Genomic DNA, 972,036 nt, shown 5'->3' on the forward strand with positions numbered 1-972,036 from the left:
AGATTCGATCTCACCTCTTAAGAGTCAAGTATGAGGTTGAAGAGTTTTGAGGTTCAGTCACATATGCTCATCCATTCTGATTTTGCATCACCTGCAAATCTGACTCAGTGTCTCTGCTGTTCTCATCCAAGTCACAGATGAAACCATTGAAGAGAAGACAGCCAAGAAGTGGGTCCCCTGGCGATCTACTAGGCATGCCTTCACCCTGAGAAGTACTTATCTAGGAACCTACCTAGCAGCTCTGGTGGGAATTTACATGGCATCAGGTCTTTCTCAAGGACCAACCGACAGTGCAGCAGCTGATGCAAAGGCTGGGACCTCGGGATGGGACTCCAGGCCTACACTCTGTGTCTGTTCTGAGTGGTTGATACCCAGGGGCTGTCAGTTGTGGAGTACTTCTAAGATCATGCTTGCATCCATGTACCCACTACTAAGACAAAACAGTTGTTAGTGGTTAGTCATATTTGTCTCAAAGATTTTTGGTTGGTTTGTTGGTTGGTTTTTTAGAGGAAATAGGATGTCTCAAACACAATTCAAGGCCCATTCTCATCCCCTTCCCACCTCCAAAAGGAAGAGTACGTCATTCCTTTGCATTTTGTACTTTTATGTATTTTTTAAGATTTTATTTATTTATTTGAGAGAAAGCATGATACAGCAAGAGCAGAGTGTAGGGGCAGAAGGAGAGGGAGAAGCAGCTCCCCACTGAGCAAGGAGCCCAACATGGGGCTCGATCCCAGGACCTCGAGATCATGACCTGAGCCAAAAGCAGATGCTTAACCTACCAAGCCCCCACCGCCGTGCCTCTACATTTTGTACTTTCAGCATATATATTTGCATAAGTAACACTGCATGTCTGTATCTTCCCAGGACTCATCAATACTGTTTTTGAACTATATCCATATCCATACATAGAGATTTAATTGGTTCATTTTAACTCTTTCATAATCTCACCTTAAAAATATATATATCCCTTGTTGAAAGGGAATTGCTGTGTCATAGGGTGTGAGCATCTTCAAATATATGTTCCTGGACTGCTTTACAAGTACCAGTTAGTTCCAATGTCTATTCCTGCCAGCACTAGAGTTCCTTTCTTCCCCCATTCTCACCAACATTTGAAATTGTCAGATCTCCTAACAGCTGCCAAAAGTTTGGATTATGAAATAGTTCCTCAATCTTTTAATTTGTATTCTCCTGGATATCAGTGACACGGGGCATCTTCTCACAAGTGTGTTGGTTGTTTGGAGTTTCTTCTTCTAGGAGCCATGTTGTAACTGTGCTAAGCCAGCCTCCAAGATGGCACCGATAATCTCTGCCGAGTGTCCACACCCTTGTGTGGTCTCCTCCCAAACTGTGCCCAGGGCTGGTCTGTGAGATTAATGGAGTATGGCAAAAGCATTGTTATGTCACTTTTAAGATTAAGTTGTAAAAGACACTGCAGTTTCTATCTTAGTTACTCTCTTTCCCTTGGATCACTCCATCTGGGAGAAGCCAACTGCCATGCTGTGAGGATCCCTTTGGGGAGGCCCACATGGCAAGGAACTGAGGTCTCCATGAAAGCAGCTACATGAATGAATTTGGAAGTGAGTACAATATGGATGACTCCAGCCTCGGAGACATCTTGCCTTCTAGAACTACCCAGCTGAGAGACCCCTGAATTCCTGACTTTCTGTAAGACAATAAGCCTTCGTTGTTTTAAAACTACCATTTGGGGGTAAATTTATGTAGCAACAAATAACTAAAACAACATTCTGGGGACTTTTTTATATTGGATTGTTTTTCTTCTTTCTTACTCATCTGTAGAAATTATTTTAAATATTCTAAACACTAATCTTTTGTTAGTTATATGGGCACAAATGTCTTCTCCCAATCTTGACTCATCTTTTTGCCTTATGGTGCTTTTTGATAACAAAGGTTTAACATTTAATATCATCGAATTTAGCAGGGTTTTTTTTTTTTCCCGTTCTAGTTTATGCTCTTCATATTTGATGTTGAAAATCTTTCACTACTGGGATGCCTGGGTGGCTCAGTGTTTGTGTGTCTGCCTTTGGCTCAGGGTGTGATCCCAGGGTCCTGGGATTGAGTCTCACATCAGGCTCCCTGCAGAGAGCCTGCTTCGCCCTCTGCCTATGTCTCTGCCTCTCTCTCTATGTCTCTCATGAATAAATAAATAAAATCTTTTTAAAAAGATAGAAAATCCTTCATTACCTCTATGATAAAAAAAAAAAGATAGTCTTCCACATTTTGCTTTAAATGCTTTAAAGAATTTTTAGATCTTTAATCAGTCTGGAAATAGTTTCAGTCTGGAAATAGTTGTTGAACTGAATTGACCAAACCCACTCTTAACACTTTTCTTCCTTTCTTTTACCAATAATCCCTCTTGGTAGATCAGCACCCAAACCTGTTTGTCTTGAGAACCCCATGCTCACATAAGTGTTAGCACAAAGCAGAGCTAATCATTACTGACCTCCACTTTCCCAGCGTCTCCTGCAGCAAGACTGAACACATCACCTGGGATCTGCCAAACAGACATATCTTCTTGGACTTTTTAAATTTTAATTTTTTAAAGTAATTTCTACACCCAACATGGGGCTCAATTTCACAAACCTGAACTCAAGAGTTGCATGCTCTTATGGACTGAGCCAGCCAGGTGCCCTTCCTCCCTTCCTCTTGGGCTTTGAATGCAAAAGAATCATCAGTGATAATGGACCATGCTTTTCTTTTCTTTTCTTTTCTTTTCTTTTCTTTTCTTTTCTTTTCTTTTCTTTTCTTTTCTTTTCTTTCTTTTCTTTTCTTTTCTTTCTTTTCTTTTCTTTTTTTTTCTTTTTTTTTTTTTTTTTTTACTTTTTAAAACCAGAACGTTTATTTTGACTAGTCGTTGAAATCCTTAAGATGAACTGGATGCTGCAACAGCTGCCCTCTTGGGCTTGGGTGTCGTTCCTTCACGGAATCCATGCCTGAATCTGTGGTATACAATTTTTAGGTGCCTCATTCGACCAGTCCCAGTGGTATTCCGTCTTTTAGCCTTGGCACTCCAGTTATACTTTCTCTTCCACTTGGCAGGGTAGCCACACTTGCTGCAGGTGGACTTCTGAAGGTGGTAGGCCTTAGAGCCACAGTGGCGGCACAACGTGTGCATCATATTGCGACGCTTTCCGAACGATGACATCCCCTTCATCATCTTGTTTCCGCAGCAGACCCCAAAGAGCTGGACCATGCTTTTCAACCTTACTTTCAGTTTTTCTCTGCACACACATCTATATTTGAGATCATACTGTATATACATTTTGTAATGCTCTTTTTTTCATTCCAACAATGTAAGTAATATTTCCCCCATCAAGAGGATTGCACAATATGATTTGCACAAGGACAGGGCATTCCAGCATATGATGTGCTGTTCACATTCAACAAAGCCCTGCTATTTGACACGTAGGTTGATTCAAGTTCACTATTATAAACAACGCTACCAACTTCTGATTCAAAATGGCACGTGGTGAGCAAGTTCTACTACAGCTTCTCCAAATTCCCAAAAACTCATTCATCCAACAAATTTTTCTTGAGTGTCTACCGTGGGCCATACACCATTCTAGTTGGTAAGAATAAAGAAATGAACAAAATGGACAAATACTTCTACTTTTGTTAACCTTGCATTCCAGTATGGTGAACAGTAATAATGCTGCATGTCAATAATATACACAAAAATATGCTACACTAACAAAATACCAATAATGATGGCAGCTACCATTTATTAAATGTTTGCCATCTGCCAGACATTATGCCAGGTCCTTTGTACAGTTAATCCACAGACACTATTATCAGTGCATATTTTTCAGAGAAGGCCACTGGCATTTTACCTTTCTCCTGCCCTATCGCTAATGCAGGCAGACTTGGGGCTGAATCAGTGGAATCTGACTTCTTCCCAAAGCTATGACGGGAGCAAGAGGAAAGTGCCGCCTCGTAGAACTGTGCAGTCCCAAGTGAGAGCCTGTTTTCATCAAGGAAGTGAACCAGGACCTGTGCTTCCAAAGCCTTGCTTCAGCTGTAGACTGGGAAGGACATGGGATCCTGCCCCGATGAGAAAACAGGCAATTTGCCTTCTACTCATTGACAAACATCAGGTCATACTTTGTTCAAGAGCAAATTAAGAGATCAAACAAACAAACAAACAACCAAGCAGAAACAGACCTATAAGCACAGGGAACAAATTGGTAGTTGTCAGAGAGTGTGGGGGGATTGGGAAGCCCAGTCTTCCAGTCATGCAATGAATAAGTAACAAGGATAAAAGATACAACATCAGGGATATAGTCAATGAGACTGTAATAGCATCATGTGGTGACAGGTGGTAGCTTGTGAACATGGCGTAACATATACACTTGTTGAATCACTGTGTTGTATAACTGAAACTCACGCAGCATTGTGTGTCAACAATGCTGCAATTAAAAAAAAAAGAAGAAGAAGGGACACCTGCGTGGCTCAGTGGTTGAGCATCTTCCTTTGGCTCAGGTTGTGATCCCGGGGTCCTGGGATTGAGTCTGGCATCAGGCTCCCCGCAGGGCGCCTGCCTCTCCCTCTGCCTGTGTCTCTGCCTCTCTCTCTCTCTCTCTCTGTCATGAATAAATAAAAACTTTAAAAGAAAAGAAAAGCAATTGGGGCCTATGAAAAAAAGAGAGAAGAAAAAAAAGCAGATGTGAGATTGTAGACTTATAGGAAGAATAAACTACTGGGAGCCATCTGTTGCCAGATCAATGGAGGATTGTGGGCAAACTTTTTCTGCAGCCACCATCGGGTACAAGAAGATGTAGCCTTCAGGAAATATAAAATCATAAGAAGAAAAATAGATGCAAAGGCAACAGACCAAGATAAATAAAAGTAGCACTAAAAAAAAAAAGTAGCACTAAACTGATGATAAAGGGGGCACCTGGGTGGGTCAGTGGTTTAAGTGTCTGCCTTCAGATCAGGTCATGATTTCAGAGTCCTGGGATGGAGCCCTGCATTGGGATCCCTGCCCAACAGGGAGTCTGCTTCTCCCTCTCTCTTTGTCTGTTCATGCTTTCCCTCTTTCTTTCTTTTTCTCTCTCTCTTTCTCTCTCAAATAAATAAATAAACAAACAAACAAAATCTTAAAAAAAAAACCACAATGTTAAAGGAAGAGTGCAAGGAAATCATAAAAAAAAGCAGGGGTGCCTTGGTGGCTCAGTCGGTTAAGAGACACTCGATTTTTCAACTCAAGTCATGATCTCAGGGTCCTGAGATTGAGCCCAGTGTTGGGCTCCACCCTCAGTGGGGAGTCTGGTTGAGGATTCTCTCTCTCTCCCTCTGTCCCTCTCCCCTGCTTGTGTGCATGTGCGTGCACTCTCTCTTTCCAAAATAAATAAATAAACCTTTTTAAAAATATAAATAAATAAATAAATAAATAAAATCCTGGTGTCCAAATTAGGAGTGTCTGGCTGGCTTAGTCAGTAGAGCATGAGATTCTTGATCTTGGGGTTGTGAGTTCAAGCCCTACATTGGGGATAGAGATCGTCTAAAAATAAAGTCTTAAAAATAAAATAAAATAAAATTCTGATGTCCATATTAGACATTGTACTAGTTACATCAGAATGTCTTGGGGATACAAACCACATATCAATAGTTCTTAAATTCTCACGTGACTGTAATGTGCAGCCAAGTTTGGGCATGACGGCTCTAGAGACATCCTTGCCTATGTGCACTGGATGACATCTACTAGAATGTTCACTGCAGTGTTGTTTGTAATTGCAAGAATTCAGGAATTTCTCAGTGTCCAGGGACAGAATTGATACGATGTGGTGCATTCACACAATGAAATATTAAGGCACAGTAGAAACTAATTGCAGCCACATACGTCAACAAAGATGAATGTCACGGAGACATAATTTTAAGAAGGAAGCAGAAAAAATTCAGAGAAGAACATATGCAACTTGACTGCATTTACATAAGGGAAAAATTGCATTAACTAGACAATGAATTGTATACAGATTCATATATTTGTTGCAAGATTATGATAAACACAAACATCAGAACAGTGGTTACCAGTGGTGGGGTGGGAGGTCAGGGAGGAGGAAGCCTCGAAGAGACTGCTTATTGTTTGATTTCTTAACCTGATGATGGCAGTTTGTATAACTTATAAATATGTTAAAAATGTTATATAATTAAAAGTGTTATAAATATTACTCCATCTGCTTAATCTCATTAAATATTTTCATAGAATTTTTAAATTATAAAAGGTGAGTATTCATGTGTAGGGACCAATTTGAAAAATTCTTTCAGACTTCAGAGGAAAAGAACAAAGAAACCAGAAAGTGATAAAAAAAAAATCGTAGCCATAGAGGGCACTGAAAGGCCATAATTATACCTTTTTTGATTATAATGCAAAGAAAGTAGAAACTTTAAAAAAAATCTCACCACTCAAAAAGTTAATTTAAGTAAATTTAGATGAGCATAAAAACTTCTGGAACCAGAAACCACTAAATATTTCCTAAATCTGGGAGTGCCCGGGTGGCTCAGTTGGTTGGGTGTTTCAACTCAGGTCATGATCTCAGGGTCCTGGGATCGAGCCCTGCGTTGGGCTCCCTGTTAAGCGGGGATCTACTTCTTCTCCCTCTGCCTCCTCCCCCTGCTCATGTTCTGTCTCTCTCTCTCAAATAAATAAATATTTTTTAAAAAAGGAAATATTTCTAAGTCTGAAATGCAAACAAATGTTAAACAACATTAAAAATATTCGGTAAATAGGGACACCTGGGTGGCTCAGTGGGTTAAGCATCTGCCTTCAGCTCAGGGCATGATCCCAGAGTCCTGGGATCAAGCCCTGTGTTGGGCTCTCTGCTCCCTTGCCTCTCCCTCTCCATCTGCCCCTCCATCTGCCTCTTGCCCCGACCCATGTTCTTGCTTGCTTTCTCTCACTCAAATAAATACATAAATAAAATCTTTTTTTTTTTTAAAGATTATCAGGTAAATATATTGGGTTAAACTGATTGAAGCTAACTCCTTGCTCATGGACTTGAATATCTCCTTAAGTAAATTCTTAGAAGTAGAATCATTGACACATATTAAAAATAATAATAATAATAATGGTGGGCAGCCCTGGTGGCTCAGCGGTTTAGTGCCGCCTTCAGCCCAGGGACTGATTCTGGAGACCCGGGATCGAGTCCCACGCCAGGCACCCCACAGGGAGCCTGCTTCTCCCTCTGCCTGTGTCTCTGCCTCTCTCTCTCTCTGTCATGAATAAATGAATAAAATCTTAAAAAAAAATAAAATAAAATGGTTGTTAAAAAGCATGAACCATCAGGGAAGATTCTGTAAACATCCATATAGAAAATTCTGTAAAACCATAATGTTAGAGCTTGCTTCAAAATGGTGAACTAAGAGATGACTTTTTTCTGCTTTTTTACTTTGTGTTTTCCTTTTCTGCACTTAATACATGTTACTTGCATAATAATAAGACGTAATTTTATAGGGTGTATAAGGTAGTTGTAACAAAGAGCATTCCTGGGTCTTTCCTGGAAAAGCTCTTGCCTGGTAAAAACAACCTGCTTGATACTGAGAGGTTAAGTTAAAAGACAGCTTGATGCCTAGCTAGATCCTCACAATCAGTAGACCTCATCATGGCAGCCAGCCTCTATCGACCCCCAGCATCTCTGCCTCCTGGGGTTCTCACCCTTAGGTCCCCCCCCACCAATGCTGTATGAAGATTGGTCTGACACTAACAGAATATGGAAGGAGATACTGTATGTCACTTCTGAGATTAAGTTATAAAAGACAGTTTCATAATGCAGCAAGAAATTAAAGCCTCTGGTCCACGGGCTTGTGATTGTGCCATATTAGGAGTGGCACCTCTGGCCCCACTCAAGCCTTCAGATGAAGCAACTCCAGCTGACATCCTAATTGAAACCATGTGAGACACCTTGAGCCAGAACCACCCGGTTAGACCACACTTGGGTTCCAGACCCTCAGAACCTATGTGAGATAGTAATCATTTTTTCTAAGTGTATTTATTTAAGTAAACTCTGCACTCAATGGGAGGCTCAAACTCAGGACCCTGAGATCAAGAGTCCAATGCTCTTCTGCCTGAATTAGCCAGGTGCCCCCAAATTTGTTGTTTTAAGCTGCTAAGTTTGGGGATAATTTGATCCATAGCAACAGATACCTAATATACCCTTTTAAACTGGGTCAGTAGCTCCAAGTACCAGGAAGAGAGAAGAGAAGCAGTGAGTGGACAAAAGAGAATGAAGTATGTCTTTGAGAAGGAGCAGAATTCTTTATGAAGTAATTATATCTTCAACTATTGCCCCTACCTCATGCAATATGGGGACTCTTGATCTGTGTTCTCAAATTGGTGGACTCCAAGGGAGGAACCCATGAGATAGAAGAGAGAATCTGGAATGGGAGCATGTAATCCCTTTTTTTTCTTGAGGTTATTAACTAGCAGTTGGCAACTCACCGGTGTATGCAGCTGTGGGGTAGCACACCTGGACACACAGAAGATGGTGCCTCATCCCTGGCATTTCATACAAGAAAACCCATACTGGAAGGTCCCACCATGCTGGGTAAAGGTGGGCTGACCTGGGAATCAGCCCAGCTGACCAAGGAGGAAATCTCCTGCTGAGAGGTGGAGTGGCCAAGCATCTGAAAGCTTGACTACCTGCCTTTAAAGGTCCACCCAGCCTAGGACGTTGGATAGACACACTGTCAGGGTCACTGCCTCTATAGAGGATGGCATCACAGCTGAGTACTACCTGGGATCTCCACTAGTGCACAGCTACCACCGGACACTGAGGGATCCATCAAACAGAGAAGCCCAGCCTGGCAGAGAAAGGAGAGATCCTCCTTCACTTTCCACAAGGGGACCCTTGAAGCAGACACGAGGGACTGCAAGGACAAAGGGAAGGGGCCCCACTGGACAAAGCTGTCCTCTACTTCTCAAGCCCAGAGCAGGGGCTCTGAACTGGACTATCATAGAAAATACCAACCTGAATATGCCAGAATGTGTTCTCGAAATGAAACTATTTTAAACTGGAAGTAGCTGGACATAGCTGATATTTATAAGACTGGGCTAACTTCAGTTTTTCCACTGCTGAGCATGAATAGGGTTTTTCTTTTCTTTCTTTCTTTCTTTCTTTCTTTCTTTCTTTCTTTCTTTCTTTCTTTCTTTCTTTCTTTCCTTCCTTCCTTCCTTCCTTCCTTCCTTCCTTCCTTCTTTCTTTCTTTCTTTCTTTCTTTCTTTCTTTCTTTCAGAAAAGGAAGTTAGTTTAAAAATAAAGCAAACCTCTTGTTGGCATAAGGCTAAGTGGAGATTGTTCAATTAAAGCTGTTAAATGAGCAGTGAGACCTGAGGCATGTATCCGACTGCCTCTCGAATATTAAGTCAGTCAAGTTCCCCATGTAGGCATGCTGCCCTCTTCCAAGACCTTCCACGATTATAAATGCAGATTTTAAAAAAATTGTTTAGTGTCTCTTGCCTCTTGTAAGTACCATTCATTTCTTCTTTGTCTCTAGACCAGCTGTCCAATGGAACTTTCCTTAATGGTGGAAATGTCCTGTCCGCCCTATCCAATATGGCGGCCACCAACCACACATGGCCACTGAACACTGGAAAAGTGGCTGGTGCCAACTGAGGGACTGACTTTCAAACTATATTTTAAATAATTTAAATGCAAGCAGCCACATGTGGTTAGTGCTACCACATTGGACAGCGAGGCACGAGATGGAGTCAGATGTATTTCTTTCTACTGAACTTTTGGAAATCTGGTTTCCTCCATTTGGGGTACATCTTTGTTAGTTCACTGTCTCGCACTTGATTCAAGCTTTCCACACCACCCACCAATTCTTCCTGATGTGTCCTCAGAACCAAATCAAGGAGAACATTTACAGTAATGTTCACATGGGGAAAATTTGAGCACAGACTGAATTCCGATAATATTAAGAAATTACTTAGGTCATTTCAAAGAGGGAATTTGGGGGGCTGAAGCCAAGAGCTCTTAACACTGTGACCAAATATTGAAATTCTCTATAGGATGTAATGGTCACTCAATAGTGCTGTGGTTTCCTGAGGAGATATGAGATAAAAAAGAAAAAGAAAAAGAAAGAGAGAAATTACTAAACTTGCATACTGGAGTCTTTACAGATAAAATAAAGTGCTGTCTGCAATTTGCTTTAGATAATGGAGTAGGGAGCGGACAGAGGAAACAAGATTGCTTGCTAATTGTTGAAGCCGTGTGATGGGTTCTTGAGCTTGCCTTGGATTAGTCTCTCTATTCTACATGTGTGTACTTTTTTTAATTAAAAAAAAATTAAGATTGGGGGTTGGAGTAACTAGGTGATAGGCATTAAGGAGGGCACTTGATGTAACGAGCACTGGGTGTTATAAGCAACTGATCAATCACTGAATCTACCCCTGAAACTAGTAACACACTGTATGTTAACTAACTTGAATTTAAATAATTTTTTTAATTAAGAGTTTTAAACAAAATAGGAAAAATCTTGTCTTATGAAATCAAGTAGAAGGGGAAAAAGAGGGGCGCCTAGCTGGCTCAGTCAGTGGAACATATGACTCTTGATCTCAGGAACATGAGTTTGGGCCCCAAGTTGGCTGTGGAGCCTACTAAAAAACAAACTAACAAACCAAAAAACTATTTTAAAAAAAGAAGAAGAAGAAAAAGCAAACCACAAGGGGTATTCTGGGAGTGCTCAATTGGTTAAGCATCTGCCCAGTGTCCTGGGATCGAGTCCCACATCGGGCTCCCTACTTGGTGAGGAGGCTGCTTCTTCCTCTCCCTCTGCCCTCCCCCTGCTCATGCTCCCTCTCTCGCTCTCTGTCTCTCTCTCAAATAAAGAAATAAAATCTTTTTTTAAAAAGCCATAAAATGATAAACATACAATAAAATAAGGAATTTACATAAATGGAAGGAAATGCATAATATAATGTAGTGGTTAGGAGCCAGATGGCTGAGTTCAAATCCTGGCTAGAATACCAACCTGGTTTCGGGAATTTATTTGAGCTTTGCTCAACCTCTGTTGCCTTATCTGTGGAATGAGGCTCAGGCTGGAATGTACTTCTTAAAATTGTGGTGGAGATTAAAAGAGTCTATTTACAAAGTATTTGGCCAGCATCTGGCAGACAAGTCCCATCACTTGTATCTGGGAAATTGATGTATGAATGGCTGCTGTTGTACCCACCACCTTATCAAATTTTCAACAAAAGGGATGTCTTCCTTTCATATTCAAGGAGGAAAATGAAAAAATTAAAAAAATTTAAGAGAACAGGGGCATCTGGGTGGCGCAGTTGGTTAAGCGCCTGCCTTCGGGTCAGGTCATAATCTCAGGGTCCTGGGATCAAGGCCCACGTTGGGATCCCTGCTCAGTGGGGAGTCTGCTTCTCCCTCTGCCTCTGCCCCTCCCCCTCTTATGCATGCTCTCTCTCAAAAAAATAAATAAAATTTATTTTTTAAAGATTTAAAAGAATAGTTCCTTCCAACTCCTCTGTTCTGAGAAACTGTTAGCAAAGTAAGTTGATAATTTATCAGATGTTCTAAGCTTTAGCAAAAGAATTCCAGCTTATGTCTGGGTGAGTGGAATTCCCCGTGAAAACCGTGTTTTGTGACCTTTGTGATATGTGTTAGGAAAGCATCCTCTGTAAGCTTCCTCTGGCCCGGGGGTGGGTGGGTGGGTGTGGAGTGGGGGTCTTGTGTCTGTGGTTCTCCTTGTCAGCCCTGACCCCAAAATGCTCCAACTGATGGACATATCTTCTTTGCAGGAGATGATACACACTTTTCTCTTTCTATCAGGCTTGCATCTTTTTTAAAAAAAATATTTTATTTATTTTAGGAGAGAGACAGCATGTAAGGGAGGGGCAGAGGGACAGGGAGAGAGAAAATCTCAAGTGGACTCCACACTTGGAGCCCATTGTAGGGCTTGATCCCATGACCCTGAGATCATGAACTGAACTGAAACCCAGAATCGGACATTCAACCAACTGCACCACCCAGACACCCTAGGTTTGGGTCTTTTAAGCAACATACACCCTTCCACTGGCACAGCTTTGTTATGAATCGCCTCCAAGTGACAGTAATGCTTATGATATTATATTTTGCTTCTTTCAGGAACATGAAAATCTTGCCTTATCCATTCTCTAAACCCTTTGCATTGGGAGATAGGGATATAAGGCCATAAAGTCCAGCCTTTTCTATTTTTGCCCAAGAATAATGACACTGTCTTTATCACCTTCTTTTGGACCGTTTTACAAAGGCTGTCTTCCACTTTCTCTTCAACCATCAGTGGTAGTAAGTCAACCGAAACTACACTAAACCAGAGGGGGAGAGGGGAATATTGACATGCATAATTGAAAAGTCCAAGGGTAGGGTTAGCTTCAGGTATGGCTAACTCTAGCTACTGTGATGTTTTCAGGAGTTTCTCTCTCTCAGTCATCAGGCTCACCTTTCTGCTATGTGCAGCTTCATTCTTGGTCTCATTAAACAAGGTGGCATTCAGCAGCTCGAAACAGATAATTGACCATCTTAGCTGCTTGACTAGAGAAAGAAAGCGTACCTCCTTCCCAATTATTTAAGCAAATTGCCAGCAACAACTCTCATTGGTCCAGATAGTGTCATGTGGCTACCTCTGAAACAGTCGTTGAGATTTTGGTAGACATTTTTTTGGTGCCAAAGGATGAGATCGACCCTCTTTGGCCACATAGACTATGAGTTGAGGATGGATGGTCTCTCCCCAAAGATAAAGAAGCTTCTTGAAGGAAGATGGCAAATGGATGCTAAGCAGACAGAAACAACAGCTGTCCAATCTGTGTCCCATAGCAATCTTTTCTTCAGTGCCCTCTGATAGCATTGAGAAATCTCCTACCAAGCACATTCTTCCCTAACTTTGTGGCACCCTGTCCTTTGCCAGTAGCTTCATATTCCACTGTGTTGGCCTCTTGCCAGGAAAAGAAAATTCTCTTCAACACCATCAACATCGCCAGCTATTCACTCCCAATATCCCTTCCTCTCTCTTCCAAAGTCACAGGCATCCACTGAATGAAAGATGGAACACCAAGATACCTGGGTGGCTCAGAGGTTGAGTGTCTGCCTTTGGCCCAGGTCATGGTCCTGGGGTCCTGGGATCGAGTCCTGCATCAGGCCCTCTGCAGGGAGCCTGCTTCTCCCTCTGCCTGTGTCTCTGCCTCTTTCTGGATCTCTCATTAATAAGTGGATGAAATTTTTAAAAAGAAGAGAAGAGAAAAAGAAAGGAAAGATGAAACACTATTTGTATCCCCAACCCTTCAGAGTCCGTCTCAGAGCTGTAAAACTTCCAGAGACATAGTTCAGACTTCTTTTAACCACACCATTTATCTACACATGGATCAGAAGAAGCAGGTAATGGCTGGAGATCTTGTGTAAATATCCCATCACACCCTCTATTTGCGCTCCAGAAACACATGTCCCTCCAGCGTGCCGCACTTGGTCTCAGTAGGGAATATCTCCTTATTCTAAGAATACACAAGTGTCTGCCCCCTCCACCCAGCCATGCCTGCTTCTCTCAATATGCTGGCATGATGCTGAGGACATGCCACATATTCAATGATGTATACCCTGCTTCCATTCTTGCCCTACCCAACTGTTGTCAAAACACCCAAAACGAGAGGTGCCTGAGTGGCTCAGTTGGTTTAGGATCTGACTCTTGGCTTCAGTTCAGGTCATGATCTCAGGGTGGTAAGATCAAGCCCTGCATCGAGCTCTATGATCAGCAGGGAGTCTGCTGGAGATTCTTTCCCTTTGCCACCTCCTCACACGCACACTCTTTCTTAAATAAATAAATAAATCTTAAAAAACAAAAACCAACGCACCAAAGAAACAAAAAAACCTCACTAAGTTAAAGATGGAATCAGGAAAGAGGCACGGGAACTTTACTCGTATTTTTCAAGCTAGGTGGTAGGGTATGTAAGTGCTTATTGTATTCCTGGCTAGTCTTCTGAAATATTTCATAAGTTAAATAAACTTTAAAATTTGCAGGGTGCGAGTCAAGCTGACACACCAAAAAGCTAATCCCGTCACGTCACTCCCCGCTTGGCTCCCCAAAGCCCACAAGATGACAATAGCTCCTTACCTGGCACACGAATTCCTTTCTTATTAAAGCTTGAATGTTTGTGTCCCCACCCCCTCAAAAAAATTTTTATGTTGAACTCTGATGAGAATTGTTTTTTTTAAAGTTTTATTTATTTATTTATTTTATTTATTAATGAGAAACAGAGAGAGAGGCAGAGACACAGGCAGAGGGAGAAGCAGGCTCCCCACAGGGAGTCCAATGTGGGGCTCAATCCCAGGACCCCAGGATCAGGCCTTGAGCTGAAGGCAGATGCTCAACCACTGAGCCACCCAGTCATTCCACTCTGATCAGAGTTAAATTAGGTCATACAAGTGGATCCTGTGTGATGGCATTAGTGTCCCTATGAGAAGAGGAAGGGAACCTAAGCTCTCTTCTCCTGCCGTGCAAGGACACAGTGAGAAGGTAGCTTTGATTATAGCATCCCACCCCCACCCCACTGCCAGCCATAGCTTCAGATATCTTGAACCACCCCTAGTTCCCTGAATGGGCCATATTTTCTCTCAACTGGATGTTTCAGAGTCTCTTCTCTCCTTTTCCTCACATCGCTAACTCCTGTTTCCTCATTGCATTTAGTAGAGTAGACTAATGAAGAGGCCCCAGAATACAGCAGATTAAAATATATACATTTCTTTTTGCTAGAGTAGTAAGTTCTGAGATGAGCTGTACAGGTGAGTGGACCACTCAGCTCCTCATGGTCATTCAGGGACCCAGGTTCCTTCCAGTCATTGCTCACCCTGCCTCCAGACCCTCAGAGTCCCCCTGCATGATTGAAGCTGGGTCACTTCCTCATGCAGATTCCACCTGCAGGAAGAAGGCACACAGGGATGCTTTGTGGTCCAGACCTAGAAGTGGTCCAGGTCATCTCCATGCATTCTATTGGTGATAACTAGTCATGTGATCACAACAAACTGCTGGGGATGCTGGGGAATGTAGTTTCTACTTGAGCAGCCATGCGTCTGCCTATAGTTCTCCCATAATGGAAGAAGGAATTTTGACAAGCGATGGAGTTCAGACTTGGATTCCTGATGACACTTCTCTGCCTCGACCTCCCTGTCTAAGTCAGATGTCCCTCTTGCAAACACTTCGTGCATTACCTAGATGTTTCAGTAGCTGCTCACCTTACCTTCACTGGTCTGTCTCCCCACCTTCCCTACTAGATTGTGTGCAGGTTCTGTGAGGCTCTGTAAGCTCAATGACCTGCACTTTCTTCTGCATTTTGGATACTTTTTGAGTAAAATTATGGAGGGCCCAGGACAAAACACAAACGTAGAGCCTCTGGTTCAAAAGCAACTAAGAATTTTCAGATGATAGAAGAACCTTAAACCAAGCGTGGCGTCCTTTTTTGATGCAGATCCCTGCTCACTTGCACAAGTCATGTGCCCATGATGCCAGCCCTGAAAGTATGAGCCAGTAAATTAATTGCATTGAACAGCCTGCATCATCCTCCACGAGAGAAGCCACTTATCTGCTGTGTGATTGCGGGCGGTGGGTGGAGATGAGTCAAATCATGCTTGTGAATTTCTGGGAATTCCATCTTTGTTGTCCCCACAGGCTAAACTTAATAGTGACCATGTCCATGGTGAGGGCATTACCCCACGTTCCATTGCCTTGACCTTTGGAGGGTGGGGACACAGCTGCTACTGGGCTGCCAGTGCCCCAACAACCAAGATGTAGAACATCCTGCCTTTCCCTCACCTGCGAGGTCTCCTTCAGTGTGTCACCACTGCAGAAGCAGTCATCGTGACAATTTACTACCAGCCTCAGACATCCCTTGGGTTGCTGGGGAGACTCTAGAGTCATTGCCAAGCAGTTCTCCAGCATCTGCCCAAATCCCTCCAGTGACAGAGAACTTCCTGCCTCCCCAGGCGCAGCTCCGTCTGTTTCTGACAGCTCTGTGGATGGAGATCTTCCTAGAGTTGAGCCCAAATCTCCTTCCTCGTGACTCCCACCCCCCCCCACCCCACTGGCTCAGAGCCACACAGGAATTATAATGTTTCCGCCGTGCCCTTCAGGTGCCTGGAGGGTTCTGATGTTAACTTGAAGGCAGAGGTTGCCAATGAGCAGCACAGAGATGGAATAAAAACACAAATGTATTGTGTTTGTTCTTTTTTTTTTTCTTTTTTATTTTTTTGGTTGGTTGCCAATGCTGAAAAATCTGGAAAGGGTTCATACAAAATGTAGAACTGAAACCTCTAAAACTTGAAAGCTCTGGTAATACAGGGCTCATCATCCTACAATCCTACTTGCACTAAAAGATACTATAAGACTAGATATGGGGTGAGTAGTTCTGCTCTCTGTCACAGCCTGCTGCTTTGGCTACTTGATAACCATGCATGGACACTGAACTAAGGGTCAGAGCCCTTATTTTGAAAGTATGTTAATGTGCTCCTCCTCCACCATAGGAATAACCAAGGAGTTATAAACCCAAGTATTTAAATCGGTTCCAGGAAAAGTTATTTGAAGAAGTATGATTCCTTTTTTTTTTTCTTTTTTCTTTTCTTTTTTTCCTCCCTGCTCATAATGCAGAGGTGTTGGCTGGTGTTCCAGCAACTATCTTGTGATAGTGAGGCAATCCTGAGGATGGGGGCCACATATAAGAATGTTGAAAGCAACAAATAGCAAGACGCTGGTTCATTAATGATGATAGAATGGCCACATCAGCTGTATCTACCTCCAAACTTCCTTTACCTAAAATAAATAATTAAAAGCACAAAACATATCTTATAGAAGCCACTCTTAAGTAGTTGTTCTTAGCGAGTACAGGCCATTCCTATCTGGTATATAAGGTTTTTTTTTCAGTCATTGCCTTTACTTAAATTAAGCTTTCATTATGGGAAACTCTCAACACACACAAACATAAGTGGACTAATATCCACATGCAAAAGAATCAACGGAGACCTCCTACCTCACAACATACCCTAAAATTAACTCAAAATAGATCATACACCTGCATACACAAGCTAAAACTACAAAAACCCTTAGAAGAAACCTTAAGAGTAAATCTTCACGAAACTGGCTTAGGCAATGATTTCTTAGATGTCACACACAAAAGAAGCATAAGCCACAGAAGAAAAAATAAATGAGATTTCATCAACATTTAAAATATCAGTCCTTCAAACAACACTCCAGAGAGTGAAAAGGCAACCCGCAAAAAGGGGGGTAAATATTTGCAAATCATTTTCCTGATAAGGGCCTTGGACCCAGAATATAGAAAGAAGTGTCACAACTCAATTAAAAATATCTTTAAAACCCCCATTTAAAAATGTACAAAGGACTCGAATAGACATCTCCCCCAAAGAAGATAGAGAAATGGCCAATGAGCACATGAAAAGATGCTCAACATCATTAGCCATCAGGGAAATGCAAATCCCAACCACAATAAGATACCACTTCACACCCACTAGGATGGCTAGGATCAGAAATAACAAGAGTTGGCAAGGATGTGGAGAAGTTGGAACCCTTGTGCATCGCTGGTGGGAATGTAAAATGGCGCAGCTGCTGTGGAAACCAGTTTGGCAGGTCCTCAAAAAGCTATACATAGAATTACCATATGATCCAGCAATTCCACTCCTAGGTAATATATCCAAAAGCATTGAAAGCAGGGACTCAAACAGAGAACTTCTCCACCAGTGTTCATGGCAGCTCTGTTCAGAGATCGGGATCAGAAAGGTAAAAACAACCCAAGTGTCCATCAACGGATGAATGGACAAACAAAATGTGACCTAGCAGTACAATGGAATGTCATTCAACAATAAGAATGACTCACTGATATCAACCCCAACGTGGATGAACTCAGCAAACATTATGCAAAGTGAAAGAAGCCAGTCACGAAAGATCACATGCTGTATAATTCCCTTTATGTGAAATGTCCAGAATAGGCAAATCTGTGTGGACAGAACAGATATTACTGGCTGCTGGGGATTGGCCAGAGCAGAGAAAGGAGGTGACTGCTTTCGGGGACAGGTTTTCTTTGGGGATTTAAAAGCAGTCTAAATTTGGATGGTGGTGGTGGTCACTCAACTCTGTCAATAGACTAAGATGCATTGGACTGTATACTTTAAATGGGTGAATTGGATGATATGTAAATGATATCTAAATAAATCAGCTTTTAGGGGCGGCTGGCTGGCTCAGTAGGTAACACATGCAACTCTGGATCTGGGGGTTGTGAATTCGAGACCCACATTGGGTGTAGAGATTACTTAAAAAATAAAACTTTTAAAAAAATCTGTTTTTAAAAAAATAGACTGTTTTTTAAAAACCCTCTCATTTATCTGCTCTAATTTCGACCATTATTAACTTGAGGTCAGTTTCTTTTCATCTATACTCCCATGTGCTCTCCCCTCCTCATATTATTTTGAAGCAGATCCCAGGCACCATTTTTTTTTAAACATTTTACTTATTTATTCCTAAGAGACACACAGGGAGAGGCAGAGACACAGGCAGAGAGAGAAGCAGGCTCCCTGCGGGGAACCTGATGTGGGACTCCATCCCAGGACTTCAGGATCATGCCCTGAGCTGAAGGCAGATGCTCAACCACTGAGGGGACTCAGGTGTCCCCTCCAGGCACCTTTAATACAGAATTTAAAATAGAATTCGTGGTGCGGCAGTCGACAGCCTGGTCCTGGCTGTGAGACACCCACACTGGGTTCTCCAGCCTCCTTGGACATGTTGTGGCATGATACCTTGGAGTAAATCTCTCTCTGCTTAAATTTTTCCCTAAGAACCTCAACTATTGTGTTCACAGCTGACATGGACCTTTAGTGACAAGACTTCTGATGGAGCTGTGGATATCTGAAAAGCAGTGTTAGAGACTCTCCCATCCTTAATGATGGAAACCCAGAACCTTCCTGGAGGCCGTATATAAATTTAAACCTGTTCCAGATGAAGATGGATTATAGGAGGAGGCATGCCTTCCCAGGGGAGACATCCCCCCACCCCCGCAATGGTAATAAGCCAATAAGGTTGACCATAGCTCTCTACTATCTTGGATTCTGACTCTGATTCCCTAAGGAGAAATGCTTCCTTTCCCAAAAGTTCCTGGGTGGAAACACCATTCCCCTGCCCTGGGGAGTTGGCTCTTGTCATATCTTCTACAACCTGGACCCTCCCACCAGCTCCTCCGTGTACTAGGAGTATACTTGGTAGACTCTGGTTAACTTCTCCACTCAACCAGGTTCCTCATATAAAATAGGATCCGTGGTCTTTACAGAGTCTTGAGCTCAGATCCCCCAAGGGCTTGTGTTCAATTCCTCATTCTGACTCCTGTTCACTGCATGACAGTTAGCAGCATACTTGACCTTTCTGAATCTCTGTGGCTTCATCTGTGAAATGGGTAATAATTCCTGTTATTCCTGTGATAATTCCTATCATGTAGATTCACTTATGTGGGGTGAGAGGTAGCTACCTTTGTAAGGCACCTGCCCCAATGCCTGGCCTGGAATAGCCATGGGACAACTGCCTGCCACCCTTTATTAGTAAATGTGAAATGTAAATTAGTAATCTTCTCAATCAGAGAAGCTTAGGCTTTTAAAATTGGTGTTGTTTTGATTTTAAGGAATGGACTCATTTCCCTTTCTTTCTTCTTCTTCTTCTTCTTCTTCTCCTTCTTCTCCTTCTCCTTCTTCTCCTTCTTCTCCTTCTTCTCCTTCTTCTTCTTCTTCTTCTTCTTCTTCTTCTTCTTCTTCTTCTTCTTCTTCTTCTTCTTCTTCTTCTTCTTCTTCTTCTTTTTTTAAGATTTTATTTGTTTATTCATGAGAGACACAGAGAGAGGCAGAGACACAGGCAAAGGGAGAAGCAGGCTCCCTGTGGGGAGCTTGATGCGGGACTTGATCCCAGGACCTCAGGATCACGACCTAAGCCAAAGGCAGATGCTCAACCGCTGTGCCCCCCAGGTGCCCTTCATTTCCCTTTCTAAATGTATTACTTTTATATAATAATAACAATAATAAATATTTATTGTTTGCTCTTTAGCAGACACTATATAGGGAACAGAGGGCTTCTAGCATCTCATCTTCTCAGCCTTACTGTGGGTTAAGTATCATTTTAGAGAAGAGAAAACTCAGGTTTGAGGTCAATATACTTACCTGAGGTCCCCCAACTGACAAATGGCTGGGCTGGGATGCTAAGCCCACCTGCCTGGTTCCAGAACCTTTCCTGTGCTGCTTCTCCATCTGCTCTGAGCTCAGCCGCTAAACTGCCCCCTTCAAGGGCCCTTCCAAAAGAGTGTCCCTGCTCCCCCTCTTCAAGCTGTGGACTCACCAGGGGCTAGGCACAATCTTTATCAGGAAGATAGGCTTCCTGGCTCAGGGGGACATTACGAAGCTGTAAAATTGTCCCACTGTCCTGATTTATCTCTGCAGCCTGGGCTGCTTGAGCACAGAGGCTTTCAGGGTTCTGGGGCATCCTTCCTTACTTGATGCCACACCTTGCTGCATTCTGGCTCCCATGGCTGCCTGATTCTGCAGCCCCCTCCTGCGATGCCTTGATGACAGGTCCCCAGGCGCTGGCCAGATGGTCCAGCATCCACCCTCCCTCGACCACCCACGTCCTGACCTGTCTGTTCCCTGATTTTAGCTTGACCACTGCAGGAGGCTGTTCTGTTCCCAAAGATCCTGCCTTCCAGTGCCCGCCTAGGTTGTCCTACGGAAGACAGTGCTGCAAAGGTGATGGGAGGTCATTCCTGAGAGTAGGTCACGAAAGGCTGCAACTTCTCTCCTGCTCACATAGTAACTCTCCCTTCCTCCCTCCTGCCCTTTGTCTCTCCCTGTCCCTCTCTGAGGAAGCAAGCTCCCCTGCTGCAAGCAGCCCCGTGGAAAGGTCCGTGAAACAAGGGACCACATGGCGGGGGGCCTCCCAATAGCAACCACCCAGAAACTGAGGTCCTTGGCCCAACAGCCTATAAAGAACGGACTCCTGCCAGGGATCAGTGATGAGCTTGGAAACCATCCTTCCCCACCTGAGGCTCAGATGGCTTCAGCCCTGGCCATCGTCATGGTTGAAGCCTGTCGGAGGCTCTGAGCCCCCACCGGGATTCCTCACCCGCAGAACCTGAAAGATAATGTATGTCTTGAGTGGCTAAGTTTCAGAGTAATCGTCATGGAGCAACAGGTGCCTGATACAGCCACGACCTTGTGTGCACCTTCATCTGCGCTGAAGCTGCCGTCCCCAGGTGAGACGGCTGTCCTCCCAGGAAAGATTTAGTGGCCTTGCTGATAGGGGCTTTAGCTCGCAGCCAGGGACCATTGTACTGCTGGTCAGCGGCAGATGGGCTTGTTCTCTCAGGAAGCACATTCTCAACCGGGGCGATTTTCCGAGGAAGCCAGAATTGGCTCCTGGAAGGTGGAAGACTCCCCCCTTTTTATGTCTAAAGTGCAGATGTATGTTCAATATGTAAAGATATACACAATGTTGGGCACCTGGGTAGCTCAGGGGTTGGGCATCTGTCTGCCTTCAGCTCAGGGCATGACACAGGGGTCCCAGGATCGAGTCCCAGATGGGGCTCCCCGCAAGGAGCCTGCTTCTCCCTCTGCCTGTGTCTCTGCCTCTGTGTGTCTCTCATGAATAAATAAATAAAATATTTTTAAAAGAGATATATAATGTCTGTGATATTAATATTTCATGGGTGGAGGAGGGGCAGTAATGGGAAAAGGCTAAAAAAACCCCTGATTTTGGATAACAGCTCGGGCTGCCTCGTGAGGGAGGGGCAGGATGGAGAAGCATTTAGAAACCAGGACGGGAGATTAGGGAGGACCCAGAAGCCCAGAAGTTGGGGTCCTGCCCTTCCTTGTTGGAGGAGGTGTTCTTGGCACCTGCACGTCCTCTGTTGGGGAACTTAGAGCTCTGTTTTTAGGTTCCTTTTTCCATAGAGGGCACGGACTGAGCAGGCACAGTGCCTGGCACATGACAGGCAGTCAAAGGAAAGCCATTATCTGCAGGTGTGCCAGGGGGTTGCTTGTCTTCTCCAGATTGTTTTGGGAAAGAGCTTCTGCTTCCTGGCCGGGGGTCATGTGAGTCAGATCCCATGTTACACCCAGAAGCTTCAATCACCCTGCTCCTTGCACCAGGCTAGATTCTCTCCCTGGGGCCCCAGGGGCTCCAGGGCTTGTTGTCCCACTGTGAGTTGGTCTCGGCTTCAGGTAAAAGGATGAGTGATTAGCAAGATGTCAGAGGTGAGCTGAGCATCCCCTTAGGTTCTAATGTGGGGTCTCAGTCTCCTCCAACACTAAGAACGATGGCTGGCACACAGTAGGTGCCCAATAGATGCGACTTTCATCAAGTAACAGGTTCCATTACCATGGGTATTGAGCCCATGACTTCCCATCACCTTTGCAGTGCTCTCTTCCTTAGGACAACCTGGACGGGCACCAGGAGGCAGGATCTTTGGGAACCGCTTTGGAAACGGCCTCCTGCAGTGGTCAAGCTAAAATCAGAGAACAGACAGGTCAGACCGTGGGTGGTCGAGGGAGGGTGGATGCTGGACCATCAGGCCAGCGCCTGGGGACCTGTCATCATGGGAATGCCACAGACCAAGAGATCCAGTTCATCTCTTACCCCCAAAGTCTCCCTTTTCCCTTGAGTCGTTTCTCATGTTGGCTTCCAGGAATACTGGATATATCTTTCCCCAGGCCACCTCCCAGCAAGAGATGCCATGGCCCAGATCTGGCCAACGAGATATAAAAGGAAATCTGTGAGAGGTGTCTGAGAAATGTTTCCTTCTTGGTAAGAGAGATGTTTGAAAAGATTCCCTCATTTGGTGCTCTGGTGTAAAGATGAGGTGCCTGGAGCTGGAGCAGCCACGTTGCCACCATGAGGGAAGAGCCACATGGACTGCAGAGACTGGGACTCCAGTACCTTGATATTAGTGATCACTGACACACTGGTCCTATCCTGAAACCTGTCTACCTCTTGCCTTCTCATTAACTAAATAACTCAATTCTTTTCATTTTAAAGTGACTATAGGTCTCTATGCTACTTACAACCAAAAGTATCATAAGTGTCTTAAAAGTAGCTTGAGTAACATCATAAACAAAAGAATCCTTATGGGGCCTCCTAGCTGGCTAAGTCAGTAGAGCATGAGGTTTTTTGTCTCGGGGTCCTGAGTTCAAGCTTCAGGTTTGGTGCAGAGCTTACTTACAAACAGAAACAAAGGAAGAAAGAATTCCTTTTTTATTTTTTAAGATTTTATGTATTTATTTATAAGAGACACAGAGGCAGAGACACAGGCAGAAGGAGAAGCAGGCTCCCTGTGGGGAGCCTGACGCGGGACTCGATCCCAGGACCCCGGGATCATGCCCTGAGCTGAAAGCAGATGCCTAACTGCTGAGCCACCCAGATGTCCCGGAAGAAAGAATTCTTGCAAAATAACAAATTCCTATTTCAAAGGTGAAGAAGCTGGAAGAAATGTGGTAGGAGTTTTGAGGATTCATTCCCTATTTTATTTTTAAAGACTTTATTTATTTATGCATGAGAGAGAGAGAGAGGCAGAGACACAGGCAGAGGGAGAATCAGGCTCCATGCAGGGAGCCTGACGTGGGGCTCGATCCCAGGATGCCCTGGACCACACCCTGGGCTGAAGGTGGCACTAAACCGCTGAGCCATTGGGGCTGCCTTCATTACCTATTTTAATCCTCATAAAAACTCTGTGGGGCAGGTTTTAGCTCTACTTTCAGAATTTATTTTATTTTATTTTATTTTATTTTATTTTATTTTATTTTATTTTATTTTATTTTATTTTATTTTATTTTATTTATTTTAGAGAGAGTGCACCAGCAGGGGGGAGGAGCAGAGGGAGAAGGAGAAGCCGACACCCCACTGAGCAGGGTGCCGACATGGGGCTCGATCCCAGGACCCCAGGATCATGACCTGAGCCCAAGGCAGACACTTAACCAACTGAGCCCCCCAGGCGCCCCACTATTTTCAGACTTCTTTGCAAGTTTAGAAGGTTAAAGGACATTTTCCACACAATTAAATGGGGGAGGTGGGACTTGAACCCAGGTCTCTCAAATCTAGATACGGCTTTCTTCCCGATGTCCTTCAGTGCCACTGCTCCGGCACCAGGATCTTCCTGGACACATCTGACGATGTCGAGTCAGTAAAAATGCGGTCACCCTAATTCAGGTCATGTCAACCTGAGCATAATTACGCTCATCGCTTAGAAAGTGTGTTTACGAACAAAATACTAGCCCCGATGAAAAAGTGGCGACAGCTGGATGAAATTCACAGTCCTGAGACCCGCGTGCCAACCTATATTTCTGTCTGCAGGCTCTTGGAGAATTTATATTCCCGATCCACACTTCAATTGGTAATTGCCCGGCATCTGTTCTTTTTAAGTCTTTATTATTTTTTATTCTCGCCCAGATGTTGAGTGGAGCGGCCGCGGTTGCGGGATTGCAGCGAGAGGTCCAGCTGCTGGATTTGGGAAGGGTCCACGTTTTGTTTCTTTTCAGCTCTTCAGCTTGAATTTATGATGAGGTTTTGATGAATGGTACCCTTCTCCCAGCCCGGCTCTCTTTGCATGTGTCTGTGTCTGCAATATCTTTGGTCTAATTATGCGGATGCATCTCTTGGTTGAAAATTTATGTGATGCCTCTTGCCAGGAACCAGGAGCCAGGACCAGGGATTTGTGGTCTAAGCAGCCTTGACTCTACTCTCTGTGGTATATCCAAAGTGAAGTTGGGGAGCCCAGGAAGCTTGGTAATTTAGGGCTCCAGCAGGTTGAGAGTTTGGGCAAGTGTCAGCCCTGCAGTGAATTGCAGACACACCATGGGAATCAAGGATTTGCCGGGGGGGCGGGGGGGGGAGGCGGGAGGGGATGCCAATCAGAATTAGGGACAGAGAAAGGAGGTAGGGATAGGACAGACGGGACAGGGAAGATGGGGTGGATGGGTGGGTATTTAGTATGTTCACCTAGATAGGACCTTATCTGCTGGTACCATCCAATAAACTTGGTTAATTCACTCATTTCTTGGCTTTCCAGGTAGATTTTAAGTTCCTTCAAGTCATGAGCTAGTCTAGTGAGCTCTTGCTGTGTAACAAACCACCCCAGGATTCACATTATCACTCAGTTTCTGGTACCCAGGAGTTGAAGAACGACCCAGCTGGGCAGGTCTGGCCTGGGGTCTTGTGCAGCTGCAATAAAACAGTGACTGGTGGGGCCCCTGGCTGGCTCAGTGAGTGGAGCTGGTAACTCTTGATCTCAGGGTTGTGACTTCAAGCCCCACATGGGGTGTAGAGATGATTGAAAAATAAAACCTTAAGAAAAAAAATACACAAAAATACAAAACAGTAATGGAACACTGAGGGCTGAGGGTCTCTCCACCAAGGGGGCTTTGGCCTTCCTCAGAACACAGGGGGCTCAGGGCAGGTGCACCTCTCATCTCTGAAAACAGGCGAAGCGACTTCTCCAGAGTGAGGGGGCCGGTGTTACCGTTCGTTATGACCTTTCTGCCGTCCTTCATGGGTCAGAAGAACGGGTACAAAAACACGCCTGGTTTCAAGAGAAGGGGCAGCAGACCACTTCCCGATGAAAGGAGCGTCAGGGCTGTGTTGTCACGAGAGCTCCGGGTGAGAGAGGTTCAGGCGGCCACGCTGGAACAGGTGCCTACACAATGCCAGCCTGTTTTGTTTCTGTTTCTTGACTACTTTTTTAAGATTGTGTTTATTTATTTGAGAAAGATGAGAGAGAGAGAGAGAAAGTGCGCGCAGAGGGAGAGGCAGAGGGAGAAGCAGGCTCTTCGCTGAGCAGGAAGCCAGATGCAGGGCTGGATCCCAGGACCCTGAGATCGCGACCTGAGCCAAAACCGAGAGTCAGACAGTGCCTGTCACTGAGCTGCTGTTGGCACAAGTGTTCAGGGGATGTCGACTGCTCGGCACAATCCGATGCTACCCACGCCAGGCTCTGGGTAAGGCACAGGACACCATAGTGGCGCCCCTGCCTGCCTCGTGGGTCCTACCATCTACTCAAAAGGACCCAGCAGTGATGGAGTAATCGGAGAGACCCAGTGGGCTGAGCTGTAGGAGCGGAAGCAAACCGTGGGGTTAGGATGGGAGTATGTAGCCGGGCGGAGGGTCGTCGGCGTGGAGGGGTGTGTGGGGCCCGCGGGGGCTACCCTGGGGCCTCTGCTTGAGGAGCCTGTGCCAGGGGGAGGCACTAAGAAAGGGAGGGAGGCTTGGGAGGAGGTGGATGGAGGGCTCCTTGACGTGCCTCGTGAGGATGTCACCGTCTTGCTGTCCTGCGAGAGCATGTCATTCAGGGGGATGGGGCAGAGGGTTGACCCAGAAAGTAGAAGCCACTGGAGGGAGTTAAGGGACCGATTATTAGAGACAAATGGAAGTGTGTGTGTGGGGGGGAAGGCCAGGAGGTCGCTCTAGGAAATGAGCCAGTGTGGGGGTCTTGCCCTGGTTCCCAGCAGCCTCAATCCCACTGTGGGTGAGCTCTGGAAGGTACCTCGGGAGTGAAGGGTGTTGCTGCGGGTGAGCCCAGGCTCTGGGCTCAGCCTATCCCAGAACTACACTTGCAAGGGATTCACGGACGTGATGGGCCAGGTGGGTGCCCCCTTGTTGGGGGCTCCCATATGTGGGACCACACATGGCCAGGGCCGGCTCTGGGAGCCACGAGGGAGACTCCTAAGGTGCATAATTTTTTTTTTTAGATTTTATTTATTTATTCATGAGAGACCCAGAGAGAGAGGCAGAGACACAGGCAGAGGGGGAAGCAGGCTCCATGAGGGGAGCCCGATGCGGGGCTCGATCCCAGGACCCCGGGATCACACCCTGAGCTGAAGGCAGATGCTCAATCACTGAGTCCCCCCAGGTGCCCCCAGAATTTAAGGAAGCACCCCCAAGCCGCATGACCATAAGAGTGATGCCTCTTGAAAGCTTGTGCCTCGAACCCCCAGCCCTGTGTCACATAGATGTGCCAACTGCCTCCTGATCGAGGGAGGCACCCCCAGTGAAGTTCTCAGAGCCATGTCTGAGCTGAGAAAGAGCTAGCCAGGAGGAGGGAAGATGTCAGCTAAGAGAATAAAGGGAATAGTATGTAGAAAACCCCAGAGAAAGAGAGAGAGAGAGGGAGCCTGGCTCATTAGCAGGACTGAGTGATGGGTAACTGATCCTCAGTCCCCGGGGCCCCGGCATGGGCTTGTGCCTCCTAAATGTGGGCTCTGCAGAGCTGGTATTCTTTAGGGTCCTGCTCAGGGACCTCCTGGGAGTTGCAGGAACATGAGCTGCCCACAAAGATTTGGGGGCAGGGAGGGTTTAACTCCTCCATGGAAAAGTTGAGGGAAATTCATCAGCTCACACTTATAGCTTGATGGAACTGCAACCAGGAATCCTCTTCCCTAGGTGGGAGCAGAGATCAGGAGACGTGGAGGAGGGAAGATGCTTTTGTACATCCTTGCGGGATGGGGGTGGGGGTTCATTCTCTGTGCTACAAACCACCCCCAGTCTCCTGGGCTAACGCCAGCCTGGTCCGATCCACCTCCTGCATGGATTATAACAGCCTCCTGCTTCGGCCTCCAGCCCTATGGTCTACACAGCAGCCAGAATGCTAGGCAAACTTAAACAGGTCTGGCTTTGTATTTACTGTGAGTAAAATCTCATGTCCCTAAAGTGCCCTGTGAGCCCTGCATGGTCTGACCTCCCCTGTCCGTCCCCTCCGACCCAACAATGCATCATAACTGTACCAGGCAGCTCTTTCTCCCCACGCACACTACCTCCAAAGCTCCATGAAGTCAGGGATTTGGGCTTTTAAAAAATATATATTTATTTGACACAAAGAGAGAGAGAGCACGTGCATGCAAGCAGGGGGAGGGGCAGAGGGAGAAGCAGGCTCCCCCCTGGGCAGGGAGCACCACCTGGGATCATGATCTGAGCCAAAGGCAGACGCTCCACCAACTGAGCCACCCAGGCACCCCTTGGCTTATTTTGCAAACAGCTCTGACCAGGGCAGAAGCACAAATTTTCCAAGAGAAATTCCGTATCTGGATTTTGAATGCCAATCTGAGTTTAAGGACTGGCACGGAATAACGTTTCACCTTTCATGTGCCACTGGCCACTGGAGCCATGCGTCTCTACTTCATGGTCTCTGACCTCATAAGAGAAGCAGTGGCCAGGTTTGGGAAGCGGGTTTAGAGAGGACAAGGCCTTGATGCAGGTGGTGTGGACCTGAGTGGGGGCCTTCCAAGCCCCCACCTGGGCCCCTGACCATGTCCTTGGCAACAGCTGCTGGAGAGAGCGAACGGCTTCTTCCCTTCCCATCATACCTGGTTGGTGGTCACACCTGGGCAGGAAACATACTGATGATGCCAAAGGGGAGAACACCTTGTGTGACAAGCAGAGTGGTCCAGGGGACCAGGCTCTCTGCAGATTCCTCCTAGAAATTCTCTCAAGCCCCTCTGGTCACTAGCATTTTTCTGACTTCTCTGGTTGGATTCCTGATTCTCAAATCAAAGGTGCCCAGATACACCTGGACAGTGGCCACCAGCAAAAGCCAGGCAGCAAGGACAAGGGCGACATGGAGGACGGAAATTCCCAAGTTGGAATTACAACCCGGGGCTCCCGTGCACGTACTGAGAGGGGCTTGGTTATCTGTTCCATGAATCACTACCAGGGTAGCTGCCCTGTGTCCTTCGGTCATAATCACCTTCACCTCCCCAGGGAGGTGCTATAGCCATTTTTGTGATGAGGACCAGACAGCAGAGGAGTGACAAAGCCAAGGCTATGGAGCTGTGAGTGATGGGATTTGATGATTCAAAATCAAGGCTGATGCCAGAGCCCATGTTCCATCCACCCCACAGCTCCGCCCTTAGGGAAGGTGTCAGTGAATCACAAACGGATCAGACTTTGTAGGCCTGGAAGGGACACTTACAGTCACTGAGTCCTCACCCCACTGGACTTGAGAGCCTTTTTTTTCTTCAATATTCCAAGACAGAAGAGAAGTTAATTTTATTGACCTGTTGCTTATGACAGACATCATGGTCAGTGTACGGAACATCTATGAAAATTTTGAGGCAGATGCTATAGGCTGCTTGTATGTAGCTTATGGGAAGATTGATCACCATCGATCATAGGAATTGTAGATTATGTTCATCTTAAGCTTCTTTTTTCTCGATTTAATTTCTTGAGAACCTTTTTCCTTGATTTTCACTGTTTCAAGGAAACTGAAAGTTCCAGGGAATGAAACCAGCAAGGTGTCCCTCACCTCTCTGACCAGCTCTGATTGGCACTTGGTCTCTGTAACCTGTGACCCCAGCCTCTGCACCACCTCATCGCCTTCCCAAGAGAAGGTCCACTCTGGGTTTGACTGAAGTTCTCCACTCTTCTTTTATACAAAAGGCATCTTTTAGGGGCACCTGGGTGGTTCAGTCTGTTGAGCGTCTGCCTTCGGCTCAGGGTGTGACACCAGAGCCGTGGGATCAAGTCCCACATCAGGCTCCTTGCATGGAGCCTGCTTCTGTCTCTGCCTCTATCTCTCTGTGTGTCTCCATGAATAAATAAATAAAATCTTTTTAAAAATTTAAATTTAAATTTAAAAAGGCATCTTTTATATAAAAGGACCCCATCTAGGCAGAAGACATAGCTCTGGGATTTGAACCCAGCTCACTAGGAAGCAACAGTCAAGCATGAAAACGATGGGGATTTGTTGCATGGATCTAAGCTGGCATCTCCTTCCCTGCTGACCCCCCAGAAGAGCAGCACCCAAGAAAGGTTTGGTCAGGCCACACCTTAAGGGGCGCTTTGACCTAGCTTCCTGCTGAGGCTCTAAGGGTTTTTAGCTTCAAGAAAGAGCTAGCTGACCGCTCTTCTGGCTTCCTCTTCCTGCCAGCTGCAGACCTCTGTGCCTCTCCCCGAGAGCCTTCTGGCTCCTTTGGTCTGCTCTTGTCTGCTTGGCCAAAGGAGACATCACTTGCTGGTGCCACTGGAGCCAGAGCAATCATAGCCCAGTGCAGATGCGTGGGTGGGAGGTGGGCACGGAGGTGGGGAGCAGGGGGGAGCTGATCAAAGCTGCTGGGGATATAGTCCCTCTTCTCCACCCCCCACCCCCACCCCCGTTGGTGCACTTGAATTTGCTGAATTACTTGAGCTCAGCTGATAAACCCCCCGCAGAGGGCTCCCGGGAGAAAGCGCCTGCTGTGAATGCACTAATCAGATTGAGTGAGAAGTTGCGAAGGCACCTTGGCCTGAAGTGTGATAATCCCGTTTCCAATTTACCGATTATGCAATAAGAAAACGTCTTTGGTAATTTCATAAGGAAAGCACAGGAGCCTGCTTACAGACCTCGCGCGTCCTCGCGAAATCGTGAATAATAGTGGCTCCCCGCAATAAATGGAAGCAGTTGAGGAGAAAGAAAAAAAAATCAAGAATAATTACTTTGTTTATTAACATGCGGTGATTAACATTTCAAAAGCAATTTAAATTAAAACAGCACCAATCTGAGATGGGGCCGAGGTGGGGATCTGTCTGGAGGAAGGCAACGCTCCTTTGAACCTGGGCTTCGTGTTTTGTGTCTCCGGGTTTCGTGTCTTCTAAGGGGGCCTATCACCAGTTTACACGCCAGAGGGTCAACCGGCATCCACGAGCCCCAGGTGAGAACGCGTGGGTCTGGGGTCACACCTGCAAGTATGTCTTTCCAAAGGCCTGGAGAAAATTGTCTCCCCGCCTCCCACCACCACCCGGTTTCCGACTTCTCCAGTGTGTCTTTGGTGAGGAGGAGAAGCAGGGAGCAGAGGGCAAAATCCATTCCACAACAGGGGTTGGTGTATCAGGTGTATGAGTTATGCCAGCCTAAGTCTGATCTAACCTGTTCTGTGTTTTTCAGACTTCCCGTGCCCACCGTGATAGACTGTCCCCCCGAAACAACCACATCCTAACCATCCCTGGTACTTATAAATATGTTACCTGGTTTGGCCAAAAACAAACAAACAAAAAATTGCAAATGTGATGCAACGAAGGATTTTTTCTTCCTTTTTTTTTTTTTTTTTAAGATTTTATTTATTCATGAGAGACACAAGCAGAGGGAGAAGCAGGCTCCGTGCAGGGAGCCCGATGCTGGACTCGATCCAGGCACCCCAGGATCAGGACCTGAGCCGAAGGCAGGTGCTCAACCACTGAGCCACCCGGTCATCCCAACATTTTTCTTCAAATCAATTCTGAGCTAACCGAGCTAGTTGCCTTCACCTGGTGCCAGCAACGATATTCATGAAAATCATGTTTGATTCCAACAAAATATTCACCCCTGTAAGACGCTCATCCCTGCATCCTCTATGACTGCTTAATGGGGGCCGCCAGACCACCAGCGGGAGTGACCCCCACTTTTGCGAAAACACTGACCCAGCCCTGCACAGCTCAAGAAGCACCCATCGTGCAGCTGGGCTTTCAGAACTGCTTTGCTAAGTTCAAATTTCACTTGAAGACGATCAGAAAAAAATAAAAATAAAAAAAAAATTTAAAAAAAAGGAAAGAATCAGCCCCTTTAAAAATAGAAGCCATTTCTCCTGCAATGTTTCACAGAGCCAGATTTTAAAATGCAGAATTTAGCAGAATCTGAAATCATCTCGGTAGAGTTACTGACAGATAGCTAAGGACCCTTAAAGGGGAAGGAGGGAGCCATGGCGTGTGCTAGTGGGGAGCTGGGGCTGGCGGCAGGATCCAGCTAACAGCCTGAACTGGGATTGGTGTGGTCTGCGTTTCTCTCTCTCTGCCTCGGGACCCAGGGCCATGTAGGTAAAGTGGGGTTTGCTGTCCACGGGAGGGTGAAAGGATTGTTGAGGCTCTCAGAGATGGGGAGGTGGTCCAATTGAGAAGTCCCCCTCCCGGAGAAGAAGATGCCAATTATTAACCAGTTTCCCCTGCCTCAAGCAGAGGAATGGGCAAAGCAGAGCTTTGCGAAATGGGCAGAGCTGGGGAGACTTCCAGCTCCAAGAGGGGAGTCGGGCTCGTTCTGCTTAAGCCCGGGAGTCGATACAGTCAAAAGCAATGGGTACTGGCAGTTAGACTCTAAGAGTCCTAAGAGTCTGCCGGTCCTGGATCTGTGCTTCTTTACCCCCTGTTTGTTTAAACACTGTTTTGTTGCAAGGCATTGTGCACGTGGGCAGCGCTTCGAGCACATCTCATGGACCCCCCCCCCCCCCCCATAAATGAATAGACTCTTTCTTTTAGGATATACGTTGTTTCGGCTGTTGAAAAAAATAATCTGAAAACAAAATTCTACTTTTTTTTTTTTTTTTTTTTTTAATTCTGAAAGATCTAGAGCCTGGATCACCAGCCTTTGATCTGACGGTGGCTGAGCCCAGCCTGGGGAAAAGCAAGCCTCTGACCTCACCCAGGTCAGTGGCCAAACAGACCCCCTTTATCTCTGTGCTCAGCACTGATGTGATCGGCAGCATCACCCCAAGGCCCCAGGAGGACCCCTCTCCCAGCCGTCTGTGGAATGCTGGCCCTGGGGCTGGTGGAATGTTGGGATTTTGACCTGCCTGGTGTCATCTTCCTTTTTCTGGCTCCAGTACCCAGGACTTCTCTTTGGTAAAGATTTGTTCAGTATTGTCGCATGGCGCTGAGCCAGCACCCTGAGTTTCCAGGGGTGGCCGCGCATCACAGATGAAGCCAGTCAGCATATCCCACCTCTTTGGTCGCCATGAACATCCAAGGGAGGGGTCAGAGAGAGAGTCAGCAACTTTTATTTCTTTTTCTTTCACGATTTTATTTACTTATTCATGAGAAACAGAGAGAGGCAGAGACATAGGCAGAGGGAGAAGCAGGCTCCCTGTGGGGAGCCCGATGCAGGACTCGATCCCAGGACCCCCGGGTCAAGTCCTGCGCCAAAGGCAGATGCTCAACCACTGGGCCACCCAGGTGCCCCTCTCCCCCACCCCTTTTTTTTTAAGTTGGATTTTCTTCACCTACATTTACAAGTATTCTGATAACTAAGGCCGAGGCACAAGCTGCCCTTTGGAGGAACGGGTTGTGGACTTCTCCCAGAGAGGCGTCTTACAAGGTGGCTGTGTCTGCTCAGGCTGCAGCGTGGCCAGACCCCCGAGTTCAGCCTGGATCGCAGTCGGCACTTGCCCCGTCTGCTGGGTTTCCTCGAGTAGGGTTAATCCGCACAACCACGCGAGGCAGTCCCATGACTCAGAAAGGGCTTCCTCCTTGTAGCCGGCCTCCCACACGGCCACCAGGGACCCTCACCTCCTGGCATTCACACCCTTTTAAAAATCCCTGCTGGCCCTGCGTGCGGGGCTGACCGTGTAACCACGAGGATGCTGCAGATGGGCGATGAATACCTTTCGAAGTGCGGTCACTAAGATACGGCAGCTCTGTCTTGCTGCCTCATGGGCCGCTCCCTTGGTGGGGGTGGGGGTGGGGACCAGCTGCCAGGTCGGGGTGGGCGGGGGAGGCACCCAAGCAGCCCTTCGGAGAGTATCACGTGTTGAAGAGCCGAGGCGACCAGCCGAACAGCCTCCAAGGGGCTCCCCACCCTAGAAGCGGGTCCTCCAGCCCGAGTCCAGACTTCAGGCGAATCGGGTCCTGCTGGCACTTTGCCTACAACCTCACCAAAGACCCCAAGCCAGGAGTGCCCTGGTGCACCTGCTCCTGAAGGCCTGACCTACGACTGACAGAAACCGCAAGACGATGGCTCATGTTGTTTTCAGCCGTCGAGGTTTACCACCATTGGTTTCCACGACGATGGGTAGAACTAATGCTCTCTGGTTCCTCAGTCTTCTCTCCACCCCCTGCACCCCCAGAACCCCCACGCCGCTCCTTCCATTTCTTCTTCCTGACTACCTTCCTGCTTTCTCCATCAGGGGCCCCACCCCTGCTCCTCACAGCCCCCATCTCACCCTCTTTCTTCATCTGCTGTGTTCTCCCCAAGAACCACCCTTTGGCACTGTCCCCACACTTCCTCTCCCATCTCCTGGCCTTGGGCTGTCCTCCCCGACCTGGAGAAATACCCCTATCCCTTCATATGTCCCCAACCTCCTTCCTCTTGACAAACATCATGACAATCACAGTTGAGATAATAAGGAGATTTGTGTATCCCTGTAGATCGGGACATTTTGGGCTTTGTTCTGAGCCTGTTGCTCTTCAGCCCATCTCCCCAAAGCACAGATCAGGGCAAAATCGCCCACATCCCCCTGCCGTGGAGAAGTCCAGGCAGCCTGGAAAGCCCTGTGCATGCTGATTTTTTCACAGGGCTTTTGCAGCAGCAGATGGGGGCTGGGGAGCACTATATGGCACGATCGTCATGGCAACACACTCCCTGGTGGGTCCCCGGCTACACTCCCAGGCTGGGGAAGCCACTCCCAAGTGTGTGTCTCCCATGGAAGGGGGCATCAGAAGACAAGGCCGCCCGAGGAAAGACAGGGGAGCTGAGGCAGCTGGGCTTCGCAGGTGTCCCACCTCCAGCCAGGTGGGCGAAGCCAGGGAGCCCAGCCTCTGGGAATGCCGTGAGCTGGACCCAGGACGCCCCCAGAGCCACCTGCCCTCCCTGCGCTTATGCCCTCCTGAGGCAGTCAGTTTGGGGCTACAGGTGACTCCTGCCGTTGCAAACGAAGGTCAGCAAACTCTATCATGGTTCACTGTGTCCGTGGTATCCAAACTGGAGATCTTTGAAAGAAGCTCTCAGGCCCCCTGGGTGGCTCAGCAGTCGAGCATCTCCCTTCAGCTCAGGTCGTGATCCCAGGGTCCTGAGATCGAGTCCCACATCGGGCTCCCTGCAGGGAGCCTGCTTCTCCCTCTGCCTGTGTCTCTGCCTCTTTCTGGGTCTCTCATGAATAAATAAATAAAATCTTAAAAAATAAAAAATAAAAGAAGCTGTCACCTGGCTCCTTCCAGGCTGCCCCCGGTGTCCTCTCATTTAATGGGTACGGAGTACAACCCAGCCATCAGGATGTTTTTAAACTTCCAGGCGATTCTAAGGTGTAGCCAAGGGTGGGAAGCTCTGTACTACACCAACGGTCTGCCAGGTGTGTGCGTAGAGAACTGCCTGGAACTCCTCAGCCCAAATCTCCTGAGTCTGTCCGAAGCCTCTGAACTTGGCACAAGCACCCGGTGACCCTGGCGAGCCATGAATCCAGCAAAACGTAATGCAAAGCTTTTCACCTGCATGGTCTGTAAGGGATGCGGGAGGCTTGGGGTGAAGTGATCTCCATACACCTTGCTTTACCTCTTCAGGTGGGTCTGGATGGGGGCCGGGGGCAGGGGAGGGGAGATGCCACATTGACTCTATGGAGTTAAAACTGGTATTTGTAGCGACCAAAAAAACCTGATCTGGCATCTTTGTGTGGCTCAGCCTGATACCAGCTTACTGGGAGACAGTTGGCTCTGGGCTCAGATACTTTTTACTTTCTGGGGAGTCTTTTTGGAGTGATTCTTCAGGACCTCTATCCCGCCATGGTCACGCTGTCTGTGGGCACTTCCTCCTGCTGTCAGGATGCCTCGTTCTATAGACTGTAACCTGAAACGCTAGATTAAGAAAGCTTGTTTGCTAGAATTATTTGAAGACCATGAGGAGGCTCTACTGAGATTTTTTTCCCCAAGATTTTATTTATTCATGAGAGACAGAGAGAGAGGCAGAGACACAGGCAGAGGGAGAAGCAGGCTCCTTGCGGGGAGCCCGATGTGGGACTCGATCCCAGGACCCCGGGATCACACCCTGAGCAGAAGGCAGATGCTCAACCCCTAAGCCACCCAGATGCCCAGTTTTTTTAAGGTTCTGAAGGACTTTCCTAAGAGTCAGGCACACCCAGTGGGTGCAGGTGCATATGCTTCCTGTTTGATTAATGAAAACGTCAAGTCCATAAAAAAGTAGGGAAAATAGAATAATGGAGCCCCATCGTTGAAGTAGCTCCACTGTGACCGTTAACAATATCGACTGCATTTCTGGCCTCTTGTTCAAAATCCCTTTTTGCCTCATTCTCCTTGAATTCTGGATTCCTGGGGGACCTGGGTGTCGGGCTCTGAGAGGGCAGAGCTCTCTCCACCACTACCGTCAACCTGGAATAACCAGAGACCACCCCGGGCCCTGCTCTTTTGTCTTCTACTGGCCAGTCCAGGCGTTTGCCGGCAGGGGCAGCTTTGAAGGGCAGTTTGCTGGAAGTTTCTCGTGAAGCACGTTCTGTCAGGCTTCCAGGCTGCCTCAGGCGTCGGCGAGGACTACTTCAGGCCTCTCAGGCAATGACCTCCAGGTGACCGTGGGAAGGGCTTAGGAAAACCTCCTTGGCTTCACCGGGAGATCCTGCTGGGATCCTGTTTCCTCACTGAGGCTGTTCTGGAAGGCTCTGGCAGGAATTTGTACCAGTCTAGAGAATAAATAAGCATTACTCCCACCTCCTTATGATACCAGGCCTGGACCTTTCCACGGACCACCCTCTGGCTTCTGGCTGCACCTCTACCACGTTGGGAGAGTGGACCTTTGAGCAGGAACATTCCCCAGATGGCGTCCTGCGACCGCTCCTTCCCACGGTCTCATGAAACAGGTATCATCACTGCCTCTGCTCTGCAGACGAGAAGATTCTACAGCTGGAAGTTTCGGGAGGTGAAGCCACTTGTCCTAGGCGTGTCATTAGTAAGCAAAAATTTGGGGCTTGGACGAGCCTAATAATGGGAGCCTTCATTAATAAACTGAGAGCTAATTATAGTCCTCGAAGAGACTGTTCCTTTTCTGTTGTGATTAATTCCGAATTTATTTTTAGTCCTCAGAAGAATAGAGATGCGCGCGGTGGGGCTTTGTTCCGAGAAAGAAACGTGCTACTCCTGACAGGCCTCCTTGGCCAGCAGCTCGTGTGCGGTTTTTGCAAAGCTTAAGAATCTCCAGGGATTGGGGTCAGCTGGAGCTCCTTTGAAGGAACACTCTAGAACTACTTTCACACTTTGTTAAGAGAGGGGCACCACTTATGGATGAAAACCCCAGCTTCAGCCACCCTGTCGGGGAAAGAAATTAGGGGTCGGTGTGGGTTGCCTTTGGGGTAAGAAACACAGCCTGGGATACTCATCAAAAGGCGTCCAAGCTTCAGATATGTTAATAGTAGCCATGAAGTTGGAGGTGGGTCTTGGCCCTGCAGATTTTCTCTTTTATATGGCTTTGCCTATCTCTGCTGGGCTCCTCGGTGCATAATTTGTAATCACTTACTCCCAAAGGGCTGTCTCATTTCATACATCCCCGCTGCCTCCAGGGGCGGGACGGAATGGGGCAGAAAGTTCTTTTGCCATCCAACTGCCAAGACCAGTGAAAAGATGGATTTCTGTTTCTGAATGTGATTTCTGGGTCCCATATACAACGTCCTTAATTTCTTCTCTCTTTCTCTTTCCTTCCCACCAGGCTTCCTTTTGCAAATGAGATCCCTCCCAGCTTTCTGGGGGAAGCAAGGCTGGGGCTCCCAGTGCCTGTGAGGGGGGTGGGGGGCCTGCCTGGGAGAGAGGTGGGTCTGCTTGTCTCTCCCCCCGACCCTTTCCAGCCCTGTTATCTATGTATGTGCTCTGCCTCCCACATTGAGCCTGCCCCTGCCCCTGCTTCTGCTCCCTGTCATCCATTCAAATGCCCGGATACCTTTCTTACTCCTTACAACTGTAAACCTTTCTTATTTCTAAATGACGTTCTTCTTCCTTTTTTTTTTTTAAATTAATGAATTTATTTGAGATAGGCAGAGAGATCACAAGTAGGGGGAAGCAGATTCCCCACTGGGGCTCGACCCCATGACCCTGGGATCACGACCTGAGCTGAAGGCAGACACCCAACAGCCTGAGCTACCCAGGGACTCCCACCTTGGTTTTTAAGGACCCCATTAGCATGGTGTTTCACAAAGTACAGGCTTGAGGACTCCCGCAGGATAATCTGGGAGTTTGTTAAAAACACGGCTTCCTGGGTCCCCTCCCTGACCCACCAAGTAAGAATCTCTGGGGGAGAGGCTCAGGCATAGCCACTGTGTTTTAACAGTGTCCTCGAGTGATTCTTAAACATGCCATCAAAAACCAAATTCTGCATACTGAATTAAACAAAGCAGAAAGATGAGTTTAGTGCTCAGGGCTACAGGAGCAATGAGTTCAGAGTTGCTCACAGACTAAAGGGTTTTTAGGGGTAAATGCACAAGTTTTTAGTTTTAGATTTTATTTTATTTTATTTTATTTTATTTTATTTTATTTTATTTATTTTTCAATCTGATTGGTCAGCTGGTGGTCTTCTTTCTTATTTGGATAAAGGTAGCAGAATCAGGGGAGTGAGGAAATCCAGAGATGGCCTGAGCAGACTTGGCATTTGAGGACTGGCTGGTGTTCTAGAAGAGCCGTAAAATCCTGTAAGACCAGGTTAAGTTCCCCTTTACGTGCCTGCATTGGCCATTTCCATTTTGTCCCTGACAGAAGTGACTCCGTTTTAGTTTGGCTTTACAATACTTAAGTTTCGCAATCTTTGGCTGGACCCGTCTCAGATTCCAGATGGGAGAACTGGGGAGATGATGAACAATCCCACAGGCCCAGCGCCAGGCTTCTCCCAGACTCCAGGAGGAGAACTGCGCCCAGTTATTTTCTCCAAAGCCATGATTCCAAAAAAGTTTATTTCCAGTACCCCGAATTTCTCTTCCAGCCCACTATCTTCTCGAAGCTGATTCTCAAGATCCCTGATTCCCAAGAAGCACACAAAACCTCCATTGTGGTACAGGAATATAATATATAAGAACCTCTGCTTGCAGATAATACAGATTTTAATGTAATTCTTTTTTTTTAATGTAATTCTTTTAACATTTCAATTCTGTGTATTATGCATATCCATTGAGCGGTGCATGTATTTATAAATAATAGAAATACAGATGTTTGGGAGTTTTACTGATGGAGCTGTACCATCAAAGAAGTTTGGAAAACATCACTCTAGAATCTAGATTCTTTGAGGTCAGGGACTATAACATTTTATTATTTATTTTATAATATGATATTTTCTTTTCTTGAAAACATTTTTTTTTTTTTTTTTTTTTAAAGTAAGTTCTGCTCCCAGCATGGAGCGGCTCGAATTCAGGATCCTGAGATCAAGAGTCGCATGCTCTACCGACTGAGCAGGCCAGGCGCCCCTTAGGGACCCACTCTACTCTTGATGGACTTTGGGCTGTTTTCAGCTTTGGGCTAATAAGCATACTGCTGTCATGCACATCGCATACATTGTTTATGTTGTTCACTCACATATGAACACATCTCAGTTGGGCAAATACCTACAAGGGGTATGGATGAGTCACAGAGGATGCTATGAGTCAGCTTTGCTGAATATCACATTTTCCAAAGGGCTCCAGCCAGCAGTGTAGGAGAGCTCTGGGAGCACTGTGTCCTTATCAGTATGGAGCATTTTCTCTCTTGTTTTTATATTTACCATCCATTTTGTAAATTTCAGTTTTATTTATAAATATACTTATTATATTTTTTTGTTTTTGTATTTCCATGGGTGCATACTGCTACCTCCTTATGATTTTGATTTCATTTTCTAAAGACTACCGAGGTTGAGTGCCTTTGGATGTGTTGTTATTGGCTGTTTGGGTATCTTTTTTGGGAAATGCCTGTCCAAGTCTTTTGCCTTTTTTTCTGAGGAGTCACCCATATATATATTTTTTTGTTTAAAGATTTTATCCATTTATTCATGAGACACACAGAGAGAGAGAGAGAGAGAGGGAGAGAGAGGCAGAGACATAGAGGGAGAAGCAGGCTCCATGCAGGGAACCTGATACGGAACTCGATTTCAGGACCCCAGGATCACGACCTGAGCCCAAGGCAGGCGCTCAACCATTGAGCCACCAGGTGTCCTGAGGAGTCACCCATATTTTTCCTACTGACGTATAGGAATTCCCTAGTTATTCTGCCATGTTTGTCTCGTTAGCCCCAAGCCTGAAACTTAGCCATTTTGGTTGGTCTTTCAGGCTGCTGTTGAATGAACTGGCACGGAAAGGGAGTCCCCAAAGAATGAATGAGGCCCTTGTATATCCTTGTTTACATTTTGGTTTCTGTAACGGCTTTATTGAGGTATAATTTACATACCCAAACTTTTCCTTGTTTTAAGTATACAATCCAATGATTTCCTGAGTTGCACAATCCCAACCACAATCAAATTTTAGAGCATTGTCATCATCCCAAAAAGAAACCTCATGACCATCTACTTTTTCCCCCTATTCCTGCTCTCAGCCCCAGGCAACTGCTAATCTTAATTTACTGTCTCTTATAGATTTGCCTTTTCTGGAATTTTCTTAGAAATGTAATCATACAAATATGTAGCCTTTTTTTTTTTAAGTTTGTTTGTTTGTTTGTTTATTTATTTATTTATTGATTGATTGATTGTAATCTCTACACCCAATGTGGGGTTCAAACTCATGACCCTAAGATCCAGAGCTGCATGCTCTTCTGACTGAGCCAGCCAGGCCACCCACAATTTGTATCTGGCTTCTTTCACTCTGTATAGCGTCTTTGTGGTCTTTCTACATTGTAGCCTGTGTCAGGTGTGTCAGTGGTCCAGTACTTTCTTGGCTGAGTGAATATTTCACTGTATGAGTATACCTCGTCTCATCTATCTATCCATCAGCTGGTGGATAGTTGCATTAATTCTACTTTTGGGATTTCAAAATAGTGCTGCACCGCAAGTTTTTGTGTGGCCTTTTGTTTTCATTTCTCTTAAGTAGATACCCAGGAGAGAATTGCTGGGTCATATGGCAAATCCATGTTTAACTTTTTATGAAACCGAAACCCTGAGATTTCTCTGCCATCCATAGGCTGATGATGGAAAGGCACAGAAGATTGTCTTGGAGAGAAAAGACATCCCCGCCAGCCCGTAGTTATCAAATAAATGCATGGTGTCGAGAGAAAGCTAAGAGAGAGAGAGAGAGACGAAAGCCTGCTTTGAGGAGTTTATAGTCTAATCCAGATGTTCTAACACATGTGTTTATGGAGTAACTCGGCAATATGGAAAATCTGAAAATGAGCAGGGGTTCAGACCCGCTCATATTGCAAAACGAATTCAGGAAGTGCCAAATGCCTACTTTGTGCAGGATTTGACGTTAGCCCTTAAGAACGAAAAACAAACATGTACTCCCTCCCCTGAGTTACTAAGAGACTACTTAGTAAAATAGGTTTCACTTAGTAAAACCCAAGTGAAATAAGACTTGGGTTCAAAGAAGTTAAATAATTAAAGATTCAAATAAAAGTTCAAGATAGTGATAAAAGATCAGGGGAGGAAGAAGGCAAGGGAGGGAGGGTTGGATGGAGACACTCATCTTTCCTTCAAGATCTTATGAGGAAACAGTAACCCCGGGTGTGTTTCTTTACATTTTTGGCATCCCAAAGATGACATAAGTTCCTGCTTATTATGGCCTTAGAAATCTTAGTTCGAAAACAAGTGTTAGATAATAAACAGCCAGGACCATCAGACTAGATTAATAATAATTGCTAATGCCAGGTATTACTCTACATGGCTTAATTTTTACTTATTTAATCCTCCTAATCACGAAAATAGAGGTGCTACTATCATCTTCTAATGATGGAGAAAATGAAGCTCAGAGAGGTTGAGTCAATTGCCCAAGGGCACACAGCTGGTAAGTGGCGAAACTGGGGTTTGAAGATAGGGAGGCCAGAGCCTACACTGAGCCACGGAACTACATTTAACCATCTTGAGGGCCATGTTCCAGCTACTGGATTCAGACACCAATCACAGATGGGGAAACAGACCTGAGGGTGTTGGGGTGTTAGGTGTTGTCCAAGTTACTTCATCAGTAAGAGATCAGGGACAGGAGTTCTGCTGACTGCCAGGCCAGGCAAATCTATCCAGACTCACCTTGGGTATCAACCAGAGAGCCCTATCCTAAGATGCTGTCTGTGGCTGGGGCATTAGGATACACACATCCCCGACTCGGGCAGAGTAGACAAGAGGAAGCAGCCCTGATCCGAGCTCTACGCCTGGTTCTGCTGCGCTAGGCAAGTCCTACCTTCTGAGCTTCTTTTCTCTACCTGTGGATTAGAGACAGTAACCAAAGTCGCTCATAGAAGTACAGGAACACAGAGGAAGAACTGAAAAACCACCAGCCGTTACCAATTTTGGCGCTGCAGAACCGTCTGGGGCAGGCCACTTGGGGCTGGGGCATTTGGGATGCCCTGCAGGCTGAGATTTCTGAGTCCACACTGGATCTCCAGGTTGCTCACACGCACCATGGAAGATTTGGGAGTTGCAAGAAGGCTCCGGTCTGGCCTTCCAACCTTAGCTGGGCCTTATCATCAGATATGAAACCTGAGGTCGGTCTGTTAACAGTCACATATGCCCCGCCTTCCCCTCGGAGGAATTTGAGGCCTTTGTAACCGATCAGGTCACTTACTTTTTCCAGACCGTTCCCTACATCAAATTTTGCAGCTCTGCTTTCAGGGATGCCCCGTGGTGACTGCGGTGCAGTCTGTTTCCCCGTGTTTCTAGCCAAGCAAGGGTTTGCGCATTTGCAATCGATGGACTGTTATAAGCAACGTGCATTTGTCAGCTTGCCCGTGGCCAGAGGCCAGGCTGAGGCGGCTCAAGGCAAAATGGTTGAAATGCAGACCACAGGGCTCAATGTGGATTTTCCAAAACTGGGGTGGGCCTGGGCACGAGCATCTGAGAAAGTCACTCAGGTGAATCTAATGTGCAGCCAGGACTGAGAAGCACTGAAAGATAAGCAAGATCTTAAGGCCCAGCGGGATGGTTTTGGAAGAGGGTATCTAGACAAATATGGGAGATGAGGCCAGGGGAGATACTGCAGAGTCTGAAGGGCACAGGCTGAGAGGTCTGCACTTGACTTAACAGGCAACAGGGAGCCAAGGAAGATTACTGAGCAGGATCCAAGGGGAGGCAATTTGAAGCTTGCAGAGAGATTAAAGGGTCCAGTTATTTACAGCTTAGGAAATAGACTTCAAGTTTTCCTTTAGAGTAAGCTAATGAAGAAGTCCACTTTCTTTTACTTCTCAACCCTCGGTTCAAGGTCCGGTTCAAGGTCGTTTCTTCGGCATCCACGTCCTCTGGGCCCTGGAGAGCGGGCCGTGCCCAGACGATCTTTGTAGGTACCTGGCTCATTGCATGGAAGGGGGCGGCCTCCCCAGGTTTGTCGATTGAGTAGGTGAGCGTCGACCTCCAGCCTGGCCCGCCTGGATTGCAGGAGGGCGGGTACCCCCGGGCCGGCCTCCCCTCTGCAGGCACAGCGCTGGGGGCTGCTCCTCGCACCTCTCCCCCTTCCTCCCTCTGTCCTCACCGACCTGGCTTCCAATCCCGCCGGGTCCAGCTCGTCGCCTCCCCGCTCGGTGCCTCCAGCGCGGCACCTGGGCGCCAGCCTTCCAACCTGCCTTCCCCCAGGGCTCGGTTTCCCGTGAGCCACGTTCAGCCCCGGGCACAACCCCGACATCGGCGGCCACAGACCCGTGCCCTCGCGGGCGCCCCGAAGAGCAGGCGCCCTTCCGCGCCGGCCGCCACCGGCCACCAGCCCCGCCGAGCCGGCGCGGGAGGGCGTCGCGGGTCCCGGCGCCAGGGGCGGCCTGGGCAGGCGGCGGTGCGAGCGCGGAGACCCCTCCCCGGCGACCTGCCCTCGGCGAGGGAGCGCCCGGCCTCCGCGGGCGTGGCCGCCCTGGCCCAGCCCCCGGCCCGCCCCTCGCCTCCGCGCGAGCCCCGCTCGGCCAGCCCGGCGCCCGCCCCCTCCGCGCCGCGCCCGGCCGCCCCCTCGCCGCCGAGCCGGGCCCCGGGCCCCCGCGATGCTCGGGATCCCGCCTCCCCCGGCAGCCGCGCCTTTCCGCGCGCCCGGGCGGCCCCGGCCCCCGCCGGCCCTCGCGGCCGCAGCCCGCGCCCCGCGTCCCCGGGAAGTTGTCTCCGGAGCCCGCGGCGCCTGGGTCTCCTCCCCCTGAGCCCCGCCCCCCCGCCCGGAGCTGGGGCCGCGAGCTGCCCGGCCCGGGGGCGTCGCCGCCTGCTCCGCCCGCTCCGCGAGGCTCCGCTGCCCTGCGCGCCGCGCGCGTCCCCCGCCGGGCCGGGGACCCCCGCGCACCCCCGAGACGGCGCGCGCCCAGAGCGCGGGAGCCCGGAGCGCCGGGCGCCTGGGACCCCGCGGAGCCGCTGCCCAGCCCGCGGGGCTCGGCCGGGATGCAGGCTGCGCTGTGAGCCCGGGCGCCAAGGCCATGTCCGGCGCCCGCTGCCGGACCCTGTACCCCTTCTCCGGGGAGCGGCACGGCCAGGGGCTGCGCTTCGCCGCGGGCGAGCTGATCACGCTGCTGCAGGTCCCGGACGGCGGCTGGTGGGAAGGCGAGAAGGAGGACGGGCTCCGCGGCTGGTTCCCGGCGAGCTACGTGCAGTTGCTGGAGGTACGGGGCGAGGGCCGGGCCGGGCCGGGGTGGGGCGGGGCGGGGCGGGGGCGGGGGGCGCGGAAGCCGGGGGCTGCGGTGCCGCGCGCCCGCGTACCTGTTGCCCGCGCCGGGGATGCCCGGGGATTCGCCCCCGCCCAGGGGCCGCGGGGCGGGGGGGGTGGGCAGCGGCTGGCGCCCGACCCCGGGCCGCGCGGGGATCGCCCCCGGAGCGCCCCCCGCGCCGGGCCTCCCGAGCACGGCGCGGCCGGCCGGAGGAGGGAGAACTTGTTGCCTGTGAGAGTTCGGGAGCGGGCGCTGGCGGGGGCCGGCCGAGGGCCGCGGAGTCGGGATCCGGAGAGTGGCATGGCCCGGGCCCCCGGTGCCGCCCGCGGACGGTCGCGCTGCTCGGGGTCGGGCTGCCCGGCCGCCCGGGGCCGCTCACTTGCGGGCCCCCAGCCCGGCTGGCCCCCAGCCCGAGCCGCGCGCCCGACCCAGCGGCGCCCAGCGCCCCTGCCCTGGTCCGGAGCCTGAGAGTGGCCTGTGCCTGGGGTTCTGGCCCGCGCCCAGGGCTGCACAGGACCTGCTGAGCCAAGTCGGCGGGCTGTTTATTGTCTGGGTGACAGTTGGGAGGCCTCTCTGTTGTCCTCTAATCGCTGAGCTCATGGTCACAGCCAGAGTGGGGTCCCAAGCTTTTTAAGTCCTTTGGTGGGGGCGGGGGAGGGGTGGGGGGGAGGAGTGACCTTATAGCACATACCCTTTCCTAAAAAGCAACCGACCCCCAGGATTGTTGTCCAGACTTCAAAGGCGGGGTGGGGGGGGGGGTTACCCACCACTGTGTAGATATGTATCAACCCCTCTGCCCAAACACCTCCCAAATCACCGAGGCCGGGTGTTTATAATTTGACCCCTGACCTACTTCCCCAAGAACAAAGTAGCAAGTTTTGAAAGAAACCGCTGGGTGCGACTCAAAAAAGGGAAAGGAAAGAAAGGATGGACGGATGGGGCAAAATGATTGCGGGTGAGTTTGCTGAGACACGTCCTGTGGAAATATTGCCAGACCGAGAGCCTGGCCCCGTAGAGGTACATGATGTCTCTTTTGGGTCGAGAGGAGAAGGAGAAAATCCCCCTCTAAGTGGATAAGTAGCATTCGAGCAAAACTGAGGCTAAAAGAGATTTCATGGCCGAGTGGAGGAGTAGGTTGGGGAACCCCCGTGGTTCTCTGTTTTGAGGAACCTGTGTGCGTAAGGCAGGCTCAGGTGTGTCTCTGAGCTTTTTGGGTTCCTTCCCCAGGATTCAGATGTGAAGCAAGCAAGTGCATGGCTTCCTACGAGGACCTGCAGCCTCCTTGTGTCTGGCTAGAAGCCTTGGGAGAGACCCCTGTTGTAGAATTCCTCTGGTGGCCACACTTTTCCAGGAAATGCAGCTGTGGAAATTTGGCCCTTGGAGGTCTGTCCGGTGGGGAGCATCCCTGGCTGGGCGCAGCCAGCTGTTTTGGGGGGGGGGGGGCGGCGAGACTGGTGGGTTGGTAGGCTGTGCTGACGAGAGCGGGCCAGGCTCTGCTTTTTTCCTCTGGGGAAGGGAGGGTGAACCAGACCCAGGAGACAAACAGATTGACCAGCTGGGACAGTGTTGGGTGTGTCAGTCACGTCCCATGGCGTGTGCAAGCTTAGGAAATCTCTGGTGCGTAAGGGGCTGTCATATCAACTCCCAGCGGGTGACACGCACCAGAAGTGCCCATCTGTGGGAGCAACACCGCCGAGAAGGGCTTCGGTTTCTTGAGCACCTACTGGGTGCCGGTTCCCCTGCCCACTCAGTGCAGGGGGAAGCACTGAGCCCATTCACAGGCAGGCACTGGAGCTGAAGGCAGTTGCCCCAGGGTTAGTAATAATGCTTGCACGTTGGCTCAGGGGCTCAGACAGCTGAATGTTACCCTCTCCACCTGTGTCTGTTCTAAACGAGGCATGCCGACAGCATCCCTGCGGGGAGGCTGAGGACTGGGGCTAAAATGAGGGCAGTGGCTCCTTCCCGCCTGGAGCATCTCTCCTGCTAAGCCGGCAGTTTGGTTTCACAGGGAGGCTGCTGGCCTTCCCACAGGTGGAGGCAGGGATGGGCCTGGGCCCTGGGACTTTTCAGGGTCAAGGCAGGTGGCAGTTCCCAGAGGAAGGATTGGAGACGAGGCCCTCTGTATCTGGAAACCTCATCTGTGAGCCAGCTGGATCTCAAGGCCGAGGGATGGAGGACATGTGGGTAGAGCCCCTTGGGATGGGGTGAGTCCCCAAAGACAGCCTTGGTTAGGGGACAGTGCACAACGCCCAGGGGAGTTGCTGGAGGTGGACTGGCCAGTGTGTGATACACACTGAGTCTGGAGAAGCCACGGCCAGGTGTTCATCCAAGTTGGAAGTTGGTGCAGAAGCCAGGAGGCTGGCTCATGAGAAGCTAGCCAGCTTCCAGGAGAAGCTCATGGGATGTCCACCAGGGGGTGCCTGGCCCGGAGCCCGCTGGGGGCATGCAGATCAAGGCCAGGGGAGATTCTGGGGAGACCAAATGGGTGGCACCGCCTCCTGGGGGAGGCATCAGATGGCAAGGCCACAGCTGGGAGCAGGGGACCTTTGGGTCTATGGTAAAAAGAGTCCTACTGAGAAGCCCCATCCTGGTGGAAGGGTACTTCCGGTTGAGGGCAAACACATGCAAAATGGTCACTCCCCAAGGATTCCTTTCTTGTTCATATGGAGAAAGGAGGACTGAGAGGCCCTGGCTTTGCAAGAAGCATGCCCCGTGGAGGGGAGCTGGGAGCTAACTCTGACAGAGCTGCAAGATCTGCCCTGGAGGTCAGCCAGCCCTGGGGGAGCGGAGATTCTGGTCCTGGTTCCCCCAGGGGGAATCTCTTAGGTCAGGCCACCAACGAAATGGTACAAGGGCCCAGCACTTCCTTGGCTTCTAGAAAGCAGCTTCCAGGAATTCATCAGCCTAAGTGGAAAAGTGGGGGCTGAGAAGGCCCTGGAGGGACATGGGGACAAGGACTGGCCACCAGGATCCTCTTAAGGGGGGTGGTGGAGCTTCCCAGAGGAAGAGAAAGAGCACTGGGAGGAGGGAACCCAATGGCTGGAGGGCCAGGAACCTTGGATAGAGAAAAGAAATTTAGGACCTGGAAGATAATGGAAGGCATCCTCAGAAACCCCCAGAGCTTTGGGGAAATAATATTGTGGGTAAATAAGGGAATGCAAACACAAACAGAGCTTTCCTTGGTTTAGGGGCTGCTCTTGGAAGCCACCATCTGGTTGAGGCGTGTAGCCCTCAGAGGTGCAGCAATTACCCTGTTTGCCAGCAGAACTAGATGACTGCAGGGATTACCCTTGAACTCCTGTTTCCTCTCCACCTGCTGGTCTCCCACTTTGGGTTCCTGTGACATGCTGCTGGAGCTTTCAAGGTGTGGCTGTGCAAGAGACGAGGAGCTAGGGAGCTGGGCTGGGCTGTGGATAGTTGAGGAATGAGGGTTTATCTATTGCTGTGTAAACAGGCCACCCCAAGACTTCATGCCCCGAAACACCCATTTGCTGTTACCTTACGCCGTGCTGTGAGTCGACAGGGCTCAGCTGGGTGGTTCTTCTGTTGGTCTGTGTTGGTGTCCATCATGCATCCAGGACTGGGGTCCCAGAGGCAAAGCTGGCCTGAGACTCCAGGATGGTGCCTGCACCCCCATATCTGTTGCCTTGGTGTTCTTCCAAGGGGGCCCTTCTTTCCACATGGTGTCTTATCCTCCGTGGCCCTTGCACATGACCTTTCTCTTTAGCAGGGAGTTGGAGTCTTTCCACGGTGGCTGCCTTCCAAGAATACAAAATGCAAATTGCCAGGCCCTCTTCAGGCTTGGGCTCAGAGCTGACATGTCCCTTCTGACCTGTTTTATTGGGAAAGTGAGTCCCAGGACCAGTCGGGATTCTTGTGTGGGAAGGAGGTGAGTACAGGTGTAGGTACAGGTGCATCGAGGGCCATTTTGGAGATTGGTATCCCCAGAAAGGTACAGAGAACACGTGCGGGGCAGTGATGCCTTAGAGAGGAAGAAGTGCCGGCCCACACTAATGAAAGAGAGAGAGAGAGAGAGAGAGAGAGAGAGAGAGAGCGCGCCCCTGGAGCGGGGTAAAGTGCAGGAGGCTTGGCTGTTGTGTTAGAAAATTCTCCATGGCCATCCTCAGAGATTCTCTCTCTCTCTCCACACACTCCCCCCCCCCCCCCCGTTTTTTTTGTTTTTTTGTTTTTGTTTTGTTTTGGTTTTTTTTGATGCCAGGGCTTTCTTTATAAAGGCCACCCAATAAATGTTGCAGCTGAATTTGAAACCCGATTTTCCTGTCCCTAAAGCATGGGTCTATCCGCTGGGCCATTGGCATGCCAGTGCAGCCTTTTTAGGTTGGGGCTCTTTGGTGCTGGCCATTAATAGACACGGTGTATCTGAGCTGCCTGACATCCAGTAGATGCTTGCCACGTTCCGCAAATTGATTTTAATACAGGGCCTTTCTTTCTGTAATGGGAGACTTACCCAAAGTGGGTTTGTGATCCCCAGTCCCTCACAGCCAGATTTTTAAAGGCAGTTATCAGCTCTGTTCACAAAGCCCTTAGTAAGTAGGGCTGGTGTCTCTCTGAGGATGTGACGGGGACGGAAGAGACCAACAGGCTTTCTGCCATTGTCACTGAGTCATTTCTGCTCTTTGATTTGGGGGCTGCGGCCTGCATTCGCGGCTCGTGCTGTTTGAAAAATCCACCTTCAGGTCACCCCTCTGTCTGCCTCTGCTCCCTCTAGGCTGCTGCACGCAGCTCTGGTCAAGTGGCCACCCCACAGGACTTCAAAGCGGTGGGCAGGGCTTACGGATTCTATGGATTCAGGGCATCTTCACAAAAGTTCCCTTAGCAACAAGTCGGCAGGAATCCCTGACATCTGTTCACTGCCACGTCAGTCCCTGCTGCCCGTTACCACCTAGAAACATGAATGAGAGGCTCACCTTCTCGTGTACTCTTTACAGTCTGGGAAAAAAAAAAAGCCATCTTCCATTTGATGGTCTGATGGACCTCGTCAGCGAGCCTGGGTGCTGATCCCCACCCTCCTGGAGAAAGAAAATGTTCGGTAAACTGGGGAAGCCTTGTATTCCTGGGAGGCGTTAGGATTTCTGTGCGGCCGCTCCAGGGAACATCATTCTCCCACTTGGCTGCCTGATTACTCACTGCGGCCAGGCAACCCATGATAGGCTTTCTAACCGTCTATCAGGGCTGATCACGCTCGTCCGTGATTGCAACATTCGTAGATTCCTCTCCCCTCTGCTCATGGTGAGACTTCTGGGGTGGTGTTTCCACCTGCGGAGAGAAGTGGACGTGTGGCATCCGAGCACATGGTGATGGGGCATGGGAGAGGAGTGGTAAGCGCAACAGGTGTACAAATTTGTGAGAGAGGTTTTGTGGATTCCTGAGGACTCGCTGCCTCCTCCCTGCATGTTTAGTATCTCCCCTGTTCTACTGTCTGATAAAGATTTGTTTTAGTAGGGTAACCTTCCTGGTTGATTGTATTTATTTCACTTCCTGAGCTGGTATCCAGAGGCAGTCCCCAGGTACTCCCAACTCCTATGCCCAGACTAAACTCATAAATCTCTCTGACCTCTTCGCCACCTGCTATCTGCACCCGCCAAACCACCATTTCTCTGTCCTCCACCTTGGCTCCCACTGTCCCCCTCTTACTGTCCCCTCTCCTGCTAGCAAGCCTTGTCTGCCACCACCCTCCCTCGGATATCTCTCAGCGACTTCTCCTCCTTCACTTGCAATGCCATACTTTTTTCAGTAAAGGGCTAGGAAACAGATTAGGTTTTGTGAGCCCAGAGGCAAAGTGGAGCTGTGGCTGCATCACTGGGATTCTTAGAGCGCCAGAGGGAGTGAGAAGCCAAGAAAGTGCCCCATATGGTCTCTGTCACAGCTATTCATCCCACCGTTGGGAGTGGGAAGCTGCCGTAGATGCTCCGAGAGCCAATGGGTGTGGTGGAGTTCCAATAAAACTTTATTTATAGATACTGAGACTTGACTTACAGTTTTCATGGGCCAGGTGGTATTATTCCTTTGCTTTGTTTTCAGCCATTTAACAATGTCAAAGGCATTCTTAGCGTATGGGCTGTATGTAGTTTTCAGAGTTCAAAAGTTGATCACTCATTCATTCAACAAACCCCAAATGTCTAGGATGGGCTATGAGCTCTTTTGTAAGTTCTCAAGGGGAAGTAGTGACAGGCACAGAGAAGAAGCTTATGCCCTGCTAGGGAGATGGTATCCTAGAAAAAAAAGGAGATAGTTTTTAAGTACTGTGGGGCCAGTAAAACAGGGTACTGTGGTGGAGTGGGGTGTGGGGTGCAGGAGAGGGTTTGGTGAGACTGTCAGGGAAGCTTCTCTAAGGAGGCAATACCTGAGCAGAGGTCTGAGTGATGCAGAGCCATGTGAGTATCAGAGGAGAAGTGATTCGAGGCAGAGGACACCACGAATGCAAATAATCCTAAAGAGGAGTGTATGTGTGATATATTTGCAAAAACCAGAATATTCTAGAATGGTTAGAAAGCAATACAGATAATCCTAATGAGGAGTGTATGTGTGATATATTTGCAAGAACCAGAATATTCTAGAATGGCTAGAAGGCAGTGAGCAGGGGCAAGAGAGGTGGGGATGTGACAAGGAGAGAGGGCAGAGTATTTGGATATTTGTTGCTGTGGCTCCCCACTCCGGGAATATATATACATAAAACTTATTCATTTATTTATTCATGAAAGACAGAGAGAGAGAGACAGACACACAGAAAGAGAGAGAGAGAGAGGCAGAGACACAGGCAGAGGGAGAAGCAGGCTCCACGCAGGGAGCCCGATGTGGGACTCGGTCCCGGGACTCCAGGATCATGCCCTGGGCCAAAGGCAGGCGCTAAACCGCTGAGCCCCCCCAGGGATCCCCTCTACCCAAGATTTTTAAAAATAGAACACATTTGACATCTGACACTGCGTAAAGTTTAGGTGTTCAACATGCTAATCTGATTCACTTCTGTAGTGTAACACGATTGCCGTTGTTGCCCTGCGTTGCGGCATGTTACATAATTAGCGTTTCTCTCTGGTGCGTGGTGGCTACTTTTCCAAAGTGGGACAGAAAGTTCGATTGCAGGGCAGGGCGTGCTCTGATTTGGTTTGGGAAGCGCATCTGGGCTGAGGAGGGTAGGCAGGGAAGCATGGTGGTGGCAGGAGTTGGTGAGAAGTGGGCAGGTGTGGAGCCTCTTGTGTGGGTCGAGTCACAAGCACCTACTGCATCCTCCTCATCTGTGACTCGTCTGTCCACTCTGCCACTGGAGACCTCCTCCTTGAAATACAAGGCAGAAGCAGATACAAACAGGAAGATATTAGTATCCTGAATGCACAGTGTGCTTTTTATCAATTATTAAAACAAAAATAGAGGAATATGTCCGAGAACACCGGTAGACGCTTGATAAGAAAAGAGAGACAAAGTTGTCACTAGACAAAATCTCACTAGAAATCAACGAATGGCAAGTTTTTATTTTTAATTGTTTTTTTTTAATGTTTTTTTTTTTTAAAGTTTTCTATTTATTGAAGCAGTCTCCATACCCCAACATGGGGCTTGAACTCATGACCTCGAGATGAAGAGTCACGTGGGCTTCGACTGAGCCAGCCAGGTGCCCGCAAAGAGTGGCACGTTTTTAGAAAGATACTTGCTTTAATGAAAACTGTCAAAATTGAAGAAGAACGAGCGTTGGCAGGGGTGTAGGAGAATCGTCATACGCGCCCTGGAGGGTAATTTGGCAATACGCTCTAAAAGCCTGCACAGTGTACCTGCCCTCTGATCCAGCAATTCCATTTCTAGAAATTTGGGCCCAGGAAGCATCTGATAGGCAAGCTGTGGGCGTCGGGAAGCCCACTGCAGCACTGTTTCTAATACTCAAGTGTAAATTGGCTGCAACCTGTCTAACCAGGAGGAACTGGTTAAAATAATGCTCCCGTGTGCTTAGCACAAGGTCAGGCAGGCAGAAGGCAATGAGTACAGTGACGCTGAATTAAGCAAACAAACAAACAAACAAACAAGAATTTGGTCAACGATGCTAAATGTTTCACGGAGTTAGCATATTTCAGATCTTGCCTTGTGACAAGGCAAAAAGAGATGGTGTGTCCAGAAATGAATTGCTTTTTAAAAGCAGGGACTGTCTGTACCGTGCCATTCTCTAAGTACCCTTGAGTGGAGACAACAGGTTGAAGGAATCCTTGCTGGCCCACGGCCACGTTCTTTTAAATATCCTCAGTTACAGCAAATCTTTGTCTTTCTAGGGAGGAGGGGTGATTTAGTGTTTTTTTTTTTTTTTTTTTTTAATTTAAACAGTCAAAATTCACGTGGGAGCCAAGTTCTGGTATATCTGTACGTGTGACTGTCTATCACCTTGTCGCGGGAAGGATTTAAAGCAGCATACCAAAAAGCATGCGGCACAATAAGACAGAAGCATAAATACCCAAGGAAATCTGGAAAGGAGAAAAGAAGGTGATTGGCTGGAGTGAAGGCTGAAGAGCGAAAGGGGTGATTGAATTTAAGTGATGCTCTTCGGAGGTTTCAGAGCAGTCCTCCCCACGGGTAATGATGTTGTCCGTGGGGAGTAACAGAAGTGTTCTGAGAATGCTGGCATCGCGGGCTGTGTGCTGTATCAGTCAGGAGGGATTAGGATATGCTGCTGTAACAAACAGCGCCCTCCAGGGCTCGGTGAGTAAAACAGCCTAGGTCTGCTGCTTCCTCAGCCTGCAAGTCTGTTCGCAAGTTGATTTGAGGCCACAGGACCGTCCAGGAAGGACCCGGGATGAAGGAGCCACCGCCGTCTGGCATCTTGCTGGTGACCATGCCAAACGGCATGTAGTCCTTAAAGCTTCTGCCCAGAAGTGACATGTGATACTTGTGCTCACATTTCATTGACCAAAACACACCTGTCATGGTACAAAGCGGTCCTACTATGTGCTCAGAAGGAGAAAAAGAGCAAGCTGAATGTATGTGGATGGCTCTGTTGACCTCCCTTTGGGGAACCACTGCTCTCATTTAGGGGATGCCCCAGTTGTGTGTGGTCTCAGGTGAGTATTGTATTTTATGGCCACACCTTCAGCCGTGCTTCTCTGACTGAATGCAGTGCTTCTAGAGCAAGGTTCTCAAAATGCATTCCCTGGGTCTTGTTGGTTGCAGATTCGGGCTCTGTGGGCCTAGGATGGGGCCCAAGCTACTGCACGTCTGACAAGCTCCAGCTGCCACAAGGTCTTCAGCCAGAGTGCAGACCTTATCAGGTTCCCCCTAGCTCCCCAGAGCCGGAATGAACTCTTAGCATTCTTGCAAAGCTGCTCTGCCCTTCCCTAAGCTATCCCGGCGTCCAGCACTCTGCTGGGCACAGGAATGGATAATATCCCCATGCTTTTTGAACAAATGCGATCATTTCCTGACCCCACACTTCCTATGATTTTTTTTTCCTTTGTGTCACAACTTCTGGTTCACCCGAGACCAAACATTTATATTTGAGCTCCTGCTATGTGTCAGCTCTCCACGGGGTCAGTGAGCTACAACCAAGACAGGGAGCTGAGAGTAGCAGCTCTGCTATCAGGGAGTGCTTAGGGATATACTGTCCCCTCCAGGGTGACTCTGGCAGGTGACCTAAGAGATTAGATTTTCATACTGATTCTGTTGGAACGAGAGCCCTTCTGGTGTTTAGCATGCAATTTTTTTTTTAATTTTATTTATTTATTCGTGAGAGACGCAGAGACAGAGGCAGAGACACAGGCAGAGGGAGAAGCAGGCTCCCTGAGGGGAGCCCGATGTGGGACTCGATCCCAGGACCCCGGGATCACGACCTGGGCCGAAGGCAGCCGCTCAACTGCTGAGCCACCCAGACGCCCCCAGCATCCATTGTTCTGTCTCATGTGCACTAATCCCTCCTCCCTTCTCAGTTGCTTGTCACATGCACAGAGAACTCTGGGATTAGTCAACAAAAACCTAATTAGGTTGTAAAAACTCTTTAGAGATGATATTTTAAAAATTCTGTAGAAACGAGTCCTTACTCTAATTGAATCATGACAGAGGATCCTTATTTTAGTAAAGGGGCTCACGGAAAAGTGTCACTGAGCCATTTGGTTTTGATTCGTAATATAATTCAGAAATAGAAATAGGAAGTTTGAGTCTACTGTTCTCATCAGGAGTTTTTTTTTTTTTTTTTTTGGATAAATCGCGGCAAGCCTTTCTTGTGCTCCGAGTGAAAAATAAAACCAAGCTGAGTTGTTGATCACCCAGGACATACTCAACACAGAATCTCATCTGATACTCAAGTCTAATATTTTCATTTATTTATTTATTTTTTATTAAAGACTTTATTTAGTTATCTTTCTAAGCTAAACGCTAGAAGGGCTCTCGTTCCAACAGAATAAGTGTGAAACTCCAATCTCTTAGGTCACCTGCCAGAGTCACCCTGGAGGGGACAGTATATCCCTAAGGACTCCCCGAAAGCAGAGCTGCTACCCTCAGCTCCCTGTCTTGGTTGTAGTTCACTGAGCTCCTTGGAGAGCTGACACTCAGCATGGGGCTAGAACTCACAGCCCCAAAGAGTTGCACACTCTACTGACTGAGCCGGACAGGTGTCCTCTAAAATGTTTGCATTATAGAGGAGCTTCTGAGCACTGGGGGCTTGTCTTCTGGTTTCAGCACATGCTTGGAACCCACCTGTACAATGTCCCGTTACCATAGGGCAGGAAGAACAGCACTTCTTACACGTTCATGTGCATACAAAGCACATGGGGACTTGGTAAAATTCTGATTTGTTTTCTTTTTCTTTTTTTCTTTTTAAAAAAGATTTTATATATTTATTCATGAGAGACACAGGGACAGAGGCAGAGACACAGGCAGAAGGAGAAGCTGGCTCCCTGCAGGGAGCCCAATGCGGGACTCGATCCCAGGACCCCAGGATCACGCCCTGAGCCAGAGGCAGATGCTCAACCACTGAGCCACCAAGGTGCCTCCAAAATTCTGATTTCTGATTCAGTAGGTCTGGGCTAGGGCCTCAAATTCTAGCATTTTCTAACTAGCTCACAAGTGATGATGGCATTGTTGGTGTTGTGGGACGTAATTTGAGAAGCAAAGCATTTTAAAAAGAATTTCTTTAATTTTATTTATTTGGGGGGGACAGGCATGAGTGTGGGGGGAGGGGTACAGGGAGAGGGAGAAGCAGATCCCACTGAGCAGGGAGCCTGTCATGGGGCTTGATACAAGGACCCTGAGATCCTGACCTGAACTGAAGGTGCTCCGAGTAGCAAAGCATTTGAATCACCTAAGAATTTTTAAGTTTGCCTATAGGTCATAATTGGATCCTGGAATTTGGATTTTGTTTACTTTGTAAAAGAAATTGTAGGGGATTATATGAGGCTACATAGGGGAATAGAAGGAACACAGGCTTTGGAATGAGATCGCTCTTTGAGTCTATTCATTCATTTATCCATTCATGAGAGACACAGAGAGACAGAGACATAACCAAAAAGAGAAGCAGGCTCCATGCAGGGAGCCCAATGCGGGACTCGATCCCAGGACCCCGGGGTCACGTCCTGAGCCAAAGGCAGATGCTCAACCACTGAGCCACCCAGGCGCCCCATCTTTGAGTGTATTTAATTTGAGGACAGAAAGGGAGGTGGGGAGAAGGTAGGATGGAGGGGGTGGTAGCTGGTGTTCCTGCTTGCCCAGAGGGGTCCCTTGGTAATAGGGTGGGGGTGGCGCTCAGGATCGCTTTGCTGGGGCCTTTGCCGAGACCAGGGTCCAGAGCTGGCCTTGGAGGAAGAAAGGCTGGGGAGTACAGTGGTGAGCCCCGGGGGGTGGCAGTGTACCCTCAGGGCAGGGAGAGAGCCAGGACGGTCCTGCCAGCTAGCATCAGAGTTCGGAAAACCATCCAGCGGGGGTGTGTGGCCTCCCTATCTTAAAGCAGTTTAGCAGTTCCCAGGGGGTGCTGGAGGCCTGGTGCCGTTTGGTTTGTGGGCCAGAAGGTGAGCCCTGCGGTTTGGCTGCACAGACCATGTTCAGGGGCTGGCCAGGAGCGCGTGCCCCCCATGCAGGCCCTGAAGAATGCTGGGCCAGAGTGTGGCAGCCTCGGGTTCAAGTCCTGACCCAGCCCTTGCTGCCTGTGAGTCCCTGGGCAAGCTGCAGGATCTTCAGTTTTATGGGGCTCCCGTGAGGGGCAGGAGAGCCCGAGGAAGCAGTGGCACTTTGTATACACTCTGTAAATGGAGTTTACACCCCAGGAGCCCTGGGCATCATGCCAGGTTGAATGCTGCCTGTTAACTGGGGCTTCGGCTGGGGCCCTACTGGGGTGGGTGGGTGAGGGGGAGAAGGCTTTTCCCCTGGGCCCCTCAGAGTTCTCACTGCCAGACTGTCTGGTTGCAATACTGTGGTCACGGCCTGTGGCCCATGGGCACACATCGCCCTGGCATCTTATTAAATGCAGATTCGGTTTCAGAAGGTCTAGGGTGGACCTTGAGACTCTGCATTAGGAACAGGCTCCCAGGTAGTGCTGCGGTTGTCTTGGGCACACACTTTTAGTAGCATGTCTGCCAAGCACTTTTTTTTGGGGGGGGTGTCCAGGGGTATGAGGATACAAACCCCACCCGTTTAAGTAGGGAAATCTGCAAACCACCTGGTGATGGTTGCTGGTGCTCAGGCTGGGCTAAATGGTCTTCACTGCTTCTGACCTGGGTCTGATGGGTCTCCGGATATCTGGACACTCCCTGAAGAGGCCCTTCTTGTAATGAGCTAAGGCCTTTGGTTGGGGGAGGCCAAATGGACATGCATCAGGATGGAAGCATTTCTGTTCATCTTTGCCTGGTCCTGGAGCAAAGGGCAGGTTAGTTTCAAAGGGCTGGTGGAAATGCTCTTTTTTCTTTTTTTGATGTTTAAAATTTATTTATTTAAGGTGCACTTGGGTGGATCAGAGGTTGAGCATCTGCCTTCAGCTCAGGTTGTGATCCTGAGGTCCTGGGATCGAGTCCCACATCGGGCTCTCCACAGGGAGCCCTTTGCCTCTGTCTGTATCTCTCATGAATAAATAAATAAACTTAATTTTTTAAATTTATTTAATTTATTTACAACTTTAATAAACTTATTCCACACGGCATGGAACCACTTAGTTCTGGGGTGCAACCTTGTGTCCTCTTTTTTGAGTCCTTTCATGTGCCAACTGTTCTCCCTTGAGTCACCTTCCTCCCCACCCTCTCTTGTACTTCACTCCCTCCTCTTTCTGCATTAGTTTATTTTGTTTTTAAAAGATTCTTATTTTTAAGTCATCTCTACCCACCCCCAACCTGAGGCTCAAACTCCCAACTCCAAGGTCAAGAGTCTCGTGGTCTTCCAGCGGAGCCAGCCGGGTACTCCTCTTTCTGTGTTTCCATCTCTATTGAATTATAATTCATATACTCTGGAAATGTGTAATTCAGTGATTTTTTAAAAAAAGATTTTACTTATTTATTTGAGAGAGAGGAGAGAGAGAGAGACAGAGGGACAAGCAGACTCCCTGCTGAGCTGGGATCCTGACGTGGGACTCGATCCCAGGACCCTGAGACCATGACCTGAGCTGAAAGCAGGCTCTTCACCGACTGAGACACCCAGGTGCCCCTCAGTGATTTGTTTTCTCTTTTAGCATATTCATAGCATGGTGCAACCATTACCATGATCAATTTTGGGTCATTTCCTTTTTTTTTTTTTTTTTTTTTTCATTTCCTTTTTTTTTAAGATTATTTGTTCATGAGAGACACACAGAGAGAGGCAGAGGGAGAAGCAGGTTCCCAGCGGGGAGCCCGATGTGGGACTCGATCCCAGGACCCCGGGATCACGACCTGATGCTCAACCACTGAGCTACCCAGGTGCCCCAGTTTCGGGTCATTTCATCACTGTCATTACCCATCAGCAGTCACTCCCCATCTCTCCCAACACTCTGCTCTCAGTAGTCGTTAGTCTACCTTCTGTCTTAGACATTTGCCAGTTCTGGACAGATGATACAAATGGAATCCTATAACTTAGGGCCTTGTGTGTCTGGCTTCTTTCACTGAGCCTGATATTTTCACGTGGATCAGGACTTCATTCCTTTTCATGACTGAATAATGTTCCACTGCAATGGATGAACCATATTTTATTTACATTCATCTATTGATGGACATTTGGGCTATTTCTCCTGTGTTGCTCTTATGAATATTACTCCCATGAATGTATGCGTGTAGGCTTTTGGATGGATTGGGGCACCTGGTTGGCTTACTTGGTAGAGCATATGACTCTTGATCTTGCGGTTGTGAGCTTGAGCCCCACGTTGCAGGAAGAGATTCCTTAAAAATAAAAATCTTTTTTTTTCTTAAAGATTTTATTTATTTATCCATGAAAGATACACAGAGAGAGGCAGAGACACAGGCAGAGGGAGAAGCAGGCTCCCTGCGGGGAGCCCGATGTGGGACTCGATCCCAGGACCCCGGGGTCACTCCCTGAGCCAAAGGCAGACGCTCGACCACTGAGCCACACAGGTGCCCCAAAAATGAAAATCTTAAAAAAAATACAAAGGATCATGGTTCAGTCATTTCCACTAATGAAGACACTGGGTTTGCTACCCATGATAGGTGTTTGGCTTCACGCAGAGGAAAAAAATAATACAAGAGTTTGGAGAGTGACATTCTTACAGAATCTCTGTTCTTCACCCACGCATCTCACGCCTGTGGAGCGTGGCTAACAAGACACTGGGGAAGAGCCTGTGCACGACTCCAGAGCGTGTGCACAGCGGCTCCACGGCGGGAGCAAATAACTCCTCGAGTACGTGAACTGGGATTGTCACCTTGTATATAAAGGGCAACAAATCTTTATTATTTCCTGCTGGAGCGAGAAAACAGGTGTGGAGGAAATGAACCTCCAGGCTGATTTGATTCCTGGGGCCCTCCCAGAATCCCAGATTTGGAGCACTCTCAGCTTGGGGTGTGTCGGGATGCAATCAGGTGTCAATGGTATGACAGAGCTGAGCAGATCAGGGTTGGGGCGTGTTGATGATCTGACCATAGGCCTCAGTTTCCCTGTCTTTGAAATGGGGATAATAAGACCCTCATCAGAGCGCCGTTGCCAGTTAGAACTGTCTCCTTCGGCATAAATGCCCCGGCGACAGCGTGGTGTCAAGACTCTGTCTGTCTCTGCTGGTGGCTGCTGTTGTCTCATTTCCCATCATCATTCAGAGGACTGGCCATTAGTATTGGCTTTTTCTTAGCAAAGGAAACCCTCTTGGTCACCATTCCTGCTGGTCACCTTGTCTTTCTGGCCTTTGGCCACTGTCATCTTAATCCATTTTATTAAAATAATTTTTTTAAAGATTTTCTATTTATTCGTTTCAGAGAGCTAGAGCATGAGTAGTGGGAAAGGAAAGGAGAGGGAGCTGGGAGCCCGATGTGGGGCTCAGTCCCAGAACCCCGAGATCATGACCTGAGCCAAAGGCAGACGCTCAACCATCTGAAACACCCAGGTGCCCCTAAATTTTTTTAAGATTTATTTATTTATTTGAGAAAGGAAGAGAGAGCGCGAGCAGGGGGCAGAGGGAGAAGCAGAAGCAGATTCTGCTGAGCAGGGAGCCCAATGTGGGGCTCAATCCCAAGACCCTGAGATCATGACCTGAGCTGAAGGCAGACGCCTCACCAACTGAGCCACATGGGCACCTCTCACTCATTTTATTATCTTAGGTCCTCCAAATCCCTTTATTGCCAGGCTTAGCATCACCGAGCGAGCGTGTGCTTTCCCGAGGAGGATGCATCCTTGTAGGGATGGATCTTCAGCTTTGTCATGGTGTGTTTAGATTACGAACCTAAACAGAAATTCTTGTTTTGAGATGTCTTCTAAGTCTCCTTCCAGGAGGACCCTCCCTCCCTAGGTATGATACATCCTCCTGGGTGTGACCGAGATTGGAATTTTACCTACAGGTCAGTAATTAAGGAGAATCTTATCCTAGAGCACGTGGCAGATAAACCAGCCTGCAGACACAGAGGATCGCATTCTCTCTCCAGAGACAGGCCCCTGACCGGGCAGGTTGCTTCTCAGAGTGAGGGTGACGGTCCACCTCTGGATATTTTAAAGTTGATGTGTTTTGTCACATGACAGAGGGGACAGTGATTGCCTCCTTGGGCTTGCCACCTGCAATGTTTGGGCACCATGGTGGGCTCTTTGAAGGGGTGGTCCATTCGGGAGGCTTTGTGCTCATCCTTTTTCTCCAGGAAACAGAGGAAAAGTCTTCCCTCTGGGCTCCCTCAGCCCACCCAGGGGAGAGGGCAGCGTCTTCGTGTGTCTGACTCCCTGCTTTGGAAAGAGGAGGCAGGGGCGCCTGGGTGGCCCAGTCGATTCAAGCGTCTGCCTTTTGGCTTGGGTCATGATCCTAATGTCCTAGGATCGAGTCCCCACATCGGGCTCCCTGCTCAGGCGAGCCTGCTTCTCCCTCTGCCCCTCACCCTGCTTGTGCTCTCTCTCTTTCTCTCAAATAAATAAAATATTGAAAAAAATTAAAAGAGGAAGCAATCTTTGGTTTTTAGAACCCACTCCCCCCAAAAAAGAAAAATTAGGGGTGTCCGCTTGCCACTGTGGCCAGATGATAAATGGGTGCTGATTGGGAGTCTGGGATCAGAGAGGCTCGGTGAGCCGGGGTTTGTGGGTGCTCAGACGAGGCTCGGAGACCTGATCTGGGTGTGCCCTCAAGGAACCCTGTGTGTGTGTGTGGGGGGGCAGTGGCAGCAGAAATCCTGATGAGGTTTAGAGCTGCCGATGGACTTCCTTAGCCTCGCCCAGGAGAGAGTAGCCAGGGTAAAAATACAGGCAGGCTGCTCCCTCATTCCGGGTGTATTTGGTAGAGGTGGGGACGGGGGAGCCCAGCTCAAGGGGAGATGTTTAATTTGGGGCTTGGCCAGAGCATTGCCAGGCACTCCTGGGGGCCTCCAGAGGCTGCTGTGGCCTGAGTCCTATGCCCTTTGCCCCTGACTAGGACCAAGGCCCCCCAAGACAGCTATGCTCGAGCGTGGATGGGAGGCAGGGCTTGTCTGAAAGTTTGTTTCCCAGACTGGTATTCCCTGGTCCAGGGCTGCTCTTCTTGTCACGCAGCCCCTCAGTGGACTCCATCATTCCCCTTTCCTCTTTGGGTGACTCCTCCAGGAAGGCCTCAGGGCTCTGCAGCACTCTTTGGAAAAGCTCAGTATTTTGTGTTGCTCTAGGGGGTGATAAACTCAAGTACAGGTCTGGTAGGATTCCCAGTGGCTCACTGGAGGCTGGTTGGGGGGCTTCCTTCTTCTAGGTGGCTGGCCCGCTTTATTATTAGTCGTGGGGGAAATGATCTTTCTGCGAAGCGGGAGAAGGTGTAAATTATGCTTCACTGCAGATCGTCAAGATTTTATATATATTCAGCTACAGCTGCAAGTCTGGCAAACGAGGACCAACGTGAGATGCGGGGAGGCTGGGGAGGGCTGTGGTGTAGACGCACGGTGGGAGTGATCGATACAGAGTCACCTGTCTTTGGGTTTCTCCTAGTTTCTGGGGGAGGGCGTGGGGGACGTGGTTCTGGGAGGGGTGGGGTATACCCCAGGTGAGAAGGTCAGAGGGAAGCGGTCTGAAGGTGATACACCGCCCCCTGGGAGGGGGCAAGTTTTCAGTGAATCCGATCCTTATAAATGCTTCTGAGCCAGGAAACCCCAGGCATAGGGCTAGTGTTTCCTTGCCCGCATGATCATCTGTGGTGTCCTCGGAAGCCTGAGCACAGCACAACCCCCTCTGTTGGTCCTCCTGTTGCCCCGAGTGCCAAGCACCCCCACCCCTGACATGGGGACACACGCAGGTCTGCACACACTGCCCCTGACCTCCCTCCCTGGCTTCTTCGCTTGCTCCCCTGGCACGCACCCACACCACTGCACCTGCACCCTTGCAGAGCTGCTGCCTCTGGCCGGAGTCCCTTTGCTCTCAGGCCAGCCTGGGGCCTGAGCATCTTCATCCAGACCCAGGCCAGGTTGGTCATTCTTCCTCTGGCTTCTGTAGGACACCCCCTCAACTCCCCTCTCCACCCAAGAGTGAAGGATGAACGATGACTGGATGTTCCATGAACTGGTCTTCTCTCTGCTGCCCCATCCTGCTTCACAGCGGGGCTGCCACAGGGGCAGCGAGGTATAGCCGAGGGGTCCTTGGACAGCCGCTAGGAGCCCTGGAGTCTCATTGGAGGACCTCCTACCCCACACACCTCTAGGCTCTTGACCTTGCAAAATTCATCTAGAATCTCTGACCAGCTTCTTGATGGGTTCCTATGAGTGCTGATGCCCATCCTGCTGGCTCTCAGGTTGCCTAGAAGCATTCTCAAGGTGACCGTGGATGTGGACGTGGTTTGAAATTCCAGGGTGAGCAGGTAACGATGTATGGCCTATTCAGAGAGTCTGTGCAGGAAGCGAGCAGCTGCCCACAGACCCCACTGTCCCCACCCTCTCTGGTGGTCTCGACTCACCTGCTCAGCCCTCTGCTGGGTGGTGTTCATCCCCCACTCTGCCCCCAAATTCATACTCTGAGCCCTAACCCCCGGCACCCCAGGAGGTGACTAATTGTGGAGCTAGAGTCCTGAAAGAGGTGGTCATTGGGTTGCAGTGAGGTCCTGTGGGTGTCATCAGAAGAGGAGATCAGGATGCAGACATACAGACAGAGGGAAGACTGCATGAAGGCACAGGGTCGGGGGGAAGGCAGCCGTCTGCAGGCCCAGGAGAGAGCCCTCAGGAGGAACCAGCCCTGCCGGCCCCAGCATCGACCACTTCTGACCTCAGAACCCGGAGACCATAGATTTCTCTATAGTTTATGCCTCTGATCCTGTGCACTTGGCTCTGGCATCCTGATCTGAGCCCTGCAGGACCCTTAGGCCCTGGATTTGGGTGGGAGACTTCTTTATGTAGTTCAGTGTAGGATCACAGCCTTGTGTACACGGGGGCACTGGCTTGTCCGGTTTTCCTCCTTTGCATACGTCCCTAGTGAGCCTGCAGTGTGTTCCATGAGCATGTGTCTTCTTTGTCAGCTCGTGAGCCCTGAGAGTGGAGCTGTGTGTCCTGTTGGTTCACCCCACGGTGTCCCCACATAAAGGCCCATCTCAGCTTCAGGATGTGCCTTCTGGAAGAATTCAGTCTGTAACAGTGGCCCAAAGTTAAGTTCTTTACTCTGGGCCTCCAACCAGAATTTTTAATTAAAATAGCTGGTTTTCTGCATGCAGGTCTCTGCTTGGTGCTCATGCCACGTGGGGACGAGCGGGTGTTCCTACAGACCCATGTCCCATGTCGTCTCTAACCTCCGCTCGGCTGCCAGATGTGATTAACATGCGTTAAGATCAGAGAAGAAAGCTTCATTTCTTAGTTTCTGTTTCCACTTGGCAGACTGAGCCATGGATTATGTTAATCTGCCCACGGGGTGTACCAGCCGATGAAGCTGACCTTCGTTGCTAGAGTCGGGAGGGTTAGCTCGGAGAGGCCGGGGGTTTGGTCTCTCCAGGGTCCCTCACACCGGTGACAGGAGCTGGCTCGGGGCTGGGGGCACTCAGTCCTATTTGGGGGAGTGAATGTTTCCATTGTTATAAAGGACATATGAGTAAATGCAGAGCGTTTTCCTGGTGGGATCAGTTGTTTTTTTTTTTTATTTTTATAGGGATGGCAGCCCTTGAGGAAGGCATCCCCGTAGCCATTCCGTCCCTCCTTTATCGATCAGCCCCCCACTGGTCTGACATGCACAGAGGGTCCCCGATTTGGGGAAACTCTTTTTTTTTTTTTGGCATAAGACTCTTTGGCGCTTTCCTATTTCTCTACCTCTGTATCCAGTTTTCTTCTTCATCTTCTTCTCTGTCCCCTCCCTTCAGAAAATTGGTGGTAAAACTCCTATCACAGAACCTAGTGGGGCGACACCCTCAAGCATACACCCCAGTGATGTTTGGGACAGTCACGATGTGGTGGGATCTGGTTACAGGGCAGTTTCACACCCCCTGCACCCCAAGAAGGACACCACAGACCTATGCAGGGGTCACACCCCATTCCACTCTCTGGCCCCCCCCAGCCCCCGCCAGACCCTGATCTGTTCTCTGGGTCTGTGGAGTGGACTTTTCCAGGCATCTCAGGTCAAGTGGAACCACGCACTATGTGGTCTGGTTTTGTTCTCCTGGCACGATGTCTTCCTGTTCTGTGCATGCTGCAGGGTGCATCCAGGCCTCACACCTTCTGGTAGCTGAGGCCCGTCGTGTTGTAGGCATACAGCACGTCTGCTCATGCCGCCATCAGCCAGTGCACGTCGCGTTGCTGCCACATTTTGGCTCTTCCACCGCATTCTTTCTGCTTCTCTAACTCTGACGCTAAATGCAGAGTCTAGTCATGTGTGTCTGTCATGAATAAATAAATAAAATCTTAAAAAAAAAAAAAGAAAGCCTTCGAAAATCAAGGAGGCAGATTCTCAGTCCAGTTCTCTCAGCACATGTGTGATTTTCATCCAGCCTTAGTTTGTTCATTTGTAAAATGGGCATAAAAGTCTCTGCCCTCCTGACTCAACCCTGCAGGCTGCTGTACACAGCCCTGGAACGTGAGCGTGAGTTCTCCATGAGCTGGAAAGGCAGAGTCAGAGGGTGGTTTTTCACCTTCTTCATTTTCCCTTTGATTTTTTTCCCCTCACTTTCTCCTCTGCTTCCCTTTTCCCCCTCTGTTCCTGCATGGATGTGTTTAAATCCCCTTTCACCGGCTTCTGCTGGCCTGTCCCTTCAGCTGGCCTGGGGGATGTGGTGGGTGGCATCCCGTAGGGCTCCGTGCTGCGCGAAGGGGGGGAAGAGTGTGGGCATCTTCTGCGTCTGGCTCAGCTTTAGAGACTTTTTTTTTTCTAAAGATTTTATTTATTTTAGAGACACAGAGAGGCAGAGACACAGGTAGAGGGAGAAGCAGGCTCCCTGCGGGGAGCCCGATGTGGGGCTCGATCCCAGGAACCCGGGATCACGACCTGAGCTGAAGGCAGATGCTCAATCCCTGAGCCACCCAGACGCCCCTGGCTTTAGAGACTTCGTTTGCACACAGCTTGCGGCCTTTCGCAGTCCAGGAAGTTGCCAGATCGATGGATACTTGGGCAGATATTAGAATCTGCATAAACAGCCCCAAGGGACACTTGGAAGAAAGTGGCAGATGGAGGCGTGTGCTTTTCTTGGTGTGTTGCCTCGTAAATGCTGAATTGGTGGTCTGGTCCGTGTCATCCCAGCTGAGGTCGAAACTTCTGGAAGGCAAGAACACTCACTGGCTATCTTGTTTCTTCCACTGGTGTATGCTTGCTCGCGGCGCCCTTCAGAGAGCTCCAGCCCTAAGTGATAGCGAGTGCATGAGATCACAGCTCGGTTTGCTTCGTCCACTAGCGGTTCCAGGGGACTTACAGGTAAGATTTCTCACTTACCTTCTCAACAGCCCGGCCAGGTGGATTCCGCTTCTCAAAGACACACGCTGAAGGCTCAGAGAGGGTGAGGAGGAGCTTGCTTAGGATGCACAGCCAGCCAGGGTTTGCAGCCCAGCTCTCCGCTTGGAAGAGTGCTTTTGCACCGCCTCCGCCCCTCCCTCGCAGGGGTTTCACAGCAGATAAAAACCATGTGGCGGCACTTACTTGGGAAGATGGGAAACGAATCCTTGTGCGGTTGGACCGCGTTCCTTACGGAGATTTTTGTCTTAGAGTTTTCAAGTCCAGGAGAAGTTGTGTAGCGGTTGCAGGTGGCCTTCAGCGATGACTCAATCGGTACGGATTCCTCTCTTCGCAACCGACTTCAGAGACGCTTTAAGGAAAACCGATTTCCTGCTAAATTGGCGTGTTCCTCATTTGCTACCAGAGGGTCTGATTTAAGGAACTCTTGTCATTTGTGGCGACAGGAGCAGGGCCAGCTCAGAACGCTGCTGCAGCTTGGGATCGGATGCTGAGTTCACTGCTGGAGCTCAGCGTTGGATGGAGTCGCTGAAAAGTCTGGCTCCTACGGGGTCTGGCGGGAGGGGTGGGGGTGTCAGAGGGAGCGAGCCCAGGGAAAGCTTGCCCGGAGGAAATTCGGTCAAGATGTTCAGTTTTATTTTTTTAATTTTTAAAAAAGATTTTATTTATTTATTTGAGAGAAAGAGAGAGAGAGAGTGAGTGCACAAGCAGGGGGAGCTGCAGAAGGAGAGGGAGAAGCAGGCTCCCCAATGAGCTGGGAGCCCGATGCAGGACTCGATCCCAGGACCCCGCGATCATGACCTGCGCCGAAGGCAGATGCTTCACCAACGGAGTCCCCCAGGTGTCCCAGAATGTTCAGTTGGAACACCTCTGGTTTTTTTCCACATTAGAAGAGGAAAAGACTCTGACCTAAGTTTTAGGGTTTTCTGCGAATAGGGACATGGCCAGATTCTAGATTCTCTGGAGACAAAAACAGGTGCCTGGCAGTTCAGAGGGGCTTTTGCGCTTGGTTGGGCCCTCAGCAAATCGCTGAGTTCCAGAAACCTAGGACACGGGTGGTATTTGCTAGCTCAGCCCCAGATAGTGCCCGTGAGCCTTTGAGTTGTTCAGGGCCTGTGCGTTGGAGGGGGTGGGACAGGGATGTGGCTTTTTTAAGCTTAGAGACTTCTCTGAGGTGAGAGAATTGCTGGATACATAAGACCGAAGGTTAAAAGGACCCCTTCCCCATTGGCTCGTTAACAAGATGAGGAGTTAATTCCCTGAAAGAAAGCTGACCCCGCTATGGCATGCACCCTGAGAAGCCAGAGATACAGTAGTGAATAGAGTTCACATGCTAGTTGAAGGCTACAGACACTAAACAAGACTACGAAAGCTGTGGGGTGATTAATTTTAAATGGGACAAAACAAATTTTTTTTTTTTTAATGGGACAGTCAGGGGAGGACATTTGAGCAAAGCCCGGGAAGATAGGTGAGAACATGTATGTGTGGATCTCTGGGACGAGAGCATTCCAGCAAAAAAGTAGAAGGCAGAGCAAGTGCAAAGGCCCTCCCTGTAGCCTGGGCAAACCTGGGGTCCACGAATAGTAGTGAGGTCAGTGTGGCTGGGGGAACATGAGTGTGTGTAAGTGTGGGGGGGGGGGTGGGAGGGGCCCAGGGCAGGAGGACATTAGAGACCTTCAGGAGGACCTGACTTTTACTCCATATACCAGGAGAGTCATTGGAGGGGCCATTGAACAGAGGATTGATGTGACCTGACTCAGCACTGACAAGGATCTGTGTGGGGGTTTGTGGGGGGTGCCTGGGTGGGCCAGTTGGTGGAGCATCTGACTCTTGATCTCAGCTCGGGTCTTGATCTCAGGGTTATGAGTTCAAGCCCCACGGATTTTGGGGGATGCAGGCAGAGCCGGGAGCAGGGATTGAAAGAGGGTGAGGGATGAGTGCACAGTAATACAAATGAGGGATGACGGTGAGTTGGTCAGATGATGGTGGCAGTAGACATTGATGTGGTTGATGCAGTTGGGTTTTGGATGCATTGTGAAGGTAAAAGCAATGGGATCTGGGGATGGATTGGATGTGTACAGCTTGAGAGAGAACTTGAAAATTCCAAGGGTGTTGGCTTAAGGAACTAGAAAGAAGGAGCTGGTATTAAATGGAAAAGTGAGGGGTGCCTGGGTGGCTCCGTCCGTGAAGCTTCTGCCTTCAGCTCAGGTCATGTTCCTGGGGTCCTGGGATCGAGCCCCACATCCAGCTTCCTGCTCAGCAAGGAGTTGCCTGGTCCCTCTCTCTCTACTCTGCCTCCCTGCTTGTGTTCTCTCACTCACTCTCTCTCTGTCTCAAATAAAGTCTTAAAGAAATACCAAAAAAAAAAAAAAAAAATGGGGAAGGGAGGACCGGAAGGCATGGGTTTTGGGAAAAATATCAAGAATTTATTTTGGCATGCAAAGTTTGAGATTCTTCTATCTACTCCAGTGATGATACTGAGTAGGTATTTGGAAAGGTGAGGCCTGAGTCCAGGGGAGTGGGCAGCAGGTGTCACTCTGAAGTCATCATGGTGACTTGGTGTTGGTCTTTGGGCTGCCATATTGGATGAGACAACCTTGGGTGTGGGGTGGGCAGAGAAGAGAAGAGGGCCAGGGGTGGGGCCCAGAGGTGCTCCAAAGGGGGCGAGGGAAAAACCAGCTGCAGTGGAGAAGGTCGAGCCAAGAGGTGGGAGGGGAAACCAGGAGACCAGAACATTCTCACTGGGTGCTGAGAAGGTGGCTCACAGTCACTGGGACATGGGGGCTCTGGGGACTTAGCCATCACTACAGGGCACCAGGGACGCCCCCAACAATAGCCGGGGGTAAGGTTTGCAGCCTCATGGGGATTACAGAATTTTTTTCCTGCTGTCGGCATCCTTTCAAATACAGATGCAAACATATCCACGTGGCCCGAGTCCATGTTTGCATTTCTGCATAATCCCACCCAGGCCTCGCTGACTGTCCTGTCCACAGATAGTTTGGGGGTGAGGGTGGGGGGATAGACTGTCTGACTGTGTCATGTGGTGCTTGGGCGGGGGTGGGGAGAGAATCTTTTAAATGATTAGCTTTTAATCACATAAATAACATGTGAATTAAAACAATACATCTGCCATGGGGAGGAGTCAGTTCTTGGAAGCGATGTCCCAGCGCTGACCAGGGATTGCTGGTGGCCCTCCGGAGGGTCACAGTACACAAACGGATCAGTGATTTATCTGTGGTATTAAAATTTCACGGTGGTCAGGGAGTGATGAGGAGAGACGAGTCTTCAGAGGCTTCTTGGAGAGCGTTGTCCTGGTAAAAAAGAAAAAAAAAAGGTTGAGAAGCCAGAATTCGATTAACCCGTTGCCCGCCTCCCAAGCGCCTGGTGAAAGTAGATCCTAATGATTTGTGGGTTTAGTTCTTCATTGAAATACATAGCAAGAATGTATTTTTTAAAAAAGATTTATTTATCTTAAAGAGAGAGGGAGAGAGTGAGCAAGAGCCGGAGGAGGAGCAGAGGGAGAGAGAGAAGCAGACTCTCTGCTGAGTGAGGAGCCCAACACGGAGCTCGATCCCAGGACCCCGGATCTTGACCTGAGCTGAAATCAAGAGTCAGATGCTTAACTGACTTAGCCACCCAGATGCCCAAAGAATGTTTTATTTTATTTTAGTTTTTTAAGATTTTTATTTTTATACACGAGAAAGTGATTTTTTTTTAAAGAAAATGATGGCCTGTTCTGCTTAGTGAGTGAACCCAACGTGAGAATTGAACCCCCAACCCTGAGATCAAGAGTCAGTCTGCCGACTGAGCCAGCCAGTCGCCCCCCGAGAGAGTGCTATCATTTAATTTCTTCTCGCCACCCCTCTCACTAACCTATCTTGAAAATAATTTCTTGTTAGTGCGTGCAAGTCAGTGGTTATTCGTAAAAGCCCTATGACCTTCTGCGGTACGGATGCGGCATAGTTTATTTTGTATTTTGTATTGATGGGTGGAGGGTTTCTGAGGTTTTCTCTTTCTCCCCCCCCCCATGTCCCCCTCCTTTGCTGCAGTTAAAGTTGCTGCTGTAGCAGGTGTGTGTGTGTGTGTGTGTGTGTGTGTGTGTGTGTGTGTGATTATTTCCCAGAGGGTCAGGGTGGGAGGGGGTCCTCTGGGTGATGGGGCCAACAGTCCTCTGAAAGGGCTGCAGTCTTAGAAATGGGAAGTGGGTAGGGGGACAGCTGGGTGCTCAGCTCACTTCAAGCTCTGTGACAGGCCCTGGGGCACCTTGTGTCCTTAATCTTTCTGACAGCCATAGAAAACAGGACTGTTTTTCATGCTGTGCTCTAACTATGCAGAAATCAGAGTTTTAAGAGTGCTAAGATGACTTGAGTAAGTGGAGGAGGGAGGATGCGGAGCCGGGGGGTGAGGGGATTCTGTCCACAGTGCCCAGGGTGGCAGGCGCGAATACCATGGGTGGTGGTGGGAGTCCTTCTGGATTGACCGAACCCCAGGGCGGCTGCCGGATGATGCTCACGGTGGGCCAGCCTCTGGCTTTATCAATAGGCCGCTCTTCTTTCATTCAGTGAAGAGTTCCTTGGTTTTCAAATATTAGAGTGCATGAGGTTGTTGTATCATCTTAGGCTTTCACTCACTAAGCAGAATAGGCCATCATTTTCTTTAAAAAAAAAATCACTTTCTCGTGTATTAAGTAAAAAAGCAAGCTGCAGAGTGTGCACGGTAAAATTTCGAATTTGTGTAAAAACAGACGCGCATGTGCGTGCACATGTAAAGGAAGATCTACAGGAACACGCGCCGGAATGCTGATGGTAGTTCTTGCTGAGTGAAGGGATTGTGGGAATGTATTGTGGCTTTTGTGGTTTTTCTCCAGTTACCCCCTCCCACCCCCCATCCTTGGTTTCCTTCAGATGATATATATATGGATATTGTTATTGGAGAAATGAAAGACCCTGGAAAAGAGAAGTCAATAAATATTTCATTCAAAAGTAAAAGGAAGCGCTGGAATTATTCACAGTAGCCGAGGTATGGACACAACATAAGTGCCCATCAGTGGATAAAGAAGTTGTGCCTTGTGTGTATTAAACGTATGGAAATGTATACTTTTTCTGTGTATGTAAATATATAAATGCATAATGTATAGCATATATGTTACAAATGTGTATATTTATGTCATACTTATATAAGCAATGGAATATTATTCAGCTATGAGAAAAGGAAATTTTGCAATACACGGATGATTTTTTTCTTTTTTAAGATTTTATTTATGGGGCACCTGGGTGGCTCAGTGGTTGAGCATCTGCCTTTGGCCTGGGTCATGATCCTGGGGTCCTGGGATCAAGTCCCGCATCGGGCTCCTGCAGGGAGCCTGCTTCTCCCTCTGCCTATGTCTCTACCTCTCTCTCTGTGTGTCTTTCATGAGTAAATGAATAAAATATTGAAAATAAAATAAAATAAAATATCCTTTTAGCTTTGTGCTAGTCTTTGTATTCCTTTCTAAAGTATTTTTTTTATACTTAGACATTATTTCTTTAAACATTGTCTTAGGTTTTCCTTTCTAAGACATTTTTACTGGGCAAATAACATAGGCTCTTCCCTTAGAACAAGCTGTGGATTCATCGAAAAACACAGATTGATTGGTGTGGCTCTGTTTTCCACCACTGTACACCTCCCCACGAAAGCATCGCAACACATGGTCGGCAATATAAAGAATGAGAATTAAAAAAAAAAGACCCCGCAGAGCAAACTGGGACTTTTGCAATTCCTTGAGTTCCCCCCGCCCTTCTTTCTCCTTAAAAAAATCAGAAGATAGGAGCTCTCCAGAGCACTTGTCAAGAGTAAGCGTGATGGGGACCCCAGGACTCTCGAAGGATTAATGAAGTAGCAGCCAGAAGCGGTTCACACCATTCATAAAATATGCAACTTTCTAGTAGAGACAGAGGGGGGGATTCATGTGATTTTCCCCCCCTCCTCTGAGACAAGTCCACCAGCCTTCCCAACACAAGGCTGTGTGATTCTAACCCTGCGCAGCTCCTGCTTGCTCAGGCCTGGCTGCCAGAGTGGGGATGGGCCTAAGCCAAGTCACTGCTCTCATTGGCACCTCCGGGGTGGGGGGGACCCACATGTGCCCAAGGGTGTTAGCACCCCCCCGAGCGAGGGCCCCTGGAAGGATTCTGCTCGGATGCTGGGAGGGCGTGTCAGGAGGCCAGAGCCACCGTGGAGCACTTGGCTGCAGTGTGGGAATGTGAGGCCGTGGGAAGCTCGAGGTCAGAGTCTGCGGCCTCCCTTCCCTGTGACCCTTCCCGGTGACAGGGTGACCTTCTGTTGAAAGGCAGAAGGCAGGGGATGAGGAAGAAACCTGCTGTCGTCGGTGTCTTTTGTTTGTTGTCTCCTATTCTCCCTGTTTGGGTAAAAATCTCTCAATTTTTCTATGGAGGACTGAAGGTGTGGTGGATTCATAGACAGTGAACTGTTGGGTTGGGGCTGGTGCCACCCCTGAACTCCTACACACATGACCCAGGCTTGGCTGACTCTCCCCGCCCGGCCATTGTGACCCAGGAACAGACATGTGACTGCAGCTGTTCTCCCTCCCTGGGACCTTTTGCTGTACATTAGAGAAAGACATGCTCCTGACATTGTTAAACTAGTAGGATTATAAACCTGGAGCTGCCATGAGCGCTTTTGCTGATACTGGGGCAGCATCTGAGAATGAAGGTAGCATGAAAGAAAGCAGAACTGAGATAACAGAGGTGCCTGGGTGGCTCAGCAGTTGAGCATCTGCCTTTGGCTCAGGGCGGGATCCCGGAGTCCCAGGATTGAGTCCTACCTCGGGTTCCCCACAAGGAGCCTGCTTCTCCCTCTGCCTGTGTCTCTGCCTCTCTGTGTGTCTCTCATGACTAAATAAATAAACCTTTTTTTCAAAAGAGAGAATCTTAAGCAGACTCCACGGCCAGCGTGGAGCCTGACGTGGGGCTCGATCCCACGACCCTGAGCTTATGACCTGAGCCGAAATCAAGAGTCAGATGCTTACCGGACTGACCTCCCCAGGCGCCCCTCACCCTGTGATTTTAGTCTGCGTCTCTCTGGTGCCTAATGATGCTGAGCACCGTGTCATGCTCATGGGCCGTTTGGATTTCCCGTTTTGTAACCTGTTTCAGGATGACTTTGAAGATTTGGGGATTTGGGGGACGGGGGCGGGGGGCGGGATGAGGGAACGGGTCCAGTCGATTGGTGGGAGGGCCCAGCAGTGTATACCTGTGACAATATTATTCCAAGGTGCCTGCCTCTAATTGAGGGTGTTTTCACAACCTCCCCCCAGCAAGGAAGTGCTGATGTATTTAAAAACTCATCCCCAAACTGCATAGAGTGAGTGCACACTTTTTGAAGGCTGTCACTTGAAGCCTTATCTTTTCATCATTTCCAGTTATATAACTTTCTTTCCAACGTGTGTCAATCTGGCAGGAGGACTCAGAATCACGAGCCGATTTCTAAGGAGATTTGCCCAGCAGGCTGCCAGAGGAAGTGTGGTTCAGAGCTCTCCGCGTTCACATCAGACTTGTCCTCTTCTTGCTGCTGGAGCAAGGGTGGATGTTCTCAGGGCCGGTGACAGAAACGGATCTTTTAAAAATGACTTCCCTGCTCAGCTGCCAGGTTGGAAGGGCTTGAACTTGGGGTCTCGAGGCCCCGTCCCTGGCCCTGCTGGAGGTCCAGCGCTGCAGGTTTGCCGACAGTGAGGATTTCCTCCTCCTGCTCCCCAAGGCCCAGTCTGTCCAGTCCTGTGACCAGGCACATGTGGCCTTGTCACGAAGAATCGGCTCCGGGGGAGGTTGGAGGGTGGAGGTGAATGGGGACGAGATCACCCACGGCTTCATGGAGCTTTCTGTTTCTTATCAGTTGTCATTCGGTGAAGGAGCTACTGGTTAGGGGGAGGCGGCCCTCAGGCCTGTCCCAGGCCTGCCAGAGAGCCTGTCTTGAGTGGCTGTTGTGTCTGATTTCTGTCGTTGGAGGGTGTATCTGTCCATGAGAGTCCACAGGGGGGACAGTTGTGGAGGTAGTGGGGGATTGATTGATCAATTGATTTTTATTTTTTTTTTTTGAAGATTTCATTTATTTATTCATGAGAGACATACAGAGAGAGAAGCAGAGACACAGGAAGAGGGAGAAGCAGGCTCCCTGTGGGGAGCCCGATGTGGGACTCAATCCCAGGACCCCAGGATCACACCCTGAGCCAAAAGCAGATGCTCAACCACAGAGCCAGCCAGATGCCCCACAGCCATAGCTTTAAAATAATGCTCAGCACACTGGAACCAGGCAATCCTTGTTACCTATTAATATGATCGTTATTTAAAAAAATACCCATTGCTCGGGGGCCCCCATTGAACCAGCATGCCCTGGAGGTTGGGCGTAGACGTGAGCGAAAGCTCACTGGGTGTTTCTAGGGTGTCGTGAGAGTGGGGAACCACTGCTATATGGCTTCACCTTTAGGCTCTCTGACACTGGAAAGGACTTAGTTGAGCAGTTTTGGGGCGGGAGTGAGAGGCAGAGAAGACTGGTACCACCAGGGAAGAGAAAATGGGATGGAAGCCATGATCCAAATTGATCCTTGAGATAGCTGTGGGAAACCAGCCAAGGAGACTGGCTTGAGTTTGCTTCTAATTGGAGGCTGGCCATTTGTCACAGAGACAGCTATTTGAAACTTACCATTTACACATTAGTATGAATAAGTTTATTAGGACCTGTGCAGTCTCAATAGGGCTGAGTGGGACGGGAGCCTGAGAACATGGGTATCGGGATGAAGGGTGTTGGGGAAGGGAGGTGGAGGGGGAACAAGGCTTTATTTATATTTCAATGTTTTGTTTCTTTTTTAAAAAAGATTTTATTTATTCCTGAGAGACACAGAGAGAGGCAGAGACATAGGCAGAGGGAGAAGCAGGCTCCCTGTGGGGAGCCCGATGCAGGACTCGATCCCAGGACCCTGGGATCACGACTTGAGCCGAAGGCAGATGCTCAGCCATGGAGCCACCCAGATGCCCCTTGTTTCTCTTCTTGAGGAGTCCGTGGGGAGTAGAGGAGCCGCATGATAATGGAACTTACTTCATAGCATTGTTGAAAGAATTAAAAGAGTTAATACATGTACATAAATTAGAACAGTGGTCTGTGGGCTTTCTCTGTCTTGTTCACAAAACATTATGTAGTACTAATTTATTGTAAACATTTTTTGGGGGGCGCCTGGGTGGCTCAGCGGTTAAGCATCTGTCTTCAGCTCAGGGCATGACCCCCGGGTCCTGGGATCGAGTCCCCCCACACACACACACCTCCCTAAGGGGAGCCTGCTTCTTCCTCTGCCTGTGTCTCTGCCTCTCTCTCTGTGTCTCTCATGAATGAATGAATGAATGAATGAATGAATGAATAAATAAATAAAATCTTTAAAAATGTTTATTTCATGTAGGCATGTAAGTTCTCTGCCCAACATGGGGCATGAACTCACGGCCTGGAGATCTAGAGTCCTGTGCTTATGGACTGAGCCAGCCACACCCTCTGGGTTTTCTTTCCTAATCCCCCCCCCACCCACCCACCCCACCAACCCTGCTGACTTCTTGTGGGAACCTCCTGTATCCTGGCTCGGCTTGTCTGGTCCTCCTCTTTCTGATCCTGCAAGGCCTGCCTCCGAGAAGTCTGACCAGCCATCCTCCAGTGATGCAGGCATCTAAGATGCACCTGTCAGATACAACCCTCCCTTGGCAGTTGTTAAGTGTATGTGCTGAGACTGAGGTCCTTGAAGGCAGAGACCAATTCTCTCTTTTGGGATCCCCCCACAGTTTTTAACATGGTCCCTTGTGCCCCGGGCAGTGAAGTCTAAAGCATCAAGATATGGGGAATGTACCCTGGTCACATCTTGGCTGTGGGATCTCCAATGAGTCACTCCGTCTTGGGTGGGCCTTCCTCTGTCTCGTCTAAAATTAAGCTGGTAATATTGGGAGCTGAGAGGGTTAAGAGATAAGTGTATATGGAATCAATTCTTCACTTGGAAGTGATATTATAGAGACTGAGGGTACTGTTATTAATCCTCCCATGTTCCACCAGAATGCCTCAGCCAGGGCTGAGCACATAATAATGAGAGACCATCCCTGCCTTCCGGGAGGGAAATGGTTTTTCCCCTTCCAGGGCCAGGACTTTTCAGTTGCAAGTGGCAGAAATCCAATCCACAAATTTCAGCCAAAATAAAGAGGGGAGGGGAGGTTAATTTATGAGCTCCTATTAGTGGGTGGAGTTCAGGCATGACTGGCTCCAGGGACTCACATAATGTCAACGGGGCACCATCTCTCACCGCTAACTGGCTATCCTCTGCAAGTGGACTCTCCCCAGTTACAAGACAAGACAAGTAGTAACATCCTCTCAGCTTAGCGATCTCCCTTGGGGAGAGGGGTCTCCCCCCTCCAAATAAGAGGATATCTTAATAGGCAGATCAAGACAAAAGCTACAGCAGTTCACTCTAGAAAACCATCAGTTGCCCCCCAAGAAACCCCATGCCCGTTAATAGTCATCCCCATTCTCCCTCCCTTACTGCCAAGGAGCACGGAGCTACTACTGCCCATCCCTATGGATTTTACCTATTCTGGGCATTTTGTAAAAATGGAGTCACTTGCGATGTGGCCTTTTGGTCTTTGCTTCTTTCACATAGCTTGGTGTTTCCAAGCCTCATCCACGTGAGAGCATCTGTGAGTAGTACTTCCTTCATTCCTTCTCATGGCTGAATAATATTTTTTTGTGTGGCTAGAACACATCGGAGGTACCACTCATCAGCTGATGGCCATTTGGGTTGTTTTCATTTTGGGCTGTTAGGAGTAACACTGCTACGGATGTTTGTGTAGGGGTTTTTGTGTGGACACGCTTTCGTTTCTCGGTGAGATTACAGGGTCCCGTGGAGACTCTGTGCTTCACGCTCTGATGAACTACCAAACTGTTCTAGCTCTTTAACCCATAATTCTTCTTTTTTTTCTTCCAAGATTTATTTATTAATTTGAGAGATCATGCAAGCAGGGGGCAGTGGGGCAGAGGGAGAGAATCTCAAGCAGACTCCCCGCTGAGCGTGGAGCCCAACACAGGGCGGGGGGAGCCTCGATTCCAAGTCCCTGAGATCATGACCTGAGCCGACATCAAGAGTCAAATCACTTAACCGGCTGAGCCACCTGGTGTCCCCAATCTGTAATTCTTAAATATCATTTATGGGAGCTGCAAGGCTATACCAATGTCTTCATTCTTTGGCTGCCGTATCCTCAAATGCTACCAGATGGGTTATGGTGCGCCCTTAGACATGACCCTCTTCTCTCAAAGCTCACATGCCATGCACAACCTTCTGGCACAGGACGTTGGCTTGTGGGTCTGTCCAGGGTACCCGATGGATGCACTGTCCTGGGGGGGACCCCTGCCCCCCTCCACCACAGTGATGCTTGACCCGCAATAAAGCATCATCTGAGAGAGAGGGGTGAAGAGTCCAGGGTAATTGAAACCAGCAAAGCCACCCCTGCCCCGACACCAAAGTGCAGTCAAGAAATTACAAGAGACAAACCCCGAATGATTCTTTTTTTTTTTTTTTTCTCCGAATGATTCTGACTCTCTTTCCCAAGCTCCGGCGTCAGAAATGCCCGTTTTGGCTTAATACGGTTTCATGAGCTCTGGGGCGTATCAGGTGTTCTCACCTGTGATGAGTGACCGGTCCTCACGGCACCTCTGTGAGCTTGCGTGAGCCGTTGGTCCTTCTACCATCTTGCTTTTATGACTGAGGACACGGGAGCCTTGGCATTTGGGATTTGCTCTAGGTTAGGAAGTGACCGTTAGCTCCGGACAGATTGAGCATTCAGATCTCTTAGCTCTGTACTGTTCTGCTATGAGCTCTTGGCAGTATTCATACTTATTTAAAAATCTAGATAAAGCTACTCTGATTTTTTTTTTTTTTTTAAAGAATCACAGAGAGTTTGAGCTTGGCTTTGGGTCGCTTTGATAAAATCACAGTTGGATGTTTGGCACGAGGGAGAGGAACGGCCATGTGGACTCCCCTTCCCCCAACCCACCCCGATCCCATCCCCTGTGCACAAACACAGTTATCCAATATATTTTCAGAAATCTGGTATGCTATATTTATGCAAATGAGGTTTCCTATCCTGCCTGGCTGGTCCTAGAGTCTCACTTTGAGCCCGAAGAGGATATATGAGGATGTTCCCGTTACTTTAAATAGCTCATAAATTCCAAACTGGTAGGTAGTCTCAGTGGTGGGATCGAAAACCATTTACAGAAACTTCTGGGATGTTTCCTTCAGCCTGTTTGAAAAACCAACTTATTTGGGGTGCTCAGAGAGTTTTTGCAAATTCAGGGAAGCCGCTGTGTATTTATACTTCACTGGGATTAAACACATGGACACATACATCTCTACTCCACAAAAACAATAAAATAAACCCAAACCTCGGTGTTGCGGCTTTGCCTGGAAGTATGAAAACCACTATTTATTCATGAGCCAAAATCCAGACGCATCCACTCAGTGGATCTTGTGCAAGTCTGATGAACAAAATACTTTAAAATGTTTCCAAGTGAGTTGGGTAGGTATGGATAAGTATTTTGCCATTAACACATTACAAAAAAGAAGAAGAAGAAACTGGATGTCTTAAGATTGGATGAGGGCTTTTTGGCTTCCTCCATGCTCATGGAAAGTCTTCACTTAATAGGTGGATCTCAATTTAGCACGCCCAGAGGAGCATGGATTCTGGAAGAGCGTGTCCTAAAATAATGAAATTTTATTGTCTTGCTGCAGGAAAACGAGTGTTTTTTTAGCTGTTGCCCCTTGACGGTGATGTACGCAGCCTGTTCTAAACCGAGGTGGTCAGTTTCCACCCACAGTGCACTGAAGCTGAGCAGGCCTCGGGCACCCAGAGGGCCTGGGAATCTGCATTTCTGGCGAGTTCCCAGTGACGCTGCCGGTTTGTGATCCCCTCTGAGTAGCGAGGCTTTGAAGAATTCACTCCTTGTCTCTCTCTCTCTCTTTTAAAGATTTTATTTATTTATTCACGAGAGACAGAGAGAGAGGCAGAGACACAGGCAGAGGGAGAAGCAGGCTCCCTGCGGGGAGCCCAATGTGGGACTCTATCCCAGGACCCTGGGATCACACCCTGAGCCAAAGGCAGATGCTCAACCGCTGAGCCACTGAGGTGTCCCCATCCAGAAGATGTTCTTAATGAAGGGTCCAGACTCCACCAGCCCTGTCCTTCCATTTCGTATCCATGTTCTTTCCATTTAACACTTGTTTGGGTCGCAAATATCTTATAAACCAGCGTTTGTCAGGCTTGGTTCCCAGTGAGTGTCAGATGTGCTGTTTTGCTGGAACCGAGCAGGGGCAGGTTTGTAAGTGGACTTCCTGAGTTTGGAGGGGCCCCAGATGCCAGTGCTCTCTTGGCGCCCTCGTGGATGCTGTTCCTCAATCTGTCCTCTGTGGTTACTGCATCCCTGAGGTCCCTCCTCTGTAGGTTCCAGGCTTCTGTGATGAATGCCTTACTGGTTCAAAGGGCCTGGGGCTCACACTCTGGACCCTTCCTTGGACCAGCAGGGGCAAGTTCTCATCATTGAGATGGGATGGTTCTTGCTCCTACAGAGACAGAATCATGTGCCTCTCCCCTTTGCTAAGCCCCAGGGCTTTGCTTCTGGATTGACACCCCTTTGAAGGAGAGGAGATGGTCCTCATTTCTGGGGGGCTCAGAAGGCATAGCTGGAAACCCTTGGCCGTTTCAGGCGCTGCCTCTGGCTGTTCATCCTGACCCAGCCCCTCCATCTGCTCAGCAAAGGTGTGGTGGCGGCATCCCTGGAAGGAACAGAGGAACTATGGGTGCCCTGCTTCCCCAAGCCGGGCTCAGGCCACCAATTGGGCTGACATGCTGGTAGGAACGGGTCTGGGGGCCGTGGGCTCTGCTTAAACCTCAGTGCTGACAGCACCAGGCCCCGGGTGAGCCTTCAGCATTAGGTTCTTTGAAACGTCTGCTGTCTCCTCCCTTAACTAACATTTTTTTAAATTATTTTTTTTAAAGATTTTATGTATTTATTTGAGAAAGAGGGGGAGAGAGAGAGAGCAAGAGAAGGAGGGAGAAAGAATGCATGCCCAAGCAGGGGGAGCTGCAGAGGCAGAGGGAGAAGCAGACTCCCCGATGAGCAGGGAGCCTGCTGCGGGACTCGATCCCAGAACCTCGGGATCATGACCTGACGGTTCACAAACTGAGCCCCCCCAGGAACCCCTTAACTAACGTTCTTCACGAAGGATGTTACCTACCACCTGAGCTGCCGCGGGCAGCTTTCACTCAGACTAACCTGAGCAGGACTTGCTCCCGAGGATTACGGGGGTGTTCTTCTTTGCACACCTCCCTCCCAGGACTTCTCAGATGTCCAGAGATCCTTTCTCCCCGCCAGGTGCCCATCTGAGCATTCCTTACCGGGTCCTGTCCTTGTCTCCCTGGCAGGCAACCCAGACACCAGCGTGTTTGCAGCCCTGAGTCGAGCGAGCCTCAGTGCCAGCGATGGGCTATGGGTTTCCTCTTTGGTCTTCCACACTCTGCCTGGGGTGGGGGAGAGGGGGGGACTGGCCTTTCTCGAACCATACTCACCCGGCCATACTCCTTTGCAGGAACTGCCTTTTGCCTTTCTAGAAAATGCTCATGACCTCTGGTTCCAGGCGGCTTCTGTTGTGTGCTTTTTCCCCTTCCTTACCCAGTTGGTTGTATCCTTTAAGGGGTTTGGTTTCCAGAGGGTTCTGTTCAGGATGCAGGCAAGGAGCTATCCATCTGGCCCCTTGTGTCTGTCACTCTTCTCACTTAAAGAAAGACTGTATTTTTTTTCTTAGAAATTTAACATCCAGGGGTGCCTGGGTGGCTCAGCGGTTGAGCCTTTGGCTCAGGGTGTGATCCTGGGGTCCTGGGATCAAGTCTCGCATTGGGCTCCCTGCAGGGAGCCTGCTTCTCCCTCTGCCTGTGTCTCTGCCTCTCTCTGTGTCTCTCATGAATAAACAAATACAATGTTAAAAAAAATTGAACATCCATGGTTAATCATTTACATATTCATTTCTAGGTCCCCCCCTTTTTTCTTATCTGGTATTAGGGGTTCTGTAGAGACGAGCTGGATGCTTTAGAGGGATTTCACAACTTTGCACGGAATTCACTCTGGTCTCATAGACCCGGGGGCTCAGAAGTGCATCCTGAGGCCCGTCATGCTGTGATCAGTCATCCCCCACCCCCCAGGGCTGGTTTCCTGGGCCCGGCACTGCCCCTAAGAGGCCGAGGTCCATCTGTCTTCCTGGGCACTTGTTGTCAGGCTCCTGGGCAGCTGGGTCAGGACGTACCCCTGGCTCTGTTGTAGGGACGGTGAGAAGTGCAGGTGGGCACAGCAGCAGATGCCTCAGCTTCGAGGTGGATGCCAAAACAGGACCAGTCACCAGTGTCCCCCGTCCCCTGGGGTCATTGAATCCCCTGGGCCAGGTCAGGGTGGGTATGGGTTGGCTCCACCTGAGCCCCTGCTCTGTGGACTCCTTTCCCCTCCTGACTCATCAGCTTGATCTGTGACCCTGTGTCCCTGGAGCCCGGCAGACACACTGTCCTTGTTTGCCACGGCCACCAGAACAAAGGAGCCCGGGGGCGGGGGCGGGTTTCATCAACATCTTAATTTCCTGTGTCCCTTCTGGAGGTTGGAAGTTCAAGGTCAGAGTGTCAACAGGGTTGATTTCTTCGGAGGCTTCTCTCCTTGGCCTGTGACAGTGGCCGCCTTCCCCCTGTGTCTTCCTCTCTGTACCTGGTTGAGGATCCTAGCCAGCCTCCTCTTCTCATGAGGACACTAGTCATATTGAATTAGAGGCCGCTCTAATGACTTTATTTTTATTTAATCACCTCTTTACTATTTATTTATTTGAGATAGGGCAAGAGAGTCAGGGAGCAGGTGGGTAGGTGGTGGAGGGGAGGGGCAGAGGGAGTGAGAGAGAATCTCAAGCAGACTCCGTGCAGAGCGTGGAGCCCAACACGGGGCTCGATCCCACAACCCTGAGATCACGACCTGAGTGGAAACCAAGAGTCAAATGTTCAACCCGGCTGAGCCACCCAGGTGCCCTGACTTCACCTTTTTAGAGCCTGCCTGCAAATACGGTCACATCCTGAGGTGCTCGGGGTTGGGACTTCATCTTTTATTTATTTATTAGAAAGAGAGAGGGAGGGAGAGAGAACAAGCAGAGGGAGCAGCAGAGGGAGAGGGAGAAGCAGGCTCCCAGGGGATGCTCCACCACGGAGCCACCCAGGTGCCCCTCTTTGGAGAGTTATTAACGGGCGTCAGGGGTCCCACTTTGCTCCTGGATGGACGCTAAGAAATCTCAGACTTCCACACTCCTTGACACTATCCAGGAGCATAATATCTCCACATAATTAAGTCTCACTTTTATGTCCTCAATAAATGGCTTCTCGTGTATTCCCTGCGTCACGTTCATTCCCAGGAAATTGATCTTCCTTCTCATGGTTGCGAATAAAATTTAATTATGTTTTAAAATTGGTTATTGATGATCTGTGGTTCCAGAAGGATGTTCATAAATAGTCATGTTCTGTCTTTGATGGGAATTCCCTGAGGGTTTCCTCATATCTCTGATACTGGTTGTTGGTCTTAGATAGCACGCGTATTTTCTGTTTAACATCTTAATATCCCTTTTATGTGTGTTTTTCTGTGTCCTTCTGGGGAGTGCAAGACGAAGCTGGTCCTAATACCAAGGAGAGGTGTTTTTGAAGCTACAAATAGATGTGGGATGGTAGCAAAGGATGCATTGCCAGCATCTCTCAAGACAATCATGGATGGTTTCATTTAAAAATAATACAATTATAGGGGCACCTGAGTTTCTCAGGGGTCTGCCTTTGGCTCATGTCATGATCCCAGGGTCCTGGGATCGAGTCCACATTGGGGTCCCCGCAGGGAGCCTGCTTCTCCCGCTGCCTGTGTCTCTGCCTCTCTCTGTGTCTCTCATGAATAAATAAATAAAATTTAGAAAAAAAGATAATACGATTACCAATATTACTTTTTCCAGCAAGACCGAATGTCCATATCCGAGGCAGCTGAGTAGAAAGAGCAGAGGATGGAGTGTCTGGAAACATGGACTCTAGCGCTAGTTTGAGTTTTAATTACGAATTTGACCTTGGGTGAGGGAGTATGTTTCATTTTCCCCCTTCACAACATCCCACATCCATGTCCCCTTATCTGTAAAATGGGTATAGTTATGTGTTCCTTTCCTACCAGTGAGTTGGAAGGATAACGATGAATCCGTAGTCCTTCTGCACGTTTATTTAAATGCTTTCCCATCTGTAGATGAACGATGAACAAAGTGTAAACTGAGCGGATATCATGATCCTGTGCACCACCATCAACCCACAGTTCATTTTTCATTCACTCCTTTGTCCAACAAATATTTGTTGGGCAACCGTGGCGTGCCAGGAATTGTTCCAGACACTGGGAATACAGCAGTAGACAAAGTAGCCTGATTCCCCCCTCCCAGTGGAGCTTATGTTCCAACAAGCAGATAAACACTGGCAAGATCAATAAAACAAGGAGGTGCAGGATGGTGCATGACGCAGCGTCCGGGGAGGTTTACTTTAAGTGGGTTGGTCGGAGAAGACCTCGCTGAGGTGATGTTTGAGCAGAAGAAGGAATGAGCCGGATGGAGGTCGGGGGGAAGACTGTGCTGTGCAGAGGGACAGCAAGTGCAAAGGCCCTGAGGTACGACAGCAATGCCCACACAGCTTGAGTTGGGCAGGCAGACAGGGAAAGGGAAAGAGTTTCAGGTCCAAGAGGTCGAGGAGGGTGAGGTCACATAGGACCTTGTGGCCTAGAACAAGGAGTCTGTCTCCCTTTTGGGGGTATGAAGAGAAGCCATGGGGGAGCACGCCTCGGTTTCCCATCCTAAATCGATTGCTCTGGCTGCCTGCAGAGAGTGGATAGGAAGCCAGGGATGGGTGGAGGCAGGTCAACCCGAAGGGATGGAGACCCAGCCCCGGACTGCAGCCCCAGATGCAGTGGGAAGCTTTGGGTTTGGGGTCCAGCTTGAGGACGGTGCTGGCGGGGTTCACAGAGGAGTTGCATGTCTCATCGAGATACAGCTGCTTGGCTCTTCCTGTGAGCCGAGGATGTGTCCGGGGCAGTGTGTGGCCTCCGTTGTGCTGAGTCGAGAAAAACCGGGGACCCCCAGTGCGTCTCCAGGCCTCTGGCTGGGTTTGGGTGTTGGCTGGAGACAGTCTGCCCTGGGGCCTGGCTGTGACAGCTGCCCGCAGGCTCCTCCCCGTTCCCCGAGGGTCACCGAGCCCCGCACCGCCCTCTTTGGAGTTGGCCTTGGTCACGGAATACTTGGCCACGGGTGACATCATGATTCATTAATAAAAGCCAGACAACATTTGGGAGGCATTTGCTGGGATCCAGGGCATCCCGTCCTCACGCAGACGGCCCTGTGTGTCCCTATGAGGCTGGACCCACCCACGCGCTCCAAGGGGGGCCACGTTGTGAATTTATACCCTTTGTGCTCTCAACTCAGCCCGAGTCTGCACTGGGAAAAGTCTCTTCCCTCCCTCTGTGGGGCTTCAGGGCTTCGGGCCTTCCCCACTGTTTTCTGTGCCTCGTGTCCCCTTTGATCTAATGCTGGAAATTTATTTCCATCGCAAGCTTAGGCATCCAGCTCTGGCGGTGCAAACCCTCCACCGGGGACTGGCGGTGGAGGGGGTTGGGGGAGAAGGAGAGACCCCCCCATCACCGTGCTTCCCCCTACCTCCCTTCCATGCCCCAGTTTTGTTTTTTTTTTAAGATTTTATTTATTTATTCATAGACCCACAGAGAGAGAGGCAGAGACACAGGCAGGGGGAGAAGCAGGCTCCATGCAGGGAGCCCCATGCAGGACTCGATCCCGGGTCTCCAGGATCACACCCCAGGCTGCAGGCGGCGCCAAACCGCTGCGCCACCAGGGCTGCCCCCATGCCCCAGTTCTGAGGCCTGCCTGTCCCTGGGCACAGAGCGCAGGGGGGGTCGCGGGGCTCTGGGTGCAAAGGATGGAAAAAGATTGTGTCCTCCGCGTGGAGACAGGGAAGGCACACACAGGAAAATACTCACAGACCAGATAGGGAACATGAACAAATGTGAGCCAGCAGGGCCTGCCCTTTTTTAACTGGGGAGAAATCTGTCTGGCCAGCTCAGTCCCCAGGGGCGCCTCCCCTCTGGGGAGCCAGTCTGAGCAACGGCAGAGGTGTAAGGTCGGAGCCATCTGGAAGGTCCATTTCAGGGAGAAGAGAGAAAGGACTGATCTTGAGGATGTATGTCTGAGGATCTGTCTGTCTTTTGGAGGAGGAGGCCTGTGGGGGAGACAGGCCCACGCCCTAGGGGTGTAAGGGGCATTGAGGCCCTCGGGAGAAAAGGAGGGAGGAGGCCTTTTGTGGCCACTGCCTGTAATTCGGACCCAAAGAGAGAATGAATGAGACTTTCAAGGTATGCCTGGTTGGCTCAGTGGTTGAGTGTCTGCTTTTGGCTCAGGGCATGATCCTGGGGTCCTGGGATTGTGTCCCACATCGGGCTCCCCACAGGGAGCCTGCTTCTCCCTCCACCTTTTTTTAAAAAAAAAGGGCTTCTAAGTTTTGCTACCAGTTGTGAGTGAAGCCATCTCCCCCGCCCTTTTAAAGAGACTTTAAAGATCACATCCCCTTTGGGGCACCTGGCTGGCTCTGTTGATGGAGCGCACGGCTCTTGATCTCAGGGTTGTGAGTTCAAGCCACGCGTTGGGTTGTAGAAATGACTTAAAAATAGAAAACCTTGAAAAAAAAAAATCAAATCGCCTTTAAATCATTTTTGCTTGCCTGAGTGACGTACTTTTGAGTGTGATGATGGCAGACGGAGACCGAGCCGCGGCTGCGTGGACAGCCCCTGATGACCAGTGTGTGTGTCTACATGTGTATGCATGTGTGCAGGATGGACTGGGGTGGAAGGCCACGGATTGGGTAGCTGGGTTATATAGTAACTATGGTTAACCTGAGGGTCTGAGTCCTCTGTGTCCTTGCCGACACTTGGTAGTATCTGTCTTTCTGATTGTGTTTTCATTGTGGTTTTGGTTTGCATTTTTCTGAAGACTAATGATATATATATATATATTTAAGATTTCATTTATTTATTCATGAGACACACACAGAGAGGCAGAGACACAGGCAGAGGGAGAAGCAGGCTCCCTGTGGGTAGCCCAATGCGGGACTCTATCCCAGGACCCCAGGATCACGCCCTGAGCCAAAGGCAGATATTCAACCACGGAGCCACCCAGGCACCCCTGAAGGCTGATGATATTGAACATCTTTTCAAGTGCTTACTGGCTTTCTGTGTCTTGGGAGAAAGGTCTTGTCAGAACCTGTGCCTGGGGATCCCTGGGTGGCGCAGCGGTTTGGCGCCTGCCTTTGGCCCAGGGCGCGATCCTGGAGACCCGGGATCGAATCCCACATCGGGCTCCCTGTGCATGGAGCCTGCTTCTCCCTCTGCCTGTGTCTCTGCCTCTCTCTCTCTCTGTGACTATCATAAATAAATTAAAAAAAAAAAAAAAGAACCTGTGCCTGTTTTTCTATAACCGACTTAAATTACCAATGTCGTTTCATTACAGGTTGTAAATGTTCTTTACATATTCCAGATAAGAGTCCCTTATCAGATACATACACGATTTGCAGAAATTTCCTTCTGTCCTCTCTAGGTTGTCTTTTCACTGCCTTTACGGTTTTCTTTGACACACAGACGTTTTTAATGTGGATAATGTCGACTTTATGTGATTTTTTTTTCCTTTTTCTTTGCGTGGCTTTCGTCATTCTACATGAGAAACTGGCCAAATCGAGGTCATGAAGGTTTATACCTGTTCTCTTCTAAGAGTTTTAGAGTTTGGGCTCTTAACATTTAGAATGTAGATCTGCCTTGAGTTGATTTTTGCAAATGGTGTGAGAAAGGGGTCCAGCTTCATCTTCTCGCAAGTGGCTATCGTGTCCTAGCATCCCGTTGTTGAAAAGGCCATCCTTCCCCCATGTTGTGGTCTTGGCACTCTTGTCATCAGGGCTTCTTTTAACTATGTGATTTATTTAAGTCTCTGGGTGGGGAAGCATCTACTGACCCACAGCAAGAAAAATTAAATCAGTGAAGGATCATTTACATTTAAAAAAAAAAAATTAAAAAAAAAATTGCTTTGGGAGCACCTGGGTGGCTCAGTCAGTTGAATATCTGCCTTCAGCTCAGGTCATGATCTTGGGGTCTCGGGATCGAGCCCCTGCATCAGGCTCCCCTCTCTCCCTTTGCCCCTTCCTCCACTTGTGCACGTGCTCTCTCTCTCTCTCTCAAATAAATAAAATCTTTAAAAAATGCTTTTGTTTGGACTTCTACACAAGATTTCAATGAAAACTCACTGAAAATGAAAATCGGCAAGATGTAATGTGGCTACATAGATAGAAGTAAGGAAATTTGGAGTTTTATTAATCTGGCCCCGTTGGTGGTGGGGTGGTGGGGGAAGCTCGGGAGGCACTTGGCCTGGAATTAGATGGTGTGTGCAACCAGAGCTGATTGCATCAAGTGTGGGAGCCCAGGCTGTGGGTCTGGGAGCATGGGGATCCCCATGTCCTGCCCCAGCTCACACTCCCCCGATGCCTCCCTAGGGGTACGAGGTCAGCACCAGGACAGCTGGGCACAGGGTACAGCCGGCTGTGGGACCTGGTTCCAGTTTTTCCTTGGCCTTGAATCAGGAGGGGGGGATGAGGGAATTATTTCTTCTAGAAGCTTTCACCGCAGAATGGAATCCTGGAGTGCCGAGGCCTCTGCCTCCCACGCATGGGTTGGGCGGGGGAGCTGCCCGGGACCGTGGGTGTGGGCAGAGAGGATGCACGCACCGCCTCCCATGTGACTCAGGGCCCCAGCACTGGGCAAGGTTGTGTGCTGGGGTCCCCAGGCCTGGCTCAGCTCTTGGAAACCGGACCCGCATCCACTGCGAATGTTTTGAACACCCGAGAGCAGAGCATTAACAGAGTCCCCGATGTTCGGAACCCTAATGCAGTATTGGCGTGTGCTCCGTCCAGAATGTTCCTGCCCCCAGACGCGGTCCTGCAGTTGGCACAGATCTGTATGGTTCTCGTGTTTAATCAACGTCATGGGGGAGAGATTTGGGGGGCGGTGGTGGTTGTTCCAGGATGTGCTTGGAGCTTCCTGCCCTGGGCCGCTCAGCGCAGCTTGGCACCTGCCCGGTCTTGGGGGACTTTGTGGGGATGGAGACGGCAGCCCTCTTCTTGGAGGGGAGTCCGATCAGGAGGTTTGGGTTACTGCTTTTCAAAATCAAGTTCTCCGGTTGTAACCTCCAGCCCCGAGTGCACAGTTGAGATGCTTTCTGGGAAGCTGGATAGGGCTGTTGATGCCAAGGGTTCTGGAACCAGGGGAAAAGTGAGCATTGCCTTGCAGTACTGCAGATCTGGGCTCTTCTAGACCCTGGAACCAGCTAGCAAAGGCCCCGGGCCGGCCACCCCCAGCCGGCCACCCCCAGCTGGCCTGCCTTCACACCGCAGACCGTGCAACAGAGGGAGGGCCCTGCGGTGACCCCCGGAGTCTCCCTGGTGTTAGCTGGAGCTGGGTCTCAGGAGGGGCCTGTGGGGGCTCTGCTGCCTCTTCCCTCGGGCTCCCCGGGTCACTGTTTATTACTTCATTTCAGCCTTCAGAGTGAGGCCGACACCCACAATCCTGAGATGCCTGATCATCTCATAGGATAGTGACAGGTTCAGATGTCAGGGGCCAGGTAGGCCCTGAGATCCCAGGAATCAAGTGCCGTCAGAAACAGTGTCACCCAGCTGTAGGGAACGCAGACCCAGCTGCAAATCCACAATCTCCCCGTCTTCTAATGTTGGTATTGATTCAAATCGAAAATAGCAGCAGACAGCACAGTGCGCTGCCCAGAACCTACCCACAGCCTCCTTGTAACCCTCTCTCTGCATAGTTAGGTCCTAGGGACAGGTGGTGACTCACCCAGGGTCGCCGATCCGATAAGCAGCGTGCACTCACACCCAGGTTTCTGGACTCCCGGGCTCTGGTGGCCGGTCAACCTTACCAGTACCTCGGGGCACCTGGGTGGCTCAGCAGTTGAGCAGCTGCCTTCCGCTCAGGGCAGGACCCCAGGGTCCTGGGATCGAGTCCCACATTGGGGGAGCAGTAGGGAGCCTGCTTCTCCTTCTGCCTGTCTCTGCCTCTCTCTCTGTGTGTGTCTCATGAATAAATAAACAAAATCTTTAAAAAAAAAAAAAAAACCGTACCAGTACCCACCAGTCAAGCAAACAGGGTCCCAGTGAGGTTAAGGAAGATCATTCAGCTCAGTAAGGGGCAGAGCTGGGATTTGAACCCAGAACTGGCCTGCTCTGTCCCTCCTGCTGTCACTGGGATGAGAATTGGCGTCTGCTTGGTTATGGAGCGTGTTTTCTCCCCACAGCTCCGCACTGGGATTGGCTCCTCCTAACCCTCGAAACAGAGCTGTTGCGTGACCAGTGAGCAGCTTCCCCGAATCCTGTGGACTTGTGGGGGAGCAGGAGGAGATCCTGGGAGCACACGCGTGTGTGTACGGGTGGCTTCTGCACCTCTTGCTCATACCCATCCATCGTTCCCGGGTTTCCTCCCGAGAGCTCAGAGAAGTTCCCTAGAAAGAGGAGTTGGAGCAGATGCTTTTCTGTGTCTGAGAAGCAGCCCCCCGCCCTCTTAGCTAGAAAGGCCCACTTAACCCGTGCCCTCCCTCAGTTACCACTGAATTGGTGTCTCCAGGCTCAGCCCCGACGGGGGGGGGGGGTCCCCTGCGGATTCGGGGGGCGCTCTGGGCAGGGCGAGCCAGGACCACAGCCAGGCAGCACCCTCGGTGGGCAGGAGCCGAGGAGCTCCCAGAACACACCTTGTCCGGCTCCCCAAGGCTTCATCACGAGAGTCTGCTGGAGGGTCCTATGTGCCCACGGTGGGACAGGGTCGGGGGGACGGGGCAGGTAGGGCTCATAAATCAGGCGCAGGGGCTTCTCAAAGATTCACTAACTAAATATTTTCCAGATGTTTTCATAGTCCTTTAGGGCTGATCTAGATGAGGGCTAAACAAGACTCAGCCCTAACTTCTCCAGGGGCTCCCACCCTCTACAACCCCTGGACCCTTCGCACCCTGGCCTCATTCCTAGCACCACCCCGACCCCAGCCCCCTCGCCCTCCCCCTCCTCCTTTCATCCTCCTGGGAAAGAGGATGGCCTCTTCTCCTTTTTAGCCCTGTTACACTTGTAATATTCTTTACTCTGAATATCTTTCTACGTTAGCCCACGAATCTAAAGCGTCATTTTTGGTGTTTGCTATCAGTTCATTGTTCGGATGAACTGTTTATTATTTATAATCTCCTAACGATGGACATTGAGGTTACTTCCTTCTTTTTTTTTTTTTTTTTTTTGGCTATTAAAATCCCTGGTGCTGCATCCCCGTGATGACATCTCCTTGCTCTGAGATGGATTTGCTCTTTGGAATGGTTACACCAATTCACAGCCCTTGCGATGACTCATGCCCCATTTGTTGGCCAAGGCTGAGATTGGCAGGCCTACGGAGAGCTTTTATTTTATTAATTTATTTATATTTATTTATTTCCCCTCTTCCGCCAAACTTTTTTTTTTTTAAGAGAAAAATGTAAAAAGAGAACTGGTAGCTACAGATTCTCCCTCTGACCTTATGGATCACTGTGCCTGTGCTGTTTTTCTCCATGCCTTGCTCCTGCCTGTCCTTCTACGCTCCTGTGAGCACGGAAGTGTGCTGCTCTAATGGAAGGAGTGTGCTGGATGGGAGGCCCCTGCGCCAACCCTGGCTCTGTTACCCAGTGACCTAAGGAAAAGCTCTTGCCTTCCTGGTGCATCTGTTTTTTCATCTTTGCAATGGGAATAATCACACTTGTGGCACATGCTTGGTGCGTGGTGGGGGGACGGGTAAATATTTATTTTCAGACCTCTCCCAGTGATGCGAGCTTCCGTAACTTCTCTTCTGCCCCCTGACCTCCAGCACTTCTCTGTCACCCCCCCACTCATGGCTTAATCCACCATGAAGTGCTTTCATGCTTGCAGACTCAAGGGATGCATGATTTGGATCTTTGGGTGCATGGTGGTGACCCAGGCTCTTGTGGGGGTAGTTCCTCTGCCCTGAGACTTCTAGAGGTGTTGGATGAATGAATGTGGGGATCGCATGGGCCCCCTGGGGTTCTTTTCTGCCAAATTCAAGGGAGCACTTGGTGGGGTATAGCGAGTACAGATGGCACTGCGGGAGGAGGTGGAGGGCCTACCTGCCACAGGGCCTTGTGCCCACCTGCGCGTGTATGTAGGTGTACATAGCGTATCTGGGCTCCCTCCTTTGGGATTTGGGAAGGGGCTGTGGCATGGAAGCTGCATTTCCCCAGGACCCCAACCTGTGGGTCTCCCCTAGGAGCTGGGTGTGCAGCCCGAGTCCTGGGTGTGAGTGAGGGCCCGTCTGTGCAGGGCTGCCCAGTTTCTCGTCTGCCGCCCGCCTGGCCTCTCCCTGTTGGAAGCTGTGCAAGGTCCCGCCACGAGGGGCTGGTCGGAGCCGGAGCCATGTGGGGAGCCCTCTGGGGCACAGTGACGGCTCTGTTTCCTCCTCCGCCTCACCAGGGGCCCCCATTCACTGCAAGGAGAGTCACGCATTCCCCCTTGAGATAAGAATAGAGCCCGACTGTGCCCCAGGACAGAGTCCAGCTTCTTCTGCCGACCCTCCGAGGCCTGGCAAGGGCCCCCAGATGGTACTGGCATGAGTGGGCCCTGGCCGCCTGCCCCGCCAGCCCCTTGTGCATTGTGCGGCGGGGACACTGGGTGCAGTGTGCATGCGTGCCCGCCCGGCCCCCCCACCCAGAGACCACTGTCTCCAGGCTGTGCTCAGGATGGAGGGGTTTGGCTTCCAGTCAGCTGCCCCTGGGCTCTACGGTGCCCCTTCCCTTCTGGGGCCTCAGACTCCACCCTCCCGGTCCTGATACCTCCCCTGCGCGGCCACTCCTGTTTCTTCCTGGAAGCGAGAGCTGGAGCCCTGGCTGGAGGGTGGGGAGGAACCTGGCTGGGTGTTGAAGGCCGCATTCTGGCAACGCAGCTGCCTCCTCCTGCAGCCCCAAGGTGCAGGAGACAGGAGCCAAGGGCCACTGATTGTGTGTGATGAATGGGGTGCTGGCGGCCTCCCCCCCCCGCCAGCCCTGCCCCTGTGTCGCAGTCTCACGTCACTCCCAACAGCGGGACTGGACCAGGCTCTCTTAACAGGGCACAGGGGCGAGGGGTGCTCCTGAGCTCTCCTTGTGATCAGGTCGGATGATCCTTAGTGTAGTTGCCAGCCTTCAGATTCTCAGGGTGGGGCTTCTCAAACTGTGGTCCCCGGACCAACCACTTGAGCCACAGCATCACCTGGGAGCTTGCTGGAGATGCCCATCCTCAGGCCCCACCCTGGGCCCGGAAATCTGCATTGACACGTTCTCTAGGGGGTTCTGGTGCCCGCCCCAGGTGCTCTGGGGTTAACTGTTTGCAAACAGATTTCAGCACTTTGCCGGGTAGGTTGGGTGACTCAGATGAGCACTGAGGGCTGTGACATCCTGGTGGGCACACGTTCCATCCAAAGGCATTCGGATAAAGGGATCTAAAAATATTTGAACGTGGAGTCTCCCATTCTAAGAAAAAAACAAAAAACAAAAAGAAAAACAAAAACCCTGGATGCCTGGGTGGCTCAGCGGTTGAGCATCTGCCCTTGGCTTAGGGCATGACCCCAGGGTCCTGGGATGGAGTACCACATCGAGCCTGCTTCTCCCTCTGCCTGTGTCTCTGCCTCTCATGAATAAATAAATAAAACCTTAAAAAACAACAACAACAAAAAACTTCAGTCTTAACATTTTCACACCTTCCAATTGTTTCTCCTCCAACTGTATGAGGTCACGTTTTGGGTTCGCGGATGAAAACACTGAACGGTGTGTCCCTGAGCAACTTGGTGCAGTGGAGGTGTGAGTGGAAGCCAGGGTTTTCCACTGACCCACCGAGGAGTCAACCATGAGGCCAGTGGGATGAGGTGCCCCTTCAGGTGGCTCCTGGCCTGGCCTGACAAAACAAGAGAGTTGCTGCTGAGTATTTGGATAGGGCCATGCACATAAGATGTGAATGTTTTGGGGCAAACGCTGCCGTATCTGGGTCTCTGTCCCAACCTGCGGGTTCCTGAAAGTCGTGGCCTTGGGGCACCAGCCACTCTTCCAGGAAGAAAGTGCTAGAAGTGCAAGTCTCCCCCCCGGGACAGGGCAGGGTGAGTAGAAACCGTGGCTGACTGTTTTTTCTGAGGCTTTCAGGGTTTCCGAGGCAAGGTCCCCTGGGTGGGTGCAGGAGAACGATATCACCTCTGTTTGCAAGCGAGAAAGCATAGTCTCTGGGGGGGTTCTGGTCGCACCTCCTCCCACCCTTGTGTCAGGCCCACCCACTCACACCTCCCCAGTCCTCCTCAGGAGACCCAGTCTCGGTGGCTTCCGAGACTCGGTTTGAAGCAGTGGGGTCGAGAAGCATGAGACAGAGGTTGGTGAGGGGCAGGTAGGTAGGCAGTCTCCTGAGTACCTGATGAGATCCGAGGATCTCTGCACCTGGCTCAGCCAGGCTGAGATGGCCAGTCTCTTGGCCAGTGAGCGCACCTGTGGCCTCTCAGTGGGTAGGGCGTTTTCAAACGGATCTGTTGATTCAGAAATATGTACTAACAATACACAGCATTTTAAATTAAACTTAATTTTTTAAAGATTGTATTTATTTATTCATGAAAGACACACACAGAGAGAGGCAGAGACACAGGAGAGGGAGAAACAGGCTACCTGTGGGGAACCCGATGCAGGACTCGATCCCAGAACCCTGGGATCATGCCCTGAGACGAAGGCAGATGCTTAACTGCTGAACCACCCAGGTGCCCCTTATGTTTTTGGGATCTTCTGCTGGCCATCTGGGGATTCACTTCTGGTCCAGCTGGGCCACGTAGGGGGAGACTCAGTCGTGGGACAGGAAGGAAAAGTAGTACTGTTCCAACTTTTCAAGTCCTGACAATTCTGGAGCTGGGACTGGGCCTGGGGGTGGAGAGAGAGACCAGAAGCGTTTAGGGCAGGGCAGAGGGTGGTGGACGGTGGCTGGCCCAGCTCCTGGTGGCTGTCTCTTCCACTGCAGCCCGGGGCCAGCACCAGGCCAGCTGGCTCACAGCTGGAGGCATAGTGGGAGGCGACTGGAGGGTCCACAGGCCGAGACTGTGTCAGTGATGTGTGCCCATCATCAGCCTGGACCTTCCTCCAAACGGGAAAAGCCCTGGTGCTCAGCCCACCTGCATTCCCCCCCGTGGGTAGCATGGCGGGTAAGAATGTTCCATGTGTTGTGCTCGGAGGCATGAGGACTCCCAGTGTGACATCCCCTCCTGCCCCGCTGTGGCCCCGAGAGTGAGCACAGCCCGGTGAGAGTGGTCACCCCAGCTAATGGAGATGCCCGGGTCAGAGTTGCTGGGAGCCTGCAGGAAACCCTCCTCAGCCCCGGGGTGGGTGGGCACCGCCCCTGGAGCTGTTGCATCTGAGGCGAACAGCGGCCAACTGAGCTGGGAAGGCTCTGAAACCAGTAGAAGCTTTGGACCTGCAGCTGGGGCAGCTGCAGGGACATTCTGTGGGTGGTTTCCAGAGTTGTGGTTTCTGATGCTGAGAAGAGCACAGTTTTAACCAACCCGGGTCAGGGGGTGTCAGGGTGGTGGTGGCGGAAGGAGGTGGGAAGTGAGAGCAAAGAAGCGGACTGGGGGCATGGAGCCAGAGTGGGACGCTCTCAGGAGGGTCCCCCCATCCAGCTCTGTGTTCCGTGGCAAGGGACAGGCCTGCAGAAATCCCACGAGACGAGCTTCTGCTCCTTCGCACCCTTCTAGAATTAGCTGTCTTAGCGTCTCCCGCCAGGATGAAGTGCAAGCGTTGTGGGAGCAGTGTGCCTGGGCCAGGCCTGTGGTGAGCAGAAGAGCTACAAAAATCTTCAACCATGAGCATCTTATTTTTTTTAAAAAAAGATTTTATTGATTCATTCATGAGAGACCCAGAGAGAGGCAGAGACACAGGCAGAGGGAGAAGCAGGCTCCCTGCAGGGAGCCCAATGCGGGACTCGATCCCAGGACCCCGGGGTCACGACCTGAGCCAAAGGCAGATGCTCAACCACGGAGCCACCCAGGCGCCCCCCTCAACGTGAACATCTGCACTGTTAAGAATTGCCACCCACCTTGCAGTCAACTACAGACTCCCGCTCCCCATACCTCATTCTATTTTTCTCTTTGTCACCTTTTCATTTTCTTTATCGTATCCTTATCTGTTGTTATGCTCTGTGCACCCCCTGCTCCCCGATATTGGAATGAACACTCAGTGAAGGCAGAGGCGTTTTTTTTTTCCTCCCCCTTCTTTTGTGTCCATGGATGTGCCCCCAAGCACATCCAGAAACAGTGCCTGGCCCTTGGGAGGTGCCCTAAGCATCTGTCAAATGAATGAATGGGTGGCAGTGCTTGGAAAGCACTTGGCTTGTGCCAGTCATCCCTGGGAGCGCGCTTGGGGTACACACGGCCATGTTGCTGGTGTCCAGTGGGGAAGACCCACGTCCCCTGGAAGGGGCCCACACCATCTGGTTGCCTGGCCTGGGCCCTGCCTCTACCTCAGGACGGATGGGCGCCTCCTGGAGGAGGACCACGCCACGGGCTCCCAGGTGCCAGGTCCCTCCTGAACCCCGCTGCGGGCAGCCCTGGCGGCGAGGACTCCCAGGGGCTGGACCTGGTAGTGAGTGAGCAGCTCAGGATTTTGGAGCCTGTTGGGACCGCATTCCTAAATTCCCTCCTCCCGCCCCCTCCCTGCCCTACAACTCCCTTCCCGCCCCCAGGCCTGGTTGAGCAATTGAGGGCTAAGGCGAAATCTCTGTTTACTCAGCCTCTGTCATCATGCCTTGCAAGGATTGCTGCCCAGCTTGCAAAGCTCCACACCCTGGGTGCTTCCCATCCCTTCTGGGGTGGGGGGGTGGTGGTGTCAAGTCGAGACCCAGATTCCCCGCCTCCCTGGAGGAAGCCTCAGCTCTGGATCAGCAAGCTGCTTCCAGGCCCTGCTCACAGGTTTGCTCTTGGCATCCTGTCTCCCTCACCCGCTCTGCACCTCCAGGCATCACACCCACACCGGTCCTTCCCCCCAGGTCCCCCATACCCTTCCTGTAAACTCCAGGCCTGTCCTTCCAGCTGCTTGGGTCACAACCCACAAAGGCTTCGACTCCTTTTTTCCCTCCCCCTTGCCCTATGCACTTTGCCAGTTAAGCATGCTGGCTCCTCCTTCCAAATTGACTTTTAGAAAATGGAGCCACTTCTTGCCATCCCCCGCTCTTGCCATCATCTTGGTGTGCGGAGCCCCCATCTCTGTGCCCCTGGACTCATGGCGTCACTACCTGGCTGCTTTGCCAGGCCCCGGTCTGCTGTTCTTACCCAACAAGTCTGATTGTGTCCCACATCTCGAGACGTGGCGATGGGTCCTCTCACGGTGGTTGGCAGGGCACTCTGGGACCTCAGCGTCCCCCCCACCCCGCTCATCTCTGCTCTGTAGACCAGCCTTCATGGTGACCCTGCACACATCCCAGGCATGCTTCCTTGCGAGGCCCTGGGGAGCCCCCATGGGTCCCCAAAGATGTTCATCTGGGAGCCTAGGACGGGTACCTGCACAGCTGTCTGGTTTTGCATGTGCGCTGGAATCAAGGCTGTCGGAATGGGGAAGGGGTCCTGGCCTAACCGGGCGGCCCCAGCGTGATAATACGGGTCCTTAGAAGAGGCAGGCGGGATGGCCAGGTCGGGAGAAGATGTGACAACAGAAGCAGGGGGTTGAGTGATGCTAGGAGGGGCCACGCGCCTGGGGACGTGCCTCTGGAAGCTGAGCCAGATGAGGGAGCCCTTCTCTCCGGGATCCCTAGAAGGGACCAGCCCCACTGACATCTTGGCCTCAGACCACCGAAGCTCCTTCAGGCTTGTGACCCCCTAAGGGGTGAGGCCATACATCTGTGCTGGCTTGAGCCCCTCGGTTTGTGATCATTTGGTGCTGCAGCCCCTTCCCCAAAAGTAGTCCACAGGTTCCTTGCAAAATCATCTCACGCTGCTCTTCCCACTTCTATTTCCTGTTCTCCTTCCTTTTCTCCATCACTTACCATCTTCCAGCAAAACTGGGCCTCCTGCCTGTGGGCTGGGCTTGCTGTGGCTTGGGCCTCCACCCTCAGGAGAACGCAGGTCCTGCTGGGACATGGACCTACGTTTTGTGACGGTTGTGTCCCAGCTCCTAAGACCATGTCTGGTGGGTGAGGGGCACTCAGAAAGTACCTGTCGGATGGATGGGTGAATGAGAATGGATTCTGGTCCCTGCCTGGAATCCCCTCTGCTTCTACCCTGTCCTGTCTGCCACTCTATCTGATGAGGCCCATTCTCGGGTGCCCTCCTCATGAGGCCTCTCCCCAATCAGGGCTTTCTGTTGGTTGCTCTTCCCCCCCCCCCCCAAAATTTAGTTATTTATTTCAGAGAGAGAACAAGTGAACAGTGGGGAGGGACAGAATCTCAAGCTGATTCTATGCTGAGTGTGGAGCCTGATGTGAGGCTCAATCCCACAACCCCGAGATCATGACCTGAGCCCAAACGAAGAGTCGGATGCTTAACTGACTGAGCCACTCAGGCACCTCCTCTGTGTGTTGCTCTTCCTGAGTGCCCAGGGACTGTGCGTGGCCTGGCCGTTGGCCATGCTCTCTGGGGCAGGCTGTGGGGCAGCCGGACTCACCAGGGCATTCCTTTGGTCTGATGTGTTTCTTACAGGGGAGCATTGTCCAAATCTGAAGGCTCCATTGATCCCCAACCCTCACCTCTCCTTTCAGCAGAGCAAAATGGAGATGCTATGAGGGTTGGTCTTGCCCAAGCCAAAGGGGTCCAGCTAGGCTCATGTCCAGAACCTCCCAGGCTCAGACATCCCACTGATTCCATGCAGCAGCTGAATCACCTGTTTGGGGGCTTCCGTCATCACTGCCACCCCTGGAACACCAGTGCCTCGCACGCAGTTGGCACTCTGAACTTGCAGAGCTGGTGAATGGGGCAGGGTCCTAAAAGAAGTTGGAAGGTTGCTCCCCAGGGACCAGGGACCCACAGAGACCAGGGATGGGGGACACTGAGGGGTTTGGCTTGTGCACAGCAGCCTGCCTGAAGGATGGCGTGTTTGGAAGAAGGAAAGGAAGAAAAGATAAGAAACAGGAAGTAGTAAGGATGGCTGAGCAGGTGGGGCACAGACTGGGTGCCCCCAGTGGGCGCTTCAGGCTGCAGGGGCCCCCAGGGAGTATGATGCGTGGTCAGGAGGAGCATGGAAGGCCAGGGGAGGCCTGTACGCTGGGCCGAGGGTTGCTTCCCCAGGAAGCAGCTGCAGGCGTTCGGGGGTGACCAGTTGGCCGTTTGGAAGGCTCCTTCCCGCTGCCTTCTCTGGGGAGGACACATTTTGAAACACTTCCTGAGCTGGGAGGGGGGTGTGATGATTGGTCCCCCTCCCCCTCAGCCTGCTGATGAAGTGTGCTGAGTTAGAAATCTGCAGCTGTGTTTTTGTACCTCTCCCCCCACACCCCTCCTACCCCGCCCTGGACACCCGCCCCATCCCGCTGGGGGCTCCCCTCCCTCCCTTCCTCCGTCCCTCCTGCCTGCTCCCTTCCCGGTCCTCCCCCTGCCGGCTGGTGACTCACTCCTGCTCTTGTGCAACAGCTCGGGCTCCTGCTCTCCTCTTCCTTCCTCCAGTGCCACGAGCTCCCCTTCTGATTTATGTCTTTTCATTTGGGTTAATGCTTTCCACATTTCGGTCTGCAGATGAGTGCGTGGCTCATGGCTGCAACCACCAAAGCCCCAAGCACCCAGCTTGGGTCTGGCACCGTAGAGGACAGGCAGGCGGCCGGACAGAGGGACAGCAGGCAGCCGGCTGCCTCCAAGCTGGCCAGCCTCCCTGCCTCCACAGGGGAGGCAGAGAGAGGAGCACAGCCTCCACCCCAGGACACATTTCGTGCCTGTTTTCCCCGTGGAGGGCATGCATCTTGGGGTGCTGTGACGACGTAATTGCCCTGAGCCTGGTGATTTAACACTGAAGAAGCCACAGCGTTCGGAAGTGAGAGGCCCCAGTCGTAGGGTGTGGAAAAAAACGTTATCTTTGTGGTTTTAAAAGCCATCGCACAGCACTCTGTGTGTGTGAGTGTGTGTGAGTGTGTGTGTGTGGTTTCTTCTTCTTTTTAGAACAATAATATTACCTTTGTTGCTATGGTGTTGTTGTGGGGGTGGCTAATTGGACCCAGACCCGATGCAGGCTGGTGTGTGGTGTCCATAGTGATTATCAGATGGCAGCCACTCGATTTGTTTTATTTTCTTCCCTAGATTGAGGAGGGGCTGGCAAGGGGATAATTGAGCACTGGCTGGGGGCACTCGGCCCCATCGGGGTCCCTAGGATGCTGGTTGGAAATGGGACCCCAAAGCCCAGATGTAGGCGAGGGGCGGAGGGGAGGGTGGGGAGAGGCCATCCCTGGTCATTTCCAAAGCTGGAGCCCAGCCCAGCGAGGGCCCAGAGTTGGGACATTCCTCCTTGGAGGTGCTGGTCCACGGCAAGAGGGATGCACAGAGCCGGGAGAGGAAACAGGTGCCTGTGGCCAGATCTCTCCTGGCAGGTGCTGTGGTCCCACTGAGGCTGTAGCATCAATACAGAAGGCTGGGTTCGGGTGCATTTTCAGCTTTCTGTGGTGTATACATCCCAAAGGCCTCTCTTGATTTGTCAATTTGATGCTCATCGAATAGGTAATACATAGGTCCGGCCTGCTGCAGAATCGAAAGTAGGAACTTGGCCTCCTTCTCACACCTGACCTCTACCCGTCCATTCCCTGCCCCAGGGGCAGGTGCATTACTGGCTTCCTACGGGGCCTTCCAGAAACCCTGCATGCATTTACAGGCCTGCGCCAGCCGGGATTCATTCCCTCATGCACGCACTACTCTGCACCTCACTGCTGCCGCTGCTGCCACCACGGTTTTTAAAACCCATAACCCTGTATCTTGGGGTTTGGTCAAGAGAAACGATTCTCGTTCTCTTTCATGCCTTCCTGAACTCGGTTCACCGATGGCCATGTAGATTGCTTCTAGTCTTTACCTGTTACCTTCACCTGCTGTGGAGAACCTGGGCTGTGCATCATGCTGCACGCGGGTGAGTGACTCTGAAGGATGAATTCCTGAGGTTGAAAGGCTGGAGCAAAGAGGATAAGAATCTGCCATTTAAAAAAAAATTATTTTAGAGAGGAGTAAATCTTTCCACTTGATGGAAAGTGCCAGATTGCCTCCAAGGGGGCAGCTCCGGCTTACTGTCCCCCCTCTCCCCCCATCAGCAATGTCCAGGAGCGCCCATGTCCCCACAGCCTTCCCAGGACTGGGTATTTCCAAATTTTAAAGATTTTTTTTAAATTTAAGATTTTATGTATTTATTCATGAGAGACACACAGAGAGAGGCAGAGACACAGGCGGGGGAGGGGGGAGGGAAGCAGGCTCCCTGCAGGGAACCCAGTGTGGGATTCGATTCCAGGACCCCAGGATCGTGACCTGAGGCAAAGGCAGAGGCAGATGCTCAACCACTGAGCCACCCAGGCGCCCTTAATTTTAAAGATTTCTGTGCAGAGGGATTTTGTGTCTTTGCCTTCAGCTGACGTCTACTCACTGTCCCCAAATTGTCGCTCTGGGGGGCATGTGCATGGAGGGGGTCCTCCAGCCTCCCGAGGGCCACAGGGAGAGACCCTGCACGCCCTGCAGACCCTTCTGAGCTGTGGTCTGGCGCCTCTGGGGGCAGGCGGTGGTTTTACATGCTCTCCGGCCTCAAGGGAGGCCTCCCTTCCACATCTGCATTTTCCGCTCTTGCTGGCATTGCAAGAATGCATTTCGGAGCTGCCCTCCTCGTCTTACCATGCTTCTTCCTCTCTCAGCTCCACCGCCCCTCACCCACCTCACCCCTGCATGAAGCCATTGCCTTAACCCTGCTACTTCCTACTTTCCCAAAAATTGCCGGGTGGATGTGGCTGGACAAAAATCCCTAGACACTGACTTCCGGCTGTGCATCCTAAGTCATGTGCTCAAGAGTGAAATCCAAGGTAGAATGGGGTATGCTGGCTGCATTTTCCTCCCTCTGGGTTTTTCTAGGCAGGGGCCTGGAGGTGGAGCCGGAGCCAGGCAGGCTCCAGCACACTGCAGTAGAACTTTCTACAGTGACAGAGATGCTCTGTGTTTGTGCCACCCAGGACGGTAGCCACTGACCTGCAGCCCTTGAGTTAGGGCAAGTGCGCCTGGAGACCTGGGTCTTCACTTTTACTTTTAAGTAGTTATATTGAAATAGTTCTGTGGGGCACCCAGGAGGCTTAGTCGGTGAAGCATATGCCTTTGGCTCAGGTCATGACCTCAGGGTCCTGGGATTGAGTCCTGCAGAGGGCTCCCCAATTAGTGGAGTGTCTGCTTCTCCTTCTCCCTCTGCCTCCTTCCCCTGCTCATGTTCTGTCTCTGTCTCTCTCAAATAAATAAAATCTTTTTTTTTTTTTTAAAGGGAAACTCATGAGCCTGGGACATTGAGAACTTTACCTTGTAGTTTTGTGAAGAGTAGGTGTGTTCGTTCCCAATTGCTGCTGTAACGAATTGCCACACACTTCGTAGCTGAAACCACACATTCATTCTCTCATAGTTCTGAAGGCCCAAGATTGATATATTTGAGAGAGAGAGAGGCAGGGAGGGATGGAGGAGGAGGGAGAGAGAGAATTTCAAGCAGACTTTGAGCTAAATCGACGCAGAGCTTGATCTCATGACCCTGAGATCATGACCTGGGCCGAAATCAAGAGCTGAATGCTTAACCATCTACGCCACCCAGGTGCCCCCTGAAATGAGTCTTCTATTTAAGCCAAAATTAAGGTGTCAGGGGCTGGCTCCTTCTGGGGGCTCTGGGGGGCAGGTGCATCTGTGTCTTTCCTTTGCCGTGTTTGAGAGACTCTTTCCATGGCTCACGGCTGTACATCCTATTGCCTCTCCTCCCCAACTCTGACCTCACATGGCATTTTCCCTCTCTGTTCTTCCTGTATCCCTCAGAGAAGGACCCTTGTGATTATATTTGGGGCCCACCTGGACAATTCAGTATCACCTCCCCATCTCTCCTTGACTTCATCACACCCGCCGAATCCCTTTTGTCATAGGAGATTCCCACTTCTGGGTTCCCAGGATCAGGCTGCACCTGTCTTGGGGGGGCCAACATCGATCTGTCATAGGGGGTATCTTTCAAGACTCGAGAGAGCAAGTTTGTGTGAGAGAGGGCTATGACCTGAGTCAGTCACCTCCCAGACATTCTGAACTGGCGGGCGAGGGCCGAGCTTGGGCCAACCGTGTTGTAGGGCTGACATTCTAAAGCCATGGATCTTGAATTTGGTGGGTCCCTCCGAGTCATGTAGGAGACATGAGTAAGGGGCAGAGGTCCAAACCCTGTCCCTGCAACCAGTCTGGCCCTGTGTGTTCTTCGAGAACCTTCCAGGTGTCTCTGACTGTCAGCAGAGGCTGAAAACCATCGCCCTTAGGAGTAATCCCACAGATTACCTGTGTGCATGCCTATGGGAGGTGGAACCTCTTGTTTTCTGTAAGTAGCCCGAGCAAGGCCGCGTGCAGACAAGTGTAGGAGAAGGCCAGGGAGGGGCTGCTGTCTTGCTGCACCTGTGCCATACCTGGAAGGTGAGAGAAGGTGTGGCTTCCAGAAGCAGAGAGGGAGGCCTTCCCAACAGCACTGAGGTAGGAGCAAGCAGGCCACTTCTGGGAACTCGGGGGCCACTTGGGGCCAGAAGGGGCAGGGAGGGGGAATTAGCTTGGCAAGGGGAATACTTACCAGGTGAGCCTGCTGGTGTTTGCAGGGTTGATGGGAGGGCGGAGGCCTAGGTGGCGGCGGGAAAGATACAGAAGCGGTGATGGGGGGAGATTCAAGAGGACGTGTGAGTATGACGTCGGTCTAACAGTCAATTTGTGACATGTAAGCAGAGTGTGTCGGGCACAGCAGAGTGTGATATGGTGATGAGCAGGACTCTCGAGGGCCCTGGTGTCCTGAGTACACTTGGATAAATACACTGGCCAGTGCTAAAGGCGCTGGAGAGTTCAATCGGTTCAAGTGATCAGAAACCACTAACTAGTAGCTTCTTTAGCTCACGAGTGTGCCTGGAGGGCTTCTCTGAGGAGGTGATGTTTAAGCTGCTGTCTAGGCCAACCATCGGAAGAGCTAGGGGAAGGGCGGGGGGGATAGCCAGGGCCAGGGCCGCAAGGGAAGGGCTGAACCGCCCCATCCAAGTAGCAGCTAGAACTGCAGGGTCCGCAGAGCTTTCCGCAGGGATGGGAACACCGTATCTACACGACCATTTGGCTGCCAGCCAGCCGCGTGTGATAATCGAGCCCTTTGAAACACGGTGAGTAAGACTTGGGAATGGAATTTTACCATTTAGTTTAGTTTTAGCTGATTTAAATTTAGCTCTCAATAGCCACACGAAGCTGGTGCCTCCTGCCTTTGAACTCAAGGTCCGTGTGGCTGGAGAGAGAGAGTGGAGTGAACGAGGTAAGGTGAGGCAGAGAGAAGGTGGACTTATTTTTTATTTTTATTTTTTAATGTTTATTTATTTAACATTTTTTAAAACTTAAATTCAGTTTGCCAACATGTAGTCTAACACCCAGTGCTCATCCCATCAAGTGCCCTCCTCTGTGCCATCCCCTCTGCCCACCTACCCTTCCGAAACCTTTTGTTTGATTCCAGAGCTAAGAGGCTCTCATGGGACCTAATTTTTCCCACTCAGTTTCCCCTCCTTTCCCTTATAATCCCTTTCATTATTTCTCATATTCCATGGATGAATGAAACCATATGATGATTGTCCTTCTCCGATTGACTTACTCCACTCAGCGTAATACCCTCCAGTTCCATCCACGTCGAAGTACATGGTGGGTATCCGTCCTTTCTGACGGCTGAGTACTATTCCATTGTATCTATAGACCACATCTTCTTTATCCATTCATCTGCCGAAGGACACCGTGGATCCTTCCACAGTTGGGCTGTTGTGGACATTGCTGCTATTAACATTGGGGTGCAGGTGTCCCGGTGTTTCACTGCATCTGTATCTTTGGGGTTGGTGGGAATGCAAACTGGTGCAGCCACTCTGTACAACAATGTGGAGGTTCCTCAAGAAGTTAAAAATAGAGTTACCCTATGACTCAGCAATTGCACTACTGGGGATTTACCCCAGAGAAGGTAGACTGTATTGCTTCGTGAATTAGGCTCAGTGGTCTGGATTTCTGTCTTCTAACATAGTGCAAAGTCTTTGGATGGTTTTACCTAAAGGGTGACATAATGTGATTAATGTTTTATAAGTTTATCTGGCTGCCTCGTTGAGAGCGAATCATAGAGGGTCAGGGTGGAACAGGAGACCAGTTATGTCCCTGTAATGATAGTGGGAGCCCTGCTGGTGCCTGGGGAACAGGGTGGCAGCCTTGGAGAAGAACCACAGTTGGCTTCCAGATGGCTTTTGGAAGGTAGTTCCCACAGGAGTGGACAGGGAGGGGATGGGAAAGATGGGAGAATTAAAATTTTTTTTAATCTTACAGATTTTATATTTATTATTTGAGAGAGAGAGAGAGAGAGAGATGGAGAGAGAGAGACCGAGCAGTGGAGGAGGGATAAGCAGACTCCCTGCTGAGCTGGACCCTGAGATCATGACCTGAGCCGAAGGCAGATGCTCAACCAACTGAGCCACCCAGGCATCCCCAAGATGGGAGAATTCGATGATCCTAGATTTGGGGCTTAAGCAGCAGCATGGTTCATGGTACCATTTGCTAAAAGGAGGCCTGGATAACAGGTATTATTTTGGTTTGCTTTGTTTTTGGAAGTGAGGAATTGGATTCTTTTGGGGAGTTTGTTGGAGATTTCTCCTGAGGATCCCCGTAGAGGCAAGTAGCCAGGCGGGCATGGGGAAAGGTCAAGGCTAGAGAGAAGAGTTTAGGATCGGCAGGGAGTCGAGGGTGTGTAATGCTCTGGGAGGCCACTAAGGGCCACTAAGTGCTGTCAGGCCACTAAGGGGAGTGAGCATATGGAGCAGAGAGGGAAGGGCAGAAAGTTGCTGCCTCATCTATGACTGAGCATAGGAGGCAGATCCAGAAAGACGACTGGAGAAATGTGAGATAACATGGAAGCCAATAGAAGTCATGGTTTCCAGAAGGAGGAAATGTGATATGCTGCTGATTGGCCCAAGACTCCAGAAGGATCCAAAGTAAGCAGCATGGCAGTCATGGATGGCATTGGCACAGCGGGCTCCATGGAGCGAGTAGGAGAGCGTAGGAGCTAACATTACGTGCTGATAGGTAGAAAGCAGGTAGTTTGCCTTTGATAGAAGGAGGGCCTTAAGTCACCGTGATGGGAGGGAAGACTGTGAACGTGGACGCTGATGTGGGGAGGATGGAATCTGGGTCATGGGCTGATGAGGAGTTACGCTCAGATTGCTCCTGTCTTTCTAAGCAATGTGTAAGGCAAGCTCATTATCCGAGAAAGGGTTCAAACAGTTGTTTTGAAGATTGAAAATAGTCCACGGGGTAACTACAGCAGGACTGCTACATGGCTTGATCTGTGCTTCTCAAACGTGAATGCACAAATGGATCACCCAGGGATGTGTGGCGATGCGGATTCTGATTTCTGATGAGCTCCCAAGTCGTATTGATGCTCCTGTCCTTGGAGCCCACTCTGAGTATAAAGACCCCACAGCGCTAATGTGGCCGAGAGATGCCTAAATTATTAGCCCACAGAGCTTATACTTAGGACAGAGTAGTAAGAGTTGAGTCCCTGTTTGAGGTTTGTGGCCATCCATTTAAAGCAGATCTTCCCAAAGTCAGAATTATCTGGAGAACTTTAAAAAACAAAACAAAACAACACAACAGGGCCTGAGTATTTTGATTTTGATTGTGCCTCCGAATTCAGTGATATAGCGTTGATTCCCAGGGTGCCCTAATTTTTAAAAGCTCCCCTTGGTGGTTCTAATGTTTATCTGGGCTGGAGAAACACTGATCTAAAATAGCAGGTCAAGAGGATGACCATGGGAGTAGGTGGCTGTGGTGAGGTGGAGACAGGGATGCCTCTAGAATGTGTGGGCTCCCCTCTGTATAAACCATTTGAGTCACCCCAAGTCAGCATGCCAAGACTATTCTAATCTTTCATAGTCCTGCAAATGAAACACCACTTCAGCCAGCAAGAGCAACGTAATCACCAGGCACACTTTCTGGAATCTTTATAGGATCCTGGGAATCCTCCCTCCGGGCATCTGGTCTACCTTATGTATGGGGGTTCATGGGTTGGGGGATCCATTTCGGTCTGGGGAGGGAGTTGCTCAGATGGTCCTGCCAGACCCTACTGTCCTAGGCCCCTCAGACAATTTAAGAAAAGGCAGTCAACCCTTGAGCCATGCAACCCGGTCAAGAGCAAGGCTGGTTGAGAAACTGAGAGTCCCAACTTGTATGATGAATTGTCTCATCCAGTTGCCCAAAGCGAAGACAAGAATCACGATAGAAGCCAGGGACTAAAGCATCTCTTCATGTGGCAAGGAACTAACACCTCCGCAGCCAGCAAGGGCCTGAGGTCTGCTAACAGCCACGTGATCAGACTTGGAAGCAAATTCTCTGCCATTTGAGCCTTGAGATGACTGCAGGCCCTGTGGGCACCTTGATTGTGGTCTCGTGAGAAGCCCCGAGTAAGGCTCAGGGTTTGGGCAAACTGTACCCAGTTCTCTGACCCATAGACACCGAGATGATGAATGTTTGTTGTTGAAGCCATTAATTATTGGACGATTTTGGTATGCAGCCATAGATAACTAACAGAAGGGGCCAAGGCCGAGTTTCCAGAAGGCTCCATCTCTTGGGTTTTCTTTTCCTCTCTTGCTGGCTCCATTTTCTACCTTAGCAACCTCCTCAAAAGGCTTCTATCTACACTCTTGGTGGTTCTTAAAAGGAATAGAAATAATAAAGAAAAGGAAAGTAGCTCAGTGAGTGGGCAGCTTTCCAATGGAACATGGGGTGGCATGGTGGGGGGGGGGGGTCAGCCCCATCCCCGCCTTGTGGACTGAGAAAGGAACAGGCGGGACCCAGAGGAAAGCCAGAGTCGGTTACTTTCAGAGGGAAGAGAAGTGAAATCTCTCCAAAATGATCACTGGCGGGACGTGGAAGTAAGGGGATATTTGGGGTGAGCCTGGGTGGGATCAGGCCTTCAGAACTCTCAACAAGGAGGTAAAAAGATGGATCTTAGCTCTGCCTTTTTTCTCTTCCTTGAAAAAGCCGCAGACATGCAGCTCTCTTTGAAATGCACGTTTGCATTTTAAAAATACACATTGGCATTGCATGGGATCAGTCTTCCCGCTCTGTCGGGCAGGCCCGATGACACTCAGGTGTCAGGGGACCCAGCAGGCGTGCATGGCCACCGGTGCCCGCGTTTCTGGTGGCAGCTCTGCAGGGGCGCGCGGGATCTGCTCAGCGATGGCGTCCTGGCTCTGCAGTGAGCTGGTCTGGCAGGTGTGCTGTTTGAAAACAGGGGTGTGGCGGAGGGAGGGCCGGATGGCGCGTCCCTAGCTCCTGCTGCATTTCCCATGACTCAGACGGGGATGCTGGAAGGGCCTCGCACACTTACTTCACAAGCGTGGGGGAGACGCCCAGAGAAGGTTGTGGGAGCGCTGTGTGGACAGGTGCATATGTGGAACCTGTCTCCCTCCCTCCTCCACGAGCTCTGTGGCCACAGCTCTGTCCCTCAGCTCACCTTTTCTGGGTCATTTATACTCAGGAGGAGGGGAATGCCTGGCATAGGGGATGCATGATGTTCCCCAAGCCCTGAGCTGAGCTCCACACCTCCTCCAATGCCACCGCATGCTCTTCCTCTGCTCGCTCGGGCCCTGGAGCCACAAGGCCTGGTCCCCTTTAGGCAAACACACGCTTCCTTTCTACTGGGTGCCTGGGCCACCCAATCACCCTGTCCTCCTGTTACGTCCATTCTGTGCAGTGAGTTCGGGAACGTCTGTGCAAAAAAGTCACCCCAGGGCAGCCTGGAAGAGGGGTAGGGGCAAAGGATGGCCCTACCTGCCTGGGGTGGATGGCAAGTTGTGGTTTTAGCATCAGCTGAGGGAGCCCCTCCTGTTTTCCTGGCCAGGCTGAGGGGTGGGGGCGAGATCCCCATGCATCTCTCCCCTCCAGGTCACTTCTTCGAGCAGCTCTGGCTGTCCAGCCACCAGAAGAGCTGCCCAGGGGGAGGAGGGGGTTGCAGCATGAGCATCCTGACAGGAGATGGGGACACCCCAGTGTGTCACAGGCAGAAGAAAATGGGTTCCAACACACTTTTAAAAAAAAATATTTTATTTATTCACGAGAGTCAGAGAGAGAGATACAGGCAGAGGGGAAGCAGGCCCTCCCTGCGGGGAGCCTGATGCAGGACTTGATCCCAGGACCCTGGGATCATGCCCTGAGCCGAAGGCAGACGCCCAACCACTGAGCCACCCAGGTGCCCCTCAATCACATTTTTACCCACCTTCCTTCCTGACCTGGGTAAGGGCTGATGTTGCCAGATGTGGGCCCGCCATGCCCACCTGCAGGTCAACCAAAGGCATGGAGCCCAAGTGCGTTCTTACGGTTCTGAAGTCATGGATCTATAAAATCTTTGAAAAAAAATCAGAGCAGCCTGGAAGAGAGCCCACAGAGCTCCCCGAGGTCCTCGCTATAAAGAGAGGTGTAGGGTTTCCCAGAGGCCAGGAAGGGAAGGCCAACTCAGGCCCAGGGATTAGCATAGGCAAAGGCACAGAGGTTCCCAAGGGGCACTCGGGAATCAGATGAGGGAACCTGCTTTTAGTAGTGTTTTGTTTTGGTTTGGTTTAGAAACTGTTTGGTCTAGCCTGGCTGGCAGAGGGACAGCCGGAGGAAGTGGTTTGGGAACGGAATTTGGTTTTGGACATGTTGCATTTGAGACGTTAGTGGCCTGTGTCTTTGAGGACAAATGTGGTTTATCACATGAATTGGGACCCAGGACAGGACTGGGAAGTGATCCACAAGGATGCGGATGAGGGACTACCAGAGGCTGATCTTGGAATCACTGGCTTCGTTTGGTGCTTTGCGGCCCACAGACCAGGGGCCATGTTCTCCTCGGTGTCGTGGCTGCGGTGTGGACCTCCTTGTAAACCCTGGAAAAGAGAAAGGCCACGAAGAGTGGTCCTGCCTTTGCAGGCAGGTGTGATGAGCCCACATGCCCATCACTTTGTGGGTTAAGGATGTGTTCCCCGTTCTGCGGAGGCAGAGATTAGAGCGATGCAACCACAAGCCAATGGATGCCTGTAGCCACCAGGGCATCTGGAAGACAGGCAGGGAACAATGATCCCCTAGAACCTACAGAGTGAGCGCAGCCCGAGCCCGGCTTTTACCATGACTTTGACTCCGTGAAACTAATTTCTGACTTCTGGCTTGCAGAATCATAAGAGGGGGGGAAAAAGAGTTCGTGGGTTGAAGCTGCCAGGATTGTGGTTTATTTGTTACAGCAGCTGAAGGAGACTCATACACAAGCATTTGTCAAAGGCAGCCTGCCGACACCTGCATGCCCCGATACCCCTTGGGAAGAGGGTTTCCCTGGTCAAAGAACTTTGAACTTTGAACAAATGAACATTCGTTCATTCTTTCAACACAGTTCTGTTGATCACACGTTGCGTGTCTGGTTCTAGGTGCTGGGTATTTATAACAAAGTCCCTGCCCTGGCTGCTTAGATTCTCTCCTGGGGGAAACGGACTGTAGAATAATTAGATGATGTGATATTGGGCTAGTGAGGTACTGTTTTCCACTCACAGAGCAGAGGGCAGCAGGAAGTGCTATTTTATTTTATTTTATTTTATTTTATTTTATTTTATTATTTTAAAAATATTTTATTTATTTGAGAAAGAGAGAGAGAGCATAAACAGAGGGGAAGGGCAAAAGGGAGAAACATCCTCCCCACTGATCAGGGAGCCTGATGGGAGACTTGATCCCAAGACCCTGTGATCATGACCTGAGCCGAAGGCAGATGCTTCACCTACCCTAAAATAGCCCCCCAGGTGCCCCGGGAGGTGCTATTTTAGATGGAGTTGACAGATAGGGTCTGTGGTCAGGAATATTTAAACAAACCCAAATAAATTGAAGACACAAGCCTGTGGGTATGTGAGGAATGAATGTTCCGGGAGGAGGGAAAGGCAATGCATGTGAGCCAAGGAGTGGACCTGCGCTTGGCCTCTCCTCGATGTCTGGAATAGAGGGAGGGAGAGATGGGGAGGCGGTTCAGACCACCGAGGATGGTTGGCTTTTCCTCTGCAAAGGATGGAGATCCACGGGAAAGATTTGAAGCAGGATGTGATTTTTTTTTTTTTTTAACTCAAGATGAACTTCACCTAACATAAAATTAGCCATTTTAAAGCGGGTAATTCACTAGTGTTTAGCACATTTGCGATATTGTACAACCACCACCTCTGTCTAGTTCCGAAACATTTTCATCGCCCCCCCCCCCCCCCCCCGCCGGAGACCTTGTGCCCATGAAACAGCCTCTGCCCACCCCCTGGCAGCCACCAATCTGCTCTCGGCCTCTGTGGAGTTTCTGTTGGGACGTGATTGTTGAGAATCACTCTGGCTGCCGGATGGGGAAGAATGGGAGGTGGTGGCCGCAGTGGAGACCAGGAGAGCAGGGGGTGCTTGCCGCTCCAGGTGAGAGGCCGTCGGCCTGCGCTGTGGCCCAAAGTGGAAGAGAGATGGCAGATGGGGTTCGGATTCAGGATGCATTCCGTCGTTGCATTGAGGCCTCGGAGAAGACTTGGTTTCATCCCTGTTTGACAGTGGAGACACTTTTTTTTTCAAGGAATGTTCCAGAATACACGACGACGATGATGATGATGATGATGATGATGATGATGATGATGCAGTGGGAAAAATCCTGGGTTGGAACGCTGGACAACTGAGTTCTGAGGTCCTCACCTCCTACTTCTGAGCTCAGGCCACACTCCCTTCACCTCCGGATGCTCCACATCCTCATCCAATTACTGGGGATGTAATTAGCTTCAAGAATCTACCATACAGCGACCTTGTGCCTGCGGATAAATCGCTGTCATTTGTGAAGATGCTCCTGCTTCTGGGGGAAGAGGGCATCCTCTTCGTGTCAGCCCACCTGGATTTCTTCCCACCTGCCAGACTCCGAAAGCCAGGAGAGGAGGCTGTGTCTAGGACTAGCATCACCTCGATGGGAGGTGGGCTTAGTCGTTAGGCAAACTGAGTTTGCACAAAGTTAGCTGCCTCAAGAGAGTTGGGTGTTGGAAGCCTGCATCATTGCCCTCCGCCCAGACTTCCTGGGACCGTTCCGAGAGACGGTTCTCCATTACGAAGTGACCATGCTCGTGTCTCTGTCAGAGGTGTGTTGCAGATCTGTTCTTTTTCTTTCTTTATTATTATTTTTTGTTTTGTTTTAAAGATTTTATTTATTTATTCATGAGAGACACAGAGAGAGGCAGAGACACAGGCAGAGGGAGAGGCAGGCTCCCTACGGGGAGCCCGATGCAGGACTCGGTCCCAGGACCCTGGGATCACACCCTGAGCCGAAGAAAGACACTCTACTTTGAGCCCCCCCCAGGCATCCCCAGAGATCTGTTCTTAATAATCCTGAACTTTGTGAGAGATGGACTTTGGTGTGTGAATGGGAGCAAACTCAAGGTTATCCCCATCATCACACGCTCCTCCAGGCATCCCACGCTCGAGTGTGTGTTCCTCTTTTTTTTCCCATGCTTCAAACTTAAAAGCCTTTGTTTTCATCTTAAGGGAAAAGTGCTAACATGCACGGGGTTGAAAACAAAATCGATCAGACGCCCCAGGGCTGAGCGCGCAGGGCAGCCCTCGGGAGGACACTCATTCCCCACTCCTTCTCCCTTTCCAGCCTCCTTGTGTTTTGGGTTCTCCTGGCAGTCACCGCCAGAATGTTAAGCCAGATGCTTCGAGGTCATTGCAAGGTGTGTGCACTTTGACACTATGTACTGGTTCCCTGCCGTGGGAGATGGGGAGCTACTGGGCATCCGCCTGACCTCCCCTGCTTACCTCTCTCCCCAGATGCCACAGGGGCTTCTTATTCCAGCTGCTTCTCGGGCACCAGGGTGGGGGAGACGATCGTTGCACACTGATGCCCAGGGATCTCTTCTTAAGGCCTTGGTTGAGACTGGGACTTAAAATTATTAGCCCTATGAAGCTCATGGTCTTTTTTTTTTTAATTGTATTTATTTATTAGTGAGAGACTGAGAGAGCGAGCGAGCGAGCACACAAGCAGGGGGAGCAGCAGAGGGAGAGGGAGCAGACTCCCCGCCGAACAGGGAGCCCCCTGCAGGGCTTGACCCCAGGACCCTGGGATCATAATCTGAGCCGAAGGCAGATGCTTCACCCACTGAGCCCCCCAGGAGTCCCCTCTTAGGTTAGTATTTAGCAGAACTGGGATTTGATCTGGAGTCTGTGTGGTTACAAAACTCTGCCTCTAATTCTCTCTTGTTAGGCCCCGGGGCCACCTCCCTGGGTCATGACCTGATGCTTCACCGACTGAGCCACCCCGTCGTCCCGAAGCTCATGGTCTTTAAAGACATTTTCCCCCCCTTATTCTCTTTCCATGAACCCACAGGAGCGCTTTCTTCTGGTTGTTCAGGCAGGAACGGTTGTACCTCCCCTGAGCTGGTGGCTCCTTTTAAGGACACCGAGGACGCTTGAGCCAAACGCATCCCCCTCCTTGCACTGGCCTCAAAGCTCTGCACCAAATTTGGGGCCCACCTCGTGTGTGGGAGATTCGACCACAGAGGCCCCTGACTTCTCCCAGACTTCATCTTTTTTTTTTTTTAAGATTTATCTCTTTATCTCTTTTTTTCCTTTTATTGAAATACAGTTGACATACACTGTGACAGCAGTTTCGAGTGTACAGTAGCGATTCGACAGGTCCATACATCGAATCCTTCCCCGCCCCCGCCTTCAGCCCCCCACCAGCCCCGGGTCAGCGCTGTTTGAACACATCGACTCTATTCCCCATGCTGTCCCTTTCCGCCTCGGGACGTGTTCCCTCTGGAACTGCAGGCTGGACCACCCAATCCCCTTCAGCCTACTTTCCCCGCCGTTTTCACCTTCCTGAGGGCCACTCTGGGTGTCCGATCTGGGGTGATGGAGCACGGGGACTGCGGCCGATTCCTCTCTAGTCCTGATGGTCCCGGAGAAGCTTCACCGTGTGCTCCCTGCATGCTGCCAGCCTTTCCCTGCTCCGGCACAGCACCTGCCGAACTTGGGGTCCCTTCTCTGGGTTTGGTGGCTCGCTGTATCTCCCCCTGCACCACCACCTGGCCTCCCCGCTGCCAACACAGGAAGCAGCCTCTGCATGAGGGGGATGGCATGGCCACTTGGCCTGTGTCCCTGAGGATCATTGATCTCTGGTGGTGACCCTGGTGTGTGAGGCATCACCCCGAGGCCATTCCAGATCACAGGCTGAACTTGGAACACGGTGCTCTGCCAACGAGAGCCACGTGGAGCCTCCCCCATGCTGGACCTGTGTGCACCGCACAGGAGACATCACCTGAGGTGGGGATGCTCCGGCCCCTTTACCTGAAGCCCTTGGGGCCTTTACTCAGACCCCTGGGCCATTAGAGCCAGGAGGGGTGGTTGCCAGCAGCCAGGCTGCTCGGGCCCCCGTGCCACCGGCTTCCCTCCCTCGGGCAGCAGCCTGTCCCCCCAGGACCCCCACTAGGCACAGCTGCACCGGCTTACTCATTTAGCCACATTTTTTTTTTTTTTTGGAGGAGGGCAAGTGTTGTACCCCCTTTTAGCTACTGGAATCATACTGGTGAGATTGACTTTCATGGTGAGATGAGGAAGGGATGCTCTGGCTGGGGCACTGGCAGCCCTGCTGCTGGGCTGGGGCCGGGGTGGGGGGGCTCCTCTCCTCCTGGCCCCCAGGCATGTCAGGGTTTTACCCTTCCCTCCTCTTCCTTCTCTTGATTACCACCCTTATAGACTGACATGGTTCTTTATTTTCAGTTACTTTCTTGCTAGAGGTTTCTTAGGGACCTGTGGGCTTCAGGGCCGAGCAGCAGGCAGGACCTTGGGATTCAGCACAGCTTCCATTTCTTTTTTTTTTTTTTTATAATAAGTTTATTTTTTATTGGTGTTCAATTTGCCAACATACAGAATAACACCCAGTGCTCATCCCGTCAAGTGCCCCCCTCAGTGCCCGTCACCCATTCACCCCCACCCCCCGCCCTCCTCCCCTTCCACCACCCCTAGTTCGTTTCCCAGAGTTAGGAGTCTTTATGTTCTGTCTCCCTTTCTGATATTTCCCACACAGTTCTTCTCCCTTCCCTTCTATTCCCTTTCACTATTTTTTATGTTCTCCAAATGAATGAGAACGTATAATGTTTGTTCTTTTCCGACTGACTTACTTCACTCAGCATAATACCCTCCAGTTCCATCCACATTGAAGCAAATGGTGGGTATTTGTCGTTTCTAATGGCTGAGGAATATTCCATTGTATACATAGACCACATCTTCTTTATCCATTCATCTTTCGATGGACACCGAGGCTCCTTCCACAGTTTGGCTATTGTGGACATTGCTGCTAGAAACATCAGGGTGCAGGTGTCCCGGCGTTTCACTGCATCTGTATCCTTGGGTTAAATCCCCAGCAGTGCAATTGCTGGGTCGTAGGGCAGGTCTATTTTTAACTCTTTGAGGAACCTCCACACTGTTTTCCAGAGTGGCTGCACCAGTTCACATTCCCACCAACAGTGCAGGAGGGTTCCCCTTTCTCCACATCCTCTCCAACATTTGTGGTTTCCTGCCTTGTTAATTTTCCCCATTCTCACTGGTGTGAGGTGGTATCTCACTGTGGTTTTGATTTGTATTTCCCTGATGGCAAGTGACACGGAGCATTTTCTCATGTACATGTTCGCCATGTCTGTGTCTTCCTCTGTGAGATTTCTCTTCGTGTCTTTTGCCCAGTTCATGATTGGATTGTTTGTTTCTTTGGTGTTGAGTTTAATAAGTTTCCATTTCTCTACGGTGATAGGATTACAAGGTGAAACCTCTCCTGGGGACCCCCTCATGGGCTTTGTTTCCGTGGCAGACTGTCTGCATCCTGAGACCTTAAGCCTTGTTAAATCCATCTTCGAGATATATAAATATATAAATATATATATATATGTATATATATATATATCTTTTTTTAAAATTATTCATTTGGGAGAAAGTGAGGGAAGGGGCAGAGGGAGAGGGAGAAGCAGCCTCCCCACTGAGCACACTGAGCAGGGAGCCTGACTTGGGGCTGGATCCCAGGGCCCTGAGATTATGACCTGAGCCAAAGGCTTAACCGATTGAGCCACCCCGGTGCCCCAAGTCCATCTTCTTTATAATGATGGCTTCCAAAACATTTGAGGAAGCTCTTCAGAAAGCCCCCTCACCCCCTCCCATCCATTTGTCTGCCCTCCCTCCCTCCCTTCCTTCCTTCCTTCCTTCCTTCCTTCCTTCCTTCCTTCCTTCCTTCCACACGATTCATCAAAGCTTTATTGAATTTCTTCAGTGTGCAAGGCATGTCTGCTGGGGCTGTGGGCAGTTTAGGTGCCGAGCTGGGGCCGCCGGCAGTGTAGGTGCCCAGCTGTGACTGTAGGCAGTGTAGACACCTGGCACAGACATTGGCCCATCTGCATCCCAGGAGCTCACAAGCTCACTGTCCAGCTAGGACAGACACGCCACGTCCCCGCATAAACCGAGGTGGTGGTAGTGATGAGTGCCCCTGAAGAAGCATCTGGGTCCAGTTCCTTGTCAGCACTCCCGTCTCCGGGCCTCTGGATGCTCCTTCTCTCTCTCTTTTAAGATTTTCTTTATTCATTCATGAAAGACAGAGAGATAGAGGCAGAGACACAGGCAGAGGGAGAAGTAGGCTCCCTGCGGGGAGCCCGATGTGGGACTTGATCCCAGGATCCTGGGGTCACGCCCTGAGCAGACATTTTACCACTGATCAACCCAGGCATCCCGGACGCTCCTTCTCTAATGGGTTTTCCCTTTGGGCTTTCCCCACGCGCAGCCGAACTTCGTGACTTACTCTTGAGAAACTACGTGGGAACCACGGCTTTTCTGTTTGTTTAAAGGGGGAAAAAAAAGCCCGTTTCACATAACCACTGGGTTTTATGGACTCTTAGTGGTGCCCCTGGAGGTCCTCTGCTGAATTGGTGGACTTATCCGGGAGCTCAGGAGCCACTCGTGGAGTTGCAGGGTGGCGTGCTGGGCCCTGCAGCATCTAGGCCCGCTCCTCCTGCTGGGATCTGCTGGGCATCTGCGTTGTGCTCCCTACTGCCCCGTCACCTTGGCTGTCGTGCAGTCCCCGAGCTAGCCACCGTGCACTGCTTGGAACAAGTGGCTGTGCGGCCTCTTCCAAGGGCTCCTTCTCACCCAACTCTTCCTGGGAGGGTGCCTGGTCCACACTGCAGGATCTCCCAGGGTTATTTCTCCCCCATGCTGCCCTTCCAGGATCTATTAACAAGCTTTGGTCTGAAATCAGCCAATTCTTATTGATTTCGATGGCGTAGGCATCTCCAGTGCCTCCCTCTTTGTGTCCCATTTAATTCCCTGTCCTTGCCTTCTGCTTAGGCTCTGTGACCATCCTCTCCGTCTGTGTAGACAGCCCGGGACAAACCCAGGTAGGTCCCTTTCAATGCCCTGGTAGCAGGGACCGTGCCAGGTATTACAAACTCTGCGCAAGAGCAAAGCAGACCTGATCGCTGCTGTGGGAGCCTCAGAGGGACGCCCGGAGACCCTGTTTATCTCCCAGATCCGATCGGTGCCAGAGTGCGCACATTCTAGGCTGATTAGCTAATGACTTTGGACTGGGCAGGTGCAGTGCCAAAAATGTGACTCACGCGGCCGCAGGTATGGACGGCAGCAAGCATGCTCCGTCGCCATGGGAACGCAAGCATGTATTCATGTCAGAGCAGAAAAGAATTCACTTGCCCTCCTTGGGGATGTGGGTATTTCCCACACCGTACCCTGGGCACATCTGCCCTCCCCGAGGCCGCAGTGTGGCCCTCGCCCCCACCCCCCTCCATCCGGCATCGCTCCCTCCTGTTGGGCATCCTGTAGATGCAGCCACCCTCCATCCAGCCACATGTCCAAGGCCTCAGCTGAAGGCCCAGTGACCTAGTCCTACAGGAGGAGAAGCAGAAGGTCTGAAGGCTTTCTTGAGGCATGGCCGTGCGACAAGGTGACAGGGGCCGGGCTTCGTGGTTGCTCAGATCTGACTCAGGTTTTCTGCTGTCACTCAGGAGCCCTGTGGCCTCATGGGTACATCGGGACAGTGCACACTTTGCAGAAGGATGAGGTGAAAGCATGTCAAAGTGCTTGGCCTGTCACTCAGTGAGTCATGACTCTCTTCCATTCTGCGCCCTGACAGTCCAGGGGGCTTGGGATGGAGGCTGACACACTCAGGGACGGTTGTCCAGAAGGCACAGCTCTCCCGGCTGTGGATCATAATGTTGCTCCAAAAATCTGATCTCCTCCGATGTAGTGACTGCCATTTGTACAACAGTTGCTGTTTTAACATCGTCGAATCATTTTGTTTACATTAACTGGTTTAATGTGTATAATATCCCGTGAAATATGGTGTCCACCTTGCACCGGTTGGTTGTACCAGTTGCACCTTGCACGGGGGTCTTTGGTCACAAACACCAGAAACTGACTCTGGCTGATGTAAGCAAAGTGGAATTTATTGCACAGAAGCTCACAGAATGGGCGGGAGGCTGGGGAAAGCCGAAAACGGACAGAAACCGAGGTGCTCAGGTGTGTGAGGCCGGGAGGCAGAGTTAACAGGGGTGATCTTAACAGCAAAGGCCCTGGGGTCAGGTTTGCTTGGCTGTGACGGATGAAGTCCAGCCATCTCCCAGCATGTCAAGCCAAGAGCATCTGGAGGCGACTGTGGGTCACACACAGCTTTGTCCTGTGAAGGATCCCTTTGGTTTTTTGGTGGCATAGCTGGCACTGGGCTCAATGGTCCTGCAGAGAAACTGCCCGGTGGGGGAGAGCAAGTTCCCTAAACCGAATGGGGCGCTGTCGAGACGGGTAGAGGATGCTGGGCAGCTTTAGCAACAAACGTCTGTTGCAACGATCTTGGACAAAGCTCACTTTGGGCTTCTTTCCTGAAGATGAGAGATTTGAGCCATGTGACCTCCGTGGAACCTCGCTTTGTGGCATCTTTCTTTTTTAAAGATTGATTTATTTTTATTAAAAAAAATTTTTTTTAAAGATTTTATTTACTTATTCATGAGACACAGAGAGATATGCAGAGAGAGACACAGGCAGAGGGAGAAGCCGGCTCCCTGCAGGGAACCCGATGCGGAACTCGATCCCAGGATCCTGGGGTCATGACCTGAGCGGAATGCAGATGCTGAACCGCTGAGCCACCCAGGTGCCCCATTTAAAAAAATTTTTTTTAAAGATTTTATTTATTTATTTGAGAGAGAGAGAGAGAGAGAGAGAGAGAGCACGTGCACAAGCAGGGGGAGCTGCAGGCAGAGGGAGAGGGAGAAGCAGACTCCCTGCTGAGCAGGGAGCCCCACGTAGGGCTCAGACACTTAACCAACTGAGCCACCCAGGTGCCCATTATTTATTTTTGGAGAGAGAGAGAAAGAGAGCGCGCATGCTCAAGAGGGAGGCAGAGGGAGAGAGAATCTGAAGCCGGCTCCATCCTGAGTGCAGAGTCCTACACAAGGCTCGATCTCACAATCCTAGGACCAAGATCGGAGTCGAAATCAAGAGTTGAACACTTACCCGACTGCAGTCCCCAGGTGCTCTGACCCTGTGGTTCTAACAGGATTGCTGGGATGACTGTTGGCATCTCCTTCAACAGGGAGGAAAATATGAATGAGCATAATTAGACTTCTTAGTCTCCACTGTCCTCTTGAAATTTCCTGCTCCCTAGTATGTGTAATTAATAACTGATGTTTTCTAAAATCCACTTTTTAATAAAATGTGTCCACAGAAAATTACAGAGGTTGTAACAAATGTATTGGTATTGGCTGTGTATATTTTTATTTAATTATTTTTAAGTAGGCTTGGTACCCAACATGGGGCTTGAACCCATGACCCTGAGATCAGGAATCATCAGGAATCGTGTGCTCTACTGACAGAACCAGGTGCCCCCGTGTGTGTGTGTGTGTGTGTGTGTGTGTGTGTATATTTTTTTTTTTTGGGGGGGGGATTTGTTTAGGGACACTTGAGTGGCTCAGTGGTTGAGTGTTTGCCTTCAGCTCAGGGTCTGGAGCTCCCTGCAGGAGCCTGCTTCTCCCTCTGCCTGTGTCTCTGCCTCTCTCTTTCTCTGAGTCTCTCATAAATAAATGAATAAAATCTTTTTAAAAAATAAAGATTCACTTATTTACTTGAGAGAGAGAGAGAGACGGCCCCCCCGTACCCACATCTTTTAAAATCAACTTCCCTGAGCTATGATTTGCTGTAAAGTGAAATTCATTCATTTGATGTGTGCAGGTCAATGACTTGACAAATGTAACCGCCACTATCATCAAAGCACAGGACATGTTTCCAGAATGTTCTCTTCTGCCATTTATTGTCAGTTTCTCTCCTGTTCCTCCCTCATCTCCTCAGATCACCTCTGATTTCTATTCTATAGATCGGTTTGTGCCGTTGGAGGATTTCCTACGAGTAGACCATGCATAATGTGCTCTGGAAGCTGGCTTCTTTTGCATCGGAGGTTTCCCCTGTTGTTGCATCAATGGTTTGTTCCTTCTGGTTGCCTAGTAGAATTCCATTAGTCGAATACACCATAATTCACTTCTCCATTTGTCAGGTGATGGGCATTTGGGGGTACTTCCAGCGGTTAGCTATTACAGATAATTCTGCCGTGAACATTTGTGTAACGAGTCTTTCGGACAGTTTCCATCCCTCCTGCGTGAATACCTGGGCGTGAAGTTGCTGGATCATATGGTGAGCGTGTGTGTGAGTTTATAAGATGTGCTGAAACGATTACTTCCATGTATTGTGCTTTTTAGGTCTTGTTGGAGAAAACTTTTTATATGCTGAGGTCCTAAGGTGGTCTAAACTGTTTCCTACAAGTTTTAAAGTTTTGTGTTTGATGTTCAGATCTTTGATCCATCCGTAATTTCTTTCTCCTGTTTGCTCTATAGGGGCCCATTTGCACTCACGATGCTGCCGTCAAGAGGCACCTACACTATATGGACTGAGCCAGCCAGGTGCCCCTAACTATTACTTCTTATCTCCTCTCCTCCCCAACTTCCTGTCTGCTCCCCACTTCCCAATATGATACATTGCTTATTGAAAATTTTTTTTAAGATTTTATTTATTGATTCACGAGAGACACAGAGGCAGAGACACAAGCAGGTTCCCTGCGGGGAGCCCGATGTGGGACTCGATCCCAGGACCCCAGGATCACAACCTGAGCTGAAGGCAGCTGCTCAACCACTGAGCCACCCAGGCATCCCTTACTCCTAATTTTTTTTTAAGAATTTATTTATTTATTAATGAGAGACACAGAGGGAGAAGCAGGCTCCATGCAGGAAGCCCGATGTGGGACTAGATCCTGGGTCTCCAGTATCACACCCTGGGCCGAAGGCAGATGCTTAACCACTGAGCCACCCAGGTGTCCCCCTTACTCCTGACTTTAAAGGAAAAGCTTCCAGTGTGTTCCATTAAACACAAGGTATATTCTAATTTTGGATATTTACTATTTGTCAGGCAGAAAAGTCCCTTTTGTAGCCCTCATGGGTGAGGAGTTTTAATGGTCAGATGCTTTTTTCACATCTAGATTGTCACTTTTTTTTCTTATAATTTTTTAATGTGGTGAATTTAGCGAATGAGTTTTCTGGTGTTTTAATATGCTGCCTTTCTCAGGATTTAGTCAAGTTTATTTAGGATTTTACACTTATGCCCTGTGAGGTTAGGAGGCAGGCTTTTAATTCGTACACTGTTTTTCTTTGAAGGTCAGTATGCGGTGGTATAAAAGGAACTGAGTGTTTATCTCTCTCAGTGTTTTTCTGGAAGAGACTGGATAAGACAAATGTTGTCTTTTCTTTCAAAGATTGAGAAAACTTGTCAGTAGAACCACATAGACCTGCTGTAGCTTAAGTTAGTTTTAGACCACTGGATCAATTCCTTTGAAGGTTATAGATCTACAGGGTTTCTATTTCCTCTTGCGTCAATTTGGAATTTGTAATTTTTTTTGGAAAAGGATCAATTAGTGGGAGATAGCAAATGACCAGTCAGCTCTAAGACTTGTGGGAAAATAGCATCTTATAGCGATTCATGCTACCAACACCTGGAAGGTGGTAGGGGGAAGATCAAAGTGAATGCTTCCCAGGGTTTTGTATTATTCAGGAGGAAGAAAGAGCTATTGATTGTCTTTATGCTTGGAGTTGAGAGTATATGTTAAAAATGTCAGTGTAAACACCTAAGTCACCTAAGTAGCATAAGTAGACTATAAATGGCCAAGTTTGTAGGGGTAGGGGGGAGAATGAAGAGAATGCAATCAACCCGATAGGAAGCAAGATAAGAGGAAGCAGAAAAATCAAAGAGAAAGCGTGGTAAAGAGAAAGCATGTCCGATTATGATTTTTAGTTTTTTTTCCCTTAGCGGTGCACATGCAGGTCACTCTGCACTGTGACTGTCTTCTCTCTCTCTCTCTCTCTCTCTCTCTCTCTTTCTGTCTCAGCAGACTCTTCCCAGGACCAGCCTGGGTCACTTAATCTGCTTGTTCTCAGCGCCTGATATACAGTAGGTGTCCAGTAAATGTTTGGATGAGCATGATCAAGAAAGAAATACATAAACACGTGGACAAATATGCCTTGCAGGTAGAGCTATCCTAGCAGTTTCTGTGGCTCCAGGGAGACTTTTTTCTTTTTTTTAAAGATTTTTTATTTATTCACGAGAGACACAGAGAGAGAAGCAGAGACACAGGCAGAGCCCAATGTGGGACTCGATCCCAGGACCCCGGGGTCACGCCCTGAGCTGAAGGCAGATGCTCAACCACTGAGCCACCAGGCGTCCCATCCAGGGAGACATTTAATCTGCACTTGCCTGGGTTGATCTGTGAGTTAGGGACTGAGGAAGGAGCTGCGGCCTTGGATATGATGTGGGGGAGGGGGAGGAAAGTCAGTGTGAGATGCCTAGATTGTAACCAGCAGTGAATTCCTGGGCTGTGTAGCTATTAGGTGCTTGGTCCATAGGAGGGTGGCCTGCAGGCTGCAAATGAGTGCTTCTCAAGCAGCAACACACTCACCATTCACCGGGGTGCTGGCTAACCCAGCAGTTTCTGATGCGGGAGTTCTGGGGAGGGGCCGAGACTCTGCATTTCTGACAAGCTCCAGGGACTATCCTTTATGGAGCAAGGCTTCTGGCTGTGTCACCTACACCGAGGCTTTCCCTGGATGCTTGGGGACCGCACAGTGGCCCACTGCCAGGAGAATAGGCTCAAATGGAAACCGTTCTCACTTCTGGGGCTGTCAGCAGTGAACGAGAACATTCCAAGGCTGTGCTGGCCAAGAGAGGGGCATCCCTTAGCCCCAGACCGTGGGTTTGTGACTCCAGCCGTGTGCGGGGCCCAGGGCCCCAGGGCGGCATGGGTTTGCCCAGCTGCCTGCCTGGTAAGCTCACTCTTCCTCATTTTCCCGTTTCTCAGGCTTAGCCACATGGCTTGTTTGGACACGTTGTATCTTGGGAAGCTCTCCTCTTTGTGATTCACATGTCACTTGTCACTGTTCTCCAGCACCAGTGCTCTTAATCTGTGCAATCAAAATCCCATTTCCCTGCCTGGTTCCTGGGAGGCTGCTCCTCACTGTCACTGTCGTCCCTGAGGTCCTCCTGTTGGTGTGCTGCCCCCCGGGCCAGACAGGCAGGCTTGCTCCCGACTCCCAGAATCCTGGCATAGGCACTGGCTGGTGACTATGATGTCCTAACACCCACTTTTTTCTTCCTTTTTAGTCTCACTCTTTTTAGAGAAGTGGCACGAAACCAGCGGGCAGTGGCCCAGATTGCTGGTCAGCCACTAATGCACTGAATCCGGGGCCAGACAGACCACAGGTGCCAGCCCCGGCATTAGGTGCGCCCCCTCCCCCCCCGCCCATTGCTGTCCCTGTCACATCTTGGAAAGGTGCAGACAGCCGGTCCGCTACCTTTGTATCAACTCCGGTACATTGGAGTCGGGGAGGCTTGTGGACAGAAGGATCTTCTTATGCGTAAGTGATGGAACCTGGGGATTTGATGAGTGGGGTCTGGCTCCAGGGCTTTACAGAAAGCATATTTATAAGCCAGAGGAAGCTCTGACACGGCAGGACAGTGGGAAACTGAAATGCCTTTAGGGCTGTCCCGAGACCCTGGGCCGGGCCTGGACCTGGACATAGGGGAGCCCCATCCTTGGGCAGAGGTGATGCAGCCAGAAGGGATGCGGCTCATCACCCCGGCCTGGGTGCTGTGAAGTGGGCTTTCTGTGGTTAAAGCAGCTGGTGGAAGGGGTTCTGCATGCCAACTTTGGCTGATGGGGCCCCAGCCTTCCCTTTCGTGTGCAACTTGGCTGGACAAGCTGTTGGAGCACGCAGTGTCTGTGCCAGGCAGGTGGGTAGCAGTGCTGAGTGAGGCACGTGGGGACACCAGAGCAGTGTCCCCAGATGGCACGTGTGTTTAGCTGTATAGTGGAATCACCTAGCAAGCTTGAAAGACGGCCATCTCCAGGTCTCTCCCTCAGAGATCTGTTAAATGGGTTCAGGGATCTCCAGGAATCAGGGCGATTGTAAAGCTTCCAGATAATTCTCACGGGCAGCCAGGATGGCGGAGAAGGCGGCCACAGTTCTCTTGATCCTATCAGGTGCAACTTCAGTACGTACAGCCTTCTAGATTTTTCAGGACACGGATGAAATCTTAAATCTTTTCATGAGAAATTTCCTGGGTGTCATATGTAGGCTCCTGGTCTCTGACACATACTGGGCTGGGATCCACCTGTCTGTGTGTTGACTGTGACACATGGCCGAGTATGTGCACCTGCCTTCACTGGTTTTCTATTCGTGTTCTTGGCCCTACTCTGTAAGAATAATGCTGCTGCATGCAGACAGACCGTGGCGATTCTGGCCCTGTTCCTTGGTGCCCTCTGGCCTCCTGCCCGGGAACATCCCACCAATGGCCTCCGAGGGGGACCCTCTGACCTACTGGGTGACTCCCCAGAGCCTGCGGTTGGGCTGGACCTCAGGGTGGCAGAGAGTTGGGTAGATATGGGGAAGTGAGAATCCAGAATATAGTCCCCATTTTAGAGAAATGGCACGTCCCAGACTTTTGTGTATTCTTCCTCCATTTCCCAGATTATGATCTGCCTGTGAGGGAGCCTGTGCCCCTCTCTCCCCGGCAGCCTCTTGATTTGGGGATCAGGCCAGAGGGATGGGCTCTTCACTTGTTCTCTCTCTCTCTCTCTGGGGTCTGGCCAGAAGCCTGGCCAGCTGGGTGCAGCCCGTGAAGGCAGGAACTGGGAACGAAGAAGGAGCAAGGAGCCAGGCTGGGAGCAGAAGGGCAGCTGATCCAGGCTGGCGGGTGGGAGTGTGACTCTTGGGGAGGATGCGCCTGTGGTCTTTATGTCCTAGTTACTTGGTTTTTCCTAACAGACCTCAATGAATATGTGACTGTCTAAAAACCTGCCTCTGAGAAGGCCCGGGGCATCTTGTCTACCACCGAAGGGACCGCCTTGGGTGGCGCAAGGGTCATGGGAAGGTTTGGGCTTTGGGGAATCCCGTGTTACTGCACCGCTTCATGATCCAGGTGTGCAGACCACAGTGGAAGCTTCAGAATCCGGTGTTGCTGCCCCGTGTTGTGCATGTGGCCTGACATGGCACTTCCACGTGGCAGGCTCGGGTTGTGGTCAGAGTGGGGGACAGGGGAGGACTTTCTCCCTGCTGTTCCATTCTTTTTGTGGTGGCTTATGGCCAGGTCCACCTGACACGTTTGGCTTGTGGCTGTCCCACTGTGACCCCTGCTCCCCTGGTCAGACTCCCTCCTCTTCTGTGTGTAATAAAATCTCCCTTGGCCTCAATCTTCTAAGGACATTTGGGATTGCATTTAGGGCCCACTTGGATAATCCAGGATCATCACCTCCTTGTTTTAGAATCCTTAGTTACCTCTGCAAAGACCTCCTTCTTCCAAATAACATAACATTCACTGCTGGCTGTGGTTCCTGAGCTAGACAGGAGGCCTTGGGAACCCACATGGTTTCTAGGACACCAGAATGCCAGGGCATGCAATTGAGGGTCTGCTTGTGCCCTGGCCTCTGCCACAAGAATCCCAAGTGTGACAATAAGACTTACAGCCCCACAGGTCACAAAGAAGCTGACCTAGGAGGTCCCAGAAGGTGGAGATTGAGTGAGAAGGCTGAGAAGTTGTAGCAGCCACCGCTGCCACTGCTGGCCCCTGGTATTTGAAAAATCCCATTATCTGAGCATCTTTGAACTTGGGCTGGCATTTACATGACTAATTTGGATCTGGTGAAAGCCGTATTTGAGAAATGAAAAGGGAAGTGGGGACCAGCACCCCCGCTACAATGGGGCCCGCTTTGGCAATGTCTTGGGAGGGAGGTGACTCACTGGGGTCTGAGCAACAAAGGGGCTGCTGTGGCTACAGGAAAAAAATAAAAAGCCCTTCCTCTGCCCTTGGCTGCCCCTTGGAAGTTTGAGCCCCAGGCTGGGTGCCCTGAAGGAGGCGTTTGGCCCATCCTGGTGCTGCCATTTACGAGCTATAAATGTGGGTACACATCTGGGGCACGCTGCCGACTGTTTGAACCTCAGTACCCTCCCCTGTAAAATGGGTGTAATTATAGAACCAGCCTCATGGGGTGGAGTGAAGAATGAATGGGTGCAGCCTTGTAAACCGGAGAGGACAGTCAGGCCCATGCTAGGTGTCACGTAAGTGCTTCCTGCTATGGTTGCAGTGATCTAGGAACAGAGATGTTACAGGTCACCTGTTCCCCTTGTTGGCATGCATGTACATCCGGGTTTAGAGCAGGGCCTTATCATCCTCCCTGCCCTGGATTCAAGCTCCCTGTGGACAAGGCCCTCTGTCTCCCCTGCTTCTAGATGGTTGTGTGGCTCATTGTAAACGTGCAGCGGCATTTGCCTGAAGGATGATTGAGCAAATCCATGGGCTCTGCAGATGACTTCTTGACGCAGGTGGTCCCAGGCCCCAGAGGAGCTCAGACATCGTGTCAGGGCTTCCTGAGAGAGCATTGCTTCTCTGCTTTGGAGCAGAGATGTGGCTTTGGCAGAGAATGCTGAGTGGTTGCAATAGAGGAGTTGGAGAAACACTTGGCTGTGTCAGACAGAGAGGGTAGGCTAGCTGGGGCTTGCCTGGGGGACAGGAAACAGGGACGCATGTGGGTACACACAGAATCACGCCAGATGCCACCACGCCTCTGCTCATCATTTTGATGGAGGTGGGAGGGAATAGGGAGTCCTTTTGTCAGAATTAGAAGAAGTGGTGGAGGAAGGCCCTGCCTACCTGTCCCTGCAGGTCCCCAGGAAACCACTCCAGAGTCACCCTCCGCTGCCCCTTCTTGATGCCTTCTGGGAAACCCAGCCAGCAGGTGGGACCTCAAGGAGATGTGCAGGTTGCCCTTGCTTGAGGACCAACCTCCAGGGAGGTGGGGGGGCAACCCCTTGCAGTCTGCAGGGCTGGGCAGGGCCTCCTAAGCACCCCTCCCCTTTCCCAGGCCACCCGGCTACTGTTGTCCTCACCCTGAGAGTACAGGAAAGCCCGGGGAACCTGCAGGAGCCTAGAAGTCAGGAGGGCATTTGTTGTGGGGCCTGAGATCTCTGAGGTCTTCAGGAATTCTCGTCAGCTAGTGGTGGGTCAGCTCCCTCCGGGGGGAGGGAGGAAGGGGGGGATGGGGATGTGAGGGGCGCTGGCTTGCTAGTCCAGCAATTCTCAAGACCAGGAAGCAACCCAACAGAAAGCAGAATTAGCCATGTTATTTGAAGTTGTGCACGTAAAGGAGTTTATTAATTTTTTTTATCGAGTTACAACCAATGTACAGTATTACGTTGAAGGCTTACAGCTTAGCACTCTGATATTTTTATACGTTACAAAATGATCACCGCAATAGATGTAGCCACCATCTGTCATCATGCAAAGTTATTACAATATTAGTGACTTTATTCCCTGAGCCATACTTTATATCCCTGTGACTTATTTATTTTATAACTGGAAGTTTGTACCTCATAATCCCCTTCGCATAAAGAGATTCAAATGATCTATATCCACTGCATTTATGCACCTTCTAGAAGCAAGATGCATGTTAGGTATCTTTAAAGTCTGTGTATATTTTCTGTGTATCAGATGAGAAGCGTTTGAGGATGTTTTTGGGTTAGAGAATCCAGTATCTAACAGGACGGTAAAAAAAAAAAAAAATTCTCCTTAATTGTGGGTCACAGCCTCTTTCTGATCCCCAAATAACCTATGGTTGAACTTTCTGTGGGACTTGGGTTAGGGTCACTGGGACCAACTAAGGCCCAGTCACCGTTAGACCGTACCATGGTTTCTCACCCTAGGCACGATTGGCATTGGGGCCCAGGTCGCTCTTTGTTGTGGGCGCGTGGTCTTTTGTGTCATAAGTCTTTAGTGGCATCCTCTCTCTCTGCTTATCAGATGCAGGCAGCTCCCTGTGGTTGGCATAATATTGACTCGTCCCCAACCACCCTCAACATCCCCATACACACACATCCAGGATGTCCATGTCTTAATCCCTGCAACCCGTGAGTTATAGGGCAAGAGGAACTTGAGGTTGTGGATCAGACGACTGCAGGATGGGGAAATTATCCTGCATTACCTATGCAGGCCCAGTATAATCAGAGGGGTCCTTACAAGTGGCAGAGGGAGATGGTAGAGAGAGCATCAGAGACACGGCCGTGCGGAGAAGGCTGGACACACCATTGCTGGCTTTGAAGACATAGAAAGTGGGGCCAGCAGCCGAGGAGTGCAAGCCGCCTCTAGAAGCTGACAAAGACAAGGGAGCAGATTCTTTCCTAGAGCCTCCCCAAGGAACACAGCTCTGCCACCATCTTGGTTTGAGCCCAGTGAGTCCCATTTCTGAGCCAATGAACTCTAAGATAATAAATCCATGTTGTGTTAAGCCACCAAATGTGTGGTTACTCATTACAGTGGCAGTAGGGAATTGACACACTGCCCTGCTCTCCCACCCCTATTGTGGCAACCAGGAAATGTCTCTGGACATTTCAGAAGCACTGGGTCTAGGGAGCCCCACATTGTTTCCCCAGAAAACCATAGGTGGGGGTGGGGTGGGGGAGGATTTCTGTGTTCTGCAATGAGAATGAGGCTGGGAGTGTGGATGCCCGGCAGGGCTGGTTCTGGGAGGAACCAGTGGTATAAAATGGAGTGGGTGCCACAACCGCTCCCCCAACTCCCCCCAGAGGCTCCTGGAGCTGTCACACTATCATTAACGGCACAGCGTTCCTGTGCTTGTGCATATTTGGACAGAACTAGAAGCTGAGCTATCTTCCAACTGCACCATAAAAGAGAATATAAAAACTCAATAAAACACTGAAATGTCAGCCGAGGTAGCATTGCTAGCAGAGGCCTTGGCTGGGAGGGACAGCACGCTGGGTGCCCTTGGCAGTTTGTGGAAGTCGTGGGCGGGAAGGAGAGGCCCGGGAGCCCAACCCATGCTAGGGGCCACCAAGCCTGAGCCCTGGGCCAAACACACAGCCCCCTGGACCCAACCTCAATGCTGTGATGCTGTTTATTTTGCTGAATATGACATTCATGTGGTTCTGACTTCTTCTCTGTGATCTGTCATCTCCGTATGCTTTTGGAGCCATAAACCAAGCAAAGCGGCTTTGAAGTCATTGTTCTGGGGTACGTAGGAAGTATGCTTTGCCAGGGTTCTTTGGGGGCAACCACAAGGTGCCCTTTGACTTGAGAAGTGCTCCAGGAACTGAGTGTGAAGTGGACTGGCGAGGTCCATTCTGGTCCTGGCCCAGGAGCTGGGATGGACCAGAACGGAGGAGTGGGTATGCACAGCCACGGGCCCTCCCTGGTCCTCAGTTTGTGGCAACCACTCTTCCTCCCAGGTGTCCTGATGCAGCAACAGATGGTTCTGTGTTACCTCCTGCTTGCTGCTTCAGGTGCTCAGACGGAGCTCTGGCCCTTGCCTCCTCCTTGGGGGTAGGCCAGAAAACAGAAATCAGAAAAGAAATTTTAAAAAAGAAGTATGAGTCCAGAAACATGTGTGATATGGAGGAAGACATTGTCTGTTTCCATGGCATTTTGACATGGAAGGGACATGGGCCAGACCATTCCCTGATGGGCTGGCCTCGCTGGATCAAACCATATACAGAGGCTGGTGGTTCCCAAATTTCAATGTGCAGTAGAGTCACTCCCCAGGAGGGCTTGTTAAAACAGACTGCAGGACCCGCCTGCAGAGTTCCCGATTCAGAAGGGCTAGGCTGAGACCCAAGGGTTTGTCCCTTCTAACAAATTCCCAGGTGATACTGATGCAACTAGCAGGCCCAAGGTTGAGAACTTTTGGTCTAGGACAAGAAGAGGGTCTTTGCAATGAAAACTGGTACTGATAACGAACAGTTCTCAGGACTCTACAGTGGGTGCACTGGGACCCCATGGTTGATCTGAACACTACGAGGAGACTATGCCATCCACTGTGTGATTTTTTTCCCCTACAAGGTGAAAAATTGCCTTTTTTCAATTGTCATGCAGTAAAATGGATTTTTTTGAGTGTACAATTCTACACATGTATAAATTGATGTAACCACACCCTCCACCAGGATATAGAATAATTCCATCACCCCAGGAGCCTCCCTCTTGCTCTCTCTCTGCTCTCACTACCATCCCCACCCCCCACAAGTCATCCATACCTGTTTCTTTGTCTTTTTGAGCACATCACGTAAATAGGATTGTACAGTATGTAATCTTCTGAGACTGGCTTCTCCACAGCCACGTGTGAGATGCTCCAAGTCACTACATTCATCGTTGGTTCCTTTGTGTTGGGAGTCGGGGCCCACCATATGGATGTATGGTGGCCTGTTCTTTATTGCCTGTCGTTGGTCTTTGGGTTGCTTCCAGTTTGGGGTGACTATGAATAAAGCTACTATGCACATTCACATTCATGCATGAGATTTTGTGTGGACATGTCTCCCTTCCTCTTGGGTACATACCAAGGAGAGGGATGACTGGCTTGTATGGTGTGTATGTTAACCTTATAGGAAACCACCACACTGCTCTCCAGCGGGGTTGCACCATTTTGCATTCCCAGCAGTGTCTGGGACTTCCAGCCACTCCGCATCCTTGCTGCCACTTGGGGGTTGTCATTTTTTTAAATTCCATTCGTTCTAGATCAGGCCTGGTTTTAAAATGTCTGGATGAATCTCAGAAAGGCTCAGATTTGTCCAAGGTCCCCAGCCTCTTGGTGGCTCCTTGGCTCCAGGCCTTTTACCTTGAAGGCTGTGAACATTCTGGGTGGTAGTGTACGGGAAGCCAGAGCTTCTGAGTGTGACTGGAGTTCCCACAACATCCAGGGCATATGTATGGGAGAGTAAGGCCTATGACCAGAGACTAGGGAATCCAGAAGAACGCAGAAAAAAGAGATTACCCAGAAGGAAAGAGGTACATCCTAGCATCACAGAGGTGGAAGGCACTAGGCTACTTCTCCGTCCCTATGCTCCTCCACCCCTGTCTTATTTTTAGGCTGAGGCTCAGAGAGATGAAACAGCTGGCCAGATGGGCTCACTGTGTCTCTTGACTCTACACCTGTGGCAGAAGCCACCTTTGTTTCAGGGCCACCAGCAGCTTCCCCTTGATGCTGGAAGAGTAGAGCTTTTGCAAATTGATGTACCTGGTCAGGATCATCATACTCCCTTGGTGCCCTGGCCTCGGGTCTGCTCCCGGCAGGAGTTGGCATTAGGAAGGGGGCTTTGGAGGGGCGGTCATGGTCACAGCTGAACCAGAGCCAGTGACTTAATGGGAGGGAGGGAGGTTCAACTGAAGGGAAGGTCCTTTCTCCAGAGTCCATCCCGCCCACCCTCGAGGGGACCGGGCGCAGCTTCCCTGGAAGGCTGTGGACATGCTTTCCCGATTGCAGAATACTTCTCTTTCGTTTTGAATATCATTTGTTTGGTTGCCACGGCAACGCCGAGTCTCTATTTTAATGCTAACCTGCGTGGCTGCAACTTTCTATATATAAATGCTGCTTTGCACAGTGAATTAGCTGATGCCACGGGAAGCAGTGGATGTGGAGACGGTGGCAGCAAATGACCAGTGTGTCAGCTTTGCAAGAGGAGGGACTGCAGCGGGGCTGAGGTGAGTGGGAGCCCTGGGGCAGGTGCTCGAAGCTCATTGGAGCCCAGGGACAGCCAGGTGGCCCCGCCAGGCCTGGTGCAGGGAAGCCTGCCCTGGAGAACCTCTGTGGGCAGGTGCTGGGCTCTGCTCTGGAGGAACCCAGGCTGATTCTTGTCTGCCCTCCTCCTTCCTTCACCGAGTCTGGGTCTCATGGTGGGAGGTACCCCGAGGCTTGAGAGAGCGCAAGCCACTTGGGCGGGGGTGGTATCTGCGGTGCACTTGGTGGAAAGCGAGTTCTTCTTGTTGTCTTCAACTTACCTTGGTTCTCTGTTCAGGATCTCCACCTCTTCTGTTTTGCTTTTTTCTTAATTCCTGAGTGTGGCGAGGCCTTCCTGGGGCCAAATGGGTCCTGCCAAGTGGTGCCAGTAGAGTCCTTGGGAGAAGCCTGGAAGGGGCTTTGAGAGTCAGCAGGGTCAGCCTACTGGGGGAAGCCCAGAGAGGTGCTGCGACCTGCCAGATGTCACACAGAGGGTCAGAGACAGAGTGGGACAGCAGTCAGGTCCACAGGGATCTTCCGACGGGGGTGAGGGGGCACATTCTGTTGTGGAGTCGGGACGGCCGTGGGTGTACACTCCAGAGCTACAGGGGCTGCAGAGCGGGAAGCACAAGCTGGGGGGGTGGGTATGTAACAAACACAAGATTATGTAACAGCATCTGAAGCCTCTTAAGGCTTCTGGAAAGTACATGCAGGTGGGAGTCTAGGAAACTGGGATTGGTGTGGAGTCAGACACTTCCTGTGTGACAGTTGTGTTAGCTTCTCTCGACTTCCCTGCCTGAGCACCGGGTGTACAGATTCTCCTTGCAGCCCTGTTGTGGTGAGTCCATGTTGCGGCAAGTGTGAACCTGCCAGGGACCTTGATCAGGCCCTGATGAGGGGGTGATGCGTCCGAGCACAGAGCAGTTCGGAAACTACACGGCTCCGTCCCCCCCATGGTAGGGATGGGGTGCTGCCAGGAGCAGAGGAGTTCTCCGAAGATGGGGATTGAAGCAAAACGCGGTACAATTTTATCATATTAGAAAGTCTCGCTTGGGCTGCTGCTTCTTTGACATTAAGCATTCGACAGATATTTTAAGTGCATTGGATCCAGAGGCTGGGACCCTCTTCTTGAAAAGAGAAGATCTGAGGGCGCCTGGGTGGCTGGTGGAGCGTCTCCCTTCGGCTCAGGTCGTGATCCCGGGGTCCTGGGATCGAGTTCCGCATCGGGCTTCCTGCTCACTGGGGAGTCTGCTTCTCCTTCTGCCTCTGCCCCTACTCATGTTCTCTCTCTCGCTCTCTCTCAAATAAATAAATAACCAACCAATCAATCAATCTTTTAAAAAGAGAGAGAGAGAGAGAGAAGACTGAGGATGCTAAGTGCCCGGGAGGGGCACACTCTCCTGGGAGGCTGGGAGAACTGGGAGCATTTCTCTCTGCCTGGGTGGGTCTCGAAAAGTGAAGCGAAGGAATCTTTTAGAGGAATTTCTGATGGAGAGGCAGGTAAAGGAAGGGGTCCCTAATGAAAGGAGCTCCCGACCTGGTAGAGCAGCGTGTCGGGATGTATGAGTCGCGAGCCGCACGCTGCATGTGATCAGCGTTAAGCAGCACAGGAAGCCGGATGGCAGGGTGTTGGAGGGCATCGCACGCGGTAGGGCGTGCGCCGCTGCGCGGAACTTGGGCTTCGTGTGTCTGTTGGGTTGTGAAGGGGAATGGGCTCTGCACTGCGGGGTGAGACTTGGAGAAACAGAGTTGGGAAACTGCCTGGCCTTGGGTGGTGCCTGAATGAGCCCGAATTTTCTCCTGCAGATACATGGCCGTGGATCTCCTTCCCAGGGAAAAGCCGGCAGGAGAGAGGAAGGCTTCTGAGCGAGAGCCCCACGCGAGCATCATTTTGAGACGCGGATGTGGTGTCGTGTGCAGCGCAGATGGGGCGGCAGGGCAGTGGGGGAGTGTGAGGTGTGGGAGTGGGTTGGTGGCGGCCGTCCTCCCCGGGCTCCGAGGTCCGGAGGACAGCTTCCTGTGGGTGGACTGAGAAGGACATTGTGATCCTTGCAGCAGTTGCCCCGATCACCCTGCATTCGTCCCAGAGGCTCCAGAGCCCCGCAGCTCTGTGTCGTGCACTCCTCCCACCAGGATGGGTCCAGTCTGCCTTCCCACCAGGCACTCACTGGGGTGCAAGGGTGCTGGCTTCCAGCTACTTGGTCGTGCTGCTCCAAGGCAATCTCTCTGCTCACAGGGGCAACAGTGTCATCTTGCCTTTGGACGTGTGGATGCACATCTGTCCTTCCCGAGGCTGCTGGGCCTGGCTCCCTCAGCAGATTCCCCAATCTCAAAGCTGCTGCTGTTTTTTTTTTTTTATAAGATTTTATTTATTTATTCATGAGAGACAGAGAGAGGCAGAGACACAGGCAGAGACACAGGCAGACGGAGAAGCAGGCTTCATGCGGGGACCTTGAGGTCATGCCCTGAGCCCAAGGCAGATGCTCAACCACAGGGCCACCCAGGTGCCCCCCAATCTCTAACCTTCTATCAGGCTGCTCAGTGCATGGCTTTGCCTTTGACGCCATCTCTGCCCCGCTTCCTGCTGGTGGTGCATGCCTCACTCCTTAGGCCATTTTGCTTCCTTATGCACCTGCTCCCCTTCCAAACCTTCTGATCAGCTGATGGGGTGCCACTTTCCCATAAACAGAGCAGGACGGCCTTTCAGAGGCACTCGTGCCCCAGAAATCTTGTCTCGTGCTTCCCTTCCAAGGAAAGTGAGACCCAGGCGGGGGCGCATAGCTCTGGGGTGAGAGGAAGTCAGCCACACATTTGCGGCTCTTAGGATCCCTGGACGCGGGTGCCCAGCTGCAGCCGGCAGGCAGTGTTGGTGGTAAGAGGTCTCCGCCAAGGGATGGTTAGCGTGGGGTGGGAGCAACTAATTCATGCTCTTAGTCTAGGATGGTGGTATTTGATTCTTTAAAAGCCAGGGAGCCCTCTCTCCAAACAAGTGCTTCTGCAGATACCCAGCAATTTTGCAAGGAGCTGCACGCCAGTGGCCAATGGGCAGAATGAAGTTCGGGACCGTGGGAGGTTTTGTGGTTGTTTTGTTTTGTTTTCGCCCGTGGTTTCATTTTAAAGCCACTGGGTTGGTTTGCCAACATCTAAAAAATCATCAGATTACACATTGAAGATTAAGATTCCTGGTGTCTCATGCAAAAAAAAAAAAAAAAAATGAGCAGCTTTGATGACCCCCATCCTCGGCGCCCTGCAAGAGTGTCAATGTGCTGGTCATAAGGGGTAGGTTTTCCAGAGTGCCACAATTCTCACCCATCTCTGCTGTTCACCAGCACAAGACCAGTGATGGGATAGTGACCATCATTTGTTTTTTTAAAGACTTATTTATTTTAGAGAGAGGACAAGAGGAGGGGGAGGGGCGGAGGGAGAAAGAGAGAATCCCAAGCAGACTCCCTGCCAATTGCTGAGCCCCATGTGGGACTCGATCTCAGCGACCCCAAGATCGTGACCTGAGCCAAAATCAAGAGTCGGCCGCTCAACCAACTGAGCCACCCAGGTTGCCCGTCATTCTTTTTTTTTATTTTTTCAAATTGAGGTGAAATTGCTACATAACATTTGTTAAGTGTGGAGTGTAGGTACAACGTTCTATTTCAGCGTCCGTCTGTGCTCAGAGAGATCACCCTCAAAAGTCTAGTTAACATCCATCACCGAACAACTGACGCCTCTACCCATTTTGTCCACCCCCAGCCCCCTTTCCTTCTGGTAAACATCGGTGGGTTTTCTGTATCTGTGACTGCACGTATGAGGCAAATCATATAGTATTTATCTTTCTGCATCTGACTTGCTCCACTGAGCATAACGCCCTCCAGATCTATCCACTAGTTCTGCTCTGATCTTTATTATTTCTTTCCTTCTGCTAACTTTAGGCTTCGTCTATGCTTCTTTTTCTCGTTCCCTTAGGACATAAAATTAGATGGAGATTGTTCTTGTTTATCAGGCCAGTCTGTATTGCTATGAAGTTGCCTCTTAGAACTGCTTTTGCCACATCCTATGGATTTCGTTCTGTTGTGATTCTGTTTTTAATGGTCTTTAGGTATTATTTGATTTCTTCTTTATTTCTCTGATGAGCCCTTGGTTGTGCAGTGGCATGTTGTTTCATCTCCCCACGTTTGTGGTTTTTCCAGTTTTCTCCTTGTAAATTGATTGTTAGTTTCATACCATTGTGGTAGGGCAGGATGCTTGATTGGATTTCTGTGGTCTTCAATTTTTTTGAGACTCGTTTTGTGGCCTGATATTTGATCTATACTGGAATATGTTCCATTTGCTGTATCCTGGACTATGTCCCATGTGCACTTGAGAAGAGGGTGTGGTATGTTCTGTTGCCCTTGGATGGAATGTTCTGTGTGTCTGAGGCTCAGAGTGTGGATAGAGTGCCTGCGCTCGGTACTGTCCTGTTGCATCCTTTTAAGACCAAGAGGTGAGGAGAGACAGGGATCCCTAGCTGAAGAAAAGGAGTTGAGGGTTTCACCCCACATGATTCCTGGCATGGTTCCATGCATGCTTCAAGGGCTAGAGTTGTTTCCTTTTGTGGGATCTCAGCAAATCCTAATCCCTTTTTATCCAGCCACATGCTCTTCAGCACTTCTATCTGTGGGTCCCATTGGTGTAACAGTGATGAATAAGCCCCAGTGCCTTTGACTGTCATAGAAAGAAAGATAATAATCACTGGGATCTCTTCTTATGGGAGAAGTGGTGTGTGACCCTAGCAGACAACGGATTGAGTGATGTCGAGAGAGATCAGGCTGGCTGCTCAAGTGCATCAGAGGTAACCAGGCATTTGTGGGCTGGGAGTCCTTGGGGGAAAATAATATACCAGTTCATTTTTTTAAAAGATTTTATTTATTTATTTATTTATTTATTTATTTATTTATTTATTTATTTATTCATTCATTCATTCATTCATTCATTCATTCATGAGAGACACACAGAGAGAGGCAGAGACACAGGAAGAGGGAGAAGCAGGCTCCATGCAGGGAGCCCGATGCAGGGCTTGATCCCAGGACCCCAAAGTCATGACCTGAGCCGAAGGCAGACGCTCAACCACTGGGCCACCCAGTCATCCCAATATACCAGTTCTTTAAAAAGTATGGGTAAGAGCCAACCACGTGTGTACATTCCACATTGAGCATTGGTCGCTCAGACTGCTTTTGTCATGGATGATTACCTCTGGCCTCTGTCCATGTTCTCTCTGGCTAAAAAACTTGAATTACGTTGGTGGACAAATTAGGCAACTGGGACAGTGAGTCTTTTCTGAACGTATTTACTTGGAGCGCCGTAGGCCCATGAGGGGCCTGGTGACCCTTCCCCAAGCCTTGTCTGGTTCCTTTGTGATTTGGGGGCCCCTGACAGTATTTTAGCATGTAAGTAGGCTCCACACCCTTCATGGAGCCCAGTGTGGGGCCTGAACTCATGATCCTGAGATCAAGACCCAAGACCTGAGGTGAGATCAAGAGTTGGACACTTTACCCACTGAACCACCCAAGCACCCCTGCCTCTACCTTTTTGTCTCCTGCTCTTCCTGTATCCTCCCATCGGTGGCCAGGTGACCCCAGGGAGATAAGACACCCACCTTCTAGGGGGGACTGGCAGGTCCTACTCAGACCCTGGGGGGATCGCCATCCATTCCTCATGGTGTGAATATTGGGTATGTTTTCTGTGTCCGGGGACACATTTGAGTAGAACACCGTTCTTGATCTTGGGGAGTGAGGACCACTCACCGTAGCTGTGCAAACTAGAGCAGCCTTGGAGGAAGGAGAGGACCAGCGCACCTGGGAGGGAAGGTATGGCTAGGGCCTGGGGCTACATCTCCCAGAGGACAGCAAGAGGTGAGGTACTAGGCCCACCAGACAAAGCAAGGCAGGTCCCCATCGCAGCTGGAGCTTTGAATGCAGACTGGCCTTGCCTGCTTGCACGGAAGGCTGCTCTCAGATTGTGGTTCTCAGTCAACATCTTTCACCCTGGCTGCTGGTCAGGGCTCATTTCCGTGGAGATGTTTATCTTGGTTCTTTCCTCCCCTCCTCTGGCACCTCTCCCTTCAGTTAGCAAACGAGGCCTCCCACTGGCCATCAGCCACCATGTGAAGTTGATAGGGGCTTGGCTGCCCGTGGCCTCACTCGAACTTCTCCCTGGAATATTTGCCCTCGGATAGAGGATTCTCAGTCACTGGGTGTGTTGGGAGTGGCCTGCAGTGAGGGGGAAATTGCATCGTTCTTGGAGACAGGACACCAGGTTCAAATGGGTTGTGTCCTCTGTGTTGTAAAACCTTGGGGAAGACCTCCACTTATTCGATTGTGGAAGGAAATTAAGATACTTCTCTACAGTGGGCACCTGGCGGGGGCGGGGGGGCGGTGGTGCTCAGTGGTTGAGCATCTGCTTTTGGCTGAGGGCGTGATCCTGGGGTCCTGGGATCGAGTCCCACATTGGGCTCCCCACAGGGAGGCTTCTTCTCCAGACTCTGTCTCTCTCATGAATAAATAAATAAAATCTTAAAAAAACAAAAACAAAGAATATTTCCCTACAGCGTTCTTGTGAGGGTCAACTAGGCTACAAGATGCATGAGTGGCCAGCTTTCAGAGGCCCCAGCAGACATGGCGTGTGTGGGGGTCCATGGATTTGACTGTCCCCTTCTGATGGTCCTCTAAATCCTAAACTTGTCCGCTGAGCCTAGTAATTCCGTTTCCCATGCCATTCCTCTTGCTCCTTTGATGAGCTTAGTTGTGTACAGACGGTAGAGGTGCCAGCCTGCACACATTAGCCTGGGCTGTTGGGAAAAACCCAGTCGGTGCCATGGGAGTGACTCAGCGCTGTGATCTCGGCTGTTGACTTTCCCCAAGGGTTGCTCAGTGATGGGAACATATGGGGCAAAGCTAGCATTTCTGGAGTTGCAACGGTGGTTTGGACCTTCAGGTCTTTGCAAGAATTCTGGGAAGGCGATGGTGCCATTTCCATTTGTATGTGCAGGAAAGAGAAAAGATGAGTTTCAAAGAGGTGAACTGACTTGCCTGAGATTATGTGGCTGGTAGGCTGTGGAAGGCGTCCTTAAACTTCCTCAATGCCTGGCTGGAGGTTAGAAGCTGGGTTTGGGGACAAGCCAGTGGATGCCTGTGGCTGGTCTCTGGGGTTGCGTCTGCTGTTTGTCCTCGCCCACACCTCCAACCCGTCCATGCACACCTTGTTTTGGGAATTTCTGTTGCAGAGTGGCAGTTGTGGTTTCTGGAAGTTTCTGGAATCTTCCAGACCCCCTCATTGGAATGGGGCTTTGCATTTCAATGAGTGGAAAAAGAGGCAGAAGAAGATTTGCCAAAGGGAAAATCAAGTGTGTTTGTTCACTCCCCTTGTGTGCACAGATGTTTCCTCCCTCCCTACACAGGGGGCTCCCTGGCTACAAACAGATGGGAAATGGGTCATGGTTGACCAGGGAGCTGGACTAATTGGAGGTCGGCTTGCACAGAGCAGTGTTAGGGTCAGCCTGGGAGTTGTGCTAGGTGGGGCTTTGGCTCTTGCCATGTTGTGTGACCAGAATTAGTCCTTAGCCATGCCAGCAGCATTAGAACCAAGATTTAAGGCAGCCAGAGAACAAGAAGGAGGCCAGAGAGCAAGAAGGAGGGCACTTTGTGCTGGACTAGGGGAGACTTGGCATCTGTCTCTGGGTTCAGTTTCTTAATCTGTAAAATGGCAGCATGGGATCAGATGATCTCTGGGGTTCCTTCCTTCTCTAATTTTTGTGTCAGCCTTGCACTGGACCAGAAAGTTCTTTACCATTGCCCATTTTGTCTTTTTTTTTTTTTTAAGATTTTATTTAAAATATTTTTTAAACATTTTATTTAAAATCTCCAAAGAGGGAAACCATACCACAGCTCCAGAGAGATGTCACCATGTGATGACGTGGGCTCCTCTCACCCATTTTATTTTTTATTTTTTAAAGATTTTATTTATTTATTCATGAGAGACACACAGAGAGGCAGAGACACAGGCAGAGGGAGAAGCAAGCTCCCTGCGGGGAGCCGGATATGGGACTTGATCCCAGGACACCGGGATCACGCCTAGTCAAAGGCAGATGCTCAACCGCTGAACCACCCAGATGCCCCTGCCCATTTTGTCTTAATTCATTTTCTTAAAAATAAAATCCCCCCAAGTATCCTTACCCTTTGAAGGATAGTACAACAAACCCTAATCTGATAAACTTCATTTTAGGGGATGGCACCTGAGAAAGGATAGATCAAGGGCAATTTTATTAGCAAATATTCTCTAAATATTTTAAATAGCGCTGTATTCCTATGTTAGTTCATGATGGAATAAAGTAAGATTTTTTTAATGCATCAAAACTGGGGTGCCTGGGTGGCTTAAACATCAGTTAAGTCTGTTAACTTAAGTTTAACTAAGTCAGTTAAACATCTGACTCTTGACTTCGGCTCCGGTGATGATTTTGGAGTTGTGAGATCGAGCCTTGCATTGAGGTCCACTCAAGCACAGAGCCTGCTTGAGATCCCCTCTCTCCCTCTCTTTCTGTCTCCACCCCAAAGCATTACAATTAATATGTTCATTATAGAAAATGGAGAAATACAGAAAAGCAGAAATAAGTAAAAGATATTTAGCGTTCTTTTCATCCGCCCCCCCCCCTTTATTTGCTGTATATATATTTGTCTACATAACTGGGATCATATGGTATATTTTAGAATTGAATATTGCTGATCTGGGGGGAAGGCAGTATTTTCTTGATTGTAAAAATAACTTTATAAACACATTTAAAAAAATGAAGAAAGATTTTGACTTGTAAAATTACAAATAAATAAGCATTTTAAATGTGATAAAACGAATACAATTAAGACAGTTGGAGGAATCCCAGAATACAAAGATAACGTGCGTTCACATTTTCCTGGGTTCCCTCAGTGCTCGCTTGGCAGGGATGGGAAGGGAGGGGTATGGGGTGTGTCATTTTCTACCTTTGACATCATGCTGCATACACTGGTTCTTTTCAATTTTTTTTTTTTAAGGATTTTGTTTATTTATTTGAGAGAGAGCATGAACGGGGGGACAGAGGGAGAAGCAGGCTCCCTGATGAGCAGGGAGCCTGATGTAGGGCTCGATCCCAGGACCCCAGGATCATGACCTGAGCTGAAGGCAGAGGCTTCACCTGCTGAGCCACCCAGGCACTCCTATACTCTGGTTCTTAAAGCAGGAGCAAGTCTTAGAAGGTGATAGAACTGGGGGTTTTGCTGATAGAAAGCATTGGCCCCTGAGTGGCTGATTTGATTGGTCTTTCTGATCTGGGCAGGAGGGGAGGCTTGCTTCATTCAGTGTGAGTTTTGAATATGCACAAGGCCATGCTTCCAGCTCCTTGGCAAGCAGAGTGGCCACGGTGGTGCCCTACACGGCGCAGTGTTGCTGGGGTGGACGAGTGACAGAGGCTTTGTCTGGTGCTGCTCCCAGTGCAAGGTCCCCAAACCTCCAGGAGCAACACCAGTACCAGCACGTGCTTGGGCACAAAAGCTGTGACTGGAGGCCTTGATGTCCTAGCCTTGATCGACGTTGCAGGAGGAAGGAGGAACACACACCCTGATTCCAGGCTGGGCACGAAGCAGAGGGGGAAGGCCGAGGGAAACTCTGGTCACTGGGCATTACCTGCAGGCCAGACAGTCTGTTGGCTGGATTTCTGAGCTGGGGAGTCTGTACTGAGTAAGAAATGCCTCATGGATGCATTGATGTGGCCCTCTTCTGGGTCATCGTCCTCATGGTGATTCCTGCCCCGGTGCCTGGAGCGTACAGGGGTGGCTTCTTCACCTGCCTGCAAGCTTAGAGCACCTTCTCTGCCTTTCACGTCAAACGTGAATACAGCTTGGCTGCACGTGTACATCTTGAATCTCAGACGTTTGGAACAAAATCTCGTATCTGCAGCTCAGTGTGGCCCACCCTCCAGGAAATGCTTGTTGAGCTCCCACAGTGATGACCGAACAAGACGATGACCACACCCCACGAAGCTTTGACTTGAGTGGGATATGTCTTCTGGCACTTTCTAGCACTTTCAGGCGGCTGATGCCAGCCCCTGGGCAAGTCCCTGCCTTTTGGAGCTTGGATTCCCATGGGAAGTGCCCATGGTAGGAGCAGAAGAAAAGTCTGAGGAGAAAACAGGTTTCCCAGCAGTCTTTCTTTTTGCCTCTTTGTGATTTTTAAAACTCTCTTTCGTTATTTTTGCAATCTTTTTTTTTAACATTTTATTTTATTTTGGAGAGAAGGGGGAGAGAGAGTGAGAGTGCATGCGCATGTGAGCGGGGGGAGAGGCAGACAGAGAGGGAGAGTTTAGTCTCCTCCACTGAGCAGGGACCCCAACGTGGGGCTTGATACCAGGACCCCAGGATCATGACCTGAGCCCAAGGCAGATGCTTAATGGTCTGAGCCACCTAGGTGCCCCCCCTTTTTCCTTTTTTTAATGATTTTATTTATGCAGTTGATTATTGATTTTCATCTACTTGGTCCAGTCTTTTCTAATAGAACCCTCCTTAAACCTTCCATGCATCACTTTTTTCATGTCCTTGCTTTTTTTTTTTTTTTTTTAAAGTTTGCAGTTTGGGGAGATCCTCTGACACGCAGCCTTACATTTTGTTATTTTATTAGTTTTTTTTTTTAATCTTTATTTATCCCCAACCATGAATGTGGATTTAAGTGGGCAATTTTCATACAATCCTCACCTATTCTGTTTGTTTTTTCATTGTGTCATCTTTCTTGTTTTGGCCTTTTTCCATTAATGATTTTCTGTTCCTCTTTCAAAGAGGACTTCTTGCTTTCTAACAGTTCCTGACATTGTCTTCTGAATCGCTTTCAGAGGGGGCGTCCTCCCTTGCGCCGTTAGGATGACGCTCCATCACCCTTCCCTCCCATTCTCGGGTCTCTCATTCCTCCTTGTCCACCAAGGCGGTGTCAGTGTAGACGTTGCACAGGCTGCCAGATGCATTATGCGTCATTGGCCTTGGCGCCGTGTGCATGCAGAGGAAGGTTGAATCCTCCATCATACCTTACCTGCTTACCTGTGGGTTCAGTGATGCACACACTTCATAGCCCACTTCTGGTTTTAAAACAGGCTGCCCCCCACCCCATGTGCTGCTGTTTTGCTACCTGCCTCCCCGATGTCCCCAGTTGGCGGAGCGCGAGAGGTCACATCCCCGCGTGCTGTCCCCGGGCCATGTGCACCATCAGAGTGCTTACCACCCCTCCCAAGTCCTCCACCCACCTGCACTCCCTGCTCACCTGTTTTCTGGATGTCTCTGGACCTGGAATGGACGATGAGGGAGGAGGATCAGTTCTCGGGGCAGTGTCTGTGTCCTGGCGGCTGACCGCTCAGTGCCCAGGTGCATGCGGGTCTGCATCTCAAATTAGAGACCCAGACACAGAAACGTGTGACAGGCTGTTCCTCTTCCCGCAACTGGTCTCTGTTTTGTATGATTGTCACCATTCGCTCCACTGGCGTCACGGTTTCTCGAGTGTTTATTTTTGCCCAGATTCTGACTGTCCACCGTTGTTTTTTTTGAAGCTTATGTAAGTTTTATTTTTGATTCCTATTGTTTTGTTTTCCTCTCATTGCCTTTTTTTTTTTAAGAGCAATACCATTTTAAGAACATGTGATTTTTTTTTTTTTTTTGGAGATTTTATTTATTGAGTTGAGAGAGAGAAAGGGAGACAGCAGGAGCAGGAGGGGAGGTGGCAAAGGGAGAGGGAGAAGCAGATTCCCTGCTTGAGCAGGGAGCCGGGTGTGGGGCTCGATCCCAGGACCCTGAGATCACGACCTGAGCTGAAGGCAGACGCTTCATCAACTGAGCCACCCAGGGGTCCCTCATTGCCTATTTATTTTATTTTTATTTTTATTTTTAAAGATTTTATTTATTTATTCTGGAGAGACACAGAGAGACAGGCAGAGACATAGGCAGAGGGAGAAGCTCCCTGTGGGGAGCCCGATGCAGGACTCAGTCCCAGGACCCCAGGATCATGCCCTGAGCCAAAGGCAGATGCTCAACCACTGAGCCACCCAGGCACCCTTCATTGCCTATTTTACTTTATTTTTTAAATTTTTTTATTTTTTTTCATTGCCTATTTTAATAGGAAGTTGACAGAGGTGTCCGCAGGGCTGTCAGATGGCCCTCACCCTGGGAAAGCCTCTGCTTTTTCCCTTGACTGCCTTCCTGGGTCTCCCAGTGACGACTTGGGCCACACACTGGGGACCTTGCTCCTCCTGTTGCAGGTATGTGCTCAGTGGAGAATTCGAGCTTGGTTTTCTAGGTTTCAGAAAAGAACCTCCCTAGACCATTTCACTGCTGCTCTATGGTAATTCTGCACTTAGCTTGCAACTGTGTTTCTTCAAGGGGGCCGCTTTTACCACTTAGGCTATGGAAGATAATCATAGACCATGTTGTGATGACAGTTTTTTTTTTTTTTTCATTTAAATTCAGTTAGCCAACATAAAGGACATACTTGGTTTCAGATGGAGCGTGCAACGATTTATCGGTTGCGGACAACACCCCAGTGCTCATCACGTCACGTGCCCTCTTTATTGCCTGTCGCCCAGCAACCCCACCCCTGCACCCACCTCCCCGTGATGACAGGTTTTAAGTTATGTTTATTTAAGTGAGGAACAGGGTAAATAACCAATCACATCAGATTCACGTTTCACAGATGCTACTGCTTGGGGTCAGGCTACATCCAAGCTCATTATAAGACAGTTAAAAAAAATTTCTGGGTAAATAATAGGGCAGCTGACGCATGGCGACAGCATACTTGGGACAAGGGAACGTGAATGGCTGGAGTTTGGGAGGCATTGAGCTGAGGCATCTCTCGGATGCTGAGCCTGTTAAAGTGGGTGCTGTTTCTGATGTGTCCACTTGCTCTTGGGCATCTTTTATGGACGGGGACACGTGGAAACTTTGGAGGTGCCTCGGACCCATCCATGCTGAGGGTAAGAAGCTAACTGCCAAGCCCCTTGTAGGAACCATCCATAGGCCCAGTGGGCCTGGGCCGGCCACTGTTTACTCACAGCCCTGTCCTCTCTTCACCTGCTTCTAGCATCTATCTCAGTCTCTCCCCTCCTGTCTCTGCAGATCCCCAGGCTCACCAGCTCCTCTCTCGTATGCTCAGGACCAGATTTCACGCCCACCTCACTCCCCGGCTCTTCTTTCTGGGATTGGCAGGGGCGAGCATCCACCACCCCCACCCCCACCCCCACCCTGCTCTTCATCAGTGGGCGTCCTCGTTTGCTTTCTGGGACTCATTCCCAGAACTCAATCCATCTCTTGCCCATCCTGGAGCGAGCCCCCGAGTGTGAGGCACGGGGCTGCATTGAGGAGAAGGATGGAGACCTGGTTCTTGCTTTTGAGGGTCTTGGTGAGGGGGCCCAAGGTGGAGAGGGACCCAAGACATGCTTTGGGAGGAAGGGAAGGAGGGAAGGAGGGAGCAATTGGGCCCAAGAGGTGTCAGGGGGAAGTCTTTGTGCTGCTAAGTGAGACATGTCCCAGGGCTCAGCAATCCATTCTTTCTTCATAAACTGAGTCCAGGGGCACCTGGGTGGCTCAGGGGTTGAGTGTCTGCCTTCAGCTCAGGGCGTGATCCTGGGGTCCCAGGATCGAGTCCCACATGGTGCTCCCTGCAGGGAGCCTGCTTCTCCCTCTGCCTGTGTCCCTGCCTCTCTCTCTGTGTCTCCTGAAGGATTGCAACCCCATCTCCAAGCAGATAGGCCAGCTCCAGTGTCAAGGGCCACACGCAACCTGTCTGCCTACGATCACAGCTCTTGGAGCTGGAGTGGACAGGCTGTGAGCTCTACTGTGTATCCCCACACTGGCTTCCACCATGGTTGGATCTCCCCCAGGTACTGGTTCCAGTTCCCTCGTCCCGTTCAGAATTGACTTTTACTTCCTCCCTCTTTGCCCACATCTGTTCAACCACCAAGGCTTATTCTGCTTCTCAATTGTCATCCCTCTGTTCTGGGAAGGGTCCTTTTCATCTCTGTCGTCGGGCCAATGCCGAGTCTTCTGAGAAGCCTTCTCTGTCCACCCCAGCCCAGCACCGTCGCGCCCTTCTCTGGATCCTGAAAGCTCTCATTGTCTGCTCGCTCACTGCTTAGCACTTAGGAGAGACTCCCTTGCAGAGTTATTTCTGCTTTATCACTTGTGTGTGTGTCTCTGCCTTATCTTCCAAACTGCAGAAGCCAAGTCCCCCTAGGTTACAATTGCCTGTGTCTTCCACAGCATTTGGGAAGCAGTTGCTAATTACCATGAGTTGCTTGGTTGATCCCATAGCCGGGGGGCTGCCTCTAAGGGGGCTGGTGACTGTCTTCAAGACTCTGCACCCCAGAGACTGAACGGTCTGGTGAATAATTTTTCCCTTCACGACTGTGAAGCATTTAGAAAAAGTGAGTCATCGCCATACCCTGTCTTACTTATTAATTATCATTGTAAGACAACAAACACGATTCGTGCTACAGAGGATGGGAGCCCACAGTGAACGTGGCCTATTTTGGTTGATGGTTTGTTTTTGTTTTTTTTTTAATATTTTATTTATTTATTCATGAGAGACACAGAGAGAGGTGCAGAGACACAGGCAGAGGGAGAGGCAGGCTCCCTGCAGGGACCCCAGTTGATCCCAGGATCACAGGATCACACCCTGAGCCGAAGGCAGATGCTCAACCGCTGAGCCACCCAGACGTCTCTGGTTGATGGTTTTCAACTCAGTTGAGCCAAGGAATAACAACAGAAAGGTTGGCTGCATCAAATTCCATGAAACTTGGAGAAAATGGAGCTCAGTGGAAATGATCGGTGGTCCTTTTGGTGTTCAGATCACGGGCTTCCTACCATCTCTCATTTGTCCGCATAGGAACCTATCTATTTGCAGACCTCAGAAAGAGGAGAAGAAAATGTGCTTTTTGCAGTCAACTCAAATGGTAGGAGATTATCAATACAGCAAACCTCAGGAGACATCTGGTTTGAGAGACAACCCCAAACCAGAAACCCATGAGAATGTCTTCATGAGTATTATACACCTCGAGATTCTTAGGTTTGGTTGAATCCTAAAGAATAAAACATTTGCAGGCCTCTGGTTTGTTCTGCTTAGCTCAGGTCAGAGCGGATTAGCGTCCCTTCATAAAGGCTCAGAAAGGTCTCTTGCCATTGGCTGGAGGCTACCCTGGGAACCGTGATGACAATCTCCATGTGTAGGACTGCATTATTTTCTGTGATTGTATCTATTCTGTGTGTGTGATGCAATGTCAGAGTGGTGTCAAGGCCAAATGGCCTTAAAACTGTCCCCTCTTGGCTGCTATAAAACTGGAAAGTTATAGGCTTTGAGAGCTTCCAATGGTTATTTTAATTCTACGAAGTTTGAAGGACTCAAGAGGAAGGTCTTGGCTGTATGGCTGCAGATGGAGTTTTGCTTTTACCTTATTGTGCTCTCATGGCCTTGCACAGCTGGACTCCATCCCTAACTATGCCTTCTGTCTCCTTCTATGCCCTCAAATCCTGATGGAAGTGATCCTCATACCCATCCACACTGCTTTCTCTCTGGATCTTTCCTCCTGTGGCTGCGTGGCCTCCTGCCCACCCTTCCTGATCTATCTCAAGAGCTTCTGTTTCCTCCTCTGTTAACTGGAGATAATACTAGAACCTCTGCGTTGGTTTGTTGGATGCATTACATGATACAAGGCCCAGAGCAAGAGCTCAAGAGAGCTCTGTGTCATTCCTGCAGAGAATCAGAGCTTGACAAGCGGAGAGGAGAAGCAGAGCCCCTGGAGCAGCTCACCCCAGGCTTTGAGAAGAAAGAGGAGAGCTCTGCCTCTGGGGGTGGAAGGAAAAAGACCAGAAAGGGGGGAGTCCAGGGGGAGGCATGTTGCCATTGGCCCTCTGAGTGTGTGCACCCCCAGCAGAGAAGCCCGTGGTTGACATTGGGATGCTGGCTGTGCTGCCTCAGTTTCCCCAAGGTTGAACACCAAATGGACCACCTTGTCTGGCATCTGGTGAAGTTTCTCTCTGGGTGCGGGCTTCACCTTCCCTGGGGGTTCTGTCCCTGTGTATCTCATGATGCGGCTTATGTCCCACTGGTTGGGGGCCCTTGATCTAAACTATCTCTGTGGGTCCCAGACTTTGTGTGTGTGTGTGTGTGTGTGTGTGTGTGTGAAAATAGACATAACCTAAAATTACCATTTTAACCATTTTTAAGTGTATGGTTCTGCAGCATCAAGTGCATTCACAATGTTATGTGACCATCACCATACGCCTCCAGTACTTTGTCATCTTGCTAACAGACACTGTCTCCGTTAAACACTAACTCCCTGGCACCCCCCTCCTGCCCTGCCCAGGCTCCTTCTTGTCCTTGGCAATCACCATTCTATTTTTTTGTCTCTCAGAATTTAACTATTGTATTCTAGGCCCCTCATAAAGTAGGACCCTATAGTATCTGCCTTTTCGTGACCAGGTTATTTTGCTTTGCCTAATGTCTTTAGGGTCATCCACACTGTAGCCTGGGTCGGAGTTTCTTTTCTAAGGTTGAATACCATGCTATTGTATACATATACCACATTTTGTTTGGCTGTTCGTCCATGAATGGACACACTCGGGCATTGTTTCCATTCTGTGGTCATTATGAATAATGCTGTAGTACCCGGGGGTGAACAGATACCTGGGTCCCTACTTTCAGTTCTCTTGGATGTATCCCTAGAAGTAGAATTGCTGGATCATATGGTAATTCTGTGTTGAACTTTTTAAGGAACCGCCATATTGTTTTCCATAGCGTCTACACCATTTTACATTCCCACCAGCAAGGGTTCCACTTTTCCCACATCCTCGCCAGTGTTTGCTCTTTCCTGACCTTCCTGTTTTTGTTTGTTTGGTGTGGCCATCCTAATGGGTGTGAGGTGGTACCTCATTTGGGTTTTAATATGTTTCCCTAGTGATGAGTGATATGGAGCACCTTTCCATGTGCCTGTTGGCCATTTGTGTTTCTTCTTTGGAGAAATGCCCCTTGCCCATTTTTGTTTTTAAGAATTTTTTCTTTCTTTTAGAGAGAGAGAGAGAGATAGTGTGTGTGTGAGAGAGAACACACAGGAGGTAGGAGCAAAGGGAGAGGGGAGAGAGAATCCCAAGTAGACTCCACACCCAGCATGAAGCCCAGGGCGGGGCTTGATCCTGCGACCCTGGCATCATGACTGGAACTGAAACCAAGAGTTGGATGCTTAACCGACTGAGCCACCCAGGCTTCCCATCTTTGCCCATTTTTTAATTGGGTTGTTTGTTTTTTGTTTTTATCCAGTCTAAACTTTCCTTGTGTATTCAGGGAAATTTCAACTCCTCTCTCAGCCACTGCTGATCATAACAAAAACAACTGGCTTTTACTGGGTACATTGGTCCCCTTCACTCTATGCTCACTGTTTATGTAAATCTCCCTCCTCAATCCTGCCTGCAACCTTTTGTGAAAGACCCTGCAGTCATCTCCCTTTTGTACTTGAAGAAATCCAAAGTTTCAAGGTCCCGCCCGGGCCCGGGCTATCACAGCTAATAGGTAGTGATCTGACAAGGGCCCAGCGCCATCTGACTCTGTCCCTAGGCCATATTCTGATTTCATAGCCCTGACCCCAGGAGCTGGCACTGAAACCTCTTCATAAATACACAGTTCATCCATACGTGTGAAAAAATGATATTTTATAGGAAACCATCCAGATCTTGGGATGCATGGTCGCTTGGGGAAAACCATATTTATGTCAATAGGAAGACTCGTTTCCTAAAATCACGAAGGTTTACATTTAAAGGAAATGTAGAAATGGGTGAATTTTAAGTGCTAAACCTTCAGCTGCTCCAAAAAGCTGTCTGAGTGGAAGGATTTGATATATTCACGGAGGATCCAAGTCTTTTGCCTGAACGTGTGTAGCTGGTGGATGCCATAATGTGCTTGGGGTCCATATTCACTTGCAGCTAACAGCTTTGTGATCCTAAAAGCCCTCTTCCTCTGAGATGCATGGTGTCGCCCCTCTGGTCACCCACTGTCCAGGTTTGGAGGCAAGGCAAGGGCAGAATGAAGGCAGGGGACCTTCGTCTTTCCCCTTTGGGGGCACCAGCCTTTCAACCCTGGACAGGTCTGACACAATGGTTCTTTGGGGGGAGCATTCCCCATTCGTTTTATGTTGGTTTCAATCTGGTCTTGGGTTCACGCAGCTGGGGCTGGGGCCGAGGCCAGAGCCGTGACTTAGGGTTGGGAAGAAGTTGGCGGAACATTCCCCAGCAGGGCTTGGGCAGGCCCAGGGAGTCCCGCCTAAAATATAGTGGACAAAGGAGCTCTTGTCCACGGGCCTGGGGGTGGGAGGCATCTGGTCAGCGACACAAGCTTGGCCATTGTATGTCGTGACCTCGGCCAGCTTTTTTTTAGCTGAGAAAGGGGAAAGAGAGAGAGAGAGAAACAGAGTGAAAACAACAACAAAGAAGCCTCCAGAAACTTTGTAACTGGAAAGTCAGAATGCACCGTTGATTTCATCATAGGACCTTGAGCAGATTTGGAAGGAGCTGTGCAATGTTGTGGGTTCTTTGTGAAAGAAGAGCTCTGCGCAAAGCCACGCCAACGCCCCCTGGGATGTCCTGAGTCCTGACCCTGGCACAGCCGCTTGTGTCAGCCCCATTTCCCGTGGAGGGTGCCATGGAGAGGAAGCTGGCAGGGGCCTGGCCCTGGGTCTGGGGACTTCACACGGGACTCAGGACACTCCTCTGAGTTAGCAGCCACCCCTCTTCCCCCACAAGGAAGACTAACTCTTCTTGGATGGTAAGAATCAGTTTGACTCGCCCTCAGAGGTGCCGAGCTCTTCCTGCGTGTTTCTGAAACAACTGTGACGTTTTATTTTAATTTAATTTAATTTAATTTAATTTAATTTAATTTAATTTAATTTAATTTTATTTTATTTTATTTTATTTTATTTTTTATTTTTTTACTTATTTTTTTAGCTGTGACATTTTAGAAAGCAGTTCTGAGGACCTCTGAGATGGGCAGCTGGAGCCTAGAAGTGCTGGGGGCCCAGTGTGCTCGGGGGCACCTGTTAGGGGCCCAAGGCCTGAGTAGGGAAGGGGAGGCAGAAACGTGGCCGTGGTGCATGCGAGATGGGGAAGGCAAGGAGAACAAGATGTCCAAAGGGCTGTTTGTGCAGGGAGACGGAGTCACCACCTCCCTCCCCACCCCGGTTACCTGGGCAGCTGTTCGGTTGAGGCGTGTGACCGTGTCGTGGCATGGATTATGGGGATTGGCGTCCACATCAGGCCTCCTTCCCTCCGCCCAGATCTGTCCTCCCACCCACCATCTCCCCATGGCCCAGCTCCAGCTGGGACCCTCTCTGGGAGAGGGGGAAGCCTGTTGGGTGACACAGCTCCTCGGGGAGGCGATCGAGTGTCTGCCCAGGCACCCTGGTGTCTGTGCTGTGGTTCCATGCTGCCCTGGGTACTTCTGTCTGGCTTGGTGGTGGCAGCGGTCGCCACAGTAATGGGCATTGGTGCTCTCCTGAGACCTAAGAGTGGGATACCCTAATTTTGCCAACCTTACTGCCTCTGGAAGTTAGACATCCCCTCCTTTCTTGGAGAGAGGGACCTCACATCAACCAAGACTCTAGCCAGCACTCTGTGTAGGCTCTGGGGAGCCGGCAGGGTGGTGTCCAGTTTGTATGGGGAGGCCAGATCGGTGTTTGCACATAGCCTTTTTCTAGGACGCTGCCTCTCACGGGCTGGGCCGGACAGCAGCTCTCATTTCAGCGTGGCTTCTGATGGAGACCTCAACCTGTGCCGGGGAGAGGGAGATGGTGCTCATCATCCGGGGGCACCTGGAAAGTCCACAGCAGGGCCTGTCAAGGGGTAAAGCACACATGAATTGCCCAGAGACCTTTAAACTACCGAGCCTGGTGCTAGGGTGGGACCTGGGACTCTGCATTTCTAGCCCGCTCCCAGAGGACAGCCCTGCTGCTGGTGCAGGGGCTGCACTTTGGGAATGATCGTCACATTCCGATGGAATGCTGGGCATGCTGGGGGTCCCAGGGGGTCTGGCCTTGGCTCTGGGCCACGGCCGGGAGGTCCACGGACAAGATGGACCCCAAGGGGCGTCCAGGGAGCTTGCATGTGTGGTGAGCAGCTTACCTGCTAGCAGGTGCAGAACAAGTCTGTGTGGGGGGCGCCTGGGGGGCTCAGTCGGTTAAGCATCTGCCTGCAGCTCAGATCATAATCCCAGGGTCCTGAGATCGAGCCCTGAGTTGGGCTCCCTGCTCAGCTGGGAGCCTCCTTCTCTCTCTTTCTGCACCTCCCACTGCTCTCTCTCTCTCTCTCTCAAATAAAAAAATAAAAATCTTTAAAAAAAAGAAAAAAAAAAGACCAAGCCTGTGTTGGGTACAGGGTGGATTCCAGCTTCAGACACGAGGAAGCCCGGGATGCCAGGGCCAGAATCTGGTTGCCGGGTACGCAGAGCTTGACTGCGTGTGGCTCTAGAAATGAAAGGGAAGGGACCCCACATAGGCCCCATCAGGCCAGAAGAACTTACCAGAACTCACCGTGGTGCGAGGAGGAGGCCCAGAGCGCTGAGATCGTGAGGCCCGATCCCCATTGTTGGGGGTGGGGGCCGATCCCCGTGCCAGGGACACTCTGCTGCCCCCGGACGTGTGTCTACACTTGAATGAGACTTTTCACCCCTCTTGCAAAATGGCACGTCTTTAAAGCAAGTGTCCTCGAGACCGACCTCCAGAATCGTTGAGTGTGAGAACAGAAAGGAAGAGAAAGCCGAGGAAAACCCTTGGAGACCATCTGGTGCGACTTCTGAATTTTCGAGATAAGGAAGTGGAGGCGTCCCCGCGGGGATGGAGGGGTCGCTCAAGATTTGGCAGCGGGCTCTCCATCCCGCCTTCTGCGCGCGGTGCCCCGGAGCAGTGGTGGGTCCTGGCTCTCAACTGTGATGTCACCTGCTGTCCCCCGCTGTCTGGTTTTATATGCACCAGTCGCGCGGCTTCAAAAACTGTTGGCGGCCTTAGGCTGGTTGGAACCTCGCCCCTCGCTGACTCGTGGAAGCGGTTCCAGACTCGCTTCGCCTTCATCTCTCTCTAGTGCCCATGGTTCAGAAGCAATTAGGACGCGCTGGGAGCCGGCTCTCGGAGCCAGAAGTCTTTGATTGGAGTCACTTGGAGCACGGGCCACGGTGCCACGCAGTAACCCGGATGAGGACAGTTGCTGCCCTTAGAGTTTTGGGGCGCCCGTGGGGCCACCAAGCTGGCCACTCGTGCTCCCGAGCATCCGTGGGCAGCAGCCACGTCACCTGCCCTTAGAACTCCTTTCTGAGCAGGATGCTTTGCAGGAGATTCCAAGCATGTGACTACCTGAGCCAGCGACTTGCGATTCCTTTCCTTTCTGCTCTTCTGAATTTGCAAGATCCATTCTGGATGGAACAGCATGTTTGGTAAATTTAGGTATGGGGTTTCCTTCAGGGGCTTGAGAAGGTGCCAGAAACCATGGCATGAGGCATTCTGGGATTTCCTCTTCTCTCCCCCTCCTGTGGTCCCTGCTCCTCCCAGTACCAAGTGTTGGCAAGATTCTCTTATTTCCCGGCTTTCTCCTCTGCAAAGGGAGATTTGAGCAGGAATCCTGTGGGGGGGGCCTCACCCTACCAGAAGCTGCCCACAGAGATCCTCAATGTGTCCTTCAGGAGCACCTCCTAGGGCAGGATACTCGACACCATTACCCACACAAACTCATGTAGAAAATCCAGGGTGCATTTTGAGATCCTAACCACCCCTGCCCACCTCCTTCTTCTGACACCTAGGGACAACGCAGCCCCAAAGGGGCCCAGCCAGTGGCAGGGGGAAGGAGAAGTTAAGTGTTCAGCCTTCCTCATATGGGTGTGAGGTAATGCTCACAGCTTAGTGTCCTGGTTTGGGCATACTTTTTTTCTTTTTAAGATTTTATGTATTTATTCCTGAGAGACATACAAAGAGAGGCAGAGACACCGGCAGAGGGAGAAGCAGGCTCCATGCAGGGGACCCGTTGCAGGACTCGATCCCAGGACCCCGGGATCACGACCTGAGCCCAAGGCAGACGCTCAACCACTGAGCCACCTGGGCGCCCCATGGACATACGTCTTAATGATTGCCAATTTTTGTTACACTGCTTCCCTTTACTGGTGTCTCATCATACCCTTCCCACCAGATCCAAGCCGGGTTTGGCTGAGTAAATTTTCACTCTCTGGACCAAAAAAATTGGGGGGAGTTGTGCCGGTGGGGGTGGGAGGGAGGTAATGCGATGCGAACGTTTCTTTTTCTTGCTAGGAGGTCTCCGTCATCTTGTGTTTGTGTGGCCGCTGCTTTTGCAAAGTGACACTGGTCATTCAGATGCCTTGAAATTTCCCTTGGGGTGGTTTTGGGCCTTGTTACGAAACACGTTCCTCATGTCATGGAAGCCTGGCGTGGGAGGGCTGGCAGCCCCTGGTTTTAGCGATGAGGGGCCAGAGAGGCCCAGGGAGGCCCCAGGACCCGCTGCCTGGGAACACAGTGTCCGTGCGCCTCGGCCCTGTGTGCTTTCTGCCGATGCTTTTGGGGTCCCCAGGCTGGAGGTAGGATGTCAGAATGGCCCACGCTATTTTTATCTGCCAGAGAAAGGGTAGGAGGAAGGGAGCCAACATTCCTCGAAGTCGAGAGTTTGAATAAAATGTCTCTGTTAATCACGAGCTGATGGTGAGCAGACTCATTCAAGTTTTCCTGCTCAGAGGCCAGAAGCAGAACAGGCTGCCGGGAGCAGCACACTGCCTTGCCCTTTAGGACTCTAAAACATCAGGGCCAGACAGATCCTAAAAATGGGACCCAGGTTACAGGTTTTCTCTGGGGTTTCCCACACCCCTCTAGGCTCCAAGATAGGGTAGCAGTACAGCTTCCCATCTTTTTTTTTTTTTTTTAAGATTTTATTTATTCATGAGAGACACACAGAGAAGCAGAGACACAGGCAGAAGGAGAAGCAGGCTCCCTGTGGGGAGCCCCATGCAAGACTCAATCCCAGGACCCCAGGGTCACGACCCAAGCCGAAGGCAGATGCTCAATAGCTGAGCCACCCAGGCGCCCCTGGAGTGTCCCATCTTATTCCTAGAGGTGGTCTCCCTATTTGTGGAGTGCCTGTGGGAACCCCCTTCCCCATGTGGACCCCGAACATGACCATGAGGCCCTTGGGCACCTGCTGTCAACCTCGAGAAGAGGCAGGAGTTTTGCAGTTGTGCTGTTTGGTCAATGCGGAGATTCTCCCAAGAGATGATGAAGAGTGGGCATGTCTCAGGTCCCAATCATGCCATGCGGTGTTGCTGGGCAGGTGCCACCAGCAAGAGCATGAGCCATCTCAGATGGGGGAGGTCTGATGACATCCACAGAGCTCCTTGTTTCGTGCATTGTCTCCTTCGGAGCCCTATTAACTGGCCACTCTGTCGTCTATCCGGGTGGCAGGTGCATCGGTAATAGAAGCGTCTTTATTCAGTGTCAGTGAAGGAAGGGCTCTTGTGGGAACGTCCTAAGGCCTGGGTGGAAGTCACTTCCTATGGGATGGATTCCTTCTTGCTGTCCGTGGCTTGACCCACGGACACTTCAAGGCTGTGAAATAGCTTCTGACATGCGGAGGGGTGGGGTGGGGGATGGGGTGGCGCGTCCAGCTCATCCTTGCACTTGGCAGCATTGTTTGCGAAATCGTTCGTCCGGTCCTTGCCCCACCGGAGACCCCGTGTTTTCCAGCTTAGCAGTATTTTCCTGTGAGAGCTCACTTCCTGTAGCCTTTGCAGAGACTGCATTGTAATTGTGTTCATCAAAATTCCTGGGTAACCAGATCACTCCATTCCTTTTTAGGATCGGAGAATAGAGTTTACTATTCTGCGACCCTCTGCCCGCCCAGTCCTGAAAGACAGGCCCTGGGAGTCAATGGCCCTCAGGGAGGTGCTGGGGGCTTAGGGATGGACACTCAGGGTGGACGGGACCCTTGCTCACTGAGTCCCTGCAGAGCGTTCCCGGTGGTTTGGGTGCCAGGCACTTGGCTGGCAGCTCAGTGGGTGCCAGGAGGAAGCTCCATGCACTGATGCCCGCCTGTCACGGCAGGTACCAGGGGCTGCCAGGTGTAAGGCTTCCTCTGGCAGCTTTATGGGTAGAGGACAGTGATGGGGCCGGGGGCTGGGAGAGTGGGGGATGGTAGCTGATCCAGGCAAGGGTGAGTGTGGCTGGTGCTCAATGGGGGCTGGAGCTGGGGGGACCCTGAGTAAATCACCCTCTGGGGACTTGTCTGTATGATCCAAGAGGGCTTGTTGCAGGGGCAGAAGTCTGGCGTGAGCAAGGGACAGATTCTAGCCATGGGGACGTGGATTATTGCTGCAGGCATGACCCTGTCCAGCCATCACTCTGATCCGGAGGCCTGAGGACGCGTGAGTTGTGCTGGGTTTGGAAGAGACCTGGGGACATGTGCATTTAAGTGATTAAAGCCCAATTTAGAAAGTTCCTTTAAAGGACTCAAGGAAGCCCTGCCAAAGGTGACTGATCGATCTTTCTTTCCTTCCTTCCTTCCTTCCTTCCTTCCTTCCTTCCTTCCTTCCTTCCTTCCTTCTTTCTTCTTTCTTTCTTTCCTTCCTTCCTTCCTTCCTTCCTTCCTTCCTTCCTTCCTTCCTTCCTTCCTTTCTTTCTTTCTTTCTTTCTTTCTTTCTTTCTTTCTTTCTTTCTTTTTCTTTCTTTTTCTTTCTTTCTTTCTTTCTTTCTTTCTTTCTTTCTTTCTTTCTTTCTTTCTCTTTCTTTCTTTCTTTCTTTCTTTCTTTCTTTCTTTCTTTCTCTCTCTCTCTCTCTTTCTTTCTTTCTTTCTTTCTTTCTTTCTTTCTTTCTTTCTTTCTTTCTTTCTAGAAGATTTTATTTATTTTTAATCATGAGAGACACAGAGAGAGAGGCAGAGACACAGGCAGAGGGAGAAGCAGGCTTCCTGCAGGGAGCCCGATGTGGAACTCCATCCCAGGACCAGGTCACGCCCTGAGCCCAACGCAGACGCTCAACCACTGAGCCATCCAGCGGTGCCCCTCCACCAAAGGTGATTTCTAATAAGAGCCACTTGAGTAGACACATGAAGAAGAGTTCTGGCAAAACCGCTGATGAGTCGGTCCCATTTAGTGAGAAATCTTGCACACGGAGGAGTAGAAGGAAGAAAGGCATCTTGCCTGGCTCTGCTCTGGCTTCTTGTTGGTGAAAGCTGGAGGTGAGCCTTATGTGCTTGACCCCCTTTACATGCAGGGGTCCAACTACAGTGACTCAGGGAACACAGAGATGCTCAGACTTGGGCAGGGACATAGCCACATGGTCCTCTTTCTATGCTGAGCGTGGCATTGGCCTTTGGAATGCTTTGAGGTGACCCAGGTGAGGACTTGAGGGAAGCCCTGGATCCCTGTTGAGTTTTCCCACAGCCCGCAACGTGCTCTGGTCCCACCCGGTCCCCTTTAATGGATCCCAGAGCTCAGGACTTCCTGTGGAAGCCGATTGCCCATGGGGCCACCAAAAGGTGGCCTGAGATCAGACTCACAGCACCCAGATCCCAGAAAGATCTGTGGCCCCCAAAGTCTGTTCCCTCCTGTCACATCCCCTCTGGCTGGAAGCCTGTCGTTTCCCCCCAGGAAAGCTGTCAGAGCGGATCCTAGATGCCAGAGGATGGGGAGCTGACTGGCCAGGTATCTGTTGACCTCGCCATCAGGACCTAGAGGAGGAAGGGATGGATGTCCCCTTGTTGGTGTAGGAAGAGGGGCATTCTGATTTCATTTCTCTAGGTGCCCGCACTTGACTTTCCCCACCTCTTGGCCTTTTCTAGTATTATCTGGAATTTGTAATCCAAGCTCTTTCGTTGTTTTATACCATATATGGAGACCAGCGACACCTACACATAGTCTGTAACTTGATCGATGATGATGATGATGATGATGATGATGATCTGCAAGTTTTTAAAGCTGCTTCCAGTGCTCAGCCCTGGGCCTTTCTAAGGTAGAAAGGTCCGAAATTAAGAAAGAATTTAAGGGAATTCTTCACCTTTCTTTGTCATAATCTCTCAGGCAGCTGTGATATACCTTCTGAGGACTTTTGAGGAGGACACACAGGTCCCCGGACCACTGTCTGTGGACCAGTATTCCCTGAACCACTGTCCATAGAGGAATGAGTCTCCATGCAGGACAGCTCAGCCACCTCCTGGGAGGGTCTCAGCATTTCCCAGGTGACAATCCAGTGGTATCTTTTAAAATGCAGTCACGGAGAAGCCTGAGACCAGCTTTTTATTTATCTGTGCTCCTTTACTGGGGACACCCTTCTCCCACATAAACCCTGATAGGACTTTTTGTTTATCTCTGCCGTGTAAATACATGGTCCACGGCGTGCCTGCCACGGGGCTTGCATTTTGCTTGCAGCACTGTGGGACCCGCCACGCTGCACATACATATCTTCTTTTAGCTGAGCAAAGTTTTCTCTTTTCTTTTTTTTCTTCTTCCCCTCCTATCAACCATGGTTTATTGTTTCATTTTTCTTCTTCAGGAGCTCCTAGCATCTGTATCTTGGCTTGTTCTTTTGTCCCCCTGTTTTTTTCTTTTTCTTTTTCTTTTTCTTTCCTTCCTTTTTTTTTTTTTTTTTTTTATTGTGCATTTCCTTTGCATTCCATGAAAAAATTCTTAAATTGGCTTGGTACATAAGGAATGCTTTTTCCCCCCTTTCCACAAGACTAATTCCACATTCTAGTGCATGTCGCTACCTCATAAATTTCCCTACAATTTTGTTAATTTCCTGTCCCCTTTTATAGCATTTGTTTCCTTTTTCCAGTCCACTTGCCCTTGTTTTGCATTCGTTTGTCCTCTCCTGATGAATTTTTTTTTTTTTTTTTTTTTTGCACTTGTATCAGATGCTCTATCCCCCTTCCTTCTATTGAAGTTGCTAAACACTTTTCCTGGGATTTTCCATCTGGATACCAGATGAAGTCATGATTTGAAGTTTGTGCCTCCCCGGAGGCTTCTGGATACTGTTCCTCGATTTATTTTCTGCAGTGAAAGACACTATATTATCTCGTCCTACCCCACCTCCCTGTGTTCGACGTTGAATAGTCCATTCATTCGGATCCATTAGGAGCTGGGATTTGTTACAGGTGGGGCACACACGTTGCTTGGACTACCATTCTATTTGTTTGGTGAAAGCCTCAGATCTGTTTGGAGCCAGTTCCTACTATGATTCCAAGTTTCCATTGATTCATTCATCCCTCCATCCCTGCATCCAGTGTTCTGGGCACTGTGCTGAGACTAACGCTAGGGACAGCATGGCCATGGCCATGTCTTCCTGAATCTTACAGCCTATTTCTCTGTTGTCTGGTCTCTTCTTCTCTTCCTCCCTCCAACCAGGTCTCCAGGTCCCAAATCTCTCACCCTTAGAAGAACATGAAGACATTGCCAGGGTCCATCCCCCCACCCCTACACCAGAAAACTACTCGTGAGGACTTCACTTTCCAGGGTGCACTGGGCCATCACCAGGGCACCTTGCTTCCTCCTCTCCTCTTCTCTGTGAGTCACTCCCAGACTGCACAGAAAGGCTGCCAGAGCTGGAGAGAACAGTACTTGCTCATTTAGGAGAGGAAAGGCACCCTACATTCTTATAGGTGCAGATCCTGAAGCTGGCAGCATCACTGGGAGAGCTGGGGCCCTGCTCCATGCTCTATGTCTGACCCTTGGCCAGGGGAGAGATGATCTTTCCTTCGGGAGCTGTTCCCAGCTTTGTGTAAGGGTGTCTCCACCCTGAACAGGTGTCCAGCAGAAAGATTTGGCATGGATGTGACTCTCCAGTCCTCGGGCCAGCTGGAGCTTGGTCGTCTTTGGGGGCTCGCTTGCAGCCCCTGTCACTGCTGCTAATTGGCCAACCCCCACTGAGTGACAGTGAGGCTTGGGTCTTGGATTGCTCAAGGTGCACCAGTACCAAAGAGGTTCCTGGCGGGGGGTGGCGATGGCTCCCAAGCATACCTGGCCCTAGCCTGGCTGCTTTAGGGGGGGTCCTGGCTGGCTGTGCCTTTCAGAAGAGAGAACTTGCTGGAAGAGTTCTTTGTGGAGGAGCCTTCAAGCAGTGCCAATCACGGCACCCAGCTCATTAGCAGTCATTGCCATGGCAACGGGTCTGCCAGAAAGTGGCTCGTTAGGCTGACAACTTCAGAGATGTTATATATAGATTGGGGTGTGGGGGGAGTGGGGGTGTGGGGCCCTGTGGATATGCCTTTCTCTGGAGCTCCTATTGCTTCTGGGCTTGGGGTGTGAGAAGACATAGAATGGGGGGACGGTGAAAACTGTTCAGGCTGCTAAAGTGACGACCGCCAGGTACCATCTCAAGTAACATCTGCTCGCATCTGGAGAAGGTAAGAGTCAGGTGCTCCCAGAAGCCTCCTAAGGGGAAAGGAGTCCCAGGCTGAACTTGATGGGGGGGGGGGGCAGCGGGGTGGAGGCTGTCAGGGAGGGGGGCGCTGAAGGTGGGGGCTGGCACTGTCTGGAGGCTGCAGAGCCCAGATCCAATCTCTCTTAAAAGAAGTCTTCTCTGAAGGGTGTGGGGATAGCAGACCTTTCTTGCATAGGTACCCACGGAGCTAAGCCCTGTCTTTTTGTAAATCGTGCTTATTAAAATTTCACGCTCCCAGCGTTGCTTTCAGAAGTGGGATTTCTCTCAAGTGCTTTCTCTGAAGCTGCACACCAGCCAGTCTTCTGAGTTCAGTGGGCACGAGGCTCACCCAGAATGCATGTTGAGAGGCAGCCTCCGAGGCTCCAGGTTGACCTGGTGTTTTGATCAGGGCCCTGGAACCTGCCCTTTTAGCGCACGTCCCCAGGTGACCGACGGGGTGCTCCAGGAACCACCCTTTGAGAAACACTGCTGTAAAGGAGGGTCAGGGGGTGGGGAGTTTGTTTTCAATCTCTGGGTGACTTTCCTTTGCTTGCCTGTTGTTTTTCTTCTTCCCCGGGGAGGACCAGTAGCCCATCCTTAAGAGGAAAATTTCTTTGGCTGTGCTGTTTTAAGTCAGGAGACAAGGAAGTTAGCCTGCAGCCGGGAACGTGACTGCTCGGGTGTGGGTGGTGGTATTTCTGCTCCTCTCCGGGGAAGGCATATGCTCTTTTGGAGTCTGTGAGACAGGCAGGAGCAGGCCTGAGTTGTCACCCTCCTTGGTGGTAACTGGGATGTCAGGTGGTCCGGGGAAAGAAGTGGAGCTGCCCCTGGCTAGCCGGGCAGCAGGGAGGCCTCCCTGTAGGTAACCAGATGGAAGTCTCTAGGGCCAAGGTTTGGTTTGATCATTTGTTTAGTTGTGCAGTGTTGGTCGAGTTATTAAATTCTCTCAAGTCTCAGATTCCTTATTTCGAGGTGGGAAAGTGGCAGATTTAAACTGTAAAAACTAGAGATGAGTGTGTAGAGCACCCAGCCCAGTCCTTGGAGCACTATAAACGTTCGGTGCACAATAAAAGTCATTATCGATGGACTCAAGTGGGATCTGAGCTCGTATGTTTCTTGATTACCAGCTAGATGAGGGCTCTGAGTCATCTAGAAGCCTGCTGATACTTTATAGGAAACAGGGTGAGGGTGTATGTGCACCACGGACTCCCTTTGGGGGGGGGTCATGCAGGAGATCCACAGTTTTCTTCAGATTCTCAGAGCATGGGTCTCCGTAAACAGTTGAACAGGTTGTTGACTGAACAAGGGGACCCACGGGGAGACTGAGATCCAGCCTTGCACTCAGGGCGAGGGCCCATCTGGAGAAAGAGCATTTTATGATTCCCACAAAGCCATGATATGCATCAGGTTGAGATTTTATGAGTTGGAGGAAATGGCCGTCAGCCTCCACACTTTCTCCCACCCCCTCCCATCTTGTTCATTGTAGTTAGGACCCCAGTCTCTGGGCCTGTGTCCCCTCAGCACCTAGTTCCCATTCCCAGGGCAAACTGCTGATGGAATGGAAGGGGAGAAGTCACAGGACTAGGGAAGGAAGGCTAGGGGCCGCTCTCCCAGGAGGCCCATCCCTCCATGGCCGTGAGCCATGAGGTCATGTGGGTGCATTGGGCCTTTCAGATGAGGGCCTGCAGGTGGGGACTCCAGCTTTGCTCCCTCCATAGCTTAAAAACTAAACTAAAACATTTTTTTTTTTATTTTTAATTACGAGACACACCTTACATAAAATTTATCCTGAGTGGTATTTATACATCCATAGTACTCTGCAACTGTCACCACTGTCTCCTTCCAGGACATTCGAATCACTCCAAAGAGGAAATCCTGTGTCCACCCTCCCCTCCCACCCCAGCCCCTGGCAACCACTAATCTCTTTTGTTTCCGTGGATTTCTCTATTCTGGGTGTTTCTTTCTTTCTTTTTTTTTTTTTTTTTTTCATTTAAGATTTTATTTATTTGTGAGAGACATTGAGAGATTGAGAGAGAACAAGAGAGCAAGCATGAGCAGGGGGAGTGGTAGAGCGCAGAGGGAGAAGCAGACTCCCCACTGAGCAGGGAGCCCAACGCAGGACTCGATCCCAGGACCCCGAGATCATGACCTGAGCTGAAGGCAGATGCCTAAGCCACTAAGCCCCCCAGATACCCCTATTCTGGGCATTTTATGTAAACGGAGTCATGTGGTATGTGGCCTTTTGTGTCTCTGGCTTATGGCACTAAGCATGGCTCCAGGGTTCATCCACACTGTGGCATGTAGCAGTACTTCATTCTGCTTCTTGGTCCCGATGCACCCCTTTCCATTGACTCGCTCATCAGATGATGGACCTTGAGGTCCTGCCCGCCTTTTGGCCATCGTGGATGACACTGCTTGTGATTGTGGATTTACAGGTCTCTTGGGTGCATACCCACTTGTTTGCACGTCTTTGTAGTCCTGATGGTCCCCCCTCCGGGAGGGGGGGGGGTCTTCTTTCTGGGAGAGACCAAAGGCAGGGGGACTGTGGCAGCCTTGGGGGCTGGAGGGCAGAGCAGAGTCAGGAGCCGTGGTCATGCTGGAGGGGGATGTGGGGTAGCCTTTGCTGCATTGGCCAAACTGGTAAGTAGGCCCAGCTGGCCCTGGTGCCCTCCTCCCTTCCTCTTCCAGTACCACTTGGCCTTCCCGGCTCCCGCACCGGCACCTTCCATAGGGTTTGGTCACAGAGGGTCCAGCATTTCCTGGGTGGGCAAGACCTCAGGGCGGGCAGTCATGGTACCTCCTTGGTCATCGGAGTCCACCGGTGGATGCCAGGGCTTTATCTGACCCCACAGAGTTACATGAACCCCCTAGAGTCATTCTCAAGAGAAGGGCACTGTGCAGACATGGAGACAGGACAGGTGTCATTCCTGCTGTTTCACAGGTGGGGTATGAAGGGTCCAAAATCCACTCCACTTGCTCACCCAGCCCCGCTTAGGAGCAGTCTCCTGGCCACCCACCTGGCCTTCTCAGCAGGTCACATTGGCCACCTCTTAACACATTGGTCTCCCCAGCAGGTGGGTGCTTGCTGCTGCGTGTCTAGTGTCGTCTTGGAAACAGAGGTCTGGGGAGAAGTGACTATTTCTGGTGACATTTCAGATGTTACAGGTGCCGGCTGAGGTCTGGGCCCCTGAACTTCACCTCTCAGGGGGCAGGGGCTGTGCGAAGCCTGGTCTGGCTGGGCACTTGAACACACCTCCTCCTGCTGGGACCCCCTCTGTCACAGAGCTTTCTGGGTAATGGGCGCTTTCCTGGGTGCCTTCCACAACAGGGCTCCTGTGTAGACGTGTAGAGAAACGCAGCTGGCTGAGTCATTTCCTCATCATGTGGCTGCTTGGGGGCTGAGTCAGGATTGTGGCCCAGGCCTGAGCTGCTTCCACTGTGCATCTGGGTCCCTCTCTCCTCTGTCCCCTATTTCTGGCCATGTCACCCTCTGGCCCTTGCTTTTTTTTTTTTTTTTTTTTTAAGATTTTATTTATTTACTCATGAGAGACACAGAGAGAGAAGCAGAGACACAGGCAGAGGAAGAAGCAGGCTCCCTGAAGGGAGCCCAGTGTGGGACTCAGTCCCAGGACCCCAGGATCATGACCTGAGCCGAAGGCAGATGCTCAACCACTGAGCCTCCCAGGCACCCCCCTCTGGCCCTTGTATAATATATACCCTTTAACAATTTCCCGTCCCTCCCCGCCCCCCCCGCCCGCAGGCTGAGCAGAGAAGCACCAGCATGGTCTTCCCACCCCAGATGCTCTAAGACCCCAGACTCCAGCTGAAGCAGCCTGGCTTCATACCCTGTGGTTCTAGAATTTTTCTCTCTTAGGTTAAGCCTCCTAACCTCCCTATTTATTGCTCTGTGACCCCCAGCCCCACGCAGCCAAGGTGCATACCTCCTGCCTGTGGGGTATTTATCCACACGCACACTTCCCTCATTGTGAGACTCTTTCTGGTGTGTGTGTTTCGACCACCTTCCAATCCAGAAGAGGCCAGAGTAGGTGTCTGGAGGCCCAGGTGGACGTGCTCAGGTGTGTTTGGAGTCAGTGGACATGCTCTGTTGGTGAGAAGACCTCCTGGCTGACGTCTGGTGCCCAGTAGTTCAAAGACGGCCTTCCATGCCAAACCAGAAAGGCTCTGTGGGTGAACAGCCGTTAACCACGGTGGCTCCAGGGAGGCTGTGGCCACTCAGGGTCCCAGGAGCATCTAGGATGGACCTGATCCCTGCTGAGGGCGTGCAGGGCGCCAAGGAGCAGAAGTTCCTGGTTTTGCAGCCTTCAGACAATACGAGAGCAGGACAGGCAGGAGCTGTGCATCTCTCCTGCTTGCTTTTAATTCCTTAGCTGGCTTTCCTAAGTAGCCACCATCAGAGACCAGAACTGCCTCGGAGGGATGCCGAGGACATTTCAGTGCTGATGAGGTTTTTTTTTTTTTTTTTTTTTTTTTTTTAAGAAAAGATTTTATTTATTTATTCATGTGAGACAGAGAGAGAGAGAGAGAGAGGCAGAGACACAGGCAGAGGGAGAAGCAGGCTCCCTGTTGGGAGCCCGATGCGGGGCTCCGTCCCAGGGCCCTGGGATCACGTCTTAGGCCAAAGGCAGATGCTCAACCACTGAGCCCCCCGGGCATCCCAGTTGCTGATTAGTTTTAATACCTCCGCACAGAGCCCTGCTTTGCGGAGAAATTCACAGCCCCTCTCCTTGTGTGGTTAAATCCACTTGCTATCTTCGGAAGGCACAGCCACTGTGTGGGCTAATTTGGACCCTCTTTCCTTATTTTTAAATGTTCTTTAGCTCACCACTTATTTTTGTTGTTTGAGGGAAATTTAGATGCAAGGGATAACGTAATCGGGAGAGGAGAAAAGTGGCCCTTAATCCCACTGCCAGAAGTCTCCTCTCTTGTAACTCTGAGGGTTACACCTGCTTCCTCCCTGTTAGAGGATCAAGCCGTTCGTGAGGGCACACGGAGGGAGCTGTGGTTTGGCCTGTGGGTCCCAGTTGTGCCCAGATCCCCCGAGGGGGCAATTTGGACACTGGACCAGATAAGCCCAGCCTAGTTCTTGGTCCGTTCTCAGCGTTGTTATAGGACGCTTTACATCTTGCTCTGCTGAGACGTGCATTAATTCCTTCTGGTAGGTTCGCGCAGCAGGCTGTACTTGGTGGTCCTGGAGGTTCAGGCTTTGGATCCCATGGGAAGGGGGGTGCACAGCGTATCAGGGCCCTGCCGCCTGCAGAGCCGTCCGGAGAGAGCTTGTCCAGGGGACCCCTGGGAGAGAGTCCAGCTCTACTAACTGGCTGTCACCTCCCTTTGTCCTTTATGACAAGCTGTCCCTTCTGCACTGGCTCTGAAGCATCAAGAGCTCCTCTCACCTCATGCTTGGGCAAGCCCCCGGATCACACATGTGTGGCCTGTGACCGCCCTCAGGGAGGCCAGTGGGCCACCTCCCACCCCTCCCAGCATCAGCTCTTCCAGGGTGACTTCAGTCGCCTGTGACTTGGTTGGTCAAAAACTGGCTGAAAACCAGTTGTACAAATGCCCGACCTGTGTGACCTCTCTTTTCCTCTTCCACAGAAGCCTGGAATGGTTCCCCCTCCGCCGGGAGAGGAAAGCCAGATCGTCATCCTTCCACCTGGGTGGCAGAGCTACTTGTCTCCCCAGGGCCGGCGTTACTATGTCAACACGACCACCAATGGTGAGTCCCGCTCTGGGGAGCATCGTGCACCTGCTTCCCCTGGATTTCTGTCTCCCTTTTGCATCTCCCAGTGGTTAACACCATTTCTTCGGAAACCTGCCTAAAGAGGCTGCGGCAGACGATGGGTTTCTCCACGGTGCCAGGTGGTGGGGGCCTGCGCCAGATGGAGAAGGCCGCCCTTGGGGGTCGGGGGTCAACCCTGGAAACTCGGGCATCTCTGTTGAGCCCCACCTCATGCTCTGGGGATGCTTTCCAACCTGGGATCTCAGAAGGTTCTCTGGTCAACCGCTGGTTGATGTCATGTTAACCAGGTTCAGCTACTGCATGATTATTTTGAAACATGGCATGTCCTGATGAGGCGAGGGATTTCCCTGATTTCACCGCAGCATCCCGTACTCTCACCGGTTGGTATTTCCTGGAATGTTCTCTGGGAAATGCTGGGGCTAGTTATGCATTATGTATTCTACTAGGTAACATGGGTCCCAAGTGCCTTTCTGAGTGGAGTTAAAACCACAGCTCCTTGTGCCCAGTGATTGTGGGCTTCCAGAACCTTCGCGAGTGGCTCCAGGACCTCAGCATGCGGGCTCGCTGCAGAGTGGGCTGCAAGAAGGCTGGAGAAAGTTTATAGGAGGAGGAGTGGCAGGTTCTCCAACAAGGCAGTCTTGGGCAGGACAGAGCAAATGCAGCTCAGGGCTCTCTGTCTGTTGACCTCTGGGCCTCTCTGAAGGATGGAAACACAGAAGGTTCGATTTGGGGCGGTGGGGGGGGGAACGGGGAATAGCAGATGTGTGTGCCAAGGCAGGATGTGAGATATAATCCATAGCCACATGTTGGCTCAGGCTTCGCCCTTCATTTCTCTTGTGTGCACCCCACCTGCCTTAACGGTCACCTCTTCCTACCCAGTGGGGCCATTAGTATGACTGCTGGTGACAGGCCTGTGCTCAGAGGTGTCCTGGTAACCAGAAAGCCAGCTGCTCTTTAGAGGGAGCAGCAGAGAAGGCAGCTGGCACCTGCTACTCGGGGGCCGGGAACTGGGGTGGGGGGCCTGGTTTGTTCACGTCCCCTGGCAACCAGCCTTCCGTGGGTGTCAGGGGCATGTCCCAGCTGAAGACGTAGTTGGAGTTTCTAGGAAAAGGGAAGTAGAACTATTTCTGACCATTCTAATCTTAAACTTCCTCAAAACAAACACGAGTCGCTTTGCACTGTTACTGGACTTTGAAGTTTCAGAGAAAAGTGTGTGTGCACAGCTCCCATCTGTGAAATGCAGAAATTGGACCATATGATCCTGAGATCAGCAAGGCTCTGGGCCCATTCTCATCCTGAATTAGCCACTCTGTTGCAGAGAGGCTGCAGGTGGGTGAGTGGTGGAAGAGGCTTTCTAAAATCTGCAGTTTTGTTCATCTTTTTTTCTTTTAATTAATTTTTTTAAACATTTTATTTATTTATTCATGAGAGACACAGAGAGAGAGGCAGAGACACAGGCAGAGGGAGAAGCAGGCTCCCTGCAGGGAGCCCAGTACAGGACTCCATCCCAAGACCCTGGGATCACGACCTGAGCCGAAGGCAGACACTCAACCAGAGCCACCCAGGTGCCCCATCTTCTTCTTCTTTTTTTTTTTTTTCTTTTTAATTAGAAAGTAGTATATCCTTGGTAAAAACAAACAAACAAACAAACTCAATAGTTACAAAAAGAAACACCAAGTAAAAATCCCCGCTTCCATTCCCTAAAGCTATTTATCATGCATATCCTCCCAGATATTCATAGTCTCTCGCCTTCTAGGCATATGCATGATTATTCTTTTTAATAAGTTGGAAAAACAACCCGTGTTCTAGAAATTGCTTGAACAACGTATTGTGTACCTGCTAGCCTAACTCATGTTGTGTCACGGCCATGAAATAGTCTGTTGCAAAATTCAACTCTTCCCTCTTCGTTCAGGGGATATTAAAGCCCCGTTTTATATCAACAGACATTATCTGGCAGCTGTTTTTTCTGAGGTCCAGACTCTAGCAGGTGCCTGGGGGCAGGGTCTGGGGATATAGCGATCCCAAGAGGCTCTAGGCCAAGGGCCAGGTAGTACGCTTTTTTTGTCCTTGAAGCTCCCGTGATGTCTGTCAACTGCTTCTCAGCTGTGTCTTTGTTGTGTGAAAGCAGTCGTAGACATACGGAAACCCACGAGTACGGCTGTGTTCTAATAAAACTTTATTTGTGGACACTGGAATGTGAATTTCTTCTTAAAAAAAAAATATTTATGTGAGAAAGAGAGAGAGTACGAGCAAAAGCAAGGGGAGTGAGCAGAGGGAGAGGGAGAAGCAGACTCTCCGCTGAGCAGGGAGCCCAATGCAGGGCTCAGTCCCAGGGCCCTGAGATCATGACCTGAGCCAAAGCATCATGAGATGCTTAACCGACTGAGCCCCCCAGGTGCCCCAGGAATGTGAACTTCAAATAACTTTCTTCTCCTTTCGATTCTTTTTCAAGCATGTAGGAGGATCTTAGTTCAGGAGTTTACAGACTGCGTGGTAAGGCAGGTGGGCCCCCGAGCTCATGACTCCTGCCTGGACTCTCCGTTATCCCCGGTAGGACTGGCCCTCCCTACCCTTCCCCACCTTCCCGATGGGCTCGCCGTCATCCCGGCTCCTTGGTCTTGCCTGCCACTTTTATTTACTAACTGTGTGATGCATCCTCATCCTTTGGATTGATTGACTTACTCGTTCAACAAACAAACACTTACCGGGCTCACCGGAGTCCCAGGCAGATTGTTGGATGCTGGTGATAATACTAAAAAGAAGCTCTTGAAAGAGCTTATCTTCTTAACAATGGAAGCAGATTTTAAAGGAATATGTATTTGATTATTCTCGTGAACAGGGCTGTGAAGGAGAAATCCAGGGTGTTTTAAGAGTGTGTCGCAGGGATGCCTTGGGGGCTCAGTGGGTGAGCGGCTGCCTTTGGCTCAGGGCGTGACCCCGGGGTCCTGGGATCAAGTCCCACCTCGGGCTCCCCGCAGGGAGCCTGCTTCTCCCTCTGCTTATGTCTCTGCTTCTCTGTGTTTCTCGTGAATAAATAAATAAAATCTTAAAAAAAAAAAAAATCTGTTCCAAGAGACCCTGAGAGATCAAGAGGAGGCTTCCTGGAGGAGGAGACGCCCTGCCCCTAAGATGGAAATGCCTTTCTGAAGGCAAAGCCATAGTCAAGCTGGGAGGGACCCTGCAGGCTCCAAACAGCATATTTAAGGACTTTATTCCTTCGCCTAAGGGAATGGGAAGCCCAGCTGTCTTTCTGACTTTCCTCTGGACGGCTTCCTTAGACCAGGTTTGTTTGGCTGCCGGGCTGCTTCTTATAGTTTTGGCTCTGACCCCCTTTCTGCAGGGAAATAACCCATCAGAGCAGCTGCTTGCTCTCCTCATCTCTGTGACCCCCCGACCTCTGGGGGCACATGAGTCTGCATCTCCTCCTGGCCAGGCCAGCCACATCCACCTTCCTATTCCAGCCCTGGGGCCTCTTCTGCCCTGCGACTCGGGCCGAGGCCTTGCACCCTGCTCCAGCCACTGCGCACCATTCCTCCCATCATCTTGTCCCATTCTCCCCTTCTTCCAGATACTTCTCGTGTCCCCAGCCCCTTTGCAGAATATGACTTGGGTACCGTGAATGTGCTGTCCCCGTGTCTACACCACCTACACATGTAATGAACTTAAAGCCCAGTTCACATCTGTAGTCCCTTGCTCTGGCTCACCTGCTTATTTTCAAATCCATTTAGGATTTTATGGACGGGGACTGTCTCAGGGGCTGGCCACCGAGCCGGGCTGTAGAGATGCAGAGTCAAACGCGGGGCGGCCTCCGCCTTGGCACACTGCAGCCCTGGTTGGAGTCAGAGGAACCCGGGGGCTAAGAAGCGTTGCAGGTGTTGGTGTGGATATCTGGAGGCCTCGACACAGGGATGCCATGTGCTGACGTGTGCGGCATGAGCAGGGAGCAAAATGGTGAGGAGGAGTGATGACCCCACGAGGTCCTTTGAGCTGAGACTGTGCCCTCTGGCAATAGGAAGAACCAGAGCAGCCGTGTGGCATGATCAGGATACTTTGGCAAGATCACTTTTGCAGCGGAGTGAAAGATTTAGGGATGGTCAGCACGGGCCGGGCAGACTAAATGAGAGGAGAAGTAATAGGGTCAGCTCTGCATCCCCTGCCGTGGCTGGGGAGGAAGACGTGGAATCCATCAGACAGGATGTGGCAGCAGAGAGATGAGTGCTCGGGTCCCTCTGACATGCACCGAGAGCCGGGGACACAAGGGAGAAAGAGTTCGGAAGAAAGAGAACGAATCCAGGTTGTACGCAGGGTTCCTTGGGAGATATTTGGGGAGAGGTGGCTAGCCTGTGTTCGCGGACAAATGGGTCTGTGACTCGGGGTGGGGGGTGCAGCTGGATTGGGGACTCTGAGAATCTGGGGAGCCCTGTGGGTGCCTGGCTTGGCACACACAGAGCAGAATGGATTGCACTTGACCATTGTGCAGTGGCCAACAGGTACAATGACAGATAGCATCCCACAATTTTCATTTCATCCACAGGGACAACAAAGCCCCATGCAGGTCACCCAGGGCGAACTTGTAGGAGAGAGCCCTACAGGAAAACCCTAAAAGGAGGGGCGGAGGGACTTTGAAATAATTGTCTGAGATAAGACGAATGCAAGAGAAATAAGGCAATACCATGATAGGCAGAGGAGGAAAGATTAGGAAGGGACCTTCAGAGATAGACTGAAATACCGAGCAGATTTATTGTGGATATTTTAAATTATTGGGGGAAGCACAGATTCTTTAATGAATAGGGTTGGGCCTGATGGCTAACACGAAGTTTCAGTGAGTAAGTTCATGCAATAGGACTGTTGTTTTCAAATAAACTCAGCAAAGCCATCAAAGGAGGCTTTAAGAGACTTTGGGAAGTCCCCAGCTCCTCTTATCTCCCCATGATTATCTCTCTCTAGGGCGTCTTGTCATGCAAGGTGGGCCTGAGCTTGGGGCCGCAGGAACCCCGAGGGTTCTGGTGTCAGGACATGGCTTGTTGCTCTGCTGTCTCGAAAAGTGCTCCGTTCCAAAAAAGTTGACTCTTGCCAAAAATGGGGTTGTGTTTAGTTTCTGGATCTTGAGCTATTACTAATAGCCTATCCTTTTGGGGGGGACCTTAGGTAGTGTTAAGGGGGACCTCTTAATTCTAAGGATCCCGAAATTGGGTCCTTTTTTTTAAAAAAAAAAAAAAAGATTTTATTTATTTGAGAAAGAGAACACAAGCAGGGGGAGTGGCAGAGGAAGAGGGAGAAGCAGGCTCCCCGCTGAGCAGGGAGCCCGATGTGAGGCTCGATCCCAGGACCCCGAGATCATGACCTGAGCTGAAGGCAGATACTTAACCTACTGAGCCATCCAGACACCCCTAAGTTCGGAGGGCCTCTTATTTGCACAACAGGCCATTGTGTTTCAAGGAGCATACTGTTTTATTCCATTAATAACTGGAAAGCCAGATACTGTGATCACTTAGCCGTGATACTGTCATAGGTGTGCAGGTCTTCTTTTTTGGAGACATGCTGACTCCTTAGATGCTGTTCAGGATGCATTTTACCGTTTGGACATTGAAGGAGTATTTCAATTAAGTAACAAAGGCCAAGATTAGTTCTGTGGAATGTATGAGTCAGTATTTTATCTCTTATGTCTTAATCTTTGCCCACTTTTGATCCGATAGCCTCCTTTACTTATGCTTTTCATTTCTAAAGGGAGAAGATCACTTGAGGGGGATATCTTATGCTGTGTTTCTCTAGAAAGCAGAGCCTGAGGCAAGGGTTACACATGGACACTTTATTTTAGGCTGTCTGAGCCCAGAGAAGTGAGAGTGAGTGAGAGAGGGAAGGTGTCATGTGATGCTGGCTAGCGTTGACAGTGAACCACAGAGGGGTCCAACAGGTCTTTTCAGGTCCCATCTAGCAGGTATGTTCACTTCTCTGGCAGGGTTGCAGAGAAGAGCCTTGCCTTTGAGTAGTCCATGGGAGAACAGAGGGGTTTGATCTACTACTTAACCTCCCTCTCATCACCTATTTCCCATTGGCCAAGCTTCTCCCCCTTGGAGAGCTACTCCCCCCACAACTTTGGGTCGTATCATCGGTCCCCCAGAAAGCCTAACTCCAGCTCCACAGAGCGATGCTTCATCCGAGCCGTACGTGGATGGGCAGTGGAGCATGATTGAGGTATCAGTCAAAATAGAAGGAGGCAGTTGACGGAAATGTGAGGAGCCCAACATCTGTGTCCCAGGGCAGAGACTCCTATAGCGCCCAGTGACTTTGATGCCACAGTCACCCTAGGGAGAACCTTCCAAGTCATCCCACGCAGGGGTTGGCAAACTAGGACCATTGGGCCAAATTCAGCTTGCAGCCTATTTTTGTAAATAAAGTTGTACTGAACACAGCCATGCTCTTCTGTTTGCCTGTCGTCTGAGGCTGCTTTTGCACGATGGTGGAGGAGTTGAGTAGAGACACAGTGTGGTCACAAAGCCAGAAAGATTTACCATCTGGCCCTTGAAAGAAAAAGTTTGATGATCTCTGGCCTAACAAATTGAACCCCATTCATTTTACACACGAGCCGCTGGTGTGGGACGGGAAGTTGATCAAAGTTACATGGCCACTCATAGGCCAAGCTGTGCCTGGATCCCATCTTTCCATGCTTACTTTCCCCCCATTGCCTCTGTATTCAGAAGGATGGACGTAGAGGATGGTGACTTAATTTGCAATAAGGATAACCAAATTCACGAATGAGCAGGACAAAACAATCTGAAATGACATTTTTAAGAGAAAACGCCGAGAAACGCCAGTATCTTCTTGGAGCTTCAACTAAAACCCAGGGGAACTGGGAGTTGTTTCCAAGTTCTGATGACACATCCATACGTAGAAATGTTTTATCATGTTTGTGAGCGAAGCTTGGAGAAATATGCTAGGGTTTGAGCTCTTGGATTTGTTTGCCGAATAGCCAGTACTTCTCTTGATTTCTTGTTTTAATTTTTCTTTAAATGAGTCTATTCCTCCTTAAACTTTATTACACCAGGAGCTAATGTGAGTTTCTGGACAAGTTTTCCAGTAGAACACTTGGAAAAACAGTCTTTTGAGTTTTTCTTTGTTGCAAATAATTGGATACTTCTCTATCTTCCCAGATAGAACAGCCCTAATAATTCCCTGTTGATAAAGGTTGCCCCGAGAAACTTTTACATTCAAAAACATCTATCTGTTTTCTTTGGTCCATCTGTGTTAAGCAAATGGGAGACGAGAAAGTTGCTTTTGTTTGGCACAATTGGTTGATTGAGGTAGCTCTGTGTGTGTGTTTATATGTGTTTTTTATTTTGGCTTAATAATTTTTTTATTTAATGGACTCTAGTGCAAAGCTGTTAGACCCTCAAGCTTACAATTAATCTGCCTTTGTGTGGTTTTGTTGTTTCTGTTTGTTTGTTTGGTTTGTTTTGTTTTGTAATCCAGAGAATCCATTTTTAATTTGTAGCGTTAAGGTAACACGTTAAGTAACGTTAAGGTAACACGTTAAGTGCACAACACTTACCTCATATCTCAGCTGTTTTCAAGACCAGTAATCTCTTGGAATTTTGGCAAATGCCCAGTAGGTTAGAGAGTCATGCACACTGCCAGTGTGTGGAAGACTCATAAAAATGAAAAGACAAAGGAGACAAAGGATTTTATTGTTTGCTGTATTCTAGGAAGTTGAGTTACTCTGAAAAAGGCTTGCCTGTGGGTCAGCACTGTAAGAACTGTCCTTGTTGGCTGTTTGGTGGGGTCACTGGAGAGCAGCTAATTGTTCAGATGTGAAAATGAAAGAAAAAGGAACGTGTGGGGTATGGCCCAGCAAGTCCATTCCTATATACATACCCAAGAGAATTTAAAACACGTGTGCCTATGAGAACATACACACGAATGTTCATAGTGGCCGGAAACAACCCAAATGCCCATCGCACGATGAGCAGATAAACAAAATGCGCTGTATCCCTAAAGTGGGAGATTATTCAGGCATAAATAGGAATGAAGTACAAGAGGCCACAACATGGATGAACCTTGAAAACATCATGCTGGGGATCCCTGGGTGGCGCAGCAGTTTGGCGCCTGCCTTTGGCCCAGGGCGCGATCCTGGAGACCCAGGATCAAATCCCACGTCGGGCTCCTGGTGCATGGAGCCTGCTTCTCCCTCTGCCTGCGTCTCTGCCTCTCTTTCTCTCCTCTCTGTGCATTCTCATAAATAAATAAATAAAATCTTTAAAAAAAAAAAAAAAGAAAAAGAAAACATCATGCTGATAAGTGCAAGAAGCCAGACCCCAGAAAACCATTAACTGGATGGTTCCACTTACATGACATACCCCAAATAAGCACAACCAGAGGCACCGAAAGTAGATTCATGGTTTCCAGGAACGAGGAGAGGGGAGACTGGGAGTGACCCTTCATGGGGACAGGGTTTCATTTTGAGATGATGAAAGTGTTCTAAAATTAGGTAGTTTGTAGTATTTGCGCAATTCTGTGAATATATTAAAAACCACTTATTGTGTGCTTTTTAGAGAGAATTTTATGGTATGTAAATTACATCCCAGTAAAGACAGGCACATGATGCCTTGGTTGGGGACTCCTTTTGCCTGAATCCCAAATTTTGGTGGGCATTAGAAGCACTTAAGGAGGTTGTTAAAAATGTCACAAATGTGCTGAATCAGAATTTTTATTTAGAAAGAGTAAGAAGGTCTGCTTTATTTAAAAAAAATTTTTTTTAAAGATGTTATTTATTTGAGAGAGAGGGAGAGAGAGAAAAGAGAAAGAGAGAGACAATCTGAAGCAGACTCCTCACTTGAGCACAGAGCCCAACTTGGGGCTTGATCCCATTACTGCAAGATCATGCCTTGAGCCAAAACCAAGAGTCGTATGCTCAACCGACTGAAGCCCCCATGAGCCTCCCAGTCTGCTTTATACTTTTAAGTGTTTTCTAATAGTTATCACTATTTTTGACTTGCAAGGAGACAATAAGGTTGATGAAGGCGTGGTCAGCAGATCAAATATAATGAGGTTGAAGAGCACATTTAAATCCAGTTTCCTTTTACAGAGATACAGTGAAAAAATAGTTTTTTTTTCAAGCAAGTAAACACGTATTATGGCCTCAAGGGTAAAGGTGGTATCACCGTAAAGTCTCATAGTTAAGGTTAGGAGCTCAAGGAGAAACTCTTTACAGACAAATCTGTCCATTTTACAGTGACAGGATAGAAATTGAATATAAAACTGTGGAGAAGGACACTTCAGCCAGGCTAACATTTATATTCTTCAGTATTGTCAAGGTAACTGGTTTGTGGATATTTTCTTGTCTTTATTCTGATCCATCTAACAGGATGTCATAGCAGATCTTTTAATTTCAAAGCTTTGGAGTCAAATGCTCAATTTTTTTCTTAAAATCTCAGCATTTTTGCCTTTTTATTTTTTTAAGATTTTATTTATTTATTTGCCAGGGAGAGAGAGAGAGAAAGAGCGTGAGCACACAAACAGAGGGGAGGGGCAGCCTACCCACTGAGCAGGGAGCCCGATGTGGGGCTCGATCCTGGGACCTTGGGATCATGACCTGAGCCAAAGGCAGACGCTTAACTGACTGAGCACCCACCCCCAGGTGCCCCAGCATTTTTGCCATTTGAAAACACCTATGGGCTCTCGTTTCAACTTTGCTCCCAGGTATGGTTCAATCAGAGCATTTGGGACTTACATTTTTCTTTTTTCCGTTATAGCACTTAGACGTCTAGACCGAATGAACACCACCTTTGTGTTCGGGGAACTTAGAGTCTAGTGAAACAGTTCAGACCTTTTATGCGGCAGGAAGTCGTAAGGTTTCTACTTTCATATTGCTCTTCTCTGGAGGTTTTTAGATTGGGGATTCCAAGGTTGCCTTGGCTTTGGTTAGGAAGTGGGTGCCAGTGTAGAGTTACTGTCCTGCCCCCATGCCCTATGACCTAGCAGGCTTTGGTGGCTAATCCATCCATATCAAGTTAACCCAGGTGTACCAGGTGGTGGGACCTCAGCCAGTCAATAGCTTGACTAATATTCTTTAATTAGGGGCTGAAAAAGGTACAAGATGGCTGTGAGTTGTGTACCCATAAGGAATGATGTTTGCTTGGCTTGAACTCTTTAAAATAGAGTACTGAAGGGCACGTGGGTGGCTCAGTGGTTGAGCATCTGCCTTCAGCTCTGATCATGATTCTGGGGTCTTGGGATCAAGTCCTGCATCAGGCGCCCCATAGGGAGCCTGCTTCTCCCTCTACCTGTGTCTCTGCCTCTCTCTGTGTGTCTCTCAGAGATAAATAAAATCTTTTAAAAAAATAATAAAATAGAGTTCCGATCCACCATGACTGAATTTCTAGGGCAGCGGCATTATAGTGCTGCTGTATGTGGTGGTAAGAGACACATGGCCAGGGCAGGGTCAGGACCTCCAGAACCTGCTGGGCTGTCTTGAAGCGATGCAGGTATAGTGAAGGTCCCATGCTGGATTGTCTTGAGACCAGAGACCTTCCAGAGAAGCACTTTATTCCACGTACACAGTGCTTTATTTAAAAAGTTCAGTGACTTGCCAACATTGAAAACTGGGAAGTTTTTTTCATGAACATCCTGTTACTTGTCTTCTCTCAAAGCATCATGAGCCATGGCCATGTTGAACCCATCTTCCTGCCTGAATAGGGTGGAGCTGAGAAGGTGGCCACCGCCCCAGGTTTTTCTTACACTCAGCTTCGTGTGCGCATCTCACGCATCCAGTTCCTGTGGGTGTTGCATTTGACCTATGTTCAGACAGAGCCTCATGGTTTTGCACCAAGTACTGGGGAAGAGAGGTGGCATGAGATACCAAGTTGGGAGGATATTTTATAAATGCTCTTGGGAATCAGAGATTAAGAAAGGGAACCAGGTATGAGAATCAAGGATCCAGGGAGGAACGCCTGGCTGGTGTACCGTCATGAAGCACCTGTTTGAGCGAGGACCTACCAGCTCATCTCATGCTCTGCCTTGTTCCTGGAGGTTTTCTGTGTACCTGACTATCAGCACAGGAAGCATGGCCTTTCTGTGGGTTGCTGTGAGGCCTGTGTGGGTGTCAAGGGGCCGTGGGAGCCTGCGGCTTCAAACAGGAAGTTGGGTCCACCAGGATGGGCAGTGGCAACCGGGTGGCTTTTGAAAGGGTTGGGGCTCATGGAGTCCACCCATAGGACCCCTAGCAAAGATCAGTATCTGCAGGATGCATCGTGATCAGCAAGGGGGCAGTGCTGGCATGAATTGATTATCAAGCAACAAGTGTTTGTTAAATGCCTTGTCTCTGCTCAGCTCTTATTATCCACTTGGATGGCTTCTCGCAGGGGTGGTGTGGGCGATCACAATGCAATGGTTGCCTTTGCAAAGGCGAGATGCTCCCTGAAGTGGGGAGGAGCCTGTTCAAGGGGACTGTCCTTGTGAGTTGGAGTCACTTTCCTTTCCTGCTGGCATAGACCTCTAAGAGTCTGCGAAACCCAGAGTCGCAACGCCAAATGCCCATTACCCACCAGTGTTGGGGAACACGCCTCCGGATGGGAAGCTGGCGTGGTTTCCCGATGATCAGATCTTTATTATCGGAGGAAGATCTTGGGAGTGGGGTAACAGCTTTTCTTGTTATTTCAGTCCCAGTCGGATTCCAGAGTAGGCCGTGCTCATCCAAGAGGCGTGGGAGAACAGGGGGAGAAGTTAGTCATGCAAGACACATGTGTTTACTGCACGCCGCTCCCTGGGAGCAGCGTGCTGGGCTGTGCACAGGGCACCGCGACCCCACGCTGGAAGCATCTCGGCCTCGGACAGACCATCCGCTGGACTTCTCACCAGGCAGCCCCTGCTGGAGAATGAATCTCCTGCCGTCTTGACAGCTGTAGTTAATGCCTGTCTGCACCTCCAAAGAGGCCATCAGCCCCAGAAGAACTCGCTCCTACAGTGGGCGAGCGTGGAAACATCTTGTGGTCTGGAACCAGGATGCGCTCTGGGAACAACGAGCTGGAGGAGGTCCTGCCCCTCATCCCCACCCCGCACCCAGGCGGTAACCCTTAAGTGGCCATCTTGGGGACCTAGTGTAGGGGTTTCCAGGGACTGGGGGCAGTTGGCTTTGAGGAGGTCAGAGCAAAAGCAGGTTTTTTTGGACCTAGAGACACGCACACAAGGGAAGATGATGTGAAGATCCAAGGAGGATACCCAGCTCTGAGCCAAGGAAGGGCCGAGGTGACAGTCTGTACGACAGACTCTCTGTCGCGACCCTCAGAAGGCCCCCACCCCCGCCAACACCTGGATCTCACACTTCTGGCCACCAGAACTGGGACACAACACAATTCTGTTGTGTAAGTGGCCTTGGTGGTGGTGGTGTTTTGTAGGGGCAGCCCCAGAACACCAGCATGCTTCCCAGGCCCCCGCATAAAGGGCCACCAGGGGTCTCTTTGGGCGCTGTCAAGTCGCATGAGAGGTGTCGTGTCCTCCCCTGGGGGCTGTGGAGAGGATGCAGCCTGTCACCTCCTTTGTCCACACCTGGCCTGAGGGTACAGTAGCACCAGCACCAGAAAGGTGGCCTGCTTTCCTGTTGCACTGCCAGCCTGTTGGTGAATGCAGGGCGTGGGCCCAGGCTTAAAATAGCTGCCTGGGCCCCAGACTTCTGGTAGTTCCAAGAGAAGGAAGTGCAGAAAAGCCTTTTATGTAAGCTGTAGGAGAGAGACCCAGAAAGCGATTGATTCCCAGATGCTTTAGATTCTTCTCGTACATGTCCTTGTGTGTGGACACGAGAAGACTGGGCTGGCAGGCACGTCCACAGCTCTCTGCCCCTTCTTGGCCCGGGGGATGCCCTGTCTTGATTCCCCGTCTCTGTAAAAGCAGGGGTGAGGCTGGTGTCTTTCAGGCTCTGTATTTCCCCTGGGGGACAGACTCCAGTGGCCACGCAGGTGGCCCAGCTCCCTGCCACCACCTCCCGCAGTCGCCGATTCCTGCTGGGTGGGATGCCCTGTGGCCCCAGTGGCACAGCTTTGGCTGCAGGGGCGAGGGCACAGAGGTGTTGATCGGTGGTGGATGTTTCCCAGTCATGGATCCGGGAGGACTTCTGTTCCCCCTTTTGACCTTTCTGCGAATTTTCCAGCACTGCACCCCCTCGCCCCCCAGGACCTGCATTACTTTTATAAGTAGGATAAAAATAATTGCTCTACTCATTTCCCAGATCCCAGCCCGCCCTCCTGGGTTCCTCTGCCTCTGCTTTCTCAGATGCCTGTCCTCCCTGGTCCTCTCCCTCTTCCTGCTGGAGTCCTCTGGGTGGGATCTTTGGGCGCTGCTAAACTTTGGGGTTGCCTCCAGAGCTGGAGTGAACAGACTGGAGCCTGAGAGCACCCTGGGCTCATTTATGTTTGGTGAGGAGCACCCAGGGGTGCCCAACTATGTGCTCTCCACTGTGAAAGAAGAGGATGCCGGGCTGGGAGTCAAGGAGGGACTCCTGCCTCTTTCTCTCTCCTCCCTCCTCCCCAGCCATCATCCCTGTCCCCAGATAAAGACTTCAGTGGCTTTGTGCTGCTGTATAGAAACAGGTTACTTGTTGATGGGGGACAGAGGGCCTCTACAGGAGCAGGTGCCCAGCACACAGCAGGGATAGAGCCTTGGGAAGCAGAACAGAACGGGCCAGGGAGCACCCAGTGCTTTGGACACCAGGTCCCCACCCAGCTGGCTCAGCTCTTCCCTAGAGAGACTGCATCCCCATGAATTCCCGTGAATTCCCATGACCAGGTGTGCAAATACAAAGCCTTCTTGGCTGGTGGACTTTAGAGATGGAGAGGAGGCCTGCATGGTGGTGGTCCTGCTGGATTTCTTCTCTGCTCTCAAAGCATGGGCCCTGTGAGGGGTGCGGGGGGGCATTTTTCTTTTTCTGGATCTCTCGGGGCCACATTGACTGTTGGCTGTAGTTTTTAACAGCGCCACCTGTTTGGGAGAAGTACTTCAAATCGTGGGTGTGTTTTTAAGTCAGGAGTGATTTGTGGGTTGTTTTGATGGGTGTCCCTTTGGTAAAAAAATCTTGCTTATTTTATTTTTATTTCTATTTTTATTTTTATTTCTATTTTTATTTTTATTTTTATTTTTTAATGGCCTTCCCTCCTTCCTTGGCACCCCCCAGGCCTGTGCTTCTCCAAGTGGAGTTCCTTGGACCAGCGGCATCAGCGCCACCTGGGGACTTGTTAGAAATGCAGTTTCTCACCCCCACCCCCACCCCCAAGACCTTTGAAATCAGGGGCTCTGGGAGTGAGTGGGGTCCTGTGGTCTGTGGTTTCACCAGCCTGCCAGGTGATGGAGAAGGACTTTGAGCCTACCTTGAAGACTACCCCTGTTGGTGGCATTCCAGAATTTTCCTTAGTGGACGAGGCTGGCAGGCCTTTTAGCAGAGAGTTTTTTTCCAACCTGCTCATTTTGTTTCTCAAAGAATCTTATTTCATATCACCTTGAAAATGCTACCAATTTCTTCCTCACTTTGTATATTCCTCTGTCCTGATGCCCCCCACCTTTTAAAGATTTTATTTATTTACACATGAGAGGCAGAGACACAGGCAGAGGGAGAAGCAGGCTCCCTGCAGGGAGCCCGATGCAAGACTCGATCCCAGGACCCCGGGGTCACACCCTAAGCAGAAGGCAGATGCTCAACCACTGAGCCCCCCAGGTGCACCCTCAATGCCCTTTCTTGAAGAGCTTATTTTGTCTAAAATTTCTGTCCATGTTTTGGAGTATTGGTTCCTCCCCGCTTTGTGATTCGGGGGCTAGATGGTCTTCTTGGGAATCCAGCAGGCTTGGAGAGTGCCTTGGTGGCCGCACCTCTCAGAGAAAGGACGGCTTATTTCTATTCCCCAAAATAGCCATGGCTCTTTCCAAAGGTTTCCTCTGCCTTGTGAAAAGCAACACTCTCTCCACGATTTCGAGCATTATTTATAAACGTAAAGTCACACCTTTTACTGGAAAGGCTTCTAAATCTGGATTAGCCATGCAGCGTGGTTGAAGTTCACAAATGCCAATTTTCTCAGAAAACAGATCCTAAAGGTGGCATGTGAGTGAAAGATACCCCATAGCGGGAAGAGAAGCTTCGGAATGGTTGAGGGGTGTGATTTTTCTTTTTTTCCCATGGAGAGATTATGGAAGTCCTCCTTGGGGCGTATTAAGAAGCCACTGTTCAGCACAGTCCTAGAAAAATATTCCAAATGTGGTCACAGAAGAATATTCCAGATAATAATGGCCTTAGGGCTGGCGTGGGCTGTTTATAGGGCAATGAAGTTTGGTGGATGTCTGTGGGCAAGAGGATATTTATTTATTTATTTATTTATTCATGAGCAACACAGAGAGAGAGGCAGAGACACAGGCAGAGGGAGAAGCAGGCTCCCTGCGGGGAGTCCAATGCAAGACTCGATCCCAGAACCCTGGGATCATACCCTGAGCCAAAGGCAAACAGACGCTCAACCGCTGAGCCACCCAGGTGTGCCAGGGAGGGTCTTCTTATAGGAACAGGGGCCCACTCAGACTAGCTTGTAGGGGGAAAAGAAGGGACATCTATTAGAAGCACATAGGCCATCTCCTAGAAGCCTCTGCTAAAGAACTGGAAATTGAGAGCTGAGCTGTAGGTTCTGTCTCTGGGACCTCACGATGTCTCAGGCTCACCGGGTTCTCTGGGTTTGCAACATACCTATTTTTCTCTGCATTCTTGCTTTTTTTCTTTTAGTAGCCAGTTAGCAGAAACTGGCCGCTGAGGGTTGAAGATGACCTCCCAAGACCTGTTCTGAGTCACGCCTGTTGGAACAAGGAGTAGTGGCCAAGTAGGCATTCCCAGATATGGGTCTGCCTAGAAAGGCCCTGGCATTTGGGTCTTGATTATGGGTAACATGTAGTTCTGTTTTGTTTTGTTTTGTTTTTATGATGTAGAGGCACCTGGGTGGCTCTGTGGTTGAGCATCCACCTTTGGCTCAGGTCATGATCCCGGAGTCCCCAGGGGTCGAGTCCTGCATTGGGCTTCCTGCAGGGAGCCTGCTTCTCCCTCTGCCTGTGTCTCTGCCTCTCTCTGTGTGTCTCTCAGGAATAAATAAAATATTTTTTAAAAATGATGTTTTAGGATTCTGATTGTGATTTTTATAGAAAGCCCAGTTGATCTGTAGCTTTTTCGCTTCCTCACTTTGGGGACCACACTCAAGAAGCAAGGCCTTTGCCAGCAAAAGAGGGGACTGTATTCTTCTAGGACTCTCATGGACTGTGTATCCCCCCTTAACATTTTTAAGCCAGATAAAACTTAATTTCAGAAAATGGTTGAGAAATAGATGGACTTTAATTTTTTTCAGATCGCTGGCCTTGTGCTCTACCAGCATTTATTGACTGGCTCAGCCTTTCACAGTTGCCCTGCAAAGCACCGCTGGACCATATGCTAACCTAGTCTGTTTGGGTCTGTTTCTTGTTTTTTTGTTTTTATTTTTCCGTCTTTGAATGTATTCCTACACTAACATGACACAGTGTCACCTCTCTTTCATGGAAAATTATCATGTACTTGGTAAAGCATTCAGATGGGATGCTATAAAAATATGGCCCTTTTTGATTTGATTTTGTTTTAATTATTTTAGAGATACAATAGTTTGAGTGAGAGGAGAGGGAGAGGGAGAAAATCTCAAGCAGACTCCCCACTGAGCGCAAAGCCCGACGTGGGGCTTGATCCCACGACCCACGAGATTGTGACCTGAGCTGCCAAAATCAAGAGTTAGTTGCTTAACCAACTGAGCCACCCAGGCGCCCCACTTTGGCTTGATTTTTAAAAATTAACCAGCATCAAATGTTTCTTGTGTGTTCTGCTAGCGATTTTCTGTGCACATACATTTCTTTTTTTTTTTTTAAAGATTTTATTTATTCATTCATGAGAGACAGAGAGAGGGACAGAGACACAGGCAGAGGGAGAAGCAGGCTCCCTGCGGGGAACCCGATGTGGGACTTGATCCCAGGACTCCGGGATCATGCCCTGAGCCCAAGGCAGATGCTCAACCACTGAGTCACCCAGGTGTTCCTGTGCACATACATTTCTAGGATGTATCTGAGCACCTTTTGTACACTGGTCACTTAGTGGTGTGTGTCAGACACGCCCTGCACATCTGCACACTCAGATCCGCCCCATTCCCAGGGAACAGCTGCGTGGAATGCCATCCTCCCAACACAGCATTGTGTCCCCTGGGCATTGACAGCGTTTCCCTGGAGATTTTCACCATTTAACAAAAGATGCCCCCAAACACATCGCCATGCTCATTACATCATTGCACACCCGCAATTGTTGTTAGGTCGAAGGATCTGTGTGTTTGGGATTTTGATCACTGTCTCCACGCTGTGTTTTTTCAAGACATTCCCAACCTGTTTTTCCAGATCCTCGCTAATGAGGGGTTATCAGCCTGATATACGTCCAGTGAGTAGGAAAATAGCATCTTGTTATCTTAATTTGGGTTCTTCCGACTCTTGAGAGAGAACGAGCATCTTTTCCTCTTGGTTATTTGCAGTTGTTTTTCTTTAAATCATCCATATATGTTCTTTGCCTTTTGGATTGGATTGCTTGCATAATTCATGCTGTGTGAAGGGGTTTGGTGCTCTGTTCTCCATGGTCTTATCTACACACACGTGCACACACATACACACACACACACACACACGCTCATTTTTAAAAACCAGCCTTTGGCTGTATACCCAAACTCCATTCTCACAATTGCCTTGACCTGAGTCAGCATTCACTCATCAAATACCCAACTGCTTACTCTACGCGGTACCCAGGAGACAGGGATACATTTATGTGACACAGTCGCTGCCCTCACATCTGGTGGGCGGGCTGGACTTGAAAACAGGTGCTGGGGCTGAGGAAGGGGGTAGGTGATTCCCCCGACCCAGGCTGTCTACCGCCTAAGGGCAGGACAAAGTTGTGGGCTCCTGGAGCTCCTCCCCAGGTTCGGCACTTGTTCATACTTAGTGCTCCCCATGTCCAAACCAGTTGGCCCACACCTGCCTTCCAGCCTGCTGCCAGCACTGTCCACGTCAAGCAACTGGGCTTCCCCCACCCCCCACCCACTAGAACCTTCTACTGGTGCCCTTTCCCTCTTGGCTTCCTTCACAGCAGTGCTTTGTCCTCTCTGTGGTCCCCTGTTCTAGGAAAGACTCTAAAAACTCAGTCATGCTAAAGGGTTTGTGGCAATCTATGCTAGATTAGATTATTCTAAAACTAAAATAGTCAACAAAGCCTCATGTCAAAGCCAAGGCTCTCTGGGGACAGATGTTGGGAGTCTGATAGCGTTAGAAGGTTGGGGTAAGGATGATGAGCGTTTAGGAAGTTTCCTAACATGATCCTACGTTGCTGCCATGCATCTTGCTTTGTACTTTGCCTGACCCTAACCCCCTCGGATTCTGTGTCTTTAGGTATCTTCTAGTCTGTGGCTGGTTCCTGGGATGGTTTACTGGGGTCTCTACCAGTTTTTACCCCCATCTGGTTTATCACTGAGACTCCGTGTTAACAATGCTGATTTCTGGGTTCTGCCTGAGACCTACTGAACCAGAATTTTCAGGTCCTGGGTCCGGGAATCTGTATTTTTACCAAGTGGTCCCAGTGATCCTGATGAATAACCCAGTTTGGGAAATGAGATTGGAACTTTGCCATGTACCTGTGCTTACATCCCGGATCCCGACGGTCCAGGCTTTGGTTTGGATAAGGTCTCTTTCTTGGGATCCACCTACTTCTCCACCATAAGATGAGGGTCATAATATCCACGAACTGGCAGTTGGCCACTGCCACCTGATGGCTCATGACAAGACGCTTATTCCTAAATTGCAGTTAACGCTCACTACCCCTCAACCCAAGTTCAGGGATTTCTGGTGTGTTTGCCTGAGACTGTACTCTGTAAGGAGATTGGTATACCAGGGTTCCTAAAGGGTCTGAAAGACAGGCTGAGAGTTCCAGGCACCCCACTCCCCATGTCCCCACTAGAATTCTTCTGGCCATGGCTGGTCCTATTCTTCTAGGCCCTCTTTGTAGGCTGGAGGCAGCCACTGGTTGAGGCCAATGTCAGAGGGCCAGGGCACTAAAGGGGCCACCTCTTTATCCCATTGGTATCACCAGCCTCTCTACCATCTGTGAACCGGGCTTAAGGACCCTGCCCCACCTGGATCACAGGCTTGCCAGAAGGAGCCTTGGAGCTGCTGGGAAGTGGTAGGCCACCAACAGTGATGTTTCTCTGAATGTCAACTGAAGGACATTCCTACTGCTCAGAAAGGCTAAAGAAGGCATTCTCGGACCCTCTTCCCCCTAGCGCCAAAGAGGTGCCCTTCCTCCCCTTCCCTTTGGGGAATGTGTTCTAAGGAATGGACCTGGCATTTGAACATCTGTCTGTGTGACACCAGTGCCTGAGCTTCTAGGCACATAACAGCAGCTCTGGGCCAAGAGGTGTTTTAAGGACCAGGAGCAGGTGTGCAATCCATATCTTTCCCTTTCTTGAACAGCAGAGTCCTGGTATCACCCCTTCTTCAGAGCATGAGGACTCTTAATACCCAGAGGGGGCAGTTCTAGGGGCCATCAGGGTTATGTGTGTGCTGCTTGTGACTCTTGGACCCTGGGAATTGGGGACCATTAGCTAGCACCTCCCTTCTTCTCCCACTCCTGCAGGCTTGACCCCTGCCATGCATTTCTGGCTGGAGCTCAGGACGCAGACTATGGGGTCCTGTGGCTATGGTGAGGTCTTACCATGCTGCCTGGCCTGGGCTCAAGAGCCCTCCCGCTGGTAGGTCAGACCCAGGCAAGCCTACAGCACATAGTTCTTCTGCTGACAGGCCCATGGATGGCCCTTTGCAAAAAGCCTTTGTGTGTTTCTGTTTGCTGAGACGCCACTGCTGTATCCCTGCCACCAAGGATCCGAGCTGTGTGAACAGGGTTGGAGTAGTAATGGAGGACCCCATGGGAGACAGATCAGGATTAAGCTTCCCAGGTGAGAATCTCTTCCTGGGTGTCACATGATGGTTCAGGAATTCTCTCTATGCCCACGAGGTTCTGAAACCAACATGGAGGGGTCTGGTCCTAGAGCTGAGGGCAGGGGGCAGGGGTCATCATCACCTGGGCACCCCCTTCCTTGACCCTTCCTGAGTGAGACATCCCTGGGGCCCACTAGTGTCCCATTTCTTGGTGGTGGTAGCGGTGGTGGCAGTGCTATCCTCACATGGATGGACCCTGCCATACTCATCCATGCTCCCCAGCTCCTGCTGTTCCTTCTGGAGGGAGTTATGGAAGGGCCCCAGCTCATCTCCATCTCTGAAAAGCTGGATGGGTGGATGGGGAGAGTCGGCATTCACAGATGACGCATCCAGGGCACCAGACATGCTGAGGGGCATGTGGTGGCTGAGTCCAGGAAGCCTGCTCAGAGGCACGGCCAGACACAGTGGTCACCATTGGATTGTGCCACTTCTCTGTTTAAAGCCCTGCAGTGGCTACCCCACATTGCTGGACCCCACCCTCAGGGTGCCCATTTCTGGAGGTCTATAGCTGGGGCCTGAGGCTTTGCATTTCTAGTGATGCTAATGCTACTGGTCCAAGACCCCACTCTGAGGGCCAGTGTCCTGCATAATCCAGTCTCACCCTGTTACCTCTGACTTCTTCTGCTCCCCACCTACATCCCCACTCTTGAGCCACACCATCTTCCTTGTAGCTGTTTGAAGATGACAGACCTGTGCCTGCCCTAAAGCCTATTGACATTTTGTTCCTCAACCTCCAATTCTGTGTCATCAGATATGTGCATGGCTCGCTCCTTTTCTTCGGCCAGCTTCTGAGACAGCCCCCAACCTGCCCACCACTTGGCACTAGTTTGTTGGGCACCCCAACACTTGGCACTCCTCTGCTTCCCTCCCATGTTCTATCAGTCCTGGGCTGTGAGGTCTGGCAGTGGTGATGGAGAGTTACTTCTAACTCTCCATGAGTGATAAAAGAGCATCGAGGCTTTTCCCTGCCTTTCCGCCCACACACTTTGGGGGAAGTTAGTGCCATAATGTGAGCAGCCCCCACAGCAAGGAACTTTGGCCCTTGCCAGCATCCATGTGAGTGAGGCATCTTGAAAGTGGCTCCTCCAGCCCCACTCAAGCCTTCAGATGATGCAGCCCCAGCTAAGACCCTGTCTGTAACGTCATGGGAGAGCCTGAGCCAGAACCACCCCCATGAAGCCCCTCCTGGCTTCCTGACCCTCTGGAGCTGTGTGACATCATAAAATGCTTATTGATTCAAGCTGCTGAGTTCGAAGTGGTTTCGGATGATACTTAGTACTTAGATACCTAATACTTTCCAAACTTGACTCAACTGTGCCTGTCTGGGGGAGGCCTTCTGTGGCTACCCTTCTAAAATTACATCACTTTCTAATATTATTTTTTACCCCTCTTCCCTACTTGATTCTTCAGTGTGTTCTACTGTCTAACCTGATATGCTTTACTTGGTTACCTTCCTCCTGGCATGATTCTCTCCCTCCACTTACATCAGGAGATTTTAAATTTTCATTCGTGGAAAATTCTGCATGTTGATATTTCAAAAATGGAAGGAATAGCATCGTGACTGCTAGAACGTAAGCTGAGGGGTTGGGGGGAGAGTGTTTGAACCCATTCTATTTCCCGTAGTATCCACAGGGCGCAGGACACTGCCAGGCGCAGAGTAGGCTTTCAAGTATAGTACTGTTATATTCCATAATAGAACTTATTACGTTATATCAAATATTTACCAAGTCATAAATATGTCTAGTATCTCTATGAAATTCATGAAACAACAATATTGATTTTGAGGGTGATTCTCAAACACTAGTGGTGTATAGACTCTAACAGCACTGTTTTGCTGCAACTCCCAGAGTCTTAGCACAGAGCTCAGAGATGTTGGTGTCACTTGCACGTTGGGAGGTCCTTGCTGGTGGATTGAGCTGCAGGTCTGCTACTTCTCACCAAGACCTCAGCTTCTTCCTTTGGAAAATGGAAATCAGGTTGCCCGGGTGGCTAAGTCTGTTGGACGTCTGCCTTCTGCTCAAGTCGTGATCCTGGGATCGAACCCTACATCGGGCTCCCTGCTTAGTGGGGAGTCAGCTTCTCTCTCTCCCTCTGCCTCTCCACCTGCTCATGCCCTGTCTCTTAGATAAATAAATAAAATCTTAAGGAAAAAAAAAGAAAAGAAAAAGGGAAATCATAGTGCCCATTTTGTAGTAATTTGGGGGTCGTTGAAGGAGGTGCCCAGCATGGAGGGGCTTGGGCTAGACCAGGCATGAATGGTGTTCAGAGAGTACTAGTTCATTTCCTGTGGAGGGTCTATGGTCCTCCTGTCGTCAGAGAACCCTAACTGCTGTGATCGCAAAGCCAAGGACAGAGGAAATTCTGGGATACAGGAGGGAACCAGAGCCTCTGCTGCAGAGTCCCAAAGGGAGGGATGAGTAGGACCCTCCAGATGCTGATGGGGGCTCTGGGATGTGCTGCAGCTTGCCTTCATGGAGGCCGACCTGACTGCAGATTCTGTATCCAGGTTGGGAGGAGGTGTCCTCTGATTCTCCTGGGACCTGCCTTCCTGGTTGGAGTGTAGGACATGGCCAAGAAGAGCAGGGCAGCCCCCGGGGGAACAGGTGTGGGGGTGGGGGGAGCAGGGTGGGAATAGCTTCTAGCTTCCAGTTCTGAAGAGGCAGGGGCTGCAGAAGGGAGCAGCAGGGCTACCATCGGGCTAGGAAAACCTTGAGAACAGCCCCCCAGACCCTCCTGGTGAGGAGATGTGGGGAGGGCAGGGGGCGCCGAGCAAAAGGAAGCCACAGTTGGGACCACCACCAAACAAGAGGAAGAGCCAGGAGGAGCAGTGGGGAGGAGAGAGATTTAAAAGTATGAATTTTTTTTTAGAAGGTAAAGAGGAGGGGATCTCAGGAATCCCAGAACCCAGCCAGGACCCACAAGGGCCCAGTTCCCTCTGAACTGGAACCAGTGGTTGTTCACCTGGAAGCCACCACACAGCTAAGGATTGGCCCGGCCCAGTCAAGCACTTGAGTCCATTGAGGGCCAGATGGGGACTAGGGGGTGAGGGGTGGGGGGTCTGGGCAGGACAGGACAGGACAAGGTTGACATATGCCCAAGGCATTTACCAGAACTGATGGCCTAGATCCAGGGGGGTCCTCATGGCCTTCCCCCCGGAAGCCGCTATTTCCAATGCATGCAGGATGCAGTCTTAACCAGGGAAATGAAGTTCAGACATAACTGTGCAAAGTTAATAACTGCTGCCTCACTGCCTGTTTCACTATTAGCATTATCATTGCCATTATTATTTTAAGGAGGGGTCGTCTGTGCTTTGAATCCCAGATTTATGTCTCTGTCCTCCTTTCAACTACACTTCGATTTTTTAAAAAGATTTTATGTATTTATTCATGAGAGACAGAGAGAGAGAAAGAGAGGCAGAGACACGGGCAGAGGGAGAAGCAGGCTCCCTGCCGGGAAACCGACATGGGACTCGATCCCAGGACCCCAGGATTGCGACCTGAGCAGAAGGCAGACACTCAACCCCTGAGCCACCCAGGTGCCCCCAGAAGTTTTATTCCACGTGGCTGTCATTGGCAACCACTGATGGGGAAATTAAACTCTCTGGCCTGTGGCATTGATGGTCCAGTTTGATCCACAGGCAGGCGATTTGTGTGTGTCTGTGGCTTTTCTGGTGTCACTGGAGGTCCGAATCGAGTTAGGGTTGCCATTGGGGAAAAAAAAGGTGTTTTTCATGGATTGAGTTGCATGGGCGGGCAGTGTTGCCAAGAACACATCTCGCTTCTTCCACTCTGACCTTGCTGTGCCCCTTCAGCCTTTGGGGGCCTGCCTGACAACACCTCTGGCCCTGGCAGTCTGGGTGTTTCTGGAACCACCTAAAACCCCAGGGAGAGAACCCAGGGTAAGTCAGGCCCCAAACCTTCTGCTTCAGTTTGGCCCTGGCTTGTTCAGGGAGCCTGGCGTGTTGTAAATAGATTAGGGGACCTTTTATTGAAAAAGGCCTAGAAATGGCTTCCTCCCTGTGGGTGGTATGGTCATCTGGGGTGATGTTTCCTGCTGCTGGTGAGGTCACTCAGCCACAGTCCCCGTGGCTCTCTCCAGACATCCGCCCGGCCTGGCCTGGCCACTTTCCTGCCTCAGGCTTGCAGTAGCTTTGTGTTTTGGGTTTGGCCAGAGTTGGCCAAGATGAGGAGGGAGGCTGAGCTGAATCCTTCACCATTTTTTTTTAAGATTTTATTTATTCATGACAGACACAGAGAGGCAGAGACATAGGCAGAGGGAGAAGCAGGCTCCCAGTATGGGACTCGATCCCAGGACCCCGGGATCACGACCTGAGCCAAAGGCAGATGCTCAACTGCTGAGCTGCCCAGGTGCCCCCTTCAGGCGGTTCCATTGCCCTGATGAAGTTGAGGCCAAAATATGTGGTTCTTGCAGGAAGAGGGAACTCCAGCTTCTGGGGGCGGGGCTTGTAAGGGACCCAGACCAGCAAGTGCAGCAGAAGGGGCCTTCTGGGGAGTGGGGTTCTGACTGCAACCCGCATCCCCTTGTGATTTCAGATCCTCCTCCTGCAGACTCTGAGCACAGGATGCCACTGTGGCTCCTCTTCTCTGTCATCAGGATTCCCGGGGTGGGGCGGGGGGGACCCACAGGGGCAGCCCCACCCTGCTCTTCGCTCTCAGCTGGCTCTCATTAGTTGCCCCACATCCCACAGATGCAGCAGCTTCAGTGGGAAGGTTGCTTGGGGCCCAGCCCAGGTCACTGTTGCCATGCTGTGAGTCACCTCTCCCTGCCGCCCTCCTGTCTTGCTCCGTTTGCTGCCAGGAGTCACCGTGGTGGTCCTTTCTCAGTCCACATGAGTCTTGCTTTTGCCCATAAGATTCCATTTTGTCTTGGCCACAACCCCCCTTCAGTATAAGAAGAACTGGTGCTCCTGCATAGACCCTGCGTAGAGGCCGCCCAGCTGACCTTGGAGCACAGCCTTGCAGGTGCGTGCCGCCCCGCTCCCAGCCGGCTTCCACAAGCTCCCACGGGGCAGAAGGGGCTGCTGGGGCTTCTCTGAAATCAGGCATCAGCCACCAGAAGGGTGGGGCAACAGCAAAAAGTGGGCATCTCCCTGGGAACCGTGCCCATGGGGGAGAACGGGGCTGTTTGTCCCTGGAGACAGGAAGGGTGCATCACATGGGAACCTACATGTGCTGTCATGGTGTCTGTCCTTCCATTTGCCCATCTGTCCAGGCACCCAGCAAGGCAGGGGGGAGCCTGCCACAGACCTGGCTCTCAAGGACGTGGGATAGGGGTCAAGGTCAAAGTGTGTGCTGAGAAGTGGGACAAAGGGTTGATTCCCTGGGAGGAGCTAGTGGGGTGCGAGTGTGTGTGCTGGGGGCTCCTGGGTCTAGTTTTCAGGCAAATCTGGGGCAGATTATGTGCAGGAGGTCCAGGCGGGGGTGTGCTCCAGGGAGCAGCCCCCGGGAGGGAAGCAAAGCAGTACCAGGTACAGTCACAAGGTCTGTCAGCCCCTGCCGGCTCTGAGCTGGGTGGCCACGCGGGATTATTTGACTTGAGGCAAGGGGATTGATTGGTGGGCTTTTTAACCCCCCACATTGACCAGCCATTGGATGTGCAGCGCCCCCCACCCCTCACCCCAGGCGTAGCCTCTGCAGCTGGAGACATCTGGGGGATGCACTACAGCGTTCACTCTGGAGAGTTTGGGCATTTGACAGCAGGGGAGAAATGCAGTCTGGGGAGGCTGCCTGGTGGAAGAGACATTTGGTAAGATTCGGCCCTCCGGGGGTGGTAGTGGGGTAAGGCGTGTTGCAAGACCAGCAAATGTGCTGAAGTGAAGTGAATGCTGGACAGACAGATAGGGACGCCCTACTGCCGGGGCTCTGAGGTTTGGACTTTATTCTGTGTGCTATGTGGGGGACGAGCCAGCAAAGGATTGTCCTTGTGTGTGACCTGTAGCAAGAGCAGGGCTCTGGGGTGAGGCCCTCCCGGCCCCTCCTAACACGGGAAGCCACTGAGCCTGATTTTCTGGTCACTCCTCAGCTGTCCCCTCCACGGTCACATCTCCCTTCTGCTCCTGTCACTCACCCTCTGCTCTGAAGTCTCTCCTTTAAGACACGAAGGGACCAATATCTCCACCCCGCCCACTTCCTCCTCCTGGAGCCATAAACACCTTGAACCCAAACAGTAGGTTTAAGATTTTAAGACCACTGACCAAAGCTGGAGGGCAGGAGTGTTGGGACCCGAAAGACCAACTAGCCCAACCATTTCATTTCAGATGGAGAATCAGAGGACCAGAGAGGCCATGTGAGCTGCCCAGGGCCACACAGCCCATTACAGGCAGCACTGAGGCAGGAATCCAGTTCCCTTGAATCCAAATTGAAGAGAAGCTATTGAAAAGTGTTGCTTATTTTTGTTTTTAGCATCTCAGACCACTGAGATTTTACTAACAATTTTTTATTAGTCCATTATATGGACATAGTATCATTTAACTAAAAATATACCGAATGTGGGCATTTGGCACCAACACAGTGGTTGCCGTGAGTGGATACCCTTACCGATCACCTTTTACAGAGGAGGAAACCAAGGAACCTGGAGCATGGTTAGCCTGGCCTGAGGTTCCAGGGGTCGGAGGAGGCAGAGGCGGGATTGCAACCCAGGTGGTCTGGACGCAGAACCGGCGCTATTCGTAGATGCTAAGCAGGGTGCTCTTCGTGGGTTGGGAAAAATAAAAGAGTCGATCAGTGAAAAGAAGGGATAGTATGATTTTTGTTTGATTTTAAGGTGTGTGTACACAGCTCGAGAATAAATCACTGGAGATACTAAAACGTTGACACTGAGGACCTCTGAGCTGGTGGGACCATGTGGGCTACTCTTTTCTTTTCTTTCTTTCTTCCTTCTGTTGATTTTATTTATTTATTTGAGAGAACGTGAATGAACAAGGGCAGAGTGAGAAGCAGACTCCCCGCTGAGCAGGGAGTCCGATGCGGGACTCTATCCCAGGACCCCGGGATCATGACCTGAGCCGAAGGCAGACGCTTCACCCACTGAGCCACCCGGGTGTCCCGGTGCTACTCTTTCCTTTGTGTTTTTCTACACTGTCGAGTTGTATAGCATGAGAAAGGATCGTCTTCATCGCTAGATAACTTGATGAGAGGTCTGTGCTCACAGTGGCCCTGTGCCTAACGTCGCATTCAAGGAGGCGAGCACCTGTTGCAACGTTAGCTTTACTTCCTGACTGGCCCCTGTAGCTGGGCATCCGGGGAGGGACAGGTGGCCAGTCTCACGCAGCGGTTATAATTCAGACAAGATGTGGGCCTTTAGAGCCGAGAAGGACTTGAGAAATCACCTGCATTTTGCAGAAGATTCCCCCCTCCTTTGTCTCTGTATTAAACCACCCCACCCCCTCCCAGGCCAGGGCTCCTTCCTCTGGCTCAGGGGTTTCGGGCAACACTGGGCACTTGGAAGAAATGCCCTGTTGGCAGGTGGGCGTCAGGGGCACGAGACAGAAGTGGAGATTTGTGAGTTGGCACCTTTGGGGGATTGTTGGGGGTGCAATGGGGACTGTTCCCAAAGATCCCTGCTGGGAGGTCACCTCTCCTGCTCCTTCATGGGAGAAGGGTCCCCAGTGAAGAGAAACTGTGCATCATAGGAAATGCAGAGGGGCAATAATGTGGGAGCAGAAAGCCCACTCCTGCTTCCCGGGGTTGTGCAAGAAGGTGGCCAGCCCACGGCCCTGCTCCATGACCCTCTGAGGTTTGGCCCCTGTGAGAGTCTCAAAGTGATTGTGTGTTTCTTTCTTTGACCAGAGACCACCTGGGAACGTCCCAGCAGTTCTCCTGGGATTCCAGCCAGCCCTGGCCCTCACAGGAGCTCTCTGCCTCCAACAGGTACAGTCCACTCACTGCTTTGGGGGCAGCTGGGAGGGGCCCCATACCCACCTCCGCTGGAAAGGCCAAGACTCTGGGTTCTGGGGGTCTGGAACCTGGCTGAAGATCTTACTGGCCAAACCCAGGGAGTGATATGGAGGGCTGGGAGGCTGGGCTCTCCCTGGTAATGTCACTAGCAGCCTGGTGGCTCACCCTCACTCCCTCTCAGGTGCTTAAGGAGAGGAACTAGCCAGGTGACACAGTGAGGCATCAGGGTTGTACCCTGTCTGCTGGTGTGGATACCCCAAGCGGGAGCAGCACTGCTCTGCACAGCTCCTAAATGCATCAAGGAGAAAAGTTAAAGGAGGCAGATTTGTATGGGGCAACTTTCAAATAGAATGTTCTAGAAAGCACTTGGGATTCCTCGTTAGGGTGTGAGTTCTCTGTCTGCAAAGGCAATCAAGTGGAGGTGGTCGAGAGAGACATTCCTATCATAGGTGGGGTTTTTTTTCCAAGTTCCTAAGAGGCAGGTGGATTTTTAGAGCCCTTACCCATCAGCCCAGGTTTGCAGTAATGTGCTGTTTCGCTGCCCTGGCCAGCTGTGGCTCTCCCACACTGGACTATATGCTCTCTGAGGATGGGGATTGCACCTCCCCTTTTCTTCCTTGGAACCTTCAGCCCCCAGACACGAGCTGGCTTCTGTATTGAGGGAGCTCACCAATGCCTCCATCATCACGGGGTGGGGAGTGTGAGGAGGGTAGGGGTGAGAAGAGGAGGGGAGAGGCAGCAGCTTCCATTGAGGGGGGTGAGGGCCTGTACAGCCTTCACAGAGCTGACATAACCCATCACAGGGGACCAAGGGAAGAGCTAAAATAACGACGGAAGAGTGGCTGTGTGAACGCATGAACGAAGGTGTACAGGCAGGTGTAGAAAATATGAGCAGGACTTTGAACCCTCGCATCAGAGGAAGGGTCTTGGGTGCAGGGCTGCACCCCTGCCTTGCAGCCCTGAGGTCTTCAGACACTCTTTACCCCTGATACGTTAGGAACTCTACAGTTTATTGTATGATGCATATAAGATAAAGCATATGACCAAAGTGTGTTATTTGAGGAAATGAGAATTGTCACAGCAGAGGAGTTCAAGAAACAAAATGGTAGGAAACTGCAGCTCTGGAGACTCAGCCAAGGCACGAGAGAGGGGGTGAGTGGGTGTTCTAGGCTTTTAAAATGTTTTTATTGACATTATTTATATATATACATATATTTATGTATGCTGTCAATTTGTATGTATGTAAAATGTAAATAAACCTCTAAATATATAAATACATATTTATATATTTTATGTATAAATAGATATACAAATATATAAACAAGTAAGCATATATATATACTTGTTTATATATATACAGATATATATATATATATATTATTTATTTTCTTTTCTTAAAAGATTTTATTTATTTATTTATGAGAGACACAGAGAGAGGCAGAGACACAGGCAGCGGGAGAAGCAGGATCCATGCAGGGAGCCTGATGCGGGACTCGATCCTAACGCCCCAGGATCAAACCCTGAGCTGAAAGCAGATGCTCAACCACTGAGCCATCCAGGAGTCCCTATTTTATTTCAATTATTTTATTTATTTAAATTTTTTAATTAAAAAAAAAAAAGAATCCAAACAGAGAAAACCCTCTTGTGAGAGAGGGAAATGAGACATTTGCTCCTGATTCCCTAGGGACAGGGTGAGCCCCCCCCCCCCCCCCCCCCCCCCCGCCCCGCCACACACACACCTCATCGCAAGAGCTAGTCACCAGAACCAGCCCATTCGGCCTTCCTACCTGTTGTAGGACGAGGACAGGCAGTTCCGGGCACACTGCCTTCTGTATTGGGTCGTCTGGTGTTTCTGTTTTTGTTCTGACAATAGAAATGCCAGTGGGAATAAAGGGAGGTGTGGCCCTCCAGGCTGGCTCCTGGCCAGCCAGACACTAGGAAGGAAACCCGGCTCCCGGCTGTGTTTCCTGGCCACAGTGGTTGGTCCCCGGAGCAGGACAGGACTAGGCTCAGGTATGAACTGCCACCTGCCACATCTGCGGGGCTGCTGGGACCGGTGGAGCCGGTGGAGCTGGTGGGGGAGCTTGCCCTTTGAGTCAGGGGGGTCACCTCTTCGAAGCCTGTGGCCCCCAGCACCAGGCTGTCCCCTCTGTGCTGTGTGGGGGCCATCCCCCAGAAAGAGGGCTGGAAGGAGCTGGCTCAGGGGCCAGCATGACAGGCACCTGCCCTCGCCTGAGCTGCACAGCCCAGAGGCCTGTCGGCTGAGCACTGACCTGGGTGCTGGAGTGGGACTGGGGTGCTGAGAAAGGCAGGGAGGTGGGCGCAGACCACCATCATCAGACCCGATGATGACAGTTGTCAAGAGGGCCGAGGCGCTAGACAGAGTGTGTGGTCACCTCCGCCCCCAGCCTCAGGGGGCTGGGGCACCTGTGCCCAGGTGGGTGGAATGCTAGGTCTGTCAAGTTCTCTACCAAGAAAAGGCTTTGTCATCCCATGCAGTTGGACGATCAACACACTCTTCTGTGCGTTGGGGATTCAGCGGGCACCCCAGCATCATGAAGGCCTGAAGTGAAGACCCCGTTAGATGTGCTGCCTTGTGCTCTTTGTTTTGTGGGCAACATCTGGGCCCCCTAGTGCCGTGGGTCTTAACCCTGGGGCTGGTTTGGCCTGCCAGCAGGCATTGGCAGTGTCTGGAGACGTCTTTGGTTGTCATCTTCTGGGGGGGGGGGGCGCAAACGCCACTGCATAGTGCCCAGGGCAGCACAGCCCCCCAACAAGGGTTGTCCCACCTCTCACATCTGGTATTGACAGAGTTGAGGGGCCCTGTCCCAGGGTGACTCAGAACCTCGGTACTGTTCAGGGGTGAGAGACCTCGGCCCATCGAAGTGACAAGCAGCAGCAAGGGACACGTGGGGGGCTCAGTGGTTGAGTGTCTGCCTTTGGCTCAGGGCGTGATCCCGGGGTCCTGGGATCGAGTTCCTCATCGGCCTCCCCGCAGGGAGCCTGCTTCTCCCTCTGCCTGTCTCTTCCTCTCTGTGTGTGTCTCGTGAATAAATAAATAAAATGTTCAAAAAAAAAAAAAAAAGAAAGAGAAGCAGCAGCAAAATCTACAGAAGCCTCGTTCGCTGGCTCTGAGGCCCCTTTTGTGGGCACAGTGGATACGTACCCCTCAATCACAGAGAGCCCTATTTTCTTCCCTCATGGTACTTAAAGTCCAGCTGCCTCTCATGGTTGTGGCATCTTCGATTTCAGAATGACAGCTTAGAGCGGGGCCTCGGGGTGTCACATCTCACCAGGCCTCGCAGTGCCCATGTGTCACAGCACGAGGCCATGGCTCACCTCCCACCCACCCCTCCGTAGATCACGATTCTTTTTTTTTTTAATTGACGTTCGATTTGCCAACATAGAATATAACACCCAGTGCTCATCCCGTCAAGTGGATCACGATTCTTGATTCCTCTCTCTATCCCGGGGCTCAGACACCCGTCCTCTCTGTGTCCACGCTCTGGGGTGGATGGGAGGAAACCTGTTTTGGCATCTTCTTTTCTACTTTTGAATGAAACCTCTTCTGTAGAGGATAAAACAGCAGCCATGTAGGCATTTCTCCCTACGGGGCGCGTGAGAATTTTGTCTAGATAGTCACTCATCCAGTTGTACAGGCACCTGTCAGGAGATTGAAATTTTTTTTAAAAGATTTTATTTATTTATTCATGAGAGACACACAGAGAGAGGCAGAGACACAGGAAGAGGGAGAAGCAGGCTCCCTGCGGGGAGCCTGATACGGGACTCGATCCCAGGACCCCGGGATCACGACCTGAGCTGAAGGCAGGCGCTTACCCGCTGAGCCACCCAGGGGTACTTTCAGGTGGTTCTATTGCCCTGGTAAGTTTGGGGCCGAGCCCCTATGGTTGTGCTCGTGCTCCTGCGAAAGCAGCAGTAGTAGAATATGCCAGATGCTGTTCTCAGTGCTGGGGGTCACACCACAGACCATCCACACCTGTGTGATCCCTGCTCCCAGGAACCCACGTTCTAGCAGATGACTGGGGCAGGCGAGCCAATGTGCAATATGTCAGATGATCCTTGTTTGCTCTCATGAAAAGAATTGCAATAGGACAGTGGGACAGAATGGGGCTGGGGAGTCAGGGATGGCCCCACAGAGGAGATAATGACTATGTGTGGGGGGTGGTAGTGAGGTGTTCTGGGCCAGGGGACAGTGAGTGCAAAGGCTCTGGGGCAGAAGTGACCCTGGCATGTTCAAGAACACAGAGCAAGCCAGTGTGGCTGGAGGGTGGGGGGTGGCAAGGCGGAGAGGGGTAGGTGATGAGGGGAGAGCGGTCAGCAGGATCAGACCCTGCCGAGCCCCCAAAGCTACAGGAAGGCGGTGGGATGTCATTCTGAGCGAAGTGGGAAGTGCGGTAGAGATGTTTTGTCTTAGTGAGACACTGCCTTCGTGAGGCAGCCAGGCAGCACTCGGCTGTGTCAGGATTGCTCTCCGTTAGCAGTGGTGGCAATTGGGGTGCTTACCTGCACGGGAAGGGGCTGGCGGTGAGGGCAGCGTGGGAACCTCAGCCTCGTTCATTGACTGCAGATACCGCGTATGGTCATTTCTTTTCTTTTCTTTTTTTTTTTTTTAAGCTTTTATTTATTTATTCATGAGACACACACAGAGAGAGGCAGAGACACAGGCAGAGGGAGAAGCAGGCTCCTGGATACAGGACTCGATCCCAGGACCCTGGGGTCACGCCCTGAGCAGAATGCAGATGCTGAACCACTGAGCCCCCCCCAGACACCCCCCCCCCCCACCGCCCTGGTCTGGTTATTTCTGAAGGAGGACATGGAAAAACAGGTCCTGGAGAATATTAGTGGAAACCCCAAATTAACCCAGCTAGAGCAAGCTTAGGCCGCCTCCCCTTCATGAGGTCCAAGGTCAGTTTTACTCTTGAGTCGTAGCTTCTGGAGAGGATTCAGCAGCCACCTGTGGACGGGGCCTGGTTCTTTGTTGATGCAGGTTGTTCAAGGGCTGGAAGCATAGCCCGGCCGGGTTAGCAGCTGGGGAGCAAGATCCGGGAACACACCAGTGCCCCTCACAATTGGGATTCCACTCTTCCAATGCCAGGTGCCTCTTAGAGGGTCAGCACTGGACTGAGGGCTTTTCCTTCACCGCCTCCCTGAAGACGGCGGCATCCAGAGCCGTGTTTATCCTCCAGCTTTTCCTAAAGACGTTTTTCATGCCAGGTTTTTGGGGTGAGGCCCGCAGAAGCAGTAAAGTCTAAACCAAATGGAAGAGCAGAAGCTGTATTCCGTAATGGCTGCAAATATGAAAAATGATCCCGGGGGCTGGTTTAATAGGCAGCGCGGACGCGATGATTTATGGACAGAGTGAAAAACAAGGTTCTGGGAGTCTCATGGATGCGTCACTGTGTAGAATGAAGGACACTGCAGAGCAGCATGGCCCAGTAGAACTTTCTAGCATAACAGAAAAGTGCTGTATCTACACCGTCCACCGTGGTAGCCTGAGGCACATGGCTGATGGACACTCGAAGTATGTCCAGGACAATTCCAGAGGAACTTAACTTAATTTCGCTTTATTTAATAATTTTTTAAAAATGTTTGGAATGACTTCAGGTTCACAGAGAAATCACGAAGCCAATACAGAGAATTCTTATATATCCTGTACTCAGTTCCCCCTATGGTTCATATCCTAGATACCTGGGGTGCGCTTGCCAAAAGTAAGAAACTAATGTTAACTAATTTTCTGCAGATGTCACCAGTTTATCTTTCTTTTCTTTTCTTTTTTAAGATTTTATTTATTCATTCATGAGAGACACAGAGAGAGAGGCAGAGACACAGGCAGAGGGAGAAGCAGGCTCCCTGCAGGGATCCCATGATCCCAGGACCTCGGGATCATGACCTGAGCAGAAGGCAGATGTTCAACTGCTAAGCCACCCAGGTGCCCCCAGTTTTTCCACTAATGTCCTCTTCCTGTTCTGGGATCCAGTCCTTCATACCACACAGCATGTATATTTTATTTAAATGTGATTGGTTAGAACTTGAATAGCTCCCTATGACGAGTGGCTATCCTGTCAGCCAGGGCAGGTGTGGAGAGTGAATTCCTTTCTGAGCTTCAGCCCCTGGAATGTGCACTGAGCTTTTGTTGGTGTGTTTCTTTCTTTCTTTTTTTTTTTTTTAAGATTTTATTTATTCATGAGAGACACAGAGACATAGGCAGAGGGAGAAGCAGGCTCCCCTCATGGAGCCCGATGTGGGACTCGATCCCTGAAATCCAAGATAACGCCCTGAGCCGAAAGCAGAGCTTAACCGCTGAGCCATCCGGGCGTCTCTGTTGGCGTGTTTCTTAAAGGAGGAAATCCATCTTGTACTGAGTCGCCCCGCTGCTGACAGGATGGGAGTGGTCAGGAAACCCTGGTTCAGATTCTGGCTTTGGCTGGCCTGGGGGCTTGAGCCGATGGAGGGATCATCCTTGGGTGCAGGTCCTGCTTCCAACAGCCCCTGGGAAGCCAGGTCTCGGAGGACTGAGTGAGGTCCCTTGAAGATCAGGGAGGGTCTGCCTTTGAGCACGTGGAGCCAGCCAGGAGGAGTGCATGTCAACAGCCGCTTCCCCTGTGCAGAGGGCTCCGGGAAGGGGGCTCCCCTTCACCCACACCCTCTCTAGATTGGGAATCCCTCACCACCATCCGCCCCCTACACAGTTACAAGCAGGACCCTCCATCTACTGCAGAACTAGCAGGTCACCAGGCCCAGAGCAGCTTCCATGGTCCTCAGCTAGGTCTCACCATTGACACCAGGACGTCAGCCATGACACCGCCTTCTGGAAGGGGCCTTGAGTATTCCTTTCCTGGTTCTTGTCAGCTCAGGCCCCAGAGGACCTCACCAAAACCTGTGTAACCTTTGACCCCGGGAGGATAGGTCACAGGCTTTCAACCATTTACAGCCACCTGGGCAGATGTGTTGTGGGTTCTGTTTTGGGGGATACAGTTTCTATTTTAGATAGTCAGGGAAGCCCGTGAAGACCAGGTGGCCAGACAGATGTTTCCAGACCAGAGGATTATAATGTGAAACTGCCCCCCCCCCCGCCACCCCACTAAACAGAACTGGGGAGATGCAACCTTCCCCCACCACATGGTGAGTGGCAACAGCGTGAGGCAGGGATTGTGCCCAGACTGCCTTCAGGGGGTGCTGAGCACAATACTCACCCTGGTGTTTGCTTTGGTTTGCCTGACTTCAAAACCCACCTTCTTACAGCCACCACGGTTCCCAAAGCAGGTTCCACAGTACTCTTGCTTTGCTGCCCTAAATGGCTTGTGTGTCCACTAAGTGTGGGAGTACCACACGCTGTTGCCTTGTTTGAGGTTCACAGAGCACGTCAGCAGCCAGGAATACTCAGTTTATCATGCTTCGCTGATGTTGGGTTTTCTGCAAATGGAAAGTTTGTGGCAAGTCTGTCAGCACCATTTTTTTCCCAACAGCATTTGTGTCACATTTTGGTAATACTCTTGATATTTCAAACTTTTTCGTTATGTCTATTATGGCGACAAGCTTTGTGATCCGTGATCTTTGATGTTACTGTTGCAATTGTGTTGGAGCAACCACAAGCCTGTAGGAGTGAACTTCACCGATAAATCTGTGTGTTCTGATGGCTCCACCGACCGGCCATCCCCCCATCTCTCCCTTTCCTAGGCCTCCCTCTTCCCTGAGCCCCAACAATAGTGAAATTAGGCCATTTAATAACCCTCCAGTGGCCTGTAAGTTCAAGGGAAAGGAAGAGTTGCATATCTCTTACTGTAAATGACAAGCTAGAAGTGATCACGCTCTGTGAGGAAAGCATGTTGAAAGCCAAGATCGGCCGAAAGCTTGGCCTCTTGTGCCAAAGCAAAGTTAGCCAAGTTGGGAATGCAGAGGAAAAGTTCTCGAAGGAAATTAGACTGCTACTCCAGTGACCACACAAATGATAAGAAAGAGAAGCAGCCTTCTTGCAGATGTGCAGTGTCAGTGGTCTGGATAGACCAAACGAGCCCCAACATTCCCTTAGGACGAAAGCCTAATCCAGAGCAAGACCCTAATGTTCATCCATTCTGTGAAGGCCGGGAGAGGTGGTGACCTCAAAGTGCAAGGGCAAGGAGCAAGTGCTCCAGAAGAGGGAGCTAAGGTAAAGAATGAAGGTGGCTACGCTCAGCAGCAGATCCTCAGTGTAGATGAAACAGCCTTCTGTTGGAAGAAGATGCCATCTAGAACTTCCACAGCTGGAGAGGAGAAGTCAACGCTAGGCGCTTGTGCAGCAGGTGACCTCAAGTTGAAGCCAGTGGTCGTTTGCCATTCTGAGACTCCTGGGGCCCTTCAGAATGAGGCTGAATCTACTCTGTGCACTGTCCACAAAGCCTGCGTGACGGCACCCCTGTGTACAACCTAGGTTACTGAATATTTTAAGCCCGCTGTTGAGACCCATGGCTCAGAAAAAAAGGATTCTCTGCAAAATATGACTTCTCATTGACAGTGGACTGGGTCTTCCAAGAGCTCTGATGGAGGTGGGCAATGAGGTGGTGTTGCTTCCATGCCTTCTAACGCCACGGTCATTCTGCAGCCCACGGGTCAAGGAGTCACTTCAACTTCCAGGCGTATTATTTGAGAAATCTATTTCGTGAGGCTCTAGCTGCCAAAGATAATGATTCCTCTGATGACTCTGGGCAAAGTGAATTGAAAACCTCTGGAAAGGATTCTCCCTTCTAGATGCCATTAAGAGGATCCATGAGAAGAGGTCAAAATATCAACATGACCAGGAGTTTGGAGGAAGTCAGTTCCAACCCTCACAGATGACTCTGAGGGGCTCAAGAGTCCAGTGGGGAAGTCGTTGCAGATGTGATGGAAACAGCAGGAGACCTAGAATCAGAAGTGGAGCCAGGAGATGGGATTGAATCACTACCATCTCATGATATACCTTTCAGTGGATGAGGGGTGGCTTCTTATAGATGAGCAAAAAACTGTGGTTTCTTGAGATGGACTCTGCTCCTGGTGAAGATGGTTGAAATGACAACAAAGGATTGAGAATATTCCATGGACTTAGTTGATAAAGCAGCAGCAGGGTTTGAGAGGATGGACTCTCGTTTTGCAAGAAGTTCTCCTGTGGGTCAAATGCTATCAAACAGCATCATGTGCTGCAGAGAAATCGTTCATGAAAGGAAGTCTATCAATGCCCCAAACTTCATTGTCTGATTTTAAGAAATTGCCACTGTCGCCCCCGCCTTCAGCAGCCACCACCCTGAGCACTCAGCAGCCATCAACACTGAGGCAAGACCCTCCACCAGCAAAGATGAGGAGGACTCGCTGAAAGCTCAGATGATGGTTAATGGTTGGTTGGTTTTTAACAGTAAAGCATTTTTAAATTAAGCACGTACATTGCTTTTTTTTTAGACATAATGTTATTGCACATTTTATAGAGTGTGATGTAAACATAACTTTTACATGCACCAAGAAGTCAAAACATTCATTCGACTCTCCTTATTGTGACGTTCGCTTATTTGTTGTGCTCTGGCGCCCAACCTGCAGTATCTCTGAGGTGCGCCTGTATCTAAAAAGGCCTCCTCCTGTAATAAAGCAGTTTAATTCTGAATAATAATGGGGGCACTTGTCCCAAAGTCTTTGGAGCATAAGACTCTACCCTCTGCCTTTACTGCTTCGGACTTAGAACAAACATCCTGCTGAACTGGTGCTGGGTGTCACATGCCCGGGGAAACTCTGCATTCCGCCGCGATGAATGTGGGAATAGGGTGGTGGTGGTGGGAGGGGTGTTGCAGGAACGAGGCCTTGGGGCTCCTGGGTTTCTTCAGCTTGAGGAAAGAAGTTACATGTTTATTCCAGAAATAATGGGAGATTGGGCCAGACCTGAAGGAGGCAGAAAGGGGGGCTGTCTCCAGGGATGATTTTCTTGTTTGAAAGAGTAAGTCTCCTCTTTGGGGTCCTTTAGGGAACAGAAATGTGGACAGTGGGGCGTGGAAGACAGAGCTTTCTCTTTTGGGGACTGCAGCAGGAAGGGAAACAGAGCTCCTGGGAGCATGAATTCTGGGCAACAGATGTTGCTGGCTCTTCTCTGTTGCTTGGCTTCTCTCGACAACTCTTGCTTTGCTCCTTCTTTTCCATTTTTATCCACTTCCTCTCCCCCAGCCCCCCAAAGACCTCCTCCTTTTTCCTTTCTCCTCAAATGCCCGTCCCCTCCTCTCATTTACGCAGCTCTCAAGCCCTCTCTCTTTCCAACTACCCACAAACAGGAATGAAATGTGTGCATCTGTGTGTTTATATTTGTGTTGGAAATTATGAAAGTTACTACCTAAGAGCTTTCCGTTCCCTTTTTCTTATCTTAAAAACAGCTGAATTTGGCATTTTACTTTTTTTTTTTTTTTGGTATCCCCAGACTGAATTATGTTCCTTATGGTTATGAGCAATCCTTGACCAGTTTTATTTTAACCTCACTTCCCCCCATCCCCTGGGGGCTGGAGGCATCAAAAGCACCCACTTCTGGCCTCACTTGTGTTGCATCTAACCCCTGGTAAGCTGAGAGCCTAGAGGACTGGAAATAATCAGAGCCCCCTGTGGGTGAGCCGTAAGTGTTCAGATCTCCACTGATCACTCTTCTGAGCGTGCCTGGGACTGGTAGCATGAAACGCAGCAAGACCAGGGCAGTGGAGAGCTGCTGGGTGGGGAGAAGTGGTTGGATGGGAAGTTATTTTTCTCTCCCAGTAATTGTTTTGACACCGAAAGTAATTAGCCAGCAGCTGACAGCTCAGAACTGAAGTGAGAACAAGAGGGTGGATTAGGGGCAAAATGCCCCTGCGTTCGGCAGTTCCTGGCCGCCGTTCGTGTGGCGAGAGGGGTGCGTGGGGGATGCAGGAAGCAGAAGACAGACAACCATGTACTGAGGGTGTACTTTGGGGTGCTGTGAGGGGAGCAGGTAGGGGTCGGGAGGAGCTGGGGACAGCCTTGATGTGCAGGGACCCAGTACCATCAAGGGTGTAGTGACTGGTTCCAAGTGAAGACCTGCTCAGGTAAGAATTGACCAATTTCGTGTTTGTGGTCACAGAGGTTCAGTTCTTCTGTTGCCTTCAGTGGATTTTTGGATCAGGGCAACACTGGCTTTGTCTAACCAGCTGGGAAATTTGCCACGTTTCCAAACTCTCGGTGCAGTTTGTATCTAGGTACTTCTTTGTTAGGTGTTAGAACGAATTTGCCCATAAAACCATCTGGGTCCGGGGCCTTTTGGAGGGAGGTCAGTCCTCAAAGGTTTTATTCATCTCGGTGTTTCTCTCGTGTCCTTTGGAACCATTTTTTTGATCATTTGATTCTAGTGGAGGGTTACGTATTTTATTAGCCTGTAGTTTTAAATCATATGCCCTTGCATTAAAAAAAAAAAAAAAACCTCTTAACGAGATCTGCTTATGTTTTCTTTCTAATTCCGTGGTCTGAGCATTCGTGCGTGAGCTCAGCCTCAAATTAGATGGGCTGACCTGCTTTTTTATTGTGATTCCTCCCCGCTACAGCCACCCCCACGCAGAGAGAAATTGCCTGAGCTGCGAATGTCATCCTGTTTCCTAACCCATTCATTTCTGGTGCCATATTTATACCCCCTTCTCATGTTTTCCTTCGGTTTACCTTATTGGCTTTTAAAAGTTTCTCTAAATTCTTAATTTGAAGGTTTAGTCCTTGTATTTGTATTCCCTTGGTTTCAGTAATTGAGTAATGAAGGCTGTGGATTTTTCCTCCAAATATAATTCAAGCCTTATCCCATCCGTTTTGATATGTTCCTCATGATTCTCATGATTATTTTCTAAATGTTGTATAATTACAGTTTTGATTTTGACCTGAGAATAGGAGAGCATTTTCTGAAATTTCCAAATGTTTGGGAGTTGGAGGGATGGGGACCTTGTGTATTTGTTCTTTCATTATTAATATCTGCTTTTATTGCTTTCTGGTCGAAGAATGTGGCCTGTGTTAGTTATGCCTTTTGCGACTTACCAACACTTTCTTTGTGGTTTCAATATGCCCAGGCTTTTTTTTTTTTTTTTCTTTAAATGTTCCGTGGCTTGTTGGCCAAAGATGTTATCTTTGTTCGTAGCACATGATGTTAAATATCTAGTTCATTCAGCTTTTAAGTGAAATTACTGAGATATTCATATCCTCACTTTTGTCTGCTTACTCAGTCATCTACTAAAAGCTGGCTGCTAAGGTTTTCTCCCAATTCTCCAGACGTAGGTTTTATCCATTTCCGTGCTACACTGTTTGATAAATGACACTTCTTGAATGTTACACCTTCATTGGGTCTTGTATTTATCATCGTCTAGTGCCCTTGCTGGCAGAGCTTATACCAATGTGAGTAGCTTCTCCTCAATCCTCTCAACGTCCTCTGATGCTCTTGGAATCCCGACCCTGGCTCCCCTCGAGCTGGAGAACTTGTGGACGGTAGTCGCAGTGTTGAATCAGCTGCCAAGGGGCCTGAGTGCAGACCCGGCTTGTGACTCGCCATGCGGGCTAATCTCTTGTGTCTTGTCGCTTCCCCAAGCCGCTGCACTGGGAGGCCAGCTCCGTGCCCAGCTTTCTAGTGCCTTCCTGTATCTCTGCCCACCCTTCCTCCAGAGTATCAAGCCGGCCTTGCATGTCAGGGAGAAACCCAGCTGCCCACTGGGGTCTGCAGGGTGGTCTGTGTTTCTGCTCGCAGGGGGGCCCTCGATTTTTCACTGCAAATGTTGGAGATTGGGGGACATCCCCCAGCATGAGGACGGTCCTGCATGGGGTGGTCTTCATCAGCCCATTGCTTGCCTTTGGCAGATCAGTAGACATTAGTGACTTTTCGGCCAACCTCTCCCCCTGTTTCTGGCCACCCCGCGGGGCCCTCTCAACAAGAACCATGCACTGGACTCAGTTTATGTACCTCCCCTGGTTGGACCTGCACAGTGCATATGTTGTGGCAATGCCGCCAAGCCTGGGGTATGTAGGAGGCATGCTTCCCTGATGTCTGGGGATCATGCAGGCTTGGGGTTTGAGGCGACTGGATTCAGGAGCAGAAAGCAGTGACCTTCCCTCCCTCCACTGGCCCCTTTCCCCTTCTCAAGAATTACTTAATGAGTCTAAACATCCTTGAGCAAGTACTGCCCCATTTGATTTTCATGCTAACAGAGCCCGCGTAGAATTATCCCCATTTCTCAGATCAGGAAGCTGAGGCTCACCAAGGAGAACTGCTCTCTAAGCTCATGTAGCCATGCCTGCAAGAGAGCAGTGTCCCCTCTGGGAACTGAGATGGCACAGGTCCCGATGTGTACTTACTTGTGACATCAGGAGCACACAGGGGTGTCGATGGGACCTGTGAATCCATCCTCATTGATGGAAATATGCCAAGGAAACTGGCAAATGCTACACACCAGGGCTCCCTGCTTAGAGAGTGAGGTTGATCCGCACCCCTTGGGAGCATGAGTGAGTGTCACAGGGCTAGAATATTACAGCCTTGAATTTTTTCTTTTTTTTTTTTTTAACTTTAGGAAAACCAAGACTCAAAAGAGATGGTCTGCAATGCCCTTCCCCACCCCAGCTATTAATTGGCAAAGCCAAATTTCAGAGAAACCAGTAAACCCAGTGCTCTTTTCTTATATGCTGTGAGGATGAGGGTGGAGGCGGTTCCTCTGGGGAGCTGCAGGCAGGTAGAGGCGGTCCTGCCTGACTCTGGAGAGAGCCTGGACCCTGGATCAGCACCAGTGGCCACAGCTGATGTGACATCTTCAGTGATGGCTGTTGGACTGTAGTGACCCCCACCCCTCCTCTTAAGCACGTCCCTCTCTGGTTCAGAAAGAAACGTGGTCCCCCTGAGAGATCTGCAGTTGGGAGCTGGGGATCAGAGAGATGCTTGGAGCCCATTTCCAGCTCCACAAGCACTGGTCAGATCCCAAGGGATGGTCCTGGCTGTGCAAGACCTCTCAGAGGCTGGCAGGCAGTGACATGGCACAAGGGGCTGCGGTTACAGGCAGTTGGCGTCGCCCGTGTGTGGCCGGCGTGGCATCTGAGCATTGTTTCTCTCCCACAGTGAATGGATACCACGTGGCAGGGACCCCAGCGCACCCTCCCGAGACTGCCCACATGAGTGTCCGAAAATCCACTGGTGATTCCCAGGTAAGGGGTCGTGTTACGGGAGGTAGGGGTAACCAGTCTAGCAGGCCCAGGGAGGTGTCATCAAGAGGGCACAGAGCGGGGGTCTGGGTGACCACAGCCTGGTTCTGCCCCCGGTACAGAGTGGCTGGTATATCTGGGTCGTTCCCATGTACCATGATTGGGGGAGAGTGGGCAGTTGTGGTTTGTTGGTTTTCTCTAGAAAACTGGAGGGTCGTTGCAGTGGGGCAATGGCGGTGGACTGTCCCTATCGTTAGGGCGGCAGGTTCCATCCTGCCACTTGGATTCCCAATATGTAGAATCTAGGTGTCTGGCACTTTAAGAATACGGATGGGGCCGGATCACATCACCTTCCTTCTTCTATGCTCTCTCTTTCCCCGCCCCTAGACTTCACCCAGAAGGGGATTTTGTAAAATGCTATCTTACTTTAATAATCTAGCACAGAGCCCACAATGACAAGATGAGAGGAAATGGGAGAATGGTGTAAGAGTTCCATCCTGCTTTCCCATTCATCCTACCCGTTGACATCTGTACAGATATGGGTACCTTTCCCGAGCAACAGGTGAGACCGCTGAGTCTCAGGCCATTGCAGCAACCCGTGCAGGTTGACACGAATATGTGATTGGAATGGACCTTGATGCCACACCTCATGGCCTTTCAAGTTGTGTTATGCTGTGTCTAAGGAAGTGAGGGTTGGCTTATTTATTCTATCCATAAAGTCTATCCAGAAGATGTTCTTTTTTCTTTTAAGATTTTATTTATTCATGAGAGAACAGAGAGAGAGGCAGAGACATAAGCAGAGGGATAAGCAGGCTTCCTGTGGAGAGCCCAGTGAAGAATTGATCCCAGGACCCTGGGATCATGCCCTGGGCCAAAGGCAGACACTCAACCGCTGAGCCCCCCCAGGTGTGCCCATCCAGAAGATGTTCTTAATGAAGACTCCAGACTCCACCATCCCTTTCCAGGCCTCAGGGTGGTGATGGTGATGGTGAAGGTGATACTGTGGCTGGTATTCAGGATGACAGTAGCTGCTTGTCACCCATGCTGGCGGGTCCTGTGTGCCAGCCATTCAAAGAAAGGCCTCGTGATCCATTCCTTTAGCCTGCTAAAAATGTGACACTTAGCTTTAATGCAGGCAAGAGTCTTACTTTTTGGAAACTTTATTATGTTGTCTTGGGAAGCTGAGCATCAGGCTTACGGTCAGTTCAGCAGGTGCTGGGGAAGAGAATTTAGACGTCTGTGTGGGTCAAGACTTCTTACATTCTGATGGACTCACTCATCACCCAGGCCTCTTGTTAAAAATGTAGGTTCTGATTCAGGAGTTTTAGGGAGGACTCTGAGGTTCTGTTTCCAACCAGGCCCCCAGGGGATGCTGATCATGCTGGTCCGAGGACCATTGTCTTGAGCAGGGGGCGGTCTGGGCCTGGTAGATAATGCACAGTGGGGTGTGTGTGTGTGTGTGTGTGTGTCCCCATCCGTGTCCCCTTCACTCTCCTGCTCGTGGCACACATCACACACACCCCTGGCACTGTGTGTTCTCTGCCAAGCCCCCAACAGCCATTCCAGCACAACCTCCATCAATCTATTTGGAATGAAGCAGGTTTACCTCCTGGCTACAGATTGTTTTCTGAAGACATCAGTCTAAGTTCTGGTGTGTTGTAACATAACTGAAAGAGCCGGTGCTACCCTGGGTATCGTCTAGAAGATTGAAAACATCCTCCCCACTGCCCCATCATTTATCCTTCTTTCCCTAATAGAGCATGACTCCCTCCGCCCCCCAAATACTGCTAAGTTGTTACTGAACCGTTTTGTTTTTTAATGTATATTGAGAGAACCTTCTCGGAAGCTGCTTTGACCCAGGGATATCCCCTCTAGCATCTGTTCTTGGAATACATTCAGAGATTCTGATCAGTGTGGGAAGCGTTCCCTCAAGCGTTATTTCTGGCTCTGCAGCATGGGACCGAGCCTTAACTGTCCAGCCACAGGGGATAGGCACAGTGGATGTTGGCACTGAATCACCACCCAGCCTGTTCTGTTATACAGACTCGAGAAATACCATTTCTGAAGAAAACTTAATGATTTAGGTAGAGGCTGAGCAGCACACACCCTCCATGCCCAGCCGGTCTTACCTGGTAGGAAGAAATCCACATGTTCATGAAGACAAACGACTGGAAGAAAAATTAATCAGAACAGTTGATGGTAGTTCTCTCTGCATCTAAGACTGATTCTTAGTCGGGAACATTTGTTTGGAAATGTTTTGGTTGTCACAGCTGGGGAGGGGGGTACCACTGGCTGGTCTCTAGTGTGTAGGGCTCTACTATGACTAGTTGGCCTACAATGCACTGGACAGCCCCCCCACACACACACACACCCAACAAAGAATTATCCAGTCTGGAAATACAGTGGTGTTGGGGTTGAGAAACCTTCGTCTAAAGTACTTTTTATTTTCCTTGTACTTTGTAGTATCTTTTACATTTCCCAAAATGAACGCATTTGACTAACAGAAGGCAGGTACAATGAGCGTTATGGGAAGCAGGGTACTTGGGGATGCCGCGTTAAGCGGCAGGTGGAATTGAGTGTACTCGCTTGGGATGAGAACGTGGAGGGTTGACGTGTCATCGAAGTAACCAAAATAATGCAGCACGTGCACAGAGAGTCAATAAGCAGTTGTTCACCAGTCCCAGAACCAGAAGGTAGCGTGTTATTTTATTTTTTTTAGGCCGTGGAGGGATTCGTGAAGCTGTGGAGCTGGCTCTTCGCAGTGGTGCTTGGGGCCAGTCCTAGGAAAAGGATGAGAAATTTGGGTGTTTACAGAGAGTGCTGCCAACAAATGATCCCCCAAGTATAGACCGCGCTCTTCAGCATGCATAGTATTTGCTCACACCGTCCCAAGCTGCTGGTTATAAGATAACAATCACAACATAGTGATACCTGAAGAATAACGGAAGACTGAGTGCATGAGCAAATGAACACAGGGGTGTTCGAGATACAGGGTTGGGGGTGGGTCAGCAGGTTGCCCAGGGTTTGCTCAAAGGCCTGTGAGCTGTCCCCCACCCCCACAACTCCACCCCCCACCCCCACCCCGGCCCCCTGTCCTGGGCAGGACTGATGGCTCTTCCAGGGACCCTACCTGCACTTCCCAGCTCTGGGAGACCAGATGGCTGGGCACAGGTGGTGGTGATGTAGTGCCACCCAGTGGATGTTTCTGGCCTGCAGCCCTGGGGTGGGCTGCCCGAATACTGGATAAAAGGGGCCCACCTAGGGGCACCTGGGTGGTTCAGCGGTTGAGCATCTGCCTTCTGCTCAAGGCATGATCCCAAGGTTCTGGAATCGAGTCCCACATCAGGCTCCCCACAGGGAGCCTGCTTCTCCCTCTGCCTGTGTCTCTGCCTATATCTCTGTGAAAATATATCTCTCATGAAAAAATAAATAAAATCTTAAAAAAAAGAATAAAACAAATAAAAGGGGCCCACCTGACCAGGGGGCGCTGGTATGTCAGAGGCTGAGTTTTGCTGGCCTTCATGTTCTGGCCTGTCCCACGTGGCAGGGCCTGGGGTGGGAACAGGGAAGGGACCTGGACACCAGAGTCCAGCCCCTTTTGTGACCAACCTTACAGTGGGTCTGGCTTCCTAGAAATGTCCCCCAGGAGCACGGGGGTAAAACCAATGGGTCGGAAACTCAGGGTCCCATCGGAGACAAGAGCTGGGAGTAGAGGTGAGATGCCGAGACTCATCCACCTAACAGGGCTCCCCTCTCAGTCCAGCGACACATGTTCCATCGAGCATCTTCTTCTTAGCCAGGCACTGGGTCACAGGCAGATAGAGCCCCTGCTCTAGTGGAGGCTGGTGGCTGGTGCCAGAGAAGACACGAGATAAGTGAAAATTTCCTGTCCACAGCAGTAAGCGCTAGAGGAGGCATGTGCTCTGGGCACCTGACCAGGTGGCCTTTGGGGGGTGGTGGTGGAGGTGCCAGTGCCGGGGCTCTAGAAGAAGAGATAGTGAACTAAGACTGGACAGATGAGTGAGGGCTTAGCGTGGTGCAGGGGGGTGGTGGGGAACAGCCTTCCAGTGGAGGGAAGAGCACGTGTGGACGCCCAGAGGAGGGGGAAGCAGAGCCGTGTTTTCAGAGAACCTGCGGGGGCCAAGTGGGACTGGGATTTACTGAACCCACAGGTGCAGGGAGGGCGGGGGGTGAGGGGCTGGAGGGGTCTGCACAGGCCTTTTGTGAGGTGCTTGGGTCTCTTCCACCAGAACAGGGGGGTCATTGAGAGGTTTCATTCTGCATCCCGCCTTCCGAGGATTCACGGGGTCTGAAGACGGGGTCAGGAAGGGTTGCCCAGCCAGGGCCCGTGGGTTAGTGCAGTCCACCCGGCACCGTTTTGTGTGTTATCACCCCCATGGGTCCTCACCTTGCAGTGACAGCAGAGTGGCCCAGGCGAGAGTAGGAGACCAGGCTGGGCAGGGACTTTTAAAAAAGGATGGTGCGGGGCGCCTGGGGGTGCTCAGTCGGTTGAGTATCTTCTTTTGGCTCGGGTCATGATCCCAGGGTCCTGGGTTCAAGACCCACATCAGGCTCCCTGCTCCAATGGGCAACCTGCTTGACCCACCCCCAACTCTGTATCTCAAACACCCCTGTGTTCATTTGCTCATTCACACATTCTTCAGTTATCCTTTTCTCTCTGCCCCTCCACCCACATGTGTTTGCTCTCTCTTTCTCTTTAATAAATAAATAAATAGTTTTTAAAAAGATGTTTTTCATTTATTCATGAGAGATGCAGAGAGAGAGGCAGAGACACAGGCAGAGGGAGAAGCAGGCTCCCTCTGGGGAGCCCGATGCCAAACTTGACCCCAGGACCCCTGGATCACACCCTGGGCCAAAGGCAGACGCTCAACCACTAGGCCACCCAGGCGTCCCAATAAAATATTTTTTAAAAATTAAAAAAGAAACAAGGAGAAAACTTTCCAGAATCATAAACAAAGGACATTAAAAAAAATTTTTTTTATTCTGCACCTTGGCAAACATTTAGAAACACAGAAGGCTTGCTGTAGTAAAGTACTATGGACTCGTCCTCTAACTGCAATGATTATGCAGCCAATCTTCATTTATAGCTCCATTGCCTACCTCTCCTGTCCCCCCATCCCAGGATTATTTGAAAGCAAAGTTCCGACACACTGTTTTTACTGGAAATGCTCCGGAGTGTGTATCTCCATGGAGAGGGGACATGACCACAGTAGGATTAGCCCGTGTGAGAAGATGTTAATTTTTTATGATCATTTAATATACGTAATTCCTCGTCAAACTCCCCCTTTGTCTCCCCAGCCCAGGGTACGTTCCAGTTTCCCACGTGGATGTATTATTGGCTAGATCTCTTTAAAGTTTCCCTCTCTCTGGGCTTTATTGAGATGCAGTTCACACAGCCTACAATCCATCCACTTAAAATGCACAGTGCAACGGTCACAGTTATGCCACCACCATCGTAATCGTTTTTAGAGCATTTTCATTGCCCCGGGAAGAATCCCCGGAAGCCTTTGGCACCCACTGACCTATTTTTTTTCTTTTTGTCTCCATCGATTTGCCTCTTCTGGACGGTTCATATAAGTGGAATCGCAGCGCGTGTGGTCTTTTCTGTCTGGCTCTTTGCCCTTAGGACATGTTCCGACGTCAGTGGATGTTGCAGATGTAGTAGCACCATGTTCCTTTTTTATGGCCACATAGTATTCCATTGAAGGGATAGACCATTTCATCTCATTTATGGCTTTTACTTCTTTTAATCTAGACCGTATTCACCACATGTTTTTATGTTCTTTTGTCTTGCCCCACAGAGGCTCTTTTTGAGACAAGTCCAGGCCAGGTGTAGAATGACCCGCATGCTTAATCCAGTTGTTTTTTTATGCTTAGACTCGGGCTAACAGTTCTGGCAAGGACTTCTACCACCTGGGGCCTCCTGGGATAGCACCCTACCAGCGATACAAACCGGGGGTTTGAGCTCCAGGTTAATGCGAAGACCCCTTTGCAAGGGTGCATTTTTTTCCCTTTCTAATTAGCCAGTAATCTGGAGGGTGATAGGGTGAGACCATGGGCATATCCTATTCCTTCACAGGCTTTTCACCTCAATGCTTTGAGCATCCTTGGTGACTGTGGCCGGATCCATTTTGACTTTGGGCTTTGCAAATGGTGATGTTGTGATTCTCTATCCATTTTTATGGGCCTTCTTCCAGAAAGGAATGCTGCCCCCCTCTCCCTCCCTGCCCTTTGAAGTTACTCATTTGTAGTCATTATTCATAATCATGCTCCCATTGTCCCAATCCCAAATTTGGCTTGTTGGAACTTCTATCTGCAGGCGCTTGGGTCCGTTGGTGAGATTGCATTGTTCTTTGCATGGTTTCTAACCTCCTAGAATAATAAGATGTTCCAGATGGACCTGGCTTCTGAAATGAGCCATTTCTCCCAGGATCCTGGTTCCTTTGAGTCTGAAATAATATTTAGAAACCAACATCTAGCTAGTAGGTATTCTCCCCGTGATGGAGGTGTTGTTCCCTCTAAGCCCTTCTGTGGAATGCTGCAGGGATGTGTGTGTGTGTGTGTGTGTGTGTGTGTGTGTGTGTGGTGTGTGTGTGTGTGTGTGTGTGTGTGTGTGTAGTGGTCAGCCCAGGCTAAGGCTGTACTACCTGGAGAGCAGAGAGTGGGAAGGTGCCAACACCCACACATAGGATGCCCCCCATCCATGCCATTACTTGCACTCCTGTCCTGACCCAAGTTACGGGGATGAGGGCAACCTCTGTATCCAGCTTCATTCCATAGAACCTTGGACACAATGGCCCCCAAATCAGTGTTTGTGGATGATGGAGATCTTTCTCCATCCCTGCAAAGATACCCAAAAAGCAGGAGGTCGTCCCCAGCCTCCATGTGAGAAGCCAGAAGAATAGAGAGAAAAGAGAAAAGAGCCTGCGGCTCTGACTTCCTCACTTTACCACACCAGAGGCTTCCCTTCTGCACCCCCCTCCCTGGCGTGCGTTTGCTTGGCCAGTGCCCATACAGAGGAACCCGCAGGAGAGCCCTACACCTGCCACAGGGTAGCGGCACTGGAGCTCCTGCCTGTGGCCTCTGTCTTCCTGTCAGGTGGCCCAATTTTGGTGAATGCCCTGGGGTGTGAATGATAGCACAGGAGGGTCCAGGGTTAGCAAGGTGGATGCGTTGATGCTTTGAAAATGTCCATCGAAGCTGTGGTTGGCCACAAGCTTGAGGCAGCCCCAGAGCCTTCCTGGGCTACTAGAGTGGCTGCCAGAAGTAGGGAAGCCTTGATGAATGACAGATCATAGATCAGTGAGTCCCCAAGGGAGGCCCCCAAACTCTGCTTCAGAGACACTGCCCCCTCACCCCCAAGAGCTGCTGGGTCAGGTGGGACCCAATTTGGGGCCACTTCTTGTTCATTCTGATGCACTCCAAAGTTTGAAGACCACTGATAGCAAACAGTGAACGTGAGAGAAGTCGCATGACTTGGCACAGTGACAAAGTTACTGAGTTTCTTTATAAAAAAAAATTATTTATTTATTCATGAGAGACAGAGAGAGAGGCAGAGACACAGGCAGAGGGAGAAGCAGGCTCCCTGTGGGGAGCTCGATGCAGGACTTGATCCCAGGACCTCGAGATGATCCTTAAGCTGAAGGTAGACACTCAACCCCTGAGCCACCCAGGTGCCCCTAGTGAATTTATGTTTCTTGTCTAGGACGTAGATGATGTGCACAGTCCCTTTTAGCTCGCTAGCCTGAGGGTATCGGCTTCCATTAACTGACTTTCCTTACTGGCCCAGGTAGGTCTGGATGCGAGTAAGAGGATGAACATGGGCTGCAAGCATGGGCTCCATCAAGCTCTCTGTTTTGTGTGCTGAGCAGATGGCATCCTGAGGCCAGGCTGACCCACGAGCCCAGATGCTCATCCTGCCAGTGGTCCGAGTGATGCCGGCCCAGGATGGGCATTGCTGGGTCCCTGAGGCTGGCTGGAGAAGCCTCCCTGACAACCATGTCCTTAGGTTCCACTAGGGCAAGAAGGCTGTGGGTCCCAGGTCATCCATATAATGCCCCCTCTCCCAGGGCCTTGGGGTGAGCCCGCTTTCCCGCTCATTGAATGGCTCAGGACAGGAGTGGACATTGCACATCCTGCTCAGAGACCCTCTTGAGTCACTAACATAACTGCTAATAATGGGGCAACGACCTCCTCAGCATTGATCCTCCTCCCCTTTAGGATCATAGACTCCTGTGATCTGGTCTTTTGAGATGTGGTCTTTTCAGCTGGTAATCCTTAATGTAATCCATCTCAGAACCATGCTGGGACTGGGGCAAGGCTGCTGAGGACCTGTGGGATCCAAGGTATTTGGGACAGTGGCTTATGCGCTGGCAGCAGGAAGACATAAAAAAGGCAATGCAAAGGCTGAATGAATAAAAGCAGAGAGGCGGCTCTGCTGAGAAATCCCTCCTGCCTCCCGGGGTCGGGGCAGTGGCACGTCACAGAGGGGGCCAGGCACCCCCGTTGCACGTTGCACGGATTGAGGGTTTGATGTGTTGGACCCAGGGGATTCAGGATACAAGTCGTTTTCGGAGTCCTTGGTGCCAGGAGGTGGCGGCCTGCTTTTAACTCTCTGCTCCCCGGCGGCTTCTGCAGGTTCAGACAGCAGGCAGCACTCGGAAGGCTTACCAGCAGAGGGCAGCTGAGGGGTTAAGTCCCCAAATCAGGGGCTGCGAGAAGAGGAGGGAGACCTGGCTTGGAGTGGTTCCCTCAGAGCCTGGGCTGGAGGCTGCGAGCCCGCCCGGCCCCCCCCCCAGGAAGCAGCGTGGGGTCTGGGCCGCTCCTGCCTGCCCTCTTCCTGAATATGGTGACTTAAGGGTTAATGGGAGCTCCAGCGTCCCCCGAACTTCCCAGCACGCGGCTTGCAGGGAGCCCGAATAGAAAACCCGAGATGTCCAGTATGGAGAACAGCCTCGATGATGTCTCTTGCCTCTCTCCCCAGAACCTGGGATCCTCATCGCCAGGCAAAAAGCAGAGCAAGGAAAATACCATCACGGTAAGCGATGGACTTCCGCTGGCGCTCACAGGTGGGGCGGGTGAGCGGGGCTTTCTGCCTGCTGGGCGGTTGCCATGGCAATGTGGACCCAGTGCAAGCCCAGCCTAGAATCTGGGAAGTTCCGAAGCTTGGATGGAGCCGAGATTCCCCTTGCCTTCCCCCCCATCCCCATCCCAGCCTAACCCCCCATCCCCATCCCTATCCCCAACCTCACCGCTTCCCCACCCCCACCCCATCCCCATCCCCACCCTCACCCCATCCCCATCCCTCACCCTTATCCCCATCCCCATGCCACCCTCACTCCATCCCCACCCGCACCTCATCCTCAACCCCACCCTCACCCTATCCCCATCCCATCCTCACCCCATCCTCACTCCCATCCTCATCCCCACCCTCACCCCATCCTCATCCCCACTCTCACACTCATCCTCACCCCATCCCCACCCCTATCCCTCACCCCCATCCCTATCCCTCACCCCCATCCCTATCTCACCCCATCCTCAGCCCCATCCTCACCCCCATCCTCGACCCCACTCTCATCCCCATCCCACCCTTACCCCATCCCCATCCCTCACCCTCATCCCCATCCCCATGCCACCCTCACTCCATCCCCATCCCCACCCGCACCCCATCCCCACCCCCACCCCCATCCTCACCCTCATCCCCATCCCCATCCCTATCCCTCACCCCCATCCCCATCCCACTCTCACCCCAACCTCATCTCCACCCTCACCCCCATCCTCATCCCCACCCTCACACCCATCCTCACCCCCATCCCCATCCCTATCCCTCACCCCCATCCCCATCCCACTCTCACCCCAACCTCATCTCCACCCTCACCCCCATCGTCATCCCCACCCTCACCCCCATCCCCTCCCTCACCCCCATCCCCATCCCACCCTCACCCCATCCTCATCCCCACCCTCACCCCCATCCCCATCTCTCACCCCCACCCCCATCCCCAACCCCCCTCGCCCCACCTTCATCTCCACCCCCACCCCCACCCCAGGCCTTCTGTTGATTTCACCTTTCACTTTTTCCCTCCCGGTGGGTGACTGGGTGCAGGTGCAGGCGTAGTAGGAAAGATGCAGAAGCCCTCCTCCCCGGGGGAGGCACATGTGCCCGGGCGGGGCGGAGGGGGTAGCCTGTGCTCTGCACACCAGCTACGATGTGACATGTAAATTACAGCCACGGCGGGTTGCTTTGCGGGCAGGGTGACTTCTGGAAGATGTCAAAGTTAAAAACAAGAGGAAAAGAACTCTGAGAGTTCTGGAGGGGTGCAGGCAGCTCCTGCTTGGGGTGGCCAGACCGCCTCCTGGGGTTCTTCTAGAAGCCCACCAAGCCCCCACAGGCAAGCCCAGGAGGACTCCCCAACACACACACACACACACACACACACACACACACACCAGGCCCGTGTCGGGGAAAGGGGACAAATGCCTTGTCCCGCTGCTCAGTCCGCCAGCTAAGGGCTTGGAGACATGAGATGTGGGGTCCTAGGTGTGCTGCTTTGACTCGAGCGCAGGGAGCCCAGAGTGGGGACCTGCTCCCTCAGGCTCCAGCACAGGCAGGTCTGAGCCATTCTGACCATCCACACGAAAATGAGGCCCAGAACGGGTATGCCACCCTGGCTCGTGCAGGCTGAATATCCTGCTCTGGATGAAAGATAGGGTTGGGTTCACGGTGACATCGGCAACCGTAATTGCTGCCACTTTGGTGTGCATTTACTATGCGCTGGTAGTGTTCGAGCGGCTCATGGAGCTCTCTGCTCGCTGTGTGAGGTGGAGGTGACAGGACCACTGTCGTATGGTGGCCGTGAAGCCAGAGGGTCTGTTACAGCACCTGCTAGCTGTACAGCAGCCCCATTGTGTCTCAGTGTGCACACCTGTACAACGGGGAGAGATGGCAGGTGTCTGTGCCCCGGGGATGGGGTGAGGACTAAATGCTTCTGTATGCCCAAAGCACTCAGAACAGGAGCCGGGCATGTAGTAAGTGTTCGGGGCGCACTGGTCTTCTTGACCCTGTTTACAGATGACAGAACTGAGGCAGGCAGCCGTACCTCGCCCGGCTGGGATGCATCAGGACTCAGAGCCTGTGTGCCCCACGCCCTTGGAGTTGCCTGTGGAAGAGAGTGGGGCCTGGGTCAGGGGCAGCTGATGGGCAGGGCGTGGGCCATGTTATCCTCACTTTCAGAGCGCCAGGGAATGCCCCAGAGCAAAGCAGAACCCCCCCCCCCCCACCAAGTGTCCTCCAGCGGAGGGAGGGGGAGGGAGGGGGGAGGGGGGTGGTATGGTGGTATGTTAGAATAGTAGGAGAAAAGTGGAAAGGACAGATGCAAAGTGGAAGCGCTTTCCTGGCAGGGATGTTCTGGGGGCCCCAAGGTAGGGACCTGAGTCACCGGCCATGCCTTGGCTTTGAGCCAGAGCGTCAAGGCGCTTGGTCAGAGCCGCCTCTCCAGCGCACCTTGCTCATTGTCTGTCCTGGCCTCGTGTCTCCCCTCCTCCTTCCCACTGACCTAAATCGGAGCTGCTCAGAGCTGGCCTGCAAAGTGTTGCTGGCAGCCCAAGCCTCTGGGACATTTGCTTAAAATGCCAGTTCCTCGATGGGTTCCTAGACCTATGACACTTGGTTGATCTGGGGCTCAGCAGGGATATTTGTGTTGCAACCACCACCCCCAGGGGTTGTAAATACACACTTATGCCTCCTCTGGGAGTTTTTGCCAGAGGAAGTGACCAGCCAGAGGGCTCGGAGCAAGCAGAGCCCCGGGACTGGACTGGAGCTGGGCCTGCTGCCTGCCCTCCCAGGTGGCCCCACGCACGTCCGGGCCGAGATGGGTGAAGGCCTGCGTGCTGCTCTTCTCTGTCCACAAAGCGCTCGCTGCCCCCTGTCCCGTTCGCAGTCCTCCCTCTGGGCTCTGATCCTCCAGGGTTCTGTGGTTTCCCAGAAAGGAGACCCGCCGGGCCACTGGATGGGGAGGTGGGGGAGATGCCCAGCTCCCAGGGCACAGGCTGACCTCTGCTGGCGAGTGGGGCCCGGGTGAGCAATCTCCCACCCTATCGGATCCTGCAGAGTGGACAGGGCGTTTGCAGGCATTCGCTCAGACGCTCGCTGGGCAGTAAAGAGCAGCGCATCCAGGTCCCGGGCTGTGTGTGGACAGGGCCGAGGAACCAGGATGGAGCTTGATCCTGACAGGCCAGCTTCCGCTCCTGCTGCTGGTGGCCTGGAGCAAGCTCTGGGCAGAGCCAGCCACGGGGTGGGTTGCTTGATTAGGAGTGACAGGCCCTCGTGGCAGCTCACAGCCCTTGGCACAAACAGGACATGTGAGAAATCTAGAGGATTCCAGAGAAGCTGACAACAACGCTGCATAGCCTGGAGGGAGGAATCTGGGGACCCTGTGGTCCTCAGCCTGTGCTTCTTGATGTGGCCCATCATACGCCCTGGAACCTCGGTGGGAGCTGGTGGGCTGCAGGTGAGCCCTTGGGGTCGTTTCTTTTCCACTTCCATAGACCCCGGCTCTGACTTCTCTTCCACCCCCTCCCAGATCTGCCTCTCTCCAGAAGCAAATTCAGAGCCAGGTGCCAGCGAAGCGGATGATGCTCTCGGGGACTCCCTACATCAGGCGCACTTGTGTCTAGCACCTGTCATGCCGTGGCCAGCAGCCTTAATTGGTGGCTGCAGCCCCCTTAGAATGCTCCGAGGGTTTCTAGTGGGGTGGGACAGTGGTGCTTGTGATCCCAGCTGCCCCTGTGCAGAGCCTCAGCCACGCAGTGGCCGTCGGGGAGGCGGGGTGGTGGTGATTCCCCTCGTTTATCCGAGGGCTGGAGAAACCAGTTGATGTCAGCGTGAAGATGTCACAGGTCGGGGGCACTGACTTCGGGAGGATCGAGGGTGGGGGTGGCCCCCAGAACTTCTCCCAGACGGTACTCATTGAGAGGCATGCCCCCTGTCCTGCTCCCTGTCAAGTGCCTCTTCCCACCTGAGCCTGCCACCCCTCCCCCCGCCCCGCCTTGGGTGGGGGTGTGGAAGGTAGTGTGACCAAAGTGAAAAGCGGGGTTGCCTGGCTTCCGACACTGACTCCAACCAGGAAGCACGAGCCGTGTGACCTTGCATAACCGACTGAACCTGTCGGTGCCTTAGTTTGTTCCTCTGTAGAATGGGGGTAATAACAGCACCTGCCTGACGTAAAGCAGTTAGAGCCATGGCTGGCACATTATTGGCTCTGATTAGAGCAGATGGTGGTTCCTTAGCCTGTCCACTGTGTTTGCCGGGAGGAAGATGCCATCAAGGCTTTGGCTGTGCCCAGGAGGCCTCGGAGGAGAACAGGCTCCATCCCAGAGATGTTGTGAATCTGGAAAACGTCCCCCAGGAGGGCACAGAGAGCCACACATGAAGGTTTCCATGAGGAAAGGCTTCTCTACTTGCTCTTTGTTTAGGTTGGATTCTCTTATTTGGGGGCGCAAAGGGAGAGGTCCGGCAGATGTAGGATGTTTACCAGCATCCCTGGCCTCTACCCACTAGGGGGGCCTGTAGCAGCGCCTCCTTCCTCCCATCGCCCCCCCCCCCCCCCCCCCCCCGTTTTGTAACAACCACCAATGTCCCCAGGTGGGGGCAGGGTAGTTAGAGAGCAAAGTCGCCCCTGGTTGGTTCACTTCACAATCTCCCTGCAAGATCTCCCGTGCTCTTCTGCCGATCCTGTTGCTCTGAGCCACCGTCGCGATCCCCAGGTCCCTGGGGAGGATCCCTGGTGGCCGAGGTCTGGGTTCTCCCTTCTGAGAACTCACCCCACCAGCAGCCCAGTGAGGTCAGTCTCCTGCTGGATGCTTCCAGGGCTCCCACGCCCACAGGGCTCCCCTCTGGCCTCAGTTTTAAGTCCTCCCTGACTCTGCCTCCCAGCCACACAGAGCAGTGATCCCCAGACTATGGGTGCGGCCTCGGACCCTGGATCCTTTGCGAACCTGTGACCCTCTGTATCTCTCACTCCCTCTCTGCCTAACCCTAACCCTCTTATTAGCTAAATTTCTCTCTCTCTCTCAGATTCCTTCTCCCAACCCCCAGCCATTCCTGCAGTCCCAGCACCCATGCTAACCCTAGTGGTGATTTATCCCAAAGTAGGGCAATCGCTTATGTACCGATTTGCCTTCCTTGTGAGGCTTTAAACTGTTGAGAACAGGGACACCTGGGTGGCTCAGTGGTTGAGCATCTGCCTTCGGCTCAGGGCGTGATCCCGGGATCCTGGGATGGAGTCCCACATCGGGCTCCCCGCAGGGAGCCTGCTTCTCCCTCTGCCTGTGTCTCTGCCTCTCTCTGTGTGTCTCTCATGAATAAATAAATAAAATCTTAAAAAAAAAATAAAACCGTTGAGGACAGAGACCCATTCCATCCATCACTGGCCTTCAGTTATTGCACTAAGGGACACTTGTGGAGCACCCCTCAGGGTTCTGTGCTTGCCAGGTAATAGGGAGACAGCAGAGAAAGGGTCTCCTTCCCATCATGGAGCAGACTCTCTGGCTGATTAAACAGTCATGAGAAGCATAATTACAAATGCATGTGTGCAGAGGGCTGGAAAGATCTAGCATCTCGAGGGGCACATGCAACAGACGTTTGCATGGGAAGTGGACAGGCCAGCGTTCCACTGAACAGCCGTGTGGTTGATGGCTTGAGCTCTGCTGTCAGCCCAGCCCCGATTCAGATTCTTAACTTGTGGGATTTTCAGTTTCTTCCTGTAAAATGAGGCCCGTGTAACGCAGCCCATGGGGGTTGCTGGGATGATGACATGGCAATGTGTGTGGGTCGCCTGAGTGAAGGCCTCCTAGGGATTCCCAGTGGTTATTGCTGCCTCCCCCGGGGAGCTTGTGGGGTGCAGTTCTTGTTGGCACCTACCAAGGGATGCGGGGCTCTGAGGAGCATTGGGGACATCCCTGTGCGACGGGTGGGAGCATCCATCCCCAAACCAGAGTTGGTAGAGGCGGGGACAAGCACCCTGGCGCCTTTGGCCAGTCCATCCAAGGACCCGTATCCTCACAAAGCAGTAGAAGCGATGGCAGGGATGAGCCCTCCTTGTCCCCCGTCCCCCAGCCCAGCCAGATCATCCCCTTCTGTGGTTATTACAGGGCCATTTGTGGGACCTCTTGCCTTCAACCCCCACCAGAATGCTCTAGAAGATCTCTGTGTTCACCCAGTTCTGCGATCCTTAATGCCCAATATAACGCCGTCATTCGTTTGTCGCTAGATTTGGTTGAAATGTTCACAGACCACATTATCACACAAAATAAGGATGCCCCTGTGATCGCTGTTACTTGTTGAAACAAGAATAGCTGGCACGTGACATCAGGAATATGCGACGCTTGGGAATCCGGCCCTTGTGTCCATGATTCTCTCTGCAGGAGATCCAGGCGGCAGTGAGCCATCCGAGCCCCCCGGGGCTGGGGGGAGACGCCCCTAGTGTGTCAGCCTGAAAAGAGGGTTTGGGGGGACAGTTGCCTGATGGTGGGCATCGGGAGGCTGGGCCTCCCCCACTGCAGACTCCCTCAGGCGCCAGGAGGAGGCGATTCCACATCCCCAGGGTTTTCTGGATCCTTCCTGCTCCTGGTCTTCCCCTCCAGAAGGGGAATCCCAGCCCTTCCTTCCAGGATGGGTGTGTATCCCGGAGGAGAGGGCTCCTGTCCTTGGCTGGGACGTCTCCCACACCGTCCTGACCTCCTGGGACTGCAGGTGAGACCCGGGGCTCTGGCAGCCAGAGCGGAATGTATGTGCTACATGCACATCCAGCGTCCCATGTTGTGTCACCTGACGACACGCTGAACTCCTCCTGCCGGCTTGATAGCAATTGGCAGGAGCTGAGAGCAAGATCTGCTCTTGGACAAATCTCCACAGACCGCGCCCCTCCCCAGAGTGGGGGCTGGGCACCCCCACCCAAACCACAGCTTCTGTGCACGAGGCACCTCGTTCATGCACACGGCTGCCTAGCATTGCAGTTTATGCGGCCTCTGTCCAGAACCCCAGGGTTTTCCATGCGGTTCCTGCTTGAACATCACAGGGTTCCCACTTCGGCGGGTGCTGGCTCCGGGGTGAGGCTTGCAGACAGCAGGGCCCAGGTCTCGCCTCCCCGAATCTCCGTGGCTCCCATGCTGAACACAAATGAACGGGCTTCCCCAGGAGCGGATCCCAGGCTTGAAGCAACCCCAACAGAAGCGGGGGCCAGAGCGCTTCCACCGGGTGGGGAAAGCCAGGGCACCACGGACGTGCCTGGGCAGGGTCGTCTGAGACAGGCCCCAGGAACATCTTCACTGTCCTGTCCTGGGGGGCCCGGCCCCAAGCACACATCCTAGCATCATCACCTTCCACTCTCTTTGTCCGTAGAATACATATGGTGCATAAAACGCACAAGGTAAACTCTCGACCTGACCCCTCGGCCACATAGTTCCTTTTTCAGGAAGCAGGCGATGTTATCGGCTTCCAGAAGTATTCCGTACATAAATGACCAGATGTGTATATGTTTTCTCCTCCCCGCTCTGTCTCTTGCTCAATCTCTGTCTTCCTGCACAAATAGTAGTATTTTGTAAATACTATTCTACATCCTGGTTTTTTTCTTCCCCACTTGATAATACGACCTGGCGCGCCTTCCACATCAACATGTAAGAACTTTCTCCCGACGTTTTCAGCTGCCTATGCAAATCTCATAGATGCCTCTCTGCCCATTGCTGTTTAACCACTCCCCTGCTCGTGGACGCAGATCCATCCATAGGGCATGCTCTCCGTAGTGGTCACTGGGTTGGAGGCTCAGGCCATGTGTTTTTTGATAGATCCTGTTATGCTGCCCTGCAGAGAGTTGGGACCGGTTGCACCCCCCTGGGATGGGCATGAGTGCTGCTGCCCCTCATTGGAAACGCGGGCCCCTGGAGCATCCCGAGACTGCAGTCAGTGCATGTTCTGCCAAACTGGTGTAAAGGGAGACCTCTGTAATGCCGTGTGCCAGGCACAGAGCCTTCCCAGCTGCTCCCAACCTTCTAGGCAAGTCATTTTCTTTCTTGTTCTGTGCTCTGCAGATAAACTGCGTGACATTCCCTCACCCAGACACGATGCCGGAGCAGCAGCTGCTGAAACCAACCGAGTGGAGCTATTGTGACTATTTCTGGGTAAGTGTGCCTCAGTTTCCTCCACCCCCTACTTCTCCGAGGATCAGGAGTAGAGGACACCCAGAAGGTGCATGAAGGGTCTCAAGCTCAAAAGAGGATCCTCTTCTGTTGAAACCTGGTGGTAGATTGAGCATCCAGGGCAGACGTTTGAGACCCTCTTAGAGTTCAGATAGTTTCATAAATCTCAGCGGATCCATGGGATTTTCATTCAGGGCAGCACGGCAACCCCGGATGGAATGCAGATGAGCTGAGGGTCACTACTTTGCTGCTTGGTAGGAGCAATAGGCTGGAGCCAACTTCAGTGGGGGAATCTGGCCACCCCACTTGCTCTGTCACACTTGAAGGTGACCTTGGACAAAAGCTTTACCTTTTGGGGCTTCCCTGCTTCTATCAGGCAGGAGGAAGTTGGGAGCCAGGATCTGTGGAGAGCTCTGCCTTTACTCACTGTGGTTCCAGAACTTTTGCATTCTGTTCAATGAGTGCAGAGCTTCACTTTTGCAAGATAAAAAAGAGTTCTGGAGACAGATGGTGGGTGACGGTTGTGCATCCCTGTGAATGCGCTTGATGCCGCTGAGCTGCATCCTTAAAAGTGGTTAAGATCGGGGGGTGCCTGGGGGGCCCAGTCGGTTAGGTATCCTGACTCTTGATCTCCACTCAGGGCTTAATCTCAGGGTCATGAGTTCAAGTCCCAGGCTCCAGGCCGGGGGTGGAGCCTTCTTTAAAAAAAAAAAAAAAGGTTAACCTGGTAAATTTTATCTTACGTGTATTTTCCCACAACAAAATCAGTTATCTGTTGACAAGTGCACAGCCCGCCTGCTCAGAAGCTCTAGGAATAGCCCTTGGCCTCCGCCTGTAAGGCCAGCAGTGACTTTCAAAGTGAAATCACCTCACTCTGGATTCCTATAGTGCTGATGGTTGCTCATCCTTGGGAACATATGAAAAAAACACTGAATTGTGTGCTTTAGGGTTAAAAAAAAAAAAAAAACACTTAAGCAGAGACCCTGAGGAGCAGTGAACACACAGAATAAAAACTGTTTGTTTCGCCACCATGCAGGATGGCATCGCTACCCGTTTCTAGTTTGCAAGCCAAGCACCAGACAGACATACTTTTGTTCTGTTGACAAGTCACTTGTGCTCTCAAAGATACCCAGTGACTCCCAGTGGCCCAGCCGTGTATCTCCCAGACCTTGGGGTGGGGGTGGGGGGGTTGGGATCTGGAGAGGGGCAGCAGACGTCATAGAGAGGGTTCTGTGGGGTGGCAGAGGTCAGAGTGTAGGGGATTCAGGGGGCCCCATGAGCATGCTAGGTCTCCTTCTGTTTGCAGTAGGAAGATGTTGAAATATGATGTGATGAGGTTTAGAAGCATCGTGCGAGGAAGACTGGGAGTGGCTGGTGGAGGAGTCAACAGCACGTACAGAAGCTCACGGTGGAGCCAGAGATTGGGGGCGACGGGAAGTGGCTGGTTATAGATGTCAGCTCGGAAGAGGGGTGTGCAAAGTGGAGCATTCAGGGGAGACTGGCTGGAGCCCTGGGAATGCAAACCCCAGGAGCTTCAGGACAGTGCATGTGGGGTTCATGTGGAGGCATCAGGGGCCCTGCCACTGGTCAGCATCCAAGGGAGCGCCATTTGTGCAGTCCTGTCCTCATTCAGGCTCTGCTGCAATCTGCTCCTTACTAGGGCTTTATTTTTCCTGACCACCACTTTTTCCTCTAACAGAAACCTCCCCACTGACACAGCCATCAAAGTCCACCATTTCTGGTTGCTTTTCCCGAGTGTGGACACATCACTCTCCATCCCATGTGGGAGGCAGATTGAGGCAAGGATTTGGGGGGGGCGGTTCTTTGGCTTTTATCAAGGTGTAGCATTCACACAGTGAAGCATGTGGATCTTAAAAATACTCGGAGAATGGGACTTCTGGGTGGCTCAGTGGTTGAGCGTCTGCCTTTGGCTCAGGGCATGATTCCAGGGTCCGGGGATCGAGTTCCACATCAGGCTCCCCACAGGGAGCCTGCTTCTCCCTCTGCCTCTGTCTCTGCCTCTCTGTGTGTCTCTCATGAATAAATAAATTTAAAATCTTAAAAAAAAAAAAAAACTCAGAGAAGCTTTTCAGTGGCCAGAGCAGCCCTACCATGCCATGGAGTGTCCCACATGGTAGTGATCTCTCTGTCACGAGAGGTATTAGCAGTGTGGCCCAGAGGGCTTTGTGTCAGGATGGCTGAGGAAAGGGGATCCCATGTCAGAAAGGAGTTTTTGTGAGGGGTGTCCATAAGGTTTTAAATGCTCAACGATGGGAAGTGGGATTCTCTCCAGACCCCTTTCCAAATTTCCCTTCTCCTAAAACATCTGCTCTGGAAGTAGTCTTAGAGACATAAGATACAACCCAGGCCTACTGCAAAGAGGGGGGATGGACACAGCTTGGGATTGGAAAGGCCTGGCCACATCACCCCGTGGCTAAGCTGAGACAAGGGGTCCAAGGACCGATGTACCTGTCTGGTATCAAAGGATGCATTTTTAACTCCTTTCTTTAAGCACCAAAGCATCTGAGTCTGGATTCCTGGTGGGGAAAGGCTGTAATGGGGGAGGACACAGCTTCAGGTGTGGTACCTGCCAGGCCCAAGAAGTCTCTAAGAGCTATGTGGGCAGACCCCGGGATGAATGTCCTGCAGGGGAGGCTGAGCCTAGGGGTTGCTGGGTAGGAGGCAGGAAAGAGGTATTCAGGTCCCCTTGAAGAAATGCAAGCAAAATGAAAGAAGACATTTAATTTTGACATTTTAAGAGTATTTGCTTGTAAAATGAATCTAGTACTGAACTCTCATTTCACTGACTTGACCATCTTCCTTGAGTCCTGACTTGGTTGAAAGTTGACTAACATCAGATACCACTTAACGAGCATTTAGGATCCGGCAAGCGCTGTGCCAAGCCATTTCCAGGGGTCACTTACCCTGGAATGACCATAGGAGGTGGGCACCAGCATCTCCCCAACACCGAGTTTCACAGAAGCAGCTCAGACTTGGACCCAGGGGAGAGCTTGCCTGAGGCCTCCCAGGAGAGAGACACGAACTGGGACCGTGGGCACAGCACCCCTCTTGGGCTGAGGTCAGCTTGCCAGGGGGCGGGGGGGTCCCTTCGGGGGCTGCCTTCCCCACACTCCGTTCCCTGCAGCCCTGGACACCACCGTCACCTAACCTCCCGTGCCTCTGTGTCCTTTCTAGGCTGATAAGAAGGATCCTCAAGGCAATGGCACTGTAGCTGGGTTCGAGCTGCTGCTTCAGAAGCAACTGAAAGGCAAGCAGATGCAGAAGGAAATGTCAGAGTTCATCCGGGAGAGGTGAGGCCTGGGCCCCCTCCCAGCTCCCGGGGCCATGGGCAGCGCCACCTTGTCCTCTGGGCCCGAGGCCCTTGAGCGACTGGGATGAGCACTGGCAACTCGGCACCCTGCCCAGTTAGCCCCAAGGGGAGCATGAGACCTGAGGCACCCCAAGATTTGTCTTGGGACAAATCTAACCTGCAGATGTGTTGCTTTGGCCTGTGTAATATGTTTGAAGTTTGAGCTAACTTTTCTTTTTTTTTAATTGGTAGATCTTACATTAAAAGCTGGCTGCCTGGCATATCTTGAAAAGGCAAAAAGTCTGGCAGGAATGGTTTGCCCAACAATGGACCAGAGCCAGGTGGCAGCCACCCCAGAGAGGCAGCATTTTGCCACAGTCCCCACCACTCCCTGCTGTCTCCCGCCGTAGACCCCTGGGCTCCTTTACATTGGAAGCACTGGTCCTGTCATAACAAAAAGGAGGAGTGTTACCTTGTAATTCATCTTTGAACTAAAACTGTGTCCCGGGCCTGGGTGTAAAGAACGTGCCACCCCCACCTCCCCCACCCCACCCCCATCCCTGCCATCCTTGCCTTCAGGGAGCTCAGTGAGATGCAAGAGTCAGGTGAGGTCATTGTGACAAGTGCAAGGATTATAATAGTGATTTTGCTGAGGGATGGTCTGTCTGAACATAAGCGAGGAAACAATAAATTCAGCCTGATGGAAACAGGAAAAAGTAAAAGGAGAGTCTTAAGTTCCTTCTCCACCTCCCACCTTTCAGTTCCTCCGAGGTCTGAGACCCTGTAAGGCACACACACCTGCACACATGTATGCACCCCCCCACACACGTGTGCATTACACACACAACTTTCCATTCTGGAGTTTCCAGGGTGCGCTGGAAATATTTACAATAAAAGGCAATATATTTAACATTTTTTTAAATAACAATTTTAGTAATTTTTTGGAGTTTCAAAGCACCTCTTTGGCTTAGGAGGCCTGTTTTCCATTTGTAGAAGCAAATCTTTATTTTACGACCCTCTAAGCTGGTACGGGGTGGAGAGGATACATCGCTGAGGTGCAAGCAAACAGTAGCACAAAACAGGTGACCAGGTAAACGGCCGTGAAGCCAAAGTTTGAATACACCTGCGGTCTTATATGTTCCTAAAAATGTCATGTTAGCAGATAAATAGAATCTGACCTTGGAGAACACTCTGGTCTTCTGTGAGGAGTGCAGATGTCTCCCGGGAGGCCTTTCCCAGCCGGGAGAGGTGAGGGCAGGGGCACACAGGTGGAGCCTGCTGGGCCCGGCATAGGGCAGCCAGGCCTGGTGCCTGGTGTATGCAGTTGGCAGTGAGGAGTCTTGGGGAGTGTGAAGCTAGGAGTGCTTAGACCTGCTTTTGAGGGAGATGTGTTGACCTCTGGATGCTGCACCCTGGTCGCCCATCACCCTGGAGAGGGCAGTGCAATGGCAAGGAAGTAACGAAACAGGAAAGAGACTCCAGTGGGACCCAGATGCCATCCAGAGGTGACAGTGGGAGCAGAGCCATGAATGAAGAAATACAATTGTGGGTCTCTCAGACCAAAGCAGAAAATAATTCTTACTCAGAATGATGCCAGGGGGCTTGGTTAGGCCACCCATCGCCATCACCACACCTGGGGCCATCAGCTTCAGAGCTGCTCAGAGCAAGGCTGCAGCCCCCGGAGGGTCTCTGAGGCCTTCCTGTTTGCCGAGGGAAAGGCTGGGGGCTTCTGCATGGTGGCTCTGGACATCACAGCACGGTCCCTCATCCCCGCAAGGCCCAGGGCACCGCTCAGGTGCTGAGCATCGCCAGGGACAACACTCTCACGTGATGTACCAGTTAATCCAGAACACTCCCCAGAGAGTTGCCTTGAAAGTGTGTCAAGGGCTCGCCTGCTGGAAGCAAAATCCAAGGCAACCTCCCTCGCTCGGGGAACGGAGGCAGCCGCAGCTCTGGGCACTGCCCAGTTTCCATGGAAATACGTGTGGCCTGCAGGCCTGATGGTCGGGAGATGCTGAGGGCTGGGGGACTGTAGGGGGAGGTGATGTTCCTGCTTTGTGGGGGCCGTCCCCGCTTTGGAGGATCTACCCCCAGGGTGCAGGGGCCAGAAGGGAGGCTGCCCTGCATGTCCCTGTGGTCCATCACAGGTTATGTTCATTCATTGGAGGGCCTCCCACCTGTCCAGCCCTGGGCTAGGAGTGATGCGAATAAGAGCGCCTCTTCACAGCCCAGAAGACACATGGGGTCACCCCATTTTACAGATAAGGAGACAGAGATTCACACAAGCTCGTTTACTCAACAAGGATTTTTCTAAGCACCTGCCGTGTGTTGGGTGGATGGACGAGAACCTTGAACTCTCAGAGCCTGTGGTCTAGAGGGTTCCTTTACACCGTCAGTAGGCAGCAGGGCTGTGGGTCAGACCTATGATATGATCTCGTGCCGCTGAGCTGACATGTTGGGTTTTCTCCCATTTGCAGGATAAAGATAGAAGAGGAATACGCAAAAAACTTGGCTAAGCTCTCTCAGAATTCATTGGCTGCTCAGGAGGAAGGGTGAGTGGGGAGAACGGTGACGGGAATGGGAAGGAACAGCAGACAGGATGGGGGACTTCCTTGTCCCTGATCCCTAATCGGTGCCATTGTCCCACGTGACTGGGGAAGTCTGCATAGGCCTGGCTCCAGGTGGGCCCTCATGATTGCAGGTATGTGCGTCCATGCTCAAGGTGGGCACTTCCCCATTATCTTCTGTCTGGTGACCAAGGGCCTCCCACCAGATCCTGGTGTATGTCAGCAGCCCCTCTACCTCATGCCCTGGTCGCTGCACACCATCCCCCAGACTCTCACCCCAGCTCCCGTCTCTCTGAGAGCAGGCTGGTAAGACCCTGGGTGGGAGAGGATTCTGTACCCGGGCCCTCATTTAGAATTCTCTCCCGAAAGCCAGGCTCCCCTGCCTCTCCAGCTGTAGGGGTCCAGACCTCCTTGGGTTCAGGACCTGGGCTGGCGGAGGATCAGCCCCACCCTCCCAACCCCAGAGGGGTCCCTAGCAGTGGAAAACTAGTTTCCTCTGCTTATATCTCTCTCTTTGTTTTTTAAAGATTCATTTATTTACTCACAAAAGACCCAGAGAGAGGCCAAGACACAGGCAGAGGGAGAAGCAGATTCCCTTTGGGGAGTCCGATGCAGGACTCGATCCCAGGACCCTGGGATCATGCCCTGAGCTGAAGACAGATGCTCAACCACTGAGCCACCCAAGTGTCCCTTTCTGCTCATTTCTTAACATAAAACACTTGCAGCCCGCTGGTGGGAATGTAAAATGGTGCCGCCACCATGGAAAACAGTTTGGCAGGGCCTCAGTATGCTAAATAGGATTACCGTATGACCCAGAAATTCCGCTCGTAGGTTTATACCCAGAAGAATTGAAAATAGGTACTCAGACAAATACCCGTATGCATGTGTTCATAACAACACCATCCAAGATAGCCAAAACATGCAAACAACCCAAATGGCCATCGGGGGATAGATGGACCAACAAGTTTTATATCCGTCCATGCTGGATCGTAGGGATATGCGATGGAATATTATTTAGCCATGAGAAAGGTATTTCAGGTCCTGATCCAGGCTACTACGTGGATGAACCTCAAAAACATTATCCTAAGTTAAAGAAGAAAAGGTTGCATGTTATAGGATTCCATTTTTATAAAATGTCCAGAATAGGAGAAACCCACAAAGACGGAACAAAGATAGGTGGTTGCTGGGTTGCCAGGGGAGCATGGAATGGAAAGAAACAGCTTCATGGGTTCGGGGTTTCCTTTTGGGGTGTGTATAGTCATCTGCTTGGGCAGCTATGATAGAGTACCACCGACCGGGCGGATTCAATGACACAGATGTCCCTTATCATGGTTCTGGAGGCTGGAAGGCCCAAGATCATGAGGCTGGAAGGGCTGGTGTCTGGCAAGAGCTCTCCTCTTGAGTTACAAGTGGCCACCATCTCCCTACGGGCTTCCCTTGGTGTGGAGAGAGCATGGGCTCTCTGGAGTCTCTTCTTATAGGGACCTGAATCCTATTAGATTGGGGCCCCACCACTTTTGACCTCATATGACCTTATTACTTCCTTAGAGGCTCCATCTCCAAATAACAGCCACCCTGGGAGGAGGTGGAGTGGGGGAGGCTTAGGGTTGCAACCTGAGTCCGGTAGAGACCCACACACTCAGTCCCTAATTGGGGGGGGGGGGGACGCACGGGTTTTAGAACAAGATAGAAGCAGTGGTTACACAATATGGTGAATGTGCCGAACACCATGGGATTGTTCTCTTTAAATTAATTTCATGGAACGTGAGTTCTGCAGACTCAGGAGGTGGGAGCTGGAAGGTTCCCCCCGCCTCCGCCGAGGCCTTCGCCTCATTGCTGCCTCCCTCTGTGTTGGAACCTCTCTTGCGAGGGGAAGTAAGGACGGAGGACGTCCTGTCGTGGGTGGTTATGGTCGTCAGAGGGCTGCGATGCTAAGTCCAAATCCGCCTGCGTGGCCTGAAGCCTCCAGGGGACGGGCTGTGCCAACCCAACGTGGCTTTGATTCAGGCCTCTCTGCGTGGGCAGGCCGTGTGGCCAAGTGGCGGCCGCTCTGTGGTTTCTCACTGGTGCGGTGGGCCACAGGGTGGTCCCTGCAGGGCCAGGGGCTCCTCCACAGAAATGAGCTCACCCCCGTGGCCCCCTTCTGCCCCCACCCCTGGGACACTGGACCCAAGACGGGAGCAGGAAGGAGGCGTCAGTGGGTGGGGGAGTCGCCCCTCCGCCTGGCAAGGAGGCTTTCCTGCATATCTCCGTGCCCTGCAAGCGCAGGGCTGTTCTGGAGTCTTCCGGCTTCCACCTCCTCGGCCTGGGCTGCTGCCAGGGACACTCCATCCTGCCAACATGCTCAGCATATGCTCCCAGCTGCACGAGCCAGGCCTGCACCACCGTGCCGTGCACACACGCACTGACACACACGGGCCACCCAGTACACGATTGCTCACGGGCCTCGGCGCCGTGCACCTGCAACGCGGGCGTGAATGTGCATCCCATCGTGGCTGCCCAGGCACACATTCCTCCCGGCGACAGGCGGGGGCTTTGGGGAGGGAGTGGGGGGGCGGTGAACACACGGGAAATGGGATTTGGGTCTTTGCGGGTTGGTAATTGTGACAGTAACACGCATTTTGACTCGGCCTGCCTGAGACCGTATGTTGGAATGGAAACACATCTCAGGTTTTCTTTCTTTCATTAACCTCTCCACAGATGAAAAAAAATCTGTCTTCAAGGGAGAGAATTTCTAAATTGCTTTTTTTTTTCCCCCTAAACTGGGAGGTGGCTCTGGAGGGGCCTGGAATTCTGGAGTGGGGAAGTAGGGGGGTGGACGGGGGAGTGTGCTGCTTGCCCAGAGAGGCCCATCCGAGGGTTGCAGTGGCAGCCGCCCCCCTGTGAATGCCCAGCCTGGAGGCAGTGGGTGGGGGGCCGAGGACCTCATCCCGCGTGGGACCCGGCTGCTTCCTTCCTTCCCAGAGCAGCACCCAGATGCCCTTCTCAGGCCGCCAAAGCCCTGGGCCAGTTCCACGTGCTGACCGTAGGCGCCCAGGCTCAGCAGCGCCCAGGGCCTTTCTGGCTGCCGGGCTCTGTAGGTTCACGGGGAGCTCAGCCTGGATTCCAGCTCCCACTCCGCCCGGCTCTCACTTTAGATCTGTGATCCTCTTGAGATAATCTGCATGTTAGGGCATCAGGCCAGGATTCGAGATTTTTTTTTTACCTCCCCTACCACCACCCCGTGGATATGCAGTCGTCTCTGACCCTTGGTCGAAAAGACCGTGCTCTGTCCCCACCCCACCCCCAGGTGCTTGGCACCTGTTACTGGTCGCTTGCCTGTTACCTGCGTGCCTGTGTCTGCACCTGGCATTCTGTTCTTGTATCCATGTGACCGCCACGACTGCTCCCACCCCCTCCACCTTCCCCCCATCCCCGGGCCCCCTGACCATCTGCCAAATCAAGGGAGAGCCCAGGCCACCCAGAGTTGCCCCAGCACCGCTTCCGGGAGCTCAGTCCCCTTCCGAACAAGACAGATGCCAACAGCTTGGAGTGCCCCGTGGCTCCCTCCGGCTCTTCCCTGATGGACTGTGCTCCCCAGCCAGGATCGCCCCGGGGGACCTTTCTGTGCTGCCGGACCCCTAGATAAAATGGGTCAGCCATTTCCCGTGAGCCAGCCTCGCAGCCAGACGGCCCTGGACTGTGACCAGAGGGACTCGTTGTGTTCTGTTGGACGAGTCTCACTGCCGGTGGCCTTGCTTGAAGCCCAGGAGCCGCGCGACCTGCTGCTTTTTGACTCAGCTGTGCCACTTCGCTGGATGTTTTACGGATTTTCTGGGGAGGGAGTTGGGGGTGGAGGGTGATGGTGGCTTTTTTGATGAGATGAAGTCATCTGAACAGTCAGCCTGGGTTTACGGGCTGCGTGGGGAGGTCTCGAGCAAGGACTGCATGCGTGTTGCTTGAAGCCCAGCGAGGCTCGAGGGTTCCAGGTGGTGGAGGGTGTGGGGACCACTCGTGAAGACCCTGGGGACCTCAGGAGAAGATTGCTTTTATTTTTGAAACCTCTCCTTTGGGCGGCAAGTGATTAGCTCACGGTACTCTGCCCTTCTGGGTGGGGAAGGTGTGGGCCACACCGGGTGGGACTCTACAGCCCAGAATCAGGACTGGGGGAGCCTGTGGGATCATCTGTGAATGGGGATCGAGAGCCTTCCCTGCTGCGTGGGCATCTGTGAGCAGTCCCTCCGCCCAGGGGTCCATCTCCCCCCCTCCACCACCACCATCACCTTGGAAGTCTGGCCACTGGAGGCTTGCCCGCAGGCAGGGCTGTGTGGCACCTTCCGTTTGAGAAGGGCTTCTCCCCAAAGAGGTGGCTTTCCTTCTTCCTTGAGAGGCCAGCAGGCCTTCACACTGCGCTCCCATGAACCAGGGTGGGCGCCGGGAAGGCATGGGCAGGTGCCTGCTGTGCCCCTGCACCCCACCTCCTTCTCCCATCTCCCCCGGTTCTCTGAGTTTCTGGATGTTTCCCCAGGTGCTGCTGCCTGCCCCCTTTGGTCCTGAGATCCTCAGCTCGGTTTGGGATGGTCCCCCTCCCCCGCTGAACCCACGTGGAGAATCAGCCATCCCCCCAGGAGGGGCCGAGATCTCTGAGGGCAGTGCCGCTGCCTGGGTCTGACCTTCTCTCTCCTGTTACAGCTCCCTGGGAGAAGCGTGGGCCCAGGTGAAGAAGAGCCTTGCAGACGAGGCGGAAGTTCATCTCAAGTTCTCTGCCAAGGTGAGCCGGCCCTGCGGCCTCTCTGAGCTGGTCACATGCAGCCGTGTGCTGCTGAAGGGCTCGCAGGGATCTCCCCAGTGCGTCCCGCCGGCCCCTTCCGTGGTCCGCGGTGTGGATTCCCAGTGCGGGGCAGAGAGACAGCAAAACAGTGGCATCAGGGGCCATGTGTGTCCCTCAGGAACTCAGAAAATAGTCAAAGCTTTATAAGTACTGGTGTTTATAAGTATTTATTCCCTTTGTGCATTTTTTAAAGATTTTATTTATTTATTCATGAGAGACACACACACACAGAGACAGAGAGGGGCAGAGACACAGGCAGAGGGAGAAGCAGGCTCCCTGTGGGGAGCCCGATGTGGGACTCGGTCCCAGGACCCTGGGATCACACCCTGAACCGAAGGCAGATGTTTAACCACTGAGCCACCCAGGTGCCCCCACTCCTGTCTTTATAAGCCTACTTTCTCTCAGGATCTTTCTGTTCCCAGGTGACCCTCTTCTTCCCCACTCCCTGGCTCACATCTCCAGATTCCATCTCAGGCTCTCACCTACTCTTCAGGGGGAAAAAAATAAACCCAGAGTCTAAGGGAAATAATTCACACTAAAGTGTGCATGACTGATGGGGCTGCCCACTAGCATGACTGCGTTTTAAAGGAAGAGAGATCCTTGAGAGTAGCGCCATTCTTGGTGGCCTTTGTCCCGTGGGGTCTGCACCCTTCCCACTGTCACCAAATTGGAGGGTACATTGCCTCCTTTACTACCATGTGGAGGTAACACCTCCCAGAGGCGTCTGCTCCTCCCTGAGTTCCACACTCAGCACCCATGGTTCCATCTGTTCTCCGGAGGCATTGCCCTTTGGGGCTTTGGGATGTGCGCCATCAGAGGGCAGGAATCGGGCTTCGTATGTGTCTCACCACCCTACCCCGTGACGGTCCCCCTTGCATGCAGAGGGCAGAATGAGTGGCTCAAGTGATGGGGACCCACAAAAGGGCTTTATAAAGATCTGGGGTGGGAGGAAGAAACAATGCCGCTAGCAGCCCCACCCCCGGCTTTGGAAGGATATTAGCACCCCGAAGTCAGGTTGACGCCAGCCGTGAGTGAGACTTCTGGGCTCGCAACAGCACCCTTAACCCAGCCACTGAGCACCTCGCAGGAAATCTGCCAGTCGAGTGTGGGTGAGGGGGCTCCGTGAAGCATCCTTTTTCTGCCTCGGCCTCCCTTCTCGCGTCCTGGCCTCCACGGAGGCAGAAGCCTCCGCTGATGGGGGAGATGGGGGAGGGAGGCTGCCAGTGTGAGGTGGAGCTGGATCTATAAGTTCTGAAAGGTCACCTGCTGGGTCCCCGGGAACCCTGCTGGCACCCGCTCCTCATCACCGAGACCCTCCAGTCTTGATTATTTATATAGTGCCCAACAGGTGACAAAATTTTCTCCAAATACACACATTTATCTCTACGTCTTTTTACCCTCACCGCCGCCACCACCTCTGCCTTCACCAGCATCGGTACTTCGAGCCACCAGCCACGTCTGGTTTTCCCACACCCACTGAGTTCTCTGACACCAGCCGGGTGTCCTACAATTCAGCTCAATGCTGGTGCTACCTGCCTAGAGAAGCATCTGATCCCATGGGCAAAGGGCACTGTCCCACAAGACTGTCCCCCTTGTTGCTTCCAAGTCTGGCCACACATGTGTCTGACATAGCGACAAATCGGGACTTCCCACGACACCTTCCTCACATTTGATGCTTTGCTGAATGGCTCACAGAACTCGGGGAAACGTGTACTTAGGTTTCCCGGTTTATCACAGATTAAAGGATGTCGTGAAGGATACGGATGAACAGCCAGATGAAGAGGTCCATAGGGCGAGGTCCAGAAGAGTCCTGAGCACGGGAGCTTCCGTCCCCATGGCATTGTGGTGTCCCACCTGCCCGGCAGGTGAATGAGGTCACTAACCCAAAAGTTCTCCAAACGCTATAATTGATGGATTTTTATAGAATTTTCATCACATAGGCGTGATGGCTTATGAACTCCATCTCTGCCCCTCTCTCCTTCCCTCCCCAGGGGATGGAGGAGAGGCTGAAAGTTTCAAGCTTCTAATCATGGTTTGGGCTTTCTGGTGACCAGCCCCCATCCTGAAGCTCCCCAGGAGACCACCGAGGTCACATCATTAGGAAGATGCTCCTGTCTCCCATGAAATGCCAAGGGGTTTAGGTAGGGGTTCTGTGTCTGGGACCAGGGTCAAAGACCAAATATTAGCACCAGAGATGCTCCTAGCACCCCTATCATTTGGGGGGTTACAAAGCTTTTGGGAGTTCTAGCCGGGAGCTGGGGACCAAGGCCAAAATACACATTTGTTGAATCAAGGCATCCCAGTGTGCAAGCATTCTAGAAGGTTCCGTGAAGGGACTAACTCCTTTCCCTTGGGTTTTAACAAGCACCCTGGCAGTCAGCATCTGCATTTCACACATGCTCCTGAGGAAGCAGAGGACAGGACTGAGGGAATTGGCAGCTTGCCCTCCGGACCTTCTCTCTGGGCAGACCAGTGGCATTTAAAAATGCACAGAGCCCTGTTCTAAGGGACACTCTGTCCTCTCTCAGGGGTGGCCAGGGGGGTGCAGGCCTCCCCCTCCAAGCACTCGGGATGTTTTCAGCCAGGTGTTGTCAAGGTAGGGCTGACTTCACCATGCAGCTGATGGAAGATCTGTGACGAATGTTCACAAAAACCGGATTTTTCTATGGGAGCTTCTCCTGCCTTCAGCCTATGAGTGTTGGTGGCCCTCCGAGGCGACCAGGGTAGCAGCCCAATGGCTGGATGATGATTCCTCAAAAGCAAAGGGGCTCCCAGGATTTATGCATCTGCCGTGAATAATAGGGCTCCCTATGGCCGAAACCCATTTTAGCATCTGCTCCACAGGGCTTGTTGAAATTCACTCTGAATGTTCTGTGTCAGGGGTAAGAGCACTTTAAGAAATGCAATTTCAGCTATGGCAATCTTTCAGGCTTTGCAATCTCCTGGCTCGAGCCACCATCCCTAGCAACAGGCTCCTGAAGAAGTAAGATTGCTGTATGCAAAGGAGGATCTACCTGGCTTCAGCTGAGGAAGAGAAAATAGAAAAATTCTTTCTGACAGAAGAAAAAAATCCAATCATGCAAGAGAGGCCATGCATTCAGACAGAAGATTTTAGGGGGACAGTGGGAGTCCAGAGACGTGAGTTTTATATCCGTGCTCTTCCTGACAAGCTTTGTGACCTGGAGCGAGTCCTAGCAACTCTGGGCTTCCTTTTTTTTTTTTTTTTTTTAATGTGTGAAATGAAGAGCTTGGACCAGATCAGTGACTTGAAGCTTATTTGATTGGTACCCCCAGGTAATAAGTTTTGCATGGGCAGCCAGAGCACACAGGTGTCCAGATCCAGATAGCCACGCACAGGTGCTCACACACATGCATAGCTAAGACAAATGTTCCACAGAGCTACACTACTTCTACCTAAAATGTACTCTGGTGTTCTCTCTCTCCTTTCTTTCTCCCTTTCTTTCTCTCTTTCTTTCTTTCTTTCTTTCTTTCTTTCTTTCTTTCTTTCTTTCTTTCTTTCTTTCTTTTCTTTCTTTCTTCCTTTCTTCCTTTCTTTCTTTCTTAAGATTTTATTTATTTTCATGAGAGAGAGAGAAGCAGAGACATAGGCAAAGGGAGAAGTCTCAAGATGCATGACTCAATTCCAGGACTCTGGGATCATGACCTGAGCCAAACACAGATATTCAAACACTGAGCTACCCAGGTGTCCCTGGTGTTCTCTATTTCTCATCAAAAAGCTAGTGCTGACCTAACTGACACAACTGATTTCACAGCTCTTAGGCCAGCTCAGGAGGTCACAAGGACAAGCATCCAGGAAGGCCTCTGTCCCTGGGCAAAGATGCTCAAGCATTAGAACAAGTATAAGAGGACACCCAGCCAGCGTTCTCAAAGAAAAAAAATTAGTCTTTTATTTTATTTTTAAGATTTTATTTATTCATTCGACAGAGAGAAAGAGAGAACACACACGCACAAGCAGGGAGAGGGGCAGAGGGAGAAGCAGGCTCTCTGCGGGGAGCCCAGTATGGGTCTCGATCCCAGCACCCCGGGATCATGACCTGAGCCAAAGGTAGATGCCTAACGAACAGCCACCCAGGTACCCCAAAATGAGTCTTTTAAAAGCATTTAAAACATAGAACTATGAATCTCCATCTATGGGATTGCATGCCTGTGACAGCTAGTAGCGTTTTGTTTCCAGAAAGCCATTTGGAATCTGGGAGGCACATTTTGGTGTATTGGGCCCTTTTGTAAGTCACAGAACCGGGGGCTGGGGCCTAGGAATCCTGAAAATCCTGAATGTTGAAAAGACCCTCTGGACAGTAAACTCCTGGGCACGTGGACGTCTGGAAATCAGCCCACTTCCTAGGCCCTTGGAAAGAGACCCCGGGGTTACTGAATCGACAGGCTGAGTTTACCCTCCTAAATCCCCGACCAGAAGCAGGTCCCCCCAGCAGCTAAGCTATGCTTCTCCTCCACCAACACCTGATGTAGTGGGAAAGGGCCTGCGTGTTCTGGGCCGCTCTCAAGGGTGTAGCATCTTTCGGACTGCCACCAGGTGGGGGTGTTTTCCTATGCAAGTCCGCTTCTAGGGGCTTGGAAAAGTTGGAGGCATTTACAGCTGACATCAGGGAGAGAGGGGTGTTTGGGTGTTGTTTCCTTTTTTTTTTTTTTTTTTTTTTTCCATGTATGAAATGAAGAGCTTGGACCAGATCAGTGACTTGAAACTTATTTGACTGGGATAAGTCAAATAATAAGTAATAAGTTTTGCATGGGCAGCCGGGGCACATAGGTGTCCACATCCAGATAGCCACGCACAGGTGCTCACACGCATGCAGAGCTAAGACCAATGTTCGAGAGGCTCTGGGAGGCTGAGTTGGGGGGCTTTGGGAGGCTGAATCGGAGTGCTCCAGGAGGCCTGTGCTCTGTTAGCCTTTGACAATCATCCGACAACCAAGGCATCGACTTGTCTCCCAGGCATTGGGCACTGAGGATTTTGTCACTCTCCCTAGTAGTAAAGGGGCTCCCACCCCGCACCAGCTCTGACCAGACATTCTGGACACAGTGGGGCAAAGCCAGCTGGGCCTCTGCCCTCTGGGACCCCCCCCACACACACACACACCTGTATTTGATACAGAACTACAAACACCGAAGTCCTGAGGTCTCCAGAGAAAAAGATAATGTAGCAAGAGACCGGTAAGGAGGAAGAGAGAGAAGTCGCAGAATCCCTGTTGGGAGGTCATGTTCGAATGTTCGGCTGTGCTTCCCGAAGGCACTTCGGGGACTGGCTGAGGGACCCTGGAAGGCTGGTCGGGGGGGCCATAGGAGGCGGAGTCGAGGGTGCTCCGGGAGGCTGGGCTGGGGGCTCCAGGAGGCTGAGTCAAGGGGCTCTGAGAGGCAGAGTTGGGGGCCTCGGGAGGCTGAATCAGAGCGCTCAGGAGGCTGAGTGTGAGGGCCCAAGTCAGCTGGGCTCTGGGCTGCCCACCTGGCTCTGACCACAGCAGGGCCACGTTGATCTGTAAAAGCTCTCCTTCAAAAGAGGGTGGAGTAGGGGAAAAAAGAAGAAGCATAAATGGGAAGGAAAAAGCTTGAAAAAACCCCACACCTCTCTGGCTCTCCAGAGTAGAGGCTGGCTCCCTCAGGGCAGGAGGGGAGGTGCACCTGTCTCCAAGCAGACCAGAGAGGGGAGCCTCCTGGGCTGGTCACCCAGACCAGCAGCTAGGATCTTCTCCCGGCCCTGGGCAGTGCCCACCATGGCTTCCTCGAGCTGTGACCCGTGTCCAGACCATCCTTGTAATCTGGGGCACCCGGCATGTGGCAGATGTTCAGCAAATAGAACTGACCTGAGCTCACCTCACTAAAAGGCAGTCGCTGTGCTAAGTACTTGGGGACACAGAGGCGGTGGCTTGGTTTCCAAACCCCAGTTTGGAAAGTAAAGCAAAGTAAGCTGAGGACCTGAGCAAAGTCCTACAAGCAGTGGTGAGAGCCTAGGGGAAGCAGGAGGCAGCCGATGAAGGGCTCGGAAAGCCTTGGACGCTAAGATGTGAATCCTGGGGCCTGGCCAGCTTAAAGTGACCCCCTGACTGAGACCTATTGGGTGGCCCCTTGTGTCTGCCTTCCTATTAGCTGGGCCAGGCTCTGTCCCCGACCCCACCCTCACCTGTAGAGTGGGGGAGAGTGCCCCCCCACCTCATCTTGCACCTGACGTCCCCAGGTCCTGAGCGTGTCCCCCACCCCCCACTTTCCTCGACAGCTGCACAGCGAGGTAGAGAAGCCCTTAATGAATTTCCGAGAGAACTTTAAGAAGGACATGAAGAAGTGTGACCACCACATCGCTGACCTCCGCAAGCAGCTCGCCAGCCGCTATGCCGCGGTGGAGAAGGTGAGGGACCTGGGAGGCCAGCAGGCTGGGTGACGGCAGGGTCCGTGACCCACAGCAGAGGCATATGTCCCCGGGTGGTGGGATTGGGGTGGCGGTAGGAGGAACAGCAGCCCCCAGCCCACACCTGAGGATCCCCCACTCCACCCCTGGGACCCTCGGGTCACTGCCAAAGGACCAGTGAGAGACCAAGTGGGGCTCCCCAGGCACAGGAAACGAGGTACCCCACGCTTTTGTGAGATGCTCAGCCGGCACATGTGCTGGTCCACACGGGCCCTTTATCTGGGCCTCTCTGGGCAGATTTCCTCCTGATGATTTGGTTCCCCTGGCAGAGGCCTGGAGGTTTGACCTTGCTGGGAGCTGCTAACCCCAGTGCCTTGGGAAGGGGCGCAGGACCAGGGGCGCATCCTGCCGTGGGCACCCTAAACCCTGCCAACTGTGGCCACCCCAGGGCCCATCTGGACCCAGAGTGGGGTGGCTGGTGCTGCTATCCGCTGAGCACCTGCTGGGGAGACAACGATCCATAAACACAGAGAAGTCAGGACCCCTACCCAGCAACAGGGAGGCTGGGCTGCATAACCCGAGGGGCCCTCCTGGCATGGAGTCCTCTGAGCAGCCTCCCCATGTCATTGGACCCCAGGCCCGTAAGGCTCTCACGGAGCGGCAGAGAGACCTAGAGATGAAGACCCAGCAGCTGGAAATCAAGCTGAGCAACAAGACGGAGGAAGACATCAAGAAGGCACGGAGGAAGTCCACACAGGCTGGTGAGTGCGGCCACCGGGCCCCCTACCTCTCTGGTCCTCGCCGGGGCCTACGAGGTACAGAAAGGGCATGGCTGAGGGACACCTGGGTGGCTCAGGAGTTGAGCATCTGTCTTCTCAGGGCCTGACCCCGGTGTCCTGGGATCAAGTCCCGCATCAGGCTCCCCACAGGGAGCCTGCTTCTCTCTCTGCCTGTGTCTCTGCCTCTCTCTGTGTGTCTCATAAGTAAATGAAAAAAAAAAAAAAAAAAAGGCAGGACCATGGAGGGGGTCATGACGCTGTGTCCAGGCCCTCCTGGGAGATGAGGGGGCCACCCTGGACCTCAGACCAGGAGGTAGACAAAATCCTCCATGTGTCCGGAACTCAGGGCTCCTGTCCCTGCGAGGATCCTCCCAGGGCTTCCTTATGGCGAGTGGAGAGACCCCCTGCCCCACCACGGATGCCCACATTTTGTTCGGTGAAAGAACCAGATTTCAGATTCTCACAGATTCCCCCCGTCACACCCTTGAGTCAGTTTCTACTTCAACCTCGTGGTTAAAAACTTGTGGATGCACAAGAAAGGGGGAGAAAGGCCAATTAGAACCAGGTTAAAAAAAAAATAGTCACTATATGTTCAGGAAGTCCAAGTTGAGTGGCACGCAGGTGGCAATGCGATGGCTTTCTGGGATTAAAGCGTGCGCTGTGATTAGGGTTTGGGTCCAGTGTCCTTCTCACCCGAATTTCTGGTGAACCTAAGACAGTTAACGCGTTACAGAACGAAGCCCACCGTCTGGATGTGATCATACAGTGGTGTAGAGGTAGTCGATCACAAAGCAGTGTGACAGAAACACAACATTTGATTGAAAGATCCTGTAATGCATAGTGATAACCAGATCCAGAAATAGAAGGCATAATATACTTATCCCGGGGGATTGGGAAGGCACACCCAGGACGGGAAGAGGCTGTTTCAATTAGCTCAATTTATTAAATTATTTTAACAATACAATTTTATCGCTGCCTGTTAAAAAAAATGTGACCAGCACCTAAGAATATAAAAATCCAATTCACTAAATAGACGCACCACCAACACTTCCTAGTGTTTGAACTTTTTAAAATGTTTCTTGATATTTATTTATTTATTTTTTGATAATTAAATTTATACACAGTAGGTCATTTTCCGTTCCATGTCCTGAACTCACTTTTTAAAATTTTTTAAAAATATTTTATTTATTTACTGGGGAGAGAGAGCAAGAGAGTGAGAGAGCAGGGGCAGAGGGAGAGGGAGAAGCAGGCTCCCTGCTGAGCAGGGAGTCCGATGTGGGACTTGATCCCAGGACCCTGGGATCATGACCTGAGCCGAAGGCAGACACTTCATCGACTAAGCCACCCAGGCACCCGAATTTGAGCATTTTAAAAAAAGACTTCTGTATGTCACTTGTGATTTTTTTTTTTTTTTTTTTTTTTTTCTGTGAACGGATGAACTCCTGTCCTCTCCCCTATTTCTTTTCAGGTGGCTGGTCTTGTTCTGACAGATTGATTGACAAGGATTAATTATATGTCAGGAAAATTAACCTTCCGTGGTTTGACTTGCAAATATTTTTCCTAGGTTGCCATTTAGCATTTAATTTTGTTCTTTATATTTCACTTGCTCACTTGCTCGCTTGTTTTCTTCTTGAATTTTTTTGCAGAACAGTCTTTTTCCCTTATAAGGTCTGGATTTTGTGACTCCCTTAGAAAGACCTTTCCTTCCTCAATATGTATTTTTTAAATCACTTTTTTCCTTTAGCCTCAGGTGTAAAAAATAAACACGTAAATACTTGACCCACCAGGAGATTATTTGAACCCACAGCACTGCTTTGTGCCCTGTTCCTTCGAGTTCCATTGTTTTGTGTATTCATTTACGTCGTATCCTAGATATTTTGCTTCACATTCATTTCTCTTGGAATAGCCAAATATCTAGAACCCATTTCTCGCACATTCTGGACAATCTTGCTACTTGCTCTTTCTAGTCAATTGCAGCCGAATTCAGAAGAACGTTCCATTTTCGTGCTGGGAAGGCTCTGCTACATTTGTTCTTCTGGTCTTGCTGTTTGTGTTTTGGCTGGTTGTGTGGCCATCAGATAATACAGACTTATCCCTACAGTTTGGAATTATCTTATGATGGAAGCGACTGGTCCTTGCCCTTGGTTCTAACTGAAAAATTCTTCCTTTCCAAAACCCCTTTCTGTGTGCCTCGTGCCTGGCCCCATACCCCAGAGCCTCTTGTCGAACCCTCCAGTCCTCCTGCAGCTACCCGATTTCCTGATGTCGCACAAGATCCCAAAGCATGGTCTCAAGATCGGGATCGACAAAGAGGGCTTTTTTGGGAGTTTGAGTATCATATGTTTGTAGGGTGACTTGCTGACCCCCCTCGTTGGTCAGGTGCTGTCAGGCTCCTGGTGGGAATGTGTTGGCTGTGAAGTACACACTTTCTTCTCTCCAGATCAGTCCTTCTTGGGATCAGGGACCCATTACTGAGGATGGGTCAAGAGCTCTTGGTTGTGTTCTGTTACTCGGGCTCATCTCTTGGCAACAGTGTAGTTCAGTGGAAGGTGGTGCTGAGCTGGGCCCTGGGCTACGTGGACGGGAGTCTCCCCAACTTCTTTCACTTCCATTTCAGAATACACATGAGCCAGGGGATGTTAGAGGACATTGACTCCGCTGGAATTACTAGATTGAGAGTGAATCTGCTAGTTTGGGATTGGTTCTTGAGTTTTTCGCATCTCGAACAAAGGCTGTGATTCCTTCCTGTCTCTGGAACCCAGTGATGATCAGAAAACCACATTGAGACGGAGCCGTGTGCCCAAGTGATGCCTCTCTAGCTGCAATGTGCACGGGGTTCCCCTGAGGATCTTGGGAAAATACAGTTTCCGATTCAGTAGGTCTTTGGTGTGCCCTGGGATCTGCGTTTCTGGCAAGTTCCCAGGGCATACTGAGGCTGCAGGGCCAGGCATTGCGTTCTGGGCAATAAAGTTCTGGGTGCTGATATGTTTAGTAATGCTTGCAACTGTCCTACGGCTTATTTTCCTTCTAATTACAAAATATTTCGAATGTACCTGCCTTTCCAGAAAATAACCTCCCAAGCATCAAGATTGAAGAGTTAGGTCTGTTTCACCTGTCTCTTTTAAGAAATAAAATGCTGTGGGAGGAGCTTATTTCTTCCCACCCATCCTCTCTTTCCAAAGTGACCACCGTCCCAGAATTGGTGTGTAGCATGCCGGTGCATATCTTCGTACTATTACTGTACAGGAGTGAGCCACAGACTATCAGGCACATTATTTTGTGTTTCAGAATTATATTCTGGTGCATGTACACACACACACACACACACACACACAATTTGCAGACTTCTCTTCTTTCACTCTTAGCTACTTCCAGGTTGCTTGTGACACATGTTTAACCAAGAAGGACTCTCCAGTGTCAAATGAGAAGCCGTCTTTAGAGAGGGAAGCATCTCTTGGGTTCGTGGTAGGATTGGGGGGGGTCCTAGGAGCATACACACACACACACACACACATACTGGAAACCCTCATCCTGAGTTCTTAGTATCTGGGGTCAAGCTCGTGATGCAGGGTTGCCCCTTCATTTGCTCTGCTTCCCATCTCTCCACATTCCAGTGGCTTCCATGACCCAGGGAAAGGAGAGGGCATGGGGCACAGATGGAGGAGGGAAGCCATGGTGAGGACAGGACAGAGTGTGATGGTGGCTGATGGTCTTTTCCAGGAGATGACCTCATGCGCTGTGTGGACCTCTACAACCAAGCCCAGTCCAAATGGTTTGAAGAGATGGTGACCACCACATTGGTGAGTGAGCAGAGAAGCTTGCCCATTCAGGGAGTGGTGCTTGGGAGTCCCAGGGGGATGCTGGTGGGCATGCGGATGATGGTGGAATGGAGGTGGCCATAGAGGTGGTCATTAGATCCTCTCCACTGCCTCAGAGCCAAGACCTCGACTCTGGGCCAGTCTATGTGAATTCAGATCCTGCACTCCCTAGCTGCATGAACACAGGCAAGGGTTGGGTCTTACCGTACCCTCCTTGGCTGTTCCCTAAGGGGTCAGGCTCTCACCCAGGGATGCCCTCAACCAAATGTACAGTGGTGCCTTTAGGAAAGACAGCCAAGATTCAGGAAGAGTGACCCTCCCCACCCCAGGAAGGGTTGCCCGTCCCAGATAAGGGGGTGCATACAGAGTGAGGTTGGGGTAGCTGTTTGGGAGGATTGAGAGGGGAGGCCTCTGACTAAGGGGTACAGGGAATAGGCATCAGACCCCTATTTTTGCCTTATTTTTTTTTTAAGATTTGTTTGTTTTAGAGAGAAACAGAGCACAGTAGGGAGGGGCAGAAGGAGAGGGAGAGAGAGAATCTCAAGCAGACTCCCCACTGAGCATGGAGCCTGACACGGGGCTTGATCCCACGACCCTCAGATCATGATCTGACCTGATACCAGGAGTCAGACGCTCAACCGACTGAGCCACCCAGGCACCCCCTGAGTATCTCTTATGAGGAGACGGCATCTCCTCCTCAGCACCCATTGGGGTGGATGGTGAAGTGTGGTTGGCACTGGGGCCGTTGGGTTGGATGAGAAAGGAGGCCTGGCACCAGGTATCTCCTGCATTGTCCCACTGCCCAAAGCTACCGTCGTCCATCCGGCACAGGACAGACTAACGCTCTGCATGCCAGGTGTCAGCCCACCAGAGCAGATTAGAAGCCTCCCCCAGGGACAGTGACCTAGTCTTCCTCCCGGTTAATCTCCTAATTAAGCCCCCCTGCTTTACCCTCCTTCCCGGTTAATCACCTAGGCAGTGACCTAGTTGTGCGCAGAATAGTAGTCTGATCCCCTAAATTCCAAAGATGCAGAACTATCTAGAAACCAAAGGACAAACCCTTCCTCTTCCATTTGACAACGGCCGTCCGACTCCCAGCCCCCCTGCCTCCCCTGGCCTGGTCTGTCTTCTGCACGTCAGCATTGGATGGCCAGAGGAGAGGAGGCTGCTCGGCAGAGGCCCAGGGCCAAGGCCCCAAGAGATTGAGGCACAGAATCTCTGCATGTGACCCATTTGTCCACCCCACGGGAACCAAGGCTGGGGCTCCCTGGTGCAGACTCAGGAGGCTGGTTCGAACCCCGTTCCTCCCACAATGCCCTGTGCTCTGGACAAGTGAGGTTACAGATAAGGCCTCTCTCTTAAAATTACTGTGGACAGTTAAGTAACGCCGTGAAGCTCCCAGCACTCACCCCACCGTGCGGCCGGGCAGGGCGGGATTCGGGTCGCAGCAGCTGCTGTCACCGCCTCCGCCTCCCCCCTCAGCGCTGCGCGAGTTCAGCCCCAGCTCCAAGCAGGCGCACGGAGACTGGGGTTCCGTGTTCAGAGTGGGCTGGTCCCCGAGGTGAGGGCGGGCGCTCAGGGCTGTCTGGCCTCCTCCTGGGCAGGAGCTGGAGCGGCTGGAGGTGGAGAGGGTGGAGATGATCCGGCAGCACCTGTGCCAGTACACCCAGCTGCGGCACGAGACGGACATGTTCAACCAAAGCGTGAGTCCCCCGCCCCGGGCTGAGGCCACGAGGACCCCCCCACCCCCACCCCCACCCCAGAGAGGAGCCGGGGCCGAGGGGAGCTCCCTGGTGCAGGCGCGGCCGGCTGAGGAGCGCCTCCAAATGAATCTGTCCTGAAGGTGGCCGGTGGCACCTGGGCCTGGGGGCCACCTCTTGGGATGGGCTCACGGACTGGCCTGGACACGCGCGAGTCTATCCCACGTACGCGAGGTAGAGACCCGCCCGAGACAGACGCAGGCGGCATAGAGATGGCATGCGTGGCAGAGAGGCGCCCGAGGTAGAGGCGCTAGGTAGAGACTGACGTCAGCTGTCAGCCCGAGGAGAAAGAAGGTCATGACAGTTAAAATAGCTGAAGACCTTATCACCTCCCCTGGCAAATTTTTTACCAAAGAAATAAATACATAATCCAGAAATATTCAAATTCTCTAACACTCAAATTCCATTGGCTCTGTTCTTGGGTGGTAAAGGTGGGGACAGATGCAGGAGGAGGAGGAGGAGGCCCTGGACCCGGAGCCGAGTGCCACGCTGCCCCGTCATGCAGGCCTGCAGGCTGGAGGGCAGAGTGCCCGGAGGGTGTCACAGAGTGGGGGCAAGAGCCCAGGCTCCCCACTCTTGCAGCCCTGCGCCGGGCTGAACCTCCCAGGCACCTCCCTTGGAGCCCCACAGCCCCTCTAGAGAGGCTGCCGGGACAGGCCAGAAGGCGTGAGCAGCAGGGCTCGAAGGTGTTTTCCCTGGCACACCTGCCACCTCTGACTATGTCCCCTTCTCCGTCCCTTGCAGACAGTCGAGCCTGTGGACCAACTGCTTCGAAAAGTGGACCCAGCCAAAGACAGGGAGCTGTGGGTCAGAGAGCACAAGACAGGCAACATCCGCCCTGTGGACATGGAGATTTAGGCTGGCACACACAGCCCCGGGGGTCCTGCTGCAGAGAGGGGCCTGGGGTCCCACGGAGAGGCGGTGGCAGTGCGCACTGTGGGGCCCGCTGCCGAGCGCAGCCGCCCTCCCACCCACTGTCCTGGTCCCGGGCCACTGAGCTGGTGATTCCAGAAGGGCGGCCCTGCCAGGAGCTGCCCGCATTCCCAGGCCAAGAAGACGGATCCACAGCCCTGCCCCGTCTCCGAGGCCGTCGCCCCCACCCCGACTCCTGTGTTCTGCTTCCTGCTCCCAGGACAGACTGAGGCTGGAACTGGGTGTGGTCCCTGCTGAGCACCCTAGGGGTCACCTCCCCACCCAGAGCCAGCTGTGTCACACACTTGTGCCCCTGGAAGCCCCAAGGCCTGTCTTCTAGCTGCCCCCCTGGTGTCCCAGGCTTTGGAGGGTCATGGCAGAAAGGTCCCTGTCTTCAACCAAGTATCAGGATCAGAATCATGGATAGAAGGCACCGTTCAGCTCCCCAGCCCACACCCAGAATTCTTTGCAGCCCACCCTCTTTATTTTCTTCCCCTTATGTTCTGAGAGCCCAAATCTGGGCTCTTCTTTGCCACTTTCCATCATCTGGGAGTCTTGGGAATAAGGCCTGGCTCCTCTCTTGGCCCAGACCGACCCTGCCTGGAGAGGTCAGGATGGAACTACCTCATTCACATCAGCCCCAACCAAGTCAGAGTGTTGAGTCACGTTTCCTATTAGGTCAGGCATCTTCTGTAAAGTCTCCGGGCTGGAAACCCCAATCCACCCAACCCTCAACTGCTTCCTCAGGGAAGCTCCCTCCTGCCACCCCTGCCCCCTCCCGGGCTCTTCTCAGGGCCCTGTGTCAGCGCCCTGTGGAAGGCGGGTTGGGGTTTGTCCCTCCCCAGATGTGGCTTGCTTTCCCTGGTGGGCACCAAACAGGCATGGCATATTCTCACGGCCACAGTGGGTTGTCACCCTACAGGCAGTGTCCTGCCACCTTGGTCTCAGCTCCTCCTGCACGTTCCAAAGCCCTGCACAGAGCCCTGCTTGATGTTAATATCATCTTCCCCCCTACCCCCATCTCCCAGATCCCCACAAAATCCTGTGACTTGGGAAGCTTTCAGCACGCCGTTGGGTCCTCACTCATCACTCTCTCCCTTTATAGAAACACAGCAAACACATTCTCCATCACATCTAAGCACCATGAGGGGACCAGAAGAAGAAATGTCCCTCCCCCCGCTCCGCCCCTTCACCACCACCCCAGAGGTGGTCACGTAGCCAGCAAAGGGCAGATTCTAGCCCAGAACCCACTCCCTGAGAACCCATCCTTCTTAACTCCTCTTTCCCTTTGATTACTTGGATGTGCAGGGTCCATATACCCCCTACTAGGGCAGGATCCTAAGAGCATGACTCCCGGGGTCCTTTGGTCTTCATGCTGGGAATTGTTGCCTCACTCATCTTGAGTCCTTGGGCACCTCTTTCATTGAGTCAGAATTATGTCCTCACAGTTTAGAGTACAAAGATGCTGAATATCCTAGAGTGAGCCAAACTGTCCCCTGTCCTACTAAAACACCCTAACCAAAAAAGGTCCACGTGAAGGCCTTTGCCGACACGAAAGCCATGAGGGTGGATCTGTCCCCGGCAGGGAGGACCACTCCTTCCAGATCTGGGGCTGGGCTGTGACACCAGCTACCAATCTTAGGATATTATTTTTTGTTTTCTCTAGGAAAAATGGGTGCTAGTAGTAATTGCCTTGTGGCTTACTGAACTCATTTGTGGGTGATTTTCAAATGTTCAAAGCCAATAGCCTTGTTACTAACAGATATTTTGAGTGTGATATGGCTCATGGGTTTTGTTTTCTCCCTCCCATCTGAGGATTCCTGAGTCTTCTGGTCCTCCCTGGGAGACAGAGGGGGGCTCCCCAGCCCATTTTCTGAAGGTACTCCCCACCCCCACCCCACTGTCCTTAATTTGGTCTCATTAGCCTTCACAAATTTCATTTCTTTTTTTTTTTTTTCCTGTGCTCCTTCATTCACTTCTCATTGGGGTTAGTGACTGAAGCAAACCGAAACAGTGTCCACACTCCCAAACGGGGGGGTTTGTTTCTCTTCCCTTTGTGAAGACCAGTCAATTCCTAGATTAGCAGATGGGTACGTAAGAACCTTGGCTGAGCCAAGGTCCCTTCTTGGAAACACAAGCCATAAACTTCAAAGGACATCAAAGACTTTGGCTTGTTGAAGTGATTTTACTTCCAGCCATGAGTGGCCTCGACAGGGAGAGTCGAAACAGGATTCTGCAGACCCACTGGTGATTATGGAGGTAGTTTGGAAAGCACTTTACAGGTGTTAAGTTGGGGGCATCGATCAGTATATTCCCCAAATCCCACCCTGCCAGGACCTACTGCCTTGTTTTTCCAGATTTCTGGAGGTCATTGGACCTATGCTATTGGGGTTTATTGACATACAGTGACACCCACCCTTTGGAAGGATACGGTTCTGTGAATTTTGACAGACCTCGTCTTAACGACCAGCCACCAAAACCACAAGATTTCTATCACTCCCAAAAATTCCCTCTGACTCCTTTATAGCCGGTCTACACCTGCTTCCCTTCCTGCACCCTGGCAACCACTGATGGATTATCTGACCCTGCCGTTTGCCCTTTCTAGAATGCTGTACAAAAGGAGTCCCCGATGCAGCCCTCGAGTCTGGCTGCTTTCCCTTGGCTTCATGCTTTGGGGTCACACACATCGTGTGTGTGTCACTAGCTTGTTCCTTCGTCTCGCAGAACCGCACTATGTTGCATGCGTCCTCGCTTGGGGAAATGCTCTGTTGGGCCTGGAGGCTCCTGGCCCAAGGGTCTTCAGCTTGTTTGCACGGCTTCTTCCTCCGCCTCCCAAGGCGCCTCCAAATGCCAGCTGTGCCCACGGTAGCCCTTGGAGCTCACACTTGGCCTTAGTGGCTCATTTCAGGGTTTTGTGCAGAAAGGGGCCAGGGGTTGGGGAGGGGTGCCTCCCACTTAAGCTACAGCCTGAGGTTTGCACCTCAGCTGGTAAGCCCACGCAGTCCTGGGGGCCCTCCCTTTGGCTCACAAAGCCTCCAGCTTCTACTGAGCATTGGGTATGGGAGGTGAATGGACAAATGGCCGGTAAAAATGCAGGGGGCAACCTTGGGCTGGCCGTGACCTTCCCCTGGATGTCTGTTGCCTTGGCTGCAGGCTGCAGGTGTGCGTTCTGGTCTCCCCAGCCTCCTCCAGCTACTGCACTCCCTCCGCCTCCCCTTCTCGCTCCAGTTCTGTATCCCACACCATCATGCTTGACCTGAGCCCCATCTGTGTGATTGTGCATGGTAGTGTCTGAAATCCTCACGAGAGGGATACCCTGGGACTTCTCTTGTGTGCAGACCCAAATGGAGCCGAAATGAAGAGTTTCCTGAGCTGTTGAGAATGAGGTAGTTCCTCCTCGGGCCCAGAAGGGAGCACTCATAAGTCATCACCTTGGGGGTCTCATCCCCTGATCTTTGATCTCGTGTCCTGAGGTCTGTGTCCAAGGAGCCAGGACAAGCATGAAGACAGAGCCTCTTCCCGTGAGCTTCCTGATACTGCTGGAGCCTTGCTCCGCTGGTGGTCACACAGAGCCTGTGCCTGCTGCCCTTGGGTGGTGGCAGGTGGTGACAGAGATAGGACCCAACCCAGCTAACACCGGGCTAGCTATGGGCATGACCCCCAAGGTGATGACTCCGCCAAGCCATGTCCCGATTGTGCCCTGCTTGCTGAGAGGTGAGCCCTTGGAGGCAACCAGGCACCCCTCTACCCCCTACCCCACCAAGCAAATGGAAGATATTCCTGGATCCAGGCCAGGGAAGGTGTGAGCCATGGAGCCCAAGTCCGCCGGGGTCCCATGCTTCTTGGACACTTCTGGGTTGAGTTTTGGCAGGTAGGGCTTGCAGGATCGGCAAGCGAAAGACACAGGTGAAAAGAACCCTTTAGAGGCCGGGGTGTGGCCAGGTCAGGAACCTTTGTTGCAGGGTCCCTCCGAGGGAGCTGGGTTGTGATGACCTTTGGATCTCTCCCTGTGTGCTGTTCAGGGGACGCTGACCCCTTGTGTTTGAGGGACGTCCCTAAAAGGATTGCAGTGAGAGTGCAAAGGATCTGGGCACATGGGTGTGGTCGTGGAGACGGTGTGACACGGGGGCGGAGAGGGAAGGGATACGGTGCCAGGGCAAGAGCACTGGACCGGCCCCGCCCTGCTGCCTCGTTGGTCCTATAACCCGCAGTGAAGTCGCGTTCCCTCCCGGGACCTCCGTGCTCCCTCATCTGTCAAGCAGGGACGTGTCCTTCCCGGCATCACACACAGCCGACTGGCTCCTGGGAGCTGTGGCCTCCGGCAGCCGTGCGGACCCGGGAGCAGACACTCAGAGGGACACCGGCTGTCCGCGGTGGTGACGGGGTCCCAAATTGGCATCGCTTCCCTCCCCTGAGGAGGGAGATTCGGGGGCGGGACCGGGGCATTGGGGGGCAGCCCTTTCACCGACCAGCACATCAGCAAACCCTAGGACAGTGGGATTTTCTAACAAAATAAACTTGCTTATTTGGTCTGTTTTCTGTAACTTTTGCTAAATACTTTATACATTTTTAATGTTAAAAAGCTGTGTCTCCTGCCAGCATTTCTCATCCCGGTATGACTGTGTTTACTTCACATTGTATACCCTTCCACCCTCTGGCTGCCTAGATCAGTAAATAAAATTGATGTACTATAATTTATAAGTAACACTGTTGAAACTCTGATCCCTATGGAGGCTGTAACCCCCCCCGAATTTCTCCCTCCCCGACCACCCCCCCGACCCCTGCCACCCCCTAATAGCATTTGTGTGTATTAATGCTAAAAAATTAAACGTTTAAAGGGTTTACATTTTGAAGCCGTTTGCTATATATAATTGTTCTACATTATTATAAAGCGTTTTCAGGAAGTGAAAGGCTCTCTCATTCCCCCCCAACCCCGGCCCACCCCCGCCTCGCTCTGGCTCTGTGTGTACACTTGAGATGCTTAGATTCATCCCATGTAAAATAAACTGTCCAGAGACACTGGGTCCTGCTGGGTGACCCTCCTTCCTGGAGGGCTGTCACACTCTCCTTTGTATAAATGGTCTCAGCGATCCCTCTAGGCTCCCAGGGTTGGTGATAATCTTACGCCTCATGTTTTAGCAGAGGGCACCTGGGCGCGGATCCGCCCCTCAGATGGGTACCATGCTGCTGGACCCACAGCCCCCTCCCGGCCCCCTCCCCTGGGGACTTCTATCCCTGTGGACAGAAAGGGCTCCTGGCTATTGTTTCTTTGCTCATCCATCATCCGAGCATGCAGCCATTATTGACCACCTGCTAGATGCCAGACACCCCTTCACGTCAATAAGTGAAATGGATAAAGAGCCCGGCCCTCCTGGATGTGGCTTTCTAGCAGAGGGAGAAGCAAAAACAGTTCACAGAGTAACTAATCCAGCACGAGTGTGGAAGGCGTTCCGTGTTAGGGAGAAAGGACAGGGCAGGATACGAGGATTGGTAGTTTCAGGGATGACTCTGGGTAAGTTGTAATATTAAACAGGGCAGTTGGGGCAGCCTTATTGGGAAGGTGACATTTGGTCAAAGGCCAGGAGACCCCAGGCTGGGGGGGTGGGGTGGGGGGAGCCCAGCAGGTTGCTGGGAGAATATTCTAGGCAGGAGATGGCCTGGTTATAGGTGGTGAGAGTGGAAGAGGGACACCTGGGTTGGGGATGCTGTGGCTGGAGTAGACGGACGGTGGGCGGGGGCAGCTTCTGCAGGGCCTTATGAGCCCCTGAAGGACTCTGACTTTCACGCTGGGGCGGGGAGCGGCGGAGAGGGGTCCAAGCCAAGGAGCGTGCGGCCTGACTTCACGGCTGTAGGACAGGCTGTAGGAATGTTGGAGACCAGGATGGAAGCAAGGAGGCAAGGAAGCTGGCCCGGGAGGGGCAGGGGGCCTGCAGGAGGTGGTCACAGTGGAAGTTGGGGGGAGCAGTCAGGATCTGGATGAGCTTTGAAGGCAGTGCCTACACGGTTCTTGACAGATGGGGTGGGGTGTGCCAGAGGGGCGCCGAGGATGACTCCAAGGACTTCAGTCCAAGCCACCAAAAGGGTGGACTGCCATGTGCTACAACAAGAGGGCCAGGGGAGAAATGTTCCTTCCCATCCTCTGCCACCCACCCACCCCCTCTATAACCCGTTTCCCGGCCCAGTGCAGACTGGTGTGTGGGCTCTGGTTCCAGGCCAAGGGAAGAATGGTCAGCCCGTCCTTTGTACCAGAGCAGAAGAAGGTAGGGGAGCGGGGGTGAGTGCTGGGGGCCGCCCCCTCCCCCGCCCCCGAGCTCCAGGCTTGGGGGTGCCACAGGGCCAGCCTCTACGAAGAGATCGCTTCTTTCAAGGAGGGGGGAGACACAAACTGAGGTCCTCTGGTTGGAGGGCAGTCCTTTGGGGTTCGAGCAGAGTTTATGGCCACAACTCAGACTTAACAAATCCGTTCACAATACATCATCTCCAACAACTTGTTTGCCTAAGGAGCATAAGCATAAACTCTCCCTCTGATAGAAGATGTTTATGCAGGTTTTCAAACAAACCCCCAGGTCATGACTCCTCTCCTGGAAGCATCAACACAGCTGCCTGTGGTCCCATCCCAAGGCTGGGCCCCTCCTGGGCACAACCTGAGGAATGTGGGCCAGAGGTACCAGGCTGCTTCCCACCTGGGTCCAGTCCTTCATTCTTGCCCTCAGCCAGGGCGCAAGGGCCTCCAGGACTCTGGCTGCTTTCTGCATTAAGCCAGGGCCCTGTCTCCTTGCCCACTGGCTCTTCACCTACAGGGATGGAGCTTCTTGCCCGCTGGCTCAGGCCTCCTTGAGAAAGGAGTTGTTGTAAGGTGATGCAAAGACCCCAAATGGAGAGCCTGGCCGAACAGGGCTTTCCTTCTGGCTTTGCTGCTTAGCAGCCCTGTGACCCAGGCAGGCTCCATTTCTTCCCTGTAATATCCTCTTCCTCTCATCTGCAGGCTTGGTATGGACAAGAGTGGCACCAGAATGCACTTAAAAAAAAAACAAAAAAGAATATTTATTTATTTATTTATTTATTTATTTATTTATTTTATTTACTTATTTGAGAGAGTGCATAGTGGAGTAAGGGCACAGGGAGAGAATCTCCAGCAGACCCCACATTGATCCCAGAACCTGATGTAGGGTTCGATCCCACGACCCTGAGATCATGACCTGAGCCAAAACCAAGACCTGGATGTTTAACCTACTGAGCCACCCAGGTGCCCTGCCAGGAGGCACTTCTAATCACCTCCCACACCTGATTCTGAGACAAAGGGCAAAGCCTCTGACCCCACTTTCGTGGGCTGGGGTAGATGGGTTGGTTGGTTGGTTGGTTGGTTGGTTGGTTGGTTGGTTTCTGAGTGTGGTGACTGATTTATTTCCAACTGCTCTTGAGAACAAACACTTTGCTACAGGATAGTGAAAGTCTTGGGAAAAAAAAAAGATCTTCTATTAAGAAATGATATGCTTTCACAAACTAATAAGAAAAAATAATAAGTACACACACACACACACACACACACACATGCACACACTCCTAACATTTAGGCCTCCTGAGAAATACTCTGGAACCATTAGGGGTCAGCACTGAAAAATCCAGAAACAATGGGCCATAATCCCATATGAACACATGCAAATGGCTTTGAACATGGGCAAACCCTTCCATGGGTGGCGCAGGCCTCACCACTCGGCACTGTCTCTGATTCACCCGTGTTGCTCACTCCCTCCACCTTCTGGCCCTCCAAGCAGTTTGTATCCTTGTTGTAGATGAGTAACAAAAACTAACATATTGTGTGTGCCTGGCTCTCTTCTAAGTGTTTTGTACATATTAGCTCATTTTAGCCTCAAAATAACAATGAGGCAGACACTATTATTATGCCCATTCACTCGGAATATTCACAGGGGCCCCAAGCTGCCAGGCACCATTCTGGTGATGGAGAGGCGGCTGGGAACAAAACAGACAGAACCCCTGCCTCCGACGGAGCTTCCATTCTGGTGCGGGGACACACAGCACATAGAGTGATTAAAAGTGAGTCGGAAGGGGTACTTATGAGGAAGAGACATAAAGTGGGGCTTGGGGGCACGGTGTGGTGTTGTAAACAGAGTGATCCATCCAGGCCTTGCTGAGGAGGTGACATTTGAGGAAAGCCATAAAGGAGGTGAAGGACTAGGAGACCATTCTAGGCAGAGAGAGGTTAAGAAACATGCCTAAGGGGATCCCTGGGTGGCGCAGCGGTTTGGCGCCTGCCTTTGGCCCAGGGCGGGATCCTGGAGACCCGGGATCGAATCCCACGTCGGGCTCCCGGTGCATGGAGCCTGCTTCTCCCTCTGCCTATGTCTCTGCCTCTCTCTCTCTCTCTCTCTGTATGACTATCATAAATAAATTAAAAAAAAAAAAATTAAAAAAAAAAAAAAAAAAAAAAGAAACATGCCTAGGGTCACACAGCCAGGAAATCACAAAGCCAGGATTTGAACTTCGGGCTGGCTCTGGAGCCTGGCTTTTTTTTTTTTTTTTTTTAAATTCAATTTGCCAGCATACAGTATAACAGCCAGTGCTCATCACATCACGTGCCCTCCTTAATGCCTGTCACCCAGGTACCCCCTCTCCCCACCCCTCCCCTTCTGCAACCCTCAGTTTGTTCCAAGAGCCTGCCTTTTCACGACTGCAGCATAGAGCTCAATGCAAGATGCCATGCCTGCCCCTGGCACCCTCAGAGTTTGGGGGAAAGAGAGGTCATGAGCACGGTGACTCCTGGAGAGCTGAAGTCAGGGAGGACCAGGGAGAGGCAAGGAGCAGCAGGAGAGACCAAGGCTTTGGCTCTGAAGCTTCTGACCTCCTGTCCTGTCCTCCCCGAAGGCCAAGATGGATTGGCGACCTGCTGTCAGCTCTTTCTTTTAATCTGGAGGTGGGGGGGTAGTTCTTGGAGCCTACCCCCTCCCCCGTCCTGGCCCCTCCTCCCTCCAAGTACTGGGATGAACCAGCCACAAATCCTCTAATCCACCAGCACCTCCGGGTCGGTCTCCAGCTGCAGAAGACCACATCACTCGCCACCCACCCAGCCAGCCCAGCCAGCCAGCGCTGCCCGGCCGGGCCCAGGCGGCCTCACCCATGGGGAACAGCAAGAGCGGAGCCCTCTCCAAGGAGATCCTGGAGGAGCTGCAGCTGAACACCAAGTTCACAGAGGAGGAGCTGTGCAGCTGGTACCAGTCCTTCCTGAAGGAGTGCCCCAGTGGCCGCATCACCAAGCAGGAGTTTCAGAGCATCTACTCCAAGTTCTTCCCTGAGGCCGACCCCAAGGCCTATGCCCAGCATGTGTTCCGCAGCTTCGACGCCAACAGCGACGGCACCCTGGACTTCAAAGAGTATGTCATCGCCTTGCACATGACCTCGGCCGGCAAGACCAACCAGAAGCTTGAGTGGGCCTTCTCGCTCTACGACGTGGACGGCAACGGGGCCATCAGCAAGAGCGAAGTGCTAGAGATCGTCATGGTCAGTCTCGGCCTCCCCCGCACAGCGGAACTGGGCTCCCCCGGGGTCCTGGGTCCAGGGGGTTCGGGGGGTCGGGTGGGGGCGGTGTCCACAATCTAGGGTCCTGCTGCTGCCGCTGCTGCTCAAGGGGACGGGGCTGACCGTATGGAGTGGGGATCCAGGCTGCGGGGGGTCAGGGGCTCCAAGTGTGCGAGGAGGGGTCTCCAGTACGTGGGTCACTTCCCCACAGCTTCTCTTCCTCCTAAAGAAGAATCTGGGTATTTTGTGTTAATTAAATTTTGTTTCCTTCCTTCCCTCTATTCTTTCCTTCCTTTCTTCCTTCCTTCCTTCCTTCCTTCCTTCCTTCCTTCCTTCCTTCCTTCCATCTTCATTAAACCATCTTGCAAACCTTCAACAGTACCTATCCAGATTCTTCCACAGTTAGCTTTAAGCACATAACGTGTTTCAAATACAGAGTAGGGGATCCCTGGGTGGCTCAGCAGTTTAGCATCTGCCTTTGGCCCAGGGTGTGATCCTGGAGACCCGGGATCAAATCCCACATCAGGCTCCCTGCATGGAGCCTGCTTCTCCCTCTGCCTGTGTCTCTGCCTCTCTCTCTCTGTGTCTCTCATGAATGAATAAATAAAATCTTAAAAAAAAAAAAAAAAGAAAGAAAGAAAGAAAAAAATACAGAGTAGAAGGAGGCCAGCTTTGGGGGTCATGAACATTTGGGGGTTCCTGTCCTCTTAGTCTTTAGAGCCAGGGGCAGGCCACATCACCCCCGGGGGCCTCCACTTTCTCACCTGCTGCCCTGTGTTCTGGACTGAGCCTCTGCAGGAGCCTTGCTGGCCAGCACTTCCAAAACACACTCTCCCCCTGCCCCACACTGGCCTGGCATCCTATCGTTTGTTGCGAAGATCACAGGGATCTTAAGAATACTTTTATTTAATAGGTAAGTAATTTGTAAACCCTAGAAATATATGCAGGAGACAATTGAAATTGCCTTTAATTCTATCATCTGGAGGGAGCTACTGTCAATGTATTAACGTATACAATCCCAGCCCTTTAAAAAAAAAAGATTTTATTTATTTATTCATGAGAGACACAGAGAGAGAAGCAGAGACACAGGCAGAGGGAGAAGAAGGCTCCCTGCGGGGAATGGTGTGGGACTCAATCCCAGGACTCCGGTGTCATGCCCTGAACCGAAGGCAAACACTCAACCCCTGAGCCACCCAGGCATCCTACCATCCTAGTCCTTTATCTGTATATATATATTTAAAAATAATTTTAGAACTATGATATATAAGACGTTTTTCTCAGTTATTATTTTGTTACAATTTCCCTATCAAGAAATGGTTTCTTCAAAACCATTTTGAATGGCTGCTTAGAGTTCTGTCTTATGGGACACCTGGGTGGCTCAGCAGTTGAGCATCTGCCTTCGGCTCAGGTTGTGACCCCGGGGTCCTGGGATCAAGTCCTGCATCTGGGTTCCCCAAAGGGAGCCTGCTTCTCCCTCTGTCTGTGTCTCTGCCTCTGTCTCGTGTCTCTCATGAATAAATAAATAAAACCTAAAGAAAAAAAGAATTCCATCTTATGGAAAGGCCATAAAATTACCTAACCAGCCCTGTACTTTTGGACAATTAAGATGTTTCTATTTTTTTTTCTTATGATGGCATCTGTATTCCCCTTCACTTGGCATCTCTTCCTGGCATCTACTAATCCCCCAGCCCATTTCATTGCGTTATTCCCCTAATTCTGTTCCTGGTAAAAAGGAGAAGAATGTCTTTTGCAGTTTATCTCATTTTTTGGTGCATTTGTAATCCTGCTTGTGTTTGCATGGTTCTCCCCCTGATTAGGAGAAATCATAAACCAAGCAGCCAAGCAGGCAGCCTCTGGGCAGCAGACCTGACTTAGGCCTCACGTTAAGGGTGGGGAAGTCCCTGGAATCCGGGCACTACCCACAGAGCGAGCTCCCTTGGCTTGGCTGGTGGCCTGATGCAGGGAGCATGACCACCAACAGGACGTCAGGCCCAGCGGTGGCCTACAAGTTGGTGCTCCTTGAGGAAAAGGAAGAGGAAGGGAAAGAGGGAGAGGTAAGGGTAGTATCCACAGTATCCACGGCTGAGGCAGTGCAAGCTGGTGCAGGGCTGCTCAGTTCATTAGATCACGTGGTCGCTGCCCCGGGAGTCCAAAGTTGCAGGTTCTAATCCCAGTTACACCACTAACTAGCTATGTGGCCTTGGAAAAACCTCGGGGCCCAGGGTAAGGACTGGATAGCTCTTTCTCCGAGGTCCTGACAGGCTGTCCTTGGAGTTAGAAACTGGGCGAGGCAGGCAGGCACTTTCAGAGTTTAGCTGTGGGGCCGGTACATGGTTCCCCAGGCTCAGGACTGAGATGGAACCCGGCACCCACAGTTGGGTTGCTGGGCACCCCCGGGCTCTGAATGCTGCTGGCCGAGGCTGCTGCCCAGAGCTGCTGAGTTTGCTCCTCTTGCTATAGCATGTTGGTGCTGAAACTTCCCAGACCTGCTCGCCCTCCCTCCAGGCTAATGTCACAGGCAACACTGCCCCTGCCCGAGTGTGTGCAAGGTGCCCCCAACTCCACCCAACACGCTTGCCTGCACCCCTAGTCTGCCCCAACGCTCAGCGCATGGGCTGGAATGGGCTCAGGAGCCACTCAGGTGTCCACTCTGGCCTGGCTGGGCTGGACTTAACGAGCTGATGGGATCCTATAACCTGGAGCTGGCAGGGCACATTGAGACCACCTTGTCCCTCTCTGTTCTCCAGCCCCTTGGATGCTCTCCAAGTGATAGAGTGCAAGGATGAAGGTTCTAGAACCAAACTGCCTGGTTAGAATCTCCGTTTCTTCATCTGTAAAATGGGGCCAATGAAACCCACCTCATAAGGCCATTGTGGAGGTTACGTGTACAAGGGCATGTTACGCGTTCCATGAACATTAGCCGTTGTCACCATAAGCCAACCCAACTGGGCAACCAAGGTACCACAGGGACCCCAAAGAAGCCATTTGAGGTGGCTGCTGTGGGATTATCAGAAAGCTTTTTGTTTTTTTTTTTTTTTTAAGATTTTATTCATTTATTCATGAGACAGAGAGGCAGAGGCAGAAGGAGAAGCAGGCTCCCTGAGGGGAGCCCGATGAGGAATTTGATCTCAGGACCCCGGGATCATGATCTGAGCTGAAGGCAGATGCTTCACTGACTGAGCCACCCAGGCACCCAAGCTTTTTGTTTCTTATCTCATTTTCATTTTTTTTAAATAAAATGAAAGTATTGTTTCTACAGGGTCAGGAAATTCCATAGGTGTAGAGAAGGGGCAAAATAAGTGAAAGCCTTCTTTACCCCTTCACTCCGTTCCCTGTCCCTTCTGAGGATCTAAAAAATACAGATTCCCCAACTCTGCTCCCCTGGGCAGGCTGGGGCCTGGGAATCTGTATTTTCACCTCTGCTTGGGGGGATATCTGGCCCTGGGCATGGGGGTGGGGGAGGGTAACCTCTGCTTCTCCTTCTGATGGGAACTTCCTCTTTATGTGCTGCAGGCTATTTTCAAAATGATCAGTCCTGAGGATGTGAAGCAACTTCCAGAGGATGAGAACACCCCAGAGAAACGAGCAGAGAAGATCTGGGGATTCTTTGGAAAGAAAGATGATGGTGAATTCCTTCCCCCTTAAAAGCGTCTGGTTTTAGAGTCATGGGCTGTTTCCTGGAGGCCCCAGTGAGATTGGTCTTCCTAGGGCCAAGGGGATCCCTCCTCACGGCATGCACTGCAGGGCTATCTGAGTCCCTGGGGGAGAGGGGACCCCTCATCTTGGCATGCACTGCAGGGATCTCTGCATCCCTGGGGGTGCAGGGGGACAGTAAGCAGACCAGCCCAGCTCCGCTGTCCCCCTGGAGCAGATGCTGCTGGTGGGGACTGGTGCCACATCCCCCTTGCCCCTTGACTCCATCACCGCCGAGCTCCCTGGGGCAGGGGGAAGGTCTGGATTCTGGAAGGCCAGGGAAGGAAAGGCACCTTAGAGCAGCGTTAGCGCCGGGGGAAGAATGGCTAAGTCAGAACAGCAGCTCCTTAGCCAAGGGCGTACCCACTGCGGGGTTACGGGCTCTGCAAACCACTTTCTGTTTCAGCGGAAGTGCTCACCTAGACGCCTGGGTGTACCTTACTTGGTTCCTAAAATGCTTTCTGCACAGTGAGGACAGGGCAAAGCTTCAGCTCGGCCTGTGTCTGAAGGGGCGTCGAGTCCCAAGTCAGCAGGATCTCAGTTTACCTGCTTTTACGCTGGGGAGTTAATTTGGGTTCCGACAGATGGAATTAGATTTAGATTGGGTTGGAAGCGATTTATTGAGAACTGGCCTTCGAGGGAAAGGAGGGGCTGGAGGAGCCTGGGGAGGCCCAGACTGCAGGGCAGCGGGGCCCCGAGTAGAGAGCCCAGGGCCGCTGAAGACTTGAGGCCGCAGCCCTGCTTTTGAAGGTTTTGGCAAAGCCAGGGGAGCCCCCGGGGGCCCCTTCTTCCACAGGCCAGCCTGCCTCGGTCCCTCCAATGCCCCTGCTCAGTCTTTGGCCACGAGCAGCCCTTGGAGAGGTGGGGTCTCCCTGAAAACAGGGAGGCATTCCAGAACAGGGCAGCTGGTCTGCAGGTGCGTGATGCTCAGGCCAACGCAGGCAGCACTGCAGAGGGGCGGCGTGGGCACGGCTGCAAGCTGGGCGGGGAGCCCCCCGACATGTGGGGACCTGGCAAGTGGCTGCCCGTTCTTGTGGCTTGCAGCTGGTTGCTGCCACCTGGGGACCCGCAGCCCCGCGGGGCCTCCTCAGCTGATTCTCTAAGAGAGAAGCCGGCACTGGAGATTTTGAGAACCTGAAGGGCCTCACTTGGTGACATATGGCCCACGCACCTCTGCGCAGCCAGTGTGGGCTCCTTCTGTGGTCTCCGGGACAGGCCTCGGCAGGTCAGGAGGAGGGGCAGGTGCAGGGGGCCCCGGTGCCACCAATCTGCAGTCCAGGAAGAAGCCTGAGGAGCAAGAAGGTCATTGCCAAGGGCCTGGATCCAGGGGAAAGCAGGCGAGGTACCTGGGCGAGCATTCAAAGCAGTTGATCGTTCCCAGTGCCAGTCCTGTGCCCCACTGACTTCGCAGTGAGCACCTCCTTCAACTCTGCTGCGTGGGTGTAGTGGTCCCAGCCTCGATGTCTCCTCCCCTTCCGGAACCTGCTCCCCCCTTCCTCCTCCTCCTTCTTCGCACCATGTGGCCCCTCCCCCACTGACCCCATCTGGGAGGACCAGACATCTCTCAGGTCTGCCAGGTGCTATGTCCCCCTGTTGTACTTGCTACCCTGAAAACCAACCCAGGTGAATGCCACAGTCACGGGAGGTGGTGGTGTTTGGAGGCCGAGATTTTCAGATGACCCCCTCCGGAAACAGCACCTCACTCCACAATCAGGTTCTTGACCGTGGCAGTTTCAAGCTCTACCTGAGGCCGATAAGGCAGCTGAGACTTTAAAGCCCAAATTTCACTACCCGGACCTGTGCAAGGACAAGGACCCCATTCTGGATCCTCACCCGGGAGGGATTAAGGGTGTCAGAGAGGCGCAGAGCGCAGGCCACTGGAAATCCAGTTGGTTCAGCTAAGCTTGTTGAGCTCGGTGCAGGCAGTGTGAGCATCACCATCTGCAGAGAGAAGCACCTGTCTCTTTCTGGAGTTATTTAGACGTGGGAGTGTCTCCGCATCAGACCAAGAGTTTCCTAGAACAGGGACTCTGTCTCATTCCTTTCTGAGCCACCCCCTTGCAGTGGCCTCAGCCCCAAGCACAGTGGCTTCAGCACAGAGGAGCTGTCAGCCCCCTGCTGGGAGGGAGGCAGAGAGACCTCACTAGGGGCCAGGCTCTCCTGGGCTGGTCCTCTCATTAACCCTTTGCTGCTGGTTTGAGGGGAGGTCCGGGGATCCTGGGAAGGAGCTGGGTATCTGGGGGTGATGGGTTGTACCCTCAGGGGCACAGAAATTCAGTGTTTTCGTAACAGATACCTCCGCACGGGGCATGCTGGCCAGCACCAGCCTTGCTGTGACTTGGGACAGCCGAATCTGACTGCAGCCTTTCTTCTCCTCCCATGCACAGATAAACTTACAGAGGAGGAGTTCATCGAGGGGACCCTGGCTAATAAGGAAATTCTGAGACTGATCCAATTTGAGCCTCGAAAAGTGAAGGAAAAATTAAAAGAAAAGAAACCCTGATGTTGACTGCTTGGCCCTCCCCGCCCCCCGCCCCCGTCTCCCCCAGCACAGAAACCCCCACGTGAGCACGTGCACATGCCCCAGGGGCCAAGGGGGCTTCCTTGGCCTTAGCATCCCTCCTCCTCTTCTACCCCCCACCTCCGGTCCCCAGGGCCCATGCCTCGGTGATAATCCCAGGATTAGGTCACAGGAGTCCTCAATATCACCCCCCACCCCGTGTAAGCTCCTTTGTGGGTTGCTGGGTAAGCAGGTTCCAATAAATGTGAGAGGAGCTGGGCACACAGCTGGGTTGTTCTTGAGCTGGAAAGGGAAATGATTTCTGTCGACTGGGCCTCAGACACAAGGGTGCATGGCCCCTGCGGCCACAGGCTGGGGTGCTGGGCCTGGTGTGACAGGGAAGCAGGCAGCACGGGGGACTGTAACACTACAAGACACCATTTCAGACAGTCAGGTGACCCTGGAGATGTGCCAAGTACTGCCAGAGGGGCTGACTCCTCCAGAGAGTTGAGGAAGGTGTTCCCAGATAGAAACATTTCAGTTAAGGCCCCATGGCCTGCAGGTGGGGGGTTGGGGGAGGATGGGAGTCAGGAAGCACGGGGTCCCAGAGGACAGCCCCCTCAGAGACACTGAGGCAGGAATGAAAATGTCACATTCCAGGACTGGAAAAGGCCAGGGTAGCCAGGGAGCCCAGGGAGGAGCCCAGGGAGGAGCCCTAGGAGGAGGGATAGCTAACTGTGAGTTATGCCTAAAAGGTAGGCAGGGACCAGCATGCCAGGCTTTTCTGCAGCCCATGGAAAGATGGGGCTTCTCCGTGGGGTTTGAAGTAGGAGGGACTCATGCTTGTAAGACAACCCTCTGGCTGGGAGAAATACGTCAGAGGGGCAGGACTAGGAGCCGGGAGCCTGAACATTATACTTTTACAGTCACCCCAGGAGCCCTCAGCAGAGAGGACCAGCCTGGAGAGAGTAGGACCGCTCTGGAGATAGCATCCTCCTCACTGGCTGCAGGGGGAGGAGGGATGACAGGAGTGGCCGGAATGGCAGACAGCAGCCAGGTTTGTGGCCTGGGTTCTGGGTGAATAGTGATGCCATCCACCACGATGAGAAGCTCAGGGAGGGTCCTTGGTCGCAGGGTTTCAGGATCTGATGACAATAAGTTCAAGTTGGATATGGTAAGAGAGGTGGGGGCCCTCATTTTGGAGGTGAGGAGGAGGCCCAGAGACTGCAAGCAGCCTGCCCAGGGTCAACCAGCTAATGAGCAAAGGCTGTCTGGGGCTACCCACTGGGCTACATCGCCTTGTCACGGCTCTGGGGCCTGGGACACCTTGGAACTCCACCAGCAGGGTCTTAATAGCCTTGTACTTTTTGGGGAGGCTCATCTACTTTCTAGGCTTAAGCTCCAAAATGAGCTCAGAAAAATATATGGAGGTCCCAGACACTTGACTGACCTATATGCAACCCCCTGAGGCAGGGGAGCCTCCAATTGGGAGTGTTGGGGTGACCCCCCCACCTCCACAGTGATAGAACAATCGCCACTGCTGGAAAGCACTGCTCTTCATGGAGGGTGAGTCTGGGAGCAATCCTAACACTCAGTATAGAGCCATTCCTGGGAGCCAGGCATCCTGCCCCATGGTGTAGATGGGGACACTGAAGCCACAAAATAAGAACACATTTGGCACTTGAACTAGAGGCCCTTTGATTACACTAGGCTGCCTCAAAAGTTTGGGCCTGGACATGACAGGACAGAGAATTCTGGTTTTGCATAGGATCAGAGCTGGAAGGGGGAGAGGCTCTACACAGGATGTAGTCCAGTGGTTCTTCAAGGAAGAGAGTCATTATTAGAATTACCTGCCTAAGACACCCCTCCAGGACCAGACTAGTGAGTCACTCAGAAGAGTCAGCTCAGGGGGAGAAGGATCTTGGGTTCAGCTCAAGGTAGCTCAGGGGTAGACCCAAAGGGCTCCAGTACTCTTTCCACCACCCCACACACTGCCCTACATGAGTGAACCTCATTTGTTGGGGAGTGAGGTTGAAGGCTTTTCTCTGGGGTTGGAGCATCCATGTCATTTGAATTTAAAAGCAGAGACACAAGGGGCACCTGGGTGGCTCAGTGGTTGAACATCTTCCTTTGGTTCAGGGCATGATCCTAGGGTCCTGGGATCGAGTCCCACCTTGGGTTCCCCGCAGGGAGCCTGCTTCTCCCTCTGCCTGTGTCTCTGCCTCACTCTCTGTGTCTTTCATGAATAAATATATAAAATTTTAAAATAAAGTAAAAGTAGAGACACCACATAATAACCTTGTTGATCTATGATTCAATAAAAGGCATAAAGGGGCCACTGGATCTTCTACGGCCAGTGGAGAGCTCAGTAGTGCTAACATAACTAGCATGTCTTCTGTTGCCTTGGGGCAGCAGGGCCTCATGGGCTGGGTCCTGCCCTGCTCTAGGGTTCTCTGTGGGAAAATGCTGAGAGAATCCGGAAGTGGTGCAAAGGCCAACTAGACTGAAGAGAAGAGAAGGAGGTGGAGGTGGTGTTGAGCTACGTCATCAAGACTCTTTCGGATGCAAGGGACAGAAGACCCAACACGGATTGCTGTGGCACAGATAGGAATTTATTGAGTCACGTAAAGGAAATCCCAGGAGTTTTGCTAGCTTTAGGTCTGGCTTAATCCAGGGGCTCCCACAATGCCTAGGGACTCCTCTCCTTCTCCTGGCCTCACTTTCTACTGTGATGGCTCCATTCTCAGGGAAGCTTTCCCTCCTGCTCTGGCAAGATGGGCACCAGCAGATACAGGCTTACTCTGCCATGGTTCCAATATCAGCAAAAAAAGGGGGGGCGGTGGCTTTCTGTTGAGAATCCCAGCCCAAGTCCCAGGACCATCTCTCATGGGCTCTTGGTTCTATGCCCATCCCTAACCCAATATCTGGTGCCAGAGGGCTGTCCTGCTGGGATTGGCTGAGCAGAATTTGTCCCCAGCCTTGGGGCCGAGAGTGCAGCTGAGACAGCTCAGACGTCATGAACTGGGAGTGGGGAGATGTATAGTTCCCAAGAGGAAAATTTGGGTCCTATTAGTATAAGAGAAATAGAGTGTTAAAAATAGATGTCCACTCTAGGGACCTTGGGGGGGGAGTCATTTCACATCTAAATTTCTGCTTCCTCACATACATGTAAACTCAGGGGTGGAAACGGGTCTTTTAAAGAGCAGTAATCCAAACTGCTCTCACAGGCTCCAGCCTCTTGTGTAGTGCCCCTTCGGTATGTCTTAGCATTCTCAGTGGTGTCCCTGACAGACTCACCAGTAGGTCTCTCAATACCAGGTGCCATTGCTACATCAGATACCACCATTCTCACCCCAACCAAGGCTATAGAACTTTAAAAAAAATTTATACATATTGTTTATTTATTTATTCATAAGAGACACAGAGAGAGAGAGAAGCAGAGACACAGGCAGAGGGAGGAGCAGGCTCCCTGCAGGGAGCCCGGTGTGGGACTCAATTCTGGGTCTCCGGGATCAAACCCTGGGCCAAAGGCAGATGCTAAACTGCTGAGCTACCCAGGGATCCCCTACTCTGTATTTGAAACACGTTAAGTACTTAAAGCTAACTGTGGAAGAATCTGGATAGGTACTGTTGGAGGTTTGCAAGATGGTTTAATGAAGGAAGGAAGGAAGGAAGGAAGGAAGGAAGGAAGGAAGGAAGGGAGAAAGGAAGGAAGGGAGGAGAGAAGGAAGGAGAGAAGGAAGGAAGGAGGGAATAGAGGAGATCATGATCTGAGCCACAGGCAGATGCTCAACCACTGAGCCACCCAGATGCCTCGAGGCTACAGTACTTCTGATATACATACCCAAGCTATGCACTGAGCTGCTGGTGAGCCTTCTGGGTTAATATTTGTGGCGTAGGGCCACAGGGAGTGGCATGTGTCACAGAAACAGCTCTTGTCACTGCCTCCTGGCAACAGCTCTCTTGAATGTGATTTGTGGCTTCCCTTTGTACACCAGGGCTCAGGCCTTGTCCATGGAGCCAGATGGGGACACAGACACCCTATTGCCCACTCCACCTCCATTTCTGTTGCTTGGAGGCCACACAAATTTATCAGATGAGCTCAGGTAGGTGTGTGTGTCTCAACTGAGGCCCTAGCTGAGATCCCACCCTTCAAAAAACAAAATAAAACAGCTCCACAAAACTGGGCCAACCACACTTAACGTCAATTATTACCCAGAGTTGTGAAAATCAGTCAAGTCTGTTCTTAATGAAGAATTTCTAAGCTGTACTTGTCACAGACGGAAGGCTTATTTATTTGGACTTCAGCAGAGCATAGTGAGTTTTGGAGGGGAGGTGTCACTTGATACCTTTTCCAATGTCTTAGACCTTGATCACATATGAAAGCCAGGCAGGTGGCTATGGCCCCCAAAGCACAGGCAATAGAAGAAAATAAACAGATAAACCAGACTTTATCATGACCAGAAGCGTTTGTCCGTCAAGGGACACCATCAAGAGGGTGAAAAGACAGCCTACAGAAGGAAAGGAAATATTTGCAAATTATATATCTGGTAAAGGCTTAAAATCCAGAACATACAAAGAAATTCAACAACTTAACAACAACAACTACAACAAAAAACAATAAACTCATACAGCCTCATTTTTTTAAATGGGCGAAGGGCTTGAATAGGATTTCTCCGGAGAAGATATGCTAATGTCCATAATCACATGAAAAGGTGCTCAACATCTTTAGTCACCACAGAAATGCAAGTTAAAACTACCCTAGCTACCATGTCATACCCATCAGGATGGCAATGATCAAAAAAGTAGAAAGTAAGTGTTGGCCAGGACTGGATAGATTGGAACCCTTGCACACGGCCGGTGGAATACAAAATGGTGCAGCTGCTGTGGAGGATGGCTTGGTGGTTCCTCAAGATATTAAACAGAAGGACCTTAGGACTCAGCTGTTCTCCTCCAAGGCGTCTACTCAAAGAATTGAAAACAGGGACTCAAACAGAATCCTCTGCACACCCAAACCCACAGCGGCATTTTTCACAGTAGCCAAAACGGGGAAGCAACCCAGTGTCCGTCACATGGTGAATGGAATAAAATATTTCATCCACACAGTGGAATGTTATTCTGCTGTGAAAAGGAAGGAGGTTCTAGTATATGCTACAAGATAGGTGAACCTCGAGAGCAGTGTGCTGAGATAAGCCAGTCACAAAAGGACAAATATGGTGAGATTCCACTTATGTAATGTACCTAGAGCCATCACATACTGAGACAGGGTGTAGAATGGTGGTAGCCAGGGGCTGGGCCTAGGAGATACGGGGTTAGTGTGGTTAGTGTTTTGGTTTGTTTTTTAAGATTTTATTTATTTATTCATGAGACACATAGAGAAAGAGGCAGAGACACAGGCAGAGAGAGAAGCAGGCTCCCTTTGGGGAACCCAGATGCAGGACTTGATCCCAGGACTCTGGGATCATGACCTGAACCAAAGACAGATGCTCAACCACTGAGCCTCCCAGGCATCCCATGGGATTAGTGAGTGTTTAATGGGGATAGAGTTTCGGTTAGGAAGGTGAGAAAGTTCTGGAGACGGTTGGACAACAGTATGAATACACTTGATGCCACTGATTTATAGACTTAAAAGTGGTTAACATGGTAAATTTTGTGTTCATATATTTTACCACAGTTAGAAAAGTTAAAAAAAGAACGAAATCACTCAAGAATTTCTAAAAATACCTATGTCCAGGCTCATTTACACCAATTCCATCAGAATCTCTGGGTCATGGCTAGCCATCAGTGTTTCCAAGCAAGTTCCTCAGGTGATTGTCAGGCCAGGATTGAGACCCACTAAGCCAGATCTTCAAGGCACCAAGAATTCGAACAAATCGAATTGAGCGCTATGTGTTTTAACTACTAAATCTGGCAATACGCCCTGATGACTGCCCTACCGGTGCTCCCGCTAGCGTAAGGCTGTATCTCTCTCATCCCATGGCAACGTACCCACCCACATACACATGCATTTTTGCACACTCCAAAGCGACACTCTAGACCTGTGGTCTAGATGAGGGGAGACACTTGCCTCCCACCCTTTTGACCTCTGACCTCTGTCCCTTCCTGCCTTCTCCATCCCCTCCTCTGGGTCCCCAAGGAGGCTCAATGCCACAGCCCTTTCCTTCACATCTATCCAGAAACTATGCCCCAGATTCTCAGGACACAAGAGACCTTCAGCACCCAGTGAGAAACACGTGTCAAAGAATTGACCCGATACAGACTCAATTAAATAAACTTGTTATTTTAATTGTTAACGAGACAAGAGCAAGCAGGGTGTGTGTATGTGTGTGTGTGTGCACGTGCCACCCCATTTGGGGAGTGACGAGGCAGGGAGAACATATTTACAGATGCTTTGGGAAAAAAATAAACTTCCTTCTCCTATTCAAGGTCAGGTCCTGGGTCACTGATCCCCAACAGCATCCGATGCTTCCAAAGACATCTCTGTCCCATGTCATCGCCGAGTGTATACTGGGCACCTAGTCTGAACCTGCTGTGCTGGGTGCAGGCTAGGAACACAGCAGGGCCCCAGCTCCCTAGAAGCTAACAGACCTGAGCAGGGAAGGCAGGGATATTTAGAGCAGGGAGAAATTAGAAGGACGTATACTTTTAATGATTGAGCTATGTATGATCTGGACACCAAAAAAATAAACCTTCGCTTTGTTATGCACTTGCCCAGTGCCTCTGCTCCAGTTTCTCCTCTTGGCAAGCAGAGCCGGGACTCCAGGGGGGAGGGCGGAAACATGGAATCAGCGAGATAAATAATATTTTAGGTGCAATTGTTTAAAAATAGAAATTCACGCCCCAAAACCCGTGACAGGCAAAATACCAATGTTTTCAATAAAGTCAGGATCAGACTCTGCATTTGGATGAGCTGGTCTCTCGCTGGTCTCACCCTCATCCTGGCACTGTGCTAATAAAAAGTTATCTTTAGAAATGGCCCATCTGCGGAAGCTTGTGGATTTTTTTTTTTAATGTCGTGTTAAAATATTACTTATCTTGAAGATTTTTTTTCCAGTGCTGTCTTAAATCTTGCACCCAAGCCGGGTTCCTCACCTACCTCACCCTAGTCCCCACCCTGCTGGCAGAGTGTACTTGACAATGGAGCTGCTAGGCAAAATAGTGGCCTTGCAATGTCATTTGAATTGCAGATCACGTATACCCCATGGGATACACTTACACCAGAAGATTATTCGTGGATCTGAAATGCAAATCAAATTGAGCACTATGTGTTTTAACTACCAAATCTGGCAATACGTCCTGATGACTGCCCTACCGGTGCTCCCGCTAGTGTAAGGCTGTATCTCTCTCATCCCACGGCAACGTACCCGCCCAAATACACATGCATTTTTGCACACTCCAAAGCGACACTCTTGGCCATTAACGTGTGTTCTCCTAGAATCTTCCTCCTGTGGTTTTCTTCCAGTGCCCTGCTGTATTGCTTTAGTCACTGAGCCCGACCCTAATGGCCCGGGGCCTTGCTCAGCCTTTAGGGCATCCTCCACACTGGGTCTGAGCATCAGAGACCTGGACATGAACTTCACGCCAAAATGGGCACTGTGCATGGGGAGACCCCGAGGGCTCTGTGGCACGTGCCACTTCCTTCCTCCCCGGGCGGCGGGCCTCCAGCCTAGATCTCACTCTCTTCCAGAATCTCCTCCATGGTGTGGGTCAGGGTGAAGTCCCCGTCGCTGCTCTCAGACAGGCTGCTGCCCCGGGGCCAGGCTGCGTGTCCCCGTGGGGGCCGGGGGCCCAGTCCCCCCAAGCCATGCATGGCCAGGTGCAGGAGCTGTCCATGGTTGTTACCACCGCCCAGCGAGGGCTGCAGCTTCTCCCGTGTCCTCGTGCGGCCTGCCTGGGACAGCTTCTTAGGACATTTTCCCAGGAACTGGAAGTCTTTCTGCAGGACCCAGGCACTGCAGCCCGAGTGGCGGGCCAGCAAGAAGCGTACCCAGTGCTTCCGCAGCTCAGCCTTCACCTGCGAGGGATAAGAGGGCGGGTTACTGTTCCCGAGTCACCTGGCTGTGTGTGTGTGTGTGTGTGTGTGTGTCCTATCAGCAATCACTCACTGCATGGCTCCCATGTGCCACCCCTGGGAAACTTACCTTCTAACTGTGGAGATGCACAGAGAGGAGTAAACAAGCCTATGTGTGCACAGCACATGGTAGTGACACCATGTGGCTACTGAGCAGGACAGTGAGGCGAGGAGACAAAAATTTGAGATATAAGTGTTCCAGAAAGGACTGTGTAGAGGTGTGTATGACACCTGCCTGGTGGACAAGGAGCCCCCCCACCCTGTAGGAAGACAGAGGTGACAGCAGTGAGCAGGAGGGAAGTGGGTTTTGCTGTCCAGGAGCTTACATTCTGGGGGGTGAAAGAGGGCCTGGAGATGCCACCAATTCCTAAAGCCAGGAGGAAACCGCCTGCCCTCCCCCTTTCAAGCCTCTTTCCAGGGAGCAGAGAACTGGTAGTGATGATGATGATGGTGATGATGATGATGCAAATCACCATAGTTACCGGAAACCCAGAAAGCTCAGAGCCACACAATAATAACCAGGGGCTGCTATTATAACCATTTTACAGATCAGGAAACTGAGGGCCAAAGAGCTCTAGGAACCCGACGCACTCAGACCTGCTAAGTGGGTGAGTCACAGCCAGAATCCCGATTTTTGGACTCCAAAGTTCAAGCAGGTTCCCTCTGTCACCTTTAATGAATGGTCCCTGAGTGCCCCCAGCAGGGCCAGAGCGGGGATCTGAGCCTCTTCCATGCATCCCGACACCGTTTCCCATTCCTCTGGACTGCCCCCTGCTCGCCCTACTGGGTGCTCACAGTATGCATTTGCCCTGGGTACATGCTGGTCACTGCACCATGTTCCCCATCACACAACCAGAAACCTGTGGGGGCTACAGGACGCCAGCCCCAGCCTCACCAGAACCCGAACGGCAGCTTCGGAGACGTACCTCTCCATTGGCAAAGCAGTACTGCAAGGCCACGAGTAATCCCTGCAAGCAAAGGAAGAGGTTTGCATGAGGTTTGCCTCAGGAGAAGATGTGTCTGGGAGTGGCCTGGAGAATCCAAGCCCCCCCTCCCCCCACGCATCTGGGAAGCCCCCAGAAGAGTCAGGTGACTACATTGCTAGCGTTAACTGGAGTTGGCCATCCTGGTCACATTAGCTTGGATTTCACTGGGATCTCTTCTGACTTTGACCTTCACCACCCGTATCAGCCCAGGTATGTGCTTAGATGCCTACAGGTTAATGATGAATAAATCCTAAATACTTTGTGTTATTCATTCAATTATACAAATATTGTACAAGACCGCTGTCCCATTTCTACTTGTTCATGGTGAGCATTGCTAATTTTTTTTTGGCCTCAATTTTATTCTTTCCCTTTGGGAACTGATGCTGCCCTACTCTCTGGGCTTCTGGCAGGGTTGTCGATCATGGTCCCCATGTTCTAGGATGGCCATCACCACAATAATCAACCCAAATGGTCAGGGGACCCAAGCAGGGCCGATGTGAGTTCTTTTGCCTGGGAATGGAGGAAGGGTTGCACTCTCTTCCCTCTGTTTGCCAACTTTATGGTCAAAGTCAGCCTAGAGATACCCATGGGTGTCTTCCCAGCTGCAGGGAGTCAGCTTGTCTGAGAATGAAGCCAAGAGAGAGAAAAACTGAGGCTGGAGAAGGTAAGAGACAGACTTCCAATCTCGTATGCATACCCGGATCCACCAATGCCTGATCCTGAAGTTTTCATTTATGTGACATAATAAATAACCCCTTCTTGTGTCAACATTTCTTTTGAAAAGATAGATGATTCCATGCCCATGGTTTCTCATCACATGTAGATTAAAATTAAAAAATCTCCTAACCACAGAAGGCACCTAGGCTCTGTGTCTGTGTCGCTGACTTTATCCACTTCTTGTTACCCGCTTGTGTTCAGCCACTCCATTCCAGCAACACTGGCTTCCTCCAGCATCTCAAGCTAAGGTACTAGTTACCTGTCACTGTATAACTCAGTGGATCAAAACAGTCAAGATTTACCATCTCACACAACTTTCTACGGGCCAAGAATCCAACAGTGGCTTAGCTGGGTATTTTGGTTCAGGGTCATCCTTCAGGTTGCAGACAAGATGTTGGCTGGGACCTCAGTGTTCTGAAGGCTTGACTTGCTTCCAAGATGGTTCACATGCCTGCCAAGTTGATGCTGGTTGATGGTAGGAGGTGCTGGTCTCTGCCACAGAGCTGTGTGAGTGTCCTCGTGACAAGGGAGCTGGCTCCCCAACCTGCCCCGAGTGGGTGACCCAAGGGAGCCAGGCGGAAGCTACAACCTCTTGATGACCTGGCCTCAAAAGCCACATTCCTTAATGCCCACAGTACCTTAGCAGTCATGCAGATCAACCCTATTCCTTGTGAGAGGAGACTCTGTGGGGCCATGAATACCAGGAGGCAAAGATCCTTGGTGGCTATATTGGACACTAACTAACACAACTCATTGCTTACTGAGGTCCCTTCATGCTTTCTGTCTTCTGGACCATTCTTCTCTCAAATCTCTGCCTAACTGGCTTCTCAAAATTCAGCTCTTAGCTCAAATATCTGTAAAAGAGAGAGATCTTACCCGACCGCTCAATTTTTGGTAGCCTCTCCAGTCACCGTGAGCTGTGAGCTCTCTGATTATATTCTTTGCAGCCCCAGAATTATGTTGTTATTACTGGGCAACTTGGTTATTAACTGTCCCTCTCTGCCCCCACCCAGCAAGGCTGGCGTCTTTATCCAGTCTTTTCACTACCAGACACCCAGAACCAAAAACAAATGCCTGACACATGAGAGAAGCTCAACCCTTTCTGTAAAAGGAATACGTGAGTGAGTGAGTTGGGTTTCTGTTACTAACAACACAAGAGCTTCGCCTTGTACAATGCGCAATGATTTCTAAAATACAGCAGGATGGTCTCCTTTCTGTTGTCTTCCTTGTCATTTATGAAGCATTGTGGGCACCAAGGGTCCCAGTGGAAATGACAGGCCACCTTTACGTGGCATTTCCATTTCCAAAGCACCTGTGTTGGGGAAGTTTCTGGAGAGGGATACCCATCTTGATGTCGGAAGATTTTTCTGGATTCACTGCCTGACTGCCAAGAAGTCTGGGATCAAAGCTGTTGTAGCTTGTGACTGTCTTCCTGCATTTGCTGACTCTTATGCTTCCTGATGTGATACCCAGCTGCGCTAACCTGCATTCCACGGCCTCCCCAGTCATGTGAGCATCTGTGGCACCTGGGCTGTGTGTCTAAAGTACTAGAGCTCCATACATGTGCAGGACCCAAGTGCCTGAGTGTTTGGGGGGGGAGGGGAACAGCGTAAAATGGCAGGACTCACAAGGGAAGGACACGTTTCTGACTGAAGAGTGAAGGTCAGAGTGCAGACCGACTCTCCCATCTCTCTTGATAATATTTCTCTCACCCCCTGCAGCTGGTAAGGGAGGTTTGGTACTGGGAAAGGAGCTGATATTATAAAGGGATTATAACATGTTGCCCCGGGGGAGGATTTTTATGGTCTTCCTTATGGAGGCTTAGAGATTTGGCGTGCTGGCTATCTTGATGTCAGTCATGTGTTTGGATTCTGCTCACCAGTGTGGGATTTTCTTTCTCCATGCACCCTTTATTCCATGGGGATAGCTCCTAAACAGGGGCATGGTGGTACCAGTTTGGTACCAGCATGGTGGTACTGCCACACACACACAGTCTCATTGGGGGTTCCTGGTTGCCCCATACAGTGGCAGGGAGATTATGCATGCCCTTGAGCATATGATATTAGAAGAGGTAGCTTTCCCCTGTCGGAATCCTCACGAATGAGTTAGCTAAAATAGGATTCCACATCACACACATGTCTTTCACTTCTTTGGGTTCTTGATTGACTGTTTTCAGAGGCTCCTGGAGTCCGGTTAACTCTCATTCTAGATAAAATGAGTGTGAAGGGAGTGGTCCCACAGAACAGATGGCACTCCCTTCCGATGCCACCACCACTTGGTGACAAGTCTCTCCAAAGATCCCTTGATGGTGAAATTCTCTATGAAATAAGCTCTTGGAAGAGTGAAGAAGCCCCCAAGCAGCAAGGAAAGGCCTCTGTTGGGCCCATGACAGTTCCCGCTGATGCACTAAAATATGACCCACCGGATGTGCCCCCACACATCTGCCCACTCATGCTGTCACCTCTGCCTGGGAGGATGGAGGGGAGTAGTGCAGGGGTACCCAGAAGTACTCTGTCCATGCACAGGCCCTGTCAGTGTGTTTCCTGGCTCAGTTTGCACAGGAAACACAGGATCCTCACGTTTCTCAGTGATGCATGGCAGCAGGCAGAGCTCTAGTTGCAGGACCAAAAGATCCAGTGAGGTGGTAAGTCCCCAGAAATGGACCCAAGGATCTCTCCTTTCCCTATAAGCATATGTTACTCCTCACATGAAGTGGTGGACCATGTTTCTCCTCCCCTTGAATCTGTGACTCCTGTACAATGTGGTGGAAGTAACCTTCTGGGACCTCCGAGCCTATACGTTAAGAAATCTTGGAAGTTTCTACCTTCTCTCTCTTAGAACATTTGCTCTGGGAATGCTCTGGGAGTCCAGCTGCCAGGCCCAAGGTGGATGGAGAAGCCATGTGGAGGAGAACTGATACGACATTCTATGATCAAGAGCCTCAGCTGAGCCCCAGCCAACAGCCCGTGTCAATGTCCAGCCATGTGAATGAATCATTTTGGATGTTCCAGCCCAACTGAGCTTTCAGATATTTTCAGGCCCATTTTAAAAATTGCATGTATCAAAAATATCACCCTGCTGAGTCCAGAAGGCCCAGCTTATAGAATCATTAAAGATAACAACACAGTTCCTGCTTTGAGCCATGAAGTTTTGGGGTAGTTTGTCACAGAACAATCAGTGGAGCTGCTAACACAAGCTCCCTTGCCAGTGGAGTCTGATAAAAGCTGATTATTCCTCAAAATCTGTCCCATGTAGTTCCCCCATAAGCTTCTGGTCCTCAGAGGGTCTTGGGCATGTGAGCTCAGCTGACCAAGGGCTCACATAACCTATCAAGCCCTCAGAGGAAGAAAAGCCAACAAATACTGCTGACATAATAGCTATTTGGTTCTTGTTTCATTGCTGACAATGAAATTGTTTATAATTTATGATTATCTTTTAAAGAAGGTTAACACCAAACAACACAGGAAACCTGAATTATTAAAGCTTCACCATTGAAATCCCCCCCCCAAAGATTGAAATATATTAAACATGGTTTCATAATGAAAATAAACAAGGCCAGCAATAGGTTCTGTGTTGCAGCTCAGAGCCACATACAGCTTAGCTCCAACAGAAGGAAAAAGGAGCCAGGGCACCTGAATGGCTCAGTGGTTGAGTAGATATCTGCCTTTGGCTCAGGGCATGACCCCGGGTCCTGGGATCGAGTTCTGCATTGGGCTCCCTGCAGGGAGTCTGCTTCTCCCTCTGCCTGTGTCTCTGCCCCTCTTTGTCTCTCATGAATAAATAAATAAATAAAATATTTTTTTAAAAAGGAAGGAAAAAGGAGCCATCATTCAATTGCCCAGACCATGTGCCCCAGGCTCTGCCTCTGGCCTTTGATGAGCATGAGGAACTATGACAGAGGGCTTCCCAGCAGGGGCTCAACCTCCACAAAGAAACCTCATCTCTGATGACTACTGGCATGCAGAAGTCCTCCTCTGAGTCCTCTGTCACTAAAGTGGTAGGATAATTTCTCCCTCATGGTGACAATGTGAGGGTTCTATGAGATCAAAAGCATTTGGAAGTAAACAGATGTTTTCTCATGTTCCATTTTATTTTTTAATTTTTTTTAAAGATTTTATTTATTTATTAATGAGACAGAGAGAGAGACAGAGAAAGAGAGAGGCAGAGACACAGGCAGAGGGAGAAGCAGGCTCCACGCAGGGAGCCTGACATGGGACTCAATCCCCTGTCTCCAGGATCACGCCCTGGGCTGAAGGTAGAGCTAGACTGCTGGGCTACCCAGGCTGCCCTTTGTTTTTGTTTGTTTTTGTTTTTGTTTTTGTGACACGGTTTTGCGGGATATAGAATCCTTGGTTGAATTATGTTTCTTTCAACATTTTGATTATGTCATATCACTGCTTCCAGACTCCTACTGTTTCTGATTTGAGTCAGGTGTCACTTGTATTGTTGGTCCCTGTGTGTCATGAGTCATTTTTCTCTTACTACTTTCAAGAGTTTTCTCTTTGCGTTTGGCTTTCAACAGTTGAACTATAACATTTAACATTTATAACATTTATATAATTATAACATTTCTCGGTGGGGATCTCCTTGTTTTATCTTCTTTGGGATTCATTGAGCTTTCTGGATTCATAGATCAATGTTTTTCATCACCTTTAGGAAGTGCACAGCCCTTATTTCTCCAAAGAACTTTTCTTCTCCCTTCTCTCTCTTGTCCTTCTGGGACTGTATGCTGAAATGCTCAATGGTGTTCCACAGATCTCTGAGACTCTTTTATTTCATCCCTTTTTTCCTGTTTCTCAAATTGGAATTTCAACCGACCTATCTTCAGATGTATTGGCTTTTTCTTCTGCCATCTGATTCTGATATCAAGCCTCCCAAGTGAAATTTTCATTTTCATTGTTGTACTTTTCAACCCTAGAATTTTTTCAGGTTGTTTCTTATTTTGCAATTTCTCTCTGTATTGAGATTTCCTAATTGATAAATCGTTGTCATCATGCTGATCTTTAACTTCTTAAACATGATTTCTTTCAGTCCTTCAAACATATATTTTTTGAGGATTTTAATTTTAAGTCATCTCTACACCCAATATGGGGCTCGATTTCACAATCCTGAGATCCAGAGTCACACACTTTACCAACTGAGCCAGCCAGGCACTCCTGAACATATTTATAACAGCTTCTTTGAAATTCTTTGTCTGCTAAGCGACCTCTCAGAGAGTTTCAGTTGACTGCTTTCTTTTTCCTGAGTAAGGGTCACACTCTTGTTTCTCTGCATGTCTCATAATTTTTTGTTTTTGTTGTTCAAAACTGGAAGTTTTATTTTTTTTATTTTTTTATTTTTTAACAAACTGGAAGTTTTAGAATCTGATTCCCTACTCCCTACTTCCTGGGTAGTTGCTGGTGTTTATTTGTTTAGAAATTTGCCTGGGCCATTAGTTCTGTGAGACTTTTCTCCCCTGTTTTATACAGCTTACTGATGTCTGTGCTCATTTCAAAAATTTTTGGCTTTGTGTTTAAGTCTGGCCTCCTGATCCTGTTTATAATAGCTTAACAATTAGTCAATGATTGATCAGAAGTCATGTTCAATCACCTTAAATCAGTAAGACTTCCACACTCTTTAATAATGGACCTGTGTGTGGCTTGGGGGACCCATTCCAAGTTTAGACAGTTGATAAGTCTTCTATGGCTTTTACTTTCTATCTCCTGTGTCTCCTGGATGTGTGTGCAGGAGCTCATGTTCAGCCAGCAACATGTGAATATCCTCTCTGGTCTCCCCTGAGTGTGTATGTAACCTTGCACAAGCCTCCAGCCTACCAGAGAAATATTTTGGAGCTGATCAAGGCCCATGATATGTCTCATTCCTCAAATCCCCCTGTTGAGTTTCTGGCTAGCTTGCCAGACCGTTTCTCATCCCAGCTAGGATGACCGACTTAGGCTGTGACATTTTCATCTCTCAATCCTTTGCCACTGAGATTACTACTGTATCTAACAGTGGCCAGGAGTGTGGGCTTTTCCTGCTCTCTGATTGATCTACATCAAGTCAGCCCCTTATTGCAATGAAGCTGCTAGTTTTCACTAGAATTTCCTCACTGACGGAGAGGTTGAAGGACAAGTGCATTCCAGGCTAAACAAATGGACCCCACTGTTGTTACTCAGATTTAACAATTTTTCTTGAATAAACTCTTCTCAGCCTTTTGTATGCCTTTGGCTGGTTTCCAGGGCCTTCACGTCATTGCTGTTGACAATCTTGTGTGATTTTACTGTTGTTTCTTGGGGGAGGGGATTGCTTGCCAAGTGCCTCTTTCCTCCATTCCATAAGTCCTGCCCTGTACTAGCATTTTGCAATGATTAGTCCCAAGGTTACCACTGAACAGAGACTCTGCTGCCAGCACTGTTTTTGATGGTTGCTTGGATTTGTGGTCTTTGCTACCCAAGCCATGCTTTTCAGTATTGATACCCTTGTGTAGTCTCCTCCCCTTCAGTCCAGGCTGGGATTTTCTTTAAAAATCTGGGATTTGCTTTAATTTTTTTTCTTTTTTTATATATATAGAAAGTGAGCAGGTGAGGAGCCAAGAGAAGGGGAAAGAGAATCTGCAGCAGGCTCCACACTCAGCATGGAGTCTGACTTAGGAATCAGTCTCACAACCCTGAGATCATGACCTGAGCCAAAATCAAGAGTCGGATGTTTAACCAACTGAACTACCCAGGCACGCATGGGATTTATTTTAAACATCAGAATGCAGAAGAAGTATCACTGTATGAGTTTCAGGCCTAGGCATTTAGAAGGCTGGAAGCTCCTGCTTTTATGCTCTTGGAAGCTCTGCACTGCCATGTAAGAAGTTCAGCTTCCCTGCTAGACAGATCATGTGAGGAGAATCGGCAGTAAGGGATAGGCCCCAAGACTGTATGGAATAAGTAGCTGGCAGTGAGAAATGAAGCCCCAGAAATTTGACCAAATAAATCCACTCCAGCCAGCCCTAACCATGTGAGCCTTCCCAGCTCAGGCACCAGACATAAGAGTGGTGAAGCATCTTGGAAGGCATGGCATCACATGGAGCAGAGGGGAGCCATCTTTACTATGCTCACCTGGAGTTCCCCAGAATAATGAGAAAGAATAAAAATTATTGTTGTTATAAGCTACTAGGTAATGGATAACAATTTAAGGAATGGATAACCAAATAGCCAGGTAAAAGAGCAATAGCTGGACTACTGCTTCTAGTTTTGGCCTTCTCTAACACATTTTGACACAACTGGCAAGCTTCAAGAGCTGCCTGGTCTTGACTCACTGGTTCCTAACAAGTTGTATTGTGTTCTGAGTATGTCACCTGAAGTATAGACAATGTTCATTGTGCACAACACCCTGCAGAGAGCCCAGCAAAAATAGGCACATAATAAAAGGCTTCATGCTGACACTCACAGTTAATATGATTGTGAGTCACACCAACTATTACAGCCCAGGAAACAGACCACTTTTCCCTTCTTAGTCACTGAGTCATGCTGGCAGGATCAAGGCAACACAACACTTTTGGTCTACACACCCTTTTCATGCCATAGGCGCCAGTGCCAGAGAGCCTGTTGACACTACAACTTTGTTTCTATCTGTTTCTTTCTCAATTCTCAATCTATCTGGGTCAAGGGCATTTGGGTTTCTCCGAAGCAAAGGAACCCACGTTCAGATGCCTACTTACATGAAATGAGCTCAGAGTCAGCTGCATGAAGAGTCGTATAAGTTTTGAAAATCCTTCTACTTGATCATCAGTGATGAAGGAGAAGAGAATCTCGTGAACACCCAACAAAGGAATGAGGACCAGTGTTGACTTTGCCAATCTGCAAATGACAACCAAAAAACTGTCAGGAGAGCTATGTTGAGAATAGGCAGTTTCCTGCTCTTCTGTCCATGACTTTATCATAGTTCTTATCATACTGAAAAATAATTGATCTTCTAGTTTGTCTCCTTGGCTACACATTGAATGCTTTAAGGGCCAGTGTGGTCTTGTTTAACTGATGCCTCCGTACACCTGACTCTTGGCAGACACTCAGGATACATGAATGGAGTGAATGAATGAATAAATGAATGGATGGATGGATGAATTTTCCTATAAAGATTATGATATGCCTATAGATCTTAATGTTTTGACTGATGGATAGATTTCCATGTGCATGGCTGTCTCCCTGGGACACTACACCACTACCAGGTATGACAGATTTCCTATTACCTGGCTGGCAGGTGCCTCTATTTCTTTCTCTATTCAGGACTTCCAATGTCAGTGCTTTATTGAACCTGAGAAGGGAAAGCAAATGAAGTATCTGGGGTCACACAGCCACTAAGTGACAAATCCAGGCCTGGAAATGAGGCTTCTGACTTCAAACTCACACACTACACACTCCATGCAGAGCTTGACCTTCAAGCTCCATGCTGCCCCTCAGCCCCAAGACAGCAAGGGCTGCAGGAAATGAGAAACTGATCCTCCTCATAAAAAGTACTGTGTGGAAGCTCGCTGCTGTATACACTCTGCATAAAAAAGACAAACATTCCTTTGTACCACCCACGTGCAAAGTGCACAGCTGGGGCCCAAACATTCCATATCACATACCGGTGGTTCCCAAACATGGTTTATCATTAGAATTCCTTAAAGAACCTAAAAAGATAGATGATAGACAGATGGATGAATGAATGGATGGATAAACAGATAGATGGAGAGATAGATGGAGAAATGGATAGGTGGATAGGTGGATGGATGGGTAGATGGATGGATGGATAGATAGATGGAGAGATAGATGGCTGGCTGGCTGGGTAGATAATAGATAGATGATAGAAAGATAGTAAATAGATATAGCCAGCTAGCTTCCTCAGCTGAGGTGTCAACCTCCTGAGTCAAAACCTCTGCCCTTTGAGTCCTGGGAATGTGAATTTTTAAGGAATCCTCCCATGGGGTTCTGATAAGCAGCCACATTTGGGAATGACTTTTTTTTTTTTTTTTTTTTTTACCATTGAGCTGCTTCTTAATTTAAAACTACCTACATTAGCAAAAGTGACTCATACCCAGGGCACAAACAAAGCTACTGTCTTGTATATACACACTGGAAAAAAAAAGTTTAATCCCTAATGACTTTTTAGCCCAAGTCACTTTTCTTAAAGGGACAGACTTGAAGAAGTCTTTCCCCCCACCCCAACCCTGTGGAATTAACGATGGAGGAGATCATGGGCGATGTGCTCAGGAAGATTAACTATACGCAAGAGAAAGTGTTTAGTGTGGATCTTGTGTCTGTGAGACCCATTCAAGTGTAATGGTATCAAGGAAATGAGAAAATCTCACCTTTGTCCCCTGAAAAGACCTAGAACCGTAGGAGGAAAGTAGGCACATAAGCTGTGTGTGCAAGACCAGTGACGGATGGGGTATTGGGGGTGGGAGTGCTAGGCAGTGGGAAAACAGACACCAGGTCTAGTTATGCCCTTCCCCTGAGCTGAGCCCCATCAATTCCAACCCCAGTCCCACCCAGGGCAACACTAAGTGGTCTTAAGGACAGAATATTTCAAGAGAGTTGTTTCTGTGCTTGTTTTTGCTTTTTAATTTCCAGGAGTGTTTTTAAAACCCTCTGTCTCAGAGGCAGCAAAGTGGCAACCACAGGTTAAATTTGTACTACGGGTGGTTTTTATTTAGGCTAAGGAGGTGATTTCTATTACTGGAGCCACTTATAAGTAATAAAGACAGTTGGAGCAGAGGGGGTCAGATTTCTGGCTTCTTTGGAAGAACATGGAAATCTAGGCCTGCAATTTTTCTTGGTAATTGTCATCGGCGGGCCCATAGCAGCTGTTTTCTTCACAGGGAACATGTCCTCTACAACATTCAACCCATCTGCACTACTCACTTATGTTCCACGCTTGGCCCCTGTGAGTATCTGAGTTTGTGACCCTTGCTCTGGGTTATCTAAGTTTTATTTAATTAATTAATTTATTTTTTAAAGATTTTAATTATTCATTCATGAGAGACACAAAAAGAAAGAAGCAGAGACACAGGCAGAGGGAGAGCAGGCTCCCTGTGGGGATCCTGATGTGGGGGGCTTGATTCCACGACCCTGGGAACACACCCTGAGCCAAAGGCAGATGCTCAACCACTGAGCCACGCAAGTGCCTCAGTTATCTGAGTTTTAAATATTTTTTTTTCTCTTATTTATTTATGATAGTCACAGAGAGAGAGAGAGGCAGAGACACAGGCAGAGGGAGAAGCAGGCTCCATGCACCGGGAGCCCGACGTGGGATTCGATCCCGGGTCTCCAGGATTGCGCCCTGGGCCGAAGGCAGGCGCCAAACTGCTACGCCACCCAGGGATCCCAGTTATCTGAGTTTTAATGATACAAGCTACATACTTAGATGCAGGTCTGCATTTCACCATTAACTTGGGGCCATGCTATTCAAAACATTAGGTGTTTTGAATAAGCTCTGTATTTTGGAATAATAGCAGATCTGTAGAAAAGTAGCAAAGAGAGTACAGAGAGTTCCATATATGCTTCCCCCAGTTTCCCCTCATGTTAAATCGTGTATAACCATGGTACATTTATTTGTTAAGACTAAGAAGCCAACACTGGCACACGACAAGTAACTATGCTCCAGATCCCACTCAGATTTCACCAGGTTTTCCACTAATGTCCTTTTCATGTGCCCGAGTCCCATATTTAGCATGGGATGATTTTTAAGGAATGGCCTTCTGTTTATGAAGCTTTGGGCCATTTTAGTAACTGTCAGCTCCCTGCTTGGATGTCAAGGGATTCCCCGTTCCTTATCTCATTCTAACTTCTCCTTAGACAAAGTACCATGTGTGTTCCTGTTCGGATAGAAATCCATAAATATATATCTACAGCCGTTTACTCTTACGAACTGTATTTATGCTTATTTTCATCTATAGTCATTTGTTTGTTTAAATTGTTTGGTTTATTGCAGTCATTCAGTGATCCAACAAATATTTATGGAGCATGAGCCAGCGCAGTGGGAGAAGAGGCGCTGTGGTCAAAGGCAGTGGAACCCAGGGGCAGTATCTGGGCCTGGGTTCAAATCTCGATGCCACCAATTATTCTCCATGTGGCTTTGGGGAAATTATTTAAGCTCTCATCTATAAAAATGAGGATTATACAACTAATACCATAATATGAAGTGTTGAAATAATTAAAACATTATTATGAATAATAATACAGCTGACAGTGTTGTTTGAAAGAGCAAATAAACACATGGTAAGCCCTCAGAATATTGATATCTGATACTTGAAGAATGTTCACTAGGATTTGGGTATCACTGTTTTTTTAAAATAAGCCATCTTTGCCTTCAGGTTGCTTACAACCTCCACGACTTTGATCAATTTCACTTCCATTTGTTACATTTTTTTGGTTTTGGGTGCCCACCAAAACATCTTTTTGGAAAGGGCTCTGAGGTTCGGCAGGTGAAGAAATGACCCTCCTTTATAAATTCAGCAAGAGCTCTGCCCCGCACACCACATGGAGAGTAGAGACCGGTCCTCCGGAGGAAGAGCAGCCTGGGTGCTGGAAGCCACAAAGAACAGACAACTCTGACGCCACTGAGCATCATCAGCAGGCATCTGCCCACATTCCAGGGGCCTGGCTCGGCTCTCCCACTCCTGGCCAGGCAGGTGTGCCATGTAACTCTCCTCTGCTTGAATGCTGGAAGCCCAGGGACAGGATGGGGACTACAGGAGGTTCTCCAGCAACTAACAACTTGCCTTTTTGGCAAGACCCAGATCTATTTAATTTAAACTTTCCTAAAATATGCTCCTGGAGGGGATGGGGGCCAAATCTTGAGAGCTACATTCTGAAAGTTCTCAAAATCTGGGGGAGGTGGAGGCAGGCCTGTTTCTACCAGAGTTTGGACAAAATGCCCTGGGCCCTGTCGCCTCTTCCTCCTCATCCTAGCCGGGGAGGGGTGACAAAGGAAAACAGACCTGGAGGGGGACGAGGAGGTAGAAGAGCTCAGTGTGAGCTGGTGGGGGTGACCTAGTGGGGTGACTTAGAAATGAGAGCATTAGCACTGCTCTGCAGAGAAAAATGAGCAGATGCCCTCCTCAATGCTGCAGGATTCGCCAGCCAGGGCAGGAAAATCAGGTGGCCTGGTGTGTCCTGAGACGCAGGACCCTGGGTTTTTGCTAATTAATGAGCATAAGCTGAGCAATTGTACTGTGCTCTGCACTGGAGCAAGGTGAACAGAAAGCAGATGGCCAACCAGAATGATGCAGAAAGTCACAAAGATGCTAAGAGTCCCCTGTACTTACCCAGCCCTATCTGTGGAGACCCTGAGAAATAAGCCCTGCTTTCACCAGGCAGGTGGCCCCACAGGGCAGTGGGGGTTTCTCACGGTCAGTGATCCTTCGCACCGATCACTCTACTTTGACGACATGATCACCGGCAACACCCCAGTGACTGCTTTGAATTTCTGGCTTATTTGTTGTCAAGTATGCTAGGAGTGCAGGCACCAGGAGGAAACCCCCCTGCCCATTCCCGCCTTTCACCACCTCTAAGAATGAACAGTTGTATAGTCTGGTTTATATATCAGTCTCTTGTGAGTCCAGTTGGCATTAGGCAGCTCTCCAAAGTCTCAGCCATTTGGGAACACTGATACATCCCTGGGTGGTGGCAAACTCACCAAGGTAAGGTGTCTTAGCCTGGGAGGACTCCAGGTGGGCATAAACCCAGGTTTCTCTTTTCAAGCTTTATCCTTGAACAAGGGTGGAGGAAAGGGGGAAAAAAACCTTTCCAGACTGGTTGTATATATCAGACAAGTTATTCCTTCTCCTCCCAAAATAGCTGTCTTGGATCATTGCTCAGCCATGAGGGTCTCCTCAGTATTTATGCTTGCCTAGATTGTCAGCTCTCAGTCGGGTATGCACACTTGAGGGCTGTGCAAAAACAATCCATGTGGCATTAGAAGAAAACGTAATAAGGAAAGATAATTGAAGTTCTATGTGTTAAATTTTAATCCATCCTTTACCATTTTCTCTTTCTGTTGTATTTTATAATGTCTATATCAGCTCAACAGACCATGGGTATAAATGATGAGGGGCATGCTCAGAATTTCTTTATTGAAAAAGATGCATGATCAGAAAAGTTTAGGAACCACCATCTCGGATAATTCCAAAGGAGATCTTGCAAAAGGGGATGTTGTGGCTGCTTAGAAGCATATCTGCCATGGCCCAACCTGAAAACTCCATGGGTTATTTCACTACAGCATCTGTTCCAGTGTCCTGCACTCTGCATCAAAATATCTTGGGGGAAGTCCATAAGAAGTCCAGGTAACAGGGCTCCATTCCACATTTACTGAGTCTGAATACCCAGTGGAAGGCCTCATGAGTCCATGCTTTTGGCTGCCTTGCCAGGTGATGCTTATAAGCAGCTAGAATGGAAAGATTCTTTAGGGGACCCTATGGGTTTGGAGCATGGGAAGCCCCAATGGTACATAGTGGGCTTTGAGGGCAGAAAAAAGCAGGGTGTAGACTCTCAGTCTCCATGGAAAGTGGTGTCTTGGGATTTGTCTACTCCCTGTTTCTGTTTCTGGGCAGTGCCGTCCTGTGTCGGGTTTCCCAGATGCCTCAGTGTGCCCTGTGCCTGGTTAGTGAGAGGCCTGCCCTCCCTGAATGGACCCATGATGGGAAGACTAGAGCAGCTCTAACCATGGTTTTAGATCTCCACCCTCAGAGAGCAGTTAGAGGCTCAGCCTTGGGAGAAGAGCCAAAGAAGCTTTGAGCCACTTAGAGTTCTCCACCAGAGGCGCCAAGAAAGTCGGCATGGTTCTGTGTTGTCCAAGCCAGCCCAAGTGCCTTCAGGATGGGAGGGTGAGTTGCAAAATGTTTGGGCCAATTATAGCATATATTTGTCAGTGGTGAACCATACGTGTTTATATCCTTTGGGAACTCCCAGAAGAAGGGTTTTAGGTAGATAGGATTTGGGGTCTGGATCCTGGGCAAAGACCACTCACACATCCAATTAGACTGAGAACCCACATCTATGAGCTTCTTTGGTCTTCCTAACAAAGAGATGGGTCTCCTGTGACATTCCCATTTTACACACAAGAAATTAGGCCCAGGGAGGCCAAGTATGTTGCCCAAGGTCACTCAGCAGATCTGGGATCATGGCCAGCATCAGCCCTCTTGACATATGTTCACACCAAAATACTAGTTTTGGGGAGTTGGAATGTTCTTCTTGCAGACAGGGCCCACATACTATCTTTCTTTTGTTCCAAGCACAGGTCCAGGCTCATGGTAGGTGTTCATTAAATATTTGTCAGATAAATGGAAAAAATACCTTCCCAGCACACCTGGGTCAGGTCCAATTTTAGTGTTAGTGAGAGAGAAACAGAGCTCCACCCATCCTCACTCACACCTCTGCCTATGACCTGCCATGTGGACTAAAATCCTTACCCTTAGAGCCACTCTTTGGCTCAACCAAATGGCTCTACTATCCACTCTTAGGGGCATTTTAAGTTCTCTGCTGCGGGGAATGTGCGTACCCTTGACCACTCACTTCATGTCCATGGGGCCAGAAGGTCCTCAACAGTGGCAAAAGCCTTGCATGACCCCATGACACCTTTTTCAGAGGTTCCTTTCTTGATACGCTCATCTTGGGAAACAGACATATCGATATAGCTCATGCCCCTCCCCCAGAACATTATTCAGAACAGCCTGAAGGGGTTAAAATAATCTTGGACCATCTAGTGCTGATCTCAGGCCACTCACCTGTATTTATAATCTCTGAAGCACATTTGATGGGCTTTGAGCTTTGAAATGAGAAGCTTGACAATTTTCAGGAAGATGAAGAAATTGACCTTGGGGAAAAAAGTAGATATGGGTTAATAAGTGATATAGACTCCACATGGTTATGAATATCAAGGTCACCCTGATCCTGGCCATTGGGTCCTTGTCCATGTAAGCCAGGGGAAATGTGGCAGTTGACCATTCAGGAAGTACATGCTAGTGGCCATCCCCACTCTTGCAAAGGCCATGTCAACACATCCATGTATTATTTCATTTAATCTTCACAATAATATTCTGAAAAGCCACACTGTTTTTATGTCATGATACAATGAGAAAAAGGAGAGGCATGGGAGATACAAGAGACCAGTACAGTTCCCAAAGTTGCACACATAGCAAGTGACTGAGCTGGTACTAAATACAGCTTTACCTGAAAATCATCTTTTCTTCATGTAAACAGCCTCCCTTCTGTAAAGATCTGCAGCCCTACTGATGTCTAACTTGAGGTCTTCTTGCTGCCATGGAGTTTATTGGAAAGCACATATTCTCCTTTCCCTAGAGTAGATTCCACACCTGTCATGGGCTGGGACAGTTCGACCCTTCATTGTCAGCCTTGGTAGAAATGTTTAAATATGTCTGCAAATTCTTCAGCACTGTTGCCTTAGAAAGGCAGAGCCTAATTCCCTCTTTCCCTCTGAGATGTAAGCAAGGCTTAGCTATGTACATCAAATGAAAAGAATATGGTGGAAGTGAGGCTATGTGACTTCTTAGGGTAGGTCCTCAAAAAGATGGCATCCACCTGGTTCTCTCTCTCTCTTTCTCTGGGGAAAGCCAGCCGCCATGTTGAAAGCACACTCAAGTAGCCTGCAGAGAGACCCACCTTGGGGAACTGAGTTCTCCTACCAACAACTAGCACCACTTGCTGGCCATGTGTATGAGCCACCTGGGAAGCTGATTCTCCAGCCCCAGTCAAGCCGTCAGATGGTTGCAGCTCTGGCCAACACCTTAACAGCAACCCCATGAGACACTGTGAGGCTCTTGGAGAAGTAGAAGGGCAAGTGATTGAGGGCTTGGAGAATAAGAATGAGATTTGTGAAGAGTAAGACTGAATGGGGGTGGGTGGGAGAGAACCAGCGCCTGCAGAGCCTTTCAAGGTCACACAGAGGAGTTTGGGTTTCCTTCTGAAAGCAATGGAGAGCCAGTGATGAATCTCAAGCAGGAGAGTTACTTGATCAGATTTGTATTTCTATTCAGAAAGATCATTTCAACAGCTGTGGGGATTATGGATTAGAGGAAGGCAAAGCCAGAATAGGGGAGACAGGAAAGAATGATGGAGAGGTGATATAAAGCCACAGCTGTGGTGCATCAGCAATGGGGAATATGAGATGGATTTGAAAGTCTTAAGGAGTTTGAGTCAAATGGCCTAATTTGTTAGTGGTTGGATGTGAGGTCAAAGATGATCCAAAGTTTCTCAGTAGATCTCAAGTGTGCTGTCATGTCATTCACTGAGAGTGAGCACATGAAGGAGGGAGAGCAGGTGCAGGGGGATGAGGAGAGCTCTAGTTACTGTGGACACAAGAGATGGCCCAAGGCAGTGAGATATTTATGTCTGGATTTCAGCAGAGAAGTCCCAGCTGGAGAATGGAGCCAGCATTGGAGGAGGTGAGATCGTCCAGAAAGGCAGGGTAGACTGAAAGAAATAAAGGGTTAATTAAGAGACTCACCTTGTGATGAAAGGAAATGGAGGCAGGAAAAGAGATGGAGAAAGAGTAGCCAGGGCAGTTGGAGCAGATCACAAGGAAGTGGTGTCCTGGAAGCTCATGGCTGTAAGAATTTAAGAAGGTGAACACTACATGGAATTTAAGCAAACTAAGACTGCATTTAGCAACAAGGAGCTGAGAAAAGGTGCACTTCACAGGTGGCAGCATGAGCCAGATCGCAATGCTTTGCTTTTTGAGTTAGACATGAAGAGGTAGATGATATTGAAGAGGCTTGGCTGTGAAGGGAAGCAGAATGATAGAACAGTAAGCAACAAGGGATGCAGAATGGGGACAACGTCTCTCCCCTCTTTTACATGCAGGGCTGGAAGAGGTTTGGGGTTACAGTTGTTCTTTTCTTTTAAGATTTTATTTATTTATTCATGAGAGACACAGAGAGAGAGAGAGAGAGAGAGAGAGAGAGAGAGAGGCGCAGAGACACAGGCAGAAGGAGAAGCAGGCTCCATGCAGGGAGCCTGACGTGGGACTCAATCCCGGGTCTCCAGGATCACGCCCTGGGCTGAAGGCAGAGCTAAACCGCTACCAGGCTACCCAACAGTTGTGTTGTTGTTGTTGTTGTTTTAAACTTTTTTTTGTATATCTTTTTTATTGGCATTTGATTTGCCAACATATAGCTTAACACCCAGTGCTCATCCCATCAAGTGCCCCCCCCCCCCAGTGCCCGTCACCCAGTCACCCCAACCCCCTGCCCACCTCCCTTTCCGCCACCCCTTGTTCGTTTCCCGGAGTTAGGAATCTCTCATGTTCTGTAACCCTCTCTGATATTGTTTTTAAAACAGAAAAGAGTTGAGAATGCCTCCAGGTGATGAGGAAAGAGCCAGTAGAGTTGGAGATTGGGTGATCATTAATGGCGGAAAGTCTCCACTAACACTGAACCAGCACAAGACCAATGCCTCCTGCCTGGAAATAAAACCCTGGAGACACACAGTGAAACAAAAGCTGCAGAATCCAACCTGTACCTCTTGTGACTCGCCTTATCAAGCCCAGGAGAATCAGTGCTCAAAACTAACAGACTACGGTTTCAGGCAAGAGACTACTATTTATCCAATCCACCAGCCAGCAGGAATGATGGAGCTTCCCAGCCAAAGAGTATTTAGTAACAGAACACTTAAATACAAACTAAATGCAACCAAGTAATTTATTTCTTTAATGGGATATCTGCTTTTCCTCACAAAGAGAAAACGTTGTGTCCTTGGCTTAGTGATTTGTTGAAGTCAGGCATTTTTCTCACAAAGTAAGTTGAACCGGGGAAAGGAACGTTATTTCAGCAAATTAATTTCAATTGGGACTGTACCCTAGGAAATGAAGAGTTGTGATGAGGAGCATGTGGATTTTCTGTTTTTTGTGTCTTCCAGGGACCAGACATGAGAAAATGGGCATCAACCAATGGGCCATATGGCTCCTCAATGCCACGGAATGAAACATCAGCCTGGTTGACCATGGAGCTTGTGCTCACCTAGGCATCCCACAAGACAAGAGTCAGCAGGCCCATTTGGATGACACTGTTCTTCATGTGTGCACAAGTAGGAAAAGAGACTGAGTGAGGACATTTTTTAAGAACGCAGCCAACTCCTCTTAGATTCTGTGATGAGAATGGGGACCCAGGACCCCAAATATGTAAGGCTCCCTTTCAGGTCCTAGACAGTGCAGAATGCATTATCAGATACCACGTTCCTGGTGACACTTCTTTGGTACCCCAGCTCCTGTGCTTAGGCCTGGGAGGCAATTGCCTCCCTTAGAGGCTGGCAGAGGCAATTGCTAACATGGTAGGGGGCTCAGAAGTCAGCTTCATCTACCCCTAAACTTCTCCACCTACCCCTGTCCCCTCTTCACCTGGCCTGCTGTGTGGACTAAAATGTCTATCATTAGAGCTGCTCCTTAGGGTTAAGATACTTCATCCCCAGAACCCTGATGAAGTGTACACATCACACAGTCGATAGGAACACTTGGGGGGGGGGGGGCTTTTTCCATCTATTATTCATCCATTTGCTCATTTTTACAACAATGAGTAATTCAGTCACTACTTATGATCTGACGCACTTTCACCATGGGGAACAGAAGATGTGATGCAGCAAAGCTAAGGTATAAGGGGGTAGGAAAGCACAGGGTATGGAGAGATTCCCACTGCAACTTTTAGAGGAAGAAACTATGAAAATGAGATGTTTGGGAGACACAGAAAGCCCCTGGGTGCCTGGTGAGACAGAAGATCTAAAAACGGACAATACCAGTGAAGACTAATTTTACGGACTTCTCAGCTTTGCCAAGTCCTGGAGTTATCAGAGGAGATTCAGTAGGAATGAATGAAAGAATCTGAGTTTGTAACTTCATAAAGTCAACAGATGGTTCATTCAATTCATTGGCTAAAAAAAAAAGCGTTCAGCTGCATGTTCAATTTGGTTGATCCATTACCTCCAGGAATTACGGTGTGGATGGAACAATCCTGCATAGTGTACGTATTTTGTAAGGCTGTCCATGAAGGTTTGGACTAATCAAAGCTTTATGGATTTTCTACTGGGAGCAGAGGAGACTAGGATATAAGAATATATCTTATTCTGGGATGGTTCTATTCTAAATGTACACCCAAGGGTAACAGGTTAATTTAAGTAGTGGAGCCTTATATCCTGAAGAAGATGTGAATTCTCCAATTTCTATGCCTCATGTAAGACCAGAGCATCTGGACTCTCGGGATTGTTACATTGTCATTTCTGAAACAGAGAGAAAGTCAAGAGGGCAGCAGATAAAATCAGCTGGGATGTATGGAAACCCCGCATAGCATTCATTCACGTCAGCCCTGATGCTGATCCATGGATGCAGACCCAGTCTGGGGGAGGTGGGAGAAGCCCAGCTGTGGTAACAAGGATGCTCACGGCGGGTCGGGGGCAGGGAGAGCCTGAGTCTCAGGACGAGTCTCTTTAGTCCCATACAGCGTCACTGAGCTGGTTACAGGTTTCTGTATACAGCATGAGGCCCCAGGGAGAAGGAGGCCTGTGATGCAACCCTGCATTGGAATCCTGAACCAGAGCAAGGATAAGCTTCTAACTTGTTCCTTCTCGTTCAACACACCCTGCTCACGACTCTCGACCACCCCTTTTCTCAAGGGAACTGGCCCAGGCTCACTCTGAGTCAGAGAATTCTGCTGGGTGGCAGGGGAGGGGGAGCGGGGTCCCCCACAGCTAACATGCTCAGGGAGGAAGAAGCAGGAGTGGGAATGGTCCTTACCATTACACAAAGCAGCATGGGCCCTCGGATGATCCACCAGATTTTCTTATTTCTATTGGTTACCCAGCACCTACGGCAAAGAGTGGGCAGGAGAAGACTTAAAACAGGGACACGAAGGCACCTGGGTGGCTCAATTGGTTAAGCATCTGCCTTTGGCTCAGGTCACGATCTCAGGGTTCTGGGATCGAGGCCCACACTGGGCTCCCTGCTCAGTGGGGAGCCTGCTTCTCCCTCTGCCTACTGCTCCCCCTGTTTGTGCTCTCTCTCTCCCTCTCTCTGTCAAATAAATAAATAAAATCTTTAAAAAACAAAACCAGAGACATGGTTGAATGAACAGCCTCATGCCCTCTGGAAAAAGGGTGCTCATACTTAAGACTGATTTCCCACCCGTGATTCTCCTGGGGGTGGGAGAGAGAAAATAAAACAGGATTACAACCCCCTCCTATTCGTATGGTACCATCAACTTTTCTTAATGGTAAAGTGTTCTTTGAATGCAAACAACATGGCATGGGACTTTCCACGCTTTTCTTCAAGTTCATACAAAAATAAATTATTAATTACACATACAGGATGTTTTGGTAGTGATTATTTGGAAGGGGGAAATAGGGTCACGCGATATACATTGTGGGCAGTAGGCTTACCAATGTGCTGTTGAGATTCAATCCCTAGAAGCCAAATGATGGGGAACCAACCTGGTTTTTTAGTAGTCTCCATAAAGTTCCACCATATAGGCATGCCACAATTTGTTCATGGTTTCCCATATTAGTGGATGCTCAGGCATTTTGTTTTTGTTTTGGGTTGTTGTTTTTTTTTTTAATTGAGATATAACGGATATTTAACACCATCTTAGTTTCAGGTGTGCAATATAATGACTTGGTATTTGTATATATCTTGGCAAGATGTTAATTGGGCCACAATAAGCCCAGTTAACGTCTATCACCACACATAGTTACAAATGTTTTTTCTTGCCATAGGGATTTTTAAAACAGACTCTCTTAGCACTTTTCAAATGTACAACAGGGTATTATTAACTCACCATGCTGTCTCCATGTTATACTTTATATCTCTTGGACTTATTTATTTTATAGCTAGAAGTTTGTGCCTTATGACCACCTTCACCCATTTCAGTTTGCTTCCTCTTTATCCCACTGTGAACAATGACACATTAACCAATATTGTACCCATATCTTTACATACTGAAGGTCATCGCCACCCCAGGCAGTGACTTTTTTGTGTGTTAATTTGAGCTAATTTGGTGCTAACTTGCATGTGTAACTAAGCTAACAAACTAATTATTACAAGAAAGGTCTTTGATTATTTTATCTACAGGTCTAAGTATATTCTAGCTAGCCAAAACAGAAGGGGGTGGATATTCTCTTTGGGAAAATGGTGTCAATCCTTGTATTTGGACATATCTTGGAATTCCTGGCTCATGGAAATGTGTGAGCGGGTGAATTTCCTACCCAGTATTTTCCAGCTGTGCACGGGTGATACTCCAGGGTACAACAAACAGCAGCGGGAAGGCTGGGGGAAGAAAACAGGGAAATGCAGTTAGGATCTGACTGGCCAAACCTGCCTGCCTCCCACCCCACCCTGATGAGCCAAAACCATCTGGTAAAAACGTATAAAAGCCCAAATATCACAGAACCGCAGGCTGAGAGCTGAAGAGACTTAGGGTGACACAGAACCCATCTGTTGTTTTACCGTCAGGCAAACCAGGAAGCAGAGAGGAGAAAACACCTGCCACATGTTGCAAAGCAGCTCAGAGTAAATCCAAAACATTCACCCAAATCTCCCAAATGGTAGGCCACCGGTATTTCTTCTGAATCCTGCAGAGCCTCACATTCTCCAAGAGTTTGTGGCAACAGGGGTTCCAGACCCCGTCTTGAAGACTGAGCTGGCGTTTTTGGACTGGATGTTTGTGTCCTCTGCTCCAACCCCATGTTGAAGCCCTAACCCTCAATGTGGTGATCATTGGGGGCTGGATCTTTGGAGGTAACTAGGTTTGGAAGGTGGGAGTGGTATTGGTCATCATGATGGGATTAGAGCCTGCTTTCTCTCTCTCTCTCTCCATCATGTGAGGCTATAGTGAGAAGGCGGCTGTCTGCAAAAGAAGAGGCCCTCACCAGAACTCAACCATGCTGGCATTCTGATCTCAAACTTCCCAGCCTCCATAACTGTGAGAAATAAATGTCTGTTGGTTACGCCATGCAGTCTATGGCATTTTGTTATGGCAGCCTGAGCAGATCACTACAGCTGGGGACAGGGTAGGAGGGAGAGCATCTAATTGCACAAAAAAGCTTGTTGATTTTTGAAAGTATGCATGCGGTCTATAGTGCTTATTTGTATCTGTACATGTACACACACACCCCTTTCATGAGTATCTTTTCACTGGAGAGTTATCTGTCCCAGATGCTCCCTCCAGCTGGGAAACCAAAGGTTCTATCAAGCTCCTATGTTCTGATGGGCCCCTAGGAGAAGAGGCTGGGGGTTCAGGTCACTCACCCCAACCCACCAGCATGTATCTGGGCCACAGCCGCCTCTCAGAGAGCACTGTGGGCTCCAGCAGCGTGTGCAGATAAAGGCCTTCGACCAGCAGCCATGAGTAATTGGCACCCACGAAGTAGTGCAGCAGGACCTGAGCCGAGCGGCAGGAGGCAGATATCTGTGAAGGACAGAGCACCCGAGGGTGAGGCCAGACCTTCTCATATGGACCCAAGAAGGTGGAGAAGGGCCTCCCCATGTACAGCCCTCTCTCTTCCCTGTCTCACCACACAAATTTGCTTACTATCTCAGAAAGGCTGGCAACAATACCAAAATGCGAGGGAGGGCTTTCTGTAGGTTTCTGAGCCCAGCCTCTTCCTTGACCTTCTAGATTTGTGTAGACAAACAAAAATGAAGAGAATGCACCAGCAGCAATTTCCCAAAAGGAAACACTGAAAGGTATGTTCTCTGATCTTAGTTCAAATCAACTAGAAACTAAAAAAAAGAAAAAAAAAAATCTTCATATGATTGGAAAGGAAGAAATAATTTCTAAATAACCTGTGAATCACAAAAAGGAAATAATGATAAAAATTAGAACTTATTTTTGAACTGAATGAAAGGAAAATACTACATATCAAAAGGTGTGGTGTGCAGCTAATACCACACCTAGAGTAAAACCTACAACCTTAAATGACTCAATTAAAAAAAGAAACAAGCTGAAAAATCAATTATCCTACCTATCACATCAGAAAAAGAGCAGCAAATTTAACCTAAAGAAAGGACCTGGCAGGGGCAGCTAGGTGGCTCAGCGGATGAGCATCTGCCTTTGGCTCAGGGCGTGATCCCGGGGTCCTGGGATCGAGTGCCACATCGGGCTCCCACAGGGAACCTGCTTCTCCCTCTGCCTATGTCCCTGCCTCTCTCTCTCTGTGTGTGTCTCTCATGAATAAGTAAATAAAATATTTGAGGGGAAAAAAAAAGAAAAAACCTGGCAGGAAAGCATAAAGATAAAAGTAGAAATTAATGAGACAGACCACATAAACGTAATTAACAATCCTAAAATTTCATTCTACAGTTTGTCTAGTAAAACCAAAAAACATCTGGTGAGGATGATCAAGAGGATAGAAAAGAAAATGAAGGTATAAATAATCAATATCAGGGATGCAAAAAGCAATACCTCCAAAGCTGCAACAGACCTTAAAAAGATCTTAAGAAACTATGAACAGTATTATGGCAAGAAATTCGAAAAGTTAGAGGAAGTACATGCATTCCTAGAAAAACTCAAGTTACTAAAATTGACACCAGAATAAACAGAGAACCTGAATACAAGTCAAAACTAGTGCATAGTTAAAAGCCTTCCAATTAAGAAAACTCTGATTCCAAAGGCTTCACTGGAGTGATCTATGAAATATGTAAGAAAGAAAAATACTCATCTTAAATTCTTCCAGAGAATAGAGAAAGAGGTAACAAGTCTAATTTGTTTTAAGAGGTCAGCATAAACTTTATCATCTTTTTCAGAAGAAAAGTAACTTCCTCACAGGTGCAGATGAGAGAATGCTAAAGAGAACACAGCATCAGCTAATGAATCCAGCATTTTAGAGAAAAGAGTAATACATCAGAACCTAGTTGTATTTATTCCAAGAAAGCCAGGTTAATTTAACAGGTTACTATAATCATTATTCATAAGATAAAGGAAAAAGCATCCCAACAGAAGCAGATTTCAATGTGGAAAAGCTTTGCTGCTTTTAAAAATTGCAATAATAATGATAATGATAATAATAAAGAATAATTAATAATAAAGGCTCATCTGTACAGTTCTTTTGTTCACATATGAAGAAATTTCCCACCCAAGTGCACACAGTAGCCCTGTGGTGGACTCTTCTATGCTGACGTCTTTTACCTGCCCCACTCTTGGGAGGTTTGGGGGGGCTTTTTGGTTTGGTTTTTGGGATTTGTTTTAAAGTAAAATGATGCCTCTCTAACCAGAAGGCCTTTGACACCCCCTTACCTCCCCCTTCCCCTTCCCAGTCCCACCTTCCCACCGCAAGATTCCCAGTACTGATCCGCCAAGTGAGAGGCTATGGTAGGGAGGGACATACCTCGGACACATAGGACATCCACTCTTTGTCACTGTTGGGCCTCCTGGAGTAAGAGTTGTAGAAGATGGCATCCTTCACCAGCACAGCCAGGGCTCTCAGGATGAAAGAAGCAAACAAGTTCATGTGGATGTAGTTGCGTGTGCAGTGGAGCTTTCTGTGCAGGAAGAAGAAAACCAGTTGTCTTCCCTCATGAAAGAATGGTTCAGACTGACAGGTGTGTGCCTGAAACACCTGTGCAACTATCACTAGAGGGCAGGCATTCATGGTATAGACTCCAGAGCTGCATGGCTGGGTTATGTGATTTTATCTGTGCCTCATTTACCTCATTGGGAAAATGGAGATAATACTGACATATTGAGTAAAAATTGAGAAATTGAGGCAAAAGGGTTGAGTCAGCTGTCCAAAGTCCTAGAGAAGTGGTGGAGCTGAGGTTGACCTCTGGTCCTCTGGTCAACCCAGGCTTAGCTAAAGTAACTTACTCCAGGGCTGGGCAGCTATGTCCTCTGGGCTTGCTTCTGGCACTTTGGGAAGGTGAGTGGAGGAGGTCATGGATAGCAGAGGGTACAGGTTCTAGAATTCTTCCACTGCTCAAGAACTGGTCTCTGGATGGGGCATAGGGTCATGATTCTGCTCCAGGAGCCATAGAATATCCTGGGATTAAGGAGCCAGACCTGGGGCTAGAGGAGCCCAGGTGGGAAGCTGTTCTGGAGCTAGCATTCAATCCCCCAGAGTGCGCATCTAGACCTCCTGCATCGAATGCTCATTCTGCTGCATTATATTCAGTTACTTTGCTGAATGAAGGCCGAGAGCCCTCAGAGGGCTCCCTAGGGGATTCATAAATATCTCACTTGGGTGATTTCTAAAAATATGATTAGCAAAATGGATATTAGCAAAATGCACTCAGGCTTTGGATTCTGAGTAACAACGTAAGGAAATGGAAATGCTCAGTCTCTGAACTGCCTGGTTGCCAGCCCGCCACCATCATTCACCAGCTGCATGCCTTTGGACAAGTTACTTGATCTCTCCAAATTTCAGTCAACTCATTTACAAAACAGAGCTGGGACACCTGGGTGGCTCAGCAGTTAAGCGTCTGCCTTCAGCTCAGGGCATGATCCTGGAGTCCCAGGATTAAGTCCCACATTAGGCTCCCTGTGTGGAGCCTGCTTCTCCCTCTGCCTGTCTCTGCCTCTCTCTCTCTCTCTCTCTCATGAATAAATAAATTTTTAAAAATCTTTAAAAATAACCTGAGGCTGATGATAATGCTAATCTCCTAGGATTAGAAGAAATTTCAATGACTTGCATGTAACGTGTTTAGAAAAGTGTCTGGCACTGAGGAAGCACTCAAATGATTGATAGCTAATTGGAGTCTGTGGGCTCTGGATTAAAATCCCAGCTCTCTCACATTAATTTGCTTTGGGGAAGTTTCTTAATCTCTTTTCTAAAACTCATGCCTCTGGTAGGACAAGGTAGACAGGAGGTTATCTGATCCCAAAGAGGCTAAAGTAGAGTTTAGAATCCCAGATTCTAGTTCCAGCTGTACTCTGTGACTGACAGGGACCTCTCATATCCGGCTCTCACTGGACCTCTGATATCCTTTCCCCCTCCACCTGCAAAATGGAGTTGATGGACCAGAGACTCTCTCAGATCCCTTCCAGCTCTGATGGGCCATGACATCAGCCAGCCCAGTCTTCTGCCTTCTAGAGGGAGCCAATGAGCAAATCCCAGGCACCTGAAGATGTGCAGGCATGAGTTCCACTCACCGAAGAAACAAGAGGAGAGTGAGTGCCAGGAGGAGAGAGATGACGGAGAGAGAGTACCCCACAGTGTACAACAGCTGCAAAGTCGACAACAAGGCATGGTGCTCCACCTGTGCACAGACAAAGAGCAGTTCTGACCACAAGCCAGACAACTATGATCTCCACCCCCCAGCTCCATGACCAGGACGACAAGGGTCTAGGCATGCACTATAGCCTTGTTGACACCCAAGGGTAGCTTAGGGTAGCTTAGACTGCTCTCTGGCACATCTCAGAGGCTAAAGAGCTTTGATGGACTGAAATGCTCACTAGGGAGGTCTCACCTCCATGGCTGGTCCTACAGCCCAGCATCGATGCTTCATAATTCACAGTATTATGGAAGAATTGTGCCCAGAACAAGTGAGTGCCTTAGAAAGGAGGACAGGTTTCCTTGTCCCTGAGTGTGCTGTCCCTAGAGTGTAGGAGTCCATCTCTCTGGAAGATGGGGCCAGATTTTCACCTGGATCCCTCCTAAAATAATTTTTCATGCCTGACCACTTAGGTGAAGACCCCATAAAACATAGGATATTTTCTCGAGTCCCAGGGTAGCCTGATTGTGAACAGAGGGTAATTTTCTGGAAAGTCTGTGTTGTTGTGATTTTCCAGCGGAATCCCACCTCTTACCCAATTCATCATGCTACTTGCCATCAAGATTACGTTTCTCAATACATTTTTGTTCAAGGACTCACGGCAAATATGTATTACCTGCTAAATCATGGCTTACGCTTCTCCACATAACACTTTTAGCAGCTTTATTCAAGCATGCCTGGCATGCCATAAACTGTACATATTTAAAGAATAAAACTTGATGAATTTAGACATGAATATATCTGTGATTTCATCACTGCATTCAAGATAATGAACATTTTCATAACCTCCCAAAAGTTTCCTTGTGACCCTTTATAATATATATCCTCTCATTCTCTCCCACTGTCTTATGCCCAAGTGAATGGTGTTCTGTCATTAGAGATTAATTTTCACTTTCTAAAATTTTAATTTTAAATTTTAATTTAAAATTTTCACTTTCTAAAATTTTAAATTTTAAAAATTTAATTCCATATAAATGGAATCCTATGATTTCTTTCTTTCTTTCTTTCTTTCTTTCTTTCTTTCTTTCTTTCTTTCTTTCTTCTTTCTTCTTTATCAGGCTTCTTTCCCTTGAAATAATTATTTTGAGATTAATGTACATTTATTTGAGTTGTTTTCAGAGATTGGGTTTCACAAATAAAAATGAAAATTTCTGCATGAGTCTTTACGTGGACAGAGGTTTTTAATTTCTCTCAAAGAAATATCTAAAAATAGAACGGTGGGGTAGTATGGTGTATGTTTTAACCTCTTAAGAAACTGCCAAACTGTCTTCTAAATAAGTTATATCAATTTATGTTTCCACCAGCAGTGGATTAGGAGTTCCAGCTGCTCTGGAATCTACTAACACTTCATATAAGCAGTCTTTTAAATTTTAGCCATTCTATTGGGTAAGTAGTAATGTCTTACTGTGGTTTTAAGTTGCATTTCTCTAATGATTAACGATGTTGAGAATCATTTAATGTGCTTATTTGCCATCTGTGTATCTTATTTGGTAAAGTGTCTGTTCAAATATTTGGCCATCTTTTAAATTGGATTGTTTGTCTTAATTTTGATTTGTAAATGTTCTTTATATATTATAGGTATAAATCTCCTGCCAAATAAGTGTTTTGCAAGCATTTTCTCCCATTCTGGGGCTTGGCTTTTTATTTTTTAACAGTGTCTTTAGAAGAGCAGAAGTTTTTTATTGTGATACAGTTCAATTTGTCAAATTTTTTATATAGTTGTGCCTTTTGTATTTTATTTTAAAATCTTTACTTGACCAAGGCCCTTCATATTTTCATCTATGATTTCTTCCTAGAAGTTTAATAAAATGAGCTCTTAAATTTAGGTCTATGATCCATTTATAGTTCATTTTTCTTCATAGTGTGAGGCAAGGGTTGATGTTCAGTTTTTGGTTTTGTCTTTGCTTTTTTTTTTTTTTTTTTGGTATCCAATTGCTCTGGTGCTGTATAGAATAATAAGATTATTCTTTCCCCCACAAAATTGCCTTGGCATTCTTGTCAAAAATCAATTGTCTGGGTCTTGTAGACAGAATACAGTTGGATTTTATTTTGTTTTATCTTTTTTTTTTTTTTAAGATCTTCTTTATTTATTCATGAAAGACACACAGTGAGAGAGAGGCAGAGACACACATAGGCAGAGGGAGAAGCAGACTCCATGCAGGAAGCCTGATGCGGGACTTGATTCCAGGACTCCAGGATCACACCCTGGGCCGAAAGCAGGCACTAAACCGCTGAGCCACCCAGGGATCCCCCTTCTTCTTCTTCTTTTTTTTTTTTTTTTTAAGATTTTATTTATTTATGAGAGACACAGAGAGAGAGAGACAGAGACAGAGACAGAGAGAGGCAGAGACACAGGCAGAGGGAGAAGCAGGCTCCATGCAGCCTGATGTGGGACTCAATCCCGGGTCTCCAGGATCACGCCCTGGGCTGAAGGCGGCGCTAAACCGCTGAGCCACAGGGGCTAACCCCTTGTTTTATCTTCTTAATCCCATCTGACAACCTCTTTTAATTAGGATGTTTAGATCATTTACGTTTAATATGATTACTTATTTGATTGCATTTAAATACCTTGGTTTTCTCTTTGTCCCAACTTTTCTTTGTTCTCTTTCCTTATTTTGGTTTGAGCATATTTTTTTATTCCATTTTTCCTTCCATGACCTACTAGCTATACCTTTTTGTTTTGCTTTTTACTGGTTGCTTTAATGTTTACAGTATATCTTTAACTTATCATACTGCCATGGCCCTCATCTTGGTCTTTGTGTGATTGTCACACATTTTTCTTGTACTTATATTAGACCCCATAATACATTGTTACTATTTTTACTTTAACTACTCATATCTTTTAAAATATTTTTAAAATAAGATTAAAAAAAGTTTACCTTCATATTTACTATTTCTGGTGCTCTACATTCCTCTACATTGATAAAAAAATTTCCATATGACATGTATGTCTTTCTATGTTAAGGACTTTCTTTAACATTTCTTGTAATGGTGGCCTGGGTGCAGAAATCTCTGTGTAGCCTTTGAATCTTTCTAAATCAAGCTCAACCATACTTCTATCTGAAATTATTTTCTATGGACCCCATCAAGAGCTCTATAATCCTGTCAGGACTCTAACTTCTCTTGTTGGTCTCTCTTCAACTTGAAACTAAATCTATCCTTCTAAAACCAGCATCAATTTTCCTCTTACAAGAAGTTTTCCATAAATGCTTCTCTGTGTACTGTCAACTCTGAATTCCCAAAGCACTTGTGGTCTGTTTCAACAAATTGGGGCATCAGTTTTATTATTCATTAATGTGTTGTTTGCATTTGTTTTGTATTTCTAGATTGACTATAGATATCTTGAAAGCAGAGACATGTTTAGTGTTTCTTCATACAGAGTGGCATGATTTCTTTAAATAGATGATTCAGGTGACATATTAAGACTTTCGTGAGTCATTTGAACATCATTTATTTTATTGGCTATATAAGCTTAACACATTTAATTAAGTAACCTAATAATCTGTTTCTGAATTATTATTTTTAAAAACATGTCCACGTTTTATGCTTTCTGGAAACAAACTAGGGGAATTGCTTGTTTTTTATTTGTCTATGTTTTAGCTTGAGTCCCCACCAAAGCAGATCCTGAAAGGAGGATTGAAATGCAAGTACTTTACATGGAAAGTGAACAAACCATTAGTAGGGGAAAGGAGAAGCTAGGAAAAATAAATGGTGTGTTATCAAGGCAGCTACTACTTTGGGCAGCTGGAGCTTAATCCCGTTTCCCCATGGGGAAATGCTGGAAACCTCAGAGTTAGCCACTCTAAGACTGAGGGAGCTGGACATTTACATACCTACTCCTGCCAGTCATTGGTTAAGGGCTGTTCTGTGGTGGGGTAAGAGGGTCGAGGGCATTAATTCCTTGGTGCTTCTGGCCTGCCCTTCTGTGGACTAAGTGGGCTCTGAGAACCAGAGAACCAGCAAAGAAATGCATGAGCTAGTGATAAGAAGTTAGACAATTGTGTACTGAATTAATTGGTCAGGGCAAGGAGATAAGAGATGGGCAACAATATACAGTTGTTTTAATTGCATTGTTTCAGAGGAGTTTCTTAAATTCCCATCTACATTCAGAGTTCCAATAAAATCTGGTTACTTCTCTAGTGACCTCAGAACACCCAGATACTGTCCAACTCACTCTCAGTACCAACCGGTGAATCTTAAGTCATTTACACATCTTTATGCGATGCTTCATAATCAGTGTGTACCAGGCAAGACTGAGGAGATAGGCATTCTCATACACTGCTGAAGAGAGGGGGAAAATGGCACAACTCTTAAGGAGGGGAATTTGATAATAATTAACAAAATCAGGGGCACCTGGGTGGCTCAGTTGTTGAGCGAGCGTCTGCCTTTGGATCAGGTCATGATCCTGGGGTCTGTCCTGGGGTCGAGTCCCATGTTGGGTTCCCCACAGGGAGCCTGCTTCTCCCTCTGCCCATGTCTCTGCCTCTCTCTGTGTCTCTCATGAATAAATAAATAAAATCTTTAAAAAATATATTTAATAAAATTATATATGCATCTATCTTTTAATCTAGCAATCCCATTTCTGGGATTCTTCCAAAAGATATATCCTAACAAATATGAAGCAACATATGCATACAAGGTTATTCGAGGTGGCATCATTAGTGATAAGAGATTGGAAATAACTCTAGTGGCTATAGGAGAGTGGCTGAAAAACTATAGTAGAAACACATAGTAGAATACTATGCAGATGTGAAAGAAAAAAATGGAGAGAAAAATATTTGTAGGTACTGATATAATTTCTAGGACATGCTACTAAGTGAAAAAGGTGAGATGCAAAATAAGGTATCTGTTAGACTTCCTTCAACGTAGGAAAAATGGTAAAACAAATATTTGCTTAGTTTTGCAAAAGGAAACGTAAGATGTATATTATAATTTGATTAAAAGGGAAGGAAATAGAGGGAAAAGATAAGCCAGAAAATAATAAAAATGTTTATCTGTAGGGGGAAGGCAGGAATAGGGTAGAGGCAGTGATTGGAGTGTGGTTTCTCTGACTGTACTTTTTTTTTTTTTAAAGATTTTATTTATTTATTCCTGAGAGACACAGAGAGAGAGAGAGAGAGAGAGAGGCAGAGACACAGGCAGAGGGAGAAGCAGGCTCCATGCAGGGAGCCTGACGCGGGACTTGATCCAGGTCTCCAGGACCAGGCCCTGGGCTGAAGGCAGTGCTAAACCACTGAGCCACCCAGGCTGCCCCTCTGACTGTACTTTTTAATATAATTTTGGCTTTCAAACCCTGTCAATATTTTATTTATTAAAAATAAAGTTAGGGATCCCTGGGTGGCGCAGCGGTTTGGCGCCTGCCTTTGGCCCAGGGCGCGATCCTGGAGACCCGGGATCGAGTCCCGCGTCGGGCTCCCGGTGCATGGAGCCTGCTTCTCCCTCTGCCTGTGTCTCTGCCTCTCTCTCTCTGTGACTATCATAAATAAATAAAAATTTAAAAAATAAAATAAAATAAAATAAAGTTAAAGGAGAACACGTGGGTGGCTCAGTGGTTGAGTGTCTGCCTTCGGCTCAGGACGTGACCCTGGGGTCCTGAGATGGAGTCCCACATCACGCTTCCCACAGGGAGCCTGCTTCTCACTCTCCCTGTATCTCTGCTTCTCTCTCTGTGTCTCTCATGAATAAATAAATAAAATCTTTAAAAATAAATTAAATTAAATTAAATTAAATTAAATTAAATTAAATTAAACTAATTAAGGGGGTGCCTGGGTGGCTCAGTCAGTTAAGCATCTGCCTTCAGCTCAAGTCATGATCCCTGTTGGGCTCCCTGCTCAGTGGGGAGTCTGTTTCTCCCTTTGCTCCTCCTTCTGCTTGTGCTCTCTCTATATATCTCTCAAATAAATAAATAAAATCTTTTTAAAAAGTAAAGACAGAAAGTAAAGAAAGAAGAGAAAGCAAATCCTTAACATTAATAGAAACAACTGAATAAAAATGTGTATCCAACCAATAACGTGACCACATGGAGAAAATAATTATTTCAAATAATTATGAACACAGTACTCTGAATATGGGATATAGTCTAAGGATAAAATGTGCTGCAAATTTGGCGGGGGGGGGGGAGGGGGATGTCTTAAATCTACATACTACAAAGATCTTAGGATCTAGTTGTAGTGGCAGTGAACATACCTAGCACTCAAATCTCGGTTTCTAATAACATTCCTCTACTTAGAGAATCCAGAACTCTTTGAAGAAATAGCTAATTTGGGCCTGGAACAGGGAAATCATGAGATGAGCTTGAACCATCTTCTTGTGCCAGAAAATAAGGAAGTGCTCCAAGACCAGAGAGATTATCACAAAAGAACACAAGAGCCAGTTTGGAGGCATTTCACTAGTTAAATTTAGAAAAACGCTGAGCATCAAAGTAGTAATAGGAAGAAGAAGAAGAAGAAGAAGAAGAAGAAGAAGAAGAAGAAGAAGAAGAAGAAGGAGAAGGAGAAGGAGAAGGAGAAGGAGAAGGAGAAGGAGAAGGAGAAGGAGAAGGAGAAGGAGAAGGAGAAGAAGAAGAAGAAGAAGAAGAAGAAGAAGAAGAAGAAGAAGAAAGAAGAAGAAGAAGAAGAAGAAGAAGAGGAGGAGGAAGGAAATAAAGAAATTTGTACATTCATAGCAATATAGGAAACTGAAAAGAAGGAAAGAGTCTTCTTATCAGAAGAATGCCCTCTAGTAGATATGGAAGAAATGACAAAGCTCGAATCAACTCAAGTCAGCATCATCAATAAAAGTTGTAATACTGATAAAAGTTTGTTAGGGAACAAGACACACAGTTCCCAAGTAGCATCCTACCAATTACTGACCAGACAGAAAAGACACTACCTATCATGGAGGGATCTGGCTGTCACTACCAACATCCAGTGATCACACGCAACATCATTGTAGTGTGACACCTGACATTTTGGTCTCCTGGGGTGATGCTATACAGTATACACAGCACCCATGAGGATTAAATTGAGTCATACCAAGCCTTTAAACCCAACTTCCAGCTTAAGGGAACATAGAAGAGGAAGGAATATGTCTAATAGCAACAAAGTTCTTCAGGGGGTCTTTGAAAAGCCAATCATGGGCTATGGTGAGGGAGACTCTAGATTAAAAGATACTGAAGTGAACCTGGACTAGACTCTGGTCCAGGGATGAAAAGCTAAAAAAAAAAAAAAAAAAAAAAAAAAATTGGAGGGGAAAACTGGGGAAATCTGAATGAATATGGATAAAGCATTAGCTGATATGATGTTAATTGGAATAACAGGGGATCCCTGGGTGGTGCAGTGGTTTGGCGCCTGCCTTTGGCCCAGGGCGCGATCCTGGAGACCCGGGATTGAGTCCCACGTCGGGCTTCCGGCATGGAGCCTGCTTCTCCCTCTGCCTGTGTCTCTGCCTCTCTCTCTCTCTGTGACTATCATAAATAAATAAAAATTTTAAAAAAATTGGAATAACAGTATTGCAGTTATGTAGCATAATGTCTTTGCTTAGGAAGGACCTGATGAATAATATTTAAGGATGAAATCTCACGATGCCTGCAAATCATTGTCAAATATTTCCCAAAGAGAGACACAAAGCAAAAGCAAATGGGGGAGAGGGGAGGAATGTTAATACATTTTGACTTTAGATAGTGGGTCCATGAGTATTTATTTTATTATTCTTTTTAACTTTCCTATGTGTTTGGATATCTCAAAATAAAATGTTAAAAAATATATCAATTGAGATATGCTATATGGAAAACTGAGTTTTATCATTAAAATCTACATATTAAAATTATAAACACATATACACACACACAGAAATACGATCTCTTTAAAACACAATCTCATTTATCGTACATAAGAACCCCCAGCTGATGAGGCGTAAGAACATATTTTGTTCACCAGCACTCTGAAGAGAAAAGACCTACTATCACTAGCGTTTTTTGGGCCAAATGTCAATCCATTATTAGAAACACAGGCAATCATGGCCAGAAGTTGGGGTTTGTTTTTTTTTTTTATGTTTTTGAGGTTATTTTTTAAATATTTGAATTCTTGGAAATATGGCTATTTGCAGAGGGGAGGAGGCAATGCCCCAGTCCTCACCTTTCTAAAGAGAGACATCTTTACTTCCGGTGGGAACTGGTTTGACTTTTGATTTGCTGTCCCTCGGGTCCCTGCAGACCTGAACCCAGAGGAGGCTTCAGGCATCCTGCACCTGCTGATGAGTCCCCCGTGATCACCTGGATCCCAGCCTTAACTGTACATCAGTATCAATGGGGAACCAGATACCAGTCTGATGACCAGACCCCAGCACAGACCCCTGACCCAGTCTCCATGAAACCATTCGCTCAGGATTTATTAAGTACCCACAGTATGTAAATGCTTTTGCACCCCAGTATTTGGCCAGGGGTGAGAAACTGAGCAGCTTCAGAGGTGCCTATTTCACTCTTGCTGCAGAAGAAATTCAGTGGCTGCCAGAGGTTACTGTGGACCTACACAGGTACCTACCTACAACTGTGGACCTTCCCCAGGTGAGGCTGGGGCAGACCAGCAGTGGGGGGAGGCTCCTTGTGTGGCCCCCAGAGCCAACCAGGGGGGCCCTGGTGGAGGGTGGTTGAGGATGATGCCCAGGGCCCATCATCACTAGGCCAAGCAGACTCACATTCTGTTCAGAGCTGTGGTCCTTGGAGCATTCGGAGTCATCCTGCCAAATATCCGTGGAGTTCTCCAGCATTTGCCAAGTACCCCGAGCCAAGCAGTATCTGTAGGCCCTTCCTGAGTTTTCTGAAAGTAAACACAGCTCTAGGGGAGAGGTCAGAGCACCCAGCCCACTCCCGAGCACGTGGTGAGGCCCTCATCCTCACCGCAGAGCTGTGGAAAATCCCAGGGAAAAGGGATTTTCACTTGCCTTTTGGGGGCTCATTAGCATCCCTGCTGTTTATTTGGGATGGAAGGAAAAACACGGAAGCCTCTGCATTTCGTAACAAACCACGATCCACTAATGTCTACTGTGTTTACCCAAAGTCTCTAGAGCTAGAACAGTCCCTGGTGACTCAGAAATGTGAGAGCCCTGGAAGGTGCAGCCCAGCTGGGAGACATAGGTTCAGAGAGGGGCATTGGGTCCTGATGCCCAAGAGGCAGTGCCACAAAGGAGAGAAAGGGGTAGATGAAGCCTGCTCGGCCACCTACAAGCTTGGTGGCCTTAAGCTTGTGGCCCTCCCACTCTTGGAGACTTCTAGTTTCTTCAAGAGCTGAGGATAATACGGTAATGGTACCAATCTTCCCCAGTTTGGGAGAAGGTCAAACGAGTGCGTGCGTGCATGCGTGCGCATAGGTGACAGGTTGGCACTGTGTCCACGATGATGGCTCCATTCTCAAAGCCCTTCCCCAAAGGGATCGTCCTCCCTCCTAGAAGACCAGGGACTGGACTTGCCAACAAGTAATGGAAATTGAACTTCCCACTCCTGACCCTGCATGGAGTAGGCCAACAGTAACTATTTGTTGAGTGTAATGGATGGATACCCTGGGGTATTTCCCCCTGCCCACCTGAAGTCTCCTCGAGGGTGTCTAACTGCCATCTCAAACACCATTCAGTTACTCTTGTCCTTCATGGTCTACGGCTGACATGGCAGTCATGCACATCATGCCTCACCCCGAATCTTCCAAAGGCTCTCTGGAAACAAGTCAGAGCCCTTCCTGGGCCTCCCACAAAGTCCTGTAAGGTCTGGCCCTCAGTACTCTCTGACCTAACTTCCTACTGGCTCTCTTTCCCCTTCAGGACAGCCACAGTCATCTCGCTTGCTCTTTGTGGGACACACTAGATGTAAGCAGTGGGCGCCCTGGGCCACCACCCAGATGACGGTGAGCGTGGGTGGGGTCAGGCAGGGTGGGAGCTCTTTCCCTCTCCACCTTCCAGCCCCCTGTCCTTCACCTCCCGCATCATCTGACAAGTCTTGGCTCTTCCTCTTGCCCCTGCCTGCATCTGCACCATCATGCTCCCATTCTCTGGATCCCTTAAATCAACTTTTTTGTAAGTTTAGATTTTTAGTCACTTTTTCCCTTCAGGTGGAATGGACCTCCGTTTTTAGCTCTTGAAAAGAATAAGTAGGTGGAGGAGCAGTGTGGGGTGGGGGCAGGAGTAAATGGCCTGTTCCATGTGTCCTTGAGATCCATGGACATTTGAGTCTTAAAGACTTTAAGGAATCCGGGGGCTTGACCTTGGTCTCAGCCTCATTTCCATTTACAAAGCACCTGCTGTGTGGCTGACTCTTCCTGCCTTCTTATTCATTTGTGGCCTCAAAAGTAGCTGTTGTTCACTTCACTTTCCGGAGCAGAAAACAGCTCAGAAGGGCTCTGGACACTTGCCCTAAGTCACAGAGGGTAAAAGAGATGGACAGGCGCTGAACTCCATGTGCAGTGCTCGCCCCACCCCACCGAGCTGGCTCCCACAGGGCTGCTTCCTCAACTATCCAGACTCTCCGGTCCAGCAAACTCCGGTATCTTCCTTTAAACGTCACATCCTCGTACCTCCTGGGTCACTTCCAGCTGGATTTCACCAGAGGATAGTTCCATAGACTATGTCACTAGCTCTCCCATCAGAAATGCGTCTCTCTTCCTTGGGAACTCTCTCTTTGCACCAGAAGCCTCAGAAAATCGAAACCAAATTTAACTGATGATTTACCAAGCTGAAACTAAATACAAAAATATCACCATCTTGCCTGCTCAGTAAAGCATTCTCACTTGGTTTTGCCTGGAACTTTCTAATCACTTACGTTTCTGGAAAATAGTTTTTTTTTTTTTTCTCTCTCGTTCGTTGGCCTTCAAAGGCAAAAGAGTTCTAGCCAGTAATTGTTTCTCTTCCCTTCCAGAACAAACCAGCTAAGAGGTTGGGCTGCTGGGGCAGGTGAGGGTGGGATATGCTCCTGGGGTCCTACATAATAGCCACTTGCTTTGCGCTGAGTGGTTAAAGATTTCATCCAAGTCCCATGGGACTTAAAAGCACTACCCTGTAGCACCATTTTCCAAAGCTATCTGACAATTCCAAAGTTGTAGATGTGAGCATCCCAATCTCTCCTCCTCCTCTCCATGATGACTGTCACTGCAGCAAATTCTGTGGTAGCCAGGCCTGGACTCTCTAATCTTCCAATAAAACAGGACTATTGCCTTAATGGAACATCCAGGCAGAGAAGAACTGCAGGCAGACAAGAGGAGGTGTCCGGAGAGGAAAGAAGGTATGTTACTGACAACTTAGGAAAACTTCTGTGGGGAAAGAAGACTTGAGAAAACCACTTGGTTGGAGCCCCCTCTCTCTCTCTCTCTAATTGCTTCCTGGCTAGTCTACCCAAGAGGGACCAGCCTTTAAGAAAACTGCCAGAAAATGGTAAAATAAGACTTACTACCTTCACTCCACCAAGGTAAGTATGAAGGGCAGGGGACGGAGACATTCCCTGGAGAAGAATGAGGCCAGCACACATATCGATCAAAGGTCCCATTACAAAAGGTCCCTGTGGAGAGAAAAGGTCCCAGGTGAGTGCCGTGTTGGAGCACCGACACCACTGATGGAGGCAGAGCCTCCTTCCTGGCACAGGAAGCTGGTGTACCCTATGCAGGAACAAGCATGGCTGTCCCACTGTCCAGATAGGTCAAAGATGAGGAGCAGCATGGGGAGGAAGGAGTGTTTAATGCACCCTTAGGCACAGTGGCTTTGTTTACCCAACCTGACCCCTCGCAGTGGTCCCGTCCGTTATGTCAACGTGCACGTCACGCTGATGTTGGTTTATTTTACATGGGCTGAACTCTCACACAAGCTCAGAGTCAGGAGAACACTTGGTGGTTCAGCCAGTGCCTTCTGTTCCATAATTACCTAAGGAATTGTCAAGCCTTCAACCAATTAGATGCTGGAACACCCTCACTATAAAATGTGCAAAATGACCAGTGGACGGAGGGGATCTTCAGAATCAAGGTTCTTGGCTACATGTATTGGACACAATCTCTGTCTGGACATATTGCTCCATTTGAAGACCAACCGAATAATCATTATGAGACATTTGCATCCAGGGGATGATTTATACACTGGCACTCGGCAATGAGATGCTAAAAACATACAACACAGCCTTATGGGCTTCCTGGGATGAAATTAAGGGGTTTCAGGCTGGATCCCAAATGCCCATAATGCAAGTTCCTCACTCCTGGGAACTGAGCATCGTTCCTATCTGCTCCCTAATTGGGCTAGCCTGCAGGGGCCACTCAGGTTGAATGGCCACATCATTGACATCAGGACCCCACACATGCAGATCTACCAGGTTATGAGCTGGCTCAGGGCATCCTGTGGAGCCGGCTGCAAGTGTCAGCACAAGGTCTGTGTGAAGCAGTGCTCACCTGGCCGAGCTGCTCACGGCATGGCTCCAAATTAAAAGGACGTGCCCTACTTTGATTTCAGAAAGCTGTATTCCCTAAAGAGAGGGGTGGTCCTTATAACAGATATCAAGCTTTGATTGCCACCAGCCTAGGCTTGAAGAAATATTCAGAGGGAGAGGGGTATGGCTTGAAGGCTGGGACTCTTTGGGTCAGGAGAAGGGAAAGAGAGTTTATGGTATCCTGTCCTCCTCTGTGCCCCTGAATGAAATAATCTGAAAGCAGCCAGGAGGATGGAGGGGGCAGATTTCATTATTAAAATAGCAAAAAAAAAAGAAGTCTTGGGATGCACCCAAAAAGTCTGCATGAGGGCAGGAGAGGCCATGGACTGATCAAACTATTAACATATTTGCTAGAACTTTCTAAACCTGGTGTAGACCTGGATAAGAGAAATGTTATGATTCGGATTCAGATAACACCCTGGGGGATGAGGACGTCCTCCCACCTATCTCCCCGGTAGAGTCCCAGGTTAATCTACGACAGTTGCTCATGTCATGCAATTTGGTGGTGAGTGTGCTGTGATAGATGACTTTAAATTAATAGTCACATCTATGTATATCTTGTCTCATATGCTCTTTTATAATGAGAGGTGGGGGTCTCTCTCCTCCCTTCCCTTGAGCCTGGATAGGCCTTAGTAACCATCTGACCTAACTGAGCTTGGAGGGGATAGCTTCTGAGGCTAAGTCATAAATGGCAACATGGCCTCTAGTCATGCTTGCCTTGGCAACCTAGCCACCATGCTGTGAGGAGCTGGGGCCATGTGGACAGGCCACATGGAAGTGTTTTGGCCAATGGACTCTCAGCTGGAGCCACCATCAACCATCAGATGTAAGTGTGAACAAGCCTTCAGATGATTCCAGCCCCCAGCCACTGAGTCTTCCAGCTAAACTCAACACTGTAGACCAAAACCAAGCCATTCCCTCTGTGGCTGGTCTGAATTCCTCACCCACAGAAACTGTGATAGATTATAAATGATGATGATGATGATGATGATGATGATGATGATGATGATTGCTTTAAGCCACTCAGCTTTGGAGCTATTTGTTATACAGCCATAGATAACTCATACACGTGTTTACCAGAAGGTTCCTTGAGCAAGTCTTTCAGACACTTCTCTTTGTATTGAGCCCACTTGCGAGTTGTTTCCTCAAGGAGGGATCCTGTAACCTGGACAGAGAAAAACAAAACAAAACAAAACACGGTGACTCCCTGTTCACTACAGAGGTGGCCTTGTGATCATGTCATCACAAGTCTCAAAACCTGCCATTGACGTGACCATAATGGCCTGCAGCAAGAAACAGCACTTCTTTGGCATCTTATGCTTTATGTTAAAGATGCATACAAATTTTATGTTCATTCCATAACCTAATCATATTGACTTCCCCCCCCCCAAAATCTTCAAGTGAGGTGGACATTTCCAGAGGAGGCAATATGCTCATCCTGAATGTGACATCCTACCAGATGAATAGTTGCATGCTCCTAAGATTATATGGATCTCCAGAAGAGAAGCATCACACTAAGAAGGATCCAATAATGTGTCAGGAAAAGGCTGGAAGAATTGCAGGGACTTGCACCATCCCACCTGGCTGCCTGTGGGTCCAGAATCAAAGACTGGGCAGACAGATGCTCTGCTACTATACTTGAGGCCTTGGGATTTTTTTTCCTTTCTGACATTCCCTCCCCTAGAACCTTAAAAATATAGCACACACTTTTGGGCTTTCCAGATAATTTGAGTTGTATAACAACATCTAATTGTGCATCTGCACCACTTGCTTTGTTTATTAACAAAACAGTGGGTTTAAAGGGGTTTTCTTTTCTTCAATTTGCTCATCTTCGTTTGAGCACCTGTTGTGTGCCAGGCGTTGCATTCGGGAGGAACTGAAGGGGATGCAGTGATGGGCAAAACACAGCTTCCTTCTGCCCTAAAGGACTTAGAATGTGCTAGAGATAAGACAACTGTATAACTGGCTGTCATACAAAGTCGAGTGATGTTCTTACCCTATCGTCCCTGGCTTCCAGAGACGTTCATCCCCTAATGGTTCAGTATTGGCACCATTAGCCTTTCTGGTTTGTTCCAGAAACCAGGAGTTGTCCTTGGCTTCTCTCCCCATCATCTAACCAGGTACCAGTTTCTGTCCTGTGCTTCTCCCTAACCTGCATTCCATTTCCTCCACCTCTGGCCTGGTCCACACTGCTCCAGAGGGATAGGTCCACAGAGCTTTCCTGCCTAAAGTCTTCCACCTGTGGCCTACTGATTTGACTTTACATCTCAGCCACCTCTGGCCCAAACCTCTTGACCCCAATCATGCTCTTTCATGACTTTGCATCTTTGCATGTCCCACTGGCCCTCCCTCCTACCCTCGTCTTCACCTGGCTCACTCCTGGTTCAACCTCCAAGGCTCAACTCAAGCCTAATGACCCCCAGTCATACTTGACAACCTCTGTGACTGAAGTCTTGAGCTGGGAACCTTTCTCCCCAGTGCCCTGTGACCCCACACATGACTAAGTCCTGCAGTCCATTGTGTTCTATTGCCATTGGTGGTTTATTTATTTGTTCATCCCCTTCATGACCCCATACATTCCTGGAGGACTGAGATGTGTCTTTCATCTCTGAATACAAACCCCTAGCACAGGCCAGAAGTTATTGTTCTCATTGTCCAGCTATAGAAACAGAAGTACAGGCAGGAGTTGGAGTTGGAGGAAGGATGAACACAGAGGGGCTAGATACATGATTTGGTATAAGATCATCCAGTTCAACTGGCTTTGAGGCTTTGTGTCCTCTCACAAGGGGTAACAAACTCATATTCTTTCTTGGGCCAGGCAGAGAGCCGGAAAGAATGGGATAAGACAGGTGGGTAGCAACAGGTGTAGCAATAGGTGTAACAACAGAGAGCAGAGAAGCACAGTGTAAACTGGGGAGATGTTCCACCAAAAAGTCAGCATCAGGAACACCTGGGTGGCTCAGCAGTTAAGCGTCTGCCTTCAGCCCAGGGCGTGATCCTGGAGACCCAGGATTGAGTCCCGCATCGGGCTTCCTGCATATAGGCTGCTTCTCTCTGCCTCTGTCTATGTCTCTGCCTCTCTCTGTGTCTCTCATTAATAGATAAATAAATTATTTTAAAAAAAGTCAGCATCAGAACCACTATATTCACCCATACCCCCCACAACAAAACAAACCAAACAACACAAAACAAAACAACAACAAAAACAACCCAAAACCCAACCACCTATAAGCCCAGTGGATGGCAAGCTTCCACCTTCTGAGTAACTAGTCCAGTCTACCCTCTCCCTTTTCTGCCCAGCGTGCCCGAGCCCCCAATACTATGGAATGCATGATGGGGTCTGTGTTGTTCCTTTACATTCTTTCCAGAGAATCACACAGCCAACTTTTTTGGATAAGAGCTGGTGTAGCCATCATTAGACCAGAGGTTGCCAAACTTTTTCAATTCATGGTGCCCACAGTGACTCCATCATTTTCCCACAGTACCCTTAAGCCAGAAGAAAAACCAAAAGTCCCATTTCTTTTGAGGAAGTAGGACCAACCAACTTAAATATTTGCATCGTAACAACTGAGTGCCTACTGGAGATTGTACAACTTCCCAAACTTGGCAATCAGATGGGACAGCATCCTGTTTGTTCCCATTCCACATTGATGCTTGTGCCGTACTTGCTTTTTATCACAGCAACTGGAAAAAAAAGAAAAAGAAAAAACTCCAGCTTTGCAGAGATACAACATCATCAAAGGGAATGAAGCGTGATCTAATGCCAAAACCATGAACTACCTCGAGCTAGTAATTTGCGGGGTTTTGGCAGATGTCAAATATCGCTTTGCTTCCCTTGAAAAATGAGCAGCCCTGTGAGCTCACAGCGGTGCCTTGAGGGACCTCAGCACACAATTTGGAAGCCATGGGATTAACCAATAAATAAAAAAAAAAAAAAAAAAAAAAAAAACCAATAAATAATAACAATGACGATAATGATGAGGAAATAATTGGCATTCATTCCTAGGTTCCGGTCTCCTCATAATACTTTCTGTCTCTGACTTATGGCACAAGAGTCAATATGGAAGTTTATTAACACACTAAGAAAATAAACATCCTAATGGGACCATAACTAGGATCTGTATTATTTTTCACGAGTTCAGCAAAGAAGGTGATGACCAAATCATCAGCTTCCAGAATCTCCAAGCCACTGAAGTAAGACCCTTTCTTGGATAGAGTGCTGTTTATATTCTCAGGGACCTCGCTGGAATTGGCCAAGGAAGAGACAATTAAAATTAGTCATGCACGTGAGCTGTCCCCAGACTAATTTGACCCTCTCCCCTGCCCTTTGCCAAGACTGATGGCCATGATCAGGAGGAGGAGGAGAAGGAGGAGGAGGAGGAGAAAGAACCCTACAAAGCACCAAATTTGGTCAATCTAGGGGAGCTGGACAAACAGACTGTCTTCCCAGGTACTTGTCCTAAAGACACGAAAAATGCAAGAGGCAAATCCAAGTTCAATCACAGCCGGATCCAAACAAGGTAAGGATGAAAGGAAATAATGCAAATGGCTGTTTTCTAACCGGAAAAAAATCGACTTGATCTGGATTTCTCTTTCCCTTGCGTGGGCAACGAGCATCAGCGACTAACTCTTCCGAGGAGGGATCAAGGAAAACGGGGGGGGGGGGTGGGGGGGGGTGGGTAAAAAAAATAAAGACCTTCTGTGGGTTGCTTTCAATACATTTTATTGTAGTCTTTGTTCAAGAATGCGGGCGCCTCTCTGTAAATCAAACAAAAAAAATTGCAGGAAAGCCAAAAGGGGAGAAGATTGAATCATAACTTTAGTATCAGAAATTACCATCTCCTTCTGGACTCTTCTCTCTGTGTACACGCTTCCGTTTACTTTTTTCTCCTTCTTTCCATTTTTATTTTAACCAAAAAAGGAAATCATCTTGTTTTGTGCTTTCACCAGAAGGTGCATAGTGAATATGAATCCATTGCAAGAGCCATACTCCTAAAACACCGTTTTAACAGCTACATAATGTTCTGTGAGTGAATGTGGTACACAGTTCAGTGTTCAAATCCTCTAGCGATGAACACTTACACGGGCTGAGATGCTTGCTAATATAAACGATGCTCTACTGAAAAAATTCACAAACATTTGAGCACATCTTTATTTGCTTAGGAGAAATTCTTTCAACTGGAATTTCTGGGTCCTAGAGTATACACATTTTTAAAGGGCTTTGATAATGTACTGCCAACCTATCCTTGCCAAGTTTTCTTCTTCTTTTTTTTAATTTAAAAGTATGCACCTTTTTACGCTCCCATCGACAATGTAAGAAAGAGCCACAAATTTGCTTCTCAAAGAGCCTTAGAGAGAGAGTTTATGTTTTTTGAAGCCAAAGCAACTGTTAATTAACTTAAATGAGTCCAAAGCGGGGAGGGGAGGTTGAGGGCGGGTGGGTGGACTGCTTAAATTTAGAAAACCTAAACTATCCCTGAGAATTTCTCATTAAGTGAATTTTAGGAAGACTTCCTGCCAGAAAACATGCCACAATCATTTATATTCCATGCAGGGAAAGCATCTGTGAACAAAATCCATCATGTAAGTCGACACAAAGCCTTGTAATGTAAACATCATGGAGGAAAAATATGGGTTTTAATACCAAGAACCCGGGGGGGGGGGATTCATCGGGGTGATAGACGCACCCTGGAGGACAGACAGAGGGAAGAGTTTCTGAAGACAGACTGGGTGGCAGATGGGGGTGGGGTGGGAGGGGACACAGCTCACAGAGACAGTATTGATTAGGAAAAGACCAGAAGCAAGGAACAAGGTGTGGCTTTGTCAGCTTCATACTCCGGCCTGAGTAACTGCAGATTTTGCTGACGGAACATATCCATAGTCATATGTCAGCAGCTTGCCCAGGAATGCTAAGGAAGAGAGAACACAGGGCTTTGCTCCAGTGAGACGTAGCGGCTCACAGGCCGCACAATCGCAGGTCGTCACTTAACAACCGTGAACCTCAATCTTCCCAACTGCGAAATGGGATCCGTCATAACACTTCTGCGAGAGGCTTACAGTGGGGATTGCAGCCAGACGGACTGAGGAGAAAATGCAAAGTGCTGCAGCAGTGCTTGGCACCTTGTGGGCAACCATCGATGCAGGATCGCGCGTAGAAGGGGAAAGGAGCTAGACTGCTAGTTGCATGGATTCAGCTGGAACATGAGATGCCCGGAGGGTTGAAGCAAGAGTGTGAGCTCTGTGTGGAGTCTCCCAGCAATGGCCCCACCACCACCCAGCTGGTGGTTCACCCAGGGGCAGCCCCCACGGCAGGAATCTCATGAAACCATCGACGGGGTGCACATCCTTAGTCCGTGGGAGAAATCGGACGCAGAGAATTTGGTAGGTGTTTTCTGCCTGTTGGGTCCCAGGTTAGAACAAAGAAAGCCCAATGAAGCGAACGAACACTTACAAGATCAGACACCACGAACCGACGTCCCTAGGTGGGGGCAGGCGGGATTTGGAACCCCAGGGCCACATACAGGGTCCAACTCCACCCATGGACCAGAGGAAGAAGAGAACCCTTCCTCAAGGCACTTTCATGGCTTGCATTTCCCAGATGAACAGGACATCATGGTCTAGTATAAAAATGGAAACTCAGGGGCACCTGGATGGCTCAGTCAGTGAAGCATCGGCCTTCAGCTCAGGTCATGATCTCAGGGTCCTGGGATCGAGTCCCGTATCGGCCTTCCTGCTCAGCAGAGTGTCTGCTTCTCCCTCTCCCTCTGCTGCTCCCCTTGCTTGTGCTCCCTCATTCTCTCTCAAATAAGTAAATAAAACCTTCTTTTTTTAAAGGAAGCTTAAAAAGGTAAAAGGGCAAAAGTCAAGTGTCCCTGGATAAGAATAAAACAAGATACCCGAATGCCCACCTGAAGAGGTTGGTTACATACATTACAAGACAACATTGAAGTCTTAAGCATCACGCTATGGGGGTATCTTTTACTGATACAGAAAAGTGTTCTCATCTGTAAGTGGGATTAGCAGGAGCTTCTCCCTCGTGAGGTATAAATTAATACAGAGGACACACCTGGCACCGGCCCTAGCACATCATGCGCTTGATTGAAGTGTTAGCTTGTCTTAGCTTTCAGTGTATTCCCATAAGACAAAAGCAGAGAGCGAGATAATATTTATAGTCAGTCTGATCTTATGCTTGTTAAAAAAAAAAAAAACAAAACAATAAAGTACCTGTAAATATATGGCAGAAAGAGGTCCAGAAGTATAAGCCACCAAAGGCGAAAAAGGGTGATTTCTGGGTGGTGGGACAGCAGTGATCTAGAGCTGGTATTTATGCATCTTCAGATTTTATACATTTAGTTTTTAAAACAATGAACATTCTATATTTTTATACTAAGAAGGAAAAGTAGAAAGGAAAGAAGAGGAAAAAAAAAAAAAAACCATAGTCCTAAATACTCAAGCCTGAGAACATTGTAAAAGCAGACAAGATATACAGGACCAGTTTAAATGCTATTTACAGAATTCATCCTAACATTGGAAAATACTTATAAAATGGTGTAAAAGGGAAAACCAGGATACAGAACACTTTATGCATCATAACTTCAGCCACACAGACACACACATAGATAAAGGATTTGCAGGAAATATGCCAAAACGTTAACCACGATGACCTCTGAATACTAGGATTAGGGTTAATCATTCCCGCCTTAACCCTTAATAATATTTCCCAAATTGCCAACGAGAGGCCGCAACTGCCTATACGATCAGAAAAGATGCAGAACTGACCCCGGCAGCAATCGCCGTGACAATCCAAATCATAAACCGCTCTTACTTGTTTGACGGAGACCAGGAGCAGCAGGGTGAGCACGGGCCTCGTGGGGGCCAGCGGGGAGCGCTTCCTGGAGGGGGGCAGAGGCCTGGGCCCCGGGCGGGCAGGGGTGTCCATGGGCAGCGTGGACTCGGGGTGGGGGTCCTCTCCTTTCCTTCTTCCAGGCGCTGCCCCTGCCCGATGCTGGCCTCGCCTTCCCCCCTGCAACTTCACAGGCGAGGGCGCAGTTCTGGAATAGTCCAAGATGCACCAGAGGCGGCCTCCTCCTGCATTCCTCCCGGCACAGCGAGGAAATGTTTGCACAAACCCTCTCCACGCCGCGCGCGGAGGGAGCGTCTGAACTGGTCTAGGGCCACCTACCGATGATTCCCTGGGGTTTCTCATCAGCGGTGGCTCATCTCCGCCTGGGCCACCCCCCCTCCTTCCAAAGGCAGGGAGATTTTTCCCAGACCTTCCCCAAGTCAGCTGCGCTCCCAGGGACTTCCTCAGCAAGGGCAGCCCGGGAGGAGAAGCCAGGCAGCCAGTGGTTCTGCTCTGTGCACACGGCCCGCAGGCCGGAGCCTCGGGTTCCAGCTGCTGAGCAACAGCTGGCACAAGAGGATGGGCCTCACACCAGGTATGAGTAGGCATCTGAGCAAGGGGGCCCATTTCTTTCCAATGCCCCAAGGGCGGGGTCTCTTCCGATCCCCATCTATGCAAACGCTTGGAGGGAGAAAGCAGATCCAGGCCCAGGCCCTGAAGCCAAACCCCAATGGGTGGCTTGAGTTCTGTCTACAAGTGCAGGAAAGTCAAACACACCTCTTGATGGCCCCGTTGAGCCTCTCGATGCCGCCCAGCCCACCTGGCAGGGGCTTCCAGGGGACGTACATCACTTTCTCACCCAGCTGACGACCACCTGTTTCATTCATCCTCAAATAACCCTGTGAGGCGACCAGGAGGTCTCCACTTGACAGCTGAGAAAATGAGGCTCAGAGAGGTTAGGCTGCTGGCCCATGGCCACACAGCAGTAAATGGCAGGCCCAGGATTCCCAGAATCACCTGACACAGCCACGTGTCAGGTGCTGATCTTACCTCAACTCTCCAGGGGCATTCCCTTCCTCTGGCGGGCTCCTCTAGGGGCCTCGGAGGGGCTCAGCTCCGCCCTGCTCTCCCCACCTCTCCCTGTCCAGGCTCTTCAGCCTCCAGATTGGAGGCCCAGGAGGCAAAGACGTCCTGCCCGGCTGAGACGCAGGTCGGCAAGAGACAAGAAGGCCATGTTCTCATGGAGTTTGGTTTTGTTTTTCTCTCCATCCAAGTCGGACAGAGGAGCACACCCTTGCTAACTTATCTGAGTGAATGAATTCTGAACGGTTGGGGGAATACCAGGAAGCACCACTCAACAGAAATCCTTGGAAATCTTAAAATCACCACATGGCAAGACTTTAAACCCTAGCGATCAAATGCTTGTGGTAAACAAAGACCCACCCCCCGCCCCCCAGAATGGCCTGGGACAGTAGTACGACCTCTGGAATTAATGTGGTCGTCTCTGGGACAGCAGGATGAGGTGACAGGGGGAGACGCGCCCCCAACGATGCTCTGATCCTTGCCTTACAGCTGGAAAGCCGTTCTGGAATCACACATTGACAACCACGTCTTCTGGGCTGCATGCTGGCGAAGGAAATGCCTGCCCAGTCAGAATATTCTAGCTAACCCCTTTGAACTTGTTCCCCAAAACATTCTTTTCCTGAAGGGACAGGGGCTGGGGTGGGGGGGGGGGGTACACCTGGCCTCCTTTCTGTGGGATGGGTGCCATCTGGTGATAGAACGTGATAAATCCTCTTCCCACAAGTCCTGTGGCCAGTGGGACGAGTCCCTGTGCCCGCGCCAGCAGGAAGTAGAGAATTAGAGTGGCCCACGTGACATGTACCCCAGCACCCAGCCCAGTGATTCTCCCTTACATCTGCAGGTATCTGAGGGCCCTCAGGAGGTGCTAATAGGCGATCTAGGACCTGTGTGTTTCCGGGATGCTCCTCCTGCCCTCATCCCTGCATCAATGTCTTCTGCCCCAGAAGTGATTAGTCTCCTCTGTGTCACCATCCCCAGGGATGAGGATGCCAAGGGCTGTGCCTGCCAGCTTCTGGGGCCCCAGGACGGTGCTGGATGCCGCACCCCATGGGGTGTGAGCTGCCCACCCTTGCTCTGCATGGTGCTTTGGCTCTGGAGCAGGCTGCCAGCACCTCAAGTCTCAGTCCCCTAAACAGGACGCTGTCCTTGGCAATCCCTGTTGGCTGAGCAGGGAAAAAACAGGCTGTGGGACTCCCCATTTCTGGCACCCAACACTGAGTAGCCTGATCAGTGCAAAAGGCAAGGGTTGAGCAGACTCGCCCAGACACCTGCCCAAACACCCCTGGTCTTCAGCACCCTCCGCAAGAACCAAAAGGCAGATGCAACCCGAGTGTCCATGGACAAGTGACACATAAGCAAATGGGGGTCTGTCCATGCAACAAGATGCCACTAAGCGGTAAAAGGAAAGAGATTCTGACACCTGCTGCTACACGGGGGAGCCTGGAGAGCACGACACTGAGTGGAATAAGCCAGAAACAAAGAGACAAGATTGCACGGCCCCACTCACGTGAGGTCCCGGGACCGGCCACATTCATAGGGACAGGAGGTAGAGTGGCAGTGCTCCGAGTAGGGACCGGGATGGGGAGTAAGTGTTCACTGGGGCAGAGCTCCAATGTCACAAGATGACAGGGTCTAGAGATTGGGAGCGCGACTACGTGAAGGTGAAAAAAATGGTCACCATGGTAAATTTCACCTTCTGCGTATTTTACCCCAAGTGCAAAAAAACGGAGCGCCAGCCCCCTCCCGCACCCCACTCCCTGGAGAGGACTGAAGGGCCGGCGTCACTGATGGGGGCCTGCCCCGCTCTGGGCCTTCTCGGGCCACGGGTGCACACGCACACGGATGGCACACGCTGGGGGGGCACCCGGGATGTGAGGGAAGCCGGTCGGGGCGCCAGATGGCAGGGCCGAGAGGGGCGGGCAGCCTGCGGGGGGAGGCAGGGAGGGGCCCGCTGCTCATCCTGACGCCGCACAGCTCCTCCAGCCATGGACAGGGCCAGGCGGCGGCAGATGCTGGGCCTCCTCCCCGTCGGCCTCGCCCTGGCCTGCTCCCTCGCCGCCGTGGGCAGCAGCCACTGGTGCCAGGGGACCCGGAGGGTGACCAAGCCGCTGTGCCCGGGCAGGCTGCCCTGCATTCGCTCCGACGGGGGCAGGAGGGACAACGCGAGCCAGGCCGTCCAGGACATTTGGGAGACGGGGGACGATAAGTTCATCCTGCGCAGGTTCCACGCGGGGCTCTGGCAGTCCTGTGAGGAGAGCGTCGGCAGCACAGGTGAGCACGGCGGCAGGTGCAGCGGGGTGGGTGACAGGTGCGGGCGCTCTGGGGCCTGCCGCCTGGCTGGGAGTCCCGGCTCTGCCACTGACTGCCCTGCATCCTCGGGCAAGCTTCTTCATCGCTCTGAGCCTGTTTCCTCGAGTGTAAAATAGGAACGATAGCGGCCCTCGTTACCAAGAGTTACCATAAAGATAAAATTACTGAGCTCACTGCCTTGCAACAGGGCCTGCTGTGGTGGGTTTAGAAACACTCGCTCTTACCATTTGCTAGTGTCACCCCATCCCTAGAGAACCAAAAGTGGCCCCGTCCGTCTCTCAACTGCGTCCTTGCACATCTAAGGGGGTCTTGGAATGGCAGGTTCTCCTGAAAAATTGACTTTATCACCATCAGTGATGATGTGGAACCCCCACCAGAAGAATCCTTCACAAGTTAACCCTCTAGAAGCCCTTGAAATAACCCTACAAAGTAGATATAATCAGCTCACAAATGAGAAACTGAGGCTCAGAGTTTCAGGTCACGGGCCTAGTGAGTCCCATCCCTTTCTCATCTTAGCACTCAGCCCTGATCTTCTGAGCTTCTGTGGGTTTGGCAGAGTGGTGATGAGAGAAATGGGGGAGGGGGAGAGAGGAGACAGAAGAGGGAGGGGAAGGGTTGGTATTTGGAGCATCCACCTTTCAGAAAATTTTTTTTTTTTTTTTTACCTCTTAAGGAACTGAGGAAGGAGGACCTGGACCCCCCCAGTGTCTGGCAGCCTGGCTGCAAACCCAAGCCCATGCTTGGGGCCAGGATGCTCTTCCCTTCCTACCAGGAAAGCACATGCCTCAAGGTCAAAAGAAGAGGTCCCCTCCACATCCTCATTTCTCTTTTTAAAATTTTATTTATTTATGTATTTATTATTGGAGTTCAATTTGCCAACATATAGCATATCACCCAGTGCTCATCCTGTCAAGTGCCCCCATCAGTGCCCATCACTCAGTCACCCCAACCCCTCGCCCACCTCCCCTTCTACTACCCCTAGTTCGTTCCCAGAGTTAGGAGTCTCTCATGTTCTGTCTCCCTCTCTGATATTTCCCACTCATTTTCTCTCCTTTCCCCTTTATTCCCTTTCACTATTTTTTATATTCCCCAAATGAATGAGACCATAAAATGTTTGTCCTTCTCCGATTGACTTATTTCACTCAGCATAATACCTTCCAGTCCTATTTCTCTCTTGATCTTGGGCTTAACACGTTAAATTTCTTGACCAGCCTTTTATTTTCTCTGCAGTTTCTAATTGCCTTTTCCCATCCTCGTAGCATTAGTGATTTCATCCTGAGGCCTAAGGAAAAGACTCCAAGTAGAAACTCTCTGATATGCTGCTTACCCATCTCCATCCTGCCCCAGTGGGGGCCACACAGGAGCCGTGCCTAGTCTTGCCCTTCCACATGTCCTGGTCAGTGCGTATGGACTTGGCATTATGTGTGGTACATACGCTGTCAGCCTAGAGCTAAGGCTACCAGAAGACCCTCCCTGCCCCTCTCCTCTAGGGAGTGCGCTCTCTTCCTATCAGTCTGCTCTCTCTACCCAGGAGGCTCATGATTCTGCATTCTGGAGGGCACCAAAGGTAGTCTCAGATTTTCAGTTTGGAAAAAAATGATCACTAAACCCATTGGCAAGGTGCTTGGAACTTCTCCTCTTCCAAGGCCTCATCTGAGGATTGCCTACTTCAATTTCCATAGCTGCATAGACGTATCATACCGAGTATCAGATGTTGGCAGTGCATGACAATCGCCCAGGGAGTTAATTCAATTCCAGGTCCCCAGCCCTGGAAATTCTGATTCAGTAGGTCGTAGACTGAGGTCTAGAAATCTACAGTCCCTTTTATAAAAATATATTTAACCAAGGTAATATTTACACATAGATAAGAGATCAAATCATTTTGAGGTGCTTCTAAGAAAAACCAACAGTCCCCTGCTGCCTTCCCACTTCTTAACCTAGTCCCACCCTTCAGGGAAACCACTTTTAGCTTAGCTGTTTCTTCTGCTATTTGCTTCCATGTTTCAAAAACCATATGCTAGGCATTACTTATCGACTTCCTGTCATAATAGATAAGGCTAAGTCTCTCATACCACCACGTCCCACATCTGTCCTGCCATCTTCCTAATATTCTTATATTACTGTTTTAGGTAAATCAATAAGTCAACAATTGATTTAGAGTATATAAATATTATTCATCACAGAATCAAGGAGGTGCTATCATTACATTAAATTTCTTGTATAGCTTTTTGCTTTTCCTAGAGTTCCTTGTTGCCTTTTCTTTTCTCACCCTCATTGCTTTTTTTCTCTTCAGCTCTCCTTTCCATTTGGTGTGTTCTGTATTTCTAACAATTTCCCCCCTGGTGATTAAGACACACACCAAAGTTAGAGAAGCAAAGGTATAGCAAAGCCCTCTGGAAAGACAGTGCTCAGAGCAGCATGGAACAAATTTGCTAAAAGCCATTTCCTTGTTAAGCAAATGGAGAGGTGGAAAGGGGAGTGAGACACAGTGGTCAGAAGTGAGATGAAACTAAAACAAGGAAAAATATGGTAAGGTTATCACAGACTGACAAATGATATGGGAATAGAAATGACGAAGAACTTCCTTACAGCTCTGGGCATGGCGAAGGCTTCATAAAGGAGATGGTGGTTGTACCAGACCTCCAAACAGGACTGTGATTTAATAGATGGAGATTAGGGCTGAGGATATTCCAGGCAGACAGGACAAAGTGAGCAAAGGTTTGAGGCAGGACAGTTCCTGTATTTGCATTAGAACACAAGGCAGGGTGGAAGAGGAAGCCTCATTACAGAAGAATTTAACTCACATGGCTCTTGAATGTGACCTGAGGCAGCTTCTGCTTCCCTACAACACAAAGTCACGGTCACTTCAGGACAAGGAATTGAGCAAGACAATGTTCCCTAGAAAGAGAAACCTAATTGAAGAAAATTGAAGCATCACTAGTGTGTAATGTCAGGGGAGGTTGGGCCACAGTAGAACCTGAACCTGAGAACAGGAGGTAGAAAATTGGACAGTCGGGAGCTGTTTCCCTAGTGATCAGGGAATTGTGAGAAAGGACTCGGCTGGGATTTTCAGAGACTGGAAGCCTTATCTCTTAAATGATGTCAGAGCTATGGGTTTCAGGGAGGCCTGGAAGCAGGTGCAAACCGTCCACTGGCATATGGCGCATGCCCGACGTAGTCACACCAACACTATGCAGATAGATGATATACACTGTCCTTGAGCTTTCTGATAAAAACAGAACAACAACAAACTATTACCAAGTTGGGGGAGAGGACCTTATCAACCTAAAACAGAGGCCAACAGCACAGTTATAGGGCTGTGTGAGGGGCTTTCAGGCCTCTTCCTCCAGAGACCAGGAATCTCCTTGGCATTTCTGCCAAAGGAGTGTTTAACACACACACACACACACACACACACACACACACACACAGCCCTCTCATGGATCATACCACTGAAAGGTGTTTAAATATATTGTCAGGAACACAGGCTGAATTTTAAGGAGAGTTGATGGTCTCAGTGATTTATGGACAAAGCCAAGTAGAAATAGAGTCCAATTCTTGACCCTTTTCTGATTAATATGCTTCTTATATATTTGATGTCACGCCGGAAAGAGACTTTAACAGGTGCCTCGCTGGATTTTCTCAAGGATTATGCTCCCCAGCCCCCTCCCAGAGATGCCTTGTGAGATGCTTTTCATAAAATTAAATAAAGAGAGTTTCGATTGTAAAAGAAATTAGAAGATGTTGCCTATTACATTTTCTTCTTGGAAATTCACAATGCATCTTAACGTTTTCAAATTTCTAAGTCTTACCATAACAAAAACCGTTTATTATTTATTACATATCCCAGTGTGTCCCAAAATTAGTTGACCACAGAAAAAGAATCTGCTTGGAGCAACCCTCTTTGTAAAAAGGCTCACCTAAAACAACAGATGCATTTTATTGAGTTCTAGAAGCAGGAGCGCTCCCTTGAAGACTGAACAGCTAGATCCTTGTAGAGCAGGGCACAGAGCTCAGATTTCTTGACCCAGACTTCCTGTTTCCCACCACCCCCCACCTCAATGCCCAAAACTTAACTGATGGTCAATTGTCTTATAATTGCCAATGAAGATGCTTGTGCCCATCAATCCAAAAAACCTCTGCTCATGTTTTTTAAAAATTTTTATTTTTTAAAGATTTTATTTATTCATGAGAGACACAGAGAAGCAGAGAAACAGGCAGAGGGAGAAACAAGCTCCCTGCAGGGACCCTGATGTGGGACTTGATCCCAGGACTTCAGGATCATGACCTGAGCTGAAAGCAGAGGCTCAACCACTGAGCCACCCAGGGGTTGCCTCTGCTCACATTTTTATATGTTTCCTAATATAAAAGGTGGTCCGGGTAAACCACAATATCTAAATATTGTCATCACTTTATTAAGAATCAAGAAGAGGGCATCTTCTCCAGAACACCTTTTTTTTTCCTCCCCTCAGAAAAACATGATCACCTTCATATGTTATAAGATGCCCCCAGAACAAAAGGTTTAGAATTAAGTCTTTATTAAGTAATAACTAAAGTAATAGCAAACATGCAATAGAGTAAAACAAGAGACATACGTCACAGGTGGAAAATCAATGCCCACAGAAGGTGGTAACAACAGCAAACAGAGCAAGATCATCGATGACCTTGAAATGTCATCCTCAGCTCAAGGGGGCAGCCCCTCACTCAGCTCAGCGGTATGGCCACATGGATTTAGGCTCTTGGTGTTGTCAGGTTTTTGTCTGACTTTTTCAAAGGAAGTAAGATATTTGGATTTCCACGTGAGAATTCCCAATTTTAGAGTATCTTGAAGGGGCGCCTGGGTGGCTCAGCTGGTTGAGCATCTGACTCTTGGTTTCAGCTCAGGTTGTGATCTCACAGTGGTGGGATGGAGCCCTGTGACGGGCTCCGGGCGCAGCGAGGAGTCTACTTCCGATTCTCTCTCTCTCCCTCTGCCCCTCCTCCCCCACTCCCCACCAAATAAATAAATAAATAAATAATCTTTAAAAAAATAAAAAGTATCTTAAAAACATTGCCCCAGAAAGCACGTCTGCAGAATATAGCCTGAGGCTCCCAGCTAAAGATCACTGCACACAAACATCTCCTCTTAAGTGTAATTCATCACAAGGGCCTGGGAGATCTGGGGGTACATGAAAGAAAAGGATTATAGCTGCAAGTGAACGAGAAGGCACCCAAACAGTGCTTGGACAGAGGGTCAGAAGGGGCGCGGGCCTCTCAGGACACCTGACAATAAGCACTTCATCCAGGTGCCCCTGAATCCAAATAAGCCCAGGAGAACAGCCTTGGGACATCCGACCATCCCCAGATCTGCTGCCCCAAGGCCTTACGGATTTTTTTTTTCCTTCTGAATCCACTTCATCTCTGTGCCTGCAAAGGCTGACCCTCGAGGGGAGGAGCGCGATCTCAGGACATCCTCTGCACAAGCCACCTCTTCCCATTCCTGTTCCTGTTGCCAAAGTGCTTTTAAAGGGGGGGAAGCACCTCTGACTTCCCCCTCTGAGATGAAACTCCTGGCAGAGGCAGTGCTCACATGGCATTCTCTCCCTTAGGCGAAGCAACGAGTCAACAGAATGTGCTGGTTCCCAATTCCGCAGTGTTCTGTTGAAGCCACAAAGGTCAAGGACAGAGGGGCCTGGGGGCCCCATGGGGTGGGGGGTGGGAGGGCAGGACCAGCAGATGGGGATGCACGAGTCCAGCACTGGGGACCTGGACACGGTTTCCCAAGCTGGCTTGGGGCTCCGCTTGGCCGGCGAAGCACTTGCAGCCCAGCTATGTCACACCAGCCTCTCCAGCTTCATGGGATTTACGAAGATTTTTCCTTTTAATCCCGCTGGCCTCATTCAAAAGGAACACCATTTCTGAGGATTCAGATTAATCAAGGGGTCACTGTGGCCTGACTCCTTGCCCGGGCTGACCTCAGCCTTCAAAGCCAGGGTGAATTCTCCTTATCTCCTTGTCTGGCCTCTATTCTCTCTTTGCTCTGCCCCTGGTCCTGTACTTGGCCCTCTCTTTATTCCTGTGACAAAGGGCAGGCCACTTTGGAAGGCAACGTAGATGGTTAGTCCACACCCACTCCATGGGTTATGTAGAAAGACAGCAGGTGGTGATACGCAAAAAGGTACTGGATTTCAGGGGGGAAGCCCAGTTTCAGTTCCCAGTTTTTCCAATCTGTCTGAGCCTGGCCTCCAAATCTGTAAAATGTGGCTATTTGTACTCACCTGATCGATAATGAAATGCTCCATAAAAGGGGGGCATCTGTGTGGCTCAGTGGCTGAATGTCTGCCTTGGGCTCAGGGCATGAAGCTCGGGTCCGGGGATTGAGTCCCACATCCGGATCCCCGCAGGGAGTCTGCTTCTTCCTCTGCCTATGTCTCTGCCTCCCTCTCTGTCTCTCATGAATAAATAAATAAATTTTTTTTTAAAAAAAGAAGCTCTGCACCAGCCCCAAAGGGCTGAGAGCAGCACGTGAGTGTCAAGATATCCCCCGTGCCGTGCGGGCGTCCTTGGTAGAACCCACGGGATGCGGACAAATTTTCCTACTGTGACCATAACACCACCGCCACTGCCAAAGCCAGAGAACCTGTGAGGAACATGGGCCCATCGCATCAGTCCAAAGTTGACCTCATTAAAAAGCTTAAGAGGCCACTGAGGCTTCAGATGGGCAGATGGGTCCCCGATGCTACCGTCCTGACCCCCAGGCTGTGGAATACCTTCCTCTGGGCCGCTTGCCCTAGACAGTTAGGTGACGAGTAAAGCCCTTTCTGCACATTTGTCAGGAAGTCTCCCTGCAACACAGCTCGACCAAATGGCTGTATCATAAACCCAGGCTTTGTTCTTCTTCCTATAGCTCAGCAGAGGTGCACTGCAGATGTGCCAAACCATGATGTCCCGGGGCCCTTGGACTTTCATGGTGACAAGAATGGCAAACCTTAAGGTTTATGGCCTTTAGACATGTGCCGCCGTGAGCATGCACCTGTTTGGGCATATGGTCCTTCTTGCATGAGCCTGATGAGTTAGAAGGTGAAGCCAAGGGAAGGGCTCTGTGTTGGGAGGACAGGTGGAGGAGCCTGGCCATAAAGGAAGAGGAATTTGGGGGCACCTGGGTGGCTTAGTGGTTGAGCATCTGTCTCTGGCCCACAGTGTGATCCCGGAGTCCTGGGATCGAGTCCCACATCGGGCTCCCCGCAGGGAGCCTGCTTCTCCCTCTGCCTGTGTCTCTGCCTCTCTCTGTGTGTCTTTCATGAATAAATAAATAAAATCTTCAAAAAATAATAAAAAATAAATAAATTCCCAAAGCAAGGCTAATGTGAGGACTTCTGAATCTGTTTTAGGGATGAGAAAGCCACTCCTTTGAAGAGTCAGTGATGTGTGGCCCACCCTGCTTTTAATTCCAGCCAGCCCAGACTGGGAGCAGCTCTGTGTCTCAGGCATCCCCGCATCTCCTGGCACCCTCCTTGTCCTGCCACACTCCAGAAAGCACGATGAAATGCAAATAGCTAGGTTGCTCAGTAACAGATCTGAATTTTCTCTAATTCTCTCTTTTTTTAAAGATATATTTCTTTATTTTAGAAAGAGGGTGCACAAGTGAGGGGAGGGGCAGAGGGAGTGAGAGAATCCAAGCAGGCTTCTTGGTCAGCCTGGAGCCCAACGTGGAGCTCAATCCCTAGACCCTGAGATCAGAGCCTGAGCCAAAATCAAGAGTTGGACTCTTAACCGACTGAGCCATTGGCCGGGGAGGGCTGCTCTAATTCATTTTTTTAAATTGTTACAAACCTGGTTACTTTCCTTCTAAGGAGAAACAAACTGAAAATCATACTAGAAGGTATGCTGTTGGGGGAGTTGAGAATCCCGGGTCTAAGGCTCGCAGTATCAACCTGGACGGGCTGGATTATGCTGCAGTAAAAACCAGCCCCCAAATCTCAGTGGTTTAACTCAACACATTCATGTCTAGCTCATTCTGTGTGGATTTTTCAGGTCGGCAATTCAGGCTGATGGACACTCCATGCAGACGTGTGCTTCTGTGATCACAGAGGCAGGGGAGCAAGACTCGGGTGGACAGGACATTGGCCCTTAAACCTTCTGACCAGAAATGACTCCCCTCATGGCAGCTCCCAATTCACTGACCAAAGAAAGTCATATGGCCAACCTGGACTCACCGGGATGGGATTGAATTATGCTCCTGTGGGGTGGGTGGGGAGCAGGACATGTCTATGAACAATAAAGTAATTGACCACATTCCCCAAACCTTGTTCAAATGACCTGGGATAAGGGGCTCCTGGGGGGCTCAGTCGGTGAAGCGTCTGACTTCGGCTCAGGTCATGATCTCAGGGTCCTGGGATCGAGTTCTGCATCGGGCTCCCTGCTCCGCAGGAAGTCTACTACTCCCTCTGCTCATTCTCTCTCTCTCTCTCTCTCTCTCTGCCAAATAAATAAAATCTTTGAAAAAAAATGGCCTGGGATAGATTGAAGGCACTAGGAACACATTCTGTCACTAATTGTTCGGGTTACTCCTACTTATGAGTATATTCTCTTTGTGTTTATTCTAGGTGAAAAGTGTAGGAGTTTCCAGAGCATCATACCAGCTGAAGAACAAGGTACAACACCTTACTCATGTGCTGTCCACCAGCACGCCACCCCACGATCTGGATAACTGTTAGGGTTTTTGTTGGGATGGGGGAAAAGATGGGGGTTTAGTTTGTTTGTTTGTTTTGTTGTTGTTTTTCCATGATGTCAAACCCAAAAGCTGGAACTGTGGGCTCTCTCTCCATGTGCCCTGGAGTCAGTGGCGCCGGAAAATGCTAAGCAACCAATTTTGCCAGGAGGGAGGGATGGGAAGCCCTGACAAGTAGTGTCTGATGTTTCCTGGGGTATGAAAACTCCCACCGTGGCTAATTTGCAAGCTACCACAATGCAAGGTAGATGCAGTGCCCAGGAGAGATGGGCTCTGGCTCGCCATGACCTACAGAACTTTGTCTTCTGTGTAACGCTCATCAAGGTCATCATGATGACCTTCTCAGTATCTGTGTCCCCAACAAGGATAAAGGTTTTGTGAAGGCGTGAATCATGCCTGCTTCATCCACTGCAGGGGTCCCCAGCACCTGGCTTGCTCTGCAGGATGACTTTCAGGAATGTTAGCTTCTCTCCATGTCCCCTTAGTCCCCTGGCCTCCACCTCTGACGCAGTTCCTCGAAGCCACAGGCAGGATCCCCTCCAGAGGGCAAATAATTGGCTCACATAGAAATAAAATAAGGTTTGGGCGCCTGGGTGGGTCAGTTGGTTAAGCATCTGCCTTCGGCTCAGGTCATGATCTCAGGGGTGGAGTCCTGTATCGGCCTCCCTGCTTAGCAGGGAGTCTGCTTCTCCCTCTGACCCTCCCCCACTCTCCTGCTTTCTCTCTCTCAAATAAATAAATAAATAAATAAATAAATAAATAAATAAATAAATAAATAAAATCTTAAAGAAAGAAACCAATAAGGTTTTGGGATCTCTAACCAGGGTGCTTCAACTCTAGATGTCTCTCTCTGCCCTCTCGTGTAACGTTGGGTATCTTCTCTAAAAAGACAAAGTCTTCTGGTGAAATCTAAACAATGCATTAACTTTTGAACTGGGCAAGAGAGACCCCCAGCATCTCTCATGTCTTCACATCAGACTCTTATTCCATTTTTTTCCCTCCCAGCAAAGGACAAATTTACACACTCCTCTCTCAACCCCAAGGAGGCCTCTATCACTGCCAACTTTCCAAGATCCAGCAGACCTCGTTGTGGTTTCCTAACCCTTGGCATTTGCTTTTTATTTTTTGTTTTAGAAGTGAACTCAATCAAAGGGCTAGACATTGCAGTACTTCTGAATTCTCAATGCTCAGCATCCCTGTCATCCTCACATGTTTACAGGTGTTCTGTGGCTGTCCATTGGGGCCGAGATCATGAATATTTTTCTGATGATGACAAGTGCCATCCTCCTGGGCTCCAGAGTGAGTTATCATCACTCTCATTTCCATCAGCTCAAAGTGGATGCCTCTGTAGCCATCCTCATGGTGCTTGCAGGTACTTCACCGTAGCAGCCCTCAGACAGCCCGATTCTCCCCAGAATCAGGGACAGAGCTTCAGGCTGGCTGTCCCCACTGCCAAAGCGCTGGCTGGCTCTTTTCCATCAATGGCCAGTTCAGCGGGACAGCTCGCTGGTCCACCAGAGAAGTCACTGAGTTAATCCCATGGGGGGGAAGCAATGATGCTTTGGGTGACTGATGAAGAGAAAGAAGGGTAGACATAGAGGATGGAGAATTAAATGTATTACTGCATGTTTATCACAACTCTGGGAAGGAGGTACACTGGCTCTGAGAACAGAAATCGCCTAATTTAGTACGGTGGCTACACATGAAATCCTGCCTGGGTTCAGATCTCTGCTACCTAATGGCTGTGTGATCCCGGGCAAGTCACTCAACCATTCTAAGCCAGCTATCTCAAAAGCCTATGGTGATGGCCAAGTAAGAATGCACCTGGTATGTATAAGAAAGCAAGAAATGGTCCCTTGCTAAAAATCATTATCCAGGTTTGATGTACATAAAAGAATGAAGAACTCCCTTCTTGGGGATGGGGGGGGGTCTTCTGTGTCCTCCAAGCAACTTTTAGAGCAACTTCATTTGGGTCTCAGGAGTTGGCCTTTCTATCAGAAAAAGAACCCTGAACAAATGGTTTCTTTGCCTCCCTGTCCTGATACTCAAAGCTCTGTTAATAGTGCATCAGCTCAGTTGGGAGCTTGGTAAGTGTCAGGCGTCTTTCCCCAGCCTCATCATCAGTGAATAGAATGATAAAATCCAATTTCTGGAACTTCATAGCAAGGAGGCAGGCCATGGGCTCGTGGAGACTCTTCTGCAGGTCCTGGCATCCTCCAGGGCCCCCCAAGGTCATGAGCAGACCTCTTCTTGGACATCTATTCAGTTTCGACTGTGAATACATGTCAGGTAGTGTGTTTGAGGATTTACATCATAAGGACTTTAGCCAGCTCTATTAACATATAAATAATTGTCCCCATCAGTTAAAACCCCTGACACCTATCCCTAACTAGTTGCCATTTATTTAAATTACATTAAAACACCATCTATGGACTTAGAGTCCCCATACAAGACAGACGAACCAATGAAACAACTACAGTTTAAAAGTGAAATTCAAGAAAACTTTCTTTAACAGAAGACCACACTCTATAGAAAGCTCCCTCCAAGTATCTGGAAAGATTGACACAGTGCATTCAAATCCTAGACATATCCTGCCACACCTAGGGGGGAAAGTCTTCCAGAGTCTCCAGGCAAAAAGGCTGAGCTGAGCCACTGAGAAAGGAAAGAAAATCCCATTGGCAACTGATTTCTGTTCCTCCCAATTTCTGTCATGTGAATCTAGTGTGGCCAGAACCCACTCAGTGTTTCTATGTTAGCAAACCATCCATATGAAAAAGAATAATGTGACAGAGCACTGTAGAGTGTGGGAAAGAGAGAATGGGACATTGGAGCCTCTGAGCATTGGGACACCAGGGCATGATAGACAGGAGAGTTGGTCATTGGAGAAATGACATGTCAGAGGAAGGCCCGCCATGAGGATTCATGACACTAAGGAATTAGCGTGTACATGAAACACGAAGGCTGCTTGCAAGGGCTCAAGGAGGATGCTACTGGGATTCTTACATACAACTCACATAAGGTAAAGAAACTACATTCCTAACTGCGGCTCACAAAAGCTTTCCTTGTGCAGGGCTTCTCAGCATGGTGGCCCACATGATGTACACAACCATTTTTCAAATCACTGTGAACCTTGGACCAGAAGATTGGAGGCCTCAGACGTGGGACTACGGCTGGTCCTACTGGTGAGTTGCTGGCCCTACTGGTGGGTTCAAGTCCTGATGGACCAGCAGGGATGCACGCAGGGTGTTTAGGACAACCAACCTTGGCCGTTGTTCTACCATCTGACTTTGACTGACTTCTTAACCATTCTGTGGCCCCGCTCTCCCATCTGTGAAAGGATGATACGGTCTCGTGTGTTCACGGGCATTTGAAGAGATTGTGTTTGTAAAATCCTTGGCACAGAGTCAAGTCCTCAGGAAATGGAAACACTAGGGATGCCTGGGTGGCTCAATAGTTGGGCATCTGCCTTTGGCTCAGGTCATGTTCCCGGGGTCCTGGGATCGAGTCCCGCATCACGGTCCCCGCAGGGAGCCTGCTTTTCCCTCTGCCTGTGTCTCTGCCTCTGTGTGTGTGTGCCTCTCATGAATAAATAAATAACATCTTTTTTTTTTTAAAAAAAGAAAGAAATAGAGACACTGATGTTATTCCATTCTTAAACACATCGCACCTGCTTCCTTTTGTAATCCTTTCTGAAAATTTCCCTTTCTTTGTCATCTAACCTTCATATTGAATTCTATTTTAGATTTCAGTTGAATTTCCAAAAGGTCTTTCTTGTGTTCTAGTTATTCCTTTTTCATAATTCCTGATCCTGCTTTGTTCATGCAGTATCTTCTCATATCTCTCTGCACATCGTGATCAAAGGGTTTTCTTCTGACTACTGTTTTCTTCTGTTCCTTGTGCTACCTCTTTTCTTTAGATCCCCCCCCCTTTATCTATTTATTGTTGGGCCTTTCCCCTAGATGTTGGTACCCTTGAAGTCAAGTCATATATAAGGAGGATTGGAAACTCTGGAATGGGTTTAAAACTTGCCTATGGGTAGGCTTCTTTGTAGGCAATCGAATATGGAGACTTTTATTTCACCTGAGAATGTCACCCCTTGAAAATACACCAATGCCAGTTGGCAGAGGTTCTTTCTCAGCGACCATTTGAATAGGTTCTGTGGAAGGTATAACGTGTAGACCATCATCTCAGGAGGCAACAGGCTTCCAGAAGGTAGGGGTAGAAAGTAACAACACCAAGTGCCTGCCCTGGGTTAGAGCCAACCACAACACTAACAAATGCAACAGTTCTGTGTCAGCAGATACTATGCAGAGTACTTTCCGTACATGAGTTCACTGAATTCCGTACAACCACCCTGTGTGCAGTGTTACTATTAACCAGGTTTTGCAGATGAGGAACCTGATATTGAAGTGAAGTCCCCAGCTCAAGGGTACCCAGATCATAAGATACGGGTGCAAACACGCCATGCAAGCTTGGTGCAATGACTCCAAAGTCTGTTCTCTTGACCATTGGGCTACAACAACACTATTGGCTGGTCTCTGAAACTTTTCATCCGAAGTCCAGGTCCAAATCGGATGGAACTAGGAGCTGGGTTTTTCACCAGACTGACCCCACAGCAGAAAGCCCTAGAACCAGAGCCCTACACTCCCTCCTAATGGTGCGTTTTGTTGACAGCCTCGCGTGGGGTTCATTTGCCCTCTGCATGACTGTGTCGGTCATGGCCATGAACAGATATACAGCAGCCCGCCTGGAGTTCACAGAGAAGCAGAAGGTACAGAAGGGAAGTCAGCACTCTCAACTCAACTGCCCGGAGCCCAAGGCTTTGGAAAGTATTTGGGAAACAGAAGCTGCTCCCAGCCCTGCCGGGAGTGCCCTCACAAGTGTCTCTGAGCACCTGCCACCAAGTGCCCCCGGCAAGGTGTCCATGTGCTAGACAATGCTTGTGGCTACCGAATGCGCACAGGCAGGCAAGCCAGGCACCCGTGTCCACAATGCACATCTCTGGGGTGGAATTCACAAGGCTGTGGTCCAGGTAAACCTTCTGCCCACCATCTAACCCTTTATTAAACAGCTTTGGCTTCAGCTACGATTCCTAGTAAAATGCCAGTGTCTTTAAATGAGATTACTCTTACAGGAGATATCAACCATTGACACTCTAGTATAAATGAGCACCTCAAGCTTTCCCAACAGTGAGTTTAACAAAGGTAACCAAAGAAGAGAGAACATGTAAGCACTCAGGGTAATAGAAGTTGAAGAAAGAGTAAAGGAAGATTCTAACAACAAAGGGTGTGAAATGTGTTGCCCATACATGTTTGTTGACAGAAGAGCCCAGAAAAAATTTCCCTTAACGAACACATAAATTGACAGTATGCATGTCTATCCCATACTTTCTCTTTTATTTTAATCAAGAAGGCCCAAATTTAAATTGAAAAAGTTGGTTTCATGTTTCTTTCAACATATATTTTCTTTGAAATGTCCTGATTTCTACCTATAGTAGGATCCCCTTGGAAGGATAATCATATGATAAAACAAAATGAGAACAGTCGAATAGAATGACATCTTATCATAATGAAGTAGAACAAGTGTTGGAATCATTGTGCTTAGATCACCAGGCTCTTTTGCTTCTAAAAATAAATATGGCTTAAATATGCAAGTTTTGTTTGAGGCCATGGAGTGCTGCATGTTTGCTAATGTGTGCAGTTACAATATTATATAAATTTATCTTATCTTTTAAACTAACATATTATTAAGGCCACGGGCTGTTAGACACATCATTTGGGTTTTTGAAAAAAATTAAACTGCTAAATTATAACAATCCTAAATATGTCCTAACTTAGATTTATTTATTTTTTTTTTTTAGTGTTTATGGGGTTAGTGGACACATCGTTTCTGGAAGAGGAAGAAAAAAAAAAAAAAAAACCCTGAGTGTTTCAATGAAATTATTCAGTCTGCTTATGCGGAACTGTAACATTTATACTGTCACAAAGTAAGGAGAAATTAGCTTCTTCGTGTTTGGGGCGCTAGTCAAGTACCTAATAAATGATGGTTCCATGGGATTCTGTGTTCAAGCATATTTGAAGAGATAGAAAATGGATTTTTGTGGGAATAAGCCCAGCTCAGAAAGGCACGATGAGGTTCCCCTGGGCCATTTCTTCACCTAGATCAGAGGGACCTGTATCCAGTGGCTTCTGCCCTCCACTGTATACAGGTTTTGTATGGTTTGTCACCCCCCATGTATACATGTAGGGAGATTCTGTGTCATCGTCACAATATCAAGTCAGAGTCTGATCCTAAAGAGAAGGAAACGTGCCTGAAATCCTGAAATGTTCACAGAGACATTTGGTTCTCTAAAAAAAAAAAAAAAAGTCTGTGCAGGATGTGACCAAAGTTGCCAAGGGAAAAAATTAATTTTCTGGAGCCACGTGCGAAAAGCTGGTGTCATCAGATGGCACAGGTGGCACCTTGACAAATACGTGATCAGTTAGATGCCAGGACAGGACATGAGCCGATTGGTCCCTGAGTTTCAAGCCAAGACTCTTTGCTATGTCCTCTGAACTCCCAAGGCACTTTTCTTCCTTTCAAATTTTTTAAACGGCGGTTTTATTAAAGTATAACATACATAACCCTGAGTATACACACACCCTAAGTGTACAGCTTAGTGAATTTTCAGAAAGGGAACGTGCCCTGTAACCACCACCACCCCCAGATCAAGAAACAGAGCCAAGGTGTCTCATTTTCATCTAGCTTTGCTCTGAGACAGACCCAGGTGGATTTGAACTCCTTAGTAGAGAAATAATCTATTTATGTATTTGTTCCCCTCTCAAAGGTTGTAAATTGCTTCTCTATGGCAAGGACTTTTCTCTGTACCTGCCCCCAACGTCTAAAACTGTGGTTGGTGGAACACCTGGGTGCCTCAGTGGTTGAGTGTCTGTCTGTCTTTGGCTCAGGGCATGATCCCGGGGTCCTGGGATCAAGTCCCACATCAGGCTCCCTGCATGGAGCCTGCTTCTCCCTCTGCCTGTGTCTCTGCCTCTCTCTCTCTCTCTCTCTCTCTCTCTCTCGTGTGTGTGTGTGTGTCTAATGAATAAATAAATAAAGTCTTTTAAAAATTGTGGTTGGCAAGTAGAAAACCTTCATACACACGTCTGCTTGTATGTGTATATGTGTGTGTGTGCGTGTGTGTGTGTGTGTTTAGGAAAAAATATCAAATGAACACACACACATATATTTATATTCTATCCAATAGACCTTTGTATTTTTTAGCATTTTGTAGATATTGATACAGTTTGTGATTAAGGGCATGGACTCAGGAGCCAGAGTGCCTGGCTAGAAACCCTAGCTTTTCGCCTTGACCTTGGGTGAGTCATTCATCCCTCTGTGCCTCAGATTTCTCATCTGTAGAATGAGAGAATAATCCTCCCTATTTCAAGGATCATGAGGACCAAGGGCATTAGTATGTGTGACGATCCTAGAATAATAGTCAGCACCTAGTAAGCACAACAGAAGGATTAACTGCTAGGATCTGCCACAGGCAAAGCACTGTGTCAGGTCCTGTGGGTATTTAAGGAAACAAGATAGAGTCTGAGCCCTTGCCAGTGAGTTGGGGAAACAATGGTGAAATCTCAGTGACCACATCCAGGGGAGAGAGCCAGGATCGAATGAGGGCCCCAACCAACCAACCATTTTAAGTGTGGACACTGTCTACCCTTAGTTAACCATTCAGTGACTTTTATCAGGTGTCTACAATGTTCCAGGCACCACACCATTCTTCCTGGTGTAAAGATTCCAGCTTCTCCCTTTTCTGATATTAGGAAAATACCCATTTGGGGTCAGTTGTTAGAAAACCGGTCCAAGTCTACTGCCTACTTACTGCACCAACAAACCCAAGCAGTTTCCAGAACGTCAAGTGTTTTGACTAATCAACCCATCACAAGAAGCTGCCAGCAATGGCTCTCAATGGTCTTCCCCAACCAGGCTCACGAGACTCAGAGGCAAAGAGTCTATGTCTCCCTTATGAGGTGAGTGGTAAAGAAGGGTGACCACTGACTCCCTGTGCTTGAGCAAGAATAAACAAGGTGTCTCCAGGTGAAGAACTGAAAAAGCAGAAGTCTCCAGTGGGTCTAAACTCACTGATTGGCCCTGAGTCTGTTTTCTGTTTTATTGATTGTTTTCATAGAATTGACAACTTAGCCTCTTTGCTGTCACCAGACAAACCCCTCTTGGGGAATCACAGCTGAATGGTCTGGGCTGAGAGGGACTTCTTTGAAGACCAGAATTATGGTTAGTTAGTAAGCTTGCCCAGTGAGATGCACCATGTTTGCTCATGTTAACACTGTTCACTCCTTGAACACTGTGAGGTGTGTGTCATGGAGATACAGAGCCCGTACGCTGGTCCTGTAGAAACAATTTAGTGTTGTTCCCAAGGAAAGAGGTAGGAGGACACTGTAAAACCACCAAGATGAAAGGTTAGGGGGCATGTCCATCACTTGGTGGTTGACCAATATTGCTATTCACTTTTACTAAGTCAACTGTGCTGCCTTAGAGAGACAGACTATCTGGGTGGGGCTTTAACTACTTAGGGATTTTTTTTTTTTTTTTTTTTTTTAGTCATCACAAAGCAAGAGAGCAACATCTTTTACACAGTGAAAACACAGAAGAAAAGAAAGTGGCAATCTAGAAAACAGGAGAATCAAGGAGAATCAATCACATTTTATATGAGTGACCATCATCTTAGATTCAGGTTGCCCCCACAACAAGGTTGGACAATTTTTTAACTAATTTTTTATTTGGTAAAATACACATAAAATTAAATATACCATCTTAACCATTTGTAAATGCACATTTCAGCAGCATTAAACACATTCCACTGTTGTGCAACCATTGCCACCACCCGTCTCTGGAACTTTCGTCATCTTGCAAAACTGAGACTCTGTCTCCATTCAACACTAACTCCCCATTGTTCCTCCCCCCTGCCCCTGGCACCCCCATTCTGCTTTCTATTTTGATGAGTTTGACCACTCTAGTACCTCATCACCCAGTATTTGTTCTTTTATGACTGCCTTATTTCACTCAACACAGTGTCCTTGAGGTTCATCCATGTGGTAGCAGGTGTCAGGATGTCCTTCCTTTTTAAGGCTGAATATTCTAATTTTTCAATACATCAGGCTAGTCCAACAACCCACCGTCCTGTCCCATCCTTGCTTTTCCTCTTCAACAGCCCTGCTACCTATGCAATGTTGCCGCCAGGCATGGAGAGCACCCATCCTCCCCAACGGAGATCAGGAGTGAAAGTAAGTTTGTGCTGCAAAGCAAGTGCTGGTCCTGGCTGGAAGAAGATTTCGAGCCACCAGAACCTGCGTTTTAGCCCAGAAAATGAGCCTGCGGGAGTGAGGGGGTGACAGACCCAACAATGTACCTATTACGGAAGTACGTGCTCACACATTACCTGACTTAGCCCTGGCACTCTTCACCTCCGAATCCTGCTCAGAGTCCTCAAGAATGGGTGCTGATGTGCATTGAGGTAAGGCAATGAGATGAACCAACACAGATGAGGAAAAAAATTGCCAGGGAGAAGGGAGAACCTGAAACTGTCAGGTGCAGTGATGGGCCAGACATCACCTCTTATATTCTATCTCTGCATGGTGACAATGGTGGTAGCATCAGTGTTTCTGCTTCCAGAAGATGCCCATGAGATCAGGCCTAAGTGTGTGCCTGAGGCTACATGCAATTCAGGAGCAGAACTGAGATTCGGACTCAGGACAGGCAGTTCCAAGCCCATCATGCAGCCTTTCTGGGGGCAGAGTAGGAGACAAATCCTCTTGTCTCCTCCTCCATCCCCACAAAGGACTGTCAAAGGGCAGGACCCTGGGGCATCTTATAGGAAGAGTAAAGGGGTTGACTATGCCACTGAGGGAGCACTTGCCTCTGGTCCAGAGATGGATTAGGGCAATTTGATGCTACACTTAGCTTTAAACATGGCTTCTGCTTGGAACCAAGGAAATTGAAGAGGCTCCAGAGGTTCTGCACAAGCAGGCTGGGGCTTGCTGTGCTCTAGATCATGGCTTTCACACCCCAGGCTTTCCAGGATGGCCCCCAATACCACAGAAGCGCATTCACACTGTTCAGTCTTAGTTCTCAAGTCTTGGGCTAGAAAATACCATTATTTCAGGGTCAGGCAAATCATTAGTCTTCTGTCCTAAGCAGGGTTGCAAGGTAGACTGGGATTTTGAGCAAGAATCTCTCTGTAATTGAAGAGGGTGCTTTTAAAAAAGATTTTATTTATTTATTCACAAGAGACAGAGAGAGGGAGAGAGAGGGAGAGGGAGAGAGAGAGAGAGAGAGAGAAGCAGGTTCCATGCAGGAAGCCCAATGTGGGACTCAATCCCGGGACTCCAGGATCACGCCCTGGGCCGAAGGCAGGCTCTAAACTGCTGAGCCATCCAGGGATCCCCGAAGAGGGTGCTTTTGGTTGGAATATCCCTTGTCTGTGGCAGTCAAGCCAAAAGAAAGGGAAACTCCCACCACCCTTAGTGGGTGTGAGTTTTCACTGGTTCAACTAAAGTTCCCCTGAGAGTTGTGTCTGATCCCAAATAGAGTTCCATGCCTGAGAGCCCACTGCTCTGTCTTGCCTCTTCTGCATGGCCAGGGTCATGGGGCAAAGTGGAAGCTACCACTTTGCTATCTCTTAGACACAGTGAGACTGTCATCCAAATGTCAAGGTGTGCAGAAGGCTGTGTGGTCAAAGCAGAATGTGCAGGGAGTTTGGGTGGATCGTGAGCCACCTTCAGGGCTGGCTTGTTATGGAATCACTGATAGTAAGTCTGAAAGAGAACTGAAACCTCAAGATAATCTTCACAGAGAAGTTCCTGTCGATGTCACCAATGGCTTCTCATTACTAAAGTCAAGGTCACTTCTCAGACCTTATCTCACTTGACCAATCAGCAGTATTGGACACAAACAGTCACCTCCCCCCACTTCAAACATATCTTCACTGGACACCCAGGACACCACTCCCTTGTGTCTCCCCCAACACACTGACCACATCTCTTCTGTCTCCTTTGCTGACCTTTCTTCAAGCCCCCAAGCTCTGGATGTTGGAGTACCAAAAAGCACAGCCCTCCAGGGTCCCCCCAGTCCATACTAATGTCTTAGGGGACCTCATCCCTTTACAAGTCTGGCAAAACCACCAACTTGTGATAGCTCTCAAATATATAACCTGAGCCTAGACCTCTCTTACCTGGACATGCCTCCAGACTGGCTTACCCAACTTCCTACTCAACACCCCCACTTAGATTAACAGGGTTTCAAAATTAACAGAACAAAACAGCACTTGTAGTTCACCCACATCCTCAATCATTGCTTCCTGCAGCCTTTCCCAACTCAAGAAAAAAGAAGGAAGGAAGGAAGGAAGGAAGGAAGGAAGGAAGGAAGGAAGGAAGGAAGGAAGGAAGGAAAATTAATAGTAACTATCCTATTAGTCATTCAAGTCAAAATCTTGGAGTAGGGGCACTTGAGTGGCTCAGCTGGTCTTGGTCTCAATCTCAGGGTCATGAGTTCAGGCCCTGTGTTGGGCTCCAACTGGGCATGGAGCCTACTTTAAAAAAAAAAATCTTGAAATGATCTTGACTCTTCTCTTTCCTTTATTCCTCTCTATCCAATGTATGAGCAAATCCCGTCTGCTATACCTTCAAATATGTCTGAATCCAGGCACTTCTCACCACCTTGACTGCTACCCAGTGAAGACAAACCAAGGCCAGCATCACTGTTTACCTGGGTTATTGTTGCAAAAGTCTCCCGCTGGCCTCTCTACTTCCATCCTTGTCCCCATACACCTTATTCCCAGTACAACAGGTCTACATGAAAGTCCATTCACATCTTCTCTCTCCTCTGAACACCCCAAGGATTACCATCTCATTTAGAGCAAAAGCCAAAGTTCTAACCATGTCCCACAAGATCTATGGACCCTCCAACAGACACATGAAAAGATGCTCAACATCATTCATCATCAGGGGAATGCAAATGAGAACCACAACATAGATCACCTCACACTTGTCAGAATGGCTAGGGTCAAAAAGACAAGAAGCAACAAGTGTTGGCAAGGGTGTGGAGAAAAAGGAACACTTGTGCTCTGTTGGTGGGAGTGTAACTTAGTGCAGCCACTGTGAAGAACAGTATGGAGCTTCCTCAAAAACTTATAAATAGAAATACCATATGATCCAGTAATTTCGCTACTGGGTATTCACCCAAAGAAAACAGAAACACTAATTTAAAAAGATATATGCACTCCTATGTTTATTGTAGCACTATTTACAACAGCCAAGATATGGAAGCCACCTAAGTGCCTATTGATAGATGAACAGAAAAAGAAGATGTGATATATATATATAATGGAATATTATTCAACCATAAAAGGAATGAGATCTTGCCATTTGTGACAACATGAATAGATCTTGAGGATATTATGGTAAGTGAGATAAGTCAGAGAAAAACAAATACCACATGATTTTACTTATATGTGGAATCTAAAACCCAAAACAAATCAACAAAACCAAACTCTTTTTTTAATGTTTTATTTTTATTTCTTAGATTTTACTTATTTACTTGAGACAGAGACAGAGCAAGAGCAAAGTGAGGGACAGAGGAAGAAGCAGGCTCCCCGCTGAGCATGGGGCTCATCTTGGGACTCAATCCCAGGACCCCCAAAATCATGACCTGAGCTGAAGGCAAATGCTTAACCAACTGAACCACCCAGGTGTCCCCACAAAACCAAACTTTTAAATACAGAGAACAAACCAATGGTCGCCAGAGGGGGATATGTAGGGGGACGGGAAAAACAGATAAAAGGAACTCAGAGGTACACACTTCCAGTTATAAAATAAATAAGTCATGGAGATGAAAGGCACAGTATAGGGAATATAGTCAGTAATATTGTAATAACATTACAGATGGTGACCACACTCATCAAGGTGAGCACTGAGTAATGCCTAGGATTGTCAAATCAGTATGTTGTATACCCAAAACTAGCATAACATTACATGTTAATTACACTTCAATATAAAAAAATTTTTTGGGGATCCCTGGGTGGCGCAGCGGTTTGGCGCCTGCCTTTGGCCCAGGGCACGATCCTGGAGACCCGGGATCGAATCCCACGTCGGGCTCCCGGTGCATGGAGCCTGCTTCTCCCTCTGCCTGTGTCTCTGCTCTGCCTCTCTCTCTCTCTCTCTGTGACTATCATAAATTAAAAAAGTAAAAAATAAATAAATAAATAAATAAATAAATAAATAAATAAATAAAAACGCTCAAGTGTTGTTTAAAAAAAATTTTTTTTTAAGATAGGTAGGCTCTCAACTGCTTCCCTAAGTTCATCCATTACTCACCTGCTCCAGTCACTGTGCTCCATGCACAGCCTCCCTGGCGGCTCCTTGGGAATCCCAAACACATTCTGCCTCAGGGCCTTTGCACCTTGCTGGTCCCTTTGCCTACAATGCCTGTCCCCCATATATCCTCCTTACTTCCTCAGGCATCCACTCAGGCACCATCTTTCCACCACACTCTGTGATCACTGTACATGAAATGAGAGTGACATATTCTCGGTTTGCCTTTTCCCTTCTCCCAGGCTAGACCCTGTGATGTGCCACTCGGATTCCTCTTGGCTGACAGACTTGTTGCCTCAGCTGCTGGCAGTGCGGTCAGCCAACAGCCAGCTCTTAGCCCCTTCGAGGATCACCTCAGTTACAGAGACCTGACCTTGGGCCCTTTGGGCCCAAGCAGGTAGAGAAGCCACTAGCCCATTGCCTGAAAGCTCTGTGACACTCACCTTTGCTGCTTGACTCCTCTTTGCTTTCTGTTTAATGAAAATGGTAGGGCTGGTTTTGGATGAGTCTACATGATACACGGGCATCAGCTGGAGGTAGACAATCCCACTCAAGAGTGGCTCTGACGCATGATGGAGAAGGAAGATCTTCCACGCACAGAACTTGGAGGAACACCTATTTTTTAAAAGATTTTATTTATTTATTTATTTATTTATTTATTTATTTATTTATTTGAGAGAGTGAGAGGGAGCATGAGCAGGGAGGCAGAGGGAGAAGCATACTCCCCACTAAGCAGGGAGCCCAATGTGGGGCTCGATCTCAGGACCCTGAGATCATGCCCTGAGCTCTGTGCTCAGCTTGATATTCTCTCTCTCTCTCTCTCTCTTCCCCCCCAACCTGCATGCTCATGTGTGTGCTCTCTCTCTCTCTCTCTTTCTAAAATAAATAAATAAATCTTTTTTAAAAATGTGACATATGTCCACACAATGGAAATGAGTGATCTCCAGCCTCGCACAGTATGGACGAATCTTGCAAACACAATGGTTGGCAAGACAGTAACAACTTTGAGACTCTGTTTAAATAAAAAGTCGTAAAAAAAAAATCACAGGTAAAACTAAGATATGCTTTTCAAACCTAGAAAGTAGTCCCTCCTCAGGGCTGGAAAGAGATATTTCTATATGTATTTTCTATACCAATAAAAAGTTGGGTTTTCTTTGATGTCCCTGGTCATCCTAATTTCTAAGGAAGAAATGCTATTTCCTCACTGTCACCCCTGGGGAACTACACCCTGCCCCCGCTTCCTGCTCAGTCCAAATAAAAATAGGACATCATTATGATTGGTCTTCTGGTTTCTGGCAGTTTGAACACTTTAACAGGTTTTTACTTTTCTATGTGTCTTCTTCATTTCTAATCCACAGCATTCCCTTACGTAATTAAAAAATTCAGCATTTGGGATAAATTCTTAGTAATTTTTTAAACATTTTATTTATCTATTCATGAGAGACACACAGAGAGATGCAGAGACACAGGCAGAGGGAGAAGCAGGCTCCCTGTGGGGAGCCTGATGCGAGACTCGATTCCAGGACCCCAGGATCATGCCCTGAGCTGAAGACAGATGCTCAACCATTGAGCCACCCAGGTGCCCCAGTATTCTTTTTTTTTTTTTTAAAGATTTTATATGTAAGTATTCTCTATGCCCAATGTGGGGCTTGAACCCACAACTCCAAGATCGAGAGTTGCATGTTCCACCAACAGAGCCAGCCAGGTGCATAAATTTTTCATGCTTTTAATCATTCAGGAAGACAACAGTTATCTTCTTGTGAGCTGGATCTATGCTGGATCTGTCCTCCCAAGAGTCCTGCAAGATGGGACTGTTGGGCTCATTTTACAGACAAAGAAGCTAAGGCACATGCAGGGAGGTGACACAGATTGACTAAGGAGAAACACCCCAAACTCTGCTCATGTCACATTTCCGAGGGGTTCATTCTGCAACAGGTTCCATCCTGCTTAAAAATTTTCTATGCTTCATTCCCGCCAGAGAGGGAAGGCCAGATGGCTTGCAGCCACATGGGTCTGAGCTACCTGGAAGCGTCCAGACCCAGGGTTATAGGAATGGATGGCTGGATGTTTGCACTGAAAATCCCAGGTCCTGATCCCTAATGCCCAGCCCCGAACTGCAGAGGAAACCTCCAATAGTCAGGCTTGCCAGAGAGCTTTAAAAGTCCTGGCAGGAACTCTGAAATCAGACCCGGCCAGCATGTGTCCCTGAATATCAGAATAGACACTATATTTACCCTGAAAAGCCCTTCAGTGCACTGACAGCTATAAATAGTCATTAGGGCCCAAGCAAGTGGCCTTAACACATGGATTTCCTTCCAAAAATGCAGACCCATTTTAATTAAATTTGTAATTAACCTCTGGGAGGGCAGGCCCCGGATTCCATTTGCTTTTGGACACACCGTGAGTAATTTCCTATTCATTGAACGTTTGGGGATTAGCATGCTCGCTGGGTGCTTAGCTCAGAAGCAGCCCTCTGGGAGCTTGCACAGGACCTGGCTCCCTGGAGAAGACACATGGGCTCATGGTGAACGCACCCTGTAGCCTGGGACCAGGTGTCCCCGTCAGAGTCTCTTTGCAAAGCCAGAGAATTTTCCCTCTGTTTCCCCCAGAACAAGATGGGAGTCACAGCCGTGCTCATGCTGCCTCTGCTGCTCCTGGGAATCAGCGGTCTCCTCTTCATCTACCAAGAGGTGTCCCGGCTGTGGTCCAAGTCAGCCGTGCAGAACAAAGTGGTGGTGATCACCGATGCCATCTCAGGACTGGGCAAGGGTAAGCCGGCTTCTCGACCTGAAGGACGAGAGGTGGCCGGATGGCCACCTGGCCAACCTGCCAGCGGGAGGGGGAATCAACGCTGTGTCCTCTCCGAGGGTCTGTCATTAACCAGCAAGTGTCTTGTCTTTGGGGGCTGTAGCTCCCACGCCTGAGACATGAGGGGATTGGCATAGCCGGGCTTGCAAACTCACAGGCTTGGAGCCAAAAGGGGTCTGCAGATGTGATTTGCTTCACCTTCATCGGGTTCTGGAAATGTTGAAATGCAAAGTCCTTCACTGGGGCGGCATACCAACTATGAGCCCAGACTTGGGCACTGGATTGAGTTCCGGGCTCCATCACTTACTGACTGGTGACTGTACTTGTCTGCTTTGGATTTCCCATCTAGGAAAGTGAGGATAATTACTAGTAGTCTTTACCTCACGGTGTTGTTGTGGAAGGAAGGAAGGAAGGAAGGAAGGAAGGAAGGAAGGAAGGAAGGGAGGAAGGAAGAAGGAAGGAATCGATGGAAAGCATGTAGAAGCACTCAAGTGTGCATAGTGGTGATAATGATGCTGAACACATTTAGGCAAAACAAGTGCACTCTGGTGCACCACACACCCCACTCATCCCTAGTGTATTGCACTCAGGCTAATTAGTTCAACCACTTACCTCCTGGCCTTGAAGGTACATATGTTTGTGGCCTTTGAATTAGATGGTCTTAGGGGGCTTTTCTCCTGGAGACATGAGGGCAGGCAGTGTCCTTAGGTTTGTTAAGATTCTAATTCTATCTCTCCTAACGATGGTTGTGCAGCCACCTACAGGATAATTTGGGGGCACCTTTTGTGGTGGTTTGTGTTATTTTTAATTGAATGTAGAACCCACATGGCCAAACATTCAACAAGTGTCCGGTGGGTCCATTATGTGCTGTGTATTGAGGTGAGCATGGTGCCTTCAGGGAAGGGCTGGCACCCATTCCCGTGGTGCTGCCATCATGAGAACATTTGTAACCTCCTGTTCGGGATTCTCTAAGAACTTCATTCCTTGGGTCTCCCAAAGGGAGCCAATCCACATGCTTCGGAAGACAGGATCAATGTCAATGGGTGGTTAACTCAAGCTCACCGTGTGACATAAAAAAACAAAGCAGAACAGTTGAACTGGGTTCTCTGTGTGTCCCTCCATGTGTCCCAGGAGCAATTCCCAAGGAGGACATCCTGCATCATTAGATTCAGGGCTCTAAAGGGAGGAGAGATACAGACCTCAACTTCTACAAGGACGAGCTAGGGCACACACTTCTGTCAACCAGACCAGACACGAGACAAGAGGGACAAGTGGTTGCCCTGAGCCAACAGAACAGAGACACTCACCTACAGACACTCAGAGGCCGTCCTTGGGGGAAACCTGTTCTTCCAACAGAACCTGTCCCTGTTGCATCAGGCCAGCTGCCAACATGAGACCCCCTTCCTCGTGGAGCCTTCTCTGCCACAGACAGGGCAGGGTCTTTCTTCTTCTCGGAGGGTCTCCAGAAAACTGGCCTCTGGGGTTCCACGGTTCCTCCTATAAACACTCCGCTGTTATCACACTCCTTGCGCCGGGGGGTACGCGTGTGTTTCTCAGTTGGTCCGCTAGATGAGCTCCCTCCAGGTACAGCCTGTGTTTTATTCACCCTGGTGTCCCATCACCTAGCTCCAAGCTTGGCATAGACTATGTACTCCCCCCCCCAAAAAAAAGTGTATTTAATAAGTGCCTTTAAAAGCAACCATCTTATGAAGCAAGGCACTCCTTTGGCCATGTATGTGGTCATCTCTTTGCCTCATTGGTTTCTGACCAGATTCCAATATGATCAGAGAACATATTCTCTACAATTTCAATTCTTTTTCTTTTTAAGATTTTATTTATTTATTGAAGAGAGAGAGCGAGAGAGCATGAGCATGAGAAAGAGAGCACAAGCAAGGGGAAGGGCAGAGGGAGATGGAGAGGCAGGCTCCCTGAGGAGCAGGGACCCCAACATGGGGCTCGATCCTGACCCCGGGATCATGACCTGAGCTGGAGGTAGATGCTTAACCCACTGAGCCACTCAGGTGCCCCCGTACAATTTCAATTCTTTTTAAATTTGCTGAGGTGTGTTTTATGGCCCAGGATATGGCCCATCTCAGTGCACGATCCACAGGTGCCTGGAAAGGGTGACCTCCTGCTGTGGTTGTGCGGAATGTCCCACAAAACCTCGATCAGATCCCGCCTGTCCGGAAAGCTGTCCAGTCCTGCATCCTTCCTCCCTGTCGCTGGGAGATGTATATTTGTTTCAGGAGCTCTTTAAATTTATTTTTAAAGTCTCATTCGGTCATAGTGATACACTGCACCAATCGGGTACCTGAGAAATACAACCCAGGGGCAACGTGGTATCTTCAGGGGATTGAGGCCTGGTATCGGTCACGACTCCCGTCACCGTTCTGTTGTGCTGGGTCTTCTGGACCCACTCTGGGAAAACAATGCAAAGCAGAAAGAAAAAAGTAAATCCAAACATTCAGAAGTAACCTGAGAAGGGGGGCCTGGGGGGCCTTAAATAAACGCCTCGCTGGAACGCGCCGCTGAGCGCAGGGATCGCAGGACCACACGGCTCCATTCCTCAGGTCTGGGGCAGGATAAAGTGAGGGGCACGGCGCCGATGACACGGGCCACACACGGTCCCCAGCGCATCCCACACCCGTCCCCTGGGACCTGAGTGAACCCAGCCGGGAGCGCGGGTTTCCGGAGCAATCAGACAGGGATCAGGACCCCGGACCCTTGCCCGGAGCCCACGCAGCTCGGCCCCATCAGGAATCAGGTCACTTTGTACCTTGTCGGCAGCGAGAGTGACTCTCAAAATACTTCACCACTGTGCTTGAACTTGAAGTGTTTCTCAAATTGGGCTGCTTGCTTCTCAATCATCGGCCTCTTAACAGGGGCCCCAGGTCATCCTTTCGCCCGAAGTCAGGCGGTGGCAAGTGCGGGGCAAGGAACCGTGGAAGGCGGCCTCAACTTATGTGTGCTGCGTGGAAGAGAAAAAGCTTGGTGCCAAGCTGCCCGACGCGAGGTACACGGAGCCCGGCTCCTGAGCCGACCTGATCAAGAATCAGACCAAGAACGTCTGAATATGCTAGAAGGACTTATTTGGGAGGGGGACTTTAGGCTGGCTGTCTCGAAGCAGGGGTAGCACCATCCACTGGGCTCCTGCCTTCCGGGCCCACCTGGGAGAGGCAAGGTGTTCGCAGAGAAGAGGGGGTGGGTGATGGTCAAGAGCACTCCTGGCTGCCTCTGCAAGGAGGCCAAGGCCACAGGCCCCTCCCCAGCCCCCGCGCCCAGCGTGTAGATGTAGAGGATGAGTGGGTGATGAGACACCCCCGCATGCTCCTTTCTGGGGGTCGGGGCATGGACCAAGGGGCAGACCCAAGCCGAGAACCCAGTACCTCCATGAGAATGTCACTGCTTGGGGTCACTGCCTGGCCTTCTACCTCCAGGTGAAGTCTCTTTTGGTGAATTCCATTATAAACTCTAATATATTAAAAAGGATTTTCAGGGCAGCCCGGGTGGCTCAGTGGTTTAGCATCTGCCTTCGACTCAGGATGTGATCCTCGAGTCCCAGGATCGAGTCCCGCATCGGGCTCCCTGCATGGAGCCTGCTTCTCCCTCTGCCTGTGTCTCTGCCTCTCCCTCTCTGTGTCTCTCATGAATAAATAAATAAAATCTTAAAAAAGAAAAAAAAAAAGGATTTTCAGTTAGGGGTGCCTGGGTGGCTCAGTCGGTTAGGCGTCTGCCTTTGGCTCAGGTCCTGATCCCCAGGGTCCTGGGATTGAGACCCGCATTGGGCTCTCTGTGCTGTCTTTCTCTGTCAAATAAATAAATGAATCTTTTTTTTTTAAGCATTTTTCAGGTAAAAAGAACAGAAAACACACCTAGAACTCTGCCCACTTGGAAACACGTCTTTCTGTTTCCTTTACAATGCTCATACATGTAGTCAGCAGTGACCATCTGATGGGCGCCGTGTTCTGGGCCAGCAAGAGTCAGGGCGGCAGCAGGACAGCCCACCCCACTCTCAAATTCATGCAGCAGAGAAAACCCTTCCTCTGTGTCCCGATTTTTTAAAAACAATCTAATAGTCTCATGACTTTTCTGATCACTATTAGATTATATAAGACCCTTTGGGCATGATAGGTGCCCTGACACACCATCAATCCTTCGTTTTAGAAATTGGGACGCCCAGTCCGAAGCGTTAGAAAACGTGTGGATTTTCATTGAGGTTAATGCCCTCTTCCATCTATTCACCCAGATCCAGGGGCCAGAAAGTTTGCTCCTCTTTCGAACTCTTCTGGGGCTGGAGCAGGGGGCCAGAAGGGAAGCAGGAGGGAGCCTCATCTGGCTGACACTGTCATGGGGCTTCAAGCTCGTGGCCTGGCATCTGTTTAAAACCAAGTCTGGCTCTTTCTCTGCGGCCACTTCTGCGGGTCCTTCAGAGCCCCTCCCTGGGAACATCCGGCCCCCATTTCCACGAGGCCTGCACACTCCACTTGCTCAAGTCTCTCTCGGCCCTGGGGTTTAAGGGCAGACACTTCTCCTGGGCCCTCTGTTTTAATAAGATCCAATCAAGGTTGACGGCAAAAAAAGGGCTTTATTATCTGCCACAAGCAAGGTTACCGGGGGCTGGCTCTCAAAGCAGCACCTCCCAGAGTAAAAAGCAGTGTGTTTTCATTGATCGGCCCCACGAATGCATCAGCTGGGTAGCTGCCCTTGAAATCCAGACTCTTCTGGCTTTAGCCAGCCCCGTGGTCCCTTCTGCCCCTTGCTGGGATCTTGAGTCCCCTCTGGTTGGACACTGCAACAACAGCTAAGCCTTTGCGGTTGGTTCTAATTAGCTAACACCACTGCCCTGTTGACAGAACCTCAGCAGAATTCAAAACAGCTCCCATGCAACCCACAGCTTATGTCTCCTCCATCGAGCTTGTGAGGCTGGGTCTTTGGAGTGCAAATGCCCTGGGACAGCCAGGTCCTCCTCTGCTCTGCTCTGTGCAAACCTGTGGCACCCCTCCTCATGTTGGATTTTGCAGGTGGGACTCAGACCCCGTCCCCCGGCTCCACGGCCACAGGGAACCCAACAGCAGGCTGTTCAAATGGTCCCAGTGGAGACAAAGGGCAAAAATCCACATCTCAATTCTCTCCCCAAATCCTCCTTCAAAGGCCACTCTCTCTCCTCTTCTTTGTCCAATTTGTGTCCTATTTGGAGGATAAGGCAATATTGAACTCCATAAAACAGGGTTTTAGTGATTTCCTTTGAAAATACGCATCTGGGTTGGCAGCGCACTTCAGAATTTTACATCTGTTTGATCTCGGTGCGCTGGTCAAATTTTCCATTTAAAACCCTGTTACACGTGCGTCTGTGCAATTTAACATCTCATTACACACAGAGTCAGCGCATGGCACGGAAACACCAGTTTCTGCAACATCAGTTTTAAAGGCTTCGAAATATTCAATAAATACCATCATTGATTGACCAGCCTCCCATATATCGGACATTTATAACCATCTCCACCTCTTTACTGTTATAATAGCACCGAGATAGACAACATGATAACTGTGTCCACTCAGACATTCTTAATTATCTCCTTAGAATAAATGCCTCGTAAATGAAATAACCCGGTCAAAGTCTATATTTGGCTTTAAGGATTCTATCCAATTTTTCTTCCAAAAGATTGTGGCAATTTACACTGCCACCAGCAGGGAATGTGTGACTCTCCCTGAATTTCATTTTCAATTATCTGATGGATGAGAATGAACGTTCTGTTTTAAACTGCATGTCTTTGTTCTTGGCACCAAACTGTCACCTTCTATATATTAATCAGCTCTTTGTGATTCTCTTATGAATTGCTTACTCATCTCCCTAGCCAACTTCTTCACTGGGGTCTTCGTTTGGCTTTCTTATTGATTTATAACAGGTCTTTGTAGATCAAGTAAATTAGCCCTTTTCTGACATATGTATTTTATTTTATTTTTTAAAAAGATTTTATTCATTTATTCATGAGAGACACACAGAGAGAGGCAGAGACACAGGCAGAAGGAGAAGCAGGCTCCCTACGGGGAGCCCCATGTGGGACTCGATCCCAGGATCCTGGGACCACAACCTAAGCAGAAGGCAGACACTCAACCACTGAGCCACCCAGGTGCCCCCTGACATATATATTTTAAATAGATTTCCTCAGGGCGCCTGGGTGGCTCACTTGGTTAGATGTCTGACTCTTGATTTCAGCTCAGGTCATGATCTCAGGGTCCTGGGATTGAGCCCTGCAACAGGCTCTGTGCTTAGCACGGAGTCTGCTTTACATTCTCTCTCTCTCTCTCTCTGTCTCCCTCTCTCTCCCTCTGCCCCACCCCTACTTGCACTCGTGCTCTCTCTCTCTCTAAAGTAAATAAAAATCTTTAAAAATAATAAAAATAAATACACTTCCTCAAGTCTTGGTTTTATTTTTCATTCCTGTTTTCTGCTGTAAGGAAAGGATTTTTTTAAGGATAAGAAAATCTATAGATCTTTTCTGTTACGACTTTTTTCCTTTGAGGTCAGGCTTCTAAGATCTTTCTCTAAAGCAAGTTTCTCCTTTCTTCTAGTTCTTTTATGGCTCTGTTTTGACATTTAACTGTTTAATATATTTTAGTGTATCACATTCTCCCCAATAGTTAGTTAGGAGTTCAAATACCACATTTTATTTCATTATTTTTAAAATTCCACTTTTTCAGTAGTATGTTCTTTACCCATTGATTCATCCTGCTAACTTTAAAATACACCAAACTCTTATGAATTCTTGGCTCTATTTTAAATCAGTATTTCTATCCATACTTGAGCCACAAACAGGCTGCTTTAATTTCTGTAGCTTTATCATGTATTTTAATAACTGATGGTTGGTCTATTCCTATTTTTGTTCACCAAACTGTTCATTGCTTTTCTTATGCATTTATTCTTCCAAATAAGGTTTGTAAACTATTCCAAGTAAAGTTTAGGATCTTTCCATCCCTTTCCAAGACATGTTGGGATCTTGATTTACTGCATCAAATTCACTTGGAGATGGATTAACATCTTCATTGAGTTCCACCATCCAGAATGGTCATGGACACCCTCTTTCTCAACAAAGCATCTATATTTAGAGAAATCGTCCCTGCCCTGTGGTCCCAACAACTCAAGGTGACATTTTTAACACCTTTATTTCTTGGTTTTGGTTTCCCTTGGTCAGCAGAACTGTCCACATCCTCCCTCCTCCCTGCTCTCATCACACACATTACATCTGCTTCTAGACCTCACTGGGACCTCCCATCTGTCCCCCACCCCTGCTCCTATCTGAGACCGCAGGGTCCAGCATCTCAACTGCTCTCCCCTCATATTACAACCCCCTGCCCACAATGCCTGCTGATCACGTCCCATTTGGCTCCCTACCAGTGGACATTGCCTCCTCAGGAGTCACACACCTGTTGTACCCACAGTCAGTAGACATAAGTGAATAAAAGGCTGGTCCTCTTACCTCCAGGTGGGACACCTCTGCATTTGCGTTTATACTCCAGAACCTTCCTTGGATCCACCCACACCTAGATTTTCCCTGAGACCTTACTCCCGGATGGATTTTCTCTAAAGAGCATTCCCTCAATAAAACCTGGCTGCCTGAGTCCCTGCCTCTAATTCTGCTTCTGGGAAACCCACCCGAGACACAGCCTCATGTGGTCACCATAGGAATTAAATGATCTAATATATGCAAATCTCTTTCAACAGTCCCTAGAACAAGTAAACACTCAAAATATATTAGCTTTTATTGTTCTTAAATATCAGTATTATTGCTACACGAGACTACCGGGTGTCTACCAACCTTTGCCCCGTTGAGAAAGCCCTATGTTGGGTGAGTCAGGAATTTGGTTCAGAATAAAATTAACTAGACACAAAGCAGGATTATTGTTTTTTCTTTTTTAAATAAAAATAACCCTGGATGGAGTATCTACCCACAGAGAAAATGTGCAGGAAACGGGTGACATTAGGAAAAAACCCACGACGGCTGATTCCTATATCTTTAGATTAAGATATATCAAGGGCTTTGATCCTGGAGGGCTAGGTGGTCAGGATCATCCCTCTGTCCAGCTTAAGGAAGAATATCCTAATAATCAGAACCATCCCAGGAAGGAAGGGCCATGTCTCTCCACCCTGATCCCCTTCACGGGAGGTAACCACGCAGAGGCTGGAAATGACAAAAATAAAAGTTCAAGCCCCGGGAGGAGGTTGAATGAAATGACCTCGGGACCCTGTGGCCCTAGGACTTTTGAGTTCTTTGAAATCTTGAATTCGTATGATGGAGGCTCATCATCTGGGGCTCCATCCCCACGGTGCACCCCGCCCTCTCTCCTTCTCCTCCACAGAGTGCGCTCGGGTGTTCCATACTGGTGGGGCAAGGCTGGTGCTGTGTGGGAAGAACTGGGAGAGGCTACAGATCCTGTATGACGCCCTCATCAGTGTGGCTGACCCCAGCAAGGTAAGACCTCCTGGCAGGTGGCTGGGGGAGCTCCTGGGCACCCTTAGCAGTGCTTGGGCTACGTGGGTGAGATTTGGTGCTTGCTTTGGGGGAATGGGAGGCAGGGCTCTCACTCATCTTGACACAGGCAAGGGCTGGCTCATCTTGACCATTCCAGGAACTTGCTCCCTGGCAACTCACCCTCCCCACCCCCTATCGTATTTAAGTCAGAGCCAAAGCAGATCCAGACACTAGCACATGGCACAGGTACGGGCATGATTATAAGCCCTTATGGCTGACTTTTAAAAAGTAATATATCAGGGGCGCCTGGCTGGCTCAGTTGGTGGAGCGTGCGACTCCTGATCTTGGGGTTGTGAGTTTGAGCCCCACGTTGGGTGGAGAGATTACTTAAAAATAAAATATTTAAAATAAAACCATCCCTCAAATGATATTCCCTTCAAACAAGTCAGGGAAGTGAAGTCACTTTCGATGAAGTCACTGGGAGGTGAACGTTTTCCTGGAGGTGGCAGGTTTCAAAGCGTTTCTGGAGCCTTGTTTAGAGAATTGCCTTTGGAGCTCTCTTGACATTTTGGTTTTGTTGTGTTTAATTCTCCCTTGATGTTGTTGAATTAGTTTTTGGAAACAGCCCAAAATAATTCACATTTGAGAAGATGGAACAGATGGGACAACTCAGCATTCAGGTTATGTTTTAGGGGGATGTTATCAGGTAATCATTTAAAACGAGGTTCTGAGGTCAATTGTGTGGGAAATACTGAGGATAGCCAAGCTTGTCTGGTGGGTTCCTTTACTGCAGGACTTCTCAGAGCCTTTGATATACTCATGTGCATTGTGTATCCCCAAGAAGGATGTGTAAGAGTCTGTGTTTCCTAAACACTTTGACCAGGGAACCCTCTTATCAGGACTAATGTTTGTCAAACACTGGAATTGCATTTATCACATGGTATCATGACTTTTCCAACCTGTTCCCTGCTCTAGACCGTGAGAGTCTCAATGGCAATTGAATATTTCGGACTGAACACAATGCCTGGCACCTAGTGGTGCTCCAAAAATATTGTGTGGAGGGTACGATTTTTTTTAATAATAAATTTATTTTTTATTGGTGTTCAATTTGCCAACATACGGAATAACACCCAGTGCTCATCCCGTCAAGTGCCCCCCTCAGTGCCCGTCACCCATTCACCCCCACCCCCCGCCCTCCTCCCCTTCCACCACCCTAGTTCGTTTCCCAGAGTTAGGAGTCTTTATGTTCTGTCTCCCTTTCTGATATTTTGGAGGGTACGATTTTGGTCAAAAAACAAAATGTGGCTACAGAGCATAGTGAAGGATTCCCCTGGGACTCCTAGGCCTGTTTGGAATGCCATTTACAAAAAGGAGCTCATAAATACTTCATAACATCACCATTGGAATCCATGCTCGGCCTCCCCTGTTAAGGGTGATTTTCATCTGGATTGATCAGTTCTGGCCCCTTTGGCCGACAGTTCAGTCTTATTACTGCATTTTTGCATGTTTGGATTCCTGGGGTAGCTGTGGTACCACGAATGGACTCCCCATCTGCTTCCTTCCTCCCAGAACCATTTCCACTTTTCCCTCTTCATCTCTATCTTGAAGTCGTTCCATGAATTCTGAATTCCAAAAAGGGGTGGCTCTCATTGAGGGCCCCCAGGATCTGTGACAGAGAGGTCTTCCCACACACAACCTTGACTCTCTCATTGGTTCAGCAGACATTTACCCCAAAGCTGGTCCTCTTGGACCTCTCGGACATCAGCTGTGTCCAGGACGTGGCCAAAGAGGTCCTGGACTGTTACGGCTGTGTGGACATCCTCATCAACAACGCCAGCATGAAGGTCAAGGGGCCTGCCCATAAGATTTCTCTAGAGCTCGACAAGAAGATCATGGATGCCAATTACTTTGGGCCTATCACGCTGACCAAAGGTCTCGTGAGTTTGACCTTCCTGCAGATTTCTGGGCCACGGGCTGCTAGAGAGGGCTCTGTTACATTATCAGACAGTCACCCAATTCTGGATGCGGTCTCCAGCCCCCCTCGGGAATATTCCTATTTATTTGGTGAAAGCTTTCAACATTCCGGTTATAAATGTTAATAAGAAAAAAGGGATTTTGAAAGTATCTTGCTAGTATATTCCAGCCTCCCTCTTTGGATGCCTTCCTTCCCACCCAAGCCCTGCCCTTTATCCCCAATTCCTACTCATTTCCATGGCTCCCGCCTCCAATCCCATTCCACATCTCTGGACCATTGTCTTCATGCTTCACATACATTTTGATATATCGACATGGCCTTTGATCTGTTCCCACCCATGTCAGTTGGTCAAGGATAGAGATTCTGTCCTCAGAAATAAAGAAGAAAAAGATTTATCCCCAAACTACAAGAGGCCCAGTGTAGTGTCCTTCCCTTTGCAGGACCAGGGAGAGCAGAATGGGTAAAAAAGGGTAAAATGGCAGCTCTTATTTAGAAAGACCCCACCGCCAAGTTCAAATGCAGGTCTAGAACCTGGGAGGTGGGGCTGGAGATGACAGGGAATGGAATTGAGAGTTGAAGCTACCCCCTCCCCCCCGTGAAAGTTTGTCAAAGCAGAACCCCAAAAGGGAGTAGATATATATACCTGGAGAACTTCTGAGCTTCAAATGTGAGGAACCCTGGAAGCATGGTCTTAGAGCTGCCTTGTAAACAGCCACAATCTCCAGGATAGTGAGGTTTGGGGCAGCAGGACAGAGGAAGGGATAGGTATCTGAAGCAGAAAGATGACTTTCCAGAGCTTCTGAAACGATGCCCCAGAGATAATGGTTTCCTCTAACGCACATCAGGCAGCCTTCAGGGTTCATCAGCATCAAATGAGGGATGCAGGGGATAGCAGGGGGAAAGCCAGAGCTGGTTCACCTTCCTGGTTGGGACCTCCAACTTGCTAAGAGACTCTTGCTAGAGTCACTAGCTCTGGGCCTTGGTTTGCCCATCTGTAACAGGCAGGGGCTCAATGTCAAAGTCATTGATTTTTTTTGCCATATCTCCATTCCACCTGCATGTACTGTGATTTATTTCATTCTCTAAATTTCTGTATTTCCAAAGTCATTCATTTTTAGGGGAAATCTTTATCACATTGCCATAAATTAAAACCCCCCTCCCTCTCAATAAATAGAAGGTCCTTGACAATAGAACGAAGTAGCAGTTTCTCCCAAGATGCAGGGCTGGGGCCTTTCCTCTCTTGGTTAAAAGATCCACGCCTTCAAGAGAGGTGTTAAAGACACATAAGGACCCAGAGAGGGGAATCGGAATGGGATGATCTAGGACCTATCTCACCACTGAGATCCCTGTCACTTCTGTACATGGGGAGGGGGGGGGGGATGGGGGGGTAGGGTGTCGCTGAAAACCACCCCGAAATCCCCAGGAATGGGGTCCAGCCTGCTCTTAGGAAACACGGGAGTAGGGGTGTCCCTGTTCCTGTCCACTTGTCCTGCTGTAATCAGATTTCCAGGGAGGTAGAGGGGTCCTGCATGATGACGGGGGTCTGCAGCAGGCTGTCTGCCTGCTCGGTCTGCAACGTGTAACCATGACCCACTGTCCTGTGCTTTCCAGCCTTGCTTCCCGACATGATCTCCCGGAGGACAGGCCAGATTGTGTTAGTGAATAACATCCAAGGGAAGCTTGGAATCCCATTCCGGACAGCTTGTAAGTTGTTATGACAGAAACATTATGTCTATGTCTTATAAGACAGGGGAGGCCGTGTCTAGCACTAGGCATGCGGTTATGGGGTGGGGGTGGCGTCCACAGGTGAGCTGGTCTATTGGTTTTTATTTCATCCCTTCAGTTCCTACTTCTGAGCACCCATGGGACTCTGTGTTCCTCAGCCCCAGAGGCTCACGTCCCCACAGGCGGTCAGGGCCTGCCCTGGCTGAACACCATCAATCCCTCCCAGATGGACACCCCTGAAATGGGAAGGAAGTTAGGGTTCATCATACCCCAATGGTGGCTCTAACTCCCCCACCCACCCACAAGCTCTAAGGAATGTCCACTCTACTCTTTCTGAAATCCCTGAAAAGGTTCTTGTTTTCCCAACCGATGACCTCATCCATTTGCAGTGAATTTGGTGAGCAGCTCAGATGGACAGGACCCCCCCAGAGCAAAAAAGGCCAGGAGGTGGGAAAGGAGACCTGCTCGGGGCTCACTGGGGTATCGAGCTGGCCCTGGGACCCTGGAGAAATCACTTGGTACCAGCTCTACTGGGAAGGAATGGGAACTCATGCCTGGGCCGGGCATCTTCTATCCATCTTTACCACCACCTGCCAAGGGGGGTATTATCCCCATTTTATATATAAGAAAACTGAGCCTCGGGGCACCTGTGTGGCTCAGTGGTTGAGCATCTGCCTTCGGCTCAGGGTATGACCCCAGGGTCCTGGGATAGAGTCCCACATTGGGCTCCCCGCAGGGAGCCTGCTTCCCCTCTGCCTGTGTCTCTACCTCTGTGTGTGTCTCTCTCATGAATAAAATCTTAAAAAAAGAAAGAAAGAAAACTGAGCCTCAGACAGATAAAGCAATTTGCCCAAGGCCCGCAGTGGACAGGTGGGTGGCTGAGCCGAAGCAGACCCCAGCTGTGCCTCGATCCACCACTACCCCAGAGCTCCGTGTCCTCCTCTGCGGAGCGGGGGCAAGGCTGGGCGACATGAGAGTCCTCTTCCAGCTGAGCTGGTGGGAGCGTGTGCGCAGGCCTCTGTGGCAGTGCTCCTGCCGGGGTGCAGGGCCGGGCCCCCCACCGACCCCCAGCTGTCTCCTCCAGACGCTGCCTCCAAGCACGCCGCACTGGGCTTCTTCGACTGCCTCCGAGCCGAGGTAGAGGAATACGACGTGGTTGTCAGCACCGTGAGCCCCACTTTCATCCGGTCGTACCACGTTGATCCGGGCCAAGGAAACTGGGAGGCCTCCATCTGGAAATGTGAGCTTTCCCAGGGAGGCTGGAGGTGCAGGTCCCGGGAAGGGGGCAGCCTGGGGGCCACTTCCTGAAGCCCGAGACTGGGGGTGGCCGCCCACCTGGCCAACAGCAGGGAGGGGCCCCCCAAACTGCAGTCCCGAGGCACCGGGGGAGCGGGGAATCCTAACCCGCATCCAGCAGACCAAGGCCCGGCTGGGCTCCGTCACTCACAGGCTCTGTGACCTTGGCCGCGTCACTGGGTCTCAGTTTCCCGAGAGGAACAGCCAGATCTGATCTTCCAGAACTTCCTACCCCTGCCCCCCACTTTTCCCTGGGAGGCAGCACCAAGTAGATGCTGAGAGTCTGGCACCGGCTTCCCTATACTTGAAGCCGGCCTCGGTTGGATGCTCAGTGTTCCAACACAGGCAATTCGTTGTGAGCTCTGTGCCTCAGTTTCTCTTTAGGCAGTGAGGAATGACTATAGTGCCTGCCTTGCCAGGCACACAGCAAGCGCTCTATAGATGCACCGGATTATTACTGCTGTTCCAGAAGGCTCTGAACAGGGAGCTGCTGCACCCTGCTCGAGGCCCTGTCTACACCAGGGAGGTGAGATGGATCAAGATGTGGGCAGGAGGTTGCAGCTTCACGACAGCTGTAAACATAGCTCCTTAATTCATCTGACACCTTCTGGCTTGAGCTCTTTCTCCTGCTTACAACAGCTCACAACCCACCCCCACCCCGAAATTAATAGGGCAGGAAACTATGTCCACTTCACGGATGAAGAAACTGAGTCACGGGGGGTGGTGAAGAGTGTCCCCCGGGTTCTCAAGGTCCCTGGAAGCCCATGACTCCAGACCAGGCTCCCCCTTCCCAGTCTTAGGGCACCCAGAGGCTATAACCCCCGCCCCTCCTGGGGGCTTTTTAGTCTTTTTCAGGAAGCTGACCTACGGGGTGCACCCTGTGGACGTGGCCGAGGAGGTGATGCGCACCGTGAGACGGAAGAAGCAGGAGGTCTTCATGGCCAACCCCATCCCCAAAGCCGCCGTGTACATCCGTACCTTCTTCCCAGAGTTCTTTTTCGCCGTGGTGGCCTGTGGCGTGAAGGAGAAACTCAATGTCCCAGAGGAGGGCTAGGTGCTGGGGGCCACGTGGGTCAACTCGAGGGGAATAAAGGCTTTCTGGCAAGGTGCAGGTCCCCTGTCCTCTAACTCTGGGGCCCAGCATAAGCCACGTCCCTGACCTACCGCTGCCTATGGGAGATGCCCCAACACCAGCCCGGTCTCTGCAAGGGCCCTGGGTGCCTCCCACTGGACATTCCCAGGACACGCATCCAGAAGCTTCTTGACTCTGTAGGGTGACACAGAGCAGAAGAAAAACAGGTACCATAATGGGTCCAACCCCGCATAGACACACACACTTGTCCGACCCCGCATAGACCCCGCACACACTTGTATGCACACATGCACATGTACACACGTGCATACACATGCACGCACACAGGCATGCACACACACGCATGCGCTCACATGCATGCACACTTACACACACACACACATGCATACACGCACTTTAGCCATCAGCCCGCTCAGAAACTTAGAAAAAAAACCACCTCCACTTTATACCACACTCACACCACACTGGGGTCAGCCCCCAGCAACAGGAGCAGGACTTGGCAACCCGCTTGGGCAGCCCTGCCAAACAGAACTCTCTGTGACAGTGCAAATGTTCTAGAACCTGCATTGTCCACGAGGGCAGCTGCTAGCCACAGGTGCCTGTTGACCCCTAGAAATGTGGCCTGCGCGCCAGAGAGACTGGATTCTGAATTATATCTCGTTCGAGCCACTGTGAATTTTAAACAGCCTCACGTGGCTAGCGGCCCCCGGGTCAGCAGCACAGCGGCGCTGTGACGTTCGCTCCTGGCAGCACATTTGAACCTGCCTCTTTCCTGGAGTTAACTGGTCGGAGCAGGGCCCGGGCACAGCTGTTTTTAAAACACTTCTGAGTTGATTCTGAGGCACGCCAGGGGTATCTACCTCATTGCAGCCTTTTTGTGCATTTGCAAAGGAAAACTCATTTAAAACCGTCATTCTGTTTCTTAGCAGGCACCTCCCTAACTCATTCTTATTACACAAAACAGTTCATGATCCTTGGGATGTTGGAAAATATAGGGTACTTTTTTTTTTTGCAGTAATATTGTAACTCTTGATGCAAACTTTTCTAATATTTAGAGATGAAAGAGGGCCCAAGTGTCCCCTTACCCCAGACCCAAGCCATTTACAAAATTGATATATATACTGTACACATAAGCAGGTGGGTTTTTTTTTAAGATTTTATTTATTCATCAGAGACACAGGGAGAGAGGCAGAGACACAGGCAGAGGGAGAAGCAGGCTCCATGTAGGGATCCGGATGTGGGACTCGATCCCAGGACCCTGGGATCATGCCCTGAGCTTCATGAAGGCAGATACTCAACCCCTGAGCCCGCCAGGCACCCTGACAATTGTGTTTAAACCAGAATCTACAAAGTGAAATGCCCAGAGTCGCGTGATCACCGTGGAACCCAGCCCACCCTGTAAGGTTGATGATCAGGATGTGGTGTCAGAATTTAGGAGGGTCAGCGAAGCAGCAGGCAGGGCAGGCCGAGAGTCCGTCTTCTGTCCTTGGGGGAGATTTTGTTACTGTAGGTGGGGGAGCAGGTGCTAGAGCGGTGCTCAGGCCAGTACTAGTGGGGGCTTGCAGGTGGGGCGCGGGGGCAGGAAAATGCTTGAAAGCCGACTTGTGGTCAGAGACAGAGACAGAGATGCAGCTTCAGGACGGGAAGTGCGGGAGCCAGGGCCACAGGCAGCCAGTGCTGGGAGGCATCGGGGCTGCGCCCCCGGCCAAGCTTGGCCACCGCCCAGACCCAGGCTTCAGGTCCTGACCTGCTCCCTTCAGGACTCTGCCTCCTTTAAGTGAGTTCTATGGAGATGGCAGGTGGGGACGTGATGGACAGGGAGAGAGCATCTACACCACACAGAGCCACGAGGACTCCAAAGCGGGGGTCAGACCTCAGACCCTGGGACTCCCCCAGAGAAGCCATGTGGATTGATGAGGCAGGAAGAAGGACCTCCCGCGTGGTGGGTCTGCTCCGATGTCCCCCTGCCCACTGGTTGCCCTGCAGACGATGAGGCCAGGGCCCTGTAGGAGGACTGGCTGGGGGCACCCCAGAGGCTCTAAAGTTGAATTTCCTGTCTCTGTACTTTGGTCGCCCTCTGGCTGGACGCCCCCGATTCCCTTTCAGATGCCCCTGAGTCCACGCGGGCCCTGCTGCCCTCTGGCAATGGGGTATCTCTCCACCAGAGGGGGAACAATTGTAATAAGCGGCGGAGTGGGGCAAGTGCCGTGCGCTATGCGGAGTGGCCACCAGGTGTCACTGTGGGCCCGAGCCCATCCTCCAGGTACTGTCCGCGGAGTCCCCGCCCCGCACAGGTGTAATCCCGCAAAATCCCACGCAGTTCCCAGTCTCCAGCGAGCACACCCCCACCCCGTGACCCTGCTCGGACTTCGCGGAAGCCAGTGACCATCCCAGACCACAGAGGGACACTGCAGGGCGGGAGGCAGCCCTCAGCAATCCATGCTAGGAGAGGTGGGGGCGGCTTCCTGGGCGCCCCCCGCCCCTCCCCCGCCCCCAGCCAGTGTCGACCAAATGTTAAAAATACGGAAAAGCAGAGAAGCATAAGGAAGCAGAGAGAGGGGCGCCTGGGGGGCTCAGGGGTTGAGCATCTGCCTTGGGCTCAGGGCGTGACCCCGGGGTCCTGGGATCGAGTCCCGCATTGGGCTCCCCGTGGGGAGCCTGCTCCTCCCTCTGCCTCTTTTTCTCTGTGTCTCTCGTGAATAAATAAATAACATCTTTAAAAAAAAAAAAAAAAGTAAGCGGAGACAAAAAGCGACCACATACCCTGGGAAGCACTCGACATTTGGGCACTTCTCAGAGCACAAGAAACTTTGAGGGTGTGTCACTTAGAGCTATGGGGGCCACGCAAAATTGTGGCTGCAGGAAGACAGCACAGGAGAGACGCGTGGGAGGGGCGGGGGGCCGACAGCCTCCAGACCTGGCCCCTCTCCCTGTCCACGCTCCAGGAGGCCACCTTTGTGGACAGCAGCCCCGGCCCTGTCGTTGTGGCTACTGATGGGGCTCCACCGTGGGAGGTGAGCTGGCAGGAAGGGATGAGGCTGCCGTAGTAAGGCCCCCAGGTCCTCACACCCCCACCCAGATCACTTATGCAACCCCCACCCCCTGAGAGGGTCCCCTTGGGTTACACTCTGGAGCTGCTCCTTTTCCTGGTTCCTTGGATCTCAGGGCGTTCACGGGTCCTGGCTCATGAAGCCCTGGGTGCGTCATCATCTCTTGCTGGCCTCCCTTTACCCTGGACACCTCTCTATAACTAGTCCCTCCGTGAAACACCCCCCACCCTGCCGCTCTGTGATACCCATGTTGTAGGGAGATCTGTGGTTCCCCATAAAATACATATTGAAGCCCTAACCCAATACCCCTACCCTCCTCTCCAGTCCTAGCACCTTAGAAACGTGACCTTGCTTGAAAATAGGGTCATTGCAGATGTACCTAATTAACATGAGGTCACATTCAGGTAGGTCAGACTCCTAAATCAACATGACATTTGTCCTTATAAGACAACAGCTGGGGTGCCTGGGTGGCTCAGTGGTTGAACATCTGCCTTCGGCTCAGAGAGTGACCCCGGGGTCCTGGGATCGAGTCCTGCATCAGGCTCCCCCTAGAAAGCCTGCTTCTCCCTCTGCCTGTGTCTCTACCTCTCTCTCTGGGTCTCTTATGAATAAATAATTTTTTAAAAAAGATGAAAGCCGTGTGAAGACAGACACACAGGGAGAATGCCACATGTTGACCCAAACACAGACCAGAACGCTAGAGCTACAAGCCAAGGATCTTGCTTGCCAGCCACTGCCCAGAAGACATCTGTGAGGCCCCTGGGGAAAGTCAAGACCCAGAGGGAAAGAGGCCAATCTATCAAGGAGGCACAAGCATCCCTGGAGGTGTGCTTGCTTCCTGAGCCCAACAACTACTAGCTCTGTATGTCATCAGAGGATTCAGTAGCATCTAATCAGAGGGCCCTACTTGTTCCAAAATTGCTAGTGGGGATTTCAGACACCAAAACAAAGTCCTCCAGGGTTCAACTATGGCCTCCAGAATATTCCAGAGCAAATGTGCTCAGTGTCATCAGCAGAGAAGTTGGCTGCGAGGGGCAGGGCTGAGGATGGAGGGTCAGAAACACCAGGCCTGGAGCCCTGGAGGAGGAGCCATCAGCATGGCAGGCCGGGTCCAGGGCAGGAGGATGGACCCCAGGGCAGCCACCCAGCAGCAACCAGGCAGATATGGTCTCCTGAGCCAGGAAGAGCCCCACCAGCAGCCACTTGGCCTCCCTCACTCTTCCTGAAATCAGATGGTCTTCTCCAACTTGAGAATAATTGGCAAGCTGGTGGAGACACAAGAGCCAAAGTGAGCCACCCTGGTTGTCCTGGGCCTCTCACCCTCATTACTACTTTAATCCTTGAGAGTCCATTAATGACTTTGGGGGTTACATGTGACATAAAGTCAACTCAAACATCTACTCATCTAAGTAACTGGAAATCCTATTTCAGGCATGGCTAGATCCAGGCAACCAAATGGTGCCATGCCACCAGGATTCAGCCTTTTTGCTTGTTTCTGGGTGTGTGTGTGTGGGGGGGGGGGTTGTTTTTTGTTTTTTGTTTTGTTTTGTTTTTGTTTGTTTGTTTGTTTTTTCCATCTCTCAGAAGCATATTCCACTGGTGAGCTTCACTCTCAACAGACTCACCCCTTCATCAGGACAAGATAGACACCAACAGCTCCAGGCTCACACCCTACCTGCTTGAAACCTAAATAGAGATTACTCTTTCCCAATAGTTCAAACTAAGGTGCTGACATCCGCAGGGCCACATGACCTTACTGAAATCACCACCCGGTGTCTGATCACCCAGGCCTAGACCATGTGCCCATCCTAGGGCGGGAGAGGTGGGGTGCTTTTGGTGGACAGATTGGGGAATTCAATTCAATTCCCCATTGAAAATGAAAACATTATTACAAGACATTTTGCAAGCAACATGGTCTTTCTTTGTATAGTTGGCTCTTGAACAACACAGGGATTGGGGGCGTTGACCCCACAGACCCAAAAATCTACATATATCTCTTGACTCCACCAGACTTTTTTTTTTTTAAGATTTTATTTATTTATTCACAAGAGACCCATAGAGAGAGGCAGAGACACAGGCAGAGGGAGAAGCAGGCTCCCTGCAAGGAGCCCATATGGGACTCGATCCCAGGACCCAGGGATCACACCCTGAGCTGAAGGCAGATGCTCAACCGCTGAGCCACCCAGGTGCCCGACTCCCCCCAGACTTAACCACGAATAGCCTACTGCTGACCTGAAAGCCTCACCGATTAAGTCAATTAACACATACTTTGTACAAAATCTGTATTATACACTGTATTCTTACAATGAAGCAAGCTAGAGAGAAGAAAATAAGGATAATAATAATACTGAGATAGGCTAAGGTAATCATAAGGAAGAGGAAGTACATCTATGGGGCTACGCTGTAAAACTTTGTGCACAAGTGAGAATTCTCGCTGGGAAAGACGAGGGAAGTGACGCACACTGAGCCTTTATGGTCTACCTGCCACCTTACTAGCCGCTTTTACGCACGACCTCATGCAATGCTCCCAGAGGGCCTCTGAGATGGGATATCTGTGGTTCTGTTTCCCCTGGTGAGGGAAGGAGAGGCTCGGAAAGCTGGGCAGATAATTCAGCCAGTTGCAGTCGTGTGGCTGGTCAATGGCACAGCGGGCCCTTGTGGGGGGAGGGGGACAGCCAGTGTGGTCGCAGATGGAGATGGAGATGGAGATGGAGATGGAGATGATCCTCAAAGTGCCAGCCTTATCCCATGTTAGAACGGAGTAAGGCTTCCAAATGCAGAGCCAGATCATGCCCGCCATCCCCATGGTGTGCCCTGGCCAGCCGCTGTATCGGAGGATCTCTGGTGGCAAAAGTCAGTCAAGGACCTTCCATTGTGAAGGCTGAGCTCCGGTGCGGAGGTTTGGTGTGGATCCCATAGGGCTCTGTTGGCCAAAAGGGGAATGAATGTCCAGGTGTATAAATAAGGGAGGAACCTGGGGGGCGTCTGGGGGGCTCAGTGGGTGAAGTGTCTGCCTTCAGCTCAGGTCATGATCTCAGGGTCCTGGGATCGAGCCCCCTGTTGGGCTCCCTGCTCAGCGAGGAGCCTCCTTCTCCCTCTCCCTCTCAAAAACAAATCACCAGTGTTCTTAAAGGCTCTAGTACTGGGGATTCCTCTCTCTCTCTCCCTACCCCCACCACCTGGTGTCTTGTCTGATTCTTTTTATCTGCCAAGCCCCATTTTCTTGTTCTTTGTTGGCTGTCTTCACCCATTTATTTCTGCTCCCAAGCAGCTCTGGCTTGTCAGAGCCATTGAATTTACTGAGACATCAAACCTGACCCTAAATTTATGGAATCTCAGAGCTTGATCATGGACTCTCCCAAACGTCCATCACCCCATTACAAGCTTCTGGGATAGAACAACTGGGCAGCTTGAGGTTAGGCATAAACATATGCCATAAAACTCTAAAGAGAAGCCAGAGGAGGATTAGGAGAAATCAGTAGAATGGTTCCCTCTGTGCTGGGCAGGAGCAGGGACGTGACCAAGCAGAGGCAGCAGGGCTTCAGGTACGCTGGTCAAGTGACTACTTGTTTCTTCTTCTTTAAAACTGTTGGCATACATCATTTACACTTCCCTGTTTATGATACGTCTTATAATTTTTATAGGTTAAAAAGCAACAGTCTTGGGCTGTCTGGGTGGCTCAGCGGTTGAGCGTCTGCCTTCAGCTCAGGTCATGATCCTGGGATCCTGGGATTGAGACCCTCGTCAGACTCCCAGCAGGGAGCCTGCTTCTCCCTCTGCGCATGTCTCTGCCTCTCTCTGAGTCTCTCATGAATAAATAATTTTTAAAAAGTCTTGTTTATAGCACATATACATAAAGAGCTGTGGTGGTTACTCCCATGAGAGTGGAGGCCTTACTTCCCTGGACCGAGAGAACCACTGGGGAGATGAGAGGATGTTGGAAAGGCAGGGGGAGCCCAATAGGGATTGAGGGGAGAAAGCCTGAGTCTGAAATTCTTTGAATTCTAAAGGCTTGCAGGATAGGTTCATGGCCAGACAGATGTGCAAAGGTGCATACACAAAGGGGTCCGGAAGGGATCCACCTCTACAGCGCACTGGTTGGGTGACGTGGGACCCATTACATGGCTTTTGCAACGTTAAGGTCATTGATAGCATGGGGGCAAATCTTGTGCTTATTTCACAGCATCTTTTTAGGGGGGACACATCAAGAGCTTGAAATACAGGGGTCACGTAAGGAAGGGTGAGAAAGAGCATTGTAGGCAAAGGTACCCAGGGACAGGAGAGATGGCCTCTGACACCCAACTGATTTTCCCTCCCTGGTTCTGGGGTCTTGATAAGTCTTGTTCTGGATAATTGATCACCGTGAACTAGTAAAAAGGAAGGACCTAAAGAAAAGTTGAAAGCAATGAGTCGAAACAAAACTAGGATGCTAACTTGAGCCAGTCCTAAGAAAAACCTTTATCATTTGTTTTATTTTAAATAGCATCGAGTGAGAACCCACCACGTTCCAGACACTACAGATATTGCAGAGATAAATAAGGCTCTGGCTGTGGCCTCAAAGACATCCCAAGGAACACAACTGCCTAGGATATTTATTTATTTATTTATTTTTTATTTATTTTTATTGGAGTTCAATTTGCCAACATATAGCATAACACCCAGTGCTCATCCCATCAGGTGCCCCCCTCAGTGCCCATCACCCATCACCCCCATCCCTGCCCACCTCCCTTTCCACCACCCCTTGTTCGTTTCCCAGAGTTACAACTGCCTAAGATTGATCAAAATGCCCACATAACTCTGTCCATTAATCTTATTATTTTATAACTTTCCAATTTCTTTTTACTTTTTATAACTACCAAATGAATACACAGGTTCATTAGAGACAAGTCCTGCACAGAAAAGTATAATATTGAAAATGGAATCTCCACGGCCTCTCAGAATTCTGGCCCTTACATATACAATTAAGGAAATACAGTTAATTAAGAAAAAAAGCCAAGTCAGTGGGTGGATGGCTTTCCTCTCTCTCTCTCTCTCTCTCTTTAGCATCATACTATACCATGCTGTTGTTTTCCCTCTTAAGAGCTTACCATGTGCATCTTCACCATCCTCATACATAGAGGTTGACTTCCTTCTCTCGTCATACTTGACATGCTGAGAATCTCTTTAAATATCATTTTATATGGGTGCCTGGGTGGCTCAGTGGTTGAGTGCCTGCCTTCGGCTCAGGTCATAATCCCGAGTCCTGGGATCGAGTCCCACATCGGGCTCCCCACAGGGAGCCTGCTTCTCCGTCTGCCTGTGTCTCTGCCTCTCTCTGTGTCTCTCATGAATGAATGAATGAATGAATGAATGAATGAATGAATAAAATCTTTAAATAGTTAAGTGCCTGCCTTAGGCTTGAGTCATGATCTGGGGTTCTCAGTCCTGGGATCCAGCCCTGCAGTGGATTCCTTGCTCGGCGGGGTGTCTGCTTCCCCTCTCCTTTTGCCTCTCTCCGTCTCCTACTTGTTCTCTCTCCCCCTTTTGCTCTTTCTCTCAACTTAATAAGTAAAAAAATAATTTTCTTTTTAAAGGCCGTCTGCTGTGGAGACAGGAAGACCTGGACTCTGTCTTGGCCTCTTCAGCATTGTACAAGCTCAGGTAAGTCATGTGGCCTTCCCAAACCTCCACCTCTTTGGCTAAGTTTTTTTAAATTGTGGTAAGAGCAATTGACAATTTGTTCAGAGATCTACCCTCTTAAATGTTTATGTGTGCTATACAGAATCGCTGGTGGTAGGGACGACGCTGTAGAGCACATCTCTAGGGCCAAGTTTTCTTGCTTAAATGAGACTTTATGCCTGTTGATAAATACATCCCCTCTTCCCCCTCTGCCAGCTTCTGGCAACTCCTGTCCACTCTTTGGTTCTATGAATTTGACTATTTTTGATACTTCATGTAGGAAAATGGAAGTTCTTGCTTCTTGGGGATGGATGCAGGGATTAACATTGATGACTAACTCATGAAAAGAGTGAAGGAAGGTGGTTGCTTCTACAAAACTCTTGCCACAAAGTATTCCAGGGACAGATACAAAAGGCTGTATACAGGGTGATGGCTAATCTTATATGTCAACTTGGCAGGGCCAAGGGGTGCCCAGAGATTTGGTCAGACATTATTCTGGGTGTTTCTGTGATGGTGTTTTTGGATGATATTTACATTTAAATGGACTCTGAGTAGAGTAGAACACCCTCTGTAATGCCTGGGTCTCATCTAATCTGTTGAAGACCTAAATAGAACCAAAGGCTGCCCTCTCTTGAACCAGCAGCCAGTCTCTGGACTTGACCTGCAAACTCCTTTCTGAGTCTCCAGTCTGTCACCCTCCTCATTTCCTTGAAATAAATCTCTTCCTATATATACACATCTTACTGGTTTTGTTTCTCTGGAGAACCTCTGATTCACATAGTGGGAAAACATCATAAACCAAAGAAGAGTACTCTTTCACTTCACCTCTTAGTAAAGGGGTATATTTGTAGTATATTAGTGATGATATATGCTAAGTAGTATATTAGTGACAATATGGAACATTCTTTTCCCAAAGGGTGCCTACAAAGAGAAAATAAGTCTTGTGCATGCTTTCTACACCTGTATAGGGTAACATACCAGAAAAAGAAAAAGAGAGAAAAAGAAGGAAGGATCCAACAAGTGTTGGATCTTTGTACAGGTAAGAGTTCCTTGAGGTCTGCAAGCCCTAACTTCTTATAAATGCAGGGAACTCAGTATGACCTCCCAGGCCACTCCTCGGTGAGGCAGTCCATCCAAGTCAGTGAAAACTAATAGAAAGGGTGTCTTCCCAGAAGCCAGGGTCTGTCTTCAGGTCTGTTTCTTCCCCTTGATTCTAGTCTAATCATCAGGGGCCATTCAGAAGAAATAGAATCCCTCTTCTATATGGCATCCCTTCAATATTTGAAGACTACTATTCTGGTTCATGATTATCCTCACCAGACTTTGTTTAAAATCCCCAACTTCTCCAGATCTGCCCCATACAACGTGGTTTCCAGCCCCCTCACCACCCACCTTTTGGATATGGTAACAATTTGCTAATGTTCCTCTTAACACAAGGCCCCAAAACCCCATGGTGCAATCCAAATGTGGCTTGACTAGCCCAGAGTATGCAAGGATGCTTCTGCCTATACAAAGCTGTGCTGATAGAGTTGACTTTTTAAAACTAAAACGAAGCCTGAATACATGGATCCATGTTGCATGTCACTTTTGAGATTGTTTCAGCTCATAACTGTTAAAGGAAAGTATATGTTTGCAAAATTGGTCTGTGCCTCAATTGAGCTATGGGTAAAGTAAGCTAGAACTGGACAGCAAAATGGCTTGAACCTCATAGGATGTGTCCTTACTTGATGTCACTACTGGGACCACAACCAAGATAATAAATTCTCCTTTTTAAAGTTTTCGATATTTTCTTCCTTCTTCTCTTCATCCAGTCTCAGAATGATTGACCCCCAATCCCATTCTCCTAGTCGCCATATACACCTGTCATGGTCATCTCTCAAACAAATCACATTTCATCTGTCAGTGGGTGACTGTGGCCAAGGCAAATAATCATGCCCTTTTCACAACTGTGAATGGGCAGGTTGGATAAGATGCATTCCAAACTCTCTTCTAATTTTATGATCCTTTAGATCTGTGATATCTTAGGTCCAGTATCTGTTTGACAAGTTCCTCCCATCTACGCATCCAAATCCACTAACTGGTAAAAAAAAAAAAAAAAAAATACCTACTGCCCTCTGAGCTCCCAAAAGGGTCCTTAAGCCAGACCTGACCAGGTTGTAGGTCAGAACTGGAATTTTGTTTCTTCTCTTCTTTTGGGCTGAGAATAATCACAAGATATCATTTAGACTGGATGGTTCCAGGCATACCAACATTCTAATGAAAGTTGATTCAGTGGATCTGTCTACTTAGAATACCAGCTTGAATCCAGTCAGTAAAGTAAAGTTGTTGGGTTTTTTGTTTTTTTGTTTTTTTTTTTAAGTTTAGGGAAGGTCAGTAGAATTTAATAATGCATCTTTGGGTCTTCATAATGACATATAGCTAGTTTGATGGGATATTTTACTTCTCAATAACCCAAGTTAAATTATTCCATGGATGAAGCTTAAAGGGGCAAGCCTACTGAGACAGAGTACCTGATCTGAGCTTGGCCACCCATTCACTGTGCAGCCCCATACAAGTCTCTTGATCTTTCTGGTCTTGTTTTCCTCATCTGCAAAACAAGGGCCTCAGAGAATTGACCCCAAGGCCTCTTCAAGCCCCTGGTCTCACTGTTAACAGAATGAAGAGCCAAGCCACAAACTGACAGAAGATATTTGCACATTGTCTACCTGAGAGAAAACTTGCATCCAAAATATATAAATAACTCTCAAAACTCAACAAAAATACCAATAACCTAATTCAAAATGGGTGAAATGTTTGAACAGACACTTAACCTAAAGAGATATAAGGGAGTTAAATTAGCACATGAGAAGACTTTTAACATCCTGAGGCAATAGGGAAATAAAAAATAAAGTGAGATACCAATGCACACCTATCAGAATCACTGGTTAAAAAGGAAGTCTTTGTTCACTGCCAGTAGAAGTGGAAAATGCTACCACCATTTCTTAAAAAGTTGAAACATTCACCTCTCATTTGACCTGGTCATTCTATTCCTATGTACATCTCCAAGAGAAATGAGAGCATCTGTCCACACAAAGACCTATGCCCAGATTATTTAGAGCAGTTTTAGTAACAATCAAAAAGTGGAAACAACCCAAAGGTCACCAACTGGATGAATGGATAAACAAATTGTGGCATATCCGTGCAAGGGACAACTACCCAGGACTAAAAACGAGTTAACTATGGATTCATGCATCGACATGGATAAATCTCAAAAAAATATGCTGAATGAAAGAAGCCACACCAGAAGTGCATATTGTATGATTTTGTTTACATAGAATTCTAGAAAATGCAAGTTTATATGAAATTCTAGAAAATGCAGTGAGCTAGTGATAGAAAGTACTCAGGTGATTGCTTGTGGATGGAGGAGGAAGCTGGGGCACAGCGAGTGGGGAGGGAGAGATGACAAGGGGATTTGAGGATACTTTGAGGAGTGATAATACATTCATTACCATGATAGTGGTGATGGTTTCGTGGAGATAGATGCCAAAGCACATCATTTTAAATATGTGTTTATTGTATCATAACTATGCTTCAGTAAAGCTGTTTATAAATGAAAATTTTAAAAATTTTAGAAAAAGACTTCATAAAGAGTTGGAAAATCAGGATGCCAGGGTGGCTCAGTGATTGAGCATCTACTTTCAGCTTGGGGTGTGATCTCTGGGTCCTGGTATCAAGTCCTGCATCACGTTCCCCATGGGGAGCCTGCTTTTCCCTCTGCCTGTGTCTCTGTGTCTCAAATAAATAAATAAATAAATAAATAAATAAAATCTTTTTTAAAAAAAAGGAATTGGAAAATCACATTACCAAAATAATAATCCACAGATTACTTCCTCATAACAAGGGATGAAATGGAATGTACCATGTAGGCACCAGATAGTCATCATCACCTTTGGGGAGCAGTCAATGTCAACATGGAGGTAGGCAGGTTGACCAGATATGATATATCTTATGATGGATACAGTAAGAATACCAAACCTCACCTACAAGGTGTACTAACAGAAATCCTTAACATAAAGACTGATGATTAGACTTAAATCTAATTGCAGGTAGAGGATACCAGGGATAAAGGAAAAAGCCAATGGATAACCTGAAGAAGCACCATCCAGAACTGAGGACTGGTCTGGTCTCATCAGCGAGTTAGTACAGTGAGAAAAAGGGATGAGGCTAGCTCAGGAGCTTTCGAGGACCTACCTCCAGATACAAAGTGTGGACCTGGATTCTGGAAAGGGAACTGGGACCTAGTGGGGAAAATATAAATATAGCCTGAATATTGGAGAAGATGGAAAGGTATTGCCATGGGAAGGTTTTATATATATATATATACCAAGTTTCTTGGATCCCCTGAGTCCAGCATGCGGTGATCCCAGCAGGAACAGAAGCTGGGCAGTTTTCTTGCCCTGGAATAGTAAATGTGCCATTTGAAGCAAGTATACATCTTCTTTTAAAGATTTTATTTATTTATTCATGAGACACAGAAGGCAGAGACAAAGGCAGAGGGAAACGCAGGCAGCCTGATGTGGGACTCGATCCCAGGACCCCAGGATCACAACCTGAGCCAAAGGCAGACACTCAACCACTGAGCCACTCAGGTGCCTCACTATTCAACCACTTTAAAATGAGACTTCTGGTAATGAAAATTCTAATGCTAACTGGTGACTTAAAAAAAAAAAACTAGAAGATTAAGAAATAAGAAGAGCGTACATCAGAGTTTCTCAATCTTGGCACTACTAACATATGGGGCCAGATAATTCTTTGTTGCAGGGAGCTGTTGTGTGCACTGTAGGATGATGAGCAACATCCTGGGCCTCTACTTGCTAGCAGCACTGCTCCCCCATCTCCAAGTTGTGGCAACCAAAAATGTCTCTAGAGACTGCTGAATGCCCCCAGTGAGCAAGATCCCACCCCTACCCCACAAACTGAAAACAGTTGTTATACATAAAGGTTCATAGAGCTTGACTGATGTGATCAGATATCTCACTTACCCTCCTGACCATGAGCTGTTCCTGGAAACCCATCTCTAGAAAAAAAGAGAACCACATGCATCTCTCAGAGAAGGAACTAGGGGCTGGGGTGAAGAAATGGCCTTGCCTTCTTTTCTGCACCATGAGCTCATCCCCTTATCCCTCTAAGACCACCTAGAGTCGGTCCACCTACTTCCTGAAACTCTTCCCAACTACACCTTTCTCAATTGTCAATCTAGCCCCCCCACCTCCAGAAGTGGAAAAGGGCTAAGAAAAAATAGTGTAACAAAGGTCAAAGAAAAAGTGCTTTCCTGAAGGAATAACAAGTTATCGTGAAGTGTCATAAGAGTAGAACGAGACTGGGACAGAAAGGAAAGCATCATGTCTGGCATTTACAGGAAGCTATCAGAAAGGCCATTGAGGAAGTCACTGATAATTTGACATGGTCTTGGGTGTGGATGGCTGGCTTCACTGGTTTGAAGGGTGAACAGCAAGGGAGGGAAGAAGGGACATGAGGAGGAGACAGAAGCAGAGGGCAAGGATGGGGGAAGCCCTGCCTTCATGGCCTACAATCTACTCGCTTGCCCTCCTGGAACCACTAGGGTCCTGCATCCAAACCTCACCATGTTGTGTGTGAGCACACGCCTCTCCTCCTCCCAGCAATGGACCATCTGTATGGAGCAGTGACGTGCCAGTGAGTCAGAAGGACAGGCTCCCCCCTACTGAGGCCAAGAGGAACTTAATACGCCATCATTGATTTACGTATGATCTCAGGAGACTGAAAGCTATAAAGTAAACTCCGTGTCTGTCTCCTGTTCCAGAATTCCACAAGCCTCTCTTTATCTTGATGAGTTCCTTCCTGTGTGCTTCTTCAGTCAGACTTTGCATACAAACATATTTGCTATCAAAGAATCACAATAAATCCTGCCCCACCACTGCAATGTACCCAATAAAACTTGCATAAATCGTACCCACATGTTCACTGCAGCAGAAGGCAGAAGAGAAAAACTTAACTGCAAGAGAAGAATGTCTGTAGTCAAAGGGGTTTGAACGGGAACCCAGTGTAATCACCAGTCATCTTCCAGCTGTTTTGTCATCACTCTTATTTTCTTTGTAGCACATGAGGAAGCATTTTCTTGTTTTTTTTTAATCTGTCTTCCTGGCTAAAATGTTGGCTTCATGAGAGGAAAAGACTTTGTCCTGATCAGCAGAGTTATCTCTGAAGCCTAGAATTATGTCTGACACATAGAATATAATTAATCAATGTTGATTGGGTAGATGGATGGACAGATGGATGGGTGAGTGGATGGGTGGGTAGGTAGTGGGTAGATTGATAGATGGATGGATGGGTGGGTGGTGAATGGCGGGGTGGGTGGATGTATAGATAGATGAGTGGATGGGTGAGTAGATGCTTTGCTGAATGAATGGGTGGATGGATGGATGGATGGATGGATGGATGGATGGATAGATGGTTGGTTGGGTGGGTAGATGGTTGGATGGGATGGATCAGTGGGTGGATAGATGGATGGATGAGTAAATGGATGGGTGGGTGGATGGATGGATCAGTGGGCAGAGGGATGGATGCGTAGATGGGTGGGTATATGGGTGGGTGGATGGATGGATGGGTGAGCGGGTGAATGGATAAGCAGATAAATGGATGGGTGGGGCTGGTGAATGGGTAGATAGGTGGATGGATGAATGGGTGGGTTAGGAAGGTAGATTGATGAGTCCATCTGTCTCTATCTCTCAAGCCTATTGAGCAACCCTACCTAATAAAGGCCCCCAGCAGTTCCCATTGTAAGCTAATTCCACCTTAACTGAACGAGAGTTTTCAATTTAAACAAACAAAAAATACATTGACTCACTTCATTATCTTTTGTTCCACATGCCTCCCCCCTAAGGAAACAGAAAAGTGGATCCATTAGAATATTTTCTTCTTTTGATCAGTCACGAGTAATTCGGAATGTTACCCTGCCTTCTCAAATCTACAGAATTACTTAAACCTGAGGTTTCTTGGTGAGAAGACCTTTGCCCCAGATTCCCCCCAATTCTGTAAACCCTGGAGGAGAGGGTTTCCATGCCCTGGCTTGGCACTGCCTGGCTGTCAGAACGTGAGAAACTATGGCCATTCTTAGGGGTTCCATCCAACAGAAAGGGAGAGGCCTCAGGTCCACCTCACATCATGGGTAATCAATCAGGACATGTTCATTTTTGACACGGATGCATTTTGAGGGTTTGAGAGAAAGCTATTCGAGGCTTCGATCTGGCTAAAAATTTAGACTGGTCTCTAGCGACTAAAACAAAGGCTCTTCCTCTCAGCTCAGCCACAAAGTCGCAGTCTTCCTTCCCTCAAAGCCAGTGCCTCATCCACCAGCTCTACCAAGTCCTTCCTGATTGTCTGTGCTCCCCACTTAGAGACTCAACATGTTCCTGCAAATCCAAACAGAAAGCCAGTGAGGCAGAACCTCGCTACCCATGCATCTCATCTAAATGTGCTTGGACCATTCTGGTGGTTTAATCTGTCCTGGAGGGAAAAGCAGAGAGGGCAGGTACTGAATGACTTGGAGGAGCGAGCAGCGGAACTTGGCAAAGTGACACGAGTGAGCAGAAGCGGTCTGCGCCAGAGCCTCCACTACCTCTTCCTTCACAGCCACAGCTCCTCCTGCTGCCCCTTGGTTAGAGGCTAAATGCTTCCTGACTCTTCCCATGAAATATAAGAATGAATTCCCAGTTAGGCCACAATTAGTCCTTTTAAATTCCTCTGCTGCGTACCATAGGACCCAAGAGATGCTGACTGTGCTTGCGTGTGCATGTATTTTTAAGGACTTGAAAAAGTCTAAACTACTTTTTGCCAGAGGTTTCCAGGTCCCTGGAGGGTCCCTTCCATAATCTTAGGACTTCTAAAGAGCTGTGCTGACTCACAGGGGGGCCCAAGTCTTGACCGTCTTCCTCCGAATTTCAGGGTAGATGCTCTCCAAAGGAGACTTGATTGATTGATTGATTGATTGATTGATTGATTTCTTACCTCCAAGGGCAGTAACTCAGGGTACATGCTCTGCAATTTCCCAAAGGCATTTAAGCCCCTTCCTCCTTGGAGGACTTTCCAGTATCTGCAGATTTAACTGGAGACACCGAGGGGCCTTCTTTCAATATTAAAAAAAGGTGAGAAAGAATAAAAAGGGATCATATGGGGAAAAAATATCTTTTCTGGTATTTTTTTAAACTGAGCTATTGCTTATACACAATAAAGTACACAGATCTTCTCTGTCTGGCTTGGTGAAATTTTAGAAGTGCCTGTACCCACATAACCACCACACAAATGAAGTTGTAGAGCGTTTCTAGTAGCCAAGAATGTTTCCTCCTACCTGGTCAATAGCTATCCCCCAGAAGCAACCCCCATTGATGTCTACCACTCACAGTAATTTTTACCTATTGAGTTTCAAAAAAAGGAAATCATAGAGTAAACTTTTTTTGTGCATTTTGCTTCTTTTGCATACACGATTTCTTTATGAGTCAATTCCACTTGTACGTCAGTAGTTTCATTTTAAAAAAATATAAACTACTATATATATATATATGTATAGTAGTTTATATTTTTTTGATCGAAATATAGTTAACACAAAGGCTACGTTGGCTTCAGGTGTACAACACAGTGATTCAATATCTCTACATATTATGCTATGCTCACCCCAAGGGTAGCTACCATCTGCTGCCACGTAATGCTGTTACAGTGCCACTGACTATATTCCTTATGTCGTGCCTTTCATTGTGGTAACTCATTCCTTTGATAACTGGAAGCCTGGACCTCCCACCGCCCTCCACCCATTTTGCCCATCCCCCCACTCCCTCCTCTCAGGCCACCACCAATGGATTCTAAAGAGGTATTTATGCATCCACTTCTGCTTTTTGTTTGTTCATTTGTTTTGCTTTCTAGATTCCACATATAAGTGAAATCATATGGTATTTGTCTGTGTCTGACTTATTTCACTTAGCATAGGACCCTCTGGGTCCATCTATGTTGTTGCAAATGGTAAGATCTCATTCTTTTTGTGGCTGAATAGTATTCCATTGTCTATCTTTATTCAGTCATCAGTCGATGGACACTTGGGCTCCTTCCATATCTAGGCTATTGTAATTAATCCTGCAATAAATATAGGGGTTCATGTATACTTTTTGAGTTATTGTTTTCATGTTCTTTGGGTGAATACCCAGTAGTGGAATTACTGGATCACATGGTATTTAATTTTTTGAGGAACCTCCATACTATTTTCCACAGCGGCTGCACCAGTTTACATTCCCACCAGCAGCACACAAGGGTTCTTCTTTCTCCACATCCTTGCCAACACCTGTTGTTTCTTGTGTTTTGGATTTTAGCCATTTTGACAAGTGTAAGGTGGTATCTCACTATAGTTTTGATTTGCATTTCCCTGATGATGGGTGATGCTGAGCATCTGTTCATGTGTCTATTGGCCATCTGAATGTCTTCTTTGGAAAAAATGTCTGGAAGTCTTTGTTTTTGTTTTGTTTTGTTTTGCTGCAAGGTATTCCATTAAATGAGCAATTCACAGTTTATTGCTTCCAGGGATATTTTCTATTAATCTGAAATTGCATTTACTAATCTTGTCATCTATCATATTAGTGCTGCTCTTAAATCCACCTACTGAGTTCTTAGCTTCTGATATTGCTTAGCTTCAGACTTAGTTCTTAGCTTCTGATTTTGTTTCATTTTTAGAATCCTCATTTGACTATTTAAAAAAAAAAGATTGTAGTTTCCTGGTGTGATTTCTATGGTCTTGAATTAATTAGGGCTGTTTTCAAGTCCTTGCCTGCTCATCCTAATATCTTAATGGAAACCACATTTCAGATGTCCCCCCATTACACGGTTTCGTCATGGCTTCCAGCTCAAAGCAATAAAATTCTAACCTGAACTGCTGAGCATCACTGCCAGGAGAATTTCCAGCAGATCCTTCTGGTTCCTTCATAAATGATCTATGAGCTCCTTCAGTGGCTAAATGACCCATCAAGTTTTTTAAATAAACCAGTTCTTGGCAGGTTAATGTTCTGGCTCTATTATGTTTGAGAACATCCTGACTAAGGTCATTCCAGGGCTCCCATGAGGCAATTCCCAAATGAAATGTCTATAGTTTTGCAACAGCGGGTCAGAAAACATCAAAGTTAAAAATGTCTTCATGTCTGAGACCACCCTCCTCCCTCCAGTCCAGCTCTTTACCCAAGGTTTATGACTTTAGATTCTCTGTCCTCTCAGCAAATGCTTCCAGGAAGAATCCTGCCTACCTGGTTCAAATCTTCCATTTAGCTTTGGATGTGATTCATGCATCTTGGTTTTCTAAAATAGAAAATGGCAAAAGACCATAAGAGAGAAATTTTCCTGTATTACAGCTTTTATTATGTTGCTTCCTTGATCCAAAGAATTCAGTGGCTTCTCCATGCATCCCGGCACCCACAAACCTCTTTCAGATTTGTATTTAATTAACATCTTATGCAAACCTACTGTTCCAGCTAAGCTAGCCTGCTCCTGAAACATCCCCGGTGTCACGTGATGGTTTATACCGTGACAATACACCCCCACCCCCAATCAGGAGTTCTTCTTCTGCATATCCCCTGTAAAACTCCTTGTCTGAAGGACACAGTGTCTCATTCATCTCTGAAATCCCAGCAAGTAACATAATGACCAGTACACAGTGGGAAATCTAAATATGAAACCTCCACCATTATTTTGGAATCTGTAAATATGAAAGTCACCTTATTCTTTACTGGTAAAGACTCTAAGATCTCAAACTCTGAATTCCACCCTCCTCACCCAGATCACTAGATCATCCATGGATCACATCTTAGAGGGAAGTTATGTTCTAAAGCCAGTCCAAACTCCAAGCATTAGGAATTGTCAAATTGATCATAAAGATGTGAAACTACAATAAACCTAGTGTTTAAATTTAAAAAAATAATTGTCAAATTTTCCCTTGAATAATCCTGTCAAGGGATTATGGCAAGTCACCCATAAAAAAGAATGTTGATCATTTTAAGTGTATTATCACTTATTTCAGTAAGTTCAACACACTCAAAACAGCCACTTGTCCTGACATTGGACTAAGTGGCTGTTTTTCAGCTGAGAAATATAGGAGATGCTTGGCTTATTTTCAGAAGCCATGCTACATGAAAAATATGTTTCCACTAATTTTTTTATGTGTTGGCTTTGTCTTCTTCCCTTGGGATGCACAGTTAGTTTCCCACCAAATGATAGGTTCAAATGATGAACTCCATTGGGGTCTCCTACTTCCCTCCTCTCCTGTTCTGCCTCCCCTCCTTAAACCTGCTCTTTAACAACAGGGAGATCCTTGACCTAGTTCTCAGTTTACCAGCTCCACTTCTCCTTGTCTTGTCTTTCTCTGAAACCTTTCCAATGGTCCCACCACATACCTCCTGTTATATCCATTTTATCAATCTTCAAACCTGTGTTTTCACTGATTTCTCTTCAATACCATAATTTCTTCCTTCTTAGAACTTCCATAGCAGGCTTCTACTGTGGTACCTGGACAAATTTATTTTGCTCAAGTTGCAAATCATAGTGCTTTGTGGGCAGGAGGTATATCCCATCCTGTTCTGAACCCCTTCCAACCCCTGTTCATGGTCTGGTGCCATGAACACGCCCGGTGTTCTACAGTGTTTGTGGAATGGATATGAATTAATGACATATTAGGAAGCATATATATTGTGGATTCAAGATGGAACTCCTGGAACTGTAACAAAGATGCACAGAGACTAACTGGCAGCTGAGTATTCTGTGCATAAGGACTTAAAGCCTCCAAAGTAGAAATGGAGGGAGTGACAGACACAAAGGGACATCTTTAAGGTTGGAAACAGGGTGGATGCCTGGGTGGCTCAGTGGTTGAGCATCTGCCTTCGGCTCAGGTCGTGATCCCAGGGTCCTGAGATTAAGTCCCACATCTGGCTCCTTGCAGGAAGCCTGCTTTTACCTCTGCCTATGTCTCTACCTCTCTCTGTGTGTCTCTCACGAATAAATAAAATCTTTAAAAAAAAAAAAAAAAGGTTGGAAACAAGGCACAAAAGAGGGTTCCAAAGTTTACAACCTGGGTGTCTAAGCAATTGAATTTACCATTTATAGAGTAGGGCCTATTTTTCCACGGGGAAGCAGAAGACCTGTGAGCTAAACACATTAAGTCTGAGGTGCTATAGGACAGCCAAGTGAAAATGTCCAGCATGAAGTTGGAAATAAGAATACAGTGCTCAGGGGAGGGACCTAGATCTGACTGTGGATATGGGAATCCTCTGTTGAAAGTGAAATGGAGGAGACCCCCCCAAGAGAGAGTGCAGACACAAATGCAGGTGGACAAGGTCTTGTCTCTGCAACATCCTTGGGACACACACACACATAAGCAGGTAGCTTTTACAATGTCTAATTCATCTCTGAATGTAGCCATTAGCCACATGGAGCTTTTAAAACCAAATGAAACTAAAAATTCAGTTCTTAAGTCATACCTATCACATTTCAAGTGCTCAGTAGCCACATGTGGCTAGTGGATATCATACTGGACAGCACAGATATATATAAAATTCCCATCTCTTCAGAGAGTTCTAACCGACAGGGCTGGTCTAGACTGAAGGAAAAAAGAAGGACAACTGGAAAGAGAATTGTTGCACTACCCTAGGAATGCACTAGGGTTGGTTTACTAAATGAAGATGCTTAATTTTAGTGCCTTTGCTATTTGTAGCAAAAACTTATTTAAAAACAAACTTTTTTGTTATGTAAGTAAGATGGCTCCATGTAGAAAAATATTTAAAAGTTGGAAAGTGGGGCTCCTGGTGGCTCAGTTGGTTAAGTGTCTGCCTTTGGCTCAAGTCATGACCCCAGAATCTTAGAATTGAGCCCTGCATCAGGCTCCCAGCTCAGCATGGAGTCAGCTTCTCCCTCTGCCATTCACCCTGCTTGTGCTCTCTCTCTTGTTCACTCTCTCTCTCTCAATAAATAAATAAAATCTTAAAGTAAAAAATAAAAAATTGGAAAGCACAAAGAAAAAAATTAAAAATCCCTCCTCCCCAACCTACCTATCCAGATCTAGCCATTGTTAACATCTTTGAGTAAACTTGTCCAGTCTGGTCTTTTTAAATATTTACATTTGAGTAATATTGAATAATATTTAAATTTGAGTAATTTCCAAATTTCATTGGAAATCATATTATACATATAATTTTATAAACCACCTTGTTCACCTGAAAGTCTATCATTAACATTTTCTCAATGATTATTAGCCCATCTCTAATGGGTATAAATGCTAGGCCACAAATATTTTTAAGGCTTTGGTCACATCATACACTTTTTAAAAAAGATTTTATTTATTCATGAGAGACAGAGAGAGAGAGAGAGAGAGAGGCAGAGACCCAGGCAGAGGGAGAAGTAGGCTCCATGCAGGGAGCCCAACGTTGGACTGAGCCACCTGGGCTGCCCACATCATACACTTTTATAGAAAAGTTTCATCAATTTTCACTCCCAGCAGTAAATGTCTGAATATTCTGGTCATCCTTTGCCTTTTCTTAGCCTTTTTCAAGGTCATTTATTTTTCTTTAAGTTTGGAGTGGTGTTTTGTTTTGTTTTTTAGTTTTTTATTTAAATTTCAGATAGTTAATGTATTTGTTATTTATAATCACTATAGAGTGATTCAGCACTTCCATACAACCAAGATCATTTGATGATTGCTTTTTATCTTTGCCAGTCTGGAATATGCCACTTGTTTCAAACATTTTTTGTTATTTTTTTGGCCAATTACATTTGTTTTATGTACTTGTTCATGCACTTACCTATTTTATTATTTGCCCATTATTTCTAAAACTGCACTTTATATATTAAATGTTGAGTTAGTCTATGTATATAGTGGGCCAGAGGTAGTTTTATAGACATCTCCCCAATTTTTGTTAGCTTGCTTCTGATAATATTCATATAATCAAATATTTGTCTTTTTCCTCTGATAGTTCTTCCTTTGTTTTTTTCTGTTAGAGTTACCCAGCATGGCCTCAGGTATCCCTCAGAGATGAGCAGAGGGTGAAGGCAGCTGGAGGACCGAGGAAGGTCTGATGGGGGACCATTACTGTGATCAGTCTTCTGATTCAGGAAAGAGAAAAGACGCAACGCTAACACTCACTGCTTCTAAGTCTGACTCGGTGTAAGAAAAGAACATGCCCTGGTTGCTTATTTGCTTTGTGTCCCCTCCTGGCATCCTCACCTCTGATCTTCCAAGGAAAGTCAAAGACCACAGAGGCTCCCAAATGTCCATAACAGGGAGGGGCTCAAATTCAGCTCCCAAATCAATCCTTTTGAACCCAACTTTACATGGCTAGAATTTTATGTCCTATTGCTTGTTGGACGGTTGCTTTGTACCACAAATACAGTTCAGAGATTGTTTTGGGACAAGGTATTTGTCTCTTACATTGATAGATAACTGCAGACTTTGGGGAGGATTTTTACACACATTCATGGAAAGGCTACTGAACAAGATATCCAAAACCCTAAAGTTGGGATTGTTGAGTTATTGCTATAGTAGACTACAGGAAATCATTTAATTCTTATTCCCTAGTCCCAGATATAGCTCTAACTTGCTCCCTGACTTAGGTCCCATCACCTTCTAGGTCTTTGCATCCACAATCTGGTCCAAGATTTTGCCCTGTGTATCCTATTTTCACCTCACCAACACTTGCCATTGCTGCTTGGTTTGAAGAAGATCACACCTGCTGAGAACAGAGGAGTGCAAACCCACACCACCCCTGACAGCTGCATCCAAAGCAAGCAGATGAAGATTTGAAGAATGAGCAATGCATTTCACCGGACACCCAATTACTCAGTCCCATGCAACATAAGAAACTGGTTCAGTTTGCATTTCTTCTTTCTGACTGTATCCATGTGATATGGAGACTGGCTCAGGTAGTTCGATGGGTATCTCAAGGAGAGCCTATTTTCACAGGGAATGAGGACATATATCGTCAGGGGGAAATAACTTGTTCTATTGTAGAGAGGCAATACATTTGATTTTCACTGTATTTTTTAAAAAATTAATATTTTGGAATCATGATAAACAAAAGAGATGGATAAACAAGTAGGTGACAGATAATCTTCCAACCATGTGAAACTTGCTTAAGTAACTGGTTTACAACAGTTCTTACATCCTGAGAAAGGCTTAGTCAATCCCTTAAAAAAACCACTTTAAGTAAGTTCCTGGGTGATTCATAAGGATCAGGAGCTTCCAGTGGATGCCCACGCCTAGGCATCACCCTCTGAAAGCAGAGTCCCCTCCCCTTCCTCTCTCTGACAGCCCCTGGTTTCTGCTTCTTGTCCATTCCTTTGATTGAATTATTTCTATCCTGAGCCACATCAGTCAGCTTTTTTGCCTTGGATCCTTTCCTTGAACTTTCTATCCTTATCATTTGTCTTGCCCTTTTGCCTGGTAATTCTAGAAGGGTAGAAATTTGCAGGAAATATTTGAATTAGGGGCTCCTCATTAGTTGTCAAATAAAATCAAAATGTCTTAGCCAAGGATTGGATGTCTGAGGTCTGGCCCAAAGACACCAAAGATATAGAGTAGGTGCTGGGTCCTGCAGTGGAATAAAGCTTCTCCCTCTGCCTGTGTCTGCCTCTCTCTGTATTTCTCAGGAATAAATAAAATCTTTTTAAAAATTTGTAAAAATACCATGTCATTTTAAAGCAAAACAACTTCTCAAAATATGATAAAATAATTATATGATATAGATAATATCTTAGAATTGTACTCGAGGAATCACTTTGTGTGGATGACAGCTATACCTGTACCTCACACAGGGCAGGCCATAAACATTGATTAATGAATCAAGAGATCTATTAGTCTGTCATGAAGAAATTTTTTTAAAAGCTTTTACTTTTAAGAAACCTCTCCACTCAATGTGGGGCTCAAACTCACAACCCTGAGATCAAGAGTCACATGTTCCACCCACTGAGCCAGCCAGCTGCCCCCATAATGAAGATATTTTAAAATAGTGTTGTGGTTAATCAGCTAGAAATGTTGGAAGACTTTCTTTGAGAGAATTGATTGATCATGAGGAAAATATCCCAGAAATTGGACTTTATACCCAAAAATGAATAATTCAGTGATTCCCTCCATCTTGTACTTTTCTGTAGTTCCTGACCTTCTATAAGTCTATTACTTTTATTTTAAAAGAAATAAAATAAGCTTTATGTCCTTTGCCACCCACGCCAGTGCCCCGCATCTTACCTTGATTCCTCTGGGGTCCTTGTACTATGTCCGCTTTCTGGAAAACAGAAAAGATCAACATTATACTGTGCTAACTGTATTAGGGCTATTTGCCTAGGGTGGTGCTTTTGTGGTGAATGCAATCTCTTCATGGGTCCTGAGTATTTTTTCCTAGATGATTTTTTCCATATCATACTTGCATTCACATTTTTTCCGAAGTCCCTGATTCTTTTAAAAATCAAACTGAAATGCCTCATCTTGGCATTCAGGATTCTGCAAAATATGGACTTCTTGAAGTTTGTATGTATGTTGTAAAAAAAAAAAAATCTACTAGATATCACCATATACAAATACACTAGCTTTATATAGATATATATACATATGCACATTTCTCTCTCATTCACACACACACACATGCACAGAGCAAAGAGCATCTCAAATCCAATAATAATAATAATAATAATAATAACAACAACAACATGGTATAAAATACTGAGAGCTTAGGGCCCTATAGTATTTCTCTTTTTTAAAATTTATTTATTCACGGGAGACACACAGAGAGGGGCAGAGACACAGGCAGAGGGAGAAGCAGGCTCCATGCAGGGAGCCCAATGCAGGACTGGATTCCAGGAACCCTGGGATCACACCCTGAGCCGAAGGCAGATGCTTAACTGCTGAGCCCCCCAGGTGTCCCAGGCTTCCCAACCTTTTGACACGTTTCTACAAACGTGAAAGTCTTACCCTTGTCTCTCTGTGAAATTCAGGTTAAACTCATCTGATTAGATTTCACAAAATCCTGATCCAGGTGTTTATGGGGAGTTTTCCCTGGTTGAGAATCAGCCTATCTTACCTAACTTGCAAGCCTCTTTTTCCAGTTTGCAAATATACATTTAAAATCCTGAAGATGTGGGTCTGCCTGGGTGGCTCAGTTGGTTGAGCATCCAATTCTTGGTTTCAGTTCGGGTCATGATCTCATGGGTCATGGGGATGGAGCCCTGCATTGGGCTTCATGCTCAGCGGGGAGTCAGCTTGAAGATTCTCTCCCTCTGCTCACTTCCCACCCCCACTCTCTCTCTAAAATAAATAAATCTTTGAAAAAAATAAAATACCGAAGATGCTTCCCCAAATGGCATAGCCCTTTGCACCCACTCAATTATGAAAGCATTGTTCCCCATCATGTGGAGACTGTCTCCCCTACAGACCATGTGTCCTTTCCAGAACACAATTCTAAGGCTGAGAACTGGGCCCCATTTGGGATGTCAGAGACCACAGAAATGTTCTCATTGTCCTTAACATGCTTCCAGACTTTTCCGAAGTAGCTCACAGATGCATTCAGCTTCTGTGCGAAGGTGGCAGGGAGCTCGGTCCTGAGTGTGATCCAGGGCTGGAATCTACTGTAGAGTCATCCTCTTGTCCTATAAAACAAAAAGAGACTCAAGACTATGGGCTTATGGAGAATATTCAGTCTGTCGGACGGCTGGCCTTGGCAGGATGGAAGGAGGAGGCCCGGCCACTACCCACTAGCCTGTCCCTGACCACCTGGGATTGACTAGGAGGCAGTTCCAGAGCATTCAGAAGGAGACTGTCCCAAGCAGATAGTTTCATGGGGACATCTCCCGCCGCCACGGGGTGGAGACAGGCGAGGGTCAGAAGTGTCCAGGCTTTTCGGTCGCTTAAGGAGCTAGTTTGTCATCAGGTAAGGTGACAGCACCCTGTGTGACCTTGGGCACACAGCTCTCACCTCAGAGCTCTAAGGGTCTCACGGGGGATCCAGATGCTCTAAAGATGCACAAGCATACAGAGGAGCCTCACTGCTTGCTGGGGTGTCAGAGGAGGGCTCCCCAGGTAAGGTGATGGTTGAGTCAAGCTTGAAAGGTGTGTGGACATTTTCCAGATGGAGGAGGGAAAGAATGTTCCAGAGAGAGAGAGAATGACAAAAGCCAAGGGGCATGAGACAGCCTTGGTATTTGAGAACTGGGGAGGAGAACCAATTAAGGACAAGGGCGTGGCCTCCCACCCTGCCAGCACTACTTCAAGCTTGATGCTCTTTCTCATTTTTAATGGTGTTTACCATTCTTTTATGATGATCAAATAGTACAAGGCTCTTTCAGACTATAAATTTACCTCTAAGAAGATGTTAAGAGTGGGCCTCCTGGGGGGCTCAGTTGGTGAAGCTTCTGCTTTTGGCTCAGGTCATGATCCCAGACTCCCTGGATCGAACCCCAAGTTGGGCTCCCTGCTCAGTGGGGAGTCTGCTTCTCCCTCTGCTCCTTCCCCCTGATCATGTTCTCTCCCTCTCTCAAATAAGTAAATAAATAAAGTCTTTTTTAGAAAGGAAAGAAAATGCTAAGAAAGGATCATCTCTGTTATATTTACAAAACCACATCATGGATTTGTAAGTTCGAAGTGTAAAATATCCTATCCCTGTCTCTGAGTATGTGTGCAACATTTATCTGTGGTGCCTGATACTTCTAGGTCAACTCCCAGTCATCACAGCAGACTGGACTTATGAGACAGGATTTCTCCTTCTGATTCTAGACATAAGGAAAACAGTGAAAGTCGTAAGGTATTACAAATGTTCGAGTAATAAAAGTAAGAAAGGGATCTCCCTGGGTGCCAGTAATAGAAATGGAAGTGAAAACCAGATGTGAGCAGGGAAATGAACAGCTCAGAGTTCATGGCATATGGGGTCTTCTTACACTTCTGCTGGGGTATGGAAGGGGCACCTGCATAAAGACGGGGCCATGACGAGGTGCCCTGCTCATCCACAAGAGGGGAGTGGGAAAAACACACCTGGTACCAGTAATCAACATATTGCCTTCTAATTCATACTTCATTACCTGCTCCGTGAACATGGATCTAGATCCTCTAAATATCTCTTTTTCCAGCAGGTCATATGCTAAGAACACAGATCTGGACCCTCTAAATATCCCTCCTTTTCCAGCAGGTATGATGCTAAGAACACAGACCTGGACCCTCTAAATCTCTCCTTTTCCAGCAGGTATGATATTAAGCTTTGTCAGTAGAAGACATTGAGGAGATATTGCAGAAAGGAGGGGTTTCTCGTCCTAGTTCTGGGTGCTTCTCTTGGCAGGCTCCCGTGGCACACACATGACTTCCCAGTGCCCAGTATGCCTGGTAGCCACAGCCCCTACCAGCCAGCGCCTTCACCAGCACCCCCTCTTCTGGGGGTGTTGCACTGGTGTGCCTCCTGGGGGTCACCTCCTGAGAACAGCTTTCCCCAGTACCCTCAAGGGCAAGTCCCTGCAAATTTTGCCAGAGGAACACCACATACCCAGCAGGCATGATGCTTAGAACACAGATCTGGACCCTCTAAGTCTCTCTCCTTTTCCAGCAGGTATGATGCTACTGGTACCACTCACTGGGCCACACCTGTGCTGCATCTCAGGTGAGTATCTCAGCCCTGGCGTGGTTGGGGGTCTTCCTTAGAGCTTCTACCTCTGTCCTACAAGTGGAGGCTGCTCCTTCCAACCAGACTCCTGTTCTCTTCTTACAAGCTCTCATGTGATAGTTAACACAGTGTATTTCTTTATATTAAATGTGTCCAAACTCCCCCGTGGTTTCTGTCTCCTGAGTGGACTCTGACGCACATGATGACAGGATTGGGGACCGAGCAAAGGTGTGGAAAGATGTTCCCACTCTTCTCTCTGTCTCTCTGGGGCCCAATGGGACATGCAACAGGCAGTAAGTGGAGACCCAGAGTCCTGGTGGGGAGCTGAAGAGAAGAGCTCTCCTGATTTTAAGAGTAAATGAAGTATTTCTTTGTCCTCCTCACCACAAATGAACCTTGTCACCTAAGGACTTGTTCTCAGCTGAATGACGTCCCTTTGTCCTGCACTTTTTCTAAATCTTCCTGTAGGATTTACTAAGCTCACCCTGAGGAGAAGGTCAGAGGCAGAATAAAAACACACACCGATGGAGCATTTTTGTGTGCCAGGCACTATCATGACTATTTCAAGTGTGATCCTGACAATAACTCATGCGGGAGCCTCTACCGTCACCCTTCTCCTACAGAGGAGGAATGTGGCCAAATTGCAAATCTAGTAAATAATGGATCTGGTCATTGACTCCAGAAAGTTCGTCTGGCTCCAAGACCCCTCTCCAGGACAATCAAAGAATTATCAGAGTTAGAAGGACCCTTCCAGTTGCAAGGACCTCCTTCTGCATTTTGCACATAATCACGATGCCACCCAGGGAGACAAGATGACTTGTTTTGAAGTCCCCGCAGTCAATGCATGACTGGTTCTAAAACTCAGCCCTGCCACATCTCTAGTGGAAGCTCTCCTGAGTTGTTCTTAGACTCCTCAGTGCTGTCTCTAAGCCCTAAGCACTGTTTCCCACATCGAGAGCCTTTACCTAAATACGCCTTACTCTGGGTGTCTTTTATCTTCAGAAGAATCTCGAAGGAACTCATTTAGTAAATGCTTCCCCAGGAGGCAGCTTACCCCGTTTCTCTGAGACTTTCTTCCAGGCTGGTATAGATGCTTCTGTTTGAGGTGTCACGCCCATTGTCCTCAGCTCCTGAAAAAAAAAAAAAAAAAAAGATGTGGGGCCACCTTTGTGAGGCTGTCGTGGAGAACACATGTTGTAGGGGCCAGTGGTCTGATGGAACAGCACCTGGGGGCATGGGATAGTCACCCCAAGCAGGTGTGTGCCATTCTGCAAAGCTTATCACTCACTGATATCCAGCTTGAGTGATTCACTAACAGTAAGGATTAGGGAAAACTAAAAAGCCAATCACACATTTTACAGTCACCACGTAAGGAAAGGCCACATCCCTAAGAAGTTCTTTGTATCCTACCACTAATTAATTTTTTCCTCCATTAAAAATATCTTTCAATATGCAAATTCCTTCACATCAGAACATAAGTCACTATAACCATAAGTTTTTCTCCTACAAGATGTCAGATAATGAGGGACATTTGGGATACCTTTTCTTTTTAGAGCATTATTATTTTATTTATTTATCACTTTATTTTTAGGGAGGGAGAGCAAGAGATTCTTAAGTAGACTCCACACTCAGCACAGAGTCAGACATGGAGCTCGATCTCACAACCCCAAGATCACGCTCTGAGCAGAAATCAAGAGTTGGACACTTAGCCAACTGAGCCACCCAGGCGTCCCAAGAGCACCATTGCTTTTAACAGCAGAAATATAGGAACAATGCGAGTGCCTCTTAGTTAAGTTTGTGATACATTTGCATTAGCAAGTTGTAAGCAACATCTGAAAAGAACGGAGCAAATCTGAAGTTAGAGATCTGGGGGGGAAAGAACTCCAAAAACTTAAATGAAAAAAGAAAGCAAATGTAAGAGTACAAACGTGCAACCAGCAGATAAATAAGCCCAGGAGCTCTAAAGCACAGCATAGCGATTACAGGCAGCGATACTCCAAAGATGCTAAGTATCTAGATCTTAACTGTTCCCACCATTTAAGAGAAATAATTACGTGATGTTCTCGAAGTGACGTTGGCTAACACTACAATGGCAATCCTATTGCAATTGTGTAAATGTACCAAATCAGTACATTGCACAATTTAAACTTACGCAACGGTCTAGGTCAATTATATCTCAGTGAATTTAATAAACTGAAGTTTGAATTTTAAAAAAAGGAAGTGGCAAAACAATAATTATTGTATGCTTGTATATGATTTTTTAAAAAAAATTTTAAGAGGAGGCAAAGGGAGGTATACCCAGGGGTGCTCACTGGGCTAAGTATCTGCCTTTAGCTCAGGTAATCCAGGATCCTGGGATCCAGCCCTGAGTTGGGCTCTCTGCTCAGAGGAGAGCCTGCTTCTCCTCTTCCTTTGACCCTCCCCCTGTTCATGCTCGCTCTCTTGTTCACTCGGTCTCAAATAAATAAAATCTTCAAAGAGGAAGGAGAAGAAGAGGAGGAGGAGGAGGAAGGCAGAAGCTTTTTTTTTTTTTTAGATTGTTTTATTTTTTTTTAGATTGTTTTATTTATTTATTCATGAGAGACACAGAGAGAGAGAGACAGAGAGAGAGAGAGGCAGAGACACAGACAGAGGGAGAAGCAGGCTCCATGCAGGGAGCCTGACGTGGGACTTGATCCCAGGACCCCAGGATCACGCCCTGGGCTGAAGGCAGGTGCTCAACCACTGAGCCACCCAGGGATCCCCGGCAGAAGGTTTCTATGACAAAGTGTGAGTGTTCATGAGATTGGTCCTTCCAGCCTGGAAACACCCTCAGAGCCCTTCCTCCACCTGGAAGCCAGCCTGAGAACCATGGACTATTCGAGGAACTTGAGAGCAAAATCCATTCATTGAGATGATGAAGCTCAAGGATCACTACACCAATCAGGGAAAGTAGAGAGAGTGAGAGGCATGGGAACCTGCCCTGTTGCCACAGGTGGACATTGCCTGCCTTGGCTCCCGTGTCCACTTCCGATGCCTGACTTTGCTGAGATGACCCAATGTGTTTTACATTCTACTTACCATTAGGTTTTTCTCTGTGATTCTATCACATCTGGTTCAATGATTCTTAATTTTAAATTATTTTAAATAGATTTTAAATTCGAACTGAATTTTATTTCAATGTAAGGCTTACTATAAATCATGAGATCCTCATGTTTTTCTGTCCTCTTCGTCTCTTGTGCTATCTGCTAGCTAGTCATTGGTTTGGGGAACTGGCTCCACAGATCCTGGTGCTCCTATAACCGGGCCAGTGATCTTGGTCAAGTCATTACACGGGACCACATGGAACTGCCATTTTGTAAGTCAAAAATGGTTGAAGATGATCCAGTCTACGTATCTAAACTCTTCTCTTAGAGTCTAGACCAGCAAAAATGGAGTTAACAATATCATTTATGTCCTAGGAGTGTTTAAAGAATAAATGAGCCCCTGGGAATGCAGGAGCAGACATTAGCTGGTGGGGTTGTTGGCCGTGCTTTACCTCCTGAAGCTAATAACCAGATGGCTAGAGCTGCCAGCTGTTGAACTATGCCCATGGAGGCTGGAAGCTAGAGAAGCAACAGATCCAAGGGGGTTTCTGAAAGACTATAACTTACTCTCTAATAACTGTGTGTCCTGGAACCCAACCTACTCAAATTCGTATGTCTTCCTTTTGAGAATGAGCCTTACAAGAGAGGCTGGGAAATAACAGTGTCCTCTCTCTCCCCCAAAGCCACATAAGTCTCTGAACCCAGAGCCAGCATGTAAAGAACTGCAGGCTATCCCAACCCTGCAGATTTCCAGTCTCTGATGCATAGGAATATGGTACCAAGAAAGAGACATCTGCCTAAGAGCAGGCTTGCTAGCCTTGTAGGAGGCATCAACCACACTGGGATGTAACCAAAGAGTGGTACCAGCTGATTGATGTACAAGTAGGTGATCAGTTCCGACGGTCTATGAAAGCCTGTATGTAAACCAGAGAAGGTTCCTGCTCATCTTAATAATCTTTTCTAGATGGGATGAGCACTGGGTGTTATACTATATGTTGGCAAATTGAATTTAAATTTTAAAAATGTAATATATATATACTAAAGACCAATTAAAAATAATCTTTTCTAAATGAATGGTTCTCAATGCCATGAAAAGGGCAGCGACCATTACTCATTCAACATTTCTAGTGTTCACTTAAATAATAATTTAGTCATTACTCAGTTAATAATAATTAATGCATTCAGTTCTCACATCAACACCACAAGCTAGGTGTATTATTGTCACCTGACGTGAGGAAGCTCCAGCTCAGACCAATGAGGTAACTGGCCCAAGGTCACCGACTGGGAATTAGAAGAGTTCGAGGCCACATTTGGCTGGTTCCAAAGCACAGACTCATAGCTGCTTCGTAAGCACTCACTTACCAGCTTTAAGACAGGTTTTCCTAAGTGAGTCTATGAAGGAAACAAGTGATGGTATCATAACTCCAGGGGTGTGCTGGCACACTGGAGGTCCAGGATGGGGGGGTGGGGAAGGCCCGATTTGTAGAGTTTGATGATTTCTATATGGTAAATAATTGGATTATGGCTGATTTTGACATACTGATTCCAGAATATCTAACGATGGGCTTGCAGGAGCCAGTACGAGCCCACCCCAGCACACCACTGCAGGTTTCCATTACACTGATGAACAGATCAAGGCCCCAAGACATCAATGTGACATGACATGAGGCCACAGAATTCATAGCTAACCCTGAATTTGAACCTGGAACCTCTACAAAAAGACCACTGGCCGCTTCCACAACTCCGTTTGTACTTACCATCCTCAGGAAGAAAAGAAGGAAGCATCACTACCAAACACATGGGTCAGGCCACCTTCTTGATGAGCAGAGCGTTCTTGAAATTTGATCTATTTGATCTTCCCTCCCCCTCCAATGTTGACACTATTGGTAGGGCTCTCCATCTGCTGGATGGATCTAATTGGGAGGGTCCTAGATCAATGAGCAAAGAAATGGGAAAAAGGGAAGAAGAAAAAGGGAGTATGGGAGATTAAGCAGAGATGTCAACTCAGGTGGAAAGTAAATGAGTAAGAAAACAACATTTCGGGTGGCCACAGCAGTGGACACCAGCCGCTCTGTCTGCCCGGCTTCCCATCTTATGCAAAGAGCACCTGCGCTTTCCTCCTGGGGGGTGGATGACATCCATCCGTGTGGCTTGGCTGGAGCTGGCTGCATCCCCTGGCTCCTGAGGTGGGCTTGTGGCTGGGGTCTGATGTTAGAGTGTGTGACACGGCCCTAGCCACCCATGCCCCACGCACCTGCACACCAACCCATTCAAATACAGCCTGTCGGAGGGAATTCTAGGATGTGGCTAGAATGACAGGAACCGGGCCTCGGTGGTTCCTGTGTGTGCCTGTAAGTCCTCTGCTTGAAGAGTGTCCCCTGGCTGAGACCTGCAGCCCCCCACCAACCTGCCTGAAAGAAACTAGGAGTCTGGTTAACTTCAAAGTGATTTCATGAGCACCACTCTTAGTATTTTTTTTTTTTTTAAACAGATTTGCCGGTCGACTTGTCAACATTTCAGTTCAGAACATTCCCTGCGTCGGAGCCACTTCGGTTTCGCCAGGGACAAAAATAAATACAGCCCCTACATGGGCTGGGACGGCAGACAGATGAAGTTATGGGATCTCTAAAAATGGAGTAAACTTTAGTCCATTTCTAAGACAGTGGAACGGAAGGCTTCGAAACCTCCAGAATCCATTATATGTCAATGAAAGTATTTATCTGGCTTCCTTCCTATGAATGCCTCTCACTAGCCCTCTTGGGATCTACCCTCTGTCACCCTACAAGACTGTAAACCAGCTTGTTCCAAGCACTGGAAGGATCTTTGGTTCTCAGAGGATGAATGGCTTGAATCCTCCACTGGCAGCTCGGGGTCCCAGTAACGGTGATAACTAATGTTTGCTAATTAGCTCATTTTGTGCTCTCAACCACCTGATGGATCAGGTCCTATTATCATCCCCACTTCACAGACAGGAAATCGAGGCACAGAAGAGCTAAACTAACTTCCCAAATTCAAATAGCTGGACGGTGGCAGAGTGGGCTTTGAACCCCAGCTCCTGCCAGAGTCTGGCTTCTCCGTGCGTGTGCGAGGCAGCAAGTTGAGACTCAAGGCCGAGGCGGAGGGAGGGAGGATCTGGTCCAATGTCAACCTACCGAGGTAGGAAGGGAGACCAGGGGTGAAGTGGCCTCGCAGAGTCATTCAGTTACTTCATTGGCAGCCTCATCCAGGTCCTTTCCTCTCTAGTCCGAGGCGCTTCCCTGTGGCAAGAGGGATGCCGTTAGGTTGGGTGTGAGGCTACCCAAAGGTCAGGCCAACCAGGATCTCAGGAATCCTTCCCTTCAGACCAGAAAAGTCAGACAGGGCTGAGCGTCTGCACACACAGCCCCAGGTTGGGCCACCCTTACACATGCCTGGAGAAACTCAGCTCCTGGGGGGACCCACCGGGGGCTCCCGAGTCGCTGCTCAGACCACGGCCACTCCCGATATAGTCACTTCAATCCAAGGGAGAATCCCAACAGTAGTGTCCTGATCTGAGAAAGAGAATTTCCCTGGATTTCCATCCGCCATCCCATGAAGTCACAGAGCCTCTGTCCTGGTCCTGACCATAGCATGTACATCTGTGTCCAATCCTGGGGCCTTCCTTTGCAGGAAATATGTGCCCGCATCACTTGAGAAGTGTTTGGAGACCATGAGGACCATGAAGATGAAATTTAATCTACAGCCAAATAACTATGTCCATAGGTAGGGAAGACATTCCAGAATGCAGCTGTAGAAAGCCAGAAGTGGATCATCCCGGGGATCATTTCCAATTATCTCACACTCAGGTTTAAAGCTGGTAGGTGAGACCCAGCTCTGCTCACACCCAGCATTTCTCCAACCACCTTGACATGTTTCTTTGGTGGGGTTCATTTGCCACAGGCAGGTGTCAGTCTAGGGAGAGCCTTTTCTGCACAACCCCAGAGACCAGGACTTGGAAGTGAGTGTATGTAGCCTGTTTCCACCATGAATGCAGGGATTACACACAGCTTCTTAACTTATCCAGAGTAGGGCTCTTGTTAGAGACACCCCCACCCCGTTTTTTAAGATTTATTTACTTATTTATTTTAGAAAGATTGAGGAAGAGCATGAGCAGGAGGGGCAGAGGGAGAGAGAAAGAATCTCAAGCAAACTCCACACTTAGCGTGGAGTCCGACATGGGGCTTGAGCCCACGATTCTGAGACCGGGACCTGAGCAGAAACTAAGTTGAACACTTAACCAACTACGCCACCCAAGCACCCTGAGACCCTTTTCTTACATTGTCCATTCAGGTAGAAAATTGGAGTTTGGGGAGAGCTGTCTGAAGGACCAATAAAGCTTACAAGGAACCCATCAATGCTCCAACTTCCATCCACGTCAATGCCTCAAACCCTGTCCAATTTACATGAACCGTGACTTCCAAAAAGAGGGTGCTACAGCTCTATTTCCCTCTGAAATTTTGCATACTTGTCGGAAACTAAGAAAGCAAAGTTTAAGGAATAGACCAGTTTTCCTAGAGGCAGAACCATTAAATTAGGATTCATTCTGGAAGGATCAAAATCCTTTCCCAGACCCTTATGCTCACAGTCTTTCCTGCCAGGTCCCTGTAGAGAGGGAAGCAGGCTCAGGGAAGCGGTGCAGATAGAGCCACCAGGGTCCATGTGCCATTGCCTCTTACTAAACCTCCAGGTCCGGTGCCAGGGAAGATGCTCAAGCCCGAGGTGCATCATGGAAGACACCACTCACACTTGGGACCTGCTCATGGTATCCAAGGGCATTTTAAAAGTTGAGACCTTCCAGGGGAGAAGCCAGGGGGTGGGCATCTGGGTCATTATCACCCAATCCCTTAGAGGACAAAGGAAGGGAGGCTGAGCTTAGAAGTGCATGGAGCCAAAGATGACAAATGAACATCAACAGCAGTGAAAGAACCAGGAAAAGCATCAGGATTCCTCGACTCCCATGACCCCAGAGGGCACGGACAGCCACATCTTCCACATTGCCTGAGATTAGTGGATTCACAATTGAGAACCTGGATGTCTTTTGAAATGCAAGCACACGGGTCACCTGGCATACACGTCGCCCTTCCAGGCCAAGTGGCTCAGTCCTCCTGCTTCAAAATCTCTTATAATCTCAGCTTTCCCTACCTTGGAACTGTGTTTCTAGGTAGTCTTTCTCATGGGCACCTGGGTGGCTCAGTCAGTGAAGCTCAGGCCATGACCTCAGGGTCCTGGCATTGAGCCCCATGTTGGGCTCTGTGTTCATCAGAGTCTGCTTAAGATTCTCTCTCTCTCCCCCCCTTCTCCCTCTGCCCCACCCTTGCTTGTGCTCTCTAAAATAAATAAATCCTAAAAAAAAAAAAAAAAAAGAGAGAGAGAGAGAGTAGTCTTTCTCAGTAGGAAAAAAAAAGGACCTCATTCTTCCTTCTTAAGGGAAAAAAATAAAAGTGGCAGGGACATACCGATGAGTCACGCAATATGTATGAAGGAAAACTTAATTTTTGGAGTTGGATGTCTTGTACAAATGGTTCCCAACAGAGAGGAATATTTCTAGAAAACAGACTACACACAGACCCAAAGGCCTAGGGTTGGGCGTAGCAGCTCCCAAGTAAGCAGTGACAGGATATTTGTCAGAACTGCTACAGAGGAGTTCAAGGAAAGCTCAAGGAAACGGAACAACTATCGGTCTGTGGGGACTGGCTCACACTCTCGGGCCTCCTAAGGACTAATCCTTTAGACAGAGAGACCTAAGGGGACTTCTGTTTCTTTAGGAAACATCAAGTCATCTTATTTAAAGTTTCAGAAATAAGGGAACCCTGGGTGGCGCAGCGGTTTAGCGCCTGCCTTTGGCCCAGGGCGCGATCCTGGAGACCCGGGATCGAATCCCACGTCGGGCTCCTGGTGCATGGAGCCTGCTTCTCCCTCTGCCTATGTCTCTGCCTCTCTCTCTCTCTGTGTGACTATCATAAATAAATAAAAATTATAAAATAAAGTTTCAGAAATAAAACAAGTCATGACTTTATATCAAAAGCAAGGAGCCAAGCCGACACAGCACTGGTTGGGGCGCCTGCTGGCTCACGTGACTCTTGCTCTCAGGGTTGTGAGTTTGAGTTTCACACTGGGTGTAGCAATAACTCAAAAATAAAATCTTTGGGGGACGCCTGGGTGGCTCAGTGGTTGAGAGTCTGTCTGCCTCTGGCTCAGGGCGTGATCCTGCAAGGAGCCTGCTTCTCCCCCTGCCTATGCCTCTGCCTCTCTCTCTGTGTCTCTCATGAATAAATAAATAAAATATTTAATAAAATAAAATAAAATAAAATAAAATAAAATAAAATAAAATAAAATAAAATCTTTGGGGTTAAAAAAAGATCATTTGTTAAACTTGAATAACTCCGAGAGCCATCTGCATGTTTCACTGATGGACCTTTATTAAAATTGTACATAGATGTCATACTTCATTTTTGTTTTTGTTTAAAAAGAACTTCCTCTACTCCTAGTATCAAAATAGTTCTCTTTTTTAAATACCTTGAAAAACAGTAATACAATTATTTTGTTATATATTAAATATCTTCCTAAAATCGCCACCGGTTCTGCTCCATCTCTCTCCTAGATGTTTTACGGTGTTTTTGGCATCTTGAAGGCTTTATCCCAGAGAGGCATTGCAGATTTGAAAATGAGAAGCCAATGGCAAGAAGTGATGGGATGTCCGAGACTCTTGTTTATGAGGCCTCCCTGCAGAGTTACCAGCTGTAAAGCTGGGCCACATCCGAATCTCTCTTTAGGGCATGTACTGGGGCCTGTGGAATTAGGGAAATAAATCCAATCTTGCCCTGAACCGGTAATGCTGACGCAACAGCACCCTCTCATGGCCTGCAAGTATAAAAGCACCCAACGGTACAGGAAGGTATTAGGACATGCTGTGTTGGAAATCTAGAGGTGGGTACCAAAAAAAAAAAAAAAAGAAAGAAAGAAAATAAATGTATTTTTCAGGGGTCACAAGACAACCGGCTTTCCGAAAGCCCACTCTCGACACAAGCTTCTTCCTGCGGCTCCATCGTGAGGAGGCCAGCTTCGCACGAAACTGGAACACGCACCATCAGAAGCTGGACTCAGGTAACGTTTTCTTCCGACTTAAGGAAAGAGTGTGGTACTTCACCTGTTGCAAGGTGCTCAAGGGAGGGTGCTCTCCGGGAACAAGTCTGTGGGATGCGCCCAGGGCACCGGCCCACGCGGGCCTGCCGGCCTTGCGGGGGAGGCGGAGAGAGCTGGGTGCCGACCAGATGTCCCTCTCTAGGCGGCTGGCGGGGGCCCTGGGCAGGCCGTCCCGGAGCTGGAAGGAAGGAGAGGGGACTCGAGCGTGCTCACCCACCGCCGGGCTCAGCCTGCCGCTCACCAGGGACACTGGGGACGCCTGTGGGGCCACCTCCGCCCTGTCATGCTTGTTCTCCTTCTTCCAAAACACAGACCTCAGCAGGGTGAGGGTTCCCTGTGGGGATCTGTCGGTTTCCATGTCTCTGCCCTCCGCGTGGGCCCTCATCCTGGCTAAGGCACTGTGGCGGCCGTCTGCGCTGCTTCTAGAAGATGCCGCGGTGCTCAGAGCCTCCTTGGGGGAGGGTACCCTGCTGTGGCTTCCTGCCTGGCCACTTCCCTTGCAGTTTGCGGTCTTCTGGCCCTCAGCTCGGGCTCGTCTCTCATCCCCCACCGAGGGCATCACCGGGAGGGGCAGGTCAAACTCTTTGGGCAGCTTGATATCCTGACTTGCATTTTCCGTGGCTTTCCTCGCAGTGTTGGGACCATCTGAGATTCCAGGGGTTGCACAGTAGTTGGTGTGGCCCGAGGGGCAGGGCACTCTGTCGCTGGCTCGCCCACTCTCTTCCCCCCTAGCCGGGCCGGTGGCTTTTGACGTCCCGTCCTCGCCAGCAGCGCCTGTCAACAGCGGCACGATGGACTGGCTCGTGGATCGGGGCCTCCGCCTGGACTCCAAGTACTCCACCAGCTCCACGGATGCACCGAGGGGTTTCTCTCTGGGCCTAAGAGACCATCGGAGGGGCATGGTCTTGAACAAGGCTCCCTGCTTGGCTCTGGAAGGTGGAGGCTCCTTCATGCTGATGCTTCGGCCTCGTACACCCCGGACCAAAGGCCCAGACTGCAACCCTCCTGAAAGAGACACCAAGAGCGTCAGTGCCCGAATACCCCTCCGGCTGCAATGCGTGACTACAATGCCTGTCATCTAACAGACAGTGAGCGAGCATTCCTGATGCACTCAGGCAGCCCTGTGCTGGGAGCTGGGGACAGAGCGGTGAGCGAGACACTGAGGTTCTAGCTCTTGGAGGCATCAGCATTGGCACCATGTCCCATGGAATCCTTTTACATATTTGAAGCCACAGGGCAAGCCAGTTCAACAAAGGCAGCTGCATGCCCAGGCAGCACCGACTCCTGAGAATGCCCAGTCTCAGAGGCATCTGGCCCTACGACTGAACACCATTTTCATTTATATCTAAATATTTGCATGAAGCAGAACGCTCAGCAAAAGTCCCTCCTTCTTCCAGGTCAAATTAGGTGCTTGTACCTTTCAGGGGCAAGAATCTCTGATATCCTATCTGTGGGCTTAAAAAAATAAACAAATGGTGCGTTTAATTTTATCAGAGCTGCCACTTACGTCTTCTTTGTGTGTTTTGCAACATGTATATATGGTTGGAAAGACAAGTTTGATATGTGATGTCGAAGGAGAAATAGTCTAAAAAAAACAGTGTAATCCCAGCTGAAAAAATGGATACACGTGTGTGTGATGCATGCATGTGAAAACATACAAGTATGGAGAAGTAAATACTAAAATGACAAGATGTCGAGGGGGACATGGGATGATGCTGTCTATGTATGACTGATTTTTTAAAAATTCTTTCCTAAATTTTAATGTCTCTAAAGGGAATACACACATAGCCATGGCTGTATGTTTCTCCTGAGGAAAGAGTCACTTATGAAAACAATTTCGTTTACAACAGCATCAAAAAGAATAAAATACTTCAGAATTAACTGGGGAGGTGAAAGACTTGAATAACAAATGCTACAAACATTAGAAAGAAATTAAAGATGACAGAAATGGAAAGATATCCCACGTCCATGGAAGGCTCAATATTGTTAAAATGTCACCATTCCCCAAAGCAATTGATCTGCAGCTTCAACCCAACCCCTATCAAAATCCCAGTGGGGATTTTTGCAGAGACAGAAAAACCCATCCTGAAATTCATCTGGAATCTCAAGCGACCTCCATAGCCAGTTACAAAAAGACAAATACTGCATGATTCCACCGCATGAGGTGATCAGAGTGGTCGAAACCAGACAGAAATTGTACAGGGGGCGGCCAGGGGCTCAGGGAAGGGGAGAGCATTGTGTTTTTGTGAAATGGGCAGACTTTCAGATTTACAAGATGAAAAGAGTTACAGGGATGGATGGTGGCTGTGACTGAGTCACAGCACGAATGTACATAACACCACTGAAACATGCATCTAAAAACAGTCAAGGGACTCCTGGGTGGCTCAGTGGTATAGTGGCCACCTTCAGTTCAGGGCGTGATCCCTGGGTCCTGGGATTGAGTCCCGCATCAGGCTCCCCACAGGGAGCCTGCTTCTCCCTCTGCCTGTGTCTCTATCTTTCTCTGTGTCTCTCATAAATAAATAAATAAAATCTTTAAAATAATAATAATAATAATAGCAACACACAATCACCTGTCACTGTACCATTATGCTGCCTTGATGTATAAGATGCCTGTCATCACAGAGGAAAAAAGTCTTCACCCGCACGACCCACATGGTGCAGGGACAGTGACATGCATTTAGATAAAGACCCAATGTCAACCACACTGCCTTTCACCCACACCTGACACTCTCATCAGTGAGGAGGAGAATGACCCCCATGAGCGAGGACCACCGCCACAAAATGCCTCTGTCAGCACCACAGCCAACTGCGACGAGCTAGATGCAGAGAGATCAGAGGTTCTCAGGGGACAGGTGACAGCTCAGGGTCTGCAGGCAGGGGAAGCGTGGCACACATCATCGCCAGGCTCCTGGGGAAGAGGTGATGGGAAGGCAAAGTCCACTGCCCACCAGTGACTGGAGGGGTTTGACAGCATCTCTCAGAGGTTCCTGGGGAATTTTACCTGCCATGGGTCATTCTGGTGGGTTTTTTTTTTTTTTTTTCATTCTGGTGGTTTTTAATCATTCTTCTTTCATTTGGTATTGTGTGCCTTAAAGCATTTCCTTAGATCATTACAGCAAGAGACACACACAGTTTCACCCAAAATGTTTTGCAGCTTCACTTTCGACGGGCCTTGTCATTCCACCATTAAGTCCCCATCCCTCAGGGGAAAAGCAATATGCTGGGGTCTGAGACACACATGCTGTTGTTGCTGGATTTTTTTCCCCCTTGTCTGCCACCCTGGGAAGGGCAGAAAGCGAAGCTTTTATTGGGAGGACAAAGCTGTGACTTTCAGCTTTTCAAAGCGAGATGACACAGCCTGCAGCCTGGCAGGTGGCGAGGTGGCTTGGCAGCATGTCCCCTCTTCCCGGCTGAAAGGCCTGGGGCAGCGGGGAGGTGCGTTGGCCATGGAGCAGAGACAGAAGGGACAGGAGAGCACTGCTCACAGACATCTCCCTCCTGGGGGAGGGGACAGTGCTCCCCTGCCCCTCCCGGGGGGACCTCCTGGAGGCAGGGAGCCGGAGGCAGAGGTGGCTGGTGTTCAGAGATGCCTGAGTGAGGGTTCCCTCTGCCGCCCCGCCCTGGAACCTGTGGCCTGGCCCAGGCTCAGCCGGCTTGAGAACCTGGGAGGACCTGGAGCCTTAAACCACATGGAGGACATGGAGGGTGAAATCCTCCCTTAAGATCAGAGAAGCCTCAGAGCCTGTGCGATGGGCTTCCCAGGTCCTGCGAGGGACAGAGGGCACCTGTACAGCTGGCAGGCTCCGCCCCCACCCCCAGCCCCACCCGCAGGCCCCCCCCCAGCCCTGCCCCGCCCCCGTGGCCACAGCCCCGCCTGCACCCCGCCCACATCCATGGCCCTTACCCACAGCCCTGCCCACGGCCCACCACCCACAGGCCCCGCCCACAGCCCCATCAGCAGCTGCACTCCCGCCCACGGCCTCCCCCATACCCGTGGTCCTTACCAACAGCCCCGCCCACACCCACGGCCCCATCAACACCTGCAGTCCTTACCCAGAGCCCCAATGGCACCTGCAGCCCCGCCCACGGCCCTGCCCACAGCGCCACCCACACCCACAGCCCCATCCACGGCCCCACCTGCAGCCCCACCCATAGCCCGGCCCACAGCCCCTCCTGCAGCCCTGCCCATGGCCCCGCCCACACCTGGCTCCGGTAGTAGCAGATGCTGCCCTGAGACATGCCCCCATATGTTCCTATGTGACTTTTTATCTGCCGCTAACAAGTCGGGCATCTCTGACCTCAGGATGCGTGCTGCCCACCCCCTGCCCATTCTTAATCCACCTGCAACAGGACCAGCCTCCTGGTCCAGGTATCTCAGCACATCCGAGGCTTTCCACTGTGCCTCTCACAGCCACCTACTACTTACACCTTCAACAGACATGTAAGGAGAGCCTACTGAGTGCCAAGGGCTGTTTTCAGTGCTGGGGATATGGCTGTGGAAAAAAACACACAGTTCCTGGCCTGGTGGGGCCTGACAGCAACATGTGACATCGTGGGATGGAGTGCTGAGGGCTATGACAAAGAATGATGCGGGGTAACCGAGGAGTACAGCGTAGTCAGTGGCTGAGGAGTGAGGAGAGAGGAAAGCTGAGTGAAAAGAGAGGAGGATGCCATGTGAAAGATTGGGGAAAACAGCCTGCAGGCAGAGGGAGCAGCAAGTGCAAAGGCCCGGGGGCACAAGTGAGCCTGGTGGGTCAGGGAAGCAGCAAAGAGACCACCATGGCTTAACCAAGGGAGAAAAGTTTGCCCACTAGGGGTCTTCATCTTCTGAGCCCCCACTTTAATTCGGAGACATCTCTGTCTCTGGTTGCAGAGGGCAACCTGGGACAAGCCTGACCCCCAGACTTTCCCCGGGTCCCCTAGAGGGTAAAGACAAGCTACACGGCTGAGCTGAGCCTTGTCCAGCTCTGAGACTAAGCTAGTAGGATGAGGGTGGCGAGGGGAAAGTGTGCCTTGGCAGGCCGAAGCCACCCCACCCCATCACTCCAAGAATCACCTCCACTCAGGAGAGCATGGAGAAGAGCCCCAGTGGGCAGAAACAGAAGAAACAACACACAGAAGGGGATCAGGGAATCAGAGAACCAGCAAAACAGGGCTCTGATGAAGTGGAACAGACAAAAGAGAAGCTTTCAGGGAGATTCAAGGATAGAATGAGAGGGCTGACAAAAGGTCTTCTAGGTTTTAAGATGCAGTAAATGCTTTGAAGGCACGTGGGTCACTGTTGAGACTCAAATCCGTGGCCGAAAAGACAAAGGAAGCACCGTGTCTCACACCTTAGAGCAAGACGACCAAGAGAAATCGCGGGGAAAAGCTAGAAGACCCTGGGAATGGACCCAGGGGACCCACCAGGCAAATAATAAGAATTTGAAAAGTCAGAGAGACAATAATTAAACAAACAAAAGAACAATTTCCCTAAAGAAAAGCCTGCATCTGTAGGCAGACAGGTTCTGGGGGTTCTAGGTGGGGGGTGGGGGCGGAAAAAAAAACAGACCTGGGCATACTCTGGTGGAATTTCTAAACTCCAAGGGCAACAGCTTCCAGCCCGAAAGAACAAGTGGTTCTCATGTAGGAGGGGGGAAAAAAGGCGTCTCACCTGCCACCCTGGGGCCTGGCGGGCCGTGGGAAAACATCTACAGACACCAGAAAGGGAAGGATTCTAACCCAAGAGTCCGCCGACCAGCAAAGCTGCCACTCACTCCCTGGTCAAAGAAAGTATTTGTGCCTATGCAGAGGGAGGGGGTGTGTCACCCATCCCTAAAAAGAACTCTGGCTAAATGTTAAAGAATGAGAATCCAGATCTCGAGACGCAAGAGGGGGACGCAAAGAAGACAGGTGCGATTTTCAGTGGAGCCCGCGGCCCGTGTACCATGCAGCTGCATAGGGGCAGATGGTTTGGGGATGGGGAATACAAGGTGACATTAGAGCATTTGGGATCTGGGAAGTCACAGTGTTCACAGCCTGAAACCGAGTGCTGAACCACCTCAGAGAATCTAAGGGCCAGGAATTGAAGTTTGGAGCAGGGGAGGGGTCCTAAAACAGAGCAGAGGGAACACGTGAAGGCATTTCAAAGCGCTCGCTCTGGGTGGGGAAAAGGAACTGGAAGCATTCTTCGGTCTCATCTCACTGCGGGGAAGGACGGCAGGCAGAAATGAACTACAATGGCACATGGAATAGGAATGACCTGGCTTCCCATATCCATAGAACAGGAAGATGCATTTGATGGCACACATGGGAGGGAAGGATAAGGGAACAATTCGCAGGATGGAAAAGGCACAGCAGAACTTCTAAACAGACAAAGGAAGAAACAAAGAGCCACATGACCAACTGGGCATAAATAAGGAAAAAGAAAACAGAAATAGCAACAACAAAAAAACTTTCTTAATGAAACAAAATCAAGTTTATCATTGTTAGATTGAATACCAATGGACTGAATGCTCCGCTTGTGAGACAGGCTCTCCGTTTTTGACATTGAAAAAAATAACAACAAAAATAATAAAACTGCAACATAGTGTTTACTAGAAACCACTTAAAACTAACTCTAAAAGAAAAACTCATAAAGCAAAAGGGAATGGCAAAGTGATACCAGGCAAATGCAAACAAAAAAGGAGGAAGGGGTGGAATGATTAATCTTGAAAAAAATAGAATTTTATTTTTTAGAATTTATTGATTATTTTAGAGAGAGAGTGTCCATGAGAGTGGAGGGAAGATCAGAGGGGGAGGAGAGAGAGAATCTCGAGCAGACTCTCCACTGAGCATGGAGCCAGACATGGGGCTTGATCTCCTGACGCTGAGGATTATGACCTGAGCCGAAATCAAGAGGTGGACACTTAACAGACTGAGCCACCCAGGTGCCCCTTAACAAAGTAGAATTTAAGATGAAAAGCGTGAAGCAGGATAAAGTGCCACGTTACAACAAGAACAGACGATTTATAAAGGACACTGACATATTAAAGCAGCAACGAAACAATATAAAGCAGAAATTATTAAAGTCCGTGGCATACTTGATTAAAAATACAGCCATACCAGAAGGTTGGACTAGACCTCCTTCCTAGCCAGGCAGCCCTTGATAAAGTCAATGTGAAGACAAAGTGAACTGAATCCAAAAACCAACTCACCTAATTGAATAGTTTCGACACAGAGCTTATGTCCCCCGACTTGACACAACAGGCATTATTTCATGTGTGCACAGAACACTGACGAAATAATAATCGTGCACTTACTTGATCGCGAGAAGGGGATGCTTTTTGAAAGCCACATCCTTGGATCACAATCCACAAAATGAGAAAGAATAAAGGGCGAGCGGCCCCCCCCCCCCCGCCCCCGCCGCCAATCACGAATGCCTGAAACTCCTGGATAACCTTCAAAATGGAATTGAAAACAGAAATAACACAGCATCTGGAACTGGAAAGTACCGATGACGTGAGAAACGAAGCCTCGAAGGCCCAATAAAAGCCACCGAGAAAATTTACCACCAGAGGCATGTCCACCAAAAATATGAAGTCTCAGGGCCCTTTTACTAATCAGGGGGCTTCTGCAAAGGGCGCTGGACATTTTTTTTTTTTAATACAGTCTTGATTTTTGTTTTGTTTTTCTAAATGTTGCAAAAGCCAGGTTAGTTTTTACATCTTCCTTCTTGTAGGGCTTCTCCGTACACTCGTCCCCAGTTACGGAAGTCGCAGTGGGACATACCCTTTTCCTGATCGGAGAGGCTGCTGGCGAAGACGGGAGGGTCAGGCTCCCGGGGCCGTGAGGGGCCGGGGCTGGAGCTCCAGGACAACAGGCTGCCCCTGGCGCTGCCGTGACTGCTCTCCAGCCGAAGGAGCCAGTGATCGGAGAAGGAGGAGCTCGTGGAGCCTGCGGAGAAGCCACAGGGAAGGCTGGACCCACCCCCACCAGGTGGCTCGGGGTCCTCCGCAGCCAGACCCCCACCCCCGAGCCCCGGGGCTGCAGAACCAGAGCAGAATTACACAACAGAAGTGATGACCAGAGGAGGACCCCGCAAACTGCTTGACCACGTGACCATGCTGACACTCTAGGGAAAGGCATTCGGGCCCAGAAAGGTCAGCGTGGTGACGGGCATGGAAGGGCTTCCCCTGACATCAGTTGCCACCAACTCCAGTTTTCTAATAGGCCAGGTTTTCCATTCGTTCTGTGTTCTATAAAAGGAAGGCAGATTTCCCATTGGGGTTGATTCAGACCCCTTAGGGCGTTGTGGTTTAATTTGGCCACCTCCCAACAATTATAGGATAGGATTGCAGAGCACAATAAATCACATAGGGAGGTCAAAGTTGACCTCCAGACTTCCAAGTTTGAGGCTGCTTAATGAACATGTTACTGGGTATGGTTTAATAGCTATCTTTCCTACTGAGGCCCAGTGTCCCTAACAACCACCTCGCCCTGTCTTTTTTTTTTTTTAATTAAAGATTTTATTGATTTATTCATGAAAGAGGCAGAGACACAGGCAGAGGGATAAGCAGGCTCCCTGTGGAGAGCCCGATGCGGGACTCAATCCCAGGACCTCAATGTCATGACCTGAGCCAAAGGCAGACACTCAACCAGTGAGCAACCCAGGCGTCCCCCCAAGCCTTTCTAATAGGATGAAAGCAGGTGTATGTGCAAAGCTAATTAAAGTTTGACATGAGGGACACCTGGGGAGCTCAGTTGGTTAAGTGTCCGGCTAACTCTTGGTTTCGGCTTAGGTTCTGATCTCAGGGTCATGAGATCAAGCCCCATCAGGCTCAGAGCCCCAACATGGGGCTCGATCTCAGCAAGGGGGTCTGCTTGAGATTCTCTCTCGCTCTGCCCTTCCATTTTGTGCTCTCTTTTTCTCTCTTAAAATAAATTTTAAAATCTTAAAAAACAAATAAATTACAGTCTGGCTGGATAGGAGTGAGACTGGAAACCTAAAATCCTGAAACAGCTACAAAAGCAGCTGGGTCACCGGCTACAAAACATTATTCCTTATTCTTTTCCCCTGTGTCCATTGTGCATCCCTACAAATGCTGCAGTCAGAGTCCCCCCACTTCTGGATCTGTACCTACCTCCCCTGGTCCTTGTCATTCGTTCAACTGAGCACCTTCCCAGCTCCCCACTCCTTCCTGAGCGACAGCACCTACCTCTTACGGAGCTGCTGGCTGACCAGATAGGGATGCTGTTCCGTTTCTGATAAAACAGGATGTAAGCGCCTCGGGTGTTGACCTCGTCCTCTGGGAGTGGTTCAACCGTGCTGTCATCGTAACTGTACCACTGGCCATCCAGAGAGTTCCGGCAGTAGGCTGCAAAGGTCCAAATCCCAAGTGCCAATTACTGGAGCCCTCCCTGCCACCACCACCCCCCTCCAAGAAATAAACCCAGAAAGGCATTTCGCATGAGCAGAGCTGAAAAAAATGGACGTTGTTTGTTAACAGAATGAGAAAAATTGGTCCATGTCTGAGCAGAAATGAATTTTGTGGGAATCAGATCAATCAGTTACCCTCCCAGATGGAGTGTGCTGTGACTTCAGGCCGGAATCCTTAGGTTTTAACCCTGGGGTTCTGGCAAAATCGCCAGTAACAGGGAAGCCCTGAATTATTTAGCCAGACAGTAATGTCAAGGTTCACATGGTTCCTTGAGAAGGTTCGAAATGAGCATCTCTGATTCGGTATGCAATTAAAAAACAACAACAACAACATATTTGAGATTATGAGATTGAAAAACAACAACTATGTATATGAGATTATGGTATGTGTCTTTCCTGCCTCAGAACTGAAGGAAAACATTTAGCAAAGGTCCATAAATAAGATTCTTGCCACCTTCCAAATAATACGACAAAACACTCTCCTTCCCCTCCGCATCTCGGCCCATGGTGCCATCCAGAACCCACTAATCCGGAGTCAGCCCATTTTTCTGTAATGAGTCACATAGCAAATATCTTAGGGTTTACAGGTCCCATTCAGCCACAGATGGTCTCTGCCATATATTCTTCTTCTTCTTTATCATCTTTTAAAATGTGAAAACCATGTTTTAACTCTTGAGCTGTATAAAAAAAACCAGCGCTGGACTGAATTTGGCCCGAGGGCCACAGTTCCCTGAGCGCAAAGGGCCTTCCACCCCCATACCCAGTCCAAAGGCCAGTCTTACTGATTCTACTTCCAAAACGCATCTGGAACACCCCAACTGTCACCTCCTGAGTTCCAGCCAACACCATCCCTCATTTATTTGAGCTCCAGAAATGCCTCCTAACTGGAATTCCAACTTCCACGCTGGCTCCCTTCTCTGCCTCTTTTCCACAGAGGAGAGCTACATTTGTAGACTAGATTATGTCCTTAACCCCTAGCCTAAAGCCTTTTAACGGCTTCCCATTACCCTATGGAAAAAAACCCCGCAAACTCTCGTCCATGGCGTACACATAGTGCCCACTTCTCCAGCCTCATCTGTGTTATTTACCCCGGGTTGCTATACTTCAGCCATGACAGGCTTTCATCATTTCTTAAACACATCAAACCCTGTCCCAGGGCCTTTGCACATACTAGTAGCTCTTCCCATAATGGTCTTCCTCCCATTATTCACATAGCTAGTTTCCTTTGGTTCTGGCATATGGGCGCCACCGTCAGAGAGGCCTTATCCCTATCACAGATACCATCAATCGTATACCCTTCATGATGCCAGGCAGTGAAAGAGCTGAAGCAACAAGCACCTCTGTGTCTGAAATCAGACTGAAGCGCCACGAGGGCAGGACTCATATGTGTCTTGCTCCTCCCAGGAGCTCCAGCACCCAACACAGGGTCTGGCACAGGAGGGGCACAGGCTGCCCAGCATGCCCAGTGGCCTGGTGGGGGGAGAGCCCGGCCTTCCAGGAGCACCTTCTCCTGGGCGGAGGGGGGCGTCCCAAAGCTCAGGCCACGGTCCCGACCCATGACCACAGCAGCACGAGCCGCGAGGTGAGGCTCACCTGTGTAATGCCCACCTTGCAGACTGCCGTGGTGGTTGCAGACGGCGTACAGGTCGTACAGGGAGTCCAGCGGGTAGCCAGCGGGCAGGCAGGCCGGCTGCTTCCAGGACGGCCAGGGGCCCGTGGCAGCCGGGGGGCCGGCGCCTCTCTGGGCCACGTGCGGAGCCATGTCGAGGCCAGAGAGCGGGAACCTCACCAGTGTGGACAGTTTGTTCCTCTTCTCGCCCACTTGACAGAACCTCTTGAGGTGGATGATGAGGATGTCGGGCAGCGTCCACAAGCTCAGCTTCACCATGCCCCGCTGGAGGGCCTCGCAGTGCGGGCACTTCCATGCGTCGTCCTGCGCCAGCTGGAGAGGAAGCCAGTGACTCTGAGGCCCCCGCCCCCCATGCCACGTGGCCAGGCTCCCCCGCCCATCCCCAGCCCAGACCCTCGGGCAACACCTGCTCCTCCTTGGTGTAGAACTGAAAGCACTCGTCCAAGGTACAGCTGTGCTGTTGGTGTGCCTGCTGCTGCCGCCACACACTGTCCGCATCCTGGACCCGCTCCTCCTGGAGGTTCCCGAACAGCCTGCAGGGTGCAGACATTCAGGGCATCAGGGCCTCCCACGGCCAAGGGCGCTCTCACCTGTCTCGATGTGCAGCATGCAGGCAGCCACCAGGGGAGGTGAAGTGGCCCCGCCGGCACCTCGCACACACGCTGAGCCCTGCTAACTTTGACCAGGATGCCTGCTCTCGCCTGCCAGCTCCTGGGGTATGGGGGGGTGGGGGCCGGTCCTCAGCCGATTCGTCTAGGCTTCCTCAGCTAGCGCAGGGCCCAGTATCTTGCAGAAGATTAATATACACTTGCTGGAATGAACAGTGTCCTTTTCCAAAGCATATACTCGGTTATAGGAACAGCCAAGCTGAGTGATCAGGACAGCCTGGGTTCAAGTCCTGGCTCGGCCATGCACGTGCTGCAGGACACCGAGCAACTGCTCAATCTCCCTATGCACCTGAAAACGTCTAAAAACTGTGGATTGTGGTAGTACTGACCTCACAGGGCGTGGTGAAGGGTAGAAGCGCATCTAGGTGAAGCGCTTGCTCAGGGCAGTGACCAGCATGAGCTGAGTGGGTAAGCATCTATTACTACTATTTTTTTAAGATTTTATTTATTTTCCTGAGAGACACAGAGAGAGAGAGGCAGACACAGGCAGAGGGATAAGCAGGCTCCCTGCGGGGAGCCTGATGTGGGACTCGATCCCAGGACCCCGGGATCACGCCCTGAGCTGAAGGCAGATGCTCAACCTCTGAGCCCCACAGGTGTCCCTATTTACTACTATTTTTAATATTATCTATTACTATTTCTACTATTACTACTATTACTGCCACTGCTCCTCACACCACCCAGCATGACTGTCATCACTGTCATTACTGTTGTTTACATGCAGACACCTGTCACGAGGGTCTCCCAGAGGCATGGACCACACGGCCTCCCGCCTTCCGGTGTATCGGGGGAAACGGCATGGGAGGATTTATTTGAACAGGCAGGCTCTGCCTCTCCTCCCCTGGAGCCCAGTGCTGTTGTACTCACCGCTCCTTGGCACAGCTCTCCCACTCCACAGCCAGCTTGATGTGTGGGGGGCCTCCTGGCCTCCTGAGGTGCATGGCCCTGGGGAAAGAACACAGCCCATAAGAAAGTTTGAGGCTTCCTTCCCCTTCCTCCCTGCCTCCAACCCCAGGACTGATGTCCCAAACAGAACTGCCCGAAGATCTGAGTGTAAACTGAGGCCAGGCAGATAGAAATGTGACCAGAAGGGTCATGGCCTCTGAGAGGGCTTCCTTTAGCATGGTCCACTCCCTGTGCAACCAGACTCTTTTTTCAAGGCTTCTCAAACTACTTATGGTCAAAGACCATTTTGTTGATGTTTCTAAACCATTACGGGCCCCCAGGTGGCTCAGTGAGTGGTTGAGCATCTGCCTTCGGCTCAGGGCATGATCCCGGGGTCCTGGGATAGAATCCCCCATTGGGCTCCCTGTGGGGAGCTTGCTTCTCCCTCTGCCTGTGTCTCTTCCTCTCTTTGTGTCTCTCATGGACAAATACACAAAATCTTTCAAAGAATAAATAAACCATTACAGACAGATCCTTTTGTGAAATACAATATAAACATAATGGAAGGACAAAATAGTTCAATTTTTTAAAAAAATTATGCAAAATTATTATGAATTCATCCTATTTCAATTGCTCTGTCCTATTGCCTTGACATACCTAAGGGCTTCCTCTCAACTTCTGTCATGGGCCGGTGACAATCAGGGTACAGGCTGGCATCACAGTCTGTGGAACTCATTTGGAAGCCAGAGTGCCACGGGGGGGCCCCTCTCAGAGGCCCCCCAGCCCCTGTGCTCACTTGTCCCATTAGACCCAAGAAGGACAGGCCAACAGTCCTCCAGCCTCCCTAACTCTACTCTGTAAAGCAGCTGCCAGGCAAGGAGGGTGAAGATGGCACAGAAAGCATCAAACCTTCGATCTTCCATCCCTCCTGATGGTTCCTGAACTTTACAAAGGGAGGAGTCCTTCCCAACTACGATCCTTTTTCTTTTCCTTTTTTTTTTTTAAAGATTTCATCTATTTTTCATGAGACATACACAGAGAGAGGCAGAGACACAGGCAGAGGGAGAAGCAGGCTCCCTGTGGAGAGCCCAATGTGGGACTCGATTCCAGGACCCCAGGGTCATGCCCTGAGCTGAAGGCAGAGGCTGAGCCACCCAGGCGCCCCCCCTACTGTGATCTTGACATCCATTCGGATTCAGACACCAGTTCCAGTGTGGGCTTTCTATCCACACCACAGAGCAATGACCTCCATTCCAGCGTTATCTACCTGAAGACAGCATCAGATGCACACATAGGTGGAGGGCTTGGCCCTACAAAAGCCCCCTCCCCACTTCAGACACCAAAGGTCCAGGTTGTGATCTGGGCTACAGACTGGAAGCTCTGGGGACCCTCTCCTTGGGTTTGATTAATCTGCAGGAGTGGCCCAGAGAACTCAGAGAAACATTTCACTTGCTTGCTCACCAGCTTATTATAAAAGGATGTAACTGGGGAATGGCCAGATGGAAGAGGTGCAGAAGGCAGAGCTTGCAGAGCTCTCCCAGCACCACTATGTGCTCACCCTCCTGGACGCTCCCAAAACAAGCCCTTCCGGGGGTCTACTTGATTAATCATTGCCCACTGGAAGTGCAGTCCATCTCCAACCCTCTCCCTCCTTTGATGTCTGTGGGTGGGAAGGACAGCTCCCACCTTTAATCACATGGTTGGTTCCCCTGGCGACTCACCCCTCCCTGTCCTGAGGTTCTTTCCAAAAGTGACCTCATTAGGGGCACCTGGGTGGCTCAGTGGTTGAGCATCTGCCTTCAGCTCAGGGCACGGCATGATCCTGGGATCCACAATTGAGTCCCTTATTGGGCTCCCTGCAGGGAGCCTGCTTCTCCCTCTGCCTGTGTCTCTGCCTCTCTCTCTGTGTCTCTCATGAATAAATCTATAAAATCTTTTTTTAAAAAAAAAAAAAAAAAAAAAAAAACCTCCTTAATACAGACTCAGGTGTGGTTGAAAGGGCTTGTTGCGAAGAATAAGACACCTTTAGCACTTATCACTAAAGGCATTCCGAGGGCCTTAGGAGCTCTGCGGCCACAAGACCAAATATATATTTCTTATTATAAATGAGAGTATCGCACCTATGTTATGGATTCACTCAGCTTTGGTGGACTGAGCCAGAAAACCAGAGACGTTTATTGGTAACTCTGCATCTTGTAGAAAATGACCCAGAGCCCTAGATAAGTTACAGAGAAAAACCACCTCTTGGGTATCATGACGCTCACGAGCATCGCCTGGCAGGGCCGTGCAAGGTGGAAGGCTGCAGGGGTGGCCAGGCCGGTGTTCCCCCTCCATCACAGACATGGGATTCTACAGTTTGAGCCAAAGGCTCAGTGGGAGAATTCTCCTCCACCCCAGAAGGGACATTCAGGTTGAATTCAGCAGCCTGAGCTAACTGAACGAATTTGGGTTTCTCAGTCAGACTGAAATGGGTTCTGATTCAGGCTGGGCCCTTAGCTACATGGGTATGAGCAAGTTAGGGGCACCTGGGGGCTCAGTGAGTGAAGCGTGTGCTGCTGTTGGCTCAGATCATGATCCCGGGGTCCTGGGATCGAGCCCCGCATCGGGTTCCCTGCTCAGCGGAAGTCTGCTTCCCCCCCTCCCTCTGCCCTCTCCCACCCCTGCTTGTATATGTTCTCTCTCTCTTTCTCAAATAAATAAATAAAATCTTTTAAAAATTTTCAAAAAATTTTTAAAAACTATGAGCAAGTTAAGTCATCATCGGGAACCTCAGCGTCCCCACATCTCTGAGTGGCCATCACAGCACCTCTCTAGACACAACGGTTGAAAGCACAAAAATGTGTCCAAGGACCTAACATAGGTGACTGACACCGCAAGGCAAGCAACCAGGGGTAGCTAGGGTTATAATCCATTCACTGACGCTGAACCTCTGAGGACTCCAGGCAAGTACAGTTGCGCTCGTTCTCTTACCAAGAGAACTGGAATGTCCCCCTTACCTGTCAACTGCCCAGTGACAGAGTGGATGACTGTCGTGTGGGGATAAGTAGCTGCAGGCCAGGGAAAGCCCCACAACCCGGACGGAGAACAGAGATCCCGGGTTCTGCAGAGACAGAAAATAAAGTTGGTGGGTCATCATCACGTTGACTTCTGTTGGGTCAAGGACAGATAAGTTGTTCAAAGAGCATGATCCTTTATGTTTATAGTCTATTTTGAGTACTGCCTTAAAAATTAGTATTCAAAATCTGAAGACATTAAAATATTTATTTATTTAGTTTTGTGGGCGGTTTTGGGTTTTTTTTTTTTTTTTTTTTTTTTTTGAAGATGCACATTGTAGGGGCATCTGAGTGGTGGCTCAGTCAGTTAAGTATCCAACTCTTGACTTCGGCTCATGTCATGATCTCAGGGTCGTGGGATCGAGCCCTGCATTAGGCTCATTGCTGTATTCGGAGCCTGCTTAAAATTATCTCTCTCCCTTCCTCTTCCCCTCCTCCCTCTAAAAAAAAAAAAAAAAAAAAAAGACACACAGTGTACCTTTTACCATAGCAATCTAGCACTCTTTAACACACTAAATTTTCCCAAACAATGAACAGTGTTTTTTAAATAGTGTACATTTAATTGGAGCAGATGCTGGCTCGGTCAATGGAAGAAAATCGCTCAGTTATGTTAATTAATGATGAATAGATCATTTAATACATTACCTCAAGATGATTATCATCATCACCAAGTTGCCAAAATGAGGCAATCAAAGCAAGCTAGAGTCTTTTTTACATACCGAATGCTTAAGAAGTATTCATACACTACAAAATAAGCCACAGAAAGAAATACTACCTATGTTTTCATTCTAAGATGCATGTTATTTATTTTCATATTCTAATATTTCTGAAGTTGAAGGCTGTCATAAGCACTGTTATTCACAATAGTCAAAAAGTGGTGTGTCGGGATGCCTGGGTGGCTCAGCGGTCAAGTGTCTGCCTTCAGCTCAAGGCATGACCCTAGGGACCTGAGATCGAGTCCCACATCAGGCTCCCTACATGGAGCCTGCTTCTCCCTCTGCCTGTGTCTTTGCCTCTCTCTCTGTGTCTCTCATGAATAAATAAAATCTTAAAAAAAAATCAGTGGTGTCTTCAAGTAAAGCAAATACAGTTTAAAGATGTATTTACTTATTTGAGAGAGAGAGAGCATGCATGGTGGGGAGAGCCAGGAGGAGAGGGGGATAGAGAATCTCAAGCAGACTCCACATTGAGTGCAGAGCCCAATTCAGGTCTCGATCCCACAACCCTAAGGTCACAGACCTGAGCCAAAACCAAGAGTCGAATGCTTCACCTCACCCACTGCACCACCCACACATCCTGAAAATATAATTCTTCAAGTGTTCACGGGTGACTTTAGCTTTAACAAGAAAAACAGTGAAATATCCTTCCAAACCCTGACGATGGCAAAAAGTAGATGCATCTCTACTTGTAAAGCACTGATGAGCTATAGGTTGAGGTCAGACACAGGGAAAGGAGGACAGGCATTGCAGTTCCAGGAAAGAACAACGGTGCTTGGACATGACCCAACACGCATGCAGACAGCTGCGATCTGCTCCCCTGGCTGCAGCAGCTCATGTGTGCAGGGGGCAAGGGGACGCTGCTAAGGTGAAGCAGAAGCCAGCTGTAGGGAGCCTTAAGCGTGAAGTCTGGGGAGCTTGCCCCATGGACCATGGCCACACTCTAGTTCACCTACAGTTTCAACAAGGACAAAATTGATCGCAGGCAAGCAAGCTGCCTCCAGAGGCTTTGATCCAGGGGTGGCCAGGGGAGGGTTGTACTTCCTAAGGAGACTATTTCTTAAATCTGGGGGCAGCAAAGCGGAGGGTGGGGTTGCAGTTCTTTTTCCTAATAGTCCTTGGCTGTTTGGACAGCAACATAATCAACACGATTTAGGCAGTGGTCCGGCGTGGAGGCAGCTTACCCCACCTGCACACAGAGCAAGTTTGCAAAGTGATCGCGTATAAATGTCTTGGCAGTGACAGATCTCTATCTTTTCATGATTCGAATGAATTCACTCTGCCCAGCAAATTGGCCATTTTTGGAAGACGTTCTCCTATCTTCTGTTCTTAGCTAGGGAAACTCATTCTAGAACCTGCACTGATTTTAATCTCTTCTGCTCAAGGTTGAGAATTCTGAATGTATTCAAAGTATGACCATATGGAGTCAGGGTTTTAATATGGTACTAAAGCGTTGTGGGTTACACGGATAGGCCATCCTTAGGAACCCCACAACCATTTTTTTTTAATTTTTTAAAGATTTTTTAAAATTTATTCATTCATGAGAGACATACAGAGAGAGGCAGAGACACAGGCAGGGGGAGAAGCAGGCTCCCTGTGAGGAGCCCAATGTGGGACTCGATTCCAGGACCCCAGGGTCACACCCTGAGCTGAAGGCAGACACTCAACCACTGAGCCACCCAGGTGCCCCAATCTCAGTTTTTAAAAAACCAGATAAAATTATTGTAATACCTAGATTTTCACATTTGGACATAAACCTCCATTTACATTTGCCACAGAAAATCATACCTCGAGTATATTTTCCACATGAGTTATACCTCAAGCCCCCTGAAATTCTGAATCCAAACATGTAAGTTACAATTTATGAGACCCCTGCTCTCCAGGAAAAACCCTAAGTAAATATACAAAACAGAAAAGAACAGCGTAAATCCTATTCCAGTGGTGTTTTTAGAGATTTAACAAGAAAAAGACTCTGTCCGTGAAAGGTATTTTGTAATGGTGCAAAGAATAAAACAGCAGAGGCCACAGAATGGTTACTTCCTCACATATGATCAAAGCTGGGTTTTTTTTTTTTTTAAGGTTTTATTTATTTGGGGCACCTGGGTGGCTCTCATTAACAGCAAATGGTGGTCTATCTTGAGCTCCTCCTAGATCCCTACCCTCATCTCCATCCCCCGCCACACACACACACACACACACACACACACACACACACACACACGCTCTGACCTGGATGGGGACCTCACTCTTCATGACACAGCGGACATTACTGAGAATGCGCTGCTGGAGCTGGACCCAGGTGATGGCTCTGTCTTCCCTGAGCAGGAAAGGTGGCCCGAACCTGAAACATTCAAGGCTTCCGGTTATGTCAGTAGCGGAACAACCAACGCTACTCAACAGCCACGAGCATTGGCTGTGCTCAGGAGCACCTCTCCATTGAGTAAGAGCTAAGCGCCAAGCACGGCACCAAACCACTCCTCGAAGCACCTTGTTGCAAATGGACACGCGGTGGTATAAACAGAGGCCCAGAAATGCAAAGCCAAAGAGAGACGTGGTGGTGCAAACAGATGGCTGCAAAGCTCAGCCAGCTGGGAGACTCTTCCCCATAACAGAGGAAGAGAACACGGCAGCCAGAGGAAATGGAGGCAGTGATGAACCCAGAGGGAAGCCAATCCAGCTGATGCACTGATGCTTTTGTTCATCAAGAGCATTCTGGGGAGAGTGTTTCCCATGTCCCAAGCTATGAACGCACCATGGTGAGCCAGAGGTGGCTCTGGCCACAGTTCCGGCTCAGCCATGGGCACCACCGGACAAATCACGACCACCCACGCAAGGCTGTAGGAAGACCCGAAGGGATAAGACTGTGACGCTGTCGAACAAACTCTGCAGAAACCCAGCTCAAACCTGAGCTAGTGCATCTGGAAGGGCAAAGGCACTGTGCTGCCCACAGTCGGCTTATTCACATTTTTCTCTACTGTCTGGCATTCAGATTGCTTCCAATCTTTTAAATTTTAACTTATGGTGCCTGCTTATGGTGAGAGCTACATATATGTGCTTACACAGACAACTCTATGTGCGCATGACTGATTATTTCTGTGGAATAAATTTCCAGAAGCGGAAATGCGCGAGACCAAAGTGATGTGTAAGCCGGCTGCCCTCCCGAGAAGCCACACCAGTGTACAGTGGCAGGTGTGCCCCATTCCGTTGACACCTGCCCAGAGTGAACATTATCAAGTTGTAAAAGTCTTTTACTGACCTGAAAGGTGAAGAGCCTCTTGCTGTTACAATTAGAATCATGACTAACAAAGCTGAGTATTTTAACTGATGCTTGTATTTCTTTTGTGAATTAAGGTAAATCTCCCGGCCTCATTTTACCAAGAGTTATCTCTCTCACTAATTTCCGAGCTGAGTTTTATACCATGGCTTATGCACCCTTCACCTGTCACATGATGTATTTTTTCTCGTTTGTCATGTGATGTGAATATTTTTTTCTCATTTGTGCTTAAAATTTTAAATGCATCTAAAATATTAGTCTTTTCCTTTATAACCTTCTGTACCTTAGGCATTAAAAGACTCCTCCTGCCCAAAAACATAAATATCTCCCTACATTATCTTCAAGTTATCTTATGGTTTCCTTTTAATCAGTCTAGAATTTAAACGTGAATCTACGGCAGAAGTATAAAATTGATCATAAAAAATAAAAAGAAAGAAATCAATTTGCCCTACCCTTATATACTAAATAATTTATTCACTCTTAAATAATATGAAATGTACCATTTTTATCATATAACACTCAAATATACTTCAGCCTATCCTGTTACACTGATTCAAATGGAAAAAAAATTTTTTTTCCACAGATATTACAATTTTTTTGGCTTCAAAAACTATTGCTATTTATATAGCCTATGTCATATTTTTAATAATTGAGACTTTATTCTAGTTTAATAAAGCAACCCCTCTTCCTTCCTCCTTTCCCCAATATTTTCTATCCTTATGAGTTTATAATTCCAGATGAATTTTACAAACATTTTATCAATCAGTATAGACACTTTAGGTTGGAGTTATAGCTTTCAAGCGTTTAATTTGAACTGGTTACAAAAATGATCTGGTTTTGCCTATTTGTTATGTAACCACACCCAAACCCTTCCACAACTTCTGATCACTTCCCAGTTCTCGGCCCCCTGGACAGGCCACGATATAATCTGCAGACAGTGGTCATTTTATCTCTTCTTTTCTTATGGCCAGTTTTTCCCCTTGTCTTCCTCCCCTGACCAGGCCTTACAACACAATATAAAACGACAGTGGTGAAAGTCGTAATAATTGTTCCTGAAATCAACAGGAAAGTCTCTGAGGTTTAATTGCTAAGGGGCGACATTTGCCATCTGTTTAAGGCAGCTATTGATGAACCTTTTGGTCAGAAAGTACCCTAAATCCTAATTGATTAACCTTGAGAATGCATGCTTGCTTTTATCAAATTAGAATTATTCTAGATAGAATTCCAAGCCTGAGTCTACACATGTCCACACATCATGTAAAAGGAAGATGAAGTTATACATACCTGCTGGCCTGTTGCCCTGACCCCACCAAGTTACAGATGAGGATTAGCACCTTATTCTTGCTGGGGACAGACAGGGGTACTCGCTGCCCTTCACGGGCTGCCAAACGTGGGGACACCGACAAACCACATGGATGAGCTAAAGAGAGAGAATTATGTTCATATTCTTAAAGAATTTGCTGGGGGCACAGCCTGGTCTCTCTAGCCCCTCTTCTCCTTGAGCATCTATTAACCACCATTGGGAGACACTAAAGCACTCTAAGGAAAGAGATATCAAGATCCGTGGCACTTGTGCCATCGGGTATGTGGTAAAGGAAGATCACATATGTGGTAGCGAATTTGCCATTGTGTTCAGCCAGTAATGTTAAAACGTAGGCAGGGATTTTAATTAACACTTCCCAAAGTCAATCTGAAAAATTAAAAAAAAAAAAATCTGAAAAATACACCAAAATGATTTTGGTTGCTTTTATGCCTGAATCAGAGAGCCACGAGTTGGCTCTGGTTTCCTCAGCCAACAAAAGAAACACAGAGGGAAGGTAAGAACCTCTACCCTTGAGGAGGAGGAAGAATTAAACTATCCTCAATTTCTGATCATCCTGAAAAATCAGACTTTTGAAGCACAGGTGTGTCTCCTTTGATTGAACCTGAAATGAGGGTCTTTTCATTGAATTATATAATCAGGGCCAGTCAATGCCCTGCCCAGGGGTTCCTTGTTGACTCAGAGCAACCACAGATCCCTGGCTCCCACCACCTGCCACCGAGGTTGGCTGAGGATAGGGACCAGGGCACAGGATTCACCTGAGCTCTATGGCAACACTGGCAGACCAATCCTCCAAATACCAGCCTTCTTGACCAGCTGATTGGGCCAGAATATATACTGAACTGCAATCAAAGACCATCAGATACTGACTTCTTGGTCAGTCCAAAGTTCAGGGAGTGGGATGGTTAACAACAGTCATTTAATAACCTCTTTGGCCATCTACTGCTCCAATCTGTAAACATTTGATTTCGAGCACAGACTTTGAACTACAAGAGTCCTAAAGACAAAGATCACCCCAGGACCTATTCTGAATCATGATTCTCATTCTCAACTGTGGTCTCAAGAGCAGCAGCAGCATCGCCTGAGAACTTGTTAGACATGGTAATTCTCGGGTCCCACCCCAGACCAGAAACTGAACCAGAAACTCAGTGTGGAGGACCCAGAACTTAGCCTTAACAAGCTTTCCACATGAGTCTGATATTCACCATGGTTTTGAGAACCCCTGACTGACTAATTTTTATCAACCATCTATACAGCAAACATCAGGGAAAAACAGCCTGACAGGTCCAAGTACTAAAATTAAATACATCTTATGCCTTAGCATGCAAGGAGTACCCGCTCAAACGTATGACTCATAATATCCATAAAATTATGCAACGCACTACTGTACCTGAGAGTGTCTCCTGACCAGGGGGTGGAGGAGCATGGAAGGCGTACACATTATCTCCCTCTGAGATGGTATTCAGGTCCTCTTCATCAAAGAACGACCGCTGGAATCCATTGGGACACAGTTCAACCAAGATCACCTGGAATGAGGAGGATCATTTTCCCTCTGGATTTCTCCAAGGGGACTTAAGCAAGAAATCTAAAAGTGACTGATGGTCTCTTTTACTCTTTTCCTCCCTTCTAAGTAAGAAATGCTGTTTATCATTCATGATAAAAGTGAGAAATGCTGCTTATTATTCATGATAAAACAGAGGAAGTATAACAATTACATTGACCACAGACATCTCAATGGAAACAACAGGATCTCAAACTGCTAAAGAGAAGGGATGGGGGAAGACAATTGGGGGGGGGGAACCTCAAGTTTATACCCAGCTAAACTATCATGTGATCCCTAGGAATAAAATAAAGCTCTCTTCAGATTAAAACTGTTGACCATTAACGGATCGCTACTGAAAGAACTAAATAGCCTTTGCCAACTTTTCTTACATCATGGCATCCAGGGAACATATATTTATGGAACACACTCAGCCAAGCAGCAGCGATTGCTCACATAACAGAGCAGAGGGGTGACCGCCTTGAGGGTCCTGTCACCTCAAGGGCTGAGCAAACCAACATGTCAACAAACCTAAGCCATTCAAGGCACATTGGCTGGGAAATTCTCTGGTAAGACATAAATTTCAGGGTTAAAACAAACAAACTGAATCCAAGAAAAAAAAACAAAAAAACTAGAGTTGTAAGAAGAAATGACAAGCCGAAGAAAATGGTAAACATTGGTAAATGTAAATAATGCACTGACTCTATAAATCCATAATAATAACAACTAGTATAAGTAATACAACCAGGGAGGAGGGATTAAAACTCTGGACAATCATATCCATCCACAACAATAACCAAAAAGGTTGGAGGGAGATTAAAACACACCACGATCCTTGCATTGTTTGGGAAAATTAAAACACGACCTTGCTAATTCTACATGTTGGCATTTTAAGGATAACCACCAAATAAGCATAGAAATAGAATACATATACATCCCAAGCCTGAAGAGATGGAACAAAAATTGCTCGACAGAAAAGCAGCAGCAAAGGAGAGGAAAAGGAAACAAAGAAAAAGCAGGGCAAACAGAAAGTATAAAATAAGAGGATATAAATAAATCCAAATATATTCATGAGTGTAGGTAACGTAAGTGGAATAACCCTGCCAGTTAAAATATCAAAACAGATTTTTAAACTCCAACCCAAAGGCCAAATGACTCCTACCTCCCTGAACAAACACATCATACTTCTTAAATTCCTGACAATTCCTTTACTCATAATTATTCAAACTCTATGTCACATCTGCCTTTTGGTATTGTTTTTTTTTTTACTGCTAATTCTTTTCTCAAGACTCACCCACTGTCCCATTCTCTCTCTCTCTCTTTCTCTCTCTCAATATACCCCCAAAGAACACTTTGAGTTCACTGAGTAAGATATACACTTTTCCCCCTGACTTGAGATCCTCCTAAATTTGGGGATAAAATCAGAGGCATTGATTGGGGGTGAGGGGCAGGAAGGAGCCCACAGACTGAGTGACCGTGGCGGTTACCTGGATGGATGCATGTGTAAAAATTCAACAAGCTATAACCTCAAGGTGTGTACCTCTTACTGGGTGCATGTCTTTCCTTAACAGAAAGGCTACAAAAAAGTTTTTTTAATTTGAAAAAAAATATGACATGAGGTCATTGGGGAGGTGTAAAATTTGCATTTCCTAGTTAAAGACACAGGGGACCAATTGCTTACTTTGCCCAAGGTCACAAAATAGAAAAGCCCTATTCTAAACCCTTCCCATGACACCACCTGGCTGTCGACCACCGTCACCCCCACATGGCCTGTGCACGGGGTCCCCCGTTACGAGTTCTGCCTCCAAAGTCATTGCAGATCCAGCCTCTTTACCAAGACTCCGGCACTGAGGTGTTACGCATCCTCAGTAGCTCCTCATGTTTTATTTACGGCCCCTTCGGCATCCTGGTTTATAATCTCAGGAGTGAAACTATACAGCAGCATTCCAGGCTTTGGAATCAAACCATCTGCATCAAACCCTGTGTCAGCGCTGCCTAGCTGTGTGGTCCTGGGTCACTTAACCCCTCCGTGCCTCCTCTTTGCTCATGGATCAAACAAGGATAACCGTATCAACTCCACAAGGTGGTCACCAGGGCCGCATTGGCTGTGAATACAAGGGTCGCAATACAAAGCGCCCAGCACTTGAGAAGCACTACTGGGCATTGCTGTCATTGGAATTACTAAGATCGTGATCATCAGCACTGTCTTTGCCCTTTTCTGGTAACTCTGTGCAAATGCAGGGAGAGCTCAAGGCTCAGTCATCAAGGCACCAGGGGCGGCCGATTGAACGGAAACTCATGAGTCACCAGGGAGTCACCTCAGGGAACCAGAAATTAGTCTAAATGGCCCCAGACTGCTAGCCTGGCCCCTGTGCGATTGCATCACACCTCATCTGCAGGGACGTCGCCTTCCTCTGAAACCATCTTCCTCAGGGCTGCCACTGTGCTGAGGATTGGCACGGCCAGGCCAACCCGCAGGAACCGCTGGCTCTTGGAGGGGAAGACCAAGGTGACGCTCAAGAATCTGGAAAACAGGAAGGTGTCCATATCCTTAAAGGGTGGACATGAACTGCCAACCCCATTACCATTGGGTCATGTCCAACACTTAGGCAGGTTCTCTGCTTTCTGGTAGGGTCACTGTACTTTAGGTACGCTGTCACCAGGTGGAAACGGAGAGCCAACTCTCCCAGAGTCTCTGCTCCCTATAACTTTCTAGCTAGTTAAAAACAAAAGGTACTTGATTAAAAATCACAGTACAGACCTGCAATCTCAAGCTTCTGTTTGTTAAATAGGTCACATTAGGCAAAAACAAACTGCAATTTGAGATGTAAAACAGTCAAGCCTCTTCCACTACAGTTTGACACTACTGATGCCCCCCACCCCCTTATTGAAATTCCCCTTGGTAATAGGATACTTGCCCTTCTGCACAGCACTCCCCTCCTCCCCGCCCCTCCTGCCACCCGCCGCCCGCTTTTCCCTTGGACACTCTCTAGAATCTCTAGTCGTACTGCCTATTGTGCCCACACACACACTGGGGCCCACTCCTCCGGCTCCTTCCTGCAATAACTGTCGGATTCTCACAGCCTGCTGGCAGAGCTGGGACTTGAACTCCATAGCAGACTAGCCCTAAAGTCAGCGATCCCAAACACTGTGCTATGCTACGTCCGTCAGGAGGCATCCCCTGGTCATGTCGCTGAAGGAAGGACCAGCCCGTGTGCAGCCGTGCCAAACAGAGGATGAGCAGCTCAGGAACCCAGAGCAGAAATGAGGATTCAGTTGCTGGGAATGACTCTGGGAAGCTTTATCTCCGCAGGTGCATCCTAAGGACAGGGCACTGTCAACGGGGTGGAGGGCAAGAGAGATGGTATTTTCGGAGGTGGAGGAAGAAATGCCACTGTCTCAGCACCAGCATAGGACCCCCAGACTTCAGTGACATGGACATTGGCCAGGTGCCTTAAGGGCCATAAAGCCGATGGGACACCTGGGTGGCTCAGTGGTTGAACAGCTGCCTTCAGCTCAGGGCATGGGATCCCGGGATCCTGGGATCGAGTCCCACATCAAGCTCCCTGCATGGAACCTGCTTCTCCCTCTGCCTGTGTCTCTGCCTCTCTCTCTGTGTCTCTCATAAATAAATAAATAACATCTTTAAAAAAAAAAACCCAAAAACAAAAAGGGCCATAAAGCCGAGCCCGCCACACCTCTTACCTCGACCCTACCCTGCTCTTTCCTGCTTTCCTCTTCTCCTTTGACAGCCCCTCCCCTTTTTCCCTTGGTCCTTAAAGAAACAGTTTCCCTGCTGCTTCAGAGATAGCCAAAAGGATCTGGAAACAAAGCAGGGGAAAAGCAGGTGGTGACAGATTTTTTTCAGATTGGCCCCTAGTCTGCTGAGAGGTGTCGAGAAGCCCAGAAGCTGGTGCTAGCTTCTGAGTCGGCCAGAGACGTAAGCCCGGAGATGGTGCCAACAGAGGCACCGTGGATACTTCCTTCCTCAGCTAAAGAGGGGACGCGGTGACCTTTCACTTTGTCACATTCAATCGGCGGACATCGCCAGCTTTCCAAGGCTTGTTTGTACAGAAATGCTGGCCGAGACGCGCAACTGACAGCACTGCAGGTACGAGGCCAGAGGGACCCCAGGAAGGACTAATGGGCAGGTGTCAACTTCACCACGCAGGACACTCACGTACCTCGTCTGGCGCAAGGGGATTGGTAGGGACACGCAGAGGAAGGGGTCAAAGGTGTTGCTCTGCTTCAGGCAGTGGGGACAGGTCAAGGAAGATCTGTGAGGACAAAAAAAAAAGAATTTCAAGCTGAATTGCACTCAAACAGTTAGGCAGATCCTCAAAAAGCTAAACATAGAATTGCCATGTGAGGGACGCTCGGGGGGCTCAGCGGTTGAGTGCCTGCCTTAGGCTCAGGTCATGATCCCGGGGTCCTGGGATTGAGGACTGCATCAGGCTCCCCGTGGGGAGCCTGCTTCTCCCTCTGCCTGTGTCTCTGCCTCTCTCTCTGTGTGTCTCTCATGAATAAATAAATAAAATCTTAAAAAAAGAAAAAAAAGAATTGCCATGGGATCCAGCAATTCCCCTCCCAGACACATACCCAAAAGGAGACGAAGACAGGTATTGACACAAGTACGTGCACACTGATGTTCATAGCAGTACTTTTGCCAAGACCAAGGGTGGGCACAACCCAAACATTCATCAGTGGATAGACAGCTAAATCCAGAATACATAGAGCCACAGACATGGAAAGCAGATTGGGGGTGCCAGGTGCAGGGGAGGGTCTCAGGTTCTCCTTTGGGTGATGAAATAGGAACTAGACAGAGGCGGTGGCTGCGCAACATGGTCATGTACCTGCCCCCAAACTGTACACTTTAAAATGGTTAGTTTTACGTTATGTGACTTCTACCTCAATTTTTTTAACAAAGATTTTATTTATTTGAAAAAGAAAGAGAGAAGGAGAGAGAAGGAGAGCATGCACAAGCGAGGGACGCTGCAGACACAGGCAGAGGGGGAAGCAGGCTCTCTGCTGAGCAGAGAGCCCGATGCGGGACTTGATCCCAGGACCCTAGAATCATGCCCTGAGCCGAAGGCAGACGCTCAACCGCTGAGCCACCAAAGTGCCCTCACCCCAATTTTTTTAAAAGAAGGTTTAATCACACATGTCAGTGCACTGAGCATGGGAAGGGAAGCTAACACACCTGGAGATGGAAACAGAAAGCCAATGTGCAAGTCGGAAGGCATCTTAGGACCAAGTGTTCCCTTGGTTCTCAGCCTCACTCTGCTCCAGAATCACAAGGGAAGCTTTTCTAAGCACACAGATGTCTCAGCCCTCCTCCCATAGATTCTGTTTCCAAGGGGAGAGGGAGACAGGGAGAGGCCCAGCTGTCAGGATGTCCATCCAGGATGCAGAACCACTGACGGAGTCCACCCTGCTCGTTGTACCAGCTCAAGAAAAGCAGCTAATAGCAAAATAGCTGATGTGGACACAGCGTTGACTATGAAGTGGGCGTTGTTCTAACCATCGTGGCTCTATTAACCCTCCTACTACTGGTAACCACCAGTATCATCCCCCTTTTTGCAGACGAGGCGACTGAAGCACAGAGAGGTTAAGCAACTTTCCCAAGGACACACAGCTCGGAAGTGGCAAAGGGAGGCTCAGGTTCCAGAGCCTACGCTCATCACCGATCCCGTAATCTTTAGTACACGCAAATGAGGCATCAATGGTTTCTGAATGGACCACACACTTTAAACTTTCAAACTTAACACTCCCTTACTTAAGAGCATGTTGTCTCTAAAAGTAGTTTTTCTATTCCACATGGGCACCCCCATTTTATTTCCTTACTTGGATGCCGTACTATATTCTTCCAGGACAAAAGGGATTTCCCAATATCATGGATGCATCCTGAAATCCACACTGCCTTCCTCCTTGAGGTCAGGGCCCACCACCCAGCTGACAGCCCTGTTCCTGCACTAGTCAGCCCGGAACAACAGAGCGGGTGTCACAACCAGGTTTTGAGTCTCTGTGGGGAGTCCAGCTGGAGTGGTTCCCAGTTTCCCACTGAGCAGACTCAATGGGGGAAAACCAGAGACAAACAAGAAACCCTGAGGCCTTCAGGGTGCTGTCCAAAGCGATCCTAAATGGGCTCCCAGAGCAGGTCGGCTCTCCGGGGTACGAGTTAACAGCCTGCCATCCATGGCTTCAGAAAACAGACCCGAGTATTTAGTCCAATAATTTGCTGCCTCCTTGGGAAAAGCATGGTGATGTTTTGGTAAAAACTGTGTATCAGGGGCGCCTGGGTGCCTCAGTGGTTGAGTGTCTGCCTTCGGCTCAGGGCCTGACCCCGGGGTCCTGGGACCAAGTTCCACAGCGGGCTCCCTGCAGGGAGCCTGCTTCTCCCTCTGCCTGTGTCTCTGCCTCTCTCTCTGTGCCTCTTGTGAATAAATAAATAAAATATTTTTTAAAAATGAAAAGGAATGATTTTTTCTTTGATTTATCTGCATTTAGAGCCTACTAAAGCTAAGCGAGGCTGCATTCTTCTTGCAGGCTTGCACCATATTAAACAGAGATAGAGTCTGTCTTTATAATGAGCCGCGAATCTCCGTAAGGAGCAAGAGATGTGTAGTTGGTAAAAAAAAAAAAAAAAAAAAACACACATGGAATGGTCTAATTTTACGTGTAAAGAATGAAGGGAACATATGGTCTTCGTAATAAACAAACTACAGAAAGGGTGTGAAATGAGCAATGTTTTTCAAAGATGAGCAACGAGGACAACATGAGTGGGACCAGCAAGTGAGGGAGAGAGAAGACTCTGGATGTTACCAGGCTTCGGCCATCCCCCACGTCCTTCTGTCCTATAGTCCCCCAAGCTGTCATGGGGGGAACTGCCCCAGGACCTTCTTTACCCCTGCCCATCTCCCTTCAGCAGTCCAGAGTGGTCAAATTGCTTCTGATACAGAAACCAACCTTGGGCACCCGGGTGGCTCAGTGGTTTAGCGCCTGCCTTCGGTTCAAGTCGTGATCTGGGGTCCTGGGATCGAGTCCCACATTGGGCTCCCCGCAGGGAGCCTGCTTCTCCCTCTGCCTGTGTCTCTGCCTCTCTCTGTGTCTCTCATGAATAAATAAATATTTAAAAAAAAAAACAACCTTGCCAGCCGCCCCTGAGACTCAGAGCTGCTCTTTGCTTCTCGCCAGATAGAAATGCCCAGAAACCAGCCCCTGGGTCTTGGCGATGCACGTTTCAGCACTCCGACCTCTCCCTGAGGCAGCTGCACACACATCCTACCCCTCAGACCCGCCCAGCACCATCTGCTACCCGGACTGGGGATGTCTATGCCGGCAGGGGTGCTTCTGACAACACACAGGTCAGATGTCACCCCTGCAGGACCTGCTCTGAGAAAGCCTAACAGGGATTGCCGCCTAATGGGGACCAGATCAGACTTTCTGTGAATAAAAGCCACGAGTGACAAAGAAATGCAAACACACACATGCATGCACTCCCTCTCGTAGCCAAAACTCCAACATAGCAACAATCCTTGGTTAGTAAACTCAGATGTTTTGATAATAACATATGGAATAACCAATTATCTCTCCCCTAATCCATCACCTCAGGCACTCAGATCCTATTCCTCCTTCTCCCCTCCAGCCAACGTCAAAAACCCAACACCTTAAAAAGGAGGGGAGGAGGGAGATACTCGGTGAAGAAGGATCTCTGAATTAATTCATAATAAATCCTCCAGCTTGCAATTTCATAAAGAAGGGCTGATAGCAGGGATGTCTGTGTGGCTCAGGGTGTGATCCCAGGGTCCTGGGATCAAGTCCCACAGGGAGCCTGCTTCTCCCTCTGCCTCTCTCATGAATAAATTAAAATCTTAAAAAAAAAAAAAAAAAGAAGAAGAAGAAGAAGGGCTGATACCATGGCGACTTTGCCATCATGGCAAGGCCTCCCCAGTGAAGAGGGAGGCCGAAGAGTCCGCAGAGCCACAGGCGCCACCACTCAGCGGCACCGGCTGGGAGCTGGCCCCATGGGCTACCCCCGGAAAATCACTTCCCACAGCTCAAAAGCCCTCACCTGGACAGTCATGTCTATTTTTTCTTTACCGCAGACCACGTGGAACAAAGTAGGTATTTTTAGCGGTCACTGGTTCTTTTAAGCTTGAACACCTTGCTTGTTACTCATCATCCCACAGTAATCTACCCAAAGGATACTTGCAGTCCCTAATATCTGATCGGGGTAAATGTCACTTCCTCAGGAGTCCTCCTCCCCTGACTCGCCCCACACCGGTCAGAGACTGTGTGATGTTGTGATGTTATAGTAAGAAATAGATATATTTGGTCTTTGCCCTAATTCCTGGCGCTGAGCTCCGAAAACCCTTGGAATTACCTAAGGAAGGAGCGCCAGGAGGCAAAAGGTCCATCTTTTGTTATCCATAGAAGCCCCAGGCACATCACGGAGAGTTATGTTAAGCAGGTGATTTTTGGAACAGCCCCCAGATAACCAAGGATGGGGGCTGGTTGCCAGGGGAGCCAACCCGGGGTTAAGAGCGTTGGAACTTTCAGGGGAGGAAAGGGTACCAGAGGTGAAGGGTCAATGACTCAATCAATCGGGGTAGGCAAGGAGAGCTACAGGAAGCCCTAGCAGGAGGGGTCTGGGGAGCTTCCAGGCGGGAACAGGGGGAGTGGCTGGGAGGGCGGGGCGCCCGGAGAGGGGGCGGGGAACGCAGTGGGGCGGGGCGCCCCAAGACAAGGTGGGGGGGCGGGGCACCTAGAGAGAGGGTAGGGGGAGAGGGCGGGGCACCCAGAAAGGGTGGGGAGAGAAGGCGGGGTGCCCTGAGAGGGAGCTGGGCGCCTGGGGGGGAGCACCTGGGGAAAGAAGGTGGGATGCCCAAAGAGGGGACAGGGTGCCCGAGGGAGAGGGCGGGGCGAGAAAGTGGGGCGCGGGGCGCCCGGGGAGCCTGGCAGGGAGAGAAGGCAGGGCGCCCAGGGAGGTGGGGGAGCCCTGCGCCCCTCCGACGCACTGGCCCAGCGCATGGGTCCCACCCCGCTGTTCTGAGCTGCTGCCTTTTATAACCAACAGCTCCTCTAGCAAAGGGCTTTCCTGCGTTCTGCGAGCAGCTCTAGCAACTGTGGAAGCTGTGGAGGGCCCGGTGGGACCCTCAGGTCTGTAGCCCGCCAGTGGGAGGCACAGGTGTCGGTGAGAGGCACAGGTGTCGGTGTGGGACTTGAGGGAGGGGTGTGTGGTGGGGGAGCAGTCTGGTGCGACTGAGCTGTGGGGCCTGACGCTGTGTCCAGGTAAACAGTGTCAGAATGGAGTGACAGGGACATGTGGGTGGCTCAGTGGGTTAGGCGTCTGCCGTGAGCTCAGGTCATGATCCAGGGTCCTGGGATAGAGCCCCATGTGGGGCTCCCTGCTCAGCGAGTCTACTTCTCCCTCTCCCTCTGCCCACTCCCCCTGCTTGTGCTCTCACTCACACACTCTCTCTCTCTGTCAAAAGCAAATGTATAAATAGAATATTTTTTTAAAAAGGAATGGAGTTACACTGGAGGATGCTGGGTTGATGCTCGCAGAGAGTTGCAGACTGGCATGGTGTGGGGGCAGCACCCAGCGCCCACACACCTGACCCTGGGCAGGTATGTAAGCAGGGTAGGAGGAGAGAGTAGTGTAAAAGAAAATAGGAGTTTTTTTCTTTCACCCCAGTAACCTACACCTCAAAGCACCTGCCAGCTACATAACCCTATAAACACACAGGGGTCACCCTAGATTCTCAGCTTTCCCTTGATGCCTCCACATGGCACCCTTAAACTCACTGCCTGCCCTGCCACAACTGGATCCCAGGTGCCACCACTCTCCCACGGTCCCTCAGCTGCTGCAGCTACCGCTCCTGCCTCTCTTTACCTCCCCACCCCCGCAAATCACCAGTGTCATCTCTGAAATTGAAAACGAGACCACACCTGGCTTCAAATTTTGCAGTGGCTTCCTTTGCCCTTCAGACAACAACCCACACCTGGACAGGACCCCTGCCCCTACCAGGTCCCTGTCTACCGCTCCATTCGTACCTCCCACCCCTTCCCTACCTGGCAGCTACCTTGGCCTTTCTGTCCTTTGATGTGCCAACATTATTCTAACCCCAGGTCCTTTGCCTCTGCAGGTTTCTCTGCTTGGATGACCCTGTCCCCAGATAGCTGACTCCTTGTCACTTGGTTCTCAGCTCAAATGTCTCCCTCTAAAAAGCAGCCTCCCCAGACCACCTTATCTAACACTCCCCACACCCCGAGCCGTGTCTTATCACCCCAGCGAGCTGCCCTTGACGTGTGTGTCACCAAACACCGCCCCCCAGGAGAATGTGAGCTCAGCCTTGTTCACATCTTCGAGAAGGGAAGTGGCCTGTAGAGGATTAAACAGTAAATATCTGGGACCTATCCAGAATTAAGTATCTAGAGAGCACAGGGAAGTATTTGGTTGGTGTTTCTCGTGCGTGGGCAAGGAGTGATGCTCCTCGCTGCACCCCGTGGACCAAGCACAGGAGCAGATGCTCAAATATTTGAAAGAAGAGGGGCACCCAGGTGGCTCAGTGGTTGGGCATGTGCCTCTGGCTCAGGCTGTGACCCCGGGGTCCTGGGATCGAGTCCCGCATCAGGCTCCCCGCAGGGAGCCTGCTTCTCCCTCTGCCTGTGTCTCTGCCTCTCTCTGTGTCTCTCTCATGAATAAATAAACCTTTAAAAATTTTTTTTTCAAAGAAGGGAAGAAAGAGAGTGTGTATCCACCAGAACGGAAGTGGGTATAGAGAATGGAGTGAGCTGAGAAATAAACGGAGTGGTCGTACAAAGACACCAATGAGCAGTACCCGGTGGCAATTCTTGAGCCCCTCCCTTGCAATCTCACCTACTCTGGCCTGTACTCCCCGTTTCCCTCCTTCTAGATGTTCCTTCTCCTTTCTTCTTTTCCTGTCATTTTTGTTTCAAGCAGCCTCCACTCCGGGCATCTGCAGATAAACATGACACCGATGCCCTGCAGGTAGCTTTCACGGCTAGAAAAGGGCAGCGGCCAGGAGGCCGAGGTTCACTCGCATGTGCCACCGGGGGAGAGAAATGGGCCCTCCTTCATATACAACAATACAACCTAGACTCATTTGGAAGAGTTTTTAATCACCCAATATGCTAAGTGACCAAGGGTAGCATGTCACCAAGAGGAAGTTCTCTGTAGCCAATGGCTTCCCCTAAATCCCTCATTCTTGTGCTCATCCCCACGTCTGAGCATTTTCCACTCTTGTTGGAGATGCTTCCTCCCCTCCCCATTGAATCCTAATCATCCTTCAGAGCCCATCAAAAGGCACACCTCCTCCAAGAAGCCAGGGAGGTTTCTCCCCCTGTAACCCCCTCCCTGCAATCAGTGCTTTCACTGAACCATCACAGTACTTGGAAATAGGCTGCCCTATATGAATCTCTGAACTGTCATAGATGTAAAATCCCAAAAAGAACATCTCTGAAGTCCAACACCGTATATATATTTATATATGTTTATTTTTTTAACATCCCCCCTGCTACTAGGACATCTTGAACTCAAAATAACTTGGCAAGCCAGGCTCTCTGGCTATAGGAACAGGAAGGATCTCGTCAGCTTCTCAATGATTGCCTGCTGGTGAAGCCCTCACCTTCACATTCCCACTCTGTAGAACCCCCTCCAAGGGGAGATGGGAGACCTGGGGACCAGTAAGAAGGGACAGAAGAAATACTGAGGGCCAGAGACACCTGGCTGACTCAGTGGTTGAGTGTCTGCCTTTGGCTCAGGGCGTGATCCCAGGGTCCTGGGATGGAGTCCTGCATTGGGCTCCCTGCATGGAGCCTGCTTCGCCCTCTTCCTGTGTCTCTGCCTCTCTCTGTCTCTCATGAATAAATAAATAAAATCTTTAAAAAAGAAAGAAAAGAAAAGAAAAGAAAAGAAAAGAAAAGAAAGAAAAGAAAAGAAAAGAAAAGAAATACTGAGGGCCAGGGATGACTGGAATGAGTGGTGAACTGGGGTTTGTAATGGGAAGGAGAAGGGACTAGAGCTTCTGTTGTCTTGTAATCCTGGGGCCACGTGGCAACCGGGAGACCAGGTATCGGCACACAAGCCTGGGCAATCCATTCTAAGCACATCCCACTCTTACCTATATTCTTACCTGTACTGTGCTTGAAAGTGGCTCTGCACAAAGCTTTGGCCTAGAGAAAGCTGAGCTGGTGGGGACGGGAGGTTCTCAGGGGTTTTGTTGGCTTCGGGCTGAAGCTGCAAAGAAATGAGGGGAGAAAGCAAGATGAGGCACCTGTCACTCCACCATCTCTGGATCACTGAGCCCTGGCCCCCCAGGCCCACGCCACCCCTCCTGGGGCCAGGACTCTGCAGGACCTGGATCTCCTGTTGGCTTTGCCACAATACGCAGCCCCTTCAGTCTCTAGACCTCCCCAGTTCCCCCAGAGGATGTGCTGAGGAGCAGAGGTGAAGCCTGGGAACGCTCCCCTACTCGGCCACCTCGGCTGTGACCTCTGCCCTGACTGTCCCATTCGCATCTCTATCCTGCTGGGCCCCGCGTGTCCACGCCTCCTGTACCTTCCCCCAGGCACGCTGCCTTGGCTCCGAACACATCCACGCCACATCTCCCATCTTCCACCTGCCAACCCGCCCCACCTGCATCTCCCCGGGAGCCACTCTTCACAGGAGCCCCAGGCAAACCAGGCTTCACCCCTTAGAATCGAGAATAAGCCTCCTTCACCCCACATTAGCAAATTCCCACAAACTGGTGGCTTAAAATATTCAAAGAGTCGGGAGAAAGGAATGCATGTGTAGTGTGTGGGGTGACGTGCACCAAAATGCATTGAGGAGTGCCTGGGTGGCTCAGTGGGGACTCAGATGGTGATCTCAGGGTCCTGGGATAGAGCTCTGCATCGGGCTCCCTGCAGGGAGCCTGCTTCTTCCTCTCCTTCCTCCCCAGCTCCTTCTCTTGCTCACTCTTTTTCAAATAAATAAAAATGTTAAAATAAAATAAAATGCATCAAGAAACAGCAAGAGGAGGAAAAACATGGAGAGAGTGATGAGTATATAGATGGACAGATACAAGAGAAAGCAATTTTAGTAAAATGTAGAGTCTAGGTGGTTCTCTGTATAATTAATTCAATGTTTCCACATGCATGAAATTTTCCGTTTTAAAATATTAGGGCAAATGCTCATAACAGAACATTCTTATTTGCCCCCATGGCTTTGCGAAGCTCAATTTGACCAGGGGAGGTAAGAAGGGTAGTGGTAGATAGGGCTGCTGGGCGAGTCTGGTTGCCGCGCTGAGTGGGGCCTTCAATGTCCTTAAGGAGACTACTCAGTTCAGTAAACAGCCCAGAAGCAAGATTAAGAAATAGCCTCCAGAGACACCTAACTCTGGGAAATGAAGAAGGGGTAGTGGAAAGGGAAGTGGGCAGGGGGTTGGGGTGACTGGGTGACGGGCACTGAGGGAGGCACTTGATGGGATGAGCACTGGGTGTTATGCTATATGTTGGCAAATTGAACTCCAATTAAAAAAATTAAAAAAAAAAGAAAAAGAAAAGAAATAGCCTCCAGGATCCATCTGGAGTTAAGGACACAGATCAGGAGGCCTGGGGTACAACGGGGCAAACTGGAGCAGGAGCTACAAAAACGAAAAGGAGGGGGGCGCTTGGGTGGCTCAGTGGGTGAAGCGTCTGCCTTCTAGTCGGGTCATGATCTTAGGGTGCCTGGATGGGGCCCCGTGTTGGGCTCCCTGCTCAGCGGGGAGTCTGCTTCTCCCTCTCCCTGCCCCTGCTCGTGCTCTCTCTCACTCACTCCCTCTCTCAAATAAATAAAACCTTAAAAAAAAAAAAAAAAGAAAGAAAAAGAGAGATGGACTCAAGATGCCCTGTGTCCACAGCTCATACCTGAGCACTTGGTGGGGCAGCAGACAAAGAAAAGGGGAGAAGACAGGTGGGAGCAACCTGAAGCTCCCATCTGGTGGCTGGAGAATGCCTGTTCCATCAGCGGATGAGGGAAACTGGAAGGGAGAAGTGGGTCAGGGAAGGGCACACTGTGTAAGGTGATGGGGAGCTGGAAGGGGATGAACCCTGGATACAGAGATCACGCTGGGTGATTTGTGGCTGCGGAGGGCGGATGCCCTTTCTGGGACACTGAGCCCGGGTCCTTAGTCCTGGTGCCCCTTCTGGGACACTGAGCCCAGTCCACAGAGAGGTAGGGCTCTTTAATTAGATGTCCCACCCACCCTTAGCAAGGGACAGGCTCGTGACCCAAGCAAGCTGGATGACATGTTCCTGCCCTGCATGTGAATCGTGAGCAGAGTGACCAAAGCCTGAAACAGTGATTGCAGCAGGGTGCCCGGGCCAGAGCCCAGCAGCTTCTGCCACTGTGACAGGCGCATCCAGAGCTGTCTGATTCTCTCTGGGTCCAAGCTGGGTTCTCGTCTCCCCTCTGATCCCCTTACAAGTCAGCTGCAACTGGTTGCTGTTCACTTGCAGCCAAAGACCTCACAAAGATACAGGTGCTTCTGCATCAAGGTGGTAACGTGGCTCGGAGAGGTGGGGGTGGGGGCAGGCGGAGAGGCAGGGTCACCCGGAAGGGGGTACAGAAGGAGAAAATGTGGAGTGAGGCTGGTCTCAGAGGCAGCAGGGTCATTTGCAGAGCGTGGACTAGGAGGTCAGACCAGGCCGGCTCCAGTCTGCTAGCCAAGTGGCCCTGAGCATCTCTCTGGGCCTCATTTCACTTCTAAAAGGAGCAGGACTATCACATCCATTTCACAAAGCCACCATTAAAAGAAAAAAAAATTGTGTGTCCTGGATTGCACAGAGCAGGTGCCTCATATATATAGTTTTCTGGTCCTCTCTGCAGCCCCCTCCTGTTCTTAATTCTGCAACAGAGGCATTTCCCAAAAGATGGCCTCTGTGAGAGCATCTATAGGATGGTAAAAATATGTCCTTTTCACTGGATGAAAACATTGGAGAATCATTCCAGGGATAGAGAAGAAACGTGGTCCTTATGTTTTCTATTCTAGTTTCAAAAAACACCTAGCTGTATGGCCTTCCCATGTTTTGAAACAGAAATAACCTCAAAAAGAAAAAAACTGGGGCGCCTGGGTGGCTCAGACGGTGAAATGTCTGCCTTTGGTTCAGGTCATGACCCGGAGTCCTGGGATCGAGCCCTGCATCAGGCTCCCTACTCAGCAGAGAGTCTTCTTCTCCCTCTGCCTCTACCCCCGACCTGTGCTTGCTGTCTCTAGTGCTCTCGCGCTCTCTCTCTCTCAAATAAATAAATAAAATCTTTAAAAAAAAAAAAAAAAAAAAGGAAAAAATTGCTCAGTTACAGAGGACAGTCCCTTCTCAGAAAGGGAGGATGAGGTTTCCTGCCAGCTCCCACTTTACCATCGAGCCTTCCCAGCCAGGCCTCCACGGGCAGCCCAATTTTATGACAGCAAATTCCAGAAGCCGCTTCCACCCCAGACAGAGAAATAGATCTTTTCTGGTCTCAATCAGGTCAAGCTAAGAGCTGGGCAAGCTCCTCTCTTTGGTCAATGGCCACTCTCTCTTCCTGCCTGGGTGATCAGAGCGTCTTAGGGAAAGGACCAGAGAGCGACTGACTGGCGTGGCCCAGAACAAGGAGTAAGGGGCAGAGGGGCCTGAAGTCAGTCTGAGCGGCTGGCGGGTCCAGTCAGAAGCCTGGATTTTGTTCTAAGTACAACAGGAAGCCACCAGAGACATTTAAGAAGGAGGGAGACATGACCTTTTGTCCTTTCTCAAAAGATACCTCTGGCTTTGGTGTGGAGAACATCTATCTAGGAGGATGCATTAGAGATTCGAAGACCATCTAGGGCTGCTTTGATGTGGGTCCTCAACTCAGTAAAAAGAATTATTGGCATGTCACCAGCATCCTGTGGGTAGATGGACACTGCAAAGGCCCCGTGGCACAGGACAGCCTCCACAGCAAAGATGTGCTTGCTATCCGGCCACAGATGTGAAACATGCAGTCTGAGAGAACCCTGCTCTAGGGTCACGCTCCCTAGATGTGGATCCTGGCTCTCCCACAGACTGGCTGTGTGACTTGGGGCAAGTCACTTAACCTCTCTGTGACCTTCCCTGGCCCATAAGCCCAATACCCCTTCCTGCCACCAGACGACAGCAGAGGAAGGATTGAAAGGCTGTCTAGGAAGCGACTTTCCAGGTAGGAAGTGCAGCCTGGCACAGCCAGGGATGGGGAGGAGGTGAACACACAGGACAAGTCTTTTCCTGTGCGGCCAGGGAACGGGGCACCCTCGATCTGCTCGTCTCCTCTCACCCCAGCAGGGTGAGAAGGAAAGGGATCCAGCCCTGCTTTGACATCGACTCAGGTTCGATTCCATTTCACCCAAGTATTAGCTGGATGACCTTGGGCAATTTGCCTAACCCAACTCTTCCTTAACTACAAAACGTGAGCCATCTGTGAGAACATCAGAGCAGGAGAGCGATGGGACCTGTCCAACTGCTCAAGAGTCTATGAAACATCTCTTACGTGTCAGCAGTGAAGCCAGCCCTGAAAAGCATCAAGTGAGATGCATGGCACATAATGAATATTCAATACATGGTATCTTTTAAAAAATATGTCATTCTGATTTCAAAATGGGTTCACTATGAGATTATAGAATACACAGGGTGGTGGACATATTTTTCTGCTCAAGCACTCATCTCTGGGGAAGCGACCCAGCCCAGATGCTCTAAAGACTACGTGAGCGCTGGGGCACCTGAGTGGCTCAGTCAGTTAAGTGTCCAACTCTTGATTTCAGCTCAGGTCATGATGTCAGGGCCATGAGATCGAGCTGGGCCCACACTGGACTCCACAATGGGCATGGAACCTGCTTAAGATCCTCTCTCTCTCAGGATACCTAGGTGGCCCAGTGGTTGAGCATCTGCCTTTGGCTCAGATCATGATCCTGGGATTGAGTCCCACATCGGTCTCCCTCCTTCTCTCTCTGTGTCTCTCATGAATAAATAAATACAAGTAAAAAAAAAAAAAGAAGAAGAAGAAGAAGATTCTCTCTCTCCCTCTCTGAAAAAAAAAGAAAAAAAAAAAAAAAGGAAGACTAAGTGAACACTGCAGAGGCTCCTCTGGCCACCATGGAGGCAGAGCCAATTGGAGAATGAAGCCAACAAGAAATAAAGAGCCAAAGACGTGGTGACATCATCTGAGTCCTTGGGTCCAGCCTTACCTGAAGCTGGTGCAAGCCTTGGATTAAACGTTATAAAAGCCAATAAATGCCCTTTCCTGAAATTGGATCAAGTTAAATTTCAGTCACTTTCAACTAAAAAGATCTGAGAAGGATAAGATCGCTGTGTTTAAAAGAAGAACCGCCCATAGTCCCACAACCCAGAAACACCATCCCACAAAACACTGTAACTTTTCTGGTCCTCCCAGGTTCCGTTGTGGTGATTTTTTTTTTCTTTGTTTCATTTATGTGCTTTAGGGGCAACTGTGATAGTTCTTGTTAAAATAAGAAAACAGTGTTTCAAGCCAGACCCCCTTGTACTTGAACCCTGGTTCTGTCCCTTCTTTAGCTGTGTTGCTTTGGGAAGGTTCCTCGACCTCTCTGATCCTTGGTTTACTCATATATGCAATGGAGGTGATAACTCTAGCAGGACCCCATATCAAGTAAATATTCAAGGGGGAAAAAAAAAGAAAGCAAGCCAAACACGACGTGGTGTTCGAGTGTCCCACCTTCTCAGCCCCTGGTCCTCGGGAGGAGCCCTCCAAGTCCTCATGCACACGATCCAGCAACCAGAGCAGGAACTCCAGGGCATCGTGCTGGGCATTGCCTTGGAACTGGGAGCCATACTTGGACACAGCGTTCTGCAAAGAAAGTAGAAAACCAGATGGTCAGTAGAGTCCCTTGAAGAACCAAGTCAGGGCCTGTAAGCACCAAGCCTGCCAGGGGTCACTAGTGGGCCCTGATCGGGGCTGACAACGTGGAACCAGCCATGAGGTGAGAACTTTCTGGGCTGAAGCCTGCTCTTTGGGGGCAATGTCCCCAAATCCTATCCTGGTGTCCTGTATGGAAGGCAATTTCTCCCTGCATCCCCCCACTGGAAAGATTGCTGATATAGGTCCTGTCCTTAGAAACCCCACAGGCCATCTGGGCTGAATATGTGGATGATCTTGTCTGTTGATTGCGAGGGTGTTTGCTCCCACTGGGCACTCAGTTCCCACCACTGCCACCCATGAAAGCATCCTGCCCCACTCTCCTACTCTCTCCCTGGGTGACTCATCCACTCCCAGTCCCCCCCCCCGAAGTGGGCTGTCCTAACATGCACGCGGCTCCCTTAACTGCCTCCTCCCAGCAGATGTGAAATCAAACTTCTGTGGTTAGATCCCACGATGCCTGAGCCAGTCCTGCGCCCCGTTCGTTCGTAAACATTTGTTCAGGGCGGACCACGTGCCAGATACTACTGTAGGGGCTGGAGTTACAACACTGAACAGAACGCACAGGAGGCCTGATGCCCACTAAGCTCCCTCGGCCCTCCTGAGAAATCATGCCACAGCTTTGTCATCTCCTACAGGGATGCATATTCCAGGTTGTTTTGTTTTGTTTTGTTTTGTTTTAAGGTTTATTCCAAAGGGTGACATATAGACATATGGACATTTAAAGAATTCAAGACATAAAAAAAAGATGGTCATGAAAAGTCTTCCCTCCACCCAGCCCCCATCTCTGGGTGCCCAGCCCCAGAGGGAGGCCACTCGGCATTTTCTCAAGCATCTTTCCAGGAAACATTTTTTTTTTTGAAGATTTTATTTATTTATTCATGAGAGACAGAGAGAGAGAGAGGCAGAGACACAGGCAGAGGGAGAAGCAGGCTCCCTGCAGGGAGCCCAATGCAGGACTCGATCCCAGGACCCCGGGATCATGCCCTGAGCCAAAGGCACATGTTCAAATGCTAAGCCACCCAGGTGCCCCAGAAGAGTTTGATTTGTTTTTTTTAATGCACGTGCTAGCATGAGGATCTGAGATTAAGCAAATCCCCACTGCCCATGTATGCACACATGCAGGTGCACAGAGTACATTCTGGTTCTTTGCCACCACCCCCCTTAGATGCAGTCAGGCAGCAAGCCCCACCTCACGCAGGGCTGCCCTTGGCTCCCACCAAATGGAGCAGTCTGAGCTATGGACCCACATGATCCTCACCACCGCCAGTCAAATCAAATAGCCTGGGCTTTTTGCTTTTTCTTCCTCTAATCCTTCCACTGGGATTTAAAGGAAACTTTGGGATATGACAAAGCAAAATTCAAGATTGAATTAGCTGAAATACTGGCTCTGAGTCTTTATTCCAATCATACTAGTTTATGGCTCACTGGTGGATCCTTTGTGGTATTCTTCCTCCAGGCTTCTTTGTCCTTTGACCTCCAGGTACGGCTGCCAGATTGATTGATTGATTGATTGATTTTTAAAAATATTTTATTAATTTATGTATTTACTCATGAGAGACACAGAGAGGCAGAGACACAGGCAGAGAGAGAAGCAGGCTCTCTGCAGGGAGCCCAATGGGGAACTTGATCCTAGGACTCCGGGATCACAACCTGAGCTGAAGGCAGATGCTCAACCACTGAGCCACCCAGGTGCCCCAGGGCTGGCAGATTTAGCAAGCAAAAATGCACGGTGTTCAATTAAGTTTGAATTTCAGGCAAGCAGCGATCGCTTTTAGTTTAAGTACGTCCCATGCAATACTTGTAATATATTTACGCTAAAGAAGTTATTTGTTGTTTATCTGAAATTCAAATTTAACTGGGCATTATGCAGTGCATCCTACCTGGCCACCCATCGCCTAGCCACCCTCAGTATCCCACTATCTCTATTCTTAGTACCAACATTCCTTCCCCGGGGGAGCAGCCACCTCCAACTCAAATTCTCTAAAACCAGCTCTTCCTCTTAACATCAGTGTCCTTTTTCAGATTCTCTCTCTTAAACAAAAATTATTATTTTGAGAGAGAAAGACAGCAAGGGAGCACAAGCAGGGGGAGGGGCAGAGGGAGAGGGAGAAGCAGGCTCCCCACTGAGCAGGGAACCCAACACAGGGCTCGATCCCAGGACCCCAGGATCATGACCTGAGCCGAAGGCAGATGCTTCACCGACTGAGCCCCCCAGGCACCTTCAGAGTCTCTCTTGAACCCACATCGGTCAGCACCAAGCGTTCTGGAAGCTGGTTCCCAATCTGTCTCTGTGTCCCTTCAGTAGAAACCCATTCCCGCCAGAGTCCTAATTGCTGAGAACCCAGAAGACAGCACCTCCTGGCAAAGGAGCCCAGCCCTGGGACTTTCCCTGTGCCAGCCCACAGCCCATTGGAGAACATCATGCCTCAACTCAAACCTCCCCTAACTCACCAGCGAACAATCCACCCTGCTCTGGTCTGGCCCCGCCCATATTTTTCACTGCCCTCCCACATATTTCAAAGCTAATTGAGCCACTCAGGTGCCCCCAACATATCTTGCCAACTCCACACTCTACACCTTGATGTCCTCTTCCTTTGGTGAGAAATCCATCCCCCTTTTGCTCATCATGTGAGTCCTTTAAGATGGACACTCTTCCTCTTAGCCTGGTACTAAAGCCATACAACCTTTCCAGAAAGAATGTGAGGATTTCAAGAAGTAGACAAGCTAGGCCCTTGGAAAAGTCCTTCTAGAGAAACAGTAATTCCACTTTGGGGGATCTAGCAACAGGAAATGAGAACTACAAGCAAAGATACTGCTACGTACTGGTTTCCTGGGGAACACTTATGGCACACTCAGATGGCCTGAAAAATTATGCTTGAGGAAATGAGAAGCAAATAAATGATCCTATCATTTTTTTGAAAAGTGCAAAAATATGTATTTGAGATTATTTGATATATATCTATAGCTAGAAAAGACCAGAAATACATGGCAAAATATTAACCAATGGTTATTATAAGAGGATGGGACAAGTGGTCTTTTTTCTTTTTTTTTTCATTTGTACACTGCAAATTTTATTACACTGAATTTTGTTCTTTAGTATTTTTCAGCTTAGAATGGTCTCTGGCAGGTATTTTAGAGTTCGGGTTTTTTTTTCGAAATAACTTGACCTAGGGGCGCCTGGGTGACTCAGTCTGTTGGGTGTCTGCCTTCAGCTCAGGTCATGATCCCGGGGTCCTGGGATAGAGCCCCTGCTCTGCAGGGAGCCTGCTTCCCCCCTCTTCCACTTCCTGCTTGTGCTCTTTCTCTGTGTCAAGTAGATAAATAAATTCCTTTAAAAAATTAAAATTAAGGGATCCCTGGGTGGCGCAGCGGTTTGGCGCCTGCCTTTGGCCCAGGGCGCGATCCTGGAGACCCGGGATCGAATCCCACATCGGGCTCCCGGTGCATGGAGCCTGCTTCTCCCTCTGCCTGTGTCTCTGCCTCTCTCTCTCTCACTGTGTGCCTATCATAAATAAATAAAAAAAAAATTAAAAAAAATTAAAATTAAAAAAAGGAAAAAAACTTGACCTACTGGTTCCTGCAGAAGACACTCACACAGAAAGTCTATGAAAATGTGGCCAGGGGATCCCTGGGTGGCTTAGCGGTTTAGTGCCTGCCTTCGGCCCAGGGAGTGATCCTGGAGTCCCAGGATCGAGTCCCACATCGGGCTCCCTGCATGGAGCCTGCTTCTCCCTCTGCCTGTGTCTCTGCCTCTCTCTGTGTCTCTCATGAATAAATAAATAAAATCTTTTAAAAAAAAGAAAAAAGAAAAGAAAAAATAAATAAAAAATAAATAAAAAAAGAAAAAAGAAAAAAAGAAAATGTGGCCAGAGCTGTATTAAAGTGAAATCCTCCCTTGGGAGAAATGGACAGAAATATTTGCTACTTCTACACTGCAGCCTGACATAGCTCGCTCTGCATGTGTGCGTGCCTTTCTCTCTCTCAACACTGATCATTTTTAACACACCTCTTACACAATGATTCCTAGTTATTTCATATTTCCGGTGCTTTTCGGGAATGAAATCTAATTTTCGCACACTCCAAATGGTTATCACTTTTGATTTTCTGTCTGGTTTCTGATCTCGTTAGTGACCGCCATCATGCTACAATATGGATTTCTAGACTCATCTAGCCATTTCCTTTCTGTTCAATCTTTCTTTTTTTATCCCATTTCCATTTCGTGTCTTACTGTTTCGTCCAGAACTTCCAAAATATAAGAGCGATGAAGAAGAATCCCTGCTCGTAAAAGGCAATGCCTCTAGTGCATCACGTAAGGCATACTGTATGTCTAAAATTGTAGGTCTACAAGTGATGCCTAAGTACATAAGCTAAGATAAACTCCAGATGGCTGAAATCCTTAACATAGCCATGGGAAAACTTAGAAATACATAACACAGAATCTTTATCAAAAAGTATGACGTAAATAAATCTACAACTTCTAGGATTGGGGATGGGAAGGAGTGAGTTTGCAGAGAGTATCTGTGGCGAGTTTAAGGCTTGAGGAACTAACAGAAAACAGAAAAAGGAGTATTGAGACCCAGGCCGAAGGGACAGTCAACATGGACACGCAAATCCAGGAGCAGTCTCACGACTAGTCAAGAAGCTCTTAACCAAAGAAACCAAAGAAAAATGAGATGCTATTTCTTTTGTTCAGTAAGTTGAAACATTACACTTGCTGAGATTAGCCTTTAACTGTTCCCAACACTGGAAAAAAATGATTACCAAGTGATGTTCCATAAGGATGTTAGGTAATGCTAACCAAGGCAATCATCCTTCAGCATAAATGTATCAACAATTCACTGTATAGCTTAAACTTACACAGCGTTGCATGTCAGGAATAGCTCAATTTTTTAAAATGGGTGCACTGCACTGTACCTGAGTTATACCCCAATAACACTGATTTAAAAAGAAAAAAAAATATATAATAGTCACATCTTTGCTTTGACCATGTAAGTCCCCTTCGAGGGAGCAAATTTAGGAAATAGTCAGAGCCAAGGACAATGATTTGGACTCAAGAATTTTCAAGACAGTGTGATAACTGGAAACCTGCACAGTAAATATCTCTGCAGGGACTGGTTCATGTAATGAAATATTACAAAATCATTTAAAATTGAGTTCTACAGAATGTTATAATGGCCAGGAGAAAGCCTTAGGACAATATTCGCATGAAAAAAAAAGCAGGATACAAAACTAGAATTTCCAGTAATGTAGATGCTCTGAAACACGGCGATGTTTACGAAGGTTGTCTCTGGAGGGTGGAGTTCCAAATCATTTCTTTATATTTTTAGCACCTCCCGAGTTTTTTTCCCTATGCACATATTTAATGACATCGTTAGAAAAGCAACATGTCCACGTGTCATAGATAATACCATTGGTGGGATTTGTTAGGATGTATTTACTCATGTGTTGTTAAAAGAGGACGGTCCTACTGTCTGCATGCTGGGTGTCTGGGAGGTCAGCAAAGAGGACACCGCAAAGCCATCCCATTTGCATGGCTGGGGTTGGGGTAACTCACTCCAGCATGCTGGTCCCTCCTCTATTCCCCTCTTCCTTGGCCTGAAGCTAGCAATCCCTCCTCAAGACCCAACTCCTTCCTGAAAACCTTCTGCAGCTTATCCCCAACCAATTCTTCAGCTCCTCTCCCCGGGGACAGAGGCTCCCATTATTTATTTATTTATTTTTGCATTATTTAATTTATTATTTTTTAAAGATGTTTATTTATTTGAGAGCGAGCAAGTGTGACAGCATGAGTGGGAGGAGGTGGGGTACTCCATGAGAGGGAGAAGCAGGCTTCCCATTGGGTCGATCCCAGGACCCCGGGATCATGACCTGAGCCGAAGACAGAGGCTTAACCAACTGAGCCACCCAGGTGCCCCTTCCGTTAATTTACTTAATCTTGCATTTATCCTGCCCCACTCACAGAAGGCCCCTCAGCTCCACCTGCCAGAGAATGCACATCCCCACCCTCCCCTGTCCTTAGCTGACCTCTCCTGTTGACCTCTCCTGACCGCTACTTCTCCTGGGACACCCCGTCCCACGTCCCGCCATCGATCATATCCTCCTGCCAGAACTGCCATAAGCACCCTGTATATTTTTATTTTCCAGTTCTTGTCACCAGCTCTGACCACATGCCTGTGCTATCATTTCATTAACATCCACCTCTCCCGCTAGACTGGGAACTCCTAGAAAGCAGCCCCATGGGGGTTTGTACTCAACGCTTCTCATGCATTCCAAGTGCCTGTCATAGTGTCGGGACTATCTGTCGGGTGAAGGGATGTTTCCTCACCTGGATAATAAGGGGAGCCTACCTAGATATCAATCAGCAGGGTTTATTAAAAGCCCAGATCCTGGCATCCTCTGCTCCCTCCAAGCCTGGCTGCCCCAAAAGTCCCAGGAAACCTCAGATTACATCACCCTCATTAACAATTAACAAATGACTATCCCCCCCCCCCCCCCCCCCCCCCCCCCCCGGCTTTCAAGGAGCTTCCAGGCCTTGGGGATTTGAGAGCAAGAGATGAGATAGGAAATCCCAATGAGTCACGGAGAGCAGTTACTTATTTGGAGGATTTTTTTCAAGCTGCTCCTGTCTCTCCCACCGTAGCAGGAACCGCATGAGAATGTACCTGGCAAGAGTTAAGGTATACACACATTACCTCTCTCCCTCCTCCAGGTCTCCGTAGGTGAGAAACAAGAGAAATGACAAAAGCTTCCTGGAGGTCTGGCACTGTTCTTAGTCTGTACAGAGACAGAACTCATTGAATCCTCCCAACGACCTGATAATAAGGTAGGTACCATTATGGTCCCATTTCACAGATGAGGAAAGTGGAGGCACAGCGGGATTTGGTAACCTGCTCGAGGTCACAAAGCTCCAGAGACCCTGCTCTTAACCACTACACCCTACGGTGGTCCCTGCCATCCTAAGATTTCTGTTGTTTCGGTTACTGCTGGTCAGTCAGCCTCATAGGGAAGCACATGATCCTCCCGACTTAGGTCAGAAGACCAACCCCGTGACAATGCCTACATCCCTTGCTTCACCTCATCACAGACGTGATGACCTCGCATCCTTGCAAGAAGGGTGAGTACTGTATACAGTATTTACAGAGAGAGACACCCATTCCCGTAACTTTTATTACTGTATATTGTTATAAGTGTTCTTTTCTGTGATGAGTTATTGCAGTCCGTGTCTTAACTTGACCTAACTATAAATTAAGCTTTATTGTAGGTAAGTATGTATAGAAAGAAATATAGTGATTATGTAGGGCTTGGTACTACCTCTGGTTTCAGGCACCCACTGGGGGGCTTGGGACATACCCCCCCCAAGCATAAGGGGGGAGAGAACTACTGTACTGCTTCATTATTAAGAAAGCGAATGTTGCCCAAAGGGGATACTGATGACACCCATTTGACCCACTGACTCCTGCAGAGCACTGCTTCGGGTAGTGGAAGTGGGAGAGCGGACAGGGGAGGCTGGCACGCTGCGGGTCACATGGCAGGGACTGCTTTTTCAGGCTGAAACTCAAGAGCGGTGATGCCTGTGGAATGAACACTGACAGGTTCCCCTCCCCCAAGAACAATCGCTCGTCTATGGGGAGCTTCAGCTGGCTGCCCAGAGCTGTGGTTTTTTCAGCAGGAAGCAAGTCATGTGCATCAATTATCAGGAACTCTGTAATCCAACTGGGATCCCAAGCGTGCTGCTTAACCCTGGGTGATGTGACATACATAACTCCCAAGGCCTCATGACCCTACAGTGTAGTGTAAGTAGACCCTGATTCTGGGGGGCCAGTGAATGCAACCTCAAACCCAGGCGTGGTGGGCGATGTAAGTGCACTAAAGGATGCCATCTCCAAGATAGCACCCCCACTGGCTCCTCCCATCACCCGGGGGAACTCAGTGGCACTCAGCACAGTACCTGGTCCATGGATCTCAGCTCCCACTAGGTTTAGAATAAAACCCAAACTCCTTACTACTGCTTCTTAGACCTTGCATGATCTGACCAACGTCAGCCACGCCCCACCGCTACCCTCCCTGGGCTCCCACCACTGGTTTTCCTTCTGTGCCTGCAGGCCGGCCCCTGGCGCCTGTGCTGGCTCTTCCCTCTACCTGGGTCACCCCTAGACCTTGGTCCGGCTGCGTCCTACTCATTGGGATCTCTACGCGAGCATCCCCTCCTTCCTCCGAGGCCCTGGCCTGAGAGTCAGGCTCTCCACACCGCACCCCTCCAGACTGGGAAGTGTCGGTCCGAGGCAGTAGAACGCCGCCGGGACCCGAGGGCCTTCAGTACTTCAACAAATGTTTGTTGAATGCACAAATGCTCAGTGCACTCAATCGAACCCGCTCCTCCAAACACACACACACACACACACCCCTGGGGGAAATGCATAGAGAAGACGTCTGCAAGCGGTAGCACCGCAAGTTACCTCTGAGCGACCCGCAGCCCTGGGCCACCTTGCCCGAGGGGCGCGCGCTGCGGCGGGGGGCGGGGGGCGGGGGGCGGCGGAGCGGCCGGGAGCAGGGAGGCGGGCGCGCTGCCTACCTTGAACTCGGCGGAAAGTTGGGGCGTGTACTCGCGCGTCCAGAGCGCGCGCACGAGCGCCGCCAGCTGCTCGGTGACCTCGGCGCGGCCCGGCGCCGCCCGGTAGCGCCCCAGCGCCAGGAACTCGGCCAGCAGGTCGGTGTTGCTGAGACACTGCACCACGGCGTTCATGAAACAGGTGTTGCCGTGGTTCTTCAAGCCCTGCGCGCCCGGGGGCCGCGCGCCGTCGCCGGCCGGGGGCTGCGGCTGCGGCTGCGGCTGCGGCTGCGGCTGGGGCTGCGGCTGGGGCTGGGGCTGGGGCTGGGCGCCGGGCGGGCGCTCCTCCCCGGGGCTCCCGCGCGCGGCCGGGGCGGGGTCCGGGGCGCAGGCGAAGCCCCCCTCGCCGTCGCCGTCGCCGTCGCCGTCGCCGTCGCGGGGGCCTGGCTGGGGCCGCGGCCGGGACGGCGAGGCCCCCGGGCGGGAGCGGCTGCCCAGCGCCAGCAGGAAGCGGCCGAGCAGGCGACGCAGGGAGCGGCGGCGGCGGGGCCGGGGCGCGGGCGGCCCCTCTCCCTCCGCGGCCCCCGCGCCCGGCTCCATGGCTCCCGCCCGCGCGCCCTCGGAGCCGAGCCCCCCGCTCCCCACCCCGCCCCCGGCAGCGCCGCCCACCCGCCCTGACCGCCCGGGAGAGGCGGCGGGCGCCGGCTACCTGGGGCCAGGTGTGCCGGGACCGGGCGGAGGCGGAGCCAGGGGCGGGGCCGCCCCGCCCCGCCCCGCCCCGCGCGGGAATCCGGCCGCGGGGCCCGCCCAGGGCAGCGCCGCCTGCAGCAGAGGCGCGCGGCTCGCCGGCCCTGGGTCCCCACCCTTCCTCACCTCCCGCAGGCCGACGCCCCGGGTTCCCTCCCATTCCCGCCAGCCTCCAACCGTGGAACAGGACGGGGGTGATACACTTGAAAGCGCCCGGTGGATCGCGAAGCCCCGGCTAGCCTGAGATTCTGGAAATTACGTGCAGGGGAAGGTGAAGATGGGCCAAAGGAAGATTCTCCAAGAGACGCGCGCCGGGGGCTGGGCTGGGGCCCGCCGGGGAGCGCGCCGCGGGGTCCTCCCACCTGCGGGCGCCGGTGTGTGCGGGCGGGTGACGCCCCACCTGCTCCCAGCCGCCTGCGCCGCACGGGAGGCCTTCCCGGGTCCACGACCGGGAGCCGCGTGGGGCCCCGGCACGAGTCATCCCGGATGGTTGTGGCGGGTTTGTTTGAACTGCAGGCCCGGTCAAGAGTCGCTTCCCCGAGACTTGCAAGGCTCGAGGCTTCACTGTCCTGCTCCAGCTGCTGGAGAAGCCGGCGCAGGGAGGATCGCGCCTATACCGAGGCAGAGGAACCGGAACTCGACCCGGCTCTGCGGCCTGCCCAGCCCACACGCGGGCTCTTTCCAGCCTCCGGGTTTGCTCCCGGGACGTTTTCAGGCTCCCGGGCTCGCCCGCGGTGCGTTCCCCTGGCCGGTGTTGGTGTCCAATCAGAACTGGCCTGGCCTTGCCCCGCCCTTGGTTTCCTGGGTGACCCCGGGGGGGGCCTCCTCGGGTCTCTTGACCCTTAACTGTCAGGTTTATAATTAATCAGGCAAAGTCTTGCAGGAGATTTTCTCATCAGATTCTGACTCAGAAAGACCTCCGCAGGATGCAGGATCACATCAACGCCCTGAAATGTTTACTTATTTGAGAAGTAAGTGATCATTTATTAAATAATTGCCTTGATATGTCCCCAGGAGGTGACCTGATGCAGAAGAAGAGGACGATGACGACCAAGAATTACTTAAAGGATAAACAACAGGCTTAGAACAAAAAACGTATGCTGTGAATTGGAGACTTGAAGTATTTCTGGAAAATGCCATGATTTACTCTCTCTTGGAAAAAAAGATACCCGGTGTGATGATTAATACACAAGGTCCGTTCTCTTGCCTTCCCTTGCCCAGAAAAGCATCTGAGAAATTTCACCTTTGATGATTATCCCCAAGATCCCCAAGAACCCATGGTTTCTTTGAGAAAGCACCATAATTCATGTTCAGCCGTCTTCTCTGGCAGGGATTCTGCTGATGCTTTAACATATTATTTCACTTCTCAAAATAACCTTTAAAGCAGATATTCTCACTTTACAAAAGGCCAAACTCAGAAAGTTGGATGGATGGAAGGCAGGGAGGGAGGGAGGGAGGGAGAGAGGGAAGGAGGGAGGAAGATCCTAAAATCCTACCCAAGATCTGGACTCAGACCAAGTCTTGCCCCATTGCAGCTTGACCAATGAAAAGCTGACCCTCCTTATTTTTAGAGAATAACAGTAGTGCAAGGTGTAGACAAATTATGCAGAAGGGCTGTGGGTTTTGCAGTCACAGGACAGAGATTATGACAGGAAACCGACAACAGGGAATTTATAATAAAAACCTTTTAATTACACTCTGGACAACTTATTCTTGAACACATTCCAAGTTTAATATACAATTTAAGAATACAAAATGCATCCTATAAAGAAAAAGGGAAACTTAACATATTTTGAGTAAAGAACAAAATCCTGGATGGGAGAAATAAAAAACCAGTCTTGGGAGTTATCTAAGGTCAACTTTCAACAGAACCCTACGCGGTGGTGCATCCCAGAAATCTCTGAGGCCTCATGAGGTAAATGGGTACTTCCATCTCAAAATAGCTCCATCAGCACTTACGCTAACGATGTACTGATTTCCTGGACTTATCCGGATGCGGGTGATGTTGCCACTGTGTCCCACCCCGACATGAGTCACTTCACCCTCATTATAATCCCAAACTTTGACCAGATGGTCATTTCCACCTGAAAAAGACAAACAGGTGTATTTGGCGTTGCTGCAACAGAACAGGGAGAAACAGCCTTGATTTCGAGTAACTGGATAATTTACAGCACGTCCCCCGTGTTCCAATTTAAAGGGAGAAAAATCTGTCTTTATATTTCTCTTTTCCTTGATTATAAAAATCTAGATCTGCTGTAGTAAATTTTACAAGAAAGAAACATAAAGAGGTGACATCCTTCTTATCTCACCACCCAGAAATAACACTGATTAACTATTATGTTATTAATAACACTGATTTAGTTCCTTCCAGTCTTTTCTCTACAAGTATATGTGTATATGTATATATGTGTGTGTGTGTGTGTATATGATCACATAATGTGTGGTTTAATATCATGCCATAAGTAAATGTGTTTATGAAACTTTGGAGCATTTATTTGTTAATGTCTTGAAGAGTCAGGGCCCAGCAGGAAATGATCATTGATGGTGTCAGAAGGCATGTTATATGGTCCATGCCCCCTGGAAATGCTGATTTAAAAGCGGACATTTAAGACTGCAGTAGGAAGTAACAGAGCAAGGCATGCTGGATAATCCAGACCATTTCTGTCACCGATGCCACCGATGCAAAAAAGGAAGCAATGTAAGGCTCAGCTTTTATGTGTGCCCCCCAAGGCTCATGGGCAGACGTTTCCTCCCACTGAAGCGTGACTTCTGGATCTTACTTTCCTGGCCACTCGGGCTGCAGTGTTCAGGCCTGAATCTGAATCACAGGGGCCTGTAGATACTTTTGTCATCACTTCCTGTTGCCTCCCACTTGGGAGTTCTATGCTCCCATTTACATAAGCAGGGCTTGGCTTTCTTTTCCTACCCCAGGACTAACCTGTGACAAAGTGCACTCCTTCCAGGGTAATATCCATTCCATTGATTGACCCAGACAAGGAGCCTTCCAACTCTCTGATTACCGACCCATCAAATACTTCCCAGTAAGCAATCTAGAATTCAGAAAAAACAGCCATCAGGCCGGATTCGGCTCGGTGGCAGCATCCGTGCCATGCCAACAAAAAGATGGTTCTAACTTTATATAGAAGGGTGGCAAAAATACACCCTGGGATGATATATCGGCTGAAAATTATAAATAGGCTCAAGCAGGGGGTGGAGAAGGCATTTTCATATTTTTAGCACTGGTTTTTCAATTTGCATTCTATTTAGAGAGACGGTGATGTGCCAGTAAGCCCGGATTGTGACAGAAAGTGCTTTTGGTGAGAAGAAGCACTTGGGAGTCCGGAGCAAGCTATAAAAGAAGGAAGGCCTGGTGAAAGGGAAGCAGCCCCCTCCAGCTGCTTGGGGAAGGAGCAGCTCAGGAGTTGCGCAGGCTCCGCTCTCTGCGGCTGACCACCCCCTCTTCCTGACTCCATCCTATCCCCAACTTTCTCTTCTGCCTCAAAGCAGTGAACCCCACCCCCCCCAGGATGGGGTCTAGAGGCAAACGGACAATATGGTCCCCTCCTGGGTTAGGGGGGAGATTTTTCTCTGAATACTCTGCTTTTATACTCTTTGAACTTTGAACCTTATAAATGTACAACCTCTTCAAAAGAGAAAATTTCTTTCTAAACAAAGCACTTGACCAGGAATCAGGAGTGTGAATTTTGCGTGCATTTCACCTCTTCTTATTTTGTGTTGATAGAAATTTGCTGGGTCACAATTCAGGTCGTGAGGCCAGGAATCTGTATTCTTCTGAATCTAGCCGGAAATTGTATATGCTATTTTAAAAAAAAAAATTTTTAAGCTATCTTATTGATTTCTACTGATGCTTGGTCACTTTAACAAAAGGTTGTTTTCATAGTAAAAGCATAAAGGAATATAGAAGCATGCCCGAAATCTCATTTCTCAGGAATCACACCCACTTAGGCAGCTGGTGCCTGATGGCCTGCTCTTTTGGCCAAAGTCAAAGTGATCATCTTCTGAGCAGCCTTAAGGCGCCTTGGCTTTCCCTCAGGCTTACCCTCTGCTGGGATGGTCTTCCCAGAGAGCTAAGCAAGGCGAGTCCTCCACCACTCAGACCTCAACTCAAGTGTCCCCTCCTTAAGGAGACCTTCGCCAAGCATCCTAGCTAAAGCAGCTTCCATCCACTGAGCCAGGATTGTGTGACCTATTCTTCCTTTTTATCCCTTTCACCATCTGATGTCGTCTGTTCACATATGAGCCCGCTGTTCAGGGACATGTTTGTTTCCATGTGTCTTGTCCAATCCATCCCCTCCTACCTACGGTCACTACGGAAAGTTGGCCAGCTCCCTGACAGCGGGGACACCGTCCTGTCCCCAGGCCTCGCGGTGGCTGTACCGATGTATGATTTATGCTTTGAATATTCTGGTGACAATTCTCAGATGAGGACAGTAGCCTGTTTCAAGTCTCCTAAACTCATAAACCATCCCATTCTCTGGAATGTGGGGAAACATGACACAAATCTGGAAACTTTATGAACCACGTATAATAGCATTTATGGTGACATCATGATTAACTTCCTAATATCCTTTCCACCCCCCTTCCAAGAGGAAGCCTGCTTAAGCCAGAAGTGAAATGGGTTTGGGGAGTGGGCAGATGAAAGCCAGTTTGGGCATACAAGACACAAAGGAAGTACCAAGGCCAACCTACAGGAACTAGAACCAAGCAGAACTCTGGGTGCTCCCCCCTAAACATTCTGTGTCAGGCAAACCCTGGCCCACACAGGTGGCATTTCTTAGGTTTTTATGTCAAAGTATCTTCAGACAGTAGTTCCCAATCACCTTGGCAGCTTAAACAGGGAAAGACCCATTCCTAGATTATTTATTTATTTATTTATTTATTTATTTATTTATTTATTTATTTATTTATTTATTTGTATTCATTTGCGAAAGCACAAGCAGCAGGAGGGCCAGAGGGAGCCCGACCTGGGGCTCGATCCCAAGACCCTGGGGATCATGACTTGAGCCAAAGGCAGACGCTAAGCCACCCAGGTGACCCTATTTTCTTTCCTTTTTTTTTTTTTTTTTTTTTTTTTAAGATTTTATTTATTTGACAGAGAGCAAGCAAGCATGAGTGGGGTGGGGATATGCCAAGGAAGAGGGAGAAGCAGACTTCCTGCTGAGCAGGGAACCAGACATGGGACTCGATCCCAGAACCCTAGGATCATGACCTGAGCTGAGGGCTGATGCTTCACCGACTGAGCCCCCCAGACGCTCCCTGCCTCCTCTTCCTAGATTCTATCTTTGGTGTTGGGGGAGCAGAGAGAGGTACCTCTAGTATTTCTCCTACAATATTTTTATACTTCCAACTTTACTTTTTCTGTAGCTGGTGAAAAGATAAATATACAATCTCTTCTTTGATGATCTCAAAGTCATCTCCAAGTCTGAATTAGGGGAATCCAAATCCATTAATTGGATGTGCAGGTAACTGGACTGAGTCCTGGCTGATCTGATGTGGCCAGGAGGGTAGCTGACACCCCAGCATCCTTGCCCTTCCATGCACCTCTCTCCTGAAGCCTTTTGCTTGCTCCAAAAGGAAGGGTTCCCCCCAAAAGAGGGACCAACCTTCACCCAAGGCTAGGGACTCCTCAGCTAAGGAGATTTGTTATATGTTGGTGAAGTAGAGGAGAGCATGTCATTCCACTTGAGTGTAGTCACGGGGGCAACTGGTTTGGGCAATCTGGTTCTAGGCTCAGAAATGCCCTAATAATGAAAACCAGTACTTAGCGCATAGCTACTATGGGCCAGGTCCCCCGCCATCGGCATTACACACAAGCATGTCTTTAGTGCTCACGTCACTCTGTGAAATCAGCCCTTTACAGACAAGGAAGCAAAGACACCAAAAGGTGATGTAGCATTTGCAAAGCGGAGCAGCTGGTCCCCAGCAAGACTGTGCTCTGAATTCCTGGGGCTCAACCCCAGAGCTGCTCCCTCAGCCACAGCACCTTACTGAGTCTGCGCTGCACCAGAAGGGCCCTGACTCCTGCTGGGAGTGTTTACCTTTCTGTCTGTCCCGCTGGTGATGATCTGGAACTCTTCCGGGTGGTAACAAACACACTGGAATAAGGTATTTGCCAGGATCATCTGATTTCTCCGGAGACGTCTGAAAATGAGACACAAAAGCCGTGAGGCTCGACTTGCTCTTCCCTAGGAGATGTATTGTTCAAAGTGGATTTGGTGCAAGCGGGAGTTGCTTTGGTTTATCTATCCCAGACAGACTTCCTGCTCCTCTGCAGGCTCCAGTTTGGCATCTCCTCAGCACACCTGCGGGGCACTCAGAAGACACCGGTTGGGCCCTTTTCCAAAGACAAAGCACAGAACTGCAGGGGAAGCCTCAAGTTCCAGCAAGAGTGAAGTGGGAGGGGCTGAGTTCAGAGTTACCCTGCTGCCTTCCACACAAGCCACCTTATTCTTGAGGCTACCATATGGAAGTAAAGGTTCCTACCATCTGAGTGACACAGTGTGGGGATAGGTTTTTATTTTTATTATCTTTCTTTAGACATTTTTTAAAGATTTTATTTGAGAGTGAGAGAGTGAGCATGAGCGGGGTGAGGGGCAGAGGGAGAAGCAGGCTCCCCGCTGAGCAGGGAGTCCGATGAGGGGCTTGATCCCAGGACCCCGGGATCATGACCTGAGCTGAAGGCACCCCCTTAACTGACTGAGCCACCTAGGTGACCTGGGGATGGGTTTTTAAAAATAGATATTATTGAGCTTCACCTTTAAGGATTTGGATCTAGCAGGTAGGGATGAGGCCCACAGATGGGCCCGTTTCATCAGCATCCCAGCTGATTCTCCTGTGCATGACGGTTTGAAAACCACTGTGGTAGCTACCATGCTAACAAATATGTACATATATGGCTTCTCCCCCTCAGGAAATGGGTGGCCATCTCACAGGCCAGCCTCCGCAGGCTGAAAACATGCACCTTCTGCATGGTTTCTTCTCAATATGGCAGTTTTCAAACCTGGCATCTGGGATGGCCACTTTTTAAAGATTTTAGCACAAATTAGCCAGATAGTTCTGCAATACAGCAGGCAGGCTTCAGGGATTTTTGGTGATCACAAATAACCCATGGATATCACTTTAGAGACGCCCTACCTGGGACGCCTGGGGGGTTTAGCAGTTGAGCGCCTGCCTTTGGCCCAGGGCATGATCCCGGGGTCCTGGGATCAAGTCCCACATCGGGCTCCCCACAGGGAGCCTGCTTCTCCCTCTGTCTGTGTCTCTGCCTCTCTCTCTGTGTCTCTCAAGAATAAATAAATAAAATCTTTAAAAAAGAAAGAGAGAGAGAGAGAGAGACGCCCTACCTTCTAGTTCTGTGTGTTACCAAAGGGGAGTTCAGGTGTAGGCTAAGACCTCCCGCAAGTGTGGTCCTTGAACCAGGGGCATCCCTTTGGAGCTGGTTAGAAATGCAGAATCTCAGGAGCCCCTCTGGACCTACTGAATACAAATCTACATGTTAACCAGATCCCCAGGTGGTCCATGGGAAGGCACATCAAAGTGAGAGACACGCAGGACCAGGAGGCAGGTTTCTTTCATTTTTGTTTTTCAGTGTATTAAATAAAAAGTGTTCTGCATTTGCATTAATTCCCATTCTCTTCTCTCCAGTCTAGAAAGTTCCTTATTCTCCTGTAGTACCTATATCCATTCCTATATTTAGATCTTTTTTCTCCTGTTTCTAGACTTATCTGAGTCTCTCTAAGGCAGTTATGTGCAGAGGCAAGGCATCTTAGGAGTGATTAAGAGAGGTTGCCAGGGGAGGAGGGAGTTAGGGGAATAGGGCCTAATTCTAAATTAAAAAACACAACTGGGGCGCCTGGGTGGCTCAGTGGTTGAGCATCTTCCTTTGGCTCAGGGCGTGATCCTGGGGTCCTGGGATTGAGTCCCACATCGGGCTCCCTGCATGGAGCCTACTTCTCCCTCTGCCTGAGTCTCTGCCTCTCTCTGTGTCTCTCATGAATAAATAAATAAAATCTTAAAAAATAAATCAATAAACACAGCTAAAATGCTTATGGTAAAAAAAATGAATATTTTTAAAATAAATAAATACACAAAGCTAAAATGCTTATAGTAAAAAAAAAAAAATCACCCCTGAAAACCTTTTGTGGACTCCCAACAATAAAGTCACACCAGTCCCCCACTTCCACCCCGCATGGCTCACTCTGCAGAGCTCACTCTGGGCTTGGTCACACTGCGTGGCACAACAATAGGAACTGCCTATGACATTACTTCCCTCTCCCTTTTTGCGGGGTGGGGGGGAATTCTTAGGATTGCATTCATGTAAGTTCAATCATGCTTCGCGGTGTGTGACCGGAAAGCTATTTGCCCGTGCGTCCAGAATCTTCTAAAATCCAGCCCTTCCGGGAAACTGTATCCCTTCTACCAGCACCCGTAAACCCTGAACAAACCCGTAAACATCAGAGGAGTGGCTTCAGATGGACATCCCCTGACCGTTGCCTTAAAGATTTCTAGTCTTTGTTTGAATCTTCTCTCAAGTTCCATAAAAATGCTGGGATTCCTGGGTGTGTATCATGTTGTCCTCCCCACCACGGGTACCTACACCAGGTCCCAAATGATGCAAGTGCCATCCGTGCTGGCAGTGACACATTCCTCATTGTTCTTCTTCACCCTAATGCAAGACACGGAGGATTTGTGCTCTTTCAGGGCCTCTTCCAGCTTCTGGGTCTGGCAGCCTATCTGCCACACCCTCACCTGGAAGCCACAAAGCATAGGCTTTCAACACAAACTTGGGACTTGAAGGGGTTAAAATATATACTTTTTCCCCCCATATTTATATGCTTTTTCAGCTCTACTGTACTCGACTTATTTTAAATTTGCTGTTCTCGTCTCCATTGAGTGGGGCGGGAATGCAAAGCTGCAGAGCAGGAATATCCTTCCATGGAGCCAGGAAAATGCTACCAATAATCCTAAACCTACATCTACTTTTAAGGCTGAGAAATTTATCAGACACCTGCTGCTAGCTAAAGCAAGCGAAATAGCATATCTGCTCAGTTTTGCTGAGCATCACTCTCAGACTTCTGGTGCCATCAGGAAAGCTCTTGGGTGCCCAGAGCCATATTTAAACTTCACATCAGCTGCTCAGGCTTAATGGTTTTCAATCGATGGTTCCCAACCTTATCAAAGCCAGTACCCGCTTTCTACAACAAATATATTCTGACTGCCAACCCCCTGCTATCATGAAGTGAAATTCATAGGTCATTGGTTCTACCCACAAAATTTCAAAAATGGTCAATATGATGCCCTAACTGTAATAAAAGGGGTACGTAAAAGGGAAGTCATTGTATGGTCCTGTAATAAATAAACATTCTGTCACAACCATACCAGAAAGCATAATAATGTAGTCAGATGCTTACACTTTCTCATATCGAGCATGTTGGACTTGTGGAAGGTATGAAGAGCAGAGATTATCTTGCTTCAGTAACATAAGACAATACAAGAATACAAGAATAGTATCAACACCCTAGAAACTAGGGTTAGGATAAGTGATAATGGGCTAACTTATTTGTACCTGAAAGGGGAAAGTAGCCATAAGCAAAGTAAGAAAAACATCCTAAGACGTTTCCTTAGTAAGGAAGATGGGGAAGCATGAAGTTCTCCCAAATGAGCTGTGTCTGAATAATTCTCTAATCTTGTAAGCCACTATGTGTGGAGGCATACATTCAGTCTTTAGCAAGAGTAATACTCAAATTTTCTAACTCATACGATATGGGCAGCAGCCAAACAGCACCCAGGCCTGGAGCTTTGGATGTTCTGGGCGTTAGCCTTTAAGCTGTGGGACTGCAGGGGGTTTAGGTTATGTTTGCGGGGGTAAAGGGAGAGGGGGTAAAGTGGTGGGACTGGGGTCTTTGCAACTCAGGCAAGGTCATTTACCAATGAAAATGGAAATACTTGAGTACTTCAGGAACTGCTGAATTCATACCCGTGCACACATGCTGACAGCAGCCCTGGTCTCCAGCACTTAACAATGAATGTCTTTTGGAAGGAAGGTCCATAATAGCTGAGTGAGGAATGGGAAGAAGAGCTGATGTGGTGTTCTGAAAAGACTGCCAAGGGCAATGAATTTGTAATGTCTGATTTCTTCCAGCAGCTCTCATCAGCTGGGGCTCAGTCCCCTAGAAGCAGATGATCTGGTCCAAGCCAAGTTTGGGCAGGGGCAGGGCAGATGCCCCAAAAGGCTGAGGGAGCTAGCAAGGATGCTGAGGGTGTTGACAACAGCATGACTGAAGAGCTAAGGGAAGGGATCAAAGCCCTCGAGGGGGTGGTAGGCAGAGAGCAGGGGAGGGTCCAAGGCTAGAAGGGTCTATGGAGCACCTGCCACGTGGCTAGTCCACGTGGAGATGTGCTCTGAATGCAAAATGCACATCAGATTTTGAAGACTTGGTACAAACCATCGCAAGACATCTTACTAATCAGAGTCTTGATTGTTTATTTTCCATTTATATAGAAGAAATGGAAGTGCAGAGAGGTTGAAGAGCTTGCCCCAGGTCACACAGCTGGAAAGTGGTGGAAGCAAAATTTGTAGCCAGACAGTCTGACTCCTGGAGCCCAAACACTCAGCCTGGAACCTGCTTGGCCCTCAACTCTGCTAAAGGCCTCATGAAGATGCTAGATCCTTCTCCACTCTGATAAGTTATTCCTATAATTGCATGAAGATAAGAAAGGAAAAGAAGATGTTCTCTCTTGAGAAAGGCAGGCTTTGGGTGGGGGATGCAGAGAAAGCCGAGGTGGGGGGTGGGGGTGGCTGGGGAGGCAGTGAGAAGAATGTGTGAATGGAAGATGTTTCAGGCTCCTGCCAATGATGGGAGCGAAGGTCAAGTGTGACGATTCTGAAATAATGGTCACACATCTGGGTAGATGAAAGAATTGAGTCTAAAAATAGCATTGCCTTTAAAAGATATGATGGAGACAATTTATGTAACTATAGTCTTTGAAGGAGAAGAACAAACAAATCCAAAACTCTGGCAAAACGCTCACCTGATTCATAGCCCGATTCTGTATAGAATGCTTTCATGTCTGTATCTTGAATGTTCTTTCATGAACAGGTATATTTATCTGTGTGTTTGTGTTATTAGAGTTTTAATTTACAATGTATTTTAGGGTTTCTTCAAAATCCTACTTTGGTTCTGCCTGACTCCTAATATAGGTTAAACACACACACACACACACACACACACACACACACGCAAGTAAGTAGCTTCCTATAAGGCGGTTGCTCTAAACTAGGGGCTATTGCCAAAAAAAAAAAAAAAAAAAAGATTCTGCCTTCAAGAACAATACCTCCCCTTCCCCACCGCCGCTGATGACCCGTTTACAGTCACTGGTGGTAGCGATAGCTGTCACTCCGATCCTGTGGGCATTGTTGATGACATACATCAGCCGGCCCGTCTCTGGGGCGAAGGCCCGGATCCTACCATCGTCCCATGCTGGCATGGAAGGGAGACAAGAAAGAGGCAGGATCAGTAGGCCCCTAGTCTTGGTGCCGACTCTGGCTCTCCTCAATCATAAAGGAGTCGGGACTGGGGAGCAGTGGTGGTGATGGGGGAAGGTGGCCAGTCCCCCCCAAATGCCAGGAATCATATCCCTCTTGCTCCTGACTCCCCAAATTGGCCACACCTGCCTGTAGGTGCACCCAACCCCAGGAGAAAACGTTTGGGGTGGGGAGGAAGGAAGGAGGCCAGCTCCCACTGATCCTGTGGGTTGCAAAACTTGTGCTAGCTGATATTGGTTGCATCTGGGTAGAGAATTTAACATCTCTAAACACATGTTGGTTTTTTACCCCTCCCTCTATTTTAAACCTGATGCTCCTTCCCTGACTCCTGCCATCTTCCCCATCTCAATAAAAGTTGCCATCATCCATCCAGTTGTCTAAGCCAAGAACTTCAGAGTCATCCTTGATTCTTCTCTATTCCAACCACCCAACTCCACCCAGCCCAACCCAACTTCCAATCAATAAACAAGCCCTATAAGTTCTACAGTTAAAAAACATCCCGAATTTGCCCACTTCCCAATCCCTCCCTCCACTGGGCCTACCCTCAACCAAGCCACCAGCATCTCTCTCCTGGAGGATTGTAACAGCTTCCTCCCTGGCCTCAGACTCTTGCTCCCTTCAATCAATTATCTATGCAGGGTCTGGGTACACCCCTTCGGGGACCTAGCAGTGAACCTAGAAGTGGCATGAATAGAGGCAGGGAGACCTGGTAGGAAGCCACTAGAAGAAATCTAAGGGATGGTGATGGCTGGGACAAGGGTGGAGATGATGAGAAGTGCGCTGTGGTGAGCGCCATCTGTGGTGAGGCAAATGCCGGAAGCCAAGAGCTTCTGGTGGCCACTGTGTGTGAAGACATGACCAAAGGAGAAGCCAATGGGGAGGAGACAGAGCCAGGGAAAGAGGAGGTGAGATGAGCTACTGATATCACCATTTCAACAGCTGCACCTAAGATCCACTTGACGGGTGCCTCGGTGGTTCAGTAGGTCAAGCGTCTTGACTTCGGCTCAGGTCATGATCTTGGGGTCCTGGGATCAAGCCCTGCGTCAGGCTCCCTGCTCAACACAGAATCTGCTTCTCCCTCTGCCCCTCCCCTTGCTCGTGCTTGCGTGCACACTCTCTCTCTCAAATAAATAAAGTTTTTTTAAAAAAAGAGAGATCCACTTGACTTTTCCCTTATGTGAACAAGTGAATTCACTTTTTGACCACTGGGGAAATTTGCATATGAGTTGAACATAAGATGATATATATTTATATATAAATCCCAGGACCCCAGGATCATGCCCTGAGCTGAAGGCAGATGCTCGCCAGGTGCCCCAAACATAAGATGATATTAAGAAATTATTATTTTGGGGATCCCTGGGTGGCTCAGTGGTTTAGTGCCTGCCTTTGGTCCAGGGTGTGATCCTGGAGTCCTGGAATCGATTCCGTATCGGGCTCCCTGCATGGGGCCTGCTCCTCCCTCTGCCTGTGTCTCTGCCTCTGTGTGTGTGTGTGTGTGTGTGTGTGCGTGTCTCTCATGAATAAATAAATAAAATCTTTTAAAAAATAAACTAAAAATAATAAAATAAATTTTAAAAAGAAATTATTATTTTGTAGGAAAATATTACTTTTAGCAATGCAAACTAAAGTATTTGGAAGTGGAATATGATGGTGTCTATGATTTACGTTAAAATACTTTGCTGTGAGAGGATCAATTGAGTTAAAAGTGAATTCTCTTTGAGGCATAATATAGTTTAAGTCGGGCTTTTATCTCTCAAACAACCGAAAGGGTTCTAACACATAGGTGCCCTGCACTCACCAAGGCTTCAAAATCCATCTGGTAATAGAATGACTAAATTCTCTTATGAAAGGGAAAGCCACACACTATACGCAGCAATGTCGGGGGCAGGGAAATTGCTTTCTGGTCCTTCTGAGCTCAGAAAGTCTCCTAGCTGGAAGGGAACTCCACAGAGAGGCTGGACTGGAAGCAATGGGAGGCCACTCCAGGTTGTCCATATGGAGAGGCCAGTAGAAAGAACAAAGGTCCAAAGCCACCACCCAAGCCCACGGCAAAGCCCAAGGATGTCAACATTACCCGAGATGATGCTCTTGCCATCTTTCATGAAATCGATGCCGTGGCAGGTCATGTTGGGCACAGTGATCCGCAGCAGCTCCCTGTTGGACAGCGTGTGCCACACTCGGATGTCTTTCTTGGCACAGGTGGCAAACAGCTCGGCGGTGCCACTGCAAAGGAGCCACCGTGAGAATAAAGAGGTGCAGCCACACAAGACACACACTGATTCTTAGGTGCACACTTGACTCTCAGATGTTACCGCGCCGGGATCGGGAACATCAAGTATCTCAAAGCCTGATGGCCTTACAGAAACCTTGTGTAAGATGGCATTCAACGCCCAGAAGTCATCTGTGGATCATCTCTTGCAGCCCTTTGCCCGGAGGAGACAGGTTGAGACAAAGGTGCTCGGGAGGGAAATGCCAATTTCAAAGTCTTTAAGTGTCCTGGTTGACTGGAGATCAAATAGGTCTGTGAGATGTTGATATTAAGAGACACTAAACAAACTCTTCCTGACAATAGTCATCATAATTTCAAAGAGAAAAAAGACACAGGTGCTAGAGTTTATGTTTGCAGATAACCTGGAGCAGTACTTTGCTTGATTGTGAGAAAATATGAGCTTCTGGACAAGGAAGCGAAGCCCAGAGTAGTCGGTCTATTTTTTTTTAAACGATTTTATTTATTTTTTTAATTTTTTTTAAAATTTATTTATGATAGTCACACACACACACACACACACAGAGAGGCAGAGACACAGGCAGAGGGAGAAGCAGGCTCCATGCACCGGGAGCCCGACGTGGGATTCGATCCCGGGTCTCCAGGATCGCGCCCTGGGCCAAAGGCAGGCGTCAAACCGCTGCACCACCCAGGGATCCCCGATTTTATTTATTTATTTAAGAGAGAGAGAGAGAAAGAAAGAGCACTAGCAGGGGGAGGAGCAGAGGGAGAGGGAGAAGCAGATTCTTCACTGAGCAGGGAGCCTAATGCAGGGCTCAATCCCAGGACCCCAAGATCATGACCTGAGCTGAAGTAGGACACTTCACTGACTGAGCCACCCGGGTACCCCCTGCTTTTTTAAAAGACAACTTGTAAATAAAGTGAAAAATACTATTACATCAAAAACTACAGGCTATTTCAATTTGGATAAGAAAAAGGAGTAATACTCGAGTATAATAAAGCCCAGCTGCTTAATAAATATGAATTTATAGCTACAGTCTCTGTGGAGGTTGAACTAACTTTTAGATGTAAATGCTTCTCAAGAAATGTCTACATTTCATCAAAGGCACATTCAGGACAAGAGCTCATATTTTAAGACCATCTCTCTTTGGAATTAATAGAAAAATAAATGGATCTTTTTCCATAGATTTAGCTTTGGGGCTCAAAGAGAAATAATTATAATGCTGGACTAGTTACCTAGAAAAAATGTGGGCTGGAATGGGATGAGGAGATGCAGCTGCTTGCCAGACAGTCCTGAGTAACACAGATCAAATCAAGCCAACTTTAGAGGATAATATTTATTTAAAATAAGAGAGGCTTTATATAAGACACTGCCTTCAGTGAAGGACCCCCTCCTGTGGGGAAAGTGAGCTTTTATTTATTTTTATTTTTTAAAAGACTTTATTTATTCATGGGAGACACGGAGAGAGGCAGAGACACAGGCAGATGGAGAAGCAGGCTCCCTGCAGGGAGCCTGATGCGTAACTCGATCCCAGGACCCCGGGATCACACCTTGAGCTGAAGGCAGACGCTCGACCCCTGAGAACCCCCAGGTCTCCCAGGAAAGTGAGCTTTTAAAGAGGCATGTGGACTCCTCATGAAAGTCAAATATCATGGATTTGAGCACACCTAGAGAACTTTCCAAACTCTCCCTACCCTTGACGGATGGTCTACTTCTTCAGGAATCTAGTTCAGACATGAACTTTTCCAGTAGTAGACTGTCCCTAGTTTAGGATCTGAAAGGATAAATTCCAGGAAAAAAAAAAACCAAACTGATCAGATCAAGATGGCTCCCTGGGCCCACATATCTCCCACCTAAAATCCTGTGAAATGAAGAGACGGATGCAGATGCCAGAGACAGGGGTAGAGGTAGAGGTAGATACAGGGAAGCAGGAACAGATTACCATCAAATTGACCAGAAACATTGAGGACCAAGAGAAACCAGCCAGATAAAACCTGCGGACAGACAGAACCAGAGGGAAACACAAAGTATCAAAATCAGGAGGAGGGGGTAGCTCTTGTGATGTTGTAGGCACCAAGTGGTCACACAAACCTTCCTGCAGATGGCAAGCAGAAGCACTAAACAGGGTCAACAACGAGAACCTAAAATCCTAAAGATGCTGAAAGCGTTTAAAAGTAAGCAGAAACCTGGGAGCAGTTGTTCTTGTAAAAGTGCAAGTGGGAAGGGTTAAGAATCATGACCGTGTTGCTGGCTAATCCAAGGATGCCCCTGACTCCCACAGCTGCGGGGGCCACGGAAAAGCAGTGCCAGGTAAACTGTTTAAAGACGTGTTAACAGAGTCGAGGGCTGAAAAATGTATTTATTTAAAAAAAGATTTTACTTATTTATATGACAGAGAGAGAGAGAGCATGAGCAGGGAGGGAGGGGCAGAGGGAGACGGAGAAGCAGACGCCCCACTGAGCAGGGAGCCTGATGCAGGGACTCGATCTCAGGACCCCGGGATCATGACCTGAGCCAAAGGCAGATGCTTAACCTACTGAGCCACCCAGGCACCCCAAGGGCTGGAAAATTTAAAGAGGGAAATCCTGGCAGCAAGAGATCTACCTAAATTCAAATTATAAACATTGCCTAAATTCCCATCTGACAGCTAAAGTCTATGTGCATGGGAGAAAATCCAAGAGGAGGAAAAAGCAGACACAGACCAGAGAGGACTCTTCTTTTTAAAAAAATTCTATTGATCTTTTTTTTTTTATTTTTTTAGGATCCTATTTTTGAAGACAGAGCTACATGGGATCAATCTGAGCGGGTGGTATTTTGTTTTTTTTTTTGTTTGTTTGTTTGGTTGTTTTTTTTTTTTTTTTTTTGGACTTTTTAACTGAATACATTCATCAACTGGGTTCAGCTTGCAAGGCAGAAAGCTGGACCTTACAGGCTAAAAATATCAGAAGCCAGGACCTGAGGTCCTAAGAACAGCTGAGAATTAAGAGGAAATCTCTAGAAGCAAGGAAACCATGGGGAGGATGAGCTTCATCTCTGCACAAATCCTTGGGTGAATGCTAAGTTCTGCAAGCATGCAGGAGTACCCAGAACCTGTATATGAAAGCTACAGTGGGAAGCCATAAGACTGTCAGCTGCTGCATTCTGTGAGAAGGACAAAATTTGCAGGTTGAGTCCAGGCCAATAATCCTCAGAGAACACCAGGGAATTCAGAGTTAGTACAATGTATTATCTATCATGCTGAGTTTTCAATGAAAAGTAAGCAGATATGCAAAGAAATAGGAAAATATTATTTGGGGAACAGACAATCAAAAGATCAAGGTGTTGGAAAGACTTCAAAGCAACTAATTTAAAATATATTCAAAGTATTAAAGGAAACTATAATATTAGGGCGCCTGGGTGGCTCAGCAGGTTAGGCACTTGCCTCCAGCTCAGGTCATGATCTCAGGGGCCTGGGATCAAGCCCAGTATCAGGCTCCCTGCTTAGCAAGGAGTCTGCTTCTCTCTCTGCTCCTTACCCGGCTTGCGGTTTCTTGTGCTCTCTCTCTTAAATAAATAAATAAAATCTTAATTTAAAAAAATTAGGGGGGGGGATCCCTTGGTGGCTCTGCGGTTTAGTGCCTGCCTTCAGTCCAGGGCGTGATCCTGGGGACCCGGGATCGAGTCCCACGTCAGGCTCCCTGCATGGAGCCTGCTTCTCCCTCTGCCTGTGTCTCTGCCTCTCTCTCTCTCTCTCTCTCATGAATAAATAAAATCTTTAAAAATATAAAAAATAAAAAAATAAAAAATTTAGGGGCACCCAGGTGGCTCAGTTGGTTAAGTGTCTGTCTTCAGCTCAAGTCAGGATCCCAGGGTCCTGGGATTGAGCACAGTGTCAGGCTCCCTGCTCAGTGGGAAGCTTGCTTTTCCCTTTCCTCCTTGTTCATGCTCTCACTATCTCTGTCTCTCACTCTCTCTCAAATAAACAAATAAAATATTTAAAAATGTAAAGGAAACTATGATACCAATGAATTAACAGACAGGCAATATCTAGAAAGAACTAGAAACAATATCATAATCATAAATTATTATATCAAATATACATACTTATGACTTAAAGATTGATAAATAACAAACAATACCATGAATAGTTTCCAAGTCATGTGAAGTCAGGGAGGGGAAGGTACAACCACAAAACATGATCACGACACAACACAAGACAAGAAAAGGAGACACAGGGACTCTAGGGTGGCTCAATCGTTGAACGTCTGCTTTGGGCTCAGGTCATGATCCTGGGGTCCTGGGATTGAGTCCTGCATTGGGCTCCTGCAGGGGAGCCTGCTTCTCCCTCTGCTTGTGTCTCTGCCTCTCTCTCTGTGCCTCTCATGAATAAATACATAAAATCTTAAAAAAAAAAAGGAGACACAAAAAGAAGAAACATACTATATAGAAAATATCTATAAACTCATTAGATAGAAATAAGCACAAGTGGATTAAATTCTATGAAAAGACCAAGGCTGGCCTAAAACAATACAAAAAGAGACATAGTTTCTTTTGCTACAGTGCATGTCTCTAACATGTATTATTAGCTCATATGCAATAGGCAAATAGGCACGTGATAGCAGAATGTTGCAGAAGTCGTTTTGGTTTTTTCCCAATAGATTAATGCCTTGGCACATGAAGGACTAGTAGCTGAAAAAAATGTACATTAACTGAATCCGCAAGGAAAGGAAAAATGCAGTCCTTTGCGGGATGCTGGTGTACCCCATGTTCTTCCTCTTCGTTCAGTTTTCTCCGTAGCTCAGCAGGGAGATGGAGGAGAGAGCAAAGCAGGAATGGGTAGTAACCCTGGATAGATTTCTTTTTGGGATCATGGAATGTTCCAGAATTAGATTATGATGATAGCCTCACAACTCTGTAAATGTGAACAAACAGACAAGCAAATACAAAACAAAAGAACAACCCACATTGAGTTGTGAACTCTAAATGGGTAAACTTTATGGCATGTAAATTATATTTTAATAAAGCTGTTTCACAAAAAAGAAAAACAAGAAAAAAGGAGATGGGCGGGGGCTGGGGGGAGAAGAGGTACAAACCCTGAGTAGGTCAGTAACTAAGTAAGTATTTGAAGAGATAGTTAAAAATTGACTCTTAGAGAAGGCCCCCCAGGGCCAAGTAATTTTACAGATTGATTCTACTGAGCTCCTTAGGAAAAGAGGAAAACACTTGATGGGATGAGCACTGGGTATTACACTATATATTGGCAAATTGAATTTAAATTTAAAAAATATTAAAAAAAAAAGAAAAAGAGGAAAAAAGTAAGATGAAAAGAAAATGACCAACCAAATCTCAAAAAAGATCACCCTGGTGGGAAGCACCAGCTGTTTTCAATATGAGAAACATATAAGGGCACTTGGGCAGCTCAGCTGGTGAAACATCCATTTCTTGGTTTCGACTCAGGTCATGATCTCAGGGTAGTGAGATGGAGCCCCATGTTGGGCTCTGCACTCAGCGGGGAGTCTGCTTGAGATTCTGTCTCTCTCTCCCTCTGCCCCTCCCACTCATGCTCTCTTTCTCTAAAATAAATAAGTAAAAAAAATTAAATAAATAAATAAATACAATAAATAAGTAAATCTTTAAAAAAAAAAAAAAAGTAATTGCGATGACTCAGGGAACCCAAATACATTTCATGATCTTAAGGATTGAGTTTCTAAAGGGAGTCTCACCACCCATAAAACAACGATTCTGAGCTTTGTAAATTCAAGTCACATACTGTGGAAGGTCAGAGCAAAAACTGTCCCATCAAGTTCGTGGGGTGAATGCCACCGAAGATAAAATATGTTTCAAAAGCAAATAATGGCAAACCATGACTTGACTATTTTTTTTTATATCAAAACTGCTGATGGTTGTTTGCTTCATTTGTATCATGTAGGATTTACCAAGAATTCCAGAAGATTACTGAGTGGTCCAGAAGACCTCTTGTGTCCACCACCATTAAGTGTGCCAAGTCTAGAAGACCCAAGAGGTATAAACAAATGACTTGAAAGAAGTTTGGGAAAAAGGCACTACTGGGGCACCTGGGTGGCTCAGTTGGTTAAATGTCTACCTTCAGCCCAGGTTATGATCCTGGGGTCCTGGAATTGAGTCCCATGTCAGGCTTCCTGCTTAGCAGGGAGCCTGCTTCTCCCTTTCCCTCTACTCCTCCCCCTGCTTGTGCTCTATTTCTCTCTCTCTCTCGTTGTCAAATAAATAAATAAAAATCTAGAAAGAAAGAAAGAAAAAAAGAAAGAAAGAAAGAAAGAAAGAAAGAAAGAAAGAAAGAAAGAAAGAAAGAAAAAGGAAGGAAGGAAGGAAGGAAAGAAGGAAGGAAGGAAGGAAGGAAGGAAGGAAGGAAGGAAGGAAGGAAGGAAGGAAGGAAGGAAGGGCAGGCAAGTGGGAATTAGTAAGCTTTTTCCAGACAGTACTGGGGAAACAGAAAAGTTTCCGTGATAAGTTTATTAGAAGAGCCAACATTCTAAAGAAGCCCAAATTTGAACTGTGAAAACTAATGTAGCTGCTGGGTGAAGGCAATAGGTATAACCAGTGTTAAAAATAATTATCAACATCAGTATTATATTTCCAATTATTATAATTAATATTAGATCATAAATGTTATTAAAATAACTGACCAGCATTGAAAAATTTGAGGACAAAAAATAATAATTATATTAGTACATGTTGAAAAGGCATTAATGAGATAAAATCAAATTTCTTGGCACACTGCATCAGACCTCCATGTTTTCACTGAGTGTGGGAGCCAAAATACTTTGCTCTTCTACTTACAATGGAAAGATAATGTCCTCAACAGCTTCAAAGTGACAAGTTGCAATGAGAGTCTCTTTGAAATCCGTGAAGTTGATACGATAAATATGTGATTCTTCTGTTCCTACAAAAAACTGGTGTCCTTCCCCTCGAAGTGTGATAGAAGTGATGCCACCTTGTAACTGGACTTTCCTTTATGGAGAAGCAGAAAGGTGAAGTAGATTCACTCCATCAGTTGAGTACTTGTTACAGAGGATACAAATCTGGCATATGACCTAGGACATGCCTTCAGGGAGGGGACGCAATTGGAAAGTCAGGAGTGACTCACAATAGTGGGTGCCCATGGTCAGCAGAGGGAAAGGCCAGCAGGGTTTACAGTAGTTTGGGGGGCTTCCTCGGTGAGAGAGAGTCTAAAATGGGTTGTGGAACGTAGGCAGGATCTGGACAGAAGGAACATTCCAGGAAGGCAATGGGCACAAACGATTGTGGCAATTAAGTACTTCATTAATTCCATTTCTGAGAAATAATCCCACAATTGGGAGGGAAAACCTTTATGTCAAAGGAGGTTATTATAACTAATGAAAAGAGTACAAAGTTGGAAACAACCTAAATATCCAATTGCAATGCAACGGTGAAATCATCTATGGGACAGCAGGCAACTTCTTAAGATATTGGCCAATTAAAGCATGTTTCAAAGATTCTGTATGTTTTACCACAGTTTTTTTTTTTTTTGTAATTTACCACAGTAGTTTTTTAAAAGATATTAATGTTGAGAATGTTTATGACATTTGCCTTAAGTAAAAATAAATCAGAATATATTTTGTACACAGGGAAGTACAGTGATTTTAAAATGTATACGAAGAAATCAAGACAAGAATAAATAACAAAACATTAATAGTGGCTGTCTTCGCCCAACTTCAGGGACTCTTGTCTCTTCATCCACATTTCAAATCCTACTGCTTCCCAAATGTGTCAGGAGTGTGAACTTTACCAAAAAACAAAAAAAGCATATACATGAACAAGTCCCTAAAAACCCAACCTTGCTCTGCAACTAATTTAGTTTTGACAGTAAGAATGCAGTGGAGATTCTTGTGCAAGGGATCAGTGTGGGACGGGTAATACTTTACAAAGATCCTTTTGTTGGTGGGATGCAGAATGGTTAATGAAGAAAGGACTGACCCCAAGTCACATCCTGGCTCCTTCACTAACTAGATAGAGCTCTCTGACCCTGGATAAATTGTCAGAAATCTCCTAGCTTCGCTTCACTTGACCACAGAATAATTTCTCCTTCGTAGGGTCGTGGTGAGGATTAGAGATAATGTACATGAGGCCATGGAGGGCAGCCATTAGAAATACTGGCTATTGGCATCTGGGCTCTCTAGAAGACAAAGTGAAGCCCAGGGCTCTGGGGGCAAGGCCAAGGGTCCCTGAGCTTCAGCAGTCTGCTTCATCATAACTACTTCCTGACTTCTCATGGGAGCAACTTTCTCCATCCACAAAAAACCAAGGAGGCAGAAATCACAGCATCCAATGGGAGTACATGCTATCACACTAGGTTAGTTTGGAGATGCATACAGCACAAACCCTGTAATAACTTCCTTGAATTAATCATCCTTATGACAGTGGGAACATTTGTATATTCAGGACAAGGTATTTGAAAATTAGGGGGTGAATTTTTTATACTCACTCCACATATCCAGAGTCTAATCAACTCTGCTCTTTAGTAGCCTCCTTCTCTTATTCCCCTTCACCCAGACACAGACCTCGTCCAAATGCATTCCCAAGAAGACCTATCCAGAGCACTGAGTTTAAAATTACAAACTTGGGGGTACCTGGGGGGCTCAGTGGTTGAGCATCTGCCTTTGGCTCAGGGCTTGATTCTAGGGTCCCGGGATCAAGTTCCGCATCAGGCTCCCCAGAGGGAAACTGCTTCTCCCTCTGCCTGTGTCTCTGCCTCTTTCTCTATGTCTCTCATGAATAAATAAATAAAATCTTTTTTTAAAATTTTTTTTTAATTTATTTATGATAGGCACACAGAGAGAGAGAGAGAGGCAGAGACACAGGCAGAGGGAGAAGCAGGCTCCATGCACCGGGAGCCTGACGTGGGATTCGATCCCAGATCTCCAGGATCGCGCCCTGGGCCAAAGGCAGGCGCTAAACTGCTGCGCCACCCAGGGATCCCAATAAATAAAATCTTAAAAAAAAAAAAAAAAAACTTGCGTTCAAATGAATTAACCATGAGAATAGTGCCTGACACATAAGAGGTACCCACTGCATAATAAATTTCACTGAATAAACAAATTTTGAAGGTTTTGAGATTTGAGGTTATTTCTTGGATTTTTTCTTCTTTTTTGAGAAAGAGTGCACGCACATGGGAGGGGGAGAGAGAGAGAGGATCTTAAGCAGGGTCCATGTATAACACCAAGTCAGATGGGGGGGGGCTCGATCTCACCACCTTGAGATCATGACCTGAGCTGAAATCAAGAGTTGGACACTCAAACAACCGAGTCACCCAGGCGCCCCTGCTGGATATCTTTATAACAGCATCTTATTTCCTCTGTTATGATTCAGATTTATAAATGAAATAATAATTAATGTACTTATTAGAAGGGCAATGTCCCCTTGGGTAGTCGTGGACTACTTCGGTTTGATTCAACATAAGCTATTGTCTTTTCATTGGCAAAGAAATAATCTATTGTGATTCCAACCACTCATTTTAACAGTAAGATTAAATTCTTTAACCAAATATCACTTTGGCGGGATCCCTGGGTGGCGCAGCGGTTTGGCGCCTGCCTTTGGCCCAGGGCGCGATCCTGGAGACCCGGGATTGAATCCCACATCGGGCTCCCGGTGCATGGAGCCTGCTTCTCCCTCTGCCTGTGTCTCTGCCCCTCTCTCTCTCTCTCTCTCTCTCTGTGACTATCATAAATAAATTTAAAAAAATGAAAAAAAAAACAAAACAAAAAACAAATATCACTTTGGCAATTATTGCCAAGTAGTTACTGGCTTTAAGCAGACTTCCTTCTGGTGGGTCCTTCCCCATTCCAACCCCGTGGAGTCTGGAACTTACTTGATAGGTTTGTAGCTGGGGCTTTTACAGAAGATCAGCAATCCGGCTCCGGAACCCACCAACAAACCCCCCATCTTCAGGCACCTGATGGCAGACACTCCCTAAGGGGTAGAAACAGCACTGAGAGAAAAGCCAGATGGTTTCATCGTTAAGAATCAGTGTGTGGGGGCACCTGAGTGGCTTCGTCAGTTAAGTGTCTTTCTTCGGCTTAGGTCATGATCCTGGGGTCCTGGGATAGAGCCCTGGTCAATGGGGAACCTGCCACTCCCCCTGTGTGTGCTTGCTCGCTCACTCTCTCTTTCAAATAAAGAAATAAATAAAATATTTTTAAATTAAAAAAAGAATCAGTGTGTGAGCTGACACACATGTAACAGACATGGGGCATTGCAAAGGACAGGTCAATGCTGCCACGTGTTGCCTGGACAAAACACATGAAGGTATCACCTGTGACATACCCCTAGGCTGGCCACAGGGCTCAGTGCCAAGAATGAGCTCTCCTGGTCCTTCAAGGAGCAAGCCTGCTTCATCAGACTTCCTCCCTTTAAAACCACCTGTGCATTTTGAATGTATTAAAAATTAACACTTTTTATCTATCTATTGGAATGAAGTTACAGCAGAAGGTATAATAAGCGCGGGCAACATTAGTTCCACAGTGGCTACTGTTTACACCAGAAGTTAATTCTTATACTGCAAGGAGATCATTTTAACATCCAAGGAAAGCACTAAGAACCCTTATTGTTTGGTGACTATATTTTCTGAACTAAAGCATGCAGTATATAGTATATAGTCTTACCAATAATAGACGTAGTTAAATTCAAAGCCATCTTGAAAGTGTGGGGAAATATGATGGTCATTTTATAGCCCCCACTATGAAGTTCTAATTTTATTTTATTGTATTTTTTAAGGACTTTTAAAAAAGATTTTATTTATTTACTCATGAGAGACACAGAAAGAGAGAGGCAGAGACATAGGCAGAGGGAGAAGCAGGATCCATGCAGGAAGCCCAGTGTGGGACTCGATCCTGGGACTCCGGGATCACACCCTAGGCCGAAAGCAGATGCTCAACCGCTGAGCCACCCAGGGATCCCCTGTATTTTTTTTAAGGATTTTATTTATTTATTTGAAAGAGAGTGAGCAAGAGAGAGAGCAGGGGAGGAGCAAAGGGAGAGGGAGAAACAGACCCTCCACTGAGCAGGAAGCCTGACATGGGGCTCGATCTCAGGACTCTGGGATCGTGACCTGAGCCAAAAGCAGATGATTAACCAACTGAGCCACCCAGGAGCCCCACAATGTTTCATTTTAAAGCTTTCAGTAATAATACAGCTAATGACTTTACAGGCACAGCCTAATAAACTTTAACAAACTTTACAAAATAAATATTATGTCTTTTCAAGTTACACTAAATTGAGTTAGCCTATTCTGGTTCAAAATGCATTTTATGTTTGAGAAGAGAAAGCAAGACTCAAGAATGTTAAGGCACAGAGCAGAATTATGGGCTCCCCTGTCCTGCCCACCACCTTCATCTCCCAAAATGCTACAGCAGGACAATGGGATAAATGCCCAGCCCATGAGGAGACAACCCTGGAGTGAGGATTCTTAGCATGTGTTGGGGGACTTAGGGAAGCAAGGGATAAAGCATTCAACAGAGCCTCAGAGTTACCTATGTGTGATTTCTAAATAAACTTTTGAAATTATAAGCAGGTTCTGAAGCCAGGCTGCATGAGTTCAAATTTCAGCTCTGCTACTGATTAACCATGAGATCTTGAATAGTATGTGACTCAGTGTCCTCATCTGTGATGCAGGGATGAAAATGGTACCTATCTCATCAGACTGTTGAGGACCAAATGGGGTAATACAAAGAAGGTGCTTTGCTCCGTGTCCAATATGCCAACATTTAGGGATCCTGTACTGTTTTTAATATTAGTATTATGACCACCATCATCTTAGGCTTACCAGGTCCGTTAGAAACGATTCCAACCCCTTTACCCTTCTAACCATAGAGTGGCCATTTAAGTAGAGTTTCAAAATGGGTAACAGCCCAAGGTCACATAATATTCCAACCAAATGTCTTCAGCGATATCTCCTATCCTTTCATCCCCTAAGAATTATTTTCTTTCCACTTGCATAAGTGGTTCCACTTGGAACCACTGCTTTGTGGAATTTACCATCAGGCCTAAATGCCTAAATGGCTTAGGAGTTAAAGTATTCACAGTACCCCCATCAATGGCACTTAAGTACCAACAACTTGGGGAACACTAAGATGGCCAGCATCTATTTTTGGGAAAGGCATTTAGATCCCAAGTGCTGTAGGGGGAAGGTGTCAAAAATAGGCAGATTGGTATTTTTCACATAGTGTTAAATGGAGCCCTTTGGAAGTATCTCAGGAGGTGGAAATGGCAGGGCTCTGAGCCTTGCCCTCCCTTTAACTGGGCTGCTTTGCTTTTATCTGTTTCATATCCTGGAATTCCCCTCCTAAAAATAACTTGGAAAACAATGTCTAGACTATACCTCGATCTCCGGTGGGATTATTTCTAAGCCTTTCTCTATCCATACTATAGCGTTCTCTCATTCTTATGCATACTCTTAAAAGCTTGAACATTAAATGATGAGTGTGATTAAGTAAACTCTAACATCTTCCCTGGGCATGTGGTGCAAGATTTCAAGTCTTCTGGGGAATATCTGCTAAGTGGGAAAGCATCTAAGCTGAAAACCATCTGTTCTATTATCAGACATGCGATAGGCAGGTGCAGAACCTAGCACAAGCTCTCAAATTCAAAGGTTAGTGGAAACAGCCCTTGTAACTTTCTGCAGGTCCTGGAAATAGCAGCTCTTATTTTGTGAGACTACCCTCTGATCATAGATTTTTTTCTTTTAAATATTGAAGTCTTTCTGGATTTTTAATCAGAATTGTTAGGAACTCTGCAAATATAAATAATACACATTTTCTAGGTCTTGCTCATGACTTACAATGCTGGCTGAAGCTAAACTCTAAGATCTGGTTATTAGAGGGGTGGCTGGGGGGCTCAGTTGGTGAAGTGTCTGCCTTCAGCTTAGGTCATGATCTCCAGGTCCTGGGATCGAGCCCCACAGCAGGCTCCCTTCTCAGTGGGGAGTCTGCTTCTCCTTCTCCCTCTACCCTTCCCTATCCTGCTTGTGGGCGCGCTCTCTCTCTCTCTCTCAAATCAATAAATAAAATCATTTTTAAAATAACCTACTTATTGACTAGGACGAAAATTACATATGTATGTATGTGTATATCCGGTGTTATAGATCAAAAAGCATATTTCTTTTATATATGGTAACAGGGCTGTCAAAATTCTGGCACCAGTATGGGTACAAATCAGAACCACAGGCCCGGTGCTTGAAAAATGTAAAAAACGTGTGGTCTGATTCCCTAACTGGGGACACCGAGGAAGTTTGCTCTACATATGAACCAGAGATGAGGGCTCAGAGAAGTCAATGCACCTTGCAAATTTTGGTGTGGCCCTGGGTACAACACAGCCTTCTTCTTTTTTCCACAGACTTTTTTTTTTTAAGATTTTATTTATTTATTCATGAGAGACACACAGAGAGAGGCAGAGATACAGGCAGAGGGAGAAGCAGAGGGAGCCCAATGAGGGACTCGATCCCAGAACCCCCGGGGGTCACAACCTGAGCCAAAGGCATATGCTTACCACTAAGCAACCCAGGTGCCCCTTTTTCCCACAGACTCTTGACATAGGTCTATGCTGCCAGTGGAGGGAAGAAATCACCAGAAAAGAGCAGGGCAGGACAGATGCTGGCGGTCTCTACTTACCAGACTGAATTTGTCCTTCACAGGCCCAGTGTCTGCCAGCAGTTTGGTCCTTGGGTTCATTTTCAGAATATCTCCAGTTGTGGTGCCAAGGAAGAAAAAGCTATCATCGTCAGCTATCTGGGGATCAGAGACAAAAAGGGTGCTAAAGATCTGTGTTTTCTCAGTGATGCCCAATAGCTCCCATCAGGGATGGGACAAACTTTCTCTGAGGCCCCATTGGACATCTGACCTACAAAGGTGCCCATGGCTACCTCAGTCTCTATGGACTCTAAGATGGGTAAGAACAGCTCTGAGGGGGGCAGAATCAAAGCCAACCTCAGAACCAGGAGAAAGGTTAGACTCCAGCTAGCCTATGCATTTCACTGGAAGACTCTGTGTCTGGTGTTAGATACGCATGTGTACATATCCTGCCAGTTCTGGTTCTGGAGACACCACCTCAGAGTGCCTAGGATGAAGATTTACTCCTCCAAGGAGAACATGTGTTTGCTTTATCTCCTATTTTCCAAAGTCTATCTGCGTATGACAATGATGTGTTAAATAAGAGAAATAAGTCAGTGGAGAATGGAGTTGTCCATATGCATGTAGGAGTCCAACGTAAAAACATATAATTCCTCTTTCCCAAAGTTGTGTCTAGGCAGCTCCTACCTTCTGAAAGGAGCTCCAGAAACAAGACCCTCCCTCACCTGTATCCCCTCAATCAGCATCCCTTATGTCCAGACCTCCCCTCCCTACCCCGCAGCCCAAGGTATGTGTACCTATGTATGTGCACACATGTATGCACACACACACATGCATGTACACACACACACATATACCCCTTGGCCAATACTGTTAACAGGAATTTGTACCAATCTTTACTGACATTAATACTTAAAAGTAATACTTACTGTAATACTCATGACTATTCTTTTCATCTGACCTGTTTGGCACTCAGTTGGCCAGATTTTTCTATTTGGGAGATCCAGTTCCCATACTCGAATGGTCCCACTATGGAAGAGAGACACAATCAAATGGAAATCTATTTACTAATCTGTTTATCTTGTCTCTGTTTTCTGCATTCCCCTGGAGGAGAAGCCGAAGGGAAGAGAACTGGATATTTCTGAGGGTTTCTTAGGCCTACTGTTCTACTTAAAATCTTCCACTCAATCCTTACAACCACCCTCCGAGGTAGGTTTTATGATCCCCTCTCTCCTCCAAATGAGAAAACACAGCAGAGCAAGGATTCACACCCAGTTACCCACTGTAGTCAGAGCAGACATAAACACAAATAAACAAAGGGCAAACCAGAGTTCACTAAGTATGTTTCCTTCAAGGTTAGCAGTTGTGAGAAGATCTTTTCAAGGAAAGTGCTTCGTTATGGAGAGCTGTCCTCATGAAAAATGAGACCAAGTAAACAGTGGGCCAAAGAAAATCAGCCCCTGACACAAAGGCTTGGCATATACTTGGCATTCAATCACTGTATGTTGAGTTAATCTGAATTAATAATTGTATAAACATATCGTGGTCAATGTCATAGCTGAAGCTAATAGTCGAAGGCAAAAAAAAGATTAACTTAAAAATAGATGGATCGGGGCGGGGTGGGGGGGGGGGCACCTGGGTGGCTCAGTGATTGAGTGTCTGCCTTCAATTCAGGGCGTAATCCCATGGTCCTGGGATTGAGTCCTTCATCGAGCTCCCCACAGGGAGCCTGCCTCTCTCTCTGTGTCTCTCATGAATAAATAAATAGAATGTTTAAAAAGAAAATAGATTGATGGAGGTGCCTGGCTGGCTCAGTCAGAAGAGCATGTGACTCTTGATATCAGGGGTTGTGAGTTCAAGCCCCACATTGGGCATAGATATTACTTAAATAAATCAATTTAAAACAAAATAAAAATTTAAAAAAAGAAAAAGAAAAACAGATCAGTCAAGTTCAGTTTTCCTCTTTTTTTTTTTTTTTTGGCCTCCAGTGTTATGCACATAATAAGTGCTCGATAACTATTTTGTACACATTCTCATTTGAATAAAAATATACTTCTCATTTGAATTCTTATTTTGAGTACTTTCAAAATTAAAAAGAAAAATCAGCTTCTCCAAGGCCCTCCTGGTAGATGTCACTTGGATGTCAAATTGGAATTTGCAGGATCTCTCATGAGGGACAATATAATGGAATATCTGAAACTGGGGCCAACATGGAGGGTACTGTGGGTGCCATACCAGAAATCTTACTTACGAGTACTTACTTACTCTTAGTTATCACTGTTGCATGAAATTAAAGCAGATCTAGAATAACAGACTGTCCTTAAAAAAAAATAAAATAAAATAAAATAAAAGTTTGGGCAAGGAGGGCTTCAATTCAAGGTTTGAATCCTGGAGAAACACTGTCCTTGGATGTCAGAGTGGGCTGATGCCTGCAGCTGAGGCCGCTGCTGAGGAGCAGCGGGACCCTGGTGATACAAAGGCTTATTGAAGCCACTTTGCAAACCCCAAGGAAGTGACAGTACTGCATGGTCGCCAGTGCCCTCAGAAGACAGGGAAGGATGAGGCCAGATGCTCCAGGCTCAGGATGCTCTCCTAATAAGATTCACTCCATATGGGATTGGCTCATTCAACCAGCTAGGTTCATGGCCCCTACGTAAATCCATCCTCCCATCCTCGTAATTAGCCCCAGAAAAAAAGCATGCTGCATATCACAGGGAGGGGACAGGACACAGTGCAGATGTAGAGTAATTCTTTGCTCTGGCTGGAAAAGCAGCCAGTGGTGTGTGCCTTTCACAGATGGGAGACTACAGATGGGATGAACAAGAGGGTTCCACCCAACATGTACTCCGACCCCACATTCATAGCTTTCGGACCTTTACACCGGCACACCACATCATGAAAGAGGATGCTTTTGTGCAGGTATAACCTTCATCTCCCAATCCAGAAAGGGCCCTGATTGGTGAATCTGTAAATTAATTTCTTCTGTTAGATGCTGGCTCTCAGCTTGGTCTCCATTAGCTGGGTAAAAGCTAGAAATTATCTCATATGGCCAATAGTCAGACATCTGAAACTTCCTGGCACAGTTCATTTGCAAACTATCATTTCAGGACACCTAAATCAAGACAGGTGCTAAGCAACATCAACCAGTGAGTGGATCTGTGCAATCGTGCACATTCCTCTCTGAGCATGCACTGTAGATAGTGCATGATCAGCGACAAACAGACCAGACCCCAAAATGAATTTAGCAGAGAAGCAGTGGCTCCTCAGTAGGAAGCACAGAATTTTCAAATAACCATATTTAAAGACTTTCAGTTACAAGGCTTTTTAAGGACTGCAAAATCATGCAAATTATGATATAAGGTAATTTTGCAGGATGAATACTGTGTTCCCCCAAATTGGAATGGCCATGCTTTCTGCCCAAGCAAATAGAGTGATGTACGAGTTCTGAAAACCCTGACTGCATGCAGACGCGTACTTTCCAGCAGTAACGAACATCTCATCCCGGCACCTCGAGAAGATTATTGTGGTGGCATTCCCCACGTTGAGACTGGCTGCAGGACTGCCACAGATGGCTTCTCTCTTGGCTATGCTCCACACGACCACGCTGCCAAAACGAGAAGGACCAAAAGAGTCAGGGGAAGATAGGCTCTTGAAATAAGAAACAGTGTTTTTAGTGGTTCGAGAAAGAGAGAGAAAGAGAGAGAGAGAGAGAGAGAGAGAGAGAGAGAAGGAACAAAATAATTACACTGACCCCCAGATATCTCCTGTGCCGCACTGGTTATTAGAGGACAAGCAGGTGACACTTAAAAAGGTTTTGAAGGAAAATGATAATGAGGCTAGAAACCAGTGACCCCCTCCCCCCCATCAATGAAGTCTGATGCTAAAATAAAGACATTTTCAGATAAGCAAGGCATAAACATTTACCGCCCATTTATCACATGTAAAAAATTTTCCTTGGAGAAGTATTCCAGGAAAAAAAAACAAAACAGTGCAATGAAAAGGATGAGCTCAGGCAGTGCTTCCAAACATGAACATACACCAGGGTCTTCTCGAGCTTCTGAGTCAGAGGTGGGGCCTGAGATTTTGCTTTTCTAAAAAGTTCCTGGTGATGTTGATGCGGCTGGTCTGGGGAGCACACATGGAGAAGCACTGCTTTGGGTTCCTTTTCCTTCTTTCTGGGTGCAAATTAGTCTTAAATTGAGCATGTTCAGATAATAATACTAAAAATGCTGGGGGGAGGGTAGCCCAAGTGGCTCAGTAGTTTAGCGCCTGCCTTTGGCCCAGAGACCTGGGATCGAGTCCCACATCAGGCTCCCTGCATGGAGCCTGCTTCTCCCTCTGCCTGTGTCTCTGCCTCTCTTTCTCTCTGTGTCTCTTATGAATAAATAAATATAAAATATTTATAAAAAATAAAATAAAATAAAAATGCTGGGGATCATCTAAATATTAAAGAAAAGGAATGCAGATGGTACAAAGTTGTTAATGTAAAAATATGCCTCGCTATGCTTCCCAAATTTCCTATATGTATAATGTATTATCACCAGGGGTCTAAAATCCAAGTAGAATCAAGATTGGTAGGAATGAGGAGGTAGGAAGTTGTGTTAAGAGCCAGAATTTTTTTCTTTTTTCTTAATAGGAAATTGATAGATACCATCTGAAGTGGAAAACTTGAGAGGCATATCATGCCTCCTCCCCCCCCCAAAAAAGACTCTTAAAACCAAGTACGTCATGCCCAAGAGAAATGAAAACATACATCCAATCCAAATATTGTACATGAATGTTCATAACAGCATTATTATTAATAGCCTAAAACTGGGAAAGACACAAAGCCCCATCAACTGAAGGATAAAGAAAATGTGGTGGAGCCATACAATGGAATATTATTTGACGCTAAAAAGAATGAAGTACTGATACTTGCCAAAGTATGGATGAACCTTGAAAACATTATGCTTAATAAAAAATAGAGGATACCAGGGTGCCTGGGTGGCTCAGTCGGTGAAGCATCTGCCTTCAGCTCAGGGCATGATCTCAGTGTCCTGGGATGAAGGCCTGTGTCGGGCTCCCTGCACAGGGGTAAGTCTGCTTCTCCCTCTCATTGTGTCCCTCCCCCTGCTTGTGCTCTCTTTCTCTCTCTCACTCACTCACTCTCTCTCTCAAATGAATAAATAAAATCTTTTAAAAATTCAGTTACAAAAGGCTATATATTGTATTATTCCGTTTATGGAATGCTACACTGAGAACAGGCAAATCTATAGAAACAGAAAGTAGATTAGTGGTTGCCTGGGGCTGAGAGGGTAGTGGTGGAGTGGGGAGTGACTGCTAATGGATGAAGGGTCTCTTTTCAGAGTGTATAAAATGCTCTGCAATTGTTTGTGGTGGTAGTTACACAACATGACATGTAAAAAATGTCTTTGGGGAAGTATTTCAGCAAAGAAAGAAAGAAAGAACTGAAGAACAAAAGAAAGAAAAAAATCCACTCAACTAACCGCTATAGCAAAAAGTATATACCCATATATTTTAAGTGGGTTAATTTTATGGTATGTGAAATATATCTCAATGAAGGTGTAAAAAAAAAAAAGAATCCCAGTGCTCCTGGGGAGAGCTCTTCATAGTGGAGGGGATATGAATTCTGAATTCTTGTGCATAGCAGGACAACACATTTTCTTTATAAACCACAGATGTATGGGGATCCCTGGGTGGCTCAGCGGTTTAGCGCCTGCCTTCAGCTCAGGGCGTGGTCCTGGGGTCCCGGGATCAAGTCTCACATCAAGCTCCCTGCATGGAGCCTGCTTCTTCCTCTGCCTGTGTCTCTGCCTCTCTCTCTCTTTCATGAATGAATGAATAAGATCTTTTAAAAAATAAAAAATAAATAAACCACGGATGTGGTATAGCTTCCATTTTTCAAAAGCAAGTTTAAAATTTAAAAACAAATAAAAGGCACTGACATCAATAGCGAGTTGGCCAAATTTCAGCATATCTGTGCAATGGTATACAATGCAGTCATTGCAAAGAATGAGATCTATGTCTATACAGACACACAGGGAAAATGGCATTGGTATAAAGTAAATAAAAAATCAGGTTGTTCTCAGTAGGTGCAGAGAAAACATTTGACAAAGTACGACATCCATTCATGATAAAAATTCTCAACAAAGCAGGTCTAGAGGGAACATATCTCAACATAATAAAGGCCATATATGAAAAACCTACAGCTCACATATCATATTTAATGGTGAAAAACTGAAAGCTTTTCCTCTAGAAGGAACAAGACAAGGATGTCTTCTCTTACCACTATTATTCAACATAGTACTAGAAGTCCTAGCCACAGCAATCAGACCAGAAAAAGAAATAAAAGGCAACAAAATTGGTAAGGAAGAAGTAAACTGTCACTATTTGCAGATGATATGATATTATATATAGAAAACCCTAAAGATTCCACCAAAGGACTGCTAGAATGGCTGAATGAATTCAGTAAGATAGCAGGATACAAATTAATATACCAAAAATACATTTCTATCCACTAATAAGGAGGTAACAGTAAGAGAATTTAAGAAAACTTTCCCATTTCAATTACAAAAAGAATAAAATACCTAGGAATAAATTCAACCAAGGAGGTGAAAGACCTATACTCTGAAAACCATAAAATATTGATGAAAGAAATTGAAGAGACACAAATGGAAAGACATTCCATCCTCATGGATTGGAAGAATAGATATTGTTAAAATATCCATACTAGATATTATAAATCCACACTTTTATGGTCAATTAATCTATGACAAAGGAGACCTGAATGTGAGACCAGAATCCATAAAAATCCTGGAAGAAAACACAGGCAATAGTTTCTCTGACATTTGGCAATAGAAACATTTTTCTAGATACATCTCCGCCAACAGGGAACAAAAAGCAGAATTAAACTAGTGGGACGGTATCAAAACAAAAAGCTTTTGCACAGTGAAGAAAACCATCAACAAAACAGAAAGGCAACCTTTGGAATGGGAGAAGACATTTGCAAATGACATATCCGGTAAAGAGTTAATGTCCAAAATATATAAAAAATTTAATATAACTCAACACCAAAAAAAAAAAAAAAAAGAAAGAAAAATCCAATTAAAAATGGGCAGAGAATCTGAATAGACATTTTCCCAGAAAAGATACAGATGGCCAACAAACACATGAAAAGATGCCCAATATCACTCATCACCAGGGAAATATAAATCAAAACCATAATGAGATACCATCTCACACCTGTCAGAATGGCTAAAATCAACAACACAAGAAACAACAGGTGTTGGCAAGGATGTGGAGAAAGGGGAGCCCTTTTGCACTCTTGGTGGGAATGCAAACTGGTGCAGCCACTCTGGAGAACAGTATGGAGGGTCCTCAAAAAGTTAAAAATATGAATTCTATATGATCCAGGAATGGAATTCCTGTTTTTTTCCCCAAAGAAAATGAAAACACTAATTCAAAAAGATACATGCATATGTTTACCATAGTATTTATAATAGCCAAGATATAGAAGCAGCCTAAGTACCTAATAGTATATAGAATTGTTGAATCATTATATTGTGCACCTGAAACTAATATAGCCTTGTTTATTATATTTGAAAAAATATTTTTAACAAATAAAATTTAAAATGAAAATGTAGGATGGCCCAGTCAGTAAAGCATCAGCCTTTGGGTCAGGTCATGATCCCAGCGTCTTGGGGTAGAGCCCCAAACCAAGATGGGCTCCCCGGTCAACAGGGAGTCTGCTTCTCCCTCTGCCCCACCCCTGCTCCTGATCACTCTCTGTCAAATAAAATCTTTTAAAAATGTAAATTTCCTTTGTAATAGAACCACAAAGCATGAACAAGAAACTATCTGTGAAAGTGCAGCAAAGCATTAAATCCTACGCAAAACTCAGACTCTCTTGTTTTTCTTCTACAGACTATGCTCCTTTAGCATTTACATGGGAATATGTACTGTATTGATTGTTCTAACACAATGCTTTTACATATTTTCCCCCTAATTTCATGTGTACGTATTCTCTGCCTCCTACACTTGACTCTTGGGTTCCTCGGTGGGGGCAAAGATCGTGTCTTGGCGAGGCAGGTTAATGTCGCCTTTGAGGGACACCTGGGGGCTCAGCGGTTGAGGGTCTGCCTTCAGCTCAGGGTGTGATCCCGGGGTCCTGGGATGGAGTCCTGGATCAGGCTCCCCACAGGGAGCCTGCTTCTCTCCCTCTGCCTGTCTCTGCCTCTCTGTCTGTGTCTCTCAGGAATAAATAAATAAATAATTTTTTAAATGCCACCCTTGGGGTCACATTGCCAGGGTTACTCTCCCAGCTCTGCTACTTACCAGTTGGTGGCATTCATTCCTCACCTGTCACATGGCACCAGTAGCTTCCACTTGGAGTTAAGGAGATAAGGCTTGACTAAGGTGTTCCATACACACCTGTCACACAGTAAGTGGCCTCCTACCTGGCCCTAAATTTGCTGTTGTCATTGATGATGATGGTATCATCCTTTTACAGCGAAGGTTCTCAAATTCAGTGTACTTTACAATCACCAGGATAACTTTGAGACTGCCTAAAGCCCAGGCCAATCAGCCTCTGAAGGTGGGCCCAAGTATCAGTGATTTCCTAAAGCTCCCTGGTGGGTTTTGATGCACAGTGAGGGTTGAGAACTGCTGCCCTACCATATTTTCCCCATGCACTTTTCACATGACACACAGCTGAATATGGACAGGCTGACAGAGAACGTCCAGGGGGAGAGGGTGCACGACATATCTGGAAATACACGTGGTGGAAAATAAATAAACCTGTTGAGTTCATTACCTGCCATCGTCTGGGCCTCCTAGTGATACCAAGTACAAGTCATTTGGTGAAAAGGCCAGTGCTTCAATTTTGCCCTTGTGAAGTGACAGCCGGGCAATCAGCTCTCTTTTCTTATAATCCCACAAGATGATGTCAGCCTGGGGGCAAGAATACACTGTCAGATCACAGACTGGCTTCAGAAGAGTCTGGAGCAGGGGAGAGAGAGCTACTCTGTCTTGGTGAAAAATAATCACTAATTGCACTTTTCTAGAAATTAGATCATTTCTTTCAAATGTAGTGGCAACAAACAGGAAAGGGTTTTGTTTTGTTTTAATATTTAATTTATTTATTTGAGAGAGAGACAGAGACAGAGCATGAAGGGGGGGGCAGAGGCAGAGGGAGAAGCAGGCTCCCCACTGAGCAGGGAGCCCCGTGCAGGACTGCCATCCCAGGACCCTGGGATCATTATCTGAGCTGAAGGCAGATGCTTCACCCTTTGAGCCACCCAGACACCCCTAGAAAGAGTTTTATTTTATTTATTTATTTATTTATTTATTTATTTATTTACTTATTTAGAAAGAGTTTTAAACTAAGCAGGGACTTTTGGTTTCTGAGCATAATCAGTGCACCAGCTACAAGGTCTAGAGTAAACACCAAAATACTCTCAGCTTAGGGAAGGAAAATGAGCTCAAGAAGGAGGCAAAGAGGAAGAAGAGGGAGGGGAGGAGGAACATACGCCAGCATAGAGTTGATCTGGATTGGGGTGGATTTCCCAGGAGGGCACCTCTCTGTCCATTTATGGGGAGCTATTCTCAGCTCATTCACCTTGAAGCCCATGAAAGTGACCTGTCCCGAGGCTATGTAGACCCCGCTCCTGGAGATGGTCACACAGGAGACATTGTTGCCATGGCCATGCAGAAAGTTCTGTTCCTGGGTGTTTATCGCCTGAATCAGGATCGTGCAGCCCAGAGGGTAAATCAGATGCTCCTGGTCAGGGTGGCATTTCAGACCCGTGGGCACATGTCCTGAGAGAGAGGTTAACAAGAGAAACGGTTTAAAAATAAATAAATAGGGGCAGCCCAGGTGGCTCAGCGGTTTAAGCGCCTGCCTTCTGCCCAGGGCGTGATCCTGGGGACCGGGGACCGAGTCCCACGTCAGGCTCCCTGCATGGAGCCTGCTTCTCTCTCTCCCTCTGCCTGTGTCTGTGCCTCTCTCTCTGTCTATCATGAATGAATGAATGAATGAATGAATGAATAAATAAATAAATAAATAAATAAATAAATAAATAAATAGTAATAATTAGGAGCAGTGTGCCTGCCTGGCCCAGTTGATAGAGCATGCAACTCTTGATCTCTGCATTGTGAATTAAAGCCCCATTTTAGGCATGGAGCCTACTTTAAAAAAAAGGGGGGTGGGGAACGCCTGAGTGGCTCAGTGGTTGAGCCTCGGCTCAGGGCCTGATCCTGGAATCTGGGATGGAGTCCCCCATCAGGTTCCCTGCAGGGAGCCTGCTTCTCCCTCTGCCTGTGTCTCTACCTCTCTCTCACTCTGTGTCTCTCATGAATAAATACATAAATCTTTAAAAAAAAAACAGTAATTGGTACAAAAATGGCCAATGTTTTTTAAAATTGCATACAAAAGAAGGATCCCTGGGTGGCTCAGCAGTTTGGTGCCTAGCTTTGGTCCAGGGCATGGTCCTGGGATCTGGGATCAAGTCCCACATCAGGCTTCCAGCATGAAGCCTGCCTCTCTCTCTCCCTCTATGTCTATCATGAATAAATAAATAAAATCTTAAAAAAAATAAAAATAAATAAAATTGCATACAAAAGAAAGCAGTTTTGAAATAAACCTTATTTCAAATAAAATAAGTGTATTGTGTGTGGGGGGGGGTAATATATTTAATTTTATTCCACTGACAAGGTCAGCCTAACATATCACTTCTCAGACTCTAATGTGTATAAAATTGCTTGGGAAATCTGGTTAAAATGCAGTTTGGGATTTGAGGTCTGGAGAGGGGCTGAGATTCTGCATTTCTGACAAGCTCTCAAGAGATGTTGATGCTGGTTTGGCAATCTTATTAGTATCAGGGCTCAAGGGCCAATTTTGGGATCCTGAGAAGCAGGATTTCCTGGGTGCAGGAGAAATATGAGAGCAGCCTGTCTCCGTGAGTGTGGAGGCATAGGAAGACCATGAATTCACTGCCTAGGGCAGAAGTTTGGTGAAGATGATTTGGTTCTAAGTCACCACCAGGTGCTCTAAAGAAGCCACGCCCTCTCGGTGTGAGACCTGCCTCCCCCCTCCTCCTCGCATCTGCAAGAACCATCTTAAGAATTACAAACCTTTGTTACACGTTTTAATATGTCCTCCCTGATCAATCAACTTTGGTCAGGATATTTTGGGTTGTGCTTGATATTATTTTACAATATAAACCGTAAAGTCTGCTTGATTGGTTAAAAATCACTTTTAGCGGGATGGTATTCAATGTGTAGATTAAGGAAAAATAATTTTTTTAATGATATATTCGATCTCCTTTCTAAAAACAGGAGATGCATTTCCAAGCTCCTTCCAGGGCTTCCAGTGGCATTTTCAATATTCTTCATAAAGATCTCACACATTTTTTTAGTACGTTTATTCCTGGGTATTTTAAAAGCATTCTATGGCTATTTCCTACTCCATCAAAAGAGTCATAAATATTTATTAATATCATATTCTGGTCTTAGAATGAATTCGTCTTTTACATTTAACTCCCTCTAGAATTTATTTTGGTATGTAATGTGGTTCCAGTAGCTAAATAGGTTTTTTGTTTTGCTCAAATTGCCAAATATATTTATTGAATAAATGATTTCTTTTGCTTTAATTGAGATCATTCTTTTTCCATGCAGTAGGTTCTCAAAAGACTAAGGTTTGTGTCTTTGGGAGTGATCTATTCATATATGTATATTCACATATATATTTTTTCAGTTGCAGTTACCTTATAAGCAATCATATGGCTATCCATATGGAAAAAAGTAAAATTAGATCCTACTTCACACCATCCACAAAACAATATATTTCATGTAGATCAAAGCCCAAAATGTGACAAACAAGACTTAATGAGTACACAAGTTGTAGGAAATGACTTCTTTTAAAACACATACCACAAGAAGAGCAAATCCTAACAGAAAAGGCCAATATAGTCAACCAGTTAGGTTAAAAATTTTAAGTTTCTAATGACAGTTGACAAAATAAAAAGAAAAACTGAAACCAGGAGAAGATATTTGCAATGTACATGACGACAAGTATCATATCCAGAATAAACAAAGAGCTACTGCAAAGAAATAAGAAAAACACAAACAGTTTCAACAGAAAAGTGAGCCAAGGATTGGACCAGGCAATTTATGATAGAGGAAATTCAAAAGCCAGTAAACATATGAAGAAACAGGCAAATTTGCGAGTAATTGGGGAAATGCAAATTATATCCCAGATGAGATACCATTTCGTCTCCATCATAATGGCTAAAATTAAAAAGGTTGATAATAGCAAGCATCAGTGGTGATGTGAAACAAAAGGGAACACTCGGGGATCCCTGGGTGGTGCAGCGGTTTGGCGCCTGCCTTTGGCCCAGGGCGCAATCCTGGAGACCCGGGATCGAATCCCACGTCGGGCTCCCGGTGCATGGAGCCTGCTTCTCCCTCTGCCTGTGTCTCTGCCTCTCTCTCTCTCTCTCTCTCTCTCTGTGACTATCATAAATAAATAAAAAAAATTTAAAAAAACAAAACAAAACAAAACAAAAAAACAAAAGGGAACACTCATACTTTAGCGTTGTGGGAAGGTATATCGATCGAATCGCTTTGGAAAACACCACATCCGCATGCAGCGTGTCTGAATATGCGCACACCCTGGGACCTAGCTGTTCCACTCTTTGGTATAGAACCTAGAGAAATACTTGCAAGGGTGCCCATGGCCACTACAAAAGTGTTCACTGTGGTATTGTTTGGATTAGCAAAAACTTGCAAATAAACTAAAAGACCACCAATGGTGGATAGGTAACTAATGTTGGCCTATTTACACAGAGAATAGTGGAGTTAAAATAAATTAATCAACATGAGTAGATTGCACAAATGCTAGGTGAGAAAAAAAGCAGGCTGCAGAATGTGACCAGGATGATATTATTACTATAAAATATAGAAATAGGCAAGTTAGTACTCTAAATTGTTTATATATAGCATATTTAATATTTTACCCATACAGTAAAATTTAAAAACATAGCTGGAAAGAGTACACGTTAACTTCAGGATAGTGGTTGTCTCTAGAGAGGGAGACAGGATGGGAAAGCGTGACAGGAGAGAGGATTTACAATGTGTATTTTTTTCTTAAAAAAAATTAACTCAAATAAGAAAAAGCATCTGGGCAGCCCCGGTGGCTTAGTGGTTTAGCGCCGCCTTCAGCAGGGGGTGTGATCCTGAACACCAGGGGGATCGAGTCCCACATCAGGCTCCCTGCATGGGGCCTGCTTCTTTCTCTGCTTGTGTTTCTCCCCCCCGCCCCCCCGTGTCTCTCATTAATAAATAAATTTTTTAAAAAAGAAAAAAAAGCATCAAAATTTGCTAATTCTGCATGTAATACTTGGTATTTATTGTGGCATTCTAAATTTCTGTTGAAATATTTTATAGCAAATTTAAAAAGCCCGGTGACACCCCCTGCCCAGAGTTAACTACTGTTAATATGCAGATGTGTATTTCTTCAGATTTATTTTCTTTGCATTTAGTCATTAGGGTTCCTGGCTGCAAACAAGAAAGGTCACTTCTGGTGGACTTAACAGGAAAAATAATTTCGTGGAAGGAATACAAATAGCTCGCAGAATTGGCAAGAAATATGGAAAATTGCACTTGAAAAAGACGCAGTGGTTGAGCATCTAAAGAGCATGATCCTGGGGTGTATCCCCCCCACATTGGGCTCCCCGCAGGGAGTCTGCTTCTCCCTCTGCCTGTATCTCTGCCTCTCTCTCTGTATCTCTCATGAATAAACAAATAAAATCTTAAAAAAAAAAGAGATAGAGAGAGAGAGAGACAGGAGCAGTAGGTGAGACCAAGTGACAAGAACTAAGGAATTCTCATTCTCAGCTCCACACCCAATGCAACAACATCAGGCTCCCACAGCGCTCTACTGTTTTGCAGACTCCTGGAAGAGGGGAAGCTCTGGGAACGTCCCACTGGCTGAGCCTATGATGTCCTATGTCTCTGAATTGGCTACCAAGGAGTTAGGAGAAGAAAGATTTGCTCCTTTTTAAGACCTCAGCAAAGGCAGCTGAGCAAACCCCCCACCCCCTGCTGTCCCTCCTGAGTAGCCAAATTCACACATGTCTCCTATAGTGAATACATACAAACTCACCCCCCACTGCTCCCTACCTCTCACTCTCACTCTCTCTCTGTCTCTAACACACACACACACACACACACACACACACACCTTTATTTAATAACTATAATGGACTCATACCATACATAATATTGGGCAAGTTGCATTTTACACTTAATATATCTTCGACATCTTTCCTTCCTAGATCTATCTCATTTTTCTTAAGGGTTATGTAGTATTTTGTTGTACAAAAGGACTATAATTTTAAAAATAATTTATGTGTATTTGTATGAAAGGATACAAATTGTCACAAAACCAACAAGGTAAAAATAATCCGATTAATTTGGGCCATTTTAAGAGGCCAAGATAATTAGTCATGGCAATGGAAAGCACTGGAATATAATGGACTATATATTTACTCTTAGAGCTGGACAACACAGCATGAGCTCAGTTGTAGAGCTCTGTGTTTGAAGCTCTGCACTGGTCACTGGTGTGACCCCCTGCACTGGGCGCAGGTCCCTTACTCCCTTTACCAGTGACCTTGTCACCAGCTGTAAAGATAGTCCACTCCTCAGGTCAGGTGTACTAAGTACATTCTCTATCTCTCTTTCTTTCCTTCTTTTTCTTTCTTTCTAAAGATTATTTAACACAGAGAGTGTTCCCTAAGGCAGTAAACATATTTATTTGAAAGAGAGAGAGAGAGAGAGCCCTGAGAGGGCAAGCCAGGGGAGAGGCAGGTAGAGGGAGAGGCAGAAAATGGGGGTCTGATCCCAAGACCCCTGGATCATGATCTGAGCCAAAGGCAGATGCTTAGCCGACTGAGCCACCCAAGCACCCCCTAAATGACCACTTTCTATCAGAAACTATAAAACTAAAACGAAGAGTCAAGATACAAGTCCCACCTAAAACTCTAGTCTTTGATTGTTCTGCAACTGCATCACTACAATTTAAAAACTTTCAGATAACACAATGCACTTAAAAAGAAGTTTGCTTTTTCTAAAATGCAACGCATTGCTTGTTTCCATCCTTCACACACAAAATCAAAGAGCACTTTCCGAACCCTTAATGTTCAAACTAACAGGAGGTCATAAATAAGATGTGAGCAGAACCAGCAGTCCTCCCCGCTTCCCACCCACCCCCCACCCCCCGCCTTGACCTGAGCATCTCTCCCCTCCAGCTCCCCCTGGCGTCCTCTCGATCTTTTATCGGGGTCTGAAACCTTCCATTAGGAGTTCTTCTGGGGTCTGGGGACTAGACCATCCCCTAAGGCGGGTGCTCACACCCACGTCCAGCCCCCAGCCCTTTCTCATGGCACATCAGCTGGGATTCTACGAGTTTCTGGGTCCAGGGGTCGATTTGGACTTGGCAGTCTCGCAGTTCACGGCGTGGGGGGTGTCTTTGGGGGCTGCGTGGGGGCTTAAGGCCGAGGCAGAGCCAACCTAGAATGAAAAGGATGACGGGCACCCTAGTCATCCCTTCGGCGGGGGGGGGGGGGGAGACCCTTGTCCCTTCTAGGTGCTGTGAAGCCATCCCAGTCCTTGAGGCTTAGAACGAGGAGGTGACTCCTCGACTCCCCGGGACCTTAGGGCAGGAGAGAGCGTGGCTCTGGCTCAGTGTCCCGCGCTACCTTCCAGGTGGCCCCCGGTGTCCCTGTTTGCACTATTCGTCCCCGGGGCTTGCAAACCGCCCAGCCCGGACACGCTCGAGGCCTCACCGTTGAAGCCGATCACGGCCTCGAGCTCCAGCTCCGCCACCTCGGCTTTGGGCGAACTTTGCTTCTCCATCCCCTGGAGCCTGGGCTCTCCACTCCCTCCTCTCGCCAGCGGCGGCGCAGCGTCTCCTGGTCGTTATGGTAACGGACGTGCGCGTGCGCACCAGGTCCGCGGCCGCACGCACTGGCGGCGGCGGCGCAGGGAGCTCCCGGTGCAAGAGCAGCCGCGCTCCTTGCCCTCACTATTTCCCTGGAGGTGTAGGGGCATTGAGTGTGCTCGTTCCCTCCACGGAAAAACGTCTGTGACTTCTTCCCCGACCTATATAACCAAGCACCGAGTGTCATTTAAGGAAGGCCGCTATAAAGTAATATATAATTGCCACTTCTTTGGGTCTCTTACTTGAAGCAAGATTGCAAGGAATCTTTAAGCTTTGTGGCGGTACACCTCTACATAGAAAAGTAACTCTGAGTGCGTTCTGGCAGATTTCTACAGTTGTGCAGCTATGCCCACCGTCTTGTTTTTGCTTTGAGCAGGATGACATTTCAGATGCTCGCCGGAAAATGCTGAAGATTTCTGTCCAACGCTTTTATTTAAATCGCGCCGGGTCGCTCGCGTCTCGCAGTGGGGGAACATACGGGATTAGACTGCTCCATCCTGGTGTTCCCCGGGGGGACGTGGGGGCCGCCCCCCTTTCTGGACCGTCCCTGCGAGGCCCTGGTGCACCCTCCCCGCCTCCCCCCCGCCAGGCCAGCTCCGGGTTGCGGTCGCGCCCGGGCGGAGCAGCGGGGTGTGAGCCGCGCCGGCCGCCGTAGTCCGCCGCCGCGAGCAGGAAGTGTCCGAGGGCGGCGGCGGCGGCGGCGGGCGGAGACTGCACGATGGCCCCGGACCCCTGGTGAGCCCCGGGTGAGGGCGGCCGCGCCGAGGGTTCCGGGGATGCGGTGGGGGCTTCAGGACGAGGGAGCGGCAGCGAGGCCCCTTCCCGAGCCCGGGGCGGGGGGGTCGGGGGGAGGACCCTGCCGCGCGCCCCGCAGCCTCGGCGCCCGCAGGGGCGGCCCCGCAGGCGGGCCGGGTGGTCTCCGGGCAGCGGGGGGGGCGGGGGGGGGCAGTGCGCAGGCCCGGAAGGTGCCCGGAGCCCTGCATTGGCTCGCATCGGACCGCGGGCATTTCGCGCCCGGCCCGGATCCGCGCTGGCGGCTGCGGGCTTCCCCGGACTCCCCCGGACTCCCCCGGACTCCCCGGGACTCCCCGGGCAAGTCCAGGCGGAGTGACCTTTCTGTGCGATGCGGCTGCAGCTGGTGACCTCGCCGCCGCCTCTCGCTTCACCCGCGGAGAACCCGGGTTCACAGCCCACCGCCACCTGCGCCGGTTAGTAACCAGTCGGCACTGGGACCTAGATCTCTTGGGCCCTTCCGAAAACTTGGAGGAATCGCGGAGGGGAATTGCGCGTGTTTGTATGGCTTGTGATGGGCCCTTACCTGAGTCCGTATCCGGAAGGGCTGTTTGTACTGCAGCAACTTTGCAGTAGAACCAGAGCTCATGAGGGTCGTTCCTCCAACACCCTGAGTCCCAAGGACTGGATGGTGACAGACACGAGCTCTCGTCCCAAGGAACAGATTGCTACAGAATTACGGACTGAAGCTGTTTTTGTTTTTAAGATTTTATTTATTTATTCATGAGAGAGGCAGAGACACGGGCAGAGAGAGGGAGAGCCTGATGCGGGACTCGTTTCCAGGACCCCGGGATCACGGCCTGAGTCCAAGGCAGACGCTCAACCACTGAGCCACCCAGGAGCCCGGAGGATTTTTGCTTTTATGAAAAAAAATGGGGAAAGCAAAAATAGCATTCGGTGTTTGTTTCGCAGCAAGCTGTCATGGAGACCTTGCACCTCCCAACCCTCCCCTCAAGCTCCTTCCCTGAGAACTACATTCAGCATCTCAGCGTCAAGCTGTCATAGCTTTGAATTGTGTCAGTGAGCATCCAGGCTTTCACTTAGTTTATTTTGTGTCTCCATTAGCAAGGCGTGCCCTAAGACATCAGAAAAGCCCTAAGGGAGGTTATTTTGGGGGGTTTAGGAAAGCTCAAAAGATATTCCGTATAAAATAATGGTAATTGTTGGTCCCTTTGCTTTACATTGTTTCGGCTTATGAAAGGTTTTGTAGAAAGACTACTTTTGGATAGTGAGGGAAACCTGCATGTTTTACAAAGCAGGGAACATTTCAACCATGTCATTAAGTATTTACTGAAAACATGATTTCTTTTTATGGCGCACAATAGCGCATTCTACGAATAACCATAATTTATTTCCCTCTCTGTAATGTTAGAGTATGTTTTGTTTAACTGTTGCAAAGACTGCCCCCGTTGTTCCATTTCTTATTTCCTCCTCTTGCTCACTGCAGACGGGACTATTGAATTGAACGGTATGAACATTTTTAAGGCCCTTGATACCTATTGCTAAGTTGTCTTCCACCTCCTGGAAGCTAACCCCCTCACTTTACACTTAAGGTAGGAAATAAAGCTCAGAGATGGTTATCCATTTAGACTGGTGGAAGCGATCATTGGACCCCCAAGCCCCTTCCCCAGTTTATGGAGAAAACACATAATGTGCCCTTTTACTCTCATGTAGTTTGACCTGGTGGCTTTCTCATTTGACTGTTGACCGTGAGAAGTGCGGGAACTCTGCTGTGTTAGTATCCACTACCTTGCACAGTGGGTTGCTAATCAGGAAGGTAGAAGGGACTATGGAACAGGGCTTTGAAAAAAACTATAAACACAGACTTGACTACGTACAGCTTTGCCTTTGGCCATTGAAAAATTGTAGGTCAGTGATGCTCTACTCCTGAGTGGCGTTCTAATGTTCACTAATGGGATACAGCAGTGACTGCTTTAATGGCATCAGAGCAAGTGATAAGCGCTGTCTCTGAACTAGTTATTTGCTAAAGTTTTTTTTTAAGTTTTTAAAAATTTATTCATGAGAGACACAGAGAGAGAGGCAGAGACACAGGCAGAGGGAGAAGCAGGCTTCCTGAAGGGAGCTGGATGCGGGACTCAATCCTGGGACCCCGGGATCACACCCTGAGCCGAAGGCAGATGCTAAACCACTGAGCCATCCCCAGGTGCCCCTGAGATTTTTTTTTAAGTAAATCTCATACATAGATGAATTTGTGCATTCGGTGTTTTTATGGTAGAACAGGGGCTCAGTTCACAGTCTGGGAACTTCCTCCATGTCCCCCTTGGTGGGTCCTCAGTCTCTGCTATGGTGTCACCATCATCTAGGTCACTTAGGCCTGAGAACTCCAATCATCAGCTTTTTCTTCACTTCTCTTTTTGGGTTGTTAAACCTTTGGGTTTTCCCCAAATGCCTCTGGCATCTCTTTGATACCACCTTTTTCTGCTCTGGGCCCATCCTTTCAGCTCTGTGCCTTGCAGACAGTAGATACTGGTGACCAGTTATGGAATCACAGAGCTGGAGAAGTCTCCTGGTCTTCTGCTACTCCTCTCTCATTCCCAGCCTTTTGTGTAAACAAGTTCAGGTGGATTTTCCTAAACTAATACTTTAGGCACTTGTGTACTTGAACCCGTGATGAGGCTGGCCATTACCATCACGCCTGTTTTCAAGGCCAGGTTCTCATACTTCCATACAGATTGGAAAACCCCCTGGGGAGTCTTTCTCAATTGCTCCTGTCCTGATCAGACCCCATTCTAGTTTAAGCAGAATGCCTGGGGCTGAGTGCCAGGACTTGGTTGCATTGTTTTTGTTGTTTGAAGATTCCTCAATGATTCCAGTGGGTAGCACATTTCTAGAACCTCCGCTTGTCCAGGGCTAACGTGAGAATGTGAGGATTGGGAACAGAACGTCTGGGATTTTGACCTGCATTTCACAGGACCTCTTCAAGGGCTCACTCCCCTACATCTCTAAAGCCCTCTTGTCAAGTCTCACCCGATGATCCTGGTGTTCGAGTCTCTGCAGAAACTAGCTTCCCCGCATCTGTGACCCTGTGATACTGTATCCTCCTACCTAGGGCCACTCAGCCCAATGTGCCAGGCCCGTTTCCTTCCTTTCACCTTTGCTTGTTTCTTGTGTCTTTGGCCCAGTCCAGAATGTGCCTCTCCCTCCTGCCTCTCAATCTTGCAGTTCAGCCCAGAATATAATCTCTTGGCCTAGTCCTGTCAAATCTGAGTGCCTCGGCCGCCAGTGATTTCTCTCACTTCCACACTCCAGAAGGACTTACCAGTTATGTTCCACAGTTGGTAGGAGCTATAGCATACATCATTAGTGATTTCCACAAGTATGGTCTAGGAGCACAGAGCCAGACCTAAGTTCCTCTTTTCAGAGAGGACAGTATGGAGGGGAAAAAGGGGAATGTGGCAAAGCTGGGGCTAGGACCCAGTTTCCTTACCAACTTCCTTCCTGTTATCTTTTTTTTTTTTTTTTTCTTTTTGGGGGGAGAGGCAGAGAGAGAGGGAGGGAGACAATCTCAAGCAGACTGCATACTCAGCACAGAGCCCTATGCTGGGTTTGATCTCATGACCCTGAGATATGACCTGAGCCCAAATCAAGAGTCAGATGCTCAATTGACTGAGCCACCCAGGTGCCCCTTCCCTCCTGTTTCCTTAATTATGTATTGTATCACCTGCTCTTCTTTGTGAACATACGCACACTACACATGTATACATATGCACGATGCCACTTTAGTGTGTAGTGGGAAGTAGTTAATGATCCTACCTCATGGGATGTGAAGTTCAGAATGTAACACTCTTAGCCAGAACTGGCCCAGATCCGTACTCAATCACTATACTACTATTGCTGTAATCACTATAGTAAGATTGGTAAGAGAAGTGACTGAAGATTGTTCTTTTTCATCACTGAAAAACACATTTGCTAAGTTCCTTAGGTATATGAGTAGTGAGTGGGAGTTCAAAGATTTTAAGGAATGGATTGTTTACCTTCTCAAGCAAAACTTGGGACATTGGGTAAAACAGCAGTTTTCAATATTTTGTACTGGGAAAATATGTTGATTGTATCGAACTGACCACCTGGTAGATGAAACACAACGTATAGGTGCACTTAGCTCTTCTCTGTAAAACAAATAGAAAATAGAAAGGCTATTACAAACGGACCCACGAAGGGGTGACTGGGAACTCACTGTGAATTTTTCAAAGCCTCCAACACTTTGAGTACTAAACAGAAACCCAGCAAATGTTTTGAGAGAATTCTCATAAGCTTAGATGTCAGGAGGGTGTGTGTCCTGTGTCTCCAGAGCATTTCGTTGTAGGATAAACAGTACTTGCTGTTCTTGTTTTACATGTAAAGCTCTTCCCAAGATAGCTGCCTGGCTGGCTTCCTCACCTTGCCTGTCACTCTCTGCTCTTTAATCCTGCTTTATTTTTCTTCTTCACACATACCAGCACTTGACATACTACATATTTATTTATTTTATGCCTTTCTCCCTTTGCTAAGCTCCTAGAGCAGGGACGTTGTCCATGTCGTTCACTGCTCTGCTCTCCAGGGCCTGGAACAATACTCGGTACAGAGGAGGCCCTCCGTAAACATTCACCGAACATTCTTTAAGTCAGTGAATTCAAACATGTTACCATCTGCAGAATGGTGTCTTTAAGTCAGTGAATTCAAACATGTTACCATCTGCAGAATGGTGAAGTGGGTAGGAGCCCAAACTCAGGGCTGGGCAGCCTTGGCTTGCTGCTGGGGGTATCACTTGGGCAGGTCTCTGTACCTCTTTGTACCTGATATTTCCTTACAGGTGGGGGTGGTAATGGTACCTGCCTCCTGGCATTTTTTTTGTGGATTAAGTGAATTAAAAATGAAGCATTCAGAATAGATCCCTGCTCATAATATTTACCATAATAGCAACACATGTCCCTATGACTGTTAACTATTACTACCCTTCCTTCCTGTTTGAATTTGTGGCTAGAATTAAAAACAGAAGCTCAAAAAAAAAATTAATTAAAATAAATTTAAAAAAAAACAAAGCTCAGATGACACAGAAATCTTCTTTCAAAGAACCTTAAACATTCTTTTCCCTTTACGACTTTAATGCAGGTTCTCCACATACGACTCTACCTGCCAAATTGCACAAGAGATTGCCGAGAAAATCCAACAGCAAAATCAGTATGAAAGAAATGGTGAAAATACAATCAGGGTAAGACCAGGGGAAAATTAGTACCTGAAATGATTTGTTTGAGCTCTGAGGTCTGAAAACCCTCCTACTGCTGAGGCTGTGTGTGTGTGTGTGTGTGTGTGTATGTATATGTATAAAATGGACTCCAAACTTACATGTGTGGAATTGATATTACAACCAATCAGTTAATCGTTATAACTGAGACTAAGTGAAGCATGACACCTGTTTAATTTCTCCTCCATAACCAAAGTTTCTAACAATTTCATAGTCTGGGTCAAACCCTAGACAGTAAATCTTCCAGACTTTGCAGAACAAGAGGTGACATCTTCACCTCTTGGAGTAACTGTTCTTGCCAAAAGGATCGTGGCCTTTTTTTTGCATTTTACATGGAAAAATGTAAATAGTTTGCAGGCTGTACAAAAACAGTGGCAGGATTTAGCTAGGAAATCTATTTTTTAGACACTCAGGAGTTCATACTAGCACCTTTGATTTGAGTCCAGGACACAAGTTTCTTTCTAAACTTCCCCACTCAAATTCATATTTTTCCTTTCCAGCAGTCAGAACTTTGGTTTCCAAAAACAGTGATATCTTTTTGTTCATTTGATCTACCATATAGTTTACAGAAAACAGTTTCAGAATTACTGCGCAGGTGCCACCACAATCACTAAGTCTGAATTTGTCTTATTTTTTTTAAGAACTAGTATCCCACTAATAATACTGAGGTTATTCTGTTCTAAAGTTATTAGAATGGATTCCTTTTTTGTTTTCCTTTTTTATGCTATCCTTAGCATCTGTTTATATTCTTTTTTTTTTTTTGCAATCTTTAACCCCCATACTTATCCGCCTCCCCCCCCGCCCCAACGTGGTAACCACCAGTTTATGCTCTATGGTTAAGAGTCTATTTCTTGGTTTGTCTCTCTCTCTGTTTTCCCCTTTGTTTCTTTGTTTTCCCTTTGTTGGTTTATTTCTTAATTCCACATAAGAGTAAAATCATGTGGTATTTGTCTTTCTCTGACTTATCTTACTTAGCATTAAACTCTTTAGCTCCATTTATGTTGCTGCAAATAGCAAGATTTAATTCTTTTTATGGCTGAATAATATTCCATTGTGTATGTGTATTCTGTTGTGTGTGTGTATACATATATTCTTATATATGTATACACACACACACTTTTTCATCCACTCATCAAGTGATGGACACTGGGGCTGCTTCCATATCTTGGCTATTGTAGATAATGCCGCAGTAAACATAAGGGTACATGTATCCCCTTGAATTAGTATTCTTTTATTCTTTGGGTAAATACCCAGTAGTTTGATTACTAGATTGTAGAGTAGCTCTATTTTTAACTTACTGAGGACCTGCCTCACTGTTTTCCACAGTGGCTACACCTGTTTGCATTCCGACCAATGTGCAAGAGGGTTCCCCTTTCTCCACATCCTCGCCGACACTTGTTTCTTGTGTTGTTGATTTTATACATTCTGACAGGTGTGAGGTGACATCTCGTTGTGGTTTTGATTTGTATTTCCCTGATGCTGAGTAATGTCGAGCATCTTTTCACGTGTCTGTTGGCCATGTGGATGTCTTCTTTGGAGAAATGTCTGTTCCTGTCTTCTGCCCGGTTTTAAATTGGATTACTTGGTTTTGGGGTGTTGAGTTGAATCAGTTCTTTAGATATTTTGCATATTAAGAGTTTATCAGATATGTCATTTGCAAATGTCTTCTCCCATTCAGTAGATTGCCTTTTTGCGTTGTTGGTTGTTTCCTTTGCCGTGCTGAAGCTTTTTGTTTTGATGAAGTCCCAGTAGTTTATTTTTTATTTATTCACCTTGCCTCAGGAAATATATTTAGAAAGAAGTTGCTTGGGCCAATATTTCCTGCTCTCTTGTAGGATTTTTATGATTTTAGGTCTCACATTTAAGTCTTTAATCTGGGATCCCTGGGTGGCACAGCGGTTTAGCGCCTGCCTTTGGCCCAGGGCGCGATTCTGGAGACCCAGGATCGAATCCCACGTCGGGCTCCCTGCATGGAGCCTGCTTCTCCCTCTGCCTATGTCTCTACCTCTCTCTCTCTCTCTCTGTGTGACTATCATAAATAAATAAAATTAAAAAAAAGACCTATTAAAAAAATAAGTCTTTAATCCACTTTCAGTTTATTTTTGTGTACGGTGTAAGAGAATGGTCCAATTTCATTCTTATGTGCATGGCTGTCCAGTTTTCTAACACCATTTGTTGAAAGACTTTCTTTTTCCCACTGAATACCCTTTCCTGCTTTTTTAGATTAATTGGTCATATAATTGTGGGTTTATTATATTAATAGTACTCCTTATATGCAATCATTTTCATGAATTTCTCGTTTATTCTTCCTGTGTGTTTTTGTTTTTGTTTTTGTTTTTTTTGCAGAAATAAGCATCTGTGTATTTGTGTGTGTTCTCATTTCTCTTCCTTTTACATAAAAGATACCCTTTGGTATCTTGCTCTTTTTATTTAATACTACATTGTAGTGAACCCTCCATATTAATTCACTGAGATCTTTGCTGTTCTTTAGGGCTATATAGTACTCTATCACACAGATATGCTGTTGTCCCATTTAACCCATCTAAGGATGGGCATTTGGATGGTTTCTACTATTGTGCTGTTATGAATAATGCTGCAATAAATCCCTTTATGCTTCCTCCCCCCCTTATATTTGTGGAGATGTCTTTTAAGGGTGAATTCTCAGAACCAGAATGTATGTGATTATTTTCACCCGTAGCCAAATGCCCCTCCATGGAGGTGCTTGCCTTTGGCACCCTGATCAGCAGTGCACGAATTTCTGTTTCTTCACAGGCTGACCAACAGAGGGTGTTGTCATCTTCTTAGTCGTTGCCAGTCAGCTAAGTGAGACATGGTGCCTCAGCGTAGCTTCACATTTGCATTTTTCATACATGAATCGGGAAGTATGTTTTCACATGCTTAAGCGTTATTTATATATATTTTTCTGAGAAGTTCTTGTCTCTTGCCCATTTTTTTATTGGATTGTTGGTCTTTTTAGTCTTTAAAAGAATTCCTTATATAATGTGGAGATTAGTTTTTGGTGACATACTGTAATTTATTTTCTTTATCATTTGTGGTTTGGCTTTGCTTATGGTATCATCTGCCATGTGAAAGTTTTGGTTTTTTTAAACAGTTGGTGAGCGATCTTTAATTGCTTCTGTATTTTTACTCATAACTTTTGCCATTTCTAGGATGTAAGGGAACGTATTCCTGTTTTCTTCTAATAAATGTATGGTTCACTTTTCATGTTTACATCTCTGATTCATTTAACTGGTATCATTTTCTTAGATAGCTAGATTATTTCTAATTATGAGTTTTCAGTGTGGTTAAATTACTGCCCCTGTGAGAATAAGTTTCTCAGTGTAGACTTTCTGGATTTAGGTTGTATGAAATTTTAAGCTTCTTGAACATACAATTCTGTACCAATTCTGATTATCTTTTAAAAATCATTTTCATTTCATTCAAATCCTTAGGTAAAAGTATACAATAGTTTATTGTGCATTTTTAAAATTACTTATGCCACCGAACATATTTTCATATATTTATTGGATACTTGTATTTCTTCCTTTGTGAATTGCCAGTGTATGTCCGTAACCTAACCTGTTATTTCTTAATCTCAGTGTTCTTTGTATGTATGTTGGCTATATTAAAGCTTGATCTGGCATATTTGGTACCAATACATTTTCTCTTAAATTGGCTTTTGATTTTATAAATGACATTTTCTTTTGATATGTAATTGTTTTTAAACACTGTTTGATATTTTCAGTATTTTTATTTGTGGTCTTTTCTTCTAGAAAGAGGGGAGACAATTCTGACAAAGATCTCTCATACCCAGAGATTATGTGAAATATTTTATCTAATCATCTAAATTTTCTTCAATCTTTCCTTCAGTTTTTCCTTTATTTTTAAACATGTATCTTTAAAATATTTGAAGTTTTATTTCAGTGTGTTGTGGGCATTTAATTTTACTTTTTCCCCCCTCTTTGCTAAATTATTCCTTACCTTACTGCCCAGGCTATGAAATATACTGTATTTCATTCACAGACTTTTTACGCAGCTGCACTCTTGCTGGACCTTCTGTTCTGTTGCACTAATGAAGCTTTCGCCAACTCCCAGCATTATACTCTTGTAGTTTTTATAAAGACTTAGTATCTGATTGTTTAAATCCCCCATTATCATATATATTCCTTGTCTTTCTATTTCCCTTTATCCATGTTCTTGAATAATTTTGCATAGCTTCATAGCTTCACTTTTGTGCTGTGCCTCAATTACCACCTGTTTTCCAATAAAAGAACTCCAGATGAGACTTTGAATAGATGTGTGGCTTATTTATAGGTTAAATTAGGGGACATTTACGTTTTTACAGTATTAAATGTTTCCTTCTACTCATTCCTTCATTAGTTATTTACTGCACATTCCCTGTGTGCCAGGCACTGTGCTAGATATTTTTTAGATTTTCCCGACATTGTTAATGATGTTTAAAAATAATAACTAAAAAAAAATTCTCCCTACCTATTACCTAAATTTAGAAACTCCTTTGATTTTTTTTTTTCCATTATGTGGTTGATAACGTACTGACTTCTTTTCCTGTTTCTAGTAATCTGTCAGGGGCTTCATTTAACGTTCCCAAAAAATAGATTACTCCATTTGCAAATAATGATGATTTCCTCTCCTTTCCGGCTCTTGTCTTTCACTTGTCTTAACTGCGTTGGTTAGAACTTCTAGACCAAAGTTGAATCATATTGTAGTTAAAGCAGCTTTCTTGGTTTCTGTTTTGTTTTTAATTAATTCCCCCTATGCTGCATTAATCGTTAACACTGTCAGCTTTATTATTAGATTTTCTAACATCAAACTGTTCGTAAATTACTAGGATAAATTCTGCTTGGTGATAGTATATATATTGTCATCTTAACATAATTCTGAATTTGCTTTGCTAATATTTTTAAAAGACTTTTATGTTTTATAATCCCCATGGGAGATTGGCATGTGGTTTCTTTTTCCCCCCAATATCTCTGTTAGTGCCTGGTACCAGGGTTGTGTTAGCTTAAAATATGAAGTTGGCTTTCCATCTTTTTCTGTGCTTTGGAAGGTTTCTGTTAAATTATGATAATGGAACACTTTTCCTGATTATAAAAGTAATCATTTTCTTATAAAATATTTTTAAAATCCCACTACTCAGAGATAACTGCCCTTGGCATTTTCAAGTATTTCATTCCTAGATTGATTTTTCTCAGTGCGGGTGATATTTCATTTTATGACTTGATTTCTTTTTAAATAAATTATGATGGCTCTCTTACTGTGTTAACAAGTTGAGATTTCAATCATACTTTTTAATGGCTACATTCTCTTTCATCTCTTGAATGCTTTTGAGCTTTAATTTCATAGACCTTTTAGGTTTGATGTGTATCTGTGTGTGTGCGTGCATGTGCATGCGTGTGTTGTGCTTTTTTTGTTTGTTTGTTTTACTCTTTACTTCTTGAATGAGAGGAGATCTGCTTTCCTTGGTATTTCCTCATAAACATTGTGGGTGGTTTTTCCGTGGTTCCCAGAGGTATTAGAATAGTTAAGGTTAGACTTTTCTTGGCTGCTGATACCTTTGAGGGTTGCTTGATGTGTGCAGCCCTGGGCCAACCTCTGGTGTCCTGCTGTTTTTTTTTCCTTAGTGGGACCGCTAATCTAGGGAGGGAGCCCCCACTTCTACTGCAGCTTTGTAATTGCTTTGAACAAGGTAGCAAATGAAATCTGTAACAGTCTTGTTTTTTTAAACATTATCTCTGATTTCACCCATGGCTGACTATATTTAATTTACATGGGTAGCTTTATTTTTCATATTTCTTAATATCTGAGAGCCCCTCTGCCCACCCTCCTCCATACTTGAGAGTAGCACTCACAAACCAAAATTTCCTCTGGGTCTGCAGAATGATTGAGAAAATCCACATGCTGTTGGAAAAAATAGTCACGTGTGGTTAACATTGCATAAGAAGAACACACGGCTATAAAATGTTTAAATGGGTTTTAAGCATACCAGCATATTTAGGGAAGACTGGCCAGGATGACAGTGGGACTTGCCATCTTGTCATTTGAAGCAAAGTTGAGGGAACTGTGGGATTTTTGCTGGGGAATGAAGGCTAGGGAACCCAATTTCCCGTGTGACTCCAAGGTGGACAAAGAGGATCCAAGGGTAGATGCTTAGAGCACAGAATTCAGACTGCAAGGACCAAGTGGCAGTTTCCAATCACTATCTATGGAGGTGTGAACTGGTCACACCTGTGACCTGCAGCTGTGACTGGTCACATTGGAGAGTGGGTACGAGCATCAGGTGGGTGGCTGGACAAAAATTTAGATACCTTACAACCCCAAGGGTATCGTTGGGAGGTTACGCATCTCTGCCAGCTTGCCCTTGCAGGAACCACAGTTATGTTTACATATTTGTAGGAGATCCTGCACCTCTGGACCAGCATACTTAGGATGTGTTCTTTTCTTTCCAGCTTACCGTGACAATCAGAACTTTGTTGCAGAATCTGAAGGAAAAGATCGCCCTTTTGAAGGACTTATTGCTAAATGCTGTGTCAACACATCAGATGTATCCATGTAAACATTTCCACCTCTTTTCTAGAGTGGGAGGAAAAGCAGTCTTATTTTAAGAAAGGAAGGAATCTGGGCCACCCAGATTTTTCCACAGCTTGAGGAAGACCTGGTTTCCAAAATATTGCCTATCCTCTTGATTTCTATTTTAAGTGTCTGTTACATGTTTTACAGTGAATATGCTGGCGGAGCAAGACACACTGAAGGCATTAATTTATTTGAGTGTTATTTGGGCATGACCTTTATGGTGTAGGAAGTGAGTGCTTTCTGCCAGTGGTGTGTTTGCATCAAGGTTTGTATGCCCACCTGTCTAGTCTCCTGAAGATGGTGAGCCACAGCTCCTGCAGGAGACAATCATGGTTATCCTGAGCTGTGATAATGCTAGAGTGTCCAGAGTTTTGAGTGATCCATTTTCTTTTCTGAGAGGCCAATGCCAGTAGAAGTCATATATCTTTGGGATTTTCCCCCCCTCTATTTATGTAGATTATTGAGATGGGACTCCTTTGCCTTCCTATTCTTTGAGAAGCACAGATACTGCCCCAGGTTTGAGAGTTTGGGGGTATGGGGTAGGCAGGGAGCACTTGCTTAAAGCAAGTTGTGCCACCATCTCAACTGCCTACCAATGCTATTAAGTATTGAAATTTTTTTTAGAAGTTCATAATTTGATCCATTTAGGAAAAAACCAGTTCTGTAAAGCCGAGTTTATATTGGTTTGAAAAATGGCCTCAAACTGCTTCCCCCCTCATCATTTCTTCAAATGATCAGTTCATACCCAAAAGCCAGATTCGAGTGTCTCAGGAAATGGTTTTTACATGGGAAAATGTAAGAATATAGACACAATAATTGAAAATGTTTTAACAATTATTTTCTTACGAGTGTAACCCCTTTATGCTACCAGGGAGGTTCATTTAGATTAATTGCATGATTTTCCAAATATCCAGTTACTCACATGCTAAGGTTTCAAGTAAAAGTTTAATTTCAACAAACAATGGGGGCTTTATTTTTAACACAACTGGAATATTCTGATATCTCCATCTGGTATAATTTATACTACACATATATTAGATATATACGTGTGTGTATATATATTTTTAAAGGTTTATTTATTATTTGAAAGAGAGGGAGAAAAAGTGGAAGCACAAGCGAAGGGTGGAGGGGGTGGGAAGGAGATGGTGGTGGTGGTGACAGGGACAGAAAGAGAGGGAGCAGACTCCCCTGCTGAACAGAGAGCCCAATGTGAGACTTGATACCAGGACCCTGGGACTTGACCTGAGCCGAAGGCTTGCTTAACCAGGTGAGCCATGCTGGTGCCCCATGCACATTATTATAAAAAGGGTTTTAACTTATCAAGATCAGCAAGTCCTACTATGTAGACCTCAAGTGGTTTCCAATTGGCCCAACTGCACTTGAGGTCCAGATAGACACACTCATTTTCTTGTTACCTAAAGCACATATGTAAGGAAGGTAACTAAATAGTCCTTTCAGGATGTAATATTAACAACTGTGTATTTGCTAACCTTCCATTAAGGTAACATGATTATTCATCTTATAATATTTATGTGTTAAACTAGAGGGTAAAAAGGAAACAAATTAAGAACTCTTACTTTTTTCTATTGGTAACTTCTGCTCGTTATTAGTTACAGAGGAGCATGTGGCAGTAATAATTGACTTTGTTCTGAATGCTTTCAGCCTGACCATCTTTTGAAATCTCACAGACTTTGGTTTTGTGGTCATCTCAGAATTTGCTGAATGAAGCACGAAAAATATATAAAAATATTTAAAAGTATTGAACAGAGTTATTAAACACATTATGAAAATATTTAAGGACATTACTGTGGATAATGTAGAATTTTGTAGGATAAAGCAGAAACTCAGCTGGACGATAACAGCATTCTTTAAACTCTTAAGTCTTTTTTTCAAACAATTGGGTCTTTCTACTAGAAGTGCAACCCATGCTAAGGATGGAATTTCTGGTCACCCGCCCCAAGGGGGCGCTCAATACCTCTGCGTTTTCAGGGAGACCATTTCTTTTGATGGAATGGAAAGGAGGTAGTTTCTCCATTATGAAGCCTCTTTTTAATTCCCTTGACCTTCTCCTACCCAACTATTTTACATAATTCTATGGCAGTTATCCTCCGGATTTATCCTCTCTTGTATTTATCCTCTCTGTATCAGAGAGCTATTTGCGTTGATGGTTCCTTATTTTCTTTACAAAAAAAGGTATTGAGGCCAGGTCAACCTTTGCACCCCAAGTCACAGATGGAGCTGGAAAAAGAATCCAGCATCCCAGCAGAGGAGTATTTTACACAGAGAGGAATCCGAGGGCTGGAGTAACTTGCCCCAGACTCCACAGCTGGGAAATGGTAGAGCTTGGACACAGAGTCAGGGCTGTCTGGCCCCGAAGCCAGTTGTTTAAAAGCTGAATCTTACTTTAGTAGAAATAATACAGTCATCTGTCACCTGGCATGTCTTCAACTAGAATTCCCTAATAATTGGCATGTTACTCTAGAGCCAAGACAAATCCTGTTTATAATGCAAATCCTCAAGACCCTCCTTAATCATCAGAAAGATTAAACACTGTTCACTGTGGTTTATTAGGTATGCTTTATGATGTTGTAATTCTTAGAAAAATTTTTGTCCGTAAATCGCCAACAGAGTGACTGTTTAATCCTTTTTTTTTTTTTTTTTTAAGGCATAACTAATGTTGGGTGACTTTTTTAATGTGAATATTTGAATACCACATTTCCTTACTGTGTTGGGTAGTTGAGAGTTTACGGCACTTTACTCAGTAAATTTATGTATTTGTGCAGTTTTCCAAAGAACACTAGGGATTGCCAGAAAGATAAGTCCTAGGAAAATGCCTCCCAAACAATTAAACTCATGGAGTGAAGGCATAAGATGTTATTGCTCTTTCTTGGAAAAGTATTTTCTCCTGGCAAGAATAAATGTGAAGTTAAAATGAAAGTTCTGTGCTTTTGAATTGGTTAGTTAGCAATTCATAAACCAAAGTCCTGCAGCCAGAGTTTAAAATTGCTGAAAAACATTAATTTCTATTCACCATGTTTCTTGGTGACAGCAGTTGTTAATTGCTTCGCTGGTTGAGCAAAGTTGTGGGCCATGGGAGGCTGCATGTGCAATGTCAGGTAGTAGTAAAATTATTCTTGAATTGGCCTTATGTGAAGCTCATCTTTTTGTTGGGTTCTCAAAGGCAGCACCTTTACTACTTTAAGGAGATTTTTTAAAAATCTCTTTACAAAGGGGTTCAATATAAAAAGATACTTTGGTGTCTTGGGAGATGTCCCATAGAAATGATCTTTAAAACTATAAATAACTTTTCTTCCCCTTTCTCTTTTGCAGGGGGAGAAAAGATAGGTAGACAGGTGGATAGGCAGATGCAGCCATCTGCATTCGGTAACAAACCAAACGAATGCAGATGTTGGGGGGCTAACCAAATAGACTTCAGAGAGAGCCCCTCGTGGCTCCAGTGAAGCTCAAATGGGTTCTCAAGCATGGTACTTATACATGACAGTTTTCATTGGGACTTCGTATGGTGAGGAAGTAGGGACAAGACTGTTGATGTCGGTAGGGATTTTTTGATTTATAGTCTTGCTACATTCTTTCTAGCTTTCCATGCTAAGATCTTTCTTTGTTACCACGGTAGTAAAAGTAGATGGTAGTTTTGCTTGCTGTGGTTTTGTTTTTTTTTTCTTTTTTTTAATTTTTATTTTAGAGAGAGAGCCAGAGAGATCAAAGAGGGAGAAGGAGAAGCAGACTCCCCACTAAGCAGGGAGCCCAATGTGGGGCTCCATCCCAGGACCCTGAGATCATGACCTGAGCTGAAGGCAGATGCATAGCCAACTGAGCCACCCAGGCGCTCCTGCCTGCTGTGGTTTCTTGTTTTGTTTTGTTTTGTTTTCTGAATATCCATACCTGGCACAATGTATAATTAGTAACTTGATGTAAGTCTCCCACCAGCCCCAATTTGTTGGGAAGTATTTCTGCTTCCACGAAGTCCATTGGTATGGTGGGAACAGCACTGACTTTGGAAGCAGACAGACCTGAGATTGAGGACTAGCTCTGCCACTTCTCAAGCAATTTAGCCTTTCTGGACCTTCATTTCATTATCTTGAGTAGGAATTAGAAAAAAAAGTTACATTGCAAGGTTGTTTTAAAAGCTGGAGGAAGTCAATTTAAAGCATCTCACAGGACTAGCCTCTCCTACTGGCAGGTGTTGAATACTTGGTTGCTTTCAACATTTACTAACCTTGGACAAATTACCTAACCTCTTTGTGCCTTGGTGGGGTTTTTTTTTTCCCATCCGGAAAGAGGGATAATAAAAGTATACCTGACCTGCTACTTATTATTTTGTCCCTATTGTAAAGATTCCAGCTAACAGGGAGAATTTACAGATAGTCCTTCTGGAGTTGCTCATCGTGTAAAGAGATTATAGCAAGGCACATAGATAATGTATTAAAATAGGGCTTGCAAAATGAGATCAGTGCTCTGAGGAAGGTAAAGGGTTGGCCTGGTATATAATAAATATTCAGAAGAGTTTGTTAACTTAAAAAAAAAAAAGGATGAGATGCATGTGAGCTAGCAAAGTTTAGCCTCTAGGACCCTCAACTATCTATTTTTTTTTTTTTAAGATTTTATTTATTCATGAGAGAGACAGAGAGGCAGAGACACAGACAGAGGGAGAAGCAGGCTCCCTGCAGGGAGCCCAATGTAGGACTCAATCCCGGGACCCTGGGATTATGAAGGCAGCTGAAGGCAGATGTTTAACCACTGAGCCACCCAGGTGCCCCTTTAAACTGTCTTGTCACAGCTCTTAGGGCACCAAAAAAGAAATCAGTGTATCTGCAAACTTCTTCCTTCTACAGCGTGATTAATTCACAAGCAAGGCTTGCCAAAATTCTTAAGCCTTCTACCAACTAAAGAGAAAATCCAGGAGCTGGAATGGGGAGTGGGGCATCCTGTGGGACCAGCAGTATCTTCCTTCCACTTCCTCATAGATTCCCAGGGCTTGTCAAGTTTGAGCAGGGAAGCTGGCCTGAAGCGCACTGGTAGCAAGTTACTGGTAATATGAAATCAGCATCCCATTTCATGTACAACCTTACATCCCTATCACTTGGCTTTATATGTAAAGCCAGCCATCAGTCCACATACACGTAGTAGGATCCTTGCTTAGATGATTCTACGATCTCTTGTTAGGAACAACTCCTCAAATGATGAGTGTGCTGGGCAGAAGGGCTGTTAATCTGTGATTTCTCCTTTTGCTCCTCTCCCCCCATCTCCTATACCACATCCTCCCAGTAGATTAAAATACAAATCAAACAAGGAGGAGGGCGTTCCTAATTGGTTAATTTTCCAGTTTTCCCAGATTAGCAGGGCGTCTCTGGGAAAATTCTGTGTTGGTATTACTGGTTCTGATGTTGATTTTAACAGGATGCTGTGCAGAGGCCAAGTGGATAGTCCTGGGAGCCCCAGGGTGCAGAAGCCCCCTGAAGGTTTGGGGGTCAATGCCAGCTCGTCTTGGTGGGAAAGCCCTGACTTGAAGCAGACAGAGCTGGGCTCCAGCCTGATGTTGTCAGTAATCAGCCAGGTGACAGCCACACTGGGCCATGCTCCTGGTGGCGAGAACCAGGGGAACCCTACCTGGCTCTGGGGAACACTAAGGATTCATGTAGCAGTAACTGTGATTCTGTTCTTCAGCTCTAACCTACAAAACACAATCACCAAGCTTTACCGCTCTTGAAACTGATGTTATTTAATAAAGTCTATCCTCAGGAGCCTTTAATCCTGTAACTGGCGTCTGTTAAATTTGAGCACCTGTCTTTCCCTGTTGCTATTATAAAAGCACCTTCTACCTATATGCTTATGATTGGTTTTGGCCAGCGCCTCGCCTCTCTCTCTACTTCATCCCCACCATCTCCACCTCTTTCAGGGTTCACAGTGTGGATGGTGGGCACCTGTCATCCCAGGCTTTCCTAGGCTTGCGTAACTAGGTGTGCATGTAGATATAAATTTCATTTTGACTACATAAAGGGGTCACACCATCCATTTGGTTTTGAAACTTGTGATTTTATTAATTAGCATTATGATAGGCACACCATACAAAACACCTGAAAAGTAAGGGTCCCTCACACCCCAAATCCCCAATGCTCCCTCCTTAGTGGCAGTTGTTTCGTATCCTTCCAGATATGTTCTGTGTATACATACAAACATACGTGTGTCCAGCTGAGTGTTTTTTAAATGCAGTGGGAGCACACCATTCACTGTTTAGCTCTTGGCTGCTTTTTCTTTTATTTCATTTTAACACTATGTTTTAGAAATGATATCCTATCAGATAATCCACGTCAAGTACTTAGTAAGTGCTCGGGTATGTTAATTATTATCGCCGGTCCATTAAGAGTGTTGCCACTCTTTTTTCTCCTTTTTTTTTTCTTTTAGGCTGCAAAACATTTCCACTGTGGAGTTGTGCTAATTCTTATTTGGTGGACATCAGGATGTTTTTGCTATTTGGCTGTAGTGAACATGTCTGTTCCTAAGCCTTGGTGTAGATGTGTGATGTATCTGCAGGACAAGGACCTGTTGTAAGATTGTGCTTTCTAAATTTTGCCATTTAGAAGGCAGTCTGGCAATTGGCTGAGCTTGTTTTTGTCACAGAGTGCCTGCTTCCTCTACCCTTTCCAGAACTTCCTGGTCACACTTCCTAATCTGATACATGAAGGGGATAGTATGTTTCTGTTTGCATTTCTTTTACTAATGTAAAAACTGAATGTTTTTCCATTATTATTAGGGGTTCTTTTTTCTGTGCTCTGTAATGTTTTTGCCTCTTTCTTTTCATTTGTCACTATTAATTTGTCATATATATATTCATTTTGCTGATACTTAAAAAGTTCTATATAGTCACATTGGTCTTTTCCTTCGTGGTCTATACATTTTCAATTTGATGGGAAAGATTTCTCTTATCCCAAGAATTATAAAAAGTTACCCTTTGTCTTCCCTGATGATACTTTTGTGATTTTATTTTTTTAACCTTTAAATCTCTGAGCCAGTGAAATCTATGCTTAATTGTAAGAATGGATTGTAGTTCAGCTTATGTTTGCTTGGGTGGCTGGACACTGAAAACCACAGGTTGCCAGAGTTGGTGGAATGCAGAACACAGGACTAGGCAAGTTAGTATTGTGATATAACTAATACTTTCCACAAAGTAAAATTCCCATTTTGTCCTGTATAATTCATGCCATAGCTTCTGAGAGCTTCTATTCCCCCCAACCTCCCGACCCATGACCTTCTCTTAGGTAGAAGAAAAACCTTCTGCTCTGTTGACAATTTGCCACTAATGGAAACACATTGATACCTATCCTTTCTATGGCATCCATCAAAAGGCAAATATTTGGACTTTTTTTTGTCCAGATGAAGTACTTCAGCCCCCTCTTTCTTTCTTCCTTCCTTTCTTTCTTTTTTTTTATGATTTTCAAATTTATTTGAGAGAGAGAAAGGAAGGGGCAGAGGGAGAGAGAGAATCTTGAGCAAACTCTTTGTGAGGGCAGAGGCCAACACAGGGCTCAATCTCACGACCCTGAGATCATGACCTGAGTGAAACCCAAGAGCCTGACACTCAACTAACTGAGCCACCCACGCACCCAGCCCGCTGTTTCTTAGCTGCAGTGGCTAGTTTATGGTTACCAAGAGGGCTTTGGGAAGAGCATGGCATTCTGGAATGTTGAGACAATCTATTGACTTATTTTAATATCTGAAGCCACTGACCCTGCTAAACTACATTGGTTTGGGGATTTGTGATTTTATTAACTACTGTCTGTTACTGGAGAACTTTTTTTTTTTTTTTAATTTTTATTTATTTATGATAGTCACAGAGAGAGAGAGAGAGAGGCAGAGACATAGGCAGAAGCAGGCTCCATGCACCGGGAGCCCGACGTGGGATTTGATCCCGGGTCTCCAGGATCGCGCCCTGGGCCAAAGGCAGGCGCCAAACTGCTGCACCACCCAGGGATCCCTGGAGAACTTTTTTAATGGATTTTTAAAAATTATTATTATTTTACTTGCAAGCTAGCTCTTTCTATTCACAATTAGCACCAGAAATTGTAGATCCCCAGGCCATGGTCCCCTGCCTCCTCCAGGAAATGGTGATGCTCCTACTTGATTTTGCCAATTTCTTGGAAATATTTTTGGGCCTACATACAGTGTTTCATGCCATCTCTTAAATAGAGAAGTGTCTCTGAATTTAAAGTAGGAGCCAAATAAATAAATAAATAAATAAATAAATAAATAAATAAATAAATAAAGTAGGAGTCTCACTAACATCTTACCGTTACCAGAACTAGGACTGTGCCCCGGGTGACTACGTTACCAGAGTTTCATGTCCAATAAAACAAAAGCCATCTAATAAAAACTCAAAGCCAGATAAAATCCACTGTGCTGAGGTGGCTTATTTCTGTACTTACTCTCTTGTGTCTTGTGTCAGAGATGTTCTTTCAGAAGTGTTGGTTAGCTTTCTCCACTTTTTTTTTTTAAGATTTTATTTTTTTATTTGAGAGAGAACAAGCAAGGGAAAGGCAGAGGGAGAAACAGGAGAAGCAGACTCCTCGCTGAGCATGGAGCCTGATTCAAGGCTCAATCCCAGGACCCTGGGATCATGACCTGAGCTGAAGGCAGACACTCAACCAACAGATTCACCCAGGCTCCTATCCCCTTGTTCTTTCATGGCAGAAATTTTCTCCCTGAACATTTTATTTTGTTTTTAAACATGCAAGCACGCACACACATTCCCTAAGCCTAGAAGAACTTGCTTAGCTTGCTTCAAGGAAGCTAGTATAAAAAAAAAACTGGATTTAGCCCAGATTTATTTCTTTGCCATAACTCATGAATTGTGCTGGAAAAGGTGTTAGAAATAATCTATTATCTGGTATTGCATCTGAGGAAACAGATCGAAAAAGGTGGTTCAAGGTCATAAATAGTGGTCAAAACAAGACTTTCGGCTTCAGACTCCTGGTTTCACTGCTTACTAGAATAACACATTGAAATCCGATTCTTTTTTTGTAATTGTCTTTAAATATCATGCCGTGTATTTAAATATTGAGCTGATGGGAGCTGCTTTTAGATCAAATGTGTCGCACAGAGTAGCACTTTGCAGGATCTATTCCCAGTGTGTTAATAGGAAGAAAGAAGGCAGCATAGAAAACCTCTTTCCTTTTTTTTTTTTTTTTTAAAGATTTTATTTATTTATTCATAGAGACACAGCTAGAGAGAGAGAGGCAGAGACACAGGCAGAGGGAGAAGCAGGCACCATGCAGGGAGCCCGATGTGGGACTCGATCCCGGGTCTCCAGGATCACGCCCTGGGCTGCAGGCGGCGTTAAACCGCTGCGCCACTGGGGCTGCCCAACCTCTTTCCTTTTTTTACAGAGTATCTTAGGGTACTCCTGTCTAGGAGAACACCCTTGAACACTGCCTCCTAGAACTTAAAACCTGAGGACTCCCTGAGTCAGATGGCTCTGCTGATAGGAATAATCATTTCAGTGTTGGTCGCTGGGAGGAAGATAATTTCTACCTCCTGTATTTCTCAGTGGTTGAGTCTGTCAAGGTCATTGAGTTGGAAGATCTGTGATGTCGAAGGTCAGAGCAGGAGCAGAAGCAGAACAGCTGAGATCTCTTCTGGCCAATATTGCTTAGTGTCTGTACTGGGTCATAGCTGGCTGGGAGAGCTCACTGCATAACAGAATAGGTAAACTGAGGTAATCCAGCCACTGTTGGGACCTTAACTAGCTGCCTGCAGCACACAGCTTGAAGGAGACCGAAGACAGAACCTCCTGGATGAACTCGTAACTCGAGAGAGACTGCTTGTGGCATCTTTTAAGAACGAGGGTGCAGAACCGGATCTCATCAGGTAGGGCCTTTTCATTTACAGGGATTATGTGGTGGGTGAAGATGTGTTTGCAGAGATTACAGATTTGTTTCCTGAATGGTCTAACTCAACTAGTAAAATAGATCCAGCTCATTTATAGTGTTTGACTATCATTTTCTTTCAACTTAGTGTTTTTTAATTTTCGAGATTTAGGAAATCGGGTGTGTTGAGCTGCATCTCATCTTGAGGGGTGAATGTTTGGGGAGAGTACAGACAAAATCAGCAAATCTCCTTTGCATCCTTGAGTTGCTTTCTGCTATCTTAGCTGTCTTTTAAACTCCTGAAGCCAGGTACTCATCTGTGTGGGGACATTAGGTGTTTTTTTTTTTGTTTTTTTTTTTCCCCCCCACTGGCACTTTGGAAAAGTGTGTCCTAGTAAGATGTGTCATCCATGGCTCATGAAGGTAGGGGAATGGGGCAGGATTCTTGCTCCTGCTGTGCCCCTGAGTGATTCACAGGCCATGCAGTTGATTGCTGTTCTGCACCAAGCTCTGTTGGAAGGCCCGGAGAAGTGGTCCGGCGTTCCAGGGTTGGGGTTAACAAACCCTGTATGGTTACATCTTTAGAACTGGCCTCCCCCTGCTTCCAGAACTCCTGTAAGGTCATCGTGGGAACCATCACAGAAGGACAGGACTTTAGGGTAGAAACTCACTTCTCTCCTTCTTCCCCACGGGGTCTGATGCTTTCACTCTGGAGAGGAGCTTGTTTCTGCTGAGTTCTTGGTCAGGAATAACATGGCTTTTCCCCAAGAGCAATGGTTTTTGACCTTTGGCCACATATTGCCAGGCCCCACCTCAAACAATTAAATGGGGGAAAGGGGGGTGCATGGAGGATCCCAGGTGAGTCTGGTAGGCAGCCAGGATTGCAGACCATTGCCCTGGGGCAAGGATGCAGCAGTTTCCTTTGGGCCCCAGACTTCTCAGGAGCATGTGATCCTGGGTTTTTGTGTTTTTATTTTTTTTAAGATTTTATTTATTTATTCATGAGAGGCATAGAGAGAGGGGCAGAGACACAGGCAGAGGGAGAAGCTGGCTTCCTGCTGAGAAACCAACATGGGACTGGATCCCAGGACCCCAGGATCACACCCTGAGCCAAAGGCAGATGCTCAACCACTGAGCCACCCAGGTGCCCCTGATCCTGGGTTTTTAGAAAGAGATTATGAAAGATAGGAAGCTAAATGAAATCTTAAGTCGTTTCAATGGAGAAGTAAAGCCAGGGAGGGAGGAGTTGTGTCCCAGGCAGGGTTTGTAAGAAGCCTGGGGTTGGGGTGGCTGTCTCTCTGCCCGTGTGTGGTGGATGAAGGTGGTGGTCCAGAGCTGGTGACATGGAGCACATGAGCAAGGAAATCTGTAGTGTAGAGTTGGTGCCACCTGTCAGGAAGGGCCTTTACCCGGAAGGAAGAGATCTTTATAGTCCAGACAGTGAACAGAGGCACAGTCAGGTGGCAGAGCCAAGTGGAGAGGCAGTAGGGAGGGGGGTGCATCTACATACCTCTGCTTTGTGGTCATGGAGGTGGTGACAGTGATGGACAGTAATAGTTACCTACCCCATTCCCGACAAGAGTATGTCATGTGCCCAGCTCTGCTTAGTGCTCTACATGGTGTCATTTACAAAAGCTGAAGAGGCTACTTTATGTGCGAGGTCTTTGTAGGTTTTGTGGGTATTTTAGTCCCCTCTTGCTTGTTACTTGTCTTCTCTCCTGTGATCATCTCCATATCCTTGTTATTTAAAATGTAACCTGTGCACAAGCGTCATTGCCACCTGGGAGTGTGTTAGAGGTGTGTTAGAAGTCCAAGTTAGATTCTTGGACCCTGCCCCCAAACCTCCTGAATCTGTTTTTGTTTTTTAAGACTTTTATTTATTTATTCATGAGAGACAGAAAGGGGCAGAGACACAGGCAGACGGAGAAGCAGGCTCCCTGCGGGGAACCTGATGCAGGAGTCGATCCTAGGACCCCAGGATCATGACCTGAGCCAAAGGCAGACGTTCAACCACTGAGCCACCCAGGCGTCTCTGAATCTGCATTAAAAAAAAATAATAATAGGGATCCCTGGGTGGCGCAGCGGTTTAGCGCCTGCCTTTGGCCCAGGGCGCGATCCTGGAGACCCAGGATCAAATCCCACGTCAGGCTCCCGGTGCATGGAGCCTGCTTCTCCCTCTGCCTGTGTCTCTGCCTCTCTCTCTCTCACTGTGTGCCTATCATAAATAAATAAAAATTAAAAAAATAAACTAATTAAAAAAATAATAATAATAATAAATTAAAAAAATAAAAAAATAAAAATTATTTTTAATAGGCTTGAACTCAGGACAGTGATGTTGAGTCATGTGTTCTACCCACTGAGCCAGCCACGTGCCCCTGAATCTGCATTTTAACAAGATCTCTGGGTGATCTGAATGTACCTTACCATTTGAGAAACAACGGCTCTATATCCTCTGTTCCTAACAGCAGCACTTCGTATCAGAGTCACACAAGAGGCTTATAAATAAAAAGTAAAAAAAGAGGCTTACAGGTGTCAGGATCATGTACTTGCGGGGTTGAGTTAGTAGTCTGGCCAACAATAGGTTTTTGGGTGTTTTTTTTTTTTTTAAGACTTTTTTTTTTTTTCTTTTCATGAGAGGCACAGAGAGAGGCACAGACACAGGCAGAGGGAGAAGCAGGCTCCCTGTGGGGACCCCGATGTGGGACTCGATCCCAGGACCCCAATATCATGACTTGAGCCAAAGGCAGATGCTCAACCACTGAGCCACACATGTGTCCCTGGGTTGTTCCTTCTGGGGCCATGACGGAGAGTCTGCTGTAGGCCTCTCCTCTGGTTGTTCCTTCTGGGGCCATGACGGAGAGTCTGCTGTAAGCCTCTCCTCTCCTCTCCTTGTAAATGGCTGACTTCATATGGTCATTTCTCTGTGTGTCAGCATCCAAATTCCCTTTCAGGGTGCCAGCCATACTAGATTATGGCTCACCCTATGACCTCATTTTAATCTAATTACCTCTCTAAAGAACCTGTCTCCAGATATCATTGTGTCCTGAGCTGTGTACTAGAGGTCCGCATTTCAGCATCGGAATTTTTGTGGGGACACAGTTCAGCCCAGAACTCAGTCTCGAAATTGCGAGGCTTTACAGACATTCCAGGAGAATCTGATCAATGAGAGAGGATGCATGCTAGATGAGAGCATTCTCAAATACTATGTAGGAAAATCCCTGGGAAATCTGCTTCTGGGCCGTGAAATGGACGCTCCAACGACACTGTTCCCTCAGCTTGGCAGAAATGATAGCATCACTGCAGACTCATCAGGGACAGGAAATAAGTGTATGGTGAGCGAATGAATGAATGTTGAAGTCAATTGCTAGAAGTAGATTGTCTTAGCTTAGAAGTCAGAGTCTCCGGTCTTTGAGTCCACTCACCTGCCCACGTCAGGGTGTTATTTTTGCCCTCTGTACCCCTAACCCCCACACTTGAGGCCTGTCTGGCCCTCCCCAACTTCTCGTACGCTCATAATTCTCTCACTAGCCTTCTGAGGATCTGAATTCAGACGTAGACATAAGGAGTTTGGGTTCACAGCTCAGCTTGCCCTCTTGCCTCTTGACCATCAGAATGCCTAGTCATTTATGATACTGGCCATTAGGGACCTTTCAGCTCAGTCTTTGGAGAAACCTCATTCCCTTCTCTGCCAGCCAGTTCCTCTGGCTCACAAAGCCCTCCTCAGTCCTCCACATGGTCACTTCCTGGTTCTGGGATCCTCTAGCATTTTTTTTCTACTTCTCCAATCTCTAGATTTCCTCCAGCATTTTGTTTACCTCTGTTATTCTTTATGCAAGGTGCGGTGCTTTGTCACTTGGGGGTGTGCTGGGCGGCGGCACATGTCTTTGCCTTAGGTCACGAGCTACAGAAATACATTGGCCAGAAAGCCTTCACAGAACTTAAAAATGTGATCGACACACTCTCTCTGGCAGGATTTGTCATTGAGGCCAGACGGCCACCACAATGTGTTTCTTGTGGCCAACTTGGGGGTTCATCTGCTCACCAGTATCTCAGAGCCCCAGGATAACTGGCAGCCACAGCACAAGACCAGTTTGCCTGATTGATGGGGACTCACGTGGAGCCCCTGCCCCTCCCTCCGCTTCTGATTTCCTTTGTGTGACCCTGGTCCCCTCATGCCCGCTCCCTAACCCTTAGCCTACCCCTCCCGTTCCTCCTCAAATGTGGCCTTATTAAGGAGAGGAGAGTATTGTCAGACCTCAGTTTGGATTAACATTTCCCTTAAACAGACATTAATGTGGCAATCATGCAATTGAATGTGGAGCTGTCATGTGATGGAATCTTCCTTATACCTTGCGGATTACCGATCATTATTCGAAAGCATCAAACCTTGATGTACCACCGCGGTGTAAGCAAGCAATGGTTGGCTAATTAAGGGCATTTGGAAACTTGTTAAAGAAGCCTCTGTGTAACAATGTCTCTTAGAAGATAAGCTGTGACTTATAAAGCAGGGACACAGCTTCTGATTTAAAATCCTGCAGCCCTTTATATCTGAGAGCATTGCTGAGTCTCACAATTAGTTAAATCTTTGTCTGTCAAGAGAGGAAAAAAAAATCCTTGCATAGTCCACTGCTCGGTGAGCATCTCAAAGATTATGTGATTAACTCGGCTGTAGTGGGTGGCTAATTGGCTCAGCTTTAATCCTCACACTACCAACTATATTGAAGATTATAGGAAATAGGAAGTTATTTAGATGTCGAGATGGTAGCTGTGTATCAGGAATGGCATATTAATAAGCAGACTGATTGCTAAAATCAAAATAATAAGGATGATAGTGGAATGTTCACATTTTCTTTGTGAACTTTACATTTGATTCCAGATCTCTCTCTTTGAGGCTGTTAAATAAAAGTATGATACTTCCGGCTTGCATTTCAGGTCAGTGTCACTGTATCCAGAAGCCAAGGTGGGCAAAAGAAAAATCTACATTAAATTTTACATTAAAAGCACCCCATTTTAAGTCACTGAAACTTTTATTTCCAATTAAAGCTTGAGTTATAAGAAGGATGATTTGTATCCGATTATGCCTGGATTTCCTAAAGTGTCATAGGTTTATATCATATGTTGCTTAAAGTTATTAACACATGAGCAATCTACTTTTCTAGAACTAGGAAGTAGCTAAAGAGTGCATACGTGCATAAGTAATATATTCACATGGCTGAGAAATTTAAAAAGCATTTAACAGTATTTGGTGACAAGCCTCCCTCCTGCTCTGTTCCCCACTTCTGGACACAAATATCAATCTTAAAAATCGTTGCCATATCCTTCCAAAGTTCTCTTAGGAATATACCATCAAATGTGAATATGTTTCCTTATTTCCCTCCATCTTTTACACAAATGGTACATACCATTCTACAATACTTTTCGATTACCTAAAGGAATATATATTAGAGAGCTTCCCAAACCGGCAGGTTTTGTCATTTGTTTTCATAGCCTTATAATATTTCATTATATGCATGTGGCATAATTTCTTTAACTAGCTTCCTGTTAACACATGTGTGTATTGTTTCTTGTCTGTTACACATATATTTTATATGAATACATATGTGCTTAATACATAGACTTTTTTTCTACTACAAAAAGATGGTGGTTATACAGAAGGGAGTTCACACATGGGAAAGTCTGCCTCTACATAGGTTCTTACAAGTAGGATGGCTGGATCAGAGGGCATATGACCTTGTAACTCTCATAGAACCAGTGTAGACTTGCACTAGCCATTCGTGTGAGTGCCTGTTTCCATAGTTTGCTCCAGAGACAGTGTTATTAAACTTTGGTTTCCTATTCCAGTCTAATATATGAAGATAGTTATTTCTCTTTTTTCCAATATTTTATTTATGTATTTATGTATTTATGTATTTATTTATTTATTTGAGAGAGAGAGAGAGAGAGAGAGAGAGAGAGAAACGTGAGAGAGAACAAGCACAAGCAGGGGGTTGAGAAGGTAGAGGGAGAAGCAGATGCCCCACTGAGCAGGGAGCCGGATGCAGGGCTCCATCCCAGGACCCTGAGATCATGACCTGAGCTGAAGGCAGATGCTTAACCGACTGAGCCACCCAGGTGCCCATAAAATAGTTATTTCGTAATAGAGTTTTATGCAGTTACTGTATATAATTGTAATGAACATGGGTTATTGGGAAATTCTCCTCTGTTTCTTTTTAGTACTCTCATGATTTTATTTTATAACCTTACTTAATCTACTTGGAATTTAATTTGGTGAAGAGGATGAATCCCACTTTTTTCTTAATTGGCTACCCTATTTTTTTGACTATGTTTTTCATTGAATGATCCATTTTCACAAATTTTGAGATGATGTGCTTTAATATAATACATCTGTGTAGATATGTATTTGGATCTGTTTCTGGACTTTGTGGTGTATTCTAGGGGTCTGTGACCACTCATGTGCTAGCACCTTTCCTTTCGAGGCTTTATTATAAGTTTTAATACATGATTGGGCTTGCCTCCTGTCATTACACTTCTTTTTTAAGAGTTTTGATTTTTTTTAAAAACATGAATTCTAGAATCAGCTAACCTGGTTTTTAAAAAGGGAAAAATAACTATTTTTAAAATTGGCATTCCGTTAAATCTTAAAACCTTTTATAATGTTGAACCTTCCTCTCCAGGAACATGGGATGTGTCTCGATCGGGTCAAGCTGTCTTTCAGGGCTTTTAGAACATCTTCAAGGGAGCTGTACATGTTTCTGGTTTAATGTAATTTTAGGTATTTTATGTTTTTGGTGGTTTCAAATTCACTTTTTCATGCCCTCATGCTTTTTGATTTTTGGTTATATGGAAGCTGTTCATACGCTATTAATATTATAACTACTTTCTTACTGCTCTGATGTTTGTAGAATCAACAGAAAGTTGATTTCTAGTTATATTTGTTGGTTTTCTAAAAGAAAGGAAACAGTTCCTGGAAGCTTCCCAATCCATAAACCGGCCCAAAATAGAACTAAGTTGGGCTAGCATCACATGCCAGGTTATGCCAAAAGCCGTGGAAGAACAGAGTTGCCATGACTGGCTTAGGTCTGCTCCGGAGACACAGATCCCTGAACTGAGACTGAGGATGGGCTCTTGTTCTCCGAGCAGTGGAGCCTTGAACAGAATCAAGGTTCTGATAAGGAGCGAGAAGAGACTTAGCAGAGTTGGGTGGGCAAGCTGTAGTGACCACATAAGCCCTTGCCCACAGCCCTTCCAGCAGCAGTAGTAACTTGCTACATCTTTCAAGTACCTTCTGACACCAGACATGGAAGGTTCTTAACTTCTGTGACCTCACTAAGGACCTTCATCTCCTATCACATCTGTTCCTGAAGTCCCAGGGAAGTGGTAGTTCACTGCCCTTCTAGGTGATTTTATTTAGGTTCACATGGGACTTAGACTTTAAACCTTCTATTTGCTTTTTAAGGAAGCCGCAATATTTACCGCTACCACCTGGCTCTCTGGAGAGGTTTAGGAGATACGCTTTTGAAGTTCAACATGGTTCTTATAGTGATGCATTTATGCAGTTCCATAGAGTTGGTTTCTTCTGCAGACAGATGATCTCATGCATTTTATGTTAGGTAATGTTTAACTCTCATTTGGGAGGTAGTAGCTTCTGACCTTGTCTCCACGATCTGGAGAAATGCAGTAGGTTAATTTGATGCGTGGACTGATACTTCATGTGACAAGAGGGACTATTTGGAGTAGGGACTGACCTGAAAGGTCTGGAATATATATTGTCTTAGTACATTTTTTTCTATGTTAACCACTGGTCCAATAGCAGTCATGCAGCGTGTGCAGTGACCGTGTTTCTTTGGGGAGAAAAATGGAGAATGTCATATGACAGTAGTTCTTGTGACTCCTTTTGTGGAGGAGGCAGTTTGGTTGAAGGGTTAGGCCAAAATGTTGACACTTTGGGATATTCTAGAAGTTTGTGGGAACTGACAGAATTTTTAAAAATGTGAACCTAATCTGAAAGTGGTGGATCGTGTTATAAACACACAGATTGTACAAAAGAGTAATCAATGAAAATTGGAGTGCCTTCCCACTTCCAACAGATGTGTAGTTCCTCATTTCTTCCCCAGAGGCAACCACTTATAATAGTTTTTTATGTGTCCTTCCTGGGAGATTCTACATATATACAAGGGTGCACGCCCACACACACACCCCCCTCCCATCTACCTCTTGCCTCTTTTATTTTTAACATGAATTATAGTATAACATGCCCTCTTGACTCTTTGCATTATCTTTTCAGCTCTATAGGGTAACTTGGAGATTATGAAGCAGAATGTTTAAACTAATACTTTTAAATGTCTTGGAAGTATTTCAGAGCTTGACAGAGTAAGCTATTCAAAGTTTTTTGGTGATGTATGTACTCACAAGACTGATGACCACTTGAATGGATCTCTGTAGTCATTTTAGTCCAGATTTTTTTTTTTCCTCTCCATGGAATAGGAAAGGAACTCTACCAGCAGCCCGATTTCCAAATAGATACTGAGTATAAAAAGGATTATCCATTTGGATGACTGATGAAGCAAGTGAATCTAAGACCTTGAGATGTGAATAAATATTAGTTATTGCAATTCCATGCTGTTGAACAAGTCGAGAAAGCTACCCAGTGATACCCTGTGAGATGTAATGAATATAGTCTGTCCACAGGCAGTAGCATGGTAGCTTCTCCACAGGTTTTGAAAGCTGGATGACAAAGAAATATCAAATAAAAAATTTAAGATGCTATTTGTTATAGCATTAAAAACATGAAATATGTAGGAATAAGTCAAATGAAAGGTGTATGAAACCTCCACATTCAAAACTATAATAACATTGTTTAGAGAAATTAAGGAAAAACTAAAAGATATACCATGTTCAGGGATTGGAGGACTCAGTCTTGTAAAGATGTCAGCTCTCTCAAGATTCACCTATAGGTTCAGAACAAACTCAGAGTCCCCAGCCACTTTTTTTTTTTTTTAAGATTTTATTTATTCATGAGAGACACACAGAGACAGACAGAGACATAGGTAGAGGGAGAAACAGGCTCCGTGCAGGGAACCTGATGCAGGACTCGATCCCAGGAGCCCGGGATCACACCCTGAGCCAAAGGCAGATGCTCAACCACTGAGCCACCCAAGTGCCCCCACCCAAGCCACTTTTTCAGTTTCATCATTTAAGAAGATGATTTTAAACTTTATATGGCATTTAAAAGAGCCAAGAAAAGCCAAGGTAGTTTTGAAGAACAAAAAGCATGAGGGCTCACGTTATCAGTTATCAGGACTTACCATAAAGCTGCACTGTGATGTGGACACAAGGATAGGCAAGTAAACCAGTGGAACAATACAGAGTTCATGTGCGTTGCTACTTGACTCATGACAAAGGTACACTACAGTGTAGTAGAGAAAAGATAGTCTCTTCAATAAATAATGTTAGGTCAACTAGAGAAGCATATGAGTGAAAAAGAATCAGCCTCTGCATCACTGTCTATAAAATTCAGTTCCAAAAAGATTGTAGATCTAAATGCAAAAGGTGAAATGAGAACTCATAGGAGAAAACATAAAAGAATGTCTTTATGACCTTGGGACAGGCAAGTATTTCTTATAGGATACTTAGAGCATTAAACATAAAAGAAACACATGATAAGTTGGACTTCCTTGAAATAAGAAATTCTGCTTATATCAAAGCATGAAAGACAAGCCACAGAATGAGAACCATATTTATTTTATTTATTTTTAAAGATTATATTTATTCATGAGAGATACAGAGAGAGAGGCAGAGACACAGGCAGAGGGAGAAGCAGGCTGCATGCAGGAAGCCCAATGTGGAATTTGATCCCGTGACTCCAGGATCACATGCTGGACCGAAAGCAGGCGCTATACTGCTGAGCCACCCCCAGATCCCCGAGAATTCATATTTATAGTGCGTATATCTGATACCAGATTGTTGTTGTATCCAGAATATATAAAGAACTCCTATAATTTAAGAAAATGACTGACAAGCCATTAGGAAAAAGAGGCAGAAGACTAGAATTTGGACATCACAAAGGAGGATACCCAATTGCTGGTAAGCATATGAAAACATGTGCAACTTAACTAGTCATAAGGGAAGTGTGAAGCAAAACCATGATAACAGACCATTGCACCTACCAGAATGGCAGGAATTAAAATGGCAGACGGGTCAAGTGCTGCTGGAATTCTCACACACTGCTGCTGAAACTCTCAATTCTGCAACCACTTTGGAAAACTGTATCTCCTAAAACTGAGCTGTGCAAAAGCATGAATAAGACTGCTTATATCAGTGTTATTAGTCTTCCTACCTGGAAACGACTCAGTGAATACCTACACTAGGCTGTATAAATACATGATGGCATATTTATGCAGTGATACTACCCAGAAAGTGAGAAAAAATGAACTACATGCCACACCATGGATGAATCTAACAAACATCCACATTGAGCAAAAGGAGTCTGACTTATGAGCGCGTACTATAGGATTCCATTCCTGTAAAGGCAAAGCTTCATTGCAATATTACAGATCAGGGAAGTGGGTCCCTTTGCAGGAAGCAGTGAGCCATAAGAGGGCACGAGAGATCCTGGGTGTTCTGTTAGCACTTTGTTTCTTGCTAGGGTAGTGACTAACTGTGGGTGCTCACTTCACAAATTATCTCTGAGCTGTACACTTAATGACTTTTCTGTTCACGTGTTCTAATTGAACTTAAAAATATGTATGTAAGTACCAGTACATACAGTACATACATTTTTTTTAAACTCAAGCATTTCTTCTTAATATTGGTTATTTGTTCTTACATTCATACTTTCTTTTAAATTTCCACTGGTGCCACTTTTTTTTTTTGTTTTATGATAGTCACACACAGAGAGAGAGAGAGAGGCAGAGACACAGGCAGAGGGAGAAGCAGGCTCCATGCACCGGAGCCCGACGTGGGATTCGATCCCGGGTCTCCAGGATCGCGCCCTGGGCCAAAGGCAGGCGCCAAACCGCTGCGCCACCCAGGGATCCCCGTACATACATACATTTTTATATAACATATTACACATGCAGATAAGTACATATATACCTGTGTCTATGTACACTTGTATATGTATATATACTTAAATATATAATATAATATGTAATAAGTAATTAGTAATACAATGTATGCTCATATAACACATCATTGCTCATAAAACTTATAAATGGATATAGTTATATATAACTATACTTAATGTGTGAGTATACATACATAAACACGTACATATGTATTGATGCTTTTGCATGCACAGTGTGCACGCACACACACACATACGCACACTAAGATCTGTGTCCTGAACAGACCACAAGATGGAGATGTGAGTCAGTAGAACTGGGGGAAAAACTTTACCCAGGTCTTCCTAGTGGGTAGATTTTGTGAAGTTAGGGTTTTTCTTCTGTGAAAGTGCCGGGGGAGTGCTTGGCTTGCTCTTTCTGCCCACCGTCAGAAAAGGAGCCAGGTCACCCTTCTATTCCATCCCCAACATCATCCTCCTTCCTTTCTCTGCTCACTGCAACCCTGTTTGTCATTTGAAAACTTCCCCCTGGGTGACTGTACACCCCTGCCCGGGTTATCTGCCCCTTCTTGCTTCTCTCTCCCTCTCCCTCCATCATCTTTTCTTACCTTTAGTCTTTCTCTCCCATTACTCTTTCTCCCTGCCGCCCCACCACCACCACCACCACCCCTGCCCCCGCCGGAGAAAAAAAAGTTCGACTCTGGCATTTCTTGATATTAGTGTTTGTTTCCTACTCTTAATTTTAAAAACAGAAGGATGCTTTTTTCTTTTTTTTTTTTTAAGATTTTATTTATTTATTAATGAGAGACACTGAGAGAGGCAGAGACACAGGCAGAGGAAGAAGCAGGCTCCCTGCAGGGAGCCCAATGCGGACTCCATCCAAGGACTCCAGGATCACAACCTGAGCCGAAGGCAGATGCTCAACCGCTGAGCCACCCAGGCATCTCCAGAAGGATACTTTCAACAGCACTTTCTGTCCATCTTCACTACATCAGGGGTCATCATTCTCCTAATATCTCCCCTCCCCTTGATCTTCCTCCCTGAGGAAGTGAGTCGTCCTTAATTGGATTTGAAACAAATTACAAACGCAATACAGGCTCATTATAACAAGTCAGACTGTACTGAGGCGTAGCCAAAAATTAATTCTCTCCCTTTCTTTCCCTCCAGTGCCATTATCCTAAAGTAACTAGTGTTAACTGTTTGGACACTTTCCTTGTCCACCTGTATCTGTGTTTATACAAATATTTACAAATAGACTTATACACATAAACGTTTTCCTTTCCCAACCTTTTTAATGAAAACAGTTGTCCGATACATATTACTCCATAATTTACGTTTCCATTTAAATTTGGACAGTCCTCCAAATCCATAGATCTAACAAATTCTTTTCAGTGGCAGCATTATTCCACAATGTAAATATGCAGTCATTCATCCAACCACTCCCCATCTGATGGATACTGAGTTGTTTAGGTTTTTGCTATGACGAGTAAAATGTGTCAGTCAGGACCCGTGGTGAATGTGGCTTCTATTTCTGTAGAAATTTCTCCCCAAAGTGGAGTCACTAGAACGAAGGGCATGGGTGTCCAGGTTCAACAGGCACTGCCATGTCTGTTTCTGAAAGTCCCAATGGCTCTCATTTTCCCCAGCACCATATGGGGAAACCCTTTTATTTTTTATTAATATTTTTAAATTTTTATTTGTTTATTCATGAGAGACAGAGAGAGAGGCAGAGACACAGGCAGAGAGAGAAGCAGGCTCCCCACGGGGTGCCCGATGTGGGACTCGATCCCAGGACCCCAGGATCATGCCCTGAGCCAGAGGCAGATGCTCAACCACTAAGCCACTCAGGTGTCCCTGGGGCAGCCCTTTTATAGAACTGGTTGAGTTTTGTCCATTCGATGGGCGAAAAATGGTATCTTGTTTTGAATCGCAGTCCTTTAACCACCTGATATATTTGTCACTTTTTCATGGGAAGATAAAAAGATTCCCTACCCCTTTGTGTATTAATTTTACATGTTGAAAACCACATGGGAATTGAAAAAGTAGAAAATTCTAGTCTATGAAGAAGCAGAGGGAAGAACCCAAGAGTCACCTATACACATTGTATTGTAAGTTACTTATGTTGATTAAAAAAAAACAAACCTATTGAATACTTTCCAATTTGGGCTTTTTATAAATGAAAATGTGTAAGAAACTGAAAAAAGCATTTTCTCATTTATTAAAAAGGGTTTTCTCTTTTTCCCTGCCTCTCTTGCCTACCAAGCATGTTCACATAGTATTTGAGCCTCATAATAATTTTTGTGGTGTAAGAGAGGAGAGAGGAGGGCCAGTTTGCGGATGGGGAGACTGAGCCTCAAAGAAGCCATCATGCCCAAGGTGAATAAATGGGAGAAAAAAAAAATTGAACTCAAGTCTCCTTGTCATATGCTGTAGGTTTTGTCTCTTGAGCCCTCTCTCTCTCTCAGTTTTGGTCTCCTACCATGGTTCCCTTGTAGAGACCCCCATTGGTTCATTTCTCACTGACTTCAAGTACTTTTTCCTTCTTCCTGATACTTGTACGTAACACACAGCGTTCCTTCCATATCAAGCCACATAGTGTGAACTTTGTATGTGTAATTCAGTGGTGGGAATAAAGTGTCCAGTATTAAAAACCTGGGTTTGAATTTTGACTCAATTTTTTTGTAAAAATGCAGATAATCATGACTCTACAAAATATTGTGAAGTCCAGGTGAGATAAATGTAGGTGAAGGCGTATGTTTATGCCTTTGTGAAGTGCTTTGTAAATGGTATTGAGCACATGCTGTCACGGCTCTTAGCAGAGGGCAATTCAAGAATGGCATGCCCTTTGGAGAGGCCTTTTTGTCCTGCACCAAACAATGGAGAATGACGTATGAGAGTTGATACCTAAATGCTAAATCTTGTGCTATGGGCCACACACAGTCTAGGACATAAGGACAGGAGGAGCGCTGGGTGAGGCAGGAGGAACTGAGAAACCAGGGGGAGAAATGAGACTTGACACAGCCATTGTACATTTGGTAGAATTTCCATATTTTCCTCTTACTTGTGTGCCTTCTTGAGCCCTCCTCTTTCTAGACTGATCACTTATGCACCAGTCTGCATATTTGGTGTCCAGCTGGCTGCAGAGATACCACCTCAGGGTGCCTGCAGGTTGCCGGACCCTGTCCCCAGAGGGAAAATGAAAAGCACAGTCGAAAGCATGGGTGCCCATCTCAGGAATTTGAGTTTTTAGATGGGAACTATCTAAAATAGTTGGAAATAATGACCATGCGGGTAGTTTTGGCTTTAGTGCGTCTTGGATGTATACACATTATTCACGGACACCCTCAGTCTTTTAATGCCAGATTTGGGTTTTTTGTTTTTTTTTTTAATTTTTATTTATTTATGATAGTCACAGAGAGAGAGAGAGAGGCAGAGACACAGGCAGAGGGAGAAGCAGGCTCCATGCACCGGGAGCCCGAGGTGGGATTCGATCCTGGGTCTCCAGGATCGCGCCCTGGGCCAAAGGCAGGCGCCAAACCGCTGCGCCACCCAGGGATCCCCAGATTTGGGTTTTTGTACATCAGCTGACAAACATAAATTTCTACCGCTGTTGGTCATCCTTCTGCCAGCTAAAAATTTCTGTCACACTTACATCTTTGTCCTAGAACAACGTTAACTTACCCAACTAAGTGAATATTTTACTGCATTTTATCTTTATGAGTGAGGACAGAAGCAAATAAAGGGGGGGGGGACAGTAGAGTCGAGACAGAAATGGAGATCATCCATCATGTTGAATGCTTAAATGCAAATTGTTCACCTCAGTTGGGCACCTGTCAGATACGTCTGTTGTTCAAGTGTGCTTGATCGTAAAAAAAATTTTTTTGAAAGGTTTTATTTATTTATTCCTGAGAGACACAGAGAGAGGGGCAGAGACACAGGCAGAGGGAGAAGCAGACACCCTGTAGGGAGCCCGATGGGGGACTCGATCCCAGAACCCCGGGATCACAACCTGAGCCAAAGGCAGATGGTCAACCACTGAGACAGAGATGTAGGGCCATTGTGAATGGCCATTATGAAAATCCCTCCATTATATATAAGCATATTGTTGACTTTCATTCATTCTGTTTCCAAACATGTTTTTGGGAGTGCTTTCTGTACTCACAGAAGGAGCTGCTTATAAGTAAAAGTCAGTCATGGCATCACTGAGCATTGATCAGCACAGGTTGAATTGTAACCACCAACCAGCAGATGGCTCTCAGTCACCGTAAATTTGTCAGAGCAGCTAATTCATCTCTCTTGGAATTCTTCTGTTTTATGGACCACCCTGACTTACCCCTTTCTACTCTTCAGGAACCCTGACAATCAAACACTTACAGTAGAGGAACTGTTCCTTTTAGTTTTATTTTCTTGATTTTGGGCTGCCTGAGTGACTCTTAGGCAAAGCCTGCTGGAATTTCTGAACTTCAGTTTGGAGGTCAAAACTTGCAATGACCTTTGCCACCCTGCATCTCTGTTCCGCTGTGAACCATTTTGCCAGGTTTGTAACGTAACATTAAAACTTATTAGCGGTCAGTGTGGTCAGCAATGAGGAAGGAAAAAATGGGATTGGTTTGAAACTAGAAAAATATTTAGACTGCAGTAGATTTTACAGATGCTATGGCAAGCATCTCCTTGGACGATGTGTAAGAAGATACTTTCCTTGTTTGTGTTCTTACCTATTCTGGCCTCATACTCAGTAAAGATCATGTTTTTAACTTCACAAAAAAACAATAGTTGAGTATTTGCAAAAGGCATGGTGTTAGGCTTTTATTGTCTCCAGAGTATCAGGTCCACAAGGTTGGTTATTTGTCTTATTCCCTTCCAAGCCCCAAGGTTAGAGTTGGGCACATAGAGGGTGCTCAGTGAATACTTGTAGGAAGGATGAGTGGAAGGCAGGATGGGATACAGGAAGGAACAGGACAGAGTCCTGGACCTAGAGAGGCTAGCCATCTAGCAGCTTTGGCTAAAGTAGTCATAGACAGCCACCCATCTGGCAGGAGCAATTTTACTTTGTGGTCGTTCTTAGGAACAATGTTGAAGTTTGGGAAAATTCTAGAAGAAAATAAAAAATGTCTTTTCCCCTAGGTTGTGTCACTTCCCCGAGTCTCCCACATTTGAAAATTTTTATCCCCTGTATCCAGTCTACTCAAAAACTCGGGGAGTTTCCCTGTGATTCACTGTGGGGATTGTCTCCTGCTGTCCCCTCTTGTCATTTCCCTCCTTCCAGACCCCCATCACCTTCCGCCTGAATTACACCAGCCTCCTGGCCCACCTCCCCAACTGTGGCCTCTCCTCAGCATAATCCTGGCTGCATATTGGTGCCAGATTTTGCCTCTCAAGAATTTATGTCAAAGAATCTATTTCTGATTGAAATTTGAGCCCCTGTGCATCTTTATATCCACAGAAAGCAACTGCCAAAAAAAGTTTGGAGAAAGGAATTACCCTTTTCATATCGTGGTAGCATTTTCTCATCTTTTTAGGCAAGTCTAATTGCAAAGCTTCACAGACTCAATTCACTTCACTGGCACCCTGGAAGCATCTTCTCCAGTCCTGTCTGCAACCCACCACATGGTCCATGAATACACAAACACTAATACTTCTTTTAGACAAAACGCAAACATTTTATATAGTCACTTTGACATCTTTTTGAGATGCTAAAAACACCTAAGAAAGCTACCTCTTGGGATTCACTGCTTTTTCAATTCTGGGTTTGGTTGATAAGAAGGCCTGTCCCTGTGAACTTCCAACAAACTTCAACCACATTTATCAGCAGAAAAACATGAGTTGCCTGTGCCACCTGCCCCCCGTAGTAGCATAATGTAATGTACATCATTTTCTTTGGGGGATGAAAATGAAATATCTGTATACCTTTCGAAGCAACTGTGAACCTTTTTAGTAAAATCTTTATAAGACAGATAATCCAGGGGCACCTGGGTGGTTCAGCGGTTGAGAATCTGCCTTTGGCTCAGGTCATGATCCCAGGGTTCTGGGATCGAGTTCCACATCAGGCTCTCCACAGGGAGCCCGCTTCTCCCTCTGCCTGTGTGTCTGCCTCTCTTTTTCTGGGTCTCTCATGAATAAATAAATAAAATCTTTAAGAAAAAAAAAGAGATATCCAACCAATTTATAAATGTGGCATTCATTTCAGAAGTTCCGTTTGTTACATAAGTTCCATCCTGAAAGAATATGGACAAAAATTAACTGATATATTTTTTTAAAAAACCATCTCAAGTCTATTGTAGCCTCTGGAGCATAGTGTTTAGCATTTTGCTAACGTAACTTCCTTCTTCCTTTTTAGAGGAGAAGCATTCCCTTGGTGTCATTCCAAAAGCAGGATTGAGCTCTAAGGTTTTAGTGAAAGAATTCTCTTTCAGGTGATACCCTCTCCATCTGTTTGAACAATATCAGTCTTTGCTGCTAGAGTCTCAGAGGCATATAACAATTGATTAAGTTTTGTTTGCCCCCCCCCCCTTTTTTTTTTTTTTTTTTTTTTGCTACTCGGGATATAAACATGACTGTCATGTGGCCTCTTTCCTCACAGAGCTCATAATTTAGGAAGGGAGACGGATAAGTAAATAACTCACTACAGTCCTGCCTGATAAATGCCACGTTAGAGGTTTCGAACAAAGTGCCAGGGGAGCACCAGCGAGTGATTGATTCAGGGGAGGGGGGGTGGAGATGGGGATCAGGAAGGACCAAACAGGAGAAGTGACATTTGAGTTGAGCCTTAGGGGATGAATAGAATTTTGCCAGATGGACAAAAGGGTGGGGGTGGGGACCCTCCAGACTCATACAAAAACATGAGAGTGTGGAAGTTTGTGCCTTTGTCTGAGAAGCCCTGAGCGGTTTGTAGGACTGAAGGAAGAGTAGGGTCTGGAAGGGGGTGTTGGGAGATCCCTCGGGCCATGTCTTCAAGCTTAAACGTCTCATCTGTGGCATCCAGGCTGCCGCAGAAGTTTTAAAACAGGGAAATGTCACAGTGAGAGCTCTGTTCCAGAAAGAGCTCTGGCAACAGGGCTCACGATGATTTGGATGCGGGCGACTGTAAGCGAGGGGACCAGCCACAAGGCTGTGGCATAGGAATGGCTGAGATGTGGGAGACAGGCAGAAGTCAAAATCTGCAGTGGAATTCCCAGCTGGAAGGTCCCAAACAAGAAGACATGCATGCAAAGGGAGCCCGCAGGAAAATATCACAGGTGGAGGTGAATCTGAACGTCTTGAGCACAGTGCTTTTCAATCAGGATGAGGGGTGAGAGGACCTGCCTCCCCTGGATTTCGTTATGTGGGGTTTCAGATTCTGATCTTGCCCTGCTAGGAAGGGGAGCATGCCCTTCTCCAACCCCCCAGCTAAGAACCCACCACCTTGATGACCCAAGAGAACGTGTCCTGGTCCATGTGGACTGGGACAGACATGCATGAGCACCTGCTAGCTCCTGTTCTTCCAACCCTGCAGCCATGGCAACAGAGAGCATTGCCCAGAGAGTGATCACACTGTGAGAAGGGCAAATCTGAAGAGAATTGCTGGGGAACACGCATATTTAAGGGACACGTGGAAGAAGAGGGCCCTTCAAATCACAGAGAAGTGGCTGCCTGTGGGAGAGAGCAGCATGGAGGAAGCCACGGGAGGAGCGGCTAGGTCACGGAGAAGGGCCATGGGCAGTGGTGACAATCGAGACCTACAAAGGGATGGAGGGGCAGCAGGGGACATTTGGGCAGTCAGGAGGTTACAAGTGAGAAGGAAGAGTTTTGTAGAGCGGAGGTTGGGCCAGTAGGCAGAGTTCATTCCTTAGGGTGACTTAGCTGTTAATGGGAGGGCATCTGGGATGGGGAGCAGCTAGTGTGAAGCTAAAATGACAAGGTTCTGCAGGAGTGAGGGCGAAGGGGAGGAGGGGATGCAGGTGTGTCACGGCTGCCTGCCCAGGAATCAATGCTGCTAGGCCTCACTTTCCAAATTGCACCCTCTTTACCCTTGTCCCGAGCACGTGTGTGGCTCACGCCTCCCGCCCCCAGAGACATCATCTGGATATCTGTCCTTTCTGGGAATGCCCTCCATCCCTGCCTCCCCGTAGCACTGACCCTTACCCACTCTGCAAGGCTATGTCTAGTCTCCCTGTTGTCATGAAACCTCCCCTGTGATGGTAGAGAGCGCCTTGGGTGAAGAGTGCAAAGAGGTAGGTCGTGCCTCTAGCTCTGCCACTAAGTGTGTGACCTCCAAGAAAGTCACCATGATGTCTCTAAATTGGTTTTCTTGTTAGTCATATCTGCTGTGGCTGACACACAGGCCTGTGTATGTCACAAATAAGATTGTGGCCGTAAAATGCCTCTGGAATCACACAGAACACAGCCTGAGTGTGCTGACACCATTTCCTGACTCCTGGAGCCTACAGAAGAAGGTGCTGTGGGTCAAGAAACAAACCCAAGCGAGAAGAAAACTTTTTGACTCCTTAGACTTAAGATTTTATTTATTTATTTATCTATTTATTTATTTATTTGATTTCATTTATTTATTCATGAGAGAGAGAGGCAGAGACACAGGCAGAGGGAGAAGCAGGCTCCATGCAGGGAGCCTGACGTGGGACTTGATTCCGGGTCTCCAGGATCACGCCCTGGGCTGAAGGCAGCACTAAACCGCTGAGCCACCTGGGCTCTCCCAGACTTAAGATTTTAAACACAGGACTGGCCTCTTTACTTGAGTGTGCAAACATGCCAAACAGAAGCACAATTTCATGCTTCAGTGAATGATTTCATTCATTTAGGTATGGTTTTTGCCAAATAAGTTAATACCCTCAACTTTTTTTTTTTTCTTCAGTGCCCATTATGCCAGGCACTGAGGTTATCGTGACAGACAAGATAGTCCCTACCCTGGGGAGCTTCTAGTCTAGGGTGGAGGCAAAAAATAAACAAGTGCATCCTATCCAATAGCTAGTTGTTGAAATGCTACAGAGAAAAATGCAAAATAAGGAGGCGGGCTGAGCATTACGAGTAAGGGTACTACTTTATTTTACTTTATTTTTGTAAAGATGTTATTTATTTACACAGAGAGAAAGAGAGAGACACAGGCAGAGAGAAAGGCAGAGACACAGGCAGAGGGAGAAGCAGGCTCCCTGTGGAGAGCCTGATGCAGGACTGGATCCTGGAACTTTGGCCCTAAGCTGAAGGCAAATACTTAACCACTGAGCCACCCAGGCTCCCTTAGTTTCTCTTTTCAATTTGATCATAACTCCTTGAAAGCAAGAATCATGTCTTAAAGTCTTTCATATTTTCCTTCTTACCTGAGAGAGTGCTCAGGCATCATTCCAAATATTAAGTTGAACATAAAATCTAATGAAGAGAAAATCAAGTCTTCCGCATACAGCGATGCTTGTGATCTTACCTGCCCTTGTTGATAAAGATATATCCCTTGCTGAGTATCCCACTAGAGTTGGGGCATCAACAAAGTATGAACACCAAAAGGAAAGACAGAGTTTAGCCCTGAACTTCTAAACTTTGAAACTTTCCAAACTCCCAATACTTTGGAACCAGATAGCCAAGGGAAGAGGCATTAGAGAAGAATTTTTACTTTGGCCTACTTTGGCCAACCACACTGTGGTTTATGAGTATTTTTTTTTTTAAGATTTTATTTATTTATTTGAGAGAGTGTGTGCGAGCAGGTGGCAGGGGCAGAGGGGGAGGGAGAAGCAGTCTCCCCGTGGAGCAGGGAGGCTGATGTGGGGCCCGATCCCAGGACCCTGAGACCCTCAGGTCATACCTGAGCTAAAGGCAGACGTTTAGCCAACTGAGCCACCCAGGTGTCCCCCATACTGTTGCTTTTCTATCAATCTTTGTGAAAAGCAAGACCAAAACAGTCCTTTCAGTGCTTAGAGCCTTCGGAGGTCTGTCTGCAGCCCTGGGAAATGTTTCCTGTATTGTATGTCTGCCATCTTATGAGTGTTTGATGTTAATATTAGATTGTGCCCGTGTTGTACTATATTCTCTAATACGCATTAAATATATATGTGTATATATAATTAAAGGCTGTAGTTCTACTTTGTTGTTTTTGAGGTTGTGCAGTTTTATCACATCTGTTTTGTTTTCTCCTTTAGTAATTTGTAAAGACGTGCTCTCGGTGTGGCAAGAGCCACCAGTGGAACATTCCCTCTTTAACTTTGGAGGAGCAACGTCTACTGTCAGCACAGGTGCAGGTGTACTAATTTGAATGGGAGGGTGCTCTTGGCCGGTGATAGATGCACTGTGAGGTTACCTTATGTCTCTCTGACCCATTGTACTGGTCTTTAGCACTTGCTTTTTTCAGGGGTCCATATGCAGCTTCCCAGAGGAGTCCTGTTTTGAGCCAGAGCTGGTGCTTGCAAGGTGCTGTAAGAGTCAGGGAGTGTGCTTTTTCTAAACTCGCTTCTCCTTTCTCTTCTCTGTTGCATTCATCCCCACATCTTGAGTTAGGTGAGACTGAATGATTATTTCTAGGGAATAAATCCAGGATCTTGACATCATAGATACTTGGGGCTGACCAAGCAGAGTAAGGTTTTAAAGAAATATGTCTGCCTACTTGATGAGGTGGAACCACATGGTGCTTCTGTTTGGCATGTTCGTGTGCTCGAGCAGAGGCCAGCCCTGTGTTTAAAATCTTAGGTCTAAGTAGTCAAAAGTTTTCTTCTCACCTGGGTTTGTTTCTCAATCCACAGCATCTTCTTCTGTAGGTTCCAGAGTGCTTGACTAAAAATGAAGTTGATACAGCCTTTTGGGGTATACTCTTATATTAAAACATTGTACTTTACTGTGCCCTGTGTATGCAGAGCATTAAGCGATAGAACAATACTAGTGAATATTTGTTGAGTGACTCTTCTCTTCCAAGAACTGCACTGAACGCTTTCTACATGTTTCACACCTGGTCTCCCTCCCACCTACCACCATCGGAACGGAAGCAGCACCCATCACAAAAATTTGTACCCTGTAGGGGCAGAGATTCTGTTCTGTTTTTCCTGTATTCTATTTTTTTCTCATTCCCATGAATGAGAACAATACCTACTATATACTAAGTACTGAATAAATGTTCTTTGGGTAAATAGATTTATTTTATTTACTCTCCAGCAACCCTCTGAGGTAGAAATTGCTGTCTGGATTTGGTAGGTGGTGGGGCCAGGATTTGAACCTGTGTTAACAGCTGCTTGTTCTGTGTTGGGGAGCAGCATATAATCCAGTCAAGGGTGACTTTTGGTTCCTGCCATCTATCTATTAGACGAGAAGCTTACCTACGTAAAAGGTTCAACAATGGAGTAGCAGTTATTTCCAGGTAATTTGAGAAATCTGCAAAGTACTAGAAGAGTCACAAGTGATGGAGAAATGAATGAATGCATACCCATCGTCTGGAGCTGTGCTTGCACATAGCATGTGCTCACTACATGTTAACCACTGTTGTGTCTGCCACTATGGTTATGTCACCAATCACTTTTTATGAATCCAACCAGGCTCCCAAATGACTGACCGTACATTGTGGGTTGAAATGTGGGTTTCATGAACACGATGGTCCTTGGGGCTTGGACAGAATGTGGGCAGGTGGAGACAGGGAAGGAGATACTGGAGATGAAAATCCTATAAACCAAGGCTGAAAACATGTGTTCCATGTTCCTGGGACAGCAAGGACACCAATGTGTCTGGTGCAGAAGGGGTGTGTGGGATACTAGGGCGAGTAAAAATTAAGACAAATAATTCAGAATCTGTTTATTATGTTGCGAGCACTACATTGCCTTTGTAAGATTGAATTTGAAACCCTGTGTGTGTTTTTGTCTGTGAACAACCTAACACCCTTTAGTAAAAAATTCTGTGGTCATTTTTAAGTGCCATAACCTGTGGTTGCAACATTGTATCTTAAGAAATAATATTTGTGCCTTTGGTGTCACGTAGCCTGTGAGATGGGGCTTTGTTGCAATAAAAAGACCACTTCCATTTGGCCTTGTGTTTTTGAAATTTAAGATCCTCATTCATGATTATTGACTCAGATGTATCTTGGAAGATTAGTAAAGGTATTATGTGCTGCTATAGCCTCTTTAACAGGCTGTAATTCTCTGGGGAGACCAGGCCTGTGCCTTATTCATCCTCATACCTCGTCCAGCATGAACACAGTTGCTGGCATAAACTAAGGATGCAATAAATCGTGGTTGAATTGAATTTTCAAAGTATGTGAGGCTGGCCATCTCTGCACTTGTGGGAATAATTTGCAGCAGAGCTATATTTTTTGAGTTATGTAACGCATTGAATCTTATTCCTAGGTCCAGCCTGATGACTGGAGGGGCTAAGCGAGGAGTTGCCAACCCTTGGCTCTTTGAGGAGCCAGAGGAGACCAGAGGTTTGGGTTTTGATGAAATCCGGCAACAGCAGCAGAAGATTATCCAAGGTACTGAATACCCCAGGAGCATGGGCCCAGAAACCTTGTCAGAATTTTACTGCAGCCTTTGAATGTTCCTCACACCCATTGAAGATCACCAGGAAAGCTGTTGGTCCTTTAAAGCTCTTGACGATTTTGTGCCTTAGGGTGTCTGAGGCATAGACGGATGGGGTCATCCATCCAGGTAGCCCATGGAAGTAGTGATTCTCCACTGGGAGGGAGAGCGCGTGCACAGTTCTGAGTCTGAGAAACCCAGGTGAATCCGAGGCATGTGCCTCCCTCGCTTTACTCCTTGATGGGACTCGTGCTCCAAAAGAACACAACACTCCTCCTTTTTCTTTTTCTTTTTCTTTTTCTTTTTCTTTTTCTTTTTCTTTTTCTTTTTCTTTTTCTTTTTCTTTTTTCTTTTTCTTTTTCTTTTTCTTCTTTTTCTTTTTCCTCTTTCTTTCTTTCTTTCTTTCTTTCTTTCTTTCTTTCTTTCTTTCTTTCTTTCTTTCTTCTTCTTTCTTTTCAAGATTTTATTTATTAACTTGAGAGAGAGAGAGAGTGAGCATAAGCAGGGGGAGCAGGAGAGGGAGAAGCAGATTCCCCACTGAGCAGAGAGCCCAATGTGGGACTCAATCCCAGGACCCTGGGATCATGACCTGAGCTGAAAGTAAACACTTCACCTACTGAGGCACCCAGCACCCCCCCCCCCCGCCCCCTTCCCCCCCCCCCCCCCGCAATCTTTTTCTTATACAAAATAAGCCCATTTGGCCTTTATCTTCAAGTTCATCTTGTCCAGTGGCTTTTAAGCGTAATTGTTTGTTTTGTGTTTTTCTGGGTTTTGTTTGTTTGTTTGTTTTTTAATTTTGGAAGTAATGCAGGATTGTTCTGGGAAGTTCAAACAATACAGGGAGGTATAACATGGAAAAACATCTCCTTATTGGTTCTTCAATCTCAAACTATAACCAGTTCAACATTTACTTCCTCAGGCTTTTTTTCTTTTTTTCTATACGCATACACACATATATTTAGTAGAAGCACACACATATTTTTACATAAATGAGATCATGATACAGGTAGTGCCACAGCTTTTACTTTTTTTCTTGAATGTATGTCACAGACATTTTTCATGTTCCTGTTTTTGTGCATGATTTTTGTGTATTACAGATATGTTTTAAAACAGTTTTACTGAGATATACTTGACATGTCATAAATAGTATGTATTTAAAGTATATAATTCAATAAGTTTTGACTTATGTATGACATTGTGCATGTCTGGTACATTTTTTATCAGATTTATCCCTAAATATTTCATGCTTTTTGTTCTGTTATTAATGGTATTTTAAAATTTCTATGATTGTTGCCAGTGTAGAAAAGTAGAACTAATTTATGTGTATTGATCTTGGATCATGCAACCTTGCTAAACTCACTAATTTGTTAAAAGCTTTTTCATAAAGTCTGTAGGACTTTATTTTTTTCTTTTTTTGGAGCAGTTTTAGATACAGAACAAAATTTAGTTGAAGGTTCTTTTGCATGTGAATGTCCAGTTGTTACAGCACCATTTGTTGAAAAGATGGTCTTTGTTCCATTTTATTACCTTTGACGCTTTGTCAGAGACCATTACTATGTTTATGTGGGTCCATTTCTGGGCACTCTGTTCTGTTCCTTTTGTTCCTTTGCTTGTACCACAGTGTCTTAATTACTACAGCTTCAGAGTAAATCTTGAAGTCAATTTTTCTACTTTTGTTCCTTCTCCTTCAATACTGTGTAAGCTATTTTGAGTCTTTTGCCTTTCCAATAACATTTTAGAATCAGTTTGTTTATAGCCACAAAATAACCTGCTGGGATCTTGATGGAAATTGCATTAGATCTATAAAGTGGGGAGAAAACTGGTGTCTTGACAGTATTGAGTCTTTCTACATACATGGAATATCTTTCTTTTAGTTCTTTTTTGATTCCATTCATGAGTTTTGTGGGTTTTCTCATATAGATCTTGTACATATTTTGATAGACCTAAATACTTCATTTTGAGGGATGCTAACATAAATGGTATTGTGTTTTTAGTTTCAAATTCCACCTATGATTGCTGGTTTATTGTAAAGTGAATGACTTTTATATATTAATCTTGTATCCTGCAACCTTGCTATAATCACTTACTAGTTTTGGGAGATTTTTGTTAGTTCTTTTTGATCTTCTACATTACATGATCATATCACCTGCAAACAAAGTTTTGTTTCTTTCTTCCCAATCCATATATATATATATATATATATATATATATATATATATATATATATTTTTTTTTTTTTTGGTCTTGTCTTATCAAATCTGATTGCATTAGCCAAAACGTCCAGTACAGTGTTGAAAAGGGGTGTTGAGAAAGGACATCCTTGCCTTGTACCTGATCTTAGTGGGAAAGCTCCAAGTTTCACACCGTCAAGTGTGATGTTGGTTCTGGGGATTTTGTAGGTATTCTTTATCAAGTTGAGGGAATTCTCCTCTATTTTTAATTTACTGAGAGTTTTTATCATCCATGAATACTGGATTTTGTCAAGTACTTTTTCTGCACCTAGTGATATGATCATGTAATTTTTCTTTTTTAGCCTGTGGATATGATGGATTAATTAATTGATTTTTGAATGTTGAACCTGGCATGCATACCTAGGATAAATCTCACTGACTATGGTGTATTATACATTGTTGGATTTGATTTGCTGATACTTTTTTTTTTTTTTTTTTTTGAGGATTTTTCTATCTATGTACTTGAGTGATACTGGTCTGTTTTTTTTCTTTTTATGTAGTATCTTTGTCTAGCTTTGGTATTAGGACAGCAGTAGCCTCAAAAAACGAGTTAGGAGGTATCCTCTTTGCTTCTGTCCTCTGAAAGAGATTGTAGAGAATTGGTATAATTTCTTCCTTTGATGTTTGGTAGAATTCACTGGTGAACCCATTTCAGCCTGATGTTTTCTGTTTTGGGAGGTTTTTGTTAAGTCAATTTCTTTAATAGATATAAACCTACTCAGACTGCTTATTTCTTGTGTGAATGTTGGCAGCTTGTGTCTTTCAAGGAGTTGAGCCATTATTGTCTAGGTTGTCAAATTGGGCATAAAGTTGTTCATAATATTACTTTATTATCATTTCAATGTCCATTAGATCTGTAGTGATATACACTTTTTAAATTTCTGAGTAGTCATTTGTGTTCTCTCTCTCTTTTTTAGTTAGCTTGGTTAGAGGTTTATTAATTTTTTGGTTTCATTGATTTTACTCTGCTGATTACCTATTTAAATTTCTTTGATTTCTCTTATTATTTCTTTTGTTTACTTTGGATTGGATTTGCTCTTTTTTGAGTTTTCTGAGGTGTGGAAAAAGCTGTGGATCTTAGATCTCTCTTCTTATCTAACATAGACATTCAGAGCTATAAATTTCACACTATGCACTGCTTTTGCCATATGCCATAAATTTAGTTTTGTTTTCATTTTCATTTACACAGAATATTCTTAAAGGTCCCTTGGAATTTCTTTTTGATCATGTGTTATTTAGAAGTATGTTGTTTAATCTCTACATATTTGGGGGTTTTCCAATTCCCTTTCTGTTACTGATTTCTAGTAGTTTGAGAACAGATATTTTATAATTTCTATTTTTAAAAATTTGTTAATGTATGTTTTGTGGCCCAGACTGTGGTTTGTCTTGGTGAATGTTCCATGTAAGCTTGAGAAGTATATGTATTCTGCTTCTGTTGGATGAAATAGTATATAGGTGTCCATTTTATCCAGTTGATTGATGGTGGTGGTGAGTTTAACTTAGTCCATACTGATTTTTCTGCCTGCTGGATCTGTCCTTCTGATAGAGGGGTGTTAAATCTCAACTTTAATAGTGCATTTATCTATTTCTCCTTGCAGTTCTATCAGTTTTGCCCCATGTGGTTTGATACTCTGTTGTTTAGGCATGTACACATTATACTTGATCTTAGCCAAAACGCCAAGAAGTGATAGGCATGTACACATTAAAGATTGTTGTGTCTTCTGGGAATCGACCCCCTTTATCTTTATGTAATGATTCTCTTTGTCCCTAATAACTTTACTTGCTTTAAGGCCTGCTATGTCTGATATTAGTATAGCTGTGCCTGTTTTGTTTTTTAAAAAAGGCTTTTTAAAATTTATTTATTCATGAGAGACAGAGAGACACAGGCAGAGGGAGAAGCAGGCTACGTGCAGGGAGCCCGATATGGGACTCGATCCCGGGTCTCCAGGATCAGGCCCTGGGCTGAAGGCGGCGCTAAACCGCTGAGCCACCCGGGCTGCCCTGTTTTGTTTTTTTCTTGATGCATGTTAGTAGTTTGTTTTTCTCCATCCATTTACTTTTAATTTATATGTGCCTTTATATTTAAAGTGGGGTTTTTGTAGACAACATGTAGTTGACTCTTTTTTTTTTGATCCACTCTAATAGTCTTTTTCTTTAAATCATTGTGGTTTTACTTCGTCATTTCAATCCGGATGACTTTTATTTCTTTTTCTTGCTTTATTGGGCTTGCTACAATCTCCAGTCTCCAGTACAACATTCACTAGAAATTGTGAGAGCAGACATCCTTGCTGTGTTTCTAACCTCAGGCAGGGGTACATTCATTTGGAAGCCAGGTGTGAATTTTTCTTAGTTTGGTACTTGATATTTCTGCATTTCTAGAAAAATTCTTGAGATCTTGGGAGGAGGATGCAATTATTTGGGTATTATTTTGTAAGGTGGACCAGAACAGTGTTTCTTTTAGTGGAGGAGTCAGCAAACCATGACCTGTGGAGCACATCTCATCCATCACCTGTTTTTATAATGGTCTGCAAGCTAAAAACAGTTTTTCCATTTCGAAGTAGCTGAAAAATAGAAGACAATTTTGTGACTTGTAAAAATTATATACAATTCAAAGTAAAGTGTGTATAAATAAAGTTTTGTGGGAGTACAACTGTGCTCACTTATTTATATATTACCTATGGTTGCTTTCCTGCTACAGCAGCAGAGTCGAATAGCTGCACTGGAGACCATATGAATCACGGAGCCCCAAATATTTACTGTGTGGCCCCTTAGAGAAAATGTTTGCTGACTTCAGTACAGAGGTAATCTAGCCACTGCAGAGCTAAAAAGCATTCTGAGTACTCTGATGCCCTGTCAATCATGAGGTGCCCTAGTTGGTGGGAATAGGAACTGTGTTTGACCCAGTTGGAACTCGGAGGATCATTCCCTCTTGCTGGTGGTTCTTTCCCTGCCTTGTTTCTTTATGCATGTGTCTTGGTGAACACCCAACTGAAGCTTCAAGGTGAGCCCCATGTAAACCTCCAGAGATTCTGTTTGGGCAGTTCACTCCTGCCTGTGCTATGCCCTGTGTACTCTCCCTCCTTGATCTATTTGGATGCTTCTCAATGTAGGGAGATTGCCAGGCTCCCCCTGGGATCCCTACCCCCATGCTGGGCAATATCTGGGGCAGCCCTCAAGCTCATCTCAGTGCTTTCCCATCACTTGGGGAGCACTGCTCTTCATTTCCTGATGTCCGGGTCTCTCTTGAAACTGTTGTTTTATATATTTTGCCTGTGGTTTTGTGTTTGTTTTTTGTTTTTTCCCAGTTGTTTCAGGCCAGAAATAAATCAGGTCCCTGTCAGTCCATCTTGGCCAGAAGTAGAAGTCTAATTCTGTCTTGAACTCCCTTTCCACAGTGAAATTATTTAGTAAATGGAACTCTGTGCCTCCCTTATAGCTTTAACTCCATGTACTTCATCTATCATTGTGTTTGAAGCAGAATGAACCGTGTAGAGCAGTGTGGCTATACACATAACACAGCCATTCATCTCTGGTGCTTTATCTTTCCGGATTCATGGTTCCTGAAAGGAGTGTCTTCCTAGCTAATAGTAATGAATTTTCTGGTATTGTTGCCTTTTTTTTTTTTTTTTTTTTTTTTGCCAAGAAAAGCTTCTTTCCGTTTGGAGAAGCAACCCTGTCGCTGAGAAGGTGTGAGAGGATGCCACCTGCAGGTTTTTGTGTTGAGCCTCCAAAGCAGAGCACATCCTTACGGAGATGCCCACCCTTTGAAAGCCCCACTGGCCGTTTGGGGTTTGTGGAGGGCTGGGGATGGGGCAGGCAGATGAAGGAATGGGGACTGGTTAGCTGTGTGCATTCAGGACATTCTGTCCTTCTATCCTTACCTTGGTGTTTTGAATTACTGTGTTCATTCTCTGCTTTCCCAGCAAGCTGTTTTTCAAGGGTAAACAGATACGTTTAAAAAAAAAAAAAAGTTAGCAATCTTTATGTTATTAGCCTTTTCTCTGCCTGAAGAATCTTGGGGAGATGCTGAGGTTGCCATGGTTTTCCTTCACTGCCAGGTCCTGCACTAGAAGAAACAAGGGACTGTGAAGAGCCATTGCTAACATCCTTTTGCCCATAGAATCTGTTTGCCTTTCTGTATTTCTGTTGACCCCTAGAAACACTTGGAAAGTCATCCTAAAATAACAGTTCGTCGGTAGAACTTAGACTCAAGGCAATGAATGCTTTCCTTTTCATTACAACTGGTTAGCCAGCCTTGGCTTCTGTGCTGTCATTTGAGGCACAAGTGGACATTAGGCCGAAAATGGGTGAGCTGCTGATGTTAACTGGACCACCTCGAAAATCCCTGATATAAAACAAAGAAGAGTGACTTTTGGGGTTAGGACAGACCCTTGACTCTGAGTCAGAGGGCAGCCAGTGGAAAATACCATTCCACCTTCACTCGGGGGCTCTCTGTTGATAGGGTTTCTTACTCTGTAGATATGCTTCCTGGATTCTAGCAGAAAGTTGTGCCCTCATTCTGGACTTCTGTGTTCTTCGATCTGTCCGTGTCGTCATGTGAACTAACAGTGGGGAAGTAGGTCAGCCAGACTGGCAAATCTGAGCAGCTAATCTTTGAACCCTTGCAACCATCACTTCACAGACAGCTATCCTGGAAGATATCCTTTCTGGTCGCTGTCATCCACCCCAGGATTTTCTTCCTTGAACCTTAAAACAAAAACAAAAATGAAAACATCTACTCATAGGACTTGCTCTGGGAGTTTCCCCAATGTAGTAATTTGCTTCATCTAGCAAATCCAGCCGTCCTCATCTGTCTCTTCTTTTCTCTTATCCAGAGAGAGCTCTTCCTTGAATAGTCAAATGTGAGAATTCCCAGTACTTCTCTCTGGGCCCTAGACTAACACAACATCAACTACGTTTCCTATGATCTAAACTCGGAGGGCTAGCTAGTATTGCCCATGAGCCATTCCCTATGCCCAACAGAGACTGAGATGCTTTTTTGTGCAAGCCTAGTGGGCCCTCTGGTCCTTCCTTGATTTGGGCATATTTATTAAAATGTGCTCTGTGCTGCCACTTGGGCTGAGAACTGCAGCAAAAACACAGGGAAAGAAGACACAGCTCTAGATGTGGGGTCCCTTGTCATGTGTTGGGTTGGGGCCCTGAGTTTGCCGTTCCTAGGAATGTCCATCTGTTTTATTTACTTGTTAAAATGTAACTTTTTGCTGTGGGCAATTTCAAAACTATGTAAGTAGAGACAGTAAGATAATGATCCCATTTTGCTCATTAATTGTTTCAACAATTAACAATTCCTACTAATCAGCCTTGTTTCATCTCTGTGTCTAGCCACTTCCCCATCCCACCCACCCTCTGGATTATTTTTTGAAGCAAATCCTAGACATCATATCATTTCCACGGTGGATATTTGGAAATACATCTGTAAAGTATGTTTATAAAAGATAAGGATTTTTTTTTTTTTTTTTAAATATAACCACAGGGATGCCTGCGTGGCTCAGTAATTGAGCATTTGCCTTCGGCTCAGGTCGTGATCCTGGGGTCCTGGGATCAAGTCCCACATTGAGCTCCCCACAGGGAGCCTGCTTCTCCCTTTGCCTGTGTCTCTGTCTCTCTCTGAGTCTGTCATGAATAAATAAATAAAATCTAAAAAAATGAATAAAATAAAATAAAATATAACCACAATGCCATGATCACCCTTACTAAGTGAACAGTAATTCCTTAACAGAATCAAATATTCAAGGTTCAGATCTCCAGATTGCCCACGATGGCTTTTTTTTTTTTTTTTTTTTTTTGGTCATTCAATTCAGGATCTGAATATGGTCTATACATTGCAACTAATTGATATGTCCCTTAACTTTCTTTAATGGATAGGTACTTTTGCCAACTCTCTCTTTTTCCCTTTGCCGTTTCTCGGTTGAAGAAGCAGGGTCATTGGCCCTGTACTTTCCCACTATCTAGACTTGCTATTTGTAATCCCATATATTGTTTAACATATTCCTCTGCCCCACATATTTTCTGTAAATTGGTAGTTAGATTTTGCGGCTTGATCAGAATCAAGTTTATTATTTTTGGCAAGAATACATTGTGATGATTGTCCCTCTCTGATCTACAGCCACCAGATAGCCCTCCCACAATTACATGATGTTCTGTTAGAGGATGGTTTTTCGAAATGTCTAAAGATAGGAAGGATCCAAACACCTAATTATTCCAAAGGGAGTTTTCAAAAACAATGATTGTATTAGTTTTCTGTTGCTTCTGCAATAAATTTGCACAGACTTAGGGTCTCAGCCTACAAGTTTATTATCTTACAGTTCTGTAGGTCAGAAGTTCAACACAGATCTTCCTAGACCACGATCAAGGTGTTGGCAGGGCTGGCTCCTTTCTGGAGGCTCCAGGGAAGAATTCATTCCCTCACCTTTCCTGACTTCTCGAGGGCCCCCCACATCCCTTGGCTTATAGCCCCCTTCTTCAGGGTTCAGAGCCAGCAAGCTGTGTCTCCCTGACCCTTTTTGGAGTCTCCCTCTGAACACAGCTGGGAAAGATACTCCGTTTTGAGGGACTCAACGATTACACTGAGCCCACCTGGATAATCCAGAACACTCTCCCGTCTTGAATTCCTTAGCCTTATTCACATCTGCAGAGTTATTTTGCCATGTAAGGTCCCTTGTTCTCAGGTTCCAGGGATTGGGATGGGGACATTTTCAGGGGGCCATTTTTCTGGATAGCACGATGCTCATCCACTCTTAAAAATTAGCACCATTGCCATACTGACAGGTTATTGATAGAGCGTGGCTTGTTGCAAATGATTATGATATTGTAGTGACAGGGTTAGGTGGTGGAGGGCAGACTAGGAGTAATGAGCTAAGAATGTGACATTAGCATAATTTCACACAGCTCTGCATAACTGTGTGAGTCTTGATTATTTCTGTATCTGTAAGTAGCAGCATTTTATCTTGCTCATTGCCCCTCAGGTGACCATCCTCCATCCTCTTAGAAATGCCACCGTGAGCCTGGAGAAGCTCAGGTCATCAGTATGATTATTAATTACATGCAAAGCATCTCCATTATCTGGGCCTTCTGTGTCTTTGGATTATGGAATGGAGACTTACTGTAGCACTTTCACATAGTGAGGAGGTGCCAAGGTCTTACAGAAATGATCTGAGTGGCACACAATTTTTGACTCTCATTCTGTTTTGCATTAGCAAGATAACCTTTTGATATAGTTAGGTCAGATAGTGAGTTAAGGTTGAGAGAGAAGAGTGTAGTAGTATAGGTATTTTCATTCATAATCTGTGTCTCTACCAGTTAAAGCAATGACAAGGCTTTAATGATTCTTTTCCTAATTGAAAACTGTAGAGGAGTCTCCTTTCCTCTTGTTAAATTGTGTTGCCTTTTAATCCACATTGACCTTTGATCCTTGATCCTTGATATAGATTATTCTGGGGATGCATTTGGAATTTTGCTGCAGCATCGGTCATCCTATAGCAGTACTAGGTTGACGACAGATTTATCTTGGAGGACATCCAAAAGGTTGTTACTAAAGACCAAAAAGACCTCATTATAAAGCGATTTTGCTATAAAATGGTCCCTTGGAACAATCCCTGGAGACATCAGGTCATTTGTATAGTTAAAAATGTACATAGTGTCAAAAAATGTTACTAAGGGGTCCTTACCTCACACCATTAGTTTAAATAAATTCCAGATGAGTTAACAAGTTAAGTGTAATGGCTTAATTCCATTAGAAAAAAATAAGTAAACTTTAATATGATCTTGGGTAAGAAAAGACCTTCATGATTTCTGCTTTTGTAGGTATGCTTTACTGTGAAACCATCACTTAAAAATCCCGATCAACAAGTGAAGCTGCACGTGGCATGTTGCCCTCACCTAGCATATTGCTGGGGTAGAGAGAGTCATTATCATTAGACTCAGCCCCAGAACATTCTTCCCTATGTACCTGAAAGCAGAGAAAAAAAGTTCAAAGAGCTCACTGAGACTACCTAGTTAAAAACAAAAACAAAGGGATCCCTGGGTGGCGCCGCGGTTTGGCGCCTGCCTTTGGCCCAGGGCGCGATCCTGGAGACCCCGGATCGAATCCCATGTCGGGCTCTCGGTGCATGGAGCCTGCTTCTCCCTCTGCCTGTGTCTCTGCCTCTCTCTCTCTCCCTCTGTTACTATCATAAATAAATAAAAAATAAATAAATAAATAAATAAATAAATAAAAAAAAGAAACAACAACACATTTTATAGAAAAGATCTCGAGTAACTTGAATTCTCCTATCTCTAAATTTCAAAATCTAGCAAGGTAATATATCTTCCATTTTTTTAAAAACAAAAATGCTATTTTACTATACATTGTTTTGTATCCTGCTTTTTTCACTTACTAACAAGTCCTGAACTTTTTTAACATCAAAATGTTCATGTACAATATCACTTTTAATTGCTATATAGTGTTTTACTTATGAACATACTATATGTTTTTAAACCAATCCCTGTGTGTGGGCATTAGCTAGTTTCCAGTTTTTCACTATTATAAATGTATCAGTCTGGGTCCAATCGGGAAGAAGAAATTTGAACAGGGAAAATTTAATATTTAATCTCCTAGCAGGAGATTAAGGTAACAAGGGATTGGTTAGCAAGAGTTAAGCAGACAGAAATAGAGGTATAAGGTGCAATCACTGGCTCTCAGGCTGAGATCAGGTATCCTAGGACATGCCCCACGCCCCCAGGACTGCCGTCACCAAGCAGGTGTCCTTGTGGTGCTCAGCTGATGGAACTTGCTGAGAATCTGTGGAGCTGGAGGCATTCTGTTGTAAAATGGCCCAAGGAGGGGGTGTGTCGGGAGGAGTTGCCGGCCTCTGGGTATAGCTGGCCACTGTACCCTGAAGGAGCTGCCAGCTTTGCAGGAACTTATCAGGAAAGCAGCCAAACACTGTCCTGCAGTGTTCCTGCAGCCCTGTCTATTGACGAGACTGGCAAAGGAAAAAATATTTAAGGGATCCAGATGCATTTTCACTGAGCAGTCACGCACAGGTTATCAGCGGATAACCAGTCCAGGAGAGGTTTCAAGGAATATCCTCATGTGTACTTCATTGCGTACCATTTGCATGTTTTCTTACATTCCAACACGTAGAATTGAGACATGAAAAGGTGGGCGTGATTTGCTATGTAGAAAGGTATGTTTCCTGTCCTCCCATGACAATGCTTAGGAGCTTCTCTTTCCCACATTAGTTAATCCTGGGCATTAGTATGCTTTTAAGTCCTTACAAATATGATAATTTTTAAAAAGTCATCATTGTTTTTTATCCCTATGTTAAAAATTGATAATGTCAAAGCTTTTATTTTTTTTCCTTTGTTATCTTTTTTTTTTTTTTTTAAGATTTTATTTATTTGTTCATGAGAGACACAGAGAGAAAGAGGCAGAGACACAGGCAGAGGGAGAAGCAGGCTCCATGTGGGACTCAATCCTAGGACTCCGGGATCACGACCTGAGCTGAAAGCATAGGCTCAACCGCTAAGCCACCCAGGTGTCCTTTCTTTGTTACTCTTTTGTGAATTTCGTGTCTATATCCTTTGCCCATTTACAAAATTGGAATATTTTTCTTATTGATCTGCTATGGTCTTTATGTATTAAGCATCAAAAAGCTTAAATGTTGGGGCACCTGGGTAGCAGTTGGTTAGGCATATGCCTTCAGCTCAGGTCATGATCCTAGGGTCCTAGGATTGAGTCCCCCATCTGATTCCCTGCTCAGCGGGGAGCCTGCTTCTCCCTCTCCCTTTGCTGATCCCCCTGCCTGTGTGCTATCTCTCTTTCTCAAATAAATGAATAAAATCCTAAAAAAAAAAAAAAAAGAAAGTTTTAATGTTGATATATTAAATCTTATGTTATTTCATTTATAATACTTAAAAACTTTATGGGGAGATCATTTTAGTTTAAGGTGTGAGGTAGGTATTTATTTAACTTTTTTTCTTTATATTCTCCTAATATTAACTGTTTTTTCTTTCTTCCTGACCTAAAGTGTTACTTTTACAGTATATTGAATTGCATTACATGCCTGGCTATGGACTTCAAATTGTTTTCCTTTGGTTTTTAGTAGCCTGTTTCACTTTTCCTTCCAGAACAGGATGCAGGCCTGGATGCCCTGTCCTCTATCATAAGTCGCCAGAAACAGATGGGGAAGGAAATTGGGAACGAACTGGATGAACAAAACGGTAAGAGCATGTCTGGGGTTGAGCACCTTTGCTGTTTAGTGTAAACACTAAAGGCATGAGTATTTGTTAAATGATTTTAATGCTAGAAAACTCGTGGAGTAGTTTAACATGGATGGATTATTACAGTTTAATGCAGTTGAGGATGGTTTGTGGCAGATTTAGATTATAGTTAACTGAATACTTTGCAAAGAAATTTGATAAGAAATTCCTAGTCCTTTGTCGCTGCTTTTTAAAAAATACTTTGTTTTACGAGCCACACATCCCAGGGGTTTTTCCTTTAATAATGTGATGAAATGTGATAATGTGATGAAATTGCTCAGAGCATTGTACACTTATGTGTGGCACACTGGGGTGCGGGGACTCTGTCTTCCACATACCCAGTGGAGGTGGCTCTTCTTCCCTCATAAATACCATGCTGCGGGGCAGAAAAATGCTTGAAGATCTCTGTTCAGAACTCAATGTGACAGATCTGGTTGGAGCAAGATTAATTTGCAAACCACAGCAGGATGGCTTGGGAGAAACAGCTTTGTTGGAGGCCTACCTGAAAAGCTCCTGTGCTTGTGGCATGTGATGTGAGGGGATGGGGTCTGTTGGAGTGCTACTGTGGTCAAAATGGAGGGGAGCAGGACAGATGCAGGAGATTGATGGCACTTGTACTGTGGTGGACAGTCGGGGGTCTGGGAGGGGCCACCGGTCTGTGAGTGGAGATCCCAAGTCCAGCTGGGACATGTTTAGAAATGCCAGTGAGTCATCTACGTGAAAGTGTTGAGGTTTGGTACCAGAGCTCAGTGAGAGCACAGGACCAATGAGAAGGGATGTCAGAACGAGAAGGGATGTCAGAAGCCTCTGCATGGAGGTGGCGAGTGAAAGCATAGGAACAGTGGGGTCTCCATCTATGTCATTGCACTTAATCAGTAACCTCTAGCCCTCTTTGATAGCGATGGTGCTCAGAATGGCTGAGGGGCCTCCTGGTGTCACATTGCTTTTATAAGTGACAGCATTGAAATGCCAATGCAGGTCATCTGATTCTCGTGACTGCTTTTTCTACCACTCTGCCCTTCCTCTCTAAGAAAGATGACATAGGGAGAGAAAAGTGGAAGATTCTGAGGTTTGAGCTCTGTGATAGTGCCATGGAGGCTCGTGATGGCATGGCTCCCAATAAGAATGGCCACAGACCTGTGAACATGGCAATGGGAATGGATGATGCTCATTTTGAAGGCAGGGCTGCACATGTCAAAACTATATAGCAAGAACTTCTCTTCTCGATCTCCACAAAGAATAAGTTCATTTCTTTCTAGAGTACTATTGCATTCATCATAAATAAATAAATTTCATCTATTTATCCTCTAATATATATATATATTTTTTTAATATAAATTTATTTTTTATTGGTATTCAATTTGCCAACATATAGAATAACACCCAGTGCTCATCCTGTCAAGTGCCCACCTCAGTGCCCATCACCCAGTCACCCCCACCCCCTGCCCACCTCCCCTTCCACCACTCCTAGTTCATTTCCCAGAGTTAGGAGTCTTTCATGTTCTGTCTCCCTTTCTGATATTTCCACTCATCTATTATAAATAAATATGTGCTAAAGCAAATGGAGAAACCCCATCTTTATAATCTTAATAATGGTTATTAATAGTTCAAGCACAGAGGGAAGGACATTTGAGTCCTTTTCCTGATGGGGCTGACCTGAATGTAGTAATTTATATATTTAAATATTTGCATATTGAGAGAATGTTGGTATAGGCATAATTGTTCTTTTTTCTTTAAGATTTTATTTATTCATGAGAGACACAGAGAGGCAGAGACATAGGTGGGGAGCCCGATGTGGGACTTGATCTCAGAGCCCTAGGATCATGACCTGAGCCAAAGGTGGATGCTCAACCACTGAGCTACTCAGGTGCCTGGTATAATTGTTCTTTAAAAAAACATTTTTTTCTTATTTATTTATTTTAGAGAGCAGGGAGGGGCAGAGGGAGAGGGAATCTTAAGCAGAACTCCTCACTGAGTGCCGAGCCATACACAGGGCTCGATCCCACAACCCTGAGATCAAGACCTGAGCGAAAACCAAGAGTTGGACACTCAACTGATTGAGCCACCCACCCAGGCACCCCTAATTGTTCTTTATCTAAAGGAAATAAAGCCTCTTTAGTGGTCAGATTAGAAAGGATTCTAGCTGCCAAAGTGGTAAAGCCTGCCCATCCTGTGATGTGCCTCGGTAAGCCACTGTGTAGTCATCTCTGAGGAGGTGGCTAAGAGCTGATGGTGCATTCTTTGGTGGGTGACTTGCTGACCTCCTGGGTGAGATCACCATGCATCTTTCCAGCATAAGCAGTCGTGCCAGCATGTCCTTGTCTTGTCTGCCCTATAGCCTGGTGGTTATCATACTTTGCAGCCTGTTAGAATCACTTGGCGGGGCTGGGGGCGGGGTGGGTGTTAAACCCCCTGAAGCTCAGGCCATAGCAGTATTAGATTTCTTTTGCTGCTCTAACAAATTACCACAGACTTAGTAGCTTAAAAATGACACATACTTACCATCTTACAGTTCTGGAGGTCAGAAGTCTGACCCGCATCTACCTGGGCTAAAAATTAAATTAAATTAAATTAAATCAAATTAAATTAAATTAAAAAAAAAAGAAAAAAAACCAACAAGGTGTCTGCAGGGCTGCATTCCTTTCTGGAGGCTCCAGGGGAGAATTAATGTCCTTGCCTTTTCCAGCTTCTAGAAGCTTCCTCCATTCCTTGGCTCTGGTCCTCTCCTCCCATCTTTAGAGCCAACACCAGTGAACTGAGTCCTTCTAACATCACATCATCTTGACCTGTAATGTCTGTCTCTGTCTTCTGCTTCTAAGGACCTTTGTGATTCCATGTGACCCACCCAGATAATCTAGGATAACTTCCCCATTTTAAGGTCAGTTGATTAGCAACTTTAAGGCCCCTTGGCCATGTACCATAACATATTTACAGGTTCCGGAGACTGGAATGTAGACACCATCCAGGGACCATTATTCTGCTCCCCATAGTACTTATACCAGTTAGGCCATAGTCTCCGCATAGGGGTGGGGCCCACTCAGCCGCATCTTTAAGTCTCCCCAGATGGTTCCAGTGTGCTGCCAAGTTTGAGAACCAGCACCTGCACTGAATATCAGCACTCTCCTTTCGTGTTGTCTCTCCCATGCCCACTTTGCAGCTACAAATCCCATGCGTGCGTGCTGAAGGACACTCAGAGTTACGCACACACGTGTACCATCGTTGTCAGGGTTCTGATCTCATGTTTTGGCTCCATCCTTTTCTGTTCTTCCTCTGTACCTCCCAGTCCTCAGCTCCATTCCAGCCCCGGATGCATACATGTGTCCATAGACAAACAGGAGATATTTTTCCACTTAGTTGCCAAAATAAGCTGTTTTCTCCATGGTGGCCTCCCAGAGCGATTGCAGTTAGGCTGGTGGTTTTCTTATGTGCACATTTGCTCCTCAGAAATAAGGCAGAGTCAGCCACTTTCCTTCATAGGGACTGAGAGACTCTGAGGATAAAAAATTATATCCCTGCCAAGACTACAATCAGCCTTTATTCCTTTTATGAAAATCAAAAAGACCATTATATCTGTAGGTATTGAGAACAGGGTGGCAGCCCCATCTGGAATTTTATTGTTGACCTGGGTGTATAATGCAGAGCCAGGGCCACTGGAGAAGGATACCACTTTTGTTGTAAACATCTCCATTTGATTTACTGACCAACTGAATCAGCCTGTTGGTTTTTATTAAACAAGAAAAACAATAGGCAAAGATAGTGGCCAGCTGGCCATTTTGGAATAAACAATCAAAACATTGCTAACAAAATACATTGTACTTAGAACATAACCGCAAAGCTGAAGAGCCAAATTATCATCAATTTAGGAATTCAGGTTCTAGTCTTCTCACATAGAATTAGAAAGGGCCAGAACAGCACCAGTAACTGCCCTGTTCATATGCCAACGACCAAGCCTCATGAGGAAAAGGATTAGCAATTAGGTGAAAATCCCAGTATGGGAGACCTAAATTACACCTGGGTGTGGGGGTCAGGGAGCAGGTGAAAGTAGGGGTCGCAGGAGGGCAGGGTGGGGAACTGAGCCAAGGAGATCACCTCATGGAAATGCAGAATTCAGTCCCCTTCTGTTCATGAAGAAACATGGATGGCCGGGCACAGAATGGGCAGTCATGGTGCTTGCTTACCAAACAGTTCCCTAAAGTTTATGCTCGAGGACAAGGCCTTTTGAAAAGAATGCTAATGCAAGAAAATGAATAGAATCGACTTGACTAATATAGTTGTTCCTAAGACTTAACTTTGACTTTGGCCCAGCCTTAACATCAGCACCAAGAAGGACCATGGAGGCACAGTTCCTCTGGTAGAAACAGCACCAAGAATAGGCTGTTAAACAAATTTCTGCTAATGTGTGCCAATCGTCAACATTCTTTTTTTTTCTTAAGATTTTATTTATTTATTCATGAGAGACACAGAGAGAGAAAGGCAGAGAAAGAAGCAGGCTTCATGCAGGGAGCCTGATGTGGGACTCGATCCAGACTCTGAGATCATGCCCTGAGCGGAAGGCAGATGCTTAACTGCTGAGCAACCCAGGCATCCCAATCATCAACATTCTTTTCAATGTTCAGATGTCCCAACTTTGGCCCAGTCCTTCTGATGCTTCTCTCTTAATCTTTGAGCACTTCCTTGTTTTCTGAAAGGAATGAAAATGACAAAGAAGGAAACCTGTCTTTGTAGTGTCAGTGCTGAGGTTGAGGAGACCAGTGTGTCCTTTCAGAAAGCTAGAAAATATGACTAATGTCCTTTAAGGACACACAGTGACCAAAGATTCCATATACACATCAGTGAATTGCCATTGTAAAGGGCTGTTAGAGCTGCTCTGCTCAATTTTCATGTTGAGCATTTAGGGAAGTGACGTGGTAGACTATTATTCAGCCCTCCCAAATACGCATGTCCTGATCTCTGGAATCTGTGAATGGCACCTTATATGGCAGAAGGGACTTTGCTGATGTGTTAATAATGATGTAGGGATGTTGAGACAGGGAGGTCATCCTGGATCATGTGTTTGGGTCCTAAAATGTGATCACAGGTGTCCTTATAAAAGGGAAGCAGAGGGGCACCCAAGTGGCTTAGTGGTTGAGCATCTGCCTTCAGTTCAGGTTGTGACCCCGAGGTCCTGGAATGAGTCCCACATCGGGCTCCCTGCAGGGAGCCTGCTTCTCCTTCTGCCTATATCTCTGCTGCTCTCTCTGTGTCTCTCATGAATAAATAAACAAAATCTTTTTTTTTTAAAGGGAGGAGGGGGCAGAGAGGGATTTGAGATAGAAGAAGGCACAGGTAACTGAAGAGATGCTATTCTGCTGGCTTTGAAGATGGAGGAAGGGGCCGTAAACCAAGGGATATGGAGAACACAGCTCTAGAAGCTGGAAAAAGCCAGAAGATGAATTCTCCCCTATAGCCCCTGAGGGAACACTGTAACTTCAGTCCAGTGAAACTGACTTTGGACTTCTGATTTCCAAGACTGTAAGGGAATAAGTGTGTGTGTGTGTGTGTGTGTGTGTGTGTGTGTGTGAAAGAGAGAGAGAGAGAGAGATCTTCTTAGATCACATTTGATTCCAGAACATGCATATATGTCTGTTTGACTGTTGGAGAACCTGGTGCATGGTTGGGGAGGAAGAATTTTCCCTCTGCCCTTTACGGTCCTTCCAGCTGGGTTGGAAATCAAATTGACCTGAGACAGATTTATAGGAGAAAATCAAATTTAATTTTGTAATACAAGGGAATTCACATGGACATGAAATTCGAATGTGCATTGTTTAAGGTCCTACGTTTGTTTGTGGTAATTTGTTAGAACAGCAACAGGAAGGTAATATAAGTAGTGATGGTGTCTTTTTATCAGTTGTCAGTGAATTCTGGTTAACCACCATTATGTTAAAAAATGTATTTTGAGTCTTCCAAGTGTCTGTAGCTCCTCTTGAAGAGACTTCTTGAAAGCAGGCTTCACAGAAGGAAGTTTGCATTCCTGCTGCCCCAGTCAATCTCTACCGGAAGACCTCTCAAACTGTCTATTTAGCACTTTGATAATAGAATTTAGTCTTGTATTAATGAAAGAAATGTATGGGCAGTTTGGTGAAGGAATCTTTTCATGGACTATCCAGGATCAGAATTTCCCAAAGTGTGTTAGGCAAGGTGATTTTAGAAAATATATTGAGAAACACTTTTCCATTTAATAGTTGCATATTTCACTGAAATGAAAATGACTAACATTTGAAACCTGTGATTTCACAGCAATATAAAATTTCCCTATTCAATTAAATCGTATAAGCAGAAAAATAAGCATAATATGTACCATAATAAGCATAACATTTATGTAATAATATATTATTATAGAAGCATAACAGTGAGTTGATATAAAGGAAAACATTAAGTGTATATGGTGAAGGTGAATTATGAACATGGCAAAGAATTCTAAAGGTGGTATTTGAAAAGCTGACATTTGGAAAACACCACCATAAGAAGACTCTTTTTGTTCAAGTCTGGGTTGCTAGAGAGTACTTACTTGGTTTTCAGCCTTGTCCTAGTACAACGCTCTGTGATTTAATGAGTGCCCCCTTTTCACTTGGCCTACCTGGCGGTGAGATCACACATTAGACAAGCAGAGGGGTTGGAGGACCAGCTGGAATGATGCCTCCCAGCCCTGCGAGCTTGTAGCTCTGTAAGGCAGTGGCCGTGGTAGGCGCACTGGTGCTGCACCCCTAGAACCTAAACACAGCTGCCCTTTGAGGGAAGAAAGACAGGCAGAAACCGCTTCTCTTTCAAGGAAATATAAAATGGCCTGAGGTGTAGGGAGTTCCTGTGACTGCTGGGCAGGTGACGTGTGAGCAGAGTGACACCTGATCCACTACCCAGAGCTGTGTCCCAGGAGAGCTGTGACCCCGGGAGAGCTGTGCCCAGACTTTGCAAGCATTTCCCTGTAGCATCAGATGCTTTACTGGTCAGGCCAGCTTTTATGAATTGAACTGGGAATGTAAGCCTCCGCCCCCAAATTTGGAATACAGACACATAAATGTCAGGTGGGGAAATGGTTTTCTCTAAGTGGCTGCGCTGATCTGGATTCAAGTTTCCTTTACTGGGATTTTGTTCAGTGGATTTGGCCAACTGCTAAGATTAGTGGAGCAGGGTCTCACGCCTGAACTTCATTCATAAAGAAGTTTGTGAGTTATTTGTCTTTGAGATTCTGAGGGTGGGAAGGAGTTTGGGGTCATCTGTCCCCCAGCACCCAGCCCCTGCTGTCTTCCCATATTTGGAAGAACTGCATTCAGCCATCTCTGACCTGTGGCCCTCTGTGCTTTCCTCTGAGGTCTCCTGGCAAATTGTGGGTTGTGGGGGGGGGGCATTGTGAATCCTCTTCATGTGCAAAATCCCCAGTGGCAGCTTGTGTTTCTTCCACCCACATTTCTACATAGGTTTGCATGGTTGAGATTAAATAAACTTTTTTTTTTTCCCTATCACACCTAGTAACATCTTTGCCCTAAATCCAAATTAATATTTTTTCTCCCCCGGTGCACTCCCCCTTTGCTCAGCAAATGTGGAGTGCCGATTCCATGCTAAGCTCTGTGCTGGAATGCATGCATCCAGCTGTGGTAAAAGACACGGCTTCTGCCCTCCTGGAGCTTTTGTTCTAGTGAGGGAGGCAGAGATTAGAAAGAGAACTCCACAGATCCCCATCCTCTACCAGGGAGACTATGGTAAGCAACATACAGGGTACTGCTAGAACATGCAACAGGAGAGTCTGATGTAGTATGTGAGACTCAGGAAAGCCTTTTCCCGAGGAAATGATGTTTGTACTGAGATTTAAAGGGAAGAATGTTTCGAGCAGAAGGAACAGCATATGCAAAGGCCCTTATGTGGAGAGGAGTCAATAAGGTTGAGGAATGTTGTGAGAAGGCCAACGTCCCTAGAGTGCAGAGAGCCTTGGAAGATGAGAACAGAGAGGAGGCTGAGGGAAGGCAGGAGTCATGTAGGGGTGGCCATCGACCACCACTGTGCAATGCCCTGAGCATGCATCAGGTTAGTGCTCTCTGTTGCTCGAAGTTGACCAATTTCCTGTCATTTTATCTGTTTAATTTGCTTAGACTAAGGGAGACAGGTCTATAAATGCATGTCTGTGCTCTTTGCATTGTTCGACAATAGCGCATCTAAACTGAGAGTGCTCAGCCACTTTTGGGGAGTAGAAATGAGCATGGTGGCAGTGGACATTTATTCTTGATCAAACATGGTTATTTATATCATGAAAACCAACAATAGCACCTAAAAACCAAATCCTTTCTTTTCTTTTCTTTCTTTCTTTTTTTTTTTTTTTTTTTAACTTCACTTCCTGTCTGGTTGGAGAAGACCGACATTAAACAGGTATTTCCCCAATTCAGGGTATTTTCTCTAATCGTGATAAGAGCGGTCTGAAGGAGGCCAGCTGCCGCAGCAGAGTTGGCACAGAGCCCCTCGGCCAGGTGGTGGCTAAGGTCTCAGGGACAGGCCGAAGTTAGCCGGTGAAGGGGTAGCAGCTAGTTGCCGCATCTAGGGAGTGGCTGGATATCCCATGTGAGGTCTCGGCAGCTAGAGAGAACCTCGCAGGTCTGAGAAATCTGAAGAAGGCTTTTGTGGCTGGGGAAGAGTGAGTCAGGAGGCGAACAGACCACGATGCAGTAGTGTAGGGACCCAGAGCCAGGGTTGGGAGGGCTTCACAGTGTGAACACCTAGTAAGCCCTGAAAATTACAGAGATTTTATATTTTCCTGGGAAGGACTCTGGTTTACTTTAGCCACAATCAACAGTCCTAGTCAGGAAACGGTTATGTTAACAGAAATTTTGAAGAGGACTGCGGCTCCGGGCTAATTTATACTATTTCTTCTTTTCAAATATACAAAAGCCGATACATCGTCCTCCAAATAGCACTTCTTAGACACCACAAGTACTGTGTTGGTGCTTTCTTTTTCTTCTTTTTTTTTTTAATCATTGAGTCCATTACATTTTATAATTACCATCGGTTTTTCTTTTTTAACTCTTTGTTTCTCAGTTTCCAAACATGTGCTTTTAAACCATCTTTTTTGTTTTTGTTTTTTTAAGATTTTATTTATTTATTCATGAGAGAAAGAGAGAGAGGCAGAGACATAGGCAGAGGGAGAAGCAGGCTCCCTGCAGGATGAGGCAGGGCAGCATGAGCAAAAGGCAGATGCTCAACCACAAGCAACCCATCTTTTTATTATTGATTTTTCTCATTGAGTTGCATTGGGGCCAGATAATTATGCCCTACCTATATTGTACTGCTTCTTCTCTACTTGTTAGGATGTCTTCTGGGGTGTGGGAACAGTCACAAGTAGTCACCACTCCACATGTGCCATGTGAGAAGGGATAGTTTCCAGGCCGAGGAGACAGGGCTTTGGAAATGCTTTCTAGAGCATCCTTCTGAATTCTCCTCTCCACATATTGATGTGACTTCTCACCTCTCTGCTCCCTCTGTCCATTTCTGCAAGAGGCACATAAAATCTACTTCAATGTTTGTGACTTTTGCGGTTTTTCCATGTGACTGGGTCAATTTTTAAATTTTATACATTTCAAGGAAAAGCTTTTAGGCAGATATATGCACAGGGTTGTTTTATTTTATTTTGGTGGTTGTATCTTTTTATCATTTTGGAAATATCTGCCTTTATTTCTAATCTTTTTGCCCCTTAGGGCTGTTGGTCTGGTAGTAAGATCACTACCTAGGCTTTCATTTGGTTAGTGTTTGCCCAATATAGTGATTTTCACACTTTGTGGTCTAAGGACCGCTTTGTATTCTTAAAAAATTGTTGACAGCTCCTGAAAGCTCTGGTTTGTGTGGGTTATCTCTATCAACACTAACTGCATTTGAAATGAAAAGCAGGCATTTTAAAAACATTTATTAATTCTTTTAAAAAGATAAGCCGGGACACCTGCACCCCGATGTTTATAGCAGCAATGTCCACAATAGCCAAACTGTGGAGGGAGCCTCGGTGTCCATGGAAAGATGAATGGATAAAGAAGATGTGCTCTATGTATACAATGGAATATTCCTCAGCCATTAGAAACGACAAATACCCACCATTTGCTTCGACGTGGATGGAACTGGAGGGTATTATGCTGAGTGAAATAAGTCAATCAGAGAAGGACACACATTATATGGTCTCATTCATTTGGGGAATATAAAAAATAGTGAAAGGGAATAAAGGGGAAAGGAGAAAAAATGAGTGGGAAACATCAGAAAGGGAGACAGAACATGAGAGACTCCTAACTCTGGGAAATGAACTAGGGGTGGTAGAAGGGGAGGTGGGCAGGGGTGGGGGTGACTGGGTGACGGGCACTGAGGTGGGCACTTGACGGGATGAACACTGGGTGTTATTCTAGATGTATGCAAATTGAACACCAAGAAAAAATAAATTAAAAAAAAAGACAATAACACACCATTGCATGTTAACATAAATAACTTGATTCTTAATTAAGAACAAAGACCCCCAAACATAAGCAGCTTCAACTAGCAAATGCTAATTACATTTTTTATCTTTCAGTGTCTGTCTATCGTAGGTCATTGGTGGGCATAATCAAATGAGATCTCTCGCTGATAGAATAGGCAACCTTTTTTTTTTTAAGCTTTTATTTATTTATTCATGAGAGATGCAGAGAGAGAGGTGGAGACTCAGGCAGAGGGAGAAGCAGGCTCCCTATGGGGAGCCCGATGTGGGACTTGATCCCAGGACCCCAGGATCACACCTTAAGCCAAAGGCAAATGCTCAGCCACTGAGCCACCCAGATGCCCCTAGCTAACCATTTCAAACATTGCAGGACACTGTGTCAGAGATAAGAGAGCTCTCAAAGGATTTGTTGCTGCAATTAAATGCTCTGGCCCAGAAGCGACTGGTCAACTTCTTTCTCAGCTCATTGGTCAGAGCTAATAGTGTGCCCTTACCCAGCCACCAGAAGGTATAATCCTACCAGTTTGTCTAGTTGAGTGATGGAGGGGACAGAAAGCACTGGTTGAATGGCACATAGGAATATCATGGGAGCAGTATTTAGCTGTAAGGGCCAGACTGCCTCTGATACTTCCTACCTTGAGCAAGTTACTTCTCACTTAAGCCTTTCCTTTGTAAAATGGGGATTTTAGTGCCTATTTCATAGTGTTGTTAGAATAGTGCTTCACACACACACTGTAAATGCTGTCAAAAGTGTTTTCCATTATTAACTATATTCACAGTACAGACTTCCAAGTCAAAATGGTAGGCTGAGCTGATGGGTGACTCCTCCCACTTCTTCTTCCAAACACGTGGAAATGTAAGATGAAACATTTTTTGAAATGGTTTTATAATTCTTAGCTGACCTAAAGCAAGAAAGGGAGTTCTCCAGGTGTCAGGAATGAAGGCGCTTACCCGTCACAGTGAGTGGAATTGAAGACTTATGGCCCTCAGAGCTGGAACAGATCTGTCCCTTAGGGATCCGGGTGTAAGCACCCATGCGGAGACGGGAATTGAGGCTGTGGACCCCAGGCCTTGTGAGGGGCTGCACGTGGGTCCTCCATGTAAAGCCAGGAGCTGGGAAATGACACTTTTATGAGAAAGCTAATATCCTCCACCCCTGCCCAAGAATGAGATCAGTTAGGCCACCCACCTTGGGCCGTGGCCACCCTTATATTTTTAACATGCATACCTAAGTTTACATTTTTCTAAGAAAGTCTAAAGCAAATAAATACTTCAGAATAAATCAAGTTTAGAATGCTTAAACTTCCTTCAAACTCCTCATCTTTCATGCTGGTTTCAAAGGAAGCCCCCCACCCCCCACACACACACACCTTTTATCCCTACAGTCAATATTTTATTCAGATTTACCAGCATAGTTTACTGATTTCTGCTATAATTGTTGTAGTCATTCTGTTACTTCTTCTGGTTGATTTTTTTTTTTTTTTTAATTTTTGGGAACTATACTTTTAAAACACCAATATGCTTTAATGCTCACAGTTGCTTTTTTCCACAAAAGTATGTTTTGTTTGTTTTTAAAGAGAGAGGGAGACAGAGGCAGAGGGAGAGAGAGTCTCAAGTAGATTCCATGCTCAGTGTGGAGCCTAATACGAGGCTTAATGACCCTGAGATCATGACCTGAGCCAAAACCAAGGGTTCGACACTCAATCAAGTGAGCCACCCAGGCACCCCCAAAAGTGTGTTTTTAAGGTTGTAAAATCTATTAAACCTTTGAGTATTACTTAGAACATAAAATTTCTCCTTTTGTTCCTCACATTATTCCTGTTTTCTCTGGGTGAGTTTTGGTTTTCATCTCAGTCTTTGCCTTTCATGCTGTTTCAGGCTAAATTATATCCCCTCAAAATTCATATGTTAAAGTCCTAACTCCCAGAAACTGAGAATGTGACTGTGTTTGGAATTTGGGTCTTAAAATAGATGATTAAGCTGAAATGAAGTCATTAGGATGGAATCCTCATCTACTATGATTGATGCCCTTATATGAAAAGGAGATGAGGACCATGTGAGCATGCAGGGAGAAGGTGACTGTCCACAAGCCACAGAGAAAGGCCTCAGAAGAAACCAGCCATGCCAACACCTTGATCTCATACTTTTAAAGCCTGCAGAATTGTGAGAAAATAAGTTTTTGTTGTTTAAGATACCCATCCTTGGTACTTCGTTGTGGCCACCCTAGCAAACCAATACCCATGGCATGAAATTCTTTATTGACTTAATATTTATGAATTAAGGACCATGTCAATGAGTATGAGTAGCTAACATAGGCTTTCTTGTATTTAGGTGGGTTTATTACCCCAAAATATTTTTTCTTGAATGGGAGGTTTAGCTATGTAGTCCGTTTCAAGGGGCAAGGTATACCAGTAGGCAAGTCTCCCTTTGGGTATGTGGTTAGATGGAGGAGAATCATAACCTTTCACTCTCATTCCAGAGTTAACTACAGTAAGGAGAACTTTAACCTTCAGGTGACATCTTTTATATGTTTTCTTTCTTTTCCCCTCCCTGTCTATTCTTCTTTGACTCATTCACTAGCCTGGCTGCCAACACCATGGGCACTCCCCAGGCAAGCCTTCCTCTCTAGAGAGAGCTGTTCTGGGGGTTCCAGCTGGGACCTAATACTGCAGACTTAAGTCTACACAGGACAGGCCCAAAAGCCAACTGGCTCAGCTTTTCTGTAGACAGTTCTCCACTGAGATGCCCTGATTCCTGCCTGACAGCCACTTCTTTGTGGGCCATTCTTTGGCTCCCAATAGCCATTGACTTACTCCAAGCTTGGAGCCTCTCCAGAGTTCTATCAGGAAGAAAGAGCTCCTATCTTTAGCTCTGATGATGTATTTCAGGTTCTACTTTTGGTTGGCTTGTCAATACAGTCCCAACTATCTTCTTCTAAAGAAAGCCTTTAAAATGACTTACTCACTGATAACACTCTGTGTTTTCAGGGCCACCATGGATTTCTTCTTTCAAGAAATATTTTTACTGGAATTGCATTGTGCTCTGGGGAAGAGAGGGGGAAGCATGTGTGTTTACTGTCTTGAGCTCAGAGTCTCTCTTTCATATTTTTTTTACAAGGTCACAAGTATCTATAGAAATTGTTTTGCAGAAACAGCTAGTGTTCTGGAAGCTTCTATTAAACAAGTTTTTAAATATAGTCTGTGAAAGTTTTTTTCTAGGGCTTCTGTGATTTGAAGGATACCTCCAAGTTATCACTGATGTGTTTATAGATAAATTTTCCTAAAGATAAGACAACTGGAGGTATCAAAGAAGGTGATTATTTTCCATTCACTTACAGTATTATATACCTGGTAGATGTAAAATCAGTTTTTTATCAGAAAGTTCATTAAAAAAAAAAAAAAAGGATTGGGGGCACCTGGGTGGCTCAGTCAGTTAAGCATCCAACTATTGATGTTAGCTTGGGTCATGATCTCAGGGTTGTGAGATCGAGCCCCACATCTGGCTCTGCACTGAATACAGAGTCTGCTGAAGATTTTCTCTCTCCCTTTCCCTCTGACATTTCCTTCCCCTCCCTCTCTGAAAGAAAAAAAAAATCATTACTCATTTCTAGGGAGGGGCTAGATTATAGTAATGGGGTCTGGTGCCAGGGGGGAGAGAGAGAGAATGACTTAGCAGAGCAAGTATATTGTTCCAACAATAATTGTCTAACACCAAATGGGTGACCAATAATTTAATTCAGTGTTGACACTATTTACCTGGAGATAATGTCAAAGTCCACAGGTTTAAGGGCTCAATCCCATGACTGTCCTCACCTTAGATGTCAGCCTCAAGTCCTGAGTATCCTCAAGTACCTTTGAACCACTGGCTATAAACACCGGGTTCCCAAAACACCCCTTCAGGATTCAGTAGTTTGCTAGAACCACTCACAGAACTCAGGAAAATGCTATATTTATGATTAATTTTTTTTAATAAAGGATATAACTCAGGAAATACAAATGGAGAAGGTACATAGGTCAAGGCCTTGGGGTGGAGGTGCCCACAGTTTTCATGCCTTCTCCAGGCACATCACCCTCCTCGCACATGGGTGTGCTCACCAACCCAGAAGCTCTCTAAGCCTCATCATTGGAGAGTTTTTATCGAGGCTTCATTACATAGGAATGGTTGTTAAAATCTTTGGTCACACGAGGAACCTGGATGCTTTGAATTTGCTGACTCTGCAAAGAATTCCCAGGCGCAGGCATGTGTGGTGTTTATCGACTAGCTTTAACTCTGATGATGACCTGGGTTGGACCCACGTTGGGCCCCAAGAACTTATGTGCCCATCTGTTCTAGGGCCTCCTCTATTGCTTTTTTTCTAGGCCTACATCATGGTCTCCATTCTGACCATGAAGCTCCTCTGGAAGGCCATCTAAAGAGAGAGAGGCAAGGATTTTCCAAAGGAAAAGCTTGTGGAAACAGTTGTCAAGTAAAGGGGATTTATCCTCTGGCTCTAGGATAGCCGGCCTAGGTGATTCATCAGGCTTCCTCTCCCCAGGCTTCACCACAGTTCCTATTTGACTTCCAAGAGGGAGGCTGTGAGGCCAACCGTAGCAGCTGAACTGGAGAATGGATGGCAGAAAAGCAAGCCAAAACAAGAGACCAAAGAGAATCTCAGAAGAAAGGCCAAAGCAATCACATGGAGAGAGGTCACCCTGGAAGGTCTACATCCTACCACTTGGGCTCAATGATAATACTGTTCCTCCTCCTTGGTACCTTTGCAGGAAGGGAAAACCTTAGACCTCTCCTTGGAGGCCGTGTCGGGGGTCCCCAGGATCAGTGATTTGCTGGAAGGGCTCAGCATATACGTGCCTACTCACTACATTTGTTTATAACCCTCAGATCAGCACTCACAGTACTTTTGCAGTTAATCACAGATGTGTGTGAACAGGTAAAAACTTGGAGTCATGCAGTGCACACTTTCTCAGCCAAGGTCAAACAAGGCTACACTCTGCCTTTTTATTTTCGCTCTTACACAAAGGTAACCAGAGGATGGAGACCCTAGCTCTGGGGTCAAGTGGACTGGATTGGAATCCCAGTTCTCAGCCCCATTAGGGGAGTGACCTTAGGCAAGCCATTTAACCCTTCTGAACTTTCTTTTCCTTTTAAAAAATAAAGAAAATGGAATCTAGGATGAGTAATTTTGGGGATTTAAGATACAATCTATGTGAGATTAGACACACACACACACATTCAGAAGTAGAACAATCCTATGAAATCTTTCACAAGCCAAAATGGCATAAAGCAAAGAAGCAGTTATCATTAATTTACATGGAAAAAATTTTGAGCATTCCCAGACCCAAAAAAACAACCTCTTTCAGGTTTTCGGATACCTTAAGACACATCTTGATAATGGTTGCACAACATAAATCAAGATAAAACGCAGATGCTCACAAGCCCAGTTCATAAGTACGGCGGCTTGATGCTGAGATGCTGAGTGTACTAACTGGGGCAGGAACATGGGTGGTGCTCCTTGCACTATTTGGGGCGTGTGCTGCCTTTATAACAAACACAGGATGCTATTTTTACTTTTTTTTTTTGGAAAAGGGAAAAAAGTCCTCTTTCGGTCTCTTTGGTTGGCAAAAACAGGTACTAACATAGTAGGCCTTTTGTAAAGCTTGGAATGGCATACTGTGAACTTTGGAAAAGTGGGGGATATTTCTAAGATGTACACACACACACACACACACACACACATTTCCTTTAGGAACAGCGGTTCAGCATTTGCTAGTTCAATATTCTTGATAACCTTATAAAGCTACCACGAATAACAAGAACTGACTCTGGTTATACTCACAGTTATGATTTATTACAGTGAAAAAATGCCAAACAAACTCAGAGAAAAAAGGTGCATGGGCTAAAGTCCAGGGAAAGCAGGTGAGAGCTTCTTACGGGTGTCTTCCAGCAGATTCACACAGCACGTGCTTGAATAGCCCAACAACATGTGTGACAGCCCCTGTGACATGTTGCCACCCAGGAAGCTCACTAGAGACTCAGGGCCCATTTTTTTGCTTGTTTGTTTGTTTGTTTGTTTGTTTTTTCTTTTTTGAGGGTGTTGGTCACAATGGCACTGTCTGCCTGGCGTGTTCCCCACTTTCAGACTCCCAGAAGGAAAGCAGGTGTTCAGCATAAACTGTATTATTTATATAGTTTGGGAATAGCAATGACTGTTCTTATCAGTTAATGGTGGGAACCCTCTGAAAGTCCAACTTCCCAAACGCTTGCCAAGAACCAATTTTGTAAGTAGGCCTTCCTGGGAAAAGCACTTTGGCCTGCTGTGTCAACTCTTTATTTATTTATTTTTTTTGCAGAGAGGTAATCGTACCAAATACAGTTTGTGTATCACACTCTTACGTCTATGCATGATCAAAGGATTTGTGGAAGAATGAGAGGAGTAGGCGTGTGCTCTTGAGAAGGCTGGGGCGCAGAAAGAAGGTGAAAGCTTTGAAAGCTACTCAGCCCTTCACCATGGCTTCTGGAGTAGGGGGTGGGGGGGTTAGTTCCATCCCTAATGGCCTTCAGCTGAGTCCGGCATCTCGTTAGGAGTGTCAGAGGGTGTGCTTTCCCTAAGTGGAAGTTGTTAAGCATATGGGGTGGTGAAAAAGAGGGAAGAACTTTGTTAACAAAACCCAAAGCAGCAGGAAGGAAATGGTCTGATTAGAACCAAGTGCTTAGGCAGGGAAAGACAGCATGAGAGAGGAATGGAAGGGCTAAGCAGTAGTTTGAATTGACTCAGAATCCATAAAGGAGTTTGAGCAGGAAGTGCTGCGGTCTTGACCGTTTATTTTGGGGAGAGACACGATGTTCTCTTTCCATCTGGACAGTCCTGCCAGGAGAGGGAAATCTTAGAGAAAACATTTGGAGTGCACTGATAAAGACTTTTAATTGTATTTCTATTTTTACTAAAAGTGTTGTAACCATTTTAAGCAGGAGTTGAGGAATGGGATTCATACCAAAAGTAAAAGAGTACTGTCAACCAGTTTGGTGAGTTTGAAATCCATTAACACAGATTAGATGTATTAAAGAATTAATAGGGGCAGCCCCGGTGGCTCAGTGGTTTAGCGCCGCCTTCAGTGCAGGGTGTGATCCTGGAGACCCCGGATTGAGTCCCACGTTGGGCTCCCTGCATAGAGCCTGCTTCTCCCTCTGCCTGTGTCTCTACCTCTCTCTCTCTCTCTCTCTCTCTCTCTCTCTCATGAATAAATAAATAAAATATTTTAAAATTAATTAATTAATTAATTAATTAATTAATAGCTAGTTGTTTAGAATATGTCTTTAACCATCCTTTGAATATATCAAGCATATATACCTACTGAGTGTATGTTTCTGCCAATAAGGGAACTTAAGATCCTGGTATGTATCTGCACCCCTTTGGGTCATTTGGGTAAAATAATTTGAGGCCCTGTATATAGAAGTGACCCATGGATTGGGGATAGGGAACTGGTTGGTTCAGTCAGTGAGTGTCCCACTCTTCGATTCGGCTCAGGTCATGATCTCAGGGTTGTAGGATCGAGCCCGTACCGAGTGTGGAGTCTGCTTGGGATTCTCTGTGTCCCCCTGTACCCCTCACCCTGCTCACAATCTCTCTCTAAAAAAGAAGAAGAAGGAGGAGGAGGAGGAGGAGGATTCTCTGTGTCCCCCTGTACCCCTCACCCTGCTCACAATCTCTCTCTAAAAAAGAAGAAGAAGAAGGAGGAGGAGGAGGAAGAAGAAAAGAACTGACTCTTAGGATTCATTCAGGTGATAATGTATAAGCAAAATTTACCCATTTACTCTACCTCATGTCAGATTTGTGCTACTTCACTAATTCCAAGTTTGGCCAGTCTCTAGGGTTGGAAGTACAGTGAGTACTCACTATTTCCAGTCAAAGAGCATAAGAGTAGCCACTTTTGTTTCACTCTGTTTTCAAAATGATATTTTCTCTTGTAACTTGTTCTTGCCAGAAATGGATAGATCTAGGAAGAAGTCAGTGGTTGCGTTTTTATGGGAGATGTGTTTTGAGTGGGCTCATGAAGAGATTGAGTGGTAGGTAATGGTTTGGGTGTGAATTAATGAGATGACTGTAGGCATTTTTCATCCTCTGTGTACTCGCATACACGTAACCTAACACTGTTACAGTCAGGCTTCAGTTTCTCATGTGAACGAAGAGGAAAAGACCGTGTGTATGCATATGTGTGCATGCGTGTGTGTGTGTCTGAGAGAGAGAAGAGATAGGTGTGGGCTTACACTTGGATTTGGAATGGAGTATGTCTGATAGTCTAGGAGTTCACAGTATGTGGAGGTACTAGGTCCAGTCCTACTTTCCCTGCTCAGAGGCATTTGTGGGCTGACCGGGTACCTCCGCTTACATCCCTAAGAGTTCTTTTGTGTTCCTTTATCTGGTTGGAATCATGCCAAAGACCAAGCCAGGCCCACTGCCCAGTCTTTTTCTAGGCTGCCCGTTGAAGCACCATGGAGTATGGGTCGCATAGAGGAGCTGAGCGCCGAGAGAAGTAGGAAAACTTTGTTCAGCTCCTTGTTTCACGTATGCTGCTTACCTTGAAAATCAAGTGTCCTCTTCTTACCCATAAAGGCATTGAGTCGTATCTTGGCTTCTCTTGGGAGAAGACTCAGGAGGGAGTTTAATTTTTTAAATTTTTATTTATTTATTTTTGCTCTTTCTGCCATTTCTTTTTATTTGCAGTTTGTGTGTAATGCAAATCAATTCCATAACATGAGAGGTGACTGTGAATCAAAACATAAATATAATACACAACCCAAAATGAATATATAGCACTCTGGCCTAAAACAAGACAGGCTATTCATGTACACGCTCAGTAGTTTGAGATCTATTGGATGTGGTTGTTCTGGTGACATCTTTTTTCCAAAGATAGGAAAAATTTATTTTGGTTATCAATCTACGGCTGTGGCCGTAGTAGATACCAGAGCATCTGAGTACCAGTGTGAGAGCATGCAAACAAAAGCCCATAGAATATCTGTTTTCAGAAAGCTTTCCATGCATCATCGAAGCAGCTGTGAAAAGATTTGCTTTCCAGAGTCAAACCCCAATGAGGCTCAGGACCAGATCCTAGCTATCTAAAAATATTGAATGAGAACAGAAAATGTTCCAAATGTGGCTCTTCTGATTCACCGCTAAAAAAAAAAAAAAGAAAAAGAAAAGAAAAGAAAAGAAATTTACAGAAAGAGTATAAAAGGTTTTTTTAATTTAATGTGGTTAAGCTTCCAGTTGGTCTTCACTTTGCAAATACTTGATTTACAGTTTGACTCCCGCACATCTGTTGTCTTTTCCATTTTAAGATTTGTCTATTTTACCTCCAAAACAGACCATTTATTTAATTGTAAAAAGTATTCAATGTATGGAGAAATAAAAAGCATTTTGAAATTACTCGAGGTCGGGCACCTGGGTGGCTCAGTGGTTGAGCATCTGCCTTGTCTCAGGTTGTGATCCCAGGTCCTTGGATCGAGTCCCACGTCAGGTTCCCCACAGGGCGCCTTCTCTCTCTGTCTGTATCTTTGCCTCTCTCTGTGTGTCTCTCATGAATAAATAAATAAAATCTTAAAAAAAAAAGTAGTTGAGGTCAACATACTTCTACTCTTTGGAATCAGTTTGGTTAAATATATCTGGCACTCTTGTTGAATTGGAATAGGTGATAATGTATAAGCAAAATTTACTCATTTGACTTCAATTGGGGGAAGATTCCAATCCATCATTGCCCTGGTACATATCAATTGCTATATAAAAAAATCAAATGCAATGTCAAATCCAAAGCCTTAGAAGAAAGTGTACAGTTCCCCAGAAACAGTGGTAGCTGAACAATGTAAAATTTTATCCACCGTACATAGACATTAAATAGTGCATTGAAGATTTACAGTAACACCTAGAAGTTCCTTCTAATATACATATAAAGAGAATCATGGGAACTTTTTGTATTACCTAGCTGTTTTACGGCCTTAAAGATTTAATGAACCAGATGAAAACTGAATCTGTTCACATCCCATCCTTCAGATCTAGGTAAGATACAAAATCTAGTCTCATGTTCAAAGTAGAATTTTATGCGTCCACAGTTCTTAAGCCACATTTAAAGAAATCATTTCGGATCCCTGGGTGCTCAGCGGTTTGGCACCTGCCTTTGGCCCAGGGCATGATCCTGGAGTCCTGGGATCGAGTCCCGCATCAGGCTCCCTGCATGGAGCCTGCTTCTCTCTCTTTCTCTCTCCCTCTTCCCCTCCCCCCTCCCCCCCTGCCTGTGTCTCTGTCTCTGTCTCTCTCTCTCTCTGTGTCTCTCATGAATAAACAAAATCTTTAAAAAAAATTTTTTTTAAATCATTTCTCTCTCTCTCTTTTTAAAGATTTTATTTATTTATTCATGAGAGACACAGAGAGAGCAGCAGAAACATAGGCAGAGAGAGAAGCAGGCTCCCTGCAAGGAGCCTGATGTGGGACTTGATTCCAGGACCCCAGGTTCACAACCTGAGCCAAAGGCAGATGCTCAACCACTGAGCCACCCAGGTGTCCCTAAATAAATAATCTCAACTAATTTTGGATGTTGTCTCTTCATCTTGTACATGAAACACCAGTAGATTCAGTAGTCATTCATCGTCTAGTTAGATGCTTCACATTTTCTTCAAACCAATCAAATTTGGGATCCTCCACATTTTCTGGGTCAACAAAATATGGGGTACATTAGCAGATTCAACGAAGACCTGTTTTTTCCTTGTCACACTGGATGTATACGTGCCATTTGGATAGGGTCTAGAAGATGGGACAGTATGGATATTTCTTGGCCTGAGTCTCTTAACAGTAGAAATAGAGAAGGGAGAATGAGATTGCCAAGAGTGACTGTTGACCGCAGAGTACTGCTAGTTGCCATTTTGGTGGCATTAGTTGTACTTGGGGCAGTTGAGGTATTTTGGGGGGGGTGGTTACTTAAAAGTGTTACAACAGTTGTTTGATTTGAATACATCTGCATAGATAGGAGCAGCACCAGAAGCAGCAGCCAGCCCAGTCAGAACCTGGCCACCATCTTTCTGCCCATGTCCACCCCATTGGTGTTGGGGTACAGCACATCTCACTGGATGCAGAACCTCAGGCAAGGTTCTCAGGAGGGAGTTTAGCATGTAGGATGTTTATTGGAGAGCACCTTTGACTAACTTGCTGTGGGAGGGAGATCACGTAAGCAGGATGGGCAGAGGGAAAAGCCGAGCTTGAAGACAGCCTCAGCCAGTGCCATGAAAAGCTTTGCAGCTCAGATTGCCTATTTTGACCATCTTGAATTCACAGGGCCAAGCCTTTAATTCCTCCATCTCAAGCAGTTATTGGATGTGGAATGCCCTGGGAAGAACATGTCCTTGGGCAAGACAGCTCTGTGCCCTTGAAACAATCCCTAATGAGGCCATGGGATGTGCATTAGCTAGAATCCAAGGCTCTGGAAATGATTGACCCATACCCAGCATTTTCAAAAGTTGTTTATAAATCCTCGAAGTTGAACCAGAATATTCTACCCAATTTCCAACCATAACTTTGTTAGTAGTTAGGATAAAAATATGGAGCATTTTCTTTTCACCTTTACCTTTTATGGTTAAATGTATATTTCTGTGGGAGCTTTATCTTTTACAGCCTTGTATGTTTCAAAACTGTTATTCCGTGAAACCTTGTTCAAAAACAGCTGGAACCTGTCAGCAGATATAAAGGATTCTTTTCAGGAACTTAGCGTATAAGAATAAAAACCCCAAGCCCCATAGAAATGATTATTTGCTTTATCTTAGATGTGCCAGCATCCTACCACTGCATCTTCAGCATCACACCTCTTTTGCTTTAAAAAGGAAAACCGGTCAGGCTTTATAATTCTGTTCTTAAAGTGTTGCACTTCATTGGTAATTCTTATTATTAACTAATCAAAGGAAAGATTAAACAGGCAGATTTTTATTTGGAGATGGGTGAACTTCCCCAAAAGAAACCACTTACAGAACCCAACTCTGTCGGTTCAGTTGAAAACGAGATGGTTTTCCATAGGCATTAGCTTTTCTGTTCTTTTTGCCTTTTAAAATAGCACAGAGTTAACCTCTTTCCACAGAATTTCTTCCTGCACCTAACAGCCACTGAAGATCCATTCTGAGTTAACGTTTGTGAAAGTAGCGAGTCATGGTCTCTCCTGTGTTGGGAAGGGACCCTCGATGAGACAGGAATGACTGGGAGGGTCAGAGCAGGTGGCCCCTGGACTCCGCAGCCTGGAGTCTCTTGCCAGAGGCTTCCAGCACTGTGAGTAGCTCTGCAGAGTTTGGGGAGGGCCGCAACTCCCCCCGCCTTCTCATGGGAGAGGGGGTCCTGCATTTCGGGGAAGCAGGAGCATGTAGAAGTCATGGTTAGAGACACCTCCTCCTCTTCCACTTTTCCTCTTCCTCTTCCCAAGTGAGCCCTTCTTGGGAAAGTTTTAGCCCTTCCCCACCCCCCCTCCCATGATGAACAAAGCACACCTCCTACTTCTCAAGAAGAGAAAGGTCATTCTTGCTGATTTCCTCTAGTTATGATCTTGTCGGTACAAGAGGGAGTGGGTAGGTGTTCACTGTGCTCCCTGCCCCTGGAGGTGGGGAACCTCTAACTCCACATCTCTGGGAAATCTAGAAGGGCAGACACCGGGTGTCACCACAGAGTACCTGCAGCCCAGACTTAGTGATGGAGCCCGAGACTCCGGCAGATGACTTGACTCCTCTGGGCGACTCAGTTACCTCATTTTTAAAGTGGGACACCAAAGTGCCCACCTCAGGGGGGGTTGGTGAGGATTCAATGAGATAAAACGTGTGAAGGGTGCACTGCCTCGTGTGTGGTAAGCACTCAACAACTGTTTGTTACAGTTGTCATCACAATGCCTTGTGCTCCATAGGTGGCCGGTGGCAATTTGTGGAACTGAGATCCCAGTTGGTTCCATGGAGCCATTGGGCACCCCCCGCCACTGTTCCCCTTAACCCTGTCAGGATGAAGGAGGTGGGATGAGGGCATTTTGGACACAGGTCTGTGTCACTTCATTGTTGGAAACCAGTGTAGGATTTTAATATCACTGTTCCTTTTAGGATGAAACTGACTGGGAATCCATAATATACTTATTGAGATTTTCGTGTTTTATATGGAATTTGAAGAATCAGCATTTATTTCTGCATTGTGTTGTTGACTTGTTAAAATACTAGTCCTTCTTGGCAGCCAAAGCATCTTTTGTCTTGGAAGTGCCCCTTAATTGATCTCTTGTGGTGATTAGTGAATTTAGCCCACTCTTTGGAAGACAGGTACCCCTCCATGGATTTCCCAAGACTATCCTGCACAATCTGTATCTGTTCATGTTTTAATACTTCTTCATCTAATTTTCCCAGTTGTTGTTTTTTTTTGTATTGTTTTTGTTTTTTCCTCTTCTGTGAATATCAGGGCTTGAGAAAGGGGAAGAGTACGGAGCGGTATGGCGAATAAGAACAAAGGCTTTGGAACTGGAGTTGACCCCCCACCCCCACTTCATCGCCCCATCCTCTAGCTGTGTGACCAAGAGCAATTTACTTAATCTTTCCAAGCTTCGTTCCCCATATGTAGACTGGGGACGATAACACCTACCTTATGGGCTGTGAGGATTACACCAAATAGGATCATGCAGACGCGGTGCTTAGCACAGTGACTGCCCCACGTTAAGCTCTGGAAGGCCTCAGCCCGTGGCAGCTCTGGGTGCTGCGGCGCTCAGATACCGTGGAGGGCCCGTTCCGTTTTTCATAGCCCGTGATGACAGGCGTGCTGCTTGAAGAAATGTTTGAACTCGCCCTTCTGAAAGTTCAGTTTCTCCAGGTGATCGGCACACCTGTGATAGGGCTGATCTCAGGGTATAAATTTCTCCAGCGCACGAAATTCCCTTTTCACCACGCACAGTTCATTTCTGGTATTAGTCACTGAACTGGGAACTTTCTGGTTTTGATTGGCCAGTCAGGGTTCACTGAGGCAGATTCTTTCCTGAGATTGCCCCATATGTTCAGGAAAGGGAGTGTTTGTGAGCTGCACGGTGCTGCAGACCCAAAGCCAGAAGACAGCATTGTGTTGCCATTTTGCAGCTACTCCCCATGGACGGCTGGGCAGGATGATTGATATTTTAGCATCTTTGTTCTTTCTGTTTAGTTATAACACTAGAGCTGTTTAAATCACTCTGAAAATAACATGCCTGACATTTCTCCGGTCTGGGGGAAAAAAAAAACAAAAAACCAAAACCCAGAAAACCTAAAGCAATAATCCTCTGTCTATTACAGAGGAAGTGTTTTTGGTGAGAAAGGAGAGAAAAGTGGATGACTTAGGGGAGAATAATTCTGAATCGTTTCATGGTGGAGAATACATTAAAACCTAAAAAGCTCAAAGGCATGACTCCAAGTGTGTATTTAAGAAGCAGAGATTGGCATCAGAGGGCACTTATGTTCCGTAGCTGGTCCCGAGTCTGGCTACTGCACTTGTTTTGAACATTTATTATGTGCCCACTTCTGACACTCTTCACTTAAGACACACACTTGACATTTTTCAGCACATAGAGTCCTCCAGGAATTTCAGTGTTGTACTTAACAAGTACAGGAGACTAGAGATTATGGTTTGATTTCATGTTCAAGTAACTTCTCTTTCCTCTTTGTGCTCTTTCGTGTAAATCCAAAAAGTTGTTCAGCAGTCACTCACTCAACCGACTCTGTGTACGGGGTGCACCTGACTCTGAGCCTCGATTAAGGGTTATACCGAGCAGCAGACTTGTTAAATATAGGTGCAAACATTTGCCTTGTGTCGTGGCTGTGCTCCTAAAATAATTGCATATCATAATTGAGAGCTCATAATTGCAGGCCATAATTTAAATCCCTCGGCACACCTTTGTATTTATAGGGATGCCTCAGAAAATCTTTTTCTAAAGCGACTGTTCTTTTTAATAATCGCCTCTTGCAGCTGCTGAGTTTTAAGAATCAGACTTAAGAAAAGTATAGAGCATGGATGGCCACTGTCTCAAAGAGAAGATTCCAAAATCCTATGGTAAATAAAATATCTCACTTTGAACTGGAGAGTTCAAATTATTTTTCTTTGGAGGAAGGATTTAAGTCTGTTGAATGAAATACGTTCCAGTGATTACCTTTTTTTAGCACTAATTCTACAGTAGGGACACAGACATTCCAGGAGCTGTTCCCCTTGGTTTCCATAGACTATTGCATTTAATCCTCCCGGAAACCCTGTGAGTGGTGATACTATTCCCATTTCACAGATGAGCAAACTGCCAGACAGAATCGAATCCTTAACCAAGATCAAACCACAGTCAGGTGTCAGTGCACACTCAGGCTCTGTACCATTAGACCAATGAGGTGTGCCAATGTGTTCTGGAATGAGGATTCTTCATGTTACTCCTTAGAGACACCTTCCCCACTCTGTAGAAGACCAGGGGGCTCTTGCTTCTCTATCTGTGGGGCCCAGGTTGAATGGGTATTTCTTCCTTGGACTTTGAAGAGCTGTGGCCAACATATCATTGGGTCCCCATGTGCTGGTGGCCAGGGAGGATGGCTGGCTCCGGAGCTGGGACATTTCTCTAGCTATTTCTCTGTCTGACTTCCTCAGCGAATACTGCCCGGTGGAGAGGAATCAAGAAGGTGCCTCCAGGGACACCTCAGGGCCTCAGTGGTTGAGTGTCTGCCTTTGGCTCGGGGCATGATCCCGGGGTTCTGGGATCTAGCCCCACATTGGGCTCCCTGCAAGGAGCCTGCTTCTCCCTCTGCCTATGTCTCTTCTTCTCTCCCTGTGTCTCTCAGATAAATACATAAAATTAAATGAATAAAATCTTTAAAAAAAAAAAAAAAAGGAAGTGCCTCCAACAATCCTTCCCTGTTACAACTCACTTTAGTAAAAGGAACGTTGTTCCCAGATGATTGTTATTTAGGGATGTGCTGCATGTGTTATTGTCCTGTGGGTTGTTTTTTTTCTTTTTCCTGATCAGAATCCTTGAAAGGGAAAAGAATCTGGGGTTGCAGTGAGGTTTTGTTCTCTGTTCAGTCACGAATGATCTCTGCTTTGATTTGTTTAAAGCTGCCAGTAAGCTACTAGGATAGTTGTCTTTATCATTAGGTCGTGCTGGGGGATTCCCTGCTGCTACCACTGTGGACTTTGCACTTCCTTATATAATTGCCCAGTGCCCTGGGCTCTGTAGGTAGGTGACTGAGCAAGAGACATATTTGTGTGTCCCCTCTTGGAGAACCAGCCACCATGGCATGTGTTCCTTCTGATGCCCTCACTCACTCTCCACAGATACTGGCTCTCTGCAAATTCACACTGTCTCCTCACATTTGGGTCTGGATACCTGGCCTTATTGCAAGGCCACTACTGGGAGGGCAAGGCTGTCTCTTCTTTATATTGGTTTTTGGCTCTACCACTAGCTCCTGAAGGAATCCTGTATTAATAATATCCTAAGAGAGCTGAGCCAAAATTTAGGGGGATGGTAGGGGGAGGGTGTGGGCCTTTGGGAGAAGTCCGAGGTAACTCTGATACACATCCACTGGTGCACCACCCCCCCCCAAAGGAAATCTCTCCTCTTCTTGTTTGCCTGTGTGCCCTTCCAGGGTGGGATGGTGTGGATCAGCTCATATTTTGGATTGGTCCCTGTTAGGATCTATCAGGGAAGCAAACAACTTTTTTTTTTTTTTTCAGGAGCTGTGTACGTGATGGGAAGTATACAGTTACACTTTTAAGTAACTCCTTTTATTTTTTAAAAGATTTTATTTATTTATTCATGAGAGACAGAGAGAGGCTGAGACACAGACAGAGGGAAAAGCAGGCTCTATACAGGGAGACTCAATACAGGGAGTTGTGGGACTCGATCCCAGGACCCCAGGACTATGCCCTGAGCTGAAGGTAGGCGCTAAACCGCTGAGCCACCAGGTGCCCCTAAGTAACTAATTTTAGTTGGAGAAATTATTTGTAAAAAAGTAAATATAATACACTGAGATCAAAGCTGTCTTAGAGGTAGGAATGCTGTGGAAGGCTACAAAGCAGTTTTATCAAAAGCGGACATGGATATTTTTGTCTCCTAGGCTTCTGTGGGATTCACATAAATACAGAGAACAAACTGGTGGCGTCCAGTGGGGGGAGGAAGGGGATGGGCAAAATGAGCGTAGGAGAATGGGTGGTCCAGGCGTCTAGTTACAGAACAGATAAGCCACGGGGATAAAAGGCACAGCATGAGGGGACTAGGCACTGGTGTAATAGCGTGTGGTGACAGGCAGTAGCTACATTCGTGGTAGGCATCGTGGTGTGTAGACTTGTGGAATCACCGTATTGTACACCCCAAACTAATGTAACATTGCCAACGACTCTCAAAAACATACCAGTTGAGGCTAACTTGGTAAGCTTTGTGGTGGTCATTCATTACTTGGATCTCCACGACAGCTTTATGAGGTCATTACTGTGACTGCCCCCACGTGACGGCCAGGAACGTGAGGCTGAGACAGCTGAGCTGCTGAGTGTCAGAACCAGGATTCGAACCCAGATCTGTCTCACGACAGAATCCACTCCTGTAACCATGCTGCGTATTTCCTGCCTCCCCGCACGATACACAGGAGTTATTGTGAACCTGGTAGCTCCTTCAGAGAGGTATCTGTGGTACCAACATGCCTGTGTTCTTGTCCTTCCTGCACCTCCAAGGAGGAACGGGAGTGAGAACATCCAAGAGTTAGTAGTGAACATTGTGGTGTGGCCGTAGAGGTTTAGAATACAGTTGCAGTCTGAAAAGACTAAATTAGGGGACCCAAAAGGTGAAGCCCACTCATCTCCTTCACAAGCTCTCAAAGATGCAGCTGTAGAATGATCCACCTGCAGAATGAGGAGGCCGTGCTGCTGGCATCACGTGGCGGTGCTTCCTATGCTCTGTATTGAGCCACTGCCTGTCGCTCCAAGCACTGCTCCATGCCCTGCCTGGTGACAATGCTCCTGGCACCCTGCAGACCACATTTCCACCTTGCCAGCCACCTTCCAGGAAAGTTGTGCCCGCAGGGAGCAAGGCAAGGCCAGAGGACGAAAAGGGACTCATACCTTCCCACTTGCTTCCCACCTGCTTGCGTCACACAAGCAAAGCTTCTTCACCCAGCAGCAGTGGCTGATAACAGTTCCTGATACAGTGGCTGGACTTCGTCTGTGATTTCCCAGCACTTGAGATTCCACCTCTCCAGGTGCCCCCCAGAAACCAGCACCAGCTGAGCAACACCTCTTCGTCAGAGGGTTGACTTGCATTTCCAGAGTCCACCTCCAGGCTTCTGATGTCTTTTTTAAAAGATTTCATTTTGGGGGAGCTGGCAGCTTCTGGAAGTTGGCAAAGGTGAGGAAGAGGATTGCCCCCCAGAGCCCCCAGGAAGCACCACAGCCCAGCCGATGCACTGGTTTTAGCTTGCTGAGACCCACACCGGACTTCAAACCTCCAGAACTGTATGTACACAATTCATGTTGTTTTAAGACACTGACCTGTGGTGATCGGTCACAGCAGCTCTGAGAAAGTAATACACAGGTGACAAGAACCTGGGAACTTTTTTTTTTTTTTAAGATTTTGTTCATTTATTCAGGAGAGACACACAGAGAGAGAAGCAGAGAATAGGCAGAAACAGTCTCTCCACAAGGAGCCCGATGTGGGACTCGATCCCAGGACCCCAGGATCATTCCCTGAGCCAAAGGGAGATGCTCAACCACTGAGCCACCCAGGCACCCAAGAACCTGGGAACTTGATGACTTTGCTAGACTTCTGCATTGGCCGACCCTGTGGTGCCCCCCTCCCCCCAAATGTCTCAGCCCAGGAGACAAGCCTTTCCTGTCACCAAATCCAGTTTGAGGGAAACCCAGGTGGCTCAGTGGTTTAGCACCATCTTCAGCCCAGGGCATGATCCTGGAGACCCAGGATCAAGTCTCAGGTCAGGCTCCCTGCGTGGAGCCTGCTTCTCCCTCTGCCTGTGCCTCTGCCTCTCTCTCTGTCTGTGTCTCTCATGAATAAATAAATAAAATTTTTTTAAAAATCCAGTTTGAGTTGGATTTTCTGCTGCTCAAGGCCCGAGCTGTCCCCATTGATAACTACAGGCCTTACAGAGTAGGGCATATAAATAAGGTAGACTCTCCACAAGTTTTCTTGAACCGTGACAAAATGTTGGCACACCCCCCCACACACACACACCCCGAATCCACGTCTAAGGAAGCAGGGCTGTTTTCTGGCTCATACTAAGTGTAATAGTGGTGATTTTTTTTTTTTTTTCATAAAAGACACAAAAGATGTTTGGAAGGACGGACATGTTGTTTGAATACTGAGGTGGCCTGGACCCTCAGCAGGTGCGCTTTCAAATTGCCAGATTTCATTTCCTATCGTGACCTGCAGGCATCCACGTTCCCCCCTCCAAAATAACATTTCAGCAGACCCTGTGGACATGCCAAGAAGTGATTATTTGTACAAATCCAGATGATTTCCTAATTTAGGAGAGCTTAGGTGGAGGAAGAAATGGAGGGAGACACAGGCTGTTTCCATCCCCGCAGCGCGGGAACAGCCCCAGCGCTGGCTCGGACCACATGTTGCTGACAGCTATGAAAGCGGTTATCACCGGACAGCTGCTCAGTGGCCCCCCGTGAACCCAGCCGGAGGCTCGGCCCAGGTTGAGATCAGAGAGGCCAAAGGTCAAATGCTGTCTGGGTTCCTTTCCAAAAGCCTTCTCTCCACCCCTCCTGGGTTTCAAATTAGCTTTTGTCATTTCTGCTCCAAAGACCATCCTGAACCTCTGCAATCACCTTTTTACACTTCCCAGATACACTTGATGAGTGTTGCTGCCTCAGCCTCCTCCCCATCACCAGCACATGGTCCTTCCAAAGTTGGTAGAGATCTTGTCTGCGGGAAGACAACATTTCCTTCACATGGCTTCCAGCCCTGCTTGTCTAGTGGGGGCCTCCTCTGAAGGCTGCATATTTAATATACTTAACGTGGGGTGCTTGGGTGGCTCAGCAGTTGAGCATCTGCCTTCAGCTCAGGTCCTGATTCTGGGGTCCTGGGATCGAGTCCCACATCGGGCTCCCTGCAGGGAGCCTGCTTCTCCCTCTGCCTGCGTCTCTGCCTCTCTCTCTGTGTCTCTCATGAATAAATAGGTGAAATCTTAAAAAAAAAAAAAAAAAAAAAAGCCTTTTATGCTTTCATTTTATAATTTTATCCAAACTCTTCCTTCGCATCTTTGACATTAGTGTTTTTTGTCACCAAAACCATGTTAGAGCAGCATCCCAGAGCCCTCCGTCCTGGGTAAGAAGATAAATTGAAACTTGTCCTGGCTTTCTTCTTTCCCCTTCAAGGAATTTACCCTCTGGTGGCAAAGGCAGCATTGTGAGCAAAGAATTACAATATTTTATAAGAAAAATGAATGATAAGAGTTACAAAGTGTCATTGGAAGGCTCTACATAAAGCTTGAGTTCCTGCCTAATTCAGACCTGAGCACGTGTATTTTTCACAATCTGCGCAACCATTGGGTACAGTCATTAATAACAGTAGCGTTTTCTCCATGGAGTAAACATGTTTTCACTATAGCTATGGCAATGAAGCTGATTTGTTGCCTCACTTAAGTTTCTTGGTTTTCTTGAAGTTCTACAATGTATCAGAGGACCTTACAGTGTGAACCAGTGTCAGTTGAGCATCTGTCACGGCCTAGGAAATTCACCTTTGGGATCCTCACACCAACTGCCAGCCAGGTTGAGCCCTAGAAATGAGAAGGGCCTAAAAGAGGATTGAGATCCAGCCCATCCCATTGGGACACTGGGTTACTATTACTATTTTTTTAAGATTTTATTTATTAATTCATGAGAGACACACAGAGAGAGGCAGAGACACAGGTAGAGAGAGAAGCAGGCTCCCTGCGGGGAGCCCAATGCAGGACTTGATCCCAGAACCCTGGGATCATGCCCTGAGCCAAAGGCAGATGCTCAACCACTGAGCCACCCAGGTGCCCTGGGACACTGGGTTATGAGCATTATAACTGAGTAAGAACCAGTGTTGAGAATTAGAAACACTTTGTATTTGTATTTAACTTCTAGGTGAACAAAGACATTTTTTTTTTCTGTATTTGGCATCTAAATTACATGAAAGATTGAAGAGAATTGTTTTTCTCTCTTACCCCACCTTGCTGTATCCACGTTCCTCTCACAAGCACTCTTGTGTTTGAGAGAAGGGAAAATAGGGCTCATTGTTTCAGGCAAAGACTCCAGCAAGAAGCATTCAGGTGTTGGGAATGTCTGGCATGAGAATCAGTTGAGAGACTTAGAATAAAGCATCAAAGATGGTACCAGATTATGGTACAGGTTACTAGTACCCAGAATTTGAGTCCCCTACTGGCCTTGTCATAATGAAGATGAAATTGTCATGGGGACACATCTTCTCTATTATATCTTCATATAGTTATTCATTGTTTGATCCCAGGAGAACAGTTCATACACCTCATATTGAGAGATTGCAGTAATTGCTCTTGCCTTTCATTTTATTTTACCTAATTTTTTTTATTTTTTACATTTTTAGAGAGGGAGAAGGGGGAGGGGCAGAGGGAAAGGGAGAGATCATTTTTTTTAAAGGTTTTATTTATTTGAAAGTGAGCAAGAGACAGAACACGAGCAGGAGGAGGAGCAGAGGGAGAGGGAAAAGTAGACTCTCCACTGAGCAGGATGCCTTATGCAGGACTCGATCCCAGGACCCTGAGATCATGACCTGAGCAGAAGGCAGATGATGCTTAACCGACTGACCCACCCAGGTGCCCCGAGAGAGAATTTTTCCTTAAGATTTTAGTTATTCCAGCGAGAGAAAGAGAAAGAGAAGGCACAGAGGGAGGAGCAAAGGGAGAAAGACCAGCAGATTCTGTGCTGAGCACAGAGCCTGAGGTGGGGCTCGATCTTATGACCCTGAGATCATGAACTGAGCTGAAATCAACAGTCAGGTGCTTAACCAAATAATCCACCCAGGCGCCCCTCGTGCTTCTGAATTTTAAACATAAATTGTCAAGATAATTTAATTGGATTAAGAAAAAAAAGCATACATCAGATAATACCTTGAATTAAATAAACCAAATAAGAAAAAAGAAGCAAACTATCAAGTGAAGATTCGTAAGCAGTGAGACTTTGGTTCAGTTTTCCAAGAATCCAGGGACTGGGTGTATGTGAGTGTAGGGATGTGTGTGTTTACTTTACCTGTTTGTTTCTTCTGAGGTATTTAGAAGTCCATGAAAAATCTGATACCTTGGGTTACCTTCCCATTCCTCCTTAAATATTCATTTTTGTTGTTGTCGTTGAAAGGAAGACTTAGAGACAAGTGTATTTATAAGATTATAAAGATAATCTGGACATATGTATGGTAGGAGCTAAATTATAACTCTTGGAATAGAGATTCCAGGTCCTTTCAGCTGACACAGAGTCAGCTGTGATATTTTAAGTCCTGTAAGTCACTAGAAACCATGAACTCTAGCAGAGGCCATGTCTATGTCAGAGGCACCATTTACTTAGGAAAATTATGAAAACCATTGGACCCAAAGGGAATTCGTGCTTACCCTGGAAGATTACATTAAAGACGGAAATGAGGCTTAGTGTTAAATTCTTGAACTGGGACTGTCGGTCTCCGACGATCGCACACACTCGCACACGCTCGGTAAGAGGGTGTGAGAGGAGAAGGTGTGACAGCACTGACATGCGTGGCCCTGCTTTTCCTCCACAAGGAGACCGGTTTGAGCCCAATGGGCTGGGGCTACCCTTTTGAGTCAAACGTTCAGACGTTAATGGGATTACGGTGAGGATTAGGCCTGGGCAAAGGGAGTGACTCGGAGATAAATGCTGGAAGGGAGAGAGAGCATAAACAAAGGAGAGGATTGTGAAGTGGAGCTCACGCCAGAGGCTTGGAGGGATCAAGTTCATAGGAGGCAGGCTGTCTGATTCACTTCTGGGCTCTCTACACTGTGCACCAGGCCCGGTACACAGTCTGTCCTCCACACACGCTCGTTATGATAGCAGAAGCGGGAGAAGGTTCCTTTCCTGCAGGAAGGCCACAGAAGAGGCCTTGTTTCAGGATGACCCCAGTTGGTCTTCCTCCTTTGGCAGTTAGGGGCAGATCCATGCACCACACGCTCAGAAGAGCCCCCACGAAATCAAACTGCTCCTGTGCAAGAGAGATGCTGATTGGAGGCCAATTCGGGAGTCCTACCTGCCAAGTCATCGTGCTGGTCTTAGCCAAAGTGGCGGGAAGGACCTGATTCTCTAAAAGACAAACTAAATCATCCATTTATGTGATGCTAGCTAAAAGTGTACCTGTGAACATTGGCAAAAATCAGGATTTGAAGGCATGGCTGTCATTAACGCATTATTGTCTTTTGTTAACCTTCTTTGTGTGTGTAGTGGGTTTTTTGAGACATAACCTATAGCAAATTTTGTCCTTTTGGGGGGAACAGTTGTATGCGTTTTGATAAACATGCACAACAGGAGTGTGGAGCGAGTCCATGGCCTCAGAAACTTTCCTCACCTTCATCTGTGGCCAACTCCTCCTGTCCCTGGCCTGCAGGCATCACTGATTTGTTTTCTCTCCTTACAGCTTTGCCTTTTCCAAAATGAAATATAAATGGGATCAAGCACTGTGTAACTTTTGTATCTGGCTACTTTTACGAAAGCATAAGCGCGCCTGAGCTTCATCCAGATTGGATGCCTGTCTCCAGAGCTCGTTCCTTTTTCTTGCTGGAGACTCTCCCCCTGTATCACTGTACCACAGTTTGTCGACTCACTCACCAGTCCAAGGACTTGGTTTGCTTCCAATCTTTGGTGCTCTTGAATAATGCCACTGTAGACATTTGCGTTTCGGTTTTTGTGTGAATCCATGTTTTTATTTCATGTGCATATTTCTTAGGAATGGGATTGCTGGTGTATGTGGGGAAGCGTATGTTTAGTTTTCAAAGACACTGATAGGTTGTTGTTCAAAGTGACCGCACCATCTACATTCCCACCAGCAGAGTATGAGAGTTCTAGTTGCCCTTCATGCTTGCCAACGCTTGGCATTGACATTAAAAACATTTTTTAGGGGCACCAGGGTGGCTCTGTTAAGCATCTGCCTTCAGGTCAGGTCATGATCTCAGGGTCCTGGGATCAAGCCCCGTGTCAGGCTCCCTGCTCGTATTCTCATTCTCTCTCTCTCTCTCGCTCTCTCTCTCTCTCTCAAATAAATAAATAAAATCTTTAAAAAAATTTTTTAGGGATGCCTGAGTGGCTCAGAGGTTGAGCATCTGCCTTTCGCTCAGGGCGTGATCCTGGGATCCAGGATCGAATCCCACATGGGCTCCCTGCATGGAGCCTGCTTCTCCTTCTGCCTATGTCTCTTCCACACTGTGTCTCTTGTGAATAAATAAATAAAATCTTTAAAAAAATTTTTTTAAACCATTTTTAGCACCTCTTTAAACATCAGTTCTATTAATACTTTTGATAATGTAGAGAGCTTATGCCTTCCTCTTCAAAAGCAAAATCTCTCTCTGAATAGTGAAAGTTTTATATGAAGTTCATTTAAAAAATAATTAGACCTGGTTCTCGTTATTGTACGTATGGTCTGTAAAGTCACTGTGACCATTGAATTAGTGACTACTGAACCATTGATCCTAGGGGAAATTCAAGGTTAGGTTCCCAGGAGGCTCTGGTTACATTTTGTTAATCGATCAATATGTAATCTTCTCTTAAGTGTGTTTCTCTTTGAAGACACATTATGTAATATATTTTGTTGATTCAGTAACATTGAACTCATGCTCAAACAGCCCTAACAAAGTTTATCTAACGTGTGCCTTTTCTCCATAAGGCACATCACAGCCTGTACTTGGGGGCCATGCCTAACCACCCGCAAAAAGCACAAAAATGTGGAAACCATGGCACTAAATCGACCAGGAAACAGACACCTGGTTACAATGTGAGAGCCAACACAAGAAGGCAGAGCATTGTCTTGCCCTACTTCAGCTGGGAGCATGCATGTCAGATGAGTTAAATTTCTCTCTGCTCTGTCCATGTCCAGGAATGACCGAGCAAGTGCCACGGATATTGTTTTGGGGGTTACAGATCTGTTTTAGCAGGTGGGCGAATTCACCTCTATTTTTATGTTTTAGAAAAATGCTTACATTTAGCTTAACTGAAACAAGGATTTGTAGTGATTTGGTCTTAATGCCAAGCATCATAAAATATTTTTATTCCAGTAAATTGATGAGAAAATTAACTTGCCAAACCAGAACTACTCAGTATGAAGGTTGCTTAAAAACAAAAACAAAAACAAAAACCTCAAGACCATCCTAAGATTTCACACACACACACACACACCCTCGTTGCAAAAACATGCTTTTGATTTATGTTGGAAGATCTCATGCACCATTCAAACATATTAAGCACACACTTTGTTCTTAAAAAGTAATATAGAATGTTGAACTCTGAATTTTATCATAGTAACAGCTACAGGGTATGTGTTTAAATTCAGAGACAGATTAATGCACTTACCAAAAACCCCATTGCCTAAAAGTAATTATAAGTTTTCTAGATAGACTGCCAATATGATATAGGCCCCAAAGAAATCACCCCTCTTTACTGAGACAGAACAATAAATTGGTTTTCCTGAATACAGTGGGTAAAGAATCCAAGTTCCTGACCTTGAATATTTCGCTGGTAGTGTTCTGTGCAGTAGGGAACAATCAGGATGACATTTGCTGAAATGTTTGAGATTTATAACATAATAGCTTGAGCATATGTGCCAAAAAATAAAAATCTTAAATCCTATCAAATCAAGATTAATCACCTATTAAAATACTAACAAATAGTGTAGTACAGGTGGTGTCATAAGCTGTCTCTCTTCATATATTGTTACAAAACAAACTATTTTGGCAGTGATATGAAACATCACGCATCTTCAGTCTCGCTCTCAGTGGGAAAAAGGGAAAAAACAACGCTACTCAGTCATTCTTGGTGTGGATCTTGGCATTTCATTAGGAAGTGCTATCACAAGCCGTTTTCACTGAAAAGCATATGCAGCTCTCTGGAAACTGCTAAATTTCCTGGCTTTGTACTACTGCCAAAAAACTGTTGCTTCTCCTCGTCATTAACTAGTACATATTTATTCCTCTCTATCTTTGTAGAAACTAACCCATAGAGCTCTCCCATGAAAAGGAAAACAGTAGTCTGCTTACCCCCCTCCTCCCCACTCCCTGAGCTGGCTGTGCAGAAATTAATCCCATGGGCAAATGTCTTCTTTACATTCTGCTTTAATTTAGTACTTGTAACTGTGGACCAAGTTGTAACAGAAGGACTGGTACGGTGGTGATTGTGTCTCTTCGTTAAGATGGTTTTTGAAGCTTGTGGGAAAATGACTCGTGAAACGTTGTCATTAAACATTCCTAGTAGGCTAGAATAACAAGTTGCTATGTTGGCTTCCAGCGAATAGCCAGGCAGTCAGCAAATATTGAGTGAGGATCTACTTTGTGCCAGGCATTCTTCTAGGCTTTAGCAATCCCGTGGTGAGTGAGATGGTCCCCCCGACGCCCATGGGATTATTCCCATCTCCTTGTCCGAAACATCTTTGGCTAAAAATGTCTTACTGGAAGATGATGGAAAATAAATGCAGAAAACAACCTTTGAAGTATTAATGTACCTGAAGTGTCATCACAGTTTAAAACGCAAATCATAGGGTTGGAAGCACGTTAGGCTGTTTTTTAAAAGTGCAGAATTTGGGAAAATTTAATAACTCAAGGGTACACGAAATAAAACCCATCAGCAGGTTGATCTGTTTTTCCAGTCTGTGACTCAGATACCAGTTTTCTCAAGTTACTGTGCCTTGCCTGCTCACGAGGTGTCTTAAAGCTCTTCCCTTTCGAAAGTTTCACGCTCGTCTCTGTCTTGAAAGACACCCAGCAACATGCCGTTCTCTTCCCGAGACCCTGGCCTGTCTTGCTGCAAATGGTGTAACGAGCCGGCCCCCTTCATTTGTTTTTACAAAACAAACTCTTTAGCGGTGACATGAAATATCATGTCTCTTCTTTCCCACTCATAGTGGGAAAAGGGAAAAAAAATGCTCCGTGGTCATTTCTCTTTGTGGATTTTGGCATTTCATTGGAAAGTGCCAATAGGTACTCATTTTTTATGCTGCTCTGGAAAGCTGTACACAGTCTTCCAAGTCACAAAGCAAACTCAGTGCCTGACGGTTCTCCAAACTCAGGTCAGAAAGGTGGGAAACTTTTATTTTTCTAGGCAGGGAGCGCATGAGTAATATACTTGCAACCTGCTTAGCTGCCCCAAGTTGTCCTCTGTAGCCAGCTTCCCTGCTCAAAGAACTCCACATCAATCTGTCGCTGATGGTCAGCAGAGCAGCAAAGAGCCAGTGTTATTGTGAACCTACAGTGGAATGTCTTGCTTCCCAGCTGGTGATCAATCTGTGTTAGACGGCAACATGTTTGCCTCTACAAATGAGCTGGACTCCTCTGCCACGTAGCTCTGCCAACTTTTGAAAGAAAGAGTCTGTTTCAATTCTTTTCGGGGGTAAAGACAAAAAGTCTGTCTCCCTTTACACAACCAGCTATTGAAAAATCCATGCAAATATCCACAGCCAGTATCCCAAGGAAATCATCTTGAGAGGTCGGGAAGTTGCATCCTCCTCACCCCCAAAAAGAGAATGTGTGTTAAATGTGTATTTTCACATACACATGCTCGATGAATTTCTTTTGGTTTTCTTTTGTAAAGGTGATGATTTCACAATACCAGTTGTACCATCTCTTGAGACTTCTCACTTCCACATGAAAAGGTCCTGGGGTTCAGGATTTTAGTTCCCCTCTCTCAGCTCTAGGTGGAAGCCGAGATTCCTGGCAGGATTGTGATCCTGACGAGAACAATGCTACCAAACTTTTTGTGGAGGGCTAGTGTTATGAATTGAGGTAGAACGACTAGGTCAAGGCAGAAAAAGATTCCACTGAATCCGTGCTAGTTGGACACAAAGTGGCTTCCTAGTTATGAACTTTTAAGAGCTTTAAGAAAGTTCTCTAGGGCAGAAAGGTGCCAGCAGAGTCCAGGAAGTGTGGCACAGCAGGAGTGAGTGATTGGAGCTGAAGGAGCAGGTAAGAGAGCAGGGGGTGAGAGGTTCATGGATGACGGATGGAGTGAGCCCTTGTGCATGGAAGCAGAAGTGTGAGGAAGGTCTCTGTGTGGGACGGGTACAGTGCTGTGGCCTGTAGTGGGGGTGGTAAGTGTGAATGAATAAATGAATGATAATAGGCACGAGGAAGTTATTTATGCACAGGGGAAGGCAGAGTGGGCAACTTTAAAGAAGAATCAAAAAGAAAAGTTCTTATAGGGCACCCAGGTGGCATAGTCTTTTGAGCCTCTGACTCTTGATTTCAGTTCAGGTCATGATCTCGGGGTCAGGAGATAGAGCCTGGGGTTGGGAGATCGAGCCCTGTGTCAGGCTCCACGCTCAGCACGGAGTCTACTTGAAATTCTCTCTCACCCTCTCCCTCTGCCCCTCCCTCTGTGTGCATATACATACGGTCTCTCTCAGATAAGTAAATAAAATCTTAAAAAAAGAAAAGTCGCCCTTTCACTAAGATGGCGCTGAAGGCAAGGAAGGAAGCTCCTGCCCCTCCCAAAGCCGAAGCCAAAGCAAAGGCTTTGAAAGCTAAGAAAGCGGCGCTGAAAGGCGTGCACAGTCACCAAAAAAAAGAAGATCTGCACGTCACCTACATTCCAACAACCCAAGACCCTGCGTCTCCGAAGGTAGCCCAAATATCCTCGAAAGAGCGCCTCCAGGAGAAACAAGCTTGATCACTGTGCCATCATCAAGTTCCCCTTAACTACTGAGTCAGCCATGAAGAAAATAGAAGACAACAACACACTTGTGTTCATTGTGGATGTCACGGCCAATAAGCACCAGATCAAACAGTCTGTGAAGAAGCTCTATGACATTGATGTGGCCAAGGTCAACACCTTGATCAAGCGTGATGGAGAGAAGAAAGCAGATGTTCGACTGGCTCCTGACTATGATGCTTTGGATGTTGCCAACAAAATTGGGATCATCTAAACTGAGTCCAGCCAGCTATAAATCTAAATATAAATTTTTTCACCATAAAAAAAAAAAAAAGAAAAGTCGTGTATCGTTTGGTGGGGGTTTAGTAACACAAATTGTTCGCCTCAGTCTGCTGGATTCTGTGGTCATTAAGTACAGAGATATAATGATGCAGTGGGATTTCTTTTTGTACCTTGATCAGGGTAGGTGGGATACGTCATTTTTCCAGAGAGAGTGGGGCTCTCCAGACCCTGGGAGGAGCTGGTAAAAATAGGTGTAGATGAGCTAGAAGGAGGGAACTCCAGAGAGGGTGGGAATCACTTTGGCCTCAAAGTGCTGCTGAGCTGGGCCATTCTCCTTGAAGGAGGAGTGGGTGGTGGCTTTGAGAACACGGGGCTCATATTTTAAGTATTGGGAAACTACTGAAGGTTGTTCAGAATGACAGTGACAGTAAAAGAGAAAGAAAACGTGATTCGTGTGGATTTTGTTGGGCAGTGACGTGGCATATGGATGCCTGTGGCCAGTTGGATTTGGAGGGAAGCATTGACTAGGATGGTGATGAAAGGAATGGAGGGAGGGGTACGTATGTCTGAGAGAGAGAAAGGAGGAATCTGCAAGCTTTAGGGATGGATCCAAAGGGAGATCCGAAGGTGTTGGAGTGAATGAGAGATGGCTTCCAGCCCCAATAAGTAATGGTACCAAAGACAAATCTCCATGCTTTAGAGGCAGGAAATCTCTCTAATGTCGCCTCATTCAGTGATTCCCAGTATAGGATCTCATGCAGTAACTCAGAGGGGAAGTCATTAGACTCTGAAAGTAATGCTCCACTCTTTTCTTTATGGCTTCTCTTCTTCCCGCCTCTCCTGGTGAGATCTTCCAGGGTTCTGGAAATGGGCTGGTTTATGCCCCCACCACCCTTGGCTGCCAGCATTCCCTTATCTGTCCTGGTCAAGGTTTGAAAGATCTCACATGACTTTGCCACGTGTCTTTTTATTTTTTCACGTACACCAGGAGATACTCTGGTGATAATTTTTAAAATGCATTTGAAAAAAATACCCACATATGGCAGTATGTCCCAGCTCCAGACCTCCCCCTCGCCCGATCAAGAAGGACTGTCAGTGGTGCTTTCCTGATAAAAATGACAGAAGTCCTATGGAGGAAAGTATAGTAGTGGTAGTTTGTAACCATCAGTTTGTGTGAAGATACGGCTATTGAAGATAAAAGTTCATTTTGCACAATAATTTAAAAAAACCTTTTAATTGTTCATGACTCTACTATCCTCTGTTTGACAGACTGCATTAGAATCAAAAGAAATAATGGTCTTACCCTACCCTGCATTATTGAAAACTCTTCCTTTGTATTTGATTCAGTTGGGCACGCCACATTAAGGAGCTGGGATACATTATCTAGAGTTGGGGACCAAGTCACGGTGGAATTGGCAAATAATGTCGTGTGAAGGATCGGGATGTAGAGTGGGGCTCAGCAAAGTGGGGTCCACTGCATATTTCTTTTTTTTTTTTTCTTTTTTTAAAAATTTTTTTATTTATTTATTATAGTCACAGAGAGAGAGAGAGAGAGAAAGGCAGAGACACAGGCAGAGGGAGAAGCAGGCTCCATGCACTGGGAGCCCGACGTGGGATTCGATCCCGGGTCTCCAGGATCGCGCCCTGGGCCAAAGGCAGGCGCTAAACCGCTGCGCCACCCAGGGATCCCCACTGCATATTTCTGTACAGCACACAAGCTAAGAATGGAGGTTTCTATATTTTTAAAGGGTCAAGAAGCCCAAGAGCAGAATACCATTTCATGACATGTGAAAATTATATGAAATTCAAACGTCAGTGTCCATAAAGTTTTTTTTATTATTTTTTATTTTTAGGATAGCCACGTTTGTTTGATTACATATTATCTATGGTTGCTTTTGTGCTAATTACCACAGAGACACACGGCCTGCAAAGCCTAAAATATTTACTATCTGGCCCGCCACACAGAAAATGTTTACTAACTCCTGGTCCCAAACTCTATAGTGCGTACGAATTACCTGGGAATTCTGTTAAAATGCAGATTCTGAGTCAGGAGGCTGGAGGTCAGGCCTGGGAGTCCACCTTCTGACAGCTTCCAGGCAATGCCAGAACCACTGGTCTTTGGGTCACACCTGGATCCTCAAGGGACTAAGTATTTAACAAAGGTATACTGTAAAGGAGAGATTATCAAATTTTTCGAGTACAGATAGGCTTGTTCTACTTGCCTCCAGGAAGCACTTTCTAATGATTAACTGGAATCACAGAATCATTGCAGTGGCTGCAGGTAAATGTCACGGAAGCCCAACGTGGCGCTCGATCCCAGGATCCCAGGATCATGACCTGAGCCAAAGGCAGAGGCTTAACTGACTGAGCCATCCAGGCATCCCTGAGAGAGAAGGTTCTCAAGTTTAGCAGTGGCTGGACTCTTTGAGTGGAAAGTGGTAACTGAGATCCTTCCAGCATTGTGCTTTTGACAATGAAAAGAGGAGGAGACAACTGGAGGGAGGGAAGGCTTCTAGAATAGCACACTGCTCGTCGGAGGAAGGGCCTAGGATAACAGGGGCAATGTCTGTTGCACTCTCTCCCAAGTGGCCCAACAGCTAGTTCACCTGCATGACGAGTTATCAAGGCCCTCAGTTCAGTACTCCTAAGAATCAGCTGTTGTATGTATATGTATATGTGTATGTATGTGTGTTTTTATTTTTATTTATTTGTAAAAATCCTATTTATTTATTCATGAGAGACAGAGAGAGAGGCAGAAACACAGGCAGAGGGAGAAGCAGGCTCCATGCAGGGAACCCGATGTGGGACTCCATCCCAGGACCCCAGGATCATGCCCTTAGTGGAAGGCAAACACTCAATCATGGAACCACCTAGGTGCGCCAGCTGTGGTTTTTAGAATGCAATTTATACTTCCTTTTATTTGAGTCACCCCTTGTGTGCTCTAAGAAGCCCGCATGTGTCTGACTCAGTTTTCGTTGCTCGCTTAGGAGGCAATTAGATGTAATCTCTGCCCTTGGTCCTCTCCTCTTGGGTCCATTTCTCCCACATCTCTTCCCTGAAATGTCCTAGTACCAGCCTGGGGAAAAGGCTCCTTGCTTGCAGTGGGATCCTCCAGCTGCGGAGGCCCACATAAGTGGACCCTCTTGTTTATGGCTCCAAGAACTCCTTAAAAAAAAGGGGGGGGGGGACAGGCCAAAAACTAGCCATTTGGAGCAAAACGATAAATGTTGGAGACTGTAGCACATTTAGACAGATGGGTGAGTCATAGAGTATTTAGGCAACCCGATACTTAGCTATTGATGAATACGTTCAGAACCATAAAACTCATTAAGTTAATAAATAGTACAACAATCTGCACAAAAACCAGTGAGCGGCTGTGGTCGTGGTCTCGGGGTGTTTCCTACTTTGAGCGCTTTTCATTTCAGCTTGTCACGGGCCTTTAAAGACATGATTTATGCTTCCTAATCCCCCAGGGAGGTTAAGTATTTTCATATTTATTGCACAGAAGAGCATTCTGTGATTGCTTGCCTGTCCTGCAATCGGTTTGGCTGGAAAAGGACACAAGAATTTTGACCTCAGCCCCGTATCCAAACCAGGAGTCAGCACTTGAAAAATGGGAATCAATATCTTGCCCGGAGAGTTTGTCTCATTCTGCTAACCTGGGGGAAGAACAGATGGTGGGAGGCAGCGTGCACACAATGCGGCTTTTTCTTTTGTAAATCCGCCCGTAGCCCCCACAGCTCAGAGCTCGGCCACGTTGAGAACGGCCAAACATCTTTCAACTCGCTCAGGCTTTTCAGGCGGTTCTTCATCATCCACTCTATTATGTTCATCGCCATCATATTGTTATCCTGATTATTAAAACCTGAGTAGCCCGGAGTCCAGAGTCTGTCCTAAGCATGTTGGCGAGCCTGTGTAACCTCAACGGACTTTTTTGGTGCGTACTGATATTTTTTCAAAATCCTCACCCTTTTAGGGGCACCTTGCCAGCTCTGCCGGTGGAGCGTGGGACTCTTGATCTCAGGGCCATGAGTTCAAGCCCCACATTGGGCATAGAGATTTCTTATTCATTCATTCATTTAAGATTTTATTGATTTACTCATGAGAGATACATAGAGAGAGGCAGAGACACAGGCATAGGGAGAAGCAGGCTCCTTGCAGGGAGTCCAATGCAGGACTCGATCCCAGGACCCTGGGACCCTGGGATCACGACCTGAGCCAAAGGCAGATGCCCAACCACTGAGCCACCCAGGTGCCCCGGGTGTAGAGATTTCTTAAATATAAAATCTTCAGAACAAAAAATCATGACCATTTTAGATGCCTGTCCTCCTCGCTTCCAATTATCTTGCATGTGCCACATCCCATAACACTTTTACCACCAAACAGGTACCCCCAGATACCCTGCCCTGCTTTTCGGGTTCTACCACCCACTTCTTGGTGGCCTCTCTTGCAGTCCTTGAGTTGATTATGGTTCTCATTCTCTCTCTGTCTCTGCAAGTGAGAGGTTCATTTTAAGAAGTCTGTTTTAAGACCTATGCGTGTTGTTCTGTTCAGTTAGCTGGATGGATTCTTACCCCTCTGGTGCTTGCTTTTGCTCACTTCCCAGTGACTTTCTAGTGGGTTCCCTCATGGCGGAGTCTCTAGTTTTCCTCCACCCAGTACACCGTTCATATCAACCCTTTTAAAAATAGCACTTTTTTGCCACACGACTTCAATGCTCAGAAAGCTTCAGGTGTTGTTATTATTATTATTATTATTATTATTATTATTATTATCTGATGGATGATGTTAAAATCCTTTGGGTCAATAAGGCCATTTTTATTTTTTAATTAAAAATTTTTTAGAACGAGAGCGTGAGCAGGGCAGGGAGTGGAGGCAGAGGGAGAGAGAATCTCAAGCCAACTCCAAGCCAACCCAGAGTGGAGTCCAATGTGGGGATCGATCTCATGACTTGGAGATCACAACCTGAGCCAAAATCATGAGTCAGACACTCAACCGACTGAGCCACCCAGGCACCTCATACGGCCCTTTTTAATCTAGTTCTAATTTTCTTCTATGCCAAGTAAGTTTCTTCTGTTTCAATTCCAAATATGCCTTTTACATACCTGTTAGTGTTCTGGTGCTCTCTAAGAAGTGGGAATGAAGCATTATATTTTAAATGTCCTTGGGGAGATAGTATGTTTTCACAATCCCGATAACTAATGATAAAAGGCAGCCTAAGTATAGCTGAGGTAAGCATCACTTGAACCCTGGGCTGTCCAGGACCCCGTCCTTGGTTTCTGCTTACTCTGCATGCTCTCCATAGGTCCTCCCTTGTCCCTAATGACTGGTCCACATCCTAATCCATCCCTCTGCCTCCAGCCTCGTAGGGGTTCTGATCAGGGTTTGCTCTCTTTGCCCTCAATCCCAGATCTGCATTTCTGCCTTTACTGAGCATCCTCTCCTGGAGGGGGATCCCAGTGCAACATGTCTAATGCTCCACTACTTATCTTCCCCCACAACCCATTCCGCTCCTTATCTTCTTTCTTGGTTGTCAGTGTCACCATCCCACTTATCTTCCAGATCAGACCCCTCCAGCCCATCGCTAAATTCGGTTCATTTCACCCCTGAAACCACCTGTCCCATCTTTTCTCCCCACTGGTGAAAAGGCTCCAGCTCCCTTTGAGAACTGCTGGTGCCCCTGGCAGGTTTTCCCCTTTGTCCCAAGGCCCTGGCTTCTCCCTTTGAGAACTGCTGGTGCGCCTGGCAGGTTCACCTGCCACCAGCATTCACTGCCCAGACTGTCTGCCCCTCTGCTGACAGAACCAGCTTCTTGTAAACAACTGTGATCACGTTATTGTCATGTTAGCAACCTCTAGTGGCTCCTTGTCACACTTAGGGCAAAATAGCAGCAATCAGAGGCTGGCATACTAGCCCCTCGGCAGCCTCACCTGTCAGTGGCCACACCAACCACAACAGACTCTTTTACCCCTCTACCTTCTCACATGCTGTTCCCTCTTCCTATATTGCTCTTCCTGCTTTTCCTATCTAAAACACACAAAGCTCAAACGTCATCCTCTCCATAGACATCCTTTGTTGGGTTCTCTCGACACTGTGCAACCACTCAAGTGCTCACAATTTTGGATCCCCCCTACCCCCATTTCAATATCTGTGACCCAAGAAGTGCTTTTTAGCCAGGACAAGGGACTACATCACTCTTGTTGTCTCCAGTAGGGACAAAAGAAGTTTTCGACCGAGTGAGTGAATGTGTCATGAGTGACAGTTGTGGGCTGAGACACCAGGGAAGGCTTTGTGACCAGGGCTCTTTGGCTCCATCTAAACCACTAATTGAACGTCTGTTCAGTGCAAGCGCTCACAATAAAGTTCCAAGGAGGGAGTAATTATTCCCATTTTGCAGGGCTGGAAACCAAGACTCGGGGGTTCGATTATTTGCACACAACTATCTCACTACTAAGTAGAGGAGTCGTGATCTGCACCCAGGATGGTCTGGGGGGTCCGAGCTCATGCCTCGTCTACCATGTCAGAAAATAAATGGTGTCACAGAATAAATCTTAAGAGTGAGTTATGAGGCCCTCCACAAGGATAGTGATGTCGTGATTCTCAAGCACTTAGGAACTCACAAAGGAAGCCCATGGTTTTGCAGAGGACTGGAACCGTTTTCACAACTGCTTCCCTGCCTGCATCTGTATCTGTGCACCCTTAATATTGTTTGACTCACAGAGGAAAATTGCTGATCCAGAGTGAACCGGTTGAACTTCTCTTCTCCTCAATCTCAAGAGTATCCCATGGAGGGAAATGTTTTAAACCACACCTGAGCTATAAACAATTTATTCTGAAGGTAACAGTGTTAGGACTGCAGTATGTAAACTTTGAGCTAATAAAAATCTAAGTAGCCTAATTTGGAAACTACACCGAAGGTTAGAGGGAAAGCTTGTAAATGTTTTTCAAAGACGGCGTTTAATTCTATCACCAGCTAGCAAAATAAATAGTCCAGCTGCTAGCTCCGAAACAGACACGGGTTGGAAATGAAATGTTGGTTTAAATGCATTGGTCATTAGAAATCAAAAGGAACGTGAAGTACACTTTCTAGTTTATGAGAGACAAGGGTGAAAGTTCCCCGAACACATTTGTGGGTAACTGGGTTTAAAAATCACTTCCTCCTCTTTTCTTTAAAAGCGGCTGATGCTTAGTGCGGTCTGTGTTGTGACGACGGGAGCATTTTCTTTCCCCCCTCTTTCCTGTTGAGATGCAAAGGTTTGGAATAAATGAAGAGCAAGAGCGGAATCAGGAGATGTTAAGTTCCACTTTTCCACGTGTCCAAGCTGTTTGCCGGAGATTGCAAGCTGGATGCCAGATTCTTTGAGGAATGGGAGGTTACTTTCAATAATGTGCTGGATTGACCTGAAATGTTTAGCCAGCACATCTGCTTGCAAGCACTGGCCTTGTGTGAGGTTCTACTGGAATTAATTAACTCTGGTTGGGTGCTCTGAGATGTTTTCTCCATGTCCTGTTTTACCATAATAAGACTTCTTTATTTTTCCTTGAGAACTGCTTTAAAAAAAGAACAAGAAATAGGGATGCCCCGTGGCCCAGTGATTGAGTGTCTGCCTTCGGCTTAGGTCCTGATCTCAGGGTCCTGGGGTCAAGTCCTGTGTTGGGTTCCTTGCTCAGCGAGGAGTCTGCTTCTCCCTCTCCGTCTGCTCCAACCCCTGCTTGTGCTCTCTCTCTTTCTCTCTCTGTCAAATAAATAAAATCTTAAAAAAAAAAAAAAACAAGAAATAGTTGAAAAAACCCAAAGAGCAGTGTTTTCTTGCCTGAAAACTATTTTAGAGAAAAGCATCAGGAGTTTCATTTCTTCGAATGTGTGTTTTTAACCTCAAGTTACGGTGGAGCTGTATCTCCTTCATCCATGACAGTCGTGTTGTTTAAAAAAAAAAAAAAATTGATCGTATTATGAGGAACCGGAGACCAAGTTCAGGGGAGCAGACCAGGTGCTGAGCCACTTGCAGAATTACAAAATGTTTTGTGAAACAAGATGTTATCCCAGAAACTTTCCAACTTTAGAAAGGGGAGGGAAAGGAGGTTTCTGGAAAGTGTGTGCACAGCACAATACAGGGCTCCAGGTCCCGACAGCATGATGTTAATGCCAAGATGTTTGGCGTTGGTGTGACTGTTAGCCTGTTCATTTTAGCACAAGTGCACTTTGCCCTCTTGCTTTTTTTGGTAAAATGGAGAGGACACCTACCTTCTAGATGCAGAATTTCTGTTTGAGGTGATGACAACACTTTGGAAATAGACCATGGGGAGGGTTGCACAATATTATGAATGTAATTAATGCTGCTAGATTGTGCACTTAAAAATGGTTAAAACTGACATGGGTGGTGGGGGGGCGCCTGGCTGGCTCAATCAGTAGAGCATGCAACTCTCGAGCCCCACATTGGGTGTAGAGATCACAAAAATAAATAAACTTTAAAAAAAATGGTTAGGAACACCTGGTTGAGCGTCTGCCTTTGGCCCAGGGTGTGCTCCTGGGGTCCTGGGATCAAGTCCCACATTGGGCTCCTCACAGGGAGCCTGCTTCTCCCTCTGCCTATGTCTCTGCCTCTCTCTGTGTGTCTTCTCATGAATAAATAAATACAATCTTTTTTTAAAAATCTAAAAAAAAATTGGTTAAAATGGCAAATTTTACAATATTTATATATTTTTTACCACTGTTTAAAAAATTATGTGATAGACCAAAATCCATTGCATCATATACTTTAAATGGGTGAATTTATGGCGTATGAGTTATATCTTGCTAAAGCTGTTAAAGAAAACTAAGTATAGTTAGGGAGTGTGATGTTCTGATTAACTGAGTGTTCTAGGTAATTAAGGATGAATACCTTTGCACTAAAATTAACAAGTGAAAGGTATTCTTTTGTGGAGTATAAAAAGATGAACTTGAAAAACATTTTTTTGTGTGTACTTCAGTGGGTTGTGTATTTTGTTAATTATAAATCTTTAGAAATACAACACTCAGCTATCTGTGGAGTGTCTGAATAGATCTGTGTTGTCCAGTCCAGTGGCCACTGGCCACACATGGCTTTGAGCACTTGAAATGTAGCCGATCTGAATTGAGATGTGCTGCATGTGCAAACTAATGCTGAATTTTGAGGATTTGGTATGAAGAATACAAAATATCTTGCTAATAACTTTTATGTTGATTATGTGTTGAAATGGTGGTATTTTGGATAAGTTAGGTTATATAAAACATGTTGTTAAGTCTATTTGTTTCTTTTTACTTTTCAAAGGGATGCATGAGTGGCTCAGTTGGTTAAGCATCAGCCTTCGGCTCAGGTCATGATCCCAGGGTTCTGGGATTGAGTCCTGAGTGGGGCTCCCTGCTCAGCGGGGAGCCTGCTTGTCCCTCTCCCTCTGCCCCTTCCCCTGCTCATGTTCTCTCTGTCTCTCTCTTTCTCTCAAATAAATAAAATAAATAAATAAGTAAAAAGAAAAAAGAATCACTTCTGATGACTAAAGAGAATACCACAGAATTTCCTGAATTGGCATAGATGTTAAGAGAATTTCTCTCCCGAACGAAGGGTAGGTGCCCCTATGTCTCTAATTCAGAGTTTTTGCAAGTGGCAGACCTAGGAAAGGTTGAGGGAGTGCAGTTCGACCTGCTAGGATGCATGGTTCCATAACACAAGGTAATGCAATCGGAAAGTGGAGGAGTGGTGTCAGTAGATGCTGGAGGTTGGCTTGGTTCAGAGGCAGTTTTTCTTTGGCAGGAGGAGTAGGAGCAGCAGGACTAGAATTACAGCCTTTGACAAGAGAGGAAAGAGCCCTCACAGGCAGCGGATGCACTTTCAACTCTGTTTTAAGAAAAAAAAAAAAATCAAAAAACGAGCACTTCCACCCAGGGGTCCCCCTCCCCAGAGAAGGCACCCCCAGCCGCGTGTGGAAGACTCTGGCTTGGGGCAGGAGTGCTGCCTCTGGCTCAGAACCTCACTGTGCCTGCACGCCAACCTTGCCGCTCTACTGTCCTGTGCCTGTTTAATATCCCCTGAGATAGTCACGGCCACGCTGCTTGCCTAGGCTGTCCAAGTCCTCTCCCTAGGTATTAATTATTCTTTGGGTTAGTGCTCTGGTTACAGAGCTACATAGGTTTCAAGTGGTCTGGCCCTAACAGTGTTTTCCATCATAAACCCTGTTATTTTTAGAGTGTGATTTTGTAGGATGTGAGGATTTTCAGGAACGTGATATCATATTATAGCCAAAACGCCCCCGGGAACTGAGTCCTGCACCTTCAGTAGGCAAAATCTCAGGATGCCTAGGTGATGCCACTGCCACACAGGGAAGGTGGGAAGAGAAGGTGTGTTGCTGGTCTTTCCCAGTAGACAGAGGCTGAGCCCACTGTGTGTGTTGCCCAGGTATGGCTGGATTAACACTGTTACTCCTAGGATATAGTGTGTGTAAGTCCATGGGCTGCCTGGGGACTGGTCTTCTGTATATACAACATTATTTCTATTAAGAAGTGTCTACTGGCATCGACTTCTGAACAGTCAACTAACTCCCAACACTTTTGGAATTCATTGTCTCCCCAAATTGGCAAATGCCTGCAAACCTTTAGGAAATAACTGCTTTACTTCGACCACCACTTAGTGAGGACAAACTGGGACATGGGAACTTGGGGAGCTGAACATAGTCATGAAAATCATAGAAACAAGAGGCTAGTTAGTGGTAAAATAGGAATTTCAGACTACCTGCCCGCCTCCCAGCTAATAAATACATCTAGACCCGACTTCCATCGAGTTCTTTTGTTTTCTCAAGTCAGAAGCTCTGAAAATCTTCAGAGAATAGGTTTTTCCACCCCAGTTCTTTTTTGACATAGGAGAAATCCTTCAGAATGTCAAAAATTCAAGATTTGGGGGTTGCTTTGGCACCTCAGCAAATTAAAAGGCAGATTGAGGGACTGGGTGGCTCAGTGGTTGAGTGTCTGCCTTCAGCTCAGGACATGAATATGGGGTCCTGGGATTAAGCCCCACATTGGGTTCCCTGCTCAGTGGGGAGACTGCTTCTCCCTCTGCCTGCCTCTTTCCCTGCTTGTGCTCTCTCTGTCTGAAATAGATTTAAAAATCTTTAAAATAAATACATGAATAAAAAGCAGTTTGGGTACTAATTCACAGGGTGCCTTTCAGTGGTTGGCTGATCCTGCTTGATAAAAGAGAGGACAAGTGGTATAGGATAGAGGACGTTAAAAAAAAAAAAAAGGATAGAGGACGTGACCTTGAAACCATGGTTCAGCTGTGTGTGTGTGTGTGTGTGAGAGAGAGAGAGAGAGAGAGAGAGAGAGAGAGAGAGAGAGAGAAGGGCAGAGATGGAGTCTGACTTGTCTGTAGAAGGGCAGGTCTTTAGGTGTCTGTATTGAGCCTTTTATTGTGCAGGGACTGGTCTGCACTGCCCCAGCGAGTGTCTGGGATCTGAGCTGAGCAGAATATTCATGGATTATGTCCATCTCAGGAGAGCATGTAAAGCCGTGCTGTCTACCTGTCACTTACTCAGAAGGAAGAACCAAATCCTGCACTACCCTGCGAGTGTTAACAAAATTCTGATCATAATGGATAATAGGGAAATCGTTAAAAACCATGTACTGCTCACTGTGAAAACCTTTAGGTGGTAACATTTGAAGTCAGAGTGGAGCCTGTAGCTGGTAGCTATTACCTTTTATTATTAAGCACAGTTATTAAATGGAGTGTTTCCCCCCACCTTTCCAGGCACACATCTTTAACGACAGTCAGAGGAATCATGTCATCTCTCACACAGATATTAATAGTATACATAATTTTAAATTACAATGAATCTGTGAAATATGGCTGGTTAGAGTTTTGAAAAGGAAGAACCTGGATGGGAGAGCGTGTGATAGAAGTTTTTGAGATTTTTGTAGTGGGTTGAACGATGATTCCATAAAAGATATTTTTCTCCCTGCACAACTCTGGATGAAATAGTATCGTGTTTCAGACAAAAAGCCAGCTGATTAGAAAGAACATATAGACAGGAGGCCAGGTTTGCTCATTATTTATATTCAGGGTTTGAAAAATAGCCCCTTCGCCGAGTCAGAAACTATGGCCTGCATCCCACCCAGCAGAAATCCTGATCATTCATCAGCATGAACCACAAATGCCTGGTTCGCGGACCTCTTCTTGTGCTTCCCAGGCGGGGATGATCTCTTTATCCTTTAACCCCTGGAGCACCTGGTACCTCTCTGGTGTCCTGCAGTGTCCCTTGGGTCGGACGATTTATCCTTATTTCTGACTTTCTTTTCTGTCCACTGAATTTCAAACTGTGCAGGGGAAGAGCACTGTCCTATCTCTGAAGCCCTGGAAGCTGTACAAAGTGCCCAGGACACAGGCAGCTTCGAGAAAGATACTGTGTTCAATGTGGCATTGGGTCCTCAGTTTGGGGTTTTTTGTTTTGTTTTGTTTTTGGTAACTTTGAAGAAAATATGCTGCAAATATCCAGCTGTCCAGCATGCTTCTGGGAGAGAGCAGATACTGAATACTGACACTGTAATTAGGGTGTGATCAATAATGGGCCAGGCCTGATCCAGAAACCAGAGTTTCATGGTGGGAGGAAGAGCATTGAGGGAAAAGGAGTTCTGAGCTGCAGGCAAAGAGGGGGCCAGCTGCTCTACTCTACTTGGATCAAGTCTAATGTGGGGTCCTGGGGAGGCAGTGGGAGCTTCAGCAGCAAGTTATGAGGACCCAACCAAAGGGAGTAGGGTTCAGGCACAGGCTGGGTGGGGCACTAAGGCAGCACCCCAGGTTGCAGGACCCCAGAGCCAAGCAGTAGCCGAAGCCCCAGCAGCAAGAGATGAGCAGGGTCCTAACACTGGAGCTCAGTTGGGCTAGGCAAGTACAGGATGCCCTGGTGGTGAGCCACTCTGCCATTGTCCTGATGCCCAGCACAGTGTCAAAACCTTGGGGATGACCCAGCCCAGGATCCTAGGGGGGTTTGCTATAGTTGAGGAATGGGAAAAATATAGTCGTGGAGCAATTCTTTCACAGCCTGTGGTAGGTGGCAGTTTTATGAGGTCAGCACATCTGGAACATGTTTGGGGGACCATCAGCTAACATCGATAAACCCTGCAAGCCAACCTGTCATGGCTCACTTGTGTGCTGAGGCCCAGGTCCCCACCGTACTGAGCTCTGTGGCTGGAAGAGACCTACAGCGTCCTGTGTCTGACAGATGCGGTATGCTTTTCAATAATAATCAGCAGAAAACTTGGATAAAAACCTGGTCTGTGACTGACAGGGACCAGCATGTGAAAAACTTGTCTGGTGCAGTGTCTAGTTTTCTGACAGATAAAAATCTAACCAGTGGTAGGTTCCCCCCCCTCCCCGCCCTTTTTCTTTAGCAGATCACTGACCTGTGGAGGTTAAACGAAATTTTAAAAAGGAAGGTCATAAAAATACATAACTCCTATCAGCTTTTACTCCTAGCGTTGTGTTTTGAATATTCCTTGGTCTCCTTTATTAGATTGGTTTTTCTCTATTATATGTAAATACAGAGATCTCTAAAGAAGAAAAATAAGCAGGGGCGGGCACCTGGGTGGCTCAGTGAGCATCTGCCTTCTGCCTAGGTCATGATCCCAGGGTCCTGGGATAGAGTCCCGCATCGGGCTCCATGCAGAGAGCCTGCTTCTCCCTCTGCCTGTGTCTCTGCCTCTCTCTGTGTGTCTCTCATGAATAGATAAATAAAATCTTAGGAAAAAAAAGAAAGAAGAAAAATAAGCAGACCGTCATTGCTTTGTTCAGTTATGGCTGATAAAGGCTTGTACAAAGGTAGAAATTTCAGACAGTATAGAAAGATATAATATGGTAAGTGGACATTTGTGATTCTCAGGGAAATTTTATGCAGAGATGTATATATGTACTTATTTATGGGCCATTATTATTATTTAAGGAAAGGGAAATATATACTGCACGTATCGTTTACCTTTGCTTTTTTTTTTTTCAAACCTAATCAGTCCCAGAGATCGTTCCCTGTGAGTGTGTACAGATTTACCTGATTTGTCTGAGGAGCCGTATAATATTACAAGTACAGACTCACCATAATTTAACCGAGTCCCTAATGGTAGACATTTCATTTCCAGTGTTTTTCTGTTCCAGACAGTATCACAGTGACGCTTAACAAGCCGATTCTCAAAACCACTACTTCTGAGGGTCGGGGCATGTGTAATCCAGGGGCCAGCAGAAACCTTTCCCAGTGAAGAGCCAGATGAGAAGTATTTTTAGCTTTGCAGCAGGCCAGTAGGTCTCTGTTTAACCACTCACCTCTGCAATTATAGTCAAAACCTGCCCCAGTTGGACGAACAGATGGTGGTATGTCCACACGGTGGAATTCTACACAGCCGTGAGCAGGATGTGGCCCTGATATGTGCTGTAATGAGCCTCAGTGACATTATGGCTAAGGGAAAGAAGCCAGACATGGAAGGTCACATATTATATGATTCCATTTATACAAAGTGCCTAAAATAGGCAAATGCATAGAGACAGGGTTCAGATTGGAGGTTGGCAGGGACTCAGGAGAGGCAACAGTGGGACACAACTGCTTAATAAGTTGGAGGTTTCCTTATGGGGTGATGAAAATGCTTCGGAAGCAGGGGTGGTGGTTCATCAACACTGCAAATGCACAAAATGCCACTGAATCATTCACTTTGTGTTAATTTTGTGTTACGTGAATTTCACCTCAATAAAATAAAGAGAAGTGGTTCATACTTGTGGTGGGCAGGAGGAGGGGGGAGAAAGTAACCATAGTCAATATGTGGAGGAATGAGTGAGGCTGTATGTTCCAGTACATTGTACTATAAACTTTATTTACATAAGAGAAGGCAAGCTAGGTTTGGCACCTGGACCATAGTTTGCCACCCTCTGGTGGTATCTGAAAGATACTTTTGATGGTAATGGGAAGGCTGGATCAGGGGGACCCAGGCAGGTATAAGGGTAGATGTAAGGACTGGAGTCAAGTAGGCTATTGTGGGAGGTCACAGACCCTTTGAAGAAGCTGCTAAATCTTTGGACCCTTTGTCCCCCAACCTTACTTATGTGCATGCACATATATTTGCCTGAACAAATGCCTGCTCACAGTCCCACATTAGGAGACCCTGTTCTGGTTGAAGATGAGAGTTCAAACTCCTGGAGAATGGCAGTGAGGAAGTAGGGAGCCCAGGTCTCTGGGACATTTCCAGTTCTCTAGAGAAGCCAATAGCATGAAGACTGAGAAGAAGCTCTAGAATTCCCTGTTAGCTCCTTGATTTACCTTGGTGAGAGCAGCGTGTCTAGAACAATGGTGCCACAGCCCAATGGTCATATGTGGAGAGTGAGCGAGGGCTCATGTTGTGGGGATGGAATTGTAGACCACTTTCTCCGGAATGGTGTTAAAGGAAAGAAGGAAGTTTTAAAAGCATGAGCTTGAGGGCTGGTTTTTATAGGAAGGGAAAGATCTGAGCATGTTTGCAGGCTGAGGAAGGAGCCATCCTCACCTCCTTGAGGTGGTGGCAGAAAGCCCAAAGAACGGGGCACATAGGGGTCTGGCAGACGGGTGGTAGATCTGCATGGAGGAGGAGAGAGGACATACAGACTATAGGGAAGGGTGTCTGTAGGTAAGTTTAGAGGTGGAGGGGTGAGTTTCTTTGCTAAAGGACCTTCTCCCTCTGTGAAATAATTGACAAGAGCTCAGACTGGAAATAAGAAAGTTGATGGATAGAGGTCAAAGGGATAAGGGAGTTGCAGAGAGATTTGGGACAGCTCCTGCTAGCAGGGATTGAGAGTCTCTGGTGGCTGATGTCCACTACCACTGTTGAGTTTGTAGGACTCACTCAGTCAACGGATGCTTACTGAATGTGCTCTGGGTGCCAGGGGGTTACCCCATCTAAGAATACTTGAGATGGTGTCTGATTTTTCAATGAGACTGTCGTGAGACACAGTATAGGAAGGGTTGCTAATTCTTCACCTGTGCAGCTCAAAGCTCATATTGCTGAAGCAGCTTTGGCAGGTAGACTCATAATAGTTGAATCTGCACAGTCCTCCAATAGGTTAGTCAAATGGGCAACAAGAGTGACCTTTACGTAATTGCCAGAAAGTTAACCTATACCAGAGTGAAAGCTAATCCAAAGCCACACACAGGTGGTTCCCAGTTCATGCAAGGTTTTTGTGAATCCTATGAGATTTGGCAGCTAAACTGGACATGTATTCTTCCTCTCTCTCCCTAGTCCCCTGTTTTGTTTGTTTGTTTGCTTGTTTTAACAAAAATCATGTTCTGTGCAAGCAAGGTAGAAGTCCAAGAGCTCAGAAAACTCAATCTTTTTAGTGGAGGTATAAGTAGCCTTTAAGTTAGGGGTGAATCCCAGTGCCATTGACTGTTTATGACCCAGTCACCAACAATCTGATTACAAAAGGTTTCCAGTACCCAACCTGGTGAGCCAGCCACCAGTGTTCCTGGAGAGAAGGCTCTTGATGGCCAACATTTACCCCCTACTTTGTCGTCCTTGCCACAACAAATTCAACTCTCTCCTTCCACATTTCTCCTATGAATGATCCCAGTGGGTGCCGCATATTTTCTGGAATACACAGTGCACCACCTCCCCTTGTAAAAAAAAAAGTGATCAGGGCACCTGGTTGGTTCAGTCCATAGAATGTGCGACTCTTCATCTCTGGATTGTGAGGTTGGGCCCCACATTGGAGGTAGAGATTACTTCAAGTTTTAAAAGAAAAAAGGTTGCTGTTCTGGATTCTGCGGCCACAAATAAATACATCTTTATTTATTAAAGATTTTTTATTTATTCATGAGAGACACAGAAAGAGAGGCAGAGACATAAGCAGAGGGAGAAGCAGGCTGATGTGGAACCTGTGGGGAGCCTGATGTGGAACTCGATCCCAGGAGTCCGGGATCATGACCTGAGCCAAAGGCAGATGCTCAACCACTGAGCAATCCAGGTGCCCCACTAAATATTTAGCATAAAAAAAAATGCAGAGAAACACAATAGCTGTCACAGAAGTGTGTGATTCAGTTCCTTCAAGAAGCAAGGGATTTGATGTTAGATGCAGTGCTACTGCCTGCAAAGCAATTTTGAATCAGCAGTCTATGCTGAATACCTGCTGTATGCCTTGCAGTGTAGTTGACAGTGCAAGTGTTGAAAGAGTTATAAAATACTGCCTAAATTTTCAAAGAGCTCACATTACAGCCAGGGAGGTAAGACTAAATACAGGTAAAATAATAGGCAAAAAATACATGACTGTATAAGCACTATGTTGCACTGGTACTTTTATTTTATTTTGATATTTTATTTATTTATTCGAGAGAGAGAGAACACAAACAGGAGAGAGGCAAAGGGAGAAGCAGACTCCCCACTGAGCAGGGAAACCCCCCCACACACACACCCCTGACTCAGGGGTCAGTCCCAGGACCAGGAGATCATGACCTGAGCCAAAGGCAGATCCTTCACTGACTGAGCCACCCAGGCACCTGTAACATTTATTTTAAAAAACTGGTTCACTATGGCTGGGAAGTGAGGCTAAGAAGGAAGAGCTTACTTGGGATGGAAGGGCAAATTCAGATATGTGCACATGATTTTGGGCAGTGGTTCTCAACCTTTGCTGCAGATTAGAATCACTTGGGGAATTTTTTAAGTCCTGGTGTCCAGGCTCCACCCAATACTAAATACGAGTCAAGGGTTTTCCCACTCATTTCCACAAATATGTGGTGTCTTTTCCAACACCAGTTCTTGGATCCTCTGACACCAGCTGGGTGTTCTACAGTTCAATGCAATCAGTGACCCCAATTAGCATCAGACCCCACAGGTTTAAGGGCTCAGTCCCAATAGACTTTCTCCACCTCAGACACCTGACAGGTAGCAGGTACCGAGGTATTGGGAACCTGCACTTCTGCCCAACTTGACTGCAAATTTGGGGGTTCCCGTGTCCCCCCCACTGGTGGATAATTTGCTAGAATGACCCACAGGACTCAGGAAAATGCTGTACTTACTAATACAGCTTATTAGGAAGGATACAGATGAGCAGCCAGATAAAGGGTTATCCAGGGCGAGGTCTGGAAGGGTCCCGAGTGCAGGAGCCTCTCTGCCCTCGTGTTTGGGGTGTGCAACCCTCCCAGCACGCTGATGTGTTCCCCAATCCGGAAACTCTCTAAATCCATTGTTGAGGAGTTTTGTTTGTTTGTTTGTTTTTTAAGATTTTATTTATTTAACAGAAAGAGAAAGCCAGAGAGCACAAGCAGGGGACAGTAGAGTAAGAAGGAGAAGCAGGTTTCCTGCTGAGCAGGGAGACCAACATGGGGCTCAATCCCAGAACCCTGGGATCATGACCTGAGATGAAGGCAGATGTTTAACCTATTGAGCCACCCAGACACCCCATGTTTAGGTGTTTTTATGGTGGTTCTATCACCCAAGCAGGATCGATGAAGTCATTGGCCATTGGTGATTGAACTCCATCTCCAACCCCTTTTCTCTCTCCATAGGCACACATTGGGACTGAACATTCCAATCCACTAATCACATGTTTACTTCTGGTAACCACAGGTCATCCTGAAGGTGACAAGAATCACCTTCTTAGCATAAACTCAGATATGGTTGCAAGGGCCTTGTTATGAATGACAAATGACACTTGTGTCACAAAAGAAATCTCATTCACTTTCAGGAGCTCTGTGCCAGGAACCAGGGACAGTGACCAAATATATTTGTTATTATATCACAACCAATCTGATTACAATTTCTGGGAGTAGGAGCCAGGCATCTATATTTTTAAAGCTTACCAAGATGATTCTAGTGCACAGCCAAATTTGAGAAACACTCTTCTTGGGCCATGGTCTTAAATGTTCCATATTAAAGAACAGAATACTAAATAATAAAGCTGTAGCCCCTACCTCCAGTCTTCCAGTCCCTCTAAGACAGAGTCTCTGAGTGTGAGGTCCAGAGATGGTCTGACTTAGAGGAGCCTTGGGTGCTCCTAATGGGCAAGCAGGGCCGGGAAGCATGTATAAAGTAATGGTGGGACGTTTCCAGTGACATGGCTCTGGAGCTCACAGGAAGTGACTGCCTGGAGTTGTCCACTTGGAGGCCACTGTCAAGTTATAAATAAATCCAGGAGGGACACCTGGGTGGTTCAGTTGTTAAGCATCTGACTCTTAGTTTTGGCTCAAGTCATAATCTTGCAATTATGGGATTGAGACCTGTGTAGGGCTCAGTGTGGGATCTGCTTCAGATTCTATCCCTCTTCCTCTGCCCCTCCCTGCTCACTTGAGCACACACTCTCTTTCTTTCTCTAAAATGAATAAGTAAAAAAAATAATAAAAAAATAAAAATAAAATAAAATGAATAAGTAAATTCTTTAAAAAATAAAATCAGTCAATCCAGGAGAGCTCATTACCAACAAGATGGGCCCAGGACAAAGACTTGGGAGATCAAGAAGAAAAGCCATTGCTTTTGTATTCGTCATATTGCCAGGGGATTGATGAGGGAGTAGCTTTAGCAGAGCGTGTTGGGGTAGATCCTTGGCTGGATTCTGGGACCTTCTCTGAGGAGGCCACAAATGCCACAGGGGTGAACTCTTAGGGCCAGGATCATGTTAGTGGAAGGAAGGTGCACACCAGACAGCTGAGAACTCATGAAGGCATCAAGGTCAAGTGAAGGATCTTGAAGTTTTGTTTAATAATCGGGTTAAGACACAGGAGAGGGGCACCTGGCTAGCTCAAGTCAGTTAAGCTGCTGACTCTTGATTTTGGCTCAGGTTGTGATCTCAAGAGTCATGGGATTGAGGCCCACATCATGCTTCACACTCAGAGGGGAGTCGGCCTGAGATTCTCCCTCTCCCGCTCATGCACCCTCTCCCTTTATCTCTCTCTGAAATAAATAAATCTTTAAAGGGAGAGAGAGGGGTTCTTGGGTACAGGAAAAGAAGATTGAAGATTCTAGAAAAAAGAGTTAATCATCCACCAACCCTGTCACACATGTATGCTGGGGCCAATTGTCCTTCCTTGGGCTGTGCTAAGGGGAGGAATGCAGATGTCAGGCATCTGGTAGCAAATCAAAACAAGTGTCAAAAGCTATGTTTTATGACTAAAGAAGATCTAAAAAAGACTGGAACAGATCTGTGTGTACCTGGTTCTGGTGGTTGACCTGAGGAGTGCTGTCTGGCCCTCTGGCTCCCCAGGTTTCAGCTGTGGTTGTAATGGAGTACCTGAGAAGAACAAATAGTGTACTTGCTATATGAACTCAGCTTGGAGCAAGTCCCCAGCCCCAGCTGTGCTCACCGGACCAGAGCCCGTCCTTAAACTGTTTGTTACCAGCACAGAATGCAGTCAGTACAAAAATTTGAGAGTAAGATATTCAGATTTTTATATAGCATTTTGGCATTGCCACAACATCCAAATTCAGTGTTATGGGCTTGCATTTTATGAACTTTTAACAATTTTCAATTTGTTAGTAACTCATTTTTATTTTGTGAAAGCCTGGTTCTGGAAGGCTGGAAATTGAAAAGAAAAAGGGAAATCCTACACTGCAGGGAGCTGGCGAAGTGGGGTCCATGCCCCTCCCCTCCAGGCCAGCTGCTCTTCTGACTCAATTATGGCAGCTTTGTAGCCATCACTTATCTCCAGGAGGCTGAGCTGGAGTGTCACCACTTCTTGGCTAAATACTAAATATTTGCTTTTGTAGATGGACGGAAGGAAGGAAGGGTGGGTGGATGGATGCATGGAAAGAAGGATGGGTAGATGGATGGAAGAAAGGGTAGAAGGTTGGAAAGAAGGAAGGAATGATGGGAGGATGGATGGATGGAAGGAAGGAAGGATGGATAGGTGGATGGATGAATGGATGAGTGGGAGGATGGAAAGAAGGATGAATGGATGGTTGGTTGGAAAGAAGGAAGGATGGATGGGTGGATGGAAGGAAGGGAGGAAGGGAGGGATAATGGGAGGGAGGGAGGAAAACACTTTTATGGCTATTCTGACAGGGTGAGTTCAGCTCCTGTTGCTCCCTCTCCTGGCCTCCTTTTTGTTATCAAACACTGCTGGGCGAGTTGAGCTCCCCATTTCTTTGGAGTGCTATTGCCCAGCCTCCTCCCGGACTGTTTTCCTGTAGTCTAGACTGTAGGCTTCCTGAGGACAGGGGTTATGTCTGCTTCAAGCACTCTTGTATCCTTAGAGCTCTGGCCAGTGTCTGGTGCACAGCTGGTGTCCGCTTTATTATTGTGAGGCATTCTTTGTCCTATTGTCACTTTCCTTTTTAAAGCAAGTGTCTAACCATGTCCTGAAATTCTTTCCTCATCTTTCCCTTTGGCTATACCTTTTCTCCTCTTTTTCTCTGCTTCTCCATCACTGGTATAGCACTTCTCAACCTGTGTTTCTCATCTTCTGTCAGAACTCCAGAAACTAATCCTGTCTACGTGCAAAGAGCACTCTGTGAACAAATGTGTATTTTGAAAAAAACTTTCAAAATACTGCAGGGAAGTAGAGCCCTGAGGTAACACCAACTTGCTCCTATGCGTGTGCATTCGTTACAGTGATCTGTGGCTCATAGAGGGGAGGGGAGGGGCAGGGGATATGCAATGTGAATACGTGTGCCAATTTAGGGTTTACTCCCTCTTTATTTAAGATAATTTACAAATTTTGGTACTGTGTTCACTTACAAATCACTTTTTTTTTTTTTTTACATTTTTATTATTTGAGAGAGAGAGCACACACACACACATGAGCAGGGGGTGGACGGGGACAGGAGAGAGAGAATCTCAAGCAGGCTCCGCGCCCAGTGCAGAGCCCAGCACAGGGCTCGATCCCAGGACCCTGAGATCATGACCTGAGCCAAAATCTTGAGTCAGACATTTAACCGACTGAGCCACCCAGGCGCCTCAACAAATCACTTTTAAGTGTTTTATTTTGAACTAAATTTAGATTTATAGAAGAGTTGCAAAAGTAAGACAGAGTTCCCATATATCCCTCATTCCACTTTCCCTGACACGAACATCTTACCACTGTGTTCCTCAGCTTTGTGTTTGTGTGGTCTTTAACCTTCCCCCAGCTCAAGCTGACTAATGCACAATCACTACTCTTAGGACTTATGTAATGTTTGTTTGAATAATGACAAAGATATTTAACTCTTAGATGCTTGGGCTACATGTACTTGTATTCTTTTATAGATAATCTATTTTTTTAAGATTCTATTTATATATTCATGAGAGACACAGAGAGAGAGAGAGGCTGAGACACAGGCAGAGGGAGAAGGATGCGGAACTCCTGCAGGGAGCCTGATGCGGAACTCCATCCCAGGACCCCAGGATCACGCCCTGAGCCAAAGGCAGACGCTCAACCACTGAGCCACCAGGTGCCCTCTTTTATAGATAATCTATACCACTCCTAACACGTGGCCTCCAGCACTTTTAGATCATGTATCACATTTGTAAAAATTATGATCAACCCTCTGAGATTTTTTTTAAACAACTGCCTCTATAAAATCATATGTACTATTGTGTTATATATTATGGAGCTCCTAAAATTAGTAACGCTTGAGATTAAAAAAAATTTCAGCATATTAGTAGAAGTTTTACTTTTATTCTTGCCACATTTCATTGATTCACCTTGCACACCCCAGTGGGTAGTGTATTGGCTTAAATTAGCATGTTGGTTTGAACTTCTCTCTCCTCTCCCAACAGAAACAGAACCTAGTGAGGAAGCGATGCTGTTATGTATATTGTTTTAACACTGATTATCCTGGGCTGTGTAACGTAGGAATTTTCCAGTGTGTGATTTGGAAACAGCTGAACTGTTTCTGAGAATCTCACAGAACAGAGTTTACTTGAAAGCTTTGTGATTAATAAGGTAAAACGATTTCTCTTAAAGCAGAGCTACGGATTACGTTTTTTCTTGGGGTTAAGCGAACATTATAACCGGGGATTTCATTGTCTTTATACTGGAACAAATGCTTTTTTCAGATCTAGACACAGTATGAAAAATAAGACTCTTTGCAAGGTGCTTGGGAAAGTTCTGAGTAGCTCCCAAGTGGGGAGGCCTTTGTTCTGGGGTTAATCAGAGGGACACTGGGAACATCATTCACTGCTGGTATAGGTCAGAGAGAAAAGTTCACATCTGGGTGTTACTGACCACCAAGCCCTTTCTTGTGGTGCTTTCAGAAGTGATATATGGTCAAGCATCCCAAGAGCACAAGCCTTTAGTGTAGATTTAGTAGGGGAAAACACTCCTTGTCCATATGATAAAATTATTTATTTATTTACGTTGAAACTGAGGCAGGTAACAAGTAAGGAGTCTGTGGTAGTTACTTGAGCAAATACATGAGCAAGGAAAACTTGCTGAAGTGTTTAAATTTGCACATGATGCCGTGCCTGGCATATAGTTTGCTGATTGCCAGGTTGAGTCAATGAGTTTGGGTGGATTTTTACCGGGTCAGTTGGTACAGCAAGCTTGCTGTGCTTATACAGGTTTTGCCTTGTAATTGTTTTTAAAACTATGCATAGTTATTTTGCTTCCCTATTTGCATGTTGCATTTCGGGACAAAAATGTTTTTAAACATTTTAGAGAAAAAACGTGATGAAGTGAATGCTGTACATGGACTTTGTTTCCTTTAGAGGGTTCTGGGTAATATGCTTAAATCTCCTTTGTCAAGTTGAAGCATAAACATTAGAGTGTTTGCTTGTCAACACACGGAATTTGGTAATTAATTTATATTTAGAAAAACCCTTTGCAATTTTGAACAGTTTAGGGAACATGGTTTCCAAGTATATTTTGCTAACAGCCAGGAACAGCTGCATTTTTGCATAGCTTTTCAGATGGCTTTCTCTGTGACATCTGTGAAAACAGACAACTCCAGTAACTGAGCATGCCGGGATTGCACACCACATTACAGCATTTTATGATGTATGAGGGCCAGAGGCTCCTCTGTAACTGAACAGGCTGCCCATTTGTACAAGAAATACTTATTTGACTTACACCTGAATTCTAAATTGACATTTATTAGAGAAGCGGTGAGGACCGAAACCTCAGCTTTGGCCCAAAGCGTAGAATACGTCACTTCATTGTTTACAGGTGCTTAAACAAGAGAATGACAAGGTGATTCCTTATCAGTAGATTGAGTTGGGGAGCGGGTTAGCACATCAGTGATAAATGGTCCCGGCTTACCGGGCAGCTTTGTTACGAGTGTTACTACTGAGGAGTGGAAGAGAAGTTCCGAATCTGTGCTGTTCATGCTGGCACCAAACAGGATTGAGGGTATTTGGGTGGGATGAGGGTGGGGAGGGGTACGAACAGCACCTGCACACAAAGCGTTTCATAGATGTCTTTTACTGGACTTCATTTCTCCCTCCCCCTAGCCCCAGCCCCCTGTGTTTATGATTTATAGGAAAAGACAAGATCAGTCTTTTAAAATAAATCAGCTAGTTAATTGCAAGTGACCATGGGGCAGTGTCTAAGGTTATAGATGTTCAGAGGATTCATCGTGGCGAAGGAGATTTCTCTCGCTCTCGGACAGACTCTCTTGGTTTTTCCTAATGAAAAGCATTCACTAGGGAGGCATACGGACTAATCTCCAGCCCCACCCCCAGTGCTTCCAATTAGGGGTCTGTTATCTCATTACAGATAATTGGAAAAGGATATTCGAAATAGTGCTTCACGTAAATATGGCTTTTGCCTGCATTATATTACAAGGAGTTCCAAGCACATCTGGAGCAAGGGCGGCCCCAGGGACGTTGAAACGGGCTGTTTGGGTTGGCACAGTGACATTAGAGTATATGCCAATTTGTAATGGCTTTTGGAAACAGGCAGTTTTAAACTCTCCCTGAACTATTCCCCCGAGAAATTATTCAATTAAGTACAACTAAAATTAATGTTTAGCATTTTTTGTTTAAATAAAATAGCTATAAAGGGAAGGCTGTGGTTCATGCCCGAGCTCTTATTTGGGTCTGAAATCAAGCTCCTAAGAAATAATTGAGCGTCCTGGAATCAGCGTGTTTTCAAGAAGAGATGGAGCGGCCAGCTCCCCCTCACCACTTGCATGCTGTGCACATGTCTGTGTTTGCTGCTTGGGCAATTGTGGACATTCGGATGATTGTCCGGCTTTTACAAACCCTTCCAGCACCAGCTGCGGAACCGCTGGGGGTCACAGAGCCAGAAGGACTCCCTTCTCGCTCTGCTAAGTCAGTGCCTCTCAAACCTTAATGAGCATCAGTATCACCCAGAGATCTTGTTAAAAATGCAGATTTTGATTCATTCGGTCTGGGGACGAGAGGACTGTGACCCCCCCACCCCCCAATCTAATAAGCTCCTTGGGGACTCCACTGCTGCAGTCAAGGACCACATTGGAGCCATGGGGTTCTAAGCAGGCATTGAGGGCGCGGGTTGTGTGTTGGGGGCAGAGTCCCTGGGCTTCACTTTGACTTCCAGTTTGTGGCTTGGCCCTGAGCGCATTCAGGTGGGTATGACTCTTACTTCCTAGTACCACATAGTACTGAGTTCTCAGAATCCCCGATGCTCAGACCTTCGTAGGGCCCCGCCCCGTGGACTGTTCTGTGAACTAGGACACAGTTCTGATCAGTGAGCCACAGGAGGTCATACTTCCAAGTTCTGTCACGTGTCTTCCTAAAATCCAGATACATTGTCTACCTCGTTTTTGTCCCATGCGTCTTTTGGTAGCTGTGGAATAAAGGGGGAGAAAAAAGCGAACTGATATTTCTGAGTCTCTGTTCGTGAATACGTAGGCCAGAGCCCTGGTGAACGAAAGGATGTATGCGTAAGTGTGGCTTTGTGGTGTTCACCAGGCATCCTACTTTTAAGGTTTGGCCCTCAGAGCCTGGGATCCAGGACTTTGATGGTCAGCTTATTCAAGGGTGGTCAGGTTGTGACGTGGTTAAAATCCATACGAGGTGACAGCTCTTGAATGACTGATTCGTAACCCAGACTGGTGTGTTATCCACATGTGAGAGGGCGTTCTTCTAGAAAGACTATAATATCAACATCTCCCAGGCCGGCTGTCCCCTTCCTTGTACTGAATGCTAACTCCCACCACATAGATATTGAGACATCCTCCTGGTGTCCACCACCTCCACCCTTCCAGATAGCCCTATACCGCCCACAGTACTCCTAGGTGCCCACTAGAAATTTCTAACAATTTCCTTTAACTCTCACACTGTCCCTCTTTCAGCCCATCCTTTATTTTTTTTTCCATCTCAGTAATTTTCTTTGTAAAACACAGTTCTATTCATGTCGCCCCACCTGCCAAAACCCTTCAGTACATTTTCATTGCCTATGCTGTATTTCCAAGACCTTGACAGTTTTTGTCATGTTGGCCTGTAGTGTCACTCATCTAAAGTTTTCCTTTGGACTTCATTTTAAAAATTTTTTATTTTTATCAAAGTTAATACCTGTACATAGTTTAATAAGTCAGAGAGTTTTAGAAAGATGAGGAGAAGCAGGGTTTCTCCCTGCCAGCCCTCCTTGCCTCCAAGTCCTACCCCGCTGAAGCAGGGCTTCTGATTCCTTGTGGTTTATATGTCAGGATCCACAGAACAGTATCTATATTCTAACATAATGTGCTTCCTGTTTCTTAATATTTTCCATCTTAGGCTCTGTTGATCTCCCTTCCTGAGGAAGATGCTGATTTAACCCCTAGCAGTCCTACCCAGATGCCCTCCTCTTGCCCACACTCATACTTTTTTAGTTAAGTCAATGTTTACAGAATTATGACTACATAAGTTGTTCATGGCTGAATCACAGTGGCAGAATCAGATTTTGTTTCATTATGCCCTTTTGACTAAAATTAGTAATTATACCTGTTTCTTTTTTTAAATTAATTAATTTATTTCAGTTAGAGGGGAGAGGAGAAGGGCAGAGGGAGAGGGAGATAGAGAACCTCAAGCAGACTCTGCACTGAATGTGGAGCCCAATACAGGGCTCGATCCCACTACCCTGAGATCAAGACCTGAGCTGAAACCAAGAGTTGGACGCTCAACTGACCGAGCCACCCAGGCATCCCCATCTGTTACTTTCTCCTTTTTTCACTTGCCTAGTTGTCTTTATTGTACTTTATTCTTTCCCCACCCCCATCCCATTACCTCTGACAGCACTATGAAATCCCTTTCTATGGACCAATAATGTTGGTAGCTGTCTTGGTCTGTTCTCCCTGGGGGAGTGAATGACAGACAGCTAGAAGTCTGGAATCAGGGTGCCAGCATGGTCAGGTGAGGGCCCTCCCAGGTCGCCAACTTGTGTTTCACAGGACAGAAGGGCTAGGAAGCTGCATGGGGGTCTCTATATAGGGGCACTAATCCCATTCATGAGGGACCCACCCCCCAGTTTAAGTAGCTCCCAAAGGCTCCTCTGGCCTCCTAATATCATCACCTAGGATTTCATCATATGAATGTGATGGATGAGTGGACACACATTCAGACCAAAGCAATAGCCCGCCTGTTTCATCTTTATGGAGTCCTCTGTCTCCCTGTCTAACCTGGTCTGACCACACTCAGGCAACTGCCTTCCTGTCTAGGATGTCTGCATATTACCACCCTGGGAATGTGATGCCCTTTGCTTCTCTCTCATATGAATGCCCTATTTCCTGTACCTCATGTCTTCCTCTTTTCTTCCTTCTACCCTCTTTGGTAGAACACATTCTCCAGGAACCTCCAAGAAAAGGTGCATGGGAAGTAAACACAATCTAAGATCCTACACATTTGGAAATCACCTTCTTAGCCCTTCGTGTTTGAGTGAAAGAATGAGCGCGTTGCAGGTTGGAGTTAATTCTCTTGGATCCTGAAGGCATTCCTCCATTCGCTTCCAGCTTGCAGAGATGCTTTAGAAAGGTCTGCTGTTCCAAATTCTGTTATACACGAGCTGTTTTTTTCTCCCATCTCTCTGAAAGCTTTCAGAACCTTTTCATCTCTAGTTCCTGAAATTTCACAATGATATGGGTGTGACATTTTTTCTCCCTCAACTCCCGTTTTCATCTGGGACCTTATGTCCTTAAGTTCTGGGAAACTTTCTTGTATTATTTTATTGTTAATTTCCTCCATATGATTTTTCTCTTTTTTTCTCTTTCTCTTTGTAGTTCTTTTGTCAGCGTTCAGCCTCAAGAAGTAATCCTCCATTCAATTAAAAATTTCTTAGTTCTGTTTTGTCATATTGCTTTATTTCTTAAATGATGTCCTCAAATCTATCTTAAGATTCTTTCACCTATCTCTCTCAATGTCCTATCTTTTGTAAAAACTAAAACATTTTTTTCTTATCTTTTCATTTTGAACTAATTATAGATTCACAGGAAGTTGTCAAGATAGTACAGAGATCTCATGGTTGCTTCACCCAGTTTCTCTCAAGGATTGCATCTCCTCTAATTAAAACCAGGGATTTGACTTCAGTGTGGTGTATGTATATCTACTTCCATATCATTTTTTTTTAAGATTTTATTTATTTGTTTATTTATTCATGAGAGACACACAGAGAGAGGCAGAGACACAGGCAGAGGGAGAAGCAGGCTCCCTGCAGAGAGTCCAATGCAGGACTCGATCCCAGGACTCTGGGATCACGACCTGAGCCAAAGGCAGACCCTCAACCACCCAGGTGCCCCTCCATTTATCATTTTTTTAATTAAAGATTTTATTTTTTTTATTTATTTGAGAGGGAGGAAGAGTAGGGGGAGAGGGAGAGAGAATCTCAAGCAGACTCCCTGCTGAGCACAGAGCCCGATACAGGGCATAATCCCACAACCCAGATATCATGATCTGAGCTGATCTTGTCAACCAAGAGTTGGACACTTAACTGACTGAGCCACCCAGGCACCCCTCCATATCATTTTATCACATGTATAGATTCATGTGACCACAACCCCAATCAAGACTCAGAACTATTATTGCCATCCTGATTTTAAGAACTCTTTTCTGAAAGTTCCTCTATCATCCTTTTGTTACAATTTTGCAGAGACACTGTCTTATCTCTTTGAGGACTGTGTGTGTGTGTGTGTGTGTGTGTGTGTGTGTTTCTTTAACTCCAAAAAAGGTGTGTTTTGGAATCTTTTTACAAATGTCTGTTGACCATAAATGCTCACATTTAAAAGGAAGATACTACTGCAAATTGATTAGAAGGCCTTTGTGTGAACTTGACTGGTGAGCCTCACTTTATAGCAGAAGAGGGAAGACTCATCCATGTCGTTGTAGGAGTTTCAGATATCAGAGTATATACATCTTTCCTCATGGGCTGGTCTGTTCATGGAAAATAGCCCTCCAGTCCCCTCTTAGTATGTGCAGCTCAAGCTCTGGATGCTGACTGGAAAGAGATTCAGGAGGAGGAGTAGCGAGCTAAGGCTCATATATCTTACAGGCACACTCGTGTTTTTACTGCACCATACCCACTTCCTCCATGGTGCCCACTGTCCCCAACAAGGAGCTCCCTGGCTGGCATTCAGACCTCATTGGAGAAGGTATTGACTGGAGGGGAGAGAAGTTCATTGGGTTCCCTGGGCCAGGGCTGGTCCACAGAAGACACTGTTTAGACCCTGAGGTGGTGAGCAGGTACACCGTGGGAACTGGCTCCCTGGCAAGACAGTGCAGTGTCCACACCTACAGGGCAGAGGCATGGTGGCTGCCAGGCCGGGGCTTTGAGCTCACTAAGGGCTTGTCCACCCTGGGCTCACTGTTGGGATCCAGCACCACTGGATATTGTGCGTATCCATAGTTGTAGGGCCAGGGCCAGCAGCAGGAAGAGGAAAAAAAACGCTAGCATACCTGATCTTGGAGTGGCCCCCTCCTCTTGCATTGTCCCTTGTACACCCTTTGTCAAGAAGGTGTCACGTCAGGCTCCCTGCAACAGAGAACAGCTTGGCACCCCGTCTGTAAGTGCCGAGTCAGTTCTAGGAGATGACTCTGGAGCCAAGAGGCTGTAAAATGACATAAAGGAATAAAAGTGGGCATAAAGGAATAAAACATAATGCAAAGTTTCAGTCTATCAATGCATTTTATAAAATTGAGATGTTTCCTTTCATTTACGGGACTCTCCCTGATTTTTTTTTTTTTTTAATTTTTATTTGATAGAGAGAGAGAGAGAGGCAGAGACACAGGCAGAGGGAGAAGCAGGCTCCATGCACTGGGAGCCCGACGTGGGATTCGATCCTGGGTCTCCAGGATCGCGCCCTGGGCCAAAGGCAGGCGCCAAACCGCTGCGCCACCCAGGGATCCCCCTCTCCCTGATTTTTACTTGTTCCGTGCTTCCTACGGTCCTTTGCATTTGGATTTCTTTTCTGTGCTTGGAGAGTTCAAAAATACATATTAGAATAAAACAAAAGAATTATTAAAACTGCATTCATGGTCAGAAAGTCAAAGACACACATGCAAACTATGGCTCTGAGAGGCCTGCCTATAACTACCCACCACAGGATAAATGCCGGCATAGATCTCCTTCTGTGCCCTTTCTAGAATGAGAAGGAGGCCTAAAATATGTCTGAAGTGTGGAAACTCGTGGAAAGAAGGCAGGTAATTCTCCTGCAAAGGAAGAGCGTTCATTCCCTCCTTAAGTGGAGAACTGTTTCTTCTTCAAGGGTCTTTGTTGTGATGGGGTTTTTTGTTTTCTTGTTTTGTTTTGTTTTGTAAACCAGAGTGCACGGTTAGCATCTGCTTTCTGATTGATGGATGTCACAGTTCTGAGTTGCTCAGAGTCCATGTCTTAACCACATCTCTGGGCTTCATCAGAGATCTTCTCTCACTTCTAAAAAAGGGAAGTACAGAGAAATCAAGGTGATGCACCTACGGAATGGGAAAAATGCAGACGATGTTTAGTCTGCATTGAGACACAAGCTGTAATCGGAGATGTTAGAGGTGTGTGCTACTGAGTGAAACCTGTGGATCGAAACCCAGAGACGAATCTTCTCATGTCCCCCACCCCATCCCCAGTGGCTTGGACAAGTTACATAATCTGTGTGGGCCTGTTTTGACATCTTAAAATACTCTAACAGTTTCCCCATCTACCTTTCAGGGTTGTCAGGGGGGGAATCAGAAAGATAATAAACGATGGCAGTGCTTTAAAACTGTATCACCCCCATCAGAAGTATTTTTAAAACTCTTCCACTTATATGGCATCAAAATGAAACAGAGAATGTAAGCCCTAACTTAGAAAGGATGCCATTTGATGCATTTCACAACTAGTCTGTCTTGTTGAGATCTAAGAGGAGGAACCCAGAAATAAAGTTCCAAACTCTCTCTGTTTCTAATACTCTCTTCTTATACATTTTGTTCTGTGTTATAAGAATTTGAACATGCTCTAAATATTCAAGAGCAGAGGCAGATATGGAAAAATGTAAGGCTGTGATTCTATTAGCAGTCTTGAGTCCCAGAGGAAAGGAAATTACTCAGCCAAACAGATTCTGTTGGATCTGAGATGTGGGCTATTTTTTCAAAGAGAGTAGAGATGTGCTAGTTTGAGTCCAGATACTTCATGAGAGACTATAGGAATTTAAGTGATAAAATGGAGATGTAAAAATTGTCTAGCGTTTCCTTTCTTTCTTTCTTTCTTTCTTTCTTTCTTTCTTTCTTTCTTTCTTTCTTTCTTTCTTTCTTTCTTTCTTGATTTTATTTATTTATTTATTCATGAGATACACAGAGAAAGACAGAGACACAGGCAGAGGGAGAAGCAGGCTCCCTGAGGGTAGCCAGATACAGGACTCAATACCAGGACCCCAGGATCATGCCCTGAGCTAAAGGCAGATGCTCAACCACTGAACCACCCAGGTGCTCCAGTTTTCTTTCTTTTTTGAAGATTTTTATTCTTTAAGTAGTCTCCATACCCAATGTGGGACTAAAACTTAACAACTCCAAGATCAAGAGTCACATGCTCTACCAACTGAGCCAGCCAGGCACTTCTTGTCCAGAGCTTTCTATAGTCAGTTGTGAGAGGGGAAAAAAATTAGCAAATGACCTTAGCTCACCAGTGGGGGTTGTATCCTCAACCGAAGTCATAACAGTAGATAATCATAATTATGACCAATGAGATACAGCATAACAAGTAACAACTGTACATTTATATAACAATTAAAATTGTTTTTAGGGATCCCTGGGTGGCGCAGCGGTTTGGCGCCTGCCTTTGGCCCAGGGCGCGATCCTGGGGACCCGGGATCGAATCCCACATCGGGCTCCCGGTGCATGGAGCCTGCTTCTCCCTCTGCCTGTGTCTCTGCCTCTCTCTCTCTCTCTCTCTCTCTCTGTGACTATCATAAATAAATAAAAGTTGAAAAAAATATATAAAAAAAAATTGTTTTTAATTCTTTTTTTAACTTTATGGCATTTAAATAATTCCACTGCCTATGCAAAAAGCCTTATGTTTCTACAATGTAGAGTCACAACACACAGAAACACTAGGCTGGATCAGATATTTGGTCTAATAAACTAATATGTGCAATGTAGTAAATAATAACTAAAGATTTACTTAACAGTCACTTAGAAGATTTCTTATGGGAGAAATGGAATGATCTCATCTTTCAAACTGAGCAAAACAGAACAAACAAAGCAGCCTTAAGGTGTTTGGATGCCCTTTTTCCTTTCTGAATGTCATAGAAAAGCCGCTAGAATCAGATGATTGCATGTTCTGACCAGCTCTGCTGCTTACCAACTGTGTGCCTCTGGACAAATTACCTCTTTGAGCTTCACCTTTTGTGGCAGTAGCCTCCCAGGTAGTTATCCTAGGGATTAACAGGAATAGTACCTTGCTCATGGGAGCCACTCAGGAACTGATATATCTCCTGACTTGTTCTCACTTTGTATATGAATAGGGATCTCATGAAAATTGAGGAAGTAGGTCCACTGACATTCCTTATGGAACTTGATGTTTGGGTGGATATCCTTGGTGGAAACCCATTTGGCCACATGTACGAGCCTACTTCTGGACTCCCTTCTGTCCCATTGACCTTTTCTCCATACCATGCTGTCTCGATTACATAGTGTTAGAGGATGTCTTGAGATTGGATAGTATTACTTTTCCAACTCTGGGTTTATTTTTCCACAATATTGTGGTCTACAGTAGACGATTTCTGTCTTGTTCTGATCTTAGGGGAAAGTAAAGTCATCTTTAGATTTGATGTTAGCTATAAGTTTTTTAAATCATAGACTTTGTTCTTTAGTTTTAGATTTACAAAAATTGCGCAGATATACAAGAGGGTTGCATAATACCCCACGCTTCGTTTCAGTTCTTAACATTTTACATTAGCATTATATTTACAGGTAATGAGCCAATGCTAATAGATTATTATTAACTAATTCCATAGTTCTTTTAGATTTCCTTATTTTTTACCGAATGGCCTTTTTCTGTTCTGGGATCCCATCCAGGATACCATGTTACGTTTCATAATCATGTCTCTTTAGGTTCCTCTTGGCTGTGGCAGCTTCTCAGACTCTCCTTGTTCTTGGTAATATTGGCAGTTTTGAGGGATACAGGTCAGGAATGGTATAGGATACACCAGACTTGGTCTGATGTTTTTCTCATCATAAGACTGGGGTTACAGGTTGTTGGGAGGAAGACCGCAGAAACGTAGTACCTCTTTCATCCTATCATATCAAGGGTACATGATATCGACATGATTTGTGACTGTTGATATTTACCTTGTTCATCCAGCTGAGGTAGTGTTTGTCAGGCTTCTCCACTATGGAGCTACACATCACTCCCCCACCCCTATTTCCATACTTTACTCCTTGGAAGCGAGACACTACTTGCAGCCCACACCCCCTCTTTGAAGACAGAGTATCTATGTAAACCATTTGGGATTCTGCGAGGGAGTTTTGTCTTTCCCATTTACAACTTCTGTATTTGTATGGGTGCATGGATATTATTTTATATTTTTGGCTATGATCCAAAATTTATTTATTTTGTTGCTCGTACTTTTCCTGTTTTTGGCCACTGGGATTTCTGTCATTTGGCTCCTGTGCTCCTTTGACATACTCCCACTGATGGGGTTGGTTTTGGGTTTTTTGTGTCTTAAAGCAATTCCTTAGTTTCTGGTGCTACTGGATACTTGAGGCTCATGTTGTGTATTTCCAGCCCCAGTCCAAGAATCAGCCTATTTCTTCAGAGAACCCTGACTCTTTTTATTGGAGAATGGGATTAGAAACCAAAGTCTGGATGCCTGGTGTGCTCTTTGTTACTGTAGTGCTGCTCTTTTAAATGCCTTCCCAGTTGAGGAAGCATAGAAATATAGGTATGTTTACTAACCTGTGTGTATACACTTACCTATATGTAACCATCTGTATCAATCTTAAGCTAAACTCTTTATACCGCCTCTTAACTTTCATCCATTTATCACATGGATTATCCTTGCCTATCTTTAAATTCCCACTCCAACAGTGAGAATTTCGCTGCTGCCATTTGTAATTGAGAACAATCTCAATTGTTCAATTCCAGTATACATAGATAAGCAATATCTGAAGTGTTAACTCTGACTCCCACAGCAAACAACCTCATCAGGGCTTCTGGGTGGCTCCATCAGTTAAGCATCTGATTTCGGTGAAATCAAGCCCCACATTGGGCCCCACATTCAGCAGGGAGTCTGCTTGGGGTTCTCTCTCCCCTGCTTCTCCCCCCACTCACACATGCGTGTGCACACTTTCAAATAAGTAAATAAAATCTTTTTTTAAGAAAAAAGAAAAACAACTTTATCAACTAGAATCTCATTCTATTATTCAGCTGCTTTTGCCTTAAATCTCACAGATTCTGCTCATTTCCAAAGTAACTAGGACCAGGACCTTTTCTCTCTACCCCTCTCAGTGATGATGTTTTATACGTTTGTAGTACAGCTAGATTCTCTCACCACAGTGTGCATTCCTTCCTGGATTCCTCAGCCTCCAAAAATTTTTTTTATTTCATATTCATTAAAGCTCACTCTTTGTGCTGTAAAGTTCTGTGTGTTTTGACAATCACATAATGTTACATATCTGCCGTTATGATATTACACAGAATGTTTTCTATGCCCTAAAAAATCCCCTGTGCTTCACCTACTCATCCCTCCCTTCTTCCTCCCAAACTCCTGGCAACCACTGATCATTGTATTCTCTCTCCTCTTTTTTTTTTTTTTTGTATTCTCTTAATAGTTGTACCTTCTCCAGAATGTCGTATAATTGGATTCATACAGTGTGGAGCCTTTTTATGTATGCAGGGTGCTAAGAAACACATATTGATAATCTATGAATGAGTCAGCACCGAGCATATTATCACCAGGATTCCAGTTTTCTAAAATAATGGGAAGTGTATTTTTCTTGTTACCTTATTTAGCAAGGATTCTAAAATAGCTTACATTTTTTAAAGTAAACTTTTTATTGAGGGTCTAGGAAAACTGGCAAGGTTTTTGTTTTTGTTCCTATTGTAGGGTTGTTTAATGCCTGAACTAAGATAACGTATGTTGTACTTTTAGATTGTGTCTCCAAATTAGGGCTCATGGTGTCTTCTCTGAGCTCTGTGATTTTTTTTTTTAAGATTTTATTTATTTATTCATGAGAGACACACAGAGAAAAGCAGAGACACAGGCAGAGGGAGAAGCAGGCTCCAGGCAGAGGGAGAAGTAGGCTCCCTGCAAGGAGCCTGATGCAAGACTCGATCCCAGAACCCTGGGATCATGATCTGAGCCAAAGGCAGACTCTGTGATTTTTAAATGACTTTCTAAATTTTGCGTTTCTGTGCTGATGCTAATATTTAGAAATTTTAAAAATATCCTAGATTATCAGGATGACCACTGCATTGTGTCTTACCATGCAATTCCAGTCCACATTTGTATATGTATATATAATTGTCCAGATCCTAGCAGTTCTTGGCTGATGTGGAAAGAAGGTATATTCAATATAGAATGATGCCTTTGCTTCCATGAGAAGGCCAAAGGCTGTCACTGTTGTCTGTATAGAGGGTGTCTCCACAGCTGGAACGAAGAATAGCAGGACAAGCCCAAAGGACCTATACTATAGTTTGTGTCACAGTCACATATCAAGAGCAGTTTAATATTAACAACACAGGCGTCATCTGTCAACATTAAATTGTTGTTAAGGAAAATTTCCATTTTATAGTTTTTATTTTCAATATGAATATTTATGTTTAGAACCATGGAACATGGAGCCATGAACAAAGAATATGTATCCACCTGGCTGGTTAATATTTAATGAAATAATTTAAATAAAATGATTACTGCTGAGAGGTGTCGAAGAATTTGTTTTTTTTTTTAATTCTAACGATATGCAACTCAACATAGGAAACAATGGCTTAGCACATGGCAAGTTTTCAGTAAATATTAGTAGCTGTTGTTATGGTTTTACATAATAGGCACTTTCTGTAATATGCTCGTCTAGCCTGGCTGTCTTCCCTTCCGCACATTTTGGCGTTCACTCTATCCTGCAGCTCCGGCAAATTGCCCTCGGCCTCCACTCACCCCACCACACCCGGAGCAGCTATTAGCATGGTCCACACCAGCTCCCCAGCTGCCACTTGAGTAGACACGGCCTGTCCCATCACCTGCCTTTTCTGCAGGACTGCCCTCTGGGCTGACAATCTTCTCTTGGTCTTTCTGCCACCCATCCTTCCTGCTAGCTCTTCTTATTCTTTAAATACTAGTGTTCTCTGAGATTTCTCCCTTTCCCCCAAACCTCTTTTTGTTCACTCTAGATCCTTCTTAACTCTAATTTTCAAATTAACATGCAGTGACATTGACTTTGTGTGTATACGTGTAGCATGGTGAGTTTTAACACATGTATAGATTTGTGTGACCGCTCCCACAAATGGGGCACAGACCAGTGCTGTCCCTCCAAAGACTCCCTTGTCCTGTTGTTTGGCAGCCATACCCTGACCCATCCCTCCCCTGCAGCAACCACCACTGACTGCTCTGTTCTCCATCACTCCAGATTTCTTTGAAAATATTATATAAATGGAATCATATGTAGGAACTTTGTTAGTATTATTCCCTTTCATTTTTCTGTTGTGGTTTTTACTATATGTCTTTGTACAGACTGCATTCGTGGCTACTAGGCAATGACAATATTACATACTTAATATACTACAGTCTACATAGAACATGTATTTTTTAAGATTTTATTTATTTGTGAGAGACACACAGAGAGAGGCAGAGACACAGGCAGAGGAAGAAGCAGGCTCCCTGCGGGGAGCTCAGTGTGGGACTCAATCCCAGGATCCCGGGATCACAAGCTGAGCCAGAGGCAGATGCTCAACCACTGAGCCACCCAGGTGCCCCTAGAACTGGTATTTTACTGCTTGAAATCAGGCATAGAAACCTTACCAGCATGCAGCCCCTCTCCTCTGCCCCTGTATGGTAACCTTGTCTGTGTATTACCCTCCTGTGCATTGAGCACCAGACATTGTGAGTTTTGCTTTCAACTGTCAAACAGTATTAAAGAGCTTAGAGGAGAATCTATTCTATTTACCCAGGTATTTATTCCTTCTGTTGCTTTTCCTTCATTTCTGATGTTCTAGATCACCTGCTGGTGTGATTTCCCTTCTGTCTAAAGAACTTACTTTACTGACAGCAAAGTCTCTTAGTACTTCTTTATCTGGGAATGAATGTCTCTCTTTCCCCTTCACTCCTGAAGGAGGCTTTCACGAGTATGGAGTCCTGTGTTGGCATTACTTTCCTCTCAACAGGTTTAAAACTATTGTTACCCTTTCTTCTGGCGTCCTCGATTTCTGATAAGAACTACACAATATTTCAAATCTCTGTTCCCCTATTAGACTGTCTTTTCTTCGGGTACCTGGGCGAGTCAGTTGGCTAAGCATCTGATTCTTTATTTTGGCTCAGGTTGTGAGGTTGAACCCCATGTCTGGCTCGGGGCTCAGCAGGGAGTTTACTTGATATGCTCTTTTCCTCTCCTTCTGTCCCTCCCCACCCCTCCCTTCCCTCTCTGTTTCTCTCTCTAAAATAAATAAGTCTTTAAAAAAAGAAGAAGAAGAAGACTGTCTTTTGTTTTCTTTGTTCAGTGCCCAGCAGCTTAGGTACAAGTGTGTCTAGGTGTGGATTTCTATGTGTCTGTCTTGTTTGAGGTTTGCTGAGCTCCCTGAATGTATAGGTTTAAGGGTTGTTGTTGTGTTTCACCACATTTAGGAAAACATCAGCCATTACTTCTTCTAATATTTCTGCTGCCCCACACTCTTTTCTTCTTCTTCTGGGACTCTGATGATGGGAATGTAGGACCTTTGCCATTGTCCCACAGGTTCCGGAGGCTGTGTTCATCAACCGCCTACCCTGCCCCACAAAGTCTCTTTTTTTCTTGTGCAAATTAGATTATTTCTCTTGACCTGTCTTCCAGCGTGCTGCCTCTTTCCTCTGTCATCTCCATACTGCTGTTGAGCCCATTCAGTGAGTTTTTCTAAATCATTGTATTTTTCAGTTTCAAAATTTGCATTTGGTTCTTTTTTTTTTTTTTTTTCCTTAAGAGAGAGAGAGAGAGAGCATGAGTAAGGAGGGGCAGAGGGAGAGATAGAATCTGGAGCAGGAAAGATGAATGGATAAAGAAGATGTGGTATATGTATACAATGGAATATTACTCAGCTATTAGAAATGACAAATACCCACCATTTGCTTCAACGTGGATGGAACTGGAGGGTATTATGCTGAGTGAAGTAAGTCAGTCGGAGAAGGACAAACATTATATGTTCTCATTCATTTGGGGAATATAAATAATAGTGAAAGGGAATATAAGGGAAGGGGGAAGAAATGTGTGGGAAATATCAGAAAGGGAGACAGAACGTAAAGACTGCTAACTCTGGGAAATGAACTAGGGGTGGTGGAAGGGGAGGAGGGCGGGGGGTGGGAGTGAATGGGTGATGGGCGCTGGGGGTTATTCTGTATGTTAGTAAATTGAACACCAATAAAAAATAAATTAAAAAAATAAAATAAAATAAAATAAAATAAAATAAAATCCAACCCTTTAAAAAAAAAAGAAAAAAAAAAAAAAAAGAATCTGGAGCAGGCTCCACCCCCCTGCACAGAGCCCAACGTGGAGCTCAATCTCACGACCCTGAGATCCAAACCAACAGTCAGACACTTAAACTCACTGAGCTACCCAGGCGCCCCCTACATTTGGTTCTTTTCTATATCTTGTTTTTTGGGGGAACTTTTCTATCTTGTCATTTGTTTCAAGAGTGTTCACTTTTACTTACTGGGGCATGTTTGCACTTTTTGCTTTAAAGTCCTTGCCAGATAATTCCAACAACTATGTCACCTCAGCATTGACATCCGTTGGCAGCATTGGCACTGTCTTTTCTCATGCAACTGGAGATCTTCTTGTTCTTCATATGCTGGGTTATTTTGGATTGCATCCTGAACATTTTGATTGTTATGTTATGAGATACTGATTCTTGTTTAGATCCAACGGGGATGTTGATATATTTTGGTTTAGCACACATTTGACCTGATTGCATTGAGGCCACAAGTTCCAGCTAGCTTTCTATGGGTTGTGGTTCCAGTGTCAACTAAGTTTTCATTTTTCCGCAATGCTATTTGGATTGGTCCCATTTGTGTGCCAGCTAGTTACCAGTCTGGGAGCTAGATATTTTTCTGCACTGTAGTTCATATCCACAGATGCACAGCTCAGAGGGGTCTCAGAATTCAGAAACAAACTTAAGGGTTTCTTTCCTAATCTCCTTCCACTGCATGGTCTTCTTGGTACTTTTTGGTCTCTAGGGCTCCCTTTTGTGTTTCTCCAGCTCCAAATCTGGGGCTTTAGTTACCCCACACTGCTGTACACGTCCCAGTATATACAGTAGGGTTTTTTTGGTCATTTTCTTTAACTTGATCTGAGTCTGATTTTTTTATTTAAAAATTTTTCTCAAGCCTACTGAAAATTGGAGAGTGCACCCTTCCCACATACTTAGTCACTGTTCATCTAGATTAACCAGTTTTTACCATGCTACATCTGTTTTCTTGCTTTTTTGTATACTTTGTTTTCCAGCAAACTATATAAAAGTCAGGTGATTGTGTCTCTGAAGTACTTCAACATGCATTTTCCAAGAACTAGCATGTTTTCCTACATAAGCATGGTATCATTAGCAGTTAAGAAACCTAATGGAATATTGTCTAATATGGAGCCCATGTTTAAATTTCTCCAGATTCCCCAGCAATGTCCTTTCACAACTTTCTTTTTTTCAGGTGTTTTTCTCTGGCAGTCCTCAAAATTTAAGCATTGCATTTTAGTTGTGTCTTTAGTGTCCTTGAATTTAGAAAATCTCTCTTGCCTTTTTTTTTTTTTTTCCAGAGAGGGAGAGAGAGGAGAGAGGATTAGAGTGGGTGGAGGGGAGGGGCAGAGAGAGAAGGAGAGAGAGAATCCCAAGCAGACTCCATGCCCAGCCCAGAGCCTGACACAAGGCTGGATCTCAGACCCTGAGATCATGACCTGAATTGAAATCAAGAGTCAGACATTTCACTGACTGAGCCACCCAGGCACCTCTTGGCCATTGATGTTTTCAAAAAGTACATGGCCAGTTGTCTTGCAGGATTTCCCAGAATCTGGATTTTCCCACGTGTTTCCTTATAAACAGATTCAAGTCACAGATTTTTGGTAAAAAAGACCACACAGATAAAGTTGTGTACTTCTTGTCGCATGACATCAGGAGACCTAATGTGACAGTTTGTCTCATTATTGCCAACATTAAGTTTGCTTGCTTGGTTAACGTGATACCTGCCATATTTCTTCATTGTGAAGGTAACTTTTTGTCTCTGTAACTAAGTAGGAATCCATGGGGAGATACTTTGAGACTGTGGATATTCTGGTTCCCAGTAGCCCTTCACCCAGTGGTTCGGTGGTTTGTTTGTTTTTTAATTGAAGTATAGTTGATGTTACATTAGTTACAGGTATATGACATAGTGATTTGGTAACTCCATATGTTAGGCTGTGCTTACCAGAGGTGTGGCTACCATCTGTCACCATGCAAGGCTATTTAAGTACCACTGACTATGTCCCCTATGCTGTACCTTTCATCTCCATGACTTACTCATTTCATATCTGGAAGCCTGGAACCTCCCACTTCCACCCATTTTGCCTCTCTCCTGTCCTACCTCCCCCCAGCCCTGGCAATCCCCAGTTTGTTTCCTGTATTTATGGATCTCTTTCTCCTTTTTTTTTTGAGTGTTTGTTTTGTATTTTAGAATCTACATGTCTGTGAAATCATGCTATATTTGTCTTTCTGTTTTTTACTTAATTCACTTAGCATAGCAAGCACTCTCTAGGTCCATCCATGTCATCACCAAATGGCAATATCTCATTCCTTTTATGGCTGAGTAATACTCCATTGTATCTACATACCACATCTTCTTTATCCATTCATCTATCGATGGCTACTTGGGCTGCTTCCATGTCTTGGCTGTTGTAGATAATGCTGCAATAAACATAGGGGTGCAGATACCTTTTCAAATTAGTGTTTTTGTTTTCTTTGGGTAAATACTTGTAGAATTACTGGGTTGTATAGTATTTCTCTTTTAAAAATTTTGAGGAACCTCCATACTGTTTTCCATAGCAGCTGTACTAATTTACCTTCCCACCAGCACAAGGGCTCCCTTTTCTCCATATCCTCTCCAGCACTTGTTCTTTCTTGTTTTCTTGAGTCTAGCCATTCTGATAGGTGTGCCCTCATTATGATTTTAACTTGCATTTTCCTGGTGATGAGTGATGTTGAGCACTTTCCATATGTGTCTCTTGATCATCTGTATGTCTTCTTTAGGAAAATGTTTTCTCAGGCCCTCTGCCCATTTTTAATCAAATTATTATTGTTTTTTTGGTGTTGAGTTGCATTAAATTCTTTATACATTTTGGGTATTAGTCCCTTATCAGATATGTCATTTGCAAATATCTTCTCCCATTCAGTAGGTTGCCTTTTCATTTTGTTGATGATCTCCTTCATTGTGTGAGAGCTTTTTATTTTGGTGTAGTTGTTTTTGTTTCCTTTGCTTCAAGAGACATATCTAGAGAAATATTGTCAAAGAAATGTGACATGTCAAAGAAACTCCTGTCTCTGCACCCAGTGGTTTTAACATCTATTATGATCTTTCCCTGAATCAATCATTATATAGGTGGTTACAAAATGGTGTGAGTCTTTGGCTTTTTATGGGTGATAAAACTATACAGAAAAGCCCAGAAATGATTATAAAAGTCATAATGGTAGTTTCTTTGGGGAAAGAGGGAAGAGGTAGTGATTAGCTAGCTGGGGGCACAGGGTGGGGGGAAGGAGAAGAAAGGTGCTGAGGTGTTTGCAGCCACCTTTTTCTTGACCTACATGATCATTAAATGGGCATTTTACTTTGTAATAATTCACTGAACTGTACATATATTTTCTGTACATGTACTTTCTTGTATGTGAAAAAGGGTAAGATTATAGCACGAAGTTTCACAATAATACTCACATTTGTGTTTACAAGATTCATTGCTTACCATGACTTATTTAATATTTTATATTATTATGCCATGACTTAGTCTGGATTTCTCCTTTTTTCCATTCAGTTCTTCATCATCTGAAAATACTTCTTTAAGTAATTCTTTTTTCAGGAAAAGAAAGTATGTATACACACATACTTTGGGATTGTTATAATGATAATTGTCTCTAAAATGTTTTTCTAGGGGGTGCCTGGGTGGCTCAGTCAGTTGGGCTTTCAGCTCTTGGTTTCAGCTCTGGTCATTTTCTTGGGGTCCTGAGATCAAGCCTTGTGTTGGGCTCCACACTCAGCAGGGAATCTGCTTGGGATTCTTGCCCTCTGCCTCTGCTTCTCCCCCTACTCATGTGTGGGCATGCTCTCCCTCTCCTTCAAAAAACTAATTTTAAAAACTTTTTTCTAGGGGCACCTAGATGGCTCAGTGGTTGAGCCTCTGCCTTTGGGGTCCTGGGATCGAGTCCCACATCAGGCTCTCTGCAGGGAGCCTGCTTCTCCCTCTGCCTATGTCTCTGCCCCTCTCTCTGTGTCTCTCATGAATAAATAAATAAAATCTTTTAAAAAGCAAAACTTAAAAAAAATAAAATAAAAAATTTTTTTCTATGATACATATATTGTTGCCCCAGAAAAATTATATGTCAAATATCATATCTTCTAAGATACATAAATACAGATATATATATAAGCATATAGATACATGCACACGTACCATATGACAAATAAAAGTATCTGTGCCCATTCACACACACATATGTATATGCACATATAACCTTCCATTTTTGCACACTGTTCATTTCTATTTTTCTCCATTTCTGAATACTTCTACATGCAATTTCATGAATACTTCTACAAATGCAAGCTAGTCCAGCACATCATACCCTCAGGCAGTGAATATTAGTGCAGCATGGGGCAAATGCAGTCAGCCACTTAGCCCTTGTAAAGTAAACTGAATGTGTTTTGCATATGTTGTTTACTCCACTTGCTCTGTTTTTCTGCCACTGGGTTTGTGTTTGTTTGTTTGTTTGTTTGGGGGGAGAGGGGGGTTGTGTTTTCACAGTTCAGAACTTATACCGGCTGACAAAAGTGTCTAGGTGACATTGCTAAACTTTTCATGGAGAAATACAGAAGGTGATCTTGCCGGATTTTAAAACATACACCGAATGGTCAGCCCTGGTGCTTTTTGCAAAGCCAGTGAGGTTACAGATGGGCTTAAGGATTTGGGGCAGTTCTGATGCTCTGCAAGGTGTCACAGACATCACTGCAGTGTGGGAAGAGTCAGCAGAGAAGTGGCTGGATGTTGCTCTGGCCAGAGGCCCAGCAGCAGCTCAGGGGCCCCACTCGGACATGAGTGGTTACCTTCATGCGATCCTACAAGAATGTGACAGTGACCCTCACACACCCTGTAGTTCTGTTTCCATCACTGTTCCTGTCCCCTGCAGTTCCCCACCAAGCGAGTGCTTCCTGGCTCCCTCTTTCCCAGGAGCCTCCACTATAACTTGGCTAGATTGTTTGAATCCTTAGCTCACAACAAGCCTGTGCCCCTCTCACCTTTTTACTCATTATTCTGTGTTTTACACTATCATTTGAGTGCTTCAGAATGGTTTTTTTTTTCCCTGAAATTCAGAAATTTCATGAAATAGTTCTAGGCCTTTCTTAAGACTGTTGTTCAGAGCTCAATGAGGTGTGTCGTGTTTTGTTTTTGAAAAGATTTTATAGGCAGAGAGAGAAGCAGGCTCCCTGTGGGGAACCTGATGTGGGACTCCATCCCAGGATCCCAGGATCACGACCTGAGCCAAAGGCAGGTGCTCAACCACTGAGCCATCCGGGTGCCCCTGTTTTTTTTGTTTTCTTTTGGTTTTTGTTTTTGTTTTTGTTTTTTTGACATCAAGACTCAAGTGTTTTGTCAGCTCAAGGAAAGTCCATTATTTATTTGGTCATTTTTCCTCCTCCTGTTTTCCTGGATTTTTTTTTTTTATCCCCTTTTTTTTTTTTTTTTTTTTGGCTTTCCCCTCCCATGTTTTGTCCTCTCTAACCTTTCTTCTGTGACTTCTGGGAAATCATTCAAAGCTTGTTGTCTGAATCTTGTATTTAGATTACAGTCTGTTCAATTGCCGACCTTGTGGTTTTTAATTTGATGATTGTATTTCTGTCTGGATGAGTGTGTCTAGTAACGAAGCTTTTCCTTCCTTGTGCTGCATATTTTGGCTGCACTCAGTTACTGCCCTCTGGAATCTTTCTTTTTTTTTTTTTTTTTTTTTTTTTTTTTTTTAGGATTATTGTCTATTTATAAGAGACAGAGAGAAAGAGAGGCAGACACAGGCAGAGGAAGAAGCAGGTTCCATGCAAGGAGCCCGATGTGGGACTCGATCCCCGGTCTCCAGGATCACGCCTTGAGCCGAAGGCAGACACTTAACCGCTGAGCCACCCAGGGATCCTCTTGAATCTCATTTTAAAGAAAGACACCAATTTCTCAAGATTTCTCCTTTTCTGGAAGGAACTGTCTTCTCTTGGGCAGCAGACGTGAGGGAGGGAAAGGATGCTTCCTCATTTTTAGCTCTTTGTTTACACTTGTTGCCTGTTTGCGCTTCTTCATACACAGAGATCGGTGTGTGTCTATCATTAGAAGTGGGGAAGGTTCTTTCACCTTAGCATTGACTTATGGGACAGTTTGAGGCCCAGATGAGGGGAGAAGGAAAAAAGAGCCTGTGTTGTCTGCCTCAATTCATTCACCTGTCCTTGCTTAAGATGTGAGCAGGTGGAGTAGCTCAGGGGATTTCTCCTAGGCCTCCAGAACCTAAGCAGGTCCCAAAGACTCTGCTCGGGTGTGCTGGAGTTCCCTACCAACTGCCCTGTCATGCGGTGCCATAAGCAAGGTCCTGCTTCTCCTTTGCTGAGTCACAGATTGGTCCTTTTCTTCTGTTCCTGGTTTCTCTTATGTATTTGACATCTTTTCCTATAATCTCCATTATATGGAAAATAGAGAGCAAGGTAAATGAATACCCTCAAGAAGAGCTCTTTACTCACTTTTTAAAAATATTTTATTTATTTATTCATGAGGGACACACACAGAGAGAGAAAGAGGCTGAGACATAGGCAGAAGAAGAAGCAGGCTCCCTGCGGGGAGCTGGGAGCCCAATGAGGGACTCAATCCCAAGACCCCAGGATCACACCCTGAGCTGAAGGCAGATGCTCAACCACTGAGCCACCCAGGAATCCCTACTCATTTTTTAATTAAGATTTTATTTATTTATTTAACAGAGAGAGAGAGAGAGAACACGAGCAGGGGGAGCTGCAGAGAGAGAGGGAGAAGCAGACTCCTCGCTAAGCAGGGAACCTGATATTGGACTCGATCCCAGGACCCCAGGATCATGACCTAAGCCAAAGGCAGATGCTTCACTGACTGAGCCACCCAGGCGCCCCTCTTCACTCTCGGTTTTAACATTTGTCTTCAAATGTGATTGGCAACATAAGCAAAAGGCAACCTAACACAATGACTTTCCAACGGCTTGTGCCCACCCTGGGTACCAAAAGGCACCAAACTTGTTTGAAAATAGATTAGCACGTGTTCTGCCTTTTGTATAGAAAGTATGGACACTGCAATCGAGAGTAGAAAAAAGCTCCGAAGTATAATTGGAGTCTGAAACTCTGATGCCATGGTGTCTCGGATTAACACAGGATAGAAACATGACTTTCTCAGAAGCCAATGCAAATGCTTACCAGGAGGCAAAAGATCCATTTCTCTTCAGAGGCTGGACTGTACAGAATTCTGAAAGAGTCAGCCGGGGGTTTCTCTACCTGTGCTCTGAAAGCTGCGTTTAATTTGCTGGGTTAGAAACAGAGGTTGGGGGAATTCCCACCTTAGCTCCCGGGCTGCAGGGTGGGAATTCCCCAGGCTCCCTGCCCTTGGAAATCTGGGGAGTTCCTAACAGCTGACTCGTGGAGCTGCTGCCAGCAAACCAACCCCACAGTGGTAGCATGAATCTTTTAAAAAAAAGGATGTCTCAGAAGTTCACGCAGCAGCCCTAACCACAGGTTGTTAATTTAAGGAAATGAGACAAAAGAAGGAAAATGCTCACGGAGGAGGAAAGAATCCGTTGACTCATTCTGTATAAATAGAGAAGCCTTCTCTCTACCCCACAATGGACTATTTTTAATGAGTGTTTATTTAATGGAGTGAATATTTTGTAACCATTAGAAATTATAACTGTGAAGAGAGACTGTAGCAACATGAAAGAGCACAAAAGATATCATGTTAACAGGGCAAAGGGCTTATGTATTGCAATTACATAAAAATATATGTTTATGTCAAATCGTAGATGAGAACACATAGAAGTGATTTATGGGGGCGTTTGGATAACTTTTTGGCTTTCCCCCCCTCTCATTTATAAACTGCTATTAAATAATTTTTATCATTTAAAAAAATAGAGTTGGTTTTGTAAACAAACAAACAAACAAACAAGCTAGTAATCAGAAGAGGTTTACCAACCAAATGAAAAACTTTGGTCTGAGATTAAAAACATCAGCCCCTTCAGGGCGCCTGGCTGGCTCCATGGGAGGAGCGTGCAGACTCTTGATCTCAGGGTCATGAGTATGAGCCCCACCATTGGGTGTAGCTAGCGATTACTAAAAAAATAAATAAATAAACTAAAAAAAAGAATCGACCCCCTCAGTGTTGCCTACTGATCTTTGCTGAGCTAATCCACTACAGTCTTGATTTTCCTTTATATTATAAATATTTATAAAATTTAAAAGGAATCGATTTAGAATCCCAGATAACCCATAACAACTGACAAATATTTAGTGTCAGACAAAGAATATTTTACACCTGTCTTTTGGCAACACAGGCTGATCAAGCCTGAATTTTATATTATATCCTGCAACATTAGAACATAATTAGACTACCCTATGACTCAGTAATTGCACTACTGAGTATTTACCCCAAAGATACAGATGTAGTGATCCGAAGGGGCACCTGCACCCCAATGTTTGTAGCAGCAATGTGCACAATAGCCAAACTGTGGAAAGAGCTCAGATGTCCATCGACAGATGAATGGATAAAGAAGATGTGGTGTTTGTGTGAATATGTATATATATACACAATGGAATATTACTCAACCATTAAAAAAGTGAAATCTTGCCATTTGCAACAACATGGATGGCACTCAGGGGTATCATGCTGAGCGAAATAAGTCACTCAGAGGAAGACAATGATCATATGATCTCACTTGTGTGGAATTTAAGAAACAAAACAGGATCACAGAGGAAGAGAAGAAAAAATAAAGCAAAACAAAATCAGAGAGGGAGACAAACCATAAGTCACTCTTAATCATAGGAAACAAACAGGGTCACTGGAAGGGCAGGGGGTAGGGGTATGAGGTACCTGGGTGATGAGCATGAAGGAGGGTATGTGTTGTAATGAGCACTGGGTGTTACATAAAACTGATGAATCACTGAATCTACTTCTGAAATCAGTAATACACTAAATATTAATTAATTGAATTTAAATTTTAAAAAGTGAATTAGTCACCCTGGTTTTTTTTTTTTTTTTCTTTTTTTTTTTTAATCTACGATAGTCACACAGAGAGAGAGAGAGAGGCAGAGACACAGGCAGAGGGAGAAGCAGGCTCCATGCACTGGGAGCCCAACGTGGGATTCAATCCCGGGTCTCCAGGATTGGCCCTGGGCCAAAGGCAGGCGCCAAACCGCTGCGCCACCCAGGGATCCCTAGTCACCCTGTTTTTTAAAAAAAAGATAGTAATTCAGGTATCCCTAGGTGGCTTAGCTGTTTGGCACCTGCCTTCGGCCCAGGGCGTCATCCTGGAGACCTGGGATCGAGTCCCGCATCGGGCTCCCTGCATGGAGCCTGCTTCTCCCTCTGCCTGTGTCTCTGCCTCTCTCTCCCTCTCTCTGTGTATCTCATGAATAAATAAGTAAAAAATATTTTTAAAAAGAAATAAATAAATAAAAATAAAATAAATTTTAAAAAAGATAGTAATTAGACTATAATCAGTTGCATGGACCCATTGCAGTACCAAGCAACTACATGAAGCATAAATGTTACCTTGGAACGAAGCATGGGTGCTATAAACACTCGCTTTTATATATGCTGCTATGTGTAAGCTCATCTGTGTTCTGTTGCTGACTAGATGAAAGCTTAAATGGCATATCCAGGCCTCACATCATGCTGTAGGATGAATTCTGTGCCCAGTGCATCAATATATCATAAGATCTCGAAATCACTTCCCTCGAGGATCTGCCAATGTTTTCAGATAATTATCTTTATCCCAAAAAAGAAGACTAAGGAGAGAGATGAGAAGTGTTCTGTGGAAAAAATAACAGTGGTGGTTTACTCTAGAAATGACTAACGTGGAACATGAAAGTGGACAGGTTTTCGGCTCAATGTATAGAATCTTATGATAATGAGAATCACCTTCCAGCGCAGCCAAGGAACTGATTTTCTCATGAGTTTCCGAAGTCACCAGCCACAGGGAGCATTCACCAAATGTTAATATCCTGCTGCTGTAAAAAAAAGGAGAGGAACTGCCGGACGATCACAAGACGTCTTGCAGCTCTACAATTTTGTTATTCTAAGGCATTCACTTTGTCTTTCCAGGATGCTGCCTGCCTGGAGAATCTTAGGAGTATCATAATATTGCACACTTAATTTTTTTCTCGTTTACATTTTTAAATTGAGGCACAGTTTCCATACAACAAACCACACAGATCCTTAGTATGTATTCTGTTCTGTGCAGTTTGACAACCATATACAATTGTGTCATCATTTAGGATCTTTCTGTCACCTCAGAAAATTCCCTTGTGTCTCCATCTAGCCAGTCCCCACCACCACCCAGAGGCAGCTACCTTCTCATTTCTATGCAGTACATTCATTTTACCCTTAAACTTCATATGAATAGAATTATGAAATATTATATTGCTTTTCATTTTCTTGTTTTAGCCAGAAAAATGCTTTTAGGCTGTTGCATTAATAAGCAGCTCATTGTTTTTATTGCTGAACAGTATTCCATTATACAGTTATGCTTGGTGTATACAGATTTGCTTATCCATTCTCCTACTGATGGACATTTGAGTTGTTTCTTTTCTTTTTTTTTTAAGATTTTATTTATTTATTCATGAGAGACACACACAGAGAGAGAGAGAGAGGCGGAGACACAGGCAGAGGGAGAAGCAGGCTCCATGCAGGGAGCCCAACGTGGGACTCGATCCCAGGTCTCCAGGATCACGCCCTGGGCCGAAGGCAGCGCTAAACCGCTGAGCCACCCGGGCTGCCCATTTGAGTCGTTTCTAGTTTGGGGTTCTAATGAATAAGGCTGCTGTATATATTTTTGTGCAGGTCTTTTTGAGAAATATGTTTTTGTTTCTGTTTGGTAAATGCATAGGAGTGAAATTTTTGGGTCATAAGTTAGATACGTGGTTAACTTGGTTAAAAGTGACAAACATTTCTACAACTACCTTTGTGCCAAATTGTCCCCAATGATTGTCAGTCTTTATGGTTAGCATTCTAGTGGGTATGAAGTAGTATCTCGTTGTGGTTTACATTTGCATTTCCCTCGTGACTAATAATGTTGAACTCCTTTTTATGTGCTTATCAGCCATTTTTATGTCTTCTTTACAAAACATCTGTTCAAATCTTTCGCCTCTTTTAAAATTGGGTTGTCTCTTTTGTTGTTAATAGCTGGGGGCTCTTTATATATTCTAGATACAAATACTTTGACAGACATATGTCCTGCAGATATTTACCTGTCTGTGGGTTGTTTCTTAATTTTTTCCTTGGTGTCTTTGGATGAGCAGAAATTTTTGATGAAGTCCAGTTGACCACTTTCTTTTCTCTTCTGCATAGTCTTTTTATGTCCTATCTAAGACATTTCTGCCTACTCAAGATCATAAAGATATTGTTCTATTGTTTTCTTCCAGAAGCTTTATACTTCTAGGTTTTACAGTTAGGTCTATGAACCTCTAAAATTAATTTTTTGCATACAGCAGGAGCAAAGAGTCAAGATTATTTTCATTTCTTCATATGGGTATTGTTTCAATAGCATTTGTTGTTGAAAAGACTTTTCTTTGTGTATTTTACTGATTTTTTTCCTGATATCTTTCTTGAGAATTGAGTATACACACACACGCACACACACACACACTCACATACACACACAGGTCTATCTTTGAACTCTGTCTCATTACATTGATCCATTTGTCATTCTGCCAATACCACACAGTCATGATTGCTATATGTTTATAATAAATCTTAGACTTTGGTAATATGATACCTCCAACTTTTATTTTTTCTTTGGCAAGATTATCTTGACTATTCTAAACTAATTGCCTCTCCATGTACATTTTTATATATTTTTAAATGCTAGGATTTTTTAAATTAATAATTTTTTTAAAGATTTTTTTTATTCATGAGAGGCAGAGACACAGGCAGAGGGAGAAGCAGGCTCCCTGCAGGGAGCCCAATGAGGGACTGGATTCCAGGAACCCGGGATCACAACCTGAGCACTGAGCCACTGGGCATCCCTAAATTAATAATTTTTTATTTTAATTCCAGCATAGTCAATAGACAGTGTTATATTAGTTTCAGGTGTGTAACACAATGATTCAACACTTCCATGCATCACCCAGCGCTCATTGCAAGCTCCCTCCTTCATCCCCATCCCGATTCACTCATCCCTCCAAGGGTCTGCCCCAACCCTCCTATCCCTCTGGTAACCATCAGTTTGTTCTTTGTAGTTAAGAATCTGTTTCGTGATTTATCTCTTTCTTCCCCCTTTGTTTGTTTTGCTTTTTTCTTTTTAAGATTTTATTTATTCATGAGAGACACAGAGAGAGGCAGAGACACAGGCAGAGGGAGAAGCAAGCTCCCTGTGGGGAGCCTGATGTGGGACTCGATCCCAGGACCCCGGAGTCACGCCCTGAGTCAAAGGCAGGTACTCAACCACTGAGCCACCTAATTGCCCCTTGTTTTGCTTCTTAAATTCCACATATGAGTGAACAACCTGCTAGATTTTGATTGGGGCTACACTGAATGTGTAGATGAATTGAGAGAGAACAGATATCCTTAAAAAATTGAGTCTTTTAGTCTGTGAATGTGGTATACAGCTGTTCATTTCTTTAGGTCTTTTTTAATTTCTCCCCGCACTGCTTTATAGTTTTCAGTGTAGAAGCCTTGCCATCTTTTGTTAGATTTTTCTTTTTTTTATTTAAGATTTTATTTATTTATTCATCAGAGATACAGAGAGAGGCAGAAACACAGGCAGAGAGAGAAGCAGGCTCTATATGCAGGGAGCCTGATGTGGGACTTGGTCCCCGAACCCTGGGATCACTACCTGAGCTAAAGGTAGACACTCAACCACTGAGCCACCCAGGCATCCCTGTTAGATTTATTTCTAAGTGTCGCTAGGAGGACTGGGGAGACCCTGGGCCCTGGGACCTCAACCCAGCCCATCCTAAAAGTGTTGCTAAAGGTTCTTGGTCTTGGTAGGAGAAAGAATTCAAGAACAGACTCAACACAGATAAATGACACAAGAAGGAAAGTTTGTTAAAGTGAAAAATACACTCTTGAGATGTGAGAGCAGGCAAGCCCTGGGGGTTGGGTTTCTCTCTTTTACCCAACCGCCAGGGCTTGTGTTAACTAGGGGGTGAAATATTCATCTCTCAGGTCCAGGATGCAGGGGTTTGTGGCTTTTCTTCCTAATTTGGTTGGGGGCTTCTTATCATAGTACCTGCCATCTTGGGCCTGGCATGTTTGATCTGACTTCTTTTGGACTTCTTTTGAACTCCTTCTTTTGGACTTCTTCTTTTGGACTGCTGCCAGGACCTTCCCAAGAGCTGGCATGACCCCCTCATTATTGGCCTCCAGGTAGCTTGTTAGAACCTAACTCACTGCCTACTGTCACATAAGCATTTGGTGTACTTTTTGATGCTATTATAAGTGGTAGTGCTTTTACGTTGACTTTTTAGTTGCTTGTCACTAGCATAATAAACATAATTGCTGTTTATAATTGATGTTGTGTCCGCAGGTTTGTTAGTCACTAATTCTTCTAGTTTTTTTTTTTAATATTTTACTTATTTATTTATTTATTTATTCATGAGAGATACAGAGAGAGAGAGAGAGAGAGAGGCAGAGACACAGGCAGAGGGAGAAGCAGGCTCCAAGTGGGGAGCCCAATGTGGGACTCGATCCCAGGACTCCGGGATCATGCCCTGAATCAAAGGCAGACGCTCAACCACTGAGCCACCCAGGCGTCCCCTTCTAGTTTTTAAGTAAATCTGTTTTCTCTGTACACAATCATGTCAACTGCAAATATGCATATTTAAATTTTCAAATCTTTTTGCCTTTTTTTCTTGCCTTATTAAGCAGTATGAGACATCTAATAGAATGTTCAGCAGAAGTCATCAGAGGAGATGTCTTCGCCTTGTTCCCTGATCTCAGAGAAAAAGTGTTCTGTATTCCACTGCTAAAGACAGTGTTCACTCTGATGTTTTCACAGATGTCCTTCATCAGGTTGAGGAGATTCTCCTTCAGCCCTGTTTTGTGGAGAATTTGTATCATGAATGGACACTCAGTTTTGTCAAATCCTTTTTCTGCATTTATTGAAATGATGATCAACTCCGTTAGTTTGATCACTGATTTTACACACTTCTCCTTTTCCACTCTTTGCATTTAGAGCAGTACACCTCTGTCCAAGCTCTGCTTTAGTTGCATCCCACAGACTTTTGTTTTGGATTCTCATGATCATTCAGTTCAAAATATATTGTTTTTCCTGTGATTTTTATTTTTGCCCCATAGGTTATTCCGAGGTAGTTTTTCTTTTTTCTTTTTTTTTTCTTTTTTAAAGATTTTATTTATTTATTCATGAGAGACATACTGAGAGAGAGGCAGAGACATAGGGAGAGGGAGAAGCAGGCTACCTGTAGGGAGCCCGATGTGGGACTCGATCCCAGGACCCCGGGATCATGACCTGAGCCAAAGGCAGAGTTCAACCACTGGGCCAACCAGGCGTCCCTCAGAGGTAGTTTTAATGTGGGGATTCAAATGTGGGATTTTTTTAGTTTTCATCACATGTGCTCTTTCATCACAAAAAAGATTTCTCTCTCTCTCTTTTTTTTAGGAGTTTAGTTATTTATTTGAGAGAGAGAGAGAGCAGAGCAAGAGAGCACACGAGTGAGGAGGAGGGGCAGAGGGAGAGGAAGAAGCAAACTCTTTGCTGAGCAGGGAGCCCATGCAGGGTTTGATCTCAGGACCCTGGGATTGTGACCTGAGCCAAAGGCAGACATTTAACCAACTGAGCCACCCAAGTGTCCCCGAAAAGGTTTCTTTTCATTTCCAATAACACTTCTTGACTTGAAGTCTGTAGTGTAACACTGGTGTAACCATGTCAGCTTTCTCACGCACATGCTTCCCATGCTGATACTCAAAGCAAGTTTCTTATGAAAGCATACAGTTGTGCCTGCCTGCCTGCCTGCCTGCTTGCTTGCTTTCGTTCTTTCTTTCTTTCTTTCTTAATCTTGGCTGATATTCTTTGCTTTTAATCAAGGAGTTAGTCCATTTATATTTAATGTGACTATTGATATAGTTGGGTTTAATCTGCCATCATAGGTATTTATGCTCTCCTTGTCCTGTCTGGTTTTTGTTCCTTTGTGCCTTCTTTCCTGCTTCCTTTTGGGTGAATCATGCATTTTTTTTTTTTTTTTTTAGTATCTAATTTTATTCCCTCTGTTGTTAAAATCTGTACCTTTTGGTGCGTGTATATGTGGTTTTCTTTTTTCTTTTTTTTAAGTGATTACTTTAGAACTGTGTTGCTCAGTACAGTAGTTGTGACCCACACACAGCTATTAAGTTTCTTTTTTTTTTTTTTAATCTTTTTTCCTTCCTTTTTTTTTTTTAATTTTTATTTATTTATGATAGAGAGAGAGAGAGAGAGAGAGAGGCAGAGACACAGGCAGAGGGAGAAGCAGGCTCCATGCACCGGGAGCCCGACGTGGGATTCGATCCCAGGTCTCCAGGATCGCGCCCTGGGCCAAAGGCAGGCGCCAAACCGCTGCGCCACCCAGGGATCCCAGCTATTAAGTTTCAATTAATTAGGGCACCTGGGTGGCTCAGTAGTTGAGCATCTGCATTTGGCTCAGATCCTGATCCCCGGGTCCTGAGATCAAGTCCCACAACAGGCTCCCTAGAAGGAGCCTGCTTCTCCCTCTGCCTGTCTATCTGCCTCTCTCTCTCTGGGTCTCTCATGAATAAATAAATAAAATATTTAATTGAAAAATATTTCAATTAGTTAAAATGTGAAAAAATTAAAATGTGCCCCTGGCTTAAGGAGGACACTGTTGTGATGACACTGAATGTTGCATGGACGTGCTGAATCACTAAATTCTGCACCCAAATCTAATATTATACTGTATGTTAACTAACTGGAATTTAAATAAAAACTTGAAAAAAAATAAAACCTATCTGGAGAATGGGTTGAGAAGATGGCAGAACTAGAAATAGGAAGTAAGTTGGGAACGTTGTTTTGGAAACACTGGCACAATTTTGTGAGATGTTAGTAATAGTTGAAGAGCTATTGTAGGACCCAGAAATCCTGGGAGGCAGGAATGACTCCAGTGGCTACAAATGTCATGTCCGAGTTGGGAGTGGGGGAGGCCTGGTGACTCTGAAGATTTCTAGCATGAGCTAGCAAGTGAATGTTGATGCTGTTAGTGGGGGCAGGGAATGTAGGAGTCAGGTTTAGATATTTGTCAGAATTTCAAAGTACAAGTGAGTGTAGGCAGCTGGCTGCCTGGGTCCAGAATTTTGGAGACCTACGAAGAACAGAGACTTTTGAGTTTCTAATTCACAGACTGAGGAAATAAAAAGGTATATGAAATCACCATGGTAGTGTTATAGAGTAAAAATATACAGAAGTGTGGGATTGCCAGCATTTAAGGGGAAGAGGAGACTCTAGGCAGAGTCTGGGGACAGATGGAAGGAAGGCTGGGAGAGAGAATGTCACTGAATACGAGGGAATAGAATCATGAGTGAATTGTTAAATGGCAGTGAAAGGTTTTCTAGGCAGGTGTTCTATAGGTAATATTTGACAAATTAGGCTTAAATCTGCTGGTCTAAGATGCAGCAAAGTGCTTTGAAAATATGTCTTTTAGACTCTATCCATTCGTTGCCTTTATCTGTTTTCATTTATTTTATCTGCCTGTGTACTAGGCACTCTCCTGGGAATTACAGGTAGAGCCTTGAATGAAAATGAGTCTCTGTACTACTCTTTCAGCAAAGAAAGACATGCAAGCAAATATTAGAATATGAAATGTAAGGGTCTGGAAATAAACAGAGGCTGTAGGAAGGGCTGCAGGAGCCCAGGAAAAAGAGCAGCCAGCTATTTTGTGCCTTCCACATGCCATTCCTTCCATATCGATCATTCTCTTCCTGCTTCTTCACCAACATGGCCTTCGAAACTCAGCTCCAGCATCCTCTGGAACCTTCCTTTGATTACTTTTATTTCTTTAACAGAAACAGTGACTCATATTAGACAGTGTACCTCTAAAGCAATCAAAAAAAAAAGGAGAAAGAAAGAAAGAAAGAAAAAGAAAGAGAAGAAAGAAAGAAAGAAAGAAAAGGAAAGGAAAGAAGGAAGGAAGGAAGGAAAGAAAGAAAGAGAAAGAAGAAAGAAAGAAAGAAAGAAAGAAAGAAAGAAAGAAAGAAAGAAAGAAAGAAAGAAAGAAAGAAAGAAAGAAAGAAAGAAAGAAAGAAAGAAAGAAAGAAAGAAAGAAAGAAAGAAAGAAAGAAAGAAAAACAGAGCAGGGGAGGGAAGGAGTGAGGAACGGGAACCAAAATGGAAAAAAAAATAGTATGTACTCATTAGAAGGACTTCAAATAATATGGAAAATACAAGGAAGATCACCCAAGATCCCAGCACCTAGAAGTAATCATTATTCACATTAGATTGACATCATCCAGATATATCCTTGTAGGTCTGTCCATACAAAAGGGTGGATGGAAATAATTTTACATCATTAGGATCACACTATATGTGCTATTTTAAGGGTTGCTAAGTGCTTAATTTCACTTTAAGGAGATTAGCGTAGTGTCAGCGATACTTCCAATTTTAAAAGAAGAGGATTAGTAAAAAAAAAAAAAATGCTGAACTTCACATAAAGGGTTCTTTACAAAAGACAGTAATTACTAAAAGATCCATCTAAGGTGATGAAGAAAAGATGGTGGTTTTGAAAAGCCGTACATCCCCATATGTTTCCCTTTTCAACAACTCAATAGGACTCCTCTGTGAAGTGATGGAGAAATTAACATGTCCAACTTCCTTCCACCTCCCCCACCCCGCCCCCAAACCCCAGCCCCCAACTGCTTCCTGACTTCCAGTTATAATTACAGCATCACCATGTACAACATTTATCTACCTTTCTATAACATAATCCATGTGTCTGTTGATCCCCGGGCTCAATATTTCGATGGCCCCAGCTTTCTCCACCATATCTTTAGTCATGGTCTCTGTCTTCTCCATCCTAGATTTCTTTATTTCTACTCACCTCTTGCTTGGCTAGATTTCATCATCAAGTGGCTTTCTCAAGAAGGACCCCAGTGGTCACTGGAGTCCCCCGGAGTCTGTCCACTAGCCTTATGCTGGAATGACAGCTGGCTGAGCATAACTTTGCTGGGTCTTGCTTTCTCTCCCTTGGACTTCTGACAGTTAATCCTCCTCTGTGTCCCAGACTCATGGGAAATCAGGTTTTTTCTTTACTACTACACCCCCCCTCATGCCACCTCCACCTTTTATGAATCGGAATTGCAGATTGCAGGAAACATACATGAGCTCTTTACCTTTTCCCTCACTGCACGGGAGAGAATTAGTGGGGAGGCTGGCCATGGCTATGATCCTGTGATGTGAGCCAAGGTCTTTCTGCAGTATTAACCACGAATTTCTGTCTTCCTTTCTAGAGATAATTGATGACCTTGCCAACCTGGTGGAAAACACAGATGGGAAGCTCCGCACCGAGACCAGGCGTGTGAACATGGTGGACAGAAAGTCAACGTCTTGCGGTAAAGGATAAGCTAACCTTAAGATTTTGCCTCTCTCAAAGCCTGCAGATTTACTCTGCTTTCATTTTCCCACATTTGTCTAATTCCTGCAGGGATCTGGTTGCTCTTCTAATGCAGACAGTCCCATTTAATGAAGCATTGAAATTGCTAAAAGAGACCCAAATCTTGTGAAAATGAAGTGAGATGTAGGGCTGGGTGGCCCTGTCCATTAAGCATACCACTTTTGATCTCAGCTCAGGTCTTGATTTCAGGGTCGTGAGTTCAAGCCCCATGCCTAGTGTGGAGCCTCCTTAAAAAAATAATACTGAAATAAAATAAAACGAAGTGACTTGCTCCAGGTATGGGAGAAGTACAATGCATCGCTAATCTTTTTAAATTTAAAATAGGAAACCTCTCTGTGTGTTTACAGAGGAATACCAGTTTGGGAAATTATGTGACGATATGCAGATGGGTGCTGGTAGATCCTCGCGGGTGTTAAAAGCGATCTTGCTTCCTTTGTGCCTTTTTATGATCATGAGCTTAGATGCCCTGGTCCTGCCCTAGAGGTTCTGATTAAGTAGGGCCAGGATGGAGTGGATAAGTGTTCCTTATTTAACAAATACGGCAGGACATTCTGGTGCAGGTACTTGCTACACTGCTGAGGCTCCGATGCAGAGTTCTATGAGGTTTGAATTGTCTATTGCCTGTGCAGGGTATCTTGCCCGAGGTAAGTGGTGATAGATGGTAGTGACAGTAGTGGTGACTGCAGTGATTGCTACTGGGTTGCTCTTCATCTCACAAAGGCTCATAAGGTTTATGAAGCTCATACCTTTATTGCAAACAGAAGTACAACAGCACTCAAAACACCGGTGTCTGAGCACGTGCTTTGCCTATTAGCTCTTTTGATACAAAAAATACAATGGAGGGATCCCTGGGTGGCACAGCGGTTTAGCACCTGCCTTTGGCCCAGGGCGCGATCCTGGAGACCTGGGATCGAATCCCACGTTGGGCTCCCAGTGCATGGAACCTGCTTCTCCCTCTCCCTATATCTCTGCCTCTCTCTGTGTGTGACTATCATAAATAAATAAAAATTAAAAAAAAATACAATGGATTCCCTCCAATCTGTCCCATTTTAGAAAATAGATCTCAGGCAGCCCAGGTGGCTCAGCGGTTTAGCTCCACCTTCAGCCCAGGGTGTGATCTTGGAGACCCGGGATCGAGTCCCACGTCGGGCTCCCTGCATGGAGCCTGCTTCTCACTCTGCCTGTGTCTCTGCCTCTCTCTCTCTCTCTCTCTCTCTCTCTCTCTGCCTCTCATGAATAAATAAATAAAATCTTGAAAAAAGAAAATAGATCTCTGTGCGGGGATGACCTGAGATGTACAGCCTGGGGGGCCTTACATTCTTTATCTGACATGCTGGTGAAGCAGAAGTCTAGAACAGCAGGGTGACTGAGGACAGGCAGCCAAGGACTCGAGAACCTCGGGAACCTCAGGGACCCTGTGGGGCCTCCCTGCTCCCCTGTTACCACCTGCCTGTGCTCCCTAGCCCAGGAGTTCTCATACACCAGATACCAGCCACTCTGTGCTGCTGCTCCAAGGAGCGTGCACTTCTTTCTGCTTCCTGCTGAAGGCAACATCTCCTTGCTTTTTGCTTTACCAACAACCTTCTCATGTAACTTCTGCTCCCAGGGACTTTGTTCTGCACCAGATCTTTTGGAAATAGAGAGATGGGGGTTCATACCCCTCCTCTTGCATATCTTAATTGATTTTTATTTCTGTAGAAACTTAAGCTTGCTCAGTCTTGGTTGCCCGGCTTGTAAAAGAGCAGACAATGTGGTTATCAAAATTAAAGTATATAGAATATGTGAGGTGTCTAATGCCATCTTCCCTGACTTTCCATATTTAGGGGGGAAGCCTTGCAGTGGGGAGAGTGTGAGAGGGGGAGTTCCAGAGCCTGGACTTGCATTCCAGCTCCACCAGTCACCAGCTATGCGCCCTTGGGAATGCACAAAACTCCCCTTTGGGTTTCCTTGTCTTTGAAATGGGAATGCTAATGATATATCCCTGAGAGCGTGTTGTAAGGGATAAAAGAATCAATATAAATATAGGTAAAGATACAGGTACAGTTACAGATTATATGGATACAGATACATAGCACTTAGAATAGTATGTGGCACAGAGTAAGCTGTGAGCAAGTATTAGCTATCATCTCTACGTGTCTAAAGTAGGAATAGTCCTGGGCAGTTAAGCATCTGACTCTTGATTTTGACTCAGGTTGTGATCTCAGGGTTATGGGATTGAACCCTGAGTTGGGCTCTGCACTCAGCACAGAGTCTGCTTGAGATTCTTCTTCTCCCTCTCCCTCTGCCCACACCCCCCCCCCCCACCGCACTTGCTCACTCTGTCTCTAAATAAATAAATACGGGCAGCCCTGGTGGCTCAGCGGCTTAGCGCCACCTTCAGCCCAGGGCGTGATCCTGGAGACCCAGGATCAAGTCCCATGTCGGGCTCCCTGCGTGGAGCCTGCTTCTCCCTCTGCCTGTGTCTTAGCCTCTCTCTCTCTCTCTCTCTCTCTCTCTCTCTCTCTCTGTGTCTTTCATGAATGAATAAATAAAATCTTTATAAAATAAATACAATAAAGTCTTTAAAAATAAATAAAGTAGGAATAGGCTTCCCAATTCAGTGACAATATTTCTTAAAGTCTTTTTTATATGCAAAGCAGCCACGCTGTTATTAATTTGGGATGAATGTATTTATAGACACATTGGTAAGCTTTTTGTATTTGCAGAGCAGTGGCCCTCTGCACATGTTATTCATGAAGTTGTAATGAATGTTACTTCTGTTGCCAGTATTTTTATTTTATGGTATTGCTTAGTGTTGGTGTTTATACCCAGAAATGTGCATAACATCTTCTGACTTGAACTGTTTCATTTTTTTTAATAGAAGAAATTTAGAGATTCTTGTAATTACTAAAATGCATGTTTTTAAAACTTGGTATCTTAAAATAAGTTAACTCTAAATTTGTCTTATGTACCATTTATATTTAGTTATAGATAATCTGTAACAGAATTACAATTGGCCCTTGCACAATTGAGAGGTCAAGGGTGCTGAACCCCCCCTCGGCAGGTGAAAATCTGCATATAGCTTTTGAATCCTTCAAAACTTAGCTATTAAGACTACTGTTGACTGGAAACTTTACCTGTAACATTAACAGTCAATTAACACATAGTTTGTATGTTATATGTATTCTATATTTTACTCTTACAAAAAAGGAAGCTAGAGAAGAGAAAATGTTAAAATCATAAGGAAGAGAAAGTACATTTATAGTACCACACTGTGTTTATTGACAACTGTCCACATGTTAAGTGGACCCGCACAATTCACACCTGTGTTGTACAACGGTTAACCATATATGTAGGGGCTTGTAAGAGAGAAGTCCAGTTGTGCAGCCGCGTTAAATAGACATTTCTTTAGTCTTTCAATGTAAATACTTCAAAGAAAATTATTTCCTCTTATCTCATCAATTTTTTGCCCTAATATTTACTTAGCAGTGCCATTAGTATGATAGATCAACACCCCAGTAACTAACCTTATAGCATTTCTGATGCCTGCTACCTTTAAAGGAAAATTTATTGTGTGTATATTCTTATAGGGAAATCTATAATTACGTATATGTTTGTTGGCAAGCAGTGCTAGTTTCTGCATATTGATAAAGGTTCATCAGGAGTCCCAAGCTCTAGAGAGGTCAGACTGGCTTCATGACACCCCACAATTAACTTCTAAGTCTCCCGCTGATCAGTACGAAGCCTGTGAATTTACTATGCCCTGTGGAATTTACTGAGCGAGTCCAGCAGCCCTTGCCAAGATTGACCTAAATTTTTTTTTTTTTTTTGGTAAAGATTTTATTTTTATTTATTTGAGAGCACAAGCAGAGGGAGAGAGAGAAAGATACTCCCCGCTGAGCAGGGAGCCCGATATGGGGCTCAATCTGAGATCATGACCTGAGCTAGAGCCACATGCTTAAGTGATTGAGCTGCCCAGGCACCCCTAATAACCTAACTTTTAAAAAAATTTATTACGGTAAAAAGATACATAAATATAAAACATATATAAAATTTGCCATTGTAACGATTCTATTTTTTTATTTTTACTTTTTAAAGATTTTCTTTATTTATTCATGAGAGAGACACAGAGAGAGAGAAAAGCACAGACACAGGCAGAGGGAGAAGCAGGCTCCACGCAGGGAGCCCGATGTGGGACTCGCTCCTGGGTTTCCAGGATTACACCCTGGGCCGAAGGCAGGTGCCAAACCGCTGAGCCACCCGGGCTGCCCCATTGTAACGATTTTAAGTGTGCAGTTCAGTACATTCACGCCACACAGCCTTCAGCACTGTCCTCCTCAGAACCTTTCCATCTTCTCCAGCTCTTACCCCATGAAACATTGACTCTCCCTTCTTCTCCAGCTGGCCCCTGTGAGCCACCACTGCTTTCTGATGACACCAGGTACCTCATAGGAATAAACTCACACAGTATTTGTCCTTTCGTGTCTGGCTAATTTCATTCAAAAAAACTCTTCAGTACTCTTGCATGCTGTAGTGTGTGTCATGAATTCCTTTCTTTTTCAGGCTAAATAATATTCCTTTGCATATCCATACTACATTTTGTCTATCCATTTATCTGTCAGCAGACCTTTTGGCCATTATGGTGAGTAATGCCTGCATGAACGTAGGTGTACAAGCACTGATTCAAGACACTGCTTTTTTGTGTATATGCTCGGAAGTCATCTTGCTGAATCAAATGGTAAATTTGGTGTTTATTTTTTTTTAAGGAACAAGTTTATTAACCTGTCCTTTTGTTTTACTTCCAATCCTTAAACTCTCTCTTTAAAAAAAAAAAAAATTATTTTAGAGAGATCGAGAGAGCATAAGCAGGAGGAGAGGCAGAAGGAGAAGGAGAGAATCCCAAGCGAAGTGCTCCACATTGAACGTAGAGCCTGATGTAGGACCCAACACAGGGCTCGATCTCATGTCCCCAGGGTCATGCCCTGAGCCAAAATCAAGAGTTAGACACTTAATGGACTTAGCCACCCAGGTGGCCCCGCCCCGAGTCCTTAAACTCATAGATACTTTCTGGTGGTTTGATTATTTTCCTGATAAAGCCCATACGCAGGCAAGAGTCAGGGACTTTTTATCCAGAGAGAGGCAGACAGGTGGAGTAGAAGTTACTACCCTGGCCCAACCCAGCTGAAAAGTGTAACAGGAGACCTTTCCCCCATTGAAGTGGGTGGCCAGAGAGCATCCCTAGGGTAAGAGTGAACCAGGAGTAAGGTACCCTTGGGAAGTATGGAGAAGGCAGCCTTGGCACTGAGAAAATTAGAGAAGGAAATAGACAAAACCATAGTTCCTGACAAGTCATGGGCACAGAAGGGCCCTTATGTGGATTTGCGTAATGGGCATCCATACCCAGGATGAGCCAGGAAATCACATACTCTGTATGTGGTCTGGGGCAGATACAGGTGCTAAAGCTCTAGGCTCCTGGCAGAAATAATGACCCGCCTGTCAGGAAGAGGGCATCTTTATCCCTGGTCTCGAAGAATCAACCCAAAACGAATGGTTCAGAGCAGTGACCAGCACACAAAGATAACCTAGCAACATGAGCTGGAACCAGCAACAGGCCACAGTTACCAATCTGCACAGACTCACAGTTGTAGAATTATCAGACACAGATAGTTAAAATCAACTATGCTTGGTATATTTTAAAGAAAGAAATGACAGGCTTGAAAGGATCTTCAGAAAATAGGAAACCTTAAAAAGTAGCAGAAAACTTGAGAAGGGACCAAAACCAAGCTCCTACAAATTAAAAAAAAAAAAAAAAAAAAAACCTGAAATTTGAAACTCAGTGGGCATATTTGGTAGCAGCAGCAGCAGCAGAGAGAATCAACCAGGGGACAAGCTCTGAGAAAATATAAGCCATATTCCCTTTCCAAAAGTGCTAGTAGCTAGCACTTACAAGAGGATGTCCAAACGCTGTGCCAGTTACATTACGGTCTTAATAAGAAAGGGTTTAGAGGGCTTGGTCCAGGACCTCAAGTCATAGCAAAGGGTTGATTCCCCTGCCCTTCCCAAATGCAAGACGCAATCGTTCCCATGTAAACACACACACGCGAAGCCACAAGCAAGGTATATTTTAACTGTTGGTGGGGTAGGCGTTAAGCAACCCCCTCAAATGTCCCTCGATTACTGTTCACGTGGCACTCTGTTTGTTTAACTGCAGGGACTCGCGTGAGCTGAGGGTAGCAGGCACTACATGATCATTTTAAGTGCAGGAGTAGGTTGTGAACCGTGAAATGGTCTTTTGTCTCCCTCCCCTGGGCATGTCTTCCTTGCTGATCTGATACATACATAAGTCATAGACGCTTTCACAGGGAAGAAAGTTCCAGTTATTCTCACAGACCGAATTGCACGGGGGGCCACACAGCAGGGCCCAGTGATGAATTTGTTTGTGCTGTTGTTAACAAAGGATTCAAGCACTGCTTTGTAAACCTTTCACTCAGGAGCCCCGGCTGTAAAAATTGTACTGAGATCTTTGTCCAGCAATTCCTCCTTCGTTTTCCCTGCCCACCCCTGGCCCCCCAAATAGCATCTGGAAACCAAGATTTTCTTTTTCCAGCTCCCAAACATGAATTAGACTGGTATTTTCCGTGGGTCACGGAAATATGTACTTGCAGATCCTGTTGCTTGTGTCAGGGTGTCTCCATAAAAGCAAGACCTTTGTCATTGCCGTTAAATATTCAGTGTGCCTCGTCCTCATTAGAATTCAAAATAGAGCTTCGTCTGAGTCGGACGGACGAAGCCAATTGTGAAGGCCAGACTGAGAGTTCTGAATGACTCGGGGTGAGGGACAGTGCTGCTTGCTTCTCAGCATATTGACTATTATGTAATGTTGTCTAAGCACGTCGATTGTGATTGTAGCCACACTCGAGAGATGCGAGAAATCCACCCAACTGACATTGCGCTAACAGTGTCCAAACCTGGGACCTTTGATTGGCCTTCAGCATTTTAGCATGTGGCTGTCTTAGGGACGCTTACAAGTAGTACCACACAGCACCAATGTGCCCCAGCGGGGTCACAAGGTGGGCTCTGCTTCTTAGGACCTGGGTGCCTGGGAAAGCCACCTGCCCCATCTGAGGTCATGCCTCTTCGTTTATGAAAATGAGGGACCACATGGTGACTCTGCAGATTCAGTGAGAGCAAGCTGGTGGCACAGTGAGTGATTCTAGTGTGTCCTCAGCACATGCCACCTATGTGAAAGTGTGGGTTTAAATTAGTTGCTGAGGGGCCCCTAGGTGGCTCAGTGGTTGACCACCTGCCTTCGGCTCAGGGCGTGATCCCGAGGTCCTGAGATCGAGTCCCGTATCGGGCTCCCCGCAGGGAACCTGCTTCTCCGTCTGCCTGGTCTCTGCCTCTCTCTCTGTGTCTCTCATGAATAAATGAATAAGATCTTTAAAAAAATAATAAAAGTAAATTGGTTGCCAAGGGTCGCCTTGATAAATAAGATTCAGAGGCTCGGACCATTGGAAGTCAGCAAAGCAGGGCTGTTAAGGAGTACAGTGATGATCTGAGAAAGTTGGACAGGGATATTCTGGAGCTTGGAGGTTCACATCATCATTAAATTGGAAATGGAGTCCCTTTCTTTCAAATAAACTAAAGTTTATAATTTTGTGGCTGAAGCCATTATCGGGCCTGAAATTGGTAAGGGGCACCTCTAGCACATCGCGGAGGGCGCTGCCTTCCCTCAGATAAGCGCGAACATATATTTTTCTTATATTAGCTCTTTTGAACCTAACACAAGTAGGAAGCTGAATTTTAAGTTGTCTGGCTTATTTAACTAAACTTGGAGACCATTAAATCTCTCAAGGAATTGTTTTCAAAACCCTACAACAGGGGCACCTGGGTAGCTCGGTGTGTTAAGCATCTGCCTTTGGTTCAGGTCATGATCTGAGGGTTATGAGATCAAGCCCCATATCGGGCTCCCTGCTCATTGCGGAGTCTGCTTCTCCCTCTCCCTACTCATGCTCTCTCTCTCAATAAATAAATAAAATCTTAAAAAATAAATAAAACCACCACCAACACAGATAATTTATTTTATTTTATTTTTTTTATTGGAGTTCAATTTGCCAACATACAACACAGATAATTAGATATCTAACTACAGAGCAGAAGAATAACTGTGCGGGTTCTTTTGTTTCTCTTACTGCTTATTGAGAATAATATTCTTGCCCTATCATCTGCTTCTTTCTCTTCTCCTCCTGAGATACTGAGATAATCCAGTGAAATTCATCTGTTCCCTTATTCTTTACAGACCTGCTTCTGTCTCTGTGCCCCACTGCTGTCTTTCATTCCACGTCTATGCCCAGCCCTCCACTGATTCATGTCTGCCTTCAAAGCCATCTTGTGCTCAAGCTTCATCTCCCATCCATCCATTCATTCTTTTCTTCTCTATCAGCACACGGCATCAGCTGTGGGCCAGACACTGGGCTCGATCCTGGAGCCGAAGGGTGAGTAGGGTACAGCACCTTTCCCGGGGGACTGTAGAGTGGAGAAGGACCCAGTGTAGATCCCCAGTGACTGCAGGTGGTGCAGGTAGAGAAGGATCTCAGCCTGGGGGCTCCAGGGTTCCAGGAGGATGCACCATGGGAGCAGAGGCCTGAGGAGGGAGCAGGACGGGCTTCCCCTGGGTCTGGTCTGGTAACATGGAAACTCAAAGTAAGCAGGATGTGTAATCTGAGACCCCATGTGAGGGAGTGAGGGAGGGGAGAAAAGGAGAGCAGGACAGAAGGGAAGGTGGGCAGACCTGTGTCAGAACTGGAGAGGAGGGTTTGCTAGAACATTCAGAGCTAACACGTTCCCTGAGAGCACTGTGAGCCAGCCAGGCTTGGAGCCTGCTGGCCAGAGACTGTCGGTGCCTGGAATACTTTTCTAACTTATTAATTGAAACTTCAAGGAAAATCTACTTCTGATCTTAATATTTTGGTACCTCTAGTCATTTTTTTTCTACTCATAGTATTTTTACACAATGATGACAGTACTCTATTTTTTTTTTTTTACAGTACTCTATTTTTAATCCTTCTATCTTTTTAACATTTTATTATAAGCCCTTTTTTTCTTTTGGCATCAAGAGTACTGTTCAATCAAATAGATGTAGCATCATTTACTTAGGGGGGCTTGTTTGGGGGCTCTTCAACTGTTTCCTCATTTGGCTGTATAAATAATGCTGTATTACATACATCAAGCTTTTTTCTGTATATAAAATTTTTTTCTGGGATGCCTGGGTGGCTCAGTGGTTGGGCATTTATTTGCCTTTGGCCCAGGGTGTGATCTTGGAGTCCCAGGATCGAGTCCCACATCGGGCTCCCCACATGGAGCCTGCTTCTCCCTCTGCCTGTGTCTCTGCCTTTCTCTCTCTTTCTCTCTCTGTCTCAAATGAATGAATGAATGAATGAATGAATGAATGATAAATCTTTTAAAAAAATAAGATTTTTTTTTTCCTGTCAAGTAGGGTATGAGGTAGGATCCTTCCAGGGCCAGAATCAGACATGGGGTCTGGCTCTTATTTCGACAGGGCCCTGATGGGGAGGTTGTTTGAACAGAAAAGGGCCAGGAGGCTGGAGGGATGGAGACAGAGCACTCATCCCTGGGCAGAGAGAGCAAGGCCAGGATGCTGCAGGCAGAGTAGCTAAGTGTCCCCACCTCTGTTGGTCAGAGAAGGGGTGCAGAACCAGCCAGGCCTGGCTGCCAGTGGTGAGCAGAGGAGGCATCTGGTCACATTGGACTTCATTAAGGAGCTCCCTCAAAATGGAACCTGGGGCTGGATCTGGACAGCCAGGGAAAAAAAAAAAAAAAAGCAAAACAAAAGGCAGCCATTACAACATCATGACTTATTTCCTAAGTAGATTTATTTAGGCCCAGGATGGGAGCACTGTTAGGTTGATAATATTGCCAAATTACTTTCCAGTGATGTAGCAGAAACCAGCCTCCACTCAGACTTGTTAGCCACAGAGTGTTGCTAAAATCCTCACTCTCCTTGAATAACTTCTGGTATTTGAGGTCTGTCTACCGGAAATCCCTTCTTCCTCGATTCCCATGACACAGTGTTATCCCAAGATCATCCTGCCTCTCCAGCTGCTCACCCCTTCCCTTCCTTTGTTCTGGTGTTTGCTGTATGCCACCATCCACTGGGCACTGAAGAGGAGTCAGAGAAGACCTGGTGGCTGGCCTCAGGGAGCACCCAGGAAGGCGGCAAGGGCAGCGCAATAAAGTCTACTGGATGTGCACACAACCCCATCGAAGCAACTTGATTGGGGCCACTCGTTCTGGAAAGTTGAGTGGGAATACAGCAGAGGCAGGTTAGCATTCCGGGCAGTAGGAAATGCAGGCTTGCGGGAGGTACTAAGGCCCGAACAACACTCGATTTCTCAAACAAGAAGTGGGGGGCTGGCCGGAGAACTTCAAGGAAAGTGCATGGTGGCAAAGCTGGGCCAGCCCAAGGGGAGCCCAGGCCACAAACCCAGGCCCCTTTGGGCTGGCATTGCCTTCCTTCTTCCTGCTTCTACTCAGTCTTCCTGGCACTTTACCCTGAAGCTTATTCATCTGCTCTTCTGGACGGTACAACGGTCGACCGGCAGTTCCCATCCTAAACCCAGACTTCCCCTAAAGTTCAAGGTCTGTGTCTTTGCCTGTTGCCAGTCCGTTTCTCTGGCCTGTCCCCCGGCATCCTCGCAATCATGCATCTTCTTCATACACTGGATGTCCCCAGCTCCAAAGCAGCCCCACGCTCGTTTTCTTGGGAGAAGCCTGAATTCTGGGTCTTCCAGTGAAATCGCCTAGTATGTTCGTGTTGACCGTAAATTATTTTAAAAAAATGTCCACATGGGCCAAATAAAACATGTCACAACGTACACTGTGGACCTCTCGTTCACATCCATCGAGTCAGCCCCCTGGGCCTGTTTGAGAATGACTCTGAAATCTCCCTCTCCCTTCTTTGTCACTTGATATTCTCGTCGCTCTGTTTCTGGCTCTTGTCACGTTTATGTAGCCATTAAAAATAATGACGATCGAGTCTGTTTATCAGTATAGGAAGATGTGCATGAGTGGAATCTTGATCATATTTATATAAACCGTGGCCCACATCTTCTGGTTTGGTGTATGAATGCAGCAAACGTCCCCTTCCAGCTCTCAGCACTACACAGAGAAATAAGATGAGTCTCTCTGCATAAGGTGCTTATTTTTTTAACATGCTTTTCCCAACTGATTTAAAATTGTTTCCCTCTCTTAGACCTACCTGCTGCATTAGGTGATAGATACCGAGTAGTAAAAGCATACAGTTTACAACTCTTAGGAGATCTGCTTCTGAAACCCAGGAGAAATCTTTGGTGCTCTGATGACCATATTGGGTTTGCCCCTGATGTGTTTCCCTCCCCAGGCACACTTACCTCCTCCCTCCTTCCCAGGCCCTGTGTTTGTTCATGAAATGTGTATAATGCACGTGTGAAGGGTTTGTGGTCAGATATCTTGTATATTGTGACCACATCACTGTTGTCTGCTTTGATTTTGAGTCTCTACTGTAGAAAAGCCCATTTTTCTGCTAACAGCATTTATTTGGGAGGGAGAAATAGGAGCAGTAAGTTCAGATGTCGGTGCTTCAGCTTAATCCAGGCAAAACGAAGCTTTTGAGAGAAGCGCAAAATTGGAAAACCTTTATTTAATGGAAGGTGATTGATAGGGGCTGACAGCTTCAGAGCTATCGCCACCACTGCCTCAGAAGCCTCCACGCTTCTGTAATCTGCCGCGAGGCTATCATCAAGGGGTCAGAGATGATCACAAAGTAGAATCATTTTTTGATTATTGTTTTTGCTTGGTATGGTTTGGAAAGATAAGGTGTGATTTCCAAGAGTAGCTTCTGTTGGGCTGGGAGGTCGTAATTACACTGTGTGGGCCTTGGTCGGTGCTACCCTGTGTACGTGTTTGTGCGTGCTTTCCGGTACTGTCTGTTCACTAGTGACTTCATGTGCTTTCAGCTGGCCCTGTGGGACCTGAAGGCCCTGGCCAGCTTCAAAGGATGGTCAGGAGGCCTGGGACAAGTTGTGTTTTGCATACTCAAAGTATACTTTACCTCTGTTATTTGCCTACTGCCTGTGGGCGGGGGAGAATGCCTGACACCTGCTCAGCATGTTGCCAGCCCAACCTAACCCTTCAGGTCTTCACCGTCACACCCAAGTGCTTCCCATTCATAAATGGGTTTTCTTTTGTATTTGTAAATTAAAATGAAATGAAGAATTGGGTTATGATCCTGACGGAAATTACCCAAGCTGGGTAAGCCCGAGAACAGGACGTCACTGGATGTCTCTGTCCATGTAAAACCAGTGGCTGAGACTAGATGCTCTTTGCAGCTCACCCAATCTGTCATCCTCTTTCCATACCCCTTTGAAGAGCATCAGGGACCCTGCTGCCCGCAATCCTGCCACACCCAACACATGCACACAGAGTAATAAATCAGAGATGAGCCAGGGGTCTAGACTCAAACTGTGTCTGTCTCATTCCCCGCAGGTTGGCCAGCACCAAGTTAGATACTTGCAGAATTAAGTCATACCTGAACAGGGATTAATTAATTCTGAACATACCTGAACATACCTTAATTCTATCTGCATCATCACATGATGCTAAGTTGGTTGTAAACATTATTAACCAAAAAAAAAAAATTATTAACCAATGTCTATGATTTTTCTCACCAGAAAAAAAAACAAGAAAGGCAGAAATTTTTAATGGAAGATAGACAGTTTGGTGGATTTTAGTCTGTACCCAAATAGGAAAATAAAGGAATGGGGTTATAGGTGTAACTCCTGGGTTCTGTGTTCAAAAGTAGCTGCTAGAAAGAGATTCCTAGCACTTTGCTCTCACATCAGGCTATTTCTAGTTACATTTTTAGAAATGAGTTGGCAGGCATTTTTTTTTTTAACTTTTTGAAAAACATCTCTGAGGGACGCCTGAGTGGCTCAGCGGTTGAGCGTCTGCCTTTGGCTCAGGGCGTGATCCTGGAGACCTGGGATCGAGTCCCACATCAGGCTCCCTGCATGGAGCCTGCTTCTCCCTCTGCTTATGTCTGTCTGTCTCTCTCTCTCCCTCTGTGTCTCTCATGAATAAATAAATAAAAATCTTAAAAAAAAAATCTCTGAGATTTAAGCTTTTAGTACAGATTTTCATGCCTCTCCCCTCTTACAAAATGTAAGTATAAACTGGATCAGATGAGCACCTAGCTGGTTTTAGGGTTGTTAAAGTCACAGTTGTTCACAAGTAGATTATCTTCTTCATGTGTAATCAAAACAGAAACAGACATCAGATTATCCACCTGATTTCCTGTGTCCCCTCTGTTTAGGGGGCCTCCTAGCCCCCAGCCAGTTTTTGGTGGGTGCTCAGAGAATGGGGTGGTTTTACTTGGACATTAACTGTGATACCCAACATTGCTTAGGAGACATAGCAACCACTGATAAATAAAGTTGAGCATTGCTGTCATCTTAGAAATGGTAACAACTCACACCTGGCCATAGTAACATCTAACTCTGTACACAGCATCTCTGTCGGACACGTTTGTTGTTCCGATCATGAGTGAACCCCACTCGTACTTGCTCTTCACCCTTCAGCTTGCTTCGTGGCAGTGCTGATGGTCCAGAGCATCTGCCCCTATGACTTTCTCCTGATCCTAATGAAACATGCCCACCCGGAAGTACATTATGTTGGAGTGAAGTAGAAGGGATTGGGAATTTGTAAGTATTCAAAAAATAGATAATTCTCCCTTACCAAGCCCCTTGGACATGCAGCGTTATCAGCCAGTTATTAACATTTAAGGAACTCGACCCTAGATGTTTCATTGAGAGCTTGAGAGATCCCTCCATCGGCTACACCACAACTCACCAGTGACTTGGTATTTATTTTTTGGCTCACCTTTTCTTTTTATCTCACAGCCAAGTGATCGTGACAATTTCCAGTCATTGAGCCAGCGTTAAATTCCTAAGAAAAATTGATTTGGGGCTCATTTTCAATCACTGATGAGTTTTCTCTGCCCGTGAGTGTGAACAGTGAGATCAATTTCTCCGGATTAGCAGCAGAATGATCTTTGTATTGGACTTGAGTCTCAGTGGCCCGTGACACAGGCCATCTCCCGTGGCAGGCACCTCGGGTCTCTGCTCATATCTGCACATCAGGCACGTACCTATATCGGCCTTGTGTCTCCTGAATGGCCCTCACATATCCTTCCATATACTCACTCATGCCTGTTAGAGACTTTGGCCCTTGAAGTAATAGCTCCTTTCAAAATGACTTTCGGATTTCTGAAAAAGTCTTCTATATTTTAAAAATTTCTTGTAGATGTGGATCTGAGCGTTTTCATTGTTGTGTTGGCATTGGTCTGGTATAGCTTCCTTCCTGTAAATACACGGAGGAATGAAAAGAAATTGGAGAATGGTCTCTTTAAAGATGAATAGAGGGATCCCTGGGTGGCGCAGCGGTTTGGCGCCTGCCTTTGGCCCAGGGCACGATCCTGGAGACCCGGGATCGAATCCCACATCGGGCTCCCGGTGCATGGAGCCTGCTTCTCCCTCTGCCTGTGTCTCTGCCTCTCTCTCTCTCTCTCTCTGTGACTATCATAAATAAATAAAAATTAAAAAAAAAAAAAAAAAGAAAATGGGCATGTAAAGTACTTTAAAAAAAAATAAATAAAATAAAGATGAATAGATATGGTGGTCACGCACACTGTGAACAGACTTAAGTGCCCACAGAACCACACACTTAAAGATGGTTCGCATGGTAAATATCATGGCACGCGCATTTGGCCACAATAAAAAATTTTTTTATTTAAAAAACAAGGGAAATTTCATTTCATGAAATTATGGCAAAGTTATATAATTTCTAAGATTCCTTGGCGTCATTTAAAAATAATGTACAATACTATTCCATACAACTGTTTTTTATATGATGTGATAACAGAATCTTAATTATATCGAAACAGATTTGCCTAAGCAAAATAAAAAAAGTAACAAAAACACCCTCAAAAACTAGAGGACATCTCACAAATAACTGTAGGAGAATTAAGCATTATTGTTGCCGTATCTTATTTTTGTCATTCTTATTAGCATTAGTAAGGCACAGTTAACTGATCACTGAAATATTCCTAGATCCAAAATATTGGCAATTTATTTCTGAAACCTGAAAGGAAAGTTTTGTGCCTGGAATGTTTGATTTACAGAGACTTCCTTCTTCCTATCATCAGCCCTTGGCTTTATACTTTTCATATCATTTCAGTAACATGACTCTTGAGCATATTTATCCTTGATAAATGAGGGATGCCATTTGTCTCTCCTTGCTCCTCTCACTTCCATTTTGTTAACAGGTAATGAAGCCTCTAAGGGTACGGGGATGTGCTTTTTCACTTTGCTCGGGCAGCAGGCACTAACTGTGACATCAGGGATCTGTTTTATGCTTACCATGCCTTAGCAAAGTGAAACTTCCAGTCCTTCCAAGCAATGGTCATCCTCTCCCTGATGCAGATTTACATCTCTTCTGCCTGTCTTTTCAACTCAGCTTCTCTTTCTTTCTTCCTGTTTTGTTTTGTTTAAGATTTAATTTATTCATGAGAGACACACACAGAGAGGCAGAGACACAGGCAGAGGGAGAAGCAGGCTCTCTGCAGGGAGCACGATGTGGGACTCGATCCCAGGACCCCGGGATCACGCCCTGAGCTGAAGGCAGGTGCTCAACCACTGAGCCACCCCAGGTGTCCCATTTCTTCCTGTTTTTTAATGTGATCTAGAAGGGCTTCTGTGGTTTTCCTTCTTCCGTATGTATTTCTTAACTGCGTCTTATATTTTTGTGCTGGCTCCAATCAATTTAATAGCTAGATGTGCTGGACTTTAAATATTCTCCCCTCACTGCCCCCACTTCCACCCCCTATCCCCAGAAAGCACCTTTATTGCCAGGTGGTGAAAATTCTAGACCCTAGGCAAATTTCTCAGAACAAGAGCCCTTTTAGCCTATCAGTACTAAATAAATATTTCTAAGCACTTTGCAAAGTGGAGACTATAATCGTGATACAATTTTATGTGTGACAGGCGGGAAATGGAGAGCCATCTGGAAGGAGCTTCTCTTTGTCCTATGGCTGTTCTAACCCTCACTAAACTGAACATAACAACTTGCCTGTGGCAAATTAGAAGATTTGGGTATTTAAAGGCATATATTACATGGGTCTTTTGGGGAAAAAGATCAAATTACTGCTGATTATACCAGTTATAACCCTCAGAATGAACCTGGTGGTTTTACTGAGTTTTTCTGTCCGAGTGATATACAGATTTGTTTATCTGTACCATTCATTTCAAAGAAGCCAGATCGGGGGTCTCTGGCATTGCCAAATAAATGCTCGAGATACCATCTGGTTTGTAGGCAATGGAAGGTAAGAAGGAACCCTTTGCAGAATTTCTGCCTACACATGTGAGGCTCTCTATTCAACTTTTTCTCACTGGGCTGATGGGTTTATTTTGAGGGTAGTAATTCCCACAGGCAGTAATATCTCTTCTCCTCTGTGCAGATGTTACAAGTTGGGCTCAAGGTCCTGAGCTCCGGAGGGGAGGATGCCATATACACACTGGACCCTTGAACAACATGGGTTTGAACTATGCATGCAGGTCCACTCATACACAGATCTTTTTCAACAAATGCAGTATAGTACTGTAAATGTATTTTTTCTTCCTTGTGATTCTTTTAAATAACATTTTCTTCCCTCTAGCTTACTTTCCTGTAAGAGTACAGCATAGAATACATATAACGTACAGAATGTGCATTAATGGGTGGTGTTATCAGTAAGGCTTCTAGTCAGCAGCAGACTGTTAGTAGTTACATTTTGGGGAGGGAGTCAAAAGTTATACAGATTTTCAGCAGCCTGGGGGCCAGCGTCTCTAACTCCTCGTTGTCCAAGGGTCAAGTGTCATTCTCTGAGCCCACAGCCCTGGAGTGTGAGCATCCCCCAAGGGGCTGACTTTAATGAGCTCTGTGGCAACCAGTAGAGCCTGTACCTATCACTCTTGAAGTTGCATCTCTGGCTCTGGGCGCTGGCTTCTTTCTCCCTGTGCAGCCTCTGCTCCCTTCTCTCTTCTCTTTTTAGACCTTTTTCTTCTTTCCTGTTTTCTTTCAGGAAAACTTTCAGACTTTCCATCTTCCTCTCCCCACTGCCCTTCTCTACTCATCATCTCAGTAAAGGATACACCTTCCAGATGTATCTCAGTAAAGGATACACCCAGATGCCTGGGTGGCTCTGCGGTTGAGTGTCTGCCTTTGGCTCAGGTCACTGGGATCGAGTCCTGCATCAGGCTTCTCGCATGGAGCCTGCTTCTCCCTCTGCTTGTGTCTCTGCCTCTCTTTCTGTGTCTCTCATGAAGAAATAAATAAATAATCTTTAAAAAAAAAAAAAAAAAAAAAAACCACCTTCTAAAGGCCCCCTTCCTCAGCCTCCCTCTGCCCTCTCAGCCAGCTTCCACACAAAGCCCTGTCCTCCTCCACTCTGTTCTGTATGTCCCAGCCAGCCACACTCTCCTTGCTGTGTCACAGAGCATGGAGCCATCTGGAAGTGTGTTGCCAAATAGAACAGAAGATAGGAATAGTCAGGAAGTACACTTTTAAAAATGTTATTGTATCATATATTTATGGTTGACTCTACAACCTAACTTGGTATAAATATCTTTCATATAAATTTTCTTGCCATTTCCATGACTCATTTTAAAGTGTATTGAAGCTGGAAAATTAGCACCTGAGTGATGCCACATGGCTGTGTTTTTGCAGAAATGGAGATTGAGGCCACCGTCTTCCAACTCAGTTTCATCTCCTCAATGGAAGGTGTTTTGGGTTTTGTTCTTTGGTCATCTTAACATTTTAGCAGTATGCCAGCCATTCTGCTATGCCAACTGTCTGTCATGCATATGGCTACTTCACTTGGAAAGTGGTGGATATCCCCTTTAACTTAGGAGTTCCTATGAGGGTTTCCTGCCATCTTCTAGAGATGTCTGACTTTAAGTAATCAAGTCATTGTTCTTTTGCGATCATTGCCATAGATAAGGCATCGTGCCCATAGCTCTTTCTGGTAATGAGGACATGTAGCTGCTTAAAAAACCTTTTTAACCCCTCAGGCAGGCTCTGTCAGTCAGGGACCAATCAGGAAAAAGAGTAATACTAGGTGTTTCATCCAGAGGAGACGTAATGCAGAGAACTTGTCGGAAACACTGAGAATACAAAAAGGAGGGTAAGTAATCCAGACATTAGTGCCTGGGTGAGGAAGCTACCACTCATAGCCATGGGAGAAGGAGGGCACGGAAGCATGTTCTAGAGCACAGGAGCATACTCACTGCTGTCCTCCGGGGCCTGCTGCCTGGCCAATGTTGGACCAATAGGACCATAGTCAGATGACAGCAGACCAGAGGAGAGCTGCCTTGCTGATGCCAGCAGTGCAAGAGAGGCTGCTGTGGCTGCGGCTGGATCACTGAAGGAATTTAGAAGCCTGCAGAGACACTGCTAGAAGCAGATGGGGAAAGAGAGGAAGGACAGCTTCCATCTTTATTGCTAACCGAACTCTTTCTAGTACCGAAATTGGCAGAATATAACAGGAAGCTAGCTGGCAAGGGAACCCAGGAAAAGTGGTTTGCAAACGCCAAGCCCCAGCATGACAGAACAGAGTGAAGGAGGGCAAGTATAGAGCTAAGAGACAGCAAGCAGGTAATTCCTAGCCCACAGGCTCTTTATGTGGGACCGTTGAGATGTTCTGTATATTTATCTCAAAGAAATCATCTAAGATGTTTTCCCAGCTTTTCATGTTTCTCAGAATTGGGAAGTTCCTCATAGACCCATTGAACTGGAAAAAGATTTATATCTATTCTAGAGGACTGTTTGCTTACAGCCATCCATCCCTAGGAATGTGAATCTCAGAATCTCAGACAGTATACACACTGTCATTTTTTAAAATATTTTATATTTATTCATGAGAGACACACACACACAGAGAGAGAGAGAGAGATGCAGAGACATAGGCAGAGGGAGAAGCAGGCTCCCCGCAAGGAGCCCAATGTAGGACTCAATCCCAGACCCCAGGATCACACCCTGAGCTGCAGGCGGATGCTCAACTGCTGAGCCACCCAGGCATCCCTACACTGTCATTAACAGAAGAAGCAGTGTTGTGGTCTCATTGAGCTACTGGAAGAAATGATACCATTTCCACTACTTGGCAAGTGGACCTACTATATTAAAAAAATTCAAGAAATGAAAAATGTACACCAGTGGATTTAATGTCTTATAATTAGATTGGCTTATATCCTTCAGTTGTTTCCTTTCTATCTCTTTGTGAAAGAAAGAACTGTGAGAAATTATCTGAAAAAAAAAAAATGACAAACAGAAAGGACTATTGGCCACCTTCTGCAGTTTTAGAGATTGGAAGGTAAAGTTGAAGAAACCTTTCAGAAATTAGAACCAAAGACAAAGGAGGATATAAAAATTAGAGGATCAATCCAAGATCCAAACAATAGGAATTGTAACATTTACAATGAGAAAATAGGGGCAAGGAAATTTTCAAAGGAAAGAATGCAAAAAAAAAAATTCTCTAGAACTGAAGGACAGGAGTGACCATTTGAAAGAATCCACTAGGTACCCAGCTTAATAAATGAAAAAAAAGACTCATGTCAAGGCACAGCATAATGAAATTTTGGATCATACGAATAAAGAGAAATTCCTAGAAGTTTCCCAGAGTAAATGGAAGGAGGCACAGGAGAGAAGGGGGAGAGAATGTTCAAAAGATCTGAAATCAGGGATCCCTGGGTGGCGCAGCAGTTTAGCGCCGGCCTTTGGCCCAGGGCGCGATCCTGGAGACCCAGGATCGAATCCCACATCGGGCTCCCGGTGCATGGAGCCTGCTTCTCCCTCTGCCTGTGTCTCTGCCTCTCTCTCTCTCTCTCTCTCTCTCTCTCTCTCTCTGTGACTATCATAAATAAATAAATAAAAATTTAAAAAAAAAAAAAAAAAGATCTGAAATCAGAATAGCATCCAGTATCTCATGAAAAATACTGAATGACAGAGAAGTATTGCAGGAAGCTCCTGGCAGATGACCTTTCCCTAAATGAGAAAGTAACTCTAGAAAGGAGATCTCTGACACAAGAAATGAGAGAGAGAAGTGAAAGAGAATTCCCTGGATGATAGCAGTGGGAAGACCAGCATATCAACTGTGCAGCAGACCAAGGGAATCACCATTCCAAAATAGATTTAGAGGTCAGGGGGGAAAATAGAATTCTGTGTTTTCCTAGATGAAAAAAAAAAAAATGCTCCGAGAAGCTGCTGAAGAGTGTGAGATTTGGTAGCAGGGAATCTAAGCAATTAAAAAAGAAAGGCAATTATTAACTCTAGGAAAACAAAAGATAATACAAAGAAAATGGGGAGGCATAGTTATAATGTATTATTTATGAGTGGATGTGTATATAGCCATGATAATTTAGACATTAGTTGTTAAAATAACCTAAATGTATGATTTAAGTACACAGTAAATGGGAAAGAGAAAAGGTAGTTTAAGACAGCTAAATCCTCCTACAATGAAAGAGAAAATGACTATGTAATATCTAAAATTGATGGACTTTAGAGATTATAGTCTAAGCATATGATTTTAAATTGTGGAAACTAAAAAAAAATGTGGGGACTAGTGATGAAATAGAAAGAGGAGACAGATATTGCCTTTTTTTTAAAGTAAACCATTTTAAGAATTTTTTTTTTTTTTTTTTTTTTTTAGTTTGTGGCATAAATCATTTTGGTACAATCATTTTTCTTTAATGTTGAGGTCTTTAGGGGATCCCTGAGTTAGCTCAGCGGTTGAGTGCCTGCCTTCAGCCCAGGGCGTGATTCTGGAGTCCTGGGATCAAGTCCCACGTCGGACTCCCTGCATGGAGCCTGCTTCTCCCTCTGCCTGTGTCTCTACCTCTCTCTCTCTCTCTCTCTCTCTCTGTGTCTCTCATGAATAAATAAAATCTTTTTAAAAAAAAGTTGAGGTCTTTAGGTTTATATGTTCCATTATGTCTTGAGGGATATGCTTTTAAGTAGCAAACAAATCTGTTAATTAAAAAATTAATAAATAATTTAAAAATAATAATAATTTAATAATTAATTTAATTTAATAATAATAAATAATTAATAATTAATAATTAATAAATTCTATAGAATTTATTAAGTAAAAAATTCAAATAACTTTTTTTTTCAAATAACTTTTGAACAGAGTTCCTTGTATACCCTCAGTTGAATATATTCCCAAAATGATGAACTGCAGAAATCTCAGACTCTACTAAGTAGGTTTATTATTGGAAGTGGTAATAGTAATTTTGAATCTACTCTGTGTCTTAGTAGGGAAGAGTAAGTGAGTAAACATATCAATGCACTTAATAACCAGGGAGATACAAATAGCAAATGGGAAAAGTAAGAATGAACTCTGTGGTGTTAGGTTTGAATTCTAAGTATCATTGTGGACTCAAAATTAAAAAGTATTACATTTCCTGCTTTTAACCAGTAAAAGAGCCTAGAAACAATGATATTCCAGTAGCAGTGAACACAATTAGCACCCAGATCTTGGTTTCTGGATGCTATTTACCATGAAAAGGAACCAAGGCTCCTTGCAGAAATGGCTAATTCTATGTCGAGGGCAGAGAAATATAAGGCAAGCCTAGAATATCTTGTGTCAGAAATCAAGGAAATGCACAAACAACGATGAAAGCAAATCAAAAGACTATAGGATCTGCCTTAAAGGGACATCCAATGGTCAAGTTTGGGGCAATTGAAGCAATAAAAATAATAATGATGGCAATAAACACTGGGTTTAAAAAATGCGTTCATGAGTCCACTTCAGTAATCAAAAAAAGGCAGAGATGATGCTGGGCAGAGGGTTTTCTTGCCAGCTAAGAAATGTAGAAAAATCATAAAATTATAAAATCACCATTTGCAACTGCCAGTTTAATTGTTTCAGAATCGTCAGTGGATCCTGAACTATTAGGTAGAAGGTTATGGGAAGTGGGATATTCACAATCTTAAATTATGACCCCACAGTTTATTAATTATAAAGGAGGAAAGATACTTCAAAAAGGGAGGATAGCATCACCAGCATTGGAAACAACCTAGCATTACGCGGCTCCAAGTGTGACGCAGCGGGAAGTAAACATCCATCGTATTTGTGTCAAAGTGTTAACTCAGATTTAATCAAGAGAAATAATGAGAATAGTGTGGATTGCTGGACAACCTATGAGACAATGTCCTGGGCCCTTTGTAAGTCTCATTATAGTAGAAGAAAGAGAAAGATGGAATAACTGTTGTAGATTAAAAGAGATAGAAGGTGGGTGATTTTAATTGGGTTCTGGATCAAAAAGACACAGCTGAAAGAACATTATTGGGATCTTGAGGGGCGAGGGGCATTTGATTATGGACTGTGCATGAGATAAAGGTATTGTGTCAATGTTAAATTTTTTGGTTATAACAGTGATCTTGTGCTTTCTTGGAGAATGTCCTTGTTCTTAAAAGATGCATGCTAAAGCTTTTGGGAATGAAGTGTCATGTATTTAGCTACTTGCCTTCCAAAGTCTCAGCAAAACACACAAACACACGCATAGACATAATACAAATACAGAGAAAATAGATACACTAATTTTTTTAAAGATTTATTTATTCATGAGAGATAGAGGCAAAGACATAGGCAGAGAGAGAAGCAGACTTCTCACAAAGAGCCCCATATGGAACTTGATCCCAGGACCCCAGGATCCTGCCCTGAGCCAAAGGCAGACGCTCAACCACAGAGCCACCCAGGCGTCCCACTAATTGTTATTTACTTATTAGATGATGAAAGATGATAATTATTCACCAGTGTTACTCTCAATGAGGAGTATATAGGTGCTCTTTATAGTATTTTTTCCCTATTTTTCTGTAAGTTCTAAATCCTTCAAAATTAAGACATTGGGGAGGGGAGGAAAGTATACACAGTGAAGTTTCCCATGGATTGCTGTCTTCGTTCACATTTTCATATGTTGTCTATGGAGGGAATGAATAGCTGGTGAAGTTCCTAGGTATATCACTTGTACACCCTTTCAAATCTGGTTAACACTATAGTAGGAAGATCTTTAAAGATGAATGCACTTCAGTGTGAGCGAGATGGTGCATTAGGCAAACCTGGTGGATGCTGCACACAGAGGATCATAAGGCTCTAGCTGCTCAGGAAAGCAACACCTATCTCATTGCAGGCATTTCTCTGAAGACCTTGGTCATCAAGAACAGAAGATGTGAAACTGAAACATTGCCTGCCCCTCTAGTAAGCTTCTGTGCTCCCTTGGTTGGAATATTTTGTGGACTTAACTCATCACAGTTTAGATTTACATCCCAAAAGTTATTACACTGTGGTGAAGTTGCTTGGATGTTTCTCTTCTTGCTAGACCTTGAACTTCTTGGGGTCTTTCAACTGGATCTGTCATTCTAATTCCTAGCAACTGGCAAGATGATTGGCTTTGAATTGGATTTATTTAAGACAACTGAAGTCATGTGGGTGAAGATTTTCTGAATCTGCAAACTAGTTTTAAGGACTGTCAGTCTGGAAAGGTGGGATTTGAGTAGGCATAGAACATTTATTAGATTGTAAATGGAATGGGTAGGGTACACTTGGATTTGCTCTAATACTCAAATGTCCAGAACCATCAAAAAGAAATACCACCTGTCACATAGATAAATTCCTTAAGTTTGGTAGCTTGCAGCCACATACTCTCCAGCCACCATCAATCATTTTGCAAAAACTTCCACGCTACAGCAGACTATTACTCAACCAGAAAAGGAATAAGTAGTGATACATGCTACAATATGGATGAACTTTGAAATATTCTATTAAGTGAAGCCAGAATCAAAAGCCCATATCTTGTATGATTCCATTTACATGAAATGTCTAGAATAGGCAAATCCAGAGAGATAGAGGGCAGATCAGTGGTTGCCAGGAGTTAAGCGTTGGGGAGGATTGGGGAGAGACCCCTTAGTGGGTATGACGCTTCCTTTGGGAATGATGAAGAAGCTCTGGATTAAGATGGTAGCAGTGGTCATACCATTGTGGATGTAATTAATGGCAATGGACTTGCATGTTAAAGTGGTAAATTTTACATTCTCTGTATTTTATAATTTAAAAAAGCCATTAAAAATATGGGCTAATTCTTATAAAGAATGATTGCTCTGGGGTCATGTGGTTTCAAGTAGCACAAGCAATTTGAGAAGGCTAGGGGTTCCTTGTTTAAAAGTTCAAAACAGCTTCACATAGGATGATAATAGGTTATTCTAGTAAACTAGGATAAGTAGGGGGCACATCCAGCTTTTAACATCTAGCTAATGAGGAGAGGCATTTCTTTCTGAGTATGTCCCTCCTGGTCACTGTCATAAAAGTGGCAAGGATAGAACACTTGATCTGATTCAGTGTGGCTTTCATCTGTTATCACTACCACCAGTCAGCAAGTTAGAAGCTCCAGGGACACTGTTTGGTTCCCGGCTTCCCGGTTTCTGAATTTGTTTGCTTTTCCCTAAAATACTTGATTTGGGTGCGTGTGAAATCTGCCCTGAGATTTGCACAGGCTGGAAGGCCCCCCATTGAGTGTTTGATAAAGCTTTCGAGTTTTGTAAAGAACAGTGACCAGATGTGGCCAGCGTTCGTGGTTTGTGGCTATTGCCTAGCTGAACTTTCTCTTCCCATGGTACCTCTCAGAAGTTCTTAACTTTCCATGACACGCCAGAGCCTTGAGGGTTGGGGTTAAGTGGGATGGCCCAGCAGACCACGGAGAGATCTGTGTTGCTGTGGTAACACATGGCTGGTTGAGAGTGAAATACGGGGAGGGCTGGGGAGGACAGGGTAAGGAAGGAAATGTAAGAGATGAGCCAGGAGGAGAGGGAGGAGGACAAGTGAGGACAAAGAAGAGCGACCCCCCCACTGATTAGTGCCGCCTGTGTTCCCCAAAGGATCCACTTCCTGTACCATGATTCCTTTTTTTGGTCCTAATAGTGAAACAACCAAACAGTGACATGTTTCTAGAAGATTTCCTGAATCGAAGAGAAATGAAAAATATAGATGTTTGGATTAGGGCCTTGCAGACAGCCAGCTCTGTAGCCAAAGGCTAGGAAGGACCCATACCTTGAAATATTTCTTCTTCTCAATTCTCTAAAATTCTGTTTTCATCTAAAATTCTGTATTCATCTGTACCATTTTGTATTTATCTGTGCCATCATTTAGAGTCATGTTAGGTCAGGCTCACGAATTCAAATACCAGTCGGGTAAAGAAAATGAGAGCCTCAGTCCAGGTATACGACAGCATTTGGAGGTGGCAGGGATGTCACATGCCCCTCCAGGCAAATTGGCTGCTCTTCAGGTCGCAGGACTTCCTGCCACCTGGAACAATGGGCCTCAGGCTGCCAGATCAGCTACTGCCTTTCCCTTTCATTTCCTTTCTTTTTTGAGCAGAAGAGAAATTCGATTTTACATCAAATTTGCCAATCTTTAAAATTCCGCCAAAGTGAAAAACATAATTGCCAACTGGACCTGGCTGTCTGACTGCCAAGTTATGACCAGTGATTTAAGTAAGTCAACCAATTACTAATACAGATGCAAAGGCTGAATCTGGTCGGTGGTGGGGAGAGAGTAGAGAGGCCAAAGAGTTTTCCTTTAAGAGTAACATATTTTGGTTTAAAAAATTTATATCGGGGCGCCTGGGTGGCTCAATCAGTGAAGCGTCTGCCTTCAGCTCAGGTCATGATCCTGGGGTCCTGGGATCAAGTCCCATTCAGGCTCCCTGCTCAGCGGGGAGTCTGCTTCTCCCTTTCCCTGTGCTCCTCCCCATGCTTGTACTCTCTCTGTCAAATAAATAAAATCTTTAAAATATATATATACATACACATAAACATATACAGTATATATACATGAATACATATATACACATGTACATATATGTATAAATATATACATAAGTAAATATACATATTTATACATGTATGTGTATATGTATGTATTTTATATATGAATATGTATATATATGTACGTATATATATTTATATATATTATATATATCACCAAGAAATCATCCATATTAGGGATATTGGAGTTTGATGAGAAATAATTTTATGCCCTGGTGGGAGGTGGGGTGAAAGAGGTGTGACACTGGGTCTTGGTAGGTGGGGGCAGTGGCATGGGGTCTCTAGGTGCTGAGCAGGGGAGAATCAAGCCATGGGAACAGAACACAAAAAGAAATAAATCATTTGGGCATCAAAGACAGAAGGCTGGACTTCGGCATTTACCTGGAACGTCCTGGTCCTGGGCAGCCCCACTCCCCCTTCCCCAAATGAAATGGGAAACGCCCCCTTTGCTTAAAGGTGGAACTTGTAGAGAAACACATGGAAGAGCCCTATACCTATAAATCTTGGGACGTGAACAAGGTAGATTAATTTTGCCTTAAACTGTTCCTTTTATGTTTTGTAACTTACTTCATTGTACTGTTAAATCAGTTCTTGTACTTGGGCCTCATTGTTTGTTACTTGTGTATGTTTATCTGCTCTTTTTTTTTTAATAAAGATTTTATTTATTCATTCATGACAGACACACACAGAGAGAGGCAGAGACACAGGCAGAGGGAGAAGCAGGCTCCATGCAGCGAGCCCAATGTGGGACTCGATCCCGGGTCTCCAGGATCACGCCCTGGGCCAAAGGCAGACACTCAGCCCAGGTGTCCCTGTTTATCTGCTCTTAAAAAAAAAAAAAAAAAAAGGAAACGAAAGAAAAAAAAATTTTTTTAAAGATTTATTTATTTATTTTTATTTATGATAGACACAGAGAGAAAGAGAGGCAGAGACACAGGAGGAGGGAGAAGCAGGCTCCATGCACTGGGAGCCCGACGTGGGACTCGATCCCGGGACTCCAGGATCACGCCCTGGGCCAAAGGCAGGCTCCAAACCACTGAGCCACCCAGGGATCCCCCGGAAAGGAAAATTTTTGAAAAATTAAGGGAACACAGGTGAACTTTATTTTTGTAATTAGGTAGGATTGATTAACCTGATATTCTTTCCAAAAAGAACTGAAACCAAGATGAGACAGGAGTGGAAGCATCAAAACCCCCATGCAGAAGTGGGTATAGCCAGGAGCTAGGAGCAGAAGAGAGCCCTGGACTGGCAGATGGGGAGGACCTCGGGGAGGGAGGGCTGCTGGCTAGCTGAGTCGGAACTAGAACATTCTGTGAGAAAGCTGCAAGCCAGCTTTGGCCAGCGCGCACGCCTGTCTGTTCCCAGTCGGGAGCTGCGCTTTACCTTCCTCACCCCTGGTCCACCATCCATCACCACCATGCCTGCCTCCCCTCTCTGATGGCAGGATTTATAGTCAAGTTCTGAAAAAAAAAAAAAAATGGAAAGGGGGTGGGGTGCATGGGAACCAGTTGTGAAATGATAAATCAAGTCCTCTTTAAGGTCTAGGATTATTTTGGCATCTTTCACTTTTGGATTCTTTATACGAGATGCTTGGAGAGTCAGGGATAGGGCTTAAAATGTGTGAGTTTTGTTGTTTTGTTTTTCCTAAAAAAAAAATGCTCAATTTGTCGGTTTAAATAGACGTTGGCTTCGTTGTGGCTGTTCTGCACCTAGGAGTAGTGAGAACAGCTGCAATGAACCCCGTTCATCTGATTTTACTGAGCCCCATCCATCACACCAAGGGCTCAGGAAAAACTTGGAGTGGTTGGGAGTATCCAGGACAACAGTTTGGTTTGGTTTCTAAGGCTACCTAGGGAAGAATTAAATCTCCACTACTTCTCGCAGCAGAGCAGGAGCACCTCTGGTTTGGTGGTGCAAATGTCATGAGACTTCTGCTCTTCTTTCTGAGAAACCAGCCCCATCTCTTGGGCCCGTTGTCCTCACCACTTGGTACCCCATGCATGCGCGCCCCTAGCCTGCACATCTGTCTCAGGACAGCCGGTCATTTCCTGACACTTCCTATGTCTCAGACCAAATTCATCACTTGCGACTCCTTCCCCACCACCCACTGCCACCACCGCCCAAACACAAATGCAACATCCACAACCTATCCCCTCACTCCTGCTACCACCACTCAAGTGTGCCAGTTGCCCCCATTGTGCCTTCCTAAGAGGTTCCTCATTGTCCTTGATTCTGGTCTCACTTTTCTGTCTCCAATTCAGCCACCCACTTGATCACTCTGAAAGCCCGCTGTCATTTGCCAAACCGCTGGCAATAAAACCTGCCAGAACTCTAACCTGCCCCTAGAACACAGCCCACCGCCCTTGGTTCTAGATGCGAGGCCCTCTGTGGGCCCTCTGCCCTTTCTCTGGTCGGCTGCCTTCTTCCTTTATCCCTGCAGGAACCCTCACCTCCAGCCAAACTGGTGACCTCCTCCCCTCTCGCCCGCTCCTGCTGCCCAGCACTTGCTCACACTGGTGGCCTTCCCTGGGTGGCTCTTCGATTTCCAGGCTTCTTCAACTCCACTTAATAGTTGGGTCTTATCGTAACTAACACTCCAGTTTTTACCTCTGTGCAAGCGTGTGTTTTTACTCTTTACTAACAATGCACCAACATGAGTACCTTTGGGAGAGGAGCATCCTCCTTCTCCATAATGCCCACAGGGCAGCAAAGCCAGGGAGTCTGGTAGGAAGAGTCACTGGTTTAGAGTCCTCTCTGGAAGGGGTCAGCCCTGGGTGATTGCTGCAGGGTAGCCACATGGGTCTACCTTGATTTTTCCAGGAAAGCCAGAAGTCTTCATTTCCATGAGAAATTGCTTAATTTACATTTTTTTCACATCATACTTTAAAGGTGGTACCTAGGGGCACCTGGGTGGCTCAGTGGTTGGGTGTCTGCCTCTGGCTGAGGTCATGATCCCGAGGTCCTGAGATTGAGTACCACCTCAGGCTCCCCAAAAGGAGCCTACTTCTCCCTTTGCCTGTGTTTCTGCCTCTCTCTGTGTGTCTCCCATGAATAAATAAATAAAATCTTTTAAAAATAAATAAATAAAAATAAAGGTGGTACCTATCAGAAAAGTACCCTCCCTTGCAACTATATCTTAAAGACTGCACTGCTACATACTCCTGGCTGGCTCCATTGGTGGTGGAGGGCGCGACCCTTGATCTCAAGGTCATGAGTTCCAGCCCCACGTTGGGGGACAGAGATTACTTAAAAATAAAATCTTAAAAAATAAAATGACTCCTGCACATGCACCACGGCTACAGAATAGCAATTCATTCTGTGCGCAGGTACCAAACAGGATAATAATTCTGCTCTGCAGAATGGGTTTGAGAATCTTGATAAGGAGGAGGTGGTCTGGAAATTCAGAAAATGGAGTTGTGATTCAGATGACAGGAGAAAAGTGGGACAGTGTTTTGTCGCCCTTTCCTTTGGCAGATGACTTCAGTGAGACAGCCCCCCCCCTCCTTAAACCAGTATAACTGGATGCTGTTAATATCTCTGTCTTATTTTCATTTGTGAAAATGTTCCAACAAAACAAACTTTTACATGGAGATTTACCAGACTGACATTAAAGGGCAGGCCTCTTTGGAGGGGAGGGGGCAGGCAGCAGTCTTACATGCTGGGAGCATCTGTCTGTCAGTTGGGGCAGATCACAGCCCTCTCCAGGCAGATGAATGAAAGGTCAGGGGAGGGAATGAAGTGGCTGCCCTCTTTGATAGGCTGGCCTCTGCAGGTGTTTGGGGAATTCCTATGCAGGTGCAGATTCCAGATGAACTCCTCTTTATAGCATTTGGACCTCTGTGACATAGTCATCTTTCATTCATTCTTCACACTTTTATTGAGTCCCCTCAGCAATGCTGAGATGTCAGGAGGGTCCCCAGGGCACATGGGCCAATGTCCCGCCTGTGTGTTGCTTCAAATCTGGGGGGGTGGGCAGGCGGGGGACACAGGGCACCTGGGTGGCTCAGCCTCTTAAGCATCTCCCTTAGGCTCAGGTCATGATCTTGGGGCCCTGGGATCAAGACCTGCATTGGACTTCCTACTCAGTGGGGAGTCTGCTTCTCTCTCTCCCTCTGCCCCTTCTACTCCCTGACCCTGCTAATGCTCTCTCTCATGCTTCCTCTGTTTCTGTCTTCTAAATAAATAAATAAAATCTTTTTTAAAAATCTGGCAGGAGGGATACAGAAATGTCACAAGCACAGTAATACAAGGGGAATGTGTTAGTGTTCCTTTGGGCCTAAATGATCAATCTAGAAAGTTTAGATGCTTTCCAGTCCACCTGATAAATCTGTGGGTTCTTACCTTACCTCTGAGGGAAAGTTTGATTCCAGTCTTGTCCATCTTAAATCCATAATGAGAGAAACCAGATGCATTCCAGGCTCTTGTGGAAATGCCCTTTCTGAGCATAGACCAGCAGACTGAGTACAAATCTGGGATGAGGGGGTACATTTCTTCTGTATTTAATAACCAAGTTCCCCCATAAGCTTTCTTGGTTTGTTTTCGGGAGCACCTTGATTTGTTACTTGATCACAGATGGGTCAAGAGAAAAAGGTAAAACACTTCATTTTCTCATCTGCCTGACCAATGGTGTGGCACGGCTCTACGCAGAAGTACCATGTCCAACGGTAGGATTTATGAGATGCCTCGGATCTTGGAGAGACTGCAGCCTTATGCCCTGAGAGTGCCCTAGCTGTGGCCACTCATGGAGTCCTTCCTGGATGCAGACACCTGGGCCCCACACAGTGAGACTGATTCAGGGAGTCTTGGGTTTCGTCATCCAACTAGCACCCTCAGATGTCCTGAATTAGGGGATGCTTGGAAACTGTTCTCTGAAAAGCCTTGGTCTAGAAGCTGGAGAGATAAGATCATAGACAAAATGTAACTGCAAGAATAGAGCAGCTGTGTAAGGGTGGCCTGGTGGTCCGTCCCACGTGCCACAGAAGTTTGGAGTCAATGGAGACTTCATTTCCGGGAACCTGGGTGGCTCAGTCATTGAGCATCTGCCTTTCAGCTCAGGGCATGATCCAAGAATCCTGGGATCCAGTCCCACATTGGGCTCCCCACAGGAAGCCTGCTTCTCCCTCTGCCTGTGTCTCTGCCTCTGTGTGTGTGTGTCTTTCATGAATAAATAAATAAAATCCTAAAGAGAGAGAGAGCGCGCGTGAGCGCTCATTTCCGGTCTCGGGACCCAGAAAACATTTGAGTTAGTGCAGAAAAGGTGGGTGGGATTTTGATGGTGTGAAATGAAGAAGGAATTTCAGGCCAAGGGAATGGAATGAACAGAAGCACTGAAGTGGGGAAGAGTAATGTATCTTCAGGGGGTTTGAGCAAGTGGCTCCCCAGGTTAAAAAACCCTTCTGTGGCACTGGGGGCCTCAGAATGAAGTCCAGACTCCATAGCATGGTTTCCATAGCCTAGAAGGATCTAGTCCTCCAGCACTCCCCTCCACCCCTCAGAGACCGTGATCTGGCTCTCCTGACCTAATTAGCATCCCCCTTTATTTCCCTGGCTTTACTCCTAGGGCTCCCTCTACCCAGAACACCTGCTCTCTCTGTACTCCCCGCTGCTAACTTTTTAGTTCTTCAGGATTCTGTATGAAGGGCACATCCCCCAGAGCAGTTCATACATAGCACCCGGGAATCTTCGTAAGTTGCAGATTCTGATGCAGGAGGTCTGGAGTAGGGTTTGGGGTTCTGCTTGTCTGACCAGCTCCTGGGTGGTGTAGTGTTGTCTCCTCAAGGCCCACACACGGAGCAGAAAGGATCTAGGGCAGTAGTTCCCTACTCAGGCTACACATCATGATTGCCTGGAGAGTTCAGAACAACTCTTGGATGCCTGGATTTCCCATCCATGTAAATTCTGATTTAATTCTCCAAGAGCATAGTCCACTAGGCTGTTGATGTTTTCCAGAGAACCCTAATGTTCAGGTTGAGATCCACTACCTGAGTCCCCAGGTCTGGCTTACAGTGGACATCTGCAGGATGCTCATCCTGGGTCATGAACTGACTGTTTGCCTGTGCCCCTCGCTGGGCTCTTAGCCTCCCAAGAGTGGGGGCTGTGTCTTGTTCATTCATCCGGGAGGAGTTTATGGGGCATCTGTTCCATGCTGCACACAGGGCAAGGTTCATAGAAAAAGCTATGAAACAGACTTGGTCCCTGGGCTCACACCATTTACAGCATTGAAGGGGAACCGTTATTTTAGCACAGTGCCTGGCATGGTTGGCCCTTAGTACGTATTGAATGAATGAATGAAGGAGGGGTGAGGGGAGAAGGAAAATGAAAAGAAAGATGGGGGGCAGGTCATAGTTGTCATCAAAGCACCTGGAGCACCCCAGGTACCCCGAGTTCCTGGATACCTGGAAGCTAGGAGGCAGCATCACCCAACCCCAGAGCATCAGAATCCCCTCTAGGGATTCAGCATTTGGAGAGAGGGACAGTCACAGGGGGGAAATGCTGTTCAGTGCACAGGTCTGCAAGCAGAATGAATTGACTGGCCCCTGGACGAGAGGGACGTTCCCTAATGTCTTGTGCACTGCTTTGGCAAATGGAAAGTCGTTCTTTTTTCAACAGGTGTGTTCCATACTTACCCTTTTTTTTATCATTTGGATTTGTGCTGTCTGTGGCTCTCTCAGATATTCTAGGTTTCTTCTCCTGGCTGATGTGAGCCTTGACTCTCTTGCTCCCTTTTCTGTATTAGGTAATTATAAAAATAGCTCTAATTGAATACTGGATGGGGAAAGGAGGGTTAAAAAGAAATTCACAGACTGCCTGGGTGACTCAGTCAGTTAAGGGTCTGCCTTCAACCCAGGTCATGATCTCAGGGTCCTGGGATCCCCGTGCATCCCGTGCTGAGCAGGGAGTCTGCTTCTCCCTCTCCATCTGCCTGCTGCTCCCCCTACTTGTGCTCTCTCTCTCTCTGTCAAATAAATAAATAAAATCTTTAAAAAATTAAAAAGACATTTATCTTAGCCACTGAGATAATATGGATAATAGGAAATAAATATATATGTACTTCTACTTTAAACGTATAAATATGTCTATATATATATATATATAGGCACACAGAACTATTACAGAGGGTTCACATAAGCATAGATTGTTTTTTTATTTTTTTAAAGTTTTTTTTATTTATTTATGAGAGACACAGAGAGAGAGAGAGAGAGAGACACAGGCAGAGGGAGAAGCAGGCCCCATGCAGGGAGCCCGACATGGGACTTGATCCCAGGTCTCCAGGATCATGCTCTGGGCTCAAGGTGGTGCTAAACCACTGAGCCACCCAGGCTGCCCACAAAGATTGTTTTAAAAAGAGAGAGAGAGCTCATTTGCTGCCCACTCATGCCGTCGTGTCAAGGGAAGTGCCTAAAAGTGACCAGAAATTCACGGCCAAAGTTCCAGGTGTGGAGAAGCTATTCCAAGCAAGGAGCTAATCAACATAGAGGATGTCACAGTTCAAATTAAACAGAACAGTGGATTCTACGAAGGAAACTCAGGGAAGTGAAAGGCAAAAATATCAGGACCAAGTTTTTGAAATAAGTCAATGAATGGATGCACAGAGGCGGAGCCCGCAGATCCCTGGATCGGTTCCAATTTCCCCATCACGTTAGAATGACATCCTCTGGGCAACGTTGTGATTTGAAATAAGTATTGATTGTTGTGATCTCTGCTTCCCACCTCTGTTTACAGCCAGGGACATGCAGAAGTGAACAAAGAGCCAGTGATGGTTCAGGGGTGTGTGTGGGGGGTGGCTGGGGAGTATGTGTCACAAAGGTCCCATGTCACCCTAAAGCTTCCCCCCTCCCCCTGCCCCGGGGACAGTCACCGTCCTCCCCACTACCACCACCACCGCCCCACACTGTAAGCAAGCAAATGTAAGGCCACATTCCTATTCCTAACTTCTGCAACGGGAATGTCTGGACCTGTAGGTTCGCAAAGCCGTGTTGGGCAGTTGAGTCTGGAAGATTCCTTTTGGTCACTACTCCCTCCCAGAAAGAGTTTCTACCCAGTCTGGCACACAACCTTTGCTCTTCTTCGAGGTGCTGCCTACACAGACTGAAAAAGTTGTAAGTCCCTTGGAAGGGTTTTGAAATGCTAATGAACAGCTGTTGACAGGTGTGAATACCCATCAGCCTGGAATGTCACACCTATTCAAAGTAATTGAGCATCCTTGACTATAATCTCCTCTAAACTCCAGCAATGTGACACCAAGTTGCTTCAAGCTGGGAGAGAGACTTCCTCCAGACTCCTTTGGCATTTTGTCTCAATAAACTTGAAAATAAATAAATAGCCACACACCTACACACCCACACACCTGCAATGTTTCTGCCTTGCTTTTGAGGCATGTATATGCAGGGAGCACACCTCTGTGATTTGGGTGTGTGCACGCACCTCGCACACATGCACATAAAACACAACACTTGGGTACCTGTTGTGTTCAGCAAACCACAGTTTATTTTTCAGAACTCTTGAAGTAGACACCTAGCTCATTTACTAATATGTTTACTTACGCAAAAGTTTATTGAAGGTTGTTTGTTACTTTAAGCAGAATAGGTTTACTATAGAAAAATGGTAGAGAACAGGAAACAAAATAAAAATCCACCACCCACTAACAGTCTGGGTGGATCTTTCTTGTCTCTCTTTTTTTTTTTTTTTTATTTATTTATGATAGTCCCACAGAGAGAGAGAGAGAGAGAGGCAGAGGGAGAAGCAGGCTCCATGCACCGGGAGCCCGACGTGGGATTCGATCCCGGGTCTCCAGGATCGCGCCCTGGGCCAAAAGCAGGCGCCAAACCGATGCGCCACCCAGGGATCCCCCTTTCTTGTCTTTTTATGCATATTGATGAAGATGTGGAATATAGGTGAGGTCTGGAGCTGACGACCAAGAAAGAATTCTTGCGATGTCTTTGGTGCAAAATGGTGGTTTTATTAAAGCCCAGGGACAAGGGGAGCCTGCGTGGCTCAGTGGTTGAACATCTGCCTTTGTGGGAACAAGTCCCACATCGGGCTCCCTGTGAGGAGCCTGCCTCTCCCTCTGCCTGTGTCTCTGCCTCCTCTCTCTTGGTGTCTCTCATGAATAAATAAACTCTTTCAAAAAAAAAAAAAAAAAAGGCCTGGGGAGAGGACCTGTGGGCAGGAAGAGCCAGGCCTGTGAGGGGTGGCTGATTATATACCTGGGAGTTGGGAGGGGTTTGAGGATACCATACTCTCCAAAGAATTTTGGAAGCAAGGTTTCCAGGAACTAGGGGGCTAGCTAGCTATTGTTGGGAAAAGGTCACTTATTACCATCTAATTAAACCTGAGTCATGAGACCCTTCAGATGTGTATCAGTGGGTCATGTGCTTGGGGGATGGTCGCCAACACATATCTTGGGGGTTTAGAGATAAAGGAAATTTCTAAAGGAATTTCTATATGTTAAAGTGGACTTATAGGATCCTGGGGGTTGGGCTAAGATTGCCTTCTCCCCTTAGCTAAGTGTGAACATCGAGGCAGTTGAGCCTGTAGAGGAAGGTCACTCTTCCTGTTTCAAGGACTTGTCAGTGTGTTGCCCCAGGCTCGTGCTTTGTCCTCGGCTAGCCCTGTGTTCCCCCATCACATACGTAGAATATGTCTACATGTGTTAACTTTTTTTTTTTAAGATTTTATTTGTTTATTTATGAGAGACACACAGAGGCACAGGCAGAGAGAAAAGTAGGCTCCCTTTAGGGAGCCTGATGTGGGACTAGATCCCAGGACCCTGGGATCACGACTTGAGCTGAAGGCAAATGCTCAACCACTGAGCCACCCAGGCGTCCCATGTGTTACCTTTTTAAAACCGATTCGGGATCATATCGCAGATACCCCATAATTTGCCTTTCTCATTCCTGGAGTCTGAACATTTTCTCTCTCTACCCTGTTTCCAAGACGGTGCCTCCAATGACTGTAACTTTTTGAAAAAGTGTGTGTATTATATCTTTTTACATGATGACCCACTTTATACAGAATGAACATTTCTAGCTTTTTTTTTTGTTAGAGTTCATTTATCGTATTCATGAGAAAGACACACACAGAGGCAGAGACGTGGACAGAGGAAGAAGCAGGTTCCCCGAGACTCCGGGATCACGCCCTGAGCCAAAGGCAGATCCTCAACCATTGAGCCACCTAGGCATCCCTCTAGCATTTAAGATCTATTTTGATTTAGAAGTTCAGAACTACCACACAAAAGTCGTATGTTTGTTTTCAGTGGCAAGACACTGCACGAAAGGAAGTATTGCCTCTTATTCCTGTTGGGTGAGGTAGCTGAAGGCTTTTAAAGATGTGGTATATCTTTCCAAAGGCAGGCTAAAGAGAACAGGGCCTCCTCCGGCAGGCAGGCATGTCTCGGATGCTGGGTGCTGTCCTGGGTGAGATAGGATTCAACATCAAGCAGGTGCTCTGGGTGAGCTTGTATTAAAGTGGGGGAAGGAAGAGAGGCAGCAAACTGTACCCAGACACACAAATGTAATAATTACCCATATTGCAATGGCCTGGACAGTGAGGAGGCCCTCTGGATCTGAAGGCTATGCAAAAGAATCCGGGTCTGCATTCCTTACTTTATTCACATCATCAAGATCGTCACTAGAGTGCTGTGTGGATCACAGGAGAGCATTCGGGTAATTATGACAGATGAACGCAATCTGATACCATTAGCTCCTTTTGCATGTGTTATAAAATGGTCTCGAGTTGCTCATAAACATGGGCTAAGTGAAATGCCATTGAAGATCTCCATCCCTAGGGGAGGACCCTGGCTATTTTTCGTTCTTTGCTTCTGTGTGAGCCTTCCCTTCCTTGCTTACTTTGTGGCTGATGTTAGCTACGTTACCCAAAGCCAGCACGCTGATGGTGATGATTTGTTAAAATCTGGCAATCTGGATGAAGGAAAAATGATGAGCTCTCTGGTTCTCAGTCATTCCTTCTGACTCCAACCCGGCCCTCATTCCCATTCACCCAGTCCCCATTATGAAGCAGAAAACACTGCTCAAGGCCTGGTTTATTTACCTAATAAACTGGCTCTTGTATTGCCTGGGAAATGCTAAAATTTTTGAGCCAAGAAATCCTAGTAACAGGCAAACAGGGGTCCAGCAGTCAGGTCTGAAGAGACGACAAAATGAAGGTCAGCTAATATCGCCATTATTCCCCTTCCTGGTGGCCATGACAGCGCTGGGGTTTATTTGAAGATCCCAGACTTCGAATCATTGCTTGCATTGTTCACTGCCCTAGTACCACAGGCTGTGCCAACAGTTTTAGATATTAATGTATTCTAGAGATCAGTGAATGAAGAATTCCTCTGCACTTTTCTTCCCTTTTTAATTTTTTTTCCCCTTTCCATACACTTTGTTTGTAGTGTCTTTGTCTGCTGGTCGTTGCTGGGCATTTCTAATGAGAAAGCAAAGAATTGCAGAAGGAAAAAGGCAAAAGGGGGGTGGTGTAGAGAGAAGAGAAGAGGCACGGAAAAAACAGGGCGTGTTTAGCACTTCAACGGTAAGGTGACATTTTTACAAGCTAGTCAGGTGCACAGGACTCACTGGGGGAGGCAGCCTTGGCCATGCAGATTCAGAGCAGAAAGTGCTTTTTTTTTTTTTTTGGAAATGTCTGACTCATTGATTAGCTTCTCGCAATGGGAAAAAAAAACGCACTTTTATTTTTTGAACATCATTTTCCCTGCAGGACACCCAGCCTCAGTGCTGCTTTCATATTCATTCCAGCTTCATTATTGAGGCCCCCCTCCCAACCCACCCTGGGCAGCTGCTAAAAGGGGGAAAAATTAAAGCAATTCATACTCCTGGTGACTTACTGCTGCAGAATAATTGGTTTCTGTTTGCAAAGAACATTATCACAGCAAAGCCCAGAAAACAGAAAGGTCTGTCTGAAGGAGAAGGTTGCTGAGGCCAGGGGAGGGGGTGGGGGTGGACGGTATGGTGAAAAATCACATTTTTGCAAAGGTAATTAGCTAATAATTAATTTTTTTGTTGTTGTTTAACCATCATCCCATACTAGGGTTTGTCCTTCTGTGATACATGTACACATGCTGGTTTTTGAGCACACCCTTTGATACCTCGTGGAAATGATAATGAGACCAAACCCAGTTAAAGAGCTCTTTAGACAGTGCGCTGCTTTGGGGGGGGGGGGGGGGTATAAAATGCAGACCCTCTGAGGGCTCCTCCGACACACAAGAAGTCCCTTTGTTTTCTGTTTTATAAACCAGAGGCATGTCTAAAATTGCAGGGAAAGTGAGAGGGGCCGAGGAGTTGGCGCCGGAGGCTTGGCTTTCTGTATTTAAAAAGAGAAAAAAATTGTTCACCAGTTATTCGTGCCTGGATTTGATAGGGCAGTCTCTTGGGTGTGTTTGAAGTCCTGAAGGAAGGTTCTCTGAAGATGTAAGCGGGATCTGTCTTTCACTTAGACTTAATTAAGAAACTTGCTGGCTTTGTCTGTAGGGGGCCCATTACGTGCAAGCTGCAGCCCCCTCTGAATAGGGGCTCAGCCTGGAAAGTGTATACACGCCACACCGCCTTTGTGTCGTGTTGCCAAACTGGAGGCAGGAGCAAGTGCGGACCGGGCTCTGCCAGAGGTCATCCCTTGTTGTTCATAAATGTGAGCCCCCGGCCCCAAACAGAGAGCTCAAGCCAGTGCGGGAACATTCCTCAGGGACCTAGAACTAATGAACCTTTTAGAAAATGAATATAGTAAACAAAAAAAGTGGTGGCCATTGGAGAGATGGTGGAGGAGAGTGTGTCTCCTTCTCCAGGGGCCCGTTCCCAGATCCTAAGGACCAGGCCCAGGGCTCACCAGAGAGGAGCAGGGTCCGCGGGCCCTTTGTATGGAAACCAGAGGTGGCTGGAGCCCGGCCCGGGGCACCGTCCCGCCCCCAACTTGTTTCCACCCAGCCCGGGGACCAAGTTTGCTGTGGTCACTGTTCTTGTAACCTTGAGAATAATTTCCCCCTGGTGGGCTACTGTGGCCTACCCTATTTAGAACAAAGTTGCTGAATGCAGGAGAATAAAGAACAGTGGGAAGGCTGTGAGCAGTGGTTAATCAGCTAATTCGCATTTCAAAAGGCACTAATAAGAGGTGATAAATTCAAATAAAGCCCCGGGTATGAGTACTTTACTCATTCTGGAAAAGCCTTCGGAGAGGCTCCCGGTTCTCTCCCCCCTGCCCGGCTCTCTTCCTTTCCCTTTGAAGCCGCGGACCTCCCGGGGTACCTGCTCCTCGGCCTGCCCCTCCTTGCGGTCCTCCGGCCTGTGGCCGCCTGCACCCTCCACCGCGGGAGCAGGTGCCCTCAGGGATCTGCTGCGCCCCATGACCCCGGCCCTGGCACCTTCCGAGCCCCCTCGCTGCCCTGCAGCTCACAGACTTCGTGAGATCCAGTCTCTTCCTTTGCACGTAAATGATAACTGCCTTCCTCCTTCATCTCTGGTCGCTGGCAGCATTGGACCCACCCCGTCCATCCTGAGGGACCACATCCCTCCACCACCACCACCACATCCCAGCCTGCTGTCCAGACGCAGTGGGGTGGGCCCATCTTAGACTTTCTAGGGAGGCTTCTCATGAGTGGATCTTCCTGCTGTCACAGGCAAAAGGCCCTGTCCTGCAACCAGAGTCACTCTCCCAGTGGCTGGAAAAGTCAGCCAGTCAAGTGACTCTGTAGGCACACAATCTGTAATGCCAGTGATCAGTGCTTTCGTTTCAGCTGGGAGTTCAGCTCAAGTATTGGAAGATGAGCTCATCCAAACTCTTTTCACCAAGTCCCCCAGCCCTTGGCAAACTGTAGAATATTGTGGTCCTTGGTAGAGCATGCCTGCAGAAGGAAAAGAAACTGTCCTGTGGTGTCCTGAGCCCACTGCCAGAAACAGCATCATCCTGTGTGATGCTTACGGTTTTTCCTGTGGCCATAATATCCCTGTGGGATCCTTCCCAGGTGGTTCCTGGTTTCATAACCTAGGAGCACCTTAGCCCCATCACACTCTGGAAACCCATCAGGAATGAGCCACCTACCTCCTCAAAGGAATGGCATTCCATCTTCTGGCCCTGAGTGATGTGGAATTCCCCTGGACTTCCTCATTGACAGCTTGATAGTTGGGGATATCCTCACAAGCCCTAAGATGCCCACTGACCTGGCAGGCTACACCTGGGAGCCGACCAGCCTTGTGGTTTGTCACCTAGGACAAAGGCTTTCTGCATAGCATACCCTCTAGTTATCCGGAGCATCTTTACTCACCTCTTACTGAGTGAGACTGAATTATTCTGGAAGGCTTCCTGTTTTTAGAAGGGTTGTGGACCACATGACCTCCAAAGTCCCTTCCATGTGGACACGCACCAGCACTCATGTCCATCACCAGGGGCACGTGGCCCAGTGGGTTCTGCCACAGGACACAGGACTCCTTTGCTGTCCGTTGGCTGAGGGGCCATCAGGGAGAAACTGCACAACAGAGTCCAGCTCTATAGCCAAATAAACTTGGCTGTAGGCAACAGAAACCATCTCTGGTCGCTTAGTGCAAAAGCAATTTATTGAAAGGGTATTGAGTAGTTTGCAAAATAAATAACCAAGAAGGCTGGCAAATCAGGCTACAACATAGAGAGAAACCACCAGTGGCTACCACCCCACCACAGAACCTTCTGGTGAGGATATCATTGCTGCAACTGCTGAGTGCCCCACGCTGGCCGGCCCTGCCAGTGCCAGACCCCAGAGGTAGTAGCTCGGAAAGCTCCAACTGATGCCCCTGGGGGATGTCCTTGCTGCCACCACCACCAAAATGAATGTTCTATGGTCCTTAGTCATAGCACCCAAGTGGCTGCACACTAGCTGGCGGGGAGGCAGGGGATATACCAACATTTGGCCCTTTCACCCCTGCCTCCTATAAAAACTCAGGTAGCAAAGAATTTCTCAAATATAAGAAGTAGATTCAGATGCTGAGCAGCTGCAAACCCAGAGTGTGTCTCTACTGGGAGTGGTTTGCCACAGATGGACATCTTCTTTGGCTCCTGTCACTGAACCAGGCAGCTTTATCCAAGATGATTTACGTAATTCGTGGGACCCAGTGAGAAGTGAAAATACAGGGCTTCTCATTCAGAATTTATTAAAAATGTCCAGAGGGCTACAGCAGAGCATTAAACCAGGCATTAAACCTGTGCCACTGCTCGGGTCACATGCCCATGAAGCCAGCCTTGACTTGACCTTAGGTCACTCAGTTGGGTCTTGGGGCCGTGATAAAGCCAGACACGTGATTTCTCATCTATCGGTGTTACTTCATTCTCTTTCCTGCTGACAATTATAATTATCCCCATTTGACCGTTAGAGCAAACGAAGCTGTGATTGCCACTCAGGCCTTCTGACTCGTTCAATTCCCTGTTCTCCAAACCATGTCCACTGCGTGCCAGGAGCTCCAAGTGGACAGCTGTGTGGTGTCCCTGGGGGTGTACACAGCACTCTCTGGGTACCATCCTCCAGAGTTGCCACTATTGTAGAACAAAGACTGAGCCTCACTCACTTGAACACTTCATCTTTCACTTCCAAGAACTGCATTGCAGGAAGGAGGGAGCACAGTGCTCCCCGCCAGTCACTGGAAGGCCCCACACTCTATAGTTTGCAATTAAATCCGGTCACCTGCTCTAACCCTCAGTCCCCTCTGTGTCTAATCCCGAGAATGCCCAACCTCTCTTCTCTGCAGGATTCCACCTCTCCCAACCCTCCTTCCATCCACAAGGCTCAGTACAATCAGCTTTTTTCTCTTTAGGATCCCAGCCTAGGGCACCATGGAGTAAAAGTCTCCCCTACCCACTCTCTATCCTGCACATGCCCATCCTTCCCATCTCTGTGGTTCCCAGAGAGTCAACCCCAGAGAGCACCTTTTAAGGTTTTTTAAAATTTATTTATTCATGAGAGACACAGAGAGAGAGAGAGAGAGAGAGAGGCAGAGACACAGGCCAGGGGGAGAAGCAGGCTCCACACAGGGAGCCCAATGTGGGACTCGATCCCAGGACTTTGGGATCACACCCTGAGCTGAAGGCAGATGCTCAGCCGCTGAGCCACCCAGGCATCCCCAAAGAGTACCTTCTTGTTGCTCTCCGTCCCCTGAGCCCTTCTCTTTCTCCTTCTCCCCTTTCCTTTCTCATTCCTTTCACTGGACAGAACACAATAGGAGATTCGAATATTTATGATGTTTTATAAAATGCAAGGTTACAGGACATGGTTTTAATTTAAAGCTCACAGCCCTCGAACAAAACATAGCTTCCTTGGAAAAGCTATAATGAATTTCATTGTTTTTATTGCTATGTAGTCTTCCAGTGATTATTTTTCCTCCCTCCTAAAGTTTTTCCCCCCATTTTAAACCCAGGGAAGGAAAAATTTCCAAGGGTTATTAGTTCATTAGCTGTTAGAAGGAATAATTGATCTGTCAACTCAAAGGATTTATAAGGATTTGGCTCACAGAATTCATGAAAGCGTAGCTTACGTTTAAGTTCTGCCTCAAAAGGAAACATTTCAGTTGGGGCTTCCCCTTACTTTTTGCAAGATAAAAATTAGCATCCCTCCAGTGATGAAAAGGCCCCCTGTGTTTTAAGATCCTCCCAATGAGTAGGAACTACAGCTGCAATATTTGCACCTACACCTGAAATAATTGGATTCATGTGTATTTCAACCAAAGGAGTGGATTAGAAATATTACAAAGTTTTTGGTTTCTTCCAGTGGTGGGTTGCTTTTTGTGTGTGTCTTTTTATTTTTTTTTCCAGTAACAGAACAGCTAACATTTCTTCAACCTCAAATGAGGTTTTTGCTTGCTTTCTTTCTCTTTTTCTTTTTCTTTTTTCTTTACTTTTTTTTCTTTTTTCTTTTTTTTTTTTTTTTTTTTTTTAAGCAAATGCACCCAAATTGGGTTTGGCTCACAAAGGAAAGGCTGACTGCAGAGCTAACAGACCCATCATTAGCCACCCTGCCCTCCTAAATGGCCTGTCCATTCCCCTGCTCACAATATAGGACGAAGGCCGTAAACAAGGGATCCAAGGGAACTCTGGACAAGAAACATACAATGGAGTGGGATAAATTTCTTTAGCATAAATAGCAGTCTCCAAGGGTGACTGGTGTGAATGGATTCCTGCTGCGAGGGTCTCTGTGCCTACAGAGGAGATCTGTGGCTTTAAGAGCTGTGGTCCCACCCCCTGGGCTGGGGAAGTGCTCTGTCTCCCCTGCTGGGCTTGGCCCACAGGCCCCCTGTGGGCCTCCTCTTTCCTTTCAAGCTGTGAGTCCTAAGGAACTCCGTGACAGCCCCTCTTTCATTCTGCTGTGCAAATCCTTGAGCTGTTCCTACTGCTTTCAAAAGGAAAATATAAGACATTTTACTTATTCTGTCCAGCAGGAGCATGGAAGCTGGTAAGACCCAGGGTTATTCCGGCAGTAAGCCTGGGGGAGATCTTCCTCTTTGTAATGACTTGTCACCAGAAATTCCCTAAGATGACTGGTAACCCACAGTTTATACTTCCTACATCCTTTACATCATGCCCTGTGGGATGCCATCTGGGTACCACTCCCCCTGGGACTTGCGTACTGCTGGCCTAGGTCTGGACAACCCAAGACAGGAACAATGCTAGGAGAAATAAGTATATCCCAATAGAACGTGTCAGAGGTTAATTTCTTAGCGGCCATGAGCCAAAATGTGCAGGTTCCAAAGTAAATATTTACTTTTAAAAGAATTAAATAATGCAGGGACACAGTTAAAAAAAAAAAAAAATCAACTGGTCCCCTGCCCTGGCCCTCCTCATCCCCTGTCCCAACCCAGAATCAATCACTCTTGAGTCCTCTTTCGCTCTTCCTCCTTCTGGTGATTGCCTATTCTGGAATGATATTTTTATGCACAAGCACTTTTAATTTCTCAAGTTTGGACATTACTTACTGATTTCCTGATCTGATATATAGAGTTTTACTCAAACTCTACACATTCACCTCTCTTCTTTTTCCAACATCCCTGCTTTTATTCCTCTGTATATTACTACTGTAACTGTAAGCAATATACTTAAATCTCTATTTCCTGTTACCTTGATCACAGGACGTTTGCCTCACCTCTCTGCCACTTCATTTCTCATCTCTCTACCCTTCATTTCTATCAGCTGTTGATAATGCTTCCATTCCCTTTTGACCACAATTAAGATTTCTGTACTGTGGTTTTAGGTTGATTCCAATGTTAGAAGCCAATAAATAGCTTTCATGTTATTATATCAATATGAATATTACACACTGCAAAAACAAGACGTGCACTGTGGTTGATTATATTTCCTTCTCTATAATCCTAAATCATAATCCCTGATGAAATCTATTTTCTTTTCTTGCATTCCATCACTGCTTTAAAACCATGCCACAGGGCACCTGGGTGGCTCATAGCTCAGTCAGTTAAACATCTGCCTTTGGCTCAGGTCATGATCCTGGGGTCCTGGGGTTGAGCCCTGCATCTGGCTCCCTGCTCTTGAGCATGCTCATTCCTTCTCTTTCTCTCTCTCTCAAATAAACTAATATATTTTTAAAATAAATAATAAGTAAGTAAGTAAGTAAGTAAAACCATGCCACATCTTTGTTTGCTAAAAAAAAAACTACGATTTTTGTTTCTTGGCTGTTTTGTTTTGTTTGCCCTTTTTCTTATTGGGAAAAGAAACATGTTCTTTTTCACCCTAAACTTGATATCTTCCACCTTCCAACTCATTCTGTTATTTTGAAACCATTCCATTCTTGTGGAAGCCCCCAATTTTCTGTTCTAAAATTTGCTTGTTCTAAATTGCTTTGCCCATATACCAAAAGAGAGTTTATACTGCCATTTACATATTCTGGAGTTTCCGGTTGCCTCTCTTTTTTTCCTGACATTTTTTTGTCTTTATTTTTGTCTTGAAGTTTTTTTGAGCTAAATCTCCTTTTTTTTTTTTCCAGGAAACCTAAATCCTCTAGTCCTCAGACTTCCCTTTCCAATCCGGTTAGTATTATGATTCAATTGCTTATTGCTGAATCAAGTGGTATGTCACTGTTGTATTTTCCATCTTATATAATTTTTTGATTTTCCAGATGTTGATAATTTCCTTTTTTCTTTTGTTCAGTTTTCAGTGCACTTGTTTTTTTCCCCAATATATGAACATCTCTTTAGAATGCCTAACAATACTGATTTCCACATGGAAAAATTAGATAATCTCTCAAGGTTCTTATGTATCTTATGTATCTTATGTATTTGTTCTTATTTATGTATTTATTCTTATGTTTGTTGTTTATCATCCTGGTGTTTCTATTTGTTGTTAACCTGTGTGCTTATACCATTTCTCTGTTCTCATGTCTTCCTTTTCCTGAAAAATTTTAACCTTCATTTTGTTGAACAGTATCCTCAATTTTCTGCAAAAGGGCAAAAGGGAGCAAGAGTGGTATGCCTAATGAATTCTCGTGTGTGAAGATTCTTTATTACATCCTCATGCTTAGTTGGTAGTTTGACAGGGTGTAGAATTCTAAATTGCAAATTCTTTTCCTTCAGAACTTGCTTTACTTTCTAGTAATATTCAGTGCTGCTACTGAGAAGTTCACACAGATATGATTCTAGTTCCTTTGTTTGCAACCTGTTCTTATTTATCTTTTCATTGTCCCATTTTTTTGTCACTCTAGAAGATTTTAGGGTCTCTTATTGTTGCCGTTTTTGAAATGTCAAAGCAATTTGTCTGATTGTGGGTCTTTTAATTTCTAAAACTCTTTCTTATTCTTGATTGTTCCTTTTTTTATTGGATTTTGTCCTTGTTTTTATGGGTACAATATTTTTTTCCAAATCTCTTCCAGAATACTAACTAGATTTTTTTGGTAGGGGGGTCATGCTCTGGATTTTTTTTTAATTCTCATCTTATCAGAATTGTTTCTGTATCCTCTAGGGTCAGTTCCTTTATTTGTTTGACTGTGTTTTCTATGTCATGCTATGGACTTTGCTTATATACTTGATGAATCTTGGGGATGAGCTCATACATATGAATCTGGAAGTGGAAAGGCTGATGGGAGGCCTTATATAAATGGATGGATCTGGTTGAATGATGGGCTTCACCCCCACCTTCCATATGCCATAGCATACTAGGACAGCAGCACCCACAGTAGCAGCTCTGGTACCCCAGAAATAGTTTGCTGGATGTCTTTAGAGAAAATACTCCAGCTTTTCATGTGGTATAAACACTGGGCTGCCTGGTGGTTTTGTTACTTGGTAGGTGGGGGAGGGTCCACAGAAAGATCTTCAGTGAGTCCTGATTTTTGTTCAGTTTCTCACTGTCTTGCTTATTCTCTTGTCATTCTGGAGCCTCTCAAGGTTGGTGTTTGGCAGGTTGGCGCCCTCATCAGTTACAGCTCTTCCCCATGTCTATGCCACAGCTCCCTCTTCACATTTGGCCATCAGCCCTACCCCATTTGTCTTCTGTCTTCAAGAAATTAGTGGGGGTCTCTCTTCACTGATGGTGCCTCACTAGATCTCCTCATTGTTGCAGGGCTACACCTCCTTAATGCCTCTCATCCTCTGTCTTCCCTTAAACCATGCTTTTTCCAGAGTGAAGCTAACCTAATGCTGTTACTGTGAATGAACTGCTGTTCATCTGCCCAGATATATACAAAGCAATCTTTGTAGACTTCCTTAGTCAGACAAACTCCAGGGCCCATCCACATGCCCCATGTAATGTCTAAAACTTAGATGAGTCAACAAGTATTCCTTGAGTATATACCACAATAGGCATGACAGGGAGTATGAAAGATGTAAAAGATGTATTCGCAATCCTATAATCCATTGGGAAGCCCATAGAATAGGTAGGGCAAGGCCCCAAAGTATGGGCGTTTTTAGAGATTAAGCATTTTGGTTAGCATGAACCTCAGAACAGATTGGTGAGGTATCTGGCAATCTTTTTCCTTGCAGAAATCGGAAATCATCGCATGGTACAATGAAGAGCGTATGGTGGATGTGACGTATTTGTTCTTCACTCACCAAAGAATTTTCAAGTGCAAGGGATTGTACTAGGAGCTGAGAACTCAGAAATCTGTCCGATTATTCACTCTGCCTCAAGAAGGAGAGATGACCCATCCCTAAGTAACTCTCAAATATGAGGCAAAATGAGATCAGTGATGCAAGACGAATATAGGTAACATGTTACAGGAATTCCAAGTAAAGGGAGAGATTACTTCCTGCCAGTGTATGTGTGGTGCAAGGGAAATTAAAAAAACAGGCCCATTGAAGAATGGCTCACTGAAAGAGCATTTGGATAAATGGGGATGAAGGTGAGGAATTAACTCAGGTGAGTCCAGAGACAAAGGGAAATTCATCTGGACTGGGGCCAGAATTTTAGAGATGCTCATAACATGTCACTGTGAGGTAATGCCCTTTTCCTAGAACACTGCTTCTAGCACCAGCTTATTAATTAAAGCATAGATTTCCTCCGATCATACCTTGTTCAGTCAAGGGTCTTTGTTCTCTCCTGATGTTAATATCTCAGAACCATAGAAATCCAGCTCCCTCTCCCTCTTCCCCCCTGTCCCTCCCCAGCACTCTGTTCTGCTGTCAGCCCCCCTCCCCACAGGGAAGTCCAAGCCATGCGGTGCCAGCATCTCCTTTCCATCCTCTTCACTGCCACTGCTGTTCAGGAGCTGGGGTCGGCTTCCTCACCTGTCACGTCAGCCCTCTCCTACATATCTCCTCCCTGAATTACACAGGTCAGAAAGTTAAAAGCTCCTCATGACGAGGCTTCACATGTGGCCCAGTTTCTACCTTAGAAGACACAGAGATGGGAGAGACCAGTAGGAGGTGTTAGTGACACCCAGGGAGATCAGATCTCCTGATAGGCACAGAGGAGGAGTGTGTGGTCTTTGCAGGGAGCTCCGCGAAGATTCTAGCATCTAACACCTCTTGTCCCACGAGTGGTGTGGAACCCTTGTCCTGTGTGGTTGGCTCTTCTGGTTCTGGCCATCGTGTATCCTCCAGATCTGCTTTTCTGGTGGTCCGGAAGGTTCCATAAGCTCCAATATCCCCCCCCCTTTTTTTTTTCTGCCTAAGCCAGCTAGCTACAGTAGATGTGATTTCAACAGCTAAAAACTTTCCAGTCCTCCACCCATATTCCTTGAGGTTTCTGACTCTCCATTCATGGTTATCTCTTGTCTCCCATTTTCCTGCCATCACAGTAAGAGGCAAGGGAGTCTGCGTGATGGTCTCTGCAACACTGTGGTCTCATCACCTCTCCCTCTGCACGGCTACAGCTGGAGCTGTGTTGCCTCTAAAAGTTCCTCTCTCTGCCCCAGCCTCCTGTCACTCCACTGTCTCCATACGGACCTGTGCTCTAACCTCGGAACATCCTTCAGTGCCCTTCCTCACTCTCCTAACACAACAGTCCAGCTGTCTTCCTCTGTGAGCCAACAGCTCAATATATCCCACCAGACCTACTTATCTATCCTTCGGGCTACCTGTGCATTTACTGCCTCTTGTGAATACCCCTAAAATGTTCCCATACTGGTTTAGGTACCCCCCCACCATTTTGTATTAAGAATATAATGATAGGGGCACCTTGGTGGCTCAGTGATTGAGCATCTGCCTTCAACTCAGGTCGTGAACACGGGGTCCTGGGATCGAGTCCCGCATTGGCTCCCCACAGGGAGCCTGCTTCTCCCTCTGCCTGTGTTTCTGCCTCTCTCTCTGTGTCTGTCATAAATAAATAAATTTAAAAATCTTTGTAAAAAATAAAAGAATATAGTATCAGCTAAAGCTTATAAGATGCTTATCATGTTCCAGGCACTGTTCCAAATATGTTAATATATTAAGTCATCAAATCCTCACAACAATGTAATGACATAGGAACATTTAATGTCTACACTTTACAGATGAAGAAACAGAAGAACAGAGAGGTTAAGTGATTTGTCCAAGGCAACACAGCTAGTAAGTGGTTGAGCTGGGATTCGAGCTGTCCTCATTCTTAGTAGCTGTACTCTATTTTCATTCCATCTACCTATGTTAAGCAATGCCAAGATATCTTTGTGTCTTTACATGGTTATTGAAAGTGCTTTTTCCTCTTTCACCATATATGTGATTACTGTCTCACTGTCAGTATCACACGTTGTGGTTCCTAAAGGCAGCACTCCATTCATATATCCACCAGTTCTTTTTTAATGAAATTTTTTTTCCTTTCTCTCTCCCATACTATTTCCTTGCCCTGCATTCTGATTTGAATTTCAGTTCTGTCGTGAAAGATCGTGTCACACTATTGCAGATAAATGTTTCAGGCAGCTGTTGACTAGCTCGGGTGATGGATTTCCCATACTAACCCTGCTGACTCCTCCTCTTTCAAAATATCACTTATGTTACATCCGGAAACCCATACTCTGATAAATGAAGTATAGCAGTTTGTGATATCAGCTGGAATTATTTTCTCTGCCGTCTTCCAGGATAAGTCTCCTGTAGTATTTAGACTCTGGGTTCTAAAATCCGACTATAGGTATGAATCCTGGCTTAAGCATTGAGATTTGGGGCAAGTTATGTAACTTCTGTAAGCTTCAGGTACTTCATCTGAGGGGCACCTGGGTGGCTCAGTTGGTGAAGCATTTGCCTTCGGCTCAGGTCATGATCTTGGGGTTCTGGATTGTGCTCCCTGCTCAGTGGGGAGTCTGTTCCCCTTCTGCCTCTGTTCCTTCCTGTGCCCCCACTGCACGTGCCCTCGCACACTCTCTCTCATGTCAAATAAATAAAATCTTTTTTAAAAAGTATTTCATCTGGAAGACTGGGGGTAGCCTATTATAAATTGAATGAGAACAGATCCCCATGGACCCCCCCTCCTGTACCCCAGCCCTATCCCCACAAGGTTAATCCCAGCACATCATATCACATGTGCCTCTCCAGACGAGCACATACCCATTGCACATGGACAAAAACAGCTTCGAGAAGTTTGATAAATTGCAGTTTACTGAAGGTTTCATACGGAGACAGAGGAGCAGGTTGTATTGTGCCCCACAAAGCAAATCTTCCCTTTAAAAAGTGTCTTAAAAGTTTAAGAAGTGTCATCCACTTCTCTTCCTCCAGCAGCCCCTTCAGCCTCCTTGGTCCTCAGGGTCCTGGCCTGCCCACCCTGGCTCAGGTCACACTTGCCCTGTTGCTTTGCTTTGTCAGACCAGTTGTAAGAAGCCTCAACTCCTGGGAGTCAGCAAATATTCATCCTTAAGAAAAGAAGCTGGAGGAGCACCTGGGTGGCTCAGTTGGTGAAGCATCTGCCTTAGGCTCAGGTCATGATCCCGGGGTCCTGGGATCGAGCCCCACATCAGGCTCCTCACTCTGCCGCTCCCTCTGCTTGTGCTCTGTCACCCTCTCTGTCAAGTAAATAAAATCTTGAAAAGAAGCAGGAAAAAAGAAGTATTTTCCTCTAAGCTCAACAGGGAGTTGACAGTTCCTTGAGTGTCGCCTGGAGCAAGGGGGGGACAGGGCGCACCACCCGGTTTTGGGTGCCACCCCGCTTCTTGGGGAAATGTCATGCTTGTTTATACCAGCTGCTCACAATTCAGCTGCTGCAGCAGAAAGTTAGCCTTGATACTAACAGCCTCCACCACGAAGTTGTCTTATTCAGAGTTTGGTTATCAGAGCTCCCAGTTGGTTTATTGGTTTGTTGATTTTTCCCTCTTGCCAGAAAACAATGGTTCATTTTCTGTCTCCAGCTCGTGGTTATATTTAACTTAACTTCAAGCTAGTCATCAACTTCACCAATAATTGCTGATTTGACTATTGATTATTGCACGCTATAAGGAAGTACTTATTACAGAGAAGATACTGTGTGACAGTGGCCTTGACCGTAGCCATTAATCAAATATGAAATGGTTTCTACAGATGTGGAGTTTTCAAAGTTAATGCAATGAGGTCAGTAAGACCATTATTTTCATAGAGTTAATCATTTTATTGGCTTTAGTGTTTGTGCTTCTCTCTTAGAAATTTTTAAATATCTTACAAGTCTGGGGCGCCTGGATGGCTCAGTTCGTTGAGTGTCTGACTATTGGTTTTGGCTCAGGTCATGTTCTCAGGGTCGTGAGATCGAGCCTTGAGCCCCCACATGGTACTCCATACTCAGCTTGGAGTCTGCTTGGGTTTCTCTTTCCCTTGCCTTCTGCCCTTCTCTCTCTCTCCAAAATAAGTAATAAATCTTTTTTAAAAATCTTACAAGTTTGGTAACTTCACCCCTTTAATTCACTTGGTCTGTGGTGAATCTCACCCATAAAACTAAGGAACTCACTGTTTGAAAAGTTAGATGGAAACTCAGCGGAATAGAAGTATTTACTGCTTCCAAAGAGGGTTCTTCATTGTAGATTATCCAAGAGCCAGTAATGAATGTGTGCTCTCAGAGGCCAGGGATTTCGGGGGATGAATTTCCCAGGGTTTAATCATCTCGTAAGGCCTCTGAGTGTGACTTTTTCCCAATAATCTACTTATCTCAGTAATTTACCCCTCCTACTGCATTGCAAGGAAAATGAGTCCCTCAGGTTGTTTGCATGATAAGTAGCTGGGAATTGTGTGAGCCTTTCAAGAAGCAGCCCTGAGTTAATTGTAGCAGCCTGAGCTAATGGTTTCCCATGTTGGCTGGCAGGTTACGGTGAAGAAGAGGCTTGAAAACACCCTTTATCACAAGCACTGGGCATTTTAAAAGCTGAAATCTTAAAAATGTTTGCTTCCTGGAAGATATTTTTCCCTTGCAACACAAATGGGTGAGAAAAAATGTCCTTGCAGAGATAGGACTGGCTGCTTTGCAGCTAGCTCTGGACTTGGAGGAGCTTGGGGAGGTTTTTGTTTGTGTTTTTGCCAGTGGCTCACACTAATTTGCCCCCCACCCCCGCCTTTTTTTTTTTTTTCCAAGTCAGCATTAAAGAATAAACTGCTCCCTGCAAGCCAGCAACTAGAAATATTACTTTAAGAAACGTAAGATTATGCCTCCTAAAATTTCCCAATGGTATTTTTTGGGGGGTGGGGGGGGCTCACATTGCACTTATCCTGGAGTTTGTTAATATGATAATACAATAACACATCAACTTACAAGTCCCAATGGGTTTTCTGTTGAGGAGAAAGGTCGCTGGAATGCCATTCCCTTGGAGGGAGGGAACTAGAATGTTCTGGACTGTGCCAGTGGAGGACAGAGAGGGTTTGCCTGAGATCTTACCTAGACACGAAGGCATAGGAATGTTCTGGGAGCGGATCACGAGTGGGTCAGAGGAAAGATACCCTTTCCCACATTATGTAGCCACCAGGCAAAACTCAGAAAGTTTAGAGGGAGGGGAATAAACTCCTGTTGGAAAGAAGGCTGCATGTGAAGGAAGAAGCAGGAATACCTGGTTTCCTCTCTCTGTTTACCCTCTCTGCTAGGCCAGAGCCCTCCCATCCTTGCTATCGATTGATTGCAGCTCAAACATCACTTTTTGCAGGAAGCCCTTTCTGATCTCGAACCCATGGAGTCTCAGGCTCTCCCACAGCTTCATTTCACAGCGTTTTCATAATTACAATTCCACTTTTTTTTTTTGTATAGTCAGATTATTTCTCTCTCTCCACAAAAATTGGACCTCCCATTAGTACATAAGGATCTTGTCTGTTTTTTATGCACCATTAGAAATCTCTGTTACTCATTTCTCAGAAAGCATGTGGCGAATAGATTGATGGTTGAGCGTCCAGTCGTTAAGAGTATTTCTGGTGAAGGACATCGGGGTGAGGTCCTGGGTTAACCCATGGCTGCGCAGAAAGAATTTCAAGGCTTGTTAAAAGCAAGAGAGAAAGAGGAAAATAACTGCAAGCCTAGAAAGTGTAGAGATACATGGGAGCAGAGATTGTGTGTGTGTGTGTGTGTGTGTGTGTGTGTGTGTGTGTGTGTGAAATATTCCATGAATATGCTAGCCTTGGGATACAAAAATGAGAAAAACATGAAAAAATTTTTAAAGATTTTATTTATTTATTCAGGAGAAACACACAGAGAGAGGCAGAGACACAGGCAGAGGAAGAAGCAGGCTCCCTGTGGGGAGCCCAATGAGGTACTCAATCCCAGGACCTCAGGATCATGCCCTGAGCCAAAGGCAGATGCTCAACCTCTGAGCCACCAGGTGTCCCTATGACATGCAAATTGTTAAGTCATGTTAAATTTGCTTCTGCTTCAAGGACAAAAAGGAATTCTTCTGTGGATTTTTTTTTCCTAGAACTTTCATGGTTTTGTTTGTTGCATTTAAATTTTTGATCCATTAGGAGTTTATCCTGGTTTGAGGTAGAGACACAACTTTTTCTTTCCAGATGGCTGGTTAGTTGTTCCAACACCATTTGTTCAATAAGTCCATTCTTCGTCCTACTGACTTTGGCTGTCACCATGATCATAACCTAATTGGCAAGATTCATTTTTAGGTCCCGCCAATGTGTTTTAATACATCAGATAAAGAATAAGCTACTCTGACAGCTATGTCAGTGCAATATAGTGGCTTATGCAACATAGAACTGTATTTGTTTCATAAAACAGCCCCTAAGTGAGCAGTCTAGGTTAGAAAGGAAGGTCTCTTCTCCATGGGGTAATTCTTTTTTTTTTTTTAAAGGTTAATTTACATACAGTAAAATACAACTTTTTATGTGACTAGTTCTATGAATTTTAGCAAACATATGTTGTGTCACCACCATCACAGTCAAAACACTATTCCCACCACCCCAAATAGTTGCCTCCTATGACTTAGTGGTCAGTCCCTCCTCCTCCCCGCCAAATACACCCAGTCCCTGACAATCACTGATCTAAATTTGGTTCCTAATGGTCTTGCCTCATCCTGGAGCCATTCTTGGCTGGCTCTCCCTCTGTCTTGTCTCTCCCTTACGCTTATGGATTCTCATCCCCATGATCGCAGACAGGGCATGGGCACATCATGGTACACTTCAGAAAGAAGAAGGGTATTAAAACACACCATTGATGTTTGCAGAGCTGATGATGGGACACATCACTTGTGCTCACTTTCCACTAGCGAGAATGCACCTACATGCCCACTTAGCTGGGAAATGGACTCTATAAGCGCTAAAGAAAAGGAAAAGTGAATTCTGGCAGACTCATCCAGCCAATCACCCCTGCAGCCTGGCCACCCACATATCCATGGCTGTCTTACATCCGCACAGAGAACACACCCTCTCCCCAAGGGAGCTAGCCCAAGCCCCATCCAGTTACTACATCCAACTCAAAGGCCAGGATGTCTGAGTGATGGAAAGTCTTCCCCAATAGATTCTGAGGTGGCTCCCCGTGGTCTAGTGACCTCAAAACTAAAACACAAGCTATTTGTATATCTCCCCCCGCCCATCTCTTCCCCAGGATTATGGTTTCTTTCAGAACATATGGGACTTCCGTTCAATGTGCCAGGAACCACATCCCAGTTCCGTTTCTGTACATAGGTCTGGCTGATTTTCTGGCTTCCAGCTAGACTCATACTATCTTCCCCAATTCAAAAGCAGCTGCTTTGGGGTTACTTGAAAAGGTGGGTTTAGGAGGGAGGGCGGTAAACCTCATCTCTGCCATGAGGCTGAACCTCCTTCTTTAGCCTCATGGGAGCCCATTAGGAAAGGCTCTGAACAGCCGCAGTCTCATCTTCTGCTCTTCAGAGTATGGCAAAACTTGGCCTTTCCAACCAATCTTCTAGACCTTTTCCTTCTACCTCTGCTCATAAACTGGCCAAGTCTGGCATGAGCTCATCTCCTTCTTCTAATGGCTTGCTAAAAGTTAACAAATTATGTATAAGCATGTATCTCCTTACTATATAGGTGTGTTATCCCTAAATATATTTCATTGTATTGTTATAGTTATTAAGTAATCTCCTACCACTTAATTTTCAGGATTAAGTTGGATGGGTGTGAATAAATTCCTTAAAAAGCAGACCTGTAAAATCAAGCATGTAAAAAAATGTCATGAGCACCACAGAAGGCAGCATTGCCTGCTGCATCACTGGTAGGCCAGAGGGACACAGGGTCCTGACAGGGGAGTGCAGATGTGTCATAGACTTGGGTGGACACAGTTGGCATCCAGCATTTACCAAATCTTCTTGATTGGTGATACTGTTGTAATAGTTCAGATGAGATATAACAACACAGAGGATGTAACATAATGATTGTCAGTCAGAAACTTCTAACTGAAAGCTTTTAGAGGAGGATGACCATTCCGTGCATGTGAAAACACACAGAGTAGACTTATTTGTATATATCAAAGCTATCCTTCTGAAAAGGCTAATTAAATAGAGAAATATATGCCCAGTCCCATGGCAAAAAAGAAAAAATCCAAAGCACCTCTCTTTCCTAAAATGCTCTGGTGATGGGCAGTCTTATAGGTAAATTCTTTTAAACTTCACAGGAAAAATAATTCCTGTGTTATATAAACTGTTGCAGAATTCAGAAAAAAAGGAAGATTTCTTGTTTCACTGTATGAAGTTGGAGTAACTGGTGTCAAAACCCAGCAAAGAGGACATATATACCGAATATCAAAACTAAAAAGGCATTTAATGAAACTCAGTGTCTGTGGTCAGTTTGAAAAAGAGCACACAGCAGAGGAAACCATCAACAAAATGAAAAGGCAGCCTACTGAATAGGGAAAAGTAATTGCAAACCACGTATCTGATGAGGGACTAATATCCAAAATATATGAGAGGCTCAACTCAATAGCAAAAGAAAAAACCCAAACAATTCAGTTAAAAATGGGCAGAAGACCTGGATAATAGACATTTTCCTGAAGGCATCCAGATGGCCAACAGGTACATGAGAAGATGTTCAGCATCACTCAGCATTAGGGAAATGCAGATCAAAACCCCAATGAGATACCTCCTAACACCTGTTTAGATGGACTTTTCTCAAAAAGACAAGAGACAGGGCAGCCCAGGTGGCTCAAGTGGTTTAGTGCCCCCTTCAGCCCAGGGCCTGGTCCTGGAGACCCAGGATCAAGTCCCATGTTGGGCTCCCTGCATGGAGCCTGCTTCTCCCTCTGCCTGTGTCTCTGCCTCTCTCTCTCTCTCTCTCTCTGTCTCTCATGAATAAATAAAATCTAAAAAAAAAAAGACAGTGTTGGCGAGGATGTAGAGCAAGGGAACCCTTGCATTCTAACAGTAGGAATGTAAATTGGTGCAGCCACTACTGAAAATAGCATGGAGGCCCCTCAAAAAGTAAAAAAATGAACTACTGTAGTATCCAGTGGTTCCATTTCTGGGTATTTATCTGAATAAAATGAAAACACTAATTCAAACGGATATTTGCACCCTCGTGTTCATTGCAGCATTATTTATAATAGCCAAAACATGGGAAAAATTTAAGCATCTCAATAGATAAATGTATAAAGATATATAAAGAGAGTGTGGGGGACGGTGTGCCATGCACACACACACAAATGGAATAGTATTCACCCATAAAAAAGAGAATGAAAAATTGCCATTTGTGACAACATGGATGGACTTGCGGGCATTATGCTAGTGAAATAAGGCAGAGAAAGACAAATACCATACGATCTCTGTTGTGTGGGTTCTTAAAAAACACAAGCTCAGGGATCCCTGGGTGGCGCAGCAGTTTAGCACCTGCCTTTGGCCCAGGGCGCGATCCTGGAGACCCGGGATCGAGTCCCACATCGGGCTCCCGGTGCATGGAGCCTGCTTCTCCCTCTGCCTATGTCTCTGCCTCTCTCTCTCTCTCTGTGACTATCATAAATAAATTTTAAAAAATTAAAAAAAAACACAAGCTCATCGATACAGAGAACAGATTGGTGGTTGCAGGAGGTGAGGATTGGGAGAAATGGGTGAACTATTTTTGGTTTTTTCCTCTTTAAGTTTAAAAAGATTGAATAAAAATTTGAAAATTAAGAAACACTCGAAAACAATGAAAGGAAAGTAATTCACTCGAGATATATTTCTTGTTCACGACCGAAAGGTACAGTATTATTAAGATATCTTTTTTTTTAAGATTTTATTTATTCATGAGAGACACAGAGAGAGAGGCAGAGACACAGGCAGAGGGAGAAGCAGGCTCCTTGTGGGGATCCCAATGCAAGAGACGATCCCAAGATCCCAGGATCATGCCCTGAGCCAAAGGCAGATGCTCAACCACTGAGCCACCCAGTGGCTTGAGCCACTGAAGCGTCCCGAGATATCAGTTCTTCTGATAGCTTCTGATTTGAAGATCCAGTGCAATCCCCATAAAAATCTCAGCAAGCTGTTTTGTAAATATCGACAGACTTGTGTTAGAAACATTGAGTAGTGTAGTCAGTACTGATGAAGAACAAGTCAGTGAATTCACACTTCCCCATTTGAAGATTTATTGTAAAACTACGATAATTAAGCGTGTGATGTTTTAAAAACAAGTGGACACATAGATAAATGGAACAGAACAGAGAGTCTGTGAACAGACCTACACAGATACAGAAAACTTGACCTGGGTCAAAAGAATAAAGGCACATCAATGCAGAAAAGATGGTTTGTTTAGTTTTGAGTCTTTAGTCATTGTCAGCAAATGAGGGTACAAATGGACAGCCACAAGGAATTTTTTACACAAACTGTACACCTTAGACATAAATTCACTCAAAAGTATTCATTGCCTTAGATATAAAATGCAAAACTATTAAGTTATAGTGGGGAACTTAGGAGAAAATCTACATGGGTTAGTTTGGTGATTAATTTTCATCTACAACACAGAAAGTATGAGAAAGATGATAGTGTGAACTTCATTAAATTTACAGTGTGCACTGTGTGAAAGACCACATGCATTCAAAGAGTGGAAAGACAAGCCACTAGCTAGGAGACTGTGTCTTCAGGACACTTACCTGAATGAAGATTTGCATGTAAAGTATTCAAAGAATGGGTAGAATGCCACCATAAGAAACCAGGCTTCCCAAATGAAAATAAACAGGGCAGGGATGCCGGGGTGGCTCACCGGTTTAGCACCTGCCTTCAGGCCAGAGCGTGATCCTGAGTCCCACATCGGGCTCCCCACAGGAGCCTGCTTCTCCCTCGGCCTGTGTCTCTGCCTCTCTCTCTGTGTCTCTCATGAATAAATAGATAATAAATAAATAAATAAATAAATAAATAAATAAATAAATAAATGGCAAGACAATTAGACACCTAACCAAATAATACATGTTAATGAGAAAAAAGCGTGTATAAATCGCTCAACATTGAGGAATTGTTGGAAAACAGTATACATTGTGTACTAGGGAAAATCAATAAAAAAAATAAAAATAAACAGCAGCTCTTCAAACTAGGAATTAAAGAGTACTTCATAGGATGCCTGGGTGGCTCAGCGGTTGAGTGTCTGCCATGGGCTCAGGTCATCATCCCAGGGTCCAGGGATCAAGTCCTGCATCAGGCTCCCCACAGGGAGCCTGCTTCTCCCTCTGCCTGTGTCTCTGCCTCTTTCTGTGTCTCTCATGAATAAATAAATAAAATCTTAAAAAAACATAAAGAATACTTCATTATCATACCCAATAATAACTATTGCAGACTAAATGCTACCATTTTGCTTGATGGAAAATACTATAAGATCAGATGAGAGACAAAATAAGAATGTCCCCTCATGCTGCTGATGCACATCATTAACTTGAGAGACCTAGTCTCTACAGTATGCAAATAAATAATAAGGTGGAATCAAACTTACCATGTTTGTAAACATTTGCAATAATCTACCTGGCAAATTCAAGAGAATCAACTAAGAACCAAAAAGAAAGCCAAGTCCTTTGCCAATTATATGATAAATATACAAAAAGTGGTTTCTCACAAATCCCCAAACCCAGTTAGAAAATGTCACAGAGAACAGAGAAAGGGCATATTAACAATAGCTCCAAGGGGCACCTGGTGTCTCAGTCAGTTGGATGTCTGACTCTCGATCTTAGCTCAGGTCTCAATCTCACGGTCATGGGTTCAAGCCCTGTATTGAGCTCCACATGTAGAGAGCCTACTTTTAAAAAAACAACTGCAACAACAACCCTGCCCCCACAAAAAAAAACCCACAAAAAAACAAACCAATAACTACAAAAACTCAACAATAAGTAGGGGACCTTGAAGAATACTAAAACACTACTTGGGTTCAAGACTCAACAGCAGCTGAAACAAAAGCAAAGGAGGGGCGCTCACCATATCTGGAACTGGGGGAGGTCACAACCAGAGGAACTGCAGGAATCTGAAGCCTTAGGGAACAGGTGGGATTCTTGGAGCTCCCAGGACCGTTTGTGTTAGGGCTGCAGGGCTCAGTTGCACAACTCCAAACCCACGGGCTTGCCAGTCAAGGTCACCATCATCACAGGTTTATATATTTAGGTCAGTGGCTTTAGGACATGTGAGGAAGAAGTACTTGTTTCTGATGCACACAGAGACACCATGGGGGCTAGTGGTGGGGCTGGGTACCATTCCTCCTTTATCATTTCTGCATTGGCTTCCCCCTTTCCTGCCACAGACTGGCTTTCTTCTCATGGTGCAGAGCACGGCCTCTGGCAGCACCACATTCAAGTCCTTCTCTGTGGAAGGCTTCCTTCCTTAACAACAATTAGGAGAGTCGTGGGAAAGGTTTCTTTGGGTCCCTGCTGGGGTCTCTCGTATCTGCTGTGAAACACGAGTGCCTGTGTTTGGCTTAACCTCTGGTCAAGAGTGCAAGCAGGCTATTTTATCAGGAGGGTATGCGGGTTGCTTGGGGTGACAGTTGGTACGAAAAATCATAGCTACAGACAGCAGATTTGAATAAATGTAAGGATATGCCATTTTCCCAGATAGGCTGGCTTAAAGTGTTAGAGATACAGATTTTCCCCAAAATTAGTTTATAAATTTCACACAGCCTGATTCAGAATTCCCGAGGGAGTTTGGGAGCTCCTTGACATCACAATTCTAAAGTTCATCTGCTATAGCAGACATACATAGTGAGATTAGCTAGGAAAATTCTACCCAGGGACAGGAAGCCAGTTTCGTTTGTATATTTTTCATCTTAGTATTATTTTATCGCCTATCCTAGGTGTGCAATATGATCCAATGTTGACACCTAATTTTTATTTTTATTTTTATTTTTATTTTTGACACCTAATTTTTAAAGCTTTTCTTCCAGAACAATTTTTATAGAAGCCAGGGAACTGTAAGTTAGGTATTCAAAGATCCAACGTCTGATACTGTAACGTCACTCAAATTATTTTGAATGCCGGCTCCACACTAGGTGCTATGGGGTTTCCTTAGACATAGAAGGCATACTCCTTTCCACCTATTACTATACTCAGCCCTTCCAACCAAAGATGAGTATTAGATATTGTCAGTTTATTGTCATTCCGTGTGATTCAGGGAATCAGTTTGCCAAAATGAAAAGAGCTAGAAGAAAGTACAAACAATCGGATCTGAAACTAAAAGTATACAAAAGAAATTGGGGGTTGGTTGGTGATGTGCTACTGCACATCATTGGGGGAGGTGTGGATGACACAGGTTTATTTATTTATTTATTTATTTATTTATTTATTTGACACAGGTTTTAAATGTAAGGATCTCTGTGCAGTAGTAAGAGCCTGATGTTGTACAGAATTTTCAAAGATGCCAGAGATGGCTTAAGAGAAAGCACATACTGACCACCTCACCAACCCCGGAATAAAGAGATGGAAAGGAGGGGCAGCTGGGTGGCTCAGTCAGTTAAGCATCTGCCTTTGGTCCAGGTCATGATCCCAGGGACCTGGGATCAAGCCCCACGTCGGGCTCCCTGCTCATTGGGGAGTCTGCTTCTTCCCTCTCCTACTCCCCCTGATAGTGCTCACTTGCGTTCTCTCTCTTTCTTTAAAATAAATAAATCTCAAAAAAAAAAAAAAAAAAGATGGAGAGGAAATGTCAGCTAAAAAAAGAAGCGGTTGCATAGGAAGTAAATGCAGGTCAGAAAAAGTGACATTTGTGAATTTGTTTTGTGTTTGTAAATGGCACTCTTCTTGGGAAAGTAAACCCATGCCTGAAAAGGAAAGCAAATGTGTAATGCATGGTAATGCCTTTTTCAGTGTGTGTCATGTCCAATTTCTTTGGCTTTGGAAACGATGGAGTTTTCAACCCTGGAGATTTGTAATAAAAAATAAAAAAAAAATAGGCAATATAAATGTTAACCTCCTGTGATTTATGTTCATACCATGCTTGGGTACTGAGATCCCAACTAGATAACCACTTACAGCCCTCTTCATCTCCTAGTGTCAGGAAAGTTGGTTGATTAAGGCAACCCCAGGCTGAAAGTGAAGGAGTTTACATGGCATTCAGAGCCACAAAGAACTTGAAAGGATGACCTTTAAAAGAGAAGTAGCCCCGCTCCTCTGGAGCCCAGAAGTAGCGTAATCACATTAAACAGTATGAGAATGAAGAAACAGGCCGTCCCCTCCTCCTTTCAAATCATGGGTTTTTACAGCTCAAAATCAGTTCCTCAGTTTGCCTCCTAAATGATATGCAGATATGTATGGTAAGACCCAGTGTTCTGTGCGGCATATGTTTGGAATTAATCATGTAACCACATTTGCCCCAGCTGCAAAGCTAGAGCTCACAGAAGTGTGGAAACAACATTGAGATACGCATCTAGAAGCAAAGGTCATGCTGCCTGTGCCGAGATGCACGTCGGGGAGAGCTTATCCTGGTCGCCAGTGCCATCTGAAGTCCAAGAGCATATGTGAACTCAAATGGCCCGCAGACAGTCAACCCCCACAAGGCCAAAGGGAAGTGACCTTCCATGAACGGGGAGCAAACGAAAGTGAGAGAGCTCACAAAACGCCGACAAGAGAAAAACCAGGTGGGAAGGTTAGCCCATCTGGCTAATTGGTCACAGACTATAAATTCCCCTCCGGCCACATCTGCCCTCGCTACTTAGGAGAACCTGGATCTTCTGAGGGCTTGCAGAGGAATGTTTGCAAGGATGAGTGTCTCTCAGGTTGGGGGGTTGGGAAGCTGGTTTTTAAAGTCAAACAACAGAAATTGGTCTGCCTACAGAGTGTGAATGGGAGAGGCAAGAGACAAGGCAGGAACAGGACAGGGTGAGGAAGATGGTAGAAAGCTACTCAGAAAACCTGGCCTGGTTGCTCCATCGGCCTTTTATTTGCCAGATGGTGTCCTGTACCCGTGGGTCCCAGGCCTGGACGGGGGCCCAGGTGTGGGGGTGAGGAGGTTCCGCGCTCTCTCCCAGTGCCCACTGCACCAGCTCACACCCTCCTGCACCTACTCACATCCACTGCTGTCCTGTCATTGCCTATCTCCACTGTCCACCCTCTTCTGCTCAGGAGCACAGGAATCCCGAGTTCATTCATGCTCGCGTACCGGGGAACAGAAAGTGCCGTTCCAGCCAGCCCTCTGCCTCTCAGATGAGAGCAGAGTGAGGGAATGACAGATTCATAAACAGGAATCCCCCATGGTAGAATTTCAGGCACCCTGAACCCGAAATCCTGGGAGGGAAGACATTGGAAGCAGAGAGGACTCCTTTCTATGCGTCAAGTTATCCTTAGGTTGACCGTTCGATCTGGCCTTGTTCCATACTTGGAGGTAGCTTTGTTATAGGCATGCTGCCTGAAATACACTGAGGTCCCCAACTGTCCATCTTCTGATTGTGTCCCTAACAAATATTACCCAGTATCTGCTGTTGCCCAGCACTGGAGCCCTTGCTCTGCTTGTTTGAGAAGTCACACATCCTGAGATTGAGAGGTTCTCTCTCTCTCTCTCTCTCTCTCTCTCTCTCATGTGCAGACCAAAGAAACTTTTCCAAATCTGTTCTGTTGCCTCTATTACCTCTGTTTATAACTCTGAGCTTAGTTGGTATTTTAAGTAGGTGAAGAGTCCCTCCATTAAACCAGCATGGCAGGAAGGGTGGTAGAAATGGGATCCTAACGTTCAGCTCTAAAGGCTAGTTGCTAGAGTCACAGATGAATTGGGAGCGAGACCCACTGTTTCTTTTTCTTGAGTCTGAGGAATGGCACCAAGGTATATAAAAAATGATGCAGCGTTCGAACATCTATGAGTCAAGTTTGGAACCATAGTTACATGAGGCAGAGGTCACTGAAGGAGAGGAAACAGGCTCCCTTTGTGCCAAGCACCTGGCCAAGGGCTCTACAAGTATTACACCATCTGACCTTCACATCTGCCCGCCGGAACAGGCAGGTTCAGTATCTCTGTTTACACAATACGGCAACTAAAGGATTCACTGAGCTCTTCCTCAAACGACTTGTGTACTTTGCTGTGTGTGTGTTATACTTTGGTAAAACTTAGGTTAAAAAAAAAAAAAAAAAGAGGAGGCCCAGAGAGCCCAGAGAAGTCAAATGACTTGCCCAAAGCCCCTAACTGGTACCAGAGGCAGGATTCAGCCCCATTTGTCCCACTCTGGAGCCCACTTAGCTTCTACTCTGTGCTGCTAACTCTTCACATCTAATTATACATTATCATCATGCCACATGGTGCGGCATAGTTCATACAAACGAGCGGTATTTATATTCTCTTATGCTGCCAATCCTTCATCTTGTCATTTCTTCAACATCTAGAAATGTCTTCTTTTTTCAGTTTATCTCTCTTCATGCTTTACTTCCTTGTTCTCCCCACCCAAACCATTCACTTCTTGACTGTTGAATAAATGAGTGAATAAAGCTCGTCTTAACATTTATGTTAATGCACAATTTTTAAGATGATGTCCTAGACTCGTTTGTTTCTTTGTTTATTCTGTAAAGTTATCAGATGCTCGCTACTCGCCCAGACTAGGAATATAAAGTTGAATACGATGGTGTCTTCTTTCAAGAGGCTTGGAGTCTAGTAGGGACAGATGGACTTATTACAGGCTCCCAGACAGCATCTCTTCATATAGAGTGGGAGCATACAGGAGGGAAGTGGAAAGGGTAGGCAACAAAGGCCTCATGGAAGAGGGAACTCTGAGTGTCGAGAGGGAGCGAGTGCTGGCCAGGGTCTGGGGGTAGTAGTGAGGCCACAGCTCTCCGTGTCCATTTGCTGGGGCTGCCATAACAAAATACCACGGACCAGGTGACTGAGACAGCAGAAATGTGTTTTCTCACAGTTCTGGAGGCTGGCAAGTTCAGGATCAAGGCAGAGATCATTTCTGGGGAGGCCTCCTTGCTCTGTCCTCACATGGCCTCCCCTCTGCCAGGTGTGCTGTGGGGAGTGGGGAGGAGGAGGAGGAGAGGGAGATGGAGACAGAGAGAGAGCCCTCCAGTGTCTCTTCCTCTCCTTATAAGGACACCAGCCCTATCGGATTAGGACACACACACCCCCATAACCTAGTTTAAGTGTCATTACTTCCTTAGGGGAAGGAAGTATTAGGGGTTATTAGGGGTTAGGGCTTCAACGTCCACAATGCACACCGACACCCAGGATCCCCTGGCTCCCTAGTCCCTCCTGATACCTCCTCACTGAGGCACCCCACATTCCCTCTGTTCATGTCCTTTCCGGTGTATTCTGCCTGCGCCCGGGATCTCAGTGTGGTGATTTGGCGTTTCCAGTCTGCTCCTTGATGTCTCTCTTAAAGAGCAGAAGACTCACAAAGTTCTGGCTTTAAAAACACCGGCCTTCATTAGAAACGACAAATACCCACCATTTGTTTCAACGTGGATGGAACTGGAGGGTATTATGCTGAGTGAAGTAAGTCAATCGGAGAAAGACAGTGTATGTTCTCATTCATTTGGGGAATATAAATAATAGTAAAAGGGAATATAAGGGAAGGGAGAAGAAATGTGTGGGAAATATCAGAAAGGGAGACAGAACATAAAGACTCCTAACTCTGGGAAATGAACTAGGGGTGGTGGAAGGGGAGGTGGGGGGGGTGGTGAGTGGGTGACGGGCACTGAGGGGGACACTTGACGGGATGAGCACTGGGTGTTATTCTGTATGTTGGTAAATTGAACACCAATAAAAAATTAATTTATTAAAAAAATTTTAAAAATCAATTTAGTTAACTTAAAAAAAAACAAAAAACAAAAAAACACCGGGCTTCAGTTGTTTCAACATCATCTAAAGCTGACCATGGTGGGGAAGCAGCTGTTGCCTGCCCCCCACCCCACCCCAGCTGAATCTCTTCTCCCGAGGACTCTCTTCTGTGCCTGGCTCCCCAGAGCAGTAGGGCGCAGCATAGTTGTGCACATAGCGAAAAAATGTGACTCCTCTCACTTCTCCTGTAGCAAGTGACTACAAAGCCCAAAATGGGCTTTGTATGTGTAAAGGCTCTTTGCAAAGCACAGCGCACAGTACAGTCCAAGAAAAAAATGATAGTCTTTCATTTTTATAAACATGTTTTCCAGGCAAGTCATCAGACCCTCTCCCATCCCCTGTGTCACTGTAGTCGGATACTCACAAGGACCTTCACCAAGTCTCTGAGAATTTTCCATAGCTGCCTCACTGCTCACACCCATCTGTCTTGCACGCTTGAGTTACAATGCATTCATTTTCATTACCAATCTCTAAATTCCAGCCCTTCTGCAAAGGCTTCCCGGCCTGACTGGGGAGGAGGGAATGACTTCCTTGGGGGTGCTTGTGATGGAGGTGGCCCCAGGGAGGCTGTGCAGCCCGACTCTGGATCTGAACCCCCTCTGTGACTTACCAGCTGTGTGACCTGGAACACCCATTTGTTTTTCCTTACCCGGAAACCGAGGGCGTGGGTCATTGTCTGGCCCCACAGCTGCGCAGTTGGCCACCGAGCCTTGCTAACTTGACCCCGGGGGGCCAGAGAGCTCCTAGGGAGAAGAGTGGCCTAATGCAAGAAATGGGAGAAAGAGCAATCCTTCTCCAGTGTTAGATTTGTGAGGATGAAATGGGATAGGCCCTTAGAACAGGGTGTGGTCTACAGTAAATGCCTCATAGGTTATTCTTCCTCATTGTCCTCATCCGTCAGTTGACATGGACAGATGTGGCTACTGAGGCATATGCTTATTACTTAGTGATTTGACTCAATTCCATAATGTTGTGAGATTTTAAATTTGCCCAACCAACCAGTACCCATCATGAACACTATGAAGCCTTCATGTTCTGCCCCATTTTCTTTTGGATTCCTTTAATCTGTATTGAAAATAGTCTTCAGGGGCACCTGGGTGGCTCAGCAGTTGAATGTCTGCCTTCGGGTCAAGGTGTGATTCCAAGGTCCTGAAATTGAGTCCCTCATCGGGCTCCCCACAGGGAGCCTGCTTCTCCCTCTGCCTGTGTCTCTGCCTCTCTCTGTGTCTCTCATGAATAAATAAACAAAATCTAAAAGAAAGAAAGAAAGAAAGAAAGAAAGAAAGAAAGAAAGAAAGAAAGAAAGAAAGAAAGAAAGAAGAGAAAAAAGAAGAAAGAGAAGAAAAGAGAAAAAAAGGAAAAAGAAAATAGTCTTCGGAGAGCCAGCTTGCTGGCACCATGTGCTTGAGGACAGTGTCAGGGGCATGACATCTGACTACCTGGTGGTACCTGAGCACTTGGAGCTCAGGAACAGAGGGGCAAACTCTGAAAAAGAGCCAGCGATGGGAAGCCTTGCTGGCTCAAAAGGAACCCCTTTTCCAGACCAGCTCTGTAGTCAAGGAAGGGTAGTCAAGGGTAGTCAAGGAAGATGGCTCTGCAGGCCCTGGTGGGCCAAGGCCAGAAGCGAGCGCTTTCATGCCGAAGGGATCCAAGTGCACAGCTAAGGGGGATTCTTTCGGAGTTTGGTGGGAGGAGGATTTCTTCCAGCCCTGTCTGGCCCAGCCTCAGAACGAGGCATGCCAGAGGTTAGGCTTCTACAGGTAGCCAGAGAAAAGTGATGCTTTGTCTTTATTGTGTCTGCTGAATGGCCATCTTTCCCAGTCTGTGTTGTGTTATGGAAGAGACAAGTTTAATAAACAGATTCTATTTTTATTCCGAACCACAGCTCAGAAAAGCATTCCAGTCTCTGAACCCGGGAACCAGGAGCCCCCTTGGCCCTGCGCGCCTGTTACTCTCTCTGCCACCACTTGGTGGTGACACACCAAAGCTGCAGGGGTAGGTCTCAAAAAGCCAGTGAGCACCAAAGCCCCACCGCCTGGCACCACCCGATTGAGCCCATGCCTCAGACATTTAAGATGCCTTTGCGCTCACCCCGACGAGATGCCTGCCCAGGGACCGCTTGTCTGATGTCTTCCCGTGACCACGTGAAGGAGCTGCTTGTACTGAGTCCTAGCTCTGGTCTGGTTAGCTGGCAGCTTCCAACACTTGGGAAACACATAGGCGTATGAGAAAAACAATCCTGCCTCCCCTTAGTTCAGCTAAGGCAAGGCTGGAGAATTTCAAACAGAACTTTTCCTTGGAAACAACAGCAAAATATACACAACAGCATAAATAAATGGATAAGCTCACGGAGTTTAGCCTGCTGACCAGGGCTTAAGGATAGAACAGCAAGCAGTGTCAACTGGCCAGCAAGGCTTCCAGACTGTCCAGAGCCTCATTTCTTCTCCCACCTTGGAATCTGCGAACCTTGCAGGGCAAATTGGAGTGAGGACAGCCCAACTTCGATCTCGGGATAGATTTTACTTTTAATTTTTAAGCTCTGCATTCCAAAGGAGATATGGGGTAGTTTATAATATATGTGTGTGTGTGTTTAAAATCAAAGCTGCTGAAGAAATCGAAAATGTTTACAAGTAGACAAGAGCATAAATAGAATATATCAAACCACTAAGTTGATACCACGCTTGAACACCAAATTTAACACCAAGGATAGAATCCTGAACATGAAGAAGGAACTGTGAGGTATTTACACAGTGACAATACCTAACAGAAAAATAAAGAGAGAGAGAGAGACTGTACTTTGACAAGAAAAAGCTAGTGCTTTCCTGGGACTGAATATTCATCACAGCAACGGAAGGAAGTGTGTGATCCGACAGTGATTTCATAGAACACCCAGAAACTCCGTCCAGTCAGTTGATTAGCGATGTTTGTGCTGATACTACTTTTAGATCTGATGAACGGACTCCGACCTTCTTCCCAGAACTTGCTCACCACAGCTGTGCGGCATCCCCTTCTTGTAGCTGACCTTAGGTGAAGTGGACGGGAATGAGCCTCCCCCGGGATGTGGGGGGGACAGTTAGCACAGCCTCAGAAGAAGATGGGTGCTCTGGACTGGGGAGCAGTGCGCTTCTCTTTGAACCCTTTTCCAAATGGGAACTTTTAGTAACCTGGTCGGGATTTTCATCTACAAGTATACATGGGACATATGGAGAAATTAAATTATTGGCTCATAGTATGGAGCGCTCGATCTGCACTGGATTGTGAAGAATGCCCACCAACCAGAGATCCGGGACTTCTAGACAGAGGCTCCTTGACGTTCCTTCTGTACACAATAGCATGATGTGATTTGAGATTTTTCTCCCTTTCAGAAAGAAGCGAATGCAGTTTTGGGTGCACTTGAAAGTCATAGTATGACAAATGAATTGTCAGCTTATTGAAAGTTTTTAGGTGTGTGGCAGTGTGCTCGCTGGGCAACCAAGCAGAGGTCATAATGGGTCTGTGTTTCTCTACTGTCTCTTGCACCCGGTACCTACTTGTTCCAAATAATTCAGACGGAGGGTGGCATTCACCCCTCTCCTGCTGCACGGCTGCCCTTGATCCCCATGCTAAGCAGCAGGGGTAGGCATTTAACACAGAATCCAGCCTGGTGATGATTCGAAATAATGTCTAGGCGTAGTTCACAAAGACAGACAGAAGTGTGGGGTCCATTTCAAATGGGGAAACAGCCACAGTGACCTGCGCCACCTCCCTTCCCCCTGGGGCCCAGTCTCCAGAGAAGAGTGCTTTCAACTCTTCCCACCGGTTTCCCCTGGATTGCACTGCCTGACTTCTGAAGAATATGCTCCTATGAATAGGACTTGATCTCATCACAATTTGAGCATTTTTTTTTTTTAATTTTTATTTATTTATGATAGTCACACACAGAGAGAGAGAGAGAGAGAGAGAGAGGCAGAGACACAGGCAGAGGGAGAAGTAGGCTCCATGCACCGGGAGCCCGACGTGGGATTCGATCCCGGGTTTCCAGGATCGCGCCCTGGGCTAAAGGCAGGCACTAAACCGCTGCACCACCCAGGGATCCCTCTCATCACAATTTGAGATGCTCTTAACTTCTGCTGTGGAAGAAGGACTTAGTTCTTAGTTCGGCCCCCGACACCCTCACACTCACATTCACACTCACACTCAGAGTTCAATCACAGTTGTTAGTTAACTCATGATTCAGCATTTTCGTTTTAACAGTATCGCTGTCTTTAACTGAGCCATGTAGCGTACTATAATTAGATTTCCTTTCTTGCACAGTATTTAGTTTTTCCCGGACTTGATGTCATCCTTTCCCTTTGCATATCGTAATTTTTGCCCTAAACTGAGGGCACAAGTTAAGAAATGCCTGCAGATATGTGACGTGCACATCAGATAATCCATCTTGCCCATGTTTTGCTAGGGAGTCAGCCCTTCTGAGCCCCCATGCTTTCATTATAACCTAACCTGCTAGCTCTCCAGCTCCCCTGGCCCTCCACTACCCTGGGACCTCTCTTTGATGTCTCCTGGAGACTTTTCTTCCCCTCCATCTCCTGTTGGAGCCCACTTTCCTAGAACTCGTATCTCTTTCCTTGGTTTTATCTCCTCATTTGATAGAGCACACCCTCTGGTAGCTCTCTGAGGAGGACTGCCTGAGAATACATTTCTCAAGATATGGTATGTCTGAAAATGCCTTTATCCTGCCTCTTGCAGTGAAAGGATTGACTGCGTAGAGAATTTTTGTTGAAAAACGATTGGTGTTCAGAATGCTAAAGGCATCCTTTGTTGTCTTCTAGCTACCAGTGTTCCTACCAAGAAGTCCAGCACCATTTTGATTCCTGAGCCCTGTTATGCATCCTGCTCTGCTTTTAAGAGCTCTTCCTTAGCACGAATATTCTAAATTTCATAGGGAAAGCCTTTGAGTAACTCCCCCCACCCTACCCCCTTCATCAGGCCTCTGTTAAGTGTCAAGGACTTGGTGGACCCTTCCATCTAGAATTCATGGCCTTTGTCCTGAACACTTTTCTTCCGTTATAGCTTCAATAAGTACCTCCTCTCCTTTTCCTTTCCTTTCCTTTCCTTTCCTTTCCTTTCCTTTCCTTTCCTTTCCTTTCCTTTCCTTTCCTTTCCTTTCCTTTTTTCTGGTTCATTCTATGTTCATGGTTGGATATTGGGCCTCCTGTTATGTTAATTTCCTTATTTTCTCTCCTGTTTTTCATTTCTGTGTGTTTTTGTTCCTTGCTGGGACATTTCTTCAGCTGCTTTTTTTTTTTTCTTCAGCTGCTTCTTCACATCCTTCCCTTCAATTGCTCTACTGCTGCTGTCTTATTTTCATAACTCTGGGTTTTTTTATTTTTTTAAAAAAGATTTTATTTATTTATTCATGAGAAACGCACACACACAGAGGTAGAGACACAGGCAGAGGGAGAAGCAGGCTCCTTGTGGGGAGCCGGATGTGGGACTTGATCCCAGGACCCCGGGATCACACCCTGAGCCAAAGCCAGACCCTCAACCCATGAGCTACCCAGGCATCCTTGGGTTTTCTGATTTTAAACATTACTCAGTTCTGGTTTCAGAAATACAGAATATTTTATTAGATACTACATCTCTGAGGATGTTAATCAGTGTTCCGTCGACGGTTTCCTCTATTGTTTGCTTCATCGTTTCACTCAATTCCTTATTCTGGTTTTTGGTGAGGGGTGATTGGCAGAGAGAAGGGGGATGATTTGAGGGGTTTCTTCTCTTTCTCTGTTTCATCAAATGTCTAATGATGCTTGGCTACCCATTACTCTTTAAGAATGTAGTGCCAAAAAGACACCGGGAAAGTTGTGTGTGCATGGGTGCGGTCTGTTGAGTTGTAGCTTTCTCTAGAGGATGATCAGACAGGGAAGGACCTAATCATTTTATTGAGGACCCCAAATGTACCCTAGCGTCTGTAGGTTTTTTCTCTCTGGTTGATCCCTTTCTGCTGAGGGGAGACTTATAGTCTCCTGCCTGGTAAGCAGAAGCTTGGCCGTGTAGTGTCTGGGAGCCCATAGGGGGAAGGGCTAGCCATCTCACCATTCCACATGAAAACTTTTATTTAATTTCCCTATTTTCAACCTCTCACCTAATCTATTCCTTCTCCTGTGCCTTCTGCCCCATGTTTACAACACTGCTAGTCTACTTTCTCCACCAAACCTCTTTCCCAGGAGTATGGGGGGCAATAGCTGCCTGGTTGTGTGGGGTGACAGGGTCTGGGGTATAATGGGACTCATGTCATTTTTAACCAGTCCCCCTGTTTGCAGCTCTGCCTTCAGAACTACCTGGAGCGCCCCATCCCTGAGCCTTTCCAGGGGCCTAGCATACCACATTGGATTCCCACCTCCATCAGTTGTTAATTTCATCTTTGCTCTGTCCTCGTCCACTGACTATCTTCCAACATTTTATTGACATATCTGAGTGGATATCACCTTCTCGTCCATTCTTTGAGTTTGTAGATGAATCCCATTCTTCCCCCTTTAGTGGGGATGGGTGGGAGGTACAAACGTGGGTGTTCAGTTTTAAGAAAATCAGCACATTACATACATCATCCTCTCCAGCCTTGGTCATATCCCCCCGAGGTAGTAGTAGGTGGTCTGATTCCCATATTTCAGGTGAGGAGTAAAGACCCCAAGAAGTCAAGGCCCTTTGTCAAGGTCACGTAGCTGATCGGTGGCAGAGCTGCGATCCAAGTCCAAATCAGGTATGCCTCTAAAACCCTCTCTTCTGACCACATCACACTTCTTCCGATGCTCTGGGATTGTTCAGGGATTCCTCTTTACCACACTGAACAGTATTAATCAGGAACACATACCACACACAGTCCCAAGGGGCCACGTAGTCCAGCTAACAGAGCTTTTTTTTCTTCCCTTTGTTCCCCGAAGCAATTATTTCTTTATTTCATTTAAAGACTCGGCCTCTGCAGCTGCTGTGGACAGCTTAGAGTTGTCTGAAGGCTGAAGACCAGAACCAAAGCCGAGCACTTACAAGCCATCAAACTTGAAAGATGTGTTGAGGTGAAATATCGCTGCAAAGCCCCCCCCCCAAACCTTTTTTTTTTTTTAGGTGCTTTTTTTTTTTTTCCAGACTGAAAGAGAACCATTTGTACTATTCATGCATAAGAATCGTTAGCTCTGGCGGTGTTCAAGATGGGATTTTTAAAAAAAAATTTTTTTTTTTCTTGTAACTGCCCACCCCAGCGGAGCAGACAGTATAGTCTTCCAAAGCCAAAATAATTGTGTGTTGCACATCGATATTTACAAGTCAGAGATCGGTGCCTGTGTGTGGGCTGAAACATGTACCTTTTCTTGTCCCTTTTGGAGAAGACGCCTGCCTGTGCTAACAGTTAAATAACTTTGTTTTCATACTCAATATTTAAGTTGCAAATCTGAGCCATGTGGGCAGAGGTTTGAAATCAAGACAGCTGAACTGCTGGGGTGCTTTTGGAGTTCAACCACTTGGATGGGACGTCCGTAGACTGACTTCACAGGGAAGCATTCAAGTGCAGTTAGTTGTTCCTCTCATTTACGATCTTGCGCTATTTTTTTTTTTTTTAGCACTACCAAGGCTGATATTTCCCTTGGCATTCCCAGAGAGGTCCGTGCAGTTATTGGCAAGTGCGACATGCAGGACTATGGGGATTCCAGAAGTTCGTTACAACTTTTCAGAGTATTGAGTAAATTAGTCATGTTCCAGGGGAAAATGTGAAGGTATTGTTTGTCTTGAAAGTATTTATTTTTCTGAGCGCAAATGCCTTAGCAACTGTTGGTGAAGACAGGTTTATTTCAAGCAGACTTTGTAGTAAACAGTGTTCGTTCATGACCAGGTCAGGGTACGTGTAACAGTTTTCATTCTTGATTTTTTCAGGCAGGAGAGCCTGACCAGGACCATCCCCAAAGACATTTTGCCACATTTCCCTCAGGCGATCACCGTTTTGGGTGACCAGAGCTGTACCCACTGGCATCCTAGATCTGCACCTTCCTACGGCCAGACAGGCATCTTGTTTGTAGTGCTTTGGGCTTAACCTTGACCTATGCTGGAGGCAGGCCTTGGAGAAGTGGCCCAACTAGGTCAGGTCAGGAACTACAGGAAGCAGTCTAGAGTCCCGGGTAGACAGAGATGTTCTAGATGCCCGAGCTTTGTATGGGTGCTTTGGACCTCTACAGGACTTTCTTCTGATTCTTGTTGCTTTGTGTCCATCACAAAAGTCTACAGTGCCGAGGGCAATGTTTCCATCAGTCAGATACTGTCTGAGGTGCTCATTGAAAATGCAGATCACTGAGCCCCACCCCAGGTTTAATGAACTTGACTGCAGATCATGGGACATGGGAATCTGCCTTTCCCTCCCAGCAAGCCCCCGCCCCACCCCTCTGATTTTTAGGCAGATCATACTATCCAGGGGCATATTTTCCAGATTTTCTTAATGAGAAGAATCATATGATACTCTTTCTAAAAATATGAATTCCTGAGCCCCATTCCAGATCCAGTGGCTCAGGATCTCCAGTGGGGCGGGCCCCGGAAAGCAGGGAGAAGGGGACCTAGCATTCATTCCAGAAAGTTCAAGATCCTGAGGCCAAGGCTGCCTGCTGGAAACCATCAGAGGAAAGAAACCAAGCCCCACCCACGACTTTGCAAGACTTTTGCATCTGGTAATTAAAAGACAGCTGGGGAGTAGAAACTAGCAAGAATAAGGAAGACCTGGGGGTCTCTGGGCCCCAGGCAAGTCACACCAGAAAGTTCTGTCAGTTATTTTTTCCCCATTTACCTTGTTGCATTTCTGAGAATCTTTTTTTTTTTTTTTTAAGATTTATTTATTTATTTGAGAGAGACAGAGAGAGAAAGCAAGGGGAGGGGGAGAACCCAAGCGGACTCCACACTCAGTTCAGAGCCCGTTGGGGGGCTGGATCCCAGGACCCTGAGTTCATGACCTGAGCCAAAATCCAAGAGCCGGAGGCTTTAACTGACTGAGCCACCCAGGCATTCCATGTCTCTGACAATCCTTGAAGCTTTCTAATTCTCCCCAGCTCAAGTCAAGATAGAAAGTCCTTATTTTCTGCTGGTGAAAAGATCTGGGGGCAACCTTGAATTTATTTTCTTTTCACTATTATTTCAAAAAATACGTTTCATTTGCCTTGGCTTCCAAAAGCAGGAGTAGTTTTTATGCTTTTAAAGAAAAAAAAATTTTAATTTTTTAAAAATTTTTATTTATTTATGATAGTCACACAGAGAGAGAGAGAGAGAGAGAGAGAGAGGCAGAGACACAGGCAGAGGGAGAAGCAGGCTCCATGCACCGGGAGCCCCATGTGGGATTCGATCCCGGGTCTCCAGGATCACGCCCCAGGCCAAAGGCAGGCGCTAAACCGCTGCGCCACCCAGGGATCCCTTTTTTAAATTTTTTTTTTAATTTTTATTTATTTATGATAGAGAAAAAAAAATTTAAACACCTGTCACTTCTCGTATCTTCTGAAGTTCTCAACTTTGTCTATATGTAAACTGTGAGCCTCTAAGGTCCAAAAAGACATGTATTATCTCTGTCTCCCCTGGGTGTGGGTTGATGCCTAGCATATGAAATGAATGCTACATGGATTCAAAATAATATATTTTATTTTCCTTGCTAGGTTTATTTTCTTTAGCTGGAGACTATCAGTGTGAAATTTAACCTTTTTTTTTTTTTCTTTTTTTTTGTGAGACCTCTCACATGTGCTTGATTATTGGTTTATTAATTTGAAGATTTATGGAGGGGCAAAATGCAGATTTTTTTTTCATCTTAAAAAATGTCAAACCGAGAGACAAAACATACAATTGTACATACCTGAAAAGAGATGACCAGATCCCCTATATCCTGCTGAGGAAATTTCATTGCATAAATGGGTTACTATTAGTTGATGGAAAAATTAAGTTAACTGGAATCCCCAGTTCGCCAATCGTGCCAGCTAACTGAGGTATTAGTGTCCTGTTTAAACTCTCAGAGCTATTAAATTAAATGGTCATGACACGAAACCTCAGAAAAGTCTTATTGTTGTCTAGAAAGATTGTGTACAGGTGTTGCTGGCCTGCTTTAGAATAAAAAAGGCTTCAGTATTCTCAAAAATCATTTCCTCTCCTGAGGAAATGCACCATAGTAAAATAACCTTTTCCAGTACAGTAATTGCTGGCTTTCGGCTTCAAAAGAAAATCCTTGAATATTATTCAGGTTACTGTTTCCACCAGACTTTGCTGAATGGACAGTCGTTTTGCATTCGATTAATAAAATGATTGCAGAAAATAAAAGAAGCCATAATTTAATCCCTACAGACAGAAGTTGTTGGAAACATTAGTTGCTCAAGAAAATCATTTTTAATTTAAATTTTTTTTAAGATTTTATTTATTTATTCACGAGAGACACAGAGAGAGAGAGGCAGAGACACAGGCAGAGGGAGAAGCAGGGTCCATGCAAGGAGTCCAATGTGGGACTTGATCCCTGGTCTCCAGGATCACACCCTGGGCCACAGGCGGCGCCAAACCGCTGTGCCACCGGGGCTGCCCTCATTTTTAATTTTAAAAGACACATACAGTTTAAGCTTATAGAATGAAGGGGACATTCCATACACTGCAAACACTCTCCATTGCAAGTTGGCATGGTGAGTACTTCCCCTGAGTTTATATTTTCACCCTGTGAAATGAAAACTCTGAGAACTTTATTGCAAACATAGAAGGTTAAATATTTAGAGAAAGGAAGAAAACTCCTTCATATAAGAAAAGGCATTTCTAATTATCCCCAACTTTTTGTCAGAGTGAAAAATACTCTTTGATGGTGAAGGGTTCCGAAGTTACTCTGGGCTGCCCTGTGAGCTTCATGAAATACATTTTTTTTAAGATTTTATTTATTTATTCATAGAGACGCAGAGAGAGAGAGAGAGAGAGAGAGAGAGAAACAGACACAGGCAGAGGGAGAAGCAGGCACCATGCAGAAAGCCTGATGTGGGACTCGATCCCAGGTCTCCAGGATCATGCCCTGGGCTGCAGGTGGCGCTAAACCGCTGCACCACGGGGGCTGCACCACTGGGGCTGCCCCATAAAATACATTCTTTCAGATGCTAATCACCTGGGGTCGCAATCAGTTTGAGGGAATCTATTTGTGAACACCTCATTTTTCCTAGTGAGGATAACGGTCTGATTTCCTGGACGGCCTTACCTCCCCTCTAGGTAGGAAGCCCCTACCTAGTTTCTGCGGCAACCACAGAAGTGCTCTTTCTTCCACCTCTGCTGGCATCTCAGATACCCATTTGCCAGAAGATGGACACATGCATTTTTGTAGTTTGGGTAAAGGAAAAAAAAAATTCATCCCTATTTCATGTATTCAGATTGGCAAGTATTAACTCTTGCTTGGACATTGCCTGCAGATCCTTTCAGCTAAGTATTCTCCCACAGGTGAGCAAGAGCACCTGGATTCTGTTCTTCTTATCCCAACAGGTTGGCCAGAAGAGTGTCAAATAGAGAAAAAAAAAAGCTAGCTTTCCTTTGGCTGACCTTTTTTTTTTTTTTCTGTACACTATGATAACCAGCTAAGCCTAAGGATCAAGACAATGATGATCGTCATTGGTTAAGAAAACAGACACCTGCAGACACTCAAATGTCATTGATAAAAAGGATGGGGTCGCCTGGGTGGCTCAGTCCATGAAGCGTCTGCCTTTAGCTCAGGTCATGATCTCAGGGTCCTTGGATTAAGACCCACATCAGGCTCCCTCCTCATCTGGGAACCTGCTTCTCCCTCACTTTCTGTGCTCTCGTGGCACTCAATGGCATACATGTATGCTCTGTCTGTGTCTCTCAAGTAAATAAATAAAATCTTTGTAAAAATAAATTTTATTTATTTATTTTTTTTTTTTTAAAGATTTTGTTTATTTATTCATGATAGACAGAGAGAGAGAGAGACAGAGACACAGGCAGAGGGAGAAGCAGGCTCCATGCACCGGGAGCCCAATGTGGGATTCGATCCTGGGTCTCCAGGACCGCGCCCTGGGCCAAAGGCAGGCGCCAAACCGCGGCGCCACCCAGGGATCCCTAAAAATAAATTTTAAAAAAAGGATGGCTTCCAATCACACACCTTCCTGCTAAACATAGTCTTACCATCCTTGGAAATAATATAACATCTGAAGCAATATAAGGAATGAGGGATCACACACTCTCAGATGCCGAAGAGGAGGGAAATGATAGTAAGAGACACCGAGTGCCAACCAAAGGTTTATCAAATGTACAGAAACATGAAATGACTGTCTGGGAGTCTTTGGGGTAGAGGGGAGAAAACCGAGAAGTGGCATTAGTCTCAACCTTTAATGGAAGTATGGGAAGGTTCTCCCAGAGAGCATCTCGCCAGGGAAGACTTTACCAGCCATGGATAGCAGACCCACCCCCAGACCCCCTTCCACATGTCTGTGTCACACTGGGGACACATAAAGTAGGTGTAGGTCTGCCTCCAATCTCTGACCAAAATAGGAGATCTTCCCCCAGTGGCTCACCAGCCCCAAAGATGAGTTCTCTCTCATCCCAATGGAAGCAAAGCAATACTGTGCTGTCAGAACTTGAAATAACTCCCAAGATGTCCAAACTTGGGCTCATGATCCTCTCCAGCCCTACTTCGCCTTCTTGGTTTTCTGTTTTGACAAACAAACCCACCGACTATTGAGTTTTTCCAGCCAGACACTGAGGAGTCGTCCCTGGCACTTCCCTTCCACTCAGCCCACCACATCTCATCTGAGGCCCACTCCTAATGGCTCTCCCCTCCTCAGTATCTGTGGAAGCCCATGCGTCCCTGTCCTGTCCCTCGGGTGCCTGTCATCTTCTGGGTCCTCCTGTTGTTTCCTGACTCAGGAAACAGTCTGCAGTCTGCAGTCTACCCCCATCCCCACACTTTTTCCACACTGAAGCCAGGGTGAGCTTTAGAAAACAGGGTCTTGCTCTCGTCAGCCTTTCCCTCTACCACCACTGCTCCCCACCAAGCCTTCCAGAGATTCCCCACCATCCGCATTCCCTGTGACACCAACTAGGGCCACCCGCGACCTACTATCCCCCTCATCTCCTGCCCACACACATCCACACACAACTGTAGCAAACATCACGCAATTACCATTTTGCGCCCCTACATTAATTTCCGTAAAATCGATTCTACTTTCTTCACCTGAGCCCTGAATTCCTTATCTGCAAAATGGGAACAGTCCGGTTGCCTCACAGTAATTTGACCTGTTCCTGAAACATCCTGTGGTTGTTTTTAATATAACTGAATTAAACATTTGTATTAGGAGAGAAGTGACATGCACATAATGTTAAATCTTCCCATTCGGGAATATGGGATCTCTCTCTCTCTCTCTCTCTCTCTCTATTTGAATTTCCCTTTATGGCCCTCCATAAAGTTATAGGACTTCCAAAACATCAGTCCTGCCCATTTTTCTTAATTCTATTAGTCTCTGTTCATTAGCTTAGTTATTAATGAACTTTTCTCATCGTGTTTGCTATTGTTTATCACTGCTTCAAAAGACAGGGGTTGGAGTTTATTAGTGTATTTGTTAACTGGCCTCTTTAGCTCAGATATGTTTTCTGTGGGTTATTTTGTTACCCAGGTTAGGTGCTACATCATCTGCAAGCAATAATTTGGTCTCTTCTAGTTCTTGAAGGGAAACCAAGGAACAGATATGGTTAGGCTTTGAGTTGACAGTTAAGAAGGGGGTTGACTTGGGTTCTTAAAGGGAGAGGGGAACACTGGATTGTTCTGTGGCAGGAAGATGGTGAGAAGTCCGTAGTTGCTTGCCTGGAACAAGGCAGCTGGCTGTGGAAACAGAGAAGTTGGCTTGGAAAGTGTGTTGTTAGTATTTGTACTAATACACAGTCTCCAGGACTCTGACCATTGGAGCTAGTCACACCTTTGTTCAGTTCCCAACACTGGTGAGCTGTGAAACCTTAGATAAATTGCTTAACTTTTCTGAGCTTTGGGTTCCATCATTGTCATCATCGTCATCATCATGGTCATTGTCCCCATCATCCTCGTCATCGTGATACCAGTTTGCAGGACTGTTATGGTGGTAGAAATGGTGTATCGGAAATAGTGGGCACAAGGCTTGGCTCACAGTAGACCCTCAGAAGTGCTGGCTGTAGTTGATGCTGTCGCTGCGTTCAGCAGGTAGTGACAGAGCCAGACTTCTCCCTTCAGTCTCCCTCCACCAACCCTGGGCCCTCATCTCCCCAGTCTTGAAGCTCTGTGTTCCCTCCCTCCATCACCTGCCTTTACCTGCTCCTCCTGCTGCTCCTCGTCCATCCCTACTGCTTTGCCTCTCCTGTGACCTTTCCCCCCAAAGCTCTTCTTTGGCCTTTTGATCTGTTACCATCACTCCCATACCATCCAAGACTTGTCTTCTGAGCTCCAGATTTCTATTGCACACCCAAATGCTTATTCAAGATCTCAACCACAAGCCCTCTGTAGCAAATCCAGAAACCCCTGTTTTCTCCATTTTGGTAAATGGCCCCTCATTAACCAGTTATTCAAGGTAGAAATTTTGTTTCCTATCATCCCAGCCCACTTATCCAAAAGGAAGCCCTGGTAATTCTCTTCTAAAATAACTTTCAAATCCCTGCATCTCCTCTGCCACCACCATATTCCACTCTTTTACCTGGGTGCTATGTTGGTTCTCTCAGAAAGGTCCTGTTGACTCGACTTGTACCCTTCCATCCAGTCTCCACACAGTGGCATAAATGACTATATAACATAAATGAGATGTTGCTACTCCCTACTTAAACCTAGCAATGGCTTCCCTTGTACTCAGAATAAAACCCAGCTCCTTACTGTGACCCCCAAGGCCCTGCAGAACTTAGCCCATGGCTTTCTTACCCAACTCATCTTGATTTATCTCCTCATTGGCCAGTTCCAGCCACAGTGTCTTTCTTTCCATGCCATGAAGTCCCTGAGTGTCCTGTGCTTACCAGTCCCTCCAGTTGGAATAGTCTTTGCCCACTTTTTCTGTGACTAGATCCTTCATTAGACCACCCATTAATGTGCCTCTTATTATAGCACTTTGTCTCCTTCTTAACATTTATCTATGATTTGTAATTATTTCATTGTGTGATTATTTGAATGTCTGTCTCCCCCATTAGCACGTAAACTCCTTGGGGCCAGGAATCATGTCCATCTTGACCATTATTCTCTTCCCAGCATCTAACATGGTACCTGGCATAGAGTGGGTTAGTGATGGATGGAGGATGAGTGGCTGTCTTCTTCAGCCTTAGACCCCATCATGAGCCCTCACTAACCTTCACCAGCTGTTATTTCCAGCTGTTTCTTCTCTTTTACCTCCACCCACATCCTGTGTTCCAGAAAGCTCCAGGCCCCCTCACTTGAGAAAAAGTGGTAGGGATATTCTCCAGAATGACAAAGAAGTTAACCAGAAAGGAATTTTGCTCCGTAGTCACCTTAATTCCTGAAGACGTTTATCCTGTCAACTGTCAATTAAGAAAAAAAAAATACTTTTGTCCCAATTAAACCTATGGACATTGTAGGATCTAGATTTGAAATAGGGGTTGATATTTAAAGGGGATTGACTAAAACCAATTTTGTGCATGTCTTGGGTATTTCACTGAAGGCCTAAAAAGTCTTAATTTTAAAAGTAAAGCCTTCCAACCATCTTGAAGATAACCCAAAATTTCCCTACTAGAAATTTATTCCTTTAATCAAAATATCTGCCTTTTAAGTGAATATATCTGCAGTGTGGCATATATGAGATATGTGTTAAACTTTTGTTCTTTGGGAGATCTTTCAGCTGGGGAGCAGAGAACAGAGAACCACTCATATCATGACCAAAAAAGGTGAATTTATCCTAAGGACATCTAGCAAGTCTGCATGGCTCCTTATTTCCTAGTTCAAAAAGAGAAAAGAATCTTTCTACTCAACTCAGCTTCATGGGCTGAGTCAGAAACTGCTGGCCAGCCCATGGGTTGGGTCACCTCTATGTGCCCAAGTCACCATGGCTCAATGGGTAGGATCATGAGGTAAAAACCACAGCTGCCAGGGCTTGCCCTCAACCAGAGTCTAGGTCAACAAAGAGCCCATTTCAAGGGACTATAGGCACACCATGAAACATGCCTGGTGAAGCCCTAGTAATGGGAAAAGCAGATGTTTACTGAGCATGACTGGGTTATAGGTACCATACCCAACAAATATACATACTACTATGATCCCCATTCTATGGGTGAGGCCCAGAAAGGGTAAGAAGCTTGCAGCTGGGAAGTGGACCAGTCAGGATTTGAACCCAGGCAGTCTGGCTCTAAAGCCATGGGCTTAACCGCTCCTTCCACGTCACTGACACCATATGAGTAAGGACAAGACCAGAGCGTGTGTAAGTGGTTGAAGATGAGAGAGGCAGAGAGCGGTGGCTCCTCTGGCATCATGTGGGCCAGCCCTCTATTTAGTGATGGGGGAACTCTGATGGTATTAAAGTCTGGCCTAGGAGGTGACAGCCAAGGGAAGGGGGTCCCCGTGGATGCCTGGCGTGAGAGTGGACACTTGCTGAGGAAGAGACCCGAGAGGTCTGGGGCAGCCACTCAATCCTGATAGGCCGGAGCTACAGAGGGTGTCTGTGTGATCAGAAGCAAAAGAAGCAGACACTGGAAACAGACCACTAACTGTAGCAGTGATGTAACAAAGACTTCGGTGGTCCCTATGTAGTCATGTAACCAACACTGGTGGTCCTTATGACCAAGGGACATTACAAAGACAATGTTGTATTTTCCAAGACTTTTTTTTTTTTTTAAATAATTCTCCTTTTTTATTTATTTATGATAGTCACAGAGAGAGAGAGAGAGGCAGAGACACAGGCAGAGGGAGAAGCAGGCTCCATGCACCAGGAGCCTGATGTGGGATTCGATCCCGGGTCTCCAGGATCGCGCCCTGGGCCAAAGGCAGGCGCCAAACCACTGCGCCACCCAGGGATCCCTCCAAGACTTTTTTTTAAAGCAGATATGGATATCATCCATAAGTTTGGGGGGCTTTGGGGGCCACTTAGCCAGTAGAAGTGGATGAACACAACAAAGCCGATATGAAATCCCTTCTAGAATATTGGTTGCGACCTTATGGCTACCCAGGGTAGCAAGCAGATGACACCTCGGAACCGGAAGGCCCATCAGTCTTCTCACAAGGCCACATGAGGTCCACATGCAAAGTGGCAGCCTGGTGGAGCTCGACTTTTTGGCAAGTCTGACCATGTTAATAAGCAAAGTTGCTTTCTTGCAGAGAAGTCCCATGACCAGCCGGTTACGGTCATTTCCCCAGATGATACCGTGTGGGTCGTGACTCAGTGACTCCAGTCTTGCGCTCGTACCCCTGAACAAGGACAGAATAGCAGTAGCTCCTCTCCTCCCGGAAACTGTCTAAAGGGACCACTTAGAGCAGATTGCAGAGCATGCCAGGCTCCGCGCCCGCCGAGCCGCGAGGTTGAGGTCGAGCCACGTAAACACACGCCCGCTCCGTGGCCAGGCCGAGCAGCTTGGGTTTCCAGTGCAAGATTGGGAAGGAGTGGGAAGTCGCCAAGGCAGCGAGGCCTCAGGCCAATTATGCAATTAGCCAAGAGCCTCTGCTGGCCTCCACGTTTGTTTAGATAAATTTTGAAATCATCAGCGAGCTCTTGGGCCAGATTCTGCCTCTTTGAGGAGAAAGTCAGACTGTATAAACCTGCCTAGCGCCATGCAGTATGGGTGTGGGACAAATTCCGCCTCCCCCATCCCCGCCACCGTCCCCCGGGGAAGGAGCAGAATCCTTCCTTGGAGAGACCTCTGGCTGTGTGTGTGGCCTGGCTTGGTCCTCACTGGTGGGGTGGGGAGTGGTGGGAGGGAGGGGGGCCCTGAGGGTGGCCCCCAGAGCAGGAGGGTCCCATGGCCAGGCTGCCAGAAGCACACCACCTGCCCGGGCCCTGCCCCCCTCCAAACCTGTAAGAGGGGATGTTAATGAGCAAAGACTGGAGCTCCAGGAGGGCAGGAGGGCTTTTAGCCTCTTCATTCCAAGCAGATGACCTTTTGGACTGAGCAAGGAGAACTGGGCTCCAGTTGCTTTTATTCGAGGCACTCAGAGTGCTTCCCACGTATCTCATTTATCCTCATGACACCCCTGAGAGGTAGGTTTGTTTGAGATTTATACAAAGTTATGATTATGCCTATAGATTTGAGTTCCTGCCTCCATGTCATCCTAAACCCTGAGTCTCATCCCCATCTCACTTTTCCTAACATAACTAAGCCCTTTGGGGAATGGACCGGCTCAGGCTTTAGCCTCGCCAAGGGGTGATCCCCACCCCCCTGCCTTCGCCTTTTTTGTTGTTGTTAAGTTTGATTTATTACTTAGCGTTCTAGCCAGGCTCGATGGATGTTCAGAATATTATAAATAATGTGGATTGAAAAGACCGTGCTGAAATGTTTATTGCATTCTTAGAAAGAGAACAAGGCATGGCGGGCGTGGGGAGCTCGGCCACGGCGAAGGAGGGGTGAAGGCAGGAGGGGAGGCAGGGCTTGCTCCGAGGATATTTTAGTGTGTCAATAAAAGACAGCGCTCTGAAAGGAAGGGACTTATATTACGGTCCTGCTATCAAGAATGCAGAAGCGTTCCAGCGAGCGTAAAAAATATACTCCAAGAATGTGCAAGGCCATAAGGAACCAATCATTAGACATTCCCTCTCTCATTTCCTCACCCACCGTGCCGGAGGAAGGCGGCTCGCAGAGGGGCTGCCCGGGCTTTGAAACCAGCTCTGCAGAGGGCCGGTTCCAGGACACCCTCTGGGAGGGCAGGCTGCCGTGGTGAGCCACATGTGATGACCGAGCACCTCCTTTGGATGCACCATGCATTAGAGATGCGGCTGTGGTCCAAGATCAGGACCTGTGATGCGGGGAAGGGAGTGTCACAGCCGGCCCGTCTGCATCCAGCGGATCGCGGCCGAAGCTGCAATCATTCTAGCTCCTTCCTGCTGTCCTTGGCCTCGCTGGTGCTTCTTCCTTCCCGTCTTGGGCCTTCCCCAAGGCTTCTGTCAGGAAGGAGAGTCACAGGGTCTTAGCGGCTCAGATCATCTGGTCAACCTGATGCTGAGTAGAAAGTCTGGCCGTCCCTGGAGATGGTTGTGCGAGGCTGTGTGTTCAGAGCGAGGCAGTGTTGGCCATTCCACCTGCTGCTGTGGCCCCGGAGACCTTCTCAGAACAGAGGTATCTCTGTGGAGAGGAAATGGGGGGAGGGGTCATGACAGCATATGAGTTTTGGGCACCTGACACATCCCCAGGCTGCACCTCTTCTCACGAGGCTGCATGTCATCAGTGGGGAGTCGCTGGGTGTCTGCTTTGCCCCCAGGATAGAGGCCCTCCTACCGGCTGGGGACCCCCGACCCTGCACAGCTCTTCCCAGCGTGGTAACAGTTGACATTTTACTTCACGGGCTGGAGAACTTCTGATTCTACCTTCTGAAATGTTCTCAGATGTTAGCGCCAGAAGGATCGCACAGAGGGCTCGGTGACACCCCGCTTCCTGGGCCCTACTTCCAGAGGTCTGGACTCAGCAGGTGTAAGGCGGGGCCTGGAAGCTGCATTTCTAACCACCCCCCAGGCGGTCCTGACACACCAGTGATCACACAGGAGCAACACTGCTCCAAACACCAACACAGCGCATCTCCGTTGTTAGGTGACTTTTGATGATTTCCTCCTTAGAAATGGCTGTGAATAGCGAATAAAGAAGGATAAAAAGTTACAGAGAACCAATAAAATGTGGGTCATTTGTTCAATACGGAGAGTTTCAGTTTGCTGAAAACTGAGTCCAAATTGTGTTAAAAAGAAACCCATGAGCATCTGGTAAAATCCCAGCATTTCACTGAAATGTGACTCTGTTGATTTATTTGAAGGATATTTGTAGAATATGTTCTCCTCGCATTTTATGTTCAGATATTAACCACTTATGGGTAATATATTAATTTTGAGTTTGGCAGTACCAGCTGTACTTACTCCTGTCCCCCTACAGTTCTTTACAACCAGCCCTCCATAATAACCCGTTTTATTGATAGTTTATACTCTTCCTTTCATTCATTCATTCAGCACGTATTCACTGAGCACTTAGTATGTGCCAAATACTGTTCCAGCTACTAGAATATCTCCACATTAATTATCACCAAATGTCATTTGAAATCCACACCACGGACTCTTAATACACAGGCAATAGATATTTGAGTCTAAACGATGAGCTGCTTTCCAATCAACCAAAACACAAGTGCACACTACAGTAAGCGTATGTTATATGACATTCATGCTGGGCACCTGTGGATAACACTGTAGAGACAGAGTCATGTCAGTACATGGTCTGTCCTCTCCAGCTCTCAAGAATTTATAGATGGGGGCACCTGGGGGGCTCAGTCAAGCGTCTGCCCTCGGCTCAGGTCATGATCCCCAGGTCCTGGGATAGAGTCCTGCCTTGGGCTCCCTGCTCCTCTGGGAGCCTGCTTTTCCCTCTCCCTCTGTCTCTCCCCACCCTCACCCCACCCCCACTCTTGCTCTTGCTCACCCTCTCTCTAATAAATAAATTAAAAACCTTAAAAAAAAAAAAAGAACTTACAAATGATCAGCGAAGGTCATCCATGAACCCAATCAGTTGCTAATTTACCCAGGTAATGAGCTAATTTTCTGTAACGTATGTGTTCAGGATACAGAAAAAGCCAAGGAAAAGCAGTCCCAGGATGCTGTGGGCTCAGGAAAGGAGGTGTCACTGGGGAGGGAGCGTTTTTGAGCTGAGGCCAAAAGCCAGTGTCTGCACACTGGGTGTGTGGAAGCCGCGGAGGGCTCTGGAGCAGTGCGAGCAACCCGTGCCAAGGCACGGAGGTGTGAGAGATCGTGGAGTGCTGAGAGTGAGCGGCCAAGGTGGGAAAACTGGATCCTCGTATTGGGAACGTGTCATAATTCAACTTGGCTATTTTGCCTTGCAATGATTTCTGAAATTATCTGACAGACCAAGTTCAGTGCAAGTCAACAAATATTTCAACGCCAAGTCTGACATTTTTGGATTGTCTCTTCTCGTTTCCAAAAGACTGGATATGGAGAAGATGATGATATGGTTGTAATAGGATCCTCAAGCACCTTTTCTTACTTGTGCCAACAGCGAGCATCCAAGAGGCAGGTATATTTTGGGCCTGGTATGTGGCACAGATATCTGGTGTTCGCTTGGACAAGCTAAGGGGGGACCCAGGACACTGAGTTGTATCATCAAGATGCCTTTCTCTGACTGTATCTTTAGGTTCTCATGAAGCCTCTTCCACACTGACCACCCTTGGGGGAAGAGAGAGAAGACTTCCATCTGGGTTGCCTTATCCCCAAAAGTGACATAAACCCCGTTTCTTAAGGAAGTCACCCCAGACAGGTCTCCCTTACTTTCTGCTCTGGATCCTTGGGCCTCAGACATCTCTCTGTTCATCCTTCTCACCAATAAAATCCTTGCTTAACCGTTTTTAGGTTGGCTCTATTCTAGAACATCTGGCTTGGGGTCTCATCCATTTATTTTCATCTGGCTCATCAGTGGCATCATTGAATCTGTGTCTCAGAGCCACAAGGGTTTTGGAAGCACCAGTTCTTGGTCCAGGTTTTCACTCAGGAGCACTCTGAAAGTGGCAACCTCCCCTGCCCCCACCACAAAGGTCGATTTATATGGATCCATGGATGATTTACTGGCCGTGGAAGGACGTCTCTGGGGCTGGGAAAAAGTGTTCAAGAATAGTATGAATGGAGCTGGCGTCACTGCAGGTTCCCCTGACGAGGGAAGAGGCCACTCCGCTCCACGGTGTGCAAACACCTGCAGCACACCCTGTGTTTGGGGTGAGGGTTCCGTGGCCTACCTGGCCCGGTTGCTCCTGCACATTTCCCAGATCGAACTGCGAGCTCCAATGCTGCTGCTGCTGCTTCTTCTTTTTTTTTTTTTTTAAAGATTTTATTTATTTATTCTTGAGACACAGAGAGAGGCAGAGACACAGGCAGAGGGAGAAGCAGGCTCCATGCAGGAAGCTGGATGTGGGACTCGATCCTGGGACTCCAGGATCACGCCCTGAGCCAAAGGCAGATGCTCAACCACTGAGCCACCCAGGTGTCCCTCCAGTGCTGCTTCTGGTAAGAGACCCATTTCATAAGACCTGGTGCCAGGCAGCTTCTGGGTGTCTCTTTTGTTTTTACTCCATCTGTCTTGTGATGCCGGCGTGCCGGAGGACATTTACCCTGTCCCTGCAGCCAAGCATCTCACTCTAGCCATATCCTTGAGTGAGGGCCCCGGGGCCCAAACAGGAGACCATCGGTGCACTCTGGTCCCTTCTATGGGCAAATATAAACCGCATTTTTTGGAAGTGCTCTTAATATGGGTCTTTTCATATATCTGGGCATACACATTGTTGGGGAATTTTGCATGAGCCTAAATTTTAAAATCTGTGTTCATGAGAGGGTGTTTGGAACGTAAGGAAGGGTGGTCCCGCGCTCCCCAGGCATCCCCCTCTTTCTGGTGCTGTGCGGTAAGAGGATGCAGCAGCATTGACGTGCAGAGGGCCTCACAGACAGGGTGCAGACTGGAGCATCTTCTGTCCAGGGTGCAGATTGTGAAGGCCACTCTTGTAGCCAGAACAGTCTCCAGCAGGAATAATGGCAGCCAATGACAGCTGACAATGTGCCACATGTTAGGTAGTATGCTCGTCACTGAGCCTCCTACCTCGTCTCGTCTGCATGGCAACTGTGGTGCGAGGGCTAGTATTCCCCCAATTTTAGGCTCAGAGGTGGGGTCCCTTACCCAGACGGCAGAGCCATGGTGTGAATGCAGGTGTATGATTGTTCAGCCCACGCTGCAGTTCCCATCACTACGCTGGGTGGCCTCTCAGAGAGGGGGACCTTGGATTCATACACCCCTGTCACTTGGCTGCACAGTCAAGAAGTGAACACACATGGCACTGGGAGTTAGTGGGTCAGAGAGCTTCACGTCACTTCCTCATGACCATTTGCAAGCATGGGTGACCCTTGGAGCTCATATTTCTGCCTGGATGACAGGGATAGGCTCACAGGCCAAGCCAAGTGATCATGACATATGTTCTGGCTATTTGGGAAAAGACTCCACTCTTCAAATGAAAAGACCATGTCGGGCTGCCCTCGCCAGCCCTTATCCCTCCTTTCTCCCCCAGCTCTTAACCGCTCACGTTTCTTCTCTGAGAGAGAGGCTGGTTGTACATGGCCCATGTCACCTTGGAGGCCGAAGAAATTCTGGCTTGGGGGACGGGGGTGCAGGCAGATGTGCTCTCTGGGTTGACAGAGTGGCTGTCCACCCGAAGCACCAGAAAATCTACTAGCAATCCCCCTACAATGAATTCACCCTGATTCTTCCAAACTTCAGGAGACATCTGGCATCTACTACTCCCTCTTCCTCCTCCTGCCACCAGAACCTGGCTTTTACAGGTCAGATTACAGCAAGCGGGGGGGCAGTGCTACTATTAAGTGAAACGCACCCCCAAAAAAAGACAACAGCCACCTGTTTTGGGGCTTCTTTTTGATATTTTATTTACTGATGGAGAAAGAAAGAGCACAAGCAGGGGGAGCAGGAGAAGGAGAAGCCGACTCCCCACTGAGCAGGGAGCCTGACACGACCTGAGCTGAAGGCAGATGCTCAACCACTGAGCCACCCAGGCACCCCAAAAGCCATTGGTTTTCGAAGCACACTATTCATTTGGGCACAGAGCTGTCACAACAGGGCCACATGAGGAATCGCCACCGTCTGAGAAGACCATCTGCTAAACCACACGTCCCCCCTGCCCCCCCCAAGACAACGCGGCTCCCAGTGTCTGCTGAGCAGGGTGCCCTGTCCTGGAAAGTGCCGGGGACCCACTGACAAGTTCTTCCCTGCCAGCCCGCCTTTTTCTGCGCTCCATAATAAGTCCCCTTTCTGTTTGCACTTGTCATTACATCACCCGTCGTCATTCCAACCGGCTGCCGTAATGTGTTATTACTGACCTTCCGTATTATTAACGTTCATGGATGGCAGTTTCCTGGTGCCACGTAGGAAGGCACCCTAATCTTACCCGCAATATGTTTCCAGATTCTAATGTGGGATGGTGGGTTTCTGGAAAATATTAGCACTCCCTCCTGCTGGTGCCCCTAGAACTCGAGGGAGGGGGGATCTGTGCCTTGGAGCCACCATGGGAAGAGGGAAGAGAGAAGCTTTGTTCTCTGCGGCACTTTGCACCTTCTAGAATGCTGTGTGATTTACTTACTTGGGGTTTTTGTCTCTCTACACCCACTGTACCCCCCCCCCAAGCCAGCAGGCGTGCAGGCTCATGTGCATGCACGCACACCCCACACACACAAATAGCAACACAATGTGGGCGGGAATTTTTGTCTTTTTGTTCACTGCCATGTCTCTAGGGACAAGAAGAACAGTGCCTGGTACTTGTAGGTGCTCAGTCGGTATTCGTTGAGTAAATCAAAATCCACCACAGAGATGGAGAATCCAGAGGCTATCAGTGTTGTTTTTCCTTTCCTAACCACATCAGGAGCGGGGACTTCCTGTTTCCTTGGTGACGGGACACTGTCTGAGCACCTCGATATGCAGTGTGCGAGGCATATACGAAGTGCCTGGACCACTCATGGTGGCACATGTGGCTCTTGTTAGCAGCACCATGGTGGCCAGAACAATGCGCATCTACCTGGGACCTGCATGACCCACACGCTTGATGGGCCCCTACACGGCGTGCTCTGGGGAGCTAGGGATCCCCAAGGGGAAGGGGCCAAGCCACTTGCTCACCCCATCCAAGGTGTTCTTGCTTACAGGATGGGGGGCTCTCCTGCCCCAATCTCTGCTCAGAGTACCTCTTCCCCTAGAGCCTGAGCGTCTCTCCTGTTCCCTTTGACTCTTTAGGACAGCACCTGTAGTGTTACCCCAAGAATATTCGTGACATAATTGGAGGCATGACTGCAAAAGAGTGTCTGAGATCTCTTGCTGGTGAATGATTTCGACGGGACCCCAGCCCCCTCCAAGTAAGGAGGGATGCGACACAAGCTTGCACGTCCCCCAGGAATAGCGCCCTCATTGCTCTTTCAACGAGATGTATAGTAAAGCGAAACCATCCATGTGTTGCTCTTACGTTTTCCCAAATAACTGGAGACAAATAGTTATTTTTGCTGGTGACCTCTTTACTGAAAGGTCTCGGTTACAAGTCAGAGGAAAGGACCCTGGCTCATTTAGGCTAAAGAATGTGTCATTTGTGTTAACAACATCGGGTGACTGGCAAGAATCCAAGCAGTAATTGAACCAGGAAGAGTTGGAACCAAGGCACATCCTGGGACCCCCCCCCCCCCGGGCCTGTTTCGTTGGCCGCCCCTCTAGAGCATCACCATTACGGCAACAGCCCCAACTCTACTAGGTCCAAACTTCACAATTCCTGGGAAAGAGAGGTCCGTTGGCCTCACGCAGGCTCTGCTGCTGGGCCCGTCAGCTGTGTATGTGGCAGGGTCAAGTTGAACAGACATCTAGCTGCTGCCTCCACCCCACCTCCCAGGAAGATGGTGCTCTGGGGTTTGGAACTCAGAGCCTCGGTCCAAATATACCTCCCAGTGGGCTTCTGCATATTGGTCAAATGATTTGGTTTAAAAAAATAAAATCAGAAGGCCAAGCATCTGACGCATTGAGAAGGCAATGCGTGCTGCCGGCCATGCCTCCGTGCCCTGCCTTTCTGTACCTGACTTAGAACTTTGGCAGTGGCTCCCTCCTGTCGCCTCGCCCGGTATCCCTAATTGATGCCAGGTGACGCTTTCCAGTGCAAACAGCACAAACGAAGGGGTTCGTGATGGTGAATCCATAGCCTGACTGGAGCCATCCAGAAATCTTTTGACACTTAGTCAAGAGGGAATTGTCAAAACAAGATATCCATAACTGAGTTCCTGACGGTCTTTTCAGAGACACTTGAATTTCTGCCAGATTCCAGACAGGCTCACACTCCCAGGGGTAACGCGTGGCAGAGGGAGGGGATATTTCTCAGCAAATATTGATGCACCAGACAACTAGCACTAAATTATTGACTTGACAACTCATAACAAGCTGGTTCTGATTGCCGATAGGGAGGCTCGTCTATTTAGAATCGAGCTCTGCCGTTGAGCTGCGGTGATTTGCTGGCCTGAACGTCCTTCGGGGAAGGGAAATGAGTAACACTTTAAGAGCACAGATGGGGCCTTGAAACTAGTCAGCACTTTCTGCGCAGGAAGCAATAGTAAGGCCAAGCTTTTGCACACTCCCTCCGAGGAGCCCTATCAGCTGCAGAGCATTTTCGGTTTGTTTTGCAGAGCCAGGGATGGGGTGATTTCTGCCTCTCTTCGGGAGAGGACCAGGAGGCCCACGAAGAGCCACATGCATGTCTTTGCACCCGTTGGACCCAACTCACGGTGGGTCCTGGGTGGTGAAATCTGATTGCGCTTGGGCACACTTTATCCTGGGCGGTGCCCAGGGCCAGCCGCCCACTGCGACTGCTTGACCCACAGGCCTTGACTGCCTGGTCACAACATGATTTGCCCTCGCTGGTGAGATGTGCTGTCGTGTCTGGTCCTCCACCGACAGACGGTCAGGTGTTGGCCTTGTGGGGCCCTCGTGGCCATGACAGAGCCACCCGATCGATGCCCAGGGAGGCAGGTCCCTGGAGCCCAGAGCCCAGGAGCCTGCCTTTCCCTAGGCCTGCATCCGCTGGGCTCTGGCAGCCGTAATTCCTTCCAATTTCCTGTTTCTAGACAAGCCCCTCTCTTTTGTCCCATCCCCCACTGCTGTCAAGCCACCTTCCCAATTCCTGCTTCCTGCCAGGACTGCTCACTCTCTCTGGCCCCCAGATGTCTCCCCACAGCATCCTCCCCCTCCCCCATCCCTGCCTTCTCTCCAGGGTTGACTTTCTTCCAGCTTCTCTGTGGACGCCAAGCATCTTTCCTCCAGCTCCTCTGTGGATGCTGAACCTTGCCTGTCATCTGCGTCAAGATGGGGTGGCAGCCCGGGGACCCGGGAGATGGATTGTCCCCAGATGGGGCCTGGGCCTTCAGAGGGCAGTGTGACAAGGGTGGCCCGTCTCTCCTCCCTGCATCACCTCAGCACAGATCCCTCGGGGAGTGGGGGGGGCAGGCTTGCCCCTTCTAGAGCCACTCCAGAGGAGAACACAGTTCCCACCCTCAGGAAGCTTGTCCTTTCCAGACGGACCAGAATTTGGTCACATGGGCCCGGTATGCTGTGGCTCTCGCGGCAGCCCCGAGGGCACTGGCATGCACAAGTGTCACTGCCCTCTTCACCTAGGCTAGCAAGAGCCCGGGGCCGCACCTGTCCCTGGGCTGGAATCCCATCCAGAGGCAGAGACAGACACACTCAGGGTGACATCATAGCCAAAGCAACGTTAAGATGTTTCATCTAAGTTTTTGTTGTTTTTGATCAGAATCAAACCACACACCAATTCTAGGCTGATCTTTTGCCTTCTCGTGTGTTTCTTTGAGGGGTCTGTCACTTGGCGTCACAGACACAGCCTCCCACCGCCCCCCGGTCACCCTCGGTGGCCTGCCTGGGTCGTGTCCCCTCCTGAGCACGCTCCCTGGCCAGGCCCAGCCCCTGCAGCACCCCCTCCCAGGAAACGTGGCCATCAGCCCAGAGCCTGCTGTTGGCCTGCGGCCTTCCTGGGGCTCTCCCAAGGTCAAGGTGGGACCAACCTCTCAGACCCCATCTCCTTACCCACAGATCAAGGGAAATTGTTGCTTTGCCAGCCCCACTGACGTCTGGTGAGAACAGCACAGGATTTATGTGTAGAACGTTCTGAGTACATGTACACGTAGCAGCATGACCACAGCTCTTAATCGTCACTTCTGTTCTCATGCTGCCGTTGACTCCATGCATCGATGTGATGGAGATGATTGGTGCTGGCCCCGCTCGAGTGCCCAGCGTCCCCACACAGAGCTAACCGTGCTCCAGGGCCAGGCATGGCCTCAGAGCCCCCTCAGCTTTCCCCTGGAGTTTGCTCTGCCCTCCTCCTCCTACCTGTGACCCCGGCCCCTGCACTGCCCCGGTTCTGACCATGCCTCCCACGTGGGGCCCACACCCCGGGACCGTGGCACTCCTGTCACCTGGCGTCCCCTCGGCTGGGTCTGCTGGCTCTGCTTGCCTTCCCACCGCCTCCAGTCTTCACCCAGCCCTTCCTGTGGCTAATGACCCAAACAGAGGCTGCCAGACATTCCACCCTGAACTTGCAAACTTTCCTGGACACCCGTCACCATGGCTGAGCCGTGGCTGGAACTAGGCTCCAGTTTCTGAATGGGTTGCCACCCAGGGGTCCCCTCTGGTTCTGCTCCTCCCCCTTCTCTCCTGGGTAGTGAATGACATCCTATTTCTGTTGTCAGGCCGTGAGCCTGGCTCTCTCGGGGACCCGCTGTGCACGCAAGGGTCGTCACTGTCATCGTCACTGCTGTTTCTGGAGCGCCACATTCGCTCTGGGAGCCTCATGCACTTCATTATCACCGCATCCTCACCGCACTCCTAGAAGTCGGTATTTCGGGGCTTGTACAGGCGGTGGACCCGAACTCTCCCAATGCCCGCAGATTTGTACTCAGGTCTCCCAGACTCCCCAGAACCACGGCGCGTGGCCCCACATCAGTCTGTATGATCCCTGTGGCGGGAGATCCTCTGCTCTAAGGGAAGGACTATTAATAAATCCTACAGGCATGTAAGGGAGGAAGACGATCATTTAAGAGCACTGGCCTGGCTCTGGGAGCGTCCCAGGCCATCGCCCTGCAGAGGGTGATCCAGGGCAGAGGGTGAAAGCAGCAGGGGGGACATGAGGTCTGTTGAGGGGATCAGCCCCCAGAGCTGCCCCATGTAAGAACAGAACCAAAGTCAAAAGAGCAGAGAAGACTTTTGCTCAGTTTTTTTAACGAAAGCACTGTTGGCAGAACTGGGGGGGGGGGGGGGGGCGGGGGCGGCCCCTGCCCCTCTCCCCAGGCGGTACCTGCAGTACCTTCCAGGCTGGTGGGAGGGAGGTTGCTGGGCCCATCCTGCGCCCCCGGCTGGGGTCCCAAGGGCACCCGCCTCCTGCCGCCCTCCACTCCCAGAATCCACGTGTGAATACGGTTCACCTTCTCTGCTGGCCGGCTTCGTTTTTCTTAGCCTGCTTGCCCAGTAATGGGATTAAAGGGAACATTTACATAAACTTTTGAAAACAAATATTCCGGTTTGGTCTCCTCTCGGAGTACTCCCCACCTGGGCTCCCGAGGTGCCTCAAGAAATCGGTCTGATCCCTGAGAGCGGGCGGTTAATGCGTGAGCAAATGTCACCTGTAGGCACAACTGGAAAAACACGCAGCTATCCTACGGCTGCCCGGAGTCCCCACCCGATGGCTGCCCGGAGCCCCCCACCCCCACGGCTGCCCCAGGTCTCCCCACACGGCTGCCCCAAGCCCCCCATGGCTGCCCGGAGCTTCCTCAGGCCCTAGTGCCCAACAGCCCACGTTCCGGTGCAGAACCTTGTGGAAGGGGGGGGTGTTGGGGGGGGTGGGCAGTCCCCACCACCCAGGCAGCTTTGCTGGGACAAAACCCCATCAGATAACAGTGCTCTTAGCATCCCCTGCCTGCCACCCTCCATCCTCCGCCCTCCTACCCTGTCACCCCCCACCCCATCACACTCCCACCCCTCCACCGCCCTCCCCCCACCCCTCCCCCTCCACCCCATCACCCCTCCACCCTCCCATCCCTCACCCCTCCCTCACCCCTCCTACCCTACTTCCCCATCCCTCCCATTCCTCACCCTCCACCCTCCACTGGCTCTGACCCCTCCATTCCCACTGTGCTTAGCTCTGCATCCCCTATAGCTGGGGGCTGAGGGGGCCATGGTCTGTGCTGACATCTGCTCTCTCAAAAAAAGCTAGAGTCCATATTCCTTCTCCTCCCCTCCCCTCTCCCATTCCCTTCCTCCCCTTCTTCCCTTCCCTCTTCCTCCCCTCCCTCATTCCCCTCCTCCTCTTCCCCTTCCCCTCTTCTTCCTCCCTTTCTCTTCCTCCCTTCCCTCCTCCTCCTCTTCATCCCCTGCTCTTCCTTCCCTTCCTCCTCCCTTCTCTCTCTCCTCTTCCCCTCCTTTATCCCCTGCCCCCTCCTGCCTCCCCTCCCTCCTCCCCTCCTTCTTCTCCCTTCCCTCCCTCCTCCCCTCCCTTTCTCCTTCCTCCTCCCCTGCCTCCTTTGCACCTCTTCCCCTCCCTCCTCCCTCCTCCATAAGCCCTGAGAGCTGCTACCTATATGCTCAACTGTGGCAGACACATCAGCAGCACAGCCTCCATTAATTTGCTGATTCCCAGTGTTTCCCTGGAAAAAACATAAACCATTAATCCAGATAAACAATCTTCAGAAAACACAACAAACACTGTTCTGGAGAGACTGTGTCTCATGTCCCTCTCCAGTCTGAAAAAGGAGTTTGTTTTCTTACATCTTTTTTTAATTGCCATGAGCTGGACTTGTAAATACTCTAAGTGGTTGAGTAATACCCATCTGGTAAGCTGACCAGAGGAAATGGCCACTCTTTTCCACTCCCGTGACCCGGGCGCCCCGTGCCGGCCCTGCGAGGGGCCCGTGGCTGTGGGGAGGGACGCCCAGCCTCGCCAGGTGCCAGCACCCCGGCGCCCAGGGCTGAGCGGAGCCGGAGGGCAGGGTCCTGAGGCCCGCAGCCTCGCCAGGTGTCTCCGGGCCGCGGGTGGGGACAGAGAGCCTTCATTGTCTGAGAAGTTGGCAGCTTCCCAGGAGCTCAACTGTCTTTCCTCGTTCTGAAATGTCAAACATTTCCTTAGCTGGGGGATGGATGAGCAGACCCCCGAGGCTTGAGCGCTGTTCGGAGGCAAAAGAAAGAAGTTCTCTCTTCTGCACGTGACTGAATACCATTCCCCCTTCTTCCCGTGGCCTCGTGGCCTCGGCTGTGGTCTCCTGCCTCCTGCGAGGCCTCTAGGCTGGAGCCACTTCCCTGTGCCTCGGGCCGGAGGCTCTTCCCGGGCCCTGGCTTTAAGAAAAAGCCAATCATCCGTGCTCATGTGTGGTGGTGACTTTTTTTGTTTTAATGATGCCTTCTCCTTGAGTGATCCTCACTGAAGTAGGGGAAGAGGAAGTCTGTCTCGGGGTTAACTTCCAAAGAATAGGCTGGGGACAGGGCACAGGTGAAGGCACAGGTAAAACTAGACGGGCCACGAATCCACCCTTGTGCATCGTGGTGCATTAGGCTCTTCCGCCCACTTTTGTATCTGTTGACAGTTTTCCACCATAAAACGTGGAAAAGAGGGGCACCTGGGTGGCTCAGTGGTTGAGCATCTGCCTTGAGCTCAGGATGTGACCCCGGGGTCCTGGAATCGAGTCCCACATCGGGCTCCCTGCATGGAGCCTGCTTCTCCCTCTGCCTGTGTCTCTGCCTCTCTCTGTGTGTCTCTCAGGAATACTAAATTTTAAAAAAGAAGGAAAGAAAAGAGACTCTGTATCCCAGTTTTTCAGCCCAAAGGAGCCTGGTCGCCCCATCTCTGATAAGCCTCACATCGTGTTGGGGACCAGGGTCCCCGCTGGACAGGCCTCGCTGGTGCAGAGAAAGAGGAAGAGGTACAGGAGGGGTCAGTCCCAGCTGGATTCCAGGTCTGGCTCCTGGGCTTTAGGTCAGAGCTTTCCCTCCCCAAGGACAGAGAGACCCCGGCACACGCACGGATTCTGTGCACGGCACGGCTTAGCCCTCCCTGGCTTTAGAACGAGCCTTGGTCACTCTTCCCAGAACATCTTCAGGGAAGAGAGGCTCCATTCAAGGAAGGTGCCAGAGCTGTGGGCACACTCTAGGGAGGCCAGACTCTCTGAGAGAAGCATTGCTATGTGGTGAGGTATGTAAACACCTGCTCTTTGACCAGGAGAACCCAACAGGCAGGGCTGGCCTTCAACTTGTCACTGTCACCGGCCACCTTGAGATGACTTCCTGACTCTGATCATCTGCACACACCGGTTTACTGAAACCTGGTGAAAATGTTGCAGCCAGAGGGCCCCTGTTTGCTGTGAAAGGGTTGAAAATATAAAAGATGTATTTGTCACTGTCCCCTTCCATCTCTGGACGGGAACCCCGTTGACCACATTACATCGGAGTACTGTCTCTCTCAGGGCGCCTGGGGGCTCAGTTGGCGAAGCATCTGCCTTCGGCTCATGTCATCATCCAGGGGTCCTGGGATTGAGTCCCCGCATCGGGCTCCCTGCTCAGTGGGGAGCCTGCTTCTTCCTCTGCCCCTCCCCCACTCATGCTCTCTCTCCCCAATAAAGACCTTACGTCTCTAAAATAACAACAACAGCAAAGTATTCCCTCTCTCTGTGGTGTCAGGAGCAAAGTGCATTTTTGGTTTTCATGGGTACTGAGGTGCCCTGTGTCACCTCTGCCCAGCATGGCTTGTGCGACTCACAGTTTCTATGATACAATAATGATCAGCTTACGGAGGAATCGTTGTATTGGTGGTAGTTCCAGGAGGCCCAGCCACCCATCTCTAAAACTGTCCCAGTAAAGGACACCCCCCCTAGGAGCCTCTGTCTGGGCTCCTGGCATCCGCGCGGTGTTTGTCGATGGGTGCTGACCGCCTCTTGGATCTTCTCCTCCTTTAGCTTCCTTGATACACATTCTCACCTTCTCCTTCTTGGTTGATTCTTCTTTGTCTTTCTTATTGGTTCTTCTTGTCCCTTCCAGATAGTCACTACATTGGTTCATTCATATCTGTCTATCATCTATCAATCGATCAATCAATCAGATGTGCCGTGTCTCTTCTGCGAGTGAGGCTCTGTTCTGGATAAACTCCATAGGGAGGAGGGAGGAGGCAGGAGGAAGCATGGCTCACTGAGCAAACTGAAGGCCGATGGCTGGCTCCCAGGTGCAGAGGGTGGCTGCAGGGGTAGCAGGGGTCCCAGATTCTGCAGGGCCCGTGAGAGCCCTCCACCCCCACCCCATAAAGAGTCTGGATTTCAGTTGAGCCATCTGAGAGTGTGCAACACACACAGTCACCCGATCTGGTTTCCATTCCAGCTCAGTTGTGGGGAACGGATTGGGCAGAGTGGGCGCCAGGTGGGCACAGTGCAGTGGCCCCATTTTACGGGGCTGGTGGTAACCCCTGGTGCCCGGAGGCCCCTTCCCTCGGATTGTGTACAAACTCGAACCGGGTGTGTGGTTTCTTCTTCCCAGCTGGTCTCTGCCCTCCAGCTCCTGGCTCCCACCTCTTGTTCCGCTGTGCTTGCCACCCCCCCCCATGTGAATCTCAGGGTCACTTGTGTCGACCTCTCCTTGGGCCTCCCCTCTCCCCCCGGCCACACCCAGTCCAGAACCCCTACTGCACAGCGAGCCTCTCAGCCTCAAGGGTTCTCCCAGCTCCGATCCTGCATGAGCAGCTGGCAACAGAACCTCTTCCAGAAACACCTCATCTCCTGACTTTCCTTAGCACCCAGGCCTCCCTTTTATCTTTGGGGTTATTAGCCTGCACCCTGGACAGCTAGCAGTTGCCCCTGAATTGTGAGATAAAGTATCACAGCCCTGCTTCTAAACTGCTGACATGTAGCCGAATTTACCAGGAAGAGAAGAAATCCCCAGAGGAAAGAAGTGGAGACCAGACCCCCCATGGATGAACCCAGGCTGCAGCTGGGTCGTCACCAGCCACGATGATGGAGAACAGGGATCTGCAGACTTCTCTGAAACACCAATAGTAAATAGCATAGGCTTTGCAGACCACAGTGTGTCATATCTCCTTTGTCTTTTTCTTTTTTTTTTTTTTAAGATTTTATTTATTTATTCATGAGAGATACAGAGAGAGGCAGAGACACAGGCAGAGGGAGAAGCAGGCACCCTGCGGGGAGCCCGATGTGGGACTCGATCCCAGGACCCCGGGATCACAACCTGAGCTGAAGGCAGATGCTCAGCCGCTGAGCCACCCAGATGCCCCTGTGCCAGTATTTCTGAAGGCTCAGAAAAAACAGGCAGTTTCCCAGAAAAATAGAACTTAACAAAACTGACTCCCAGTGTGGGAAGCTGTCGGATGTAGGGTGAGTGTCAAGGACACGCTGCCTAACCATTCATCCATCTGTTCACCAGCGGGCATTGAGTCCCTACCCAGGAGCCATCGTGGAAGGTGGGGGTGCAGGAGCAGGTGAGGTCATCCCAGGTCCGGACCTTCTGCCCCTTCTGTCCAGTAGAACTTTCCGTGGCGATGAAGGAAAGCTCATCTGTTTTCTCTGTCCAGCCTAGTAGCCGCTGGCCACAGGGGGCTCTTGAGCACTCACAGCATGGTTAGCGGAAGAGAAAAGCTGAGCTCTTAATTTTATTTGATATTAATTCATGGAAATGGAAAGAGCCCCACGTGGCCAGTAGGTATCTGGTCAATAGGATCCATAATGTGTTAGCGGCTTCCTGTAGGAGCATAGGGATTAGAACCCCTGGGACCGACCTTCCAGAAAACAGCTTCTCAGTCTGAGCTGGGCAGCCCTGGGGTCCCAAGAGCCACGTGATCCTATGTGTCTGACTCACCTGTTACTTCCTTGACGCATCCGTGTGCTTTACCCTGTGAACATCTTGCTTCCCCCTCAGGGCCTCAGTAGCTCAGGGACCCTTGACACAGCAAATGTTTATTGAGTGCTGACTTTGCAGGAGTCTCTCCATTGGATTTTTTTTTTTTTTAATTTTTAAATTTTTAATTTTTTTTTTAATTTTAAAAAAGATTTTATTTATTTGAGACAGAAAGAGAGAATGAGTGGAGGAGAGGGACAGAGGGAGAGGGAGAAGCAGGCTCCCTGCAGGGAGCCCGACATGGGACTCAATCCCAGGACCCTGGGATCATGACCTGAGCTGAAGGCAGATGCTTAACCCACTGAGCCCCCCAGGAGCCCCTCCTTTGGATATTTTTACAGATGAGTGACACAAGCATCTTGGACTCAAGAAGAAAAGGCAAAACCTCGTATGCAGTGGAGAAAATGGATTCTAGATTTAACATTTCCTTGCCGACCCTAAAGCCCTTTGCTTTATTGGTGTTTCCTAAAATGTTTTTTTTTAATTTATTTATTTATGATAATCACAGAGAGAGAGAGAGAGAGAGAAAGAGGCAGAGACACAGGCAGAGGGAGAAGCAGGCTCCATGCACCGGGAGCCCGACGTGGGATTCGATCCCGGGTCTCCAGGATCGCGTCCTGGGCCAAAGGCAGGCGCCAAACCACTGCGCCACCCAGGGATCCCCTATTGGTGTTTCCTCAAGGCAAACTGAAAACAGAGCCGAGCTGCACACAGAGGGCAGAGCCAGGGACAGAGTGTGCAGGCCCCTCCTCACCCAGCACCTCCAGCACCCCCAGCCTTGCTGGCACTTTGCTGGCAGAGCTCTCCAGGTGGAGAGGCGGAAACCGTTCAGCGTCCCTGGAGCCCCTGCCTCTGCACCAGCACCCCGGGGCTGCTGAGAGCACGCACGCGCGCGCGCGCACACACACACACACACACACAGGAACACAACCCACAGGTTTAGAGGACCCATGGACACGCTGCAGAACCACATCCGCCGTCCCCTGTAAAGGGGGTTGAGAGGCTGCACGCTGCCCTTCATCATGAATCGCTAAAGCAGTCTCTTGTGCTTCTGTTTTCCAGGGATGATCATGGTGATTTTATTGCTGCTCGTGGCTATCGTGGTCGTGGCAGTCTGGCCCACCAACTAGTGACAGCAAGGGGACCGCCAGCTGTGACACCTGCCGGTGATGGAGAAAAGCCCAGCACCCCAGTGGTACATGAAACTGCTCTCAATAAATCCCTCCCCAAAGCTCTGAACCTCCGATGTGTGTTGGTTCCGAAAGGTACATGGCGAGCTGCCTAGAGCTGCAGGCCCGGGGTGACCCTTCTGGTCTCGACACTGGCCATTTGGGTGCCGGCCCAAGGTCCCTGAAGTGGTCATGCCCCATGGCTGCTGGGGGTTCCCAGCTACCCCACAGTGTGCTGGACATCCTGGGGGGCAGGTAGCAGGTTAACAGCCTATGGCTTCGGGCATCTGTGTGCCTGAGGAGGTCGTGTGCCCACGAGTGGACAGCCAAGGCCCTGTGCGTCCCGGCGGGGAGGAGGAGGCGGCCACATGGTGTGTGTCTGAGGACACACCTGTCCCCCTGCCACCCTGCCCAGGTCACTCCCGGGGCTTGCTGTCATTACTCAGAAACATTGTTCTCTACTTTGGGAACTGCCTTCAGGCCCAGAAGCAGCCCCATTTCCTTTCCTCAGTGACAGTAAACCCATTTCCCAGGCTGACCGTGACTCCAAGCAGCCAGATGAGGTCTGGTGAGCACGATGGGGGCGGACGGGATGTTATCAGGCTAGAAAGCACCCAGTTAGGGCTCAGAGAGGGGTGATTACGACGTCAGGAGGGCAGTGCCTTTATTTGGCTCCTAAACAGGCTCTGAGCACCCCATGTGGGTGCGTAGACGGCAGTGGAGGGGTGTGTGTGTGTGTGTGTGTGTGTGTGTGTGTGTGTATGCACGAGTGTGAATAAGAGCCGGTGGGCAGGGGAGGCTGCAGAGGACACCAGGCCCACGGGAGCGCCAGCACGTTCCGGGTTCGAAGGTGCCCGCTGTCCTGTGTATGTAGAAGGCAGGGTGGCCAGCTGGCAGAGGGGGAGAGCACGAGGGTGGGTGACCGGGCCGTTTCCAAAGCACGAGGTTTCACTGAGGGAAAAGGAGAGTGGGCCCGCGGGAGGGGCATCGTGGGGTCTCCCGTGGATTTCCCAGATAACTGTGGATGACCACCCCCAAGAGGGCAGGGCTGCACCCTCCATGGCCCAGACACAGGAGAGCCCAGCACCACCTGACGCAGCGTGTCCTAGGACCCCGACACCAGAGACGGCCGTGTACGGGGAGCACCTGGGTCCAGACGCCCGGGCCCACAGTCAGGGGACTTGGTAAGGCGTAAATCATGCATAGGGCAGGTGACCCTGTTCCTGGTTGGTCTTCCCTGGTGGCACTGGTCACTCCAAATTCCCACCACTCCCCTCAGTGGTCCCACATCCACGCGCTTGTGTGCACGTGGCCGCCACACACCTGCTTCTCCTCCACAAGGCAGCCCAGCCCTGGACCTGGCCTGCCTGGCTCTACACCGGGACCCTGCCCCATGTCACCCAGGACAGACAGACGGTGCTGCATTCACGGCCACCCAGACCCTGCTGGCAGAGGTCTGTCCCGATTGTGGGTGTCTTGCCCCTGGTGCATGTCCCTCGTGGGACCTGAGCCAGTGGGACAGCCAGGGGGACAGCTGCCGTGGGCTCTGGCAGAGGGAAGGGGGTACTCTGGGAATCCTCACGCCGGCTGTGGAACATTCTAGCCAGAAGTGAACCCATTGCCTCTGGTCACGGCGCACTGGCCGGGACAAGTCACCTGGCCCTGCTCCACCATGACGGGCTGGGAAGTACCCAGAAGGTAGACAGCCCAAGCCCCAGCCACTGCCCAGCCATGTGACTCCTGGCCAGGTGCGACTGCTGCAAATGTACCCGTGAGGAACAGGTGACAAAGCTCATTGCACTGCCTGGTTCTGACCCAAGACTGACCGCGTCAGGCCAGATGGTCTCCAGGTCCAGAGTTCAGGGATTTTGTCACACGCTCTTGGCCCAAATGCAAGAGAGCAAACCTGTGAGACCGGGAGAGTGAGCCGGGCCAGAGAGGAAGCCCTCCTAGACCCTTGGAAGCCCTCTTGGACCCTAATCCCCACTGACCTCAGGGGGTGGCCAACCCAGCAGATGGAGGTGAGGCCCGGGGACGAGAGGATGGGGAGCAGGGGGACCTGGACTGGGAAGCCCAGACAGGAAGGCAAAGCAGGCTTGTCCCCAGGTGGGTGTGTTCTCGAAGGAGAAAGGTCTTGGGGACAGTAAGACACCCTGGGATGCATTTCCTCGTCGGGACAGTGGGAGAGCTGGGTGGTTGCTAATGGATCGCCCAAAGGACGGTCAAGAATCTTCCAGCCTTGTCGTGTGAAACCCCAAATCCGTATAAACAGCGTCTCCTTGGAACCCCCCCCACTTTGGGGCTCAGGGGACACAGCATTGAAGGTCTGTTTGACTTTCTCACCTCCTCTTGACTTTCTCAGCACGGAGCCCCGGCAACTCGTGGGGCGTCTTTGAACCAGAGCCACGGCATCCTGGCTCAGTCACACGGACAGGCCTTTTCAAGCCAAACACGGAGCCGATGTCTGCACACAGCAGCTTCTGTTCTTTTGACTGAGTGGGCTCCGGGCCCGGCCCCGGCACTGCAAACTGGGTGCTCCGGGCAAGTGACTTCCTTCTCTGGACCCGCAGGCAGGGAACGGGGTGAAGTGCTGGCCGTGTCGGCTGTGTGGACCTGCCGTCAGAGCCTGGGGAGTTGGCGGGGGTGGGGAGGGGGTGTGGAGACCCGGGATGGTGCGGGCCAAGAAGGCCACCGCCCCCGCCACCCCCCCCCCCCCGCCCCGTCCCTAGCTTCCTGAGGGCTGAGTTTCTCCTGAGAACACCCAGGTCTGTGAAGCAAGGGGCACCTGGCTGGGATGAGCCCCGTTTGGGGATCTGCTGCGTCCAGCCCCACCCTGGAGTAACGTGGCTAATGTAACAGTGGCATTGCCAGCTTCCTTTGCTAAGCCCCCCCACCCCGCCCAGAGGTGTCAGGACTGCAGCCCCAGTGGCCCACAGTGCTCTGCATCGGCCCTGTGAGCCGTTAGGACCGCACCCTAAGCATAGGGAAGAAAGGCAAGGGGTGCCTGGGTGGCTCAGTAGTTGAGCATCTGCCTTTGGCTAAGGTCATGTTCCTGCGGTCCCGGGATCGGGTCCCTGCATGGAGCCTGCTTCTCCCTCTGCCTGTGTCTCTGCCTCTCTCTCCGTGTCTCTCATGAATAAATAAGTAAAATCTTAAAAAAAAAAAAAAAAGGCAACACAGGGCTTTAGCACCCAGCCCCTCGGCAGCTTTGTGAAAATAAACCGTGTTAAAACAACAGTGTAAATACTGTGTAACTTCCCTGATTATGATAAGCATTTAGAGGCTGGATGCCATATAAAGAAATCCAGATACCTGCTTATACCTGGTACTTACGTTCCGTTGAAATTTCATTATTATTAATAACTAACTAAACCTTAGTCTTAATTAGCTCCAGGACCATGTGCTGCTTTCAGGGGCGCCAGAGCCCCAGCAGAGCCCTGTCCATCCACACAGCTGCTGCAGAATTCCCAACTACCCCTCTCCCTCCAGAACTGCTGGTCTCAGACACCTGCCAGGAGGCCCCTGCTTCCTCAGATCCCCTATTCCCCATGTCTTCAGCTTGGGGTTACCCTGCGAGCTCTGTGCATAAACCAAAGGTCTTCTTTTATCTCGTTTTTTTTTTTTTAAGATTTTATTTATTCATCAGAGACAGAGAGAGTCAGAGACACAGGCAGAGGGAGAAGCAGGCTCCCTGCAGGGAGCCCGATGTGGGACTCAATCCCAGGACCCTGGGGTCGCACCCTAAACCGAGGGCAGACGCTCAACTGCTGAACCACCCAGGCATCCCTCTCTTGGGTTTTCCAGCCTAGCCCTGCTCAAGTCAAATGGGGGTATTTCTGCCTCCCCTCCCCCATTTTAAAAGGTGGACCAAGACTCATCTTTCCTCTAATTGCTTCCTACAGTTTCTGACGTCCTCCCAACTACACGCCAATGACAAAAAGCCTTTACTCCTCGGCGTCCCAGGCCCACCCTGCAGGTGGGTGCAGCAGGCACACAGCGGGCGCCTTGCTGGCTCTATTCGTCCTTTCCTCCCCATTTCCCTTGGCATGTTCCTCCTACGTCTCTATTTAGTCTTGAGAGTGCAGAAAGAGATGTCTGTTCAACCAAATCTGAAACCTAGGGCGTCTGCTGAGAGCAGGCGGTCCCCGTGCCAGCATGCTGCCTCGGGAGGGGGGCGGCTTTACAAGTGGGGGGCCTGGCCTCCCTGCACGTTGGGCAGACCCCGGGAGGTGTCCCCATCCGGGAGGGCCTGGGCTTTTGAGTGGACTGTAACCATGCTGGACCCTGAGCCTGGGACAGGGTGGCTCAGGTTCCTTGGGCACCAGCGGCCATCTCTAAACAGGCTCGTCGGCCACCTGGGGCCAGCGCTTCGGGGCAGCCGGGCTGACATCCCGCGCACACTCTTGACAGGTAGCAGCGCGTCCCCTCCCCAGCTAGAGCATAAGGCCCCGGGAGGCGGTGAGGCTGCTTACTTTACAAGCCAGGCCCTATTGCTGTCTCTGACTGACAGGGAGCTTTCTTCTGGCCCAGGGCTGCAGGTGCACAGGGGGCCTGGCTTTCACCCCTGGGTCCAAGAACACGGCACCCATCTCTCAGGGCCAGACCCCAGCGGCAGCTGGGCCAGCCCTGGTTCTTCCTGAGGACAAGCTAAAGCATCCCTGTCACCTCCCGGAGCCTCAAGGAAATGGCTGGCTTCCGGAACCTTCTAGGGCCAGCCTCTGCCCGTCACTGAGACCTGTCTTCGGAGCAGCTGGGCACAGAAATTATAGCTTCCTGGTGTCGACGGCCCCATTCTGCACGGCAACACAACGTGTTCCTAATGACTGAATTGTTTATTTAATAAAGAAAGCACAACCATTTGGAGATTTAAATATAGCCTCCCAGAAACGCAGTGAGCTCAGCTCCCTAGGCCTGCCCTGCGCGGAGCATTCAGCATCGGCTCAGGGCGGAGGACACTGATGATGTGAGAGGCAAAAACTCACTTGCAGGTCCTGAATCAGAAGGGGAAGTTCAAAGGTGTGCGAGGATGCCTCTTTTTTGCTGCTCTCTGGGGACCCCCTGACCTGGAGCCCCCCGGGGACTGGCAAGGATGGATGCCATGGACGGTTTCTTGGGGACCAGAACATACATGGTCCCATCTGGGAGACTTTTTGCTCTAAATTGCAGTCAAAGCCAGTACACCCTAGGACTTTCCAAGCAAAGTGGCCCGCCCCTTCCCTGTCTTTCGGGGGCGGGGGGGTGGGGGGGGGCAGTAGTCAGGGCTTCACCGCCGGGGCGTTCTAAGAGCAGAAGCCACGCTCCTGAAGAGTGGCCAGAAGACTCGCTATCCTCTCCCCCACGGCATGCCCAGGCCACCAGTAAAGACTAGGAGACAGTGGACAGTGTACAAGAGTTTATTTAAATGATATCTGAACTTAGTTCTATCATGTGGCGCCCACGTTACAAGTTCCATCTGGGTCCATTACAACTCTAACCCCCCCCTGAAAAAAAAAAAACTTAAAAAAAAAAGAAAATCCACAACTTTTTCCATGTCATTAAATATATTCATATATAATAACCATAATATATTAGTATGCATTGGAAAGAAACACTGACCCAAACAATATGTCATGGTCACAACTAAACATTTACAATTCTGAGCAAACAGAACTCAGAAACGCAGGAGGGAGCTGGGGTTGGGGGTGGGGGGGATGGAAGTGCCTTCGGGAGCAGAGAGACAAGATGTCTGATGACACAGGAGTGGGGCTGGCTTGGTTTTGGCCGGGGGCGAGGCCCCACAAGGACACACTTGGATACATACCCATAGGGTATGGCATGGCTTTGGCCATGAACCATGGCCCAGTGAGTCTAGGTTGTCCCCTCGCCAGTCTCTCCCCCGGGCGGGGGGTGGGGGGTGGGGGAGGACAGGGGGCTTCCTTTAAGTGTTGAGACCTTGACATTGTTGAGTTACCCAGAAAGACCGTTTCCTGATGGCCTGGGGTCTCCTTGATCTCAGCTTCATTCCAATCTGGGGGGAACCCGAGGAAGTCTGTACCCATTTCCTGCCTGCTCCTACGGAGGCAGAGCTCCAGGAGGACACGAGGGGCCTTGTGGCAGTCCCCAACCACCCTGGCTTGCACCCCAGGCGTCCCTCCCTCCCACCCCAAAATCTTTAGTGTTACTGTGTGTCAGTAAAGCAGGCACGGGGAGCAGGGGCCGGGGGCTCCAGACCACCCAGCAGGTAAGCAAAAGGACAACTGGGCAATCTGTTTTCGTTTTAAAAACTAATCTGGTATGTTTTTCTTCGAACACCTACATATCACAACTCTGGTTAATACACTCTTCAAAATCAAAATCTAGGTCCATTTTACATCCTTTCCTAACTGTACAAACTGGAACACCTCCGTTCCTCCTTCCATCTCCTCCCAGGGAGGGGGTGGGGCGGGCTGGAAGAGGGCACCTCGACCGCCGCCCCGGGGATGGGCCCTGGCTGCTGGGTCAGTCGGTGGCTGCCATCAGAGGAGTGGAGGGCCTGGGTCCTCCTCCAGAGGGGCGACGCAGGCTGGGATGACGGAGCTCCCAACAGTGTCCTCACCCCCGCCCCCCTCCACGGGTGGATGCGACAGCCCGCGGCCTCGGGGTGCTGAGCCGAGGCTGGAGGCTGGGGGCTGGCTGAATTTAAAGGAGGCATTGCTGCTTGGCAGGGCCGGGGTCCAGGGCCCAGGGGGCCCCGGAAACCCCCAGTGCCAGCCCCTCGCGGACGTGGGGGGACACTCGGACCCAGGAGGGCACAGCCCTTCTTGGGCGGGGTAAGGAAGCCAGGCCAGTGTGAGCAGAGGAGGCCCTAGCGGAGCGTGAGCGCAGGGTGCCTTCGGAGGACCGGGCTGGGCCTTCAGGGAGGCCTCGGGGATGCTAAGGTGCTCGGCAAACCTTGCCGGGCCTGAGGGGGCCTGGCCGCTTGGAGGGCTCCGCGCTCGCTCGCGGCAGTGCTCTCCGCTCCCTGCCCCCTCGGGCGGCTCTCCCAGTCTGTCCTGGAATCCTTCCAAACACCCCCAGGCGGACGTTTTAGGATTAGCCAAGGCCTGCCTTCCACCCGCGGGGGGTTTGCGCCCTGCCTCACCCACTCTGGCTGCCACCGCTGTAGATGTCGCGCCCACCTCACCCCCCCCCCCCGGCCCCCGCGGTCCCCACCCTGACTCCTGTTCCCCAGGCCAGATGCAGCAACCAGGGCCGGGGTCGCAGCCCGGAGCGCCCCCTGGAAGCCTCCCTAGGGAGCCGAGGGGCAGTGTGGCCAGAAGGCCCGGCTCTGGAGTCTGACCCAGTTCTGCTTCTTCCCTGCCCGTGACCTTGAGCACCTTGTGTCCCTGCTGGCGGCAAGTAGGGTGCGAATCCTTGTCTCGGGGCTGTCGTGAGGATAACGGGAGGTCATGTGGGTAAAGTGCCTGGCACAGAGCAGGTGCTCAACGGAAGGCGGCCTGCTGCGGGCTGGAGCCGGAGAGGCCGAGGGAAGCCAGGCCGCGAGGGACCAAGCTCCATCCTCGGCGACCCTCTGCAGCGGCCCGGCTGCGCGGGGAGTTTCCTGGCTGAGAGGGGAGCCAGGTCTCTAAGTCAGTGTGCCGGGTGGGTGTGCGGACGGGGCGAGGCCCCTGGGCAGTGCAGAGCTCCGAGGCGGGCGGCAAAGGGCCCCAAAGGTCTGGGGCTGCCTGTGGGGCGCCGGGGTCTCTAGAAAGCTTTGGAAAGGGGGGGGCCTGGCCACACCAGGGGGCCACGGAAGGCCTCCGCGAGTAAAGGGGGGGCCAGAAAGGAGCCGGACGGGCTGCCCAGGCTAGACCACAAGAGCTGGAGGGGCGGGTGGGGGTGGCGCAGGGGGCACGCCCCAGGTCCCTTTCCCCAGGGACCCGGGACCTTGTGCACCGCCGGGGGTGACAAGCCCCTTCCCCCAGCCCGGCCCACCCGCCTGTGCAAACCTGCATTCCGTGCCGGGCCCTTCCCAGGAGCTGACGTCATTACACAAATAGTGTCACGGCCCCTTCCCCCTTCCCCTGGAAAATGTCATAAAGGGGCTGGTTCCAAGTTTCCAGAAAGGAAACTCTCTGGGAGGTTTTGCCCGCGCAGCGCCTCCTCGGACGGGCGGCTCCAGCGTGGGGCGGTGACCACCCGGCTGGGGCTGCTCAGGGGCGCCCCGGGGCCCCCTGCCCAGCGCGGCCCGGAAGCGGGGGGGGGGCGCCAAGCCCGGGCCGCGCTGCTCCGCCTCCAGGGACGGAGACTGGGACCCCCCCCCCCGAGACCCCCGGACCGGCGCAGCAGGCGGCGCGCTGGTGGGACGGGCCGGCCCTGCGGACGGGGTCACGGCCGAGGAGCCGCGTCCTCCCGGCGCCCCGCCCCCGGCCCCACCTGCGCGGCTCCGCGCCCCGCCCGCCCCGCCCCGCCCCGCCCCTCCCCTCCCGCCCCGGAGCGCGCTGCTCGGCCCGGAGCCCGTGAGGTAGCTAAGTCTCGTCCTCATCTCTCCCGCCCCGCGCGCGGCGGCCAGGGGGCGGGGCGGGGGCGGGGCCGGCGGGGCGGGGGCGGGGCCGCGGCCCGGAGCCCCGCCCTCTCTCCCGCCCGGCCCCGCCCTCTCTCCCGCCGCGGCCCCGCCCCGCCCCGCCGCCCGGCCCCGCCCACCCGGCGCCGCAGCCCCCGCGCTAGGCCTTCTTGCACTTGCCCTTCTTCTCGCGCTGCTGGAACTTGCGCAGCCGCCGCGCCCACGTGTCCCGCCACTGGATCACCAGGCTGCTCTTGTCCGCCACGATGCCGCTCTGGTCGGGCGAGTCCTCGGCGTTGCCCAGCAGCAGGTACTTCTTGAGGGGCTTGATTTTGGGGCACTTGCAGGCGATGTCCCGCGAGCGGATCCACAGGCTCTGGTCCCCGCGGCGGATGCGGCTCGTGCCCTGCTTGTACACGGAGATGATGTTCACCGTGAACTTCCACCAGTCCCCTGCCTTGTCCGCCTTCAGGATGTGGATCTGGACGGCTGCAAGGAAGCACAGGCGGGCGGGTGGGCCCCGGGCCGAGGAGTGCCGCCCGGGCCACCCCCGCCCAGGCTCCTGGGCCCAGGTGGGCCCCACCTGCTGGCCCCCACCTGCTGGCCCCCTGACCGCCGGGCGGCCCGTCTGATGGAGAAGGCACAGCTGGGAAGCGACGGTGCAGGGTACCCCACGAGGGCACCCGTGGGTGGTGCCCAGGCTGACCTGGGGAACCAACCCCACCTGCTGATACCTGGGCCGGGGCCACTGCTCCCACCAGCCTTGCCTCATGCCTTTGTTGAAGCTGCCACCCAGCACTGCCTTTGGAGACAAACCCCCCTCCCTCCTGATCCTCTCCAAATCCCCAGGCTGTTCCCCACCCCACCCCCCAGTTCTCTTCTGAGACTTCCCCTGGTGCAGGGTCTCTCCACTGGAGCCTGCAGCAGAATCCATGCCCCTGGGGTGGGGCGGACACATAGTGCTGGGCCTCCCCGCAGAGTTTCGGATTCAGCACATCTGGAATGGGCTCCCCAGAGTATGCCTCTCTCACAAATTCCCAGGTGGTGCTGCTGCTGCTCCTGGGAACACACTTTGAGAACCAGTGCCCTAGTCAATGTCAATATATGCTATCTCTGCAGGATATTAGGAAGGGTTTTAAAACGCTTTTTTAAGGATTTTATTTATTTATTCATGAAAGACACACAGAGAGGCAGAGACATCAGCAGAGGGAGAAGCAGGTTCCCTGTGGGGAGCCCAATGCAGGATCAATCCCGGGACCCCGGGATTACCCTCTGAGCCCAAAGTAGACGCTCAACCACTGAGCCATCCGGGTGCCCCTAAAATGCTTTTTAAAGAGAAAGGGGGAACCTTGCTCAAATAGGTTTGTGAAATTCTGGCTTAAACGAAGTCAAGAGGCTTCCTTATTGCAGGACTTTTCAGAGCCTTCAAGCTACAAACCATGCATGTGTATGCATGCATGTGAGCTTCCCAAACTACTCTGACTGCAGATCTCTTTGGTTAGCGCATCTCAAGGTAGCAGGGCCCCATGGGGTACCACTGGGGAAACTGCTGGGGTTGGGGGGAGACATAATCATTCCAGGGGATAAAAGGAGAGGTCTCTGCTGCACTGACAGATCAAGGAAAACTTGGTCATCTTCCCCCTCCCCACGGTCAGATCAGGGCACATTCCCCTTGCTGAGCCCACCTGCCCCCGCCCTGCCCGCCCCCCCCACCAGACTGAAGACTGCCCTAGCAGATGAGCAGCCAGCTCGTCTCTCCAGATTACACCTGAAGAAAGTGAGACACGGGTCAGCCCAGCGGCTCTAGGAGTCCCGAGGACATGTCCCCAGGGCGTGTCGAGTGGTCATCACCTGCCCTCTTACAGCCCGGCTGGGGTGCCCATGCAGCCCAGCCTCTCTGAGGGTCTCTGGGGACCCACTCTGCTGCCTTCACTCCCAGGCCCCCCCTCCCATCCTGTCCCCACGCTTGGCCCAGGATGACGGGGAGGTTCAGGGATGGCGGGGCCCGGGGGGAGCGTCCCACACCATCCAGCTCATCCTTCTGGGGTGAGGCAAGTGGCAGATTTTCCCATATTTCATTTCAGCTGTTCTTGGGCATCGTCAACTTTGCACTCCAGTCGGAGAGCTCCAAAGAATGGCTGCCATGGCAACCGTTTCCATGTTTTTGTCACCAAGGGACTCAACACTCAGTGTGAACTCCGAGGTGGGGTGGGGAGCCCTCCAGCCCGCAGAAGTGGCCGGGCTGTGTGTTTGACTGTGCACATGGAGGTCACCGTGGTAACTGAGTGCCCCTCCGCTAAGCGACGGGGGAGCCAGCGTCCCTGGGAACCCCGGTTTCCTCTCCTCGCGGCTGAGCTGAATGCACAATGAGGCTCCATCGGGATGCCACCGTTTTCCCTGGGTGGCATCTTAGACCCCTGGTCCCCAGCCACAGTGCCGGGGTGGGCAGGGGGTGGCCTGACAAGGATGCCGCAGAAGGTGCCTGTGGATGGGGACTCCGGGGGCTGTGACCCCGGGCACCGAGCATCTAGTGGCGCTACAGGCCACACTGCGGCTCTCGGCCCTGGACTCATCGGATGAAGTGCCAACCATCCTCCAGGAGCTCAGAATGCGACCATATTCGGAGATGGGGTCTTAACAGAGCTGATTAAGTTAAAGAGGCAGTAATACGGGGGAGCCTAATCCAATGCAACTGGTGTCCTTGTGAGAAGAGCAGAGCAGGACAGACACGGAGGGAGGCCTGCAGGCCAAGGAGAGGCCTCAGCAGGAGCCACCGTGTGGACGCCTTGGTCGCCGACTTCCGGCCTCCAGAATCGTGAGACAATAAATTTCTGTTGGTGAAGCCCCCAGTGAACCCCGTGATGCTTGGTTCGGGCAGCCCGAGCAAACTCGTTCTTTTGGGGGGAGGGGTGCTCGGGATCTTGGGCGGGGTGCAGAGCCAGGTGAGAGGGCTCACCTGGTGAGGTGGCCCAGGTGTGCTGGGAAGCGGCCAGAGAGAGCTGCCCGAGTGGTCGGGCCCCGGGCTGGCCCCTCAGAGGAGCTGCGAGAATGTGGTCCTTCCCACAGGGGGGACCGGGGACCCCAGCCCCACCTTCCCTGGTCTGAACGTTCTCCCCTGAAGGAATGCCCTGGAACAGCAGGCAGGACATCCAAAGCAGCTCCCCCCGCCGTCACCACTACCTGCCCCTCACCACCACCTGCCCCGGCCGGGCCTCTTCCCCAGGCCCCGCCAGCACAGGCCTGGAGCGCATCCGCTCAACACAGAGGATGCAGCCCAAAGGGGTACCCACCCCTGACCCCGTGCTGTCCCCGGGAATCCAGAGGCCACAGCAGCAGGCCCTGGTCCACTGGCCACAAAGCAGCGGCCTGTGTCCTCTGTCCACGCCAGCTCCCTGGCCTTGGAGCGGGGACGGCCCAGGCGGGGAAGGGGCAGGGGAGGGTGGCGGGAGAATTCATGTGATTATGCTGGAAAAAATCCCCAGTTCCGCTGCCCTTGGCAACGCCTCCGCACATTACACAGCCCACCAAGTATGAGCTGCACACGCAGCACACAGGCCAGGTCCCCGCCGCGCGCACAGCTGAAAATATTCAAACTACACACTGAACAGTGACCTCAGGCAGACGCAGGCCGCACGCTCAGGGGAGCGGCCCCGGCACACGGCGCAGCGCCCGCCCCGCGCCGCCGCCCGCCTGCTGGCCCGGAGCCCGGAACGACTGGGGGCGCCTGGGGGGCCGTGGCCCACGGTGGCCACAGGCAGCTCTGCCCGTCCGAGCACCAGGAGCCCCGAGGGTGTGTCCCCGGCACCCACACGACAGTCAACACCAGGCCACTTAGCCTCAGCCCTCAGGATGCCTGGGCCGCCCCATCTGTGCACCCGTGTCCTAGACTGACCCCCAGGAACACGGGGACCCGTGAGGCCCCCGACCCTGCAGTCAGAAACGAGGGAGATGAGCTGACCCTTGGGAGGGCAGCCTGGCAGGTCCCCGCGCAAAGCCAGAGGGGGGCCTTCTCCGGCGCAGAGACGAGGCAGTGGCTGAGCCAGGGCAGCCTGGCCCCCTCGGAGTGATAAGCGGCTGCGTCTCGGGGTCCACACTGCGAATGCCCTTCCTTACACTGAGCCCTGGCTCACCCCCCACCCAAAAAAAACAGTATGAGGACTCAAGATGCAGGAGAGCAGCTTGCCTGGCGCCTGGGGCCCTCTCTCCACACGGACAGAAGCAGGCATCAGGGTGTGGGGACTGGAGCCCACCAGGCAGGATGGGTGAGGTCAGCTCTGGAAAGCCCAGCCGGGCTGGGGGACCCCTGGGTGCCCCCGAGCAAGCTGCAGGGGAGCGCGTCCCTGGAAAGGAGCAGGTGGCTGAGCAAAAGCAAGGGGAGAGCTCCTGCCTTCCGGGAAGCAAGGTCCTAGGGGCCAGGCGGCACTGTGTCCCCGGCCTTGGAGTCCCCACATGTGTCGCCAGCTGATGAGCTCTGAGGGCAAGGCCATAGGCAGGGCAGGGCAGCAGCCACCCCTCAAGAGCAATTCTGGGGCTCACAGGCAGGCCTTGGCAGCCACCCGGGCAGGGCCGTGACGACTGACTTCGAATCCCAGGCTGCTGCTGGGCCTGCAGGGCGTGGGGGGCACGTACCTCTCCATCCCTGCCTCCACACAGGCCAGAAGGGGACTGAGAGCCAGGCCCACGGGGGCCGCAGTCAGCGAGAGCGGCCTGGGCCAGGGCTGGGCTGGACTGGCCAAGGGGGGGGACTCGAAGGCAGCCCCAGGGCGGGCTGGGTGCCTTGGCCTGTGCTGGGGGTCCTCTCCGCCACTGAGTGTGCAAGACTGCACACGTGTCCTACAGGAGCAGACCCTGGCCATCCCTTCCACGGTGCCTCAACTGTACTGGGTCCCAGCACTGGGCTTCCTCCAAAGGGGCCACAGCAGGCAGCCCTGTTCTGGGTCGGGAGCCCCCGTTCATCCCGAGCCCCCCTCCCAGCTCCGGCCCTGGCACAGCCAACTCGGAGCCTGTCAGCTCTGGGCCCCCGGAGGACCTGGGACCACCTCCTCCCTGGACAGGACGTAGCTCCAAGCTGACTTAGGTGTCCCCCCACCCCGCCCCGCCCATGTAGGGGTTGGGGACTTCCTGCTGCAATCCAAGGGCCCAGCCTGGGCCAAGTTCTAGGAAAGCTGTTTGCACAGCGAAGAGTATACAGTTGTTGCTCATTCATCCTCGGGCTTGGCCCCGACACACCCTGCCTGCCGGGCCCAAGTCAGAGGAGGGAGGGCTGGCACAGGCCCCGGTGGGAAGCTGGGGAGTGGGGCCACCAGCCACCTTCCTCCTCCCACAAGCACAAGCCTGGAGCCCTGGGAGGGATGACACCTCAGCGGGGAGGCTTCCTGCCGCCTGGAGGGCCCAGGATTTATGGGCCGCTCAGGGGGGGTCCCCAAGGGCTTCCCAGCAGCCACCCCTTCCAGGAGGCTTGGGTGGCCAGCCCCAGGTGTCCCCCCCGTCACCCCCAGCCACACCTTCCTATTGGGCCAGTCCAGCCGGGGAAGGCTTGTCATCCGTCTGCCTCGGAGGCTGCGGCCAGGGCGAACGGGGGAAGACGCTGACCCCAGAGAAACCCTTAAAACCATGCAGCCCCATAAATTTCCCTATATAGCAAGTGTGTCGTGAGCTGCAGCTGCTTTCATAAAATGCAGCTCTGACCACGTGTTTCCCAGGCCCCCGCGAAGGTGAGAAAGCACGGGGCCCGGCCGCGTCTTGTTCCCGGAGGTGCTGACCTGCCTGCCAGCCAGGGGGGCGTCAGGCGGGACCCCCGCACCCACGATGACATGTCCCGGCTGGTGGTGAGCTGGAGGCCAGTGGGGGCCACACCAGGCCGTCAGCCACAGCCATCCCCCCAGCAGGAGTCCTCGGGAGTCCCCGGGGCTACCACTGCCTGCCACACATGTGCAGGTCCCACCTCAGACCTTGACTAAGGTGGGGACATCCCTCCCGAGGGTCCCTCCTTTCTCGTTCTCAACAAAGGTTTGCTTCTCTCTCTCTCTCTCAGAACTAAGAGCAATGGGAACGCTGCCTCGGTTTCCCCACGGGGCCATAGCGCTGAGGCTCTGTTCTTGGGAGGGGATGTTGGGAAGTCTGGGAATCGGGGAGTCTTGCTCTGGGGAAGACATGAGCCCTGTTCACTGGGAGCTGGGCCAGTCTGGACCACCCCCCCCCAGCTTCACAAGTCAGAAGGGCTCAGGGGCCTGGCCACTGTGCGTGGCCCGAGGCTCGGGCAGGAGAGGGGACGTGGCCCTGCCTGCACAGTGGGGTGCCCTCACCCCGCCCCCCCCGGCTGCTCTCTTCCTCAAAGGAGCCAAAGGGAGAGAGGGACCCCCTCCCAACAGGAGGAGCGGAGACAGCCCGGCTGGTCCCTGGCCCCCCAGCCCAGGAGCAGCCAAAGAGGCCAGAGGGTCCCCCAGAGGATGTGACGCATCCACTAGCAAACCTGCCTCCCAGCCCCCTGGAGGGTCCTGCAAGGGCTGCCACCCCGGGCCCCTGTGCCAGCGGGGTAGTGGCCTCCGAGGGAAGGAAGGCTCGGCCCCAGTCCAGGGCTCACATCACCCCCAGGTCCCTCCAGGACACGTGGCCTCCGAGGCTCACAAAAAGCTCCTGGCTGCAAACTTACACGCGGTCCCCAGCAAGGATGTGGCCCTCTGAGAGGTCCCTGCGCAGCCCGCAGTCCAGTCCCCATGAAGGCCACTGCCTCCAGGAAGCCCCCTCACAGGACCAGGACAGGCAGCCTGTCCCTCCTCAGGTGAAGCCCCTGAGAGAGGAGGCTGGCAGCTACTGGTCTTCTGAGCATGCTCTGCACACCACGCTCTGCACACCTCCGGCTGCACACCATGCTCTGCACACCACGCTCTGCACACCTCCCTCTGCACACCGCACTCTGCACACCACGCTCCACACACTGTGCTCAGCTCCAGCTTCCAAAGGTCAACGCTCATCCGCAGTGGAACCTGCTTCTCCAAGGAGCCCAGGAGCAAGGGCCTCAGGCCCAGAAATAGGAACCAAGTGGGATCCAGACCACAGCAGCAGAGTCCTGGGGGTGCTCCTTCGTCAGCCGCATTCCCCTGGGGGATCGAGCAGGTACCAGCGAGCACTGGACGGGTGTTCCTGGCCCCATCTCACCTCCCGCAGCTCTGCAGCTGGAGAGTGTGGTGCCCTCAGGTCTGGTGGCTGGACCATCGGAGGTGGGGTGGGGTGTGCGTGTGTCCCTCTCTCCCATCCTGGCCAAGGCATGGGGCCGGGAGCCCCAGGAACAGTGAAACAGGGTGCTGGGCTCTGATCCCAATGCAGGGGCAGGGGCAGGACCCACCAGACCACCCCGCAGGGGGACATGCCCATCTGAGCTGTGACAGAAATGCTCTGTGATGCTGGGGCTGGGCCCCCGGGGAGCACAGAGGACAAGAGCTGCCCATGGTGGCCAAAGCAGCCTGGGTCCCCAGCACCAGGTACCCAGCTCCCCAGGCACCTTGGACAGGTCCCTGCCCCCACCCCTCCAAGCCTCCCGTTCCCATCTGCCAAATGGGACGAGCCCCTTCCCAGCCCCTCAGAGCCGCCCCTCCCACCCCCCCAGCGGCCCAGAGGCACAGGCTCTGGGGCTCCCCTGTCTGCGGGGTCAGGAAGGGTGGCGGGCGGCCGGGGCAGCACCCTGCAGGATGGAGAGCTTTCCTGTCAAGCCGTCCCGGGGGCCCCTGGGCACTCCCCGTCCAGCCTGGTGGTCACCCGTACTCCGCGACCTCAGCCTGACTCGCCGTGGACCCAGCTCCACATCTGGCCTCCATATGGGGCTGGCACTGTGGGGTGGGGGGGAGGGGAGGTCACATCTGGCCGGGGGAAATCGGAGGACCCCCCCCACCAGGGGGCCAGTGACTGCCCCCTCCAGGGAAGGGTCAGCGAGCCTCTGAAACACCAGGCCACGTGCTGCTGGCTGGTCTGCGCCCCGCTCCCTGGGGCTGCAGGGGTGGCTGGGGTGGGGATGGAGTCCCTACAGGGTGACTGGCGGAGGGGGGGGGGCGGCACCCACCAGCTTCGGGCTCTCCAGGCAGCCCTCCCTTTGGGGAACCGCCCCCAGGGATGGGGCACATCCGTACCCACACCCAAGCTCCACGATCGCAGCGTGGGGTGGACTCAGGTGCTTTGTCCCCCCGCAGGGTCCATAAGCAACCTGTCAGGTTCTCTGCTCTCAGCGGGCTTGACCCCCCTCGATGGGGAGCAGCTGTTGAACTCAAGGTCAAGAAAAGGAAGGGGAGGGGGTGTCAGGAGGGGAGAGGCCCGAGATCCCTGCGGCGGGAGCATCCGATTTGCAGCCTGAGCCACTGGACGAGCGCGGGGCAAGCGCCAGGCCGGGTCACACCGTCCTCACCACCGTGCTCGGCGGGCCCTACACCACCGGTGTCACCCCCATACCCGCCCCTCGTCATGATCGGCCCACCGCCGGCACCCCCCACCCGGTCCCGGCCACAGCGTCCCCCACGTTGGCTCTATCATCTCTAAGAGTCACCCCAACACCGTGGTGACCACTCCTGCTGGCTCCCCCAGGAGATGTGTCTGGTTCACCAGGAACGGGGAGTCAAGGGTCCCGGGGTGGCAGTGTGGGGGGACCCGTTCCTGTGCCTTCTAAGGGCCCGCTGTGCCCACCATGTGCCACCAGGGGCTCGGGGCCTGGGAGGCATCGGGGGAGCAGAAGCCTCTTGGGGCTTGGGAGTCGGCCGGGAGCCACGTTATCTTATTGTGTCTTAGCCTGTGGTGGGCGGGGAATAAAGCCCCATCGCAGGTGCCGTGTGGATTCCAGGGGACGGGAGTGCGGGTGCCTCGAGGGCTCCCGGCACCCCAGGAGGTTCCGGGGAACATGGGGACATGCTGAAGAGAATCGGGGCCTGAGAAAGCAGGAGCGCAGACACGTGCACGTGCACACACACCCTAACGAGCCCCGTCTCTCCCCGCAGATGCCAGCAGAGTCCCCCCCTTGAGTGGTACCCCAGAAATGCTCCTTGCAGGATCTCAGGGGGAAGGCTTGACACAAATCATCCTGTGAAAGGCATTTTGATTTTTCCATCCCGCGGTGCCAAAATGTCTTTCAACAAAAGGGGTGACTAATAAACATTTCTGGGAATGAATAATTTTTCCAAGAACTGGCAAAAGTGAGATGATCTCACCTTTCAGAATGTGAGCTGTCTCCGCCCCCCCCACCCCCCACCCCGATCCCACTTTCGGATCCCAGGGAGAAGGCAGCACCCGGGCCCCCCTCGGGCCACCGCGCAGGCCCGGCTGAGGGGGGAGGCGGCGCCGGGGGTCTGTGCACACAGATGTGACCGTGGCTGCTGAGGCCTGCGCGGGCCTCTCCCCAGCCTCCCCGGCCCCCACACCCCTGTACCCGGCCCCTGCTTCTCCTTCTGCGCCCAAGGCCTTCCTCCCTCCACCTGGGAGCCTTGCTTTGCCCTGTGAGCATGGGCTACCGGAGCCCCCGCCTCCAGGAAGCCCTCCCTCCACCCCCTCCCTGGAGAACCAGTCTCTGCCCCGCGTCCCCACTCTCGCCTGTGTGTCCGTCTGCCCCCTCCCGACCACAAGGTCCTTGAGGGTTAAGCCTGCGTCTCCTCCAGGTCTGTGAGCTCAGCACCCAGGACAGGGCACATGGCAGGTGCTGGAGGAGCCAGCGATGGGGGGTGGGAGTGCAAAGGTGAGGAGGGGAGTGGGGACAGGGCCTGGGGGGGAGCTTGGGGACCAGAGGGGACGGGAGGCCCAAGGGCTGTGGGCAGGAGCCTGGACCGGAGGGCAGGGCAGGGAGGGGCAGAGCCCCTGAACCTCCCCAGGCCTCAGCCCAGCAACCTCCCGGAACAAAGCACCCTGGGGACACAGTGTCACCCTGTTACCCTCATAGCCTTGACTCCCCAGGCTGACAGGCAGGCAACTCCAGGGAGGGTTGCAGACTTCACAATGAACTCGTGCACGCACACAGATGTGCAACACGCACACAGGCACACCCCTGCTCACACACAAGCTGTCACATGAGCACTCCTGCTCCAACGCACGTGGTCATACATGCAGGTCACACTCACATACACTCATGCAGTCACACACACGTGCCCACCCATGAGCATACCCACACCCGCACATCCTCATACACCACACAGGCACACCCACACACACTGCCACAGTCACGTGTGCGCACACACACACACACCCACAAATCTACACACTAGTATATACACACACCTGCACACACAGTAACATACGCTCACATATTATCACATGTGCACACACACGCACACTCACAGAGCCCACCCATGCACACCCACAATGCCGTCACACACATACACTCACATGTGCACTCACACATGCACATCCACATGAGCACATGCACACACAGGCACACCACACATCTGCGCACACACACTAGCATATACACACTCACAAGAACAGATGCAGTGCTCAAATACTGTCACACTAGCACATCTACACTTGCACACCCACACACGTGTGCACATCACACAAGCAAATCCACAGGAGCCCACCCATGCACACATACCTGCACTCACACCCATGCACTCACATCCACGAGCAAACACACACTTGCTCACACGATCACACCTACACTTGCACACCAGCGCGTGCGCACTCACCAGTGGCAGTCACCCCAAGGAAGGCCCCCCCAGGCGAGGTGCCCCGAGGAGGACGTTGCTAAGACCCTGGACAGTAACGCGAACAATCTTCTGAGCACAGCCGTCCGTCACTGTGCTGCGGGCCGGATCGCCCAGGGGCCACGGGGCTGGGGGCCGCACACCCCAGCGTCGCCCCGCACCCCTGCCCCGAGCAGATGGCGCCTGGGGGGCTGGGCAGTGGTTGGGCCTCACCTAGGAGGACATAGTGTGCGCCTTAACGACACTATGGTTGTGGGTCCGCCCACAACCCCGTAGCACATCAGGAGCTGCACCTGCAGACGGTGGGCCCGGCACCCCGTCCCCGCACATGGGAACAGAACGGGCCACCTCCCCGCTGGGGACACTGGGTGCGAGCAGCATGGCGGGCTCAGGCCCGAGCCCCCCCGCCAGGCCTCTGGTTCTGCCTGGGCCCCCTCTCGTCAGGAACATGCCAGAGCGGCCACCCCACGCAGCCCAGCTCCCCGAGGCCCAGAGCCACGTCCCAGCAGGAAGAAGGGTGCCTGGGGCCTGCTCTTCACCTGGCAAGGGCCACCACCCCGAGGTACTAATTAGCAGCTTCTGGAACATCCAGCGCACTGGCTACAAGTGAAAGAAGCAGGATTTCTAATTGGCTCCCTGCAGGGTGTCAGCGTGGAGAATATGCAGCCCCTCGAAGTCCGGTCCCCAGTCCCCAGTCCCCTTGGCCGGTCGCTAAGCAGGCCTTAGCTCCCTAACTGCTCCCCAACTTTCAGGGGATCCCAAAAGAGTCAGGAGAAGTCCTAGGGACCAGAAGCCCTCGAGGGTCTTTGGAGGACAGGAAGAGTTTCCGAGCTCATCAGCTCCCCGAGGGGGCTCCCGACTCCTGTCTGGCATCTGCTGCTCCCCGTGTGGGGCGCAGCAATAGAACTGTGGGCGCCAGCGCAGTGCGCCTGGCAGGAAGTGCAGGGCAGGAGCTGGGTGGCCACGCCGGGCATCTATCTCCTCACCCCTCTCAGCCTTGGGGCTAAACAGGATGTGAGATGAGAGACCCAGGGCAGGCCGCCGCGGACGGAGAGGGAGGATGGGCCCCGTGGGCAAGTCACCCCCAACAGCTGGGCCTTTGTCCCCTCCTGTGACACGAGGGATGTGAAGCCAGCCGCTGGTGACACCTGCTTCACGCAGAGGATCCAGAAGGAGTCAGGTGCTGGCAGGAGGGGAAGGGCCATCAGGCCCGAAGTTGAGGGCAGAAGGAAGCCAGAGGCTGTGCCCCACGCTCGGCACCCCCAGAAAGAGGGGCCTGATGCAGGGGAGACGGGTGCACAGCAGGTGCAGAGCCCAGGGAGGGCCTGTGGGACCCCCTCTGAGTTCATAAAGAGGTGTCCACCCCCTTTGGCAAAAAGAGGGTATTCCTGCCTGCTGGTAGGGGGCCAGGAGGGAGCCAAGGGGGACAGGTGTCCCCCAGAACATCAGGAGTCAGAGAAGCTGAATTCAACAGGGGTGAAAAGAAGTGACAAGGGAACAAAGTGGGGCCGAGTCAGATAGAACCAGGTGGCACACGGGAACTATTCCGGTAACTTTTGCAAAGTCTTTTTCCTTTCTGCAATTTAAGAACAGAAAAGGGGCTGCGGGCCAACCCCCCTCCAGCCCCTCTCAAAGTGTCTGCTCCAAGTACACCCGCTCTTCTCCGGCCCCGTCACGTTCTGGGCAGGGCTCTCCTCTATGCACCCTGGCTCTCTGGGCCTGTGTAGACACCTCATGCATGAACCCCAGGCCCCAACACAACAGGACCCTCGGGCCTATTTGCCTGAGCCCTCGTCCCTCAGAAAGGTTGGAGGGGCAGCAGATGTCCCTGTGGAAGACCCCAACAGAGGCAGGCAGCTCGGGGCTGGGGGGATGGGACCCTACGAGGGGCCTCTCCCCATGGCCGTCACCAAGGCTTAGAGACAGCACTCCCTTTACCTTCAAACCGCACTCCCATGGGACTCAGAAGTTTCTGCATTGCCCCGGATGCAAACACTTGAAAGGGGCTTTGGGGGACTTGCCGAGGGCCCCACGGGGTTGTGGAGCAGGCCCACCAGCGGCCTGACCACTTGTGGACACACTAAGCCTGGTGCCAGTTGCTCTGGCTGTATCGAGGGGTAGGCCAGGCGGCCTGGGGGCGTGTGCTCTGGGCCCCAGGGTGGGGTAGGCATACTGTGCATGTACACACGCATGGGTGTGTATCCGTGCACACACACGCTCACACGGTGTACAATGAGAAAGTTTTAGACGATCTCAAAATTGCTCTGGGTTCCTTCAGGCCTCCTCATGCATCTGTTATGCAAAAGGTCCCAAAGCTTGGCCTTAGGAAAGAACACAACCCACGTTTGGCTCCAACGGCCAGCCCAGGTGAGACAGCAGGGTGGGCTGCTGGACGCCCCTGAGTCAGGCAGGGATGGACGAAGGTTGTCTCCCAGCTCCACTTCTTCCTCCCTCCCTTCCCGCCCTGATACCTCTGGACCAGCAGAGGTGGTTCCTCCCTGGGAGCACCCCCGGCGGGCACCTGGCCCCATGCTGGCTACTTCCAGCTTGCAGACACGATCCATGCTGCACACAGGGGATCCAAGGCTCAGAAAAGCAACGGAGGCGCCCCAGGTCCTGGAGGAGGAATGTGACCAGGGCAGAATGGAAAGCCGGGCAGCAGAGAGAGGCCAGAGTGGTGTGGGGTACACAGGCCCGCCAAGGCCTCGGGTGAGGGATCTGTCTCTGGGGTCAGCTGCAGAGGGGACGGTCGGTGGCCAGAAAGAGGAAGGCCCAGCCCTCCACCCAAATCAGCAGGACCCATAGGTTAGGAGGTGGGAGGCGCCAGGCCCAGGTTCAGGGCCCCTGGGCCTGCATCCAGGCTGCGGCAGCGACCTCCTGGCCGGGTGACAGGGGCCTCGGCTGCCCACGTGGACGCCCGCATCTCTGCATGGGGGGCCCTCCCCGGCTCTGCCAGCAGATCCTCTGGGGACTTCTCTTTGCTGGGCCAGCTCTGCAGTGCCCCCCACTCTCTGCACACCTGTGCACCGGGACCTCAAGGGGCTCCCCTCCTCCTGCAGGTCCCCAGACCGCCCCCCCATCACGTGGTGTCTGGCTGGCCTGGGCCTCCAGGCTACCCAGAAATTCTCAGGGATCAGAAGCCACAAAGCTGGCTCCTTAGGTCCCCCAGGGTGGGCCGGCCCGAGGAGCTTCTCGGCAGGTGCCTACAGAAGGCGGGCAGGGGCGGCCTGGCAGAGGGGTGCAGGGAGGATGGGGACAGAGGGAGCGCAGAGCCGGGTCAGCCCTTCCCAGGGAAGGGGGCCTGATGGCTCAAGGGACAGAGCTGTCAGCCCCACAGGTCCCGGCTGCAAAATACCCTCAAGGGCCCCCCCCACCCCCAGCCCAGCAAGCTGTGTTCAAACTTCAGCGAACCATTTAAAACACAGACTTACCCCTCTGCGGAGTCAATCTTTGGAAGGAGGTGGCTTCCAGAATAGGAGTTTTAAACCCACGGACCCTCCGCCCCCTTTCCTGAGGCCTGGAGGGCCCCACTCTGAGCAACACTCGAGTTGAAAGCCCACAGTACTTTGAGGGCACCCGAGACCAGACAGGTAAAGTGACGAGTTCTGAGGCCACAGCCCCCCACCCGGGGTAAACTGAAGGCTGGAGGCCAGGCAGGGAATCCCAGCCGCCAGAGGAGCCCCACTGGCCTGGATGCCAGATTCTCCACCCTGCCCGGGCAGGGGTGGGATGGGGTAGGGTAAGTGGAGGTGGAGGGGAAGAACCCAACCCTCACACCCCTGTGGCCCCTCACGACCCCTTGCCTCTGAGGGCCGTGGTGCAAGAGCTGACAAGTTCCTCGGGTGTGGGATCCCGCCAGCCTGGGCCCTGTCCCGTCCCAGAGACTCCATGGCCCGCATGTAGCCAGGGCCACCTGCGCCCTGCGCCCAGCTCCTGGCCAGTCACGTGGCCCCGCCGGCCCGCCAGACAAGGGGACTGGCACTCACCATAGTCCTTCCTGCAATACTTTTTCATGTTAATCTTCAGCTTTCCTTTGGAAGCCTTGCAGTAGGAATCACAGTCTGCAGGGGACGGAGAACACAGACAAAACCTAATTAGACTGGCGATGAATAGGCTGGGGGGCCGCCCCCCCAGATCCCCAGAGGCCTGTGATACCCATGGGCCAGGCGGGCGGCCATTCAGGGCAGGCCTGGCCTTCTAAAGAGGCGCTTGGGACAAAGGGGCCCCCGCCCGGCCCACCCCCCTGTGGCCTGCCGAGTCCTTCAGCCGCCAACTGGAGCCCCCTTGGCCTCCGTGGGGCACGCTGGGGGCTCCCGTATTGTGCCACCCAAGGCTTCTGAGCACCACACAAACTCCCCCCACCCCATTCTTAAGACACAACCGGAGCCTGATTAAAGGCGATAGAGGCCTCATTGTCACCCCGTGCCCTAGGTCTGTGTCAGGCGCTGGCTTTCACGGCGCGGAGCCTCTGGCTGGGGTCAGACCCCAACAAAAGAGGTCACGGAGGAAATTAGCAGCCCATGAAGCATTAGAAAACCCCTTTGGTGTCCACTCTACTGGAGTGTGCAAATAGAATGCCCCATGAAGAAGAGTTCAGTTCTAATGGGCCCAACTGCTGAGAGGCAGGGCTGCGGGGCCTGCGTCCGGCCGCCAGGGATCACGTCGGGGGGCTGCCCGGAGCCCGAGTCTAGTCGGGCGGAGAGCTCAGGGCCCTGGGGCAGCCAGGCATCGGGCCTGCTTCTCCGGGAGGCGGCCTCCATCCACCCACCAAAGCAAACCTCCAACATCGGCCCTGCCAGGCCGTCTCCCCACCGGCCCTTCCCACTCCTCGGACAAGGTGATGTGATTGCTTTGCTAGATCCGTGGGGGGACACCCTTAGCCCCCCAGCCAGCCTAGCGCAGAGGCCAAGGAATGACTCGGGCCCGCCCCGCACCACCGCGCTGGGCACCGATGTGCCGGGCCTCACTCAATTCTCACCACCGCTCTCTGATGTGGGGGGACCTTCCCAACCCGCAGTTAAGAGAACTGAGCCCACCTGCTCACAGCATCCGGGGAGCTGGCGGCCAGGCTGGGCGCTGCACTCAGATGTAAGATGCCATGACGCCCGCACCCTCGGTTATGCCCTGGCGCGTGCGTCTCAGCGAACGCCACCAATGCCTCATCTTAAATGTGAGCAGGGAGCTAAGCTCTGAGCAGGGGATGAGGAGCACCCTGTGTTCCAGCAACGCCCAGACCGCCGGGGGTGGGGAGTGGCAGGGGAGGACCGGGGGCTATGGAGGGTCCAGGATATTCTAGGAGCAATGACAGCACCGGGCAGTGGACGTGAGCTGGGAGGGCATCCTGGTAACAGACTAGACAGGTCACACACACACACACACACACACACACACACACACACAGGGGTGACTGCCCCAGGGGTAGGTGCAATCTCTCACTCTGCAGAGGGGCTCGCCAAGTCAAGGTGCGCGGAAGGAATGACTCGTGTGGAGCACAGGGCAAAGCCAGGGAAACAAGTCGGGCCTCACAGCAGCCCCCCACCCCCCATGGCTTAGAGACACAGAGACTATTCAGAGATCTCCCGCCCAGGGATGCAGAGACTATTCAGAGGGCCTCCTTCTAGGTCCTGTGATTCACTGACTGCTGCCTCAGTTAAAATCAAAACAGCTCTATCCCCCTGCCCTGGCGGCCACGGCCCGGAGCCCCCACCCCTTCCCTGCCTCTTGCACCAGCTTCCTGGGGCACCCAGTTGGGAGCTGGTCTCAGGAAATGGGGGAATAAGCAGCCCCCCTTCCAGATGCCCTGTGGTCTGAGCCTTGGGCCCACCCACCCACCCAGATGCCCTGCCAGGGACACCAGGGGCTACCATGCTGATCCTTCGTGCTAGCTGGCTGGTTGCTGGGTGGTGACCCAGGGAGGCACCACTCAGGATGCAGGGCCAGGGTCGCCCAGAGACTGTAGCCAGAGCCCGGGGGGTCAGTGCGAGATGGTGGAGGCCTGTGCACACACACCAGTGGCACCAGCACCAGGCTGACCCCTGGAAACGGTTGCTCCTGGCCACGTCCCCGCAGCTCAGGGACAGATGACATCCCCAGCAAAGCCACCGCCGAATCCAGGTTCTGCGTAAGTCCTTGTGGTCCTGAGCGGGCTGGCTGCGATCCCTCTCGGCTCTCTCCACTGAGGGAAGCTAATTGGAATGCGAGTAGTGCTGGGTGACGTGATTCCCGGGACAGCCTTGGGCCCCCTCTCAACTCGCTTTCTTGTTATTTTACTTTTTTTTACGAAAGTCAAAAGCCGTTGGCCGCGTCAGGGCTTGCATTCCGGTCGGCAGGAAATCACCTACGCCCTGTCGCCTCTGCAGGCCCCTCTGTCTGGGCCCTGAAGTACACAGCACCCTGTGATGAAGGCACGGCTAGTCCCACCCGAAAGCCAGACCCCAGGGTTCTGGAAGGTTCTAGAACACCTGCCACAGATGCAAGCCACACACTGTGGGGCTGCAGGCACGGTGGTAGAGCCCTGAGACAACCTCCCCCAGCACCTTCAGCTCTTACCACCTCCCCTCCTGGTCACATCTACAGCTCTTCCTTCCAGAACCAAGTATCCACCTGGGGCAGAAGTCGTCCTAGCACGTGTGGCATCTATTCCCTGCCCAATCAGACCCCAGTTGACCAGCCTCCGGCGTCCCTGTGAATATCAAGAGCCTGCACCTCGATGACAGCCCCTGGACAGTCCTGACAAGGCAGGTGGCACACTGTCGGCCCTGCCAATGAGCCCCAGTTCAGAGATGAGGCAGGCTGGCTGCACAGCCCCTGCTCCCCACGCCCTGGTTCCCAGCCCAGCCACACGGTGGAATTACCCAGAAGCTTTAAAAAACACTGCTGTCTGGGACCCACCCACCCCCAAGACCTTCTGATCACTGGTGCAGGGGGCAGAGTTCCCCAGCCAGGGTCCCAGGGGCCACCATCTCAACCAACCATAGCCAGGAGGGGCCAGGGTGCATAGGGCACCCAGGCAGACAGAGGAAAGGCTGAGAGGTGCTCGTTGACCCAAACTGGAGGGTGTTCAGAGAGGGAACCCAAGCTGCCTGTTCCTCCAGGAAACGGCACCACCTTTGAGCATTTACAGTTGTATGTGGGGTGCAGGGGATGGGGGATCCTTCCTATATTTTTCCTTTCCATCCCTTGGAAATACTTCTTGGGTCAGTGAGCTCATTGTTGTAAGAATAAGTTTTTTTTTTTTTTAAGATTTTATTTATCTATTCATGAGAGACACACAGAGAGAGGCAGAGACACAGGCAGAGGGAGAAGCAGGCTCCCTGAGGGGAGCCCGATGTGGGACTCAATCCCAGGACCCCGGGATCACGCCCTGAGCCAAAGGCAGATACTCAACCCCTGAGCCACCCAGGCGGTCCGAGCTTGTTGTTGTAAAACTACCCCCTACCCCCCTGCATATTCGCTGACTGATCGATCGGTTGTAAGTTACGAAAACAGAGACCAAGGTTGTTAGAACTGTATATAAAACACGGGTAAATCGGCTTGGAACGAGGGAGCCTGAAATGCTCTCCTTTGGGTAAAGTGAATAACATCCAGAACATGGACACTGTGGCAGCTATCTGGCTGTGCTTGTGGACTCTTTGTTTTGGGTATATTCCAGAGAACTGAGGTCATCGGACAAGTGGTCCCTGGACAGGGAAAATGTTCCTGCATTTTCTTCTTTTATCAAAAACACACAAAGCTACAGAGACTGCTTTGAGATGGGCAAACCACAGCTTTTGACTGCAGTTCTGACTCCTTCAAAATGGCATATCTACTTGGCAGTCACCCATGGAGCCTCTCCTTGTTTTGTTCCAAAATAGCTGTAAAGACAATGAGAAAAATGAAAATTCACACGAATGCCAAAAACTAAACTGATAGATGACCCAATGTTGGAATCTGGGAGCAATCTTTATTAATTAAAGGCAGATGGTGGTGAAACAAGCAAAACCTGTCCCAGGTTTTACCTCAAGACACAGCCTTTTGTCTGATGAACAGAAAGATTTGAAAAAGGAGATGACACAGAGACAACAGCCAGGAAACAAATGGGTAGGAAGCAGGCAGGGGCCTTGGTGGTGGTGCCCTCCTCCAGGGAGGGGGATCTGAGGGAAAGGCAGGGCCCAGAAGGACAGTGTTTGCATATCTGAACTTGCATTTTTATCAAAATTATTGGCGTAGAGAATGAAGAAATCAGGCAGTGCAGATGGAAGGACACATTTCCACAGAGCAAAGTGAATCAAAGGGAAAATACTGGTAGGAACGAGGCAGTAGGGACAGAGCTGCATCAATTCCCCTGCTATCCAGCTTGGAGCTAAGATGGGAATCCAGCTGTTGTGCTAGTAGCAGGATCTATAAGGTTTTTTTTCTTCAAATGTCAAACAGTAAATATTTTAGGCTTTGTAGGCCATACGGTCTCGATCCCAAGTATTCAAACTTTATCGCCATGGCTCAAAAACAGCCATGGATAGCGTACAACTGAATGAGCATGGCAGACTACAAAAAACCCAAAAAAGACGTAGCCTCTGTGAAATCGGAGAAGAAAGCCATAAGGAAAGACTAGGGTGTGTTGAAGACGCCATATGATCATACAAAGAGCATGACACAGAAGAGAAAGAAGAGCCAGAAAAACCAAAACCTAAAAACGCAGTAGCACAATTAAGACTCACTTTGGAAGCAGCAAAGAGAAATGATGCTGGAGAAACTTGATTCAGACACACAGAGAATAAACTGGGGAAGCCCTCAAAAATTCTAGAGGAAAAAGATAAAGATGCGGAAATCATGAAGGAGAGGATGGTAAGGATATGAGAGAGAACATGCAGGGGGACATATAATGGGGAGAGAATGCAGCAGAAGCCAAGTGGAATAGAAACAAGGATCAAAGATCAGAATCCTGAGCTAAAGGCAGACCTACATGTGCACAAGAAGACTCACTGACTTTTTGGAAAAATATTAAGGAGACCAAAAACACCCAGACATGTCTCTGTACAACATATGATATACCAGGATGAGGGAAAATTATATATGGATTAAAAATCAACAACAAGAAGCCAGCCAGATGACCATGGAGTGATGCCCATAGGTCTTGCGGAGGGAAGTCTGTGATCTAAGAATTTTATACCCAGCAAGACTGTCTCATATGTGTGTAGGCCACCATGAGCAGATGGCATTCTCCAGCGTGCAAGGCTGCAGACAATATTCCAATCGTGTACCCTTTTTTGAGAGAGATACTTGAAAATGTTTTCCAACCAACCATGAAATGAATCAAAAGTAAGAGTTTAAGAGGGAAAAGTCTTGTGGAGATTGTACAATACGAATGTGCTAGTGATTGGCTCTGAAATCTGCAAATGTGGAGATTTCATATTTGGTCCTAAAATCGAATGCAAGGGTGCCTGGGTGGCTCAGCTGGTTAAGCATCTGCCTTTAGCTCAGGTTATGATTCAAGGGTGCTGGGATTGAGCCCTATATCAGGCTCCCTGCTCAGTGGGGAACCTGCTTCTCCCTCTGCCCTGCCCCCTGTTTATGCTCTCTTTCTCTCTCTCTCAAATAAATAAAATACGTAAAACTGAAGGCAAATATCAAAACAACTTTTTTTTTAAAGATTTTATTTATTTATTCATGAGAGACACAGAGAGAGAAAGGCAGAGACATAGGCAGAGGGAGAAGCAGGCTCCATGCAGGAGTCCAATGTGGGACTCGATCCCGGGACTCCAGGATCACACCCTGAGCCGAAGGCAGACACTTAACCGCCGAACCACCCAGGCATCCCTCAAAATAACTTTTAAATATTTGAAAGGAAATGTCAGTGTGTAAGTATCAATATATATAAGTATAAATAACTCTAAAATGTAGTCTGAAACTTAGATATCATATTAACAAAAACTAAGCAGAAGAATGAGTCTTAAGCAGGTAGAATGTAAGATATGCTCTTTCCTGCTTGACTCTGACAAATAAGAGCTATTAGATCAAATAGTGCTTTTGAAAAACTCAAAGGCAACCACAAAGCACTAAAGAAGATGGGAAATAAATTATAAGTAATATGGGGGTGCCTGGCTGGTGCAGTGGGTAGAGTATGAGACTCTTGACCTTAGGGTTGTGAGTCTGAGCATCAAGTTGAGTATAGAGATTGGTTTAAAAAACTTTCAGATTATAGGTAATATGTAAAAAAAAAAAAAAAGAAAAATAGAGAAAGTGGATTATATAAAAAGCAAATGAGACCAATCAAGAGTACAGTAGAGCAACCATCTAAAAACAAAACAATGCCTGTAAACAGATTCAACCCCTCTACTGATAAATGGATTAAAAATTATTAAATCATTTCAAAGGAACATAACTAAATGAAGCAATTTGTTTTTAAAGCTCACAACTTTGAAAGAAGTTAGCTTCTTTAAAGATGTTATAGTAAGTTCATCACTAGCAAACAAAGAAGTTCACCTATTAATGAAAAAAGAGAATATTTTACATGGAATAACATCTTATTGAAATATATTAAGAAAAAAAGTGTTAGGAACATAAAAAGGAACAGACAGTAACCTGAGCAGTAAAAGGATGCTAAATTAATCCCAAAGGAGCTGGAAGCACACGGGCCGCATCTCCTGACCTCAATGTAAGAAATAGGATTTACTGGGCAGCCTGGGTGGCTCAGTAGTTTAGTGCCACCCTCGGCCCAGGGTGTGATCCTGGAGACCCGGGATCGAGTCCCGCGTCGGGCTCCTTGCATGGAGCCTGCTTCTCTCTCTGCCTCTCTCTCTCTTTCTCTGTGTCCCTGATGAATAAGTAAATAAAATCTTAAAAAAAAAAAAAAAAGAAATAGGATTTATTGTTAAACAGAAAAGAATGAAAAGATATGTACTCGACTCTAGAAGTTAGAAAATGAGCAAAATAAACTCCGAAGAAAGCCAGAGGAAGACTAACAGAAGTAGAAACTAATAGTGTGGGACCCTGGAAAATATTCACCAGTTGTCAATACCTCCAAGAACTGATTCTCAGGAAAGGCCCCATACCAATACTCTTTTTAAAAAATCACACACAGGGGCGCCTGGGTGGCTCAGTGGTTGAGTGTCTGCCTTTGGCTCAGGGCGTGACCCGGGGTCCTGGGAACAAGTCCCTCATCGGGCTCCCCACAGGGGGCCTGCTTCTCCCTCTGCCTGTGTCTCTGCCTCTCTCTGTGTCTTATGAATAAAGAAAATCTTTAAAAATAAATTAATTAATTCAAAAAAATTTAAAAACCACACATGAAAAATGCAAACAACCAAACAAACAAACAAAAAAACCAAAACAGACAAAATACAGTCGTGTCTAATTATGAACATGAGAGAGAAATCAGACACACATGAAGTCACAAGGAAGGGAAGATAATCATGGTCGAAAGCACATTTTATGAATTATGAGGCTACTACTGTATGTGGCTTTAGGCCGAAAGCTTGGGCACTCAATGAAATGCATGACTTTTTAGGAAAATGTAAATGATCGTGAGTCTGAGTGAAGAAGAGATATAATAATCTTCAGAAATCCCTGAATCCAGGGCCACTTGATCTGGGCGGAAACAGGAAAAGGTGGAAACTGGTGAGAGGGACCATGTGAAAGTATCTAAAATCAATCCCTTTTCAACTTAAACTTAAGAACGATTTTTTTAAAAAGAGCAGTGTCCCATGGTTCAACCCTGACAAAAACACCCACATGAGCTCACGGACACACAGGCCCTGCAGATCCCATTCACCAATCGGGCCCGACGTGGGGTCCCAGCCTCCCTGGACCGCTGGCCGTGCCCTGTCCCCCCAGGAGTGAGCGAGGGGTGAGCCAGAAGGTCCACTCTCTCAGGGGACACCCCGCTCCAGGGTCACCCGCCGCTCCCATCCTCCTCCCCGCAAAGACGGGAGCTGCCAGGGAGGGACACGGGGACCAGGGAGAGGCGCCGAGACCGGGAGGCTGCCATCTGCGGCTCGCAGCAGGCCCATCCTGGCTGGCTGGCATCCTGGCCCCTCCTGGGAGCAGCCGACCTCCCTTTCATTCCACCCACCTGCTCCCCCGGCCCAGCCACAGCCAAGAGCCGAGAGGGGGCCCCTGCAGGCCCAATCCCAGCGGCCGAGCTGCTCCCTCCTCTCCCACCACCTTGGGTAGCTCACCCCTCTGGTCTGCCCTCCTGCGACCCAGGTGCCAAGAATCCTGCTGGGCAGGCCTGCTCGCCGGATCGAAGCTCATCCCCGAGCATATGGCAGGCGGGGCCCGGCATCCCCCCGTCAGAGCTCGGGGCGCTGCATCTGGCGCCTCCCTTGGAGCGGGGCGGGGAGCTAGCCAAGCTCTTGCTCTGAGCAGCACCCTGGCCTCTCTGCTTTTGGGCTGTCAGGCTTGGGAAGGTGGGGCAGTGGGGGTGACACACAAGGGACACCAGCCCTCGCCCAGTCCACCCTGAGGCCGAGACCCAAACGGTGGGTGAGACAGCCGGGGACGGGTTCCTGGTCCCCCACACCCTACCCCGGCCAGGGTGACAGAGCCCAAGCGAGTCAGGCTAGGAGGGACCTCCATCCATTTCGCCTAGGCCTCTCTCCCCACCAGCAGGTGACAAAAGGCAGGTGAGGTCGGTCTGTCCAGAGAAAGTGAGTTTCGGCTCCACCGGACCTGGAGCCACTGAGCCGCTTGGACGTCCTCAGGCTGGAGCCCCGTTTGCACACGGTGGGTGTCCAGGGGTCTCCTGAGCGAGGCCGCTGCAGCGAAGGCATGGTGAGGATAGAGGAGGCACTTCTCAGGAAGCCAGCTCTCGCCTCTCGTCCGAGGCTGCAGGTGACTTATTGCCCTCCCCCCAGTAAGACCACCTCCTCAGCATCTTCACCCACAAATGCTTCACCCAGGATACCACCACCGGTGTGGGAGAGCCGGGGTCACAGCCAGCTCTCAAGCGCCCACGCATCTCTCTGAGACCACAGTGGTCCTGCCTGTCCACTCCAACACCTCTAAGCCCTCCCTGCCTGCCTCTACAATGTCGTGCCCTCCAGACTTGGGGCTCGGGGGCAGAAAACCCAAGGACCCCCCTTCCTCAAATGAGGCGGCCCCCAGCAATGGACGGCTAGAGGATATATGGTGTGAGGTGCAAGCAAATGACTAGAAAAAAAGCCACAAGTATTTGTGAGACAGATAACAATGGGTTAGGATCTTTCATATATCAAGAACTCTTTTGAATCAATAAGATAAGCAACCTGAAATTCAAAGGAGGGGACACCTGGTGGCTCAGTGGTTGAGAGTCTGCCTTTGGCTCAGGTTGTGACCCAGGGGTCCTAGGATCGAGCCCTGCATTGGGCTCCCCCCAGGGAGCCTGCTTCTCCCTCTGCCTGTAAATCTGCTTCTCTCTCTGTCTCTCATGAATAAATAAATAAAATCTTTAAAAAAAAAAAAGATTCAAAGAAGAACAGGCAATTCACAAGAAGGGGGAGAAGGGGGACAAGGAGATAGAACATGGCCAATCTCAAGTAATCAAAGAAATGTAGCTCAAATCAATGGGAATACAGGACCTGTGGCTTGTGAACTGGCGAAGGCATCCACACATGTGCACACAAATGTGCGGGTGAGGTAGGGGTGCAAATTCCTCTTCCCTGAACACAACTGGTATCGAAATGTCAAAAGCGTGGAGAGATGCGCACCCTTTGGTGCAGCAGTCCCCCCCACACCCCGCACCTCTATGAATTTATCACCGCTTGCTCCCTTCCAAGGTTGGGCTAATAAGCAAATTCCACATGGCCAACTCTGGGAGGTGCTGGGTGGAGGGGGAGGCCTGACTGCAGAAGGGGGACAGGTAATTTGCATGGGTGTGATCACACTCACCCAAGAGCGACACCCATCCGGGGGAGATGGCGAGCAGAGAGCGGGCATAGAGATGGAGACTGACTGAGGCGCGAGGGCCAGGCCGAAGGAGGTGACATCTAGGATGACAAGGCCTGAGCCACATGCAGCACACAGGGAAACAAAGGACCAGGCAGGTGTGAGGAGCCAGATGGAGGGGAGCTGGTGAGGCTTGGGGGGGGCGCAGCCAAAGGTCAGGGGGTCCCTGGGGGCCGGTTGACCTCGCCTGGGGTTTTTGAGTTTTATTCTAGAAGAGTATGCTATGCGCTGAAATGGTAGCCATGGGACTGGGATTGGTTTTTACACTCTTGCTCTGGCTTACCTATATCTCTCTATATATTTTTTAAGATTTTATTTATTAATGAAATACACACAGAGAGTCAGAGACACAAGCAGAGGGCGAAGCAGGCTCCCTGGGGGGAGCCCGACGCAGAACTCGATCCCAGGACCCCGGGATCACGACCTGAGCCACAGGGAGACCCTCAACCACTCAGCCACCCAGGTGCCCCAGCTTATCTATATTTTTAATTTTACTGTAATGAGTATATAATTCTTGTATTAAAAAAAACCACTAAAAACATTCTGAAGTGAGTCTCTCCTCAGTGAGGATGGGGACCACTTACTTCCGGGGGATCCCATCATACGCGGGTACCCGTGGTCTACAAGGCGATGCTCGTATTCCTGATCCACGGGGCGTCCGCTGCTGCAAGTGCTACATACCCCTCAAGAGAGGGAAGCGTGTGCGCATGCAGATGCCCATCCCCTCGCAATTGCACACACGTTAGTACGAAGGGACAAACCAGAAGTGAGCTGTCAGCCAACTGCGCACAGTGGTGTGGTTGAGAGCGAGGGTACGGCTCTAGCTAGAGCGGCCAAGAACTCGCCAGAGCGGAAAACCACACAGGGACCGAGAGCGCGGAGCACGCAGGGCAAGGAGATCGGCAGGCGGAGGGCTGCAAGCAGGAAGCACAGCCCGCGCAAAGGCCCTCCGGCAGGATGGAGCCTAGCAGAGCCCAGCGACTGAACGAAGGCCAGGGTGCCTTGCACACAGTGAATGGAGAGAGGGGGCAGGGAGGTGACTGGCACAGTCTGAGGGGTTGCGTGGGGCCGGGTATGGTTTGGATTAGACCCCGTGTGGTTTATAGTGGCACAAGCTACGTGTTGGAGCCTCCTCCTGCATCAAGCCGGGGGCCCGAGGCTCTGGGTAAGCACAGAGGCTGGGGCTCCGGCCCCCACCCCACGTCCCAGGGGAGCCCTGCCCTGCTTTTCTGCTCCTTCCCCAGCTACGGTCGCGGGCGCCCAGGGCTTCCCGGAGGGTCCCTTTGCTGTGCCTGCAGCAGCGGGCGGCGTGCGCACTGCACAAAACCCACCCAGGGCCCTCCTTTCCCGAACCTTTCTGGTCAAAGCCACCCGCGGGGACGGCTGCACCATCACACCTGGGTCCCACACATCTGCTCCCGCCTCCCCAGCACCCACCCCTCTTTCTTCCAGAATGGCTAGCAACCCTCAATGTTTCCAACTTCGGGTACTCTCCAAGACTCCCCCGTGGCACCCCGTGGCCGCGCACCCACTTAGGGCCCCGACGGTGTCAGCAGTGACCCATGAGGGGCAATGGGGGCAGCCGCTGTTCTTGGTGGAAGGCGGTTGCATCACCAGCCCAGTGATCTGTGGCGCTTAACCACTTGGAGCCTTGGTTTTCCCATCAGTAAAACGGGGCAGGATTTAGGAGGGTGCGGTGACAGAGACAGGCTGTCAGACACGGCGTCCCAGGGATGTGCCCCCTCACCTGTGTCCCTGCAGTGACTGATGAGCAATGGGAGGGCTGGGGCCTGACCCTGGTCCCCAGCAGAGACTATAAACCGGCCCAAACCAAGCAGCAGCAGGTGGGTGGTGCAGTGCTCTCTGGCCACCCCACGGTCACGTTCTTCCTGGACCTAGGGCTGGGCCACCCGCCGTTCTTAGCGCCCACCCGATGGTCCAGAACAGCCTGGCTCCCCGCCTCTGCTGACCTTGGTCTCAGCACCCGGCCCAGCGCGGGCCACAGCAAATTCTTGCTAGACCCACAGGTCACGGTGGTGTCAAAGGAGCTGAACGCAGTTGCCCCTGTGAGGTCCCCAGGCTGCCTGGCCCAGCAAACCCACACATAACAGGTCCCCTGCGGGGCTCAGCAGGGTGGGGAGCATCTGCCTTTGGCCCAGGGCGTAATCCTGGAGACCCGGGATCGAATCCCACATCGGGCTCCCGGTGCATGGAGCCTGCTTCTCCCTCTGCCGGTGTCTCTGCCTCTCTCTGTGTGTCTCTCATGAATAAATAAATACCATCTTTAGAAACAACCCAGAGGGGATCCCTGGGTGGCTCAGTGGTTTGGCACCTGCCTTTGGCCCAGGGCGGGATCCTGGAGTCCCAGGATCGAGTCCTGCGTCGGGCTCCTGGCATGGAGCCTGCTTCTCCCTCCTCCTGTGTCTCTGCCTCTCTCTCTCTCTCTCATAAATAAATAAATAAATAAATAAATAAATACATAAATAAATAAATAAATAAATCTTTAAAAACAAACAAACGAAAAACAACCCAGGTCCCGGGACGAAGGAAGGACACATCCAGCTCCCCCAGCAGTGATCCGGGCAACACCCACGGGGAAGCATGGGTCCTGGCTCAGGCATCCGTTAAAGCGGTGAAGCTTTGTGACAGCAAACAGGGCAGGAGCCCCGAAGAGGGCTGGAGGGGGCTGGAGGGGCACCCCGAGTCAGAGGGCCCTGCTACCCATGCCAGGACTGGCAGCTAATGGCTGAAAAGAAGCACACTGGAGCTCCGGGCCCTGGGGGCTCTTCTGTGGGTCTTGGTCTGTCCTCTTTGGAGCACCCACCCCCACCCGAACCCCGGGATCCGATCCAGTGGGCACAGTGCATCTCGGAATTCTGCAGGATGCGGGGGGCTGTTAGCAGGTTGGCCATGGAGGACTCGGAATGCTGGCTCTGCGACTTTCCAGCTGGGCGGCTCCGGGCGCGTCACTGCACCTCTCTGAATCTGGGCTTGCTCTTTGAGGAAACGGGGTAAGACTGGGTCGTCCTTGAAGCTCTCGTGAGTGAAAGCCTGACCAGGTGAGCTCTGAGCAACGGTAGCTGTGGTGGCTTTTGCTACAGTTTAGGGATCACGACCAATCTCACTGTATTGCTGGCACCACCCAATTAAAAGATTTATTTTTCTTTCTTTTTCTTAATTTTTTTTTACAGCTCTCACTCAGGTATGTCCTGACCAACTTTTGACTCTTTGGAAAAAACAAACCCATCTTCCGGGGATCTGGTTCCTTCCCGGCACTTGTCACACACTGTATTCCCTTCGCTCTAGTTTCTTTTCAGCCTCCCTCCCGGAGGACAGGGCCACTGCCTCGTTCACTGCTCTCTCCCCAGGGCCCGAAAAGCATGCAAACCCTCAATAAATATTTGTCAAATGAGTTGCGTAAAAGGGAGGGTGGGGGGTGTGGGTGCTCAGCTGCCACCAGCACCGTGCAGCCCCTGCGATTCCGGCACCCCTCCATCCGGGAAGATCCCAGGCCCTGCAAGGGACCCCGCCCCGAAACGCGAGTGTGTGTCAAAGGCAGGCAGGAGGAGGCTCTGAAGGGAGGGTGGAGAAAGATAATTCTGGAAAAACGCGAAACAGAAAAGCTGACCCTCCGCGAGTGGCGGCTCCTTGCCTGGGGATAAATCTCCCGTCTCTGGGGAGGTGGAAGGGCTTTGGTGTTTTGTTTGGACTTTAAAGACACAGATTCCCAATCCACTGCCTTATTATGAAAATACGTCTGCAGATGCAAAATACTGGGGCCCGGGATGCTGAGCCGGGCTGACCCCACAGGGACAGAGACACCCTCCCTTGCCCCGCAGTCCTGCGTCACCTGCCCTGGACGCCTGTCCCATTTCAGTCCCTCCTGGTGCAAGACCCAGTCGCTCGGCCTCCTGGAAACGGGACCAGCAAGTGGCCTCTTCCTCCCTCAGCTGATGAAAGCGGTGACCAGCTTCTCCAGAGGGGGTGGGGGGGGAGGCAGAGTGGCCTCCAGCCCGGTTTTGGGGGTGGGGTGGCCAGGCCGGGAGAGGTCAGGGGCTGCGCCGGCCACGTGAGGCAGGAAAGCAGCCCCTATCTCCACTTGGAACAAGAGGGTGCCATGAGTCCCCAGCATGCTCTTTCTTCTTGCTGAACAAGATGGATTGGAAAACAAATTGGCTCAAATAAAGCATGTAATTAGATTAAAGCCTCTTGCCCAGAGCCGTTGGGGCTGCAAAAAGCCCTCCTGACTGGAGGCAGGACAGCTCGGCAGGCTGAACCAGCTTCTGGACATCCAGAATTTTCCCTTGACCCCCTGGCCGCCCACCCCCCCTAGTCCTCCCCAGCTGGCGTGAGTCGTGCTGAGGGGACTCATCCTACCCCCGAGATGGCCCCAGACCCGGCTCTGCCACCAGCCCCACAGGCCTTGGGGTCGCCCCGTGCCCCACCACCAGCAGATCCGGCCTGGGCCTTGGAGGTTGCCACCGGGACCAGCCCAAGCACCTGCATGGTGATGAGTCTACACCTTGGCAGCCCGCACCCAGCACTTTCCAACCACAACCTCTCAGGAAACCAGGCATGAGGGTCCCCACGGCCATGTCCACTACAAGCACGAGAAGACTAAGGTTGAGAATGTTCAGTGTCCCAGGTTCTCGGCCGGTGGGGGCACTCACTTCACTACTGTCAACACCAGCTGCCCCTCAGCCCTTGGCAGGGCCACCCCAAGGGGTCTTCGTCGCCAAAGCCATGGAATCGTTACCCTTGCTGATTCCGGTGCAAGGGGCTGGCCCTTCTCAAGGGACTGCGTCCTCTGGGCTTCTGGTTCTCAGGCCGAGCCACACCCCATCCCAAGACTGCACCCCTTGTCCCACCAGCCGAGGCCTCCAAAGATGCAGCTGTGCTCCCAGGCAGCCAGAGGAAGGAAAGAGCAGAGAGGCCACACTCCAGAAGCCGCTGGGCCCCAGGGAGTAGATTCCTCTTCCTGCAAGTGTTTCAGGGGTAGCTCCCTTTGGAAATGGCAGGTGAGCTTCCGGCCCTCTGTGTCATGTGACACCCCGGGAAGTGCAAAGGAGAAAGGAAAAAAAGGAAAGGAGGTATGAAACCTGGGGCTCCTTGTTGCCAGGCTTCATCATTAGCAACTTATCTCCAGAAGGGAAAAAAAAAATAAAGAAAATGGGGACTTCCAGAAGAGACAGGGATTAAGAAGAGCAAGCAAACAGGCAGCACAGGGACCCACAGCTTCCCCAGCCACACACACGGCAGGCATCACTAATCAACCTCAGAACACAACAATTTGCTGTGGTTGCTCCGCGACAAAGCTGATACATTCTTGCTGTCCCTGGTTGATCCTGTCACCGGCCACTGACTGACTGACCGGCACAGGCCACAGAGGGGGTCCACGTTCTGAGCTGGGAGAGTTCTCGAAGGCCAGCCTGGCCCCTCCCTGCTGCCACGCCGAGCCTGAATCTGTCTCCCCACGGATCCTAGGGTTTGCACAGGACTTCCCGTGAGCTGAGCCCCTCCCCCGCTCTGTGGCCTTCGTTCCACCATCCGGACCGGACCGGTACACGTCCACCACCCACTGAACCAATAGATCAGCCCTCAAGGCCGTCGAAGCAAGCGTCCCTTCCCTTCCAGGCCCGCCTGGTTCCCTCAAACTCAGGAACCACGGCTTTTAGGAGCCGCATCATGCTGGTCCCTCTTAACCTCTCTGTTCCATGGTTCTCTGAAGTGAGAGCCAAGGGAACTAATCCTGCCTCCTCTTTATTTCAAGGGCATCTATGTGCAGTTGGGAGATGCTTCTTGAGGCCGCCTGTCTGTCTGTCTGTCTTGGTTCTCTGGAATGCAGGGGAGAACCAGGAACAGAGCCGAGCAGCCAGACCACCATCACAAAGGACATCCCTCCGGGTCTTGGTTCACAGCTTAATGATCCTTCCCTTACAGACACGGATGCTGTTAGTGCCACTCCTAGGACACGGTATGGAAGGATGGAAGGATGAATATATTTAGTATATGTGCTGCCGAAGCGAGCACAAGGATGAATATATTTAAAGAGTGGGGGGACCCTCTAGAGATTGACCCATCATTGGGAAGAAAGAGCAGCAAGCCAGCAGAAGGCAAAGAAGAAGAAGAAAACCATGAGATCAAGAAAAACAGATGTGGATTGTAGGGGGGGCCGCGGAGAACAGAGGCCAGCAGTCCTAGCACAGCCAGACAGCTGCGGGGCGACGACGGCATCCCCGCACCATCTCATCTTGCAACCACCACGCTATCCTGGAAGGTGAAATCGTGTTCCATGGGCATCGCTCGGGGAGCAGGAAAGTTGGCGATGCATCTGGGAAAGACTTCCACCCACCATGATTAAAAAGAAAAAACGTTACGTGGCAGGTGAGTGAAGGATGCCTCAGGGGTCTGCAAACCGTATTTACGGGGTCGGGTGGGGGGATGCTTGTTCCCCAGCTGTGCAAGAACCCTGGCAAAAACTGAAATCTTCGCTGAGACCAAAATGAAGGTACTGCATCTGCCTTGGGGAAGGAAAGAATTCTCAACAGACTCCACAGATGCAAACGCTCCCTGCTGTAGAAGGTCTAGAAGTCTTCACAGTCCAGGTGGAGGCGCTGCTGCTCTCCCCTGAGCCACTGAGGGGCCTAGAGGTTGGAGGTCACTATGAGGCCAGTGGACATGCTGGACATCATCCCTGCCCTGCCCTCCCCACCTGGACCTGTCTAGGCTTTCACAAGATGGCCAAGTTCATCTTCTATACCCATCTTCGGATGCAGCCCAATTCTGCAGCTGAACCAGAGGAATACAGAGCCCCTAAGCTGTTTAAGATGTAAACTCTTAGATGAACTTTCTAGAGGTTTTGCCCAAGGACACCAGATTTCTAGCTATGCCACTGGTTCTTCTTACCTGCCATTACGGAACAGAAGCCCATCTGGAGGGGGGACGAGCCACCTCGTTCTAGGGCTTTGGGGGAAGGAGGAACAGATCCAGCAGGCTCTCGGGGAAGCCTGACCCCAGGAGGCCGTGCAAGACCACGTGGGCAGCTGCTGACATGTGTACACGTGGCTCTACCGTAAACTGCAGTCCCCTGAACTTGAGGCCCCACGCTCCGTCCTCTCTGTAAACCCAGCACAAACCCTAACGTGGGCCCTCAATAAATGTGCAGGGGATGAATGAATAAACAGGCAAGGGCACAAACCCTCGGCTCAGAATTCCCAAGGACCACTGGGAATGGCAGGGTGGGTAGTGCTCCAAACTACCACCAGCCTGGCGGGACAAGAAATCCCCATTTTTTTTTTTTTTCTTTAGAGCACAGGATCCGGATTTCTTAAACCCTTCCAAACTGCAGAAAAGGCTGCACCTGCCGGAGTCAGTCTGCGGCCGCTAATCCGCTGTAACAGCCCTGCGCCCTGCATTCTGGCTCCCGCCTGGAGGGCAGACTTATCCTGTGTATTCGTCTTTAAAAAGCTGAAGCCATTCGGGCGCTGTATTCACTGGAATCTGCTCCCACCGGGCCAGCCCCACGGGGTCTCCTTGTCGGCTCTCTCAGTGAACAGGGGGATTTTGTGTTCAGCAGGGAAAACAACGCCGTCCCGATGGGGATCCAGTTGGCTCTCGATACACTTCTCCAGCCGGAGCCAATGGTGGACACGGCCCGGAGCCGCTGTCTATGCTGAAGGGTGATTCAGGGGAGCGAGGGAGGGGGAGGCTAAGCCAGGGCTCCCCGGGAAGGTCATAAAAGAGGGATGCCTGCAGCCCGCGGTGTCCGCTGGCTGGTTGGCTGGCGGGCCAGCCCAGCTGGTTAAGCCACTGCCAATGAGGTCATGCCTTGGAACCCGGTGTCGCCTTTGCTTACTTTCCCGGGTAGGGGGGCACCTACACCCGAAATCCAGGCAGCTGTCCGGCTGGATGCACATCCCTCCTCCTTCCTACACCGAAGAAAGGCGCTCACAGTTTACCATCTCTTTCCAGTGCCAATGACTGGGGCACCACGATGGCACAGGTGACCACGGATGCCCCTGAAGTCAGCAGAGTGAACAAACATCTATGGGGAAGAGTATGCCAGGTTCATGCAGCTCCTGTGATTACATTACCCAGCAGCCCCTGCAGTCAGGTGTGGTCGCATGACTGAGTTCTGGCCAATGGGACATGGGGGGTAGAAGTGATGCTCAGACAAGTCTCCCACTGCGGCCCTAAACTCTCCTGCCAAACCAGTGAGGACTCCGAGGCCCCAGGTGATGGCAGAACCACAGGAGGGAAGGAGCCTGGGCCCCTGCCTCACTGCTGGGAACGGAGGCGCCCAATCAGAAACACCTGCGTTGGGCTGCTAGGGCTTCTCGTTGCAGCACATAGCCTGTCCTAACCAACAGCATGACGGACCCACTGGCTGGGTATCATAGGGGGGACATGGGGCCCTAGAGAATAACCACCAGGTGTTTTTACAGTGTAAGGAGGTTGGAGTAGACAAGACAGAAATCCATAGATGGTCCCCAAATCCCCATAGAACTTGTTTTCCCCTCAAATAACTTACCCAGGATAGCAGAGGTGGTTGTTACCCCACCCAGAGCCCCCTCACGGGGCCGGTGCACCCACCTCCAGCTGCGGACACCGGCGTCTAACGGCTCCCATTGCACCTTCTCTGAAGGCCTGTCCTTGGCTGATGGAGCTGCTCTGCTTGCAAATATCTGGGAAGTTGCACACACCACCCCCTCCCCCCCCAGGGAGGCAGCCCATAGTCTGTGGCCAGGCTACACAGGCAGCTCTAGCCGTCCAACCCTATTACCTTTAGGCAGGATAACTGTGGTGTAATTCACTCTTCAGAGCTCTCTGTGGGGTCAGGTTGAGGCCAGACTTCTCCCGAATCCACATGTTTTCCTAGCTTCTTCTGCTGCCCTGTGCAGTGCCCTTCGCTCCCTTACTGGTTTCTCCTGAGAACACCCCCCCAATAAATCATCTGCACAACACTCTCTGTCCTGGGGCCCCTGATAACCCAAAAGAATGGCTGGCAGTCCATCTCTTCTCCCACCTACAGGTACATCTGCCACAAAGAGGAAAAAGGACAAGGCCTTTTCCCTTCAAGTCTGGGCCAGGACAATCCTGGACCATAGAGCCAAAAAAGATGACCACCTTGTGAGAGCTTTCTCCATCTGCGAAAGATGCTGAAGTATGGTTTCCCAACCTTGACACCGAAGGAGGTGGCCTCATGGGGGCAGCAGGAATGCTTGGCCAGGAAAGCAGGAGTGTGTCCCACCTGCTGGGGTGGAAGCCTAACCTGGCCTGGCTTGGAAGAAAATTTCAAGGCTGTTTTCACTAAGCCTGTTGCCCCCAAACATTTGTGAATTTCTAGCCCTTTTCAGCAGAAGGAATATTTTCCAAGTCCCCATGTCTGATTTCTCTGCACAGTGCACCCCTTGAAAGGATGCTTGCTTGAGGTGCTCTGGTGAATGAAAAGTTGGCAGACCTGGGTCCTCCCCTTGGTTCTGCTGCCCACCTACTGTGCCACCTGGGGCAAGTCACTGTCCTCTTCTGGGCCTCAACCTACCCTCCCCCCAAACCTGTCAAATGTGGAGGCCAGACCCAATATCAAGATCCTAAACTCCATACCTAGGATGCCCATCAGAAGAAACACCAAGAACTGTTCAATGACCAGCTCTCCAAGAAGAAAAAGCCTTAATTTGTAGCAACTGCCAATTTCCACGGTGTAAATATTACCACCAAGGCCAATTTCCAATTACCGGCAAGGCACCCTGAACGAGGCTGGAAGGTGCATGCGGCCCCAGCACACCGCCAATTCGCAGATACCTCTTTGCACAAAATAAATGCATCTCAGACCCCAACCCATTTCGAATCTCTGCCAACAAAACAGCTTCCTCCTCTTCTCAAGCCTACAGAGGTCTTTACTATTGAGCAGAGATCACAAAACGGTGCAAATCTTCCCTAGGGAGAAGCTGGCTATTCCAGTGGAAGTGGCTCTTACTGGATTATAGTTCTGCCCTGGGGATGGGGAGAGGGGGGCAAAGACACAAGGTCTTTGATCTCTGTGGCCACGCCTTGGGGACACATAGGGACGGGGTTTCTCATACTTAAACCCACAGCTTTAGGAGCCAAGGGAAGAGCAGCAGAGAGCAGAGGCCTGCTCAACAGGAGGTTGGGTTGGAGGGGCAGTCTGAGCATCTCCTCCCATGCGGGAGGAGGCAGCTGGTGGCCCCGCATCCCCACACACTGCCTCAAGGCCATATTGCTCCTTCCAACCCTGAAGATCTATGTCTAACATAGGGAGGACACCCAGTTAGTGGGCAGAGAATGCCCGAGTCCATTCTCCCTGCCTCCTTTCCTCCCCTGGGTCTCGGCACCCTTTTTGGTCTAAATGACCCCCCCCATGGTCCCTTCAACAAACAACTGGAAAAGCCCCTGAGGCAACCCCCCACCCCCACCCAGGCTCAGGGACCATCAGGCCCAATGACTGCAGTTGGCTTCCCAAGCAGCGGGGACCCCGGGGCTCTGAGCTGGGAGGGGGCCCATAGACCATGTAGCCCATTGCGCTTCATCTCGTTGAGAAGACTGAGCCCAAATCTATCAAGTGGCCTGGAAGGCACTTTAATTGGGGTGGGGGGAGAATCACGAAATACTCAAAATCCACACTCTTAAGAAAAAACACATGTGGTTTAATGTTGTTACTATTCACCCAGGGCACCTGGGTGGCTCAGTGGTTGAGCATCTGCCTTCAGCTCAGGGAGTGATCCGGGGGTCCTGGGATAGAGTCCCGCATTGGGCTCCCTGCAGGGAGCCTGCTGCTCCCTCTGCCTGTGTCTCTGCATCTCTCAGTGTGTCCCTTGTAAATAAATGAATAAAATCTTAAAAAAATAAAAATAAAAGGTTGTTGCTATTATGACTTGAGGTATTTAAGCAATTGAAGGGACTGCATGGATGCTGCACAACCCCAACCTCTGGCTTGGGAAGCCTTCCTTGCTCAGGGTCAGTAGTTGCTGAGGTTCAGCTGGGGCCGAGCCCGACTCTGACCAGAGAGAGGAGGGATCGTGAGCTCAGGGGCCCAGCCAGCTTCCCTGCACACAGTTCAGCAACTGCACACACCCCACCAGTGCCCAGCTGGGGTGGAGGCCTCCCCGGGGTCGGGGGGGCTTCCACCCTGCCCCTGCCCAGCTCCACAGCCTGCACACCGCCCCCTCAGCCTCGGCCAACAAGGACCCAGGGACATCTGTGTGACACTGGGGCAGGCCCTGGAGATTCCAATCCCCTCTCTCACTGACACCTGTCACTTGCCCCATTCCCATCAGCTATTCCCTAGAGTCCCCAGTGGGAAGAGCTCCCAGGAAGGGCTAAATATTCCGCCCCCTGCTTGCTCCTCTGGCCTCCTGGGCTCATCCCTTTATCTTCCTCCAGGCTGGTGGCGCCCCACCTGCAGAGGCCAGGCCCCAGGGAAACAATGGGGTCCCAAGACCCGCTATGCAAATTGCTTCTTTTGTGCTCCCTGGGGTGACCGAGGCCCCAGGCAGGGGGTGGAGGTGGCGGGGGCTCTCTGGGCCCTGCTCACCCCTAGCCTGACCTCTGCCCCAACCTTTGTGCAGACCCCCCCCAACAGGAGCGAGGAGAGGGGGAGGGGGAGGAGACCAGGGAAGCAGAGGGAATGAGGAAGGTGGTGACGACAAGGGTGGAGGAGAGAAAAGCAGATAGACACACACAGAGACAGGGAAGGAAGGAAAGAGGACTGCTTTATGCAGGCTGCCCAGAGCAGGGTGTCCTGGCCAAGGGGGAGCAAACAGTAAGCTGGACCCCGTGACCCTGTCCTCTCTGGTCACCAACGATGGTCCAATAAAATGGCAATTCCATTCGTTCCAACTGAATCAGCACTGGATGGATCAGTGTGCTCCCCAGCCAGGGCGAGGAGAGCAGGTCCCTCGCACGGGCCCCACGTTTCCTTGGCTTAGCCTCCAGTCTCCCTTCCTGGGGTGTTCTGGGGTAACCAGGGGAGGTCATGACATCTGAGTCCACCCCAGGGGTTATCAACCAGGCATTGTTTGCTCACTGGATTATCACAACCGTCTGGACAGTGGGGGCCAGGGATGCCGTGCCACATCCCGAATGCATAGGATGGCCCTCCACACCCCAACTAAGAATTCTCCAGGCCTGCCAGCAGCCACACAGAGACTGAGAGGCCCTGGTTCACACCCTTCTCCTTGGCAGACACCTCATATCACCGCACAATGTCTCTGCTCCCACCCCGGGGACAAGGATTTACAATGGTGCCTCACTGCCTGGTCCTCACTCTCATTCCCCTGGTGGAAGCTCAGAACTCACACCTCCTCCATCCTCCCCCAAACCCCCAAACCACAGGGTGGGCCACATACAAGGCCCGACGTGGCTCTGCCCCTACTTTAAAATAGTGAGATTAGTGACAATGATGTGGGGGGGGGGACAGGTAGCCCTTGTCACCAGACACCACACTCCAGGCGCATTAGAGCCTCAAAAGCAGCCCACACCCAGGCGCTAGAGCAGCTCTAAATACAACACTTCATAAAGCACATTATCACAGAGTGCTTGAACAACTAAACCATCCAGCAGACCAGCTATAAAAGATATTTGGGGGGCGCCTGGGGGGCTCAGTGGTGGAGCGTCTGCCTTTGGCTCAGGGCATGATCCTGGGGTCCCAGGATCAAGTCCCACACCAGACTCCCTGCTTGTCCCTCTGCCTGTGCCTCTGCCTCTCTCTGTGTCTCTCATGAATAAATAAATAAAATCTTTAAGGAAAAAAAAAGACATTTGGGGAATAACCAAGGAAGTCTGCAGGCGGACTGGGTATCAGATGACATGAAAGATGTTTTGTTAATGGCATCAGGTATAACTACGTGATTGAGAAGATTTAGGAAAAGGCTTAGTTTTCAGAAGTGGTATTGTGAAACATTTAGGGGCGAAATGTCAGAACGTTTAAGCTTCTTTGTTTTAAGATTTTATTTATTTATTTGACAGAGAGAGAGAGAGAGAACAAGTCAACAGGGAGAGGCGGAATCAGAGGGAGAGGGAGAAGCAGGCGCCCCCCTGAGCAGGAAGCCCAACGCAGGGCTCAATCCCGGACCCCGGGATCATGTCCTGAGCTAAAGGCAGACGCTCCACCGACTGAGCCACCCAGGCGTCCCTTTTTCTTTAAAAACATTTCAAAAACAAAAACAAATTGTTGAAGCAAAGGAGGCAAAATGTGACTTAACTAAAGCCGGGTGATAGCAATGTGGGTACCCACCTACAACTCTTGAGGTTTTTCCACAATAAAATGTTTAACCATCGGTTAGGTCACATTAATTCCAAAATAGTCATGTATACAAAAGCTGAGAAGTTGGGATAAATTTTATTTTAGATTGGGCTCAGTTTCCCAGGGAAAATGGAATAGCAAATGTTCCTTGTTGACTTTTTTTTTTAAAGATATTATTTATTTATTCATGAGAGACACACAGAGAGAGGCAGAGGCAAGGGAAGAAGCAGGCTTCCTGCGGGGACCCCGATGTGGAACCCGATCCCAGGACCCCGGGATCATGCCCTGAGTCGAAGGCTGACGCTCAACTGCTGAGCCCCCCAGGCGCCCCTCCTCGCTGACTTGATAAACAGCACTTTTGAAACCCTCAGACGCACCCATTTCAGTATCACACGCGAGTAACAAACGGGCTGGTCTACATATGAATGCAGCAGGATCTCATCCTGTGTCGATATAGCAGGGTCTCTGGCACTATTAGTATTTGGGGCTGGATAGTTCCTTGTGGGGGCTGCCCTGCGTTTTTGTGGGATGGTCTCTCCTCAACGGATGCCAGTAGCGCCACCACTCCTCCAGTTGTGACAATCAAAAACATCAAAAACGTCTCCAGAAATGGGCCAAATGTCCCCCAGGGGGGCAAAATCAGCACCGTCGCCAAGAACCACAGCAATCTATGAGCACGACGAAATAATTTACTTAAAATGCTCCAACAAGCCAGGCCTCTCACCCACGTTTGACCCTCCAGGATATATTTATCTTTCATTACGTGTCTGGTAAAACTCTTCACTAACGTTGACCCTCCGTGTGTAATTGGCGTTGGCAACAGCTTGTACCTTTCCATTTCATCTTTGAATTTTCTCCCACCACATAATTATATGGATATCGCATGACTGAGTAACTAAAACTCTATTGAAAGGTTGTTCCCATCCTTTGTTATTATGAACAATGCTGCAAAAAAGCAACCTTGTAGCTAAATTTTTGCCACATCTCTAGTTCCTTAGGCTAATAAATTCCTAGAAAAGAAGGCATGGAGTCAAGACACATTTTGATATGTATCACCCTTCATAAAAGTAGTAACAAGTTGCCCTCCCATCACCAGAGTAAGGAAGCATTTCAACACAGAGCATTATTTTTTATTTTGTAGAGTCGTCACATTAGCAGGTTTTGAAATGGGATTCTTGTCAATGCTGTTTCTTTATTACCAGGTAAATATAAGACTTCAGATGGTTATTGCCATGTGTGCAAATTCTCAGAATTTCCAGTGCATTGTCTCAACCCAATTTTGCATAAGAATATCCTCTACTTCTTGTTGAATTGCAAGAGCTCTTTATTTATTGAGGATATTGATCTTTGGTCATCCGTGTCACAGTATTTTTCGCAGCTTTTAGTTTATCTTTCTGTTGCTTATAGAGAGTTCTGACATACAGAAGTTTTCACTTTTATCAACTTAAAGTCTTTCCTCTTATGACTTCTGATTTTTTTAAAGATTTTATTTATTCATTCATGAGAGACAGAGAGAGAGAGGCAGAGACACAGGCAGAGGGAGAAGCAGGCTCCATGCAGGAAGCCTGATGTGGGACTCGATCCCGGGACTCCAGGACCACGCCCTGGGCTGAAGGCAGGCGCCAAACCGCTGAGCCACCCAGGGATCCCATGACTTCTGATTTTTGTATCATATTTAGAAAGCTTTCCCCACCCTAAGATTACATCGACATTGATATATCTTATTCTAGGATTTCTAAGGACTCATTACAAATATAGAAATATGTAACCCACTGGCATTTAGATTGGCTCACAGCCTGAAGTCGGAATCTCATTTATTATTATTTTAAAATAAATAGCCAGTTTTCCCAGTACCATTTACTGACTGGTCCATCCTTTCTTCACTAATTAGTAATCACAACTTATTGTCTACTAAGTTCTTCTGTTTACATTTGAGTCTATTTCTGGACTTCTACTCTGCTTGTGTGATTCCTCTATCACACTAATTTAAATATCTTGGCTGCAATATTGTAAAAATCTGGTAGGCCATATCACCCCTCATTACTCTTCTTTTAAAAAAATTCTTGACTATTAATACTCATTTATTTTTCTAGTTGAACTTAAGAATCATGTCTTGTCCCATTAGGATTTTGATGAGAATCACGCCAAACCTACAGATTATTTGAGGGGGAGAACTGGCACTTTATAGGGTTGAGTCTCACCCTCCCAGAATATGGTAAGATCTTCCTTTTTTTTCCTGGTCTCCCATAGTGTCCCTTAGAAAAATTTTACTCTTGGGACTTGGGTGGCTCAGCTGTTAAGCATCTGCCTTAGGTTCAGGGTCCTGGGATCGAGTCCTGCATCGGGCTCCCCGTGGGGAGCCTGCTTCTCCCTCTGCCTGTGTATCTGCCTCTCTCTCTGCGTCTTTCATGAATAAATAAAATCTTTTTTAAAAAATAAAAGTTTTACCCTTTTAAAAAATATACATTCCATACTTTTAATGCTACATTTATTTCTGCGTATTTGATATTTCTGGGACTATTCGAATTGGGATCCTGTTTCCATTATACAAATGCTGTGTATTCACAGGGCACTTACTACGGGCCAGACATCCCCCTAACATTTTCACTCACTAGGACTGTGTTTTTATGTAGTTCTTGCTGATACATAAGAAAAATTCCTGCCCTTTGAATGTTAATTGTGCAATAATGGCCTCCCTGCCATGCTCCTACCAGGGGATAACACTTTTCAGCTGGTTCTCTACCAGCATGTTTTTAGGATGCGAGTGTCATCCTCTGTGTGAGAAAGCCACCTGCTCCCCCCACCCAAACTGTTTTCTCATATAAGCTGATCCATCTGCCCCGTCTCTCTCAGGGCCGTCTTGTGACCAAAGGGACAGCTCTGCATGACCCCCTGTGTCCAGAACCTGTGGCCTCAGCCGCCCCAACCTTACATGCCAACCAGTCTCACTCCCAAAGCCAACGTAATGGGCACCTGCAAAAAACAGAAGCTTTTAACTGGCTGCTCCTCTATCTCTACCCTGGCTTTTCAATCCCTACAGACGTACCCATTTGTCTTCTCTCTTGGTAGGATGCTACCAAACCATCAGGAAGATATATTTAAAGATTACCCTAAATTGGCCAACCAGCATAACTCACTGGAGACAGGATGACACAGAGGTCAATGCCACTTGCAGACTCTGAGGCCAGGAGACCTTGGCTGGAAGGCTAGCTGTGCTGCTTATCGGTACTTATCGGTATTCATCCCTCTGTGACTCTGTCTCTCACGTGTAAAAAAAAAATGGGGTCTAATATGAGTACCCATCTCATGTGGGGGGAGCAGGTGATTAACGGCTAATCATTGAGAAGAGTGCCTAGCACAGAGCAAGCATTCCATAAATGTCATTTCCTTCCCCTCTCCATTTAGCCAGAATCTTTTTTTTAATTTAAGATTGTAAAATAAATAAAAAATAAAAAAAATTTAAAAAACCAATAAGATTGTATTGATTTATTCATCAGAGACACAGAGAGAGGCAGAGACAAAGGCAGAGGGAGAAACAGGCTCCCTGTGGGGAGCCCGTTGCAGGACTCGATCCCAGGACCCCAGGGTCATGCCCCCTTTCTCCGACACCAGGAATACTTGATGGCCCAAGGAACACATCCTTCCCTGAGGACCCCAAAAGGAGAAAGAGCGGATGTAGGCCGTGTGGCCAGACCTTTTCTACATAACAGGATGGACCATGGCTACTGCTGTACATCTGGAAAGAACCAGAGACCGTCTGCCATCTCCCTGCACTGGCTGGGCTATGCCTGTGTGGAGACGAAGTGAGCAGGTGCTAAAAGACACCCCCAGTGACCCAGGGGACAGGAGGGCAAGCATGTCCCCCACTGCCTCTCGCTCCCCAGGCCCTGTCCTCATGGCACTCAGCCCACCCCAAGCAAACCAGATTCACTTCACTCTTGGACTCTTGATCCTTTAGTACTTGACTTTTTTTTAAATTGTGGTAAAACACACATAAAACGTACCATTTTTATCCCTTCTCAATGGGGCAATTTGGTGGCAAGGAAGCACATTCCCAGTATTCCCCAGCACCACTGTCTACTTCCAGAACCTTCCCGCCACCCCAAAAGGAAAGCCTGTGTCCGTCAAACATCACTCACCATCCCTCCCTGCTCCCAGTCCCTGGCAACCACTAATCTACTTCTGGTGTCTGGATTTGCTCATTCTGGGCATTTCATATACATGGAATCATACACCGCAAAGCCATTTATCTCTGGCTTCTCTCACTCTGCAAACTGCCTTCAAGGCTCATCCAAGTTAGCACCTATTGGTACCTCATTCCCTCTCGTGGCCAAATACTAGTCCACCATGTATGGATGTGCTACACTGAGGCTACCCAGTTGTGCAGCAATGGACACGTGGGCTGTCTCCACCTTTGGGCTATCATGAGGTCAGGCACTTGACCATCACCTGGCTTCTGACTTTCAAGGGTCAGGGTCTCTGCTAGGTTCAGGGTCTGATATGGGCCGCTGGGAGAGCTGTGACAAGGACACCCAGCAGGTGGCGGGGGGCACCTCCAGAGCAGGTGCAGGGGGCACTTCACAGGGCCCCAGGTGGGGGGAACCAGCCACAGGGCGAGTGCTTACAGCAGGGAAAGTGGCAAATGCTACAAACCAGGCCTTCCCCAGCCAGTTGTCAACCATTTGCCCAAGGAGAGCTCTGGAAGGGGCAGAGGATGAAGCCTATCAACGGGCAGGAAGAGAGCCAGCAGGCATTCCTGAAGGGGAAGGCAACCCAGCAGGAGGGCAAGGTCATCCCTAGCAGGAGAAGCAGGGCAGAAAGGGCCCCCGCTGCTCTCATCCGGGGCATGATCTCATTCTTTGGGGGAGGCCATCAGGAGACACCTACGTGGCACCCAAGGCCTCAAGGCCAGGGGAGAATCAACCCCAGATCTCCCAGCTCCAAACCCCGCTTCTTCCGAGGAAGCAAACAAACGTGAAGATAGATCAACATCCACTCGGGGCTGATGGAGGGCAAGGGAAGGCAGGTGGCCCTCTTTTAGTCCCCCTGGGGATGGAAGTCTCTATGACCATAGTAGATGGGTTTGGAGTGGGTGGTCCTCATCCCCTTCCAACCCGGTTCCTCCTGGGCCCCCACCCCCTACACAGGGGGGCCCCCCGACCTCCCACAGTCAAGGCATTCCTCACCTCCCTGCCCCGACAGAGGGACCCAGCCAGCTTAGTGAGCAGGTGGACAGAGTTCCCCCAGTGAGCTGGCCCTCCAAGGGGATGGGTTCAGGGTGAGGTTATGTCCATCAGCTTTCAGGACAAATTCTCGGTTTATTAATTCTCCTCCATTACGCAGGCAAAAGTAAACAAGCTTTTCTCAGGCAGCCTGGCACAGAGGCCTTCTCTATTCAAACACTGCAAGAATCGACAGGCTTGGAAGTATGAGCTCCCAGGCCCATTTTCCGGGGGGCCCCCTGGCCTCCTGCCCACGATGTCCCAGCCTGCCGAGACAGGCGAGCTGGGCTTTGTGTGGTGGCCGCTCCAGAGTCCGGCGCTCCTGGCCTGGGAGTGGCCTCAGCTCTCTGGAGGGAGCACCGGAGATCCTGGTCATCCGGAGAGCCCGAGAGAAGGTCAGAAAGGGTCTGGCCACAGCCATGGGCACCCCGACAAGCATCACATCCGCCCACTCACCTCTCTGTGAGCAAAGCACTTTGTAAGGGTGTTTATTTGATGCCTGCTTCCATTTACATCATGATTTTTAAAAACGATTTTATTTATTTTTTACTTATTTGAGGGAGAGAGAGCACCAGAGAGCACAAGCAAGGGGAGGGGCAGAGGGAGAGAGAGAAGCAGATGTCACGTTGAGCTGGGAGCCCGATGCGGGACTCGATCCCAGGACCCCAGTATCATGACCTGAGCTAAAGGCAAGGCAGATGCTTAACCCACTGAGCCACCCAGGCACCCTTAAATCATGATTTTGTTTATTTATTTTTTTAAGATTTTATTTATTCATTCATGAGAGACACACACAGAGGGAGGCAGAGACACAGGCAGAGGGAGAAGCAGGCTCCCTGCAGGGAGCCTGATGCGGGACTTGATCCCAGGATCCCGGGATCACACCCTGAACCAAAGGCAGATGCTCAACCACTGAGCCACCCAGGCATCCCTAAATCATGATTTTAAAAGCACAGAAAAAAGAAAGGAAATTCACAGTAATGAAATTAAAAAACTGCTAAGAAAGACTTTTCTAAGCAGGATGCTACAAGTATTTCTAAGTAGTTACTCAGGAGACTTTTCCCTGCTGGAACAGAGACGGTTGCATGCATGTTTTATATGATTTTTTTTTTTTTTGCCTTCTAATTTTCTTCTTTTCATTTCTGATTTGGAAGAAAGAAAAGTTCCAAATCACTGCAAGAGGCCTAGTCAAGCTGTAAAGCCCAGAAACTGGGGGGCAAGAGAGAGGCCGTGACCTGTAGTGCCCTTGGACATGAGCTGTGCAGGCCGCCCTGAGGAGCATGTGTCTCACGTCACAAGGAGGAAGCTAAGACTCTGTTAAAGGGAAGCGTTTTGGGGCACCTGGGTGGCTCAGTGGTTGAGCATCTCCTTTCGGCTCAGGGCATGATCCCGGGATCCTCAGATCGAGTCCCGCATCAGGCTCCCCTTAGGGAGCCTGCTTGTCCCTCTGCCTGTGGCTCTGCCTCTGTGTCTTTCGTGAATAAATATTTTTAAAAAGGGGTGGGGGGACATCTTCCAGCTTCCAAACTGCTTCCCCCACAACCCCAGAGCTGGGCTAATTGGGAGGTTCCTTTGAATTATGTTTTTACAGAAAAAGTTCCCTCCATCTCACCTCCCAAGTATTGGGTGATACTACTTTTCTTTTTAAAAAAGATTTTATTTATTTATTTCACAGAAAGAGAGACCACAAGCAAGGGGAGGGTGGGGGGAAGCAGGGTCCTGGATGAGCAGGGAGCCCGATGCGGGGCTCGATCCCAGGATCCTGAGATCATGCTCCGAGCCACAGGTCTGCAGACACTTCACCCACTGAGCCCCCCAGGGCACCTCTCACAGCAATACTTCTAAATGCAAAAATAAAATACACAGGACTACAAGGGCAATGGGTTATAGTGAAATACACTTACCCAAATATTTTCCCAAAACCCAGCTCTCACGATTACAGTTAAATGATCTACACGCTACTTTATTAATGATTATAAATCAGGACCTACCAGCGGGTAGGCGGGGGGTGGGGGTGTGGGGAGTACCTTCCTTCCGAAAATCCTGATGTGACACCAACAACAAACAGTATCGCACCATCTCCATCTCGCCAACTCGAATGTGGAGTGACACTGGCTGTGACCTCTGCTACCTGCCCACTCTGCCCAGGGGCCTGTGACACGGCGCACGATTCCAGGCAGGAGTGTGGGGCGGTGAGGGTGTGACCGAGACCTCCCCCGGCCCCGGATCCTGTTTGCAGACCCCCATGCTCGGAATGCCTTTTTTATCCCATCGCCACCTCCTGCCGTCTCTGCAGCCCAGATCAGAAGGTGCTGGACATGCAGGCAGCTTGCTGCCCGGGGTGGATGGGCAGGAGGGGTACAGCTTCGAGGGTCTCAGGCCTGGGTGAGAATCTAGCCTGGGGGCACAAGGAAGCCCCCCCTTTCCGTTTTATTCTTGGTGGTAGCATCAAAAAACAATGCCCAGTGGCTCCATCTTCTTCAATCCAGCCCCGGGTGGGGGGGAGGGGTACCACGCACGCCCAGCATGCCCTGATGACAGTGGTTCTCAGGAGTCTGGCACCTCTGGTCCCTTCCCCTTCCCCCCAACCCCAGCCTCCCTGTGGCAAAGTGGGACACGCCTACCTTCTGGCTCCTCCACGCTGCTGGCTGCAGTGGTCGGGGGTGCCACGGGGATCTCTGCAAGGTTCCGGACGGGGAGAAGAGAAAATGAGGCAAGAAGATGTTATTTTTGACATTAGAAAAGGATGAACAGAGCACAAACTCCTCCCTAGGCCCTTCTCTCTTCCCTACTCCTCAGCCCCAGAGGAGGAGGGTCAGGGAGGCAGAGGAAGGCGGCACAGGGGCCTTGTTCTCTCTGGATGCTGTCCCTCCACCCAGCAGGGACAGGAGTGGCCCCCCTGCACGGTGTGTCGGTGTGTGTGTCATCACGGGGCTGGGCCCTTGGGGCAGCAGAGGCATTCCCCAGCCCCCCATAAGGATGCGACTGCTCCTCTCTGACCTCCGCTGGCTGGCAGGGAGGGCTCCCGTGGCAGGGGTGGCATGCCAGGGGCTGGGAGGTGCCCCACGTGTGCAGAGTGTGGGTCCGCACCCCTGGCCCAGGTTCCCACGGTCTCCCACTTTTCCCGGTAGCCGGAACATACTAAGGAAGATCCAAGGGCCCGAGAGAAGTGTGCACTTTACCGGGGTCATTGCCTTCCTACCTAGAACGGCAATTCTTTCCTATTAGCTCCTGACCCCGCCCTGTGCTCAGGAGAGGAAAAGAGGTTCAGCCAGTGTCTGGGAAAGATGCTCAGGCATCGACCAAGAGTCCCTGAGGGCTCCCCCAGCGGGGGCCACAGAGGTCTCCACGAATGCCCCAGACTCAGGCTACCAACTGGTTTGGGCTAAGATCCCCCTCAACCTCCAGACGGGATCAGCTGAGACCTGGTGGGTCGAGATGGGCCTTTGGGGCCTGGGGGCCGTGCCTGAGACCCAGCCCTCCATTCATAGTCAGCTCTTGCCCCCAGGGGAATTTATCAGCGACAAGCCACCGGTGGCTCTGTCACAGCAGCTCAGGAAGAAGCGGACCTGGGACAGGCCCTCTCGTAGCCCTCAGGGGCTGCTTGGTCCTGATGGCCAGGTCTGTGCAGCAACGGGGCTGGGCCAGGGACCACCGAGCCACAGAGCTGCCCACCCCTGGCGCCTGGGGGGCCAGCTCCGGGATGTGCACGGAGGGCCCGGCTGCCAGAGCTGTGACAACACTGGCACAAAGCAGCCCCACCCAGGGCACAAGGAAGAGCTCCCAGAAACCCCAGGGTGGAGAGCCAGGTCTTCCGATGGTCAGTGGGAATGCCTTGGCGTCTGCCAAAGGAAGGGAGAAAGCACAGAGCAGGTCGGAGAGCGGGAAATCCCGCTTCCCAAAGTTCCCGTCTCTGAACCTTGGATCACCAGCTTTCATTTCAACATCCTTCCCCTTGGGGCTTTGAAGTGGCAGGTCCAGCCACTTCTGAGCTCCCTTGGTTTTCTTATGTTTTCAGAACCCCTGATGGCTGCGCTGGGTTTCCTCACGGCTTTCTAAAAATGTTCACTTTGCAGCTTTTTGGGATAGATGGAAGAGGAAGAAGGGGTTTGGCAAACCGTGAGACTCCGACAAGTAGAGGTGGTCACAAAAACTGCTTCAAGGTGCTCTGCCCCGGGGTGGAGACTCAGCTCAATTTCCCAGGGGCTGGGATTTGGGGTATCTGCCGTTACCCGACCCCTGTGAATGCCTTGGGTCCAAGGACTCTCCAGTGTGTCAATGCGCCCAGCTGCACGGGTCGCACGGTCTCCACCACAGCTACCCAGTCGTGTGAGTGGCTCAAAGCAGCCACAGACAGCAGGTACACAGAGGGCATGGCTGTGTCCCCATCAAGCTTTACGGACACTCCACTTTTCACTTCAATCGTTCCACGTGTCATAAACTTTGATCTTGGTTCCCATCAGGAAAAGACTATTAAATAGAAACACGGAGCCCCGCAAAAACAGGCAGTGGGTCAAAGCCCTGGGGATCAGCAAACCCCTGGTCTAGAGAAGCGGACTCCGTCCCTCAGGTCTGCCCACTTTGCTGGCATCCACTCCTCTTTTCTGCTCTCCCTGCTGGGTTGGGTCAGCCTTCCACAAGGAATCAAGAAAGCCAAGGCCAGGGGGTGGGGGTAGGTGGTGGGGTGGGGGGCCCAGTTCCCAGCCAGGCCTGACTTCCAAGCAAGGCTAAGTATCCACTCAGAACACCTGGGATGATCCTACCAGGTGTGAAATATGAAGTCCCTTCTGAGCCAGGGCCCCTGAGGGACTCCTGCCATCTCACATACTCTGTCCTCTTGTTCCAGGAACTAACGGGCTCATAGCTGGTCCAAGGGGGCCCCCCAGGACCCATGCATGGCCCTCACGGCCCTCAGGATACATGGGAGCTCAAAGTGTCAGCCCCTTCTGCTCTGGATCTGCCAGGGCATGAGGATCCTGGGGTTCCCGCCGCAGCAGCCACAGTGACCCCAGGTCCAGCTCTGCTGAGCTCCCAGCTCTTGCTTCTGCAAGAAGCCCACAGGCTTGGCGGTGTGGGGCGGGGGGTCTCCCATGGGGTTCCGCTGAGCACAGGGCCCCGGACACACAGCACCACATCAACAAGCGTTCGACCAGCTGCACATCAGCAGTCGGGGTTCATAGAAGGCTTCCCTCCCTCACAGCCCAGCTGAAGCCTGGGGAACCTCGCATGCACGTACTTATGCAGGGGGCGATGGGCGAGCGGCTCTGCTGGTAGCCCTTGGCACAGCGGTTGCAGGTGATGCCCGTCACGCCGTCCTTGCAGGGACACTGGCCGGTGGTCTGGTTGCAGGTTTTGCCAGCAGCGCCCACGGGGTGGCAATCGCAGGCTGTGGATGACACCCAACAGGAGGGTCAGAGGGTGGCAGGGAATGGCCAACCTCTCCCTGGGAATCCCTCCCTGCTTTGGGGCGCCCCATGGACCCCACCCTGGGGATGGGGAGGGGGCAGGCCCAGTCAAGCCCACACACATATTCTAGAAGCTCTGATAACTGGCCACCTGCGCACCTGGAAATGGGGCATGAAAATCAGAATGGACCACCTTGAAAGGCTCAAGGCATCCAGGAAATAGAACAGGGGGGAACCCTCCAAAGCCCCGAGAGGAGGGCCCACACTCAAGGATGTTTTCGGGAAGGCAAAGGCCACAGGCTGATCACAAGCGGAGGAATCAGAATCTCCACAGGGTAAGTCTGTGCCTCCCCAGGCCCCAGGCCTCCATCCCTACCCTCCAGGTGGGAGAAGGAACCTCCCAGGGGGCCTCACAGAAAGGGAGACGCCATATAGCGGCTGGAGCAGGCCCTACACCCTTCCTGGTTTGGAACACGCTAGAAAGCTGGGGTTGCCTGGCCTGGCATGTTGCACCCCAAGCTCCCCTCCTTGTGTTCCAAGGACGTAATCCCAGAGGACTCTGGGGAGGACATCCCCACTACTATGGGTGGATGAAAAGCTTGTAACCCTGCCCCAAATTCACGCCCAGGCCCTCAACCCCAGTGTAACGGGGTTAAGGGTGAGGCCTTGGGTGATGAGCAGGTTTAGATGACATCTTGGAAGCTGGTGCCCTCGGGATGGCACTGGCATCCATCTAAGAAGAGAAATAGAGAGATCTCTGTGCACAAGCACACAGCAAGGCCATCCCCTGCGCCAGGAAGCTGGCCTTCCCCAAACACGGGATCTGGGGTGTGCTGCTCTTGCACTTCTTAGCCTCCAGAACTGGGAGAAATACAACGCTCATCGTCTCAACCACCCAGTCCGTGGTGTTTTACTATAGCAGCCAAGATTCCCACCGACCCCCGGCTGCTCAGGTGAGAGTGACTCTACCAGCAAAGATGGGACACCCGAGGTCCCAGCCAAGTCCCGCTTCCCGGAATCTAGAGGTAGGCTCGGGGTGCAGGTGGCAGCGGGTGGGGGGGCAGGATGAGGTAGGCAGATGTGCAGCCTACCCCGTCTGTCCACTCCTCTCCCCAGGGAAGCCCGGGTGTGGGGCGTGGAGGCAGGGCGCGGGGGTGAAGAGCCGTCTGCAGGAAGCTGCTAAGTGTTTCTGCTCCAAATGGGAAGAAAACACCCCAGAAAAGAAGTGTGAGCAGAATGTCCAGGCAGCACTGCTTGGTGAAGTACGAGTCTGCTGGTGAGAACGCGGCCCCCCACAGTCAGCCCCTGGGGGACCCCCCCACCCCTGAGGGGCTGACCAGGAGAAGTCAAGAAGTCAGAAGCGGGAGGCAGAGAGGAGAGGAATGTGAGGAATTGTTAACGTTGTGTCTGGACATGTGGGAGCTTCTGGAAGCTCTCTGGGTGGGGGTCCTGTCTGTCATGGGTGCCCAGGTCAGGTTTGAGCAGGGCAGGGGTGCCACCCCGGGGATGCACCCCTGTGTGTGTGCAAGTGGTGGGGTCCTGTCAGCAGGCTTCTCCTGTTGCAGGATCCACGGGGAAAAAATAGAACTGTCCCCCTCTCGTCCCTGTAAACAGCAGTACCTCATCCTGTTAGGGACGTGTCTTCTTCAATCTACCCTAAATTCAAGTTCAGTCGTGCTCAACTGCTCTCACCTTTCTTTTCCTCTTCTTTCGTTGTAAGAAAAGACCCAGCCTGCTGCAAGCTGGGGACGATGCTGTGAGGGGGAGATGTCTGGAGAAGCCCTCTAACCCTTCCCTGTGCCCTCGAATCTGGGCTTGCGGTAGTAAGGCTGCAGGGGCAGGGGAGGCGTCTCTAAGGCCACAGCCCAGGACCCCACTGTCCCAAGCACAGCAAAGGCACAGGGGCCGGGAGGATGTGGACTCCAGAGGCTCATGCCAGCCGACCTCCCGTGGCCTGCTGTGCGAGCCTGCTGGTAATGCCGAGATCCGTGCCAAGACCTCCTCCCCTCCGTGCTGACGGAACACAGCTGTGTGCCAGGAAGCTCTGGGGCCTAGTGCTTGGCGGGGAGGAGGTCACCAAAGGTTGCTCAGGCATCGAGGGGTCAGAGCCAAGTCACCCAGAGGCACAGATCACCTTTCCCAAAGCAGGAGCTGTCCAGAGCACATTCTCCGGGAGGGGCGGGGGGCTGGTGTTGCAGGAGGGCTGCACAGGCCTTGCCCGTGGCCCCTCGCAGCTGGTGACCTGTCAGCTGCCCAGGCTGGCGTGCCGCCGGGGAGGAGCCAGGCGCCAGCTGACGTCGGCAGAGCCCAGGGCTATCCTTGGGGACAGCGGGGCAGCCGGCACTTCCTACGAGCCCATCCTCTGATTAAAGCCGGGGGTGGGGGGTGCTTCGCTGCTTGGTTTCCAGTCTTTCTCCCAGGATTCTGCAAAGACTGTGAGTAATTGGCCCCTCTGCCTCATCTGGCAGAGGCCGCAGGCTGGATGTCTTTCCATGAAAAAAAAAAAAAAAAAGGGCACCGTTCTGGGAAGAGAAGCTATTGGGGGCCTCAGAAGGGTGCTCAGGTCACCTCCAGGGCAGCGGGACTGTCACCAGAGCCCAGCATTCCTCGAGCCCAGATACCTGGGAACACCTGAGCGCATCCATGCGCTCTCATTTGCTGTCCCCTCGGGTCCCCCCCAGCAGCCTGTGGAGTCAGCACCACCACAGAAGAGACTGCGGGCTGCCCAGGAAACACCCAGAGGAAGGTGGAAGGGGCCTCATCTCTGAGGGCATCGTGGAGACTCTCAACCCCCCTCTGCACTTCTCGTTCTGCAAGGAAAAATCCCTGCTTACCTGGCTGGGCGGGCTTTCTGTTACCTGGGGGCCAAGTGTAATCCTAGCAGACTTGCATTGCTCTCATTCTCAGTGCCAAGCAAAACAGCCCCAAAGCATGGACCTTCCCCCTAAACCCTCAAGTAGGGAGAGCCCCAAGGGACAGCCTCTGCACAAAGACAGGTGAGCTTTTAGGTGTGGGGACAAGTAATGGGTGACAATCTGCAACCTAGGACGAGGCAAGCTGCTGGCAATGTCCAAGGAAGGGAGGCTGAGCCCACCAGCTATGAAGGAAACACCAGACCCTGGCCCTTAGGGTGAGAAAGCCAAAGGGATCCCTCAACCTGGAAACACACACAAATTTCCACAAACTCGTGTTCACACAGAGCTGCTTAGACCCACACGGATGCAAACACGCACAAGCTCACCTGGCAACACAGCAGGCAGGGCAGCGGAGGGGCGGGACTGCACAGGGGCATGTGTGTGTGTGGGGGGGGGGATGTGGAAGTGAAGGGTGTGCAGGTCTTCCCCTGTGCAAGGGGCCTGGGGCAGAGCGCCTTCCGCCCCCGGAAGCCCATCTGGTGACTCCTGTTTCCCTGGAAGTCGGCCACTCTTTCGGAGGAGGTCAATCCTTTCAGGGCAGGTCACCCTGTCTGCACGGGGCAGGCAGCACCTGGTCATGGGAAACAATCCACCCGGGGCTTTGTCCATAAAGAGAAAGGTGAGACCAGACGGAAGCTCGGGACCCTGAGAAGGCGGCAGGATTAGGTTTCTCACGCGCGCAGCGGGCTGGAGTGCCTCCCAGCCTGCAGAGGGGAGCCCCCGTCATTCAGGGACAGCCAGCATGGGGCACACAGGCGAGGTTTCATACAGGCATCGGCAGACCCGGGTCTAGGCCCATCCTGCCAGGACTGCTGTGTGACTCTGGGTCAGTGCCTCGCTCTCTCTGGCTCACAAGTGCCTCATCTGTAAGGACAGAGGTCTGCATACTCACTAAAGTCACCTTCTGCTCACCAGTCCAATGCTTGGTCTGTGGCTTCCAGGTCCCAGGCAGCACCCCACCCCCACCCCACCCCCTCCTGCTAGAGGTCACCACAGTCCTGGCCCAGAGGACAGGGAAGGGGCTCAGGCTGCTGGTGCACCAGGCCTTCCATCCACACCCACGGGTGACCCTGCCCCAGCACTGTGGGCTGTTGGGCTGTGCTGGCATCTCCTGGTGAGAGGAGCACACAGAGAGCCCTGGCAAAGCTGACCCCAAAGGCAGACAGTCCTGACCCCAGCCACCAGTCCTAAGCACTGCCATCCAGCTCCTTTGGATGCCCTCCATCCCAGGCCCTGAAGACCCACGGCCTCCATCAGGAGGGGATGCATGTCCCAGCCCGGCCTCCTGCACTGCGGCTCCCATGGTGGCTTTGGGAAATCCATCCTGGCTCCTATCAGGAGATCTGGCTACCTCTCCTGCACACCTGACTCCGGGGGGGGCCTCGGGGTTAGGCAGGACGCCCCAGGGCACATGCTCGTGGGGGAGAGGGGAGCTGGCTGGGATCCCAGGCTCCATGGGGCTGCTCCAGGCAGGAAGGGGGAGCCATCCAGCCAGTCCGGAGGCTTGGGCCTGGCCTCGCACTAGGGACTGAACTGCATCCCGAGTGGTGTCCTAACCCCCAGCACCTCAGAGTGTGACTGTATCTGGAAAGAGGATCTTTGAGGAGGTGAGGACGGTAAAAAGAGGTCACTAGGGAGGGCCCCAATCTGATATGACTGGTGCCCTTATACGGAGAGGACATGAGGATGGAGGGAGGACTACATGAGCACGCAGGGAGAAGGAGGCCACCCGCGAGCCCCAGAGAGAGGCCCCCAGAAGAAGCCAGCCCTGCCAACACCTTGGTCTCCTGCTTCCAGCCTCCAGAACTGGGGGAAATAAACATCTCCTCTTAGAGCCCTACGGCCCATGGTACCTTATTCTGCCTGCCCTAGTGCACGGACACATCTTGTGCCAAGCCCTGACTCATGTCTTCTTTCCCCAGGCCCATCGCTGGCCTCGTGGGAAGATGGACAACCAGCTCAGGTGTCCTGCTCATGCTGCCAGTGAACGGGGCTGCTCCCCAGAGCCGACCATGGAGTGGGGGAGGAGGAGGAGAGTAGGAGAGGATGGAGGAGGAAGGAGTAGGAAAGAGGAGGAAGGGGATGAGGAGAAGGAGGGTGAGGGAGGAGGAGTGATAAGGAAGGAGGAGGAGGGGGAGGAGGAGGAGGGGAGGAGGATGATGGGATAGGATAGAGGAGGAAGGAGAAGTAGGAAGGAGGAGGAAGGTGACAAGGGGGAGGAGGAAGAGTGAGATAAGAAGAGGAGGGGAGGAGCTGGAAGGGAGGACCATCAGGAGAGGGAGGAGGATCAGAGCATGCTCCATGCAGGGGAGAGCAGCACATGAGGACCAACGTCTTCAGAGAAAATCAGGTTCAGATCTGAAGGGTTCCCGTGTCTCAGAGGTGGCATGGGGAGAGGACAAATGTCAAGCACTAAGTAAGGGGTGTCTAAAAACCTGCTTCTCCTCTGCTCCCCAAGTGAAGTGAGGGGGACTGGCCACCAAGAAGGGCAACATGAAAGCTGGCCAAGGCTGCTGAGGTATTCCAGAACGGTATTGGGGGAGGTGGCTGACACAAGGTGGCAGACCCGCAGGGTGGGGCTCTGGGAGGCCAGGCAGGAGGAGCAGAGAACGTGACCCAACCTGCAAAGAACAAGAGGTCCAAGGACCCGGCATCATAAAGCTTTATGGAAGCAGCTTCTCACCACCCTTGCCATCATTTCACGTGTGTGCAGCAACATCACTTTTGTCGCTGTCCAGTTCTCTGGGTTTTATCATGCATGCAGACTCAGAGTGTGACTATATCTAGAGAGAGAGTCTTTGAGGAGGTGAGGACAGTAAAAAGAGGTCACTAGGGAGGGCCCCAATCTGATACAACTGGTGCCCTTATACAGAAAGGACATGAGGATGGAGGGAGGACCATGTGAGCACGCAGGGAGAAGGAGGCTGCATAAAGAACATTCCAACTCTCTCAGGAAGTCCCTCATGCTTCTCTGTGGCCAGCACCCCCACTCCGACTCCTGGTGGCGACGTATCCGTCCTGTCCCTCTAGCTTCGCCTTCTCAGAACATCATATCCTGGTACTGGTGTGTACAGTTCCGGACAGACGGATGGTTCATAGTCTGGGACTGGCCTCCTTTACTCAGCCAAATGCACCCGAGATGTGTCTGGGCTGCTGTGTCCATCAATAGTTTATTTATGTAAATTGCCCAGTGGTGCCCTATGGTTCACAGACTGCAAGTTTTTAGGGCAGATCTACGTTTAATTTTGCAAGAAACTGCAAAACTGTTTTCCAGACCAGCTGTGCCACTTTGACTTCCCACCAGCAGGGCGTGAGAGTTCCTCGCCAACACATGAAAATGTCTGTACTTTGCATTTTTGATGTTTTCATAGGTGTGCAATTATATCTCGTGGTTTTAATCTGTATTCCCCAAATGACAAGTGACAGCTTCTACATGCAGCTGCCATCGGTGCATCTTTGGTAAGTACCTGTTCAGGTATTTCATCCATTCCTAACGGAGTGGTCTGTTTTCTTACTGTTGAGTTTGGAGCGTTCTTTGTGTGTTGCGAATCACGTCCCATGTCCGGTGTGTGACACAAGCATTTTCTCCCATCTGCGGCACATCTCACAGAAGGAGCACCTTACTATGTAAGCCAGATGTGTCACTCAAGCGTCTCCTCTCCTGACTGCCCGGCTGTTCGTCTCCTCTCCTGACTGCCTGCTTGTTCGTGGCTTCCAGAGCTGCTGGAATGGGAGCTGGTCCCGTCCCTTGCCTCGGCTCCCTTCCCTGCTTCCAGATGCTGGCACTGCACTTCCCTCAGCTTCTTCAAGGCTGCTGACTCCTCACATCACGGGTCTGGCCTCAAATGTTCTGTCCTCAGGGAGGTTGTGACCCCTAGCCACCTTGCAGAGCAGCTCCCTGCACCACCACATCCCCCTTCCTCACTGCCCTGTGTGCTTCCTCCGGGTGACTTCCCACCATCTACATAATCTTCTACTCACTTTTTCTCCTTTATTGACCGCTGACCTCCCTCCAGAAAGTGAGCGCCAAGGGAATGTGTCTGCCTCTGTCATCACTGTAACCGCCCCTCTCCTGCATGTAGCAGGTGCTCAATAAACAGTTGCTCAATCAGTGCTCTCATGGGGGCCAAATCCCCACCCTGGAGGGGAAGTGGGCAGGCAAGAAAGAAATCCTCTCACATCCTAGATCACTAGCAACCCCCATGGGGAACACCCCTCACTCCCAAATCCTCCATGCTCACGAGAAAGCAAGGATAACTGACGTCCGGAGGTGATGCACAAAGTGCATCTCAGCTGTCTGAGTCTTCCTCCTCCGTAGCTACATTTTCTTCTCTCCTAGCAGGTGCTAACAAGGCACCAAAGAATAAATGTTTCAAGTTGCCCTACTTCTGCTCTCCCTGCCACCTTGGGATCAAGGCGCCCAAAGCAGGAAGTGGAAGGGGAGGGGAGCGCCATAATCCCAAACTGGGTAATTTGACCCTCCGCGATCCAGTTAACCAGAGCCTTCCTGCACCTGATTTACAGCAGAAATAGAAAGGCATGCGTCCTATGAATGGCTCCCAGGGAGAGACGGAGACAAGGAGAGACAGCGTGCGTGCGTGCGTGTGCATGTGCGTGTGTGTGTGCAAACACAGGCTTGGGCCAGGCAGGTAGGGGCTGGACACCAGCACAGTAGGTTGGCACCAGAGCACCTCAGTCCTGTGCAGTGGGGCAGTGGGGACCAGCTGGGACCTTGCAGCCCCTCCCCACCCCAGGCCAGGAAGGAGCCCCTCAGAGGCTGCCAGGTCTTTCTTAGTGGCGGTTTCAGACATATTTTTTGCATGCACACAGCCTGACTCCACCTCTCCGCTCAGCGCCTCTACAAGCACCAACTGAGCACTCATCTCTGCTGTTCAACTCGTTTACCATTTTTGGCTCCCTAAACACGCCGATCCTTTCTGGAGAGTGTGGAAGAGCATTAGGGCAAATCCCCAGAGCCCTGCCCCATCCTGGGGGGACTGGGGCATGGAGTCCACGCCAGAGAGTCTCTGCTCCGTGTGCGTGCTGGCAAGGGCAGGGGGCTCTGGTTATCGAACCTCCTTCTACTTGGACAAATAATCCTAACAGCTAACAGGTGTGGAGTATGTGCTGTGTGCCTGGGACCTCTCCTATATCCTCTCTACTCAACACCCCTAAGTAAAGTGCCCTCCACTAACTGGGGATGCTCAGAGATCAGGGGGCTTTTGTGCTTAAGAGCAGCCCACCCCCCAGGAAAGTCCATGTGGAAACCGTGAGAGCAGGTGACACCCAGTGGGATGAGGCCTCTGGCCAGGGAGTCGGGGATGAGACACAGCGGAGCCTGAAAGATGCTGTCTTAGGAGCAGGACACCGTGTGGGCCACACATGGGGATGGGAACTCTCTCTGCTCAGAAAGACTCTGCACTGGATTTCCTGGCCCTGCCAGCTCCTCCAAGCTCGAGGGTCACACGCGTTACTGACACAGGACATGGTCCCATTTAGTTATCAGGGACCCGTAAAATTCTGAATGTTTAAAAAGAGCACGTGGGACGTGGAAATGCAGAAGCTGGCCGGGACTCAGAGACCATAAATCTGAACACGATTTCACAGATGAGGAGACTGAGGTCCCAGGAGGGCACGTGACTTGCCTACTGCTCTTCAGGCTTTGAACCTGGAGCCAAATCCGGAGATCGGGATTTCTGACACCCCCACCCCCCAGCCGAAGTCCCCAAGGAACAGGGGAAGGAAGTGCCAACCGAGGCCACAGCTGGAGTTGGCTCTTCCATGGGAGGAGGGGGTTCATCTCCTTCCGGTTTCCTCTGTCCCCGTGAGTGCTGGGCACTCCTTGTGTCATGGTCGCTGCCCTCTAAGCTGGGACCCGTGGCAGACATGAGGGCCCTGCCCCGTGAAATGACCACCCTCTTCCCTGCACTCCTAACATAGTCGCAGACCCGAAATGGAGATGTCATATGTGGGACCCACAGAATAAAGGGCACCCCTGAGGCTTTCTGGCTTTTGTAGGCTACATGGACACCACCTTGGAGTCAGGAAGAAGGAGGGGTTACCCAGGTTCCTAGCTGTGATGTGACTAAACTCTCCAACCAGAGGGAGACAAACCATAAGAGACTCTTAACTCTAGGAGACAAACTGATGGCGGCTGGAGGGGAGGTGGGTAGGGGGATGGGGCCCCTCGCGATGGGCATGAAGGAAGGCACGAGATGCGATGAGCATCAGGTGTTCTACACAACTGATGAATTCTCGAACTTTATATCGGAAACTTAATGATGTACCATGTGTTGAATAAATGAATTTAAGTAAAAAAATAACACTGGAATTAAAAGGAACTTTGAAATTTTTTAAAAAATAATAAAAAACCATCGAATGATCCAATCTAGCTTGCACGCATACACGTGTGTACGCACACACACACACACACACACACAATCCAGCAGTGATAACCATCCAATCCTATGCCTTCCTCTGGACACTATAACATCAGCAGGCACTAGCTAAGCTCCCAGCATCGCCCCGCAAAATTAAATTTTTTTTTTTTTAAGCAATCCCCTCCCACCCAGTTATCATCAAGAGCACCTTAAAATAACATTTAAATTCATCTCTCTGCCCTCCCACTCTGTGACCATCCCCCTTCTCAACCCCAGCACAGCACCCCGCCCGGGCCTGACTCCTTATGCCCCAGGGCAAGGGTGGGACGGGGGTCTCATCAGGACTCATTCATTAAAACGGAATCTCTGAGGGTGTCCACATTTTCAGATCTCCGGGTGTTTCCAAAGTGCAGCCAAGGACTGAAATAAGAGAGACATACACAGAGGATGCCCTTTAGAGAAGGTGGAGGATTGAGGGTGAGAAAATCGTGGAGAGGCCCACACAGTGGTCAGGGGGCTACAGGGGGATGGCCTGAGGTGCCCATTTCCTCCTCGAGCTCTAGCAGAGCTTCCAGAAGAAACAGGGGGTGACTGGGAGCCATGGGTGTGCACTGGCCAAGACGGCGAGGACCGCTGCGTGCCTCTATCCCGCCACCTGGACACCTTCTTGGTGGCCTGCGTTTGGGCCACATTGACTGTGGCCTTGAAGGGGGAGGCGGTGAGTGCAGGACAACTGGTGAAAGCAAGGAGCTGTTCAGGGAGATGGGACGCAAGCAGACCCTTTGTGGGGGTGGGGGGTGGGGGGTGCTGGACGAAGTGGTTGACCTCCTAACTCTCATCGCAATTCGGTTCACGGGAGACGCCCAGAACGTCTTTATCCATCACAGATGGTTTGGGAAGATGATAAATTAATATCGCTCAAATAGAGACAGGGCTGGAATGGTCAAACAGCAGTGTCTTCTCTGCCGGCTCCAAAGAGAAAGAGCCCCCCCTCACCCACCCCCCACCCCGGAGTCCATAAAGAAGACAAATGGTAAACAAAACCGCCTATCTTTTGACAGATTCCAGGACGAGGATCGTTCACAACCCATTCTGCGGAGAAAAGGGAGAGATTCATCTCATCTGACTTTGTATAGGACGGCGGCCCACGCCATAATGAGGCCTTCCCAGTGCTGTGAAATTGCACTGAATAGGCGCGGAGTGCAGCCGCCTGTTCCCTGGGCATGTTTATTACGGCCCTTTGTGTCCACCAGCCTGGCCAGCCCCGGTTTGGGTCTAAACCAGGGGAGGGGCGAAAGAACCCAACGATTTGTTGCTATGAAACTTCCCCAATGGGGGGACTGCATAATAACGTTTGGAATCTAATGCCCTTTGCTCTAAGCAGTTCTTGTCTGGGCGCACCCCTGCTCCAAAGGGAGCCAGCCAATCACCAGCAGGACCTGGGTGGCCTCAGGCCCCTGCCTGGGGATCCTCCCAGGCCCTGGGAAGTCAAGGGTAAAGAGGACCCCAGTGGCCATTCCCAAGTACCCTCAGGTCACCTGCAGTCTTGAGTCAGGAATTGCCTCTGCCAGTTGCCCCAGCTCCCCAGTGAAATGCCTCGGAAAACAGAGCAAAGAAGTGCACAATCGGAGGCTACAAGGGAGCTCCCCGAGGTTAGCCCCATGAGGCTGGGGTGGCTGCACGCCTCCAGGACTTCAGAGGCCTCTGACTGCAACCCACTCAGATGGGCAGACTCGGTGGAGGTGGTGGGGACAGAGAGACTCCTGTCTGAAGACCTCAAGGGTACACAGCCCTCTGCTGACATCTGACCTCCTGCAGCTAGTCCCCACTCCCACCCTCACCTGCCCCCCAAGATCTCAGGGTCTCCATTTGCTGGGAAATGTCCCCTAGAGTTCCAACATGCCCTGAGGAGTTGACACCAGAAAAAAGAGAGCAGAAGGGAACGATCTAGAACTTCTGAGAGATGCTTTTCTTTTTTTTTTTGAGAGATGCTTTTCTGCACCAAAGAAACGGCAGGACCTTTTAGGTCATATTCTTCTTGCTCATCAACCAGAGAATAGATCAGTCAGGTAGTGTTTTTCCTTACCAATCAGGATGCAGGGGCCGCCACATAGTGTTTTTCTCACCAATTAGGAAGCAGGACCCGCCAAGTAGTGTTTTTCCTCACCAATCAGGTGTCAGGATCCTTGAAGCGTTCTCTTTCCATGCCAGGCAGGAGGTACCTGGTCCCACTACCCCCCTGCCACATTTCCCTGGTAGGACTATACAGACGTCCTTCCGAGCAGAATCTGTCCTCACAGCTCTCTCTTCCTTGGGCTCTTCTCTCAGGGTCCCACCAAGGCTGGGGACAGCTGCTGCCCAAAGCTCGGAGGGAAGACAGAGCCACCAAGGCCAGCCAGTGTTGGAAATAGTAAGATGGAACCACACCCTTGTCTGCCCGCACCTGTCCCTCCTGGAAACCAGCAAAGGAAGCTGGGTGTCTCCACGCCATTTAAGCAGAGTGGCAGGGCCCCCAGAAGGGTAGTCTGCAGGTTCCCAGGGCCCCGAGGCTTCCTGACATCTCACCCTGAGCCATGAGAGGCCACATGTGGCTCTTGCGCTTCCTTGCAGCAACAGAGGAGAGGGAGGTGTGACGAATGGCAAGATGACCAAGTCCCTGCTCCCTCCTGCCTCTCTAGGGGACATGCCTTTCCTGCTCTTATGGTACGTGACTGACTACTGCCCTTCCACGCCCAGCTGAGATCCTCTCAACTGTGGGGACAGAGCCTCCCACCTGAGTGGCCCCTGCTGATTAAAATTCCCTTGCCAAATCCCCAAGAAAGCTACGTGCAACCAGTTGTTTACAAGACTTTGACTTTGGTTTCTTCTGTAAAAGGGCTGGATACCTTCCAAGTACGGTCTCTGAAAACCCAGAGCCCTCTCTCTCCCTGGTCAAGCTCCTGCTCACACCTTCCTGCCACTTGTAGGTGTTTCTGGGTCCTGTCGCCCAAGGCCACCTTCTCGGTTGGTCCCTGCTCAACATCTCCTGGGGGAAGTCTCACCTTGATTAGCAGGTTTGGGATGTAAACTTCTCTTGACAACCACCAGAGGCAGCCTTAAGTCCACAGATCTGGGAAGACAGCTTTCCTGTGTCTCGGGAGCCACTCGATTCATCCCTGTTCATGTGGAACCTAAGTGATTCCTCCCGGAGAAGACAGGCTGGGAACCTGTTTTATGAACCTGTTTTATTTTGGAGAAAAGTATCCTCTCCACCAGCAGGGCTGGCTTCACGGGCCTGATGCTCAGAACGGCAGGTTCCAGGTCAAGGCTTTCCTGCTGCCATTTAAAAATTCTCAGCAGTTCCCATCAAGAAGCCCCTCGTGTTTTCATCTTGTGTGTTTTCATTTTGAACTGAGGCCCACAAGTCCCATAAGTGGTCCTGCGTGCAAGTGCCAGATGTCTGGCAGATTTGTGGAGAAAAAGATACTCTGGCTTCATCCAAAAGCTAGGCAGTGGCCACAGAGGGGTTTCTGGACTACAGCTGCTCATCTGAGCCTAAGCCTGACAAGGGTTGGGTCTTGCCCAGGTCAGGATCTACACGGGTCCGAATTCAGATCATGCTGGATGGTGGCCCAAGAGCCTTGGAGATAAATATCTTCTTGGGAAGCCATGCTCACAGCAAGCCCCTGGCTCTAAGCCCCAAGTTGTAGGCCCAGACAGCCTGGAATTCCCAAAAGCAAAGGTGGGGCCCCCCCGGCCCCCCATCTCTAACAGCATTAGAGCTCCCTGGCATTTCAAACAGCTCCTCTGGGTCATCTGACCATTGCTTCATTTTTGTGAGTCGGGGAGAAAACACAAGTGCAGAAAGTTAAAACATTTCGTGCTCGCTCCGGTGAACGCAAAGAGTCTCCAGTCTCCCTTTAATTTTTTTTTTTGTCCAAAGAAAGAAAGTTATTTGCAGGTGGATTAAATGTTCCTTCAGAGACCCTGCCCCCGAAGCCTCCGACCTCACTGCAACCGGGATGGTGCGTGTCTGTGTGAGTGCTGGGGGTGGGGGGCTGGGGGGCCCCGGGGGGCAGGAGGGGCGCACACACATCCAAAGAAATACGTCTGCGCGCACGGTTTGGGTAAAAGAGGGCCCTTTGTGCTGGTAAGCCCCGGTGAACGTGACCCCCGGCCTGTGGTATGCAGCACACCTGTGCCGGCGGAGCAGCCGGGCAGGGGGCGGGGGCCGCGCACCCTCACAAGGGATCACACCTTCTCCTTTCTTCTCCGTGGGGCCACGTCTCCATCGCCCCTTTGTTTGTGGACTCGCACCCCCAAATACCAGGGAGGCCGTGCGCACGCCTGGGCGTGTGCACAAGGGAACAGGTGACACAGGCTTGGTCAAGGCAGGTGGCGTGGACAAGGACAGGATGGAGGAGAGGACGGGAGGACCGTGTTCTCGAGGCCCCGCCCCTGCCTACCTTTGCAGGCCTTCCGGTGGGTGATGGGCTTGCCCATGTCGCGGTAGTAGCCCTCCTTGCAGTAGTGGCAGTGGCGGCCTGCAGTGTTGTGGCGGCAGTTGAGACAGACGCCCCCGCTCTTGCGCCCCGACAGCTTGTACAGCTCCATGTTGAAGCGGCAGCGCCGGGCATGCAGGTTGCAGTTACAGGCTGTAGGGAGGCAGGGAGAAGTGTCAGGGCAGGGGCAGGAAGGGACTGTCCCCAGCTCCCCCTGGCCCCACTGCTGGACCTCAGGAGGAACTGTCCCCAGCTCCCCTCAGTTCCACTGCTGGACCTCAGGAAGGACTGTCCTCAGCTCCACTGCTGGACCTCAGGAGGGACTGTCCCCAGTGTCCCCCCACCTCCACTGCTGGACCTCAGGAGGGACTGTTCCCAGTGTCCCCCAGCTTCACTGTTGGACCTCAGGAGGGACTGTCCCCAGTATCCCCAGCCCCACTGCTGGACCACAGTCCTTCCCTGGGAGCTGCTCTTTGGCCCCCCGTTTCCATCCAGAAGCACCTACCCATCCCAGCAGTATCCAAACCATAGCAGAAGCTCCCCCTTCCCCCATAGGGAGATTGTTCTCTTCCATCCAATAAGCTGCCGGCCCCCACCCCACACCCCATCGGGCACACATCTCAAAGCTGGGAGGTGGGGCTGGCCTCCCCCTGGTCCCCCAGGTCCTGCTTAGGAGGGCCCGAATGCTGCCCCCCCCCTTCACACGCACAGGCCCTGACCCCCAACTGAAAACAGGACTGGGAGACTGACGGTTTCAGAGTTGATTACATGGAAATGAGGCCATGGGCTGGGGGGTGGGGGAGGACCTTCATCCCATCTGACTGGAGTCCTTATAAGAGGCAGCTTGCACACACAGCAGTGCACACACACAGAGGGAAGGTGGTCTGCAAGCCAAGTAGCGAGGCCCCAGGAGAAACTAACCCCGCCGACACCTTGACCTCAGACTTCCAGCCTCCAGAACCGTGAGAAATCTGTTGGCTAAGCCTCCAGAGCTTGATGTCTTCTGTTTGGGCGTCGGGGCAGAGTCGTGCACAGCTTCCAGGGCCCCCTCCCCTGTGCTTTGGCCACCAGGCTGCTCCACAGGCCTCCCTCTGAGGGCTGGGGAGGGGAGGCTGCTGCACCTGCTTTCTCCCCACCTTCCCCTCGGGCAACTCCCCATGGCACACTGGTCACACACCTGGCCTCGGGCCCATTAAGGGGACTCTGGACATCCTCTCACCTGCTTTTCCTCCTGCTTCCCTCTGTCTTGTTCCCTTCATGCCCCTCAGGACTCATCGCCCTCTCCCCCTCTGCCTTATGCCCCTGGCTCCTGAATGCACACTCCGGCTTCGGGTCTAGGGCCTCCAGTGGGCTCAGAGGCACCTTGCCCACATCCACCCCCTCCTCTCCAGCCCATGGCCTGAGCTGGGCCTCCTGGCTGCCTCAACCCCACAACCAGAGCAGGAGTTCTGAGCTCCAATCTGAGGACCGTCCATCAACAGCTGAAAGTCTTTCGATGCCCCTCCCGTTTCTCCTCTGGGTAAAATCTAAATCGGTTGTCACAGCCCTTGGGGCTCTGAATAAGCTGGTTCTGCTTCTGTCCACCTCCTCTCCTTAGCTCTGCCCACCGCCACCCCACCCTTGCTCTTATGCTTGAACTGTCCCCAATTTTTTCAGTTTCTAGAGCATGCCATGCACAAGGACCCCCACCCAGGCCTGCCCCCTCTGTGGCTTTGTGGATGCTCCTCTGCGCCCCGGCCCCGGACCCTCTTCTCCCCAGCCTCCTCTTCATCTGCTTGCATCCTTCTTGTCCTCCACACCTTGGCTTTATTTTTTTTTAATTCAGAATTTTAATTATGTACATAAATAGCAACATGAGAACCAGGAGTTCTAATGCTGGACATTATCTCTAGGTGAAAGCATTTCCGATTAGTCCACTGGTAGTATGGTATCACCCAAGATAACAAAGAAGCCTGGTATAGTTTTTCCTGAAGAAGAAAGCCAATTTACTACATTCAGTACTGACTTCTCTGCCATTTTTCTGTAGAAAATGCATGGAGTTTCCAATGTTTACCTATAACTGAGTAAAATGGGCAGAGCATGGAGCATTCTACTTATTTCCAGGTGAATTCTTCACATTTCCTGGCTGGACAAATACGATGGCTTGTTGTGGATAATAAAGAGAGGCAGCTAGTCCCATGAACCCAGGTGGTTACACCAGCTTCTTTATTTTTGACCCTCTAGTCAAAAGAAGTCCAACAATGCCAGCAAAACCAATAACACCAAGTCTTGGAAAAAATCCAGGTGGTGCATTTTGGAGATATTCATAGCTGTCTAACCCCCATTGAACCAAGCTCTGCATCTTGGGCTTTGTTTGTGAGTACATTTCCTGACACCAACTTGTATATGGCTCGCAATAAGGTCGGAGATGTGAAATGCTTTCTTCAAGCTGGGTCCTTGGCTCCTCCACATATTTAGATTGACCCTGAGGAACCGAGTAGAGTGAAAGCTCATTAAGCTTCACAGAAGTTTTGTGAGGTGAGTCCCTTTTAGGTGACGCACAGACTTTAAAGGTGAGCAGACTCAGGCTGGCTGGCCCCACAGACCTCTGAATTACCTTGAACATGTTACTGGCAGAGGTGGCTCCGGCGGGGTCCCACGCCTTGGCTTTAACATCTGTCCCTGACTCATCTCCCCACCACCCTCCCCCGACACACAGGGCATCCCACTCGGCCCCCGTGATGCCTGTGACCTGCTTCTGCGGGCTCCCACCTCCAGGATAACTCGGGCTTCCATATGGCCAGGATAACTCTGGCTCAGTCTTCAACATGGTTTGCACTGCCTTTGTGCTAAGTGTGTTTCAAGTTGCATTTTATGTAATGTCTAAAGAAATGCTTAGTGCCAGACACTTGATAAACAAAAGCAAAAAAGTGAAAAAAAAAAAAAAACCACTTAGATTTCCAGCAACCACGGTGAACAAGGGGTCTTCCCTTGCAGGCTTTAATTAACATTTGCTCAGTTGTGGAGTGACATAATTCTTTCCCATGGACATGGATCATACTCGTGCATCTCCCCCTTTGTGGCCTATTTTCCCAGAAGGATGAGCATCCTTTAATGCCAGATACGGTTCTTCATGATTGTGGACAGCTGTCCAGTCATCCCTGTACACCTATCTGTAAGGGGCTCTTTGGAAACCCTAGTGGGTGCATTTCTTTTTTTTTTTTTTTAAGATTTTATTTATTTATTCATGAGAGATACACAGAGAGGCAGAGACACAGGCAGAGGGAGAACCAGACTCCCTGTGGGAAGCCCAATGCAGAACTCAATCCCAGGACCCCGGGATCATGCCCTGAGCCAAAGGCAGATGCACAACCACGGAGCCACCCAGGTGCCCCTCCAGTGGTGCATTTCGAAGCAGGACCTCCCTGGGGCTGAGCAGTTAGGTTGTTTCGGGTTTGTCACTGTTACAAACAACATGTCGGTAACACCTTTAGACTTGCCTACATGTGCTCCTCTCTGACAGCTGCTGCCCTGTGGGTTTCTCAAGACAGCGTGCCTAGGGTAACTTGGATCCTCATGCATTTAACTCAGGATCCAGATTGCCAAACTGCCCTGGAGAAAGGCAGTCCTAGCTTCCAGTCCCTTCCAGCGGGATCTGAGAGCTACCGTCTCGCCACACCACACCCTTCAAAAAAACAACAGTACCCATGTGCTATCTGTACTCTTTTATTTTTCATCTCTGCCAATTCGTCTGGAACACACACACACACACACACACACACACACACATGATTTTAATTTATGTGTCTTTGATGACCAGTGAGGTTGGACATTTCTTCATGTGTTTTTCTTTTTCTTTCTTTTTCTTTCTCTTTCTTTCTTTCTTTCTTTCTTTTTCTTTCTTTCTTTCTTTCTTTCTTTCTTTCTTTCTTTCTTTCTTTCTTTCTTTCTTTCTTTCTTTCTTTTTCTTCCTTTCCTTTCTTCTTTTCTTTCTTTCTTTCTTTTTTTCTTTCTTTCTTTCTTTCTTTCTTTCTTTCTTTCTTTCTTTCTTTGTGCATTGCCTGTTCATGCCATTTGCCCACTTTTCAAATAAGGTGGGTTTTTTTTCTTATGCCTAATGCTCTTAACATACGAAGAGTTAAAAACTATGTGTCTCTTCTATCACACAAGCTGCACAAATTTGCACCAGCTTCTTTTTCATTTACTCTTTTTATGATTAAAAAATATACGTTTGCCTCTTTTAATTTTTCTCTCTGACGTTACAAGTTTCTTTAGATTGTTCTTGCTAGAGGCATTCCTGTTAGTCACTCAGCTGACAAGCAGAAAAGGACATAGCTTAGCAGGAGCACTGTGGAGACCACAAAAGGAAAGGTTCAGTTCACATCTGAGTCTGGAAGCAACTGGAAGGCAAATTAGGCCAGAAAATGATTCTTGAGAGCCTCATCAACGGTCCCTCAGCACCTCCAGCCTGTGGCTCAGCCTTGCCTTTCCATCAGCACAAGGGACCATCGTGAATACAACATCCACTGTCCCTTTGGACTCACTCAGCCAGAAGAGGATGCTACGGACTGCTCAGGGTTAAGTGACCTACCAGCCCAGGACCACCAAGGCAATAAATGGGAGTCCAGGACTAGAACACAGGTCTTCTGGCTCCTGGCCCACCACCCCAGAGGAAAGGACCCACATCACTGGAAGGAACAGTGGGGCTACAGCACAGAATCTAGACCTTTCCTGCTGGCTCAGAAGTCACAGGACCTGGCACACCTGCCCAGGGACAGGGATCCGGGAAGATCACCCAAGTCTGGCTTCCTCAAGGTTTTCTTGCACCAGGAAAAGCCTCACTAGCAGCATCTTCTGGTCCTTCTTGGAGGCCAATGCTAATCCTGTGTCCTCCTCTGTAAAGACAGTGCCAGCTGTCCCCCAAACCCCCAGTGGGCCTGCCTGAACCTCTGAGCCTCTCCTGGGAGCTCAGCAACCACCCTCCCTACCCCAAGGGGAACCCCGAGTAATATCTCTCTTCCATATGCACCTTACACCAATAAAAACTTCTTCCCAAACAACCGTCACACAAAAGAAAGTTCAGAGGCCAAACATCAAAAGGCAGGGCTCCCCTCCCTCCTGCCTCCTCTTGGAGCTGTCAGGGAACATCAAGTGGCAATTGCCCACGCTCAGGCTTCTGCAAAGTATTTTACGGCTTGTTTTCTTTTCCCTGTGTTTTATTTTCTCTGCACAAATGGAAAAATGCATCAGGCAAAGCAGCCCCCATCTGGGTCCCTCGGCTCCATGCAGAGATGTCACCCCATTCCCAGCTGGGCCCCAGCCCCTTCCTCAAAAAGACACCTTAATCCCTCATGCCTTCCTGTTTATCTCCTGCCTCTCTTGGAGGCAAAAATATTGGGTATTAGTTTCATTATCAGATTTCAAGGCGGGAAGGAAAGGGTAGCTTTGTGAGAACAGAGAGGTCAGCCCAGGGGAAAAGGGGGCAGGGGACAGCAGAACTTCTGAGGAACGTCTATGAGTCAGGGCCGGGAGTCCTACAGGCACTGTATCCTGTCCACGGGGGCCCCAGCCACCCAGAGACGGCTGGTCCAGTCTGGACCCCAAGCCCCATGCCCTCCTTCAGCTCCCACATGAGGATCCCCAAGGATACATCAAGCGTGGCTACGTTTCAGAACCAGGGGCGTAACACAGGGCAAGGAGGTAGGAGCAGGAGACCCCCCCATCTCCCCATCCTGAAACCCGATGGGAAAAGGGGCCCCAGAGACAGTCCCATCAAGAGGTCCTCTAAGTCCTGTTTTAACATATGCTTGTCACCACCATTCCTTAAGTTTTTCCAAACCTGTCCCACAAACCTGGGTTGTCTAAACCCTCACCACCCTCCAGTCCAGTTCAAGTCACCACACACTTGAGTATTCCAGCTACATGCCAGCCCCTTTGCTATAGGCCCTGAGGCAGACAGGGATGGATGATGACTCCTCAACTGTCCAGGGGCTCCCTGTCTGGTGGAAGGAGGGGGCAGATGAGGGCTCTTGGAAGCAAGCTCTCAGATAAAGTAGGATAAATGCTCTCCTGAACCGTGCTGGTTCCTGGAGTACAGGGCAGCGTTTGCCCTTATATCCTCCAGCCCAGAGCAGATCTTAATACATTTTCATTGTACAAAAAAGAAAAAGTGAGAAAGTCAGAAAGAAGACAGATGATGGATGGCTGAGTAGGTGAATGGATAAATAGGTGGGAGGATGGATAGATGGATGGATGGGTGGATGGATGGGTGAATGAATGGATGAGTGGATGGATGAGTAGATGGATGGCTGGATGGGTGGATGGATGGATGGATGAGTGGATGGTTGAATGGATGAATGGTTAGGTGGGTATGTGAGTGGGTGGATGGGTAGATGGATGGATGGATACATGCATGGATGGATGGACTGATTGATGCATGCATGCATTCAGGGGTGGATAGGTATGTAGGTGGGTGGGTGGGTGGATGGATGGGTGCATGGGCAGAAAGAGAAGATAGATGGAGGATTATGTGGTGGGCCTAGACCACATTCTGACAAGACACAGTTTTGTGACATTTCTTTTATTGTTGCTTTGAGCTACTTAAAACTTGTCTTGCTGCTTTAACTCACCAATTTATCTTCCATCTGCTCAAGTAGAAAAAATCCACATCTAGGATGCCCTGGATTCCTCCCAGGACCTCAAGGAGAACCTTGCACACAATACAGCCTGATTCTGCATCCATTGGTTTGAGGAGTTTACCAAAAACAAGTGTTGGTCCTCTCCTGAAAGACCTTCATAAACTAACTCCCAATGCCCATGCCACCTGCCCCTGTCCCCCTGGGATATCCCAGGCCCAGAAAGGATCCTGCAGATATTGTTAAGCTGTATCCTGGCCCTGTCTCTCAGGGACTCTGGCCCTGGGTTCTCCAAATTTCACATAGCTCAGAGGCTCTCAGCAGAACAGCAAGGTCATTTGACAATGGGCCCCCTCAGAGCTCTGGGCTGGGGCCACAGGCCCTCCTATGCTCTCCCAGCACAGGGGATGGCTCTCAATTTTTTTCTCCTAGGGCAGTTTTTCTGAGAAGGCGACCCCACATTATTGCTCTAGCAGAATAGGAATTTTATTTTTTAATTTTTTAAAAAGGATTTTATTATTTGAAAGAGCGAGAGAGAGAAAGAAAGCACAAAAGAGCAGGGGAAGGAGCAGAGGGAGAGGGAGAAGCAGACTCCCTACCAAGCAGAGAGCCTTGACGTAGGGCTCCATCCCAGGACCCTGAGTTCATAATGTGAGCTGAAGGCAGATGCTTAACCCACTGAGCCACCCAGGTGCCCCCAGCATAGGAATTTTAGATTTACAGATCTGCAGCTAAACTATCCAAAATAACTGGCCCACTTGTGCATCGTCCACAAGCTGGAGGCTGTGTACGCAAGAAACCGGTCCCCAGTCCTGGGATACCCATCCCAGGGGAAGCACAGCCCTCAGATCTCCCACAATTATCAACAAATCTCTACACGTCCAGGCCCCAGGGGCAGGTTGGGGCATGACAGGCATCTGTAGGTTGGAGGCAGGTGCTGCCTCCCTCAATGGTTCCTTCACAGATTTTGTCCGTGGCTGCTGGGTAGGACCACCAGATTCACTTAGCGTGTGCAAAGTGTATGCAACTTCTCTGGGTGGGGGGCGGTGGGCGGGGTGTTGCCCCCCAAGCAGACAGCGGGCAACGTCTATAGACATCTTTGGTCGTCATGACTGGGGTTGGTGCTCCTGGCATCTAAGGGACAGAGACCAGGGATGCTGCTCCATGTCCTACCAGGCGTAGAACAGCTGCCCACAGCAATTACCAGGCCAAGTGAGAGAAAGCCTGGGTTAGAGAGATTGTAAGGGTCTCACCCATGGGAGGTTTTTGTACCCCTTTACAGCGGCCTGTAACATGCCATTCTCTAAGGAGCAAATTCAAACGTGGCCCGGGGGTGATAGACCTTTGCTCCTTCAGCAGATGCTAGCTGGAGCCTTTGCACGGATGGGGAGCTGGCTGAGGGCAGGGGTACAGCACAAACAGGGCAGAGGCCTGCTCTCAGAGAGCTCCAGCCTCAGAGGCCAGAGGGACAGCAGTCTAGCAGCTGCGCAGGAAATCCATCAGGAATGTCCAAGTGTCCTGCTGGCAGTAAGGATGGGCTATCAGGGAGAGGATTCTGCTCAGCCCCTCTGGGGACCGGTGGACAGGGCAGGATCTGAGAAGACAACTGGATGCAGATGGAGTATTCCTGCTGGCCAGTGCTGCTCCATATGCCACCTGCTAGGGCAGGGGTGGGGGGGGGCAGTCAGTTCAAATGCAGATTTGGCTTCAGGAGGTCTGGGGTGGGCCTGGGAATCTGCATTCTGGAAAGCTCCCAGGTCCTGCTGCTGCTGCTGCTTGTCCACAGAGCTGGCATCAGTGAGCAGACAGGGAACTAAACCCAAAGAAATGGGTCAGGGCATGAGCCACTCCCCGGAGAGGGAGCCCGCAGGGAGACGGTGGGCAGAGCTCGCGGCTGGGAAGCGGGCAGAGGTCTGGTTTCGAAAGGAACTACTCTTTGGACGACTGGTTTCCAAATGATGCAAATATTTTGAGTTATTTTTAAGAGTTCGAGGCAGCTGGTATATCCTTTTATCTGTTCCATTGCTACTCTATTTGGTTTCCTATTTATTTAAAAGGGGTTTGACGCTTGTTTATAAATCGTACACTTTCCGCCCTCTGTGGCCTGTGGTCTGAGCCCAGATCACAGTTTCTTGAACTGAGGTGTCCAGGACAGGCAGTCACCGCTCCACACACCTGGCTCCTGCCTGCACTGGGTGGGGGAGACACTCATAGCGGGGTCCCCAAGGGCTCCTTCCTGGAGGGGGTCCAGAGCGAGGCGGGACTGGTCCAAGCATTTCTGGGGTCTGGACCCTCTCATGCCTGCCCTTCAGGTGAGTTGGGCAGAAAAGCAATAACCTTACCCCCAGATACATTTAGGAAAAATCGATTCACTTTATTGATGCCAAGTGTGGTAGCTCAGGGATTTGTTTTTTCATTCAACAGATATTGCCCAAGCAGCTACTGTGTTCCAGCCCTGAGGCAAGGTGCTGCAGAGGCCACAGCGAGCAGGACGGACCTGGTTACCCCCCACACACACACCCCTCGCAGAGTCAGTGCTGCTACCTGGCACGAACATGTCTGCTCCAGGCCCCTGCCACTGTCAGCTTATCCCCCAAATGCGGGGCTTAAAGCCCGTCACCAGAGGTGTAAACTGGCCAGACGCTACAAGCGGTGATGGGCCGGGGTGAGCCAAATAGATTGGGCAACTGCTAAGAGACTTAGAAGCACCATCACGCATGAGCAGCTTGGTGCCAGTCAAGGTCCTCAGGTTTGGGATCATCCGAGGGCTGACTTGTGTCACTTTTAACTTAAAGGCTGTTGGAAAGCATCGCCGAGGCATGACCAGGAGAACTGGACAATTCGCTTGTCTGAAAAGGAGTGAAGAATCCATGCCAGGTGTGATAGAGCCCAAGTGAAGCCAGGGCGTTCTGCGGGAACCCCTGGGGTTCCAGGGGACACGTGACAGAAGACGTGGCCCCTCAAGGCAGGATTTGGGGCCACACTGGCATCCCCATCAGGACCATCCTCTGCAGGGTGGCTGCTTCACTCCCAGCATCCCCATCAGGACCTCCTTCTGCAGGGTGGCTGGTTTGCTCCCGGAATCCCCAACAGGACCTCCTTCTGGAGGATCACCGGTTTGTTTCTTCTTTCAACAAATGTGAACGGAGCCCCTTTGACGTGCCAGCTTCTGAGTCGGGAAGCACAGCTGCTAGAGGGTTGACAGTTGTGTCCTGGGGAGGTCTCAGGACTATGCCCCTTCCTCCTTCTCTGGAGCTCCGGTTGGCAATTCAAGGAGCCGCTAACTCACCACCCTGCCAAGCCCTCTGACACGTGATGGTTCTCAAACGTGGGTGCATAAAGTCACATTGCCTATGAAAGCACAAATGGCTGAGCCCCAGCCCTGAAAACTTCTGATTCAGTAGGTAGGTTGTCAGTGGGGCAAGAGGGTCTGTCCTGCTACCCAGCTGGGCATCCTGTGGCTTCCACCTGCTCGAGGCGGAGGCGATGGGGTTCTTCAGTCGGGGAGCAGATGACAGGACCGTGGTGACCTGCGTCTTCCAGAAGGAGAGGGGGTGGCAGGGGCACTCATCGGGGTATTGGGCAGAGGAACAGAAGGAATCCACTTTTGGGCACATAGGGGTCGGAGAGGGCTTGGTGGTTGGTTAGCATCGGGGAACTTGGCTGGTGGGCCCTGGAGCCCCCCAACCCCGAAGTCACGTTCTCACGGGTCGGTAGAGGGGGAGCCCTGACTACTCCACCCCTAAGTCTCTCTAATGTGTCTCCTCTCAGTGGACAGAAGGCCTGCAGATCCACAGCATGATTTAAAAAAAAAAAAAAAAAAGGCTCCAACTTGAAAACAATCTCTGACCCCCCCAGACCTACGCTTTATCTCTGATATCAGACACAGAATCTACAAGAGGTGGATCAAGGATGGTCAGAAAAATGAGCCATAAAAATGGAGTGGGAAACCGGGTGTCCTTCCTCCCCACTATGCCCCCCTCAAACAGCGACAGTCAAGGAGGCCAGAGTTCCCAGCAGCCACGGCGGGCTTTAGATGGTTTCTGATAAAGTCCCAGGAGATAAGTGGCCTGTGTTTGCCGAGGGCTTAGAGAGCTTTAGCCGGGTCTGCACACAAAGAGGCCCTCTGTCAACAGTCCTTCAGGCCACTCGTAGGGCTGAACAAACAGTAGGGTAACAAGCTCTTCACACCTGTGGGGCTTGGGAAAGCATGTGAGACAAAAGAGCGGCTGGGAGCCGTCCCCCCACCCAGCCGGACCCTCAGGCTGCTGGAGGACAGACGGGGAGTGGGGGACGGATTGAGGTCTGTGGGGCTCGTCCAGTCTCCTAGCCCAAAAGTGAACTCTAGCCAGGAAGGGAGAGGGGGCGATCCTGGGGTGAGGGGCACAGGTAGGCGCCCCGATGTCAGGCTGATCGGGTGGTGGGGGAACCGGGGCTGGGCAGGACCGCAGGCAGGGTCAGGAGTACCTGGGTCAGTGCCCTGCTGTCCCCCATGCACAGCCATGCCTGCTGGGGCCACCAGCCTCTCCTCGGTCCACTGAGCAGGGCCACCCCCCGAATTGGCTTGACCTTGCCGTCACTTTTTCCACTGACTTCTCTCTGTAAACATCGGAGTGTTTTCTTCCTTCTGCCCGTTTTTTGGCTGCCGTGCCTCCCTCAGGCTTTGACGCCGTAGCTCCTTGCACTGCCCAGGCCTTTGCCGCTAAAGGCGCACATAACTCAGGGTTCCTGCTGCACAAACATCCTCCTCTCCGCTGGCGGGTAGGCCCCCTCTCCGTGGAGGAAATGCCGGGGAGGCTTTGGTGAGCCCAGAGCAGTCATCAATTCTTTGTCTGCGCCCTCCTTCCTCAGATCCTCCCTCCCCAGGCCATTTCAGAGCCCCACCCCAGGCAGCTGGGCGGAGGGGGCCCTGTCCTGTCACCTCCCCTGGGGCAGCGGGGGACTCTAGCCCTGGCCCACTGTGTGGCATTCCCCACTCCAATGGCCCTCCTGCCCAAATCCCCCTTCAAGCTCCGCTCACCTCATTGCTGCCCTGTTCCGGAACCTTCTGGGCCCATTTTGGAATCTTCTGGGTGGGGAGCCCACTGACTACAAAATGCAAACTCTGTTGCCCTCAAGGGTACTACTGGTTGCCAAGCAGAGGTCCAGAGACTAGAGGCTCTTGATGTTTCCTTGCAGTGGGACCTGTATGAACACCCCCACCCCATCCTCACACAAGATCTATCAGCCAAACAACGAAAGGGGCTCTTGTCCCCCAACGGCAAAAAGCAGGATCTTGGAGCTGGTGCGGGCTTTCAACTTTTCCTAGTTTCCCCCTCTTGTCGAAGGGATGAGAAAAATGCAGCCCCAACCGGCATAGAGACTTTGCCAAGGCCCTGGAACTAGTTAGGGGCACTCCTAATTCAGGGCTCTTTCCAGACCTCCAGCACGCGAGAGTGGCATGGCCTTGGGCAGGATGGAGCTTGATAAACCCCCTTGGCTGCTGCTGGAACGCATCCCCAAAGGCCGAGAAGTTTCAAAGAAGTCAAGCTAGGTTGTCTGAGCAAAGCTTCCTCCCTTTGCCCCCCACCCCAGCAGCTAAAGTTGCCATGAAATCCTCTTTGCCTTGTGGCTTGTCCACCCTGCCCGGAAGGGGCTTTCTTCCAAGCCCGCTTCCCCAGAGGTGGCACACACACTCCCTGTGCTTTATTAACCGGACACAGGAGGGCTGATTTGCCAGCCGTGCCGGCCAAGCCTGGCCCCTGGCTCTCTGGAGTCATTTCCCATCCGTAATGGGTCCCATCACCGGATCTGGCACATGCTGGGCTGGAGATGCGAGGCTGGACTCCAGCGGCCGTGGGAGAGCCTGGCAGCGAAGGAGGTTTAATGACTTGCAGTGGAGTCTGCCCCCATGACACCAGCAGAAAAACACTGGATTCCCAGGACACCTTTCCCATTCCCATCACCGCTGACCCACACAGGCAGCGTCCTCCCTGTGCTGGGCCTGTTATTTATCTCAGCTCTGACTCGGGCTGGAAGCTCTGGAGACCAGCCTAACCTGCAGCCCAAACTGCTCCAGGGATCTGACACAGCACACAGGACTCCCTGCCCTTGGATAGGGACAGGCTCTCCTTCCTCTGGGCTCGGTGGGAGGGGGTGGGGAGCGGTCACTCCGGGTCAACACCAAATGCACTCTACCCACAAGGGTTGCCAGATTCAGCAAATAAATATCCGGGATGCCCAGTTACGTTGGAATTTCAACAAAGACTTTTTGGCGAAAGTGTGCCCCAAGTGTTGCAAGGCCATCCTATCTCTGGCACCTTCCAGATCCCCATCAGATGTGTGCTTTGCCTAAAATGTGTGACTTTTACATAACTGACTTTTTTTTTTTTAAATCAAAGGCAGCTGTGATCTTCTGGGTACTGTGGAGTCCCACCAGAGGGTGGAGGGGTGGGGGTGGGGGTCCCCATGCTCCAGCAGCAGAAGGAGGAAAGAGTCCTGCTCAGGCTTTTCTGTTTGGTCAATGCCAGCCTGCCTTTTCTCAATCACTTTCCTTTCTGCATCTGCTCCATGAGAACAGAGGTCACATGTGGGAGGCCACGCAGAGATGTGAAAGAAGGGGAAGACCTGGCCCATCTGATGACCCCCAAAGCGTCCTCCTGGCCATAGACATCACCATCGGTGCTGAGCGGACAGGCCACCTCTCTGCCCCCCATCAGGCTTTACGGGGGGGCTCGCTGCTCCCCAGGATACCCAAAAATTTCACGTGCGAGGATCCCACATGGAACCACACTGCATTCAGGGAGAAACAGGGGGAGGAAGGCAATTATGATCAGAATGACCCAAACTCTCTACCCACTTCCATCAGGACAAGCTTTGCAGTGCAGTAGACCAATAACTCTGCACCTCAACCCTGAATCCAATTATCTTAACCAAACCAGCAGGTATCATTTATTTAGATACCGGCAAAGTGTTCATGAGGCCACAATTTAAAGGCTCTGATTAAGCATTATGTCACTGAAGAATGCAGGTGGCCAACCACAGAACAGAGGGAATGACAAGGAATGGCAGATTCTAACTGGCCAAGAATAGGGGGGAACCCCCCAAAGAGAGTGATCCGAGTAGAGAGACGTAGTACAGGAGATTCTAGCTCTGAGGAGGAGGCAGGAGGAGGCTGCCAACCTTACCCGTGGAGGAGACACTGTTCCACCTCTGGGCTGGGAGATCCTTCCAGGTTTTAGGCTAGGACCAGCTTGGCCATCATTCTTTTTTTTTTTTTTTTAAGATTTTATTTATTTATTCATGAGAGACAGAGAGAGAGAGAGAGAGAGAGAGAGAGAGAGAGAGGCAGAGACACAGGCAGAGGGAGAAGCAGGCTCCATGCAGGGAGCCTGACATGAGACTCGATCCCGGGTCTCCAGGATCAGGCCCTGGGCTGAAGGGGGCACTAAACCACTGAGCCACCCAGGCTGCCCTTGGCCACCATTCTTAAACACGCATTGGTAGAAGGGGTGTCCTGAGAAACCTTCCAGTCGGTGGCTGACTCTGTGTCCTTGGGGGTGGGGGTGCATGTCTGAAGGAGACCACGGAAGGAGGCGAATGTGGGGGATTTATCTGCAGAAAACAAACCCTATGGTCCTTCTGGAATGATGTCCTAGTTATTTAGGGGGAGATAGCCCTGGGAACTGCTGTCACCTCCTCCTCACCGGCAGATGATGCCTCGGCCGCCAAGCATCCTCCGCCAGGGCTTTCAGACCAGTGCAGTGACAGTGGGATGGAGGGGGCTTAGCTAAAAAAACAAAACAAAAAAAAGCAGCCACTCTTTCAGGGTTTCCAAAGGCTTTAGGGCAGACGGATCTTTCATAGAAATGGCCCAACACAGTCATGTGTGGCTGGAAGCTCCATGATGGTTGGTGCCAGGAAGTACTGGCTGCTGAGCACTTTGAACATCTCCCCTGGATTTAGGACGCTGAGCCTCCCCAGTGGCTTGCTGGCTCTGTCAGGCTGAAGCTCCCAGGTAAGAACCAAACAAGGGACTGGGCCTTGTGGGAAAGAGAAGGGTCCTTTCCTGAACAACCCCTTTACCCTCTTTCTCCAAATTGTTCAGAGTGCCAATGGCAGGGTTCAACACCTCCCTCTCTAACAACCAGAGAGACTCTGTCACGGAGCTCTGTCTCTGCGCCCAGATGGCAGGGCAGCTGAGGGTCCACTAGATATGTCTAAAGACCCCTGGATGGCTCAGTTGGTGAAGCATCTGCCTTCAGCTCAGGTCATGATCTCAGGGTCCTGGGACGGAGCCTCGGGTCGGGCTCCCTGCTCAAGGGGGAGCCTGCTTCTCCCTCTCCCTCTGTCCCTCTCCCTGCTTGTGCTCAAGCACTCTCTCTCAAACAAATAAACAAAGTCTTAAAAAAAAAAAAAAAAAAAAAGACGCCTGAGGTCTCCAACCCGGCTGCAGGAGACGGCTACACTCACTTTGCTGCTTGCTCCAGAACTGCATGCCCAGGTTTGGTACGCACGACTCTCTCCTACCTGAGACCTCACCCCGATGTGACAGGGGCTTCCTTCTAAAGCCTGATGAATACAGAGATGTGACGGACTTGCAGTTCTACAGAAGAGAGGACCTGGCAAGTGCCGGCCATGGTCTGCAGGAGAAGGTGTGCAAGCGGTGGGAGCAGAGGCCAGGAGGCAGTCCTCATGGATGAAGCAGGTGCCTCTTGGCCACCTGGACCCACAGGACCGCAGGGACAGGTGACCTGCTGGGGGCCAGGTCAGTGCCCCCAGGTGAGTGCCAGACACCACAATCTCTCCTGAGGTTGGACCTCACTCAGCTGCTTCCCACCCGTGAGCCATGGCTGGCCAGGCAAGGTGTGCCATGGTCTGGGAGTGAGGGATGTGCGTGAAAGGTGCGGAGGCCTCTGGAAGGGTCCCCCGGCCCCTGAAGCCAGCTAGTGACCACAGAAGCATGTCATCGTCCCCATCCTCTCCGCGAAGGGGGGGACAGGAGGCAGGGATGAAGCTCCACATTCACTCCTCCGAATGCCTCACGCTGTATGGCTTTTCCTCTCATCTCCACCAGAAGAGGCCATAAAATAAAAGAGATGGAGAATAAGGAGGCTTGATTTTATATGCTTTGTCCGTTGGACAGCCTCACAAACAGCTCATTCTCTAGGCAAGGACATCAAGGCCCTGGGTGGAGCCCACCTGGCCCCTGCTCGGCTCTGGCTCCGTGTCTTCTGGCACCTTCCTCGGCTCCCGGCTGCAAACGGTGAGTCTCAGCCCTTCCCTCTGGACCTCCACGGTGACTCGGATGGCTTTGAAACCAGAACAGAACTATTTAAGGCACAAGTGGAGCTGGACAGGGGTCGTTTTACAACCACACTACCCCTCAGGTGAAGTCTTTGGAAATGCTTTCCTCTTGCCCTAAAATTAGGGAGTTTGGGAATCAGATAGGTTCCTTGTACAAGGACTGGGGGAGGGGGGATAGTGGAGGGGGCGCCGCGTGTGAACGCCCCACATTTCTTGGCCTTGGTGCTTCTGGCTGCTTTGGATTTGCCTAATTCCCTGGGCGCCCTCCATAATTCCACAGTAATGTGGCTTTAATTGTCCCCAAAGCAGGCCATTCTTTCTTTATTGTGCAGTAAATTTCCCTCCAGAGTTCGGATTTCATGCGCCTGCCCCAGCCGGGGAGCCAGGAGCCCGACCGGCCTAGGGCGGGGGGGGGGGGGGGGGGGGGAGATGGGGGGGCACCACCGTCCTCACTGCCCTGCCTCTCATGTCTTGTCGTGGTCAGGAGTCGCTTCGTTCCGCCCCCACCCCCTGGCCCGCCCTGGGACCCGGGAAGGCTGGGCTGGGCGGCTGGCCGTCAGGCCCCCCGGGGGTGGGAGTGCACGCTGGGCAAGAGGCAGGGACACGCTGGTCTGTGGTTCTGTCTGGAAAACCAATTAACTCCACAAATGCAAACAAGCTGCCATCACGGGATCCATTAGGGCTGCAGTTGGGCGAGGGGACGAGGTTTCACGGCTGCTTCACTAGCAAACGCCACTGAGGCAGGAGGGAGACGCTGAGGCCGGCTTCGGGGCCCTGCTGAGAGCTGGCACCTGTGCGACGCAGCCCCAGCACGCGGCCGCTCGGCCTGTACGTCAAGGAGCAGGAATCAGGAGCACCCCCGGTCAGATGAGATAAGGCTTGGAGAACTTGGTGAAGAAGGTGAGCCTCAAGCCAGGTGCCTATGTTCAAATCCCGCCTGTCACACCAGCATGGTGTACTTGACCTTGGCTGTGCCCACGAACCTCTCTATGCCTTGGTTCCCTAACCTGGAAACAGGGGGAAAGGGGGCATCATGATGTCCATCTGTCCCAGCAGCGAGCATGGAGCCAGTGACCAAAGTTACTGCCATCATTGTGACCACACAGGTGCCCGGAAAGTCTCCTGCATGCAGGGGACACGAGGCTGGGTCCCTCACAGGCAGACAGGTTCAAAAGCACACAGCAACATGCTCAGGATGCTCGTCCCAGAGGAATGGCACAGACAGGGTCACTGCAGGGGTGACCCTGGGCCTCCTGAGACTCAGTCCCTGTGGGGCCAGTGCATCTCTAAGGCCCCCGAGGTTTAAGGTGCTACTGTTCCAGCCCTGGCCAGTAGGCTTTATTGAAGGGACTCTCACTGTGACCATCTTTCCTTTCCAGAACGACACCACCGAGACCAGAGTCAAGAACGATGCCAAAGAGGCAGCTGGGTGGCTCAGTGGTTGAGCATCTGCCACCAGCTCGGGTCCACCAGCATCTACCTGAACAAGTCAGCCAGGGATCCCGGGGGGGCTGTGAGGGCTCCCCTTCATGGGCACAACCGCCTCCTCTCCCCTCTGCTCTGGCTCTCCTGGAAAAGTCACACCACAGGGAAGAGGGGCACCCTATAAATCCGTGGCCACCAGCAACCCACTCCAGACAGCCACAGCTCACCAGTGGCTCAGTGCTCACGGTCCCTGCCCTGGGGGGCCTGCCCTGGCCACCCCCCCCAGCACCCCAAGCTCATGGCCGGCCCTCCCAGGCCCCTGCTCCATCTGTAGTGGCTTCTAGGAGTTTGGCCTGTAGTGTCATCTTACAGTGGACACAGACTTCACACACGCTCTCATCTAGTGCCCTGACTCCCCCAATCCAGAATGGAAGTTCCTGAGGGCAGGGATTTATTTTTGTGTCCCCATTGTCCCCTGCTCTACCCCCCGGGACCTAGGACACAGGGTCCCAGGAACGTCTGCCAAGTCAAGACCTGTGCCCCCTGCCTCCCACTCCCTGAACGACTCCCCGCCCCACTCCTGTCAAGCACCCACACTCTCTATAAACCCCGAGGCCCACCACCCCCCTCCTCACCTCTACACCTTTGCAGTCTATGGCCTCATCCTCCTACTTCTCAGAGGAGACAAGAGCTCCTCCGTCCTGGTGCTCCCACCTCGAAGCCACCTTCACAGGCCGCCCCATCCTCCCCCCCTACCCACCCCTCCAGCCACGGGGTTCTGACCTCACCCCTGTGCCTCCTCAGGAAGCCCAGCATCCCCCCATCCCCTCTCTTCAGATACCCGGCCTCTCCCTTCGACCCCTTTCATCTCCTCTTTTTTTGTTTGTTTTTTAGATTTATTTATTTGAGAGAGAGAGAGAGAGCAAGAGAGAGAGCACAAGGAGAGGGAAGCAGCAGAAGGAGACGGAGAAGCGAGCTCCCTGCTAAGCAGGGAGCCCAATGCAGGGACTCAATCTCAGGACCCCGAGATCACGACCTGAGCTGAAGGCAGACTTCACCGACCGAGCCCCCCAGGTGCCCAGCAACCCTCTCTTTAAAAGCCCTCCATCCAGCTCTCCAGCCTTCCCTACTCTGCTCCCCAGCACCTCCCCTCCAGCTCACCCCAGCCACCCCACTCCCCTGCTCCATCCCACTGTCCCACGGAACACCAGGCTAAGGCCACCCACAGCCTCCAAGCTCCAAACCCCACCAATGCCCATGATCACGCCTGCCGGCCCGTCCGTGGCTCCCCCTCAGGCCCTGTCTCCCCTCCAGGCTTGACCTCATCAGAGCCGGAGTTCCAAGGACAAGCCAGGCTTCTCTCCTCTCACTGGACTGTCCTCCTTGATAACCTCACCCAAGCCAATTACCCTTCTCCATCTCTAGAAATCCTCTCTGAGCTTCTGACACATATGTCCCCTCTCCCAGGGGCCCCAGCCCAGCTGTCTTCCAGGGAATCTGCCAGCAAGTGCAGGCAGGACACAGAGAAGTCACCCTTGTCACCTTCTGCCTCCTCCTCCTACCTCCCATCATCCTCCCATCACCAAGTCGCAAGTCCTATTTATTCTTTTTTTTTTTTTAAGATTTTATTTATTTATTCATGAGAGACACAGAGAGGCAGAGACAGAAGAGAGAGAAGCAGGCTCCCTGCAGAGAGCCCGATGTGGGACTCGATCCCAGGACCCCGGGATCACGACTTGAGCCTAAGGCAGAAGCTCAACCACTGAGCCACCCAGGCACCCCAGTCTTGTTTATTCTTAAATTCCCAAATGTTGCCCAGATCTCTCGGCCTGCTTCCTTAAGTCTGCGTCATCACCCTCCTTGACCTGCACAGGGGTCCCGGATCTGGGCTCTGACCGGTCCACACATTGCTCTGGCTATGAATTCCCAGAAGGGACTGTCTTCCCCCCTGGGGCCCTGGCTCTGCCCCCAGAGTGCAAGCCGTGTTCCCCCTCCCCCAAGGAGGTCTAGGTTTTATGTGGTTGTCTCCTGCCAGACCTCCTACATTCGTCCCTGGTCCGTGTCCTGCAGCGCCGGGGCTCCGGGCAGCCAGGGCTGGACAGACAGCCTCCCGCACAGAGCCAGCTACAGCCCCCAGGCTTGCTCACCTCCAAAAGCCCCCTCCTGGGAGCCTCCACAGATGCCTTCCTTCTCCTGCCAGCCCAGCAGTGCTTTTGTTGCCATTTTCGTTTTTGTTTGTTCGATTTTTAAAACTATTTCATGCCACCCTTTGTTCCTATGGCTTCCAGAGGCAGGGTACCTGTTTGCCACACAGCCGGGAGCAGGCGTGGGGACACGCAGCTGGGTGACATGGGGCCAGCAGGGCAGAGGGCCCTCCCCTTCGCTGACCCCGGTTCTCCACCTCTGTCCACGTGATGACCCCTGCTTTCCTGCTGACCCAGGGCACGTTGTCCCAGATCGCCTGCTATCTGGGGTCAGCATGTTGGCTTCAACTCCCCAGGGTGGCTGGTGTTTAACCAGCAGAAGGGAACCACCCACCTGTTAGCAGGTCACAGGATGGGGGTCATGGGTTCCGGGACAGCATTCAAAAAGAAAAAAAAAAAAAAAAGGAGGTTTAAAGGATATTGTGATGGGTTATGTGTAGCAAAGGTATGTGAAACTTGGATGGACGGACAGATGGACGGACAGATGATGGACAGACAGACGTGTGAGGTCATGATTCATCTATGGCAAATGTATTTCTACCATGTGTCATGGTCCAAAAATTTAAGTCCCATGGACTCTGTGGTTATAGCTAGTTCTTGAGCACAAGGACCACGTCTTCTTTCTTTCCTACTCCCTTGCTGGACACAGGCGTGTGCAGGGCTCACAGGAGGCTCCTGGCCAACACTGGAAGATGAGGGTGGGGGGATTGACCATGCATCCAGGACAGTGACCGAGTCAGCGGGATCCTGGAGCCCCGAGGGGTGGCATGGGCCATCTCTCCTGGGACCAAAATCCGGAAGGCCCTAGCCAGCTCTCCACCTGGCCCCCGCCGGGGAAGGCCACACCTGACTCTGAAGCCAGGCTTTGGGGGATACCAATTTTCCTCAATGTGCTGTCCCAGGGGAGGCAGATACATGTGGGTAGCAGGTCCAAGACCTCAAGGCCGCCACTAGGGCCTCCTCGTGCCCTCGTTTTCTGCCCATTCCCTGCCCACGAAGGACCCTGCCCCACACTCCTTCCTTGGCACCCATGCCACTGCTCGATCGACGGATCCCGAGTGTCTCCACCAACATGCCTGGGTTCCAGAGAGCCCAAAGGACGCACCTGGACTCCTTAGCTTGGCATTCGAGGCTCCTTACAACCTCCTCCCTCTCCCTACTGCTGTCACCGTAAGTCTCCTCCACTGCTAGCAGTGCTCCCAGCCCACCCACCCATCTGTTCACTCCCCCTCCTCTTCGGCAGCCACACATTCGACCCCCGGGCAGCTGTCCTAACATCCTCAGCCACATTCACTTGGTCAAGCCCCGGCACACTCAGAGCCCTGGACATGTCTGATCACCACGAGGGGGCTGGCTGGGGGCTCCCAGAGCTCACCTGGTGGGAGCTCAGTCCCAGAGGCCTCCTGGCCAACTGTCAACACCCTCTTCAAGTCTCCATCTTCAGCCCGCAGGGTCCCCAGTTCTGGTTGTGCCCACCCTGCCCGTCCCCCAGAGCTCTGATGGCCCGCCACACCCTGGCCTGGCACCTAACACAGCTGCCTTGTCTTGTGCACACTGCCCCCCAACCAGATCTTATCTCCCATGTCTTTCTTGTCTCCATCTCCCCAGGGCGGCACCCAGCGCCTGGCTGTCAGTACGAAGGTGCGCACATTCAATAAATTGGTGCGGACAGATTGACGGACGGTGAGGGCCTGCCAGAGCCCAGGTGGAAGCCAGGGTCCATCTGGTCTCTGTCTCCTGCCCAGGCAGGGCCTTTGGTGACAATGCGAGGAGAGAAGGGGACAGATCAAGGTCACGGACAGACGGGCATCGAGCCTCCTGGAAGCAGCACAGTCTCATCTTCCTCCCACGGCGGCTCCTGGAGGAGCTTCTGCAGAGGACAGAGCCCAAGAAAATCGCAGACACATGTGGCCTGGGCCAGAGCAAGGCCCTGCCGCTCGTCCCCCCATTACCAGGCCTACTTGGGCTTCCTAGGCCCCGGGCTATATCTCGCCACTAAAATTTATGCAAATGAAATAATGAGCAATTTGGGAAAAGGAATGAAATGCTGAGCGGGATCCAAACCACCCAGACACCCGCCTGCGGGGGTTTTCAAGTTGAGCAATCATTTTAAAGATGATTGAAAGTCACTCGCTGGGAAAAAAACACTGGGATTCCCGCAAACCAGCAGGTCCCGTGGCTTCCTCTGGAGGCTGCTGGCCTCACCGAGGGCAGCAGGGGAGGCTGGGTTGGGGAGGGGTTGGGGAACCGGCCCTGCTGCTCACTGCTCCCCATGGCTGGACCAGTGGGATTTCAGTGGGGCCCGCCATGAGCAAACTGCAGGGACTAAGCCTCTGGCCTGGGCATTCCGAAACACCCACCTCATTCCCGGAATCAGACACAGGGAAAGCTCTGGTCCTGCCCAAAAATCGCCCAAAATGGTCATCAACTCTTACTAGTAGAGACATGCCTGCCCCAGACATAGGACACTTGGCGGATATGCTCGTTCACTCATTCCTCATGGAGTACCCATAACATACAGGTCCTGCTCTAGAACACAGAGGAAACAAATATTCACTCTGCAAACGGTCACCGCGCTCCAGCTTCCTATCATAACTGAGCAGGGTGGGTGGGGTGGGGCATGGAACACAAAATGAACAGGAGAACAGGTCGCTGGCCTCTGGGAGTTGACAGTGTGGTAGGAGGGGAAACAAAGCTGACAAAACTTGAATTCTGGGCACAGATGATGCGTGAGGAGGGGTTTTAGGAAATGGAGAGACCCCTGGGACCAGGGCAGACCAGGGGCATCGCAAGAAGTGTCATGTGAGCCAGGCCGCGAAGAACAGACAGGAGCCAGGTGTATGGGGCAGGTAAGAAAAGCATTCCAGGCAGAGGAAATGGCACAGGACAAATACAGACCAACACGGGACCTGAGGGCCTCCCCTGACCCCTGAAGCAGAGAAGTAGCCCGAAGAAGGAGTCACACTGTTTATGTGCTGCCTACCGTCTGGGGGCAGCCCGTTTTGGACACCTAAAGAGCTCGGGGCCTCCCTCTGCCCACAGGGAGGAGGAGGGCAGGGATGAGCTGGGAATAAAGGTTAGGGAGGTGCCCAAGAATCTTTCTCTCCACCGTGCATGCTCTCCGTTTGCAAGATCTGGGAGTGTGTGGTGGGGATGGGGGTTTCATAGAGACCCATTTCCTGAATTTAAAAAAATGTTGCAATTTGATAAAGCTGGGGGTGGACACATACATATATTCATAAGGTATCCTCCTTTCTTAATTACTTCGGCATAAAATTCATTTTGGTTTGCTCTGGTTTTGTAAAGATTGGAGAACCGGGGTGAGTGCAAGTTCTGCTGACCCCAGCCACTGGCCCAGGGCTGGAAAACCTCCTGCCTGCTTCTGCAGCCCGTGACAGCTTCACCTCAGTGGAGTCCAACTCCAGGAAGATTCCAGAAAGGAGCATGGGTCAGAGCACCAGGAAGGATGAGGGAAGATGCTCAGAGCTTGCAGGAGGGCAGGTGCATGTGTAGGGAAAGAGAGGAGGGGATGGACAGGGACAGCAGGAATTGGGGGGTGTTGTGCCTGGCTGGACCCAGAGCGGATGGGGCCGCCAGGTTCTGGGTAGAGAGCTCAGAGGGTCTGGTTCAGGGTATGGGGATTAGAGGTGCTGGGGACACGTAGATGGGGTGTCTATTCAGAAGGCAGCACCCCTCTGGAACCCAGACAGGCCTCCCAAACTAGACTGTCAAGTCCTAGAACAAGTTTGCTCCTCTCTCTCGGGACCCATGATTGAGGAGTTCCGGCCAGGTTCACTTCAAGCCTGCAAATACCTAGCAAGCAACCACCTCGAGAAGGACCCAAGACCTCAGGTGTTAACTCCAGAGGCACTGTGGAGCGAGGGCTGTGTCCGCACACTCCCCTTGCACTTGGGCCAGTCCCTGCAGGGCAGCAAGTGTGAGTACCTGCGCCCAGAATCATCCCTTGAGACCATGGGGCAGTTGGAAGGATAATGCATTTTGAGAGCGGACCAACCGTCTGTCCTGGTGGTTTACTACTCATGCTGCGGATCAGAATCTCCGGGAAAGCTTTAGAAGAAAGTGCAGGGACACCTGGGGAGCTCCACGGCTGAGCTTGTCTGCCTTCAGCTCAGATTGTGACCCCGGGGTCCTTGGATGGAGTTCCGCCCCGGGCTCCCTGAAGGGAGCCTGCTTCTCCCTCTGCCTGTGTCTATGCCTCTCTGTGTCTCTCACGAATAAATAAAATCTTTAAAAAAAAATGAAAAAGAAAGAAAGAAAGAAAGAAAGAAAGAAAGAAAGAAAGAAAGAAAGAAAGAAGAAAGAAAGAAAGAAAGAAAGAAAGAGTGGCTTCCCCACCACTAGATGGGAGTTTGATTAATCTGATCAACCAGTCCAAAGTGAGGCCCTGATGAGTAGTTTTTAAAAGCTCCCCAGGTAATTCTAATGTCTAACAAGGACTGAGATGCTGTGCCAGACCCAGGGAGCGAAGGGGGCAGGTGGCTAGTAGCTGGCTTGAAAAGTCCATATTCTGGGGACGCCTGGGGGACTCCGTTGTTTGAGCATCTGCTTTTGGCTCAGGTCGTGATCCCGGGGTCCTGGGATTGAGCCCCGCATCAGGCTCTTTGCTCAGCAGGGAGCTTGCTTCTCCCTCTGCCTCTGCCACTCCCCTTGCTTGTGCACGCGTGTGTGCTCTCTCTCTCTCTCAAATAAATAAAAAATTTTTTAAAAAGAAAAGATCATATTCTAGCAAAGGAGGTGGGCATGGTGTAGGGGGTGAGGCCCTCAGGGTGCGCACAGGGAAGCAGGGTTCAAAGCAAGGGAGGGATGCATAAGAGTTTCTCAGAAGGGGGATCCCTGGGTGGCTCAGCAGTTTAGCGCCTGCCTTCAGCCCAGGGTATGATCCTAGAGTCCCAGGATCGAGTCTCGCGTCAGGTTCCCTGCATGAAGCCTGTTTCTCCCTCTGCCTGTGTCTCTGCCTCTCTCTCTCTCTCTCTCTCATGAATAAATAAATAAAATCTTTAAAAAATTAAAAAAAAAAAAAGAGTTTCTCAGAAGGCCAAAAGTGAAGGCATTCCAGGTCCAGGGAACAGCAGGAGCAAAGGGCTGAGAGGTGGGAATGCGTGGTATTCACGACAGCACATGGCTCGCCAGAGGATGAAACGAGGGGGAAAAACGAGCCCAGAGCCAGCGTGAGGGGTCAAAGTAGTTAGGGAAGGCGGGGGACAGAAGGCGTGGCCCGATGATAAAGGGATGGGGTGCATGCATGTGGGGGAGCCACCCAGGAAGCCAGCCTCTCAAAGTGACACACACACTCAGGTTTCTACTCAGAGAATTCAGATGGAGGCGGAGCCCGTCATCCACTCATCAAAGAGGAATCAAGGACATCCTGTGGCCAAAAGAAAGACAAACATGACACGGTTCTGCCCTCAAGGAGGCCGGGGTCTAGTGCAGGAGAGGCCAAGACGGACCATTTAAAAAATGGAGTCATGCACTGCATTCATTCATTCATTCATTCACTCATTCATTCAGCAGGTACCTGTTGAAAGCCTAAGTGCCAGGCACAGAGGATCTGGTAGGGAACAGAAAGGTTAACAACTAACATGCGACAAGCTAGTGACTGAGGAGGGAGAATGAACTAGGCACACAAGGAAATTGTACCGCATGTAAGAAGTATTGTGAGGAGAAATCAGGTAGAGAAGGAGGACAGGGTATGCTGGGTGCCCGAGAGGAGCAAGGTGCTTTTAAACAGAGGTCATGGAGGCCTCATCGAGCAGGTGACACGTGAGCAAAGACCTCAAAGAAGCTACAGTGTGAGCCACGCAGATACACAGGGGAAGGAAGCGTTTTAGAAGAAACAGCCAGTGCAAAGGCCCTGAGGCAGAGTGAGCCTGGCAGGTTAGGGAATAGCAAGAGGGCGTAATTAGAAGACACAGGTAATTAGGGCTGGGGCAAAGGATGGGTGCCTGACCCAGCCCCTGGCAAAGGGAGGACAATGAAAACCACCTGGTGGATGTGAGGTTGGTCTCAATATTAATGCTCGAATAAAGAATCCAAAACAGCACATTGCTCATGATAGGTGAGAACTATCATGCCACAAGGCCTTGCAAACTTAGGGGAGGAAGGTATGGAGCCTGGAGGCCATTCAGGGTGGGCTGAGGGGGCCTAATTCAGGGTGTGGCAATGGGAACAGAGGAGGAAGCACACTGAGGGAGCTGTCAAGCCGACCTAGATTTGGATGCCAGAGCGTGAAGACAGGGGAGGCATCCGGGGTGACCCTGAGTTCCTTAGGGCCCATGAGACGAACAGTGAAACCCAGAGTGGGGGCAGGTCTGGGGGTGGAGGGCAGATGGATTCAGCCCTGGTTGAGTTTGAGGGGCAACCGGCAAGAGGGAGCTGGTCGGCCCCATTCGCGGGGCCAGAGAGGTCTCCAAATGGGATTGGAAACACTGGGAGGACAGACACTTAACCACCCACCAGCTCTGGGGTCCCCTCCCCCAGCACCTAGGAGGGGGAAGTGGAGGGAGAGGGAGTCTCTGAGCAATGGTGAGCAAAGTGGGGGCCTCCCGGCCACTCTGTCAGGATCACCTCCCACCTTAACGCCAAGGGCACAGGTGCATGGGTAGCTGACACGTGGCAACGGCAGGCCGGGGTCGGCAGGCCGTGGTAGGAAACCCACATTTTTCTTGATCCAAAGGCTCTGCCCCTTCCCACCACACCCCCCTACCTCCCAGAGGTGAGAAACCCAAGCCTGCTGCTAAGTCTCGTTAGGTAGAGAACAGGCACGACAGCCCCCGACCGCCCTGATCATGCAGCAGTCAGGGCCCCCAGCGTGGGTGTCTGAGCAAGCCCGTAGTGACTTTCCGGCACAGGAAGACTTAACTTCTCAGGGATCCTGAGCTGGACCAGCACACCACAGAACTGCTCATGGCTCTTCTAGAAAGGACACCCGAACAGCTGGTCTGGACCCAATCATGCCCCCCGCCTGCCACCCCGTGAAGTCACAGCTTTCAAACTCATTGGACCGAGATCTTTCCTGTGTCTTCGATCTGAGAGGCACATTTTTGTACCATCTCTGGAACCACCGCAGGCCAGGCAGCAGCAGTCCCTGGCGTCAAAGGAACGTCCAGTCCTGCAGCATAGGAGGTGACCGCACAGCACACGGGGTATTGGCAATTCAGAGTTCACAGAGTGACACTGGGTGTCACACGCTGGGTGAGGGGATACCGTCCCTGAGCTCCTTTATAGTTTCCTTTTACCACAGGCACAAACCTTAGGTTCAAGAATCTTAGATGTGATGTGACTCACTAGGTCACTCGCGACGTTGGGGCTGGAGGGACTGGTTCCTCGCAGAAAGGAAAAAAATCCATCAGAGGAATTAAAGTAACTCCAGAGTAGCAGCATTCGGACCAGAGGTGCTTGAGACTCAGGGGGGCATTCCTTCCAGGCATCATTCCCACTGCTCTTCCCTCGGCAGAGTAGGACGGGCTCTCCAGGGGAGCCTTCTAGACAAATTGCCTTTTAGCAGAGGCCCAGGGAGGCCAGACTCCCTGGGGGCTCTGCAGCCTTGCACAAGGGTGATCCCCTGAATGGCATTGGAAACCAGCTCCATGCAGGCAGCCTGCAACTTCTCCAATCTCTGTCACTGATGGTGTTAATCTCGACTGTCACTGTGTGCCAGACTAGACAATGAAAGCAAGCACTGGGGGCGCCTGGGTGGCTCAGCGGGTAAGCATTTGTCTTCAGCTCAGGGCGTGACCCTGGGGTCCTGGGATCGAGTCCCGCATCGGGATCCCCATAGGGAGCCTGCTTCTCCCTCTGCCTATGTCTCAGCCTCTCTCTCTCTGTGTCTTTCATGAATAAATAAACAAAATCTTTAAAAAAACAAAAAGCTAGCAAGCACTGTATTGGATAGTGCTGCTGCCAAGCAGGGCCTGGGGAACGCAGAGCCAGCTCCCCGATTCTGCAGGCAAAAAAAAAAAAAAACAGGCCAGGTCACACAGGACAATGTCCAAAATGGGGCTATGAGCCCCTTGGTTCATTTTAAAACTCTCTTTCTTTTTCCCCACAGCACTTCAGATAAATGTCAGATGGGATTTTTAAAAATTTTTTTTTATTTTTAAAATTATTTTTATTATTTAAAAAAAATTTTTTGGACTCTAGGAATCACGTCTTCTGTTCTCAATCCCTAGAAATTCCAGGAAGATTCTGATCTTGGTTACGACGCTGTACTTGGTTTAGGCAAGCATCCACCACACAAGCCCTGGGAATGCAGAGGGATGGAACATTCTAGAGGCCTTGCTGTTTGGGCCAGACGCCCCGGAGGTATACTAAAGGGACCAGGCATGTCGAGGACCCTGGGCTCTTGCTCCTCTGAGGATCTGAATGCAAGGGAAACATACAGGTTACAACTTTAGGTTCAGATGGAGAAAAGTGGCACAAAAACCGGAGTTGATAAAGAATAAGTGCCAGACTGGAGAGCCACCCCACCCCCCCCACATACCTCCCTCCAGCGGCCTCCCTGGGTCCCAGGCTGATGGTCAGGAGCATCAAGTTCATGGTCCCATCCTTCCAAACCCTCCCCCTCAGCCAGAGAACCTCAGGAATGGTTCTGGAGTGGGCCAGTCGGATCAGAAGCTCCTGCTCCTGGACCACAGGCGCCAAGATGGCCTGGGACTCCCTGAACCTCGCCTTCTCTTCGGAGTCCCAAGATCAACTCCACCTCAAGCCACTCGTGTTTTATTCATTAATACAATCACTAATGATGCACGTTTCCTCAGGAGACTTTCCACCGTTCCCCAGCCCGGTCCTTGCCTCCCCATCTCCCCACCCTGAGCCCACAGTGGTTTGTAAAGTCAGGTGTCCCCAGGCAAGGCTGCACACAGCTGGGGAAATCAGACAACGGAGTCTGGTCCCTTCTCATCTGCACCTGTGCCCCCTTTTTCTGAACATCTGGCTCTGCAGCGTGCACATACCCCCCACCCCCACGCCCGAGGACCACAAACTGGGGATGAAGAGATCATTGCTCTCACCCTTCGCCACAGGCCCCCGCTGTCCAGCAAGCAGCACCAAGCTCCAGAGCCACACAAACAGACACGGGTTGCTTCCGCATCCCTTCTGCTCCCAAAAGCAACCCACCAAGTTCTGGTGGCGCTACTGCCCACGCAGACCCCAAATGTGCCCGCTTCTCTCCACCATCCCGTCGACACCCACACCTCCACCACGTACACCTGGGAACCCCCACCGCCTCTCCCCTGCCTACTGTAGGCCTAGCCCTGGCTTGAAACTTCCTAAATTTCTTAGGAAAACCTAAGCAGGATCACACCAGGCCTCAGGTCTACACACAGCTCCAGCTTCCCTTTATACTTGGAGGAAAAGCCCAATGCCTTCTCCGGCCCCTCCACCATCCAGGCCCTGCCTGCTGCTCAGACTCCCTCCTACCACTTGCTCACCCACAGCCACTCGGCCAGGTGCCAGATCCTTCTCTGGGGTAACACGGGACATATGCAGCCAGACTCACAGCCCCATCCCCAGGGATGGGGGGCTCACTCCTTCTCTCAAACACCCATCCTGGCGACCTAAACACAAGCCCCCTGCAGCTCATGTCTGTGAACCCCAACAGCATGATGCCCTTGTGGCCATGACCCTGCAGTGGCCTTGGATGTCCTTCCCTGTGTGCTTGTCTCCTGTTGCACCTGTCGGGTCCCTGCAGACCACGGGCCTCCTAGCAAGGCTCCAGCCTAAGGCTAGGCCTGCCCCGCCCCGGGGTCCCTTCCTCTGTAGCTCAGGCACTGAGTAAGGGCAGTTCGGTGTCGCCGGGCCCAGGTACCACTGGACCAAGAGGTGGGAAGTCCACTATCCCCGCTCCTGACTGCCCATGAGCCCTTCACCTTTGCGACACCCACTTCCCTAGATTCTCTTAAGTTCCTGAAATGCTATCTTATTCTCCAATCCTTTCAGATGTGTTTCCCTTGCATCCACCCCATTCTGCATCCACCCATTTGTGCTGGCTCTGCTCGGGAGTCAGGCCCCGGCCTTGCCACTTGGCTGTGGGACAAGCTCCTGCAGGTGACTTGGAATTCCTGAGCTTTGGGTTTCTCGTCTATAAAACAGACGTGACACCCAGTTTAAAGGCTCTGAGAAGGTTACATCAGACAGTGTGATAATGAGCCCAGCATAACACGGAATAGTGATAACTCACATCAGCATTGCCATCGGTAGATGTTTACCGAGCATCCGCTCTGTGGGATTGCTTGTGCCACAGTGAATAGCAGAAGGGCAGGAGGCTCACACAGGGCTTGCAAGCTGCCAGAAGTACAGGGGACACACACACACACACACACACACACACAACACTGCAAACACACGGTATGTCCAGGCACCATCCTAACTCGTGTATCCCTCATACCACCCCCGTGAAGCATCATTCCCATTCTATAGATGAGGAGAGTAAGGCACGGTAAAGTCATGTTACTTGTGCACACGTCATGGTCGGGGTTTTATCAAGCCCATGCAGTCAGGTCCCGGGTCTGAGAGCTGCACCATCTGGCTCTACTGATAGAGCAAAGAGGATGGGGACAAACACTGAAAGAGCAGGTTCCTTTGACCACCCCGCAGCCCCTCAGCATCTACGGCTGTTCAGGGCCCAGGGCAGGTAGGAGCTTGGTAATTAAATAATGATGTGCACGGGAGGCCTCTGTGGGATTCGCACAGCATCACCCAGCTACTGCCTGGTCACCACCGGGCTCCTCCTCTCCGTCACTATCACGGTCGGCCTCGTCATTGGAAAAGAAAGCACGGCTGAGCATGGCCTGAGTGTGGCCAGGGCCTGTATTAGGCCCAGCACAAGGTGTGGCCGAGGATCTCTTGGAAGTCTGGGCAGACCACCCAGCAGGCTTCCCACCCACAAGCTCCCTCCGAGTTCAGGAAGTGGGATCCGGAGAGAAGCTGGAGGGAGGAGGGCACAGGAGGACGTGTCTGTCCGACCACTGTCATGGCAACAGCCCTTATGGGAGCGGGGCAGGGGCGTCCCTCACCGGCTGGAGCTCTGTGTCCTCCACCACATTTCCACCCTGAATTCCCCACCTCAGGAAGGAAAAAGCAAGGATTGTGCCCGGCACACCCAATTATGGAAGAAAAGCGTCCAGAAGTCAGAGAACATGAGTCAGCAGAGTAGGGTTGCTGATTTTGAAGAAAAACGGATGTGATTATGGGATATAGTGGAACTGAGGGACCCGGGCTGACACAGACCCGCCTTTCCTGGGTATAGGGATGTGGCAGGGCTTCGGGGCAGGGGACAAGCCTTACGCTGCTCACGGCCCAGAGTGCTCACCGGTTCAGAAGCATCCCCGAAGAAAAGCTTTAAAATAATACAGATGGTTTACTCTTACCAGGGATCAGATGTATATTCAAAGATTTCGTACAACACAAACAATCCTTTGCTTTTTGGATGGTGTCGTTCCATTCACAAAGCTTCCCGAAGTCTTGAAAGTATAGTGTGAGCCACAAGAATCAAAACAGTGTGAGCTGGCTTATGAGAAGAGAGAGAACATTTATTTAATCCAATGGAAAGTCTAGAACAAGATCTGTTTGTGTCATCAGATGGGCAAAGGCAGAAATTAGGAAAAGAGAGGACAGTTGGGTAGGAAATAACACTGAGACAACTCGTCTACCAGGCACGAATGACTTATGATAGTTCTACCCTGCTTTCATTGCTTCTACCATGATATTTCAGGCAGATGAAAAGTCTACACATAAAAAATGAACCTGCAAAAATTACTGGCAGAAAAAGTAAGTAAAGAGTTATATAATCTTGGGTTCAAGAAGGCCTTTCTAAAGTATGACACCAAAAGCAAAAGCTGTAATGTATATTTTTGACTACATGTCTGTCAAAAGCACCACAAATTTTAAAATTTCGCTAACAATAAAACCAATCAACCTGAGATAAATATCTGTAAGACAAAAGATGGACCAAAAGTTATAATCTTTTTTTTAAAGATTTTATTGATTTATTCATGAGAGACACTGAGAAAGAGAGAGGCAGAGACACAGGCAGAGGGAGAACCAGACTCCCTGTGGGGAGCCTGATGCAGGACTTGATCCCAGGACCCCGGGATCACGTCCTGAGCTGAAGGCAGATGCTCAACCACTGAGCCACCCAGGAGTCCCTACAATCTTTAATATATAAAGAGTTCATTCAGAAACAAAGATAAACTTTTACTAGAAAAATAGATGCATGCCCCAGGAGGGAATCCACAAGATATAAATTCAGGAATCATGTTCAACCTTTCTGAACGGTTTCAAGAGACTTACAAGTTAAAACAATCCACTGCCACTTCTTTTGTCTTCCAGGTTGGCCAATATTTTTCATAGCCGTTCATGCCCAATACACATGAAGAAGTAGGGACAAGCACTCCGTGCACTGTAAATTGGGATAATTCTAGGGAGAGCCAGGACACAACATGGATCAAAGGTCTTAAGCCTGTGCTCACTCTCTGACCCTGCAATTCCACAGCCAGGAATCCATCCTAAGGCAACACTGAGAATGGTGCAGAGGCCAACCCAGAAGAATGGTCAATACAGCAGAGCTTAGAGGGAAGCAGGCCAAACATCCAAATTTAAATGCCTGATTGACAGAGTCAGGGTGTAGCTCACTGATGCAACACTATGCAGCCAGGCCAAACTACAGGATGGAAGACTACCCAGTAATGTGGAAAACAACAATACATTCGTAAGAAATAGAAGGACTTTATGGAGAAACCTGCACGCACATGTGTACGTGCATGCTCAGGAAAAGACCTACAAGGTAACAGTTCCTCTAGGGTATTAGCACAGTTGCCCGGGCTGCTTACCTACCACTTCTATTTTTTATTCATCTAGTCGCTTTTATTCCTAATCTGTGTCTCGTAGCTTTTTTTTTTTTAACAATGAATAGGTAACACGTAATACATATATTTATAATTCGTGATACAGAAAACAAGACCGTATGATCAGAAACAAGAGCCCGAGACTGGGAGGCTGAGGCTATGCCCTGAGAATCCAAGCACTCCTCAGTATGGAAAGCTCCCCTGGACCCCCTCGCTTGCTGTAGGCCAAGTTTCACAGCACCCCCATGTCCACTCAGGGGTGTCACTGGAAATAAAAGCCATGGCCCCAAACCCAAAGGTTCTCACCCAAATCACCATTTGCTAGTTACAAACCAAACCTGAAGGGACTTTGGGGTGTGGAGGGCAGGGGGCAGGGGAGTGTTGCTGCTGAAAAAAATATTTGTCCATGGAATTTCCTAGAATCCCAACACATACAGAATAAAACAAGAAGGCTAAGAAGGTGGCTGGCTAAGAAGGTGACGGATGGGGTCACCTTCCAGCCTTCCCACATCAGAAGGGGCATGACCAACTGTAGGGCATCAGGTGAGGTGACAGGAGGCAATGAAAGGTCTGGAACTGGTCCCAGGAGGAGTGGACAGGTGGAAATGCAGGTGTGTGCAGCGTCCCCGGAGAAACGTGTTACTGACCAGTGCGGCCAACCCTGGGTGGGGCCTTGGTGTGGCTGAGCATGTGCCGCAGACCACATTCCTCTAAGCGGGTGGGGGAGGCCTCCTGGGCCCAAGAAGGGGTCAGGGGAGGCAGCAGGGTCCCCGAAGAGTGCACATGAGCGAGCATGGATCATCGCAGGGCCAGGAATCCTAACAGTCATAGGTGAGCACAGAAATGTCCGGAGGTCCCAGCAGAGAAACACGAGCCCCAGACTGAGGTGGGGGGGCAAAACCACAGAGGAAACACACTTGAAGCAGGCCGGATTCACAAAGGATCATCACTCGTGACACGGCAAGGATGTGCTAGTTCAAGGGGAGACAGAGAGCCTCCCTCGAGGAGCTCAAAGCTGCATTGAAATGGCCTCAAGGTAAAGGAGAAAGCGTCCTTCAGGAGGAGACAGGACTTTTATCACCGGTGGGTCATTAACAAGCTGGTTGTGGAACATGGTTCCCCCTTCGAGCAGCTCAGCCCCCATGGGAATTGTAATTACGCCATCCAGCTCGGCCCAGTGTGTCCATCTGGACCACCTGCACCCCTGTACTGACACAGGGAGGGTCTCCTTCCTGGTCCCCCATGTGGGGTGGCCTGGTGGCTTCATCCTCAAGGTCCCCCAGGGCATCCCCTTTCCTGGAGGGAGGATGAGGGAGGGGTTGCTCAGGACATGTCCTCAGGGAAAGCCAGAGACGTACTTGAAAGGCTGAGGTCAAACCAAACCTGAGCTCAATCTTCGCCAAAGACTATTAACTGTTGGAAAAACTGGGATATTTTGAAGCAGAAGGAAAATGAAAAGGAAGGTTTATACAGGGCCAAATGGCCACCTGAGCAGCAAGCAGCTGGTGCCAAACAATTTAGGGGGGACGTAAGCGCCAAGTGGACGGAGGCCCAAGATGAAGTCGCTATGATGAGTTGGTGGGGGGAGAGAGGGCAGGACTCGGGGAGTCTTGATGGGGCCCCGTCAACACTGTGCACATAGGCCAACAGCACTGCCAGCTGCCTCCTGGGGGGCTTGCAGGTGAGCAGAAGCCAAATCCCGAGCGGCGCTGAGGTCATCAGCAAAGGCAGCCAGGTGTGGGCAAGCAGGTGGCTGCCATCGGGACTTGGGGAAAAGCAAATTGGAAAGGGTGGGCTGGGCATGGGGGTGGCCGACGCTCCAGCCTCTCCTGAGTAGAAGAATATCTGAAGAAAACGTAAAGCCACCCACTGGCCACTTGGGCAGTGAGTGCCCCGCCCCCCATGCCAATTCCTTAGCACAGGTGGCTCGGAGAAGCCTGGCAAGCCAAGTTCTGGGAAACCTCCCTAAGATTAGGGTATGAGGCACATCCCCTGCCCAAGGCATTCCTGCAAGCACTTCTGAGGACAAGCTGACTAATCAAAATGGACAAAGGATCCGACAAATAGCCAATAAGCACATGAAAGAGACTTGACACCACCACCACTGGCCATGGTTCCAGTCAAAAAGGCAAATATGCTGGGACACCTGGGTGGCTCTGCGGTTGAGCATCTGCCTTTGGCTCAGAGGGTGATCCCAGGTCCTGGGATCGAGTCCTGCATGGAGCCTGCTTCTTCCTCTGCTTGTGTCTCTGCCTCTTTCTCTGTGTCTCTCATGAATAAATAAATAAAATCTTAAGAAAAAGAAAAGGCAAATGCTAACAGGTGCTGGTGTTCCTAATGCGTTCCTCATGCATTCCTGGTAGGAGGGTAACCCAGTGCAGCCGCTCCGGGGAGCAGTCCTCAAAAAGTTGAATGCAGAGTTAGCACGTGACCGAGACAACCCCCAGCCCCCCATCATTGAGTGTCCACCCGAGAGAAATGAGACCACGTGCCCGCGCAAGACCTACCCACGGATTCTCAGCAGCATGATGCACAAGAGCCAAAAAAGTGGAACCAACCCAAATGTCGATCCAAGGAATGAAAGGATTAAAAAATCTATACATATATAAGGTAGATCCATACCCCTGAGTATCACTGGGTCAGTGGTAGAGGGTGGGTGGATGGGAGGAAATGGGGAAGGAGCAGGTGGTGAGTACAGCACTTCTTTTGGGGCCGATGCACACGGATTCTGGTGAGAGCCGCACAGCTGGAGAGACTCAAAACCACAGAAGCGCTCACTCTAAATGGGTGCATTGTACGCGACGTGGATTATAACCTCAATAAAGCTGCTTTAAAAAACAATTCACTTCATGCCCACGTCCCTTTGAGGTAGGCACTGACGTGAATCCTGGTTTACAGGTGAAGAAAACAAGGCTCCAAGAGCAACCTGCGCCCGGGTCACTTGGAAAACGGGCAGGGCCAGGAGCAGGAGGGCTCCGTGCCCCCACCCCCCAGCACTGCTGCAAGCTGCTTTGAGCCTGAGATCGGGCACCTGTCTCTGTTCACAGGCTGCATGCAAGGGGCAGAGAAGCAGACCCCAGCCCGCTCAGGCCTGCCCCCCAAGGGGTCTTAGGCAAGACAGGCAGGGCCCCAAGCCAACAGCTCACTCGGTTGGGGCACAGACCAAAGGCCAGTGGCTCTGCCTGTCTTCAGGGTTCAGAAACATGTAGGCCTGACTCGGGGCAGGGCCAGCCAGGTAGGTGCTCCCCCTGTGGCCCGCCTTCCCTCAGGGGAGCACAGCATCCCTGCAGGAGCTCGGCCCCTGCTGCCACGCGGCCCCTTTCCTGGGCTCCCAGCGACAATCTGCACTGTGTCCTCCCCGCCCTCCCTGCCCTGTCTCGGCCTCCTCTCTATTCACGCGCTGTTCCCTTAGACGCTGCATTTTTTCCTATAACATCATGTCTGATCCAGACTTTCCTAAAAGCACCCTTTGAGACCTTGCAGCTTCCCCGATGTCGCTCCCTGGGCTGGACCGCACAGGGGGGGCCGTCCTCTCCTCAGCCCCGCAGGGGAGGGGGAGCCCTCCCGCCCCTCCCCCACACCCCATTCAGAGAGCCACAATACACATTTTCATATCAAAAGCCACCCCTTGTACCTCGGGGCCGCAAATCCTTCCAGAAAGCAGACAAGATATCCTCAATCCAGAAGAAAATAAACAGGATGTCCCCACTGCCAAAAAATATTTCCAACCCATACTCAGTACGTTAACGTTACCAGAACATGCTCCCACCTTCTACGTGTTGTCTGCCTTCAAAATAATGTGTTCTTACCACCTTTCTCGGGGTGTGTGGGGGTTGGACAGGGGTGTATTTTTCCGCTGGCCTGTGAAAGGGCCGTCCCCGGGCAATACAAATAAGGCCCTGCACTCCCAGAGGCCATTGGAAGCTGACCTTCTGGGACCTTCTAAAGTGACAATGACAACGTGGTGCATGGGAGTGTTTTCTGGCCCCGGTTTTCAAGCCGAGGCAAGCACTGGCTTCCTCAGCTCCTCAGAGAGGCCGGAATTTCAGCTTTGGAAATAAAACAGGAGCAAGTCAGAGAGCTGTGGGGGAGAGAGAGAAGGAGAGGAGGCAGGAGGGTGGGTGAGGGGGTGTTAGGAGGAAGTCCCCCTCCATCCCAGAGCTCCTTCAGACAGCTAGCAGGAATCCCAGGGGACACCCAGCTTGACCCCTGGGAGCAAAAGATGGGGTACAGTAGGTCCAGTGAGGGAAGGGATTGCTGGAGGAGGCCGCACAGCTAGTAGATGGCTGGGTGGGTGGCTGGGGGACCTATCCCCGGGCTGCTTCTCGACAGGGGGAGGGGGTGGCTGTGCCCTCCATGCCACACTGCCTCCCCCCCGCCCCAGCACCTGCTCCAAGTCTCTGCGTTCTGCAGACACTTGCATGTGTGGACAGGGGTCTGAAAGGCCGGCAGCTCTCCTCCAAGAACAACAGTGGCCTGGCCAGCACCAAGAGGCAATGTGCTCGGTTAACCAAATAAGATGATGAGACCCACAGGCGGCTTTCCCCGAGGAAAGCTCTGCCTCTGTGAGGTTCCTCCAATCTGCACCCCCCGCCCCCCGGAGAAACGGAACGCACAGAGTTTGAAGGAAGGGCCACCCAGTCTCTGCCCCTGGGGCCTCCACCCCGTCAGCTCACTGCGTGTTTGTTTTTGTTCCAGAGGAAGATTCTCAGACTGGTCACCCAGGGAGGCATGGGGTCCCCTCCTCCCCTGCTCAGGAGCAGCCTGGGCCCTCACTCCTCTTCCTTCTGCTCCTCCTCCTTCTCCTCCTCCACCTCCTCCTCCCAGCTCACAGGCTCTCCTGCACAGCACCCGCGGGTGCACGGGGAAAGGCCAGCCTCCCCAGAGGCTGCCCGGGGGACCTCCGGAGGCCTCACCGAGGCCTGTTGTCTCTGGAGGCTGTGGCTGGGGGAAATGTCAGAGCCGTGTGTCACCGCCCCTGGGGGAAAGATGAGTCAGTGGACAGACCTCCCTCCTGCCTGCCTTCTTTCCTTTGGAGGCCTCCTGATTGTGTTTGTGAAGCTGGTTTTTCAATTAACTGCTGCACACTCGAGTGGGGGCGTCTGTAGCATTTATCAAACCCTTCCCCGGACTGCAGCCGGGATCTGTCCAGCTCCGGAGCCTCCGTGGACCAGGACACCGCTAGGAGAGGAGATCCCTGCGGACCCCAGCCCGACCCTGGGTGGGTACCCGGGCCAAACAGAGCAGGTCTTTGGAGAACCCCTGGTGCTCCTTCCAGTTCCTGCTCAAAAGGTTTCCTCCAAGGCCTTGAACCTACTGATTTGGCCTCAAAATCAGTCCTCCCCCATGAATGAACTCTAGGTCCAGCACTTCATTCCCTCACTAGCACCGGCGCTTCCCGTGTGCCACGGTTCCCTCTCAGAGCAGGCTCAGGCCCTAGGAGGAGGGAGCAGCTGAGCAGCTGCGGGATGATGCAGGGCCTGGCTTTCTGCAGCCCCCAGCCCCCCAGCCCCTGCTCCCCGATGCCTGCCCAACCACCTCCTGGAGGAACGAAGCCCTGAGCATCTTACTCGAACCACGCACTCTGTGGACTTCTAGAAACATGAAGGGTGCCCTCAGCAGTTCAGAGTCTAAAGGGGGACCTGGATGCAGACGCGAACAAGGACAGTAATGTGACAGATGCTGCCAATCAAGCAGGACCAGGACCTCTGAGAGATGAGAGAGGGAAAAGACAACGAACGTGTTTCTTCCCACTTTTTTTTCTTTTCTCTCTTTTTTTTTTTTTTTTTTTTTAAGATTTTACTTATTCATTGATGAGAGACACAGAGACAGAGTCAGACACAGGGAGATGGAGGCGAAGCAGGATCCATGCGGGGAGCCCGATGTGGGACTCGATCCCAGGACCCCAGGATCATGCCCTGAGCCAAAGGCAGATGCTCAACCACTGAGCCACCCAGGCGTCCCTTTTTTTTTTTTTAACTCAAGTAGTAATACATCAATATGTTTTTTTGCAAAAAATCAAACACTCCAGACTCATGCATGGTATACACTACAAATAACCTTTATCCCGCCCAGAGTAACAGAGTCACCCAGACCTTCCTCTAGGTAAGCACCTTTTTTAACAAATGGGAATAAAAAATCTGATCGTGTATTCATACTATTTTAAGTCCTGCTTTTTTTCCCCTCTACTCTTTGTAAGTCAATGAACAATACACAATACCTGAATAGCTGAATCATACATAGTTCACATTACAGCTCTACTGGAGCTCACTTTACTACTCTATTGTTGGAGGCGTTTTTTTTTTTTTCTGGGCTTTTTTTTTGTTGTTGTTGTTGTTCCTCACTGCATGCTACATGGATCTCACTCCAGTGATTAACTTTTTAGTTTTCTTGTCATCTCTCCATATACGCCATCTTACTCTGCCTTTTAATGTCAGTGTAAAGTTATTCCTTTTTTTAAAAAAGATTTTATTTATTTATTCATAAGAGATATTTAGAGAGGCAAAGGCAGAGGGAGAAGCAAGCTCCCTGGGGGAGCCCAATGTGGGACTCGGTCCCAGGACCCCAGGATCATGCCCTGAGCTGAAGGCAGACAATCAACCATAGAGCCACCCAGGTGCCCCAGTCTAATGTCATTCCACCAAGGAATGTTAGCTTCCATTTAGGCAAAGAATGTGCCCGCTTGAGACTGGAGGGCACCAATGTCCAGACATCTGCCCCTGGGTTTCACGGTAAAGTCATCTCCAGAGGTGGGCTCTTACACAGATGTGGTTGATTCTCACTATTCATAGTGGTTCTATCCTTCCTTTCAGATTTATTTTAATTCCAGTGCAGTTAACTCACAGTGCTATGAAAAAGTTTCAGACGTTATAATCTATAAAGTCGCTAGAACACTCGGCTGGCAAATACTGAACACAGCTCCTAAGGGAGATCCAGTGTCCGGCTCCTGCGAGCCTCTGGTCACAGCCTTTCTACAAGCGAATCAATACTTAACCTTGTTGTTTATGTGTTTCCCTTTAAAGACACCTATTTGGTGCATGTGGTTGACTGGTTAGCACTGGACTCATGGCCATCATCACTGTAACTCGTGCCTGAGGGAAGCTTATCTAACACGCGTATTTTCTCCATGAGGCACACCGCACACTCCTTGTGGTTAGGAGGCACCAGGCACAGCAGCCCTACTGTTAGGGGCTGTTGTAAACAGCAAAGTCACAAACAAAAAGCACAAAAAATTCAAAAAATGTGGCACCAACCAAGTAGACCACAAAAAGGACACTTGTTTACAGAACAAGAACTGAAATAGAAGGCGGATGTGCTTGTTCGACCCCAGCTGGGATGTGCTCCTCAGGTGACTCAGTCTCTTCACTCTTGTCCTCATGGACAATGCCATGGTGACTTGGAAATAACCAAGGAAGTCTTATTATAGGGGCCACAGATAAAATTCAGCGAGTGAGTAGATTTACAAATATGGAATCCACAAATAATGAGAGTTGACGGTACTATTTCTTTTTCCTTGACTCTTCTATTTTTTTCCCCTAGGGGTCCTATTGGCTCTCCCTTTACTTATTGTCAAAAGGGGAAGATCTACACAAGTTTGGTATCTGTTAAGGGACATAGCAGCTCACCCCAGCTCCTATCCTGGCCCACTTTGGCTGGGGGTATGATCACCTGCTCAACTCCACAGCTGGTGGACAGGTTGATGCCACTTCCAACATTCGATCTGATGTGTACCCACTCATCCAAGGGGGCACCTTCCTTTATTACCCACTGCTTGTTTTCTGGGACTCTGAGTAAATGAAAAAATGTGATAACTACAATCCCCTCCTCTCTGGGGGGATGGCACCTCACAGAATATACTGCCTCTGTCAGAATGTACCATTCCTTCTCTACATGGCACCCTACCTCACACACACACACACACACACACACACACACACACACACACATATCCTGCTTTGGGCACAGTTGTTCTCTGGGATTTCTGGAGTTTGCCAAACGTGTGGATTGAACAGCCCTCAAAAGATATGTCCAGGTCTCAATCTGGTGCCTGTGAGTGTGACCTCTGCAGGGCCTTTGCAGGTGTGATTAAGCTAAAGATCTTGAATAGGAGGTTTTCCTGGATTTAGGGTGGGCCCTAAATCCAATGATGGGTGTCCTTTTTTTTTTTTTAAGATTTTATTTATTTATTCATGAGAGACACAGAGAGAGAAAGGCAGAGACACAGGCAGAGCTGAGAAGCAGGCTCCATGCAGGGAACCCGATGTGGGACTCGATCCCGGGTTTCCAGGATCATGCCCTGGGTCAAAGGCAGACGCTTAACCCCTGAGCCACTCAGGCATCCCTGGGTGCCCTTTTTAAAAAGGTTAAGAGAGAAGACACTCAGTCACACAGTAGAGAAGGCTACATCAAGACGGAGGTGGAAACTATAATGACATATGTACAAGTCAAGGAATGCCGGGCGTTGCCAGCAGCCACCATCATTTAGGAGACAGGCATGGACAGATTCTCCCTCAGAGCCTCCAGAAGGGAACAACCCCACCAATACCTTCATTTCAGGCTTCTGGCTTCCTGAACTGTGATAAAATACATTTTTGTTATTTGAGCCACTCGGCGCATGATATTTTGTTACAACAGCTGCAGGAAGCTCATACACCTGGAGAGAAACAGATGTAGGAGGTGGGAAGAAGGGAAAGAAGGGAAAGGAATTCTGCTCTTCCCACATCAAGGGGCAGCACCCAGATTTTGGGTTTTCTTACTGACATAGATACTGAGGTTCTGAAGTGGGGGGGCTTCAGCGAGGGAGCATTATTTTGCCCTCACCCAAGCATTTCATGAAGCAAAACCAGGTCAGGAGATATAAAACAACAAAAGGGAAAAAGAAAAACAGACTGGGCAAAAAGAATGGCACCACATACAACAAAGGATTGCTATTCAGAATATATAAAGAATGCCAACACATAAATAAGAACCCAACAGCACACACACACACACACACACACACAATAGCTGTGAATATTCAGGTTACAGAAAAGGAAATACAGACAGCCAATAAACATGAAAAGATGTTCACCCTCGCTAATCACCAGGCATATGCTAATTAAACCATGCATATGCAGATTTAAACAATACATACCCATCAGACCAGCAAAAATACACAAGTCTGATAATATCAAGTGCTAGCTAAGATAGTGCGAAATGAAAACTTCTTTGCAAAGCTGGTGGGAATTGGTGCAATCATCTTGGGTAGCAATCTGGCAGTATCTGGTAGTGCTGGAAACAGCCAAACAACTGTAGTTCTTGGTGTTGATCCTAGAAAAACTGCACACGTGACCCCGAAAGGACAGATAGAGCCACTTACTGCAACATTGTCTGTAATAAGAAAAAACTGGAAGAAGGAGTGAATGGCCATCAGTAAGAAATGGATAAATGAACTGTAGCTTGTTTATATGATATCATGTGGTATAAGTCTTAAAATGAATGAAGCACAGCCCTACGAAGCCACATGGATTCACCTCAAAAACACAGCAAGTTACAAAATTATACACTTGGTACAAAAGCATTCTGATAAACTCATTAGCTCAAAAACAATACTCTGGGAGTGCATGGGTGGCTCAACCAATTGTCTGACTCTTCATTTAGGCTCAGGTCATGATCTCAGGGTTGTAAGATCGAGCCCTAAATCGGGCTCTGCACTCAGCCAGGGAATCTGCTTGAGATTCTCTCCCTCCCGCTCTGCTCCTCCTCCCACCATGCTCTCTCTCTCTCTCTCTTTCACACACACACACACACAAATAAATAAAGTCTTAAAACACACACACACACACACAACACTCTGCATGGGCACAGAAACACAAATGTAGTACACATTGAAAAAAAGGGTAGAAAAATTAAGTTGTATGATTTGTCTCTGGGGAGAAAGGAATCTTATGGAATTAAATGGAGAATAAGGTATTGTTTTCTTATTCAAAAAAGTCACAAAGACACAGAAGAGAAAACATGAAAGCATATAACTACCACATGAAGGAGAACATCATAACCTCTCAGAGAATAAGAGATAGTGTTCCCAGAATGCAGAGGTCAGAGACTTCTGGGAAGGCTTCCTGGAGGAGGTGGCAGTGGAGCCTTGAAATATGAAAGGATGTAATTTGGAGATGGGTCTGAGAACTCCTTCCATAGCACAGTAGGCCCGTTCTCTCGGGCACTCTGGGCCAGTCTCATTTCTCATGTTTACTAAATAATGTCTTTTTTTTTTTCTTAAGATTTGACTTATTTATTCATAAGACAGAGAAAGAGAGGCAGAGACACAGGCAGAGGGAGAAGCAGGCTCCCTGTGGGGAGCTCGATGTGGGACTGGATCCCAGGACCCCCGGATCACGCCCTGAGCCAAAGGCAGATGCTCCACCACTGAGCCACCCAGGTGTCCCATGACTGCAGACTTTGATTACACTTTTCTCGTGAACCCAGGTCCCCTGAGCTAAGATTTCTCACTGCTGCAATCAAACCACGTTTGACGAATAAATGAGCCCAGCAAACAAGCGAATTTCAAGCATTTATGACATGCAGGGAAACGAAAATTTAGGAAACATCCAAAACGTTAATGTTAGACTAGGGTCTGGCAAAATTTGTTACTATAGAGGACAAGAGAGCAGGTATTTCTGGCTTTGCAGGCCATACACTCTTGGTCACAACAATTTAACTCCAATGTCATGTGTGAAAGCAGCGATGAATGGTATGTAAGTGAGTGGGTGTGGCTGCTTTCCAATAAAACTTTATTTATAAAAACAGGCGGCTGGCTGGATTTTGCCCACGGAGCATAGTTTGCAAACCACCCCCTACCAGAGGCTAAACATACAATAAACCGATCAAAGCCACCCCAACCTGTGCAGAAGGTGCGATGAGTCCAGCATTCCTGGGGCAGCCATGTCCCCATCCCAGCTGAACGAGCTAACACATGATGTTTCCATTCATGTTTCCATGTTTAATAGGGCTCCCTGCCCCCTAATTTCCTCTTTCTCTCTCTTTTTTTTAAGATTTTATTTATTTATTCATGAGAGACACACAGAGAGAGGCAGAGACACAGGCAGAGAGAGAGAGAGGCAGAGACACAGGCAGAGGGAGAAGCAGGCTCCTGCGGGGAGCCCGATGTGGGACTTGATCCCAGGACCCCAGGATCACGACCTGAGCTGAAGGCAGATGCCCAATGTTGAGCCACCCAGGTGTCCCACTTTCCCTCTCTCTTAAAATGTTTAATCTAGAAACAGTCATAAATATGGCCATAGTACCCTTGTGTCCCTTTTTTTTATAACAAGCATAAATTACATTTTATTTGAACAAATATTTAGGATTTTCTTTCAACTGGCCAAGACGTATAGGATTTCTACTTCAGTCTTTAATTAAAACACAATTAAAACGCAGATGGAAACTGAAACCAATACAGACATTAGTGTTTATATTATAAAATGCCTTGACACACTCTAACATATGGTAATAATAACTACACAGATTTTGGCGCTTACAGGAGAACTTCTGCCCACCATCATGGAACTTGGGGACTGTCACCAGGACGAAATGGGCTACAATTCTGTCTGACTTCCCGAGTGTAAGTTAGTGTGGTGTTGGAGTCACATGGGCCTCAGGCCAAATTCCATCCCTTCCGTTATGGAGGTGAGTGACCGGGAGTGCGTGATGGTCCTTGGAGCCTTGAGCCTCAAGCTCCTAGATTCAAAGTAAGACCAGGTCAGGGCAGACGTGACAAGGAGGTAACCTGCCCGTGAAGCGCAGCGCGGATCCCAGTGAGGGTTCCCTAAAGGGTCAGTGTTGGGATGATGGTGATGATGACAAAAAAAAAGGCCTGTTTTGAAATGTCGGGGCACCTGGGTGGCTCAGTCGGTTGAGCATCCGGTTTCGGCTCAGGTCATGATCTCAGGGTCATGAGATCCAGCCCCGCGTTGTAGTCTGTCTGTCCATCCTCTTGCTTGCATGCACATGAGCACTCTCTCTCCCTAAATCTCTCTCTCTCAAATAAATAAATAAAACATTTTTTTAAAAAAAGACATATTAGTGACCAAATAGCAACCTGATGGTGGGAAACACACCCCCAGCATCTGGGGTGCTCCGCTCTGCGCATTCACCCTGGGGTCTCTCTCCAACTTCCCAGCTCCAGCATCTCTCCATGACCACAGCTTCCCCAAAACTTCCATCCCGAGACACAAAACGCACATGGATTCACCCAGGCACAAATCTGGAGTCCTGAGAGTCAGGTTCTGCTATCTCATCTCACCTACAGGGTGGCAGTGGCGGTGGGCAGGGGGATCTCCACCGCACCCTCTCACCCCCCTACAGTTAACCACCTGTGAGGTCACAGACAACCACTTCACATCTCTGGGCCAGGAAGTGTAGCCCAGTTAGTGCTCCCCAAACTTCAATGCGCATGTGACTCAGCTGAGGAATCTTGCTAAAAGGCCAGCTGGCAGTCTTCACTGGGTGCGAGGTGGGGCCCAATCATCTGCACTGCTAACAGTTCCCAGGTGATGCCCAGGCATCCTGAGAGCACACTTTGGGGACCTTGGGGACCACTGGCCTCCAAGATCTCTTGGTTACCCCAAGACCCAGCCTAGCACTTTGGGATCAGAACTCTAGGCAGGTCTGCCCACATCCATTCACTTCCCCAGCCGTGGGTTCTGGGGATGAGGTGGGATCCCACAGTTCCTAAAGAATCAGAGACAGGTTGGCTGTTCTCTACCAAGAGCATGAAGAGACAGAGAGTGTACGCAGATCCCAAGGAACTCAAGAAAACCTTTTAGGGGCAAATCCGGGCTCCTCTTAGTGTGGAGCCTTCACCCCCACCCCACTCTTCATGCAGACGCCAGGCACAGAGGAACTCCCACGTCTGCACAGATTTCTAACAAAACTGTCTCAGCAGGAAAAATTATTCTGGATTAATGCCTCCTGCATTCACCTGCCAGCTGGGAGCATTCTTTGCTCAGCCCCAAAAATGTTCCTAAGGCTTTCCGGGCCACCATGCAAACACGCCAGGCCCCAGATACCTCCAGTAAAGGCCCAGATCAGCAGCTGGCCTCCCGGAGGACCAGTCTAGGGCTGGGCAGACAAAGTGGCCTGAGCTGACCGGCCAGGGCGGGCCCTAAAGTCCAGGTGTCAGGAGGTGGCTTTTCTGGGAAGCCAGTCCCTGCTGGTAAGAGTGTTAACGACACGCCTTCCCATTCCAAAGTGGACATTCAAAATAAAACACCTGACCACACAGCCACCAGGGCTTCTGGCGCATTCAGGAGAGCAGGAGTCCTGCCCCCATGGGCACCCTCCCCAACCCCAGTCCTGCCCTCCTGGAGGCACTCCTTGCCACCCGGCCTGGGCCTGGCACACCGCAGCCCATGGTGTGCAGGGATTTGCCTCTGACTCTGCATCTCCTGCGGGCAGCAGGCCCTGGCTGCCACGCCAGCTCCATGGTTCCAAATCTCATGCCACAGAATGAAGCCCACAGGGGAAATCCTGCCTGTCCTCAGGCCAAATCGCCCGTCTGAAGTCTCCTGTCCCCTGGACCTGATGGCAGTGCCATGCCGGATTCAGACAACAGCCAGACCGGGTGCTGCAGGGCGAGAGAAGCTTCTTTCCAGCCAGCATGCAATGCACACCGTCCAATGAGCCAGTTTCGACATGTGCCCCCAGGTGCTGGCTGGTCTGACCGTGGCGCTGCTCTATGAGGTTGATGGGCCCCCACCACCTCTCAGAACCTCCTCCAGGGGTGGAGGAGCCCCTCTGCACTTGGAGCCCCCCTCCCTGGGCTCTGCTGTAGCACGTTGGGCCCGGCCCCTCAGCACAGCAGGCTTCCTGCTGCTCATCACTATGTGCATCTGTCTGTGGTGCTAAAACATACACCACATAAAACCTACCACCTTGACCCACTTTCAGCACGCAGCTCAGTGGCATTAAGTACATTCACGCTATTGTGCAACCATCCCCACCATCTGCCTCCAGAGCCCTTCTTTCTATCTACCTTGACTGGAAGTCTGTCCCCATGAAACACTGGCTCCGCATCGCGCCCCGTCTCCCCCAGGCCCTGGAAACCACCATTCTACATCCCACCTCTGGGAATTCGACTACTCTACATACTTCACAGTAATGCAATCATACAATATTTGTCCTCTCGGGTCTGGCATATTGTGCTCTGCATAATGTCTCCAAGGTTGCAACATGCTGTAGCAGGTGTCAGAACTTCCTTCCTTTTTAAGGCTGAATAATGTCCCATTGTATACGTACACCACAGTTTGGCCATTCATCCATCAACGGACACTTGGGTTGCTTCCACCTTTTGGCCATTGTGAGTTGACGCTGCTCTGAACACGCGTGAGTATCTGCTCAAGTCCTGGCTTTCAACTCTTTTGAGTGTATTCCCCATGATTTACTTTTTTTATTAAAGATTTTTTTTTCTAGAAAGGGAGAGGGAGAGAGAATCTTTAAGTAGACTCCCCACTGAGCACAGAGCCCAATGTGGGGGCTCAATCCCACAACCCAAGAGATCACGACCTGAGCTGAAACCAAGAGTTGGATGCTCAATCAACTGAGCCACCCAGGCACCCCTTCATGATTTACATTTTTTAAAAGATTTTATTTATTTATTCATAAGAGACACACAGAGAGGCAGAGACACAGGCAGAGGGAAAAGTAGGGTCCCTGCAGGGAGCCCGATTAGGGACTCCATCCCAGGACCCCAGGATCAGGACCTGAGCCATAGGCAGAAGCTCAACCACAGAGCCAGCCAGGCATCACCGTGATTTACTTTTTAACTTGTCCTAGACATAGAATATTTGTCAGAAAGCTCCTCACATAAGTGCAGGGCTCATGGAATTTCCACAAACTGAACACACCCATGAAATCAGCACCCAGATCGAGAGCCAGAATGCTCCTCACTCCCCAGAAACCCCCACGTGTCCCCCGTTCCCAAGGTCACTACCCTCCACCCAACCTGCATAACCAATCTCCTGACTTCTAACAGTGTACATCAGCTTTGCCCGTTTTTTACACTTTACATAAGTGGAATCATGCAGTGTGTGTCTGGCTTCTTTCATTCAGCATCATGGTTTGTTTGTGAGGTCCCAACTGCTGCATGTAGCTGTGGGTTGCTCACGCTCACTCTCGTATGGCATTCTGCTGTATGCTATATCACAATTTATTTTTCTATTCTATCGTTGATGGGCGCGTACAGACTGTTACAGGTAGTGTTGCTATGAACATTCTAATACATGGCTCTCAGTAAGCATACATACCCTCTTCCGGTCAGTATATACCTATGAGTAGTATATACCCAGTTACAGGGTGTTCACATCTCTGGTTTCATAGATAAAGCCAGGCTTCCAAAATGCCTCCCACCTGCAGAGGATTTCACCGATCCGTGAAATTCTCATTTTCATTTTACCATTCTGGTGGGTATACAGTGGCAGTGCCTTGTGGATTTCATTTGCATTTCTCCAACGACTAATGAAGTTGAGCACCTTGTCACGTTTATTAGTTCTTCTCATGTCTTAGTGACAGGTCACAAACCCCCAGCAAGAAGACATAGCAGGGGAATCTCAGCGTCTTGCACAGCTGGGTCTTCCAGCCTCCCATGCAGCCAGGGCGCAGGATGAAATCCAAGGCCGAGCTGCACTATGTGAGATGCAGCTAAGTTCTCCACTCACCTGGCCAGGCTGTCCTGGGTCCCGGGCTGCACTATCCACGGCTGGCCCACCCCTCAGTAACTCTTTGCTCATAACGGTGGCCCAAGGGCCAGGCCTTTAGCCAATAGTGCCAGATGTCACTGTGTTGGCACCGACTAATGCAAAAAGCCAACAAAACACAAGTGTGCAATTCGTAGGAACAACAAGTCCCTCTTTGGAACACATGCAACAAATACAGAGAATTCTGCAATCCTAAAAGGGACAGAGAGGGACCCGTGTCTGGTCTTCAGAGTTGTGCCAACCAACTCCCTGACCTAGACCTGACCCCTTGGTCTGCCCAAATTCAGCTTAAGTCCATCTAACAAATATTTATGGAGGTCCCTACTAGGAACCCACACACCGGGTTGATGATGCCAGAGTGGCAGACGAGGAAGATGGTCCTAGCCCTTGGAGAACCTGTGGTCTCCAAGAACATCATTAATATAAAAGCAAAATGCAGTAAGTGGAGTAGAGTATGAACACAATACAGGCAGAGTGTCATGAATTTAATGGAGAGAAGATGTCTGGTTATAGAAAACCAAGGAGACCTGATGGGGGAAAGGGTTTTTAGATGGACTCTCAACAACAGATAGGGGATCTCAACAACTGGAAATTGATAGGGAAAGCTCTCCAGATGGACAACAGTTCAAACTAAACAAAGACACGCGGAGGTAGGTTTGCAGCAATCATTTCCAGGTAGAAAAGGATGACTCAGTTACTTTTTTAGGTCATCACATTTTTTTCTATGTTAATCTTTTAAAATGACATCAATTAAAATTCAGGAAAGAAACCATTAGACTTCAGAAAATAAGATACGTGTGGGGTGCCTGGCTGGCTCGGTCGGTGTGACTCTTGATCTTGGGGTCATGAGTTCGAGCCCCGAGTTGGGCATGGAGCCTACTTAAAAAAATATGTGTATGCCATAAATTATTTTGCCTAATATATAGGCAAATATTTTTTAAAATAAGAACTACTGGGCAAGAGTTTAAGGCATTCCCATAGACTTCTGGTGGAAAACATGACTACTTTGATCTTTTCGGAGAGCAAACTTAAAATATGCTTATCCTTTGACCCAGAAATTTCACCTCTAAGTATTTATTATAAGGAAATGATGAATTTACCCAAATATACTTCTAGGACGTTCACTGTAGATTTTTTTTTTTAATAGGAAAGAAGGAGGGAGGGAAGGAGGGAGGGAGGGAGGGAAAGAAGGAAGAAAAAGAAATTAAAACAGCTTAAGTTTCTAACAGTTGGGAGTTGGCTTTAAATAAATTATTCCATACTCAGAAAGTAAGACTGTATGAAACAATTGAAATGATGTTATAGGATCTTTAATAACATGGAAAAAACATTTCTGATAAAGCGCACATAAGAAGCCTAGATCATGAAACAATATGTATAAATCTATCGCACCTAAAGATTCACGTACATATAAAGGAACAGGAAAAAATACCAGAAGAATGTATGCCAAAATGCGACTGGTGTTTTCTCAAGATGGATTTCAGATCATTTTTTTTCTTTTGCATTTTTCTCTAATTTCTTAGATTTCTCAAATAACGCACGTTGTTTTTCAGAATCAGAAAGGAAACCAGTATTAGTGGTTAACACTGAGGGAAAAGCAAGAGAAAAGTGGCTTATCATTCTCAACAGCTTCATCTTCCCCACACATCCATTCTCAGCAGCATCTCACTAACATGTCTGGCCCCACAATCCAGTTAGAGATGGTGCTGTTTCCTTTCCATACTGGTGTGGCTGGAAACACCCAGTAGCATCCTATGGTCTGCTCCAGCCCGGGTCCAGGAATGACAGCATCCAGCTGTGCCTGGAGCCACATGGACCTCACAGATGAGGCTCTTGCCTGGTATTGTGGCTCTGCCAGAGACTCTCTGCATCCACCTGCTGCATCAGGTGAGACACTCTGCAATGACTCTCCCCACACCCTTCAGTTTGTAATTTGTAATTATCAAGACTGCACAGGTGCGTCCTGGGGCACGTGACTGCATCACTGGGGATGCTGCTTGGCCAGAGATGAGGCTGATGCCACCTGGCCATATGATCCGCATCCACCACAGTTGTCACTTATTTTGCTTTAGTTTCATCAGTATCACGCCCATACGTGATGCTCATACGTGATGCTGATGAACCTAAAGCAAAATAAGTGACAACTGTGGTGGATGCGGATCATATGGCCAGGTGGCATCAGCCTCATCTCTGAGGATGGGAGTGGGAGGGATTATTTATCTGACAAACTCAGAAGTAAGCAAGGCCAGGTGACAGTGAAGAAACGAGCAAAGGGTCTGCTGTACAGTTGCAATAAACAATACAAAGTCCTTGACTAAAATCCATTCACTTCATTCAAGAGAATCACCAGACCCTCGTTCAGAACCTATTTATTCTCAGTCTGCACTCAGTGTTCAGTAGTTCACCTATTCTCTTTCCTCTGGAAATCAGAGCAAGTAGATTAGGAGCAGAAAATTAGAAAAAGCAAGCAAAAGCTTATATTTATACAGATGTTCACTGTAGCTGTTTTTGTTATAGCAAAACAGTGGGAAAACCTAAGTACATCGGGTGATTGTACAAATAAATTATGTTACTTACATTAAATGACATAATGAGAGATTCATACGTGCTGATTTAGAAAGACTATCACAATACAGTAAGTAGGAAAATGTACCTCTTTGTGTGCTTTGGTTTGTATTTTAAAAACCCCACAAAGATACATATTCATATATGTCCTGGTACAAGCAAAAAAGATATCTGGAAAGATACAAGATGTTGCCTTTTTCAGAGTGAATAGCATTTGGTGTGACAGGGAGACACTTATGACGTTTGAATTTTCTGCTTTTGAGTTTTTACTTTTGTAGTGTTTGAAGTGTTTTCCATGCTCATGGATTATGCCTTCAATTACAACAATGGTTTTAAAAAAGAAGAGAGGAGAGGGGATAACTGGGTAACTTTTGGAAGTAGACCCAGTGACAGAAGAAATAATTGATAACAGACAACTTGAGAACAAGAGAGAAGACACAAGGAATGTTTCAGTAAGCCAGTAATGCAAGAGAGGGAGAATGAAAGTGAGAGAAAAACAGAGGTCAAACAGATATGCAAGACCTACTCTGATCCCTGGTGATCTTACTGTATTATAGAATAATTTTTCACTACATATTAACGATGCCTCTGAAACATCAAAATAAGATTAGACTGCCTTGAATAGTCTTTAAGCAGGAAAGTTAGAAATACCAGAGATATTTCCACTTAAGTCAGAATTAAGATAAGCATGCCTACTCTCATCCTTACTACCTAGAGTTGTTGTGGAGGGTGTAGCCAATGCAACAAGACAAGAAAAGAAAATGAACAGCAGAAATACTGGAAAGAGACTGAAGACTCTGTCAAGATGCTATGCTGGCCCACCCGTGAAATCCAGGAAGACAGCCCCACAGTTTATGGAGTGGGCCAATTACTAAATAAGTACCTGAAAATCCATTTCTTTTACATATGCCAAAAGCAAAAAATTGGAAAGTATAGTGGAAAATTCACCTTGACTGCAAGCCTCTCAAAATGCCCAAGTATAAACTTAAGAAGCCTACATGAGAAAACCATGTGAATGACATCTGATGGACACACTGAGGCTGCAGAGGGGAAGATCCAATATAATAAAGATTCCAAATTCCCTCTACATTCATCTAGAAATGTAGTGCAATTTCAATCACAACCACAGAGGAATTTTTTTTCCAAGTTGACCAAACCATTCTAAAGTTCATCTGGAAATAAAATGCAAGAGAACAGCCAAGGAATTTTGTAATCATGGGATTCATGCCCTAAAATAATTAAAATATTAAAACAGCGTGGAACTGGCAACAGAACATAGATTCATATCATTGGACAGAAAAAAACCCCTCCAGAAACAGAACCAAAAGTATGCAAGAATTAACACATGGCAAAGGGAGCATTTTGAACCAGTAGGAAAATGACAACGTTGGGAAGGTGTGAGGTTGGATTTTCTACCTCACACGAGACATCAAATCATTTGGGGAGTGGATTCGAGATTCAAGTGTGGAAAATTAAGTACAAACATGTTGGGATAAACAAAAATGTGGACAAATAGCTGTACATTGTAGAGTAGCATGGATCATGAAGAATGACACCAAATGCAGAAGTTTAAAAGGAAACATTTAGAAATATCTCTGCATGAAAACAAAAAGCTTTTTTTCCCCCACATCATCAAGCACTAAAAGCAACACTGAGAGGCCGAGGGCAAACCAGGATAAAATTGTTTGCAGCCGATATGACAAACAATTTACATCCTTGATATGCAAACACTTCTTACAAATTAATAAAAAAATTAATCCCCCTAAGGAAAAAATACACAAAGGGCATGAATAAGCAGCTCACAAAAAGAAGGAACAATGGCCTAGAGATATATTCCAAAAAAATGTTCGAAGAAATGCATACTTTTCAAACCTAGATGGTATTCTTCACTATTCAAACAGGCAATAATTTTTTTTAATGCAAATATGAAGTTTATCAATGAGAGGACGGGAGAGTACTCCTCTTTTGTGCTGCTAAGGAAAATAAGGAAAACTCATCTGAGTTTGTCAACGTGTGTAAAAGATTCCAAAGCTTGACAGATGGACGTACCCTCTAACCCACTGACTGCAGTTCTAAAAATCTATCCCAGGGAAAGAAGCAAACATGTGCGAAGACGTTCAGCTCCAAAGATGTGCTGGTAATAGGGAAAACTGTAAAGTGGTGGGAAATTGATGAAAATTTGTGATATATTCATGCACCAAAATGCTAATAGCAATAGTTTTTTATTATGTTGCAGCAACAAGAGTCAAGATATCAGTGAGTTTCAAAAACCAAGTTACAAAATGGTATATGTTTGAATATGAAACCCTGTATTACTAAGTGACACAAAAGGACATACACCAAAGTGTAAATATAAATACATATATATATACATATATATTTATATACATATATATCTCCCAAAAGTTTCCCTGGATGACAGGATTATGGACGATTCATGTTCTTTTAACTTGCCTACGTTTAAAAATGTTTTTTAGGGGATCCCTGGGTGGCGCAGCGGTTTGGCGCCTGCCTTTGGCCCAGGGCGCGATCCTGGAGACCCGGGATCGAATCCCACGTCAGGCTCCCGGTGCATGGAGCCTGCTTCTCCCTCTGCCTGTGTCTCTGCCTCTCTCTCTCTCTCTGTGACTATCATAAAAAAACAAAAACAAAAACAAAAAAACATAAATAAATAAATAAATAAAAATGTTTTTTTAGGAGCACCTGGGTGGCTCAGCAGTTGAGCGTATGCCTTTAGCTCAGGGTGCGATTCCCGGGTCCTGGGATCGAGTCCTGAATCGGGCTCCCTGCGGGGACCCTGTTTCTCCCTCTGCCTTGTGTCTCTGCCTCTCTCTCTGTGTCTCTCATGAATAAATAAAATCTTTAAAAAAAATTTTTTTTTTTTTTAATGAATGTAGCCTCTGAAATAAGAAAAAGCATTTTTAAAAAGTCACTGGCAGGGGCTTCTGGGTGGTTCAGTCAGTTGAGCATCTGACTCTTGGATTCAGCTCAGGTCATGATCTTGGGTCCTGAGATCCAGCCCTGGGGTCAGTTTGGGAATCTCTTTCCTTCTCCCTCTGCCCCTTCCACTTGTGCTCACTCGTTTGCTCTCTCAAATAAATAATAATCTTAAAAAAAAAAAAAAGTCCTTTGCAAAAGAAAGCCTAGCACACCCAGTTTCACAGAAGCACTATTCACAAAGACCCAAAGGTAGAAGCAGCTCGAATGTCCATCAACAGATGGACAGACACAATGGGTTGTATGCATATAATGTGATATTATTCAGCCTTGAAAAGGAAGGACATCCTGACATACGCTACAACACGGATGAACCTTGAGGACATCATGCTAAGTGACATAAGCCAATCACAAGGACAAATGCTGTATGATTCCACTCATAGGAGTGTCCTTTCTAGAATCATCAGATTCACAGACATGGAAAGCAGAATGGTGTTGCCAGGGCCTAGGGGGTTGGGGGAGAGGCTCAGGGAGTTGTGTTTAATGAGGACAGAGTTTCATATGGGAAACAGTTTTGGAAATGGAAGGTGGTGATGAGAACACAGCGATGTGAACGTACGTAACAGGACCCAACTGTACATTTTTAAAACGGTTAAGGGATAAATTTTATATCAATTTACCACATTTAAAAAAAATACTTCTTTATTTATTTATGATAGACAGAGAGAGAGAGAGAGGCAGAGACACAGGCAGAGGGAGAAGCAGGCTCCCTGCAGGGAGCCCGATGTGGGACTCGATCTCAGGACCCTGGGATCACGCCCTAAGCCAAAGGCAAACACTCAATTGCTGAACCACCCAGGTGCTCCTACCACAATTTTTTTTTTAATGGGGGACGCTCGAAAGACACAACAGTTCAATTGTTAGTGTTTGGGGAAAGAGCCTCGATTCTCTAGAAAAGCCACTTAGTCTCTGATAATAATAAATTAGGTGTTCTTGCAGACACTAAGGCATGACCAACACAACAGGTCTTCCTCCCCCACCTGGCACCCAGTGCCCTTCTCAAGAGGTCCCCCGCCCTTGGCCACCCCCTCCCTCCCTCGGCAGCCTCAGGATGGGCAGGCGTCCGAGTGTGGCCGAGCCTCCACCGCCCTGCCAACCTCCCTGCCCCCTTCTCTTGGCTCCCATTCCAGAGGAGCATTTGACTTTCTTCTGATTCTCCCCTCCTCACAACAAAAAGCTGAACATTCCCCAGGCACTTGGCCTGGTTTCTGTGTTGGAGCAGAGATGGCCAGAGAAGGCAGACAGCAAGAAGCCAGCCCCAGTAAGTTCTCGAGAGCAGCTGCCTCACACGCCAGCCGGTCTACAAACCAGGTGCCTGTTTCTCTGCTCACGTGGCCAGAGATAGTAAGTGACTCTCTGGCTCTGTGTCCCAGATGGAGTCCCCCCAACTGCTGGGGAGAAGAGAAATCAAGTAGCCTGGTTCCCCTGCTTCAAACCAAAAGAGTATCAGTGTCTGACCAGGTGTTAACAGCATCCTCCACTCACAACCCTGTCCTGTCCTGCAGCCTCAGCAGGTCCCCCTGCGTTTGGGTGTCCTCAAATGCCCATCTACCCCACGGGCCTCAAAAGGATGGGCAGGCACGTGAGCCTCAGAATTTCTCAGCACAGAAGAGGGTAGTGTTAATTTTGTTTAGTAACTACACTGCTGCGTCCAAATAGCTTTATTAGTGTTTTTGTTTTGTTTTGTTTTGTTTTGTTTTTAAAAAAGGCACACACAAAACAACACAAAAAATCCTTTGGCTGCTCTAACAAGTGCTTGCCAGAAACAGCAGGAGGCTGGCGGTGGGAGCCAGGTTAGGGAAGGGAGAGGGAATCCCCACTTCTCCCCCATGCCTCACCCCTGGAAAAAAACCCAATCACAAGGAAAAGTGGCTACAGCTGTGAATACAAGCTTCCTCTCCAGTCTCCAGTGTGGTGATGCTGAGGGTGAGCAGAGGCAGGAGGCCCCAGGGTAACTGAGGCACCCAATCCCAGGAGGCCTCTGCAGGCAAGGTGATAGGACCGGGGTTTTCCAAGGGCAATTGCTACTTTTGGTCGACCAACTACGAGAGACCCACCAGGGACCTGGAAGGGGTGGCATGTTTAAGAAAGACTTAGCAGACTTCCATCCTGGCATGCATCCTGCCCAGGAAACTAGCGTCCTCTAGAACACTGCTCTGACAGGTGCATCAAGGTGTGAAAGGTAAAAATTGTAGAGGAACCAAAATAGGTACGCTGATTTAATGATAAAGGCAGCGCCAATCAGGCTCCTCCTGCCTGGTTTCCTCAGCTGTCCACGATGGAAAGAGGCTATCCCCAGGCTGGGAGCACCCACTCCTTACCCGTCACCACCCAAGGCCCAGGCATGGGGCTGTGGAGAAATTATTAATAATTTCTATAAATTTCTATAAATGCTTAATAATGATGTGCAGGCTCATCCCACTTTGCAGGGCGGGCAGGTGCACGAGAGGTTTCGTGGCCATACGGACCCTGGAAAGAGGTCATTTCTCTGGGTTTGAAGTCATTCAAACTCTTGATACTGGAAGGAGAAGAACAGATTATCAACCCCGAGGTCCCTCCACGCGTGCTTCCAGCCAGCTCGGAAATAGTTACCGTGACTCAGCCAAGCTGCCAGCCCTGTCTGCAAACCCAAAACCTGCAAAGAAGATAATTGAAGCAGAAAAATCCTCCATCTGGGACGATTGAATGTGTTCCAGGCTTCTGGGTCTGCCCTGGGGAGTCAGTCCTCAAACGCGCAACCCACCCGGGGGTGGTGTGGCGGCTGACTGGGAGCCGGCCCACCCATCTGTCTGGGGCGCTTATTTAAGGGTCTTGGTCGCTGGGGTTCTAGGAGCTCCAGAGAATCACACAGCCCCTCGGCTGGAAGGGACCTCAGAGGACTTCTGAGGCCAAGCCCTGGTTTCTTTTTTCCTTTTTTTAAAAAAGATGTTATTTATTTATTCATGAGAGACACAGAGAGAGGCAGAGACACAGGCAAAGGGAGAAGCAGGCTCCCTGCGGGGAGCCCGATGCAGGACTCTATCCCAGGACCCCAGGATCACGCCCTGAGCTGAAGGCAGATGCTCAACCACTGAGCCACCCAGGTGCCCCCAAGCTCTTGTTTCTTAAAAAGGTACTGAGGCCCCTAGAAGGGAAGGGCTGGCCTGACCTCACTCAGTGAGATGGTGATAAAGCCAAGCCCAGGACCCAGAAGTCCTGACCTGCTCCACAAGAAATCCCTCCGAATCTCAAGAGCAGGATGACAGGAAATTTCAAGTCATAGAACAGGTGGCCAAAGATCCTTGGGGCTGACCCGCAGATGGACCCCCACTTGGGCACCCACAGGGTCTCCTGCCTGTTCACCACCAACACCAGTTTGGGGGAACTGGGGTTCTGGCCATGGTGTGGCCCTCAGCTCTGGACACGACAGCCCTGTCCTCTAGGAAAGTCACTGAACGCCATGCTGCAGCCTCAGGGAAGGAGATGGCTTCAGGGAGCACGGAACAGAGTGACTTCACTCAGCCTCCTGGTGGAGCTGATGTTTCTACATCTGCTCCTGAGTAGATGGTGAGCTCCCTGGGGGCAGGATGCCCAAGGGGCCACTTTGATCACCCTGGGAGCTCAGGGACCCTAAGCCTTGGACAACCCCTCCAAGGCCTGACCCTTAGAGGAGAGGCTCAGAGGTGTTGCACTCTCCCTGAACCACAGGACCAGGATTAAGGGGAGGCCACAGCACAGAGCTCCCGAGGCCACAGCACGGGAGCACCCGCATCAAAACCCTCCTGTCCTGTGCTTGTTCTACAAGGTCACAGCCCTCCAAAGGCCAGCTCTGGCTTCCTGTGGACTTCTTCAGCCTCCACCAAGGAAACACACAGAGGTAGAGCCATCACTTTCTTGATCGGATGGTGAATTCATTTGAAGGCTATAGGAGCAGAGCCCCCAAAGGGACGGATTGCTGTGCTGAGAAAGGAGGGTGATGGGCATCTGTGGGAACACCTGAGGGGACTCTGAGGGGACCCCATATGCACAGGGGTATCCTTCCTCTTTCAGCCCATGACTTTCAAATGTAAGACGTGGTCTACTTCAGACACCCATCAACACCGACAACTGTGGTCTCCCTGCCTCAGTCTCCCCTTAGCTCCACTGTCCACTTGGTGACCATGGTGATCCTTCACAGCACAATCGAGTCATGCCCCACCTCTTCTCTACTGTCTTCCTCCTGTTGGCATCACGGCATCCAAATGCTGGACACAACCAGCAGGGACTTGGAGAGTAGACTCTGCCCCCCATCCTCATCTCTTACTCCTCACACACAACTCCAAAGACCGCCTCTTTGGATTCTCAACTGCCTCCAGCCATCTGCCACCTCTGGACCTCATGCCTGGGACCCTTTCCTCCTGAAATGTTCCTGATCCTAATCTACCTGGCCAAGTCCCACCCGTCCTTTGAATGTGGTCAGTAAAACAAGGCTTGGGAGCAGACAGTCTGGGCATGAATCTTGAGTCTCACATGGACAAACTCACTGTATGACTTTGGTCAAGCTGTTTAACTTTTATGAGCCTATTCTCCTCACCTCTATTATTTTTAATTTTTTAATTTTTAATTTTTTAAAAAGATTTTATTTATTCATTTGAGAGAGAGAGCACAAGCTGGAGGGGAGAGGAAGAGTAGGCAGGCAGGGGCAGAAGGAGAGGGAGAAGCAGACTCCTCATTTGAGCAGAAAGCCTGATGCGGGGCTTGGTCCCAGGACCCTGGGATCACGATCTAAGCCAGAGGCAGACCTTTAAGAATCTGAATCACCCAAATGCCCCTTTTCCTCACCTCTAAAATGAGAATAACAACTGGACTTAAGGGGATCCCTGGGTGGCTCAGCGGTTTGGCATTTGCCTTTGGCCCAGGGCGCGATCCTGGAGTCCCAGGATCGAGTCCCACGTCAGGCTCCTGGCATGGAGCCTGCTTCTTCCTCTGCCTGTATCTCTGCCTCTCTCTCTCTCTCTCTCTCTCTCTGTATCTATGTGAATAAATAACTAAAATCTTAAAAAAAAAACTGGACTTAATAGGTCATGGTGGAAAGTCAATGAGATAGCACATCAAAGGGCTTGGCACAAGGCCCCACATACAGAAGATACTCGATGAACACCAGTTGTGATGATGATGATGATGATGATGATGATGATGATGATGACAAAGAGAGTGTTGGGGATGGTCGTGGTGGTGGTGGTGATGACAGTGCGGTGGTGATGATGGTGATGAAGACAGTGGTGATGGTGGGAGCAGAGATGACAGTGATGATGACGATGATAGTGAGTATGGTGATGGTGGTGGTGATAGTGATGGTGCTGACACTGGGTAATGATGACACCAAATGATGATGATGATGGTGACAGTACGTGTGATGATGGTGATGATGGGGATGGTGATATGGACAGTGGTGATTATGGTGGTGATGATGGTGAGGGTAGGAGCAGAGATGACAATGATGGTAGTGAGGATGACAGTGAGTGTGATGATAGTGATGGTGATGATGGTGATGATGAGGATGAGGATGAGGATGATGACAAAAGTAATGATAATGAAGGTGGTAGTGATGATCTGTTTGATTTCACTTCCTCCAGGAAGCCTTCCCTGATCTTGCCCCACAACTAGCCCAGGTGCCTCCTCTTCTTACTTCCCAGTTTGGTCCCTACTGCAGCAACTACAGTATTGTAGTTGCCTGTATTGTAATTGCTGGTGTGTGTTCCCTTCCAACTCGACCGTCATGGTGGCCTCCACTTTATTTCCATCACTTAGCACAGAGACTTAGCATGAGAAAGATGCCTAAGAAACAGTAATTGAAGGATTTTAATGTTTTTGGTTTTTTATTTATAAAGATACCATGACAACTTATCTCCCTACACCTACTTCCACTTGCTACTATTTTTTAATATATATATATATATAGGGATCCCTGGGTGGCGCAGCGGTTTAGCGCCTGCCTTCGGCCCAGGGCGTGATCCTGGAGACCCGGGATCGAGTCCCACGTCGGGCTCCCGGTGCATGGAGCCTGCTTCTCCCTCTGCCTGTGTCTCTGCCTCTCTCTCTCTCTCTCTCACTGTGTGCCTATCATAAATAAGAAATAAAAATAAAATAAAATATATATATATATTCATGAGAGACACAGAGAGAGAGGCTGAGACACAGGCAGAGGGAGAAGCAGGCTCCCTGTGGGGAGCCTGATGCCAAACTCGATCCCAGGACCCCAGGATCACAACCTGAGCTGAAGGCAGATGCTCAACCACTGAGGCACCGAAGCATCCCTCCATTTGCTAGCATTAAAAAAAAAAAAATACCCCTCATAAAAAAGAACAGGGAAACCAATAATTTTAAAAACAGGGACAAATGGTGTGCTACCTGGGTTCTATTACATGGCTTTAACAAATTATCAGCAGAAATGCTTCTCACTTGGGCTCCACTGCTAACTATGAGAAGCCAACTGGAAGACCCTTGCAGAGTGCCCCAACTTGGAAATCCCATGTTTGGTAACACTAAGAGGATCACTTACAGTCCCTCCAGCCCCTGCCTCAACCTCTCTGAGCCTCAGAGCTTTCAACTGTGAAACAGAAATAACCAAAGTGCCGACCTCAACGACACATGAGAAAGAATTCTGCCCACTGCCGACACAGAGTTGAGTACTCAGATGGGTTACATCATGGAGAGAGCTGCCCACCTCCCAGCTATTAAGTGAAAGAGAAATAAACATCCACTTTGTCTGAGCCAGTGTGTTCTGAGGCTTCTGTGTTCCAGAAGCCAAGCCTGCTGCTGACCAGGGATTCCCTGCCCAAGTCCCACAGCTCACTTCATTTGTTTGTTTCCGTAGCATCCTGATACAAGGGAGTGGAGCTGCTGGTTTCATGCTTGTTGCTTTAAGGATCAGAAGGAAGTGTTAAAGCTGCAAAAAAACAAAACCAAAGCTAAGAAGCCCCTAGGAAGGCTATGGATGAACATGTCCAGAGGTCTCCTCCCGCCAAGGCCCTGCAAGGATGGAGGCATCAAGGTACAAGAGGTACTGCTCTCCAGATGGAAATCTCCTGGACAAGCCACTCTGCACTCCCTCAAGGGCCACTGTGTGACAGCATCTTGTGAAAACAACACTCGGGTGGCTGTTTCTACACTGGAATGATGACAGTTTGTGGAGTTTGGGTTTTCCTCCCACAAGATGACTAGACAAAACAGCTTTTTATTCACATCATCCTGTGCCTTTGTGAAAATTTTCTCTTGCTATTCTCAGCATGTTCATGGCAGCTACCAGAACATCTTATCTCATGCAAAACACGTGCTCCTGGGAAGTTAACAAGCCTGCGTTTCCACAAAACCTTATCCTTTTAAAAATGTATGTGGTGAGCGTTCCATTGAAAGAAGAGCTATTGTGCAGTCATACATAAAAGTGGATCATCACCCTCATTGGAGATTCTTTTTAAACCTGGATCCCATACACCTGCGCAGCTTAGCAGCCGCTCATCTACCACACTGCAGTCCCTTGAGGTGCCTTCTAAAACACCAAGGCCCAGAAGCAAATGCAATGTTCAAATCTTGGGTGTCTCTCCCCAAGCAAGCAGGGGCTCTGGGTAACTGGAATTAGAGCTGGTTTCATTCCATAATGTCATCAAGCACTTGGCGTCTTCCATCTGTTCTCTAGGCCTTTGTGGTATCAGTATCGACCTAGGGTGGGTGTCCCTTGTGGGGGCAAAATGGATGCAGCAGTTCCAGGCTTCGTATCCACACACCACACCATCTAAGATACAAGAGAAAGGGCTGACTTCTAGGACATCTGGATGGCTCAAGCAGTTGAACATCCAGGTTTTGGTTCAGGTCATCATCTCAGGGTTGTGGGGTCGAGCCCAGCATCGGGCTCCATGCTTGGCAAGGAGTCTACTTGTGATTCTCTCCCTCCTCCTTCCTCTCTAAAATAAATAAAATCTTAAAAGAAAAAAAAAAAAAAAGGAAAGAAAGAAAAGAAAAGGTTGGCTTCCAGAATCTCCTCCAGAAGAGTTAGAGACCTTATTACAAAAGCCTCCAGCCAATGTGCTCTTATGATTCTAGACCAAATTGGGTCACACATCCATTCCTGAACCAACTCCTATAGCCAGGGAAATGCTGGGTGTTGACCAACCATGTAGCGAGGAGGATGGAGTCATCCTGATTGGATTAGACAAACCACAGACAATTCCACAGACAAGACCACATGGCTGTACAGAAGAGAAAGGATGAACAGGTGTCAGGCAGATTGGCAGCCACATCCTGTATCTGACACATATAAATCTTTCTTTCAACTAAAACCCTTAAGCCTGTCTGACAATAGTAGGACCCGTCACACTGTAACGGTACCACTCAGTTTTTGGACCTATGGCAAAGACTTTAGATTTATCCCCAACGTTCTTCCCCTGATCAGACTAACTCAGTGAATTTCCTCATCCAAACAGAAGGCACAAAACCTCTCGTAACTCATGGCACCTGTCAGCATCAGTTATGCTTTCTGTTCTTGCTGTGAAACCTGGGGCTGGTGTCCCCAGCGAAGCTGAGTCCTATCGAGGCTACTCTCTGCTCCTCAAGGAAATTGAGACGTTCCCGACCCATTTAAAACAGCGAGCATGGGACACTTGGGTGGCTCAGTGGTTGAGCGTCTGCCTTCAGCTCAGGTTGTGATCCTGGGGTCCTGGAATCGGTCTCCCCGCAGGGAGCCTGCTTCTCCCTCTGCCTGCGTCTCTGCCTCTCTCTGTGTCTCTCATGAATAAATAAATAAAATCTTAAAAAAAAATAAAAACAGCAAGCAAAGGGCCATTGTTTCTAAGAAAACCAAACTGGACAGACAGTACACATGAGCCACTGAATTTACAAAAGTGCCATCAACTGAGATGCGGAGGAGGTATCCAGAGGAGAAAAACTGGGGAGAAGTTGTAAAAGAGGAAAGATTCTGAACACAGACAACTTCCCAAGTTTCTCTGGAGAATTACTTCGCTTTAAGGAAACGAGACCGAGACCATGTATCGCAGGCGGGGTTTATGCAAGAAAGAACCCAGAACCCAATCAGCAGACCCAAATTCAAAGAAAATGCCTTGGCCCTGCATCAAAAGCCTGGCAAATGGATGTACATGTACATGTGTCAAAGGCAAATATTTAAATGTTTATATGACTTATTTGATTGTTCAGCCAACCACTGCCTTCAGCCGGGAAACATTAAAAGGCTTCCCCCCATGGCTAACCCACCCCACACACACCCAGCTTCCTGCCATTCAGAGCTTTACCGGCCGGTCACTAGTCTCTTCCTCAAGGAGTAAAAACGTTGGGAAGGGCCGGCCTGAGCCTAGAACTCTCTCTGTGCCAATAGGTCTGCTTTCTTGTTGATGCTGAGGATGGGAGGAGGTACTTTATGATAGGGAGTGTGGATCTGTGGGGCAGGTGGGGAGACCGGGTTGGGACAACAGTCAAGTCTCCAGGTGAAGAAAACTTGAGTGTTGGCAGTAAGAATGGAAAGGAACAGGTGTGGAGGGGGCGTTACAAAGAGAGAATCAACGAGACTGCGTGATCAGTTGACAGGCCAAAGAAGATCAAGATGGGGCTCCTGGGTGACTCTCGCATAGAGGAAGTACATTTTGGTTTATGGGTGACACTTCAAATGTTCTAAGTTTGAGATGGCAATGTTTGCTGTTTCAAGAAAGACTAGAACATGGATGGATAATTTGGGGCCATTTACATCTCAAACTCTAAGGATAACTCGAGGCACTGAGATAAGACATCTCGAAGGCTAAGTGGATAGCAGGGCTTACCTCAGAACTCACCCACATCTCAGGAGCTGGAGGAGGGCAAGCCAAGGAGGGAGAAAGATGAGGCCTAGGCAAAGATGTGGGGACAGACTGTAGCCATGAAGTAAAGGATGAGACAGTTCAGTGAGGAAAGACAGGTCCGTGCAACCAAATGCTTCAAGAGGTCAATGAGGGCCACTGGATTTAGCTCTCAAGGTCATTCATTGGTTGCCTCAGGTTAGAAAATTTCAACTGTGTGGGGCCCCACAGGGATCCAGAAATGACAGCTGCCTGGGGCCATTCCTTCAAGGGTCAGAAGCATGTTACGGGAAGGGGACAGAGTTCAAGAAAAAAAGATACTTGGATCACCCCCTGAAGCCATCACCACAGGGGAAATAGAAGATGAGCTCCCAGTCCACCTCATTATGCAAGACATTTTCTCAGGAGGGTGAGGAATGAGCCTAAAACTCAAGTGTTTCATCCACTCAAGAGGCAGCCAGGCTGGAGGAGGTGAAGCACAAGCCACCACGGCTCTCCCCTTGGGGACCTGCCATGCCTAAGATGGACAACCCATCATCCTCAGACAGGACTTCTCTCTCACAGTGTGGTGACGGGGGTCTACTGAGGTAGGATGGAGGTCCTTCTGTCAGGACCTCAGTTCCAGGATGCATTAAGTACCCTGGGAGTCATTTCAGGCCATGCTCCCTGCAGTGGTCTCCTCTCCGGGGCCCAAGGCTGGTGTGTGGAGGGGAGAAGCTGGAGCTACGAGGACCACAGAAGCCACCGGGGACCTCCCTAGATACACAGCTCCTTTCCAGAGGATGTAGCCCAGACCCCTAAGTCAGTTTCTACGTAGTCCAAAGAGTGGGTTCAAAGTAAAACAGAAGGAGGGAGGGTTGGAAGGGCAAAAGAACAAACAGCATATGGAGTGTTGACAAGGAGGCCTTAACCATCATCTGGGGATGGGAACACATGAGCTGGGCAATGGCAATAAAACCCGTTATGGTAAATATCTTCCCTGGGATGACCTTCACCCTCCCAGCATGGAGCCCAGGGCCCCAGAAGCCTCCACAGACACTGACGACCAATAGACGACAGCTGAGGGTCAGCCCTGCCACATGCACTCAGATGGATTCTTGGCTCTCCAAGATGACTGAGGTTTGGATCACTTGTCTGAGGTCAGATGAAAGGGAGATTTATACATCATCTCTTCTGTTTTCAATTCTCCCCAGTGACCTCTCCACCGTCTTGCCAATCTTCCTGAATAGTGTACTAGAAGTTTACATTCATCCTCCCAACCTCTCCCCACTTTGTTTCTACTGGATACATCAGGTCAATGATGATGGTGAGGGTGATGATGAGGGTGAGGGTGATGGTAATGGTGATGGTGATGATGGTGATGATGGTGATGATGATGATGGTGATGGTACAGCACCCTAAAAATCAAGTATTTCATTTCCATCTTCACTCATACGGTCTTCACTACTATGCTGGGGCAGGGAGCTGGGATTATTGCCTCCATTTTTCAGGTAAGGACACTGAGGCTCACAAAGGTGAAGGGACTCACCCCAAGTGCTAAAATGAACTCACAGTACCGCCCGCCTTGGAAACCTGGCCTTATTCCCTCCCAGCCCAGGGCCCCACCTCCAACATCCTGTTGCCTCTGGATGCCCTCCCTCTCACCTCTACTGCATCTGACCTTATGTTCTCCTGGGTCTGGTCCTCAAACAACGGGCAGCCCCAAACCCCGTCCCTCTCCCTGGCCAAAACCCACATCATTTCTTCCACTCCTTTTCTTTTTTTATTATTTCCATTTCCAACACGACAGTTGGGGCTGCTTGCCCACATCTCCAGCTGTTATCAGTTCTTTCCTCTGTGTCTTCCGTTGTTAATCCCAAGATGCTGCAAACAGGAAAGACATCAATAACGTGGCCAAATCCCATGTTCACCCAACTCTATGACCATTACCTGCTGCAGAACAAGGCAGGGGTACTTCTCCAGGAAAGAGGACTGAAAACAGCAGTTTGGGCTTCAAAAATTTGTGCCCTCCCCTCTGACTTCTAGTCAAGGTAAGCAAGATGCTGGGACCCAGGGTCACGATGCAAAGCTCAGAGTCAAGGCACTCTGAATTGTCACCATTTAGGAATGTGATGATGGCCTCCACTGCATTTCCTAGAGTAGGTACAGGAGAGCTCCATGAGCAAGAAAGCTCCTCTGATAGCATGGAGCCAGGACACCCTGAGTAGTGGCAAGTTGTTGATAAAATCACGCAGAAGGTGAAAATAATTGTCAATAATTGTCAAAATACAATTACAAAATAAATCACCAATAAGGGCACAAAATGCATGTTTCTTGTATATTCACTTTGGACTTTTATGTGTTAGGTATGCTGAAAGCTGAGAAACTGTAGGAAAGGGGATGTGTCCAAGCATCCCCATCGCTATACCTTGTGGCAATGCCCAGCTATGGTCAGTTTGTGTGCAAGATGGGGTGGACAGGGGGCTCGGCAGGGGTGAGCCATGCACCCCAGGTTGATTCCACTTCACTTTGATGCTCGGCCCCCCTTTTGCCAGTGGAGGTGGTGGTTGTCTTGAGTATCAAAGGGCACAGGTGAGCGTGCACCCTCCAGAGGGTGAGGCTCTCCAGGCAGCTCCCAAGAGCAATGCCAGCTGAGTGGCCTCAGGCAATCTCTTCTCTGTGACCAACAATTTCTAAGATACCTCAAGGAGCCCCAGGATTTGGTGGCATCACCTCAAGGGCTACTCTGGAGTTGAGGGGTGGTCCAGCCCACAGGGCCTCCGTCACATCAACACAAACAGCTCTGCTTTCTTCTGCTCTACCTACCCGGGTTCCACATACAATTCCATCAACTAGAAGAGAGTTTGCCAATCACTGACCAGTGCTGAGGGAGGGGTGATGTCCCCTGACTTCCGTCCTGCCTCCTGCCCACCATGCTGGGTCTGTCCTGGGACCACACCTCCAGGTGGCCTCAGGCTGACAAAAGCTGCACATGGCCTGAGACCACAGGGCTAACGTCCCCGAGGTTCCCAAGGGAAGTAGTTAACAGTGAAGTAGATGGGAAAACTGACCCACAGAAAGTAGGTAACTTGCCCAAGGTCATACCCACGATAACTGGTGGAGCTGGGATTTGAACTGAGTTCATACCCTTAGTCAAACCATCTAGGCCTGACCACAACATGGCAAGGTTGACTCTTCAACAAGCCAGAACATTCCATATCCACACACACACGTTCCTTTGAGTATAAGAACCTGGCATCTTGGGGAAAGCGGGATGAACACTTGTCCTAAGGACCCGCCCTCAGGGGCTTCAGCTCCTCAACCCTGGGATCTGGATAGAACTTCCACATCCAACCCCAAACCTTGGGTGTCAAGTCTGGTGAGCAGGCTCAAGGAATTGAGCTTGGGTGATGTTGTTGTTGGATAAAAACAAACTGTGAACGCAAAGCAACAAAAGCAGCTTTCCTCCCCTGGGACTGGTAAAAAGACTGTACAGGCCAGCGAAAAGAAGTGTTTCTCCTCCCAAGGTGGCCACTAAAGTGGACAGGACACTCATCTAAGCCTGTCAACCCTGGTCTGTTTGGTGAAAAACAAAAAGTCAGCTCCATCCTTTATAGTCACACCTCCGAAGCCAAGGAGTCATGAACTTGGAGTTGTTTTTCCAGTGGTGGAGATGACTTTCCACTGATTTGCACACCCGCTCACCCGCGCCACGGCTCTGCTTCGTAAGGAATGACACACATTTTCGAGAAGGCTGGCCAGGTGAGGAGTTCAGCCCAAGGCCGCGTGCAGAGAGAGACGCTCACTGACCCTACATGAGCATGAGTCACAGCACCGAGCTCCAACCAGAGGGAGCTGGCCGGGCCCCATCCCTAATCCCTCTGAAAAATGCGATCCTTGAACTTACATGCCGCCACCCTTGCCAACCTGTTTCCTTCCTGTGGTGGTTGGGTTTCAGCGCTGCGAGCAGCAGCAGGCACCACTGAACTCTCGGATGCCCCCTCCGTCGCCTGAGGGGTGCTGGTGGCTCTTGGCACCAGTAGACCGATCCCCTGAAGTCCTCATTCAACATATCCATCAATCCCTGGGGCTCTTGGGCTGGGGCTCACGGAGCTGGGGGACTGGTAACTAGAATCATCCATCTTCCAGGCTCTGTTTCCAAACAGCTTTCCTTTTTCCTGTGCCCCTTGCAAGACCATCGAAAATGGCAGGGAATCAGCTCAAGGAAACTCCCAGAGAATGAGGGTGCTGGATGTCCCCACCCTGGCACCCAGGAGACCTGGGAACCCCAACTAGGCAGCCCCACCAAAGAGAAGGCCACAGCCACCACTTTCCAGGCATCTACTAAGTGCCAGGCACTGACCAAGCTGGAGGCTGCTGTCCATGTCCCCAGAAGGCACAAGTGGGATCCACAGGTGCAACTTCCAGAATCCTTGTCCAAGAAGGTGAGCACCTGCCACCAGAGTGGACAGAGCAGAAACTCAGCATTCTGTGTCGGGGTTTCTACACTGGGTGGAGGATCAGATGCTGGATAATCTCTATGGTCCTCTCAACCCCTTAAATTTAACAAGTCTATAAAAAATATGATGTAAGGAAAGATGTACCCACGCACACCCCCAGCCAACCCCCGGACACCAGCACGCCTTTGTTGCAGAGAGTGAGATTTTTACCCTAAACTACTTGGGACAGAGCTGCCCCCCAAAACTCACGCCCTGATCTGATGAGCTGTCGGGGTAGGAGGTGCCAGAGAACCATCCCAAAGACTTACTGGAGTTCCATTTCTTCCCAAACGACGCACTTTCAGGCTCCAGACACCACCCCATAAGCACCTTCGCCTCCTCCCAGCCCTGCTGTCTGAACGCAGGAGGCAGGTGTCCGGGGCCCAGGTGGGAGGGCTGCCACGTCCGAGCCACTGCTGGCAACGCTGCTGGGCCCCCATGGGCACTGCCCCCTCCTTGTGGGGCCTCCACCGTGCAAAGCGTGTGCAAACCGAAGCCCGCTGCCAGCCTGCTTTCAATATGTGCTCGTCCCTCGCTGGCCTACCAGCCAGACGGTCCCCCCCCCACCCTTTTCTCTTTGAAGAAAAGTGATTTAATTTCATGAGACTTTGGGGTAATCATGTTATGATCTTCAACATTAACCAGAACCAACTCCCTGCTACAGGAGGGTGGGGAAGGCAAGGGGAAGAGAAAAGTAAACAGTCCCATTCGGGATTGCCAGAAATGAGAGGGGGAAAAAAAAAATCACAGCAGCTGCTTTGCTGGTTCCCCTGTTGAGGACGGGCCTCTGCCAGAAACGGGGGGCCTCGGTGCCAAGGTTTCTGGAAACAAGTAAGTTGGGCTTGGCAGGGCCTCCACTTCTACAGGTTAATCAGCTCAATTGGGGGGGGCAGGGAGAGATATTGGTTTCCATCCCCAGCCTCTCTCTTATTCCCACCCCACCCCCACCTCCACTCACTTCCCTAGGGCTCTGCACCCCCAACCCCCACCCCAAACCAGCCAAGGTGACCTGACATCCTTCTCTGCGGCCTGGAGCTCGGGGGTCTCCCTGCCTCCTCTCCGAGGCTGGGATGCAGAGCTGCTCTGGAGACCAGGTCAAGCGGCCTCCTGAAAGTTCCTCAAAGGGCTTTGCTTCCATGCGCCCCCCACCACTACCGCCGCCACCTCTCAAAGCTTTTTTGGACAAGAAAAGGAGGCTTGGTGAGATAGTCTGGTTGAGAGGAGGCAGGGGGAAGTCAGGAGGTGGGAGGGAGCCTGTGGTTCAAAAAAGAAAAGGAATAATTCAGGGCACAACCCCAGAATAGTGCATCTAAGGGTTAGCTGGAGCCAGCGAGGAATTCTCATGAACAATGGTCCTTCTTGGCAGACAGTCCAAGGGTGTGGTGCTAGCTTGAAAAAACAGCAAATAACCCAGGCTCCAGGGCCACCGGGGAGGGGGCTGGTGTGAAGCTGCAAAGTTGGGGCCAGGGCCTTCAGGGGTGTCTACCCAGGAAACGGAGGGTCACCCAGGAAGTGACCCGGCCCGGAGACACCTAGGTGGACCTGGGCCCTGGCTTCCCTCCCATCTCTCGGGGTTGCCTGTCTGCTCAGACCCCATGAAGGCATCTGTGGGTTCTCTAATACCCCCCCACCTCCCTCCCAAGGGATGCCGAAACCAGAGCACCTGCTAGGGGCTGCAACCCGCAGGGACCACCATGCCACCCGAGGCAACTGCTCACACGGCCTGCTCAGACCCCCAGCACCCATTCGGGTTTCTGAGCATCTGAGGAATCCTGGAGGGAAACAAGACCCTGAACGTGACTCTGAGACATATGTTTGTGGTTTAAGTCCCCTTCTAGGGTGTAGGGAAAACAATACAAGTGAAATCGGCCACCGCGCAACAGCCACATCGCCACCCCCCAACCCCCACCCCACCCCGGCCCCTGTAGGCCTCCAATCCAGGCTGCTGGCTGAGGCACATGCACTGGGGCCTTCCCTCCGCAGGGCAGGCAGGTGGGCACCCCCCACCCCCACCCCCATCCCCACCATCCCCCCACCCCTGGGACCCTGGATCCAGTCTAAGCCAAGTAGCATTGGCCTCCGTGGGCCACAACAGTGCTGGATGGAGAAACCATAATGCATTTTAATAACATTTTTTGTCTTTGCAAACACGTTTCTTTGGTTTCTTGTTTGTTTGCATTTCAACTTCATGTTAAAAAAAATTTAATAAGATAAAGGTCAACCAGAGTGGGACAGAGGGATTAGAAAGTCTAATTACCGAGAATGTGAAGAGATACCATTATACCAGAAAAGTGATCAAAACGGGCCTAGAGCAAGCCTTCGACCATGTCGGCAGCTTAGTGCAGCGGTTCCGGAGACTGCCCGTTCAATGCTCCAGAAATAGTGAAGAAAACCACTCTGTCCAAGGGTACTGGTGTTCAAGCTGTGTTACATCAAAACTAGATCTGTGTCCCGGAGAGGGCAGACTCCTTCAGGCAGCCCACGGGGCGGGGGAGGTGCAAAGGAGCTGAGTTGGTGAGCCCCACAGCCCTAGTGGCTTGTGGCTATTCTCTCAATATGCAGAGTTCCTAGAGGCTGGAGGACTCCAGGTCTGTAGGGAAAGGGCGACTCTTGGGGAGGCACTGTGGCAGTCACCTGAGACAGGAACATTCTGGAACAGAAGAGGCCAGAAGTCTTGCGAAGCTCCAGTTGGGGGTCTAGCTGCCATGAAGTCCTACATAAAGCACGTGTCTCTTAAAAGTGAATGACATGGAGTACCTGGGTGGCTCAATGCTTGAGCATCTGCCTTCGGCTCAGGGTGTGATCCTGGGGTCCTGGGATGGGCTCCCCACAGGGAGCATGCTTCTCCCTCTGCCTGTGTCTCTGCCTCTCTCTCTCTGTGTCTCTCATGAATAAATAAAATCTTAAAAAAAAAAAAGTGAGCGACAGATCAGTGGCAGCTGGGATTAATGGCAAAAGTGCTGAATGCAGAGGTAAGAGATTTAGGTTCTAATTCTGAAACACCTGTCCAGGGTCTCTGAGCAGGAGGGTGGGATTGGAAGGCGGGTGTCAGGCTAAAGGTGCCAGGCTTGCCCCGTGTGGACTCCCTGTGTCTCTATGACCTCTCTAACAGTCACTCATGAAATATTCTGAGTTGTCCTAACCAGTGGCTTCAGTGACATCCACCCAGAAGGATCACAGTTAACATTTCTTTGAGTGCTTGCTGTGAACTGAACGCCGACCCTCGCACTCGAATTAATTCATGTGATGCTCAGCAGTCACAAAAAAAATCAAAAGAAAGAGAGAGAGAGAGAGAGACAGAGAGAGAGAGAAGAAGACCACATGTCTTCCAATAAGGAGGTATGGCTGCAGGATTTCCAGTGTGTCCTAGCCATCAAAGCCTTTAGCCATGTTCCTAGGAACACAAGGAGACTGGCTTGTCCTCCTCTCTCAAAAGGCTACTGGGTTCCATCCAGGCTACCCACCAAATTCTTCCTGGGAGGGTGGTCCCAAGGTGGTTCACTTGACCTGTGGCATAACATGGAGTCTTTTTTTTTTTTTAGATTTTATTTGTTTTATTCATGAGACACACAGAGAGGCAGAGACACAGGCAGAGGGAGAAGCAGGCTCCCTGTGGAGAACCCGATGTGGGACTCGATCCCAGGACCCTGGGATCATGCCCTGAGCCCAAGGCAGACGCTCAGCCGCTGAGCCACCCAGGTGCCCTCAGAATAGTAACAACCTTAAACAACATGAAGTCTTGGTCCAGTAACCAAGGGGGGCAAGGGTGGAACATATTAGGGCCACAAACATTTTCTTCACATGGGGATCAACTCACAGTTTTTCTTCCTTAGAGACACCTGGAAACCCCGCGAAACACTTTTTTCTCCGGCTCCGCACACACATCCTCTAAACTGCCTTTAGGCCCTTCTGTCCCCAGATCCCAATTGGTAACAAAAAGCTAGGTGTCTGGGATGCACACAAGGCAAGACCTGTAAGGGGAAGGAGCTGGGAAAGAGGCCGCTCGGCAGACTCAAACTCTTCTTGCAGAGGAAATGACTTTCTTAGCCTCATTACTGCGTTTCTACCAAAGTGAAAGTGGATTAATCCACCTTCGAACCAAAACAGTTTACACTCGGGGTCTGCGGAGGGCTTTTTAATTATGAAACATGAGAGAAAAAAAAAAGGGGAGGCATTCATTCTCCTGCTTTGCAATGGCAACATATCGTTTAAAAAGACCAGAAAGAAGTATCCCTAAAACTTAATTCCTACTCATGCTGTTTAATTCCCATAACTATAAACTAGCTGAACGGACCTTTAAAATGTTTCTTTTTAATTTTTAATTTTTAAAAATGTTTTAATAGGAAAATTCTTGAGAAGGGAAGTGAGATGTTGGTGTCTAAGAGGTTCGAATTTAACAGCAGAGAAATGTGTCTCAGCAGCCAGCAATGCCCACAGGATTGCAAAATCCCCCAACATGCAGCTCCCGGTGCTGGGGCTCCATTAAACCGTGGAAGGAGCCAGGCTGGGAAGCCAGAGGCTATTTGCAAGGATGGGAAAATTTGGTGTCCTACTTTGGAAAGCAGACGCACTTACTCCTGTACTCACGGAGCGGTGGGTGCGTGTCCAGAATGCAGGGTACCAGCCAGGAAGAGGGAGCTAAGGGTCCGTCTGCATTGCTCGGTGTGACTTGGAAATTTGCCACTCGCCCTCCTTCATCGTGGATCCCCTGCTAAAAACTTGAGGTTGACACACTGTGCCCTCCCAAAGGTCTAAAGTGAGAAAAGACCTATTTTTTTAAAAATAAAAAAGGACCTTACCCAGGGAACATAATCGGACTCTCTATTCACACCAAAGAGGTATTTCCGTAAGCTCATCAGTGCCTTTCTAGTCCAGCTGTTTACGCATGGATCCAGCCAATAAACCTTTACTAAGCATCCCCAGGGAGACACTGGGATGCAGAAGCCAGTGTGCGGGTTTGTGCTGGAGGACCCAGCGCCCAGGCAGGGAGAGTCTTGTCGAAGGAGTGATGCACTCGGCACTCGGTCCTCCAAGCCTGGAGCCCGAACCCCCAGCTCACCTGGTGGCAGGCTGGACACACAGACGTGCCTGCAAGAACTCTGTACCCAGACCCAAGATACTGGTGCCACCCAAACCTAACAGGCCGCGGGAGCCGACTAAAGAGGCTGGAAGATGGGAGCCAGGAACAGGTAGAGGAGGGCCTTGAGTTCTATGCAGAGTTTGGACTTGACTCTGTAAGAGACGGGGATGGGGACTCAGAATCCCAGGAGAAGGCAGCTCGGAGGACGGTGTGCCAGTGATCAGCGAGCGTGTGAATGAAAGCGTCTAGAAAATCAAACGTGCCTTATTTCACTGACAAGTGTATTGATCATCATGAAAACTGTTATTCCACAGTAGCGAAAGGCTCAAAGACACCAAGATCCGAAATATCTGTTCTCTTCTGTGGCTTACTCTAAAACTCCGAGCACAGATTGCTTCCCCACGCTCGTGTCCATGGTCTACGGAAGAGTACTCAACAGTCGTAGGCCTCACTACCGTGTCCAAATCCCATGATCAATATCAGATATTTGATGGCACTCAGGAGTTCAATTCGACCCTTCTAGTCATCCATCATTGGATTTCCTGTTTGGCCCACAGAAAACGCAACCAAAGCAAGTCTATGACGTCTTTCACACAACCAGTGATTTTCTTCATCCAGGAAGAATATATGCTATTGATTTTTTCTTTGTTTTTTGATATTTTATGAATACATCCACGCGGAGATGCCCACCCCACTGCAATCCTCTCCAGATACAGGTTATACATGCATTTTATACCTTCCTCCAGATGCTGCAGATACATGCATACAATCTCAAGCTAAAAAGGTAGGCATTCTAGCACAGACCTGAGGATTAACAAAATGATAAATGAGCAATTTGTGTGTTGATGGTCAATTCTGTTCGTTATTACAATTTGTTTAGATCTAGCTTTCCTGCTAGGAACTTGTCAGTAAATGGTAACATGTTTAAATGTCCAGAGACAGGGACGCCTGGGTGGCTCAGTGGTTGAGCGCCCACCTTTGACTCAGGGTGTGATCTGGGGGTCCTGGGATCGAGTCCCACATCGGGCTCCCTGTGGGGAGCCTCCTTCTCCCTGTGTCTCTGCCTCTCTCTCTGTATTTCTCTAAACAAATTTTTAAAAAATAAATTTAAAAAAATATATGCCCACATACTCCACTAATGCTAGAGCACAGGCCACCCTCTGACAGGCCACAGAGCCTAGCAGCATCCTGCTGGTGGTCATTCACGCCTTCCCTCCTTCGCTCAGGACAGATTATCACTAAGCTCCCACGCTGTCTCCAGGACAGTCCCAGGACTGGGGCACGGAAGTCTCAAAGCTGACTCAGTGCCTGCCCTCATGGCTCATTCAGTCTGGTGTCCAGAGACTGGCGTGAAATGCACAGGTATATAAGCAAGATGATTTCAGACGCTCTGATGACACGGGGTGTTAGACCACTAGCTGGGACCAGGTGGTCAGGGAAGGCATCTCTGAGAGAGGCACTGCAGCTGGAGCCTGAGCGACAAGAAGAGAGGGACAGGTGGGAGCCCCAGGTGGGGTGGGTCAGAGGGAGGCAGATGGGTCGGGAGGAGGCAGGGCAGTGCAGTGAGAGCTACACAGGGTTGAGAGCAGTAGGTCTGTGATCTAATGGGATCACATCAGTGTCACGTGGAAATGGACCACAGAGGGGCCCCAGCAGGAGCCAGAGAACAAGGAGGCGGCTACCACAGCCACTCATGGGATGGCAACTGGCTCTCGAGAGGACATGGAACAGACAGAGGAGAAATATTCCCAATAGTACAGACCAGACTGTGATGAACTGACTAGGGGGCAGGGGAGGGGAAAGAGGATGTGCGGCTTACCCCCCTAGGTGTTTGGCCTGAGCAGAGTGACATGCCTGAGACCTCCAAGTGGGATGAGAAACTAGGAGTTGCAGGGTTTGGGGCTCAGAGGAGCGCCAGGGCCAGAGAGGGTTTGCATGGCTTCATTCAAGATCAAGAGAAAGTGTGAGGTCATCTACAGGGAGAAAGAGAGAACTCGGGCTTGACTCCCCCATGTGGCAGTCAGACTGAGGAGGAGGGGCTGAGAGACAGGACCGGGCAGGAAAAGGACAGATGGACGCATGGATGGACAGACGCACACACACATGCACGGATTTACATGCAAACAGCCCCAACCAATTCTATAATCAGCAAAGTAAATGGGACTGCTTCCCCAATACACTCATCATCCTCCCCGCTGGCGTGGGGTTTCCACATTCCCTACAAGACCATATAACCCTTCTTTCCTACCCCTCCAAAGGCAGCAACAAACTACCACTGCCCACGAGACCTTGACCAAGTGATCGCCAAATAAGGGACCTCAAACTAGGATGTTCTGCATTGCTTACTTAGTACCTGAAAAAGAAATAAGTCATATACTGGATAACGCTGGGTAAAGTGATCAAGATGGATTTCTCCCCTTCCCACAGGACAACAAAGCTATGACAATGGCTCCTTCCTTGGGGGACCTGGGTGGCTCAGCAGTTGAGCATCTGCCTTCGGCTCAGGGCGTTACCCCCGGATCCTGGCATCAAGTCTCACATCGGGCTCCCCACAGGGAGCCTGCTTCTCCCTCTGCCTGTGTCTCTGCGTCTCTCTCTGTGTCTCTCATGAATAAATAAATAAAATCTTTTTTAAAAAATGCTTTAAAAAAAAAAAAACAATGGCTCCTTCCTTGAGGCATGCATCAGGCTTGGCTAAAAATGAATCATTAGTCTGCTAACCATGGGTAATAACCTCATTCATAGCAATGCATGGAATCTATGGATTATGGACGAAAGCCTGCCTTTGAGCACAGACCACGGAGAAACACCATTTTTGTGCTTATTGTAGCAAAAACACAACAAAGCTCTGATAGTCATTAATAATGATATCTATAAAAGGCTACGGGATGGATGGATGGTAATTAGAGTCTTTTCTTTAAAAAAAAAAGAAAGGTATTATAGTCTTGTCTCTGGGGTGGGATTTCTCAGTAGAAAAAAAAGGAGAAGAAGTTCAAGAAGATGTGCTTTCAGGTTTTAAATAGGCATATAACAAATTCTAAAAATGTTTGCCACAACCCTGTATTTTTTTTTTCCCTTTAACATAAAGGCAATGCTGGCAAAAGCTGTGAAATTTCTACTACGAGTTGACATTGTCACACCTACAGATACACTGGGTGTCAGATATCCTCATCACATGATCCATGAAATGTAATGCCTGAACATAATGTTATGTGCTATTTTTCTGAGCTTTCTCTTGAAAAGCAGGGTGACTTCTTGGGTAGCAGCAATTTACCTTTCACACTTCTGTAATAATCAAGGTGCCTGATTGCCTTGAATAACATTCCAGGCTGTCAGAATATTTCATGGCTGTGAATTAGCATTTCAAAACCTTTTGAAACCAAGGGTAGGAGGGCTTTTTCCCTTAGCTAAAGACTCTGCTGGCTGCAAAGAAGCAAGTGTTCAACGCACACCTGGAGAAGCCATATTTTTGTTGGGGAGTATTGGAGAGAGCTTTCAGGAAAAAAAAAAAAATGTGTCACAAGGCTCAAGAAGCACTCTTGCTCCAGAAGCACACAGCCTGAAATTTCCCCAAACTCTCTAAGTTTAAACGTTTCGCTCAATGTCCCTAGAATCCATTAAAAAAAAAAAAAATCCTGGAAAAATCTCAATACTCGAGGCACAGAAACATTTTTCTACGTTGCTTCTCCAGCCCGGGAACAGGCATAAAAGTCTCCTCCGTTGGGCCACAGTCTGTAAACTCCGATTGAGAAAAACCAGACCAGGAAAGTCTGTGGTCATCAAATTATAACAGTGGCCTCAAAACGTTTTTTTGCTAGTAGGTTGAGCATCCAGGGGGTGAGGATCCACCAAGATATGCCACTGACTGGGGGATACGACCACCGCATTTAATCAGTTACAGCTCTCACGGCCACATCCCATGGCCACCATTTGTACCTTTCCATCAAACTTGTCCCCTACTAGAAACCAGTCCTGGTTCCCCATGGCCTATCAGTGGTTCCCCAAGTGTGGCCTCCAGACCAGCAGCACCAGCCCCACCTGGGAACTTGCTAGTTCTGGGTCTTCTCCCAGCCACCACCCCCACCCCCACGCTGCGAGTCTCTAGGGGAGGGCCCAGCAATCCATGACTCTGAGCACCACTTGCCTACAGACACCCCGCATCGCTCTACCTGCCATCATCTTGCCCGTGCTACTCTCTGCTCCATCCCCTACTACTCTCCCACTGGAAGCCTGGGTCCTAGGAAGACTCCTTCACTGACTGGATGTCCCCTGAAAATGCCAGCCCAGCCCCTTCCCTCTGGACCACGAGCACTCACTGTACTCACCTAGAATCTGCCCCACTCCTCACACCGTTGTTCCACTGCCACTCAAGCAACTCAGATGGAGCCCTCGGATCCCTCTTTCACCAGGCCTCCTCCACCTCCCTGGGACCTGTGGGGCTCTCTGGTGGCACCAGTGCAATCTACCATGACAAGAGAAGCACAGTGGTCTTTCCCAGGGCAAAGTACACTATCTAAGAAGGCCCAATTAAGGGAACTGTGGCAGAGTAACTCGTTGCAATTTCCTCGATTTTATGCTTTTTATTTAAAAAATTATTTATTTGGGAGAGAACACAGAAGGAGAGGGAGAAGCAGACACCCCGCTGAGCAAGGAGCCCAATAAGGGGCTCAATCCCAGCACCCCAGGATCATGACCTGAGCCGAAGGTAGATGCTCAACCGACTGAGCCACCCAGATGCCCCATTTTATGCTTTTTAAATTACACTTTTCGGGGGATCCCTGGGTGGCTCAGCGGTTTGACGTCTGCCTTTGGCCCAGGGTGTGATCCTGGAGTCCTGGGATGGAGTCCCACATTGGGCTCCCTGCATGGAGCCTGCTTCTCCCTCTGCCTGTGTCTCTACCCCTCTCTCTCTATCATGAATAAATAAAATCTTTTTTTAAAAAAATAAAAATAAATAAATTACACTTTTCTTCTAAACCTTTCTTGCCTGCTCCGTGCTATTCCACTTGAGGGCTGGCTACTTAATGCTAAAGGAGATGAACAACCTGATGTTGCAAGGAAAGCATGATGACTCCCTATGCTGTTTGCTGCACATGCTTCAAAGTCCATCGTTGGTACCATTCATGTGGCCGTTCATGTATTTTCTGTTATCAAGCGTACTTTTATTCTTAGACATCCTTCCCTAATCATCAGGGCTAATGTTTATGTAAATATGCCAACACACTTAAACACATGCCCCCTGAACGAGGTATGTCCACTTTCCTCTGTCCCATGCCACACTGGTCACCCTGCCATTCCCCTCCCTCACCCCCAGGGCTCAGACATGCACACTAAGCTGTATGTGGCCCTGGTGGCTTGGATCTGCCCTCTGGTGTCTTCTTCATGAATCTTTTTTTTTTTTTAATTGAGGTGAAATTCACATAGCATACAATTAACCACCTAAAGTATACGACTCAGTGGCACCTTCGCAATGTTTTACAGCCACCACCTCTGTTTAGTTCGGAAACATTTTTGTCGCCCCCCCCCCAAGAAGACCATATAACCATTATATGCAGTCACTCCCCATTTTGCCTTCCCTCTAGCCCCTGGGGACAGACTAATCTGCCTTCTATCTCAATGAAGTTGCCTATCCTGGCAAAATGAATAAATGAGGTCATTTATATGTGGCACTTGTGTCAGATGACTCAGCATGTCTTTGTGGCTCAACCCTGTTAGGGTTCTTCATTCCTTTTTCATGGCCGAGTAATATTCTTTGTGTGTATATACACCACATTGTGCTGATCCACCCATCCACTGATGGACATTTGGGTTGTTTCCATCTTTTTGGCTACTGCAAAGAATGTCAATAACGTTGATGTACAAGACTGTTTGATCCTCTGTTTTCAGTTATTTTGGCTTATACCAAGGAATGGAACTGCTGGATCATATGATAATTTGTTTTTTTTTAAGATTCTATTTATTTATTCATGAGACACACAGAGACAGAGGCAGAGACACAGGCAGAGGGAGAAGCAGGCTCCCTGCAGGGACCCTGATGCAGGACTCAATCCCAGGACCCCAGGATCATGCTCTGGGCCAAAGGTAGATGCTCAACCACTGAGCCACCCAGGTGCCCCTCATATGGTAATTCGATGTTTAACTTTTTGAGATACCTGCATGAGTTCCTCCATTTGTATCTGCTCCATCTCCCACCCCCCACCCCCGCCCCAGTGTCATTTGCAGACAGGAATGACCCTTCGTGTCATACCTGCACATCATACCCAGACCTCAGCATTGTGCCTGCCATGTCGTAGGTGGGCAACACAATGAAGGTCACAATGATAACAAAGAAGCTCACGACGTGCCAAGCATTTTGCTAAATGCTTTACATGAACTGATTTTATTTCATGCTCATAATAGCCCTGGGAGGTACGTACTATAACGACTAACCCCATTTTTCAGACGAGTGAACTGAGATGCAGAGAAATTAAGGAACTCGCCCAAAGTTAGGTGACCAGGAAGTGACAGGGCCAAGATAAAATAGAACCCAGGCAGTCGGACTCCAAAATGTAGACTCTTAAACCACCAGACACCATCAGCCCCTCTCACGTTCACTTTCCCTCACCTCCTTAAAAACAAACACCAGAGGTGTATGTGTGTGTACTGGGGGGAGGGGGTGAAGAGTATTCCTGATACCTGGGGATCAAAAAACAAAACCAGGCAAAACATAGTAAAAAAGCTCATGATGAAAAATATCTGGTCTTCAGCAACTACTGCTACCTTTTTATTCACTTCTTTAAGCTGTCTTTCTTTTTCTTTCTTTCTTCCTTTCTTTCGAGAGTTGATCATGGGTTAAGTATCCCACATAAGCCCTAATACTTACAAAAATCCCATAAGGTAGGTAATAATTACTCTCATGTTATGGACAAGAAAAGTAGTGCTCTTACTTATTTTTTTAGAGATTTTATTTATTTATTTACTTACTTATTTATGTACTTATTTGAGAGAGAGAGAGAAAGAGCACGAATAAGACAAGGAGCAGAGGGAGAAGGAGAAGTAGACTGCCCTCTAGTCAGAGAGCCCAATGCAGGCTCTATCCCAGGACCCTGGGATCATGACCTGAGCCGAAGGCAGATGCTTAATCAACTGAGCCACTCAGGCACGCAAAGAGTGATGCTCTTAATACCCAATGCTATTTATTAAGATTTGGTTGGCCATCTGGGGCCATCTGAGGCAGGACAGATTTCCTATACATTTCCATATACTATGTTCAACAAAGTATGATCAACTGTGTTCATAGAGATGACTTGAATCACTCAAAACAAAAGCTAGATTATGTCTGGGGTGCTCCGTTTAAGAAGGCAGGTAAGTACAGAATGCATTACAGAAAGATGCTCTTCAAAATGATTAAGATAAAATAAAAGTGTCAGTCGCCCTTAGAGGAGCTAAGTGCAATTTTCTGGAAAATTTTCTCATGCAGGACCTCTCAAACCTGCTGGTGGCTGACGGGTCAGCAAGCCTACATGGTAGGGTAACAGCTCTATCTTCCCACCTGATGGCTTTATGGGGATGCTTTGTAAACCGTGATCAGCGGATGAATGATAAAAACGAGGGAGAAACAGCAGCCAAAGCATCACAGAATGGGAAACTCCCGAGAAAGCAATCCAAACTGAGATGGCATACGTTAGGCAGAGTGAGAAGGGTCACCAAGAAAGAGCCCGACTGGTCACGCTATGGCCCTTGGAAGCAAAATGGCTGGAAGAGCATAAAGCAAAGGCGTGAGTGACAGCCCTGAGCAATCACTAGGAAACAGACTCAGGGGGTCACCACGGGATCTGTGTGCAATCAACCAGTCACACGTCAAATTGAGGTTTAAGTGATGAAATTATTTCAGCTAACAAGCCCATTTGCCTGTTGTTTACATAGTAAATTGAGTGAGGTCAAAAATAAAAGGCTGTAGAAGTTGGTACCAGGCCTCTCCTTACAAACCATGTCCCCTGGGGCCGGAGGGGGTCCTCTGGTCATGTTAGGGAGGTGGAGGGGGTAAGACAGGGCCTGGGAGAGCAGGTGGGAGGGCAGACAAGGATGATGCGCTCCAACCACACTCTTCACAAATGTTGCTTGTTTTTTTTTTTTTTTTTTCATTTGAGAGAGAGAGAGAGACAGCAAGCACAAGTTGGAGGCAGAGTCAGAGGGAGAAGTAGACTCTTCAATGAGCAGGGAGCCCAATTCAGGGCTTGATCTCAGGACCCTGGAATCACAATCTGAGCCAAAGGCAGACATTTAACCAACTGAGCCACCCCGGTGCCCACATAGGCCTTTTTCAATCAGAGCAGCTCAGCTTCTACCTATTTTCCTACTGAGTCTCCACAGGAGATTCTTTTTAAAGATTTTATTCTTTTTTTTTTTTTTTTTTTTTTTTTTATTCATTTATGATAGTCACAGAGAGAGAGGCAGAGAGAGAAGCAGGCTCCATGCACCGGGAGCCCGACGTGGGACTCGATCCCGGATCTCCAGGATCGCGCCCTGGGCCAAAGGCAGGCGCCAAACCGCTGCGCCACCCAGGGATCCCTAAAGATTTTATTCTTAAGTAATCTCTACAGCCAACATGGGGCTTGAACTCATAACCCCAAGATCAAGAGTCGCACGCTCTATAGACTGAGCCAGTCAGGTGCCTCCAGTAGGATTCTTCTTCTTCTAAAATCTCTTATGGGGGGTGCCTGGCTGGCTCAGTCTATAGAGCATGCGACTCTTGATCTTGGGGTTATGAGTTCAAGCCCCATGTTGGCTGTAGAGATTACTTAAGAATAAAATCTTAAAAAGAAGAGGAGGAAGAGGAGGAGGAGAAACCTTTGGTAAGCAGGTGGGGCAAGAAGGTGACCCCTAGAGCATCAAAGGGTCTCTGCTTGCCTGCTGGGGAGGTGAAGCATACAGCAAGCACACCTGAACAGTGCATGTTCTCCTGACTACCTGTCTATCTTACCAGCTTCTCTCTGCCCTTGATGCCAGACCAGCCCCAAATCCTACCAGTTCTTCCTTCAAAAGACTGGCTCGCTTCTTTCCCACCCCCTCCCCTGCTAACGCAGGCATGTCTGCCCCTCACCTGAATCCAATAGCCTTCCCTGCTGCCAGTTCCCGGGGTGGCCCAGGCCAACTTCCACCCTGCTCACCTGCCTGGAGCATGCTTTCTGGGATGTCCTCATGGGGTCAAAGTGTCCTCACTGGCCCCAGAGGGTGTCTTGGGGCATTCCACCCCACCTTACTTATTAACAGTAGTCTGGGCCAAGAGGAAAGACGGTCATGCGTAGCCCCACATCTCAGAAAGCTGGTCCACTGCCCCTCCCACAGCCCCCTTCCTTCCCACCAGCCTGTTCTCTGTTCCTCAAACACAGCAAGCTCCTTCCCGCATAGGCATCTTCATACTTGTTCTCTCGACCTGGAATAGTCTTACCTTTCCTCCCTGGGTGGCTGGCTCCTTCCCATTCAGGTCTCAGCTCAAATACATCTTCTCAGAGAGGCTTCTCCTGGCACCTTGTCTAATGCTGCCCTCCAGCCAATCACTACCTGCTATTACTGCCCATCACTGACGTCTGAAACATGTCTCACCCACAGAACACGTGCTTCATGAGAGCAGAGACCCTGTCTGTCCACACTGGTGTTTGTAGCATTCAGAACCCTGCTTGGACACAGTGGGTGTTCAGTAACTGATTGCTGGAGGAGTGAGCAAATGAGTGGATAAGTGAGGGAATGAAGGAGGGAATGAATGGGAAAAGGTGTAAGGGAATGAATGAAATGAATGTATGTGTGAATGGATGGATGGATAGACTGATGGATGGATGGGTGGGTAAACAGATGGATGGCCAGGAAAAGGAATAAGCAAATGAATGGAATGAATGTGTGAGGGATGAATGGATGGATGGTGGATGGATGGAAGGAAGGAAGGATGGGTGGAAGGATGAGTGGATGAGAAAAGGAATAAACAAATGAATGGAATGAATGTGTGAGGGAGAATGGGTGGTTGGGTGGATGGATGGATGAAAGGATGGATGGATGGGTGGGGGTGAATGGATGAATGGACAGGCAAAGGAATAAGCAAATTAATGGAATGAATGTGTAAGGGATGAATGGGTGAATGAATGGATGGGATGGGTGGATGGGTCAGTGGAAGGATGGGTGCATGGATGGATGGGTGGGTGGGTGGATGGATAGATGGGTGGATGGATGGATGCACAGGTGGATGGATGGATGGATGGATGGATGGATGGATGGATGGATGGATGGGAAAAGGAATAACTGAATGTATGGAATGAATGTGTGTATGAATATGACTGGATCGAAGAAGAATGAATGAATGAATAAGAAAAGGAACAAGTGAATGACCGCCTGGACAAGTGACTGAATGAAGGCAGCAAGGTAGCAGAAGGATCTGGATCAGACAGGCACCCACCTAGTGGTCCTCAGCCAGGCCTGCCGCCCTTTGCCCAGGAGGCGCTGAACCCAGCCAAGTCCCGTCCAGCCCTGCAGAGGCGCTCTGGCACCCATGTAGCCCAACCGAGGTGCTGCCAGGAGGGCATGCGCACTTCATTCTTCTTTTTCCTAACCCAGAGAAAACTTTTACTCTGTCCATTTACACCACCATTGTCCGGCCCTCCCCAGAGAAAACTTCAAAACTGAAATTCTTTCTCTGCTCCTTTCCCCCCTGTGTTGCGACAGAAATGCTCCATTTAGCATTCCTAAAGGCCCATTAGCATCCCAAAGCTCTCGCTGGGCTGCTCGGCTGGAGGCTGTTCCCGTAGGAAGGGCTGTGGGCTGCTGCCACCTGACCAGGCAGGGCTCGAGCTGAGACTGAGACTCGTCCCCCGCTGCCCCCCCAGCCCCCCACCACTTGGCATAATCTCCCGCCTTGCCCGCCAAACCCAACCCGTCCTCTCATTCCAAATATTTAGTGTGTATTCTTGTCCCCCGACTCCTGTTCTGAATTCCCCCCACCCCTTTCTTTGGGCCTCATGAGGGCACCATTGACAAATACCGTACGGGGAGGGGGGCAGGGTGGGGGGGAGATTTTTCCATTGCAAAGAAAGACCCCCTCTACAAGGCAAGATGAATATCCCCATTATAGAACGAGCAGGGGGTGGGGGTGTTAATCCTTCCCTTGCGACCGCCACCCCCTTGTCTTCCATCCCTGCTCAAAGAGAAAGCAGAAGCCAGTCCTCCCACCACCACCCCCGAGCGAGGCAGGTCCTCGGACAAACCTGGGCAGGCAGTGGGCCATGAGCACCACTGGGTTTTCCACGCTTTCCCTGTGGCCTGAATGAGCGCTTCCTCCTCAAGTTAGCATTTGGGCTTGTCAGGGACGTCACTCTGCAGGGCACATTGTTCTAGATAATCACCCTGCTTGCTGAAATTAGCCTGTGAATCAGACAAAAACCCTTCTGGAAATGCTAACCTAGTTGCTAGGTTCTCTGGGAAAGAGCATCGCCTTCACTGTCTGCCTCCCAGTTCCTAGCAGGCTGGGGTCTCCTTTGTCAGGGCGGCCTGGTGTGTCCCATATACGGCCTAAAACATCAGACGTCAAGTGCCCCCAAGGGACCCCTGCCAAAGCAAACGGGTGACCACCCAGGCCCTGGGAAAAGCCTCTCTGCAGCCTGGGCACCCAGAGGGGCCAAGGCGTTCAGGGCAAGGTGGATCTGCTCCATGTCGCACCCGAGTCCCACATCGGGCTCCCCGCATGGAGCCTGCTTCTCCCTCTGCTTGTGTCTCTGCCTCTGTCTCTGTGTCTCTCATGAATAAATAAATAAAATCTTTAAAAAAAGAAAAAAAGGATCCATAGATGTCTTTAATTTCTGGCGGATACCCTTTGCACAGGCTGCCCAGAGCGAGAGAATGAAGGTAATTGTGGTCTGGTTTGTTTGTTTGTTTTTTAATACTTTTCATTGATGTATGTTTGTTAAGCACCTGCTCTGTGCCAGCATCCTGCATGGTTCTAAGAATCACAGAGACACAGGCCAGGGCACAGTCCTGGGCGGGGAGGGCGTCAGGTCTGCGGGTTGAGGGGGTTGCTTAAGAAAGAAAGCCTTTGGGAAGTTCTATGGCTAACACCCACAGAGGACTGCCTTGATAGGACGCGGCTGCAGGACTCTGGGCACTGGAGGGACGCGGTAACTTTCTTAATGTTGAATTTGCCTTTAAGTAACCATTGATCCTAGGAGCCTGGGCGGCTCCATGGTAGAGCGTCTGCCTTCAGCTCAGGGCATGATCCTGGGGTCCTGGGATCGAGTCCCACAGCAGGCTCCCCGCAGGGAATCTGCTTCTCCCTCTGCCTGTGTCTCTGCCTCTCTCTCTCTCTGTGTCTCTCATGAATAAATAAATACAATCTAAAAAAAACAAAAACAAAAAAAGTAACCATTCATCTGGGCTTTTAGAGGCAGCTCTTCCAAACCTCCCCAAAGTCACAGAGCAGCAGGAACAGGCCAGATCTTTTGAATGTGCCCCAGGTATTGGAAGAAACAGGGTTGGTCTGGAAGAAGGGATTAGGGGCAGGGTTCGACCGCTTTTATTTTTTTTTCCTGGAAAATGCCAGATGATGATAACTATTGGAGGCTCTGCAGGCCACACAGTCTCTGTTGCAACTTCGCGGCTCTGCCATTGTAGGGATGGCAGCCACAGAGGGTCCCTAACTAAATGGGTGTGGCTGCATGCCAATGGGAGTTTTGTGGGGTTTTTTGGAGTTTCTTTACAAACCAGCGACAGGCAGCATTTAGCCCGCAGGCTGATCTTGCCAGTTGTACACACGTGGTCTAGGTCAGCACCAAGTCAGAACCACCCCAGGCCTGGTTCTTCATTAATTTCATGAATTCAATTCATCATCTGCACAAAAGCAACATCAGTAGGTGCCAAGGTTCCCGAGCCCCAGGGCTATTCGGCAAAAGCACCCTACTAGGTGCCAGGGCTGTGGCAAGGGTGGAGGGATGGAGACAGGATCCTCGGGAGCACTGAGGCACAGCATTTGGCTTTGATGCACCCATCATATGGTGCTCTGTCCAACACAGCATTCCATCGGTGGCCACACACATGAGAATTCACCACCTTCACGTGCAGCATTACATGCTAGGGGGTGAACACACCAGTTTATTTAGCTGTTTCTTTCCAGGCTGGGTTTCTCTGTGGGTGCATATGTAGATAGCACAGCTATGGATCATGGATAGGGAGAGAGAAAATGAAGATAAGTCACACAGATGGATTTAGGTCCCTATGGATCTGGGACACACACCTGCAGGTACCTTTTTGCACAGGTACCTGTGTGTTGCTCTAGGGTAGGTTCTGAGAGGCGGATGTGCCAAGTCACAGGGAAAGCTTACTTTAAATGCAGGGGTGTTGGTGAAGCATCTGCCTTTGGCTCAGGGCGTGATCCCGGAGTCCTGGGATCGAGTCCCGCATTGGGCTCCTCACAGGGCGCCTGCTTCTCCCTCTGCCTCTGCCTGCCCCACCCCCCTGCTCCTGCTCGCACTCTCTCTCTCCCTCTCAAATAATTAAAATCTTAAAAATAAATAAATAAATAAACGCACCCAATCATTCCAATGTTCTATGACTATGCCTGTCACTCTGGCTCACGCTCTTGCATCCCTCTGGCCACACAGGAGACCCAGGAAACAGAACGTGGAGGGGCATATGGAAAAACGGAGACTGAGAAACTACCTACGGTACATGGCCTACTCTGCATGTTACCTGCTTTGTTTTATTTAACAATAACCCATGAAGCAAACCAGAGGAGCACAGGCACCCACATGCCGCAAAGTTGGGGAGGAGTCAGCAGATGGATTGGGAGGACCACCTCCAGGCCTGTCGCCCAGCCTCGGCCATCAGCAGAATACACTCTGTGGGGGAACTAGCTTTTATTTAAGTCTAATTAATTTGTCCCCAAGGTCAACAGAGGGAGCGAGCCCCAGAGAGGAGCTCTGCCCTAGGTTCTTGGCATTCCTGGAGTGGGGGTGGGGGGGAGTGGGCAGGAGAGCAACCAGGAAGGTCTGGCCTGCCTGTGAGCTCTGAGGGCTTGGATTTCTGATTTCAGATGCCAAGCCGAGCCTGGCACTGGCCAGGTTGAGCCTTCCTTTGTGTCTGAAAACCCTTTTTGTTTGAAGTTGGTATAACTTTAAGCAGCCTGCCAGCAAAAGCCTGTGAGAAAGCTCCCCAGGCCGGCTGCTTTCCTCTTCCCCTCTCCCATGATGCACCTTTTCTCAGCCGCTGGGCCAGGGTGCTTAGGAGGCTCCTTGCTAGGCCCCAAGAGCCCAGCCCAGAGGACCCATCCTCTCCCTCCCAGGTAAGGGGCGGGCATGATTCTGAAGAGTGGGGAGCAGAACTCCTGTGCACTCCTGGGGAACTGGCCCTTCTGAAGCACCTGCCACATGCAGACACAGCAGTTGGTGTTGTAAACAGCATTTCCTCTGCAGTCCTCCCACCATCCTAGAACGCCAGCATGATTAATCCCATTTCGCAGACGAGGAAGTGAGGCTGAGAAGCTCTAGGCCTCACCGGTAGGTGACAGCGTCAGGCATCCAGCCACTTCCAAAGCCAGAGCTCTTCCTGCCCCGGCAATGCTTTTCAGAATGGGAATCACGATGCTCTAGGAGAGTGGTGTCTTCATAATTTTTGTCTGAGGTCATTTTAGACTCACAGAAAAGGTGCGAAATGGTGCGGAGAATTTCTGCGTACCCTTTACCCGGCATCCCCCAAATGTTAATATCTTAACAGACCCAGGAATGATCAAAACCTAGGAAACAGACACCTAAGCTACACACCTTATTCCAATTTCATCAACTCTCATTAATGTCCTTACCTGGTCCAGGACGGATGTGCTCCAGAGACCTGAGTACAGGTGTGTCTTCTCTTCCCCTTCCCACCGGCGACAGACCTCCAGTCTTTCTTCGTCTTTAATGACTCTGATGCTCTTGAAGAGGATTCGCCAGGTCCGTTGTAGGGTGTCTCTTGTTTGAGATTGTCTGATGTTTTGTCGTGATTAAATTCGGGCTACAGATTTTCAGCAAGATCCCGCAGAAGGGATGCTATATCTCGAGGGAGTTACATTAGTTCTGATCACCTGCTTAAAGTGATGTCTGCCTGGTGCCTTCGCAGTAAAGTGACTATGTTTCCATCTGAAATTGTGGCAAGATGCTCCGGCACTAGGGAAACGTTCTATGTCTCATACCTTCAACTCGCTAACTTTAGCAGACACTGTGATTCTCTACAACTATTCCTGGGATTTCCCCCCACTACCCCAATACTGATTTCCTACATCCATCATTCTTTTAATATTAATTGGAATTTGACTCAAAGGAAAAGCGGACAGAGATTCTTCAACCTTTCTGCGCACAGGTTTCATCGCAACTATTAGCCAAAGTGCAGATTTCTTGCTCTCGCCCCCAGATATGTGACTTCATGAAGCTAGGGAAAGGTTCAGAAATACACATTTCAATAAGCATTTCCCACTCTCCGTTTTTTAAAAATTAATATAATTTGCATATGATGCAATTAACCCTCGCAAAATATACAATTCCATGGTTTTTGACATCATCACAAGGTTCCACACAACTGTTATCTATTCCAGAACATTTTGTCACCCCAACAAGAAACCCCAAATCCTCATTCACCCCTTCCTCCAGTCTCTGGCAACCATCAGTCTGCATTCCATATGAATTTGCCCTTTCTGGGGGATCCCTGGGTGGCTCAGCGGTTTAGCGCCTGCCTTTGGCCGAGGGCGAGATCCTGGAGTCCTGGGATCAAGTCTATATATCTATATATAGATATATATAAAATGAATAAATAAATAAATAAATAAATAAATAAATAAATAAATAAATAAAATCTAGTTCATTAAAAAAAAAATTGTCCTTTCTGGACATTTCACATAAGTAGAATCATAAGGTATGTGGTCTTGCACAACTGGGTTTAATTACCATGAAGTTTTCAAGATATATCCTTGTCTAAGCATCTCTCAGTACTACTTTCCTTTACGTGGTTGCATAATAGTCCATTGAATGGATATACCACACTTTACTTACCCATTCATCCACTGAAGGACATTTGGGCTGTTTCCACATCCTAGCTATTATGAATAATGCCCCTACAAACAATCATGTACAGGTTTTTGCCTGCACACATATTTCTGTTTCCCTCAGGTATACACCTGGGAATAGAACTGTGGGTCCCGTGGTAACTGCACATTTAACCTTCTGAGAATCTCTTTCCTAAAGTGACTATATTACTCTTCATTCCCACCAGCAGTGCATGCATGAGGATTCCAATCTCTCCAGATTCTTCTCAACACCTGCGATTATCTTTTCAATTATGAGCCATCCTAGCGGGTGTGAAGTGGCATCTCAGTGTGACGTTGATTCACATTTCACTGGCTAATGACATGGAGCATCTTTTCACATGCTTTTTCAGCTATGTGTATATTTTCTTTGGAGAAATGTCTATTTCGGTCTTTTGCCTGCTTTTTAGTTTGAGTTTACCTTCTTGTTGAGTTGTAAGATTTCGGTGGATATGGCATTCTTTATATATTCTGGGCCCTTATCAGATACACGATTTGCAAATATTTTCTCCCATTCTTTAGGCTGTCTTTTCATTTTCTTGAAAGTGTCCTTTGAACCGCAAGTTTTAAATCTTGACGAAGTCCAATCTATCTGTTTTTTTGTGTTGGTTCCATGTCAGATTTTAATGTACATCGTCTGTGGGCAGCTCTGTGAGAAACGCTCCAGGGTTTGATCGTGATACCAGAAGTTACACTTTTAAATCTATTAGCATAAAGTTATTCATGGTATTACCTCTGTCTATGCCAGATCTCTGATTATGTTTTTTTTTTTTCATTCCTAATGTTTTTATTTGTGCCTTCTTTCTCTCTCTCTCTCTCTTTTTTTCTTGACCAATCTTCCCAGATACTTGTTTGCCTTATGAGTCTTTCCAAACAACCACCTTCTGGCTTTGGTTGGTCCTCTCCGTGGAGTATTTTTTTTTTTTCTAGTTCATTGACTTCTTATTTTTCTCTCCCCCCCCCCCACCACTTTCTTTCTGGCTTATTCTGTTCATTTTTTTTCCCCTCACTTCTTAAATTGGATACTTAGCTCAATCATTTTCAGCCTTTCTTATGGTGCTGGTATCCTGTGAAACACATGCCTCTCTCTTCAGCATCCCCTCTTTCTTCCATGAGTTAATCACCCCTTGGCAGGAGAGGGAGAAGACACAGAGGCAGGAATAGAGCTGCCCATCCTGCCCATTCCTACAGGAAGCCGCCCATGGAAATACTCTTTTGGGGGATCTCAGAGCTCCTGGGGTGGAGCGAGGGGTGTATTCCAGAGGCAAACCAAGCTATCAGAGTCATAGCTCATTGCTAGAAATGGCACCCCATGTCAGTGAGTTCTTGTGGCCTCATCATCTTGTCCTTGCAGACTGACTCGTGCTTCAGCAAACCTTCTTTGCCAGGCCAAAAGGCAATGAGGCAGATCTTCATGTAAGGACAGGAATGAGCCAAAGCAATAAACTCAGCCCAGCTGTCAGCTCAAACTGCTCCAGTTTCAACCAGGAATCATCCTGGCCTTTTCTCTATTTCTCACCCTTATTCCCAGTTCACTGCCACTCTGGTATCACTTAGTGGGGAACCCCAAAACCATCATTGGGGGATGGAAGGGACTGGAAGAGACTGAGAAAACATCTGCCCACTCCCTCTTTCCACTAAGGAGGAGACCAAAGCCCAGGTGATGTCCACTCAAGTTCACGGTACAGCGCATGTGTTTTTCCCAATATTAGTATCAAACAACCAGCTTTGTCCTAGTCATTGCACTCTGCTCTGAACTCAACATTTCAAACACGATCTTGCGACTGCTGCTTTTACTTTGCACTCACATGCCTTATATGCTTTTGCAGTTTTCTTAATTTCTAAAAGGTTTAATGGCTTGGTCACCTAATTTGATAAATACTGGGAGTGACAGATAATGTTGGTGTCTCCGAGTTAGGTGGTGTTTTGGCTCCAAGCAGGCAAAAATATAAACAAAGATACAGGGTATCTAAAGGCACAAAATGAGTAAGATAGATTTAACAAATATATTGAACTCTGCCCTAAACAGAGTTCTCTTTCAGTTCCTATGAAATATCAACAGAGTTGATCTTACACATACACACACTAGACTGTTAAAAACTGTACCGGCTGCAAAAAAATAAAATTGGCCATTAATGACAACACCTATCTTTTAAGGATGTACTCCCCTGGAAATGAAAATGCAATTCATAAAAAACTGCAGGAGCAAAAGAAGGTCAAAACTATAATGACACAGTCATTGTCAAAGCAGTGACAAAGGGAGCAGCGCAAATCAAAACGAAGGGTGGGTGGTGAAAGCTGCACTAGAGAGAAAAGTCACAGCCTTCGATGCTTTCACTGTCAAGCAGCAATAAGAAAATCATGATATTAGCTGAACGGAGCACCTAACGAAAAATATCAGAAAGGCCACAAAATCCTAAACAAGAAATGAATAGAGGTGAAATAGATATTAGAAAATTGGATCCAGGGGCGCCTGGGTAGCTCAGTCGGTTAAGCATCTGATCTTTGATTTTGGCTCACGTTATGATCTCAGGGTCATAAGACTGAGTCCCACCTTAGGCTCTGCACTGGACATGGAGCCTGCTTAAGATTCTCTCTCTCCCTCTGCCCTTCCACCCAACAGGCACTCCCACTTGCACACTGTCTCTCTCTCTCTCTAAATAAATACATAAAAATAAAAAAGAAAATTGGAAACAATATACAACAGTCAAAAACAAGGGGCAGGTCCAAGCAGTGCCTAAGAGCCCCAGCACTGAGAGCAGGCAGGTTGTGTTAGAATTATAGCTCTGGGCTTTGTATTCAGGTGACATCAGGCAAGCTGAATTTCTGAACTTCTCAACCACCTGTAAAATGGGGATAATCGTACTCAACTCACAAAGCTCTAAAGAGTTTAAAATTGAGTGCATACAAAGTGCTCAGCACAGGGCCTGGCACCCAGTGAGTGTTCAGTAGATATTATCAGGTGTCATTACCGTCGCTTTCAAAAATATCAAAAAAACACCAAACCTAGGCAGAGAGTGAGAATAAATACGTGCTATTAGAAGTCAGAAAGGTGATACAGGCACATATGGAAATTTTTAAAAAATAATTTTAGTGATTGCTATATACAACTAGGCTTTAAAAAGAAAAAAAAAAAAAAGAAAATCCTGGTAAATGATAACTTTCCTGGAAAACAAATTACCAGATTTGACTCAAAAAGCAGATGAAAAATTCCTGAGTAAATATATAAGCATGGAAGAAATTGAAATGGTTATCAGATAACTACTTCCAAAAATGGCACAGGGCCCAGATGGGCTAATTTAGGCAAATCTTCAAGGAAGAGCTATCTCTCATGCTACTTAAATCACTCCAGGGCACAGAACAGATCGGAAACTTTTCACTCCATTGTATAAAGTTAGAACAGCCCTGATAGGAGAGGCAGTATAAGGAGAAAAAAGTTCAGGCAAATCTCACTTCTGAAGATATCTAAAAAATCAAAAATGAAATATTAGCAAAGAACAACATGTCACCAAATAAATGTATTCCAAAATGCTAGAATAGTTCAAATTTAGAAAATCATGAAACCACAATGAGATACCACTTCCTACCCACCAGAAAGGCTATAATCAGAAAGATAGGGAATAAGTATCGACAAGAAGAATGTGGAGAAAATGAAGCCCTCATATGTTGCAGGTGGGAGTGTAAAATGGTGCAGCTGCTTTGGAAAACAGTCTGGCAGCTCCTCAAAAAGCTAAACACAGAGTTACCATATGACCCAGCAACTCCACTCTTAGATACATAACCCAAGAGAAATAGGAACACATATCCATTCAGAAACCTATCCACATTGATACTCATAGCAGCATTATTCCTAACATCCCAAAAGTGGAAACAGCCGACATATCCACCATCAGAAGAACCAATAAATAAAATGTAGTGTTCACAGACAATGGAATACTATGCAGCTATACAAAGGAATAAAGTACTGACAGATTCTGCAACATGGAAGAACCATGCTAATGGGTACAAGGTTCTCTTTTTGAAAGGCAAAAATGTTCTGGAAATTTTTTTTAAAGAATTTATTTATTTATTTGTTTATTTGTTTATTTGACAGAGAAAAAGCACACACAAGCAGAGGGGCAGAGAAAGGGGGAGAAGCAGACTCCCCACTGAGAAGGGACCTCAACATGGGCCTTGATCCCAGGACCTCGAGGTCATGACCTGACCTGAAGGCAGATGCTTCACCTACTGAGACACTCAGGTTTCCTCAAAAATGTTCTGGAATTAATTTTAGTGATGGTTGCACGATTCTATAAGCATACTCAAAAAACACTAAATCCTATATTTTAAATGGGTGAATTGTATGGTATGTGATTTATATCTCCATAAATCTGTTTTAAAAAGTTAGGAATGAAATTAATGCAATTCATTACATTAATAGTCAAAGCGAAAATACACGATCATTTTGATTGCTCTCCAAAGGATTAACATTCCACACACTCTTATTTTAAAACAATAACAACAAAAAGGGGCAAATCTCCCAGTAAACCAGGAATCAAAGTCATCTCTTTCAGCATGATAAAGAATATCTATCTAAAGTTAGTAACAAAAATATACCTAATGATAAAACTTTGAAGTTCTATCCAATGCAGTAAGACAGGAAAAATAAAAGTACAAATATTAGGGGGAAAAAAAGAGCAAAAAATCCATGATTTGAGGATCACAGTTGAATATGAAAAAATCCAAAAGAAGAGAATTAACTGGAAGACTATGCAAAATACTTTAAAAAGTTCAGTGAAGTTGCAGGTTGCAAAATACTTATATAAAAATCGAGCTTTTCTGTATGTCAGCCATCTGTCGGAAGATAAAATGAAAAAGGAAAAAAAAATCCCTTTCATAATAGTAATCAAAATTATATGGAAATTTTGATTACATGGAATCAACTTTCTTTTAAAGAGTGTGAGGTTAAAATAAAGACATTTATATACTCCATAGAAGGACATAAGAGAAGATATGAATAAACTTCATATAAATATGAAGAAAATGAATATGAAATGTTCAACAGTTCTGGATTGTTAGGTTTAAAATTGTAAAGGTATCTACCATACACCTCTTAAAATGGCTAAAATTAAAAGACTGACCATATCAAATGCAGGCAAGGATTGGAAATTGGTGAAATTGGAACACTCACACTGCTGGTGTGAATGTAATATGGTACAACCATTCTGGAAAACAGTGTGGCAGCTTCTTAAAAAGTTAAACATACACTTCCAATATTATACAGTCACTCCACTCCCAAGTATTTACCCAAGGGAGATGAAAGCATCCGTGCATGCAAAAACGTGCACAGGAATGTTCACAGCTGCTTTATCTGTAATAGCCAAAAATGGGAAATGACCTGAATGTCCATCAGCAGGTAAATGGACAAAGGGTGCTGTTTCCACACAATGGAAAAGTATCAGAAATAAAAAGCAGTGAAACAAACTACTGATGCACGTCACATCACGGATGAATCTCAAGATAATTGTGCAGACTAAAAGAAACCAGACAAAAAAAGAATATATACCATATGATTCCATTTATATAAAACTCTAGAAAGGCAAGCTAATATAAAATGACAGAAAGGGCTCTCATGGAAAGGGGCAGGAGGTGTGGGAGGAATTACCAAGTAGCATTAGGAAACATTTGGGAATGATGGATAGGTTCTGTATCTCGATTGTGGTGATGCCTTCATAGGTACACACATATGTCAAACTTACCAAATTATACTCTTTAAATATGTGCAGTTTATTGAATTTCAATTAGAACTCAATAAAACCTCTTTAAAATTTATCTGGAAGAAGCGACAAGAAACACACAATTTGTGATTTTATTCAGACTCACATTCTACCCACCTCACATCCTTACAACCCTAACAGAGAAGTTTAAATAACCAAAGCATTAAGTACAACGGTCGAGCTGATATGGTAACAATTTAAAAAGTGTAAAGCTATCCATTGTCACCGAGTTTAGTTTAAGAAAACTGCCGTCAAATTATCCAGGGCATGTGTATTGAGGTTTGACAAACCTACCTAAAGCCTATGCATACATGTATACATACGTAAGAATAGCAATGAGAATAACTGGAAGAGAACCAATGTGAAAGAATCAGTAAATACTGAACCCACCAGACACCAAAATACACTAGCCAAACAGATAGGAAGTGGCAGGAAAATAGACAGATCAGTGAAACAAAACAGAAAATCCAGGAAACAGATCCAAGTTTATAAGAAAACGTAAGCATTTAATAAATACGGCATCTCAAATCACTGAGAATGATTTTTTTTTCCCAATGATTGTCACTGAATAACTGGCTAAATATTTGATGGAAAAAAATAAGAGATCCTTACCTCACACCATATGTCACAATTAATTCCAGATGGATGAAAGATTAAAATATATGGCTTCGAGTTCTGGCAACAAGGTGGACTGAGCTCATGCAGAACCCCCTACCATTGCAAACATCTAGAAATACTAGATGAAATGTAATTTTAAAAAATATTTAATGCATAGCAGATCCCACAAGAAATAAATGGAAATCCCCAGGTGCTGGAGGAAATAAGAATCTGAAAGCCAAAGTATTAAGAGAAACATTGAGACTGTGGTGACCAAAGGAGTATGTGTGAGTGGAACTGGATAAGACAGAGAAAAAGATCAGAGGAAAGAAAGCCTGGTTATTTGACCTGGAAACAGGCCTTCCTGGCTCTGGGCTCAGGTTTTAGCATCCATACATGGAAAAGAGATGAGGCCTTTGGTCCTACAAGGCCAGGAGTTACCAATGAGGCCCTGCATTCTTTCCTTTAACAAATACTTAGTGAGCACCTACTATATGCCAGGCCCCTCATGAACAACACAGACAAGGACTCTCACCCTTACGTTAACTTACTTTCTAACAAGTGTTAAAGGGAATAAGTGGCAGGTTGGAAAAGACAGTTAATAAATACAGTAAAGGAGTAAATTATGTAATACGTTTAAGGTGGTAAGTGTTATGGGGGGAAAAGGAGAAAGTAAGAAAAGGGTGATTGGGAATGTGCACGTGCGCCCGTGCATGTGTGTGAAGGAGACAGACAAATACAGATGAGGGAGCTGTCTTAGGATATTATTAAGTAGGACAATCGGGGCCAGCTGCAGCAAGAAATGACACCTGATCAAGGGACCGAGGAAGACATCCATTTGAGTATCTGGCAGTGAGAACTACCAGTAAGAACAGACTAGGGGCTGGGGAACAAGACAGACAGGGCAGGGAGACCAGCTGGAAAACCAGTAGTGATCCAGGCCCGGGAAGGATGGGAGGAAAAAGCGTACTCCTCACTTGATACAGGAATGCCCAGGATGATTCATTAATGGAAAAACCAGTCCCACCCCAAGGATACCTCCAAGATGTCTGGCAAAGTCAACTCAATAGAGATACTCCGGAACTAAGACCAGCAGGATTTCCACAAAATCCCCCAAAAAGACAAGCTCACGGTCGGACGTTACAAAGCAAACAAGGAAATCATTCCCATGAGCAAAAGGTCAGCAGACAAAGCAAGTGAGATGAATAGTACCCCCAAGAAGCTGAGATCATCCATCAGACCAAAGAAGACTCTAGGATATGTTAAGCAAATAAGGCTGGCTGAGCAAAGGAAGGTGGGTCCTGAAGAGTACATACAGGAGGATTTCAATTATATAAAGTTCAAGAGCAGGCAAAACGAAATCTACGGTGCTAGAGGCCAAGATGGTGGTACACCTCGGGGTGGCGATTTGGAGGACACACGGAGGAGGCCCTCTGGAAATATTTTATTTCTTGATGGCTGAGCCAATTACACAGGCGAGCTGACTTTGTCAACATTCATCCAGCTGCACACGTGTGATCTGAAGAGAGGAGACTGGCTCGCTGACACGCAGGAGGGCCAAGAAGGAATGCATCCCAGGTCTTCCCCTCCCCAAGTGGAACAGCTGGTGGAGAAGGAGGAGGTGGGGGGGAAGACAAATCCCTGGTAGTCTTCAAGTCTTCATCCCCAGAGCCCAGCCAGTCTTTTGAGGGACTCCCACTGGAACAGAGAGGTGGGTCACACAGCAGAAGAAGCCTCAGGTGGGAGGCTCATTCCGCTGTAACTATCAAAGCTGAAGATGGTCTTCATGCTCCAACTCCTCACTTTGCAGAAGAAAATACCAAGACCAGGAGAAGTAAAGGGAATCTTTGCCCACAGTATTGTTTTCTGGGACAGGGTATATACGGATTAAAGATGAGAGGCAGCCGGGCACAGTGGGGAGAAGCAAGACCCCGGGGCCTACACCACCTAGATTCTCCTTTGAACCCTACCGCCTACTAGCTGTGTGACCCTGGGGCAGGTCCACGTCCTCCCTAGGATCCCGTGATTCCACTTCTGGATACGCACCCAGCGGAAACGCATTCACACATGCACAAGTCCAAAGATGTGGACGAGTAAGTGCACAGCAACATCATTTGCAATAGCTGGCATGCAACAACCACCCAAGTGTCCGCTGTAAATGGAACGGGTGACTAAAGTGTGTTACGTGTACACCACAACACACCGCACGGCCATGGAAACTCATGAGACCGCTCGGAAATACACGCCACCGAGGAGATGCTGAGCAAAAGAAGCCAGAACACAATTACACTTAGGCAGAGCTCAAAACCAGTCAAAATCAACGTATGGTGGGAAGAGGGTGTGGTGAGGGAGAGGGAGCCCAGGGCAGCTTCCAGGGTGCTGGTGTGTTCTGGATGTGGGTGCTCATCAACAGTCCTAGAGCTGGGATCCGAGTGCATTTCTGTATGGATGTCACACTTCATAAAGGAATCTACTGAAGACTAATAATGAGAGAACCCACATCACAGTCTGTTGTGAGGGTCAGACGAGGTAGTATCTGCACAGTGTCTACAGCAGAGGACGGCAGCAGAAAGGGTGGGTGATAGACGTGTGGGTTGATAAAAGCCGGGGGTGCCTGGGTGGCTCAGTGGGTTGAGCATCTGCCTTCAGTTCAGGTCATGATCCTCAGGTACCGGGATCAAGCCCCGCAGAGCAGGGAGCCTGCTTGTCCCTCTCCTTCTGCCTGCAGCTCCCCCTGCTTGCACAAGCTCTCATGTTCTCTGTGTCAAATAAATACATAAAAATCTTAAAAAGGAAAAAAAAAAAAAGCCCAAAGGCGAGGACAAGTACTCTGCCTCTGGGTCTCCTTCCTGTGCCCCTCCTCTGAGTCCCCCTGGCAGCACGATGCGAGGGCTCCTCTCACTCCCCGGCCCCCTGTATCCCACCGGGGTCTTGCACAGACCCCCAGCACACCGAGGGCACTGAATCCAGGCACCCAGAGGGGCCCAAGGTGACCCTGTGGGTGGAGATGGAGCTGTAACCCGGGCAGCGTGAGGCTGGACATGGCCTGTCTCAACCACACATCGTGCTATTCCGTATTATCATTAAACAGAGAGCTGTGCCCTCCGAGCTTGATCATAGAAGGAAATAATTCCTCTGGAGCAGCAAAAGCAGAACACGCTTGTCACTCAAATGTGGGTCATGTTCTCCTGCAGGCATCACTGACTCCAGGAGAATGGTCAGCCCTCCCACCCTGGTTCTAACAACAAACAGGTGTGAGAAACACAGCAAAGCCCTGACCCTTGGATTTTTGGGGGTCACGATGGCCAATCTGCCCGAGAACAGGGTCTCGGGAGGGCTGGTTTCTGTGGATGGGGCATGAGCAGCACTTGTCCTGCTCGCATAGCAGGGAAGGCCGGGCCACTCTCTCGCCGTGAACTCTCTGAGCCACGGGGTCTGAGCCACGGAGTGAGGCAGGGCTGGGTCTGGGAACAGAGAGTTGGCTGGGATCAACCTGCCCACCTCGGAGGGCTGGCTTCAGGGAGAGGAAACAGGCTGGCCGCAGGACGCGGGGCAGGGTGTCCAACAGCCCTGCCCTGGGGCGTGCGACTCAAAGGTACTTTGATGTTTCGGGTGCCAAATCCTGGATCTGTAAACACAATGTGTTTCCTTTTTCATGCTGGGGTTGGAATCATCGGTTACTGTTTGGCCCAAATGGCAGCAGAGCACCGAGGGAAGTGGCCCAGGCAGGTCTCACAATGCCACACAGATGGGGCTCAGGGGGCGAGGGCCCAACTTCTGAGGTGGGAAGAGCCCCCGGGAAGCCTCATGCACCAGAGCCCCAACCCCTAGCTCTCCTAGTCCAGGGGAACCTGCCTGGGAGCCTCGGAGCTGAGCCTCCTAGAAGACACTCTTTTCAGGGAACCTGGTCTCTCACGCTCTTGGCATGGGAGAAAAAACAAAACAAAACAAAACACTACAACAAAGCAAATGCGTGCGGAAAATGTGTTGCAGTGGACTGCAATCCAATCCTCCCACAGTAGAGGAGCCAAATCCAAAACCGCTTCCTCTCCAGACCCTCTGCACCTCCTGTGTCCAGGGCGATCGGCAAAGCTCCTCCCTTGGAGGGCCCAGCCGTGTTCACGGGTTAGTACACGTGTGCAAGCATCCGCCCTTCCCACGCACGATCTCCCCCAAAGAAAGTGCATTCTACCTGCAGGGAGGGCATCCCCATTTTAACGCTTCTTTACTTCCCAGGCCCAAGAGAGCACCCGCCGCCGGGACCATTGATGGCTCCAGAAGCATCCACTTCCAGGGTACTCCTTCTCTGCATGCTGGGGGAGCTGGGGAAGGTCTTCTGGGGACAAAGGTGTCACAGAGTGTTCATCTCCTAGGCTAATTCTAAGTGATAACGGCTGTCCAGGGTATTATACGGAAAAGGATTCCCATACCCTAAGCCCACCTCTGGCCTTAAGAGAACAGAGTACTGTGATTGATTAGCAATGTCTGCCCTGGTTTCAGAATGGGGGAGCGGTGGCACCATTGCTAAGGACTCACCATGGCCACCCCAGGCAGGAACAGATGAAAATGAGAAGCCCTGATGGTGGTAATCAGGCAGGCAGAAAGTGTCCCTCTCTTGGGGACACCCCTAACTATGGAACGTCATGCAACATACAGGTGCTCTGGGAAACTAAAAGAGCTCTGTTTTCATTTCCTTGTTACCAAAGGCTCAGTTATTCAAAACCAGCCCATTTAAAGGTCCCTGCAGTCCTACAGATGGTCGAACTCAGGTGTGGGGCCTCTGGAATGTGTGAGAATTGCACATGACAACCAATACTCTCTTTCTTCCCCAGGCGGAAAAGGACCTGGGAGGAAAAATCTAAAATTCTATCAACAGCACCAACCAGAAAAGGGCATGTATGGGCTCCAATGTGGAGCTCAACCCTGTACCCAGGGCGCTGATACCTCAACCTACCTTACCCAGGCCAGTCCTGAATCCTGCACAGAGACAGACTTCCAGCACCTTCTTCCTGGCTGACTTGGGTAGATTCCTTGGTTATCAGAGGATGGGGTGCACTAGGGTGTTCACTTTCTGCCTTTCAAGGTTCTCACCCAGCAAATTTACTTTGCCCTCTGAAAAGCCACCCCTTTAGACAACCTGGAAGTCCACCACACCCAGCAACATCTGTCTTCTGGATCTCCTCTACACGCGTCAACGCACCGCAACACGAATTCATTTCCCCCTAACTATAGCTCCTGTGCTCGTCCCGATGGCAGGAGGCCCAGGGAGCTCCAGGGATGACTCCAACATGGGCAGAGCCAGAGCACACTTCTCCAGTCCCCAGAACTTCCGAATCACTGGTACACCTGTCCCGTTCCCCCCCACCCCGCCCGGTGACATCTGCTCTTGTGCCCTGAGTGTCCACGGACGCCTCAGACAAATGCCTATTGGGAAGGAGGTGTGGGGCAGGCACTGCAGTATCAGAAGAGGAATTCTCAGACAGGAGGCATCCCATGCTTTGTCCATCACATGACCACAGCCCCTTCCCAAGGGGTTCCCCGTTCCCGCCCCCACCCCCAGACGGGCTGAACACACACCTAGCAAAGGCCTCCCAGTTGCTGGAGATGGGAAGGGAGCATTTCCCTCTACAGGCCAAGAGCTGACACTGGGAATGAGTCCCGGCCTTCTGACATGGGGGAACAGTCACATCAACTATACAATGTTCAGAAGGCCAATCAAGATCCAATTCGGGGGGCACCTGGGTGGCTGAGTGTCTGCCTCCGGCTCAGGTCCTGATCCCAGGGTCCTGGGACCGAGTCCTGCAACAGGCTCACCACGAGGATCCTGCTTCTCCCTCTGCCTGTGTCTCTGCCTCTCTTTGTGTGTCTCTCGTGAATAAATAAAATCTCAAAAAATAATAAAAATAAAACAAAATAAAATCCAATTCTGAGTTCACATAGGAATGCGTTTTGGGGGCAAGAATACGGGAATGCAATGCAATGCAATGCAGTGAGCTCGCTATGTTGTGCAACACAGGTCAAAGCCCAGGACTGCAGACGGTGGAAGGACTGGCCCAGGCAGCTCACAGGCTCCAGGTGCTATTCAGGAAAGCCATCCCCCTCCCACCCACCCCCACCCCCGAGCTGGTTATAAGACGACACAGCTTTTATGTGATCAGCCTTTGAAACAAGTGCTGGGGACACCCCCTGTGTATGTGATGGCCTCACTGACTAAGCCAATATGTGCCCTGCAGACCAGTCCACACTTAGTTCTGTTGGTGTAAAAATTCCCCGTTGGTGGCAGGGACATCCGTTTTCAAGATGCTTCCATTCCTGGTGGCGACCTGATTGACTGAAACAGAGCCCACATAGAGCACCTAGTACAGTGGCTGGCACTTAGGAGGGGTTTGTGGTCTGTCTTCAGGATGCCACCTGACAGCCGCCTTGGGCTGCCACTGTCAACCCTGCAGTTCCCTGGCCACCCAGGCCAATGCCACATCTTCCGAGGCCGCAGAGACCACAGGGACTGCTGCGTGTCTTTCCAGACGACAGGCAAAATACCATGGGCCACTCTGCAAGTATTAGGCTTAAATCCGGAGCATTTCAAAAGCCCTCTGAGACCTCCGGTCTCCCTCTAATGAAAGGCACTGCAGAAACCCAAGGTATGATTATCACTTCTGAAAGGAAGAAAAAAAATACTGGCTCACAAAATATCTGTACTGGTGCATGGACAGATAAGGCGGTTTTATAATCCAGTTCCCTAGGGAGCCATTTATTTTGGTGAGGCCAGTGTGCATAGCAGACACTGTAGAAGCCATCAAGATAACACGAATAACAACCCAGTGGACTTTTGAAGTGTAAACATAAAAGTCTATTAAGAATACAATGTTGGTTTAATCCCAAGACAAAAAATTTACTTAATGAAAAGCACAACTCATCTCAAGAAGGAGATATCTATACCAGCTGTGAGCAGAAAATGAGGGGATTCCTTCCAGGGAACATCTGAATCTCAACCCACTGCCTTTCCAATATTTACTCTGGACATAAAGTCTCAAATACTTTTCCGAGGATCTCATTTTTCTACAGGAGGAGGAGGTCAGAGAGAAGTCTGGGCAGGGCCAAAGGCTTCTTGGCAAAGCCTGAAAACGCACAGACCCGCCCTCGAAGGTTTACCCTGACACAATTCTGTCTCCCTTCTCTGGGTAGAGTAGGGAGCGGCCTCATTGCCCACCAGATGCTGGGGAGAAGCCCAGGAGAGACCCTCACTCCAGCTGCCGAGTCGGGGTGAGGGTGGGGGGGGGTGGCCCGAGATCACCAATGGCCCGTGTGCTAACTAACATGCATGAACTGCACCTATCAGGTGTATGCTACCAGCCAGGGTCTGCTGCTAAACTCTTCTCCTTAACAACACTTCTCAGCCCACTTCCTAGATTTTTTTCCTATGTGTTCCACAGAAGCAAGGGAGGTACAGAACATTAGGGAAACGGAAAAGGCCTTGTTAAAGAGGATTTTCTGACTACCAGCTCTGTGTCCCCACCTTTGAGAGAGATCAGAGCCCCTGAAATGAAGAAAAGGCTTGCCCATCACCAACACTTGCAAATGCCAAGACCCAAAAGAAAGTATTTAAGCCCTCTTCACTTATATTCCTGACTCCCAGCTCCCACAGGACCTGATGGCTAAAGTGAAGGATGATTTTTTACATACAATTCATATTTATGTACGTATGAACATAATTAATACAACATAACATAATCAATACAATGAGGGAACCATCTCCAATTCTACCAGAAGTAACAGGTTGTGCCAATTCTCTCCTATACATGGATATGTAACTACCACCCACCCACCGATCCATCCATCCATCATCCATCCATCCATCAGTCCATTTTCTGTGGAGTCAACACGAAGGATGCAGTAAGACAAACCATAAACACCCAGCTCCACCACCTACTAACCACATGGCTTTGGGAAAACCACCTGAATGTCTCTAGGTTATGGTTTTCTCATCTGTAAAATAAGTGCAATCATACTGCTTATTATTAGCATAGTTGCAATGATTAAATGACTAATATAAGTGCTTGGCAAAAAAAAAATAAGCTCTCAAGAGTTAACCACCATAATGATGATAATTATAATAATTACTAAGACTATAAAAATACTCACTGATCTACAGCTACGTGCCAGGCTCTAGACTAAGGAGCAAATAATTTTAGCCTTCTGATTTTGCAAGAGTCTTTAGTGGGGCGTTGGATTTCTCACAGCAACACCTCCAATACACCCCCTCCCCTTCCTGCCGGGGATGATGGTAGGCCAAAGCGTGAGAGCCATTTGCAGCATGAGGACCCCCCCACCTCCCAAAGCCATGTTTAAACAATTACCAGCATTATGTTGCAGGTACCCAAGACCATAGGAGGCCAGCCCAGCACGGTGCTCATCTTGCAGAGACGTCTTTTGTGTGGGTTTTGGGTTTCAGCTGGGCAACGCAAAGCCATAGAGTGAGTCGCAAAACGAGTTTTCATAAGCTCACCCTGTCACAAACCAGGCAGGGGTTCATGCTGACATCCCCACAGTAAGATTAAACAGCATGCTTCGTCAGGCACTAAATACTAACACAGCTCCGACGTCAGGCGGACACTGATTAAAACTGATGTCAATAATTTATGAAACACAATATGGTCTTCAGATGCTCTTTTGAAAAAAAAAAAAAAAACGAAGGGGGAAGAAAGGGGCCTAGCAACCCAGGTGGTTTAAAACTGTTCATGCATTTTCCCTTGAACGTACACACACCCCCACCATGCATGGATGCTTCTTTACGCGATGAATGTAAATGCACATGTGTATAAGAGCATGTGAACACTGCTGATACATATGGGCGGAAGAAAGTATTTAGTTATTCCACTGAGAGCTGTCGAGGCTGTAACGTTATACATGGTCTTGTCTTTCATATTGTTTCGAGGGTTTTTTTCTTCCAGAAGAAATCCAAAATTGCATTTAAAATAAAATTGGGCTTTATGCAAGTTCACATTTATTCCGTAGAGACCCAACCTTGAAACAGCACCAAAAAAGAAAGCTTGACCAAAGAAAACCTATAGGATGCACACATTTCTTAGCAATCCGAAAGTACCTCGGCCTCATCTAGAACTAGGTAGGCAAAGAAGAATATCCAAGTCTTTTTAAATTTTGGAGGTTTTTTTCTGGGGGGTGGGGGGAGCCGAAGGAGAGCTACGGGGCAACCTGGGGAAGGATGCCATTTTAGTCTGTTATAAACCACTGTCTCATTATTTTATAAAGGCAAAGACAAAATGGCACAGGGATAATGTTTCATTTTTTATCAAGACTGTTTTTTGGAATTAAAAAACATCCTTCTTTACTCTGCCTTCGTTGTAAATAATCTGGGTAGCTTGACTTTATATGTCAACAGTGTGAAATTCACAAGATAGGATTATGTTGGGGGGGAAAATCTGAGCCGCTGATAGTACAAAAGTTAGTGTTTGAAGGATTTATTAATGCTTTTTTTCCTAGCACAGTGCCCTGTAGTGTCTCAGAACACCTGTCAAATACTAATTCATTCACATATCTCCACTACAGGGCCTTTTCATAAAAAGCTCGACCTTTAATTGTAAATCACTTCTAAATTGTCTTTGCTGGCTTTCTCTTTTGCGGAATGATGGAAAAATCACTAAGACTTCAATTAAGACTTTATGGGAACTTCAACCTGACGTTCCAGGGGCTGTAGCTACAAGATATCAGAACATCTATTCAAAAAGGAAACTATAAATAACTTTAACTTAGTTGAATTGGCTTTGCTTTTATGAGATGACTGAATAATTGGCAAGATTTAAAGATACTTTAACTACTGAGAATTAAAATAACTTCAGTAAAAACCAGAAAATATTGTTAGCCGATCATTTGTCATGCAGATTACGTACTCATTAGGCCTAATTAAACTTTTTGAACAAAAAAAGAAAAAAAACCACTTACTAATTACATTAGTTAATATGTTGATTGCTCAATTTGGCTGTTTAAAAAAAAAAAAAGCAGTCAATCCAATTTGTGCACATAGTTAACGCTTTGGTCAAAAGACAAAATCCTAAACTACAGAGATTATTTCAAGTGCATGACCATTGTTACAACAAATACGGTCCGTCTCCACATCCAAAGTGACAAGGAGAGATGGGGGAGTGGATGGTGAATCTGAACAATACCAAGGCTGAGCCGAATCTTCGAGGCAGTACAGTGTTACCGCAAGATCTAGTTTATTCACCTCAATGTATTCACTTGCATTTGTCCAATTAAACCCTGCTGTTGACAACTCGAAGATATCTTTCATACCGCACAACCGTGGGAGGCCCTTTAAATGTCAATAAAGGGTTTTGACGCACAAAAGGAAGCAAAGAAAAGAGGGAGGGGGAAGGAGAAGGAATGGGAAAAACCAACATTTCTAAAGTAATGGAGCAGATCAAAGCAATTTTATTCTCAAAGACCACTAAGTCAGGGTCTAACTACTCGCTCTCACTGCCGAATCCTGCAAAGTCTCTTCAAACTGGGCAACCAGCGCGCAGTGCCTTAAATGAGGGGGATGAACAATTAGGTCTGCAAAAGCGGGACCCGGTGCAAAAACATGGAGGCCTGCGCCATGCAACAGGCGGTGCAGCCAGCCGTCTTGCAGCCCAGGACGCGGGACTGGGCCCCAGTACCCACCCGGCTCTCCAAGACATGTTTTCCATTCGCTCGCTCAAAAGTCTGCATCCACAGTCATGAGGCACAAACTATTTGACAACAACATGACACAATTAATCAGAACCAGACCTCAAAACGTGTGTTTGTGGGGACCAGCAAACTTAGCCATGTGCCTCCGACCCGGGAAGGGGCTGAAGAAACCCGGCGCGGCTGCCCCAGGGGGTAGGGAGAGGGCCGAAGAGCTATATGTTCACAAAAGATGCACCCCGAATGGCCTTATTTATGGACTAAATAATTTTCATTTAAATAGAACGTGGGATTTGGACATTAAAATATCCTACTGGAATTCTCTGGCATTCCTCCCGGGCACCCCCACTCCTATTTTGGGGTGGTTGTTTTTTTTTTTTTCTTCCTGGGGAGAAACTGATGCCTGAGAGTTTGTACAGCAGCAAAGTTGTACAATTCAGAAATAGAAATGGATCTCTCTCTCTCTCTCTTTTTTTTTTTTTTTTTAGCCTCATTTCTGACCCCACAGTAGTCACCAGTGCTGGTTTTGTCAGATTTCTTTCAGGACTTGAAACCACATTAAAAAAGCGAGAAGCCGGACCCTGGGTTAATTCAAAGCTGTTCCATTTCACCTAACCCTGACGCTAACACACACACAAAAAAACTCTGATATACTTTTCTGGTCCAGGATTGAATTATTTTAGAATAATTACTGAACCCTTCCTTTGTCATCTGTAGATAATAATTCATTTAAAGCACCTCATTCTTTTGCTAACACAAATAGGCTGTTCCAAAAGGGGGGGGGGGCGCGGTTTCCGAACCATAAAGACAAATGGCCGGTGCAGGAGTGATAGACATATTCGTCAGGGTGCTGAACTGGCCCCAAACTGCAAATCCCTTTGCCATCTCCCAAGGGATTTGTGGTCGGTCGTGGGGCTGGAACTTCCCGGGAGCCTGGCCGGGGTTCCCAACTGCGCGCCCAGCTGCAGCCCGGGGAAAGGCGGGGAGGGCGGGCAGGGTAAGGCGGAGGTGGATCCCAGGGTCCCGCCACACCGAGGGTTAAGGCGAAGCACGTTTGCATTTGAGCCCGGAGTCAGGGGGACCCGGCAGCAAGTTTTCTGCAAAGTCCTCCGCACCCCACCCCATCCCCCCGCGCCGCAGCGTTTCTCCGGCTTCCTGGCTTGGCGGAGCGCACGGGGCGCAAACCCGAGCCTCCGAGGCCAGCACCGGCGAGCCAGTGCGCCGGCTCCCAGCCCTCCCCGGCCGGGCGGTCCGCGAACGCGCCTCCCACGGTCCCCGCCCGCCGCCCGCGGCCCCGCGGCGCCCCCCACTCACCCACGCACTCGTTGGCCTCGCGGGCCGTGGCGCGCTGCCAGGGCCGGTCGTAGTGGAACGGCTTGCAGCGGTCGCACTCCGGGCCGGCCGTGTTGTGCCTGCAGTCGCACACCAGGCTGTCGTCGCGGTCGCGCACGCAGCGGGCGGCGTGGCCGTTGCACTTGCAGCGGCCGCCCACCTGCAGGTCGGACACGGCGTAGAAGTACGAGTCGCGCGCCAGCTCCGAGTCGTCCTCGTTCTCGTCGCCGAACGTGTGCAGGCGGCTGAAGGCCACGCGGATGTCGGTGGCCGTGACCCAGTCCTGCAGGACCGGCGAGTTGTCGAAGTCGTGCGCCGAGGGCCGCCCGTCCAGCGTGCTGAAGGCGATGAGGCCGCCCGAGAGCGGGCGCATGTCGGTGTGCGAGTCGGTGCACACGGCCTCCTGCTCGTTCTGCTTGGTGATGGGCGCGCGGTGCGGCCGGTTGTACATCTTGCGGCACTGCGTGGAGTAGAACTGGAAGGGCACCCACGTGCGCCCGTAGTCCATGGACTTGTAGATGGCCATGGACTCGGGCCGCGGCGAGCAGAACTGCAGGCTCACGTAGGTCACCTCGAACTTCTTGCCGAGCGACAGCGTGAGCGTGACGTTGTGCGGGAACTGCAGGTAGTTCTCGGACTGCCAGCACGTCAGGTTGTGCGGGTTGTTGAGGTCGGTGAGGAAGGCGGGCGGGTGCGCCTTCTTGGGGTCCGACGCGTTGCAGAGGTGGCAGGAGCGCAGCCGCTCCTCGCCGCGCTCGCTGACCACGCAGTAGCGCGCCGGGGGCCGGCCGCAGGTGCTGGACACGCGCACGTCCTTGCCGAAGGCCGCGTTGACGAAGTCCGGGATGCAGCGGCGCGGGTGGCCGTTCTCGTCCGAGCAGGGGTCGGGCTGCGCCGCCTGGCCCGAGAACACGCTGAGCCCGGGCCCGCCGCGCACCGCGCCCACCAGGCACGCCACCGCCGCCAGCGCCGCCAGCGCCTCCCACACGGCGCGCATCATGCCGCGTCCAGCCTGCCCCGGCCCCGCCGCGCCGCGCCGAGGAGTCGGTCCGCCCGCCGCAGAAGGCGCCTGCGGAGAGAGGGGAGCCGCGCTCAGCCAGCCCGCCCCGCGCCCTCCGCCGCCTCCCGCCCCACCCCCGCCCTCCCCGGAGGGCGGCGAGCGGGGGCGCGGGCGGGCGCGGGCGGGCGCCGGCTTCCGCGCCACCAACCCCGCGGCCGCCCGCCCGCCCGCCCGCCCGCCTCGCTCCCCGCGGGTCCGGGGCCGGCGGATCCCGGGCCTCCCCGAGCCCAGCACCACCGGCCCGGCCCGGAGCCCGGAGCCCGGAGCCCGCACCGCCCGCGCCCGGACCTCCCGGCCGCCGCCGCCGCCTCCACGCCGCGCGAGGGGGCCATGCCCGCGCCCCGGGACGCCCTCCACCCGCACGGCCCGGGGTCCCTCCGGCCGGCCCGGACCGCGTCCCCGCCGCGCAGTCCGCGCTCGGGACTTTACCTCTGGCGAGGGCAAAAGAGAAAGAAAAGTTTGCCCGGCCCCGGCCGGGAGCCCGCGCGCCGGACGGCGGAGAGCCTCTCGCTCGCGGCCAGCAGGCGCGTCCCGCCTCAGCGCGGGCTTGCCAGCTCCATGCCCGGCGCGGCCGCCGCTGCCCCAGCCCCGGCCCCGGCCCCGGCCCGGCCCGGCCCGGCCCGCCCCGGCCCCGGCCCCGGCCCCCGCCGCCTGGCTCGCTCGCCGGCCCGGGTGACGCCGCGCCCGCCGCGCTCCGAGGGCCGCCCAGCCCGCGCCCGGGGCGCACACACACTCACGCTCGCTGGCGCGCACTCACACACACGCACGCACGCCCCCGAAGGCTCCGCCGCCGCCGCCGCCGCCGCCGCCGCCGCCGCCGCCGCCGCTAGCGCCGGGAGTGGGGGGAGTGGGGGAGTGGGGGAGTGGGGGGCGGAGGGGAGCGCGGGGGCGGGGGGCGGGGCGCCGGGCGGGGCGCCGGCCAATAACGTCGGCGAGCAGCCGCCCGCTCGCGAGCAAAGTTTTAACCCCGGGAAAGAAGAAAGTTAAAGGCGAGCGGCCCGGACGCGGCGCGAGCGGGTGGGAACCGGGGAGCCCGGGGAAGGGCGGCGCAGACAAAGAGGAAGCGAGGCGAGCGCCCGGGGAAACCCCGGACGGGGGGGGGGGGCTGGGCCCGGCGAGCACCCCACGCGGGGAGGAGGGGCGGGCCGCGGGCTGTCAGCCGCGCCCCGGGCCCCCCGCGCCGCCCTGGGAGCCCCGCAGGTTTCCGCCGGCCCCACGCCCGGGGGAGCCGCGGGCGGCGGGGCGTGGGGGGAGGAGAGGGGAGGGGACGACGTGCTCCCTCCGGGTCCCAGCCAAACACATCTGTGTTTGTTTTCTTTGCTGCGCCGAGGTCGGGCCTTCCTCCAACCCGGCCTGATGGCCCCGGTGGCACCGCGCGCAGGGCTGTGCCCCCGTGGGCAGGCAGCCGGGAATCGGGAGGAAGAAGAGGACCGGGGAGGGAGGGGCGGGGGAAACCTCGGCCTGCTCACCCCTTCTTCCTGAAGACCGCCCCCCCCCCCGTCCCCACCCCGATTGTCATTCTGCGGTGGGCCTGCCAACTGGGAACGCGGCTCCTCGCGCCCGGGGACGCTGCGGTGGGCTGGAGGCTGGCGATGGGCAAGCAGCCGGACGGCCCCTTGGGCACTGGCCCACGACCCTCCAGACAGGTCTGCGAGCCTCAGGCTGGGGGAGGAGGAGCAGCCCAGCCGCCCCCCCAGGTCCCCCGAGTCGGGCTTGTGTTTTCAAGGGTGTTCTGCCCTGCACTATGTCGCGAGAGCCTCACTACAGCTTTGCAAAGTTAGGTCTTCGCCCCATTTCGCAGATGAAGAAACTGAGGTCCAGAAGCTTGCCCAGCATCTCCCAGCTAGTAAACATCGAGCAGATCCTGGCATAGAAACCGGGGCTCCTTCCTGTCCTCCTTGACAAGTGGATCATAATCCCACCCAATTATAGTCTCAGGGGGCATCCTTGGGGCCACCCAGCTTCTCTGTCTTGCCTCATTCTCTGCCACCTTAACTAAAGGACAGAGGACAGTGACAGCATCCTTTGACTATCCTGCACCACAGCCAAAAGCGCTTTGAGGGAGAATCCACTGGGCTGAGAGTTTGAAACTCAATCCCTGTTAGTTTCTTACTTTTAGATGAGTGATCTAGTAATAAATCCGGAGTGAAAGCCCAGGGTTCTGGTTCTGGCCCAACAGCTGACTGGCTGCATTATCTCCATCAAGTGTCTCATTTTGTCTTATTGGCACTCTAAACAAACTGTGAGAATCTAAGAAGGGGCCTCAGGGCTCCTTTGGCCCAGCTCAGTCTCCTTGGAAAACCGCCTTCCCCAGACTCCCTCCCTGAGAGAGAGCCACCCAAGCCAGCTCTTCCAAGGATGGGAGTTCACCACAGCCCAGGGAAATAAACGCGTTCCCTTGCAGGAAAAAGGAAAGAGGGCCCAGATTCATCCTCTGCCCTAGGGCGATTTTTAGCTTTGCCTTCTCATGCCACTTACCACTCCCTACACTGTTTATTTCTGCCTTGTGGCAGAGAGGATTGTCCCTGACTTACGAGGGTACTGAAAACATGGCAAAATAATATAAATTAGACAATGAGGTGAGAGGACACAGAGCAAATGTTTAACTCTTGTGAGCTGTGAGATCTGAGTCCCATGTCGAGGGCATAGCAGTGAGGAGTAATACTTTGAAGCCAAACTGTGGGCTTGGCAAGTTTTGCATCTCTCTGTGCTTTGCTTTTCTCATTTGTAAAAAGGGGACAATAAAATCCATCTCAGAGGGTTGTGAGCATCAAATGAGTTAGCACATAGGAAGATAGTAGCTTATTATACGTGAACACACATACTGCACTTAAATAATCAACACGAACAAGGGATAAATGTAAATATACACAAAACCAGGCATGTTGCAAGTGTATGTAGCAATGTTCACTGTTACTACTAAATTGCCAGATCTTCATAGATATTTAAAATAATTTAGGGACACCTGGGTGGCTCAGTCAGTTAAGCATCTCCCTTCCGGTCGGGTAATAATCTCAGGGTCCTAGATCAGGCTCTACATGGAGCTCCCAGCTCAGCCAGGAGCATGCTTCTCCCTCTGCCTCTCCCTTTGTGCTCTCCCTCCCTCTCTCTCTCAGATAGAGAAATAAAATCTTTTTTAAAAAATTTAAAAAATAAAATAAAGAAAAGCATTTAAGTACATGGGAAGATGTTCATGAGATGTTGCAAAGGGGGGTGGGAGTAAATGATAAAACAGTATGCCCCCCAGAAAAACTATGCACAATGTAAGCTCATTTTTATTTATTTTTTTTAAGTGTGTCTTTAAGAAAAAGACAACATGGTTCATTGTGGTCATTCCTGTATCATGAGGTTACAGGTGATTTTTATTGATTTTTGCTTGGGCGTTCTCGGTTTTTATATCGTAGAATAAGAAGGAGAGCTAGAAGAGAAAAGAAAACCCAGGAGGAGTGGAAATGGGAAGAAAGCAAAAATGCCCCCTGGGATGCCCTATTCACCTCCTGTGGGTAGACCACAGATTTGTTCCTCAGCTTTCGGGCAGCCAGAATGAAAAGGAGACCATGCCAGTTACAGGATTTCCAGTGTCCGTGAGATAAAAACAGACAGACCTATTACTCAAGAGAATTACAACTATTCTCGGTACTCAAATCAGACAGGAATCTCTCTGGGGTGGGGGCGGGGTGGATAAAGGGGACACAGCGTGTGGCACCTCAACATTCCCATGGCAGTGACAGCAGCAAGCTCCGTGGGCTGGTTTCTGTGTGATGGCCCACCATAGAAGCTGGTGGCATCACACCAAACCACAAGTCAGGGAAAGACAGTCTGGCCGGGACAGGTCTGAAAGAGACCAATCAGGGTGCCCCTGCCCACCCACCTTGGGTCTGTTTTGGGGTACCGACTCAAATGGCTTGCAACATGCATTCCAAGCCCTCCCTCTGCTATGTTGTTTCTGTCTGCAGAGATGGTGTTTTTGTTTCTTTCTTTCTTTTTTTTTTTTTTTTTTTTAAGTAATCTCTATGCCGAACGCAGGGCTCAAACTCATGACCCCGGGATCAGGAGTTGCACACTCTACCTGTGGAGCCGGCCAGGCGCCTCTGTCTGCAGAGCTTTTGGTGGATCTTGCGTGGCAGCAGGTTTGGAACTAGAAAGCAGATACTCTGTGCTGCCAGCCGAGCTGAGGCCAGGGGCTTGGGGGTGGGAGAGGGGACACTTTGCACTTTTATTGTGGTCACTTAGGTCTAAGCATATCTTCTTTAGTAGTTCCCAGTGGGCAGGACTGTCACCTTGTACCTCGGGGGTCTGGAACATTCTGGAACACCGTAGAACTTGTTTGCCTCCATTCAAAACCCACCTCCTCGCCACCAAAACAGTTCATGAAATTGCAGCCCCCACGGCAGCCCAAGGCTCTGCCTCGTCCAAGCTTTGCAATCAGCCTTCTATCATCCATCCTTCAGCTTTATCTGTTAGGCAAAAATATTTCCAGTTCTTTCCATGAGTTCTCCCAGGACAGTTTTCTGGCCCCTCTGCAGCCTCTCCCGGTGCCCTCTAATTTGTCAGTGTCCCTGCCTAAAGCATACTGCCCTCTGAGGGGACAAATGAAAAAAACAGATGTCCAAGTGTTGTGAGAGCTTCTCAAAGTGGGGGTTATAAATACACACCCGAAAAGGCATGTCAGGCTCAAGCAGCAGGATCCATGGCACAAACAGGAGTTCAAAACACAATGGTGCAGGTCTTGGATGAGAAAGCAAATTCCCAGGTGTTCCTGCAAGCAATGTGTTGGGAGGGGGAACCGCCATTCTTGGCGCCCGGCCCTACCTGGGAAGCCCGAGGATCACTCTAGAAGGAGGAGAAAGTGGCCCTTTCAAGAAAAGTTAGGAAGCAGTCAGAGGAGGAGACAGAGGAAAGCCGGAAGGCTCAGGTGCCTTAGAAGCCAACAGGGAAGTTTCGGGGAAGGAGGGGTTGATGAGCGGTGTCACATGCCTTTCAAGGTCAAGATAAGATCTGAAACAAGTCCTTTGGATTTGAACGACAAGGAAGTCATTGGTGACCTTGGTGAGCCATGGGGACAGAAGCCAGACGGCCTCAGGTCACGAAAGTGGGAACAGCAAGTATAGACAATGTTCACGAAGGGTGGAAACAAGTGGTAGGGAAGAGATAGGGTGCTAGGAGAGGGTGGAAAGAGAGAGGATGACAACAGACAACCTCGTAGGGACAGCTGGGTGGCTCAGCGGTGGAGCATCTGCCTTCGGCTCAGGGTGGGACCCTGGAGTCCTGGAATCGGGTCCCACATTGGGCTCCTGCAGGGAGCCTGCTTCTCCCTCCTCCTGTGTCTCTGCCTCTCTTCGTCTTTCATGAATAAATAAATAAAATCTAATAATAAAAAAAGAACTAATCTTCTAGAATTGGCGGTCAGATGCCAAAGTGTCTCTTGTCTCAGTGGAACAAGAAATGGCAGGATCTACTGACAACAAGGGAGCAGGTAGGAGCATTAGAGGTTGGAGGGTAAGGGAAAGCTCAATCGGGCCATCACAGAGGAGAAGCTGACACTTTTTGGCCAGAACTCAAGGTCCTGATGAGGCTGGAGACCATTTATGAGAAAGAAAGCCCCAAAAGTCAAAGTCATAGGCCCACCACCAGCCAGCAGTGCTCAGCAGCCCCTGTGTAGACCTAGAGAAAGAAGAACTGCTGGATTAATCTAGAATTGCAGGTTTCTTCCAGGAAGTCGGGCGGAAGGAGAGGATGACTGCTGGGATGGACGATGGAAGCAAAGCTAAAGGGAGAAGACACGAAGGCAGGACATGGAGAGAACGGGAAACAGAGCCCAGGTTTCTAGAACTGTGCTGTCCAGTACCGTAGCCTGTGACCACAGGCAGTTAGTTCCATTTTGGCCTGAATGAATTAAAATGAAATAGAGCTAAAGGTTCCTCAGCTAACTCTCCTTTGGACAGAAGCAATAGAGACCATTTCAATAATCATGGGAAGTTCTATCGGACTGAAAGTTCTATCGATCTCGAAGATTTGGGAAGATGGAAGAGGTGTGGTGAGTAGCCAAGGAGATCGTGCTTTCAAACTGGCATCAGAAGGGAGGATTCCAGAGGTGGAGCAGCTTGGGGTGATGATGAGGCTTACTGAGGACAGGAGGAAACTTCCTGCTGGGAGGCAGACATCAAGGTAACTGGACCTGAGGAGATCCAGGTGCTGGGTGGGCCGTCCACCTGGGTGGGTCTCAAAAGGCACACAGAACCAGCCTCAGGACTTGGGGCAGAGATGAAGGCCCAACCAGGTCCTGGTGTCTCCGAAGAAAGAGTGGAGTGACCTAGGTTGTGGGGTGTGGGGTAGGGATTCAGAGGCGGAGATGTGGAAGGTCTTCAAGGGGCAGGATGGTGTTTCTGTGATGTAGATGGAAGGAGATTTGGGGGTTGAGGAGGACAGCGGCCCCCATCCTGGGCATGGGATGGTGTGGTTGGGACAGTAGTCCCATGGAAGAAGAGGCCTGTGGTGTGGGTGAGGGCCAGGTTGGGGGGAGCACTCTGTGAACACAGGGAGGACGCAGGGGAAGGCAAGGCCCCCCGAGGGCACAAGCTAATCATGTGAGAGGAAGGGCTCAGGAGAAATGAGATGACCCAGGGCCTCCATCCTGGGCGCGACTGAGGGTCCTACTTTCTAAATCAAGCATTTATTTGATGCTTACTGTGTGCTAAGCCATCTTCCAAGCATTCCAACAATCATTAACTCAAAATACTCCGTAACACCTGACAGGATAGGTGTCCGATCATCTCTTTAGGGAGGAGGAAACTGAGCCTAGAGAAGTGATGTGCTGAAGATCGCATCACGGGAGGAGCAGAGGAGCAGGGATTCGAATGAACGATGGGGTGTCTCTCGGTCACCACTCATGGGCAGGACAGACTTGGCTGATGCTAAGCTTTTGACACCAATGGGCCTCCACCACGTCTGGACTGGGGAAGGGGGACACAGGTCTACCTGCAGTTTGACAGGCTGGACACTGTCTCAGCAGAGGAATGGAAGATTCTGGAAACGGATGCAGGCATCTACCTGCAGTAGGAGTATGAGCTAAGACTTGCCTTTGCTGAGCTTCTGAGTGCATCTGGTTCCCTTACAAGGACAGACGTGAAACCATTTGGTCCCCAGGGCTCCCAGCACAGGCTGGACACTGTCTCAGCAGAGGAATGGAAGATTCTGGAATCGAATGCTGGCATCTGGCCTCCCCGCAAGAGTTAGGGTGGCCTGTTTCGATAGTGTCTCTCTCAGAAACAGGAAGAACTTGATGCAGACAAAGCATGATTCCAAATCACCTTGAGCTGACCTTGTGTGACCTTGAGCAAGTGACTTTACCCCTCGAGGGTTGAGATGGGGATTATCACACTTACTGTATAGGCTTGTGAGACTGAATGAAAAGATGGGTGTGAAAGGAAAGAAGCCGGCCCCATAGATGATAGTTTAAGGTTTTTTAGTTTTGTCTTTTTTTTTTTTTTTTTTTTTTTTTTACTTTGGGGTTTTATTCTCAAAATTTCCAGATCTGGTTCCCAGGTCCCTCACCCTGGAGGAATTAGGGGCATCCCCTCATTTCCAGACTGCCAGCTCACCCGATAGGCCTCAGGGAGGATTGCTCAAGGTGATCCCATTCCCTTGGCAGGATTTCAGGAGATGGGGCTGTTTGGGGAAAGGACTCGGAGCATAGAAGCACAGGGCTGTAGGGTGTGGAGGGTTTCTGGAGATTTACCCACTTAGGTCCACAGTGTTGGGATGGTCCTCATCCTTAGCTTGGGCCTCCCTTGTTGCCGGCTTCTTGGCAGAGGATTCAGGACTTGGGCACAGAAGCCCATACAAACCCCAAATCCACCAAATCCTTTAATCTACCAGAGCTCTTTGGAGGAGTGAAAAATTCTTGTGGATCAGGGGAACCGGCCACCCGATGTAATTTATTTTCATTTGCAAAAACCTTTTGACAAGGTCCCACCCTGAACGCTATTAAACTACAGAAAATGCTTCACTGTGAGGGGGAAGTTTTGTCATGGATGGAAACAGAGTTCACAAAAAGGGATGGTTCTCTGGGTGGAGAAAGTAGTGGGGGGGGTATAGGGGTTCTGAGCCCAGAGTTGGGGTTCAGCTCATTCAATGCTGACAGGCGCCCTGAAGGAGGACGTCCTCTCAGGGAGACCTCAAAGTGCAGAGGTGACACTGAAGTGACACCCAGAGAAAGGGGGTGAGAGGGACCATCTCAAGAGATAGCATACATGGCCTGGGGACATGGGGACACAGTCAGTGTTAGCAGAAGATGATGTATTTGGGGACAAATAGCCTGAAAAACTATTAGAGGGTTAAAGGTTTTCAGTTTCTTTCTTTCTTTCTTCCTTTCTGTCTGTCTTTCTTTCTTTCAGATTTATTTATTTATTTGTGAGAGTCACAGGCAGAGGGAGAAGCAGGCTCCCTGCAGGATTTGATCCCAGGACCCCAGGATCACGCCCTGAGCCGAAGGCAGATGCTCAACCACGGAGCCACCCAGGTGCCTCAGGTTTTCAGTTTCAACTGAAAAATGCTATTCGAAGACCCGAATACAGGCTGTTTCCTGAAGATCATCTCTCCAAAGAGGTGCTGCTCACATTTAGGGCCAGAAAATTCTTCCCTGGGCAGAATGGTCCAATGCCACCACAGGACATTTAGCATCCCTGCCCCCGGCCCCGTTAAATGCCAGTAGGTACCCCTCTACACACACACGTACACACACACACACACACACACACACATTCTCACCACTGAAAAATGGCTCCTCACATTCATACATTCCCCCCAGAAGAGCCTCCACTTCCCCACCCCATTCTGATCTACTTGAAATTTAGCCTGATGTGCCGCTTAGCACCTTCCCCGACCTCCCCCCAAACCAGCAACATGCAAAGAAAACTGCTAAATGAATTCTCAGAAAGAGGATTGGAAAAGAAACAGGATGCATTTATGTCTAGGATCCTCTGGGAAGTTCTAGTCATCACGTCTCAAAACACCTGTGGAGGTGGAGATGGCCCGGATCAGTCACTTGACTGTGGTAAGTGCCAGGAACATAAATAAAGCAGAGGAGGGGAGGGGGCATGCCAGGAAGGAAGGTGCATTTTAGACAAGGTACTGGGGTGGGTGTTGGGGGTTGCCTCTCTAAGAAGGATCCAGTAGAGCAGAGTTAAGCGAGGAAGGGAGCTGTGGGGGTATGGGGGCTTGGCAGGGAGGAAAAACGTGCATTTCTGGCAGGGAAGACAGCCAGTGCAAAAGTCCTGAGGCATGCCTTGACCCGCTAAGGACCAGAGAGGAGGCCAGCTTGGTGGGGGCTTGGGGAGTGAGATGGGGAGTGGTAGGAGGTGAGGTCAGAGAGCTGAGTGCAGGTGAGGGTGCACACAGTCTTGCAGACTTTGATAAGGAATTTGAACATTTCGGGGTTCATCCAGGGGTTGCTTTTCCCATACCTCTTTTTTTTTTTAGATTTTAATCTATTATTTATTTGAGAGAGGAGAGCATGTGAGAGCAGTAGCAGGGGTGAGGGGCAGAGGGAGAGGGAGAAGCAGGCTCCCCGCTGAGCAGGGAGCTTGATGCGAGGCTCGATCCCAGGACCCTGAGACCATGACCCAAGCCGAAGGTAGACGCCCAACTGACTGAGCCACCCCAGCTCCCCTCCCATAGCTCTTAACACCACAGTGTTGCCCTGACTAATCCACGAGCTTCTCGGGGAGGAATTGTGTTTTCTCCCTCTGAATCCCCAGTGTTGCACGCACTGCCAGACACAGAACAGGAACGCACTACAAATTCATGACAATCAGGCAATTAAAGGCCACAGAATTATGGGCCACTGGGGGTGGTGACCAGCCGTGGCAGGCGGAAAAATGCGGTTCCCCCTCCACCAAGAAGATATCCATGTCTTCATCCCTGGAACCTACGAAAGTGGCCTTAGATGGCGAAACAAAGTCTTTGGTTGGAGACGACGAGATGGGAAGATCGCTGTGGATCATCAGGGTGCACCCTACGTGCCATGCCAAGTGTCCTTCTGAGAGAGAGGCAGAGGGAGAGCTGACAGGATAGAGGACAAGGAGGCCATGTGGAGACACAGGCAGAAATCACGATGATGCAGCCACAAGCCAAGAACACCAGCAGCCACCAGAAGTCACCAGAAGCTTCAAGAGACCAGGAACCAATCCTCCTCTGGAGCCTCTGGAAAGAGAAGGACCCTCGACTTCAGTCCAGTGACGCTGACTTTCAACTTCTGGCAAATCCTAGAGCAGCTGGAGTTAGGAGGGTCCCCTTCAACTCTCAAGAGGTGACCTTGGGGGTACGTGGAAGGAGCAAAGAAGGGACCCCTAACGCTCGGGTCCTGAAACGTTCCTGGCGTCTCGCTCTGGGTCTCCTTCCTGGGAGCGGGGACCACCTCTCCCCGTTTCTTCCCTCCCGTGATGCTGAGCAGAGCATCTTGCGCGTACGCTTGCTGAGAGCTTGCTGCTTGTGTTGAGGTGTCACAAGCCCCCTTTCCTGGAAATCAGGATTGCAACCCCTTTATGATTTAGGAACCAGTCCAGAAGGAGGTCATTCGTGTCCTGAGCATTTAAGAGAAGAGGAGCCGCGCCATCAGGGGAGGAGACTCCAGTCCACAGGGAAGCTGAAAGGTTTTCCCTTCGAAGTGCTTGTCAGCTGAGGTCAGGCGTCCTCTGTTCTGGAACCACAGATTGGGAGGGCCCTGGGCGTTGTTCCTCAGTGACGTCACAGCTGACGGTGGAATCTCTGCCGGCACCACTCAGGGACGCCATCCCACCCAAATTCCCGAAGGCTCCCCTGAATTGAAGAGAATAGGAGTAGTCCTTCTAGAATGTCCATCTATTGCTCCCCCCCCCCTCCCCGTTTACAAGTGAGGAAGCTGAGGCGTTGGAGGCTGAGAGAATTGCCCAGGAGCTGAGCTCCTAACTACGGCTGTTGAGTCATTGAAGTAGGTGGTGGGTCACCTGTGGGGGGAAACCTGCTATATTCGGTTCCGCTCACTTAGGTGGAAAACACAAAATCGTGATTCTGATGGCAAAATGTTTTTCGTGACAGATGACTGCATAAAAAGTCTCTCTGTATGAGGGAGTAAGCTTCTGTTTTTTGCAAAAAACAGCTATGTGGAAGAGCTCATTCCCCCCCGAATGTCAGTATTCCTGGTCTACGTGTCACTCGGGGAGAAAGTTTAGGGGGCTCAGTTCTAAGAGGTGGTACAGGATGGAAACGGACACAGGCCCCTGATTCAGATTAGTTAAGTACACAGATGATTCAACTATAACAAGGTGTTATAGGGAAGTAAGGGGGCACCTGGGGGGCTCAGTCAGTGAAGTGTCTGCCTTCAGCTCAGGTCATGATCTCGGGGCTCCCTGCTCAGCGGGGCATCTGCTTTTCCCTCTGCCGCTCCCCTCCTGCTTGCGCTCCCTCTCCCTCTCTCTGTGTCTCTCAAATAAACAAATAAAATCTTTTAAAACATAATAAAGTAGGATTAGGGGAAGGAGGGGACCTGTCTCTCACCGATGCTGCCATCAAGGAAGGAGTAGCCACCATGCCAGCCCCTGGAACGACACCAGAAAGTAGACACAAGGCTGCATGGACATGACCTACCCTACAGAGCAACCTCTTAGTCTCTGGCTGAGCATAGGGTCTGTGGGGTCTCTCGGGGCACCCAGCTTCCTGGCCCTGCTTGGAGGGAGCCCCTTAAGTGGTCAGCGGGGCAGCTCCAGTCACATACACCCCCCCCCCCCGGGTCTCTAGCTACACCTCTGTGACAATGGATGCTATGGTGTGTACCTCCCAAATTCACATCTGGAAGCCCTCATCCCCAGTGCCATAGTATTTGGAGGCAGGGCCATTCGGGGTAATCAGGTCCTGAAAGTGGAGCCCTCGTGATGGAATTAGTGCCCTGATGAGTGACACGATCGCTCCCCTGACCATGTGAGGACCCAGCAAGGAGGCTGTCATCTACAGACCAAGAAGAGAGCCTAAGCCAGGAGCCTGATTGGCCCAACACCTCGGTCTGGGACTCCTTGGCCTCCAAATCGTGAGAAGTAAGTACATGTTGTCACTCAAGCCACCCAGTCGGTGGTGTTCTCTTACAGCAGCCTGAACCGATGAAGACGGTGGGCAAGTCACTTCACCTCTCTGGACAGCTGTCCCCTCTCCTGAAAAATGTAGCTGGTAACATTATGTGTCCGTTCTGCCTCCCCCCTCCCTTCCTCCCTGCCTTCCATCTCTTCCATGGAAATCAGGAGTCCCAAGCCAAAAAGCAGAGGCAAGAGACCCGGGGGTGTCCAAAGCCCTAAACAAATATGCTTTTTATAAAGAACCCAGTACAGTGACCATCACCATGATTCCCACGGGAGCCCCCCTCTCCCCCAGCAGATGACAATCTGCCCTGGACCACTGAGGATCAGATCAGGGACAGTGACATTAGTGCTGCAAAAGATTGGACTTTGTGTTAATAATACTTTAATTAGGGGCACCTGGGTGGCTCAGTGGTTGAGCATCTGCCTTCAGCTCGGGGTGTGACCCCGGGGTCCTGGGATCCAGTCCTGAATCAGGCTCCTCACAGGGAGCATGCTTCTCCCTCTGCCTATGTCTCTGCCCCCTCTCTGTGTGTCTCTCATGAATAAATAAATAAAATATTTGAATAATAATAATAATAATAATGCTTTGCTAATTACTAATAAGTCAGTGAGCGTGCATGGTAAGTATCAGTAAAACCATCCACTGCAGCTTGGAGTTGGGTAGGTCCCTCCCGTGTAGTCTAGAATCACGATCCCAGCCACAATCACCATCACCATCACAGTCATCATGACAATCATAACGGCAGCTCACACATTCTGGAACCCTGTTGTACCTGCTGTCAGGCTGATCTAGGGAGTTGGTCTGCTGGATCTTAGCCGAGGTAGAGGGGGCTTCTGGTGGCCACGGTGGTGGTGGAGCAGCTGCAGGTGAAAGTGTGAGAAGTTCCTCTTCTTAGGGAACTCAGGGACGGAGAGGAGAGGTCGGACCCAGACCCACAACTGGGTGTGATGTCTCTTGCTCACTGCGGTGTGCCCAACGCCTAGCCCATTTGGCCCTTGTAGGCACTCAAGGAATGTTTGCCAAATGAAACATCGAGGCGCCCAGCCAGAGCATCCGCAGGTAAGGAACAGGGACTTCTTGGTGTCCAGAAGCATGTCTGGGCCTGAGGCTAGCAGGTCTAATTCAATTCTGCATCTGAGAACATTTGTTTCCCATGAATCCCTTACCCGAGTAAAGAAGACTCACATTACAGGTCATGTTGGCCTTGCTCTAGAACTTGGATGATCCTTGGTAGTATCAAAATTTCATAATCTGTGATACACACACACACACACACACACACACACATGCACATACCACGTCTCCTGGCTCCGAAGGGAGAATCAGCCCTTTTCAACGGGAGCAAAGGACCCTCACTGGGCTGGGTGCCCTCACCCTGGGTCCAAGGGACTCAGGAGACAGCTGCCTCTTGCCTGGGCCCCCTCAGCTAAGATCTGATTTTCTCATCATCTGGATAGTCTCAGCGACTCACAGCAAAGGGATGAACCAGGCTGACCTTTCTGGAGGTTTGTTTAAAGCAGAACAATGTTTGTCTTGTCCAAACACTATGAATTACTCCAGAGGATCCTGCCCAGTTTTACAATCCACAGCTACAAACGGCTTACATAAATGGGGACTCGTCCCCTCTTCTCCCCACCACCCACCCCATTTTTAACAGCTTCTCTCCCCCACCACCCACCTTCTTCTACTCTTCCAGACCTTCCCCCTGTCCCCCTCACACCTCCTCTCCTCTGAGCCCCAGCCTGGTGAAGGGGCAGGTGTTGGGAGTTCTGGGCCACAGCTCACACCTGGGTTATTGCTGGCACGGATCCCCTATGGCGGGTGGGCTGCTCTGTCCCTGGTGTGGGCAGGGGTTTGCCTTGCTAAGGGGGGGCTCTGGGCACATTTGTACTGTGTGTGGGGCCTGTGCTAGGTCCAGCTGTGAAAGTGTGTTGGTAAGAAAAGGCCTTTCGGTTTGGGGGGCAGTTCAATGTCCAGCCCACTCAGACCCTCCTCATCTGGCGGGGTGTTCAGCTCACCCTATAGCTTTTCCTTCTCAGGCTGCACATTCGGGGGATCCCCCAGGAATCTTCTAGAAGTAGGGTCCCTTCCCACCCTCCCGCCATAGGAGGGAGGCCTCCCTCCCATAGGAGGCACAGAGAGGGAGCAGGGCCATGGTCCTGGGAGAGGAGGGGCAGCTAGGGACAGAGCCCAGTTTCCTAAACTATCTCCCTAAATATAGCCCCTATGCCACCTGCATCAAAATGCTTTGGGAAACTTGTTTAAAATGCAGACTTCTGGGCCCCTCCCCAGGCCTAGGGAAGCTCTCTCTCTGGGGAGTGGGGATGGGGGTGGGGAGTGGGAATGGGGGTGGGGGGTGGGGTGGGGTGGGTAGGGCCCAGAGCTGATTCCAGAGTCTGAGAAGTCCTCTAGCTGGGTGACCCCAGCAAACCACTCCAGGACTTTCTATCACCATCTGCTCGGGGAGGGGGTGGGGTCAGACTCTGCAAAGTCCCTTCCGGCTTTTAGATGGTGTAGTTTCAAGGACAGCTGGGTTCTAGAACCCAGAAACAGCAAGGGTGGGCAGAAGCAGCCTGAGAAAAATTTAGTGGAGTCACTGAAGCTCCCAGGAGAGGTATCGATGAAGACTTGAAGAGATGCCAGAGGAGTGTGCGGCAGCACTGGTGGTTGAGGGTGTGAGTGGTGTGAGGGTCCTCCCTTGAAGCCAAAAGCGATTTCATCTTTGTTTTGCAGACAAGGAAACTGAGTCACAGAAGGGAGGAGTGACTTCCACCCAGAAGCTGGTGAGAGGCATGGGATCCCGTCCCCTATCCACCCTGGGACACCCATCGGGGATCCCAGAAAGACCCTTTCCCCCCAGCGGTCTTTCCTTCTCATTCTGGCCTCTGAACCCAGCTGAGGTGGGATCTCAGGGCCACAGCTTCTTTTCCCTTGATGGCAGGGTCTCCCTGGGCGGAAGGGCCCAGAGCCAAATGTGCCCCTCCACGTGGGCGCACGGTGAGCCCCAACAGCAGGAAAATCAAAGAGCCGGGAGCTCCACCCTGGAGAGAGCCAAGCCAGCCCTGCCCACCCGGAGACTCGGCAGCCGGGCTGGGGGCGCTGTCGGTGCCGGGTCCTCCGGGTCAGGGCTGCGGCTGCCATGCACGATCCCGCTTGGCCGGAGCGCAGGGGGCGCCGCCAGATTGAAGGCCCTGGTGTTCCGAGCTCAGAGACCAGTTTGCGCCCAGCGCCGGCGGCGACCTCGGGTGGAGAGGAGGTCAGAGGATCAAGCGGCTGGAACTCAGCTGATGCACCGAGGCAGACCCAGCTAGCTGGGGTCCGGGCGGGAGTGGGCAGCCGCAGGCCGCGCAAGGCATGGGGTCACCACCCCCCGCCCCAGCCCCCAGGGGAGACGCAGCCGGTACCGCGGGGGGGGGACCCCCAATCAAACGCCTGGCGAGGGTCGGGATTCCAGGAGCGGGCCCTGTTTCCCCGATCCATCTGCAGGTGGGGAGACCCAGAGGCCGCGGCGTGACCTGGGGCGCGCCACGGCCCTCCCCGCATGCCAACCGCGGGGTTCGGGACAGGTGCCCCCCGAAGCCCCAGCTCCAACGTCCGCGCCTCCGATCGGCGGCTCCTGCCTCCCGGCTGGTTTAGCCTTTGATTCTCTAATCCAGCCCTTTGTCCCCCGCGGCCGTCACCCGAGCCCCCCGGACCCCCGCCGGGGGCTCGCCCTCGCCCGACTCTCCCGTCGAAGGCCCTCGAAGGGAGGGACTCCCGGGAACCCAGGCCGAGGCCGGCGGGTCCGCGGCGCGGGCCGGGGCTGCATGGAAATGGCCAGAGGAGCCGGCGGGCGCGGCGGCGATTTATTCTGGGAGTGACAGCCCCTTTGAGCGCTCGGCGAATGGCATTTTCTGTCTGTGAAAGCCTTTCTTCCCACCTCTGTTCAGATTAGCCCGGGGGATGAATGCGCCCATTATCCAGCCCGCTGACCATTCTGAAACGCCAAATTAATTACTAAGCACTGAATCAGGCGCCGGGGCCGGGGCACCGGGAGGTGTGAAAATAGCGAGCGGCTGGGGCTGGGGAAAGGCGAGAGGGGCGCCGCGCCGAGAGGCCGGGCGGGGCGCGGGGCGCGGGGCGCGGGGCGCGGGGCGCGGGGCGCGGGGCGCGGGGCGCGGGGCGCGGGCTTGGCCGGCGGCGGAGCGCGACCTGCCGGCGTGACCCGGCGCGGCCGCGGGGCGGGCGGGCGGGCGGGCTGCGGGGAGGGCGCGGGGCCGCGGGGGGTCGCGGCGGCTCGGGCCGGCCCGGGGCTCGCCGGGCCCGCGGGCGGAGCGCGCCAAGTGCGCCGGGCGCCGGGGCGGAGGCTCGGCCGTGCGCCGCGCGTGGGTGCGGGTGCTGGTCCCCGAGGCCCCGCGCGCCCGGACGCCCCCGGCCCGGCGCCGCTGCGCTCCGGCTGCCCTCGCGGCCTCCCGCAAACTTGGGCGCCGCCCTCCGACCGCAGCCCGGCGGGAGCTCCCGCAGCGCGGGGCCGCCGCCGCCCCCCCGCTGCCCCCATCGCCGCCGCCACCCCGGGGCCGGCTCCCGCGGGCCTCCCGAGGGCCTCCCGCGGCCCGGACGGCACTCACCTCCCGAGGCGCCGGGCCGGAGAGCGAGGCGAGCTGGCGGCGGCTCCCGCTGGAGTGCGAGGGGCGCGGAGGAGCGCGCGCCTTTAAGCCTCTTCCCCGAGACTCCGCCAGGTGGTGTCAGGCCGGCGGGGCCCGGGCGGCTCGTCACCCCGCGGCCGCCCCGCTCCCGGCCCGGCCCGCCCCGGGCACAGCCCCGGCCGCGCGCTCGCCCTCCGCGCCCTGAGCGGGGAGCCCAGGAGGGCGCGATGGGGACGGCTCGGGGACCCCGGATGCCCAAGACGAGGCCACGCATCCTGCCCCTCTAGCTGGGACCGCCTGGGGCTGGAGGAGGCTGTTTCGGGGCGGCGCCGGCGGGGGCGGGGGCGGGGCGGGGGCGGGGAGCTCGCGGCTGGAGATCCTGCCCGAGGAGCGCGATCGCGTCCCCGCTGGCATCGCCTCGGGACGCGCCTGAGGTCGTGCTACTCCGGCCCGGTCGCCCTTGATCCAAGATGGCGAGCTGGCTCGCCTCCCCGGTGGCCGCGGACCAGCCGGGCGAGGAAACAGCGCGAGCTGCGGCCGCTTAACACCGGCGGAAGCGTCACTCGCACTCCCGACACGGAAAAGTTTAAGAGGACCCGAGGGAAGCTGCGGGGAGCTCCAGTTCCTCCGGCGAGACGCAGGGGTCGGCCTGGAGAGAGCCCGAGCCAGCCCGTTCTCCCCCGGGGGCTGCTCCGAGTTCAGGGCAGCGGGTGCGTTCGCGCGCCGCCGGCACCTGGGAACCTGGCGCAGTGCTCCCCGCGGCTGCCCGGACGCCGGCTGGCAGGGGCAACCACCGTTCTCTCGCCCCGGGCCATTATTCAAATTGTCCACCGCGGGTCTTCCCTTCCAGAAAAAAAGAAAAAAAAAATTGACGTGTATATCGAGATTGCAAGCTGCATTAATAATTAACTCAGTCAGGTTTTCTGGCTTTGCTGTTTACTATTTATGCCAACACCTTCCTCATTCCTGAGTGTCTCACTGTAGTTTCACTAAGCAGGGGAGCCAGGAGGACGTGCTTGCTTTGCTTTGTGGCTAACACACCTAGAGGATCCCTGGACCTAACTATTTGTGACTACACCCTTACCTTACAGCTATTGTCTTCCGGTTTTTATAGTTGCAGGAACTCCTGGTTTTGTTTTATTTTATTTTTTAAAGATTTTACTTATTCATGAGAGACACACAGAGAGAGGCAGAGACACAGGCAGAGGGAGAAGGAGGCTCCCTGATGCAGGACTTGGTCCGGGGACCTCGAGGTCACACCCTGAGCCAAAGGCAGATACTCAACCACTGAGCCACCCAGGCATCCCAGGAACTTCTAGGTTTTAGAGAATAACATCACTCAGACCTTTCTTCCCCATTTTTGTTTTTTGTTTTGTTTTGTTTTGTTTTGGCCACTGGCTCTATTTTTCTACACTTTCTTGAAAGAAAAAAAGCAAACAAACATAGGTTCTGTTACTGACCTTGGGTTGGTCTCTGCTCTCCTCACTTGCATTACTTCTCTTATAAAAAAGGAACAAACTGGATTATGTGATGGCTGTGGTCCCATCCAGCGCCAGCAGGCTGGGAGCCTGTTAGCATCTGATGAGAAAGCAACCATCCTGCTGCCATAGGACAGCACTTCCGGCCAAGTAGGGTGGCTGCATTAAAAGAGACAGGTAATAACAAGTGTTGGCAAAGATGCAAAGGAATTGGAACTCTCATGCATTCCTGGCGGGAAAGCAGCCATGGGAAAACAGTCTGGCAACCCATCCAAAGGTTAAACATATGGTTGCTGTAGGACCCAGCAATTCCACTCTTAGGTATATATTCAACAGAAAGGAAAAGGTAAGTCCACGCAAAAGGTCGTACATGAATGTTTATAGTAGCCATTATTTGTAATAAAGGGATACACAACCCAAGTGCCATTAACTGATGAGGAGATTAATAAAAGGTGGCATGTTCAGGGGGCACCTGGGTGGCTCAGTGGTTGAGCATCTGCCTTTGGCTCGGGGAGTGATCCTGGGGTCCTGGGATCAAGTCCTGCATCGGGCTCCCCACAGGGAGCCTGCTTCTCCCTCTGCCTGTGTCTCTGCCTCTCTGTGTGTGTGTCTCATGAAAAAAACAACAAATCTTTTTTAAAAAGGTACATATTCATAGAATGTAATATTATTCAGCTGCAAGAAGGAATGAAATACTAATACATACTACAAAGTAGATGAACCTTGAAAGCTATGCTGAGTGAAAGAAACCGGTTACCAAAGGCCACAAGTTGAATGCTTCCATTTATTGTGAAATGTCCAGAATACGTAGGTCCATCGAGACAGGAAGTGGACTGGTGGCCGGTGAGGGCTGGGGGTGGCGGTTGGGGGCTACAGGAAGTGAATGCTAAGGGGAAGAGGCTTTCTTCTGTGGCTGGTGAACACTGTGAGGATGAGTACACCCACCCTGTGACTGTACTAAAAACCACTGTGCACTTTAAACGCATGGATTATCTGGTCTGTGGCTTATATCTCAATACAGATGTTATAGCAAAAGTACTTTCTGAGTGCACAGTGTGTGTCAGTTGCTGGGGTAAGTCCTGGGGTTACGGAAGTGAACGAGGAGATGAGGACTCTGCCCTCATGAAGCTTAGGGCGTAAGGGGGGGGGTAACTATTTCAGGATCTGCCAAGGAAATGAAACAGCTCCTTCCTCGCGCTGTGCATAGGCTTGCATGGCCCATACAGAGACAAGACAAAGGCAACACTTAGGGATTACTTTCTTCAATTCACCCCGCCTTTTCTTCTGCCCGGCCAGAAGAGGCTGCGGTAGCCCTGCAGACTCAGTGGGCTTTGACTCTCAGAATAGTGTCTCCCCAGAGAGCAGCCACCGGCAAGCAGTTAAGAGCAGCGAGTGTGGATGGAGCCAGACCTCCAGGGTTCAAATCCCAGCCCTGCCTCTGGCCAGCTCCTTGGACGTAGTCAAGGCACTTAACCTTCTCTGTACCTGCTTCTCTATGGGCAACAGGGGTAGAAGAGCTCCTACATCGTGAGGAGAGAATGGGTTGGTGTCTATAAAATGATAACATGCAGTAGGCGCCCATAAGGACTAGCTGATACTATCAGCTCATTGTCGCTGTCACCCATGTGCCCATTAAGACGCTTGACCTAGCTTAGCTCACAGACCTGAATATTTTTTCATGGCCCACTAGGTGGCGCAGACATACCACCTCGGGCACCGGAAAAAGGCGCCTGGGTCCCTGGCAAGGTCATCTCTGGGATTTGATAAACTACCCCAAGAATTTGCTTGGGCTGTGGTTGTTGGGTCCGCCTGTGAGCTATAGCTAGCAGCATCGTCTATAGCTCAGCGAACCAATCTAGCCAATGCCACTCACTGGGAGAAGTTTCCTCCAATCTAGAGAAACCAGTGCAGGTGCACAAATGAAGCACATGGTCCAGAGCAAAATGTTTGCTGTGCACCAGCTCACCTACTGCCACGGACCCGAGGCAGCGGAGTACCCTCCCTCAGGCCCCTCCTCCTTTTATTACAAATATCTCATAACATGCTCCCTTATCATGCTGGAATGAAATTTATAGCGATATGGCTTTGCCGCATGCCTAACTTCCTCCCCCACCCAACCCCTATGGGTAACATAAGCAAGAAATAAAAATAAAGTCATGTATAATAAAATAACATGCATTTCAATATGTTAATGCCTCAGCACTGCTACGTTAAATGACAGAGTGGAAGAGTTGGAATGCTTCCACCTGGGCGTAGAATGACCAGGAAGGCCTCGGTGAAAAATGATATCGATGGGGGGGGAGGGGGGCATATGACTCTGGTGATTCCAACACGGTGAGTGGCAGGCGCCCGGGGCAACATGACTTTCCAAAGTGGTCCATACGTTTCGATCAAGTTGCCCATCTGGGAAGTTTGTGTATTTTTTTTTTAAGGGATTTTATTTTTTATTCAGAGAGACACAGAGAAAGGCAGAGACACAGGCAGAGGGAGAAGCAGGCTCCCTGCAGAGAGCTGGATATGGGACCTGATTCCAGGACCTGGGGATTGTGACCTGAGCCAAAGGCAGACATTCAACCACTGAGCCACCCAGGTGCCCCAAGTTCGTGTATGTTGAGATTGTGAATCAAGACAAAACAAAACAGATCCTTTGTGCTCATTGATAAAATAAAATGAGGCTCTGGGTACAGGTGATTTTTACTCCCCTCCAGCACTAGGATAGCTAAAACTGCTTTACCACAAATTTGTAGCTGGACATAATACCATCTGTTGAGAAGCACCGGTCCAGGGTTAAACTTGCTCTGGGCATTTCTGGCAAAGCTGGCACTCAGTCTGCCTCGGGCTCAACTTGTAAAAGGCATTTGCTTTTCTCCAGGCCACTCAAATACACTTGTCTGGGACAAGAGCTGGGACTCACAGGGCGGGGTTGCAGAGAGAGGGAGGCCGTGGGATGGGGCCTCTCCCTCCCGGGACCTCCCTTCGTGTGGCTCTTTGTCCGCCAAGGGGGACCCCGAGGGAGGCTGGCCTCATCTGCCAATCTCAGGCACAGCCCAGTGGTCTTTTTGAGGCTTTTCCTAAAACCCAGCTGGGAAGTAAATCAGCGCAGACATAATCCTGATTTTAGCCACAGGGGCCCAGGCCTCTGAGCAAACCCCTGGCTTATGAGAATTTCCTGCTGTACATTTGCTTGGCATGTCAATCTCGAGCCATTCTTGCTCTGCTTTCTCAGGGATGGGGCTGGAGAGACCAGGGCTCACTGGAACAAGGTTTTGACATGTTGGCATGTACAGGCCTGCTCACTCACTGGGCTACATTAATTACGTCCACCTCCACCTCCTATGGGGCTTTTTCCGGTCCGTGTGCATCTGGCCTCTCCTTTCTCCCGGCAGTTATGGCACCTTTCCCCCCTCCCCATCCCCCCCCCAACAACTTTCAGCTTGTTTGTCTTGAGAAGCAGGTATGACATGACCCAATCTCTCTGCTGGTATTTCTGGAATTCAGCTAGTTTAGCAAACCAAGACTGGATCCCTCCTGAGCAGGGCAGCCGCTTCTCTCCGCACACATTCCATCACTTCTGCCAATTGATGTCTCAGGGCCAGCTGGTCATCTACAACGCAGGTTTTGACACCTCAAGAATTTCCTTCCAGACTCTCAGGTCTGAAAAGGGCAGCTGAGTGGCCTGGAATGCTTCCCGTCCTCAAACAAAGAGGTCAGAAGCTTCTAACTGTGTATTTTTCTGCGCTTCAGACCACAGTCCAAGGGCCTCTCGCTCAGACATCCCTGCACCTGCAGCTGAAAACCTGTGTGGCTTGTCTAGTGCACATTTATTGATCACCTCCTGTATGCGGTGCGCTATGGTCTGGTGGGAACTGGGGAGGTGCAGTCTCTGTTGTCACAGTGGACAAGACAGACGTTTAAAACACAATAACATAAACAGCTATATGATTGCAGCTAGGGGGAATATGGAAGCCAGGACAGGGAGCATAACAAAGGCTGGAGGGAACTGGGAATCTGGGACTCCAGAGTCACCAGGGAAGTCACATTTATGTTGAGACCTGAGAGATGAGGTGTCTGTTAGCCAGGTGAGGAGACTGCAGAAGAGACATCCCAGTGGCAGGAACGGTAGAGGTAAGTTCTGAAATCAGAAGGCAGGTTGATGTGGTCAAGAAATTATAATAGTCAACATGTATTGATTCCCTCACTGTATATCTGGCCTGTTTTTTTTTTTTTTCCTTAAGATTTTTAAATTTATTTATTCACAAGAGACACAGGCAGACAGAGAAGCAGGCTCCCTGCAGGGAACCCAATGTGGGACTTGATCCCAGGACCCCAGGATCACGCCTTGAGCCGAAGGTAGAGGCTCAACCACTGAGCCAGGTGCTCCTGTCCAGCCTGTTCTGAGAGCTTCAAGGGTATCCATTCTAATGCTCATGATTCTAATGCCATGAAATAAGGTAGTGTAAGCCTTGTTTTATAATAAGGAAACTGAGGCATGGGAAGGCTAAGTAAATGTCCCAAAGTTCCCAGCTACAAAGTCACAGAACCAGCATTTGGACCCAAGTCATCTTACTCCAAAGACTGTTTCCTTCTTATATACTTTCCCCCTTAAACTTTATCAGGATATAATTGACACTCAACATGGTGTAAATTTATTTTTATTTTTTTTTAAAGATTTTATTTATTTATTCATGAGAGAGAGAGGCAGAGACACAGGCACAGGGAGAAGCAGGCTCCATGCAGGGAGCCTGACATGGGACTCGATCCTGGGTCTCCAGGATCATGCCCTGGGCTGAAGGCGGCGCCTTCATTTACATGGTGTAAATTTAAAGGGTATCATGCCCCAATTTGATACACATATGTCGCAAAAATGTTTACAATAAGGTTAACTATTGCATCTCTGACCCCACATAGTTACCATTTTGGGTTCTTGTTTTTATGGTGAGAACAGTAAACTTCTGCTCTCATAGCAACTTCCAGGCATATGATACTAGAGTCACCAGGCTGTACCTACCATCCCCGGAACTTATCCATCCTATAACTGAAACCTTGTGCCCTCTCCTCATTTCCCCCAGCACTTCTGGCCCCTGGCCGCCAGCATCTTATTCTCTGTATCTGCAGGTCTGAAGTTCTCAGAGTCCCCTTACAGGTAAGATGGGACAGTATTTGTTTTTCTCCGTGTGATTTATTTCACTTGACATATGGCCTCATGGCCCATCCGTGTCATTGCAAATGGCAGGACCTCTTTTCTTTATGGCTGAATAATATTCCGTTGTAGGTGTAGATCACATGATTTTATTTCTCCATTTGTCTGTCTATGGCCATGGCAGTTGTTTCTAGGTCTTGGCTGATGTGAGTAACATGGCAATGAACATGAGGGTGCAGATAGCAATTTCCTTTCCTTTGCATATATACCTAGAAGTGAGGTTGCTGGATCATAGGGAGGCTCTGTTTTTAATTTTGGGAGGGAACTTCCATACTGTCTTCCACAGTGGCTAGGCTCATTTATGTTCCCACTGATAGTTCATGTCCTTGCCAGAATTCAATCTGTCTTTTTGTTAACGGCCATTCTAACAAGCGTGAGTTGTGTTTTTTTTTGTTTGTTTGTTTGTTTGTTTGTTTTTAAGACTTTTAATGTATTTATTCATGAGAGACACAGAGAGAGAGGCAGAGATGCAGGAAGAGGGAGAAGCAGGCTCCATGCAGGGAGACCAATGTGAGACTTGATCCCAGGACCCTGGGATCACGATCTGAGCTGAAGGCAGATACTTCACCACTGAGTCACCCAGGCATCCTTGTTTTTCTTTTTTTTAAAGAGATTTTATTTTTAGCTCATCTCTATACACAGTGTGGGGCTCGAACTCACAACCTCAAGATCAAGAATCGCACACTCCACTGGCAGAGCAGCCAGCCAGGAGCCCCAAGGTGTGAGGTTTTCATGTGCATTTTCTTAATGATTAGAGATGTTGAACACCTGTTCATGTACTGTTGGACTCTTCACGTCTCCTCTAGAGAAATGTCTCTCCAAGTCCTCTGCCCATGGTTATATCTGATTGTTTGGGTTTGCTTGTTTTTGCTCTTCAGTTGTAGGTGTTCTTTATATATTTTGGATATTAACTCCTTGTCAGTAGATGGTTTCCAAATATGTTCTCCCATTCTGTAGGCTTTTCATTTTGTTGATGGTTTCTTTCTTTTTTAAAAAAAGACTTTATTTAAAGATTTATTAAAGATTATTAAACATTTAAAGATTTATTTGAGGGGGGCAAAAGAGAGCATGAGCAGGGGGAGAAGAAGAAGCAGGCTCCCCACTGAGCAGGGAGCCTGATGCAGGAGTCAATCCCAGGATCCCAGGATCATGACCTGAGCCGAAAGCAGATGCTTCACAGAGCAGGGACTACCCAGGTGCCCTTTGTTGACTGTTTCTTTTGTCATATAAAAGCTTTTTAGTTTGATATAGTCCCACTTGTTGATTTTGCTTTTTGTTGCTTGTGTTTTGGTGTCACATCCAAAAAATACTGCCAAGACCGATGTCAAGGAGCTTCCCCTGCCCCGTGTCTTCTAGCATTTTTATAGTTTCAGGTTTTATATTCAAGTCGATCCATTCCACTCTCTTGTGAGTGCTGTAAGATAAGGGCTAGACCTTCACCTGCACGTGGGGGCCATGCTGGAGCATCCTATGACCCCGGGTCTAGTGGTACAGAGCATCAAGTGCAGGGGTGTGTGGCAAGCTCTGGGTCCAAGGGAGCATGATGTCTTGTTCTTGGTGAGTGCTGTGGGAGGTCTGCAGGGGCTACAAGGGGTGATGGGGTCCTCAGCCCTGCCTCTGGCCCAGAAGTTACAGACTGGGGCAGGTGGCGGTGGTGGTGGCCAGAGTCAGTGCTGTGCACCCCCTCAACTACGGGTGTCTGCATCGTGGCTGGGATCAGCTACGATCATATCTGCCACAGTGGGGGCTGTGGCCAGCTGTGGGCACACTGGCAATTGGGGCGGGCCACCCAGGCTGTGAGTGTGTACCTCTATGGCTTCAAGTTCTTACCTTGAGCGTGTGCACTGCAGTGGATGCCAGTGATAGGTGGCAGTGTAGTGGAATGCATGTGCACAGCTGGTGAATGTGCACAGGGGTGAGGATCACCTGCACTCTCTGGGCTGCAGAGACCCGGACTGGCTGCCCGTGCAGACCCTGGGCTCTGGTGGGGGCACAGTGGAAAAAGGAGTGGGGAGGAATCCAGGCAACTAGTGTCTATAAATGTGAACACCCACGGAGTGACAGCTGCAGGGGTCCACTGCAGTCATGCCGGCCGCTGGCTGCTGGCGCAACTGCAGAGGTCTCACCACTGCACGGTCGCTCCCCACTGCACGGCTGCTATTGGCCACCCCTGTGTGTCCTTGTTCCAAACCACCTCTGCATGCCACAACGTGACCAGTCGCTCTGAGTGGGGGCAAAACTGCCTAATTGGGGATCTTTGTCAGCAGGACAGAGTCTGGGGTCTCCTATTTTGCCAGCTTGGCGACCTCACTCCCAGACACTGTCTCCTTAGCTTCTCCATCAGAGAAAAGAAAAAGCCACGGTCATGACCACCATATCCATGTCGGATCTGTATGAAGAGATAGAAGCATATCTGCAGTACAGGATGGATGGGCTGTATTTTCTAATTTTCTGTGTTCTGGATACTCTGGGAACTGGGGTCTTGCTGATCTGGAAGGCCCTGGGTGTCCCAGGGTTAGGTGATTCTAGAGATAGCGAAGTACCACCCCCCTTCTTGTGAAGGTCCTTTGGATATGCAAGCCTGAGATCACACCTGGGCTCTCTCTGGCAAGCCACTCTCTGCTCCCCCACCCTGGGCCCAGTATCCTACAACTAGAGACATACCCTCAACACCAGAGCCTTCTTCTGCAATGATTCAAGCTAGCCAACCCTGAGCCTGCGTTGACTATATTTTCCACCCCAGAAACCATAAGAAAACTTCATGCCATGTTTCCCTGTTGCTTCTTTTGTCTCATGACCCCCCCCCCCCCAGTTACCCCTTCCCCTCCAAAGACCTTGCACGGCATGGGAACAGATTGCCTGGTGGTGGTCATCTTAACTCTGCAGGGGCCTTTACTGTACACGAATAATATCAAATCCTAATACCAAATCAAGATGAAGGGACCCTGGTCATTTAGTTGAGGCTCAGGGAGGAGAAGCACAAAAGGAGGACCAGACCTAAGTCTCTAGGCTCGGTCCCTCGTGCTTGTTTCATTGCTGCTCCCAGGAAAGGTCATAAGGAGGTAGGCACAGGCAAGTCTGAGGTGGAGGGGGGGTGTCCTAAGCTCTTCAGAAAGGGAAGAAAGAGTTATTTTTCAGATAAAAACAGTCATGGGGGCACCTGGGTGGTTCAGTGGTTGAGCACCTGTCTTGGGTTCAGGGCGTGATCCGGGGGTCCTGGGATGGAGTTCTACATTGGGCTCCCCGCAGGGAGCCTGCTTCTCCCTCTGCCTGTGTCTCTGCCTCTCTCATGAATAAATAAATAAAATCTTAAAAGCAAAACCAGAGTCGTGAAGGGAGGAAGACACTGGAGAGGGTGTCTGGGTAAGTGGAGGTGAGCAATGCAGGAACAATTGACGTCATTTGTTTATTTATTAAATTCATGCTAATTATCAATAATAGCAAAATCTCATCTGATACTTCCCATGCGCGGAGCGCACTTTTAAGAGCTCTCTGTGTCACATGACATTGACCCCACATAACGACCTGATAAGGTCTATACTGTTATTATCGTCATCTTGGGGAGGAAGAAATGGGTGCACAGGGGTTAAGTAAGCTGCCCAAAGCCCTCTGCTCATGCAGGTGGAGGAGCTAGGGTGTCTTTCTTTCTTCTTCTTCTTCTTCTTCTTCTTCTTCTTCTTCTTCTTCTTCTTCTTCTTCTTCTTCTTCTTTTTTTAAGATTTTATTTATTTATTTGTGGGAGACACACAGAGAGAGGCAGAGACTCAATCACTGAGCCACCCAGGTGCCCCATAGGCAAGGGTTTCTAAGCCCTGCCCAGTCCCCAGGAGTCTGCTCACCAACCACTCCCCGCCTCTCAAATGACTCCAAGGCGGGCTCACCTATCAGTGGGAGCCCACGGTAGGGACAGCTGACCCCACCTCTGCTGTGCATAGACAGCAACAAGATGGAGCTCTGCCCCAAGGCGATGCTATCTCTACTCTCATTCGGGGAGGAATTACACCTCTCTGACTATCCCAGCATCACCACTCGAGGTGCAGACCCATATTCCTCCCTGAGGGGGCCCATATATGGAGAAGAGAACTTTCCAGAAGGCTAGTGGCCCTCCCCGCCCCCCTTAGATTTCCCCTGTGAGCCCCGGCTTCCCACCAGTCGCAGAAGAAAGGATGGCAGGACCCAAGCAGCTGGCCCGGAACGAGCCCCTGTGATATTTCTGTGGGTTCTCTCTGGCCTGGGGGGCCTGGAGTCAGGATTATCCTGGCAGCCAAGGCTCCAGAGCTGGGCAGTCACGTTGGCAAAGCCCTCTCAGGGCTGCCGGGCAGGTGAAGTTGTACCTGCACCGTCAATGCAGTGTGTGCGTGTGAGGGTGTGGAGGAGGCCAGGGGATGGTCTGGGGTGACATCCGAGCCCCATCAGAGACAGCCGTGGGCACCTGACTCAGCCCGAGCAAACTCCTCTTTCTTAAATACCAGCACCCCCTAGTGGGAGTGAGCCTCACTCACCCTTCGGGGGTCTTGATCCAGAGTGTCTGAATTCCGAGGGAGGAGGACACACGTTAATTTTCACTCGTCCAACCAAAACCCCCGATTTCCTTCAATAAAGAACGTTTGCAGCAAATCACGGAAGTGTCAACAAATGGTCCCTGTGACTCAGTCCCCAGTACGCCAGCAGGTATTTTATGACACGTTAGAGTTTTTACAGATGACTTGAAACACCCCTCATGTTTATCACGACACTGAAATCACGCCAGCTATTAGGTCTGGATCGTGGTATGCGGCCCATTAATAAGGAAGCGGGTGGTACTGGATTTTTGATTTGTGTTTATATATGTTGAAAATGCAATGGAGTATAACCGTTTTCCTTTGTAGTCTTGTGTGCTTGATCTTTTGCATTTAAAACGTTCTTCTGAAATAGGATCCACAGGCTTCATTGGGCTGCCAAAGGGGTCCATGATATAAAAATGGTTAAGGAAGGAGCAGGGTTGGGACGCCTGGGTGGCTCAGCAGTTGAACGTCTCCCTTTGGCTGGGGTTGTGACCCCGGGGTCCTGGGATTGAGTCCTGCATTGGGCCCCCCACAGGGAGCCTGTTTCTTCCTCTGCCTGTGTCTCTGCCTCTCTCATGAATACATAAATAAAATCTTAAAAATAAAGAAAGGAAGGAGCAGGGTTAATCAAATCCTCTCCTGCTGTGGAGGAAGAGGCTGCTGCTGATGCAGTGATGGGATTCAGGACAGTCGGGATCAAGGAGACCAGAGCTAGTGACCGCTATGGTGTCTGCCTGAGGTTGATGCACAGTTGACAGAGTGGTTTGAGTCAAAGCATCAATATTTGCAATCTCCAAATCCTACTGGTATTGATGCACAAGTGGGCAATGGGGCTCCTTCCAGGTGCCAGCAAAGGCTGGCCGTGAGGTTGCATTTTAAGACAAACATATGATAATATAATGAGAGAGGATGGAGTCAAACAGAATGAGGCAAAATGACCGTAAGGAGGGAGAATGGCTTCCAGGTCCCAGAAGCATAGAACATTGCTGCAAATGCTGATAAAAAGAAAAAAAAAAAGATTTCTACCTCTAAAGAATGTTTAAAATGTTTTAAACTGTGAAATGCCACATGCATTCAGACAGCATATTTTAATAAATAATTACAAAATGCATAACTACCACCAAGAAATAAAATATTAGCCTCTCCACTAACAAGCCCGCCATGGGCTTCTCTCTGACCATAACTTGCATTCCCAGAGGTAGCCACTATCCCCACTTTTGTGGTTTTAATTTGCTGATTACTACTGAGATTATGCATCTTATATGTTTATTAGCTATGTTTTTTTCTTTTGCCTGTGAAGCACAAGTTCATGTCTTTTGCCCATTTTCTACTCAGATGTATTCTTTAACTTACTGATTTATAAAAGTGTCTGATATATTCTGGTTGTTAACAGTCAGCTATATGTGCTGGTGATACATTCTGCAAATCTGAGGTTTGTCTTCTTCACTTTCCTGGTGGTACCTGTTAATTAACAGGAATTATTTTAAAGTGATTTAAATATTTTTATCTTATGATGACGACTTTGAAATCATGTTTAAGAAATCCTTTCTTAACTCATGGTCATAAAGATATTCTCCTTTTTTCCCTTTAAAGTTTCAAAGCCTTGTTTTTCACACTTAAGGATTTGATCCCTATGGGAGACTTCCACTTCCAAGGAGAACGTAGTAAGTAGTGGTGAGAGTTTGTTGCAACAACTGGAAACAACCGGATAAATCATAAAAGCCATATTTGCAAACACATCAAAGATCTGTGGAAGCAAACAGAATTAGATTAAGTAAAATTTCAGAAGAGGGAGGTGCTTGTTAGGTGAGCCACGGCCAACAATGTTTTCTTCCAAAGGGGATTTGTTAAACCTGAGAGCAGAATGAGGATCAGGCTTGCCATGGGGGAGGCTTCCAACAAGAGAAAGAGAAATTAGCTGCACGTTTAATGACTTCATGGCCTGTTATGATGAACCAGAATCTAGGAAGTCCTCAGACTGAAGGCTGATTACCCTAAGGATGTGCGTGCTGAGTGCTGGGGTGGCATGGAGGCTGGAGGGCTGGCTGTAAAGGTCGCATGAAACCTCCTACAGGCTTGCAGTGCTGAAAGAGAGAGAGAGAGAGAGAGAGACATATAACAAACACATAGCAGGTCTCACCATGAAGACATTTGAAAGCAGCTATGGGCTGAGCAGAGCTGGAGCTCTGAACTAGTTCATTCTTGATTGGGCTGAGATGGTCAACCCCTCCGGCCATGTGCCCAGCAGGAGAGAGGACAAACTCCCGCTTGGGGAAAAGATAAATAAAAGCATTGACGTTGGTCTCTACGGTTCTCTTATAAACACTACACAGCATACAATAAAAATTAATGTGATGAGTATGGAGACCTGGAAACATGACCTATCATCAAAAGAAAAACACAATGATGGCAGACTTGCAGGTCATCTGGATGTGGGTGTTGGCAGATAAGGACTGAAAAATGACTGTGGGAAGTATGTTAAAGGATACAGAGGAAAAGGCAGGCAAAATGGATGAAAAGATGGAGAACTGGATCTAAATAATAAATCAGTGGACATCCTAGAACTAAGCAACATGGTATCTGGGCCACCCGGGTGACTCAGCGGTTGAGTGTCTGCCTTCGGCTTAGGGCATGACCCCTGCCGGGGTCCAGGGATCGAGTCTCACATCGGGCTCCCCTGCTTCTCCCTCTGCCTGCATCTCTGCCTTTCTCTCTGTGTCTCTCATGCATAAATAAATAAAATCTTTAAAAAAATCTGGGGAATGAATTGTCCATAAGGGGCTTTGGAAAGTTCAGACACATTCCTGGCAGTCTAGAAGGCTGTGAGCATGTGCAGGGCTGTGTGCTCACTCAAGGAAGACCCTAGAGGGCCCTAATCTTTCACCTCTGACTGACCTTGAGGACCTGCTCAAGCAAGAAGTGGATAAGGCTGTGTTGTAAACTGTCAGAGCACCGAGGGTATCACCTAACATGTCCACAGAGCCTGCTGGCAAAGGGTGGGACACTTAGTGTTTTAAGGCACTGAGGGAAAGTTCTATCTAATCTTTAGCTGACCACCAAGCTAACCAAGCAGACTTCCTTACCATAGGCTACAAATAATATAGTTGTTGTTGTTGTTGTTGTTTTTACAAGATTAGTCCAGGAAACTCACTAAACACAAGAGCAGCAGCAATAAATAAAAGCAAACAAACCCTGGGATGGAGATATGAATTTGACTTCAAGATTTAAAATGTCCCGTTTTCAACAAAAAATTATGACCCCCCAAAGAAACACTTAAGAATGGCCCATACACAGGAAATAAAGCAGCCAGTATAAATGGTCTCTGAGGAAGCCCAGGTGCTAGACTTACTAGACAAATATTTTGCATCAGTCATTATAAATATACATGTATTTTTAAAAACAGCTAAAGAGAACCATGCCTAAAGGATTAAATGAAACTGTGAGAGTGAGGTCTCACTAAATTTTAGGAAGTATCAATGCAACCTCAAGAAAAATCTCAACAGATTTATAAATAGACCTTTTTAAGGTGTTCTAAATTGTATGGGGAAGGCCAAGGGACTAAGATTACCCAAGACACTCTTGAGAAGAATAAATGGATGAGGGGCACCTAGGTGGCTCAGCAGTTAGTTGAGCGTCTGCCTTCGGCTCAGGTTGTGATCCCAGGGTCCTGAGATCAAGTCCCACATCTGGCTCCCTGCAAGGAGCCTGCTTCTCTGTCTGCCTGTGTCTCTGCCTCTCTCTTTGTGTCTCTCATGAATAAATAAATAAAATTAAAAAAAAGAAGGTGGGCAGCCCATGTGGCTCAGTGGTTTAGCACCACCTTCAGCCCAGGGCCTGATCTGGGGGACCCAGGATCGAGTCCCGCATCAGGCTCCCTGCATGGAGCCTGCTTCTCCCTCTGCTCGTGTCTTTGCTTCTGTGTGTGTGTGTGTGTGTGTGTGTGTGTGTGTGTCTCATGAATAAATAAATAAATAAAATCTTAAAATAAAATAAAATAAAATAAAATAAAAAATAAAGGATTTTGGGAAGCAGAGAATTTTATGTCTGCATTTCCAAAAGTTCACCAAGCGCATGATGCAACAGCATATACAACAGTTAAATTTTATCAAATCTTTTTTTCTGCATCTATTAAGATCATCATGTGATTTCTCTTAATTTTTAATTTTGTGACTATGATGAATGACATTGATTGTTTAAATTTAAAACAATGTTACTGTTCTGGAAAACACCCCATTTTATCATAATGTGTTATCTCACTTATAGGGTTGCTCGTGAAATCTGCTAATATTCCACTTAGAACTTTGCATCTATACTCATGATATAAATTGTCTCTTAGTTTCTCTTTTTATAATGTGTTTGTCAGGCTTTATGATCAGGGTGTACTGGCCTCATGAAGAGTTAGAATGTGTTTCCTCATCCCGTATACTTTGAATGAAATCGTGTCAAATTGGTATGATCTCTTGCTTAAATATTTGAAAGGGTTAATCAGGAAAGACATGTGGGCCTGGGGTTTTCTTTGTAGGATTTCAAAAAAAATTTCCTTATAGCTTCTTTGATATATGTTTGAGATAGTGCACTACAGATACACATATGTAGAGTACAACTTGAGAAGTTTTGCCATACGTGTATACATACATATTGAAAACACATCTCCACCATCACAATAATGAATATATCTCTTATTCTCCCAAATTTCCTTGTGCCCATCCATCCTCTACTTTCAGGCAACCACTGATCTACTTTCTGTCACTATAGATTAGTTTTCATTTTCCAGAACTTGGAATGAATGGAATCATTATAGCATGTCCTTTCATTTTTTTCCTTCTGGAGTGTTTTTCAACACCAGCAATCAATTCTCTAATTCCCTGGACACCAACTGGGTGTTCAGCAAGGCAATTCAATTCTGACATTAGCACAGACACTATAGATTTAGGGATTGGCCCCATGAGACTGGCCCCCACTTTAGATGCCAGTCACAAATCCCAAGGTTCCTGTGGGAACTTTTGACCAACAATATATATATGGAATTCCCATAAGCCCTTCCTAAGCTTCGATAATTCACTAGAAAGGCTCACAGAACCAAGAAAGGCATTTTACCAATATTTACCAGTTATTTATAAAGCATACAAGTCAGGAACAGCTAAAGGGAAGAGACACATAGGATGCTGTGTGGGAGGGTTGCACAGACTTCCCGTGCTTTCTGCAAATGCGCCACCTACCCAGCATCTCTACCTGTTCACCAACGAGAAGACTCATCAAATTCCATTGTTCAAAGAGTTTTTATAGAACTTCATCCCTGAGACACTCCATCCTAGAGGCTGGTGGGTGGGTCTGAAAGTTTCAACTCTTTAATCAAGTGGTCTCTCTAGTGACTATGCCCATCTCATTAGCATAAGCTCAGGTGTGATCAAAAGGCATTCATTATGAATAATAAAAGACACCCCTAGCACCGAGGAAACACACTCCTATTCACTCAAGTTTTAGGAGTTTCTGTCCCAGGAAACAGGGACAAAGACTAAATTATTGCTTTTTTAGCAACAGTTGGGACTTTTTCACTCCGTAGAACTATTTTGAGGTTCATCCATGCTGTTGCATGTTTCATTCATTTTTGTTGCTAAATAATATTCCATTGTATGGTAAATCCTTACCATAATTTATCCATTTACTGATGATGGACATTTGGGCTTTTTCCAGGTTGTTGTTGTTTTGTTGTTGTTTGTTTGTTTGCTATTACCCATGAATCTGCTGTGGACATCCATGATCCATGTACAAGTCTTTGCACAGATATATGTTTCCATCACTCTTGAGCAAATACCTAGAAGAGAGTGGCTGGATCATGGGTACATTTTTAACCTTTTAAGAAGCTGCCAAACTGTTTTCGAGCTGGTTGTATTATTTTACATTCCCTCCAATAGGTATGAGTTCCAACTGTTTCACATCTTTGCTAACATTTGGTATTATCTTTGAAAAAAAATTTTTTAACCCATTTCAATGTGTAAGTAGTGTCATATAATTGTGGATTCACTTTATACTTCTCCAAGGACTAATAGTATTGGACATCTGTTCACATGTTTATTTGCCACCTGTGTATCTTTTTTTTTTTTTTAATAAAAACTCTATTTAAATATTTTTCCAATTTGGAAGTGTGAGTTTGTTTTCTTATTATTGAGTTTTGAGAGTTCCTTATATATTCTAGATACGAGCTCTTTACCAGATACATCACTTGCGAATATTTTCTCCCAGTCTACAGCTTTTCATTCTCTTATTAGTGGAAATTGTTACTTTTGATGGAGTCCAATTTATTATTATTTTTTTATTTTATAGGATTGTACTTTTGGCATCACATCTAAGAAATCTTTGCTTAACCTGAGGCCATAAAGATTTTCATCCTTTCTTTTCTTCCAGAAGTTTTAAAATTTGGGGTTTTAAATTTAGGTCTATTATCCATTTTCACTCATTTTTTAGAGATATGGGTCCAAAGTTCTGGGTTTTTAAAAAAATATTTTTCTTTTAAGTGTTTTGGCCAGTCTTTTGTCTGCCCACACTGAGACTGCCATGTCAGGCATCCGTGCTGTTAAATAATACCTCCTGATGCTTCCAACCGGTGCTTTGGGTGTAGAGCAAGCTCTGAGCCAGGTCAGATAAAAACAAGCCCTGTGAGTGGGGCAATTCTACGGAGCTGCCTGATGCATCAAATAGTGACAGTTCTCGGGATGGGAGCATTTCGGGGTTCCCCAAATCCACTCTGCCTCCCTCAGTGGCTGTGAAATTTCTGGTTTTCAAGCAACTGTGCTCTCAAGGATGCTGGTTTTCAAGTCTACCTGAGAGCTGGGGACAGGGTATAGGAACAGAGTAAGTTAAAAATGATGCAAAGCTCGCTGTCGTCACTGAAAGTTGGACACTTTTCTTGCGTAAATACTCCTCAGGTTGCCACAATCTGAGAATTAACCTTTGGTTGACTTCCAGAGTTCTGAAAAAAAGTTGATTTCGATAGCCTGTGGGTTTTGTTGTTGTTGTTTGTGTTTTGGCCAGTGTTCTCATTGCATTTATGGAACACATTTTAGGAGGTCTTCACTCTGCTGTTTTGGAAATGCTTCTTCAGGATTGCATTGAGCCTCATAGATGGGTTTGGAGAGACCTGATAGCTTTATAATACTTTTCATCCATGAAAATGGGATACCTTGCCAAATATTTAGGTCTGCTTAAATGTCTTTCAGTGACATTTTAGGATATTTTGCTTATTGTCTTGCATATGTTTTATATTAACTTATTGCTTATGTCAGTGTTGTAAATTTTTTTGAAAGATATGTCTTTTGTTAGTTGCTGGTACACAGCAACAGAATCCATTTTTGTGTGGCGATCCTTACACCCAGACATCTATTCTTATTTTAATGAATTTCTTTGTGTCTTCCTTTTAGTTTTGTATGTCAAGGATCCTGTAATCTGTGAATTTTTTCTTCCTTTGCTGTCACTTCACATTGTGCTATTGTTATCCCAAGGTTCCGGCTACGATCTCTAATACAATGGTGAATAGAAGTGGTAATATTGCACGTACTCGATTCTTTTTTTGGATCCAGATGTTTTTATTCCACATTGACTGTTCTTGGCAGCATCACTCAGCTCATTAACTGCTCTTTCAAAAACAGCTTTATTGAGATAAAATGCACATACCAGACAACTCACCCATTTAAAGTGTACAATCAAATGGTTTTCTGTATATTCAGCGTGGTGCAACCATCCCTATGATCAACATTTTCATCTCCCCAGAAAAAAACCCCATTTCCTTCAGCATTCATTGTCTCATATCCTCCCAATTACACTTCCCCTAAACAACCATCAATTTACTTTCTATCTCTATGGATTTGCCCATTCTGGATATTTCATAATAAATGGAACCATACACTATGTGGTCCTTTGTGACTGGGTTCTTTCACTGAATAGTCACCAAGATGTCAACACAGGTTGTTGTTGACCTCGCTCCCCCTCATGAGAAGAACAAGACATCACTGAGAGCATTCTAGAACATGGGGATGAGGCTGAAGGACTCCCCTGCACCTCAGAGATCAAGAAACATTAGAATGAAGTTTTAGGATTCAACTATGCTGTAACTTGTGCCTGATTTTCAAGAAGATACTTCTAGTATTTCCTTAATGAAACTTTCTTTTATAGGCATTTAATAGATGCCCTATTTCAGGTTAAGGAATTTCGGTTCCTAGTTTTCTGAAAATTGTTTGTTTGTTTCATAAATTGAGGACTTTACCAAATGTCTTTTTGGCATCTGACCGGGTAATGACATAACATTTCTCTTTTTTCACTGTTAACATGATGAATTTTCTATGATGAAATTCATAGAATTTTCTAATGTCACGTTACCCTTGCGTTCCTGGGATAAACCCGAGTGGCCATATGTATGATCTGTTTTGGCTTCTCAATATCTCTGCATCTAGATTCACAAATCAATTGGCCTATAATTTTTCTTTTCTTCTCCTATCTTTCTCAAATTTGAATATCTAGGTTATTGGGGGGGGTCTCATAGAGTGAGTTGTAGACCTTTCTTTCTTCAGTTGTCTGGAGGGGTTCGGACATGATAGGAATGATCTGTTCCTTGGATGTTAGCTGGGATTGTCTCTGCAAGAAGATTTTAAATTGTCACGTCAATGTTTTATTTTTTTTTTTAATTTGTTTATTTATTTATTTTAGAGAGAGCGTGTGCAAGCACGGGGAGAGGCAGACATAGAAAATCTTAAGTAGACTCTATTCCCAGTGATGAGCTCCGAGGGCGGCTCAATCTCATGAGCCTGAGATCATGACCTAAGCTGAAGTCAAGAGTCAGGGCTCAATGGACTGAGCGAGCCAGGTGCCCCAGTTGCTTCAATGTTTTATTGTTAGGGGATTGTAGGTATTCTATTTCTTCTCGAGTTGGTTTTATTAAGTTGTTTTTTTTTCTAGGGAAAAAAGATCTCTTTTTATCTAAGTTTTAAAATGCATCATCATAAAGTTGTTCATTGTATTGTATTATTTTCATAGTCTTTTTAAAAAGATTTTATTTATTTATTCCTGAGAGACGCACACAGAGAGGCAGAGACACAGGCAGAGGAAGAAGCAGGCTCCCTGCAAGATGCCCGATTCAGAACTAGATTCTGGATCCCGGGATCACGCCCTGCGCCAAAGTCAGACTCTCAACCACTGAGCCACCCAGGCGTCCCTTATTTTCATTATCTTCTGTAGTTATCTGTATCTGTAGTTACATCTCCTTTTTCATCCCTGATATTATTTACTTGTGTTCTCTATTTCTCGTCTATCTTGCCAGATACATGTTTGTCTTTCTAAGGATCTATCTCTTGTTTTTATTTGGTTCTCTCTGTTGAATATTTTTCTTTTTAAAAAAATTAATTTTATTTATTTGACAGAGAGAGAGAGAGAGAACACAAGCAGGGAGAGCGGCAGACAGAAGGAGAGGGGGAAGCAGGCTTCCCGAGGAGCAGAGAACCTGACATGGGGCTCCATCCAGGACCCCAGGATCATGACCTGAGCCGAAGGCAGTCACTTAACCAACTGAGTCACCCAAGTGCCCCAGAATATTTGTTTTCTAGTTCATTGATTTGGGCTATTTCTTTGTCTCCTTCTTTTTGAGTGGGGTAGAGACTTATTCTGTTTTCTTTCTCTAATTTTTAAAATTAGGCACTTTCAGTTGTTGTTCTTTTCTCAGATTAGCATTTAAGAGGCTCTAAATTTCCTTCTAATGCTTTTATTGAATCCAACAAATTTTGATATGTACTATTCTCATTACCATTCAGCTCTAAATATTTTTTTAAAATTTTCCCATTATGATTTTTTTTTCTTTGAGACAGAGGCTATTCAGAAATGTCAAGTTTTGGGCAGCCCCAGTGGCTCAGCGGTTTAGCGCTGCCTTCGGCCCAGGGCCTGATCCTAGAGACCCGGGATCAAGTCCAGTGTTGGGCTTCCTGTGTGGAGCTTCCTGCTCCCTCTACCTGTGTCTCTGCCTCTCTCTTTGTGTGTCTCTCATGAATAAATAAGTAAAATCTTAAAAAAAAAAAAAAAAAAAAAAAGGAATGTCAAGTTTTGGGATACCCAGATGGCTCAGTCGGTTAACCATCTGACTCTTGATTTCAGTTCAGGTCATGATCTCAGGGTTATGAGATTGAGCCTCACCATGGGGCTCCATGCTTAGTAGGAAGTCTGCTTGAGATTCTCTACCTTTCTTTCTCCCTCTCCCTGCTCCCTCCAGCTCATTTGATCTCTCTTTCAAATAATAAATTAATTTTTTTTAAAAAAAGTAACAAGCTTTTATGGTAATTTTTAAGGTGTTTTTTTTTTTTTTTTTTTTGGACATCTAACATAATGGCTCTGTGGTCAAGAATGTAGTCCGTATAACATCAATTCTTTGAAATTTGATAAGACTTGCTTTGTGATCTTGCAGATGAGTTTTGTGTTAAGATTTAGTTTATTTTTCATGAGAGACAGAGAGAGAGGCACAAACACAGGCAGAAGGAGAAGCAGGCTCCTCACTGAGCAGCAAGCCTGATGTGCGACTCGATCCCAGGATCCTGGAATCACAACCTGTGCTGAAGGCAGATGCTTAACCAACTGAGCCACCCAGGCGCCCCTTGCACATGATTAATTTCCACTGTGGCATGAGTGCTTGAGATGAATGTGATTTTTTCTGATTATTGGATGTAGGGTTCTATGTATGTTCATCAATTTCAGCTTTCTGATTGTTCAAATTTTCTATAGTTTACTACATTCTATTATTCTATATTATATATAAATATATATTATATTATATTATATTATTAATCATTCAGAGAGGATTGTTGAAAGCTATCACAATGACAGATTTCTTAACTTCTTCATGTGCTCCTATAAATCATTGCTTTATATACTATTTAGATTTTTAAAAATTGGTTTTGTGCAAGTTTAGACTTGTTCTGTTGGTGAATTAAACCTATATCACTCTATAATGACTATAGCTACCTCTAGTAATACTTACAGACGTAAGTATCTTAATGTGAAATTAATACAACCAACCACCTCTTTTTAGTTAGTATTTGTTGGGTGTTTCTGTTTCTAGCCTTTGACTCTCAACTCTTGGGTCTTCATACCTCAGGCTTACCTCTCACAAACTGCAACTAATTGGATTTTATTTATTTTATCTAATCCAACAATCTCTGTTAATAGGTTACTTTGTTTCACTTCCATTCATTATTATGATTGATACATTTTGGCTTGTTTCTACCATTTTAGCTTGGTTTCTATATTTCTCACTTTTTCTATGTTTCTTTTTTCCTCCTCTCTTGCTGCTTTAGGGTATATATATGTGTGACTAGAAGCCTACATTATGTATGTATATATATACACACACAAATACTTATACATGAAACTTTGTAAGATTGATTCCCAGAAATGGAATTTCTAGGTCAAAAAGTTAGACACTGTTATGAAACTCCATTTTAAACCTCATATTTCATGGACATTTTTCCATGTCACTAAGTATGCTTCTGTAATATTATTAACTGTTTATATTTTACTATTGCATAGATTAAGCATATTTTAAAACTAATTCTGTTTACAAATTCGTGTTACTTATAAATTTTTCACTGCTTTAAATTATAAGCAAACTGGTGATTAATATTCTTATGCATACAAAATGGATATATTTTTCCTTCAGATAAATTCCCAGAAGTACCATTATTGGATTAAAGAGTACATGCATTTTGAAGTTTCCATACACAACACCAAATTTATACTTATTTTCAGTTTATGAGAAGTAGGTCTCCGAATGTCTGAAAACTGTGGGTAATATAAATTCTCCTATCCTTGTCTAGCTTTCAGATGAAAGTTTACATCTCCTTGTTTTAATTTACATTTTCACTTATAGCCGAATACATTTCATATACTTATGGCCACTTGTATATATTTGGTGAATTGTCAACTTATCTGCTGAGATCACTTATCTTTCGGGTATATAATTTTTAATGTAAAAATTGTGTTTTGTATTAAGGATAGAGTCCTTTGTTATTGCAAACATTTTGCCCTAGTGTGCTATTTACCTTTTAATTCAATGTTTATGGTAATTTTTCATGTATAGAAGTTATTTTACTTTAAAATACTCAAATCAATCTTTTCCTTCATAACATCTGATTTGGTGTCATGCTTTAAGAGGCCAGCAACAATTCCAACTTTATATACACACTTCTTTTTTTCCTTCTGACTTAGATAGAACATCTTCCTATCTCAGACGGCAACTCCTTTCATTACTAAACCTTTAAAAAAGTTTCTTGGCTATTCCCACACAGCATTTTTTCATGATACAATGTAAAATCATTTTGTCAATCTCCTTCCCTCTCCACAAAGTCTTATTTGGCTTTTAATTGAAACTGTATTGTATTTTATATACTTAACTGGAAAGAATGGCTATTTTTGGTAACATTGTTTTCCAATTCAAAAGTGTCTTTCCATTTATGAAAAGCTTTTTTTTTTTTGGTATCCCATAATAAAGTTTATAGTTTCTTTTTTTTTTTTTAAGTTTTATTTAT

General features: G+C 48.3%; 9 protein-coding genes, 6 long non-coding RNA genes, 2 other non-coding genes and 2 pseudogenes across 40 annotated transcripts; 11 read left to right on the plus strand and 8 right to left on the minus strand.

Annotated features, from left to right (window-relative positions):
• Positions 1–1,440: 1,440 nt before the first annotated feature.
• LOC140630627 (uncharacterized) lies at positions 1,441–31,518 on the plus strand. Of its 2 annotated transcripts, XR_012028390.1 has the most exons (5): positions 1,441–1,668; positions 18,854–19,054; positions 30,533–30,692; positions 30,926–30,986; positions 31,092–31,518. It is a non-coding gene; the product is annotated as an uncharacterized lncRNA (long non-coding RNA). The 2 variants fall into 2 exon arrangements; XR_012028391.1 differs by lacking the exons at positions 30,533–30,692; positions 30,926–30,986; positions 31,092–31,518 and adding an exon at positions 20,892–21,582 and having other exon boundaries at positions 1,445–1,668.
• LOC140624970 (large ribosomal subunit protein eL37 pseudogene) lies at positions 2,718–3,201 on the minus strand (annotated as a pseudogene).
• Positions 9,948–10,076, plus strand: LOC140631312 (small nucleolar RNA SNORA25). The gene has a single exon (XR_012028949.1). It is a non-coding gene; the product is annotated as a small nucleolar RNA SNORA25 (small nucleolar RNA).
• Positions 31,519–44,184: 12,666 nt separating the features above from the next.
• Positions 44,185–254,053, plus strand: GAS7 (growth arrest specific 7). 9 transcript variants are annotated; one of them, XM_072821131.1, is made up of 14 exons: positions 44,188–44,424; positions 165,543–165,660; positions 193,542–193,622; positions 207,727–207,812; positions 216,814–216,867; positions 224,913–225,002; positions 228,216–228,331; positions 230,808–230,882; positions 235,569–235,647; positions 241,955–242,083; positions 242,721–242,844; positions 246,583–246,662; positions 248,285–248,383; positions 249,185–254,053. In XM_072821131.1, the coding sequence occupies exons 1-14, from the start codon at positions 44,242–44,244 to the stop codon at positions 249,296–249,298; spliced, it is 1,428 nt and encodes a 475-aa protein (XP_072677232.1). In that variant the 5' UTR covers positions 44,188–44,241; the 3' UTR covers positions 249,299–254,053. The 9 variants fall into 9 exon arrangements, with proteins under 9 accessions (XP_072677233.1, XP_072677232.1, XP_072677231.1 ...); XM_072821130.1 differs by having other exon boundaries at positions 44,189–44,424; positions 165,540–165,660; XM_072821135.1 differs by lacking the exon at positions 44,188–44,424 and adding an exon at positions 131,297–131,448 and having other exon boundaries at positions 165,540–165,660.
• On the plus strand, positions 72,384–75,032 carry LOC140630628 (uncharacterized). Of its 2 annotated transcripts, none has more exons than XR_012028392.1 (3): positions 72,384–72,615; positions 73,363–73,740; positions 74,774–75,032. It is a non-coding gene; the product is annotated as an uncharacterized lncRNA (long non-coding RNA). The 2 variants fall into 2 exon arrangements; XR_012028393.1 differs by having other exon boundaries at positions 72,391–72,615; positions 73,363–73,619.
• Positions 247,247–247,337, minus strand: TRNAR-CCU (transfer RNA arginine (anticodon CCU)). The gene is given in 2 exon segments: positions 247,247–247,282; positions 247,301–247,337. It is a non-coding gene; the product is annotated as a tRNA-Arg (tRNA).
• A 4,153-nt stretch (positions 254,054–258,206) lies between the features above and the next one.
• RCVRN (recoverin) lies at positions 258,207–265,286 on the plus strand. The gene is made up of 3 exons (XM_072812059.1): positions 258,207–258,868; positions 262,400–262,511; positions 264,967–265,286. The coding sequence occupies exons 1-3, from the start codon at positions 258,488–258,490 to the stop codon at positions 265,080–265,082; spliced, it is 609 nt and encodes a 202-aa protein (XP_072668160.1). The 5' UTR covers positions 258,207–258,487; the 3' UTR covers positions 265,083–265,286.
• Positions 265,287–271,343: 6,057 nt separating this feature from the next.
• On the minus strand, positions 271,344–321,794 carry GLP2R (glucagon like peptide 2 receptor). Of its 2 annotated transcripts, none has more exons than XM_072812071.1 (13): positions 321,314–321,794; positions 314,566–314,653; positions 312,472–312,576; positions 309,735–309,856; positions 300,940–301,046; positions 299,180–299,333; positions 297,102–297,261; positions 296,060–296,120; positions 294,597–294,666; positions 289,585–289,673; positions 282,541–282,679; positions 274,077–274,118; positions 271,344–273,093 (listed from the first exon to the last, which is right to left on the minus strand). In XM_072812071.1, the coding sequence occupies exons 1-13, from the start codon at positions 321,692–321,694 to the stop codon at positions 272,746–272,748; spliced, it is 1,866 nt and encodes a 621-aa protein (XP_072668172.1). In that variant the 5' UTR covers positions 321,695–321,794; the 3' UTR covers positions 271,344–272,745. The 2 variants fall into 2 exon arrangements, with proteins under 2 accessions (XP_072668172.1, XP_072668180.1); XM_072812079.1 differs by lacking the exon at positions 321,314–321,794 and adding an exon at positions 317,068–317,175.
• Positions 321,795–324,399: 2,605 nt separating this feature from the next.
• Positions 324,400–339,208, plus strand: GSG1L2 (GSG1 like 2). Its single transcript, XM_072812084.1, has 5 exons — positions 324,400–324,685; positions 333,310–333,357; positions 334,654–334,806; positions 336,505–336,616; positions 338,109–339,208. The coding sequence occupies exons 1-5, from the start codon at positions 324,400–324,402 to the stop codon at positions 338,365–338,367; spliced, it is 858 nt and encodes a 285-aa protein (XP_072668185.1). The 3' UTR covers positions 338,368–339,208.
• A 9,813-nt stretch (positions 339,209–349,021) lies between these two features.
• DHRS7C (dehydrogenase/reductase 7C) lies at positions 349,022–364,190 on the plus strand. Of its 2 annotated transcripts, none has more exons than XM_072821141.1 (7): positions 349,022–349,207; positions 349,417–349,576; positions 357,974–358,086; positions 359,808–360,018; positions 361,673–361,765; positions 362,871–363,026; positions 363,928–364,190. In XM_072821141.1, the coding sequence occupies exons 2-7, from the start codon at positions 349,423–349,425 to the stop codon at positions 364,134–364,136; spliced, it is 936 nt and encodes a 311-aa protein (XP_072677242.1). In that variant the 5' UTR covers positions 349,022–349,207; positions 349,417–349,422; the 3' UTR covers positions 364,137–364,190. The 2 variants fall into 2 exon arrangements, with proteins under 2 accessions (XP_072677242.1, XP_072677241.1); XM_072821140.1 differs by having other exon boundaries at positions 349,062–349,207; positions 359,805–360,018.
• Positions 364,191–402,025: 37,835 nt separating this feature from the next.
• USP43 (ubiquitin specific peptidase 43) lies at positions 402,026–452,340 on the minus strand. Its single transcript, XM_072813541.1, has 15 exons — positions 451,765–452,340; positions 442,989–443,120; positions 437,419–437,522; positions 429,445–429,537; positions 427,649–427,784; positions 425,111–425,246; positions 423,684–423,819; positions 421,355–421,466; positions 418,353–418,456; positions 415,339–415,416; positions 414,210–414,336; positions 413,767–414,115; positions 411,953–412,111; positions 410,526–410,690; positions 402,026–403,778 (listed from the first exon to the last, which is right to left on the minus strand). The coding sequence occupies exons 1-15, from the start codon at positions 452,338–452,340 to the stop codon at positions 402,718–402,720; spliced, it is 3,468 nt and encodes a 1,155-aa protein (XP_072669642.1). The 3' UTR covers positions 402,026–402,717.
• A 1,854-nt stretch (positions 452,341–454,194) lies between these two features.
• CFAP52 (cilia and flagella associated protein 52) lies at positions 454,195–495,882 on the minus strand. Of its 4 annotated transcripts, none has more exons than XM_072821142.1 (14): positions 495,725–495,881; positions 489,499–489,698; positions 488,695–488,831; positions 483,358–483,486; positions 480,812–480,911; positions 479,925–480,041; positions 476,129–476,229; positions 473,080–473,250; positions 466,128–466,276; positions 463,843–463,988; positions 461,105–461,256; positions 458,547–458,649; positions 455,426–455,537; positions 454,195–454,571 (listed from the first exon to the last, which is right to left on the minus strand). In XM_072821142.1, the coding sequence occupies exons 1-14, from the start codon at positions 495,792–495,794 to the stop codon at positions 454,396–454,398; spliced, it is 1,863 nt and encodes a 620-aa protein (XP_072677243.1). In that variant the 5' UTR covers positions 495,795–495,881; the 3' UTR covers positions 454,195–454,395. The 4 variants fall into 4 exon arrangements, with proteins under 4 accessions (XP_072677243.1, XP_072677244.1, XP_072677246.1 ...); XM_072821144.1 differs by lacking the exon at positions 454,195–454,571 and adding an exon at positions 456,207–456,305 and having other exon boundaries at positions 495,725–495,882; XM_072821143.1 differs by lacking the exon at positions 473,080–473,250 and having other exon boundaries at positions 495,725–495,882.
• A 597-nt stretch (positions 495,883–496,479) lies between these two features.
• STX8 (syntaxin 8) lies at positions 496,480–752,386 on the plus strand. Of its 9 annotated transcripts, none has more exons than XM_072821146.1 (9): positions 496,480–496,614; positions 501,781–501,880; positions 508,381–508,475; positions 518,276–518,386; positions 541,750–541,874; positions 554,283–554,375; positions 651,391–651,492; positions 696,460–696,502; positions 752,149–752,386. In XM_072821146.1, the coding sequence occupies exons 1-9, from the start codon at positions 496,598–496,600 to the stop codon at positions 752,369–752,371; spliced, it is 909 nt and encodes a 302-aa protein (XP_072677247.1). In that variant the 5' UTR covers positions 496,480–496,597; the 3' UTR covers positions 752,372–752,386. The 9 variants fall into 9 exon arrangements, with proteins under 9 accessions (XP_072677247.1, XP_072677248.1, XP_072677249.1 ...); XM_072821147.1 differs by lacking the exon at positions 752,149–752,386 and adding an exon at positions 698,447–700,996; XM_072821154.1 differs by having other exon boundaries at positions 496,492–496,625.
• LOC140630633 (uncharacterized) lies at positions 524,354–532,098 on the plus strand. Its single transcript, XR_012028400.1, has 2 exons — positions 524,354–528,468; positions 530,231–532,098. It is a non-coding gene; the product is annotated as an uncharacterized lncRNA (long non-coding RNA).
• Positions 752,387–755,944: 3,558 nt separating the features above from the next.
• Positions 755,945–757,112, plus strand: LOC140630634 (uncharacterized). The gene is made up of 2 exons (XR_012028401.1): positions 755,945–756,231; positions 756,786–757,112. It is a non-coding gene; the product is annotated as an uncharacterized lncRNA (long non-coding RNA).
• A 3,757-nt stretch (positions 757,113–760,869) lies between these two features.
• NTN1 (netrin 1) lies at positions 760,870–932,076 on the minus strand. Its single transcript, XM_072821155.1, has 7 exons — positions 931,954–932,076; positions 930,447–931,533; positions 822,953–823,141; positions 809,044–809,193; positions 806,432–806,485; positions 775,412–775,486; positions 760,870–761,244 (listed from the first exon to the last, which is right to left on the minus strand). Exons 2-7 carry the CDS (start codon positions 931,462–931,464, stop codon positions 760,916–760,918), a joined length of 1,815 nt encoding a protein of 604 aa, XP_072677256.1. The 5' UTR covers positions 931,465–931,533; positions 931,954–932,076; the 3' UTR covers positions 760,870–760,915.
• Positions 760,896–763,597, plus strand: LOC140630636 (uncharacterized). The gene is made up of 2 exons (XR_012028402.1): positions 760,896–761,065; positions 762,840–763,597. It is a non-coding gene; the product is annotated as an uncharacterized lncRNA (long non-coding RNA).
• LOC140624988 (MICOS complex subunit MIC26 pseudogene) lies at positions 824,687–826,811 on the minus strand (annotated as a pseudogene).
• A 3,662-nt stretch (positions 932,077–935,738) lies between the features above and the next one.
• LOC140630637 (uncharacterized) lies at positions 935,739–945,261 on the minus strand. Its single transcript, XR_012028403.1, has 2 exons — positions 944,405–945,261; positions 935,739–943,706 (listed from the first exon to the last, which is right to left on the minus strand). It is a non-coding gene; the product is annotated as an uncharacterized lncRNA (long non-coding RNA).
• Positions 945,262–972,036: the final 26,775 nt, after the last annotated feature.

This window comes from Canis lupus, chromosome 3, assembly GCF_048164855.1.
Source record: "Canis lupus baileyi chromosome 3, mCanLup2.hap1, whole genome shotgun sequence".
NCBI lineage: Eukaryota > Metazoa > Chordata > Mammalia > Carnivora > Canidae > Canis > Canis lupus.

Excerpts from the sequence above, each read along its gene's own strand:
- GAS7 (XM_072821130.1), top strand. The coding sequence starts at position 44,242 with ATGTCCGGCGCCCGCTGCCGGACCCTGTACCCCTTCTCCGGGGAGCGG. Across the intron at positions 216,868-224,912 it reads GCAAGGAAAATACCATCACG|ATAAACTGCGTGACATTCCC; the intron begins GTAAGCGATGGA and ends TGTGCTCTGCAG. Across the intron at positions 225,003-228,215 it reads GCTATTGTGACTATTTCTGG|GCTGATAAGAAGGATCCTCA; the intron begins GTAAGTGTGCCT and ends TGTCCTTTCTAG.
- RCVRN (XM_072812059.1), top strand. The coding sequence starts at position 258,488 with ATGGGGAACAGCAAGAGCGGAGCCCTCTCCAAGGAGATCCTGGAGGAG. Across the intron at positions 258,869-262,399 it reads AAGTGCTAGAGATCGTCATG|GCTATTTTCAAAATGATCAG; the intron begins GTCAGTCTCGGC and ends TATGTGCTGCAG. Across the intron at positions 262,512-264,966 it reads CTTTGGAAAGAAAGATGATG|ATAAACTTACAGAGGAGGAG; the intron begins GTGAATTCCTTC and ends TCCCATGCACAG.
- GLP2R (XM_072812071.1), bottom strand. The coding sequence starts at position 321,694 with ATGAGAAACCCCAGGGAATCATCGGTAGGTGGCCCTAGACCAGTTCAG. Across the intron at positions 309,857-312,471 it reads CTTACCTTGGTGGAGTGAAG|AAAACTCAGGAAGGGCCTAC; the intron begins GTAGTAAGTCTT and ends GTTTACTTTCAG. Across the intron at positions 273,094-274,076 it reads ACTGCTTTGCCAATGGAGAG|GTGAAGGCTGAGCTGCGGAA; the intron begins GTACGTCTCCGA and ends TATCCCTCGCAG.
- GSG1L2 (XM_072812084.1), top strand. The coding sequence starts at position 324,400 with ATGGACAGGGCCAGGCGGCGGCAGATGCTGGGCCTCCTCCCCGTCGGC. Across the intron at positions 324,686-333,309 it reads GGAGAGCGTCGGCAGCACAG|GTGAAAAGTGTAGGAGTTTC; the intron begins GTGAGCACGGCG and ends TGTTTATTCTAG. Across the intron at positions 333,358-334,653 it reads CATACCAGCTGAAGAACAAG|GTGTTCTGTGGCTGTCCATT; the intron begins GTACAACACCTT and ends ACATGTTTACAG.
- DHRS7C (XM_072821140.1), top strand. The coding sequence starts at position 349,423 with ATGGGAGTCACAGCCGTGCTCATGCTGCCTCTGCTGCTCCTGGGAATC. Across the intron at positions 360,019-361,672 it reads GCCTATCACGCTGACCAAAG|CCTTGCTTCCCGACATGATC; the intron begins GTCTCGTGAGTT and ends TGTGCTTTCCAG. Across the intron at positions 363,027-363,927 it reads GGAGGCCTCCATCTGGAAAT|TCTTTTTCAGGAAGCTGACC; the intron begins GTGAGCTTTCCC and ends GGGGCTTTTTAG.
- USP43 (XM_072813541.1), bottom strand. The coding sequence starts at position 452,340 with ATGGAGCCGGGCGCGGGGGCCGCGGAGGGAGAGGGGCCGCCCGCGCCC. Across the intron at positions 421,467-423,683 it reads TCAGGGCAACAGGCCAGCAG|GTTCGGGCCACCTTTCCTGC; the intron begins GTATGTATAACT and ends TGAATGTTTCAG. Across the intron at positions 414,116-414,209 it reads TCTACACCAAGGAGGAGCAG|CTGGCGCAGGACGACGCATG; the intron begins GTGTTGCCCGAG and ends CTTCCTCTCCAG.
- CFAP52 (XM_072821142.1), bottom strand. The coding sequence starts at position 495,794 with ATGGAGAAGCAAAGTTCGCCCAAAGCCGAGGTGGCGGAGCTGGAGCTC. Across the intron at positions 483,487-488,694 it reads GGAGGCCCAGACGATGGCAG|CGTGGTCGTGTGGAGCATAG; the intron begins GTAATGAACTCA and ends TCGTTTTGGCAG. Across the intron at positions 480,042-480,811 it reads GAATAGTCATGAGTATTACA|ATAGCTGACGATGATAGCTT; the intron begins GTAAGTATTACT and ends TCTGATCCCCAG.
- STX8 (XM_072821146.1), top strand. Across the intron at positions 518,387-541,749 it reads GCAGAACCGGATCTCATCAG|GTCCAGCCTGATGACTGGAG; the intron begins GTAGGGCCTTTT and ends TCTTATTCCTAG. Across the intron at positions 541,875-554,282 it reads GCAGCAGAAGATTATCCAAG|AACAGGATGCAGGCCTGGAT; the intron begins GTACTGAATACC and ends TTTTCCTTCCAG.
- NTN1 (XM_072821155.1), bottom strand. The coding sequence starts at position 931,464 with ATGATGCGCGCCGTGTGGGAGGCGCTGGCGGCGCTGGCGGCGGTGGCG. Across the intron at positions 809,194-822,952 it reads CCACCGGAAGGCCTGCAAAG|CCTGCGATTGCCACCCCGTG; the intron begins GTAGGCAGGGGC and ends TGTCATCCACAG. Across the intron at positions 806,486-809,043 it reads GCCCATCGCCCCCTGCATAA|AGATCCCCGTGGCACCCCCG; the intron begins GTACGTGCATGC and ends GGAACCTTGCAG.